Source organism: Podarcis raffonei, chromosome 14 (assembly GCF_027172205.1).
Source record: "Podarcis raffonei isolate rPodRaf1 chromosome 14, rPodRaf1.pri, whole genome shotgun sequence".
Taxonomy (NCBI): Eukaryota; Metazoa; Chordata; class Lepidosauria; order Squamata; family Lacertidae; genus Podarcis; species Podarcis raffonei.
The window spans coordinates 50,559,543-51,687,448 of NC_070615.1; the positions used below are offsets into that span (position 1 = coordinate 50,559,543).

A 1,127,906-nucleotide genomic window follows, 5' to 3' on the forward strand; every position below is an offset into this window, starting at 1 on the left:
AGGGTGTGTGTTGTGTGTGCTCTGCTACCTACATTGATGACATTGCCTGGATTGTTTTGGTACAACCACTGCACAACACCACGTTGGCCTTCAGCGGAAAGGCAGCAGGCAAAATAGACCCGTCCAAAAATATCAGCTGCAGGGGGGAAATGAGGGGAGGGGGCTATGGCCTTTGTTCCCTGCTGGTGGGCTTCCTAGGGGGCGTCTGGCTGGCCATTGTAGGAAGCAAGAAGCAAGGCAAGAGGGACCTTTGATCTGTGCAAAGGGCCTAGGGTTGCCAGGTCAGGAGCATCCCAGACCCTGAGATTTTCGGGCCCAAACCTGAGACGAGGGCTGGATCTAGACACATCAAAGTGAAACGTGTTACAAACTGTGTATGAGAAATTGGGTTAGCAAAAATGGAACTCCACAGTGCCATCTGGTGTCACAGTGTTAGAATGCATAAACAACACACATAAAGCGTTTTTCTTTGCCAATGTAGCTGAATCCCTAGACTCTAGAGCAGCCTTTCTCAACCTGTGGGTCTCCAAATGTTGTTGAACTACAACTCTCATCACCCTTAGCTAGCAAGGCCAGAGCTCAGGGATGATGGGAGTTGTAGTCCAACATCTGGGGACCCACAGGTTGAGAACCGCTGCTCTAGAGGCATCCCCCTGGTGATGTCCTGGAGATGGAGGTTAATTGGGAGAGGAGAGCAGAGCAGAGCAGAAGAGTCGGACCCCCCCCCCAAACATCTAGGCTATCATTTGCAGCCCACTTCTTCTGGGTTGAAGTTTGTAAACTGCATGAACAATTTATACACACACACACACACACACACACACACACACACACACACACACTTAATTAAAGGCATTCCTGCCTACTTAGAGAATCAAGTTCATCCACCTGCCTCTGAAGGGGGCCAGGCAAATCTGGACACTTCAGATCAGGCCTGGATGTCTGCCAGTCTTAAATGGGTCTCTTCCCATGTGCCTTGACTCTATGGCACACTTTTCTCCTTTTCCTTTTGATCTGGCAGTTGGAGCCGGAGAGATCAGGCTCCCTAGATCTCTCCCACTGCCGCTAGGTGCCACTAAGGCTGTTTGTAGCCTCTGAATGAACACCCCCAGCCCATTATTATATAAATCACATGAAAGTGGCAAGCAAATCCCCAGCAGGGGCTGAAATATGCCGGCCGCAGCCAGGAAGGAGAGGTGCAGAGCCTTGCAAACGGTGGTTTGTGTGTTTTCGACATTGCTGCCTCATTAACAGAGCCAGAGTCATTGTCCTGTAGACTCAGAAAGCTGAAGCAACAACAACTGCAGTTTGGCAAGTTATCCCAACCTTCCTTGCAATATAAATGGAAAAGCAAACACCATTTCCCTGCGCTGCCGCCGCCGCCACCTCCTCTTCTGCCGTGCGAAAAATATGTTGCTTCCTTGACAGTTGGGAAATGCATGTCTTACATCTCTTAACTACAGCAGCGGCTGGAGGGGGTGTTGTGGAGAAACCCGCTCCAAAATGCTTCATTTTAGCAAAAAGTGATTTCCACTGCAGGTGTCGGTAATTAACAGGGAATGAGTCAGTTTGATGTCTGCAGATGTAACCTTTCCAACTTCTTATTTAGGCATAAACGTGGATATGAATATGCACAAACTGCCCGCTTTTGCTGATATGGATCTCAGCAGCACCATCTTCTCACATAAATATTTGAAGGAAAATGTTAAAAAAGATTTCCTTTGGGGACAGAACAACATTACCAAAAATTCAGGAGGGGGGTGGAATGTGCACGCACAACTTTTATAAGTGAAAGCTGTTGAAAATCAGATGAGAGAGAGACTTTCTTTTGCCTGTCTCCTCCCAAAACACTCCCATTTCCTATCATTGGATAAATAATTAACCAGCAGCATCCTCTTCCTGAACAGAAGCTAAATACAGAGGGGGAAAGGCAAAGAGAGTTTGGTGATATCTCTTCTGGGCTGTGCAAATGACATTTTTTAAATTTAAAAAACCCACTTTGAATAAGTGTTGGCTAGCTCCGTGTGCTACGGAGGCGGAAAGGGAGACTTGCGAGTTGCACAAAGATAGCACAGTGCACAGAAGTCAGAGATTCTATTTCCTTATCATTTTCAGCAAGTTTGCTAATGCAGAGCAGAATATCAGAGCGACGGAGTTGTCGTATTTTAAAGATAGGTTGGAAGCGCCAAGATCCGCTGTGATATCTCTGTGGGTTGGCATCCATCTTCCTTAGGAGACAAAGGAGGAGTGAAGTCAAACTAGGAGAGTTACAGCGCCTGCTGTGGCTGTAGAGACCGATACGGGAGAGCAGGGTTGGATTTAGGTCTGATGAGGCCCTAAGCTACTGAAGGTAATGGGGCCCTTTATATGTCCAGCTGTTCTTTGTCAACAACAAATTGTCTCTGTTTTTGTGTTGAATATATGCTATATGGTAATTTATGGACCTAATAGGTATCTAAAGCCATTTGCACATAACAAAATATGTGATATTTTAGAGAGCAGGCTAGCAGGCGGGGCCCATGACTTACATCATAGGAGCTGACACAACACAAAACACTGTTGCTGTATGTTGGTTTTATTTTATTTGTTTTTAATCTTATATTTTGGAAATGTACATTCAGTTTTTTTCCTTTATTTTTTTTTGGGGCCCCCAAGGGAGTGGGGCCCTGAGCTATAGCTTGCCTAGCTTATACATAAATACGGCACTGCAGGAGAGACATGTTATCTGGAACAGCCGGGGCAGAGGAAGGCGTACGGTTGTGCTCCTGCAAATGCACCATGGTGTTCCTTCTCTCTGCGCTCCTCCCAGCGGTCATTCCTCCTCTGGTCACTGGTGTGCATGTGCAATCTGACTGCCTGTCTCCCGGCATTGTGGTCATCTGCAAGGGGTTCCCATATGGTGGGGTTGACTCTCAGTAACGTGGCAAAAAGAAGGTGCTGGTGTGGGTGGGCGAACAAAGGATGGAGGGGTTTGGTGGGGGGTGGAGAATGTCAGGAAATGGCCTTTGCTTTATGCATAAGCCAGGAAACTCAGGGGCTCTCTAGATGCTGTTGGACGCTAACTCCAATCATCCCCAATCACTGACCATGCCACGTGGGGCTGATGCACTTTCCCTTCTTCTTGGAGGCATATATGCTTCTGAATGCCTGTCACTGAGAACTCCAGGAAAGTGGTCTTGTGTTCGAACCCTGCTTGCTGGTTTCCCACAGGCATTTGGTCGGCCCCTGCGAGTGTCAGGCTGCGACTCCCAGCCGGTTGCCCAGGAACGTACAAAGACAAGGAAATGTTTCTTACTGTCCAATTTTTATTCAGTATTTACAGAGAGAGGCTGTAGAACCCAGCTTCTCGGATAATGACGTTGTCCCAAGTGAATCTCCACCCCACCCCGTCTCTCCCACTTCCTGCCTCGTCAATCTCATTGTCTCTCCTACGGGTGCTGAGAAGTGCCCTCTGTCTTTGAGCTCTTTGCTCTCCTACTTTCAAGGCTCACCTGGTTCTGGGAGATGGAGGGGAGGGTCTAGGATGCATTCTAAAGACACTGTCTCCACCAGCTGTCGCCTCCCTGGTACTTCCTCTTCCTCCTCTCCCATTATGTCCTCACTTTCCCCTTCATCTGCCTCTGAGCTCCCTCAAACCCCTGTTGTAAATCTAAACTGTCTTTTTCTTCCTCCTCCCTGGAAGGGTCAGGATGGAGAGGAGGTTTCCACCATTCCTCCTCCTGACAGCCAGAAGAGGCTGCTGGGCTAGAGGGACCACAGGCCTGATCCAACAGGCTCTCCTTCTGTTCTTGTGGATTTGTTCTTGAGTTGTTTTCCTGATCCTGCGACTGCTTGAAGGGTCATCCAACAAATCTCACTATCAACTGTATTGCAGGAGGACGTGTCTGCTTTGTTGCATTTGATATCCAAGGACAGTCGGTTTTGCCAGTCCTCTTATGCATATAGCAGAGCCTATGCACAATCCAATCTGCAGTTGTCACACCAATACTCTAGACTTGGAGGGCACCATGAGGCCCCAAGAGGTTCTCCATCCCTGACATATGTTTTGCCTCACAGTCGGAGGCAGCAATGCTCTCCTGTGCTCATGTTCTGCTCCCTGGTTTCCCACAAGCACCTGCTTGGCCCCTGTGAGAACAGGATGCCAGACTAGATGGGCCACAGGCCTGATCTAGCAGTCTACTCTTATATTCTTATCTGTGTCACAGTCTGGTTCACGGGAAATTGAAGTCCCAGGCAGGGGACATCAGGACCGGGGGCAAGATGGCGGGGTGGGAGCAGGAACGGGGGTCCAGAAGCCAGGAGTCAGGAAGCCAAGAGTCTGAGGGTCAGAGAGCTGGGAGTCACGAAGTCAGGGGTCCGAGGATCAAGAAGCAAGGAGTCACAAAGTCAGGGGTCCGAGGATCAAGAAGGAAGGAGTCACGAAGTCAGGGGTCTGAGGATCAAGAAGCAAGGAGTCACGAAGTCAGGGGTCCGAGAATCAAGAAGCCAGGAGTCACGAAGTCAGGGGTCCGAGGATCAAGAAGCCAGGAGTCACGAAGTCAGGGGTCTGAGGATCAAGAAGCCAAGGTTCAAGGATCAGGAAGCAAGAAGCCAAATGCAGTAAGGCAGGAAGTGTGTTGCTGTGGCAAAGAGCCAAAGGAAAATGCTGACCTTATATCCTTTCCCGGCTCTTGCCACCAGGTGCTGTGAGTTACCAAATGGGCCTCACCTGTGCGGCCGCGCCTTGCCTCTTCAGAACAAACTTAGGAAGGCCCCAGTCCTGCAAAGTCCTATTGGTCGCAGGGCCTGGCTCCTGCAGGCACTCCTGACAATCTGGCCCTATGGAGCAATGTGAAGGAGGCTGCTTCATGAGAATTTGGAACATAAGCAATGTCTGAGCGGCTGGTTAGTCTCCTCCTTTTTCTCACTGGTTCCATACACCAAAGACCCCCAAAGCCGCCATACCTGGTGGTGGCTTGCTTGATCGTTTTGTTCCAGTTCAGCTTTTTTCCTGGAGCAAAGTTCTTTGCTAAACTACTCATGCTGCTGGAGTTAGCGTCGCTCACTGCCCACCCGATGCCTGAGCTCAGAAATTGTTTCCAATGAGAAGAAATCCAACGGCCTAGACAAAGCGATGTTTCAGCACACCGACCCACTGAAGCAGCAGTTCCTGGAGCAATTACATACGTCCCTGGGATTTAACCTGAATATTGCAGCTCAATGGTAGAAAAGCTTCTTTTGAGAAGGGGGGAGGAACCCACACAGGCTGCTTCCAAAACTCTTGTCAGCTCAGATTGAGAGGAAGGCAAAAGCAACCCCAAACGGCTGGTGAAAACTCATGGTTGTTGGCTGTAGCACGTTTACATTGCCGTGTTTAAAAAGGGCTTTCCTGGACTTAAACAGTGGAACTCTGTGCCACAGGAGGAAGGGATGGCCTCCAACTTGGATGGCTTTAAAAGAGGATTAGACAAATGCATGGAGGAGGGGAAGGCTATCAATGGCTACACTCGCTCTGCTCTGCTTCCACAGCTGGAAGGTCCCAGGTTCAGGTAAGGTTGGGGAACACCCCTACACAAAACTCCGGAGAACCCTTGCCCCTGCCAGTCAGTGTAGGCAATATTGAGCTTGATGGATCAATGGTATGACTCAATGTAAGGTAGCTTCCTATTTTCTTTTGTTAAAAATATTTGTTTAAAATAATAATAATAATTCTATAACAAGTTCAAATTCAAACAGTAAACATCTGCACCATCATTTAGGATTTCCTGAATCCTTCGACTCCCCTCCGCCCTTCCATGGTTACAATTATCAATCTTTTTTTCAACTGCTTCCCCTATTTTTCTCCATTTTAATAATCATCATCATCATCATCATCATCATCATCAATTTCTACCATAGTTTTCTGTACACTACAAGCATGACTCAAGTCCTGCCAAAGTTTTTAGCTGTTTACAATGTTCTCTTAAATACATTATCATTCCCCCCCCCATTCCTTCTTGAAATTCTTCTCTTCCTGGTTTCTGATTTTACCGGTCAATTTTGCCATTTTGGCGTAGTCCATCATCTTCATCAGAGCTTCCTATTTTCAAATGAACCACACTGACTGTAAAAAACAATAAAGGTCACCTACACCACCTACAAAATTCTGCCCCTTGCTTCAGAGATGGTTTCAAGTTGCCCACGTTGCCTGGGCAATCATTTAGAGCTCTCTCCAGTTTCAAGGCAGGGGGAACTTTCCCAGAAAGACAAGCTGCAGCAAGTGTTGCCTACATAATAAGTAAAGCTCTCAGCTCTCCTCAAGGTGTGGGCCAGGTGTGCAGCTGACTCACACCATCTGCTCAGCGCTGGGTCCTGTTCCATGACATTGTGCAACTGCTGCCACCTGATGACTGGCTCTGTGGGCAGGGCTCCCATCTCTGGTTTCCAGTGCACTCCGGTCTCAAACATCCCCGGCAAAAGTCTAATCCTGTTCAAATGCTCTCGGTGGCTGCAGCTTTGTATTAAACCTCTCGAAACAGTTGGTGCTTCAGCTGAAAACTGGTCTTTTTTGGGTGGGGGATGGTGGCCAATGGCCCATCTTGTCCAGTGTCCTGTTTTCACAGTGGCCCACCAGATGCCTGTGGGAAACTCACAAGGAGAATTTGAGCACAAGAGCGTTCTCCCCTCTTGTGGTTTCCAGCAACCGTGTTCAGAATGTCAGGATCTTGTCCTACACTCCAGTAGGACCCTGGTAGAGACACATAACCGACTGGCATGTTCTCTCCCTCCTGGCCGATCGTTCGGGAGCTTCAAAGGCTTTCTTCTGCCTGAACATCACAGCGACCGATGCCAACAGACATTGGCACACTTAGGGATCCGCAGAGTCTGCACAGTTGCGTAACAGACCTCAGCAACTCAGCATTTTGGCTAATCTACTTTATTTAGATATAAACACACACGGAGCACTGCAACATGGCTCCCTCTCTCTCTGGCATCAGACAGCAAAGAGAAAGAACAAAGGACAATAGTCCCACTTCATGGAACACTGTAACACAAACATCCTGTCTCTGTCACTTCCCACTCTGTGGAGTCAAAACATACACTGTCATGTGATAGACAACAATCCCCTGACTCCAATCACGGAGCAGGAATTCTAACACAGAAGACGGTACCAAAAAAGAGCGACCTCTTAACTATTTCAAGAGGGGCGATATTCTGTTGTCTGTACAATTAAGCTGGCATGTATATGAACTTGCATCTCAGCAAAGGGCTGTAGCTGAGCAGCAGAACACATACTTTGCCTGCAGAAGATCTTCAAAGGAGGGCTTGATAGTATCTCCAGGCAAGGCTGTGGGAAACCTTCTGAAACTCCATGCAGACAGTACTTCGCCAAATGGATCAATATCCTGACTCACTACAAGGCAGGTTCCTGTGGTCCTAATTCAAGGAAGAATTAGACCAGCAAATCCTTTTTTTTCCTTTTTAAGAATGTTTTCTTAAATATCTGTGTCCTCTGGTGGTAGGGCTGCCATACATCTGGGACTTCAAATGCAGAATTGATGTCCGGGGTGAATTTCTGAAAGGCACGTATTGTCTTGGATCTTAGGGTTTAAAAAAGAAGAGGAAGAGGAAGAGGAAGAGGAAGAGGAAGAGGAAGAGGAAGAAGAAGAAGAAGAAGAAGAAGAAGAAGAAGAAGAAGAAGAAGAAGAAGAAACAACTCAATAATTTTGGGGGTTTCCTTAAAAATGCTCAACAATTTTGGTAGTTTCCTATGGCAACCCTATGTGGTGGTGATGGCAAGCTTGTGCTTCCTAAGGACTCCTATTTCCTCCAGATGGGACTGCAACTCCCACAACCCTTGGCAATTTCTCCAAACTGGCAGGAGTTGATGGGAGTTAGAGCCCAATGACACCTGAAGGGCCACAAAATTCAAATGTAAAGGGATGGAAGCATTAGCTGCTGGGAGGGGCCTCAAAGATAACCCTCCGTAGATGCAGGAAGCCCATGACTGTAGCATCCCTGATCCAGGCTCTGTGTAAATCAAAAGACAGTTCAGGCAGGGTGGCTGGCAGGTGGCCACAGGCCCAGGTATGCACAGGTGGCCAAAATACATCATGTGAAAGTGACAGGCAGAGATTGCAACATCTGGGAATCAACGGAGGCAGAAAAAGTGAAGCATTCTTGGCTTCCTTGGGCGGTAAAGCAGGGATAGGGAACTGGCACCTTCAGTTGTTGGGTACAACCTCTCATGAGCTTCAGCCCACACAGACAGTGGGTGGGGATGGAGGGCGTTCTAGACCAAGGGTCAGCAACCTTTTCCAGCTGTGGGACGGTCCACCGTCCCTCAGACCATGTGGTGGGCCGACTATATTTTGAAGGGGGAGAAATGAATGAATTCCTATGCCCCACAAATAACCCAGAGATGCATTTTAAGTAAAAGGGCACATTCTACTCATGTAAAAACACCAGGCAGGCCCCACAAATAACCCAGAGATAAAAGGACACATTCTACTCATGTAAAAACATGCTGATTCCTGGACCATCCGTGGGCCGGATTGAGAAGGTGATTGCACTGCATCCAGCCTCCGGGCCTTAGGTTGCCTACCCCTGTTCTAGACCATGTGCTGGGCCACAGACTCCCCATCCTTGGATTAAGTGGACCTTAGAGTGATCCACTATAGCACCTCTTATGTTCCGAAGGGTTACCTTGCCCCACTGAATGTCTGAAGGTGGACAAACCTCCTTTATGTCCTATGAGAATGTAAGAAGAGACTGCCCATCTAGTCCATCAACACTTTGAATTGTGCTCGGAAGTGTACTGGGAGCCAATGTAGATCCTCTAGAATTGGTGTTATATGGTCCTGGCAGCTGCTCCCAGTCACTAGTCTAGCTGCTGCATTCTGGATCAGTTGTAGTTTCTGAATCACCGCCAAATGTAGCCCCACGTAGAGGGCATTCCAGTAGTCCAAGCAGGAGATAACCAGGGCATGTACCACTCTGGTGAGACAGTGCACAGGCAGGTAGGGTCTCAGTCGGCATACCAGATCCTTAATGGGGATGAGCTTCTTGTTGGGGGGGGGGCTCAGTGGACACCAGTGCACCATCTGCATTGCAGAAGCTTCTCCTTGACTTTCCTCCCCCTTGCTAGCCAAGCTTTAAGGCCAAGCAAACAGTGCACTCAGGAAACAGAAAGGCGACGCATTCCGAGAGACGCACAATTAGCCTTCTCTGGTACTGCCTTCTTGAGGCGGCCCTTAAACTCTCAGAATATTTCAACCAAATCGAGGGATTTGCCCTCCGTCATTATCCCATTACAAAACGTATCAGGTTAATAGCTACTGCTGCCATTTTTCGAAACAGCACTCTGTCATTATGCGTTGTTAGCCATGACAAGCTCAAACCCCCAGCCACGGGCTATCTCTTGACAAAACAACAGCTGCTTCGTTCTGAGCGATGCTTTGATTTGGGCGGAGGTTCCTTCCTTCTCTCGACTCTCCCCCCCTCCATCCACATTTTCTTTGCAAAATTTCAGAGTAATCATGACATTGAAGGTTTGGGTGGGATGAGAGGAAGAAGGGACTGGAAAGGGTTTTTGTAACTGTGTGAGAATCCCTGTTCTTCACGTTGTCTTTCTTCCTTGCAGCTTTTTCCAACAGATGATGAAATGCCCGGGGGAAGCCGAGCAGCCAATAAGCAATTTATTTATGGCAGCAGCAGAAGTGTGGAGCAACCAAATAGAACAAGAAAAGACACACCCTCAATACGAGACGGAGGGGAGATCAGCTGCCCCCACTTTCCCCCAAAGGGCCGTCAGTCCCTTTCCTGCCTTAATAAGTAATGGTGTTTTGCTGTTGCAGAATTCTCTTGCTTGCGTTTTTTAATGTATGTACTTTATTTCTTTTTCTTTGTTCACTAGTTCGGCCTTTTCCGAAAGGCAGAATTTAAACATTTTACATGAGGGTGGCCAATGCCCAGAGGTTGCTGGGCTACACCTCCTTTCTCCTTCTTTTGGGTAAAGTTAACTCCCTGGTTCTTGACTGTTCGCCATGGTTGCTGCGCCTTCACAAAGATTGCAGGGTCAAACGATGGAAATCACTCCCCCAGGAGGAAGTCATGGCCAGCGACTGGGGTGACATCAAAATAGAATTAGACAAATTCATGGAGAAGGCTGTCCATGCCTGTGCCCTGACTTCACACAGTAATGCTACTGAATGCCAGCTCTGGAAACTACAGCTGCAAATAAAACATTTTAAGTGTGCTGTAAAGTGCATTATACAAATGGGACACTAGGTGGTGATGGTGAGCTATTGCAAATTCAATATATTTTTTCAAACCTTTTTAACAAAAACATTTTCACAACTTTTTTAATATGCGTCTAGATTCCACCTGTATTTTGATTTGTTTATTATGTCTACTGTTTCCAGTGTCCCTTAGCACTATTTTCAATTGATGTTTTTTATTGCTTTCTGTAAAGCATGTTAATTATTTTTACATAGAAAGAAGAGCTATATACCTCTTGCTAAAAAGAATTGCCATTTCATCACCCTGTCTCAAATTCCTGCCCCTGTTAGACAGAATGCCTTTCTCGGGGGGAGAAGAAGCGGCAAGGGCATTCATTAGCTACAGAGAACATTCACCTGAGCGGATCAGGTGGAGCAGTCAGAGATGCTAAATGAGGCCTGAGATCCTACAAGCAGGTGGTTTTCAGCAGAGATGGTCTCCAGCTCAGGGAGGAGGGGGCCCAGCCAAGCCTTGGGAGACCTCAGTCTGAGTCTCCAAGCAGCTGATGATCCCAGGGAGACCAGTTACACACCACCAAAAAATAAAAAGGAAACATATCACCAAAAAAGAGGATGCCAATTTGCATGTGCTAATTCATGTAATAATTATAATAATTATTACCATCTACACAAACTTCATCCTAAGGTCCCAGGGCAGGTTACAACAATTGAAACACAATATTTAAAACAGTCCAAAACAACTTAGAATTATAGAAATAAGACGGGCTCTAAAAATATACATCTCAAGCGTCAAAAGCCAGGGTGTGTCTTCCTCATTTGCCAAAAGCTGTACAATGAAAGTGACGGGTGCATCTCTGTGGGGAGGGAGCTGCACAACTTAGGGGCTGCCACAGAGAAGGCCCTGTCCCCCTGGCCACCCCACAAGCCTCTGGGGGCAGAGGAGCTGCTGAAAGGGTCCCCTCCAACAATCTCAGCACCCGAGGGGGTCTGCAGGGAGGGGGGTGCTCTTCAGGTATTTGGGGACCCAGTCGTTTTTTAGGGCTTTGATGTGAGCATCTTCAGTTGGGCTCAGAAACAAATGGGTGACCTGCGCAGCAATCTGATTTAAAATAGGTTATAGGATATCTAAATAGAACCCCGGCCAGCAATCTGGCTGCTCTTTTTAATTGCTTTAGGAATTGGTTTTAAAGTGTAAATGATTTTAGATGCTTTTAACTGTAATTGTTTTGAAATGTTTTAATCTGCTTTACAGTGTTTTCGTTTTCAAATAGCGCATCTGTTTGCTGCTCCGGGCTCCTTGGGGAGGAAAAGCGGGATATAAATTCAGCAAATGAATTTGGTGAATGAATGAATGAATGAATGAAACACGGATGAGGAACCCACAATTCTCCATACGTTGCTGGACTCGCTGCTGGCATTGCTGGCTGCAGAATCCTGCTGGATCAGGCCAATGGGCCATCTAGTCCAGCATTCTGTTCTCACAGTGGCCAACCAGGTACCCCAAAGGGAAAACTGCAAGGCACATGAGCTCTCTGCCCTCCTATGGTCTACAGCAACTGGTATTCAGAAGCATTGTTGCCTCCGACAGTGGGGAGAGAGTATAACAATCATAGCCATCACTGGACAGTGTTCTCAAAGCTTCTAACAAGAGTTTGACCAAACTGCAGGAGGCAGTGGAGGACAGGAGTGCCTGGCGTACTCTGGTCCAGGGGGTCACGAAGAGTCGGACACCACTAAATGACTAAACAACAACTACACCACAGTGATTGAAGCTGAGAAGGTGGCCAGAAGACTCTTTGTTGGGCAGGAGATGCTCTCCAACCTTCTCTGAATGGCCGCAAAGCCACTGAAAAAATGCCCTGCCTCCTATCCAGAGGATGCTCAAGTTCAGGGGTTTTTTGCTTGTAACAATGCATTTCTGAGATGCTTAGTGTATGTATGTATTTATGTATGTATGTATTTATGCATGTATGTATGGAAGTGAGAGCTGGACCATAAAGAAGGCTGGTCACCGAAGAATTGATGCTTTTGAATTCTGGTGGTGGAGGAGACTCTTGAGAGTCCCATGGACTGCAAGAAGACCAAACCTCTCCATTCTGAAGGAAATCATCTCCCTGGAAGGACAGATCCTGAAGCTGAGGCTCCAATACTTTGGCCACCTCATGAGAAGAGAAGACTCCCTGGAAAAAAACCCTGATGTTGGGAAAGATGGAGGGCACAAGGAGAAGGAGACAACAGAGGCCGAGATGGTTGGACAGTGTTCTCGAAGCTACCAGCATGAGTTTGACCAAACTGCGGGAGGCAGTGGAAGACAGAAGTGCCTGGCGTGCTCTGGTCCAGGGGGTCATGAAGAGTCGGACACGACTAAAGGACTAGACAACAACAACAAGAAGGCATCACTAACTTTCTCCTCCTTGAATTGGTCCAACCCTGTTTAAAAGCCACCCAAGTTGATGGCCATTACTGCCTCCTGGGAGAGCCAGTGCCATATTTTAACTATGAATTGCATAAAGAAGCTTTTTTTCTTTTATTCATCCTGTATTTGCTAATAAGTGGGGTCCAGTGACATCTGGAGGGGAGCAGAATCCCCTAATCTTGCTCCAGAGGGACTGAGAATAACCACCCCTGCCAGAAAGAGGCAGGAGAGTCCTATTTCACTCTGGTTCCTGCTGTTTCCAGGAAGGGCAGCCACGGCAAGAAAATGGCTCATGTTCCATGCATATTCCTCTCTTGCCAAAACAGCCTGGTCAGATTACTTCTTGGAGGAAGAAGGACGACGGGGCTGTTTTCTCCTCTCAGTTCCTGTTTTCCTGCTCAAACTTGCCCTCTCTCCGGAGCTGAAAAAGAGAGAAGGGGAAGGGAAATAAAGAGGAGGACCCGTTTTCTCATAGACCTATATCTCATAGAATCATGGAGTTGGAAGGGAACCTGAGGATCATCTAGTCCAACCCCCTGCAATGCAGGAATATGCAGCTGTTACAGGGATCGAACCTGCAACCTTGGCAGCTAAGCCGTTAGCATGAATATGAAATAGCAGTTTGGGGAGGGTGGATCTGAAGAGGACAACAACAAGGGCAAAAGATTACACAACCTCTCTCTGCTTGGCTGACCTCCACTTGGACTAGCAGCTTGCACAGGATAGTTCAGGTTTAAGCAACAAAAAAATTGCAGAACTCTGTACAGAGGCCTCTCTCCCTCTCTCTCTCTCTCACCATCCCATCTTCACCTCCCTCCTCCTCCTCCTCCCCCTCCAAGAGCTTTGGGCTTCTCACTCTCTCTGGCAGCGCATATTAATGAAACGCTTTTTATCCACAGCTAAATGGAGATTTTAAAAAATGTTAATGATTTAATTAGCAAGCTTTGGGGGGGGGAAATAATACTTGTGAAGAGAAAGCGGGTGCGACCATCCTGGGCTCTCAGTGTTGTCTACGTGTCTCTCTCTGGTGTTGCTTTGAAATTGTGTGGAGGGGAGCGACAAAGATTGATCCAAACCATACATTGAATCTAGGGAGTTGTAGTTCTGCAAAGGGGACACACACACGCGCACACACACACACACACCCCTCTGCCCCCTTTGAACTTTCTTTCTTTCTTCCATCTTTCCTAGCTCCCCGGTATCTCTTTGGTGTGCCAGGAACTGGAAGCAGTATCCCAAATGTGACTAGGTTTTTGTTTGCACCCACAAAATAAATGTTAGGACATTGCTGTCCTTTTGAAATGGAGGCGGGGGCAGGGACCCTCATTGCTGCAGTTGACAAGAGGCAGCTGTAGGAGTTCCAGACTCGCAACAGCTAACTATTTCATTACGCAGACATTCTTCACTGTTGGAAAATGTCACTGAGCAAGGATAAAACACCACACCCACCTGAAATATTATCTGAATCAAAACCTTGTCAGCTTGTCCCAGTAATTCTGCAGTACGAAAAACACAATCAGCATTTCCATTATAAACTCTGCTTAATGCAACTGTAAACATACACTCAGGGTGGAGATTTGCAATATAAATCCAAAGCTTGGAAGCAAATTCTCTCTTTAAAAAAACCAAAAACTTTTTGCATATTTTGAGAATAAATCTGGCAGTGTTTGAGGTAGCCAAGAGCAGCGTCAGCCTCCTAGAAGTATCTTTATGAGAAGTATTGGGAGGGAGGCATGTTTTCATGCCCTTAAAATATAATAATCCCACCTAGCAACGTTCTCTGGACATACTGCAAAGTTTCGTACGTTTCCCCTTATTAGAAAACACGTCTCATTTCTTTGAAATGGTGTGACTCGCCGGTCAGGAAATGCATCCTGCTGTACAAATATGTGAGTATACATTCAGCTGTCAGTTTCAAAAATCCTATTATCACCAAGCCAGATTGAAGTGCTCAGGTAGACAGAAGATCTAATGCCATACACAAAGAATACTGTGGGCACAAGGTGTTCTTTAGCCACTTCAGGAAATATGTACAGAGTACATATTGCTATGAGTTTGTGGGTGCCACAAACTCATAGCATAAATTACTTGATCCAGTACAGTGTTAGAATTTTATCCAGGATTGGAGTGTTAAACAGGGTGCCAGACCTTGCTAAAGTGTTATAATATAAGACAGGCTAGCTTCCTCATGAGGTAATTGCCTGAGAAGTGAGTCATTAAGAAAACAAAGGAAAAGTGATGGCCCGTTAAGAAAGCTAAGGACTCATGTGGAAAGCTAAAGGCAGCATGTGGGTGGGGACCCTCCCCAACTCAGAGTCAGTTAGAAGAAAAAGCCAGAGTTTGAAGTAGAGTTGAAAGTGTGTGTGATGTGAACTAGAGGGTTTTTTTTTTTTAAAAAAAGGCTGCAGGCTAGAAAAAGTAGAGAGAACCATGGCTGATTTCTGCTTGAATTCAGGGCTGTGGCTATATGAGAAACAAGACCGTTCTGGGGTGTTAATGCCGTGAACTGCTCCATCGTAGGCTCAGATTGCATATATGTGTAAATAAACCATATATCCTAAAGATAATGCAATTTCTGCGGTGCCTTGTTTCCAAAAGGAAGCATAGATACTGGGTAAGTGCCTGGAACTCCTGGAATTTTGCACAGTTTGGAGACTGGGGTGGCATGCAACACCGGTGTCAGAAGTTGAGATTTTGTGTCCTGGAGGAGGGCCTGTGAGCGAAATGTGCCTGAGCCAAAATGGAGGAAGAAAGAGAAGAAGAAGAAGAAGAAGAAGAAGAAGAAGAAGAAGAGGAAGAAGAGGAGTTTCGACTTGATATCCTGCTTTATCACTACCCGAAGGAGTCCCAAAGCAGCTAACAATCTCCTTTCCCTTCCTCCCCCACAACAAACACTCTGTGAGGTGAGTGAGGCTGAGAGACCTCAGAGAAGTGTGATGAGCCCAAGGTTACCCAGCAGCTGCATGTGGAGGAGCTGGGAAGCAAAGCCGGTTCACCAGATTACGAGTCCACCACTCTTAACCACTACACATTCCTGCAGCAGTTCAGATTGATACTCCAGCAACAGATGGAGTGACAAAGCCAGCTGTTTGACAAAATAAGCCAGCAGCGGATAGAGCAGCAGAATCAATGGTTTAGTGAAATAAAACAGCTGCAAGCAGAGGGAACAAGAAACCTCCGTGGAGAGGAAAGCGTGACTCTGTGCAAGGGGAGGGCCCTGCTACAGGCAGGTAAAAGTGATGCAAGAGCCCAGCTGCATGGCTCCCAGATGGAAGGGGTGGCCAGAGAGATCCAGAATGTGAACGGGCAGCTGAGGAACTTGGATTGCAAGGAGATGTAGTTAGTAGCTGAAGCTAGGGGGGAAGACCATGCATAGGGAGAAGGGCTGGAGCTGAGGATCTGCTGCTGATCGATTCTCTACTTCTTGGGAGCCTGCTGTAGAAATGTGGGCACAGGAGGAAGGTGCCTCAGTGGAGGACAAAGTGCAGGATGGCAGAGAAGAAGAAGAAGAAGAAGAAGAAGAAGAAGAGGAGGAGGAGGAGGAGGAGGAGGAGGAGTTTGGATTTGATAGCCCGCTTTATCACTACCTGAAGGAGTCTCAAAGTGGCTCACATTCTCCTTTCCCTTCCTCCCCCACAACAAACACTCTGTGAGATGAGTGAGGCTGAGAGACTTCAGAGAAGTGTGACTGGCCCAAGGTCACCCAGCAGCTGCATGTGGAGGAGTGGGGAAGCGAACCCGGTTCACCAGATTACGAGTCCACCACACTGGCTCTCCTGCTGTGTGCCAGCAGTTTCAGGGGGAGATATGCAAGGTGTGTGTGCATGAGGAGGTGCATGTGAGCGGGTTTTCCTGGGGGGGGGGGAGTGCTCGTACACAGACCTGTGCCTGGAAAGCATGGGGCAAAAGGTAGATATGGATAAGTCCTACATGTGGGTGAGCCCTAAGAGAGAACATAGACATCCCAAGATGAAGGCTGCACTCAGCAAGTCCTGTTCCCAAGCCACATCAGCATGGTCTCAATTGCAAAGTTGAACCAATCCTTCATTGGTCCATGTTGTTGTTTGAGTGACTTCCCTGTGGGGGTCCTGGGTCAGGAGCATCCCAGACCCTAAACTAGAGGCAGCCCCTGGTGATGTCACTGGGGCTCCCAGTGAAGTCACAGGGGGCAGGGCCTGTGTCCTTAAGCAGGACCCATTAAGCATTAACATCAGTTGCCGAGAGCAGAGGAGTCAAATAAAAAATGACACATGAGCAAATATGTCACTGGTCAGAAATTAAGACAGAAATCTTAGTTAAAGAGGGTGTTCTGGTTGAAGTAAGAGGATTGCTTTCGTCTGCTCAGGGACCCTAGGTAACGAAGATGCTCTCACCCCCCTGGAGATTAAAGCCCTCCCCCTGCCACCAGGAAAGAGGGCAGGGAAACCTGGAGACTTCGTCAGACCTGGGGGCTTGGCAACCTGACTCCCCTTCAAAGAAGGACTTGCTGGGGGAGACGCCTTTGTCTAGGTGACTGGTTCTGTGATATGCAGTCCCACAGTGCAGCAGCTTCACACGGTGAAGATTAAGGACAGGGAAGGAATTCACTCAGCTCACATTTTCGAAATTCACACTTCTCTTTGTTTTGTGACGCAATTCTCCAGGCCCTAAGTGTGCACAAAAATGCATATCTCCATGGAAGTGTGCTATATTAGGGGGAAATTGTATGCAAAAGCCCACAATAAATAGCACACCAAATAGATGTGGAAATGGGGTGAGGTTGGAAAATGAGGATCTGTGAGAAACTAAAAACTGCATATTCACCCATCCTTAATAAAGACAAAGTGTAGTATGTCCTTGGGAAGGTCTCTTGATTCCTGCCAGAATATCTCTGGCAAAGACATTAGGGCGGCGGCAGCAGGCGGCCGGCCGAGTAATAAGGAAATCATCTCTCAAGGGTTTGGAGTGGCTACAAAACAATATATTTAGGCAATACGGACATGTACAAACTGACTTATTATTGTGTATATAATTAAGAGAAGGGAGGAGGCATCAAAAATCACTTCCCCACTAATGGTAAACCGGTTTCTTTTCTTTCTTCAAGGATGCTGATTACTGTTTGTGTTGCTGATTTTGCGGGCTAATATTTTTTTTTATGATTTGTTGCTGAGATTTGTGGCTTTCCTATTTAACAGGATGGGGTAATCCTATTGTACTTGTGATGGTGCCTCAGGCCTAGTTGGCTCCCATGCCCACAAGCAAGGTGTGCGGATGCAGGAATGAGAGTGGCCCATCTCCTCGCTGCTGCAGAAAGCCTCCAGGGAGGAGTCTGGTGCTGAGAAGGGCTCCTGACCTCCAGGAACAAGGGTCTCACCAGGTTTACTCTGAAGTAAGAGTCCTCCTGGGGCTCTGACGCTCCTCTGGAAATGCAAAATATCAGGGTATAAAACCTAACACAGGGCATGAAGGCTGAAATATACTCAGAGGGCAATAGCTCTCTTCCAGTGTGAAGAGCCAGTGTGGTGTAGTGGTTAAGAAAAGTAGACTTGTAATCTGGTGAACCGGGTTCGCTTCCCCGCTCCTCCACATGCAGCTGCTGGGTGACCTTGGGCTAGTCACACTTCTCTCTGAAGTCTCTCAGCCCCACTCACCTCACAGAGTGTTTGTTGTGGGGGAGGAAGGAAAAGGAGATTGTTGGCCGCTTTGAGACTCCTTCGGGTAGTGATAAAGCGGGATATCAAATCCAAACTCTTCTTCTTTTTCCACTGTTGTTCCCGTAAAGATCAGTATTGAGTGTCACATTGCCATGGCGGCTGCACAGAGCTATCTTGGCTAATGAGCCATTGCTGGACCTGAACTCTCCTCTACGAATTAGCCTTATCCTTTTTGAAGGACATCTGAACACAGGGGTGTAGCTAAGGACTTTTGTTAGGGGAGGCAAGCCTTTTGTTGGGAGGGGCAGGCCTTTTGTTAGGGGGTGGGGCAGAACCTCAGTTTGCCATGTCTTTTAAAAATATATATTTAGTAGTTTAGGGAGGGCAGTTACCTCTCCCTGCCCCCCCCCCGGCTACACCATGTCTGAGCAGCAAATCCCACAAATTAAGGATGCACTGCATGAAATAGACCTTTCTTTTGTCTCCCCTGAATCCACGGCCAGACAGTTTTCAGGGACTGACATTTGCCGCAACCGACACTCCTGGAGCAGCAGGCAGAGGTCAAGCACCTGGGACTTAGAGTATATCGGCCCACGTCTTCCTGGGGTGGCAGCTCCCCGTGATATGAGGAGCTGGAGACGCTATAGCGCTGAGCCCAGAGCCCAGGCCTGCAATTCCACACCTGCCCGTATTCACATCCCCGCAAGGGAGAAATGTGTGGCCATAAATCCTGCAAACCTATTCTAACTACTAGCTAGATGTAAAGCACATTAGTGTGTTTGACATTATCCAAGAGTTTCATCCTTGCTAGTGTTCTAAATGCGAAGCACACACAAGAGAGAACAGGTGACACAAATGTTGTTACAAAATGGGGACGGGGGAAAGCGACTCACCCTACTTTCCCCCAAGCAGCAGGGAGTTCCTGAGGTCATTAAAAGCTAGCAGTGAGATAGCACTGGGCACTTGCAGTCTCCTGAGTATCTGTTTGTTTTCAAATGTACAAGCAGAGCATAGTGCAAGGCAGACTCCATCTAGGCTGGTTATTCTGTATGATGTCTCTCAGTGAACTCTTGCAGCCCTTTCCCAGCACTGCATAGCTCAGTTGGCTAGAGTGTGGTGCTGATAACACTAAGGTTGCAGGTTCGATCCCTGTACGGAACACTTACATAATAATAATAATATTTTTTTTTTTTTATACCCCGCCCTTCCCGGTTCAGAAACCCAGGCTCAGGGTGGCTAACAACAAATTTAAAGCACTTAATTGTAATACAGTGGTACCTCGGGTTAAGTACTTAATTCATTCTGGAGGTCCGTTCTTAACCTGAAACTGTTCTTAACCTGAAGCACCACTTTAGTTAATGAGGCTTCCTGCTGCCGCCGCGCCGCCAGAGCACGATTTCTGTTCTCATCCTGAAGCAAAGTTCTTAACCTGAAGCACAATTTCTGGATTAGCAGAGTCTGTAACCTGAAGCGTATGTAACCCGAGGTACCACTGCACAACATAAAAGCAGCATAAAATACAGTATAAAAGCATGAATAACAATAAAATTCAAAGTTCAAAAATCAATTTGAGGGAAATCAATCCAATAGACATTAGATAGTCCCCAGGGCTAGCTGGCTGAATTAGTCCTACTTGGGCCAGCGTGGAGGCCAGAGGAGAATTAGCTGTGGGGTCCCAGAGCGGGTGATCTTCATAAAAAGCAGGGAGGAGGGAAGAGAAGGGAAATAAAAGATCAGGCTAAGTTCAGATTGAAAGCCAGGCGGAATAGTTCTGTCTTACAGGCCCTGCGGAAGGAAGTTAAATCCTCAGGGCCCTGGTCTCATGGGACAGAGCATTCCACCAGGTCGGAGCCATCACTGAGAAGGCCCTGGCCCTGGTGAAGGATAGTCTGACTTCCTTAGGGCCCTGGACCTCTAAACTATGGTTATTCATGGACCTCAAGGTCCTCTGCGGGGCAGACCAGGAGAGGCGGTCCCATAGATATGGGGGCCCTAAGCCACATACAGTATTCCTGCATTGCAGAGGGTTGGGCTAGATGATTCTCAGGGCCTGTTCCAACTCTACAGTTCTGTTATACTGTTATTCTCTCTCATCCCTCGCCCATTCTCTCCCCGCCCCTCTCTCTCATGTGCCTTTCGCTCTGAAGTTCCAACAGAAACTGGCAGTGGGAACATCCTGTACCTTCTGGCAGGAAGGTGGGGAGCAAGCTCCTTGCAGGTGCTCCATCTCTGCCTCCTGAATGAGGCCTCCCTGCCCCATGTTCCTCCTGAGGAGGCAAAGGGGGGCATTCTCTCTGTGACCCTCACAGCCCTGGCCCACGGCAGGAAGCATCCTTTCTGCATCCTTTCAGCTTTGTAGCCCCAGAGACTAATGCTGAGATCACAGAGGCAAAAAATGTATCTTTCAGCTGCAGCAGCATAATAATAACAATTAACAGTAATTTATTGTTTGTACCGCACCCATCTGACTGGGCTGCCCCAGCCACTCTGGGTGGCATCCAGAAAAGGGTGCATTGAATTATGGAGCCCTTGGATAATCCAAGTGAAGTCTGGGTGTGGCTGTGCAGCAGCCTTATCCAAATTGCTTAACGACAACACCATCAGCGCTGAATCTATTGCACTGAGGACAACCCTCATTAACAGCGGATTAAAAATCCATTTTCAATCTGTGATGGATGAAACCTTTAATTGATCAAATCAGTGCAATTGCTTTTTGCAGCCCTAAAAATTAAGGCAGCGGGGTTAGATGCCTGAATCTGAAACTGCAATATTTTACCTTGCCTCTGTCATTAAGCGAGGATCGTTATGGCCGCCCAACACCAGGCATTTTATCCGATACCTGTGATATAACTCATCCTTGGGAATCTTCCATGGAAAAAACTAATTTTGCCGCCACCATTCCTAGATTTATTTGGATATTTTGTAAGCTAGGAGTTGAAAAGACCTTTAAAAGGTCACTTTGTCCTTTAGATGACCTACAGGATGTGCTCTTTCAAAGGAGCGATATGCCATTGGCTTTTATGTTGTGGTAATCAGAATGTCAGCTGGAGTTCCCTCCCTCCTCCCTGCCTCTCCTGACTTTGCTCTGTCAGATTCCTTTCATCTGAAGGCTAAGCAAGTCAGACTGGGACAGGCACTGCCTCCAGCTCCTCAGGTGCTCATTTCCAAGAACAGAAGAAAAGCCCTGCTGGATCAGGACAATGGCCCCTCTAGTCCAGCATCCTGTTCTCACAGTGGCTGAACAAATGCCCCAAAGGATGAGTTGAGCACAAGATCAGGACTCTCCCCTCCTGCGGTTCCCTGCCCGACACCACCAAAGCAAAATGAAATTGAAAGAAGCCATGATTATGGCGGAAAAAATCGGAAAGGCAGGTGCCAGTTTCCTGTTACAGTTTTGATCTTCTAGTGCAAGCGCTTTTTCAATCGGCTCATGCGATGCCTCGCTGGACAATGACTCAAAGGCCACCGTAGGCTCTGTTAACAAGACAAACTCCCTGGTTTTCGCAACTGGAAAGTGCAGAGAACTGTTTTGTGTGTCTAGACCTGGATCTACATTGGCTCCCAGTACATTTCTGAGCACAATTCAAAGTGTTGGTGCTGACTTTGAAAGCCCTAAACGGCCTCGGTCCAAAATACCTGAAGGGGAGCCTCCACCCCCATCGTTTTGCCCGGACATGGAGGTTCATCTCCGAGGGCCTTCTGGCGGTCCTCTCATTGCGAGAAGCCAAGTTACAGGGAACCAGGCAGAGGGCCTTCTCGGTAGTGGCACCCGCCCTATGGAATGCCCTCCCGTCAGATGTCAAAGAGATAAACAACTACCTGACATTTAGAAGACATCTGAAGTTTTTAATGTTTGACATTTTAATGTATTTTTTATCTTTGTTGGACGCCGCCCAGAGTGGCTGGGGAAACCCAGCCAGATGGGCGGGGTATAAATAATAAATTATTATTACTATTATTATTATTATTATTAACCACACAACTACCCCTCATTGATGAATAAAACACACCATTGCACAGATATTAGGTTAATGTTATTGGGCAAATTTTGGCCACAACTTTATTGATTACACAATGTGAGCAGTAATTAGCTTAGGCATTGAATGGACCCGACTATCTGACTCCTGCTCGCTGCGCAAGGAGTCCGGCAAGGGTAAACCACCTGAGGGGGAAGCCTCGTTGATGCAAACCAACTCGAGCTCCCCCAGATGTTCCCGACGGGGTCATGTCATGGCCCTAGCCTTGCTCCGGGCTTCGGACAAGATCCACACCCCCCGATAATAACAATAACAACAACAACAATTTATTATTTATATCCTGCCCATCTTGCTGGGTTTCCCCAGCCACTCTGAGCGGCTTTCAACAGAATATTTAAATACAATAACCTATTAAACATTAAAAGCTTCCCTAAACAGAGCTGCCTTCAGATGTCTTCTAAAAATCTGGTAGTTGTTTTTCTCTTTGACATCTGGTTGGAGGATGTTCCACAGGGAGGGTGCCACTACCGAGAAGGCCCTCTGCCTGGTTCCCTGTAACTTGGCTTCTCGCAGTGAGGGAACCGCCAGAAGGCCCTCGGCACTGGACCTCAGTGTCCGGGCAGAACGATGGGGGTGGAGACGCTCCTTCAGGTATACTGGACCGAGGCTGTTTAATGGAATACCCTTAAGCTTGGAGGGGCAGGTGATGGCCATACTTCCCTGCCCCCATCATAAGGTCAAACAATGCCTAACCGCCACTAGAGACTAAAAGGCTCACCGCCAAATACCCTCACAGCTGTAACCAATGCCTCACGCCTTTGCAATATTGGCCAACCAGATATCATTCCCCCAATCGGAAAGGTGTGCACCATTCTCACGAAATAGGGCCATCTTGCTGAAAACTATGGTGGGGTATGCAATCACCCAGCCACCCATCCTGAGCACCTTCTGTGACATGGAACAATTCAAGCGTTTTTGGGCATGATCTGTGGCCGCTGGGCAATTGCTGCAATGCCACATGCGTCTTTCCAAGAGCAGCCAAGAGGAAGCCCTCCGGCTTGCGCCTCCATTTAAATGGTCCCGGCCACACCCCCACCAGCCAGCGGATTGGCTGGCTGAGTGATGACGCAGCCGGGATCCCCAGGGCAATGCAGGACTTCGTTCCCCGCCCCTGGGGAGAGTGGATGGCCACCTGGTCCACCGCAAATCCTCCCCACAAGGAAGTGGAGTGGACTTGTGTAATCAGACAGGAAAAGGCAGCAAAATCCTCATATCACAGCAAAAGCAAAAAGCTGGGGCTGTGTGTGTGTGGGGTGGAGCAGGTCTCTCTTGCACCCAGGTTCAGTGCCAAGCGAAACTGGAACTGAACTTGAGAAGAAACAAAGCTCTGGCGTCATGTTACTTTCCCTTTAGCCAGCTGGAAAAAAACAAACTTCTCAGTGAAAATAAAATGGAGAATAATCAACCTCTTTCTCTTGTATAGGTTGGTGCTAGAATCTATTGTGTTAGACCTTGTTTACTTCTCAGAGAATGTAGGGCTGGGAATATCTCTCTGAAGCACCATCTTTATTGCCTGCAATCATGCTGCTAATTCCAGCGTGTGTCTTCTGGAGAAAGTGTTGTGTATACCTTTAGTTTAACTCCGTTTTTCAAAAAGTGATAATATTTAATTTTAGTTCAGGGAGACCTAATGGAACATGCAGGATTCAAGCCAGCGCCTGTGCTATAGGTGTTATTTGCTAAAGAATAGCAGAAGGGGGAAAATATACATCTGGTGCGACATTGTTGGAACAGTGGGCCCAATTTAGAAGTATTCTTAGTGGTGCCGTTTCAAAATTACTTTTCTTTTCCAGAGGTAAGCGCTGGAGAAAATTGTTCTGCAAGTTTGCAGCAGAAAACCCACCCCCCACCCCCAGAGCAGTTTTGCATGGTACCATTTTCCAACTATTTTAACTGTTTTGTTGTAAATCGACTTCAGACACATGTAGAAGGCTGTGCATGAATACAGCATTACAGTAGTACCTCGGGCTACGGACGCTTCAGGTTACAGACTCTTCAGGTTACAGACTCTGCTAACCCAGAAATAGTACCTCGGGTTAAGAACTTTGCTTCAGGATGAGAACAGAAATCGTGCTCCGGAGGCACAGCGTCAGCGGGAAGCCCCATTAGCTAAAGTGGTGCTTCAGGTTAAGAACAGTTTCAGGTTAAGAATGGACCTCTGGAACGAATTAAATACTTAACCCGAGGTACCACTGTATGTTCCATGATGAAAGAAAGGTGGACTATAATTGCAAGGAAAATAAAAATATAAATGTTGCTCTTTATTAAAGGTAACGGACCCCTGACAGTTAAGTCCAGTCGTGAACGACTCTGGGGTTGTGGCGCTCATCTCGCTTTACTGGCCAAGGGAGCTGACGTTTGTCTGCAGACAGATTTCCGGGTCATGTGGCCAGCATGACTAAGCCGCTTCTGGCGAAACCAGAGCAGTGCATGGAAACGCCGTTTACCTTCCCGCCAGAGCAGTACCTATTTATCTACTTGCACTTTGATGTGCTTTCGAACTGCTAGCTTGGCAGGAGCAGGGACTGAGCAACGGGAGCTCACCCCGTCGCAGGGATTCGAACCGCCGACTTTCCGATCAGCAAGCCCTAGGCACAGTGGTTTATATTAAAAAGGCAGGTGTGCCCACTTGATGCTTGCAGGTGAGGAGGGCAAGAATGGAAGTCTTGAGAGCTCTGGCAGGAGAAAGGCAATATTGAAATGCAATTAATATTAATAGAGTTTGCAGTTTGCAAACATGACGGGAAGGCTGGCGACTTTATCCCCACCATGTAGAAATCCCTTGCAGATGACCACAGTGCCTGGAGACAATCAGCCGGGTCATGTTTCCACAGCAGTGACCAGAGGACGAATGACAACTGGGATGAAATTGAACCCTGCGTAAGCACAGTCTCTTGGAGATCGGAGTCTCACATTACAGTATTTTATATCTATATTTGGAAGCTAACAAAGGCATTCATATTAACATTCGCCTAAACATCTGGAAAACATGCTAGGCTCCTGGAGCAGCCACTGCTCCCCTCCCAGGTCAGGTGGAAATGGGGGCCAAGTCTTGCAGGAGAAGTGAGGTGGGAACCTAATGCTGGACCTTCTGTTGAATGATGAGCCTCAGCTCCTGGTTTCTACAGTAGCTCCAGGCTCACCTCAAAGTGCGGCCCGTGGCCCAGGTCCGACAACTGTAAATCTAATAATTGTATTTTATTTTATTGCTATGGCTAGCGGCTAATGCAAATAAAGTTTCAGTGTATGTGTGTAATTAAATGAGGGTTGCAGCTGTGTGCTGATAGATTGAGAATATTTGTGTTGCTTTCCTCTCCATTTATCTAAAGTGATGCGCAGTCATAAAAAAGCCAGATGCTGATAAAATTAAGCGATCAAAATGTTCACAACACCAATTACTAAATACAAGCAGTGCAACAGTCAATAAGCAGCAATGAAATCAAACAATAAAACAGCAGAGGGATCCATTAAAAGCCTTGTTAAATAGGAAGGCTTCAACACGGCGCTTATATGTTGTCAGTAAAGGTGCCTCCCATTTGGGGTGGAGTTTAGAGATGTGGTGCCACGAATGAAAAGGCCCTGCTCCTGTTATTATTACTACGTTATTATTTCTGTTTATTTGTATCGTGCATCTTTCCCAAACTGGAACTTGCTGACAAGTGTATAGGACTATAGTGTTATAGGTTACCTACGTGTATATCAAACTTCTTATTGGCATCCATCTGTTTCGAGAGACAATGGAGTGCGCCTCCAGGGGTGAAGTCAAACCACTGTGTTAGCAGCACTGAGGGGACCTCCCCAGGTGAAAGCCTGGACAGTGTGTATGAAGGTAAGCACAACCACCCCGAACTCATCAGCTTGGAGGCTGAAGTGTGTGCAACACTTGTTTTATTTTGTATTAAAGTGCTGCCAATGTTGTTATCAAGGGACACTGGTGGTGCTGTGGGTTAAACCACAGAGCCTAGGACTTGCCGATCAGAAGGTTGGCGGTTCGAATCCCCGCAACGGGGTGAGCTCCCATTGCTCGGTCCCTGCTCCTGCCAACCTAGCAATTTGAAAGCACAAAGTGCAAGTAGATAAATACGTACCGCTCCGGTGGGAAGGTAAATGGCGTTGTTTGCCAGAAGCGGCTTAGTCATGCTGGCCACATGACCTGGAAGCTGTACGCTGGCTCCCTTGGCCAATAAAGTGAGATGAGCACACAACCCCAGAGTCGGTCACGACTAGACCTAATGGTCAGGGGTACCTTTACCTTTACCTTTAATGTTGTTATCACTGTTATGGGCAGGATGTTAATGTTTATATTATTCCCTACCACTGCCATCTCCTCAATTTTATGGTGAGTCTATGTATGTGATTTTCAATGTACAGTGATACCTCGGGTTACATACACTTCAGGTTACAGACGCTTCAGGTTACAGACTCCGCTAACCCAGAAATAGTACCTCAGGTTAAGAACTTTGCTTCAGGATGAGAACAGAAATGTTGTAGATGTAAAGAAGGGGATGGTACATTTTATCATATGTGGTGGGATTGTAAGATTACTTAAAAATTTGTGAAATGATATATAATGAATTGAAAAAAATGTTCCAAATAACCTTTGTGGAAAAACCAGAAGCCTTTTTGTTAGGTATTCTAGGACAAGAAATGCTGAAGAAAAATTGGACATTATTTATGTATGCTACTACAGCAGCAAGAACTTTAATAGCACAAAACTGGAAGTTTGGAGAAACACCATCTAAAGAACAATGGCAAGATAAAATGATGAACTATGCAGAATTGGCAACGTTAATGGACAAATTGCGTGAAAAGGACAATAGTGAATTTGGAAAAGAATGGGAACCTTTTACAACATACTTGCAGAAACAACAACAAAAAATGGACTCGGCAGGATTTAAATAAACATTTACAACTTTATTTACAGAGAACAAGAAATATAATTAGTGATAACAGAACATTATGTATAAACAGCAGAATATAACATTTGATGTAATAAACCTGAAATGGAAACTGGGGGAAATCAACAGGAAGGGGGAAAACTAGAAAATGGATGTTAAATGATGATATTGAATATTTGTTATGAGAAAAGAAAATCAATAAAAATTATTTAAAAAAAGAAAAGAATTGAGGCACCTCTGATCCCCTGTTCAATCCAGAAATGTTTTCGGCATCAGGATTGAGCTCATGTAACCCCAGATTTCACGGCAAATCCCAGCAGCCTAATTTAAAGGGGTGGGGTGGAGGGGATGAGATATCCTTTCTGTTCTTCTTATTGGCAGAGAATTGAGGCTCAGAAACCCAATCTGTTGCAAACCCCAAGCCAGCCTACTGCAGATTGCCCAGGGAGACCTATCCACAGAACCCACGGGGTCTCTAGCAGAGAGACCACAGCACCCTCATCACTGAACCACATCACTCCAGGGTTTTCTAGGGGAATCCACAATGCCTAAACTGCTGTTCTACTGTCAATGCATTTGCTGCACAGCTTGGCCCCTTCAGGTGACTCTTCCTGTGCAGAAAGGTTCCTGAGAGACTGCCTTCTCCTGCCAGTGATAAGAGACTGTACAGAAGCAGGTGAGCAGGTGAGCAAGTTCAAATGACTGCAGAGGCACTTCCCTCCTGAGTTGCGCTGTGTGGGCGAGGGGGGGGGCATGAATTGATCAGGACGCTAATTGCATCCCGTCTTGCCTGCTGCTGTGACCTCTCAATGGGTTATTTGGGTTAATTGCCGGTGTTTTTCTAGCCGTAAAGCTCTGAGTGATGTGGTTTCTTCAGCTCTGCTCTCTGAAAGGCCTTTGCACCCCATTCAGCTTCACTTGAGAGCGCTGAGCTTGTCCCAACGAGAGCTGCAACAGGTCTCCATTTTGCTCACATACGTCCAGGTGGTCATGAATTCCAGATGCTGCCAGACCCAAAATTTACTTTCTGATTCTGCTTGGTTTTTTTTTAAAAGTATATCATTGCTTTTAAAATACAGTGGTACCTCGTGTTACAGACGCTTCAGGTTACAGAGGCTTCAGGTTACAAATTCCGCTAACCCAAAAATAGTACCTCGGGTTAAGAACTTTGTTTCAGGATGAGAACAGAAATCGTGTGCTGGCGGCAGCGGGAGGCCCCATTAGCTAAAGTGGTACCTCAGGTTAAGAACAGTTTCAGGTTAAGTATGGACCTTCAGAACGAATTAAGTTCTTAACCCAGGGACCACTGTATGACAAATGTAAATAAAACACAATGAACCATAACAATAACAGCTTATAAGTCACATCTTGCGGAGGCAGGGGAGTATAACAGAGGCTTTAAGTTGGAAGTGGTACTTGTTCTAAGTTTTTAGTGCATATTAAAGTAAGGTTACCAGATTTTTTTCAATGAATCCGGGGACACTGTTCAACTTCAATAGATTTTGTCTGGAGACTGATTTGTAAATCTGGGAACTGTCCCTGGGAAACGGGGATGTCTGGTAACCTTATATTAAAGTCTCTTGTTCAATCCATCTCTTCCGATGTTTCCATGGGAAGCTAGGCTTGGTTGATGAATGGATGCCAGGTGTTGTAAAAGGGTAAAGGACTCGTTTTACCTCTGGCCGCCCTGACCTGGCAGGTCAATTTCTCAGCCGGAGCAACAGACTACACCTGAGTACCCCACGGGTCTGTTGACAGGCCTGTTGCAGAATGGCAGCACTCAGCACTTTCTAAACGAGCAGCTACCAGCAAAAATGTCAACGTCTCCTGGTGAGATAAATGTTGACTTGATTCATCTATTATTCTTTGAAAGGTTAAGAAAGGAGTTGGATTTATCTTAGTATTACAAACAGATCTCATTTCTGTTAGGGCCGCTAACGAAATCAGGACACTTTATCTCACAGTGCCACCAAAGATGGATGAAAGTTCCCATGGCATTACATTCCCTCCAGCTCGATATATGGGGCACTCTCATGGAGGTGAGATACCATTGGTGTAGATTTTTTTTACTGAATACTCACATATATGGGAGGAAGTAGAGCATGCAAGTTCCCTAGGCCATACTGCCTCCCATTGAACATTTGTTATTTCCCCTCCCAGATCTGGTTCTGATCAGTGCCGGATTTACGTATAAGCTAAACAAGCTATAGCTTAGGATCCCACTCTCTTGCCCTCCCAATATACTTCTTCTTAATTGTATTTCACTATTAATATTGTTGTTGTTGTTCAGTCGTTTAGTCATGTCCGACTCTTCGTGACCCCCTGGACCAGAGCACGCCAGGCCCTCCTGTCTTCCACTGCCTCCCGCAGTTTGCTCAAACTCATGCTGGTAGCTTTGAGAACACTATCCAACCATCTCGTCCTCTGTCGTCCCCTTCTCCTTGTGCCCTCCATCTTTCCCAACATCAGGGTCTTTTCCAGGGAGTCTTCTCTTCTCATGAGCTGGCCAAAGCCTTGGAGCCTCAGCTTCAGGATCTGTCCTTCCAGTGAGCACTCAGGGCTGATTTCCTCCAGAATGGAGAGGTTTGATCTTCTTGCAGTCCATGGGACTCTCAAGAGTCTCCTCCAGCACCATAATTCAAAAGCATCAATTCTTTGGTGATCAGCCTTCTTTATGGTCCAGCTCTCACTTCCATACATCACTACTGGGAAAACCATAGCTTTAACTATACGGACCTTTGTTGGCAAGGTGATGTCTCTGCTTTTTAAGATGCTGTCTAGGTTTGTCATTGCTTTTCTCCCAAGAAGCAGGTGTCTTTTAATTTTGTGACTGCTGTCACCATCTGCAGTGATCATGGAACCCAAGAAAGTAAAATCACCCACTGCCTCCATTTCTCCTCCTTCTATCTGCCAGGAGGTGATGGGACCAGTGGCCATGATCTTTGTTTTTTTGATGTTGAGCTTCAGACCATATTTTGCGCTCTCCTCTTTCACCCTCATTAAAAGGTTCTTTAATTCCTCCTCACTTTCTGCCATCAAGGTTGTGTCATCTGCATATCTGAGGTTGTTGATATTTCTTCCGGCAATCTTAATTCCAGTTTGGAATTCATCCAGCCCAGCCTTTCGCATGATGAATTCTGCATATAAGTTAAATAAGCAGGGAGACAATATACAGCCTTGTCATACTCCTTTCCCAATTTTGAACCAATCAGTTGTTCCATATCCAGTTCTAACTATAGCTTCTTGTCCCACATAGAGATTTCTCTGGAGACAGATGAGGTGATCAGGCACTGTTAATATACTTCTTCTTAATTGTACAGTGGTACCTTGGGGTACAAACACCTTGGGTTACAAACACTTTGGGTTACAGACTCTGCTAACCCGGAAGTTGGAGCAGGAACCGGCAAGCCACTCCAGTATCCCTGCCAAGAAAACTCCATGGACAAAGACAACTCTGGTCCATGTGGTCACGAAGAGTCGGACATGACTGAATGACTAAACAACAACAACAAACCGGAAATAGTACCTTGGGTTAAGAACTTTACCTCAGGATGAGAACAGAAATCGCGCGGCAGCAGCGACATGGCGGCAGCGGGAGGCCCCATTAGCTAAAGTGGTACCTCAAGTTAAGAACGGTTTCAGGTTAAGAACGGACCTCCGGAATGAACTAAGTTCGTAACCAGAGGTACCAACTGTATTTCAGTTCTACAATTGCTTTGATAAAATACATATTTTGTTATGTGCAAGTAGCTTTAGATACCTATGAGGTCCATAAATTACCATATAGCATATATTCACCACAAAAAACAGTGACAATTTGTTGTTCACAAAGGACAGCTGGACATATAAAGGACTCCATTACCTTCAGTAGCTTAGGGCCTCATCAAACCTAAATCCGGCCCTGGTTCTGATTGGTAAAGATGCCTGGTTCCTGGGTTCTGACTTGCTCCAGGGTTTTGCCCATGGCCCACTCCTGACACAGGGCCAGTCACACACTCACTGGGTTGCCAATCCTGCTCTCAACTGTCTTCACTCAAAGAAATTGTCCATTGGCAGACATCAGTGTTGGTGCAATGTGAGCAATGGGCAAAACTGCCACACCTGGTAGCTGTTCTGCTGGGAGCAGGAAATCTCTGGAGACTCTTCTGGGGCTCCTCATCCTCTGCTGACACAGCACACGAGTTGAAGTGCAGTGAACTACCAACCAGCTTGCACAGGTCACCAACAATCAAGAGTTTGTGAGAATGTTGTGGGTAACAGGAGAGGATATATTGATTAATATTATCCTTCCTAACTCGCACAAGCAAGTTTCTTCACTTAGCAGAGTGCATTCCCCTATTACACTGCAGAAAGCTGGTTGCAGTCTCTTGTGTTTGAGGACCAGGACATTCGAAGGAAAAACCAAAATGCTTGATTACAAAGCTATTGTACTACCAACCTTACTGTATGCTTGTGAAACATGGATCACTTATAAACGCCATCTCCAACTCCTTGAAAGATTCCATCAACGGTGTCTCCAAAAATTTTTACATATCACTTGGGAAGACAGGTGAACTAATACCAGTGTACTGGCAGAAGCAAAGATCACCAGTGTTGAAGCAATGATTCTTCAACATCAACTTCATTAGACTGGTCATGTTGTGCAGATGCCTGATGATCGTCTTCCAAAGCAGCTACTCTATTCTGAACTTAAAAATGGAAAGCGTAATGCTGGTGGTCAACAAAAGAGGTTTAAAGACTGTCTCAAGGCAAATCTAAAAAAATGTGGTATAAACACTGACAACTGGGAAACATTGGCCTGTGAGTGCTCCAGTTGGAGAACAGCCTTTACCAAAGGTGTCATGGGCTTTGAAGACACTCAAACTCAGGACTCAAGGGAGAAACATGCTTAGAGGAAGGCACGCTTGGCAAATCCACACCATGATCAACTCCCTCCCAGAAACCAATGTCTCCACTGTGGAAGGACATGTGGATCCAGAATTGACATCCACAGTCTCTTACAGACTCATTGTTAAAACCGTGTTTATGGAAGACAATCTTACTCAGCTACGAGTTTTCGCCAAAGAAGAAGCAGAAGCAGACTCGTGTGATAATAAGCAATTCAATCTGGCTTGCCCAGATTGAGATGTTCCTGGTAAGACCCCTTGAATCCCTCCTAAAAGAATAAAGACACCACAGTCTTATTCATAAGTAACAAAAAGAAGTTTTACTCACGATCAGGCAGAGCACAGTGTGTTCCCTGAAGGCGGGCTTTAGGCTTAAAATTACAAATATGGACAAACAGGTTTACCCCATATAGAAGATAATTTAGGGACTGCTGGCAGTCCAGGTGAAGCAGGAAGTAGACAGTAAGAAAAAGAAGGGAGGTGGCTACCTGACTTGGCCTTTTACCAGGTCTGGAAAGGTCACGTCCACCTACTAGTCACATGCAAAGGAAGGATGCTCCAACCAGATGCAACAGAAAGTTTGACTGGCTGGACCAACATTCCCCCGCATGTCCACTCTAGGCAAACAGGAAATATTGAACTTGACTGCTCCAGAGGATTACATCCCACAGAGTTTAGAAGTTCTTTTGAGGTGAATAACCTGTGGTAGCTCATTCATGCATCCACGGCGTCTTATGGAAGCTACCATGGCTGAGGAGCTGACACAGGTCCGTGTATACTGGCCGTATTCTGCTTGCTTTTAAGGCCCATCCTTTCCCCTGTTTGCCGGTTACACTTCTGCTGGTGGGTGCTGTGCACTTCATTATGTGTTAATTACTAGCGGGATAAAGTTATCACCTTGTTAGGTTGTCAGACAGCATGTTAATTTAATTTAGATGTTTTTTAATTTCACTCCAGATAATTTCGCATTATAACCACCTCTTGTTCTTGACAAATTGTCAGCTCAGCTTTTCTTTTGAAAGAGGAAGCAAAAGACAGCCTGCAGACTCTGTGAGTTAGAGGTGGACCACAGAGCGCTCGCTCTTCTCTGTTCATTTGCCAAGGGGACCACTGAGCCAGGGATGCTGTCCTGGTGCATCATGCGCTGTGGCCCTCCTAGGCCAGGTGGGAAAAGGGTAGCAAGGTCTTCAATGACACACAGCTAAGATGGCCTCTGCAGTGGACTCAGCCTTTGTCGCTGGAGTCAGCCAGCTGTTGTACTGGCTGCAGCTCTGGGATTGCACATGTTTGATAATCCAAAATAAAAAATAAAAATGGAGGGGCGATGCCATCTCCGAGTCTGATGTAGAAACTGGACAAAAGTCCCAGGAAACAGTCGTCAGGTCAGTTAAAAATACAGGAAGCAGCCTTATACAGAGTCAGACCTTTGGTCCATCTAGCTGAGTGCAGGGTCTACATTGGTCGGCAGCGGTTTTCCAGGATTTCACTGAGGGGCTTCTCTCAGCCCGACCTGAAAATGCTGGGGATTGAACTCAAGACTTGTTGCACACAAAGTGAGTGCTCTACACCTCAGCCACACACATTTATGCTGTGGCTGCTGCTGCTGCATCAAAGGAGGCTTACATTTCCAAAGAGGCAAAAGCACATCTTTCCCCATCTAGTGTCTCCATTCATAATGTTATGTACAAAGCTTGGATCCTAGAACAATAGGCAGGTAGGATTCTAGAATGCAACAACTGATTGGCCTGCAGGAAAAGACCGATCAGGCTCCAGGAGGGAAGCAGAATCAGCCAATCAGACGGGACTCATTGTGTAAATAATGTATATAAAAGCCTGAGGTTTGGGGGGCAATTAAATCACTGTTTTACAAGCTGCAATAAACAGCATGAAATCACTACAGGACTCTCAGTATATTTCACATAAATATCGGCTACTATACTGCCATAACAAAGAAGACATAGCAAGCCAGCCTTGATGCTATTTTGGCCATGGACCAGGGAACTCTGGGTTCAGAACTACACTTGATTGAATTTACTGAAATTGAGAATGCTTAAATGCATTGCTGCATGTTTAATTCTGGAATATTCCCCAACAACTCTCGTGTGATTGGTTAACTCTGGTTACATGGGAGGCATCTTATTGCATTCGCCATTTTGTGTGTGACTTGACCTGAATGGCTGCATCTCCATGAACACTGAAGAAGAGACCGTGTTGGATAACTCTCTCTTTAAATGCAGGAGAGGAGTGGTGATGTTTCTGTGTGAATGTACATGGCAGAAAGAAGTGCAAAAGTTGATGTTCTCCAAAGAAGCAGTAAGGAGAAGTCTACTGGAAGGAGAAAGTAGAGACCTCTGAGGAGCAGCTGTATGGCCAAGCTGGGTCATGCGCAGAAGGCTGAGTTCGAGGACTGGAAAGAGAGAAAGATGCAGTTAGTTTGAATGTTTAAGGCACTTTCACCTTCAGCTAAGTAAAACTAAGCCCGTGCTTGGATAAGCATGTGACTGTAAATACTTTGAATATATGTTCTGCAAGTTAAAGCTTTTGAATATTTTATCAAGTGTTTGGACATGGTTTTCATTTCAAGAAAAGAGTCAGCACTGCACGTGATTTGTCTTCCTAGCTGCAACTTGGCTACTCTGCCAACAGACAGGGGACCTTGTATGAACCACACTCCACCTAAACTGCTTCACTGGGTCATCCTCTTGATGGGAAAGAATAGCCCCATAGTCTCTGTCAGTCTGAGCTGATGGTGGGGGAAACAGCAGGATGCAATCATTAGAAGGGATGCGGGTGGCGCTGTGGTCTAAACCACAGAGCCTAGGACTTGCCGATCAGAAGGTCAGCGGTTCAAATCCCCCTGACGGGGTGAGCTCCTGTTGCTCAGTCCCTGCTCCTGCCCACCTAGCAGTTTGAAAGAACGTCAAAGTGCAAGTAGATAAACAGGTACCGCTCCGGCGGGAAGGTAAACGGTGTTTCTGTGCGCTGCTGTGGTTCTCCGGAAGTGGCTTAGTCATGCTGGCCACATGACCTGGAAGCTGTACACCAGCTCCCTCGGCCAATAAAGCAAGATGAGCGCCGCAACCCCAGTCGGCCACGACTGGACCTAATGGTCAGGGGTCCCTTTACCTTTAATCATCAGAAATGAATGGAAGCAGCTTATGCAGATGCTTTGGGTTTCCTGCTGCTTACCTGGCCACCTGGAGAGAGGGGATTGCTCTGTTTGATATCTGGAAGAGAGAGCAGATTACCAGCTTCCTTTCCTGGCAGGGCTTCTGTTAGCACCTCTGGACCAAGTGGAAACTCAGCAGGTGAAACTTGTCCCAGCTCGCTAGAGTGAAAGCCTTTTCCATCATAAATTCCACTTGGTCACATGGCCAGGGCTGCCATATCTAGGCATCCCTGCCCAGGGTTAGGGATAGGCTTAACCCAGGGTTTTGCTGTGGGGAGAAGGAGGTAGTCTCACTAAGGGAGTCTTGCTCAATGCCCCTCCAAAACGTGGAGGCTGCACTGCACTATGCAGACAGAGACAGTGGCGATATGGGTTATTTTGCTTTCTTCAAAGTGTAAGAAGCCAGCCTTGCTGTGTGTGGGCACTCCTGCTCTTTCTGGGCCCTGGGCATCTGTCCCAATGTCCTCTCATAACAGCACCAGGGCAGCCTTCACCAAAGCATCGTTCCAGGGCAGTATTATTAGCAGTTACAGCAGAGATTCATTTTTCAGGGTTGCTAGAATTGAAGAACGTAAGAACGTAAGAAAGAGCCAATAGCCCATCTAGCATCCTGTTCTCACAGTGGCCAACGAAAAGTCTTTGGTAAACCCTCAAGCAGGATTTGAACACAAGACGCGCCCCCCTCCTGCAGTTTCCAGCAACTGGTATTCAGAAGCATTGCTGCTGTGCTGAGCCCAGGGGTAACCCGAGCAACGCGGTCCAGGTCCGGTCCCGAATCCAAGGGTTCTGTGAGGAGTCAGTCCGACAGGGCCAAGGCAGGACACGAGGCAGGAAACCAGGCAGGGTCAAGCACAGGGTCTCAGGCAGGTTCTAGCAAATAGCAATGTTGCTCCTGCAACCTGGGGCAGGGTCCAGCAGCCTTTTATCTTTGCCGGGGTAGCAGCCAGTCCTGATCCCCTGGTGATTCACCTCCCTGTCTCGCCCAAAGGTGAGCACTCCTCCTGCGAGTACTCAGGTCTCTCCTTCTCTCAGACCTCAGTCTCTGCAGCTCGGGAGACGTTGGTGGGTGACTAGACCCAGAGGCCGCCTCAGCCTCCCCTGACCCAACTGGTAGTGGAGCAGCTGTAAGTGATGGCCCAGCTGGAGGCAACGAGGTCATCCCCGCATCTGGAGCCAGGGCAGGATCAGGCCCCTGACTCAGCCCAGCTGGTGTTTGTTCCAGGGGAACCTGTGCAGACTGGGGCTCTTCAGGATCAGGCCCCAGACTTGGTTCCGATGCCGCCTGAGGCAAAGGATCTGGTGCGGACTGAGACTTCTCTGGTTCCGAGTCCTAGCCCCAGTCCCAGGCCATGACAGCTGCCTCTGACTGTGGAAGCAGGGCATAGCTATAATAGCCAGTAGCCATTGATAATCCTCTCCTCCATGAATTTGTCTAATCCTCTTTTAAACCATCTAGATTGGTGGCCATCTCTGCCTCTTGTGGCAGTGAGTTCCACAGTTTAGCTATGTGCTGTCTCTGTCTGCATAGTGCAGTGCAGCCTCCATGCTTTGAAGGACTTTCACTTATCTGTTCTGAACCTTCAAACATTCTGCTACATGGGATGCCCAGAAGTTCTAGCGGGGGGGGGGGACTTTTCTCTGCCCCCTTTGCATAATTCCATAAACTTCTATTTACCAGTTTCCACGAAGCTCACAAGCAGAACTAGGGTTCTAGAATCCAAAGTGCATTTCAGACATTTAGCAAAATCCAGATGGGAAATCCAGTTTTGTTGAACTGCTTCTAGAGGGCGACGTGGCGGTTCCACCCATCCCTAAACTTCCTTGCTTGAGGAACGTTCCTCAGACAAATCATTGGCCAAATGAGCCGCTACACGGAGGAACCTGTGAGCATAGGTTCCGAATCATCCTCAGATGGCAGGTGCTATAAAAATGCAAAGAACTATCCTTATCAATCTCACTGGCAGCTGTGCAAGCTCAGACCATCTGCCACTGTTGTATATTTACATAGAGGCTTGAGGGTGACAAATAGATTTCTCATCTCGTAGGAATAAGTGGTGCTAGCCTGGGTCAGTTTTGGAGCGGAACCGAAGACACTCACATTTTTCGGAACATTTTTGGCAGGGCTGAGAAATGCCTTCCTTGCGTGGTCGCTTTTCCAGCACTCCTTGTGAAATTCCTTTGCCCTAACTTGCCTTGAAGCGTGTAACCAGTGGCCAGATCTGACTAGTTATCTAGCCCTGTGATGTCATCCCATTCACAGCAGGCTCCCTGTTTGCATGGGATCACCTGTGTGTTCAATCCGCCAGAGTGGAGGGTTGCTATTGAAGCATTAACCCACCCCAAAGGGAATCAGTGGTGCTGTGCTCTGATGTTTACCCCTCACGGAGCTACAGCTCCCAGCAACCCTTAATCAACCACGGTGCCTGGAATTGAGAGAGGAAATGTGTTCCAGCAATTGTGTTTCAAAGCTGTAAATGACGCAAGAAGGAAAGAGGGAAGCACTTGCCTAGTTAGGTGTTTCCCAGATAAAATTGTCACCCCATCGAAATTGCTAGTCTCAACAAGAAAAATTAAAGGCAGAGAACATTGGGCATAGTGCTTTGTCACTTCCTCACAAGTGAGTTCTCATTGGTGCCCACACCGATGGGTCTTCCTTAATAAGGCATGTTTCCCTTTGGATCCGTGAGCTTCAAAGCTAAGCTTCCGAGGTCCTGGCTGCGTTAAAATGCAATGCCTTTTAAACTGTTGCTTTTGTTTGCTACTATGGTTTTGTTACATGCCATCCCAATCTCTGCTGAGTGGTAGCAAGATCCCAGGGGTTCTACACACTCACCCAGTGTCTTGTTTCCATTGTGAATTCAAGGCATGGCAAGGGCTATGGCTGTTTTAAGATATATGGTTTATTTTACACTTGTATAGGTATAGGGAGGTCACATATGCAGGTGGCGCTGTGGTCTAAACCACTGTGCCTCTTGGGCTTGCTGATCAGAAGGTCGATGGTTTGAATCCCCGTGATGGGGTGAGCTCCCATTGCTCAGTCCCAGCTCCTGCCAACCTAGCAGTCTGAAAGCACACCAGTACCAGTAGATAAATAGGTACTGTTGCGGTGGGAAGGTAAACAGCATTTCCATGCACTCTGGTTTCTGTCATGGTGTCCCATTGTGCCAGAAGCAGTTTAGTCATGCTGGCCACATGACCTGGAAAGCTGTCTGTGGACAAACGCCAGCTCCCTCAGCCTGAAAGCAAGATGAGCTCCGCACCCCATAGTCACCTTTGACTGGACTTAACCATCCAGGGGTCCTTTACCTTTACCTTACTATGTCTGTACCAGCAGAGTAGAAAAACATATAAACTAGGACAACTTCTGATCTTATCCAGCAAAGCATTTCTTCTGTTCGGGCTGGAGAGAGAGGCCAGTAACTCCCGCAGCTCTCAACTTCCCTCTCCAGAGAGTTGCTGCCCTGAGAAAAATCTCACCTTTCAAATTGCCTTGCATTTGCTCCAGGAACATCAAGTACCAATACAGACCATGGCAAAAGCCATTGCATTAGGTCACAGTCCCCACAACAAATGTGAATGTGGATGGAGAATTGGCTGTGAAGTCCAACGTGTGAGAACAGATCCTGAGACTGTTTGAGCGATGCAAAGTCTGAGCGCCACAACGCACAGAAAGCAAATGGCGACTTCGTTCTCTCCCTCTTATTACAGCTAGGATATTCTTCTGTATTAGTAGTGGAGGCAGATCCACGAGGGGAAAAAAAGAAGAAAAAGAAAAAAGAGCCCACCATAAACCTGGCTTGATTTATCCTTGTAAGTAATCCAAACACGGTTTGTATAATATATCAGAAATGCACTGTATTATGAGAGGGGGGGGGGGCAAGACAGACATTGATCTACAAATCTCAGAAGGCTGAATCACACTATTTAATATTGTGAGCGTTTATCGCTCATAGAAAAGCTGCCTTCCTCAAGAGCTGTACAAACATTAACTAATTAATCCTCATGAATTATGTATTGCCGGGGAGGGGAGGGCTAGTTGCAAAAATAGTAACTCTTGACATCTCATGACATATCAGTGATTTGGATCTCGTTATTCAGCTCCAGATGCCAAGCTGTGGGCAGTCATTAACCTCAGGAAAGTGCATTTATGTAATAGGTTGGTAAGTGAAGACCAGGATCCAGGGACACCATTTCAGTTTTCGGTGGGGAGGGGGTGGGGAGCGGCAATTGCCAACAAGGTTTAAGGGTCCACTCTTGAAAAAACACGTCAGATAAATTTGCAAAACAGCAGCGTATCATTGTGTGCCTTTGCAGGCTGCTCCACCAGCGCAGGTAGACAGGTTATTCCTCCAAGACAACAGCAGTCCAGGAGTCTGGGAACTGCAGAAGTTTCATTTTTCAGCTCTAAGGTGACAAGAGTGCTGGCAGAGTGTGGCAGCTGCCTCAAGTGATGGATGCTAGAGGGTGGGACGAGTGGGTAGGGATGGATGGATAGATCCGTCAATTTCACTTTCTCTCCATTTCTCATTCCTTCCCCCAGTCTTAAAGTTCACTTTGCCACATTTGCCATTAAAAAAAAAGTCCTCATAGAAATAAATCAGCATCTTAGCACTTCTCCTCTGCACATTTTGTCATGCACTTTTGTCTAACATACACAATTTTCCTCAATACAATCCATTTTCATACCTTCACTAAAATATGCATTTTTAGGCTTGCTTTCTCCCTAAAACATGCATTTTTGCACACATGTTCTGGCTGGAGAAATGCATTGCAAGATTTAAACAAGCACACCTTTTAAAGGACAGGTGTTTTGGTTCAGGTATGGTTTTGGTGCCAGGGCTTGAGTCAGGCATAGCTCAGCAACAAAAACAACAAATCAATGAAGTTAAATCTTTACTCAAGGAAACAAACCACAGAGCTCAGGCCTAGTGGTCTCAGCAACGCTTATTAGGAGGTCTTGCCCCAGGGAAGCAGTTGCAAGGACTGAAGGCCCCCACCTTCCTATTCTTCTCTTAGGCTCCCATGGAGTCTCAAACTGTGTCTGTGCACAACTGTGCACACTCTGTTCTGCTCTTTTCATTTCTCTGCGATTCTTGGAGGCCGGGGTTGGTGGGGCGGGAGGGGAGCTGGTTGAAGCAGGAAAGAGAGATTCCCTGGATTCATCAGAAGCCTCTGTCTTGACCCCCTTCCTCTCCAGCCTCTGCTTCAGCCTCAGAGTCTGAGCTGCCCTCTGCCACAGACCTTCCTGCTCACTAAACCCCATCACCCCTCCTGCCACTGACACCTCTATCACTGGGTGTATGGGGTGTTAGGGGAGGGGTATTACCTCTGGTGGGGGACACGTCGTGCTCCTTCTGGGGTAATTAATCCACATTGGTTTCCACCGTGCACTCAGCTCTCACCTGTGGTTTATAGAAGTTGTCAGCATGTGACAGTGGTCACATTTCAGGAACGGCTTCAACTGGCCAGCTAAACCAAGTGAGGGTAGCCAGTGGGTCTCAAACCCTCAGTGAGTTATGAACTTCCCTTTGCATGCAAAGACAGGCTCTGGCAGATGGAGTGGACAAAACCAATAGTGGGTCCAATGGTCAAGAAGGTGGTTTCTGGACATGCTGTCGAGGGAAGTGATGAGCAGGTGGGGCTCGTCCCATCTGAGAGAAGGAAAACTCTGATCCTAAACCTTTCTGCCTTAATTCCTCATCTTCACTGCCCTTTCCTTCAAACCACTTACTCTTCCTTCATTTCCCTCCCTTTTCCATAGCCCATTTTCTACTCTTCACTCTCCTTTCACTTCTTTGTCTCTGGGTGAACTTCCCCCTAACTTCTCTATGCCCTAAAACCTCTTCTCATTCCATCCCTGCCCCTGTGGGAGATTATAATTCCAGCCAAACTGACAATTTCTCATTCCCCTGCAGGAGCTGAACCTCCTTAGTTCACTGAGCGACTGAACGCTCCATGTCGCTGCACCAGGTCAGTCAATTAAGCGTCAAGAGGCTTCGCTGCCACAAGCACAAGGCAACAGAGATTACTTTGCTCTCTTGTACAGACATGTGTAAATATGCGCAGAGCACACAGACATTGAATCCTTGTAAATTTATCTACATGCTTTCCCACCTGCAATGTCAATGGTATGTGATCGCCACTGGAGACTGGATGCAGCCTGCCATTGTATATTTGTTGCAAATTAAGCAGAGTAGTTGACATTGTGTTCAGATCCACCCGAATGCAACTTAATCACGGGGATCTGCAGCCATTGATAAAGTGCCCGAGCTCTGATGACATCAGTACAGCACCTTCCTTTCAAAGGCAGGCTGCTATTCAGCCGTATAAACCTTGTATTATTCTGACTGTACAAAAGGGTGGCAGGCTGTATCTAAACACATATTAACCCACAAGTGGATATTTGAGAATTACCGGTGGTGTTCGTTGAGATAGAGACATATATGATTTCAGGGAGTGAAATAGAAGGTAGTGCTGCGTCTTACTTAAGGCAAACCCATAATAGAAGCTAGACAAAGCCCATCATAGATCAAAGGGCACTTTTCCCTCAGTGCTTTTGAAAGCCCTGGTGTTTCCTTGCAGGGTGTTTGGTTACGGCTAGGTCTTGCTGGTAACACGAGCAAGCCCTTCCCAGAGGGAAGAGTTTGGGTGTGTATGCATGTGTGCATTTTATGGGATATGTTTTCATTTCCCTAAGCAGCACAAAATCACAGCTGGCAAAGAAAAAAAAAAACCCAGAGAGAGAGAGAGAGAGAGAGGGAGAGAGGAGAGCTTGCAAGCTTAGCAAAAGCTTAAAGGGAGCCAATGAGAAAGAATTAGGTCAACAAGGGTTAAAAGAGAGAGAGAGAGAGACCCAGACAATGAAAATTAGAGGAGATAAATGACAATAAGAGGAAGACTGGATTGCATGCTCTGGATTGTGAAACTCTAATCATTTTCAGCTCAGCAAAATCCATACAGTAACTTGCTACTCATATGGACGGAGAGCCTTCCTGAGACATTGCAGTTTTCAGCATTCAAGGGGAATTTGCCAATCAACACCCCGTTTTGCAATGGGAAAAGGCCAAGGAGAAATAATTTGCAGGACCCACTGAAAGTGACCAATCAGCCCTGCATGCGGCTAATTTTAATTCAGGGCCAAGAGCCACCCCCATGGACACTCCCACTCTTTATTACTGATATTAGTAGTATTTTCTATTTGCAAGATACAAACAGCATCCTTGACACAGGCAGCTGGGATGAAGAGAGCCCTTGTGGAAAAGCTGCTGTGTGTACGCGCGTGTTTTAAAGTGGAACTTGAGAACGAGAGTGCAAGATCTTGATTCATTTTTTGTCACACATGGCTAGGAAGCTTTTCGCAGTCATTAGACTGACTTAGCTCTTCAGAAACAATATGATCTTCTAATGGCTCAAGAGGATAGCTCTTGATACATTTCAATAGCTTTCCCCATTTCCCACAACTTAGAGTCAAAACCTGAATCCTTTTGGCCTTGGAAAGGAGTTGTGTCTATTTATCTAATGGGCATAACAGCAGGGCGAGAGTTTTGTTATAATCTTTCCAATCGAAGGAAAGGTATATTTCAGCACAGCAAGAAACAGCCCCTCTTCAGCACCCATGAGAAGCAGGGGTGTGTGTGTATAACACATTGTGCTTGTCAGCTAAGTGGAGTCTTGCCATTTATACCACTCTCAAAGTCTCGCAAGAAGGTGATAGCATAAACAGTGATGCAAGGCGGACTGAGTCACAACACACATTTAGGATTCCAGCTCTGAGGGCCTTCTGGCGGTTCCCTTCCTGAGAGAAGTGAAGCTACAGGGAACCAGGCAGAGGGCCTTCTCGGTAGTGGCGCCCGCCCTGTGGAACGCCCTCCCACCAGATGTCAAGGAAATAAACAATTATCTGACATTTAGAAGACATCTGAAGGCAGCCATGTTTAGGGAAGCTTTTAATGGTTGTTGTTGTTGTTGTTGTTGTTGTTGTTGTTGTTGTTCATACTTTGTTGGGAGCTGCCCAGAGTGGCTGGGGAAAGCCAGCCAGATGGGTGGGATATGTATGTATGTATGTATGTATGTATGTATGTATAAATAAATAGTGCACCTTGAGCTAGACAGTCCACTTTCAGAAGAAAGCTGTGAAATAAGCATGCAGCTTAGCACCACTGCATTGTGCCAGAAGAAATGGACACCTTCTTAAATTCCTTTGTTTTGAGGCCATTGCATGAAATCCAAAATGGCTGTAGCTATGTGGTGCCCGGCCTCTGTAGCCTTCTAGACCCTCTCTCCCCTGTGCCACCATCAGCTCAAGTGAGCAAGCTGCAGTCTTGCCTCTCTCTCTTGTAAAGCCTTAAGGACCCTTCTTGGAACAGTTACAGGAACATACTGTTAGGCACAGCCCAAGCGCTGAGTGGTGTGTGGTTTCAGTGGCTCCGACAGGTACCCTCAGTTGTCTTCTTTTGAACACGGTCACTGTAGGCTTGTGATGTACGGTGTCATTTACACTTCCACTGAGTGCTGGATCTGCCTCTAGAGCAAAAACTCCGAACAGATTTCCAGGGGGATCCCCATCTCTGTGTGGGGGGGCACAGAAAAAGGTAAAGACACAACGGCAGTGAAAGCATAGCAAAGCTCAAGAACATAAGAAGAGCCTGGTGGATCAAGCCGATGGCTTTTCCAACTGTATAATTTTGAGCTGAGGCAACCAGAACTATGAACAATTATGGTTTTAAAAGAGGATTGGACAATTTAATGGGGGAAGAGGGCTATTGATGGTTGCAAATTGTTGGGATACCAGTTAAGTCACGCTCAATACTGCTGGGATCGGATAAGTAGGGCAGGTTAGACATGTGGTTGCATTTTTTGCACCTACGAAGGGATGTCTAGTTCCAGGCTTGTACACAGCACAAATTCATAGAAGAGAAGGTTACCAATATCTACAGCCACAATGGCCATGCTGTGCATCTACGGTTGCAGGCGGCAATGCTTCTTAGAACTGTAGAGTTAGAAGGGACCACGAGGGTCATCTAGTCCAACCCCCTGCAATGCAGGAATCTTCTGCCCAATTTGGGGTTCGAACCCATGTCCCTGAGATCAAGAGTTTCAGGCTCTAAAACTGAGCTATCCCTTGAATAGCTGGAGACCAGTTGCTGGAAACCACAGATGGGGAGAAAGCTCTCGCTTGCAGGTTTCCTATAGGCAACTCTTCAGCCACTGGGAGAACAGGATGCTGGACAAGACAGACAACTGGCCTGATTCAGTAGGATCTGCTTATGTTCTTATAATCAATACTCTGAAGGCATAATAAAAGGATTAGTAAAAGGCTGTACCCCTACTTGATGCCCATTTGTACAGTGGTACCTTGGTTCTCAAACGCCTTGGTTCCTAAACGCCGAAAACTCGGAAGTATGTGTTCCGGTTTTCAAATGTTTTTCAGAAGCTGAACATCCGATGCGGCTGTCAGCTATTGTTTCCAGGGCACCTGCACCAATCAGAAGCTGCACTTTGGTTTTCGAACATTTCGGAAGTCAACCAACTTCCAGAACAGATTAAGTTTGGCGCTTTTGCTTTTGGTATTTATTTTGTGTTTTTGTTGCTTTTTCGGTTAATTTGTTTTTGTCACTGTGTGGAACCCAGCTCAGCTACTGATTGATTGACTGTGTGATGGCAAAAAATGGATAAAAGCTCCCCATCCAAACAATGACTATCATCAGTGCAGGTACAAAAAAACTAATTATGTTTATTATCTACAATAATGCTGTCTTATTTATTTTATATTACAGTACATTGATTACTGCCTTCATTTTATAGATCAATGGTCTCGTTAGATAGTAAAATTCATGTTAAATTGCTGTTTTAGGGTTTGTTTTTAAAAGTCTGGAACAGATTAATCCATTTTGCATTATGTTCTATGGGGAAGTGTGCCTCGGTTTTGGAACACTTTGGTTTTGGAACAGACTTCCAGAACGGATTAAGTTTGAGAACCAAGGGACCACTGTATAGCGACACTTTGACGTGCAAATCTATTACAGTCATACCTCAGGTTACAGCCGCTTCAGATTGCGTTTTTTCAGGTTATGCATCCACCGAGACCTGGGTTACAGTGGTACCTCTGGTTGTGAACGGGATTCGTTCTGGAGGCCTGTTCGCAACATGAAAAGAACGCAACCCGCAGTGGCGCGTTTGCACATGTGCGGGTTGCGATTCACCACTTCTGCGCATGCGCGTGACGTCATTCCGCGCTTCTGTGCATGTGCGAGCGGCGAAACCCGGAAGTAACCCTTTCTGGTACTTCCGGGTTTCCATGGGACGTAACCTGAAAGAGCGTAACATGAAGCTGATGTAACATGAAGTATGACTGTACTTCCAGGTTTCAGTGGTTGTGCATGCACAGAAGTGCCGAACCGCAACCTGCGCGTGCGCAGACACGCCGCTGCGGGTTGCAAACATTGTGGGTTGCGAACGTGCATCCTGCATGGATCACGTTCGTAACCCGAGTGCCCACTGTACAAAGGGTTCTGCTCTATCATTCCAAAAGGAATTTAGCTATTTGCCTGCACCAAGTTATTGAAACTCTTCAAAGGATGGAGCATGCTGCTACTGGTGCGCGAAGCTGATGTGGAGGTTTGTCCTCGGGTTGTTTGGCAGAAGGTAGAAAAATGGACAGCGACTTCGTAGCCACTCTGAGTTAGAAGTCCAGGCAGTTTATTCAAGCCTCTGTGTTTGCTGACACACCAGGCATCAGAGGAATGCAGACGGTCAGGGTTTGGGGGGTTTGTTGATGCTGCAGGTAATGAATATCACCTTCCAAATGTCTTAAAGCAAGTTGCAATGGCGATGGTTATATATATATATATATGTGTGTGTGTGTGTGTGTGTGTGTGTGTGTGTGTGTGTGTATACATATATATATATCTGTGGAAAAAACAGGGCAGCCTCTTTTTCAACTTGCCACAATCCTTCATTTATTTATTACAGGGTGTATGTGTATTTTTAGCTCCCCCCCCATAGCATATATGTGTGAAACTTGGCAGTTTGATTGCAATAGGGTCGTGCCCCTGGGCTGCTGTTTAGATGCTTCGTATGAGACAGAATGCGCGCACACACACACGCACACCCAAAACAAATGTAGTTGCTGGAATAAAAACAGGCTGTTTATCATGCTGTCTGTGTTTATCACCTCCAGTGCACAGCGCAACAGTTTTGCAAAATTGAATAGTATATGCTCCAATTCTCTTTTGGAATGCTGTGATTGGAATGGGTCTGGGGGAGGCATCCCAGCCCTGAACGGAAGCGAATGGAGCTTTGTTCAGCAGGAGAGAGAGGGAGGGGGGAAATCTTGCCTCAAGCATTATGATCTCTCTACGTACTCATATGTTTAAATGCAAGGGCCCATTTATAACCCACTCTGTGAGCAAACTTTCCAAAGGGAACGGCGAAGGTCTCGCCTCCAGGTCTACCTTTCCATTACTACAGGCAGACCTCTATTATTAGCGCCATTTAGCATGGTATGTGAAACTTTTATTATAAAAAACAACCACGGCGACAACTTGTTGCTCCCCTTGGAGAATGGATAGTTTCAAGGGAGTGAAAAGACAAGATATGGAATGAAATATTCTGGACAGAGACGATTGCAAGATAAATCCTGGATAGCAAAGAGAGAGAAATTGCTGGCAAGGTAAAGGGGAGGTTTGGAATGGATTTGAGAACTAAAGCGTCTGATCTATGGGTGTTGTTTTTCAACCTGCAGTTGCCTCTCTGCCCTAAAGTTGGCGCTGGGAAGAAATTATAATAAGTGAAATATATTGGCGGGGGGGGGGGGGGAGAAAGAAGTTATATCTGCAGCAAAATGTTGCAGTGTAGGATGTTCCCTATTCAGGATTCCAGCCACCCTTTTCCATTCCCTCCTTTAGTATCCCAGGCCCATTGAGCGTCTGGGAGGTGTTCCCCAGAGGATTCGCTCCCCCCAATTTTCTGCTATTCTTCTGCAAACTTTGAGGTCTCCCGCTGAGCCTCCTGATATGTATGGATTGTGCCTTATGGCCACATATGGACCAGCACTCAGAGAATTGAGGATGTTATTTGTATATGGCCCCATTTGCACTCTACATTAAGCATCGTCATGCCTCTTTAAACAGTCATGGCTTCCCCCAAAGGATCATGGGAACTGTAGTTTGTTCAAGAGACTGGGAGTTGTTAGAAGGTCCCTATTCCTCCCCCTGAGGTAGCTCAGAGGTAGAGCATCTGGTCTTCAAGCAGAAGGTCCCAGGTTCAAAGCATCTCCAAGTAGGGCTGGGAAAAAACCCTGTCTGGAACCTTGGAGAGCAGCTGCCAGTCTGTGTTGGCAATACTGAGCTAGGTAGACCACTGGTCTGACTTGGTAAGAGGTGGCTTTCTAGGTTGGAATTGGTGGCTTCAATTTTCAGAAGCTCTGAGAAGCCTTGCAAGGGAAGGGTCTCCTAACAACTCTCTTTTTCTTGCTTTGGTTTTGTTTGACTGTAGTGATGTGTGTGTTTCTGATCTCTATCAAATGCTACCTTATTAATTTCCCGAAGGGAAAGGTGGTATACAAATCTCTAAAGAAAAGAAAGCAACAATGTGGTGATGAATCTTGAATACCTCATTCGCACATGCAAATTGTCACTTGATGCTACCGCAAATGCGTCATGTCTATGCCTGTTAGGAAACAAGACCTCAGAAGCTTCAGGATCCGATGCCAGGGTGGAGATATGTTTGCCAAGAATGTCAACCCCTGAGCCTAATTCTGTTTTCTGTTCTTCTGATGCATCCGTTTATGTCTAAAGTCGAGAGTGAAACGATGCCAAGTTGCATGGTAGTCTTTGAGAAAACGTACCAATAAAGGAAATCAAAACGACAGTTTCATCGATGACCTAAATGTCTACGGAAGTGAAAGGAGAGTTCCCCTTGTGAATCCCAGGCAAAACCTCAGATTTTTCTTTTATTTGTGTGTTAATAATGATGACATCTGCTTGAAACACTTCATTTGCAGCATCAGGTGGCCTGACTTCATTAAGAAGCCAATGATGTCATCATAACCAAGAGGGTGGGAGGCTGGGAGGGTGGGTGTGTAGGCGGGGGGAGCAATGCCAGGCAGTAAGTAACTCTGGGATGGATGGAAAAGAGTTCATCAAAGCGTCCAAGTGAGGCAACAGTGACAGTGCACCTGGAATAATTAATTTCTCGAAAATGACTTTGATCACAGGTTAATTTATTTTGGCTGGCATTCACATACATTAGCAGCCATGCTAATGCTGCAGTCAAGCTGAGATTTATTGGGATGAGTTTATTTATATCTTTGGGTGATTTCATTGCAAAGGGATGTGCGTGGGCTTCAGAGGTGAATGTCTGCACCCACTGCTCACTTATTTATTCTAGTGTTTCTTTCCCATCACACTTCTCTCACGGAAACGTAAGTGTCTTACAATAAATAACGCACATCGCTGGGTGAGATCCAGAGATGTCCTCCTTCTGCTCATGGAAAAATCCTTCCAGTCACAGACTCATTCTGCTAATGGAAGGACAGCTTTGGATCCAAGCCAAGGTCGTTTGAAGCTGTCTTCCAGGAAATTCCCTCTGTTCCTTGGAAGATCTTCTAGGGTTCCTCAGTCAGAAGGTCTCAGGGCTGGGCTGCGGGCAACTGTCTGAGGAGAGAAGGAGCCAAGATCCAAGAATCATGGGGATAACCAGGAGGTTGACTGATGAATAAGTCAGAGCCAGAGGGTAAGCCTGAATGACAAAGCCAGCTAGAAGCCAAAAGGCAGGACCATAAAGTAATCAAGAGCTCAGGCAAGGCTCAGCTGACACAAGAAGGGTCCTGTGCCTTGCCTGGGTGGGTTGAGTTATCCCAGGCCCTGAAGGTCCTGCACTGGGAAGCTGCCACCTGCAATTCTGTGATTCACCACATGGATCACACAGATTCAGAAGCTCCTATGGTGGATACTTTCTGGTTGGTTGGTATCCGTCTCTCTCAGGAGACAATGCAGGAGTACACTTTTGCAGGTGAACTCAAACCATTGGAAGTTTGCAGTGCCTGCTGTGGCTGTAGAGACCAATACAGGAGAGACATGTTTTGCTGCAGCCAGGGCAGATGAAGGCGTCCAGTTGTGCTGATGCAGATGCACCACGGCGTTTCTTCTCTCTGCGCTCCTCCCAGCAATCATTCCTCCTCTGGTCACCGCTATGGATGCGTGATCTGACTGTCTATCTCAAGGCACTGCAGTTGTCTGCAAGGGATTCCCACATGGTGGGGTTGGATGTTGCCACCTCCCCTTCTACATACATACAATTCTGTGTCCAGGGCAGCTGTTTATCAGCTCCATCTGGTACACAGGCTGAGACCCTGCCTGTCCACAGACTGTCCCGCCAGAGAGGTGCATGCTCTGGTTATCTCTCGCTTGGACTACTGCAATGCGCTCTATGTGGGGCTACCTTTGAAGGTGACCTGGAAACTACAACTAATCCAGAATGCGGCAGCCAGACTGGTGACTGGGAGCAGCCCCTGAGACCACATAACACCGGTCTTGAAAGACCTACACTGGCTCCCAGTACGTTTCCAAGCACAATTTAAAGTGTTGGTGCTGACCTTCAAAGCCCTAAACGGCCTTGGTTCAGTATATCTGAAGGAGCATCTCCACCCCCATCGTTCTGCCTGGACACTGAGGTCCAGTGCCGAGGGCCTTCTGGCGGTTCCCTTGCTGTGAGAAGCCAAGTTACAGGGAACCAGTCAGAGGGCCTTCTCGGTAGTGGCACCCGCCCTGTGGAACGCCCTCCCACCAGGTGTCAAAGAGAAAAACAGCTACCAGACTTTTAGAAGACATCTGAAGGCAGTCCTGTTTAGGGAAGCTTTTAATGTTTAATAGGTTATTGTATTTTAATATTCTGTTGGGAGCCGCCCATAGTGGCTGGGGAAACCCAGCCAGATGGGCGGGTATAAATAATATATAGATATATATGCTGAAGTTGAGGCGCCAATACCTTGGCCACCTCATGAGAAGAGAAGACTCCCTGGAAAAGACCCTGATGTTGGGAAAGATGGAGGGCACAAAGAGAAGGGGATGACAGAGGACGAGATGGTTGGATAGTGTTCTCGAAGCTACCAGCATGAGTTTGACCAAACTGCAGGAGGCAGTGGAAGACAGGAGTGCCTGGCGTGGTCTGGTCCATGGGGTCACAAAGAATCGGACACGACTAAACAACAAATATATATATATATTGCCACCCTACCTTCCAGGACCTTACGATGACAGAGCCAGTCCTCCCTCCAATTTGTCTTTGCTGCAAACCCTTGAGGTTGCTTAGTGAACTTCATGATTAAGTGAACTGTGGTCTCCTTGATTCTGGTCCTAGTCAGACACTCAGTCCTTTTCTACGCCACACAGACTTCCCACTACTGGCTTTCCCCAGCCAGGGAAGATGTCCATCTAGCTCAATATTGTCTGTCTAGCTCAATATTGTCTAGACAGAATGGCAACAGCTCTCCTGGACGTCATACAGGAATCCATCCTACTTGGAGATGTCAAGGATTGACCTTGGGACCTTCTCTGAGCAAAGCATGTGCTGAGCTACAGGCCTCCCCAGTGGCGTAGCGTGGGTTGTCAGCACCCGGGGCAAGGCAAGTAATTTGCGCCCCCTAACCCAGTAGGGGCAGAGAGCTGCGAGTGCGAGCGCCCCCCCCAGATGTTGCGCCCGGTGCGGCCGGCCCTCCCTGCACCCCCCACGCTACGAAACTGGGCCTCCCTATCAAGTTTGTCTTCAAGGGTCAAAGCCGCCCTGCTTATGAGGAGGACAGAGGAAGCCGCCTCAGGTGGCAAAATACCAAGGGGTGGTGCCCCCAAGGACCCCCAACCCCTGCTGCTAACACTAGAGAAGCAAGGATAAGTGACTGCAGCTTCCAGGTTCTTGAGATATCTTGTGGACCAGAATCTGGAAGCCGCAGCCACAGTTGTGCAATCCCAGTAAGTGAGGCTGTGTTGGCTGTGTTTGTGCAAACCCTCCAAGTGTCCCTATTTTCCAAGGACATCCCTGATTTAGAGAAGCCACCTCTGATTTGATCCTGGAATGTCTCGCTTTTCTTTAGGTCACCCCTATTTTCATTGGAGAAATGTTGGAGGGTATGGAGTTATCTGACCCCCCAAACCATCTGAAGGCAATCCTATATAGGGGAGTCTTTTTAATGTTGAATCTTTTTATATATGTTGGAACCTGCCCAGAGTGGCTGGGGCAACCCAGTAAGACGTGTGGGATATAAATAGTAAAATTATCATTATGGAATGGGACGTCCCTCTTTTCATCCGAGAAATGTTGGAGGGTATGTGTGTGTTACCATCCCATTTCTCCTCTGGCAGCAAAACAAGATGGGATGCTCCTGTGAAGGGTATATGACTTCCTGCAATCCAATTCTTGACTGAACTTCACATTGGTGGAGAGGGTACCCCAGAGCACATCCCAGGTCCTTTGCAATGTCCAAGGCTTTCTCAGCGGTCAAGTTGCTCAGGAAAGGAATCCCTGCAGATGAAAGACCATGTTGTGCCTTGAGGTTCAACAGAACCTATTTTTTTCTATGTGCAAATTGTTTCCATTTGAAGGCCTTTGCGCTCTTCGGCCGATGCCTTTCCTAGCCCCGCCAAGCATTTCTTTCTCTTTCCTGTGTCTTCTACAGTCAGCTTTGTTTGCAATCATTTGTGCGCCTCCAGAGATTTGGATTCCGCATAAGTGAATCAGGAAGCTGACAAAAACAAACAAAATACGAGAGAGAGAGAGAGGGAAGGAGGCATTGGCCAGAGAGAGGGATGCCAGGAGCCCCTTTCAGATGTAAAAAGCGTGGCCATGAAGTGGGTGTGGTTGTGGAATTGCAGTGGCAAACACTCCCCTCCCCGCTTCCCTCCCCATTTCTGCAGAGTCCTGCACATACGTACAGTTATCTTAGTAGAGTTCCTAGCGGCCTGCAGACCGGACGTTCTCAAACTTTTTCAGGTAACTGCTCGCTTGGTTCCATAAACTTGTCCCCAGTATCCCTACCCTATAAAGAGCATTATTCAGAATGCCATGATTTGTGAAGATAAGATAAGATGATAAGAGTCAAAACAGTATCAGCTAACTATTTGTTTAATAATAAATATTAATAACAATAATAACAAGGGACGCGGGTGGCAGAAGGGACGCGGGTAGCGCTGTGGGTACAACCTCAGCGCCTAGGACTTGCCGATCGTTTGGTCGGTGGTTCGAATCCCCGCGGCGGAGTGCGCTCCCATCGTTCGGTCCCAGCGCCTGCCAACCTAGCAGTTCGAAAGCACCCCCAGGTGCAAGTAGATAAATAGGGACCGCTTACCAGCGGGAAGGTAAACGGCGTTCCGTGTGCTGCGCTGGCTCGCCAGATGCAGCTTTGTCACGCTGGCCACGTGACCCGGAAGTGTCTGCGGACAGTGCTGGCTCCCGGCCTATAGAGTGAGATGAGCGCACAACCCTAGAGTCTGGCAAGACTGGCCCGTACGGGCAGGGGTACCTTTACTATTAATAACAATTAATAATAATAAAGCAGGGATGTGGATAGCACTGTGGTCTAAACAACTGAGCCTCTTGGGCTTGCTGATCGGAAGGTTGGCAGTTTGAATCCGCACAATGGGGTGAGCTCCCGTTACTCTGTCTCAGCTTCTGCCAACCTAGCAGTTCAAAAGCACACCAGTGCAAGTAGATAAATAGGTACCGCTGCAGCAGGAAAGTAAACGGCGTTTCCATGTGCTCTGCTTTCCGTCACGGTGTTCCATTGTGCCAGAAACAGTTTAGTCCTGCTGGCCACATGACCCGGAAAGTTCTATGCAGGAATATGCAGCTGTCTCATATAGGAATTGAACCTGCAACCTTGGCATTATAGGACCATGCTATAAGCAACTGAGCCATCCAGGCTGGCTTGATCCAGCAATACCAGCTTTCCAAAGTCAGAAAGGCATTTACACCTCCAGCCCCCCCAATGCCACCCCCTGCCTCTTAGCGCTCCCCAGGTAATCCAATGGACCCCCAGCAGGTGCCACCACCCACTTTGGAAACCAGTGGCATAGAGAGTTCTCTGTTTGTATACCTCCAAGCTTGGAGCTTGCTGCGTACATTGCTGGGGGCGAGGGAGGGGAGAGGTGTTGGCTGTTCAAAGAAAACAAATGTTTTTAAAACCCCTACTAGGCATATCCACCTAGGATCTTTTTCAGCCCAGGCCTAGGAGAAAAGCCCACCCTGCTTGGAGACGGGCACAACTTGATGCCATTTCCATGTAGCATAGAAGAAGCTCTCACTGCCTGGCATCCTTCCCAGAGTCTGAACTTGGAAGCCTCAGGATATCTAATTAGGCGTGGATATGTCACAGAAAGGGGAAACAATGACTCCTCTTTCCCTGGCATGTAAGTGATCTCATATGGCATGTTGTCCCTCACTTTACTCTCAGTTGGATCCCCCTGTGACCTGAAAGTGGGGGAAGGGAGGGGGTTCTTGAAGCTGCCCTTCCAGAGTTATCACCTGGGCAGCAGGAGCGCAGCAGGTCACAGCGACACAGCCTTTCCCAATATGGTGAGGTGCATTGCATCCCTCCCTCCAGGGCCGTCTTAAGCATATCTGACACCGTGGTGCAAAGCTCCCTCTGGCGTGCCCACCCCCCTGTTTCCCAGAGTTTTTTTAGGGAGAACGGCGCTGCCGGCAGGGCTAGAGGGCGGCTCCTCTGGCAGTGAAGAGGTAGAAGCTGGACACGGCAGCTCCCGACTCAGCTGGTCGCTTCGTGCCACGGTGGCCACAGCAGATGGAGGCTCCGGGCACAGCACTGCTTCGGAGTGGCATGGCAGAGGCGGGCGAGGGTGGCGAGGAGACAGGAGGCGCCGAGTCCAGCCTTTACCTCTTCCCTGTCACCCTTCAGAACTTGGCACCCCGCGCCACTAGACTCTGTGGGTAGGACACCCCTGCCTCCTTCTCTCATAACACTAGAACTCATAGATGTCCAACAAAGCAGAATGTCAGAAGATTTGGGACAGGGAGAAGAAAGTACTTTTTCATGCAACACATAGGTAAAGTGTGGGACTCTCTCTTGCAGGAGGCAGTGGCGTAGCGTGGGGGGTGCAGGGGGGGCCGGCCGCACCGGGCGCAACATCTGGGGTTAGGGCAAATCCACGGGTTAGGGGGCGCAAATTACTTGCCTTGCCCCGGGTGCTGACAACCCATGCTACGCCACTGGCAGGAGGCAATGGTGGGTGGCTTTAAAAGAGGATTAGACAAATTCATGGAGAGGGCTATCGATGGCTTCTAGCCATGGTTGTAGAAATGCTTCAGCACACCAGTTGCTGAAAAGAGCAGGATATAGAGCTTGCTCTTGGGTCTGGGTCCTGTTTGTGCACACCCAATGAATGTCCTGCCTAGGGCTTGACTTGGCCAGATTGTGCCCAATCCATATTGTAACCAAGATGATCAAGGATGTGGAAACCAAGCCTTATGAGGAACGTTTGAAGGAGTTGGGTATGTTTAGTGTGGAGAAGAGGAGAGTGAGAGGAGATACGATAGTCATCTTCAAATATCTCAAGGGTTGTCATATGACAGTTACAAGAAGGAAGATTCTGACTAAACAACAGGAAAAACTTTCTGGCAGTAAGAGCTGTTTGACAGTGGAAGAGTCTACCTCAGGAGGTGGTGGACTCTCCTTCCTTGGTGATTTTAAAATAGAGTTTGGATGTTATGATTCCGCATTGCAGGGGATTGGACTAGATCAGTGGTGTCCAAACTTTTTTCAAAGAGGGCCAGATCTGATGAAGTGAAGGGCCGTGAGGGCTGGCCAAAGGGCCAACCAAAGTTGTTGACCTTTTTTTAGGATTGAAGTTGTTGAAGGTTTTTTTACGAAATAAACTGCCACAGGGGCTGGATTAAACTGACTGATGGACCGGATTACGTCCCTGAAACAGACTTTGGACATGCCTGGACTAGATGATCCTTGGAATCTCTTCCAACTATAATTCTATGATTCTCTGAAGGATGATGCATTCCAAAAAGCACCCCCCCCCCGATTTGTGCCCTCCAGAGGTTTTAGACAACAATGGCCCCCACTCTTACTGGCTGGGGCTGATCATATATTTTCGTGAGAAACTGAACAACCCCCTCCTGCTTCCTTTTACCCAACCCGAGGGCAGATTTCAGCTCTAAACAATAATAGCAAAATGTCACACAAGCACTGAAATAGAGTTAGTCCTAAAGTCAATATAAAGGAAAATGTTAACACAACCATATATTACTAGTTGCTGCAGGTACAGCTTGTCCAGCAGAGTCTTTGTTCATGTGCTGGATAAACGGCCATCAGTCCACCATAAAAGTTTTTCGGGGGTTTTTGCATTCTAGTCACACAAAGTGTTTGCATCAGTTTTTCATAAAGTGCTGTCTCCCAAATTACTTGATATCATTTTGGTGCATTTGAACTTTTTGCTTCTTTCCAATATCTGGCTTGCAATATTTTTTGCTGCCATTAATAAGTACAGTGGTACCTCAGGTTAAGTACTTAATTTGTTCCGGAGGTCCATTCTTAACCTGAAACTGTTCTTAACCTGAAGCACCACTTTAGCTAATGGGGCCTCTTGCTGCCGCCGCACCGCTGGAACCCAATTTCTGTTCTTATCCTGAAGCAAAGTTCTTAACCTGAAGCACTATTTCTGGGTTAGCAGAGTGTGTAACCTGAAGTGCATGTAACCTGAAGCGTATGTAACCCGAGGTACCACTATAACCGATTTAAAGCTTCTATAATAACCCTTGGCTGTCTTCACTGAATATAACTAACAATGCTATTGCATGAGATTCCTCTCCTTCCCAGGTTTTCCCAGTACTTTTGTTACTTCTAAAAATACCTTACCCCAGAACTGATAAAATCTGTAGTTCCAAAGAGGCAGTATTGCGTATTTTGGATCTAAGCAATTTTAGAAAAACATTGCAATTTTCTCATTCAGCCCTGTTTGGATGTTCCACTGCATCTTCTTTAAAAAAATATAATTTACTTCCACTCATTAATCAGCTCATGTAGCCTATGCCCAAATGGTATAATTTGCTGGTTTAGGGGTGAAGGAGGGAGGCTAGAATCTCGATTCAAGTGTGGCATTTTTATGCTCGGAATATTTCCAGTTGTTCTCAGTGGAGCTGTGGTCACTACTTAGCATTAACACGGTGCTAGTCATTGTGATGGACAGGATGACCACAGAGCACAGCATGTTGCAGGGATTTTGGGATATGGGAATGCAATATGTTTAAAAGCAACAGCAACAACAAGCCACCCCAAGGAGAACCTGCTGGAGGAGTCCAGGTGACAGGATTCAGCCCTAGCCAGGCTCTGACCCCTGGGGTTTCCTCAGAGAAGTAACAGGACCTCCTGGCAGAATTTCATAGTCAGTGAAGAGCCTCACTTGCCCTAGGAATGAGCTTCATTAAACACGAACCCTGAAATTTGGAATCCCCTCCAAACTAATGCCAAAGTTTTGTACTCATTTTGCACTGGTTTGTACTATGAGCCCAGAAGGAGGAGAAGAAGAAGAAGAGTTTGGATTTGATATCCCGCCTTTCACTCCCTTTAAGGAGTCTCAAAGCAGCTAACATTCTCCTTTCCCTTCCTCCCCCACAACAAACACTCTGTGAGGTGAGTGGGGCTGAGAGACTTCAGAGAAGTGTGACTGGCCCAAGGTCACCCAGCAGCTGCATGTGGAGGAGCGGGGAAGCGAACCCGGTTCACCAGATTACGAGACTACCGCTCTTAACCACTACACCACACTGGCTCTCAGCGTTTTATGCCACCCCCCCGAGCAATTGCTACATTAAACTGGGGGTCACAGTTAACACCCCAAAATCCAACATTGCCTGATTCACTCCAAACTAGTGCCAAATTACTCAACATTTTTTTGTAGTTCTTTATTCCTCCTTCCCCACTGGAATGAAGGCAGGAGTTCTGGTTGGGGACTGTAAGGGGGCTGTTACAAAAGATGGGTGCCACCCTTCAGTATATGCCGAGTGGTAGCAAAATTCCAGGGGGTTTCGGGTGCTCACCCAGGGTCTGTGTTTCTTTGGAGAACTGAGACACGACAGAGACTATTGTAGCTTTAAGAAATGTGGTTTATTCCCTATTTGCACCTTCGGTCTGCATGGGGGGAGTCCACATTCACCCAATCTCCACACGGCTTGCAGGCAGAAAGTCTACTGTTTTTATTTTATTTCAAGCGTTTACACACTGTCTAAAGCATGGGGCTTTAGACCACTAGGTTGGAGGCAGCGGTGGAGCAAGCTGATCGGGCGCCTGGGGCGGCGCACGTGCCCTGTGCCCAGTGGGGCGGGGCGAGCCAGGGCAGGACACTCCATGAGGCCTCCAAGGAGTCTGCCTGCCTCCTCCCACTCAGAAGAAGAGATGAAGATTTAATATCCCGCTTTATCACTACCCAAAGGAGTCTCAAAGCCGCTAACATTCTCCTTTCCCTTCCTCCCCCACAACAAACACTCTGTGAGGTGAGTGAGGCTGAGAGACTTCAGAGAAGTGTGACTAGCCCAAGGTCACCCAGCAGCTGCATGTGGAGGAGCGAACCCGGTTCACCAGATTACGAGTCCACCGCTCTTAACCACTACACCACAATGACTTTCTCAGCCACCCTACAGCTGAGGGGAAGGTGGTGGGTGGACCGTTTGGGGCAGCGTGGGCTTGTGGGCACCCAAGCCACCACGTCACTCCCAGGAGAGACGCATGGCTCGGGCGCACTGCAGGGCCCGTGGTGAGTGCCGCCTGGCATTTTGTCACCCCTCTCAGTGGTGACACCCGGGGCGGCCTGCACCCACAGCACCCCCCTTCCTCCACCCCTGGTTGGAGGAGGCTGAAGCTGACCAAAGTGGTGCAAATGTCTGAGTTGGTGCAAAGCTGTTGCGTGCCTTCTGTGGCTACCTATGGATGGTCCATTTGGAGATGAAATCTGGGCACACTGCTGTGTGGTGTGCGAACTGCTCTTTCATGCTATGCTGCTTTTACAAAAAATGCTTGGGAGTCATCCTTTAGAGGAGACCTGCTCCACACCAGCATTGTCTAGACATTTTGCAAATGAGCATCCTGCAAAAGATAAAGAACAGCTCATTTTTACGGAAAAACAATTTACTAACAAATGAGATCCACAGATCGTGGTTCACACCTTGTACATAACAATTGCTCCAGAACGGGATGCTTATTTGTCTAATGTATTCACCCACCCCGTCAGCATAAAGCTTCTCACCCTTTTCTCCCTGAAGTCCTGCATTATAGATGCTCATGATTTTAAATGGCTTGAACATAATGGGGTTAACATAGCTGAGTGCCAATACATAATAACCTTTTAACTGAGACATGCATAATGAAAGGGGGAGAAAAATGCAATTGAATAATAAAAATAACCCTCCAATTTCAGCAGCAGTTAAGAAACTCTTGTGGACCGGAAATTCTGATCCAAATTACACCCAGGAAACAAGCAAATAAAAAATAAAAAAATTGCAGGGGAGAGGAACAAATATGGAAAGCAATGAATGAAAAGGCAGAGATCCTCATCCAGCTCTCTTAAGGTTGCCTGTATACGCCTGTTGCTGCATTGTTTTGACAAGTGTAAATGCAGCGAGAATATTTTCACAGTGTTATTGGTCTGGTTCACTACACAGAGATTCAGTGCTGTATTTTGGATACATTTAACAGTGGTAAAAAGTAGCAACTTATCGTTATCGTACAGAGCCTCATGTAGCATCAGGCATCATCAATAGCAGACCTACAGTTTGGGGGCCCTGAAGTTTGAACAACCATGGGGGACCATTTGCAACCAGTAATGAGGTCTGGGTAACCCCTGTTACCTTCTTCAATGGGGTAGTTCAATGACAGATCGTTGTTGTCGTTTAGTTATGTCTGACTCTTCGTGCCCCATGGACCAGAGCACGCCAGGCACTCCTGTCTCCCACTGCCTCCCACAGTTTGGTCAAACTCATGCTGGTAGCTTCCAGAACACTGTCCCACCATCTCGTCCTCTGTTGTCCCCTTCTCCTTGTGCCCTCCATCTTTCCCAACATCAGGGTCTTTTCCAGGAAGTCTTCTCTTCTCATGGCCAAAGTATTGGAGCCTCAGCTTCATGATCTGTCCTTCCAGTGAGCACTCAGGGCTGATTTCCTTCAGAATGGATAGGTTAAAACACTGGTGCTGCTGACTCTCATATTTTGGGATCATTGAAACAGATACAGAAAATAATTAATCAATTTGAGCTGTGCAACTCAAATTGGGTCAACTAGACCCATTTTTTTTAAAGCATTGTGGACTAAAGATGTTTCTGGGGCCCCTTCAGGATTAGGGGTCCAGAAGCTTAAGCTTCATCAATTTCATAGTAGATCCGCCCCTGGACTTCACAATGGCCGGCTTCACGTGATCCTATCACGGCTTAATAAGACTCTCTCTTTGACGCTTTCCACATCACAGCAGACATGATGTACTTCTGCCAGACGCTGGCCTTCATCGAGATTGTGAACATGCTGGTCGTTCTGGTCCAGACTCTTCTCATGCCTGTTTTCCTCCAGGTAATCACACTTAGAGAGCCAACAGCCCCTCTCTGGGGACTTCAGGGGCCATATTCCAAACGTGGCAAGGGCAGAAGAAGCAGTGACTTTGTGTCCTGGCTCCCACCCAGGCCAGATGCGGCTCAAATGCCCTTTAGCCCTCTCTCTGCTGGAGCAGAAAGAGGAGGCTTTGGCAGACCCTTCCCCAATTGTGCATCTTAGCTGCTGTTGGTTAGAGAGTGGTGCTGATAAGGCCAAGGCTGCAGCCCTGTGGGTTTGATCCCTTCCAATTCTACAATTCTATGATTCTATAAGTTCCATAGGTTAAGTATGCTCTGTGTGAAGAAGGACTTTTTAAAATCTGTCCTGAATCTTCCAACATTCAGCTCCACTGGACATCCATGGTTCTTTATCTTGTATCACACAGGCAGCATTTATTCACTTAATAACTGCTCTCATTATCAGCTGTTCCATTTACTCACTCTTACCAGGCCTGGAAGCAGCAGAAATGGGATTCGAATATGGAATTTTGTGGGTCATATCTTCATCTCCAAGCCAGCCCACTATATTAGCTGAATTGCATTAAGGGTATAAGGGATGATTCTGAATTCTAAAATTCAGTTATTCTAAATATTGTCCCACAGTTGGTATCTCTATGGATTAAAAACACACACACAACTGGCATATGTTTTAGAGGCCTCCAAACATTTGAGCATCCTTTTCACTTTGCTGGAGTTGTTTGATTAATGCAAACCTCCCATAAACATGTTTTATAATTAAAGTTGTTTTGTCATTAGAGGCAAGCGCCTCTGAGACTTTGCAGATATGACCAATTTCATCTCTAAAGAATGACAGAGGATAAACAGCATATTAAGTAATTTGAAAATCATTTGGCAAAAATACTCCCCAGAACATAATTACAGCATTTGAAATTACATGGCTTGCCCATGCTACTGTTTAGGGGGAGGCAGGGAGCCCAACCCCGTCGAAAGCGCGGCATGCTATCCAATATAAATTATTGACCTGCTCTTGCAAAGTTAATCTAAGGCATGCAATTTGTCTCCGGGCTTTTGATAAGAGAGCAATCATTTAAAACCATGCTGGTCCCCAATAAGTAATACTCAGTGAGCAATTTGATCCATTGATGGCTTCTTTCTAATATGTCCCCTGAGGTACAGTTTCCCTAAATCTATTAGACGTTTACAGTCTTTCTGGATGTGCTGCCTGAGAAAGTCTATCACACTGTATTAACTTGACAAGGTAATGTGCTCCTCACTTCTATTATCATAGCAGGAACTGTGGTTTGACCTTGGAACTACTAACAACACTTTATTATCCCCGATCTTAATGAGGGGTAGTTGCAGAGTCTTTCAATGACATGGGCTTCAAAGGGTCCATTCTTCAAAGGGTTTTTTCTTCTTCTGAGGGAACAAAAGGAGATGTTGCTAGGATGCCATCTTGCTTTGTCCCAATTTTGCCCACCCTCCCCTCTCCCAAACAGTGAACATTTCTCCCTTCACCAAGAAAATACAGGGAGGGGTCATTTCAGCTTGGGTGAAGCTCTGACACATAGGATCATAGAACTGTAGAGTTGGAAGGGATCCTGAGAGTCCTCTAGCCAAATGTAATGCAGGAATCTCAACTAAAGCATACACGACAGGGGCATATCCATTCTACTGTTGAACAACTCTTACCATCAGAAAGTTTTTCTGATGTTTAGTCAGAACCTCCTTTTTTGTAACTTGATGCCATTGGTCCTCTCTTGTAGAGAAGAAGAAAACAAGCTTGCTCAATCTACCATGAGACAGCCCTTGAAATAATAATAATAATAATAATAATAATAATAATAATAATAATAATTTATACCCCGCCCATCTGGCTGGGTTTCCCCAGCCACTCTGGGCGGCATTCCAACCGAATATTAAAAACAATACAGCGCCAGACATTAAAAATTTCCCTAAACAGGGCTGCCTTCAATTGTCTTTTAAAAGTAAAATAGTTGTTTATGGCCTTGACATCAGGTGGGAGGGCGTTCCACAGGGCAGGCGCCACCACCGAGAAGGCCCTCTCCCTGTAACCTCACTTCTCGCAGTGAGGGAACTGTCAGAAGGCCCTCGGAGCTGGAACTCAGTGTCCGGGCTGGACACTGATATGTCCTCTTCTCCAGGCTAAACATACCCAGCTCCCTCACCCGTTCCTCCTCTTTTTCCAGGACTCTTCCTAGGAACTCTGCCCCATGTTAATTAGTGAGAAGGGGGCACAGTTTGGGATTTTATGCCACAGGTCCCAAAATATCTTGGGCTCAGCCTGTATCCGTTAGTCAGTGGGTGTGTAGCTCACCTGGGAAAGGGTTTTGGTTTGGAAATTGTTCTTGGATCGAAGTACCAGCAAGCCCACACAATTCCACCCCCACCCCAGACCTCCAAATTAATTTTGCTTTGCAACACAGGGCAAGATCATTTTTACAAGTTCAATATCTGTCTTGCCGCACCTAAAACTGATGTTTCGAGAGAGAGGTCAGATAAACCAATAAACAAAACATTCCGGATTCTCATCCATCAGTTATACTGTGGTGTTATGCAGAGGGGGAATTTCTGCCTTTTGTCTCTTGATGTATGATGTTTTATACCACAGTAATATTGCAGTAGAATCTTTGCCCTTACTCCTGCGGTGATCAGTTACTACGTTGAATCATAAGTGCTCTAATATTTCCGCTGGCAGTCATAATGGCAAATGTTAGTGGCCATAAAACTCTCCTTCAAGAATCCACTCTTGTTTCTTTTGAGGTATGTATCTCCTGAACACGTAGCTGCACATCATTCCTCTGGTGTGTGTAAAGATCTCAAAAGTGTCAGGAAGAGCAGTAAACTCACCTCTGCATCACCTTATGAGTGCACGTATCACAGCAATTTCCCAGCGTTATAAGAATTTAAGGTCTCAAATATATAAATTAAATGTTCATAAATTTACAAGGCAAACACATACGTAAATATATAAACCACATGTCTGAAAGAGTACAGCAAAATAGTCCTGAAACCATTTTGACTCTCCCAAATTGACTTCAAATATTCCTCTGCAGTTTGGATGGGAATGGGAAAAGCCTCCCCATTGTCTCTGTGCTCACAAATATGACTAGGGTGAGCCTGTGACCTGGATGCAGGAACTAAAGTATTAACCATCACAAAAGAATGGCCAGGCTGCCCAGGTAACCCAATAAGTGACCATTAATAGGATTCTGCTGTAGACCACCCCTTCTGTGATGTATGTATGATGTGTTGAGGGGGTGGTCTTGAGCTACAGGTGGCAATTTCAAAAGTCTATATAAGGGCTTGCACACCATTGTTCTGGGTTCCTCCTCCCTCCTGCATGTGGTGAGTGAGGACCCTGTTGCAGCAGTTTAATAAAGATCAGGCTTACTAGCTGCTTTGCTTCTCAATACAGTGGTACCTTGGGTTACAGACGCTTCAGGTTACAGTCGCTTCAGGTTACAGACTCCGCTAACCTAGAAATATTACTTTGGGTTAAGAACTTTGCTTCAGGATGAGAACAGAAATCGTGCAGTAGCAGCGCAGAGGCAGCAGCAGGAGGCCCCATTAGCTAAAGTGGTGCTTCAGGTTAAGAACAGTTTCAGGTTAAGAACAGACCTCCAGAACGAATTAAGTTCTTAACCCGAGGTACCACTGTATTCTCTGGTTGACCTCTGTTATTTTCTCCTACCAATAGGGAACCCACTATACGGGCTTTTCGATACCCCATAAGGGATAAAGGGCAGATTTTATTTACAACATCAGGAATAAAAGTTATTTGTATATTACTCAGTGTAAATACATTAAGCATACTTAATAATGCGGAAAGGCAGTATGTTTGTATGCATGTAAACTTTTAAAAAGAGGAAGGTTCACAGGGATTCAGGTGCTGGGAATTGCAGGTGGGCAGAGTGCTCTTGTGTTCAGGTCTTGCTTGCAGCCTTCCTAGTGGGGCATCTGGTTGGCCACTATGAGAACAGGGTGCTGGAAGAGATGGGCTACTGGTTTAATCTCTTTCAGTCATAAAGGGTTTTCCTCCATGCAAGTGCTTGCTGCCAAACCCAAATGACCTCTGGTCATCCGAAAATGACCCATCCTCTCTTCAATTCTTACTTCTGCCTCTTTCAAGGATACATCTCGAAGTGTAGGTGGGTTCCCATGAGGCAAGACACAGTCATAACAGCAAGAACCTTTATTGAACAAACAGAACTAGACAACAGGGGCAAAGCAACGTTTCTGAAGGTCTGGGCCACTCCCACTCCCAACGGGATTGGCTGTCTAAACTTCCAAGCTGCGAATCATGACACAGAGTTTAAGGGCCAATGGCAGATGCCCAAATCCTGAAATGTTCTGTGATTGGATATCATGTATCGAATCAGAACACCCTTAGTCGAGACTCAAGCTAAGACAAACATAGACCATGGGATACATAACACAACTATTAACCAGTGGTGGAGCTAGCCACTCGGGCACCTGGAGCAGCACACATGCCGTGCACCTGGGGGTGGGGCGATCCGCCGGGGGGGTGATTGGCACGGCGGTGATCCGCCCAGGAGGGATTTTGTCACCCCCCTCAGGGATGACACCTGGGGCGGACCGCCCCAACCGCCCCCCCTTCCTACGCCCCTGCTATTAACACCTATAAGGCATTGAATTACATTGAACATCATGATGGTAAATATACCTTTTTGATGAAGAGCCTATGGGCATGTATACACACTAATTTGGCTCACCTGTGTGTTGGTTGGGTAGAACACTTGAAATTGCATATATATATATATATATATATATATATATATATATGTATATGTATATATAATAGTTAAGTATAAATATGTGCTGAATGTTCTCCCTTTTCAATGCCCAGGTAGGAAGCAGTTGTTTGGTGGCGTGGATATATTTCCCCACAAATTGCTTTGTGTGGAGATTCAGCTCCCTCCTTCACATGCAATGCTAAGCAGAGATCATAGAGTGAATGAGCCTATGTCAATCAGACTTGAGTGTGCGATGATGTCACTGAGGGGAAATAAGGACAATGGCGTGTAAAGGCCACGTTCCTTCAGTTAGTCCCACAGCTGATCTCACACAACCAGGGATCACACAGCGAAGTGGGTGACATCACAGCATTGCATTGTCAATCACGTTTGGTTCTGTGATGTCATTGTGACAAATTTAAGTCAGTTGAGAAAGCAACAGACGAAGGTAAGCAAGCAGGTGGATGTTTTGTTCGAAATCAGAAAAGGGGGTGTTTTTCAACACTGCCAACAACTTTCTTGAAAAGAAATGTCTTGCTCAGTCCTGGTTTATACATCAGTATATATCTTTGTATGCATCCTCACACCCAGACACTGGTGCTCAAATGGGCCGATTCAGGATTGAGTTTGTGATATATAAAAACATCCCCCATCATGCCCTAAAATGAATCAAACACCATCAATATGCTAAGGTTCTCGAAGCTATTTACTTGGGTTAAAGAAGTCTCAAAAGTACAGAAGAATAAAAAAGGCACTTTGTAAAAATTTAATTACAAGTGAATAGACTGCGTCCCTGAGCATATGGTTTTGGATTTTGCCATCATTCAGGTGCAATTTATTCTTTATTGATATATGCTTGTAAGATGTCCAAGGCATTTTGTGGATCTCTTTCCTTTTGAGAAATGAAATAAAGAGAGCCTTTGAAATTAAAAAACATATATATATGCAGGTTTGTGCTATTGATCTTAAAAGACAGCAAGGAAGAAATTATGCAGCTCGGCTGCGTTTGTCAATTGCCTGAGCTGAAGAGAAGACTGGACAATGCCTTTTAAAGTTTTGCAATATCTGGTTTTACAGAGCACATTTCACCTAGAGATTTTCTCATAAAGTTTAAATTTCAATTTCTCCTTTCACAGACTTTCTTTAACAAATATATATATGTATGCACATGCTCAATTGTGTGTGTGTGTGTCTATATACAGTATAATAAAAGGATACATAAATATTTATGGCTTCCATCTCTGCTTTGCTATAGGCACTTGGAATTGATATGTCTTCCTTTGTTTACTTTAAAATCCCTCAGGTTTTTTTTTAAAAAAAGGCTGCTCTGTGCCAGGAACCTTCTCAGCTGGGCAACTCCAAGGACAAATTGTGGATTATATATATGGCATGTTAGAAAATCACAGCAATCAGTAATTATTCCCATGGGAGCCGCAGAGAAAACATAAAACTCTTATTTTCATCTGGAGAATCTGAGTAGAAAATAACCCACTCTCATAAATGGATGCATTTTGTTTCTGAACCTTCTGCCTATGGATTTTTCTGTTACGATAAAGGAGATAACATGATGTTCTGTTGCTTCCCAGTAATGCGCCCACTGAATGGTATTGCAATGCAAACATGTTGAGAGCAGAGATACAGAACAAGTCCTGAAAATACTTTTTTGCTTCTGACTTTCCAAAGCAGCATAAATCACAAAGGGCAGCCTTTTACACAGTCAGTTTGGTTTTTGTTTTAGTGAGGGCAGGGTACAGGCACTTCAACCCTGCCCTGTAGAAATTCAGTAAAATGGGCCTCCCTAATGTCTTCACCCACAAATACGGTGGAGGCTTTCAAGATCTCCTTGCTCAGTTTCCCAATACAGTAAAGGTAAAAAAGGTAAAGGACCGCTGGACAGGTAAGTCCAATCAAAGGCAACTATGGGGTTGTGGCGCTCATCTCACTTTCAAACTCTGCTGAGTGATAGCAAGATCCCAGGGGTTCCCATCACTCACCCAGGGTTTTGTTTCCATTGTGAATTCAAGGCATGGCAGGGGCTGTAGCTTTTTAAAGATATATGGTTTATTTTACACTTGTATAGGTAAAAGGTAAAGGACCCCTGGACAGTTAAGTCCAGTCAAAGGTGACTATGGGGTTGCAGCACTCATCTCAGTGTCAGGCCGAGGGAGCTGGCGTTTGTCCGCAGACAGCTTTCCAGGTCATGGGGCCAGCATGACTAAACCACTTCAGGCGCAACGGAACACCATGATGGAAGCCAGAGTGCATGGAAACGCCATTTACCTTCCAGCCACAGCAGTACCTGTTTATCTACTTGCACTTTGATGTGCTTTTGAACTGCTAGGTTGGCAGGAGCAGGGACAGAGCAACGGGAGCTCGCCCCATCACAGGGATTTGAACCACCGACCTTCTGATCGGCAAGCCCAAGAGGCTCAATGGTTTAGACCACAGCGCCACCCACATCCCATCCCAATACAATAGGGTATTTGTGTGTGTGTGTGTGTGTGTGCACGCCACTTAGTTTAATGGGATTTTTATGGGCTGCAAACTGGATAAGAAATCCTGAACTATGGGCATTATATACATGCCTTAGATATTGCGTCACTTTCAGGACCCCGTCGACTGCGAACACAGAAAGGAGTTGTGGTGAGGTAGCTGTTTTTATTACAGGGAAGGGAAATGGATATATAGCTGCATTTCCAAGTACTTACATATTAACTACAGAAACAGGAATGAAGCTATTAAGGGAGCTGACCTTGAATTCCAGCTCCACACCCCCTTTTGTCATGAGTGCAGCGCTCACTGGACCTTCGCTAATGGTGCAATAGTCCAGAGGTGCTATTACAGGGCTTTCAAAATGTGGAATGTTTTTAATGGTGTCACTCTTTGCTTTCGAGGATGGATAGAATGCAAAGGACACTGGCCCCCCTTCTCCCCACGTACCTTTAATAGCTGTGTAGAAGAAGGAACCAGCAGCTGCACATGCCAAAAGTCCTTGTTCTGTGCCTTTGTATGATAAAAGGAGCACAAGGCAGCCTGTCATTTTACGAGCTGTTTACAGAGGGCAAAAATGTAAGCAGTAACACCGACCTGGTGTGTTCCAGGTGTTCTGGACCACAACTCCCATCATTCCTGGGACTGGCAGCCAGAAACATCTGGAGGGCACTATAAAACAAGATCATTCACCCATTCATAATTTTATTTGTATGCTGCCTTTCCATAAAAAGAAACATGATCAAAGGAGGTTGCCACAAAGAAAACAGGAATGCATCTCAAAAACCGAAGAGTTTTGTAATAACTTAGTAAAACCACAATGCAACAGCAAACATAACAACATACAAAAAACAAGATTTTAGCACTATAAATCAACAGCACTACAATGAGAACATTACACACCCTGGCAATAGTGAAAATAACAAGGGAGCTTGACAGTTTCACCCTGGTACTGAATACATTCCTCCTCCTAGAGGCTCTGTGTGCTCGTGGTGGGCAGTGGAAAGAGACTGGATCACACCATTAGGAACAGACCCTTTCGCTGGCATGCTTTTGCCTCTCTGGCCTTCCCACATTTTAAACTGACTCCTAGAGAATCTGACTGATTCCTAAATGTTGTAGTAATTTGCAAAGTCCTGAACATCTTAGGTCCAGAGTTCTTTCTGGACTGCCTGTACCCTCCCATCCCAGATCGATCTCTGTGATCACCTGCAGGAGCATCATTAGCCGTTTCCCATATTAGCAAGACTCCCTTGACAAGGGCAAGAAACCCAGCTTTCAGTATCATTGGCCCAGTTCCTGTGGAACACTCTGCCAAGAGAGAGCCAACAGGCAACTTCTCTTCCAACACCTGCTTAAAACTTCTCCTGGTCGGTCAGACTTATGCAGGTAGTTCAGACTACATCTTTCCACAATAGTTATCTGATTCGTGATTTTAACTTTCTTTATATTATTATGTTTATTATTCATTTCGTTTCTGTACCACTTTATATTTTTAAGGGGGGGAAATCTCAAAGGCTTTTTGCAACACATTAAAACATCAAATAAAACAATCCAGAACAAAACATTACTGAAGGAAATCAAATATATAGTCTACGTTCAAAGCAACGTAATTAACAGGAAACGAAAATAAAATGTAAAAAACCTGAAATATTAGTTTTGATATTAATATTTAATACAGTTTTTATTGTATGGTTTTATGTATAATGATTGTAAACTGCGCTGATCTTTTTTTGTGTGAACGGCAGGATATAAATATTTGTATAACAAATGACCAAACAGACAGACAGACAGACAGACAAATGGTTTGAGATCCCCAGAGAATCATCCAAACACCCTTCTTTCTGCAACACCACCTACAGCTGTTGTAGTGGGGAACACTTTGATCCATGGTTGTATAAACTGGCCATAATCAAAATCTCCCTTCAAGGGCACAGGGCACTAAATATCCTGCTTGCTTTTGCGCACACAGAAGCGAGGAGAATCTGGCTGGAAAAACAGTGACTGTGCAGCTGAATTATGGAAGTCAGTTCAGAGAAGGGGCAAGTTGATATACACAGAGAAGGTGCCAAGGAGGACGGTGGCAACAAATAAATTCCTTTGGCTGCTGCTAGAGGATGAGTGGCGATTGGTGCATCCTTACTGCGCCAAACGGCTTGGGAACAAAAACCCACAGACAAGATGTTTTTAAAAAAACAAAAAATAGTAATGGAAATTGAAGTAACAACTGGCCCAGTTACTATTTGGATGTATTAAAGAAACTGCACTAAAAGAGGGCAGGGAATTAATGCCACACCTCTTAGCTGCTGCCGGAATTATTATTTGTTAAAACTGGGGTGAGGGTGGGGGAAGAAGGAGAAAACCATCTACAAAAGAATGGCTAACTGAAGTCTGGGACATAGCATGCACAGTCAAGCTTACACGTATGGTGAGAGCCAGAGAGGTCAGGCCACAAGATAGCATCTTTATTGAGAAATGTCTTTAACATACTGGAATAATAAGGCATAGGATGCAGTGGTGTAGCGTGGGTTGCCAGGGCCTGGGGCCATATACCTGGAGCACACAGGCACATTCAACTGCCTAACGACGTCCACGTCACCCAGGAGACTGCAACCATAGATATAAGAAAAGAAAAGTTGTTCCATTGTCTGGAGACGCCACTTCCTGGTTCTCATGGAGAAGCCGTTTTCAATGGAATCCAGCAACAGAAGTGTGCAGCTCTACTGAGGCAGCACCAGGTGTTGAAATGTTGAGCCCCTAACAAACTTGCACCCAGGGCAACCGCCCCTGTGCCACCCACATACTCTACCACTGACAGGATATTGTAAACCCATTTGTGTTACTCGGAGCATGCAATATTCATTTATTATGTTTGATCTATGGGTTAAACCACAGAACCTAGGGCTTGCCGATCAGAAGGTCGGCGGTTTGAATCCCCATGATGGGGTGAGCTCCCGTTGCTCGGTCCCAGCTCCTGCCAACCTAGCTGTTCAAAAGCACGTCAAAGTGCAAGTAGATAAATAGATACTGCTCCGGCGGGAAGGTAAACGGCGTTTCCGTGTGCTGCTCTGGTTTCCAGAAGCGGCTTAGTCATGCTGGCCACATGACCTGGAAGCTGTCTGCGGACAAACGCCGGCTCCCTCAGCCAATAAAGCGAGATGAGCACCACAACCCCAGAGTCGGCCATGACTGGACTTAATGGTCAGGGGTCCCTTTACCTTTTACCTGTGTTTGATCTTGGTATGGAAATTTGATCCTTTATGGCTAGTTCCGGATATTCCTCCTGACTTTTGCTTTATTTTATTTTGCATCTGTTATTATACATTGTTGTGACAGATAGATAGATATATGATAGATAGATAGATAGATAGATAGATAGATAGATAGATAGATAGATAGATGATAGATAGAGATAGATAGATGATAGATAGATAGATAGATAGATAGATAGATAGATAGATAGATAGATAGATAGATAGATAGATAATGTCAGGATCCCAGAACTTGCAAAAGACAGGTGCCTGGCTGGCATATCACTTCATCTACTCTCATCATCTGTCTTCTTCCTCTCCCTCAAGTCACATCATCTTCTCCAAGGGTTGGTGGAGTTTTTCTTTTGCCACCTGGAGTTATGAAATTTCAACTTGATGTCTGAGCTCGAGCTGTCAGTAACTCTGGAGAACACTTTGAAAGGCAAGCAGATGCACGCACAGAAGATTAGCAAAGTGGCGCGGTAACCGTTAAGATATAAGCAGTGCTTTTATATGTGATAAAGCCGTCTGCCTAAAGCAGCCTTAAAGCAAATTCCGGTGGATTTGAATCTCCGTCTAAATCACCATTAATTAATACCCTTTCCCCATCCTCCTGAATGAAAAAAAATAATTTACAGTTAAGTCAGGCAAGCCTGCACTGTGATCACATTAAACCACTTCCTATGTGTGTTTTGAAACTTACTCTCTCATTTCATGATAGGTTTATTTTACAACAATGGGCAAACTGCAGACAATTACCGTATTAATATGGCAAGGGGGCACTTGGGTTTTTATCTTCTCTCAGTAAAATGTGATTGTTCAGACCCTTATAGTAATTGTTTTCATCCGTCTCTCCATTATCTCTTTATCACCTTGAGCTAAACACGATTTTTTTTAAATAAATAAAAAAGTTATTCTATTATAAACATGCCAGGCCATTCAAAGAAAGGCAGTTAGATAGTAATGGAATCAATGCAATGTTTGTTTTTTCTTTCCCTGCACATTTGTCAACTAAATTAATTACAGCACTTCAAAATAGATTCAAAATGCTTTTTCAGAGTATGTTATCTTTGTATACATTAAATTATTTTCCTTTAAAAAGAAAAAAGAGAAAAATATGGAAGGACCATAGCTCAGTGTGTAGAGAGCACTTGCCTTGAATGTAGAAGGTCTTGTTCGGTTTCTGGTACCTCTAAATGGACCTGGGGAACACTCTGATCCAAATTCCTGGAGAGACACTGCTACTCAGTGTAGACCAGGCATAGGCAAACTCCGGCCCTCCAGATGTTTGGGACTACAATTCCCATCATCCCTAGCTAACAGGACCAGTGGTCAGGGATGATGGGAATAGTAGTCCCAAACATCTGGAGGGCCGGAGTTTGCCTATGGCTGGTGTAGACAGTGGTGGACCTTGGTGTCTCAAATTTCAGTGGCACCCTGTGCAGTGCCAAAATCCGGTGCCCCTCACCCCTTGCCTTTCTGTTGGATGTCATAGTTGCGGCATCTGCTGCGGTGCCCCAGAAGCTCTGTGCCCGGTGCAGTCAAAGAGGCTGCACTCCTTAGAGCAGGCATGTCCGAAGTCTGTCTCAGTGGCTTAACCTGGACGGCTGGACAGTTTAATCCAGCCCCTGTGGCAGTTAAAAATCGTAAAAAAGGTCAACAACTTTGGGGTAAAATCGTAAAAAAAGCTGAACAACTAACAACTTCAATCCTAAAAAAGGTCAACAACTTTGGTCAGCTCTTTGGCCGGCCCTCACAGCCCTTGACTTCATCAAATCTGGCCCTCTTTGAAAAAAGTTTGGACAACGCTGCCTTAGAGCCTAAAGATGCTGAGAACTGAACATGGGACTTCCTGCAAGCAAAACTAGTGACCCACCCCCGAGCTATGCCTGTTTCCTAGCACTGATAGTATCCCCTGCACGGTGGAGGGAAGAGAATGGCTGCAAGCCACCAGGTTGGACCAGGGGCTGGGGGTTTCGAACTGTGGATGTTGAACTGTTGTTGTGGGGGGTGATGAACCCTGAGTGCACTCCAACCCCCCTCCCCAGACCTTGGCACAAAACACTGACTGCGACACGGGCTGATAGGAGCTGGGGTCCAAAATCATCTATGAGGCACTATGTTGGCTACCACTATATTTAATTGTGATTCACAAACAGTTTCAGAATGCAATACATAGCTGCAGGAGGAAAGAGTCATAGGAACATAGGAAGGGGCTTTAAACCAAGTCCTAAACGGCCTTGGCCCAGTATACCTGAAGGAGTGTCTCCACCCCCATTGCTCAGCCCAGACACTGAGGTCCAGTTTTGAGGGCCTTTGGCAGTTCCCTCACTGCGAGAAGCGAAGTTACAAGTAGAAACCAGGCAGAAGGCCTTCTTGGTGGTGGCACCCGCCCTGTAGAACACTCTCCCATCAGATTTCAAGGAAATAAACAACTATCTGACTTTTAGAAGACGTCTGAAGGCATTCCTGTTTAGGGAAGTTTTTAATGTTTGATGTTTTGTTGCTTTTTTATATATTGTGTTGAGAGCCACTCAGAGTGGCTGGGAAAACCCAGCCAGATGGAAGGGGTATCAATAAATTATTATTATTGTTATTATTAGTCAAAGCATTGAACCCTTTAGCTCAGTATCATCCACACTGACAGGTATTGGCTCTCCAGAGTTTCACATGGGGGATGATCATTGAAGATGCTGGAGACTGAACCTGCAACCTTCTAACAACAACAGCAATCTTATTATTTGTACCCCACCCATCCGACTGGGTTGCCCCAGCCACTCTGGGTAGTTTCCAACAAAATATTAAAAACACAATGAAACATCAAACATTAAAAACTTCTCTATACAGGGCTGCCTTCAGATGTCTTCTCAAAGTCAGATAGTTGTTTACTTCCTTGATGTCTGCTGGGAGGGCGTTCCACAGGGCGGGCGCCACCACTGAGAAGGCCCTCTGTCTGGTTCCCTGTAACCTCAATTCTCGTGATGAGGGAGCTGCCAGAAGGCCCTCGGAGCTGGACCTCAGTGTTCAGGCTGAACGATGGGGTGGAGACGCTCCTTCAGGTATACTGGGCTGAGGCAGCTTAGGGCTTTAAAGGTCAGCACCAACTCGGAAATGTACTGGGCGCCAATCTCGTGCCCCATCACTGAGCTATGAGACCTTCCTGTAGTCAGGTGAAAGAAATGAAACGTGAAAGTTTGAAATATTGTATAGATCTTGTAACTCTACTCCCCGTGATTTATGGATGATACCAGCCATTCTTTAGGACGCTCAGGTCACTTGTTCCTGGGGCAGCTTCTGAACCATGAAAAGCTAGTAATTTGGCCTCTCGTCAGAGGAGCCGTTGTTGGTTGTTAGAACAGATGGGGCTTTGAAGGCTGCCGATACTTCTCGCTCGCTCATTCGCTATCTAAATTTGTCTGGAGAAGAATCTTCCACCTGGAGCCTCTAAGAAGTTTTTCAAGTGTCTTAACATTTCAACAATGGCAGAAGTCGTCTTGATGTTTCTGTCTCTTATTCCATGAAACACAGCAGGGCAATATGGCCAGGTCACCGCAAATTGTCCCTTGACATGGAAATGGGATGGGCTTGTGTTAACGCTGGGATAATACACAAGATGGCATAATGGAAAGACTTCACTTATCACGTCCTGGGAAACACAGAGACTCTGTCCTGAGCTACTCATCTGACTTTAGGATGATATTCAAGGCAGCTTTGTTAAAAGCCCTACCAGCCTAGGTCTTAAACCCATAAAAGACATAGAGCAGAAAGTTCAATCCCTCTCTCTCTCTCTGCCTTCAGCCTTAACTGCTGTGCCTTAGCCGGAATCTAGCCACTTTCATACAACCATGTTGAGCTGTAGGCTGAGGCTCTTTACAACTCTGAATATTACAGAATCTATAGATTAAAGTATCTAACTCTCCCTACCACCCTGTAAGCTGGAACTTACTTATTTTTCTGTCACTGATGGCTTTGCATCTGTGGAATAACCTCCCATTCAAGTTCACCTTGCCCCCAGCTTTATATTCCTTTATAAAGATGAAAACTCACCTTTTTAGCAGGCTTTTAGAGGCTGAAGGGTTACATGAAATCTAGGAGAAGATTGACTGGCTGGGAATATTATGCCTCTTGAACAGCTCCTCCCTGGATCCAGAGGTCTTGAACAATTGCCTCCCAATCTCCAAGAGTCCCTTTCTGTGGTGGTGATCAGCCAGCTGCAGGTCTACTTGGAGGAATGATCTAGACCCGTTTCTGTTTGGCTTTTAGTACCAAATCAGCCTTGATCACCTTGACTGATGGCAATAGTGCCCTTCTGGAACAGCGCTGGGGTGGGAGTTGGGGGCTTTGTATTACAATGGTTCTGCTACTACATGCAGGGTCATTATCGGAAAGTAGTACTATGAGTGTTGGGTTAGGACCTAGGAGACCAGGGTTCAAATCCCTACCCAGCCATAATGGCCAACTTGGAAGCCAGTCACTGCCTTTCAGCCTAACCTACCTCACAAGGTTGTTGCAGGGATTAAATGGAGACGGGGAGAAGGGCGAACGCCGTCATGAACTCCTTGGAGAAAAGGTGGGCTATAAACGTGATAATAAACGAATAAATGCTCAGGTTGCATCTACGCGTAAAGAAAACCATATCTCTTAAAGGTACCACAGTCTCCATTGACCTTAATTCTAAGAAAACTGAAACCTGGGAAGGTGTAAGCACCCTGAGTCTCTCCACTGGAGACTGAGATTGGGCACCATTTTGGGTTACATTCCTTCCAACCACTGGGTCAAGGTACTCACTTTGGCTTTTGTTGACTCTCTCACCCAAGTGCACCCATCCTGAATTAATCTTTGGTTTTGCTATTAGAAAGGCTGCTATGTTTCTTTTTAGCTTCTGCACTTGGCCACACCAATCTGTGTGTTTTGCCTAAGACAAGGGGCAATTCTGGCTTATATGTATGGAGCAGCCATTGCTTCTTTATCCCAGAATCCTAGATGTGCCACCTAATATCTGAAGTGGCCTGGGAAGAATGCCTTCAGCCTGCAATCTCCAGCTTGGCTGGAACTGAATCTACAAGCTGATCTCATGGCTAAAACATCCAGTCCGTTTTTAGAATCCTTTTTAAACATAAAACTTTCCTCATCTCCCCGGTCTCCTTCTTTGTGTAACGTTTTCCCTGATGAAGAGTTTTGGAGAGCTCGAAAGTTTCCAATTTCGTGACATTTTGGTTGGCTGTAGTAAAGGTACTGCAAATGCCTTTGACACCTAAGAGATGTGGTATTTTCAGGACTTGTGACTGTCATTCGTTTTATTTGTTTTAATTGAATTTTACATTGTTGTAATCCGCCCTGGGACCTGCTGGTGAAGGCCAGGTAATACATTTGATAATAACAGCACAAACAGTGGATTCTGAATATTATGCTTGTAAATTAAAGTAGTTCACTCCTTCCATTAGAACTGGAATTTATCTATTTTCCTTAATTTGTTTCCTTTATGAAACAGAAAGGGGACCCAAATCCATCATTATCAATAGCGTATTGGAGTCCTTTTAAAACCACTGCAGTTCCATATGGAGTTTTCGATTTCTCTTCTGGTGGATTATTCCCAACAGGCACAAGGCACAGCCTTCCAGAAGAATGGTGAGGTCATGGTTTTAATGCTCCTCAGCAGATTTTAAGCTATGTAATGGGATATTTCTTCCATTCTTTTCCATTCTCTATTACTGATGCAGAAACAGATTTACACCATAAAAGCAGTACAGCTGCCTTTTGACTCCTGGGAATATTCCCTTGTTTAGAAAGTGTCCAGCACCTTCTGAGTGCTTCTAGCACTCAGGATGATTTACAGAGCAATCTTATGCATGCCTACTCAGAAGTAATGCCCATTAAGTTAAATGGAACTTACTCCCAGGCAAGGAAGGATAGGATTGCAGTCTCAGAGAGCTGGAGAACAATCCTCTTTTAAAACCCACCAGCTGCCTACTAACATTGCTGTTGTTTTCAAAAGCTCCCTCTCTAGGGAGAGGAGAGAGTGTGCGTTAAAGGCAGTAATCCAGTCTTCTGGGACAGCCATGTGATTAAGGTAATAGTGTTGTTTGTCCTGGATATGCATTTCAATAGTTGTTTTATATTAAAGTAAAAATCTAAGTTTAGGAATGGACTGCAGGATTCAGTTAGAGAACTCAAGAAGTAAAACTGGGGCTATGCACATATGGGAATAATGCTTGTGATTATGCCAAACACACACACACACACACACACACACACACACACTAATTCAGGACATGTTCATTATTAATAAAGCCTTTCTCAAGGTAAGTTGCAACACTTTCACGATCAGTTAAAATGCTAATGATGCAACTATATGCATGTTGACATAGAAGCGAGTATTCTATGTATTTATGTATTTGCAACCCACACTTTTGTTTAATCCCCCCCCCCCCAGTGGAGTACAACACCTACTATATATTTTGGGAAATGGTTTGTTTGTCTGTCTGTTCTCTGCAGGTTTGGACACCTCTCGTGATATCATCGCCAAACTCAGAGTGAGTTCCCGAGGTGGGGGCAGCTCAGAGGGCAGTTCCTACCATTTCATCCCCACCAGTGCCTCCTATTCACCAAGAGGCTCCTCCAGAGGTGGCATGGGGTGAGGAGCTGCCAAGCAAGTGGTGGATCTGGCCTTCAAGGCATGTGCCACAGCAGTGATGCATTCATTGAAGGCTGGATCTGCTGCCCCTGTGGATCTTGCCGCCTGAGGCAATTGTCTCACCTTGCCTCATGAGTGGGCTGGCCCTGGATGACAGCCTCAACAAGATCTGTCCACTGGGAAGTCCTCTAGAGCATGCAGGAACCCAGCAGGACCTGTAAGAATGGTGCACTATCCAAATCACTGACCCTTGTGGAGAGAGACAGCTGGACTGAGTCCAAACTTCACCAGGAAGTGGTCTAGCCATGACAACAGAATCACAGAGACTCCTCTCTATTTCCAGACCAACCCCTCTCCTCATTTGTAGCAAAGAGGAAGTAAAGGATAAGCCCTGCCTTGTGCAACAGGTTGGTGACAACCTGAGACAGTCTTGTGAGGCATGATAGTGATTTAGGAGTGTGCCAGAAGTCTGATGGTGAGCAGGCAGTGAGTATGAGAGACGAATTCTTTTCCCTCCAGGCCAAGCCCTTCCTCATCTATGGAACTCCTTTGTGGGTGAGATCAGGCAGTCCCCATTCCTAGCCATGTTCAAGCAGAATTTGAGGACATTTACGATACGATAATCTTTATTGTCATTGTCCCATACAGAACAACAAAATTGAAAAAATCTACATCAGACATTCAAAAACCCACAAGCCTGCTATCCCAGCTATCCCAGCCTGGTTAACCCCCTAAAAACTCTGATACCCCATAATTAAATACAATATACTCCGACAGAGACTACCTTACACTGCGTTTAAAACCAAAATCGCATTTGGATAAAAACTGTTTTCCAGGCGGCTAGTCCTAGTCTTTATCACCCTGTACCTTCTTCCAGAAGGCAGAAGCTGAAAGAGATCATTTCCGGGGTGCGCACTATCCTGCGCTATCTCTGCAGCTTTCTTATGACACCTGGAAGCATAGATTTGATCCAAGGTGGGAAGAGTGCACCAAATTATTCTCTCCGCAGTCTTTACATTTATTTGGAAATGTTTTATTTTTTTAATTTGGAAAATAAATTTTGATTTGGAAAATAAAAATGGGAAGGGGAACATTCAGGTTGTTTGAGTTATCGCCCTTGGATATGATCTTATCAGATGTTATGTTGTTAGCTGCCCTAGGAAAGGCAGGATATAAATTTGATTATAAATTCTGTGCCTACTCATTGCATTCAGTGTGGCTTACTTTCAAGTGTGTGTACATAGGATGGGGTTGTACATCACAGTCCAAATACGTATTTTAGTTTTAAACACGCCTAGCAGGATTTTGAAACTTTTTTTTTAAAGCAGACTTTTACACTATATCACAAGATTTTGAACTCCCCCACCCATTTTTCAAAGTCAATTTACCATGCCGGCTGGCAGGATGGTGCTTCAAAAGGGCAGATCCAAAGCTGCTTTGGGTGTGTGGAATGAGTTGTGTGGTTTTGGGGGATCTGATCCAGGAAAAGTGAGAGGAACAGGAGCAGAATGACAATGGCAATAACAGCGCAGTTCAATCAGCAGTTGGCAAACCTGTGAGAAAGGTGGGTCCTTACCTGTCAGCAGAAAACAATCAGAGGTGCTCTTGGCGGAGCCCTCAGGACAGGATGTTTCATAAGATAAATACCAGACTATTGGCTTCTGGAATCTCAGAGCTGAAATTCTCTTCTGCTCAGTAACTCCAAGAATCCTCAAGTTGGTGTTATAGTACAAAATATTATTATTGTTTTATTTAATATAATTTGTACTCTGTCCTTCAGTTTTAAAGTGTTCCCAGGGTCACCGGCGATAAATTGAAAAAAACAAACAAACAAAAACCTATGGAAAAGCCATACAATATTGTTGAAACAAGAGAGCAGTGCCATTTTTAACAGGATTAAAACCAGAGCAAAGGTTTTAAAACAAGGAATGTCGTTGGACTCCATGTTCCACCATCCTCAGCCAGCATTGCTGGGGGTGAGGGTTGATGTGAGTTGTAGCCCAGGAACAACTGGGTGGCCACAGGTTCCCTGCCCTGGTTCAAAAGGTCTTAAAGGCTGATTCAGATTAGAAGATCTTCACCTGAGGTGCTGAAGAGACGTGAGTAGCAAGGGAAAGAACACCTTCCTGAGGAGAGCGTTCCAAAGGCAGGGTGCCATGATTGAAAAGGCCCTGTCCCCAGTTGCCATCTGTCTCACTGCAGAGGATGGGGCACCCAGAGAAAGGTCTCAGAAGATTATATTAATAACAGGGTATGTTTCTGTGTTCACACGCTAGCAAGGTTATGCTTAAAATTCTACAAGGCAGGCTTAAGCAGTATGTGGACCGAGAACTCCCAGAAGTGCAAGCTGGATTTCAAAGGGGCAGAGGAACCAGAGACCAAATTGCAAACATGCGCTGGATTATGGAGAAAGCTAGAGAGTTCCAGAAAGACATCTACTTCTGCTTCATTGACTATGCAAAAGCCTTTGACTGTGTCGACCACAGCAAACTATGGCAAGTTCTTAAAGAAATGGGAGTGCCTGATCATCTCATCTGTCTCCTGATGAATCTCTATGTGGGACAAGAAGCTACAGTTAGAACTGGATATGGAACAACTGATTGGTTCAAAATTGGGAAAGGAGTACGGGTAGGCTGTATATTGTCTCCCTGCTTATTTAACTTATATGCAGAATTCATCATGCGAAAGGCTGGGCTGGATGAATCCCAAGCTGGAATTAAGATCGCCGGAAGAAATATCAACAACCTCAGATATGCAGATGACACAACCTTGATGGCGGAAAGTGAGGAGGAATTAAAGAACCTTTTAATGAGGGTGAAAGAGGAGAGCGCAAAATATGGTCTGAAGCTCAACATCAAAAAAACGAAGATCATGGCCACTGGTTCCATCACCTCCTGGCAAATAGAAGGGGAAGAATTGGAGGCAGTGAGAGATTTTACTTTCTTGGGCTCCTTGATCACTGCAGATGGTGACAGCAGTCACGAAATTAAAAGACGCCTGCTCCTTGGGAGAAAGGCGATGGCAAACCTAGACAGCATTTTAAAAAGCAGAGACATCACCTTGTCAACAAAGGTCCGTATAGTTAAAGCCATGGTTTTCCCAGTAGTAATGTATGGAAGTGAGAGGTGGACCATAAAGAAGGCTGATCGCCGAAGAATTGATGCTTTTGAATTATGGTGCTGGAGAGTCCCATGGACTGCAAGAAGATCAAACGCATCCATTCTTAAGGAAATTAGCCCTGGGTGCTCACTGGAAGGACAGATCATGAAGCTGAGGCTCCAATACTTTGGCCACCTCATGAGGAGAGAAGACTCCCTGGAAAAGAACCTGATGTTGGGAAAGATGGAGGGCACAAGGAGAAGGGGACGACAGAGGACGAGATGGTTGGACAGTGTTCTTGAAGTGACAAACATGAGTCTGACCAAACTGCGGGAGGCAGTGGAAGACAGGAGTGCCTGGCGTGCTCTGGTCCATGGGGTCACGAAGAGTCGGACACGACTAAACGACTAAACAACAACATGTTTCTGTGGTTTGTAACATCAAGGGTAGGGATGGGTGGATTTGTCAGTTTGATTTCTCCCCTTTTCCCATTTTTCAAATCTGAAGTTCAGTTCTCCACATTTGCACATCGGTTTGCAATTAATTAATTTTTTCCTCATCATTTCAGTGCAAATTTCTCCTAAAGTACATGCTTGTATGCAATTTTGCCTAATATACACATATTGGGGGGCGGGACAAAGCCATGATCCCTAGTTTAATTTTTGTGTGCGATCTTCTTTAATATGCACACTTTATGCATTTTCATACACATTACTGGCCAGAGAACTGTATTGCAAAATTTGCAGAAGTGTGAATTTTGGAGGGTGGCTGTGTTCCGGTTTGTGCATTATTTCAGACACTGCAAATTTGTTAGATTTGCCTTTAAATGCAAACTGAGTCAAATTTCTCTCCCATTTCTAGTGAAGTGGTAGCAAACTATATCCTTTACAGTTAACAGGGAACCTGTGACTAATCCCACCTCAGTATTGTATGATTTTCCACTCGGCATAACGGATCAACACTCTGCTCTAAAAATGTCATCCAAAGGAGCAGATTGGTGCTGGTTGGGGAGGTGGGATAATACCACCTGCTAACATAAAATGAATCAAAGAATGGACAGTCAACAAGTGACACAGTTTTTAATTACACAGCTAAAATAAGCAACTGAAGGAAAGTGATTTCTTGGTTGGAAAAACTACTCGCAGGAACGGCCTTGCAATTCACTGTAGCAGGTGGGAGAGTTTTACAAGAATAAGTAGGAGAACATTTGTTGCAAACACGGAACGTTTCCAATCAGTCTGTTTTACAATAGACCTCTCCACGGGAGTTTGATTGGTGGAGAGGGCGAAAAGTTGTACGAGTGGTGGCATTATTCAAAATAATTGCATGAGTCAGTACCAATTAGTCATTTATGACAAATGCATAATTCTGTTTATTTTATTGTGTTTCTTTTAATAAAGAGGCTGTAATAAAGTGCCATTTCACGGGAGGAACTCGAGAAAGACCACAAGATGCTGGACACAAAAATATTCAGCACTAAACTCTACTCCAATGGGAAGACCCAGGACAGAGAACTTCACACAAGTAAACAAAGGGATCCTTTTTACAGTGTCCAGTTGCTGCTATGACAATCTTCAGTGTTTTCCCCATCCTATTTGCCAAATGTTAATACCATGCCTTAAGGACATAAGACGAGCCTGCTGGATCAGGCCAGTACCCCATCTAGTCCAGCATCCTGTTCTCCCAGGGGCCAAGCAGATGCCTTTATTGGGAAACCCGCAAGCAGGACTTGAGCACAAGCACAATTCAAAGTGTTGGTGCTGACCTTGAAAGTCCTAAATGGCCTCAGCCCAGTATCCCTGAAGGAGCATCTCCACCCCCATCGTTCTGCCCGGACACCAAGGTCCACCTCCTAGGGCCTTCTGGTTGTTCCCTCCCTGAGACAAGTGAGGTTACAGGGAACCAGGCAGAGGGCCTTCTCGGTGGTGGCGCCCACCCTGTGGAACGCCCTCCCAGCAGATGTCAAGGAAATAAACAATTATCTGACATATAGAAGACATCTGAAGGCAGCTCTGTTTAGGGAAATTTTTAAAGTTTGGTGTTTTTAATGTGTTTTTAATCTTTTGTTGGAAGCCGCCCAGAGTGGCTGGGGAAGCCCAGCCAGATGGGCGGAGTATAAATAATAAATTATTATCATGATCATTATTAAGACACTCTCCCCTGCTGCCATTTCCAGCAACTAGTATTCAGAAGTATTACTACCTCTGACCATGGGGGTAGAAAATAGCATCATGCTTGGTAGCTACTGAGTCTTTTTTTAAAAAATGTATTTTTTTTTAATTTTCATCAGAAAACAACAACAACAACAACACGGAGACAAGCAAGTTCCTTCACCCATGCAAGAACAAGCAGCTGAAAAGCTTTTGAGGATATCCAAAGTGGAATAAATGATAGATTCCAAATGGCAGAGGACAGAAGCCTCTTAACTTATTCCACAAGTGGGATCCAGGCAGCAAAAACGCCAAAAGGTTTTGCCTTTCTTTTGGCCAGTTTTATATTGAACGTAATTTTTTCTGCAAGCACAATTCTAAACTACATTGGTTAACATTCTTTTCCAGCAGCTGTCTCTGCTGAGAAGTGGAATGGCAGGTGGGAGGGGCAATGGAAGGCCAATTTATATAGCCAAAGGCCTTTACAATGGACAAGAGATAAGAAAATGAGAGCAAAGTATGCCTGGAAGCACCATACAGAGCACCAAGTGAGCACCTTGCTCTCAACAAAACCCAAATGTGGATGGGGGGGGCGGGGAGGGCTTTTGAACCTCTTCTTCTATCCCACATCTCCCAAGCCCCACCCCTCAAACACTGCATCTCGACTGCTGCTGGTCCCTGGGACCGTGACTGCTGGCCTGTAAGGCAAAATAGCATTTGGGGAGCAGGGGATTGACCACATGGACTGTCAGGGAATGGGGTGGTTGACCCATGATGGAGCCAGTTGGGTTAGGGAGTGTGCCCCCCCCCCCCCGCCGTCCAGTGATGTTGTAGATGGGCGTAGTATATCTGAAGGAGTGTCTCCACTCCCATCATTCTACCCAAACATTGAGGTCCAGCGCCGAGGGCCTTCTGGCGGTTCCCTCAAGCCAAGTTACAGGGAACCAGGCAGAGGGCCTTCTCGATAGTGGCACCTGCCCTGTGGAACGCCCTCCCACCAGATGTCAAAGAGAAAAACAATAACTACCAGACTTTTAGAAGACATCTGAAGGCAGCCCTGTTTAGGGAAGCTTTTAATGTTTGATGCATTACGGTATTTTAATATTTTGTTGGAAGCCGCCCAGAGTGGCTGAGGAAGTCCAGCCAGATGGGCAGGGTATAAATAATAAGTTGTTGTTGTTGTTGTTGTTGTTGTTGTTGTTGTTGCATGTGCAGGGAGGAAAATCCATGGAGCAGATCAAGGGGAGGGTTTTCAAATGCCCATCAAGTAACCACAATCAATCTAGATTGAAAACAGCATGTTCTGGAGGAGGATGAACTTCTCTGGATTGATAGAAACTTCGTTTTTGTGCTAGAAATGGTCAGTATCCCTCTGGCGAGAACTTTTTCTTCTCTTTGCTACTTCCACTCACATTGGGGTGTTTGATAAGCTCTTTAGACCTTTGTCTTCATGGTAGTGTAATAACCTTTCACACAATTTCTTGCCTTGTTGTTCCAGACAAGAATATTGCCATAGATCTGGGGTACAAGAGTCTGCTTGTGAATGGTAGAATATAATAAACAGTGGTATTTAGATAATATTTGGGATATGAAGGGGAAATACAAGCTCCAGAACTGTACCTAGACATTCGTACCCTGTTCTAGGCATATTTCCTGCTGAAATCTATGCTCATCGACTTTCTATTTAAAAACGCATAAGCACTTCAGTGTCAAGAGTCACTTCTGGGGGTTTTTTATGCAGTTAACTGCTTTAAGCATTACTTCTCTGTTATATTTTGCCTTTCTACCTAAAGTTAATCAAAACAGAAAGAGTCAGTGTGGTGTAATGGTTAGAGTGTCAGACTAGGACATGGGAGAGACCATGGTTCAAATCCCCACTCGGCCATAAGATCACTCGGTAATTTTGGTCAGTCACTGTCTCTCACCTTAACCTACCTCACAAGGTTGTTGTGAGAATGAAATGGAGAGGGGAGAACCATGTACACCATCTTGAGCTTCTTGGAGAAAATATGGGCTATACATGTAATAATAATAATAATAATAATAATAATAATAATAATTTTATTTATACCCCGCCCTCCCCAGCCAAGGCTAAAATGTTATTTATCAGTCATACACATATACATATACATATAGTCCTACAATGCTACTGGTTTAGTGCTCTTGACTCCTCTCCATATATGGCCGGGATCTAAAGAACTTTTCCACGATTTCTGCATACCCAAAGGAAATTTGGAATGGCAGCTCTCCACTCCACGAAGCAAGCTATTTTTGAAACCTAGAAAAGTTTCAAATGCAGTTTGCAATTTGACATGGACGTCTGCTGTTTGAAGGAATGAAAAGGGGGAAAACTGGGTTGCCAGCAAATCTTTGGACTTACCTAAAATAGCTCCTTGGATCTCAGTCTTTGCATCGAAACCTATGCTCAGTGATTTTTGAAATTTAGATATTGAACCTAAGCACACTTACTGGGAAGCATTTCCCATTGAAAAATCAACGGCACATACTTCTGGGTCAAATTGATTCCGATTAGGCTGTACAACTTTTGAGTGAAAATGCTATTGTCTAGCAACTGGGGAGTCTTGGGTTTCACACAATATCCTTCAGCGGAAAGAGAAAAATCTCTTAACAGTTTCTTAAGGTCAGAACTGCCCATGACAGCAGGATGGCTTTTTTGCTTAAGGTTTTTGGTGGTGGCCAGAAGCGATTTTGTTGGCAGCCTGGCCATCATTAAGGGGCATTGTGAACAAGAATTGGTGGTCCCCCCACCCTCTCCCTCTCTCTCTCTCTCTCTCTCTCTCTCTCTCTCTCTCTCTCTCTCACACACACACACACACACACACACACAGTAGTGAACATTTGGAGAGTATTCTGCAAGATCTGCCTCCCCACCCCAAGGATCGAAAAAGAAAATTATCAGGGGGGCGGAATTCTTCTGAGAAGTTTCAGCTCAGTTCTGGTTTGTATTTCATTTGGATCTTGACTTTCCAATGAGAAAACAGGGTTGACATACATTTCTCCTCTATCTACCTCCACACAACCTTGTGAGATCTGTTAATGAGAGAGAGAGAAAAAGAGGTGGCTCAAGATCACCTTGTGTGCTTCAAAAGCAAGCAGCAGGTTAGAACCCAGATTTTCCTAGTCTAGCACTCTAACCCTGGAGTGGGGAACCTGAGGCACTCTAGCTGCTATTGCACTCCTAATCTCATCATCCCCAACCACTGCCCCTTCCTGGCTGCAGCTGATGGGAGTTGAAGCCCAAGAGAAACCGGAGGTCTTCAGGTTCCTCAAATTTGCTCTAAGCACTGCACCACACCACCACCACCAGATTTCATTACAGTGGTACCTCGGGTTACAGACGCTTCAGGTTACAGACTCCGCTAACCCAGAAATAGTACCTCGGGTTAAGAACTTTGCTTCAGGATGAGAACAGAAATTGTGCTATGGCGGAGCGGCGGCAGCAGGAGGCCCCATTAGCTAAAGTGGTGCTTCAGGTTAAGAACAGTTTCAGGTTAAGTACGGACCTCCGGAATGAATTAAGTACTTAACCAGAGGTACCACTGTATACTGTTTAGCCAAATCCTATGCATTCTGACCCGGAATTAAGTCCAAGTGCATGTTGGCTGAGGCTGATGGGAGTTATACAACTTTTCATTGTAAACAAATTTTGGGATGACTTTAAATGCACCTTTCTTCCCCTTACTAGTGTAGGGACTAAATTGACATATGTCCAGAAGCGAGCACCCAGATAGTCCTTCCTACACTCCCAATTGACCTTGAGAATGGAAAACTAGTTTGCTAGGAGATTTTTTATTTTATTTTTTGCTTGCTCTACTCTTTGTTAGTAGTAATTAAAAACCCAATTAAGGGTGCTTTGCCTTTCCAGCGAAGGTAAATTAAATATTGCCTGCACCTCAAAAACCCTATGATCAAGGTAACTCTTCTCTGCTGCTGTGAATTAACTATTGGTAATTGTGCAGCAGACGCTGTAAATTCAAGCTCTCTCTGGGGATCAACACTCTGTACCACTCGGCTCGATTTGGGTTCTTTCCAAGATAGATAGTTAGGGAAGAGTGTAAAGTACAGAACACAATATATTTTGCATATCTGTATTGTGATAGGAAAGCAGATTACATCCACACACAGACACCGCCCTGGTAACTATCCTTCGAAATCAAGTGAAACGTTTTGCTAGAACTCAGCAAAAATGTTTTTGTCAATGTTTTGCCCATTTCCTAGGGAATCTATTTCAGCGAACACATTTACAAACTGATTGTGTCAGCCACAGAAACTTACCATGTTGCAAAGGATTCTGGGCCACGGGAGCCTCAAGCCCAAGGGTCCAAATGTGGCTCTTTAGGACTCTCTCCCTGGTCCTCAAGACCCATCCTAGGCCACACGCCCTCTCTGCAAGCAAGCATTGCCTCTGCTGCAGCCTCTCCTCAAGTGCTTTTGCCTAGCTAGAGTGTGTCCCGTCGTGATGATGCTTCTTGCTTGCCTGGGGAGAGAAGCTGTTTGTGTGTATTTAGGAACCTCTGATTTCTGCATGGCTGGAATGCAGCTTACTATACAAAAATAGTAAGATCTGGCCCCACCCCATTAGCCAAATTTTAGCAGATGACAGGGAAACCCCATGTCAGTTGCATGGCATCACATGATTGGCAGGTGGATTACCTGGCAACTTGTAAAAATCCCATGCACATGCAAATCCTGCTCTGAAATCAGAGCTTGAACTGAGGGGCTCAAGGAAGACCCTCACTTTGAACAGTGCTTGCTTTAATGCAGTCCTTGCACTCCCAACTAATCACACAAGCTTTATGCTGAGACAGACGATTGGCCCATCTAGTTCATAATCCATCCACATTGACTGGCAATGGCTTCCCAGGGTTTCAGGGAAGGGATCTTGTTATGTACTGAGCTGAATCCTAAAACAATAGGATCCAGAATGCAGCAGTCTAATTGGTCCGCAGGAGCCACCCAATCCAGCTCCAGGTGGAAGTGAATCAGCGACCTGATTGGCCTGCATGAGCAGCCAATCAGGCTCCTGGATGAAGTGAATCCGCAACCTGATCGGCCTACCGGAGCAGCCCGGAATTAGCCAATCACGCGGGGCCCATTGTGTAAATAATGTATATATAGCTAGACGTTTTGGGGAAATTTCATTCATTGCTACTATGAGCTGAATAAGAGCATGAAATTCACTCTCGACTCCGAGTATATTTCAGATCTCTTCCAGCCTTACCTGGAGGAGATGCTGGAGACTGAACCCAAGACCTTCTGCATGAAAAGCATGTGCTTTACCACTCAGCTGCAACCCTTCCCATAGCTTATAGAAGCTATAGCTCACTTTTGCCTCTGATCCTGCTGGTCACTGGCATGTGCCCCCCCACCCCGGGTTCCTCACGAGGCCTTCAGTCTTAAAAAGGTTGTCCACCTCTGTTCTCAGGAGGGATGAGCCGGTCAATATTGATTACTTTCATGTCTTATTTTTCCTTTCCTAAGTTCTGCCTGTTTTGCAAATTTGTTTAAAAGTCTGTATGAAAATCTGCATGCAGTTTTGCCCCCTATATGCATGTTCACAAGCATTTCCCCCCAATAGAAATCAGTTGTTTTCACAAGTATATACATTCTTCCAATAGAATCATAGAATGGCAGAGTAGGAAGGGATCGCAAGGATCATCTAGTCCAACTCCTTGTAATGCAGGAACTACAGCTAAAGAATCTCTTAGAGAGGCAGGTGGCCATCCAATCTCTATATTAAAAAAAAAATCAAAAGAAGGTCCACTGTCGAACAGCTCTTTCCATCACAAAGTTATTCCCAATGTTCAGTTGGAATCTTCTTTCTTATAACTTGGATCCATTCATTTGAATCCTACATTCCAGAGCAGGAAAACACGAGCTTGCGCCATTGTCCATGGGAAAACCCTTTAGATATCTGAAGATGGCTATCATATCTCCTCTCAGTCTCCATTTATCCAGCTAAACATACCCAACTCCCTCGACTGTTCCTCATAAGGCTTGGTTTCTAGACTTAATCATCTCGGTCGCCCTCCTCAGCACACATTCCAGCTTGTCAATGTGCTTTTTGAATTGTGGTGACCAGAACTGTACACAGTATTCCAGGTGTGGTCTGACCAAGGCAGAATAGAGCAGTGCTATTACTTCTCTTGATCAGGACAGTATAATTCTGTGGATGCAGCCTAGAATGGTATGAGCTTTTTTCTTTTCTGCTTTATCATCCTGTTGACTCATGTTAAGCTTGTGGTCTACTATGATCCCTAGATCCTTTTCACAGGTATGCCCATCCTACATTTATGCATCTCATTATAATTTGTGCAGGGCTATCGTGGTGCAGATTAAAAGTAACACCCCACCCCCATCATTTGTTTATTATGTACCTATAGTGATCTGTTTTGTGCTAGCTAGAGTCTGTTTCAACTCTGCACTAAAATGGTTAGTTCCTTTTATCTTTTTGTATGTTTTGATATTTAATTTAAATAAGTAAATGGCCACTATGGGGCCGGGCACTTCATCTTTGAAATAATGTCCTCAAACCAATCCTGTATTCTTCCTTATTGACACATTGGCACCAGCTGAAGCTTCCCTATATTTTGCCATGACCTTTAATGGACTACTCAGCTATGAAAGCGTTCGTGTAGGTGGTTTGGGATTTGAACAGCTTTTGATGTCCTGCCATTTGTTCTTATTATTTCATGTTTGTTGAATTAGTTTAATGACATGCAGGGATGCTATTATTATTATGTATTACCATTGTACCTTGCGCAGGTAGGAGAGCAACTCAAAAGTGTTTCAAACGAATGAATGAAATGAAGATTAAGGATGCGGGAGCCCTGTTGGAATATTTGGCTCTCTTCTGCTTGGCGAAAGATAACAGTCGATGCAATGAAACAAATTGCAGTGCCAAATATAGGAGGGGGGAAGTGGGTTTTTTTGGGTTTTTTTAGTGTAGGTGTAATAAACTGTAAAAGGGCGATGGTCGCAGGCAAGAGGCACCAGCTTGGTGCATTGACAAGAAAAAGTGGGCCCGGAGTGATGGCGAGGCAAAACAGGCGACATCCCCAGGGAGCGCTGGTACCATCTATTCTGCAAGCTTCACGGGCAACTGCGTGCAGAAAGCGTGCCTGCACTCCTTTGATTTAAACGCCTCTCAAAACACTTGGCCCGATCCTCTTAATGCCGTCCATTAATAATACAGTACACACGGAGTGAGACACGCACAAATGAAGAGGAATGGCACGGGACCTGATCGGCACTGCTGAATGAGTTTGCCACAGTACGTACCTTGCCAAGGTATTTAAAACTAAATTTTTGTTTTTATTTTTGAAAAAGAGCCCTGGTGTGTACAAGCAAAAGCACGTTCAGCGAAACAAACTAAGCCAAGCCCGGGCAGACAACAGCAGCGCCTTAAAGCAACGAGGATGGGCGGTGGGGAGGTATTTGCAAAAGCTTCCTCCCCCCCCCCCGCACGGCTTCCTGGCTTTTGTCAAATCCACCCCCGCCCGCATCCCACGCCTCCCCTTCTCTCGCTTGCTGCAAAAATTTAACGGCGGCAGCAAGGATCTGCCAGACACAAAGGCAGGAAACATGCAGCCTGGAGCACCGCTGCAGCCTCCTCCTCCTCCCACGGCTAGTATTTCTATTCTCCCCCCCCCCCGCCCCCGATCCAGGGCGTGTCTCCCCGCTCGCAAATGCTCTCTCTGGCGGCGGCGCCGTCCCTTTCGCTCCTGCTGGCTGCTGCAGAGGCGCTTCCCTCCAATGCCCTGCAGGGGGCGCGCGACTGAGCCAGAAAGCGCGAAGCGGGGGGGGGAGAACGCCGGGTTCAAACCAATCAATCGAAGCGGGCAGGGAGGCGGGGGAAGCTGAGCGCGCGCGCGCCCAGTCGTTAGGCAGACGGGTTTAAAAAAAAGAAAAGGGGGGGGGAAGCGCGCGGCCTTCGGGGCGGGGCGGCTGAGGAGGACACACCCCACACTCCGGGCTCCTCCCCTCACGCGCCTCCTTGGCCAATCGCCGAGCGGGAAGGCGGCGCTCGAGGGCGGTGGGCGGAGCGTTGCGGGAGGTTTTAGCGGCGGGAAAGCGGGCGTCTCTTTATTCTCCCTCTCGCCCGCCAGACTCCGCCAGTCTCTGCGAAGGGGCGCTGAGGCGAGGAGCTGCTCTGCCCGCCTCTCAGCGCCTGTGTGGAGAGCAGGCGGCCGAGAAATAAGAAACAGTAAAAGTATATATAAAGTATGTGGCGAATGTAAAGCCACCCCCTTCGCAGGTTTCCCTGCGCCTGCTATTTTTATTCAGAACAACAGATAGGTACAGAGTATGCGGCGAATGTAAAGTCACCCCTCACAAATGATCGCATTTTAAGATTTTTAAAATTAAGATTTCTGGTTCTCTATCTTAGTCATTGTTATTCAGAACAATGTATGCGGCGAATGTAATGCCATCCAGCACAAATTGTTTCATTTTAGGTTTTTTGTTTTGTTTTTAAGTATATTTTCGTTATATATACACTGCCTCCCTATTTAGGACGCATTTAAGGAAGCTTCCCTTGGGGAAAAGCAAAGTATAAATATTTCTATATTAACATTTTTATTAATGTGTGTGTCTGTAATAATAATCACACCAGACACGCATACATGCTGTCTCCCAGTTCAATACATGATTGAAGGAAGCGTTACTCCCCTCATGAGGGGGAAGATAGTTTTTCTATTTTATATATTCCTATTTATTAGCTGCTGTTGTGTGCATCTGTAATAATTATAACAGACACATACATGCTGCTTCTATTTAGGACACATTTGAAGGAAGCGCTTCTCATGAGAGGGGGAAACAGGCTTTTATTTTATATACTATATTTATTAGCCACCATTATTATTATTATTATTAGTCATAACTGACATACTGTCTCCCAGTTCAGGACACATTTGAAGGAAGTTTTCCTCCCCTCAGGAGGGGGGGAAAGAGAGACATTTCCATGTTACATGTTCCTATATTTTAAGCCATTATTATTATTAATTATAATACATGCTGCTTCCCAATTCAGGACACATTTGAAGGAAGTTTTTCCTCCCCTCATGGAGTAGGATTCCTCTGGCCTTGTTTGCCTGAGGCAGTTGTGTCAGTTTGCCTCATGGGTGGGCCGGCTTTCCGAGGCCCCTTCTGGGAGCAGGTTTCTCAGTCTCCCAGTTCTTGATAGAAACAAGTTCTCTCTCAATCTTCTTGACAGAAAGAAGACCAAAGCTCTCAGAGGAGCATGAATGTTCTCAGAGGAGGCAACTAGGACCATTTCCAAGCACAAAATCCTGCCTTCCTTTCCCCTCCTCAGGGAAGCCTGGCATGGCGGCTATTTTGTCTCCCAGGCTTGTTTATTATCATTTGTGCTATTTTTCCATAAAAAGGGGTACCAGAACTCACCACGAACACCTCCCTTGTTCTCTTATAATGGCAACGTGCCCACCTGAGGGGTGCCAGAACTGAATTCCGGCAAGTTCCGGCTGGGGAAAAACAACAACCCCTGATTATTAAGATTATTATTGGTATGAAAATTTCTACACCGCCCTTCCCTGAAGGATCACAAGGCAGTTTACAATATAAAGACACAAAAATACATAACATAGGAATAAACAAAAACAATACCCCCCTCCCATTTAGAAGGCCATAGACTATTATTATTTGTTTCATGTATTGTATTTGCTTCTCGAAATTTGCAGGCTGTTTGATTGTAAAGATAATCTCTTGTGTATATCCTCACAAGAGCCCTGTGAAGTAGGATAGGGCAATAGGGGACCTCCACCCCACCCTGTCTCAGGGAATGCATTTGAGAGAGGGGTGGGAGCAGGGCTGGTCCAATGCATTTTGGCACTCGAGGCAAACCACAAAATGGTGCCCTCCCCAGCCAGAAGGGAACAAGGGTGGGAGAAGACCAGGACTGCCTCCTATTCACCAAGAGGCTGCTGCATTGGTGGCGGTGGGGCTGCTGAGGAGGAGGTGGATCCGACCTCTGAGGAGTGCATGGATTGGCAGCAGCAGTGTGTGATGCATTCCTTGGAGGCCAGATCTGCTGCCCTGTGGATCCTGCCGCCTGAGGCATTCGCCTCACCTTGCCTCGTGTGTGGGCCGGCCCTGGGTGGGAGGGAAATGCAGGCCAGACAGAGAACAATATGAAAGCTGGGTAAAGCTTACAGGGAAGAGGAGGAGTGATGGGTGGGATGAAGAATAATGATACATTTCAGTGATAATTTTATTGTATGATCTTTTTTTTGTAAACTGCTTTGAGGTTTGCTGTTTTTTCTACAAAGAGTATATGAATTTTATTAAATAGATAACTAAGGGTGGATTTCAGGGGTGGAGAGTGATGGACGGAAAAGTTAAGTGTGAGGACTGCAGGGGTGAGAGAAACAGAAACTGGGGGTTGAAACAATACACTTGAAAGTGAGACCCATTTGGGGTCCGGTTTCTATGGGTCTAATCCAGACGCCCATCTATGGGTCTAGTCTGTGGGGTTTGCTTTTGAGTGAAGCTGCTTAGGACTGCACTGTAGACAAAAGGGGCTGAAAAAGTTATTGGGGGGTGGGTGTTTCACATACAACACACACTGAAATCAATGGACCTGGGAGCAGATCTCACTCAATATTGGGGGGGGGGGGCAGAGAAGAGATGTGTAGACTAAAAAACCCTACACCAAGCCTGCTTGCTCAGCAGCAAGCAAGCCCCCTTTCAGATTCCTGGGGCTTGCACGCAGGTCAAGCATGTGCTTAGGATCGCTGCCTTGGCCGAAGTGGGACGTAGCCACCAATGTGCACAAATCTCCCCCCCCCCCGGCTCGTTTCGGTGCCCCACCTGATATTTGTGCAACTCCCCCCCCCCGGGCAAGTCCCAGAAAGAAAGAAGCGTTGCAGGCAGTCCCGAAAGGGTTAAGCATCCATCTCGTGGCGATGGTCCCAGTTGGGAAGGGGATGCATCTTCGAAGCTCTTTTGAACCCGGGTCTGCTGGCGCTGGGGGTGTCGCGGTGTCGCCTTCCGTCCTCCCTCTCTGAACGGCTCTCCTCTCCCTTCCTTGTGTTTACAGCTTCTGCGTAAGAGAGCGAGCGAGCACAGGAAGATCCCTCCGGGCTTGTGCAACGAGGGACGCCGGGGGTGGCCAGCCAAGCGGAGGATTTCACCTTGTTGCTGCTGCTGCTGCTGCTTCCGTGGGTCTCCTTCCCTGCTCGGCTGGGGGGGCTTCTGCCTTGGGCTGCCTCCGCAGTTGACCCAGAAGTGGGGAGGAGGAGGAGGAAGAGGAGAAGAAGGAGAAGGAAGCCTCCTTGGAGGTGAGCTGTTGCTTCCTCTCCCCGTCTCTCCCTCTCTCCCAGCAACCTCCTCCTGTCTCCTGCGAGGGAAACCTGATCAGATTTCCCCCACCTTCGCTGGAGAGTTCAAGAGAGAGACACCCCCCCCTCCGCTCCCGCCTCCCCCTGGCGTGTAACTGGTTGCAAATCGAGCTGGAAAGAGCAGCGCAGCCAGGCGCGGGCTCAGTTTACCTGCTCGGCTGGGGATCTTACGAGCCTTCGCGACTGCTGTCCAAAGGGGGGGACACGCCGCGATTGCAACTCCGGAGAGGGATGGAGGGATGAAGGAAATCGGATGCGCAAGAACATCCCCGCGGCTCTGCAAGGAGGAGAAGGGAAGGTTCATCGGGACCCAGCCCGACCTGTCAGCGTGGGGCTTCCCCACTTTTTTCCTTTGACTGGAGCGGGGCTGGAGTGACTCTTTGAATCCCACGATCGCTTTTCCTCCCTGCCTCGCTCGAGACTGAAGGACTTGCCCGAGAATTTAGAACTTCAGGAGCGCAGGGTCTTTGCTCCGGAGAGGAGGAGGGGAGGAAGAAGAGGGACGGCGGCGCAGAAACCGTAGCCACGCTTCTTCAGCATCAGGGGGGCGGGCAGTTTCCGTCATCTTGGTGGCTATGGAAGGTGCTCTCTGGATTGTCTGCCGGTGCCTGGCGGAGCTGGACCGCTCTCTTCCTCCCGCCGTGCTCTGATGGCTTTTGCTTTTTGCTAGGGATGTGATGAAGAACCGCGATCTGTTGAGATATTGACGCCAGTAAACTTAATACACACACACTCTCTCTCTCTTTCTGTTTGTGTGTGTGGTGAAGGCATCGGAGGAGTCCAGAGGAACATGTGTTTTGCATTTCTGCCTGCTTGTTTTGGTGCAATCAGTTCCTCCACGAGACACATCGATTGGGGCGGCGATTGCAAGGCAGTCATGCACAGGGAATGCTTTCGCCTGGGGTTTCTATGCAAAGTGGGCGCGAGCCAGGGAGACCACGGCTCCTTCCCGGCGGGGGCTCGGGTCCCCCGAAAACTTCGGGATGGCCGCAGCGGGAGGCCCCCCCGCCAGAACATGGCCTCTCTGGGGGACGGAGTGAGCTTTGGTGGCGGGCCCTCCTCGGATCGTGTGGAGCAAATAGTGATCCGGAGAAGGGGGGCTGGGAACCTTGCTCCGCCGAGGAATAGGTGGCGAGATCGAGTGATGATAAAGTTAAACTTCTGTTTCTTCTTCTGCCGGGGATGGTGGGCGTTTCTCTTCCTTCAGCTCCACATGTTGCAAGCTCTGGCACAAGGTAAGGCTTGCTTTGAGACGCTTTGGGCTTATTGGGATATTCTTGTCTCCCTCCCTTGCAAAAAAGGACGTCAGGCATCCCGCTGCTCTGGGGAACTGGAGTGATAGGTTAGGTATACAGCCCTGGCTTTCTGTTTTTCACACCAGAGACACAACCCTCTCGTTGCAGCCTTTCCCTTCGACAATGGGTTTCGGATCACAAGGGCTGCCTCGACATAAACAGCCATAGGATGTGTCTTGGCATCTTTTCTCCCACGATATCCCTCCTCACTTCCCTCCACCCCACCATTGGTGTAATCCTATCTGAGCCTCTGCTAATCTTCACCCTTTAACTGTTTGGGGATGAATCTGCAATTCAATACTTCCAGGCAATGGAAGAGTTAACTTTTTGGATGAGTGTGTGTGTGTGTGTGTGTGTGTGTGCGCATATATGAAATACATTGAGCTAAGCTGTCAAGAGAAAGGAGGGCCCATAAATCTGCCAGCTAAGGCTAAATCAGGCGTGCTTTAAAAAAATAGAGAGAGAAAATGAATACAGTACCATTGTATGTTTGAGCGCTGTTCATTCAGGTTGCCAACAACATGGATTTAACACAGACAAACGGTGCGATTGATTCGTGTCTCCACATTTCCACATCAAGGACCTTTATAGTCGAACGATGGGGTCATATAGCAGAGGAAAGGAACAACAGGCTTCAGAGATCCAGTGCCAGGCACTTTGGATAGAATAATTGTCAGTGTGAGTGTGTGTGCGAGCGCGTGTGCATTTTAATAGCAGATCTCTGCAAATTCCAAATGTTTCGACGGAGTGAAAAACATAATATATTGCAACGTGGGCTCCGCGTATTGCAGTTGGTTATGCAGAGTGACCTGATGAACAAGCGCTGCTTTCACTTTCGGCGCGTGTGCTGTTGGTGGTTGTTTGTCAAGCTGGGCTGGAGCGGTCTGTTGGGCACCCTGCTGGTCTCTCGTGGGGCTGAGTTAGTGAGAAGCATGTGGAAGTTACTCATGCCGGGGAAAGAGGGCGTTGGATCTGCCCAAGCATTTCCTTGTCATAAGCAGAGCGATTTCTTGGTTATATATCCCCCCCCCCACCTCACACGCGGTGGTCCATTTTTTTCCTATGAGCTCCTTTACAGAAACAAAGAATGGAAACAAGGCAAAGGTTGAAGGTTGTTTTTTTTCTTCCTGCTAGCAATTACATGGCTGACCACGATGCTGCATGCCCCTTTGCAACCGAGAGAATTAATGAGAAGTAAATGGTGTTTGGGGTCCCCCCCTCTGGTAATGAGAGTATTCCTCAAGCTTGACTTTAAGGCAGCCCAGAGAAGTTTTCAGAATATCTTTCCCTCGCCTCCTCCCAGTTTCTGGGGAGTTGTAGAATTACTTAGGGAGGAGCAGCTCGGCGTTCGCTCGAGCGGTAAGAGGAGGGGCTACGCAACTAAGCGTGTTCTTCCAGCCATGCCTTGTCAGCGTTTACTACTTCAGGATGAAGTTTTAATTCTGGTATAAAACGCTCCTTACTAATTGCCTCCAGCCGCATCAGGCTGCCTCTTCCGGCCCATTGTGTATGCTCCCAGTCCCTCCTTTTCCTGAACTGTTTGACAATCAGGGCCTGGAAATCTCTGCAGAATAGTGTTATGTTTATACCAAACCTCTTGTAATCTTTTAGCAAGTTAAACTACACGTTTCCTCCCCCTACTTTGTATACTTTTTCTTTTTGGCTAAATATAATTTTGACCTTTTTCAAGACAAATATTTGAACAGCTATTTAAATTGGATTTCCTGAAGTCTGCAGTGAAGCCAGTTTTACATGCATATGCCTCAATCAATTAAAGTGACCTTTTTAAGAAATATTGTTTTCTGTGGATGAATGGTGAAAGTAACCTTCATCTTGCATCAGAAAGTATGTATATTTGTATGTCAGGTAATATCATAATGAAAGGTTTGTGACTGCATTTAGTGCAAATATTAAGACTGCATGCCTGTGAGCACTTAATTAGAAGTAAGCCCCATTCAACTTAAATGCTTGACCATGCCTAAGAGCCAAAGGCATTATTGATCTTACAGAAGACATTCAAATCTAACTTTTGAGGTCTTCTGTAGTTTTACGAGAAGTGTATTTACTATTTCACTGTCATTTACAGTGTTCAATTAGGAACGTTATGGACGGGGACGGGGGATTACTCATGGTGAAGAAAGTTAAGGCTGCTATTTATGACTTATGCATGTCTTCTTAGAAAGAAGTCCCACTGAGCTCTATGAGACTTACTCTCAGGGAAGTGTGTCTGAAACCCTGGGGAGGCATTGCCAGTCAGTGTAGACAAGCTAGTAAGTTCAGCTTGGTATAAGCTGTTTCCTATGTCTTCTATGAACACTTGGGCAATGTTCAAGGTGTAATGCAATTAATAGCATCATTGCTCAGAAGTAAACCCCAGTTATAGAAGTGTGTGTATGATTGCTAGTAGAACAAAACTGACCTAAAAGCTCTAAGGAGTGGAGATTCAATTGTGTGCTACATTGTGACTGATGTTCAAATGACTCACTGAAGTATGAACACTTCACTGCAGGAAATAAGAAGAAAGTATCTGTGGCCTTGTTATGAAGGATGACTTCTGCAAACCTTTGAAAATTATATTGATTTATAGAGGAGTGCTTTCTTTTTTAGTGTGATGAACTTAACTTGAGGCTTAAATTGTAAGGGATGAAATTTCGCTGTCCTCTGCATTTATTTGTATCTCATCATTTAAAACATTTTTTATTAGAAATGCATATTTTAGAAAAGATGATATACTTTGATCAAAGCTTATCTTGAAAATGAGATGTCTGGAGTTTCTATTGATGCTTCAAATTGATTGATTAGTTGGTCAGGAGCATTTTGTGACAATCCATTTGCATCAGATAAAAATAAGTGAAACAAAATGTAAAATCTTGCTATAAAATATGATTATTGTTAGTAGTGGAAATAATATAATGGCATGCTATAATATTGGCTCTAAGGTCAATAATTGAAAGTAAGTGGATAATTATATACATTTAAGGTGGTTATATTTTTTTCTCTTGGCCTGGTTCCCTCAGCCAGCTGTTCTTTGGCTACTGCCATTCCTAGACCAAACTTGCCACAGGAATACACACTCTGGTAACCTCATATCTCAATGACTGCAATACACTCTACATAGGGCTATCCTTGAAGATGGTACAGAAACTGCAGCTGGTGCGGAATATTGTTCAGGTGCTTAAGCATGAGCTTATATAACATCCATTCTGTGGGAACTGCACTGGCTGCCTGTATTTGTTACTAGGATAAGTTTAAGGCATTAGGGTTGTCTTACAAAACCCCAGATTACCTGGAACCCAGGTACTTGTTGGAGTGCCTTTCCCTTTACCTAGACCTTTGGATATAGTGAAGTATAACAATGACTGTGACTGTGTTTTATGTGGTTCCTGTTGCCATATCATTTTTATTGAGATTATATTGTGAATAATGTACTGTGGTTTTAGGTGAATTATTGTTCACAAGATAGATAGATTGTGTGTGTGTGTGCGCTGGGCTTTCGGATATTCAGGTGAAGGGCAAAAGTATACTTAATAAATAAATATTAACGAGACCAGCCTAGATCCTGAGATTGGCAGAGGACGCATTGGTTTTTGTCCCACTGGTGGGTGTGGCCTGCTATGCCATGACAAGAGACAGGCTTTTGTGTAGTGGTGCCCCTGGCTTTGAAACTTTTTTAGGTGTTGCTTTTAACTGGTTGAGGTCTTTGTTTATTCCTTTGTTACTTTTACTGTAATCGTTTATACTAATGTTTATTAGTATTTTATGGTTTGCTTTGTGATATTGTTTAAATACTCTTGAAACCTGCCCCGGGATTACTTTGCAGTGAAAGATGGTTTATATATGTTGTTACATGATACAATAGATACTTGTACATATGAGTATGCTGCTGGTCTACAGAAAGAGGCTAAGATCTTTCAGTGCATGTATATACTCAGAGGGACTTTTGAATGTTTTTCCTTTCTTTGAGCATCAGAAACCCATGTCATGTTACAAACTACTTTTGAAACATCTCTCTGTTTCAAAAGCAGTTTGCTGCACAATTGCTACATGGCAGCTGCTGTTTTTAAAAACTCATCTCCTGGGTGTGGAAACTAGTCCTGTGGTTCTTTGGGTCTTCATCTATCATAATCTGAATCTGATAACCCATGTTCTGTGCAATGGCAAGTGAAGTCAATCTATGTTAACTTATTATCTATGTTAATTTCTCATTACTTGACATCAGAAAGGCTCTTTGAAATCAGTGGGAGGAAAACTTTTGTCAGAAACAATAAATAGTTATCACCATTGGAAACTAATATTTTGGCTCTCCATTATCAGAAGTCTTAATTTTCACATGTAATATATAGATTTACTATACAGTAAATAAATGAAACAACAACAACAACAACAACAACAACAACAACAACATGCAACAGTCCTTTCCTATTAGTGAGTGTGATTTCAGTTATCCACTGAGTAACGCTTCTCTCAAAATTTTGAACTTGCCTTTCCCTTCTGCACTTACCCTACCTCTTGGTTTTCTTGCTTAACACCAATCTTTTGTTTCACAAGCAAATGGGTGGTGATTTTCTCACAAAGTTGTATGCAGCCTGCTGCAGCATGCAAGGATCTATGGAATGGGATTCTGATTCAACACTGACATTAGAAGCTGACCAAGACAGCTGACCCCTCCCTAAAACCATACACAAAGAACTATCAAGAGAATTAAGCAGCAACCCTTTCTGTGTTTTCCTCTTCCTGAAAATGTATTTTCAAGATAAGTGAAACTGAAGGGCATTCAAAATGAAGGTCATTTCACACACTACAATAGAAAAAGTTACAATAATGTGACAACAGTAATAAAACGTATAGTAGTCAAAACATCTAGGAGGGCACAGAAGCCTGATTTAAAAGAAAAGTTTAACTGGCTGTCTAAATGAAAGCAATGAAGGAGCCATACATATTTCTTAGGTGGTGGGGGCCATTACAGAAGAGGCCCTTTTGCATGTTGTCTGCCACTTACAAATTCCTGAAGAGACAGTGAGAAGGGTCTCTGTGGAAAGTCTCAGTAGAATAACCAGTGCCCAGATTTTTTTTGGGGGGGGGACACCTGGCCCCCCTCAGCTACTATATTCAAGAGGCAACAAGGCAGATACCATTTATTTGATGGGATTCAGGAGGTTGGACATGTGGATTTAACCTACCTCCCCATCCCCATTAGTTCAAGCACTGCTTTTAGCTTAAAACATGACATTACATAACATAACATAATACAGTAGATATTTGTTTCATACAGATATCACAAGTTCAGAATCTCCAGCAGCTGTAGAAAGCAAAAGATCAGTTCTATCTCTTGACAAGATGCCAGTGTATGGTATAGCATTAGGTCACTAGCTATTCTGCCATTATAGCTCCTCCATAAGAAGACTGAAAACCCCAAAGGCAGGTTCAAGTTTGCCTTTATGGAAAAACTTACCAGGTACCAAAGCTTTGAACCAAACATGTTGAAATCTGCCTCTTGTGGAAATCTTAATCAAAATGTAAAAAAAGGAGAGAAGTTGAAAATGAGAACTTATTGTTTAGGATTCACTACTGTCACTTAAAGGATTAATGGATCTAGGTATATATGTTTATTTTGAATTCAAAAGTAACAGTACGGTAAATCTTTTGTTAAAGGTAAAGGTAAAGGGACCCCTGACTATTAGGTCCAGTCGTGACCGACTCTGGGGTTGTGGTGCTCATCTCACTTTATTGGCCGAGGGAGCCGGTGTACAGCTTCCGGATCATGTGGCCAGCATGACTAAGCCGCTTCTGGCGAACCAGAGCAGCGCACGGAAACGCTGTTTACCTTCCCGCCAGAGCGGTACCTATTTATCTACTTGCACTTTGATGTGCTTTCGAACTGCTAGGTTGGCAGGAGCATGGACCGAGCAATGGGAGCTCACCCCATCGCGGGGATTCGAACCACCAACCTTCTGATCAGCAAGTCCTAGGCTCTGTGGTTCAACCCACAGCGCAACCTGCGCTAAAAGGTCACAAATAAGTGTTCAAGTCTTTGTGTTAATTAAATTTCTTCATAAGGCAGTATGTTATGCAAATCAATACTTTTTTAGGTGTGGGAGAGAAAGGGCTGTTGCAAGACAAGATGAAAATTGAAGTCTGTAGCTTGTGATTGTTCTAAAATGGAACAGAGGAAGGCATCACACAGGTTAGGTTGTGCCTGGTTCAAAAAGATCGCGGACTGCAACAGAGACTACAATGGTATATGCTTGTTTTCCGTTTGAAAAATATAAACGCCAGTAGCCATTCATTTATGCATCTAACAAAAATCAGAATGCATTAATGTCATTGTGAAGCAGGCAGCATGGTAGTCTTTATATTATCAGAACTGGAGATCAATGTAGCTGGTGTGCATTTTTTGACCAAAATGGTTAATTATTTCATGGAGATGTTTACTTGTGTATAACTTGATAGGTATGTTGGGACAAAAGGTAGGGATTCACAATAGCTTGCATAAACAGCTGCCCTGGACACAAAATTGACCTGCACCTCCATGGACAGCTGTGAGTCCAGAATGCCTCCCAGGCTGCGCACCTGGTCCTTCAGAGGCACAGTTACCCCATTCAGGACCAGGGCGTCCTCCACACCTGCCCGCCTCCTGTCCCCCAAAAACAGTACTTCTGTCTTGTCAGGATTCAACCTCAATCTGTTAGCCACCATCCATCCTCCAACCGCCTCCAGACACTCACACAGGACCTTCACCGCCTTCACTGGTTCTGATTTGAAAGAGAGGTAGAGCTGAGTATCATCCGCATACTGATGAACACCCAGCCCAAACCCCCTGATGATTTCTCCTGGTGGCTGCATGTAGATATTGAAAAGCATGGGGGAGAGGACAGAACCCTGAGGCACCCCACATGAGAGCCCAGGGGTCTGAACACTCATCCCACCCCCACTTTCTGAACACGGCCCAGGAGGAAGGAGCGGAACCACTGTACAGTATAACAGTGCCCCCAGCTCCCAGCCCCTCAAGACGGTCCAGAAGGATGTTATGGTTGATGGTGTCAAAAGCCGCTGAGAGATCCAGCAGAACTAGGAAACAGCTCTCACCTTTGTCCCTAGCCCGCTGGAGATCATCGACCAGTCTGAACAAGGCAGTTTCAGTCCCATGATGAGGCCTGAATCCTGCCTGGAAGGGACCCAAATGGACCGCTTCTTCCAGGCATGCCTGGAATTGTTCAGCAACCACTCGCTCAATCACCTTGCCCAAGAATGGAAGCTTTGAGACTGGGTGATAGTTGGCCATATTGGCCGCATCTAAAGATGTTTTTTTAAGAAGTGGTTTGATAACCGTCTCTTTCAGCGGGTCTGGGAAGGCTCCCTCACAGACAGAAGCATTCACCACCCTGTGAAGCCCATCACCCAGCCCTTCCTGGCTAGCTTTTATAAGCCAGGATGGGCAAGGATCAAGGAGACAGGTGGTTGGTTTCACTTGTCCAAGCAGCCTGTCCACATCCTCGGAGGTAACAGATTGGAATTGATCCCACGCAACTTGACTAGACAGGACTTTAGCACTCTTCTGCCCCGGCCCTGCTCCCATGGTGGAGTCTACCCCTTCCCAAATCTGAGCGACTTTATCTGCAAAAATTCCAACTAAACATTAGGAAGAACTTTCTGACAGTAAGAGCTGTTTGACAGTGGAACAGAATCCCTTGGGAGGTTGTGGACTTTCCCTCACTGGAGATTTTAAAGCAGATGTTGGATGGCCACCTGTCATGGATGCTTTAGTTGAGAATACTGCATTGTAGGGGGTTGGGCTGGATTACCCTAGGGGTCCCTTCTAACTCTATGATTATGTGATTCTAACAAAGGTGCCAGGCAAGCCTCCTTGGGGAAAGCATTCCACAAAGTGGGGAGTCACTGCATAAAAGGCCTCTTCTCATGTTGCCACCCTCTGGACCTCTTGTGGAGGAGGCACACAAATAAGGTCCTCAGATTATGATTGCAGGGCCTGGATTGGTTCATATGGGGAGAGAGTTCTTAAGGTAATGCAGTCCTGAGCTGTTTAAGGCTTTATTGGTCAAAGCCAGCACTTAGCATTCAGACTGATAAGGCCATAGTTGGTAATTTTATAGTCTGAGCTGTCCCAAACTTTTTTCCTAGGATTATTCAAGATGTGAAATGTTATACACTTACTATGTGGAATGTAATGGAATGACTTCTGTACTGCTGCGGAATACATAGTTTTAGGCCTTAATTTGATAGCGAGATTCTCATGAGTACAGGCCTCTTGCTCTGAACAGAAGGCATACTGTTGTGAAAGACACTGCAAAATTACAGATAGGTTTAGTCATTTGGTGTGTATAAAAAAACCTTACTAGAGTGGTAGATGTAATATACTAATATATTACAATGCATTTTGAACTATCTTTGAAAGGAAATAATAAATTTGCCACTTTCTTAAATGCAGTGAGAATTGTTAGCAGCAAAGAAATACGTTAAGTATTAAAAGGCAACCTAGAAATATCATTTTCTTTGGCACTTACAGCAATAGCTGGTTGATTTTTTTAGGGAGATAAAACCCTTGTGCATAGCTTTAAGCATTTTTTAATGAGAAATAGTACCTTAATATTTAAAGAAAGAGAACTTGTCTGGTTTTCTTAGGTTAAAAGAGATGATAGTGTAATTTTTTATGCCACTTGATCAAATCTATAATTTAAAATTGTATAAGGAGCTGAATGCTTATTTAAAGTGGCACTAATGTCCATTATACTTTGCTAGAATAGGAAAATGGATGCTAGAGGAACATGTTTTTTATGGGACAAAGGGGCTTTTAAGACATGGAATTTATGACCTGGCGGGAATAGCAAATGTGTTAATTTCAACAATTATTCCATAGAAAATAGAAGCAGCATTTGACATATATAGGATGAAGAACTTTGAAATGATGTGCAATTTACAAATAAACTCAAACTTGCTATCCTATAAAAGTCAGACAAGTATGTGTGTGAGATGTCAGTTACTACACAGCAGAAACAAACAGAATAAGCTTTATATTGTCAGATGCGATTTCAGTTTTAAAATAGGGTTAAAGTCATTAAAAGAGAATATATTTTTTAGCATTTATTTGTGGTCCTTCCCAGTCTAAACTGTTTCATCAATGAGGCATATTGGATGGCTAGTTACAGAACTGGAAAATACATATTAACAAGTTGCCATTGACTCTTGGAATAGTCTAATTGAGTCAATTTAGACCCAGCCCTGAGATGACTTTTAACACATAAGAAATGCAACCTCACTCACTCCGACCATGGGAAACTGGATTTAGAGAGGTGCTTGTGTACTTGTGCTGCTGACAATAGCCCAAGGACCACTGGTGCCTTTCTTCCTTGCTGCACAAGCAGCATGCTGGAGAGTAGATGGAAGGGAGAGATCATATATCCCCGCCCCCACACCTGGAGGTTCAAAGTGCTGCTAAGAGTAAAAGTGTGGATATTCTCTAAAGCAAAAACCCAGTGTGCTGGAACTGTGGGCTCCTATGGAGATAATTTACTCATCTCCTTATCATGGCATTTTTCCGGACTTGATAAAGCGGATCAGAATGACTGTTCCATTTTTGCGACTCAGGCTACTCTAGTAATTTTAAACTCACCCTTGTACTTATCTGTAACTTAAAAGGTTACACATCCCCTAAGCAATGATTTATATATACATAAAGAGTTCTTGGGACTGGTCAGTTGCATTCATTCCTAAGGGGATTGTCTAGCCTAACACATGCAGACTAGATTACTGCAGTGTGTTCTACACAGGGCTATATTAGAAAAGTCTTTGGAAACTTCCATTAGTTCAGAATGTTGCAGGAAGGATATTAGTGGATGGCTAACCATCCTGTAAGGGACGCAGGTGGCGCTGTGGGTTAAACCACAGAGCCTAGGACTTGTCGATCGGAAGGTTGGCAGTTCAAATCCCCATGACGGGGTGAGCTCCCATTGCTCGGTCCCTGCTCCTGCCAACCTAGCAGTTCGAAAGCACATCAAAGTGCAAGTAGATCAATAGGTACTGCTCCGGCGGGAAGGTAAACGGCATTTCCGTGCGCTGCTCTGGTTTGCCAGAAGCGGCTTAGTCATGATGGCCATATGACCCGGAAGCTGTACTCCGGCTCCCTCGGCCGATAAAGCGAGATGAGCACCGCAACCCCAGAGTCGGTCACGAGTGGACCTAATAGTCAGGGGTCCCTTTACCTTTTAACCATCTTGTAACATTTGCAGTGGTTAGTATTATGTTTCTGAACACAGTTCAAAATTTTGGTGATTTCCAGTAAAACCCTAATCGGCTTGGTTCCAAGTGTCTTCCCTGTATGCTAGTCTGCCTGTTCTTTTAAAGGCCATTCTGTGTTCCACCTGGAGTGAAAGCATGAATGAGAGGGATAAGAATAGGGCTTTCTTAGTGGCTGCACCAGTATTGTGGAATAGCTTGATATTAAGAGGGTGAACACATATGTTAGTTAAGGGAACAGTAATAATTTTGGAGCCTTTACTTTAAACAGATATTTGATTTTTGATAGCTTTATACAATCTGAAATGTTGTACTTGTTAATACTTAGAAACCATGCGATGTTTATCATCCTGCAATGCATGCAGGGTTCAGGTTATGCTTTAATGCTGCTACCAACCTACTCTACCAAAGGAGTTATTTGTTTTTGTTTTTTTACCCTTTCCCACCTATAACATGGAGATAGGCATCTTACTCTATTTAAGTTCCATAGTGTCTGAACAATGGCACCCTGATCTTAATCTCACTTTGTATACAAGTAATAAAAGTGGACTCTGAAATGCACATAATATGAGTACTAGTGGCATAGATAAAGGTCAGCCATTTTGATAACTGTATAAAAATATGAGATAATGTGATATGATGTGCTACATCAATAACATAGGCACCTTCTGAAGTTTCTGCATAATAGAAATAATGCAACTCTGCAGATTATACACGTGGCCTGGATTTTATTAAACAAAGAATTGGCTTGGAAGAAATGTGAACTTAACTTGATATTAAGGAGTTGTTCTTTTCCTGGACAGCATTCTGTGATTACAGTATGTTTCTTAAAACAGTTATTATTGTTTCTGACAGCTATGTCCCCACCCCCACCCTAAGCTCTGGCCTGAGGCAAATCTGAATAACCTACAAGGCAAAGCACACAATTTTTGGTGTGACCAAATGGGGTGAATATTGTTAGCAGACCTCTAAGAGTATGTTAATGGGTTTTAGAAAGACAGCCAACACAGCATTGTTATGTTCATAATGGTTTGAACAAAACTGAACAATTCTCTTCAAATTATTCAAATATAACAGATTGTTCTTCATGGTTCTAGTTCAGAATATTGTGGCTTTGACAACAAACCATTTTAATACTCTGTATAAGTGCTGCCAACCCATCTGTTAACCGAAGAGACATACAGTATTTGGTGTTTATCCTAGTGTGCATGAACAACTCCTCTCTTAAATTCTGTGGCAAAAGTTTCCAACAAAACAGAGGTAGTCATCATGGTGCCAAGAGATGCTGTTGGACCACAAGTTCCATCTGCCCCAACCAAGATAGATAATTCTCAGAGATAATGGGAATTGTAGTCCAACAGCATCTGGAAGACCTCACAGCAGCTACTATAGAATGTGCCTAGAGGTAAACCATTCTAGAGTGTTCCATGCATCTGATGATACTTGCTGCTAAAAAGGTGCCACAGATTCCCCATCCAATAAGGCATGGTGGAAAGGGAAGATTTTGGAATATATGTCCTTATCTGCTGGTTTTAATAGTTATCATATATGGAGGTGGTTCCTGCTCTCTATTCTATTATTCTCCATTCTGTGAAGTGAATGTCTAATTAACTCAATTCATCCGTTTGTGATTCTGATGGTCTACTGGGTTTTAACAGTGGTTGTCCATGCACTAATATATATTGGCAGGATCTTTTCCCTATCTATTTAGGTTCTGGCAATACAGGTAGCCAGGTTCAAGATAGAATTAGTTCCATCTAGAGGCGGAGCTAGCTGCTCCAGCACCTGGAGTGGCGCACATGCTGTGCACCCACGGGGGTGGGCCTAGCTGCTTGGAGGGGAGGGGCTATCCACCCACGGCGAGCATCCCAGGGGGGTGGCACGGTGATGTCACCCCCTCAGGGATGACACCCAGGGTGGACCACACCCACCGCACCCCCTTCCTCTGCCAGTAGTTCCATCTCTCTGTTTCACACTTTATTGTACATAATACAGTGTGACATCACATTTAATAATAGTTTTTGCTTTTCAATTGTGATGCAGGCATATTTTTTTTTTCTAAAATGCCGGTCAATAAAAAAGTTAACAAGCTCTCCTACACATGCCTCCTCAGATACTGAGTATGCCCATACATACACAAAGTGACTCTCTGAGTACTACAGTAAGCTGTTATATTGTGGTTTATAACATATACGGTATACAAACATACATTTATATATATATACATATATATAACATTTACACATATATACAACCTGAGCCTATGATGGAGTGGTTCATTGCATCAGCACTCTAAGAGGTTAGGATTCAAGCAGAGATCCAATATCATGCTTTGCCTGCTACCTCACTGTAGATAATCAGGTGTGAGATAAACAATCACAGGCTAACTTTCCACACAACTGTGTTTTGACATTTAATTTGGTTGTATTACTGTGGTGGCTTTCCTACATGTTTATGACCCCTTTTAGATGCTGGGACTACAACTCCAGAAACCTCAATGGAAGGGGGAGGAAAGGAGAGTTTATGCAAGTGAGAACCAGTATGGAATTATCGAGTGTGGAGTGGCAAACTCCCGCTTCTCCTCTGCAGGCAATTGTTGCTCGCCACAGATGAAAGGAAGATTACTAGGGTGCTTTATAACTTTATTTATCAGAATTGTTAACCTTTCAAATATTATTGTAGTCACATTGCATGCAATTCAAAGCATCCTTGGTGTAAAGTATGTCAGTCAAAACTAGCATTGTTTCCAATATTTTGAAATGTGACATGGGTTCTAGTTCTTAAATTATGACTTGGTGGGGTTTTTTCTATTCAAAATATCATATTCTTTTACTGTGCTAGGAAAACTTTTTCATATATTTAAAACATTATACCAGACCTCTATGAGCTAAAGTTGAAAGTAGGAGTCTTGTGAAAATTTATTCCTACATCATTATTGTAAAACTTTAATTTGTTTTTCCTCTCTTCTAATTGCAATTGTGAAGTTTCAGGTTTCTCCCTTTTACAGTATATACTGTAACTAACCTCTATAGTAACTGTGATATGTATTTGTCTTCTAGATTTCATTTCCCTAGCTTGTCCGTAGAAAGGCTACAAAATGTAGGTATTTATTCTTCTTTTATAAGACAGCAGTAGTTATTTATATATGAAGCTGTTAAAGGGAATAATGAGTTGTGAATTTTGGTGGCATTTTGCATACAGTGGAAAGTCTGGCTAGGAGCTGTTGTATGCAAACATAGCACAATGCTCTCCTCTTAAATTTAGCTGTTCTCTTTCTTTATCCCCCAGAATACCAGCTGCTTTCAGATAAGTACAGTTTGCTCTTCATAACATGCTATGTATCAGGTTTGCAGAACAATAATGGATTTTCATTAGGTACTGAGAATGTCTCTGCCCATTGCCAGATATTCTGCCATTGTGGAGCTCTTTTGGACACCAAAATCCAAAAGTGGATATTTCAAAGTATTAATACCACAATATGTTGCTGCCTAGTTTGCCTTGAATAATTGCCAATCAGGTGTTTATCTACTTTGAACTGTAAAATATTGCAATTCCTCTCGTTTCTTTTTCCATTGCCCTCCCAATAGAAGCTTCTCTTTTATGCACTGAACTTGGTTGTAGGCATATTAAGTTGCCTAGACAATTAGTTTTCACTGTAACAACACCACAGTTTTAACTTATTTGTTGTTTATGATCTAAACTTCTTGGCTTGAAGTTGTGCTTCTGTTGCAATAATAACACATTATTTTTGTATCTGAGAAGAATGAGTGAATTATTTCCCTAGATAGCATTTCCATTGCTGATGCATATCCTGAATAAAAGACTTATGCAGAGCAGGATCCAGTTTCGCCTCCATCCTCTAGCTGGAAAACAATGTGAAACTTATTTATGTACTGAATTTTATAGGTCTCCATTTAACAAAAAGTTATACAGGTGATTTACAACATAAAATAAAAAGGCTATTATTTTTATAGCAATAACAATAAAATATGATCTATTCTAAACAGTCAATAGCCTAAATGTAGACAGAAAACTGGCTAGTTAGGGCCTCCAACTACACAATCAAGGGGGAATTGTCATTGGAGTGCTTGTTTTTCTCCCTCTGTTTTGGTTTGAGGTGATGAGAAAGCTCACTCACCATCTGAACTTCCTTGCAGTGTAGAATTAACTGGTCACCTCAGAGGAGGGTGAGGAGAATTTTGACTAGTCACCTGGCCATGGGTGCAGCCGGGGGGAGGGCAGTGCTTCCTCTAGATCCAGAATCATTATTGAAAAGTATTGAAAGTACCCAATTATTTGAGGTTCTGCCCCCCCCCCCCGCAGAAGCATGCCCCCCGTAACAACTGTGGCTGCCCCCCTAACAAAAATCCTATGCCCATGCACGTGGGAGGATGAAGAGGATTTGCTTTTCTCCTTTACCTAATTGGCCTGCTTTATTTACTTATCTGTAATGTTGCTAAGGCTGATTTGTGCTGTTTGGGCTAGGTAGGTGATTAATTAGATCACAAACAATGGTGCAGGCTCAGTGAGGAGTGATGGTAAAAACCACTGGGCACCTTAAAGCATCATAGCAGTGAAGACACACTCACCCCAAAGGAAACTCTTACAGTGTGGGGAGGGGGTAGAAATCTGGAAAGAGAGCTACTGGTCATGAGTTTCATGGAGGGGGTGGTTGGACATATGTATAATTCTAATCTGGAAATGACAACCCTTGGCAAATCCAGGGTCATGGGTTCTAGTCTCCCATCAGATGGAGGGAGCCAGGATGCCTGCCTTTGTGCCCTGACAGCCTAGTTACCTGCATAGCTCACTGGCTGAAAACTCCACCCCTCAGGTGAGTTGGCAGTGAGGAGAAGGACAAGTTTCTTTCACTGATCTGATGCTTTGAGAGCAGATGCAGTTGCCGAAACTAGGCTGACAATAAGGCTCTGCCTTTCTTGCTTTGCATCTTAGAATCTGTCAAACAATATGCACTGGCTGTTGAAGGAAGAATATCAGTTCCAGATTTTTCGAGTTAGTTCATAAGCAGTACAACTTTAGTTCGAGTCTTGTATCTTCATTTCAGGGGGTGAGGGCAAAGATGAAAATATATGGTTAGGTACTTGTATTCCCTGATTCATTGGGTTAAGCCCTTTCCCTCAACCTGGATATTCTTTCAGCCTTGAATGGGTATACTTATGTATTTCTTAACTATTTTTATAAAAGTATTGTGTCATAAATGTATAATGAATAACTTAGAAATAATTTGATTACAAATATATGTTTATCATCCACTTGTAAATAGCCTGATGTTCTTTTCAAACTCTGTTGTGAGGATGCCCCCACTTTACTTCAATAGATAGGATAATTTGACATTAATTTTACTTCTCTTTAGTAGAGATCATATTCAATGATCCTAATCCAATATTTGAAATGACATTATTGGGACAGAAGTAGTTAACTTTCTGAAAAACATATGGATGTGTATCTTTTAAAGTGTGGGAATTAAATAAAAGTATATATTCCCAGCCTGCCCACCCCTAGCAGAGCAATACCATGAAGACTGTGATAAGGAAAGAGTCTGTGGCAATAGCAGAAAAAATGCCCCTTCCAAAATACTAAAGGGCTGGCAAGTGGGTGTGGGTGTATATTTTTTCATGTTTTTTCTTTCCCCTCGCTTTCTTTTCTTTCTTTCTTTTTAAAAAACCATTCCTATTGACATACTCATTGAGCTACTTCAAGAGATTTTTGGACACACCTCTTGGATTCCTTGATCCAACTGCTTGGGATAACAAAACCTATTTGGCCAGGTATTAAGAATTTTGTTTTGACTATTTCTATACTTATTGTGTCAAATCTATTGAACTGTATACAAATAGTTTTTGCATATTCTGTCACTGCAATTGAATAACTTCCAGTTGTCAATTGTTTTAGGTGGATAGTGTGCTTGTGTGATGTTTACTTCAGAATCATTGTAGCTTGAAACAAATAGGTCTTGCTGCTTTGGTAAATGATGACACACTCCAACCTTTATTTCCCCATCTGTCAGCTTAGTGCTGGGCAAGATTAGACCATCCAACTGTCAGTCACATTTGAGTACTGAGTTTGTTGTTATCTACAGATATATAATATATAGATCTGCTTTCTATCATCTATTAGCATTAAGGAATGTTTATTAGATCCTGACACATGAAGTTAATAGGTAGTCCCTTTAGTAGAGGAATAAAATAAGTCCCTTTGATTCATTTCATTATTATAAAGCCAAAATGTACATTATTTTTGGCAAAAAAAAAAGCACACGTGAGAATAGAACAAATTAGTCCAGATTTTTTGGCACAACATTTTAAAAGGAAATGTTAATCTGTAAATTAAGTCTGTAGCATCCTTACTAGACATGTATGTGTGTGTGTAGAAAGATGCTTCTTGTCACTTGGGGTCAGCTTAGGGCATGATGCTTGGCATGTCTTGTCATGTGGTTGTTTGAAAGGATGGCCTTCAGGACACAGTGCAGGTTGGGAAATGCTGCTCCAAAGGCAACAGCTTGTATTTGTCCCTCCCCCCAAATGCTTTTCACTTGACCAAACTAGCACTGAGAGAAGTAGCAGGGGATCTGGCTGCAATAGCTTGGAGCAAGGAAAACAAAAATACCCAGTAAGATGCTGAAAATGACATTTGTATCATCCCAAAGTGGGCACTGTGTGTGCTGTTAACAAAGCCTTCCAAGCAAAGATGTCTGTTTTTATAGCATTAACTTTGACAACATACTCCTCTCTCTTTATTTTTCATAGTTTGCTTATCCCCATTTTGTTCCTTTGTTCAAGAATTGCCACTAAGATGCAGCAAGTGATAGTTCTGAACCTTAGAGCTACTGTCATGGATAATTATATTGTTACCACTTGAAAGATAACTGATGCAGAGTTATTGGGGACAAATGTTAGATCCTCTGAGCTACTACTTGAGGTGGTAGCAACACATAGGTTTTGCTATAAGCACTCTGCTGCCATCGTAAGGAGAAGTTTCAGTTACAGGATGACTCTGGCCCCAACCTTTCTCCTAGTCCTTGCCTGGCACTGCTGCCTTTTGCACTAGTTTTTGTATATTTTTGGCTTAGCAGAAAGGAATCTGCAATTGGGTTCCTTTGCACCCTCTTCCAGAGCATCCTACATACAAATGTCAGTAAAAATAAACACAAACTGATAGCGTGAGAGACCATAGAACTTACCTGCAGGGCCAACTATAATACCTTCAGGCAATTGCTGGGGACCATGAATTCTAGCCCACCGCCATTGATGCTGCCCACCTGTCTCCCCTGGTGCATACATATTTGGTGAGAGTAACTGAATTTGGGGATGCTCCCTGGCCTTTTAAATTTCCCTAAATGTTCCGTTTAGGCATTGTGGAAAATTGTAAAAAGAGGGTCCCTGCCCACCATCCACTACAGCTGGTAAGCCTGTCAGGAGGGAATAATGTGCTGAGACTCACAAGATAGCATTTGGCTGGGTGGTCCCTCAGACTTGGAGTTGGCCCAATTAGCCTCAAGTTAAGCAGAATAGAACTTGGTAGTATTTTTCTACTTTCTAGGCACTGGATTGTGTATCGGTTTCAGTGGGCAAAAAAAATTGCTTGCATTAAAACAACTTAAATCAATTGATAGATTTCAGAAACCTGAGATACCAAATAATAGTAAAGAGTAGGTGATTCAAACCTGTCTTGAAACTGATTTCTGTGCTGAAATTCATTTGTTACTATTTTTGTCACTGCTGTTGTTTTTATGTCATGCCCGCTTTGTAAAAAAGAAAAACTTGCGCCTTGGCTTCACTTTCAAAATATTATTGCTACCATTTTATGCTTACAGGTACATATAAGCAATGATATTCCAAATTATTATAGCTTGGATTATATCTGTTTTCAATTCAGTTTCTAATATTGTGATTATTGTATGGAGTGTTTCATACAGCATTGAATTGTAAAGATCTATGTTCATGTTGTACTAAACTGCCCTGAGACCTGTGGGTTTAGGGTGGTATATACATTCAATAAATAATAATAATAATAATAAATGTCAAAATTTGGAATTTGCTAAATATAGTAGTTATAACTTGCCCTGGGGTCTTTGAGTGGAGGGCAGGTAATAAATATTGCCACCATCACCACAACCATCACCAGAAACAGTGTACAAATGCATATACTTCTCTAAGCAGAAAGCTAGTTCTTAATTCCCTCACCCCACCAAAAATGACAGAACCCTCCCAACTCTCACCTAGGAGCTTCCTTTCCTCTCCCAGTCTCTCCCAGTAGGAGGTCTCCACTTCTCTCCCTTCCATCACTTGTCTCACTTTCATTGAGGTGCAGTTCTTGCCCCCTAATCCTCTGTGGTGTCTACTCCTTAAGGCGACCCTCACTGGTGATGGCCCATCACAGGACAATCAGTTGCTTGCAGAATGTCTGCCTTCTCTCTCCCCATGCCAGAGACCACCCTCATGATGTATAGAGTCCAGTTTACCCATCTCTAGATAGCAGCAGCTAATTAACACTGTCCCATGCACCAAACTACAGTGGTACATTGGGTTACAGACGCTTCAGGTTACAGACGCTTTAGGTTAGGTTACAGACTCCGCTAACCCAGAAATAGTGCCTCGGGTTAAGAACTTTGCTTCAGGATGAGAACAGAAATCACGTGGTGGCAGGGCAGCGGGAGGCCCCATTAGCTAAAGTGGTACCTCAGGGTAAGAACAGTTTCAGGTTAAGAACGGACCTCCAGAACGAATTAAGTTCTTAACCCGAGGTACCACTGTATGGAAGAATTCCCCACCCCCCGCTCATGTTAACAATAAATTTACTGTAATGCCAACTTAAGTCTTACATGACAATATTTTTATAACAAATGCTGTGTTCTTTGAAGACATGCCTGCTTTTAATTTTAGTTGTAATATTACTTATTACATTGGGTGGAATCCAATGGTGACTTTCTGCTGAAGAAAAGGACTGTCCACAGATGACAGCAGAACAGGGAAGAAGGCAATTTTTGGCAATTTCTCCCCATTTACAAAACTTCACACCCACCCTCACCCACACCCACCCAGTCTGCTCTGGAGGGTATCCCAACTCTCTAGAGTTGATTTAGAGGGGGTATGGGGTGTTGCCAAGGTGAGGAGGGATTGCCATGGATTGCTTCCCCCCAGTTCTGCTGATGAATCACCTTCCATTTGTGTACAGCTACCTTTGGATACCACCCACTGTATTAATCCAGGTGTTCCAGAATCTAATTTGCCTGCCATTGTTACATTACTAAATTATGGCTTGCTTAAAACCCAGTGAACTCTTATTGTAGTATTAATATTTTAATGTAATAGAAATTCTTAGTATATTTTATAAAGGAGTTCTAAAAGCAAGCTTTTGGCTGTAGCATCTAAGCTCATAATTTTTGTATGGATAATTTAGGTGTAGAGCAAGGCCTACTAATAAGTATTGTTGACGTTATTAGGATTAATCCCATTCCTTAATATATCAATGTGTAATTTTTTTTGCTTTTATTACTGTTGCTCTTACATTTCTTTTACTGATATAAATTCACACCTGAAATAGAGTTACGCCAGTAATTGAGTGTCCAATTGTGGTGAGGACTGTGACGTTGAGTGCATCATGTGTCCTCCTTAAACACCCATTGAACAGATCTGAATGGGTGAAATCGTCATCAAGTCCACTTTAGAGCCCCTGCTTCAGCGTCCAGATTGCCTGCTGACTGTCTCCTAGGTCTCATGAGCTTAGAATCATAGAATTGTAGAGTTGGAAGGGACCCTGAGGGTCATCTACTCCAACCCCTTGCAATCCAGGAATCTCAACAAACATCCAGGACAGAAGGCCAGGCCATCCAACGTTTGCTTAAAAACCTATGAAGAAGAGTCCACAACCTCCTATTCCACTGTCCACAACCTTCTATTCCACTGTCGAACAGCTCTTACCATCAGAAAGATCTTCCTGATATTTAGTCAGACTCTCCTTTATTGTAACTTGAAGCAGGAGAAAACAAACTTGCTCCATCTTCCATGTGACAGCCTTTGAGATATTTGAAGATGGCCATCATAGGCTAAACATACTCAGCTCTCTCAACTGGTCCTCATAAGACTTGGTTTCCAGACACTTACATTATTATATCTGTTAGATCTTTCAATTGTCTGATCCTGTTGATCAGAAGATGTGGGTGATGTGTACTTGGAGATTGCCGTTCTCAAGTAGTTCCATTTGTTAATGGAAGGTTGGTTCCAGATGCTGCTTGTGGATGGGTGATTGGATATTCTCATGTAGAACCCTTCAGTGCTGTTTTAATTCCCTCATTTTGCATATGAAGCTGTTGAATGAGTTTCTGCAGTTTCTAGTGAGATGATCAGAATTCTAATTTAGTTTTTGGTCATTTTGTCTTATGGTCATTTTAACACTTGGGATTTTTTGTCTAAATAATTTATTACACATAATTATCAATGTGTATACTCAGAAGAAAGTCTTATGGAGATCAATTGGGCTTTCTTCAACATAAGTGGGTATATGATTGCATATTTAATCATTTAATGTAGCTACAATAAAACATTATTCTTTTTATATTAGTATGAAGTATTTTTCATCCTGATCTATGCTATTTCATACTTCCTCCCCAAAAGTAGGGTATAGATATAGAAGCTGCAAATCAAAATGCACTTTGCTTCATTCTATTGTACAATCAACATTTTAAACACATATACTCTGAACTAGATTGCTACTCTGGCAAAAATTGCATGCCTTATTAGCAGTGTACCTAACAGTTGACATTTAAGTGTCCATTGGAGCCTCTCATCAAATATAAGGCTGTTAAAAGTGTTGAAGTCTCATCAGTGTCAGAGCAACAGACTGCATATTAGCACACCTGGTGTTAATTACATATGTACATAATCCACAGTATCTATAATGTGGAGCTGACTCTGGGATGGAGTCTCCAATAATGTCCTTTTTGGCCCTGTTGCTGACACACAAGCAGCCACTGATGCTTTTGCTCAGCTGTTTGTTCCATGAAGAAGAAGAAGAGTTTGGATTTGATATCCCGCTTTATCACTACCCGAAGGAGTCTCAAAGCGGCTAACAATCTCCTTCCTCCCCCACAACAAACACTCTGTGAGGTGAGTGAGGCTGAGAGACTTCAGAGAAGCGTGACTGGCCCAAGGTCACCCAGCAGCTGCATGTGGAGGAGCAGGGAATCGAACCCGGTTCACCAGATTACGAGTCTACCGCTCCTAACCACTACACCACACTGGCTCTCGCATGCTAGACTGGGAAAGTGCAGCTTTATGGCACAAGCAAGAGAGACATGGGATTGAGTTGTGTCTCCTCATTGTTCCACTGTGCATCATATAATGGGCCTTTGAGGGACACTGACACCTTATTAGCTGGTGGAGTCTGAAAAAGGACCTGATTAACACAGTCCTTTGCTGGATGTTTCTAGTAAAAAATATAAACACTGGATTATTTATTTTTATGTGGCAGCCCTCATCAGGGTTGATACAGCTGCAGCTAAAACAAAATTCTAGTACTGGACTGGGAACTTTTTTTTAAAAAAAATTGATAATTTCCTTTGATCTAAAATCTGATAAAAAGTGTTGTTTGCAGAAGAAGCAGATTGGTAACCCCTATGCATGCTTATTCAGGTGTAAGTTGTTTGTAATGGCTGTGTGGTTTCTGAGATTTTAGCATGTGGTGTCCTATTATTTTAAATATGTTTTTAGGTAACCTGCTTTGTTGGTATGGGTTCTGTAAATTAATTTAAAATGTCCCATTTAGTTCAAGGGATCTTTGTTCTGAGGTTTTAAAACTTCATAATTGGTGATTTTATCCTGCTATTTGTCATTGACCGCAATAAAATGACTTGACTTTACTCCCAAGTACATGTGTGTAAGACTGTAAGAAAAGTTTGTTATTTGGTCTAAGAATGGGCAACCTGTAGTATGAGATTCAGCATTCCTCTACTGTTCTGTAGCCTTTTGAGAATTTCCATTATTTTCTGTGGTCTAGAACTCTTTCGCTGTTGTATATGAATTCATCCCCTCAACCATATATAACGACAATCAATAACTGTTAACAATAAAAGGACACTTTTAATCTCTTCCCCTTGTGTACAGAGTAGGAGGAAGAGGTTAGCCTTAGTCTTGTATCTGCTCTAGCTTGTAATAAGAAGTCATGCTTTGCTATTTTTTCTGAATTGACTTAATAAGATGACTGGCAAGCACTTGGTACTTGCAATATATTATTAAAACATAATACATTAAAACATATTAAACTGTTTGTAGTTAGCTTTATGCCATTTCTTATTGACTTATGGTGCATGATTTACCGCTGATTTCTTGCTGTGAGCCTTCTAAAAATGCAAGGTTATTGTGGTTATTTTTTGCAGGTTTCTAGCTGGTGGAAATTCAATCTAATACAATACATATATTTACTGTAGTGTGGGATTCCTCTTGCAAGGCATTTTAATATTGATGTAGAACAAGGATACTGCAGTGTGTTGCTGCTATAGAACGAAGCATGTATGCAATTTTTAGCATTTTTTTTAATTGACAAATATTTCCTGGATTTGTATAGGCATTTTCATGAAAGCATAGCATGAAAGAGTTTTACCTGTGAGTTACTTACCTGTGAGTGTATATTTTCCAGCTGTGAATGTCCTGTGGGTTTGCTTATTAGGAATTGCCAGCATTCTTTGGGTAATCAGAATTTTGATGTACACTTTATCTCCCCCAATTTCGCATAACATAGGCTGATAGCTGGCAGTTGTAATAAAGGTTGGTGCACGTTAAAAGTGGTGTAGCAGGCCACATAAGAGGTCCTGGAGAAGCAGTGATATACTGTACCTTTCTTCATTGCCTTCTCTGATTTAAAGTCAAGCTTGACTATTTCAGCAAAGGAAATTGGCTGGTCAAGTTAAAATTAACCTTTGTGCCAATAGGACCCCTTTACAAGCCTTGCCTGAATACCTGCCCTTAAGTAGCACTTATCACCCTCTGATTGAAAAAAGTAGTTGTACTCCTTAGTTGGAGCTACAGATGCAAAGCAAAAAAATGTGTAAAGAATATGTCCTGTAGTAGTCCAGTAGAGGGAGTCTAAATTCATTGAGGAAGCAAGAGAAAAACAGCCCAAGCTGCTTCCACAAGGTAAAAGGAGCAAGTCTAAGAGATTAATAAAGTCTCGTAAGGAATCTTTCTGTTTTATATGAAAACCTCATTTTCCCTCTTTACCTTTTCCCTAGGAATGCTAAGAAACTCAAGAAGCAGCATTTAATTAAAATTTATCTGACAGTCTGTTTATGTTTGTGGTATCCCCTTAATTCACTCTTGAAAAGCTTTCAAAATGTTAGTGTTACAAGAATTCTAAGGAATCAAATATAGAATAATGTTCATAAATGTATAAGGCAAACACACATACCTAAGTATGGTGCCTGAAATAGTAAGGAGAGCAATCCTGAAACCATTTTGACTCCCAAATTGACCTCAAATATTTCTCTACAAGGAGGAAGGAAATGGGAAAAGCTTTCCAATTGTCTTTGAACCGTAGGGGCTTACACTTTCTTGCAAATACAGTCTGGCAAGTACAGTGGTACCTTGGGTTAAGAACTTAATTTGTTCTGGAGGTCTGTTCTTAACCTGAAACTGCTCTTAACCTGAGGTATCACTTTAGCTAATGGGGCCTCCCGCTGCCGCCACTCCACCGTAGCACAATTTCTGTTCTCATCCTGAAGCAAAGTTCTTAACCTGAGGTACTATTTCTGGGTTAGCGGAGTCTGTAACCTGAAGCGTCTGTAACCTGAAGCGTCTGTAACGCGAGGTTCCACTGTATCTGTGAAGCTGAACAAACTCTCAATATGTGCATGAGATTCAGGAAGTAAAGTATTTACCATCTCAAAGGAATGGCCAGGCTACCCAGAACATGCAATCAAGTAAGGCATTATCAGGTATCCTGGCAGACAGGAGAGAAGCAACACTCAAATTTCTACTGAAGACCGCCTTCTTCTGTGATATATGTATGATGTTTTGTGGGGTGGTCTTGGGCTACAAGGGACGCAAGTGGCACTGTGGTCTAAACCACAGAGCCTAGGACTTGCCGATCAGAAGGTCGGCAGTTAGAATCCCCGTGATGGGGTGAGCTGCCATTGCTCAGTCCCTGCTCTTGCCAACCTAGCAGTTCGAAAGCACGTCAAAGAACAAGTAGATAAATAGGTACCGCTCTGGTGGGAAGGTAAACAGTGTTTCTGTGCGCTGCTCTGGTTCGCCGGAAGTGGCTTAGTCATGCTGGCCACATGACCCGGAAACAGTACGCTGGCTCCCTCGGCCAATAAAGCGAGATGCGCGCCATAACCCCAGAGTCGTCTGCGACTGGACCTAATGGTCAGGGGTCCCTTTACCTTTACCTTTACCTTGGGCTACAGGGTGAGCAATTTCAAAAGTCTTTATAGGGGCTTGTGCACCATTGTTCTGGGTCTCTCCTACCTCCATGCAACATAAAAAGATCTGTCTTGTTTTTTATGGCTCTTGCCTCCATCCATTCATCTCTGATCAGTCATGGACTTAGTGGGCTCAGTCCCTTGGGGAGTTGAGCAGCAAAAGCCAGACCCCCTATTTTTTCTATAACATTAGCACCATATTTTTAGATTAAACCCCACTAGATTTTACAAATAAATCTAAATAGATGAATACAACATTTAAGGCCCTTAATATAATTACGGTATATTTCTGCAGCCATTTCAGGAATTGAATTAGTGATATGCAGTGTTACTTCTTCAGTGTTTACAGAATATCCTTGCAAATCAAGGCTACAACTGTTTTAAGTCTTTATCTCTTTCCTTTTCCATGGTTTATAAATGTTCCTTTTAATGCTAGAGAATTGGTGTGGTCCTGTTCTGTAAGCTACGTAATTGGAAGTTCATATGTTGATTTTACTGTTCTGGAGTGCATTCCCCATACACAAACTGTGACCTTGGACTCAATCTTAAGGGACCAACATCTACATATGTTAAATTCTATCACTTCCTCAGCCAGAGCTGTTACCTTTATTAGTTTGGAGTTCTCTTAAGAGCTGATAAAGCTCATGTTTCTTTCACTCTGGGCAAATAATAGAAAGCTTTCCCAATACAATATCTAAGAAAGCTACTTGAATGATTTAACTTCATGAATAAACAGTTGTGACATGTTTGTACCCCAAATAACTAACTTACATGGAATATCTTGTGGCCTAGTGTCAGAAATAGGATCTGTATTCATAGGACTAAGAGACTAGCAACCTGGCATTTCATTTAGTCTTGCTATAATCTCAGTTTCATACTGTTTAACTGCCTTTTAATTGTATTTGAGTAAAGTTGATCCACAAAGCATGTATGAAATTTTAGCTAATCGTTTAAGGTGATGGTCAATATCTTTTCAACTTACTCTTGTGAAGCTTTTCAGTACATGCACATGGAGAACACATGGTTTCTTACAACACAAAATAAATTGTTGAAAAGAAGTCCACCATTCAGCCTCCTATATTGGCCACTCTGATGCCCCTAAAAACTGATAGCCATCTCTTGTCACTTGCCTCTGGCAGAAGCCTAATAGACAATATTGTCTCTGAACATTAGGGTCCTTTTTTTGTATTTCAGCTATTGTTCGTGAATTTATTTATTGATTTTTTAAATCCTTGCATTATTTTTCAGTTGTACTTAGTCAATATAAAGACACCAATACCTTGTTCCAAAGATATTTATTTGCACTAATTAGGTTAAAATTGCATAGAATTCTATATATAACTCAAAGTGCTTCAGAAACTGTCCAGATGGCAGGAGAATCCCATGGTTCATTAATCACTAAACTGGAAGTGGAGAAATAGGTACCTCAAGGAAGAAGTGCCAACATATGTGCGGGCTTTGCATTAGAGTAAATAGCATTTATCTCTATTATATGGAACAATTATATAAATATAAAGCATGTTGGAGAACAGGCAGCAGTGGTGTGTAAGCATTTGCAATGTTTGTAAGATTATAAAAGTACAGAGAGAAAATAATTGTCTAGCACATTCTTTTGGTTTGAAACTAAAGTAATCAAAGAAAACTGGACATTAAAATGTGATGAATCAACAGTGAAGTACTTCATTCTATGGAACAGTCTCCCAAGGACAGTAGAAAAGACTAGAATGATTAATTTAAACCCAGGCTGAAGTTAAGTACAACAGAGAGCAATCCTGCACAAGTTTTAGATTGACAAGGTGACCCAATGGCTCTCCCATCTGTAATTGCTATTCCTTTAGTGACTTAGCCTAAATTAGGTCTGCAATAATCTGTGTGGAAAAGGAGAACTCCAAGCTGGTGCTTCTTGCTGTGAATACACAGAAATACTCTGACAGCATCTTGACAAAAATGTCTGAGGAGGCAGAATGGGACTCTGGTTCTGCAGTTCAAAGCATATCTCCAGAAAAAACTAGTGGCAATGATATATCCAATCAACTTAGAAGAATTTAAATATTTCCATATGAACTGTATCGGAGAGCACTAACAAAAATATTTAGCAAATGGAATGCAATGCTGCACTAATAGTTTATATTTTTCTGCCTAGTTATCCAAAAGTAGTATTTTCTAAATAAATTATTTAATACTCATATTATTATAGGTACCTGTCATTGCATTTACATAATTAATAATTTTTTTGTGCTTGAGTCTCTGTTTCTGCTGGAAGGCACTCAAAGTGTTTGCAAATTAAAAGCATAAATTTATATCAGAATCTCTATAGTGACAATAGTACCTCCTCCTTCCACCATCTGATCAACCACAAAGAGAAGTGATGAGGGTAATCTGGTTTCTCTTTTGAACGTATAATAAACATTTAAGCCATCAGAAAAGACAAAGGAGTAAGCAAAATGATTAAGAGGTTGGAGTAACTGCTTTTTAAGGAAGATTACATTAATCATTTAGAGCAGGGATGGCCTGTCCTGTTTTGATGCTTGAGGTGAACTGGGAAGGTGCTGCCCAACATTGCCTGCTCCCCTTGACACTCCTGTGAAGCCTTGCTTACCAAGGCTGCATGGCTGCAGTTTCTAGTTCCAGGAAGATCTCATGGAAGCCTCTGTGTGATTCAATGGGGCTCTCCCAAGATCTTGCCAAACCCCAGAAGCCATGACAACTGTTCCTCCTTGCTTCTCCGGTAGTGGCGGGGTGAGGAGCATGTCTGTGCAGGTGCCCCTTGGATTTTGTTGCCTCAGATGGGCTGGCGGCAGTTTAGAGACAAGTAAGAAGGCATATGACATAGGTATGTAAATTATGAATGTTGTGCTCGGGAGAAGGTTTTTGCCCTCTCTCAAAAATACTAGAATAGGATTTCCAATGAAGCTGAATTCTGGAAGTTTCAGGACAGACAGAAGGAAAATATTCCTTCACACAGTGCATAGTTTAACTAATGACTTTTTTCCACTAGTGGTAGTGATAGCCACCAAACTGGATGGCTTTAAAAGAGGATCAGACAAGATCATTGAGGATAAGGCCACCAGGGGCTGTTAGCCAAGATGGCTATGCTCCAGCTTCACTGTTGGATGCAGTACGGTAGTAGGGCTGTTGCAACCCACCTTAGATTATTTATTTTATTGCATTTCTATCCCACCTTTTCTGCAAGGAGCTCAAGGTGGCATACATGGTTCTCCCCCTACACATTTAAACCCCACAGCAACCCTGTCAGGTAGATTAGGTTGAGAGGCAGTGACTCACCCAAGGTCACCCAGTGAGCTTCATGACTAAATGGGAATTTGAACACTGGTCTCTGAGCTCCTAGTCTGATAGTATAACCACTACACTATACTCTTGATCTAGATCAGATTGTGACTTGGTAATGAATCACACCCCACCAGTTGAAGACCAATGCCTTAGAGTACATCAACCCATGTGAATATATATAAGACCATCTCAATTAGCTTCATGAACCTGATGATGTTGCCCATTGAATACAAAATTTGGTGTTGTAATAAATTAGACAATGCACCACCAGATCTAGGGATTCCTGTGGATGTGAAGAGTTCTCATGTAGGCAGAAACATTTACCGTTCTGTTCTGTATCAAATAGAGATCTGTTTGCATCTCCATTCCAGTCACTGACAGTTCTCCTGTATGAATTGTGTTTGTGGACTAGTGTTCCATTGGACATAGATTCAAGGCTTTTGTCTTCTCTTAAGATTAGTGTGATCAAATATTTGACTGGAACTGCAGGGTTAGAACAGAGAATCCTTTTTCTATCAGACTCTTCCTATCCAACCATTCCCAGCATAAAAAAATAAAAATAAAAAATCAATTGGCAGTCTGTACACACACAAGGAGTATTTCTTCACACAGCATGTAATTATAGAATCCGTTGCCTCAGGGTGTTGTGATAGCTGTTAGCATATGTGGCTTTTAAAAAGCTTAGACAAATTAATGGAAGATGCTCTGTCAATGGCTATTAACCATAAATAAATAATGGCTGAGAAGACCCCCCCTCCTGGTACATTCTGATTATTCTAATAAACAAAAGACCAGGAGTCCATGAATACAGTCACTGGTGGCTACTAGCAATTTAATTTTGGAGACTAGCAGAGAGATAACTCAGGGTTTATCCACACCTACCTTTTACCCTACACTTCTCAGGCTCGGGTCTCTGTGTTAAAGCTCTGTGTCTGAGCACCATTTTTCCACTCTGGAGCTTTCCTCGTGAAAACCCGCTCTTTAAAGCTGAAGTGCAACGAATGGCAATTCAGGTTTTCTGTGGGTTGCCATTTGCTCCAATTCAGCGTTAAAGAGTGGGTTTTTGCAATGAAAGCTTCAGGGTGAAAAAAAGAGCACTTGAACACAGAGCTTTAAAGCATGGACTCTGCCTGGAAAGTGTGGAAGAAAGATAAGTATGGTTAAACCCACAGTATGTTCTGCCACAGGAATAATGTCTAACAATAGTCTGTGTCTTGTGCTGGGAGGAAATAGCAGGGTAAGAGGCTGAAGGGGAAGTTTTATTACAAACACACATATCCCCCACCCATTCACTGGTCCTGTCAAATCATGATAATCAGGCAATGGTTACAAGCAGGATGGCCTTAGTTTGCATCTGTGAAGCAAGAAACCTGCCTTACTAGATCCTAGGATTAATGTCTGGCTACCAAGTGCAGCAAGATTTGTGGATCTCTGAAACTGAATTTGGTTTTTTCCATGATACCCTGATTGTGCAGTTTCCAGGGACTTCTGATTGATGACGGCTGTTGTAGAAGGAATGTTATGCACTTCTGCTCTGATCTACTGCAAACATTTCATTACCATTTGGAAAAAAAATGCTCAGGAGGCTAACACTGGATTGTCATAAAGCAAATTTTGTGTAAATGGAATTTGGGGCTGTCTGCCTTTTAGCATGGACATTTCAAGACAAATATGCTATTCCAGAAAGTTGGACAAATGTTTCTCTCTCTTCAGTATGGATTGTGCCAACAAGGAGGCAACTAAATAAATGTTAGGTCCTTGAAAGTAAGTAGTGAATTCTTTCTGTCCATCTCATCTTCTGAAAGGTTTGTGTTTTCAAACAACTGAAGAAAGTCCTTCCCTCAAAACCTTTTTAGATGTACAAATGCAAATGTTTACAGATGACTGCAAACTCTTGGCTTTCTACATCTGGGGAAGTCGATGTATTAACAACATGTGGTTGTATAGGTAATGAGGTATGAAAATCAGAGTTTGCCTCTGGTCAAGTTTATGACAACTGCAACGTCAGGAAGATCCTAGCATATAGTTAACAGATGTGGTCCACAGATTTGTGCATAGCTGTCAACTTTTCCCTTTTCTTGCGAGGAATCCTATTCGGAATAAGGGAATTTCTCTTTAAAAAAGTGAAACATTGACAGCTATGGATCTGTGGCAAGAAGTACATATGTACCAGAAGAAATTAATTTATGGTCATTTAAATATTGCAATATTAATATTCTCTAATAACACAGGCAACACCCCATTTGTGCGAGGGTTGCATTCCGAGGCACCGTGTGCATCAGTGGGATGCTCATAAGCCTGCCCTATTCTGCTCCCCCCCCCCTGCAATGGGACTCAGGAGCGGTTGTGCGTGCCTCAAATGTGCGCAGATGGGGAGTTGCCTGTAAGTGTTTAGTTTATATATGCGTTACTGAATTAAAAGCATTGATTGTTGACTGTCAGGAAATAATGTGCAGGAATTACCTCAAATAAGCACACTAATCCAAAGCATGCGTTAGAACAAGAGGAGACTGTCACTTTGCTCCTTCACCGTCACTGCACTGCTGCTGTGCGGAGCAAAACCATAGTTAGGCTTAGGAGGTTCTCCAAATCTAGGCTCATGGTTTAGCTCTCTCTAGGCTATTATTATCATTGTCATTATTCTCATTATTAAATTTTTTATACCATCCAGGGGTTCCAGATGCTTACCCATGGTTTGACTTCCTTGGAATGAGGGATAGCACTGACTGTGGTGTCTTTAGGTATTATGGTTTATTTGCATACATATATACAACCTGCGCCTATGATGGAGGGGCTCACAGCATTAACACCCCATAAGGTCTTTCTTCTCCCATAGCCACAGCAACGGATTTCAGCCGAAATTAAGCATGTCTCTCCTTCTCTGGCTTCTGCCTGCTTCTAGCCCAGCACACACACCACTCTGGCTTTTGTCTTTCTCACTAACATCCATTTGCCCTCTGGCACAGAGCAGATTCCTTTGTCAGAGTAGGGACCCATGTTGAAGTAAGAGTAGTGAAAATGCAGCTAAGCAGCTCAAGTCATATACATGACCGACACCCTTCTCTGGAAATTAAACCATTGTCTAGACTTTAACATTCAAAAACTTTACTTGCAGAAACTTATAGTTATACAGTCATACAGAACCGTCTTTCCCACAGGGGTTAGTGGTGCATTGTGCCAGGGCGCCGGCCTCTAAGGGGCGCCCCAGCAAGTGGGGGAGCTGTGCGGCTTTGCCGCCGGCCTCCCCTTTCCCTGCACACCCACCAGCTGCACCCTGCCAACCATAAAGCTGGTGGGCATGCAGCTTCCCTCCCAAGACTCCTTGGGAGGAGAGCGATCCCCGCAGAGGCTTAGGGTGGAAGCTGCGCCCCACCAAGCATATGGCTGGCGGGCGCGCAGCTTCCCTCCCAAGCTTCTGTGGGGATTGTTCTCCTCCCAAGGAGGCTTGGGAGGGAAGCTGCACTCTTCTCTTGTGGAGGCTTGGGAGGGGCACAACTTTACTTCCAAGCCCCTGCGAGGTTTGCTCTCCTCCCGAGGAGGCTTGGGAGGGAAGCTGTGCTCTCCTCTCGTGGAGGCTTGGGAGGGGTGCAACTTCCCTCCCAAGCCTCTGCGAGGATCGCTCTCCTCTCGTGGAGGCTTGGGAGGGGCGTAACTTCACTCCTAGGCCTCTGTGGGGATCGCTCTCCTGCAGCAGCATGGGGGAGAGTTGCGCCTTCCCATGACTGGCAGTGCGCAACTACGGCCACCCCAACACTATCCGTAGTAATTTGGGGCGCTGGGCGGATATTTGCACCCCAGCGCTGCATCTGCTAAAGACTTGGCTGTCAGACTTAATCTGTTCCAGGAGTCCGTTCGTTTCCCAGAACCGTTCAACAACCAAGGTGCGGCTTCCGATTGGCTGCAGGAGCTTCCTGCACTCAGTCAGAAGCTTCGGAAGCTGCGTATGCTGTGTTGGACGTTTGGCTTCAGAAAAACGTTTGCAAACCAGAACACTCTACCTTTTAACTGAGATGGGAATTTTGAGAACACTTTTTTCTTTTCTTTTCTTGCAACATTTGTTATATGTCTTACAGAACCTGCTTCTCAAAGATTTGGAATTTAAACATGTTCTGAGGACGATTTAAGTTGAACGTTAAGCTAATTAAATAATTGTGTTGCAAACAAAAATGTAAATTAAAAAAGCATTTGTATTAAGACATTCAGTGAATTTTTCTTCAGGCTGTTAAACCATCATTAGTAACCAAGTTAGAAGCTATTTTACTATGGATTTTCACACTGCTAGCATTTCAAATCACATTATATTTCAGTAGAATAGCCTGCCTACAAATACAGGCCTTGTGAATGCCGTTTGTAATTAAAACATGTTAGAATACATTTCACAGTTTATTGATAGTGAAAATGAGCATCTTCTGTTAACCTATTCTAGGAGGGAATTAGCTAGCATCTTGGACTGGATAGAGCTGTATGAGATGAAAATACATTGGCAAAGCTTCAAGCAGTTTGGAGGCTTTGTTTCTATTATTTTCTAAAGCCCCCATTGGTAGGTGATTTGAAAGCTGTACAAATTTAAAGCAATTAAATAAAATGAGGCCCAATGGCCCAGAAAAGCAGATACACTAATAAACAACAAAATAAATATTCCAACTGTTACAGCTTCAGACCAGCACTTGGGGAAGACAATGTAGATGCAAATAACAAAACCAGACCCACTACTGCCAAAAGGATGATTAACTGTAAGAAGGACCACGCTGGTGATATTTTTATGTTGGCTGCTTATAATTTTCTTTCTCTGCTACCTTATTTCCCCTGCCTTTCATGTGTTTCAATCAAAAGCATATAATGCTCCTACTGGAACTTATCTGCCAACTTTCTTTTTAATATGCCTCAGGCTTCATGTTTCTCAAGGTGGATGGTGTCCAAAAGACCACCTAGTCCAACATTCTACTTCAAAGACAAAATGTAGTCATATCAGATGATACCAAACCAAATGAACCTTTGCAAAGAATTTGCTCACATAAGTACTTTTCGACTTTTCTAATCATGGCAAAGGATGCATGAAAGTGAACCAATTCACAAGTGGGCCACCCGACATACTGTAAATTATATTTGTAGTATTCTTCATTGTATGAGTTTCTTGATAACTCTTACCTAAGTTGTATTTCAACCATTGTGTGCAATAACTTATGCTGATGGTGGTTTTATGCTATATAGTATTTTGGGTTCTTCATGTTTGATCAGTGTATTCTTACATAAAACATGGTAGAAACATCTCCTATTGTTCCATGGAGACATACCCTGTGATTTAAGGAACCAGTCTACTCTTCATCTCAAGACAAGGGAAGTGCAATACCTCAATCAGATTTAACAATAGCTTAGTTTAACACTGCACAAATGCTAACCACAATTGATGATAACCAGGCTCTTTTTTAATTAGGGCAACAAGTCCACTTCAAACACTTGTTTCAATCTCAAGTTAAAACAATTAGGGTTGACCATCATTAGTGTCTATGTAGATGTGTCACTAAAACAATGTGAATTAGCTTCGGAGAGGAGATTTTTAAGGGTGCGTACATTCTTGAGGCTGACCCCTAATTTGAAAACCGTGGAGCAAGTTTGTATCGAGCCAGTTTTACAGCTGTATTTGATTTCTGTGATCTCTAAGAAAGAGGCTTGTCAAGTAAATGCAGAGGAATCTTATGCAAATTTATTCAGAAGTACCGGTAGGTCCCATTGTGTTCAGTGGAGCTAACATATAGAATTTTCCTTCTATATAATGGAGGGCAATAAACTACAGGTGCACAGGGCATTTCAGGGTACTCTGATACATTAGCCTGGAGATGGCAGGAAAAAAGGGGAAAAACCTGTCTGGCACAAGTATTTATTATTATTTATTGAATTTATATACCACCCTATAGCTGGAGGTCTCAGGGAGGTTCACAGAAAAGATCAACGTAAAAACCATAATATATATAATCAAAATAAAAACAACCCAATAACCCCCCACAACCCAATAACACCCTCCAAGTAGGACTTGGGATGTAGTGCTTGCTGAACTGCCCAACCAAGGTTTAGGAATGCTTTGCTAACATCTTAGAAAGACAAAGGAAAAGCCATTATATTGATACTCAGTGTGATATACCTGAACTACTTGTGTTTGGACAACATGCAAAATATAAGCTACTAGTGAAGTTTTTAAATGGGACATCTCCATATAGTCAGAATTTATTTTTTCTTTAATCTTTCTTATGGTTTTTATTCTGCCCTTTAGTGCTGATTGGCATTCCTAGGGCACCTCACATAAAACAATAAAAACTTTTACCTGTGTATTTAAGTTGTTTGCTGCATAAGCAGGAGGAACTTTCCTGCCTCAAAGTTACAAGTCTTCCTGCATGCTGTTATAGAATCACAGATTCATAAAACGGTAAAGTTGGAAGGGATCCCAAGGGTCATCTAGTCCAACCCCTGAGATACAGGAATCTGAACTAAAGCATCCAGGGCAGGTGGCCATCAAACCTCTGCTTAAAAATCTCCAATGCAGGAAAGTCCATCACCGTCTAAGGGAGCTGGTTACAGCGCTTACTGTCAAAAAGTTCTTGCTGATGTTTAGTCAGAATCTCCTTTCTTATAACTTGAATCTATTGGTTTGAGTCCTACCCTCCACAGCAAGAGTAAACAAGCTTACATCATCTTCCATGTGACAACCTATCTGGCTGGGTTGCCTCAGCCATTCTGGGTGGCTACTCATGCATAGTCTTGCTTCATGATTTCCCCTTTCTTCCATATCTTATATATGCCCTTCTTAAATCACAGCTCATCTGTAAGCTCCTTATGCAGCCACAAATGTTTCTTTAGATGCCTCCCACTTTTAACTTTCTTATTACATTTGAACCTTCAGTATTTCACCTTTAAGAAACTCCCATCCATCTTGGATTCCCTTCTTTTTGAGTATTTCTGATCATGGGACCTCTCCCAGTAGTTCCTTAAGCTTGTTGAAATCAGCCTTTTTGAAGTTGAGAGTGCACGCCCCACTATATAAATACCATGTTGTCCCATACTGGATGATGCACAAGTCAAAGGTTTAGAAATTGTTATTTTCAATTATAGGTGGTTAGGCCATTAAAAAAAAAAAGGAATGTAAACATTTCTAATTAAAACCCATCATTTCCTGAAAACTTTGAGTATATAGAAATTTCAGGCAAGAAAGGAGACTTTTCCGCTGCACATGATTTTTTTTTATCTTATTCTATGTCTGCTATTACTGGAAAATTCCAAAGTATTGCATCATCAAACTAAACTTTAAAAGTTAACAAACATTTATGTAACATCTGCAGGAGCTGTACAAAGCAAATCAGCAGTGGGGGTCGTATAAATTCAAATGAAATTGATTAGTCAAGTTATTGTATATGCATTGTAAATTTTAATATTTCCCAGCATATTTCATGGTATTTTGAGTTTTGTAACTGTTCGGTTTGGAGTTTAAAAGTACTTGGTATTGATCCAAGCTGGTTCACATTAGCTTCAGCGACAGAAATTGTGTCAGATCTGTGCTCAGATTGCATTGAACATAGTTGAAAATACCAGCAAGAAAGAATTAGGCAAGATTACAATAGGTGATTCATGGGAGACATGTTGATTCATAGAAGATGTGGTTTGCACTTCAAGTAATTTTAGAAACTAAAGCACAGTACTATTACCTCTGAATAGCTTTCCTTATTTGTCTTCAGATCCATCCATTCTTAATGGACTGTCATTTGAAATCGACCTACAGGTGGAAAGATCATGTTATTTTTCTGATTATTCTGGTTAAAAAGAAATTAAAGGCATGTAATCAAAAGTCATATTACTTATTATTGGGATATTAATAGATTAAGGTGGAAGATGCTTCTTGACATTTACTTTACTGAAACAGTTATTGTTACAGGAAGCTTAAAATATGCAATTTCCTCCAAATGGGCACAAAATTATGTACCCAAGAAAAATTATTTCCCTGAGGCTAATTATACAAATTATTGAAGTCCTAAAAGGTTAATGACTGCAGAGCACTACTGATGCATAGTACAGATTAAATTCCAGTGCCATCTGAATAATTTGCATACCCAGAAGCTTTTACTGGACAAATGGGTGTGACCCAAAGGACAAGTTTCAAAATGGAACTGTTTTTATGTTTGTAATAAAGGTTTTTTGTTTTTCTGTGGTAACATTTAAATTAAGCAGATCTGTTCTAAATCACATTACACCTTCTTAGTTATCTTGTTGGCTGGTTATAGAGTACTCATTGCTACCTGATGGTAAATCTTTCTAGAGACTTTAAAAGAACAGTTTGCTGAAAAGGCATTGCCGTAGTGCAATCAAGTTCTGCGAATAAATGTGTAGAATTTTCTGCTATGTGTAACTATATTGCATGCTTAATGTTGTTTTCAGTTTTGTACTCTGTTGAAGATTCATATCCCAGAGATTCATGAACAATGGATGGGAGCAGTATGCAATCTTTATATGCTTAAAAATGGTACCACCAATTAATGATTCTAAAGCCAGGATCCGAAACATCCCAGAACTAATTCCATATGCCCAGTGGAGTTTTGCACTTGTGATTCTCAGATAGACCCTATTTAATACCCTCTTAGTGGGGCATCACTGAGAACTGCTGTTAGAAAAATCAATAAACCATGTCCTAAATCTCATTGAGTGCACGGAATTAGTTGCATAGTTCTGTACCAGGGTTGTCAATCTTTTGGGGTCCCTGGACATATTTGAAAACCAGAGGAGCTTTGGGCACCATAAACAGATAATAATAATAATAATAATAATAATAATAATAATAATAATAATATAATATTCCACCCATCTGGGTGGGATGCCACTCACAGCCAACCTCATACCACAATCTGCTTTATTGGCTACAATAAAATATTTCTTTCAAGCATGAAGACTAATCTGGTTCTGCATGAGGATTCCCCACTCCCTGTTGCTTACTGAAAATACATTTTTGTACCTATGCACAATGTGGCAAGCCTTACCCAGAGGCGCCAACTTGCACCCAAAATTGATGTATGTGTGCCTGGCTCACGTTGTGCACATGACATCATGCGTGTGTCATGCATCACGTGTGCAACATTGCATTGTTGGGAGGAGGTCGGTTTCAGAGCACAGTGCAGTGCAGCTTTCTCTCTTGTACTCAGGAGGAGCCAGCCACTGAACGACAGTGTTCTTGGCTCGGCACTTGGCTTCCCCTGCTCCTTCAATATTGAGGGGTTGCGCCCCTTGCCATCAGATATTGAGGTGACCGAAGACACCTCTGCCCCTAGGAGTTGTCATACCTGTCCTTAGCACAATGCACCCTCCCCTTCTGGGTGGACAAAATGTGGAGCCCTGTCTGGTCATAGGACCGACCAACAATTATCACAGATGTTATATTTCAGGTATACACCCTGGGAGGAGGGGTAAAATATATACAAAAAACAAAACAAAAACCACACAATTTAATTCACTATAATCTGCTAGCCTTCATTACTTCTGTCTTTACTGTTAGACCGTGGTTAAGAATGGAGACACCCAAGTCTGGATTATACAGTATTTGAAAGCATGAAGAATTTTAAATAGACTTCAAACTTTCCAGAATGTGTTTACAGTCTAATTCTTTTTTAAGCCAAGAGGAGTTAATTCTAAAAAGCCACATATTACATGGAGTTTAGTCTGGGCTATGGAAATGGGGCTGATCTGCTGAAAAGGGTCAAAAACATTACTAAGATGGAGTTCCCACGAGTGAAAGGAAAATATGAAGAAGAGTCGCGGAAGGGACATGGAAGAGACTTGAGGGCCTCAGATATAAGGATACCAGGTTAATGCGCTAGATTAATGGGACAAAAAGGACTGACAAAATCCGGGACCAGGAGAAAGGGACGCTGGGTGAAGATTGGATTGTTTTATCTTTTTTTTCTTTTATCATTAGGACTGTTTTAAAATAATTGATGAATGTTAGAAAAATGTTGAAATGGAACTACTTGGTTCTAGTAAAAATGTTTAAAGAATTAGGTTAATGATATGGTTATGAGAAGTTGGTAAAAATAAGATTTAAGTTTTAAGTTTTAAGGTTTGCTATAAGACAAGATGAAAATAGATTAAGGTAATGTAAGGACAAAATATTATGAACTATGGAAAGGATTTGCTGTGATAATTATTAACCAGGATACAAGAAAGGGGAGGAGGAGGAGGTCAAAGAAAGAAGGTAATGAAAGTTGAAAATTTGAGAAGGATGGATGTATTTTTTCTTTCTATTTTTCTGTTTTGTCTTTTTTTGTTTTTTCATAATTTTAAAAAATCTTTAATAAATATTATGTAAAAAAAAAATCTAAAAAGCCACAAAGACTAAGTCATTTGTAAAATGAAGTTAATAGTCAAAATGTCTTAAAGAGAACAGTGTTTTAATTATGATTGTGAATTTGATACTGAGAAGCCAGTTTATTATCAAAACTAGATATTCTAGTCTATATTTTCTGTAATATAAAGGACTTTTTTACTCTTTTTACATTACTTAAGAATTTATAAAAGAACCTTCCATGTTTGTGTTTCATTCTAATAGGTTGTCAGATTGATAAATCCTTGGTGTTCATTAACTTCATGTTATAATGAAGCATCTAATGTAATGTGTGTGATTCTGTCATTCACAGCTCTATACAGTATTTGGCTCTTTTTTAGCTGCACATAAATGGTACAATTAAACATTTGGTATACCCCTCATTTAGGAAAATTGGTCTTTTAGGGACCTGTGATTCAACAAATTTCTAATTTTCCATTCAAATGGCTTGGCTGGCAAAAGAGGTCTTTTATTTGTCCTTCATACAAATAAAGAAGGCCTAATGTTAATTCTCTTTTATGACGGATGCAATTAGTTCCCAAATATGTAAAACTAATAAACATAATATAATGGGGACAAAAGGGCATACATGTCTAATGAACCTTAAAAAGTGGGCTTCTTGAAATATTCTTTGTGGCATATTATGTATGATAACTTGAACTGGGAAGTTCCAGCCAGTGCACCATGCAATTTCCATGAGTTTACTCAATACAGGGCTTGTTATTTCTGAACACTTGGTCATGAGTTCCTATTCACCTCAGCCAGTTTCTTAATAAGAGACTAAGATGCATTTACAAAGTATTTTACATGAGCCCCTCCTTCTTGGCAAGTTGGATAGATTTTGTTTATCATCTGATGTCAGGGTCTAACCTTGTACCTTTTTACACTTGAAGTAAGAGCCAGAATGCACATGATGGTAGCAGACCCATAATGTCAGGTCCAGTTAAAGGTGCTCACATTGGTTAAAGCTCTAAACAACTTAGACCCGAATATCTGAGAGGGTCTCCATCCTGACAGGCCCTCTGAAGTGTTAAGATGGGCAGAGTATTTTCACTGCTCTCAAAAGTTCACGGGGTGGTGGTCTGGGAGAAGGCATACTCCATGGCAGCCCCTAAATTGGCCTTCCACACAGAGGTGCATCTCTCTATGTGCGCGCGCATGAACACACAGCTTTGACAGAGAAATCTGCTGCTCCTTTGCACAAACCATATTTTTAGCACTAATGTCCTTTTAAACCTTTGCCTCTTGGCTTCTTCTGGTATGTCTTTTGCTAAAAGTGTATTTCAAGCTCTGCAGCTCCTGTTAATTACTTATAACCTTGTGGTTCTCTGACTTTCTTCCCTCCTTCAGTTTTAATTTCTCACCATTGGTTATGTTTCACATGTGGAAAAGAGAAATGCATTTGCAAGCTAATTTGCTTTCATCGCTGTCTTGTACGTCAGCCCCTCCAGTTCTGAACACAGCATTCTTTCAAGTTTGTTGTAAGGCGGCCCGAAGTGGGGCACTTTAACTTATTAGTAAAGAGATATTGTGCATTCCTAGGCTGTGAACCTTACCTTTCAGGTGTGCTTGCCGTGTGCCTCTGTCCCAGGCAGGTAGATCAAAAACTTCCTCACTACATGGATGGCCTTTAACTCATTAAGGATAAGGCTATCAATGGCTCCTAGTCACAGTGTTGAATTATCTTCTTTATCAAAGGCAGTATCCCTCTGAAAACCAGTTTGGGGTACACAAGCCAGAGAGTGGTATTGGGCTCATGGCTTCCCATTGGGACATTTGATTGGTGACTATGGGAAAAGAAAGCTGGATTAAATAGGCCTTTGGTTGGATCCAACAGTGCTCTTCTTTTGCTCTAAAATAATCCTACCTAGATTTAGTTAGTTTATTTACCCTCATCCAGTCAGTAACTGAATCTAAACAGGCACACAGAGACCTAAATGCTAACTTGAATACGATGTAAAGGAGAAATAGAGCCAAGTCATCAGTTTATATTGATGACAGCTGACCCATATAACCTTTCCCATAAGTTTAATATAGATGTTAAATAGAATAGGTGAAAAAGAGAACCCTAGGCTCAGCTAGGGATGGACATTTCTGAAGGTCTTGATGTTGAGCTAATCCTCCCAGATTTTTTCTAATTCTATCTTGCTTTTTGATCATCATTAGAGGCAAGTTAAAATAATGACAAATTTGCTTTTAAAAATGAAAAATCCTCATGTATTATATGCATTATTATACCTATAATATTATATTTATATTATATATGTATACGCTCCAGCTTTCCTAAAATAACATATATAACCATTTTCTTTTTCTAAAGAAACCAAATAATTTTCCTTTACCACCTTTTTTATAATCTTCCTACAACAAAATAAATGATAGCAAAAATCCAAAACTACATTGTGATGAAGCACAGAAGCCACAACAAAAGCAGTACAGAACCTTTCGGACTTTATCCCAAAACAAGAAGTTAGAAATAGCATATCACCAAACCTATTTTGCTATGTATCACAAAAATGAAAATGAAAGTGATAAAAGAGGTGCTAAGGTACATGCAGTTCTAGTGCATTTAGTTATACGTACTGTCATATTTCTCAAGCCTGTAGGGATGCCCTTTTTGAGAATAAAAGTTTATTTTCATTCTCAAAACTATTCAGTGACAACAATTTTGGGCAAAAAAAAAAGTGACTGGGGGTATTGGAGTGATAAATGGTAATGGCTTGTTTATGTGTTGCCACAAACTCTGTACAGTATTAACCATTTCTCTGTACTCATTAAAAGGCACAGCAGCTGCTGGGTGGGGCACAGCAGGTTGATCTGAGACACATGCAATTCCAGAGTATTTTTCAGAGTATTTCCTTAAAAGCTGTGTGTGTGTCAATATCTACCCAATACTTTTTTATAATACTTTCAAGTTAGAGAAAAAAGTATTTTGGATAATGAAAAGTTAAATTGATCTTTTTGGGGAGAAAATGGTAGAAACAAGTGTTCCATCACATTTTAAAAGTGTTTATTTATTTATTGGGCATGGAGGTGTAAGTATAAATAATACATGAATTAAAAAAAACTTACATGGCATGGCTTAATTTCTAAATAGCATAGTCCCCAACTGCCCCCAAAATATCGTGGCCATCACGAAAACCCATCTAACTATATAGACTTCTCACAGTATCATGCAGAATCATGATTTCTGCATTCGGGAAGGGGGGTTAGGGGGAGGAGGAAGAGATAACCTGGCCCCTCATGTTGACACAGCTGGATCTATGGGGAGGGGAGGGGTTACCAGTTGCTACTGCTGTGCTCTTCAGATCTGCTTGTCAGTACCACTTAATGCATCTGACTACGGTGATGGGGGAAGCAGGAGCGGCTTAGCGGGGCCCGGCTTGCACAGGGACCCTTCTGTGGTCATAGAGACTACATTGTTGGAAAGGAAATGCCGCATTATAAACATCCAGTGCTGGTGCCTCCTCTGATGCCCAAGGTGTACAGATGGAAGCCTCATGGTTTTATCACAAATAATCTCATGCACCCACATATAACGAAGACATTTGCCGGTACGGTAACAGCCATTGGGGCAGCTCAGCCAGCCCCACCCTTTCCCTGTATTCCATAAATACAGTATGGGGGAGTGGGAGGACTGATGTAGAATAGAATGTCCCTATTTTCATCTGAGAAATGTTGGAGAGTTTGAAATAGGAGGATTGGGGTCAATGTTGCTTGAAAATCATACTTGGACACTTTTGCATGGAAGCTCTTTCCCTTTCCATAGGTCTGCAAAGAATATTTGATGTTTTTTCAGTGAGGAGACAGTGGCGCTCTGCACATGTGTAATAGCATACTTTCCTAAATAAGTACTGGAAGCTAGCCTGGCATCTTCACTGCATATCTTTAGGCATCAGGCAAAAATATCCCTCTTCTCCCAGGCCATTTGCTAATTAAACAATCTATGGCCTTTCAGAGTGTGTGTGTGTGTGTGTGTGTGTGTGTGTATTGGGGGTGTTGTTTTTGTTTGTTATTATGGTATTTATTTTTGTGGGCAGTTTTTATATTGTAAAGTGTCCTGTGATGTTTGGATGAAGGGTGGTATAAAAATGTGAATAATAACAACAACAACAACAACAACAACAACAACAACAACTAGTAGTAGTAGTCAGCAGCCACCACTGGGTACAAACATTTAATACAACTGAAGAAACATATAGTACTTATAACTAATAAACCTACCACTGAAGACTATTTTGTATAAGTATGTAGAAATAGCTCACACTAGAAATAAAAAGATTACATAAGAAGTAAGAAAGGTTTTCTGGAGCTAGGCTAGACAGGACAATAATGAATGGCTGCCATCTTCTATTCCATACTATTTAGTATGTAGAAAGTCATCATAACTTTCTACATAGGAAATTTACAGTTAAGTTATAGCTAATGTCAGAGCAAAAAGAACTAATTTCCTTAAGGATACTAATTTTGTCATTTGTAATTTTCAAGCAAGTAAACATACAATAGTTGAATAGTTTGTAGCTGTTAATGTAAATCAGCCATTTGAATATTCAAACACTTAAACTGGCTATCTGTAGTATTGGATCTTTTCATTCTTTGTTTGAAGTAATAATTGCACTTCTTTTGCCTGAGGCTCTTAGCTGGATATTGGCAACAGTGAATCTTTTAGTATATTTGAAAATCTACTGATGTTAGGTATATATTTAAGGGACTTAAAAAAAATGCAATACAGTATAGTCCTGTTGAAAATACTTACTGAAAGCAATTCAGTTTTTATATCTTGTTTTTATTTAATAGTGTAACTAGAGAATTCCATCGGAAAACTTGTTTCTTTTTATTATTTTTGTACAGGCTTTTGCCTGTTATTATTTGCTATCTTTGTGTGTCTGTTGTAATCAAAAGTATATAAAAACACGTGCTCCTTAGGTTCTTACTCTGGGATGTCTCCTTTCAGTCCGGTTATCTTTGAACTGATAGACTTTAAAAATGCTCAGAGTTGCTAACTTAACAATTGAAAACTTCAGTCAACAGAATATTTATGGAAAGGGAAGAAACTTGGACAGCCTGATTGAGCTTACTATGCATGTCACCATTTTAAACAGACTTATGCCCCTCAAAATAGCTGTTGGTCAGTTTTCTGGCCGTTTTAGGGAATTTATTCCATGGATTTGTTCAGAATCATGGTTGGGGGTTGCCTGGTTATTCCTGCTCTGCCAGCCAGTCTGAAAGGCAGGCTGACTTCTTCCCTCAGTAACATGGAAGACTTTGGAGAACCTATCAACCTTGGTTGGAGGGAGGAGCCATCTTGAAGGGAGTAATGCTCTCCAGGATCTACTGGAAATAGAAATTGGTTTCAGATTTTATTTTAGGGCACATGCTCTCCTGCTACACAAGCTAGACCTAGTCGGTGAGCCATGAATGATTATGGTAGGATTCAGTTTCAGTACTTGTTTGATACTAATATTGTTGTAACAAAACCATAATGGTTTACCCTAGTGTTACTGAAGAACCTTACACTATTCACAGGGAAATGACACGCTTTTCTTAGTTTGCAAATATGAGGCTGCAAAGTCATGAACATTTTCAGGATAGAATTTTGAGGACTTCTGAGTAAATATGTATGGGACGGAGATGTTAGCTAAATAAAGTGAGTTTCACTCATTATCTCGACTGAGGTTAACAAATGGTTAACCTAGACTGAGATTAACAAATAGTTTCACATATACCAAAAGGTAGAAAAAATGAGTGACTTAAATAACTTACTATAAGCAAAGGGGATACACTACATTTGAAAACATAGCTGATGTCAACATCCTTTTTCAGATAAGCGGTGTGCTTTAAAAGATAAATGTTATGCTAAAATGCTGGGAAACATATCACAAGGTACTCTTCTGAATTCAAAATATGATGCACAAGTGAAACTTTCTACCAGATGGAACCGAATCCATAAACCTCTTGAACTAATTATGTAGGATGTGCAAACAGCTGACAATCTATAAGCCATACACTCATGATTTATGGAATGAATATTCATTAATGCTTGACTTTTAATGAGAACCATTCAATGAGTGTTTTAATTTTGGAGCCTAAACTTCTGTTCAATTTCTCTTGTGGTATTTCAGTTTCTACTTCCTACCATTTTATAATGTTGATCACTTTCATAACAAGTATCTTTTTAAATCCTCTTAGGTGCCGTTTATTCTTTCCCAGCAGTTGATCTTCTTCTTCTTCTTCTTCTTCTTCTTCTTCTTCTTCTTCTTCTTCTTCATCCTCATCGTCATCCTCTTCTTCTTTGCTCTCTCCATCTCCTCCCCAGTGATTTTAACTTTCTTATACCATGCTCCACTTCCAGCTTAAAGTGTGTAAGCAGCCATTTAGAGCCCTGCGGGTATAGGGTGATATAAATTCAATAAATAAAAGAAATATGTAATCAGCATCACCACCATGGACAGTCAATTTGCTTGCAGCAAATCCTACTGGTCAGCAAGGCAGTAGGAGCTGCAACCAATAGTGTAACAAACTCACAGAGTAGTTCTAGATTAAACAAAACAGGTAGGTGGTAACCATGAGAGTGGGAGTGAAAGAGCCACCAGAAGCACCAAGAATTGAGCAGGTAGATGGAAGCAAGGGAACCAGAACTGCAAACAGACACAGTGGCATTGTAGTGACATTTTAAAATATAGAATTGAATATAACACAGATATCTTACAGCAATAGATGTCCTACCAGTGCTCGCCATATTTTAGTGTTACTCAGAGTCTAGTTTGCAGGACACTTTGAATTAAATTTAACTGTCTACATATTTAATGCAGTTGCCCCTCTTGTGGAGGTCAATGAAAAGTTCTTACCAGTGTCAGTGCCTGCCTAAAATATACAAGGAAGATATATTTCACTGAATGTATTCACTGCATGCCTATGGGTTGGTGCATAAGGATCTTATAAATATTATACACCTTGTGTGAAATACTGATAGGGTTGCTGTTTGGTGACCACTAAATCAGTCCTATGTTTCTGAGAGATGGGTCTTAAAGAGAAACAAAAAAGCAGTCTCCTTTTGCTCCTTCAAATGGAAAGTTCCAAGAAAGGCATTTTTCTCTGCAGAAGATGCACGAGTAACTTATCACAGTCAGAAAACTTACAGCTTTGGACTAAAATGGGCTTCACTAGACAGAGTCTTTATGAAAGTGGGTTCACTACTGAGCGTGCTCCAGCATGTGCTATAAGAAGTGGAACTTGGTGCATGGAGGGGACTTTCAATAAGCTGTCCACAGCAGATCAAGAGTATATTAGTGGCTCATTATAGAGACAGACTTTCTAAAGCTCATCTGTTATGACCACAAGATCCTCTGGCTTTAGTTAAGCTTCATGAACCAAAGCTTTGCTTCACAGATGATTGAAAGGATTGCTTCCTTTCTTTGCTCCAATATCAAGTTTTATGTGCAGAATTTTCCCCAGTTGGGCCAGGGGAATCAGTGACTCCAGTTCATTTATCAGGCAAAACAGTCCCTGAGATGTGGTAGGAGCTTTCAGATTGGCATGTGGTAAAAGGAAAAGTAAGAGTAACCTTAGTATCAACCTCCTTAAACCTCTTGAGTTCCAAGCTGAACAAGATGCAGGTATTTTTTCTCCTTTGACACAGAGACAAATTAATTCTGTCCAAGAAGTTAAATATAGATAAATTTCAAGGGAAAAGTTACTTTGAAGCCTGTGAGTACTCAGAAACACATTTAAGATACAGTGGTGCCCCGCAAGACAAACGCCTCGCAAGACGGAAAACCCGCTAGACGAAAGGGTTTTCCGTTTTGGAGGTGCTTCGCAAAACGAATTTCCCTATGGGCTTGCTTCGCAAGACGAAAATGTCTTGCAAGTTCCTGCGGGTTTTTTCCCCTTTCCCCCCCTTTTTCTAAGCAGCTAATCCGCTTATCAGCTGATCAGCTAAGCCGATAAGCCGCTAAAAGCCGCTAAACCGCTAATAGCGCTAATCCGCTAAGCTGTCAATGGGCTTGCTTCGCAAGACGAAAAAACCGCTATACGAAGAGCCTCACGGAACGGATTAATTTCGTCTTGCGAGGCACCACTGTATCACGCTAAGCTGGTTTACTAAATCAATGCCTCCCACTGTAGTGATCCCATTCTCTTCCAAGCAGTGCCTTTGGCTATTAATTCAGATCCTTCAATGCCAACCTCTTCTCATTCTTCAGTATCAACAACGAAGACTGTGAATTTCATCACTACACTTCCACCAAGACCAATGTAACTGCTAGTCACTCAGGGAGTTGCAGACAATATTTGTAGGAATAAATGGAAGTCCTCATAAATGGAAGCCCCCAGCACTCCTATTGCTCTAGTCACAAATACATCATGTACAGTGTGCCAAATGCACAGATTAAAAGGAAAGGGTGGAACCTTTGATGTAAAGAAGCAAAGGTCATTGTGTGGGTCTCCTGCCCTTTTCTTTATAGAGGTGGCCATACCACTTTCACTTTTAAGAGGGGAAAGCATGTTCCCTCTTGTGAATGAAATTGACTAGAAGTAAAACTATTTTAAATGTTATTTAGCTATGATGCATTGCTGCTAGAGAAAGTGGTGCCATTGCTTGTGTTCTGAACTTTTAAAAGGTTGCATATTTTGTGTTTCCTTTTTTCAGTCAACCATATGGGATATGAAGCTGCATAGAGCTTTACAGGGCCTGCAGCTCCTGCCCTGAGCAGAAGACCCCTGGGTCTCTGTGTGGTTCAGAGATGGGACCAATGCTCTTTTTGACCATCATAGGTTGGCCACAGTAAGGGAATTCTGTTTACAAATTTGTATTCTTTTCTCATCAGAAAGATATTTTATATCAGATTTTTATGTTGTCCACCACTAGAAAACTAGAAAAGAAAGAGAGAGGGGCTACAGGCAGATGAGTGACATTGCCACTTGTGATTATTTCTCAGTCAATTTTAGTCTGCACTGGTTTCAGGCTCTTTGGCTTTGGGGATTTATTAACTGAACATCCCCTGAATTTATGCCTTTGGAAGCCCAATCCGACCCCAGTACTGTTGGCCTTTATCTCCAGGGGTATGGCCCCAGAGTGTCTGATGCCTCACCACAGCATGAGTTTACTAAACCAGGTATGGACTGTCAGGTGCCTCTTGGAACACCTGCCTTCATTGCTGCAATAGTCTTGATGACACTTGTTGACTGTGTGGCCCAGAGGATGACAGATTCTGACTTTGGCTTGTAGACCATCCACTCTCATGAATTAGTTGTTGAGTTTCTTTTTTTTTTTTAAAAAAAGTTTTTTATATTAAAGTTTGGGGAAAAAATCCATATGCAAAAGTTAACACCCAATAACAAGCTGTTGGGTTTCCAACAATTCTACTCCTGTAAAGATACCATCCGATTCTAGAGACGCAGGTGGCGCTGTGGTCTAAACCATTGAGCCTCTTGGGCTTGCCGATTGGAAGGTTGGCAGTTCAAATCTGCATGACAGGGTGAGTTCCCGTTGCTCTGTCTCAGCTTCTGCCAACCTAGCAGTTCAAAAGTGTACCAGTGCAAGTAGATAAATAGGTACCACCGTGGCGGGAAGATAAACGGCATTTCCATGTGCTCTGGCTTCCGTCACAGTGTCCAATTGCGCCAGAAGTGGTTTAGTCTTGCTGGCTACATGACCCAGAAAGCTCTCTGTGGACAAACACCAGCTCCCTATGAAGGGACCACGGAAAAGATTATTGGGTTCATATTAGGCCACGTAAATGAGTTTTGGCTTGGCATTGGGTATCACCCATATCATCCAGCCCATCTGCTGGGCAATTACCAGAAGGGTCAAATCTGCGGAAGGGTTGACATGTGACATATATCAAATAGGTACAATCCCGACAGGTTCACCGCATTGGGGAGTGCTATGGTCCTTGGTTCCCATCTCAGTGTACAGACAGAAGCACCTTACGCCAGGATTCCTTTAACGGGATACCCCACCGCCTTGGAGAGGAAGGCAGAAGCTTATATTTCCTCCTCTGACACAGACTAAAGATATTACCCAATGTCATATCCCCCAAAGTTGTAACAATTGCTGTGAGGTAGGCAATAACCCCTAGATGGGCCCAATTAGCCTGAGGGCAAAATTCCTCCCTGTCCTTCAATATGGCAACCGAAGTGATTCATAGCAAGGTTGAATAAGATATAACACACAAGTGAAAGATTGCAACAATGAGTTAGGAGAGAGAGATCTGAAAGGCAACGGTGGTGTCGGTCAAGGAGGCAGGCCTGATTTTAAGGCTGTGGAGCAGGCTTGAATGAAGACTCCTTCAGGAGTCCCAGTCAGCTCTGCCCTACCAAGGTCCCACTTCCGGGACTATCTGCCATTGGCCTAGCACGGAGAGGCCAGATGATGGCAGTGGGACTGTGTTGGGCTGCAACTGTCACACCATTTATAGGTAAGTGAGCAGAGATTTCTTTGTGCCAAATTATAGAATCAGTGCCTAGAAAGCTTCTCAGCATGGACAGTCTTGATACCAAGCAACACACTTGTTATTTAGAGAGCTTCTTGGCTTCAAGCTCTAGCCTTATTAACCAGAGTACCACAGTCTCAGTACCAAGGGGTTTCTCAGTGCAGATGGCATTGATACAAAGTCACAGAATCAGAAACCACATGCCTTCTCATCAGCATTTGAGCACTCTGATGACACTGACTTCCTTTATTCTTGATTTCAAATGCTAGTTAGAGCCCATGTTCATGCTTTCCCAAAAACTAAACTACACGGCATTGGCCTTCAGTAAAAGCAAAAATTTTAGCTACTAGCATCCAGATTTATACCCTAATGGAAAGAATATCAGAAGATTGACCTTCTGAGCAGAGAAATGTTATGACGGGGAAACCCAAATATGAATTGTGGAACAGAATCTTCAGTCAACTTCAGTCATTCCCTTTCACACAACAAACAAGGTTCTGAATGAAGGGAAATTTCTGGCATGCTCTCAACCCTGATGCTACTTTTAACATAAAGGCCATCAAGGACTCTAGCTCTGACAAAGTTGTTCTTATTCTTGCTAGTATTGCTTGCTGCTTTCATAGAATCATAGAGTTGGAAGAGACCACAAGGGCCATCGAGTCCAACCCCCTGCCAAGCAGGAAACACCATCAGAGCACTCCAGACATATGGTTGTCAAGCCTCTGCTTAAAGACCTCCAAAGAAGGTTGAAATTAGGGGTTGCTGAAATTAGGGGTTGCTGAAAAAGTTTAAAACAGGGATGCAGAAAAGGGAGGCATGGGGAAGTCGTTGAAATTAGGCTTAAGAAAAGGAGGTTATGAAATTATACGTGTTTATATGTTTGTCTATGTATTGTGTGTTGTAATGTGTTTTAATTCATGTTGGAAAATCAATAAAAAATTTATTAAAAAAAAAGAAGAAGAAGGAGACTCCACCACACTCCTTGGCAGCAAATTCCACTGTCGAACAGCTCTTACTGTCAGGAAGTTCTTCCTAATGTTTAGGTGGAATCTTCTTTCCTGCAGTTTGGATCCATTGCTCCGTGTCCACTTCTCTGGAGCAGCAGAAAACAACCTTTCTCCCTCCTCTATGTGACATCCTTTTATATATTTGAACATGGCTATCATATCACCCCTTAACCTCCTTTTCTCCAGGCTAAACATGCCCAGCTCCCTTAGCCGTTCCTCATAAGGCATCGTTTCCAGGCCTTTGACCATTTTGGTTGCCCTCCTCTGGACACGTTCCAGTTTGTCAGTGTCCTTCTTGAACTGTGGCGCCCAGAACTGGACACAGTACTCCAGGTGAGGTCTGACCAGAGCAGAATACAGTGGCACTATTACTTCCCTTGATCTAGATGCTATACTCCTATTGATGCAGCCCAGAATTGCATTGGCTTTTTTAGCTGCCGCGTCACACTGTTGGCTCATGTCAAGTTTGTGGTCAACCAAGACTCCTAGATCCTTTTCACATGTAGTGCTCTCAAGCCAGGTGTCACCCATCTTGTATTTGTGCCTCTCATTTTTTTTGCCCAAGTGCAATACTTTACATTTTTCCCTCTTAAAATTCATCTTGTTTGTTTTGGCCCAGTTCTCCAATCTGTCAAGGTCGTTTTGAAGTGTGATCCTGTCCTCTGGGGTATTAGCCACCCCTCCCAGTTTGGTGTCATCTGCAAATTTGATCAGGATGCCCTTGAGTCCATCATCCAAGTCGTTGATAAAGATGTTGAATAAGACCGGGCCCAAGACAGAACCCTGTGGCACCCCACTAGTCACTCTTCTCCAGGATGAAGAGGAACCATTGATGAGCACCCTTTGGGTTCGGTCAGTCAGCCAGTTACAAATCCACTGAGTGGTAGCAAAGTCAAGACCGCATTTTACCAGCTTCTTTACAAGAATATCATGGGGCATCTTGTCAAATGCCTTGCTGAAATCAAGGTAGGCTACATCCACTGCGTTCCCTTCATCTACCAGGCTTGTAATTCTGTCAAAAAACGAGATCAGGTTAGTCTGACATGACTTATTTTTCAGAAATCCATGCTGACTATTGGTGATCACAGCATTCCTTTCTAGGTGCTCACAGACTGTTTGCTTAATGATCTGCTCCAGAATCTTCCCTGGTATTGATGTCAGACTGACTGGGAGGTAATTATTTGGGTCCTCTCTTTTCCCCTTTTTGAAAATAGGGACAACATTTGCCCTCCTCCAGTCTGCCGGGACTTCGCCTGTTCTCCAGGAATTCTCAAAGATGACTGCCAGTGGTTCTGAGATCACATCTGCCAGTTCTTTTAATACTCTTGGATGCAGTTCATCTGGCCCTGGAGACTTGAATACATCTAAACTAGCCAAGTATTCTTGTACTATCTCCTTAGTTATTCTGGGCTGTGTTTCCTCTGCTGAATCATTTGCTCCAAATTCTTCAGGTTGGGCATTGTTTTCTTTATCGGAGAAGACTGAGGCAAAGAAGGCATTGAGGAGTTCAGCCCTTTCTGTGTCCCCTGTTTGCATTTCACCATCTTCTCCTCTGAGTGACCCCACTGTTTCTTTGTTCTTCCTTTTGCTACGAACATACCCATAAAAGCCTTTTTTGTTGCTTTTAACCTCTCTAGCAAGCCTGAGTTCATTCTGTGCTTTAGCTTTTCTGACTTTGTGTCTACACGTGCTGGCTATTTGTTTGAATTCCTCTTTGGTGGTTTCCCCCCTTTTCCATTTTTTGTACACATCCTTTTTTAATCTTAACTCAGTTAAAAGTTCTTTAGATAGCCACCTTGGCTTCTTTAGGCACCTTACATGTTTCCGCCTCATTGGTATTGCCTGAAGTTGTGCTTTTACTATCTCCCTCTTAACAAACTCTCAGCCATCATGAACTCCCTTTCCTTTTAGTATTACTGTCCATGGGATCTCACCCAGCACTTCCCTAAGTTTTATGAAGTCGGCTTTCTTAAAGTCAAGAAATTGAGTCCTAGTATGCTTGGCTGCTCCTTTCCGCTGTATAGTAAACTTCAGAAGAGCATGATCACTCGCGCCTAATGATCCTTCCACTTCTACCCCACTAACCAGGTCATCAACATTGGTTAGGACCAGATCTAAAATGGCTGTTCCTCTTGTTGCTTCTCCCACTTTCTGGACAATGAAGTTGTCTGCAAGGCCAGTGAGGAATCTGTTTGACCTTATGCTCTTGGCTGAGTTTGACATCCAACAAATATCCGAGTAATTGAAGTCCCCCATTACTACTATCTCCCTTCCTTTTGCATGCTTGGCCATCTGTTCCAGGAAGGCATCATCTATGTCCTCCGTTTGGCTTGGGGATCTATAGTAAACTCCCACAATGAGGTCACTGTTATTCTTCTCTCCCTTAATTTTGACCCAAATGCTCTCACTTTGGCTTTGAGGTTCTAAATCTTGGATCTCTTCACAGGTATACACATCCCTGACATATAACACCACTCCTCCTCCTTTCTTGTCTGGTCTGTTTCTCTGAAATAGATTGTATCCCTCCATTATTACATTCCAATCGTGAGACTTATCCCACCAGGTTTCAGTGATGCCTATTATGTCATATTTAGTTTGCTGTACCAAGAGCTCAAGTTCATCTTGTTTATTTCCCATGCTTTGTGCATTAGTGTACAGACATTGAAGTCCATTAATCATTCCCCCGTGTCTCTTATTTAAGGATTTTTTCCTCCCACCACTAGGTCTGCATGCTGTTTGCTCCATTTGGTCTATGACATTTAGATGATCATCTTCATCAATTGATAGACTCCTACCTTCAGGAGCACTGTCTCCCTCCCCCACATTAGTCAGTTTAAAGCCCTCCTGATGAGGTTTCTGAGGTTTCTAATCCTCATCATTAGGGGCCATGACAGTGCTCGTAAAGAAGAACAACTAGTTTGTACTTTGTAAAGAGACTCCCTGATGACTTTGACAACATACTCCTAGTTCAGGCCTAGATACTGAGTTGGAAGAACTAAGGGTTGCAGGGGCCGTGCTGCTTTTTCATACTATTATTGTCAAAACATGTACTTTGAATTCACACAGTTCTCTTCTCTTTGCTGATAATTGCTAGCAAGATTTCTGGACTTGGCTTACACAGTGACAGTGAAGACTGTGAAATGGAACTCCCTTCCTAGGGAAATTTTAACAGTCTCTTCTGCTTTCTGGAGTTAGGTAGACACTTTAACACTTTACTTGGCCTTTGGAAATGCAGTAAGACCTGCACTAACAGTTGAAACTTTCATATTCTCCCTAGTATTTCCCTTGAGCTGCTGTCAGTCTCCTCTGCAAGCAATCTAGCATGATGAGAGGTCCTATCTCCTAGGCTGTTGAAGCTTCTTGGAGATATGCAGCAGAAGTTGTGAACTTCATTGTTTGTTAGATTTAGTTTTGCTCTGTACTTGTGTATTTAGATTATTTGTTTAGTAAATTTGAATTTACTAAGGGCTGCCCCTGTGTAGACTGCTCACCAAATGCTCCTACCTACCACTCCATTGTCAACCCTCTCCCTTTACATTTCACCCAAAGTATCTGTTCCCCTATCCCCTCACAACTTGTCCCAACCCCACTTCCCCATAGCACACCCCAAAATCTCTTCCCCCATCCCCTTACAGCTCCTCCATCCCAGTCCTCCTCCTGCCACTGCTGCAACTGGTGGTGGGAGGGGAATGAAGGGGAGAAAAGTCTTATTCCCCTTTGTCCCGTGCACCTCTGCAGGTTTCCTTCTGGCAGTGGCAGGGGGAGGATGAAGGAGAGGAAATATTTCTTCTCTTCATTCCCCTCCCCGCTGCCAATGCTCATGTCAACAGCAACAAGAGGAGAATGGGAAGGCCTGCTTGCTCACACTGATGGTCTGGTCACTCATGCCACCTCCCTGGCCTGCCGGCCAGCCTAACCTACTCCAATGTCCCTTGTATTCTAACCTTAAGGAATTATTTTGTTGCCTTGGTGGTCCTGGCATTATCCAAGAGTGACAAATTGAAATGGCTATGAATGAACCAATAATACTTTGATTGAAATGATAAGAATAAGAATAATTAATAAAATGCAAAGGTCATAGATCTTTTTGTTAAGACTAGTGTACTTTTTTTTACTCCCTGCCAGACAAATATTATAAAGTCTCTTGAGTTTTCAAAAGTAAGTTGATAACATCACTCATGGGAATATTGTTTGATGGATAAAAATAGAGTGAGAAAATATTAGTTCGCTGCATGGAGGTAGTTTCTGAATTCATTGGCTTGTGGCCTGTGAAAACAATGTTCCTTTTTCATTAGGGATGTATTTAATATGTGCCTCAACGATTAAAGATCATTATCATTCTATATGCATTTTAAATATATATTTGAATAAGGACAATTGTGGTATTACAGCCTGTGATTACATTTAAATTCTGACCCTACACTTTTGGAGGACAAATTGGAGGCTAATGGAGTGTCAGTTGTTTCCTCCCTGTGCAGGTCATTGCTGAAAGATAAAACATCACAGGCATTTTTCTTCTTGGTGCCATGGATGATCTTTGAGCAATTCTGCATCCAGTAAACATACTTCTGTACTTCTTATGAACTAGTCCCTGTAGATGTTGTGTGGAAAGCCCCACATCAGCAGTTGCAGATCCTCTTGCAAACATAAAAAGGTAAAAATGCTGTGGCTGAAGGCTGTAGCTTGAGGCGATAATAGCAGAGTTGGTATGTTTTAATTGTGCTGATTCAGCAGGAACCAAACAACTTCAGTTTATTGATTAAGTAAGCCTGTTTTAAAGACCCAGGTTTAAGGAACATAGTCTTGTTTGTTTTAAAAAAGCAGGGATCTGTTTTCATTGGCAACCTACAAAGGACGTTTATCATCCAAAGCACACTCAGCATAGTAGTTGTGTTTTACATTTTTTAAAATTGTGACATTCTTTAAAAACACCATCTGCAAAATATTTCTGTATGTAGATCATGTATGAATTGATATTTAAATCATTATATAGTATTTAAGGTCCTAGTATATGGGTAGCTATTTAGACACCTAAGTCAACCAAAAAATAAAAAGCATGCTTTTACTTGACATTACATTTCTAAACCATGGGCTCCAAAATGAGAGTACGGTTATTCATTCCAGAGTGTTCAGCAAGGAGGAAAACAATTTTAAACAGTTAATTCAAAGTACAAGTTAGAGGAGAAAAGAGGGGGGTGGGATTGGGTGCAATTTATCTGGTGATTTAACATCTGTCTGATAGCCAAAAAGTCATTTGAAAACAGTAGGAATTCTCTTTGATGCAAGTAACTTAAAAAGAAGACTACAACAGAGTAGAAAACTGTAATTCTTTTGTAAAAATAATAGTTCATGTCACTTGAAAACACAACCATAGTAAAATTTGGCATGGCTGTTGCAGCACCATAGCAACCTCCGCTGGCTTCTGGGTTGGACCAAACTTGTTGAGCCTTTTTTAGGAAATCAAAATTGATGACCTTTTTTTTTTTTAAGGGCACCTGCCAATTCACTGATAATGAATATTTCTCAAGACTCTTTTTTCAATTGTTTCTTAGGTTCGCTTTGTGGTTTTAAGTAGATGTTTAATAAGCTGTAGGAATGCATTAAGAATGTGTTCACAATCATAAAGGCACACTCATCAGAGAGCTGGATGGGTTGTGGCTGTTAAATGTACACTTGGTGGCAAACCTGGACTTCTGTTGTATGACACAGCTCACTTAAGCTGTAGCAGTGAGTGACTGATCCTGGTTCATTACAGCTCCTTTTTGGGCAAGGTGTTTGGGAAGGTAGTGGTGGTCCAACTTCACACATGCTTGGAGGAAGCTGATTACTTGGATCCATCCCAGTCTGGTTTCAGGCCTGGCCATGGCACTGAAACTGCTTTGGTTGCCTGTGGTTGATAGCATTTATTGGGAGAGAGTGAGCCTGCTTGTTTTTCTTGATCTCTCATGGGCTTTCGATACCACAGAGGCGTCTCAGATAGGTGGGGGTTGTGCGCACTGTAATTCAGTGGTTCCACTCCTACCTCTTGGTCTGTTTCCAGAAAATAAGTATGGGAGGTTACTGTTCAGCACCATGGGAGCTGTCCGGTGTATCCCACAGGATTCCATCTTGTACCCAAGGGTGATCCAGCCATTCAGACTACAAGACACAGAACATGTGGGCCACAAACTAAATTAAATTTCTATATCATAAATTAAGGAGTTATTATTTAATATACACAATTAATATAGTTAATTGAGAATACACACACAATTAATAGTTTTAATATTTTTATTTATTAAACAAAATTTAATACACAGACAGATATATGGGGTAGTTTGTCCACTTTTGGTCCACACCTTGCACTCAGCTCTCACCTGTGGCTCCTAGAAGCTGCCAGCATGTGGCAGCAGCCACATCTCAGGAAACGGGTTCAACTGGTTAAACAGATTAAACCAGGTGAATGTGGCTGATGGGTCTCAAACCCTCCGTGAGTTAGGGACTTCCCCTGCATGCGAAGACAGGCTCTGGCAGATGAGACCAATGGTGGGTCCCACATTCAAGAAGGCAGTTTCTGCAAGTACTGTAGAGGGAAGCCTGCAGATGGGGTTCATCCATCTTGGAAGATAGCCCATCTAGAGGAAGGACTTTTCTGATCTTAAACCTCCGCTGCCTTGTGGAATATCTTTGGGAGAAGAAAAGGCTAAGGAATAAACCCTACAGAAATACAGAGTAGAGTCCCTAAGGCAGTTGGATGGTGCTCTTTACACCTCCTTCTGGCAACTCTTGCAGTTTTCCTCAGCACAGCCGAGAGCGGGGTATTGTTGTCTGGGCAGCCCAGGACCTCCATAAACACTGCCTAGGCTTGTGCCCCAGGGAGGTCACTTTGGTCTGCTAATGCAGCAGTTTGACTCATTTTTGTGGAGGTTTGATTTGGTACAAGCCCAGTTGCTATCCTTAGGATAGCAAGACTGTTTTGGTTAAAAAGAAGAGTGATTTGTGAACTTCCTTTGGAAGGAAAAGTCCCACCTCCACTGCCCAAAGCTTTTGGGGGAAAGCTGGGACACATGATAGACACAACATCATTTTGAACTAAATGTGCACACATTTTTTTATCCTTATTATTAAAAATAGAATTACAATGATACTGTGGCTGTCAACTGCTTGGCAGGTATTGGTTTCCAGGGCAAGCACTGGTTGGAGTGCTGGTGCATGTGAACTTTGAGAGACAGCTATGAACTGCCTGCCAATTAGTGTACCCTAAGAAAACTATCTTTGGGGGAACTTCAATATAGAGAGCTGTAAAACAGAATATTGTAGTATGTAGTATACTATAGCCAGACTGCAACATCTAATGATATCCTTCTCTGTCTTTCCTTTGAACATCAGGGTTCCTCCCCTTCCATATGCTGCATCACAAAAGGCTTTTTAAATTCCTCACACTTTCAAGAGCAGTTTGCATGCAAAATAGGTAAGGCTTGAGAAATACAATTCAAAAGCCATCAGGTACATGAAGGTAGTTGGGTGGGTCTTTGGACCTTGGCCTATATGGATCATGATATAATCTCTGTTTGTAGCATCACATACACTGCTTCCTCTTAAAATCATGTTGATGTAAACTGTTTGTGTGTGAGACAGATGATGCAAAACCCTATTCTGTAACCAAAATGATGCCGGTTGTGCTCTTTGTAGTAAGAACACAGAAACTGTGTAGTGTATTAAAACAAAGCCTTGGGTGCAAGGTTCTTTGGGGTGGTATAGATGGTGGAACAATATATTATGATATGCAATCTTTTGAGTAGAATTTCCTCCAGTGTGCATTAGATGGTGAGCAATCTGCTGAGCTTAGGTTTTTTTTAGCTGCTTTTAATGATAATTTAGCACATTAGCTTTTATAACAGATGTAGAATGCTATATTGTTCTGTTGCTAGTATTTTATATTGGGAGAAGCATATACACAAAAATCTAATTGCTCAGTCCAAAAGGAATTTTGCCATCCATTGCAAATCATAATGGAGGTAGATGGTGTTCTATTACTTTTCTAGTAAAGCATTTCATCGTTCATACTTCTGCAGCCTGCAATTCTCAGCTTATCGTTACTGCTTGTAAATATTCAATTCTACAGAATGCTAGATAAAACCTTCAGAGCTTGGGGATATTCATATATCAATTTGTCTATCAACTCTTCAGTAACTAAATTGGGATACAAATCGGTTCAGTATATGAACAGATTGAAGAGGTCTGGTTTTTCTTCTTCTTCACTTCTTCTTAAATTCAAGCCCACATTTATTATCCAATAAAGTGTTCTAATATTACTTTATGTAACTGTGTAGGGGTAAAATTGGTTTTGTCTAAGGAATATTACTTTCTGTTGGAAAAAGGTATGCTCATTTTTCCCAGACAAAAGAAGTCTGGCCATCATAAGTGTTTGTTACAAGTGAAGATAGCTCCTGTGGTGACAGCAAGTGACAGACTTAATAACACTCCTGACTTTAAAGTTACCATTTTTACTTGGTATAGCTCAAGCTTTTGAAAAGTGACAAAGCTCTGGCTCTTTCCTTGATGTAATTTTCAAGAGGAACCTTGACTGCAACCTGTAGTTTGAAAGTTATGCCTCTTTCTTTGTTAGAAATAGATCAGTAGGTTGCAAATGCACACAAATTTTTCTTTTGCTTTGTGCACACTAGTCAAATTACTATCTGAGGGGTAAACCGATTTAGCAGGTGAAGAACATGCTATTGTTAATAGGGATGTTTATGTCCCAGTAATGCTGTGAAGGACTTGAAAAGCATAGTTTGTTAATAGGGAAAATATGCCTTGTGGGCAGAATTCTATTGGTTCTAAAGTTTTGTGCTCTATTGAATACACCAAGAGAACCAAACAAGTATTTCTCCTTGTTATATAAAGCAATCCTTTGAGAAACTGGCTTTTTAAAATATTGCAGAGACACAGGATACCTGTTTTCTTAACAATGGTCAGGTTCCAAAGAGTCCTTTAGATCAGGAATGGACAGAAGGTTGATTTGAATTCTTAGGCGTCCTGACCCCGTGGGATAGGTGGTACAAGAAGACTTGGCCAGTTTGGTCCTGCAGGAATCTCCCACCATTGATCTATTTATTTTAGTCACTGCATATTTGCCTATATGGTTTCTGTGGGCCTTTACATTCCATAGAGTGCAATGAGGGAAATTGCTCACTTAGATCAGAAGACGGTTCAGCTGACTGTGCAAGAATACCAAAATCTTGACCAAAGTATCACTAAAGCCATTGTAACAATACTGGAACCCTAAGAGTGTATTCCTTGAGCAGTGGAACTTATGAACTGTGATATAGCAATACATTTTGCATATAACCAGGAGTTTGGTTGTAAAACTGGTTTGGGTGCATATTTCACATATTCATTTGTTTCCAACATACAATACTATTTTCAAGTGAAATGAGATATTTTTTTAAAGAGTCTTCTAGGGGAGCAAGTCTATTACGCTAATAAAAATGATACTGTGCAAACCTATTAATAAGATGTCATCAGCCACATTCTACATCTGATTGCTTGTTTTATGCAAAATCTTTCCAGATTTTCAACAAAGCAGCAGATGACAAAATTGTTCTCAAATGGTTCTAGAGACTCTGGTACTAAAATACTGTATGGGGCTATGTCTTTACAATTACCATTTAAATAGGAAATTCTGATCCAGGGCATGGTATTTATTCAGAACCTCATTTAACAGGGCAACCCCTTTGGTGAATTTTTTTTCCATGCAAAATGATTGTTCATGCTATTTTTCTTAAGGTTACATTCATCTAGGAAAAGATGGCTGTACCTATGCAAGAGTCAGTCAAAGTCCCAATAAGTAATTTATTTGAAAAGAAATAGATTTAAGAAAACTGAAGGTCTATTTCTTTCTTTCTTTTTTGACTAGGTGTCAGTAGTCTAAGAAATGCGAAATAGAATTGGAGTTTTTTATTTATTTTATTTACATAATTTATATTTTGTACCTTCAACATAGATTTATATTCTCAGGGCAGCTAACAGTCTTCAAAGAAACAAAGAATACAAACAAAAATAACTACCATAGTAATAACTACTACTACTAATAATAATAATATTAAAGCATACAAATTAATTCAGCAAAGTAAACTAAACAGGCAATTTAAACAGATGATAAAATAAAACTAAATGATTGTTCTAAAGAATGCTTACATGATATATTTCTCTTAGCTTTTATTGAATGGAGGAGTTCTAATGTGAGCCCTTCTATATCAATCTTACATATAAAATACTTGATTGTCCAATTACTGCATTTGTGTTTTTCTGTCATTAGCTATATACTTTTATCCAGTGAACAAGTCAGTCATTAAGCAGCAGGTAGCAAAAACGATACATGAAATTTGGGAAGACATTTGTGTGAGTGACATCTTGTGGGTGATGTGACATGAAGCAGGAAAATAGATGCTCAGTCAATATGGTTATGAACTTATTGATCCAGGCTCCTGAACTACACCCTTCTTATTTTAAGCATCTTTACTTAAGAAATACTAGTATCTGTTCCTTAACTACAGTAAGAGCCAATTCATTTTCTTCTTTCTTTGTGAAGCGATTCTAATGATAGTTTCTTTATACCTCACTACTTCATGTCATTCAACCAGAACAGTGTACAACAATTTACTTACGCTTCCTGTTTGACAATAATGGCGTATACTGAACAAATTAGCGCTGGCGATTGTATATTATAATGCAGACATGTGCCTTATATTAGACCTGAGCTGCTGCCATAGAGTTGTAGAATTGGAAGGGACCCTGAGGGTCAATGAAATGTTACCTCTCACTCCCAAAAAGACACCAATGGACTTCTCTCAACAAATCAAACACCAGTCAAAGCCAATGAACTCAGCACAGGGTTTGTAATTTGTGAATCTTTACATATTTATTGGTCATGTCAGAAAAAATGTTCAGCACCAATACCATATTGGCCCAAATATAAGCCGCACTCGAATATAAGCCACACCTTTAAAATTGGAGGGGGGAAAGAAAAAATACCTGAATATAAGCTGCTCCATTTCTCACTGTTCCTGGTTGCGTACTGGGCGGGGGGAGGGGAGCTATGCTGCATTTACCCTTCCTTGCTCTTTCCCTTCCTGGCCTTGGGGGAGAGGACGGGGGACTACGCATGGGGCGGGTTCCACTTTGCTATGCTCCTGGTGCTGTTTGCCCTGTGCTCATGGCTGCATACCGTAAGGTCACAAATATAAGCTGTACTTTAACTTTTCATGGTCAGAATTTGGGGGAAAATGTGAGGCTTATATTCAGGCCAATACAGTATGTTTTCTGAAGACTAATATTAGCCTCATATTTTCAGTTTGCAGGAGTTTGGTTAGCAAAACCCTCCCACGTACCTTAGTAAAAATGTCAGTAATAACAATTTCTAACTAGTAGGTTCAGTTTTAACATGCAACTTAAAAATGGAAATTGTTCACACTCACATGTAGGAAGGAGAAGAAATTGATTTGTAACATTGAAGAGAGGCAACCTGGTTGGTGCTTATCACAGACACAATCTGCCATACTTACATTATGCAGATTAGAGCAATTTGGTAGTTATAGTGAAATGACATACACACAACTAACGAGGAAACTCCTTGTCATAGTTACCATAAAGCCCCCCTCATAGGCATTGTATTCCTGTTGAAGCAACTGAGCAATCCTATACCCACTTCTCTAGAAGTCTCACTGAACTCAGTGATACTTCTGAGTTAGCTATGCGTAGGATCGTGCCATAATTCTCTCTACAGACTTTGAACACTATTGATACAGTATTTGTTCTACATGTCCTCTGTCCATTTAACAATTTACAAGAATTTCTTCATCTCTTGGACTTATCTAAAGTCATTGTAGGCATAAATATTCACATAAAAACCTAAGAAGAGCCTGCTGGATCAGGCCAATGGCCCATCTAGTCCAGCATCCTGTTCTCACAGAGGCCAACTAGGTGCCTGTGGGAAACCAGGGAGCAGAACATGAGCACAAGAGCACTCAGAAGCATTGCTGTATCCAACTGTGGGGGTAGAGCATAGCCATCATGAATTTGTGTAATCTGGGTGACTTTAACATCTGCATGGAGGCTGCTGCTTTACAACCTAGGACTTCATAGCCTCTGTCCCAACCATGGGGTTGTATCAAATGGTCATTGGTTGAACACAATGAGCAGGGCAAACACTTGATGTAAAGCATTCTACTGTAATGGTCAGTCCAGCATGTGGTAAAGTTTGGGATGGTGGTGACAGTTCCTCCCTGCAAGAGTGATGGGCCCATTTGGATAGTCCACCTCACCCAAAGACTAATAGAATCATATCGTTTCCTTAAAATGCAATATGAGTGCAGCATAGTTTGAATGCTTAAGTGTTGCCATTGTTGCTATTATTCTTTAGTATGTGATATCTAACCTACAAGATGAAATAGGAGCAAGCCATTTTTAAGGGATCTTTGCCCTTAGAAAGCCTGGTTTGGCATTTGAGAATAATAAACACATTGAGCCTGTCATTCTCAGTAGCTTTGGCATATTTTGCAGAAGGTTGTGACAAGGTATTTCCAGCAATGCCTCTTTTTTCTGCTTCATTGTCTCATCATTGATGCTGCAACACAGTACATGTTTCACAAGACTCTGCTTTTCTGGATAGGCAGAAGAGGCATTCAAGTAGCAACAGTTAAAAGGAAGGAATTGAATGCTCAGATTCCTGCTTGTCACTTACAGGCCCAATCGTGACCTGACCGCACTGGCTGCCAATTAGTTTTGGGGCCCAATTCAAAGTGCTGGTTTTGACCTATAAAGCCTTAAATGGCTCAGGACCAAGGTACCTCAAAGACTGTCTCTTTGCATATGAACCGACCTGGACCGTGCGATCATCATCTGAGGCCTTTCTTCACATGAGAGGTCTGGAGGATGGCAACATGATAATGGGACTTTTCAGTGGTGGCTCCCCCCTTATGGAATGCTTTTCCCAGGGAGGCTTGCCTGGCACCTTTATTACATGTCTTTAGGCTCCAGGCAAAAACATTCCTCTTCTCCCAAGCCTTTGGCTAATTACAAAAAAATCTATGGCCTTTTAAACTGTGTCTGTATGTGGGGGTCATTGTTATTTTTTGTTATTATGTTATATATTTTTGAGTTTTTATATTATAAACTGCCCTTTGGATGAATTTTTCATTTGGAACTATTAAAGATACTGAGCAGATGTGATATAGTTTTCTAGGAAAATCCTGCTGCTGTGTTAGTTATCATTCATCCCTTTACATTAATTTTTTTGACTATTGAATAGTTTTTGTTTTGTTCTTTCATCCAGAGAATAATCAATACACAAATGCTCACTGGAGATTGAACAAAAGATGGATGTCTTCCAGAAAGAGATTTAATCAAGCAAGATATATATAAGCTAGTGGGGATGGCAGTTTTATCATTCCTTAGCCTTTCTGACTGACAGGTTAGTGCGAGAAAATGACATTACAGCTGAATATCTGTAAAATTTGAGTATTGCTTGATTGAAGACTTTATCAGGATTTAAATTAACCCTTGCTGCGAGTAGCTAAATAAGTCTGCTCTTCTCTCTCAGAGTCATTTTGTTTTGTCATACATACTCAAAACCATATCTATAAACAATCTGTAGGATTAGAGAAAAATAGGTTTAATTTTTTAATTATGTTAACTATGGTATAAAGATAATAAGCCATCTGATCACTGTCTGTTTAAAGGCTAGAATGAAGCTCTGAGTGCAATATCCACTTGGCCATCTAACATTCTAATTATGTGTAGAAGGGAAGCAGTTGTTTAAATCACATTTTGATGTCTCTGAAGAGCATTTGTGCATTCATGGAATGTGTACTGCTCCTCACTGAAACTCCCATGCAGTCACTCTACCAGGAAACCATGTGCTGTGCTGCAGTTTGTCTACTGAGTTTTCTTAACAACAAAAATGAGTGTAGTTTATTGAAACGTTAGCCATGTTTAAAATATTTTTTTTCTGTAATGGCCCCTGCATGCAGACTGAGAAGTTTGTTTTCCAATTACTTGAAAACCAATTTACAGCCATTTCAGTCTTTCTTTACCCTTGCAAAACATTGCATCTTGGTTAAAAATTACATACTGAGTTGGCTGTGGCCTGGTTCACATGCAGCATCAAGCCAGAGTTTAATGTTTTAAACAAACTATGGTTTAAAGCTAGCAAGGAATGTGTTAGTGCATTCTACTCAATAGTGCTTGATTTGTTTCTCCTCTGCTCCTACCCATACCACACTGAGAGGAAAGAAACCAGAGTTTGACTCCTGGGCTTAGCACTGCATGCAGACAAGCACTTATTATTGGTTTCTCCAAAGAAATCATGAGTGGTAAGCCAAGAATAAACATTGACTTCCAATTATGGTTTTTTTTGAGAACTGAACACTGTCTTGTTCATGTTAAACCATAGTTTGTTTAAAACGAGGCTTATTTTAAACTAGCATCATGTGCAAATGAAGCCAGTGTTTGAATTATGAAAGCAAATGCAATGGGGATTTGAATGAAATCCATAAACTCCGCCTTCTGGCCAAATTATGATTTTTCTGTAGCATTCCAAAAACTTTAGCTAAGAAGACGTCACAAAGAAATAAGCGAGGACCTCCTTTGTATCCCGCTCATAATAATTCAAACATACTTTGTTTTCTCTCAGAAACAATCAATTGAAATAGTAAGTGGTTGTACTGTATATTCCTATTCATTGGTTTCTGAGCTGAAATGTTTGGAAGGCATTATACTATATCCTCTAGAAAATGGGCAATGATCATTATTATTACAATTATCTCAACATGGTGAATATAGTCTCCTCCCCCATTTCCTCCTTGCAACAACATTGAGAAAGAGGAGGACAGGCCCAGGGGCATGCAAGGAGGTTTGTGGCGAAGTGGGAATTTGAACCTCGGTCTCTCAGATTCTAGTAAAATCTCTATGCACTAACCCACACTGACTGTACTGTATTCTGAAAGTATTTATATGGTATAAGTGAAATTTTAATGTAAATTTAACTAGCCTGAAGGAGTTTATAACTTCATTGAGCTTTAACACAATATACTTCTTTGGGTGACTATAGAATATGTGGAATTTAAACTTGTGATCTGAGCAAACAAAATGAGGTGAAATAACAAACTGCAATAGTGCTGTTTATGGTGCAGCAAAATAGTGCATAGTGACATTTTATTTCACTTTTCTGGGTGTCGGGTTTGTAGGGAAACTAGCCTCATATAACTATCATGCTTAAATCTAATTAATGCATGAAGGAAGTAAGCTGTCCTGCAAAACTTAACTAGGTCACTCCCCCTCACCTTGGGAGGGAGATCATCAAGCCTGGTTCATCCTGGTCTACCAGAGAAGCTCAACGTGTGAAGAGGTTCTGAGGTGGTTGCTCCAAGTTCAGACCACATGGCTCTAACAAGCCTTTCTTGAGAGTTCCTATACCAATAATTTAGACACTTCATCACTGTGACTAAGCCAAGTTTTCTGACTCATGTATGGCACATGAACCTGACCTTGGAAGAGCTTGTAAATTAACCAAATTTTAACTTACCAATTGTGTGGCCTTTTTCTATGCTAGGGGAAGACGGGAACCAGTACCAGAAGGGCATATTTGGGCATATTTGGGGGGAGCAACGATCTATGGGTACACTTTTGGAACTCACAAGGGCACATATATTAAAGGTCTAACAGTCTATATTTCCATGCTTTACATTGCTGCATATTTTGTGATTTTAAATTTCTGCTGGTGTTCTCACATCAAAGAATACTTTCCCCAAACCTGGATCTTGGCATCAAGGAATTCTCCTTTCATGCCTATTTTTTATTTGACACCATCATGGTTTGCATGCACCCATGGAAGTGTGCAGTATATAAAGTTTGGAGTAGGACTAGGGAGACCTGAATTCACACCACTGCTCAGCAATGTAGCTCACTGAGTCAGTCACAATCTCTGTGTAAACTACTTTACACAGTAGTTACAAGGATAAAATGGGGTGTGGGGACCATGTGTGCTTATTTGAACTTCTTTGTGGAAAGGGATGATATAATGTAGCAAATAGAATAAATAAAAAGTAGCATTTCCTCTCAATACACATGTGCATACTATTCACTTGATCCTATTCCTGAAGTTCATTATTATGATTATTTAGCACTTGTCTGTTTAGTAGGACCCATACCCAATTATTCTCCTTTTACTGGTTATTTCAAAGTAGTTTTCAAATGAAAGTTTTTCAAGAATGCAAAAAAAAATTCTTGTTATCCATTGACCTTTTGCAGATTTGTGTTCCCTGTTCTGCTCTGTGATGACTTATGGATTCACTGAACAGTTTGCTTGAAGGCATTTTTCTTATACTAGCCATTGGCATGAAAAGGCCGCTTTGATCTTCAGAATATTTTAACTAAAAAGATTAAAAGCAAAGCTAGTGGGCATTTATTTTCTGTTGAAAGTGGGAGTTCTTTCTTTGTTCATCTCCTGCTCAGTTTGCTTTAAATAGCATCCCAGCCTCACTATAGACATGAATGGGAAGACCCATGTTGGAAGAAATGTGTCTCCTCTTGTCATGTATAGTTTGCCTTTACTGTTTTAAAGGAAAGTCCATGTAAACACAGGTGCAGAGGTAAGAGACATTTGTAAACAGTTGGTCCAAAGGCCCATAAAATGCAAATGGATTAAAATATAGTGGAAGGTATAATTTGTCATAGCTTTGATGAAATGATCTGTTATGAGGTGCCTCAGATATGTTAGAGGTTTCAAAAAGAAGCATCTACAGTCTGCCCCTTCATTCCTAACTTGACTTCAAAATAGTCAGAAAGGAGCCCTAGATAGTTGCTGTCCTTAATCTTGGTAAAAGCCAATAAAAAGGCAGATCTAAACTTTGAGCAGATTAGATGTTTATACCTAGGGAATGTTGAAGTAGCTGGCCCTTCCAGCTACCAGAATCAATGTCTCTGTCGTTCTCTAGAAAAATTTGCCCACCCACAACATGCAAGCAGAGGCTCTTATTTGTAAGTAAGAAAGAGATTTAGATTGAGGCAAATAGCAGGTTCAGCAGCAGACACAAGGCTTGGGAGTCATGGTTCAGGAGTTCCAGAGAAGGGGGGAAAGTTCAGAACAGGATGGGATCAACAAAGACATTCCAACAAGTTTCCATGTCCTGCCTGTCAAGCTTTTAAAAGCAATGCTTGATGATTAACTCACCTGTGAGATTTACTCACCTTGTGGGAATGTCCAGCCTGCAAATGTGTCCTCTTCCCGGATGGGTGGGTCTTCTTCCTCCTGCAAGGCAGTGCTGGTTCTAGGCAGCAAGATTGCACCCTTCTGTTGGAACTCCTGTTTGTTTCCTTCAGCCTCTGGCTCCACCATTCCTCTTGGCTGCTCAAAGCTCTCCGCGGCCCCCACTGAGGCTCTTCACTCTGCCGGAAATTTGGGGAGAGGTGACAGTGGCATCCCTGCTCCCCTTTTCAGACTGGCTGTAGTTGGTGAGAAAAGAGATTTCCCCCCTCCTCCGACCCAGGTTTCTACCTTGTAGCCCCCTCTCTGTTTCTACCTCCTCCTCTTGCGTCAGAGCCTGACAATTCAAGCCTTATCTCAGCATTGCTGTGAGGCTTATGACAGAATTCACAGCCTGCAGACAATGATCAGAAACAGCCATTGTCCCTATGATTTAATGTAGAAAGGGACTCTATTTGCTGTATAGAAAGCCTACTCTGGTTTGAACTCCAAAGATAAAACATCCATAAAACTGTGGCTTAAATAAATGAAACTACTCTTTAGAATATTATAATTCTGATGGCTTGTTCACATATGAATTATTTTATTTCATCTTAAAACCTTCTCGGCTCCATGGTAGCTGCTCAATATTGTCTCACAATTAATGATTAGGTGCTGACTCTACATTTTCAGAATCATCTGTTTTTCACCTCAGTTGTGAATTCAGAATCTGAATTTGATATTCCAGTGGATGCTTTCTCCATTGTTGAATTCAAAATTAATTTCATATACCCAGACACTCAACCCCCCCCAAAGTCTCACATTTAAACCCAATTCCAAATTTTATGTTGGTCTGTCTATGATTTTAATATGTTCATTAAATTTTTTTGGCTCTAATACATTAATTTTATGGTGAGATTTGGTATTTCGTATTTCCCCTACAACAGTATAACATAATTCTATACTAAAAACATATGATGGCTAATTCATTATAAAGTGACAGAACTTTATATTAATTTTATATTTAAAAGCTTTTATTGTTCTTAGTTCTGGTGATTACACAACACAGCAGTGTTGGCTTTATGTACAAGTAGTTATCAATTATTCAGTCATGAGAAAAATGACTGAGGTCCAAATGTCCTATTAATTCATTTCAGTCTAGAAAATTTCTTATAATTGGCTTGGCAAGAAGAATGAGTGAGATTAGTTGCTAATGAGAAGATAAGTATAGTAATTTCTGCATGATGTAAAACTCTGATTGTCAGTAGGTAGTAATAGGAATTCAGATTATTTTTCATGGGACCTTGCTTCTTTGTGAGAGATCATTAACATTTTCTGATATTGTAAATTGAGTTATTTCACACCTGTACTTTTTTCACTAGGCATTAACCCTCCAGCCACAGATACTGATAAGTTTTGCTAATTAGGGAGTCATTAATGTAGTTAGGGAGATGAGCAATCAATTATGACTCATTCTAATAATCTAAACAAAAACTTAATTGCATAAATTCATCATGTTCTTTGAATCTTTATCAATGTAGCAAAAATGCCCATGCAATTGTGAGCAGCAAATCTTTATCATGTGAAAGTACCAATAGTTTTGTAAAGTGATAGTTTCAGTGACTGTTGAAATTCAATGGTTTTAATAAAAAAGATGCCACTTTTATCCTGTTTTCACTCCAACAATATAGTAGTAGTAGTAAACAAACGAACCATTTTGTTGCATGTCCTTTGTCCTAGCAAGAATGTTTCCATTCAATTTTATAGCCGGTCAAACCATGCTGTGCTCCACAGTCTTCCCACCCCCCCACCCCACAGTTTTCCAATTTTCTTTTTCCCAAGATGACACATACTCAATTGAAACAACATGGCTTATTACCTTTTAACATGGTTGTTGCCGAACTTTCCTCTGTTTTCTGTGCCATAAAAGGTTATCCTTTTGTAGAACTCTATCCAGGTGTTAACTGTTTTGCTCCAGAACACTGACACCAATTTTACAGTAATTGACTTTAATCTCAGAAAGTTCAGTTGCCTCTATGTGGACTTTTCCATCAACTTCTTTTATAATGTTAACATATGAAGTTACAAACAATTGAAAAGCCCTTCTAAGAAGACAAACCAAATTAGGACTATTAAACCTGACAAAAATGCAATGCATCATCTTGGGGAGCAGACTGTATGACAGAAATTGAAGGTAGCTCTGCTTGCCTTCAGAAGCTTATTTATTTGTGACAAATGTAGTCTCAGGCAGAAGTGGAAGTATAAGTCAAGTGAAGTATCTGAAGACAAAGAATATTTTATTAAATATATACTGTAGATAAATAGAAAATAGAAAAAAGTACAGAAGAATAAAGAACATTGCGTTTAGCAGTGCAATCTTAAGCTCACTAAGGAGAAAGACCTCATTGAGCTCATGTGATTTATATCTGCTTAAATATGATTAGGTTTGCAGTGTACATATCCTATGTATTAATGATCAGTTCAAAGTTTTAGGGAAACTACCAGGGAAATCCCTACTCACAGTGAAATGAGCTAACTAATCATATTATTTATTTCAGTTATTAATTTTCTCCCATGAAGCTACTCAAATACAAAAGCCATTACATATATAAAAAATAATTTTAAATCCAATAAGATACTGACAAGGATAACACTTCTTGAAAGAGCAAAGTCTTCAACACTAAAGAGACAATAGAGATTGTGCTTGCCTGATATGTTGTTGTTGTTTAGTTGTTTAGTCGTGTCCGATTCTTCGTGATCCCATGGACCAGAGCATGGACCCCATGGACCAGACCTGATATATAATGGCAGTGAATTCCAAAGGCTAGGTTCCACCACACCAAAGGTCCATTTCTGACACCCTGGTATCTGCAGGATGCTCACTCCTGCAGAACACAGGGAACAATTGCACATAGAATGGCTGAGACTATCTTTCAGGTCTTCTCATTTTCTAGTTAAAAACCACTCCATTTAGTGATTGGTTGGATGTTTGAAATGGAACACTAATATTCTGTATGTCTATTCAGAAGTGAGACTTATTGAATGGAATGGGCCTTATTCCCAGGTGAATGTGTGTAGGGTTGCTTCCTGCACACTGCTTAACTATGAGGTGCATTTGTGGGTATCTTAAGAAGTGGTAGTGGTGACCATGTTATGGAGTGACATCTCAGGATTTATGTGTGAATTAAGACCACATATTCAAAACAGTATTAGGCCTGTAATTATTCGTAAATAGATTCTCAGGTAGCTTGTGTAGTTCCCTAATGATACATGACTTGTATCATTTGTCATGGGAAACAGCCAGAGGAGCCTGAGCGAGCCATCAAAGGAATGTCAGAAGACTGCTGCTGCATCCAGGCGAGGGCCCTGCATTAGTCACCTCATGGGTGCAAAAGTCTGAGGTCCTAATTGCTCTCCCACTGTAAATCCAGAGAGAAAAATCTGCATCTAAATAACACATACTTTATCGGCCTTGAGAATCTCCAATGATTATATTTATTAACTTTGCCTTCTATTGTGTGTGTGAGTATATATATATATATATATATAGCACCTAGATTCCTCAAACCTTTATTAAATGTATCCTGTTATTGCAACTGGTACATACAATCAGCAGAATTAGTGGGTAATGAGGTGGTGTTGCACATTGCACCACTTGAGATTGCAGGACAATTTGCATTTTTAATGTCCCTTCATACGGTGAAAGTATGCATCTGTACTGGAACTATTTTTAAACTATTTTATCTATGGGATTGATTGCAATTGTTTTTTATATGAAACTGTTTTAATTGGTTTTACACTTTTCTTGTTTCATGGTTATAACTGCTTTTATTTGTTTTATAATTGTATATTTTGCTGCTGTAACCTGCCCTGGGACTTTTTGAGTAAAAAAGGGTGTGTGTGGGGGGGGAATCATAACAAACAAATAATTAAATTACTTTTTAAAAGACCCCAACAAAACTTGCCCATAAGTAGAAAAACTGTCTGTAGGTCTAGGCTATCCCTTTTCCTTTCTCCCTGCAGTAGCAGCTTTCTATATGCCAGAACAAATATTCAAAAAAATTGCAAATTTCCAAGGAGTTTGAACTGTCACAGGGTAGAGCAGGGCTGGGGCACCCTTTTCAGCCCAAGGGCTCCATTCCTTTTGGCAACTATCATAGGCCAATGTGCCAGGGATAGGCAGGGCCAGAGGCAAAAGTTAGGGAAGTAATGAATGCACATTTTACTTTTGTATACTCACCATTGGTATAATTAGAAAGCGTTACGGTCCTTGAATGAAATTACAAAATGATTTCAACTGAAGATAACAATGCAGTTTGCTTTTATCCATCAAGAATAAGTAGAAAGTGGCACACGATCTATGTGTAATTTCTCTTACAAGGCAGAAATGTAAACATTTGGAAAGACGTACCCATAGTACTGGGATGTGGGTGGCACTGTGGGTTAAACCACAGAGCCTAGGACTTGTCGATCAGAAGGTCGGCGGTTCGAATCCCTGTGACGGGGTGAGCTCCCGTTGCTCAGTCCCAGCTCCTGCCCACCTAGCAGTTCGAAAGCACGTCAAAGTGCAAGTAGATAAATAGGTACCATTCTGGCGGGAAGGTAAATGGCGTTTCTGTGCGCTGCTCTGGTTCACCAGAAGTGGCTTAGTCATGCTGGCCACATGACCTGGAAGCTGTACGCTGGCTCCCTCGGCCAATAAAGCGAGATGAGCGCCGCAACCCCAGAGTCAGTCACGACTGGACCTAATGGTCAGGGGTCCCTTTACCTTCACTTTACCCATAGTACTGCTGCCTTGGTTGTCTGAAGATTTTATGGGAATGGGATGAGCAGATTTGTGGGATCAATATGTTCAGTTCTGTTGATGAATTCAGGCAGTGAAAAGCTGCATTAGAATAATGCAACTGGGAAGTTCAAATGGGACCTCTAACTAATAAGCACAACCAGCAACTTGTCACACTTATTTGCTGATTGGTGATGTTTATATAAAGGGACATCTGGAGTTTACTAATTAAACAGCTTATAAGTGATAAGTAATAATGATTAATTATCACCTTGACAATCAAAATCATCATCCTTTAGAAACTTTTGTTTACAAATGCAGAGTGCATATATGAAAGCTGTCACCTTGTTAATAATTGAGCTATTTTCCCAGATTTAAAACAGCACCAATAATTTCTGAGAAACAGACCAGTGTTTTTCTCCTCTCAAAAGGGGAATCAGATATCTGGTTCATGCTTGCTTTGTGACAAAACAATAAAAGAGGTAATGGCTCACAGTTGTGGAAACTTTTTCACCCTGAGGGTCACATTCCCTCATGAACAACCTTCTGGGGGCCAGATGCAAAAGCTGGTGGAACAATGTAGGTGACAGAAATCTGCACATACCAGAGGTTTCTATACAAACACATATACCGGTAACTCCATCTCCCAACACATGGCCTCTCCCCAATTTCAAACTCTGCACTCCGCACTCTCACCCTATTCCTCCTCTGACCAGTATCCTGTCTACGTGGGGCTCATTACACCCTTAATGTCTAGTCAGTATATGGGTGTTAATAGTTACATTTCTCAAGAATCTATATTAGCCTATATGCAGGAATACAGATATAATCTACATACAGTGGCCTTGTTTGCATGCCATGGTAAACCAAACTGTAGCTTATCAGGCCCCTGGGAATGTGCTGGCTCCTTTTCCCAGTCCTTTTAGCACAGAACATGGCACACCGTAAGGTAAATTATAGGACAAACCAGATCATGCTTAAGGAGGAGAGTGTCGCCATGTGCCGAAAATCCAAGGACGGAGCGAAGGTGGTATGAGCTCCTCTCTGAGAGCCAGCATGTTTGTGTGGTCTCAGTAAGCCATAATTTGGCTTACTGTGGCATGCAAGCCAGGCCAATGAGAATGGGAAGCTTTCCACAGCTACTAACAGCTGTAGGAGGAATCATTTTGCCCTAGTCTTTCAGCTTTTGTCTGTCTACTCTCCTTGGTATTACTGCATTATCTGTCTTGTACAGACATAGGCAGGTGCACATTTGTTAAAGGACTGAAAGAAAAATCAAAATATTTATTTGAGCTTTTGATGGGATTAATTTGATTGCTTAAAAACAAGGCAGCATTTTTTCCTTCACAAAGTGATGGGGGAAAATTCATAGAACTAAAAAAAGGAAAGTTCATATATCCTATTTCTGTAGGATTATGAAAATATGAAAGCACATTGTCCCTAATGGAAAAATCACTGTGAATCAAATTTTGTAGTCTGTACATTTAGTCTCTCAACCATTTGATCCAGCAATGGTTGAAGACTATACATGTTTGTGGCTGCAGAAATTTATTCCTGGAAATTTCATGGCACTGACTGTTTCAAGATCTATGTAAGAAAGAAGTAGGCAAAGTTAAGTGAACTTGATTTGACTTTACATGCATGCTGAGAGGGGAAGTAGTAGAGCAGACATATACTAAACATTTTTTAATATGGATCCCAGCAAACATTATTTTTTTACATGGATCCCAGTGGCAGGAGAATATAACAAAAGCTAGCCTCCAGACTGGTAAGGTCTACCCATGTTCCCTCTCAGCTTCTTGAGTTCTTCTCAGCAACACATCCACGTCCCTCAGCAGCCATTTAAATTTTGTTGAGTTCAATAGGAAAGTGGGCATAGAATTGCAACCTAAACTGCTGCTGATGTGAATGTTGAGTGCTGAAATACCAAGAGAGCAATAAGGTCTTCCTGCCAGTGTTTCTGATACTGGAATATGAACCATTTTGCTACCATGTAAGCCTGGGTTCCATTTCCTCTGACATTCAGAAATGCATATAGTGCAGCAATACTTAGACACCAGCAAACTGATAAATCTCTGAATGGTTAGTACCAAACTGTCTTATGTTAATTCATTCTGGAGCAATCCAAACCAATTACAGATACAATATGGAAGAGCAAGCTGCCACTGTTCTCAAGAAAGAAGTCTTTTCTAAAGCAGGAAGGTCCATGTCACAATACTGAATAATGGTCATGCTTTTTTCTCCAGATTGTACATAGTACAGTGATCCTGAGATGGCAAAATACATGTTCAGGCATGAGAACCAGTCATTGCCTCCACTGTTTGCAAACTCTAGTGAACTCTGGTAGCAAAGCAGAACATCTCTTGGAGCTCAATACACTAGCAGATGAAGCCTTTGTTTTATCACTTGTCTGCTGCCCTGGGCTTGTTTGGGAGGAAGAGTTTAATATTAATTAAATAAATCAATATAATTTAATAAACAAACAAACCCTGAAATTGTCTGTAGTGGTCCCAGATAGTGGTGTAATAGATTGAATGCTGTCATTGGGAACGTCACAAGCATTTCAAGAATACACTGACAGTTTTCCTGCCCTATATTTTGCAATGCCTAGAGTATGTTTACAAACTAGACATAGTGTGGGATGTCTACATCAAAGGTAGGCAGCAAGCAGAAAGAAAAGAAAAGAGGCAAAAGTGTGGGGTGTCGGTTGATAGAACTGCCTCCTTTGCTTTGATAAAGATAAAACTGATCTGTTCCATCTGTTGACAGAAGATGTTAATTTTTTTAAAAAGGCAAACAAGTGTACAACACCTTGGAGGTTCAAGTACCATGGTCACCAGGCAAACAGTACAACAATTGCATTGAACCATGCTTTCATGAGGAAGCTGTCACAAATACGATGTTGCATGCATCAGGTGCACCACATACCAGTCAGCAAATGTCCAGGAAAGCAGTGGTAGCTGGATTTTATCATCATTGTGTTCAGCTTGTAACACATTTCAGTCACTTTGGTATGGGCAAACACCACCAGCACATGAAATTTCAGCCAGTTTGAACCCAAGGTAAACAAATATGTTAACTGTGTTAATATTCTCCAGGTACAATATGATGTCTTTCTTTGCTGAGAAAGCTAAAAAGCTAGTTTGTGACATATGGAACATATTTCCAGATGTCTCGAACATTTCTTGCAGTAGCCCTGACGAAACCATGGTACTACTTTTAAAAGGATTTTTTGTAGTTCTGCATGGTAGAACCAGTTGATTGTGTGAAGTCAATCAGGCAGGGAAGCCTCTGTTTTCAAGAAGGTCATGATACCTAGAGAATATTCTCTGCCAACACAGGCATCTGTCACATACCACAAAAATGGAAGGTATGTATGGAGGAAAGATTTCAAAGAGATCCAAGGTAACCAAGTCCTGCAAATTGAAGTTGGGGAAGGAAAGGTGGAATCAAGGGCAACCAAAATGGATAACTCTTGGCCAATCTCAGGAGAAGTGCTATGAACTGATACATTAACTTGCATGTAGAGGCCCATGCAAATGCTGCAAGGCCAGCCTTAATTGCACTGCTCTTTGGCACTGTGAAGGAAACTGTTTTCATAAATAATTTGTCTTGAATAATAGGGCAAATACTTTGCAGAGTGAATGTATGACATAAACAGAACAAGTTTCTAGGTTTCCAACTGATTTATGAAATATATACATTACCATGACCATATTCAGTCTCATAATACAATATCAATTTGCATGCACAAACTGTAGAGAAATTTGAATCAGATTGTCTTGCTTTTAATCCCATTGCTTCCTGTCTGTCATAGATAATATGTGTGGAGTGCAAGGTGTCAGCCAGAGGAGGGACTCAGAAACAGTACAGGACCCAGCAACACAAGATAGGAGAAAAGGGCTGTTGTGCACTCAACCACAAGGGAGCAAAGAAGCTACAAAGAGATTGAAGAAGCCAGGATGAAGGGTGGAGCTATTAGGTGGGAAAAGTGAAAAGAGGGAGCAGGGGGAAGATGAAGGAGAGAGGGAAGATGCCCATAGAGAGAGCAGGAGGCTCAGAGAGGAGTGGTACAAATGGCAATACAGTGCTGATGCCACCACCAGTTGGGCTTAGCAGGTTTGATGATTGGGAACAAAGGCTGCTGCAGCAGCAGTAGCCTACAATGGTGAGGTCAACTAAATCAAAAGCAACACATCCAGCCCACATAGCCAAGCATCTTAAGAGAAGGTATTTTGTAAGAGACTAAAGGGAACAGATGAAATCAAACCGGCTGCATTGTTTTGTTGTTGTTGTTGTTTTTTTGTCAAGTGGAAACAGTCCTCTATATTGTGTTGGAACCCCAACCAGACTTTTTCCTGTGCTCTTCACTATGGAACTCTGCTGATCTGGAACTATATGACACCGAGCCATCTCTGGAAAGCCCAGGTGCTGTGACACTGTGCTTGCCAAATGATGAAACAGCTGTTTGAAGTTCTTCTCAAAGTGTTATCAGGGTCATAAAATGAAACCTTAAGGAAGACAAACTAAAATCAAACAGTAGTGCTCCATGTACCAAATGGCTTAATCTTTTTGAGGAAAATGTGACATTTTTTGTGCTTTAAAGGGCTGTAATTCATTCTGTCTTCTGCTGAAATTAAACAAATGCAGCTAGGCATGTGGCACATGTTTTGTGGAAATACTGCACAATGTTTATGGCTCATTGAGAAAGGTTATTTAGTATGAATAAATTCAAATCTCCATCCTGATTAAACATGACAGCATAAATAAGTTAATTTATAAGAATATAGAACATGGTTGGATCAGCTAATATCTTTATTTGACCAATATCTGCTGGTGGTGAGGCATGCTTTCTAGAGCATTTGGTCCAGGTTTGTGAGTCTAGAAATGCTTATTGATCCCATAAATGCTCACGTTATTCTATGTTGCTATGTAGCTATTTTCACAGAAAACCATGAAGGTTCAGCAGTTGATTTCTTGTAATTCAAAGCAATTCTAGATTTGGCAAACATGTTTTCAATATTAACGCTAAGCTTAACCAGTTGTTTACTAGCAAAATAAATCAACTGTGAAAGAAGTAGGTTTGCTTCCACGGGACCAGCTTTATCACTTATCTGAGCCAAGTGGATAATGACTGTGGGCTCCTTGGAGATTATATATCTGTGCTTTGAGATGGAAACAGTGGGATAAGGAAGGTGGGTGCTCTAGGTACAACTTTCAAAATTTATGGCTTGTTAATATGTCACATAAATTGAAGACAATAAACAGTACCCCTTAATTGCAAAAAGTAAAAGCCTGTCACTGGTTATTACTTAGACCAGGCTTGGGGAACCTGTGACTCTCCAGCTCTACAACTTCCATCAGATCCACCCAGCATAGCCAATATTCAGAGATAATGGTAGTTATAGAATAATAGAATTGTAGAGTTGGAAGGGACCCCATAGGTCATTCCTGCAATGCAGGAAACTCAACTAAAGCTTCCATGACAGATGGCCATCCAACATCTGCTTAAAAACGTCCAAGGAAGGAGAGTCCACAACCCCTGAGAGAGTCTGTTCCACTATCAAACCACCAGAAAGTTCTTCCTGAAGTTTAATTGGAATCTCCTTTCTTGTAACTTGAAGCCATTAGTTTGAGTCCTACCCTCCAGAGAGGGAGAAAACAAGTTTGTTCTATCTTCCATGTTACAGACTTAAGATATTTGAAGATGTGATTTGTCTGCCATTACTTGTTTTTGAAAAACCCATGCTGGGTCTTAGTACTCACAACATCCTTTTCTAAGTTCTCATACTGATCATTTAATGATCTGTTCTAGGACCTTTTCTGGTACTGACATCAAGCTGACCTTTCAGTAGCTACCTGGATCATCTCTCCCCCCCCCCTTTTGAAGATGGGGAAAACATTTGCCCACCTCCAGTCTGGAGGGACCTCACCTCTTCTACAAGAATGCTGAAAGGTTATAGATAGTCTATACTTAAAAACATACGAAGGACTACAAGTACCTCATATGTTATTTAGGGTGCAATCCTAATATTGGTTGCTGCCTATCAGGGCAACAACAGTATCCATAGCCCTGCTGAGCCTACCAGCTGGGGCAGAAGGTGGAGGAGCAGACAGATTGCTGAGCTGATACCATCATATGGTGACAGTGGGGCTGGCTTGAGATCTGATGAATCCCAGACTGGCTCAGCCCCTCTTTTTCCTAGAATGCCCCATTTGGGGGCATTTCACCTTATTGTCACCACCAGGGATCCTGTGGGTGTAAGTGGGAATTCTGCACTGGTGAAGAGGCAAAGGTATTACTCTGCAGACTGAGGCTGGAAGTGGATCACCTCTGTCCAATCCAACCCCATCCCAGGCCTGACACAAAAGGGCATTTGGATGCCTCTGCCAGGTGGAAAATCAGATTCAGGAAATGTTATTTTCACTGAAGACTTTTTGAAATCTAGGGGAATTAAACACAGCTTCTTTGGACTAAGCAAATACATTTAAACACAAGAATTAAGACCGGTTGATACAAGCCTATTGCTGTGACTCCTGATCAGTGGCTGGCATTGATGGAAGTTGTAATCCAATAACAGTTGAAGAGCCAAAATACAGTAGATACGTTGTATTTTTTCTATGCACACTATAAATGTTTGTAATTTGCTGTGATTGCGATAAAATTATTCAGAGAGCAGAATTTTGTCAGATTAAAATGCAGTCCAATAGCTTTGTGATAATACAAATGAATGAAATGAAACCTTTCTCTTCAGAATTAGTTAATGAGTGCAATGCCCTCTATATTATATTTTCATACACAAATGTCTGAAGACAATAAAAGCTCTGTAATTTTCTCCTCCTGCTTTTGTAAAATACATCAGAGTACAAATATCTCTCTTTTTTTTGTTCCATGTGAAACACTTTATGCTAATGGAAAAGTTAGTTTCATTGGGTAATCTATTTTATGTAAATTATATGAAGTGTTCCAGTCAAATGATGTTTGAATATTTGCTAAGTGTTTCTGAAGTAAAATATTTATTGGCACTTACACTATTAAACATTGCAGTACTATTAACTACCATATTTCTGGGGTGTGTGGGTGTGTGAAAAGTGGCATTCCCTCCTGTTTGTACCAGCTTTGGGGAGCCAGGAAGTGAAATAATAATATATATACGGCAAAGTTGAATAGCCTAAGCGACAATAAATATTCCTTTAGGGGAAAGTATGTGTTAAAGATTTCAAGCAAATATCCATGACAAATATTGATGTTTAGAGGTGATGAAAGAAAACTAGATGCTCACAAAATCTTTCTTGAAGGTACCTTTGTTTGTTTTATTGTTGTCAGTGGCATTAAAGGCACGTCCAACCTGCTTGTACGTTATTTCCCCCCACAGTGATGTATGATCTACCGTCCATAATAACTCTCTTTTTATGACTATAGAAATCATAGCTGCTTTATGATGAAAGAAATGCCTAATAGTCACTCCTGTTCGAAAGTGGGTTTCTGAAACAGCAGGAGTGAGATGGTTTTTGCAAATTGCAATACAATATTAGATACGGAAGAGTCTGAACTTGTAATGTCTGTCCCCTCCCAGAAATGACATTTAATTATAGTACTAGCTTTCCAGATAGCAGGTACTCAGTATGGTGTATTTTAAGATTATGCAATTTGTGGGAAAGGACATAAAAAGAACTTTTTAAGAAGGGGGTAAAATATATGCACTTTGATGAAGAACCTTTAAAACATGCACTGGCTGTCAGGGCAACAGCTTTGCTTTGGTGTACCTTATTTTCACATGAAAGTTGTTGTTTTTTTAAATCATTTGACAAATACTGTCAAACATGGTAACCCCATCTAATCCCTTCACTGCACATCTTAATCCCTGATGGAGTGTTCTCAAATAGATGGGCTGTGAGGTTAGGGAGTTTTCAGATGTGATGTCTCTGCAGTCGTCTCCCACTGACAGATGCAGTGACCTTATCACACAGACAGCTCTATACAGCGTGACAGCTCAGCCATCTGGCTTGTATTGATCATAATTGATTTAAGGAAACTGATCCTCCAAAGCTAGATGTTGTTAAACCCCACAGCAAAACTTGACATACTTTTTATTTGGAGATTTGGACCCTCAGGGATCTCTACTCCAAACCCTTTGTTTTGTCCAGTTCAGTGGCTTAATTCTTCCATGCATATCATCCCAACTCTGCTAAAACTTTATTATATTAATAGAATGTATCATACATTCTGGGTTAAATAGAAAATGATATAACTAATTAAAACAGAAATGAATTGTAAAAATGGCTGGTTAAAATTACTTTGTTTTTCTACAAGGGTAGTTAAAGGTTTTAGGTTACTCTTCTTTTGAAAGAAGGGAGGAGGTATTCCCTCCTGCAAAATCAACTACTGGTAAATTGGCACTGCCTCCCTTCTGTTGGTAAGAATGTTTTAGGATGTAATTAGGTGATATCACCATTGATGTCTTCTACTAATTTATGAGTAGAGGGCGATGTTTATGTTACAGATTTATTGTAATGTATGATGTTGGTCTGTTGTTTTTGTTTTGCTTTGGTTCTTGTCTGTTTTTTGTAAGTTTTAGCGGTTTTAAATTTGGAGCTTTAAGTACATTATGTTGGTATGGGAAACTGTCGTGTGATGGGCCAATGGCCGTAATAAAGTTCAATACAATACAATAGAGTCTTACAGAACTTGTCTGTGCATCTGTGGTTGACAGAGAGAACTAGTCACCTGACACCACAATGGTACTGGGTGACCCATTTTCCTTTGCTCATGTGATCTGAAATCAAACCATGTGGGCAAAAGAACAAGTGGTTGCAACTGCTGCCATGATCATTACCAAAAGTAAAGGATGTGCTGGCACCATTAATCAGTTGATCCATCACATCTGCAAATTCAACTTATGGCCAGGATACATCTTTATCTATCCCAGATAAAGGGTATGGAAGGTGAGCATGGCATGACCAACCAGTCTTGCAGGTCAAATGGGGAAGCCTGAGTGGCCAGATTGGACCCACAGGCCAGGGGTCCCTCACCATGGCAATATATGGATCTACTGACTTATTTTGGCAGCCTTCTTGGTATTCTGACCCCCCCCCCCAATATTAGAATTAGAATTATTTTCTATCTTAAAAGTATTTTGTCTGAGCAACATTTGGTGCCAAAAAATTCATTCTCATTCTCTCTCTCTTGGGATAGGAAACAAATGTGAACCTGCCCCTTCCCTTCATACCCCAATCTGTGCAGATGAATGTTTTCCCCATGTAGTATCCAGGCTTCCATCTTGCCTTTGCCTTATGCTGTCAGTCAGTAAAACAACTTGTGAACCACACTGATGCTACTACAGACCCTCTGGTGTCCTGCTGCTTCTCTTGCGCAGCAGCTTTTGGTTACCTGTCAGCATGGTAAAGTCTCTAATACCCAAATGTATCCATACAGTTTGGGGGGGGGGGAAGTTCATGCCATGGGATTGACTTGAACAAGGTATATTCCAATGTCTTTTCTGAGGGTTTGTAATAAACCTGGAGCCATTGTTTAACCCAGTCACCTAATCTCTTCTGCAATCTGTTTGCAATAAAGTTTTTTTTTAAAATGATGTCAACATTTTGTTCAGCTGCTTTTATTTGCTGCAGAATAACTATTACCATATTTCACTTCAGACATAATAATAATAATAATAATAATAATAATAATAATAATAATAATAATTTTATTTATATCCCGCCCTCCCCAGCCGAAGCCGGGCTCAGGGCGGCTAACAACAATCAAATAATCCAACAATCAAATAATCCAACATTCTAAAAATATTTCATTATTAAAATTAATTAAAATCAAGTTGATGGCAACCATTAAGCAAAATTCTGTGCAGGTTGCCAGAGGAGGGAGTCAGGCTGCGCCCTGACCAAAGGCCTGGTGGAACAACTCTGTCTTGCAGGCCCTGCGGAAAGATGTCTGGTCCCGCAGGGCCCTAGTCTCTTGTGACAGAGCGTTCCACCAGATTGGAGCCACAGCCAAGAAGGCCCTGGCTCTAATTGAGGCCAGCCTAACCTCTCTGAGGCCTGGGACCTTCAGGATGTTTTTATTTGCAGACCGTAGGTTTCTCTGTGGGGCATACCAGGAGAGGCGGTCCCGTAGGTACGAGGGTCCTAGGCCGTATAGGGCTTTAAAGGTTAAAACCACCACCTTAAACCTGATCCTGTACTCCACCGGGAGCCAGTGCAGGTGGTATAGTACCGGATGAATGTGGTCTTGCAGCGAAGACCCCATAAGGAGTCTCGCCGCGGCATTCTGCACCCGCTGGAGTGGAGGGCAGCCCCACGTAGAGCGAGTTACAATAATCCAGTCTGGAGGTGACCGTCGCATGGATCACAGTGGCTAGGTCAGGGCGAGAGAGATAAGGAACATGAGGAAGGAATTCTGGCCCAGCAATGAAGACATACTCCAATTCAGTTTGTATACATGTGCACATGCTAGAACAATCCCAGAAGCAAAAACAATAGCATGAGTCACAGTAGATGGCAACAAATGGGCAGGGGAATATTTATTGGAAGGGTATGGACTGCTCTGATGCAAATTGTCAAGTTAGGAGGGATTTTCTTCCATATCAGATAGGCTAGTGATTCTTCATTGTTGCTTTTACATTAGTAGCAACTGAATGTTAAATTTTAAAATCATCTGCATCAGTGTATGTATTTGTAGCTGAAACTTCTTAGATATTTCTTTTACAAGTCCACCAAGCATAATAAAATGCCCCTTCATATTTTTCGCACTTCCAGCAAACATTTGGAACACCTTTATACATTCTAAATAATTTAACCATGTTTACTCTTGGCACATGTTAACATCTTGTTCCATCTTTATATCTTTCTTATATGGGCTATTCCGTTAGAAATGTATACATACACCCCAGGCTGAGCTTCAATTAGATGATATTCAGTATATACTGTTGTATGATTCTTCTAATACATTGCATTTCTCTCCATTAAAATGGCAGTTTGTGTAAGGTTAGCTGCATCAGTATCTTCACTTTGCAAACTGTGAATGGGTATAAACCAGAAATATTTATTTTTTTAAAAAAATATTTATTGGCATTTTCAAGAAACACACAACAGACAAAAACAAGAAATAAACAAACCAAAAAAAACACAAAAGTACATAGTATTCAAAACTAAACAAAAAAATGGAAAAAACACATAAAGTTTCTGATACTTCTTATTCTTAACCTTATTTCTCAGACCTCCTCACACCTCCCCTTCTTGTATTCCAATTTAAATTGTCAGTTCAGCAAGTCCTTAACTTATTTCTTTACCTTAACTTAAACATTTGTTCTAACATACTATTGTTTTGCTTTACTTCTTTTTTCCATTTCCTCAATTTATTTTTAACAGCCTTATTTTCAATTAATTTAAAGAGAAAAAAAAACCAGTTTTACCCTATTAAAGTCACACATCAATACTTATACCCCATTAATTATTCTTAAACCTTTTTCCTAAAGTCGACCAAAATTTCCCTTCCACGATTTACCCAATTTCCTTACCATTAACAAAATATAAAAAGCAAATTATCCTTATGTACCCTTTGGGTTCCCAACCTCCACCCACCCTATTCCCGGTTCCAGTCCCCAACCAATATCCATCAGTCTTTATGTTATTTATTTAGCCTGGAGATCTCACGTCCGAGGCCCTTGTATCTCTCTCAGTTCCTTTCTGCCGGTCTCTTTGATAGTCCTTGATGTTAAGCCCCAAGTCTCGGAGGGGCTCCGGCCCAACAGAATCCATGTTGCTTCCAGCCAGTCCTCCATACTTAAAAGCAAAGCCTATGGGGTGCTCCAACTCTTGTTTCAAATTTCTTTCAAATCCAAATGTCTCCAAAGCTCCAGCTTTCACCTTCAACAAATTTGTAATCCTCAGGTCTTCAGATCTCCTCCAAAGGGGATCTCTCCATTTTCCAGACTCCCATTCAGACCAGGCTTTCCACATCCAATTTTTATTATCCTTTTTTATCATCATGTCAGGCCTCATATTGTAACTCTCCTTTAACTCCTGCAAATCTCCTGCTCCTCCTTCATTTTCTTCAAAAACAGCATATTGCTCCATCATATCTACACTTTCAGTTTCATTTATTTGTTCAGTTGAACAGGCTTCCTGTTTCAAGTCCTTATCAAGCTCAAAACTGTTGTTTACTGTCCAGTATAGTAGTGATACCTCTGTAGACAAAGCATTGTATTCATCTTGCAAGTTTCCCAAGAGAACGAGTGCTCTGTCCAATTCTGCTTGGAATTTACATACTCCAACCATTTTTGTGATGTAATGTCCCTATTACCCCTCTAGGGGGATTTTAGATCCTTAATGTTCCTTTCAGCTCAAAACCAAAAGTCCAGTTGTTTTGTATCAGCCCTCCTTATTTTCAACAAGTTATACCAAATAAACCAGCAAAAACAGCAGAAACAATGTTCTCTTTTTCCAGCTGACAACTAGCTGACTAACAGCTCACTTGACAGCTGTCAAAATCTTCAATGCAACAGGCTTTCTCGTAGGACGTTCCCGGGTCTCGGGGGGGTGGTGGTGAAATTTCAGCTCCCAAAATTCTTTTTATCCTCCAGTAAATCTTCTTATAATGTCAAAACCGTGAAGTCAGGATCTTTCGTTGAAAAACAAGAAACAGATTCTCTCGACCTTAGCTGCCCAGTCCTTTGCTTTAAATTGTTTACAAAGGGGGGGGTGGACTTCCTTTTTAGCCCCTTCCCGCTCGTTCCAAATCCAAAATTAGAAATTTTTAAAGTTCCAATCTCCGTATTACTCACGGGTTTATGTTTTGGAGTCCAATCGGTCTTGGAAGAAGTTGGCGCTCTCTGTCAATGGCTTGCGGCTTCACTCCGTAGGCGAGGGAGTACTCTCAGCACCACGCCTCACCCTGCCTCCGTTCCGAAGCCTTTAAAAAGGCTCCGTCGCGGATTGGGGGGGCGCAAATGGTGCCCGCCGAGTCTCTGTGTTCACAGGCATCCACGCCTGTGATTTTAAGGGTCTCTGCTTCGCCGCAGCGGGCAGACCCAGACGCTACGGAGCCGATTCCCTCCGGAGGTCGGAGGGAATCCGCCATTAAACAATGGCACCAACCCGGAAGTCTAAACCAGAAATATTTAAATTACCTGTATATATAATTTGTAGAATCTTAATTGAAGAATTTAGTTAAATAGATGAAGGAGGGGGGAAGGAGAGAGAGAGGAAGAGAGGTGTGCGTGTTTACTATGATTTAGGGATTCATCCAGTGTATTACAAGGAATTAGAGTATTTAGACATTTACAGCTTCTTAACAGATTCAATTTGTGCTGGAGATAATTGAAGTCTTTCCAAAGCTGTGTGCATCCCTAACATGCACAGAAAAGGACAGCTTACCATAACTCTCAGGGGCTCAGTAAAAGGCATGGTTCCTCAAGGATTTTGCAGAATGATATAGAACAATGCAGTCTAGCTGTTCAGAGATCTCATTAGCATTTCACTAGTATAACAAATTGAGGTGATTGTCCTTCCATTTTTTCTCCATGAAATGCAGTACTCTCTGAATTTGTTCTTCTGCCTAATTAATGACCTATGGATTGCAAGGTGTTTGGAAGAGTTATATTGCATGTCTCCAGTCATTCTACACTGCTTTCTTTAAATTTGCAACCACTATCTTCAATAATTCTTCATAATGTCTGGATAGGATTACTATTTTGTTTCCAAATCAGAATTGCGACTGGTAATATGCTTTAGTGGACCAGCTCAACACATATAATTTGTGAGTAGGTTCAGATGATTTCTGATTCTTTTTATAACTTTCAGTTCTTATTGGAGGAAATATTTTCTGTTCCAGGTTCTACCTAGAACTCAGACCTAAGGTCTCCACAGATATGAGCAGGACCCTCCTGCAGATCTCTATATTTCCAATGATCCTGACGAGTCAATAGGTCTGGACTGTGTTCTAGCTTTCAACACTCCCAGCTCCTCCAGAGCTACTGGAGTAGAGGAAATTGTGAACCAAGGAGGAACCTTGGAGCCATCACTAAAGTACCATAAAAAGCAACTTGGAAGGAGGAAGAAGTGCATGGAAACATGTGCTTTGAGCAGAACTTGAGTGAGAGCCAGGAAGGGGCAAAGGCCTTATATAAGTTGCCACTATGATGTGCTTCATTACTGAAGCAACAACTCTTATCTCAGCTCTAGACTTCCTAAGCTTTCTCTTTTGAGACACTAGTTGCCAGGGCCAGCCTAACACATTTTGGCAACTGATCCAATCCACAAAATGGTGCCTCCCCATCTGCCAGGGAAGAAGGGAGTGAAGATCTACATCAGCAACAAGGGAGGGATCAAATCAACTTTACCCGATGGCTGAACTGGGAATCAATGGTGGGTGCAGACCTCAGAGGGCAGCCTCCACCATTTCCTCTGTGGGGGTGGGAGGAGAACAGCAGTGCCTTCTATTTGCCAAGAGGCCACTGTGGAGGCAGCACTGGGGTGGGCTACTGAGGAAGCAGCTGATCCAGCCCCCAAAGAGTGTGCTGCAGCCGCTGCTGGCACTATGTCAGCAGTGGCAGGTGGTGCGTTCCAGATTGGCTGCCTCTGTGGATCCTTCAACCTCAGGTAGTCACCTCACCTTGCCTCATGGGCAGGCCAGCCCTGCTAGTTGCCACAAGGTGTGCCGCTGTTTATTTGTTAAAATTATTCCTATCCTGTTTTTCATTGCAAGCAATTTCAGAGGGGGTTTACAAACTTATGTTACATTTAGCACACACTGTGGGAATTTAGGTGGGCTGTATGGTCCTGTGAGAGGCTGGTCAATGTGATGGGTGAGGAGCAGTGGCGTAGCATGGGTTGTCAGCACCCAGGGCAAGGCAAGTAATTTGCGCCCCCTAACCCGTGGATTTGCCCTAACCCCCAGATGTTGCGCCCGGTGCGGCTGGCCCCCCCTGCACCCCCCACGCTACGCCACTGGTGAGGAGTGAGATGGGTTTCAACCATGGCCAATGCCATATAATATTCCCTTGTGCACAAAACTGAACTCAGGTGCATCAGCTAAAAAAAACAAAGATCTTCTCCTGACAGCAGTGCATAAATAGTAATCAGAAGGACCCTACAGAGAATATGCGTAACAAACAAGGCCATCATTCAAATACTAGCATTGTTATCTATTTGGTGTGTGAGAGAAAATGAAGACCATATCTTGATTTGTAGCTGACCCTTACTGCTCCTGGTGCATTCTTTCAAAACTCATAATATCCTTTTACAAGTATTGTGCTTTAACAGGGTTTGTGCAAATCATGGTGTTGTAAATATGTCCCAGGGGACATCTGTAAACACATCAACAAGTGTCTGCTTTTCTATGGAGATCTGATTACCATGCTGAAATTACAAACAGCATAGACACAGTTACAATAATGGTTACAAGCGCTCTTTGGATCTGAAATTTCATTTTGGAGCAAGAGGTCCCCAAGGGCTGGTTAGATTTATTTAATTACGTTGTACAAGACTTGGGTAATAGTTTTAGATCAAAGTATAAAAATCCACTTCGAGGCAAATTTAAAACATAATTCAAAGTGGTAGATTGCTCAGTTTGTCAGCATTTGCTCTCTGGCAAAATTTATAAAGATAGGTGTGGAACTAAAAGTATACAGATTTCAACCATTTTATTATAGGGGTTAAAAAAATAGAAAATACCACTGATTATTATTTTTCCCACAGCACAAGGTGTTATTGCAATGCTAACAGTGAAACAAAGCAAAACTCTTCCTTGCTACCACAGTCATGTAATATTAACCCTTTTGCAAGCAAGAATGAATCTTGCTATTTATTTTTATTATGGGAAAAGCTATAGCAGATTGATTAAATTATTTATAAATAATTCTGCTTTGCTAAAGATATGCCAGATATTTTATCTTTCATCAGACATGAAATTTATTTCCTGGTTTTATAAATACATATTCTGCTGTGTAAAATTTATGCACTTATTTAGAAATATGCCCCACTGAATACAATGCAATATATTTAAAAACACACATAGGATTGCACTGTTAAGCATACAGAAATTGTTGGCTAAACTACTAAACATCAGTGTAGATTTCAGAAGATCTTAAGTCTGTAGTTTCCGTACATCCTGTTACCTTTTCTCTCTTGTTCTTCCTTATTCAGTTCCCTTTAAAAATTTGCATCGGAATTCTTTTGTTGGCTCAGCAGTGGATTTCTGTCTCTCCCTGGTGCTTGGCAGAACTTGGATTTAGTTGAGGCAGAGGCTGTCTCTCCGCATAGCTCTTGTAAAACTCTGTGACCCATTCAGGAAATAAGTCACCAATAATCTTTTCTACAATACAAAATGGTTGCTTTTGAGCTCAAGTCAAGTGATAATACTGCTGAATTGTGCCTCAAAATGTCAGTCAATACATTTCAGTATATTTTTGAAAAAAATTGCCTTATTGGGAAACCAGGAGAAACACCAAATACTACAGTTCAAATGTATTTTTTAACATAACAAAGCATTACACTTGAGGACAAATAACTGTCAGCTCTAATGTTGAGTGTCCTGTTGAACTGTGTTTTTATATTGTAAACTGCCCTGTGATCCTCGGATGCAGGGTGGTATAGAAATTAAATAAATAAATAAAATACCTCAGATTTTAAATGTGAATATACTTTCTTAAAAGACATAATCACATGAGGGTCTCGTGATTCTGAGTTGAACTGAGCTATTAACAAGATGTCTCCCAACCCTCCAGAGCAGATCTGTGGGAGGTGTGGGGGGAGGGAAAGCCCTGTTACTTTAGTGGGTGACCTTGTGCTGGTTTCAGCCAACAGAACCAGGTAGCTGAATCTGGCCCTGTGTTTGTTTTTTCATGTGGATCTATACCTTCTCCCATAGGAGTCAACTCCTGGGGGGCGTGGAGGCTTTAGCACCCACAATAAAATATTGAAGGGTGCTGGGCCCCCACAAAGTTGATGGGCATTCCCATTCAAATGGTGTGTGTGCACTGCGTCATGTGATCAATTCTGTGGGGCGGGGCTTACCTGGGCCCCCACAATATTTTATTCAAGTTGGCACCCCTGCCTTCCCCTATGCAAGGCAATGGGAGGATCTCCACCGTGTAGCCGAGAATCCATGTAGGGAGAAGCAGAAGCCCACTCACCATCAATTACTTTTAGGGTGACAGGGCACTTCTTGGGGGGGTGACATTTATTTCAGTACAGTCTATTCTGTGCATTTATGCTATTTCCCCCCTGAAGCCTTCCCCTGTGATATCTATTGTATCCATCCCCAAATGGTAAAGTTTGCCATTGTGGAAGAACCACTGTGACCATCATTCTCAAATTTGACATGCTTCGTCCCTTCAGAAGGGGTGACTATGCCTGCAAGTAACAGCTTATTTTGGCAGAAGATGAAAACGTTTTCTGGCAGAAGATGAAACCCCCCTAGAAGTATCTGGCTACAATTTGGCAGGCTTAATCCATTATTGATGAGCCACTATTCCTGAAAATTTCATATGCTTTTGTGAAAAGGTAAGGGAATCCATATTTATTTCCCCCATTATCTAATTTGGTCCCAAATAACAAGGCAATTTGGAAAGACACGGCTCTGAAACAGATCAGGCTGCCTCCCAAAGCTACAGATGCAAGTCAAATCTTGTGGCACATGTATTGTATACCCCTAGTTTTTGCACCTCCTATTGGAAGCAATTCATTTTGAATTAGAGTGAGTTAAGTGAGATATTCATGCAAAACTAAATTGGCTTAGGCTAAATGGATATCTATTACTTTGGGATAGTAAAGGTAAACTCTCATTTGGCCTGCATTTCCACTCACTTTTTGTGATCTCTGTGCTCAGAAACTCCTGAAATCTTTCCAACTGCTTACCTTAAATGAGAATTGCAAAAAGTGAGTTGGTTAGGAAATCTCCCACCTCTGTAAATTAATGGGCATCTCTCTGCTAGCCCATTCCAAACCTACCTATCAGGCACCCCTGTGCATCGGGGCCCAGGAGAAGCACCTTAACAGCAGGAAGAATAATACGACAATTCATTGCTGGAAAACAAAGATGTCTATTCTCCTTTGCAATCCAGTGTCTGTTGTCAAGTTAATAACCTTTCATTTCCAAATAGAGATGTATAAGAATTTCATACTCTGTTTCAAATTCATAATAGGTACATTTTAATATGCCCATCAAAAGTAAATTAGAGTATAAGCAAATATTCAGGTACTGAAATTCTTGCACAGTTTGAATAAGTCCCCATCAAGGAAATGATTGCTTAACAAACTCCAAGAATTTAACTTAATAACACTGATTCAAGGTATTTAATATTTTTTAAAGCTGCAAATTCATTCTGTTTGAAAGGCTAAACTTAAAGAAATCAGAACTTTAAATATTACAATAAATCCATTAAGAGAACTGAGATTATTACTACTGTGTATAAATAACATTGGTACTAAGACAGAAGTATTCATTTTACAGTATGTCTAAAATAAAAGGCCTTGAACATGACAATTATTTTTGTTTACTTAAGTTATTTATACACCTCTAGTGTGCCCAGGGTACCCTGATCTCCCTACTGCCCTGCCCTACTCCCGCTTCATAAGCAGTGTTGACATAGAAGCAGGGTGCTTCTATGGCACTGCCCATCATGCAAGGTGCTCCTGGTCATAACTCAATAATAGACTATCTGTTGCATGCAGAAGATCCCAGGTTTAATCCTCAGCATTTCCAGGCAGATTGGTGAAAGTTTCTTGCCTGAAACGACAGGTGAATTCCTGTCAGTTGATATCAACAATACTGAGCTAGATGGACCGTTGGACTGACTCTGTATAAGGCTGTTTCTTATGTTTCTATGAACTCAAACGTACCATCCTAATAAATATTGCTTCCATGTCATCCTTATTTTTGCCTTGTTGCAATGTCATTGGACTAAGCTGATGCAGTTTTCATTCTTCAGAATTCAACTCCCCAGAGCGTCTCAAAGCTAAAATTCAGGTTGAAGAGCCAACATAACACTCCTGATATCAGTGCATGAACTTGAACATTAAGGCACCCTGTAGCTCACATCCTGCCACTGTAGCTACTATGGTGCATTCTGAGTCAGTGCATTTTGTCCTGGTGCAGGACAATTATGTCTTTTAAGTGTATTTTTAACCCAAAAGAACAAGCACCCGCCTGGCTTTTAAATCAGTCATCATCAAACCTTTATTGGCATCACTTACAAACATTCAGAATAAATAAGCCAATGCGATCTCGTCGCCATTTCAACAGTACAGTCATTTGCCAAAGAGAAGAAGAGGCGGGCAATCTATTTCACCTCTATGGGACTCCAGCAAGGGCAGGGTCCTGTAGCATACTTCAGCGGCAGAAAATCAAATAGAGGAACTTGGCTATTGTCTTGGTGAACTCCTGGTCTCTTCCCTGTAATAAGAAGCGTATAACTTCTGTCTCTGGTTTCCATGTTGGGATACATAGGCGGTCTAAGAATTGTTGGCGGAGATCATCATATATTTTACAATTAAGGGCCATGTGAGCTAGAGTTTCCACCAGGTGGGCATCACATGGGCAGATCCTGTCTCCTTCTGCCATACCTGCAAACCTACCCCAAAGGAGGTTAGAAGGATTACAATTGAACCTAGCCAGCAAAAAAGCCCTTCTTTCTTGCGGGTTAAATTGTAAATAATTGTAAATAATTAAGGTTAAATTCCTGCACCCAGGAGAGTCAAAAATAAAGAGGGGAACATGTTTTTTTCGCAGCTGAGATTAGTTCCTGGCGGTCAATGTCCCACAGCGTAGTTTTTAACATGGCCTTGGTGATTGGAAAAGCCACAGCTTTAAATCAATGGAAGAGAGGCAGTTGCAGAGGAAAGGAATACACCACACCATAGAAAAGGCAGAGCAGGGATTGTAGCAGTTTGCGGTAGCATTGAGAGAAGGATTCATATCCTTAGTATGACTATCGAGATACTTCAACTATGCCCCTATTTTCATTTGCATGATATTAAGTTTTATTACCTGAAAGAACTCTGACAGCAAGTGAATGCTCATGTAACTTGCTATGGAGTTGCTAAGGGTTACAACAAGACGGTCCTCTTATGATGAAGTTCAGCAAAATACTGGTGTTGACGAGCACTTACTCATATAAGCTGCTCTGCTGGGATCAGTAACTTTTCATTTTTCACTACATACTTCACACATGCTTACTAGGTTTTATCTTGAAACTCCTTACCTTGATCACAAATTACCTTTCCACAATTTAGTCAGGGCTCTGTATGTTCCATTGCTTGATTAAAGCAAAGCATTAAACAAAGGAAGCCTGATTTTAGATTTATTCTGTCTCTCATGTATTTGTGAGCTGCTGATCCATAATGATACTTCACTGGCATTAATTTTTATTTTATTATATCTAATGGAGCAGTCTCTTGCCTTGCCAGAAAGAATGGAGCTGAATAGTGTTTATAGGCTATTAATTTTTAAATGCCCTAGCAATTTAAGGTGCCATGCAGATGTCACGGATGCGGTTAATGCCTTTCAGGAAGCCGCTTTTGTGCATTCTCAAGACCACGCACATTTGTTAGATTGACAGTCTTGCAAATCTACCTTCAGGACTGAGTCCAGAGAGTAGCATAGAGAGGCTGTCTTTCAGCTCCTTGGCAGCTACACTGTGGGGTGCTGCAGGGGACTATCTCTGGTGCTACTTAATATCTACATGAAGATGTTGCGAATGGTCCTTAGCAGTTTCAGGGTGAGGTGCCTTCAGTATGCTGATGACACTCCGCTCTACTACTCCATAATATCTGAATCCGGAGAGGCCACACAGTCCCTGGGGCATTGCCTGAGCACAGTGGTGAAATGGAAGGGGGAAAATGAGTTGAGGTTGAACCCCGGCAAGATGGAGGCACTGTGGGTGAGTAGCTCCCATGTCTGAGAAATTGGTCAGTTGCCTGCTCTGGATGGGGTTGCACTCTCCCCGAAGGAGCAGGTTCACAGTTTGGGGGTGCTTCTGGATCCAGTTCTGTCACTGGATGCTTAAGTATCTAGAAGTGTGCAGTTTACTAGCTGCCACTGGTTTGACAACTTCAGCCACTCCTGAAGCAGAAAAGCCTTGCCACAATAGCTCATGTATTACTTACTTCAAGACTGGATTACTGCAGTGCACTTTATGCGGGGCTTCCCTTGCGCTTGACTGGGAGGCTGCAAGTTACTGCAGAATACTATCCCCCTGTCAGCTTATAACACCTGTGCTCAGAGATCAGCACTGGTTGCCAATCTCCTACCAGGCCAGGTTCAAGATGATACTGTTAGTATACAAAGCCCTTCATAACTTGGGATCTGTTACCTCTGAGATCACCTTACCCGACATGTGCCCACTCAACCTCTTCAGTTGGTGAAATTGGTACTAAAGCCCTGGTTTCAGGAGAGCTACTGCCAGCACAGTACAGTTTCACCAGAAAGTATCCCTCCATTCCTAATGGAAGGACCGGAGGGCTCCTGACCTCTAAATGACTTCCTGACCTCTAAATGACTTCCGTTTCATGAGAGTGAAGGTGCAGGTGGGCAGATGTGAAGCTACTTACAAGGAGGTACGGGGAGCTCTCTGCGCTTGGATCTTGCTCTGCTGCCACAATCTGCCCCATAGAAATATGGGGATTGTATCCAAACTCAGAGTAGACAAATTAACATTATTAACTTAGGTCTATTTAATTTTAATCAGTCTATTCTTAGAAAAACTTAGTTGGGATACAAGCTACAGAAGTTGCACTGGACAGAATATATTCTTTCGACCACCTCAACATGCCACCTACTCACGTAACTCCCCCCCCCCCAAGCTAAAAAGCAAGCGTTCGGGCTGCTTAGGCTTCAGACTGTGTTACAGATGTGTGTGTGAGAGAGAGAACGTGCATAGACAGATTTTTCTTTTTCTTTTTTATTTCATTTCATTTTTAATTGGTATACTGTCTTTCTACATTGCCATACACAAGGCAAAACCACAAAATATACAACATAGATCACACATCCTGTAACAATCTAATCCAATGCAAATAAAACACAGTGAAAAAATACGACATGAGAGGTTACAAGAGGTAACTTCAGTTCCCTTGTATGGGGTCTCCAAAATCTGGAGCCAGCCCTAATTATAAACCAGGAATGGTGTAACAGAAAACGATTGACACAAGGGCCTCAAAATGTACTCAATGTTTCATCAAATTTGATTGTTACATAAAAGCAGCTCCAAGTGTTTTTCAGAAGTAAAACTTTTCTGTAACTGCAGAGTCAGGTTGAATTCTTGGCTGGCCTAGGCAAGTGACAAGTGAGCTTTTTGGAGATAGCTAAGTGGTCCTTTGCTGAACAGAGAAGGGAAAGTTTATATGAGGTCTTATTTCTGTCTGATAAGTGCTGTATGTAGCATAATGTAAAACTCTTGACTGAAGGAATTCCTAGGTGTAGTTTCCCTCAGATATGAGATCACAAGAGATTTGTGGTGCCTCTGTCATATTTTGCTTTATTTACAAAATGCAAGCTAGAATTTGTGGACACAAACCGGTGCTCCTATGAGGCAGGTTCAAAGACAGCAATTTGGACATATCCTTCCCAAGGCTGCACCCCAATTAGTGCCGACTCCTGCTAAAAACTCTTATCTCATTCCTTCTCTCTGTTTGTTTTTTTCTGCAGGCTTTCTGGTTTCCACATGCAGGCCTTACACCTAACTCTTCTCCCAAGCTCCATGTAAATTCTAAAGACTAGTTTTTCATTTCTTAAAAGTTCCATAAATATTCCACTTTGAAGCTCAAATTTCTGTTTCTTGACTGATTGCTATTTCTGACTATAAAACGTGCATGGAGGAGCACAAAATAATCTGCCATTAAAATCACAAAATTCAAAAATACCATTGCAACTGTCACATAAATATGTATTATTTTTAGTGTATTTTTTGGAATTAGTTTAAGGGGGGGAACGGTGCCTAACCCTGATTTTATTTTTAACTAGCTTCTGATGAAGAGTATCTCAAATGATGCTGGGAAAAACGTCATTTGCAACTTTTGATGTGAAGACATGTGTTACAAATGAGAATACTGTACCCCAGGAATACAACAAAAGCAACACTGATCAGTCAACCACTCAATGCTCTTCTCTGAAACTGACACTGGAGATAGGATTAGAACGCCTGTAAAACAATGCTTCAAATAGCCATCTTACTAAGTTGTCTCAGAAGGATACCACCGTCAATAGTATCAAAAACTGCTGAAGGATCAAGTAAAAATAACAGGGTTGCGTTTTCCCTGTCCTCTTAATAAAGGTCATCCATCAGGGCGACTGAGGCCAGTTCACTTCAGGAACCAGGCCTCAAACCAGATTGAAATGGGTCAAGATAATCAGTTTCATCCAAGAATACTAGTGTGTACTAAGGTGTTTCATTTGGCCTGTTTTTTCTCCACCACCCTTACAAACTGTTTTGGCTTCTGTTAGATGTAGCCAACAATAATTTGCATTTTGTCTTATATAGCAAACTGGCCAAGTCTAATCTGGGGGGGGGGGGGAATTGGCGCAAGACACCAATGTTTTTGGCACCAGACAGGATGACATGGACTTCCAAGGTCAAGCTTAATCTTGAAAATGCAAGCATTTCTAGGTGAATTGAGTTGGATGGGAAGTCGCGTATGCCCTTTCTATATTTTAAATAAGATCTGGGGAACAAGATGTGCTAGGATTTTTTGTACTTTCTGAACAAAAAAAATTATATAGTTCTGTTTTTAACTTGGTGGATCGTTGGTAGAAGATCAAATTCTTGGCAGTTCTCTCCCCCACCAATAAATTTAAATAGCCTCATTTCAAGATATTGTGATGGCAAAACATATGGAAAGAATAATGAAGCTGCTATTAGGAGCTTTTACCTATATTCATTTTATAATAGAATTTTGATTTACTCCTCAGACATTACCAATAGTTTTAAGCTTTTGTGATATTAAGTCTTCTGCATTTCTCTCATTTAAGCTGTTTTTCTATTATTTCAATTTTCCTCGATAAAAAGGTGTTCCTATAAACATAGTTGACAGTAACTTTATGGGATCAATTTCATTTTTAAATCTCTCTTGAGAGGTACTTAGCATTTTGTAGCATGACTTCTGAAGAATGCATCACCTTAGAAATTCAAGCACCATGTCTATCCATTTTGACTTCCAATAGTTGTAGCTGCCAGAATGCATTTAAGTTCAATTATGTTTGAACTGCGCCAACACTGCAAGATTCTCTAGTGACAGACATTAGGCTGGATACAAGAGCGATAATGATAGTCCTACGAAAAGACAAGGGTGCAACACTGGTGGAATCTGGAAAAGTCAGTACTGCTGTTAAAAATGCATCAAGCAAATTATGCTGCCCTGGGCTCTTTGAGGAGGAAGGGCAGAATATAAATTTAGAAAATGAATAAATGGACCATGTGGAAGAATCATAGAATTGTAGAGTTGGAAGGGACCCCAAGGGTCATCTAGTCCAACCTACTGCAATGAGTGTTTGTATCCTGCTTGTGGGCTTCCCAGAGGCATCTAGCTGGGCACTGCAAGGAACAGGATGCTGGATTACATAGGGATTTGGTCTGATCCAGCTGCAGGGCTCTTCTTAAGAAACCATGAAAATATATAATAAGGGAGGAACAACAGTGACCCTTGACTTGGCTGTAGCCCAGCAGCAAAAAGTGTGAACCACACACATGGTGGCAGCAGAGCCCCATCTTGTTTGGAAAACCCTAGTAAGGAAAGGCGCATGGGGCCAATAGAGCACCTAAGAGCATCTTTTAAATTTGCATTCCAATGCTACCAATGTCAAGTCTGTTCAACGCAATGAAGAATTTGAGTTCCTGTGATCTGTATTGCTTGGAAGGGAAGCAACAATTCAAGAGGTAGAAAATAAATAGCATTGATTTCAAAGGATGAAAAAGAATGAGGAATTGTTTACAAGGAAATTCCTGGGCTCCCCAGGGAACCAGTGGGCTTATCACAGACTTAGCCTTTGAGCATTAGGCAGATGTTGAAATTTTATTTCAATAGATTGGTTGCTAGCCCAAAATAAAATACATCTTCAAAGCTTTCTAATGTAAAAGTACTCAGTTACATGTTAGATCTCAAACCCAGTATTAAACAAAATTGTAGAATTTGTAATCACTCCACTTGGGATCAAAAGAATTACTTTCATTGAACTCAAATATTTATTTGTCCCCTATGGTGCTTTGGTTTTAAGAAAATTTTAAAAATTTGAACAGCAACACCACCTCTCAGATCCCAGTTACTCTTGAAATAATTCAATTCCGAAAGTAATTTGCCATGCACAGTGAAATACAAGCCCATTCATTTTCTTGAGTTATGTGGTTATTCATATCCTGGCCCAATGTGATATTAATTCTTTGTAGTAACTTTAAATAGAGACATCTTTATTTATTTTGCATATTTCATAAAATTTATATACAAACAAACCCCAAAACCGTTAAAGCTGTTTACAAAAAGACATGAAACACCTTTTTGGATATTACTTTAAATTTGATGTTTTTAATTTTGTATTCTGTGTCCTTTTACAATTGTAAGTCACTTTGAGACATTTTATGCAACAACTGGTGAAAAAACGCAGTAAATAATAATAATTTATTAGTGGTGTGTTGAAGGGAAATCTATAAAAAGCTATAATGATATTGTTCAACGAAAAGGGAAATCTGGAATGTGCATGAAACTACCACATCCTTTTTTCTTTTTGAAAATATATTTTATTTATTGTAATAAGGTAAAAGATCCCTGGACGGTTAAGTCCAGTTAAAGGCAACTATGGGGTTGCGTCGCTCATCTCGCTTTCAGGCCAAGAGAGCCGGCGTTTGTCCACAGACAACTTTCCAGGTCATGTGGCCAGCATGACTAAACGGCTTCTGGTGCAACAGAACCATAGCTGTCAACTTTTCCCTTTTCTTCTGAGGAATCCTATTTGGAATAAGGGAATTTCTCTTTAAAAAAGGGAAACGTCGACAGCTATGAACAGAACACCGTGACAGAAACCAGAGTGCATGGAAACACCATTTACCTTCCCGCCACAGCAGTACCTATTTATCTACTTGCACTGGTGTGCTTTAAAACTGCGAGGTAGGCAGGCGCTGGGACAGAGCAATGGAAGTTCACCCCGTTAGCGGATTTGAACTGCCAACCTTCTGATCGGCAAGCCCAAGAGGCTCAGTGCTTTAGACCAAGTCAACAAAGCAAAAACATGCTATCAGAACCTCTTGTGCTTTACCATATCCTTTGCCACTCCAATATATAAAACTATAAAAGTTGGACAGCTAATTAATTGCTCAGTTTCCTACCCCCACCCAGTGATGCAAGTAACAAAAAATTAGAACACATTCCTCGCCCTGGCTTCTATGCTTTTGTTTTCAGAATCTACAGTACAGTTTTAAATTAAAAAAACATTTTCATGTCATGAAGACAGGTAATCTTATTACTACTTGAGCCAGCTGCCATTCATCTCCTTTAGTTTCTAGTATCCCTGATCTGTGTATTTTATGCCAAACCATGTCTGATTGTTGCTTGGGGCCCAGCGTCTGGTAGTAATTCATGGAACCTTTCTGAATATATAAAAGTACATGTCTATACCTACTTAGTATGAATTCCTATTTGGATCTTGCCCTGTATATACTCTCTCCTTTACAGGTAATACAACACTATGTATGTCTACTTGGAGGTAAGTCCCATACTGAGACATGCCCAGTGGCATTGGTAATATCTTAACAAGTATATTCATAATTTTACCTGCATATTGAAAAATGAGTAGCCAAGTGTGAAATCCTTGTGTGCGTGTGTTTGTAGTCAGCCACAATTACATTTAATTAAAACAAGCTTCTTTTGGGGATTATTGACTGTACACAAGAGGAACCTTTATTTATTATGTATTTATTTCAACAACAATTTCTGTACTATTTCTATAGACGTCTCTAAGTGGTATACAATAAGAAAGAAACAAGAAAAACAAATAATAAAGGTAAAATCCGCTAAATTTAGTGGGGGGACGGCGACTTTGAATGCCTGTAATAAAAAGGTCTTCACCATGTGCTCAATGTTCAACAGGGAGGGGATCCGTTTGATCTCATCTGGGAGGGAATTGCACAGAATCTGGCCCACAATAATGACTACATGACTCCTGTTGGATACAAGCCATGCATCTGAAGCATGGAAGATCCCCCAAAGACTTAATGTGATCTGGTAGAACACAGCTTTCTAAACTTTTCATGTAAGTGACATACTTTTTGGAAATGCATCGTTTTGCAACACAGTAATCCAGTAATTTCCCAGCAAACTGGAGGATAAACTAACTTCTTTCTAGCCCTGGGAGGATCATGGGAGTGTTCGCAATGCACACTGCACACTGCAGCCAATACACAAATGTGTTGCAACACACAGTTTGGAAAGCTCTGAGGTAGAGATTTAAGGAATCAGGTGGTGCTTAAGGTATCCTGGAGCTAAGTTCTTAAGGGCCTTCCTAATTACTCGATTTTGGCCTCGTGTCATATAAGCAGTTAATATAATAATTGTTACTGGCTAATAATGTACTTATGGTAACTTTATACAGTACATTTGCTATCAAAATGTTTTTGCTAACACCTCCCAATTACTGGCAAAATATTTTTGCTAAAAGCAGTAAGGAATTTATTGTAACAATGACAAAAAACCCTATTGTATCCATATTATGGAGAGATAATGCTAGTTCTTTGAAACTTCATTTTTTCCAACATGTCAATCGCTTTGACAAAGTTGTGCTTCATATTTCCTGTGGAAGATGCATTACAGCTATGTAAATGACCATATTGTAGCCAGATGCTGCAAGCTATTGAGAATGCATGCAGAAAACACTCTAATGCATTTTGATTTAATGTGTGTTGGTTTAATTGAAAATGTATCTGTTTTGCTGTTAGCCTTCTGAATTGGCTTTTGTCCAGTAAGTGTTTTCTGTAATCATGAAACATGCTAATTTAATCTATTTGCACCTGAAACCAATTTCAGAATTAGCACCTGTTAAGCATTGCCTGAGGATGTTAAGCAAACAAGGTAAAATGCAGCTCATTTGCTTTTTAATGAGCAAATAATAGTATGTTGTTATTTGAATCCACCTTACATCAGTCACAAAGGTTTGTGGTTAAGTGTGTGCTTCCAATGATATGTGTAACTACAGAGAGAGGCCTTAATGTTATAATCCCTTTTCATTATATGTGAATGTAAGCAAATGTAAACAAATGGCAAGCCAGGGAATTCTTCTTAAAACCCAGAACAGTAATACGCAGCTGTAAATATCTGATACTATCAGGTGGCAATAGATAAAAAGAAATTGTATGAGACGCAGAGCCCAGCCAGAGAGGAGTGTAAACTTGCAGTTGTCATTGAAAACAAAACAGCAGGTCTCTCTTTTCGTAATATGCAATAGAATGTGCCTCATAAAGTATGGGGTTTGCTTGCTGCTGGGGGAAGCACATGGAGATTCAGAACACTACAATATTAAACAGGCTACATTCGTTTCAAGGGTTTTAAAGCTGCTATTCAGCCAGAAAGATTCCTAGACCATCTTCAAATACCCCTGCCCTTAGAGTTACAATCTAAAAGATATGACACATAAGGAAAAGGGGTTGAGAGAGAGGAGGAAGAACTTATACTCTGTTATTAAAGGGAAGCTGGGAAGCTCAATATGTATTTGCCATTTTCACAGCAGCCACAAATTTAGTATAATGTTTAGTTTGGTGTATCACATCAAATGCATTAGAATACATACTAGGTTTAATTTAGAAGTTTGTAGGTCTATTCAGCTGTATAATATAGGCACTGATCATCATGCATTGGAGGGATGGGTATATTCCTTCCCTGTACACCTTATAAAAATTGATCCACATTCAACAATCCTGCCATTGGTTTTTTTCTTTTCTTCTCGGAAAGCATGGAGTAGTAATTTTTATGTATTCTCAGTTGTGTTAAAAATTGTGTAAACCAGCTGTGTAAGCCATTTCACCAGTTTCAGAACTAAGAGACACAGGACTGAAATGGGAACTCACAAAAAAAAACACCCCTAAACTTGGGGAAGAGCTTGTGAGATGGTAATGAGAAATTGGAATAAGGTTCTCGGAACATTTCTTTTTAAAAAGAAACATATTTCTAATCCATTTCCCAAAAATGCTCCAAGGTCAGCATCAGGAGCCAACAGAATAAAGTCGGGAAAGGACAAATGAAATGACAGTGAAGATGGAGCCTTGCCTGTCACCAGATCTTCAGAGAGAGAGCCTTACAAACCAGAGTGCTGGGGGCTAGGGGCTAGGAAGAGGGTACCCATCTTGCCTTGCTCATTGGGCATTCTTTTCTGTCTTTCCAACTTATCCTAGCATCATGCCAGAAGGTAAGGAACACTTACCTAGGCAAATGGATGATGCTGTCAGGTGTGCGTGCAGGAGCCAGGCCCTGTGACCAGGACTGGGGCCTTCCTAAGTTTGTTCTGAAGAGGCAAGGTGTGGCCTCACAGGTGAGACCGATTGGTAACTCACAGCACCTGGTGGAAAGAGCTGGGAAGGGATATAAGGTCAGCATTTCCCTTCAGCTCTTTGCCACAGCAACACGTTCTTTGCCTTGCTGTGTTTGGTTCCTTGACTCCTTGCTCCTTTATCCCTTGACTCATGACTCCTTGCTTCTTGAGTCTCAGAGCCCTGCCTTCGTGACACCTTGCTTCTTGATCCTCAGACCCTTGACTTCTTGACTCCCCGCTCTCTGACCCTCGGACTTTTGGCTTCCCAACTCCTGGCTTCTGGACTCCCGTTTTTGCTCCTACCCCACCATCTTGCCCCAGTCCCGACATCCACAGCTGGGACTTCGATTGCCTGTGAACTGGACCATGACAGATGCTTCCCCACCCCCATTGCTGCAGTCAGGAAGATAGCAGATATGCATTTGCCAAGACAATGCAGGGGCACCTTTGTTTCCAGTGCTGTGCACTGCAAATGGGGACAGATGTTGCTGTCCAATTATCTAGATAATTGGGCAACACTCCCTCCCTCCCTCCCCTCTATGAGATATGAGCCATGAAACCAGGGATATGGGTGTTTCTTCATTGCCTAGTCACACCATATTCCACTATATATGCTGGCAAATAGCAAGATCCATCCAATTGCCTGGGCAGGCACCATTTCCTGCCTTCTTACTGGGAGCCACAAGATGCCAAGGAACTGGCTACTTGCTTTTGCTGCCTTGCTGCTTCCGTAACACAGAGGCAGCAAACCTAAGATACATTTTGGGGAGTGTTTGGGAGGGCATTTCATGTCCAGATTCATTGTCTTGCATTCACAGCATTTTACTAGCTGTAGGAAAAAGAAAGCAATTGATGGTGGAGGGGGAGATCTTGCAGAATGGAACTGAGTTGGAGTTTGCAAACAAAGAAGAGGAGGAGATGGCAGGAGAGGGCCAAAAGGAAGGAAGGAGCATAGTAGGAAGGAATGAAAAGCTGTTCATGGCTTTCTTGTGGCAGACAGAGTGAAGAGAAATGAGAGGAAGTTTGAGGGTTATTTATTCATTTCTGAAACAGGTGATGATTGGTGTTCCAAAATGAGAGGGCAGCTGAGCTGTTGGCAGGCACCAGCCTTCTGAGCTCCATCTGGATTATCAGGAGTTCAATAGACCTCACATTTCCAAATTCACTTTGATTGATTTACAGAACAGAAGGGGAATAGTATATGCTTGCACTTTGATTTAAGACCTGTTTTGATATGTGCACATATATGCTTGTCTTTCCTGGCAAAGCAGCTATGATAAAACTAATTGGGACTATGTCCTAAGCTCATACATCCTTTGTCTAAGGTATTGGAACAAATGAATTCTAGCATACGCATTGGCAAAGCTATAGAACAGAAAGTAGACATAAAAAAATAAAAAAGTACCCTTGCTAGTTGGATGGAGAAAATTAAGGCTCCCTGAGGTTTTGCATTAAAAAATGGGAAATTCAAGAAAATATGCTCTCTAATTCAGCTTGAAAAAAGAAGTGAGTTAAAGCTTTCTTCCACATAAGGTTTAGAGAAGCACCTATGTGAACATAGTGAGTGCAGTTTTACTTTCCAGTTTTTTTATTAAGTACCGTCTAGTTTTATTTCCTTTCAAAAGTGTAATGCAGGTATTCTAAATGCCAGCTTGCAACAAATATTCAGGTTCCTTCAGACAATAAGGAGGCAAGACTAATAAGACATTGTGTTACTTAGTGCTGTGCACAGGCACAAGGCGAGTCTCTGCTGTGTGTAACACAAGGCATAAGCAGGTAAAATTGATTTTCAAGAAGTTTAGTAGCAAATATCTGGCTAGACACTCAAAATTCAGAGTCCACGGATAACTTACTGATTTAAGCAACTCATTTCTATTTGTTGCTTAAGCCAAGGAATGAATTTTATTCTATTGCTAGAATTTGATTGGTCTTAATGTCCAAACTTTATGCTCTTTTGATTGTCAGCTGTGTTTGTTCCATGAAATAATGGCAGAGGGAGTAGATGTAGTAGTGACATAAGACATGTGGCTGTGATAAGAATCTGGTGAAATGAATTATCTTGTTTTCTGTTTTGTGACACTTGTTGAGAGACAGCAATGAAGCTACTGTTAGGTTATATTTCAGAATCTGTCTCTCTAACTTTCTCTTTCTGATCAGGTGGAGTGTGATGAGTGACCTCAGATTTGCAAAAAGCTGTGATATAGCACAATTGAAAATGTAACACGCACCCATTCTCCTCCACAGTTTTTGAAGTATGCGACTTAGATTATTAATAGCTTTTTCTCTTAGGAAACTTATTTGTAGTTTTGGGTTACACATCCATCTGGTACAATTTCTGAATTGTCATTCAAATGATGTATCATGCAACAGAAACAGATGACTGTAGGCTCTTGTAAGATGCAGCAGAGAGTTTAAAAAATGAGCAGTAGAAAAGATTGTTTCCTGTAGGCTCAATAGGACACAGAAATTCCTCTGGAGTCAATGTTAAGAGTTTATTAAATGTTGGCTCAGTTTGGACATGCACTCTGGCTGTTACAAAGTACGCATAAACTATGGATGGTGGTGAGTGGAATAGTTTGATATTGTGCTATGGGTAGCATGTTCTGGACTAAGCAAAGGTCTCCGTGTCTGGTTAGAAGTTTAATAGAAATTGTTAACTGAATGAACAAAAAGAAACTTTTGAAATATCTAAGCTTTTAAGAATGACTTAAGTAGAAGTTACCTTTCAGTTTGCCCATATTCATGCTTCATGTGGAATCACTAGTCAAAGATCCATTATGCAGACAAAAAAGATTTGTGACAAATGTATAATAGTGTGTATTGTACAAATGATTAAAGCAGTAGTTTTCAAACACTTCCATCTATTCAACTTTAATAGAGAGCATTAACATGAATCTATGCAAAAAAATTAATTTTTGTACAGCCATAACGCTTATGTGAGCTATACATTCCTGAAGCTGATTAAAACAGAGTATAGCCTTCCTAGGAATTGTATTATACTGTTTTTGTCAAATAGATAATTATTTTACTACTTTAGTTCAAGGGTAAAAGAAAATGTTGAATTTTCATGTTTCCATTCTTACTTTCTACCTCCATTCTGATTCTTTATCTCATCCCATTTTCCTGTGTCATCCCTTTCTTTCTCCCTTATTTTCAGTCCCTCTGTCTTCTTCACTTCTGCTTTTGATTAAGTATTTCATCTTCTCCACACACATACACACTCCCAGCTGTAAAGCTCCTAATGGACGGCAAACATTTAAGAGTTCTTCAGAATGGATTGGCTAATATACCTTAAATGAACTGCAATGATGTATGTAATATTACACTGTATGTGTGTTGCTTGTGCACTGACTTGTGCACTGACTTATAAGACCTACACACACAGTACTAGTAAAGACACACAGAAAACAGAACTAAAATGCAAGCCTAGCCTAAAAAACCAGGGACAAAATGGTGGTGGTGGGGATAAAGAAAGTGACATTGCCTAAGTAACTAATACTGAGAAGAAACTTTTTTGTATAATGATGAAACTGAGATTGATTGGGAAAGGTTGGATAACAAATAGATATAAGGCAGGGTTGGATATTGTGATGGAAACAAAACACAAGATGAGAAAATGCCACCAAATTTGAAGAGACAGAACTCACAAAAGAGTGGAGGTAGAGTAAGCTTGCTGCAGTTTAAGACTTCACCATTCCTTACACTCCCACCCCCCACCTGACACTGTGATTGGAGAAAGTTGGGTGATATTCTAGCCCTGGACTGGAGTGCTCAATAAGCAAAGACCAGTTCCATTCTATGGGAAATTATATTGCAGCCAAAATGAAATGTCATGTTTTGCTAGATAAGCAAAAGCACATGGAGTTCCCCTGTAAATTCCTAGAGAGAGCACTCTGTCATATCCCCTGCTTGCCCTGGTGGGAAAATCAAAAGGAAAATAATCCTTATTACAGTGGTACCTCGGGTTAAAAACTTAATTCGTTCTGGAGGTCCATTCTTAGCTTGATACTGTTCTTAACCTGAGGTACCACTTTAGCTAATGGGGCCTCCCGCTGCTGCCAGTGCATGATTTCTGTTCTCATCCTGAAGCAAAGTTCTTAACCCAAGGTACTATTTCTGGGTTAGCGGAGTCTGTAACCTGAAGCGTATGTAACCTGAAGCATCTGTAATCTGAGGTACCACTGTACTTCCTCCCTGCTCAGAGCTCAGTCTCTTTCTTTGCTATGTAACTAGAGAGAGGATGCTTTTTTTGTGCTTTCCTGAGCACACACTCCATTTTTTAATAATCGTAACCATGTATTTTGTGATCTAGAAGTATATTCTGCCTGCCTTGTCTTTCACTGCTACTTACTGATGAAATAAAGTCTGAATCTTTATGTAAGTAAACAGCATTGTACTGCTTACATTATAAAGCTATTTGTGATTGTTTTGTTTAGAGGGATAAAAAGGGGAAGATCCTGTCCTGGATAATTATGAATAAGGTTAAGCACCCTTGTCCCACCCTTGTCACATTTTATGCTGCAAAAGGGATGGTCAAAGGAAGGATATATAATAAATATTATCCTATCCTGGCCTCCAAATCCATCTAACTCATTCCTTCCCCTCTCCTTCCCTTGGCATTCTCATTATATGGAGCTGTAATTAATACTTGCAACATTTTACAGACTGTATCTCTGCCTTTAGAGAGACGGTTTTTTCCATTCTAGATCAGCACAACCCACTACAAATATATTTATTGGGTCTACCTGCTCTGAAGTGATTTGTAGCTGCCTATATGGATTCAGCACAAATTGTAAACAAATCTGTTTGGGATTTGGACAAATTGGTTGCAGAGCTCTAGTATCCATGTTGGAGTGCAAAATTCACAGTGAGAATCAGTTCTTCGTAAAATGCAGAGGGCTAGTTTCCCCCCCAATTTGCAAACTGTTTCTAGTTCACGAATAAGGATCAGAAATTAATAGGAAAGGAACAGCATACAAAATAAAATGTGAAACAGCGCAAAGCTACTTTTGGCATTAAATATGAAGGTGATGACCTTTTCTAGTTTAATGACTGACAAACCTGAACAGAATAATATCAGAAAGGAATGGGATATATATGTTGCCTTTAATAACTGAAAATTTTTGATCTTTGTGACTTTTCAGACATTTCATGTGATATGGCCACATTGCCTTGGAATTTCAAAACTGTTCTATTATGCTATTTGGGATTTAATTTCTCCATTCTCTCACATAAACTTTTCTGTACCGCATCTTATGCCTACTTCAATTTTCTAAAAAAACCCCAGTACCTTAACTGGTCCTTTCAAAAGAGCTAAGGTGGTGAGCATGATATGGGCACATCAAGCAAAAACACAAACTGATGCTACAATTGCACACATACACCACAAACACTGTGCTCAATATTCCTCCAACTAGGGTCACCAAGTGGGTGGGGGGCACTCTCCTGAAAATTTTCCATGAAGGGGCTAGCCCTCTAAGTTTTGTGCTGGCCATACAGCATGCACACCATGGAGCTTGCTTGTGTCACGTGCACAAGACTTGGGGCATCCGCACAACACATCTGCTTCCTGCATCTGATAATTTTAGCTTTTGAGAATGAAGCTTTCTTTCATCCATTCTGGGTTCTGTTTCTTGGTTATGCTAAGGCAGGCATAGGCAAACTCAGCCCTCCAGATGTTTTTGGACTACAATTCCCATCATCCCTGACGACTGGCCCTGTTAGCTAGGGATGATGGGAGTTGTAGTCCCAAAACATATGGAGGGTCAAGTTTGCCTATGCCTGTGCTAAGGATTCACAGCAGGGCCAACCCACCCATGGGGCAGACTGAGGCAACTACCTCGGGTGGTGGAATCCCAATGGGCAGCACCCACTTGGCCATTCTGGCTGTCCCTGCCACTGCTGCTGGGGAAGTAAGGAGAAGTGGAGACGACAGCTTCCACGTAGATCCTTCACGGCCTCAGTAAGTGAGGCTTTGGCAGAGGGGCAGCAGTGTGGGGGTGGGCAGCATCTTGCTATTTCAACTCAGTCAGTGAAATGAGACGGGCCACTCCTGATTCACAGAGTACTGGGAAATGGACAGAGAGACTGAATTTGAACATTGTGAACTGGCTCCCCTATCCTTGCTTTTTCCTTTAGTGAGCTACATAATATGAAGGCTCCATGTAATGAGAAAAGTATTCAACTGTACCTGTAATGAAGAGCTGTTTGAAACCTTATAAAATCCATAAATGCAAAGTACACTCATGTGTAAGGTCAGTGTAGGCAGGGACAAACAATGCTACCCATAAACTGTTGATTGAAATTTTATGTGACTGCATTCCATTTCTTACCTGATCAGTACTCAAAACTTTATTTGGAGATGGCAGAAAGGAACCTTTGTGCATTCTATAGCATCTCCTCAAGATTTCTTAGGAATGGAAACATACTCCCTCCCAAGGAGCTCTCAAACTTTCCTTTTAAGTGTAGAAAGGGGCTTCTGAGTTCATAGTTCAGACTGCACCTTTTATTAGAAAATATTCAGTTATGATTTAATGGATTAGTGCAGGTCTGGTGATATAATTCTTCATGCCCCGTAGTAATTGAAAGACCTTTCTAATCTGAAGTTGGAGCATGTACTGTGGCATCTAATCCCTCTGGAGAACTCAGAATCATTTGCCAAACTCAGCTAGTCTATTTACTGAAGGGTCTTGGTAAAGCATGTTGAATCTTATCAAGCAAAGATTTTACGCTGTCCATTTCACCCCCTTTCCCAAAATTGCTTCCCTTCCCTCTGCTTCTAGGCCAGCAACGCAGGCAACTCAAAAGTACTTTTGAAGATTTTCTGTTCTTAATTAACAGCATGATTGAAAGTGTAGTGGGGAACGGATAGCATATTACTTAGTAATTTTGTAATAATGTACATTAGGCTTTGCTACAAAGGGAATAATTATGTATTGTATTGGCTTGTATATAAGCTTTTGCTTGCTATGGAGTCAAATTGTTGATACAAAGGAAGTCTCTCTCCCGAACCCACACACACCATCCCATATTGCAGATTTAACCTGCTAGTATTGGGATTTGCATTTGATTTGTTTCTGTAAAGGTAACTGAGGAAGATGAAAAACTTTATACTGATCAGTTGCAATAGGTTCATTAATTATATTATCAGCAATAATAATTTTGTATGAAATGACTTTTTCTTCAGAATGTAAAAAAGGTATGTGTCCCTGAAGAACTGAAGGGCTAGAAAGTTCAGGAATTACTTCAGGGCTCAGAAAAGCTAGAAGACAAAACAAAGGAAAATAGAAATAAAAGAAATCTTTGTAGCTGGCAATTCCACAGCTTCTTAGCCTGATGTCATAGAGTATTCCTTTGTTAAAGCCAAGCACTAAGGATCTAAATGGTTGGATTTGTCTTAGTATTGCAGGGAACCATTATCTAAATTGTTTTACAGCAGGGGTGAGGAACTTGCAGCCCTTCACATGTTTTTGGATTACAGCTCTAACAATCTCTGACCATTGGTTATGGTTGCTGGGGCTTGATAGGTGTTGGGAGTCTAACAACATCTGGATGGCTCAGGTTGACCATGCCTGCTCTAAAGAAGGCATGTGACCACTGGCTATATCAGCTTCTAAGTTCATTCTGCACTCAATTATAAGGTTCTCATTTCAGAAGATTTCTTAGAGATTTCTATTTCCCAAGAGGGAAGACCTGGGAGTATACAAATTTCACTGCTTTTGCAGGTTTCTCTATTGTTTCAGAATCCTCTTTTGACCAAAATGTCTCATAACTGAGGTAAAATGATCCTATGGGGTAAATTGCGGCCTTGTGCCATGTTTTCATGAAAAGATGTATAATACAGAATGGTGGATATTAAAAAACAGCTGACCACTATCACTAACATTTGGGGTTAATAGGATTTACTTGGAGATTCAAAACAATCAATAGTGTGCCTGCTATTCCATAACCAACATTGAATATCTTGTGGTTTCCATCTGGGGAAACAGTAGAAATGTTCCTAGTCATATTTATGTGTATCGAGGGAGATAAAATACTTAGTAAACTCTCAAATTGTTGTGAGCCAGGGGAATAGGAACTTATAATTGTCATGGTTGTGATAACCTTTTCAGATTGAAATCTTGCTTATTTTCCATTTTGTTTGAACTCAGTTTGAGTGTATGCTGATTAGTTAGTGTAACTTATAAATGGATGATTTGTACTTAATGTGAAAAACAAATCTAAAGGCGATACAATTTCTTGAAGGGTTTATATCTTACAGAGCATCAGAGTGTTTTATAAACTTTAAAACTGTATTCTTTTAATAATGCTTTAGTAGGTCCATTAAAATTAAACTTCTAATAATATTGAATTTTGAGGACAATTTTATTACAGTGCCATTTGAATTGTAGAAGTTCAGGTGTCAGGTGGAGTTCTAGATAATATCCAATGACCTTAAACTTTGATGAGTACAGCTGGAGTTGCCAGGTGTTCCTTCTTGGTCATGGACAGGCCAAGACCATGGATAGTTGTACTTAGATCTAGACCTGAAGGTATTGTTCAGTGGGTGCTTGACTAGGCAAAGGCAGAATACCAAGACTCCCAGAATTTAAAATCATACTACCTGCCAGTTGCAGGAATTGGTATTGGTCAGAAGCCCATTTTCCTTCTAATCTGTTCAGGCATCACCAGGTTTATAGTAGCTCACAAAGTTAGACCTCAATATTTCCTGTTCAAACCATGGAGCCGAAGAAACCCCTTGTTGTGGAAGGCTGATCTGTGCTTCAGCACAGTAAAATATAATGCAAGTATTTCAGCTGCAATTGTTGAGGACTTATTTTCAAGCTTTTTTTCTTTTTACTCATCAGCTGTAGAGAGGCAAGTGCCCAAAGGCACCGACAACAGCTTTGTAACATACAAGAAGTGTCGGTTGGGGGACAGTAAAAGAATATGGGGAGAAGATTAAGCTAGAAAGAAGAAACAGGAAAATATCCCCAGAGTGGAATTATCTTTCTATTAACGTAGGTGTTGGTATAAACTAATGAAAATGGATAGAAAGAGATAATTTGGGTAACTATTTGGTTTTTAGACATCAGTTTCATTGGATAGCTCAGTAGTTTCCTAGAGGGGGGAAAAGCGGACTAGTGGATTTATTCCACAACTGCCTTTCACACATGCTGGCAATTCCCATTGATTTGAGAGGACCCTGGGGCAAACTTTACTTACTTGCTTATGGGCTGCAGCATGCAAACTGTTCATAATTAAGTTATATAAAACTTTTATGCCTTTTTCTCCATAGTTCTGAAACCTACTGTGGGTGGGTTTTTTAAAAACACATTTTTCTTGTAGTTTTAAAGAAAAATGTTACTAACAGAAGTTCTTTGATAATAGTTAGAGGTTTTGCCATGGGCATCAGTGAAGCCCGAATTCTCTTTCAGAGTGTACTAAGCCTGGAGCAGTGAGTATTTTCCATTCAGTGCCTGTATTCTAGATTCTATTAGAAAGATGGCAGTTCCACATAGAGCTTGACTTGCCCACTGCTACACCCAGGAACCTCTCTTCTCAAGCTCTGCTGCTTCTTCACCCATAATGTCCACTGTTGTTCTGCATCCTGGAAGAGGAGACATGGGGCAGATCTTGGACTCCTAGCTCCCACCCTTGGAGGAAAGACTTACTCTTGGCTCAGGAAATCCTATGCATTGTATTAAAGAATTTGATGCACAGCACATCAACAGAGTCTAGCTCTCCATGTTCATGGCATTTTTATTTATACAGACTTGTTATAATTTTTATTATACTAACAGTCTGGAGTGCTTTACCAATGTTTCTGACCCCGCTTTCTTTTTGCTTTGATATTTCATAACTGCTTTCCTGTGATTTTGTTTATGCTAAAAATAAAAATAATCTGACTCTGTGCAGGGGAAGACAGAAACTCTATGTGCATAGAATTCTGCCTGCACTTTCTAATTTCATACAACTGCTCATGGAAGCAGCAAAGCAATATTAGCACACATAAACTGCTATCATACCTGGAAGAGACATGCAGAGGGGGGTCTTTTATATCTTGAGAATAAGGCTGAAGTTCCAGAAAAATAACTGAGTGCAAACTTGGAAATGGCCACACACTTTGACAAGTTAGGAGGGGCCAAACTAGGTATTTTAAATGTGTGATTGTATTTAGCAAATTTAGGAATCCCCTCCTTTAAATAACAGCTGTGGGGAGATAAATATGTGCTTGGTGTATAGGAATGGGAGGTTAACCCTCCCCCACAACTGCAGACTCAATGATAATCATCCATCCCTCACCCCCCCAAAAAAAATGTTATTGGTGCAACTGGAAGTTTTATTCATAGAATCAAAGAATTGTAGAGTTGGAAGGGACCCCAAGGGTCATCCAGTCCAAGCCCCTGTAACGCAGGAAACTAAGCTAAAGCATCTATGACAGATGACCATCCAACCTCTGCTTAAAAACCCCCAAGGAAGGAGAATCCACAACCTCCTGAGGAAGACCGTTCCACTGTTGCTCTTACTGTCAGAAAATGTTTCCTGGTGTTTAGTTGGAATCTCCTTTCTTGTAACTTGAAGCAAATAAGAGCTTGAACAAATAAGAGCTTCAGGGTGTCATTGCTTCCAATGTGGACAGCACTTGAGGTGTGGGGGGAGGGGGATGAAACTAAGCAGCAGAACCCACTTGATGAAGCTGCCACTCCGCCTCTGGACATGCCAGGACTGCATGAGTTGGGGGACCCTGGGGCTTCCCAGTCTGTGGAGGATGAGAGGTACCCAGAGCCCAGAGTGTTTTGACAGAGTAGAAGAGTTTGGAGGAGGAGGTCACTGCTTCTCCTGCTTCCAGGAAGAAGCAGTGCCATAAGAGGCAAGAGGAGACTCCCTTGCCCCAGAGATTAGTGCCTTTCTTCAGTCTAGGAATTCTTGCAGGTAGAGGGACTCTCACGAGTAATCAAGTCTTCTCTGACTGCATAAAAGCTCCTTGGGTAGATGGATAACCTTGTTGTAACAACTTCACAGCTCCTGCACAGTCCTGGAACTCTTGTTACTACTCTTGATCTCCTGAAACTTGGCCTTTGTCCTCAAACTGGATTTATTGTTGTCACTCATTTGCCTTGTAAGAGCACCTGGATTAGCTGCTGCTCTTGCCTAGCTACTGTGTTTGTACTGTTAAACAGGTATACTAAAAGTTTAGTACTTTACTTTTAAAGTAATCACCTCTTAGGTGGGAGACAGGACACAGGGATTGTAATGTAGAGATGTCCTGTAGAGACATCTTGGCAAGGCAAGGGGGAGAGGACTGGGACAAGGCTGTGGAATTGGATCCTGGGGTGGAGTCCAGTGGTTGGGAAGGTGTTGATATGTATGTTGGGGAGGGATCAGGCAGGTTATTGAGCTGAGGTCCTGCCTCATTACTATTGGACATCCCAAGAGGAGAGGAGGAGCTGCCTGACCTGTCTTTGGCACTGCTTCCCATCCTAGAAATGCACCCCAGCTCCAGGGAGGTGCCTGAGGATGAGTCAGACAGTGAAGGCACTCTAGCTGTAACTGCTTGAGAGGAAATTTGCGGAAATTAAGAAATCCACCACCAAAGCAAAGAACTCCCTCCCCGAAGGCAGAAGGGGGGGGGGAGAAGACTTTAAAGTGTTTCTCTGCCAATTTTTAAAGAACTGAGTTAAATATCGCTGTTCTTATACCTGGGATCGGACTGCCGGAGGGAAGGTACCGGCTAAGGACTGTTGCTATAAGAAGGTTAAAAAGTATCTTTAATTGACTTTGGTTACTCTCAACTTGAAATATTTATTTTGTTGCATTGTAAAGTTACTTATTGGACATTATTGACTTGGATCCCTTAGAAAGAGAAAAGAACAATTGGAAGGGACTAGGAAAACTTTTGTTTATTTTTAAGAGAATGTGGGACTATTTGGAGAAGTAAAAAATTGACTCTGCGCCCTCTAGAGGATTTACAAATTGTTACAGCAATAAGTGAAGTGTGAAATTTGAGAACTTTTGTTTGACAGTTTAAGAGTGTGGGAATGACCTTGACTAAAAGACTTTGTTATGGCAGATGGTAAAGACAAAGGGGACTTACAAGAAACAACTCTGAGATCTGGCAAACAATATAAAATTGACTCTTTCATGCAGAGAAGGGCTTCTGTATCAGGAGCCTCTGGAACTACAGCTGCTCCAAAGGCAAGAGTGAAAACAATGTCTACAGAAGAATCATTTGCCAAGGTACTGGAGAAGATAAATGACTCTTTGGAGGAACTAAAAAAGCAAGGTGCAGAAACTAAAGCACAAGTGGCTGAAACTAAAATACAAGTTGCTGAAACAAATAAGAAAATTGAAGAAATCTCTGGGAAAATTGATTCAAATACAAAAAGTATAACTGACCTTGGGAATAAAGTGAACTCAAATGCAGAAGCAATTGGGAAAATACTGGAAGAATCATCTACAACAAGAAAGATAGCTGAGGAAGCTAAAGAAATTGCAACTGCTGCTGAAGGAAAATTTCCACCAGTGTTTAAGAAACTAGACGAATATGAACTGGCATTTTCTATGCAGGATATGCAACGCAAGGAGAGGAATTTAAGGATCAGACTTGTGCCGGAAAAGGAAGAAGACAACCTGGTGGACTATCTGACAAAAGAATTTTCTGACTTTTGGAAGCAGGAGCTGGATAAAGAAGCATTTAAGATAGAAAGCGCTTTCAGACTGGGAGCAAGGCAGAGGAAGAATCGACCCAGAGATTGTCTTATAACTCTAAGATCAAAGGAGGAGCGAGACAAAATATTGAACCTGCATTACCAAACAACCCTTCGAATTGAAGATTTTCACATTGAGATCTTCAAAGACATTCCTAAGAGTATCTTGGACGCAAGAGGACACTACAAGGACTTGGTGATACTGCTGAGAAGGAACTACATACCATTCAGGTGGGAGTTCCCCCAAGGCCTGTCTTTTAAATATAAGGGGAAGAAGAGAAGAATAAAGACTGTGAGTGATAAAGACAAGTTCTTGGGAGAACACGAAGAAGACCTACAGAAAGAGACGCATCCAGGACAAGGGCATCCTTCATTAGATACGGATACGGAACCACCGACAAACGAAGAACAAAAATTGGGAGCTGTAGGAGGAAAGAGCAAATAACCCCATCATGGACCTGCAGCTTCTTACCTGGAATTGTAACGGTTTGAACATCCCTAGAAAGAGAAAAAATATATTTCATGCTTTGAAGAAAGACCAATTGGACCTAATTTGTTTACAGGAGACCCATGTGACAAGAGCTCATAGAAAGTTATTAATAAATAAAAGATTGGGACAAGAATTTATTTCTTCAGACAGAGTAAAAAAGAGAGGAGTGGTGATTTATGCAAAGGAGAAGCTGCAACCGAAACAAATTTTTAAAGATGATCAAGGAAGATATTTGGCAATTGAAATTCAATTTCAAGGAGAGAAGTATTTGATAGTGGGAATTTATGCACCAAATGAAGGGAAAGCTGAATTTTTTAAGAAGCTGCATGAGATTTTGATGGATTATATGGATTACAAACTAATCATGATGGGAGACATGAATGGAGTAGTTTCAACAAACATGGATAAAGCACAAAGACAGGTTGTAACAAAAGATGGAAGACTACCAAAGACCTTTTTTGAAATGACTGACAATATGGACTTGATCGATATATGGAGAACAAAACACCCATTAGAAAGAGAGGGAACCTTCTTTTCTGAAGCCAAAATGACATGGACAAGGATCGACCAAATTTGGGTGACTAGCAATATGGCGCAGAACATAAAGAGAGTGGAAATCTGCACAAAAACTTTCTCCGACCATAATGCAGTAAAGATGGTGATGAGGCAAACAACAACTGGCTCCTTTAGATGGAGAATGAATGACACCTTACTTAGAGATGAGGAGATTTGCAAGAAGGCCCAAAAAACTTTGAAAGACTATTTTGAAATTAACCTCAGGACTAAAGTAGAAAAAAGAATAGTATGGGACGCAAGCAAAGCCGTGATGAGAGGGTTTCTGATACAACAAAATACACTGAAGAAAAGAAAACAAAACGAGAGGAAGGAAAAAATCTTGGAAAAGATAAGAGAAGGGGAAAAGAAACTAAGATTGAAGCCAAAATCACAAGAGATTCTAAGAGAAATTAAATTTTATCAAACAAAATATATGGAACTGACGAATCAAGAACTAGAGTGGAAAATTAAGCAAATGAGACAAAAGACTTTTGAATCTGCTGATAAATGTGGCAAGCTACTGGCTTGGCAAATAAAGAAGAGACAAAAACTCAACACGGTAACAAACATAGAAGTGGAAGGAAAGAATATAAGCAACCCAGCTGAAATTAGAAACTGTTTTCAGAACTACTTTAGACAACTTTACACACAAGGGCCGCAAAAAGAAACAGATATACAACAATTCCTCGAGAAAAATGGGCTGAAAAAGATTTTGCAGGAAAGTAAGACAATTTTGAACCAGGAGATAACAGCACAGGAAATAGAAGATGCCATTCAAAATATGACGTTGGGCAAATCACCTGGACCGGATGGACTGACTTCCAAATATTACAAAGTTTTGAAGGAAGGACTTATACAACCTTTGAAGGAAGTCTGTAATGAGATCATGAAGGGGAAAAGGGCACCCGATACGTGGAGAGAGGCCTACATTACACTTATACCAAAGACAGAGACTGAAAAGACCCAACTTAAGAACTACCGACCCATCTCCTTACTAAATGTGGATTACAAAATTTTTGCTGATGTTTTAGCAAAGAGACTGAAAAGAGTTTTGATGGAGGAGATTCATGGGGACCAAGCGGGCTTTCTCCCGAAAAGGCATTTGTCGGACAATGTAAGGAATATAATTGACATTTTGGAGAAGCTGGAAGTGAATATAAACACTAAGGCTGTTTTGATATTTGTGGATGCCGAGAAAGCCTTTGACAACATTTCTTGGAGTTTTATGTTGAAGAACCTCCGGGGGATGGGGGTAGGCCAAGGGTTTGAAAATGGTATAGGTGCAATATATTCTGAACAGAAAGCAAAATTGATTGTAAATAATGTTGTAACAGAAGAGTTTAAGATTGAAAAAGGGACACGACAGGGGTGCCCTATTTCCCCATTACTTTTTATATCGGTCCTTGAGGTTTTGCTTAATATGATTAGGAGGGACCAGTTGGTTAAAGGCATTCAGGTCGGAGTCAAACAATACAAATTGAGAGCATTTGCAGATGACCTGGTACTTACATTACAGGAGCCAGAAGCTAGCACGAAAAGAGTTTTAGAAATAATCCAAGAGTTTGGTCAATTGGCAGGATTTAAATTGAATAAGTTAAAGACTAAGGTATTGGAGAAAAATCTAACACAGATCGAAAAAGAAAGGTTTCAGAATGAGACGGGGTTGTCTGTGGTTAAAAAAGTGAAATATTTGGGGATAAATATGACAGCTAAGAATGTGAATTTATTTAAAGATAACTATGAAAAAACTTGGACAGAAGTGAAAAAGGACTTGGAGATTTGGTCAAATCTTAAGCTTTCCTTGTTAGGTCGAATTGCAGTTATAAAGATGAATGTATTGCCAAGAATGTTGTTTTTGTTTCAAGCATTGCAAATAGTGGATAAAATGGACTGTTTCAAGAAGTGGCAAAAAGACATATCTAAATTTGTCTGGCAGGGCAAAAAGCCCAGAATTAAATTTAAGATATTAACGGACTCAAAGGAAAGAGGGGGGTTTGCCCTGCCAGATTTTAAACTGTATTATGAAGCGGCAGCTTTCTGCTGGCTGAAAGAATGGCTGCTTCTTGAAAACACAGACATTTTGGATTTGGAAGGTTTTAATAATATTTTTGGGTGGCATGCATATTTGTGGTATGACAAGGTTAAAGCACACAAAAGTTTTAAAAACCATATTGTCAGGAAAGCATTATTAAATGTCTGGGTCAGATATAAAGATTTGCTGGAAAGTAAAACTCCAAGGTGGCTGTCGCCAATGGAAGCTAAGGCAGTTAAAAAGTTAAATATGGAGTCTAAGTGGCCAAGATATTGGGAAATTTTGGAAAAGGAAGGGGATAAACTGAGATTGCAGAGTTTTGAGAAATTAAAAGGGAAGGTGAGAGATTGGTTGCACTATCATCAAATAAATGAAGCGTTTAAAGTGGACAGTAAAATTGGCTTTCAGGTGGAAAAATCAAAATTGGAGACAGAACTGCTAGAACCCAGTACTAAGAATTTGTCAAAGATGTATAATTTGCTGCTGAAATGGAATACAGAAGATGAAACGGTTAAATCAGCCATGATTAAATGGGCTCAGGACATTGGTCATAACATTTTGTTTGCTGATTGGGAAAAGTTGTGGACCACCGGGATGAAATTTACGGCATGTAATGCCTTAAGAGAAAATATTATGAAAATGATCTATAGGTGGTACATAACCCCAGTCAAGCTTGCAAAGATTTACCATTTGCCTGACAATAAATGTTGGAAATGTAAAGAAAAGGAAGGTACATTTTTTCACCTTTGGTGGACGTGCCCGAAGATTAAGGCATTCTGGGAAATGATCTATAATGAACTTAAAAAGGTATTTAAATATACTTTCACCAAGAAACCAGAGGCCTTTCTCTTGGGTATTGTTGGCCAGGGGGTGTTAAAGACAGATATAACTTTTTTTATGTATGCTACAACAGCAGCTAGAATACTTATTGCGAAGTACTGGAAGACGAAAGATCTACCCACACTGGAAGAATGGCAGATGAAGGTGATAGACTACATGGGCTTGGCAGAAATGACGAGCAGAATCCGAAACCAGGGAAGAGAAACAGCGCAAGAAGAATGGGAAAAATTCAAGGACTATTTAAAGAAATACCACAAAGTTAATGAAAGTTAGAATGATGATGGACTGAAAGTAAATGGTTACTATTAGTAATGGTTAAGACAAGGAGAATAAGGAAGGTTAGTTTAAACTTAAATTAAAATAAGGGAAGATTTGCTGAGTAATTGATAAGAATTTGGAATACAGAAAAGGGAGGCATGAGGAAGTCGGGGAAGGAAGGTATAAGAAATCAGGATATGAAATGGTACATGTTTTTTGTTTTGTTTTTGTTTCTGTTTTTGTATGTTTATGTATGTTTATGTATGTTATGTTTATATGGAAAACTTTTTGAATAAAAATATTATAAAAAAAAAAAAAGAGGATGAGTCAGACAGTGAACCAGCCTGGAAAAAGAGGTGGGCCAAAGGACTTATTGCTGAGAGGACACTGGGCCATAGGCAAAATCAGATGTTGTGAAGCAATATTACTGGAATAAAGCCTGACATACAGCTGACCAGATATTAGTTGGTGCCTTCTTTGAGCCCTCTGCTAGGTATGGTCCATGGAAAGTATGAAAAATGCCTCCTTTGATGTGCCCCTTCCTCAGGGGCAGAGCACAGTATTCTAATAAAGTCTGTTCAACAATTTTTTTACTCTTTACTGTATTTGAAGTTCTGACCTCAAATATAGTTGTGTTTATACCCTCTGGTATAATACATGGTGCTAGGCTGTTCTGCTTCTTGCATTCACAAGAATTAAATGCAGTTCATTAAACTCTCTTTAGAACGTTAGAAAAGTAAGCTTGGATGAAATGATTATCACAGCAGGACATGTCTCAGGATAAATGAAGAATTTTGATAGCAGCTTTGAACAAAAACATCCTGTAGAACAGCAAGATTAATGTGCCTTTCAACATTGTCTTTAACCAGACGGTCTTAAAATTACTTTTTTTTGTGTGAAGAAAAAATCCGCTTTGGGGTTTGAATGAGAGAGTTTTTAATAGTGTGCAAGTGTTGGATATAGTTTTGAAACTATCATCAACCTGTGGATCAAAATTGCTAACAAGATTCCATGATAGGAAAGCACAAGTAGGAGCTGGAGAATCAGTCATAAAAAGGCTCTTCTTCAGCAGGGAGAAAATATCAAAGAGCATTTTTTTATTCATTCTATGCCCTTTTGCAGGTGTTTTACACATCAATAGGAAAAGGATCTAGCCAACATTATGTATGATCTCTTACCAACCCAGCCATAATTACTATGTCAGTCCTTCCGTTCCAAATCTACAACCAACCAACTTTTAAAATTAAACCTATTTCAAGTCTTATTTAGTGTAAGGCTTGTTCAGGAATGCGCTTCTAAACACACTTTATTTTTCTACAATTTATATGAAACATGCAAAACTTAAATTGGTTGGTTGTATTCAACTAAGTTCTGCTTGGAGTAGACCCATTGAAATTAATAGAACTAAGTTCTAACAAGAATCAAATATGAGTTCAGGACAATGCACACCAGACTGACTTCATTCTGTTAGGAAGTGAGTACCTTTGCCTGAGCATTAGGAAACATTAGCAACTTATGAGTGTGTTCTTATGCAGATTTATTAAGAAGAAAGCCCTGTTGAATGGAGGCATACAACTTCAGTCGGGGCTGAATGTGTTGGAGTACATAGCCTGCTTTACAGCACTTCCCCGTGGTGGATGGTAAACAGCTCAGTAATATCAGATGAACTTTGGATTCAGTGCTATTTAATTTAAACAGCAAACCTGAATAGTGTTTAACCTAGTCCAACTGCCATGCCCGCCTCATGGAAATTATTGTGTCGGGTCATATATTTAGAGTTGGACACTTAGACTCCATCATCTTCCCCAGCTCTTGCTGCACAATCTTATGTAGTCTTTTGTGCAACTAATCTCTCATTGTGTGCAGATAATAAATTTATTGTGGTAAAACTTTTAATAACATTGCATTTATATTAAAAATTTGAAATTATAAATACAAATCACATCTTTGCATTTCAAAAGAAAACAATGCATGATAAAAAACCTTGAATAAGATATTACTTTGTAACAGCTTTATATATTAACATTTTCATCATATGTGAGTGCTGAGCATAAACAATGAAGTTTAAAAGGATTGTTATATCCTGCTTAACTTGGGCCTTGGTATTTGCAGACAATACTGTTACAAAACCATAACAGAAACAGTTTAATTACAATATCGGGCCTGGATTTTAGTTCACAGCTTAAATTTAAAATAATTAAATTGAGAGGGTGAACCAAGTTTCAGGGACCCAGTCAGCAAAACATCAGGTGTACCAGGCCTAGTGAGCCCAGCAACTCTTCTCTGTACTTCTTGTCCCTATGAGGCAGTTGTGCAGAGTGAAGGTCCCTGCCTTCCCACAGCTGCCTAAATCTCTCTCCACACACCCCCCCGCAGGTCCTTCCCAAGCAATCTGAGACTATGCTGATGTGCTTGTCTTTGCTCCTCCCTCTTCATACCTCTTCTGGTCCTAGGAGACCAGGAGGGAGGGGAGCTTGCTGAAACAGGAGCAGGAGACACCCCCCTTAAAACATCTCTGCCACTTGGCCTCCCTTCTCTCCTGCTTCTGCCTTTGCCTCTGATTCTGATTTTGGACTTCACTCCGCCACAAACTTTCCCTGCTCCCCGTGACCTCTTCCTCCCAGGCTTTTCCCTCTCTGCTGCTTCTGAGATCAATTCCACATCTATTTAAATGTGAGTGTGAAACAGCACACTCATACGAAAAAGGCAATAACAGCAGGCAGCTATGCCCTACTATGGCTTTTTGAAGTTTTATGCAGGAGGTGGGGAGCTGGAATGAGAAGATGAGAGGGATGGTAACATATTGGTTTTGTAAGTTACTTGGGCATGTAAGGAAATCCTGGCATACATTTATTACCAAGGTCTATCATTGTATTTTCCCTTCATTGTTTTTTGTGTAGGATTCAAGTATCTTGTACAGCGATATGGTATACTCTCATTCTATGAAGCATTAAAAAAAAATGAAAAAAGTTAAGGCCTAAGGATGAGTGGCAGAATAATGATATAACTTCAGTATAGATATCCATTCCTCCAAGATCCTCTCTCTCTCTCTCTCTCTCTCTCTCTCTCTCTCTCTCTCTCTCTCTGTTTTTTAATCCTCCACCCACCCCGTATTATCTTTTCAACATTTTGGCCACTGATGAAGATTTTTCAGAAATTAATTTATCTTGATTTAATTTTCAGTACAAAGAAAGATACATGCTTATATTGAGATAAGTGGGCAGTGAGAGATTCATAAATGCACTGGTTTATGGCATTATCTTGCATGGTGAGATCTTGCAGAACTTGCATGAGATCTCACTGGAAGAAGCCAACGCCATGCAACCTCAGTTGCTTTAGCCTGCCTCATGGTCAGGCAGGCACTGCTGCAAATACTTACTGTTTTTGTGATTAAATTAATTTCAACAAAAATCATTTCTCAAAACTCGGCCAGTAGTAAATAGGTACACTACTGTTGGGAACTGCCCAGAGTGTCTGGGGCAACCCAGTCAAATGGGCAGAATACAAATAATAAAATTTTTGTTATTGTTATTAGTGGAAGTAGTGATGATCACCAACTTGGATGGCTTTAAAAGAGGATTAGATAAATTCATGGAGAATAAGACTTACAATGGCTTTTAACCAGGATGACTTTGCTTCATCTGCATGATCAAAGGCAGTAATGCTTCTGAATATCAACTGCTGGAAACCACAGAAGGGAGAGTGCCATTGTCACTGAATTCTGCAGGTGTCTGTGACCCACTTCAGAACAGGAAGCTAGATTAGATAGGCCATTGGCCTGATCCTACATACCCTTCTTATGTTCTTATTTGCATAGATTATTAGAGTAGATTATTAGAGTTGCAATATGTACATATATGTGATGTGTATTGAAACACCTATGATGGGAAGATTAAATAAAGAATTTGGATAGGCATTTTCTGTCTGTTCTCTTTGGTTGGTGTGAAATTCTAGGACCTGAACCCTTTCTAGAAAAATCAAAACCGTAAGCGCTTGATTTGTAGTCTGTCTTGAAAAAGAACATAACAATTTCACAACCTTGTTCCCTCATTTTGACTTCATTTTTCTATCCTATTATAGATGACGTTGCACCCTATTTCAAGACAGAGCCAGGCTTGCCCCAGACTCACCTAGAAGGGAACCGCCTTGTGCTTACATGTTTGGCAGAAGGTAGCTGGCCTTTGGAATTCAAATGGCTGCACAATGGCAGGGAAACCACGGCCTTCACCAACGAGTACACGTAAGTGGCTTTTAGAATAGCAATCTATAGATTATATTTTTCAGCTTTGTAATGAGGAAAGATTTTTATTTTTGTATCATTGCATCACAAAAGAACAAAATGGGTAAACATACAATACAGTTAAAACTTAAGACAGTAGAACTATCTTATGGGCTGCCTTTATGATATCTCATAGAATCATAGAATTGTACAGCTCAAAGGGATCCCGAGGATCATCTAGTACAACCCCTGGCAATGCAGTTCCTTTGTTCTAACACATTGTACATACCCTCTAACATTTATCTGATGAAAATAGGGACGTCCCATTCCATAATGATAATTTTACTATTTATACCCTACACATCTTACTCCAGCCATTCTGGGCAGCTTCCAACGTATATAAAACATTAAATATTTTAAAAAAACCTTTCCCTATACAGAAATGCCTTTAGATGGCTCAGGAGTCGGATACCTCCATACCCTCCAACATTTCTCCAATGAAAATAGGGACATCCTAAGGAAAATGGGACATTCCAGGATCAAATCAGAAACTGGGACGGCTGCTCAAAATTAGGGACGTCCCTGGAAAATAGGGACACTTGGAGGATCTGCATTATAGACATTTTTTATCAAAATAGATATTGTTATGAAAACCTATATTGACAGATTACAAATGTTTAAACAACTAAATGCTTGGCAAACAAAAGGTCATTTGTCATTTTACCACTGCCTCCTTCAAGTAGGCAGGGACCACCCCCTCTCGAAGCAGGCATTAATCACCTCCCTGGCCCAGCCAGCTGTCCCATCCCTGCAAGTTTTTATCAGCCAAAAAGGGCAAAGGTCCAGAGTGCAAGTGGTTGCCCTGACTGATCCAAGCACCATGTCTGCATCCTCAAGCCTTACTAACAGAAACTCATCCAACAGGACTAGGCAGTGCTCTGGACACCTTTCGAGGTTCATCTGGTTTAATAGTGGAGTCAAGGTCTCAGCGGTTGCAAGTGAAGAATTGGATGCTGGGCTAGATGAGCCTTTTTTCTGATTCAGCTGAAGGGCTCCTCTTATGTTGTCAGTGTGATTCACTGTGGGGTTCAGTGATGGGTGGGGTAATCTACATGTAGTGATTTGTTCAATGCATCCCATGGCAAACTGCTTGCATTTGAACTTTCTACCAAACATAGTCTGATGGAGATATGCATTTTGCCATATCACTTAATGTCTGAACTGTTTGAGCTTGGTATCTGTGTGGAAACTGTTCGCTGAGAGGTGGCATCGCATAGTGGCTACACGTATCAGCTGTGAGCTAAAATGTCTCTGCTTCAAGCCATGAACTCAACAAGTGGTGTTAGATAAATTTTGCTGTCTCAGGTCAGCCCCATACCTGCCATATAAAATTGTCAAAGCCTATGTTTGTGTAGGAGAGAGGGAGAAATGTCATGCCTGTGTCTTAGCTTGCATAAGAGTGACTCACTGGGCAGAACAAGTATCTCTGGCCCTTTAGCCCTTAGTCCATGCAAAATAAGACTCCATTGCCAACCAGCTGCTGATGGCTGTGATGTGCTTGGAACACTCAGAATGCAGGATTGTTATGTATGGAACTGCAATTTAAATTACTATTTAGAGTAACAACGTCTACTGGCTTGATTAATCACAGAAGAAAGCATGTCTGTGATTTTGATATTGGGTTGATCAATGGTGGTGCTTTACTGCCATCAGCGGCCAAAAAACTGAACAGAAATCCACAACTCTGATGGGACACCAACAATATTTGGGAGGTGTAAAAGAAAGCAGTACAGAAAGGTGGGCTAGGAAAGAGGATCGGAAATAGAACAGGGCTTAGTATGACGATTGTTATACATCCAGCATCTTGCATTACTTAATATTATATTATAATTCTGTAATACAAAAACCAAGTAGTGTATTGTTACATATTGCTACTGAAGGGACATACAGAAGACCTTTCCTTTTAAGTGCTGCCTGCTGCACTTATATATTATACTTTGTTTTTTAAAAATTCCTTAGGTTGCCATGAAAACCATATTTATTTTGTTTAGGGTTTGATTAACTTGTTTTGAATACTTGAAGCATTTGTCTTCTACAGAATGTGCATGGAAAGCTAATCAAAATTTACTATAAAGTTTGAATAAATATATTGCTATGAATATTTCAGCTCTATTATTTATTTCTAATTGCTTTCCAAAAACCAAAATCACTCTGGATGTTTTTGTATTTATATGCAGGGAATTGCATTTATTCATTAAGATGAAATCATTGCAGAAAAAAGTACCGGTATATTTTCTTTTGGTTGAATAACATTGGGCTATATTTGGCCTTAGTCTCATCACGTCAACAAGCTGCATGTTCAAATCCCCCCATATTGCGCACCCCAGATCTTGGTATTTTGTTGTATGGCAAATATTAAGGGCTCTAGAAAAAGATGAAATATCAGTGGGAAAAGGGGGCATCCCCGTCTGGTTACCCTCTGCATGGGGGGGGGGGGAACCTGACAATATGCCATTTGCCTGTATCCTGGACATGGGTGTTATGTACATGGTTTTCACCCAGTGCACATGTTCTTGGAGTATACCACAGAGCCAATGCCCTAGGATAAAGAAAAAGAGCCACTGCACCAAATCAAATTCATTTTCAGCATCCAAGAAGAACAAGTCTAATGGCAATGTGCTAGTACTGTTGAGTGCTACTAGATCAATTACAAGATGGAGCTTATCTACCCTTTGATGGTGTCATATAAATCCAACCTGGTTTGGGTGGATTAGGATGCTCATCACTTCCTGAAGCCTGTCCACTAGAACTGCTACAAGGATTTTGCTGTCAGTGTTGATTAGTGAGATTTAACTCACAGAGTTTGGGTGTTTGCCAGGTTTTGGAATTACAGAATTTGGAATTTGTGTTACGTACAGAGAAGGATGGGAAAGTGAGGATCTTTCCGAAGCTTCCTAGTAAACAGAATGCAGTTTGGGGGTTAATAAGTCAAGATGACACTTGGATCACTCCACAAAAAATCTGTCTGGGCCTGGCACCTTAACAATACTCATTTGCTTCATTATTCTGTTTATTTCCTCTCTTCTCAGGGGTCCTGCAAAGAATGCCCCCTTGATCTGCACCTAACTGTGTGAGTTCTAACTGGGTCATGAATTTGAATATTTCTGTTTCTTTAGTCATAGCATTCCTTTGATATAAGGCAGAGTGCAAGTTAGAAAATAGTTGCATAAGCACTTTTCACAGCTTAAATGTTATTTGTTGCATTTATATCCCATCTTATTCTCCAGGGAGCTCAAGGTGGCAAACATGGTTCTCCCCATCCTATTTAATTCCCACAACAACCCTGATTAGGCTGGGAAGTAGTGACTGGCAAAGTGGGGGTTGAAACCTAGGGTTCCCAGGTCTTAGTCTGACACTCTAAATATTTGGAAAGTTTGCTGCAATGTGAAGCATTGTCTGCATCTTCCCTCCCCTCTATTCTAAGGGGAGCAGCTTGCAGCATGAAGAACAGGAACAAAGTGAATGATACCTTGTGCCTTTAGTAGCTGTGTGACTGGCACAAATTAAACTGGGTAAGACTGTATATTTTAATGGAAATATAATTATGGGGAAAGGGGAAAGCTTCACCTGATGATTGTCTGTCTGTCAAAAATCTTATATGTGGCTCCTGATTTGTTATTGGGCCCTATACCTCAGCACAGCAGTTTATAACACTGAATGCCGAGGATGAACATTTTATAGACTAAAAAGTTCATTTGGCTGAACTACTTCAGTTTCTAAATTAATTTTGCAGGACTGGAAATTACTAAGCATGGCTTGTAGTTTCTCTTTTTAAAAAATGCCAACTGATTGTCAAAAGTAGGGATGGTGGGAAAGTTCATTAAAAGCCAGCTGAAGAGCTATCTCCTTCAAAGCTTGCATGCTTGTACAGAGCTCATGAGCAGTCTTCAATACCAATCTTATGATAAACTTTTCACCCCAAACTTCTTACTCCCCACTGTTCTCAATCTCTGTGCTTAAACTCATAACTCTGCTTGGCACTCTGCCATTGTTTTTGTGCACTCTGTCTTTTATATTTAGGTGATGACCCTGTGCCCTCCATTGGCATTATGCAACAGACATACACAAGCCCCGTTTTTTTTTAAAAAGGCAGATTCTCTCTACTCCTGTCAGCAATCAACAACATGCATTGCCCAAAGCAGAAAAGCTAGGAAATAAACAGTCTTGTATTTCTTATGGGAAGGTGATGTCACACATTTATTTGATTTACAGCAATGCACACTCTTTTCTTCCATTACCCTCCATCTATTACCCATTCAGAGACTTAATCTTATGTTGAATTAGAAATGTTTTGTATTAGTCTGAATGTTCAACATCATCTTAGGAAAATATTCACTTACTAATTAAAAACACTTTGCTTTTAGGCAGTGGGTATTTTTTCAAGGAAAACCAAGGATAATTAAATGCTTATTTTTTGCATTTTTACTACAACAATATACTTCATTTTATTTTATAAATAAAATGAGACGGTGGCCAGATGATTCTAACTGTGCCTTGGCTTTCTTTCCCAGTATATTATGGTAAGGTAAACTAAAAATTAAATTCAGTTGAAAAGTCTTATAGTGCTGGTCATGTAGCTTTGTTTAGACTCTTGTTTGTCTTCCAAATACAGTATTTCTTTGAAATACGAATTTTACTAAAATACTAATTTTATTTTAGTAAATTTAGTAAAAAATATTAGTATTTTTAAATTATAGTAAAACACCCCCCTCCCCACATTTCACAGGATTGGACTAGATGACCCTCGGAGTCCCTCCCAATTCTATTTTATTGTTAAATAAAATATTGTCTGGAGAACTCAGACACATATAATAACAGTTAAAAGATTAAGGATGGATGGGGTTGGTACTTTAGGTAATCCTGTCAAAGAGGAAAGGGGGGAAATAATGTTATTTGTTTAGGTGTCTGTCCCCTGCAGGCAAAGAAAGGATCCTGTGGTGAAATGGCTGGCTGAGGCAAAGAGGACTGGAGGGGGGAATGTAAATAATATGCAGAATTTCAAATGGCGGGTGGGAACGGCAAAGCAAAACTATTTATTTTGTGGAGGGGACATTAACAACATTAAAACAAATGCATATAATATTACAGAATATGCAATACAGAAACAACCTTAAAAAACATGCCATTCTTCTCCATGCCATTCTTGTCTGCCCTGGGAGGAGATGGTTTACGTTAGAGTTGAAATCAGTCATGGCATTTTCAAGCTTGCAGCTCAATGTTTTGGGCTCAACAGACTAAGCTTGACAGCAGAGCCTAGTTCACTGTCGATATACCTGCTATAGGCTGAACCTGTACTGCTAAAGTGAACTAAGAATTGGTACAAACCAAGCCAGCATGACAAGAACCAAGAGCGGTATGAACACAGGCACACAGCAAGCCCCAAGCAAACTCTTGGGCTGGGGTGTTGTTTCAGTTTTTGTTGTGTATGTGTGTCAGTGGGGGTGTTGTTGTTGTTGTTGGGTTTTTTTGGAGTTTTGGAAAGGTGGTTTACAAGTATAAATATGTATATATGGATCAGCTGACATAAGTCAGTTTCATATGTTCATTTTTTAAAAAAAAGTTTTAATCCATATTGGAGGTGCCACTGAAAACTATAAAATGCATTCCAGTCTTTGGGAAGCCAGATTTTGAATTTGGGGACTTAAGACACATCAGCCCTCTTCTAGCCACTGAGCTCTGGAAGAAAAAGGAAAAGAAACGCTAGGAATAATTTCCAGTGTTTTCATTGATATTTTCACTTATTGATGTACTATCCATCTTCTGCCTTAGATTTTCTTAAGCAGCAAGCCTCTTCCAGGCAGCTCCACTCAAAACAAATTGTCCATTTCCCTAAATTGCTTGCTCAGATCTGCAGAAACTTTAAGTGCCCTTCTGGCTTTCAGACAATGAAAATGCCTTTTTCTCTCTTGCATGCAAAATCACTAGAAAACTATTATTGGGAAACACTCTTAACGTTTGAGGATAAACTTAGCATTTAATACCTGGTACACCTTTTATGCAAGTTTCAAAGATACTATGCAACAATGGCAAGAGCTTGGACCAAGAGAATGCTCTGAGACCCAATGATATTCAACATCTACTGTCCAGTTGCAAATATCCACTTTGTGGTCAAGGCACTCGAAAGGGTCATGGAGATGCAACTGCAGGCATTCCTCAAGGAAACTGAATTTTTAGACCAATGATACCCAACTCTATTTCTTGGTAACATCTGAATCAGCAATGAGAGGCCCTGGACTGGTGTCTGGATGCAGTGGTGGGCTGGATGAGAGCTAATAAACTGAGTCTGAAACTGAATCCTGTCAAGAAGGAGGCTCTGTGAGCGAGTAGTTCCTGGATCTGGGAAGTTGGTAAGTTGCCTGCCCTGGATAGAGTTGAAAGAGCAGGTGCATAATTTGGATGCGCTCCTAGATTCAACCCTGTTACTCTAGGTACAGGTGTCCTCAGTGGCTAGGAGTGACTTTTACCAACTTTGATTCCTATGATATCTGCAGCCATTCTTGGAACCAGATAGCTTGACCACAGCTATCTATGCATGGGTAACCTCACACTTGGATTACTGCAATGCACTCTAAGTGAGACTTCCCTTGGGGTTGATCTGCAGGCTGCAGCTGGTGGAGAATGTGGTGGCTAGGTTGTTTGTGGGGGTTAATGCCCACAAGCATATAACACCTTGCTTGTGGTATTTGCACTGGCTGCTAATTTGCTACCGGGCCATGTTCAGGGTGTTGGTACTGACATATAAGTACCTACATAGCTTGTGACCACATTACTTGACAGACTGCCTTATTCCTTATATACCCAATAGATGTCTGTGGGAGATTCTCTCCTGCAAGTTCCAAAGACCACAGAAGCCCACTCTGCAGTAAATCGGAGCAGAGCTTTTTTTAGTGTGGCTGCTCCTGTCCTGTGGAATAGCATCCCTGTCAAGAAATGACAGGTGCCCACTATCTACACTTTTCAGAAACTGTTGAAGCCATTTTTGTTCCAATGGGCTTTCCCAGCTGGGTAAATGGGTCTTTACCATGAGAGTCCTTGAGTTGTCATTCTGTTTTTAATTATTTTATGTGTAAATCACATCAAGATGGTAGTTTAGAAGGTGTTTAATAAATCAGTTAAACTACTACTACTATTACTATGCTATGTTGTAATAAGCTAAAAGGGTAAAGGCCCCTGGGTGGTTAAGTCCAGTCAAGGGCGACTATGGGGTTGTGGTGCACATCTCGCTTTCAGGCCAAGGGAGCCACCGTTTGTCCACAGACAGCTTTCTGGGTTATGGTGCCAGCATGACTAAACTGCTTCTGGCACAAGCCAAACCGTACCTATTTATCTACTTGCACTGGTGTGCTTTTGAACTGCTAGGTTAGCAGAAGCTGCTACAGAGTATCAGGAGCTCACCCCATCGCAGTGATTCAAACCACCAACCTTCCAATCGGCAAGCCCAAGAGGCTCAGTGCTTTAGACCACAGCGCCATCCGCCTGTTGTTATAGCTAAGCAGCACTCAGCATGTCCAATGTCTGAATGGAAGATCTGCCTGAGATCTCTGTGAAAGACACTTCGAGCTTTCCAGGAGCAGAATGTATGTGATTTATTAAAACAGGAAATGTTTTCACGAGCCAAATACTAAGGTGTATTGGGTGAACTGTTTTAGTCTTATGTGCTGCTACTATTGCTACATCTAAATTTAGTTAATTGTTGTTAGGGTTACTGAGAATGTATAAGAACTTATTTGAATACTTTTAAAAGACTATAGAGATATACTCTAAAACATAATGTATAAACTGAGGAATATGCCTTATACAGAGTCAGACCATTGGTCCAACTAGCTCTGTATTGTCTGTATTACGGCAATAAATAAATTCATGAAAGATAAATAAATTTACATAAATAAATAAATATATTTATTTATAAATGTAAATGTATTAACTTTCATAACTTTTGAATTAATTGAGTTGTTTATTGGTGAATACTTTGGGGAAATAAAGAAATTAATTTTTGCTGCATTATTTTGGTGCATTTGCAAATTAATTTAAAATGTTACTGAGCTTGTAATAGATTTTTGTCATGATGTATTTTCTCGATTAACAGAGTGTAATATTACAATAATCAGGATGCGGGCTTCCAAAAAAGAAAAAAGAAAAAAAAGAGTTGAAGTTAAAAAGGGGTGCTTGCAGAGGAACCACCATTATATAATATTTGATTACTTTGGGCTTGTTACTCATCATCTGGGCTTGTGACAATCTCACTGAAATGCACTGCTGTAGTAGATTTATGTGCTCTTCTGATTTTGACTTTTGCAGGGTACAGATTACAGGGTACAGACACTTCTTATGAAGTGTCATAAGAAACCATGAAAATTGGTTTAACCAGAAATCATGGCAAGATGCAAAAAATTAAACACCCGTCCTGGCAATGATGGCTCTGGAGAACTGCCTTCAGCTCTCTGCATCTTACAGAAGGGAGGAAATGCAGATGGGGTAGAGGAAAGCAGAACAGGCAGGATGTGTGTTTGTGGAAGAAGCCTATTGAGAAAAGGAAGGCAGTACTCATTGTGATCATTTTTTCTTAATCACCCGTTATATTTTTTCAGTACTTTTATGAGTTCAGTTGATTGTGCTATACACTTTTTTAAAAAAAGACTTCAAAAGTGGGGATTTTATGTTGCTGAACATCTTCCCCAATATCATCACTTAGTTTTCTGTTTGGCTTCTTGTCAAAACTGGACAGGAAATTTGCTTTCCTGCCTTGTAGATGGAGGAATATTTGAGTGCTAGAGGATGCTCAGATATGTCTCTATAACGCTAGTATGGAATTCAATCTATTTATTAATGGTTCTTTAAGAGGAAGTTAAAGAATTCATCTCAGATTTTCACATATACTTTTACTGTAATTCATCTCAGATTTTCACATATACTTTTTCGTACAGCGTGTTGTAGAATCATGCAAAAAAAGAAAAAAAAAGAATTGAGGACTGATAAATCATGGACAGAGTGAGTGAAGATCTACATCAGGAACAAGGGAGGCAAATAAAGAGCTACACTGGGATCTGTTGACCCTGTGGATCCTGCTGCCTGGGGCTCAAACTGTTTTTGAGAACAGATATCAAAGTCCAAGTACATGTTTTAATTGTGATATCCCTTTCTGTCTTACAGGTACGTTATCCCATCCTTGCAAAGATCTGATGCTGGTTTTTATCAGTGTGTTGTGAGGAACAGAATGGGGGCACTCCTGCAAAGAAAATCAGAAGTTCAAGTGGCATGTATGTATGATTGGCATTTATTTCAAAAATTTCCAAATTTTTGCTCATTTTTGCAGATTACAATGTCATAGTCATTTTCCTGACCATTAGCTCAGGTCAGTTCTGTTGTCTCAGAAAGGAATAAAGTTGTCCCCATTTCATCTCACAGAGCATGCTTAGTATGAGGTGAGTGCTTACCTGGACATTAATTCCATCTTCGAAATATATCAGTTGACAATGCAGACAGTTGTTATGCCTATAGTTTGGCAAGCTAAAGGCCACCAAGGATAAGCCGCCCTTTAATGTGAAGAGGTTAGGAAGCTGCTAAAAATGCACATACAAAGCACCCAAAAGAGAGGTCAGGTTTAAATTCAGCGGAAATTAAATTCAACTGGAAATTAATGGGTTGGTTGACAGTCAACTACTCCAGCAAGACTGCGTGAGCCAACTCATTCAGGGCTGACACATCCAAACCTCTGATTGTAGAAACTGCCAAGCTTGACCTCTGGTTAAATACTTGACTTTTACTTGGGCATAAGTGTTGATTTTCTCAATTATAGATGCCAAGACATGTGCCTTGTAAAATGAGTCTGATCTCATAATCAGCCAGTGCTTTGGGGTTTTTTTATAGCCAATATTCTCTCCAAACTTAAAAAAGTTTCCATCTGAACTCTGAAAAACATGACTGTAGATATAAATTAGTGTACATATTCTAAACTGTGATTCAGTTGTTAGATTTCCTTTAAGATTTTCTAGCAAAAAACCCTATATCAGTATTTCTGTTTCACCTTTCTGCTCATTCAAGGGGCATTCAAGGTGACTCACAAAGTAAATTGTCTTCCCTTCCTCCTCTGGTTTTTCTCCATTTCATTTTCCCACCTAAGCATGACTAGGCAGGGCTGTTTAGGCCAACCTTTTTGGTTGATTAGGCCAAAAACATTTATATCTACTTCTGCTGAAAAGCTCATTGGCTAGATAAGCCAACTTTTCAGAGAGCAGTTGCTGAAGGTTGTACTGGGTAGTTGGGGTTTATACTGTTCAAGGCTCAGATTATTTTGCAGATGGAGGGCATTTGCAAGATAATCTTCATCTTCTGAATTATTTCAGTCCAACCAGTGTTGGAGCTGTCTCCCGCCCTCTCCTGCCTTGTTTCTTTATAACTCAGGACCAAACTTCACATTATGGAGACTAGCAGGATCTTAGCTTAAAATCAGCCCAAACTGGTTGGACTGGAGCAGTGGTATTAAACTCCCTTTCCCTGTGTTGTTTCCTCAATCTAACTATTCCTCTCAGTCACCTGAAGGTGAGAAGGGAGGCCTTACCTTGTCACACACACCCATTGAACCTCAGAACCCCAGGCGGATGAGGGAGTTTGGCCTCAAAGGAGGCCCCAATCTCACCCTCTGAACCACAAAGTCCAAGAAGTGAGTCTCGGGGCTGACCCATAACCTGAAAGGTGACTACAGGGCATCACTAGAATAAACCAATCTTTCTTTTCCCACACCTAAACTGCCCAAAGTGACCAAATCTAGATGAATAACCTATTTAAACAACACAGCAAACCAACAAACACTCTGTCCTGCTATTGAGTATGAAGTAGGTAAATTTTCCCAATCTGCATTTTTGCAATCCAAAATGAGGATTGGGGGGAAATCCTACATGGCCCCCCCTAGTGGTGACCCTGAAGCAATAGGGTGACAGGGAGGGAGAGTGAAAGCTGCTGCAAACTCAGAGGTTGGAGGGAAAGCAGATTGTCCCTTTTAGAGGCTCCAAGCCCTGCCCCCCCCCCCAGGCCACCTTAGGAATGCACCCATTGGTGCCAAGGATTTTCCCACTGTGCCTTGCTTGCAAAGGTGCCCAGCCTTCTAGGCACCATCTAAGCCTTTTGACTGAAGGTTCTTCTTTCTATATTGGAGAACTTTGAAACTGGATTTTTAAAAAAACTTAATCTGTATCAGTAAGTTAGTAAGTTTAGAAATTATGTCCCAAGCAGGGCTGTCTTTGGCAGATGCGGGCCGGGGTGCAAATATCCTCCCAGAGCCCCCAAATTACCACCGATAGTGGGGGGCAAAGCTGTGCACTGCCGCAGAGGCTTGGGAGGGAAGCTGTGTGCCAGCCAGCCATATGGTTAGCAGGGTGCAGCTTCCATCCTAAGCCTCTGTGGGGATCGCTCTCCTCCCTCGGAGGCTTGGGAAGGAAGCTGCACGCCTGCCAGCCATATGGTTGACGGGGCGCAGCTGGCGGGTGTGCAGGGAAAGGGGAGGCCTCTGGCAAAGCCGCACAGCTCCCCCACGTGCTGGGGCGCCCCTGAGAGGCCGAGGCCCTGGCACAATGAACCACTAACCCCTGTGGGAAAGATGGCTCTGGTCCCAAGATCTGGTATTACTGGAGGAGAATATGGAGAGTCCTTCCCATGGAATTGAGGCATCTTCAGTTAACTTCTTCTGTTAGTGGAAAATTTTATCCACCAGTTCCATATCATCATCTGCCTGTGGAGAAGACAAGTAGAAATATCACAAGTAAGATGAAGTTTCACTGTTTGTTTATACTCTACACGTCTCTGTCTGAGACTTTGATTATTGTTCCTCGGGGCACTTAACTGGAAGGTCAGCAACAGTGGCTGTCATTTGATAAATGGCAGGAAGATGAAGTGGGTGAATGGAATTCTTTATTAGACATGACCATTTACAAGGAAGTGATTAAATGGAGAAGATAGGTATCATGAGGGAAAATGTGCTGAATTTATTTTTCCTGCAGTTTAATATTAGCATCAAGAATAATAATGTATAATGCTGTATGAACTGGTCAAGCAGCCACCCACTCTTCTAGCTAGTCATTATTTAATTCCTGTTCTGCAGATATCATGCAACACAGACTGGTTAAAAAAGCTAATGGGACTGTAAAATATTTAAGGTTTAACCAATTTTGGATTTGTGCAGAAACTAATAGTGGGGCTATCTTAGCCATATTTGTTTATTCTTTATTTATATACAATTATATAGAATTTCTGTCCCACCCTTCTATCGCTGGGGGCCTTACAACAACGCTACATGTTCTAAGACATCTTGAGTGAACTGTCAAATTGCCCAATTCTTCCCCACCTCCATTCTGAAGTGTGAATGTTAATCTCACTTAAGCATTACATAGTATGTACATAATGTAATTTAACATAATGTAGCATATTATATGGGACACAGGTGGCGCTGTGGGTAAAACCTCAGCGCCTAGGACTTGCCGATTGCATGGTCGGTGGTTCAAATCCCCGCGGCGGGGTGCGCTCCCGTCGTTCGGTCCCAGCGCCTGCCAACCTAGCAGTTCGAAAGCACCCCCGGGTGCAAGTAGATAAATAGGGACCGCTTACCAGCGGGAAGGTAAACGGCGTTCCGTGTGCTGCGCTGGCTCGCCAGATGCAGCTTGTCATGCTGGCCACGTGACCCGGAAGTGTCTGCGGACAGTGCTGGCTCCCGGCCGATAGAGTGAGATGAGCGCACAACCCTAGAGTCTGGCAAGACTGGCCCGTACGGGCAGGGGTACCTTTACCTTTAGCATATTATATAAAGCAGTAACACCCACATAAATACTTTGAACATTACAGCTACATGTTGCATGCTCATTTTGTTAGAAAAGCACTTTTGGAATCATACCGTTTTCGCCCGAATATAAGCTGCACCTGAATATAAGCTACACCTTTAAAATTGGAGGGGTGGGGAGAAAAAAATGAAAAAAATATCCGAATATAAGCCACTCAATTCCTCACTGCTCCTGGCTGCATTCCGGGGGTGGGGGGGGGAGCTATGCTGTGTTGCTGGCGGCCTTTCCCTTTCCTCGCTCTCTCCCTTCCCAGCCTTGGGGGAGAGGATGGAGAATTATTTGTGGGGCAGGCGCCACTTTGCCCCGCTCCTGGCACTGTTTGCCCCATGCTACTGGCTGCATACCGTAAGGTCACGAATATAAGGCATACTTTATCTTTTCACAGTCAGAATTTGGGAGGAAAGTGAGGCTTATAATCAGGCCAACACAGTACAGTGGTACCTCGGGTTACAGATGCTTCAGGTTACAGACACTTCAGGTTACAGACTCTGCTAACCCAGAAATAGTACCTTGGGTTAAGAACTTTGCTTCAGGATGACAACAGAAATCACGCGGTAGCGGTGCGATGGCAGCAGGAGGCCCCATTAGCTAAAGTGGTACCTCAGGTTAAGAACAGTTTCAGGTTAAGAACGGACCTCCAGAACGAATTGAGTTCTTAACCTGAGGTACCACTGTATATCATCCTAGAATATAATTATTCTCATAGGGTATGATAGAGGAAACCAGTTTCCAGTGTAGACACTAGTTGTGCTAAATCCTCTGATAAGGGAATTGACAGAGAAAACTCGCATTACTCCAGGACTGGAGAGACACTGCCACTGTTCCAAGCGAATCCCTGCCATATCCAGTGTGTGCTCAGTGTGGAGGGGAGGGAAAAACTGCACACAGCAAAAAATATAAAGACAGGAGAAAAATGGCAGCTCTCCTGGCAATACCGCCACAGCCCACCAGCCAGTCACTGTACTGGGAGGGACATCCACAGGCCACCCACACAGAAAGAGTCAATGAATATATAATGGAGATGCTCTCTCCCCAGTACACCTCCTGCACCACAGCAGGCAAAGCACAAAAGGACACCACTGTGCACCCACACCAGCAGCCCCAGTGGGACAGCCAGAAATGAAACAGGCTTCCCTCCAGGCATTTAAACATAAGAACATAATAATAGTCTTGCTGGATCTGGCCAATGGCCCTCCTAGTCCAGCATCCTGTTCTCACAATGGCCAACCAGATGCTTGTGGGAAACGTGCAAGTGGGACTCAAGCTGAGGAGTTTTTCCACCCTCCTGTGGCTTCCAGCAACCGGTAATCTGTTTTTCCTCAAAAACAGTCAGTTCCCAAAGGCCTGTTCATGGAAGGACAGCAAGGGGGGAAGCCAGTCTGACTTCTCTAGGGAAGGAATTCCAAAGCCTGGTAGGACTGAGAGCAGGATGGGTTCATATGAGGGAATAGAGTCTTTCAGACAGCCCGGGCCTAAAGCCATATGGGGCTTTGTAAGTCTTAGCCAGGGATGCGAGTGGTGCTGTGGGTTAAACCACAGAGCCTAGGACTTGCCGATCAGAAGGTTGGCAGTTAAAATCCCCGCGATGGGGTGAGCTCCTGTTGCTCAGTCCCAGCTCCTGCCCACCTAGCAGTTCGAAAGCACGTCAAAGTGCAAGTAGATAAATAGGTACCGCTCCAGTGGGAAGGTAAACAGCATTTCCATGCACTGCTCTGGTTTGCCAGAAGCGGCTTAGTCATGCTGGCCACATGACCCGGAAGCTGTACGCCGGCTCCCTCGGCCAATAAAGCGAGATGAGCGCCGCAACCCCAGAGTTGGTCACGACTGGACCTAATGGTCAGGGGTCCCTTTACCTTTACCTAAGTCATAGCCAGCACTTTGAATTGTGCCTGGAAACAGACTGGTGGCCAGTGGAGAAGTTGTCATGTGTTCCCTGTAACTAGCCCCAGCCAACAATGGCTCTTTGAACCAGCTGAAGTTTCTGAGCACTTTTCAATGGCAGCCCCACATAGAGTGTGTTGCAGTAATCCAAACAGGATGCAATTAAGGTGTGTGTCACTGTGCTTCTAGCTTGCAATGAATTACATTTGAAGTATTTTTCTATACATGTCAAAGTTTAAACTCATAACATTCCTGGAAAAACATCAACAACATTCTTAGGCAACCTTTATGGTGCAGACCATCATTATACCCCTGAAATAATTAGCTGAGTTGTAAATTAATGCAGACAGAGACACATAAGAATTGCTAAACAATTCTTAATTAGAAAATGTCTGAATTGTGAAAGCTAAACTGATCATTTAACAACAGGGTTAATTAGGACTACTTGCATGGTTCAATACTTCTTTTTAAGTAGGTAATCTGATTACAATAGTAAACAAAAGATGCAGACTTTGCGAACTATATGCAGTTAATTATTTTAATCCTAGAAAAATCACACCGGTAATTAAAGCCTCTTTGGAGTAAGACCCTCCTCTCAGGAAGGGAGGGAGTTGATGGGAAGGAAGGGAGTTGATTGGAGTCAGATGAGGTTGGGGTGTGGTTCCAACAGCTCCACTCAAAAACTCCTAGGTTGGAAGAGCCGCTAGAACAATGTCTGTGCACCTGCTCAGTGCCTGTCTTCAGATCTCCTGTCTATGTTGTACCTGCCCATGGACTGCTCTATCCTTGCCTCTTGCCTGACCCTTTGTTGTGCACTCCATTTGCTTGGATTGGTGATGGATACTGCTTTGATTGCTGCTGGCAAGCTCCCTGTTTACTTAGGAGCCAAGCTGGCAATTAAGTTCTTTCTCTAAGTTTCCCCATTTTCAGATGGATGTCTACTGGGGAAAAAGAGAGAGAGAGAATACTTGCGGAATATCTCCACCCCCTTGTTCAGCCTGGACACTGACATCCAGCTGTGAGAGGTTTCCAGTGGTTCCCTCATTGTGAGAAGTGAAGTTGCAGGGAACCTGGCAGAGAGCTTTCTCAGTAGTTGTGCTCATCCTGTGGAACACCCTACCATCAGATGTTAAAGAATTAAACAATGAAATGACTTTTCGTAGAAAGCTGCCCTGTTTCAGGGTGGGGGGGGGAGTTTCATTTTGTCCCTTTATATTTTGTTGGAAGTTTCCCAGAGTGTCTGGGGTAACTCAGTCAAATGGGTGGGATATTATTATTATTATTATTATTATTATTATTATTATTATTATTAGTGTGGTGCCACACCATCTTTCGAAGTGATGAAGCTTGCTTCACATTTTCTCTCTCATTATTTTAGTATTTATTTATAGCCTTCCACATCTACTGTATGTCTCAAGGCTGTGTCCAGGTGGTTGTAGGGTGGCATGACTGGTAGCTGCACTGGTCGCTGCACTGCAGGGGGCACCAAATGCTGTAGAACAGAGCGTGAGAGGTGTGTATTTGAATGTGTGCGCACCAAATTCTAGCCTTACTCAGGGCGCTGAAGTTTGATAGCTCCAAGTCTGTCACTGGCAGTATACAAGATATAATGGAGCAACAAAACAAAAAAAGAAAAAAAAGAAAAGAAAAGTCAAAAATATTTTTTAAAAAAGATGAATTTAAAAACTACAGAAAATAGATACCCATGGCAGAAACTTAGGCACCCGATCCTATTGACGTTAAAATTAATGTCAATAGTTTTTATCACTATTTTCACTATTATTTTTTTTCTCCTTTTAGCTTTTATTTTGCATAGTTGGTTTGATCAGTGCTGATGTTTTATTTTGGCAATGTTTATTTCTGGATAGCATTCTTGTAGTGGAGAGGTGGGATAGATTTCTATTAAAATAAAGATTCTGGTACCCCTTACTTAGGAGACGCGGGTGGCGCTGTGGGTTAAACCACAGAGCCTAGGACTTGCTGATCAGAAGGTCGGAGGTTCGAATCCCTGCGACGGGATGAGCTCCCGTTGCTCGGTCCCTGCTCCTGCACGTCAAAGTACAAGTAGATAAATAGGTACCGCTCCGGCGGGAAGGTAAACGGTGTTTCCGTGCACTGCTCTGGTTCGCCAGAAGCAGCTTAGTCATGCTGGCCACATGACCCGGAAGCTGTACGCTGGCTTCCTCGGCCAGTAAAGCAAGATGAGCGCCGCAACCCCAGAGTTGTCCGCGACTGGACCTAATGGTCAGGGTTACCTTTTTATCCCTTACTTGCCCAAAGTACCCATGAAAGTGCTATCATAGAATTGCAACGTAAAGCTGTTTTGCTTACATGCGGCTTAGGAGTGTTTTTTAATATTGCAAAATTACATTTTAGAAGCTCTTCTGCTGTTAAATGTGTCAATTTTCAATTGGGGGGAAAAGTCAATTGCCTGTCCAAGGAAATGCAAGCATGCCTTAGTGCTGACAGAGACATTTCTTGGGTGTCCTCCTAGAGTCACTGGGCTTTGCCTCATGCCTCGGTACACACCCGCAAACTTGCACTCCTCAGCACTACCCCAAGGTTGTTATCTCTTGCTGCTTAATTATGGCAATGCCAATGACTGCTATAAAACATAATTATTATTCTCTGTGACCCCTTTTAAAAAAATGAGGCCTCATGTAAGATGAAACTTCTGGGTTTCTTAATGTAACTTCTCTTTGCAGACATGGGGAATTTCCAGAATGAGGACCAGAGGAAAACAGTGTCTGAAGGGCAAGCCACAATCCTAAACTTTCCACACATCACAAGCTACCCCAGACCGCAAGTGACTTGGTTTAGAGATGGGCACAAGATTATACCAAGCAGCAGAATGTAAGTTAAAGTAAATTATTGTTTGAAATATGACTAATTGCACTTGATAATGCTGCTTACACGTTAAGCACCCTAATTAAGGTCTGGAGATAATAAAGCAAACTAATGCATCTGTATAGTGGAGATATGTGGGTGTTTTAGGACTGGGTTTAAAACCCTTCAGCAGAATAATTTGTGTGATAATAATATTTTGGCCTCCTCCTGTAGCAGCCTGATCCCTGCTCTTTCTAACCATTGTCTTGGCATGCTTTTAGGAAAGCACACAATTATCCGACTAGCAATGATTTCCGGTATTTGCTTATAAAATGGGGTTTTGCATACTGTGCTGCTGTGCTTGATACTCTTTTCTTTGACAATGAAATGGCAATTAGTTTTTGTTTTCTTTTATACTCTTTTACCCTGCAATGACAGTGTTTTTTTTTTCCTTTGGTCTAATTAGCACATCACCCATTCATAGTGAAACAGTTGCACTCTGATTACCTAAGCATTGTCTCTAGGTGTACCAGTGTTCTCAATTTTGACACATCTAAAATGCCAATCTGATTTTAACTTGAGCTTTACCCTTCTTCCTGTTAATTAGGGTATTTTAAAACATGTTTTAGTCCTCCAGCATTTCCCTTATGTAATTTAGTTAGCAATTAATGGATCATCAAGGCTTTTTGTATGTAGTGGATCAGCAATGTCAGAAGAGCAATGTACAGAAGAGCTGTCCAAGGAATGTTATAGGAGGATTGTGTATGTAATAGCTGACTGTAGCTCCTTGTCTTTTGCCGTTAAGCCCTCTATGACCACCCCCCCTCCTTATCTCTCCACTCTTATATCATGATATGTCTCTGGCAGGGCCAGATTTAGGTTTGATGAGGCCCTAAGCTACTGAAGATAATGGGGGCATTTATATGTCCAGCCGTCCTTTATCAACAACAAATTGTTGCTGTTTTTTGTGTTGAATATATGCTATATGGTAATTTATGGACCTAATAGGTATCTAAATCCATTTGCACATAACAAAATATGTTTTTTACCCAAGTAATTGTTGAACTGAAAAACAATTAAGAAGATGTATATTAATAGTGATTTTTGGGGGCCCCCAAGAGAGTGGGGTCTTAAGCTATAGCTTGTTTAGTTTATACATTAATCCAGCACTGGTCTCTGGCCATTAGCTTCGCCCCTCAGAAGTTTCCTGGCTCCTCCCTAAAAATTGTCATTCATTTCATTAGTTATATGTTGCTTCTCAGGGATGTTCCTTCCCTGAGATACCTCACAACTTATTAAAACAAAGCATAAGATAATACAAATATAAAACTATAATGTAAAACACAGCTAATCTAAAACAGTATTGGAAGAAAATAATAGACTTAAACTCACTCAAAAGCTGGCTGGCTTTCTTTTAAAAATCTGTAGGGTTCTCCTAAAAAGCAGCAGAGAGGAGGCCATATGCATTTCCCTGGCAAAGAGGTTTCAGAAGTGATGGGGTCATGACAGGAAAGGCTCTGTCTCTTGTTCTTACCAGCCTAACAATTTTTGCTGAAGGACCAGAGAACAGGGCCTTAGAAGCCAAGAGTAAGGCTCTGGCAGGTTGATATGAGTGCAGGTGGCCCTGGAGATGGCCTCAAAAGACTCCTCCTCCTGCTGCCCTATAATCTGTGGAAATGCCTCCTGGAACACCTGCATGATACTATGTCTCTTGCTTCAAATCCCTCCCCCAAACCTACTTTTTATTTGAAGCCTTTGGCACAACCCCATCTGTACTGTAACATAACTCCTTGCTACTGAAGCTACTGTGTGTTGTTTCCCTGTTTACCTCTGCCTCTCCTCCATCTTTTGATGGCCCTGTATCAAATTTTCTTGGGACAGGGATCTGCCCTCTTGTTCTCTGTAAAAGTACCATGGACACTAATGGCAATTTATTATTAAAAATACTTTTAATCAGGGAGAACATTCTATCGTGTTAATTTTGTTAAACACAATGAATATTTGGTTACCTTTAATTGTATATTAATAAATGTTATGCCATTGAATATATGGGGGGCAGCTTTGTCAGAACAAAAGACTAAATATCAAGGCAGTGGAATTCAGGATGGGGTTACTAGGGGTTCCGTTGCTTCAGAAATATAAATGTTAGAATTAAAATGTATCAAAATATAGACAGGACTCACTTAATTTACATTTTAATATCTATTTTTGTTATTTTCCAGGCTTGTATGTACCAATGCTCAGATAGTAAGGATGTAGCCTTACTATCACTGATAAATTTGTAAAGTAGACACTATATATTCTGATGTTTAACATTAACATACTAATTTACTTTTTATTTTTTAAATAATCTGTTGAGAGAGAACTCATTATAGTTCCTGACACGTTATCTCATCATTCTTCTTTTGGATATATTTTTGCAAACATTGTTCATTCCTCCTTATTCTTCCTAATGGTTACTATTGACACCTTAAGATGGTTTCTGTTCCTACTAGAGACACCCTGAACTTGTAATAAGTAGAGAAAATAGTCCAATTTCTTATTCTTCTTTGTGGGTCATTAAGTGGGTCATTAAGTTAAGAACTGTCAGTTATTTAGGCTAGGATAGAAAACCATTATGATTCAGTGAAGAGATGAGTTTTCACCTTCCTTCCCTCGTCAAAAGTCAAGAGAGAGAGCCTGCATATATGAAACTGCAGTGACTGAAGAAGGGAGTTTTCTTTAAGGGGGAAGAAAAGCCCCTGGGCAATTTATTTCAGATACTAAGGATTGTAAATTAAATAGTTTCTTAACTCAAAAATGAATAATCATTTTTTAAAAAAACCGTTCAACAATGTATTGATTCAGCTGGCAAATTTTTTTTTAGCTGTGTTTGGCAAGGATTGTTTTTGCTAGCAGTTCATTGCACATTAAATACAGTGTGTAAAACACATGCGCACATAGACCACACTACTCATTGTTACCTCGTCCTTGGCTACATTTCTAGCTGGTTCTTCAAGAGATGAGTCATGCTGTACACTCAAAGATGCTCCATTTTCACTTTGGTTGTGGCTAGGGTAGCCTCTTTAATGCTCTACAGAAATAATATTAAAAACAGTTCAAAAGTGGGATCTTAAAACTGTAAGGTCACATTCTACCATCTGAAGGTGAGACTTTACTTTCTGACGGCTACATTTTCTCTATCCCAGTAATGCTACCAAATTTAGCTTCTGTTTTAATGTGTGTGTTTTTTACTAGTAAATCACTTAAACTCAGAAGAAATGCAATATTTTTCTTTACTCTTGTCCTATACCTAACAATCTGCATGCTTTGCTTAAGGCTAGAAGCTGGTTCAGTAAAGATGAGATTTAAATTTTCAGAAATGGGATCATCCATTGTGTGTTTCTTTCTTCCATTTAAATAAGTGAAACTTTCTTCTGAGTAAACATGAATAGGTCTTACTTGCAATTGTATTTTTATTATTATTTAATATGGAGGAATGGTTATTGAAGTTATTGGAGGCAATGTTGACGTGTTTGATTAGAGAAAAACCATTGTTAATTGTTTTGGACTTTTTGTGGGAAAAGGAAAGGGAAAGAATTTGAGAGATTTGGGTCTGAAGATTGAGAAAATATTGCCTAACAGAAAGTAGAATAGTTGGATGTCATCCTAGAGTGAATGTTTTGAATAATTTCTTTTATGTAACTGACAGTCGGAAAACTAGAAGTCCTTTTAATCTTTTCTTTTCTTCTTTCATTCTTTTCTTTCCTTCTTTCTTCTTCTTTTATTTTTCCTTTGGTGTCCTCTGCTCTGAGCCATTATTGGGGTCCAAGGATTACACTCACACATGGAGGTAATGGATGGATGGAAGGACCCTCAGTGGGAGGAAGGGAAGGAAGACCTCTCAGGGTGAGAGATTGGGAGAAGAAGGGAAAGCTCCCAGGTGAAAGCTGGGAGGGCTCACCACTTTCTGTGTGAGACAAGGGTTAAGAAATACCTTTAAGAGAGGACTCTGTGTTTTCTTTCTCTGTTTTTGTTTTTATTTAGTTTCTTTTATCTTGTATTTTCATGAAAAGGGTTTAACAAAAATCTTATGAAGAAAAAAAGAAAAGAAAAGTTCCAATGTATTTTAACAGCCTTAGGGTGTTTTGACCGATAGCATTTCACATCTAACCTTATGCAATTAAACAACTTTATTGCTTCATGGAGAAAGATGCTTTGCTGATTGGAGTTCCTTGTTCAGACAGTCAACTGAGTCAGCTTCATTAACTCTGAACTCCCAGAATTCGTGATCTTGCCCTGTCCAATACAGCTTTAAAGCATTCAAGCAACGGAGGAGGGTGACCAAGATGATTAAGAGTCTGGAAATCAAGCCTTGAGGAACACTTGAGGGAGTTGCGTATGTTTAGCCTGGAAAAGAGGAGACTGCCAGGAAATATGATGCCATCTTCAAATATCTAAAGGACTGTCACAAGGACTATGGAGCAAGCTTGTTTTCTCCTGCTCTGAAGGGTAGAACTCGAACCAATTGGTTCAAGGTACTAGAAAGGAGATTCTGACTAAACAATCAGAAAGAACTTTCTGAACGGTGAGATCTGTTCAACAATGGAATGATCCCTTCCAACTCTGCAATTCTATGGTTCAATGAAAGTTATTCTGGGAAGCAAAAGCCTCCATGCTGTATTTAGCCAGGTTCCTCTAGCAGCAAAAGAAGAAATGGAATATTCTCAAGAGAGAGCGCACACATTATTGTGGTTTTGAGGGATGGATTGGGGAGGACAAGTTTAGCTCCGTCCCATATCATCTACCAACTGTGGCAAGCTTCTCACATTGCCTAATTATGGGGTCAGCATAGTTGTACTCCATGGGAAAAGAGGTTACCTGTTTATTGAGTCATCCTGATCTTTTCTATTGGTGGTGCATAGCAAACTTGAGCAAACTGGCTTGCAGCTCCCTGGCAATTTGGCTGAAGAGTGAATATTCCACATCAATTCTTTCCCATTAAGGCTGTTCTCCAGGCTCCTGTTAGTTAACATTGAACTTTTGATTGTGAACTTGCCTTAGTACAGCTTATCAGTAGCCTTTGATAAATACCTGTCTTAGCAAAGCTTATCTTTGAGTTCTCCTGTTGTGTATTTCTACAAATATCAGAATATTGTTTTGACTTTTTCTAAATTGTGGAAATCTAGATGCCTTCATTGTCATAGTGCACTGTAAAGTGATAGATATTAGGCTGCTTCTGAACTAATTTATTGGCTTTTGCATTAAACTGTTTTGGAATTTTTTTATTAATTATGCTGCCCAGTGCTTTGGTAGTCATTTCTCATATTTATTAAATAGTTCTTTAATGCATGCTGTGCTTGAAATGCTGCATCTAAAGGCTCCCTTGTGCTTGCTGGATCACTGCTCTGAAGATCGGAAGTGAAGTTATATCTTTTAAAGACTTTATCTAGAAGGTGTCTATAGAGAAGTAGAATGCATGATTTGCTCCCTTCTTAAATCCATCCACAGTAAATATTCTGCACTGCTTCCATCCATTTGGTACTTGCTGATTTCCTTGAGAATTTTCTGATACACCAGCTGTTGTAGACGCCACCCCTGCTCAACTTTGATAGGATGATTTACCATTCTTGTGCCAGGAATGTAGTAATCCAATTTACTAATTTTGATCTCTTCATTACATGTTATCATTTTAAGCTCTTTAAGTTTTTTCAGCATCTTTTGGGTTTGCTTATATGTTTCACTCCTTATATTTATAGACAGAAAAAACTCTCACTAGGTGGTTGCTTTTTTATTTGAGTCGTGCTGCTATTTAAATTAATTTACAGTCTTCAGTATCTGAAAGAAAGTGCCTGGTTATTAGTTTTTTTCTTCAAGAAAATCTTCCTTCTAGCAGTTAATGGAATTATTTTTGGTATAGAACAAGTTCAGTTCAAGTTATTGTTTGATAATCAGTAGCATTTGAGATGTATAACTTACTTTATGACTAGTTTGCTAGGGCAACCAGAAGAACAATTAGTAAAGCATTTTTATCAGATAAGATCTTTTATGTAACTGAACAGATGGCTAAGTTTTTCCTAATTACCTTGCACAGAAAAGGGCAACTGACCATATTAACAAAACTGGAGAAACTGTATATTTTGTGTATAGTTTGTGCTCTGCATTTTAACCTGAATGGGTCTTATGACTGTAATAAAGTTATGGATTGCCGGACAAAAATTATCAGCAAATGTAGCTCATCAAAAGTGACAGAGATATTTCATTCTCCTTGGCTTCTTTGCAAGAACAAGGAAGTCATCAGAATCACCTCAATTGTATTTCTTCTTCAGCTGTATGATGGGTGTCCAAAGGCTGCCCCGTGCTGTCTGGCATAAGGTAAAGGTAAAGGTAAAGGTAAAGGTACTCCTGCCCATATGGGCCAGTCTTGACAGACTCTGGGGTTGTGCGCCCATCTCACTCAAGAGGCCGGGGGCCAGCGCTGTCCGCAGACACTTCCGGGTCACGTGGTCAGCATGACAAGCTGCATCTGGCAAGCCAGCGCAGCACACGGAACGCCGTTTACCTTCCCGCTAGTAAGCGGTCCCTATTTATCTACTTGCACCCGGGGGTGCTTTCGAACTGCTAGGTTGGCAGGCGCTAAGACCGAGCAGCGGGAGCGCACCCTGCCGCGGGGATTCGAACCGCCGACCTTTCGATTGGCAAGCCCTAGGCGCTAAGGCTTTTACCCACAGTGCCACCTGCGTCCCTCCACAGCGCCACCCGCGTCTGTGTCTGTCTGGCATAGGTAAAGGTAAAAGAACCCCTGAGTGTTAGGTCCAGTCGTGGATGACTCTGGGGTTGCAGTGCTCATCTTGCTTTACTGGCCAAGGGAGCCAGCGTACAGCTTCCGGGTCATGTGGCCAGGATGACTAAGCCGCTTCTGGCGAACCAGAGCAGTGCACGGAAATGCCGTTTACTTTCCCGTGCTTTCAAACTGCTAGGTTGGCAGGAGCTCCTCAAGGGCACACTTAGTGTTTCTGTCTGTGCAAAGTCAAGACTTGCAGCAGGGCTTCCTCTGGCTGTCTCACCCTCAAAACCTGTGAGGAATTCTCCAACTCCCAGTGCTAGTCATTCACAACAGTGGCCCAAGCAGTTTCAGTCTTAAAAATCAGGCTAGTAGCCAAATTTCTGCAGGGTTGAAATTATGTTTAAATTTACACAAATTGCTATATTTTAGTTGCATTGTATTTAGATTGCTATAAAGAGCAAACATGTAGCCAGTATTTTTCCATAGGTAGCTGATGTTTTTCGACCCAAGGTTGTGGTAGGCTACCTTGTGGCTGGGTCTTATGTTTGGATCACAAGTTGAATCACAAGACGATGAAAGAACCTGCAACCTGAGTGTCTTTGCTAATGTTTATATGTGCAATCAAGCTGCTTGCATTATACAGACACACAAAGAATTGCATGTAGCAGTTGGTCTTTGGGTGTTGCAGTAGAAGAAAGAGGGAGAAACAATATTTTTATTTTTTTTGTTAGAAAGCTACATTTTAGTAAAATATGTTTAAAGGCTCACACTGGGACTAGTGTAAAAAAGTTTATAAGACTGAAAACAATGTATCTTTTGCCATTTGTAACATTTTAAACCAGGTTTTGCAAGGAAAGAAACTTATTTCTTGTGTTAAAGAAGATTTATTCCTGTGCAAAGGTCACATTAGAGATCTTCCTCTGGTGCAGCAAGTAACATGCAGATCCCATCAACTGTCAAGCTGATTTGCCACATGATCAAGAAGGTTTTCCAAAAATGATAAATGAAGACTAGCCTGCTGTTATTTCTCAGCAGAATCTTAAGGACTTACTTAAGAAGGAATGGGCTGAATCCTTTTGGGCAAGGGACCCACTGAGCACCAAAATCAATGGGCTGGCCAGTCTCTAGCAGGTAGATCTTATTAGTCAGGAAGGGTAAGAATTAAATATACATGTGGTGAGCTGGGCCTTTCCAAGCTACTTGTCCACACACTTCGGAAAGCACATGACCCTGTAGCCATCCTATGCATGTGTAAAATAAAGTAATATTGTAATTAATTTAGAATTGCATAAAACAATATTGCCTGTTTGTGCATTTATCACAGTTGACTGAGCACCTATCTCAAAAGCTCTCTGCCTTTTGGCACTTTACCAGAAATACCAAGACCTATGCAGTGCAGATTCACATGGGCCTCTATGTTTCAACAAAAGTAGTTCAGTGCGTGCTTGTTTTGTAAGTGGCTATTCTTTTTATATTTTTGTGGCTTTTCATAAGCTGCCCTGAGCATCAAATGATAAGGCAGTGTATGGATGCCTAACATAAAACTACAGATTTATGACAGGTGTACATTTGAAGCCATGCTTTCTCTGCAGTAGCAAAGCTGCAAGGAGACTAGCTGCTCATGCAAAATCCAATACAACCTTGATTTGAAAGAGCAAATTATCTTAATTTTATCTTGTCTCATAAAGAGATTAGTATATAATTTTTCCCTTGGGAAATTGTATGTATGTACTAGTGTCAATCTGAGGAAACAAAAACTGCAGGTGCTTATCATAGTAGACAGGAATACATGTTTTAGAAAGTGCCAGGCTTCCACTTAACTATAGGTTCTTTCCATCAAAGTGCATTCCTTTCTCTTCTAGCCAAGAACAGGAGTGTCTTATACCTCTTACACATGTCATCTTATGGTGTCCTATAATTGCTGCAATACACAGATGAAACACCTCCAACTTTCAGATTCTGTTGTCGTGTTAAGCTTGCTTGTGCAATAATATCAGCAGCCTGTCACATGCAGGTGGCTAGATCTTCCCAGGTGAATTATATACAATCTAGGTATTATTGTGTGTTTAAATGCTAGAACTACCATACAGCTCTATCACTGAAGGCTCAAGCAGCTTCAGTTTCTTCAAACTGCCCCCAGGCTTACAATCTAAAAAATGATGCAACACACAAGGGAAAGGGGGCAGGGAAGGAAGGCGAAAATCAAAACCAAAACTCAGGCACCAGTTTCTAAACAGTTGCTCCTATAATGATCAGCTGGCATAGTTGAGGGGCAGGAGGTGCCTGGTGAAGCTGGACCTCCAGCAAATCTGGTGAAATGAGCCCTGCTTCCCAGCTCTCCCACTGCTGGAATTTTGTCAGGGCAGATTTATACAATCACAAACAAAAAAACATTGTATATGTGAGGAGTGTTCACAAGAGTTGGTACAGCTGAACTAATACAAAGCTGTTGACCTCATCCATCGGTGGGGAGCCTAAACAAGGAAATTCCTAGCCTCATATGTCTTTGTAATTGTTCTGTTGAGGTCTTTATTAACATCTTTTCATGCATGTAATGTTGTCAGGCATATGGTGCCCTTTCTTGCTAAGATAGATTGGCAAAGACTGCAATGGAACGCTTAGAACATCATAGCTATAGTCGGTTACCTTCGTATGGCTAGAAAAGGAAGCAAATAAATAAATAAATAAATAAATAAAACTCTGAAAATCACCTGCTAGGGCTTGCAGTTTTTGCTTTGATTATGCAATGGCTCAGCTTAATGTTCTATCTATCCATTTTTCACTTGAAAACAAACACCACTTTATTGTACGTGTGCTGAACCAATACCAGTGCTGCACTTCTCTGCAAATATTAGCCTGCCTTACAGCTTATGCCAGTTGCACATAATTGCATTTCACATATACCAGATAATACTTTAATTAAAATTGTGATAATTAGCATGTATTTTTAATGAACAATAAATTCTGAGATTGCCAAGCCAATGGTGCATTTTCTGAATAATACTGCTGCTTATGGTGGGGGGAGAAAAGAAAATGAAGCTTTTAAATATGCAAGGTTTATTTTTAGAATGTCAGTATTTATCCATACGTACATTAAAACTCCCAGATCTGTATAGGTTGCCTTCTTGAGCTACACAGCTAGAGATATAAAAGCCAACACAATGAAGCTTCCCTCCCATTGTTAGGGTTTAATTTGAGTAAGTCTTACAAACCCTGCCTCCTAAATCATCTCAGTTTGTTATGGCCTCTTCAAATACGCTTTCCACTGCTGGGTGGCTGTTAATGCTTCATTACCTGCCTCATTTCCACCCTGGATGTAGACATAAAAGTTTATCTTGTTGCCAGCAATGGATGTTGATGTGCCATAACTATTCCAACATGCAAAGGGCCTATGTTACACATATGCTCACTGACCTAGAAGTCCTGTATGTGTTGGTTTTAATTTGGTTAAAAAGGAAGAAAAAAATACTAGCTATGGTAAAATTTTGAAAAAGAGAATTCATTGGATATCTAAGATCTAGGTTTGGGGCAAGAACTCTTTGGTGAGAGAGCCCCAGCAGTGACTTAAAATCACAAAACATGTAGCGAAGTAAAGCATGGAAATCTAGGCTTCTAGACCTTTAAAATATCTCCTCCTAAGTTTTTTACTTACAATCTCTTCAAAGGTCAGATTCATGGCTTTTTCTATGCAACAGTAGGAAAAAACAGGCTTAGGTTCCCCAAAAGGTAAATGTTTCTAAATTATTTGTATAGAAACACAAATATGGTTTGCTTAAGCCACACTGTCTAAGCTTGGGGCATCCAGCTTAGACCTCCTTCATGTGGTGAAAGTAAAAAACCAAAGAGTTTGGTTCCTTTCCTCCCAAGGTGAGGGGGTGCAACCTAGCTAATCCCGGTAGGACAGTTTACTCTATGGTCTTAACCTCTTCATGCATTTTTTTTTAGAGTTGAGCATGTTGGTTGTATGAGGCTGATATATCCCACAGTGTGTGAGTAGGATGTTCAGAAAGTATCCTTTTGGGACACATATCTAACAGTGATCTTAGTAATTAAAGTGAGAAGCACATAGTTTAGTACATTTCAAGGAGCGAAAAAGTATATCAGTACTACAGGCCATGACCTCTTCTCTTATAGTTTTTCTATAGATCTCTCTTGATGATCATTGACCTCTCTGCCTTTCCTGCCTTTCTTTATGTACTTTCAGAGACATTTCTTTTGTTGAGTAGCAGTAAGACAAGAGATCAAAAAAGCTAAATCAACAACCAGTGTCCACAACACCACTGCTAGGCAGGCATTTTGTACTATCAGAGCAAATAATCTCTTGGCCTTCCCTGCCTCCCTTCATGTCATTGTGGTGATGTTCAGAGGGCTGGTGCTGGCCACAATGCTATCTTGGCTCTGCACTGACTGTCCCTGTACAACTGGTCATGTTGTGCCAATGCCTGATGATCATCTTCCAAAGCAACTACTCTATTCCAAACTTAAAAATGGAAAGCGCAATGCTGGTGGTCAACGAAAGAGGTTTAAAGACTGTCTCAAGGCAAATCTAAAAAAATGTAATATAAACACTGACAACTGGGAAACACTGGCCTGCGAGCGCTCTAGTTGGAGAACAAAGCCCAAGGTGTAATGGGCTTTGAAGACATTTGAACTCAGGACGCAAGGGAGAAATGTGCTAAGAGGAAGGCACACTTGGCAAATCCACACCATGATCAACTCCCACCTGGAAACCAATGTCCTCACTGTGGAAGGATGTGTGGATCCAGAATTAGCATCCACAGTCACTTACGGACTCACTGTTAAAACTGTGTTTATGGAAGACAATCTTACTCGGCTACGAGTGACTGCCAAAGAAGAAAGAAGAAGAAGAAGAAGAAGAGTTTGTATTTGATATCCCGCTTTATAACTGCCTGAAGGAGTGTCTATGTGGCTAACATTCTCCTTTCCCTTCCTCCCCCACAACAAACACTCGTGAGGTGAGTGGGACTGAGAGACTTCAAGAAGTGTGACTGGCCCAAGGTCACCCAGGAGCTGCATGTGAAGGAGCGGAGACGTGAACCTGGTTCCCCAGATTACGAGTCTTATCGCTCTTAACCACTACACCACACTGGCTCTCAAGACTCTTCCCCCTTTCCAAGAGCTGCAGCTTAATGCTTCTAGAAATCACAAGTAGAAAAAGAAGAAAGTGTGTACCTGGCTACCTATCAATGGAATGTCTTTGGGGCATATTTATATCACAAACGTCTGCCAGTTTTACTCCAGTTGAAGTGTGGTCGCTTCCTCATTGTGGTGAGAAAATAAACCTAGGAAGAACAGCAGGCTTGCTCTTCACTGAGTGTTCATTCTTTTTATTTATTTAAGGCATGAATTGCCTTTTGCATGCATCTCAAGGCCATTTATAAGCATGCCATAAAAGCAGTTAAAAATAGTTGTTAAAGCAGTACGAACTACAACACAAAATGAGTTTAAAAACAATACAGAATGGACACATAAGGCAGAGAGTTTTTCATTGAACTGGAAAAGCTTGCCAAAACAAAATATGTCTTTAAGTGTTACTGGAAAGTGCCGATAGTGGGAGTCTGTCATATCTCTACAGGGATACTGTTCCACAAAAGTCAGGCAACCATATTCATGCTCATATTATTTGCCCGAAACTACAGAGGTTATATGGCAACAACTGTTTGTTCAGCATTCCTCTTGATATGTCTGCTCAGAGGTTATTTTTTATCGCATTTTTCTTTGGATTTATATTCCACTCCTTGTCAATTTTGTGATCCCAGAGTGGGTAACAACAATTTTCTTAAAAAATCTTTAAACAAAATTCAAAATAATCTGCAACAAACACATACAAAGCGGCCAGCAATAATGATCAGAACCTACCCCATCAAAATATGGCTGCAATTACCAAAGCCTTCCCCAACAACGCGATAACAGAAGGTACATCTGACAAAATATCTCCCATTGGCTGCCAATAAAAATGGGGAAAGGAAAAATATTTTAAATTGGTGTCAAAGATGGCCTAAGATGATGCTCACCCTCCATTATACATGTACATCTGGGGATGCCTCCTCTATCTGTGCAAGAAGAGGCTCCAGGAGGAAATGGAAACCAGAGCCCCACCCCCTCACTGGAGCTATACAACATTGCCAGCTAGTGGTTGTTATCCTGCATTTTCCAGGGCATTTTTCCTAATGGGCTCTTTTCATGTTTAAACAAGTGCTGGGATAATCACACTAGAAAGTGTGGGATAACAACCAGATCTTGTGCAAATAGACAGCCTGCCTGGAAGCAACCGGATTCTGAAGTCTGAGTAAATTTGTGTAGCGAGACCAGCTTGATAATTACAGAATCTATTGCCATCTTCTTCTGTATACCCAACAAAAGTGACAGTTCCAGTGCCTGTAAGGCATGTGGTATGATGCAGGGACTCGGTGCATTTTAAGGGTTCCCACCTGCAAAGTAGGTAACAGTTTCTAATTCCCCCTAATACTGATAGCATTGGTGCTGATAACTCTGGACAGTATCCAACTACATAAAGTTCTGCTTGTGCAAGTCCTTTCCACTACTCAGTGGACCTTTCTCCCTCCCTCCCTACCTCCCTTCCTCTCATAATTTGTTTTATTTGATTTTCAAAAATAAAGAAAGAAAAAAAGAGAAAAAAGATAAGCTTACATCAAAAGATCATACAAATTCCGCATGTCAAGATTACGCTGAATCTTCTGACCCCCCCATCCCCTCCATGGGTCCTCTTAATTCTATTTTCAACTGCATAGCAATACTTCTCCGATTTTTCATCTTCCTAAGTTATCTGTACATTAAGTTATCTGTTACATTACAAGTGTATTTAGAATACTGTTAATGCTTTAACCTGTTTGCAATGATTTTGTATATATGTTACAAACTTTCCCCATTCTTTTTAAAATTTCTTGTCTTCTTGGTTCCTGAGCTTCCCAGTTAATTTTGCCATTTCAGCATAGTCCATCAACTTGGTTTGCCATTCTTCTTTGGTCGGGGCTGTCTCTTCCTTCCATCTCTGAGCTGCCCTTCCTCTCTTCTCCATATGCCCCCCAAACATATTTAGGTGTGCAAGAGGAGAACAGTGCTTGCGCTAGTGGAACATTAGTTGGACACATGTTTCCTTCCTTATGTTGTGACAGTGCTTGTTTGAATTTTTTAATTATAACAATAATAGATGTTGTTATTCAGCTAGAAATAAAGAGGAACCACAGAGTGCAGAATGTTGCTTGGCCAGTTACATAACCTATTGCTATGGATTTTTGATGCAAGTTTTTTTTTTTAGAGGACTGCTTTAAAAGCTTTCCTTTTCATGTTTGAAAGCTTTATTCATGATTCAGTAAACAAAACAACAAGCAAACCCTTGCATGCTTGCGATGTGCTTTGGCTTTTGCAGCCTATGAGTATCAGGTCAACTGTGCTGAACAAAACTTAGCTTGTATTTGAAGCATTTGGTCCATGGAAAGGAATGTGAAGCCGACTTTGCATTAATTAGTGCTGGAGAGAAAGGAAGGAACTGGCAGCCTGCCCGTGGCTTATCTATGATCCTTTGCTGTGAGTGGAATCTCTAGCAGTTTTGTGTCTGGCCTTCACCTAACAGATTGCAAATTCATTTAAATAAATTGTAAATGGCCCGCCTGAAATTTCATGGGCCTCTTTGATGTATGTTAGATGTTTGGTTCCTGGTCGCACCAAAACTTTAGGCAACAGGTGTGCAATTAAAAATGGAATTTTTTCTTGGAAAAAAGAAACACACAAGCAAACACACAAACCAATCCAGAAATATCCACAAAGAAACTCATTTCTGATGCATGTTTTAAAATGTTATCTGCATTTGTGAATGTGTCATTACTCAGCAAAATTTGTATGACCTATATTATTTCTTAAAATACAGAAGAGTCTATTGTGGATTTAAAACATTTACATAGGATAAAAAGGTCAACCTCTGAGGAAAAGAATAAGTGGACAGCAGGCCAGCCTGAAACATGGTAACACTCAGGAACCAGTGTGGGAAGCATTTTAATCTTCCAGGACATCCTGTGGCAGACTTTATCCTTGCCAAAAACAGCAGCGATAACATCGAGTTTCAGAGACAGATTCTCACATGAAGTCCCCCAACTGGAATTTGTTAGCAGATCTAATACTGTGGAACATGATGTCCACAAATTGCGGAAATAACTTGCTCAAAACAGAAAGTAATTGTCCTGCAAGTCTTGGTTTATATCACTGCCATTGGTCATTCAAATATTGATAGTGTATTTCGTTATGGTGATGTTGCTTTTTGCTTTGCGTTTGTAAGCTGCTCAGAGATTAGAAATGATAAATACGCTATATATCCACTGATGTTGCTGAGCCTGCCCATCACACGTGTCTGGGAATGGAGTGAATCACATTGAAACACTGCTTGAATTGGATTGTCTATTCAGCTGTGACTGCATATCTAGTAATGCGTGACCTTCTGTCTGCAGCTGGTAAAGCATTTTTTTCTTCTCTGTGAACTCAGGGTTGCCAGACCTGCAGGGCTGACCTGAAGTCTCTGGGTTTGCCTGGTCCCCTGCTGCTGGCAGCGGAAAGACTTGAATCTGCAGATGGGTGAAAGTGCCTTTAAATTTTGTTTATGTTAATAAGGCTGGTTGCTTAAACCCTTCTGGCCAGAAGCAAGTAGGGTAGATTACTGTATTTTTCCATCTATAAGACGGAAATTTAGATTTCAGAAAATGGGGGAAGATGGCCCTGTGTATAAGATGCACATTATTTTGACATTATTTTAAAGGAAAAAAACCTAGTCTTATACATGGAAAAATACGGTAAATATTCCCTACCCAGGCTTCACAAGCAGGTGAGCAAGAAAGGTCCTCTCATTTCAGCTGGACCTGGGAAGACATTCTTTAGCTAAGGCTTCTATCTTAATTTCTAACTAGTGACCTCTTTGCTCATTTGCTAGACTTTGCATTTTTTTATTTCAAGGACATATTCAGAAACTGGTTAATGCTTAATATGTCATACTTAATGATGTCACTGGAGCCCAACCCCAAGGACAGCACCAGGACTACCCCTAAGTCGCAAATTTGGGCTCTGAAATCTCAGGGCCTGGGATGCTCCTGACCTGGCAACCCTAATACTTAGCTGAAACAAACAAACAAACAAAATTCCTTCCAGTAGCACCTTAGAGACCAGCTAAGTTTGTTATTGGTATGAGCTTTCGTGTGCATGCACAATTCTTCAGACAGTGTCTCTCCATCCCCGGAAAAGTAAGGGAGGTTTTAGGATATTGAAGAGGACCAACAGGAAAGGTAGTCTAACTACTTGAAAGAATGAACTCTAAATCTAATTAGACTAAAACTGTAGAGTGGAAAAAGCAATGCACTGTATCTCCAGGGCAAGATGACCAACGTGGCCAGTGCTGCTAGCTTACAAAGCCCAAACTCAGCTCTCTTTCTCTGTCATTCTGTCTCTGTCCCCTTTTCAGTCTGTGACACAAAACTGCAGAATATTGTTCTCTGCTCTCAGCTGGCTCTCCTGCCCCCCCTGCCCCTGCTAGAGGCAACGGGGTGCCCACCATTACCCAGTTATCAGATTGTAGTTTCTCTAACAAAGTATGTGCCTCACAACTTGGCCCACTGACCATAACCCTCAACTGGCCAAACCCCAGATCTTAGAGCAATACATTCACTTCTCATGCAGTGCCAAATGTCATTTTACACCTCATTAGCTATTATGAAGAGAAAGCAGAGGATGCTTGCTTTTCATTGTGAACTGTTTTCATGCATGATTCCTATTGTACACTGCTTCAGTAGTTTTTGGCTATTAAGCGATTTATAAATCTGGAAAATGAAATGATTTGGGGAAGCACATTCAGTGGTATGTATGAAAGAAATGCATACTGGGAACACCTCATCAACATTGTCTCTGATGGATTCTTCTTACTCTCACCTCTGGCTTTTATATCTTATGTATGAAAATGGAAGATGGTTGATCCTACTGAAGTCTGCATTTGATTTTAGAGAAAGAAGCAGCTTATCTTGATTAGTACCAAATGACGCCTGCCGGTGCTCTAAAATCTCTGTTGCTGGCTGCCAGCCGCCATTTATTCTTGTCCTTCTCCTCCTTTAGGACTCCTGCTCTACTAGACACAGAATGTGAGACTTTCTTAATAATGATCACTGGTTCAAAGCACTGATTATTTTAAAACTTCAGGTCACATTTTTGGGCAATCCATCATCTATTGTTCCCATGGAAACAAAAATGGGAGGGAGCATTGAGAAAGCAGAGTTTATTGGGGAGCTTGTAAATTTTAGTTCTGGCAATTGACTAGCTATAGATGCTTTTCTTTCTTTCTCTTTTAGTGTCTGCAGATATTGGAACTAGCCCAATTTTGAATCCCACAACAAATTCATTTTGGAATTACATTAATTAAAAATTGTGAAGCAGACAAAAACCTTTCTTTTACTTTATCCATGGACAATCACTCTCTCTCTCTCTCTCCCCCTCTCTTGTTGGGAAGTTGATGAATACAGGATGATGAATACAGAGGTGTATATTTAAAAATTAATGATTACCAGGTCAGAAACTTTTTCCAGGTTAACCTTTGTCCACTTCTACAATGGTGGCTAATAAATAAATCCCATGCTCTGTGTATCATCAAAATTTGTCACGGAACAATGTAGATTTACACTGGGGAAAGAAAGGCAAACATGATAACAGTATCTGTTCTTGCACCTGTTTCCCATTTCTGTTGTCATTCCTTTGGAGGATAATAGCAAATTCTTGTCCCTCGATGTCTTCTGCATGTGGTTATGACCATGTCATTGAGAATATTAACTCTCCCTGTGTTTGAATGTTTTAGCGGGAAGGGGGACAACTTTCCAAAACAATAACAACTACCAGTTACAGGCAACCCCCCATTTACGCGCATTCAATATGTGCCTGGTGGTGCACCCAAGCATCATGCTGAACCCAGATGTGACCCAAAACATTGCAAAAATGATACAAAAAGGAGTAGAATAGGGTGTGGCAGAATGGGGCATAGTGGAATGGGGTGTTTGCAGGGTTTACAATGGTTTTTCAACTATATTTAAATATATTCAAAAAATGTTATTGATGTGTGAGGTAACAGAGAACATAAACCCCGCATCCATGGTTTGTGTGTGTTTGTGCCTGTATGTGGTACATACTAGTCCCACACCAACATCCTCACAGCTCCTCTGTGGCTCTACATCTCTGCTTTACTCCAACCTCTGTTGTAGTTTAAAACCTCCATTGGAAAACCTGCCATCTCTTTTCTCTACCTTCCCCTGACTTCATGCAAATTCAAGATTGTGTTGTGGCACTACAAATCTAATAGGGCTGCATTTTTATGCAAATAGGAAAAAAATTTCAAATCCAGATATAACATGGACTTACATATTTGTTATTAATATCAACACCCATCCACAGGATGACCTTTGTGAAATCGCTCAGCAATATCATGCCACTTCACAATTTTTATTATTGCTCCTCTAATACTTTCAGGAAGAGAAGTGTGCATGTTTCTGTGCATAGTGCTGATAGAACAATCCTTTTATTGGAGTTGGGAATTGGTAACATTGAAGACGGTAATCTATTGCCAAATAAAGAAAGGGGGAGAAGGATGAGTCTGTAGTTGTGCCAAGAAGGTCTGGTGAGTGGGGTCGGTTCTCCCAAAATACACTCGGAGTCCCTTCCAACTCTACAGTTTTATTATTGTATGAACTATTCAGGCAGCTGCAAAAATATTCCTTTACATCTACAAGTTACCAATTTCATATGTCACTGGCCAGGGTCTGGTGCAGTCTCTGCACTTTTTTTTTTTAATCCCTTGACCATGGAACAAGGAAAGCAATGCCACATGTATCAGGTTGAAATTCTACCAGGCCCTTACACTTGATCACCTGCCTATTCTGTATCCAAGAGCTATGAGGCAGTAATACTGAATCAAGACGAAATTATTTATGCATTCAGGTTTCAGTTGGGCTGCAGTGCTGCACACAGTTAAATATACATCAGTCTTGTTTCGTTGGAGGTTCTGCTGTCTTATAATTGGGACTAGGACTGGAATGCAGAGTGAGCTGAGAAGTTGTATACTTGCCCATCTAAAGTCTGAAGCAACAACATGTCTTGTGGCACCTTAACAACTAACACATCTTGTACTCTAGGATTTGCTTCATCTGGTTTAAGGGCTGGTTGAATTTACTGACAGCTTCCACACATGCACCTCTGAAGGGTGCAGGAATGACAGTGCTTGTAGCCAGACAGCACGACAGCACTTGTATGTGAGGCCTACATGAATGACTGTTGAAAGTTGTGGAACTGGACTGGTTGTGGGACAGCAAAACAATCTCAAAAGTTTGCAGTGGTGCCATATATAGATCCTGGGCGGCTGTGGCCCCATATGGTACCACACAGCACGTAGTGTTTGAGAATGAAGTGGAGATGTAATTTGATTTTTTGTGGGGGTGTCTCATGACCTGTGAATGCCCTAGTGCTGTAAATTTAGAAACAGTTTCTGTACTGTCTTTGAGCAGAGTATGCCCCACTCTTTGTTTAATATCCTGTTTTGATTAGTGACCTTGTAAATAGTGTATTTCTGACATGGTGGTGATTTAGATTTCCATTAACAGAGTAAAACTGATATATCATTGATAATGTAATGGGTTGGTAGTTTGCAAGGAAAATGTTTTTACGGAAGTAAAAAAAAGGCTTAATAGTTTAATGCCTGATAGCTTTTAATCTATAGCTGTCAGTGTTAATTCCATTGTATTTTTTTCCCTTTGAGAAAGGTTCATTGCTCTGAGGTTTTGCTAATCAAGATTCATAAAGGTAAAATATCACTTGTCACCTCCGTGCAGTACATGATAAACCAATTTAATTCTGAAGAAACTCCGTGAGGATTTAGAATAGAGGATGAAAAACCAATATATAGGATGAAGAACTGCATTTTTACCTTTTATAAAAGTATATGGATTTCTCTAATGCAAAGCATCATATCCTTTTTGATAGTGTATAATGGGACACCAAAAGGAACAACTAATGGGTAACTCTAGTTATTGATTAGCATTGAAATATGCTTATGAATTATGAGTCATACAATTATAGAACTGCAGAGTTGGAAGGAACCCCGAGGGTTATCTATTCCAACCTCCTGCAATAAAGGAATCTCAGCTAAAGCATCCTTGAAAAGAATCCTTTAACCTTTGCTTTAACCTCTGCCTAAAAATTCCATTGAAGGAGAACCCACCACCTTCCGAGAGAGTCCATTCACTGTCAAACAGCTTTGACCATCAGAAAGTTAGTCTTTGAAGGTTATGTTATAAGCCTTGTAGCTTTGACTTCTTAATAGGATATTTACTTAATCTTTTCAAATAATTTGCAGTCTGTACTAGGTCTCAGATTTGAATAATCATGGGAGCTAAATATATGTGCTCATTTAATAGACAACACTCTTCTTTTTCATTGTTTATTGAATAAATTTCAGGTAACTGTCAGGTATAGCATTATTATTGGTACAGTGGTACCTCGGGTTAAGTACTTAATTCGTTCCAGAGGTCCGTTCTTAACCTGAAGACCACTTTAGCTAATGGGGCCTCCTGCTGCCGCCGCACCGCCGGAGCACGATTTCTGTTCTCATCCTGAAGCAAAGTTCTTAACCTGAAGCACTATTTTTGAGTTAGCGGAGTCTGTAACCTGAAGTGTATGTAACCTGAAGCGTATGTAACCCGAGGTACCACTGTATTGGTTTTATTCATTACCTTACATCACAAGGTCTCTAAGTGATTAGAGTGAAGTAAATTAGGCTGAGAGGCTGTGACTGACTGGCCCAAGGTCGCCAGTGAGTTTCATGGACAGATGGGGACTAGAATCTGTCTCTCGTGGTCTGGCACCCTAACCACTACACCACAATGGTTTAATTCACGTGATAAACTTTTTTGGTCTGGGGTTCTGATACGTTGTCTGTTGCTTATATGGTACTGTAGATTAGAGCTAGAAAATAAAACACAACTTAATGCAGGAATAATTTTAAAACACTACAGCCAGCCATACGTGCATAGTTACGAACTAGATGACCCTTGTTGTCCCTTTCAGCTCTATAATTCTATGATTCTATAAATAAAGACATACTTTATGCTGGTTTGCAAGTATATATTTACTATTTTATGGAGCAGAAAACAATGGAAATACAAAGAAAATGCACAGAAAATTCACAAAAGGCAACCATTCTGGCCCAGACCAGTGTGATATTTGAGGGCAAATGTAATATATGGACTTCTCAGAATTAGGGATAAGCCATTGATGATAATAGTGTTTCTGCCTTTGCACTGTGCTCCTCCTTCCCCAAACAACTTGGGAGAATTCTTGCTGTGGGCCAGGAAGCATATGTAGCGTAAGCAGAAGCAAGAAAGGCTTGCCATATCCTCCCCACACACATTCAACTGAGGCCTCTCCCAAGCAGATGTCTGTTCCACATGCAGGCAGCAAAAATAAAAATAAAAAATAGGAAAAATTAAAATAAAACAAGAGCAGCAAGAGGGGGATTCCCATGTAGCTTCCTCTACCCCTGCATTTTCAAAAAGTTCATCAAGCAGCTGCTTGTTGATGGTTCCATGCAGCCAGCAGGCAGAAAAATGGCTGGCAGGTGATTCCTACACTTTCCCTCCCAACCCAACATACTTTTTTTTTAACAAAGTCTCTCAAGTAGCTGCCTGCTACAATACAGCTGGCAGGCAGCAAAATAGAGCAGCAAGCAGATGCACCCTGCACATCTTTCTATAACTATATTCCCATAGTAGGCAGGACTTAACCTGCTGAATTTCTGCTTGCCATACAGCAGTTAAAAACTCAAGAATTCTTCCCCCTTCCAGTCCTGAACCAAAGCCTAGGCTACCATCCTATGCCCACTGACCTAGGAGGAAGCCCAATTACCATAAGAGATTTACTTCCAAGTAGATATGCATACCATTGTACTTTCAGTTAATTATACAGTGGATTCTTAACAAGGGCCTGTTTTTTAGCTCCTGCAAAGCAGGATACATGCCTAAGCCTCTTAGCAAAGTTTTCATATTTGTCTTTTGCGGGGTTTTTTTTAAAATATCCACCCACACTTCTTGGGACTACCTGATCTCAGACGAACCCCCCACAGGCAAGCTGCGCCCTTGTTGTTAGAGGGAAAGGAAGGGCAAACTATGAAGAGTTCAAGGACTATGATAAGTCAGAAATAGGAAAAGCACACTAAAGAGGAGGGAAAACAGCTGTTGTTTAGGACCCCAGGGCTTACTTTTTGCTTGGTGTCAAAACACTTATCAATCACAGCTCTGATGTCACTCATTAGAAAGCGCTGACAGGCAGGAGCAGCTAGGCTGACTCATATCACAGAAATTGCTTAGGCTGGTTTTTCTGCATAACTTTAGAGACTTTTAAAAAATGAAACCTCAGAGTCTGGGGCCCCTGCTGGGGTGCCAATGAAAGTCGTTGTCAGTGCCATGGGTCCACAGGAGCTGGGTTGGCAATTCTCGCCTTAGTATTCTGATGCAGTATGACAGTTTTGTTCTTGTTTCTGATATTGGGTGACATCTTAATTTTTACCCCCAACATGGTAGGCAGTGTTATCCCTATCTTGTCTCTACAGTGAGTGAAAAGGTTAATCCTCGCCACAAAACACCTTGCCTCTGCTTCCTGCTGCTTTGTTTATTCTCTGCCTGGTATTTTCACTTAACTATATTGCAGCCAATAACTGCACTCTGAGGGAACTAAAACAAATGTTTGGTTCATTTTTAAATTACATTGTATTGCTTTGTTCTAACTCTCCCTTTAAAATAAACATTGAAGGTAGAATTATTGATGTGTGTTTTTTTTCCTTTTAAAATAGAGTTGCATTTCATTTAGTTCAGATAATTTTAAATGGTCCTTCAGCAAAAGTAAATCAATTTTTGTACCATATAACTTTCAATTACAGTCTTTGGAGTGAAAGAACAGCATGTTTGAAAGAGCTTAAAAAGATCTCAGCAAGATTTTCTTACATAGTCTGCCTGAAATCTGGGAAAGGTTATTATTTTTTTATTCCCAGGGAAAACCCATCTAGTTAGAAAGCCAGGCGTGTGAGTGAGAAAAACAGTTTAAACCCCAGTCACATGCTTTAAATTTAGGTCACATCTTACTAGTTTCTTACACTTTTTTTTCTTTTAGTCCTTCAGTAACAATGTTTAAGGAAATATCGTTGAACAACAACAACAAAGCCGGGGGGGGGGAGTCCTAAATGCTTACGAAACAACTAGTGCTATCCCAGCCTGCAGCTTATGGGCAGGAGTGAATTTGCTCCATGTCCTCCCCGCTTGCAACAAATGAAGATTGAGTGAGAGGTGTCAGCATTGTCAGCACTCATCTGAGAGGATGGGCAAATCAAAGGAAGGTTGTGCATTGTTGTAAGAGAACACTTCCTCTCTTCATCCTTAGCATTTGGTTTATTTAAACCATTTATATTTCACCCTTTAGCCAAGAAAAGACTGCCAGAACAGCTTGCAAAAATCAGTAGGAAAAAGCTGTGGAAAGGAGGAGGAGGAGGAGGAGGAAGGCTAGCAAGCCCTTATGGCTCCAATGAGACAAGTACATAGTTCTGTCTACAGATTTTGTCTGTCTAGGAGAGGACACCCCACCCCAGATCAGATCTGGGAGCAGAGTAGGTGACTATGTCTGGACCAAGCAATCAAGGTGGCTCCTCCGTAGAGTTCTTTCTTCAGACAACTGACTTGATGCCACATTGAATCTCCACAGGAGGAGGCTTAGAGGAGTTGCCCTCAAAGAGTATTTGCTGTTCTGTGTGGCATAACATTCCCCCCCACCCCCACCAATACTCTAGGTTATTTTTCCTACTCAGCTGGTAACATATTCATCTCCTACGATGGCAAAGCCCTGAGCTCCATGGGCACAAAAGCAGAGTCCCTGCAGCTTAGTGATGGAGCACATGCTTTGAATGCAGAAGGTCTTAGGATCAGTCCCTGGCATCTCCAGTTGAAGAGTTGAACACGTGCACAATCTGATGGCAGGTGAAAGGAAAGGAACACTGCTAGTGATATTGATGGACCAGTGCTCTGACTTGGCACAAGGCAGTTCCATACATCCACATGTTTCCTATGCTGTCAGGTAATGCCAGAAAGGGACGCAGGTGGCACTGTGGGTAAAACCTCAGTGCCTAGGATTTGCCGATCGCATGGTCGGCGGTTCGAATCCCCGCAGCGGGGTGTGCTCCTGTTGTTCGGTCCCAGCGCCTGCCAACCTAGCAGTTCGAAAGCACCCCCGGGTGCAAGTAGATAAATAGGGACCGCTTACCAGTGGGAAGGTAAATGGCGTTCCGTGTGCTGTGCTGGCTCGCCAGATGCAGCTTGTCACACTGGCCACATGACCCGGAAGTGTCTGCGGACAGCGCTGGCTCCCAGCCTATAGAGTGAGATGAGCACACAACCCTAGAGTCTGGCAAGACTGGCCCATACAGGCAGGGGTACCTTTACCTTTTTAATGCCAGAAGATCCAAGCCATATAGAAGAAAATGTATGTTTTGGCTTCTTCCACATGGCCTGGAGCTTCTCCTGCCACTGAGCAGCAATGATTCCCATGCCACAAAATTAATGTTGGAAAAGAGCCTTATGCCAGTAAATGGTGCCATCCAAGATACTTGAATAAAATATAAATAACATAAATAGAATAAATATATTTAAAATAATTTCTACATGCAAAACACATGTTATGTTCCAGAGCTGTGACCCCTCTGAGGCATTGTATATATCTGAATAATGGAGACAAACTTTGACGGTACCATTTCAAATGTTATCCTGAACAAATATATTCAATAACATAATAAATATATATATTTTTCTTGAAGCAAAATTTAAAAGGGAGACAAAGCTGGAAATTCTGCTTAAGGTCCTTTCATTACACATTTTTCTTCTTCTTTTTCCTTTTCCTTTCAGTAACAGGAATGGTTAGGAGAGAGCAGGGCTGCATTCCACAAGGGTACATAATATCTTATGACATCCAGCTTAAGGAGAACTCATAACTCATGAATGCCATAGCTGTAAAACAGCTGAGTTAAGGGGCCATTTTTAACCTGAGATAATAAATTGTGCACCAAGACTTCACTTACTGTATTAAAAGGGCACCTTATAGCACTAGACAATGAAGATGTGATGCCACTGTGCATTCAGCTGTGTTAATATAACTCAGGCTGCCTTTATGTGCCATCAAAACACAGTATTTTTCCTTTCCCACAAAAGCATACCTGTAAATGAATGAAAGAAAGAAAGAAAGAAAGTATGCTTTTATAAATCTTATTTAGGAATTAAATGAGAACATACATGTGTGCTCACAAAGTAGAACTAGCATATAATAGGCTGATTTTGACCATAGTGTAAGCATTTTAACTATTCAAATGGAGGGAGTTGGAACACCAGTCTCTTTAGACGTATCCCACTTTCCCCCCCATGGTAGGATTGTCTGCATTTGTGCCTTCGGTATTTCACCTTTAAGAAATTCCCATCCATCTTGGATTCCCTTCTCTTTGAGTGTTTCTGACCATGGGATCTCACCCAGTAGTTCCTTAAGCTTTTTAAATGAGCCTTCTTAAAACCCAGAGTGCTTGTCTGACTTACACTCAGCTTTCCCTTGCCTCTGTATCATGAAAGCCAGGAGGCCATGATCACTTTCTCCCAAGTTTCCCCATACTTTCACTTTGTCGATCAGTTCCTCCCTGTTGGCAAGGGCCAGGTTCCCCTTGTTGCTTCCTCCACCTTCCTGGGAATGAAATTGTCAGTGAGGCAATGGAGGAATTTGCTTGACCTTTCCTTCTTGGCAGAGTTTGAGTTCCAACAGATATTGGAGTAGTTGAAGTCTCCCATGACTACTATATCTCTCCTTTTGAATGTTGGGAAATCTGCTCCAGAAAGGAATCATCCAAGTCTTCGGTCTGGCTTGGAGGTCTCTAGCAGACACACCCAGTAAGGTCACTGTTGTTTCCTTCTCCTACAATTCTCTCTCCTATGATACCATATACTTTCAGTTTGCCTTCCATGCTCCAGGTCCTGTGCCCCTAGACCCTTCAGTTTTCTGCCCAGAGTCTCATAGTCCCTTGCTATATGTTGAAGTCTGTGTCAGGTAGTATCATTTGTACCTACCTGAATCAGAGTAAGGAGTTGTGGTCAGTGGGCTTTATAACACAGGGCAACTTCTCTGCCACATTGTGAATCTTTGCACCTGGAAAGCAGCACATCTCCTGGGACATCCTGTTTGTGCAATTGTGAAAACAAATGCAGTGCAAGCAAACACACACAACACAAGAAACAGAACAGAGGTGTCATGGCAGTCTAATAACAATCAAGTGGACAGGAAAAAAGGATAGAAAGAATAGATAATTATAAAGAGAGAGTTTTAAATTGAAATGAGAGTCATTCACTTAGGTAGCAGGCAGGGTTTGTCTGCTTGCATTCAACATGTGCATTCTGGGGGCTTCACTCTGCAAATCCTTTACGTGAGTCTCATGGAACATACAAGCATTGAAAATGTTCTGGATACAGTTAAAGTGCTCAGCCCTTGTGATCTCTTCATAGTTGTGCTTGAACCATTTGCAGATTTATGTTGCTTTTACACACAACTTTGCATTTATGTAGATGATAGCCTGTGCTAAAAATATTTCTCTATATTTGGGCCACTACTTCTCACTGGAACTTTGAAGCATTTCCTGTTTGTTAATTTCATACTCTCTTCCCTGATGGCAGAGGTATGTTTGCTAGGTGATGCCTTCACAAGTCTTTATCACTACTGGAGATGTGAGCTCATTACATGTTACGTTCTATACAGCAAAAAGTGTCTCTCTCCCATTTTTGTGAAAGTGCTGTATTCAGCAGTAGCAGTCAAGAATGCCGCTGTTAATACCCATTATTCTGTTTCCTTCCACCTGCCATAGTTGTGGGGTTTTTTTTGTATTATTAAACTTGAATATCCCTAAAAACATAGTATTTTTTTTAAAAAATGATGTATTCTCTTTGACAGACTTCCCAAGAGTACCAGAACTAATGGCATAGTCTTTGAAAGCAATCTTTTTTGATAACATAATCTGGAACAGGAGCACATCCTAAAGGAACAGGAGCACATCCTAAAGGAAGCCCAGGCTGGTTTCAGGGCACATAGATCAACTCTAGACCAAGGACTGGTATTGCAACATCTAGTGGAGAAATACACCTCAAAGAAAGGAGGCTCTCTCTATGTAGCCTTTTTAGATTTCAAATCAGCTTTCGATTCGATACCCCGGCATAGACTTTGGGAAAAATTAAATGCCACAAACATCGATAGACGTCTTTTGCTTCTTATCCGTAGACTACATGAAAATACTCGGATCCGTGTTAGATGTGACCGTTATGGGAACCTATCAAAGGAAATCCAAAGTTTCCATGGTGTCAAGCAAGGCTGCGTTCTTGCCCCCATTCTATTCAACTTCTATATAAACTCCTTAGTCGGAAAGATGGAGGAAGCAAGTACTCATTCCCCAAACCTAAACAATATACCAATACCAGTCCTTTTGTACGCAGATGATGCGGCACTTATTTCCTTCTCTTGTGTGGGTCTAAGAAAACTTCTACGAGCTCTTACAGAGTATTGCGAAGCTGAACACCTAATAATAAATTATACTAAATCAAAAATTATGGTGTTCCCCAAGAGAAAACTCCGACATAAATGGAAAATTAATAACCAACCTATTGAGCAAGTAACATCTTTTAGATATCTTGGAATAATTTTTGATGAGAAGGGATCTTGGTGCCATCAGATTAAGAATTCCATTGTCAATGCGCAAAGATCTTTTAGAGCTATCATAAGATTCTTTTACAGAAAAGGAGGTCAATATGTTCCTGCCGCCTCCCAGGTCTTTGTTGCAAAAATACTTCCACAACTGATGTATGGCACCCAGATATTTAATTGTCAAAAACTCAAGTCCCTGGAATCTGTACAAACTAAATTTTACCGCTCCCTACTAGGGTTACCTACCTGTGTCTCCAACACTGCCATTAGGCTGGAGGTAGGTCAACTCCCTATTAATGCCAGGATATGGATCCTGAAGATTCACTTCTGGCTAAAACTCATATTTTTCCCAGTGGGAGTGGCTCCATTGACTTTATTAGACCCGTTCCAGTCTAAATGGAGATTGTCGCTTTATGAAAAATTGAAGGGCCTGGGGCTTTCCCCACAAGAACTTATAGCCGCAGGCTTTGAAAAGGCAAAAATGATGGTGAGCCAGCGAATAGGAGATGTAGAGCTTCAGGACCATATGAGCAAGATAGATAAATATCCAGCTATCCAAGATTATGAAAAAGGGTTTAATTTAACCCCATATTTGCTGGATCTACAAATCGCAAAATATAGGCGGGCGTTTACCCTTACCAGATTTGATGTACTGCCATCTGCCTTACTAAAGGGCAGATACGAGGGCACACCCTATGCCGAACGAGTTTGCCCATGTGGTCTGAAGGAGGTGGAAACGGCTTCACATGTGTTGTTACACTGCGACCTTTACGGGGATATCAGGTCACTGTTTATCTCTCCTATCGTCCAGAAATTTCCAGGTCGATCTGAATCCCAGCGGCTGAAAATCCTACTAGGAGATAAAAACCCAGAAGTAACACTGAAAGTGGCCAAGTTTTCTGCGGCCGCGATCAAGCGGAGGGCATTAGTTGTAAAAAAGTAAAAGATCTGACTCTTGGACAAGCCCCCCCCCTTTCTTTTTAAGTCTACACATATATGGTAGTGCATATATGAGTATATATGTGCGTGTGTGTGGGTGTGTGTGCATATGTGCATTGTTTTTATGTATAATTTTACAACTTTTAATTGACACCATCATTCCCTCGTAAACTACTGTTGTCTTTATGTTGGTTTTTTTTTTTCTTCTGGTCTATGACCGTAATAAACTTATTCATTCATTCATAGTATTTTTTTAAAAAAATGATGTATTCTCTTTGACAGACTTCCCAAGAGTACCAGAACTAATGGCATAGTCTTTGAAAGCAATCTTTTTTGATAACATAATCAGATAAAAAATTGCTTACATTATGACAAGAAGTTTTGGTTGCTTCATGCTCGACATTGTGATGCATCTTGACAGATGTTATTATGGCACACAATTTGCTTTGCAACTATTTTTGCCATGCTACAGCTTATGACAAAGTATAGATTCCCCACCCCCTCCAGTTGTCTCTATGGCATCAGTGGCTCCAGTCCTAATTCCATGGCTCGTTATGGTAACAGTCCCATTAATGTTAAGAACCTGGATGGTAATGGGTTAAAAAAGCAACAAATAACAACATTTATTTACTGTACAGCCGATTTGACAGCAGCATCACACGATTCCCAAGCAACCCTGACATGTACACAGGCCACTGTCATCTTCCACACCAAAGAACATGCAGCATACGTGGGGAGTTGCCAAAGGACCTATTTAATGAAAGCACCCTATGAGATACACATGGCTAAAGCACAGACAGCAAACAAGCAGGAAACATGCATACACTCAGGCAGCTGTGGTAAGCATGGGGCTGATAGCAGGCAGATGACATCCCTCCCTTGTGGTATGACAAGCAGCCCTGCTCCCAACCTCACCTTGGCCACCACTGCACCCATGGGCATAGCCAGGATTTATGTTAGGGGGGCAGAAGCTCAGTTAGTTAAGTATTTTGTTTTATTTACTTGATTTATGGGGCAGTTGCCCCCCCCCCCCGGCTGCATCCACCCTAAGCACCTCCATCACCTCGTGCTGCATTTCAGCCTCTCCAGCTGAGGCAGAATCTCCTAACCAGGCTTTTTATCTTGTACTTATATTCCCCCTCTCTCTCCACATGCCTCTCAAAGTATTTCAGTCATCTCCTTTGTCATGTTTTCCCCCTTCTCATTTCACACGTAAATGGATGGGTCACAGTTTTTCACCCCTCTTCTCTACCTCTTTTGCATGGTGTGGAGATATGAATGTGTATTTGTGTGTTTACGTTTGTGTGAAGGGTAAGGGCCAGAAGGTGGAGCAGCTAGAGCTGCCATATGTCCGTTTCTCCTCCCCTGCCTCTAACCATGCATGCCCCAAACTTACTCTCCTAACTCTCTCTTTTGCATTCCCACATGCTGTGCATGTTTGGGGCTGCTGGTTCAGTCCACACTATTTCTTTATTTAATTTGTGTACTACCGGTACTCTTCATTTGTAGATCTCAGGGCAGTTCACAATATAAAAACACAACATAAAAACACAAAATACATGATAAAAACAAGAACAAAAATCACAAGCCAATCAACACCCCTCCCCCCGAGGCACTCAAGTGGGGACACAGACAGGCATGGATGCCCTTTGGTGGTGAGGACCACCTGAAAGTAGACTGAAGTCCACTGGTGGTCCCTCGCACATATGAACTCATGTGCATTAACTCTGAGGGAATCTCCACACTTTCCAGTGCAGCTCTGATCTGTGTATGTGCAGCTTCTCACAACAAACTTGTTGAGTCTGGACATCATACTCAGTACTTCAAATGTCTGTGTGCAGATGTTTGGGGTTTCTCCTTTTGTCCAGAGTTCCTTCACAAGGGTATACATGTAAAGATGTGTGCATGATTCTGTGCATTGTATTTACTATGGAAAACATCAGCATTAGCATTTTGTGTTTCTTCCCACAAGATATGTGTGGAATTATAGTAAGTTGTTGTTGTTGTAACCCACCTACAAGACTTAGTAAACTAAAAATCTTCATTCCACCATGCTTGGTATAATAGGAGTTGTGGCTCTTCATTGGAATCAATTGTGTGGGGGGGGGGGATGCAGGGCTTAGTCATATGAAATAATTATATAATCTTTGCCTTTTAGTGTTATGGCATATTGGGGGAAATGTTGTCTAGCCAGCTCCAATGCAGAACAATTGTATCGATTTTTTTCTCTTTTTCGCCATGACCTTTTTCTTTTAGTGTAAGAATGAATGTGCTTCAGCTAATATTATTCCCAGTTAGGCTCAAATTCTTGAGAATTCAGAGAACGTGTAAAAAGCTAATTCAGTGCCTGACAGTCAAAACAAGGCATACAACATCAACAGCTTGCATTTCATAATAAATCCTAACTACTAATGATTGTATGCTGAGAATAGTACCAGACTGCAAATATTTCACATACCCTTTCAGTCCCAAGCCAGATTTTATTTACTAGCATGGCATTCTGGTAGTCTAATGACAAGCATGCAGTGCTTTGCTTTCCAGACTGTCCTAATTGCCACTCTGCAAGATGAGTTATGCTGCTCTCAGGCCACTAGGAGTCAGACTGTATAACAAAATTGATTGGAGACTGCTTTTAAAAACCCAGTTCCTTTCTGCACCCTCCTTTGAATCTTATGTCTGAGGGCTCGCCCATACTTCTGCTACAAAGCATGGGCCCAATGAGTTTCCTGCTTGACCAGTGCTTTCTAGCCATGGGTCCGAGCCGCTTTCTCTTTGCCCCATTCCTTTCCCATGGAAACCCCACTATTTAGTCCAAACGTCCATCTGGAGACAACCTGATTGTCATTTGCTCCAATTGACAACAAAGAGAGGTTTTCCCCAGGGAAAAGCATCAGGATGAGATGAAGTGTGGATAAGCCCTGAACTGAAGACTTTTGTTGCCTTTAGAGACAGAGAAGAGTCGCTCAGATCACCAAAGGAGCATGTTCTATGGGTGAACACCTCAGAGTTCGTGTTTGTCTGATCTCATTACAGGGGCTGCCATTACAAGGCCACCTTGCAGTTGCTTTTTGTCCTTCACATGCTGCACACTGCCAGCCATTTCCACCATCACTTATGTGGCCTGGAAAATCAGCACGACACAAGCTACTGTAAGTTGCTAGCCTCAGGTCGAGTCCTAGAGGATCGGTGAAATGCACCGACATTGCTGCCTGCTTCCACTGTCCCCACAATTGCAACCTGGGCCTGCTGGGAAAATGTAGTTCTGTTCAGGGAATGAGCAACCCATGGGACTTTGGAGAAATGTGAATTGCTAGGTTGGTCTTTCTGCTGTGGTATCTGGGAGCTGCGTCCACTTATAGCTAACTGCGGAATGCATCTCTTGGACACACAGATTAGCCAATTTGTTTGTTGCATTCATGCAAATATATCAACAGGACCAAAGTCAATATGCATTAAACAAGCAGATGGACAAATGTAGATTATGGGATTTTATTATTTAGTAATGATGGAAGTTGTAGTCCAACAACTTCTTGAGGACCACAGGTTTCCAACCGTTTGTTTAGAGTGACCTTCATTTAGCCCAAATGCATTTGCTTCCTCAAATGAAACAAATTCTGTGCTGGCTGTGCTCTTTTCATTTCCTTGATGCAGAGAACATACACTTTGCTCTTTTTAAGTAGAGCACAGACTTTATATCTTTGTTTATTTGTTAGAAATGCAGAAACAGATCAATGACAGCAAAGGCAAAATTGCTTGTCCAGTATGAATTCAGAAGTAGGTATGGTATAGATTGAATGGTTTGTTCCTGGTATTTTGTTGTTTTTTTAATTACACTTTAAGAATTTCAAAGAAGCCAACAGAACAGGACCAGAATGACATACTCTGAAACCAAACTCCATATAAATTCTCTCACACTAAAACTAAATTGAGGGGAAGAAATGTTAAAATATATTGCCCTTTAAAACAACATTAATAGCATTTGCAGGCGGTAAGCAAGGTGACACCATAAATGTGAGAGGAAACTCACAGAACTTCAATAAGAGCTTCTTTGGACTCTTATCTGTCCTCTTCTCCACACACCCCCTTCTCTCATTGTATAGACTACCTCCCTCGGTAGATTCTGTGTGAAACTGAATCCTAACATGAGACACAAAAATGAAAGCTGGTTTGCTTTCTTGTATTTATGTTCTCTGATTGGATTGCTCTGATTTGCAATATGTGAAAGGGTAGCAATGACATGCCGTCTGTCCCCCGTCCCCCCTGAAGCCACATCAGTAGCATCTTACCTTTCCGAGGATGGATTGTATAGGAGGGAACATCCTAGGATTAACCTGTCAGAAAGTTACCATTTTTTGTGTAGCATTCCCATCCTTTTTTTGTCCCTGTTTCTTTTGCAGCCCAGTACATACAGATCAGATCTTCCTAACATTTATTTGTCATTGTTAGGGGAGAGGACCATAAGTGGTAGGAGAGCACATGCTTTGGGTGCAAATACTTCAAGGTTTAATTCCCAGTGCATCTCCAGGGAGGACTGGGAAAGACCCTTGCCAAGAACCTGGAGAGCTACTGTCAGCCAGTTTAGAGAGACAATACTGGGCTAGATGAGCCAATAATGGTCTGGCTCAGAGTAAGGCAGCTTCCTGTCTTCCTCTTGTACAGTTGTTCTGTTCCATTTTCATTTTCATATTCATGCGCATGGCTTCTGGGGCCTAAAATGAACAGCAACATAAAATGAGCCTTAATCTAATCTAATCTAATCTGATTCTGTCAGATTTCAGTGTGGGTATGTTTAATTTAAGACAAAGGCGAAGAACCAGTAAACATGTAAGATGTACTCCACTCCTACTCTATCTTGCTCTTGTGATGCACACCAAGATAAAGTACTGTACTGATTTGAAGAGCAAACAATCGCTTTGATGCAAAATCAGGAGATAGCATCAGGCACCTGAAACTTCTTATTCTCTTACAGTGTTAACCTCTCTATGTAAACTTCTATGAGTATGAAAATCTTTAATTTTTTCCCCTGGTGTGACCTTCTGTGCTACAATATCAAAAACTTATTAAAGCAAAATAGATGGAGAATGATGTTAGGAAACCCCAAGCCTCTCAATTAGCTCAAATTTCCAAGTGATGGCTTGAGGACTCATATTGAATGCTAAGGCAGCCTCACTTATAGCTCCCTGTGATCCAGAATAATTGCACATATCATTAGCATTCAATTAACACGAGTTAAATTTCTCTAAGTACTGCTAACTTGGAAGACCCCATTTATTGATGTACTGCAATAGATTCTCCTAATTTGATGGCTACCAATGCTAGACATCTATGCTGCTTTATCTGGCCTGTAGAAATGAAATTTCTACTCCTTGTCTGCCAATTCTCTAATGAATGCAAGATGGGGCATATTTTACCATATTTAGAGTGAGAAGCTCTCATGAAAGTCACAAATGATCTCCTTGAGGTTCTTTGTTCTTAATTTATTTCATCTCTCTGTTGCATTTGGCACTGCTGGCAACCACCTTTATTTCCTCCACCAAACAAATTTCTAGCACTTAGCTATCAGTTTATCTTCTTTCTCTTTCACAGCCTCCCTTGAGGTGCTCCCTGTTTGCTCACAGTGTTTCGTAAGGTCTAGCCCTCTGCCCACTCTGAACTGGGAGTTGCTTGGTGTGACTCAGTTTCCCTGAGCACACACCAAACATTTTACATGTTTCATACATATACCGGTGAATGTGCCAGGTGAGTCATCAGACCCACCTGAAAAGCATTCATTGGACTGGACTCTGGAGCCCACTGTGGATTTCCTATGAGGCAGAGGAAGGCAGCAGCAGCAGGAAACAGATGCTGTTGGGTAAAGAGGAACACTGAGCTATTGGAAGACAGACTTGTGGGCCATGCAACCTATCCTGTGCCCCCGCCCCACCACCAGCTAGCCTGTTGCCCCCCACTGTGCTAGAGGATACTATAGTGGTACCTCGGGTTAAGAACTTAATTCGTTCTAGAGGTCCGTTCTTAGCCTGAAACTGTTCTTAACCTGAAGCACCACTTTAGCAAATGGGGCCTCCTGCTGCTGTCGTGCCGCCGGAGCACAATTTCTGTTCTCAACCTGAAGCAAAGTTCTTAACCCGTGGTACTATTTCTGGGTTGGCAGAGTCTGTAACCTGAAGCATCTGTAACCTGAAGCACCTGTAACCCATGGTACCACTGTATTGCCAGTGCTGAAGTTACGTTAGACTTCTGTAAATGAAATAGACATGAGTGTGTGCCATCTTGTCCTTTTGCTCAGGTAAAATTTGTCATTTTTGGGAAAAGTGATGAGCTGGTGGCAGTGACCCAACTCCATGTTTAATTAGATGAAAAGATGGTCCTCTCCAGTCTGGATTTGGAGCTGAGACATGTGTCAGGTACATGACTAAATCTAGGATGTTCTTGTCCTATAACCTGCCTGGGTGGATCAACTGTATGAGTTCTGCATGTAAACTGCTCCTTGGAAGAAAATCACAAATACCATATTTAATCGAATGTAATGTGCACCTTTTTTGGCCAAATTATGTTGCAATAATTAAGGTGTGCATTAGATCTGCTGGCGCATTTACATTTGCTAGCAATTTTTGTTTGTTTGTTTCAAGATTTTGAAAATTGTGGTGCACATTACATTTAATGGTACATTAAAGGTAAAGGTAAAGGTACCCCTGCCCATATGGGCCAGTCTTGACAGACTCTAGGGTTGTGCGCCCAACTCACTCTATAGGCCGGGGGCCAGCGCTGTCTGAAGACACTTCCGGGTCACGTGGCCAGCGTGACAAGCTGCATCTGGCGAGCCAGCGCAGCACACGGAACGCCGTCTACCTTCCCGCTAGTAAGCGGTCCCTATTTATCTACTTGCACCTGGGGGTGCTTTCGAACTGCTAGGTTGGCAGGCGCTGGGACCGAGCAGCGGGAGCGCACCCCGCTGCGGGGATTCAAACCGCCGACCTTTTGATCGGCAAGCGCTAGGTGCTGAGGCTTTTACCCACAGCGCCACCCGCGTCCCGTAATGGTACATTAGATTCATGTAAATACAGTAATCCCTAATGATTATTATTGTCCTTAGCTTTTTGGCTGCAACAAACAGCAGCAGTTCTGAATCTATAGTGCTAGCAGATCTCAGTGATGGCTCTAGAACAACCCAAAACTATATGAGTTTTCAGCTGTATAAAATCTAATCCAAAATGTCTTCGGTTTCTTTGCTGTTGTATAGCATTTTTTTTTTAATTGCCACAAGTTTTGTCCTTTTTCTTTAGTGGACTAAACTGCACATTTCACATATTTTGTGACTGCTCTGAAATGCTACAGCAAAATGCTTCCATAACTGTACATGAAGAAATGTGAGGTTATAGTATATTAATGACAGTGGGACTCCTTCCAAGTGAAATGTTTAGGAGCTGCTGTTCATTGCTCATGATAAACTGTGGTTTATTATGACATCTGAATCACACAAAATCCTCATGTCTATCATCTTGTAGTTCAGAAGCTCAAAGTAACTTTGCAGCATTAAAAGCTTGACACCTTTTCCAGTGGTTACATTTCTGATTTTTTTCTTTAATTTTTTTTTAAGCAATACATTTGGTTGTGGAAGGATTTCCCTGTCTGTGATATAACACCAGTGGACAATGTCTACTTGTTTCCTTTGTTATACATGCCACCTTTTTATAGACACAGAATAATCAATTTCTGCAGAATGCCAGTCAAGACCAGATCGATTTCACAGGCAGACAGATAATTAAGCTTTGATTAGCAGGCCATGAATGCTTCTTCAGCCTATGATATATAGCAAGGCCATGATCCATTCACTTGAAATCATTATTTCCAAGCTATTATTTGTTCCGATTGACTTTGAAACTACTTGAGAGTAAGGGTTTAAAGGCTAGTGATCTTGTTATGCAATGGGAACAGAAGGGATGCAAATCATATGCTAATTAACATACATTCATCTGCTGAAAAAACTTTTATGATCTTTTCTTTTGATTGGCATTGCTAGCACAGGGCTTTTTTTGTCAACAAAGTAAGTGGTTTGCCTCTGAAAAGGAAAAATAAAAGCACAGGTCCTTTGCTGGTGTTTTTCCCAGACAGTAAATGGTTCCCTTCCTTGAAGGCAACTGATCTTTTCTTTCCTTTCTTTCTTCTAGCCTACATCATAAATAGACAATTGGGAAAGACATATTGCTCAGTGACTGTTTACATGGCAGAAAGAGAATCCACTTACTTTTAGTTTAAAAGGCAGCCTTGTTGCTGCATTGATTTTATCTGACTCCTGTTTGTTTGTGTCGAGTGATCTAATGTTGAATCGGAAGTGCTAAACAGGAAAGACATTCAGTAAGTGCCTTATCTCTTAGTTTGAAATGACAAGAAAGCTGGGGTTTATTTTGAAAACCCCCAAATGCGTTATCCTTTCTGAATTGTCCATTAGAAGTGCCACTGCTTTCTTGGAAGACATGTGAACATTACATTGTAGTAAATGCTGCTGGAAGGGTGGTATATTTACAATGAGAGAGATCCTGTGAATTCTCAAGACCTTTATCAGATGTGATAAATGCCACCTTTTATCTTGTTTCTACTCTGGCAGGGGGGTGGTGTGGAGGGACCTCACCAGAAGAAACTGATAAGGCACTATTATCCTATGATGATGGCTGGACTATCCTGGTCTGCAAATAGGTTTACAGGATCACCACTGAGGAAGTGTTAAAGGTGGTGGGCCAGCCACACACCCCCCGGCACTGCCTGGATGAATTGACCACAAGCCTTGGTGCCATATCCACCACTGCCTCCCCATATTGTGTACCTTATTTATTTTTGTCGGATTTATACCTTGCCTTTCTAGTGGCCTGCTCAAGGCAGCTAATGATCCGAATCAACATGTGGAGGACATTAGTGATGGAAACTTGGAGAGCTGGATTTGCCTTCTCCCTTGGTTACAGTCCTGGGAACAGCTGTGGCAGTGGGGGAAAACCTCACACCTCTTAACTCTGAACAGACATTTGAGGGCTATTTTGCAGTCCTTGGGGGGCTGAATTTGGCCCTTACATCTCCAGTTGCCGAGTCTACTGTACTCACTGAAAATGAATTATATGAGTGAGCGTTTACTCTGTGACTCAGAGCAATTTCTAGTCAACATCAATCACTTCAGTCAGTTTTGTCAGTGCTATAGAAATGGGCCCATGTGGCTTTACTAGGCTGATTCAAAGTGGCTCGATAAACTATAATTTCTCTATATTTTCCATGTACCTTTTAGAAAGTTAACCTACAATAATTCTAGTGCTGTGCAGCTGCTGTACTCACACAATGCATATGCTTATACAAGGAATTTGGAGCCTCTAGGCAGACAGTGGGGGAGTCTGGCAGCAAAGCCAGCTAATTGTCCCCCTTCACCTCTGCCTTGTGGGAAGGAATATCAGGTGCCAGGTCCTGGTCCAGTTGGGCTGGTTGTTTCGGAGTTGACTTTGATTGTATTGTACTTCATGTATCCACTGTTATTTTATAAAAATGTTCAGCCAAATGGCCTAGATGGTGCCTTTGCAAGCCATTGGACAAGCAAGGCAGAGTGGGAAAATCCTTGGCACCAATGGGTGCATTCCTAAGGTGGTATGAGGAGGGGGAACAGGGCTTGGACCCTATATAAGGGACAATCTACTTTTCCTCCAACCTCTTAGTTTGCAGCAGCTCTCGCTCTCCCTCCCTGTCACCCTGTGTGCTTCGGGGTCACCACTAGGGGCCAGGTAGGATTTCCCCCCAATCCGCATTTTGGATTGCAAAATGCAGATTAGGAAAATTTACCTACTTCACACTCAATAGCAGGACAGATTGCTAGTTGGTCTGTTGTGTTGTTTAAATAGGTTCATCTTCTAGATTTGGTCACTTTGGGCAGTTTAGGTGTGGGAAAAGAAATAGTTTGGTTTAGCCTGGTGATGCCCTTTAGGCACCTTTCAGGTGATGGCTCAGCCCTGAGGCTCACTTCTTGGACTCCGCAGTTAAGAGGGTGAGACAGGGGCCTCCTTTGAGGCCAAACTCCCTCATCCACCTGGGGTCCTGAGGTCCTGGGGGTTGATAAGGTAAGGCCTCCCTTCCTCACCTTCAGGGTGTGGCCCAGGAATCGGGGCAGGCTAGGGAGCTGTGCCCTAATTCTTTAGGCAAGGGCAGATTTCCCAGTGGTTATAGTTATACAGTGAAGTTAGTCCCCCCCCCCCAGCCATCCCCCTCTGGTGATTTTAATCTAAGCTCTAAATAAAAGCAGCCCAGTTCAACCCTAGTTTATGTGCCTGCCTATCAGGGCACAAATGTTGTAAGTGCTTTGAGGACTCTAGTAGAGAAGTGGGATATTTGTTGTTGTTGTTGTTTACTCGTTTAGTCATGTCCGGCTCTTTGTGACCCCATGGACCAGAGCATGCCAGGCACTATACATCTACTAAATAGATAAATAATGAAGCACCAGGGGTATATTGACCCTTTTGTGGGCCTGCCCACATGTCAGTGTCTTCTGGACAGTTGTGTTGACTGGAATTATCAGCCAAAGTTACCATGACCCTAAACTATGTGTCCTTTCTATGTTATTAAGATAACTCAAATTACTATAAAACTTCCCACAATTTAGTTGTATGGCAGGTTATTGCCCAAAGATGGAAAGGCACTGCCAATATTACTGTGGAGAAATATTGCTATTTCTGAAAAGGTGACCTACCACCTGAGAGCACTGAAGGGTGAGACAGAGCCTAAGATTTTGGAGCAGTTTGGTGGACTTTCATTGTGCATGTGAATAAACAATCTCTCAGAGGCCTCATGTCAGCTAAATATTAATTTATTTGAATATAGATATAGTATGTTATTGGTCGTTTCTTTGTTTCCTTGCTTTTTTGCAACTTATATTCTTCCTTTTGCAATTTTGCAATTTTTACTATACACCCTCAGCCTGCAAAATGATGGAAGAGTTGGTTTACACATTTTTCCTGGGTTTGTTGTATTACTTTGTTTAAAAGTGCAATAAATAAAGAAAATTAAAAATTAAGAAATGAGTAGGATGATCAAGAAAACCAAACTGAGGAATTTGTGGAATTTGTCTTTGATTTGACTTGCCTTAACAGATGAACATGATAATAATGGTCATGCTATCCCAAGGTACAAAAACCATGATACAGTGGTATCTCAGGTTAAGTACTTAATTCGTTCTGGGGGTCCGTTCTTAACCTGAAACTATTCTTAACCTGAAGCACCACTTTAGCTAATGGGACCTGATGCTGCTGCCGTGCTGCAGGAGCACGATTTCTGTTCTCATCCTGAAGCAAACTTCTTAACCCGAGGTACTATTTCTGGGTTAGCGGAGTCTGTAACCTGAAGCGTATGTAAGCCGAGGTACCACTGTATATTGCAACACTGGCTGAACCTGAAGGTGGGTTCCATTGTACACTTGTGATCTTGAGACCGTTGACAATATAAGATAGTGAGGATCAGTGTTTTAACAGTGCATTCCTATGCATGCTACTCAGAAGGAAGCCCCACTAAATATGTGTGATGGGATTGCAGCCTAAAAGGCTAAAGCCGATTGTCTCCGTACAGACATGCAGCCAAATTAGTTCTCTAGTAGCTGTCCTTCAGGTGATCCTTATTTTCCCATCCACTCTGAAACTAGTCTGGGGGAATAGACCAGTTTGCCGCTACTCAGAGTGCTTACTGTATTGACTGGGACTGTGAAATTGATTGATCATAAATGCTACAGGTTCATTCTGCAATGTGGCATGTATTTAGAATCCAGATGATATAACTGTAAACACAGCTGGTTTTCCAGCTGGCCGAGTACCTCCATTGTTTTCAAAGGAGGTATATTCTCTGGGATTTCCAGCAGGAAATCAGAGAGAGAAAGCACACTTAAAGCTGGAAGATAAGCCACATAGGTTAAGGTTACCAGCTTTTTTTCAATGAATCCGGGGACACTTTTCAACTTCAGTTGAATTCAGTGGATTTTGTCAGGGGACTGACTTCTAAATCTGGGGACTGTCCCCAGGAAACGAGGACGTCTGGTAACCTTAACATAGGTGGCCCTTGGATTCTGGGCTTGCAGCATTCAAACTTGGTGTGAAAATATCATGTATGAACACAATTTGAAGGCACCAGTGATGGGGAGAGGTGTCATTATTGACCATCAAGAGACTGATTAAAGTCTAATTGGTTTCACCTTGTAGTGGTGTAGTGTGGTGTGGTGTAGTGGTTAAGAGCGGTAGTCTCGTAATCTGGGGAACCGGGTTCGCGTCTCCGCTCCTCCACATGCAGCTGCTGGGTGACCTTGGGCCAGTCATACTTCTTTGAAGTCTCTCAGCCCCACTCACCTCACAGAGTGTTTGTTGTGGGGGAGGAAGGGAAAGGAGAATGTTAGCTGCTTTGAGACTCCTTAAAGGGAGTGAAAGGCGGGATATCAAATCCAAACTCTTCTTCTTCTTCTTCTTGTAAGGAACTTGCAGTGTGGGTGGGATATCCTGGAGGGCTCCTCCTGGATGAGCCTCCAATTCTATATTTTAGTTCACACAGTGGCCTTCCCCCCAGCACCTGGTATTTGGAGGTATGCATAGGGTTGCCATATTTCAAATACTGTACTTTTCTGTGTATAAGACTAGGTTTTTAAATTAGAAAATAATGTTTAAAATTGGGGGTCATCTTATACATAGTTATAACCTCCCCCCATTTTCCTAATTTGGAGTCTGTCCCCCCAAGTACACAGAAAAATATGGTAATTGTTGAGCTTTTTTTTTTTTTTTTTTACAAAACACCAAAAAACTATGATTTTTTGATTGACTTGTCTAAGATCCAGGACAAAGCACCACAATTCAGAATCCCCCCCCCCCCCGGGACGTCAATTCCACATAGCTACCAACCATGATGCATAGCTGTCACTGGACCCACCTGATTTAAGCTTTGCTACTCTGTTTTCAATACAGTGGTTTTTCATCATGGTTTGTTTTTTTTAAAAAAAGAAAAGATAAAATGGTACACAAACCAAGGTTGCCTCCAGCTAAATTTTAAACAGCATAGATTGTGGCTTCTTTGTTCTTTCCCCAGTCATCCTCTGCTATGCCGGGCTAAGCCATGGTTTCGCATGTCATGTCTACTGAAACCAGATTCATAGTTTAGGTCTTTCCAGGCTAAACATGACTTTGTGAACAATATTTGTTCTGTAGTTTGGCTCATGGTTTGTCTGGCCCTAGGTAAGCCATGAGTGCAGATTTGTATGACATGTTAAGCCAAACCATGGCTTAGCACAGTGCAACATCAGAGCAACCAGTGAGGAGCAAGGGAACTGTGATCTCCTCTCCCAGAGCCCTCACACTTCCATGCTAAACCATGATTTGGCCTAGCATGCCATGCAAACCATTGCATGCAATTAAATGACTTTTTTAAAAAGAAGAAATATCAACTGAAATTAGGTCCATTTTTAAAAAGGGTGCAATCCTACCACCTTTAGGAACAAATCCCATCAAACTGAATGATACTTACATCTGTGTAGCCGTGTATAGGATTGTGTTGTAATGGATTAGTCTGCCATGAAGTGTTTGTATTTGGTCATATATTTAATAATAAATTTTGCAGGCAAAAAAAGCAGATAGAAAGCAAACATTCTGGAAGATACTAGGGTAAAAAACCTCAAGATATAGTCTCTGAGGATGAGCCAAACTAAGAAAGTGGGTCAGCTTCATAACCAATTATTATAGATATAATGTGTAAGTCACCACAAATACCAAATGAATAAGGTCCACTTGAGTTATTTGTTTCCACGCTATGGAGAGAATAACCCTGCTATTATAGTTGTAGGAAGGAGAGTTCAGCCTCCTGTGGACTGAAATGTCATCCCAATCTGCAATTGGGATCTCAAGGAATAGAGGTATATTGGATACACATTTTTTTTAAACAAAGCAGAAGCATATTGTGTTTCACAGGTCTATCATTTGCCCTCATCTGGATCTTCAGGCCCAGTAATTAGGGGCTAGGATGAAAACATCACCGGTCACATTGTGCAGTTGAGGATGCTGCTATGGATTGCTTTGGCTAAACTGCTGATTTGGTTGTCAGTTGTGGCTTGTTTTCTTTGTATTTATCGTAGTTTTTTAAGGCCCCCCTGCCCACTTCTCCTCTGCATGCTGTTATAGTACGATAGCATAAAATGCAAACTCTCTACACCCTGATGTTCCTTTGATGACAGGCCTGCTTTCATTGCCTTCTATAAGCTGGCATGTCCGTGGTGCTGTTTTTGTACTGCATACAGGGTGTATTTTAATTTGTTCTGTAATTGAGATTCACCTCAGTGTGCATCTTCACAAGGAGAGTTAAGTAGATAAATTTTTCCATCTTTTTGTCAACCTGTCATCCCACTTAGAATGAGATGATAGAAGCCACAGGAATATAAACACTGTCATAATTTCATGTTTCCAAATGAGTCAAGCTAGGGAAGGTGAGGAGGATTCAAATAAAACCTTCCTGATAATTTGCCTTCTGGGATTGCATTACCGTCAAGATCAAATCAGAATATAAGAAGAGAAGGTGAAGTTAAGGGTTGTTGTTTTAAAATATAGTCAACAGCTCTGTAATGTCCACCTTGTCCACACTGCAGGAAATCTGTTTATCTCACTTCCTCCGTTTTCTTAAAAAGAGTTGAAATGATTAGCTATAACCTTGTATATTTTGCTTATACAAGGACAATGCAGATCACAAAAAATAATATGTAGAGGAGGACATATTTGACTTGTTAGCTGTCTGCAGACCCAGGGCTGGATTTAGATTTGATGAGGCCCTGAGCTACTGAAGGTAATGGGGCCCTTTATATAGCAGGCGGGGCCCATGACTTACATCATAGGAGCCTACACAACACAAAACATGGTTGCTGTATGTAGGTTTTATTTTATTTGTTTTTTATCTTACATTTTTGAAATGTACATCGAGGGGTTTTTTCCTTTAAATTTTTTTGGGGCCCCCAAGAGAGTGGGGCCCTAAGCTATAGCTTGTTTATAGTACTCAGGTTAAGTACTTAATTCGTTCCGGAGGTCCGTTCTTAACCTGAAACTGTTCTTAACCTGAAGCACCACTTTAGCTAATGGGGCCTCCCACTGCCACCGCACCGCCGGAGCACAATTTCTTTTCTCATCCTGAAGCAAAGTTCTTAACTTGAGGTACTATTTCTGGGTTAGCAGAGTCTGTAACCTGAAGCGTATGTAACCTGAAGTGTATGTAACCTGAGGTACCAGTGTACGTAAATCCGGCATTGTGCAGACCTGTTCATTTGCTAATATGTGCAATATGGAGGGGTGTATGTTTCAGGTACCCAATTCACACGGGATAGGAACCTGTGTATGTTCTACTGGAAGATTCAAGAGTTAGCAGGGGTTGCAATAATAATGCCGTTACCCCCCCTTTTGTTCTTCTCCTTCCCTATAGGTCCCCTTTCACCTCTTTGCTCCTATATCACCTCTTCCCCCTCTCTTGCACCTGCCAAACCTGGCTTAGCTCCCACTCTCCTTACCTTCCTTTGCTGCCTTCCCTTATGCATGTGTTTATTTATTTAAGATATAGTATGTATTTATGGGCTGCTTTAAAGAGTAAAAACTCTCTCAGTGTGGTTTCTATAAAAACAATGTGTCAGCATGCTTGTTTCAAAGCAAATCCCATCCAAATAAACACAACATATCTTAAAGCAAACATAGTGGCCGATGGAACAGAGACATCCCTAGACAGCGGTGTGCAATAAACATGCTCAAATTCTTCACCTTTCTTGCTGTGGGTGTCTCACACTATTTGACTCCCCCTGCAATTTATCTTTCCCCCTCCCCCGTCACCCTTTATGATGTCATTACACAGCATTGAGATGATGTCGTATTGTATATTATATCCAGTGCAAGTAGTGTTATTCCATTTATAGTGCAGTTTGTGTGGGGTTTTTATTTTCTTTCCATTCTCCACGGAGTGTGAATGCTGACCTTGCAGGTGGGGAGATTGTTTTACAAAAGTGTTTCACTGATGCACAAAGCTTGTGTTCAATTTCTGCCCAAACAGTGGGAAAAGGGGAAGTTATGAAAATTATGACGTGCGTTGTTTTATTTAATTGCATTATATTTTCCCTCTCAAATAATTGATCATAAAAGGAATAATATGAGTGCTCACACCTTCCTTACTTTCCTGTGTGTATAGTATAGTCTGTAAAATGACTCAACCGTAGCTATTTAAACACATTCAAAGTTCTGAAGGGATCATGGAATCATAGAATTGTAGAGTTGGAAGGGATTCCAAGGATCGTCTAGTCCAACTGATTCTCTTCCTCAGCTCCCCCTCCCCAAATTTCTTTCTCCCACAGTTGCAAACCCACAGGGAATCCTTGTCTTCTGCTTCACTGGGGAGAGCCACAGATTTTCCAACTCTCCCTCTCCCTGCATCGTGTTGTAAATGAGCCTTCTTCCCCTTTCCCCATGAAGTTGAAGGATGGAGAACATAGCTGCCATTCACTTTTTCATCTTTCTCCCCGGCTGAAACCCAGACATGCTGGGAGACTGGGAGCCTCAATGGCACCCCCTCCCCGGAGGCTTCACCCGGGGCAGGAACCCTGGCTAGACCCTCCCTAGCTATGGTTCTGCCCCTCCCCAAGCCCCTCCAGCCATACGCTTTGACTTTTTGGACACAGACATCCTTCAAGACCCCTCTAACGGGGTACCTTGATATCACTGCTGCAAGATGAGGGTGAGTCACCACTTCACACTTTCACCAGAAGTTAGACGAAAGAATTCCACCCAAGGCCTAAGTTGCCAAAGTTGTGACTATTGCTATGGGGAATGCAAATACAGCAACCATTAAAACCATAGCAGCAGATATTGGAAGAAAAAACTTTAAGAAAACCAACACTCAAGCAAAGTGGTGAGAGTGGGATGGGTGGGTGATGCTCCCGGCCAAATGTGCTACCAAGGGCAGATTCAGCCAATTTATAAAAGGTGGGAGCGGACCTGAGTGAAGACTGCTGCACTCAGGTGCGCTCCCTAGCCCCCCCACCCAGTATGTCGCGGATTGGTGCAAACTCAAACTTGGCCCAATGGGGGCCCATGATGCTGCATGGTTGGCCTGGGGAAGAAGCTAACAACCACAGCCATGATGGCATTACTTGGGGGCAGCGGAGCCACCATGACGGGCCACAACCACTGCCCACCTTCAACTGGGCAAGCGGCCATTATGTAAACTTTGCTTTTAAATGAAACTTGGATTCTTTTTCCTTACATATTTTCTTGTAAATGGAAATCAGTGATGGCCTGAATATTCACTTTCTTTAGAAAACATTAAACCTTTAAACATATTTTGCACCAATCTGCTCAGCATCTCCTGTGTTTCCAGCCGCTAAATGTCTCTCAGGGGTTCTTGAATCTTTCTCTGTTAGGAGAGCCACCAGATGAGTTCTTGCTCTCAACAGTTGCTCTTGGAGGTTTTCTATTTCATTGAATAGTAGTCAAGGGAGCATGGCAACTCTTAGGAAATGGGCTTCTCTTAACTACATAAATGTCATCTAAAAACAATGAAATAAAGACTGAAGTATTTTTGAATGTTTTATGGTGGGTGGAAAGCTCATAATGCCTCCTCTCTTTGCCACAAACTAAAATATAATATTTTACTGTACAGTAATGTTTTTATTTTTATCCGCTTTGAAGGTCAGCCTTTCAAAATGTGTTCTCTTACTCAGCACTGAATGAACTAAGGTTAAATGCCCTTCTCTTGCATCTTGAATTACAAAGCTTCTGTAACTTATTGAGGAAGCTATTATGGTGAACGAGGTCCATTACATTACATTTTGATTTTTTTTTAATGTAGCTGTTGTAATAATAAGCCCAACAGACACTGTGTGAGTATTAGAGTTCTCTAAGGTAAATGTTTTACAGAGTTTTATATGCAAGCCAGGTCTTGTTTTCTGTTGGACTGAGGTTCACTAATAGTTGGCAAAAGCTTCTCACTGAGAAGTGTGGCTCACTTCTTCCTATGCTGCAGAAGCCAGCACATAATACCGTCAAAGGATACAAGGAAGCCCTTGTTTTTGTACTTGCCCAAAGCACTTTTGAAGGCCACCTGCAGCAGAGATTAGAGCACTCTGCTTCCCAGAGCTTCCTACATCTGCCTGCAGCTTTGAAGATGCATGTTGCTTGGCAGGTACAACCTAGTTCCAACTTATATTGTGTATTCCAACATATTCTCTTTTCAAGTCAGTTTATAGCCCTTAAATCATAGCAACATCAACAAGGAAAATAACTGAGGATTCTTACTTGCGTGAGCAAGGACTCATATGCAGACTGCTCTGGGCTCATTCAACGCATGACAAAATTATTCAAGCTGGAAGCCTTTCTAAGGACGCAAAATAAATGTGCTTCCTTGTACAGGAAATCCTCTAACTAGCTACTTTTAGATAAAGCTGCCTCTTCCAAGACAATTTTTGGTTCAAAAAGATTTGTGCTAGGTGAGCTGCAAGGATGGAAGCAGGGAGGGTAAATGCTGCGCTTAGAGATGTCCCCTAAGCCTAACTCAGTAACAGACTTCCCACATTCTTAAAAGGTTGCCTCCCAGAAGGGACAAGATTTTAAGGCTCTTGTGGAGCACCTTACATCAGGAAATAATGCATTTTAAGTTTTCTTATGTTGTCGTTGAGTGGATGTGTTACTTGCATCCTTCACACTGTTAAACTTTTGTTTTGTTTTGTGATGGTCTGGTGACTAGACACCAGTGACAGATGCTGTGGTGGGGCAGAGGTGTTTACCTGACCTCCCAGCAAATCAGTTGCTGCTACTTACTGGGAGAGGAAGTGGTGAGACGGTGGCAAGGTCGGTGCTGTGTAAATGCATCGGCTGAGCTGATTTAGTGCTCCTGCTAGGCATTTGCACTGTGCCATCCTCCCTGCAAGCTCTCCAATCCCTCTCTCCTTCCTGGTAAGCAGCAGCAGCAGCAGCAGCTCGCTTGCTGAGCAGGTCAGCTAAGTGCTTCCATCATGCTGTTTGCTGCTGCAAATAGCTAGCAATAAACAAATCTGAGCATCCCACATACTTCTCCCACCAGATTGAAATCCAGGCTGGAGAAAGCTCCAGGCTTCCATCCACCCCCACCTTCCATAGCCCCCTCAGCCACCTGTCCACCTCACCTCACCAACCTTTCCCTTACATTCAAGTAAGAAGTAGAGAAGGTTGCAGTAACACTAAAGCAGGGAGAAGGAAGGGTATTATTATTATTATTATTATTATTATTATTATTATTATTATTATTATTCCCTTTTACTCATATGCAGCATTTCAGACCAAAAACGGTGGTCCTTTTCAAAACCTACTCCCATTGCCGTAGTTCTTAAGAAGCCTCCAGTTCCTATCACTCCCAGTCCTGCCACGCTGTAGAATGCAAATCTTCACCCAAGTAATAACATGAAGTTGGTTTTAACAGATTAAGCTGCAGCCTATTTTCCACTGAAATATCTGGTGGCTCCCACCCCTTTCCTACATTGTGGCCACATATGAGTGAGAAAGCCTTGTTTGTACATGGGGATCTCTTGGTAACATACACTTGAGATCTCTGGACAGCAGCCAAAGGGAGGACACTATTCCAATATCCTTCATACTCAGGAACAAATCACAGAAGAAAACTTAGGGTCATCTCCATTTGGCGCTTTAAGATTAACAAGAATAATTATAAAGTTGTTTATCTCAGCCTATAGTCCAATAAAGCTGCCTCCATCATCTAACTTAGTGCTAACATTTAAGGTTTTATGTACAGGGGTCGCCTGGCCTCTAGTCCTGGAGTGGAAGATGCTATTGAATGAGGAAACTACCCAGTTTGTGTTCAATTTACTGGCTCTGTGACTTAATCACATATGTCTTCTGGATCATACGAATGTCATATTTCTGTTACCATAGAATATATATATATATCTATTCTTTTTAATAGGGTTATTAAGGCCCTTCACATTCAGAGAGGCACACTTAATTTGCTTGAGTCATCATTATTCACATACCACTTTAACATTCTGTTAGGCCTGTTCAATTGATGTTTAAGTGAGAGCAATATATCTGGGAGAAAGGTGGTGTGTGTATGTTGAAGCAGCGACCAGCGGTGCTGTAACTCACACTTTGTTACCTTTGTTTCTCCCTGTGTGGTGCACAGGCTAGACCCAGTTACAGTTTCTGGAACATTGGCTGCACAGCAGTAGAAAGGCCCTCAACCTAAAGATATCCAAGTGGGGCTATTAGGCCCAGTGGCATTGAATTCATTCTTTATAACAGGAAATCTGCATCTGTTATTACCTTTTATTGAGCAGAAGGTTTTAAACTATTCCACAGCTCTTGCAAAGGCTTTTTAAAAAAAGCCCCGAACAGACTTAACTAGATGTGAAATGATGTTGAGCTTGTCTTGGGAAGAATCACATGCATACATTATCCATTTCTAAATGAAATGAGTGGTGTATGATGTCTTGAAAGGATAGGAGCATGCCAGAGCACACTACAACTAGGGTATAATATAAGTTGTTGGGTTCTAGCACCTGGGAAGTCTGGGTGCTGGCTGAATCCCAGGCCTCATCTGCACTATACATTTAAAGCAGTATGTTACAACTTTAAACAGCCGTGGCCTCCCTCAGAGAATCTAGGGAACTGTAGTTTGTTAAGGATGCTGAGAGTTGTTTGGAGAACACCCCCCCCCCCGAGCTACAATTCACAAAGTGATTTAACAATCAATTGGTCTTCTGGTGGATTGTAGCTCTGTGAGGGTAGGAGGGGGTCTCTTTTCAAAGCCCTTGACAAACTACAGGCCTCAGAATTCTTTGGGATAAAGCTATGATACTGCTTTAAATTTATAGTACAGATGGTGCCCAAGTGAAGAAAAGAGGAGGAAATTGCAGGTATTTGAATAAGTTGAATAAAATTGAATAAAGGATCCACACATTTTGGAATAATCATTTAGGGGCAATTTTAAGTGCCACTTATCACTATAATGAGAATTGATACTTTAAAAATGTCCTTGGTGAAGGATTACTATGTAATGCATTAGACCTGCATTAAACTTTTATTCAAGCACCTGAAATTTCCCCCTTCTTTTTTCCAGGCTAGTGGTGGCTTCCTGGTTGTTCTGATCATTGTTCTGTCAGTAGAAGTAGATCAGAGGAAGGGCCATGGTCTCAAACTGGCAGGGATCAGATTCCAAAGCAGGCAAGTTTGAAGGTAGCAAGAGGATCAGGAGGGCCAGAAGTATCTACTCAGAACTGGCAGAGGTCAAGATCTAAAACATCATTCAGTAAAAGATAGCAGTAGATAAGTAAATGTTAAGAGAGGAGTTCCTCAGATTAAGACGCATGCTCTGAGACCAACATTTGGTGGATCAGGATTGGCCCTTGGGATCAGCTGACAATGCTCAGGCATGCTAATACAGCAGGCTAGATGGTAATCTCAAAGTACAGAACTTTGCAGCTCAAAAATAATAGCAGCTCAAAAAAAATTGTTGCAATTTTCTAAAGATGTCTGCCATGGACTGCAAAGAGCACCACCCACAACAGTATCTCTTACTGATATTTATTAGTGTTACTATTAGTGCTGTGTTTTGTCCCTGCTTTCCTGGTGTTTGCCCTTGCAGGAGTTGAGATTTGCTACAAATTTGTGATTATAGGTACTTGTACTATTTCCACATTTTGTAATGGGCACTTACTCACCAGTGGCTTGGAGAGTATAGGTGTGTGCATGCACACATATCGTTTAAGTTTGTAACACTTAAATCCAGAAGTAAAGTTCAGAAAGAGCCTGTCAAATGGATATCAATTTTGGCCACAGAAAGGCATGATGGAGTAACAGTTACAAATTAGGCCCAGGAATCTTATGGAAGCAAAAGCAGTAACTAATTAAATAATAATGCCATGTTGGTTTTAGGTAGTGCACATAATTAGCTGCAGACAGCATTGCTTTTGTGAAGTGTGTTTTGTTTATGCTGATAACCCATCATGCATCTAACTACCCCAGTTTAAATTGGTTGATCTTGGAGAGCAGAGTGTTATATCAAAAAAGTACTTTCAGTTCTTCTAGAGAGGCAGATGACAGCCATCTCACAGTGACAGTTTTTTCAGAATGAAATGCCAGGAGCCATGCAAATTCATGTAATAAACTATTTGACATCTATTTCCTGTCTCTTTTTCACATGAAACACACACAGAGAGAGCAAGAGAGAGAGAGAGAGAGAGAGAGAGAGAGAGAGAGAGAGAAACCCAGTTCACATTAAAAATGCAATAGCTATCAATACATCCATTTTAATTTAAACATAAAAATTGATATATTCCACCCAAATGTCTGAATAGGTATTCACACAAAGTTGATGCTAATAAAAATCTGTTAAAACATAGCAGTGAAGTCCTCAGACCATTGCGTAATAGATGGGGGGGGGGTGTTTGTCCTTCCATGTGAGTACAATTCCCTTGGTGACTATAAAAGCTAATAAAACCCACTTTTGTTGTCCTGCCATTAATCCCCATACTACTGGAGTATAATTTAAAAGAGGTTGAGAAGAGGTTGGACAAAAGGTGCAGGGGAAGTATATATTGGGTTTGGCAAGAAGCCTTGGTGCAAAAGGGTCTGGAAGGATTTGGCTGTAGCTAATAGGAGAGGCTTCAGGGGATGAGAGAGAAAGGAGAGAACTTAAGGTTGATTTGGGAGGCAGGAGTTTGAGAAGGAAGCTCATTGTAAAGCCAGATAATTGTGTGTATGTTGTTGCTGTTTGCATCTGTGTGTCTTGAAAGACATTTGAGTATGCCACCAAGGGCAAAGTCAAACCGCTGTGTTTGCAGCACAAGTGATCTTCCCGGGGTGGAAACCTGGGCAGTGTGCATTGAGGACTTGGGCTGCCCAAACATTACCTACCCCTCTCAGCCTTACTGATGTGGTCCAGAGGAAGGCAGAACAAGATGTTTGGCACCAGCTTGGCTGAAGGAGTTGCTGGAAAGAGGCTTACAAGGCACCATCTAACCTTCTTCAGGGCTCCAGATTTGTGTAGAGTTTACTCCTGAGCCTTTTCGTCTCCTGAAGATCCTGAAGGATCAGAGTTTTCCTTCTCCTAGTTGGGCTACCTTCCCAGTTTGATGAGCCAGCCACTCAAAGCCATTCCTGGGGTTTGGCCACTGTTGCATGCTGGCAGCTCATAGGAATTACAGGTGAGAGCTGTGTTGGGTGAGGACCAAAGGTGGAAAAATTACTCCAGAAGGAGCACTGAGGGCATTGTTTATCAATGAACCTGAAAGGGATGTGGAAATGTGCTTTATCTTTAATTACAGAAAGGAATCTGGTTTTAGGTCATGAGAAAGTAAAACCATCCACTTACTCCCTTTGCAATAGGGTGAATTGTGTTTGATTGGAACCTGGATAACTATTAACATCCTGTGATTCAGATGTACTGAAGGATAGATTTTCCCAGGTATGCAGCCATGTCTTTGACGCTGCTGTTGCCCTATTACCAAGAGCCTCACTGACACCAATGCCTAGGATTGAATCTGCCTCCCATGGCATCTATAAGCATGTGGATGCTGGGCCCAGTAGGCTCAGATCAATCCCCGCCCCACAAAACAATTAGTTTAGGGTTGCCATATGTTGAAGAGCAAAAAAGAAGACACATTTGCCGACTTCTACTTTAACTATGGATCGCTACGACAACTCTACCCATGAAAATGAGGATGTGTCCCGGAAAAAGAGAGAACATATGACAACACTACCTTGAGTGTTCTCCCTTTCCCCCATTTAATTGATTAATCAGACTGACTTCCCTCCCTCCCACCTGCTCTATCTTGGAGCCTGACTTTCCCGCCCCCACCCTATTCTCCTTGGATGGCTGACTCAGGAGAATGAGTTAGGTCCAGAGGTAGAATCTGTTGCATGTTGGCACCATCACCAGGTCTTGCATTGTCCCTTGAAGGAGCAACCACAAGTAAGAAAAACTAGTAGCCTGCATCACCACCCAGGCAAAACATCATTCTTGCTGTACTGAGCAGGCTATAAGACAGGACTTACTTCTTAGTAGCCTGACCCAGAAATAATATTTTTCTTTAGATGTATTAGCTTTTGTGCATTATATGCAGATCTAAAGAAGCTTCAGTAATTATCTAAAGTTCATAGAATCAGTTGGCTAGAATTTCTTTAACCAGGTGAGAGCCCTTTTGCAGTTTAATTTCGAACATGTCTGAAGTCAGTATTTGAATTTTGCTGTGCATCATCTCTTCCCACCCAACCCCTGGAATCTCCCCACCCTTATCTGAAGTGGCAGCCTTGCTTGGGATAGGATTTTTTCCAGCTTAGTATTTCGTGTAAGATGCTATTAGTCCAGCAAGTAAATACATTTCCTACGTGAAAAAGATAATTTTGCCCCAAACCAAGTATCTTAAAATAGAAGCAAGTGCTAAAACTAATGGTTCTTCTGGTTTTTTTTTTATTTGCAGCAGTCATAAAAGCTAGTTTACTGCCTTTGCCACCACATGCTGTGCTTGCAGTTTAAGTTCAGTGTCTTTCATTGCTGAAAAAACTTAATGGCATCAGTGACACCATGATCCTGTCACAAGATTTATTATCTTGGAAATGAGAGACAAAACAAAACTTAATGCAGAAGGAAACAAAATGGGTAATGAGAATATTTTATAGACCATAGTTTCATTATTCCACACCTCGTGGCTTAATCAGACAGTTTAATGTAAAAAGAAAAAAAGGTCAAATGAGAAGGACATCTGCCATATGAAATAAGGACACCAAAGAGGTCAGAATATAAAAGGGACATACATGTTAAAGAAGAAAACTGGCAGGGGTCCTTAGGATTAGATGGCTGTTTCTTCTACTTCTATATAAAAAATGAAGTGTGTCAGTCTTCAAACATGCTTCGGAAGCCGAGCAGGAAACATGGCTTCCATTTTGAGTTTTCCATATTGAGGCTTCTGCATTGAGGCTTCCTCTTTCAGTTTTCGGTTTTTGAATGTTTCGGAACACGAACGGACTTCCAGAATGGATTACGTTCAAAAACCGAGGTACCACTATACCTCGTTTTAGGAACACTTTCCACTAAGTAGAAAACCACGATTAGATACAATCCCACACATTTTTTTTATCATGGAGGCTGGTATATTTTACAGTAAAAGGTAATGCAAAGCAGTCTCCAGTTTGCTTAAAGTCTTTGGGGCTGCATGTGTGTGGTTATTTGGAATGTCATAAATTTTCTCTGGAACTCCTTCTTGTGTGTGTCTTGGTTGAGATAGGAGCCAGTCTGCCTACTTCCATTTCTGCCATCAATAAATGCACCAATTGGGGTCATTGCCATGTTCAAGATAATCCCCGTTTATTTTTGGCCTGGCTCTCATCCCTTCCCAGGTTCATAAGAGGAAGTATTTCCCATTGAAAGTTTCTCAGGGAGACAGCAGTTTTAATTAACTTGTCCTTTGTCTTTATTCTTCTTTCCTGAAGAGTGAACTTGTCACTGGCTTCCTACCCTGAAGCTGCAATGTTGTCACAAATGATATTACAAATCTCACACCTCCAGTACAGGACATTATTTATGATTAAGGGTGTCCATTCTAGCATGGAGTTGAACAAGCAACTCCCTCGAAAGACATCTTGGATCTCAGCGAAGCCAATTCTACCTCCAAGTCAGGCTAACCTTACTGTTAAAGAGAGATAGGCAGCCTGCCTCAGTCAGCATATTTGAAGGTACTTATAAGGGTCAGCAAATAGCCAACAACAATTATTAGGTTTGTAGCAGTGGCGCTGTGGGTAAAAGCCTCAGAGCCTAGGGCTTGCCGATCGAAAGGTCGGCGGTTCGAATCCCCGCGGCGGGGTGCGTTCCCATTGCTCGGTCCCAGCACCTGCCAACCTAGCAGTTCGAAAGCACCTCCGAGTGCAAGTAGATAAATAGGGACCGCTTACTAGCGGGAAGGTAAACAGTGTTTCCGTGTGCGGCTCTGGCTCGCCAGAGCAGCGATGTCACGCTGGCCACGTGACCCGGAAGTGTCTCCGGACAGCGCTGGCCCCCGGCCTCTTGAGTGAGATGGGCGCACAACCCTAGAGTCTGTCAAGACTGGCCCATACGGGCAGGGGTACCTTTACCTTTACCTTTAGCAGTGATCGTACAATACATTTTGATGTTGAAGTGGAGCACCATGCCTTTCCCCCAAGCTAAGGTCTCATTGTGCCATGAAGACATTAATTCCTGCATTCATTTATTTCCCCTAAATTCTGTCACCTAAAGATGCCTGCTTCATCTTTCTACATGGCAGCACTTTTTTGAGGTGGTTCACACCAATATGCTGTGCCACCAGCTCTCTCGCCCCTGCGCCACATATTTGTCTGCCACTGCCGCTTCTTCCCACGATGGAGTTACTTTGGCATGATCCTTTTACAATTGTCAGGCAAGTTCCTGGAATGCGCTTTGGTGATTGGGATGGTGGAGGGGATGGGGGGGCATGGTGTGTACCGGCGCCTTCTTGCATAGAAATAATGCACTGCTACATGGTAAGGCATGGGATGAGGGTGGCGCTGTGGGTTAAACCACAGAGCCTAGGACTTGCCGATCAGAAGGTCAGTGGTTCGAATCCCTGCGATGGGGTGAGCTCCCATTGCTCGGTCCCTGCTCCTGCCAACCTAGCAGTTTGAAAGCATGTCAAAGTGCAAATAGATAAATAGGTACTGCTCCAGCAGGAAGGTAAACGACATTTCCGTGCACTGCTCTTGTTCGTCAGAAGCGGCATAGTCAATGCTGGCCACATGACCCGGAAGCTGTATGCCGGCTCCCTCGGCCTGGACCTAATGGTCAGGGGTCCCTTTACCTTTACATGGTAAGGCATTATTTGTACAATGATGATCAGAGTATCTTTTGAAGTTTCTATTCCAGGCAGCCCAATGTCCCGAGCTCCTTCTGCCTCTGAGATGCAGACCCTAGGAATCTACTGTACATCTCTCCAGTTCCCTGATTTGGGATTTGCTGGAAAGTTGAGATAACACAATGTGGCTTATGGAGGCAAATTTAGGATAGCTGGAAAGGGTGGGGTAATGAATTCCTGGAGTATTGGGCTATTCCCTGCTTTCCTTGTTCTTTTTGAAATTTCAGTGATACTCAGACTACAGTTCAGACCTGAACCTATGAATGCCCCTTCAGCAGCAATGTAGGCATCTCGGGAGATGAGAGTTTCATGAACATGACAGCCAGGGTGGTATAGTGACTAGGGTGTCTGGCTTGGACTGGGGAGATCCCTGAAGTACACTGGGTGAAGTTGGCCTATACAGTGGTACCTCGGGTTAAGAACTTAGTTCATTCTGGAGGTCCGTTCTTAACCTGAAACTGTTCTTAACCTGAAGCACCACTTTAGCTAATGGGGCCTCCCGCCGCCACGCCGCTGCCACACAATTTCTGTTCTCATCCTGAAGCAAAGTTCTTAACCTGAAGTACTATTTATGGGTTAGTGGAGTCTGTAACCTGAAGCATCTGTAACCTGAGGTACCACTGTATATGTCTCCCTTCCCTCTCTGCCTTACCTACTTCACAAGGTTGTACTGATGATAACGAGTCATATGCTTCATTCCGAACTCCTTTAACAAAGGGTGGAATAATTTTTTTGTTGCTGTTGTTTTATCATGTAATATGTCTGGGGGCTGGTTGTCAAGTGTGTTCTTGAAATTTAGTCACTTATTTAAAACAGGCCTGAGATCCCCTAAGTACTACAGGAGATTTACAATCTTGTACTTAAAGAAAAATATATAGAGGGGAAAAATCACTCTATTTACTTAATGCAAACAATATATAGCATGCACAAAGAAAAATATTGTGAATGAATGAAGCTATAGGTTTTCTCTACAAAGGGAAAACAAAAACAAAATCACTTGGTGCCCTTAGCCATTTATTGCTTGGAGTCTTTAGTCTGCATAGGGCATTTCTGTTTTCTTTGTACATCATTATTGATGGAGTTTATGAGGCAGTTTACAAGTACCTCATGGTTGAAGGGCTAAAACTGACTTCAGTAACTTACCTCCCACAACACTTATTCTGTGTTGTGTAGGGCTTTAAATTTTTACAATCAATTTACTTAATTAATTTAGTAGCCCAGTTTAACTTCCTTGGTTATGTGTTCCATCAAAATGGCCTTTGTCTTCTTTGGGGGCAATTTTTCTTAGATCAGATATTTATTTACAAGACTTTTTGTTTCTTTTTTGGTGCTGCCCATCTGCTGGGAAGGGATGGTGAAGAGAGCTCCACCCCAGTTGTTGAGAGCACAACTCTTTCTTGAAACCCAGGAAGGAAAGATATGGCCATGCCATGAAGCACACCCAGGGAGCAACTAAGGGCACTACTCCCCGAGTTTCAACTTTTGGGATCCAGTGGGACTGCAGTATGGGCTGATCACATAGAAGCAGAAAACAAAAGGTTCCAGCATGGGATAATAAGAGTAGAACTGTCCAGGAGGGGGGGGGGGACAAAATCTGTTTCACCATGAAGCAAAACCAGCACTATCCATACCTGAAATAATGACTAAACAAAGAGGCAGCTGTTATATTTCATAGGGATAATGTATTGCTAGGGACTTCTCAGCCCCAGTGGCTGTGTTAAAGTTCTCTATGCTTTGGATTACATTACCCTAACTGGGTAAATAGGGACGCGGGTGGCGCTGTGGGTAAAACCTCAGCGCCTAGGACTTACTGATCGCATGGTCGGCGGTTCGAATCCCCGCGGCGGGGTGCGCTCCCGTCGTTCGGTCCCAGCACCTGCCAACCTAGCAGTTCGAAAGCACCCCCGGGTGCAAGTAGATAAATAGGGACCGATTACCAGTGGGGAGGTAAACGGCGTTCCGTGTGCTGCGCTGGCTCGCCAGATGCAGCTTTGTCACGCTGGCCACGTGACCCGGAAGTGTCTGCAGACAGCGCTGGCTCCCGGCCTATAGAGTGAGATGAGCGAACACCCATTAGAAAGAGAGGGAACCTTCTTTTCTGAAGCCAAAATGACATGGACAAGGATCGACCAAATTTGGGTGACTAGCAATATGGCGCAGAACATAAAGAGAGTGGAAATCTGCACAAAAACTTTCTCCGACCATAATGCAGTAAAGATGGTGATGAGGCAAACAACAACTGGCTCCTTTAGATGGAGAATGAATGACACCTTACTTAGAGATGAGGAGATTTGCAAGAAGGCCCAAAAAACTTTGAAAGACTATTTTGAAATTAACCTTAGGACTAAAGTAGAAAAAAGAATAGTATGGGACGCAAGCAAAGCCGTGATGAGAGGGTTTCTGATACAACAAAATACATTGAAGAAAAGAAAACAAAACGAGAGGAAGGAAAATTTTTTGGAAAAGATAAGAGAAGGGGAAAAGAAACTAAGATTGAAGCCAAAATCACAAGAGATTCTAAGAGAAATTAAATTTTATCAAACACAATATATGGAACTGACGAATCAAGAACTAGAGTGGAAAATTAAGCAAATGAGACAAAAGACTTTTGAATCTGCTGATAAATGTGGCAAGCTACTGGCTTGGCAAATAAAGAAGAGACAAAAACTCAACACGGTAACAAACATAGAAGTGGAAGGAAAGAATATAAGCAACCCAGCTGAAATTAGAAACTGCTTTCAGAACTACTTTAGACAACTTTACACACAAGGGCCGCAAAAAGAAACAGATATACAACAATTCCTCGAGAAAAATGGGCTGAAAAAGATTTCGCAGGAAAGTAAGACAATTTTGAACCAGGAGATAACAGCACAGGAAATAGAAGATGCCATTCAAAATATGACGTTGGGCAAATCACCTGGACCGGATGGACTGACTTCCAAATATTACAAAGTTTTGAAGGAAGAGCTTATACAACCTTTGAAGGAAGTCTGCAATGAGATCATGGCGGGGAGGAAGGCACCCGATACGTGGAGAGAGGCCTATATTACACTTATACCAAAGACAGAGACTGAAAAGACCCAACTTAAGAACTACCGACCCATCTCGTTACTAAATGTGGATTATAAAATCTTTGCCGATGTTTTAGCAAAGAGACTGAAAAGGGTTTTGATGGAGGAGATTCATGGAGACCAAGCGGGCTTTCTCCCGAAAAGACATTTGTCGGACAATGTAAGGAATATAATTGACATTTTGGAGAAGTTGGAAGTGAACATAAATACTAAGGCTGTTCTGATACTCGTGGACGCCGAGAAAGCCTTTGACAACATTTCTTGGAGCTTTATGTTGAAGAACCTCCGGGGGATGGGGGTAGGCCAAGGGTTTGGGAATGGTATAGGTGCAATTTATTCTGAACAGAAAGCAAAATTAATTGTAAATAATGTGGTTACAGAAGAGTTCAAGATAGAAAAAGGGACACGACAGGGGTGCCCTATCTCCCCATTACTTTTTATATCGGTCCTGGAGGTTTTGCTTAATATGATTAGGAGGGACCAGTTGGTTAAAGGGATTCAGGTCGGAGCTAAACATTACAAACTGAGAGCATTTGCAGATGACCTAGTACTTACATTGCAAGAGCCAGAAGCTAGTACGAAAAGAGTTTTGGAAATAATCCAAGAGTTTGGTCAATTGGCAGGATTCAAACTGAATAAGTCAAAAACAAAGGTATTGGAGAAAAATCTAACACAGATTGAAAAAGAAAGGTTTCAGAATGAGACGGGGTTGTCTGTGGTTAAAAAAGTGAAATATTTGGGGATAAACATGACAGCTAGGAATGTGAATTTATTTAAAGATAATTATGAAAAAACTTGGACAGAAGTGAAAAAAGACTTGGAGATTTGGTCAAATCTTAAGCTTTCCTTGTTAGGTCGAATTGCAGTTATAAAGATGAATGTATTGCCAAGAATGTTGTTTTTGTTTCAAGCATTGCAAATAATGGATAAAATGGACTGTTTCAAGAAGTGGCAAAAAGACATATCTAAATTTGTCTGGCAGGGCAAAAAGCCCAGAATTAAATTTAAGATATTAACGGACTCAAAGGAAAGAGGGGGGTTTGCCCTGCCAGATTTTAAACTGTACTATGAAGCGGCAGCTTTCTGCTGGCTGAAAGAATGGCTGCTTCTTGAAAACACAGACATTTTGGATTTGGAAGGTTTTAATAATATTTTTGGGTGGCATGCATACTTGTGGTATGACAAGGTTAAAGCACACAAAAGTTTTAAAAACCATATTGTCAGGAAAGCATTATTAAATGTTTGGGTCAGATATAAAGATTTGCTGGAAAATAAAACTCCAAGGTGGCTGTCGCCAATGGAAGCTAAGGCAGTTAAAAAGTTAAACATGGAGTCTAAGTGGCCAAGATATTGGGAAATTTTGGAAAAGGAAGGGGACAAACTGAGATTGCAGAGTTTTGAGAAATTAAAAGGGAAGGTGAGAGATTGGTTGCACTATCATCAAATAAATGAAGCGTTTAAAGTGGACAGTAAAATTGGCTTTCAGGTGGAAAAATCAAAATTGGAGACAGAACTGTTAGAACCCAGTACTAAGAATTTGTCAAAAATGTATAATTTGCTGCTGAAATGGAATACAGAAGATGAAACGGTTAAATCAGCTATGATTAAATGGGCTCAGGACATTGGTCATAATATTTTGTTTGCTGATTGGGAAAAGTTGTGGACCACCGGGATGAAATTTACGGCATGTAATGCCTTAAGAGAAAATATTATGAAAATGATCTATAGGTGGTACATAACCCCAGTCAAGCTTGCAAAGATTTACCATTTGCCTGACAATAAATGTTGGAAATGTAAAGAAAAGGAAGGTACATTTTTTCACCTTTGGTGGACGTGCCCGAAGATTAAGGCATTCTGGGAAATGATCTATAATGAACTTAAAAAGGTATTTAAATATACTTTCACCAAGAAACCAGAGGCCTTTCTCTTGGGTATTGTTGGCCAAGGGGTGTTAAAGACAGATATAACTTTTTTTATGTATGCTACAACAGCAGCTAGAATACTTATTGCGAAGTACTGGAAGACGAAAGATCTACCCACACTGGAAGAATGGCAGATGAAGGTGATAGACTACATGGGTTTGGCAGAAATGACGAGCAGAATCCGAAACCAGGGAAGAGAAACAGCGCAAGAAGAATGGAAAAAATTCAAGGACTATTTAAAGAAATATCACAAAGTTAATGAAAGTTAGAATGATGATGGACTGAAAGTAAATGGTTACTATTAGTAATGGTTAAGACAAGGAGAATAAGGAAGGTTAGCTTAAACTTAAATTAAAATAAGGGAAGATTTGCTGAGTAATTGATAAGAATTTGGAATACAGAAAAGGGAGGCATGAGGAAGTCGGGGAAGGAAGGTATAAGAAATTAGGATATGAAATGGTACATGTTTTTTGTTTTGTTTTTGTTTTTGTTTTTGTATGTTTATGTATGTTTATGTACGTTATGTTTATATGGAAAATTTTCTGAATAAAAATATTATTAAAAAAAAAAAAAATAGAGTGAGATGAGCGCACAACCCTAGAGTCTGGCAAGACTGGCCCGTATGGGCAGGGGTACCTTTACCTTTACCTTTAACTGGGTAAATGTAACAGGAAGGCTTAACTGATTCTCAGAAATGTCACATAGTCCTTATTCAATGCTACATAATACATAAGAATAGGTCCAAATTTGCTTTCTCTTTGAGACACATCCATCTTACGTTCTCCCCACCCCAACAGCTTTTTCAAGGAGCTGAATCAAGGCTTTAATCCTGAGGACCAGCCCTCCTCCATCACCTCCTCCTGTGGCACTTTATAACATGGTTCTCTGGTCCGTTCTTCCTGTCTGTTCCACATGCACACTTGATGGAGAGAGGTTTTTCGTATATCACTAGCTTGAAACATTCAAGGCTTGGCTTACTTGTGGATCTAGCTCAGTATTTCGAGTGTTACCTCATGAGCTAGCTGCTGCAATAAATCATTTAGAAGAACACCTCTTTCAGCTGTTACCAGGGAAGACTGTATTACAAATGTTACTAAGTGTCATTGTGAAGAGCAAGGAGGTATCTGGGGTATCAACTTTTTATATGCATAAAGCTTTATACTTATATTGGACAACCAGGACTGCATAAATAAGCAGCATTGTCTGGAAATTCAATCATTTTCTGGGGCAGAAATGACAAGCATAACTTCGACTTGCAGTGTCACCACCATCATCATTCTGTTTCAAATGTCATCATTTATGTTTTCTGTCAAAAAAAAAAAAAGAAAGAAAGAAAAAAGAACTGCTCCACTACCGGTTTTAGTACAAGGACAATGCAAGACTAAGGAAAATGTTTATTTTAAACTTTTAGTTTTGGTAATTTTTAATAGTTATGTTAGATTGCATACATTTATTTATTTTTTTGCACTCATGTTCCCCCTTGAAATTTGCCCCCACCCCCCGCAAGATACTGCTTGCCCGGAAAATTCAGTACTTGTTTTGGAACATGGGTTTCCGAATAGCCATTGGTAATGCAATACAAGATCTATGTAAGCTGTGCTGAAAGAGATATTTTCTTATTCAAGTGAACTGAAACACACTTGAAGGCAAACACTTACTTTTAAGCAATTGTCTAGCTTTCATATGCTCTGGGGATGTGTATGCTTCACAATTGAATATTGAACTTTATTGTCGTGTTGGATATCAAATGTTGTTTCCTGCAGCCAATTTTATTCTGTTTCTCCTTCTGGATAACTTTCAAAGTACTGTACCAACAAGACATTTAACACATACTGATATTTCCCTCATGACATACGTAAAGTTGCTTAGGCCTCACTACTTCACTCATGGGGTTATCAAAATTAGCAACAGCTAAAATTTCATGCTCCTGCAATATCCTGATCTGTAGAAAACCAGCTAATATTATGCCTTTCAAATGCATGACATAGCAGATAGCACCTCATCAGATGGTAAACAATGTAGCAGGACTGGATTCTTCTTTGGCATAAAATAACACAACACAATCCCCAGATTACAGGAATGGTTATTTCCATGAAATATGAGAGAGAGAGAGAGAGAGAGAGAGAGAGAGAGAGAGAGAGAATTTACAGCATTCTTTTGGACTTACAAAGCTGTTAAGGTGACTTCCGAAAGAAAATAAGCAAAACCCAAATAAAAATGCAATATTTAAAAATTAAAACAGCATTCAAAAGGATCTTAGATGCAAGTTATAGGACAGGAGAACAGGAGAAAAATCTGGTGCTTAAAAGACAACAAATTAAGACGAATGAGCAAGTGAATAAATTTCAAAGGATAAGGAGCGATCGGGGGGCAGCACGGGTAGGAAATAGCGGCAAGAAATTACTTGATATTCTGACCTAAAATTACCAAATTATGCCGAAAATCAGAGATTTCTGCTTCTCATCAGAATGGCCTGCTCCACATTCGGGAGGCTCACTTCACACTTTGAGCACTCTGCAGGGTTGCAGGCTAAATTCTTCTAGCTGGGATCTGGATTCAGGCCATTGTTAATTCATTGCAATTCCTTGGAGGGAAGCTGTGGAACATGTAACAATTCCCCGGCTCCTTTGCCCTCTCCCAAAACATCAGGTTATTCAGGGAGCACTCCAGCTATATCAGCATGACCCGGTTTCCAGGTAACCAAAACGGAAAAAAGAGCCCTTGTCAGCTGTAACAATACACAGTGAGTAACTCCAGGATGGTAAAAGGAAGAGAGGCTCGTTAGACAAGATAGCACCTGTTTCCCTGTGAACAGCAAGTGTTGAAATAATGATGGGATGAGGCAGGGGAATACAACAAGTTCAAAAGTGTGTGTGTGGTGGGTTTTTTTTTAACTTTCAAAGTGAATTGCAGCACAGGAAGCCATCCCAAGTTTCCCCTTTAGAGATCACTGGTTCTGCCTGTTATTTATTTGGTGGCACATTTCTGTGATTTTGTTCCTGTCCCTAATCACTTGTGGCATTTTCAGCAATGGCTAGTTGCAAACATTGATGGTCGCTCTTCTACAAAGTGAACAGATTTCCTATAAAGATAATTTAGCTAACTGTATGTGAAGCTGCATTCAAGGGCCAACAGTGGACAGATGAACCTGGCTCTCACCCAGGGCCCAAACAAACTCACAGCTCTCCCACAAAACTCTCACAGAGAGGAGGTTCCTATGAACTACTGACAGCACCCTAGTTTTTCACTCTAGGTTTGTTTTCTATGGGCAGGCCCAAACTAGAGCTTCCTCAGGTTGCCACTCTCCACATCCAGTTCCAGTTACAGGTTGGTCATGTAAGTAAAAAGAAAAGAAAAGGTACATTATACTAATGTCCATATTGTGACAGAATTGGCATACAGAACTGTCATCCAAAGTAGGGAACGTACAGTTGGGAGCAGGGCCGACCCACTCATGAGGCAAGGTGAGGCAACTGCCTCAGATGGCAGGAAGCACAGTTGCAGCAGATCCCAGTGTAGATCTTGATTCCCTGCTTGTTCCTCAGGTAGCTCTTCCCCCACCCCTTCTTCTTCACTTGTGGTGGTGGTGGGGCACCATTTTGGGGTTCATCTCAGTGGCCAAAATGTCTCACACCAGCCTTGATTGGGAGGGGGAAAGCTGGTTCCATGATTTTGCATGTGGTTAAAATCGTTTGACTGTAATTCTATATTCCACTAGTTTGCATGTTGGAAGGCATTTTTGTTGCACAATTAAGGTACTTGGTATATTTTATGAGGGGTATCACATTCTGAAAGCAGCACAATATTTTGAATATTTTATCCTGGAGGTATATGTGTGCTTTTTCAATTTGGGTTCTTAAGGCAGCTTCAACCTGCCTAGCAAGAACTCTGGATGTTTTTCAGAGGGCTTTATATTTGATTTGACATTCATCCATGGTTGTACCTGACAGAATATCACATTTTTCAAAGACAGATCTAACATTTTGCATTTGAAGACTGGCATTCTGCATCTTACAAAATGTGCTACCTTTAGCGTTCCATGTCTGGGGAACACTAGCACTCTATAACATGATCAGATCTGCCTTCTTACCATTTCATGTAAAATATGCAAACTAATTCTCCATCCATCTCAGTCTGAATGCTCTGTAAATTCATGCTTCAGTAATCAGATCCATTTTAGACATAGTCCAAATATCATTACCTGCAAACAACATGTGCTCCCATTTCTTGAACCTGCTGTAGCTGAAAGATTTATGATTAGTGATTTTAGCTGTAGCATCGGTAGATGAGTAGGGAGGGAATATTTATCTGGGTTCCGTATAGATTTCTTTCCCAAGCACAGTTGATGGGGAAAGGGGTTTGTCTTCTGTATGCATCATATAATTTTCAGCAACAAAACAGATTTTAAAGATTAGATCTTTATTCGCCAGCACAAAATTTGAAAAGCTTCTAGAGTGTTTTGGTCAACATTTTCCATACCTTATTCTAGGGAAGACAGCATAGCAATGTTGGTGTAGTGCAGAGCTTATTTTGTCAGCCCCTGCCCTTCACTTTGCTTAAGGAATTACCACTCAGCTTCTTCTTCTGCACCATCTCAATAATCAGAATGCCCATGCTATTCACTTGTGGATTTGGACTCACAATTCTAGCCATCAGGGATGGAGTGTATCCCACCAGTCTCACCAGCTTGCCCTCTCCCAACCCTCCAAATGCATAATGTGTTAAACATTTGATGTTAGCTGCTCTGAGCCCGATTGTGGCCGGGGAGGGCGGGGTATAAATAAAAATTATCATCACTGATACGATATCTTTATTGTCATTGTCCCATACAGAACAACGAAATTGAAAAATCTACATAAGACATTCAAAACCCAACACGCCTGCTATCCCAGCTATCCCAACCTGGTTAGCCCCCTAAAAACTCTGATACCCCATTTTTAAATATAATATACTCCCATACAGAATATCATACCATCACCATCACCACCACCATCATCTGGGGCCTCAGATAAGGATGGGGAAAGAAATTTAAGGTCCACCTATGTTTCCCTCCTGCTGCTTCTAGTGATTGAGTAAAGATGTAAACCAATGTTTCATCAGCCTCCCAACTCTTTCCACCATATATACTGTTGTAAGCAGCATAGTTTCATGGGAGATGCCTCCCCTCTTCTGAGACCTGGCCTAGAGCTGTGGTTCTGGTCTGAACTCCAGGGATGATGATGATAATGATGGCGATGATGATGATACTAATACTAATACTACTAATACTGATACTAATACTAATACTAATTATTTATTTGTACCCCACCCATCTGACTGGGTTGCCCCAACCAGCATATAGAAAAACATAGTAAAACATTAAACCTTAAAAAGTTTCCCTATACAGGAGTGCGTTCAGATGTTTCCTAAATGTTATATAATTACTCATCTCCTTAACATCTGATGGGAGGGCATTCCACAGGGTGGGTGCCACAACCAATATCCACTACTCTCTAATATCCACCACTTAAGGCAGCTTTCTGACATACTGAAAATACTGAAAATTTTAAATATAATACAGTCTTTATAATATAATACATTCCTTACACATTCTATAAATAATTCAAAAATGGCCATTGCCTTGTGGCAATAATGACCCAGATTATTTTCAGTACCCTTGCAAATGTTGACCTACCACAGCTATTGTAGTTTGCGACTTTCAACCTGCCTTGTCTTGATGATACTGTATTTATACAGAGTATAAATCTCTCTGCACACAATATTATTATTCATAAGTAGGAGAACTTCTCTCTGGATAATAGATGAAACTGAGTGTCTGTGGGGATACAACTTGCCATAGTCTGAAGTCTGCTTTTGCAGGTTGTTAGCACAGAGATTACTGGAAGCATGTCGATTAAAAACCAAGAAAATAAAACCAACTCATAGCAGAATGAAAGATCATATCCCGCAAACCATGCTGGGCAGGTCTTTGACATTTTCTCTCATAGGAGAAATCATCAATACTATCACCTCTGAATGGACAAAGTATGTCCCATTTGAAAACTTCTTATCAGTAAACCAGTTTGTAGAATAAACATATGAAAGCCCTGACTTTGTGAAGGATTTATATTTGAATTGCACCACTGGGGCAAAGGTGGTGTGTGCAGGATAAGAGCCAGTGCAGATATTTTGGCAGAAATGGTCGGTGAGTGTTCCAAGAAATGAACAGTGTGCAGTGTCAGACAGGATTAGCAGTCAAGTATGAATAGTAGGAGCCAAGAGCAGATTGGTAGATGGCAGTGCTGAATCCAGGAAACCCACATTCTGGACAAAGGCTAGAGAAGAAAATGAGTAGATAGGAGCTGAAATGGGAATCGAGACTGGAATTAAGCAAGAAGTTATGACAGTATGAAGTGGAGCTCTTCAGGCAGGTTTGGAAGTAAGTTATTGCCTCCTGAGGGAGTTTCCTCAGACCCTTCAGAGTCACATTGGGGGTAAAGTCTCTTGGCTCCATGGTGATCTTAACATCATTGTTGGTACAGGACTATACAAAGTGTCTAATGCCTTGTTAAGCCTCCTTTGATAGGATCCCTTTTCAGTTGGCGTTACCTGAAGATGTCGACAGAGTTCTTGCAACTCTACATCTTACCACATACTTATTTGATCTCTGTCTCCCTTGTGGTTAATAATATCTAACCAGCAGGAAATGACCAGATGGGTCCAGGGTGTGAGGAATGCATCACTATGAGATGACTTTGTGCCCACTGCTCTGAAAGAGGCATAGTGCAATCTCTCATAAAAACAACAACAAACAATATCCTGCTTTGACTGCTGAAGGCCGCTCCCTGCAAGGCCCTTTCCACCTGGCCTAGGGGCAGGGCCCAGACTCACCCTGCTCAACATAAGAGACTCCTGGGAGGCCAGAGGGACAGTGCCCTGCTGTGAGTGTTGAAGAGCCCAGACTCACTGGGGCAAACTCTGGGGTTGGGGCAAAAATGCTTTTAAATGTTTTTAAATAGTTTTTAATCTGTGGCATTTAAAATTTGGTTTTTCCCCTTTTGTTTTTGCTGTTTTGGGGGTAGGATAAACATTTAGTTGGGGTTGGGGATTATTTTAGTTTTAGTTTAACTGTAAATTGTGTTTCTTATTCTTAGTTTCTACTGTTTTATTGGTTTATTGTATCGTCTGCATAACGTACCGTATTCTGTTCTGATGGGGAGAGGCTCAGGGCTGCCTGAGAGTGGGCCCCAGCCAACAGAATGGCTGGGGTAGGTTCTACAGGGGGAGATGCACTGGGACACCTGATCTCATTGATCACTGGTAGGAGGAGAAGTTACGCTAAGACCAGATCATGTCACTACCGAGGAGGCAGGTTTAGTCATTGTTTGAAGACTATCCCTGCCTCTGGGTCTGATCTTGACTGGAAGGATCCTGGAATCAACAAGGGAGACCCACAAAACCTTAGGATGCTACTGTGCAATGCCAGGTCAATAATTCACAAGACCACTGCCATCCATGACGTGATTGGGGATGGAGGAATTGACCTGGCATGTGTAACGGAGACTTGGATGGACAAGGCAGATGGGCCTGTTCTTGCCACTGCTTGTCCACCAGGTTTCTCTTATGCACAGCAACCCAGGTCATGTGGGTGGCAGGTGGTGGTGGTTGCAGTGATTTTTATGAAGTCATTAGCTTGCACCAGCCATCCTATTGAGAAGACCCAGTTTTCTGAGTGCATGTTCTGGAAGTTGGGCAATAGGGGCAGTAAAGGTAAAGGTACCCCTGACCATTAGATCCAGTCACGGATGACTCTGGGGTTGCAGTGCTCATCTCGCTCTATAGGACGAGGGAGCCAGCGTACAGCTTCTGGGTCATGTGGCCAGCATGACTAAGCTGCTTCTGGTGAACCAGAGCAGCACACAGAAACACCGTTTACCTTCCCACCGGAGTGGTACCTATTTATCTACTTGCACTTGATGTGCTTTTGAACTGCTAGGTTGGCAGGAGCACGGAGCAAGCAATGGGAGCTCCCCCCGTCGCGGGGATTCGAACAACCAACCTTCTGATAGGCAAGTCCAAGGCTCAGTGGTTTAGACCACAGTGCCACCTATGTCCCTTAATAGGGGCAGTACAGGATTCCTTTTGCTGTACCGACCTCCCCACTGCACCAAAGATTCCCTGCCCAAGCTGCTTCAGGTTGTGGTAGATAATAATAATAATAATAATAATAATAATAATAATAATAATAATAATAAACACATTGGATCCTATAGTATGCAATAATTGCTGACCGAGAGCTAATGCACTTTGTCTTGGGAAAGTGATTCAGAAGGTTGTAGCAGAGCAGTTGTAGGCATTGTTGAATGAAATTGATTATCTAGACCAGTGGTTTTGAACTAGTGTGCTGTGGTACCCTGGGGTGCCTTGAATGATGGTCGGGGGTGTCACGGGCAGCACTGGCCTCTGTCCCTCTTGCCTTCCCTCTCTCCACTGATTCTCTCTCATGTCTCTTCTTCTCAAAGGTTTGCACAGCTGTTTGGTGCAGCAGCCCTGGCTACAAGCTCCCCAGGTGAATGGTACCTCTGGGCTGGTCAAGGGATGTTGGTTGCCAGGAGCTGAGGTGGCCTCAGACTAAAGCAAGTGGGTGAGGGATCCCAGCCAGCCATTCCATCAGCTCTTGCTGTTGGGAATGGAGAGACAAGTCCCAAGCCCCTGTGGGGCAGTGTGAGGAGGCACCTTTCTTTGGGGCAGGGAGGTAGCTCAGAGACCAGGGGCGGTGGCATTGGCTACCCAGAGAACCCCCAAGGAGAGGGGAGAGGAGAGGAGGCTGAGGAAACCCACTACAAGGGAAGGTGTTTGAAAAAGAGGAAGAGGCTGCCAGCTCTTCAAGCAAAGGGTGAGATAACTGACCCCCTGAGCCCCACAGGGGTGCCGCAGAAAGAATGTAGTTGGTCAAGGGAGCCATGGACTCAAAAAGGTTGAAAACCTCTAATCTAGATCTATTTCAGTCTAGCTTCAGACCTGCTTCAGGATTACCCAGTTCACATCATTGTTTCTCCCTACAACACACAAATCAGTTGCTTAAGATTACACACATCAAAATAAAATTGCAGGTGTGGAGCTCCCAACCCCTCATTTGGTATCCATAGCATCCTTCTTAACTCTGGCCTTCTGATTTTGTTCTAACAATACAGGGAGACTTTGGAACAGGTATAGGAACTGGAGGGATAGCCATCTTTACTTCTGCATCCTTCCCGGGCCATGTGAGCTGCAACTTGTCCCAGGATCACAACTCCCACTTGACCTCTTGTACCAATGGACCATAATTGTGTGGGGTTTTTTTTAAGCTGTAGAGCTTCCTTAGACAAAATTACACATATGTGTTTCTACTAGGCTGCAGAGAAGTAGCTGTGTGTCATTTCCTAATCATCATTGTGCCTCTGAGGGTGTTGCTATGCACAGCAGTGCCAACTTCTGTTAATTTACTCCTAAACCAGAGATATCATTGAATTCCTGAAGGAGCTGCTTCAGCTCAGGGATTGCATCAGCCGTGTTGTTTATAAAGAGGAACACATTATCTGTAAACAACATTGCTTTTACTTTCCAAATTGCTCTCAATTTACCCAGAATATATATTTGAAATCAATGTAAATATAGGTTGCATCCAACTGAAGTCATACTCAGAGTAGACCCATTGAAATTAATGGACCCAAATTAGTCATGCCCATTAATTTCAATGGGTCTAGTTTGAGTAGAACTTAGATGGATACTACCTAATGTATCTGAGTGTAAGATTGGATCAACTGTTGTCTTAAAACAGGCTTCCTCAACCTCGGCCCTCCAGATGGTTTTGGCCTACAACTCCCATGATCCCTAGCTAGCAGGACTAGTGGTCAGGGATGATGGGAACTGTAGTCTCAAAACTTCTGGAGTGCCGAGGTTGAGGAAGCCTGCCTTAAAATATGCTTGAAAAGAAGACACATTTGTAGAAAGTTTTATGGAATATGTCGTCAAAGTTTTAAGTTAAGAGAGGGGGTCCCTTGCTTTTACGCCTTACGTGGAAGCCTGGGCTTCCCAGAGGCATTTTGCCTAAACAGAATGCACACACACATGCACACAGCTTTATTGTGGCCCACAGACCCCAAATACACAGTACAATAATAGTATCTATTGACTATTGCCTGGTAACTAGAAAGGCTTTTACGTCAACTAAATGGGATGCTGAACTAAACAAGCCGCCATTAGGATCCAACACAGCCTCCTTAGATTATTAACAAAAAAGGAAGAAGTATGCTTTGTTTGTTTTAAACATTTTTTAAAAAATGCAAACGAGGACATTTTGTTTAGAATGTGATTGAAAGAAATATACTTTGAAGTTATATTTCAAATCACACCCTAAACAAAACTGGTGAAACAAAACTGGTGGATACAAAAATTCTGTAACTCAGATTGTATAAGGTTAAAGAGGCCTATGAGGCTCATTATTTCAGTGTATTGCAGTGATTGTATTTGATAGCCAAAACACTGTCTGCGAAACACTATTCAGTTGGGATATTTGCTGACAGCATTAAAAAGTTGCTAAATCGTCTTAGAGCAAGGAATGTGTTAGTTTTGTAGATTTAACATCTTTGACACTTAATAGGATTTGGATTTTCATTTTACCGGCTGCTTTTATTACGTGACACTTTAATTGAATGCCTGAGAGTGAAAAATGAAATTAACAAAGACAGTACTAAATTATTGATGTTTTCCTTTCTTCTTTTCCGACAAAGAGCTCCATGGGTTTCCCTTTCTTGCAGTACGTCCTTCCCTGCATTGATTGATGTGAAAAATAAACATACAATCTGTCTGAGTGTGTACTAGGGAGAAGTTCAAAATAAATTGTCAAAAATTCAGAATACAGTGGTTACAGAGATGACGTTTGCCAAGTTGCCTAATGCTGCAGAAGTCAATTACATTAAAACTGCAGTGATTCAAAAACAGCTTGCAGTAAATCATTGTCCTGAAGTGGGGCAAGGCTTCGAGCAAATATGTTCTTTGTCATTTGATACCATGAATTGCAAATTATGGCTAGCGGTTGTTGAGGGGTGGGGGCAATAATTATACGTCTTGCTTCTTGCATTTATATATAAAAAAACCATGTGGGTTTCTGAAGATCATATTCTAACCTATGGTGGGAATGCCCCATGGCAGACATAGCTGAAAATGAGCCAGTTTGGTAGGAAGTTTTTAAACAGAGGGTTCCATGAGGTGATTGTTTTAATATTTGTTTGATCATAAGGTATATCTCCCATCTGAACAGCTACCTATGTTTGCTTGATTTTGAGACTATGTGTGTGCTCAAAACTGATCTTATCAATTCACTACTTTTTTCTTTATTATAAAAAAATACAGTAATTCTTCAAGGCCCATTAAGGCCTTGGTTTTGACCAGTGGGGCCACAGAGCAGCCATGCTCAGAAATAGATAAGTCTTTCAACAAAACACAGCTAAGGTTGGTGTTTGTACTTCAGGGGTAGGGAATTCAGAAGGCTGGAAGCGCCAACAGAGAAGTCTTTCCACCTGGTTGCTGCAAGATGCACAGGGGATTTGGGATGGGACTTTCATGATCGGAGCAGGCATGAATAGGATTTCAATGTAAGAGGCAGAGCTGTGAAGTAGGAAGTCCCCATTTAAAGATAATGTAATATTATTATGTATATGAAGCACTTGAGCACTCTAATGTGCTCATTGAAGTATGAATATCTCCAGGAGGACAACAGGAAGGAAAATGTGAACATACCAAATGGGATATTTGTGCACCTGTGATTTCTCTTTTAGGTAGCAACCTAAATTTGTCTGAATTCAAGCCCACCGTTTCAACAACAAAAGTATAATTGGGAAGATATTTTACTTCTCTACCAAAAGCTCTCTGCGGCAATCAAACTTTCCTTATTAATTTAACACTTGCATGGGCTTTCCTTTAACATGCTGTAGTGTATGTCTTACTGTCAACTTCTTCCCCATAGAATATCCCCAATGATGGCTCCTTAGTGCTTTGGGGGCTATAATGTTCCAAGAGATGTGCAAGAATCCTTTGCCATCCATTATTCTCTGGCTCTCTTACTGCAGTTGTTAGCTCTAATCAGAAGTAATAGTCCTTTTGGGGAAAAGTTTGCACAGGCATCATTTTTTCCTTACATAAGAGTTTAGTCTCCCATAGCATCGCTATAGTTCAATTGAAAGAGGCAAGCATTTCAAAACTTACCAGGTGGAATTTGCTGAACAATTGAATTATTAATAAACTTTAATTTAACATTATATTAATGGCCTTAGATTATAGCAAAGTTATAAAGAAAATTCTACTGTTATTTAGATCTTAAATTTAGATCTTAAATTGTATCACACTGTTGTGTTTTTGTGTGTTATTTTGCTGCTGCTAAATATTTGTTTAGGCTAAAATCCTGTATACCAGGTGTTCTCAATGTTTCTGCCTCTAGGGATCACTTGAGATAGTCACAAAGTGGTGGCAGATGGAGGCAGAGTTTGGCACAATCAGCTGGCAGTTATTTTGTTGATACCGTTAATGACATCTCTTTCCACTAATATCTGACGCATCTTTGGAAATTTCTTTGCTGCAACATTTTCCTTGTGACAAGGAGTTCCTTAGCTCAGCTTTCCTCAAGTGAAGTAAAATTGTTTTGAAGGTTTTGTGACCCTGCCTTCTCATTTCTGGAACACCTCCTCTGTTTCTTGCCCTTCAATGAAGCTGATATCCCCAGTACCAGGTGTTCCCCTGTTGTCTGTAATATTGTCTCCCTCCCGCTCAGGATTTAGTTTAAAGTCTCTTAGCAAACACATTCTTGTCGACCGTTGTGAGGTGCAACCTATCTCTTGCCAGAATTTCTTCCTCAATGAAGCAGAGACCATGGTCCAAGAAGTCAAACCTTTCCTGATGACACCATCTGCACAGTCAGTAGTTTGTTTCCAGTATTTCCATCTCTCTTCCTAGGGCAAGGAGTGATTAAAAGACCATCTGTGCCCCAAGGCCTTTTGCCTCGCTGTCCAGGGTCTCACAACCCTTTTGCTATATGGTGAAGGCTGGGGCTGGCAGTATCTTGTGTACCCACACGGATCAGAAGGATGGGGTTTTGGCCAGTGAGCTTTATAAAACTTGGCAACTTCTCTGTTACACCCTAAATCTTTGCACCTGGAAGACTGCACAGCTCCTGGGACATCCTGTTACTTCCATACACGGCTGACTCTGTCCTCCTCAGTAGGGAGTCACCTACCACCACCACTCGTGTCCTCCTCCTCTGACAAGTGGCAGGAATCATTCTGTACACTTTCCTTTCCACAGCCATCTTCCATAGGTCATCTAGTCCAACCTTCAAGAGATCTGCAGTGCACAGGTGATTGATTCAGTTGTTGAAGTGCACTTATCATCAGTAAGTTTCTCCTAAAGTTCAACCAAAATCTATGCTCCTGTAACTTCAGCCCAGTACATTCCCTTGGGGATTTGAATGTCCTTCCTCCTCCTCGTCAGTCTTCTCTTCGCCAGACTAAACACCCATTTGCTTCAACCTTTGCTCAAAAGAGTTGCTTTCCATGCTCTTTACAATCTTTATCTTCCTCTGAACCCATTCCACCTTGTCGACCTACTTCCTCACCACTGCAGAATAAAGTGGCGCTATTACTTCCTTTGTCTTGGAAGCAAACATTCTACTAACGCAGACTAAAATCTCTCTAGCCTTTTTCGTAGTTGCAACACAGTGCTGGCTCATGTTCAGCTAGAGATGATCTACAACTCCTAGGTCTGTTTCACGTGCACTTTTGCCAGGCTAGTGTCGCCCATCCTGTGTATTATTTTATATTATTCTTTAAAGCAGAACTTTGCATTTGTCCCTTTTGAATTTCGTTTTGTTAGCTTCCATCCAGTTTCCCATTCTGTCAAGGTCATTTTGAATTCTACAGAAGGAAAGACACACAGTTTAAACCTGGTAGCGTCTCACAGCTTGAAACTGCCATTGGCAGCTAATACCATGTTTGCCCCTTTCAGTTGGATGTATTAAATCTACACAGTCTGTGCTGTTGATAAAATGCTGACTCTTTTACTGGAAAAAATAGGAGAATACATTCATATCTCCCCCCCCCATACTGTTCATACAAACTTGGAAATAAAGACCAATAATGAAAACTACAAAGCTTATCTTATTTGCCTGGGAAGTGCCAGGTACCACTTAAAGGCAGATGCAGGGTAAGTCTTTGAGTATTCAGAGCTTTGCTAAAATTGCTTAATTTCCCTTGTGAAACAAGTTTGAATGCAATCTTTTTAGCAGCTCACGTGAGAGCACAGGAAACTTAATTTGAAGGGCTTTCTCTTGTGAATGCTGAAAACAGGACAGCCACATTTCCTATGGTACTCTGAAGAATGTAAATATTCCTCTTGATAGCAGCTTACACTTCTTGCTTTGATTTTTAGACATTTTATTAAAAGTTGTAGATGCTTGTACAACAACACATAATCATTGTGAGTTCTACGAAGATTGAATGGGGAGTCGCACAAGAGAACTGTTCAATATACAGTGGTACCTTGAGTTACAGACATTTCAGGTTACAGACTCCACTAACCCAGAAATAGTACCTCGGGTTAAGAACTTTACTTCAGGATGAGAACAGAAATCGCATGGTGGCAGCGGGAGGCCCCATTAGCTAAAGTGGTACCTCAGGTTAAGAACAGTTTCAGGTTAAGAACAGACCTCCAGAACGAATTAAGTTCTTAACCTGAGGTACCACTGTAAATGAGTTAGCAATAGTAGAAGGCAAGGGTGGGATTGTTGAGGGTTTCAATGATGACCTGGAGGAGGGGACCCTAAACCTTTACCCATGGGTGTTTGCAGCTGAGGGGTACTAGTGTGATGAATGGCAAGCAGTGCCTGATATGGGCCAGTGGTGCCAATGGACCATACCAACTTGGAGCACACTAGCCATTTAAGAACATATTCCCAAATGCAGCAACCTTTTCTCAAAGGAGAATAGCTCCATCTGCTTTTGGTTGCCCTTTTCTGAAACATTTCCAACTATTCTGAACATCCCAACACACCAAGCATAGTATTGCATGGAAACCCCATTGGCTTATCTCATACATGAAGTGATTTGTGCTCATGAAGGAAATTGATCCCTTCCTCCATGTCCGGTTCCTCCAACACACCTTTAATTTTGTTCATGAGATGGGCTTTAACACAGGTAGACACATACCATTTAACATTTGATTAAACTATACGACATTTCCTTATTCATGGTCTCACACCACTGCTTAACCAATTTGGGTGGCATATTTTCAGTCTCTTTAAAACTATTTGCTGTACACATGGCCCATGCTGTAACTACATGATCTGCATACCTTTCGGGAGGTATCCCTTTTGTAATGTGTTCAGGCCATCTGGGAATGAATTCTGGTTCATGTTCAGGATCATCCTCTTCTAAAGCAGACTGGGAGAAAATGGTCTCACTAGGTCTTTTTTATTGTCTGCTACTGTGTTTAGACACAGTAACACATGTTGATTCACGCTTTGCACAAGAGCTACAGCGCATGTACTGTGCACATATGCATAAACCTGGTATTTTTGAAATCACTTTAAAATTTGCATGCCCAAATATTCTATGATACAAGTGTATACATTCCAGGTGTGTGTGTGTGTATGTGTATTTGATATCCTGGTCTGCACACCTGTGGCAGTTCCAGACACTTTAGGAATATTCAAAACATACGTAGAATCTTTCAAACATCATGTAGTACACAACACTCCTTCTGCCACGAATATTTTACATTCCCCACCAGTAAACTTGACTCCATATCCTTGCTCTGTCAACTTAACTACAGATAGCAGGTTACTATCTAGTTTTGATACAAATAGTGCTTTTACAGTCCCCCCCAAAACATTCCAAATGAACTGACCCTTCAGCTTCAATTTGCAGTTTCACACTGTCAGCAATAGATACTGCCTCCCTTTTAGTCTTAAACATGGACAGAAACACATTCTTATCAAAACACATGTGTTGCAATGCCCCGCTGCCTAAAATCCACTCTTGGCTGCTATTGCTTACTTTTGTAGTCATTGCCTGCTTACGCATTGTCTGCTGAAACTGCTTCCTCTTTGAAATGCCTTCAGCTTGTGTCTTTTGCCCCTGCCCCCTCTTCAGTCCTGTACAGTTGTGTTTCAAATGTGTCTCTGACCTATAGTTGAAGCATCTTCAGACATGAAGAGTTCTAGAATCTGGCTCCCCGTCACGCTTCCTATAGATTCTGGCTATGTCCTGCAGAAAGAAATGTCTTTCCAATTCTGTCTTCTCTCCCACTCCACAAGCAGTCTGCTGGTCACAAATTCCACAGACAGTTCATCCTCTGGCATGGCTTCAATTGTCCTGGTGGTCCCATCCCAGCTCTTATTCATTGATGACAGAATGTTATAGCACTTTGCTATAAATTCCATTCCCCACGGCTCACTTCACTGAAGAGACCTACAATCCTTTGAAGATGCAATGACAGAGAATCTCCAGGAATTAGGCTTGCCCTGTGTAATTTCCATGTCAAATATACTTTGCTGCCAGCTGTTGCACAGAGGTAAAAGTTTTGCAACGCTATCCACATTGCCTTGGCATTGCTTGAGCCTCTAATTATTATCAATTGACTGTCTTCCATTCGCAGTGCAATTGTGGCTTGCACTTACTCATCTTTTAGAGTCCAGTTGTCTACATAACATTTTGTCTTCCAGCTTCTGACCTCTGATAGCTTATAGCTAGGCTCTGTTAGCTGGGTTGCTGGGCCCATGACTTCACAAGATTTTAACAGACTGATTTCAACCGATGCCAATCTGAGCATCACATGGCTTCTCTTCCTCATGGTTGCTGCACAGGAGTAGCGACCACTAGCCATTTACTCCAGCTCATTGGCTACTGCTAATAATAGATAAAGATAAAGATAGATAAAGATAAATTTATTGTCATTGTCCATATATACACAGTATACACAACAACGAAAATCAAACACCCACCCAAAGACCGGGTTCACATACACATTTGCACGTATCTCCAACATTCTCATCCTATTCAGACATAATCTATAAAACATAACATAATCCAGAATATAACATAACCTATTTAAAGGCATAACATAACCTAAAACCTATCTCATTCCTTCCTACTTCCTGCTTGCTATTTCTTGCAACTGGCCCTAAGATCATTATTTAGTGCAATCAGAGCTCTTGGATAGAAACTATTCAGAAGGCGTGTGGTTCGTGTTTTCATTGTCCTATATCTTCTGCCCGAAGGCAACAGTTCAAAGAAGTTGTGAGCAGGATGGGTGGGATCTCTCAGGATATTGTGTGACTTCTTCAAAGTGCGAGACGTGAAGATCTCATCCAGGGTTGGTAGTTGGAGCCCAATAACATTCTGGGCAATTTTAATTATTCTCTGTAAAGCTTTTTTATCCGTTTCAGAGCTGCTCCCATACCACGATAATACACTATAGGTTAAGACACTCTCAATGGTACTGTGATAATAGGACAGAAGTAGGTGCTGAGATAGATTCAGTCCCCTGAGCATTCTCAGGAAATACAACCTCCCCTGCACCTTCCTCACAACCATATTAATATTTGCAGTCCATGAGAGGTCCTCAGAGATATAAATGCCCAGGTATTTAAAACTACCAACCCTCTCCACCTCCTCGCCATTTATGTGCAATGGTAAAAATACACTTTTCTTTCTCCTAAAGTCAATTATGAGTTCTTTGGTTTTTTTGGTGTTAAGCATAAGATTGTTTTCTTTACACCATTGAATTAACCCCTGTACTTCTTTCCTATAAGCAGTCTCATTGTTCTCACTAATGAGCCCCACCACCGTTGTATCATCCGCAAATTTGATGATTGTGTTGGACTTATACAGTGGGGTGCAATCGAATGTGTACAGGGAATAGAGAAAGGGACTTAGCACACATCCCTGAGGGGCTCCTGTGCTTAACACTAGAGTAGAAGAATAGTGAGGTCCCATTCTCACTGTCTGCGGCCTATCAGTCAGGAAATTCCTTACCCACAGACAGATCTTCTGATGTATACCCAAGTTGGTCATTTTAAGAAATAACCTGTCTGGCAGAATTGTATTGAAGGCAGAACTGTAGTCCACAAACAACAGCCTTGCGTAGGTTCCCTGTCGTTCTAGATGACTCAGTACAGTATGGACAGCGATGGAAATAGCATCATCAGTAGATCTGTTTCTTCTGTATGCAAACTGGAACGGGTCTAGAGTGGATGGAAGACCAGCCTTAATATGATCTAGCACCAATCTCTCAAAACATTTCATAACGACAGATGTTAGAGCTATTGGTCTATAGTCATTGAGAGATACCACCACTGACTGCTTGGGGACTGGCACTATAATCGATGTCTTCAGGCAGGTAGGGACAGAACCCTGCAACAGGGATAGGTTAAAAATGTCCGTAAATACCCCAGCTAATTCTGCAGCGCAGTCCCTAATAACCCGTCCCGTAATTCCATCCGGTCCAGCTGCCTTCCTAATGTTAATGCTCCGAAAGGCACGTTGTACGTCAGAGGTCTGTAATAGGTCAAAAATAGGTACGTCAGAGGTCTGTAATAGGAGATATCTCTGTGTCCTTAAGAGGCAAGGTTATAGTATGGACAACTGTTGCATGCATAAGCAAGGTTGTAAAGCACATGCTGTGCTCTGTAGAAGTTCGCCTCCTTATATCTGTGGCATTGATGGTGTCAGCATGCATGCACCATTGCTTCTCAAGTATCGAATTGGTTCTGCTCAGCTGTGTCAGCTAACAGCTAATCAAGATGTTTATTTTACAGTGTTTGCATTTAGCATATTGCTTTATCAAAAGTGTCATTGGGCCAGTACAGACATAAGGCTGCCAATTGTTTAACCAACTGGTTAAGCAATCAAGATCAGACTGCAGGATTATTCCCACCCTCTCCCCTCTGGAATGGGGATTCCCACTGTCGGCCTTGGCTGCAACTGAGTGTTATAATAGCAGCAATGTTAACTGAGGTTAACATATAAGAAATGCTTCAACAATTTATGCCCTTGTTTAGCAACTATTTTTTTTAATTGGACACCATATTTTCAGCTGAGCAAAGGCTGAAGGGCTCTGCCCACTGATCCACCATAGCCAATGCACAGAATAGCTCACTCAGCTTTTTCACTCTTATTTCTTTCTGTACTGGAGTGAGCAGTGGAAGGTCCTGCCCTCTTTTGTTGGCCATGCTGCAGGAGAGGATGAGTAACAAGCCTCAGAAAGAAAGTGGATGGGGGGTGGGACATAATGAGTGGAAGGCTCTGCAAAAGCCGCTCTTGAAGTTCGTAGTAGCTCACCATTAGAAGGAAAATGCCAAGCCTTTTAAAAATTCCTCTCCCACCTCCCAAAATCTCAAAGCCACACACTCTTCCAGAGCAACAACAGACACAATGTGAATCTTTTTCTTTAATAAATAGCTATTTATTTTACTTAATCATTTTGCATTGGGGATTGGGAGGAGAAATGGTGGATGGTTTGTGTATGTGTTGGAACAAACTCTGCAATAATCATTTCCCTGCATTCACCCATTAAGGCTGCAGCCAGTGCTGGGTGAAGCAGGTCAGGTTGACAGAGCCATAGGCAATTCTAGAGTGTTTTCCATAATATTTTCAGGGAAAGTGTGTTTCTCTGCTTCAAACATGCCTTCCCCTAGCTTAATATTAGAATGTTCTAGAATGCAGAATGGAAGAAAATGCTGGTGCTTTTGTTACTTGCTTTTCTGTGAGTTTGTCAATGAAAAGTTTGGGCTCCATGCCTTTCTGGATGTCACTCTGACTGACTTCACATGCTTCCCAAATTTCTGAAAGATATTCTCTCAACTCTCAGAAATAAGAGGCTAAGTGTGATTATTCACTGGTGTGATGCACTCTGCATACAAGCAGGGATTTCAGGACTGAGCCATGCATTGCAAATATGTTCTGTTATGCTCTTGCTCTAGTGAAACAATCATATTTTTTTTGTCTTTAGGTTGGGATACTTTGTTGTTTTTAATTTAGAGAAAAAATGTTTTGAATAATGAAAAATTAAATTGATTTTTCGAGGAGGAAAACTGCATGCATTTTAAAGGCTTTTGTGTGTTTGTTTAGGTTTTTTGGTAATGGATGTATCAGTGTAATTGATGCATTAATTTTAAAAACTTATGTCATGTGGTATGGCTTAATTTCTATCTAAGAGCTATTGTGTGAACCTTGCCTGAAAATCATATTTTGACCTTCTTACATGGAATACAATCCCGTGTCCATTAATCATAATCATAGAATAGTAGAGTTGGAAGGGACCTGGAGGGTCATCTAGTCCAATCCCCTACAGTGCAGGAATCTCAACTAAAACATCCACGACAGATGGCCATCCAACCTCTGCTTAAAAACCTCCAATGAAGGAGAGTCCACAAGCTCTTGAGGGACTTCATTCAAACAGCTCTTACCATCAGAAAGTTCGTCCTGAGGTTTATCTTCTTCCTTGTAACTTGAATCCATTGGATTGACTCCTACCCTCCAGAGCAAGAGAAAACAAGCTTGCTTCATCTACCATTTGACAGCTCTTTAGATATTTGAAGATGGCTGCCATATCTCCTCTCATTCTCCTCTTTTCCAGGCTAAACATACCCAGCTCCACCAACCATTCCTCATATGGCTTGGTTTCCAGATGTGCAGAGAATAACTGATATGAGCAGACAATTGCACTCCACACATATGTAATCACTCACTTTTCTAAATAAGTCCTATTGTGATGAAAATAAAAAAAATAAAAATGGCAGCCCTACCAAGTCAAAATGTTACTAGTTGCTGCTGCTGGTGGTGGTAGGCTACATGCTTTGCAGAAGATTCTTGGTTCCTTTCCTGGCATTTCTAGATAGGGCTCAAAATGTCCCCTGCCTCTGATTCTGGAGAGTAATAGCCAAATGTGTTGACAATGTGCTACCCTCCAGATGTTGTTTTATTATAGCACTCATCAATGAAAGGCAGCATCACTAATGGTCAGTGAGGATTGGAACTGGAGTTCAATTACAACTGGATATCACCATCTTGGCTAGGGTTGCCATATTTCAAAAAGTGAAAAAGTTGTTGAGCTATTTGTCAGGAAATTTGCCAAAATCTTCATTTCCGATATGGGTTGTCATACATCTGGATTTCCCCGGACATTTTTGTGATTCACACCCGGACACTACCCTGGGGTAGACAGTACTTTCTATATTCCAAATGGCTGGTCAAAGAGCCCTTTGTCTAAATCTTGAATCATGCAGGAATACGTAATAGAACATTTGGAGGTCAGTGACTGGTGCCTGATGGCACTAAGAAGATAACAAATTTAGCAGAGAATGGCACAATTTTATTGAATATACATCAAAGAACACTGTAAAAGGTTAAAAACATTAGCAGGATTCGCATAACACTTGTAATTTAAAACAACAAAGGATAAAAATGAAGTAGAACAAATTGGGATAAATTAATTAAATGCAGTTAAAAGAGGAAGAACTTCGGAAGCCAAGGGTGGGGGGAGGGAAGTCCTGGGGTTCAGGGAACCCCATAAAGGTACAGATTTGATTGGTTGTTTGTGTGTGTGTGTGTGTGTGTGTGTGGAGGTCAGTGACTGACTGGGAAGCTACTGGGAGCTGTGTTTCGCCCCCACACTTCCAGTTCCTTATTTAGAGCTTAATTTTTCCCTTTTACTCATGACTTGTGCTGCTTTCCTGATGGACTGGACAAATCTTGTCACCAAACATCACATAGGGGAAATCCAGAAGTGCTCCCTAATTTAAATTGATTGTCTCATTTGGGTGGGTAGCATTCTCCCCCACCCCAGCCTTAGCTCAGTTCTGGGAGTGATCATGTAGATATTGTTGCCCAGCTTTTAATTATGCTATCTAGGAAAAAAAAATTAAGAAGGTAATAGATATGTTTCTATCTTGCTTAAATAAAATTTAATTGAATCCCCCCCATCCATACTAATGGCAGGAATAATAAAATTAAGCTTTTGACACTGACAAAGTTTAGTTAAGAAGCAAAATATATTTATTTGGTTATTTTTAACTGGAAATCAATTCCCCTGTTTAAGTTGATATCCCTGCAGCGAAGCGATAAGGACATTTTTAATGTTTCCCAGCATCTGCCTGTACATTTTAGTGTGTTGCAGGATTAGTGGATAGCTGATGCTGCTGTTACATAAATGTGAGCAAGTAAAGTGAGATCCTCATTACAGAGTGAAGTGGATAATATGAATCAGTAACTGAGGGTGATGGAACTGTATATACTGTCCATTAACTCAGTAATAGCGCCTCGTCTTCTCCAGACGAGAGGATTCACAGGCACCAGCATTTTGCTGTGTTGCACAAGCAAATCCCCAAAGCCTCAGCAGCAGAAATGTCTGCAAGTTGAGAGATAAATATGTGAAGACATATGCAGTGAAGACTATGTTGGAATTACAGGCATTCAGCTCTTGGCATGGCTATTATCAAAGTCCCAGGCAAGGTGAGGAGCATCAGCATTCTGCTCACAGCTCCAGAAAAGGAAGACGTGTTGGTAACTCACGGGCAAAGCTCATGCAGGCAAATGTAGTCTAGGTTTAAACCTGAAGGAAGTTTAAGCATATGTCTTATATTTCCCCAGTACTGAATGTCTAGATTAATGTGGGACAAAGTATGTCATCTAGTTACCAGAGTTTAGTGTTATGTTTTGACTGTGGAGTGGACTCCATGAGATAGCCCCATTAGCTTTTACCACAAAATAATCAAGCCCAGGCAGAGCATTTTGACTAATTTTTGAAGTCTTTACATCTTAAGGAGCAAACATTTTGTTTAGAAAGGGGACAGAGAGGAAGCAGTGGATCCTTATTAAGACAGTGTCCTTCCTCAAGTGCTTTCCTTTATTTTATAGCAGTTCTTGCTCTTCAGTTATATGTGTGTTAAGAATGTCTCTTTCTCATGAATATGTTGAATATGAATATATACAGGGAATATGTTGTTTGGCTGTGTACTTTTAAGTTTTCTGATTCACAAGGCCCTCTGAAGAAAAACGTTCTTTACAGAAAGTATACTATTGGGACCCCATAATAGTCAGGATTGGCAAACCTCTTTCAATCCTACATCATTGCACACATCTTGAAATGGAGATGAGGGCTTATGTAAGTCAGGTGGAGGGATTAACAGGAAATGGAAGAGCCAACAGCATTCTCCCCATCTCCTAACAATTCTTAGGAGATCAGGGACATTACATTTGCACTGGGACATTTATTCATGTAAGCCATGTAGGGACTTTCACCGATGCTGCTGTGGGTTGGCTCAAGATAAAGGAACAGACTTATTTAATCAAGGATAAGCAATATTGAATCCTGCATCATTCAGTCTGGACACTGAGGTCCAGCGCTGGGAGCCTTCTGGCAGTTCCCTCACTGTGAGAAGTGAAGCTACAGGGAACTAGGCAGAGGGCCTTCTCGGTAGTAGCACCCGCCCTGTGGAACGCCCTCCATCAGATGTCAATGACTATCTGACTTTTAGAAGACATCTGAAGGCAGCCCTGTTCAGGGAAATTTTTAATGTTTGATGTTTTATCCTGTTTTTAGTATTCTGTTGGGAGCTGCCCAGAGTGGCTGGGGAAACTCAGCCAGATGAGTGGGGTATAAATTACTACTACTACTACTACTGCTGCTGCTGCTACTGTATTATTATTATTATTATTGGGCATTGCATTGTGAAGTGAGATCTGCAGTGAATTTTTCCATAAGTTCTCCTCAATGAGCAACGAAATAGCTAACTAGGGCTGTGTCCACACTAAGACATTCATGCATATGTGGGTCATTGTTTCTGTCTGTGCCTTTGTGTGCCTTCATTCATACTTTATCCATCGTTGTCAACTTTTCCCTTTTCTTGCGAGGAATCCTATTTGGAATAAGGGAATTTACCTTTAAAAAAGGGAAGCGTTGACAGCTATGACTTTATCCATACTTGCAATGCTTACAAAATCTATTTTTCTGTTTACTGTCCACACCAGTGTGACGTACTTGATGGAATGTATTTGGAGTTGAAGTCAGTATGTTAAATCTTAAAATTTAATTTATTTAGCTGCACTTTTGCTTAGGGGTGATGTCCCATTACCCAGTCATATTCAGAATTGGCCATTATTTAAGTCCATTTCTCTTAGTTGGTCAACCCTGAGTCTGACTAACATTGGATATGACTCTGGGTGTCTATATCTATATGTTTAAGATACATTAATGTGTTTGTGTTAAGGGTTGTATTCAAGACATATTGGATTGATTGACAAACTTCAAAATAACATAAATAAAAGAAGGTTTTGGGGAAGACGCTCTTACTCAGTGAGAAAGATAAATATGCCCATTACAGTATGTGCAAAGTGTGAATTCAGGGGACGTGAATATTGTGATATGCAACATACTCCAATACAAAGGGTTGTTGGGAAACTGCTGTTTAAAACTGAAATACCCGCCCACCCACTGTGTGTAATTCAAGTGCTATTAAAGGAATTGAAAATGAGCAGGGAAGTAGCAGTTGTCTTTTCCCCGCAGTCATAACAGAATGTCTGACAGGCGCACAAAAAGGCATTAGGCAGAAGTAGGGGAAATTAAGCCATAATACTAATAAGACTAATACTTAGACTTGAGATAATTACTCCCCATCCCCTGTTTTCAAGTTATTTGCAAACTTTTAACTGTTTAATGACTGGGACATTTGTTTGGTTGTAAGTTGCTTTGGGTTGCCCAAATAAATAAATAAATAAATAAATAAATAAATAAATAACTACTTCTAAAATAATTCCTAATAGGGTGAAACTAGTTGTGATGCTCAAGACCTGTGAACAGGATCTCCCTTTCTCTATTTTCTTTCTTTCTAATAATAAGCACCAGGGGCCCAGAATGTGAGGCTACAATGTTGGTGGCAGAGGGGCTAATCCTTTTTCCACTGCACCATTTTCCCAGTTAAAACAACCATGTACCAAATGCTCTGCTTTCTATTGCATGTAAAACATGCAATTGCCATTTGGGCCCCTATATGTTCCCCTCGGCATGGCAACTAGGAGGTTTGGGAGGATGAATTTAGAGAAATGGCATGGTGGAAACAGGTAACCCTTGTTTCCCAAGCACTTCAGCCCAGATTTGATTCCCCAGCTGCTATTCAGGGTTTTGTTTTTTAATGTGTGAAATCCCGATCATGAATTTCCTTGAGCACTGTTTTGCAATTGGTGGAAGACTGTTGTGTGTTCTAATTTTTGTATTAACATTTTAATTGTGTAGGTTTTGTAAACCATCCTGGGAATATAACTGGAGGGTGACATAAAAATACCATAAACTGAATCACAAGAGAGGCATTTGATCCTATATCAAAAGCAATAAACATGTTGTTAAAAATGAGAAACATTAAAAATATGCCAATAAAACATTATAAATGTTTATGTTAAGACATCTTCTGTCTTGTTGTTTTCTCTGTGTACCACATCAAGGAGGAGAACCTCCACGATATATAAATCTTCCTGTGTTGGAGAGATAATACACTTAAACCACTGTCCTGACATTGATAAGCACTAGATCCAGATTTGTAATGGTAAGCAGCACCAGTGTTTTCTTCTACAGTGTTAGAATCTAGGAATATTCTTCCTAGGCCATATCCAAAATAACTCATCTTGGGAGAAATGCAAAATCTGGTTTGGGATCAGAAGATTCTTTGTGGTTTCTTAGCACAGACCTCTTTCAGTTAGGAAGCCAGAGAGACTCAAACAAGAAATGCTGATTGCAAAATCATTTTGCCCTTGTTTTTGGGAGAACTGGATCAGAGGAAGGGCATACATACTCCTCTCTCCCCCAAGAGAACATCACTTGATTTTTTAAAAAGGCCTTTGACTCAAACTGAATAGGAAGACTAATAAAACATTGCATTGTGTTTTGGGCTTTTCCATAGAAATAAAATGTGTTCTGGTCTAGTGCCACCAGCATAATCATATGTGATGCCTCCACCTCTGTATGCAAGATGGTAAACCATATATTTGCTTCAGCAGGATAGTAATTATTCTCTGGTTTTCAACTGATTCAAGGGGGTATAGGAAAGAACTTTGGTCGCATAATTACTGAACAGAGCACAACAGGTTTTAAGGTTTGGGGTGTTTTCTTTTCATCTATGGGCTGAAGGACAACATGGCAATATCTCAACTGTTTCCCTGATCCTCCAGCCTCATTTGAATAACATCTATTGCAAGCAGCTCTCATTGTATTCTCATTTTCCATTTGAAAGGGGGAAGCTCTCATGAAGAAGAATGGTGAAATGTGCTAGGCCTGATAGATAAGAGAGCGGAAATTCTCTTGGTACTGTCCTGAAGTCTCCTCAGAGAAGGAACATTGGAAGCAGGACCCCTCCAAAGAGCCCTTGGAGGTGGACATCCCTACCAGAAGATCAGAGGTCCCCATACCAGCTGGCTCGGTTCCTGGCAGGCTCTCAGATTTTCCCTCACCTCTAGAGCAGAGGACATGGTGAGCCATGCAGGAGCTTCAGGGCTACTGCCAAAGTGCCCAGCTACCTGGGTCAATGCCTGGGTGAGAGCCAGGAAGTGATATAGCGTCCCAGTCTGAACTGCTTCATTGCAGAAGCAACAACTTACTTCCAAGCTCCAGTCATTAGTGTTCCTGAGCTGAGGAAATTGGCATCTCCTGAAAATGTCCCCTGCTCAGTGGAGTGTGCAGCAGAAACAGCTCACCAAAAGTGGGGTGCTTCTACTATGCTCTCTTTCCAGCAGGTGGGTTACTGTTGCTTACCAGGAGGGAGAAGTTGGTGCTGTGCAAACTCATTGGAAGGAGTTCTGCCTTGGCTCTGCTGGGACATTTGCATCTCACTGACTTTCCTGTCACCTCACCTCTGCTAGTAAGTAAGAGTGACCCACCTACCAGGAAGAAAGCATAGTGAGTCTGCCCCACCTGGTGTGTTGACTTCTCAGTATTCTAAAGCAGGAATATCCAAGCTTTCTTATTTTCTTTGGGCCACTTATTCTCCAATGTGTTGCCCAGATCACAAACTACTTTCATACTGTCGACATTAACAAATGAAGACCATCGCTTATGACTTGAAAACATTAGATTTATGACTGAACTTTGGAAAGACTTTTCAATCGTAGATGTGAATCAAATTTGGTAGAGGAGCCTCATGCTGTCAGCTGGCAATCCTTGCTTCGAAGGATCTGCTGTTGAATTTATAATCAAGCAAGGAATTGGTCAATACTACATTAGTTCAAACTAAATGCAAGTCAAAGGTGTGGTAAAAGATTAGAGCTCATGGTTCTAAAACAACTATGGTTATGATTATGATCATTATTATTGCATGTTTATTTATACCCCGTCTTTTCTCCTGACAGGCCTGAAGGCAGTTTACAGGGGAAAAACCAAGAATTGCTAAAAACAGAGAAAAATCCATCATTAAAATATAATTAAACATTGATAGAATTAAAACTATATACATATATCAAATCTGTTTCAAACATACCAATAATTCCAATAAAAACAGCATGACACCAGCCCTTTAATTAAAAGTAGTCAATTCCAAAAAAGCCTGCTAGAACAAGAAAGCAGGTCTTTTTACACACGATGGCATGCTTCACTTTTTCGAGCCATTAGGACTACAGAGCCTTGAAACAGTGTATGTCAGAACATGTAGCTCAAAGATAACGAATTCACTTTAGCAACAGCGGTGTGGCTGAATATGGGGATAGAAGCAGCTGTGGGACAGCAAGGTTGGCAGTGCTAAAGCTTTTCTCAATTTATGGACTAAAACTGTTGCTCTGTCATTAAAAATTCATCTCTGTCACTGTCACCTCATTCACCATCTGCTCACCAGGTTACCCTATGACAAAGGGGTGGTGCATTTCATTACTAATTTGCTTTTTGTTCAGCGCAGTATTTTCAAGTGGGCCTGCCACTGGAACAGCGAGGGGGGACCATCAATCACATCCTCAGAGGGCTTAATAAAGCTTTTGACTACTTCCATAGCATAGCATGCTCTGGTGGTGCTATAATATATCTGAAAGCTAGGTGCTATTTTAATAACATGCGAGATAACGGCGAAAATGTCTGTGCCAACAAAGAACGCCATTGCATAGTGAGACAATGAATGATTGTATTTATTTGTATTTGAAAACTGGTCATCAGCCTTCCAAATGGAAATCAGCTCCGTGCCCACCATTAGCACAGACAGTTCCCTTTGCAGACCAGTCATGTGGAAATCTGGATTGTGTAGAAATACTCCTTTTTAATTAAGTAATTTTACCATTCTGCTTTCCAATGACTGCTAGCTCTGTCTACAGAAATTGCCAGACTGGGGAGTTCAACAGGCGGAGGAGTTAAATGAGCTGAATATAAGGTGATATATTAAATAGAATCAATATTGAATATATTGATAGAGCCTGTTTGGCCCCCTAGTGTACACCAGAGTGATGAAGCAAGCTAGGAGGCGGCTCTGCTGCTGAATGGGGCTCAGCTACACTTCCATTTGCCCTGCCCCTTCCCCCAAGGATTAACCTGCATTTAGTGCTGAATCAGAACAAAGGGCAATTGAGTGTTCTGCAAATTGTCGTTTGTTCTGATTTAGTGCTAAAGAGACGGTTTCTTGGGGGCAAATGGTGGGGCAAAGGCAAAATCGCTCAGACCCATGGTTTCTAGGCACTGAACTGTAGCATTTTGGACACACTATGGGATCCTGTTCAGCAAAAGATGGCTATTCTGAAACAATCACTTTTCATGATAAGTAAGAGAAAAAGTGACATGAAAGGTGATGGTTTTTTTTAATCAATCACTTCTTAACAAACAAACAAACAAACAAACAAACGGGGGGGGGGAGTCCACTAATTATTCACTTTGACCATAACTATATACCGGTAACTCCTGGATTTCAAGAACATCTCCACCCCCCTTTTTGGAAACCAAGTTAAGCCTCCCCTCTTCTGTTGTTTGAGAGAGATCTGGTCACAGCCAGAAGTTGTAGAACCCTGTTAATGTCCTAAAACAGAGCTACAATCTTCTGTGTTTATATTTGCAAAATCTTAATACATTCTGGGTTATACCTAGCATATGTTAATGTCTTAAGGTACAAGACACAGCACCCTGGTTGAAGGCAAGCAGGTCTGGGTCTGTTCAGTGCCTGGATTAAAACTATACATGTAATGTTCTTCCTGGGATAAAGTGGTTAGACATTACTTTTTGATTTTAAATTTTTTTTTAGTGCAAACTGGCCCTAGAATCGTGTTCTTTAATAAGTGACACCTGCCCAAGTTTCCTATGTCTACTTCAAGACCAGGTATTATTTATTATTTTGTCATGTCATGTCCAGATGACTCATCTCTTATTTTCATTTTTTCTCTCCCTGTTTTTGGATTATGCTATAAAAGGGTCAATAATTCCTCGTCAATGTCTTTTCCACTAAGGCTGAGGTATAGATTTGAAAATAAGCCCTGTTCTTGTTTTGCACTGATGGATGAATGTCAAATAGTAGCATTGTTGCAAACAACTCTCTAGGTTGACAGTCCCGGTGGAAAAGGGCTGTCATGACAATTTGAGTTCATAATGGATGAGTGCGTGTTTCAGGAAATTTAGAGCAGTCCCATGGTGGGTTCTGAAGGTGAAGATTGAAAATGACAGGACAATCCAGCCAAAGTTAAGCATTATAAAGTCCTCTTGATTTCAGTGGGCATCCCATTGGCATCAGTGAAAAATAAAAATACTTGACTTTGTCTGGATTTTAGCCTATTTTTTAAACTCGGCAAATAGTGGAACAGCAATTAGAAGTATCTCAGCCTGGACTCTTTAAGAAGATGAACATGTGTTTCACTATATCACTGATATTCATAATTACCTGGTTCAGGTAATAATTCACAATTTTGCTTCATAATTACCTGAGGTCACCAAGCTTAATTGTATAATGAATTTATCATATTTTGCCTAGGAAGTTCTTCTCTGGCTTCATATGTAACATTACACTTCTGCTGATTCTGTTAGTAAGACTGATTTGCAGGTCTAGGCACAGAATTTATCAAATATTTGATGAGTGAAACATTTGATTTCTGTCATCAACATAATGAGACTGCATGACAATGAAACTTGGTACCTTCCCTCTGTTTGAGTCACTTCTATTGATTTGTTTATTGCAAACATTTTATTGGTTCTTGTCTCCAATCCAGATTTAAGTATTCCCCTTCCTATTTGTTTTGGCAGGGTGTGGGTGGTTCAGTTTCGAAGTGGCTCTCAGCAGTGGCTGTAGCTGTGAACTACAATTTCCAGGGGACAATGCAACACCATAATCACACATGTCCCACCCTTCCATGTCAAGAGAAAATTCTCGGAAAATAAATGAGTCTTTTGATGAGTGGGGGGCAGGGAGATAGTTTATAATTACTATGCCAGTTCTGAATTAAACAGAGAGTTTGCACATCACTGGGTCCAGTTTTATACATGCAGTGTGAGCCACCCCACCTGCTTTGAAAGGACTTGAAAACCATATCTTAGTATTTTCAAGCATGTGTGAAATGAAAATCTGTGTACAGTTGGGTGTTTTGTAGACATTCAAACATGAAAGGCCTTTGCTGAATCAGAAGCTGAGCTACAGTTTTAAACACAAGAGAATTAAAAAATTAAAACTCACTTTGTCTTTGTTAGAGAGGGATGCTGGACAGCAGAACCACATGACTTTTCAAGTGGTAGCTAACCTGTGCGGTAGGCTTTTTCTAGATTGGATTGCATGTATCATGTACAAATAGCAGCATTTTGAAAAGATCAAGCATTTTCTTATTCGAGTGAGAAGCTGAGGCAATCACCTGGAGAAGAAAATGCTACCTGTAATGGTTCTAGGGGTTGCTCGTGCATAAGCAGGTGTCTATCTCCCCGGCTGGGTGCAAACACCTGGGTGGGTTGCCAAAGTGAACCTTTTCTGTCCGGACAGCCACTCACCCGTGGCTGACTCAATCGCTGGCAGAATCCGTCAGTGGGCATTTCTTAAACTTCTTCCAGCAAAGAAGGTCTTTGACGCCTAGTCTCCTCCTACTCTCTCTGCGCGAAAGCCTTCTGCGCAAGGAGGGCGTAGGCAGCGGAGGACCCCTACTCTCCCCGCTGGTCCCCGGCAAGGAGTCATGGGACCGCCTCGCCGCTTCCCCCATCTGCCCCCCTTCTCCACTGGTGCTACGCTGATTCTCTTCCCCAGAAGACGGGCTGCTTCTCCCGATCCCTGGACGCTCTCTGGAATCCCTCTGGCTTTTGCTCTCTCCCTCCAGCACTGATGGCAGTTCACTGACGTCCACCTCCTCCTCAGGACCCCACCCCCACCCCTGGCGCGATCTTCCGATACATCCTCCTCTCTCTCCTCGACCGACGATGCAGGGAATCCCCCGAAAGAACTGTCATCATCTTCTGAGGATTCAAAACCAGCCTCCCATCCGCTCGGACCTCTTCCAGCTGGTTGAACCTCCCAGTCTGATTCTTCTCCCTCGGACACCTCCTCTCCCTCCTCTTCGGAGGCAGGAAAACCCACAAAGTCCCCTTCGTCGTCTGTGGGTCCAAATTCTTCCTCCCAGAATCTAGCTAATGGTTTGGGCTTACCCGGGAACAAACCATGAAACTCTTCCACTAGATACCCGTCAGTGATTGATTCAGCAGGGACCCAAGTGTTTTCAGACCTTGGTTCTCCCTCCCAGGCTACCAAGTACTCTACCTGGCGACCTCGCCACCTCGAATCGAGTATTTTCGTAGCTTCGTTACAGTGTTTCCTCTCCTCTACCCGCGGGTGGGTGGTAACCCCTCCCTCCTGTCCCGGGAATTCCCACCCCTCCCTGTAATGTGAAAGTAGGGACCTATGGAACACCGGATGTATCTTCATGCTGTCAGGCAACTTGTTTGAATGCCACTGGGTTAACCTGCTGTATTACCTCAAAAGGCCCCAGCCACCTAGGCTGCAACTTCTTGCACCCTCCCTTTAGGGGCAACCCTTGAGATGACAACCACACCCGGTCTCCCACCTGTATGGCCTCCCCCTCCCGACGGTGCCTGTCTGCCTGCCTCTTGTAAACTTCCTTGGCCCGCTCCAAGTTCAGCCTGAGTTGCTGGTGTAAGGCCTCCATTTCCTCCGCAAATTGCTCAGCCACAGGTACACTCCATCCTTCCTCCCCCCGCCCCGGGAAGGCCCTGGGGTGACACCCGTAATTGGCCATGAAAGGGCTCATTCCCGTGGACACATGTTCAGCGTTATTGTATGCAAATTCAGCCAAAGCTAATTTCTCTACCCAATCGTTCTGCCTCTCGCTGACATAGCAGCGTAGGTACTGCTGGAGTATACCGTTCGCTCTTTCGGCCTGTCCATTGGTTTCTGGGTGCCTCGCCGTCGAGAAGCTCACCTCGACCTGCAGCAAGCTCATGAGTCTCCGCCACAACCGGGAGGTAAATTGTTTCCTGCGATCCGAGATTACCCTCAATGGGGTCCCATGCAGTCTAAAAATGTGGTCCACAAACAGTCTGGCTGTCTCCTCTGCCGACACTGCATGCGAGCATGCAAGCTACGAAATGGCACATTTTAGTCAGTAGATCGACCACTACCATGACTGCTGTCTTTCCCCTTGACTTGGGCAGATCTGTCATAAAATCAATGGACACCACCTCCCTGAGCCTTTCCGGTGTAGGTAAGGGTTCCAGTAGCCCTGCTGGGGCAGTTCTTTCCCCCTTTGCCCTCTGGCATTGGTCGCACCCTTTTACATATTCTCGTACGTCTTCCCTCACCTTTGGCCACCAGAACTGGCTGGTGACAAGTAGCATGGTCTTGTGCTGTCTAAAGTGCCCAGCTGTTGGGTTGTCATGGAGCTGTCTAAGTACCTTCCCCCTCAAAGTCTCTCCTGGTACATACAGCGCCCCCTTGTAGTACAGTAGCCCTTCCTTTTCCTCAAACCCCCCATTGCCTTCCTTTCTGTCCCTGAGCTCCCTGATTTTCGTCTGAGCAAACTCATCGTCTCTGGTGAGCCCTGCTAGTTCTCGTTTCCCTACCAACGCTCCCCCACACACCCACCGGTCCTCGGGGAACACGTGCCTGGTCTCCGGTGGCCCCTCCCCTTCCATGTACTCCGGTTTCCTGGAGAGTGCATCTGCCCTCACGTTTTCCCCTCCCGGCACGTATTGTATCTTGAAGAAAAACTTGGCGAATTCCTGGGACCATCTGATCATCTGATCTGTCTCTGGTTGAGCACTCGCGCGGTCCGCCAGTATTCCAAGTTTTTGTGGTCAGTTCGGACCTGGATCTTGTGCCGTGCCCCTATCAAAAGATGTCTCCATTGCCGAAATGCCGCATAGATAGCAAGCAGTTCTCGGTCATACACCGTGTAGTTTTGCTCCGATTTGCTCAGCTTCCTAGAGAAAAAGGCACACGGTCTCCAGTTCTCCCTGGACCCGGGTTGCAAAAGTACCGCTCCAATCACACAGTCGGACGCGTCCGTCTCCAGTCTCATGGGTTACTCCCGATCCACGTGCAGGAGCTGCTCTTCCGAGGTGAACGCCTTCTTCAGGTTTTCAAAGGATTGCTGGGCACCCTCTGTCCATGTGAACTTCTTTTTGCTACTAAGACAATCCGTTATGGGCGCTGTCAAGTGAGCGAAGTTCTTTATGAACTTCCTGTAGAATTTGCTGAAGCCTAGGAACCTCTGCACATCCTTTCTGTTTTTGGGGGCCTTCCATTCCAGCACTGCCTTCACCTTGCCTGGATCCATGGCCAGTCCTTTGTCTGACAACCTGTACCCCAGGAACTCGACCTCCCTGGCGTGGAATTGGCATTTTTCCAGCTTAACCCACAACTGATGCTTCTTCAATCTCTGTAGCACCTGCCTGACATCTCTGACGTGTTGTGTTTCATTCTCCGAATAGATTAAGATGTCATCCAAAAAGGCTATGCAATTCTTGTACAGCAGGGACCCCAACACATGGTGCATGAAGGCTTGAAAGCAGGCAGACCCCGATTGTAATCCAAATGGCATAACTAAATACTCAAAAGCCCCCAGGTGGGTGAACATGGTCGTTTTCCATTCATCCCCCTCCCTTATCCTAATCAGATTGTATGCCCCCCTGAGGTCCAGCTTGGTAAAAATCTTCCCCTGCCTCACACGTGTCAAAATATCGTCAATCCTGGGCATTGGGAAAGTCACAGGTTCTGACACCAGGTTTAGGGCCCTGTAATCCACGACTAATCTGGGCTGATTAGTCTCTTATTTGTCCACAAAGAACACTGGACTGCCCCCCACCGCCTTCGATTCCCTTATGAAACCTCTCTTCAGGTTCTTGTCAATAAACTGCCTCAACTCCTGCATCTCCCGGTCGGACATGGCATACAACTTACCCACCGGTAACTGAGCCCCTGGAAGCAGGTTGATTTGGCAGTCAAATGGCCTGTGGGGGGCAGTCTGTCTGCCTCCCTCTCGCTGAAGACCTCCTTCAGATCTGCATATTGTGGTGGCACCCGCCCTTTTTCCTCCAGGGCCACCCCAGCCACCCTGGCCACAGTCATTCTTGGTTCCTTCCCTCCCAGACAGTGTTCTAAGCAGTAAGCTGACCCAAAGGTGAGCGACCGCTGATGCCATGACACCACTGGGTCGTGTATTGCCAGCCAGCTCATTCCCAGTATTATTGGGGGTCCTGCCAGCGTGGCTACGTGAAAGGCAATGGTTCCCGTGTGCCTGGAAACACTCATCCGCATTGGCGGTGTCTGGTGTGTCACTTCCCCTCCCAGTAGTTCTCTGCCACCAATGGTGGTCACCTGTAAGGGAAAATCTAGTGGCAACAGGTGGAGCTGGTGCTCCAGAGCGAAGTCTCTGCTGAAGAAATTACACGAGCTGCCAGAATCCAACAGCCCCTCCACCTTGACTGGGTGCCCATTTGGGAGTTCTAGCACCACTTCAATGGCTATAGCTGCCTTGGGAGGGTCAGGCTGGGGCACTTCTATTGGTTGCTGGCCTGACTGCTGCCCCTGCTGGTTGGCAGCCAGGCTTTCTCGTTTCCCTGCACCGGCCCTTCCTCCCCCTTCTCGTCGTGGCCTGCAGCCCCCATCATGCCTTGCCAGGCCTTTCGTTGGGACAGACCTTTGCAAAATGTCCTGGCCGCTGGCAGAGGAAACACTTCTTGGTAGTTTTCCACTCCTTCCCCTCCCTTTTCCGGCCTTCACTAGCGTTTGAAACTTCGCGCGCGCACGCTCCGTCAATTTCCATCGGCTCTGCCGCCTGGGAAGGCTCCCTCGGCATCTCAGGAATGCGGTTGCCATGGAAACGTTCCGCCTTTATCTCCCGCTTTTCCTGAGCCCACGCTTCCTGGCGTACACCGATCGCAAGCACAGTCTTTGTGAGTTCATCCATCGACCGTGGGCGGGGCGCTCAGGACAACTCGTCTTTCACCTCGGGGTCCAAACCTGCCTCAAACAGCATTTGTACTGGTTCAGAGTCCAGATCCCACCTGAGCTTATGCACTAACATCGCAAAACGCGACCAGTAGTTTCTGACGGACAGGCTCCCTTGCTTGCACCCCATCAGCTCCCTCCGTGTCATGCTTTGCTCAATCTCGCTGGAGAACATCGTGTCCATTGCCTGATAGAATTTCTTAAGATCTTTCAAAGCATCATTCCCCATTGCCATCAAGGGCCTGATCTATTCGCGCGCCCCATCCTGCAGATGTCCAACAATGTAACCCACCCTCTCCCCGTCATCAGCAAAGTCATTTTTCTGCAATTCCAAAGCGTATTGAATTTCCGTTCGGAAAGCATTGTAATCTTGGGGCTTTCCTCCAAACTTGTGTACCAGCCCCGGGACCTTCCTCCCTATCGGGATGGCTCTGACCTGTGCATCCTGAGCCCGCCTCTCCTCCAGCCGCGCTGACAGGGTAGCAACATGTGCCTCCAGGTCTCGATTCCTCTCGACCAGACCTCGCACCATGGCTTCTTGCTCTGTCTCTCCAGCTGGCCCTGTTTGGCTCATCATGCTGCCTCACCGGGGCTGCGCACAAGCAACGTCAGAGACTGACGGATTGCTGTAATGGTTCTAGGGGTTGCTCGTGCGTAAGCAGGTGTCTATCTCCCCGGCTGGGTGCAAACACCTGGGTGGGTTGCCAAAGTGAACCTTTTCTGTCCGGACAGCCACTCACCCGTGGCTGACTCAATCGCTGGCAGAATCCGTCAGTGGGCATTTCTTAAACTTCTTCCAGCAAAGAAGGTCTTTGACGCCTAGTCTCCTCCTACTCTCTCTGCGCGAAAGCCTTCTGCGCAAGGAGGGCGTGGGCAACGGAGGACCCCTATTCTCCCCGCTGGTCCCAGGCAAGGAGTCATGAGACCGCCTCGCCGCTTCCCCCATCTGCCCCCCTTCCCCACTGGTGCTACGCTGATTCTCTTCCCCAGAAGATGGGCTGCTTTTCCCGATCCCTGGATCCTCTGGCTTTTGCTCTCTTCCTCCGGCACTGATGGCAGTTCCCTGACACTACCGTATCTTGCTTGTATTATTATTATTATTATTATTATTATTATTATTATTATTATTGGCTATCTCTATACCTCATGGTACATCATTCTGCTCTGTGGATATGGAGTGCTCTGGAATATGAGTGTACCTCAAAACCAGACAAACCTAGTTTCCACAAAGAGTATGTCTTTTGCATTGTGGTTGCTCAAACAGTTGTGGGATTGGCGAGTATTAATTTTTCAATAGCGGTCATTTGCCAATGTCCTGGCATCAGGGAAGTGGGTCCTTTTCTGCATTTCTTTGTTTGCCTGTTGTCATGAATGCTGGGACCTTCGGGACCTTCACTTGCCTTGGGGTTTGGTCTGTTGGGCCACACTGCGTGAATGGAGGAGTTAGCTAGGGGCACTCTCAGTTTCTTTGCCTAGCCAGGGACTTCAGTAATAATGTAAAAATCTGCCTTCCAAAATAGTTTGCCTGCCATTACTGATCTTCTCCTTAAATAGCACTTGATAAGCTTCTTCTAACGGTTCCCTAGAATGTATTTAAAAACAAGTGCTTTGTGAAAGTTAGTGTGGCACAAAGCCAAGAAGAGGAGTGAGCAACCTGCTGCCCTCCAGATGTTGGTCTAGAACTCTCACCCTCTCTGACCTTTGGCTATAATGAGCTGGTGGGAGTTGGAGTCCAACAACATCTGGACAGGTTCTCCACCCCAGCCTCAAATATTGAGCATACATTTGTACGTTTCCTTTTCTTTGTTAAAAGCAATGAAACTGCAATTAATAATTACAAAAGAATGACTAGCATATTTTTTTCTGACAGGCTCATGTCAGAAAGACTTTGCCAGAGGATGACAATCCTACAGGGAATCCCTGAGTGATTACATTGTTATTGCCCTGTAATCTCCTCATTTCTTCCTAGACTCGCTGTTTCTGAGTCGCTTAAGTTCTTGCGTAGAAGGATCAGCTCCAGTTAGATGTGATCCAAACTGAAGTTTTTATAAGACACATAGATCCCTCCCCCCCCAGCATTTAATATTGCACAAAAAGCAGCTTGATGTTTGTATTAGCTGTGTGGCAGCACTGTAAAGGGAGCTTTATCTAGGCCTTTTGACAAAATAGAATGCACTTTGGCTCCTAAACAGATGGCTGTGTTGTAAGTATAGACCAAATCAGGTTTTGCCGTGGCTTGGATTTTATTCTGTTATGATACAGTAATCTGGCATTATCTGTTTATCATGCAATCTAGTCACTAAAAAGCTAGCAAATATTTAACTCTCTAGGAGTTGGTGTCTTGGATGAAAAGGGGGAGAAATCAACAAAAATGAAGCCCTGAACTCCCTCTTCTTCAATAATTGAGGTGCAGGAAAGAATCCTCTGACTTTTCTCCTTCTGCATCCATATAAGACCATTGATGGTTGCAGTGGGGAGGAATGATCTTCTCAAGTTCCATAAATGGAAAAATATTGCCTTGTTTTACATATAACCCCTATAAAGCCCAACCCTGGCCATCTTCCTGATAAATAATACCATTTTTCTCTCTCTTAGTAAGCATCTTGAGTTTGGGGAAATTAGGGAGTTTATATGGTGGGTGTTTAAAATGACTGTTCCCCCCATAGTGTTCCTTCACTGCTGCTTTATCCAAACTTCTGCTGTTTAAAGCCACCACTTTTCTTTTCTCAGTGTGGAAACTGTAGCACACAGAGACCCCCCCCCCAGAGGGGCCTTACTTCAACCGCATAGCAAGTAATTTACTACAGACACGAGTTCCTGTCTTTTTCTTCCTGCTTGCTCTTCCTTCTCACACATCTGCCTCCAGGGCTGAAAATGCATCATTGATGCCCCATGCAGACTATTAATCTATATTTTGCTTATCACTGTTTCAACTGGACAGAATTAACTGCTCTAGGTAGACAGGTGCCTTGCCCCCCCCCCCAGTGTTTAACATAGTGACTTTTTCAATAATGTATGTGGGGCCAGGTTACCATCTGGCAGGAAGCAGACATTATTCTCCCTATGATGGCTACTGTTTTCTTTTTCCTCTTAACCTTTCATTTGATTCCAGAGGCTTATGTTTCAGATTATCCTTGGAGGATTAGTTAACCTTCATCTTTGTTAACCTGGAGAGTCAAGATGGTGATATACATTTGCATGTTGATCTTCCGTTAGACATGTTTATGTATTTCTCAAAATTCAACAGTGCATCATACTGTACTCTATTCTTTCTCTGTGCCAATTGTAAAATATTGACAGATTAAAGCCATTATGCCATTTTTGTCTACCTTAAAAAGTTTAACAAGCTAAGCATCCTGGAATCAGACTTTAGGCTAGAAACCCAAGGCACTGGCATAAGTAAAAAATAACAACACTGAAGATGGAAACCGTTTTTCCTCAAGCTTTATGGCCTTCCCCCCACCCCCCAGAAAGAAGCAACTTCACATTTGAAAGTAAAGTTTACTTTTTCAAAGCACTTTCATTTTCATGTGGAAAATAGGAGCCTCCATCCAGAGTGCTGTTCTTGGCTACAATCCCACACCAATTTATTTAAAGTAAGTTCAAAAATCTATATTGAACTTTGAGTAGGATTGTGTTGTTAGGCAAAGCTTTGGACTGAATAGCAAACTTAGTATCTCATCAAATTGCGTTTCACAAAATACTTATGAAATTCTACTAAGTTTAAGAAACAAAACACTACAGTACAGGGCATACAGTTGGTTGTGAGATCCTTTGGAAAGCAACTGGAACTAGAACTATCACCCATGGAGTCTAATGGGGATGCTCGCTTAAGTCTCCCCTATCATATTAAATATAGTTACAGTATTACCTGTTCTCAAAATTACAAGATACTATTGTTCTCAGTGTGTGTAGATTTGTTAAGACTTGCAATTTCACATTCCAGTTTTGAGTGCACTAAGTAATTGAAGAAACTTTCTTCCATCTTAAATTAAGTAATCTCCATTACTGATTTCTACATGTAAGATAATCACCCCAAGGCAATACCATAAATTACTTTTATCTAAATATTATCCTGATTTACGCTACAACCCTATACACACTTAGCTGGGAGTAAGTCTAATGAACGCAGTAGGGATTGAAGACATACTAGATGTATGATATATGTACATACATACTAGACACGGGTGGTGCTGTGGTTTAAACCACTGAATCTAGGACTTGCCGATCAGAAGGTCGGCGGTTCGAATCCCCGCGATGGTGTGAGCTCCCGTTGCTCGGTCCCAGCTCCTGCCAACCTAGCAGTTCAAAAGCACGTCAAAATGCAAGTAGATAAATACAGTAGGTACTGCTCTGGTTTAGCTAGAAGCGGCTTAGTCATGCTGGCCACATGACCTGGAAAAATAGTGTGAGGACGAACGTCAGCTCCCTCAGCCAGTAAAGCGAGATGAGCGCCGCAATCCCAGAGTCATTCATGACTGGACTTAACTATCAGGGGTCCTTTACCTTTACCTTTCTAGATGTATGCTTAATATGAAGCAGGTTTACTGTAGTATCTTGATTTTCCTTAACTGGGGCGGGGTGGGGTGTCGATACTTTCTGTGAAGGCAAAGAAAAGGTTGATCTCTTCACTCCATCCCTGAGACTGGATTGGATTAGCCACCTTTCATGTCTAAGAGCCATTAAAAAAAAAAAATCCCCACCGGTGTCAACATGCTTAGAATTACTCTTTCTGTGGAAGGGCAAATAGATAATTTGTATTTGAATATATTGTATTTAATTTAACTGTGTTCAAATTAAAAGTTTCCCAGTTGGAAACCCCACTCCACTTAAAACATTCTCTGTCTTACTTTCCTGTCTTCCATATATGTAGTGCAGACCCCTTAAAATTAGGGCTTATTAGGTAGAATCATAGAACTGTAGAGTTGGAAGGTACCCCAAAGGTCATCTAGTCAAACCCCCTGAAATGCAGGCATCTTTGAAGTAATGTATCTTGTCCAACAATATAGTCCCTGTCAACTTTTACCTTAATTGCAATCCCAGCGCTCCATTTTTTAAAAGAAAAATCCTTCCTAAACACCCGCTTTCAGAGCTTATCCACTCTTCTTGTTCTGCTCCTTTCCCTGGGGGGGAACCGCAAATGGACGAAAAAGCACTTTGGGTTTTCTCCGGATTGACATTTGCTCTGATTTAGCACTAAAGTGGGTTTTCCCTGTGAAATTAGTGGAGCATGGGTAAACTGCTTGGCCCCTTGCTTTCTAGGCACAGGGCAATGGGAAGCGTGAGCAAGCCCTCTGTGTGGGAGCTTCGCTTATTCCAAAGTCTTTTCTGGGCCACCAATAAGTCACCTTTTGCTGATGCTAACATTGTCCCACTGCCCGCCTTGGCACCTCCTTACCAAAGCCACATCACCACCAACCGCTTAGTTCCTCTCCATCATTCCATGCAAGCAGAGTTACACCTGCCTGGCTGAGAACATGGCATAGGTCTTGGAGATCTGAGAGGGGAGTTATCAATATGGGCACATAGTCTCCAAGCTACAAAATACCACTAAGATTGTGCACATTTATTAAGACTTATAATGGAATGTTCACTCCAAGCAGCAGCAGGAGCCACTTGAGTGCTCTCTTGTGCCTTCTCCAAGTGCTGCCGCCGCCGCTGAACAGGTTGCAGTAGCATTAGCACTATATATGAATGTACTCAAGAGATGAATGCAATCAAGAGATGTACTGAAGAGATGGTTACTACAGCACAGACCATTGCAGCCTCTGAGAGATTGGTTACAACTTAAAGGTAGCATCATTTCTCCCAGAAGTCAAGATAACAAACACAAATCATGCATCGTCCCCATTCTTCCCCTCTGTGGCCTCTGCTTTTTGAAGAAGCGTGCTGGAAAACTCTTTGACAATGATTTGTCCATCAATTGTTATAGATTTTAATTTAAAACTGGAGGTTGATTGCTGAGTAAATGTGGAAAGTCTAGTGTTGCAGGCAAGCGGATGTAAAAGGCTAGAGCAATTTTACAAGGACTGGTTTACAGAAGCATTTCTTACAAGAAAGGGCAAATTTATACTAGACTTTGCTGATTCCTCTGAGAAGATGCCATGCTAAGGGCCCACCCACACTGCCGTTTATCTCGTTATTTCAAGTGATTTCAAGTCATGGGGCTGAGAAGTTTTATTGTTGTTGTTGTTGTTGTTGTTATTATTATTATTATTATTATTATTATTATTATTATTTGCCCCATCACTTTCCCTAGGAAAAACTACTGTTTACTGCTAAATCAGAACAAACATCAATTGGGTTTTCTGTGGATGGAAGTTTGTTCTGATTCAGCAGTAGACTGGGGAATCTAGTTTCTGGAGAAAGCGGTGGGACAGAAACAAACAAATGACCCTCTAGTACCCATGACTTGAAATCATGTGAAATCACAGGACAAACAAAAGTGTGGATGGGCCCTAACTTAGGAGGTGGTACAATTACAGCTGTCAGAAGCAGCTTTGCTCTTCCTTTTCTCTAGAACTTCTTCGAGCTAAGCATGTTAATTAGCTATTTGCTGCAGGTCTTGGTATATGAAGCTTCATAGGCCATACATTTGTATCTCCTGAGATTCTGATGACTTTGATCTATCTCCACACATTCTAACTTCCCCAGAAATGGACATTAGCATTCTCTTAACAGTGACATTTCATAAGGTTACCTCTGAGCTGTAAGTATTTTGCAAGAGGAGTTTGATTGCAGACTGCAAAATTTAAATTTGAGTAATTAAGGACAGTACTCAATTACTTTGGAACAACAAATTCACTTTAAAAGCAACAATAGTTTTTTTGCAGTTAGGAAAGTGATGAGGAAATTGACGGAAAGACATATCACTCCCATGCAATCAAAAATCAGGATGATTGTTCATTGTTGTATAATCTTCCTGGAAGAAAATCAGAAGAAGTGCTCAACAAACAGTGAATATCATATAACCTTAAAATAGGATTTGGACAAGCAAATAAGGATGAATGCTTAAGAAGCAGGTCTGTCTGAAGAAGCCATAGGGTAGCTCTTCCTGTATTGCTGTTGTTGTTGTCTTTGCAAAGAAATAGTATTTATTGGGATGACTGGAGTCAATTGTTTGAATTAAATATTACAGGTTGGTGGTGTCACTAAGAGTCAAACTGCCCAAGATGCAGAAGATCTTTGTTTGCATTTGCCAACATTTAAATACAAAAATCTTTGCCACTGGATCTTTGCCACTGGTGCTCAGGGAGGGGATAACTTTACCTCTGTGCTGTTTTCTTGATCTAAATCATGTCTCTTCCACTCCCACCTGCTATTAGATCCATAGGGATGGAACTTAGATTTAGAAAACAGCAGAAGGAAAAGATTAAACCACCTATTGCACAGCATATCTACTTCAAATCAGAACCCTAGAAGCTGCTTAAAGGTAAAAATACAACCTTTATCTGAATACAGATCTTCAGTGCTTCATGCAGTTTGCTTTAGGTGCTCCTTTTAATCTTTCTATAGCTAGAGTGCAAAGAATTGCAGAACTATGTGTACACTGGGTTGTGTTTTTCAAGCAGCTGCCTTTCATGCTGAATGATGAATTGCTTTTAAAATCAAGGTGAGTTTCAAAAGCAGTTTCTGATATAGCATGGGGTTAAAATAAATATATTCAAAAACCCCACTGTGTATAAACAAGTCATTGCCCATTCCTGAGTGTTCTAGATTCTGGCCTCTGTCAAATTAAAAATCACAAAAAATCCAAAGAAAGAGATATCAATGAACTTCAATGATTTCCAGGCAGTTTGAGAGGGATTTCCTCTGCAAGCCTACCAGATTTGAGAGATATATTTTGCAACTTTAGTCTTCTTGTCCTAATTTAACAAACCCTGTTTTGCCTTTTTCTCCAAATAGAACCATCACACTAGAGAATCAGTTGGTCATTCTTGCGACATCAGCAGTAGATGCTGGGTGCTACTATGTCCAGGCAGTCAATGAAAAAAACGGAGAGAATAAGACAAGCCCATTTATTTACCTGAGTGTGACAGGTGAGTACTGATTTTGAAAAATGTATTCTGAAAAGGATGACATGTGTACCATGGAGAGACATTTCCCCCCACAAAAAAATAGCTTTAGCAGCAATTTTGGAGGTAGCAGTATTACCTACAAAAAAGCAAGACCCTGGAAGGAATTCAGCCTTTCTTTGATTAGCGTATTCTAAGTGTGCATTAAGAAAAGAAGATTCAGTCTTAGGGTTTAAACCTGTCACTTTCCTTGCAGAAATTCATACCAAAAAAGCCACACATTTGGGTGCCCTTTTGAATGAAAACTCTTTAATCAATCAGAATTTTTTAAAGCTGGACTTTTGCATTCTTTTCTTTTGTTTGCATTGAAAAGCTTATGCTATTAGTATTTTTCTATGACAACTTCTTAACTGAAGTGATGACCACATCACACACACTCAGCGCATACATTCAATATCACTCACTTGAAGCATCTAGATGTGGCTTTTATCATAATTTGTGCCCTAAAGGAAGCATTTGCAATGTGCTGTGGGTTTTCCATGGGAAAGGAACAGGGCAAGGGGAAAATCACTCAGATCCATGCGTGGAAAGTGTGGGTCAAGCAGAAAACCCCTTGGACCTGTGCTTCCTTGTCATGGGGCAAGCGGAAGTATGGACAAGCCCTAATATGCTCATGATTGAGGATGCTACTGCACTATGGTATACCTGCCTCCTAGCAGATCCTTGGGTCCTTTAAACCAGTGCAGTTTCATTTTAAACCTTACCTACAGGAGACATAGATAGTGGGTCTGTGTGATTAGAGGTTTGTGCAAACTATGGCTCAGATAACGAGATAATGGGCATCCTGCTGTATGATCTGAATTAGAACATGTGAAGGTGTGATAGCCAAAAAATTACTAGGCAGGGAATCATCCTTGTTATATTCACAGATTCCAAAAGATGATGGATCGAAACAGGCATTTTGTGCCAGTTTTATGTTGTTCAGATGTTGTGAAGCAAGTAAGGCAAAATGAAATTGGTTTCCTTATTAATGGGTTAATATAGGTTTTAAAAGGTGTGTTATAGTGTTAGTATAGTGGACACTTTTCTCCTCCTTTTTTAAAAGTACCTTGTACAAGTGAAACTATTCTCAGCAAAGATCACCAAAAGGAAAGGGTTGCATTAAACAGTTTGTATCACAAAAGAAAAAGAATAGCTTTGAAGGGGTGTTTTTAAATACCTGTTCTAAACAGAAGTCTGTTTATGTTTTCTCTTTGTGAGTTACTGGTATTTTGCTGCTCTTGATTTCATACCATTTCAGATCAACTGCTTCCGTGGTTGGTTTATATCACACACACATTCTGTATTTTTTATGTCCAGCATCTCCTGTTGATTCTTTCTTTTTAGAAAAAAAAGATTAATACATATAATTTAAAAGGTAAAATGCTTGCTTTTTGGTGACCAAAGCATCTACTTGCCTAAGGTCTATTTTCTAAAAATGAATAGTTGAGCAGTCCAGTGATAATCGAGAGCAGTTAGTTAAATATGCAAGTGTTTTGCTAAAGAAACGACAGATTGAACTAGGCCTGCTGGTCAGCCGCATAAGAAATGCAGGGTTGCCATGGAAAAAACAATGCCAAGCAGCGCTTATTGGGACCTTGGGAGTGGAATAAGTGTCATGATCCAGCTGTTCTGTGAGATGGGAGTGAGGTGTAGACTTCTCCGCACATTTTAGAATTGTCTATCTTCACAGATTCTATATAGCTATTTCTGGTTGATGTGCTTTTTAAATGGCATAGGATTTGCAAGCCATACTCATATTTTGGATGCAGAACTGAAGTTAGTTTCATACTAACTTATGCAGCTGCTCCTATTACTGCTTATACCAACCTCCTCATGCCAAAAGGTTGCTATACACAATTTCCCAGACATAGTTGGTAATCGGCCATCGGAAACAGTGTCCAGGCAGATATCGCTTAAATGTCAGGGAAAATCCAGATAGATGGCAATCCATGTGAGCAGTGTCATTTTTGGCAATTTCCCTTAACAATAGCTCAAAAACTTCAATATAAAAGAAATCACAAGCCCATGTTTAGATGACACAATAACCAAAACCATGACTAAACTTCCAATAGTGCAGCAGCAGCAGAATGAGAGGGAGAACCAAGCAAGCATGACCTGCATCTCTGGGAACTTGAGCGTTCATGGTAAACCATGGTTTGGCTCAATGTTAGGGATGAACTAAGCTACTGTCACATAATGAGGAACCAAACCCAGAAAACCTTGCAGCTTTTGGCATAGACTTCTTCTCTTACATTACAAAATGGGTTTGATAATTACGTTCCCCTCCACCTTGCTAAGTTGCCTGAAAAATCTTGAATAAAAGGTGCCGTGTCTCTCATTTTTTCCCCCCTGGCAGCAGAGGAAAAACAGCTATACTTAGAATTTAATGACATTCATTTATAAAGCAGGCTTTAATGGTCTGTATTACATAACCACTAATGCACTCTGCAGCTCATTTTCTGATCTTAATTAACATTTGGGAATAGTCAGTCTGTGGCCATGTGAATAAAACATTTGCAACACACCGTAGGCTACGAAGAATGGCATGGACATATAGCGAAGAAAACAAAATGAAGAGGGGGAAAATAAAAGTGGGATTTGAAGTCCACACAGGTGGTCTTTTGACTAATAGGGGTGGGGGTGGAGAGATAATGATTTAGAGAATAACAGGAGAAACTGAAATCTGAGGCCTTTTTTTTTTGCCAATGAAAAGGTCATAATCTTGAGAAGAACTGCTTTGATGATATTTGAGTACTGGAGTGGCTGAAATGCTTTTAAGGTGTTAACCTATATATTTTTTTAAAGAAAACAATATAATGGTGTGTGCCTTGAGATTGAAACTGAGAAGAAAGGAAACAATAAATGTACTAAACTCAACAGACATGAATAAAGCTGAACAGGATTGCGACCAGGCAGGAATAATAGAATTGTAGAAGTGTAGAGTTGAAAGGGACCCAGAGGTTCATCTAGTCCACCCCCCTGTGAAGCAGGAATCACAACTAAAAAATCCCTGGCTGATGGCCATCTAACCTCTGCTTTGGAAGCTCTAATGAAGCAGAGTCCGCCCCACTGTTGACCAGCTCTTAACAGTGTGTTCATTTCAGTCCATTGAGCCTGCAAAAGAGTGGGCTTTGTCCAGGAGGGGAAAGGAGGGCGGGGGAGAGAAGCAACAACAGGATATCGTGGGCTTGTGTGCATGTGTGCAGGAAGACAAGAACCCCCCTCAAAAAAGCAGTAGAAAATGAAGGCATGTGCAACTGTGGCGCAATGTAGTGGAAAGGGTGCAGAAAGGGGTAGGTAAGAAGAAAGGAAAGTGAAACAGCAAAACAATGTGATGAACAGGATATACTGTGTGTTTTCAGGGATACCTTCTTGAAACAGTGCAGAGTAATGTGTGGCCAGGATTCCAGTCCAAACTTGTGGTGGTACTAATCTGCACAGTGAAAAGCAGAAGGAAACAAGGGATGAACAAAAGTGTGCATAGGCCCCAGATAAATTTACAAGCCAGGGAAAAAAAACAAGACTTGTCACCCAAATCACCCCGTAGGGGATGGACTACAAGGGCACTGGCTCCTGGGGGCTGAGGCACTGTGTCCTCCCCCTAATCTTTTTTTGAGGGGGCTGGGCTTCCTCAATGTTCAGAGGGCCCTGTGTGCAATGTCACATCATGTTGGGTCCCCTCAATCCTCAATCCTGACCCCTCCGATGGACAATTATGTCTAGAGCAAAATTCAGAGCCTGATATGTATCTCTTAACCAATATACAGTATCCCAACTTTAGAAGTGTTAACAATGCGACATTATATCTCTGTGCATCTTCAAACACTTTGTGGAAAGACACAAGAAGTGTAGATTGAGTAAATGGCTGAAAAAGCAAGTTTGCAAAAGGTGAGCATTTGTAAGTGTTTTTGGAAGGTTGGATTCCTGTTGCAACACTAATCATCTGAAACTGCAATTCAGGTCTTTGCTTCTGGAATTCCTTGTTCAAGTTATGAAATATAGAGGTGCCTGTCACTTTAGTAGATGTATTAGTAAATTAGATATTCTCGAGCCCAATTCATAATGTTAGGAGATACAATGTGTTTTGCAGGCTTTGACGTCTTCCCTCCAAGCTTTCAGTGCCAGCTTTGAAAAACGCAAAATAAGATTGATGAAATTTTTAAAAACCTTGCCAGCCTGTGGTTCTGAAGAGTCAAAAGATAATAAAGCCAATTATTATTTAACGAAGATAAATCGTCCTCCCAAGCACTGCAAATGTAAAGGAAGGAACCCATTGTCCTGTTGATAAGATTAAAGTAGTGAGGGGGCTGAAATTTAATTCTTGGTTTGGTTATATTGTAATTAATTTGAAATATAAGGATGTCATGTTGGCCTAGCCAGTTTCCATTTGTAGTAACAAGGTATTTTGTCCCAAGGCATCAGAGGTGCCCAGATTGCATTAAATAGCTCCTTCCTCAATTTTGTCTAGTGATTCAGTTAGCCTTATTTATAATACAAACTCTAGAAGGAGGTAATATTAAGGGTTCTATGGTGCTACATTTAAGTACCCAAAATAATATCCTACAACATTTGTGGTATTTCCCCTTTTATAGGGAAGTTTTTAATATTTGATGTTTTACTGTGTTTTAAATATTTTGTTGGGAGCCACCTAGAGTGGCTGGGGCAACCCAGTCCAATGGGCAGCATACAAATAACAAAAATGTTGTTATTATGGTGCCAACTGCATTCCTATTCATCAGAAATTATACTTACCCAAACATTTTGAATGCCTCCGCCATGTCATTCGAATAAATTAGTCTGAACCATTTATCAAATATATTTATATCCCTTCTCATAAAAAACCTTAATGGGGTGTGGTTAGTGCATGGAGGAAGCAAACCATGACCCTAGTGTTGCCTTATGTCTGAGCCAGGGACTGCGGTTTGTTTTGTTCCAGCAAACTACAGCCAGTAGAACCAGAAGAGAAACCACGGGAGTAAACCAAACCCTAGTCCAGACCTAATGTTAAGCAAGAGGTGATGGTTCACTTCCTCCCTCCCTCCATGAGTGGAGAGATTTTTTTCCTGTGCTGGGGTTTGTGGTTTACCATGATTTGTGTCCACAGCCATTTTGGGCAACATGTACATGGATCTAGAAAGGGCAATCCTAAACAGTAGTGTCACACCAGAAAAGGCCCATTCTTCAGCCTCCCCATCCCAATCTCAATAAGCAAAGGAACCTGAACCCCAGATGATCTCAGGGCACAGGGCAGATTTATGTGTTGTCTATTGTTTAACAGAATGTTTTACCACCCTTTGAAACGCTCGCCTTTTAAGAACCAGTCCCAAGTTGCTGTCCTACTTTAACAATCTCCCCTCTGCTCATTTACTATCCCCCCTCCCTCTGTACAGTCTTCCTTTCATCACCATTGTGAAGATAAACTTATTGTTTGGTGTTTTCAACTGAGGAAGTAAATCTTGCTAAACAATAATTTACCATCAAGGTTTGCTCAAAAGTGGAGGGAATGGCAGGTGAGGAGAAAGGATTTCACTTTGAGGTTTTAATGGGGAGGCAGACTCAGCAGATGTTGAGGCTACAGATGGAGTGTCTGAAACATATTGTTGCATTAATTTTTGATGGGGAATTCCAGCAGCTAAGATGTAGGGAGTGGGAAGAAAACAAAGCAAGGCAGGCCAGATCCTCCGTGGAACAGACTTTGCAATGCCAGGGTCAGGCTTAGACCAGCTGTATCATCCTGTCAAACTGCTTTTAGTTCATGCTGGGTTGCGGGGCTGCAGATTTTGCATTTGCTTAGCCTCCATGGATCAGATTGACAAAAATGAAATTAATGCTCCAATAAGATTGTTTTTTCATGTGAAGAAAAGGTACATAAAAGTTGAGGGGGGAATTGGATTTCTCTGCTGTGACTCAACTTTATACAGCATTGGTTCGCTCAACAAATAGGACGGAAATCTAGCGCAGCCCCAAATCAGAACGCTTTATGAGTTGTGCCATGTTTAAATCTGTCTTGGAAATAATGACATTTCATTTTGCTCACTTTCTTGATAACCTTTAAGATTTCTTCCTGTCAAGCAAAATTCCGGGGGAAATTCTGCATTGACTTGTTCTCTCCACTGCTCTTGTCATGTAGACGAATATCTGCTGTATGCTCCAGCAATCATTCAATATTCTTTTGTCACCCAGAAAGCTAATTTCAAGCAGCTGCACAAGTGTTTAGGAACTGAGCTAGATCTATATGGATACTATTACTAGAAATGCTATCCATAATTCGCTGCCATATTGAAATTTCCCTTGTCACCAAGATCTTTTTTGCTGTTTTCCCCAGTTCCAAAGGGAGTTAATACATGCACAAGATTGGTTTGATTCCTGCCAAATGTATTTGGGCTGACTGCCTCCATGCAACACATTACATACAGTTTGCCATCCATGTATGATGTGTTGAACAAACATGGACACTATTGTTGTATCTCTGTTTTGCAGAATAACATTTACAAATCCCTCCTTTATGGAAGCCAGGGCTGCTGGAGTGGAATCTTTCCAGTATTTTTTACCTTCTGCTGACAAGTTGATTGCCTATTTTTGTGAATTAGTACATGCCTGGAAGAGTACAGTTTGCTTTCAATATCCTACAATGGTTTGTCAGCTGCTTATTGATACTATCTGACGTCGTCAGGCAATAAAGCCCTATACAACTTAGGTCCAGGCTATCTGAAGGACCATAATTCCCTATACAAACCTGCTTGGGCTCTGAGATCTTCAGCAGAGATCTTCTCTTGGTGCTCCCCTACCAGGCATGCTTGGTGGGGATGCAGAATAAGGCCTTCTCAGTGGCTGCTCCCAGACTGGTTCCCTCTTTGTTATCCTTCTGCCAGCAGGTGAAAACAGGTTGACAGAACCGCCCCTTGATTGAAGGCAGGCAGCAACCTTTTGGGAGGTGGTTCTGCAGTTCTGCTCCTGCCTTCTGGTCAAAGTGCAGCCAGTTGACACAAGCTCCCTCTGAGCTTTCAGGTTTTTACCTTTTAAAAAAATATTTTATCTTGTATTTCTAAAGTAGTTTGCTCAATACTTCTTCTTAGACTTTTATTTAATCATTAAGTTTAAAGCTTTCTGCAGCTTATTTCCTTGTTATAGGAGTGTGCTCCCCTACCTACCCACTTCCCATTTTCTCTGCTGTTCTTTAAAAAGAAATCTTAATATTTTCATCATTTTCCTCCCGCTGTAAGTGGTTGGCCAAGGGAGAAAAGGGAATTTCTCCATTACAACAGCAGCTGTAGTGAAGGAGGAATGCAAGGGGAAGCCTGGAGAGACATGCAAGCTACGTCTTTTGGCGCGAAAGCCATTTCTTCCCTTCTGCAAAAAGGAAACCTCTTCATTGAGCTTTTTAAAGCCATTTCTCCAGAAGGAAAGCCTTGCATCTTCACTTAAGAGCAGATTGCATCCACCCCACTCATATATCGATTGGGTGTGCTATATTCCCCTGCTACCCATTCCGATTCAGCATTTGGGATTTCTTTTTAAAAGATTATTCATTTAAATAATAATCAGTCTGGAGAGGCTAGGAGGGCTAAATAACTGGGGGGAAACAGACCACTACCCCCTCCTCTGAAGCAGATCCCAACTGGGAAAAGGAAAAGAGGCAAGCAAAAGGCTTTAAGCACTTTTTCTACTTTCCAATAGCCCCTCTGAATCATTGGATGAGGAAGAATCCTCTCCTCCAGCTACTAATATGGACCAGGGCTCTTCTGGGGCCCTCCCCCTCCAGCTATTATGAATACCTGTCTGAGGATGTGCTTAATCAAATCAAGCAGGCCCTCCTCCATCAGCTTACAGCTGAATTTCTGCCTGTTTTAAAAGCCTCTTCATCATCTCAGACAAGACCTGCCAGCAAGAAAGCACAGACAGTGCCTAAAAGCCCCTCTCTCAACTCTGGGCAACCTAACATACATTCCATGGAATCTGCTTCAGCCAGACTGCAGTCTACAACCAGAACCCAGTCTCCCAATCCCTTTGGGATGTAAAAGGATCTTAATCTAGTAACCCAAGATTGAGCACAATCCCAACAGTCTTGAGTTCTCTGATCCTTTTGCTTTCATGGATCAAGATGAAGATGAATGGAGTAACAACCCACTAACTCCCCAACAACCCTCCCACTGGCTGTTTCAGGATTCTCATTATATTTCTTTCCTGGGTAAAGCCTTCGCTACCTTAGAGCTTAATGATCCCCCTGCAGAGCCATCTCCAATTCCATCTAAAGCTAAAGTGCTAAAGGAACCACAACATTCTGTGCTGGACGTTCCAGTTCCAGCCCCGCTCAAAAAAGTTACCAGGACATAATGAGACTTACCCCTCCAATATAAAAAAGTGATGGTGCTCGCTAATAAGCTATATTACCTAGACTCTGATTTCATGGACTCTCTTAAACTGCCTAGTGTGGATCCAGTTTTTTTCACTGTAGTTTCCAAGGCTCTACTTCCAAGGGAAGGAGACTCCCAGCTGAAGGATCCCAATGAACACTGCCTTGACTATGTCATCCACAGAGCACAGGAAGCCAATGCCTTGCCCATCTGAGCAGCTTGCACAGCTTCAGTGTTTGCTTGTGCATCTTCAATGTGAGTGGATGACCTCTTAGACAACCCTACTCAGGATATGAGTCACCCCGCTAAACCATACTGAATCTACACAGTTCAGCAACATTCATAGTAGATGCTATGATGAATATGCATCTTGTGCCCCGTACCTGATGTAGTGGCCAGACACGCTATGACTTTGACACTGGGAAGCAGATACACAGACCTGTGTTAACTTCTGCATCGCCCCCTATGTGGCTGGTAAACCTTTTGGAGAAGAAGCTCTGAAAGACATTCTAGTTAAATACAGAAATAAATGCAAGATACTGATCATTCATAAGAGAGATGGCAAGAAACCGAACAGGAAAGATTCAGCACATTCCTACAACAATCATTTCAGAACTTTTGGAAACAGGGCTGAACAAACCATGGAACAGACCCCGCTACCCTCCTAGAAGTCAACAAATCACAAAATTCTCCCCCATTCAGAACAAAATCAGCTGCTAACAGCAGCAATGACACTGCCTCACTTCCAGTGTGAGGAAGGCTCCAGCCTTCTACCCAAAATGGACTGCCACAACCTTGGCAAATGGGTGCTGAACACCATTCTCAATGGGTGCATTTGTACTTGCCCCAAATGTAGTTTTTCTATTGCTGGGGAAATGTCAGCAGGCTCCACCCTAGCTAGCCGACTACAGGAATGTTTTCTTGCACATAGTTACTTCTCAAGTGTTTAGTTAGTTACAGTCCTGCTTGGGAGGTAGGATATATCCTCCACCTGCCAGGACCTTCCCAGGCTTATCTTCCTTGGGCTCTGCTTCCCAGGTCACTGGATCCCTCCCCAGTGTCATCTGTCAGCCACTCCTCATCTGTGGTCTGGCCTGGCTCCCCCCTCCCTCACTCCATCTGCATCTAAGACCTACAACACAGAGCAACAAATACTTGGATCCAAATATGCTGTTCTGCATGCAGAAGGCATCTCTTATTCATGGGAGCTCTGTTTAACACCTGACACTAGAACACACTGTTCCCTGTTCTCACGCAGGATAGTTAAACTAGATCCAAAGGTGTTCTTCCACCCATGCAACCTCCTGTGGAAGCCGAAGCAGAAGAACGGCTGTAGAATTCACTTGATAGTGTTGCATAAACTCTTGTGCAAATGTTTTCAGACCAGCACTTGCAGCTGTATCCAACCCATTAATATTTCATCTTACTGAAACAAAAGTTGTTTTGAGGTATTTTGTAATATGGCCTTTCTAAATTTAACTTTTTAAAAATTGCTTTATAGCCTGTGCTGCATTTATATTTGATCTCTCTCTCTCTCTCTCTCTCTCTCTCTCTCTCTCTCTCACACACACACACACACACTATATTTTAGAATCCAATAGCAATTTCATCCTACCTCCTTTATTTATTTCTGACACAAGCAATTAATCTTTCTCTGTCTCTAATCAGTTTTGATGTTACATTCATTGGAGTGATTTGTTTCCTATCTTTGTTGTGCACTGGAATTGATATGTGATGATAAGAGCTTCTTAGAGGACAAAAACAAGGAAAATATAAAATTGAATTTACCTTGCAATCATTATATAAAATGTGACATACATCAATTATGCATGCCAACCAGGGAAATGTAGCCTTGAACAAACTGTGCTGATTTGCCATTAGAATGATACCTGAAAAACTTTTTTCTGTACAAGTATCTAGGTTTACTTGCTTTTCTCTGGACCTTTTCCTATACTGGTGTGAGAAGAAGCACTGGGGGGATTAGCTAATGATAAGAGAGCAGTTATTAATAGGAAAGAATAAGCTAGTGTTAAAACCTGGATGCATGTAAGCCAGTGAGCACAACTGTTTTTAAATGTGACATTTCTTCTTCCTAGGAATGTTATTTCACCATGTTATTTTCCATAGAATATTGTTTTCCTTTAATCTGATGCTTTGAGTCCCATTAATTGAAGATTGCCTTCAGCAACTGTGATATTTCCCTCTTTGTCAATCCTGTAGATGGTATTTATTTCAGATATTCACTCATTTCCCCCCCCCCATTTATACAGTTTAAAATTAGTTACATTAAAAATTGTAAACTCCCCCCTCCATACATGGACATATGAGAATATTCGCAGTATCTTCAGAAACTAATTTTACAAATTATTTTTATTGCTGCTGTTGCTTTATAGTTTCTTTATTAATAACGAACAACAGCCCAGTGATGCCAAGAGCCTGGTAGTGGCTAAGTGGGGTGCATGGGAAACTGGGGGTGGTGATATTGCAATAGCACCATTTTTTAAAAAAAATAGGAAAGTCCTAAGTAGGACTTTTTCTAAGTCTTGTTTATTTTAAAGGAATTGCTTTTGAGTTTAACATGCCCAAGCAGCCAATTGTGTTTTATTCACTTGGGTAGTGTGAAATAATTTGGACAAGGATAAAAGTATTTAAACAAATATAGCCCAGGACACCGCCCCCCTATCTTGCCAAAGGCAAGGTGGTTCTTTTAAAATGAGATTCAGAAGCAATACATAATGCACAAGTGAGTGAGAAGGTTAAAGATTTTATTCAAAAACAGCAAGCAATGTATACATACCAAGCAAGCACTTCAAATCTGCCACTTGGAAGCCCTCAAGAAGCGGCAAAGCAACTCCCCCAGGTAGCTTCATTTTGCATGGCCCTGTGGCCGATCAGTCCATGCACAAGCTTCAAAGAAACTCTGCCCAAACTGTCCCATTTTATAGATCGCCTGTGTGGCTTCCAAGACTGCTATGTGCAGATCATGCATTAGCCACTCCCTCCCAGTGCCTCACTTTCTCAAAACAATGTCCAACATCAAAGAAGTGCCCAGCACTATCCTCCACAACTGATTAAAGCAGCTGTGTGTGTGGCTTCACCTCCTCCTAACGTTCTCAGGACATTGAAAACTGTTCTCACACCATTAAAAAACTTAATAAGAGCGGGGAGGTGGAAGGAACAGAGGCAGGAAAGGTGACTGTGTCAGATCACTAACTCCTCAATACATTTTTGTCTTCCTGATGCATTTCCCATACACCCCCTCTGCTCAGCATCAGCCCAGCAGCAGTAAGCCAACCTTGCTTTTTCTGCTGCCCCTAGAGGTCCCCTTCCCAAATTGCAGGTGAGACTGACCAGCATTTCTTGCTGTGATTGCTTAGCAACAGTCATTAAGTGATTAATCAGAGAATTAGAGAATTGTAGAGCTGGAAGGGACCCTGAGTGTCAACTAGTCCAACTCCCTGCAATGCAGGAATCTCAACTAGATCATCCCTGATAGGTGGCCATCCAACCTTTACTTAAAAGCATCAGTAAGAGTCTACACCAGGGACACGGGTGGCGCTGTGGGTTAAACCACAGAGCCTAGGACTTGCCGATCAGAAGGTCAGAGGTTCGAATCCCCGCAATGGGGTGAGCTCCCGTTGCTCGGTCCCGGCTCCTGCCAACCAGCTTAGTCATGCTGGCCACATGACCCAGAAGCTGGACGCCGGCTCTCTCGGCCAGTAAAGCGAGATGAGCGCCGCAACCCCAGAGTCAGCCACAACTGGACCTAATGGTCAGGGGTCCCTTTACCTTTACCTAAGAGTCCACAACCTCCCAAGGAAGTCTGTTCCACAGCTGAACAGCTCTTACTATCAGAAAGTTCTTCCTGATATTTAGTTGGAATCTCCTTTCTTGTAGCTTGACGCCATTGGTTTGAGTTCTACCCTCCAGAGCAGGAGAAAGCAAGCTTGCTCTATCCACCATGTGACAGTCCTTCAGATATTTGGAGATGGCTTTCATATCTCCTCTCAATCTCCTCTTTCCCAGGCTAAACATACCCAGCTACTTCAGCCGTTCCTCATAAGGCTTCCTTTCCAGACCCTTGATCATCTTGGTTAAGCCTCTTTGGCAATAGTGCTGCCTGGCAAGTGCTGAAACCTTAGAGCTATCTCCATGGTTTGTGCTCTAATTTTCTTCAGGAATGTCTGATTGACTTTTTATTTTTAATGAAAGCTAAGCATCTGGGGGCCCTACTGGCTCAGTGGCCATTACATGTGTAGTCCCTGTATCCCACAGTTGGTAGCTGTGTGTGCAGTTCCCCACAATGTACATCTGTGACCGTAGTTTTTCCTGGATAATGAAAGAAAAAACTTTATTCAAGAGGGGCAAGTGAGCCTCAGCACATGCCTTGCTTCGTATAGACTTCTTTCTGCTAACTAGAAACATTTATTTCAATGAAAACTGACATTTGTGGATGGAGAAAGCAGGATTATAAAATAACTTTGGCTCTGATGAGGCTCTTAATAAAATGACTGCAGTTGCTAGCATAGTTACAAGGCCAAAGTTAAAAGTTAAAAATTCCCAGATAATGGATGGTATTTATTCTATTATTGAACTAGAAATTTCATTAGCGCTCAGTAGCAATGTCCCGCAGTGAGCATTTCCTCGGGTTGTTAGATGCCTGACCACAAATAACCCATAACCCTTTGGGATGTCAGTTTACCCCAACACAGAAAGCCCACCCAAGCAGCAAATGCAACTAAAATTATTTTAAGTCCACATCATGAGGCAGCCTAATTAGACTTACTCTCAAAATCATTTGTCAACTATTGTTTCCTCAGTAAAGCGAACACACATTTTGCTTCCCTTTATACCACTCTAAAACTGCACGGCCATGGAAGGTACATGAACTCTGTTACTTGTTACAAAGATTTCTTTAAAAAAAACCCCAAAATCACCAGTAGTGTTATGCCAATAATATTTTTAGTGATGGGCTTACTGAATGCAACATTAATTCTAGAGGAAACCTAGTCATAAAAGTTGTATTTTTCTTGTGATTGTTTAATTTACCTTTTTTAAAGTGAATATTTTACAGCAGGACTACTAGGGTCTACTGTGTGAAATCAGATGGGAAAATTCAGTCTCCTGGTATTTGTATCAATATATACTCTACAAAGTTCTTCTACTTGGGCTGCATTTAAGTGATCAGACCGGCCAACAGAATTATTATGGTTTGCTTAGGTTAGATCAGGTTTTTTGAGTTTGTCTATCACTTACCACTAAAAAAGTCCCAACAAAGTAAAAACAACACCACAAACCAAATAATAAAACCACAAGCATTGTTAAAAGCAAATTTAACAATAGAGTCATATCAAAAATACATAACTATTTGGATATTTACTGATGGCAGCAAGACTGACCATCATGTCTTTTTAGAAACATTTGGAAAAGGCTGCAGTGGAGATTTGGTATGGGAAAGTATGGTTTCTGTTTAACTTGGAAAAACTAATGCAAAAAGTTCATTTTCACAGATGACAGTCAAAACAGGACTGTGTTATTTGGTTCGGTTTGATCTTAAGAAATACAGTAATGGAGTAGCAGAGGCACTAAAAAAAAACTGGCAAGATTCCACGTTTGTGGAATTCTTAACTTTAAAAAGACAGGACATCTGAGTCTAGCAGGATGGTAACTTTGGAACTCTATGCTGCACCATCATGAGCCTGTGAAAAAAGACAGATTCATTGGTCAGTGTTTCCCCTTTCTTTAACTTACCTTTGCTATAATCTTTGTGTTTCCTGTGCCATTGTTATGATTTGTATAACTATCCTTTTCAAAAAAACTTAATAAGAATTGCATTTTTTTGAAAATATTAGTTGTGCTATCCAAATGCCCAGGAAAACAAAAATGTCATTGCCTGGCATCTATCTGATGATTCCACCAACAGGCTCCTACCAAGGTCTATTCTTTTGTTGCCAATTTCTGACCTCCCATGGCGGTCCCTTAGAAGTGGTATACAAAGAAAGGCTTCATGTGATGATCTCAGGGCTCAGGCAAAGGCAAAGGTGGCCTTTTAGGTATAGGAGTCTTGAAGCCTTAAAGATAAAAACCAGCACTTTGAATTGGGCTAGGAAAGAAATGGACAGTCATTGTAATGGGACTGGAACTGGTGTTATGCATTCAAGTTTTCTTGTTCCAGATAACAAGCTAGCAACTGTGATCTGTGCTAGCCGTGGTTTACAAATCATCTTCATAGGCAGCGCCAAGTACAATGCATTTCAGTAGTCTAACCTGGAGGTTTCCAGAGTTTAGGCAACTGATGTCAGGCTATCCACATCCAGAAGTTGGGTTTCTGTATGCAAGTGGACTTCTTGCAGGGTTGAGCCCTCATTAATAACTATATACATAATGTCTAAAAATGACTTGCTCAGTGTGTGAAACTGGATTCATATCCCGTGTTTTATCCACTATTAACTACTGTAAAGCAAATTTGTTGGGTGGGAAGTGTTTGCATTACCTGCTAAACTTGTCACTTACTTGTTCTTTACATTCTCATTATTTCTTAACAAAGAAGCTCTTTGCAAAACTACAAGGAGGAACTATTTTATGTAAGCTAAATTTTTCATAAAAAGGGATATATGACAAGTAGCTGAGACAGTCATTTTTCAACTATAAACACACATACGTAGTTTTTCTTTTGGCAAATGTTGAAGCATTTTGAACAGTGGAGGAGATGCAGTGTTAGTAAGTTTGCCTCTTAAAGCTTGCCTTTTGTTTTCCCCAGGTGTATATAACAGCTAAAGGGGTGCAATGCCATCCTTATGGAAATGGTTAGCAAACTCCCCCTTGATTACTAATCAATGCAGCAGCAAGTAAAAGCTTTTTGTGTATAGAAAAAAGAATCCATCATTTTGTTGCCCGTCGCCCCCCATGTTGTTTGACTACATCTTCCATCATCCACAGCCAGCAAGGCAAAAATCTGGGATGATAGTAGATTCACAGAATTGTAGAGTTGGAAAGGAATCTCATCTAAAGCATCGCTGACAGATGGCTGTCCAACCTCTGCTTAGGAAGGAGAGTCCACTACCTTGCATGACATTGCCTCTCATCTTCCCCACCTCTTGGCAGACAAGCTGAGTGACAACACTTTGAGAAGTGTCCCGGCTTCTGTAAAGTTCAGCAAGAACCAGGGCGTTCCTGTGACCATGCTTTGAGGAGCACCCTGGTTCCCACTGAGTTTGATGAGAGCTGGGGTGGTGGTGGTGGGAGGAGGCGGCAGTAATTCCTGTTCTACCTCAGGTGGCCAGATTAGATGGGCTACTCCTGCTCCTCAGATTTGCTTTGACTTTTACTTCATCCAAAATCTCAGTAGATTTTGCAGATCACTCTACAAATAATAGACTTGCTTCCAGGATTTTAACACCAACCAGAGTTAATGAGCAGTGTAAATTAGGGATGGTGAACCTGCAGCCCTCCAGATGTTGTTGGAGTCCCAAACTTCTATTAGCTCCCGCCACATAGCTAACAGTCAAGGATGATGGGATTTGTAGTTTAGCAACATCTGCAAGGCCACAGGTTTCCCATCCCTGGGAATTTCTGAATTTCCAAACGCTCTGACTCTGGCAGCAGCTCTCCCTTGACATAGCAGATTTATCCCAGTTATCAGTGTGTGAGTGACAGTCCAGCAGCTACTGCCAGAGGTAATTTGTAGAGAGTGATTAAAATTGCAGATAATCTTTTCCAGGTGATTGGAGACATTAAACTGAGTCTTTAAAAGATAGCTGAAAGGATATGCGAAAGAGACAAAAAGAATATACTATACCCTAAATGTAACAGAACACTGAATTTTTGAGTCAATGTCAAACATGCTTCTCTCTGCTCCCAGTTCTGCAAATAATGGATAAAGCAGCTTCTCCATAGTGTACCTTTTTACGGGACCTAAGGAGGCAATCAAAACCCTATTGGGGCGGAGGGGAGTTTTCATTGGGCAGAGTTGTCCCTCTACCCAGCCCTACCACTCTGCCAGCCTCTACCCACAGAGCCAGCATCTTTCCTTTGACAGAGAGCTCCCCAGTTCACCTGCTGAACATGTGGATGGGATCTCTGCTGGTTGCAGCCCATGCAAAGCCTCTAAATAGGGCCCACTTGACAGCACTGGGCCTGATGGAAGCCCAGTCGCTGCACCAGCTCCAGGCAGGAACAGAGCTTTGTCCGGCTGGGATTTGGATTGCAGTGTAAATGAGGTGCTTGTCGCCCTGTTGCCGCCATTCAGGATTCTGACTGAAACTGGAGACAGATTCTCTTAGGCCCTGAGAGAGACTGCAGTAAAACTGTTACATTTGTATGTATACAGTTTCGTATGTGTGTTGGACTGCATATGCATCAAACCTGACTTTCTTTTTATCTCATGGGAGTCTGAATAACCTGGGCAAAGAATCTGTAAATATTGATAGTGATATAGATCTCCTAAACTGATTATCCCACATAAAAATGAATAAAATGGTTGACTTTTAGATCTGTCTGGCACTCTTTTTAATGAGTCATAAATGCTAATTTTGTTAGGTGGGTCCAACAATTCTCCTATAATATTCACTTTCATGAATTTTTGACCACATCACTTTCATTGAGCTTCAGTAGATAGGTGGCTGTAAATTTCTATTTTACTGTTTTATCTTTTTGTAAACTGCTTTGAGGTGTTTTTGTTTTTATATTTATTTATTTATTTATTTATTTATTTATTTATTTATTACAACCAAGCAGTGTGTAAATTTTATGAAATAAATAATAAATTGTATTTCCCCTACCGCCTAGTTCATGTTCTGGGCCTGATTCTGAAAAACTTCTAGATGGCCATGACACTAGTCTAGAGGTAAATATTATAGTTGGCTGCTGTTGTCTATGATCACTGAAGTTGATTACGCTTGCGGAAGGATCTCTTTTGACCTTGACTCCGGCTGATGCAATCCTGGAGTAAATGGAGTTACATGGGGCACACAGTATGTGAAAATGCAGGGGTGTTGCCAGCTGGCATATATAGTTTTGCATTAAGGCTTATGTATCAGATAAAGGAAGCTCAAAGGGGGTAATGCTGATTATCAATTTCATATTGTGTCTGTACCACCGTCTCCCTCCCATTACATACACATACAAGGTTGTCAGAAACAATGTGCAGAAATCTGTTCGTTTCTTCTGTAAAGAAAATCTTTTTTGCTTTGAAATGAAATGATCATGCAAGATTATTATTAAATATTTGTTGAATTTATAGTCCACCCTTCCTCCCAAAGGAGCCCAGGCTGGCAAAAAACATCAACAGGAAAACAACACAATTAAAAATAAAAACATATAAAAATATGTCAGTGCCTGAGTGATAGCATATAGCTTTATATACATGTACATGTAGGAAAAGCTTGAACATACTGCAAAATAGACATGAGTACCATCTGAAGCTAGCAGCCCCCCCCCCCCCCCGGAATTAAGCAGGAGGAGCAAGGACAAGAAGAAATAGAGGCAGCCTTTGATTAAGCAGTGGACGAGACATCAGATACTGCACTCATTGATGGAGAGAGCTATTTGCACTTCAGAAGCTAATGCAGAGGAATATTATGATGGGATCTGACAGACCTTTTTGGACATTATGGTGTCTGTGGAATTCTTCTCTGGATTATAATGCAGGCTTCATTTTGCCAAGAGAGTCTCATACAATTATACATCTTTGCTACAGATTGGAATGTGGATTTATGCTGTCACTTACGACCAGTCAAATAGCAGAGGTATTTGCTTTTGTTGACAGTGTTTTAAAATGGTATCAGTCAATGGATCTTAAAGCAGCATGTGTCTGGGTCACAGGGAGCAGGTGAGGCAAAGCTCAGAGGCCTTCTATTGCCAAAGTCTTGGGGAGGGGGGAATAATAATAATAATAATAATAATTATTATTATTATTATTATTATTATTATTTATATCCCTCCCATCTAGCTGGGTTTCCACTCTGGGCAGCTCCCAACAGAGTATCAAAAACACAGTAAAACATCAAACATTAAAAACCTCCCTAAACAGGGTTGCCTTCATATGTCTTCTAAAAGTCAGATAAATGTTTATTTCTTTGACATCTGACAGGAGGGCATTGCACAGGGCAGGCGCCACTACCGAGAAGGCCCTCTGCCTGGTTCCCTGTAACCTCACTTCTCGCAGGGAGGGAACTGCCAGAAGGCCCTCGGAGCTGGACCTCAGTGTCAAGGCTGAACGATGGGGGTGGAGATGCTCCTTCAGGTATACTGGGCTGAGGCAGTTTAGGGCTTTCAAGGTCAGTTTTGAATTGTGCTCGGAAACATACTGGGAAGTATGGAATGGATCGTATGCAGTGTCATCATAGTCGAGTGCCCTCTGATCTGATGGTGCTGTCAGCCCACAATAAAACAACTCTTGTTCATGATTTGATCATGGATGAGGTGGGTGACCTGGTGCATCACTGGAACCTGGGCAGGTGAGTTGGGAGGCTTTGCTCACCTGGGTATATAGCACAGCACCAGTAAGAGTGGAAGGATGGGCAAGGGTGTGGCATTATTGGTGAGTGGACTAGAGAGCTCCATCCATATGCAGTGTATCCTCTGAGCACAATCACTGCTTTCATGCAATTCCACATCCTCTGCACTTTAGTATGGTCCCTCATTTGTCTCTCTGTGACTGTAGGAGAAGTTTTGAAAAATTATCCCCAAATGATATTACTTCTATTTTAGAGGACAGACTGCAGCTCAGTGGTAAAGCTCATGTTTTGCCTATTGACATTACTCAGATGCCATCACCATACTCTCTTAGGTACCTTCTGAAAACTTTTCTGTTTTAGAGGGCCTATCCAGACACATTGTTTGGTTACATCTTGATAGCCATTGCATCTTGGGTTTTTAAAAATTCCATTGTGTTTTATAATTTTTATATATTTTAATGGGTTTAAAATCTTTTAAATGTTTTTATTTTATTTTTAATTGTATCTTATTTTATTGTAGATGTGTTTGCCACCCTGGGCTCCTTTGGGAGGAAGGGTGAGAGATTAATGAATAAATAAAATAAATGTTTTGTGCACAAAGGTTCCTGGTTCAATTGTTGTCATCTCCAAGTACAGCTGGGAAAGACTGACCTGGAACCCTGAGAGCCCCTGCCTAGTCAATTTAGAAAATGCAGCTTCTCATTTATTCACTGTAACTTCAGAATTACAGAGATTTATAGATCTGTTGAAATGTAAATATGTAAACTTAATACTGTGGATAATTTGGCACTTTTGCAGAAGCTGTTACAAATATAATTTGTTGATAGGAGCAGATAAAAGTTTTCACTGGAATGCACTTTTCGGTGCTTGTAAAACCGCACTAATAAAACTTTTGATCTGAGAGCTGTTCCTTTAAAATACATGTTTTTATGAAATCGAATGACAAATCTGATTACTGAGTTCAGTAAAAGTAAGATTTTAATGAGCTAGTCATCCTTCTTTTAGAGTGTATGATTTAGCTGGTAATTCATTCCAGTTTCTTGTTGATAATCTTGTAAGCAATTTTGGTGATTTTCAATTTCTAGCTGCAATATTTGCACCTGCTTGATGATGCAGTCTACCACTAGGGTTGGAAGCACAAAACTAATCTGTTATAGATATTAGATTTATCATAAGCAGGTATCTTTAATGGGCCAATATTTTCAAAATATTAATCCCTTGTGAGCTACAATTTATATTAGTAATATTTGTGATTTGCCAATCATATTTTTAATAACTGTCTTCCAAATGCAGCTGGATTAACCTGCAGTGCAAGTTATGTGATTTATAGGCTGGTTTATGACTGATTATTCACAGTACACCAGTAACCCTTTCTGCGCAGACAGCTCTCATTATTCCAGATGGGCTTGAGTAAAATCTGGGCTACAGTGAAATATCTCCATCATTTCACTCTGTTTATAACTGTAAGCTACTATCCGCAGTATGTTTAAATTGATGTACATGAGCTCCTCAAACTTGAGCAGAATGAAGGGAGCCTCACATGGATTGAGGACCCCAAGCTACTTAACACTCTATAATATGCCTGTGTGTCTATGTCCTTTCATAGCATATTGCAAGTTCTGCTGAAAAGCACTCACAAGTGTGTGCTTTTTCACAGTGTGGCATCTTTGACCAGCACCATGCAGTTCCTGTGAACATGATGTTGTATCTAGGGCGGGGGTCTGCAAACTTTTTCAGCAGGGGGCCTGTCCACTGTCCCTCAGACCTTGTGGGGGGGGGGGCTGGACTATATTTTGGGGAAAAAATAAATGAACGAATTCCTATGCCCCACAAATAACCCAGAGATGCATTTTAAATTAAAGGACACATTCTACTCATGTAAAAACACGCTGATTCCCAGACTGTCCACGGGCCGGATTTAGAAGGCGATTGGGCCGGATCCAGCCCCCAGGCCTTAGTTTGCCTACCCATTGACTAGGGATCAGATCCACACCATACATTTAACATCCAAATCACATTTAAAGCACATGGTTTTCTCCAGAGAATACTGGGAATGGTAGTTTGTTAAGGGCAGGCATAGGCAAACTCCGCCCCTCCAGATGTTTGGGACTACAATTCCCATCATCCCTAGCTAACAGGACCAGTGGTCAGGGATGATGGGAATTATAGTCCCAAACATCTGGAGGGCCGGAGTTTGCCTATGCCTGGTTAAGGGTATAGTAGGTCTTTGAGGGGGAGACCGCAGTTCCCACGATTATTTGTAGGGAAAGGGCATCCTGTGTTCTAAATGTGTTCTGAATGCACTTTAAGTGTATGGTGTGTGAATCTGCCCTAGAGGCCTGGGGAGACTAGGTACACGTTCCCATTTAACTCAGCACCCAATGCACTCACACTGCTGGTTTGGGAATGATGTTAGTGACAATCCAGATCTATTCTATTATTTTGTACGGAATACTGTGTTTTTCCCAAACCACCAAATGAGATACCAAATGAGAAAAATAACAACCCAACTGTGTTCTTAGCCAGTAATGTGCACACAACCTAGGTTCAAATATTCATACATTAAGTGCACTAAGAAACTTTAGATCAATCACTCTCAGAGTTGTTTTGAGTGTAAGATTGGGGGGGCAGCAGAGGGCTGAACATAAATATAATGTTTAAGTTTGTGGGGTGCCTGGACTCCCCTTCTAATTCTGGGGTGCCAGACATTGAATTGAGCATGTTAAAATATAAGCCATGTTAGAAAATAAGCCAGGCTGGCTTCCTGATGCAGTCATCGCTTGAAGAGGTGGACCATTAAGAAAGGACTGGGTCAGCTGTCCATTGGCTGGGTTCTCTGAGGTTCCTGTAGGTCAGCTGTGGCCACCTACCCAAGTCACATGATGCTGCATGCATAGCTGCATCAAAGGAGCAGGCGCACCAGAAATCATTATCAACCATCACACCTACTGAATATAAGTGGCTTTACATTGTTGAATGCAAAGCTGTTCTTATTCTCCCCAGACAACTGAGGCTGGCTCCATGGTTGTAGATCACATCCACATGTTCCTTTTCTTTACTTCCAGAAACAATCTGGCTCTCTGCCTCTCCATTGTGTATTTGTGGCAGCTGTATCAGTTTTTCAGTATTTCAACTCGTTTCTGTGTAAAGATCGTAAAGCGATCAAAGGAATAATTATATAGCACTTTGCGTTATGTAGCACAGAGTGAACTAGCAGCACTTGCATCCCTTACGGCTGCAGCTAACAGTTCCAGTGCCCCCTCCTCTTGCCCTTTCTATTTCATGTTGTTTGTTAAGCACAAACCAGAGCCATTTTAAAGTGTCTGTAACACATTTTAAAATTGATTTTGTCACTGGGGACAATGTATGTACGTGGCCAAAGGCCAAACAATTCATTGGAGCATTTGGGACTGTAGATTGTTGGGGTGTGTGTGTGGGTGTGTGTGTGTGTAGCAGTTTGCCTGGGTATACACATTCCTTGTGAGAATAAACATTTGAAATTAGTGAATGAAAGAAGATCAAAACATGAAAGCAAAGCAGACACTTTTAAAATAAATTGCAGTGTGACCCTATGCATAGTCACTTGTTCCATTTTCTTCTATGACACTTATTTTGCTATGTTTTAGTTGTTGTGCAGCCCATTCTGATGAATGAGATGAGGCCTAAAATTGATTTAAGTTGTCTGTAGCTCACCTCATGACCCTTCATGTAATTTCAGAAAGCAGGTGACTCAAAATTAAGGGTGCAGCACTTTGTGATGACTGGCAGGTTTCTTTCTTTTTCTTTCTTTTCTTCTTCTTTTTCTGCAGGGGGGAGTTGGAATATCAGATGGAAGACAGACTTTTCTATTAGAGAAATGGTGCAATGGTATGGATTAAGTGGTCTCAACACTGACAAGAGTGTTATCATTTTCAGACTTGAAGCTGCCATGAGCGAAATGAATCACTGCAGAGGAAAGGGCTGGGGCGGGAGGAGGGCTGCATTAACAAAATACTGTAGAGACATTGACCTCTGCAAGCCCAGGAGTAGGAAAGGGCTTACCTTGCTTTTAGTATGAGAGCTACTCACTGTGATGAGTCTTTAAGAACAACAACGTAAAGGCTTCCTTCTATTTTATCTTTGATCACTACAACAGCTTTAAAATTCAGGATTTTTTCTCTCTGTGTGTGTGCTTTTTAAAGTAACACTGCATAACACTCAATGCAGATGTGATTTGACACACAGAAATAAGTTGAATATGTAGATATATTATTTTTAAGTGATGCAAGTGGGGTTTTTTAAAAAATGAACTCAGCTGGTATGATGATGGTGATGGTGATGATTCCACCCTTCATCACAAGAGCTCAGGGTTGTTCACAGCTAAAAACAAGGTAGAAACACATGTAAATAGTTAAAGCAAAAACAAGACATTTAAAAGGCTATAGAATATTACTCAGCCAAAGGTCTGGTTGAAAAGGAACATTTTCGTCTGGCGCCTAAGGATATATAATGAAGGCACTAGGCAAACTTCCCTGGGGACAGCATTCCACAAATGGGGAACCACTGCAGAAAAGGCCCGTTCTTGCATTGCCACCCTCTAGACCTCATGTGGAGGAGGCGCATGAAGAAGGGTCTCAGATGATGAACACAGAGTCTGGGACAGTTTATATGGAGAGAGGCAGTTCTTAAGGTATTGTGATCCTGAGGGTTTATAGGTCAAAATCAGCAGCCAATTGGCAGCAAGTGCAGGATCGGTATAAGATGCTCAAAGCGTCTTGCCCCAGTGAGCAGCCTGGCTTCCCAAATCTGCACCAGTTGCACCATCTTCAGAGGCAGCCCTACATATAATGTGTTGCAGTAATCCAGCCATGAGGTTATCAGACCCTAGACAACAGAGGTTAGGCTATCCCTGTCCAGGTAGGAGTGCAGCTGAGCCACTAGCCAAAGCTGATGGAAGGCCCTCCATGCCACTGAGGCCACCTGAGCCTCAAGTGACAGCAAAGGATTCAGGAGTAGCCCCAAGTCCAACCCCCTGCAATGCGGAAATATTTTCACCCAATATGGGTCTCAAACCCACAACCCTGAGATTTAGAGTCTTATGCTCTACCAACTGAGCTATTCTATCATGGTTTTAACTGTGGAAAGGTGGTATACAAATAAAATTATGTATGTCTGTGTGTGTGTGTGTGTGTATATATATATATATATATATATATATATATATATATATGCATGCATTTCTTCCTGCCCTAAAAGAGCCCCACAGTTTATAAAAACTTCACTTAAGTACCTCACCACATACTCTTTAGTTATTTGACCCTCACCCTGATTTGCCCATACAAAGACAACAAAAACAAAAATTTAGAAGTTAAAAAGAAGAACATTTTAAAGAAAAAAAATGACAAAAAGGAATGGGAATAGAAAGCAGGAGATCATAAGCAAAAAGCTTTCTGAAAAATAGATATGGTTTCAGGAAATACCTTTTTTCAAAGGTATGAAGATGGGCACATGTCTTTTCAATACAAAGAGGCATGAAGAATCAGGAACCCATCATGGAACAATTGAGGCCCTGACAAAAGAATCACCCTCTACATGAATCATTGGTGGAGGAAGAGGAGTGCGGGGGTAGCACACCGCCCCTGGCAGTGCGATCCCCAGGGTGCCATTGCAGCTGCCCCCCCACCCGCGCTGGGTGCCCCACCCCCGCAGGTGGCTCGCCAGCCCCACCCCCACCTGCTCTCCGCCCCTGGTGCCCGAGCATGAAGCTCCGCCACTGACGTGAATCATCCCAGAAATAAAAAATGCTGGGATGGGAATCAGTGAAGTGGAAGACTGAAAAACCAGCCAAGGATGGAAAAAATCCACCAATCATAGGATAGCATCATCATCTGTCAACGTGACCTGTAAATCCACATGCAAGAGTACCTGGGTGAGACAGGAAATTGAGCACACACAAACATCCATCTTGATGATGACCATTTAAAAAGGGGATTTAGAAGTGTCTACTGGATCCTTAAAGGAAATAAGACATCCATGCACCCATCCAAACAAAGGATTTTCCAGACCAATAAGGAGTTGGTCTGGTTAAGATGACACTCTTACAACAACAACATCTAGCCATTTTCTTTCACACCATATAATTGCACTTTTGACATATTTTATGGTCACAAGACATGGTGTGGGGAAAATATTTGTTCAAAAGTGGGATTCTCTCAAAAGTACCAATTTTTAGAGAAGACACTCATCATTTGAAGTGATAAATGTTTGGGAAGAGAGGGCCATGTATGCTACCAGCAAGGGCTGCTTTGTGAAGGTTATGGAGAGGGCTGGGCTGGGCTAGCCCTTGCCAATCCTCCCCACAGTTGCCTGCTGACATGTTACATGCCTTTGCTCCATCCATGTGCTTAACCCTCTTGTTTATGGGTTGACAGCTGGGGGCAGATGGAATACCAGATTTGACCCATAGCCAGCAAGTTTCTGATTCTATTTTCTATTTCAGTTCCCAGCTTGCTTCCTGCTGCAACTGTTTTTATTGATATGGAAATAAATAAGTAATGGGACAAGTACTTCTACCTTTGCTTTAGGACTATTTCAGTGGCCTGTTGGAGAGGGTGCTTTTGTAGTGGGGCCGCTTAATGCTTGTTTGTCTCTCAGTGAAGATGGCAAGAGAAGTGGGAGCAGGGAGGGGAGAGGTTTGATTAAATGTTTCTTTATGGGTTGCTGTTGTGATCCCAAAGCAATTCTCAGAGATTGATTTGTAAAGCATTCTGAATCAATTAGGGCTTTAATCAGCAAGCAGTAAACTTCAGATGGCCTGTGGACTAATTTTACCACCTCTTATTGACATGAACCTAATTCGGGGGAGGTCAGTTCAAGGGGTGTGATTATCTTTCCTGATTACTAAATTAGAAGAGTTTGTGTGTATTTCATTTACGAGCAGAAGGGGAAATCTCCTTCTAGGGGAAAAAAATCAGGAAGTGGTTGAAGTACTGCTTCTCTTGTTGTTGACTGTAGACATTCAATAAAGTCCGTTTGCAATAAGGAGATAAAACTAACTTTGATGTGCAACATATGCCTCAGTGAAAAATGACTGGTGTTGTGGGTAAGCCATTGGCTAGAGCTTGGTATTGACTTTGCATTGTAACTGTACAAGGCAACTGAGGTCACGTCAGGCTGGATTCTTAAGAGAAATATTGATTGAAAACATTTCTCCTTCCCCTTGGGTTCTCTCCAATTGAGACATCAAGATGAACCAACAACAGCATCAGATTGTTTAATGGAGAAAACACATGATTTTCTTAAGATGCCTGACAGAAAGACCCATAGTCGTCACACTGACTTGAAAGCCAGTCTCCTACACCATGGTGACGGGTTTCTATTGCCACAAAGATATGCAATTAATCATCAAAAGTGTGGTTATATTTTGGAGGTGGGAAACCAGCAAACATGTTTGTTTTAAATCAAGTCTTTTAGAGAAGTCAAATGTGAGCTTTATTTATTTATCTCTATTTATTTAAAAAGTATTTCTATTCTGCCTTCTGCGGTATAAATCCCAATGGTTAAAGGGGAGAAGAAGAAGAAGAATAATCCAGGATCACAAAGAAGCACTAAATCTCAGGATTAAAAAAGGCAATGTTGAAAAAAGGCAGAATGGAACAAAAATATGTCTTCAAGGCACACCTGCTCTTAAAGGACCTTTCATAGTTCCACAGAAAGGGAGCTCCACATCTATAAAGCAAGCAAGAAAAGATGAATTAAACTATTTGAAAATTTTCATCTGTATTGGAATTGTTTGTAGATGTTTTAAATGTTTTATCACTTAGACATGATGGGACCAAGGTGACACTTGGAAGGCCATAGAGAAGACTGCAATAGTCTATGTGAAAGACTAGCAGGGTATGGCTCAGAATGTTTGTTGCTGATAATAGGGAAGAAGGGCCATCCGTGCCTTTGCAGTGGTGTAAAGGAAGAAGCAACACGGTTTGGCAACAAGACTGAATAGAAAGAACAAAGGAGAGGGAGGGGAGTCAGCTACAGAACCAAGTCTACATGCCTGTTGAACAAGGTATATGGTAACAGTCTCAATGGAAAAGAAAAGTATGCAAGTAGAAGAAAGATGTCTTGGGCATGTTGAATTTGAGATAACAATGAAGCATCCAATAAAAATAGCACCGAGGCAAATGGGGACAGCTGGGGAGACAGTGCTGAAGTCTTACGTAACCAGACTGCTTCATGCACCAGTCGTGCTGAACTTAGATGTGAATCAGGAAGGCTTCTGAATCCCATGATGAATTGTTATGGTTATTCATTAACATGTAGCAATCATGGTTTTCAAAATATCTAAACCACCCAGAAAACCTTGATTGTTGAGTGTTATAACGGGCCTTTTCTGTGCTGGCTTCCCATTGTGGAAGGCTCTCTCTAGAGAGGCTTGCCTGGTGCCTTCATTACATATCTTTAGGCACCAGATGAAAACATTACTCTTCAACCAGGCATGTGACTGATTTACGTTCTACGACCTTTTAAATGTGTCTATGGAAGTGAGGTGGTTGGTTTGTTTTGCTTTTGTTTTATTATGCATTTTGTGTTTTATTTTTTGTATTTTTATGTTATAAACTGTCCTGTGATCTTCAGATGAACGGCGGTGTAGAAATTTATTTATTTAATTAATTAATTCTAATACGAAATAAATTAATGGATAAACTTGGCATGCTGCTGATTAACTAAATTTTGATCAGTTTGTAAGGCTGGTAGGGAGGGAGGAATGAATTTTTGCATTTGCTAGAACAGCCGGCTTCCCATGCTAGTGTAAACGATGTTGAGCAGAATTTATTTAGCAGGTCTGTTCCTCATTTTGGATTTTTTATGCAGAGTAAAACAACTTAATTTTGAGGCATAGAGGTGTTTTTGCCGGTATTGTAGTCTAGTTTTGATGTGCTCTATAATTATCTCTGATAGTATCACTTTAGGTTTAAAAGACCTACAATTTCTACTTTGGCTTTTTCATTTCATTATCAGGGCCAGGCATGTTTGCTCAACAGAGAGATAAATATCATCTCCTCCTGGTGGACCATTATTTATTCTTTATATCTTCTTGGAGCCAATCAGAATCATCAAGTTGCATAAAACTCTCTCATAATACCCTCCCTCCTTTTACAACTGTGGTATAATTTTCTGTTTGATTGTTGAGCAGAATGTTAATCCTGGCATATTTATCTGCCACAATGAAGGGCTGCTGCTGCATTCTGCACAAAGTTCAGAATAAATGCTGAGATCTCAAGTGAGTTATAGGTCAGTTGTAATAACTGGAGGGAAATGTAATCAAGTAACCTCAGTATTATTCAGCAATACTGAAACCTTTTATTGTTTGCTAATGAACAGTAAACAAACTTGTCACTAGTCATTGATTCTGGGGGAATGTGGTATATAATTTATTCCAGTAAACAGTAGCATCTCTACCAAAGGGATGTGTCTCTTGATAACACTAGGGTTATTAAATACTGTTGAACAAAATCTTCAGTATAATGAGATTGAAACTGCCTACATAAGGAAACTAAACTTTATTGCAGCAGAGAGAGTGAAGGATGCCTCATCAGTGTTGACTTTCCATCACCAGTGACACCCAATTAAGGGTTCACTATCCTGTTATGAGAGCTAATTTGCATTGCTATTTAGTACATTTCAAGCAGAAAAGCTTTATAAATGGCACATCATGTCCTGGTTTCTGAAAGAAATGTAACCTGGCTAAGGTGGTTTACTTTTCTTTTTAATGCACAGCTTCTCTATGATTGAGACTGCAGTATCGAAGTATTGGTTTCAAAATATTTGACTTTCAATAAGTCCTGAATATGCCATTATCTTCTACATCCATTACTATGGCCGCCTGGCCAGTGTCAGAGGGATGTGCTCACAAAGGGCTGTATTGGCCGGCCGGGCTCCTCCCTGTTCGGGTGGGTGGGCAGGCGGTGCAGTTCGGCCGAGTGAACCCTCCTTGCTCCGCACCTGCCTGGTGGTGAGGGCTAGGCTGAAATGGTGCGTTTTGTTTACCCTCTGCGCTCAACCCCTGGTCCCACCATGCACGTGCCCCGGGCGCCAGCAAAGGATGCAACACCACTGCCATAACACAGTAATGCCAGAGTGAGGTGGCTGAGGAAGGGAGAACAAACACCAGAGAGGGTGGAGGGAGAGCTCCACTGTAATTGACTGCTTCAGTTTGTAATCAGAGAGGATTATTTTATCCATAGAGCAAGTCTCTTATTTCCTGCATTCATTGTAACAGGTATGTACTGTAGCACAAAAGCCCTGGACCAATCTACCTGCAATGTGACAGGTGTCATGCAGTGGCACCTCCATCCAATTGCCCACAAAACACTATGGGAGACATCCCCCCTTTTTTTACTCACCTTAAAACTGTAATGGCTGCCCTTGCAGGAAAACCACTGCGGCTGTCTCTCTGGAATTCGGCAGCATTCATGCCCTCAGAAATGGTGACAAGGTCTGAAAATATTGTCCAATTCTGCCCCTGACATAATTATTTTTAGACATTTCTTTGGTGTTTGAGAGAGAGAGAGAGAGAGAGAGAGAGAGAGAGAGAGAGAGAGAGAGAGAACTTAAAATATGCCCACTACTGTTGGAGCTAGGTTGGGGGAAAATGAATTTGAGTGATGGGGTAGGGGGAAGAAGGGAAGGATAAGGTTTAGCTCCCCTTATTCATGTCCCCCTTTGATGTGAAAATTAAACTTCTTTCAGTCCCACTTTGTACATGTGTGGAGCAGGCAAAAAAGAAGAAACATGACTGCTATTATTGCTTCCAGTTTGGCCATTAGATGCCTTCCTGTGTAATGTCAACAAATCCCAATTAAAATGGTTTCCTTGGAGTTTGGGAGGGTGATACAGGGCAACAGTAAGAAGCTGGATTTGGCTCCTGCCTGTTGTCAATACGCATTGAAATGTTAAGGGTTTTCTGGGTGGAGAATATTGGGTATTTCACAAGGCATCCCAACTGGCAACCATCTTCTTAACATAACATGCTTCAAACAGTAATGGAATATTTATAGTTTTCATATCCAGAAACAATGATATCAAAATTTAAAACTACTTGGACATTTTGCTCCCAATGGCAAAATGCCTATCTGCACATTTACAGCAACAATAAAAAAATCCAATCCATTCAGAATATTCTGTTCACTCTGCAGTATTTTTATTTTAGGCTTTTTAGGAATTGGGCTATTATTCTATGAAGAATGTGACTCTAGACAGAGGACGACACTCTTTCCTCTAACACAGAGGTTTTCAACCTTTTTGGGTCCATGGCTCCATTGACCAATTCCATTCTTTCTGTGGCACCCCTGTGAGACTTAGGAGCCCAGTTATGTCACCCCTTGCTTGTAGAGTCAGAAGCGCCTAACCCCTTATCAAACACCCTCCCTTGTGGAGTGATCCCTCAGCCTCCTCTCTTCTCCCCTCTCCTTGGGAATCTGGGCAGCCTCCTCTGGGTAGCCACAGCTGCTACCCCTGGTCTCTGAGCTGGCCGCCTGCCCCAAGGAGAGCTGCCTCCTCACACTGCCCCAAAGGGGCCTGCAGAGGACTCCCTGACCAGCCCCAGAGGCACCATTTGCCTGCAGAGCTTGTAGCCAGGGCTGCTGCAACAAACATCTGTTCAAGCCTTTGGGAGGCAGAGACATGATAGGGCATCAGAGGAGGGAGAAAAGGAAAGAGAGACAGAGGCTAGTGTTGCCCAGGGCATCCCTGACCCCAGGGTGCCACAGCAGACAGGTTGAAAACCACTGCTCTAACATCCCTGACCCCAGGGTGCCACAGCAGACAGGTTGAAAACCACTGCTCTAACATTTCCAACTCATTTTATAAGGACAGCTCCACCTTTGTCATCCTTCTGCTACTCTGACCTGCCTTTGCTCTCAAAATAACTGGATTGTTGCTGCGTTAGTCTCCCTTATGATTACTTTACAAGTTTCCCAAATAGGCCTTAAGACATTTTTGGGGGAAATTGTAGTTGTAAATAAGATGAGCCAGTCATTTTTGTTATTATTTTGTATTGTTTTTGTGTAGCAGATGTTTTATCATACTTATATGTATTGTTGGACCATGATATCTTACATGACTAGGTGTTACATACATATTTTTATATACAAATAATGGACAAGCCAATGGCCCTATGAACTCCAGGTTTGACTTGACAAAGAGGAGACACTGAAAGCATGGAAATATGTCTCCTCCACTAGGGTTGCATGCTCAATCACAATTCAGCAATAATAGATTCAGCAACTGGAACCAACCAAGCACCACTCAAGAACCCTTAAATGGAATCAGTCTCTGAGTGCATGATGTTCCTCATCTTAACCTGTTCAGCTGAGACACAGCTTGGATCTAGTAGGGCTGTAAAACTTGCTGGTCAGAGCTTGTCTTTGCTGATCTGGGAGTGGAGACTTCAAGGGATCCTGCAAGGCAGATAGATGCTGGCCTTAGTCACTCTTAGCCATTACATAACCATTCACTAAAGGCATAATCAAGTCTCCTTCAGTCAATAGCTTTCAACAACATTATCTTTGTTGTCTGTGGCTAATGTAGCATCTTTCTTCCTGTCTCTCTCTCTCTTCTGTCCTTCCTAAACAAACACTGCCATGCTTGAAGTGCTTCTCCTGCTTGTATAAAAGTTATAGCCTGGGATGGAGCAGAATGGTGCTCTGATTAAAGTGATTAAAACTATATACAGCATGCATAATTAACCTTTGCGCTGGCTGTCATGGGGAGCTGATGCCTTTAACCGATACTGTATCCATCCACGGCAGCCGGCGTATGCTACATGACCAATTTCCACCCCCTTAAGAATTTTAATCACTTGAGATAAAGAGCAGGAGAGAGGGGGAGAGATCAAGGCAGTATTAATCCTCTCAATGGCTTTATAATTTTACCCACTATTCTGCTGCCCGTAATCAAGAAACAGAATGCAGCCTTAATCCTGGATGCCAAGGTCAATCATTCTTGAGCCTTCCTGATATCAAGGATGTCATAATTATGAAAAGATTATTTAATGAACATAATGTTCCTTTTCATAATTTGAGGTGGATAAATGGGTGAATGGATGCATTTCATTCAGGTTGGTCTCTGAAAAGCAACAGGATTGTGTGTGTTGAGCAGAGAAGGCAGGACACTGCCCCTCTTGCTGCCAAGGCTAAGGTGGAGAAAATATTGCTGTAACTCCCTAACAGTTGATCAAGCAGCAGGAGTGACACATTAGCAAAGCTGCACTTGCAAAATGCAGAGGGTACTGTGTCCAGTTCCGGGCACCACAGTTCAAGAAGGACACTGACAAACTGGAACGTGTCCAGAGGAGGGGAACCAAAATGGTCAAAGGCCTGGAAACGATGCCTTATGAGGAACGGCTAAGGGAGCTGGGCATGTTTAGCCTGGAGAAGAGGAGGCTAAGGGGTGATATGATAGCCATGTTCAAATATATAAAAGGATGTTACATAGAGGAGGGAGAAAGGTTGTTTTCTGCTGCTCCAGAGAAGCGGACACGGAGCAATGGATCCAAACTGCAGGAAAGAAGATTCCACCTAAACATTAGGAAGAACTTCCTGACAGTAAGAGCTGTTCGACAGTGGAATTTGCTGCCAAGGAGTGTGGTGGAGTCTCCTCCTTTGGAGGTCTTTAAGCAGAGGCTTGACAACCATATGTCAGGAGTGCTCTGATGGTGTTTCCTGCTTGGCAGGGGGTTGGACTCGATGGCCCTTGTGGTCTCTTCCAACTCTATGATTCTATGATTCTATGTAAGGAAGGCAAAAGGTCACAGCAGACAGGTGAGCAGGGATGGAACATGGCTTAACACAAGGTGCCCTTGGTGAAATCCATTATAGAAACAGGCTAGGTGAGGAGGGTTTTGAAAAACATGGCCTTTTTAAAGGAACATATCTTCTAGAGTTGATGGTTTTGGGTCCAGTGGCGTAGCGTGGGTTGTCAGCACCCGGGGCAAGGCAAGTAATTTGTGCCCCCTAACCCGTGGATTTGCGCCCCCAACCCGTGGATTTGCCCTAACCCCAGATGTTGCGCCCGGTGCGGCCGGCCCCCCCTGCACCCCCCACGCTACGCCACTGTTTGGGTCTCCGGATTCTGGTACCTCAACTCTATCTTCAATTTTAGACCTGAAAATTCCCAGTTCCAGCTGTCTTACAAGACAATGTAAGACTAGTCATTTTCATGGCACATTTTTTGGAAAAGGGAAAGGAAGCTGTAGCCTAGATGCCGTAATAACTGCAGGACAAACTGTAGTGTTAACTATGCCATTTATTTCAGTTCTGCATGAGAGAGAGAGAGAGAGAGGGAGAGAACTGGAGGAAAAAATTCTTCCTTCATGGCTGGGGACATTCCTTCATTGAAACAGGTCAAAACATGTATGCTGTTGAGTTCCGTCGTGCTATATTTATTGATAATAGCCTGTAGAGAGATGAAAGAGTAAATGTAAGGTTTCGGGCTTAGCTATTCAAAGAATAACAGGGGAAGCTATGTGGCCTCAGCTATGCATGCTCATCATTAGCAGCAGGGATGACTTCTGGAAGTAAGTTAATGCAGAAAAGTGCATGTTGGAGTCTTCTTTATCTAGCTCTCTGCATCCACAACTCAATTCCCAGGTACAGTAACTAGTGAGGATGCTCAGCACTTCATAGTAACATTTAGCAGGCTACATGAGCTACTCCCTAATCAAAGGCTTGGGCATGGTGCCCACAGCAATTCTTTAGTGCTATTAAACCTTTAACCTTTAAGACACACTTAATCAATAAAACTGTTCCACTTGTACTGACAAGGGATGCTTTATAAAACTTCTGCTGAAGGCTTTTTTTTAAAAGACAAAAAAATTGACTCTGAGAGAAAAGCTATACCAGTAGCCTTGAAACTAAGACTACAATCCTGTGACCACTTTCCTGGGAGCAAGTCCCACTGACCTCTCAGCCTAACCTACCACACAGGATGGTGTGGGGAGGAGGAGAACTACGTATGCTACCTTGAGCTCATTGGATGAAAGATGGGATAGAAATGCCAGAGATAAACAAACAAACCTAGTTGGACTTACTGCTGAGTAGACATGCATAGGCTTGTAATATAATTGTCATAATAGCCCGTTCATTTGCAGATGGGGTGCTGGTCCTTCAATTCACTCAGTTATGTGTTCCTGCTTTGAAAAGACCCCCAGTGCTTCTCACTCTTGTGCTTCACATTGTCACATGGCTTAGATCTATGTGTACAAGGCACTGTTACATGCCACCCCAATCTCCAAGCAGTGTGAGATTCCTTCAAGTCAAAATGTGAGAGTGCCATGGAGAGTCAAAGCTGTGGGAACAAGAGCTGTTGACATGTCACTGAGTGCACAGCAATCTAGGAAACTGTTGGTCCATCTAGCTCAGTATGGCCCACATTGACTGGCAGAATCCGTCTCCCAGCTCCACCTGGAGATGCTGGGGATTGAGCCTGGGACCTTCTGTACCAAAGGCAGATGTCCTGCTACTGAGCTATGGCCCTTTTGAGTTTGGGGTTCTTTGCACTCCACCATCTTTTGGAAAAAAACCCTCCAGCTGCCCGTGGATCTCACATTTTTGAATAAGTTGGCTTTGACCAGTAGGATGGAATTGAAAACACAAATTGTAGATTTCTATGGTTATAAGATTGTGTTGACCACAAAGATATGGACACTCTCTGAATTTTTGGTGTGGGTTGTGAACACTGAAATAAAAATAGCCCCACATGGTTCATACTGCACATACTTACAAGGTGATTGGAAATCCACCTTGCTTAAAACAAAAATGTGCAGGTTGTTAGATCTCAGGATGCCCTTTTCAAAGAGTTTTCTCAGTATTGAATTTGAAAATTATGATGAAAAACATACTATAGAAGACACTGAATGAGGACTTCAAAAATGCAGGTTTAACTGAAGGTGACCTTGGATGTGGAACTAAAGACTGAAACAAAGAATATGAAGTAAAGGCAAATAACTTATTGAGGGATGACTTATATAACAGAGATACCAGGGGAGCCTATATATAAGATAGACAACAGTAAATAGATGGTCATGGGTGTAGCCAGGACTTTTGTTAGGGAGGGACAGGACTTTTGTTAGGAAGGCAGAACTGACATGATGGGTCACTAAGTTAAGTATTTCTATTGTTTTACTTGATGGGGGAGGCAGCTGCCTCCCTGCCCCCCCCCCTGACTTCACCTATGTAGCTAGTTCTTTTGAATGCTGCTGAAACAATGATGGGGCAGAACATACCACTTTTATTGGCCATGAACAAATGATAGAGGCCTGAACTAGGCTCAGAATGTCAGTATAAGGACAGAAAATTGCAGGGAACTATGTGCTTCAGCTTCAAGTAGCACTAATGATTAAATGTCAACAAAGGAATGATTTTTGAAACCTTTATATCTCAAGGTTGAAATTCATGATGTCCTAGATAAAAGTGAGGAATGATCAGCAAGAGATGATGTCCTTGTAGAGGGTGCACAAGGCTTCCTGCATCATGCAGAGTCACAAGGTGCAAAAGCACGACAGGAAACCAGTATGAGGTTAGTTGGTGTTAAAAGTACAGGTCAAGGCAGAGCAGATGCTTGGAAACGAACCAAGTTCAAAAGCCATGGAGAAGAAAGGTATTGGAGCAGTGGTGAATTATTTCATAGGGAATAAACTCCCAAGTACTGGCATGCAGGGATAGGTTCATCTGTCAATTTCAGTTTCTGTCCACTTCTCAGTCTCCCGGTCTTCCAGTTCAGGTTTCACATTTCCACATCAGTTTGTGAATCATCATCATCATCATTAGAAAGTCCTCATCTATGTTTTAGTGAGGATTTTTCCTAATATACATATCGTATGCAATTTTGCCTTAATATACATTTTTGTAAGCAATTTTCCTAATTCAATGCATTTTTAATGCTATCTTCATGCATATATGCATTGTAATATATATGAATTTCAATGCAAACTTTACCTCCATATAAGCATTTTAATACACATTATTTGGTTAAACCCAGAGTGGTTGAACAATCAATTCCTCTTCACAGGGAATTCTGGGAATTGCAGACCGGTGAGGGGAATAACAATTCTCAGCACCCTTGACAAACTACAGCTCCCAGAATTCTTTGAGGGAATCCATGACTGTTTAAAGTGGCATCATAGTGCTTTAAATATATGGTGTGACTGTGACCACAATTATATTCCTCACCTAATAACTACTGCTATCTTTTGACAGCATGGGTGAGTTGAAAAACTCTCAGCAAATGGAATCACACTTGAACACTTAGCATCCAACACTGCAGTTGGCTACGAGGCTGCCTCTGTGGCCTGGGGGAAGACCATTATTCAGTAGGGATGCTTGAGGAATCTGATCTTCATGATAGCCATATGAACTGCCCTAATCTGCCCATTTCAGATTAATGCACAAATATGAATTTACAGAGCAGTTCTAACCATCATGTCTACTCAGAAATAAGGCCAGTGGAATTCAAGGGGACTTGCACTCAGGAAAGTGGGGTTGGGATTAGAGCCTTAGTTATTTTTAAGCTTTCACGTTTCCCAAATGTCCCAATGCACTTCTTGGCTCAAAAAAAGTATCAAAACACATTCTATGTTTTTATCTTGTATTTTTATGCTGTGAACTGTGCTGAGGCTTACTGATGAAGGGTGGTATGCAAATTTAATAAATAAATAAAATTTCAACCACATATTTTTTTGTTTGTTTATATGTGACATTTAATGCAGATTTATTTCTTTTTCCCCTTTGCAAAGTTAGTATGGAAATGGGACAGAAGAAGTGACCACTAGTGACAGTGTTCATTCATGTTAAATATTATCTGCATGTCCATCCATCTCCCTGCTTCCTCTGGGCTCCTCATTCATTCATGCTTCCTGGTTACTGCCATCTTTATTCAGACAGACTTTTGGCTTGCAGTTTGATCTGACTCTTTGCTGCTTTGTTTCTAACAGGTTTGAACTGACTACTGTTTTATTCTCTGGGGGTTTTCTGCTGTTTTTTAATCAGCTCTTGTTTTCTAAGCATGGTTTTTAAAGGCGGGATATAGATTACTGAATAATAAATAATAAAAAAGGATGTGTAAGCATGAAGAAAACACCAGTCAAGAAAGACCTGAATAAATTGTTGGGCCAACTTTTAGATTGATTTCTGGAATACAAATTATGCACCTGTTAATGGAATTGAATCAACTGGATAATGTTCAATTTGTTCCTGTTCATCTGTCAATTTGCCAGGTGGCCTTTGTCACTCCGCTACCACATCTGTAAATGGAGATGTTAATGATCTACTTCACAGGGTTATTGTGAGGATGCTTGACGTAAAGACTGTAATTGTGCATCAGATGTATTGTAGGAATCATGAATAATAACAATATGACATGGATCACACTTTGAAATCCACTCCATTTCTTCTTGCTTTGATAGCTACACTTGAGGTTGTGGCTTAAAGCTTTTGATTTAACAGTAAGCTCTCATCGCACCTGCCTTATTTTTTAATTTTATTTTGCCATCAAGCATATAATCTGTTTTATTATGTGAACAGAAGTAGATTAATCTGAAGAGAAGCCAGCTCATATTATCTGTTGCTATCTGAAGGATTATGTGGGAAATCTCCCAACGTGATGGAGTTAATGCTTTCTTAGGAAAATGCAGAATGAATACAGCTTTATTAAAAATGGTTTTGACTCAAGCTTACGGAGAGACAAAGCAGCATTAGTAGACACGGTCAAGGCCTTGGATATTTCCTGACAGTTCTGACCAACTGGATGAGTTTTGCCTCTGGCCACATGTGACAGTTGCTCATTAATTCCCAAGAAATGCCTCCGGCCACGGTTGCTGCTGCCGCCGCTGCTAATCTGACTCATTTGCTTTGTTATTAGACAAAACAAAAAGAGAGCAAGCCTGTTCCCATTTACACGCTGAGTCCTTATTTCTCTTGAGAGCCGCAAGTACAATCAATCTGAACATAGTGCCATACAAATCTGGGGATTTTAAAGATAATTGCTTGACATCCCAGTTACCAGCCAGATTCTCACTCTTTCCTCGGTTCCCAGCTAAATTTTTGGGTTATGATGATTAAGGACTACAATCACTGGATAAGCACCCTGCCACAACATAATGGACTCCAGCTACTAAATAAATGTAAGGACAAAGCAGAATTAGTTCTTAAGGTTTTTTTTTAAAAAAAACCTACAGTAAAAGAATATTATTAAACTAAATGGTTTAAACAGCTGGCATCACTTTAGGAGAGGGATGCCCATAGAGGATGGTGAAGGTTATCCATTGGATGTTGTCATTTTGCTGAGACAGGCAATGTTTTCTAACCCCAGACCAGATGGAGGTCAGATTAGCTACCAAGAGGTATAAATAACAAATATGTGAAGGGAAATATTATTGCACATGTAGCTTTCCAAGCCTCCAGTTGCAGTCATTTTCTCTGACCCTCTCTCTCTCTCTATTTTGGTTTCTTTCTTTTCATTTTCTTGTCTTACAAGTATCATCTCCTATGGCCTTTGGCCTGACAGCCCTCTAGTTTATGACCCTGGCTTCAGCGTTGGACTTGGCTGACCTCTGAGTCCATCTTTACCATCCCAGCAGACTCTTCTGCATTTTGCCCTATAGCCTTTCATTCTCTCTTCATTGCCCATCACTTCTCAGCTGAAGTCAGGAGGGCCTGATCCTGCACCAGAATTCCTGAAAAAGGCTTTTGTTCCCCTGCACAATACTGGTCACTGACCTTAATAAAGAGATTGATGCTCATAGCCTATTCCCTTGCATCTCACTGACTTTCTATGAAAGTGATATTTCTAAATGCTTAAAAAGAAACAAACTGTAAGGCAAATCTGAATTGTCATCGTACACTTCTACAGCATCTACAGTATACAAGGTGCTGTGTAATAGACATGATACAATAGCAGAGGGAAACATTAGAAAGCAGGCTGAAGAAAACAGAGGAATGTGAGAAAGAATATAAAAGTTAATAAAAAAAGAGGTATTAAATGAGAGCTAACTTGTCTGTAGGGACACGGGTGGTGCTGTGGTCTAAACCACAGAGCCTAGGATCGGAAGGTCGGCGGTTCGAATCCCCACGACGGGGTGAGCTCCCATTGCTCGGTCCCTGCTCCTGCCAACCTAGCAGTTCGAAAGCACATCAAAGTACAAGTAGATAAATAGGTACCACTCTGGCGGGAAGGTAAATTGTGTTTCCGTGCACTGCTCTGGTTTCGCCAGAAGCAGCTTAGTCATGCTGGCCACATGACCCAGAAAAACTGTCTACGGACAAACGGCGGCTCCCTCGGCCAGTAAAGCAAGATGAGCGCCGCAACCCCAGAGTCATTCATGACTGGACTTAACTGTCAGGGGTCCTTTACCTTTAACTTGTCTGTGCCACGTGCCCCTTACCCAGCCTGCCCCACCCCCACACCATACCTCCCCTTGCCCAGAACCACTGCAATTGAGGTTGCCCCTGCTCTCCCCAGCCCCAGGAACATCTTACATCCCTTAATTTAAAAAAAGCAACAAAATCCCCCTTTTAAAAACAAGGCAAAAGGAGTTAAAACAGTGCTACCATAAAATTGTAGAGTTGGAAGTGACCCCTAGCATCATCTAGTCCAACCCCTGGCAAAGCTGGGATTTCAACTGAAGCATCCATGACAGATTGATATCCAACCTCTACTTAAAAACTTCCAGTGAATGAGAGTTCACCGCCACCTGGGGGAGTGTGTTCCACTGTCAAACAGCTCTTACTGTCAGAAAGTTCTTCCTGATGTTGAGTTGGAATCTCCGTTATTGTAACTTAAAGCCTTTTGTTTGAGTGCTACCCTCCAGAGCAGGAGAAAAAATAGCTTGCTCCAACTTCTATGTCTTTGAGATATTTGAAGATTGCTATCATATCTCCTCTTAGTCTTCTCTTTTCCAGGCTAAATGTTCCCAGCTCCTTCAGCCATTCCTCATAGGGCTTGGTTTCCAGACCATGAATCAATTTCAAATAATTAGAGCAATAATAACAGCAACAACCCTCATCCCCTGCAACACTGCCCTAACCCAAAAGTCTGTTCAGCTGCCTCAGCTTTTGTGGCTGGAATCAGTCAGGGTCCCTCCATCCCACGGCAAGTGGGAAAAGTCTGAAAGGCAGGGAGCGGGTCCCCCAAGACTCACAGCCAAGATGGATCCAAGAAACAGGAGGAAGAAGTGGAGAGATTGGAGAACAAGAATGATATGCTTTAATGCAGTGAAGCGGGTAGGTAGGAATAAGATGCTGAGCATAGAGGTTGAATTTTAGAGATGATAAATCAAACTTTACAGTAATCAAGGCAAGAAATAATTTCACTTTCTCATTAAAATGTTTATCTCTCATCTCTGCATCACAGGAATGGCTCAGGATGGCTAACAGTAATAATAGAAACAATATGCATAAGATAAAATAATAAAACAGGGACCAAAACAAGCAATATAAGAGGAAAGGTGCACAAGATCGGTTGCTGATAATGCAGCACAGCCCTCTGTATGTTTACCAAAAAAGTAAGTTCCATTCATTGAATGAGTTTATTCCCAGGTAAGTGCATATAGGACTGCTGTCTATGGCTGGGGCTTACTTCTGAGTAGACATGTATAGGACTGTACTATTGAGGAAATATAATTTAAAAAGAATATCATACTAGAGGCTGCAGGAATATAGGAAGTGGCCGTATCATGAGTCAGACCATTGGTCCATCTTGCTCTGACTGGCAGGGGCTCTCCAGAGTTCCAGGCAGGAGCCTCTGCCAGCCCCGCCTTGAGATGCTGGAGACAGAACTTGGGAAATTCTGCCTGCAGGGCAGATGCTGTACCACTGAGCTGCATCCCTTCCCCAAATGTAAGTTTGTCCAGAAGCATGAAAACTTTTAACAGTGAAATGGGATGAGGACGAGGGGAAGGGTTTGGAGAGAAAGTGGCATAATCTGAGCTAGCACCGAATCATCCCAGTGAAGAGAGCAGAAAGAGATATGGTAGCCAGAAATTCACAGGGAGATGCAGAATGAGACTGGAGAGGCAGCAAGAGGTGTAGGAAAACAAACACACAACAAAGAGTCTCATCATGATGATCAGGAAGTAAAAAATATCAGATGAAAAGGAAGCAATTCACAGGTAGTAATAAAGCAGTGGGTTTATTGTGCAGAAGCTTTTGTGGATTAAGCACAGAGCATTTGTGTTTTTTTAATAAAGCAGCAAAATTCCAATCACTTTTTTGGTGGACGTGCCCTAGGATTAAGGCTTTCTGGGAAATGATCTATAATGAATTGAAAAAGGTATTTAAATATACCTTTCTGAAGAAACCAGAGGCTTTTCTCCTGGGCATGGTCGGCCAATTGGTGCCAAAGAAGGATAGAACTTTCTTTATGTATGCTACAACAGCAGCAAGAATACTCATTGCAAAGTACTGGAAGACGCAAGATTTACCCACTCTGGAAGAATGGCAGATGAAGATGATTGACTGTATGGTGTTGGCAGAAATGACTGGCATAATCCGTGACCAGGGAGAAGAGTCGGCGGAAGAAGATTGGAAGAAATTCAAGGACTATTTACAGAAATATTGTAAAATTAACGAATGTTGAATGATGTTGGATAGAAATTAAGAGGTTTTTAGCTGTAATGTTGTGAGTGATATGGGAAAAAAAGGGTATAGAATTAGGTTAAAAATTACTGATAAGGATTTGCTGAACTAACAATTTGAATTGGAATACAAGAAGGGGAGGTATGAGGAGGTCAGGGAAATATGTCATGGGAAAATAAGTATTGTGAACTTTATGTGTTTTTACACTTTTTTCCTTTTTTCTTTTTGGATTTCTTTTGTATTAAATTGGAAAACTTTAATAAATATCTTTAAAAAAACCAAAACAAAATTCCAATCACTTTGCCTATCATTTCAAAACAATACAAGCATCACCACAATGGAAATGACTTGGATAAATTAAACATGAAAAGGATGCTTTATTTAGAATGTGGATCTAATTCAGGGAAATCTGTATGCATGGGTACAGGCAGGTGCTGCTATTTATATGCTGCGTGTGCCTCCTAAAAATTCTGGTTGAAACATGTGATATAAGTAAGGCCGTCAGTGCTATGCAGCCATAATTTAAAGAATTTCAGATCAAAGGTAAAAAATGCCAAGAATTTCTTTTAACGGTTTAAGTTTCATGTATCTATTCTGAGATAAGCTGAGTTCAATTTACCTTCTCGGTACACACAGGAAAGTAAATCTACAGTATTCCAGCTAGCATGGATGTGATCTGGAAGCAGAAGTAATGTAAATATGCAACATACGCTTTGAATGTATCTAGCATTATTTCTCTCTCCATCAGAGAATCCTCTTAGAAATAAGGATGTTGGCCATTATCATGCAAAAAATCAGAGTTATCTCACAGAACTCTGGTTTGCTTCTGGCTGCTGTTTTGCCACAAGTCTCTCTTCCTTTTTGAAGATGGTAATGTGTTTTGCTGGATTTGCTGTTTTAGATTAGTTAAACCATGTCGAGTATTACTCTGTGGTAGCAATCGATTTTGTAACTTTTTGCAACTAATGTTTTTAGCTGTTACCATTGAAGGAACCTGACAGAAGTCTTATGAAAGATAAAGTTAAACAGCCCATTAAAAACAGCTTTATTTCTTTTTTCTTTTATTTTCTAAAAAGTTGTTAGTGTGATTGGTGACTGCTATATCAAGAATGGCCCTGGTTGTGACTGAAAGTCAAACTTGAGGGTTTACTGATTCCACGTTGCAATCTGATGCTCACTGCACCTTGCTGCAAACACACCATACATTTAAAGCATATTCTGAGTGCATTCTGATCACATGACTGCCCCCAAAGAAGCCTGGAAACTTAGTCTACCCCCATAGAGCTACAATTCCTTAACAAGCTACAGTTCCCAGGGTACTTTTGGGGGATGATGTGTGCATTAAATGTATGGTGTGTATGCAGCTTGAGTTCTATTCAGATTAGTGGAACTTGCTGGTAAATGTACACAGGATCAGGCCAAATGGTTACAGGAAAGTCTGGCCTGGGTGAAGGGAGAAAACTCTGAGAAATTCATATATTTGAAAAAATACATTGAAGCTGCTGTTTAAGTTTAGATTCAAATGTATTTTGCCCGCCCTAACAATATCCTATGATTCTGAAAGTCATATCTGAGTTGCTCTCCGACTAGCTCACCATTACAACAGTGCAGGGAGTGAACCATGCATGAGCAAAGGAGAAGGACAAAGAGTCTGTAGTCTCTAGCAAAGGGGAAAGAGCACAGGAGAGGTGGACTGAAGGCAGAGACTCAAAATGCCTCTCACTTCAGATCCAGCCCTTCCCAGAGCATGTTTCTCACTCTGAGCTCTCCATGGTGCCAGGACTACCAACCTATCTTGCCTCCTCCTTGGGACCAGGACAGGACTTTGCATCTCAAAAGGGTAGGCATTTGATTATTTCCCCCAGGAGGGGTTGTACTGGGGCGTACATTGCTTAGGTGCAAATGAGGCCAGATTGCTAACTAGCTACTAATTAAGTTTGGTGTTCAGTTCTTAGAAATGTTGGCCACTGTGTCAAGTTAGCTGCTTACTAGCAGATCCCTCCCTCACCCACCAACAGTTCCTTGTGCTAAGCATGCTGCCCCTTCCTTCCAAAGACGCCTTCAGATAAATTTCTGCACTGTCTTCCTCCATCTTCATAAGAAGAAGACTGCCCAGATAAAGAATTTATCTACTTATTTATTCTGGGTTTAACTTGCAGAAGCAGCAACAGCAGTGCAGGGGAGGGAGGCATGGAGGCAAGGAAGGAAGCGAGGAGGGATCATTCAGTTGAAAGGTCATTTCATTTCTATCAGGTTCTCTACCTACCTATCCGATGAAGGAGAAACAAATATTACTAAGATCGCTGTGGCACTCAATTTATCTGCAAAGGCAGGCGGTGTATGATGAGGGAGACCCTTTTTCTTAACAAGGGCAATCTAAGCAATACGTTGAATATATGGAAAAGAAACACACAAGTGCAGAAATGAAATGTTAGAAATAACTTAATGGGAAAAGAAAAGGAGTCAGTGCCTGGGAGATTTACGGATGCAATTCCCTCTACTGTTAATAGAAATTGGTCACCTATATAACCTTTTCCCCAACACTCAGGCACAGACATATAAATGAGGGGAAAGAGCCTGGAGAAATTGGAGTTCTCGGTAAGCTAATAGGACAAGTACAGAACTCCTTTAAAGAAGTTGTTTTAGGGGTGGATAAGGAGGATTTCTCCACTTATCCTGGGTTGCTTGGTGGGTTTTTCTTTCTGTCTACCATGCTGCATCTCCCTCTCCATTTTAGTAAGACCCTAATCAAAGGGTTTGTGGCAGAACATGCTGTCTTTCTCTGTGTGAGAGAGAAGGAGGGAGAGAATCCATATTTAAGGAACCAGGCAGAGGCAGGTAGTGGCAGGTAACTATCTTGAGACAGTCAAGGAAGCTGAACTAAAGATCTTGGAACGACTGCTAGCTGGAGTGATCAATAAGGTAAAAGATGGATCAACAGTGGTCAGCGTTTAGACAAGATGCATTAAACTGCTGCAGATAACTGCAGGCATTGTACATGAAGTGAATTTTCAGATGAGATAGTAGCTGCGTGGCTTTGGGGATCACAGTTTTTTTAGTAAACACCTGTTGAAGTTAACTTGTGGATTTTGGGTGTGTGTACTGTTGCATCTCTTTTGGCACCAGGCAAAAGCACCCCTCTTCTCCCAGGCTTTTGGCTAATTAGCCAATCTATGGCCTTTTAAACCATGTGGGGGTATTATTTTCGATTGTTACTATTTTAGGTATATATTTTTGTGTTTTTGTATTGTAAACTGCTCTGTTATCCTCAGACAATGGACAGTATAGAAATTTAATAGATACATAATTATTAATAATAATATATGTATCAATGTATGCCAGAGTTGAGTTGAATTACAGCCAACCTGGGTAGTGAGAAACACGCTACAGCCAGCTGTGGCTAGTTCTGCCAGGGCTAGAAAGAGGTGCTTGAAAGCTGTTAAATGGAGTAACCATGAAAAACCAGCAGAGTGTGGGTCAGGTGATAACCTTCTGTTGCCCCAAATTACCTCCTGCAAGCCTACACCATTTGCTACCTTTGCTGCTACAATGATTTATTGTTTTAATAAATATGCTCTCTTTCATTTTCCCGTAGAATTGAGGGCTTGTGACTTTTCATTAAGAGGCCAGATTTGCTCCTCAGAGGTGCCTGCCAGAAGTAATGCAGTCTTATTTTGTTCAATGGAGCTTCATAGGTCAGGATTTTCTTTCTGAAAAAAATGGACATGTGCTACATGGGGAAAGTGAGAGGCAAACAACCATAGCAGAGGAATTCCACAGTCAAAATACCTGCACCAAGGCAGATGGCAGATTGCCTACCCATGGAAATGAAAAAGCATTATAAAATGGAGACTTTCCCATCCTTTACAATTTTTTAATGTTTGCCAGTTGGGAGATTCTGCTTTCCCCTCCCCGTCAAATTACCAAATACTTTGAAATGCAGTGGCCAGGTTATTCAATGGGGGATTAAACTCTGGCTTGTCATAAACATGAAATACATGAAATTACTATAGATGCTGGAACTGCAGTTTAAGCAATTCTCTTTGTGCAAGCTAAATCTCCCACAGTGCATATAATTTTATTATGTGCCTTTTTTTCAGACAAGTTCAGAACTTACTCCTGGATGATTATACTTGGAGGGCTAAAGGTTTAGACAAACATGGTGCTTGAGGCAAGTTGAGTGAATGTGTGGGAGGCAAAAAAAGGAGGATGTTCTTGAGTCTTTTCATAGCAAACAAAAGTTAAAGAAACATTCAGCCTACCCAAAATGTAAGAGTGGATACCAAACTAGAGGGATATTTATGCAGGATATGGGAGGTGTTGTTGTTGTTTTTTTTACACAGAAAAGATGCATTTATGTGAGCAAAGTTAAATCCTGATTTCTCCCTAGCCATCCCTCCCTTCGCTCACTGCATTTTTGGTCTCTTGCTTCAAGCACTTTTCATTGCAGTATCAGAGCTGAGCCTGAAGCAGATATAGAAAACACCCCCACACACCCTGCTTTATGTATAATTTTGGCTGACATGTGCATATATGCACACATCTAAGCCACTAAAAAAGCAGAGACATCACCTTGCCAACAACGGTCCATATAGTAAAAGCCATGGTTTCCCCAGTAGTGATGTATGGAAGTGAGAGCTGGACCATAAAGAAGGCTGATCGCCGAAGAATTGATGCTTTTGAATTATGGTGCTGGAGGAGACTCTTGAGAGTCCCATGGACTGCAAGAAGATCAAACCTATCCATTCTGAAGGAAATCAGCCCTGAGTGCTCACTGGAAGGACAGATCCTGAAGCTGAGGCTCCAATACTTTGGCCACCTCATGAGAAGAGAAGACTCCCTGGAAAAGACCCTGATGTTGGGAAAGATGGAGGGCACAAGGAGAAGGGGACGACAGAGGATGAGATGGTTGGACAGTGTTCTCGAAGCTACAAACATGAGTCTGACCAAACTGCGGGAGGCAGTGGAAGACAGAAGTGCCTGGCGTGCTCTGGTCCAGGGGGTCACAAAGAGTCAGACACGACTAAACGACTAAACAACAACAACAACAACAAGCCACTAAAGCAAGCAGGGCAGAATCACTGGCCACACAGCTGAGGAGGGTGTCTCCTCAATGCCTGACAAGTTCTTACTGGGATTTGAGAAGCCATGAATGCTGCAGGGAGGGCATCAAATGTTGGCCTCGCACAGGGTGGCATATTACCAAGCTCCATCCCTGGTGGCACTTCAAACAGTTGTGGCTTCCCTCAAAAAATTCTGGGAGCTGTAGTTTGTCAAGGGTTCTGAGAGTTGTTAGAAAACCTCTATTCCCCTTCCGGAGCTACAGTTCTCGGAGTCGTAGGAGCCATCTCATAGGGGCCATGGGGGTTTCATCCCTCACAATAAAATATTTGAGGGGGCCAGGTGCCCACAAAGTTAATGGGCATTCCCATTCAAATGATGTGTGCACAGTGTGTCATGTGATCGATTACGCGAGGCAGGGCTTACCTGGGCACCCACAGTATTTTATTCAAGTTGGCGCTCCTGCTCAGAATGGTTTAAGAATGAATCCCTTTCACAGAGAACTCTGGGGATTGTCATTTTGGGAGGGGAACAGGGACGTCCCAAAGCTCTCAGCACATTTAACAAACTACAGCTCCCATAATTCTTTGGGGGAAACAATGACTGCTTAAAGTGTCATCATAGTGCTTTAAATATGGGGTGTGGACTTGGCCCTGGTATGGCACTGCAGTTCTCAGTGTTCCTTTCTCTCTTTCTTACTCTCTCCCCACTTTAAATGTGAGTTATGAAAATACAGTGGTACCTTGGGTTACATATGCTTCAGGTTACATACGCTTCAGGTTACAGACTCCGCTAACCCAGAAATAGTGCTTCAGGTTAAGAACTTTGCTTCAGGATGAGAACAGAAATCATGCTCTGGTGGCATGGCGGCAGCAGGAGGCCCCATTAGCTAAAGTGGTGCTTCAGGTTAAGAACAGTTTCAGGTTAAGTACGGACCTCCGGAATGAATTAAGTACTTAACCCAAGGTACCACTGTATGTGCAGCTGGCCCTAAGCACCAAGGATAGGGCAGGCTCTGAATCACGGCACTTCTGCTAGCTGCATTTATCTGTGTCCCTTGGCTCTGGGAAATTGTTTGCGATTCCAGGATCCAGAGAGAGGATGCAAAATGGCTGCCCATTTGATCCCCCAGGGCCATCTTATGTATTTCATAAAATTTATATACTACTTGGTTGTAGAAGAAACCTCAAAGCAGTTTACAAAGAAGTTAAAACAATAAAACTATCTCTAAAAAAATTATAACCATAATTTAAAACATACAAAAAGGTAAAACCGCAGTAGACTAAAACAAATTAAAACTTATACAATCTTTTTAAATATCTGGGTAGGCTTGTGTGTGTGTCCATGTTATCTTTTTGTCTTCTTCAAGCCCAAATAAAGCAAGGTGTTTTAAAGTGTCATGGCTAGGCTACAAAGAGAGCATAGTTTTGTGGATATATGTCCAGCCTAGTGTTTGCAGGTTGTACATATCTGGGGATATGGTGAAAAAAAAAGGTCAAGGCATTTTGGATAAGATACATAACTGCTACTTCTAGAAGAGTGTGGTTTTGCCACTTGATCAGGCTTTCCCCATCATTTTAGGGTTATTTTTAGCTGTTCTTATGGGTTCTATCATATGGCTGAATTATTTCAAATGACCGTACAGAGTAAGAAATATATGAAGTTAGATACCATTGCCATATTGAAGGCTCTGTAATGCAAGATATTTTGCAATCTCTATTGCTGATCACATGGTATTTAGATGCTGAATAGGATATCTATTATTATTATTATTATTTTAATGAAAAGTCAGTTAAAATTATCGTTGGGAAATTGGAAATCCCTGTTAGATGAAGGGATGGTTGTGATATATATATATCTGGTGTCTATGACAGTGGGCAGTAAGAGAAAAATGGGAATGACAGAATATCTTATGAATCAGATGATGAACTAATGGTGACACGGGGCAGCATTAAAAGCAAGAGTAAGCCCAGGTTAGCACCAGTGTTGTATTAATTAGTACCCGAAGAATGAAAAGAAGGCAAAACAATGTGGAGATAAACACACAGAGAAAATGTTGCTATAACCCAGGATTTGGACTCCCCATCCTGAGGAGGAGAGAGGATGCATTCAAAGAGAATCTCAAATCAGGAGGAGAACGTGCTCTCTGAACCAGCATTTGAGATCCCTGCCTCTTCACCTGAAGTATTCTTGATGCCAGCACCTCTCTAGCCTGAAAAGGGTTGTGAATTCTGACTCCAGCTCAGAAGCTATAGTAAATTCATGGTCTTCTCCACGCTGTCTGACACTCATCCGGGTTCAGATTAGCTTCTCAGAGAAAGCTCCAGGCCTATTTAAGGCTCAGTTGGAGTTTGCTGGTTGGTGCGACATTCAAGTCTGCATTGTCTGACTTCCAAGGAAAGCGCCACTTGGAGCTGTCCAGGGTGCTACCCAGCTTGCTTGTTGCCTTTTGAACTTGCTACTTTGCCCTCTACAGTGTCTGACATTCACCTGCTAGAAGCTGATCAGTGCTTGGCCCAGCTCTGCTTCTTGGCTTTGGACAGGTGCTAGCTTCATGGGATCTGGTGGCCCTGGACTCCATGCCCAGCACAATCCTCTGTCTGCCAGCTTGGATCACTGCTGGAAACAAAACAGATGCCTTCATTTACATTACACTGTTCCTCCAAGCTGCCTTAACAGTGTTTTAGCCTTACAACAACCCAGCAGTGCAGGTCATACTGAGCTGCATCAGTGAGCAGAGATTCAAGGTGGGATTTCCCACATCCAAGTTCAATACTCTGAGGTCAACTGATAGTGTTTCCAAGTAGCTTGAGCAGGCCATCCAGTATGCTGGGCAGAACCGACAAACAGTAACATCATTCTGAAAGCAAAGAGTGAGAGGATGCTGGTCTCGCCTTGAAGTTGAGCTGCCTAGATTGAGGGATTCCAGCAGAGCTTTATAGCATCAGGAGGTGTGGGATTGGCAAGATTCCCAAGACCAGGGTGATTCTGTAGCATTCAGGGCAAATTTCCTGCAGACCTGCTCCTTTGGCCTCAGCAGAGCAAAGAGCAGGTATTTGTTATAATAGCTGGAGTGGAAAATGTAATGTTGGTGATGAAGAAAGAATTTCCACCTCCATTTCTAGTCAACAGGAGTTTTTTATGGTTCCTTATGATTCTAAGAAAATCCTAAATTACGAGAGGTTTCTGACATAATCCTATGGCAAAAGACTGGTATATTTATGGATATGGCACCAGGTATACATTTTGAGTATACCTAATATTGCAAGATGGCTTTGTGAATCCTTACACTTTTTGAAAAAGTAGCAGACGCCCATGAATTACTGTTTTACAAGTCTTGCAAGTGACACAAACCCTAGCTTTGATAGCCATTCCCCACTATCACCTGTGAAGAACCTGATTACAAATTTTCTACACAGAATCCTGGCTGTGAACACTCATAGATTAAACAAGACAGCTCTGTTTCTCGTTTTACTTCATCTTTGCTGTTCTGGCTCCTGGGGCCATCAGCGGTACATTCCCAAAGATTTAGTGGAGAAGTGAAAAATTACAGTGCAAGAAGAATCTTAGGAAGACACCTCAAGATGCAGGGTACAGGAAAAGGAGGAGAGGGCAATGTGTGGGCCAATTGCAGGTGATCAACAGCATGCATATTTGAGGGAGCAGGGTGCTTTTGCTAGCCTTGCTTGAAGTCAACCCTACAGGTGGCACATGCAGCCTAGAACCCTGGAGAAGCAGGACCACTGGTCTTATGTAGAGTTTGTACATATATAAATGCTTTAAAATAACTAAGCTGAATGCATGTAGGGGCAGGGGTGCAACCAGTGAGCCTGATTCCACTTCCTGCTCTCTGTGTGCCATAAAGTATAAAATGATTCATTATGAGACTTTTATTCTAAGTTCTAAGCTTTCCTGAAAATTGGGGTTCTGAACTGGGATAACTAAAAGGGTCGTGTTAATACTTACACGACTACAACTGTAGTAGTAGAAGAATGCTACTTGGCACCTTGATACTAGTTTTTCCTGTGTTACTTGTATGCTATTTGGGGGTGTGGAGAGAAGAACCTTGCACAAGCAGTTTTCATCTCAATGAAAATTACAGAAATGTTTACAGGAAAAACAATGGTGGCCTTGTCTGCTTTTTTATTCCTATTCATATATGCAAGATATTATCAGCCTGCTCTAATCATACAAAATGTTTAATTAATATTCTCCCATTCAAACATTTTGAGAAGGTTGTTAATCTATCCGAAAGATGTGGTTTATTCAGTAAAGACTCTTGTGTGATCCTTAAAGTGACACACATAATTGGATTGCAGCATGAGTGGTGCCATGCATTTAAATCATGCTTTCTCCCCTGTTTGAATTTGATCATACAGGTAAGATAGCAGGAGAAGAAGGTTTAGAGAAATTGGATGCCTGCAAAGGATTCTATGCTGTATCTGGCCATCTAGTAGGCACTCAGAGAGCACAATGGTAGTAGTATGCAAAGGGAACATTCATCTATGCAGTTTCAGAGTGAAAACGAATAGTTATTTACATACATAAAAGGAGGAGAATTGACTTTTGAAACAGGACTTTGCTCCTTTGTTTTGAAACGTATATAGTGACATGAAGACTGCCTAAAAGCAAATGCTTTAGGAGGCCAATGCATAGATGGAGGTTTGCAAAGTGTTTGAGGTCCATCTTAGTTAACAGGTCTACTACGACTAGTATTACTAGTATTTCTATACCACTTACTATATTTAAAATATCTCTTAAGTGGTGTACAAAAAGAAGCAACAACAGACAACTGAAACAAAATATTACATCACTAAAAATACTAATATATAAAGATCAGTATCAACTCTATGATTCTATGGTTCATCAATTCTGATAACTTTTCCTTCTGACACACTGCCTCACAGCCTCTGGGTTCTTACTTAGGGTCCAAATAAGTTGTCAGCTCATCCACAAAAGTCTTATTATGAGAAGAGTTCTTGGAAACAGAAGACAACACCGTAGTCTTTCACTCGAGACTCGCTTTTTATGGGCAGGTCCAAGGTGGATGGTATTTCTTCAGGCTGCCCACAGCTGTGTCCCATTGAGATGCACTCTGTACACCCTGTTCCAGGTGCAGCAGGTTTGTTGCGTTTCCCAGATGGTCCAAAGGATGGGGAAAGGGCTCCCCTCCAGTCACAGCCATTTCTTCACCCTCTGTCCTTTCCTCCTCTTCTAGTTCTAGTTGGGACACAGATTTTTTCACTCTCTCTTTCTCTCTCCTTTTATTACATGCTGTGTTTCCTTTGGCTATTTTGGATGTGAAGTCTGATTTCTAGTTTAAAAACTATTTGACAGCACTGTTCAGTAAGTGAGCAGTTATCTTCCTTGCTTTTCTCCTTTCGAAGTGTCGAGCTGGTCTGTGAAAGAGGCATTGGTTGAATTCAATTGCCATGTCACACCATAGTTTAGTGTGACATGAATGGGCCAGAACAAGTTGCAGTGAGCCTCAGGCTCATGTACTCCACTCCACTCCCCACCTTGGCTGTTTCCAAGACAAGATAACATTAGTCACAGTTTCTGGATTCAGGTGATGTGGCAATCCTGTGGTAAGGTAAAAATGTGGCTATTCACCTAAGTGTTTGGTTAAAGCGGTGCCGCTTGCCTGTCTGATGAAGTTATATTTTTGAAAAATTGCCTGTTTTTAAGTTAAGTTGTATTTCAATGAAATATTTTTATTGTATTTTAATGTCCCCCTACCCTGAGATCCTCGGAGCAATGAAGAGTGGAATACAGTGGTACCTCGGGTTACATACGCTTCAGGTTACATACGCTTCAGGTTACATACGCTTCAGGTTACAAACTCTGCTAACCCAGAAATAGTACCTCAGGTTAAGAACTTTGCTTCAGGATGAGAACAGAAATCGTGCTCTGGCGGTGCGGCAGCAGCAGGAGACCCCCATTAGCTAAAGTGGTGCTTCAGGTTAAGAACAGCTTCAGGTTAAGAACGGACCTCCGAAACGCATGAAGTACTTAACTCGTATAAATAATATAAATTTTGTATACAGTTCCCTCACAGTGTGGGGAGGAGAGAGATCTCTTTGGGGCTCTTTCCAGCTCCTTCATGGCCTACTAAACTATCACTTAGTGTGTCTAAATCATAGTTATATCGCCCCTGGTATTTTAAAGTCATGTTTGTCCAGAAATTGGGGCGTTCAAAAGAATTGAGGTTTACACAACACAGACAGTAATACTTCGTCCTACCACTTCCAACTGCTGAAAATGTATTGCTTGAATTATTTTGAATAGGACTCTTTGTCCAACTACCTCAGTATCGTCCACTTTGAGTGGCTGCAGCCTGCAGCCTGCATCTCTCTAGCCAAGATATTACCCATTGACTGTTACCAGAGCCCTTTTAATTAGAGTCCCTCAGGTCCTGGGACATAACTCCTCCTTGCAAAATAGGTAGCAAAAGTATTTTCCATGGATATCTACAAGGCAACATGTTATAATGAACATAGTGATCTGCCCTGAGATTATCTGTAGGCTAGGGTTATCAGATGTCCCCATTTCCCGGGACAGTCCCTGGATTTGTGAACAAGTCCCCGGACAAATTCCATCCCTGGAATGTCCCCGGATTTCATCTAATGTCCCCGGGAAATGCAGCAGCGGCAGTCTCAGCAGCCTGGAGCAGTTGGCTCTGGCTGGCTTCAGGAGCTGCTGGGAAGTCCCCATATGATGGCGGTGCAGGGGCTCTAAGATGCAGCTTCCGGGCTGCCTCCACCTTCCCTGACCCCAGCACATAAGCTGTGAAGGGAGGCTTCACGCCGCCTATCAGAGCAGCCTCCCAACTCCTACTGCCGTGCAAGCAGGAGCGGGGCGGGTATCTCTCAGCTGTGAAGGGAGGCTTCACACTGCCTATCAGAGCTTGCGTGCAAGCAGGAGGGGGCAGGGGGCTGCTCCGATGGGAAGGGAGGCATTCCACTGCCTGAGAGATCCCTGCCCCCTCCTGTTTGCACACAAGTAGGAATGGGATTGGGGCTGCTCCGATGGGAAGGGAGGCATTGCGCTGCCCAAGCCTCACCACCACTGCCACTGCTCTTGGCCCTCCTTCTCTCCCTTCCGTGCCTGACCTACCGCACACTGCTTCCCCACCACCACCACCACCGAAGAACCAATAACTCAGGGGCTGCTCAGGCTCATGGAGAAAGGAGATAGAAGCCTCAGAGGAAGGAGAAACATGGCGGCTGAGGTCAAGGTGGTGGCGGCTGCCCCTCTGCCACCGTGATCACTACAGCATCAACGTCCCAAACGTGTAGTATGTATTTATTTATTTATTTATTTAAAGTCTCTCCATTTTCACTGAAAAAAATCTGGTAACCTTACTGTAGGCCATATCCCACGACCCAGGGACCTTGCAGTGAATGGCTGATGAGTCTGCTGAGGAAGAGGGTCAGGCTAAATCCTTGGCCTTCCTGACTGCAGAAGTTTCCTACATCCCCTCTGTCTCTTTAGCCTTGCAGAAATTAAAGGTCCTTTAACCAGCCAGCCAGCTCCTCCACGGAAGCAGAGCCTATCAAATGCCAGGTTTCTTCAGCCCAAACATATCTCTTGTAGGTGCCTTTGCAGAGCCTCTTGGAGCTCCCCAAGGTCCTGACTGCTCTCTGCTTGGCTCATACTTTGGTCTGGACCCTGCCTTTGTCCACTACGAGCCGCAGAAGTGGACATTTTACAATGAAAGGCAAAATAGTAGTTTTGGAAATAAGTAAGTAAGCAAACATCAAATATGTGGTTGCTTTACTCTAGTACTATTCTGGCATCATTGTGGTTGCTTTTCATTAAGCAGCCCAGACACATGTTCTGTGCTTTCTGGTGAATTTCATTATTTTACTAATCATGTCTATATTAGTAAAAACAGCCATCTGATTAAATTGCAGAACTATGGAAATGAATACATCTAATTCCTTAATCTTAACCTCACCCAAATGTGCATGTACTATGGATTGAGTGTACGCTTCGGCAAGCGAAGGTCTATTACTTTTCTTGTTCGTTAATAGGCTTGCCATCCCCCCTCCCCAGATCCTATTAAAAAATTGCTTTCATCATTTACTTTCTCATGTGTACTGTCTTGCTCTGTTGTGATGGAAAAGATGCTAAATAAAATTGCAAAATTGAGCATGTGTTAAACAATCCATCATTGTGGTAATCACCAGGCAACCTTGCCCCCTCCCAATTCTCTACCCCATTTTCCATGTCTGCAACCCACTCCTATCTAGCAACTTGCTATTAGCTTTGCATGCTGATCAGGTCTCATGCTATGAATACTACTGCTTTCTCAGTGCGCCAGAATATGGGTAGGAGGTTTGGTGGGAGAGACAGAGGCAGCTGCCTGCATGTATGTCTTCATGGGCCCATATTTACATGGATAGCAGTATGACTTATCAGGTCCACGCGAGTGCTACAATATGCACAGGAAGTTGCCTCTTCCAGAACACTTCCTATACTCTCGGTCTGTGCACATTATGTGTAGGAGTATGTGTTTGTACATAGGAAGCTGCCTTGTAGGTAGCCAGATCATTGGTCTACCTCAGGGGTGGCCAACTCCCAAGAGACTGCAATCTACTCACAGAGTTAAAAACTGGCAGTGATCTACCCGCTTTTGGGGGGTTCAGGTCAAAGTTGTTGAGCTTCTTTGGGGGGAGCCAGTGATCTGCCACAGATGTCCAGTGATCTACCGGTAGATCACAATCATGTCTATATTAAATGGGGCAATAGAGGAGGTAATGTGTAAGATTCTCTTTAATTTTCATAAGGCAAGGACATAAACGATGTTCTACTGGGGTTTTTGTGTATCTACCGGTCAAATAAGCAGTTGGCAATGTTTGAAACCGTGCCATAGTAAAAGCTCTCCGAAGGGTGGGATCAGTGATCTCCACCAAGTAGTTGCTGTGCTTTAGTAGTTGGTCAAAATATCTAGGAAAAGAAAGAGAGATTTTCTGTTGTAGAACATTCTTTAAGAGAAACTTTCCTCTCTTTCAACATGGTTTCTTATCGTTCTCATTAAAATCTGTTCAAAACCTTGCTTGATATTTTGTACATTATTATATTAACGTTTTCTCTAATAACACAACCTCTTTGACCCAGCATCAAGCAAGAGACTATATTTCAGATGGTGTTTCTACACACATCACAGTGATTTTAGTAAAAAGTAATTTATAATAATAATAAAAAATACTGCTTGTGTGACTGCATGAAGATTACAGGAGTCTGCAGTGTGTAATAAACTTCCCCTAGTTATATTTCTTCTACAAGATTCCCAAATGGTTCACAGATTTATTAAACTCTTATTCTTATGAAAGATGGAAGGTCTGAAAGAAAATAAAAAGTTGCAATTTTTGTCGCTTTAACTATCAGTTTGCATATTTTATTTTGCTTATTCTCAAGATGCATTTAAAATTTCCTTAATATATTAAAGCTCAGAACTCTGCTTGTATAGGATATGTTATGCTAAAAGAATATGTTGTGATTGCAGTCCAATAATCAAATATCACTATGTCTTTTATTGTAAAAACCCTTCTTTCACTATTTTGCCACCTAGGCTAGGATCAGTTAAATGGGATGTGCAAAGGTACTGCGTGTGCATCCAAATCCCTGTTAATGGACCCTACACCGACAGGACCCAGGGAAATTTTAAATGTGTGGTTTCTGTGTAGATTTGCATTACCATGGTGATATTGCAGTCTGTGTGGATTTGGAAGTGCTATTTTCCAGACCCTGTAATACAAGGTAAATTTACCTAATTTAGCAATCTAGAAAAAATGTGTATGGGTGATGGAATGAAGTGAGGGAGCTAGGCAAGATGCAAGCTGTCAGGTAGTTTAATCCAGCAATTCTGTTTCCTTTATTTATCTCTCTTTAATAAAGATGATGTGTTAAAAGGAGAACTGAGAGATGCTAAATTCTCCATATATATCTCCCCAGAACTAAGGAATGCATATTGATCATTAACAAACATAGTTGGGAAATGGGGGGACAGGGACCTTTCTATCAGTTCTACCGAGACTTTCTTGCCAGGTCCAGAACTGTGTTGGGGCTCCTGTGTCCTTTCAAGAGTTTTAGAGACATGATCATTTCTCTAGGCAAAGTCATCCCCACCAGACCGGTGCTGGGAGAGGTTACATAGTATGGAAGGATACCTTCAGTGGGTCTCTAAAAAAGTAAGGAATCTTTACAAGCTGGCAATATTAGTTAAGATACTGGGGGTGAGGCAGAGTTCAATAAATGTCTGCTATCATTTCTATTTTGAGCTCCAGCTCAGCAGGAGCTTGAAATTTCACTTTTTCACCACCAGCCTGATGTTGGAATACCTGGAGCTATGCCCCATAAAATTTATCCAGGAAGAGTCACTTGCCTTCCAACTTTTCTTAGTTGACCATGTTTGCAACCCCCCTTTTTGGAGATGCCTTGCTGAAATGTTGCTTATATGGCCATTCTTCAGGTTCATCTCTAAGAGTTAAGTCTTTGAGTGGTGGGTGGGTGGATGAATCTTGTCTTTAGCACTAGTGGCATGAGCACCAAAGTGACATGCAACTCACAAGGTACCATTTCACACACAAATCTACTGTGGGATCATTATCCTTTTTCTAGCCTGAAAAGATCTGCCACCAACTTTGATATAAATCAGTGCAGGGAAGGTAAATTAATACAGTGATTTTTGGTATGCAATTAATCTCTGTTTTTGGGTCCCTATTTTTATCTGGGCAAAGTTGGAAGTTATTGAGACAGCAGTTAGGATTTCTTTATGCTTCAGAAATTTTCCTAGTCATTCGATTATTGCTCTGTAGACACCTTACTGTGGCTTCTGTGTGTCACATCCTGCACTCTGCATACATCTGCTGATGCATGAATAGCTGGCAGCTAGTCTTGCCCTGCAGTATTGGCATGGTATTGATAGGCTTTTGGGCCATTTCCATCTTCATGACAATATCTGGAGCAACCTTGTACATCTCTTTTCAATAATCTTCACTCCTTGTTACATTGTACAATCCTGTCCTGTGAGGGTCCCATTCCTTGACCCAGACATAAAAACAAAGTCAATACAACAAAATTAGGTGTTTTCAGAATCTTGTGTTCTTTCAGATTACTTTACTTAAATGTTTGCTCTGCCATAAAATGTAAACGTTATAAATCAATATGAAGTCCTTTTAAAAATCTGCTCATAACTTCTGTAGACTTGCTTCTAATCCACTAAATAGTTTATTTTCTGCCTGTCTTCTTGGTTTGGTTACCTTTGTATTCTTCCACTAGCTTGTTCACAGTAGTAGCATAGACAAGGCTATTATTAGTCAGCCTCCTATCCAGTAACTGGCCAGGCCTGAAGATGGACCAATAGCAGATTACTCTCCATAAAGAACCACGGTTTGACTTAGTATAGAGTTGCCATATTTCAAAAAGTGAAAATCCAGACACAAGAGTTATTGAGCTTTTTTAAAGGAAATTTGCCAAAATCTACACTAACAACATGGGTTGCCATACGTCTGGACATTTAAGCCCAGACACTGTTTACGACAGCCGAATCTATTGGTCCGAGTCTGAGCACTTTGTCCTTTTTTGTCAGTGAATAGTAATCTCAGAAGACATCCTGTTTACCCCTTGGGGTGCATTCAAACCAAGACAATTACAGTGCTTAAAATGGCTTATAACTCCACAACACCAATAAGCACTTACTTGTTTTTAAAAGCCATTTGAAGCACTTGTGTTTTCAAGAGCATCTCCCAAGGTGGTCTTGAGTAAAATGTGTTTTTTTGAAAGAAAAGAAAAGAAAACATAAAGCCTTGTATATTTAGCGTGGCTCCATATTGCACTTGAAATACGCATCCTAAAGGACTGGTGGTCCCAGCAGGCTTGCAGAGCTGAAAGTCAACAGGTTGCCTTCTGTGGCAGGAAGAAGCTGCCTGCATGGTGTTGGTTAGCTGAAGGTGCCCTCTGTTGCTTCTTGAGAAAGCTCCCCCTTTTCCATGCAATGCAATTAAATGTGCTACAGTAACATGGTGCAAATTTGCCCAGGAAGCTCCCTCAGTAGAGCTGTTTATCAATTTGTCTCTTTGCTATGTCTTCATGGATTGGTGACACGGCCAAAAGTGAATGCCAAGTGCAGTGGGTGGGAGTGCTCTCTCTCTCTCTTAACTAAATATCTCAGTCTCTATATATCCCACCCCTAAACCATATTCATTATTTTTAGGCTGTGATTTCAATTAAGCCTCATCTGGCTTTTCCTTCTCACATTCTTGTCTCCTTTCCATCTCGTCTTAATGTAATTAGTGTCCAAGACAGCTCATCTGCTGTAGTTAATGCTTTGAATTAATCTCTCTCTTTCTTCTGCTTCCCTCTATCTCCTTATGTTGTTTTGGCTTGTGGTCCATTCCCTCCCACCCCCCACCCCCAAACCTCTGAAGGCTTCTCAGTTTGTTCCTTGTTTTGAAATATTTTGAGAGATTTCCTGTGACTGACTTCATAGAAGTGAGGGGAGTTTAAAAGGACAGAGCCTATATGGACTCAGATAAGGTGTGAGGGTCTAGCAGAGAGGGAGAGAAAGGGGAAGCATGTCAAGGTGAAGTTATCTTTGTACTTGTGCAACTCGGGTTATCTTAGATCTAAAGAGAAGCTTCTTGTCTGTTTCAGAGCTGCAATCTAATTTCTTTAGCTATTTATAAAAGCAATTTTTAAACAAAACGTAAGCCATGGAATTTGAAAAGCTTGAGCAGCACATGCCTAGCAACCTCTTCCAAGAATAATTTCAGAATGATTTTTAGCTGTGCATTTGTGGTAAGCAAATTGACACAATAAAATGTTACTGCTCCAAAGGAGCTATTACTGTCTATTGAGTAATTAAAAACTAAATAGAACTTTCAGAATCAATTCGTGCAATTCCTGGCCTTGTTTGTTTGTTTCAAGATTTGCAGCCTTTGAGGATTTCTTTTTTGCCTTTTCAAATGAGGTCACCATGAAACAGAATTCAAGACATGTACTACAACAAACAATAAGGTGTTAGGTTGCAATTGGCATTTTCATGTTTGTTCATGTCAATATTTCCATCCTCAGTTACGGTTTCTCTCACTTTTCTAGAATGGTTTCTCCACTGACCTAGGAATGGTGAAACGACCCACATAGTTTTTGGAGACAATGGTATTGCTCTAACAAGCAAACCAAGCTAAGACTGGAATGGGTGTTGAAATTTTAAAATGGTATCAACTTGGGTGGTATTTAAGGGAATTTTACTCAGAAAACTTTCAGTGAGTGTACTTCGAGTAAACTTAATTGAATCCCACACCATGTAATAATCTAGCCCAGTGTTTTCCAACCAGGGGGCATATGGCCCTCTGGGGGCCCCCAGGATATTCTAAGGGGGTCACAGGTGAAAATCATGTAAATAAGGGGCCACAGCATGCGGCTAGGGGGCCACAGAGGGAAGGGAGAAGTGGAGGGAAAATTTCATATATATATTTTTTAATCCTGATTGACTGGCTATCCGCTTGGCCAACCACAAGTGGGTAAGGGGGCAGCCCACCAGGGCATAATGCTCCTTTTTTGCCACATGCATTTTTGTGGCGGGGTCCTGGCTTGTTTCCAGAGGGAGAGGGTGATTGCTGAGCCTCCTGTTTTGACCAGTGAAACCTGCGATCCAGAACCCCCAGGTCAGGTTAGTGTGGTGGTGGGGTGGCAATGGGTAGGACTGGGTGAGCTGGAACTACCTGTTGTTGCTGCCAGTGCTGGGCCCAATGGCAGCCTGGGCCCAACTCTGCAAGGTGCAGGATGAAATCCACTCCAGTGCCTAACTGAGTGGAGTTGTCTGGTGCTGCTGACTTGCATCTAGTAAATAACTTAGTGTCTACTCAGAAGAAAGCTGCACTGAGTTCAGTGGGTCTTACTCCCAGGTAAGGGGGGGGGCTATAGTGTTTTATCTTGGCAGCCAGGGCTGCTTTGGCTGACAGGATCTTTTTGCACCAGGTCAGTGAGGACCACTTGCTTTTGAAAACTCTCCCTTATATACAGAACTCCCTGTGCACCTTTTGGACTCTATCTGTAGGTTTCTCCCTCTGTGTCAAATAACTGGCATCATATAAGTGTTGTTCACTTTTTATAATACATGGAAGATGGATCTCCCTCGGGAGGTTGTGAACTCTCCTTCCTTGGAGGTTTCTAAGCAGAGGTTGGTTGGATGGCCATCTGTCATGGACACTTTAGCGCAGTTTCCTACATTGCAGGGGGTTGCACTAGAAAGATGATTCTATGTTTTTCTGCTTCAACAATATTTCATTATGTTCATATCATTTTATGTAAGTGTATTTTGTATAAATCATTAAAAAAAATTATAGATAAAACATGTTCCATTTACAAACAAAACATTTAAATAGCTACCTTTCTACTGGTAGAAAGTGAGGGGGCACGGGCGTAGCAAAACAACTGCAATGCATTCAGTGCCTCAAACTCCCATGGTTAATAGTACGAAATATCACCAAGAGGTCAAGGACAACCAAAGGTTGCACTCCCCTTGTGTCTCTCCTGATAAAGGCCATCGATCAGGGTGTCCAACTTCCAAAACCAGGCCCGAAACCAGACTAGAATGGATCTAGAAAGTGTGCTGCAACACATAGCAGTGGGTATTTGCAAGGTATTAACAAGCTGTACATCAATAGCCTGTACAAGGATTGGAATAGTAAAAAGTGCCAGAGAGCTGTTTGCTTCTGCATTGTATGCATTGCAGCTATGAGATGTGCATGCAGGCTCCGCAGTTGCAGAGTTTTAAGGCTGTCTTAATCTTTTATATAAATAGCTTAGCTGTAGGTGTTCAGCAACAGTGTTCCAAACAACTTCTTAATTGAGCATTTAACATAAAAGATGAGAGGAATGGAAAGTGCCACCATCAGGAATAGTTTAGAGAAATTGATTTTTAAAAAGTAAAACAAAAAGCTTTTACAACATTAAATCTCTTGTCTTCTTCCTGAATTCTTTCACTGCACCCCCTGTTCATACATTTCTCCTGGGTTGGTTTTTCTTTACTTACTCTTCCTCAACACCTTTTACTCTTCCAAACTGTGCACTGAATGCCTTCAAGAAGAGGAGCAAAAGGAGATAGTTCTTTTTAGAAAATATACTACTGCTATTTCTTTATTATTTGTACCCCACCCATCTGACTTGGTTGCCCCAGCCACTCTGTTTTTATATATGCTGGAAGCTGCCCAAAGTAAAACCTTAAACCTTAAAAAGCTTCCCTATGCAGGACTGCCTTCAGATGTTTCCTAAATGTTAATAATTACTCATCTCCTTAACATCTGATGGGAGGGCATTCCACAGGGTGGGCACCACCACCGAGAAGGCCCTCTGCCTGGTTTCTTGTGGCTTCACTTCTTGCAGTGTGGGAACATCCAGAAGGCCCCTGGTGCTGGATCTCAGTGTCTGGGCTGGACAATGGGGGTGGAGCACTGCTTTCCATGACATTTTAAAAAATGTTCTCTTCATTTGTTTACTCTGTATCAACCTGGCCTTCACTTACAAATACAGGTTAGAAATAACCATTTGATGTGTTGGCATTGCCATGCCCACTCAATGTGACCTAACCATATAAATAAGAAAACTGGACTGAGGTCTCTCCTCCTGATCGTCTGATCCTCCTGAGTAAATTACTGATGTCACTGCTTCAAAAGGCAAATGTGCTGTCCTACTCCTCCTGTGCTAGCCCAGGTGCCAATAATATACCCAAGAAGCAGTGCTTCACCCCACAGATTGCAGTAGTACTTTTTAGGATCAACCAACTGCTCTTTGCTAGTTTGATCCTGGCCAATTGACTCTATTGGCTAATTCCAATATCCTGTTTCCTCTTTGCAATTTTAGCCATCACTTCTATTGTCAACCACAAGATTTTCTGCTCTGGCTATTGTTGCATTTTCTTCATCACAACCAAGAACTCAACAAACGCTTCTGCTTCCTGTTTAGTTGCAATATTGCATTTTTTTAAAGGGGGGGGAATGATCATGAGACTGAAACCCTTCAATATCATTAGAATTTTGTGTCACTGTGAATAATGTGGTAAATCAGTTAAGTTATGATGGGTAATGCAATCATAAATCCCAGGCTGCACGAACTTGCTGGAGGGGAATGGGAGTCTATTAAAACTGTTTCCGTATAGCAATTGCAGGCAGTGATGCATAAACAACCTATTCTATAGCGACCTGTTCATTCCTCAAGTTGTTATTGGCAGGAGGCTCTGCATTTCTGCAGTCATTAAACGAAGCGATTGCTATTAATATCCAGTCTCCAAGGTAAAGGGGTTTATTCCTGAAGCAGATCACCTAATAATGGCAACACACCGTTTCCCTTGACTTGTGCGTGCATTATGTTTTGTTGAGTTGGCCTTTCCCACAGAGCACTTAATGAGCTGGTGAGAACTTTTGAATCTGAAAAATGAAGATGAAGAAGAGGTGGAGGGGAGAGACTGATGTTCTTCTGGGTTGGGAAGTCCAGCAGTCTGGATAGTAGTGTGAAACTAATTCTGGACAAGGTTTCTCTTCCTTTGAAGAACTGTTGGTACACAGCCTGGATGCTGGACTCATTACTACCTGGACAGGTGCAGGAGCAGTAAGGGTTTGAGATGCTTTTCATAAGCGTTGGTATATACAGCAGTTGTGGCCCTATCTTGTGTGGCCAGATCTAGCCTCAGTTTTTGTGGTTGCACACTACCAGCTGCCCACGTATTTGCCTGGCATCACTTGACAGCCTCCCTTCTCCCTGGCATGCATCTCTTTGGAGCTGTCCATTATACTTAAAATGCAGTTTGTTGGTGTGGCAATATCTATAGGTGCTGCCAAATAATATATGAAGACCAGTTTCCTAAACTGTCTGTCATAATCCATTGTGGATTTCTCTCTCCCCCCCCCCGCCCCCGAATGCCTCAGACTAATGTCTTGGTGTGATTCTCTGCCACAGGTGCTACCTAGGCCTATTTATCTAGTTATGCCTGTCTTACCACCCACTGCTTATCTATATCTTATCTTCATTATCACTGCCTGCCTTAATCGGGTTTAAATGGAGTGTACAACGGTGGGAGGGAAGAGTCTAGGCCAGATTATGTTTGAGGGACTTGTGTGGAATTCCTGTTGGGATAAAAGTTGGGAGTTTGGAGTTATTGTTATTCTTGTCTAATTTTCAGATCCACATCTGTTGCATCCAACCTTGCTTTAAAATGTGAGCTGCCCAGAGGGCTTTTTGAAGCCAGGCGGGCAGAACATAAATCTGAAAAAAAACCACCCCGGATAAATATTATGAGCTTTCGTGGAGTTTTTCCTCTATAAACTGTTTTTGTTTTGTTTCTTTTTTATATGAGATCATGGGTCTTTTTCAAACTCACCAAAGGGAGGCTGGATGCCCCTGCCAAGAGGCAGCTTTGTTGTCATCAATGGTTTTTTAATTGCACCAGAAGCTCATAGAACGTCCTCCTGCAGGGCTTTGATAGCTAGTCTGAGACTCCCTGAACTATTAATGAGGAACCTCATCTAAGTATAATTTGGAAAGTTGTGGATTTGTGTTTCTGTAAAGTTTTAGGTATTCTGTATTCAATGCACATGCCCTCTGTGTGTGCAGCAGGTCCTTTACCCCTGGATGCATTCTTGGGTCTGGTGACTCTGCCCAAAGGTGTTGAGGGCTAGAATAAGGCAGAATGAAATGCAGGTTCCTGTTATACACTACTTGGCTCTTTCATTTGGAGTATGCTGTACTGGTACATGGATGTGACAAGCTCATATGTTTCCCTTCTAGTTCCACTTCACAGCAATTTATAGGTTCCAGATGGAATAAAGTTTGGGGGTTTTTTTAGGTCAATGAGGGAAATGGATGCTTTCCACTCTCTGCTGTTGTGTTTCTTAAAATAACGCTGCTGAAGAGGGATCATATTGTAAATGCACGGCCAGTAGTTCTGTATCCAGGGCGAAACCCAATTTGGCTCTCATGGATTAGTTAATGTTTCATTAGGTACTGAATTATCCTTTTGCTGATAATGCTGGAGTACAATGTGCTGATATTGCTGAAATACCTTTGTTGTTGATTATGTTGAGGGTGTCTGGTTGTGTGTGTGTGTTTTTTTAAATGAATTGGATATTTGGTCCATCTGCTCATGTCTTTGAGAAGCAACCAGCTTTCAGTGCTCTGCTTAAAATTTTGTAAGTACCTCTAGGATAATCCCGAGGCTGTGTTTCAACATTTTGTCAAATATGTTATCTCAGCTGCAACATAGCCAGGTCTGAATTTCTGTAGTATTCCTTTCATTTCCCATTGTTATGGGAGCACCTAAAGGAGTTTGATAGCTTTTAGTGAAGTGTTTCATCTGTCTAATAACAGGGAGTGGGGGATAAATTTTAGATGAGCTCTTCTTGTGTGGTTTTATGAAGTGACCTGTCCTGTTTTTAATTTTTGGTTGATATATATAGCAACCTAGATTCCAGTTTTCTGTGTCTATTGCTGTTTCTGCCTTGTATTTCATTTACACACTTTGCCATTTTGTAATGCCATATGGCATCTGCTGTTTTTGAAACCAGTACAAATCCAAGTGATTGTTATGGGCAACACTGAGGGACTTTTCTTACATAACACATATTGTTAGAGTCTTAAGACTCACCATGCCTTAAATACAAACATATGCCACTCTCATTGCTACTTTAAGTATATGACAGTATGTGGCTCTTTCATTGCCCAAGCCCATTTCAGGATCAAACTTGAAAGCCAGATATATATTTTTGTAATTGTGCTTTGGAAGCTGGTGGCTGGCTGGCTGGCTGGTTGTAGAGCTGGACCTGAAATATCTCCCCACCAGCCTCTGGTGCCTTAAGAGCTCATGTGCAGGGACTGCTGCAAAACATGCTATTCTTTCCGTCCTCATACAGAGTAGGGGTGGGTGGGTTTGAGCTCAGGTTCAAGGCTAGCAATTCAGCACGGGAATTTTGACTATGTTGAAGGGCACGCCCACTATTCTCTCTGAACCACTTTCATCTCCTCGGTTATTGTTAGGGAAGAAGAGAGTTCTGGCCCTGCAAGTCCCCACAGGCACCCAACTTGCAAAAGGGCATTTCATGTATTAAGAGATGGGTTCATTCAGCTGACGCATAAGTGAATGAGAAAATACAGAGCTGTCTTGTGTCTGATGCGTAATTGGCTGAAGATGTTCTTCTGTGGGAAAGGAATTAACACCCCCCTCACTGGCAGAAGAAGAGGGGGCGGGGGGAGCATACTGCCCCCGGCACCACGATCCTGGTGGGGTGCCATCGCGGCTGCCCCCCCAGTAGCCATGCCCCTGCAGGCGGCACGCCACGCCCCCAGGATGCGTGCCACACCCCTGCGGGCAGCGCACCATGCCCCTGGGATGCACACCAGCCCCATCCCCGGTGCCGGAGCATGAAGCTCCACCGCTGACCCCCTTCCTAAGCAGCATAGTTAGGATGCTGGCATTACACCATGGGCTGTCTCACCAAGGGAAGCCTCATTCTTTTCTTTTTTCTTTTCTTTCCCTTGGGGAGAGAGAGTGCCTGGTGTGGGCCCATGCGCAGTGGGTTGGAGACCATCAGGGATGGGTAGCTGGAGCAGGAGCAGCAGAGAAAGATACGACACTGTTTTGGGATCAAAATGGTCACAACATTTTATGGATTACAGATGTATGTAGGCTTTGACATTCATTGTATCTTGAATTGGCCAACCCGGTTGCTGGCTGATAGTCCATCAGGGCAGATCCTGTTAGGGGTGCCAACTTGAATAAAATATTGTGGGGGCCCGAGCAAGCCCACCCCACATAATTGATCATGTGACACAGTTCGCACACACCATTTTAATGTGAATGCCCATCAACTTTGTGTGGGCCCGGCCCCCTCAAATATTTTATTGTGGGGGCCAAAGTCCCTAGGAGTTGGCTCCTATGGATCCTGGGGTTAAGGATCTCCTCATGACACAGATCTAAAGGGCAATCCCACCAGGTCACCACGTAGTGTGTTGTATGGCCTGTTGCCCCCCATCAGGGGGTCCTTAGTCAGAGAGTCAGTTATGAGGTAGGGTTGACCAGGGGTATGGTTCCCTTCTATCAGAATGGTCTGTTATCAAGTCCTGCACCTGTAGATAGTCAGATTTGCCTACCATCATCCCATTTGCTGGCATCTGTGCCACCGAATGGGCTTGCACATTTAACTTCCAGATTGTGAGTCAGATGTCAGCTGGTGTCTGTAGCTAGGCTGAAATAAGACTTTGAGAAGAGAGGAAAGACATTGGAACATTATTAGTTTCTCCAATAGCTATGTATGTATGTATGTATGTATGTATGTATGTATGTTTCATCCATTTTTTTCTCATCCACTCATTCTTAGAGATTGGAGTGGAATACCGCTTTAAGCAGAGAAAGTATCTCAATACAGTTAAGTTAAATAAATTATACACAGATGGGAAATTCACTGTTAGTTTTGTATGGCTAGGATTTATATAGTTCTGAAATGAGACGCATTTTTATCAGGTATGATGCTCACTTTGTGCTTGCTAAGACCTGATGTGACTTTTCAGTCTCTCCTTTGGTAATGAATTATTCTCTCTTTAGGAGAAGGAGGAAGGGCTTCATGCATAATTAGATTAGCTGCTTAAAATGTTTAATGTTACTGTGTGGCTCTGTTACACAGGTTTCACATTCCTACAAACAGACCTTTTTATGAAAGGGCAGGGAAAATGCAAGGTGTTTGAAAATAAACTTTGTTTCATTTTATTAATTGCTTTTTTGATTATGTTGGCAATTAGCTATTATCATGCTTCACACTTGAAAGGGGGACAAAATGCTTGCAATTCTTTCCCGCCCCCTCCAGGCCCTTTGATAATGCGCATTAGAGAAACAGTAGTCTAGCTTAAGGACAGGCAAAGCCCTCATGTTTTTAAGAGACTGCAGTTAAGATTCATCTGCTCCTGTGTTGTGTTTCTACAATTTTATTATGAGGCCAAACGAATTCAATAAATTGCCATTTATTTCCCACCACATGACCTGAAAAGAGTTATCAGGAAATTGTATTTTGGTTTTGAGGAAGAGACAAGAGCGATACACATGATTCCTCATAAGCAAATTGGTCCCTTTAGGAAACACAAACTCTCAGCAAATAAATAAGGAAACAGCCATTAAAATATGCACAGATTAATTGCAGTTTATAACAATTAAAATGCTTTAATCTTCAACAAATGATAGTACAGGTCAGTTAAGAGAGAATAATTTTTTTCATTAAAGAGCCCTTAAAGACAAAACCACATCTTAGTTAAATGCATTTAACTTAAGTATACTTTTAAACAGCATCTGCTGCTGCAGGGGCTCTGAACCAGGTTAGGATAGCAGCAAGTTAGGAGGAAGTTCTACTCATTTCTTCCCTGCAGGGCTTTCACTGCCCCCTCCCCTCCTCTTCACCTCCTCTCCATTTTTCTATAGTTTAGTATTTTGTGATGCTAGATTAGTTCCTGTGCTGATGAGAAGCCTCTCATGTGTTTCAAAATCCAGGCAGCTTCCTCACCACCTGTAGCTCCAGCTAGTGAAGTAACAGTGTCCTGTAAGCATTGGCCGCCTGTGCGTGTTGGGGAGATGACAGCGCATGATAATCTTGTGCAGGAGAAACGTGCGGAGCACAGAGTCAGGCCCGCCATGGGGCAAATTATCCTAATTCCAAGGAGAATTTGTAACCAGGCAACAGGCCAAAGCATAGAATAAAAGAATACACACTTAATTACAAAGGACAAAGATTGATTAATATGCAGGTTGTTACAGAAATGAAAGGTTGATTATATAGGCAGTACTTAAACAAGAGGAGCCTTGCAACAAGCAGCAAAAATAAACAATCCACATAAATAGCCCAAATTTCTACAAATTGTTTCCCTATTATACCAGTACTAAAGGTCAGCGCATGAAATTTTTTCAATACACATACAAAGTCCCAAGTAAATTCTATGAACTACCAACTACAGATCATGGGTAAAAATCAGTTTCAGCTACGAGTCTTTCCCAGGTTCAGGTAACTGATCAACAGCTTCTGAGTTTTTTATGATCCTGCCATGAACCAGTAATGAGCACTAGCCTCCCAAGACAATGGTATAATAGGTGCAATTCGTCAAACTTACTACACAATTTTTAAATAATAAATTCCTTCCTAAAATATAATTGTCTTCTTGATAACATGCTATATAATATTGGAATTAGAAATATCAGAACGAAGTCACTTAGGGGTTACCAAATGCACTTCTCTATAAAATAAAAGCCATGCTGAAAATTAGAAGCTATCAGTCACTTGCAAGAATTTGAGAAGGACTCATTGATGAATCATTGTACCAATGATCTATAATTGTTTGGGATTTTGTATATGTTTGAACATTTCTTTCATGTTTGGGATATTGTATCAGTGTAACATAGATACTATTTGTATGATGATGATGAAGATGATGATGAAGAAGAAGATGTCCGGAAAATTCTGGATGTATGGCATCCCTAGTTTTTTTGACCAGGTGGAGTGGAAAAGAAAAAATGAATAAAATGTGAATGCCAGAACAGAACACATATGCATACTAGAATGATCATTTACACATCACCAATGATGAGGAGAGCAATTTGCATAGTATCTGCTTATATGCACCAATGTACAATTAGTAATAATTACCCTAATTTAAACAGGGGGAAAATATATTTCACCATTGTGATCTGGGTGCCTGCTCCATCCACTGTCCAGATGTTGCAAATTATCAACGATAGGTTGATAATCACCCCCCTCTCCTTTCTTAGGGTATTTTCTCTTTGAACCAGATTTGGACTGGGCTGTCCTTCCAACTGGCAACTTCTTTGAACAGAGGACTGGAAAACAGGACATGTGGCTACCCTAATGTATATTCAACAATAGCTATGCTCAAGAACCTTGCCCCAAAACCAAGATTCCTGGCCACACATGCTGTTGTATGCATGCAGGTGCTTTCTTACCACTGAGTGACACCTCCCCTTGCTGTTGTCTTGAGGGAGCAGCTACGCATCACCTATACAATGGACTAGATAGAAAATGCATAGCCCTCATGTGCTCAGCCTCTCACAGTGAGCCATTACACTGCTTAGAGTTTTCAAAGCCAATGGCAAATTTCTTTTTTAAAAGGAGAGGGTGTGTGGCTGGGATGGCTGAAGCTGTAACAGTGGAATACGTACACTTTCAGTGCTGCAGGCTTACAGAGATCCTTCAGATTGAAACTCTGTTTCCAATCACTAAAATCTGGTTTGCTTTCTACTTCTCATTATGGCTTCCTGTAAAATTTCAAACTGCCTGACATAATTTTAATCTGTATCTGAAAGACATTTTTATAGGTATGAGAAGTGGTTCACCCTCCTCCTTGCGGTATCAGTGAGACTGAATCCATCCAGGTATATAAATGAATTTCTATTTTTAAATGAGGTTTGTTTATTCGTTTCAGACTGATGCTTTCAGGGTTTGCCTTTTCTTTTCTTTTCAAAAACAGCTTTCAGAATAGCCACCTCCCCAACCATCAAATGCCAACAATAGTGTTCTTAATTTTATAACAAACCAAGATTAAGCTATTCTGCCAACTATACATGTCAAATCTTAGACCAGAAACAGAAGTTGGTTTTGATCATGTTATTTGAGGTCATGTAAGAATCTGCCTTGTATTCACTGAGCTCTGTGTTCTTTGTACTCCAGGGGAGATATTTTTTGCTTTTTTTCATGAAGTGGTGGTATAGACAATAAATTAGAACACTTTCTTTTTCTTTTTCTTTTTCTGTTTAATTCCCCCCCACACACACACACACACTAAACTGCATTCTTGGCAACCTTGGAACATGTTTGTATATTCTTCTGTGTGTGTGTGTGTGAGAGAGAGAGAGAGAGAGAGAGAGAGAGAGAGAGAGAGAGAATGACAGAGCAGTCCTCACGACATCCATCCCATTATAGTTCAGAATGTGAAGAAGTGAATGAGTTTTGTCATCACCTGGGTGATGAGCATCCAAACAGCACAGTGCTGCTCACATTACTATTTAGACGGTCACATTTCAATCATATGTGTTATACGTTAGTCTGTTCACAACCCAGAAAAAGTTTCTGTCCTTATTAACTTGAATATAACAAAGCTTCTGGTAGACAAAAATGGATATTGCCATGTGTTCTGAACCATTTCCCATAAAACTGACTGGTTGAGGTGGATCTATACTTTTGGCAAAAGCACATGATAAATACCTTTCAAAACAGCAGGGCTACAGACTAGCATCTCTCCCATTCAACAAACATCAGAGAAATACCTCCATGTAGAAAATCAAAATATCAGGGAAAGGAATATGTTAAAACATGTCTTCCTGATGGTGATAGCATTCTACATGCCAGTTCTTTTATGGTAGTTAGGGAACAAATGTGATTTGCCACCTGCAGTCTGAAGCGGAACTGTGCAGAAATGTGGTATCTGAAGAAGTGTGCATGCACACAAAAGCTCATACCAATAACAAACTTAGTTGGTCTCTAAGGTGCTACTGGAAGGGATTTTTTTATTTTGTTTTGACTACGGCAGACCAACACAGCTACCTACCTGTAACTGTGCAGAAAAGTGTTTCCCATGATATTTTACTGAATGTAAAGTGGCTCTAAAGACCCCCGTAATCACCTTTCTCTGCCATCTTTTCTCTCATTTTTTATTTTGTGGAACTGAAAAGCGCCTATCTTTTATCAGACTGAGGAGGTGTTTGGTTTCATTTTAAAACCCATAAGAAAGATCTGGAGATCTTTTGTTGCACTGAAAAGGATTAGTGAATGTTCTAAATTGATAGAATCATTTGTAGAAGAACCATATAGTTAATATGTATCAAAGGTTGGACAGGAATGGCATTAACATCTACAGTTTAAGTCAAGCCTAACAGAGGCCTTGTTTCTGTCTTTTAAACGATGGACACTGTTGATCTATTTCCTTATTTTTAACGTAAGGTTCTGTTTGTTTGCCCTTCTCTTGTGAACCACCAACAGGGTCAGAGTTATAAAACACATCTTGTCAGAAGCTCCCTGTAGCCACAAGCTCCTATTTTGCTACTAGACAGGTGGTCCCCTTCTTTGTTCAGGGAGAGCTATTTCCCTTCCTTACTGCGGGGGGGGGGGGGAGGGAAATGACCTCTATTTTTAATAGAAAGTGGAGAGTCAATACAAGATCCAAGAGAGACTGTGCTTCTGAACCACATTTTATCTGCGAACACTAGATAACGGATCTTGCATCAATGTGAGCAGGAGTACTGGCCAAGGAAGGGGCATCGAACAATTTATTCTTAACAATGCTGATGCTGCCTGCACTACAAAAATCACTTGCAACAAAAAAGACCCTTAGTAATAACTTCCCCCTAGCTTTCCTGACTGACTACGATGCTCGCTGCGTGACTGTACAAGCTGTATGTAAATAGATAAATACAAAAACTCATTCCAGTTTCTAGACGAAAAATGCTGCTTTATTGTGAATTTAGAAAATTAAATGCTTATCCATCTGTGGAATTATTTTTGAATGAATAAGTTTGTATACTTCGTTTGACTGGCCCATTCTCCACTGTTGGGAAGCATTTCTTCCATTTGCTATTATTTTCTTCTTCTGGCAATCAGAGTCTAGCTCTCTACATTTCCCCCCTCCCTGCTGAGTCTTGAGACAATCATATAATATAAAACATCCATAAGATTGATAATCACAAAGTGGAGGGTGGAAGAGAGAGATTTGCTTTTGTTTGGAACAATATCTGTGCTTCAAGGGGTGGGTTTTTTTGTTTTGTGTTGTTATTGTTCCTTTGCCTTATTTCTTTTACACTGAAGAAAGATTTCTAGCTCTGGTTGCAGCACAGTCCTGAGCATAGCTTTTGCAGTTGTACTAGATTTGCATATGAAAGCATTCTATATGTTTCTAGATCTCTTTGACTCGAACAATTCTGTTTTTGTTAAATATGTTTTCTGAGGAAGCTGAGAAGAAAAAATAGCATTTTGGCCTGGTGGGTGGAGAATGTCAACCTAATAGACCCGGGGCCTCAATAACCTCTTTCACAATGTATTATTGTGACAAGCCATTCCATATGCTTGTTCCTGTTAGTTGCCGGAGAACAGCTGAGGGGTACTTTCTTTTCTTTTCACTTCTCCTGTTATGAGAAAAGGCCCAGAAAACAACAGACCTTTGGGAGCCAAGATAGCAATCTGGATCTTGAAACATGTTTCCCATATAACTATATCAATAGAAGGAAACAATAGTTGACCTTGAACCTAAAATGCCGCACTGTGCTGTGTTCCTTGGAGTGAGCAATGATTTCAGAGGCCAACCAAAAGCCACTTAAATTCAGTCTGGCTTTCCAGACATTGTTCTGCAGTAGCTCCTTGGAACAAGTCTAAAAATAAAATTAAGGGAGGAGCTGTAAGATTGCATTTACCATTTGAACACACACACACACACACACACACACACACACACATTCAAGAATGAACAAATAATTTAATGCAAATAGGAATGTGTGAGTGAGCCTTCTTGGAATTGCTCAGTTCCCTCACTGGTCTGCTTCAAATGATGCTCCTTCCTCGTCCCCTCTCCTTCTGTCAGTTTTCTCTCTTGTGTTCCTGATCTTTGCTATTGTAGTCAGATCCACTTGGGAACTCTGCCTTAATACAAAGCTAGGCAGGCACTTGGGCCTTTGATGGAGGGGAAGATGGTTGCAGGGAAATTGAATGAACTCATTGCATCTGTCTTCACTGCAGGAAGTAAATGACAGATCCCTGTGCCTGAGCTAGTTTTCACAGGAAGGAGATATGAGGAACTGAGGTCAATCATGGTGACAGAAGAGAAGGTTCTGGGGCTCGCTGACAGATTAAAAATGTAGAATTCGCCAGGTCCAGATGGCCTCTATCTGAAAGTTCTTTAAAGCATTCAGATGTGAAACTGCTCATCTTCTAACAAAAATATGTAGCTTGTCCCTGAGATCAGCCTTCATAGCAGAGGACTGGAAAGTGGTCGGTATAATGCCAATTTTTTAAAAAGGGACCCAGGAAATTACAGGCCAGTTAAAGTGTGTTTCAAAAAGCTTTTGATAAAGTCCCTCACCCAACAAGGTCCGTCACTTTACACTTGCTTACATAGTGTTGCCATATTTCAAAAAGTAAAAACTAGGACACCCCAAAAGTTGTTGAGCTTTTTTAAAAGGAAGATCCCAGAATTGTTGGCAGCCCTATGCATAACTATCTTGTTGGTTACTGTGAGAATAAGATGCTGAGATGATAGATGATAGATAGATAGATAGATTGATAGATCGATCGATCGATAGATGATAGATAGATAGATCTTTACTCTAACTGGCGTTCTTGCAGAGAGTTGGTCTTGAAGGGAGCTGGACTTTGATTGGCTATTCCAACACAGTGATTCTAATCATTTAGAGTAAAAATCAGTCAGCATCAAAGACACATAGATTCCACAGGAAGATGAATCATCCATATGCATGGATAAATGTATATCGATCAACTAATGTCTACGTGCCTAAGAGTCTCCAGTTTTCTACAGTCCTTGGTGTGAGAGAAAGTTTGTGCCTTTCTTTAGAGAACGGAGGCTGCAATTCTAAGCACCCTCACCCTATGGAGTGAGCTGTTTATATTAGAATGGTGGGCTTGGAATTAAATTCCTCTTTACATTCTGCTTCAATTCTCTGTGGAATTTCATTGCCTCTGCTAATATCCTTTGATTACTGCCAGCTGACATTTTCTGGGCTTGGGCTGTTCTCCCAGATTTGCATGTGAAGTATGTCACAGTTCTTTACTGTTTTCACAGAATCATAGAATTATAGAGTTGGAAGGGACCCCAGGGGTCATCTGGTCCAACCCTCTTCAATACAGGAATATGCAGGTGGCCTGTATGGGAATCAAACACATGACCTTGGCATTATCAGCACCACACTCTAACCAACTGAGCTAACTGGCTTTCTGCAGCTGAAAAAAACTCTGCATTTATTCAAGTTAATTGAGGAAAAGTATGTTCATACAGCAGAAAGGATTGTCACTTCTTTAATCAGGTGCTGCTTCATCAGTCTTGTCCTTTTGTAGTTTCAAGTCACCTCATTTAATGGCTAAGATATATGCAAAATACTAGCCTATTTAAGGGCTAAGATATATGCAAAATATTTTCCCCCTAGAGATATCTGCACCCAGTATTTCCCCAGCACAATTTGCACCCCTACAACTAGTCCGAACATACAAAATCATTAATGTCACACAGTAGGTGTGCTTAGGACCAATGCCCTAAGCGACTAGCCTGTGGCCCTGCATAGGTTGCCTTCCTGCCCTGCTTGTGTGAACAACTGGATGGTCATTGCTGGAAATAACATGCCAGATTAAGTAAACCAGCCTTCCCTAACCTGGGACCCTCCAGATGTTTCTGGAGTGACCAATGATCATGATAGGATGATAGTTGTGGTCCAACAACATATGGACAGCAACAGGTTTCCCACCCCTGGTCTAAAGCTCTGGTTTCCGTCATGGTGTTCTGTTGCGCTTGAAGCTTAATCATGCTGGCCACATGACCTGGAAAGCTGTCTGCGGGCATACGCCGGCTTCCCTGGCCTGAAGCAAGATGAGCGCCACACCCCATAGTCACCTTTGACTGGACTTAATCCATCCAGGTGTCCTTTACCTTACCTTCAACTGGGCACTGTCTGTCAGCTGAAACTGAAGACTGCAGACAAGGGATGGGAGAGGAATCCACCTTTGGGTTCTAAAAGCAGATCATAACTCAAATTGAATAATAGATCCACTAACAGTATCCATAGTCTTGTGCATTCCTTTACAAGGTGATTCAAGGACTGCAGAGCTCCCTCTGTTGTGTGTGTGTGTGTGTGTGTGTACGCATTCTTGTAACTTTTAAAAATAGGTAATCTAGCCACTTTCAGCCTGGAGCAGTTATTGCCACTGTGGGCTTTCAATGATGCTCCATTGCTCTCAGGGGGAATTGAATAGAAAATATTCTTTTCCTTTTATTTTCCTTGAAAAACAAAGCAAAACAGGCAGCTTGATAAGAACAGCACAAGCTCTAGCCACCTGGTTTGGCCCTCTAACTTCCCTATGCTGGAAATGCCTCTGTGGGGGGCTAGAGTGGGAGAAGAGAGCAAGATGGCCAGGGGTCAACAAGCCAACAAGTCAGGAGAATTCAAGGGGCTTTGGGGGTGCAAAGTTTGATGGAACCTTCCGTTGGTTTTTTTAAGAGCAAGTGAGAAGGAAGATCATGATCAACATTCGGGCAGGGAGGCATGGAATTGGATGACTGATTTTTAAAATCCTTATGCCCTGGCCTAAAGAACGGCTGTGATTTTATGCATGTGCTTAGAGTGAGCTAGCCAACTGCTGCGTCCATGTGCCATTGTGCTATGAAATGTTATGCCAGCATCGTGGGCAGGTACATTGTCACAGATGTTCCAGGGATGGGTGTAATCTGATGAGCATACTGACACATGGCTAGACAAAGAAAACATTTTTTTCCAGCTGAGTGTAGAGATCAAAAAGCAGCTGTTGCTTCCCCCGTTATTCCCCCATAGTTAAGCTATTATTGAAGTCGATGCAATTTCTTATGCAATTTCATCCCAAAGTGTCTCCTCGCCCTCAGAATGCCTCTTTGAAACTTCGCTTCCCAGCATCTGCTTTCCTTTGTCACTTTTCATTTTCCTTGGGCCCAATAAGAGCCAAGTGAGAAGGTGTTCCTTGTTGTTTCCCATTCATTTCAAAATGGAGGCATGGAAGAAATCGAGGAGAGAATAGTAGCTCAATTGCTTGCTAGATTACCGTATACAGATATGTGCAAACCTGTCCATGTCCAGAAGTGGTTGTACCTCAGCAGATAAAACCATTAAAGTTTGCATTCTCTTTTCATTGTTTGGTCCTCTTCATCCATTAAGACAGCCTTTGCCCTTTGGATTGCAGCTCCCATTGGTGAAAGTTAGCCTGGCTTTAGGATGCTGGGTCTGGAGGCATCATAGCTGTGGAGACTGGGGCTGATGGAACTTGTAGTCTGAAACATCTGGATCACAAACTCAGACTGATGTCACAAACTCTACATTTTGCAATCCAACACAAAGCAAAGTAAACTCCCAGTCCCACATCTCAAAAAATATAGAGCCAAAAATACTCATTAGGAAGCATTCAGCTCAGCCTTATCAGAAATTGTTTGGGATAGCTTCCCTAAAACAGTTTTTTAAATGGGTAAATAGCTGTTGTGGAAATTTTGGCCCACAGTCCGCTTTGAGCACAAGGAACTTGTTGTATAGGTTTTTTTGCAGGGCGGGATGTTTGTGAAACACCACAATGTTCCATAAATGTCAAGTGTTGTCATGGAAATGCTGAATACAGTATCATTAATGAAAATGCCCAAATGTACAGCTAACAGTGCATCAGGTATGGGACAAAGGATTTTGTCCTTTTCAGCAGAAGTGGACTCTTAAGCATTGCTGCCAGACTTATATGCAAGGCACCTTTCTGATGACCTTGGTATGCGGTCCCACAAAGCCAGCCCATTCCTTCCTCCTGAGAGAATACTACCTTTGATGAAGATTTGTTTCTGGCTTTAGTGTCATAAAAATATATAGCCCTCCTCAGCAGCAGTTCCACTGATCAGATATTTTAAATTCGTTTCCGAAATGCAGGCTGTCACACTGCAGATGCCATCATTAACAGGACAAAATGTTATTTCTCTTGGTGGCTGGGCAAACGTTATAAACTAACTGGCGCCCCCTGGTGGTTGTCTGGGGTACGATATGCTGCCTTATGCTCTTTGAAGGGTTAATTGATAACGTTGGCCAACTGCAGAACTGGCTCCTTTTAACTAATGTTGAATAAGATCACACACCCCTGCCAGCCACATATTTGATATTAAAGCTATTAAAAAATATGAAAAGCTACCTGAGTGTTCTTTAGATAAAATGATCTGTGGCTATATATTTTTTTTTAGTTAAAAGCTCTGACGATGTGTCAGATGGTACATTTCGTTGCTAAAAGAAGCTCCTTGCTGTGCATTGAGGGGAAGGTCAGGTCAGTGACAGAGTCTGAACTCCCAAATTGCTCTTTGAGTACAAAGAGTTGTCAGAAGGCTAGTTCACAGTGGAGAAGAGAAATCGCGCTTGCTTTTGAGCTCAGCAGCCTTGCTGGAACTGGAAGGCTATATAATAATAATAATGTACTAACTTGATTTCCACAACACTGCAATGTTTGAAATTGATTCTGGAATGTTCCTGAAACTAGAGGCTGGCTCCAGTGTGGACAGCCCCCCCCCCCAAGCGTGGGAGAGAAAATTGCTTTACTAAACGTGGAAGAGAAATGCTGCAAGCTGGATTTTGATTCATTTGTTGTTGCTGTTTAGTCGTGTCTGACTCCTCGTGGCCCCATGGACCAAAGCATGCCAGGCACTCCTGTCTTCTTGATTCATTTACACATATGCAGTTCCACTTATCCACTGTCTAGCATGGAGGCTGCAAAAAAGCAAGGAGAGGTAGACACTTGAGAGTAGCAAATCCTTTCCCCCAAACCTTTTTCATTCCTAGAGCTGCCAGCATCTGCCAAGGTTCCTGTATTTTGAAAGTTGATGGGACACCTTCAGACAATCACTTAGCCAGCCAAGCCTTTCCTGGCACGCAGATGCTCCAGTGAGGAATGACCTCCTTGATTTTGTATCTCATTTAGCTATAAAGGTGCAGGATCCCAGCCAGGAGGGGAAAGGAGGATGAACACAACCACTTTTCACCAGAAAATTAGACTGGTTGAGAATGGCTGGTGGGTACCCCCTGTGTACGTCCACCTGAAGAAGCAGGTTGGCTATGGAGGAAAGGTGCCAATATGCACAACCTCTTGAGGAATTGTATTCAGTGCAGGAGTAATATGGCTGAGGGTTTTGCCATCTTACTGCTTCAGAGCACCCTGGAGCAGGGAAGGGAGTATTTAGGGAAAAGGGAAGTGTCCCCTTCTCACTTTCAGACCACATACAACTATTTCTCAGAAGAACCCATGTCTCTGCTTACAATGAGCTAGCACAGATGTTATACAAGCTGTAACAGATGCTTTCTCCTGATGTAAATTAGAATTTGTGTGTAGGCCTATTTATCGATCCCCCCCCTCCAGAATTCTGAAATGGCATGCATGAACCACTGGGGAAACCCTCTCTTCCTGGGAGATTCTCAAACTGCATCTTAGGAAGCTTCCCTAAATGTGATTAAAAGCACACAATGGAAACTTGTCAATGGGAGCTGCCAACTTTTGACTAGCCCTCTTTACCTGTGCATCATATCACAATTTGACATGCTGATTATTCTTTTCTAGGCACAAAGAAGAGAAGGTGATGGGAAAGGCTTGACCTGGTTATATTTTGCAAATTACTGTTCTGTTCTTTATGGTGGTTCCAGCACAAAACTGGGGTTCCATCAGAAGTTCAGTGGTGGATCCTGAATAACTCCCAAGTGAAGCAGGAGCAAATGTTGATTTAGCAAATGCTAAGGCTTTGAAAGGGCCATGGCTCAGCTTGACTGCTAGCTCCTTAGATGTTGGGAGAAGCCAATTCTGTTTAAAAGGGCTTTGTCTGGGACTGGTGCTGAGAGTAATTCCTGCCTGCCCTCCACCTCAGACTACTCCACACTCCTTGGGGAGTCTGATCACATAGCCATGACATCAGGCCAGAAGGAGGGCCAGTTGGCCATTTCACTCTTGCCATAAGGCAGGGGTGGGGAACTTGTGGCTCTTCAGATGTTGCCAAACTTTAATTCCCATTAGTCAAATATGTAAAACTTCCATTTGCATGTAAAACCGCCCTGAGACCTGTGGTTATAGGGTGGTGTCAGGAAGCTGTCAGCAGCTCCTGACAGATTGCCCAGGAAAGTATAAAGACAAGGAAATGTTTCTTACTGTGCTTTTTTATGTCAGTCCTTACAGAGAGAGGCTATAGAACCCAGGCTTTTGGATAATGGCGTTGTCCTGAGTCATCACCTGTCTCTCCCACTTCCTCATTCGTCATTCTCATCATCTCCTCTACGGGTTCTGCTAAGTGCCCTCTCTGCCTTTGAGCTCTTTGCTCTCCTACTTTTAAAACTTGCTGGGTTCTGGGAGATGGAGGGTCTGGAATGTTTTCTAATAACAACAAGTCAGCTGGGTGTTGTTCCAGCTGTCCCATAATTTCCCAGCTTTTCCCCTCATCTGACTCTGAGCTGTGACCTCCCTCAAACCCCTGTTGTAAATCTATACTGTCTTCTTCTTCCTGCTCCCTGGAAGGGTCAGGATCGGGAGGCGGTCTCCACAATTCTTCCCTGACAGGTGGTATATAAATTCCATGCATTCATTCATAAATGAATGAATGTAAATGGCATCGGCTTCATTTCCCATTATTCTTAGATAAGGCTAGAAATAACCCTCATCTGAACCCTGGAGAGCTTGCTGTCAGTCACTGTGGACACTAATGAGCTGGATGTAACAATGGTCTGACTCAGTATAAAGCAGCTTCCAACGTCAGGGATGATGGGAGTTGTAGTACAGCATCATCTGGAGGGTCATTCATTTCCTACCACTGCCTTAAGAGAAATGGAACACAAATTGTCTCTGTCTGCTTTGGAACCCTACTGAGGAATAGCTCAGTCAGTAGAGCATGAGACTCCTGATCTCAGGGTCCTTTTCAACTCTACAATTCTATGATTCTATGACTTTGTGGACAAGGCCACAAGCTTGGTGTTTCAGGATCTAGTGAATTTTTCAGAACAACAAACTGGGCTTGGGTTTAGGTCTTCTGGTTTGTAGCAGCTGTTAGGTATCTTGCCCATGATTCTTTGCAAATAGCTCCGCTCTTCTGTTTCTTTCTTCTTCTGCTTCTAACTCATGAAAGATTTGACGTTGGACTCCCACAAGTGGATTGGGGATCACAATTAGAGAGAAGGGGCTATTGTGGGTACAAATGTGAGCAGTTGGTTGTGCAAAACTGCAAATGACCCTTTTCAGCTACAAGGAAACTGCTAATATGCTGCCTAATTATAAGACCCTTTCAGAAATGTGAAGTATTACATATTGGTTACATGTTTGCTAATAATTATTTCTTCAATTGATGTTCTACGGGCCAATCATGAAGCATTTTGATGAGTTTAATATAATTGAACAAAGCAACATATTATACGCTATTTAGAAGCCTCAGCACATTAGTCCTCCATTAGATAAAAAGCCAGTATTATTCTACTGTTATGGCAAGATTCAAAAGAAATATATTAGGTCTTGATCAGCATCATCTTAACCCCACATGTTCAGAAGCCATTATCAGATTGCTAATTTTGCTAATAGGCTTCTTCCAGGACGTAGCATGAATGAAAATGAAATAAGTGCGAACGCTATTCACCATTGTTCACTTTGCAATTAGTAAGAAGTTAGCAAATGAAGTCCAGCCTATATCTGCCTCATTGCAAGCACAATGAAGTCACCCCAGCTCCCTCGCTTATCTATTTGCAGCACAAAGGGACTCTCTTCCAGAGTGATCTGTTAGAGGTCACCACAATGTCCTCATTTGTTCTTTGGCTTCTTTTGAAGCAGATGAAGAGCAGGGCTGGTGGCATGGCAGGTGGAGGTGGGCATTATTGCCAAATTAGTACCTTGTCTATTGGCCTTTCAGCATATGGCTTTGTTCTAATCTCTCCCCTTGTCTGAAACTCAATGAGGCAATCCTTCCATATTTAAGTCCCATACATTAGAAACGGCGAGTTAGTAAAAGCTTCAGCCTTCAAAAGCAAAAAATAAATGATTCAAAATAACAATAAGCACCTTTCCCCACAAAATATAATGGCAAGTAACACGAAGGCCTTGGGACAAAAATGTCCCCCCAACAAATAAAGGTAAAAATATAGATGCAACTGAAAGAAACAAGCAGCTCATAAAATGTTTTGTTTCACACTTAAAAACCCCCAAAACTTTACATCCCCAGTCTACCCCCTTGTGCAAATTAATGGAAACAAACAATGAATTTAGTAGTTTATTGTACAAAAATGCGAACTGTAGAGGAACTGATTTGGATTCCTTTCTCCTTCAAATCCATATTCAATGAGTCACTTGTCTTGCGGTGATCCTTTTTGCTTTGTCAAAGCAAGTAAGCATCACTTCTAGGAGTTGTTTTCTTTTTACGACTACACGTTCCTTTACATTTAGGAGAAACCGATCCGGTTTCCTGCTTCAACTTGATGACACAGCTGACAGTTGCTAAACTCACACCAACCACTGAAGCAATCTCTTGATACTTCTTAGCTGTGTGTTCGTGCAGAGTTACGATCTTCGTACGTTTCCTAGGTGTCACATCCATCTCGAACCGTGGTCGAATCACATATGGTCAGGTTTCTAAAAGCTGAAATACTGTATCTGCTGATGTAATGATTGCATCATCCCAGTTGAACGACATGGCCCAGGGAGAGAGGGAAAAATAGTGGAAGTGAACAGCTGGCTTCGCAAATGGTGTAAACAGGAACGGTTTGGATTCTTAGATCACGGACTGCAGTTTCTTGAAGATGGACTTCTGGCAAGCGATGGGCTGCACCTCACAAGGGTTGGGAGGAATGTTTTTGCCAAAAATCTCAGAAACCTCATCAGGAGGGCTTTAAACTGAGTAATGTGGGGGAGGGAGACAGTGCTCCTGAAGGTAGGAGTCTATCAATTGATGAAGATGATCATCCAAATGTCATAGACCAAATGGAGCAAACAGCACGCAGACCTAGTGGTGGGAGGAAAAAATCCTTAAATAAGAGACACGGGGGAATGATTAATGGACTTCAATGTCTGTACACTAATGTGCAAAGCATGGGAAATAAACAAGATGAGCTTGAGCTCTTGGTACAGCAAACTAAATATGACATAATAGGCATCACTGAAACCTGGTGGGATAAGTCCCACAATTGGAATGTAATAATGGAGGGAGACAATCTATTTCAGAGAAACAGACCAGACAAGAAAGGAGGAGGAGTGGCGTTATATGTCAGGGATGTGTATACCTGTGAAGAGATCCAAGATTTAGAACCTCAAAGCCAAAGTGAGAGCATTTGGGTCAAAATTAAGGGAGAGAAGAATAACAGTGACCTCATTGTGGGAGTTTACTATAGATCCCCAAGCCAAACGGAGGACATAGATGATGCCTTCCTGGAACAGATGGCCAAGCATGCAAAAGGAAGGGAGATAGTAGTAATGGGGGACTTCAATTACCCGGATATTTGTTGGATGTCAAACTCAGCCAAGAGCATAAGGTCAAACAGATTCCTCACTGGCCTTGCAGACAACTTCATTGTCCAGAAAGTGGGAGAAGCAACAAGAGGAACAGCCATTTTAGATCTGGTCCTAACCAATGTTGATGACCTGGTTAGTGGGGTAGAAGTGGAAGGATTATTAGGCGTAAGTGATCATGCTCTTCTGAAGTTTACTATACAGCGGAAAGGAGCAGCCAAGCATGTTGTTGTTTAGTCGTTTAGTCGTGTCCGACTCTTCGTGACCCCATGGACCAGAGCACGCCAGGCACCTCTGTCCTCCACTACCTCCCGCAGTTTGGTCAAACTCATGCTGGTAACCTCGAAAACACTATCCAACCATCTCGTCCTCTGTCGCCCCCTTCTCCTTGTGCCCGCCATCTTTCCCAGCATCAGTGTCTTCTCCAGGGAGTCTTCTCTTCTCATGAGGTGGCCAAAGTACTGGAGCCTCAGCTTCACGATCTGTCCTTCCAGTGAGCACTCAGGGCTGATTTCCTTAAGAATAGATGCGTTTGATCTTCTTGCAGTCCATGGGACTCTCAAGAGTCTTCTCCAGCACCATAATTCAAAAGCATCAATTCTTCGGCGATCAGCCTTCTTTATGGTCCAGCTCTCACTTCCATACATTACTACTGGGGAAACCATGGCTTTAACTATACGGACCTTTGTTGTCAAGGTGACGTCTCTACTTCTCAAGATGCTATCTAGGCCTGTCATTGCCCTTCTCCCAAGAAGCAGGCGTCTTTTAATTTCGTGGCTGCTGTCACCATCTGCAGTGATCATGGAGCCCAAGAAAGTAGAATCTCTCACTGCCTCCATTTCTTCCTCTTCTATTTGCCAGGAGGTGATGGGACCAGTGGCCATGATCTTCGTTTTTTTGATGTTGAGCTTCAGACCATATTTTGCGCTCTCCTCTTTCACCCTCATTAAAAGGTTCTTTAATTCCTCCTCACTTTCTGCCATCAAGGTTGTGTCATCTGCATATCTGAGGTTGTTGATATTTCTTCCGGCAATCTTAATTCCAGTTTGGGATTCATCCAGCCCAGCTTTTCGCATGATGTATTCTGCATATAAATTAAATAAGCAGGGAGATAAAATACAGCCTTGTCGTACTCCTTTCCCAATTTTGAACCAATCAGTTGTTCCATATCCAGTTCTAACTGTAGCTTCTTGTCCCACATAGAGATTTCTCAGGAGACAGATGAGGTGATCAGGCACTCCCATTTCTTTAAGAACTTGCCATAGTTTGCTGTAGTCGACACAGTCAAAGGCTTTTGCATAGTCAATGAAGCAGAAGTAGATGTCTTTCTGGAACTCTCTAGCTTTCTCTATAATCCAGCGCATGTTTGCAATTTGGTCTCTGGTTCCTCTGCCTCTTCTAAATCCAGCTTGCACTTCTGGGAGTTCTCTATCCACATACTGCTTGAGCCTTCCTTGTAGAATTTTAAGCATAACCTTGCTAGCGTGTGAAATGAGTGCAATTGTGCGGTAGTTGGAACATTCTTTATACCCCAAGCATACTAGGACTCAATTTCTTGACTTTAAGAAAGCCGACTTCATAAAACTTAGGGAAGTGCTGGGTGAGATCCCATGGACAGTAATACTAAAAGGAAAGGGAGTTCATGATGGCTGGGAGTTTGTTAAGAGGGAGATAGTAAAAGCACAACTTCAGGCAATACCAATGAGACGGAAACATGGAAGGTGCCTAAAGAAGCCAGGGTGGCTATCTAAAGAACTTTTAACTGAGTTAAGATTAAAAAAGGATGTGTACAAAAAATGGAAAAGGGGGGAAACCACCAAAGAGGAATTCAAACAAATAGCCAGCATGTGTAGACACAAAGTCAGAAAAGCTAAAGCACAGAATGAACTCAGGCTTGCTAGAGAGGTTAAAAGCAACAAAAAAGGCTTTTATGGATATGTTCGTAGCAAAAGGAAGAACAAAGAAACAGTGGGGTCACTCAGAGGAGAAGATGGTGAAATGCAAACAGGGGACACAGAAAGGGCTGAACTCCTCAATGCCTTCTTTGCCTCAGTCTTCTCTGATAAAGAAAACAATGCCCGACCTGAAGAATTTGGAGCAAATGATTCAGCAGAGGAAACACAGCCCAGAATAACTAAGGAGATAGTACAAGAATACTTGGCTAGTTTACATGTATTCAAGTCTCCAGGGCCAGATGAACTGCATCCTTGGCTGGGGAGGGCGGGGTATAAATAAAAAATTATTCTTATTCTTATTCTTATTATTATCCAAGAGTATTAAAAGAACTGGCAGATGAGATCTCAGAACCACTGGCAGTCATCTTTGAGAATTCCTGGAGAACAGGCGAAGTCCCGGCAGACTGGAGGAGGGCAAATGTTGTCCCTATTTTCAAAAAGGGGAAAAGAGAGGACCCAAATAATTACCGCCCAGTCAGTCTGACATCAATACCAGGGAAGATTCTGGAGCAGATCATTAAGCAAACAGTCTGTGAGCACCTAGAAAGGAATGCTGTGATCACCAATAGTCAGCATGGATTTCTGAAAAATAAGTCATGTCAGACTAACCTGATCTCGTTTTTTGACAGAATTACAAGCCTGGTAGATGAAGGGAACGCAGTGGATGTAGCCTACCTTGATTTCAGCAAGGCATTTGACAAGGTGCCCCATGATATTCTTGTAAAGAAGCTGGTAAAATGCGGTCTTGACTATGCTACCACTCAGTGGATTTGTAACTGGCTGACTGACCGAACCCAAAGGGTGCTCATCAATGGTTCCTCTTCATCCTGGAGAAGAGTAACTAGTGGGGTGCCACAGGGTTCTGTCTTGGGCCCGGTCTTATTCAACATCTTTATCAACGACTTGGATGATGGACTCAAGGGCATCCTGATCAAATTTGCAGATGACACCAAACTGGGAGGGGTGGCTAACACCCCAGAGGACAGGATCACACTTCAAAACGACCTTGACAGATTAGAGAACTGGGCCAAAACAAACAAGATGAATTTTAACAGGGAGAAATGTAAAGTATTGCACTTGGGCAAAAAAAATGAGAGGCACAAATACAAGATGGGTGACACCTGGCTTGAGAGCAGTACATGTGAAAAGGATCTAGGAGTCTTGGTTGACCACAAACTTGACATGAGCCAACAGTGTGACGCGGCAGCTAAAGAAGCCAATGCAATTCTGGGCTGCATCAATAGGAGTATAGCATCTAGATCAAGGGAAGTAATAGTGCCACTGTATTCTGCTCAGGTCAGACCTCACCTGGAGTACTGTGTCCAGTTCTGGGCACCACAGTTCAAGAAGGACACTGACAAACTGGAACGTGTCCAGAGGAGGGCAACCAAAATGGTCAAAGGCCTGGAAACGATGCCTTATGAGGAACGGCTAAGGGAGCTGGGCATGTTTAGCCTGGAGAAGAGGAGGTTAAGGGGTGATATGATAGCCATGTTCAAATATATAAAAGGATGTCACATAGAGGAGGGAGAAAGGTTGTTTTCTGCTGCTCCAGAGAAGCGGACACAGAGCAATGGATCCAAACTACAAGAAAGAAGATTCCACCTAAACATTAGGAAGAACTTCCTGACAGTAAGAGCTGTTCGACAGTGGAATTTGCTGCCAAGGAGTGTGGTGGAGTCTCCTCCTTTGGAGGTCTTTAAGCAGAGGCTTGACAACCATATGTCAGGAGTGCTCTGATTGTGTTTCCTGCTTGGCAGGGGGTTGGACTCGATGGCCTTTGTGGTCTCTTCCAACTCTATGATTCTATGATTCTATGATATACTACGGTGGCCAGACAGGATTCTAAAATCTGATGCAATACAGCAGCTGCTGATGTAATGATTGCATCAGCCAACATAAAAAATTATCAAACTGACTTCCGTGTTTGTTTTGAGTACAGGATTATGATTAAGATAGAAAACATGCTTTGTTTCAATTAATTTGCACAAGGGTGTATGCATATTTAAGTGGAAGCAAAGTTATTTATTTATTTATTTCTAGATTTCTGTGCCACTGCATCATCAAGTAAGATTGCTGCCAAATGAATGTACATAGAATTATGGCCATATTTAAACAAAATAGTATTGTTGTCATTTCCCTTCTGGTCCTTGATGCTGCTTTCTACTGTCTGCAGGATTGATTTCTGTTAGTGGCAGCTGATCTCAGCCAATCAGGGATCACATAAAGAACACAGTGATATTATGTTCCAAATCAGATTTGGCTGATGATCTCATTGGGGGCAAATTGACCAATTGAGCTTGAGTGCTGTGCTTCCTGGATTGGTTACAGGGGTCACTGACTGCTCTCTCCCTCTATTTTTGACATGATCTCTGAAAGACTGCCCAAAGGGCAATATTGTTGACCTTGTGGTAAAGGTTTTGAGAATTGCAAACACCCCGCATATCAGGAACTGGCCCAAGCAGATTGTGCTCTTCTTCCTCTCATTACTGTTGGTCATTTTCCTAGACTGAAGTAGCCAGTGTGCGGCCTACTTGACTACAACTCCCACCATCTGATTATTAGCCATGATTCCTGACAGTGATGGGATTTGGAGACCAACAACATCTGGAGTGCCTTAGACAAATATGGCAAGCATAATCACAGGGCATACCCCATTCTTCATGAGGGTCAGGTTTTGTGGCTATGCCTTTGAACAGATCCTTTCTTGAGCAGTGACATGCTAGTATTCTTTGAGTAAAATCCAAAGAATCCTATAAACCCAAGCTCTGGGGTGAGGGGTTCACACATGCCCAGAGTCTGGGGCAGGGGTTGGACTTGAGTTTGTTGAACATTAAGCCCTCTCACATGAAAATCTAATGTTTAAGCAGTGGGGAGTTTGAAAAGCAGTTTGATAAATAATTTGTGTGTGTGTGTGTGTCTGTTATAACAAACAAATAAACATACCCCACTAGTTGTACCTAGGGACTGATGAACGTACTCTATGGAAAACTTAATTGTTTTGCTATTTACTGAAATCCACTGTATAATATTGACTTAACACTGGTAATTTTCTGAAGATCCCTGCACATGTGCATTAAAGAAGTGCAACTTCAGACCTTGTTATGTCTTCTGCCACCATGGTGTATGTTGCAATGTCATGATTGGTTGGTTTCACATGCACCTGTGAGTACATCCTGCAACCGTTCTGGGATGGAGTCGAAAGGGACAACTGCATTGCGCTAGGTGTGGCAAAGTGACAGGTCACAGCAATCAATATCTGGCCTCACACAAAGGTTGCAGCAATCTAGGCTTAATGAGCATGGGCAGACATGACAAACTAACTTGTCATCAGTCTCAGGATTTTACTGTGATCCTAGTTTTGAGGATAAGGCACAAAAGGTCAGGCTCAAACAGCTATTTGGGTAGAACCAGCGGTGGTGCTGAAAGTCACAATTGGTCTGATCGGTAGTCATATTTGATAGGTTAAAAAACAAAGACTTCAATGCCATTTATGAATTTGCACAATCAATTTTTTTGGGTTGGGGGCAGTTCTTCTCTATTGCTAGTCACATTTTAAACCTTTGTACTACTGAACATCTGAAGAAAAGAACGGAAGTAAATATGCCACAAATATTTTTCATCCTCTGCAGTTTCATGATAGATTTTTCTGCAAGTGACTGAAGGATTTGGAAACTTCCAGTTGCCATTTCCTAATTGCATCATCTTGTAAATGCAGATTTTATAACTGCTAAGCTGCCTTAATGTATAGTGTTTGATGAGCCAGTTTGGATTTTCATTGGTTTAGATGTAGTTTAATTTCCTTTTCCCCTGCAACTCTTTTATTGCAATCCTTATTTTTAGCAATCTTTTATTATACTCTTTTTCATGTAGTGAAAACAATGCAGTGTTTCCCCCAAATGAATAGCTTGAAGCAAAGCAATAACATATTGGTATTTTAATTCACTTATTAAATACATGCATTGAAATTTTTTAAAAGAAACAAGCCTAAGACAGCAGCTTTCCCCCTCCCCTTGCCATCCCCCCCCCCCACCCCCAGCATGCCGAGTTGCATAAGCTAAATTATTTACAGTTTGTAGACTCACAAAAGAGAAGCAGATTTGGGTTATTTACTTTTCTGATAAGAAAAGAGGATTGAAGTTGCTGTGATATGCTGCTTTGTTAATTTCGTATTTGCTCCCTAGTGTATAAAAATCTTTTAAAAGAATTCACTCAAGTGCTTGCAGGCTCTTTTGAAACTGCATGGAAGTAGTAAGATTAAACAAAACATGAAAAGATCTTAAAAATATACGGTAAGTCAGCAAATGTTTGATAAAAATAAAAGTGCTTGGTAGCAGGAAAAACCTCTTTGGAGCTCTGTTTATTTCTTCTCCAAGAAAGGGGCCTCCTCCATGTTGCTTGGGAGCAGCCCTGAGGCCCTCTTGGCTTCCAGTGATATGAAGCTTCAAGTACTAAAATAAAAGGGGTTTGCAAAGTATAAGGAAAGCAGTTTGTTTGTTTTTTAATGACCAAAGAGGCGTTTGCTAATGAAAGGATGGAGATCTACTGCAGAGCAAAAGTGAAATTATTTTTTTTTGCTGTTTATGAAGAATTTCATCAATGAAAGTAGACGTACTTATGTGTGCTTGTAATTGGTCTTTCTTTGTTGCGGAAACACAAAATGACAACCACCCCCATAACCACTTTTTCCAGAGAATAAACATCACTGAGGGTGTCCAAGTTGCAACTATTCTAGAATAAGTACCAAACGATCCATGGGAATGAGAAGCTCTTTTTCATTTATTTAAGCAGACTGACATTGAAGTTTATTATCATGTGTCCAAATACAATGCAGGACAGGCTATTGTGAACATTGTGTTGTTGTTGTTGAGTCGTTTAGTCGTGTCTGACTCTTCGTGACCCCATGGACCAGAGCACGCCAGGCACTCCTGTCTTCCACTGCCTCCCGCAGTTTGGTCAAACTCATAGGAATACAATATATAGTTGCAGCAAGTGGAGAAGAGCCATCTGTGAGACCAAAAGCATCTTGGGTTGGGATGCAGTGATCCCAAGTATGAGAACAGAGGGGTTGCCCATCATGCCCTGGTCCAGTTACATAATACAGTAAAAATCGCAAAATGGCTCTTCATTATTTTTATACACTAGGAAAATATGTGCTTGAGTCAAGATGAATCTGTCTTTGCTTAGGGCATTAACTGTTAAGAGGCACAGAGGAGGCAATGAAACTGGATTATAATAACTCATACTGCATGTGTAATGTAATTAAAGTTACTGTACTAATAACATTTTTAAAAGGCTGTCCCCGTACATCTTCCAAAAACGGACAGATTTTTCAGGGGCAACAACTTGGCTGACCTGGGTAAATACTGACTCTAGTCATGTATGTTTCTCCTGAGCCAGACATACCAAATGTTTATGGCTTTTTTGGTTTCCTCCTTTGTAGGTCCCGACATCTTGTCCTCCACTGCGGCTCCTGTCATCGTAATTCCTCCACGCAATACCAGTGTGGTCGCTGGGAGTAATGAAGCCATCCTGGAATGTGTGGCCAATGGCAGGTAATGTAACAGCCAGGACAGAATGAGAACTCATTTTAAGGAACATGTCGACCCTGAAATAGGAGAGAAGACATCTGTTTAATTCAAAGTGTTAATACGCAGAATTGGTTTCCCCCCCAAGAAGTGTGGAATCGGAACCTAGTGAGTTGAATTGTATTCCTAGTTGCCGCTTCCCTGTGAATTCAGAGGCATTCTTGATCATAATTAGTGCCATCTTCGAAACTGAGTTATAATGAAACTCCCTTCCATACAGCTGAGTCCCGAGAGTAGTGTTTATTTTCACAGTGATGTGCATTATTCCCTGAACTGCAGAAAGGAATAGGCAAGTTAAAATAATAATAATTTTGTCAGTATTATTTATACAGAAGATTAAAGTTGTGCAACTCGTCTTGGTGGACAGGTGTCTACAATGTTAGACATCCGTGCAATTAATCACAGCACTGATAAATATGTTAATTTATATGCTATCCTTATTCATTAAAGATACTACTTATCCCCTTCATCCCAAGGAAGTCTTTGGATATGGAAAGGGAAGCCACAATAGCTGTTCTGCTCTTCAAGTACCTCAATAATGTTAAATGAGTACTAGGGATTTGATGCTTTCTCACCAGTGAATTGAATTTTTTACAATGTGTACAAGGGTGGCAGAAGATCCCTCGCGAGAGATAAAGATCCGAAATGTCCCAAGAGCCAATTGATTGCTTCTTCCTGCAAAAGCGGAGGCATTCTTGATAATAGTTAGAGCCACCGCCAAAATTGAGCTATAATGAAAGTGCCTCCCATACAGCTGTGTCCCTTGAGTAGTGTTTATTTTTAGCATCCTTTGCTTAGGCAAAGCAAATCATTAGCACTTAAAAGTTCCATTGCTGTAACAATTAGCCATGCTTGTTTGATGGCACTCGAGCTGTTCTTCCCCTCCTCTGATGCATGCTTCTGCCTACGACCTCAGAGCGGCATCTAGATTTATTTCTAAGTGTCCCTTGCTCAATGTGCCTGCAATCCTGGAAGAGTTAGGTGAGTCATATGTTCAGTGTGTTATTACTGCAGATAACATAATTCACAGTAATAATTGGTGTGACTTTTACCCTCACAGGCCTACTGAAAAATTAAGCGTAGCCTGGAAGAGGAACGGGATCAAAATAACCAGTGGAGTTAGCAGTTTTGGGAGACGTCTTGCTATTGCCAACCCAACCTCTGCTGACATTGGAATGTACGTCTGTGAGGCACACTTGAGAGGCATCGCTGCCGCTGAGCCAGAGAGAGCAAAGGCTTTTCTGTCTATCCTAGGTAATGCTCCTTTTTCATAACACAAGCCTTGAACTGAAGTACAATAGGAAATAGAAATGGTTATTTTAATATTTCACCGACCTTATAGCTGAACTTCTCCTTGGCAAATGGAACAAAAGGGGTGAAGTAGGGTTATCTTCAAAATTAATTCTTCAGTGTGAATACAAATTCATCAAGGATATTCTTTCCCTTAACAGCAATGTTATATGGAAAACATTGTGAATCTTAAACTGTGATCATGAAACTGGAAGAAGCATAGTATATTAAATAGTTATCAGGCAGCTTACATGTCTTGGTTTCCAGCTGGATGAAGCCCTGTCTAATTGCCAGCTTATTCCTGGCAGAGCACTTAAGAAAGTTGCTCTGTATTACTTTCTACTTGTGAACGCTTATAGAGAAATTTGAAGTTCTGGAGAAGAAATGGTTGTGGTCATAAAGTATCCCCAAGCTACCTTGCAGTCTAGCCACAAGGCCCTCAATTTAACTGGCCATTTCTTAATCCTTCAGGTCTCTATGTGACCTCAACGCTTAAACAGCACCCCCTTCTGAAACTCTTGCTTTTAACTGCATACTGGGTGTTGAAAGAAGAAACTTCCTTGCCTCCAGGCATTATTGCAAGGGAGAAACAAATTTCATGCACTTGCCTCTAAGTCCCCACCCCCCCCAGTCCCACCTCCACTACTTCCCCAGAATGCCCACTTTTAGGGACTTATATAAGATATGTGGGACCTGCATAAGATCCACTGGTCTCAGATCAGCTGGACGTGTGTGTGTGTATTCTCTGAGCATTCGTCCATGTGATCTACCACCTGCACCCTAAAGAAGTTTGGTCCAAGATTTGCTGTTTGGCCATGGTGTCTGCTGTATTGATAGACCACCTATAAGGATTTTGGTCATATCTACCAGCTAGTTGGCCGCTGAAACTGAATGTGTTAGCAAACAGAGCAGACCTGGCACACATTTCTAATTTGTGCTTCCCAACCTGTAAGGTTGCTCAGTTGACAGCTCTTGTGGGTCAGCTGAGAAAGGAGGTGTTGCACAGTCTCTAATGGCAGAGTATTGCACTTTTTATACAACTGGGAATTTTAATCAGCTTGTACTTTTGAACTCTGACAATAATTTGTGGTTTTATTGACCATTCTTCTTAAGGTTGCCACAGTAGTTTTATTTTGTTATTTTAATATTTATTTGAATGAATGAATGAACAAAGGTAACAATCCTATGGCAAGATCCATGAGAATGAGCAGGGTTAGGATCCAGCAGATCTCCACTTAAACCAGGAAGTTTGCAGTGCAGCTGGACTATACCTGCATAAATCCCCATCCTTGACTCAGTTGGAGATATACCAAGGTATCTTCTCCATCCCAGCTCACCTGGGAGCCAGTGGATCTTGGTAGGACCAGAGAGGATGAGACTTAGCCTGGATCCTAAACCTGTTCAGCTCAGTCCTGTGACCTGGCAACCTGGTAAAAGTTAATCTGGCAAGAAAGGTGGTGTACTCACAGTGTTTTAAAGGCTTATTTTCCCTCTGTCAGGCTTAGGCCAGCTCAGCCAGCCGTGGTCCTGCTCCAGAATGCAGAATGGGTCTGGCATACTTTGCTCCATCTTAACTTGATTTAGCACCAGTATAGGATTGCGCCATTAGGATGGATGAGGGAGACATGGGAAGAGAAGGAATGGCTCTCAAAGTGTGCAAGCCACCTCTGCTGCCTGTGAGCAGCTCTGCTGTCAGTTAGTGGCCTTCCCAGCTTCCTTCTTGACACATGATGTGCGCCCTCAATGTACATATGGTGAATTCATACTTTGTTTTATGTATTTGTTCTAAATGTAGCAGATGGCTTTTATTAACTTCAGGCACTTTGGAGCATTTTATGCAAGTCAAGAAGTGCTTCTCATTTTTCCCCTTTGCAAAGTTGTGTTACACTTTTTATTCCTTGTCCTCTTTTTATTTTAGAATGCTTTTTGTGTGAACTTTGATTCTAAGGTTCTTCTTTTGTTTTTTTTCCTGCAGATTATTATCTCCCAGCTTCTTTTCCCTTTTTAAAAGACCAAAAGCCCATTTCTATTATTTATGATTCTGATTTAAGCCCTTTTTTATCCCCACCATTTTATTGTGACTAATTTAATTTTGCTGCTGTCCTGTCAGATCCTGCTTCCTGCACTATTTCAACCCCTGATTCTCCAAGTGAAGATGGTGCTTAAGTAGTTAGAACAGAAAAACCAAACACTAGGGGAAAGATTTTGAGTGTTGCAATGACAACTTTGATTAGAGTTGTCTGCATACTCTTATTTGGGATGTTTTATTTATTTCTCATATCAGTTTTTATAGGGGTACTGGTGAATGAAGTCATGAAAAGAGTTTGCAGTATGAAGAAGCAGGTGAAAAGAAATCAGTAACAAATTGGTTATCAGTTAATTTTATTGCACTTTTCATGCGGCAAGCGACTCTCGTTTGGTTTGTTTACTCCCAGTGTCAGCAGCATTGGGGGATTTATGTATTTGTGGAACATTAGGAGGGGTGTCTAACAGGAAGCTAAAACAACCCAGTAGTGGAATAATTCATGAAAAAAGCTGGCGTTCCAAAATGGAAGAGTGCCATCTCTTAATTAGTCAGGGCACAGCACCAAGGGGAAGGTGCAGGCGAGAATCAAATATGATAAAGAACTCCTATAAAAGGGATCATTCTCTCTGAGCTTTCTTGAAGGTGTTTCTTCTGAAGCCTACATTATTAAATTCTGTTTTAGCAGCACTTAAGGACTCTATTATGCTTGTCCATTTCTGCACATAAAATATTTGTAGAGTACACAAGTAGATAACACCATGCATGTCTTGGCATAAAGAAAACAAAAGGTTTCCTGAGCCTGCTTAGACAAGCACTCCAGAACTGACCGGAAAGTTCATTTGGAGCAGAAATTCTGTCTACCAGGCTTCAGAAAATGGGACCCTGGAAAGGGAGAATTGGCTTCTGGAGAGATAAAAATCTGAACAGGCATAAGAAATTGGAATGAAATGCAGTGTTTTCCAGAGGGGTACTTAATGAAGATATTTTTGTTTTGTGGCTTAAGTAGGTTAAACACAAATGGATTGTACACTAACAAGAGCAATGGGAATATGAAATAATTCATTAAGGAATCTGTAAAGCAGGCGTGGGGAACATTTCCCCCAACAGATTTTGCCGAACTATAATTCCCACAGCTGTGGCAAGCTTAACCAATGGCTAGCATCCCCCTGCCCCTTGCTATAGAGTGATCCTACAGTGCGTTGAAGGCCAAGTGCTGGTAGCTTTTTGAATTGAAGTTTTAAAACAGACAAAGACAAAATACGGATGAATGTGATGTTACAGGGAAGGGGCAATGTGGAATTTGTAAAAGGAAATAATAGTTCTGGAAATATAACATAAAAGCTGAGTAGGCAAGTTTATATCAAATAAACAGAACAGGTTGGATATAATTTTGGTTACTGATATATTATGAATAAATAGGACAGGTTGGGTATGATTCTGCTGGTTATGTGTTACCAAGAAAGGTTGTGATATCCTCATTCCTGGGCTTTTCATAAGCAAGCAAAAGGGCAAAACATAAAGTGGGATGATTCAGCCATACTGTAATTACAAAATGTGGGCATCAAAACAAGGCAGACAGTATATTGGGATTAAATAAGCCAAAGCTTTTTAAAATTTATTAAACTTTTAAAACTTTCAGCAATATAAAAACTTAGCACCAGTGAATGTGAAGAACTGGTGGACACCTGTTTCCATGCCCTGGGGAACAGACTTGGCTTTCTGGCCACAGCTGCCTCAAGTGCTCATAGGTCAATCCTGTGCCAGACCCTCTCAGCAAGCCTGCCCAGCCCTCTGTAGGAATCTACTCCAGCTGCCCAGGCACTGCTATTGGATGCCACCAGTGCCCTTCCTGCAGGAGTTCTGCAACCGTCTCTTTGTAACCTATATTCACATTTTAGGGTCTCTGCCCACTGCCCCCCTCTCTCTAAAGAACTTGTCCTCTGGCATAGGTCAACAATTAGAAATCATTAAATCAATCAGTGAAATCATTCTACCCAGTTGACCCAGAATGCAGCATCCTAGGGAAAGTGGGAAATGTGCCAATCCAATGCTAATCAGGTTAGGGGGGTGTGTGTGTGTGTGTGTGTGTGTGTGTGTGAATCATTGCTCTTCCTCAAAGTGGAGGAGGGTGGGTGGGAAAGAGGTACATATACTATATTTCCTGCTCTCATTGCTCACAGTCTTGTGGTGGCTGGTCATGCTGAATTGTTGCAAGACATCATCTGAGCTCTCGCACATGCTTCTTAGTATCCCAGAAGGTTGTCACTCAGCACCACAAACTGCCACTGGAAGCAAAAAGGCCTCATTCTGATGTAAAGGACAGATGATATGCCCTTCAGCCCAGTATACCTGAAGGAGCGTCTCCACCCCCATCGTTCTGCCCGGACACTGAGGTCCAACGCCGAGGGCCTTCTGGCGGTTCACTCATTGCAAGAAGCAAAGCTACAGAGAACCAGGCAGAGGGCCTTCTTGGTAGTGGCACCCACCCTGTGGAACGCCCTCCCATCAGATGTCAAAGAGATAAACAACTACCTGACATTTAGAAGACATCTGAAGGCAGCCCTGTTCAGGGAAGTTTTTAATGTGTGACATTTTAATGTATTTTTAATCTTTGTTGGAAGCCTCCCAGATGGGCAGGGTACAAATGATAAATAATAATAATAATAATAATAATAATTATTATTATTATTATTATTATTATTATTATATAGTAATATAGACAGGAGTGCCTGGCGTGCTCTGGTCCATAGGGTCACGAAGAGTCGGACACGACTAAACGACTAAACAACAACAAATATTATGATGAGTAGGTCCTGTGTACCGCAGAGCAGTGCAAAATAGAAACGTGATGCTGTTAAACCCATAACAAATTAAAAATGGCTCCAGTTTAAAATTTGCTGGACTATATTTCAGATGGAGAATACTGGCTGTTCCTGTGCAATCATATAAACCAGCATGACTGGAGAAGGCACTGATGCCATTGTTTGCCACCATAGTGGTCGATCAAGATCCACTTCTGTCATGTAAACTCCTAACTTGGATTTTGCAATGCAGACAGTGCTCATATGCTAAATGCCCTTGACTTGAGGGGCCTTAAATCGCACCCCTTTCATTTCAATAGAAAACTAAGGTCCCACTCCGTCACATGAATGCATTTCAGTGCCCTGGTATTCTATCAGTCAGAAATTCCTGCAAAATGCTTCCAATCTGAATATTTAGTGAGTTGCATCCATGATGCATTAAGAAATAAAATGATCGCCCTCATGCTGCTAACACATAGCACAATTTCCCAACTAGTGTGGCAAAGCTTTCTTTGATTTCTTCATACAGTTCTAGCAAAGATAAACTAAGGTGGTTCCAAACTCTGGTTTTATTAGCTGCAGTTGTTATAAATTTTTTAAAGGGTAGTGTGTTCCTGAGCTAGCACAGCAGCAGTTTTGGGGAAGATTTGCTGCAGATTAGATAAGAACATATTTGTTCTGCTACTAGTCATCCAAAGATTAAGTATTGCCATTGCACTCATTTGGAAATGGGACTAATACTTTAAAAACAAAAAACTACCAATGTTTTCCTCGTGTTCTTGGAGGTCCTTTAATATAACAGCTCCAAATAGTTATTTTTATACTGCCGTTTCAGTAAGAGTTTATGAAATCTTGCCACTACATAAAATGAACAATTGTGCTTTAAAGCAGAAGCTGTGGCTGAAAATAAAACTGGACAAAGGGGAAAAGAAAAAAAGCAATGATACAAAGATGTCAGGATAGTCAGGTGGGACAAAGCAGTGTGAGGCCACAACCCCTTGGACGTTGACAAGGTGGAGCAGAGGCAAAAGGCACAGTGGGAAGACTCCAATCCTATCTCTATACAAAGCCCTCAAACATTCCATTCTTATTAAAGGATGCCTGACCTCTCTTCATACTTAATAACATTTTATCAATGTACTCCTTTAACCGAGCAAGGCAGGCTGCAATCCTAGCCCTGGTAAATGTATGTTCCATAGGACTTACTTCTGTGCTGTTGGTTGGAATTTGTATCCAGAACAAAAGGCTAGAGGGCAGAAACAAGAAAGCAAGACAAGAAGGGCAGAAGCGAGGAAGCAAGACAAGGAGAGAGAGAAAGGCAATGCAAGGAATGCAGTCCAATCAAAGATTTGACCCACAATAGGCTATTTCTGCCTTTGGACCTTGGCTTCAAGTTTGTTTTCTCCAGCAGGTCTGATGAAGCAGTTGAGTTGTGGGCTGTCTTTAAATTTGGAGTTGATGACACCAGGCTTCTGAGATCTGAGAGAGGTCTTTGACATTTTCTCTGCAGCAGAAAGATGCTGTCCTGTGACAGTTGCCAATTCACAGTGAGGAATGAATCAACCCTCCTCCCCAGGAGTCATTGTGGGCTGCTGCTGCTGGTGAAGTGTCTTAGCTCCAGGTGCTTCCTCTGTGGTGACTAGGATTCATGTTTTGTAGCTGGGGGAAAATGTGTGTTTGTGTGTGTATAATATCTCCCTTTGGGAACAAATTGAGTCCTAAGGTGGAAGCAAAGGAGCAGCCGTACGCATGCTTTGATGGAGTCTGTGTTAGATCTAAGCAAGATCTAACACAGGCAGCATTTACATTAAGGCAAACAGGATGTGTGTGCGTGCGCAAATATAAAGGATCATAGATCAACACATTTGCTGGATGCAGGTATTGGCTGCAGTTTTGGAGTGAGCAAATCTGGTTTATATATAGAAAGGTGCATTTTGAGGGACAGAGAAATGTAATGAATGGCAGCTATTCCCTTTTACAAATCGTTTGCCAATAAATGAACTTGCAGAAGATGAGTCTGAGTGCAGGTTTCCTCATTAGCTGTGCAGGAGCACCATTTTGTCACAGAATCTGTACAATGGTTTCCTATCTCTGTGCACATTGCTTGATTGTGAAATGTGTTTGGGATGTTTTCTGGAAGCTGAGTGAAAATGGATACCAATCAAATTATTCAAGAAGTTCAAAATTATTTGCCTACTATGTATGGGATGTTAAAGAAAATCTTTGGCAGCTCCCCATAAGTTTCAAAGGATGCTGCTCCCTATATATATTAAGCTTCTGCAAATATTAGAGCTATTTATTTGGCACAATTGTTTCTTTTCCTTTGGATCTTCCTTCTTGACCCCTTAATTCACAGTCCTAAGCACCACTGAATCTGATGGAACAGTCTTCTGAGCAAACATGCTTAAGAAAAACTGATCTGCTTTTCCACATTAGATTATTTTAGGATTCTGTTCCAAAGTAGATCACAAGTATAGCAGGAACCCATCAATACACAATCCCATTCTATAAGCCTAGCTATATAGCAAACACAACTCTATAACAATAGATTCAGTAGGATTCTGCCCCCCCCCCAGTTATTAATATAAATAAGTCTAATGTCAAAAATTCAACAATGGAACATCAACTGTACTAATAATAAATTAAAACGATTTCCAGAGAGCAGCTTAAAACCAATTGAATGTGAATAAAGGCAAACTCTAGGAAAATAATAAAATTGCCATTCACAAAAAGCTGTTATCAATCTCAGCTTTCCACTTAATAAGAAATGTGGAAAAGTTTCAAAAATTACCCACCCATATTGGCAGACAGGCAGTCTTCACTCCTGGCTCTCACCTGACCTTTCTCCACCTTTCACCTGGGGAAGAACAATATTTAATGCCCTCTCACCCACCCCCAAGCCATAAAGGGAGAGGCACAAATGGTTTTATGTCCAACCCATTTTATTTTCACCTGCCTCAGCCCTATCAAAAGTCTGTTCCATGACGTTTCCACATTAATCTGAGGATTTTAATTTTTTATGAAAACCAGCATTTTATACATATGTATGAATGTGAATGTCCCTTTCCCCTCAAATTATAATTTTAAAGTGGATTTCGATACATTTTCTGAGGTAATGACTGTGTCGCAACATTTGGAGATGTGTGAAATCTGACCGAGAGTGACTTCTAAGCCACACACTAGCGTGGGAAGTTTGGATCAGGTCAGTGGAAGTCAAAATTTGCAAAAAAATAGCATCCCTCAGGCATCCCTAGGGGGTCTTCACATGGCATCCACTTTGCATACTGAGAAACAGCAACAGCTTTTTTTTAGCGGGAGCCAGACGTACACTTTGTGTTGCCAATGACCTCATGCTCAGGGATGGCCAACTGGGGTTGACTCCAGCTCCCAAAGCAAGATTATTTGGCCCCTCATGGCCCTAGCAAATTTTAATCTAATAAACCTTTTCTGCTCCTAACCTTCCAGTAATTAAATGTAAATTGTTTGGCCTGATCCCATAAAATGGCTACTATCATCCTGATAGTTTCTGGACCATTTCACCGTCAACATTGCAGGGCATTGCAATTTCACAACATGGCTGATGTGCCGACGCTACACCCTCCTCCTTTGATCTGGATGCTCAAATTCGCCTATTGTGTAATTTCACCGTCATTATTTCATGCCCTTCAAATATGCAGTATGTTCAGATAGGATTGGAATGGCCTTTTGGAACAGTGAATGGCCTAGTTAAAACATCATCGGGGATCATTTCAGTGTGAAATAGATGCCTCCGGGGGGAGGTAATGGGTTATGGTGGCACCTTACTCCATCTTAGGTCACCCAATTGGACTTAGGCTTCGGTGATTAATAACAGACAATCACCACCAACTAACAGCTGTTCCTCTGTTAGTTATGGCAAACGACACAATGATCCCAGTCCCTGTAGATATGCAAACATATTTGGAAAAACTCTGATCACTCCATCTGGCACTCCAGCCGGAAAAGGCTAGTTAGAAAAACACTGCTTTGCTTCAGAAGGGAGGCTGAAGCTGCTCTAATGCACTTTTGTTTCTTTCTTACCTCTCACTCTGACACACTTTGTGCTGGGAAGCTGCAATGCCCTTTGTGGATTACAGTACCCCATAGATTCCTGAAATAATTGTTTTAAGTCTACTGGGGTGGGGACAAGGATCCCAATATGGGCTGCAAGGCAATTTCTCCCAAACTCTGTTCTCCTGCCCCACGTGGGGCAGGAGGGATGCGACTCCACAGGAACAATCAGGAGCATCAAGTGAGCTCCCCATTGTTTCTTTGCAGGGGAGCGATGGTGGGTGGGCTGCACTAGGATGTTTCCCATTAGGGAACTGAGGGAGCTCAGTCAGTGTCAAGCAGCTGATTGATGCCAAAGCAAGCCATTTTGGAAGAAGACTTTTGCACCAATAAGTTGCTTGATAGTATGCCTTCAAAGTGGTTTGCTAAGAGCCCCAGTTTGTGTTCCAATCCAAACTGCACCTGCAAATGGAATTTGAAGGGGCTCACTGTGACCACCACTCAGGTCATTGGTGGTCGCAGTAAGCCTGTTTGAACTTGACACCAGATGTTCTAATGATGTGATTGGCATGTGAATAGTCATACCCAACTGTCAAAGTTGGTCTGCTGGCCAACTCTAGCTCTCTTCTGGAATTCCTGGAAGTCCTGGGCACCAATTCTTCTGAATACCAGTTACTGGGCAACAAGAGGGGAGTGTTATGCTCACACCCTCCCTGTAGGCTTCCCAAAGGAATTTGCTTGGCCATTGAGGGTAAGGAGATGTGGGACTAATAGAGAGGACTTTTTTAATCTGACCCAGCAGGCCTCTTCTGACTTCACATCAAAAGCATGTGCTTTGGCAGAAATTGAAGGATATTGCAGAGTGCTTCAATGCTCAAGGGAGCAGGTTTAGCCAATAGACATCTGATGACAGCTGCCACTTCAGCTGCATGGATTGATTCTGGCTGGTTTGTTATCCTGGAACCAGTCCTGTTGAACATCAGTATGCTGCTGTAAATAGACCTGTTTTCCCTGTGCAGATTCTGTAAATGGATCCTGGATATTTTTGAAGTTAGGTGCCACAAATCCCTTAATGTTTCTCACTTGGTAGCCTGTCACACGTGCAGCAGTGGATTATTCCTTTCTGTCATTTCATCCTTGTTTCTGAAGGAGAACCAATGCAGCGGCAGCAGCTGCTTCTGCACATAGTCCATTCACCTGCCACCTTGAGTGCAAGAGAAATCTAACACCCAGGAATATACGTCTTTATACGTTATTAATTAGTGTTTCTTTTCAAATATTATTTGGTATTTTCCAGCAGCTCAGGACCTACAGTCCTGTGAAACAGAGTTTGAACAAGGATTTTTCACAGAAAAACATCACTCTCAACTGCAGTATTGGGGACCCCAAAGTGATGCTCGCATTTGCCTTACAGTAGTAGCACATTGCTTTATGACAGTGGAGAAACAACAAAATACTGATGATTACACTATCCACAAGTTGGCTTTGGGACTTTCATTTTCTGGAATGCTTTGAGTACATAATAAAGTTCCAGTACTTTACAGAGAACGTGTATTCTCAGAGAACGAGAATGTGTTTTATTCCTTTTGCTAATTTCGGGTTTTCTGTCAATTTTTCTCCATGAGAGCTATTTGCCACACTCTCTTGTACCAAGTTGTTACGGCTGTTCCCTTAAGGTCCTTCCAAAACTTGGTGATGACCATACATGCTGCTGCTATGAGCATTCAATTGGATTAATTAGTGCTTTGTGGTTTTAGAGCCAGTGTGGTGTAGTGGTTAAGAGAGATAGACTCATAATCTGGGGAACCGGATTTGTGTCTCTGCTCCTCCACATGCAGCTGCTGGGTGACCTTGGGCCAGTCACACTTCTCTGAAGTCTCTCAGCCCCACTCACCTCACAGAGTGTTTGTTGTGGGGGAGGAAGGGAAAGGAGAATGTTAGCCGCTTTGAGACTCCTTCGGGTAGTGATAAAGCGGAATATCAAATTCAAATTCAAACTCTTTTAATGTGATTGCATTTTTTTGATATCTTTGTTGGCCACCCAGAGTTCCAGCAGGAAGAAGGGTAGGATAAAAATTCAGTAACAAATATAAATGAAGAGCAGTTTGATCCACCAGGACCATACCTGAGTGACAGGGTGGGCTGCAGTCCTGTTGCTGTCCTGGTGGCAGGGATGCAACTCCACCTGCAAGGAGTGGAGCAAATCTGACAGTAGCCCAGGACTTCTCAAGAAGATGGTGCTGTTTGCAGACCTATATATGGCAGATATGGGTGGAAGGCTCAGACAGAGGTAGCTCAGGCCTTCATGCCTTTGCTGGAGCCAAGGCTGAACAGAAAAAGGAACTGGGTGCTTGTTAAGACAAAGGAAAACAGAATATATGTGGGTTGATGGGGAGAAGACAGAAGCCATGTTTAAGCTTCCCTGGTGTGACAGGAGTAATCTTGGGCTGCTGCAATGCCCTTCTCACATTCCTCTTGCCATTCCATCTGTAGTTTAGTGTACTAAGTGTTTCGCAACCCAGCCAAAACCCACAGGTAACTTCCAGCTCTTGGCATGCTGACATTTCTCTTATCCACCTTATATTGGAACTTGCTAGCTGTGTATCCTTCTAGTGCCCATGTATCCATTTAGCCCCCATGTGTTCCTTGCGCTTTTCAAATACGTGAACAGTCAACTCAGCTGCTTACAGCTCTGTGCTCCTTGTGCCTTGGTACTTTTCTAGATAAGGCATAAAACCTCAGCATTAAGGATCAAGCATGTTCTGTCCACCACAATTTCCCAGTAATGTATAGCTTTAAAGTTTGTTTTTTTCAATAAATATGTCACTTCATGCACTTATATATTGTTTGTGTTAATAACCATCACTTAGCTGCAAAAGATCAATAATGTCCTTACATTGATATTATTAAAAAACAATAAATCATGCAAACAGCTCTGCTTATTGGTTTCACTCTGAAGGCTTAATTTTTCTAGGAAATTCTGCCTCCTGATGTCTCTGTTGAGAAGAAAATGGAAAACCCATACTGAGATATATTTTTAATAAAAAAAATATTAGCAAGTTGCATGTAAAAGTCCACGGGCAGCAGGATCACAAGAGGACAGAAAGTGTTGGGGTTGTTGAGTGTATACACTATGGAAGCTCAGTCACACAGTTAATCTGAGCACAGAAAACAGCCATTTAACAGAGTTGTCTTTACTAGGCCAACACAAACACACACCGCTATACATCACGTACTATTTAGCGGTACAGTGGTACTTCAGTTTAAGAACAGCCCTGTTTATGAACTATTTGATATACGAACTCTGCGAAACCGGAAGTAGTGTTCCGGTTAGCGAACTTTAACTCGGTCTACAAATGGAAGCCAAACGGTGGAAGGGCACTGGCGGCAGGAGGCCTCATTAGGGAAAGCACCTCTCAGTTTAAGAACAGCTTTGGTTTAAGAACAGACTTATAGAATGGATTAAGTTCATAAACCGAGATAACACTGTATTACAAGTAGTTTTCTCTCTCTGAGCCCAGATAAGGTTTTTTGCTGCAAAGTCCTTGCTGTTAAACACCACAGCCGAGTCCTAAGTTGAGTTGCTTGCAAAGGGTTCTCTGAGTTCTGAAGTCTGGCAATTTCCCAATTTCTTCCTCAGATGATCTCTTCAAAAAGTCTTCACTCAATTTCACAGTTCCGACAGCTAGCCTTCAACAGTTCCTGCAATCTCTTACCACAACCCACAAAGTATGCTGTAACCTGAGCCCTTTAATACACTGAGTTACTTGCTAAATATGCCCATTGACAAAGATAAGAGAGTCACAAGATGCCTGCAGGTGCATTGTGGCAGGTGAAGTTGTCTGGTTTTGCTGCTACAGGTGCACCATGGCATTTCTTCTCTCTCCATTCCTCCCAATGGCCATTCTTCCTCCAGTCACTGGTGTGGATACATGACCTGTCTGTCTGTCTCCAGGCTCTGTGATCGTTTGCAAGGGATTCACATATGGCAGGGTTAATGTCACCAGCCTTCATGTCATGTTTGCAGACATCTTTATAACACAGAGTTGGTCTGCCAACTGGCCTGGTGCTGGAAGCCAGCTCCCCATAGAGCACGTCCTTGGGGATCCTGCCATTTTCCATTCAGTGGACATGACCAAACCAGCATAGACATCGCTGAGACAGGAGTGTGAACATGCTGGGAGAGTCTGGGCTTGGGAGAGTACATCTTTGTTTGAGGATCTGTCCTGGCATGTGATGCCCAAAATCTTCCTGACCCAACACATATTTGTTGCTTTGCTTCTTGAGCTACCTTGTTACAATTCTTATTGAACCTGCTGATATAGATTTATCCTCATGTTGTGGTTCTTTATGTCTCAAGCTACATGGCATGGTGTATTAGATATTGAAGCAAGTCCTTGTGTAAAATGTGTTGCTGTAAATAAAACCCTTTATGGACCTCCCGGGATGGCTTGTCTAAGCTGAGAATTAAAATATTCTCTGATTCACGCCTGTAAAATGAAAAGCAGCCCCTGCTCTGATGTTAATTTGCGGTGTAAAACCCTAAATATAAATTGGCAGTTTCTCAGTGCTCTTTGAAATTCATATTCATCATCACATATAATTGTTGAGGTTGTTTTATGAGGCTATCACTTAAAAGAAACCATAAACCCAAAATAGAAGTCAAACTAGGCCATTTGTAACACTGTATTAAATACATTCCTCTTAATCCAGAGGAAGCTTGGGTTTAGGAGCACATCAGTTCCTGCCCTGTAAGAGTTTTTCCATTCATTCGAGTGAAAGGTCTTGAGTGCACATGTGACAAATCATGGCGTTTGAGTCCCTCCATTGAAATTAATGGAATCCCTGTGCACTCTTGAACTTTTTGGTTTTGAACCTGAGCACACGATGAATTCTAGGTTAGGTCAAGTGTTCAAGCTAAATGAATATATTTCCTTACACTATTCTGGTTTATCTTTCTTTAGAGTCACCCTATTTTACTACTGAGCCGGAAAGCCGAATTTTGGCCGAAGTGGAGAAGACTGTGCATATCCGGTGCCAGGCAATGGGTAAGTTGTTTACCTTTGAGCCTCTTTAGTAAACTTTCAATTTTCCATGATAAGAAGCAGGCTGCATCTGAGGAACATGATCTGAAAAGATGAATCATGCTTGTCTGCTGGGCAAATTGCCCCATCTGCTTTTTGTTTGGGCTTCAGTGCCTGACAGGATGCATTCAACAAATGTGGGCAGGTAAAAAGAATTAGCGTCCTGAGCTGAGTGAATTAATGTAAGTGAAACAGTGGCTTAGGGACCCATAAGCTGAGTTGCCGAGAAACAATCAATAATTGCAATAGTTAAAGCTCCTTGTTTCTTAAAATGATGGAGCTTTTACAATAGGAGGAAAATGTCAGCTGCAAAGTCTATTTCTGCAAGCAGTAGAGCAGGCTTCCTGAAACTCGGCCCTCCAGATGTTTTTGGCCTACAACTCCCATGTGGTCAGGGATGATGGGAATTGTAGTCTCAAAAACATCTGGAGGGCTGAGGTTGAGGAAGCCTGCAGTAGAGAATTAACCCATATATACATGATACCTAACCCCCAGGAAGCTGGCAATGACCCATCCTCATGCCTTGCTGCCCCATACCCTGTACATATCTCCATGTGTGGTGGGAATGTTAAAAAACCCAACCTTTCAGGAATTCAATATTCCAATAAATTAATAAAATAACAGGATAACAATTGGAATTCGAACCAAAATTAACTTTATTAAATACATTTCAAGACAACAATCTGGGCTTACATAATAAAGAATTAAAAAGCCATCTATTACAAGTGACGAGCCTCAACATAACCAGATACTGGAAAGGCCTTTTTGGCATCATGATAGGCAATTGGTACAAAATAGTTTGAGAAACATCCTTCCTTGACAAATAACAAATAAACTATGGTTGACACACGGGCAGATCAAGAAGATGGCATTACACCAGTGTGATTGAATTTCATAACGTATGTCATTATTCCAGAAAATGAGCAATTCCAGCATCAACATTTGGCTCAATCTATTTGATCTAAATTAAAATTCAAACCTAAATTACTGTTTTCTCTTTGAACCCCTCCTGCTTTCATCAGTATATCAACACTTTATATTGTTTCATTGTTAACATAAGAGGGGAAATACTTAATCTAAGCACAACCACAAGGGCTCCTGATTAGACATTTAACTATGTGATGTTGAATGCTATCTTTTAACTGTTCTATCCTGTTTCCCCCATTGTTTTTGTTTAAACCAATTCACGAACCAAGAACTAATAATGAACCATATGTTGTTGATATTACTGCAAATTTATTATGCTATGACATGAGAAGACTTGGACTATTTATTTGTATCATTTATTATTCCTTGCTTATAAAACCCAATAAAAAGTTATCCCAATAAAGAGAGAGAAAACGTTGGCTGCAGAAACATTCAAGCGAAATTACACTTCTGTGGCAGCCGTCTTTCATTCAAATTTTAATTAGAAGGTGTGCAAACACCACTAAAAACTTCAAAATATTTATCATTCCACCTAAAGAGATCAACAGTAGTTGCATAGAAGCAGGTTCATATGATGCTTTTTTTAAAAAAAATGTTAGTTGTTGGCATCCTTCTGGGGCACTGTCATCTAAACCACTGAGCTTCTTGGGCTTGCTGATCAGTAGGTCGGCGGTTCGAATCCCCACGACGGGGTGAGCTCCCGTTGCTCTGTCTCAACTCCTGCCAACCTAGCAGTTCGAAAGCACACCAGTCCCAGTAGATAAATAGGTACCACTGCGGATGGAAGGTAAATGGCGTTTCCGTGCACTTTGGTGTCCATCATGGTGTTCCCTTGCACCAGAAGCGGTTTAGTCCTGCTGGCCACATGACCTGGAAAGCTGTCTGTGGACAAATGCCAGCTCTCTTGGCCCGAAAGCGAGATGAGTGCCGCAACCCCATAGTCTCCTGTGACTGGACTTAACAGTCTTGGGGCCCTTTATCTTTTTTTTTTTTTACCTTGAGAGACAATGGAGTGTGCCTCTGGGAGTGAAGTCAAACTGCCTGAGGGCACAAGCCTGGGCAGTGTGTATGAAGGTCCTGAGCTGCCCAGACGACAAGACTCCCCTCTTGACCTCACTGTTGTGGTCCAAAAGAAACCAGAGCAATATATTTAGCACCAGCTTGGCTGCAGGAGTTGCTGGAAGGTGCCATCCAATCCTCTTAGGGACTCCAGATTTGTGTAGGGTTTACTCCTTAGCCTTTTCTTCTCCCAGAGATATTCTGCAAGGCAGCAGAGGTTTAGGATCTTAGTCATCCTTCTCATAGATGGGTTATCTTCCCAGTTTGACAATTCCCATCCGCCCCTCACTTCCCTCTTCACCACATGCAGGAACCTTGAATTTTTTAAATACATAAGTGTAATCTACTGATTAGACCAGGAGTCAAATCCAGAAAGAATTGACTCTGCCACTGAGAACCCACCTGTCCTTGGAAACCTTTGTGCCTCTTCACACATTACATTTCATTTTATTCACTTATTTAGTTATAACATTTGTATAGCGGGTTAAGGCAGTTTGCAGTTGGGTGTATAGCTAAGATATTCCACACACACACACGCCAAACAAGCATACAAACAACAGTCCATTTCCTTTCCTGGGATATTAATTAGCCTGAAGCTCAGCTATTGCCTCCCTCTTGACCCGCCTCATCTGTATTGGCCCCATAGATAGGGAAACCAAGTTGTAAATGTATGAGAAGTTTCTTAGTGCTGATTCCTTATGTACATCTGACCTAGAGTGTCAACCTTGATGGACAGCAGCTCTCAAAAGTCTCATGTGAGGTATTAGCAGCCCTACTTCCTAAGCTATTTTTATCTCGATCCTGATGTGCATCCTGCTGGGAGAACTTTAAAGAACTGGGAGAACTTTAAAGAACTCTTATTAGATTCATCCTGAAAGAGCACACAAATGGACAGACTCAAAGAAAGTGAAAGGCAGAGAGAATTTTCTATTCTCCTCACTCAAGGCAACATTTATTGACCAAAAATGCGCTGGTTGGCTTCATACTTTTGCAAAATAATTGCACCTAATTCTTTCTGTCTTATTGATGATGTTCATTTCATATTTGCTACTGATCCTTTATTTTATGGTCTTTGCTGTTTATGATCTTTTTAAACATCAATGTTTTATTCATATGCTGCTTTCCTACACGATTGTACCCAAAGCAGTTTACAACAAATCAAATTAACAGCAGCAATGGAAAAAAAAACAGAAGAACAATTACCAATATTCATATTGTCAAAAAATCAACATATACAACATATGTTGTAAAGAAGCTGGTAAAATGTTGTAAATTGTTGTAAAGAAGCTGGTAAAATGCGGTCTTGACTATGCTACCACTCAGTGGATTTGTAACTGGCTGACTGACTGAACCCAAAGGGTGCTCATCAATGGTTCCTCTTCATCCTGGAGAAGAGTGACTAGTGGGGTGCCACAGGGTTCTGTCTTGGGCCCGGTCTTATTCAACATCTTTATCAACAACTTGGATGATGGACTCAAGGGCATCCTGATCAAATTTGCAGATGACACCAAACTGGGAGGGGTAGCTAACACCCCAGAGGACAGGATCACACTTCAAAACGACCTTGACAGATTAGAGAACTGGGCCAAAACAAACAAGATGAATTTTAACAGGGAGAAATGTAAAGTATTGCACTTGGGCAAAAAAAATGAGAGGCACAAATACAAGATGGGTGACACCTGGCTTGAGAGCACTACATGTGAAAAGGATCTAGGAGTCTTGGTTGACCACAAACTTGACATGAGCCAACAGTGTGACGCGGCAGCTAAAAAAGCCAATGCAATTCTGGGCTGCATCAATAGGAATATAGCATCTAGATCAAGGGAAGTAATAGTGCCACTGTATTCTGCTCTGGTCAGACCTCACCTGGAGTACTGTGTCCAGTTCTGGGCACCACAGTTCAAGAAGGACACTGACAAACTGGAACGTGTCCAGGGGAGGGCAACCAAAATGGTCAAAGGCCTGGAAACGATGCCTTATGAGGAACGGCTAAGGGAGCTGGGCATGTTTAGCCTGGAGAAGAGGAGGTTAAGGGGTGATATGATAGCCATGTTCAAATATATAAAAGGATGTCACATAGAGGAGGGAGAAAGGTTGTTTTCTGCTGCTCCAGAGAAGCGGACACGGAGCAATGGATCCAAACTACAAGAAAGAAGATTCCACCTAAACATTAGGAAGAACTTCCTGACAGTAAGAGCTGTTTGACAGTGGAATTTGCTGCCAAGGAGTGTGGTGGAGTCTCCTTCTTTGGAGGTCTTTAAGCAGAGGCTTGACAACCATATGTCAGGAGTGCTCTGATGGTGTTTCCTGCTTGGCAGGGGGTTGGACTCGATGGCCCTTGTGGTCTCTTCCAACTCTATGATTCTATGATTCTATGAACATTGTGTAAAAATATAAGCAAACTAACTTAATTTAATAACTTAAAACTAAATGGGAGAGAGAATAAAGCCTAACACAGATTTAAAAATAGTAGAAAAATGTGGCCCTTAAAAGGCAGGAGTTGTGTTGGTGGTGTTTTGAACTGGACAGTCATTAGTCCAAACCCACAAGTTGGGGTCCATTTGAAGAATGCCTTGTGAAATGGAGAAATTTTTGGTCCTGCAAAAGCAGGAGGAGTGCGTATGGACAGAGCGCATTGCTGAGACATAACAGCAGTGCTGGATTTACGTATAAGCTAAACAAGCTATAGCTTAGGGCCCCAAAAAATATAGGAAAAAATCACTGGATGTACATTTCCAAAATATAAGATAAAAAACAAATAAAATAAAACCTACATACAGCAACAGTGTTGTGTGTTGTGTCGGCTCCTATGATGTAAGTAATGGACCCCACCTGCTAGCCTGCTATTCCCTAAAATATCACAGGTTTGCTCATTTCTGTGTATAGGGTGTCTACATTCTGCATGTGCAAATGGCTTTAGATACCTATTAGGTCCATAAATTACCATATTCAACACAAAAAAACAGTGACAATTTGTTGTTGACAAAGGACAGCTGGACATAGAAAGGGCCCCATTACCTTCAGTAGCTTAGGACCTCATCAAACCTAAATCCGGCCCTGCATACCAGTCATAAGAACATAAGAATTCTGCTGGATCAGACCAATGGCCCATCTAGTCCCTTATCCTTTTCTCACAGCAGCCAACCCGATGCCCCAGTGGGAAACGTGCAAGCAGGATCTGAGCATAAAAGCTCTCTCCCCTCCTGTGGTTTCCAGCAACTGGTATTCTGAGACATTGCTGTCTCCAACTATGGAGGCCGAGCATAGCCATTGTGGCAAGTAGCCTTCAATAGCCCTCTCCTCCATGAATTGGTCTAATCTTCTTTTAAAGCCATTCAGGTTGATGACCATGACTACCTACTGTGGAAACGAGTTCCATAGGTTAACACTGTGCTGCATGAAGAAGGACTTTCTTTTACCCACATTGGCTCCCAGTATGTTTCCGAGCACAATTCAAAGTGTTGGTGCTGACCTTGAAAGCCCTAAACGGCCTCGGCCCAGTAGACCTGAAGGAGCGTCTCCTCCCCCATCATTCTGCCTGGACACTGAGGTCCAGCGCTGAGGGCCTTCTGATGGTTCCCTCCCTGCGAGTGGCTCCCACCCTGTGGAACACCCTCCCACCAGATGTCAAAGAGAGGAACAACTACCAGACTTTTAGAAGACATCTGAAGGCAGCCCTCTTTAGGGAAGCTTTAAATGTTTAACAGACCACTGTATTTTAATACTTTGGTGGAAGCCGCCCAGAGTGGCTGGGGAAACCCAGCCAAATGAGTGGGGTATGTATGTATGTATGTATGTATGTATGTATGTATGTATGTATGTATAAATAAATAAATAAATAAATAAATAAATAAAATTATACCTGTCCTAAATCTTCTAACATTCAGCTTAATTGGATTTCCCCAAGTTTCAATATTATAACAGGAGAAAAACTTTTCTCTACACCTTGAATAATTTTGTAATTTTCTACCATGTCATCCCTTTCTCGCCTTTTCACTCAACTATTTTCTTTGCTCGCTCAACAAACAAAGTGGTTTCTTCCATCCTCACCTGTTCTGTGCCCTGTCCAGATGAGTGCTGCATTTCCAGATTTCTCACTACTAAAGCTAACAGCTGTCTGGCCACCGACTTCTTACCCTGTGTATCAGAGAGGACATAAAATGAAGAGGGGTTGTGGGGGTGCCAGCTCAGGTGCTTGAATCACAGCCTGGGACACATCCTGAAGTTGCTCCATGCCCTGGCCATAAACAGGCAGGACGTTTCAATTTGTCACAACTCCTATGGGATTCTTTGGCGCAAAAGCCATTTATTCCATCTTTGTGCGCTGTGAGTGTGGGAGACACAGATTAAATTTGCTCGATACAAATAGATTAACTATAAATAAAATTAAAGCCTGCAATAGACAGCTTTTTACTTCATTGTAAATGGAGTTTCCTTGGGAACAAAGTTCCATTTTCTATTCCTCAGAGACTACTCAAGTTGCAAGCATTTAAAACACAATATATTGGTATATATAACACTAACTGGATTATATGCTGTCAGCAATCAGTAGAGTTCAAATTAAAACTGCACAAATTTGCCTGTGAAGGAAGAAGAGCATACTTACCTGCTACAGAGTCAGACCTTTGGTTCATAAAGCTCAGCATCGCCTCCCTTGACTCGCAGAGGGGCAGGACTTTTCCCCAGCCTTTGCCAGGAGATGCCAGAGGTCTAAGCTGGGCTCTTCTGCACATATGGCTCTTCCCAGCATCATTAAATATTTTTATAAAAAACAAAATCTGCTGACAGATTAGTTGGGGGCAAATGTTTAGATGATCAAAATGTTTTTATATGAACTATCATATTGGTAACGCTAAACTTGCAGCCCTGATAAATACATTAAAAAATGCACGACTACAGATGGACCCTTGGAAAAGTCTTATTTCTCCAATTATATATTATATATATATTTCTTTCTTTCTTTCTTTCTTCTAGGATTGCAATCTTTTTTCTCTCTTCAGTATGCTTTTTATTGATTTTCTTACATGGTAAAAATTATACATTCCAGATAAGATACAGAAGAAACAAAAGATTACCAAATAAACAAATATATATGAATCCTTAAAATTCTAAAGAATATATATTCCTTCTATCCTGGTTAGCCATGATAAGGGACACATAATTTCTTTTAAAAAGAAAATCAGTTCTTTTCTTTTTCTTTTTCTTTTTTAAAAGCCAGCACAGTCATTTTGAAGCTCAGTGTGGCTCTTGACTGCAGCTGCCTCCTCTGGCAGATCCGTTTGCAAGTTCCTGCCGTGCTCTGATGTACCCCTCATCATTTCAGATGCCCCTTGTCTGTTTCACACCTGGTCTAACTAATGGACTCCTTCCCTGGTGTCTGTCTTTCCAAAAAGATCTTTGAAAAGCACCTTCTCTCTAGTTCTGATGGTGTGACTTACCCACCGAAATCACTAGGATCTTTTAAGGCCTCCTGAAATATCGGAAGGAAAATATATAGATTGACTTCTCTATATTCCTTTAAGTACAGTGGGGTTTGGAGCTGATCTGTGGCTTAATTGGAGAAGACAACCTAAGCTTCAGTGAGCGGAGAATGTTGATATTCCTGTCAGGATTCAAAATGTTTAGCCCATTATGCTGTTATGGGGAATAATGCCCAATGCCAGATTTCATTCTATTGCGTTTTCTATAAAATATAATGGAAATGCTGTTACTTAAGCTTCAGACTATTTCCTGTGTCCTCTATTCTGAGTATGATTCCATTTTTGTATCATCTGTTTCCTCATTACTCAGTGATAATTTGTATTGGCCCAGGGGATTTGATGAGATGAATTACATTTCACTGAGAATTCTGACAATCAGACTGTACACGAATTCTGTAAATGGGCCTTTGGTATGAAATTAAAATTGTGTTTGTTTCACAGTGGTACACTGCATCTATTTTGTGTCAAACCACACACATTGCACACAAAAGATGATTCCTGTAGGCTATAAATAGCTTTATTATTCAAGCAAAATGGAAGTTTCAAATGCGATTTCAAGAACTGATTACATCCTTGTACAGAAATATAATTTCATGACCAGTCAACTACCCCCCCCTTTCTTGGGGAATAATGTATCTTTCATTCTCCTCAGAAGAATGAGTATATTAAAAAGAGTAGGTTTTTGTTATTGTATTTGGTTACATAAAAGTATTTTCAGTGGGTTTTGCCTTGAATTTTTTTAATTGCTGTATCTTTATTGCCTTACTAAACACGCACAATAGATCAAGCGATATTTACTTTCAACATGCTTTGAAGGCTTGCTGTTAGAAACATTTAGAATCCTAGGTAATAAAATGTGTTTGTCCTCATTCAGAGATCTCTGCGAAGTCAGATTTTTATGTACAGAGATCGAACATTCTCATAGCAATCTGTCTCACTCAGGAGACAATGGAAGAATATGTCATTGGGGGTGAGGTCAAATTATTGAAGCTTGCAGTGTCTGCTGTGGCTGTAGAAACCGATGCAGGAGAGACATGTTTTGTTCCAGCTGGGGCAGATGAAGGTGTCCGGTTGAGCTGATGGCATTTCTTCTCTCTGCCCTCTTCCCAGCAGTCATTCCTCCTCTGGTCACTGCTATGGCTACATGACCTGACTGCCTGTCTCTAGGCACTGCGGTTGTCTGCAAGGGATTCCCCCAAGGCAGGGCTGATGTTACTAGCCTTCACATAAAGCAATGCAAAGGCCATTTGTTAAGGACAAACACTGCAAATGTATATGAATTGGGGAATCCACTCTGGGTAGAGGCTTATCCCCAGTTCCTCTTGACCTACTGTCCCCACCCTCCACCCCGGGGGGTGGGGAGAGGAGAATTCACTCTTTAGCGTTCAGTTGGACAAAACATCAATTGGAGTTTTCCCCAGCTTTGCATTTGTTTGATCTATCACTAAAGAGTGAGTTTTCCCTTCGACAGGAGCAGTCCAAGGGCAAAACCACTTGGACCCATGCCTAGAAAGTGCAAGAAGTGGAAAATTGCTCAAAGTCGCCCATTCTAGGCATGGCACAAGCGGAACTGTGAGTGAGCCCTCAACGTTAACCTGAAAGATTGACCCAGGTCAAATAAAGCCTAGTTTTGTCCCTGCTTAACACCATAGGCATACCTTATCCTCCCAAACCTTGCTTTGTTGGCTCTTCCTTGGTGAGCACTTATTATTCTTGGCTAGTGAGGTGAGAAAGAGTTTCCCTGATCTGCTGGGAAACTTTGTTCACAGGGCTTTGCCTCACAACTGGACAGGAGTAACGACATGAGAATGGTGAACACCATGAGCACCCCCTTCCCTCTGCAAATCCTCATTGCTCAGAATCACATGTCTTGGGTGGTCCAGGGTCCTTGAGAGTGGCCCTTTTGTGAGCTTTTGGGCTGTGGCATCAACTTCAGTAAAGGGATTTTGTCACTCATTGGGCTGCTAACCTCAGCCTTGGTTTATGCAATATGGGGATTGTTGAGATAATGTATTTGAAAGTGCTTAGAATGCTCCAAAACACTCCCTTCATAAATACTTTTTCTCATTGAGTGCAATAGAATATACTTCCTAGAAAGGATGCATAAGATTCCTGCTTAAGTCTTACCAATTCACTGCCTTGTCTGCCTTTTGACCTTTTCAAGGCTCATTTGATGACACAATTAACCTATTTCCCAAACTGAATCATTTAATCTGAGGCTTTAAAAAAAATGGCATGCAATTTGATTACAGCAAATGAAGGCACACAGTCGCCATGGCATAAATCATTATGGGTAGTTAAGGATTTGTCTGTGTTTTTCAGTTGTATTTCCCCTCTTTTGACAGGATAATGCATGCTTTGTAGCAGTTGCTTTCTGAATAGTGTATTTGTATAGAACTCTGTAATGGGAAATGGGCAATTAGCAGGCGGCAATGCTTTGTGCCTGGGCACACATGAAAAGTTTTCTCTCTTTCCACTACATTTCAGGTGTCCCACTTCCTGTCCTGGTCTGGTACAAGGATGCTGTCCCCATCCACAAACTGCTGAATCCGCGTTACAAGGTTTTGCTCAATGGGAGTCTTCAGATCCAGGGACTGCAGCCTGATGATTCTGGAATCTTCCAGTGCTTTGCAAGGAATGATGCTGGGGAGATGCAGAGTCGTACCTTCCTGGATGTGACTAGTATGTCTGGACCTATGTGGGGGTTGGGCAGGGGAGGCAAAGGAAGGTTTCTGGGGCACAATGCGTTCATCGTTCTAGGGCAGCCCAGTGGTACGGAGTAAAAAGAAAAGAGAAAGAAGTCAAGCTCGCAGGGGAGGGGCTGTCAAGAGAAACCCCAGAGCAGTGCCTGGGGGAGAGAGGGAAGATCCTTTCCTTGAGCAAGCAGAAAAAGCTTACACTGATTGAGCAATTATGTTGTATTCCACCCTAAGGCTTTCTCCAAGCCTCCTGGTGGAACTACAACGCATCCTAGGACAGCCTGCTCCAGCATTGCACCTTTCACAGATAATAATAATAATAATAATAATAATAATAATAATAATAATAATAATAATAATTCGTGTCCCTGGCTTTCCAGACTCATCTGCTATACAAATGCAAAGGGGCACATTGGTTGCCAGAGGTGAAACATATTGGCATTATTTTCCCCTCTCCTACCCCACTATGTGCAACCTCCAACAAGGAACCCTTCATTTTTAAGCAGTGAAACAGCAGGACTGCAGCCCTCCCACAAATTCCTTCACTCACAATGACTGCCCTTAGAAGATGTGGTTCTCCTCTGACTTTAAACTGAGAGACCCCAAGTTTAAAAACAACTATTCTTTGGGTCTCTTGATGCATGTTTTTAGTAATAGTGATAGTAATAATAATAATAGTTTATACATACAGACATACATACATACATACATACATACATACATACCCTGCCCATCTGGCTGGGTTTCCCCAGCAACTCTGGGCAGCTCCTAACAGAATTAAAAGCACAATAAAACATCAAACATTAAGAACTTCCCTAAACAGGGCTGCTTTCAGATGTCTTCTAAAAGTCAGATAGTTGTTTATTTCCTTGACATCTAATGGGAGGGCATTCCACAGGGTGGGCGCCACCACCAAGAAGGCCCTCTGCCTGGAGATGCTAGCTCCATTTCCCATCAGCCCCCTGAGGCAGCACAGCCAATGGTCAGAAATGATGGCAGTCCTGATCCAAAACATTCAGAGGGCTCAGTATCCAGGAGGATTGGTGTACATGATTTCCTGTTCAAATTTGGACCACTGTTTAGCAGAGGCGTAGCTGGGGGCGGGCGGGGGGAGCACAGGGCACCACACCACAGCGGGCAGCACTTACCACATGAACTGCAGTGCGTCTGAGCCATGTGTCTCTCCTGGGAGTGACACGGTGAATCAGCCGTCTGCAGGCTCTGCGCTGCCCGAAACAGCAGCGTGGGGCTTGCGTCCTCCCGCCGTCTCCCCCACAGGGGATTTCTGTGACTTGGAAGAAACACTCTGAGGTCACATGACTAGGAATTTGGACCATGGGACTGGTATTATTCTTGTTTTTAAAAGCTTAAACACAAAGGAACATTTCATGCAGCCCTTTTTCATATTAATAGTTCTGCTGAGAAAAAGTAAGCACAGTATAATGCATTAATGGTGTGTCACAAATGTGAATGAACCAGGAACTGCCAGGTTAATGCCTCCCTGTTCTATATTTTGTTTTTCTTTCTTTGTTCATTTTTTGGGTTGGGGAGAAGTTACATGTGTAGTGAAGGGTTCTGCGCACACCTCCCCTGGGATATAGCAGGCCATCACAGGGTACAATATATTTTAATTCTTTGATTCAGAATAATAATCTTAAAGTAGCAATTTAAGCACTGTAGCCACAGTATTAGATCAGACGCACAAATAATCTTTCCCTGCTGCATGCCCCTGGACAATGTGGTGCCCTCTGGAAGCTTTTGAACTCCAGTTCCATCAGCCTCTGATGGCCTGGTCAATGGTCAAAGGTGATACAAGGCAACATCTAGAGGGCACTTTAGTGATCATTGAGATACAGCAACAAGTGCACAACATATGCATTATTCACACTTTTGTCATAGTTAAGGGCCATTTATTGTGGGAATGATGTGGTTGTCTTCCCACGTTAAGGCAGAGCAGTATTACAGTTATGCAGCCTTTGCAACGTTTAATAAGTGGGTTTAGAAGAACATATGCCAGCACTGTAATCCTGAAGTCATGCCAGAGGGATGCTATTTTTAGTTGTTTATTCATTAATTTATTCCCATACAATAACCTCCCCTCTCTTAAAGGATAGGGATGGCTAATAGGTATTCTAATCTTTCCCCCTTGTTATCATACGTTCCCTTTTTAACCCTCCTTACACTTCTCCCTTCCAAGTCTGTGCCATTTTTTGTTTTGTTTTCACAAACAACAACAAAAAATCCTAACAAGTGTCCACCTTCTTACTCACAGGAAGCTGCCTTACTGTATACCAAGCCAGACCCTTGGTCTATCTTGCAAATGCTGGAGATTGAGCCTGGGACCTTCTGCTTGGGAAGCAGATGCTCTGCCAACTGACAATGGCCCTACTCCTTTTGGTACCACTTGAATGCACAGTTCCATATTTGCCCCACCCATATGCAACCTGAACAAACACAAGCCTATGCTTTTGTAGTTGATGTCAAATGAAGCCACCTTCGCTTCTGTAATGGCATTGCCAAATCTGGTGGCCCCAGACGCTTTCAACTACAAACCCCCATCAGCACCAGCCAGCACAGCTGTACTCCCATAAGTGTCCCTCCCCCCAGTGTTCATCTATGCTGTGATGGGTGCCATGGCCCCAGATATCTGAAGGGTGCCAAGCTGGGGAAGGCTGTTCTAGAATACGTTGAAGTTGATAAGGAAATGAGGCCAGGAGGTCAATTCCACACCCTGACTGACAAGTGGCAGCGTCTAGAACAGGGGTTGGCAAGGTTTATCTTGCCTGGGCTGGATTGGTCCCGCAGAGATCCCTCTGGTGTCTTTGGCGTTGCTGACCCCTGATCTAGAATAATGATTCTGTTCTGCGTGGAAAATGTGAACTTGGCCATTGCCAAAATGGATGAATACCTGGTGGTTGTCTGCTCTGGTGACCTCAACTTCACAAAAGATGGTTTGGTGGGGGAAAGTGGAGACATTCTTGGCTGGAGTTTGATTTAGGCGTGATGGACGGATGCTTGGCTGCAGCATCTCCTTGCACTGAGCTAAGTCGTTAGATCTTTGCTAGGTTTACCTCTGAACACATATGGTACTCACATAAGGTCTGATATCTTTTCTGGGCAAAAGATAATAGGGAGGCTGTTTGATCTTGCATTGGAGATAGAAAGAATGAGGAAATGGGGAGGGGGGCAGAGATACCATAGATGAAAATCAAATGGAGACTTTTTTTGGCTGACATTCAGCTCTGCAAACTCATGTCAGGCTCAAGAAGCTTTTCATCTTATGTAATGGGGTTGAAAGCAAATAGTTTTGTTTATTTCAATTTATCTATCCCCCCCCCCCGAACTTCTTCTTTTTTCTTCTTTTTACTTTACCACAAAGTCCTTTTGCTTCCACTTGTATGGAAACTGCTTGGAATTCATTTTTCATTTATCCAACAGTCCACACTTGGGGAATTCCAAGGAGGTGAATAATGAAAAGCTACTGTCTCTTCTGAAAAAGTTTTCATGTTATTGTCGTCATTCCCCGGTCCATTACTAGTCTGATAAATATGGATACAAAATTCCACAAGTAGTTGAGAGATCTTTCAAAGAACTGATCCTTAGGAACAAAACAAAATTTGATTCCAGATATTGCACCAACGTTTTCACGACTGCCGACAGACACCACCGTTACCGAAGGGATGACAGCGGTTTTAAGATGTGATGTCTCAGGAGCACCAAAGCCTGCCATTGCATGGAAAAGAGGTAAAGCCTTATTATTCTGTTGGGAAATCACTCTAATTGCTGCTGCTCACCAAGAAGAATTAGCATAGCATTAGCGTTTTCATGCACTGCAAATCAGAGAATTGAAGCTGTTCTCACATGGTGTTTTTCAGGCAACCAGGTTTTGGCCAGCGGCTCCATTCAGATCCCCAGGTTCCTCCTCCTCGAATCTGGAGGGCTTCAGATCGCCCCAGTCTTTGCTCGGGATGCTGGTGACTATACCTGCTGTGCAGTCAACTCTGAAGGATTCCTAAACGCTTCCGCTGCTCTCACCGTGTGGAGTAAGGACCATGTTTGTTTTAGAGTTTAATATTAATCAAGGCTTAATCAGTTCTCATTGTGCCCTCAGGAAACCAATTACAACATTTCCATTTCATGGTGTGTATGTGTGGAAGGGAGGGGGTGAATAATTTAATGGAAATTATGTTTGTGGATTTTAGAGCTGATTTGGAGAGATCTACAAGGGAGAGTGTTCATTTGACATCTTTGCATTTCAAAATAGACATTAAGTTTCACCAAAGCCATCCTAATATACACAGCTGGAGATATCTGCAGATTATTTCAGTAATTCATGCACTACGAGGCATGGCTGCTACCTGTACATTCTCATTGTGTCATCCCGATAACGTGCAACTGATACACATATCACGATGTGGTTGTAGGAGAAGCTAATAATCTCCACTGGAAGTTCCCTTCTGAACAGGCTGCGCTGTATAGTATGCACAGGTTGCCAGTTCATTTTAATGTCCTGCTTAAACCTTTTAAATTTGATTTAATTGCATCACACACTGTATGCACAGCAACGAGAATGAAACTGTTATATAACCCAAGGGGTAGAACAGAAAAATCCAGCACTCTCAGACATGGTGCTTAATGGTGTCTGATGTTCACACTTACCATTTGACTCTTGTTCCTTGTACAGAAATCCCTTCTGGCATTATGGTGTATTATTGCTTCTGGAAAATGGGACTTTGCTCCTATTTTCCATTTATCTTCCTTTTCTTGCACCTGGATTCAGCTGATGTGATCTGTGGCTTTTCCCTTTATATGTTGAGGCATTAGGGAGAACTTTTTGTGCCTTGATTACTCGCTGCAGTGACCTCCATTTCCTGGGCATATTTGAATGATGGGGATTTAACAACATTTGGGTAAATGTCATCTCTTATGTGTGTAGAATATTATGGAAAAGTTTGTGTCTTTGGAGCCACTTGATCTGATTCTTCCCGTCTTTCTCCTCATATCCGCAACCAGCTTTGCGTGGATGTGTTGCTTGGGTGCTGTCCAGCCTTTCCACCTATTTTGAAGCTTTTGAAGGCTGTACAAATGAGCTAACACACACCGCTCTATGGTTTAACATGAAACAATCACAGGGATGATTAACAATGTAGCATTTACTCCTTTATGGCCTCCAGTCAAAAAGAGACGGAGTCTAAGAAAACAATGTAGATCTCCCTAGTGGGATTTTTGATCTTGGAAGCCTCCATGCCTTTCCATGTGAAACTGCTTTTTCAATCTCCCTGCCTCCTTTCTAAACAAGGGTTGGAAGTGAATTGAAGCAATCTGAGCTCTTGCCCCCAGCCCAGCCCTCCTCTGCCTCATTTTGGAGATCAGCATTTCTCTTGTGTCCCATGGCCTCCCATCTGATGTGCTCCTTGCACCATTAGACTGGTGAGCTAGAGAGAGAGTCAAAGCTCTGGTGCTGTGGCATCACCCAACTCTATCTGTTGATGGGTGGCCATCCTGACTCGGCCCCAGACACACTGACCAGATGTTTGGAAGCTGTGGCTGGATGGTTATGTGGGAGCCGGTTGAAGCTAAACCCTTCAAAGACAGAGGTCCTTTGGCTGGGACGGGACGATATGGGATTGGGGGGGCAACTCCCATCTCTTGCGGGGGTGCAATTAGTGCCAGCACCGTCCGTTAAGAGTTTGGGTGTAATCTTCGATACCTCCCTCTTTATGGAGGCACAGATTACAGCTATGACAAAGGCGGCATTTTTTCAACTCCGCCAAGCTAAGCAGTTGGCCCCTTATCTCTCTCGCCCTGACCTAGCCATTGTGATCCAAGCGACTGTCACCTCCAGACTGGATTATTGTAACTCGCTCTATGTGGGACTGCCCTTGAGACTGACCCAGAAACTCCAGCGGGTGCAGAATGCCGTGGCGAGACTCCTTATGGGGTCTTCGCTGCGAGATCACATTCATCCAGTACTATACCAGCTGCACTGGCTCCCGGTGGAGTACAGGATCAGGTTTAAGGTGCTGGTTTTAACCTTTAAAGCCCTATACGGCCTAGGACCCTCGTACCTACGGGACCGCCTCTCCTGGTATGCCCCACAGAGGAACCTACGGTCTGCAAATAAAAACATCCTGAAGGTCCCAGGTCTCAGAGAGGTTAGGCTGGCCTCAACTAGAGCCAGGGCTTTCTCGGCTGCGGCTCCAATCTGATGGAGCGCTCTGTCACAAGAGACTAGGGCCCTGCGGGACCTGACATCTTTCCGCAAGGCCTGCAAGACAGAGTTGGTCCACCAGGCCTTTGGTCAGGGTCCAGCCTGACTCCCTCCTCTGGCAACCTGCACAGAATTTTGCTTAACGGTTGCCATTAATTTGATTTTAATTAATTTTTATAATGAAATGTTTTTAGAATGTTGGATTATTTGATTGTTTGATTATTTGATGGTTGTTAGCCGCCCTGAGCCCGGCTTTGGCTGGGGAGGCGGGATATAAATAAAAATTATTATTATTATTATTATTATTATTATTATTAATGCCTGCAAATCAGAACCTTCCAAATAGTGAGGCATTGCATGAGGCACTCTGTTCTGCAGGTCCAGGAGCAGGCTTTAGTTTGATATGGGCCCCAGTGTTGCCAGTGGCGGAGCTTCATGCTCCAGCACCGGTGGCATGGCTGGTGTGCATCCTGGGAGCATGGCGTGCATCCCGGGGGCATGGCGCACTGCCCTCAGGGGTGTGGTGCACGTCCCGGGGTCATGGCGCGCCACCCTCAGGATAGTGGCGCACATCCTGGGGGCGTGGCACCTAGTGGAGGGGGCAGCCATGATGGCACCCCACCAGGATTGTGGTGCCAGGGGCGGTGCACTCCCCCCGCCCCCTCTTCCTCCGCCAGTGAATGTTGCAGGATCCAATTTAACAACCTCCTGTTTGCCAGCCTCAAAGCCAGGAACCTGGTCCATTTCTTCAGCCAGTGTCCTTGTAACCTCTTATTCTGTGCCCTGATCACTGCTGAACTCTGACACCACAGCACACATAGTCACTATTGCTCTTTAAGCCCCAGAATGCACAGCTGCTACCTGAATGACTGATGCAAGCCAATAGTCTGGTCCAGCTAGCTTTTCAACTTTGAGCTCAGCTGATGTTCCACAAACTGCATGTTGCACTTCTCTCTTGCAAAGCATCCTCAAGGGATGCAGTTTGCATAGGAGAAAAGATGCTTCCCCTGTCAGTCATTTCCCCTCTGAAACTTCTTCTCTTCTCTTCACCCCACCAGTATTGTAGACCTGGATTTATTCTGGGTGTGTGTGTGTGTGGTGGAATGAAACCCTGTAACTCCAAGAGATAATTTCCTGGGACATTTTGCTATTCAAAGTAAAAAACACATTAAGAGCCTGTGTAAGTATACAGTCCTTCTCTTCTGAAGGTGGCTAAGACATCAGGAGCCAGCCTTGGTCATATCTGCTTTCTACCCGCTCTTTCCTCTCCCTGGACTGAATTATCTCCTACTGCTGCAATAGCAATTAAAGGAAATATCTTCATCATTAACATCATAAATGCAGCTAGTTTTTCTTAACCCAGGATCTGAAACTCACTTTGAGCTGTTGTTTCAGACTCCACTTACTTGGGAACTGTGGTTTGCATTTACCATGATTAAAAATCACTGTGACCATTTCCCTACACCGTGGTTATGCTGCGAGTAGGAGAGTCAGTCTACAGCCAGGTGGGAGGCTGGCTCCTTAATCATGCTTAAGAGGTGGCTACTTGCCCTAACACATGACAAACACTCTGCTGTAAAATTTACTCTAGGTCTCTTTTTCTAATATTGCTGGGCCCCTGGAATTGGAATCCCGGGGGAAATTAAAGATGGGAAGGGGATGTGATACTGCATTAAACTTTTCCAGTAAACACTGGCTGTGGAGAACTTTGCACTTTCACATATTTGCTAGAGGCAGGGGGATGGAGGAGCAGAAATTTTCTTGTCAGGAATGACAAATGACCTGGCTCGCTGCCTTCAGAGGCCAAACACCCAAGCCAAGATGGAAGTTGGCAATTTTACCTGAACTGTGGGTCGTGTTCTTTTCAGATCGCACTCTTATCGTTCGCCCTCCTGAGGACAGCACTGTTATTAAGGGAACCACCGCGATGCTGCACTGCGAGGCTGCTCATGACCCAAGAATTTCAATCAGGTTGGTGGTGTCTGCACTTGCTTCTGCCGTATATTTGAACTTAATTTTACAAAATGTGGTCACCGTGTTTGGCGAGCTCTTTCCAGGCACCTGGTTTTGTGCTGGTATTCCCAGTGATGGCATCCTCTGGGGTTGCAGGTTGAGCTATTATTCATGTCAAGTCCTTTTTATTTCTCCACTTCAACCTTATATATTATTTACAATGAACTGCGTTCCACTTCATGACTTCAATACAACTACCCATGATTTACTGTCAAGGTTAATACAATATCAATAAAACTGACTTGTCAGAAGCTGATACTTAATGAGAATGAAACCCAAAGTGATTTGAGGGGATTGTAGGAACGTTTGCAGAGAGAGTCTTGAAAATTCCTGAAAGCATCCTTTCTGCTCTTGAACAAAGCGCCAGATCAGCCTTGCAGAAAGTACAATATGTCTTTAAACTGCCAGATTCTACAAGCAAGGAGTCAGAGGAATTCCCTCTCTGCTCCTTTGACAGGATGAGCATGTACACAAATGAAAGACAGGCAAATGAAAAGGGGAAAGGCCAAGGAAGGATGCCACAGTTCCCTTTAGAAAATGTTAAACAACGGCATTTGTGTAAAAGAGAAAGGAAAGACATCAAGTCTTGCATTAAGAAGAGGATGGCATTTTAGAAGCTTTCTCTGCTGTCGCCACCCCCCCCACTCCCCCCGTTAAGGGCTGGTAGGATTATGACTATGAGCTCTGCTATAGATGGTTTAGAATAGCTCTATTCTATTAATCATAACATTGAAATCACTTGTGGGAGAAAAGTATTAAATGGATCATGAATAAAAAATCAGAAAGGTTTAAAGCTAAGTATAATTAGCATTTGTGTAGTGTATTTCAAGCATCAAAGATTCTTACATACAATTCTTCTGTGTTCCTTACAACACCCTTGTATGGCAGGCCAGGGTATATTTTGTGATTCGTATACTAAACGAACCACTACAAATATCCTTCAAATTCACTGTTGTTGTTCTGTTTTGTGTTGTGCAATTTAAATTCAAATATATGCAGGAGGAAGCTGTTGTAGCCCTTGGTTATACATTTTGCCTGCCCACGCACTCGCCTGTAAACTCTGGCCCTAATCCACAGAAAATTGGGCCCAAGTATGCAGGGGCAAAGGCAAGAGGGGAAGAAGACAAGAAATACTGTAGCCTTTCCTGTGACATAGACTCAGTCTAAGAAACGTAGAAAGGAGAAGAAGAGCAATGACAGGTCAGCGGTAGAGAGGCATCCATTAATAGTACATCTACTTGCATTGTGTAAACCTCTTATTGCCTTCTATAGTAAAACGTATTATTTAAATGAAGTAAAACTTGGGCTCTAAGTAGGTTTTCTGACTCTTGAAATATAAAATACAGTGGTACCTCGGGTTAAGTACTTAATTTGTTCCGGAGGTCCGTACCTAACCTGAAACTGTTCTTAACCTGAAGCACCACTTTAGCTAATGGGGCCTCCCGCTGCTGCCGTGCCGCCGGAGCATGATTTCTGTTCTTATCCTGAAGCAAAGTTCTTAACCTGAAGTACTATTTCTGGCTTAGTGGAGTGTGTAACCTGAAGCGTATGTAACCTGAAGCATATGTAACCCGAGGTACCACTGTATCTGATACCTGACAGGTTCTGGGTGTGAAGCCAAGTGGAGGTTCAGGATTAGGTAGGTCTGCAGTGGTACCAACTAGTTTCTGATGGGTCTGAAAGCCTATTTTGGAGTCAAGCACAAAAGTTGTTTATTTGTGTATAGTCTGCAGGTCAACAACAACACACACATCCAGCTAGGGTACTGTATGTCCTTGTCCCCTTGTTTTTCTGGGATCCAAAATCAAACCAAGTACAGCCTGGGTCAGGCTGGCAACCATCACTTCAAACCTGCTTTGTTTAAAAATGAATAAATGGGAAATTTGCCATTGATTTCTAAGGAGTAGGATTGCACCCTTCACCTTGAACTATCGTACATTTTATTAGTCTTGCCGGCCTGTCAGACATTCACTGCATCCAAATGAGCCCTTGGTGAAGGTTGCGAGGGAGCATCTCTGTTCTACATAGTTATTTAGCTCTGTTTTTACCATATAATTTCAGCACTTGATATTTCATCATTTTTAACGAAATAGACAGCTGACTTTAACGGTCTGAAATACTGTGACAATCAGGTATGTTTGGAAGAAGGACAACGTTGTCATAAATCCATCTAGCAGCTCCCGAATCACCATGGAGAAAGATGGCAGCCTCACCATCAGCCAGACGTGGTCCGGAGACATTGGAGACTACACTTGCGAAGTCACATCCTCTGGAGGAAATGATTCCAGGGTGGCCCGCTTGGAAGTGATGTGAGTATTCCAGGGGCAGGCAGCTTTGAATGGAACTGCAAGTGGTTGGCACCTCCCTCTCATTTTACTCCACTCCCTTGCAACTTTTGCTTTGTTATAAGAAACACAGTCAGTTCCTTACTTTAGTACAATTGTCTCCAGTGGTATTTAAGCTCCACACTTATGGTGTTTCCAGATCAGGGAAACTGGCTAGCCCAAAGAGCAGATTATGACGGCTGTGGTTTTCCAGACTCCCTTGTATGAGCCTGCTCAGAACATGCAGTTCCAGGTAATTCATTGGGCTGAGTCCCAGGCACCAGCCATGAGCTTCAAGCCCTGGAGTCCCTGACCGTGGTCTGAATTTGACCAGGTATTTCCTTAGAGAGAGCATTCCCCATAGTAGCCCTACAGTTCTGGGACTCTGCCAACTGGCTTCTGTCACATCACCACAGGCCTTTGGGAAAGATCTGATTCACAACCACACCCAACACCCACCCCATTCTTGCTGGCTTTTACTTGAAGGCTTAAAAAAAATGTTCTGCTTCCTTGTTGGTTTGGAGTTTGTTTTAATTCTGGGCTGGACGTTTGGTTATTTTTTTCTGGCTTTTATTATTTTCCTGGTTTTTCCTTTTTTTCCTTTTTGAGTAATTCATATTTTTGTTTTACACTTGTTTTGTACTGTTTATTTTTATGGAAGCCGCCTTGAGAGAGCTTTTACTCTTCAAGGCAGCATTTAAGCAGGTTTTTTAAAATAATAATGAAATGCTCTGTTGAGACCTATGAAATTGAAAAGGGCCTGCATTGATTGTTCTTTCTTGGCTGAACTGATCCCTAAGCTCTGATGGAAGTAGAATGTGAGTGAGGCAGTCGGTCTTGTTGAGCAAGAGAAGGTGATATTCTAATATGACTGACGCTTAGAGTAAACCTGCGTACTAATATTTTTGGGAAAGCCATCTGTTTCTGCCGTCTGCTTGCACCTAATCTTTTCTTGGAGAAGATGCCTGAGGCTGCTTCTTCAGCCCTGCTGTCTAACGTGCTCATTTCTGAGATTTTGTTACATCCATCTTGGTTTCATTACAGCATCACCTCTTCAGTGCCAAGCCTAGATTGAATTCTGTTCTGAAGCCATCCATTTTTACATCCTCTCCTTTGGTTCTTATCCTGGAGTGCATTTTATGCTGCTGGTAGAAATCCAGGGCTGAGGAGAAAATTCCAAACAGATTGCTACCTCCCGTACTTAATTTGTTGTCTCTTGTGCCTCTTTAGGGACTTTGGTGCAAAGATGGGTCTGGCTTTAAAACTGTGACATTGGAGCCAAAAGGCCTGTGTCTGCTGAGAGCGTTTAACTGTGAAAGGCCTCTCCAGGCCCTTGAACTCTTATCATCCTTTGTAATCTCCATCTTCTGGGCAGGGGCCAACCAGGGTCTAAAGTTGGGGGTTTTACCAGCCTGCTACCTGTGATTATCTTAACTGGAGACACCAGAAATTAAACCTGGGATCTTCTGCAAACCAAGCATGTGTTTTGTCTCTATGCTGAGATTCCTGCCAATGACACCAAACATTCACGGTCAGGGCTCTGGTGGGGTCTTCCTTTCTCTCCCACAGCCCACTTCCTTTCCCATAGTTGCTGTTCTTCCCAAACCTCTCAAATGCGAAACAAGTCAGGTGGCAGGAGTCATTCCATGGTCATACACCCCCCCCCAAAATGTTGTCTCAGAATCATCATCACGGGCAATTTATAGGAGCATCAGAAAGAAGAGACTAGATGCCAGCATCAGGCAAGCAATGCAAACTAAACACAGTTTGAATGTGTCCATTATTAAGTGAGAGTTAATAATAGTGATTCTCACAGATGTATAGTAACGAAACTCCAAATGACACCCTGTTAAAAAACCATCTTGTTGTGGTTTCCATCTCCATATATTCCTTAAATTGCACTGACTGCCTCTTCCCATTTGTACTTTTTATTTTGCATGCTTCATCTAAGTGAGAACAATCGGAAAGAAGTCAGGCAGAAAGCAGATTATCTTTTCCACACAATAGAGAAGGGTGGTTTTTTCTTTCTTTTAGTAATTTCCAGCTTTTCTGGTGAGCTGTTATCCAAGAGAGAAAAATTACTACTATTTCATAATGTACCTGCAATGGGGGAAAACACACACATGTATACACAAACACAAACACATACACAAATCTCTTTCCCCATCAAATGCAGTGCATGTCCCTATATGGAACACAGGTTTGAAGTGGCAAGATCCTCAATTTGGGGGGGGGGGTCAGATCCATAGGCAAATTTAGTGTCATGCAAGTGAAATTGAAATGTCTTCTCCAGAGTACGTTCAAGTTTCTCTCAAATCGTTACTGACAAAAAATTATGAGATATTTTAAGTGCTAATACAGAATGAACATCTATGGAGGGGCTGGAACACAGTGTTAAGAGCACATGCTTGGCATGCAGAAGGCATCAAGTTCAATCCCCAGAATCTGAAGGTGACGTTTGGAAAGTTCCCTGCCTGTAACTGAGAGCAGCTGCCAGTCAGTGCAGATGGATCAATGGTATGATCCTGAAATGCGCTCCGGGTGCAGATTCCTTTGACTTTGATCCTAAATCTGCAGTTAGTGCAGAATGCTGCTGTGGCACAATTGTTGACAGGAGTGAGTGCTTGCCAGCATATAACACCTCTGCTAAGAGAGCTGCTCTAGTGGCCAATCTGCTACCAAACCAGGTTCAAGGTGTTACTATTAGTGCATGAAGCCCTTAATGACTCAGGACAGGTTTACCTGGGAGATCACCTTACCCAAATAGGCTCACTCAAACACTTCAATCTGCAGAACTGGCCCTGTTACAGGAGTCTCAAAACACCTCTTCCACATCTGTCAGAAATCCATCTCCCATGCTTTGGAACTCCCTGCCTCTTGACATCAAACAGGTGCCTTCACTGTACTCCTTTTGGCACCTGCTAATAAACATTTTTGTTTAGGCAAGCCTACCCAGGTTTACATACTTTTTGCGTGTGTTTTGATCTGTGTTTAGCTCATCACTGATTTTTAAAAATCATCTTTTTGTTTTGAGGTTTTTCTTTGTTTTTACAATCAAGTGGTATATACATTTAATGAAATAGATAACATTCCATATAAAGCTGCTTCCTGCAGTGGCACCGTGTGCAGGGTGGGCGGTTCGGCCCAGGTGCCATGTCTGGGGGTGTGTGTGACAAGAACGCACCCCATGGGGTGCTCGCCCTGCCGCCCCTGGGCACAGTGGCACAAGCAGCCATCGCGCCGCCGCAGCCACATGTGGAGGATCCTCCATTCGCGGCTGCAGCCTGAGCACTGTACGGATGGTGGTGGGATGCCTCCGTCACCACTACAGCCGCAAGCGGAGGATCCCACCACTGCCCGTATGACTCTCGGGTGTCGCCAGTGGCAAACCGCTATGTACAACGCATGTGCGGTGTCGCACGCGTGCACTGTGTGTAGCGATACCACATATGCACCGTACATAGGAGTTTGCCACTGGTGACACTGGAGTGCCATACGGATGGCAGCGGGATCTGTCCGCCGGCGGCAGGAGCTGCTTTTGGCAAGCCGTGTCCACCCCCTCCCAGCCTCCCTACCTCCCTGGCTCACCGTAAGCGGCTCCTGCTTTGCCACTTTACAGTGAGCCGGGGAGGGGGACAGACGGACGGACGGGAGCCGTGGCTCCCAAGAGGACGAGCTGCGCAGCTTTACCAGTGCCCCGGCAAAGTGTCATAGCTCCCCCCCTTCTCCTGACGGCTCAGGGTACTTGGGAGTCATGGCAGTGGAGGCACAGAGGCGTAGGAAGGGGGGCCGGACCACCCCAGGTTTCATTCCTGAGGAGATGACATTTGATGCCCACCCACGACTCCCAAGCCTGCCCCGAGCTGTCGATGTGGGGGGATTGACAAAAAAAATTCCTCACTGGGTACCACCTGGACTTGCTACGCCTGTGGCTTCCTGTGCTAGAGGAAGGGTTGCCTGCCGCAAGTCCCAGGTTCAGCTCCTGGCAGCTCCAGATAAGGCTGGGAAGGGCTGCTGCCTGTGATGCAGGAGAGGCGCTGCTGCAAGTCAGTGCAGGCACGGCTGAGCCAAATGGTCCAGTGGCCTCTGGTTCCTCTGCACAAAGGAGACCTGAGGGACGGAGGACGCCTTTCCCCTTTAAAATATCCTCCTGCTGAACCACTTACGGCAAGTCAAACTTCATGGCAGATTTGGCTTAGACAGTCTTTTGTGACCAGGAAGGAAAGCTTTTTCTCTTCTTCTTTTTCAAATTGACAAGGAGGCTTGCTTAATCTCCTTCGCCTTCTTGGTAATCCTCTCTTCAGTCACAGTCTCTCTAATTACCTGCTGTTGGGCTCTTTTTTCCCTGAGAAATCTTTCCAAAAACATGCCTAGTTTATTTCCCTTAGCAAATAGCTTGCTTTTAGCTAATTTTGTAAGATACTCTGTGGGTGTTTGTTGAGTAAATTTCTTCAGCCATCCTCTGGCAGTCACAAACTGTTTCTCAAACATTAGGGTATTTGTGTCTGCTATGTATCGTTTTTTGAATACCTTACCTTTTTTCCTCCAGCCTCACTACAGCAGTGAAACAGTCCTCTCATGTTTATATAGGAAGGCAAATGGGGACTTTGCCAGAGTCCCAGGAGACTGTCACCAACAGTGTACTGTTTTTGATGGTTTAGAGCTTAGACAAGCGCTGAAGCAAAACTGGTGCGTGTGCATTTTGCAAATGTTTTTAGCACACACATGTGTTTGGGCGATTCTTCACACCATGTTGTAAAAGGATGAGGAACTGTTTAAGAGCATGAAGAAGAGTTTGGCTGGGTCAAGCAAATGGTCTTTCTTGTTTCCTAGAGTAGCCAACTAGATGGCTTCTAAAAGCCCACAAGCAAGGCATGAAAGCCAGTTGTTGGTCTCCAGTGGCATAGGTCTCTCAACCTGGAGGTTTCATCATGACTATGACTGGTAAACATTGCTCCATGAATTTGTCCAGTCCTCTTCTACTAGCTAGTGAACATCACCACATTTTGTGGCAGCAGATTCCAGAAATGAATTCTGCTGTTTTTCTCCTTCTCTCATAACGCTTGAACCTGTGGACATCCAATGAAACTGAGAGCTGGAAGATTCAGGACAAATAAAAGAGAGGGTGTCTTCATGCAGCACAGATTTAAACTGCAGAGCTCACTCCCAAAGGAGCAGCGATCACCGCCAATTTGGGTGGCTTTAAAATAGGATTAGACAAATTCACGGGCGAGGATAAGACTATTGGTGGCTGCTAGCCAGGATAGCTGTACTCTGTCTCCACAATTAAGAAAGCCGACTTCATAAAACTTAGGGAAGTGCTGGGTGAGATCCCATGGACAGTAATACTAAAAGGAAAGGGAGTTCATGATGGCTGGGAGTTTGTTAAGAGGGAGATAGTAAAAGCACAACTTCAGGCAATACCAATGAGACGGAAACACGGAAGGTGCCTAAAGAAGCCAGGGTGGCTATCTAAAGAACTTTTAACTGAGTTAAGATTAAAAAAGGATGTGTACAAAAAATGGAAAAGGGGGGAAACCACCAAAGAGGAATTCAAACAAATAGCCAGCACGTGTAGACACAAAGTCAGAAAAGCTAAAGCACAGAATGAACTCAGGCTTGCTAGAGAGGTTAAAAGCAACAAAAAAGGCTTTTATGGGTATGTTCGTAGCAAAAGGAAGAACAAAGAAACAGTGGGGTCACTCAGAGGAGAAGATGGTGAAATGCAAACAGGGGACACAGAAAGGGCTGAACTCCTCAATGCCTTCTTTGCCTCAGTCTTCTCCGATAAAGAAAACAATGCCCGACCTGAAGAATTTGGAGCAAATGATTCAGCAGAGGAAACACAGCCCAGAATAACTAAGGAGATAGTACAAGAATACTTGGCTAGTCTAGATGTATTCAAGTCTCCAGGGCCAGATGAACTGCATCCAAGAGTATTAAAAGAACTGGCAGATGTGATCTCAGAACCACTGGCAGTCATCTTTGAGAATTCCTGGAGAACAGGCGAAGTCCCGGCAGACTGGAGGAGGGCAAATGTTGTCCCTATTTTCAAAAAGGGGAAAAGAGAGGACCCAAATAATTACCGCCCAGTCAGTCTGACATCAATACCAGGGAAGATTCTGGAGCAGATCATTAAGCAAACAGTCTGTGAGCACCTAGAAAGGAATGCTGTGATCACCAATAGTCAGCATGGATATCTGAAAAATAAGTCAAGTCAGACTAACCTGATCTCGTTTTTTGACAGAATTACAAGACTGGTAGATGAAGGGAACGCAGTGGATGTAGCCTACCTTGATTTCAGCAAGGCATTTGACAAGGTGCCCCATGATATTCTTGTAAAGAAGCTGGTAAAATGCGGTCTTGACTATGCTACCACTCAGTGGATTTGTAACTGGCTGACTGACCGAACCCAAAGGGTGCTCATCAATGGTTCCTCTTCATCCTGGAGAAGAGTGACTAGTGGGGTGCCACAGGGTTCTGTCTTGGGCCCGGTCTTATTCAACATCTTTATCAACGACTTGGATGATGGACTCAAGGGCATCCTGATCAAATTTGCAGATGACACCAAACTGGGAGGGGTGGCTAACACCCCAGAGGACAGGATCACACTTCAAAACGACCTTGACAGATTAGAGAACTGGGCCAAAACAAACAAGATGAATTTTAACAGGGAGAAATGTAAAGTATTGCACTTGGGCAAAAAAAAGAGAGGCACAAATACAAGATGGGTGACACCTGGCTTGAGAGCACTACATGTGAAAAGGATCTAGGAGTCTTGGTTGACCACAAACTTGACATGAGCCAACAGTGTGACGCGGCAGCTAAAAAAGCCAATGCAATTCTGGGCTGCATCAATAGGAGTATAGCATCTAGATCAAGGGAAGTAATAGTGCCACTGTATTCTGCTCTGGTCAGACCTCACCTGGAGTACTGTGTCCAGTTCTGGGCACCACAGTTCAAGAAGGACACTGACAAACTGGAACGTGTCCAGAGGAGGGCAACCAAAATGGTCAAAGGCCTGGAAACGATGCCTTATGAGGAACGGCTAAGGGAGCTGGGCATGTTTAGCCTGGAGAAGAGGAGGTTAAGGGGTGATATGATAGCCATGTTCAAATATATAAAAGGATGTCACATAGAGGAGGGAGAAAGGTTGTTTTCTGCTGCTCCAGAGAAGCGGACACAGAGCAATGGATCCAAACTACAAGAAAGAAGATTCCACCTAAACATTAGGAAGAACTTCCTGACAGTAAGAGCTGTTCGACAGTGGAATTTGCTGCCAAGGAGTGTGGTGGAGTCTCCTTCTTTGGAGGTCTTTAAGCAGAGGCTTGACAACCTGTCAGGGAACTGCCATTGGAACGAGAGGAGGAGGAGAGGCTCCACGACGATGCTGGAGAGGGGCCAAGTAGGGAGAGAGGCAGGTCTCCTGTTGGGGAAGAAATTCAGCGCAACACCAGGGATGGAGGGGGGCCAATTGGGGAAGCGGAGAGCAGGCTCAGAGACTCTTCACTGGACACCAGCGGAGAGAGCACAGGTCCTCCGCTACCCACGCCCACCCTGCGCAGAAGGCTTCCGCGCAGGGAGGCTAGGAGGAGACTGGGCGTCAAACAACTTTTATGTTGGAAAAGGTTGAAGAAACGCCCACTGTCGGATTCTGCCAGCGACTGAGCAGCCACGAAGTGAGGGGCTGTCCAGCCAGGAAAGGTTTAACCAGGCCACCTACCCAGGAGTGGCGGCAACTTACGCACGAGCAACCCCATAACCATTACACAACCATATGTCAGGAGTGCTCTGATGGTGTTTCCTGCTTGGCAGGGGGTTGGACTCGATGGCCCTTGTGGTCTCTTCCAACTCTATGATTCTATGATTCTATGATTCAATTGGAAGCAGCAATGCTTCTGAATGTCAATTTCTGGGAAATATAGGGAGAGAGAGTGCTCTTGTGCTCAGGTCCTGTTTTCAGATTCCCCAGAGGAATCTGGTTGGCTACTGTGAGAACAAGTTGCTGGACTAGATGGGTCGTTGATCTGACCCAGCAGGCTCTTCTCATGTTCTTATGTTCTTTCTATCCTGAATCTCCAACAAAGACTGGAGGTGAACGGGCCTTATGAGTCTCATCTCCAGCCCCACCCACTTTGGCCTGAAGCCTGAGGTTATTTGATCGCCTGCATCCTGGTCTGAAGCGGAGCACTGCTTTGCCTTTTGATGGCCTCCCAAATACCCTGCATGGTAGCATGGGAAGCACTCAATTCCTCTGGTGAGTCCAAGTTTGGGGACATCTTCTGTGAAAGACCCAACACAAGGACCAGACCACCAGTTTCAGGAGCCCAGTCCAATTTCCCAGCTGGTCATTCAGCAGCCTCTGACTTAGCAATCATTCCTTCTTGGTTTGTGTGTGCAGCTTTGAGGATTTACCACAATCAACTGGTATATAAATATTGTAAAATAAATAAATTGTTTTGACATAGAAATAGCCCAATATTGATTCCCCCGCCCCCAATCCCACTCTGACATCCAGTTAGTATGCAATAATTCCATGGATGTTTAGAGCAAGGAGATTTTAATTTCTTCCCAATGAAAGATGGACAGAACTGTTCACAATGGTGGTGGTAACTAATTTCTCACCCTCCTCACTCTTAATTTTAGTGTTCTCCTATATGTGACATGGAGTCATTTGTTCAAGAGAGATTAGTAATGGTTAACCTCCACTTTTGTGTACAACGGAGAGACCAATACATTTCCTCGCTCGAGAGGTGCTCTTCAGTTGTAAATGATCCTTTCTGGCAAGAGATGTTTCTTGCATGCTCATTTCCTCTGCCTCCAGGGACTTCTGTATATAAGCATCATCATGTGCTGGCAGTTGTTGAGTTCAGAAGGCAACAGTTCATTGCTCTTATATTTTATGGCCTTAACAAGTTAGTACGGAGGGCTGCTTAGCCCCAAAGACCTGTTATGGTTTGCCCTTGCTAGTGTGAACTCAAGGTGACTGCCTATACTGTACACCTGATACAGGAGACAAAATGAGTTTGCTCCAATATATCAGCTCTAATGAGCACACAGTGTACTAATGAAGAGGGATACAAATTCCACAGTTCAAGAACTTCAAATTGATCGATGCTCCAAAATATCAATATTAAAATTTGCAGGGAGTCTTGCAAGACAATCTGCTCAAATCAAATCCTCAACAGGAACTTGAAGTAACCTAACAGGAATATTAGCTTTTACAGAGTTTCACCAAATGGAGATCAAGCCTGTTTTCTTGATGAGCATAGACAAGCTAGATGTTCAGTGTTTCAGATATCAAGGAGCCTTCTTAAATTTCCACTAAAGGCTAGAATTTGAAACAGGCGGAAACGATTCCCTTCTGTATCAACTGTTTACTTGAGCAAAATGAGAGCAGCCTGGGCTGGTAACTGTAGAGTAGCTTTGAATGGATATCTTTAAAGTGACAGAGAAACAGACCTAGCCAATAAACACATGTACAGTGACAGGCATGTTCATACTTCGTGCTTCTGTAACCACCTGGTGCCTCTGCAAACACCACTTATAGCTGGGATAGTTCAGTTGGTAGAGCCTGTCAGAATCTTTTTCCCAGAGTGGGGCCTGAAGCCATGGCTCCTGAGATCCAGGGGCCATGGTTTCAGGCCCCACACTGGGAAAAAGATTGCTACAGTACATTGCAAGAGGTTGGACTATATGACCCCAATTGGCCCCTTCCCAATCCTCAGCTGTATGATTCTATGGTCTCTCGCTTTGAATCCACAACTGCATCTTTTGCTCTGCATTGGTTACGTACCATTTATTTATCAATTTATTTATTATTTAAATTTATATACTGCCCTTTCCCCAAAGATCTCGGGGCAGTTCACAAGATGAAAAGCACAAAATAAATAGTTAAAGAAAAAAAAGTTCTTACAATTATTAATTAACCTTCTCTTCTCTGTAAGTTCCCAGAGTTAGTTACATATGGAAAAGAATACATTGTAACATTAAAAAAGAAAAAAGAAAAACCCACACTCCAAGATACCATACATTCCTGTTTTGATCAATTTCACCGCTTTCCTGCAGAATCCTGCCAGCACTACAGAATGGCTGGCTTTAACTGGGACGTGACAGATCTCAGTAACATGATCAGTTACAAACAGTATGTGAGACTTACATTGGGTCTCCTCTGAAGCAAGTAGAAAAGGTCCCTTTCCAGCCATTCTATGCAGTGGAACTTTGCTTGCAAGGAACACTTCAATCTCCTGCAAGGGCACCAACTATAGGGGGCTCTGGGTGCCCAATCACCCACAAAAAAATGTTGTGGGTGCTTAGCACCCATACCTCAGGGCCCCCAGCACAACTTTCAAGGTCCCGCGAGGTCTCGGAACCTGGTGCTACCAGAAGTCAGGACCTGGTGCTACCGGAAGTCAGTGCAGACATTGGGCTTCCACTGATGCAAGAATGCCTTCCTTTTGCTTGATGGTGCAGAAAAGCTTCCCTCATGGCTTGGAGTTTGAGAAAAAGCCCTTTCTGTCATAAACTTCCAGCATCTTTTAATGGAGGACAAGCCCATCCATGGCTGCTAGCCACAAGGGCTGTGTTCTCCCACCACGGCTGGAGGCAGAAGGTCTTTGGAGGCCAGTTCTTGAGGATGGCAGGTGGGGGAGAGGGCTGTTGAGCTCAAGTCCCGGTTGCAGGCTGACCACTGTAAGAGCAGATGGCAAAATGGGTCTTTGACCTGATGGAGCAGGGCTCTTACGGCCTTATGTTAGCCCAAGCATAATTTTGTTTTTCAGTTTGAGCTATGCAGCCTGGTGTGGGCTACATAAACTATGGGCCACAGATCAAAGTTAATCCAAAATTAAATTCATTTCTCCTCTCTTCACTTCAACCACAGGAAGGAATCTAAAATTCAGGGCATGCATTTTGCAGCTCTGATTTAAAGCCACATCCCTGGGCTGAAATTGCACTTGTTTATGAATGTGGACTCGTTGTGGTTTTAGACGGTGCTCAGTGTGCAGCAGCTTAATAAATTATGAAAAGAAATGAGTACATTTTTTAATTAAAGAATGTCAAGTACAATTACTGCTTTTTGGTCTGACCAGCCAGGGTCAGCAATAATTGATATTGAGAGAGAACTTCCACTGAGCAGTCCATGACAAATTGCTAGTATGGTTGCTTTTCCCACGCAAGAGATTTGGGCTTCACTTTGATGGGAAATGCCAAGCAGCAAAAGATCCGGGTCGTTTTAGGTATGAGTAGGTCTCACACAAGACATTCAAACAGCTGAGGCAGAGAATGCAAACTCCCTCCCTCAACACCCCTCACCCCAATTATCTGTCTATCTATCTGTTTATTTATACAGTGGTACCTCGGGTTAAGTACTTAATTCGTTCTGGAGGTCCGTTCTTAACCTGAAACTGTTCTTAAGCTGAGGTACCACTTTAGCTAATGGGGCCTCCTGCTGCCGCTGCGCATCTGGAGCACGATTTCTGTTCTCATCCTGAAGCAAAGTTCTTAACCCGAGGTACTATTTCTGGGTTAGCGGAGTCTGTAACCTGAAGCGTATGTAACCCGAGGTACCACTGTACCTGAACGGTGGGATCATTGCCCGCTGATGGCACCCGAAACCTGCTACTGTCTCACTTAAATTCATGATGCAGGCCAAGACAAGCCCCACCATGTGACTGGGAAGAGTGGGCCACTTCAGGTGAGGGGTGCTGGTCTGCCATTAATGGCTAGCAAATGGTTAGTCTTTTGATTTATTATTGGGAGAGAGACAGTGTTGTGCAGCAGTTACAGCATCAGACTGGGATCTGAGAGACGGGGGTTCAAATCCCCACTTGGCCATGAAGCTCACTGGTTGTGACCTTGGGCCACTCACTGCCTCTTAGTCTAGCATACCTCACAGGGTTGTTGTCTGAGGATTCAATGAGGACAGAGAGAAGAACCATGTATGCCACCTTTGGATGAAAATGCAATAAATAAAATAAAATATTTTTATTGCAATCTGAGGAGGGAGGGGGGGAAGTTAGGTAGGATACATGTTTTTGCAAGCAAATTCCAAACTGACATCTCTAGGTAGTGGTTGGGCAAGGGCCCTGGCCAGGAGCTGCCAGCCAGTGTAGACCACACTAAGATAAATGAACTAATAGTCTGATTTGGTAAAAGGCTCCTTTCTCAATTTTGCAGTGGGGGCCATAGATTGGGGGTGGAACACATACTTTGCATGCAGAAGGTTCCTGGTTCAATTCCTGGTGTACCAGGCAGGGCAGAAACAGGCTCCTCTTTGAAATCCTGAACAGCTGCTGCCTGCCAGTGTAGACAGTACTGAACTATATGGACAAATGGACTGACAGCTAAGGCAGCTTCCCCTATTCTGCTTCAGGCACTGGGACTTGTCTTGTACAGCCTTGGCTGGCTGGAACTCACAGCAAGTCTTCCCAGTGCTTTGAGGCAATAAGCAATATGCCTTACCCATCTACTTCCACGTACTTGTGGGTGCTTGCTTTTCATAATTTGTGTGTCTGTTTTTAGATATTGTGTGCTTTACTAAATCCTATGTTTTGTTCATTTTACTTTAGATTTTAAGCATTCCATTTAGCATTCCCAAGTGTTTTTAGCAGGCATTTTTCGCTTGGGTGGTTTAGAAAAGAACAGCACCTCTATTTTGTTAGGGATCTACCAGGCTGAGGCTGCAGCATGAATCTTAAATGGTAGCAACCTAAGAGTACGTACAATAATTTTGACTGGGGACTCTTCATGGATGGTGGCAGTGTCTTCTGCTCGCCCGAGTATGAAAAATTCCACTTTAAATCATCTCTCCTCCCCCCTTTCTCCTCAGGCGTTGGTTTCCTATTCATATGTTTTACAGCTATTCCATTACTAAGAACTCGCTGTAAAAAGAATTTATGGGCCAAGTTGTCTCAATTAAAAAAACAAATTTGAAAACTGGCTTTTTTCCCATGTTAAGTAACAGAGCCATTAGCTATTTAAGTGTCAACCTTAGGAATTTCCACATAAATCACCACTAAGAAACCACACAAAAACTCAGCATTGCTCTGATTATTATTATTATTATTATTATTATTATTATTATTATTATTATTATTATTCACTTTTACGTTAAGCTGATCCATTTTAACATTTAAACATTTGTCTGTGACCTACAGAGTGACAGGTGGACCTCTTCCTTCTTTGCTTTTTGTTTTAATTTGCAACGCCCTCTTCTCCTTGTCTCCCCACCCTGCTTTCCACAGAGAATTGCCTCACCCACCGCAGAACCTCCTGGCCACCTTGAACGCTTCCTTCAGCCGCAGCGTGGTCCTCTCCTGGGTGCGTCCCTTCAATGGAAACAGCCCCGTCCTGCACTACATCGTCGAGCTGTCTGAGAACAGTAAGTGCGACGAAACTGATTTTCACCCATTTATGCGAAGACATTTTATTTGGAGTTGTTATTTTCCTCCCTTCCCCTCCCAGGTTAGGCGTGAGAAATCATGCGAAGCCTGGGTATCTGTTTCTTCTCTTGCAAATGTGCATGCGGATTATTAATAATTTTTAAATAAGAAATTTTATTCTAAAAGAACAACCATTTCCCCTGGCAAATGTTCTGCCCCATTGAGGACTCTAATTGGGAGCTTCCCCCCCCTCCCAGTCACTGCTGCTCTTCAGACCTGTTGCACATGGCATTATCTTTGACTTAAGAAGCCAGGGCAACTGCCTGGATGTTCACTGCTCAGGAGTGCAATTATGTAGCCCTGGTGTAATCCTGATGCTCGGCTTAGGCTTGTTGTCATGGCAGTCACTCTCATAAAATATAATTGAGCTGGCATTTTCTTATCAGGACTCCCATAGTCCCAGAGTCCAGTGGAAGGCCACCTGCCCTTCTTCACTCTCCATGCATCTTCCACTAAGAGCTTTTTCTTCCCTGTCTCCATCTCGTCTCCTCTCTTGAGGAACACACCCTCTCACCACCACTGGTAAGGCTTCTCCTTGGGTCCAGCTCATGCTGGAGAGGCATGAGGTCTGCTGCCTACAACCAAGACATGAGGAAGTGAGGGCTTCTCCCCCTAATTTCCTGCCCCAGAGTCCCACTCCTAGGAGAAGGAAAAGGAGGTGGGGCAGGGGTTAGAGCCGAGAAACTGTGGCTGCCACGTCCCTGATTCAGCAACAGGTTGCGAGATTCAGGTTTGAAACAGGCAGCCTTTATTCATACCTTTGAACCTCCCTGCCTCCTCCTCTGCCCATTTGATCTCCTCTCCCTCCCCCCACACACCAACCATACCACCCTTATTTCTGATGCAGCCTTTGCTTCTCTCTCTTCCTGCCAAATCAAGGTGACTGAGATGGAGAAATGAAGGAGACAGATTCAGTCTAGGAAGAGTGGAGTGTGTGTGTGCATGCAGGCACACACATACATCAGTGGATGCATACTTTATCCATGTCTGTAGGGCTTCAAAGTAAATGGAAAGACTTCATGTTTATTTACATGAATGTTAATTTTTTTTTGGGGGGGAGCTACATCTGGTCTGCTGCCGAGTATCTATTTTAGCCAAGGGCCCTACCTTGTACTTCAATCACTCTGTTGTTTATCTGGCCATGCTCAGCGCGCACACTATGGAATATAAATGCAACCACAATATTCAGGGGCTAGAAAGATGGGCTTTGGCATGCAGTTTTGAGTGGCCTTCTGATGTAATCCAGAATATCAGGCTTTGCAGGAGACTGTCCTGGAAATAGGGATGATACTGTCAACTGGAAAATATAGTAATTCACCTCTAAAAATCTGTAAGAAGCTCAGTCGAGATCTGATAACATCCTACAGAAATTGCTTTGATAATCCTGAAGGGTACGAAGGGATTTTCTGAACTCTCACACGCTGTCAGACAAATCCGTTGATTTTAGCTGATGGCATCGTAATCTACCACAGGCTAGTTCTCTGTGCATAAATTTCACAAAGCTTTTTGTCTGGAAGCGCAGAAACAAAAAGGAGACACAGCCTAGGGAAGTAGAGAGCCATTCCTGTCAGCAATGCTTTTGGGGAGGGGTAATGGAAAGGGATGCCAGGTGGAGTTTGGATTTCAATCCTGGCTGGTCCTGGACTCCTGTGGCAACCCTAGGCAAGTTGTTGTGTCTTGGTTTGTGTTCATCATCTGCAAAGGAAGGAATGGTTCACTGTGTTGTATTTCATACAGGGCAGTTATTGTAAAAATCAGTGGGTTGTTGACCGTGCAAGACTTTCCACCACAGAAATGGTCACTGGCTAGCAGTACAGGGAAACTGATGCTCTCAAAACTACAAACAGAGAGGGCGCACAGGACTGCACTCTAATCCTCTAAACATTGGGATGGATTAATAATGATATGGTCTGCAGTATAGACAACTTTGCTTAACTTCCAGCCTTCATGAATGCCATTCTAGGAGAGAGGCAAGCATCCTCATCCTAAAATCGAGGATCAGCAGGCTCTGAGTCAGCTGCAGTATTTGCCCTGCAGGCTTTATCCTGACAATCGTTTCAAAACCTGCCTCCTCCTCCTACATTTTAGCCTTTGCGTTTTAGCCTCCTGCATTTTAGCCTCTGTGATTCACATGGAATATATGCATCCCATCTAGGACAAGGGGAAAGAGGGTGGAAACGAACAGCCCAAGTAAGCCCTCAAAATGACTGTCCATGGATGGCTATTCAATACAATCGGTAGATAGAGGTGGTAGAACTCTGGATTTTGCCACTTCAAACTGCAAGTGAGGAGCGCCATGTTTTTGCATGCTCCCCCATTCTGTATTTTTATTTTAAAAAACCTCTTTCATCTAGTGAACTAGCTCATCAGTTTATGCTAAGCCTTTCTCATTGACATACTAGTTTTCTATACACATAGATTTTTAAAACATAAGCATTAAGAACTGCAACACCCTAAAGCCTGAAGTGGAAAAGCCCAGAACTTCATCATCTCTGTGAGCTCGGCTAGATTGCTAAAGAAAAAGCGTTTTATATGCGTTTTATATGCGATATAACACTGTGACACCAGATGGCACTGTGGGGTTCCATTTTTGCCCACTCGATTTCTCAATATAAAGGTTACAATGCATTTTTCTTAAGCACTTCTTTGCTGTGTCTAGTTTCAGCCTGTGTCTCATTCTGTGGAGTGTGTGAAATGATTCTTAGCATTTGAAGGGGGGAAACTGCTTAATTCTACTAGTCAAAGGAAGTAGGAAAAGCATCAAATACTCTGTTGTACATGTAGCTCTTCCAAGGAGAAACCAAGGCCCTGCATTGTTTGGTGTTTGGTGTTCCTCATATAAAGACCCCAAGTTTCTAGCTGCCATTCTGCATTTCCCTAATTTCATTTAAATATTAAACCTTTCCTGCTATTAACAGCCCAACTGGTGGTAGGAATATGTAAGCACTTCCTTTCTCATGTGTCTTCAATCACCCGTGAAATGCTACAACACTACGGAAACTGCCTGTGTGTTCGTGTGTAAAAGAAGAGCATGTTTGGCAGCATGCAACCCGAGAGCGGGGTTAATGCTTTCATCTTTTGTTTGCTGGTGTAGATTTCCTGGCCCCTGCTCTATGCTCTAGAGCAGGCTTTGTGTCAGTTTTATGCCAGCATCTTTGTGTGCGGCTATACTTGCTATTACACACACCGTCACTTTTGTCTCTGCATCCAGAAGTTCCTTTGTCCTTTCAGTCAAAAATTGCTTTCAGTGCTTCTGCTTGTTCTTTTGGTGGTACAGGTGCCTTTTCATATATTTTAACTGCTGCTAGTTTTTACATATGCTTCCCCCAAGCTCATTTGCTTATATTTGTAGCTGTTTAACTGTCAGCAGTGGTGCAATATGTGTTATGCATCCTAATCCCAGTTTATGGGAGCCTCTGCATGACTTTTTTCCAGTTGCTAAGGGTGTATTGCAGGCACGATGCTGTAAAGTTTTAATACTGTGAGGGGTTTTCATCAGGAAGCCTAACAGGAACTTGTTTTTATAATGTGTGCCTGTTACCTTGCTGTGTCCTCAATTTGTTCACTGTTTCTGTTGAGGACAGAATGCTTTAATAAGACCAGTAGCACCCGTTGCCCTGGATGTGCAAGTAGCCTGAGATTTCATAACGTTTGCTATTTGTTGCCAAAGAAGGTAGTTTAGCAAGTCCAAATCTCGAAGGACTAATCGCTTGCTGCCTGGACGACTTGACCTGACACAGCGTTTTTCCTTCAGTGCCATTCAGCCAAGAGCTTGTCCGCACTTCTTGTCCTGCTGCCTTCCCCCAGGGAAAACTGCTCTTTAGCATTCCGTCGGAGCAAACAGCAATTCGGGTTTTCTCCGGATTGACATCTGCTCTGATTTAACACTAAGGAGTGAGCTTTCCCTGGGAAAGGAGCATGGAGCAAAGGGGAAACCACTCAGACCCATGGCTAGAAAGTGTGGGTCAAGGGGTCAATCGCTTGGACCAGTGCTTTCTAGACACTGGGCACGTGGAAGTGTGGATGAGCCCTAAGAAAAAGGTAAACATAGTATTAGGGAGACTGTCAGGGCTGGGCGATGGGCAGCAGTTTAGAGCCAGGAGTCCAGAGTCAGCTGTGAGCCTTCAGAAGAGAAGATTAACCAAGGCAGTAGGACCACAGAACAAGCCAGGAGTCATGGCCAAAGAGCAGGGCCAGAAATTGCTGCCATCAACATTATATGCCTCGCTCTGTTGGCATTTTTGCCTCTTCTTCGGTTACAATTGCTTGTTGTTACCGCTTCACCCGCAAGGCAATAAAAGCTGAATGGTCCAGAAAGGTTGATCTGTGCAGGCTGGCCATCCTTTTTTTATTGCTAATACTCACTTTCCAGCTATGCTTCTTCAGCTGCAGGATTTTGACTATTCCTATTCTTTTCCTGTTATCAATTTTCCCCTTCCCCAAATAGATCCAGGAATAAGCTGATTTGACTCTGAAAAAGCGGATTTCTTGAACAACCCATGAGGTTTCCAAAAGGAAGCCTCTCTCCCTGCCCCTCTCCTTTGTCTGACTGTGGTCCTGGCCAGGCTCTAAGCTCTCATGGGGGGGGGGGACTGTTCAGACCTTGAACAGAGCACTTGGCAAAAGCTGGTTGAAGGAACACCATAGGAGGGGTGTTGCCAGTTACTCCATGCCCTGCCCTTGGTAGCCTTATAAGAAGCTGTTGCAAGAGAGAGACTGTGAGCAACATCATAGGAAGGGGGTTTCTCGCACCATGTTGAAACTGTCAGGCTGCCTTGTTATCTTTACTGTTGTCAGAAGGTGGGAAGTTGTTGATTTTGCTATATTTATAGCACTGAAATGTTTTAAAATATTGATATATTTGGCTTTTTTTAACTTTTATTGATAAATGCAATACTTACAAACACAAACCAGAACACTAAACAAACTTATTATACATAGATACATGCACCTCTCAACTTAGATTACAAAAAAGAAAACAAACATACAAACTAAACATACAGACATAAATTTTGACTTCCCTCCACCAATATGTGGCTTCCTTCGTTTCTTCTCTTCTTTTCACTGTGTTATCAATATTATTTTTGACTATCTCATCTTATACCCATTTCTTCTTAATTTTTTACTCTATTTTACTGCTATTTTGTTTTTTATTATGGTATCATGAAATTGTTCCTGGGTCAATTTTAATTGTGACAGTCTTGTGATTTTGAGATATTTCCCAGTTTTCTTTCTTGTAAGCTGCTGTGAACTTTTTGTGGAAAGGCAGCATACAAACAAAATTATGGATGGATGGATGGATGGATGGATGAAAAGTTAAAGTCCAACACTGAAAGGGAGCTTTTGCTTCAGCAAAGTGCAAAAGCCTTCCAAGGCTGACCGGATGAGTCCTGCTCTTGGCCCCAGCCTTCTGCCTGTGCCCTTAAAGTGCCATTCTCTTATTTCATAGCCTTTGGTTTCTGTGATGGGGTATGTGTGATGGGAGTGAGTCTTCCAAATTTCAGGAGTCCAACCAAGCAGCACCCTCTGGCCTTGAAGGATTTGGACTGGGCTGGTGGTGATTGTTTGAAAGGCCTCCCCCCCCCTCCCAGATCATCCTATGGGCTCTCCAGAGCACCATCCCCATTCAGTCAATTTTGAGCGGCAGCAGCAGCACCAAGGAGAGAAATAATGAGGATGGTGAATTTTCTCCCCGCCCCCCTCTGTTGCCCTGCCATGCTTTAGAGCCCATCAGGGACTCCAGAGCAGTGCCCTCTGAGACTGGAAGTCATTCCAAGAGACATCTGCACACTCTACTGATTTTGAAAAAAAGAGTGGGAATGGGGACCCTTCTATGGCCTAGATATTGATCTTAGGCTTTCTGGGGAGGGATTTTAAAAGCACCCCCTCTCCTTTGAATCATAGGATTGTAGAGTTGGAAGGGACCTAGAGGGTCATCTAGTCCAACCCCCTGCAATGCAGGAATCCCACCCAGAGCCATCTCTGAATGGGCTAGAGCCACCAAACTTCTGGTTCACAGCTAGATGCATTGACCCATTGCACCAGAGGAGGACCTTTGAGTTGGCTCTTAAGAACCATTGGAGTTCCTATGCAAGCCAACTTTGGACAAACTCTTGCAACACTCTAAGGCAGTGGTGGCCAAACTTGGCCCTCCAACTGTTTTGGGACCACAGTTCCCATCATCCCAGACCACTGGTCCTGCGAGCTAGGGTTTATGGGAGTTGTAGTCTCAAAACAGCTGGAGGGCCAAGTTTGGCCACCACTGCTCTAAGGCAACCAAAGGAAGAAGCAAAGGTGGCCAGTCATCTAATTCAGGTGGTGAGACATGGAAGATTCTTGGTGGGCACACCTGATCACATGGATAGTTCAGTCAGTAGAACACGAGACTCTTAATATCAGGGTTGTGGGTTTGAACCCCACATAGGGCAAAAAATAATAATCCTGCATTGCTGGGGCTGGACTAGATGACCCTCATGGTCCCTTCCAACTCTACAGTTCTATCATTCTATGACTCCTGTTTCCAGTCAGCAATGTGGATTTCACTTTACATCCTGATGTGACCTACAGATATACCCCAACCAATCTTATTGGGGAATCTTTTTTTTCTCGGGACTTGAATTTCATATCAAATACTGTAGTGTCCATCCACAGTAGGATGTTATGTTTTTGAAAACTGACAACTGAAAATGGGAGCTATTTCAGATAGTGTGAGCTGCAGCAAAAAAAGAGAGAACAAGTACAGCCTGAGAAATGTATTCTAGGGTAGCTTACGCAAAATGAAAGATTAGCACTGTCTGTTCAGTATAATGGAGGCTTATTTAATAGCTTGACCTGTTGTGTCTGTTGTCACTGCAGCGCGGAGCTTCTCTGGGCTCTCTGTGTCAGGCAAGTGACAGTAATCCCCAGAGGAAGGCGAAGGGGGTGTTGACATTTTTATGGAATGTTTCCTATTCTGGGAGGAGGCTGAAAAAGGGCAACCAAATGGATCCAGCATGTGAAACTCTCTTGTCCTTTTTATACAGTGCAAGAAGCCGCTTTGCCATTCAGCTTTCTTCTTTTCCTTAAAGGCTTAAGGGAGGAGCAGCCTTTGAAAAGGTTTAGTTTGATTGTCAAGAGGAGGATTGCTATTTAAATTTTAAAGGTACTCTGCGAACTTGCTCAATCCTTGGCTCCACGAGAAAGCAAATCTTCCCCCTCCAACCACGTTTTTCTGTGCAAAGCAGAGTGCCCAGGAGATGAATAGGGTTCGTTTATATTAGTTTTCTGTTTAATCTCCTCTTCCTGCCAGATCTTTTATCTTCTACCAGGAGAAGAGAAGAAGAATAAATAAAGTATTCTACAGATGCAGCATATAAACAGAGCACAACCCTAAGCTGGTAGAGAGATTAATAGGCTCCATTGTTGAATCAAACTGTTCACTAGATCAAGTGGCTTGGGTTAAGCACGCTCGAGTGGTGTTTACAGTTGAGGTTAATGGATGAAACCAAATTGCTCCATGAAACAGACCGGTGACAATTAGGTCATCTATGGACATTTAGCATTCTAGTTAGAAGGTTGTTGTTGTTGTTGTTGTTGTTGTTCTTCTTCTTCTTCTTCTTCTTCTTCTTCTTCTTCTTCTTCTTCTTCTTCTTCTTCTTCTTCTTCCCCCCCTCCTCCTCCTCCTAGCTATTTATTAGTTTAGCCTCGCCTTAGTTTCTCTTTCCTATTCATTTTTGTTCGTTCTTTAGTCACCACACAACACACATTATTTTTATTCATAAGAGAACAACCGTGAAAGACCAACAAATGGTGGTGAAAGGAGGGGTCTCCGCTATTATTGAGTGGGTGGGGATATGAACATCTTTGCTATATTCCATCTGTGATTCACATAGCATTGGGTCTCATCCAGCAATCAATCAGTAGCTCTCCCACATTTTGCTGCTCAGCACCCATACTTGGAAGTCAAACACACACACACACACACACACACACACACAAAAGTATATTGCAATTTAGCCGTGCTTTAAGTTTTTGATATGCATGTATGAAATGGGCTCTAGGATTTGATACAAAGGCCATGAGGAGAAAATCCATCTTGAGTCCAACATGAAGGCAGACATTGAATTTAATTCCATGAGTAGAACATCCCTAATATGTGGGGTCCATCAAAAATTATGCACACAACTCTCATTTAGCACCAATATGGGGTGGATTTGACATTGATAAGGTGAAGACTCTGACCTGCGTGAGTGTATAAGTATCTGGATTGCACCCAAATAAGTTTTACTCAGAATAGACACACTGAAATTATGGACCTAAACTAGCCACAATCATTAATTTCACTAGGTCTACTCCCAAGCAGGACTAGCGTTGTTTCTTTGATTGTTTCTCTTTTAGCAGCTTTCCAGGGGTGTTTGGAAAACAGCATTTTGGTTCAGTGCTGTGATTTACTAGAGAATAACTTGGTCCAATAAATCCAGATAGCTTTGGTGCACACACATCATTGAATCACAGCTATCACAGATACAGGGAAATCTTTTGTCAGGCCAGCTTTTTTGTTGATGGCTTCCTGCAAGTTTCCAGGCTTCCTTGCACTCTTTTTCAAGTGACAGCCTCCCCTAATATTCCTGGTTCCCACTGTGCCAGAAATTGGACTTTCTCCCCCCCAAAAACCCTGTTACAATAAATATATTTTGAGATGCAGACTTCATAACTCAGCTGGCAGACTATCCTAGTGGAAGTTAACTTGCTCTTGTTCTTGCCAGCAAAGCTCTGAATTAGTGATGCTGGTGTGACGTTTCCCCTGTACAGTTTCTCGTCATTATTGCACAGTCATTGACTTCACCCTAGCAACCACGAAGAGCAGAAATAGAAGACTGTGATGCCTGGATGTGATGCCATTTTCTTTAGATGGAATCTCTGAAGTTGCTTGATTATTGCAGAATGAAACATGAATGAAACATGAAAAGAGCTGGTATTACCTTTTCACAAAATGCTATTTTACGTTTTCAAATCAGTTTAGTGCTGGGGCTCCAGAAGGTAGAGTAATTCCTTGGCCCTTTTTGTGAAGATTCTGGGCGGCCGGGAACATCTCCTGAAAAGGCACTGCTACTGCAGAGAATGTTTGCCTCTTTTCACATCAGCCATTATACCTCTGCCCCCTGCACCCCCAATGTGCCAGTTTTGTGTTTTCATTTTGCCCTTGCTTAGATCTATTCTCTTTCACAATGTGATCTTAGCCAGTCAGGACCATGTGGTGAAAGTGAGGGTGTCAGGGGCAAAACTAGGCTTTATTTCACTTGGGTTAAAAACCCAGTTTAGCATTCCACACATGCATTTGCACACACACACACACACACACACACACACACACACACACGAGGCTGGGAGCCTCAATGGTACCCCTCTGGAGGCTTCACCTGGGACAAAAACCCAGCTAACCCCTCTCCCCCTAGCTATGGCTCTAAGGATGTCACAACAGCATCCATGTGGTCCCAGAATGTGAAGGTAATTGAAGCTTGTTCTTGTCAATATTTCCTGAATAGGAAATTAGTTTCCTTCTGTTTGTGGAGATCCCTGAAATGTCACTGAAAGCCAAGAGTCCCTTCTGATGCTGATGAAAGAAGTTATTTCTTCTTCCCACCTCTCAGGCATTGGCTGTCTCCTCAGAGCAATGCCACCCTCAGATTTAAAGGAGGGCACTTCTCTTTCTCACATGTTTTGCATTTTCATTCCTCTGCAGCAAACTTTCTAATGCCATGCTGGAAATGAAGAAACTCAGTTTGTGAGAAACAGAAATTGTCAGTGAGGCAACTTACATTGGTGGTGAGCAGAAGCTGGTAGATCAGGATCTACTGGCAAATCTCTGGATGATTTGCAGTAGGTCAGCAAGGACTTCTTACTCCCAATTGTTTAGCAATAGCAACAACAAGACAACCTTCACCACCTAAATTAGGTTAGTGAAATGAAGGAAGTTAACAAGGAGTGGTTTTTTGTGTAAAATTATTGTGAGCTCACTCCAAATTCCTAGGCTCTGAATGTGCTCAGTGGCACCCTGTTCTAAAACTGTAATTCTTTCACACCTGGCTCTAGTTGGTAGATCTTGGGGTTTTAGTAAAGAAATACAGTGTGGTACCTTGGTACTCGAAGGGCTTGGCTCCTGAACAAATCAGCTCCTGAACACTGCAAACCTGGAAGTAAGTGTTCCAGTTTGCCAACATTTTTGGAAGCTGAACGTCCGACGCGGTTTCTGCTTGAGTGCAGTAAGCTCCAGCAGCCAATTGCAAGCCACGCCTTGGTTTTTGAACGGTTTCAGGATTTGAATGGACTCCCAGAACAAATTAAGTTCGAGAACCAAGATACCACTGTAAATAAAATTGACAAACCTGAAGTGGGCCCATCCCTGACTATACTATCAACACCATCTTTCTTTGGAGAACATGTTCTCAGAGATGTCTAGGCTAAATAAAATACTCAAAGTATGTCACACACACACACAAACTCTTTGAGGTATGCAGAATCCCCAGGAAAATCTGCATTGAGGCTTGCAGCAGTGAGCTGATTTGGCTGAGAAAGTCACAGTTCTATACCTGCATGAAAGCTGAAAAGGGAGATATTCCAAGCTCAATATGAATTTCATTAGAGGCCTTCAGCCAGAGCTGCTCCTGGGTGTGGCGCTGTGAATGGGCTGCCAAACAGATGGGTTGAGAAATACACAGCCCATCTGTCCTTATCATGCTCATTTCCTCCTTTATTAAAATGTTAATGAATATAGTTTTTATTTATTGTGCGGTGACATGTGCAGCAGCATCCCTTTTCAGTGGAGAAATGCTCAATCTGCTTAACCATGTGGTCTGAGGGGGGAGGCTTCTTCCTCTCTCAGACATAAACTTCTCATCGCAGAAGTTCCTCGCAAAGTTAAGAGAATGACTGTCGAGTCTGAAACAGCTTTCACACCTGGTGGGAATTGGAAAGCAACCAGTTTTTAAAGCGGGTAGGAAATAGAGGATATTTGAAAAGCTCATATAAATCTGTGGTACATCCAAACTTTGAGACCAAGGAATGCATCTTGATAGTCCATTCCAAAAGGCACAGCTGAACTGTTGTTCATCAGTAAATATATATACATATATCTCAGTGATGGCCACCAATTTGGATGGCTTTAAAAGAAGACTGGACAAATTCATGGTAGAGACAGCTATCCATGACTGCTAGAAACAAAGCCTTATAAAAAACGGTTGAGGGATTTCGGGGTGTTAAGTCTGGAGAAGAGGAGACTGAGAGGTGATACAATAGCCATTTTAAACAATCTGAAGGGTTGTCAGGTTGAAGATGAAATATGCCTATTTTCTCCTGCTCCAGAGGGGAAGACTCAAAGCAATGAATTCATATTACAAAAAGGAGATTCCAGCTAAACATTAGGAAGAACTTTCTGACAGTAAGAGCTGTTTCACAGTAGAATGGTCTCCCTCGGGAGGTTGCAGACTTTCCTTCGCTGAAGGTTTGAAAGCAGAGGTTGGATAGTCATCTGTCAGGGATTCTTTGGCTGTGTTTTCTGGGGGTTGGACTAGAAGACCTTTGGTGTCCCTTCCAACTCTACCATTCTATGATTCTTTGATGGCTGTGCTCAAAAGTAGTATGCCTTTCTGAATACCAGTTACTGGAACCCCAACCCCCAGGGTGATGGGAGTGCTCAGGTCTTGCTTCCGAGTTTCCTAAAGGCATCTGGTTGGCCACGATGAGAACAGGATGCTGAACTAGATGGGCCTTTGGCCTGATCCAGCACCCTCTTCTTATATTCTTAAGTTCTTACTATGCATAGTACCTAACAATGTGACATAAGAACAGGTCCTTGCCCACACATGCACCACCTTTCAACGGGATGTTTCCACGATTCAAAGTGGTTGTTTCTTTTCAAAGAACGAATAAAGCAAACGCAGTTACAGCTGGAGGTGAGGGCTAAGGATTCATTCCGAAGACTTCAAGAAGTAGTGGGTCTTTGAGTGAAGATCAGAAGCAAGAGAGAAAGCGGTGGTGTTAAGTTGGCATTCTGAGAATGAAATGACTGTTTTAAGTAACAGTTCTGGGAGCCAGATTATGGGGAAAGATAACAAAAGGAGTTAGTATTGCAGGATGCTTCCCACATAGGGTGAGTGTAAGGGCAGCTTTTCACATTATGTTTTGAAAATGCAAGTGCTCTTCATGACACACTTCCACAGTGAAAATAGTTTAAGTGTTGCTTGATGGGTGCAATCATCTTGTGCTGTTGGCTCTGAGTGCCTTTCTGCAGTTTGTGTGTGCAGAATTTTGGCCTGGTCAGGGTTGCATTGCATGGCTGAGCAAAGGATGGGTGGCCCTGGCTTGGTTCTGGGGATATGTAGTTCTCTGAAAGCAAGAAATCTCTAACAGTAAATTTTCCACACCAACCTGCAATTCAAAGGATTATTTGAGGGAAGCAATTGCAGTTAAACGGCATATCGAACCATTATGGACAAAAATCCACTATGGAAAATCACATAAAGCCATTACTATGGAGAAATACTGAACTTCTGTGCCCCTTTCAGAATTGTGTTGTATGTGAAGGTTATGCACATGAAAGTCTGGTTCTTATATTGCATTTTCAGCTATGTTCAGACATGGGTATAACATGAAGGAGAGAGCTCATATCTTTAAGAGGTAATGTCAGAAAAAGCCTTAAGAAGATTATGGTTCTTCAACTTAGAAAAGACTACAGCTAAAGGGAGGACACGATAAAAGGTATATAAAATAATTACAAGGTGGATTAACAGGTTAATTTTAATTGGATGTTAATCTGTTCCTTTATGAAAATGTGTTCATTGCTGCTGATGGTGTTGCTGTAAACATAGCTGTCCAAGCAAAGAATGAGAGAATGCTATTTTTTTCTGGAGAATAAATTATGTCTCTGCTAATTCAATACAACCCGTTACCTTGATTAAATATCCGGAAAGTATCCCTTTTATTAAGCTGCTTCCGTATTTATTTTAATAAGTTAATCAGTTGATTAATTGGTTGAAAGTGAGACTATTCATTGACTAACAGTCCAACTGTAAGAGCATTTACTTGAAAGCAAGAGCCATTGATTTGAACTGAGCTTGCTTATTCTCAGCAAATAGGGGTGGGGAGAATAGTGGGTGTGAAAAAATGCAAATATTCTCAGAACTGGCATGTTTTCTCCAGATATTTCAGACCCTTCCCATGCCTTTATCTTCATAGTAATCAATGAGGCTAAATAGTTTGAGGCCAAGTGTCCTGGATTAATGGTTCTAGGGACTGAGAAACCTTTGACCAGTTGATAGCCCTAATTTGGAAATTATGAATAGATTTCACTGTTCCATTTTGAATACTTCTATGCAGGGTGCTTTGCTCAGTGTAATGGTGAGGTTGAAATATAAGGCTTGACAAATCCATGCAAGATGGAAATAGCAATGGCAAGTGGAAGAAAGGTGTTCCATAAGGAATGGACTTCTCTGTTGTTGACTTCTTGTGGGTCATCTAGATCTGATTACTTGCTATACTAGTCAAATGCTGATGCCATTATTTTGCTTCCCTCCACCAGACTCTCCATGGAAAGTGCACCTCTCAGACATTGATCCAAAGATGACCAGCATCACTGTGAGCGGCTTAACTCCCGCCCGCACCTACCAATTCAGAGTGTGTGCCGTGAACCGAGTGGGCAAGGGCCAGTACAGCATAGAAACCAGCAGGTACCATGAAACAAAACCCCTCTGTGAACATTAAGTGATCATTGCTCTGGATATAAGTATGCTTGTGAAAACAAGGACCACTATGTTAGATATGATCAACGTATATTGACCTTTCTAGTCATTGTTCCTCTTAAGCCACTGAAAATGTGACCAGAAAACCAAATTTTCAGAAATCAAAATACTGTAATTTAAGTACAAAATATAGCTCCATTGCACATTTTTTTGAGGTGGTTATAAGCATGATGGGGGAGTTTAAAGGTTTTGAGAAGCACACATAGACTGGGTGACCTGAGTGTTCAAGACCATTCCGTTGCTTTCGGAAACTTCACCCCACCTCTCACTTTCTAAACCTTTTGGGCAGATATTATGTTCTTGTAAATTCTTCAAAGCACCCCCAGCCCCTTGCCGAGTGCAAGGAGACTCTCAGGAATGCTGAGACTAGCCATTTAAGTCTTTACTTGTCAAGATGAGCATTGAACGAGTAGGGATCTAGAAAACTTTCCCCTGTGTTTTGGTCAACTGTGCAATGGTTATAACATTTCCTTTGGACATTGATCTGTCCCACAAAACATAAAGGGGGGTGCACTTCCACCTTTGGTTTCCAATGCATTGGTCTTTTGTTGAACCCAAAATTTAGAGGGCTTTGAAATGCAGAGATTTTGAGATAAAGTGTTGGAGTGAGGGAGGTGGGTATATTAAATGGTGGGTGGAGAAATTTGAAGGAAATCATGCATTCTTGGCTGTTGTGTAAATTCATTCAAACGTGCAATCATTTTGAGAGATCATGGCAAGCTGAGTGATTCAGTCAAAATAAAGTTATCCCAGCAGCTGTCTCTCTTGTTGCTTGCTTAATTGGCTTTCTACTATGTTGATTTGTTGCAACTATTTCAACTAGACCTCTGAAAACAACACTATATTGTCTTTAAGTGAAGACATCAGCTAAGGGTCTTTTTGTCATTTTCTTCCATGCCTGACTGCATGTAGATTGATGTTACCTGAAGAACCTCCAAGTGCATCACCCAAAAATATTGTGGCTAGCGGGCGGACCAATCAGTCTATCATGGTTCAGTGGCAACCCCCTCCTGAAAGTGAGCACAATGGGGTTCTCCATGGCTACATCCTACGGTAAGTGAGCTTCACCTGCCCTAAAATGTCTGAAGTCTGTCTAAGCTATGAATAAAAGTGATGCTGAACTATGTCTCATTGTGACATCTGGCAAACAAGAATTTGAAGAAAGTATATTGATGGAGCATCGCCAATTTCACCCCAGTGATTATCTTTAGAGATGATCTACATGTTTATCTGGCTTGGAAACTTCCTGGTTTCATAAAACGTTTCCTCCAAGGACAGGTGAGCTTTGATGTCCCACCCTCACTTCTTGAGCCTGGATCATTTCCTGGACTGGAAAAAAGTTCCTAGCTTCCCTCTATGTCCTCTCTGCCAGCCCCCAAAGCACCCACCAAAGGTTCTACTCCTCCTCCAACAGAAGTCCTACTCTCCCCCTAACACCTCACTGAATAGTTGCAGTACGAGTACATATGTACTATACCAGCTTTTCCCAACCTGGTCTCCTCCAGGCTGGACTCCATCAATTCCAGCCAAAGCGGCCGATGATCAGAGCTGATTGCAGTTATAGTCCAACATCTGGAGGCCACAAGGCTGGGGAAGGTTACCTGCTCACCACGCTGCAGGGACAGTATGGGGTAGCAGCTGATCACCTGGACCCTTCAAGCATGGCTAGTGACCTGGGATGATGGGAGCTGGAATTTAGCAACATCTGGAGGGCCACAGGTTCCCCACACTTGAGCTAGAGTGCTGGATATAGATGGGAGAAACCCTGGACACAAAACTCACTTAGTGACCTTGGGCCTATCGCTACCTCTCAAGATTATGATAAGGATCAAAGGTGGGGACAGTGCTCAGAGTCAGGATAATAAAATAATTATTATTGTCGTTAGACAGGGCAGTTTTTCCTCTAAGGAATGTATTGTTGATTAAGCAGAAACTCTGTTAAAATGGTTTTACAAATCTGGAAGTGCCAGACTCCGATTACCGTAATTGTTCATAGTTCAGCATTTTCAACAGCAATAAGAACACAGGAAGAACCCTGCTGGATCCAACTAGTGACCCACCTAGTCCATCTGGTTCTCACAGTGGCCAGCCACATGCCTGTATGAAACCTGGAAGCAGAATTTGAGCATTCTCCCTAACTGCAATTTCCAGTGGCTCTTATTCAGAAACTTTGCTGCCTCTAACTGTCATCATGGATAGTAGCCTTCTATTTTTGGGTGAAGCCTTCTCTTGACCCTCATGGTACCTTTCCTCATCTTTAGTATACACTCCATTTGAACGTCTCATATTGAGGGGTTTTTTTAAACAACTCCCAAACATTTTCAAGTGATTTGATTCTTTTGAGTTTGCCTTTTTTCTCATTTTGGGGAAAGCTTCCTTTTTCAGAAATCAAATGTGAGCATGTTGGATTTTCTTGGCAATTGACTACAGTATTTACATGCACATTTAATTTGATAGCACTATGGTCACTGCAATGCTAACAGTTCACACCAGATCCTGGTCAACACTCAAGATTAAGTCTGGGGTTGCTGCCCCTTTGGTTGGTTACATGACCAGCTGTTTGAGGGCATAGTCATTTAGGGTATCTGGTGATTTTATTTCTTTGTTGTGACTGGAACACATATGTATCCAATATGTGTGAAGAATAAAGTCACACATTTCTGCAACATTTCCTCTTTCAGATGCTTCCTTAATTTCATTCTTCATCTCAAGATCTCCCTGACCATTTTGATCAGGGAGACAATGGCTCATCCTCAGTACTAAATTACTCTTGGGGCCCAGTATCACCACCCACAACAATTCTATGGAGGTGTCTGTTCCTTTTGCGATTTCTAGCTTGCTGAACTCAATATTCTCTTTGATGTACAGAGGGCCACCACCTCTGGGATGTCCTTCCATGTCCCTCTTATAAAGTTTATATGCAGAGAAAACCATGCCCAACTCGTCACCTCTCTTCCACCAGGTTTCCATTGAGCTCGCTATACCAGGGCTGTCCTGTAAGAGTGCTTCCGTTCTTATGTTCATACGTTCCTGCCTGTAGGCTTATCATAACTCCCAGCAGATGCACACAGGTAATAGGACAGTGATCAGATGACTATTCTAACACTGATTTTACTGGAGCAGTGAATGGTAGCCTCCATTGGCAAACCAATGAGCCATGATCAGCTCATAGGAAATGTCTTGCCAGGGTCTGGGTGCAGGACTGAGAAAACAGTTCCTGAAACAGAAAGTGGGCTGCATCTTGTTGGAGAACTGGGTAGCTCTCATCTAGTCCAGCCCTCCTCTACTAGTTCCCTCCAGGAGCTGATTAGTGAGCCTTGCTTATTTGCTTACAGAATTGAAGCCTTGCTCTTTAACTTCCCAAGCCTGTCCTTGAGAGAGATGCCGCAGGCAAGCATTGTCTGTTACTAGACTAACCTGTCTTGATGAAAGAGCAGGCCCCCCCCCAAGTTTGCTTTCTTTTCTGTTTGCTTTCATTTTTGCTCCAGTGCAGGATGCGAGCTTCTTGTTGGTTTCTGGCAGCATCAGCTGTCAGCAGCGGTCCCCTCCCTCCCCCCATTCCCAGCCGTAGTCTTCACTGAAGCATGCAGTTGGGAGTTGACACACTATAGCTGTAAATTTAAACTTTGAGACTCGCAAGGTGTTGCATGCCTGTCAGGCATAGATGTTGTCAGGCCCAGAAGTAGACCACCTTTCTGTTGTCCAACTCTTCTAACACCTGAAGGTGCACTGAACCTTCCATTGTAATATATGTCAAAGCTCACAGTGAGGAGGGACACAGAAGGATGTGACATTTGCAAACTGGCCATCCCTTGCTCCCTAGCAGAGAGATGCTGCATGCAGAGAACCAGGAATGAGCATTAAGCCAAGAGCACAATCCCAGGGACATCCCATGCTTTGACTGCAAGAGAACAGCAGGATGCACAGAGCATATACCAAATCAGACAGTGGGCCCATCTAAGCCAGTATGGTTTCCTCTAGCTGGCAGCAGCTCCCCAGGCTATGAGACAGGGGTGTTTTGCATCATCTGCAATGGGCTCCTTTTTAAAAACTAGAACTCCCAGGAATCAGCCCATGCTCTACAGCTGAGCTGTGGCTTCTCCACATTCTTCTATACAGCTAGGTTTCCACCTAGATGTGTGGGGGACAATCCAGAGAGAGCCATAACTTTGCATCTGGAGTTTGGATGAATATTCTTCAAGTGTGAATTTGCAAGTGTGACAGGCCACCTTCCCTGTCTTTTGAGGGGGGAGGTATGAAGAAAACAGGGCTGCTGTTCAAATCACAGCTCCCAGATCATGTTTCCTTCCCCCATAACATCTGGGTCAACTTGACCTATGACCCGATCTCATGACAAGGTGGTTTTCCTAATCCTGCCAGTGGAAATTAGCAGTGTTGAGCAGGGAGGGTTGGAGGAGATGCATTTTATCATGACCTCAAGACCTGGGGTCAGTTGAGCCAGACATTACAGAGGGAGTCAATGCAGCTTGACATTGGGTTGTATCCAAATACTCAGTGATACTTAGTGCACACCCACTGAAAACAGCAGGCGTAAGTTAGTCATCCATTATTATTTTTAATGGGTCTACTCTGAGTATGACTTAGATGGATGCAGTCCTGTGTTGTTTGCCCCTGTGCAGCCATCAAAGCCTTGAGCAGGAAAACCTGAGGCAGGCCTGGCTTGTTGCCCAAACCCCTCCCCGCAATTGTGGCTTGTTAATTTAGGGATAAATAGAAGTGCAGGCAATATAACTATTTCCATGTTTGTCGTCTCCCAGAGTCATAATGCCTCATTTGCAAGTCAGACGGCTATTTAGTCTACTTATTTCTGATATGTGGATTAGCATATTCTGAACAGCTATTGTACAGCTTGTTTCCTGAAGGGGAATAGGCAAACATCTCTCCTCCTCCCCCCTCCCTGCCTGCAAGTTCTCAGGCTTCCGAGGATTGTTTGTTTTTGATAATTATTTCCTTTCAATGTGGTTTTTTCCCTCCGCTGAGTGCAAGAACAGGGCTTTGAGGGATTCACCAGATGGCCTTGGCTTTCATGTAGGTCATAACTCCTACATAGAGACATTGATTTGATTTCTTTTCCTCTGCAACTCATATCTTTTTGTTTTAAAGTGAATATATATGTTCCTGTATTTGTTGTATCATATAATCAGAGCTTGAGATTACACACACACACACACACACACACACACACACATATACCGTGTATCAGAAGAAGTGTGCATGCACACGAAAGCTCATACCAAGAACTAACTTAGTTGGTCTTTAAGGTGCTACTGGAAGGAAATTTTTTTTTGTTTGTTTTGACTATGGCAGACCAACACGGCTACCTATCTGTAACTGACACACACACACACACACACACACAGAGAGAGAGAGAGAGAGAGAGAGAGAGAGAGAGAGAGATTTTTTTGGAATGAAAATTCCCATCAGTCTCCGCCAGTACATAAAAATCATTTAGAGGTGTTGTTATTGCTGCTATTGTTTTTATTATATTATATTTTATTTATTATCTGCCCTTCATTCCAAGGTCCTGGGGTCGGTCACAACATGAAAACACAACATTAAAAACAGTTCAAAAAATAGTTCAAAACAACAATAGGATGGGTCCAAGAATTACATACCTCAAGTGTTAAACGCCAGGTAAAGAGGTGCATTTTCAGCATTCTCTGGAAGCTGCATAATGATGGTGCCAAATGACTCCCATGGGGAGGGAGTTGTTGTTTTAGGAAGCTGCATATGAATCTTGTTAAATAAAGTATATGGTCCAGACCAGCTGGAGGGTACCAGGTTGGCAAAGACTGACCTGTAGATTCTATCCTTGTGCCTAAGAACACGAGCAGAGCCTGGTGGATCAGGCCCATGGCCCTTCTAGTACAGCATCCATGCTCACAGTGGCCAACCCAATGCCTGCAGGAACAATGACAAGTTGTTGTAGACTAGTTCTGTCTCCACCAGTTGCACCCCTTCAGGGAGGACCAGGTCTTGACAGCCTTCATGCCTTGGTAACTTCTTATGTGGCAGGAAAGGACCCACAGTTCTGCAGATCCCAGGTTCTGGCATCTCCATTTACAGTATCTGAGGAGGCAGAGTTGGGGAGGACCTGTGTCAGAGACTCTCGAGAACCACCTGCCAGCCCACTGGCCTGGATGGGCAAATGGTCTGAACCAGCATAAGCCAGCTTTATATTGCCTTGTTAATACTGCACAGATTGTAATTATGGGTTTCTAAGCCACCTTCAGTGCCTATGGGTAGAAAGGTATGAATAAATAAATGAATTCAGTGTTGCGAAGTATCAGACTAGGACCAGGAAGACCTAGGTTCAAATTCTGTTCAGCTATGAAGCTTGCCCAACCTGCCTCTAGAGTAGCTGTGAGGCTCAAACCAGATATTCCTTTGGGTCTGGGGCCTTCTAAGGCAATGTTATCTGTCTTTTGGGGATGCAGGTGGCGCTGTGGTCTAAACCACAGAGCCTAGGACTTGCCAGTCAGAAGGTCGGCGGTTCGAATCCCCGCGATGGGGTGAGCTCCTGTTGCTCGGTCCCTGCTCCTGCCAACCTAGCAGTTCGAAAGCACGTCAAAGTGCAAGTAGATAAATAGATACCGCTCTGGCGGGAAGGTAAACTGCATTTCTGTGTGCTGCTCTGGTTCACCAGAAGCGGCTTTGTCATGCTGACCACATCACCCGGAAGCTGTACGCCAGCTCCCTCGCCAATAAAGCGAGATGAGTGCCGCAACCCCAAAGTCGTCCACGACTGGACCTAATGGTCAGGGGTACCTTTACCTTTCATAGAATCATAGAGTTGGAAGAGACCACAAGGGCCATCGAGTCCAACCCCCTGCCAAGCAGGAAACACCATCAGAGCACTCCTGACATATGGTTGTCAAGCCTCTGCTTAAAGACCTCCAAAGAAGGAGACTCCACCACACTCCTTGGCAGCAAATTCCACTGTCAAACAGCTCTTACTGTCAGAAAGTTCTTCCTAATGTTTAGGTGGAATCTTCTTTCTTGTAGTTTGGATCCATTGCTCCGTGTCCGCTTCTCTGGAGCAGCAGAAAACAACCTTTCTCCCTCCTCTATGTGACATCCTTTTATATATTTGAACATGGCTATCATATCACCCCTTAACCTCATCTTCTCCAGGCTAAACATGCCCAGCTCCCTTAGCCGTTCCTCATAAGGCATTGTTTCCAGGCCTTTGACCATTTTGGTTGCCCTCCTCTGGACACGTTCCAGTTTGTCAGTGTCCTTCTTGAACTGTGGCACCCAGAACTGGACACAGTACTCCAGGTGAGGTCTGACCAGAGCAGAATACAGTGGCACTATTACTTCCCTTGATCTAGATGCTATACTCCTATTGATGCAGCCCAGAATTGCATTGGCTTTTTTAGCTGCCGCATCACACTGTTGGCTCATGTCAAGTTTGTGGTCAACCAAGACTCCTTTATCTATATTTTTATCCATCCAGTGAATTCACAAGGCAGCTTGCAGTGAAAGTGAGTGCATGTGGCATTGGACTAAATAGGAATTTTAACAAGACTAAAAAAATATGGTATGCTGTCTACCATGAATTGAGCCTTTGCATGCAGTGGATCATCATTAGAGGAGTGGTAACAGAATGGAGAGCAATTGGCCATGAAGGCAATTTGTGCCTGTTATTAGTTGCATGGATGCTACTAGAGGTGTGCAATGATGACAAGATTCACCTTGTAATTGTACCTGTAATATGTGAAAGCAACCTGATGTAGTTCAGATCCCCTCTGGGTCATTCTAATTTTCTTCTTTTTTGGATCCAAATCTGATCTATTAAATTGGAAATGTTGGCTATAATGGGGAATCTAAAAATGAATGTAAATTCCCATCCTTTCCACACAAGTGTATAAAGTTTGCAGGCAAAGGAACCCCCTCAGAGTGGATTAATGTTGCCAAAATTCAGGCATACCCATTTAGGGGTTTTCATGTGAGGAACCTTTACTTACTTAATTATTTTTTAAAAAAGAAAAAGTCACTAACTTTTAAAAAAAAAACCAGCCAGAAGTAGATGCAGTTTGCAGGCATCTTCTGAGGAGATGAAGCCTGTCAAATTTTAGAAAGATGCATCAGCATTCTCCCACAAGATAAGACTTTGCTATTTGTGGGAAGGAAAATAAAAATGTTTCCTTGCCCAGCTTATTTTGTGAGCAACTGGGGACCTGAAGAAGATTCCTGAGAAAGAGAACTGTGAAAGTTCTGACTATACTCAATGATTTTACTTTCTTTATTTTATTTTTAAAGCCCTGAAAAAAATCATAATTTTTCACCACCACCCTTCATGGAAATTCCTTCCCTTTCCATGAAGAAAAAGAGGGAGAGAGGTATGATTTTAAATTGATTGTTAGAGGAAAAAACAATTGGGAAAGAAGTAGCCCTCTGCCACCTACTGATTTGAGTGGCCTCAGAAAATAATTCCCTTCACTTGAAAGTAAGATGTGTTGAGTGTTGGAAGATTCGGGGCAGATAAAAGAAAGTATTTCCGCATGCAGCGCAGAGTTCAACTATGGAGCTCGCTAAGAGGCAGCGATAGCCACCAACTTGGATGGCTTTCAAAGAGGACTGGACAAATTCATGGAGGAGAGGGCTATTGAAGACTACTAGCCAGGATGGCTGTGCTCTGCCTCTGCAGTTGGGAGGGAGTGATGCTTCTGAATCCCAGTTGCTGGAAACCACAGGGGGAGAGAAAGCTCTGGTGCTCATGTCCTGCTTCCTAGTTTCCCACAAGCAACTGTTCAGCCTCTGTGAGAGCAGGGTGCTGGACCAGATGGGCTAGTGGCCTGATCCATTGGGTTCTTCTTGTGTTCTGTCCATCCAAAGGAAAGATTTTCCCCACCTCTTTATCCCCTCCCCTCGTGAGCTCTGGGTATTTCCACAGAGTGACTCAGGGCACCTGATCCACATTGAGATGCCTTGTTCATGGTGAGATCTGACTCAGATGAGATCACGATCTGTTGCTCAAGGTGCACACAGAGCTGATACGCAAGCCTAGATGTTCCCATTCTTTCCTGCTCAACCCTTTTACTCGCTCTCTGGAAATCTCCAGCAAGCCATTTTCCTCCCCCAATTGTCATTATTTGTGCTATGAATGTGGTTCCACAACGAGAGCCTGATTTGCTCCTTAGCTCCATTTTGGGGCCAAAAGTCTAAGGGATAAACGTTGCTCAAACAGATTTATTGCTGCACTATGACAAAAAAAAGGAAAAATCTGTAAGTGTGTGGTGAGGGGGCATGCAAAGGGAAGTTGAACACTAAATCATCATTTTTATTAGACAAGCTGTAATTTTTCTACAGCCATAAAGCAGGATAAAACACGAGTTTTGCTTAGCCCTAGGCATGTATTCTTGGTGAGATCAGCATATAAATATTGGAGCAGTCAGGCAGGAGTCAGTCTTCCTCTGCTTTTGCTGCTCACTCTGTTACAATAAAGAAACCCTAAGAATATATTATTTATAACTTCCTATCAATAGCATTGTTATTAGCATAAGAAGAGCCTACTGGATCAGGCCAATAGCCCATCTAGTCTAGCATCCTCTTCTCATGGGGCCAACCAGCTGCCTATGGGAAACCAGCAAGCAGGATTCAAGCACTCTCCCCTCCTGTGGCTTCCAGCACCTGGTATTCAGAAGCATTGCTGCCTCTAACTGTGGAGGCACAGCATAGCTTTCATGGCTAGCAGTCATTGATAGCACTCTCCTCCATGGATGTGTCTGATTAGCATTGATATTATTCTTATTATTGAAATTGACATTGTTATTATTATAATACAGAGTTTGGATGTTGTGTGTTATTTCTGCCACCTCTGTTGTATGCCTCAGTTATATCTCTTTCCAGTGAGGCTGGGAAGCTGTCTAGCAGGAGAGATGGGGAAGGTTTGTCATATAATTATTGAGTTGGAAGAGAATCTTAACTAAAGAATCCACGACAGAGGGCCATCCAACCTCTGCTTTAAAACCTCCAAGGAAGAAGAGTCCACCACCTTCTGAGGGAGTCCATTCCACTGCCAAACAGCTCTTACCGTCAGAAAGTTCTTCCTGGTGTTTAGTTGGAATCTTATTTCTTGTAACTTGAAGCCATTGGTTCAAGTCCTACTCTCCAGAGCAGGAGAAAACAAGCTTGCTCCACCTTCCATGTGTCAGCTCTTTAGACATTTGAAGATGGCTATCATATCTCCCCTCAGTCTCCTCTTTTCTCAGATAAACACACACAGCTTCTTCAACCTTTCCTCATAAGAGTTGTTTTCCAGACCCTTGACCATCTTGGTTGCCCTCCTCTACAGACGTTCCAGCTTGTCAATATTTTTCTTAAATGTTGGCGCCCAGAACTGGACACTATATTCCAAGTGTGGTCTGACCAAGGCAGAATAGAGCGTACTAGGTACTATGGCTTCCCTTGATCTGGACACTAGACTTCTGTTGATGCAGTTTTGAAGCAGTAGGGAGAGCTGTCCAGCGCCAGAGTCCCCTGGAACGGTGAGCTGAGCCACATGGTGCATCAGCACCATGGCACCAACTGAGCAAGTTCACATCTGTTCCAGCTGACCTCACCACTTTCCTGGCCTTTATTTCTTTAATCAAATTTAGATGCCCCTTGATTGTAGAAACAAACCATTCTCAAAGCAGTTTACAAGACAAATAAATGTGTTAAACTACTAGTAAAAATAGTATTAAAAAAGCCCCACAAAAACCCAGGTAATTAAAATATTCAACTATTATTTCAAATCAACCAGAAGTTAAAAACTTGATTAAAACACATGCCAACCTTCTAGCATGCCTAAAGAAAATTGTGGGGGGGGGGGCACCAAAAAAAGTACAGCGAAGGCACCAGTCTAATGTCAGTTGGCAGGGAGCTACACAGTATGGGTGCTGCTGCACTCAAAGATTGATTTCTAACAAACCTTGACGTGAGTATGATGTGGCACGTGCAACAGAGCCAGTTGGTCTAGAGCACACAGGAGTGTTGGCTTCCTCTTCCTGAGTAGGGCTTGGGAAAGGGAGATGATTACTACCCCTTCCAGTCCAAGTGTCCACTCAGGCCCACCACTGTTTCTATGATTTTTGGAGGCTCTGGAGGTGAGACCAGCCAGTATTTGTCGGGTGTTCCAAACCAGCAGCCTCCCAAATGGGTAGGACATTTCATATTGCCTGCTTAGAAAGGAAGCTGTTTTGTTAGTCCGTGTATTTGCTTTAATTGAAGTAATTCGGTGCAAATGATCCTCTGTTTATATGCATAGGTATCGCCTGGCTGGCCTCCCTGGAGAGTACCAGTACAAGAACATCACCAGCGCAGAGATCAATTACTGCCTGATAAAGGACTTGATCATCTGGACTCAGTATGAAATCCAGGTTGCATCTTACAATGGAGCTGGCTTGGGAGCCTTCAGCAGGGCAGTCACCGAATATACTTTGCAAGGAGGTGAGTTCTGTCCTGGATCTCCTCTCATTGGTAACTGAAATGGCACTGGTCAATCAGCTTGTTTGCACATGGCAGTCTTTGTCAACCTGGTGCCCTCCATGTTTGGGACTACAACTCCCATCAACCCCGGTTTCATACTGCCATGCTGACTGGAGCAGATGAGAGTTGAGGTCCAACACATCTGGAGGGCACCAGGTTGGTGAAGGGAAGTGTATAGCTTTTAAAGTGTGTCTGTGTAGGAGGGAGATTCTCCTGGAGGGAGGCTGTTTCTGATCCCATTTCCAAGGAGCAAAAGTGAGTTCTGAGTAAAAGGTGATAAGAGGCCTTTTCGTGCACCAAGAAGTAGCATCTGATCAAGTGCTTCTTACCTTTCCCTTTTGTTTCATGCCAAATAGTGCATTTTTTGTTGTTATTTAACCAGCAGAAGTATTTGCACAGCTTGTATCTTCCTACTTTGTATCTGATGTCACACCCAGACGGGTAAAAAGTAGATTAAATATATTCTGTGTTGGACCAACTGTGATAGGCCAAGGAATATAAGCACTTTCAGAACTCTTCAGCAGGCACAATTTGACCTGATTAAGAGCACTGTGAAACTCCAAATGCTTGCGGACCCATGTACCTCTCTTAATTGGGTCATAAATACATTCTCCCCCTACTTTGTTGTGTCTCTTGTCCTTGGGATAATTACAGCAACTGCTAAGTTGTTGTTGTGTGTAGTTTTTTTAAAAGGTGTTCTTGTTCGAGTAGTGCCATTCTAATTATCATTAAAATTTTCTGAAATTATGCTGCTACATTAAAGCCCTGGAGAGCAACAGCTGTATCTCTACCACCCCTATCTGGGGCCAGTGTCTCCCCTTTCATTGTGCATTTTCATGTGGTGACACAATTTGTTGGAGAGGCTAGGGGTGGGCCAAGACATACTGCTTGTCTTGAATCCTGAAGTGGGTCCTAAAATTAGAGGGTTTGGGACGCAGGTGGCGCTGTGGGTTAAACCACAGAGCCTAGGACTTGCTGATCAGAAGGTCGGCGGTTTGAATCCCCGTGACGGGGTGAGGTCCCATTGCTCGGTCCCTGCTCCTGCCAACCTAGCAGTTTGAAAGCATGTCAAAGTGCTAGTAGATAAATAGGTACTGCTCTGGTGGGAAGGTAAATGGCGTTTCCGTGCGCTGCTCTGGTTCGCCAGAAGTGGTTTAGTCATGCTGGCCACATGACCTGGAAGCTGTACGCCGGCTCACTCGGCCAATAAAGCAAGATGAGCGCCGCAACCCCAGAGTCGGCCATGACTGAACCTAATGGTCAGGGGTCCCTTTTACCTAAAGACACAAAGAGGTGTCTATGCACATGGAATGTCAGGGCTGAGTGGTAGGCAGCTGTTAGAAGTCACCAAAGACCAAGAAGGAGGATCCAGGAGCTGAGCTTGGGAGCTGGAGCAGAAGGACCAACCCTGGAGCCACAGACCAAGGAACACACAGAGGCACAGTAGAACCAAGAAGACCTGGTTGCTCAGGCCATTGCCAAACTGAAAGCCTTTTGGAGCTCTTCTGGTCCAGGAGAGCCTGTGGCCAGTTTGGATGGGCAGAACTAGCCCAGAGCTCAGGAAGGTGCCCCAACTGTTGTTCCTATAGCTTGCCATTTGGGGCAAGTGCACATGAGAACTGAAGGCTCTCAGTTATCGTCCCACTGGCTCCCGAAAGTGATCGGAATACTTCCTCCTTGCAGATTTAATGGTTGCCAAAAAAATAGCTGTGTGGCTCCAGCCTTCTGAGCCCTTCTGTCCTCTTCACGTCAAAACACCTTTTAAGCTTCCTAATCATTGCTAAAAGCCTCTTGTGACTGAAAACGAAGCCATTGCTGCTTCCACCGATGCCCCCAAATTGCAGGCCAATGTTGAATTTTGAGCCGTAGTGAGAGTGTCACGGTCTTTGCTTTAGTGGGCTGTAAAAAGCAAGAGAGCTATTAAAACTTCCCATTGGAGACACAGTACATCAGTTACTTCATAATCAGTAAAGTGCATGTTACGGTTTTGCTGACTGGGAATAGGAGAGCAATATTATTACATGATTAAATACAGTTTGCCTTGCGAGAATATTTTTGTTTCTGTGTTTTGGTTAGGGGTGTGAGGTACGTTGAAATGCAACAGCAACTTAATGGGTCAATAAAAGGAACAACTGACTTGCCCAGGCATTTTTTTATGAGTGAAATCGGCTTGAAAGAAACAAGAGAAGCTTCTGATGCTAAGATACTGTACATGGAGGATACACAAATACAGGTGCCTGTGCTCCTGTTGGGTGGTGGCTGGGGTATGTGCCTGCTCTAACTCCTGCCCCTCTAAGTCTTTGGTTCTAATGTGCTACAGCAGAGTAGGGAGTTCAGCAATATAGGATAACCATCAATGACAGCAGCTGCTGACACAGCAATACTGAGTCTTCAGACTCTGCTTCTGGGCACCTGGGAGGCATCTGGCTGGCCCCTGTGGTGTAGTGGTTAAGAGCGGTAGTCACGTAATCTGGGTAACCGGGTTCGCGTCTCCGCTCCTCCACATGCAGCTGCTGGGTGACCTTGGGCCAGTCACACTTCTTTGAAGTCTCTCAGCCCCACTCACCTCACAGAGTGTTTGTTGTGGGGGAGGAAGGGAAAGGAGAATGTTAGCTGCTTTGAAACTCCTGAAGGGGAGTGAAAGGCGGGATATCAAATCCAAACTCTTCTTCTTCTTCTGTTGTAGGCAAGATACTGGGCCAGATGGATTCTTGGTCTGATCCAGCAGGGCTCTTCTTAAGGGTCCCCTCACAACACAAAAACACAGAGCACTGTGTCAAGGTCTAGTCCTATGCACTGCAGGACACACAGAACATGGGTTGAATTAATTATTGTACTACTATTGTACTACTTCCACGAGTTTATTTTTTGTGCCGTCTCTATTTTAAATAATATTAATATTTTTAGTTGGTTAGTAGTTTATATCTCACACTTTCCGCACATTCATGTTTCTGGGCAGCCAAACATTTGAAAACTAAAAACACAGAGCAGCATTAAGCAAAAAGTCAGAAAGAACAGAAACAGCAGAATGAAAGCAGTATGTAAAATACCACTCCACAATAGCTTCAAGCGTATGGACAGCATGGCAAAATGGAAAGTGGCATTAAACTAGGCACCAGTAGAGCTTCTTTTTCAGCCTAAGAGGTGCTGGATTGGGTTTGTGGCGATTGTGGCGAGTGCTCCCCCTAAAACAACTTTGGGTGGGTGCTCACCAAGGTCTACTCCTATGATAACATCAGTAATAGGCAGGCTCGTCTGAAGAGAGGTAGTCCAAGATGTGAATAGCCCACAGACCCTAAAGCTTGTAGGGCTTTAAATGTAAGCAGAAGCACTGTGAGTTGAGCTTGAAAAAGGATCGGGAGCCAGCAAAGTTGTTTGCGCATGATATCCCAGTGTCTGATCTCAGTTAGCAGCTCAGTAGCTGTGCTTTGAACAAACCACAGTTTCCAAGCCATCTTCAAAGGCAGCCTCGTGTACAGTTGTCTAACATATAGGATCTTTGGACTACAGGAAATAGCCATGTGGGGGTGTGTGTGTTACAAGTTTAAATACTACCGGAGAAATATCAGGGGGGGGGGCCCACAATGAAACCAGAAATATATTTTTAAAGTTATAAACTGGGAATGGAAATACAATTAAAATTCCTTAAAAATCAAAGCTCTCCAGACATTTTGAAAGAACCCCAAAACTATCCATAAGGAAGATTAAGTGCAACAGGGAAAGCCAATTAGGGGCAATAATAATTTAACAAATCCCCAGCTGATTTTCAAATAGCTTTGTCTGGAGAAATGTTTCAATATTTAAACAGACATAGGGCTGCATCTCCTAGCATTTCATTCCTGCTGTTTCTATTTAACCACCGGACAATTTCCCCCGATTCAAATAGTCATTAAATTATTAGTGTACCTAATTGGGTTTGCCTGCTATTGATGCAGTCTTCTTTCTTTCTTGCCTATTCAAGACCAACCTGCTAAAATCAAGGCACTTCTCTTGTATTCTTCACTGCCAGCAAGAGCTCTATAGTGTATGAGTTTGTACCTACCATGATGTTCATTTCTTGCATTCATTTTAATCGCATTCTTTTTGTTACCTTTAAGGTTTGACATTCCCTTTCTTTTGACATTTCAGGTTGACCCAGTACCTTAGCCATTTTCCTTGGTGCATTTGTTAATTTCAGGCCTCCAGTCCCTTTCCTTAAACCCCGCAATTGGTGCTAATGTAGCTTGCTTGATATTGTGTGATGTTAGTATCATCATTTATTGACCAGCTGTCTGTAGTCATTTATAAATATATAAATCCTGCGTTGCAAGTTGAAAGCTTTCCATTCTGCATTAGGGGACTGACAGAGAATGGTATTTAGAATGCAAGAGAGCGTAAAAGGCCCTGTGCCATTCTTGGGCAAGGATCTTTGACTATTTGATGGATTGTGGTTGGGTGTAGATTAAAAGCTGGACATTTGTAGTCTATTTTAATGTTAGTGCTTCATAATGTAGACAGATTACTCAGACATGGGCATTGCCATGTGATAATGTGGCCTTTATTGAACTGTGTTTGATTAGGCTTTCCCTTTGAAGTCTTCTCTGTTTGGTGTGGAAAGGGGCCAAAAGAGGAGCAAGCGGCTTGGTCTCAGTCTCATTTGAGAGATTATTAATGTCACAGCCTCAGAGCAAAATGATGGGTTTCCCTTTATTGCTCTGCAGTTGGAGAATGTCCAGGCAATTGCTGCTTGTGACCATTTTTCACTCCCAAATAAAATAAACAGCTCCTAAATCCAGGGTGAGAATTTTAAAAAAACAAAATTTGGCAGGCAGGGGCACTAGAGAAGGAAGCCACATTGTACTATAAAAAGGTGGAAAAATAGAAGATGTTGGCCTTTCCATCTTTCTGGCTTTCTTCTCTGTGCCTGCTAATATTTGTGTTAGAAGCTGAGTAGATGAATGACCAAGGTAGGAGGACTCAAGGCCCATCAAAGAAATGTCCTCCTTCTCCCTGGCTGCTATAATGGTGTCTGTCTGATAAGGAGAGCCCTTCAGGGTCAAACCAAACTGGGACCCCCTTCAGTCCAGCACCCTGTTTCCTATAGAGGCCAGCCAGATGCCTCAAGGTCCAGGAAGTCAAGAAACAGAACATGAAGCCTGTAGCCCTCTTCATTTGCAGTTCCCTACCTCCAAATGGTTGTGTTGCATGTAGCCATCATGACTATTAGCCATGGATAGACTTATCCTCCATAGGTGGTATTCAGCTAAGTTTTACTAATAGTAGACCTACTGAAGTTAATGAAAATGACTGTTAAGCTTGTTAATTTCAATATGTCTACTCTGAGTATAAGCTTAATTGAATCCCACCCCTTAAGTTTATCGAATGCCATTTTAAAGCCATCTGGGTGCCTGCCTCTTACAAGAGCCATTCTGCTTTCAGTTCATCTTCACAGGCAGACAGCTGGGAAGCTGAAGCTGATGCTCATTTGTGTTTCTTTAAAGAAGTTGTCAGGGTGGCTGTACACTTTATTTTTCATGATTCTGATAAAAGCAGTTTCCTACAATCCTACAAGATCAGAATACCATGAGGGAGCATGAAATATCCCAGGAGATCCTGTGAATAAGAATGTGCACTGTAAATTCCTCCAGGTAGACCCTTGGCATCTAGGAGTTCATCAAGGAGTTCAGTTATAAGAAAGTGCAAGGAGAAGACCAGCACACCAAATTCCTTTCACAATCTTAATCATCCATCTCAATTGACTTGTGTAAGCCCTTGAGACAATCCATGCTGGCAAGTAGAAACCCCCACAAATGTACTGCCAAGCACTCAAGACTTGAACACACAGGAAACCACTTCGCACTAGGTCACCCTATTAGGGTATATAGCCCAGTGTTGTGTACTCTGACTGGCAACGGCTTGCCAGGCTCTCAGGTTGGAGAATCTTTTTGACATCTGGTCCCTGGTCCCTGAGAAGGACTGTAGAAATTTAGGCGTCTACCATTCTAAAGGAATAGCCAAGCCATGAAGAGTTCAAGAAGACAGGAACCTGCCAGAAAAATGGCAACTACTGCTGTTCTTAACAGAGCAGTTGTTTAGTGCCAACACAATAATATCACTTAGGTTCTCTTGAGAGACTTTCTGGCACACCATTAAAGCAGAGTAGCCCTGAGATCAGAGGAGCTGACTCTCTGAACCTGAAGAGCCTTTTCAGAGTGGTGTTCAGCACAGCTCTTTGACCTTACATATGTTTGCTATCATTCATTACAACGACTCTTTCCTCCTCTGATGTCCCCTCAGACTTGTGCTTATTTGTTTTTGGCACAAAGAAAACTGTGGCCCACATGCTGTTTTTACTGGTATTTGCATATGCAAAATTAGGATCTCAGATACACTTGTGTGAAAAGTTTATTAGTGGGACATTTCAAATTTACCTAGGAGGGCCCAATGATCTTTTTTTTCTTTTTTTGCCTGTGGTGTTTGGATGACTTTTTCCTCACTATATATTTCTGAAATTTAGAAACCTCTTCTTGATGCAAAAGCAAATTTAGATCTTCATCCATTATTAAAACATGTTTCATTGCTTGAAGTCTAGTTTATACGATAAGAAGAGGGTATTCATATCATTCTTGGAGACTTCTTTCGTGGAGTATTTCCCTGCCTGGGAAAACCTGATAAGAAATGGGACATAGTCGGTGAGTTGTTGAGCTTCTCAAGTACACTGAGACAACTGACATTATGGCATCAACAATGGTCATGTAAATCAACTTCTGTTGTGCCTGATCTTTGGCCATACTGTTGGGAATGGTGTGCAACAACATCTCAAGATCCACCTTTCAGATTCCCCACTCCTGATGCAAACTATTCTTTAAAAAGCTGTTCCTGGTAAGAAGGACAAAGTCCAGAAATTGAACAAATGAGAAGTGCTATGTGGCTTGCAGATCAACATGACCTGGACAGTTTACATGAATGTCCATTTATCCTAAGAGAAAGCGCTCCTAGGGTTGCCTGCTACAACTCCAGAGTGCTGGTCTAAGGAAGCGATCAGTGTTGGTTCAAATGACCATATCTTCCAGTTTCTCTCTGGCTTGGTCTCCAGTAGAATGGTGGATTTTCAGAGCATCCTGGTGGGGGCTGCTTGGAGTAAAACAGTCTACATCCACCTCATCCTGGTTGCTAAATGGCTTGTTGAGAAGTGAATGCTTCCCCCCCCTTAGTAACCCCTTATATAAGATTTCTAAGCCTTCCAAACTTAGTCCACCTTTTCAGTTGGGATTCCCTGGAGGACTGCTGGGAATTCATTGTTTTCCTGAGGGTGCTGTGAAACTTTCATTGCAGAGATCCTCAGTGTTTCTCAAAATAATTGCAGTTCCTAAATTGCTTAGGAGTGGTGAACCATGTGGGTTAAAATTTGTTTGCATTTGTAGTAAAGAAAAGTGTAGAGATGCCCAAAGACTACCTTTCAAATAGCAAGTGCTCTCATTCATTTTTTGAAATGCAGAACCTACATGCTTTAGGGGAGAGGCATGCAGTAATCTGCTGCTCCCATAAACAGATGCACCGGAAAGCACACTTCAGTTATAACTGTGGGTGCACTGCTAAGCTTACAATCCAAATAGTCAAGCAGATTTGCAAATGAGTTTCTGTTGAAAATCTGGGGAATCCATGAAATATATGTGCTTAGAATTGTGGAGTATGTACCACAGTGGTATATTCTAAGCTAGTCCTTAAATAGAAAAATTGAAACCTTGGAAAGTGACAAACCTGAAATCCGAAGAGGCAGCCATGTTTAGAGGTGGAAACTGACAGATTAAGGTGTCAAAACATTATTTGGAGACCTTTCAAGCCTATGCTGAATGCTCATCTTTAAAATTGCTCTTCTTCCTTTCTTCATGTTCACAAGCAGCTAGTCACAGCAGTAATATGTTTGGCCTAAATCCCTTCCCGTTTCCCCCCTACCTTTCTGCCAGAGGCCACTGAATGCCCCTTATTCACAACTGCCTTTCCTGACCTTTTCTGCTAAGAACAGTTTTAGAATGCTACATAATAACTTGTAGGTTGACCAGCTGAGTTCTAATGCATTTCCAGCTAAGTGAACTTTATCAGAAGGAATGTAAAAGGTTGGTTCTGTCACACCAGCTCTGCTATGCAATTTGTGGGGATTCCTCAAACCAATCACAAGAAAGCTGCACACACTTGGGGAAACAAGTTCAGATTTGTTTTGGTTCGGTTTGCCAAACCTGCAGTTGTGATGGGAACAACTGCATTTGTGCAGCACAAAAGGGAAGGACTGGCACTCGCTCCACTCTGAGAAATCCACATAAAATGCAGGATTGCCATCCTTCATTTAAAATGTAACACTGCAACAGCAGAGAACCTGCACAAGCAACGCTGACACCAAACCCTACATATAGTAAGTAAAATAGAAACATTGCCACCTGACCCCACCCCCCCATCTCCCCCCCCCACCTCTTTCCCCCTTTTCTTCCTAATGTCTCAAGAAATGAAACTGATTTGTAATAATGTTACATGGGGGGAAAAACACGAGAGAGAGACATTGCACACTTTTGTAAATCAACAAAATCTTTAATAAAAAAACCAAACAAAATAAATAAAAAAAATGTAACACTGCAACTTTCCATGGAGTTCAAATGGCACTTTTGCTGATAAATCCATTAATATGGATATTTATACTCCTGTACACAAAAGATGCTTATGCACATTAGTCAGTCTTGTTTTATCCATGTATGAAATGCATTCATTGAGATTCAGAAGTTGATTTTTCTCTGAAAGAAATAATTATGCCATAAATTATTATTTCTTGAGCTGCCATTTTTCCACACATGGTTTTATCTCCCCCTCCCCTCCCCCCCTTCTCATGACAGGCATCCTTTAAGCCGCAGTGCTGCTTCTTCTGAGTTCAAAAACATCACCTTCTCACAAAACCAGAACATTTCCCATTTTGAAATAGAGGAAAACAACACTGAGTTTGCCACATTCCTGTAGATGTTGTCAGTAAATACTTTAGTACCTTTGCCTGGGCAGCTTTTTTAGCTTCCAAAAGTAAGGGTAATGAACAGAAACTTTGTTTGCATGTTGCATTCTTTCATGACATTCTGAGTTCCTTTACCACAGTTGGTCCCTAAAGGTAGCTCATCCTCTTCCTCAAAGTGCTTCAGAATTCTCAAAGAAAAAGGTGACGCTCAGAGGTGTGCAGTGTGCAGGCAGCAGGAAAATGCTTAAGAATGACTTCTGTAGGCAAGCTCTGTGGGAAACGCTTTCAGAACCTTCAGTCTAGCATCCGCCAGGAAGTCACTGAGTTTTTCAAAGTGTGAGGCAGGACTCCCCAAGGAGGTAAAACTGCTTACAGTCCCTTCCATAACAGTCTCCCCCTTGTCCAGCAACTGGCATATTTATCACTTCACAAACCCACTCAATGCAATAGAAGTGACCCTACCATAAAGGGATGGTGACAATGGAAAACATCATGTGACAGATGTTGGGGACCATAAATGGCTGTACAACAGAAAACAGATCCTGAATCACAGGAAAGTTGTCATGTGTAAATCCCATTTGAAATGAAATGTTTGTGCTCTTGCTCAGGCCCCACTCAATAGGCACAGGAGAACTTCCCAATATTGTTAGATCTGTTTTAAATATGTTTTTGTGATTTTATTGTTGTATTTTTTATGTGCTTACAAACTGCTTTGGGACTTTTTAGCAGGAAGTGAAAGACAAGTTTAATAAGCTAGTAGATTGTGCCCCTTGTTAACTAAGGCTATGCCCCTATACCCTCTTAACCTAAGAGTAAGTACCACTCCCAAGAACTTGCTTCTAAATTGATTGGGATTGGACTATTCATGGACATTAAAATGTCTTGGACCAGCCCTGTAAGTGGCTTTATGACTTATTTGTCACACGCGCGCGCACACACACACACACACACACACAGAGTTTTATTTTACTGATGATAAATTAAGCAAGACTTTTAGTCTTTTTTAAAACTTACTGCTTCCACCAAGGTCTCTTCTCTAGAAACACACAGTAGTCTGTTATCTTCACCCTTTTCTTTTGCTCCCCTTTTATACTCTATTTACTTTCTTTTCCTGAAAAAGTAATGTACACACACCTCCAGAACCAAGGCGTAGGAAGAGGCAACGGTAGGCTGTAGCTGTTCAGGACCGCGGACAGTTCACTGTAGTTTAGATAGAAACCAAAGGTGTACTGAATACAAAGCAAATGGACAAGATATGAGCTTGCAGTCTTGCCAAATCTTATGTAACCCTGTGGCGAGGTGAATGTCTCCTCAGACTGGGTCCACATCCAGTCCCACGTGGATATTCTCCAGCATGGGAGAGAAGCCACCTTCTGATCTTGGACATGATGTGAAAGCATAGGGGCATATTCAGATGGTTCTGAGAACAAGTTTTTGGCTTCAAAGGATGGGGACAAACCAATCATCTCCTCAAGTGCAGAGGACAGGAGGCATGTTCTTCCTTAGAGCTCCTCTTCCTCCTTTGTGGGAATCTCTATTGGGGTGGTTACTTCATAAACTTTCTCCCTTGGTGTTCCCCAAACCTCTGTGTTGTCCAGTAACGGGGGCCTGAGCTCTAGGGCGTGATATAATTTTCACAATTCTTTGATGATGTCAAGGAATGTTGGGAGTGGGTTTTAGGAAGGATGCCATATGTAAAGCTTTACCATGCACCATCAGAACAATATTATGTCAATTGATCACTGGGGAAAATACTTGAACCCTTCTCCAAAGGCATCCTGAGCAAGATATACTCCACTGGATATGAGAGTAGCACAAAATGTCCTGTGATTCCAGAAAGTCTTGTGATTAATCATACATGCAGTGATTTCAGGAATCAGTTTCAGGTTGTGGAATTAAAGTGATGGATGACTTCTGTTACTGTAGTCTTGTACACACATAACTTATCCTCAATTTAACTGTGCAGATGACCAACAAGGACTGATGCTATCTAGCCAAGAATCTTTTTACCAATTATGGCATCCATATTGTTCACAGTTTTCTTCTTATTCAAGCAGGTTACAGCAGATATGCCTCATCATGGAAAAATTCACATACAAGTTCAATATAAACTTCTCACATTTTAATGAGTGTATTATAGAATAGTTGTTCTCAACTCTCTGTGATTAGAAGAGTTAACAATCCAAGTAAATGGATCAAATTAGGGCATTATCCTCATTTGGGGGCAAAACCTGCCAAGCACTGCTTTGGTCAGCCATCAGTCATTTGCAGCTATAGTTGTTTTATTGCACCCAGAATCCTTATGAACAGGTGAAGTTTAATTTGGGAGTTCTACCGATTGTTTTAAAACTTACTGCTTCTCACTTTTGTTAAGGTGCTTCTTAGTTTATAAATAAAATGCTATAGGAAATATCATTCCAACTGTCCAGTGTACATAACAACACTGATGTAATGCATTAGTTGTTTGAAACTGTGTATTTTAGGCTGCAATCGTATGCAAACATGCTTACATGTGGGTAAGCCTCATTTAACTTAATGAGATGTTTCCAAGTAATCTTGCATAGGGTTGGACAGTTAGTTCCCTAATACAAGAGAGCAAACGTTGTTCTAGGGCCAAATATATACATATACATTTATGTATAATATCCCATTATTAACAAGCATATAAAGGGAAACACAATTCAAGTATGAACATACAAGAAATTTTCTGATTTCCTGAGAGAGGTTGTAGGGTTGCTGTTGGTCTGTGAGAGTTTCTTCTTGAAACTGCAGGTTCCCATTACAGCCATGGATAATTGAGAGAGATGTATTCACCCATCACCATCTGTGCTTCTATCTTAGGTCTTTGGGAAAAACCTCATCTGTAGAATAATAATCCACAAGAACCATTTCATCTCTTCCCCTGCCTGTTGAAGGAATCTCCAAACAGAAAATGAGAAATAACCCAATTAACTTTCTTTTAAAGTCACCACTGACTATCGGAAACATAAATCACAGGTCTCTCTTCAAACCACTGTTATTTGCTTTGAATCATGAGTGGCGGCTAAAGGTTTCTTCTTTTTCACTTCTCTTTTCTTCCATTTCTTCTGCCTGCCTGCAATCAATTTTACTTTGTCGTCTTCCTGACTGGTGTTCCAGTGCCTACAGCTCCTCCACAGAACATCCAAGCAGAAGCAGTGAACTCTACCACCATCCAATTCTTCTGGAACCCTCCTCCACAGCAATTCATCAACGGGATCAATCAGGGATACAAGGTTTGAAATTATTATTATTATTTTAAATTAAATTTATATCCAGCCCTTCATTCAAAGACCACGAGACAGTTTATTTTTCCCCCATAAAATTATAGGTTTATTAAATTGAATGCATTTTAAATTATTTATAAGTAAACTTTATTAATGTTTGGCATGCCAGTCATCACTTACTGTGATGTAGTTCTACAGATATAAGAAACTGGATTGTTATCATTTGTATTTCTGATTGATTGATTGATTGTATTTCTGAATATGCTTGTTGCATATTTGTTGTCTCAAAAGGTATACCTTTGGGTGATTTTTGGCATCATGTTTACCAAGTACCATAGTGGAGACAAGTTCTCCTGTAGATTTCCAGAGTGTGATCCATCTATCTGTCTGTCTAATAATACACACATACATATTTGGTAGAACTTTTAGAGAATTTCCGAGCATTAGTACTCTGTTCTTCAACCCCAAAGGCTTCAATTGCAGCTTATATACAGTTAATTAAACTGTACAGTTAATATCCACAGACATATACTATAAAAGACACAACGAAAAGGGGAAAGGGGCAGGGAGGGAAGAGGAAAAAAGAAAACTCAGGCACCAGTTCTTAAAAGTAAATAGTAATTTGTACAGTGCCCAGCTGGAATGAAACAGTTCAGGGGCAAAAAGTACTTGCTGAAGCTGGTCCTTCTGCAGGGCTGAAGAAATGAAGCCTGCTTCCCATCTCTCCCACTCAGATATCTAAAAACTATAACCACTTGTGATCCAGTGAATGTGATGGTGGCTCAATCTGACAGGCCTGGATTCAAGTACTCATTAGACAATTAAGGATCTAAAAGACTGCATTTACCCCAAAGTCCATGAGACTCTAGATAAGAAGCTGAAGAGCCTTGGGATACAGATGGTTTTTTCATTACTCCTTCCTGCTGAAGCTCATGGCCCAGGAAGAGAGAAGAAAATACTGGAAGTAAACCACTGGCTGTGTGGGTGGTGTCATTAGAAAAGGTTTGGCTTCCTGAACCATGGTCTCTGCTTCCTCGGGGAAGGACTTCTAGCAAGAGATGAGTTGCACCTCACAACAGTTGGCAAGAATGTGTTTGCTAAGAGTCTCGCGAAACTGATCAGAAGATGACAGGGGAACACCTGGTACTGGGGAGAATAGCTTCATTGATGCATAGGAAACTGAGGTGGTGCTTCAGAAACCTGATAAAGGGCAGGAAACTACAAGAAGGAAGCACCTGGAGGGAATGACTCATGATTTCAATTGTCTTTTTACTAATGCACAAAGTATGGAAAACAAGCAAGATGAATTTGAGCTCTTAATGCAGGATGGCAAATATGAACTAATAGGCATTACTGAAACCTAGTGGGTTGAGACTCATGGCAAAAATTAAGGGATATAACCTATTCAAAAGGAATAGACCAAACAGGAAGAAGAAGTAGAATTATATGTAAAGGGTGTGCACACTTGCGAGGAGATCCATGAAATGGAACATGGAAGGCAGACTGAGAGCATATGGATAAAAAAAATGTAGGAGAGGGAAATAATCATTACCTTTCACTCTACAATTCTATGTTTCTATGACCCTGTCTGCAAAATCAGACCTACAACCAAGTCCATGCCCTTCAGAAGTGTGATGCGTAGGACTCTCCCATGCCCATCAAGATTCTTCACTAATAGCTTTTAGGCAAGCTGTAAAAACCTTCATTCCTTTTTATGCCAGCAGTCATTTGGCACTGTATGAGATGCCACTGTTGAATGGGTGGTTTGTTAGGGGTAAATTAACATTTGTTTTTGTTTTATTCTACCCTGCCTTGGGGGAGTCTCAGGATTGAAAGGTGGGATGAAAATAATTTGTAACAAATAAATAAATGACCATCTTGGCAAGTCCTCACCATGATTCAAACATTTCTGCAACGGTGAAGAAATGGTGCAGATCTTACCCACCACACTCACCACAGATTCCTCTACGTGCACTCCATGAAGCCTGTACAAATAGCCACCCTAATTTGCACAATATTCCTCCCTTTTCCCAGAAGGGAAAGATTGTGCCACGTGCATGGAATGTTTTAGATGGCTGGTAGAGATAGAGGAGCAGTGACTGAAGCATCTGGGTTGGGCCATGAGCCTCCAGGATTGGTTCTCCATCCATAAAACGAAAATGAATATGGCTGACTATTAAAATTGTGCTTCCACCATTCAGAGTTGTTCAGGTGTGTGTAAGGGGCTTGGAAAATCGAGATACTCACTACTATAGTATCCAAATCCGTAGCTGCAACATTTATCCTTTAGATGCCAAGGGGTGTGCACCTGAGTAAAAGTCCTGAGAATTGAGACTGGTATGTTATTTCCATTGTGAGTTTTGATTTCTTTTTTCCCCCTAAACATGTGAATCCAGCATTTTCATCTGGCTGTTATCCAAACTTGTTTTTATACCCAATTTGCTTTTAAACTGCAGTTTCCTTTGGAAAAAAAACATATGAAGTGATTCACAGGCTAATTCGCACTTGTCAAGAAGAAGTGATCTCTGTGCTTTCAACTGTCAACTTTCTCTTTCCTTTCCTTTTCTTTAGTTCCTTGAGACGTAAACAGCTGCACAGTTCATATTTCTCTTATAGCTTCTTTAACTGTAATATGGATACTTTGGGGAGGACATTTCCATCGCATTTACTTGTACTGCATAATTTGTGTAATGATTTATACATTACCAGTAGTCAATTTTTTGAGTGTCTGCTTGCCAGGCTGGTTCCACCCATTGCATCTTTTATGTGGCAAATGCACTTGGCTTCGATTAATGGAACTGTGCGGTGCTAAATTCTTTGGAAATGAGGAAGAGTAAAAGCACAGTCACTAACATTTGGACATTTCCATTTTCTTTCATAGCTAGGATTCGAAAAGGAGAAGTGAGGCTCTGGGTTTGTCATTATGTAATGGTTTATTCTCATTTGACACTCACTTGAATCTCAGTGAGTCTTCTGAACATGATGTGACAGTTCCATGCACAGGGCTGGGGGGAAGAGGAGCAAAAGGAGGAGCAACTTGCTTTCTCTTGTGCTGCTAAGTTCTGGCTGCCTAGAGCTTGGGCACATCTGTGATTTTCATCAGCTTGCTGGTTAGGTGCAGCTGAGCATGGCATCCATGCTCTTCCACAAGCAGATACACAATGCTTGCAATGCATAACAGCTCCCTCCTCCTCCTCCTCCTCCTCCTCCCCCTTTTCAGAGCAAGTTTGAATTTCCCCAATCCTGGGGAAGATTCTTGCATTTTCTTCACTTAAGGTGGCAGAGAGAAGAAGGGAGGAATCCAGAGCTTTTGTTTATTTTAAAAGCAAGGGAAATGAGGTCCTTCTTAATGTTTCTCCACTTCCAGCTACTCACTGGAGACTGAAGAAGGGACCCATGTAAGATTGTTACTGTATGATTGTACTGATCATGGCTTGGAGGTTCATTTGTAGGGTCATCTTAAATCATCTTAAATCTTGCCATGAGAGGTCTTTGGAGGTAGGCTGGCTGATTTGTAAAACTGCAGACTGAAGGGTGGGTTAAATTTTGGGCCTTGCCCTTGTGTGGTCCTGCCCAAATTTTTTCCCAGTGTCAGAATACAGGATTGGGAACCATTGTTTTTTTTATTTCTGTGAAAATCTTTGTCCCTGGTCAACCTACATAAAAAACTACTGGCAGGGGGGAACTTCCTTCTGCGATTGCCAGTAGCCAGTGAAACAAATGTGTCCATGCATCAAGCAGTCCCCTTTAGGCTCTGTTAACTGCTCTTGGGGACAATTAGCACAAATTAACAGCAATTAACAGCACTGAGCAGTTGAATAGTGTTGTGCTATAAAAGGTGATCAGGGGAGCAAGGTCTAATAAGCCTTTCAGCGAGTTGGATCATGCTTGCTGTTTGACTTCCGTTCAAGTATCAAGGATCCTACCAAGTGTGCCAAGACACACTCTCAAAGAAATACGATTAAGACTCTCTGCTGGCTTTCTCTCTGGGCAGAGTCAGCCTGAGAGAATTTGCTACCAAAGGTGAAGAATAAGGTGACTTCTTCTCCATTGCGCTTGCAGGAGCTGAGCAGATTGACTGCTGGATGTTGCACCAACAGTGGCAATGGGACTCCATTGCACTGGGGGGCAGCAGTCTAGCTTGGGGAGTGCAGGGCTGGCTGCATGACACATCTAGAGCAGCATCCAACGTCTTGTCTCCCCTTGTTCAGTGCTCCACTGTTGCCTGTTTGATCAGGCAGTGATGCGATGCAATGGCAGTGGCATGGGTCACATAAGCAGTGCATGTACAATGTCTGCTGGAGTGTGTTCCCTGCCCTGGCTGACCCTGCTTCCTAACTTACTCAAGGACCTTTCGCTTTATGCTACCTTGAGGGTAAATATCCAGGCAAGACAGACAGCCCAAGGCAGTAGCAATCAAGCATCTCCACTCCCAAGGTGCCAACTCAGGAGGGGCTCAGGCAGAATGAGCACAGGGACTGCCAGCATCCTTCATCTGAGATGGCTAAATGGTAAGGACATCCCTGTCTCTGGGGTCACTTAGGAACAGGCCTGGCAGTTCCTTTCTTGATGCCTTCCAGCCCCACATAATGCTGCAGTCGGTGTTTGGCTCAGGCTGCTCTCCCTGGCTCTTGAACAGGGGAGCACCACCCCCTCCCCTGTGCAGAAGGGTTTGTTTTAAGGTTCTGTGTTGTGCGTTGAGCAATTTGCACAGGTGCTGGTAATGTGACAGGGTTATGACCGCATCCTGGCAGGGCTCTGAACCCAGACCTGGAGCAGTTTCTGTAAGTCAAATGGAAGAGAGGGAGCAGAGGCTGGAGGCTTAGGTCTACTGAGGGGAATAGTGGAAGATGAATTCAGTGTTCCTGAGCATGACACCCACCAAAACCCTGCCCCTTTTCAACCCTAGACCTTCAGTGTCTCCTAAGGTTGGTGGGCCTGGCCCTCATCTTCCTGGCATGATTGTGGCTCCTTGCAAGCTTCTTTTGAATCTGGTGCATTTTGGGCAAGTGGTATGCCTCCCTTTTCCTAGCCCTTCTGTTCTCTAGCAACTGGCTGATTATTTTCTCGTCCCTTTGATTATTCATTCCTGGAAGCAGGAGGGGGTTCTCTGTCGGCGTTATGTAACTCCTTAACTTTAGCTTAAAGCACTTGTGTTTGCCTCTTTTTTTAAGAATCAGATTTTAGCAGCACAGTTTTAACATTCTCCGTTTATAGCTGGAAGTTATGCACAAGGCTTTCATCAAGCACAGCAACACGGTTAAATTCGTACATTCAGCCAATTGGCAACAATTGTGTTAATAGTAATGTTGTGCTCTTACAAGTGAACTAATGAGGTCCTGGCGGTCCCATGTATTGGACTGTGAGTGGGAACCATCCCTGCTGTGATTTCATGCTTTCTTAATCAATGTTCCCATTTCCAGCTCCTGGCTTGGCCAGTTGATGCGCCAGAAACTGTGACTGCCGTCACCATTACCCCGGACTTTCATGGAGTGCACAGTGGCTACATAACCAACCTGAAGAAATTTACTGCTTACTACACCTCCGTCCTCTGCTTCACCACCCCAGGGGATGGGCCACGGAGCTCGCCACAGCTGCTCAAGACTCATGAAGACAGTAAGTAAAGAGTGACCAATGTCAATGAACAGCTTTTCCACATGATCCCTGGCTGGCTGATGAGCAAATAACCGTAACTTCCTAATTAGGTTGAAACCATTCATCAAACTTACTAAGCAATTCAAAGAACCACTGCAGACTGAAAATGTGTATTTTCACTGGGAGCTGTTCCGTGCTGGAAGGGCTTTATAGCTATGGCACTGAATACCCTTCCAACATGGAACAGCTCCCAGTGAAAACACAGACTTATTTTAATTTCTGGGTAGATAATTTTATTTGTATAAATTAATAATAATACTGGAACATATTAACTAGTTATCTTCCTTAAATTTCCCCCGAAGAACAAACTAGTATTCAATTAACGTTTGTTAATTAATTATTAAATCAGAGCCAGTTCACACTTTGTGGGACAGAAGAGTTTGTGCTTGTCCACTGTGTGTCTCCATGGTGAGACACCATCAAGTTTGGAGATAGAACACATGTGATTAACATGTACAAGGCTTCTGAGCATCTGCAGTTCTATGATTCCGTGATAGCACTGTAACCTTGCAGCATTTGCCAGTGGAAACCTCCTGAGAGAGTGGGATGCAGTCAACTCTTCTAGGGGTACTTATTATTTTATATGTTTTGTTTTAGAGAAACTGGGGGATATATTGGCAGGTAGAACCATGCTGTCCACTGCCACCACACACAAGATTTGCAATCACAGTGTGCATAATTTGCAGATACCCCCTTGTGCAAACTCCAATGAATTCATGTTCATCCATCCACTTGGGAGTATAGTTCCCCACCTGTCAGTTCCCAAAGGAACACCTTGAGCAGCTTGCAATGTGTTTTTCAGACACAAAAAACAAGTAAAACAACAATAGAAACAGAAGCAAAGCATCGGTATATCCACTAGGAAGAAACAGAATTTAAAATTATGAAAGGAAGATCTGGAAAGTGAGGGTAAATAGAAAGTTTTATTTACCTTCTGCCGACAAGAGATTCAGCTTGACTGAGACTGAGGCTCTGTGGGGAGAGTGTTCCTGAGCCGGGGTACTATAACCAAAATGATTCTATGCCCTGTTTCCACCCATCATAAGACTTTGAAGGCCAGGATGTGGGAGGAAGAAGAGGGGGGCCTCTGAGGAAGATGCATTGAGCAGTTTTATGTGGGCAAAAGGGACTCCCAAATCTGCAGGCCTGATGCTTTTGAAAACGCACCGCCACCAGAAGGAATGCCATTTCACCAAACGTGCACCAGCTCTTGACTGTCTCCATCTTGCTAGGATTATGCTTTGCTTAATGGAGGCTGTGCAAGACCAGTTGCTCTTGGTTCTCATTCCCTCCAACAGAGCTTGTGCTGGAGAAGCTCCCTCTAAATTGTGCCCAATCATGCTTATAAAAGCATGATTGCTGGCTGGGCCACAGGTAAAATTTTATTGCTCCCAAGTCATCCTTCTATGTGCATGCATGCTTTTGTCTCGATCTGTTATGATATCCACCTCCACAAGGGAAGGTATTGCCAGAGCAAGATAGAGACACTAAGCCTGGGTTTCTTGAACAGACTGGAAGTTGAGGGAAAGCAAAGCAAGATCAGGACTATGGACAAAGACCAAGGGGCTGGCTCAGGACCATGGTTAGCAGACAGAAAATTCTAGTTGCCTCAACTGTGTCTTAGAGCAGTGGGCAGGTTTTTAGAGTCTCTGCACAGGTAGCTGGGATGGAAAACCTACATAATGAGTGCTGCATCTGGACACAGTCAATGGTCTGGGGGTTTGGGTTTTTTTGCTTACTCTAAGCAGATGGGTTTCAAGCTGCAGGGGCATGTTGAGGAAAAGTTCCTCGGGTTTTTCCTGAACTTTCTTTTTTTTAAAAAAATAATATTTATTACTTTTAAAGATTACAGAAAAGGAAAAGAAAAAGAAAAGAGACAAGAGAGAAAAAAGAAAAAAAGAAAAGAACAATACAATACAATATCTAAGCAATACAAAACACAACCTAAACACATTAAACTAAACTAAACTAAACCCTAACCCACCTTAACCCTAAACAAAACAAAACAATAACCATTTAAAAACATACATCACACCTTTTCCATACTCTATCTTTCATTCCCTTGTTTCCTCGACTTCCTCTCACCTCCCTTTTTGTATTCCACTTCTATTAATTGTTTCAGCAAATCCTTTCCATCTTTCTCTATTTTCTGTCATATTATAAATATCTTAACATATTTTTTATCATTAAAGCTAAAATACTTATATATGCTTAACTCCTTATAACATTTCTGCTAAGGCCATAAAATTTCTTTCCACCATTTTTCTATCATTCATTAATTTTACAGTATTTCTATATATAAACTTTAAATTCTCTAATCTTCTTCCACCATCTCCTCTCCCTGGTTTCGGATTCTGCCAGTCCTTTCCGTCAATTCCGTATAGTCCATCAACCTGGAGATCTTATGTCCGAGGCTCTTAACTCTTTTCCAGGCCCCTTCTGCAGGTCTTCTTCAAATTCTTTAATGCCAAAGAGCAGATCTCCGGAAGACTGCTACCTAACAATGCTTTTATTCCTTCCGGACAGGTCAGCCAAATTTCCATAGTTGAAGCTGAGGTCTATAAGATGTTTCATGACATGTTTCTAAATTTCTCCAAATCCAAAGGCCCCCAGAACTCCAATCTCCTCCAGACCCAAGTCCATGTCCCAAAAGTCAGTTAATCCCTGCATAGAGGGATCTTTCCAACTTTCCTTCTTCCGTCCAAGCCGGGATCCAGTCCTCAAAATCTGGCTTTTTCTAGATTCAATCATAGAAGGCCTCAATTTGTAATCCTCAATTTGCTTCTGTAAGGCTGAGGATCCCACTTGTATTACTTTAGGCTCAACAACCACAGCTTTCTCTTTCTCCTCCACAATCTGTCCCGCCAAAGTAGATTCTTGTACCAAGTCCTGAATTATTTGTGTTGGTGCTCACTTTTTGACTCCAAATAGTCACTTTTTGATCCAAATTGTCAATTTTTAAAGACATGTCATCCGTCTTCTTATGAAGCTGTTCCAGCGAATAGCTTATCTTACATAATACCGTCACAATGGCTTCTCCTGTCAACATTTTGAATGGTCCAAGGTCAATCTCTGGTTCTCACAATTACTTATCTTGCAGCTGGTAATTCCCCAGTTGCACTCCTGTGACAGTTTCAAAGACTCCCTCTAGAGGGAAACAGTCTCCACTTGTATCAATCCTTTCGAACACAATTCAAGCCATAAAAATAGTTTCAATTTCCAGTTACTGTTCCTCCTTTTTAAACGCAGAAGAGGACAATGGAAACAGTATCTTTCTCTTATATAACTAGATGTCAAAAATGTTCTGTTCGCAGTCAATGAACTCTCCCAAAACTTCACTCTTTCTGGCAGCCCTTTTCCAGGTTCGGAGCAGTGGTAATTTGGTTTTTCACTCTCCTGCAGGCTCGCTAAGTCCAAAATTTCCCCCCTCTTCTCTTGCTTCCAAGGGGGGGTTTGTAGTTTTAACCGATGAAAATTTAATCCTTTGCCAAAAGCTTTCAAAGACTTTAGCTTATAACGTCTTTGCTTCAATCTATTTACAAAAGGGGAAGGCGGACTTCCTGTTTACGACCTTCCCCGTTTCGGTGCCAAATTAAGGTATTTAAAGATCCAATTTTCCATTCTACTCACGGGTAGTTGTTTAAAATCCAATTGTCCACAGCAAAAAGTCAGCGCTCTCCGGCAACAGCAATGCGGCTTCACTCCGTGAAAGAAGCAGTCAATTCAAAGCACCGCGCCACTCACCCCACATCGCTCCGGATCCCCAAAACAGGGTTTCCCCACGAGTAGGGGAGGCGCAGAAGGTGCCAGTCAAATCCCAAGTTCACAAGCTTCTCCCGCTTGTGATTTCAGAGGGTCTCCGCCTTCGCCGTGGCGATCAGACCCTGCCTTCCACGGAGCAAGTTCCTCCCGATTGGAGGAGCTCCGCCATTGCCGGAGGCGCCAACCCGGAAGTCTGGGTTTTTCCTGAACTTTCAGGGAGTCTATGGTCCAGTCATCAGAGTCTGATGGCAGAAGTGTCTCCTTGGAGCTCAGGACATGAGATGTGGGTTTCAGTACCAGTAGATTCAAATGGGAAGGACCAGGGAATGGATCTGTCTCCTCTGCCTCACAGCTACTGTTGTAGGAGGATTTGGAACCTGAGGCTCCCTATAGCTATGACAATTTTGTATGTACTTGGCTGTCCCAGTTCAGCACAGCTGGCCCTGAGATACTCAGCACCAGATTCAAAATTTAATCGTGAGACAGCACAGTTCTGTTCCCAACAAAGCTCCATTCAGAACATCTTGGCAACTTACAAATCTTATTTAAAAATAAACAAGGGAAAAAGGCATGCATAGCATGTCAAATTTGCAATGATGTGTATTAGAATTATTATTATTATTTTGTCATTTTCCCTGGCCTAATTTATCAAAGCCTGCAGAGAGAAGAAACATTTTCTTTGGTGTTCAGCACAAGTACTCTTCACTTCAATTCCCTGCTTCCCATCTGAAATCTCACCCCTGCTGCTGTAGAGACAAACCCAGACAATGCAGGAGATACGAACAGCTTCTTGATGTGGTTATTTCCTTTCCCAATGCCTCGAGAATAACCATCTGTTCGCCACTCTTCCTACAAAGACGAATCTTATAGACAGCTTCAGTGCTAAAGAAGTCTGATTCCAAATGCTGACAAATTGGCCATGGGAGAGACTTGTTGGGAAAGATACTTCTATGTTCAAAGAACAGATTTTCTGCCATCAGAACTTGTGCATGCTAGCAGATTGCAGGCTAACCACTGGATATCTGCAAAGCTGCTTAACTACAAATGTGTTTACTTAAATTCAGAATTGCAAAGCAGAAGACAGAACTGTTGCTTTAATTACTTCAGAAATAATCAGATTTTTAAGGCTTCTAAAATTCCATTGACATACATTAAACCAGCACAACTGATCAGGTGGTTGCTAAGTGTGTACATCTAACATGGCTCTAGGCCAGTTGTTCTGTCTCCCCCTCTTCTTCTTTTGCCTGCTCCACAAGAGATTAGTTCTTATCTCCTTTCCTACCATGGCACATAGGAAAGGACCATAGTTCTGCAGGAGATTTCATAGTTCACATGTGGAAACTCCCAGGTTTTGTCCTTGGCAATTAGAATTAGAATTAGAACTGGGAAATATTTCCGCTTGTGATTTTGGCAAGAAAGGGGACTTTAGTTGAAGGACAGAGCACTTGCTTAGCATAGTGGAAATCACAGGTCCAGTTACTAAGCTATTAAAAAAACAAACCTGCTGGCTAGGGATATGAATGGCTTTTATGTGAGCTCCTGGAGACCCACGACCAATCTGAACAGAGAATAGTAGGCCAGATGGACATATAGGCAGTTTCTTGTGTTCTTGCAAGAACTGAATATAAGGACACAAGGAAGGTATTTTGGACCAGGCCTGTGGCCCATCTGGTTCAGCATCTTGTTCTCAAAGTGGCCAACCAGATGCCTGTAGGAAACCGGCAACTTTTATCTGTCTCGAATTCTCCAGCCTTCAGCTTCATTGGATGTCCACAAGTTCTAGTGTTATGAGAGAGGGAGAAAAGCCTTTTTTTCTTTTCATGTTCCCTCTGCCATGCATAATTGTTATGCACTTTCATCATTTCCCTGCTGCCAGTCAGACAAGTAGATAGGACTGGGCTAGATGCACACTCTTCACTGCTTTGTTTCTCCACTCTCTCTCACTTACACGCACAAATACACACACCCAGGATCATTCTAACCCACTTATTCTGCCTACCTGTAGTTCTCTGTGCTTGACTGCTTCTTCCTTCAAGGTAGACTATGGTGCATTAAAGCTCCTGAGTTCATCATCCTGTCCATTTTGGATAGGAAAGGCTTTGTAGCTCACAGTCAGCTCCACGCAGCGGTGAAAGGGAAGCTCTTCTTGTCACTCACTGCAGGAGAATCTGGGCTATGTTTGCTTCCAGAAGAAGAAGAAGAGAATAGCAATTTCCACCTAGCAGTTGCAGGGGACCCAGCTGAGTCCTTTGCTGTAGAGCAACAGGAAGCAAGAAAAGCACCAGTGCTCAGGCCACTGATAGAAAAGTACTGGATATTGACATGACTGAGATGCCTGTAAAGCTCCTTCTGCTATGAAGTGAAAAGTGTAAATATTAACACTGTAATTTTTGTCATGTTGCTAGAGTGTATGAATGGGGGGGCAGAGTTTTCTCTATGCATTTGAGGAAAATCCTCCAGTGCTTCTCCTCCCAAAGCAAATACCAGTTTCAGAAGTGTGATTTCCCTAAAGACTATATTATTTGGTTGGTAGTATATAATGCTTCTGTGTTTGCTCTACCATGCAATGGATCAGACAAAAATTATCACGCCAAATGGAGTCTAATGTATGGGTGAATCACTTATTCTTTGATATATATCTCAGCTCAATTATGTCTGCATTTTTGTAATGACCAGTGGTTTTTCGCAAATAAATTTGACTGACTTGACTTCTTCATCTGGATTTGATGATAATAAGAAACAGAGTTGGATGCCATCCATATATTAATGACACCTCACTCCAGATCTCTGGATGCCCTCACTTAGAAGTTGCATGGATATGTTGAGCAGCAGAAAGACAGAATATAGCCCTCTGGGAACCAATGGCATAAACATCAGGAACCCCAGCAGTAGTCATTCAGCACCATGTCCAAGACTTGGCTGTCAACACAGGAATGCAACAACCATAAGTTGGTGTCCCCACTTTCCATCCCAGACAGTTATTCAGGAGAATACTGTGGATAATGGTACTGAAAACCACTGAGATGTCCAGGAGAATCAGCATGGTCTCACTCCCCCTGTTTTTCTCCAAGATAGAGAGAAACCTCATATGTTCCTGAAGAGGAGTCAATCAACAGATAAGCTCCCCTGCTGGTAGTAGTTACAGGCAACCAGGCACAGCATGAATAAAATTCCCTAGTTGTTGAGACCAGCAAGCCAGCCTGATGTAGAAGTTTTCTTAGGACCAAATGAGTGTGTACTGAGCCACTCTGGCTTATTGATGCAAAAGTCTGCCTGAATTTGACACTCCTATGGCCAGAGTTGGGACATAGTGCATCCATTAATAGAGAATCCTAGATTTGTCTTGGACCAGAAGCTCTCTTTGTGCAATACTTTGATTACTGGAGGCTGAAGAATGAAGTTTCAACAGTGTCCCCTGAATTGCAGGTGTAGAATTGGAAATTGGCTAGCACTAGCCTCTTAGCTATCTTTCTTCTCCATAGCTGGAGAGGAATCAGAGCCTGTGCAAAAGTGAAGAGGAAACAGAATATGAATTGCCAACTGATGTCAGCAGAGCAGGAAGACAGCCCAGTCTGGCAAGGATCCAAGTATTAGAAGCATAGTGAATGCAAAGTGAGCAGAAGCCTCTCTCTTCTCAATAAATCTGTGGAAGTGAGGAGAGCTAGCAGTCCCACAAATCAGTCTCTGTGCCTTCATTGAAGATCAAGATTGAACTAAGACAGCACATTTTTTTGGATGCTAGTTCTATTTTACACTGTTTTCATTGCCCACCAGAGAATACTGTTTTAAGTGCTGTTGAGCTTCAGCTGTAAAGCTTCCTTTAGAAGTTCCGCCCAGTTACACGCATGTGCTGAAGATCCTTGCCTTGTGAGTGGTATTTTGAAAGTGCTTTTTGGGAATGGGCTTTTCTAAGCAGTGGGTGGATATCCTTGACCTCCATGTGCCCTTCACTATTGCAAAGTCCCTGCTCAAATGTTATGTGACACTGCAGACATTTGTTCAGCACCTGCAAAAGACATGGGGGAAAGGTGGTTGGCTTTCTTTATTTTATTATTTTAAAGACTTTGTTATGAAGGTGAAATAACAACCCAGTAAGAAATATGACACGAAATTTATTTTCTTACAAAACAGCAAAACCCACCCTGTCCAAAGGCATGGGACTGAATTACATCAGAGCTTGTTACATTCACACTTATGTCCCTTAAGTTGTTGTATTCCAGTTGTGTGGCAGTTCCAGTTCTGTGCAAGCACAGCAACCAAAGAAAGTCTGTCCTATGCCCTCTTCTTTTGTGCTGTACATAATAAAAGTATGACAAGCCACGAAAAATGTGGTCTTTTCATTTTGTTCCCCTTTCTGTTTTTAGCTTAGTAGTCAGGTTTTTTTTCTATCTATGTTAATTGCCAGACTTCTTTAGACCATGTGGTCAATGCACAGCCTCTAAAAATTCCAATATCTAGCTATTACTGCCTTGGCTGCTAATAAAAGCTGGCCAATAAGATGTTTAAAATGCAGATTCATATTGACCACTAGGTAATGATTAAGTAAAGGCGACTATGCCCTTTGATTATATTTTGTGCAGTCATGCCTCTAATTTCTTTCAACAGTTCCTCTCAGAATGTGGCCACCTTTTCACAGGTCTGCCACATGTGGTGATGTGAGCCCAACACCACACACACACCCCCTCCAACAAGATGGTTTGTTTCCACAAGGGGCAACAGCACATGAGGCTGTTTTTCAGGATTCAGCCTGATCTGATTATATTCAATGAAGAGAAGAGACTTTGAATCAGTGTGGCTAAATCTCTTCCTGCCACTCTCCTTAGCTCTGTGAAAAGAGGATGGGGTAAAATCTTTCATGCAGATGATAATTAGAATGGCCCTTAGCACATTGATTGCTCTGACAGCACTCTCTGCAGGTAGTAGTCCTGGCCTAGGTGCCTGTTTTCTCTCTTTGGCTAAATCAGATCTGAAGTGAACAGAGCCTCTCCTGTTATAACAGATTTCTTTTTCTGATTGCCAGAGCCAGGAGCTGTGGGGCACCTGAGTTTCACCGAGATTCTGGACACTTCGCTCAAGGTCAGCTGGCAAGAACCTGTAGAGAAAAATGGCATCATTACAGGCAAGTATCAGCAAGCAGCCACTTACGAAAAGATGGGGAGGGGAATAGGAGAAAAAGAAAGAAACTCATTGCACTACAGTGATCAATATGGCCAGCTTTTATCGAGAGCTTCTGGCGGAGAATTCAAGCTTGCCGCTACTACTATTTAAAGCTTGAAGAGTCAGCAAAGGTGTGTATTGAGAGTTCATTCGGCAGTTACAACTAGCTCACAGTCATTCATGGCCTCTAAAAAAGTTGTCTGTGGGGCAATTTAGCTCCCCACATCTATTTGAGCTTGTAAAATCTCATGCCTCTCCACCCCTATGACATGCACATGGTAGTTTCTGTTTCTCTGCAACTCAACGAGGTTGGAGAGCCACTGTTTCCAGTTGTCAAGACTTTTTAGGGTTGAATTTATTACAAGGACATCAAAATCCATTAAAATCTTAATCTTCATGTTGGCCCTTGGGTCTGGAAAATGTTAGTTCCCTGTTGACCAAAATTCCATTTATGTATTTCATGTATGATGTGCTCCAAAAGAATGTGTTTTCTTTTGCTGTCAGTGGCAGAGGTTTCACTGGGCCATGCTTCTTTGCTATTTATGCACATGAAACTTGTGACCTTTGGAATGCAAAGACACCCATTGCTTCATTATTGGTAATCCACACAGCAGCGGATCCCACATATTTAGTCAGAGACAGCGTGGGTATTGGACAAAAAGCTTTAAAGAGTTTTAATAACCTTCTGTGCTGCGCGTATTTCTCACATGCATGTGATTTAATTGGGTCTATGTGTATGCCTTGGACCCCACTACCTGAAAGATCGTCTCTCCCATATGGACCTGCCTGGCTGTTAAGATCCTTGAATGAGCACCTTCTCCCAGTCCTAGCAACATTAGAGGCCCAGTTGGTGGTGGCTCAAGAGAGGCAGGGCCTTTTCTGTGGCTACCCTCATACTGTGGAATTCTCTCCCAAGAGAGGCCAGCCTTGTGCCCTCCTTGTTATCCTTCCTCTGGCAGGCTAAGACCTTCCTGTTCAGACAGGCCTTTGAAAACTAAGGTGAAGACGATATTGACCACAGGGCTGCCAGGCCAGGCCAAAATGTATTTTAATGTTGTTGTTTTTAAAAATGTGTTTTGGTGTTTTTTGACTTGGATACTTCCTTCTATGGAAGTTATATGGTCACAAAAAACAATAAAATCTGCTTGCCTGCCTGCCTGCCTGCTTGAAAGTGATCTCAACAATTGCTGGAAGCTTTCAAGCCAAAATGTGGCAACTAGGCAATGAGATCATACCCATGTGCTGAGCTCATGCACCAACCAACTTATGGTATGACCTCATCTCAGAGGTGTGTTATGCCCAAACTTTATTGAGAATTTGATGACAATTAAAGACCCATCTCTATGCCCAAACTTTTGAGAGGGGTGAGGTGAAATGCTGATTGGTGGATTGCTTTTTTCATTCCCCTCTGCCATGTAGACTTATTAAATGTTGCATTTTTTGTTGTGTTTTAGACCGTTAAATGTGGTTATTTGTGGGTTTTAGTGTCAAAAGTATATGTAACAAACCAGTAATGATTTCATCATGGATTCTGCGCCATGTCATTGTGGATGTGTTATGAAACATTTCCTCCTAGAGAAAATCAGGGCTAGTCCATGTGGTTGCTAGAAAACAAAAAGCAGAGCACAAGATGAAACAAGATGGCCCTAGCCAACAGGGATACAAGCAGGTCCTATGGAAGCTTTGAAGCTGGCTTAGTAAGGTGACAGTTCGTTCTATACCTGAATCAAATTATTTTAGGAAAGGGGGAGGAAAGTGAAGATCCCTTTTATTTATGAGGAAATGTAGGCCTAGAGACATGTCAGGCAAGGTTTATAAGGAAGAAAAAGTTCCCCTGTTACGGTGAACATTGCATTTAAGGCAGGGAGATGGGAGGTGGCGAAATCATTCATTTCCCTTGAATGGTTCAGTGGCTTATCCAATGCTGCTTAGAAACCTAAGAGTGCTTAGGAGGCTCCCACTTCATCACTTCAGTGCATGGATGTCATTTGCTGTGACTTGGTTTTTAATTCTAGTGTGCGGAATGAGAGGAAAGCGCAGAGGGCATTAGGAGGGAGCAAGCCAGCTTTGGTAAATTGCCCGTTGCTCTCATTGTAAATTTCAGTATCTTCCTCTCTCCCTCAGCAAACTCTGATTTATGAGGGCCTGGATGCAGACGGACAGTTTGTGATTGGATGTACTGCTCTCTCATACAGAATTTACTCCAGATCAACAGAAAATTATTTCTGAAACTCTTCTGGTCATTAGTTTCAGTTAGGCTGCAGCTTATGTAGAAGGGGCTAATGCCAGAGAACAAGGAATGCTTCTTCTCCTGCCTGAAACTGGAGTCAGATAAAACCCAATTGCCTCTGCCTCTTCAGTTCTTCTAGGATGCTACTCATCTTGCGCAGTTTCTGCCTTTTAAAAGTTAGAAAAAGTCGAAGAGGCAGATGGAAGGAAGAAACTCATAGTTTCTTCTGCAAGTTCAGTTGCTTCTCGCAAGGTTGGGCTCCATGTGTTTTGTTTTTATCTGGTTTGGCTGGACTCCTTTTCAGAAGTAGAACATTTGGTGTGTTGGTGGTGGGGTTTTCTGCCTGCTCAGGGCCAGTTCATTGTGGCAGGGTGACAGGATAAAGCTTTGGCGCTTCAACTGCTGCAGGGCTCATCAGATGGGCAAGCGATGCCTTTGAAGATAACTTTCTTCAAAGGATAAGAGTGCAAAACAAAATATCTTGCCCTCACATAGATTTTGTGGTCACGTGGCAGTAGAGGTTCATGGAAAAATTGAGTGTGCCATACGAAATCCAGCAATTATGTGATGCAAAATAGATAAGACATCCTTTTATTCCATAGATTTGCGTTGGTAAACATGCAGCAATCTTTTTGACCTTCCTGAAAGACACTTTTACTATTAGACATCACTTGAGTTATTCCTTTATATATTTTATGTCTCTACCTCTGAGACTGTTTTCAGATAAAAGATAGTAGATGATGGTGTATCATGTCAAAATCATCATTATTTATCCTTGAAAATACTATCCCATCCAAGTTTGTCATTCAGCAAGTCTGGAAGGGCCAATGTGGTTGTTTCATGACCAAGCTAGTTGCTGGAGAGCTGTCCTCCCTTACGCTGGTGAGCTTGAATCACATCCTATTCACATCCCTTCAGGAGTGTCCTGTACCTTCCTGCCCTGATCCTAATCACCAGGGAAGTTGCAATCAAGCAAACTTTTCCAACCAGCTCTCTCTCAGCTGTCACAAGAAAGGTTCACAAATGTGCTCCAGAGTTAATAAAGTTGTCACCAGGGGTTCAGAGGAGGGAGAGAGGAGAACAAGCAAAATCAGAAGCAAAATTGAGAAAATTGGGTTATAGACAGTCTGGAAAATTCACCGAAGGCAGGCAGAAATGAAAGAGCAAAGGAGTGAAAGGCTTAACAAGCAAGTCTACAATAGAAAAGTGAGGTTGGAGGGTCAGGTGCTGCACAGATAAGGACAATGGCTTTCCTGTACAAGGTTTGAAAAGGCAAGATAATGATCCACCCTGCTTAAAAAAGTGTATGCAAGGGCAGCTGTGGAGATCCCCCCACATATTGTTTTAAAATTCTCAGCATGTTCTTCTGGGTTGAGTAGCATCTCATTTGTAAGGTTTTCTATAAGGTTCATCAGTGACAGTAGCTTTTGCCTAGTACAAGATATCACTTGTGTAAAGATGCACAGGTGTTTTTCCTCTGGTTTGTTGAACTGTTTTAAAAATATTAGTACCAGTAATGTCACCACCATTAAGCGATTGATCTCAAACTCTTACAAGCTTCTACAAACCAGATCTAGTGGTGGATGGACTCCCTGAAGGTATAGAGAATCTAGATGAGTAAACAGCTTCTTTCCTCGAAATCCTCAAAATACAAATAAATAAAAAGGCAGGAAAGAGAGATGTATTTGTAGATTGCCTGCTTTGCAGTTAATAAGGGCAATAGTGGCTTGCTTAATACAAAGTGGGAGAACATCTGCTATGCATGCAGAAGGCCCCAGGCTCAGTCCCTGCTGGCCTCTCCAGGTAAGGCTGGGAGAGAATCCTGCCTGAAATCCTGGAGAGCTGCTGCCTCTCATTGCAGACAATACTGAACTAGATGGGTCAATGGTCTGACACAGTACAGTGGTACCTCGGGTTACATATGCTTCAGGTTACGGCCACTTCAGGCTACAGTCTCCGCTAATCCAGAAATAGTACCTCGGGTTAAGAACTTTGCTTCAGGATGAGAACAGAAATTGTGCTCCAGCAGCGCGGCAGCAGCAGGAGGCCCCATTAGCTAAAGTGGTGCTTCAGGTTAAGAACAGTTTCAGGTTAAGAACGGACCTCTGGAACAAATTAAGTATGTAACCAGAGGTACCACTGTATAAGATTTATGCTGCTCTGTCAAAACATGCAACATGGCCCTGGGCTCAACTGGACTTCCTTTCATGCAGTGCTTTCCAGGTACAGTGGAGCCTTGGTTTTCAAACATAATCGATTGCAGAAGACTATTCGACTTCCAAAACGTTCGAAAACTGAAGATAAATGGGTGGTCAGCAAAATCCATTGAAAAAAAGGAAAAACACGTAGCGGAAGCCTTTCGACTTCCGAAGCGTGTTCAAAAACAGAAGCAATTACTTCTGGGTTTTCGGCGTTCAGGTTCCAAATCATTTGTCAACGGAGACGTTCGAGAACCGAGGTTCCACTGTAAAGGTCTGGGCTTTAAAGCTCAGTATCTGAGTGTTTGGGATTTTTTTCATCCCAGTGCTTTCCCTAAGAAAACCCATGTTTTACTGCTGAATTGGAGCAAATGGCAATCCGCAGAAAAACTGATTGTCTTTTGCTCAGTAAAACACAGGTTTCTGGGGAAAGCACCGCGATCAAAGAACAAAACAAAACAAGCACTCGGAACAAGAGCTTTAAGCATAGACTTGTGCCAAGAAACATAGCACAAAAGGAAGTGTTTGTGAACCCCCTCCTGCCAGCAACTGAAGATGCCACCATAAGCCGGGGACAGAGAAGGAGGGGTGTGTGTCCCTGACATTTGTTTATACCTGTACTATACTTATAATCTGGTTAGGTGCTGCAGGAAATAACCCTCAAACCTGGATGTTGGGGACAAGCACATGTGAACCTGTTGGTTACACATGTGGGAATAGCTACATGTGGGAGGAGCAGAGAAATAAAATGATCCAGAAATAAAATTTCCTGATGCTTGAGGTGGATGTTGAAGAAGCAAGAACTGAGCTGCCACTGAGTCGCCCTTGGGTTGCAAACACAGCTGAGGGCTCTGTCAGCATGTCACTCTCTGAAGCCCCATGGGCAGCAGAATGGGCAGGTGAAGCTCCTTCAGCCCAGGGGGGCAGCAACCTTTGCTTTGTTGCAGTTGACACCAGCTTAATGAGCAAACATTGCTACATAGAAAAGTGCTTTTCTGTTAAAGGAGAGTATCAACACACTGGAGGCTCCTTGGCCAAGTCACTGAGCTGTTCTTTGAACAGATTTTTAAGACTGCACAGGGAACAGGCGTGGAAGACGCCTCTGATAACAGCTGCTTGATTTCTTTGTCCTTTTTTTCCCTTCCCTTTCCAGGCTACCAAATCTCCTGGGAGGTGTACAGCAGGAATGAATCGCGTCTTGCTCGCACTCTTGCTAACACAACCCTTGAGTACAAAATTACAGGCTTGTCATCTCTCACCACTTACACGATAGAGGTAGCGGCAGAGACGTCAAAGGGGACCGGCATGGTCACTTCATCAACCATTTCGTCTGGTGTTCCTCCAGGTTGGTAAAAACAGAAATTGGAACAGCCCCAGAAATATTGTTGTGTGATGGGTATAATTAATTCTTCTTCTATTTTTTTTGAATGCCAAAGGATCACAAGGGCTACTTACAGAAGTAAAGTGAAAAATGGAAATGTAGGAGATATATTTACATTGGTATATCTTTCATATTTGCAATGGTCTGGTGCATGGTTGTCATATAACATGATTCAGGAAAGATTTGGGTGGGAGGTTATACTGGGGCCTTTTCGAGTCCCTGCATTAATGTAGTGCCCTTAACTCTGTGCCATTGCATCTACACCTTCATGAATGCCTTGCACGAGATGGGAAGCAGAGGCTTAGAATCTGGACTCCAGCAAGCTGCCAGGGTTGAGGAGAAGAAAATAGTCTGAGCTGAAATACTCTTACGCTCTCCTACTTCTCAGGGATGATAGCCCATGAGGGGAGTTGAGTGGCAGGTGAGATGAGGAGGCACTCAAACCACTTTTAGTGCCTTGCTATCTACATATAATGACCAGAATTGCATCATTATGCATTTATCATTATTATTTTGTTTCACTGGCAATCCCATTTCTACCAAGGAGTCACTTGCTTTGAGGTATTATCCAAGCTTTGAATGCACATAGAGCTCTATAAGATATAAAGATTCTTTTGATACCCATAGCAGAGAATGGTTCATCTTCAAAAATGTCCTGGTTCAGAGTCAATAGACCTGTTACTATCAATTCTTGGAGAGTGACAATGGGGGAAGGAATTTCGCCTTCATATCCTCTTTGTTGCTCCTTTGGAGGCCAGAGAGAGAAACAGGATGTTGGACCAGGTCGGCTCTTTTGCAATCCAGTAGATCACTTCTGATGTTCAGATCTGCCACTGGAAAATAATAGCCAGATGGGTGGGGCATAAATAATAAAATTGTTGTTGTTGTTGTTGTTGTTGTTGTTGTTGTTGTTGTTGTTGTTGTTGTTGCAGCTGTTCAAGCTGTTGAAATGTTGAGCTGTGTATTTATCCCCTGACTGTCTTCTTTTTCTCCCTCTCTTTCTGTTTGGTGTGTTGCCATATATAGAGCTTCCTGGTGCACCATCCAATTTGGTCATTTCCAACATCAGCCCCCGCTCTGCCACCCTTCAGTTCCGCCCTGGGTACGATGGAAAAACATCCATCTCCAAATGGATAGTGGAAGGCCAGGTATGCAAAATATTTGTGGATGAGGTTTAAGATTTCCATTTTAATTAAGTAATTCTGAGGAACTAAAAATATGATCAACTTTGATTTTTAGCTGCTAGAATATGACCACGAGAGTCTCCTAAAAACAATTTGAAAAGGTTCAAGATTGAAGTTGGTGATTCACCTCGAAAAGATGATGTTGTTTTGTTGCAGCATCAGACTCACAAGAGCGATATCTCATAGGCTGTTGGCTGTGCGTTCCTGAGTGAGGGCTTAGAGCAAATGTACCAAATAAGTATACAGTGGTACCTTGGTTCTCAGACGCCTTGGTACTCAAACAACTTGGAACTCAAACACTGCAAACCCTGAAGTAAGCATTCCGGTTTGCAAACTTTTTTTGGAAGGCGAAAGTGCTCCGCTTTGAGTGTTAAGCTTCCGTATTGAGTGCCACACTTCCGTTTTGAGTGTTACGCTGAGGTCTGTCTGTTTTTGCTATTTATTTTGCATTTTTGTTTTTGCGGCTTTTTTCTTTTGTTTTTCTGACTGTGTGGAATCCAGTTCAGCTACTGATTGATTGATTGTGTGACTGCAGTACATTGTTTATTGCTTTTATTTTATGGATCAATGGTTTCGTTAGATAGTAAAATTCATGTTCAATTGCTGTTTTAGGGGTAGTTTTTAAAAGTCTGGAACAGATTAATCCATTTTGCATTACTTTCTATGGGAAAGTGAACCTTGGTTTTGGAACACTTTGGTTTTGGAACGGACTTCTGGAATGGATTAAGTTTGAGAACCAAGGGACCACTGTAGTTAGCAAGTGAGCTGATGGATCTGCCTGGCTTGCAGGGGAGTCAAGAGATTGGCTTTTCTGCTACAGGGAAGTGGTAACAGGATGCCTGTTAAAAGAGGGGATAGATATTTCTCCACTAAGAAGGAACAGAAATTGCATACAGACAGTGAACAAGGCTGGCCTTCCATTCTATTCAGAGAACAGGGGCAAAGGTGAGAGCATTTACTGTTGCCTTTAAATGCACCGAGTTGATAATCAAGAGTGTGTAAGCTATTAGCTTTCTTCAAAGGGAGAGCAAGGGAGAAATGCTAAGAAATGCATTTAGATGAAAGCTATTTTCAAAAGCATGATCTTCCTGTTTGGCTGTATAAAAATATTTCCATCTTGAGCACTTTATTAAGGTTTGATGCTTATGTCACTATCAGTACATTTGCAATTGTACAGGATCTAAAAATATAAAAATGTGCCTCAGCTCACTGGCCTTGGGAACGGTTATTTGTCTGTCTCTCTCTCTCTCTTTCAATCTCTTTCTTTCTTTCTTTCTTTCTTTCTTTCTTTCTTTTAATGGATTAGGCAAGTTTATGGAAACTAAGTCTGTCAACAGATAACAAATGCAATTTACTGTCCATGTTTTAAAGTCAATGTACCTCTGATTGTGGTGTATATGATAAACAATAGGGGCACCACAATTAGCACCCCACTAGATATTTTTCTTATTATTCATTCCTGATTATTTGTGCCCGTGGTGGTATTGGGGTGGTTCTACAACATCCTGCTTTCAATACTGTCTACACCTGCAAAAGTTTGAGGCTATACTGCTTTGTTTCCAACCTGTGCATGTCCCATAGTTTCCTGCTGAAATCCTGTCACTTTCGATACCTCAGAACTGGTGAAGGAAGATGATGTTCTTTTGTTGTTTAGTCGTTTAGTCGTGTCCGACTCTTCGTGACCCCCTGGACCAGAGCACGCCAGGCACTCCTGTCTTCCACTGCCTCCCGCAGTTTGGTCAGACTCATGTTTGTAGCTTCGAGAACACTGCCAAACCATCTCGTCCTCTGTCGTCCCCTTCTTCTTGTGCCCTCAACATTTTCCAACATCAGGGTCTTTTCCAGGGAGTCTTCTCTTCTCATGAGGTGGCCAAAGTATTGGAGCCTCAGCTTCACGATCTGTCCTTCCAGTGAGCACTCAGGGCTGATTTCCTTAAGAATGGATACGTTTGATCTTCTTGCAGTCCATGGGACTCTCAAGAGTCTCCTCCAGCACCATAATTCAAAAGCATCAATTCTTCAGCCATCAGCCTTCTTTATGGTCCAGCTCTCACTTCCATACATCACTACTGGGAAAACCATGGCTTTTAACTTCACGGACCTTTGTTGGTAAGGTGATGTCTCTGCTTTTAATGATCCTGTCTAGGCTTGCCATCGCCTTTCTCCCAAGGAGCAGGCGTCTTTTAATTTCGTGACTGCTGTCACCATCTGCAGTGATCATGGAGCCCAAGAAAGTAAAATCTCTTACTGCCTCCATTTCTTCCCCTTCTATTTGCCAGGAGGTGATGGGCCCAGTGGCCATGATCTTTGTTTTTTTGATGTTGAGCTTCAGACCATATTTTGTGCTCTCCTCTTTCACCCTCATTAAAAGGTTCTTTAATTCCTCCTCACTTTCTGCCATCAAGGTTGTGTCATCTGCATATCTGGGGTTGTTGACATTTCTTCCGGCGATCTTAATTCCGGCTTGGGATTCATCCAGCCCAGCCTTTCGCATGATGAATTCTGCATATAAGTTAAATAAGCAGGGGGATGTTCTTTAGAAATCCACAACTAATGTTTTTTGTTGCATCTCTGACACCTTATAGAATATACTCACAAAAACCCACCAATCTCTAGTCTAGAGGGACCCTCCATCATGCCTCGTTAGTGAACTTCCCAAGGCATCTAACTGGTTGCTGTTGTCTTTCGCATCAGCCAGTTTTAAATTGGAATGTTGGAATTCTGCAACTGGTTAGAGACTAAGAAATCCTCAAATGTTGTGCTGGGTTTTATGATTTGAGAAGGAAGCCTGTCATGCAAGGAAGAGGAGAGACATCATACCAAGGGATATTATCAGTATTTGTGTGCTAAACTTTGTTAGTTGATGTACAAAAAATGAAAATAAAACAGGCCCTCCCTTTACATTTACCTTCTAAACCAAGATATCCCCCCGCCATTAAGACTCTGTGCCTTTAATGCCTACCTAAAAGGTAAAGGGACCCCTGACAGTTAAGTCCAGTCGCAAACAACTTTGGGGTTGTGGCACTCATCTTGCTTTACTGGCCGAGGGAGCCGGCATTCGTCCGCAGACAGTTTTTCCAGGCCATGTGGCCAGCATGACTAAGCCGCTTCTGGCGAAACCAGAGCAGTGCACGGAAATGCTGTTTACCTTCCCGCCGGAGCGGTACCTATTTATCTACTTGCACTTTGACGTGCTTTCGAACTGCTAGGTTGGCAGGAGCAGGGACCGAGCTACGGGAGCTCACCCCGTCATGGGGATTTAAACCTCCAACCTTCTGAGTGGCAAGCCCAAGGCTCAGTGGTTTAGGCCACAGCACTACCCGCATCCCTGATGCCTACCTAGTAGGATATAATTCAACAGGTGTAGTTTTCTCTATGTGGACACACCACGGTGGAGAAATCTGTGCCTCTCATACTATTGTATTCAAATGGATTATTGTATACTACTTTATTTGACATAAGCTGTTCATTTCAAAGTTACGTTTTTATTGTGACTTTTTCATATTGGATCAGATTGTTGAAAGGTGTGTGATCTTTGTCGTTTCTTCAGCTTGTAAGCCGCCTTGCTTATAATAATATAGAAAGGCGGTATTCAAATTAAAAGTGAAATGAAATACAGTGGTACCTCGGGTTACAGATGCTTCAGGTTACAGACTCTGCTAACCCAGAAGTAGTACCTCTGGTTAAGAACTTTGCTTCAGGATGAGAACAGAAATTGTGCAGTGGTGGCATGGCAGCAGCAGGAGACCCCATTAGCTAAAGTGGTACCTCAGGTTAGGAACAGTTTCAGGTTAAGAACGGACCTCCAGAATGTACATCTTAAAGCTTCTGTGAGGAGAAAGGCAATCCTAATCATACCACAGGTTTGTTCCCCCCCACCACAAAAAAAAAAATACACCCCTGGGCCTTCCTCATCCTTAATCTGTCTGTATGCATTATTTAAGAATTTGCCCATTAGGGGAATAAAAAAATCAATCCAGGATGTGAAACAGCCAGCAAGATTGAAATATGACTTCTCTTCTTTTACTCTTGAGCTGCTTCAGATTTTCATTTTGTTTATTTGTTTGTTTTTGCAGTGCAGTAAAGGAAGTGTTGAAATAGCTGGAAGACTTTCTTGTTGTGAGATACTACATAATAGATATGTGGCAGTCTATAAATAAATTGTAGAGATCTTTGTGAATGTTCAGAAGAAAGAAAGCCACAACAGGAATTGCAGACACGCCTCTATATCTGTAGTCCAGCTCGCTGAGGAGTTTATCTGATCCTCAGTGGAGAAATCTGCTTTTAGATTCTGTTTCATGAGTTTCTATGCTAAACAGGCTGTCTGGGTGTGTGTGCGTTAAATTATAGGCCACAAGGGGGTAGTACAGGATGAATTGCCTTTTACAATATACTTCCAATCACTCATGTGCCTGAGTAATGAAATACTCTAGAGTTTTCTCACCTTAAGTCTTTAAGTGTGCCTCAGAGAAATACTCCTCTCCATTAGCTCCGAACAATGTCCCTCTTTGTTTCTGCTGTGGTGTCCTAGATTTATTTATTTATTTCCAACTGGCCGTTCCTCATTTATTCTCCCGTCAGGCAAACTCTGCTCCTTCCTTCCCACCTACAGATTCCTATAAATAATATTATATGGTACTTTTAAGATTAAATGCTGAATTCCTGAGACTATTCCTTTATACTAACCATTCGTTGGTAGTGAGGTTGCTCCCAGTTGTTTGGTCCCTTTTGAATGATGCATACAGGCATTCCATTTCTTCTTCTTTGGCAATCTCCCGTAGCTGAGTAAGATTGTCTTCCATAAACACAGTTTTAAAAGTGAGTCCGTAAGTGATTGTGGAGGCCAATTCTGGATCCACACGTCCTCCCATGGTGGAGTCAAAGGTTTCCGGGCAGGAGTTGATCATGGTGTGGATTTGCCAAGCGTGCCTTCCTCTTAGCACGTTTCTCCCTTGCGTCCTGAGTTTGAGTGCCTTCAAAGCCCATGACACCTTGGTAAAGGCTGTTCTCCAGTTGGAGTGCTTGCAGGCAAGTGTTTCCCAATTGTTGGTGTTTATACTACATTTTTAAAAATTTGCCTTGAGACAATCTTTAAACCTCTTTTGTTGACCACCAGCATTACGCTTTTCATTTTCTAAGTTCGGAATAGAGTAGTTGCTTTGGAAGACAATAATCAGGCATCCACACAACATGATGTTGATGAATCACTTCTTCGACACGGGTGAACTTTGCTTCTTCCAGTACACTGGCATTAGTTCGCCTGCCTCTCCAAGTGATGTGTAAAAAATTTTGGAGACACCATTGGTGGAATCTTTCAAGGTTTCCATTTAACCTTTACCTCGGCATGTGATTCCTGAACAGTATCCAGGTTCCAGGGCATCATGCTGATGTTGTTCATACCGCAGATCTCAGTCAGCACATAAGCCATGGTTACACTGCAGTGCATTGCTGAAACAACATTCCCTGCATCTCTGGGGATGGTTGTGACACTCACAACATGCAAGGAGGGGAGAGTGCTCTCCTGCTTGGCCACTGCAAGAACTGGATAATGATGGACTAGATAGGCCATTGGCCTGATCTACCAGACTCTTCCTATGTCCATCTTGGCTAGCAGCCATTTACAGTCTTATCCTTCATGAATTTGTCTAATCCTCTTTTAAAGCCATCCAAGTTGGTGGCTCTCACCCTGTGGGAGGGAGTTCATGGCTTAACTAAGCGCTGCATGAAGAAGTACATTCTTTTATCTGTCCTGAACTTTCCATCATTTAGCTTCTCTGGGTGTCTGTGAGTTCTAGTGTTGGAGAGAGGGATAATTATTTTTTCTCTTACGCACTTCTCCATGCCATGTGTAATTTCTCTCACATCACCTCTCCCTCGCCTTTTCATTTTGGTGGCCCTTTTCTGAAACTTTCTGCTTCTTTCCTTCGTTTTCCCAGCTTTTTCATCTTAATGGTTTCTATTCTACATTTTGCTTTAAAAAGCTACTCCGGGTACATTTGTGTTGAGATGTATCATTCTTAAACTGCAGAAATAAGGATTTGTATCAGTGTTTGGATGTCCCATGTAAACCATTCTGAAGACATAAGAACAGTAGCCTGAAATATAATGCCTGCTAATCCGAGCCAATCTTTCTTTATCTGCTGCCTCTGGCTTTTTACAGCTCCAAGTCAATTCCTCCTTCCTTCGCATCTTGCTAACATTTTACTTTGCAAGACTCAGTTTTAGAGTTGGTCTGTTCTTTTGTCATTCTAAATCATGTGTCTGCAGTATACTTGGAAACAGCCTGTGGTTTGCAAATTGAAAGCTTTTACTCTGCATCATTAGACAGAATCAGAGTTGGCATCTGGGTGTTCCTTTAACAATAGCACAAAATTCTTCAGTGTGCTTCTTGTCATAACACTTGCCTGAAGGGCAGTGTGTTTCACCAACAGAAATAGAATTTTCCCAGACTGCAAAATTAAAATGTACTTAATTTTAAAATGCTTCTCTCACATTTCAGAGGCACAGCAGTTCTGGTATTATGAATCTTTCAGGGCTTACTCACCCTTTACATTTTTGTATTCAAATACAGACCCACGGATAGAAAATACACAGAGCTCTTATTGAGCATGAAGACTGTACCTATATTACATTTGTTACACAAATATCCAAAATACCATAGTCAGTAAAATATCTATTGGAACTCAAACTCTGACAAAAATGTAAGATCTAACGAATTCCTCCATTGCCTCACAGACAATTTCATTTTCCACAAGCTGGAAGAACTGGCCCTTGTGAGTTGAGGACCCGCCACCCGGATAAGAGTATAATAAGACACAAAGACACATTATTTTAGGTTAATGGGCAAAATTAGGCCATAATTTTTATTGGTTACAGCATGTGAGTAGTATTGGCTTAGGCACTGGATGAAACAGCAATACAAGACTCCACGGGAGTCATATCAGGATTGACAACCAATGGGAGGAGCTTGTTGATGCAAATACAACTGGAAGCTCCCCCATGATGTCACAGGGGTTGTGCCATGGCCCTAGTCACCAGCAGGGCATCGGACAGGATCCATGACCACCGGATTTCTTTAACGGAATACCAAAAGGAGGAGGGGTAGATGATGGCGCATACCCAATCCTCCAACACGCACACATATTCCAGTGCCTAACTGCCAATACCAGAAAGTTGTGATGAATTGCTACAAGGTAGGCGAAAAAACCAAGAGGCTGGTGTCAATTTGCCAACTGGATAAAAAAAAGTTTTACCAGGCCCCTTGGGCAACCAAGGCAACCAACCGAAGTCCATAGCAAGGTCAATATGAAAAGAAGCTGACCTAAGAGGGAGGGAGGGAGATCCGAAGAAAGCAGGAACAGGCTGGGAGCAGAGCGCTGCTGCAGCTGTTTAAATGTGGCTAGCCCCGCCCACCAGCCAGCTCTATTGGTCAGCTGGAAGGCTTGGCCGCAGAAGCAGAAGCAATCAGGAGCAGAGAGCTGAGTATGCCTCCCTGCCCCACAGCGGGAAGCTGCTCCTGCTCACAAACCCTCCCCTCTGGGTGGAGGAGAGGCCTTGCCAACAGGGAGGAACTGATTGACGAAGGACGAAGTGGAAGTACTAGGAGACATGGGAGGAAGGGATCATGGCCTCCTGGCTTTCATGATGCAGAGGCAAGGGAAAGCTGATTGTAGTCAGACATGCACTCTGGACTTGAAGAAGGCTGATTTAAGAAGCTTAAGGAACTACTGGGTGAGATCCCATGGTCAGAAATATTCAAAGAGAAGGAAGTCCCGGAGGGGTGGGAATTTCTTAAAAGTGAAATATTGAACGCACAAATGCAGACAATTCCAACAAGAAAGAAAAGTGAGATGCATCTAAAAGAACCAGATATGAATGCAGACTTTCAGGGGAAATCTGTAACTTTTCAAGTGCATCCTTGTCTCTCAGTGGCCAGACAGATGCTTCAATAGGAAGCCCACAAGCAGGACCCAAGCACAAGAGCCCTCTCTCCTCCTGTGGTTTCCAGCTCCTGGTACTCAGAAGAAGTGCTGCCTCCAACTGCAGAGGCAGAGCTGAGCCAATTTCTTAGTTTCCTCTATGTACAAAGGAGCTGATTATAAACCTGATGAAGAACTGATGGTCTTTACAGAGTGACTTGGCTCCTTCACTAAGCTTGAAATAGCATTGTACATCAGCCCTGGCTCTGAATGCTCCCCTCCCCCCCAACCCCAGAGCAAGAATACTTTTTCGGCTTTGTTAAGCAGCCTTTTATCAACTGTAAATGTACTCCATTGCCTTTGAGATGACAGATGGCACTTGGAGAGCATAACTTGGATAAGAACCAGGATTCAAGGTTCCCAAGGTGACAGGAAAGTCTTTGCCACTCTGTAGCATTGAAGTTGAAGCCCACTCCAAAAGTTTGGTGGGAGAAACATTATTTGCTGCCTTGGTTTGTTAATAAGTCCTAGGCACGAAGCTGGCACTTGAATCTGGAAACTGATATCACGGCAGACATCTCCAGTGTTACAATCAGTCCATGTTAAGTGAGGGCTCACTTCCATTTGCCCTGCTACTTTCTCCCAGGAAAGCCTTCAGTTCAGTACTGAATCGGAACAAACAGCAATCTGGTTTTCTATTTGTTCTGATTTGGCGCTAAAGAGCGCAGGGCAAAGGCAGAGTAATAGGAATAATGAATTTATTATACTCCACCCATCTGTCTGGGTTACCCTTGTCACTTTATGCGGCTTCCAACAAAATACATGAGAGGGGGTGAACCACATCAAACATTAAACGCTTTCCGAAATAGGGCTGCCTTATAATCTAATAAAATGCTGCAGCAGCCTTTAGTATCAGCTTAGGTAGCTTGTGCCATTAAAAAAAAATAATAATACTAGACAGCCAGGTTTCTAATATATTTCTACCACCCCGCATCCTTCAGGAAGCAGGTGCCTATCAAAATCTTGCCTAAAGCAAACTTCCCCTCCCCAAGCAAATGTGTTGGTTGATCCTTAAGCAAAACTGAATAGGAACCAGTGACATTTCTCAGAAGTGTTGTTATAATCCCATTTGTATGGATATAGATCATCCCTAAGCAATCACCAGATTTTGCCCGAAGCAAAATTTGATGTGAATTTGGAAGTTCCTCTTCTGGCAGAACATCTGAGGAAGTTTGTTGATAGTCAAATGTTTGTCAATAAGACAAACAGCTTGAGCTTAGTCTACTCAGAAGTAAGTCCCATTGATTTCAATGAAGCTGATTCTCAGGCAAGTTGCTACAGGATTGCAGTGGGAACACATTTTTTTCCAGGTTACAAATTTTGGATACAAAAATTTGCAATCCCAATGCACCTACAAAGACCCAGCCACCTGGAGGGAAATGCGATAGTCAGAAATATATATGGCCAGCATCCAGCTGACATGCCTGCTAGTGTTTCTGGATAGGTTTATTTTTTAAAAAAAAATAACAAACAAACACAAACACATACCAAACACAGGATATTGCAAGCTGCTTTTGGAATATTAATTTCAAAAGTAGCTTCCCATGTAGGAAAACATGAAGTCCCTCAAAACCTTTTGGATGCATGGAATCAACCAGGTTCTGCCAGTGACCAGGTGCTTCACCTCTACGCCTTTAAACTGACTAAACAAACTTTCAACAGTATCTGAAAATTTAAAAACAATCATCAAGTACAAAAATAAATACATCAAATGCCCAAATTAGGTGAACTAATTTAATGCCATTGGTAGAGGGCACTTAGTCTGTGACCCTCCAGAGCTTGTTGGACAGCAGCAGCCATCATCACTGGCTGAATCAAGATGGAGTTTACCACATCTGGAGGACAACAGATCAACCACCTATGGCAGCTCCCAGTGTTTTCTTCAAGGCTTCCCCATGAAAACTTCCCAGTGAATCCGTGCTTGTCAAGAAACAGCCAAGCATCTCTGAAGACACAAGATTTACCCACCCTGGAAGAGTGGCAGATGAAGGTGATGGACTATATGGAACTGGCGGAAATGACTGGCAGAATCCGAGACCTGGGAGAAGAGTTGGTGGAAGAAGATTGGAAGAAATTTAAAGACTATCTGCAGAAACACTGTAAAATAAATGAATGTTAAAATGATGTTGGATTGAAAATAAGTGGTATTAGCAACAAAGTTAATAAGAATATGTAAAAATGGATTGATAATGGATGAAAATATAGAGTTATAATATGTTAAGATATAGAGTTAAGATAAATGAAAGAGGGTAAGGATTTGCTGATTTGATTATGTAAATGGGAACACAAAAAGGGGAGGTGTGAGGAGGTCAAGGAAACAAGCTAATGAGTTTAAAGATATAAAAAAAATGGATTTGTTTTTAAATTTTTTCTTACTTACTCGTTTTTTGTATTTTGTATTTTTATTTTTCTCTTTTCTCTTTTCTCTTTTATGTATTTTTGTATGTCTTTTTTAAATTTTTTCCTTTTTGTATGCTTTCTTTTTATTCTGTAAGCCTTTGTTTTTTGTAAAACCTTAATAAATATTCTATTAAAAAAAAAACAGCCAAGCATCTCTCAAACATCATATTAAATTCAAAAATCGATCCTAAATTCTTCATGAGTTGGTTTTTCTTCCTTTCTGCATTTTCTATGTATGGGCATTCTCTCACGTTTTTATACCAATAGGTCTGTTCATTTTTATTCCCTCTCTTGTGACTGCAGAATCCGTTTTTTTTTATTCCTTACCTCATGGCAGGTCAAGATGTTCTTGAATTTGTAATCCCATCATCTTGATTTATAGAAGAGCCATATGACATACTTCTTAAAAGGTCTATTAAAATTTATTAGTGCTAATTTTTCATCTCCCTCAGACTGTACACTTGAACCCAGCATAATAAAGCAAAGCTGAATTTCAAAGCAAAGGCATCTCTTCTTTTAAAAAATAAATCCATGAATTAGGCCATTTATGTTAAAAACTATACAGCTGTATTTAGAGATTGCTATTGTAAAACATGCAACTTGTCGCAAACTCTGGGAAGGGTCCCAAGATTCAGAAGAGAAATGTTGATAAATCTATTAAAGTCTGTTCCAAAGGACATGCAATCATGCCATTTTTGTTTTGGTGTTGAAGTTATCCCAAGCTTTGGGGATGACTTTGTCGGCATATAGTGGCAGCAGTTTCTCTAGTGCTTCTTACGCTAACTGCAACACCTGTTTGCTATCAGTATAATGTTGCGTGCTGGGTTAACATTGGTGGGAATTGCATGACTGGGAAGTTCACCATAGCACTAATGGATATGGTGGGTTCACTGGTGCAGCTGGCATGCAGCATGATTGCTGGCCCCCCACTCCCTGTACACAAACTGGGGCTTAGGCCATGGAGCAACAGCCCCTTTACATAACCCTTTCCTGTATTGAACTGCAAGCTTATTTCGACTCAGCCTGTGCTTAAATGAATTCTGCACAGTATCTAGTCTTTTAAGATGCTCAACACATAACACATATTGCCATTGTGTTGGGAAATACCATGAAATGTGACTGTTGTGCTTAGCCATAGATGCACTTAGTTTAGGACTGCACTGGCAAACTTCTCTACGAGTTTCTCTAGTTCCACGGGTTAAGTCCGATTTTCAATGTCAACGGAGCTATTAGGATTCATCCATTGTATGAGGCGCTCCTCTTGATGTCGTTTTCACTTTAGAGCTTGGTAAATAAAGTGCCCGAGACTCTGACAATTTTATGCTTTTGCCGATCTTTAAATCAAAAACAGCTGAATCGATTTAAGTACTCTTTTGTAAGAGGAAAAAATTGCATCCGGGCTGACAGGCTGTGTACCAAATTTCATCCCAAAGCGATTTCAAATGACTGAGTTATAAACCTCTGTAATGAAAACAGTGACATAGCCTGAACTATTGCTGAACACAGGGTGCCTGGGTAACAATGGAGAAACATTGTGTTCCCATTGAAAGTGACGAGGAGCTGATCACCATTTCTTGCTTGGGAAACATCTCCCACCTTTCATATTACCATTTGTCTTTGGGAAAGAAAAGAGGCGACTCTTACTTTTCATTCTGGTATTTGATTAACTTTGGCTGGAATCATTTTTATTTTAAAATCTTTTAAATCTCAGGGGCTTTCTTATCTTGCACATCCCACCAAAACCCTCACAGACTGCTTATCTTTTCAGTTCTTAGCAGGGTCAGGATATGCTTCAAGGGGTTTGGCAGTAACATGGGGTCTCGGGTCCCATCCATGCTGAGCTTGGTTTTGACTTTGCCACATGCTGTCTCAAATTTGCCTGTACTTGAAAAGTTACAGATTTTCACTGAGAGTCTGCATTCATATCTGAGCTGAGTGACAGGCCATAGTCCCTCTCTCCAAGCCCTTGGTTTTGTGTGACTCCTAGAGAAGTTTTTTTCTATTTCTGCACCAAAACTGATTTCAGCGCCTTGGTATCAGAGAGTTGCCAAAGGGAACTTCACCTCTGTATCAAGTTCATGCCCTAGGGCCACATCAAACTGGTCCAGTTTGCTTCACACCTTCTCACAGGAAAATGTATGAAAGCTGCATGGCCACCACATTCACTGCTTGTGAATATATGTCTTACGTTCTGCCTAACTGTGCTGGGAAGCAACAGCCAGTCTTCCCATCAGATCCTCACTTGGGCATGAAAGCCATATCTGGCTTGCACACTTTTGCCTGTATGGTAGTCAGATGTGTTGCATATTTTGAAGCAGGTCCCAATTCATTAAAATACTTGCAAGTTTCTGAGCCATCAAACCTCTGATCAAAAAGACTCTGATTATGCCAAGTAAAATAATAATAATAATACTTTGGATCATAATACTGTAGAACTTGTTTCTGATGAAGATTGGAGAGCACAAACTATCACTTTTTGTGGAGGAAATGAACAGGAAATGAACAGGAAATGAACAGGAAAATCATCCGCATAAGCCCCAATGGGTTCAATGGCATTTATGCCCAGTTAAGCCTGTATGGCATTGTAGTCTAAACAGATCAACTGCAACCGTGTCATAGGAGTTTATCTTTAAACTTCTTTATTCATTTACAGGAAAAGTTTTGTGCAGCTCGAAAACTTGTATGCTCACCAAGAGAAATGGTTCCAATAAAAAAGTGATATTGACTTCCTTGCATTGCCCTTTCCGTTCTTGTTGGCCATCATGGATATTGCCTCCCTACCAAAGTTGTCTTGACTTTAAACTTTATTCCTTTCCCATCCCATCCTCGTCAAAGAATTGATGATCAAGACAGATTGGAAATGCCGTTCATAAGCCAAGCAGACTGGGGAGAATATATAAGGGTGTTCTCTTGGACATTTACTGCGCCCTTGCAAAACTGTCATGAAAATTTACCAATGCAGACACAAGTGGGCAAGCTGAATTTTTCAAGGTCGATTTACCGTATTGTGAGCACCAATTACTTCAGATTCAAGTGAGGTTTCACACATCTGGTGTAAAAGGAATGTCTTTATAAGTTTTCTTGGGGAGAAAATGCTTTTGGCTTACATGAAACTTCTCATTGATTTTTATAAAGATCTTGATGTAAGGCTGCAGTTATTGAGGCTAAGAAAGCAATGTTCATGCCTTATATTTGATCTTTCTGTGCTTGAAAAATGTCTTAGATATTGTGGGTCTTGCCATAAGCTAAACATTTATTTTCAGGAATGTCCATTTGGCATGAGATTGTGTTAGGAGAATTTTGAGATCACAAACCTCGAATATGAATACTTGCCGAAATGGATGATAGGATTAGGCCTTGCACCTTATACTTCTATACCTTCTTTTTGTTACTTTCTAAATAAGATTTTGTCAGCCTTAGCGGAGAGGTATTTGAAATGCACACAATATTTTTGCCAGATTGGTGCATTGAATCAATTCTGCTTGTAAGCAGGGGTTTAATTGCTTATTACATTTCTATCCCATCCAACATAAGGGCAGTCGGATGAAAGGACCAGGGCTTTATTAGCCTTTAATTAAGGCAATATAGCTCACAGCTGAACTTTGGGGGGTTGTAGGCGAAGTCTGTGGCTAGTGGGCGGGGTACACAAGCAAAGTGTTCCTGCTCCCAATCTCTGGCATCTCCCTGTAGGATTGGGAAGGACCACCCCTTTTGCTTTTGAAACCACGAAGAGCTGCTCCTAATTAGCAGAGAAAATACTGAGCTAGATGGACTGTTGTTCTGACTCATACTGAGGCAGCATCCCATCTATCTTCCTGCTCATGGAATTCCCATGCAACATGGAGTTATGCCTTGGGTTGCTGGGAGAATGAAATATACAGACGGCATAGGGTGAGATGGTAAGATGGTGATGCTCACTTCTGCTGCAGTCCACAAACACCAATGAACCACCCTCCAGATATCTGAGCATCTCCTGGTACAGCTTAGCTATAGAACACTTTGCAGAAGAGCTGGAGAGCCCTTTGCTTCTGTGGGAAGAAAGGAGCTGAGATGCTACCCCTTAAAAAAAAGATGAGGCTTCTCAGAGACCTGGTGGGAAACACCCAGGAGCCCATCCCAAGCCTGTACTAACTCTCCATGTCTATTGGGCAGTGAGTTCCTCCATTGACTGAGAAACCGATTTAACTCTGTTCTGGATTCTTGCTTGCTATTTCTACTGAGAGAAGGCAAAGTGCTCAGTTGCGTTTCCTCCCCCCCCCCCTGTCTCCATTATAAAACAACGTTCAGCAATTTCCAGGCAAGAGAGAGATATAATTATTGTCTCTGGACTGCAGCCATTCTATCGATGGCCTCCCAGGCCCCCAAGCAGGTAGCAGGCCACCTGTCATCCAGCTGGCTTTTCAAGGAGGAATCTTCTCATATGCCAGGCATAACCTGAGTCAGCCGTCCCCTCTGAGACCTTACCAATCATCTTCTTTAATGATTGAAAGCTGTGCTCTGGCTTGAAGACTCACTCGGGACATCCTTTCTTGGTGCTTGCCCATTTGTTGCTCCATGAGTGTAAATTGTTTAAAGAGTAACGTTCAGAAAGCTGCTCACCTCCCCGTTTCCTACTGTAAGCTCCTCACTGCATGGGGCCTTCTCTTTTCTTTTCCTGCTTTTTCATTTCTTTTATATTACTTTGAGAAATACCATGGACACCGATAGTCTATACCACGGACTGGCTGGATGCAGAGGATTGGTGGGAGGCGGCAGCGGGGAAACCCCCAAGGGAGCCCCCTGGGAAGTCAGCTCAGAGCCAGGGGATTGGTGGTGGGATGACAGTGAGTGGCCAGGGGGGAGGAGAGCAGATTGGGAGGAGGAAGAGTCATATGCAGAGGAGGTAACAGGGTTTAGTGAGCAGGAAGAGTCAGGGCAGAGGACAGTTCAGACTCGGAGGCAGAAGAGGGGTCTGGAGAAGTGTGGGGCCAGAACACTGAAGCCCAGGAGTCTCCCCCTCCTGCTGCAGAAGCCAGGCTTCCCCCCTTCCCCTTGGTCTCCCAGGGCACACAGGGAAATGAAGTGGGCTGAAATCAGTTGTTCGCAGGCGTAGTTTGAGACTGCTTGGGAAAGACCCAGGGAAGGAGGAGCATTAGTGGATACTGAGAAGGCAAGGCATTCAGTCCACACTCCTGCCTCCTCCAGGCAACATCTGCAGAGAAGGGTTGCTGGGACCACTAGACCAGAGTGCTTCTGTTTCACTTTGAAGAAAGAGTTAACTTTACTACGTTCTGGATATCTGTTGTTGTTTTTTGCTGCCCCACACCTGACCCGAGCCTTGACAGTCTATTGCGTTGATCTTTGCATTATTCCATTTCTAGCCCAACTTTCTGTCATTTTGTTTTTCTTCACTTATTTATTGAATTTATATACTGCCCTATACTCAGAGGTCTCGGGGTGGTTCGCAGAACAAAATCAAAACATTAAACCACAATATAGCAATACCCACTCACCACCACCACCCCCCGCAAAAAACACACATTTCAAAAGGGCATAGAATGTCAATCAAACCAACCCAAGGCCTGATTAAAAATGAAACGTTTTTGCCTGGCACCTAAAGGTGTATAAGGAAGGCCCCAGGCGTACTTCCCTGGGAAGAGCATTCCACAGGCAGGGAGCCACTGCACAGAAGGCCCCGTTCTCGTGTTGCCACCCTCCAGACCTCTCGAGGAGGAGGCACACAAAAAAGGACATGAAGGGCATTGGGGCTTCCCCACAGCCACTAAGGGCCACTGTGGGGTTGCACTCCTTTGCTGTGATGTTTTCCTGCTCCTGATCTCTGGCGTCCCCAGGTAGGACTGGAACAGAAACCCACCTGTCCCATTTGCTGAGATAGATGGATCAATGGTCTGACTCAGTACAAGGTAGCTTCCCATCTTTCTTTCTCATCATGGATTTCCCAGGTACTTCTTTGATTTTTGTGGATTGCAGTAGGAAGAGCACAGCAAGGAGATGGCCAGCCTTTCATTTTGTCCCCTCCCTGGCAGAAAGAACTGCTCTAGCAGCCATTTGCCCCGGGACTGCAGAGCTGTAGACTCCTAAGGCCTGCAAGTGTCTGTTGTTCCTTCATTCTGTATTACTGCATTCTGTATCATTGCCATCTGTTGCAAGCTACCTCAAGGATCATCTGAATGAAAGGTGGGGTAGAAACCTTTCAATTTAATTAGTTAAGGTGGAGCTTCAGCTAAAGATTGAAATTGTCATGATGACAAGAAAGATGGGCAAAGGGAACCAAAGAGACCTAGACCCAAAACAGCTCTGAGTGGCACTCCTCTTACGAAACCGAATGTGCTCACCACTCTAATTGCCAATGCCTGTCAAATAGGGCTTTCATCAGGGGGATGCCCTACCTGCATCTATAGAAAATGGCTTTCAATTTAGTAGTGGAAATTCAAGCTGCATGTCACTTTCCGGACCCATTTTCTTAACTGTGGGAGGATCGCTGTGGGGTTTTTTTTGCGAATGTGTTGTTGCTGCAATAAGTTGGCGGCAACTGTTTATTGCTGTAAATTCTCTAGCCTGCTGTATCCTTCCCGCTGTTTTAAGACCTCGGCCATTGCTGCCTTCTTTCCCATCTCTTCCTCTTTAAGAGTGCCCAGCCCTCTCCCCTAAAGGTGCCATGGGGGAAGAAATGCTTCAAATCCCTATTAGCGCTCTGACCCTGCTGGCGCAGTTCTTGCAGATGGGCTTTGCTGAGCTGGCTGTTGGCCACTTACAGTGGCTAATTAATACAAAGCGCTGCATAGTCTCCAAGCTGCTTAGCCAGCAGGGATATCTAAAGCTCCTTTGTTCTTCGGCTTTTGTTCCATTTCAGATCTTTGCACAGAAGCATGATCCTCCAATATCCCTGAGCTCTGGAAATGGATGCCAAAAAAAAATTTCACTCTGCAAAGTGCAGGAGGTAGTGTCCAATGTAGATTCCAGACATTGAAGCAAACTCCCGAGTGTTTGAGTTATTTTTTTATTTTTAAAGATTCTAGCTCTCGGAGCTAGAAGCATGTGGGCATTTTTATTTTTTATTTGTTCAATAGGCAAGGATAGGCCCCCTGGATCTACCTACTTTTCTGACCTACCTCTGTTTTTCTGTGAATCCTCTTCTATATTTCCGGTGCTGGAAATGTGGTTTATTGTATACCCAGTGTATTCTAGAAAAATCCTTCTTCCAGGGCACTCAAAACATATGAAGAGTACAAACAGGATAACAAAAAGAAAAGAAAAGAAATTATGCTACCACGAACAAATAAAATGCATGTTTTTGCAAAGTTTACTATGGAAATTTATATGAAATTTGACAGTTTGCAAAATCAGGGGTGGGAGCACGGTTGCACTTATAGCCCAGGGATGGTTTCATAAAATAATGTAATGTGTGAAGAAAATAAGCTAAATGCTAAGAAACCAAAGTCCCTCGTGGACTGGATAATCTTGACATTTAATATGGCTTTGCATGTAGTCATAAAACATTACTGACTCCTTGAGTTTTTGTGAGTTACTCCCTGATGAGAGGTGCCTTGAAGCAGCCCATGGTGGAAGTCAGAACGTTCCATGTTATCCCATTTCTCATAACAAGAAATCAACCTCTGGGTTGGATCTCCACCATCATCATTGATCTTGTGTGGATTATGGATCTTTCTCTGTCTGCAAAAACTGATGCTTGGTTTACTGCTCAAACTACCGCTTGCTGGGCTGGTGGTACCATCAAGCATTGTTACTGATGGCTCCCCTGGGTTGCCTGAAAGCCAGCAGTTCACAAGGGGAGTGTAACCATGAGTTTTGTGTCCTTTTAAAGGAATACTGCAAGGGGCAATGGGATAACGACTTTGCCTGCAAAGGACTGCTTGCTCCTGTGCAAGATGGCCGGTTGGCTGATACCATCTGGAGAGGCCCTTCTCTCAGAGGCCAGGAATCCTCAGTTGGGGTGCCTTGGCTTTGCAGTGTCTTATCCACCTGGCACCCATTTTTAGGAGTTTTGTTTGCCTGAGCCTTCAGGGTCACTTAATTTGTGCTGGGTTCCCCCTCCCTCAGCTGTTCAGTTTGGTGCCCTCTTCCCATTTTTTAGCCAACAATTGTTTTTTGGTTTTGCAATTTGTTTGTACTTGCAACATGCCTTGAAAATGATGGTCAATAGTCTTGATCAGGGAAATGGGAACGGTAGGTCTTTGTTCCCCACTGAAGCGGGCAAAGAGGTCAAGGATTCTAATATCAGTGTGGGGTAATAGAGCATTGGACTAGGACCTGCAAGATATCAGGATTCACTTTGCCATAAAGCTTACTGGGTGAGCCAGTCACACACTCTCAGCCTGACCTACTTACCTAAACTAGTGCTCTCAGTGTTCATGGCACTAAATAGAGGTCCTCACCCCAAAGATCATACAAATTATAATTCAACTCAGGGGAAATAACAGAGGAAGGGGAGGTGATGGGGTAGACAGGGAACCAATGTGTGATTCTCTCCACTGAAAAGAAAAAGGGCATGTCTGACTATATTCCAAGGAACATTTCCCAAGTGTGATGTTGTCTAAATGACGAAGGAAAAAATAACTTCCCACCCTCTCCACAGGTTGGTGTTATAGGAGAGGAAGAGGAATGGATAACTTTGTGTGAAGTGGAGAAAGAATCAGATGCTCAGATGCTGGAGATCCCAAACCTCACGCCGTATACTCATTACAGGTGAGAACAGCAAGTAATTAATTGCTGCGCCAACATGCTACCAAGTGTCAGCAAGGGGCAGCTTCCCAGCCTGCAAGCAGCTGGTGGGAGGAATGATGGAAGAAAATTTACACCTTGAAAGCGTTTGCACTTCAACGACCCCACTTGATGTATTTTAATTGTCACCTTCACGTAGCAAAATAATTAATCAATTTGGCAATGGGAGCAAGGTATGTAAAGTGCACTGCTAAATAGTGCCGTTGAATAACTGAACACATACCTGATGCAGATTTTGTCTAGACTAAAAGTTGCACCAGTTCAATTAAAATTGATCTTGTTTCGTTTGTGGGGAAGCTGGACTGAAATTGGCTGAATGCTCATTATATCACTTTGGCTTGATTCAGTGGCTGAAGTCAGTATAACTTACTTCTCTTTTCTTCTCACCCCAGCCCCATCATTCTACTTAAATGAACTCAGGGGTGCTGCAGAACCAAACAAGACTCCCATCAATGTCAAGTGCCGTCAATAAGAGGGACATCCCACTCCTAATTTAATTTAACAATTCTGCCTGACCTTCTTTGACTATATTTGAAAATTCCACCTCCTTAGCCTGTGAAGCTGCCCCAGAAATGCAGATTTAAGGAGCAATAACTTTTCTGAAGTTATTCTGGGCCTGGTTGGTGCCTGAGAGGCATGATTCCCAGGCTTTGGTAAAAAAAAACACAAGCAAAAGCTTTGGTGCAAAACTGGGGTGGAAACACTTTTAAACTGCTGCTTTGTTTATTGTTGCTGCTTTTTAATCTCTTGTTTACTACCGTATTTTTCGCCCTATAGGACGCACTTTTCCCCCTCCAAAAATGAAGGGGAAATGTGTGTGCGACATATGGAGCAAATGCAGGCTTTCGCTGAAGCCTGGAGAGCGAGAGGGGTCGGTGTGCACCGACCCCTCTCTCTCTCCAGGCTTCAGGCAGCTCTGTGCAACCCTTGGGAGACTCTCCCGAGGGTTGCGCAGAGCTGCCTGCAGTCCCGGGCTTCATGCAGCTCTGTGCAAGCCTAGGGAGCCTGGCGCGAAGTCGCGCCGGTCTCCGAAGGGTTGCGCAGAGCTGCCTGCATTCCGAAGCCTGGGGCGCGCTGAAGAGCGCAACCAGGCTTCGCGCAGCTCTCCGCAAGCCTGGGGAGACCAGGGCGACTTCCCGCCAGGCTCCCTAGGCCTGCGGATAGCAGGCTGTTCTCGGGGCTGGGGTCGGGGGAAGCTCGGGCTTCCCCCGCACGAGACCCGTGCCTGGGGGGGAAATAAAAAAAAATTCTTTATTCCCCTCCAAAAAAAAACCTAGGTGCGTCCTATGGGGCGGTGCGTCCTATGGGGCGAAAAATACGGTATATTTGTTTTTGCCTTAATTTTTGTCCTGGAAATGTCTTTACATCAAAGGGCAGGCTGCACTTTCACCAGGTAGACAGATAAATGCAAATCAAACTCTCCAGCGCATTTACTTTTAAATAACCTCACCATTTCAATACAAAATTATATTATGACGTATTTCAATATAAAATGACATTTGGAAAAAATTACATAGAAGGTTAGCTGCATATTAGCGTGGCACCACAAAAGCAGGCAACCAGTGGCACTTTCATCAGCCTCACTTCCCTTCTCACCTCCTGCCTCTCAGCCACCATTGTTTATTTCACAATAAATGTGTTAGGACTTAAAAGTGCCATGGGCTTTTTTTGTTGTTCCTGATCTAAGAGAGTCTCTGGAAAGTATTTGCAAATGCAATAAGGTTGCTGATAGCATTTCCCTTGTTCGTACTTATTCCTCAACATCAACTTAATGTGTCCCTCTTGACAAGGCATTTCGGTCTAAATAAGTTATATCAAATGGCGAGGAACAAGGGCAAAGGTCTGTAATGTTGCTATTTTAGCAAGTACTCTTCACAATAGAACATTGTTGCCTAAAAGCATTCTGAGATCCTGGAGTGGAGGAGTTTTTAGCAGCTGTGAGTCACATTCCCACAATTCAGAAAATAGGCCTGGTGTATGTTTGACCAGATTCAGTTATTTATATAAGTCATCTGCTGCATTCATATATGCTTCTGATAAAGCTAAGTGTTGGGACAGAAGTGGTGAGAGAGTTCTCCGTAGAGGAAAATGGAGCACTTCTTTGTAAGGAACAAGCGAGCACCAGAAAATAGAAACAGCCTTTCTTTCTGGCTTATTTCATTCCAGCTCGACACCTTTGCTACTTTTACAGTAATGCATATGCATTTCCTTGGCTCTGTAGCCCCAGCCTTTGAGTTGAAGTTGGGTGAAATTTTTCATCATCATAATAGATTGCGTTAACAGCACTTTTGGATGTTTATGAGACCAACTGAATAATGTCACCTGGGAACAGGCATGAAGGAATATGCTGGGGAATAGCTCTGACTGACCTACTTGCTTATCATACTTAAAAGCTGTTCCTGCTTCACTTCCCTGTATCAGATTGCCACACAGGAGCAGGACAGGAGGGTGGGCAGGCAGGGGGACAGCTGCTGGCAATGCTACCTGGGTGCATTGCTTGATGAGAAGTCCATTATACGACACTAGCTAACCCAACGTAAGAGTCTGCTCTGATCCATCCATTACGCTTTTGCAAATTGATCTCCAAACTGAATTTCTTCCCTCACATTCGCCATCCTTTTGAGCCCTCTGAAGCTATTGTGTGACTGTCCATAAGATGATGAAATGAGTCGCGTCTCCCAAATGCCACTTGGGCTTATCAGCTCCATCATCTTGCCAGGTCTTGGCACGGCATTCCTACATGATGAAAAGGTGGGAGGGAATAGAAAGCACTAATTATTGGACTTAGACTGCATCTTTGTCAAATGTGCTTCTTTTGTACTGTGCCCTGTCAGTGTTTGGGAAATTAATGGTGTTGTTTTGCTTAATGCATTTTCCTTTAATGCACTTCCTTAACGAGATCTGAGCAGATAGACTAATGGCATTACACAAGCTCGCACAACCTTTCTTCAATCCCAGTCTTTTAATGCCAGAAAGCCAGTAGTCAGCAGGGACAAGTTGAGCAGCTAACGTGTTAGCACAAGGAAGCCTGAACGGACAGCCTCTCCTGTCTCTTTTGTTATGATGGCCGTATGCACCTCTAATGCCTTTTCTAAAACTGGTGCCATCACAAGGAGGAGTGATTGCTGTCATGATTTGGAACAAATGGGATTGGTTTTGATCCAAGTGTTCATATTTGGAAATCTTGCATCAAAGGCAAGCTATTTGTTCCACATCAATGGTGTTTGGGCAGGGATCATTAGGGAAGTCTTTGGCAATGGACTCATTCCAGAGAAAGTTGCTCAAACGTAAATGGATTTAAGGATACGGTTGCTTCTTTCTGGATTCAACTCGATTTGATAGCCACATTTGCAAAGAGAAGGGAAGCAACCTCTAATTGGTTTAATCAGTGGGTTAACCAACTAAAGCTTTAGGTAATGATGGCCGATTCTAATTGGGGAGAACAAATTTTAATCAGGGAGGCTGAGAGTCAAGCTCACCCTTGTTCATTTTAGATGCTGTTTGTTCTTTGTGTGAAACTGTAATAAAGAATGAAATAATAAAGAATGAAACAGGGAAATATTCAGGTGCTGAGGAGAAACAAACCATGACCTCTGGCTCAGCATGACCTCCCAACTAGGAATCCTGGTTAGTTTTGCTCCAACAAACCATGATCAATAAGCCAAGAACAAACCTTGGCCACAGTTAGTGGCATATTGGGAGTGAAATTTTAGAAACTAAAATTTCTGTAATTACTTGAAAGCCCAAACAAGAAATCTGCCATTTTCTTATATTGCGCTTTCCAATATATATTTTTTGACCTGCTCAGTGGGCTGTCATTATCATTCTTTCAGTTTGAGTTATCTGATCAAAAAGAATCTATTTGCCCCTTGAAAATCTCACAGTTGTAACAGAGCAAGGAACATATGTCACCTGCCATTTTTCTTTGACCAATGCTGCTGTTAGTCACTTTAAAAAAATCAGTTTGATGAACAAGGATTTCCAGAGGTTCTGTTTTCAACCCTGCGTGGCTCTTCTAAATCTTTCTGTACACTTTCTGTTTGTTCCTCTCTGTGTCCTTCAGGTTCAGGATGAGGCAGGTGAATGTGGTCGGGCAAAGTCCGCTCAGCCAGCCGTCGCGTGTCATCCAAACTCTCCAGGCACCACCAGATGTTGCGCCAGGCAGTGTGACTGTGCGCACAGCCAGTGAGACCAGCTTGTGGATCCGCTGGGTGGTAAGTTGATCATAACAAAACAGCGCAGGAGGAGGAACAACATTCAAACTTTTCCCTTAGGCAAGGAGTCCAAAACTCACAAATGACTTTTGCAGAGAAAGCCATTTATTTCCTTTTTCCCAAGCACTGCGGTCATATCTGAAGCTCCACATTTCTGGCTATATGCCAGGATAGGATGTGCTCACTAATGGACCAAACAATAAAAGCATAGCGAGGAATTATAAATGTGATATAATTGGAATAGACCAGATGCTGCCTCTTGTTTGCTTATGTTGATGTGTTTCTGAAGAAATGCCATGAAATTTGGTTCATTGTGTAGCCACTTTCATCCTAAGTTACTGAAATTGCAAAGAGATTTTTTTCCCCTACACAGAAGGAAACAGTGCCAATGTGGAGGTTATATCCATGTGATAGATTGCAGAGCTAAGTGATTAACTCTGGAATCGGGTGATAAATTGCAGGGCCATTGATAAATGAATTTATCATGTGGCTTTGACTGCTGTACCCACCCCTCAGCCTATCTGACTGAAATCCATTCAATTATTCCAATTTCCTCTGCTATTCCACTCCAAACAGCCTTCCCAAGGATATTTCTTCCTGGTTATCTTCTCAGCACCCAGCGGATGCTCCCAGAGGCTCTTATGTAAGACGGGAACTGCTGCAGCTCGTCTGGCAATCAGGAAAACGTTTTGTGCATACGTTTCCTGAATGCTCAGAACCCCTTTGAATTCTCCAAGTCATCAGGGCATTCCTATAACAACAGGGAATAAATGTCTACTCATATTTGGCATCTGGTCTTGGGAGCTTGCTGCTCAAGGGAGAACAAGCTGCAGATCCTGCCAGGTGCACCCAAGCTTTGGGTGTGTGCCGAAAGTAGCTCTTTGGATCCCGGTCAAAGAGGCGGGAAGTTATTGTAAGCAGAGAAGATGGATGAATGGGCAGAGAGCCAGCGAGGCAGGCAAAGATGAAAGGGGCGTATCATGTGACTTTGCAATTAACTGCATTAATATTGTTGCTGGCCATTTGTGCGTCTCTGATAATGGTCCAGAAAGAACTATCAGCTCCGGAGATTTTTACACCCATGAATTAAAGCCTCATTTATGGGCCAATGAGACAAAAAAGAAAGGAGAATATTCTGTGCTTCCTGAGTTGAGGAGCAAAGACAGATCTGCCTATCTGCAACACGCTTGCAAGTTGTGACAATGTTGAGCTGATCCTGTGCAGGGTTGGGATTAAAGGAGTTTTCTGCTCCCCTTCCCATCATTACCCTTCCACCGAAGCGGATATGGACATGACTGATCCAGTCCAGGGCTGGCCACTGCAGCCTTAACATCAAGGCACTAAATCCAAACAGTCACATCTTGGAAGTCAAATGGAATCCGTTCTGGAAGTCCGTTCGACTTCCAAAACATTGGAAAACCCAAACACGGCTTCTGATTGGCTGCAGGAAGCTCCTGCAGCCAATGGGAAGCTGCGGAAGCCCCGTCAGACATTCAGCCTCCAAAATAACATTTGAAAACCGGAACACTCAGTTCTGCATTTCAATCGTCTCGGAGCCGATTTGTTCAGTAGCCAAGGCATTTAAGATCTGAGGTATGACTGTACTGGTGCCAAGTTCAATGTTCACGGTCCACAAGTGAACAAAATATTACAGTGTGACATGTTCCTGTTCAGGTGCCAGCCAGCCAGCTAGGTGTGCCCTGTTCCAGGATATTCCATTTCATCCCACCTCTCCCTCATGTGCTCCTTTTGGGAGGCGAGGGGCAGTGTCCCCCTGTCGATGAACATTCGACATTCTTTGGCCACTGAGCACTCTCAATCCTCATTAGGGTGTTCTTGGGTTTCCCCCCAAGCTCCTGCAAGCCCCCCTAAAAAACCAAAACCTTCCAGATACCTCCCTCGGGATCCACACTTGGAGAATAAAAGGGCTGTTAGTATATGGTGTTTCCTCCTGTTTGTGCCAACTGAAAGATCTGACCCAATGTGGGTGACAAATGTCACAGAAGACCACACCCTGCACTTTTAAACCTCCATCTTGCCCACCACTAACATGCCACCCTTTCCCTCCATGTCCAGCCTCTGCCTGACTCCCAGTACAATGGTAACCCAGAGTCAGTGGGTTACAGGATCAAATACTGGTGTGTGGATGTGCAGCCTCTGATACTGACAAAGGTAATCAATGATCGGTTGGAGAGGGAGCACACCATCGAGGATCTAGAGGAGTGGACAGAATACGAGCTGCAGATCCAAGCTTTCAACGCCATTGGGGCAGGACCCTGGAGCGAGGTGATGCGAGGTCGCACACGGGAGTCAGGTAGGTTGTGTGGGATGACTCTCGGTGATCGCTAAACTCCTAAAATGATATCTGCTTTTCCTTCTGATTTTACACTGGCCTGCTGCTGGCTTGTTTAATGTATTTATATCCTGCCTTTCTCCCAAGCTGGGATTCGTGGCTGTTTCCACTGTTTAAAGACATCGTTATGAAGTACAAAGTAATTAGATGACATGAAAACAATGGTTACAATACATTAAAGCACGCTTAGAACCAGCATTAGAGTACAGTTTGCCCTGACAGAGCCCAGTGGTCAGCACAGTCTGCACTTCAGTTTCTAAAGACCTGTCTGAAAATGAGGGTCTTAGCCTGCTGGCAGAGGGATGGCAAAAAGGGAGCCAGTCTATTCTCCCTTGGAAGGGAATCTCACCATCTGGGAGCAGCCACAGAAAATGCATTCTCTCTGTCTCTTGTGTGACTACTAAGTGTGTTGATGGGACTAAGAGAAGATGCTTATCTGAGGATCTTAGCACCCAGGCAAGTTCATACAGGGAGACATGATCTTTCAGGTAGCCTGGGCCCAATGCAAGCTGACATTGGATTTGTTGTTGTTGTTGTTTAGTCGTTTAGTCGTGTCCGACTCTTCGTGATCCCCTGGACCAGAGCACGCCAGGCACTCCTGTCTTCCACTGCCTCCCGCAGTTTGGTCAAACTCATGCTGGTAGCTTCAAGAACACTGCCCAACCATCTCATCCTCTGTCATCCCCTTCTCCTTGTGCCCTCCATCTTTCCCAACATCAGGGTCTTTTCCAGGGAGTCTTCTCTTCTCATGAGGTGGCCAAAGTATTGGAGCCTCAGCTTCAGGATCTGTCCTTCCAGTGAGCACTCAGGGCTGATTTCTTTAAGAATGGATCGGTTTGATCTTCTTGCAGTCCATGGGACTCTCAAGAGTCTCCTCCAGCACCATAATTCAAAAGCATCAATTCTTCGGCGATCAGCCTTCTTGATAGTCCAGCTCTCACTTCCATACATCACTACTGGGAAAACCATAGCTTTAACTATACGGACCTTTGTTGGCAAGGTGATATCTCTGCTTTTTAAGATGCTGTCTAGGTTTGTCATTGCTTTTCTCCCAAGAAGCTGGCGTCTTTTAATTTCGTGACTGCTGTCACCATCTGCAGTGATCATGAAGCCCAAGAAAGTAAAATCTCTCACTGCCTCCATTTCTTCCCCTTCTATTTGCCAGGAGGTGATGGGACCAGTGGCCATGATCTTAGTTTTTTTGCTGTTGAGCATCAGACCATATTTTGCGCTCTCCTCTTTCACCCTCATTAAAAGGTCCTTTAATTCCTCCTCACTTTCTGCCATCAAGGTTGTGTCATCTGCATATCTGAGGTTGTTGATATTTCTTCCGGCAATCTTAATTCTGGCTTGGGATTCATCCAGCCCAGCCTTTCGCATGATGAATTCTGCATATAAGTTAAATAAGCAGGGAGACAATATGCAGCCTTGTCGTACTCCTTTCCAATTTTGAACCAATCAGTTGTTCCATATCCAGTTCTAACTGTAGCTTCTTGTCCCACATAGAGATTTCTCAGGAGACAGATGAGGTGATCAGGCACTCCCATTTCTTTAAGAACTTGCCATAGTTTGCTGTGGTCAACATTGGATTTATTATTTATTTATTGCATTTCTTTGGATATATATGTATATAAAAGTCTCACAGCAACTTAGCAATATTCTTATGCATTGAGGGCACTTTTACATAAGTCATATGCAGCTCCCTGATGCAGACGCGGCGCTCCGAGGCACAACCTTCCTTCTTGCCCAGGGGGCAATAAGACGGAACCTGGAGTGCAAGAGACTAAGGCACAAAGTTTAGCTTCATATCTCTGCTGTTGAAAGCCATTTGAAAACCTTACTAGAGGTATCAATAATAAATGGAGATTAGACAAATTTGTGGAGGATAAGGCTGCCAATGGCTATGTTTTACCTCCAGTGTCGGAGTCAGTCGGCTTCTGATACCAGTTGCTGGAAATTGCAAGTAGGGAGAGCGCGACTGTGTTCAGCTGCTGCTTGCAGGCTTCCCAGAGGCATCTGATTTATCACTGTGAATCGTGGGCTTTGGTCTGATCCAGCAAAGCTCTTTGAAAACTACACAATACATACAAATTCAGGGGGGGGGGATGTCCTGAAATTTGTAAATGAAACTCCTGCACAGGAGATAGGAATTTTGTGCAGAGGACTGCATGTGAGGGGTGGTTGAGCTGAACTCGTTACCTTGTGGCCATTTTCTTGTGTTCAGCATCATCCCTCTGGGTCCCAGATACATCATTACCTTTGCTTGATGGCCTCAATGGTAAGGAATCCTGACCAGAACAGTGACTCACTCATAGATGCAGTGGGTAGCCTCTTCGGAGGGTGAGTCATTCTGCCTCTTGCCCGCATTGGAGGTGATTGGATCATTCATTCAGTCCCAGTGCAAAGAGACAGCAGAACTCCCTATTCCATTTTTGCTGATTTACTGGGAGGCTGATGAAAAGGAGGCCACCTAGAGCCTCGTAGGAGCCTTTAATTATGAAATCAATTTCTTTCTCATTGCATGCTAGCAGCCCTCTCAAGCTGCAGAGAATTTGCTCAGGGAATGACAGGTACCGACTTCCTCAGCTACTAGTTATTAGAACCTTTGGGCGGCCAGGGAGGGCGGGCACAGAGAAATGGGTTTCAAAATGCATCTATTATTTTGCTTTCTACAACCTCTGCCAGCACATCTCTCAACAGCAAACATTTCACCTCTTGTAATCTGGGAACGTGCTTACTTGGGTGGTCCAGGTTTTGCAAGGAGAAATCTCCACCAGGCAAGGCTCTGGGACTCCTGCCCAGCGGCAGCAAGACGAGGGATAAGCAATGCTCGCTCATTAGCATCTGTGGAAGGTAGTTATTAAGCTGTTATCTAGATAACTTCAAGCAAAGCTCCTCTCTCTCAGCTCCAGCCCACATGCATCCGACGTAATTTACCTTTCTGCTGCGGGTGAATAATTGAGCGGAGTGACCTTTCTTGAATTAAGTATTCAACAGTGAAAGTAAATCACCGTCTTCGCTAACCTGCACAATGAGCAAGGGTTGTGTTTGCAATTTGTCTCCATAATCATAGAGGGGCTGCCCATTGCTACTGCATGGTTAAGGCTGGGTCCCATTTATCACTTTAAACAAGATTTCAGCCTTTTTTCTTGTTATAAACAGCTCAGCATCCCCAAATTTGCATATTTTCATTAGTGCTGGGGTAAGGGTTCAATTAAAGCCAGAGGAGCCGTGGCAGGATGCAGAAGCGAGGGAGAGTTGGTGAGGGTGACAATGACAAATAAGTATGATGCACCAATACCCATTTTACATAATCAGTGCACCGCATGACCCGTTTCAAGCGTCTCTATGGGGTCAGTAGAAAACAGCTAGGTTTATGGGCACGCCAGTCCCCCAACCACTTAAGCAGGAGTTTGCAGAGTTAACCTGATTCAATTGTGCTCAGCGGCTACCATATTTACTTACGCATGCATTCCATAGATTTCAGTGAGATGTGCAGTAACCATATGGCCACTTTGCCATGTGCCAAACTCCACATTCTTAATACATAATTATTATTTTTTTAAAAAACAAATTATGAGCTGATCTTTAGTGTTCAGTCACATCACATGCTTCAAGGAGGCAAGAGCCCATAATCCTAACCCTATCACCCCCACCCCCATTCTGGATTCTGATTGCAAAGACAATCAACGCTATCAAGACAAAACTGTTCCCACAGCACCCAGTTGTCCAGGAGGAACTGGAGCAGCCCATCATTTTTCATGCATATTTGCCAGTCTAAGCAGCGAGAGGCAATAGCTGGTCTTAGAAAGGAGGCGAGTCTCTCTAGATCTGCATCTTCTTCAAAGGAAAGGAGTCTTCTTCATTCAAGAGTGTGTGCCTTGCATACGGGAAGCCCCAGCTTTGATCCCTTCTTCAGTTGAAATAAAATGTGGCTTTTGAAGGGCTGGAAGAATCTCCTTTCCAAAACCCTTAATAACTGCAGTTTGAGGCTTGCCGTTAGTCTCAGGAAAGCTAGATAGGGATATTGCTGCTGTTTTTTACCAGTAAAAGGAAGGTTCTCATTTGAGGGATGGCAGGAGAAGTGGCAGAAAGAAGATAAGCAATTTAGTCACCCAACCCATTCAGGACAGGACTTGGGATTACAGGTAGCTGGATATTTATGTATTATTTTTTAGCAATTTATATCCTGCCCTTTGTACATAGACCTCAGGATGAGTTACAACAGAAAAAAGTAAATTTGCAGGTGCAATCCGGGTAAATATATGGGGTTCCTGCCTTAGGAAAATCAATAATTCCTTTATTCAAAAGGAAAATGTCCTTGCAGGCACCTGGGTTGGCGGTAGCTGAGCTTCAAATATGGCATCTTTGGCAATCACACGTAGCCGAGTAAGATTGTCTTTCATGTCTTAACAGTGAGTCCACTCACTGTGGACGTCCTTCCACAGTGGGGACAAAGGTTTCTGGGCAGGAGTTGATCATGTGAGGCTTTGCCAAGCGTGCCTTCCTCTTAGTGCGTTTCTCCCTTTCGTCCTGAGTATGAGTGTCTTCAAAGTCCATGACACCTTTGGTAAAGGCTGTTCTCCAACTGGAGCGCTCGCAGGCCAGTGATTCCCAATTGTTGATGTTTATACTACATTTTTAAAGATTTTCCTTGGGAGAGTCTTTAAACCTCTTTTGTTGACCACCAGCATTACGCTTTCCATTTTTAAGTTGAAAATAAGAGTAGTTGCTTATCTACTGGTATTAACCTAATTGCCTGCTGCAGTTTATATATGCTACTCTTATTCCAGAGCTTGTGTTTGAGCAAAAGCACACACTTTTGCAACACACTTGAAAGATTGGTGGAACTGCTAGACACATGGCCATATTTTAATGGGCAGCCTTCAAAGCCCTGCTGCCACTACACCTTGAATCAAAAGCTGCAGCTTAGCAGGTTACTAGAAATGGGCAGTTCAGAATATATTGCTGGGGCAAGCAGGGGCAAGGGCACCTGGAAACTGGGAGAGAGTGGTCAAGGAGCAGAGGATAAACACATTTGGCAGGAAAGATGTTAGAGATCATTCAAGTGGGATTTTGAACGGGGAAAAAGAGCAAGCCCCTCTGACTGTGGATTGCCCCCATGCTGCTCACAACAATCGTTAGAGATGTTGCAATGAGGGAAGTCTGTCTTGTCCCCTAGCAAGGCCAAGAGACAAAAATAATATGTGTGGGACTTCCTGAACAACTGTAGGCTCCTGCGCATTTTCTCCTAGCCTACATGCCACAGGAAAGCACAAACTGAGCTGCATCCTGAATATCAGTCTACAAAGCTCTGAACAGCTTGACCCTCGCCTCTGAATGTGGCCGTGATAATCTAATAGCTGACTTTATCAACTATGTAGCTGTGGATATGCGCTATCTGGGGGCCAGTACATATAAGGGCAGCAGGGACACCATGCATCAGAAATGAATTATGGTGTGAAATAGAGGAGGTTTTTTTTATTAAAAAGAAGAAGAAGAAGTACCCATGAAAAGGTTCTGTTCATACAGTGGCGTTCCTATTAACTCTGACTTGAACTATGCCATATTCTAGGACTCCTTCCACTGGAAGAGCAATAGAAGGAGTTAAGAACCAAATAACTTAAAAAGAGCCTGCTGGAATAGGTCCATCTAGTTCAGCATCCTGTTCTCACAATGGCCAACCAGATGCCTGCAACAGAACCTGAATGCAGCAGTTTGATCCCAGATCCCTGTAGATCCCAGCAGCTGGTATTCAGAGGCATACAGCCTGCAATAGCGAAGGTAGAAAATAACCACTGTAGCCTGTAGCCATTGAAGATCTGCAAAGAAGCCAGAAAACTGCAATTTGTGGAGGGTGCTTGGAATTCTCTGTTAGCGTTCACTTGCCTCACCACCCGCTCAGCAGATCACAGTTCTAAGGAGGCAGGGATTGACTAAATCATTAAATCAGTCCAAGTTTGTGGTGTAGATATGTCCCCGAAGCAGCTCCACTATGGCTTTCCAGCAGCAGAGGGCTTGGCCTTACAGAGCTTAATCAGCCTTATGGACAAGGAAGTTTAAATAACTCAAGGTTCTTATGAACCCATAGAGTTAGGCTTTTCACCTTGTACTGAAACACATTTTTGCAAAGGGTAACCTCCTTCTTCTTTGAAAACACGCGCGCGCGCGCACACACACACACACACACACACAGTGATAGTAACCCAGTTAACTTCAAGAGAGCTCATTTGCGAAAACAAAGTACCCATCTTGTGCTTCATCTTTCAAAATAACTATGTGATCAAGAAAAGCGAGTGGCATTGCATTCATCCTGCCACTGACAAATGGTGAAATTGGCCTGGAAGGAACATAGAAATTTGTTTGGGTCATGGGGATCAGGACAGCGATGTCTGTTTTGTGTCAATGAAGCAATCTACAAATAAACCACAGGCAAGGTTGACGTGATAAAAATGCTGGAAACCCCATGAAGAAGTCCTTGCCATAGAGGGAGGGGACAGCTGATATCAGTCGTTCCCCCCCCCCCCATTCAATTTACACAGTTATAATTAACTACTGAATTGACTAAAGCTCATCTGATTAATCAACTAAGGTTTCTTAAGTTGGAAGATAGATTAGGTAGAAAGAGACAGAGAGAGCTTGCGGTTTCTGTGGATTTGTTTACAAACCCAAAAGGACCCAATGTCAGATCTTATCTGCTCATACTAGGACCTCCCCACAATCACCGCCTTTTTGATCATTTAAACAAGTGCCTCAAGTGGCCTTGGCCAAAGCAGAGAGGGAAGAAAAGCCACATTCTCTGCATTGTTGGGGCTTAGACTCCCCCTAGCAGTGATCCTTTATTATACACATCTTTTAAAAAAGAAGATGTGAAGGCCGTCTCAGCCTCTTGTGAACCATCCAGAGTGTTGGTGTTGGGGGATGGAGTGAAAGAGATGCTATGGTTTCTGAACCAGAGAAGAAAGGTATTCATCAAAATAAAGAAATCATTCCCTCCTTGCATGGCAAAATCAAACAAGCGAATATCTGAGCAAGAGCGGCTTGGAAAACGGCTGGTTTTCTTTACACCGAAATCTGGCACACCTCTTTCTCGTGCCCTATGAAGTGATTCATGTGGGAGTAGTGCTTTGTGAAGATCTACGGATAAGGCTGTGGCAGCCGTCCAAAGACATTTGTGGCTCCCGGCAATCTATATTCCTTTAACATAATTATATCCTTGTGGAGGATAAATCTAGGAGAAGATGGAGGGGGGGGAATCCAGCATTGGGAGAAGCAGGGGGAGCGGGGAAGACAAAACTATATTGCCAGCAAAAGCAGAGGAGCTCCATTTCTCATGCCCCAGCTAATTGCTAACAGAGAAACTGCTGTAGTGATAACCTGGAGCCTACAGAAGTAGAGGGTGGAACTTCCTTCTCCTTCCTTCAGAGGAACATGAAAATAGTAGCTATAGACTCAGTGCTGGATGAAAAGAAATGGGGACTGAGGCTTGCCTGGTCAGGAGCATCCGAGACTCTGAGATTTCAGGGCCCAAACCTGAGACATAGGGGGACCTCTCTGGTGATGTCACAGGCCAGAGCTTCTTTGTGCTCCCTTCCCATCAGTGAGATGCTTCTGGGCAGCCCCCAAGCACCCTGGAGGCCAGAGGCCTCTCTCATCCTGGTGAGCTTATCTCACCTTTGATAATCTGCTCCCCTTTCAGCACCACAAGGCAGAGCCCCACAACTGCTTCCGGACTGGCACTAGTGTGGCTTCAGCACTGAGAATAAAGCCTATTTCTCTCTCTTCCAACAATCACCTCAAAAGGCCTTTAGAAGTTCCCTCCCTCCCTCCAATGGTCTCTGAAGCTTGGCAGGTGCGTCGTGCTCTTTGAGAAACTGTGCCCTTTAGACATTAGAGTGTGCATGTGGAGTAGGGGGTGAGGCATAAGAAGCTAAATAAAATTTAAAAATCTCCGTCAAGACCTTTAAAGCACCCTCCAAATCTAATCACGTTAACTGAGTTGGTGTTAGCTTTGCCTAAAGGAGCTTGGGGGGTGGGGGCGGGTCAGAGGAAGTAATGCGGGGGAAATACATTGGATTTATCCCTGTCTGTGTTAGTGACAGTAATTCTGTTGTGACCTTTAAATTGCCAACTTGGTTTTAAAAGGGGAGGGTGTATTTGTTTTGTTCTCTCTCTCTCTTTTTTACAAAATAAAAAAGTCACATACTTACTTAGGCCATGTCACATACTAAGCACTGAGGTCTGTTTGGAATCCCAAAAGCTTAGGTGGCTTTTCAAAAGGGTCAGGCAAGATCCTTGCCCGGCTGAGAACGAAATCATAGAATTGTAGAATCACTGAATTTCTGAGTTGGAATGTACGCAAAGGGTCATCTAGTCCAACACAAAATGCACACACAAAAAAAACCAAGAACAAGAAAAAGCACAAATAACCCCTCACCCCAAATGCATTTTAAAAGCCATAGGATGTTAATCTGCTGAACACCTGGCCAAGAGAAATATTTCTGCCTAGTGCTAAAGACAGGCAATGAAGGTGCCCTCTGGGGAGAGCATTCCACAAGCGGAGCACCACCCATTCTTGCTCTGCCACCTTCCTGACCTCGTGTGGAGGAGGCACACTAAGGTGGGCCTGAAATGATGATAGCAGGGGGAAAGGCGGTTCATATGGGAATGTGTGATGGTGATAGTGAGATGTCGGATGCTAGAAACCGAGGGAGTTTCTGGGAAGAACTTTTGAGTATCTGAGAAACTATGGGGGAGAGCTACTTCCAGAAAGTACATGATGAAGAAAGCACAGTATTTGGGGACACTTCCTTGCAGTGGCTTACTGAAATGGTCCAGGAGAGGGTCCTTGGCTCTGGATCCAGACTATGGATCCTGAGGCTGCTGGTTTTCTTTATTGAAAAAACACATTCTTTTTCTTCATGCTATCCCTATCTGCATCTTGGACAATTACAAGCAGGGATATCCACATTATCTACACAGAAATTGTTCAAGTAAAGAGGAAGAAGCATTTTGATTCAGGATACTAGATTGAATTTTGTTTTTGTTTTTCATTTATTTAAAATATTTTTAATCCATCCCTTTGACCAAAGATTGACCTCTAAGGTGGTTGACAATACTATTGAAAATAATATTAAACACACACACCACTTAGGATACACTTAAAACAACATGATAGGCCCAATAAATTACAGCAGACAACCTTTATTCAGGTGACCTGGAAAGATTAAGTAAGTGGAAGCATTTTTGCCAGCAAGTGAAATACAACAGTGGAAGATCCTGGTTCATGTACCTGGGAATGGTGTTCACATACTGGGTGCCATCACAAGGCTCTGTCCTTGCTACCCTCAGATGGTGAGGGCATCCCCAGCAGGCCCTAGGTGCAGTTCAGCATTCAAAACTCCCATTGTTCTGGGCACGTTTTGCGACAGGGGATTTCATTAACACAAGCAATTTCTGAGCTCTGGGCGCAGTACTGCACCTAACATTTCAGGTTAAAACTGCACAGTGGAGGGAAAGGAATATCTTTTTCTGCCTCCCCACTTACAGCCACACTCCAAAGACTGGAGAAGAGATCTTCTTAAGAATATTAGGCATGGAAAGTAGGGCTTTGTGTTGTTGTTTTTTGCAGTCTTCAGATGAGGACTAGACCACGTGAAAAATGAACATAAGATTTTAGCTGCAGTTCATTCATTTTCAGCTTTGTATTCTTGTTATAAAAAAGCGTGCCTCAACATTCTGTTGTGGCTCCCATAACCTAGGTTTAAGATGCCATTTAGCTCCTAGCTTTCATATCTCAGTTTCTAACACTGGTACAGTTCAATGTGCTCTGTGCCCATAGACCATTGGAGATGACTGGGCAAATCCTAGATGACGAGTGAATGGATTTTATCAGCTTCTAACGTCTGTTAAATCTGGACATTTGCAGTTCCTTCGGCTCCCCCAGAGAACGTGTCGGCTGAAGCTGTGAGTTCCACTCAGATCCTCTTGACCTGGGCGGCTGTCCCTGAACCTGAACAGAACGGGCTCATCCTTGGATACAAGGTAGATCTTCCCAAGCACTGCTGAGTCTTTTCTGCCTTTGGATAAGCAGCGTGTTGTTTTTACTTGATTTTGTTGTTATCTATGTACTAGTAAGTATTGGGGTATTAAAGTCCCGGCAGCTGAACTAAGTGCTGTAAGGTGTATCCCAGAGCTACAATCCCATACATTTCTCCTGTATTTTAGCTGAAAGGTTCCATTCTAAGGAATTTAGGGGTTGCTACTAATGTCAGGCTGAAACACAACGAGCTGAAGAGAATCCTGTGGCACAGCATATTCTGTGCTGCATCAGTTAAGCTATCAGCAGTGAGATCTCCCTACAGATACAAACGAGCAGATTGAAAAGGTTCACTTCGCAGGACAGGTTATCAGTTCGAGTTACTCAGAAGACTGCAGTTTGAACATTGAATGCATACAATACAGCATACATGCGAGTTATTAAAGACTTTACCTTGTCTCTCGTGTACTGTCTAGCTAATACTTTTGATGTCCTGCTAACATGCACCAATGACTAGGAGATGCTATGCTGATTGCTTGTTTATGGATGGCAACTACCATCTACCTGACAAGACTAACCCATTGCTGCGTGTTTGTTGGGGCTGGCAGGGCAGGTGTGTTTGTGTGTGTGTGAGAGAGATACCAATGTTCTTTCTGTGTCTGTCTGGCTACAGAGAAACACTGCAGATTTGGGACTGTAGTCAGCAGAGGAATTTAACCCAGCAGAGAAGTCTTGCTGGGGACTCGAAGGACATGTTGTTTGCTTTTGGGGAAGCTGCTGCTGCTGAACAGCCTAGCATAGTCTGTCCCCATGCAAGCACGCTTCTGACTTTGCAGCTAGAAAGTGGGGCCCACAACAAACACTGCTGAGTGGTGTGTTCTTGTTCAGCCAGCCATGCTGTCCTCATTCCTCCACTCCCTGTCTCTGGTTTTCCCTTCAACAGACACCCAGCACGGCAACACCACTCAGCATGCCTCATGGACCTATTTTTGGTTTTTCCTCCTTCCAAGGTTTTTGTGTGTGTGATGCTCTTTGATACTTCTGCAAATCTTGGTGTTCTCCCAAGCCTGCTGATACCCCCTGATTTGACTACATAGGAAGAGGTTTGCCATTAGTACATAGGTTTGCAAACATATATCCCCAGTTCTCTCTTCTGACAAATAGCAAAGTTACTGGAAACCAGGCAGAGGGCCTTCTCGGTAGTTGCATCTACCCTGCAGAATGCCCTCCCATCAGATGCCAAAGAGATGCACAACTATATTCGTAGACATCTGCCTGTGGTAGGAAGCTTTTGATGTTTGCTGTTTTGTCCTGTGTTTTTCTATTTTGTTGGAAGCCACCCAGCGTAGCTGGGGCAACCCGGTCAGATGAGCAGGGTACAATAACATTGTTGTTGCCATCCCTGTAAAATATTGTTCCTGGAATGCCTTGCTGCTTGTGGGGAGCGAGGTAATTTCCCCTATCCTTTTCATTTCATTCTATATGTATTTATCATACTCTTCTTTCCCCCCCTTCAGATTTTGTTCAAGCCCAAAGATGTGGAAAGCAAATTAAGCAGCCAAGTCGTGAGAGGGAACCACACCCTTTCCATCCTTCTAGCTGGTTTGCGGAAATATGTGCTTTATGAGATTCAGGTTCTGGCATTCACACGCATTGGGGATGGGATCCCCAGCTCCCCTCCAGTCATCGAGAGAACTAAGGACGACGGTAAGTGTATGTGGATCGCTAGAACCTTCTAGCTTTCGGGGGGGTGCATATCATCAGCTAATCACGTGGATTCCATTTTTAATCTCAAAGAACCGGATCCTCCCCTAATGTAAAGAGGCACAGTCCTATTAGTTTCTAGCTGAGAATCTGCTCCCAAAAATTGCAGTCTATTTCCCCCCCTCCTCCCAGTAATTGACAAAAAGATTGTTTCACTCTAAAACCTGATATTTTATAGCCAGTTCCAGCCTGAAGCAAATTTTTACAGCCCAATTATGAACTCCTACAGAAATCCAATCATAGTAATAAAAAAAAAGCTGTGGGATAATGGGACGTGATAAACAAACCTTGCTGTGATTGAATGTGAGCGCGATGTGGTGTTTCCTGTCCCAAGAGTGTGCCTAGACCAACCTTGAACAAAAGAATAATAAAATGACCTTTTGTGAAATTAGTGCATGAACATTGTATTGTTCTACTCGCCGACACTATCTGTAAGCCTGAGAATTCCCGTTTAGGGTTTGACATATTGAAAGGACGAGAGGCTTTCTGGGGTCTGACGGAAGGAATGTATATTCATTAGCCACATGGATGTTCAGGGGACTCATGGCTCTAGGGCTCACCTTCACAGCTTCGGCAGACCAGTTGCCCACTTCTGCTAAGCCTGGATGCTGGGGGCTTGGCTAACTGGAGCAGGGGGTGGGGGAGAATTCAGGCTGGCAGAGGGGAAGCCCCAAGCATTTTTCTGTCTGCTCTTGTTGAATGTTTCTCCCCCTAAAATTCTAACAATATTTCTCTTTTTATCATTATCCATTGGCTTGCTTGCTATCCCATGAGCTTAGAGCAGCTTTACAGCAGCATTTTCCCCCAGTTTTAATAATTCTGTCCCTAAGGAACCCACAATCTGAGAAAAATCAAATGGTTTGAGGAGAAAAGAGGTCAAATGAAAGAAAAATAACATTGTAAATATTATATATATATTTAAAGCGCCACACTGACTAACCAGTCCAAAAAGTCATTCAAAGGACAGCAGTTTTTAAAGGCAGCCAGCAGCTCAATGGCTGCTTGTTGTATGGTTGGGCCCAGGCTACCCGAAAGATCGTTTCCCACTCTATTAACCTGCCTGGCTGGTTTAAGGGTACTCTCATTAAAAGTTTAAGGGTACTCTCATTTTCCTACTCATATTGAAATGCTGCCCCTCAATGAGGCCAAACTTAGATTCACAAAATGTTTAGGGGTATGTGTACCCCTGTGTACCCCCAGAAAAAAGCACTGGTTGTGAGCATTAAACATGCGCTATATAAAGTCACATGAAAGCTCAGATGTAATGTGGAAATCAGCAGTTAGGGATGCATCAGGGAAATGGAATCAACTGCGGTGTGAACACAGCCCAAGTTGGGGCAGGCTGCTCCTTACAGAAGCTAATACCTCTTAGAGTTATGGGCTGGCAGGGGGAGGAGGATAAAGCATGATAATGTCATATATACCGTTCTCTGGCTACAAATCCATTGGATAAACAAATACATGCCCGAACTGCCATGTAATAAGCATCTTGTCCTCTTCCTTCCTGCATTACCTGTTGTCAAATGCTGCTATTTGTTCTTCCATCCCCACACTTCTGACATAAGCCTGCTTGATTCCTTCCTGATCAATTTAATTAAAAGCATCATAGGGGAGAGCAGAGGTGGGATTTCAGCTTAAGGGGGTGAACATCAGTACCTCTGGATTTGCAAATTATCATTAGCTCCCCCTGGTGACCTTGATAGAGGTAATTCAGCGGCCTGCCTGCTGTCTGTGGCAATGCACAACTTCTCCCCCTCTGATGCTTATGGCCAAACAGAGGTTCCCAGATGCCTAGGTGAAATTGGAAGGCAAATTGAGAGTTAGCTACATGGCTGGAGAATATGATTCAGCTTCGGCAACTGTGTAACGACTTAAGAAACCTGCTTAACCTCTCAAGGAAAAATTCAGTATATGAAGCAATATGCTATAACCAGAGTTATGAAATGCCTTTCAGAATCTGATTGGCATACAGACGTCCCATTATATAGGCTCCAGCATGATTGTCCCCTCTGAGGTCAACCCTAGTTTATCAAAACATCATCTTAAATATATTTACCAATGCAATAAAACATATGAAGCTGGTAGCTGCAATATAACAAGAATTGATGGCTAACTTGACCTCAAAAGACAGCAAGCTTTTTATGTTGCATGGGTTTTTTTAAGTCTCTTCTGGTCTAAGACCAGTTTTGCACAAGTCCAAAGCTTTCTCACTTGCCTTAGCTTATCAAGACTCTTGATCCAAAGGCACCAGTTTAGATCCTTTCTCCCTGAGATTCCATACCACGTCATAAAAGAAATTGGGATAAGTTCGTACCTGCCAGGCCCTATCTAATGGCTGTTCTCTTGGTCTTTTTAGCCCCAGGCTCTCCAGTGCGGATGGTGTTCCCCGAGGTGAAGCTGACCTCTGTCCGGATTGTGTGGCAGCCCCCTGAAGAACCCAATGGGATTATTCTTGGTAAGTAAGAGCAAGAGCTGTGCCAAGGGGTGGGAGGACCAAAAGAGGCAGCCATAGAAGCAGCCTGTCAGCGCATGTTTCTGAATCACTTGAAGGTGTACATATATATCAGGAATTATGGAAGCCTGGAAAATGCAGTGATTCACTTGGTACCCCCTCCTGTGGCCTACTCTGCCTTCAACCCATCAAACTAGCTTGTTGTGAATTCTGAGGGTTTGGATGCACTTGTTCTAAAGCCAGGCCAGGGGTCTTAATTCTGTAACTTGCAGAAAGCAAGAAATAGCACAGTGAGGAACTCATAGATGGCATGCATGCTACTGTCCAGGGATCACAAGTGCCCCTTACCCCCCACCCCACTGCACCCACAGCAGGCCGTACCCCCACCCCACTGCACCCACAGTGGGACAGAGAGCTTATCAGAGATGTTCTGCTCAGAGTGTGGACTCTGGGATGCCTTCATGAGATCTTGTGGGTACTCAGATGTTTAGATCTCACGAGAGCATCCAGAACCCACATGCTGAGTGGGACTTGCCCAGTAAGCAAGGCAGAGAGCTTCAAAGTTCTTTCTGCGCTGGGAAAACCTACAGCAAAAAGAGCTTTTAAGCTCTCTGTCTTGCGTTCATTTAATTGGCGCAATTTCAACCAGCTGGCTTTCAGCGGTGCAAGTTTGAAATCACACAAGTTAATTGCACATAAGATACAATCGTGCTGCAATGACAATTTTCATGCTGTGAAATTTCTTCTGCTCTCACAGAGCTCTGTGTGGGAGCAAGGCTCTTCTCAGTTCCCTTCTCAGCATTCCTCCACCACCCCAAATACCTCTGGAATGATGCAGGTGTAGGGCACAAATCTTCTGCTCTTGCCGTAGGCAGTAGAAAGACTACATTTTGAGGATAAAATCGCACATCTCCATGTTGCGTCAAATGCTGCTGCTGTTACGGAACCAGATGAGGTGTCTGACACAGCAACTTGCCTGATTTTGTGGGGTCTCTGTTGATGAGGTGTGAAATGTAGACTTCCTTGACTCCTAGCCATTATGACTAATTTGTTTTTTTTTAATAAGATTTTTATTAAGATTTTTACATTACAAAAAAGAAAAAAGGGAAAAAAAGAAAAAATACAGAATAAAAATTGTTAATAAACCATCAATCTTTCCATCACATTATTTTTCATTTACTTGTTTCTCGGACCTCCTCATACCTCTCTTTTTTGTATTCCAATTCAATTTATTAGCTCAGCAATTTGTTTCCCTCTTTATTCTACCCAAATCTTTATTCTTAAATTGTTGTGATCTTGAAATTTTACTTTTATAAACCCATTTTTTCATATTCTTTTAACCCATTACAGCTAGAAACCACTTAATTTCAATCCAACATTATTCTAAAGTTCATTAATTTTACAGTGTCTCTGTAAATAATCTTTAAATTTCTTCCAGTCTTCTTCCACTGACTCCTCCCCCTGGTCTCGGATCCTGCCGGGCATTTCCGCTAATTCCATGTAATCCATCACCTTCATCTGCCATTCTTCCAGAGTGGGTAGATCTTGTGTCTTCCAATATTTTGCGATAAGTATTCTTGCTGCTGTTGTGGCATACATAAAGAAAGTTCTGTCCTTCTTTAACACTGATTGGTCAACTATGCCCAGAAGAAAGGCCTCTGGTTTCTTCAAGAAGGTATATTTAAATACCTTTTTCAATTCATTATATATCGTCTCCCAGAAAGCCTTAATCCTTGGGCACGTCCATCATAGCTGAAAGAATGTGCCTTCATTTTCTTTACATTTCCAACATTTATTATCGGGCAAATGATAAATTTTTGCAAGCTTGACCGGGGTCATGTACCACCTATAAATCATTTTCATAATATTCTCTCTTAAGGCATTACATGCCGTAAATTTCATACCGGTGTTCCACAACTGTTCCCAGTCAGCGAACATAATATTATGTCCAACATCTTGTGCCCATTTTATCATAGCAGATTTAACCGTTTCATCCTGAGTATTCCATTTCAACAGCAAGTTATACATCCTTGACAAATTCTTAATTTTGGGTTCTAGCAGTTCTGTTTCTAATTTTGATTTTTCCACCTGGAAGCCAATTTTCTTGTCCAGATTATATGCCTCCATTATCTGATAATAATGGAGCCAATCTCGCACTTTGTTCTTTAGTTTCTCAAAACTCTGCAATTTTAATCTATCTCCATCTTGTTCCAAAATTTCCCAATATTTCGGCCATTTAGCCTCCATATTGAGCTTTTTCTGAGCTTTCGCTTCCATCGGTGACAGCCACCTTGGAGTTTTATTTTCCAATAGATCCTTGTACCTTATCCACACATTAAACAATGCTTTCCTAACAATATGGTTTTTAAATGCTTTATGCGCTTTGACCTTATCATCTGCGTGTAATAAAACCCCGGCGTCCAGTCACACTTCCCTGCGTCGCCCTGCTGGAAGCTGACCTGGCCGGAGAGCAGAGTAGCAGCGGTCCTGGGTCCGTGTGAGATAAGGGATAAATCAAGTCCAGAGACAGTTCGGTTCTTATCTCTAGAAGCGTTTATTTACAAGGCAATAAATCCGTCCGAAACTTCCGACATCTCCCTGTGCTTTTCCAAAAGCACACATGCAGCTTCTGTGTCGAGCTGCTCCTCAGTGAGGAGAGAGAGCAAGTCTGGAAGCAGAGAGACGCTGTGCGTCACTGCTCTGCGACGAGCTCCTCCTCCTTTTCCCAGACACAGGACACCACGGAGTTCTGACCCTGTCAGTTCCAAACTCCACACCCCCTCTTGTCCTGCGTCTGGAGACAGTAGCTAACAATGCTTTCCCCATACACAGACCCTCACAGAACTCCTCGTGCTTCTGGAAGGTTAATGGTTTTGTGAAACCATCAGCGAGGTTCTTGGTTGAGGGACAGTATTTCAGAGCAACTAGCCCCTCATGAACGCTCTGACATACATTCTGGAAACGTATGTCCAAATGTTTGGTCCTCGCCTTGAATTGCCCTGTCTCAGCTAATTTAAGGCATGGTTGGTTGTCTTCATGCACCACAACGGGCAGACAATTCTCTCCACAGATTTCCTCGACCAAACACACATAGAACTCCAGTTCTCTGCAAACCTCTGATAGCGCACTGAACTCAGCTTCAGTAGATGACAGCGCTATGAGACTTTGCTTCCGGGACCTCCACCCAATCACTGAGTCCCCAAACTTTACCACTAGGCCTGACACTGATTTGCGGTCCTCAAGGTTAGCCCAATCCGAATCCACCCAGGCGGTGAGCTTGACATCACCCTCAGCTGACATCTTGAGGCAAAAGTCTTTGGTATCTTGCAGGTAGCGTGGCACCCGCTTAACACCATTCCAGGCCTGCACACTAGGACTTGAAGCCTCTCTACTAAGCAGATTGACAGCAAACGCTATGTCTGGTCTGCTCCACTGTGACAGATACAACAGACTACCCAGAGCTGACTGAAAGAGCTCAGTGTTTTCGAACACCACGCGTTCTACTTGCTGACACTCCTTCACGTACCCAGCCTCCATGGGTGATCTGGCACCTGCACAATCAGACATTCTGAACTTCTCAAGCAACTGCTCAATCTTACCTTTCTGGCGAAGCAAAAAGCTTCCATCACTTGCTCTTGTGATCTCTACGCCTAGATAGGACTTGACATCTCCAAGTTGCTTCAGCTTGAACCGTTTTCCAAGCTCCTTAGCAAACTTCTCTACCTGTTCACTTGTCCTTGCCATCAACAAGATGTCATCAACAAACACCTGGGCCACTTGCTGTTGCAAGCCTGAATCTCTAATGTAAAGACAACTGTCTGCAAGAGATCTCTTAAAACCTAGCTCTTCTAAGGCTTCATGTAGGCACATATTCCAATTCCTGGCAGATTGGCGCAATCCATAGATGGATTTGTGCAACCGCCACACGACGCCTGGCTCACTGACTTCAAACCCTGGAGGAGGAAGCATGTACAACTCCTCCTGGAGATCTGAGTTCAGGTAGGCGACATCTACATCAAAATGGTTCACCTTCCAACCTCTCTGTGCTGCTATTGCCAAAAGCATTCTCAAAGTCTCCGCCCTTGAGGTCGGCGAATAGACCTCTGTGAAGTGGACACCCCTCCTCTGTGTGAATCCACGGGCCACTAATCTCGCTTTGTACTGCGGTTCGCCTGCTTCTGTGGGTTTAAGACGGTAAACCCATCTGCAGCCTACAGCTTGCTGGTTAGCCGGCAGCTGTGTGAGTGAGAACACTCCAAGAGACTCCATTGAGTTCATCTCCTTCTGCATCGCCTCATGCCATTTGCTGGCTTCTTCCCGAGGCAACTTCTGAACATCCTCAAAGGATTCAGGTTCACATCTAGCCACACCAACCCAGACACTCGTGGCCTCATACCTTTCAGGTGGTTTCCCTTTGGTTGATCTTGCTGACCTCCTCAGCGTGAATTCTGGAACTGCGCCTGATTCACCTGGATCAACCCTCCTATCCTCTATGTCAGAATCATCCCCCTCTGACCTGCTGCGCCGTTTAGGGCGAACAGCTGGTTCTGCTGGCGAGGATGGTTCACTCCTTGGCTCAGACTTGACAGAGACCTGTGGAGGGGTCCTGGGACTCCCTTTTGGAGAGATACGGAGCCTCTCCCTTGGAGATCCCGGCTCTGGACTCTGTGGCTGTGGACTGTGCACATCAGCAACAGGTTCAGCCTCACCCTCTTCCTCTTCCTCATCTGAGTCTACCAGAACATCCGGATTCCCGTGAAGACGCTTCCACCCACTCTGCTCGCAAAACTCAGCACTGCCGCTAATAAGCAGCTTGGACTGGTTGCCAGTAGGGTATGCAAAGCGCTACGCCTTTGAACCCGGCTCATAGCCCACAAAGATCATCTTCCTGGATCTTGGCTCACCTTTTCTGCGCATGGCCTTTGGAATCAGAACCCAAGCCGTAGACCCAAAGGTGCGCAGAAAATGCACTTTGGGCTGTTTCCCATGAAGCAGAAAATACGGGGTGTCCCCTACACTGGAATTGAACACTCTATTCTGCAGGAAACATGCTGTCCGAAAACTCTCAGCCCAAAAGCGCTGTGGCAGACCCGAGTCTGCCAACATAGCATTCGCTGACTCCTGTAGCGTGCGAAACTTTCTCTCTGCAACCCCATTCTGTTGCGGAGAGTGGGGGGCCGTCAGTCGATGACTGATACCCTTCTGCCTGAAGAACGATTGCAGCGCAGAACCTGTAAACTCCCCCCCACGATCAGATTGAAAGGAAATTACTTTGGTAGAGAACCGTAGCTCTACCGCTGTGATCCAATCCCTGATCAGTGCAGCTGCCTCTGACTTCTGTTGCAGCGCAAATATCCACGAATGTTTTGAAAAATCGTCAACCAGAAGCAGAACCCACTTAGATCCAGCTAACGAAGGTGTCGGCATGGGGCCCGACAAATCTGCATGGACAAGTTCAAAGGGTTTACTGGTTTTCCTCTCAGACCTGGGGTATGAGCATGTTGTGACCTTTGACTGCTTACAGGCTTGACAATCTAGGTATTTGTCACATGCTTTGAACCTGCACCCAATGGTGTTGTCTGTGGCCTTCCTCACATATGACCACCCTACGTGTCCAAACCTCCTGTGCCATAAGTGTATACAATCATGGTGTGGTGGGATATTAGCACACTGCCCTTGGGCGTCTTCAATGGACTCTCCACTAGCCCCATTTTCCACCAGCCCCATTTTCCCACCAGCCCCATCCTCTATGGGCATCTCCACCAGAAAGAGTGTGCCTTTTCTCTGGACACTGTAGACCTTCTTCCCATCCCTGAAAAAGGAACACAAATTGTTAGAAAACAAAACATCGAACCCAGCAGCCATAAGGGCTGGCACACTTAAAAGAGAGTGGGCAAGCTCTGGTACCACAAAAGCTTGCACCCAGTGATCTATGAAAGAACAATACAAATAACCAGATTCAGTCAGTGGTCTTTGAGACCCATCAGCTAATGTAACATAGCGTCCAGTTTTAACTGTCTTGCAGTTCCTCAGGAGCCCAGCAGATGTCACAAGACAATGCGAGGCACCGGAATCGATCACGAGAGATAAAGAGTGTCTCTGGCTGTTTTCCAAAGATGCCGTGGCGTTTCTCGCACTCCCATCGGTTGCCATGGCCACAGCCTTCTCCCGACTGAGGCTTTTGCCTTTTCTCAGAGACGCCATCGCAGCTGTGAGGTGATAAGACGCCTTGTCTTTGTTTTTCTCCTGGCCTGCTGCTTTCCCACGTCTTTGCTGGGAACCGGCCCTGGGAACCTGCTTTGTTGGCATTCCACTCCAGCCGGTGTCCTTGGCAGCCTGGGCCTCTAGCGGATGCTTCCCAGCACTGTTGGACGTCGCCTCAAAGCACAAACAACTTTCGAAGCCTTTCGCTTTCTCAGAGCTCTTGGAATGGCCTGCCTGGCCTGCCCCCCCCCACTGCCTCTTGGGGTGCAGCCTGTGCCCTCTTCCACAGCTCTCAGCTGCTCTCTAGCACAATCACACAGACGTGTCGAAGCAGAGAAACAGCTTCCCGGAACAGCCCCCTCTGGTCTGGCTCCCACTTCGGCCTGACATGCCGTCTTCAGTGCCTGCCACGCGACCCAGGGCTTGCTCCCTTGGCCCTCGGCTTCCTCCCGGCCCTTGGCTCCTGCTGAGCTTTCGCACAGACTCCTCAGCACCTGCCAAGCGGCCTGAGCCGTTTTAACGCCCTCCAGGTGGGGCAACAGCAAAGCGTCCACACTTGCTTTCAGCAGGCAAAGCTCTCTCTGCTCTCTCTCACGCAGCATAGCAGTAGCATGCATGGGTGGGGCCGGCTCCTTCTGGACTGGACTCCAGAGCCCTGTGGCCACAAACCACCCCCTTGCTCCTCTTGACCAGGCCTCCCAGTTGGCCCCATTCAGCCTCTCACCGGGGTAGCTCTCATGGCTCTGCTGTGCCTGTGCAGCAGCCATTCTTCCTCCCCCCCCGGGGCTTCAGCGTACTCACAAGTTTGCCAGCAAGCCGGACTCTCGAAGCAGCCGTTCCTCCTGGCTCTTGGCTCCGCTCTCCGGCATCTCCCTTCTGGCAGGAGATCACTGCAAATCACCGCTGGCAGCCTTCTCCCTTCTCACACTTGTCAGGAAACACGTAACTCCCATAACGTCTGCGTGTAATAAAACCCCGGCGTCCAGTCACACTTCCCTGCGTCGCCCTGCTGGAAGCTGACCTGGCCGGAGAGCAGAGTAGCAGCGGTCCTGGGTCCGTGTGAGATAAGGGATAAATCAAGTCCAGAGACAGTTCGGTTCTTATCTCTAGAAGCGTTTATTTACAAGGCAATAAATCCGTCCGAAACTTCCGACATCTCCCTGTGCTTTTCCAAAAGCACACACGCAGCTTCTGTGTCGAGCTGCTCCTCAGTGAGGAGAGAGAGCAAGTCTGGAAGCAGAGAGACGCTGTGCGTCACTGCTCTGCGACGAGCTCCTCCTCCTTTTCCCAGACACAGGACACCACGGAGTTCTGACCCTGTCAGTTCCAAACTCCACAGATTTGCATGCCATCCAAATACATGCAATACCACAGATTTGCATGCCATCCAAATACATTATTAAAACCTTCCAAATCCAAAATGTCTGTGTTTTCAAGAAGTAGCCATTCTTTCAACCAGCAGAAAGCTGCTGATTCATAATAAAGTTTAAAGTCTGGCAGGGCAAATCCTCCTCTTTCCTTTGCATCCGTTAATATTTTAAATTTTATTCTAGGCTTCTTGCCCTGCCAGACAAATCTTAAAATATTTCTCTGCCACTTCTTGAAACAATCCATCTTGTCCACAATTTGCAATGCCTGAAACAAAAACAGCATTCTCGGCAATACATTCATTTTTATAGCTGCGATACGGCCCAGCAAAGAAAGTTTCAAATTTGACCATAATTCTAGATCTTTTTTCACTTCACCCCAGCATTTTTCATAGTTATCTTTAAATAAGTTCCCATTTTTTGCTGTCATATTGACCCCCAGGTATTTAACTTTCTTGACCACTGTTAAACCTGTCATATTCTGAAACCTCTCTCTCTCGGTTTGTGTTAAGTTTTTCTCTAAAACCTTGGTTTTTAACTTATTCAGTTTAAACCCAGCGACCTGACCAAATTCTTGAATCAGTTCTAAAACCCTTTTAGTACTAGATTCTGGCTCCTGTAAAGTCAATACTAAGTCATCTGCAAATGCTCTCAGTTTGTACTGTCTAGCTCCAACCTGTATACCTTTAACCAACTGGTCCCTTCTGATCATGTTCAGCAAAACCTCTAGAACCGATATAAAAAGCAATGGGGAAATTGGGCAACCTTGTCGTGTCCCTTTTTCTATTTTAAATTCTTCCGTCACCACATTGTTCACAATTAATTTTGCCTTTTGTTCTGAATATATTGCACTTATACCATTTTCAAAACCTTGGCCTACCCCCATACCCTGTAAGTTCTTTTTCATAAAAGTCCAAGAAATATTGTCAAAGGCTTTCTCAGCATCCACAAATATCAAAACTGCCTTAGTGTTTATATTCTCTTGCAATTTCTCTATAATGTTAATCACATTATCAGAAAGATGTCTTCCTGGGAGAAAACCTGCTTGGTCTTTATGTATCTCTTCCACTAACACCTTTTTTAGTCTTTTTGCTAAAATGTCTGCAAAAATTTTATAATCCACATTAAGCAGTGATATGGGATGGTAGTTCTTGAGCTGAGTCTTTTCAGTCTCTGTTTTCGGTACAAGTGTAATATATGCTTCTTTCCACGACTCTGGTGCCATTTTCCCCTGCATTATTTCATTGCAGACTTCTTTCAGAGGTTGCACTAACCATTCCTTTAAAGATCTGTAGTATCTAGAAGTCAGTCCATCCGGTCCTGGAGATTTACCCAGTTGCATGTTCTGAATGGCATCTTCTATCTCCTGTTCAGTTATTTTATAACTCAACATTAATTTATTTTCTTGAGAGATTTTTTGTAGTCCATTTTTCTTCAAAAATCGGTCTAAGTCAATTTCTCTCTGTGGTCCTTGTGTATATAGTTGTTTAAAATACCTCTGGAAACAATTTCTGATCTCCACTGGGTTCTGTATATTCCTTCCTTCCACTTCTAAATTTATAATTGTATTTTGTTTTTGTCTTTTTTTCATTTGCCAAGCCAACAGTTTCCCACATTTGTTAGCTGACTCAAATGTCTTTTGTCTCATTTGTTTAATTTTCCACTCGATCTCTTGGTTCATCATTTTCATAAGTTGCACTTGGTATAGCTTTATTTCTCTCAAAATCTCCTGCGATTTGGGTTTTACTCTCAATTTTTTTTTCACCTTCCTTTATTTTCTCCAATTTTTTTTCCTCCTTCTCATTCTGGATTCTCTTTTTTAATGTATTCTGTTGTATCAAGAACCCTCTCATAACCGCCTTACTAGCATCCCAGATTACTCTTTTTTCCACATCGGTGTTCATATTTATCTCAAAATAGTCTCTCAAGGTTTTTTGGGCCTTCTTTAAAACTTCTTCATCTCTAAATAGGGTGTCATTCATCCTCCATCTGAAGGAACCAGTTGGTATTAGTTTCATCTCCATCTTGACGGTGTTGTGGTCAGAGCAGATTTTTGGGCAGATTTCCACTTTCCTAGTCTTTGGTGCCATTCCTCTAGTTACCCATATTTGGTCAATTCTAGTCCATGTCATTTTGGCTTCAGAAAAGAAGGTTCCCTCCTTAGCCAAGGGGTTCTTTATTCTCCAAATGTCCACTAAATCCAAGTTGTCTGTCATCTCAAAAAAGGTCTTCGGTAGTCTACCATCCTTGGTGACTACCTGTTTTTGTGCCTTGTCCATATATGTAGATACCACTCCGTTCATATCTCCCAGCAGAACTACGTTGTAATCCAAATAGTCCATCAGGATCTCATGCAACTTTTTAAAGAAATCAGATTTCCCCTCATTTGGTGCATAAACACCTACTATCAAAAAATTTTCTCCCTGTATTTGAATTTCAACTGCCACAAATCACTATTATGACTAATTTGAGCTAGTTACCAAGGGAGGTGGGGTGGCCAGATGAGTCTGTGATGTGGTGAATGTATCTTTAAGTGGTGGTGGGACTACCTGGCACCTTGAAGGGAGTCAGTAGTGCAACCAGTTTTAATGAAGTCATCCCAATCCAGACCCTGAAGTACTTGACAACTGGTACCCCGTCACAAATACTCCCTTCAAGGGAAGGGACGTGCTTGAGAGCTTGGTAGCAGTCCAGCTCTAAGCGCTTTTGGAGGAAACTGATGATTTGACCTCTTTCAGTCAAATCAGGCCTGGTTTTGGGACAGAATCAGTTCTGCTTGCCCTGATGCACGAGCTTCTTCAAGGAATTGTGACGTTGTTGGTCTTGCTTGATCTTGGTTCACCACTACAGTAATTTCCTTCCTGGAAATGCACATAATTTTGCCCCTACTCGCATGGAAGCTTCTCACACCGGCTTTAAAAGGTTGCTGAAATTGCAGCTTTAGCATCTTGTGGTTCACCCCTGATACATATTGCACACAATTAACCAATGGACAACATTTGAAAAATGAAAGCTTAAGTCTTTCTGATTAATGTTAAGTCAATAATGCTAGGTACCTCCAAGCAATGCAATTATTTTGCTGTTTGTTTGCTTGCTTGCTTGCCTGTTTAGCAATGTCTGATAAGAGCTGTCTGAGTTCCTCCCTGGGAAATCTAGCAAACCTATTTGTTGTTTGGCATTTTTTGGCTGCCCCATAGTGATATATGATAAGACAATTGCACTTGTCTGACTTTGCCACCTAAGGCTGTCCCCTTAAATGGTGAGCTACTTTATACTTTGTGTCAAATAAAATCTGGAACCACTCATTGCGGACAACAATGTTTCCTCATATGGTGTGTTGCAGCCCCAAATTCTCCCTTGATTATAACAAGGCCCACAAGGTAGTTGGAAGCATCATTAGATATGATCTAAAAGCAGCTCTTTCAGAAACTTTTGGAAAGAAGGAAAGATTCATCACAGGCAGAATCCTGTTGGGTACTCCTGACATTCAAGTTGCTTATTTTATTTTCAAGGGACCTCTGTGCCTTGTGTGCTTATTACCAAATTAAGCCCAGGTACTGAGACACAGGATTCATGTATAAGGAGGAATTCCACCTACTGAAACAATTTGTTCGAAAAACAACTCATAAATACTTATCTTTTGTTCTCTGTCCCTGTTGCACTGCTGAGCAGCTCTGGATGGGGTTTGTGAGGTTGTGAGGTTCTGCTGCGGTGAGATCTTGAGCTATTCTCAAACCGTGAAATTCTTCACTGGTGAGAAGGAATTCTTAGTTAAGTGTGAAACTCAAAAATCCACAGCTTCATTCTCAGGCCAGTGATGAAGGAAAAACAAGCTTGCCCATGGGGTTTCAATGTGAAGGCCAAGGGCAGGTAGCCAGCTTGGTGTCCTCCAGGTTTTGTTAGACTCCCAACTCCCATCAGCCCCATCCAGCATGGCCAATTGACACAGGTGATTGTGGGAGTTGTAGTCTCCCACATCTTGAGGGACCACATTGGTTACCCTTGGCATATGAAACATCGTTGTTCTTTGGGACAGCTTTTGTGGTTCTTCAAATAGGCACATCAAACGGAAAGATTGTTCACTGTATTCATTTGTTGGCATTGTGGAATCCAACATGACTGTGTTAAAAGAGTCATGGTGGTGCAAGGTCAATACAACAGAAGGGTAAAATATGCCTTTGCTTGCCATATCTGGGCACTCTGGTGCCCACCTACTAGTACCTTAATGTTGCTTTCACATGAAGAAATATAAGATGTGAGAAGATCTTCCCCATCATGTTCCTTTAGTGTTTCCCTGGTTTGCTTCACCCTGAGTTTGCTCCTCCTGAATGTCAACTTAACCATTACATTTCTAATATTTTCTTCTGCCCTTGGAATTTGTCCAGTTTCCAGAAGAAGAGTTATAGCTTGTAGGTAGAGCACAATGCTTTGCATACAAGAGATCCTAGGTTCAGTCCAAGCATCTCCTAGCATCAGATCCTAGCATCTCCAGGTGGCATAGTGAAAGTCATCTCTGAAATCCTGAAGACTTGCTACCAAACAGTGGAGGTAGACAGTTTGACTTGATGTAAGCTCCCTAGGTTCATACATAACTTCAGTTTCTTCATTTCACTAGTATCCATTTTTCTACATTGCATCGCCAATAAAGCACTGCAAAATTACACTATTTTAAGTGGTTATATGTGATCACATCAATATTCTTTTTTCTCCTTTATTTTTATGATGAGGACATGCTCTCCCCCACTCTTGATAGAAATGTGCTTAGGTGTTTGGGTTTTTGGTGGAGTTTGACTATTTGTTGTTCATTTTACAATTGTGCCGCTGATTCTGTTCTTCTGCAGAAAAAGATTCCTGCTTCAGTCATGCGCACGATCACCTCAAAGCAGGGTGGTTTTTTTAGCAGAGTTATATCAATCTGCATATGTGCATTTGTAATGCAGCGGAGGGAAAATATATGAATGAGCTGAAAACTGTGAATGAACAGAGTTCTGTACAGAACTGAGAAACTAAAAAATGAAGGCTTTCTGATGTTCCACTTTGGGACCGAGGCCAAGTAATTTTGAAGTCAGGGGAGAAAATAGGATGGAAATATGTTCTGATATATCAGCAAGAAGTATACTGAAGACTTGTCTGTGCTGTACAATTAAATGGATTGACTGTCATGTCTTCTCTCCAAGTAAATCGTGAAGGAGCTAAAGATCTTCCAGTAGAGAATTCTCAGAACACTGGGAGAGAAGCAGAGACAGCAACGCAGGTGTAAAATCAGTACTGTTTTGTATCATGGATCCACATTACATTCTTAACATCAGTGCTTTTTTTCTATAAAAAAATGTTTAGGGCTACTCTCATTTTCCTACTCGTATTGAAATACTGCCTCTCAATGAGGCCAAACTTAGATTCACAAAATGTTTAGGGGTATGTGTACCTCTGCGTCCCCCCAGAAAAAAGCATTGCTTAACATAATTTGAGCTCCAACAGATGTGGAAGTAGCTGAAGTGTCCCATGATTACTACATCTTTTCTTTTTGAATGTTTGGTAATCTACTATAGGAAGGCATTGTCCAAGTCCTCATTCTGGCTTGGTAGTCTATAGCAGATACCCACACTAAGGTCGTGGTTGTTTCCGTCTTCTATCGTTTTTACCCATATACTCTCAATATGCCTTCCATGCTCCAGGTCATAGGTCTATTCACAAGTGTAAACATCCTTTACAGATCCAACTGCTAATCCTCCTACTATTTGGTCTATTCCTTTTAAATAAGTTATACTCCTCAATTTCTACATTCCAGTCTTGAGTCTCATCCCACCAAGTTTCAGCAATGCCTATTAAGCCATTTTTGCCATCCTTTATTAAAAACTTGAATTCATCTTGTTTGTTTCCCATACTCTGTGCATTAGTACAGAGACAATTAAAACCAAGAGTCATTCCCTGTACCTACTTCCTTTTTGTGGTTTCCTGCCTTTAGCAGGTTTCTGGATTACTGCTTCAGTTTCCTATTCATCAATGAAGCTATTATACCCAGCACCAAGTGTTCCCCTGTCATCTGTTATATTCTCTCTCTCCCCCCTCCCCCCACCCTTTCAGGTTTAGTTAAAAGCTCTCCTGATCAGGTTCATGATATGTAATTGCTTGTGGTTGGCTTATAAACCTTGGTTCATTTTAACTATGGCCTGATATTACATGCAGATGCTGTCGCAGATGCTGTCTCTGATGCTCATCAAGCTACAAAGTCACAAGGCAAGAAGATTTGGGAAACAAATCAAACTTTGGAGAAACAAGCCATTGCTTGTTTGATTGCCTGTCAGACAACTCCTGTTTAACATGTAGTTTATGAAATAAACTATGACTTAAACCAGCTGTGGCTAACCAATGCCCTGGACATTTGATCTGCCCCCTCAAAGACCACACTGATTTTGTAGCTGCAGCAATAAATAAATGAATGTAGACACAGCAGTGGGGTATGGCCTCTGCCCAGCCTAACAGTTTAATGGGGGTACATATTGCCTCCTCCCCAGACACCAGGTCAATCACTTGATGAGTCAGGAAGGGATGATAACCCCCTCCAGCTCAGCTGTTCTGTATGGAAAAGCTGAGAGAAGACTCTGTGCCTCTGAAAGCTTAAGCAGGCCTCTTTAAGATGCTCTTGCCTCCAAAAATAACTTTTAATTCAATCTGTTTGCAATGGTCTTGCTGCTGTCATCTTGTAGCCCTGTGAGGATACAAAGGGCTTGGCAATGAATGTTTTTTAATAACTTAGATCAAAACATAACTCAGCCTTTTGGAGATCGGCAGTATGAAAAACCAGGAGGCTCCTAGAGAGAAAAGTTTAAATATTTCACAGTGCCTTCTGGTGAACTCCAACTCTTATTTCCGAGACTGTGAAAGAGGTGCCATGTCCCTTGTATTTTTGATGGAGACCTCTTTTGGACCTCTCCCTCTCCCCACTTTAGACAAAGCATCGCATTGCTACTTCTGGAAATACAGATGTATTTCAAAACGTCAGCTGCAGAACTGGACACAGTCCAAGTTAGAAAATGGGTGTTTTGATCTCATGCTGCATTCATGCCCACCTCCAGCCTTTGAAATGCTAAATGTTAAAAATCCACACTGGAGCAACTTTAACCTTTCAGTATTATGCAGGGTGTTTCCCCCTTCTCTCCTCAAATGCTGCAACAAATTAATAAATGTCTGCATTTTCAGGTATGCATTTCAGCTTCTAGAGGCTGTCGGTGCTGGTTCTGAAGGGCTTTGTATGGTGATGATGAGCATAAAAGCAGCATTAGTATTCCGAGTACAAAGCCACACTCCTGCCTGTTTGCTTTGGGGAAAGAAGCAGGTGCCTTGGAGTGACCTAACATTTAACAGATACATTCAACTGTTGCCTTTTATTTGGTTCAGAAAGCTCCAGCATGCCAAAGTCACTTGCTTTGTACAACAGTCATTAGAAGACCACCTTTGGCACACTTTGTAAAATTCAGGCTTTAAAGAAGGACTCTCAGTAACCTGAAAGAGGCAAGTGTCAGGTTTATATGGGGAGTCACACCCAGACGAGAGTGGCAGGTGTTTGTATAACATGTAATAAATTTGCAGAGCATGCAATCATAAAATGTGGCGAGCAAAGCTGAGTTATTTTTAAAGAACAAAAACAACTTTCAGTTTTGGCTGCAGTCCTATGTGCATTTACCTGGGAGTAAGTACCACTGCATGTGATGGGATGTGCTTCTCAGCAGGATTTTCTTTGCTAGACAAAATAATGGATGACAGGTCTATTAGCAGCTCTTAGCTCTTCAGAGGCAGTTTTCCCTCGAGTAGCTTATGCTGGAGACAAACAAGAGGTCAGTTGGTTGCCCTTGCACCTTCTGCACTTTCCAGAGGCATTGCTGGAATGAGGATGCTGGGATGTTCAGTTCCAGAGAGTGCTTCTTTGGGTCTTATTTATACTGCCATCCTTGGTAGCACAGCCTTTGGGTGTTGCTCACTATTCCTCTTGTCAGTATCTCCTTGATGTGCCCTCTCACCACCCTTGATTCTATGGTGTATTATTGCACCAGCCAGTCACCCTATGTAATCTGCCAGTCAAAAATCCCTTTAAGTTTGATTGTTAAGTGCCCTGTAGTATCTGAATGACTGTCCACTCCGGTCAATCACTAGGGAGGCAGCAGTTTTGGTGAAAGCTTTGCTTATTAAAAATATATCCAGTCTCCATTCCATTCCAAATGCCAGTCATCTCTGTCTCTGCCACTGCTACTTTTCCTGCCATGAGTGAAGTTTGTTGGGGCATTGTGTGAGCAGGCAAAGATGACAATGGAGGATATGATGGGTGCTTGGGATGCCTGCAAATGTTTGGCACACACTTGTTTGGATTGCTGAGCTAATTCCCAATTTTGTGTGGTGGGAGAAAAACTTATTCCAAGTCAACTTGACTTGAGTCTCTGGGGAGCTTGCCATCACTACAAAAGCCCCCTTTTTTCTTCCTATATACAGGGCCATCTTTACCTGGGGGTGAAAAGGGTGCGGGGCACCCAGGCACCAAATTCTGGGGGGCACCAGGCGCCTGCCGCTGAAGCCGCCTAAGCTCTTAACTACCTGTTATGAAATAATAAATAATTTTGACCAAGCTAGAAAAACAAAATACATATATACCTAGGTATTACTGAAATGTTCTCGAAGCTACAAATATGAGTCTGACCAAACTGCAGGAGGCGGTGGAAGACAGGAGTGCCGGGCGTGCTCTGGTCCATGGGGTCACGAAGAGTCGGACACGACTAAACAACAACATTACTGAAATGTATTCCTACTGTTTCACTAAAGTACTTTCGACTTTGTGCACTCATTTATCAAAAACCCACCACACCAGCAGCCGCGCTTGTCATTCACAACAGCACTTTTTAATTTCATCACTTACAGTGCTGGGGTGCTGGGTGGATCTTTGCACCCTGGTGGCACATATGCTAAAGATGGCCCTGCCTATATACATAAAAATGTAAGCCTCCATCAGAGGATTTGCATAAAGGCAGGGCGAGAGGGAGAAAAAGAAAAGGCAGGTTTTAAAATGGTGGTTTTAAACAGCATCAGAAGTTTGAATAAAGAAGGGGTGGAGGGACTCAGAGGAGCTGTGAGGTGATGGGGATTCAGGTGAGGTATAAAAGGAGGGTGAGGGTTGGCAAGGAGGGTAGGAAGTTTGGTGGGGGTAGGCAAGCAACAGGAGCAGTGGGGGCAGCCCCTCGTACTACATAAATGTGAAGTCTGTACTTGGAGCAGAGCATGGATTGAAAAATCAGCTCAAAACAATGGTTGTGCGAAGCAGTCTCCAGACATGGCAATAATGCAGAAGTGAGATCATTCCATGGGAAAATTCTGCAACAAAAAAGAAGCAAAGACTAGGGAAACTGCTTGGGTGAAATCAAATGAGAGAAATCGATAGAGGTAAATGGAAAGTGTTCAAAGAGAAATTAATGTATGCCCTGGGGCTACAGAAGCAACGTAGCAATAAATGCAGCAAGCATTTTAAAGGCCATTAAGACATGAGGAGTAGAAACTCAGTATAAAACAGAATTCAAAAGATTGCTGAACGTAGTAAAGAACATCACAATAAAAAAATAGAGGAATAGACAGCATAGAATGGAGCCTGGATATGTTATGAGGTTGCAACAGCAATACTTTTTCAAGGCATAGAAAGACTCTAATGTTTGGGGAAATAAATGATAATGATGAAAAACTGCCTGGCAAGGAAAGCCCTAGAAATACTTATGCAAGAATTTAGATACTTCCAGTTCTGCTGATTCATATGGGCAGCATCCAGAATTCCAGCTCACTTCTCTCCCTGCCCCAATCTCCTCCTGCTGCCACATTTTCCCTTCCATGCCCTGGAGGTGAGCAGGTGAAGGAAGGGGACAGTGGTGGCTGTTATATTTTGACAATTTTGGGAGTGGGGAAAGAATGCCTAAGAGCAAACCTGGTGAACCAGCCAAACCAATTCTTTGCTAACCTTGGCTGGGCAGTTAAGTACTGCCATTTCCATGTCCAAAGAGGTTGCTCTGTTGCTATAGAGATAAATGGGTGGGCCTTTTCCCACCTCACCTGGCTTGATGCCATGTCATCCTAGGATGGAGAATAATAAGCCAAGGGGTACTGTGTGAGAGGAAGAGTTTTGGCTGATTCTGGTGGCTGGAGAATCAGAGACATGCTTGCTCTGTGTTGAACTGAAAGTGGTGACTTGGAGCTTCCCTGGAAAGGCAAATATGTTTGGTTTTTAATGCTGTGAGCCCCCTCCATCCTATGCTCAGGTTGTGTGTATGTGTAAACAAAACCATATACAGTGGTACCTCGGGTTACATATGCTTCAGGTTACAGACTCCGCTAACCCAGAAATATTACCTCGGGTTAAGAACTTTGCTTCAGGATGAGAACAGAAATCGTGCTCCAGTGGCGCGGCAGCAGGAGGAGGTCCCATTAGCTAAAGTGGTGCTTCAGGTTAAGCACAGTTTCAGGTTAAGAACGGACCTCCGGAACGAATTAAGTACTTAACCCGAAGTACCACTGTATCCTAAAGATACCATAGCCTCCATTGACCTTCATTTCAAGGAAAACGAACCCTGGGAAAGGGCAGGCACCCCTGAAGTCTTTTGCCACTCGGAGTTTGGAGTGGCGTGCGACAATATTGTGAGTTTGGCCCGCGGAGAACATAGAACTTGGCCACACACTGAATCCTTTTATGTGAGATCAGGGACGTCTTCCTGGTGACAACAGTGGGAAAGAATCTCAAGTGGACCCCAGTAGGAATCCCCGTCCCTTACATACAGAGCCATGCGTGTAGAGGGCATGGATGGTGCCGTTTGCTGAGAGAATCCAAGCAGATGCTTATAATCAACCAGCTGAACGAGTGTTTGAGTGCACTAATAGCTGAATATGCCCTTGTATCAATCCTGTACATGCTTGACTTGACATTATAGTTGAAGGGGAACAGAGCAAGGAATGAAACAGATCGAAACAGTTTGCTCTTGATAGCATGTGTACTTACTCTAATAACTTTATGGACTGGGGTTGGTTTCCTCGTAATGTTTTGTGTTTCCCCTTAAGGCTTTTGTTTTGATTCAGTGCTTACTTTAATTTCTTCTCCAACATTTGCACTCCTCGCGGCTTCCTACACATGGCTGTGTCTTTCTCGCTTCCTCTCGCCCCGACCCTTGCTTCCTCCAGCCTATTTTATCCCAGCCGAATCTTGCTGCGCCTTTTGGTTCTGCTTTCTGCATGCGTACAGAAACTGGAAAAGGTCAGAGCGCACCCCTTTGGCACCTCCCTCGATGTGATCTCTTTTCCAAAGCTTTAAAATAGTTAAATAAAGTGCTGTAGCATTTGTTAAATTGGGCCTAGATTTCACATTGTGCCTTGTGAGATACACATACCTGGGCAGGCTACATAACATTTGCAAAGGGTAAAACTAAATAGATTCAAAATTGAGTCTCTCTCTCTCTCTTTCTGGTTGCTATACGAGCTGAGCGTAGTTAATGATCTCTGAAGATTGACTCTTTTTAATGTGAATGCCTAACAGCACCCAGCTGGTACAATGTTCATCTAATGTTCCTGTTAACATGTTGCAGATTCCAAACAGATCAAAGAATGGGATGAATCCTTTTGCTCTTCTCTAGGTCAGCTGCCAATTTCTTACATAGAATGTAGAGCCGGTATTTTTAAATACAAATCATGCTGAAGCAAGAAAATATCCAGGTTTCAGAAGAGGTTTGGGCAGGATCTAAGTTACTTGTGCAATAAATGTGCATTTGTTTAAAATTGGAGCATATCCCTTTCTTATAGATTGGGTGGGTGGGTGTCAGTTGCTCATTCCAGTTTAGTCCCTGTTCTGAACATTAGTGTTTGCTTGGTCTTGGCCTAAAAGGTGGGGCAGGAATTATATAAATAAATAGCAGCAATTTAAACAAAAGCTATATATGATTATGAGTTTGGGGAAGGTCAGTCTGGATGATATCTTTGCATCCCTTCTAGGCCTGTGATTCTGTATCCAGTAAAGGCTAGAATCTAGTAGAGGAGGCTGCAGAGCCTGCCAAACCAGTTCCTTCGTTAAGGTGATGGCTTTGGCTGGCCTGTTGAGTGCCCTCATCTGCATCCCAAAGAATGAGCTGGGTTGCAAGAGCTACAACTAAGTGATGTTGCTCTCCAGGAAAGTGGGGGTTAAGCATTTCCCTCCACTCTCCTTACCTGGCTGGATGCCACATGATTCTTGGTGAAAGAACAATAGCCAGAGTTGTGTGTCTGTGCGTATGTGGAGTGATGCTAGAAGCTGGAGAACAGACACAATCCTAATGGGGAAGCAAAAATCTGCTTCAGTGTTAGTGCTGTGGGCTCCCGCATCCTATGCTCAGGTTGCATATATGCGTAAATAAAACCATATATCCTAAAGACGCCACAGTCTTCATTGACCTTCGTTCCAAGGAAACCAAACTCTGGGAAAAACACTTGGAACCCCTGGAGTCTCTAAGCACTTGGAGATTGGGGTGACGTGTAACAATATAAGGGCAACAGTAGAAACATTTGCACTTCTCTTAAGGGGTTTTTAGTTTTTTTAGTTTTTTATTCTATGAGAGCTACGTTGGGGCTTTTGATCTTTTCATAATTTGTTTTTGGCCATTAAGGGCAGAGTTGTTTATGCATGTTTGAAAATGAACCATATACCCATCTCTGTTTTGATTCTGGTTGTTCTCGCCTCGTAACCCTTCCTGGCTCCCACGCGTGGTTCAGGTGCTCTGGCAAAGCAACAACCCACTTTAGGTCCTTGATTTTACAGAGCCAAGTTTGAAAATCTATATTGCTCTTCTAATCTCTCATCTGTGCATTTCCTAGTTCCAAAATGGGCCTCAGCCACTGGGCTTGCTCTCAACTCTTGTCTGCTGCAATTTGAGTATCAATGAAACATGGTCTTCTCCTCTGGCGCCTCTGAAGCAGCAAAGTATATGAGACGTGACTCACAATGACACTTTGACTGGGGAAACAAAAGAAGCATCCATTTTCTCATTCAGCTGCCACAAATTATCCTCTTTCCTCCAGGGTGGTGGTGGGGAAAGACAATGACATATAGGGAGAGGACTGGATATCTGCAAAAGCATCACTAGCCCCACTGCACACAATTACCACCATCTGTATCCCAATTAAGCTACAAAGCCTGCATGAGAATACATAGTATGGATGAAATTGGCTCTACAAAGTACATTCCAAATCCTCTTTTATTACCTCTCGCCTTGCCTCAGTCATCGATGCTACTCTTCAACAGGAGATGCATGCTGTCCATCCAGCCTTTCCTTTCACTAGCATCTTTCTGCAGTTCTCCATCCATGAAGGATGCTCTCTTGCTTCCACTTCTCCTTTCTTTCATTGCAATTGAAATTTGGCGAATCTCTAAACCGCAGCAGGGATATCAAGTTCCACGGAGGGGATGGGCATCAGTTTCATGTTTCTGCAGAACTCTGGAGTTCAAAGGACAGTCAGAGGGCTAGCAGATGTCTGTCACAGTCAAGACCAGCTGCTTCTGTTTGGGGTTTATTTGGCTGCCGTTCTCCATGCTCCCCACCATGTAACTTGATGGAGCATTTAACTGTTCTCGCTATGAGCAAAACCATCCCTGCCATCCCAGATAGAAATTGATTTTGGAGCTCAACAGCTGGACTGGGTTTGTCATGAGCTGCAGAAGAAAGCGAAGCTGGCATGTTGGCAGGTGTTTGCAGAATGAGCTTGAGCAGTTGGTGCATCCTCCAACGAGTAGCCCATGAGGTGTTGTTGGATGCTACGCTGATGCAGATACTTGGACTCATAGAATGGTAGGATTGTAGAGGTGGAAGGGACTCCAAGGGTCATTGAGTCCAACCCTCCCACAATGTAGGAACCACAGCTAAAGAATCCTTGACAGATGGCCATCCAACCTCTGTTTAAAAACCTCCAGCTTGCTCCATCTCCCATGTGACAGGCCTTATATGTCCTCCCAGTCTCCTTTTATGCAGGCTAAACATAGCTCCTTCAACTATTCCTCCTAAGGCTTAGTTTCCAGACCATCGACCATCTTGGTCGCCCTCCTCTGCATACATTCCAGCTTCTCAATGTCCTCCTTAAACTGGAGAGTCCAGAACTGGAAGCAGGACTCTCAAGGTAATGAGTCCAGTGAGCACTATTGGAAAGGCTTCTACAGAGGCCGGGTAATTTCTTACCCCTCACCTGTCTCCAGCTATTCTCTCATCTCCCTGGGCATCCTCTCATTGGTGTATAATTCAGCCCCCCCCCCCCGAATATAAGCCTGGGTCTGGTAGGCGATTTGAAGATTCCCTGGGATCTTTATATGCACTGCCTTCATCACCATGGTGGACGAAAGCTTGAGTGCTGAGCAAGCAAATAAAATAACCCCCCCCCCATACACACACCACTGCCTGCTTCAGCCACTCTGCTTGATTGTCCCTCAGACTGTGTGATGAGAACTGTGGGTCTTTCTACTGAAAGAACTCTGAAAAAGTACATTGGGCACAAGAATCTTGTCTGTGTTTAGGGCCTCTAAAGGTCTTCGTCTCACCCAGGCACCTGTTATTTGAAGGACTGCTGAGATCCCCTGCTCAGTCCCAGAGCCTTCTCTCTCCTTCTCTGGGGGTTTGAGGTAAGGAGAGGCTGATATATTTCCTCGAGCATCCTTGCCTTGTCAAAATCCGCTCTGTGTGTGTATGTGTCTACCTTTGTTTGGTATCGGTGGCATTTTCACAGCGCATCAATATGCTCGAGGAAGATGAAACTGTTCTCGTATCTCGCTCTTTTAAAGAATGAAATGTGAAACAAATTTCATGGTGGATTATCACTCAGAAGGGCTTTTCCATTCATCACCAAGCCAGTAATTTCCCAGATAATACATTGCATTGGGCGGGCAGTAGGAGGAGGGCGTGTGCGTTCTAAAGCTCAGCTGGTAAACACTAAAAGAAGCAAATTCCATTGTTTTGCATTCAAATAAATAAGTAATTAGGATGTACTAATAGTCTTGGCTCTTTCCCTCTACGAAAAGACTGGGGAAACTAACCTCTCCATGTTCTTCTTGTCATTGTTCTGCGTTCAGGCTATCAAATCGCCTACCGTCTGGCAACCAGCAGCCCAAACAAGTTCACCACTGTTGAAGTTGGCTCCACCGTCAGGCAGTTTGTGGCGACAGATCTCCTCCCTGAGTCAGCATACATCTTCCGAGCATCTGCCAAGACCCGGCAGGGCTGGGGGGAGCCTCTGGAAGCCACAGTCATCACCACGGAAAAGAGAGGTAATGGCAGCAGCTGCGGGGGGGGGGGGAGGCAGTCATGACACTCTGTTTCCTGTAGTTGTCCAATGATCCTCACCAACTCAGGGAACAACCATGGATGCTCCTGCAGGTGATCTCACTGATCAATCTGGGATAGAAGGGTTAAGAGGTTTCAGGAAGTAACCTGGACCTCTGTGGCTCAACCCATTCCATGCACTTAACCTTGCAGGGTTGTCTTTTAGAGGGTCAGCTTATTTGCAAGTAGGTCATGCTGGAGATATACAGTGCCTTTTGTAATAAAACCATTTGTTTGCAAACAATCAGTGAGCAGATGGGGACCAAGCCCCCCTTGCAGGCAATATCGACAGCACATAGCACTATAACATGCCAAATGGAGGGGCAGGGAGGGGTACGTACTTCAAATCCTATATAGCACCAATTAAGTCCGATGGCCCACCAGTTCCTAACCACGTCTGCTGCCACATCTGCTGCAACCTCCAAGCCCTGTGCGATCCTGGTGAAATGCCCTGAAATTTCAGGCATTTACAACTATCTGCATCTGTCAGGCATCTCTGAATGAGCAGTATCCCGTTCTCTTTAAGCCTATCCATGTGAGCATCCCTTTCCTCCCCCACCCCCCCTTCCCCAAATAGACACTCTTCCATAGAATAGAAAGGAGAGTACTCTTGTTCTGGAAAGCATCTTTCCCCGCTCTCCTTCCCTGTCCAAGATAAAGCTAATTTAACAAAACTATGTGAGAGACACTGCTGTGTGCCTAATAGCTGCATCACATAATTTCCTTCTCTCTTGTAGCAATAACAATGGGCCCCATTACTGTTAAGCACTTAGGGTTCTCTGAATACAAGAGCTGCTGTATAAAATACAGCCTTCCCCCCTAATGTATGGCCTTGTGTCCTGCCTACATCACACCCTGCTGAGCAATCAGAGAGAAAAGTAGTTAGGTTCCTAAGAACTGGATGGCGTAAAAACACAAATTGACCGTGCATGTACTAAAATTAGGGGGCAACTACGCGCGAGGTTTGCTGTACAGCTATGCATTTAAGTGCAGGGAGGGTACTTGGAAATAAAACTCATAAGTTTTTACTTCGCACCTCCCCAGCAGTGTCCATATAGAAGCATTTGTGCCCCACTTTTCAGCTAAAAGGGCTCCTAGTAGCTTACTTGCAATAAATTAAAACAAGACAGCCCTGCCCACAGGCTTACCATCTTAAACAAAACGCAACATGCAAGGGGAAAGGGACAGGGAGGGGAGAGGAAGAAAGCAAACTCAGGCGCCACTACTTTAATAGTAGCACTTGTAATGACCAGGTGGCACAGAAACAGTTCAGGGGCAGGGTGTGCCTGAGAGAGCAAGGCTGATGAACGAGCCCTGCTTCTCATCTCTCCCAAGGAGGCAGCTGGGTCGAATAGGTTCTGCCAGGTGACAGCTGAGGGGAGAGTAGGCCTGATGGAGTTGGTCTTTCATTAGAATGGCAAATGGCCTAATATCTAAAGGCAAGCACAGACACGAGATGAGGATGAGCCAGGGAGGCACAGTTGACGGAGGATTTCGGAAATAGGTTTGCAGGATAAACCAGCATCTTTCCATACCGTGCGGTGTAGCTCTCGTTTTACTGTCACATTTGAGCAAAACTGGAAAGGATGTGGGTCACAGTCCTGCCACGCAAAATGGCAACTCTGCATCCAGTCCCTTTTTCTTCTCTCTGTCATGTTTTGTAAGGTGATGACAACATAAAAGCGTTTCTTTCTCCTCCCCTGTTCCATATTCTAGGGTGCTGCTGGGGCTGGGCTGTGCGTATGATGTGACCACATCCTGCCCTGTTTTCCCCTTGCGGGGAGAGAATGAGAAACTGGACGTGGGGTTGGTGTTTCTGACGACAACCCTATGATCAGCATCTCACTTTTTCCACCCTAAAATTGGGGTGGAGCACTTGGGAGTTAGACACTCCAAAATTTAAATTTCATTCACATTGGACTGGGAATTGGGCACCTCTGTAATCCTTTAAGCTCCTTTAGGAACCTATGTGTCAATCGGTTATGTAGAAATACAAAGCATGTCCTGAGCTCCTTATAGCCCAGTGCACTTGTTAAGACCAAAGCAGCCCTGGATTTCTATAATCCTATGGATTTCAGTGTTACAGAGATGCCCTTTAGGCTTTCAATGCAGCCTGCCCAGAGTGGAGCTGCGAGATTCTGCATGGCAATCCCTGCTGCTAACAAGAAATCACTTTTTCTCGCCCTGTTTGAAGGAGGGACAATAGAAAGACTTTGTGCCCTTAAAAAAAACACACAGAGAAGGGGGACTGCAGGTCATGAGCTGAGGATACACTTGGCATTCAGGATCTCCCAGCTTCAGTCCCCTGCATGGACTCTCTGCTTGGTTGGGGGTTATTGTTGGCCTCACCTGCCAGAAATAATTGTTCTTGGGATTGCCTAAACTCCTGTGGGCTGGTACCATTTCCTACTAGCATCTTTGGAGCTTATGGGGCAGTGTAGGAGGTTTTTGAAATCATTACGAAGAAAAGGACTGGAATTTTTGCTTTGCTTCATCTGGAAGTTACAGTGAGTGCAGGATGCTGCAGCAAAATTGCTGACAGGAGTGAGGCGTTGTCAGCATATAACACCTGGGCTCAGAGATCTGCTCCAGTTGCTTAATTGCTTCCGGACCAAATTATATGCTATTAGCATATAAAGTCCTTAACAACCTGGGACCCGTTTACCTACAAGATCACCTCCCCCCATCTGTGCCCACTCAACCTCTTTGATCAGTGGAGTTGGCACTTTTACAGGTGCCACATAATACCCCCACATTATTTCAAAGAACTAGATTATTTAGTGTGGCAGCACCAGCACTTTGGAACTCCTTGCTGATTGATATCAGGCAGGTGCCTTCATGGAATTCTTTTTTTAGACAAGCCTACCCAGAAGCTCAGGATGTGGGTGGCGCTGTGGGTTAAACCACAGAGTCTAGGACTTGCTGATCAGAAGGTTGGTGGCTCGAATCCCCGTGACGGGGTGAGCTCCCGTTGCTCGGTCCCTGCTCCTGCCCACCTAGCAGTTCGAAAGCACATCAAAGTGCAAGTAGATAAATAGGTACTGCTCTGGCGGGAAGGTAAATGGCATTTCCGTGCGCTGCTCTGGTTCGCCAGAAGCGGCTTAGTCATTCTGGCCACATGACCCGGAAGCTGTACGCCGGCTCCCTCAGCCAATAAAGCAAGATGAGCGCCGTAACCGCAGAGTCGGCCACGACTGGACCTAATGGTCAGGGGTCCCTTTACCTTTACCTTTACCCAGAAGTTTAGAAAGTTTGCATGCATTTTAATTTATTTTAGTCTGTTCTATCATGGTTTAATCTTTCTGTATGTTTTAAATTATGGCCGGTTGCAATTTTTTTAGCGATAAATTTTATTGTTTTATCATTTTTGCGAACCAATTTCAGGGTTTTTTTCCTACCATCAAAGAGTATATAAATTTCATGAGGGAGAGAGAGAGAGAGAATGCAAGATGCAGCCCTGCTTCCTGCTTTAAGGTACACATGAGAAGAGAGAATCCAACCCCCCTGGGGGACCAGCAAACATTTGCTTCCTCCAAAAGAATAACCCTGAGCACTTAAGCGCCAACCTTTGTATCGCCCTGTAAGGCTCCCGCCATCAGTGCTGAGGACTCTCTGAAGCTGATGGCTTTCTATTCTTCTGGCATCGTCTGCTGATAGAGGGCTGCTGAGAGGTGCTGAGCCATAGCGCAAACGCTCCCAGGGAGGCAGGGCAAGAGAGGAACTCGGGAGACAAACTCTTCTTTGTAGGAAGTGGCTGGAGGTTCCTGAGCTGCTGTACGTCCCTCTTTGTGGAATCGGGAGCCAATGGGGTGGGATGAAACGAGTTGTTTAGAGGTGAGCCGCCGTGGCTTCGCTGATCAATGCCTGCTTTATTACATGCCACACATTTTAATCAGAATCGATAAGCTCCATGATAAACAATTAAACAATTATTCCTCACTCTATTGAGTTTTTCGGTTGAAATCAATGGGTGCTGCTTTGGAGAGACGGTTGCAGGGTGGGAGTGCTCTAGTATGGCGTTCCTTCATCGTGTGAGAGGGTTAACCGTTCACTGCCTCCAGAGATTTCCCGGCTGGTTGTGAGAGGCTGGCTTATTTAACGCTGGCGCTTCAGAGTGATTAAGTGCAGGGACTCAAGAAGAGTCCCTGCCTGCTTCACTCATTGGGCTTGCCCTAAAATGCTGCGCGGCACTGCAGGGATGTTGGCGCATGTGTGTGCAACACAGCCATGTGTGAAGTGTCCATTTTGCTAGGGGAGGCAAATCTCCTCAGCTTAATGCTATCTATTCCAGGGCAGCTCCCCTCCAGGGATCCTGCAGGACTCCTATACAGTGGCATAGGAAGGGGGTGCTGTGGGGCAGTCCGCCCTGGGTGCCACCACTGAAGGGGGGGTGACAAACTGGAAAAAAAGTAAGTACAGTCATACCTCTTGTTACATTTGCTTCAGGTTAAATCTTTTCAGGTTGTGTCCCGTGGCAACCCAGAAGTACCGGAAAGGGTTACTTCTGAGTTTCGCCGCTTGCGCATGCGCATATGCTCAAAATGATGTTATGCGCAGAAACAGCGAATTGCGACCCACATGCGCGCAGATGCGCAGACACGGGTTGCATTCTGCTCATGTTGCAAACGGGGCTCCGGAACAGATCTTGTTCGCAACCAGAGGTACGACTGTATTTTAAAAATAAACTTACTGAAACTCCTCTCCGAGAAGTGGGTGGGGCTTCCCAGGTCCCGCATGCCACCCTCCTTCCCTTGGGACCTTCACCCCGCCCCCAACCCAGCTGGCCAATCGGCTGCGGGCAGGGCGAAGGCAAGGAAATAGCTGATGCTGCCGAGGCTGACTTCCTGATGCTGCCGAGGCTGACGTCCTTAGCCCCCCTGCCAGCAGCGGTTCGGTTTTTTGGGCTGTGGTGGCAGCCTGCCAAGGAAACAGTGGCCCGTGCATGGAGGCCAAGGCTACAGTGGCCGCCAACAATGGTTGGGTTCCGGGGAGTGCAGGCACCACGGACGACCTCCTGGGCCGCTAAGCCAAAGCTGCTTATGCTCACAATGTTCAGTAAATAACACTTGCGACTGTATCTTATTTTTCCTTCTTTTAACAATTTGAATGTGGGGGGGGGGGTGACATGAAATTTTCTGCACCAGGTACCACCTGACCTTGCTACACCTCTGCTCCCATCGTTCCTGACCATTGGCCATGCTGGCTAGGACTGAGGGGAGCAGTTCAAGAGCACGACATTGACTCCCCAGGGTTTACTCGGAGGGCTGTGGCTCCTTGCTGTCTTGGGCAGTGGATCATTCCCCAAATCTGCTCTTTGGAGTTGCCTGGGAACAAACAAGGGATGTTGCAGATAATTGTAAAGAGGAGTTCATAAAAATGCCCTGTTTGATTACTTGAACATTTCTTTTCCGCCAGGCCTTTGGCTTTAAATTATCTGTGGCCTCCTTGAGTGGGTGGGATGGGGTGGGATGCTTTAACCCTGCCCTTTAAAAATATGAATGTGTTTTATATTTCCCCTTTTTAAAAATATATTTTTGTTGAATTTTATCCATATAACCCAAATAACAAAATAGAACTTCATGAGTCAAACACACAAAAACTGATCTGAACCAAACCAAAGCTGGCACGGGATGTTATATTCATAAGAAGAAATAATAGCTCACATTCTTAGAACACGAGGGGGGAGTGGTGTTAGGGCTGGAATAATGTTGTGATTGGCATAAAAACAGAATGAACATGGTACGGAGAAAAGTTATATTGATCCAGGCTTTCTGTTAGCTGAATCTGGCCTTTTACAAGTGTGGGCGTCTGTTCCTTCCTCTCCATCTCACCTGCATCACCTTTGGCAAACTGGGGCATCACCTCAGCGCTTGCAGAAAACACATTGAACTTGGCAGGGTGTAGGATCTAAGTGCTAGACTGGAGCATGACGCCAGGGGGAGGAGGGAGAATTGGAACAGAGGGCAAGAACCTGGGTGGAAGTATCTATGCAGGATGGAAAATTGGAGCAGAGTTCAATAAGGAAATTTCAGGCTCATGCAGCCTCTGTTCAAGCCATGGCTATGGGCTTTCTCAGGCAAAGTTCTCCACAACCATTTCATCTCAGCCTTGCATTGATTCTACCTGTGGAAGCCACAGGTGTTCTCTGACCTTGGTGACCCTTGTGAAGCCTCCTTTTTGCTTTCACTTTCCTCAAGGCCCAGAGAAGCAAGGGCTGTTCAGCAGGGAGCAGAATTGCCTCTTTTTAAAAATAATTTTTGTTTGATTTTGCAAATTTATATTTGTAAAAATCCAAATATAAATCCATATACAGAGATTCCTCTGAATCTTGCAACTTCCCCCCATCCCCTCCATGGGGTCCCATTTTAACATTTACAACTGCATATTCCTCCATATAACTTTTATATCAGTCCATAATGTCCATGGTATTTGTTAAACTACAAGTGAAATCAAAATCCTGCCAGTGTTTCCATCTGCTTACAGTGGTCTCCTAAATAACTTAGAAATTTTCCCTATTCTTTTATAAAGTTTTTGTCCTCTTGGTTTCTGAGTTTTCCAGTCAGTTTTGCCATTTTGGCATAGTCCCACCAGCTTGGTTTGCCATTTCTCTCTTGTCTTCTTTCCATCTCTGTGCTAGTAACATCCGGGTAGCTGTTGTTCCATACATAAAAAGTATTTTCTGCTCCTTTGGAATGTTGGTGCCTATAATTCCTAATAAAAAAGCTTCTGCTTGTTGTTTTTTTAACAAAGGTTGTTTTAAACATTTTTTTCAATTCATTATATATCATCTCCAAACCTTTCATTACCATACAAGTCTGCCACATATGATAAAAGGTACCTTCTTTTTCTTTACATTTCCAGCAGATATTTGTACTTGTCCTATACATTTTTTGCTAACTTACTGGGAGTCAAATACCACCGGTACATCATTTTCATATAATTTTTTTTCAGTGTACAACATGCCGTATTGCCTCTTTTAGCATTGATGCAACAACATTTTAATGTATTTTTAATCTTTGTTGGAAGCCTCCCAGAGTGGCTGGGGAGACCCAGCCAGATGGGTGGGGTACAAATAATAAATTATTATTATATTATTATTAACATATGGAAGAACAAGTTGGGCTCAGTGTCGCTGCATTCGGGGATCTTCTGTTTATTGCCTACCATCTAAACTTTTTTCTAAGAATAACAACTTTTATATTTCATTCCAGAACGACCGGCTCCTCCCAGTGACCTGAAAGTCCCCCAGTCCGAAGTGACATCCCGAAGTTTGCAGCTACATTGGATTCCTGGGAGCGATGGGTCTTCTCCGGTGCGCTACTTCACGGTGCAAACTAAGGAGCTTCCCAGCGGCGAGTGGCAAACATACTCTTCATCCATCAGCCATGAAGCTACTTCCTGCTCAATTGACAGGTACCACAGAGAAACTCACAGCCAGAAATGGCAGGAGACACAGCACACCTTGACCACAGGTAGCACCTTCTGACCTCGGAGGCCCAGAGAGACTCCTCCATCATTGTAGGAAGGGGGTCAATGGCATTGCTTCAGAATTTGAGGCACATTCAGCACACATGGCTTTCCCCAAATAACCCTGGTAACTGTAGTTACAGAAAGGTAGCCGTGTTGGTCTGCCATAGTCAAAACAAAATTTTTTTTTCTTTCCAGTAGCACCTTAAAGGCCAACTAAGTTAGTTCTTGGTATGAGCTTTCGTGTGCATGCACACTTCTTCAGATACACTTGAAACAGAAGTTGCCAGATCCCTCTATATAGTGAGAAGGTGGGGAGGGGTATTACTCAGAAGGGTGGTGGGAATGGGTGATTGGCAGATAGCTCTGATGAGCCTGTTGACGACTCTTAACGACTGCAATAGGTCTTACAGGAAAAAGCAAGGGGTGAGAAGGTGAAAAATGGCTTTGTCATGTATAATGAGATAAGAATCCAATGTCTTTGTTCAGACCAGGTCTCTCCATGGTTTTAAGTTCTGGAAAGAGAAGCTGCTGAATTGCAACTCATTACCAAACTTAAAACCATGGAGAGACCTGGTCTGAACAAAGACATTGGATTCTTATCTCATTATACATGACAAAGCCATTTTTCACCTTCTCACCCCTTGCTTTTTCCTGTAAGACCTATTGCAGTCGTTAAGAGTCGTCAACAGGCTCATCACACCACCTTCTCACTATATAGAAGGATCTGGCAACTTCTGTTTCAAGTGTATCTGAAGAAGTGTGCATGCACACGAAAGCTCATACCAAGAACTAACTTAGTTGGTCTTTAAGGTGCTACTGGAAAGAAAAAAAAAATTTGTTCTGGTAACTGTAGTTTGCTATTGGTGCTGCAAATGATAGCTTTGTGATGAACTTCAGTTCCTATGATTCTTTCAAGGAAGTCATGTGCATTGAATATACACAGGTATGGTCCATACTTGAAGACCTGACTTGCAAAGAGAGGATCAAGTGGCAACCCTCCATCTAGTTGCTCTAATGCAGGCCTGCTAAAGTGAATGCAGTGGTTCTGGGAGTGAATAGGTTTTGGGTTGTGGCTCTGGGAATTCATCCAGAATAAAGTAATAGGTTATTGATTACGTTTGTACATATGGTTCTAGTCCTGGCACAAATCTGCAGTCCTGTGCCCCTCTTCCAACTCCACCTTGAAATCCCAGGTGCCCTTGAATGGTTTACAAGGACTCTGAGGTGGTGGGTGTGATGGATGGCTATAGGATTGGGCAAATTTACGGAGGAGAGACTAGGCACACTGGGTATTCTCTGCCTCAAGCGTCAGAGGCAGCAATCTATCTGAATACCAGTTGCTGGGAACTACAGGAGGGGAGAGGGCTCTTGTGGTTGGATCCTGCTTAAGGATTTCCCACAGGCATCTGATTGGCCACCGTGAGAACAGGATGCTGGATCAGATAGATGATTGGCCTGATCCATCATTTTGATCTTGCTTTCTTGTTCACATGGAACAGGATGCAGTAAAAGGGACAGAAGCTGGATTCTATGGCACTGTGTTAAGTGGTGTGCAGAGACATTGCTTTCCTTCAGCCTTAGGTTGACTGCAGATATGCAATGTGTAATGCAATAGTCGTGACTGCTCCCCCATCCCAGCCTTAAAGGAAGTGCTACTGATTCTAGTCTACAGCAGTAATATTCTGACAAATCAATGTAGGTGAACAAGTTCCATGCATATTTGTGCTTTGCCTTGGTGGGGGTGTGGTAGCATGATGGCTGCTTGCAAAGATCCACCCTGTTCTCCCTCCAGTCTTGTTTTTTTTTGGGGGGGGGGGAGCAGCAGCCCTCATTCTCAGTTGGACTCCATGTGGAAAGTCTTTATCAGAGGGGAGGGTGAAATTTTAAACCCAGACAAATTGTTTTCCAATTGTTTTAACATGAGATAATTGGTAAACGGCTGGCTTTTTCCCTCCTCCGCCTTCTCCTCCTCCTTTCCTTGCCCAGCCCGTCAGCAATGCAGGAAAACCCAGACCTTTGCAAAGTCCCTTTTTTGCAGCGATAGTTGATATTCATTCCCCTCTGCTGCATTGAGATTCTGTCTCTGTGAGTTCCTTATCTTGTTTTCAGATGAAATGAGGGCAATTTTATCTGTATGGCCATACTGAGGAATAGAGAGATAACATCGCCCTGTTTAAACTGCGTTATCCAGCCTTCATTAGATTGTGCTGGAATTAAAATTCTTGAAGTGATTGCTTGCTGAAGCCACCCTGTACCTACAAGGAGACTTGCCATTTGCTGTTCATAACACACACACACACACACACACACACACACACACACACACACACACACAGAGCCCTCTGAAGGAAATGAGGCTCTTTTGAAAATCTTATTGGCATACCAGCAAAGGAAACTGGCTAATGGGATGCGGATCTTTGGCATCAAATTAGAAACTACCAGCTCACTGCAGTTTGAAAATGTTCAAGTGTGAGGAATTACTTCGTCGGGCAATAATTTTCACCATCAAAATAATGGGCTGCAGGGCACAGGGGTGGTCTGTTTATTGAGCATTGATTCTGATGTGCTTACAGGGCTGTTACATGAAGTCATAGGCACCAATTCTATGGGACAGAGGACATCTCAGCCCCCCCCAAAAAAAACCATATTGGGACAAGAATCTTGAGGTGCTGGGCCTCGCCTGTATTGTTTTACTGGTACTGCTGTTGTGGGTTTGTCATGGGTTTATATTCTTATACAGCCCAATGAATGTTGTGTCATGTACATGCTTCTCTTTCTGTGTGTGTGCAGATTCTGAGATTTGTTTACTACGAGTTTAATGCAAAACGTAGTTTTGGCAAGGGTAAAAAAACAAAACCATATTTGTAGATGTATGAAGAACTGTACTGCATTTGGAGAAGTGGAATGGATGAGCCCAAAGAGGGAGAGATGCACTTGGGCAGAGACAGAGGGAGAGGTGTCTGTGTGATATGTTTGTGGATGAGTGAGTGACTGAGAAAGAGAGAGAGGTATTTGTGTGTTTGTGGTCTGTATGTGTGCAGCAGTGTGTGAGGGAGAGAGAGAGAGAGAGAGAGAGAGAGAGATATGACCAACCTGTATGTTTTCTTCTGGTCTTGGGGAAAGCTCCCTGTTGTTATTAGACTACAACATCCTCATTGTGTATATATTGGGTGTGGGTGGGTGAATATTGTGTGATTTCCACAAGCAGGACCACCAGGACATAGCTGACTTCCCAGGGCAAGTCTGAGGTTGTCCAGGGGAAACAGAAGTGACTATATTCTCATTAGTTTTGTATTGTGCCACACAACCATTTTTTTGATTGGTACACACAGCACTTCCTCAATATTCTCAGTGTATCCACTAGCCCAAAAAAGGTTGGGGACCCCTGTCCTGTTGTGAAAGAATTGATCAAATAGCAGCTATATCCTACGGTCTAACAGGACAGCTGCGCCTTTCCCACTTCCCCGTTCAATCCAACGGAGAAATGCAACTTGCAGACCCACAGGTTGCTCTCCCTCTGCAATTTCCATGATCACAGCAACTCTAGAGCATGCATGTGCATAGCAGCCAGTCTCCCGTCTTCATTTTTCTTTTTCTTCTTCTTCTTACCAAGATCCAAGGAGGGGCAAATGTGTCGCCAGGTTCCGAAGAGCATTTTCCCTGCGGGGGCTGCTCAGAGCAATTTAGCGCACACTGTCCATCACGCCTCTGCTTTATCCCACCACGGTTTGAATATTCCGTCCCTGGTAATCTTATCTGCATTGCTCGTTGGCCCTCCAGGACCAAGCCCAGCAACTGGCTTCAACCGATTAATTAGCTAAGCCTATTACGCGGGACTCTGGACCCAAGCAGACCTTGTTAGCGACTCAAAGGGAGCCTCCCGCTGGCTATGCTGGAAGCTCTGCTGAAGTCACCTCAGCTGGAAGTCAGTCTTTGCATATCTTAAAGTCACTGAGTACACAGAAAGCCTGCAGGGAATCCCCTGTCACTGTCTGTGTTAAATAAGCTGAGTAACACTATTAGTTGGAAACGCAACTGCGATTAAAAAGCAGCACTCCTGGAGCACAGTCTCCTAGATTAGCCAAGATCCTTGTGGCTGGGAGCCCACATCATCTGTTCATCTGTTCTTCCATTTGCTCTGCTTGCCCTTGGATTAATCCACTGTTGTCTCCTGCAAGTGGAGCAAGGGCAGGTGTTATTTGACCATCACCGGGAAAGAAAGGTCATGTTGAGGTGGGTGAGCAGCGCTTGAGAAACAGGAACCCTGCAAAGGGGGTGTTTGGGTTTCAGCTCGTGCCTCTGATCTGGATCAGAAGAGCCTGGCTGCAGCTGGATCAGGCCAAAGGGGGTCCATCCAGTCCAGCATTCTCTTCCACACAGCAGTCAAACCCAAAGAAGGACTGGAGTATGACTGCGGTGCACTCCCCACCTGGAAATGCCAGCAGTGATGTTCCAAGGCATACTGCTTCCGACATAGATAGAACACAGCCATTGTGGCTGTTAGCCATTGATAGCCCTCTCCATGAATTTGCTTCCACTCTCTTGTAAAGCGATCCAAATTGGTGGCCATCCCTGCTTCTCGGTGAAGCAAATCCCACAGTTTAACATGGTGCAATAGCGTGGCTTCAGGAAAAGGAAGACATACTGGGTAATACAAGCTGCGCTTACAATATTTGTTGTGGGGAGAGCTGCTCCAGGCAGCTGTGGATAGCCAGAGAGAAGCATTGATCCCCATTCTGTTAACCCTTTCCCATTTTGCAGACTCAACCCATTTACTTCCTACAAGCTGCGCCTGAAAGCAACCAACGATATTGGTGACAGTGACTTTGGAGCCGAGACGGAAGCAGTCACAACACTGCAGGATGGTAAGGGCGCCCCAGCTGAAAACTGAGCATAGCTGTTTCTCTTTCACAGTAACCCAGGGGATCCATTCCCTAGTGCACTCGGTCCCAGCATTGCACCTCAGGATTAGGGGACAGGAAGATGCATAGGGCTAAAACTCACCGTTTGGGCGCTATTGACAGAGGCAGTAGCACAGTTTAGCCTCCTCAACAGTGAACTGCCCTGCAGTGCCTTCAGATAATGAATCTTGCTGGTTTAAACCCCGTTTGATTGTCTTCCAGGTTCTGTGCTAACGAACCATTATCTTTCCTGAAATTGAATAATTTAACAAGGAACATTAAAAATGAATGTAGAATTGAGCCTATGTTTGGAGAACTTTCTCCAATTGTTTTCACTCCAAATCCACTTTCAGGCTGCAGAAGTGCTAAACGGTTGAATGAGAGGGGGGGGGAGAGTGCATGTCCAGCAAGCACAAACATTTTAGACTGCTAGTTTGTACAGGCAAAAAGCCATTTACAATTGCAAAGTGCTTCTCCCCCCACCCTTTTGTCTCAGATGAGTTTCAGGTGCTTTTTGTTCAATAATAATAAATGGAGTACAGTAATTGTTCAGTGCATGTGTACGGTGATTTGATGTAGACATGAACTTTCCTATTCAAGGCAGTCTTTAAGGTATCAAGGGTTAGGGTAGAGAGGCACATCCACATCCCCAGTGGACAGGCAGAAGGCGAAAGGAAAGTAACTGCCTGATGGTAAGACTGAGGAAAGGCAAGACAAGGTGGTAGCAGACAGGTGCATGAGCCAAAAGGTACACTGATAAACAATCTAGCAGGTCAATAGAGAAACAGGTACACTGGTCCAACAGGAACTTTGTCTTTCTGGGGAGACAAGATGCTCACATTGTGAAGAATCAGGCTGAAATCTGAGGCTCTATAAGCGCAAGTGAAACCACAACGGTTTCTTCAATCGAGTGACATTGCTGAACCAGTGAGCTTCAGGGGATACTACCTTTGGCAAGCTGTCCTGCAGAAACACAGGCAATGGCATGCTTAGGCCCAGTCAGTAGAACCTGGGTGTGTGGGGGGGTGTTTGAGATTCCTGGTGTGTTATTGGGAACAGATCTTGATCTGAGATGAAGATGCATGCCCAGATATTTCTCCAGCATTGCATTGGGAAGAGGGGTATTACAGAAAGCATCGAATGGAGCTGGGTGGAAAACGTGAGCTCACTCCTCTCAAAATCTGTGACTGCACTTCAGATCATGTCCCAACCCCCTTCGTGCCAGGACAGAAGGCTTATACGCACCCTTTGCCTTGCTCTTTCCAGGCAGAGTCTAGCACTTTCATGCCCCATGTCCAGGCTTCCCCCCTCCCTGAGCTTTAGTACTCAGTTGAAGCAAACTCAGTTCAGGTTTTCTGCAGATTGACGCTCACTCTGATTGAGCTTTGAAGAGTGGGTTTTTGCAGGCAAAGCATTGGAGGCTGGGGTAGGTGCTCAGACAGGGAGCTTTCAATTGAAGACTGTGCCTGGAAAGAGCAAAGTGTGGATAATACCAAGCTCTAAATGTGTTCCCACTGCACCTCTACTGTTATCTACCCCTCCCTGCAAAAGAGATAACAGAGGTTGGGGGTGTCTAACTAGAGGATGCTAATGAACCCTGTCTATTAACACCACCAGCCCTTTTTTCCTGCGGAAAGCAGGAGTGGGGACTTGCAAGGAAAAGGGTGCTCTGCTTCACACATTTGGACTTTTGCAATGTTCAAATAGTTTTGGAGGAGGAATTCAGGAGTGCATGGGTTTGCAGATAGGAGGAAGCTTGAGCGGGGTGTGTCCATTGCATCCCCCCCATGTCCAAAGAGCTTCTGGATTGTGGCTGCAATGGGGAGGATACGATTCCTCTTGGACAGCAACTCTGCAGGTGTAAAGACAAGTGACTCCAGTTTGTGTGGCTTTCATGTGTCAAGTTTACTTTGGATCATCTTTGTTTTAAAACCCGCATTGGCTGCAGTGTACATTCGGCGTCTCTTCTGAAAACTCTCTGTTATTCATAAACTCTCCGTTAAGAGCATTCATAAGTGATGCACAAAGTGCGTAATAGCTTAAGAAGCCCCTCTTAGCATAATGCATGAAAAGCAGCATGCATGGGAGCATCCAGTGCTGTTCTCTGGACAGGCAAATCAACTGCAAAGTTGAATGTGCACTGATTCCAAGTTGGAAAAGTTGTTTAAGTAAAGCAGCCCTCACTGAGCATATTGTCAAGAACTCTATAATCTTAGTTTTACCTGAGATGATCATAAAGTGCCTGGCTGTTATAAATCCCCCAACATCAGGGCGAGCTCCTTGGAAAATAAACCATTTGCAATGCAGATGACCCTACAACTATCTTTGGGCTTCCAAGCAGGCTTTGGGCTGGTGTTTCTCCCTGTGTCTCCTGGGAATTGGGTGTAAATGGAGTTTCAAAGGCAGGGGTAGGGTCTGTGGCTCCATATCAGGAGGCAGAAATCCCCAGAGGTGTCCGCAAGCCTTGGGATGTGCTGAAAGTTGGCCTTTGAATCCCATCCTTATCTTTAAGCTGCCACGGTTTGTCTCATCTCTCTCTCTCTTTTGCTGCAGCAGACTAGCGCAGCTGATGTTCTGGGGGTCATTCCCATTATATATCTCTACATAGATAGATATATCCTTCCCAAAGTGCACTTCGGGTTGAGTTTTGGAAAACCCAGGGCCCCCACTGGCCTCTATACAACAGAAATGATTAACTGTAAAAGCTGCTCACCTCCTCAGCAAACTCAGAGGATTTATTTTGCTGAGCAAACCCGCTGCGGCTAGTGGAGCATTTTAGTGTGGAGAGCTGGGAGCGCCTGATAAGCTTCCCCGGCTTTGTCCCTGATACATTCCGTGCATTTGCTGCACAGGTAGGATAGATGCTCAAAGCAGGTTTAGGCAGCTGGGCCTCTCATAGGTGGGGTGGGGGAATGGCGGGAGGGAGGCCCCCACTCGCTCCTTTGCAGCACAGCAGTGCCTCCGTGGCAAGCCAGGCGAGGAAGACCTTCCAGCAACAGAACGCATTCCCTGCTTCCCTGCTTGTTTCTCACTTTAATGCCTGTTTCCTTTATATATCCATATTTAGTTCCAGGCGAACCACCAAATTCTGTGTCTGTGACCCCGCATACCACGTCCTCCGTCCTCGTGCAGTGGAAGGTTAGTAGCATATAAAAGTTGGGGGGGTGTCTTGACCAGAGGAGCACAGAAAAGCAGGCTCTTGGGAAATACACTCGTGGGGGCAGAGAGGAAGTTGCACACCTCTAACCTTCTGAGGAGGGTGCAAGACTGAAAGCCCACAGTCACCCGATGCCCTCCCAAGACCTTGCATGCACACGAACCAGAATTTGCCCTGAGACCACACACTTTGGTTGAGTCTCCCTGCAATTCATCACTATCTATGTTAACAGTGGCTGCTGTCTCACTGATGTCTATTGCGGTGTGGCTTAGCTTGCGCAGAAGACCTTGTTCATGCAGCATTAACACTCTCAGTTACAACATGCTGAACAAATGCAAGGTGTGTTGAATGTTTTCACCCAAGGAGGTGTGTGTAGGCATCAATCAGCAGCTCACCTCCCAGTCAGTCGTATAATGGAAGAAACGGAAATGCAGACAGAGGACCGCGAAAGGCCACGTGTTAGGAATAAAGGCCGATCCTGTTGATAGATTTTGGGTGGATAATACATGTGAAATAGGTGGTAGTTTAGATAATTGCGTGCTTTTTATTTCATGAAAATGTAATGGGATAGTTGCACTCGAGCCACATCGAAAGAACTGAAGGCAATTACATGTCATTACCACGCTTATGTTATTTGGGTGCTCAGCAATTTAGACGCGAGGTAGTTTTCAGATGAAAAAAATGTAAAATAAGCTTAAACTAGCTAAATGCTGAGGAAACACAGTCAAAACAGCAGTTATCATAGGTTACCCAGCACAAGGCAATGTTTTAACATGCTGTTTGGAAATGCACTGAAGCTTCTCAGCTCATTGTTTCGACCCCCGTTGGAATGAATTGAGACTTCTTTGTAGAATGAGGTGATGGTTCTGCAGTTCAAGAGTGATTTCAAAATCCCTTTAGTGTTAAATTTAACTTGGGTGCTTTGTTCTAGTCCATTTCTGGTTTGATCCAATAATTTGTCCAAATTTTGCAGTGTAAACAAATAGCCATTCTCACTCCTCCAGACCTGGCTGGCTGCTACTCATAATCACTTTTACCTGCCTCTGCAGATCCTCTGGGCCTCTCGTAGAGATAGACAGAAAATCCTAAATAATCCATTACCATCAAAAGCTGGGTTTTGTCCATGAAAGTCGGATAAGAGCAGGATGCCCTGACCTTTCAGCAAAGTACCTTTTCCAAGGCAGAAGTATGATTATCAGGGAGGCAGAAAGGAAAGAGCTTCCCTTGCCATTTATCTCTTAGGTCCCTTTGTGCCAGGTATCTAAATAGCTTCTGATTCTGACATAAGATCTGGACTCCAGAGGGAATCCTGCTTGCTTGCCTTTTAATCGGGCTTGATGTGGATCAGGAGGCTTTTATGAGGGACAGGAAAAATAGAAATTGGGGGCGGAGGTACTGTGGAGCCCTCGTTATCAGAAACTTGATTATCAAAAACTACTTGTTAATTGAACTGGCTGCATTTCCCCTACGTAGATTCTGATCAAGGCAGCCCTATGTAAACAGCCCTCATTCTTATTCACATTTTTAATTAACCAAATGTTACGGATGGTCCCCCAGGCTGTTCAAAAAGTTGGCCTCAGGCAGATGACACAAGACTGTATCAAAATATGTTACTTGCAAGAGTCCTTGAGGCCTCGAGATCAACCCCAACCTGGAATTAGGAGAGCAAATACAATATTCAGAGCCCCAGAAGTGATAAGAAGTTATGGGAGTCTGAAATGAGACCATGCTATTTTATTCCAGGGGCTCCAGGTGTTGGAGGAAATAGGAATGTAAAGAATACAAATCTTTTACTTCATATATGCATGTCTGTACTGGAGTCAAACTTAATGCGTTGTGGAAATGGAAGAGACTATTCCTGGCCCACCTTGACTGCACCAAGCATATATTTGGGAGATGAGGCAGATGTGTGCATGAAGAAAGCGATGGATGTGTGGACCCAATTCATCCATCAGTACAGGACCGGTGACTGGGAAGGTGGAGTTGCTGTAATCCATAAGGGTTACATGTCTCTTTTAATGAGTTCCCTGTCGGAGATGCAGCCACGTTGAAGCACGGATACAGCTAGTGTCAAGCAACTGAGCCACAAGAGGGATTCTGCAAGGCTCCCTATTGCCCTGCTGCTTCACAGCCTCCACTACCAAGGTGACAGATGCGATGTTGAGGATCTCTGGGTAGGCTTCAGTTACAAATGCTGACGTCTCCTTAATCAGCACAGCTCAGGATTTCACAGACACCGTGGCAACCATGAGTCTGTCTCAATGTTTGTTAGGCCCAACAGCTGCTGCAGTTCATACATTGGATCCAGTTTTCTCTACTGGACAGGATGAAGTTGATCTTTGGGGAAGAACTCCTTGGTGCCTCTTTATCATTGGCAGTTCTCAGCCTGGTTGAAGTTGGACTTGCTCTTATTTCAAACCTCCTTCACGTGGTTAAAAGCTCGATTGAGATAGTCCACACATACTTCAAACTTAATGGAGCCAGATGGTCTTCTGTTGGCCTTAAGGGAGCATCCAGTTTAGTCTCTGTTATCTTTGTGAGTTCCTGGAACACACATGCTGTTAGCGCAATAGCTCCGCAGAACCCTCTTCCCTGTTTATGAGAAGTCATTTGTCTCCCTGATGACCTACAGAGTTGCAAGGAACTTAGCAGCAGAGACAGTGTCTAGAGCTCAGGTGGATGAAAACTTATGACATTTCTGACTGCACATGGCTCATCCCCAAACATTCAACTGAGTTTTCATGGGTGAGGAAAGAAATGCCCCACCTTAGCCTCTATCCATGTGGGTTGCTGGATGCCCCAGTGGCATGCCGTGATATTACTGCTTAGTACTTTGAGGATAAAATCACTGAGATAATTCATGGCCTGGATTCTGCTTTGGGATCCAGGTCCAAAGCAGAGTCATCATCCAGAGTGTCATCTTGGATGAAAATGAGGACTGATGAGTGCTTGCTTGGCCCTTGTCCTTGGCTGGTGAAGCCTTGTTGAAGGTTATCATTAAATGCATATTGTGTGAGGGAGTAATGCAAGACCTCTATTATCGAAGCCACCACTCAGCCCCTTGACTTGGTGAAATTATGCATTAGTTTCAAACTTTGTATTCCTAGCCAAGGTTGGCAAGTGGGCCATCACTTAACAACTCTGTAAAGTCTCAGACAAACTGGATCCATTTTTGACTTGCGTCTCAGGTTTGGGATGAAAACCACCTTTGTCACTCTTGTTGATGTCCTGTGTTGGCATAGATAAACCCTGCGTGACAACCTTTACCTTCAGGGAGCATGACCCTGGATCTGCCAGTGACCTTTGACTCTTCAGTGGTTCTGCTTCTAACTGATGGGGCGATTTCACAAGAGACTGTTGGTTTTCCCTGGAGAAGTTTGCCATTGGGATCCCATGTGGTCAGGTCAAATTGTATTGCCTCCATGTGGCTCCATCTTGTCCCCCTTGCTTTTCAACATCTACCTGAAACCACTGAGTGGAACTGTTCAGGCAGAGAGGCTCCCATATACGAAGTATTGCAAAGGATGATGGGATGGGATTCTCAAGTCACCTCCCGGACTGTGGCTGCAGGTTGTGTCCCAGCAGCCTTTTAGGTACAGGACAGCTTGCATGTTGCAGTGCCTCTTGCCCCAAGAAACTGCTTGGAGATGCTTGTGGTGTCCTGGATAGTCTCTTTCATGTCCTTTTGACTTTGCAAGGGATGCTCCTTTTGGGTCATGCGGTGAAATATCTTGGGCTAGCACCAGGGCATCTCTACTTCATCTTAAAGCAAGCCTGCATGGATGACTATTTTAACAACCAACATACTGGGCACAAGCCTTACCTAACCTATTTTTCCCTGGGACATTTTGCAGCCTCCAAATGCTGAGAGCCTGAACGGTCTTCTATTGGGATATCGCATTTATTACCGGGAGTTGGAGTATGAAAGCTCGGTCCCAGGACTGGAGTCCAAGGTCATTAAAAACCCTTCAGCTTTACGAGCAGAGCTTACAGGTGAGCAGCCAGTGGGGTGTGTGCCTTCCCCCCACTTTATGCAGTCCAGATATTTACCATTCAGCTCAGTCTCCAGTGGCTTTAGAAGGGGCACTGAAATGTTTGGCATCTGCATCAAGATGGGCAAGTGCTGAAAATGGTTACTGGGGAAAAAACAAGAGGAAGACAGGCACATGCTCTGAAACTCCCTCTGCTAAGTGGCTGGTGGATTTACGGTATCTCCAGTGGGGTCACTCAGGAGGCCTGCTGTCCTTCCTCTCCCACCTTCAGTTATTGCTTCCTGCTTTCTGCTGTTTCCATGTTGTGGCTATCTCGATAGTAAATCAGGTGTTCAGAGCTCCATCAAATTAAAGGCTTTATTGATTGGGAGAGAAGAGCAAAGGGTGGGGGGAGTGGGAGACCCTGAGGCATGCCAGTCAGAGCATTGTCTGCCACGCCGTCAGAGGCGCTGCTCTCTGAGGATGTTGCAGACAGTAATGTGAATAAGTAAATGCATAACATGGAATTTCCAGGGGGGGGGTCTTTCTGTCTCCTTGGTTCACACTCTCTAGCACAAATCCCCTGTGTTCCGGCCCTGGCAGGATCTGGAGGGGGCCTTCTGCCCTAGAGCAGCCTTGCCTGGTGCCTGTTTGTTCCGCGACTCTAAGGACATCTTACGCTTCCTCATATTGCCTGCTTGTTTGATTTCTCTCTGTGGCAAGGAGGCTGAGCAAGCCCTCGTGACTGATGATCTTTCAACACGTTATCTAGAAAGTGATGTGGCTTTTATTGCCTGTCAAGGTGCAGTCCTCAAGCTTAAAGCTGTCTCTGCGTGCAGCGCATCATTTCCTGCTGCCTGTGCTGTACATCATGTGCAATAACTGTTTTCCTTGCCCTCTTAACAACTTTCTGCTTTGCTTACCCTGAATAGCCCAAAGCAGCTTCAAGACAGTGAACAGCAGCTCTGCATTAACGACGTATGAATTAACACGTAAGTGCATGCGGATGTACAGACACACAGAGAGAGAGAGAGAGAGAGAGAGAGAGAGAGAGAGTGCTGCAATACTGGGGAAGAGGCGAGATTCCTGGGGACCTTTTTAGGGGCTTATACCAGGGCCACATTAACACCATACTTTTAATGTGTTGTGATACCACTTCAAACAACCATGCTCACCCAAAGGATTCTGGGTGCTGTAGTTTGTTAAAGGTGATGAGCATTGTTAGGGAGGTTGGTTGTTAAACCACTGTGGGAATTGTCACTCTGGGAGGGAAATAGGGGGTCTCCTAATAGCTCTCATGAATTTTCATGATTTTGTGGCCTGCCTCAGTCCCGTTTTCTTGCACGTTGCCTGGGAAATATTATCACCCTTCCAACAGCAAAAAAACAAACAAACCCCAAAACAAATGCTCTTGTGTATGAACTGGCAGGAGTTTGAAAGTCCGTAAAAATGTCTGTTTCATATAATATATCAGATGGTTTTATTTATTATGCCGGCAAAATTTAAGCAGTAAATCAGATACCATCAGCTGTCTGTCTACCTGAAACCGGCAGGCAACACACTGCTCTCTGACTCAGATACGTGGGCAGAATACTGGTAAATACTTCGGGAAATCTGAAATTAGAAGGGCTCATTATTGAACTCGTGAAACTGTTCCTACGATAATGGTTTGCTGCGACTCTCGGTGATGCCGAAGCTGAAGGGTACCTTGCCAGTTGTGGAGGAACTGATATGCAAATAAAGAGCTTGAGAGCGATGCTTGCACAATTTCGTGACATTTCCAGCCCAGCTGCCTGGCAGTATTTTGCTGGTGGGCTCCCCAGATGCTCCGTGTCCTCTGTAAGATGGGTGGCCTGATTTGAATATGCAAATCATGGCACCGCAAGTATCTGCAGGTCTCTATGACCGAACGGACATGGATGTGATGCTCCTTTCTGCCACGATCTTGCTTATTAAATGTGCTCAGGGCTCCCCCCTCCCCTGCCGCTCCTCTGTGGTCTCCCTCCTATTTTCCTTTTGCCATCCCCTTCCTGCCTCTGTCAATGCTCATTCCTGAGTTTGAGCTCAGAAATGGTTGCCCAGTGGCCAAAGGCAAAGCTGGTGATGTCAAAATCTTTTCTCGGTTTTGTGTGCTCAGCATTCAACCTATGATTGCCTGGGGGAAAGGACGTCTCTACACACACACACACCTCCAAATAAGACGTTTCCAAGCATGCTTCTTGCGCTCTGTCAGTTCCTCTGGACCCAATGCCTCTGGGGAGGAGACCATAATGGCCTCTGCTATGGCTAATGGTATGTGCTGTGGATGCATCTTAAGGATGACTAGCATTTGGTCCTCCTTGCTGCACGTAACATAAGATAAAGGGTTCAACCATGTGCAAACAGCCTCTCAGAATCCACCACTGTTATTTACGGGCAGAGAAACTGCACAAGGCAATGACCATTTCTTGTGGGCGGGGGGGGGGTGGGGAGAAGAGAACTTCAACAGTTTCTCAGCTTCAACACTGAGCTTTGGTCCAAATGCCGGACACTGTAAATTTGTGAGATGAGCTAGGGAGCTCCAAAAGAGAATTCTCACATCTTCACCACACTGTCATTCCCAGTATTCTTTGCGGGGAATGGTTTGAACTGATATGAAAGCAAAATAATGTCTCCTCCTAGAGATCCAACTAGAATATCAGAGTAATATCAGAGCGATTTGATACCTTTCCATTTATTCACCTGTCTTCTGGGCTACTGGGAACTTTTAAGTGGGACATCAAATATGTTTGTAACCCAATTGTTTTACCTTTCCAGAGCTGAAAAAGTACAAGAGATATGAAGTTGTCGTGACAGCATACAATATTGTTGGAGAGAGCCCTGCTAGCACTCCTGTGGAAGTCTTTGTTGGGGAAGCGGGTAAGTAAGCTGGCTGCTAAAATCCTATAATGTAGATCTGACTCTAAGGAAGGAGAACTCTAAGGAAGCCCCTAGTGGAGCTGGTGGCAGCTGGTACCCCAGAGCCAGTATATTTAAATGTGTATGAAAGAAGCACAGAGCAGAGTAGTTTGGTTCTCTGGAAGTAAGATTGGTGGCGTATGAATAATAAAATGATGATGATGATTCTGTAAGCAAAAAGCAAGATGCAGAGATCAGTTTGAAAATGCATGGAGAATTTTTTGAAGTCTCGGGAAAATCCTGGATGGGGAGCAGGCTTTTAGCTCTAGCTCTCTGTCCTTCCCAAGATTAGAAAAAAATATGTAAGGCGGCCATGATTGCAAAATCAATTCTGTAACGTAAGAGAAATCAGGCAAATTCACTCAGCTTGTATAACACAGACCTGCTGCAGGATCCAACTTTTCTTGGTGCAGAATTTGGTTTGCCTGTGAGCAGAATTTTAACTATAATTTAACCCAAAGCGTACATGAAAATATTTTGCGTGTGCGTGATGACGCGGTGCAGGCAGACACAGCCTTTGGCACCCGATGCTGAACGAATGGCATATTTTCCTGAAGATCATTTAGGACCAAGTCCCTTTTCAATGCAGATAAGCTTGGTCAGAGCTGGGAGCAGAAATGCCCCTGCCTTAGATTTGCCGTGCGCTGCCAGCTAAAACAACTGAATCTCATTTCAACCTTCCTCTGCACCTTCCCAGAGATTCATTCCTCCGTGCATTTATGCTCCATTTGGATGGGGTGACTGGGTCTGCCTCTAGTGGTCAGCTGTACAGTCCATGCATTGGGCAGAATGTCTGCTGAGGGGATGGCTCTGTGCAGGTTGCTGCATTCATATAGGTGCCTCTTAACAGATGCTGGATGTGTGAACATTGCAGTGAGTGGGGACCAAATACTCTGCAGAACAGAACGGGAAAACAGGCCAGGATCTCATTACTGTGCTCATTATTCTGTTACACGCTCGTAAAGGGCAGAACTAATGATATGCACTGATACACTTGGAGCAACTCACAGTTTAATGCAATATCCATATACGAACATACAATAAAAGATAAATAAGGCCTATTAAGTCAGTGAAAATAATGTTTGCGGGGCGGGGGGACAACTGTGCTTAAAGTAATATTATTGGGTCAGACACCATCTCTCAGCTTAATCTATAGAGCTGTAGGATAACAACAGTGTGTCTGTGAGTTCCTTGGAGGAAGGGGTTTGATGAGCATTGGATGAATTCATACGTGCCTTCCACAAATGGACTTCAGTGTGTGACTGAGCTCAGGCTAGTGAGGGGAATACAGGGAGTGCAAAGTAGACCCCCTGTAGGCACTGTTTTCAGAAGGGCATAGCGTGCGGAGGGGGTGATTTCGCTAAAATTGGGAGGGCCCCCTGCCTGAGATGAAGCCACTGGCGGAGGAAGAGGAGTGCGGGGGGAGCGCACCGCCCCCGGCAGCGCGATCTGGGTGGGGTACCACTGTGGCTGCCCCCCGCCTGCGCTGGGCGCCATGCCCCTGCAGCAGGCATGCCATGCCCCCAGGACGCGCATCACGCCCCTATGGGTGAAGCGCCACGCCCCTGGGTGGCATGCCAGCCCCGCCCCCGCCTGCTCTCCACCCCCCACCACTGGATGAAGCTTGTAGATTTCATAAAGAGCTTCTCTGCCATTCCCACCATCAATCAAACCGAGACTGGGGCACAATGGATGGTTCACTAAGCAGGATGCAGCCCGCTGCACACCATGCTGGGCTGCCCTTGAAGTTGCTCCGGAAGGTGTACATGATGTCAGGTGCCACTGCATGGAGATGGGATCATGTGTCACTCACCCTTAAAACACTGCACTGGCTGGCTGTGAGCCACTGGGCCCAATTGGAGGTGTCAGTTCTAGGGTCCTGAGCCACTTAGGGTTCTGTACAGAAGTGCTCAACAGAGCCCTTTCCCAATACTGGGGTGAGGAAACCCTTCTCATGGCCCGGCCTGGGGCTGCTTGAGACAGGGCCTTTTTGGTGTCAGCACCCCCTGTGGAATGCCCTCCCTTGGTGGGGGTGCATGCAATTTCTCCACACACTGTCAAACTTTAGGGGTCAATTTATACATGTTTGTCTGCCCAAGCTGAGAGGACTTGAAGTTTGCCCTGGGTCTTAATAGTGATGCTGTAGAACATTAATATTTGAGTTTTGCGGGGGGCGTGTTGTTTGGTTTTGCTTTAATTAAATATTGCATACAATTGCTGTATTTGATCATTGTTCACTGCCCAGGACTCTGTTTAGAGGAAGAAAGGAATAGAAATGAAATGAAATTGGCAGCAGCAGCATTTTGTGGCTATATGGGTGTGTTTGCCAATTTCCCTATTTCAGCCAGGCAGAAAAACCAGGAGTTCCACCCATGCCCTCTAGTCCACCTTGGTGGGCCATATCCCACGGACGGCACAGCACAGCTCCCAAAATTCCGCAATGCAAATTTCATTAGTCCAGACTTTGCCAGCCTGGTGCCCTCTGGGTGCTTCACACTACAATTCCCATCACCCCCAGCCAGCAGGGCCATAGGATGCTGGGTCTGGTGGCTGCTGGAGCCCCAGACATCTGGACACACACACCCCTGGCCAAAGCTGCATTAGGCCATTCGGTCAATGCCGACTCCCTTTCTGCTGCACAAGCTTATTTTTCCTGCTCTGTTCACCCGAATCTGCACTCTGGTCTGCCTTCCTGCGATGGAGGTTCCTTGCGTCAGATTTGACCCGTGCCCCCAGCTAATGCGACTCAATCTACTTTCACCTCCGTTACCCTGGTATTTCATATTTAACATGCAAAGGTTCCATTTCAAATTCCAGAATTATTTTCATTACAGTTTCATTAAATCCGAGATGTCTTGGGCCTTGGACAAGCTATTAGCTCCTTCTGACCTTTTCATTTCAAACATCACAGTAATGTTCTGTTATCTTTCCCTAAAACTCCATAAATTAATCAGGGCAGCTGCGCTCTCTCTGAGCGCTCTGGGGCAGTTCTTGCTATTGAGCTGTCAGTATTATATTCCTGCTGCTGTTCTGTCTTCCACCTGCAAAATATGACATTGGAGTTATAACACAGTGCCTGTTGAGCAACGTATGCTTTTATACAGGGAGGCTACATGATGTTAAGAGGGCATGTGGATGCGAAGGACATCTACCAGGAGCATCTTGGGTGGTATCCTTGGAGGGCTCTATTCTTCAGCTGCTCCTGGTTCTGACCCTCATTGAAATACATCTTCAGCAGCAGAGGCAAATGAAATGTATAATGAGGTTTCTGCTGCAATTCTGTCCAGCCTCGGCCAAGCTCAATGTCAGGCTGCAGAGTCTACTGGGTGTAACATAAGAATAGCCTGCTGGATCAGGCCAATGGCCCAGCATCCTGTTCTCGCTGAGATTAAATGAGGATTGGGGGAACCTGATATGCTACCTTGAGCTCCTTGGAGAAAAGGGTGTGATGTGAATGCAATAAATAAATAAGAAAATAAAACAAAACACTGGAAGTGGGAGCAGTCTAGTTTCTCTCACACACTCTCTCACATATACACACACAAAGTGAAGAATAGTACCTGTGCATTTTGCCCCGTATCTCAGTTTTTAAAAATTTGAGAAGCCTGAGAAGCCTATACTCTTTTTTTTAAAGGAAGGAAGGAAGGAAGGAAGGAAGGAAGGAAGGAAGGAAGGAAAGCTGGGGATCTGGGGCTTATGGTTTATTGCAGGGTGGCAACATCCCATCTGCAGATGCCCATGAATTCTAGAAAGCCGTGGGGACTTTCAGCAAGGACATTGGTGCTCCATCTGCACCCTGCGTCTAGATCCTCCTGTTTCTTTGCACCCCATCCCTCCCGGTGTCTCCCTCGGGTTCCCTGGCGACTCTCCTTGGCCCACAATCCTGCATGCACTTAGGCTGCTCAGATCCCCCTGAAGCCAATGCCAGATCCGGATTTGTCCCCTTGTCAAGCAAGGCTTTGTTCCCATGGTTTCTTCTACACCAGTTCTTGTGAAAAAAGTATTCTGGATTCTGCAGAAAAGCCAAACACAGTTATCATTCCAAAAACTGTGCTGAGGAAGTAGATGCATATACATAGATAATGAAGAGATATCCCTGGCCACAATAAAAACCAAAATAAAGGGAAAGTTCATAATTATATATTTATAAAATCGTCAGAGTTGTTGGGCTTCTTTAAAATAGTATTACAGTTGTCTTCTACTTTGGCTATATGTTTGGATATATTTCCATTTGGTTTTTAAATTTAGGCTGAGGACAGGCTGTCCAACTTTGCATCTTGTGTTAATAGTAACGTACATTATGATTTTTGGAATACAAGAGAGTTGGGCAAAGCAAGAGATAAATGTAAAGACTTGAAGAAGCTGTCTGTGATGTCCTCGGACTCGGAACCAGAGGAGTCTCAGTCCACACCAGATCCTTTGCCTCAGGCAGCATCTGAACCTAGTCTGGGGCCTGATTCTGAAGAGACCCAGTCTGCACAGGTTCCCCTGCAACAAGCACCAGCTGGGCCGAGTCAGGGGCCTGAGCCTGCCCTGGCTCCAGATGCAGGGATGACCTCGTTGCCTCCAGCTGGGCCATCACTTACAGCTGCTCCACTACTGGTTGGGTCAGGAGAGGCTGAGGCGGCCTCTGGGTCTAGTAACCCACCGACATCTCCTGAGCTGCAGAGACTAAGGTCTGAGAGAAGGAGAGACCCGAGTACTCGCAGGAAGAGTGCTCGCCTTCAGGCGAGACAGGGAACTGAGTTGCTGGGGGATCAGGACCAGCCGTTACCCCGTCAGAGATAAAAGGCTCTTGGACCCTGTCCCAGGTTGCAGGAGCAACATTGCTGTTTGCCAGAACCTGCCTGAGATCCTCTGCCTGACCTTGCCTGGTTTCCTGCCTCGTGTCCTGCCTTGGCCCTGTTGGACTGACTCTTCATGGAACCCTTGGATTTGGGACCGGACCTGGACCGCGTTGCTCGGGTTACCCCCGGGCCCAGCACACTGCCATTTCTTCTTCTGCCTTGACCTTCTTTTCCCTTTTGCTTTGGTTTGCATAAATGTTGGGCTGCCTTTGACAGAGTGGCACCAGGGCTCAAGAAGCTAGAGGGGAGCAAGGGCTGGTCAGGGCCACCCTCCTCATCGTGATGAGGTGGTCCACGCCTGCCCCCCCTTGCCCCTTTAGGACCCCAGTATTTTAGGATGACAGCCGCGCAGGCTTCCAGAGAGGGACCAGGCTTAAAGGGTGGGCTAGGGGGAGGGAGACAACTTTTTGAAAACTCCCCATTCTGCAGTCAGAGCAAGTTGAGCTTCCTTATAGAGAAGGTACCCTTAAAACAAAACGTGGGGAAATAATGTCCAAATTGAGACGTATGTCAGATTGGTTTATCTGCTGCCCTTAATTCTCCCTTGGTAAGGCAAAAAATGCATGGAGATAATTTGCTCTGGATTCATACTGCAAGCTGAAGCAGCTGACTGAGCGCCTCATTAGCAGCTCATTAAGCTGTTAATATTACTCATAAGCAGTTCTCCATACACATGGTGAGGCAGCGGCTCCCTGTTTTAACACTTAGCAAAGTAGGGTTGCCATATTTTGCAGAGCAAATAAGAGGGGGTGGCGCTGTGGGTTAAACCACAGAGCCTAGGACTTGCCGATCAGAAGGTTGGCGGTTCAAATCCCTGCGACGGGGTGAGCTCCCGTTGCTCGGTCCCTGCTCCTGCCAACCTAGCAGTTCGAAAGCATGTCAAAGTGCAAGTAGATAAATAGGTACCACTCCGGCAGGAAGGTAAACGGCGTTTCTGTGAGCTGCTCTGGTTCGCCAGAAGCAGCTTAGTCATGCTGGCCACATGACCCGGAAGCTGTACGCCGGCTCCCTCAGCCAATAAAGCAAGATGAGCGCCGCAACCCCAAAGTCGGCCACAACTAGACCTAACGGTCAGGGGTCCCTTTACCTTTTTATGAGGACTCTCATTTTAAATAGCCCTATTACATGTAGGCTATAGAAGCTGTGATATATTGCTGAGGGGGGCAGAAGAAGAGAAGAGGAAAGCAAGTCTTTGACCACCAGTTATGTCTCACCCAAAAAGTATAGCCAGAGACATTTTGGCAAATTTAAAAAAAACACCTGGATGAAAATTTTACCCCTAGAAAAGAGGACGTGTCCTGGAAAAAGAGGACACATGGCAACCCTAAGCAAAGTGACTTGTTTTGTCACATTGGGAGGTTGGGAAGAAGCTTGTGCTCCCTCCATGGCTAAGGGGGGGCAGGGTTTGGGCTGAGCCCCCTCCAGCCGCATTTTCCTTTCCTCCATGTCCTCTTTCTTGCTCCAAAGCTTTTCCTGTGAAAACCTGCTCTTTAAAGCTCAGTCAGAGCAAACAGCTATCTGTGGAAAACCCACGTTGACATTTGCTCTGATTGAGTGCCAAAGATTGGGGTTTTGTGGGGGAAATCTCCAGACGATAAAAATTAAATAAATGCTCAGACGCAGAGCTTTTAAGTGTGAACCTGTACCTTGAAAGAGGGGGGCAAACCGTAGGTGTGGATAAGCTCAGAGATAGCAGATGTCAGAGTTTCACCATCACCTGCCAAATGCACCCTAAGGTCTTGCATTCCTCCTTCGGTTTAGTTTTCAGTTGCATCTTTGGGCTCCCTCCATGAGACGGCCACGAAATCAAAATGCTTTCATTAGAAAGGGCAACAAAGGGAGGGAGACGGGCAGAAAACTAGCAATTTCGAAATGCATGCGCTGCTGCGGTTTAATAGAACAATTGTATGCTAATTTCCCATTGAATCCGCGGGAAGCGCCGGCACGGTAACGGTTTGCAGCGGTCTTAGCTCCCCCTAGTGGTTACTGGAGGTGAGCTCCCATCTCCGCCGAAGGAAATCGACAACGACCAAGAGCAACGCGGCTTCTGATTCTTAAAGGAAAGAAAATAGGCTTGTAAAATCAACAGTAATGTAATGAGAAGGCATAATGTTATTAGGAGCGAAGATGCAGCCTGGCCTCCCTTCTGGTACCTCAAATGCCATTAACTGAGAGAGGCAGGCATTGCACATCTTCTCCAACAGCAGAAATATGGTTCAGCATGTTCTGCCCCAAACATTTTCACTGTGCTTTAAACCCAGGCTGTAAAGTAGCTTATCCTGCCTTTATACACTGAGGGTTTTCGCTGGCTCTTATTGTTAGAATTATTGCTACCTGCACCAGCAATCTATTGTGCTGTTCATATTTTGTTGTAAGCCGCTCAGGGAATGTTTATTCATGGGAAGCTATACAAATCTAATAATGACAAACAACAAATGCTTGATTTTAATTATTTGCTTTATGAATATTTAGCTGTGATTGCTGCCTCGCAGGAGATTGGGCTGGATGACCCAATCCAGTCCCTTCCAGCTCTAGAATTCTACAATTCTATACCCCGCCTTTTGATCAAGTTGTCAGGGTGGCTTACAATAAAATATGTTTAAAGCACATTTTAATAACAAACGGGGGGGGGGGATTTTTAAATCAGCATAAAAAGGAATGTGATGGAACAAAACAGTTATTCGCCAGCCTTAGAAAATAAAAATTAAGAGAGGTTTTTGCTAGATGCTGGAAAGACATAATGAGTGTCCGGTGAACCTCTCTGAAGAGAGTGATTCAAAGCCCATTGAGGACTCAGGAGAGCTCAGGGAAGGGTGATCTCAAGATTCCAGCTGGTATTTATGGAGACAGGCAGAAGTGGCTCACCCTTTGGGGTGGAGCCACAACACTAGGAAACTGGGCAGGCCAAAGTGTGTGTACACACACCAAAGGTGGTTTTAGGGTCGCATGACCAGTGCAGCTGCACTGGGTGCCACACTGCAGGGGTGCCACAGCAATGATATAGGAGTGTGAGAGGCAGGGACACTGAATTTTTGCATCACGCAGGCCGCTGCTGAAATTTGAGAGCCAAAGTCTGCCACTGCATGCACACACACACACACACACACACACACGTCAACTTTCCTTTGGCTTTTTCTCATTTCCAGGAAAGTTAATTAACTTATCCCTCTTTGTTGCATGAAAACCCATAATTCAAAATATCCCCGTCTCTAATGATTTGGGCTCCCTGGGGCAACGATCAGGAGTCGCCTTGTAGAAGTCGCTGGCAAATTACCCTGGAATTTCCTTGTTGTGTAGGTAGGTCACTGCAGTTGTGATCTGACTCTGCCCTCCTTAATCGCTGTCTGATTAATGGCCTTTGATGCCAAAATCTGTTCCCTGAAGAAGAGGGCAGCCGTGTTAAACTGCTCAGGTGAAATGAGTCGCTTAACTAATTGCATTGATTCCAACTGTTCGAGCCCGGTGTAAGCTATGGATAAGTCTCTGTGCACTTAAAAGGACGTTTCCCTATACTATGGGATGCCATCGTTATTCTCGGAAGAATTTGTGGATGTGCTGGATAAGATGGAGGCCCATCTAGTCCACCATTCTGGCAGCAACAGTGGCTAACCAGATTCCCCTGAGAAACCGTGACTAGAGCATGAGGCTGCCCTGAGCATATGTTCCCCAGAATGTTTTCAAACTGATCAAACTCTTTATTAAAAGCCATCTGTTTCCCCCAAGTTGGCAATTTTTATTGTAAGCTCCTCGCAGCAGGAATCTGTACTCTATCAAAGGCTACTTGCCACAATGGCTATGCTCGGCCTCCATAGTTGGAGACAGCAATGTTTCTGAATACCAGTTGCTGGAAAGCACAGGAGGAGAGAGAACTCTTGTGCTTGAATCCTGCTTTTGCTAGTCTCCCATGGACATCTGGTGGCTACTGTTAAGAAGAGGATTCTGGAATAGACGGGCCATTGGCCAGACCCAGCAGGTTCTGCTTATGTTCTTGATAACAATACATTTAAAAGAGTATCCATCACCACCATGCCCTGTTGCAGCAAATTCATTTGGGTAACACAGTCTAGTTTAAATCAGTGCTACTGAAGTGGTGGCCCGCAGACTGGTGCAAGTTTATCAGACATCAGCTGCTGGTCCCCAGTGACTCTCCAAAGGCCCAGGGTTTTTTGGGGGGGGGAGGGCAACTCTTCAGGGGCAAAATATGGTACCAGTTCCTGGCACATTGTGGGAGGGGAATCTTGGTCCACCACATCAGATCGCTTGAGAAGCACCAGTTTAAACGATTCTACTTTCTTGCCCTAAAAACGGGCTACTTTCACCAGCAGCAACCTATAGAAAAATCACCATCACCACCACCATCATCCTTCCTGCTCCTATATGAAAAGTAAACTTGAGTATTTCAGCTCTTTGAGAAATTAGAGGAAAACTGGACTGAAACTCATTTGCAAAAAAAAGGGATGTGGCTGCACAATAGAGGCTCAGTTCTGGGACAATTGCAGAATCAATGAGAGACGTGCTGAAATTCAGCCATCAATTCATCTCACTTTCTTTGAATCATTTACACATTGACTAGCTCTTGACTATCAATCTAGATAGCAAGCTGTAAAAGAGACCTTCTTTCTCTCCTTTGTGTAAATGGCTCTTCATTAGGAGGTGGGGGTCCTTTCTATAAACTGAGGGAGGCTTCATGGATTAGAAAACTCTAAGTACGAATGCTTATTTCTTACAAGCAAGAAAGAAGCATCAGGGTGCCCCAGCAATCTAGTGTCTGCCAAAAGACACACCTACGCAACTTAGCGCACCCAGGGATGGGAGGTGAATTTGTTCAGGTTCCATTTTAGCATGAACTTACCAAATTCACACTGCTCAAAGCAATATGCAAACTGAGGCACAGTTCTCCCTTGCAAAGCTCACCTTTCTCTGAGCCTCACCATGCAGTTCTCCACCTACAGAGTGTGTACAAACATGCATCATAAAAATGAATGTATTAGCGAAAGGTGCATGTAAAAAATGTGTATGCCGGTGAAAATTACAAACAAAATTGCATTATGCTGGGGAAAACAGCTTGCAAAAATGCATACAAGTTTTCATATTGATCTTTCCTTTTTTTTAAAAAAAAAAGGCAAACGTAAGCAGAAATGGGGCAAATTAAATTTTAAGATTGGAAAATGGAGAATCTGAGAGAAGCCAGCATTAACGGATTCTTCTTCTTTGGGAGAAGGCTTGGGGGGGATGTACAGCTTTCCTAGCTAGGCAATTCTGAGAGAGAAAACAGTGGTGATGTGTAGCTGAGAGAAATTTAAAGACAACCCTAACTGTACATTTGTGGAAGGCAGTGAAAAAGAAAAAGAGAGCAGGATCCCAGCCTGCCAAGAGTCATTGATCACCTTCTTCGGAGCCTCTGAAGGAAAAGGTGAGCGTGGCCAAGTGCCTGTTCTCAGCTGAATTTCTCCGTCACCCCAGGTTGACTGTTCCTGCCATCGGCAAGGTGCTTGTGTCCTGTTAGAGATGGGCATTAATCTCTGCCTTTCTCAACTTGAGCCCTTTGCTCTAAACTCTCAGAAAGCTACATTTCGGGGGGGGGGTGTGCAAAAAAAGCTGGTGTGCGGTATGTTCCAGGCATACATCATGTGTCTAGCCTTTGGGAGGCTGACAAGGCAGGGACTGATGAGAAAATGTCAGTGAGGCAGCTTAGGAGAAGATGCCCTCCTCTCCACGTCAGTCTCTCCAGGGGATGGCAGTACCGAATCACTGGCGCATGCCCTTCTGGCTTGCACCCTTTATAAAGACTTGAGGAATGAGATTATCACCCCTCTTTTATTGTCCATTCCGGGTCGCCCAACCACTGCCCCAGTGTCCTTTCTCTTGGCAGATCAAGATGAGCAGGTGACAGCAAAGTTTGCAAGGTTTTTAGCTGGGGCAATCAGAATAAGGTCCACTATTTGACTATTGATTCAAAACCCTAAAATGTATTTTATGCAATTGCCTTTTTAGTTCTATTCTTTGTATATCATAGTGTTGTTTTATTGCTATGGCCAATGGCTGACACAAATAAAGATTCATTCATTCAGACTCTCCAGGGGAATAGCAGATACTGCCTTAGACAAGGTTGGGATTTTTGTCCACCTTCCCTGCATTACCTTCATTCCCTGGCAGAGGTCTTGGGGGTCTTGGGCCCTAAGGGTCTTTTCCCATCACCTCCTTTTTATTTGTTTCTTTTATTTCTTTCATACCATTTATATACTCCACAATTGAAAGAAAATCCCAGCTCAGTCCCAGCCGTCACAGCTTAGTCCTACATGGATTGGAAACGGTCCATGCAATTGCCAGCTCATTTCGATCTGAACTCTAGCCACGTGGAATAGCTGTGCTGGGATAGGGAAGCTAGCATTGTCTTAGTCCATATGGTAGGAACAAATCTGAGGTCCTGGACAGGGCTGTCTTAAGCCTATGCAGCGCCAGGGTGCAAAGATCTGCCCAGTGCCCCCCCCAGTTGCCTAGTCCCAGGCACACAGGAGGGTGGAGCCAGCTGGCTGCCTCAGCATCTCGCTGGCTTGGTCGCCCCCAAACTCAGGGCGCAGAGCCACCCAGAGCAGAAGATCCCGCCACGGCTCTCCGACCGAAGGGCAGACTCTTCCCCAGACTCAACTCTCAGGCTCCGGACTCTCAGCCTGGTGCCCCTGAGAGCCCCGCGCCCAGGTGCCCCGCACCCCTAGCGCCCATGGGTAAGACGGCCATGGTCCTGGGGTGGAGGGATGTGAGGAGGACAGTGGCCAGTGGTCTGAGATGATGGGAGTACAACAAGATCTGTCTGGCTACAGCTGCACGTCTGTTCCCTGCTGAAAAATGTAACCCTGACCTTCATCTACTTAGGTTGCTTCTTTGTGGTCCGTGACAGTGCTCATGTTCCTTCTGCAACAGTTCTAAACTACAGCTGCAGTCTCCTTTTTTGCGTGTGTGTGCAATTTCTAAGTTCTGCATAGATTTGCCCCGTGTCTCCCATTCCACCACGGAGCGCACAGCAGAGGCAACCCCTTTCTGGCACAAGCCTCCTCCTGTGTTTGTGCCTGGGGGTGTGTCTGGGACTGCCAATTGATTTCCTGCCTTTGCACTCTCTGTTCTCTTGGCACTGCTACAAAGCCACGGTTAGCGATTCCTTTATATATGTATAAAAAAAATTTAATTAATTGTACGGTTTGCTCTTTTTCTGCTATTTGCTCTTCCTTTCTCTTGAGTGATTCATCAAGGGGGTTGTGGCTGGAAGGTAAAGCAAATCCTTCTCCAAGTAGCAACCAGATACAAAGGGGAAAAAAGCTGTGCCATATCCCCAAGCAGAAGACGAGAGCATCCCCGAAAATGGCGCCTCTTTGCTTGCCAACAACATCATTTAGGCCCTCGGGGTTCTTTGCTGCACCTGTTACGCTTGATAACCGGCACCTAAAGCCACAGGAAAAATGCCACGCCAAGCCCTGTTTGCATATGTGTGACAGCAAGGGATTAGCAAGGAGCACATAGCTTGGAATTGCCAGTGCCTTTTGGATATGAGAGGCCATTAATTCCTCCATGTCTAACATAGATATGCTTGTACTTCTGGGGTTTCTGCCCCTCCCCACGCCATGATTTAAGCGAATGCTTTGGAGTCCCAAAGGATTTCTTAAGAATTGTTAAGCTGTTGTTGTTTTTGAACACACTGTCAGGTTAGCATAAATGGCTGGTTCTGTACAGAAACGTGCATTTCATTTTCCCAGTACAGTCATACCTTGGGTTACAGATGCTTTAGGTTGCGTTTTTTTTAGGTTACGGACCCACCGAAACCTGGAAGTACCGGAATGTGTTACTTCCGGGTTTCAGGGGTCACGCATGCACAGAAGCCTTAACTCACACTTTGTGCATGTGTAGAAGCGCCGAATTGCAACCCGCGCTTGTGCAGATGCGCCACTGCAGGTTGCGAACGCTGCAGGTTGTGAACGTGCATCCCGCATAGATCATGTTTGCAACCCGAGCATCCACTGTAGATCCACTTGGATGTGGGTTTTCAGCTGGTGCCTTGTGACCCAGAACACAGTCGTGGCCGGGCCCAGATCAGAATTCCAGGAACAAGAGGGTCTGCAGTGCTTCTTTTGGCTTCTGTGGGTTTTTAACAGAGTTTCAGCACCATGAAATATAGGGCACCTTGTGAAATTCTATGGCACTCTGGTGAATTTCATTTCATAGTGATGGCTCTTTGAAATCCAGGACTGGAGGGTCCACTACTGAGGAGCTTCATGGCCAAGTGAGGGATTTGAACTCCCAATTCCTAGTCCTCTTTAATCCACAGAACACCCCTGTGAGGTAGATTGGGCAGAGAGAGGCAGTGACTGGCCTCCAGTGTCACTCAGTGAGCTTCATGGCTGAGTGGGATTTGAACCCTGGTCTCCTAAATCCCAGCCAGACACTTTGGATTTTGCATTTGTATGTTATTCTGTGTGAACCACCTGGGGGGGCACTGTTTGGGCTTAAAGGTGGCATATAAATAAACAAGAACATAACTCTAACCACTAATAGAGTGCAGCGGGTCCATGCCTCACCTCTATAGACATAGCCAGGCCCCAAACACATCCCACCCCCTAGAGCAGGAGCAAAGAACTTAGACATGTCATTAAGCTTTTGCCAGTTTTCTGCCAATTTATCTCTTTGGTCTGTCCCCAGAGTTTATCAGGATCCTAGTGGCACAAATGCATATGGCCCACGAGAGGGACCTTTCGCCACCCTTTTCTCCCCCAGCGCCTGAATAGGACCAGCATGGCGCAGCCATCAACTCACCTGCTGTCTGCAGTTATTTTTCCAGTGAGATCCACAAGAGACTTTTCTAGCTAGAGGGATTCCGTTTATGAAGCAACATTCATTTGCGCTCTCTTGAGCACCAGGCACCTTTGGAAAGGCAGTAGTCGTTAACAGTTGGTGCGGTTTTCTTATATACAGTCAAACCTCGGTTCCCAAACGCCTCCATTTTGGAACATTTCGGCTCCCGAACGTCGAAAACCCAGACATTCGGGTTCCAGTTTTCAAACATTCCTCGGAACCCGAATGTCCGACGCGGCTTCTGATCTTCAAAAAGCCTAGCTGTCAGCCAGTCGGAAGCTGCACCTCAGAATTCGAACGTTTTGGAAGTCAAACGTGCTTCCGGAACAGATTATGTTCAACTTCCGAGGTTCCACGGTATACCGCTTGATTCTAAAAAAACAAAAACAAAAACTCACCTCAAGGCAGTTTACAAAAAAAAGATAATCAGATTATCAGTATGTAAAATTACCAATAATGTAAAACTTTTTTTAAAAAAGTTAAAATAACAATGGACTAAAAACAGATTAGAACTTGCATCTGCTTTGTAAACCTCTGGGTAGGCTTGTCTAACTAAGAATGATTTTAGCAAATGTTGTGTCATTATTCCTGTTGTTGTTATTATTAATAATAATGATAATCAGTTTTAATTAAGCACTAGTCTAATGGCTATTCTCCATTTTGCCTCTTGCTTTTTAATTGTCCTATCTTGCAACTGAGTTGCCAGTGGCAGACCTGCAGTAAGAAACAAAAAACAAAAACAAAAAACCACCCCAAACTGCCATCAACTTTATTTATGTTTTGGATTATTAATGCAGCTCATAAAATTCCTCCAGTTAGTTTTGATTGAATTGTTTCTTCTCCTCCTTTTTTTTTCTTTTTTCTTTGGGGTGTGCGATTCTGTCGTTTAATGGAGCGGTAAATAAGAATTTCTGATAATGAGCCCAAGCATCTGTCACAACAACCTGGCTGTGGTTATTAACATTTCCATTAACGGCAGGGTGGGCAGCGATAATACGGAAGCGGCGCAGTTAGAACAAAATAAATAGTTGGTGTCAGGCTGAGTGGGTGTTAATTACTATTTTATTTCGTAACCCCAGAGAGAAGGAGGGAGCGGAAATATATAAATATATAACGACCACGCAGCTGGCGAAGGTCACTGTCCGTGAAGAAAAAGGCCTCAGGAAGAGCAACTAAGGAGGGTTCTCTCGCCTTCCTTGGGTGGCAAACAGTTTATGGCTTCCATTTGCAGCCTGTTAAATGGGTGGGGAGGGAGGAGGCAGCAACTCTCAAGCACCGTGGGCAGAGGTTATGACAAGACCATCTGCAGGCAGCTTGCTGCTTTCTGGTCTCACTTCGACACCCCGTAAAAGTTAGTTCCTAGCAAAAATGCAAAATAGGCTTAAGTGGGTTTGGAGGAAGCCGCTCAGGCGCCTGGGGTGGCACGCCCAGGGGCAGGGCAAGCCATTCATAGGGGCAGGGCAAGGGAGGGGTGAGACATCCATAGGGGCAGGGTACACTGCGGGGCCTCCGGAGTCTGCCTGCCTCCTCCCACTCAGCTGCCGTACAGCGGGCGGACCGTTTGGGCAGCGTGGAGCCTGTGTGCACCAAAGCCACCGCCTCTCTTCCAGAAGAGACACATGGCTTGGGCGCGCTGCAGGCCCTGCGGTAAGTGCTGCCACATTTTGTGACCCCCCCCAGTGGTGACACCCGGGGCGGCCTGCACCTGTTGGGATGCGTCCGGGGAGACGGGGGCAATTGGCAGGACCCCAGCTGGCTCCAGCCCAGCAGCCGGACAAACTCCAGTTCTCGGAACAGCATCAAAAACTGCGACTCAAGCCTCAGAGACCTTTAGGGACTGAGCACGCAAGCCAGCAGAGATAAGAACTCTTTGCAACAGAAGTAGCGGACAGAGGCATATGTAAGCATATTTATAAGCATTTATTCAGCAGCAGGACAAAGGAAAAACATGTCTGCTTTCCTTCGTGTTCAAGCGAACAGCAGCATAGGCAAAAGCTATACACAACGGAAGTCCCCAGCAGACTGTGCTGGAAGTAAACAGACATGTGACATACAACAACTCCACATGCCTGTTCTAAAGCTGGAACGGAACTATATCCTAACAGCACCCACCGCCCACCCCTTCCTCCACCCCTGCCCGTGCCCTGGTCTGCATAAAGATGTGCTAGCAGGCCATCCCTTGTGCAAGGAGCAAATGCACCCAAGGAGCAGCTGGTCTTACGGATGCCACACAAGTATCCCAAAGCAGCAGGTTTGATATCTAACTCTGGATGAGAATACTGTTTCAGACCAGGGCTGCGTCTGCTGTGATGGAATTCTCCCCCAGGAAATCACATCCCTGTGCACAGAAAGCTAGCAAGTCAACGGAAAAGCCTAGGCTAGGAGTTTTCTCCCTAGCTTTCTAAGTGTGGGGGTTTTCTTTCATTTGGTATGGAAGAACACTTAGTCTCATGCCTCTTAAGTACTTTTCAATATATATATATATATATATATATGAGATAAAACTTTAGGCTTATTGATAAAAAACAGAAAAGCTATTTTAAAATATTCAAAACATGCTTAAAACAACAGTAGCTAAACAGTCATAAAGCACATGTAATGTCTGGATAGGTTTGCAGAAACAATAAGTTTTAAGCAGACCCCGAAACAAGTTCAGTGAAGGCACCTGCCTGATGTCAGTAGGCAGGGAGTTCCAAAGTGTAAGTGCTGCCACATTAAAGGATTTATTTCTTGCAAGTTCAGCGCAAATATTATGTGCCACTTGTAACTATGCCGGTTCAGCAGATCAGCACAGTCGAGTGGGCCCCTGTGGGGTAAGGCGATCATATACGTAAACTGATCCCAAAACATTAATAGCAACACCTTGAACTTGGACCAGTAGCAAAGTGGCGACCAGTGCAGCTCTCTGAGCAGAAGTGTTATGTGCTGGCATGGCCTCACTTCTGTCAGCAATTGTGTTGCAGCATTCTGCACTCGCTTCAAGTTCAAGGGAAGCCCCTCTTGGAGCGCATTGCAGCAATCCTGTCCTGAAGGGTTGGGTGAACTATTGCCTGAAATTGACAAAACACACACAATAAAAACAGAACAGCCAGGCAGCATCCAATCCCCTATTTGTTATCCCTCCCTGTTCAATGCAAGCCCCCAGCAGAAAGTGTTACAGCTCTTTGAGGAGTGTTCGAGGCAAGTGTTCGAGGAGACCTTTGTGCAAAATGAATTCCTCAATTCAGGGGCCGCCCCATGATGCAGACAGCGCTCTCTCTGCATCCTTTAATTCATTCTGAATGCATTGCCTCCTGCTTTTAAAAGCATTCTGCGTGCACTTTTGGTGCAGAATGTGTTTGCTGCTTTCAACACTCTGTTTGTTTAAAGGAGTGGGCAAGGTTTCCAAAGACTTTGTAAGAGGCAAGAGCAGCTTCTGGGGAACACAACTTGTGTGCCTTCTTATTATTATAATTATTATTATTAATTATACCAGCCTATACCCGGAGGTGTCAGGGTGGTTCACAGAATAAAATCACAATCTATAAAATCAAAATAAGAACAATAACGCAATAACTCGCCCCCTCCGCAGCCTGAATCCCCCCTCCCAACTCAAGATGCCAGCTCTGACATTCACTTCTCCTTCTCCTTCTCTGCCCTCTCTGTTCCCCTCTTCTCTCTTCCTCCAGCACCAGCAATGCCGCCCCAGAACATCCAGATAAGTGCCCTCTCCGCAAGCCAGCTAGAAGTTGCCTGGGACCCTCCGCCGGTCGACAGCCAGAATGGGAATATCCAAGGCTACAAGGCAAGTGCTCTGTGTGTGTGTCCACTACTGCAAATCTTCTTCCTATTGTCATTAATATTTCCAGCTTCCATAAGACTTGGGCATGGAGATGGGGGCCGGCTATTCCTCTCTGCTGCAGCCAGGTCACTTCACATGTGCATGACCCTGATGCAAGAAGAGAGGCGCCTGCAACAGGCAGCTTGCAGTGACTTAGAATCACAAAGATCATAAAGAAAGTGCATGAGCAACATGCAGATCCCCAACAACTGGTATCTGACCAACTCGAGCCACGATGATGGATTTAGACTCTCTCCAACAATTAGCTCTGATAAATGGAATTTTTCCTCAATCCCTTTTTTCCTTTTGTGCCTTTTCAGTCGTAAGTCTTTGCACAGGACTTGGAGATTACCATTGCAGTGTGGCACATCTGATCTGGATAATGGCAGAGCAGAGACTGGGGCCAGTTCCTCCTTGTCCAGGAAGGGAGCAGCTGGTATGCCAGCCCCAGCTGGGGGTGGGGTGGGCACAGCGGCATAGCTAGCTGCTCGGGCACCCAGGGCAGTACAAATACCCTGCACTGGAGGGCGGAGCTGTCAGAATTGGGGGGGTCGAAAGGCCAGCTGGCTCGGCCCCAGCTGGAGCATCTCCCTTCAGCCTTGCCGCTACGGAGATCCCTCGACCTCTGCTCCGACGTGATCAGTGACTCAAGCTTGCAGACTTGTGCACACTTTACTCATCAGTGTAAGCTGCACAACAGAAGAGGCTTGAGGCTGTAAACACATACTAAACTACGCATTTATTATACATAAATCAGGACAAAGAAAACATGGCATCTCTCCTTGCCGTCTTCTCGGAGAGAGACTAAAAACAAAAGCGTTACAGAGCGGAAGTTCTGCTCATGCCATCAATCTGTGCTGGAATGTAAACAGACATGTGACACACAACAATCCCATGTCTGCAGCAAAGGGTGGAATGGAATCCCAACAGGGGCAAGCCAGGGCAGAGCATGCTGCACAGAACCTCCACAAAGTCAGCCAGCCCCATGTTGCCGTTTCGGAGCCTGCTGGTGCCCGAGCCACCGCGTCACTCCCCAGGAGAGACGTGTGACTCGGGTGCACTGCAGGCCAGGCCCCATAGTCACCCCCCTCTGTGATAACACCTGGAGCAGCCCACACCCACCGCACCCCCCTTCCTACGCCACCGGGTGGGCACACTCATGGCTGCCACCTGTATATCCATTAGTGGCGCTAGATCTAGGATCATACTCAATATTTCTTCTTTATTTATATTTAATACTATTTATTGCATTTGCATCCCATGTTTCTTTCCTGGGAGCTCAAGGTGGTGTACGTGTTTCTCACCCTACTTATTTAATCCCCACAACATCCCTGTGAGGTAGGTTAGGCTGAGAGAGACCATCACTGGCTTCTAAGGTCACACAGCAAGCTTCACAGCCGAGTGGGGATTTGAACCCAGGTCTCCTAGGTCCTTAATTAATTAATTATTTCCCAACTTTTCCCCCCACACTGAGCTTAAGTTGGCATAAATAGGTCTCTACCCTCAATTTATCCTCACAACACCCCTGTGAGGTCGACTATACGAAGAGGCAGTGACGGGCCCCCAAGGTCATCCAGTGATCGTCACAGGCAAGTGGGGATTCGAACCCAGGCCTCTCCCAGGTCCTAGTCCGATGCTCTAGCCACTTGGCCGTGGCTCTGTTGCAGTTCTGTCGCTTTGAGAGGCCACAAGCAGCCTGCTGCTTGCAAGCCCTGCGACTTGGCTGGCGCTCGTTGCCTGGCTCATTCCCCCCCCCCCCACCTGTGTGTCAGAGCAGCAAATGGAGCGAAGCTGAGCCAATGGAAATGATCTGGCATCGCCTCTTGGCAGGAGCAAGCTACCTGCTATAACAATTTGTGTGCTTTCCGCTTTTGTTTGTGCACAGGCTGTTCTAATCGCTTGGCTCGTAGCACCAAGGCAGAGTCTTGGCTGGGCTCTCGGTCAGGCTCCCAGTTTGTGCAGGAGAGGATCAATTAACTGTTACACCCATTTGTGGCTGTCCCACAGCCAAGGTGGGGTTCCTGCTGGGGTGTCGTTAGGGGGAGAAGAGAGTGTCTGCAGTTTTTCCACCAGGCACTGACAAGGCCACAGATGTGGCATGGTCATGAGACCAGACCTAGGGGTACATCTAAGAGAGCATCCTTGTCTCCATGGCAACCAGGTGCATCCTGAGAAGCACCCAAGCAGGGTGGCTGCGCAGTAGCCCCACCTTGAGTTGCCCCCCCCCCTCACTGATATGCAGAACCCTTGTGGCTAGTAATTCTTCTTCTTCTTTGGCGATCCCTCATAGCCGAGTAAGGTTGTCTTCCATAAACACGGTTTTAACAATGAGTCCGTAAGTGACTGTGGATGCCAATTCTGGACCCACATCCTGAGTTCGAGTGTCTTCAAAGCCCATGACACCTTTGGTAAAGGCTGTTCTCCTTGTGGCTAGTAATAGCCATGGCTGGACCTCTTCTCCTCCACAAATTTGCCTAATCTTATCTTAAAGCTACATCTTGGAAGTTGAATGTTGGAAGATTCAGGACGGCAATTCGCACAGTGCATAGTTGAGCTGTGCCACTCACTCCCACAAGAAGTGATGATAGCCACCAGCTTGGATGGCTTTAAAGGAGCATTGGACAAATTCCCAGAGGAGAGGACTGTGAATGATGACTAGCAATGGTGATTCCACAGTTGGAGGCAGCAAAGCTTCTGAATACCAGTTGCTGGAAACCACAGATGGGAGAGCGCATGTGGTTGGCCACTGTGAGAACAGGAGACTGGACTAGATGGGGGATTGGACTGATCCAGCAGAGCTCTTCTGGTGTTCTTATATTAATTTGCAGCTAGAATTCCATAAATCAGTTACGCCTTTTGCCTGGCCTGAATCTCTTGCTGCTCAGTTTCAATAGATGACCACAATCATTATGGGATGAGAGAGGGAGGAAGACACTTCTCTCCTGCTTTCCACCTTTCCATTTCCTTCAAACTATGTCGAATTTTATTTGCTCCTTACCGGAAGTCCAATGGACACAGCAGAGAGAGAGAAAGAGGTTCAAAAATCATTAATTTATAACATGTTGTGGGGGGTGAGTTAGAGGCAGCAGAGAAACAGATGGCAACTTTAGAGAGGCAGGGTAAAAATCCACATTAAGTAACCCCTTGTCTTCCAATTAGGTTTACTACTGGCAGGAGGAGAGTCAGAATGACACGGAAAAAGTGAAGGTCCTTTTCCACCCGGAGACAAGCATTCGGCTGAAGAACCTCACCAGTTACTCTAAGTACTTGATCTGCATCTCTGCTTTCAACGCAGCAGGCGATGGTCCAAAGAGCAGCCCTGGGCAAGGCAGGACCCACCAGGCGGGTAAGGATGCCACTGCCATGTATGAAGCATGGTGAAGCCGGAACCTCTATTGCATGACCTCCAACTCTGTGTGTTCCCCTCTGGGTTTTAAATAGAAGGCTGCCAAAGCCACACATCCTTGGAATGTCATAACGACCAGACATAAGGATGAAGCCTGCCTCAATAACCCAGGACCTTTTCCAGAATGTCTGACTCCTGCCCTGTCCTCAAAGCCGAATGCTCTCCGATATTACACAGCATTTTGGGGGGCATTTACCCAACTACTTCTGATGTCCCATTGCACATGGGCAATGGGGCATCAGAGGCCTCCTCAAGCTTCCTTTGCCAATCCGCTGCCCACCAGTGGCTAGGACAGATGGGAATTCTCGGTCAATACTTATGGAAGCCACAAGATTGGCAAAGGCTGCCTTAGAGCTATACACCCGTCATTCCAGACACCCATTCTACGTGCAGTGGGGGGTTGAGATCACATTGATCTGACATCCACTCCTAGGACGAGTGGCCTTCATAATTTTTGCACAGATTGAGGCTACACATGTCAAACATGTAGCAGACTGTGCCAGAGCACTTCTGATCAAACCCACCCACAGCCCACAACAACAAACGTTTATACTGCTACAGCTCTGCCTGCATTGTTGTTGTTGTTTAGTCGTTTAGTCATGTCCGCCTCTTCGTGACCCCATGGACCACAGCACGCCAGGCCCTCCTGTCTTCCACTGCCTCCCGCAGTTTGGCCAAACTCATGTTCGTAGCTTTGAAAACACTGTCCAACCATCTCGTCCTCTGTCGTCCCCTTCTCCTTGTGCCCTCCACCTTTCCCAACATCAGGGTCTTTTCCAAGGACTCTTCTCTTTTCATGAGGTGGCTAAAGTACTGGAGCCTCAGCGTGTGCCCGCATAAGGCTAGCTATTTATTATTTATTTATTTATTTATTTATTTATTTATTTATTTATTTATTTATTTTCCTTCCTTCTAAGACAGCAGAGAGGAAATCGGTGGCTCTCCAGATGTCATGAACTCCAACTCCCATCATTCCTGACTATTGGCTTTGTTGATCTAGGGCAGATGGGAGCTGTGGTCCAAGGACTTCAGGAGAGCTGTTGGTTCCCCCCCCCCCCAATGTTCTGAGGCCTCCAAATACAGAAAGGGAGCAAGGTTTTTAGACCTTTAGATGTCAAGCACTGAACAGTCGCAAGGCAGTTTCACTTGGCAAGTGAGATTAATGGATTTTTTTTTATAAAAAAAAGAGGTGGTGCTTTGGGATCTTCTAACTAAAATTACTGCTGCAAAAGGCACTGAAGCAGACTAGACTACAAAGAGGATTCTGCCGTAGGCCACGTTCCCATCTGACATGCCACAGACACGGCCGTGTATGCTGGTTTAGTTCATGTCCATCTTTTATCTACCCCCCAAACCATCTTTGATCCAAACTGAGAAAAAGAACGACCAGTAATGTGTGCGCAGCCGTAGATTATGAGCAATGTCATGGGCTGGAAGGGGAGCTGCCATCTTCCTGCCCCTAAGTGTTTCTGCTGATGTTCATCCGTCTTTCAGCTCCAAGTGTCCCCAGCTTCCTGGCTTTCTCAGAAATCACTTGCTCCACCGTCAACGTGTCTTGGGGGGAACCAGCTGCAGCCAATGGCCTTCTGCAGGGTTACCGGGTGATCTATGAGCCTTTGGCCCCAGTGCAAGGTAAGAGTGCCCAGGAGAGATCAGTGTGCCCAACTGGGGAACACTGCACATTGCAGTTGTGTGTCTGGTCTCCCAATATACAGTACATATCCACCCACCCCTTTGTACATCTCCATTAACTGTGGTTTGCCATGACATCATGGATGGAGAAACATGCATTCAAAAGAGTTGATCCAGCTTTAATTTTTCATTGTATCTCTCTCTGTATTTCTCCCCCCCCCATTTCTAGAGACCCCCAAAGAAGTGGGGCCCACCCGGAGTTCTTTTCTGTTGAGATTTTTTTCTGCTCAGGTGACTTTCACTTGCAGTCCCTGTTTATGGATTCTTGAATGTTTATGGGATGTTGCTTTTAACCTGAGTCACAGATGACAACAAAGAACCCTGCAGCTGTTTTTCACAGCTTGCTCTAAAACAGCTTGAAATGTGCATTATTGGGGGGGGGAGGTCTTCTTCATCTCTAATTTCTCTGATCAGTTAAATAACACCCCCTCCGGAGACATTGGGTGATGTCCAGTGTGATTTTCCTCTGTTGGGCATTTGAACAATAACATGTCTCTGAATTAAAATATTAATTAGAAAGAAAATTTGAACTAGACTTGTTTCTTTTCTTTCTTTCTTTAGATTTAGCCAATAAAAGCTGAGATAAATATCTTTAATATAACTCAGTAATAAACTAAAGAGATGGATGATAGCATGGCAGATGTAATGTGCTCTGAAAAGTTTGATCCAACCAGCTTCTGTCAGATTTTAAATGAACTCTTGCGTTGTCCAAGGAGTTTGGCACTTTTCAGGAAACTTTGAATATAATACAGCAGTCAGGAAGGCAAATGTAATATGGAAAAAAAGCATTTTTCAAGAGATTGAAAATATTTTTTTTAAAGAAACTACTATTATGCCACTCTTAAAATCACCTTTAAAACTCCAGGCAACTGGCCATCTCCGCAGCCCTTCCCCACTGCAGGGAGATGGGACCGATTCAGATGGAAAACTCATTCTGAATTGGACTGAACACAGGTTAGAGCTCAACGTCGAGCCTAGCAAGTGGCGATAGCGACGGTGAAGAGGGCCTTCTTTGCCGCCTGTATTGCCTCTGCAGAAAATAAATGTAGCCTATAGACCTTAAGCTCTCAGGCTTAAAATCTAAAACACTAGAGACATTCCAGAAGGAGAAAAGATGCTTAGACACAAGAATCAAGGCTGTGTGCACACAGCAGTTTAGAATGGATAGAGTGCTTCCTCCTTGAGCACATTTTTCATGTCCCCCACATGGCATTGTCCTCATCCAAGTGGCAACCTGCTCTTTCCACCCATTTATTTCAGATTTTCGCAATCCATGGATACTGCAATTTGCCCAACTGTGGACATACTGAAGCACATTGTGGGGGCAGTTTGATTTGGTTTTTTGACATGAGTGGTGGTGTTTTGCTGGGGGCTGGAACTGAGGGAGGATTGGAAACTACTCACTGAGGAGAGGGGATGGCAGCACGCAGTGTGACTTCATCACACCATTCCCCACCCACTAGAGTGGACGGGACACACATAGACTACATTCACACAACAGTTTATTCCATTTCTCCGATGTTTCCCTGTTAATTTCTCCATTGCCTTTGGGCTTTTGCACGACATAACAGCCACTTTTAGAAAACTATTGGAAAATAGCACATGTCTAGTGCTCATTTCCATGTTCTTTGATTTTTAAAAAATCCTTTTGCAGCCACCTTAACCCAGAAAATCACAGAATTGAAGTGATGAAATCTGGGGTGGTATTCACAAGGGACACACAATAATAGTTTAGCCATCAAAGACCGAGGAAAAGAGGTGGCCATCTAAAGCTATCAAGAGATGGGCACCTGACTCTTCCCTATAGGGAGGGAATTCCACAGCTTTGGAAGTCATTGCAGAGAAGGCTGGTTTCAAGTCATCACCCCCCACACCTTCAATGGCACCCTAAGAAGAACTCTCCTGCTGCAGATCATAACAGCCTGACTGGCACATAGGGAGGAGGTTCTCCTGCAGGTATTTGGGGCCCAAGTCATTTAGGGCTCCAGACACCAAGGTGAGCACCTTGAACTCAGCTCTGAAGCAAAGAGGCAGCCCAAAGAGGCTCCATGCTCGTCCTAACAGATGCCCCAGGCAGCACCCAAGGCTGCAACTCAGTGTGGCAGGTCTTAACATTCTTGCGTTTTCGTATTATCCCTTTATACCCATTCCTCACTGAAAGGCCTGACTCCAACACAGCACCTACCTGTGGGAAATGTTAACACAACTACGTCAGCGGGTTATGCATCTGAATTATTCACAGGCAAATTCAAACAAAGATCCTTGTGGGGGGGGGACTTACCTAGGCTCCATTCACCTTCCTCTTCCACGGGGGTGGGTGGGGGGTTAAATTGAACATGAATAAATTAATCCAGTCTGAAAGGTCAGAAGATTTTCACTCCTGTTGCTTTGCTGTCCATGGATGAGGCATTGGTCAACAGAGGTTTGGCCTGGTGAATTTATTTTCCCCAGGAGTGATTTGAAAGAATGATTGGCCCAGAGGCCCCGGGTGAAGACAAGCTGGGCTGAATGAGCTACTGCTTACAATCCCCTAAACTCACCTCTTTCCTCCATCCTAATGTAATTAGTGAGGTAGTCTCCAGCCTCTTGGTAATTTCCCAATTGCGCTGTAAGATTCCCCCCCCCCTTCTTGGTGCCCACTTATCAAGCTTAAAGTCTAATTACACTTATCTGTGCTGAAAATTGGCCATTATCGCTCCTTAAATTCCCACTAATTGTAAGAAATTCTTCCTTAGCAAATGGCTAGATAATTTTCACTGGTAATCTAGACAGGATAAGCTCCACTGCTCCACTGCCTCCCTCTTTTCTTGTTAATACATTTAACACTCTTGTCTTATTTTTTATTCCCCCCCCCCGCCCCCCATCTGGATGGCTCTGTTCCAGGGGTGAGCAAAGTGGTGACCGTGGGTATCAATGGGAATTGGCAGCGGTGGCTGAAAGTCAGAGACCTCACCAAGGGCATGACCTACTTGTTCCGAGTACAAGCCAAGACCATCACCTATGGGCCAGAGCTGCAAGCCAACATCACAGCTGGGCCAGCAGAGGGTAAGTGAGACACGAGGAACATGCCAAGGCGAGGGAGGCAAGAGGGGGGAGACCGAACAGAGCCCATTGCATTAACGCAGCACCCAGCAGCAAGGAAGGTGTTCAAAAGGCATTTTCAAGCCAGGAGAAAGTTAAGCGGCAAGGCATGATTTCAGACAGTGGCAGTATCCAGGTGTCTCTACATAAGAGGCCTCAGCCCACAGACTAGTTGGGAGGGGACCCTACCGCATGGGTCATTTTCCCCAAACTACACCCAACTGACAATCGGGTCCTCACTTTACTGTGGTTTTTGGATTCATCCCTCCCTTCCCACCAAAAAAACCCTGAATTCCACAACCTGTATAAATTAGGCAAATTTGCATATTTTGCATTAATACTGGGTTATTCTTATTATTTTTGCATATTCTGGCACTGCTACTAACAAAGATGGCAGACCTAAGTAGGACTCTGAATCCCTGCCACTGAAAATTGGGGGGGAAATTAACAAATAAATCCTCCAGCTTTCTGGCTCCTGGCTCCTCAACAGTTATCCTGTGCATTCAATCAAATCTTTGTAGCTGTGAAGGCTTGGAAATGATCTGGCCCCTTTTTCTAAGGGAGTCTGAGTTTCTCAGGAGGCCATTTGGCAGAGATGGGCAGTGGCCTTCATGACGCACCGGTCCAGGCTCCACAGTGCAGTTGTCTTCCCACAGTGAGCACAGGGTTGTTCTGTCTGCTCATGGCATGACCCAGCCTGGGTGGTGCAGAGCCTGTTAATGGGAGAGTCGAGAACAGAGTAGCTGCACCAGGTAACTCTCTTCTCGAAAGAGGCATCTGTTTGCCAGAGGCTTCCTGATTTTTCATCTCTCCAAAGTGACTGGACCACATGGTAGAAATGGATGTTCCTTTCACCCTGCCTCATGCTTGCTCTCTCCACTTCACCCCTCCCTATAGGCTCCCCGGGTTCCCCTCAGCACGTGCTGGTTTCAAAAACAGCCTCTGGACTGACTTTATACTGGACTGAGGGAGTTGCAGGAAGCCGACCCACGACTGGCTACATCATAGAAACCAGACCATCAGGTAGGCCACAGAAATGGAGAAAGAGAGTGTGCAGATCATCTGATCCCTAAAAAACATGGTCTGGGGTGGGGTGGGGGCACGGAAAGTTGGGGAGGGGGTAATATCTTATCACATTTTGACAAGCTCCAAAACATTGACATCTGGATGATTTCTCCTTTCACACTTGACCCCACATGTTCTCTGGGGTGAGATTTAGGGCTTCCCCACCCTGCTTCTTGTGCCACTGCTTTGCCTCAGAGAAAGCCGCTCTTTAGCGTTCAGTCGGAACAACTGGAAATTCAGGTTTTCTCCAGATTGATGTCTGCTCCAATTTAGCACCAAAGAGTGAGTTTCCCTGGGGAAAGGAGCAGGGCAAGGGGGAAACCCCTCAGACCCATGCTTTTCAGCACATGGCAATTGGCAGTGTGGACGAGCCCTCACTTTGGCCTGCCTCCTGCTAGGAGGACGGCACCTTAGCTGCGACCATTTGGAATAGCTCCTCTCCTGGCTTGGAGCCACGATTCCTTCCTGCTCAGGGCAGATTCTCCTGAGTTGCAAGGGAGGCTAAGTGCCAGCCCTGCCTTGCAGGTCTTTAGGTGACATAACCCAGGAAGAAGGAAGCTTGTGGATAAAAGGTTTCTCATTGGCTACCAGCCTTGGTGACTCTGCTCTGTCTCCACAGTTGGAGGCAGCAATGCTTCTGAATGCCAGTGGCTGGAAACCACAGGAGGGGAGCGGGCTTTTGTGCTTGGATCCTGTGTGTGGGTTTCCCATTGAGGCATCTGGTTGGCCACTGCAAAAACAGGATGGTGGACTAGATGGGCCATTGGCGGATCCGGCATGGCTCTTCTTGTGTTCTCCTTGCTCAGTTTTCAATCATTTCAACAAGGTTTGAAAAGGAGAAGGTTCTGCTGCACCAGAGCCCAGGCCACCCATGAGGCGAGGTGAGGCAGTTGCCTCAGGCAGCAGATGTGGCCTCCTCTGCTGCCTCTTCTGCACCTACCTGCCCTCCACCTTCTCCATGCACAGCTATGGTGGTGGGCAGAAATAGAGGCATTTTCTGTTTAGCCCAAAGCGACAAAACGTCCTGGGCTGGGCCTTCCATCATCTGCAAAATCTTGGCAGCTTCCTCTGGCCCTCCTGGGTCATATCCATTGTTCAACGCTGTATCCATTCTCTGTGCCAGACCTGCTGGTATGTCGTGCGTCGTCTCACTTGGAGACAGTTGAGACAGTCCTTCCAGTGAGGTTCTCAGTTACATTAGCACAGCTTTGTGCAGCCTGGACCCACTCCACTGCATCTGCAAACAGACTGGGCGAGGAGTGCATAGGAAGAGAGAGCCCCTCGCTGGGCCTAACAACTGAGTCTCTTAATTCTCCCACAGATTATTTTAATCCCGTTCATGCCGCCATAATAAACAAACGAGGCTGTTTGTGCGCTGGGATTCCTATTCTTCCTTTCAGGCAGAATCTGCAGAGAGCGTGAAATGCGATCCAGGCAAGGGGAGGATAATAATTGGATCTCTGGCTTATTTCACACACGCTTCGGCTTCATTAAAACGTTCTGCATCTCGCTCAGTTTTGCCCCTCCTGCGCTTTTGTGTAGAGTTTCTCTCTTTCCGAGTTCAGAGCTCAGCCGGAGAGAAGAGGCAACGGTTCCCCTCCCTGAGTCACTGCTCTACAACTAACGCTGGAGATTATGCTGCACCTTTGCTGCATCTTTGCTCCTGGACAGCGATGTGTCGCCCTGAGCGGGAGGCAAATGGCTGACCCAGACCAGCTCTCTTTGTGTATAAAACCCCGGGGGGGGGGGGAAGGACCTCTGTGTTTGTGCAACCACAATCAAGGCGTCTTAATAAGCAAATGAAAAGCGTGAGCACTTTGTCAATATTTAAACAACTTACCATTACCTTAGGGTTCCACATCTCAGCTGTCATCTATTATAGGCCTCATTACCCTAAACGTTAAATGCTGCATTCTCTCTTTTTTTCCTCCTCCCAACTGCTGCTGTAGCTCTCAGCCAGGGAACTGAAAATGCACTGCGAAACCATGCTGGGTGTTACCTCCAGTTGCTTCTACCTGACAAGCGTTCAGTGTTTTTCTCACTATCAAAGGGGTCCTTTGCCATACTATTTTTTTTTAAAGAAAGCCCTCAAGCTATGCCTATTTGTTGGTTTGTTTGTTTGAGCTCACCCAACTCCAGAGAATCTGGCTGGGCAAGCATATTTTAAAAGACAGAAAACAAACAGATGAAGGTGTTTTTTTAAAAAACAACCTCAAACTGAGGTCTGATGCCTCCACCAGAAATTTTTCCTGCTACTGATCACCAGCCAGCCAAGTAAGAAAACCTTACAGCTGGGGCAGAAGGGGCAATACAGAAGGGCAGGGCCAGATGCAGCCCCCTGAGAAGTACCAGCCGCTCCTGCCCCAGATTGCTGGACCTGCTCCAACAGCTAGAAGGCGCAGGATCAGAACTGCAAGCAATTCTTTACTGCCAATATCCAGCAGTGAAAGGTGACAGTCTCTGATTGCCAACCCAGAAGTAAGGGAATATCAGAGGATCATAGAATTGTAGAGTTGAAAGGGACTCAAACCCCTGCAGTGCGGGGTATTGTTAGTTGTGACAACAGGACCAAGAGGTATCGATCCATTGTGGAGGTGGCTAAGGAACCCAGCCAGCAGCCTTCCATTCCACCCAATGGGTTGATGACCATGACCTGCTACAGCTTTAAAAAAATGCCCTGGCTTTGGTGAGGCTCCAGTGAAGTAGCAACCAAGAGTGCCTGTTGGCACAACCCCCCTATTTCATTGCTTCCACTTATTCCATCTCGAACGTGGATGCAAACCAGCAAGAGCCAGTCAAATGCAAAGTCTCTGCCTCTCTGCCTCATCCCTGTGCCACAACGGCCACCCCCCCATCCCTGCCTTGTCCCACCCTCTGGCAGCACATCAAGAGTTTGCCAGCCTTCGCTTGGCATCTGGTCTGTGCCATAAACTCAGCCTTTCCTCCTTAAAAACAAATTAACCCCAGTTCTTGTCGGGCCCTTCTGGGGCGGCAGGGGGAGCGACATTTACAGCACAGTCTCTCCGACCCCAAAAAGCAGGGCAGGGAAATCCCTGGTGGTGCGTGTGCAAGAGAGGGCTCTCCAGCTGCCCCCATCTCCTGCTCTAGCCTGGCAGGCATCTGTTAGTGGCCTGCACACCATCAGGTCTAGGAGCCTCTGTGGGTTGACTGGCAGTTTGCTTCAGCCCAGAGCACCTGACTAATTGTCCGTGAAATCGCGCTCTTGTGTCGGGGCCGCGTCTGTTCTAACACCTGCAGCTTGTGCGGCGCCTGCCGCTCACCCCCTCCGAAGGATTAGAAAAGCACACAGTGCAGGAGTGCTTCTGAGGCGCTGGAAAAAGAGTGTGAGAACTCCAGCAGAGCCTGCAGGATCAGGCCGGTGGTCCAACTAATCCAGCACCCTCTTTTCGCCATGGCCAAGCAGATGCCTCAGTGCAAAGCCCACAAACCCACTCTTCCTTCCTATGGTTTCCAGCAACTGGTATTCAGAAGCATCGCTGCCATGGAAGCAGAGCACATCCATCCTGGCCGGTAGCCAGGAGTAGCCTTCTTCCACCCCCAGGAATCTGTCTAATCCTCTTTTAAAGGCATCCAAGCTGGTGGCCATCCTGGGGGGAATGAGTTCCGTCGTTGCGTGAAAAAGTCACTTCTTTTATTCCTCCTGGATCTTCCAAACTCCAGCATCCCTGAACGCCTACAAGTTCTACTGTTAGGAGACAGGGAGGAAAACGCTTCTCCATCCACCCTTCCATGCCGGGCGTCATTTTATGAACTTCTATCATGGAAACGGTAGAGTTGGAAGGGACCACGAGGATCATCTAGTCTGACCCCATGCAATGCAGGAATCTTTCGTCCAACATGGGGCTCAAACCTAGGACCCTGAGATTAAGAGTCTCGTGCTCTGCCGACGGAGCTATTCCATACATTGGCTAGGAATCGAACCCAGGTCAACTGCTTGGAAGGCAGCTATGCTCACCACTATGCCACTAATGCTTGTGTCGCTTCTTGCTCACTTTTCTATAAATGAAAAAGTCCCAAATGCTGCAAGCCTTCTTCACAGGGGAGTTGCTTCACCCCCTCGACCCCTTGGCTGCTCTTTTCTGAATTTTTTTCCAGCTCTGCTTTGTCCTTTCTGTAGTGAGGCCAGGTGGGAGTCATCATTGCCGTCTCTGGCAATGCCTGCGCCTGCTCCAGGATCTGGTAGGAGGTTCAAAGTGTTTTGGCGCAAGATGTGTCTTCCCTTTGACCACCGCCCCCCCACCCCTTCGTAGGCAACTTGGATGGGCTTAGGAAGCAGTGCGGGAATCATAATGACAGGATTCCTTCCCTCTACCCTGCCCCCACCAGGAAGACATTTCCCTTTTAGAGTCTTTACATTTCCCCCTTCTTTTGCAAAAATGTGTGTACAGCCTAAGCAAAGTTAAGGAAAGGACAGGTGTTTCAAAAAGCCCATGGCAAGCCGTCCTCTCATAACCCCACAGCCAGCTGCATTGCATCTCACAATACATTACCCAAAAACTGGGGTGGAGCAGCTGGGCCAGGGACTCTGCGAGAGGCATAGGAAGCGTATTTTCTCCCTGCGTTAATCATAAGCAGCCCTTTATCAGGTTTTTGCATTCTAGGGTTCCCTTATCAAGTCTTGGGGAAGGGGGTGCATTGCTTGCAGCCCACAAGTGATCTCTCTGGAATGAAAAATGCAGCCCAACCTCCAGGTCCTATTAACCAAATGGCCTCCACCCCCCCTCCCCAAATGCGTTGTTTTCTGACACTGAAGCAAACATTTTGAAGGCAGGAGGCTCATTGCAATGGCTTTTGGTTACAGAAAGCCTTACCGCATTGTGATTAGAGTGTTCCCCTTTAGCCTCAAAAGAAAAGCTGGTGTTTTGGGCATCCATCTGTCTCGAGAGGCAATGGAGTGTGCCTCCAGGGGTGAAGTCAAACTGCCGAATTTGCAGAACTGAAGTGGCCTCCCCGCGGTGCAAGCCTGGGCAGTATGGAGGTCCTGGGTTGCCAGACAACAAGACGACCCGCCCCCCTCTCAGCCTCTCTAATGTGGTCCAAAGGAAAGCAGAGCAATATGCTTGCCACCAGTTTGGCAGTCAGAGCCCAACAACATCTGGAGGGCCTAAGACTGAAGAAGGCTGAGTAGCAGGGCTAGGAGAGACTCCTCCCCGAGTCTTTGGGAAGCAGCTCCCATTCAGATTAGACAACACAGTGGGCTAGAGATGTGTCTGCAGTATAAGGCAGGCTGGTGATTCAAAGGAGGAAGAGCTGCTATTCTGCATAAAAAGGAGACGGCCCAAAGCACATCCTTGGCATCTCCAGCTGAAGGGATCTCTGGTGGTGGGAAGCACCATTCTCTGAGGTCCAGGCTACTGAGCTAGAAGGAAGCAGCATATGAGTGGGGATGCTGCCAGTCAGTGAAGACAATGCTGAGCCAGATGGACCAATGGCCTGACTCAGCATGAGGCTTCCTGTGGGTATATAGGCTGCCTGGGACAGAACCAGACTCTTCCAAGTAGGGAAACCTTAGCAGGATGACTCTCTAAATGCTTGTGCACACAGCTCATTTAAGTGGTTTTGAGAGAAACCTGCAAGAATAGCAGCTCCAGGTCAAGGAAAAGGCCAGCTTGCAAGCAGAACTGGTAGATCTTCTCCAGGCAATTGAATTCTCCACCCCCACCTCCATTATGGACCAAGTGGCTGTTGTAATACCCAGGTAACCATGGCAGAAAGCCCTAGTTTAGCAAAAGCAGGTGTTCCCAGTCACTTCACTAATGGGATCCTCCAGTGGGATCTTGCCTTTCTAGAGGGAGGCCACCGCCCAGACAGCCCTCAAATTGAAATTCTCAGTATTTACTAACACAGACAGCCCGTTCTATTACACGGATGTTGTGCAGAATGAAATGAAGCTTTTATTTGTTTTTATGTACTGCAAGCTACCTTCTCGGTTGCTGTGTATCTGCCCTCTGACTTTAAATAAAAGTCTAGGCTTTCCTTATTACATTGTAGGATTATTGTTGTTTTTTGTTGTTGTTTTAAAGGAAATGTCTTATTTCCCCCTGCCTTGCACACAGTTCCTTTATGGACAAAAATCATACGGTTTAGAAACCAGTTTTGTGGGCACTGAATGCCTCTTCTGCATAGTAATTCAAGCAGGTTCAGGAAAGAGCAGCCCAATTGATCAAGGGGATGAAGCAACACCTCTGTGAGGAAAGGTTGCAGCCTTTGAAACTTTTTAGTTTAGAGAAAAGGCAAGCAAGGAGTGATGGGATAGAAGCTTATAAAATTACGCAGGACATGGAGAAAGCGGGAGAGAAAAGTTATTCTCCCTCATAACACTAAAACTCATGGGCATCCGGTGAAGATTCAAGACAGCAGAAAGAAAGTCCTTCTTCATGCAGCACCTAGTTAAACTTTGGAACTCTCTGCCACAGGAGGCAGTTGGCCATCAAATTGGATGGCTTGAAAAGATGATTGGACAGATTCGTGGAGGAGGAGGGGGCTATCAAAAGCTAGCAGGGGCTTTGGCTATGCTTTGCCTCCATAGGCAGTGTTGCTTCTGGAATACCAATGTCTGGAAGCCATGCGGGGAGTGCTCCTGTGCTTGGATCCTGCTTGTGGGTTTCCCACAGGCGCATGGTTGGCCACTGTGAGAGCAGGATGCTGGACTAGATGGGCCATTGAGCTGATCCAACAGGTTCTTCTCCTGTTCTCAGGTTATACTGAAGCAAGAATTCCATAAACCAGTTATGCTTTCATCCCATGAAGCTGAATGTGGGAAGTTTCGTGACAGATTTAAAAGGACTTGTTCATAAAGCATATAGTTGAACCGTGGACCCCACAGGAGGCAGTGATGACCACCCACTTGGATTAGGCAAATTCATGGAGGAGAGGGCTATTGATGGCTACTAGCTTCCCCCATCTCCTCCAACCTGACCCTTCTAGCTGGAGGTGCCAAGGAATGAACCTGGAGTCTTGGCAAATGCAAAGCATGGGCTCCACATCATGTGTTGTGTTCCTTCATCAGTTAGGAACACCTGACGCTGGCATATTTCAGCGTGGAGTTGGAAGGCCACTTGGGTGACTGCACACAATGGGATTTCCTACCCTTGCACATAGGTTATCCTCGTGAACTCTGGGAGTGGAGCTCATCGGTGGTCAGCACTCACGCCATGTTTCTGTGAAAGGTCCAGGAATGTTTCCCCAAACCCCTTTCCTTGCTTCTTTTCTAGATGAAGGGTTGTGGGACCTGTTTGTGAAGGACATTCCCCGTGGCGCCACGTCTTACACGGTCGGCCTGGACAAGCTGAAGCAGGGAGTGAGCTATGAATTCCGGGTGGTGGCTGTGAACGAGTTCGGATACGGAGAACCCAGCGCTCCTTCCACTGCAGTATCAGGTGGGTAAACTGTGCCAGTCCTCACCGGGGACTAGGGCAAGGTCTGGTTATTATGGGTGGTCAACATCTAGCGACTCCTCCCATTGTAGGATTTGGTCATGGAATCACAGAACCACAGAATCAATGGTCTCATTAGATAGTAAAATTCATGTTAAATTGCTGTTTTAGGGGTTGTTTTTAAAAGTCTGCAATGGATGAATTGTGCTCCAGCAGCGCGGCAGCAGCAGGAGGCCCCATTAGCTAAAGTGGAGCTTCAGGTTAAGAACAGCTTCAGGTTAAGAACGGAACTCCGGAACGAATTAAGTACTTAACCCAAGATACAGTGGTACTTAATTCATTCCGGAGGTCCACGCCGCCGGAGCACAATTTCTGTTCTCATCCTGAAGCAAAGTTCTTAACACAAGGTAATATTTCTGGGTTAGTGGAGTCCGTAACCTGAAGCGTATGTAACCCGAGGTACCACTGTACATAGACCTGTGTTTTGCTGGGGGGAAACACAACTTCCTATATCCACCATCATCCGGTGGCCTCCTGCAGGTTTAGAAGCCTTGCTAGACCCAGCATTCAGAGATCTCCCTGTGCTTACTGAAAGTCTCTGTCTGGCTTCAGGGAGGCATTTTTCAGATCACTTCTGCTGCTTCAGCAAAAGCTGAGAAGAAGAAAAAAAACCTTTTTATTTTTTAAATAATAATAAATCTTTTCATGGTTCAAAAGTTTGGTTCCTGAGGGGGGATTCGGATAGTTCTGCAAGCCTCGCACTACTCTCTCTTTTTCTTTTCCCTTAAAAAAGAAAAGAAAAGAAATTTCTCTTGCCATCATTTGCTCCTGGTGTGAGATGCCCAAACACAGTTGAGCAGAAGGAGAATCGAAAGTGGGAGCCAAATGCCCCCATCATCGCAGTTACCTTCACTGCCCCTGCTCTGGGCCTACAGAGCTGAACCCCAACTCTCCCCCCAGAAGGAGAGCAGCTCCTATTTCAGAACCCCACAAGGGCAAGGGTGGGGCAGGGACAGAGGCTCCCCCCCATTCAAAGGGAGGCTTTGTTTATTTACTATTTAATGCATTTATAACCCACATTTCTCCCAAAGTTGGGATTCAAGGCGGCTTCTAACATTTGAAGACATCATTATAAGATACAAAGTAGTACAATGGATTGGTTTAAAACTGTAGTTAAAATACATCAAAGCACAATTTAGTACCAGCATTGAAATCCACTTTGCCCTGAGAGCAGCCCAGTGGCCAGCTTCACCTGCCTCTTAGTTTCCAAAGGCCTGCTGGCATAAGGATGACAGAGAAGGTGCCAATCCCACCATCGCAAAATAGCCACAGAAGAGGCTCTCCCTCTCTCGTGTCACCATCAATGGTGCATCTGATGGGACCGAGAGAAGGTGCTCCCCTGAGAATCTCAGCACCTGCTCAGGTTCATATAGGGAGATGCAATCTTTCCAGTAGCTTGGGCGCAAGTCATACTTTCCAAAGTGCTGCAACTCCTTCCTCTGGGATGGCCCTGTTGCCTCCCAGGGATAGGTGCAACTCCTTGCAAGTAAACAGCATGTTTATGTGAACTCCACTTGAGTGGAACTATTTAACCATCCACTTCCTTGTGATGCCCTAATGCCTGCTTCAGATCGGCCACAGGGGAGAATATCATTTTCTGTTGGGAACTCCAGGAATAAAGGATGCAGAGCACTACAGGCTCCTGCCACTCAAGCCGAGTGTGATTAATTAAACCCGTTCTCAGACTTGCCTGTGGTTTGCCTTGCCACAGCCGAGCTCAGCCAGTGCTGCTTGGATGCTGCTCTGGTCGTTGTCAGATTCGCAGCAGATAATCTTTCTGAGTGGCAGGAGAAATGGGAAATGTGGCTGTCCGCATGCTGCCCGTTATTCATGCTTGTTGTTGCCCAAAGCAGAACCTAAGAGATGTGCAAACTGCCTTTGCAACAGAAACTGGAGCACAGGGAGCGGGAACAAGCAATAATAAAAATAATGGTTCAGATCCTTGTCCATTTTCAAGGGAAACTCTGGCTTCTCCAAAATTGGAAACTTTTGCTATTCACCTTTGATATGCCTGACCTGAGCCATTGTCACCTTTGGAGAAATCTTAATCACAAAATCAATAATGAAAGGAATAGAAGATCTGGATGGGATGAGTTAAGCTGGACAAATGATTAAGATTATTTTGTTCCAAGGTTGATTCCTAAACAGGTTGTTTGTCTTCCCCTCGCCTCCCCACCCTGCCGATCTCCTTGCTTGCAGCTCATACAGAATCCCCTTTCTATGAGGAATGGTGGTTCCTACTCGTGATGGCTCTCTGCAGCCTCATTCTCATCCTGATGGTGGTGTTTGCCCTGATCCTGCATGGCCAGACCAAGAAATACCGGAACTGCAACACAGGTGAGATGGCCTCTCAGTGATTCAGGGCATCCTGCCCTTCTGCCTGTGACTTACAGGCCCCAAAAGAATACTACGTAGTAGAAACAGAGGCTACAATACAGTCGTACCTTGGTTCTCGAACACCTTGGTACTCATGCGTTTTGGCTCCCAAACGCTGCAAACCCAAAAGTGAGTGTTCCAGTTTGCAGGCGCTTTTTGGAAGCTGAATGTCCGACACGGCTTCTGACTGAGTGCAGGAAGCTCCTGCAGCCAAGCAGAAGCCACGCCTTGGTTTTCGAACGTTTTCGGAAGTCGAATGGAATCCATTCGAGAACCAAGGTATGACTGTATAATGAACATAACAACATAACAAAAAAAAATTCTCCCCGTAGAAAGCTGCAGGGAGACAATGCCCTGAACCCTCACCCCGATAATGGATACAAATTTAGAATCAGTTTCCCATGGATAGAGAACTAGTGCATCAGAGAGAAAGGTTCTCACTCAGCCCTTTGTCTGCCATGCTGATCTGCTAGTTGCAGTGAATTTTTAAAACAAGAGAGCTTCAAAAGATGAAATTCCCCCCCACCTGCTGCCTGAAACAGTAGCTCACTTTACCATATGTGTAGGAGACCCTTCCTAACCTGGGTGCTTTCCAAAAATAACCAGGGGCACCTACATAGAGAAAACAAAGGGAGTGTCTTGCCCTGACAATGGCTAAAAGCTTAAAGTGATTTTGAACAACACCGCTGTGATCTCTGCTCTTTCCAAAAATCTCTGCTCTTGCTGAAATGTGCTGTCACCTGAGTGCATGTGGAATTTGTCGTGTGATAAAATGCTGATATCTGTTTGCATCACCATATGCCTGACCATTGTGGGCATTCAGTGGAAAAATATGTTTGTGTCTGGGTTGTCCTGGCTGTGAGGCTCTCTGTTGTCCAGCTGCTGCGGGATTGCATGTCTCTTGGTAACTTTTGTTCCCCATTATGAATTCCTTACCCTTTGGGCTTTTAAAGCACCCTTTGCAATGCCAGCAAAAGTCACCTCTTCTTTTCTCCTTCCTCCTCTCTGTAAACCTGGCCTCTTGGCCTTTTGCAAGGGGTGCTTAAATATGGATTGCTCAGCCCCTGAATCCTGTGTCAGGAACTTCTCAAATCAATTTCCCCCCAATTTTCCTCCTGAGATGTCCAAGTCTTTCCAGCTGCTGCTGCTGCCAGTTGTGTGTGATGCTTCAGCAAGCTGCATAGACCTGTGAAATATGCATTAATTTTAAGAGCCAGGGGTTTCCTGGAACTTCTAGCGTGCAGGTGAAGGAAGTCACTGTGTCCTGGGCTCTGTGGTGCTGCACTGATAATAAAAGATTTGGGGCAAGGCAATGGGAAGAGGGAGTATTAGGGACTGGCTAAGGAAAGCCATCTTTTCTTTTCTGAAGACTCAGCGATTCAATGCTCAAAGAAAGGATTTATATATCCCCCACCTTCCCCCAGTATAAATTCACTTCTAACAAGTGTTAGTAAATCAGGTTTTATTCCCCTGGGATTTGAAATGTATGAATGCCATGGCATTTTACTGAGCTAATGCTATTACAGGCTTCTATGCACAGTGCATAGACAAATCTCTCATCTCCTTCCTTGTGCTCTCCATCTGGAGGATGCACATGAAAAGGCAGCTCCATCCTCCACCTTTCTGCCAAGCCTTAATGCAGCATCACAGCTGAAGTCTGGGATCAAATAGCTGCCTGTTGTAGCAGAGGAGATTTATGGCTGGCCTAGGGGTGGGGTGGGAGGAGAGCATGCTCATTAAATGAGCTTTCTCTCTCTCTCTCTCTCTCTCTCTCTCTCTCTCTCTCTCTCTCTCTCTGTGTGTGTGTCTGTCTGTCTGTCTGTCTGTCTCTCTCTCCTCTCAGAGTCCTGTGGGGTTACACAGCTGGGGCAGCAAGGCCTTTGAGTTGCAGGACACACAACAGATCCTATATATTAGAGAATCGCACTGCTGATGTGCTCAGAGATTGCTATATGTGCTCAGAGGGTCATTGGGCTGGGGAGATCTAGGTTCATATCCCCGCTCAGCTATGGAGGTCGCTGGGCCAGTCGCCATCTCTCAGCCTAACCTATCTCACAGGGCAGTTGTGAGGATAAAGGGAGGGACAGGAGTGTCCTCCAAGTTCCCTCCATGAAGCCGAAATGTATCAATAACAAGTAACTAAATGCAAAGCTAACCCCCCTGCCTTAATGCAGGATGCCCGAGCAGCAGGTGACCCTCTAAGTCAAAGGCAAGTCACCCGCCATGTATGGTGGTCAGCCAGGGGCTAAATAAACATCCTGTTTTTCCTGCCTGCCCTGGTCTGCAAAATGAGAGTGGGGTGGATGGGTTGTTGAGCCACTGGCAGGTGGACTACACTCATCTAAATGGGTTGCCAGCTGTGCAGAGATGCCCTTGGTTTGGGCCTATAGCCCTCTGGCTACTAACCCTTGTGGAATACAAGCACTGAATTCTGTTCTGGATTCTGCATTTTAAAGCCTGAGCAAATTGCACGTTGGGTGTAAGATTTGTTTACCGTTTGGTAAACCCAGAATATATTTCCTCATGCTTCTCTAGCTTCTGGCACTCTTCTTTAAGAGCTGAATTTTTGGAAATGCTATCCTGTCCCTATAGCTCATGATGTGGCCTCTTCTATGAAGATAGTGGAGCAATGATTCTGTTCTCAGTGAGCGCTCTGGGCAGCACTAGAAGCTGGAATATGTCTAGCTCACAACTCACAGGGATGCAACTGTGCAAACCAATACAGCCTTCCTTGTGTGCAAGTAAATTTCTTCGAGCAAACAGACATAGAACTGTGCTGTTGTCCTGGGCAAGCCCACACTTTCTGCTGAATTGGAGCAAATAGCAATCCCAGAAAATGCCCTTGCCACTTGTTCCAATTCAGCAGTTAAACATAGGCTTTCCTGGGGAAAGTGCCAGGACAAATAAAACTAAACAAAAACAAAAACACTTGGGCACAGACCTGGAAAGCCAGGACCTGTGCTTAGAAATGTGGGTGTGGATGAGCCCTTAACCAGGAAAAGAGACAGAGTGCGATGTAGCAGCAAACTAGGTGGTACTGTAGACAGTAGCACTTCAGACCAAAGATGGTGAATACCTTTAAAAATGCTCCCCGCAAATAAACAAACATGAGCACACAAGGGAGAAAAGGTACAGCCCAGCCCACTCCCTCCTGTGCTAGTTTTGTACTTACAGTGAGTTTATGCAAAGGAATATAACCTTTGAATATTACATTCAGGAATGTAACCCTGCATTCTGAAGGGGCGTTGATCCCTTCTGCCACCTCAGGGTGCTATTAAGTCTTCTCATTCTGTTGCATGCAGGCCAGACCTTGGTGCCACTGAGCTGAGTCAAAGGTGTTTCTCAGTAAACATTGGAGGGGCAGGCAGCAGAGCTGTAATCCTAAACATACTTCCTCAGGAATAAATCCCACTGAAATCAATGGAGCTTTACTTTCAATATAACTTGAATGAGATTCGGGGGCTGTGTAACTTGAAAGCCTCTCTTGTGTTCTCAGGGTACACAGGTGAGATGAGCTGTTTAAGCCTGAGAGCACTTAATCTGGCTGTTTGCTTTAAATTTTGCTCCAGGCATCTATGCCTGATGGCGAAACCTGTATGTGATTACAAACCTTGCTTACCGTCAGACCCCCAGAACCCCCTTCAGGGGGAAAAAACCCTTACAAAAGAAGAAATTGCAAATTACTGGTGTTGTCCTAATGAAATGCGACATTGTAGGTCAGGAGTCGCCAACCTTTTTGGACTAGTGCATTTTGGGAGCATTCTGGGAGTCCCAGTCACAAAATGCCTAAATTAGAAAATAATAATGCGAAATTAGAACGATAACCTTATGCTTGCTGTGAGATGTCAACAATGTCCTGCTAGCCCTGGTTACGGAAATATCACGCACAGAGAGATGCACAGATCTTGCTGTCTAATAACAACAGGGAGCAATCCTCAGTGCTGGGGAAAATGTAGCCCCACCTCTCAGAAATTGCCCAACTGCACTGACTGCCTGTCAGTTTTCGGGCCCAATTCAAAGCATTGGTTTTGACCTATAAAGCTGTAAACAGCTCAGGACCGCAATACACCAAGGACCACCTCTCCTCATATTAATCAGCCCAGACCCTGTGATCATCATCTGAGGCTCTTCTTAGTGTGACTCCTCTACAAGAGGTCTGGAGAACATCAACATGAGAACAGGCCTTTTCTGTGGTGGCCCCCATTTGTGGAATGCTTTCCCCAGGGAAGCTCGCCTGGTGCCTTCATATCTTTAGGCACCAAGCAAAAGTGTTACTCTTCACCCAGGACTTTGGCTGTTAAACAATCTATGGGCTTTAAACTATGTTAGTATGTTATGTATTTTTGTGTTTTTATATTGTAAACCACCCTGTGATCCTTGGATGAAGGGCGGTATAGACATTTAATAATTAATCATAATAAGAAAAGGTACCTGCACATTTTGCTCTGTGACTTTCTTTCCAGAAGGGCTAGAGATCTGCTTTTTTAAAAATAAAAAAAAGCTCAAAAGTCTGGGGCACTTCCCCAGGAAGCCCACTGGAAACTTTTAACAGGCAGCATTGCGCCCGTGGGCACCAGGTTGGTGAGCCCTTTTGTAGAAATTATTTGTGAAAACATGGATGAAAAATTGCCTCGTTGGTAGTACTCCAATAATCAGGGAAGCATAGCAAATTCCTGTGACAAACTGTCTTGTCTTCATAGCAAAGACCTTGTTAAATGGAAGTATGATTGTCTGAAAATGCTGGTTCTCTCTCTGTCTTCATGCAGAGCCAGGGCAGGAACTTTGCCTGCGCTCATTCTGTCGCCGTTTGTCCCCAGGAAAAAGTATTTCCAATGTGGAAGAATCTGTCACTCTGGATAATGGGGGGTTTACGGCCCTTGAGCTCAACAGCCGGCACCTCAACGTCAAAAACACTTTCTCCAAGAAGAATGGGACAAGGTAAGGCAGCTCTGAGCCCCACGCGGCCTGGACCCATGGCTCTCAGCATCCGGCCAAGCACAGGCGCTCTGGAGAAGGGCTGCAGGCAGGATGAGACCCTTGCCATCAAAGAGTGTGTTTTATATGCTTATTTATTCCTGTTTGGAACCCACGCCAGACTCAGGACTAGGGGCATATCACTGCATATTTAAAAACGCACACATAAAATATCCCCTTGAAACAAAACATAAATAGGTAAAAACTTACAAACCCTCCAAGTGTCCCTATTTTCCAGGGACAGTTCCAGATTTACAGAAGCCATCCCGGTTTCTGATTTGATTCTGGAATCTCCCGCTTTTCCTTAGGACGTCCCTATTTTCATCGAAGAAATGTTGGAGGGCATGGAGTTATGCGACTCCCAAGTCAAGGACATAAATCACTATACAACCTTTAGAAGACATCTGAAGGCAGCCCTAGATAGGGATGGGTTTTTTTTTAGTGTTTTATTATTATTATTTATATGCTGGAAGCAGCCCAGCATGGTTGGGGCAACCCAGTCAGGTGAATGGGGTATTATTATTATTATTATTATTATTATTATTATTATTATTATTATATTTAGGACATTCCTATTTTCATCGAAAAAATGTTGGGCGGTATGAACTTACACCTGCCAAATCTTTCATCCCTGCCTACACACTTTACACAGCTTAGCCCCTGCCCCTGCAAAAAGAAAAAAAATAATAGACATAACTCTTCTGAAAATCATAGAATCATAGAATCATAGAGTTGGAAGAGACCACAAGGGCCATCGAGTCCAACCCCCTGCCAAGCAGGAAACACCATCAGAGCACTCCTGACATATGGTTGTCAAGCCTCTGCTTAAAGACCGCCAAAGAAGGAGACTCCACCACACTCCTTGGCAGCAAGTTCCACTGTCGAACAGCTCTTACTGTCAGGAAGTTCTTCCTAATGTTTAGGTGGAATCTTCTTTCTTGTAGTTTGGAACCATTGCTCCGCGTCCGCTTCTCTGGAGCAGTAGAAAACAACCTTTCTCCCTCCTCTATGTGACATCCTTTTATATATTTGAACATGGCTATCATATCACCCCTTAACCTCCTCTTCTCCAGGCTAAACATGCCCAGCTCCCTTAGCCATTCCTCATAAGGCATCGTTTCCAGGCCTTTGACCATTTTGGTTGCCCTCCTCTGGACACGTTCCAGTTTGTCAGTGTCCTTCTTGAACTGTGGTGCCCAGAACTGGACACAGTACTCCAGGTGAGGTCTGACCAGAGCAGAATACAGTGGCACTATTACTTCCCTTGATCTAGATGCTATACTACTATTGATGCAGCCCAGAATTGCATTGGCTTTTTTAGCTGCCGCATCACACTGTTGGCTCATGTCAAGTTTGTGGTCAACCAAGACTCCTAGATCCTTTTCATATGTACTGCTCTCAAGCCAGGTGTCACCCATCTTGTATTTGTGCCTCTCATTTTTTTTGCCCAAGTGCAATACTTTACATTTCTCCCTGTTAAAATTCATCTTGTTTGTTTTGGCCCAGTTCTCTAATCTGTCAAGGTCATTTTGAAGTGTGATCCTCTGGGGTGTTAGCCACCCCTCCCAGTTTGGTGTCATCTGCAAATTTGATCAGGATGCCCTTGAGTCCATTATCCAAGTCGTTGATAAAGATGTTGAATAAGACCGGGCCCAAGACAGAACCCTGTGGCACCCCACTAGTCACTCTTCTCCAGGATGAAGAGGAACCATTGATGAGCACCCTTTGGGTTCGGTCAGTCAGCCAGTTACAAATCCACTGAATGGTAGCATAGTCAAGACCGCATTTTACCAGCTTCTTTACAAGAATATCATGGGGCACCTTGTCAAATGCCTTGCTGAAATCAAGGTAGGCTACATCCACTGCGTTCCCTTCATCTACCAGGCTTGTAATTCTGTCAAAAAACGAGATCAGGTTAGTCTGACATGACTTATTTTTCAGAAATCCATGCTGACTATTGGTGATCACAGCATTCCTTTCTAGGTGCTCACAGACTGTTTGCTTAATCATCTGCTCCAGAATCTTCCCTGGTATTGATGTCAGACTGACTGGGCGGTAATTATTTGGGTCCTCTCTTTTCCCCTTTTTGAAAATAGGGACAACATTTGCCCTCCTCCAGTCTGCCGGGACTTCGCCTGTTCTCCAGGAATTCTCAAAGATGACTGCCAGTGGTTCTGAGATCACATCTGCCAGTTCTTTTAATACTCTTGGATGCAGTTCATCTGGCCCTGGAGACTTGAATACATCTAAGATGCTCCATGGGCACAGTAAATTCAACAGTTGTGTTGCAGGCAGCCCTTTTGCTTGAGCATGGATTGGGGTGGGGGAAGCTAGTACAAAACTCAGTTTCCCCCTCGGCAATGAGAAGCTCAGCACCGTCTTTGGGAAGCAAGTTTTCCTTAAGATGAAAGAGCACCAGAGAGATCAATGGTGTCTTCGGAGCAATCTATTAGTTACCAGTGTTTTAGGCTGAGCAAGTATTACAGGCGCGCAGAAGCCAGCCCAGACTGTGCTGGTCCGAAATGAAATCCTAAAGCAACCTCAAAGCCACATCCAAAATGGTTTTCTTCGCACAGACACACATCCTCCCCCCTCAGCCCAGAGAGGCCAGTTTCTGCTCCACCGTGTTGGGTGCAACCTTGATTCTGGGTCCTTGGAGCAGCCAAATGACTGTTGATGTGCCAGTGCCCCTTATTAAGGATTGGGCCATGCTAAGCCTCAAGGAAGGAAGACAGCATGACAACCCACATCATGTAGGCTGAGCTGTCATAAGCATCAAAGTCCCTCTGTCTGCTCTGTGAGTCTGTGGCTGAATTAACCCAGCTGGTCTACCACCCCGATAATTGCATAGAAGGACATGGATCACCATTCTTCCAAATTTGTGATATGGTCATGCAACAGCGCTTGAAAACTTTGGTTATATAACACGCATGTGTTACAGGCAGTGCCGGATTTATGTATAAGCTAAACAAGCTATAGCTTAGGGCCTCACACTCTTAGGGGCCCCCCAAAAATGTAAAGGAAAAAACCCTGGATGTACATTTCTAAAATATAAGATAAAAAAACAAATAAAATAAAACGTACATACAGCAACAGTGTTTTGTGTTGTGCATGGACCTATTAGGTCCATAAATTACCAAATAGCATATATTCAACACAAAAAACAGTGACAATTTGTTGTTGACAAAGGACAGCTGGACATAGAAAGGGCCCCATTACCTTCAGTAGCTGAGGGCCTCATCAAACCTAAATCCAGCCCTGGTTACAGGTTAAGAAGCAATAATACACGTGCTTCTGTTGACTTGCCTCCTTTACCTGTGTCCTTGAATACTTTTTCAATACATTTTTCCCAGTTTCTCCCCACATAACTGGTGGTTGTTTTTTAGGTTTGTATTTGAAATTCCCAAAATACTTTGCTTGTTTGTTTTTTAAATCAACTGCACAAAATGCCCTCAAGTTTCAGCTATGCACACAGAATTAAAAAAAGAAAGAAAGATTCGAGTACATGTGTTCTTCCTGATAGCTGTGATAGCCCATAACCTTTTCCCCCTTTTTCTGCATCCAGATCTCCTCCTCGTCCAAGCCCTGGCGGACTCCACTATTCCGACGAAGACATCTGTAACAAGTACAATGGAGCAGTGCTGACGGAAAGCGTCGCCCTCAGTGAGAAACCGCTGGATGCTTCAGAATCAGAAGTGAGTTTGTTGCCCTGTGGTTGAGGGTTGGCAGGCAAGTTCATAGAATCATAAAATCGTAGAATTGGAAATGACCCTGTGGGTTAGCCAGTCCAGCCCCCTGCAATGCAGGAATCTCAGCTAAAGCACTGCTGACAGATGGCCATCTAACCTCTGTTATGAACTTCCAGTCAAGGAGAGTCCACTCCCTTCTGAGGGAGCACGTTCCACTGTCAAACAGCTCTTAACATCAGAATTATTATTACTTACTTACTTATACCCCACCCATCTGGCTGGGTTGCCACAGCCACTCCCCACAGTCCAACAAAATATAAAAACAGAGCAAAAGTCAGAAAGTTATTCCTCATATTTAGTCAGAATCTCCTTTCCTGTAACTTAATTCATTGGTTTGGGTCCTCCTTCCGGAGCAGGAACAAACAAGCTTGCTCCATCTTCCATTTGACAGCCCTTAAGATATTTGAAGAAGGCTCTCATATCTCCTCTCACTCTCCTCTTTTCCAGGCTAAACATGCCCAATTCCCTCAACCATTCCTCTTCAGGCTTGGTTTCCAGACCCTTGATCATCTTGGTCACCCTCCTCTGCACGCCTTTCAGCTTGTCAATATCCTTCTTAAATTGTGGCGCCCAGAACTGGACACGGTATTCCAGATGTGGTCTGACCAAGGCAGAACACAGTGGAACCATGACTTCCTTTGATCGGAACACTATACTTTTGTTGATGCAGCCTAGAATAGCATTTGCCTTTTTTGCTGCTGAATCACACTAGGGGCCGAGGGGTCCTAGGCTCCCCCCCAATAAAATATCTGAGGGGGCTGGACACCCCCCCAAAAAAAGTTTAATGGGCATTGCCATTCAAAGGATGTGCGTGCACTGTGTTATGTGATCAGTTATAGGAACGGGGCTTATCTCTCCCCCTGAAAAATATTTTATTCAAGTTGGCACCCCTGCCTCCGTAAATTTATCTAACCCTATTTTAAAGCCATCCAAGTTTTTGGCTATCCCTGTGTCCAGTGCGAGGGAGTTCCATAGTTTAGCTATATGCTGCATGAAGAAGGGCTTTCTTTTAACTTTCCTGAATCATTTCATCAGCATCTGTCACGTCTCCACTTACTTGCCTTTTCTCTAAACTAAAAAGTCCCAAATGCTGCAACCTTTCCTCTTGGGGTGCCTCTCCACCCCCTCGAGTATTTGGGGTGACCTTTCCGGAACCTTTTCTAACTCTGCAAGTTATAAGGCGACCAGAACTGGGCACGGTATTCTGCCAACATTCAGCTTTGTGGAGTTCTATCATTATGAGAGAGGGAGGAAAACCAAGCATGATGTTATATGTGTTTGTCCTGGCCCTTCTTTTTTCACCTTTTCTCTGCACTAAAAACCCCAGGCTTGAGAGCTCCAGCTCTCGCCCTTCACTCTGCTAATGTGCCCAAGCAGTTAAGATGGGAAGAGGGAAGATTCCCGCCACCGGCAAGCATGCCAAGCCCTGCTTTGCCTCCTGGGATCTCTCAGTATTCTGAACAGGCTGAGCCAGGCTACTGTCTGCATGGCAAATGTAACAAGTAGCCTGGCTCGGAGACGTGCAGAAATAATTAACTTTCCTTAAAGTACGAGGCTGGTATGTTAAGAAGGCCTGGCACGGGGCTGAGATAACTTGACAAAGGAAACGACTGACTGTTTCCCAAGCACCACATGTCCACAGATCCAAGATAAGTAGCGTCTGTCCTGAGGATGCGAAAAGGCTTGTCGCGCTGCTGGAGTCTCATGCCATCCAAGGAGGTTGGAGGCGGTGGCGGAGGAAGGGGGCGGGGGGCGGGGTCGCCCCAGGTGCCAGCCTGGGGGGGTGACATTGCCGTTGGCGGGTGCCTCCCCATTGGGACGATGCTCACACTTGCAACATGCCATGCCCCCACGTGTGACGTGCCTTGCCCCAGCCGCCCCGGGTACCAAAGCCCCTTCCTCCGTGACTGGTTAGAGGCAGAGAGAGTGGTTGCAAACCTTGACTCTCTTGGACTCAGGTGACCCATGGGGGCCTGGTTTCAAAGCAGAAGTCCTTGAGAAGCTGAAATGGTGGGGTGGGGTGGGTGTCCCAGGCTCCAGAGTGCATGCCCTCCATCAAATTCTCCCTACAATTTGGTTTTGAAAGTGGCAGAACAGAATGCAGGGGCATTTTGGGAAGATTCTGTGGAAACCTTGGGGTATTACCAGAAGCCTTTTTCTTACATTTATATCTTGAGAGCCCACTCCCAGCTCTCTTTCAAGCCTCCCAGATGTTTACCAACATCCGTCCATGCCTAATCTATGGCGGGATTGTCTCAGAAGAAACGAAAGAGAGAAAATACTTGTGAAACAGCACTTAGGAAAAAGCTGTCAAACTCATCCCAGGGTTTTGCCACCTCTTGTGGCTTTTATCCAAATGGTACTGGGTTTGAAATGCAGTGCAGTCTTTGTCTACCCATTATTTGTCTTTTCATTGGGTGAAAGATCCCTGTTTTGAAGGGGGTTGGACTAGATGACCCTCGGGGTCCCTCCCAAATCATACGATTCTATTCTTTGCTTATCAGCAGTGACAGAAGGCCAGGCCTAAGATAGTAGGCGAATTTTAGAAGTGGTGTTTGGAAGGGTCGGTTGTGAACTCAGTTGTAAACTGCACCCCTTCTGTGTGGACAGGCCGTAGCTCAGTGGTGGAGATCTGCCTTGCATGTAGAAGGTCCCAATCCCCAGAATCTCCAAGTAGGGAGGGGGGACCCTGGAAAGTCACTGCTGTCGGTCAATGTCAGCAATACAGAGCAAGATGGACCTGCGGCCTGATTCAGAATCAGGTAGCTTCCGATGTTCCTCTGCTGAAATCCTGACCAAAATCTAGCTGGTCTAATCAGTAAGAGAAAGCAGTGGGCCCTGAAAGAGGACTAGCTTGCCCTTTTATCAAGAAGAATCCTGGAAGAACCTGGTTTGGGCAACGGAGCAGGGAGGCAGATGACAGTCCGCCTTCCTTCTCTGTTGGTTGCCTGCCTTCCTCCTCTCCTTAATTGCCTCTGGCGACCACTGGCTGCTTTGCGTTGCCCTCTGACCAGCCTGCCAGGTAGGCAGCATCCCTCGTTGTGCCATCTCCAGCCGTTCCTGGCGATGTACATACATTATCTTGAGATTATACTCCCAGTGGCTCTGCTCCTCTCCCTTTGACAACCTGGAATTAAACCTGCCATTAGCGGAGCGTGCTGGGCATAAATATGAATGTCGCCATGCCGCTTTTTGTTATTCATGTCAGGAGTTCCATGTGCCGGTTCCTGATAGTGCATAATGACCATCTCCTGCCCGAGGCAACTCCTGCATGCAGGCGCGGCGGACGCAGAGGTCGCCGGAGTCTATCCATTCTCTCGTTACGCTCTCTCCTTGCCCTTGATGTCAAGCATACGGAGCCCAGGGCTTCCTAGTGGAGCCTCGCAGCTGAGGCACAGGCCAGCTTTTGTGGCAGGCGAAATGAGGCCCCCATTTTCCTCCAGAGCTTTGATATCCAATCAGTCTCCACTGGCCCTTTGATGCTTGCTTCTTTCCAGCAGTGTGCACTTGGAGAAAATACTAATGGACAGGCTCAGAGGTGACAGGCTCTTTTGATCATTGTGGAAAAATGGCATTAGCCATATTTGTGTGTGTGTGTGTGTGGTGCATCAATTTTATCTCATTCTATTATCTTTCCTGGTGCCATTTTAGGGTGGTGGCTGTTGTTTTCCTTCAGCTTTTGTTATTCTAAGGCTTCCAAGGAGATGAGCTTTTGCTTACCCGAGGATTTCAACCACTCCATCTTCACGGGGGGAAGATGTTGTGCAGGATGTAGGGGACGAAGCACCTCATTTCTTAGGAGGACTTGGCCAGATGCTCTTCTGTGCGCAGCCGAGCCTATTTAAGCTTGTCAAAGGGCCGTTTCCCTTTGATAAAACTTCCTGTGTACAGGATGCCATCAAATGCCGAGACAGCCAAGGCCAAAATCATCTCGATACATTTTCCCGTTAAATCTTCATCCCCAGGCTTTAAGATGTTGCAGCTGTGCTTGTGATGGAGAGGCGACCTGCTTTCACACACGTCCCTGTGACTGATGCTGTGGTTGCTGCAGCCTGGCTCCGAAGCACACGAGCGGCTCATGCTGTAGATTTGAGCCCTGGATCTATCACTGGCCACTGAAGTGAAACACTCCAGCGCTCAAATCTACAGTACGAGCAGCTCCTATGCTTGGAGGGGCAGGTGTGAGTGGCGGGCGGGGGCTGGATTATGGCAGTAGGGCGGTCCTTAGATACATACACGCTTTCCCCCAACACTGCTTGCTTGGGTCTGCAGAAGAGGCAGCCCTATCAATAGGCAGAGTCCAAAGGCCAATCAAGGGCTCCCCCAAAAATTCCTGTCCAACCCCCCAAATACAGGGAGCTAGCAAAAGCCCATCCTGCTTAGGGAAGGAGGGCACTGCAGTGGAAAGTTAGGGAAGGAGCAGCCTAATATAGCCTTTGCCCCCTCAAACCTAACATGCTCCAATAGCCATGTGAACATCCCCCAGCTCCTGCCACAGGCAATACCACCTGTGTCCTCTTTCCCAGGGGAGCTGGGGTGTAGCAAAGACACCCCCGTTGAAATTTGGAGTGACATCCTCCAAAATCCTGTTTATTCGAGAGCAGGCGAACACATTCCAAAACAGACCTGCACTTGGGGGGTGGAGCATTTGCAAGAGAGACCTGGCAAGCCAAGGCAGTTTAACGCCTCGCCCAATTCTCCTCTACAGAAGCCCCCTTCCCCTTAACCCATTCCCCGTTTAGCCAGGCATGGAGACCAGAGAACACCCGATGGGGTGGGAGGGGGACACCGAGGGTTGCATTTCACAAGAGAACTGGCAGAAGTGAGGAAGCGCCAGCACCCCCTCGCCTGCCTCTTCTCCCTACAACCCCACCCCATGCCTTCCGCAGCCATGGGGTCGAAAACATATATTTGCTGAAGCCGACACATAGTTGTGCCCTGAACTCACACTGACCTCCTGTGACCCTATTTAAGCAGCATGGCTGTTAAGCTGAAAGTTTTGGACACCCTCCAACATAAATAAAGGCTTTTAATGAGGTCAAGCCACTTGCATAAATAATATTTTTTTCCTCCACACTGCTAGAAAAGCCATACAGAGCAAAAAGCTGAGAGACAAGAGAGAGATTGAGTGTGTGTGTGTGTGTTGTGTGTGTGTGTGTGTGTGTGTGTGTGTGTGTGTGAGAGAGAGAGAGAGAGAGAGAGAGAGAGAGAGAGAGAGAGAGAGAGAGAGAGAGCTTGCCCAAATAGGAACGCATGAAGCAGCCTTATAGTGAGTCAGATCATTGGTCCATCTTGCTCACTGCTGTCCACACTGACTGACAGCTGCTCTCCAGGGTTCGAGGCAGGAGTCACTTTCCCATCCCTACCTGCAGGTGCCAGAGATTCAGCAGTCATCTAGTGTCCAAATCAAGAGAACCAATAGTACTACTCCCTTCTGCCTTGGTCAAAACACACCTGGAGTGTTGTGTCCAGTTCTGGGTGCCACAATTTAAGAAGGATATTGACAAGCTGGAAGGTGTGCAGATGATCAAGGGTCTGGGAGGGAGTTGGATCTGCTTAGCCTGGATAAGACTGAGAGGTGATAGAATAGCCACCTCCAGTGCCGGATTTATGTATAAGCTAAACAAGCTATAGTTTAGGGCCCCGCTCTCTTGGAGGCCCCCAAAAAATTTCACTATGAATATACTTCTGCTTAATTGTATTTCAATTCAACAATTACTTTGGTAAAATACTTATTTTGTTATGTGCAAATGGCTTGAGATACCTATTAGGTCCATAAATTACCATATAGCATATATTCGACACGAAAAACAGCAACAATTTGTTGTTGACAAAGGACAGCTGGACATATCAAGGGCCCCATTACCTTCAGGAGCTTAGGGCCTCATCCAACCTAAATCCGGCCCTGGCCACCTCCATCACTTGAAAGACAGAGCAAGTTTGTTTTCTGTAGGAGCCGAACCAATGGATTAAAATTGCAAGGAAAGGAATTTCAACCAAACATTAGGGAGAGCTTCCATTTGACATTGAAACGGACAATCTCAGAAGGTGGTGGACTCTCTTCGCTGGAGGTTTTTAAGCAGAGGTTGGGTGGCCATCGGTCGGGGTGCTTTAGCTGTGATTCCTGAATTTCAGGGGGTTGGACTAGATGACCCTTGGTGTCCTCTGCAGATGTATGGTTCTACAAGCCTGGGACCTTCTGCTCACATCATGACCACTCTGTCCCCAAAGCAGACACACAGGCAGTTGGCTCATGGGCCCCTGTAAGACTCATATAGGTTTCCAGGAGCCACAAGACCCTTTCTTCTTCTGCGACTAACTAGCAGAGAATTTGTTCCTACTGGAACAGAGAGGATGCAGAGCGAGTCAGTCAGAACAGGGAGGCGGACAAAGGCAGGGCGCACTTAGGACTTGGCAGCCCCTTCCCACCCTCCTTGAGACCCCCGACAGAGTTGGGCGTATTTCCACCGCAGTCTTTTGAAAGCTCCTGGATATATGGGGCTGTTCCCTCCGCCGCCAGCTATAAATAAATGCACACAATTCCTTTTCTCCAGCCATTTTCAAAAGAAATTTGACAGCCACAACTGTTTTTAAATTCCATGTAATGCCGGCCTTAGACTAAACTAGCCGGCTAGTCCCTAATTTCTCCCCCTAATAGCGTTTGTTTCTTTCATCTCGCCAATAAAAAAATACTTTAAATTGTCAGGCATTTTCTCTGTTTTGTTGCTTCCCAGGCATCCGCACACCTTTGCTTGTCAATTTCTAATCTAGCGGTGCACCCATTCAGATTCAAGGCCGTTGCCTGGGCAACTGGCCTGCAGATGCGGCAGAGGAGTGGCCTGCCTGCCGCACAGCCGAGGAGACGGCGGCCCTGCAGCATTTCCATTTTGTCAATAGTTTTGAATCATTAAAAATAATATGTCCACTCTAAAGCATAATCCTGCTGGAGGAGCAATTTGTGTAATAATGGGGGGGAGGCGGGGGGAGGAAGAGACTTCAAGAGTCCCCCTGAGTTAAGAGCACCAGGATTGCCTTTCCCAGAACCCACCGAGTTCCAGATGGCGCGCTGGGCAATTGTTAGCTGCGGCTGCATTTAAAACATTCAGACACACCAGGGAAGGCTGGAGACACATCGGCCCTTTTGGATCGCCCCATTGTCTCCTGTGCCAACTGCTGCCCATAACTGGCCACCTCCACAGACCTGGCCACCACCTTCCTCGCTCTGCCTTCCTCCGTGTTTTAGAAGAGGATTGATTTATGTTTCCACTCCTAACATGCCTGGGATCACAGAGGTGGCTGTGACCAAGGGGCCGCTTCCCATAGTGTCTGCAGGTGGACAGGTCACTCAGCTGGTCTTCTGCCATGCCGTGTCCAGAGAAGTCTGTCTGTCTATCTATCTATCTGTCTATCTATCTATCTATCTATCTATCTATCTATCTATCTATCTATCATCTATCTATCTATCTGCTTGCTTGCTTGCTTGCTTGCTTGCTTGCTTGCTTGCTTGCTCGGGTCCATTTTACGCATTATATTTTGCCTTTCTCTAAAGCATCCCAGCGTGCATTTTGAAAGGAGGGTGTGCAGACCCCATGTGCAGCTCAGCTGTACAGGCTCTGCCTCGCAAGCAGAAGGCCCTCAGCATCTCCAGCTAGCAGGGGAGAGACTCCTGGAGAGCCGCTGCCAGTCAGTGTAGACAATACTGAACTAGATGGACCAAGGGTCTGACTCGGTCTAAGGCAGCTTCCTATTCCTGAGAGTTTGGGAGGTGGGAGTAGGCTGAAGGCATGAGTCCCTTCCAGTTCCTGAATCCAAGAGGGATTCAATTGCTAGAATGGCCGGACAAGTTCCTTGGTAATGGTCCCCTTAAGTCTGGGTCATCAAGGTAACAAAGGGAGTGGCTCTGTGCCAGAGGACAAATGGATGGGCCCCTCCTTCAACTGTCTGTTAGTTAGAAAGACAAAAGCCAGAGTCCAGGGGTGTGTGAGCTGGAAGCAGGTTGGGCAGCTGGGAGACAGAGCCATGCTTGAGCTCTGGTGGAATCCAAGGCTGTAGCTGGGGGGGGGGGAGGAAGATGCTCTTGGGGTCCGAATTAAGCTCAGGTTGTAGATATGTGTAAATAAACTGTATATCACAAAGACACCACAGTCTCTGTTGTCCTTCATGCCAAGGAAGCCAAACCCTGGTAAAACAATACCACTCAGAGATGGAGGTGGCATGCAACATTATGTAAAGATGGAAGGGGAGAAGGAAATTGACCCCTCTCATTTCATTTTGTTTCTGCTTGGCTGGATTCCTTATTACCTTGTAAGCCTCCCAGAGGCCCTGGTTGTTGGGCAATATAAAAATAACATACATAAATAATTCTCCTTATTTATATGCCTCCTAATAATGGAAGGTTATTTCTGATGGAGCATAGCAGGATGTGATGGTTTTCCTGAGGTCTTTTTGACACACTGGGGGAGGATGTGTGTTCCCACGGAGTCATTGTCTTCGTATATCAGAAGGTCAACAGGGTAGAGAGAGGAGAGCCTGTCTAAAGAGGAGAAAAGGCAAGGGGTTAATGATAGGTAGCTTTTTAGGTGTGATCTTCGCCCTAGGAGCATTAGTCTGTCCTTGACAACATAAGGTGGTGTTTGAGACCATCTCCCTCTTCTAGTGGTTTTTAATTTTGGAGAGCTTGGAATCTTAAAGGCTGATTTCAAGAGGGAATTCGAGAACGCATTCCCCATGCCATGGGACAATTCAAAGGCCACAACTGCTCACTTATGTCAACATCCTTCATTTCTGAAGTTATTTGTACATCCTCAAGATGGGAAGCCCCCACAAGTTAAGGCACCTCGAAAAATGACAATGATCTCCATCTGGTGCATGTGACTGACTGTCCTTGCAATTTGCTGGAATGTTCTTTGGAATCACTGTTAAGCAAAATCCCCATTTTGCACCCACAATGTCATTTTGGTAAATAGCACCTGCCTCGTATTTTTGACCAGTTCCACGATTAAGGCTTATGCTCAAATAGGTACTAGATTAATAATCTCTTGACTATACTGATTATTGTTATCAGTATCATCATTTTGTGTTAACACATGTAAAATATTGTGGAGCTTTTTTCAATAGACTTCGTATTTTGGATGGTCAAATACTTTTCTTCATTACCTTTCCTAATTAGCCAGCGTGCCTTTCCAAATGTGCAGTTTGCATACCTGCTCTCACTCTGGATTTCCCCTACCTTGTTCCATTCAATCCCCACCCCCCGTGTCTTACCCCCCCCCCCCCAAAAAAAAATTCACATGGATAACATGCAGCTTCTTACCTAAATCCACTGCTGAAAAACAGGACATGGAATTTCTCATTATACGGGCAGCTGCAAAGTGTGAATTGATTTTATGCATTTCAAACTGTATCCTGCAAGGTTTAGGGTTCTCAAATGCATTTTAAGAAACAGCTAAAATACAGAATGTTGCATTTAAAGATAATAAATGAAATCCTTGGACCTTTGAATTTCTCCCGACAGATAAATAGCAATCGCCCTGAGCCAGGGTCAGAACTGGCCTTGCCATAAATTGAAGATGGTTGAGGTGCCTCCCTCCTCCCGGTGGGTTTGGGGGCTGTTAATTGGGTAGGGTGGGCAGCCAGCAGATCTAAGCCACAGGCCAGAATCCTCTGCACAAGAGAAGCTAAACCCTGATTGAGCTGGTATGGAGGGGAGGCTTTTTGTTTATTTGAAAGTATGGCATAGTATATTTTTATTTAAATTGTGTTGTACTCAAGTAAAGAACAAAACAAAAAAACTGTGCATGGGGAAAATGTTCTACATCAGCAACAACAAGGAAGCAGATGAATTTTATCCAATAAAGGAAAGGGGCCAGCAGTCATTGCATGGGGCATGATATAATAAATCTGGGCCAGGCAAGCAAATTGGAAGGGCATGGAAGCAAAATGTTGAAGAGAAATAATCTCTTAGGGTCACCTATAATCAGATCGACTATAGCCAGTCTTGGATGAGGTTGCATTGCCTGTCCCGTAACAAGACCGTTTTCCAAAATAATTGCACAAGTGTGCATTCCCACCATATATTGCTCAATGGACCAGTGGGTGAAAATAGCATCCGTCACTGTCTGTCAGGCTTCGGAGAAACAGCTTCCTCCCACCCCGCCCCCCCTTGTCCGTGCATCAGCAGAACAAAGCAATTAGAGTCCCTTACCAGTTTAAGAATGTTTAATGATCAGAGCAAAAAAACAACACAGCCATTCTTTGAATAAAGGTACCATACTTTCCTCCTACTCCCCCTCCCCAAGTTATCTTCGTCACTTCCCCCTTCTTGCAACCTGATCTCACAACCACTGAACCTTCTGCGTAGCAACCTTATCAGCTCTCCTTCCCTTTGGAGAGAGAGGCTGGACACTATCAAGCGAAGGGGAGTCCGTTATATATCTCTCTCTTCCTGTTCTGCTTCTTCTAGCTGTTCCCCACTTGGCTCTGCCCAGCTGTTGTTTTCCGAACTATGCCCCTCTGCAAACCATTTCTCTAAATCTATGCTGCTCCACTGTTCCTGGGCAGCTTCAGGATCCTGGTCAGGAGCAGGAAGAGGGGAAGGTTCCCACCATTCCTCTTTGGAGCTGTAATCCTCAGTCTGGTCTCTGACACTAACAGACCTTTTCTCTCTTGAAACCTGCAGGCGACAGACTCAGACTACGAGGACGAGTTGCCCAAGCACTCCTTTGTCAACCACTACATGAGCGACCCCACGTACTACAACTCGTGGAAGCGCCAGCCAAAGACCACAAAGCACCCGGCGCCATACCGGTATGAGGAGTGTGTGGCAAGCGAGGCCGAGCCTTACTTCCAGACTGTCATCACGACACAGAGCTCAGGAGGGGTGTACACCCCGACGGGACAGCCTGCGCCAGGCTCACGGACTCCAGTCACCGGCTTCTCCTCCTTCGTCTAACACTTGGGGGGGGGGAGAAGGGAAAGGAGGGGAAATCAGCCACGCCAACTCAGCCGCCAGCTGAGTTTGGGGCAACCGCCAACCCAACCGGATGACTGTATGCGTGGCAGGTGCAGTGAACTGTGGGTAAAAAAAAAAATTCTCTTATCAGGGTAGAATGGATGTACATGTGAATGTCTTCTTCTATTTTTCCCCTCCCAAGACAATCAACTCTTTAAGACATGGAGCTGACCTAGATGAACTTGCTTTGATTTTTCTTTTCCCCTCCTCCTCCTTCTTAAAGAAACCCCATCACACACAATTGATGGCAATTTTAACCACTTTGGAATATGATTTAAGGGGATTTTTTAATTGATAATAAACAAAAATGCTTTTGTAACGCTGCTTTTGGAAGCAGCTTGCGATGTGTTCCTCTCTTTCCCCCACTTTCCTTTCTCAAGCCAAGGAGATGAATTCTGTTCTTGTGGAAACTTGGTGGCCCCATCGCGATGTAATTTGAAGCCGAAACCATCCTGCCTTCTGAACACTCTTCCCTTCTCCTGTTATCTGGGTGAATTAGGAGGTTGGGGGGACTTTTAAGAATGGTTTCTCTCTCACACACACACAGACACTCTTTGCTGCTTCTGCCTTAGAAGCACCAGCCGAATCACTTAGTCTCAATGTCATGTCTTTCCTGTATGCCTGCAAGGTTCACTCCTGGTGGTTTTGTGATCAACCTTCTCTCTCGCCTTCGTTTCTATTCTGTTCCAGTTGAGCTTGTTGTGCTCCTAAAGATATTCCCCTCTCCAGGGTTTCTGTCAGACATGTCAGCTGACAAGCACCAAAAAAGCGTCAGGTCAGCCTCCCCCCCAATCTTGGTGCCATCCAGATGTTTTGGACTACAGTTTCCACCCCTCTGCCTGGGGCAGATGGGAGTTGTGGTCCAATAACATCTGTGCTGCATTAGGTGAAACAGCTGGGGGGAAAGGCCTGACAAGGTGTCCGTTTTGCGCTTATTGTGGGTCTGGGTCCTCCTTTGTTGATTGCATGTGCCAATGTCCTTTGTAAATCTGAAAGAAAAGGAAAAACTGCCAGCAAGAAGAAGAGGGTCTGTGAAATGAATGCAGCATTTGTGAACTCGTGGGGAGAACACGCTAGTTGGACAACACTTCTGTCATTTCTTTAAAAAGCGTCTTTCCATATAAAGGAAACCAACCGACCCCTCCCTCAGTTGCTGGGATGCTGTTCTGCAGCTTTGTAAAAAAAAAAAAAAGAGGGGGGGTACATGTTGTTAACACCAGATTTATTTGATTTTTTTATAAAATGTATATTTTTAATGATTTTTTTTTAAAAAAATACAAAGACACATCAGACTCTACTGGGTGAGGGTTTCTTTGGTGCCTTTTTGTAATGATTCAGCTGAGCGTGCAAGACAAGCAGCCATGAGACCTTGAGGAGTGGAGCTCCGGTGGGTTCAGGAACCACAGCGTTACCAATTGCCTCCTGCCCATTCCCTCCCTGCACTGCTGCCTCTGTGGTCTGCAGCCAAGAGAGCCCCTCCCGTGCGAAAGGCGGCTTTGTTCTTCCCCTTGTTGCAGGCTGCCCCGTCTTTGACCCACACGGGAAGCCACTGGCTCTTTTATGCCAAAGCACATTATGTTCATTGCTGCATATCTGAAAGAGAGGCACTGGTGACGACTGCCCTGGAACAGAAAGGGCTGCTTGCACACAAACAGCATCTTTAGAATTGCTGCTTCCCCGGGTCCCTGCCCCCCAGAACAAGGGCTCAGCCCTAAAAGCTGGCCTTCATCTTTGCCTGTGGTCCTCCTCTCGGGGCTTCCAGCCTTGAAGCTCTTGTTTGCTCTTTGTTCCCAAGCTAAGGAGGCGGGTAGCTGTTGTGTTGCGTTTGTCCTGCCAGTCTCATGAGTCATTCCCATTTGTGTCCAGCCAGGGCAGGGCAGGTTATGCCAAAGCTGCGTTTGCATATCTGGACTGCTTCCGCCTCTGTTTTTTAAATCTCTGGATCAAGCCAAACTTGTATTTAAGTGAAATCAGAGTGGCAGGCGGTGTGTTGCTTTCACCGCAGTTACACAGACTGCGAAGTTGCCGCATTGAACCTCCTGAAGGGTCCCTTGGCACCTCCTGGAGAGAGGCCTCTTTGATCCTGTCCATTGCACTGTAAGAACAAGCAAGGTCACTCTATGTGCTGATCTTGGGTTTGTTTTCTGCTGAAGCAAAAGGGAGGGAAATGATGCACAAAATCGAAATTTCCGGAGCTGAAATGGTCAATGGGCGAATGGCCTTGAGTTCCCTACTGCTTCCATTTCTAGGTTTCAGAACTTGAGTTTCACCTCACAAGGCCTGTGCATGAAACCTCTTGTTTGAATTATGAACCTCAACATTTTATTTTCTCTGAATGCGTTGCAACTGCACATCTTTGACAGCAAGTCCAATTGTTTAGGTCAACATGAGAGTTAGATTCCCAGCAACACCACCTGCTCCTGCTCCTCCAGGCCTTTGAAGCTGAGGTCACTGTTCACATTTCCAGGGAACTCCTCTGTGTCACAGGTACAAAGTGCTACAGAGAGGGGGCTCCCTTCCTCGTAGCTTCCAGGGTTGTGTTCATATAATAAAGGGGGCCAGATGGAATGATATGAAATATGGAAAGAACCAAGAGTGTTGCCATGATTGTTCTCTGCACTTCAACGAGTCTCCAGAGTCTTGCTTTAAATGATTATGCTTGCTTCCATTTTGTGTCTTTGGGGTATAACACAAACCTGGATATAGGTGATTTTATATATTAATAGAAATCGTGCATATTAATAGAAATTATGCAGTGCATTTCCCCATGAAATCCAAGAATTGCAATGGTTTGGTGGTGTTGACTGGCTGATAGAACATTGTTGGGTCTCTTCTACTAAACGGGACCAGTGTGTTGAACTTTTCCTGCAACCTGTAAAAATAAGAATTGCCTTTCATGGATCAGACCAAGGCTCATCTAGTGCACCAACCTGTCTCTTTCATATAGCCAGCCTTATGCACTGGGAAGACAGGTCATGTCTTGTTCTTTGACCCTTGTCTCCAGAGTTAGAAGTATACTGCAGCTGAGTCCCATTTAGTTAGCAAGGCTGAACAACCGACTGCTTTCATTCTGTCTTCTTCCACTCAGGTGTGAGTGCCATAGTGGAAACGCCATCAGCAATACTGAAGAGGGAGGGGTTAGCAGACTCAGGGGAGAAAGAACTAGAGGGGGGGACCCCTAAAGGGAATCCTAAAAATAGCCCAGTGAGGAGCGAATGTGCTCAGTTGCAAAAGAATGCTGACTGACAATTCAGAGAGGGAACGGAATGGAGTATTGTGCCGGAGGGCATGGCTGGCTGGCACACGCCACACTGCAACTTTTTTTGCAGGTTCCACTTGTCTTCTCACCTATTATTGTTTGTTCGATGTCTCACCTGCCCTTTACTGTGAAGCCCCAGGGCTGGTTACTACAGTGTAAAAACACAATATGAGAATCAGGTAAAATAAATTAGGCCTTCTGAGGGATGATTCTCTGAAAGGAGATCTTCTCTGAAAGGAGTCTGGCTTTCAGAAAGCTCCACCCCCCCCGGCTTCTTAATGCATTTGAGGGGATGGTCTTAGACAGCCACCCTAGCCCCCGAAACAAGAATTTATCATGGAAAGAGACTTACAAGAAGAAGAGGAAATCCAGAAAGCCATTCCCTCCTTGCCCATCCATTGGCCTTTCAAATGGGAGACATCAGGGGTGATTCTTATAAGACTCGTTGACACTAACAGAGTAATTTCTGTTCTCCCAATCCACATCCATCTCTGTAATTGTGTTTTTATTGGCTGTGTTTATTTAGTTACAATTGAGTCCAGAGAGGGGAGGGCAATTGAAAAGCACAGAATTGGATATCCTCAAGACACAGGAATTAAATTATACCTCCCTCCCTTCATTATCATGTATTAGGGGCTTGACAAGGCTGGGCTCCCCTATGCAGCCCCCACAGTGGCTATAAAAATGGGATTAATCATGAGAGGGTTGGGGTTTGGGGGGTTTCTCTCTCCTTTTTTTGCTATTTACCATAGATGTGCCATAAATTGCTAGGTCTAGCAAGAAAGCTTTCCTGTATAGCTAAAAGCTTTGGGAATCATAATCTTGTTGAGAACATATCCTTTTAAAATGTTTCCGCAACCTTTCATCTAGAGAGGCCAGGATGCACAAATAGCCTGTTATTTTTGCCTTTCAGCTCGTCCAGATTTGCCTTCCCCTCCCACCATTTTTAGAACACTCAAGAAATTTCCCGCTACTTATAAAATCACCAGCTTCCCTCTCTGACCCGCTCTTTCAACGGAGAGAACAACGAACCCAACAAAAACTTGTATTGAATCAAGGGACGATTGTGCAGCCCACTTGCAGCTTGAGCAGAGCAGGTTTGGTTTCTTCTTTCAGAGTGGGAGTCAGGCAGGTATTGCCTCTCCCTTGATTCGATACTGAAGGTGCCTCTGAGCACATCTTCTTACATGGTTCTCCCACAAGTTACCAGAACTGAGCACTCCTGGTATCTCTTATTTCAGCAGCCCAACTTAGAGGGTGGGGGCTGTTGCTGCTGTGGTAACTGGGAGTCAGACACCCTTGTTGATCGGCTGCAAACACATCACCATGAGTTAACATGAGGCAACCGTGTGATGCTGGAGCAAAAATAGCTAATATAACCCTCAGCTGCATCAACAGAGATAAAGTGTCCAAATCAATAGTACCACTCTACTCTGCCTTGGTCAGACCCCACCTGCAGTCCTGTGTCCAGCTCTGAGTATCCCAGTTTGAGAAGGCTAGTGAGAAGCTGAGGGACGTGGGTGGCGCTGTGGGTTAAACCACAGAGCCTAGGACTTGCTGATCAGAAGGTCAGCGGTTCGAATCCCCACGACGGGGTGAGCTCCTGTTGCTCAGTCCCTGCTCCTGCCAACCTAGCAGTTTGAAAGTATGTCAAAGTTCAAATAGATAAATAGGTGCCACTCCAGTGGGAAGATAAACAGTGTTTCTGTGCGCTGCTCTGGTTCGCCAGAAGCGGCTTAGTCCTGCTGGCCACATGACCCGGAAGCTGTATGCCGGCTCCCTCGGCAAGTAAAGCAAGATGAGCGCCGCAACCCCAGAGTCATCCACAACTGGACCTAATGGTCAGGGGTCCTTTACCTTTACCTTTACTGAGAAGCTGAAACATGTGCACAGAAGAGGAACCAAAATTATCAAAGACCTGGGAACCAAGCCTTATGAGGAATGGTTGAGAGAGTTGGGTGTGTTTAGCCTGGAAAAAAGAAGACTGAGCGGGGATATGAGAGCCCTCTTGAAGTATCTGATGGGTTGTGACATGGAAGATGGAGCAAGCTTGTTTTCTCCTGCTCCAGAGGTAGGACCCGAATCAATGGATTCAAGTTACAAGGAAGGAGATTCTGACTAAATATCAGGAAGAACTTTCTGACAGTAAGAGCTGTTCAACAGTAGATGGTTGTGGGCTCTCCTTCATTAGAGGTTTTTAAGCAGAGGTTGGGTGGCCATCTGCCGTGGATGTTTTAGTTGAAATTTCCGCATTGCAGGGGGTTGGACGAGATGACCTTTGGAGTCCCTTGCAAATTTATAGTTCTATAATTCTATCTAGTTTCTGCCAAGGCATGTGCTCAGTTAGGAGGAGGTGGCTCAAAAGACCTGAGGCTTGCCCAAATACCAGACTTCAGCTGGTCCATGGCACCCTTGTCGAAACAAATCTAAGCAGAAGCAGCACTGCTGGTTTTATTGGGGGTTCCTTTCTCCCCTCCCCAGTTTTTTCTTCAGTAAGAGCAGCAGAAGACAAGGAGAGAGCAGGTGCAAAGGGGAACAGAGCTTTCTTACCTTGAATAACTGCACTGGAGGCAAAGCCATGGTGGCACCTGATGCTTGTTCACCCATGAGAGAAAAAAGATCAGGTGCTTCATTTAAAGACAAGGCAAGTATTGTTCTTGGGTTAGGAAAGAGAGGGGCTTCGGTTCCTATATAGTATGAATGAAAGGGAGTTCCCTGAACAGCATGAGATTGGGGGGGGCACCTGCCTGAGGGAACAGATTGTCCTCACACCAGGCATCATCTGTGGACAAGGCAGAGTTTGTGCAAGGCAGGTGTGCCCAAGATTATGGCCATCCATTGCTTTCCCCAGCAGGCCATCTGACCTTGTTCAGGAAGGCTAAGCAGATAGGTTAGAATCAGGGTCAGCACACTTTTTCAGCAGGGGGCCAGTCCACTGTCCCTCAGACCTTGTGGGGGGCTGGACTATATTTTGGGGGGAAATGAACGAATTCCTATGCCCCACAAATAACCCAGAGATGCATTTTAAATAAAAGGACACATTCTACTTATGTAAAAACACACTGATTCCCGGACCGTCCGTGGGCCGGATTTAGAAGGCGATTGGGCCAGATCCGGCCCCCCAGGCCTTAGTTTGCCTACCCATGGGTTGGCAGTCTGGCAACCAACAGAGCAGGAATCAGGCAGAAGTGGAAGTTGCCTGAATGCCTCCATGACTGCTCTGATTCCCACAAGCAAAATAGCTCCTTTTCACCCCCACCTTCTCCATCACCATTTAATCCGCTGTCTATTGCCATCAGGCAGCTGCCTTCACTGGGCTCTTTCCAGCACCTGCTAAAAACATCTTTGGTTAGACAAGCCTGTGTTTTTAAATTTCTTTTTACTGATTTCAAGTTTTGTATGAATGTTTTAAACACTTGTTCTTAACTCTTTTTACTGATGATTTTAGTGCTTCGGTCTTTTCGTAAACCGCTTTGTTGTTGTTTTTTAACCACCAAGCGGCAGATAGATTTTATGAAAACAAGTAAATTTATATGCCGCCTTTCCACAAAACCTCTCCTCAGATTATGCTCCGGGTGGCTTACAACAAAGGGGACAGAGAGAAATCTCAAAACCAGCAATGCAAGACCAGTTTAATAGCAAGCGTCCTGAAACAGCAAAGCAGCAGCAAATGTAACAGCAGGCGAAAAGGAAGATTTCAGTGCTATAAATGCAACGACATTATGTTTAGCAACATCACGCCTCCTGGCAATAGGGAAAATAACAAGGGGGCTTGTCAGTTTCACCTGGCCCTGGAAACCCACCTCCTGTAAAGATGCTCACAGTCCCTCTTCTGCAACAACTTATTATGAGGCTTTTCTCCACAGGCGGATGCCAAAAACAGCATCATTTTGCCAGCCACAGAGATGGCTGCCAGTGGGATGGGTTCCTTGCTGCTTTGGCCAACAGGAACTTGCCTTCTATTCATAAAAGGGAGAGACTGGCTGCATTCTGGAGCCACAAGGGCATGACTCTGGAAAGGGCATCCTGCCAGCCCACGCTTCTACCCCAAACAACTTCCACCCCAGATACCTCTCATTAGAGAAGAATGACGAGCCTCTCAAAATCTGGAAGTGACAGGGCCCAGGCCCCACTGCAAAGTTCCATCCTAAATCATAATCTTCAAATTCAGCTAAAGAATCTGCATCTGCAAGTTCAGCACCAGCTTCCTCTCTCTCTCTCCCACACACCATATCAAAAGCACCGTTTGCTATCCTATTACGAGCGCAAATGTTGCCCTCCCATGATATTCACCTTCCTGACATGTCACCTATTTCCACCAAGCTCCGCACATTCACTCTCCCCATGGACCGCAGAGCATTTTCACTGGGAGATGTCTGTTGATCTGATGCCTCTGCCGCGTTGCCAAGCAGCAAAGCCCTGGGCCTTGGGTGCAGGATGGAGGACGAGGCAGCAGAGGGCGCTGCTTGGCTTCAGTCGTTCACCTGCAGGCAGCATTGCCAGAATCCTTGCTGCCTATTCAGAACGTAAGAGGTGTCTGCTGGATCAAGCCAAACTAGTCGACTATCTCACAGTGCTCTCACAGTGGCCAACCATATCCCTGTGAGAAACCTGCAAGAGGACCCAAGCACAAGAGCACTCTCCTGTTCTGTAGTTTCCAGCAGCTGGTGTTCAGAAGCATTTCTGTCTGAGACCATAGAGGCAGAGCAGAGCCATTGTGGCTAGTAAAATGTAAAGGGACCCCTGACCGTTAGGTCCAGTCGTGGCTGACTCTGGGGTTGTGGCGCTCATCTCACTTTACTGGCCAAGAGAGCAGACGTTTGTCCACAGACAATTTTTCTGGGTCATGTGGCCAGCAGGACTAAGCCACTTCTGGCGAACCAGAGCAGCGCACGGAAACGCCGTTGACCTTCCCGCCGGAGCGGTACCTATTTATCTACTTGCACTTTGGCATGCTTTCAAACTGCTAGGTTGGCAGGAGCAGGGACTGAGCAACGGGAGCTCACCCCATCACGGGGATTCGAACCGCCAACCTTCTGATCAGCAAGTCCTAGGCTCTGTGGTTTAACCCACGGTACCACCCGCGTCCCGTGCTATTGTGGCTACTAGCCCTAAATAACCCTCCATGACTTTTTCCAAGCCTCTTTTAAAGCCATCGCAGCCTCCTGTGGGAGAACTATGTGCTGCATTGAAAAAGGACTTTCTTTCGTCTGTCCTGAATCGTCCAACGTTCAGATTTGTTCTAGTGTTAATGAGAGAGGGAGGACAACTTGCCCTACCCATTTCCTCTACGCCATAAACTTGCCTTCTCTCTAAACAATAAAGTCCCAAACGTGGCAACCTTTCTGCATAGGTGAGCTGCTCCATCCACTCTGGCCGCCGTTTCTCAACTTTGCAATATCCTGTTTTGAGTTCCAGCGTGGCCTCTCATCTTGGGGTCTCAGGGAGACGTGTGAGAGGAGCAGGAAGTTGTAAAACAGCATGCAACCTGAGAATATCCGTCTTCCCATCGAAAGAGACAGAGAGGTCAGCTCAAGAGGTTAAAAGATACAGGGGCAGTCTGGGAATCTGGAGGTCCCTAACTCTATCTGTCTTGTTAACCCATGGAAGACCTCCCCACTTTGGCAAGCTGAGTTGAGGGACATACCTAGGGTTCCTTGTGTCCTTGGCAAAGAGCTGTATTGGCACCGCCACCCTGAAAAAGTCTCTTTACCACAATAGCCACATTCAAAATCACTACATTTTACAGAAGTACTCAAAGCATCCAGGGTGAGGGCAAGGCGAGCAGGAAAGGTGAAAATATGCACACCTTTGGTCCAGAGTGCAAGACGGGTGGGGAGCTTCTCCTACATTCAATCTCACTGTGACAGCGGCATCCCATCGCCACACACATTTATGTTGCACACTCCATAGTCTCCAGCAGACTACCTTCAAATTGACTTGCCATTTCTCCTAACACTCAGCTCCCAGCTCTTATTTAAACTCAGCACCTTACACAGATAATTGGAGATAGATTTCTGGGGTGATTTTTGCACCCCCAGCCGGTTTTGCCAACCTCTAGGTACACCCCTGTCTGAGTTGCACCCAAACTTCCATGGTAAGCAGGCAATCTGCCTGCACCCAGAGCCTGAAAAGGTAAAATTGGGGGGAGGGGGAGAGAGCATACAGCTTAATTCTGCTGAGTATATAAACTGGTCCTAAGCCTCAGCGGTGGGTGGGTAATATTTGTCCAAAGGGCAGGTGGCTTGTTTACCTGAAGAAAAGAAACTGATTATCTTTCTGTTAATGCCGAATCCGGCACCTCTGGCAAGTCTCACATTAAGATCTAACAAGATTGGTTTCCCCCACCTACCTGGAAATAGTCCGTTGATGCCTCTCTCATTGCTTCCCTCCGGACCTTCAGGCTGCCCTAACATTGCGATGTGTGAAAATTCTGCTATCAGTTATTTCCCAGCCTCTCTCAAACTGTTTCAGGCTGATTTCAGGAAGGTGGGATAAATGGTGTGAAATGGGCAGATTTGCATCAATTTACATGCTCTGGACAGGTGGCACAGCCGGGCAGTTCATTAGCTGAAGGTGAGGGCTTTTAGCCTGCTCAGTTTACAGCAGCAGAGGAAGAGGTTGTGGTGGATAGAAAGATTTGTGTGATTTATGTGGAAACAGGGGGTGATGGGAGCAGGTCTGCAAACACTGGCAACCCCAGCACTTGGCAAGTACAGCCCGGGCCCAGAGATGGTCAAAAGCCCCACTGAGCCAAACCAAATATGGAACACAATCCCTAATTCCCGGGGCAGGAATTGGGAATTTCAAAGCCCAAAGTCCACCTCTGCTCTCACCTTCAGATATCAAACACATATTCTCTGGCCTGTGGTTGAAAGTGAGCAGAGAGGTACCTGTGTGTGAGGTTTAAGAGCAGCACCAGAAGAGGATGCTGTTTTGGGATTTTTCATGCCTACCTTAGGACACACCTTTCTCTCTCTGCTCTGGATTAATAAATGCAATCATACGTGAGTTAAATCATCCGGCCCAAGATAGGATGACAGTGTTAAATGGGTTAAGAGAGGAGTAATATTGTAACGCCAATAAAACTCTCAAGGGAACAGCTTTCCACTTGCAGCACTAGCTTTCAGGTAGCAAAGAAGAAAGAGATAAAAATGAGAAAACAGTATTGTTCAACACTCAGTTTAAACTTTCAACATGCCTGCCTGCTGTCAGCTTAGAGAACAAAACCGATACAGCTTGCCACTTTTAAAAATTAATCTTTCCTTAACAATATCACAGTCAAGCAATCCTTGCTTTAGCTTTGGGCTGGGGAAAGATGGAGAAGTTCCTGAAAATTCAGCCTGTTTTTATTCTACCACCTATTGTTAAATTTTGCTTCAGCTGTTTTATATGGAAACCACCCTTCCCCTCTTCCCTGCTCAGCTCCCAGATTTTGCTTCCAATAAAAATGGGAGCTTTTTTCCTGGAAATTGTATGTGTCTTTGGATGCTTCTATTCTCTCTCTCTCTCTCTTTCTTTCTTTCTTTCTTTCTTTCTTTCTTTCTTTCTTTCATCTCAGAAAGCCTTACCAGCTGCATTCTTGAGTGAACAAAAAATAAAGAAGTAACAGGAAAGAATCCCAGGCTATTTCACTCCTCTTCAAATACACCTCTTAGCCCTTTTCAGGACATTTAGTCATAAAGCGAGCATGTTGTTGGAAAGTTGGGTGCAACACAGCTTGTAGAAAGGGGTTTCCATGGGATTTAAACAGCAAGGGATTGTCAGGTTCCTAGACTATCCCTGTACCTTTAACCTTGCTAGCCTTTAAAGTTTAAACTGATACCTCTTAGGTTGCATCCTGATTGCAGCTTCTGTCTCCTCCTTTGACTTCCTCTGGACCTGCAGACACGAAGCCATCGTGAATATCTCATCTGAAAGCAAAAGGGGCAAGATGAGGGTCTTAATGGAAATTTTTTCAAAGGAGAGTTGCCAGTTGGCACTCCTCAAGGAAGAAATATCAACAACCTCAGATATGCAGATTTCACAACCTTGATGGCAGAAAGTGAGGAGGAATTAAAGAACCTTTTAATGAGGGTGAAAGAAGAGAGCGCAAAATATGGTCTGAAGCTCAACTTCAAAAAAACTAAGATCATGGCCACTGGTCCCATCACCTCCTGGCAAATAGAAGGGGAAGAAATGGAGGCAGTGAGAGATTTTACTTTCTTGGGCTCCATGATCACTACAGATGGTGACAGCAGCCACGAAATTAAAAGACGCCTGCTTCTTGGGAGAAAAGCAGTGACAAACCTAGACAGCATCTTAAAAAGCAGAGATATCACCTTGCCGACAAAGGCCCGTATAGTTAAAGTTATGGTTTTCCCAGTAGTGATGTATGGAAGTGAGAGCTGGACCATAAAGAAGGCCGATCGCCGAAGAATGAATGCTTTTGAATTATGGTGCTGGAGGAGACTCTTGAGAGTCCCATGGACTGCAAGAAGATCCAACCTCTCCATTCTAAAGGAAATCAGCCCTGAGTGCTCACTGGAAGGACAGATCCTGAAGCTGAGGCTCCAATACTTTGGCCACCTCATGAGAAGAGAAGACTCCCTGGAAAAGACTCCGATGTTGGGAAAGATGGAGGGCACAAGGAGAAGGGGACAACAGAGGACGAGATGGTTGGACAGTGTTCTCGAAGCTACTAACATGAGTTTGACCAAACTGTGGGAGGCAGTAGAAGATAGGAGTGCCTGAGCGTGTTCTGGTCCAGGGGGTCATGAAGAGTCAGACACGACTAAAGGACTGAACAACAACAACTCCTCAAAGCAGGCAGGGACATGCGTGGCGCTGTGGGTTAAACCACTGTGCCACTTGGGTTTGCCGATTGAAAGGTCGGTGGTTCGAATCCCCGCGACAGGGTGAGCTCCTGTTGCTTGGTCCCAGCTCCTGCCAACCTAGCAGTTTGAAAGCACACCAGTGCAAGTAGATGAATAGGTACCGCTCTGGCAGGAAGGTACACGGCGTTTCCATTTGCTGCTCTGGCTTCGGCCACATGACCCGGAAATACTGTCTGCGAAAGCAGACGGGCGCCGGCTCCCTCGGCCTGTAAAGCGAGATGAGCACCGCAACCCTAGAGTCGTTCACGACTGGACTAATTGTCAGGGGTACCTTTACTCTTCAAGGCAAAGGGACTGTGCTGCCTCTGAGCTCCCCTCCCTGAGAGTTCTCACATCCATTACATGATAAGAGTAGATTCCATGCAATACCGAAATCCCCCTGCTGAAACCAGAGAGCCAGAAATTGAAGCCTGAGCTCAGAAGACATACACACATACCCTCCAAAGCAAATGAGTCGTGCCCAGAGAGAAGCAGGCCCCGCTCCCTGGCTGCTGGTATAGATCAGCATCACTGCCTTGAAATCGATGGGAAGGCTGCGCCAGCCAAGGTCAGCTGTGGCAGAGCTTTAGCGATGTATAAATGGCAGAGAAGCAGGTTGTCCGCAAGTCTGTGGGCGAGATGAGCAGAGGGAGAGAGAGGAAATAAATCAATGCTCCTTTTTGTTAAGTGAAGAAAGTAACTCCCAAAGGCACAAAGCTTTTTCTGAAAGGCGGGCTGCATTGTGCACACCTCCCACAGGACAAAAGAAGCCAGCTCTTGTCGTGCTGGAGAGGGGCCAGTAACATATTGGGGTGCCACACTCGTGGTGGGTGAGAGGGGTACCCTCCTTGCCTCCTGCACTGGTCAATGGCTACCATTCATTCCCATGGAGGAATGTGAAGCAGTGATTTAGGAAGGGACGGTGTATTGGAGTGAACAGCAGGGGAGGGGAATGGGAGAGCTGCAATGGAGGGAGCCAAGGGGGAGTAGTGTGGACCCCACTCATCACACCAGCCAATTTCCGCCAGGAGTGTCAGCTTGGCCCCACGACCATGGGTGCCCAGGGCTGCGGGTGCCATGCACCGTGCATGGCCCTGGAGCCAAAATTTGTGCATGCCCAGCTCCCTCATGGGGAATTTTGTGGGTGCTTGGGCACCCAGGTCCCCAGGGAGCTGGCACCTATGTTCCTGCACACACACACCCCACAGCAGAAGTCTGCAATGATCTGGGAAGCAGGCGCCACTGTCAGATCCAGCAGTAGGTCCACGATCAAAGTGTCACGGGGTGGCCAAAATCACTCCCTTGGTTTGCCCAGGTAGGGAACTAAAAACACACCCAATATCCAAGCAAGACGGTACCCCTCTTTATGGACTTCACTGCAGTAAAGGACAGTCCCCTGAAGGGATGGGTGCTGCACTGATCACAGGTTTCGCACAGCTTTTTGTACATCCTACTCATTACATAATAACTTTCACGTTGCCCATTCCACTTCAGCTGTGACATGACATCTTCACATACCAGTTAGAGAAACTGTATGAGTTGGCCAGGCCAATACAGGTGGCTCCCCATTTACAATACATGTGATCTATCTGCACACAACCATGCACTGATGTGGCGCCAGGGACCCAAGGGATGCGGGTGGTGCTGTGGCCTAACCCACTGAGCCTCTTGAGCTTGCCAATCGGAAGGTCGGCGGTTCGAATCTGCTTGACTCTGTCCCAGCTCCTGCCAACCCAGCAGTTCGAAAGCACGCCAGTGCAAGTAGATGAATAGGTACCTCTCCAGTGGGAAGGTAAATGGCGTTTCCATGCGCTCTGGTTTCTGTCATGATGTCCCGTTGTGCTAGAAGCGGTTTAGTCCTGCTGGCCACATGATCCGTAAAGCTGTCTGTGGACAAACGCCGGCTCCCTCGGCCTGAAAGTGAGATGAGCGCTGCAACCCCATAGTCGCCTTTGACTGGACTTAACCATCCAGCGGTCCTTTACCTTTTTTTACCTTGCCAGGGACCCAGAAGTCGAACTCAAAAGTGGAGAGCACCCTGGAGCCTGAAGAGGACGTCTTCTTTGGGTGGGTCTTCTCGTGAACCAGGGTGCTTCCCATTTATGTGCACTTCACTGACTTGTGCGGAGGGCCGGAACATAACCCGCACATACCATACAAGCACGGTAAACAGCAGCAAATTGCACCAAAGTTAATCTTTAAACTAATTAGACAGATTCTTCATCATCTCTGTCTCTGATCGGTGAGGAAGGAGCATGCTTTTGAAATCGGCAAAGGCTTCCATATCTCTCCCATAACCATGTTCAAACAAACTAATAATTAGTAAACATTAGGAAATGTGTGCAAAAGAACAAGAATATATTTGTGCATTGAACTTATCTTAAATAATATTAATATCCTTTAATGGCTTTTATTTCTGTTTGTACTTCTTACCTTATTGATGCAATAGCCTCATTGCTCCCACTGTGTCTCTACAATGTACTTGGCACTAAATCAACCATTCCCAGTCCATCGCTGTCCCTGCACACGAGTCACTGCTCCACTCAGCAAACAATGAATATAGCAGCAAGCAGCCACTGACCTTGTCCTAACAGGAGCTTCCACAGTTCATTCTGGGTCAATACTTCTAAATGCTACTTTTCCAGATGTATACTAGTCTGGAGATTTCAGGGTACAGTGGTACCTCGGGTTAAGAACTTAATTCATTCTGGAGGTCCGTTCTTAACCTGAAACTGTTCTTAACCTGAGGTACCACTTTAGCTAATGGGGGCTCCTGCTGCCACTGCTGCACAATTTCTGTTCTCATCCTGAAACAAAGTTCTTAACCTGAGGTACTATTTCTGGGTTAGCGGAGTCTGTAACCTGAAGCGTCTGTAACCTGAAGCATCTGTAACCCGAGGTACCACTGTAATAGAATTTGGGGAGCAATGGCCGGGATAAAGGCACTCCTTTCACAACTTTGTTGTGGACAAATGTCCCTTTGAGTTGGGGTGAATGTAGCCAATGAACACACCGAGCTGGAAAGTCAAATTCAGCCATGGCAGAAGCCAATAGATTGGGTTAGCACCCAAAAAATAATCTGTGCCATTGTGAGGAGCACAAAGCACTTATTCATATAATCCCAGTACATTATTACACATGTAGAGCAGGTGGTCATGATTGCTGTGGGCTACATACACATAACATTAAGCACAGACCTTGAGGTTAGTCTTCCTGTTAGTCTCAGGCTCAGTTCCCAGAGTCCTTTGGTCACTACCCATCACTCACACTTCCTCGACCTGGGCATCGCCTTATTGCCAGGACGTCTTTTGTAATTTGCAGGCCTAATCTAACTAGGGGAGAAGCCGTCATTATGGGGACACTTAGGCCAAGAGGGCTCTCTAGTCCCTTCAAAAGGACAAGTCCAGAGAGAAGCAACTCAGTAAAGCACGTTAAACAACACTGGCTCCCCCTGTCCCAAAAATAAAGGGGAACTGTAGTTTGTTAAGGGCATTAAGTGTTCTTAGGTGACCCCCTTTTCCTGTTGCAGAGATGCAGTTCCCAGAGTGATTGATTGTTAATCCATTTTGGAATCATGGCTCTGCAAGAGGACTAGGGGGGTCTTCAGACTCTCGGCACCTTTAACAAACCACAATTCCCAGGATTCTTTGAGGGAAGCCATGACTGTTTAAAGTGATATGATACATGGGGCCCCAGACAGACAAAAGGGATGGTGGAATTCATCCCAACAAGGTGTAGGGATGTCTTGGAAGGTAGCTTAGACCAGACTTCCTCGACCCTCCAGATGTTCTAAGACTACAGTTCCCAGCATCCCTGACCACTGGTCCTGCTAGCTAAGGATCATGGGAGTTGTAGGCCAAAAACATCTGGAGGGCCAAGGTTGAAGAAGCCTGGCTTAGACAAATCCATAGAGAAGAAAGCTATCCATGCCCACTAGCCACAATGTGGGAGGAAAGATGACTGTTTTCTGGAGATCACAAATGGGGAGAGGAGTGCTGTCCTGCTTGCAGGTTTCCCATTGGGGCATCTGGACTAAATCAGCCTTTGGCAGAGATAGTCTTATGGACATGAGAAGAGGCTGTTGGATCAGGCTGAGGGACCCCATCTGGCCTGTGGGAAGCCAGCAAGCCGGAATCATTCGCAAAGCCCCCTCCCGTCCCATAATCTCCAGCAACTGAAATTCAGAAGCACTGCTGCCTCCAACTACAGGAGGCAGAGCATAGACATTGATAGTCTTCTCCTCCATGAACTTGTCCATGTTGGCAAATGCTCCTGGGGGGATGGCAGACCCCCAGTACCTCCGAGCATCTCCCAGTAGGCACGTCTGTGGAATGGCATGTCCCTTCACTCCAGAGTGCCCCCTGTGACACTTCTCATATGAAAAGTGCACACAAGTCTTCTGGCATCATGCAGCAAGAAGATAGAGACATCTGTAGATCTAAACAGAGAATCCATAATCACGTCTGTGCCCTCCAAACTCTGGCAGAAACAGAATTTGTTGTTGTTGTTTAGTCGTTCAGTCATGTCCGACTCTTTGTGACCCCCTGAACCAGAGCACGCCAGGCACTCCTGTCTTCCACTGCCTCCCGCAGTTTGGTCAAACTCATGCCGGTAGGTTTGAGAACACTGTCCCACCATCTCATCCTCTGTCGTCCCCTTCTCCTTGTGCCCTCCATCTTTCCCAACATCAGGGTCTTTTCCAGGAAGTCTTCTCTTCTCATGAGGTGGCCAAAGTATTAGAGCCTCAGCTTCAGGATCTGTCCTTCCAGTGAGCACTCAGGGCTGATTTCCTTCAGAATGGAGAGGTTTGATCTTCTTGCAGTCCATGGGACTCTCAAGAGTCTCCTCCAGCACCATAATTCAAAAGCAGAAACAGAAAGCATACAGCAAAAGTGAAAGTACAGTGCAATAACACTCTCAAACGGAAGAGATAAGACAGTCTTCCGTTCCCACACTCTTCTCAGACACCTCATGTGATTTATACTAATCACACTAGCCAGCATCGGTTATGTAAAATCTTAACAGTCCAATCCTCTTTTGGTGGATTGGTCATCCCTGCCTCCTGTGGGAGTGAGTTCCATAGTTTAACTATGCATTGCATGGAGAAGGATTTCCTTGTCGACAAACCACAAGACCAGGCTGGCTTCCTCTTTCTCTGGAGATGTTTTCCAGCCCAGCACATACTGTACCACAGCCAGAAGAAGATGCCAGACTTTCACTCCTCTTGCCTCAGCCAGCATCTCTGTCACAAGATCACACTGAGCAGAAAAACTGCACTTTACTCTTCTCAAACAAGGCAGGGAAATTCCCTTCCAGGGTTCAGCCTCTCCCTTCCTTGCCTCAAGCCATTGACTCATGATTACATCATAAACTCAAGCAAGGACAGCTTGAACTCGAAAATGCTTGGCCCTGATTCTGCCTCAACACTTCGTTCATTTTCTATCTTCATAGTCATAAGTATAATAATGTATCTGAAGAGCTTCTATAAAGGAAAAGTAGGCAGATGTTGTCAACTCCAGCTCTAGGCTTAATATGAAGTTACGTCAACAACAACAACAACAACAACAACAACAATTTTATTATTAATACCCCACCCATCTGACTGGGTTTCCCCAGTCACTCTAGGCGGCTTCCTGCATATCTGAAAACATAATAAAACATCAAGCATTAAAAACATCCCAATACAGGGCTGTCTTTTAAAAGTTGTGTAATTCTTTATTTCCTTGGCATCTGATGCCCGATTCCCTGTAACCTCGCTTCTCACAGTGAGGGAACTGCCAGAAGGCCCTTGGAGCTGGACCTCAGTGTCCGGGCTGAGCAATGGGGGTGGAGATGCTCCTTCAGGTATACTGCACCACGGCCATTTAGGGCTTTCAAGGTCAGCATCAACACTTTGAATTGTGCTCAGAAATGTACTGGAAGCCACTGTGGGTCTTTCAGGACCGGTGTTATATGATCTCGGCAGCCACTCCCAGTCCCCAGTCTAGCTGCCGCATTCTGGATTAGTTGCAGTTTCTGGGTCACCTTCAAAGGTAGCCCCACGTACAGCACATGGCCGTAGTCCAAGCGGGAGATAACCAGAGCATGCACCACTCTGGTGAGACAGTCTGGGGGCAGGGAGGGTCTCAACCTGTGTACCAGATGGAGCTGCAAGACAGCTGCCCTGGGCACAGAATTGACCTGCTCCTCCATGAACAGCTGTGAGTCCAAAATGACTCCCAGGCTGCGCACCTGGTCCTTCAGGGGCACAGTTGCCCCATTCAGGACCAGGGAGTCCTCCACACCAGCCCACCCCCTGTCCCCCAAGAACAGTACTTCTGTTTTGTCAGGATTCAACCTCAATCTGTTAGCCGCCATCACTGGTCTATCCATCTCAGCATTACCTTCTCTCCCAAGATCCCACAGGCCTTCCTAGAGAGGCTTCTGGAGAGCAAAGCTGACATTTCCATCATGAAGGACACATCAGTCTCTGTTTTGATTGATTGATTCTATTTCTGCATCTAAACCAGTTAAGAGCTGCCTTTCCAGATTGAATCAAGCCCAGCCTTGTGGCTCTGGGTACTTCCAGATGGGGCTTAATATTGCAAATAGGTATTTGGCAACAGATAGATACATATTATTATAGATTTTGGGGGTCCTCCGTAAACCCTATGAATTAATAAATGGTAAGATTTCAATTATTTTGACATTTAAGAGAAGATTGGAGACCAGCAGAATCCTTTGGCCTGGGGAGACAGATGTTGCCAAGGTGATGGAGTGTGTGTTTGAAGTGACAGGAAAGGGGAGTTTTTTGGTCAGGTGTTCTGGGAGGACGAAGAAGGAAGACTGGGATCCATCTTGGGCAAGCTGGCTGAAGGCTGGCAGAGTGAGATGCCTTGTACTCCAGGGCTGCACTGCTGTGGGGGACAAGCCCCTCTAGAAAGGATCGTGCTGTAAGATCTGGACTCTCTCCATGCAGACTGAATGTGTAATTAAGTGAATAAATCATATTTATTAAAGCAACAACAGTCTCTGCTGTGTTTTCAGGTCCCGAAGGAGTACAGACCTTGGGACTCCCTGGATTCTTGCTACAACTCGGCGGAATGGGGGTGGCACAGCCCTCCTCCCTGGTGGAAAATATATATAATACTCCCGCAATCTGGTTTAGCATAATATCCCCCTACTATCTGGAGCAAAATCAGGATTCTGTTCTTGAAGGGAGGGGCTCTTCATAGAAAGAAAGAAAGAAAAAACCAAGCTGGGAAGCTCCAGCAAAGAGATTGTCTTGTTTTCGAGAAGCAGGTTGACACAAACAGCAGCAATCGTCCTAAAACGACTGCCACGTAGTTTTAACATTATTGATTATTCCTCCTCCTATTTTATATTTTAAGAAAATAATTGGTTAGCACACTCGTTTTTTCTTGCGTTATCTTGCATTTCCACAGGCTTATTATCCTCAAATGACAAAATAATTGCTAGCACTTTAGTCGTCCGTCCCCCCCTTAAATCAATTTGCTTTCAAATTCCAGCTTGGGAAGGGTTGTGCGGCAAAGCTACAGACATCAGCTTCCTCCTCCAAGCATGCATGCTTGTGCGCGCACACACACACACACTCACAAATGCACAGACAAAGAACATACGGTGGCCATGTGTCCTCCATTGCAGAAGGCACTCCTCTTTCTGATGACATCCTCAGTTTGAAGGGCTCTCTGATCCAAGTTGACTTTTTTCAACATTTATTTATAAAAATATTTATATACTCGTAAAAATATTAGAGTAGGTTACAATATTTGTGTATAAAAGCATACAATAGGAACCATATTTTAAACATTAAAACCCGAAATCAACTACAGTAACTAATGTGAAAATATGTATTCTTAACTACTTGCATAAACCTAATGGAACAGGAACGTTTCCCACCAGCGTTTAAAGGTTGGAATGGAAGGTGCCTGGGGAATCTCCAGTTGCAGGGAGTTCCACAGGACTAGGTCAATGTCACTAAAGGCTCTGTTTCTTGTTGCCTTCAAGCAGAGAAATGACCGACGAGGCCCCTGTAGATAATCTCAGTGATCAAGATGGAATACAATAAGGTTACCATATTTCAAAAAGTAAAAACCAGGAAACCCAAAAAAATGTTGAGGTTGTTGTTGTTGTTTTTTAAAAAAGACCCTAAAGTTGTTACGAAAACACACGGTTTCTTGCAGTTGACTTGCCTAAGATCCAGGACAAAGCACCGCCTTTTGAAAATTCCCCCTGGATGTCGATTCCACCTTTGAAATCCCGGTAATGTCCAGGAAAATTCAGATGTATGTTAGCCCTGGAATACAAGGATTCAAGAAAGAACCTTACAGAACCTTGTGGACCGTTGATTATGACATTAATTCATGAGGACTAGTGTCCTTGTCATAAGATGCAAAGTGTTGCCGGCAGGGAGGGGCCTTCCAGATGGGTGCTTATTGTGGGATGGATGCTGCAATGTTTTCTGAGTCTGCATGGCGATGTCTGACATTGGCATCCAAAGGCTAGCCCATATGTTTTCCTCATTTACCCTTTCCAACAAAAAATCCAGTTATTAGCATTAGGCAGGACTTTTGCAATGATGAGATCAGCTCCTGGCTCTCTTGACCCCAGTGCGTTCTGGGGGGTGGGAGCCAGTTGGGGGTGGAGTTGAGCAGGTGGGTGGCATAGCTGGTTGTAGTGACTATGTCTTTTGGTGATGCCTTCTGCCCTTACACCAGCAGCTGGGTCATCACCTCTCGCCTGTGGTTTGTAACTACTTGGTGATATAGCCCCCACTTCTTGGATAAGAGAGCGGTAAAGAGAGATAATAATAATAATAATTTATTATTTGTACCCCACCCATTTGGCTGGGTTTCCCCAGCCACTCTGGGCGGCTTCCAACAAAGATTAAAAATACATTAAAATGTCACACATTAAAAACTTCCCTAAACAGGGCTGCCTTCAGATGTCTTCTAAATGTCAGTTGTTTATTTCCTTGACATCTGATGGGAGGGTATTCCACAGTGGGCGCCACTACCGAGAAGGCCCTCTGCTTGGTTTCCTGTAGCTTTGCTTCTCGTAATGAGGGAACCGCCAGAAAGCCCTCGGCGCTGGACCTCAGCGTCCAGGCTGGATGATGGGGGTGGAGATGCTCCTTCAGGTATACAGGACCAAAGCCATTTAGGGCTTTCAAGGTCAGCTCCAACACTTTGAATTGTGCTTGGAAATGTACTGTGAGCCACTGTAGGTCTTTCAGGACCGGTGTTATATGGTCTCGGCAGCCACTCCCAGTCACTAGTCTAGCTGCCGCATTCTGGATTAATTGCAGTTTCCAAGTCGCCTTCAAAGGTAACCCCATGTAGAGCATATTGTAGTAGTCCAAGCAAGTAGTCCAATATAAAAACAAACAAACCCAACCATCAAAACAAGACAAAACAAAAACCCTGCATCTAACACTTAGGTTACTTGCTATTCAGCCATTTTTTCCGGTCCGGCACATGCTTTCGTTACACCTCTTAAACTGGTTTTCTTTCACTGGCTGCCTTTCCAGCTATGGAATCTGGCCACACAGTTTGTTTAAGAAGCTGGAGATTCCTGGCCCAAGGCCTTTGCCTTTCACCTGGACCTTTCTTGAATACCGGAAAGTGAGTGTTCTGCAGCCAGTCTTGTGACAGTCGCCCTGTGGCAAGCAAGAGTGGGTGACTTTGCGAGTTGATGAAACATCAACTAGGATTTCTGCAATTTGATGTTTTCAGTGCTAAAGAGTGCATTTTCCTGGAAAAAGTGGTGAGGTAAACAGTTGGAGGATGGATGGCGGCTAACAGATTGAGGTTGAATCCTGACAAGACAGAAGTACTGTTTTGGGGGAATAGGGGGCAGCTGAGTTTATTCACTGCTGCTGAATAAACTAAACTTCACCCTGTCATCTACTGCCTTCATAGACTTCTTTATTGATGCTGTCAAAAAAATCAAGAAGGACCGTCAAAAGAATCAGCACCCAGTCAGCATGGCCCCTTCCTGGACATCGCATGTGAAAGGTCAAGTGTGTGATTGACACTCCATTCTGTCCTGCTAACCTTTGCCTCTGTCTCTGTTCCTTTGCAGGACAGAGTTGACTTTCTGCAGCTCATGGTGGACTCCCAGATCTCAGGCAACATCTGCAATGAAACAAGTTCCTATAAAGGAAAATAGACAGGTGGCACCTCCAACAGTGGCTGTGTTTGCAGGTTTCCCACAGGCATCCTGGGGGCTGATGTGAGAACAGGATATTGGGCTAGCTGAGTTCCATTGGTGTGATCCACCAGACTCTGGTTGGGTTTCTAATGATTTATATCCCTCTGTTGAAGGCCACTCCCACCTACAAAGCTGTCCTTCAGTTGGAGTATCTGGACTTAAAGCATATCCAAAGCACATTTTCACTCCTCAAAGAAGACTGGGCACTATCATTCGTCCAACGTTGCTGAGAATCGTAACTCTCTGAGGGGTAAAAACAAACAAACTACAGTGCCTCGATTTTTTTTGTGGGACAAAAAGTGCTTCTAATGTGCTCTCAAGGTGATGTGTGTGCACAACTTATGTGACCTGCTTCCTCAGTTTCCATATTATGCTCAGCAGTGATCTGGAGGAGACGTGGGAGAGAAGGGGAAAGAGCCATTCAGGTGCAGTGGTTAGAGTGCCAGACTAGGACCTGGGAGAGACTGGGGTTCAAATCCCGCCGCACAACCACAATGGAGCTCACTGTATGACCAGCCAATTCTTTCTCAGCCCAGCCTCCCTCACAGGGTTCTTGTGGGGATAAATTGGGGAGGGGGGAAACAAGCCAGTATGAAATGGTTAGAGTGCCGGGCTAGAGGGAAATGGGGGTTCAAATCCCTCCACCTGGCTAAAAGAAAGCTCATTGGCAGACGTTGGGGGTCAGTCGCTGCCTCTCAGCCTAACGTTCCTCACAGGGACGTTGTGAAGATTAAATGAAGAGCAGGAGGTGGGAACAGTGGCGTAGCGTGGGTTGTCAGCACCCGGGGCAAGGCAAGTAATTTGCGCCCCCTAACCCGTGGATTTGCGCCCCCTAACCCGTGGATTTGCGATAACCCCAGATGTTGCGCCCGGTGCGGCCGGGCCCCCCTGCACCCCCCACACTACGCCACTGGGTCGGAATTAAGTTTACACCACCTTGAGCTCCTTGGAGAAAAAGTTAGAATATAAATGCAAAAACACCTTTATCGGAACCCAGACTCCCATCATCCCTAGCTAACAGGACCAGTGGTCAGGGATGATGGGGTTTGTAGTCCCAAAACATCTGGAGGGCCGAGTTCGGGGGTGTCTGCTGTACATGGTGCCAATCGGCTATCATGATGTGACCACCATTTTTCCCCTACCAGAATGTTTGTAATATTTTTTTTTTGTTTTGAAATAAAAGAAAAAAAGGAAAATCCCTCATGAAGGGGCCGGGCACCCACAAATTTCAGTGCCAGGGCCATGCACGCTACATGGCATCCACGACCTCGGGCACACACGGTCGCGAGCTGGCACTCCTGATGCCAACAGTTCCGCTTTGCAGAGACCCTGTCAGTTGCGCCCACGGCGCCTCCTGCTTTGCAAGTTGACGCTCCGGGTTGCTGAGGACCCAGGACGCAACAGGATGTGATGCTGATGCTGCAAAACGAAACTACCCAGCGCAATTTTTTGGGCTGGGAGCCACCAGGAAACAGAGAGAGAGTGTGTGTTACGCAAGGGGGAGAGCCACCACCCGCCTCTCCGGGCTTCACGTGACGTGACGGCCAAGTAAAAGCAAAACTGCGCCTCGGAGGCTGACTCTCGGCAAAAGCAAGCGTCTTCCTCCTCCTCGGCCTCGGGAACGAAAGAGCACAGTTGCTGGTCGTGGCACCCTCCTGGCCGCAGGATGGGCTTCTTCTTCCTGCCCAGCCTTTCCGCGGAAACCTGGGTGCTGCTTCTCGTCTTCTTGGTCCTTCTGGGACTGTGAGTTCAACTCAGAGAACAGGGAGCGCGCACGGGCGGGCGGCGGTTGTTTCTCCGCGATCGGCGGAACCTGCTGCTGCGGGATGCCAGGAAGGAAAGGGCTGGCGAGATGCTCGGGGAAGCGCTGCCTCGCCCGCAGAAGGGCTCCGGGTTTAAGCCCCTGGAGCCTCTCCGGGGAAGACTTGGGCCAGACGCCTTTTCTGAAACCCTGGAGAGCTCCTAGGGCCGCTGAGCGGGGACAGCGCGGAGCTGGACGGAGCAATGGCCTCACTCGGCAGAAGTCGAAATCAGCCCTTTGTTCAGATCCTGAGGACTGGGAACTTGGCTTTTGGAGAGAAAGGCTGTAGTAGTTCAGGCGTAAGGGCACCTGCTTTGCAGGCAGAAGGCCCCAAGGCTCAGTTCCCCGTGGCCTCTCCAGACGGGGCTGGGAGAAAGCCCTGCCTGGAATGCTGCCGGTCAGTGCCGACACTTCTAGACTGTGTGCTCTGACTTTGGTCTGTGGCAACTTCCTGCGTTTCAAAGGTGCCGTTCTGCCAAGCTGCTGTTTGCTGGGAAGGAAGAGGCGAGCAGCTCTGGTACTTTTCCAGGGTCGCTGCAGAGAGCAGAGGGATCTCTCTTCCTCCTCCACATTCAAAACAAAAATTTTTTTTCCTTCCAGTAGCACCTTAAAGACCAACTAAGTTAGTTCTTGGTATGAGCTTTCGTGTGCATGCACACTTCTTCAGATACCTTCCTGAAGAAGTGTGCATGCACACGAAAGCTCATACCAAGAACTAACTTAGTTGGTCTTTAAGGTGCTACTGGAAGGGGGGGGGGATTTTGTTTTGACTATGGCAGACCAACACGGCTACCTATCTGTAACCCTCCTCCACATGTTTACAAAGGGCTCCCCATCTGCACGAGGCAGGCAGCTGTTCTGTAGGAGAAGCTTCTCCCGGCTCTGTGGCAGGGAAAGTGCTACCTGATGAATTTCTGCTGAGTCTGTAGCCTCCAGAGGTCATTCATGTTGGCTCTAATCTAATCTCCGTCCCAGGCTGTGCCTGATGGAGGCGACGCCTGCTGCAGCTCCAAGGTGCAAGGGTCAAAAGTGAGAGTCTGCAAAAGTGGGGCCCCGGACACCCACCCCCAAGCCCTGCCCTGGTGCCACCACAGCCCACCAGCAAGCAACCAGCTTCTTAGGCTAGCAAAATAAATAAATAAATAAAAATGTAAAATCTACAGTGTTCGAAATGCCCGGTGTATTTCGTGACTGGTGTGGGTCCAATTTGAAACCACGTGGAGATTTCTGGACGCCAGGTTGGCAGCTGACATTTCCACCTGGCTGGCCCCTGGCCTCCTTAAGCAGGGCAGCAGAGGAGCTCATTTGTTGCATTGATTTTCCACCTTTTTCTCCAAGGAGTACATGGTTGAGCTCTACTCCTCAGTTAAGCGCTACAACAGCCCTGTGAGGTGGGCTAAGAGGCTGTGACAGGCCCAAGGTCACCCAGTCAGCTTATAGGTATATGGAACTGAAATGTTTAATAAATAATAATAATAATAAATGGTGCTTAGACGTTCTGTTGTGGTGCCTGTAACCTTGGTTTCCAAGTGCTATTTGGCAATTAGCTTATACAGTGGTACCTCGGGTTGCAGACGCTTCATGTTACAGATGCTTCAGGTTACAGACTTTGCTAACCCAGAAATAGTACCTTAAGAACTTTGCTTCAGGATGAGAACAGAAATCACGCGGCAGCAGTGGGAGGCCTCATCAGCTAATGTGGTGCTTCAGGTTAAGAATTGTTTCAGGTTAAGAACAGACCTCCAGAACGAATTAAGTTCTTAACCTGAGGTACCACTGTATTTCTGAGTTTCTAAAACTGGCAATGTAGTCTGGCCAGGAGGTTGAAGGCTCACTCTGCCTCCCCTTTGCCAGGATCATAGGAACATAGGAAAGTACTTAGTCAGATCTACTGGGCCACCTAGCTCAATAGTGTCTGCCCTGACTAACAGCAGTTCTGCAGGATTTTAGGTAGGGCTCTCTCCCAGGCCTCCCTGGAACCAAGGTGCATTTAGAGGAGAGTGTCTAGTTCAGTCACACTGGGCGTCGAGCCTTGGGGACGCTGCAACTATTATTTAGAATGGAAGGCAAGAGGCAGGGGGCGCCCAAATTTGATGTCGCACAGGATGCCTCTGAAATTTGAGGCCTCTTGTGCACAAATCCTGCTTGCAGTTTTGTTCTTCACTGGCTAGCATGGAAGCCAGGTGGGCTGGAAGAAGATGGAGACAGCCACCCGTCCATCCTCGGCCAGGCTGCTCATTCGTTCACCTGCAGGGAATTCCTGGTTGCCTGTGGCTTCTGGGCGAGCGGATAACTGCAAGGCCAGGTGGACTGGAATATATTGTTTTTCAAACCACTTTTCTCATTGACTTATCTCTCACTGCTTGTCTTTCCAGCTATGGGATCTGGCCATACAATTTCTTTAAGAAGCTGGGAATTCCTGGTCCAAGGCCTCTGCCCTTCATCGGGACCTTTCTCGAATACCGGAAAGTGAGTATTCTGCAGCCAGTCTTGTGACAGTTGCCCTGGGAGGTAATCAAAGGATTCGGGGGGGGGGGGAGGGAGAGCAGGTGACTTTGGGTGGGGCAGGGAGTCTGTAACTTGTATGTGACTCCCGATGTTCTGTACTGGTCCTTTTGGAGACAAACGAAAAACTTTTAATACCATGGGACATTTTGAGATTTACCCTCAGAATTGCTTTTTTGAATTGTTTTGTTAAATGTGTGTTGTGATTTTGTGTGTGTGTGTGTGTGAGCAAGTGTAGATGGTTTATCAAATTAAAGTTTTGCAATCACATATCCGACCTTCATCCTAAAAACAAGATTCCATTTCCTCCTGCATCTTCTACAATAACCCAAATCTTTTACATCTCCATTAAATCAAAAATTCACCATTAAACTACAAGTATTACTCCAATCCTATGAACAATTTTAACGGTTTACAATGATTTTTATGATAGATTATAGATTTCCCCTCTTCCTTATTAAAATTTTAGTATTCCTGATTTCTGATTCTTCTGGTCATTTTTTGCCATTTCAACATAATCCATCAACTTAATCTGCCATTCTTCTCTTGTCAGGACTTTATCATCTTTCCATCTCTGGGCCAATAGCATCCACACAGAAATTTTATGTATTAAAAAACTACACCCTTTTACTTTGTGTCAACCAACCTGCACAACATACAAGCTTCCTTCTCTGCCACATTTATGTCCCACCCTTCCTTCAAGTTTTATTTCACCTTGTCCTTAAGGTAGTACCTAGGGAGTACTCAAGGCTAAGCAGGGACTCAAACTCAGGTCTCCGCAACCCAAGACCAGCATTCAGTTCTGGCTGTCCGTGTTGACTATGTCTACATATAGGAGATGATATGGGTGTTTTCAAACAAGCTATTTCCCAAGTGTATTCTAGCAGTCATGTTGTGGTGTGAACAGATGAGGAGGATGAATCATATTCCTGTGGTGTGTTTGGGTGTGTTTGGGCTGCTTCTGAGACAAAGCAAAGTTCTTTACAGCCCCCAAGTCTGCCTTGCCCTTATGACAGCACAGCTACACTGACTGGAGATGCCTGTTTCTCTGACAACTGTTTTTATCTCTGCAGGGGATTCTGGATTTTGACCTGGAGTGTTTTCAGAAGTATGGCAAAATCTGGGGGTGAGTGTCCCGCAAAACAGAACCGGGCGTGTGGGGAGGTTGGTCACTGGAGAGGGCAGGTGTGCCTGTTGCTGCCTGCAAATTGTGGCCCAAGTGGAAAGTGTTCCTTGCTGCTATAGAATAAGAATACAATCCTGTGCTCAGGCAACCCACATTTTGCATACTGTGCCAATGATACAGATTGAGAAGGTGTGCATGATACACTAAGCATAGTTTGCTCCGCAAATATTTTCTGGTAGAATTTATTGTCCAGGTTTTGCTCATCGTCAGAGTAGCATTTGTCACCAACAGCTGGTCATTTTATTCCTCTGGCTCTTGACTTCTGAGGTTTTAACAGGTAATCATTCCAAGTGTTGGCTAAAAGGCAGGGCTGGAGGAAGTGTAGCCCTCCAGGGGCTGCTTGGACTACAAGTCCCATCATCCCTGGCCATCAGGCATGCTGACTATGGCTGATGGGAGCTGGAGTCCAATGACACCTGGAGAGCCACAGGTTTTCCACCATTGCAGCTGGAGGTTAGGTAGAGAGTCCCAATCTGACACCAAAAATGAATCCTGATTACCTGTTAGGGTGGTGGACTCTCCCAGTTGCACAGCCACCTGCTGTGAATGCTGTAGATCTCTGGATTTCCTGCATCTAACGGTGTCAGCCTAGATGGTTTTTAGGAACCAGCTCCAGGGTTCATTGTTCCTAGCTTCTTGCCACAAACCAATTGTTGCAGCCAAGCAAGAATTACAAAGATTCTTCTTCTTCTTCTTTCTGGGCAATTAGAATTTTTGACGGCCGGCAGCCCATGATGGCTATTCTGGATCCTGTCATGATCAAAACCATCCTGGTGAAAGAATTCTACACCCATTTCACCAACCGTCGGGTAGGTATCTGCTGGGGAACTGTCTCTGTCAAGAGAGATGGTGATGGATTTTGAATTCTTTTTAAAACTTAGACAACAGCCTGGATCTCACAGAATGTGACGCCGTGCTTTGCTCAGCCGAACTGTGGCTTGCTCAGGCATCAAAAGTCAGCAGAGCAAATTTACCATGGTTTGGCAAACCCTGATGTCAAGCCATGGTTTGATGTTGGGTTACAAACTGTGGCTTGCTTGAACTATGGTTTGCTGTTTATGTCCAAACCCAACATCCTCCCTTAACGGTGGTGTATTTTGCCACCCCAGGCCAGACGTTTGCCAAGGTATAGAGATGTGAGCTATGAGCATCTAGAAAACAAAACCACTCCCATGACTGAGCAATTCTCAATGGGGCTTTTTCTGAAGGAAGCTCTTTCCCGCGCTGTGACTGTTTTGTGAGAAGTGGGGGGAATTTAAAGGGACCATCCTTTCTGACCAAGCTCTGATCCACTGATAGCTGGCCACCCTACTTGCTAAACCTACTTGCAGTGCTATAATTATCTTTTCAGGGGGGGAATAGTGCTGACCTTTCAAACTACACACTCATATCTGCTTCTCATAAAAGGAAAAGATAAGCTGGCAGAAGTCTGTTGCCCCATTCAAGGTGGCAGGAAAGCATTAAGAAGTTCTTACGTAAAGAGTGCATTTGGCAGGCGTGTGGCAAAGAGATGGGGAAGCCAGCCAGATTCCCCAAAAATATTTTCCTTTCCAGCTTGCACAGTCAGCCAGAGTTCAGGTGATGCAGTGAGGCAGTGCCAATTCTTGGGTGTCATGATGGTTTAGGGAGATATCAAACAGGGGGTGAAGTGTTGGGGTGGAGGATGGGGAACAAACCAAGCTTTGGGGAAGTAAACCATGTTTCCCTCCCCCATCTGTGAGGTGGATCTTGGTTAGTTCAAACAAACCATGGCTTGGCACTTTGTTCAAATGCAGTCAGTCTCTACATTTGTACAAAAAAAGAGAGAGTGTGTTTGGTGGTGACAGCTGCAACTCACTCCCAGTATTGATTTCTTGGACTGCTTAGGACTTTGGTTTGAATGGAGAACTGGACACCTCAATAATCACAGTCCCAGATGAGCAATGGAAGCGGATTCGCACCGTCCTCTCGCCCACCTTCACCAGCGGGAGGCTGAAGGAAGTAAGTCCTCAGATCAACCCATCTCTGATGCCATGTTGCCTAAGAGGAATTTGGGTAGATCACTGCCAGTCTTTAACTCTGTGAGTAGATCGCAGTCTCTTGGGATTTGGCCACCCCTGATTTTATTCCAACTCCCTGCCATGCAGGAATCCTGCCCACGGTCGTAATGAGTTTCCCTGCCCTCCAGAAACTGTTTTCCCACCGCCTTGTCTGCAAGGGAAGTTACGTGTGTTGCAAAGGATTCTGGGTTATGTTTTGGGGGCTGCTTCCAAATGCCAGCTGCTGGAAGCCATGGGAGCAGGGAGCATTCTTGTGTTCGAATCCTGCTTGCCAGATTCCTACAGGCATTTGGTCGGCCACTGTGAGGACCGGATGCTGGACTAGGTGAGCCACTGGCCTGATCCAACAGGCTCTTCTTCTGTTCTGGGGTCCATAATTGTTGACCCTAGGATTGCTAGCCTGGATGGTAAGGAGCAAGGAATGAGAGAGGGCGGGGACCCCTGTCCTCCTCGCTCCCTGAGAGCCCTACCTGCCCTGGGTGTCACCTTCTCAGGGCAGGACCATGAAGGGAGTGAGCAGAACCAGGAGTTGCTGACCATGCCATGGCAGCCAGAGAACTTCAAATCCAGGATTGCTGGAGCTCAAGCCTGAAGGGGGCTCAGGATTGTGATTAGGCCACTCCCTTCGAGGGATTTGGGGGGGGCACTGGAGTGCCTCTTATGTGGGTTGAAATATGTGAGGGTACACCCAAGGATTGAGTGGGGTGAGTTGAACTTTTGACTGATTTGAACAAAATGAACCCAACTTGGGTGAGTGTGATGGCCTGGGACTCAGGCTCAGACTCGGAACCAGAGGAGTCTCGGTCCACACCGGATCCTCTGCCTCAGGCGGCATCTGAACCGAGTCTGGGGCCTGATTCTGAAGAGCCCCAGTCTGCACAGGTTCCCCTGCAACAAGCGCCAGCTGGGCCGAGTCAGGGGCCTGATGCGGGGATGACCTCGTTGCCTCCAGCTGGGCCATCACTTACAGCTGCTCCACTACCGGTTGGGTCAGGGGAGGCTGAGGCGGCCTCTGGGTCTAGTAACCCACCGACGTCTCCGGAGCTTCAGAGACTCAGGTCTGAGAGAAGGAGAGACCTGAGTACTTGCAGGAAGAATGCTTGCCTTCAGGAGAGACAGGGAGGTGAGTCACCGGGGGATCAGGACTGGCTGTTACCTCGTCAGAGATAAAAGGCTGCCGGACCCTGCTGCAGGTTGCGGGAGCAACGTTGCTGCTTCCTGGAACCTTCCTTAGACCCTGTGCCTGACCTAGCCTGGTTTTCTGCCTTGGCCCAGTTGGACTGACTCCTTGTGGAATCCTTGGATTCGGGACCATGTTCCTCGGGTTAACCCCCGGGCACAGCACAGTGAGCTTGAGAATGCACCCCCAGAAGAAAACCTCTCCCGTTCCTTGTGGGTGTCTTCTCCAGGGCCAGTCCCTTGACATTGTGAAGCAGGTTGCAAGTGGCCAATCCAAACTGCTGCTTGTTCTATGGCTCCATTTTAATGGGGTCTCTGCCGCCATTCAAGTTTTTCTCTGCATTTCCAGATGCTCCCCATCATCAACAGATATGGAGGAATGCTGGCAAAGAACGCCCAAAAGAAATCAGACAACGATGAACCCATGGACATGAAAGAGTGAGTTATTTCTTGGGGGGCTTATGGGGGGAAAGGAGCCCATTTTAGAACCGAAATGAATTCCAGGAAACTTCCAGGAGGAATTCTGAGAACAGTCATGCCTCTTGTTACGTTTGCTTCATGATACGTTTTTTCAGGTTGTGTCCCGTGGCGACCCGGAAGTACCGGAAAGGGTTGCTTCCGGGTTTTGCCACTTGCACATGCGCAGACATGCAAAATTATGTCATGCACATGTGCAGAAGCGGCGAATCACGACCCACACATGCGCAGACATGCAGACATGGGTTGCGTTCCTTTCAGGTTGCGAACGGGGCTCCAGAACGGATCCCGTTCGCAACCAGAGGTACCACTGTATTGACACATTTTGCAGAATTACAAGGTTGAGCGTTTTCTGGAGTGTCTCACTGCAGAGTTTAGCAGGAGTTTGATCCCCGTATGGAAAAGCTGCGTGTTCCTGCATTGCAGGTGTCAGGCTATAAGATCATCAGGATCCCTTCCAGCTCTACAGTTCTATGAGTCTTTGGAATACATGATTGAATACGCCTCCCATGTAAAAAACGAAACAAATTTCTATAGGAAAAAAATCTAGAGAAAATAATTCAAAGAAAAAGTTATATATATTCTTAGAATATATAGACACATCGTGGGGAAGTAATGCAAACAAAAAGTTAGCCTCCAGTTCAGCTTGTGCTGTTTTTAGACCCAGGAAGGAATGAGTACGATGATATTGCAGCGGAGCATTGTTCTTTATTTAATTTTTTTAAGTGTATGTTTTGAAATATTAAGTATGTGGTTGCTAAATATGTTTTAATTGACACATTTTACTATGAAAAGAAATCCATGGGAAGTCATAATTGCATTTAACAAACCTATTAAACAGAAACAGCATAATGAAGAAAGTTAATGATGTACGATTTCCCCCCACCAGTATGGAATTTTAAAAATAAACATGTAATTTTTAGATGAAGTCTTGTACAGGCTTGAGATGTATCCAATAAACAGAGCTGACTCACAGGCCATGAAGGCCTGAGCTCATGCAGATCACGTAGCTGAGTTTAAAGTCCTTGCAAGATTCATTGTGTGTTTCTTTCTGCTGAGGGTCTTCTCTGGGAGAACTTCATGTGACCCACAGCCATCACATTTCATGCGTGTTTCTTCACCTCTTCCCTTTCCCACAGTATCTTTGGCGCCTACAGCATGGACGTTGTGACCAGCACCTCCTTCAGCGTTGACATCGATTCCATGAACAACCCCAACGATCCTTTCGTCAAGAACATCAAGAAGTTCCTCAAGTTCAGTTTTCTGAGTCCATTGCTGATTCTGATAGGTAAGAGACACTTGTCTGCTAAAGTGGGCAGGCAGAGAGGTTGGGGAGAGGACCTTTTTCAGCTGGTGCACCGCATACCTTCAGGGGTAGGATTCTGGGGGATCTCTTGCATTTAGTGGGAACAAGGAACCAAGCAATGGTCACAGTAGGCTAAATTCAAGTGATGCAGAAGTCAGGCAAAAGCCAGAAGGCTACTTCGAGAAGCAGGGCTAGGATTTATTGTTGCAGCAGTAAATGCAGAAAACTAATGTGCTTGTATCTTCCTGGATCTAGTTGCACTGGCTCCCGGTAGAGTACAGTGGTACCTCGCAAGACGAATGCCTCGTAAGACGAAAAACTCGCAAGACGAAAGAGTTTTTCGTTTTTAGAGTTGCTTCGCAAGACGAATTTCCCTATGGGCTTGCTTCGCAAGACGAAAACGTCTTGCGAATTTGTTTCCTTTTTCTTAAAACCGGGCACATTGCTTGAAGAGGTGCAGTTCCGTGCTTCGCAAGACGAAAAATTCGCAAGACGAAAAAACTCGCAGAACGAATTAATTTCGTCTTGCGAGGCACCACTGTATAGGGTCAGGTTCAAGGTGCTGGTCTTGACCTTTAAAGCCCTTTGTGGCTTAGGGCGGGGGTATGCCCCGCAGAGGACCTTAAGGTCCATGAATAACCATAGTTTAGAGGTCCTGGACCCTAAGGAAGTCAGACTATCCTCCACCAGGGCCAGGGCCTTTTCAGTGATGGCTCTGACCTGGTGGAATGCTCTGTCCCATGAGACTTGGGCCCTACAGCATTTAACCTCCTTTCTGTAAGACAGAGCTATTCCGCCCGGCCTTTAATTTGAATTCAGCCTGATCTTTTATTTCCCTTCTCTTCCCTACCCCTCCCCTTTTATGAAGATCACCCGCTCTGAGACACCACAGCTAATTCTCCCCTGGCCTCCATGCTGGCCCAAGTAGGACCAATTCAGCCAGCTAGCCCTGGGGATTATCTAATGCTTATTTCCCCTAAACTGATTTCTGAATTTTGAATTTTATTGTTGTTCATGTTCTTATACTGTATTTTATGCTGCTTTTACAATTAAGTGTTCTAAATTTGTTGTTAGCCGCCCTGAGCCCGGTTTTTGAACCAGGAAGGGCGGGGTATAAATAAAAATGTATTATTATTATTATCTATAATGTGTGCTTATAAAGAGTTTAGGTTTGCAGGGCTGAAACTGCATGGAAAGGGTATTTGCACAGATAACTTTGCCATGTGGTTTCCAGGTCTCAGGCTCTCTACCTGAACTGTCCAGGTTTCATCCTCTACCTAAAGATCTCCGGGGAAAGGAGTTCTGTCTCTTGAAGAAGCAAAGAGAGAGGCAACTTTGGTCCATCATATTCCTAGCTTTTCTGTCTCTCAAGAAGAGCTTGGCAAGATTCCATGACTGCGTGTTCTTATTAGACTGCTGCTTCGTTGTATCCTCCCAAAACGCTGTTCTGTTTTTCTCTCTTCCAGTCGTCTTCCCGTTCCTCACACCGCTGCTGAATAAACTAAACTTTACCCTGTCATCTACTGCCTTCCTCGAGTTCTTTACTAATGCTGTCACAAAAATCAAGAAGGACCGTCAAAAGAACCAGCACAAGGTCATTATGGCCCCTTCCTGAACATTGCATGTGAAAGGTCAGGTGTGTGATTGACACTCCGTTCTCTCCTGCTAACCCTTGCCTCTGTCTCTGTTCCCTCGCAGGACAGAGTTGACTTTCTGCAGCTCATGGTGGACTCCCAGATCTCAGGCAACGTCTCCAATGAAACAAGTTCTTATAAAGGTAAATAGACAGGTGGCACCTCCAAACAGTGGCTGTGTTTTGTGCTACGGCTTGAAGGGTGTTTTCTTTGGTCTGACATATCAGGGCTGTACTCCCTGTTTTGGGATTCCACCTTTACAGAGATCCTTGACATTTCTGGCCAACGCCTAGAAAAAGCGAGTGAACTATCTCTGCTGAAGTTCATTCAAGGTGAAAACCTGAATGTTCACTTTAAAACCATTTGTTGTGTATTTCCTGGTAGCAGGGATTGCTAGGTTTCAGAAGGGATTAGAAGTGCCATTGCCTACATGCATACTAACAGAGCAAACCTAAGCACAACCTGGTTTCTCTTTGCCTTGGCTCCAGGGAGGCTAAAAAGGTTATGCAGCCTGAATTGTGCTGGGCTTTGGGAAGCTGCCAAAGGGCGACCCCTAAGGGACCTGACCCTTTGTGATACGCAACTGGATTTAGGAAGACTGCTTGGGAGCTGAGAATACGATGCTTCACACTTTCATCATCATTTTTATTATTATTTGTATGCCGTCTTTCCACAGTTAAAAAAAAATGCTCAAGGCGGCTTACAGCATAATAAGATTTACATGCTGTATTTTTTGCTCTATAAGACGCACGCGGGTGGCGCTGTGGGTTAAACCACAGAGCCTAGGACTTGCTGATCAGAAGGTTGGTGGTTCGAATCCCCACAACGGGGTGAACTCCCGTTGCTCGGTCCCTGCTCCTGCCAACCTAGCAGTTCAAAAACACATCAAAGTGCAAGTAGATAACTAGGTACTGCTCTGACGGGAAGGTAAACGGCGTTTCCGTGCGCTGCTCTGGTTCGCCAGAAGCGGCTTAGTCATGCTGGCCACATGACCCGGAAGCTGTACGCCGGATCCCTTGGCCAATAAAGCGAGATGAGCGTCGCAACCCCAGAGTCAGTCACAACTGGACCTAATGGTCAGGGGTTCCTTTACCTTTACTTTAAGACGCATCAGACCATAAGACGCACCTATGTTTTGGAGGAGGAACACAAGAAAAAAAATATTTTGAAGCCCAGAAGCCAGAACAGCATGAGGGACCTAGCTTCTGGGATAGCCTCTTGCTGTTCTGGCTTCTGGGATAGCTGCACGCAACCTCTCCCAGGCAGCAGGATGAAGGCTCCCCCTGCCCGGAAGAGGCTAAGCTAGAAGCCAGGACAGCAAGCGTGATCACTGCGCACCGATCCCTCTTGCTCTCCTGGCTTCAGCGATAGCTGCACAGCCTGCATTCGCTCCATAGGATGCACACACATTTCCCCTTACCTTTTAGGAGGGGGAAAGTGCATCTTATAGAGCGAAAAATATGGTAATTACAAAAATTATAAACAATAAATAAACCGCATCAAAAAAATGCACAACCAAATGGGAAACAATTTCCACATAAATCAAAATCTAAAACTAAGAATACAGCATTAATATCACAGTTTAAAATGACATAGGTAAAAAATAGCAGCAATTTAAACAAAAAACAAGAACAAAACAAAACGGAGCCCTCTCTGCCCAGCAGCAGCAGTGGCAGCAGTCCTTTATAGAGCCCATCAAGCCCAGGCCAGGTGTTGAGTGGCAGAACTAGGGCCCTCAGGCGCTGAGCAGGGAAGTCCTCCTGGGTAGTAGCCGCAGCAGCAGTCCTTATAGCCTGTCAGGACTATATGTCGTTTAGCTAACTAGTTAGCTAAACAACAACTAGGAGGGATAGTTATAAGACATGGGGGGTGGATGATGGGTGCATATTGTGCCTTTGGGACTGGAGAAGTAGGAGTAGATGTATTTTGAAATGGATTGAAATGAGGCCACAAGTGATTTTGAGACAAGTACCACATCATGAATAGTAAGACTGTTGATCCCACCCCGATTTTTACTGACAGCTTGTTTGTAGAGTTGAGATGAAGTTGTGTTTTCCCTCCTTGTTTGCTTTCTTCTGCAGCTCTGACGGACAGAGAGATTATGGCCCAGGCCATTGTATTTATTTTTGCTGGTTACGAGACCACTAGCACCACTCTCAGCTTCTTGTCCTACTGCCTGGCCACCCACCCAGATGTGCAGCAGAAGCTGCAGGAGGAGATCGATGAGGCTCTTCCCAACCAGGTAAGAGCATCTGTTTTGGTCTCCAAGGATGATGCTCATCAGGTCCGTCTGATGATAAATGCTTTGGCTTGGAGGGACATAGGCAAACATGGAGAAACCTGTCTCCTGGTGGCTCGTGGGACAGCCTCAAAAGCATGGTGGCAGGTGGGAAAGCTGGTGGACTCCAGATCCCATCACCCCAGCCAGCATGGCCAGTGGTGATGGATCATGGGAGTTGTAGTCCAACAACATTTGGAATCCCTTGGGTTCCTCACCTCTGGTCTAGAAGGTTGAGATGCCAGAAGTGGAATGTGGGGGAAACAAAGATGTTGAAGCCATCAGATAGATTTCACTGGCAGTTTTCATCCTAATTGCCAGTAATTGAGCAGGATTGCAGTAGTGTTAATTGACAAGAATGGAGATACTGGAACTGCCACCACGATTTGTGTTGGGCATGCATGGCTGCCATTCTGGACAAAGGTGGACAGGTTCAAGAGGGGGAAACGCATTCTGCCTCTTGGTATAAAGAGATCACAGGTGAACTGGGAAAGCAAAGCAAAGCAAACAAAGCAATAAAATCTGGTGAAATTTATTAAGGGGGCAAATAGGAACTGCAGATCTGAAGGCTGGAGCTTAATATACCTGAATCCTGCCCTTAATAAATATATGTTTGCTAAATAATACTACCTTTCCCAGCGGACTCATCTAAGAAAGCTGTAAAATTAGGGGTCTGGGAGTTCTCGACCAGAAAAAAACAAAGCAAAGTATTTGTGTACAAACCAAATAGTATAAATTTGGGAGGGGGGTTATATTTGTTTATCAAACATGGATTTTATTTTTCATCAGGGCCAGAAATTTGGAGGGATGGAATTCATGGAAAATGGCTGGGCATCAACTGGGTTCTGCTTCCCCTCCCTCCCTTTCAGCCAGGCCAGGCAGTCCGTGGGTGGCACTGGTGGGGAGTGTACCATTATGCCTCATCCAGTAGTTTTTCTAATTCATGGAGGAGGAGAAGGCTACTGCAGTGATCTCAGGCAGGCAATCAAGCCCTGATAAGAATTAATGAGTCTCTGGCAGTTTTATGGCATGTTTATTTACAAATCACATCGAGAGCGCGGTTCCGAGCCTGCCGCTCTTAGCAACAAGTCAGTCACTCTGAGGCTCTGCCCCGTCACAGCACGAAAGGCGCCAAAGTCCAGTCTGTCCTCTATTGTACTTCTGTTGTATTTTAACCCTTTCAGCTCTTCTGGTTTGGTGAGAAGGTGGGTGGGAAACCCCCCCCCATAACAAGAGCCCTCTGAACGCTGTTTCTCTGCTGGTTGCATAGCAACCCCCTTAATGCCGTCTATCTCTTCCCCTCCCCCTGTCTGCGAACTGTCTGTGTCTGGGAACTCTTGGTGAAAGGGGGGGCGAGCTAACCCCCTCCTTCATTCTTTCATCTCCAGAGTCAGACTTTGGCCCTCTCTGTACTGGCAATCCTACATCTCCAGAGCTTGACTCTGTTAGGATATTCCGTTCCACCTTAAAAGGAACAGGCATGATTGTTGTGTGTCACACGCCTGTTTACAGTCTAGCACTGCTTGCTGGGAACTTCCGTTTTGTGTATAGCTTTTGCTTTAGCTGCTTGCTTGGACGTGAAAGGGAGAAGTTATGTTTTTCCTTTGTCCTGAATAAACTGCTTGTAAATATGCTTTACATATGCCTCTTTCTGCCCTTCTGTTGTGAAGAGTTATTTGCTGATTAGAGCGTGCTCCAGCTTCTGAAGAGTTCTGAAGCTGCGGGTCACTGTGCCAAGGACCGGAGATTGCCCAGCTACCGGCCGGTGGGCTGGAGCCAGCTGGGGGCCTGCAAATTGCCCCCGTTTCCTTGGACACATCCCAACAGACTCTTCCCACGCATTCAATTCAGTCATGTCCCTGACAGCTACCAATGGCTACCAGCCATGACGGCTCTTCTCTTCCTCCACAGTCAGAGGCAGCAATGCTTCTGAAAACCAGTTGCAGGAAACCATGAGAAGGAAGACGACTCTTGAGCTCATCATTCTGCTTGTTGCTTTCCCAGGGGCATCTGGTCAGCCACTGTGATGAAGAAGATGATGATGATGATAATTTATTTATACCCCACCCATCTGATACTAGACCAGATGGGCCATTGGCCTTAGGTTCCTGATGTTTTATTTCCCTCTTTTGCAGGCCACTCCCACCTACGAAGCCGTCCTTCAGTTGGAGTATCTGGACATGGTGGTGAACGAAACGCTTCGGCTTTATCCTCCGGGAGGGCGGATCGAAAGGGTCTGCAAAAACACCGTGGAGATCAACGGAGTGACGATCCCCAAAGGAACAGCGATCATGATCCCTGCCTTTGTCTTGCACCGTGACCCGGAACACTGGCCGGAACCGGAGGAGTTCAGACCCGAAAGGTGCGTTTGCAAGGAAGGAGACTCTTCCTTCTCCCAAAAGCAGCTAATAAGAAATCCTGGCGACAGGAGCAGGAAACCCAAGAGCGGGTGTGATTATTACAGCACCTACACAATGCATTTATCATTGTTTGACATCCACTGTCTGCGCTGCCATGCGGGGACTTTTTATAACCTACACCCATAAACTGTGCATGGAATTTAATTAACTGTATTGGGGAAAATGACACCTAGATGGTTCCAGCGACTGAAAGATTGGCCTGGTTTTATACCCAGCGGTTAAAAGAAGAGCTATAGGGCAGCTGGTGCCAAGCCATGAAAATGCTTGCAGAAAATGAAAGCCAAAAATTGATATACTTCTTCCAATGTTTTTGGGGGGAATGATTTAATTCCTATTGATAATGGGAAAATAATTTGTCCATATTTTGCATTTACATCACTGAAAAGGTTTACATGTCCACAACATACTTGCAATACAGAAAAGAAGATTAAATTATATTTTCCTGGTGGTTTCAAATGAGCTGAGCGTGAAAATCTGATTAATAAGCAAGATACAATCCAGATAGAAAGTGCTTAGCTGCCATATCAAAACCTAACTAATAAGTGACATTTAATCCAACCAAAGTGTTTAATTGTGCTATAAGCATCTTTCCCCAACTTTCATCCTTTCTCCCCATTCATCTCTAGTATCTAAGCTGAATTAGTAATATCTTATTATCAAGAAAGAGAATCCTATTTTCATAGCATTTCTTGAATCTCTAATTTCTGCCTTCCTTCATTGCTGCTGGAGCTGAGGCTGCATGTATACCGTGTCTTTGAAGCACATTCGAAGCAGATTCTCCCGTTCAAAGTATTCTGGGTACAGCAGTTTGCTAAGGGCTGCTGGGAACTGCAACTCTTGGAAGGGGAAACTACATTGCCCAGAATTCTTTGCAGGGAAACTGTGTTTCAGAGTGTTTTAAAGCTACAGTATGTATGCAACCTTAGCCACCTCCATTCATTTTGATGGGATCTATTCAAAGGTATGCATAATGACTGGTTACAACCCAGTTGGAGGTTGTACACCACCTCAAGCTTTTTGCAGGAAATGGGCAAGATCAATGTAATAACGAAATATGTTTTCCCTTAAGGAATAAATCGACCCTGGGCAGCGATAGCAGTTTTCAACCAGCAAACTCACAGCTGCAGCAACTGCTTTGAAGAACATGCCTGTTTAACTGGCCCATGGACCCCCACCGCCTGCTCAGGGACTCCTGACCCACGCTCAGTCAGCCCCTGTGCACCGCGCTAAACCATCACAGAGCAGAGCGGGGACTGCCTCCCGCGATGCTGGCCAGCTTCCCATTGGCTGCTGGAAGTTCCTACAGCCAATGGGAAGCTGCGCACAGCTCCGCGCCGGAAGGAGCATCAGAAATAGCATTTGCGCATGTGTGTGCACACGCACTCCGGCCCACCACGGCATCTGCGGGACCGTGTACCAGCCCAAGCCACAAAAACTTTCCTGACCCCTGATCCATAGCTTGGCCAATTAAATTCCCTCCATAATTTGATTCTCAAGCCCCAGATGGGGTCACTTGTCTCGCCCAGCAGTGGAGGAACATTCGGTGTGTTTTGCTTCCAGTATCCTTCCTCACCTCACATGTCTCTCTTTTCCGATCTGGAAACAGGTTCAGTAAAGAGAACAGGGAAGCCATTGACCCGTACGTCTTCCTGCCCTTCGGTGCGGGTCCACGGAACTGCATAGGAATGCGCTTTGCCCTCCTGGTCTTGAAAGTGGCGGTGGTGGTCTTGCTGCAACGATTTTCCTTCCGTCCCTGCAAAGAGACTCCGGTAAGCCGCAGCATTCTGTCCATTTCGCCTTAACGCAAGGCCAACTGCTCTATTAGCACTGAATTGCTTGCTAAAACCAGATGGCGGTGTACATTTTATTTCCCCCTCCACACCTCATTCCTGGGCCAGAGGAATCACACCTGTCTCTGAGCACAGGTGTGATGTGCTGACAAGGTCTCAATCACGCTGCGGCATTCTGCACTCATGGCAGCTTCTGGATAAATCCGTCCCTGAAGTAACCAATTATTATTATATTTATTTTTAGCCTGCTTTTTCCCCCTGACAAGGGCTCAAGGCATTTTGCAGATAAAATAGGAACAGCGAAGAAACATTGGGAGGGGAAACCCAATTTTTTTTTTTTAAAGCATTAATAGAATTAAATCCAGCTATATAAAGATATATTAAAACATACACATAATTACAATAAAAACAGCACAGCCTCTGCCATTTCCTTAAAAAAAGTCAGTTCCCAAATGGCTGTTGGAACAAGAAAGACTTCACATGCTGGCAGAAGGACAGCAAGGAGGGAGCTAGTCTAGCTTCTTGAGGAAAGGAGTCTGAAGTTTGGGAATGTTCAGGGAGGTAGGAGAGGATATATTGTTTATTAATATCCTTCCTAATTTGCACTAGCAAGTTCCTTTACTTAGCAGAGTTTCACATTCCCCTTTTAAATACACAGTGGATAACTGGTTGCAGGCTTGTGTAAGCCTCTCGCTATTAGGTTCCTGGTAAGTTCCCTTAGATCCCTCTTAAAAGAATAAACACACCACAATCTTGTGTAAAGTATATAAAAGTTGTTTACTCACATCAGTTCACAGTTGGATCCCTGAAGGCAGACTTAGTTACAAAGTATATACATGTGGATCTATCCCATATGGGGATAACCCCAGTGTCCTCTGTTGGCTGGAAGCCAACAGAGCATCTCTAGCTAAAAAGCTGCTCCAACAATGGAGGAAGTCAAAAGAGAGAGAGAGTGCAGCGTGCCTTGTCCTTTAGTTACCTGGACAGGTAAGGTCACGCCCACCTCTAGTCACATGCAAAGGATGTATGTCCCAGCCAGGAGGAAACAGGAAGTTTTCGACTGGCTGGACCAAACATTCCCCCGCATGTCCACTCTAGGAAAACAAGGAATGTTGTACTTGACTGCTACTTATGTATCACATCCCACACGAAGTTGCTTGGGAGCAGCCAACCCCAAGAAGGCCCTCTTCTGCGTCCCCACCTGTGAGGGTGGCAGGACCAAGAGAAAGGCCACCCCCAAAGATCTCAGAGCCCAAGTAGATTTGTATGAGGGAGTGCAGTTTTTCAGATCACTTGGACTTAAGCTGTGTAGGGTTCTATATAAGTCATAAGCAGCACTGTTGAATCCATAGAGTTGGAAGGGACCCTCAACATCATCTAGTCCAGCCCCGCCCCCCATGCAGGGATGTGCAGCTGTCCCATAGGAGGATTGAACCTGCAACCGTGGCGTTATCAACATCATGCTCTAACCAACTGAGTTATCCGTTATTCAAAGCTGATGTTCCTGAGCACTTTCGAAAGGCAGCCCCATGTAGAGAGTGTCATGTGTGGAGGAAAACTTAAAATACGTTGCAAAGTTCCCCAAAAATAGACCAGAGGCAATTGTATCTCATCCAGCAGAGCTTTACTGATACTGAAAGCGAATGAGCATCATGGTCACAAATCCAATACTTTCAGGATTGGCACAGTCTGTAAGAAGTCCAGTTGCAGCAGACTTAACTTAAACTTCACAGTAACTTATAATAAGTCTAAACCTTAACACTATAGCATACAGACCACCACACCTGAACAAAGAGATAGAAAGAGAAAGTGAGTGAAACTCAGGCTCCTCCTGGCCTGACTATTATAGTCAGCATGACCTTGACAGAAAGGATAGCAGAACCAGTTTAAACCAGCTGTACTCAGCTTCCCAGGAGTAGGCTAAACATCGGAAACCTTCTGCCTGCTTCTTTCACATAGAAAGAAACCTTCCAGAACACTCTTCAGCTAAGTAGAATAGGAAAGATATCTAGACATCAGATCAATACTTTCTGTACTAAGAAATGCAAACTGACAGAGAGCGTTACCGTAATCCAAACAGGATGCCATTAAGGCCTGTGTCCTTGTGGCCAACTCAGACATCTCGAGGAACGGGCGCAATTCATGCGCTTCTGTGGCCAGGCTTTCCTGGTCCAGCAATGGCCGTAGCGTTTGATACAGCCATATTTGGAATACTGTGTCCAGTTCTGGTTGCCTCGCCTCAGAAAGGAGGTTGGCAAAGGTTTAGAACGGCACCACAGAAATGATCGGGAGGGTGGAGTAAATTTTTGACGAAGAAAGTCTGCAGCAGTTAGGGCTTTTTCGTTTGGAGTAAAGATGAGTTCGAGGCAAGATGATAGAAGTTTTTAAAATTATGCCTGGCATGGAGAAAAGTTTTTCTTCCTCTCTCTTAAGACTAGAACTCGTAGACCATGGGTAGGCGACCTAAGGCCCAGGGGCCGGATCCGGCCCAATCACCTTCTAAATCTGGCCCACAGACGGTCCAGGAATCAGCATGTTTTTACATGAATGTGTCCTTTTATTTAAAATGCATCTCTGGGTTATTTGTGGGGCATAGGAATTTGTTCACCCGCCCTTCAAAATATAGTCTGCCCCCCCCACAAGGTCTGAGGGACAGTGGACCGGCCCCCTGCTGAAAAAGTTTGCTGACCCCTGTCATAGACATTTAATCAAGCTGAGTGCCGGAAGGTTCGGGACAGATAAAGTCCTTGTTTATGCAGCACAGAGTTAAACTGTGGAACTCCCTCCTGCAGTGACGGCCACCATCTTGGATGGCTTTTCACGGAGGAGGAGAAGGCTATTGACAGCTGTTAGGCACAATGGCTATGTCCTGCCTCCAGAGTCAGAGGAAGTGATGCTTCTGAATATGTTGCTGGAAACCAGCAAGATCCTGCATCCTGGTTTCCCACAGGCATCTGAATGGCTGTGGTGAGAACAGGATGCTGTCTGAGATGAGCCCCCATTGGTCTGATTCATCAGGCTCTTCTCATGCAGCATGAGCTGTGCGTAAACTTTGCAGTTACTTCTGCTGAATCTTCCCTGCTCCATCCCACTTACTGCTCATTTTTGCTTTCTTTTGATGACAAAGATCCCCATGGAACTGGACAGCAAAGGGTTCATGAAACCGAAAAAGCCCAACATTCTGAAGCTGGTCCCCAGAGCCGTTGCTTCTCCGGAGGAATAAAGGAAGGGGACACAGCAAAGAGGCAGAGACAGGCGCTACCTCCCTCTTTCCACACTGTGTTGCCTTCACCTCACTGAGGACTAGCGACTTGCATTGACAGAACTGCGCAGAGGAAATTGTGCCTTTTATTTCACAGAGTTTTACTGACCTGATAACTCTCTGTTTACTTAAGCTTATGTGGTAAGCAGCAGTGAAGACTGAAGATGTATGCAATTTTTATGACCTTATCTGTAGATTTTAGAAGTTTGGGGGTTATATATGCTGCTTCTTGGCCAAAGGTCAAGGTTTCATAATTTAAAATCATGGCAAGAAAGAAATTGCAATATGTACTGTAGCAGTAGATGTCAGTGTTTTCAGACCTGAGATCCCATTTTAACCTAAACATGGATTTGCACGACGCATTCCTTAAGGTTATTTTAATCATGTATTTGAATGGTGGCCATGTTGCAGTTGGGACCCACTTTAAATCAGGCTGTGACCTTGTAGTGGATCCCCACCCATCAGTGAAAGGCACCCTCTAGCCTCCTGTGCAACTTTGCTGCCCAGGGCTGAGGTTTGCAATGTTTTGGTAGCGTCCAACTGAGGCACTTTGTGGTTCTCCCACATTTACACCTCTGAGCCAGAAAATCCCCCTCTCCCTTTTCCCCAGCTCCACTCCACTAAATTCCCCATCATCTCCCCTACCTCTGTGACCCAAACAGGAAGACCCATTCCCCACTCCCCAAGGCGAAGCACTGTATTCTGTACTTACCTCCCGTATGTTGCCAAGATCTTTGGGGCAGAGGTCTTCAACTTGGGTGCTCATGCTTTTGGAGGTGAGGGGAGACATCCAGATGACTCTCAGAGACAGGACCTTCTTGGTGTTGGCCCCCTGTGTGTGCAGAACTCTTTCCGTAGATCGATCTGCCAGGCCCCAACACCACTGACCTTTCTGTGCCACCTTAAAACTCCGCTTTTCTCTTAGACGTCAGAGCTTTAGATTTTATTGTTGCACACCTTTGCCAATTTCCAGTGTGGCAGCACATTTTTGAATGTGGATTTTTGGTGATGCATTATGTCTGCTGCTGGACTGTTCAGTTTTCTGTGCCACCCAGAGGCCTTCTATTCATTGATATGCATAGATATACAGTACATATATAACATAAATAAATCTATGGTTTGCAACAGTTCTTTTGGTGCCTGTGGCTGAGCGAAGGATGGATCTTGAGGTCAGTGTGCCCAGGGTGTGTGACATGTGCTGGGTCCCTGAGTGTCAGACTTCGGAGAATTGCTCCCCACCCCCATTGACTGTGTATTAGCGGAACAAAGCAGTTAGAGTCTCTTACTAGTTTAAGAATGTTTAATGATCAAAGCAAAAGAACAACGCAGCCTTTCTCTGAATAAAGGTGCTTCACTCCTACTCCCCCTCCCCAAGTTATCTTCATCACTTCCCCCTTCTTGCAACCTGATCTCGCAAGCACTGAACCTTCTGCGTAGCAACCTTATCAGCTGTCCTTGCCTTTGGAGAGATAGGCTGGACAGTGTCAAGTGAAGCGGAGTCCATTATCTCTCTCTCTCTTCCTGTTCTGCTTCTTCTAGCTGTTCCCCACTCGGCTCTGCCCAGCTGTTGTTTTCCGAACTATGCCCCTCTGCAAACCAATTCTCTAAACCTATAGTGCTCCACTGTTCCTGGGCAGCTTCAGGATCCTGGTCAGGAGCAGGAAGAGGGGAAGGTTCCCACCATTCCTCTTTGGAGCTGTAATCCTCAGTCTGGTCTCTGACACTGAGCATCGCTAGGGGTGCCTTGTGTCTACATGCATAGGGCCGGGTGGCCAGCAGGCAAGCCCCAACTGTGCTGTTTCCATCCATTGGCCCGAGCTCCGATGTAAATCAGTGACCTGGACTTCAAGGGCCAGGGCACACTATTAGCAGAGTGTACTGCGTATACAGAATAGGCATGAGGCTTGTGAAATCATACTATAACTACAGATTTATTCATCATAAATCAGGGCAAAGAAACATGTCATCTCTCTCTCTTTCTAATGTTGTCTCAGAGAGAACGGGAAAAGCAAATGCTATACGCAAATGGAAGTTCCCAGCAAGCTGTGCTGGAATGTAAACAGACATGTGACATGCAAGAATTCCACACGTCTGTTCCTTAAGGTGGAACGGAATTCTCAACACCTTGTGCCCCCCATCGCCTATTTGCTTGCAGTCCCTGGCTGGCTATTATTTTATTGTTGATGTATTGCTTTTCTATTCTGCCTCTTTTTTCTCTCCCTCTTCAGGCCTCTCCTGGTCCTGGGAGAGGGTGGAGCAGGAGAGGTGGGGCAGGCAGAGGTGAAGCAACCTGCTCCAGTACCCGGAGCGGCACTTGTCCCAGGGGTTGTGGTGCGTGCCCCGGGGGGGCTGCCTATCGGGGGTCAGCATGTTGTACCTTTTGAATGGTACCCGGGCGAACTGCCCCCCTCAGAACGCCCCTGGGGGCAGGAGGAGGAGACGTGGATGTCCTTGACCAGGCATAGGCAAACTCAGCCCTCCAGCTGTTTTGGGACTACAATTCCCATCATCCATGACCACTGGTCCTGTTAGCTAGGGATGATGGGAGTTGTAGTCCCAAAACATCTGGAGGGCCGAGTTTGCCTATGCCTGTCCTTGAGTCTCTACCAGCCTGATCGATCTCTCCCTCTCCCGCACCTGCACTTCACTCTCCAATCCTTCAGCTTCTCTTGCCTCTCTCTTCTCCTGGCTTGCACAGGCTCCCCCAGATCACCGATCCCTTCTTCCAGGTTGTTCTCCAACCCACCCTTCTCCCAGTGCCCACTCCTCTGTGTCCAGCCAGTCCCTGACGCACAGTTTGCATGACACACTAAGGAAGATAATAGCACAATAAAATTCAAAACAGCAACAATTAATTGCACATCTAATCAAAATCCAATTAAAACTACTTAGTTTGATTAGGTAATGCAACAAAATGGGTGGAATGGATGCAGTGATGCCAGCTTTCCGAAGGCTGGTAGTCATTTACACTTCCAGCACCTCTCTGCCACCCCTTGCCTTTGAGAACCCGCAGGTAATCCTACCACCCTCAGGGGGCGCCACACCCCACTTTGGGAACCCCAGATGAAGATCAATTAGGTGATCAGTTAGGTGGCCCAGTGGCCTGGCTTGCTGTAGGATATCTTCCTGTGTTCCTAGACTTCCCACCAGGAGATCCAAAGTTGCCTTACATTGTCTGTTTGCTCAGCTCAGCCCCATGAGACCTTTTTGTGAAAGCTCTCCCACAACCAAGCTCAGAATCAGATCACTGATCCCGCCGGATGTGTTGTCAATGGCAACTCTCTTTTCCAAGGCCATATTGCAAATGGGGAATGGTTGGTGCAGACACACTTTTGAAGGTCACCCTGTTCCTCCGTCGTTTGTGTTCATCTGCCACGTGCATGATGTGCGGCACAATCAGAAGGCGTCCCGAATGCTCATGCAGGAATGCCAGCTCTGCAATCATTTCACTGCACAGCTGCAGCAACGATACAGCACAGACCCCTTTCGTGGGATGAGCTGAATCAGCAGAAAAGCTTCTGAAGAAAGGGCTCTTGTTTTCTCCGGGCACAGAAGCAGGGAACAGTTTCTAAGGCATTCAGAGCTGCATCAGAGCATACCAGACCTCATCCTGGCCCCAAATCAGAACTACGCCTTGCAAAAGACATGGGGGTGCTGCTGTGAAAGGCATCTGTGGGTCACATTTTCACGTTTCCTCTGTGATGCGCAGTGATGCATATCACTGTGCTATGTATGGCATCATTAGATGGGAATGGGCTGGGAAACGCATAATGGGAAGTTCCAACACAAAGGTGGCATTATTTTAACCACAGGGGAAAGGCTGCAAAGTTGGCAGAAGTTGTGTTCTTGCCCCTTCAAATGTGGTTTGTAAAATACCCTCCATGCCAATTCATGATCCTACGTTGCAGGGTTGGCCCTAGGCATTTTGCTGATAGACAGCTGGTTTGCTGATGTTCCCTTTGTGGATAGGTGCTCCCTTCGCAATCATCCAGTGCTTGAAGCAGTCAGTCGTGTGTGTGTTTTTCGACTGGAGATTTTAACAGCGGGGTTTAGAGAATGCATCGTTGACCCCAAACAAGCCGGACCCTCCGCCTGATAGCGTCTGTTCTAGCCTGCTTTTCCGTGCCTTGACCTGACAGAAGGCTTCTGAGCAGAGGATCTTTTCTGTCTGAAAAACCAAACGATTAAATGTAACTTCCTGAATGCCCATTTACCCGTCCACTGGGCATTTGTGCAGCTCGATGCTATTTGCCCTCTAGCTCTTCTTTTAACAGCCAGACATAAAACCAGGTCAATGTTTCAACTGCTGAAGCTAGTTTAGCTGTAATTTTTCTCCAACACAGTTAATTAAATTCCAGGCGCAGTTTATGGGCGTACATCATAAAGAGGCCACAAGGCATTACAGACAACGGATGTCAAACAATGATAAATGTGTATTGCCGTACAATCACAACCTCTGTGCGTTTCACATGTGCAATTTCAACATCACGCAGGTGAAGGCCGGCTGGTTGGAATCACACAAAATAAATGCACGGAAGACAAAGAGCTTAAAAGCTCTTTTTGCACAGGGTTTTGCCGGCATGGGAAGGGCTTTTAAGCTCTCAGACTTGTTTACTGGGCTCGCAGTTGCTCTCATGGGATCTCTCCGGAACTCAGGAGGCTCAGTGAGATCTTGTGAGAGCATCTCAGAGCCTGCTAAGCTCTCCAGCCTCCCTAAGAATTGTTATTGTCTTGTTTTCTCTGGGCATAGAAGCGGGGAACAGCTTCTAAGGCATTCAAAACTGCATCAGAGCATACTAGACCTCATCCTGGCCCATCCTGGGCACACAAGCTGGGCACACAAGCACCAAACAGTTTCTAAGGCATTCTTCTTCAGAAAAACAGCTGGCTTGACAGCTGGACATGCAGTGACAGCATAGGTTTCAAGGACATTTCTGGCTGTTAGTGTGAGACTCCCTCCTCCATGCAAGCGCGTAAATTGATAAGTCTGCAGCTGAAGAACAATTGGAGTGTCGCAAATGACCTGTTACTGCGAGAAAGTAAAAAAAGGGGCAAGATGATGGGGCATTTTGGAAGCACATCATTCATTGCTAACAAGGAACAGGGAACAGTCTGCCAACCAAACAGAATCAAAACTCGTGGAGTGGAAGAACTTTTAAGAGAGCAAATATTGTGCCTTGCATTTTTTAAATCATTGATGTCTGACCATGTCTCCTCCCCAGCTTACATCTGGCTATTTCCCCTCAGCGACTCTCCACAGTGCAGAAGCATCTAAAATAATACCAAGTCCCTGGTTCAGTGCTTGCTCTTCAAAGACAGCCCTAGCATTACTTTCTGCCAGAGGGTTTGGATGCAGCGGCAATTCCTTTGATCAGCTTCTTCATTCCTTTGCAAAAATAATAATGAATTTGTGTGGACTAGAGAGGAGGGCTGTCCATTCAGCTGGATCAGGGAGCAACACAGATATGGAAAGCTTAGGAATCTACAAGCCAGAATGGTTCTCCATGGACGGAGGCAGCACTGCCATACCCTTCAACATTCCTCCAGTGAAAACTGGGGTGTCCAGTGCTATTTTTCTAGAAAAAGAGGTGCTGGAACTCACCATGAACACCTCCTTTGTCCTCTTAGAATGGCAAAGGCACCCACCTGAGAGGTGCTGGAACTGAGATTGGGTGAGTTCTGGCTGTAGAAAACCCCTGGGAACGTCCTATTCCATGCCCTCCAACATTGCTCTGATGAAAATAGGGACGTCCGAGGGAAAAGCGGGACATTCTGGGATCAAATCAGAAACTGGGATGGCTTCTGTAAATCTGGGACTGTCCCTGGATTTGAGAGCCAGTGTGGTGTAGTGGTTAAGAGCGGTGGACTCGTAATCTGGGGAACCAGGTTCGCTTCCCCGCTCCTCCACATGCAGCTGCTGGGTGACCTTGGGCTCGTCACACTTCTCTGAAGTCTCTCAGCCCCACTCACCTCACAGAGTGTTTGTTGGGGGGAGGAAGGGAAAGAGAATGTTAGCCGCTTTGAGACTTCGGGTAGTGATAAAACGGGATATCAAATCCAAACTCTTCTTTTTCTCTTCTTCTGGAGAATAGGGGCACTTGAAGAGTCTTTGGTGCTTCTGAAACCCAGTTGCTGCAAACCATAGGAGGAGTAAGAGTTCTCTTGCCCCCAGAAGCTGCTTGCAAGTCTCCCCCAGGCATCTTGGTTTGCCACTGTGAGAACAGAATGCTGGACTAGATGGGCCATAGGCTAAGGTTATCAGATTTTTTTCAATGAAACCGGGGACACTTTAGATAGATAGATAGATAGATGATAGATAGATATAGATAGATAGATAGATAGATAGATAGATAGATAGATAGATGATAGATAGATAGATAGATAGATAGATAGATAGATAGATAGATGATAGATAGAGAGATAGAGAGATAGAGAGATAGATGATAGATAGATAGATAGATAGATAGATAGATAGATAGATGATAGATAGATAGATAGATAGATAGATAGATAGATAGATGATAGATAGATAGATGATAGATAGATAGATAGATAGATGATAGATAGATAGATAGATAGATAGATAGATAGATAGATAGATGATAGATACTACATGTTCGGGATGTTGATGCTGCAGTGATGGCGGTGGCAGAGGGGCAGCCATTGTCTTAACCTCAACCGCCACGTTTCCCCTTACTCCAAAGCTTCTGTCTCCTTTCTCCATGAGCCTGGGCAGCCCCTGAGTTTTTGGTTCTTCGGTGGTGGTGGGGAAGCGGTGCGAGGTGGGTCAGGCATGGAAGGTGGAGAAGGAGAGCCGAGAGCGGCGGCTCGGGCAGCACGATGCCTCCCTTCCCACTGGAGCAGCCCCAATCCCATTCCTACTTGCGTTCAAGCAGGAGGGGGAGGGAGGCTTCACACTGCCTTTCAGAGCAGCCCCATCCCAACTCCTTCTTGCGTCCAAGCAGGAGGGGGCAGGGATCTCTCAGGCAGCGCAATGCCTCCCTTCCCATCAGAGCAGCTCCAATCCTACTCCTACTTGTGTGCAAGCAGGAGGGGGAGGGGATCCCTCAGCTGGGAAGGGAGGCTTCCCGTTGCCTAACTGAGAGATCCCTGCCCCCTCCTGCTTGCACACAAGCTCGGATAGGCAGCATGAAGCCTCCCTTCACAGCTCAGTTGCTGGGGTCAGGGAAGGTGGAGGCAGCCCAGAAGCTGCATCTTAGAGCCCCTGCACCACCATCATATGGGGACTTCTGAGCCGCTCCTGAAGCCAGACAGAGCCAACTGCTCTGAGCTGCTGAGACTGCCGCTGCTGTGTTTCCCGGGGACATTAGATGAAATCCGGGGACATTCTAGGGATGGAATTTGTCAGGGGACTTATTTGCAAATCCGGGGACTGTCCCGGGAAACAGGGACGTCTGGTAACCCTACCATAGGCCTGATCCAGCAGGCTCTTCTTATGAGTAAAACAAAAACCTTTACCCTAACCCAATTCTAACAATCAAATAAATGCACTGAGATGTACAGAGTTGAGCGGAACTGATTTTGTACAGAATATGCATCATGGTAAAACAGGCCTGACCCAGGGGCAGAAGTGAATGAGAGAAGGGGAGGCAGTGGCTGCCTCGAGGCCCCTCTCCTCCCCTGGGCTGCGAATGTGCGAGAGAGCTGTGGAGGCAGTTCCCTCGTGTGGTGGCCCAATGCTGGCAGCTGGCCGCAGCTCCACTCCCGGGTCAGGCCCGACCTGGGGGCAGAAGCAGCAGGCTCCGGTGCATGAGGGCATCGCCCAACAGTGTGCCCTGCCCACCCACCTCCAGCACATGCAAACGCACCCCAACTTGCACCTATCCTGGGCTGCAATAGAAGATGCTAGGCCTTTGCTCCTGGCCCTGCTCCTGCCTCTGATTGTTGTGATAAGAATTTTTGTTAGTTTCCAATTACAACCCAATAATAGCCTCATTATAACAATGCCAAATTATAATAGAATTACCAATACCAATCATTCAGATACCAAATAACACAGTTAAAGTGTGTGTCGTCCCCCCAGGCGTGCTAGAATTGATGGTTTGATGATTTACTTTATTTCTGTATTCCAAAATCTTATTAATTTCAATTACACTCTGGTCAAAATAACAATCCCTTATACAACAACTGCAATATTAATAACTTCTATTCATGTTGACACAATAAATCACTTATAATACTACATGTGAGGCGCTCAAACAATATCCTTGTTCTTCCTGTGTGTGGCAGTTGTTCTGTCCGTGATGTTTCTTCATATTACGTCTATTATGTCTCTCTTTTCCCGGTTGTGGCTGTTCTGCATCCTGCCTTGGGCGGAGCTGATCTCCCATCGTGCTGCCTCTGATTCTTGACTGCTCTCTGCCGCAAACTCTTCCTGCTCACTAAACCCCGTCACCTCTTCCACTTCTGACACCTTCTCCTCCCCCTTCTCCCTCTCACCACATGTCGTAATCCACCACAATCCCCTGGCTCTGAGCCTTCTTCCTTTGGGGGTTCCCCAGCCAGCCCATGACGCCAGCAAATAGTATGGCGCAGTCTGTCTAAAAACTGAAAAATATGCAAATTCAAGGACAAGCCCATGTTACAATGATGTCTCATCAGAATGTGCTTTTCTTTGCATTTGTCTCTTAAAAGAAAAAGATGAAGCAATTTCCTTAGATGTCTCCATGTTGCATCAGACTGGGGTTACCCATCCAACCTCACAACTCTTGCATCACCTGTGAGGACTGTATTGCAGTAAGTTCCATGACCACACTTATTGCAACATGTATTTTAAAAAGAAAGTTCCTACAAATCTCTATACAAAAGGAGAAGAGAAGGCTAGAGTTATTTATTTATTTAAAGGATTATTATTTTTTATGCCTGCAAATCAGCCCAAAAAAATGGGGAGGGGGAGAGCATTCAGGGCAGCCTAGAAGGATTGGTAATAACAGCCCCTGTGTTCTAGCTTGAATAACAAATAAATTTGGCATCTGTGTCTTGTGGGGTATTAGGAAAAGAAGGGGACCTGTAAAGGCAGGATGTGTGTGTAAGTAAATAAAGGTAAGGTAAAGGACTCCTGGATGGTTAAGTCCAGTCAAAAGTGACTATGGGGTGCAGCGCTCATCTCTGATTTCAGGCCAAGGGAGCCAGCGTTTGTCCGCAGACAGCTTTCCGGGTCATGCGGCCAGCATGACTAAACCACTTCTGGCGCAATGGGACACCGTGACAGAAGCCAGAGCGCACGGAAACGCTGTTTACCTTCCCACCACAACGGTACCTGTTTATCTACTTGCACTGTGTGCTTTCAAACTGCTAGGTTGGCAGGAGCCGGGACAGAGCAATGGGAACTCACTCCGTTGAGCAGATTTGAACTGCCAACCTTCTGATCAGCAAGCCGAAGAAGCTCAGTGGTTAGTCCACTGCGCCATCCACTCCACTAAGTACATACAAAAGAATTCACTTGGGAGGGTGACCACAGGCCTGTCTCAGCCTTGTCCAAACTGGTGTCCTCCAAAAGTCGTAGGATTGCAGTGCCCATCATTCCTAGCCACTGGCCATGCTGGATGGAGCTGGTAGGTGGTAAAAGAGGGAGATCCCCGGCCGCAACTGGTTTTCAGAAGCATTGCTGTCTTCAGCTGTGGAGGCAGAGCAAAGCCATCATGGCTGGTAACCATTGATAGTCTTTTCCTCCATGAATTTGTCTGATCTTTTTTCTAAAACCATCTAGTTTAGTGGTCATCAGTCTCCTGGCGAAGTGAGCCCCATCGTTTAACTCTGTGTCATGTGAAGAAGTCCTTCCTTTTATTTGTCCTGAATCTGCAGGGGGTTGGACTAGATGTCCCTCGGGGTCCCTTGCAACTCTACAGTTCTATGATTGATTCGGTGTCCGTGAGTTATGAGAGAGGGAGAAAACCTTTTCTCTTTCCACTTTCTCCATGCTACGGAGGCTCCGTTCAGCCATCCTGGTTAAGAGCTATCGAAGCCCACACATGCTGCTTTTCAAAACAGCCATTCTGCTTTCCTCTGACACGAATCCAGCTGAACTTTGTGCAGCTTGGATCGAGTCTCTGTTGCCTGGATTCTTTCCAAAGCCGAAATAAAAGAAGGTGGAATGAAGGTGAGAATTCTGGAGGGGGGCAAAAGCGAGAAAAGTTTGGAATATGCGGCAGGCACCTCTCTCGTGCAACCGCCACGGCATTGTGGATATCATTTTCAAATTAGATGTTATGCTGCCAAACCATTATTGATCTAATTTTCTCTGCAGAATACTTATTAATGTTATCTTGTTGCCCCTTGATGCATACGGCCTCGTGAGGCTGGAATGGCAGGCTGTAATTGTCCCTTGGCAGGGAATTATTCACATTTCCCTATCTTGAAAAGAATGAGCAGGCATATGTAGTTACACTAATGACTTCGTTTCTGAAGACTTCATGTACTGGGTATGTGGCGCTCTCGACGTATTATGGCTAGATTAACAATCATTCATTTTAAATATCCCATTTAGAAGTGCATGTTTTGCTTACTGAATGCCAAGATCTCGCTCTCTCTCAATTCTTTTCATGCTTCCACCCCCACCGCTGTTGCAAATGTTTTGTAGTTAGTCGGTTTTCTTTTCTTTTGCTATCTCTAGAGCAGGTGCGCAGTCTCAGCATGAATGGAGTAAGTCAATGGTTCATAACTGTCAAGCGTCCCTTATTTGGCGGGACAGTCCCTTATCCCAGCGCCATGTCCCGCTGCTGTCCCTTATTGATGATGTCCCTTAAATAAGCTACTGAAGGTAATGGGGCCCTTTCTATGTCCAGCTGTGCTTTGTCAACAACAAATTGTTGCTGTTTTTTTGTGTTGAATATATGCTATATGGTAATTTATGGACCTAATAGGTATCTAAAGCCATTTGCACACAACAAAAGATGTATTTTATCAAAGTAATTGTTGATTCCTTATTTTGGCTGCTGATCCCTTATTTTCGAGGCTGCTGGTCCCTTATTTTCAAATCTGTAAGTTGACAGCTATGCAATGGTTCCCAAAGTGGGGGGCAGGATTGGGATTACCTAGTGGGGGAGCTAAGAGCCAAGAAGACAGAAGTGGGACATTGGAGGCAGACCACTCCAACCCCTTCCTTCCTTCCTTCCTTCCTTCCTTCCTTCCTTCCTTCCTTCCTTCCTTCCTTCAAATTTTTTAAAAAACCAATTACAAGAATAAAGCATTGTCTTCCATAACAAATGCATGTGCAGATGTTTAGTCTTGTATGCAGTCATCCACGTGGCATCAAAACAGATGTGGAAAATCTTTTGCATGACAGATGAAACACACATCCACAGGGTATACTTCAGAGTAAAGCACTCAGATAATTTGTCCACAGCGGCTGAGACGGAAGGGAGATTACTCTGCCGTTGTTAATAAACGATATAAATTGATACTCTACGGAGTCAAAGCCATCTTTACTATTCCTCTTATCGCCCTCCGATGGTGAGTTAAGCGCATTGTAAGAGCTATATTCCACATATAATGGATGGTGGCTTCTTTCCAATTGGAAGCAACTGTTTGTCTTGCTGCTGTCATGAGAAAGACGACCAACTCTTTACGCTTAACGCTTGGCCTGCAAGTGGTTCTGCACAGGCATTTTGTCCCTTCCAACTCAAAGGGGAATGGACTCTGGCATGGGGCAATCTACCCACAGCCAGAAGAACACAATTTGGGAGGTGAAGGAGCTTCCCCATGTCGTGTGGGTCTGTGGGTGTTTTTTAAAAAAATAAGCAAATCTCCATTATTGTTTTTCTTTGTTGAGATAAGGAAAAACATGCAGGCAATATTCTGACCAAGTGCTCAGCAAGTAATAAGTGAGTGCAAAGGCACTAGCATAATTGAAAAGCACAAGGCATGCAATTTTTCAGTATCATAAAATTACGTTTTATTAATGTTTAATACAATTAAAGCACTTTAAGTGTTATTAGATTACCGGTATTAGGTTCTTGCTGTTCATCACTTGTGTGTGTGTGTGTGTGTGTGTGTGCGCGCGCGTGTGTGTGTGTGTGTGCCAGCAAACACACACACACACACACAACTTAGAATCATAGAATTGTAGAGTTGGCAGGGATCATGAGCGTTGTCTAGTCCACGGGTAGGCAAACTAAGGCCCAGGGGTTGGATCCAGCCCAATCGCCTTCTAAATCCGGCCTGCAGACGGTCCGGGAATCAGTGTGTTTTTACATGAGTAGCTTGTGTCCTTTTATTTAAAATGCATCTCTGGGTTCTTTGTGGAGCATAGGAATCTGTTCATTTTTTTCCCCAAAATATGGTCCGGCCCACCACATGGTCTGAGGGACGGTGGACTGGCCCCCGGCTGGAAAAGGTTGCTGAGCCCTGGACTCTAGTCCAACCCTCTGCAATACAGGGATCTTTCACCCAACTTGGGACTCGAACCCACAACCTTGGGATTAAGAATCTCATATTCTACTGACTGAGCTCCCTTAGGCCCCCTAGGCCACGTTTTGGCATGGCTTGGGGCTCCCTTTCTTACGCTACAATAAATAAGCTGATGGAGAGTATTTGTATTGGGGTGCCTGTAATGGAATTGCACCCCAAACTCATATGTAAGTAAGTAATGTTAGTCAGGGACGCGGGTGGCGCTGTGGGCAAAAGCCTCAGCGCCTAGGGCTTGCCGATCGAAAGGTCGGTGGTTCGAATCCCCGCGGCGGGGTGCGCTCCCGTTGCTCGGTCCCAGCGCCTGCCAACCTAGCAGTTCGAAAGCACCCCCGGGTGCAAGTAGATAAATAGGGACCGCTTACTAGCGGGAAGGTAAACAGTGTTTCCGTGTGCGGCTCTGGCTCGCCAGAGCAGCGATGTCACGCTGGCCACGTGACCCGGAAGTGTCTGCGGACAGCGCTGGCCCCTGGCCTCTTGAGTGAGATGGGCGCAAAACCCTAGAGTCTGTCAAGACTGGCCCGTACGGGCAGGGGTACCTTTACCTTTACCTTCAATGTTAGTCATGAAATAAGAACAGCAGCACGGTGAGGACAAGCGTTTCACAAATTGCATTCTGCAGCCCCATTTCTCTCTGCCAATGCACACATTCAGAACCAAATCACTCACAAATTATCGCTCTGTGTGTGCATGCATGACTAGTGATATGAAATATAGCTGTGCATGATGGATGGAAGGATAGTTTGAGAGGGGGTGGGACTGCTGCCTTGTCTGAGCAGTTAACCCTTTGTAGGAGGGCTCTAAGAGGGGCTACGATGTGAGACCATTTTGATGCTCGCGGGTTTTTGTTTGCATGCTTTAGAGAAGAAAAGCACACTGCATAGGTAAAGGTAAAAGTAAAGGACCCCTGGACAGTTAAGTCTAGTCAAAGGTGACTCTGGGGTTGCGGCACTCATCTCGCTTTCAGGCCGAGGGAGCCGGCGTTTGTCCACAGACGGTTTTCCGGGTCATGTGGCCAGCATGACATTCATCCAGTGCTTTACAAACTGCACCGGCTCCCGGAGGAGTACAGGGTCAGGTTTAAGGTTCTGGTTTTGACCTTTAAAGCCCTATGTGACCTAGGACCCACGTACCTACGGGACCACTTCTGGTATGTCCCACTTTAGGTCCACAAATGACAACACTTTGGAGGTCCCAAGTCGCAAGGTGGTTAGATTGGTCTCAACTAGGGCCAGGGCCTTTTAAGTACTGGCTCTGACTTGGTGGAACGCTCTGTCACAAGAGACCAGGGCCCTGCGGGACTTCACATCTTTCCACAGTGCCTGCAAGACAGAGCTGTTCCGCCTAGCCTTTGGTTTGGACTCAGTCTGACCCTTCTGTTTCCCTCCCCTTATGGTCTTGATTTATCAGCTACTTTTAAAATGAGGCTGCATTTTAAATTGCATTTTAACCTGTATTTTAAATTGGCTCCCCCCCCCATTATGTTTTTATTGTAATTTTACTGTTGTTAGCCGCCCTGAGCCTGGCTCTGGCCAGGGAGGGCAGGGTATAAATAATTTTTTTTAATTTTTTTTATATTATTATTATTATTATTATACCACTACTGGCGCACGGAGGACAGTGATGAGAGCCAGAGCTCATAGAAACTCCGTTTACCTTCCCGCTGCAACGGTACCTATTTATCTACTTGCACTGGCGTGCTTTTGAGCTGCTAGGTTGGCAGGAGCTGGGACAGAGCAATGGGAGCTCACCCCGTTGTGGGGATTCAAACCGCCGACCTTCCAATCAGCAAGCCCAAGAGGCTCAGTGGTTTAGACCACAGCGCCCCAACAACAAACAACACCCCTACGTTGTGAGGCTACCTTATCAATATGTGACTCTTACTTCCCAAATGTCCCTTTGTGCAATGGTTTTTGATGATGTCCTCTTCAAATATCTTCAGGGTTGTCACATGGAAGATGGAGCAAGTTTGTTTTCTCCTGCTCTGGAGGGTAGGACTTGAACTAACGGCTTCAAGTTGCAAGAAAGGAGATTCCGACTAAAGGAAGAACTTTCTGGCAGTAAGAGCTGGAAAGGTCTCCTTCAGAAGGTGGTGGACTCTCCTTCCTTGGAGGTTTCTAAGCAGAGGTTGGATGGCCATCTGTCAGGATGCTTTAGTTGAAATTCCTGCATTGCAGGGGGTTGGACTAGATGACCCCTAGGGTCCCTTCCAACTCTAGGATTCCATGATTCTACATCTGCCAAAGCATCCTGAACAGTTTGCCCATTTTATGACACCTGCAATAAATGTTCCACACAGCTGGCGTTGTTTCTTTACTCTTTATTTTTGTTGGTACAATCTTATTTCTGAAAACACACACACACACAAACACGCACACATACTTGAAGGTTTATCGATTCCAGTTTTGGTGGAAAGTACTAGGACTTTTGAGGAGGAAGGGGGTCAAAATAATCACTCAAAATAAGAGCAGACCCTGATCCCGAGGAGTATTTTTGCATCTTGTTACTGCCTTTCCCCCAGCTGCTTCTTCAACACCACATTTTTTGTTCTTGTTTAGGACTTCTTTCTTCATAAAGCAATCCCAGGAAGTCAAGGACCCACGTAAAGTATTTGATTTCCCTGCATCCTGACATTATTGAAGCAAATGCAGCCGATTAAGAGTGAATGAATTGGCTCCCTGGACCAGTCACACCGGCAATCACAGCCACACTTTCTGAACTGGCCACATGGGTGATGATAGCCAGCTAGACATGTGAGGGCCAGCAGAACTTATTCAGGAAACTGCTGCTTTCAGAGGTGAAAACCTTTGTCACTTTTTTGTCACTGTTAAGTTGCTAGGCTTCCATCGACGCAACCTCAGCCACGTGCTCATGGAGGCACAGTAGAAAATTGTGAAGTATGAAAATTTGAGATGTCCAAGTCATTGCATGGCAAGGGATGGAAGAGTTTGTGCAAATAAAGGCCAAAACACATTTCACCAGAAGACTGGTCCAAACGATCAATACACTGGCCACAGATCTCTCAGCATTGCCGAAGTCATGGGATTCTGCTGGAAAAACTCCACTACTGTGCAGAGCTGGTTCTGGAGACGGCTTGCAAGATGATGGGGTATTTGGGCTTTATCAGTCCTATTGAGACCAATTCCATTGGAATCTGGAACATGAGAGGGAAAAACCGGATTTAGAGGCCAGAAAACAGAAGGGTTTTGAAAAAGGAGGTGCAACAGAGATCTTAAGGATGGTGAAGAGACATGGACTCAGAGATATCGCAAACTCTTCAACTTTCTTCCACTGCATGTTTACGCCCTTATCACAAGAGTGCAATAGTCTAAAAGGAATAATGTGTTTGTCCCCATAGCCAGAGGACTTGCAGCCATAACCTCCCACTCCTAACAATCTCAGCCCATGTGAAATGAACACTGTGCATTTGCAAGCCTATTCAGACACCATTGGAGCTAAGAGGGCTGCTGCCCATGACCAATTAATAGGCATGTTTGTGTAGTTGAGCAGTACGTGGGACAGCATATGATCAGAAAATGGCAGCCTATGGTCCTCTCCATTTTGGACACAGCCCTTGGCTTTTTTTAAAAAAAAAATGGCAGCTCTGCAAATGATTGGGATCGGTTTTGACAACTGGCAAGAGTAATCTGTCCCTTCCTGGCAAAGAGAGAGGGGGAGAAAGAGAAAAAAGGTGGCAACCTGACCCACTTTGGGTTGTGGCTTTGCCCGCCACTGGTTTCAGCTCCACCCACCCTTGACATGTGTCCCCCCCCCCCCGCAACATAGGGACATCTGAAGCTGCCTTTTCCTGAGGTGCCTCTGCCTCTGCATCAGATGTGCAGTTGAAAAGAACCTTCCACATCTGGCTTTCCCTCATTGGGGTGCACCAAAAGGATGAAAGGCATAGATAATAAATATTGAGTGAAATACGACCATATCTCCCATGCCCAGGAAGCACAAGTCTGTGTGGTTTTCCACTTGACCCACGGCATGGGTCCGAGTGGTTTTGCCTTTGCCCCACTGCTTTTCCCTGGAAAACCCACTCTTTAGCACTAAATCAGCACAAGCGGCAGCCCACAGAAAATCTGATTGCCTTTGTTCCGATTCAGTGCTAAAGACTGGGTTTCCCCGAGGGAAAGCCGTGGAGCAAAGGGAGGTGTGGATAAGCCCTCAGTCGGGGTGGAGCACTAAAGGGTTAAGAAGAAATGGCAGCATCTTCTGGAACACTCAGTACCACCTGTGTTGCAGGTGAGGCATAACCTGTTGACACTTCCATATGGTAGAAAAGCTCCATCTGATTCAGGTTGGCTGTCTCCCATGTAAACAGCAGCACAGATCAGTCCCAGGTCCCAGAGCTGGCCCAAGAGTTTTTTCTGCCTGGGGCAAAACCCACCCTCCGCTTGCCACCCCCCATCCACAAATGAAGCCGCCTGGCCTGGCAGCGGACTCTGACTTCAGCACCAGCATGCGGACAGCAGCCCCTGCACTGCACCCAAGCTCAGCAGCCGGGTGGCCAGGTGCACAACCCTCCCTGTCCTTCCCCAGCCTCCCAGGGGCTGCTGCCCAAGGCAGATGCTACCCTCTACCCGACAGTAGGGTTGGTGCCTCACCTTTGTCTCCTTGCAGGGCTTGAAGGTGAAGTTCTGCATCAGGCTAGCAATAGCAGCCTTCACGGTAAGGAGAGCAAACCTCATCCCAAGGCAGTTCCTGGGACCAGCTCCGAATGGCAGGTAAATGTAAGGGTTGATGCTCTCCTTATTCTCTTTGCTGAATCTGTTAGCAGACAGAAGGGAGGAGAAACTGTCGTTTGCAACCGTCTGAGCAGTGAAGGGGCTTAAGAAAAGACCCCATGCATTGCCTGTCAGGTCTCTGGCAGGGCTCAGAATGGGAGTTCTGCAGATCAGGCTCTCATACTGTCCTCCCAGCACCACCAAACCAGAGAGCTGAAATCAGGTACAAGCATTCTGATGCACTCTTCCCTCAAATACATTGTTGTGAGTCTGGGGGCTAAGTCTGCCTGATGCCCGAGCCCCTTCTAATTCCTGGGGTCCTGGATCCAGCAAGGGTTACAAGCTAATGGAGGATTCCCTTGTGGAGCTAGCCAGGCAAGTTCGGTTGTGAGATAGTGGCCACCTAAGTACCACCTATGTTTAGGGAAGTTTTATTGCATTTTTAATATTTTGTTGGAAGCCACCCAGAGTGGCTGGGGAAACACAGCTAGATGATGATGATGATGATGATGATGATGATGATGATGATTTTTATTTATACCCCGCCCTCCCCAGCCAAGACCAGGCTCAGGGCAGCTAACATCAAATATATAATACATTAAAACATAAGATCAAACAATCGGTTGAAATACAGCTTAAAATCAGAATAAAATCAGATGGCAAACCACAAATTATAACTTTAACAATGGGGTTGGGAACATTAAGGGCTCACCAGGCCCAGCTATTTGTGCTGATCTCATATGAGCCGGTGAGAAGGGTTGGAGTGGCCTAACCCTAACCCTCCCTCACCTAGCTGCTAGGGAGAAAGACAAAGGCCAGAGTTGTGTGAGAGGGGGGGTTGTTGCCTCCTCAGAACTAGGAACAAGGATGGAGGTTTGCAACCCATGCCTTCAGAAGCATTTGTTGGTGCAAGGCAAGGATGAGGAAGCTTAAGGTGTGGTCCTTAGGATGTTGGTCTATAGCTCCCATCATCTCTGACTGCTGGCAATGCTGGCTGGGTCTCACATGCTCCCCGTCCTTGATAAAGGAGGAGTAGTTCACCCAATGTGAGGTTAGATCAGTTGCTGTAAACCACAGCAGGGGAGATTTGCTCTTGTGCTCAAATCCTGCTTGTGGGTTTCCCATTGGGGCGTCTGGGAGAACAGGATGCTGGACTAGATGGGAAACTGGCCTTCTCCAGCAGATGCTCTTATCATGTTCTTATGTAACTCAATACTTTCCACAACCACAAACAAGAACCCTTATGCTGTCCCCAAACTCGCACAACCTCTTATGGCTAATGATTATATTTATACCCATCACTTCTACCAAGAAGCTCAGGGCAATGCTCCTGGCGCTCTTCCCTTTCCACCTGTATCCTCACAGCAACCCTGGAAGACCATGGTTGGTCCAAGATCACCCAGCGAGCTTCATGGCCAAGTGGGGATTTCCCCCTGAGTCTTCCCAGTCCTTGCCTTACACACACCCTGACGACTAGAAGCAAAGAGGGGCAGGAAGAGGTGGCTGTTGCATTCAGTACCTTTCGGGTCTAAATTCTTTGGGTTCTGCCCAGTATTCTGGGTCGTAGTGCAAGATACTCGGTGGAATCATAACCGTCATCCCTTTCGGAATGGTGATTCCATTCAACTCCACGTCTTTCTTGCACACTCTTTCGATTCGCCCGCCAACCGGGTACATCCGGAGGATTTCGCTGGTGGCCATGTCAAGGTATTCCATTTGCATGACGGCATCATAGGTGATGGGAGCCTTTTGGAGGGAGGGAGAAAGAGAGGGATGGGAGAGTTATGTTTATAAAGTTGGTCACTGTCTACATTGGGGCCAACACAGAAACTCAGAAGTAGTAAAGTTGGTTCTTTGTTCAAGGAATGTAAAGAAACCCCTAACCATTAGGTCCAGTCGTGACTGACTCTGGGTTGCGGCGCTCATCTCGCTTTATTGGCCAAGGGAGCCGGTGTACAGCTTCCGGGTCATGTGGCCAGCATGACTAAGCCGCTTCTGGCGAACCAGAGCAGCACACGGAAATGCTGTTTACCTTCCCACCTGAGCGGTACCTATTTATCTACCTGCACTTTGACGTGCTTTCGAACTGCTAGGTGGGCAGGAGCTGGGACCGAGCAACGGGAGCTCACCCCGTTGTGGGGATTCGAACCGCCGACCTTCTGACTGGCAAGTCCTAGGCTCTGTGGTTTAACCCACAGCGCCACCTGTGTCCCTTATTCAAGGAAACAGAATACAAACAGAAAAACCTACGGGCAAAGCAGTTGCCAGAACTGACAATCTGTTCCTCCCATTTCCTCCTTGGCTGGATGTTTTCCCAACAGTCTTAAACTCAATCTGGGAGGAGGGTTCTGCACCCTCTGTGCTCTTTGTTCTGCTACATGCAGGGCCCTCTAGGCCCTTAGAAACAAGGGAGGAAGGGAGCTGATTACAGTAGGACCGTCAGGCCCTTACAAATTTGCTGTAACCTCTGTCCCCACCTCCTCCTCAGCTGCCTGTCCTGTGTCCGCAGTGCTTTCTGCCTCTTCTTCTCTCTCACTCAAGCCTTTTGCTTCTTCAGCATCCAACTATTCTGCCCCCCTTTCATCCTCTGGCCTGTCTTCTATGTCCCACTCCCCTGGCTCTGAGCCTTCTCTCCTGAGGCTTCTCTAGGGGGTTCTCCAGCTGGACCCCCACCCCCTCCACTCCTCATTGTCCACCCAGGTAAGTACATTCACTGTTCTCTTTTCAGTGCCTGCTAAAGACATTTTTGTTTAGAGAAGCTGTCCCAGATATGTAGTATGTAGAATGCTACCATTTCCTTTAATCTTTTTTTTCATTTTTAGCTGATTTTATTTTATTTTAAAATGTTTTAAAACAGTTACTTTTAACTGTTTTTACCAATATTTTGTCTTTCTTTTGTAAACTGCTTCTAAGGGTGTGTGTTTTTTTAATTAAAAGGAAGGTAATCAGGTAGTGTATTCATTTCATGAAACAAATAATTAAATTTGGGTACATAATTATTTCTTTTGCCTTTGCGTCGATTGAATGTATGAATATTGGTGCATTGTTTTTCCATTTGTTTCTGAGCCGAGAAACGCATTGCAAAATATGGAGTCCGTGAAACCTCTGTTAGCATGTCACACCTCCGAAGCTGCAGATGAGATTGGTGTAAATCACATGCCTGTCTGGGAAGAGTGTGGGAACGGAAGACAGTCTTATCTCTTCCGCTGTATTAGCTATTGTACTGTACTTTTGCTTTTACTTCTGTCTGTTCTTCTCTCGGAGCTGGAGAGAAAGGCGCCATGAATCCTTTGTCTGTACATAGTGTGCAAATAAATACGTAGATTAGCTCTACAATGTCTCACACTTCTTGGTGTGTTTTGCCAGAAGATTAGTGTGCATATATCATTTGATATATGTCGCTGAAGCACACTGGAGAAGAATGGAAATGCCATTTCCAGAACTGCACATACGGGAGGATGCTCGGAGTTCGGGGGCTGCAGGGGCACCCCAGGACGTTTTCCCAACAACCTCAAATATGGCAGATTGCGTTCCAATCTGCACTAAACAGTCCACGGCCAGGTGAGTTTGCATCAGAATTCACAGGTGCCAAATTCCTCCAACATCCCTAGCACAGAGGCCCTGTATTATACAATGCCACTTTATATCTGCTTTTTTAATAGAAAAAGAGGTCACAGGCAGATGCTGCTTAAGGGATGTGGTTGATGGAAGGGGTTCCTCTACTGCTTGGCCCTGAGCGCTGCTAAATACCTTATTAGGCAGGACAGCATCAATCTCAGCTTGCAGTTTTTGCTGGACATCCGGGTGGGTCGCTAATTCGTATGCCATGTAGCCGAGGATATTGCTGGTGGCCTCGTATCCCGCAAATATGAACACAATGGCTTGTGCCGAAATCTCTTCCTCAGTCAATGCTGTACAGAGAAAGGAAAGAGAAGTTTGGACAGAAGCACAGGCAGATCTACTAGGAAACCAGACTCTCCAAGTGTCCCTATTTTCCAGGGATAGTCCCGGATTTACAGAAGCCGTCCCGGTTTCTGATTTGATTCCGGAATGTCCCACTTTTCCTTAGGACGTCTCTATTGTAATGTTGGAGGGTATGTGAAACTAATGAAGTATATTATTTCGATCCCACCAATAACCTGAAAACTATAATGCATAGGAAATACTTATTCACACCAGTGACTTTGACATGTGAGATAACCCAGCAATTTTAACCCAGATCTGAGATGTAGTAGTTTTTTGGGGGGGTTTAAGCGCTGATCTGTCATGGAAGAACCCCAGTGAAGATGAGAACAGTGGTTACCTAGACTTCATTCCTGGTTGAGAAGGGGTCTCCATGACAGTTCAAGCTTTATGGCCACCCAAAATGTAGGTCCGCCACTGAAAACAGGATGGCTTAAAATGGGATGGGCTCACCTGCTTCTATGCCTGTCCCTAGGCAAGGCTGGAGGGTGGAATCGCATAATGAATTCCTGGTACTGTTAATTAATGTTCATAGAAAACATCAAAGGAAACATGGGTTCCTGCCAAGGTTGCAAAATCTGCTTTTTCAGAATATATATTCCAACCCCAATTAAGGAGCTCAGGGCGGGGGCATATCTGTGATCAGCCCAGAAGCTCCGGGGTGGAATAGAAGTTGTTGCTGTTATGGTTATTGGGAAATAGAATTTACGGCAACGAATGCAAAAGCTACACAGAGCCTGAGGCTCAAATTCGTTTCTGCCTCACAGGATGGGTGTGGCTGCCAAACTCCTTCCATTTCATTGGCAAAGTGATGTTTGGAGTTTGTGCGCCTGGATTTATTTATTTATTATGTATTTGGTTTCTGTCCCGCCTTTTTCTTCCCAAGGAGCTCTAGGTGTCATACATGGTTCCCCTCCCCATTTAAACACCGCAACAACCCATCACTGTCAACGTTTCCCTTTCTTTAAGGGAAATTCCCTTATTCCGAATAGGATTCCTCACAAGAAAAGGGAAAAGTTGACAGCTATGCAACAGCCCCCATTGCACATGCACAGACTTCGGACCTTCCTTTTACAGCACATGTTACCTTTATAGTTGTGGTTCACACCATTGCTCTCGTATTGCACATCTGACTTTTGGGAGTCGATCATCAGCTGTAGGAAATCCACTCTGCCCTGGGATCAAAAATAAACACAGAATCATAGAATTGTAGAGTTGGAAGGGACTTGGGGGGGTCATCAGTCCAACCCCCTTCAAGGCAGGAATATGCAGCTGTCCCATACGGGGATCGAACCTGCAACCGTGGCATTCTCAGTGCCTTGCTCTAACCAACTGAGCTATCCTGGCATGAGGGCTTAACCTTAAAAGCAATGCAATTTGAATGGGGGGTGGGTGGGACTGGATAGCTCCCCCTTCACCCTCTTATTTTTTGTCTTTGTATCATGCTGGCCACATGACCCGGAAGCTGTACCCCGGCTCCCTCAGCCAATAAAGCGAAATGAGCACCCCAACCCCAGAGTTGGTCACGACTGGACCTAATGGTTGGGGTCCCTTTACCTTTACCTATCAGAAAGGCACCTGGCCAATTTGGTTGCCAATCAATATTGCCACAGACAGTACTGAGATTACGGTCTTTTCAATGAGTGGCTCCTGTCCAGGTTTGTTAATTGTCTTGCTTTAAATGTTGTGAGGATCCTATGCTGTTCTAAAATGAGTTGGGGGGATTGGGGAGGGGGTTATTGGGTTGTTGTTTTTATTTTGATTATGTATTGTGTGGTTTTATATTTTGATTTTATTCTGTGAACTGCCCTGAGACCTCCGGATATAGGGTGGTATACAAATATTAGAATTAACTTTTTTTAAGTCAGTCTCCAATCTTTTTAAAATTCTTCTTTTAAAAAATCCTTTTTTAAAAAAAAATAACTTAGAAAATTAACCACCAGTTGCATCAGAGTGTCAGGACTCACCAATGCACTTTCCCCCCCACCTCCCCCATCTAAAAAATCTAAAATGATTTTTTTCCCTCATCTAGGTTAACTCACTGGGGATTTTGTTGGTTTTTTTACCTTTCCTTTCACTTGCTCCCGCTCCCTCTTGATGTTCGCGATTGCCCTGGCAAAGAAGTTCACAGCACTGCTGGGGAAGATATGGAAGTTCATCTTGTCCAGAAGGGGACTTAGGAATGGAAAGAAATCTGGTTGGAGGGGAGAGAAAGAGCAAAGAATAAACCTTGGGAAGCAGCGCAGCATTATCCCAGCATGCAAGACCCCATTTTCTAAGCCTCACAATTGAGGAGGTACTCATATGCACAGAAGGCTTGGATTGTGCAGTCAGAAAACCCTTTAGAAGGGAGACAGCATGGCTTGGCATCCCAGCATCACAAGGGTCCAGGGATGTGCTGGAGGGGTTTTCCCGGCCGGCCAATCGGCCGGCTGGCAAACCACTGAGGCAACCTGAAGCGACCTGCCTCAGGCAGCATGTTCCACAGGGGGCGAGAGACCCTAATTCCACAACCAAAACCCCACCTCAAACCCTTTCCTTCCAACTGCCACCCCTCTTTGGCCTTGGGAACCAGGCAGAGGGCCTTCTTGGTGGTGGCACCCGCCATGTGGAACACCCTCCCACCAGATGTCAAAGAGAAAAATAACTACCAAACTTTTAGAAGACATTTGAAGGCAGCCCTGTTTAGGGAAGCTTTTAATGTTTAATAGGTTATTGTATTTTAGTGTTTTGTTGGAAGCCGCCCAGAGTGGTTGGGGAAACCCAGCCAGATGGGCGGGGTATAAATAATAAATTATTATTATTATTATTATTATTATTATTATTATTATTATTAGTGATGGTGGTGGCAACTGCCAACTTGGGTTTTGGTAAACGGAAGGCTCATCCAAAGCCAAGGAGAACAGCTGTTGCAGCACCTCACGGAACACCCTCTCTTGGCCAAGACTCCCATCCAAAAGGGTTTTTTCTACCGCAGAGCAGCTTTGTTGCCACTGGTCTCCTTCCACCCTGCCAGAGCATGGGCCCAGGTCTGCGGGATGGGGTCAGTAGGGTGTCTTGTCTCAGGTGGAAAATGGTCCACAGCCTGCCCTGGCCACCATGAATGCAGGAGACCATCTCCAGCCCAGCTCCTCACTTGAACCAGGCCAGTGACTCTCCAGACCCAATCCCAGGATGTCAATCAAATCAGCATATGCAGGGCAACTGGTTTAAGGGCTCATCCAGACCTCATTTTGTGCTGCATTTCTAGGCACAGGACCAGGCTTTAAAGCTCTGTGTCCAAGCACTTGTGTGTTTTTGACCTGGTATTTTCCCTGGGAAAACCTGCATTTAAATGCAGGATCAGAGCAAATGGCAATTGGGTTTTCCTGGGGAAAGCGCCAAGACAAAATAAAAAAAATTATCTTGGACACAGAGTTTTAAAGCATAGAGCTTTGCCTGGATAGTGTGGTGCCCAAAAAAAGCTCTGGGAGATAAGCCCTGAGACTCTGGCCTCTGGGAGCAGCAGGGATATTTATATTTATATGCAGTAGAAGTAACGTACATAATAAAACGAAGACTGGGGAGAACAGGTCAAACCGCACCAGCTTGCTCGCCTCCCTGACAAAGGGGTCTTTGGGGTTGTTCATGGAATCCGTGTTCACCCCAAAGGAAGTGCTGGTCACCACATCCATGCTGTAGGCCCCAAATTTCCTAAACATACAAAAAATAAAATAAAACACAGGACAGAAATCAGGAAGAAGAAGAAAGCCTGGAACAAGTGGGTTGAATTTGCCCTATTCGGTGAAAATCAGGAGGGGTGGGGTTTTGGGTTTTTTTCATGGGAGGGTATTTGCTGTGTCTCTGTTCTAGGACTGCCAAATCCTCAGATCTGCCTGGCCCCCTCCAGGGGGCAGGGGCAGGTCTTGACTCTCCAGGCTGTCAAGAGCATATTTAATTATATACTGAGTACTGTGCAAGCAGCTTGCAAGTTTCAGCCCAAAGAAAGAGGTCTTAGCCTGCTAGTGGAAGGATAGCAAGGAGCAAGCCAGCCTAACCTCTCTTGGAAGTGAATTCCACCTGTTCTGCTCAAGGGAAGCCAGGAATGCCCAAGACTATTCCACAATCTCCAGTCTCAGCCACACTAAATCTTGCTTTCCCCTCCCCCCAGACCATAGGCCCATTTATCACCCCGAAAGGTGAGTTTTCCCAAAGAGTTGCATGACTTGACATATTGGGCAGCTACTCACTCTTTGATGTCCACAGGCTCCGCCCTCTCCGCTTTGCTTTGAATACTTTTCACTAGGCTGTCCACGTGGTGCTTGATGATAGGAAACATCTTAGGTGGCGGCAACAGGGTGAGGAGGGGAGAGAAGGGGGCACAGGGCAACACAAAGCAGAAAGGGGGTCATTTATATCCTGCCTGGTCCTCCCACCACTGCTGCTTACAATAGCATCAAGGTAAAGGTAAAGGGACCCCTGACCATTAGGTCCAGTCGCAGACGACTCTGGGGTTGTGGCGCTCATCTCGCTTTATTGGCCGAGGCAGCCGGCGTACAGCTTCCGGGTGATGTGGCCAGCATGACTAAGCCGCTTCTGGCAAACCAGAGCAGTGCACTGAAACGCCGTTTACCTTCCCGGCGAAGCGGTACCGATTTATCTACTTGCACTTTGACGTGCTTTCGAACTGCTAGGTTGGCAGGAGCAGGGACCGAGCAACGGGAGCTCACCCCGTCGCTGGGATTCGAACAGCTGAACTTCTGATCGGCAAGTCCTAGGCTCTGCGGTTTAACCCACAGCGCCACCCGTGTCCCAATAACATCAAAAGGCACCCCAAAAACAAAAGTACGCCCTGTATTAAGGAAACCAAACTGAAACTCCCTCCCTGAATGCAGACTTGTTGCTTCCTAACTTTCCCAATCTCTTCAAGTTCACCTTAGAAGCAGCCTAGTGTATATCTTCCTATATGCATAAAAATGTAGGGTTGTTGTCACGCAATCCCCACTGGAGGATTTGTAGTGTCCCCATCACAACCCTGGTTTTGCATGAAGGCAGGCCAGGGGAAGGGAGGGCAATAAAAAAGAAGGGGAGGTTTTAAAGTGGCAGTTTTAAACAACAGTGGAAGTTTGAATAAAGCAGGGATGGAGAAACAATGAGGACCTGTGAGGGGAGGGAGAGCTGTGTGGGATGTGAAGAGCAGGGATGGGAGTCGGCAAAGGGGTGGGGGTTCGGCAGGGCCGGAGAGCAGCGGCTCCTAGTCCACATGCAATAACCTAAGAATAGTGTGGGCGCTGGATCAGGCCAAAGGGGGCTCATCTGGGCCCAGCATCCTGCTCTCACAGCGGCCAACCAGATGCCCTGGTGGGAACCCGCAAGCAGGACTCAAGCGCAACAGCGACACTCCTCATTTATCATCCCAAGCAATGGGCATTCAGCGGCATTTACTGCTTCCCACATTGAAGGGATGACATATCCCAATCCGCATTGTCCTCCACACAGTTTTGGGTGTATCCTAAAGGTCAAAACCAGCACTTTTAATTAGGCTTCTCTGATGAAAAAATAACCGCCGAGATTCTCAAGGGAAATGCTTTTTGCGCAATAAAGACTAGATCATTCGCAACATTTAGAATGGGATAGGAGAATATCCTGGCCAGAACTCTTTATTAACATGTTTTTGCTGGCTAAGCCAGTCCTGGTCAGGGACTTGGACTGGGCATTGCAGGAAATACTATTAGATCTTTTAAGCATTTATTGTGAGCTCAGTCCCAGCTCTTACCTCCTTAAGCTTCCCACTGGTGAAAGTGGGGGAGAGCACAGTGCGAATCCTCTTCCACTGGTCATCTGAAGCTACTGAAACAGCTGATTTCAGCTTGCCTGTTGGACCGAACATCTGTCAGGAGGTTAAAAAAAAAAGGGAGAGAAAGAGAGATGATAATGGGTCTGGAAACAAGACTTTATGAAGAACAGTTGAGGGAATTGGGTATGTTGAGGGTAGTAAGGAGGAGAGGAGATTTGATAGCTGTCTTCAAATATCTGAAGGGCTGTCACATGGAAGATGGCCCCAACTTGTTTTCTGCTGCTCTGGAGTGTAGAACTCAAACCAAGAAGGGAGATTCTGACTCAACATCAGGAAAAACATTGTGATAGTAAGGGCTCTTCAACACTGGAATGGTTTCCCTCAGGAGGTTGTGGACTCTCCTTCCCTGGAGGTTTTTAAGCAGAGGTTGGATGACCACCTGCCATATATGATCTCATTGAGATTCCTGCATTGCAGGGGTTGGACTAGATGACCCTCAGGATCCCTCTGAACTCAAGGTTCTATGATCCTATGATTGAACACAGAACCTTCTGCATGCAAGGCAGAGGCTCTGTCATGGAGCTACAACCCTAGAAACAAAACATAACCACCCCAAAATTAGGTTGTAGCTTCTTTCTGTGCATTTTTTTAGGGGAGGGGGGCTCTTCCCAGGTATGCAGAAATGTAGGCATTTGTATATTAAAATAAACATATATTTAAACCCCTCAAATGGCCCCCAACAAAGAACCATGAGCCAATATAGCAACAAAATTCTCAAGGCGGTAGCAATAACACTGCAACCTTTTTGTTTCAGGTCCCTCTTCCAGTTGCCTCTTAGCTTTGTTTCCTGTGACATGAGGCCCTGCTGGGCCTTAAAGGGCCTCTTCAGAACGTGATTGAAAATAGGGACTTACCCGGCGATTGGTGAAGACGGAGTAGCACTCTTTCACCAGGACAACTTTGATGATGGCTGGATCCGTAACAGCCAGCACAGGCCACCGGCCGTCATAAAACCTAGGACAAACACTCCTCTGAGTAAGCTGTGCCATTGCTGGCAAGATCGGAAATTATGGACTGCCCCAGCGTGACTGGACTGTGCCATGCACTTCCTGGCTGGTTTTAAGGCATGCATGTCCAACTTCTGTCATTTTTAGAAACCACTTGATCCCTCAAACCACAGCCCCAGAATAAGTTGCTTTGCAATCAGCCTATCAGTTAATCCTTTTACAGTGGTCCCTTGGTTCTCAAATGCCTTGGCACTCAAACAACTTGGAACCCAAACACTGCAAACCCAGAAATAAGTGTTCCAATTTGCGAACTTTTTTCGGAAGCCGAACGTGCTCCATTTTGAGTGTAATGCTTCCAGTTTGAGTGCCGCACTTCCGTCCGTCTGTTTTTGCTGTTTATTTTGTGTTTGTATTTTTGTGGCTCTTTTTTCTTTTGTGACTGTGTGGAACCCAGTTCAGCTACTGATTGATTGAGTTAGTGAGTGAGTGAGTGAGTGAGTGACTGCAGTACATTGTTTGTTGCTTTCCTTTTTTGGTCTCATTAGATAGTAAAATTCATGTTAAATTGCTGTTTTAGGTGTTGTTTTTAAAAGTCTGGAACAGATTAATCCATTTTGCATTACTTTCTATGGGAAAGTGCGCCTTGGTTTTGGAACGCTTTGGTTTTGGAATGAATTTCCAGAAAGGATTAAGTTTGAGAACCAAGGTACCACTGTATTTATATCCTGCCACCTCTCCAAAGTTGGCACCACCAGTCAGTAAGTGCTTTGCAGTTAGCAACAGGAGTGCTCAGGCACAGCAGTAAATATGAACACACACTTAAACATTTTTCTTTATATTGACACCAGCAACTTTCAGATTCTCTCTACTGTATGATTGGAGCTGAGCTATGCTTTCAGGTTGGGTAAAACTAAAAGGAAGGAGGAGTGCTGTTCTTGGGATTTGTTTTGGGGTTTTTGCTTTTCAGTTAAAAAAATAAAAATCTTTGCAAAATACAAAGTGTGCTTTTTAGAGCCGCAATGTTTAAGGGACCAATTTTCTCCATTAATCCAGGGGCAGCTAATCCTGACCTGCCACAATTAATGCACCACACAGGAGGCAGGAACAAGACAAGCGTACCTTCACCTGGTTGCATTTAAACAAATATCTACTTTACTCAGAACTTGATGTTTCTGCATCTGCCAGAGTTTATTCAGGAAAGCATGAAATAGATTATAATTTAATAAACTAAGGTTGCTTCTAGAAAGGAGGACCACCTTTCACTTTCTCTTCTTCATTTCAAAACACACCAGAACCAAAATAGCAATCCAGTGATAATCAAATGCAACTTCATGTCTGTAGCTCCACCAACTAAAAGTTTCTCTTCCCAAATGTTAACCGATCACTCTACAAGTTGACTGAATTTCCCAGCTTAAGGAAAGAAGAAGAAAAGGCATACTCACCCCCACATTCTTCCATATTTTTGAAAACATTTTCTGTCAAACTCCGTTACTCCCTGTAATGGATATTTTAATACAGAGTTAAATTCAGCTTAAGCCTGGTTCCCCCACAATGCAAAGCCGTAATTTGTTTAGCCAAAGTGTGCTTTGTCCCAGCCCAGCCGACTAACCAAGTTTGTTTGTCCTCACCCCAATGCTCGCTACGCTACAGAGGCCTGAGGCAAGAGCAGCTGTGAAACAAAACCAAGATTGGGAGAAATGAGGCCCTTTGCTCATCTGTGAGATGACTTGTAATTTATTTAACAAACCATGGTGTAGCATCACGTTTTCCAGACACAGTGTCCGTAATGGCACAACATTCTGCAAACAATGCCAATCTTTAAGTAACTGCTCACCTGTGGCGAGACAAAATCATATCCCTCTGCGGCCTAGGACCCTCGTACCTACAGGACTGCCTCTCCTGGTATGCCCCGCGGAGGACCTTAAGGTCCACAAATAACAACACTTTGGAGGTCCCAGGTCGCAAGGTGGTTAGATTGGTCTCAACTAGGGCCAGGGCCTTTTCAGGACTGGCCCCGACTTGGTGGAACGCTCTGTCACAAGAGACCAGGGCCCTGCGGGACTTGATATATTTCTGCAGGGCCTGCAAAACAGAGCTGTTCCGCCTGGCCTGTGGTTTGGACTCAGTCTGACCCTTCTGGTTCCCTCCCCTTATGGTCTTGATCTATCGGCTACTTTTAAAATGAGGCTGCATTTTAAATTGCATTTTAACCTGTATTTTAAATTTAAACCCCTGACTGGTGTGTTTTCTTTTCTTTTCTTTTTGAGAACCAAGGGACCACTGTACCTCAGTGCCCCTCAGCTAATGAAATGGCCTTCCTTTGTGAGCTTACTTTGCGATAGGCGCTGGCAGTGCCCAAGAAAGGGATTGGCTGTGGTCCTGGGATGCCCAGTTTCTTGAAGACGCCATAGGGCCAAATGCCGTATCTGAAAAGAAATGAAGGGGATCCATTATGCTTTGGTAAAAACAAAAGGAAGAGTGGGGTGTTGCTGTGCAGCATCGATGATCGTAGTAACAGGGCAGGTGCATGAAGAAAAGAAGGCTATTCAGACACTAAAGTTTGATGCAAATACATCACTTAGCAACTGCAGGATGAATTGGCAGTGCGTGTGTTTGTGCGTCTGTGCAAGAGTATTCATAGTTCAAAGCCCACAAGCGTAATTACAAACATAACAAAAGTAGTCAAATAATAAATAAAACTCATCAAAAAGTAAACAACCAAATTGGACATTTCCCACATAAATCTAAAAAAAGAGATAAAAATAAAGATACAAAAAAAATAATATCAACAACAACCCCTCTCCCAATGAACCCCCTAAAACAGGGGTCTGCAACCTTTAAGACAAAAAGAGCCACTTGGACCCGTTTCCAAAGGAAAAAAAACTGGGAGCCGCAAAACTCGTCATTATAAAAATAACTTTTTTGTCACTTTATTATTATTATTTCTTTGTTTGACCCCTCAGAATTACTCCTCCTCATAGAAATAAACGTTAAATTAACAAGTTACCTTTTGTGTGTGTGTGTGTTTTTCACTCCCCTTCAAAACAGTGACCAGCGTACATGCCCCCTTTCAATGCAGTGACCAGCATACATGCCCCTTACAATGTAGCGGGCGGGAAGGTGACGTCGGGACGGTGCGTGACTAAGGCACGCACCGCCCCCATGCGACGTCACAGCCAGTACAGCGCCCGCCACAGTGGGGAGTGTCGGGGCGCACAATGCGCCTCCTCCCCTCGCTAGTATCCGCCCCGGAGCCGCGGCAAAGGTGTAAAAGAGCCACATGCGGATCCGGAGCCGCGGGTTGCTGACCCCTGCCCTAAAACAAGACCCCAGTGGAAGTCTGTTCCTCTGGTCTGGGCCCCCTGAACACTCTGATTTCTTAAGGACTTAGAAAACTACCTTCCATCACCGTGAGGCCACTGGTTCCCTTTGCTCACTATTGTACACAATGGCAGCAGTTTTCCAGGGAGCCTTTGTATATCCGCTCTGGAAATGTGACGTGATTACCTTAAGGACCTAGGACCATTTGCACATATAAAGGATGTGCTCTACTACTGAGCCAAGCCCCTTCCTCAAAGTTTCTAAATCTTGATAAAATAGTTATGATCTCTGATACAGATAGGACTTTGTTTCCCCCCCCCCTATAATATTTATTTTAATTTTACAAAAACATCAGTTTACAAAATACAAAAAAGAACATATGAAAAGAACAAAATAAAATAAAAAAAGAAAACCTAAAAAAATACATAAAAAAGAAAAAATACAAATAAAAATACAATATACAAAAAATGAATAGGTAAAAGAGAATTAAAAACAAATCCATTTTTTATAACTTTATGCTCATTAACTTGTTTCCTTGACCTCCTCACACCTCCCCTTTTTGTATTCCCATTTAGATAATCAAATCAGCAAATCCTTACCCTCTTTCATTTATCTTAACTCTATATCTTAACATATTATAACTCTATATTTTCATCCATTATCAATTCATTTTTGCATATTCTTATTAACTTTGTTGCTAATACCCCCTATTCAATCCAATCATCATTTTAACATTCATTAATTTTAGAATATTTCTGTAGATAGTCTTTAAATTTCTTCCAATCTTCTTCCACCAACTCTTCTCCCTGGTCTCAGATTCTGCCCTGATACAGATAGGACTTTGGAAGAAGGAATGGTTAAGCCTCTTAACCACTCAGTTTTACTGTTTTTGACTGCTGCAAGTTCTACCACTGTGCACAAATCTAATGTTGGGGCAGTGTTGGCTGTTCTTAGCAACTGTGCTTGACATGTGCACAGCTATCCTTTTCTATCCAACTAAGAGCTGACTCACACTGCCAGGTTCTTCCACATACATCCAGATTTCCCCAGACATTTCAGTGAGTTCTGCCAGGACACTGCTTCCGACTGCCGAATCCCAGTTGTGTCTGCGAAATTCCGGACGTATGGCAACCCTGCCTCCAGATATTCTGGACTCCAACTCCCATAACCCTCAGCCAGCAAACAGTATGTCTGCCTGATTTCTCCCTGCCAGATTTGAGACTATATTATGAAGTGTCCTGCCTATGTTGGTTGAGGGATTGGATTCTGTTAGAGAATACAGATTTATATGGATTTGGAAGGTTATGACAATCGATATGGATGGCAAGCATATTTGTGGTGTGATAAAATAAAAGTGCATAAAGGATTCCTGAATCACACAATAAGAAAATCAATTTATGAGGTGTGTGTGGAATAGATATAAAAATTTATTGGAATGTAAAGCCCCTTGGTGTCGCTCTCCAATTGAAGCAATAGCAGTAAAAAAAATTGAAGCAATAGCAGTAAAAAAAAGTTAAATATGAAAAGAGAGTGGGCCACATAGAAAGATTTATTGACAGTGGTAGGAAGTCAGTTAAAATTAAAAACATTTGAGGAAATAAAGGAGTTATTGACGGATTGGTTGCAATACCACCAGGTAAATGCCTGATTGTGTCCTGTGGGTGGTTGGGTCTGTGAGAGTGTGGGTAGCCCACCCCCCTTGTTGAGAAACATGGAAGAAGACATTCATGCCACACATTTTAAAACCTATGACACCACATGAAACAGTCATGGCTTCCCTGCAAAGAATTCTGGGAACTGTAGGTTGTTGAGGGAGCGGCAAGTTGTTAGGAATCTGCAATCCCTGGTTTTGTGGAAAGTGGGATTGACTGATAAACCACTCTGGGAAATGTAGTTGTGTGAGGTGGAATAGGGGCCTCCTAACAAACACCTGCACCCTTAACAAACTACAGCTCCCAGAATTCCTTGGCGGAAGCCCTGAATGCTTAAAGTGGTATTATGGTGCTTTAAATATCTGGAGGGAATGTGACTTATTTGCCATTTCCGCTCTCTGCTAATGATTCAGAGCGACAGGCAGCGGGGCAGAGCAGGTGGAGAGGGTAACGCATGAGGGCCTCCATTTTGGAAGGAGGCCATTGTGCCGCCGAGGTGGAAGACAAAACCAGACTTCTGGTTGCTGCTGATAAAAAGAAAGAAAGTTATGTTCTGTTTAAATGAAATTAGCTTAGCTGTTAAAAACGGCCGCTCTCTCCCCATCCCTTAATAAATAGAACACAATGTTCGGATGATAGATCTTCAAAACCCTTCCTGGAGGCGCTCAAGTTGTTAATGTTAACTCAGGAATTAAGCATTTACTCTGGGAAGGAGGAGGGGGCGGATCCTGCCCTCCCCGACTCTGGCAATCACTACTTTGTAAGGCTGTTTAATAAGCGCCCCCGTTGATAAAAGGCTGGGTGCCTGCTGCTTCGGCGGAAATCTTCAGAGAGAGATAACCCTGAGGTAAAAGCAATCATTTCATAAAGGAAAAAGGTGCCCCAGCGGAAAGGGGTCCTTAAAGGCTTTAGCAAAATAAAATAAAATAGATATTTTTTTCCCTTTTTTTAAAAAAGCAAAGCTTCTCTCTCTAGGCTCATAGCTCATTGCCAGCTCAAGGCGAAGAGGCAGAAAAACAGAGGAGGAGGAGGAGGAGGAGGAGGAAGCACAGGAGAAAAATGCTGCTTACACATATTTATTGCTGAGGAATCAAAGCGGAGCTGGAAGTTACAGCCTGAACTGGGTTTTCTTCAAGGAAGTTTTTCATTTCGGGATTTTGTTTTGTCTTCTTCTTGGTTTTAAGTTGCTTTTTAAAAAAACCCAATTTCTTTTTTTTTTAAGGGTATCACTCCAAGTTTTTGCTCACGCTCCTGGCCAACCATGCACCACTTTTTGTTGTTCAGGCAAAGTTCATTCAGGACACATTTGCACCTTACATTGAAAGCTCTGTGACACTGCTTTAAGCAGCCATGGCTTCCCCCCGAATAATTCTGGGAGTTGTACTGTGTTAAGGGTGCTGTTAGGAGACACCCCCCCCCATATTCCCCTTGCAGAACTGCCAAACCCAGAGTGGTTTAGCCATCAACCCTCCTTCACTTTGGAAATTATAGCACTGCAATGGGAATAAGGTGGTCTCCTAACCACTCTCAGCACCCTCAACAAACTACAACTCCCAGGATTCTTCGGGGGAAGCCACAGCTGTTTAAAGTGGGGTCACGGAGCTTTAAATTTATGGGGAGAATGTGGCCCATGTCGCCTGGATGTGAGAGTTCATTTACGCAGGGCCAGACAAAGACATTTTGCTGCCTGAGGCGAAAAACAAGATGGTGCCCTTCACCCCGTTCCAAGTAGACTGGCAGCTGGATTTTACTCTGGCACTGCTGAAGGGGTGGCAGTCTTGCCTAGGGGGTGCAGGGCAGACCCCCCAAAATAAACCTTACCACTGCACCCGTTAATCTATTTTTGAAAGAAACTCTACAAAAGAATTTGCATTTAAATGTAAGCCTTGAATCATTTCTCTCTCCCACAATGCACATTTATGTATTTACTCTATTAAAAAAAAACCCACGTTTCTTTTCTTTTTAAATTATGAATACAGAACACAACTTATACACCATTTGTCTCCGGGGAAACACACAGGTAAGTAAACATTCATTAATACCTTTGCTTTACAAAGCTAATGAGATAGAGAGAGAGGGAAAAAACAATGTAGATCACCTCCAAATGTTTGGGGTTACAACTCCTATCAGCCCCAGCTAGCTGCGGTTCAACACATAAATAGCCCCAAATGTATTTTCTTTCAATATGCACATTTTAAAATGCGTTTTTCTCTGCTTCCGTAGCTAAGGACTGCTTCAGAACTTTTGGGGAGTGTAAAAGGAAGTTCTGAACTGCACATTAGTCTGGGAGATGCAGACCATATTGTTCCATAGTAAAATTCGCAAAGATGAAATTTCTCAGGTTTCTAGTCCTGGTGACTGCAAGTCACCTTTAGTATGTTAGCAGAGTCACTTGAATAATGGAGGTGGAGTCGAGAGAGAAAAGAAGCTGATCATACTTTACTGGGGTAAATGGAAGAAAAGCAGCATATAAAATAAACAGAGTGGGGTTTTTTTATTACTATTTACAGGCCTTGTCCATGGTAGGGAGATGTTCAACTAAGCATACAGGGGGAAACTCCCTCAGAATTACACAGCCAATCAGAGCACGAGTGGCCTGAGCCAGTATCCTGCCATTCTGACAGCTTGCTAGGCAACACCTCCACCTCCCACCTCTAACAATTAACCCTTAGGCTACTAACTGAATGATCCCTGCTGCTGGTACTTCAACAGCAAACCTGCTTGTATGTTTTACCTGCCCATGAGGGTCAGTAGATGCGCAGCTGCTCACACCTGCACCATGCATCGAGAGCACACTTACGCCACATCATGAAGAGTTCTGGGAACTGTGGTGTGTTAGGGATGCGGACCTCACAAAGCTACATTTCCCATCAAGCTTAAGTTGAATTGCAGTTGCTGGAAGCCACAGGGGAGTGAGAGTGGTTCTCCCATCTTTCAAATCCTGTCTGTGTGATTCCCATAATGGGCATCTGGTTGGCCACCAAACAGGATGCTGGACTAGAGGGTTCTTCTGGCAGTCATAAACTAAAGTTCCCAGGATTCTGCACCAGAAACTATAGTTCCCAGGATGCTGCACCAGAACCAGAAATGGCACCTGCTGATAAAGGCAGTGAGGAGGTGGACTCACAAGGGAGGAAGGGCGAGAGAGGTCTTGCCCACAGGACCTCCAAGAGGCTGAAATTCCCAGTTTTGCACAGATGATGCCCCGAGGGATTGAACAATAATGCCAGTATTTACTTACAGCATCAGTAGGCCTATGAAGAGGGCGAGAAGAGCCCAAGTCTCCATGGAGAATGGCAGGAGGTCCATCATTGCTTCCTCCAACTTCTGCCGTTGAGAAGGTTGGCACTTTGGGCAGAGGTAAGGCAAGGAAGTGCTTTGGGGTAGCGCAGAGCTCCTTGTCTTCTGATACCAAAGTAGCCCAGTGACTAAAGGAGGCTTGGATGCACATTTATTTCCTCTGAGAGGGGTGGAGCAAAAGGAAATAAGTTGACCTGCAGAAGGTTGTGTAATCAAAATTTAATCACCAGGGTTGAAAAGAGTTGAAAACTCTAAGCCACTGGGAGGAGAAATCAATCCGCCAATTTATTATTTTTTAAAGAACCAGCAGTTTATTTAGATACGTTGTTTTTTTAAGAGAACAAGCAGTTTCAACATTACATAGGCCTGTTCTTCTCTGAAACATGTTGCGTAACAGGGAGCAAGTGTCCCCATTATGTGCTGTCCTCTTGAAGATAATGAAGGAGCCCTACAGATAAAATGGACCACCCGTCTGTGCTGTGAAATCTAGTGCAATACAGGGGTACCTTGGTTCTCCAAAGCCTTAGTACTCAAACAACTTGGAACCCAAACACTGCAAACCCAGAAATAAGTGTTCCAGTTTGTGAACTTTTTTCGGAAGCCGAACATGCTCCGTTTTGAGTGTTACACTTCCAGGTTGAGTGCCACACTTTCGTTTTGAGTGTTACGCTGAGGTCCGTCTGTTTTTGCCATTTGCTTTTGTTTTTGCAGTTTTTTTTTGTTTTGTTTTTGTGGCTGTGGAACCCAGTTCAGCTACTGATGGATTGATTGTGTGACTGCAGTACATTGTTTATTGCTTTCATTATATGGATCAATGGTCTCGTTAGATAGTAAAATTCATGTTAAATTGCTGTTTTAGGGTTTGTTTTTAAAAGTTTTGCATTACTTTCTATGGGAAAGTGTGCCTTGGTTTTGGAACGCTTTGGTTTTGGAACGGATTTCTGGAAGGGATTAAGTTTGAGAACCAAGGTACCACTGTATGGGGTTTTCTCCCCTTCTCCCCCAACTCATACCTGGAACTATGGAAATCCATCCCCAAAGGATCCTGTCAATACCTGTCTTTTTATGGCTTCTGGGAAGTTTGCAAATCATCCCCGTTTCAAAACCCACATGCTGATGTGCTATGACATAAGTTTTCTAAATATACATGGCACAACATTGCTTTGGTGTAAAAGCATTTCAGAGACTACTGTGACAGCTTTTAGCAGTCCTAGAACTGCTTTATATGCTGGCTGAAATTACCGTATTTTTTGCTCTATAGGACGCACCGGACCGCAGGACGCACCGGACCATAGGAGGGGGAGAACAGGAAAAAAAATATTCTCCCCCTCTCTGCTCAGCGACCCTTCAGTGAAGCGGGAGGAGAAATGGAGCCCCTTCCATTTCTCCTCCCGCTTCGCTGAAGGGGCGCTGTGCAGAGAGGGGAAACTGTGCAGCGCCTCTCCAGCGAAGCGAAGCCCGGAGAGCGAGAGGGATCGGTGTGCACCAACCCCTCTCGCTCTCCAGGCTTCAGGCGGCTATCCGCAAGCCTTCGGAGCGCAGCGGGAACTCCTGCTGTGCTCTGAAGGCTTGTGGATAGCTGCCTGAAGCTCCCAGAGCACAGCGCGAACTCCCGCTGCCTGAAGCCCCCGGAGCACAGCAGGAGTTCGTGCTGCGCTCCAGGGGCTTCAGGCGGCTTCAGCGAAAACATTGCGAAGCCTCCGGAGCGCGGGGGAGCTCTCCCTCTGCGTTTCGGAGGCTTCGTGTTGCTATCACTGAAGCCAAGGAGCCTGCATTTGCTCCATAGGACACACACACATTTTCCCTTCATTTTTGGAGGGAGAAAAGTGAGTCCTATAGGGCGAAAAATACGGTAAGTGCACGGGACTGCACTTTCCTCTTGTGCCTGTCATTTATTTATTCCTGTTGTTGCTGTTGTTGTTGTTGTTAAAATTTGTACACCTCCCTTCATCCACAGATCTTAGGGGGGTTCACGACATAAAAAATGCAATATAAAAAACGCCAAATATATGATAAAATCAAGAATGAAAAGCAAATCCATAGCTCCCCTCCCACCATTTCCTCCATGGAGCTCAAGGCACAATGCATGGCTCTCTCCTTCCCCATTAATCTTCACAACATCCCTGCGAGGGAGTCAGGCTGTAAGTGGGAAGGTTGGTGGCAGAAACTAACTGAGGGCAAGCCCTCTGGCAGCACACTGCCAGAAATGACCACAGCTGCTGCTGCCACCAGAATCAATCCAATTAAAGGTTTTGCCAGCCAGTTCCTGATTTTATTTTGCAAATGGGTTCAATAGGTCTCCTTGCATTACATGGCTCCATGCTCTTTTACCCTGAGCATAATGGCGGTCCTGCTGGCTCGGACCAAAGGTCAGGCAGCAGTGCACATTCGCAGTCCTCCTGCCTGCTCAGCTCTGCAGCTTTCTCCTGCGGCCCCCCTGCCTAACATCAGGGCTGAGAGCACATTGCCATTCTCTCTGGCTCCAGCACGTTCCAGCTGCTGGTGTCCAAATCTGGGGGCTTCTGGTTTTAGCCAGAATTCATATGTATCCCAGAGTTTCATGAAATACTGCTGTCTGGTACGTTTTCCTTCAAACCAGCTTCTGTCCGATTTGAAGATGGCAGCCGCCACTAAGTTGAGCTCTGTACAGTTCAGACTGCTCAAATGACAGCTTCCTGATTAATGAAATAAGTAGTTCATAAATAGGAGGGGGTTTCAGTCTCAGGGAAACCAAACAAGTAAAGCTCATCAGGTGAAGACATGCCTCCCCTCTCTCTGGGTGGGAACATGGGCAGAGCCAGGATTTTTGTTGGGAGGGCAGGCAACTAGGGGGGCAGAACCTCAGTATTTTTATTGACTTTTGTTGATTGGAGGGGCAGCTGCCCCTCCCTGCCCCCACCCCCTTGGCTATAAGGCAACTTGAAATGCGGTGTGTGTGCATTTGTGGAAATAATGTGTTCAAAGCCCCAGTTTCATGAGTGCTAAGTGCTAGGTAGAAACACTTTTATTTGCCTAAAAGGTAAAGGTAAAGGTACCCCTGCCCGTATGGGCCAGTCTTGACAGACTCTAGGGTTGTGCGCTCATCTCACTCAAGAGGCCGGGGGCCAGCGCTGTCCGCAGACACTTCCGGGTCACGTGGCCAGCGTGACGAAGCTACCCTGGCGAGGCAGAGCCGCACACGGAAACGTCATTTACCTTCCCGCTAGTAAGCGGTCCCTATTTATCTACTTGCACCCGGGGGTGCTTTCGAACTGCTAGGTTGGCAGGCGCTGGGACCGAGCAACAGGAGTGCACCCCGCCGCAGGGATTCGAACCGCCGACCATGCGATCGGCAAGTCCTAGGAGCTGAGGTTTTACCCATAGCGCCACCCGCGCCACCCGCGTTATTTGCCTAGGCCTTAGTAAAACATTGATCTGTTTTCTTGGGGGGGGGGGAGGAAATTGCAACTATACCTCACAGTGATATCCATCTGTCTTTAATTATGAAATGTTTGTCCTTTGAATGCAGGGTATTGTGGTGGTATTATTGCTAGATTGTTCAGCATCTAAGCACCAAAACTGTGTTTTCTGAAGCTGTTACTGGTGGAATAGGGATTTGGGGGGGGGGGGAGAGATGTACCATGGCAATGGGGGGGGGGGGCTTTGTGGACTTTTTTGAGTGAGTCCTATACAAGCAGTGCTGACTCCGTGGTTCCTCTGAACTTCAGAGAGAGGGGCTCTGGTAATACACACCACAGATTTAAAGTTCTATGACGCCACTGTGAACAGTTGTGGCTTTCCCCCAAAAGGATTCTGAGAGCTGTAGTTTGTTAAGGCTGCTGAAAGTTGTCAGAAGACCCCACATTCACCTCCCTGAGCTACAATTCCCAGAGCGATTTAACAACCCACCCTTCTGCAGGAATTGTCACAGGGAACTCTGGGAATTGTAGCTCTGTGAGGGGTCATCAGATATTTTGCTGGCTGGGGTGAAGGAGACTCTTCCATCAACACTGCTCAGCATCCTCTCTAACACACCTGAGGACAACGGGTGGAGACAAGGCAGGCTGTGTCTCCCGCAACACCAGCGTCTTTTACATCACAGAAGGGCCACCCCAGGAAAGGCAAAAAGCCAGTGAAAGGATTTCTGCTGCCATTCAAAACCTTTGCTCTGCGCTTAACCACAGTTAACATGCTCAGACTTGTCTGGGGACAAACCAGAGCAGGAAAAGACTATCCTTCTTTGAAGCAAAGAGGTTAAACGTAGCGTAAACAGGACCAGTGTGGTCCAGTGGGGACAGAGGAAGGCAGGGGGGTTCACTCCAGTTCTGTGCTGTAGTGACTCAGTACAGTGGTACCTCAGGTTAAGAACTTAATTCGTTCTGGAGGTCCGTTCTTAACCTGAAACTGTTCTTAACCTGAAGCACCACTTTAGCTAATGGGGCCTCCTGCTGCTACCGCGCCGCCGGAGCACGATTTCTATTCTCATCCTGAAGCAAAGTTCTTAACCCGAGGTAATATTTCTGGGTTAGCGGAGTCTGTAACCTGAAGTGTCTGTAACCTGAAACGTCTGTAACCCAAGGTACCACTGTACTGAGACCCCCATCTTACCAACGCCCCACACAACAAAGGCGGAAGCAAAGGAGGCTTTTGTTTTTGCAGCAGGGCTGAAAGTTTCTAGTGCCTTTAAGTTAAAAGAGCCCAGAAGCCATGGCTGCCATTCATGTCCCTGCAGAGGTGAAAGGAGTTCGCATGGTGTTTTATTTGCTTCTTGGCATTTCTGCTGACAGCTCCGGCAGCAGCAGGGGTGGGGAGAATCCTGACTGTTTGCTTTGCAGTGTACGCAGAAGGGCGACCGGCCGGTGAACTGATAAGTGTGCCACGAACTTACTTGATCCCCCTACTTGCCGGATGGGAAGATTCCCTGGTGCTTTCTTCATCTGCCAGTTTGGCTAGTTTGATTGGTCTTGGGGTGCTTTCATTAGAGTTTCCAGGAACATGCCATGCTCTGAACATGTTCCTGGACATTTTATCAGGCCACTGTGTAGAACAGGGTCACCCAATGTTTATTTAGGCCCATGTCTAAATAAACCACATGTCTGAAGCAGCACAGGAAAACAGCCATGAAACCATTTTGGCTCCCAAACTGACCAAATGTTTTCTCTGCAAAGTCAAAGGAAAATGGAAAAGCCTCCCCATTGTCTTTTCCTTCACAAATCCTGTCTTAAGGGTATGTCTGTGTATGAATGGGGTGAGCCTGTGATCTGGCTCAGGAACTAAGTATTTATCATTACAAAAGACTGGCCAGGCTTCCCAGGGTATCCAATCAAGTAAGCATTAACAGGTAACCTGCCAGACAGGAGGTAAACAACGCACTCAGATTTCTGTTGTAGATCACCATTTCTGTGATGTAGGTATGATGTTTCTGGGGGTGGTCTTGGACTCCAGGGCGGGCAATTTAAAATGTCTATATAAGGGTGGGCACACCTGGGTTCTGGGTCCTCCTTCTCCTCCTGCGTGTGAAGGGGGCACCCTGTTGCAACAGTTCAATAAAGATCAGGCTTACGAGCTGCTTTGCTTCTCAATATTCTCTGGTTGGCCTCTGTTCTTTTCTCCGACCAATGGAGAACCTGCAAAGGACTCTATAAGGGCTCTTGTGTCCCCCATAAGGGAACAAGGGACAGATTTCCATTTATTATAGGGGGTACACAGCAGAAAGCTCAATGAAGATGTCAGCCCGCTGTGTGGTGGCCGTGGAAAAGGCAAACGGGTCATTAGGAAAGGAACTGAAAATAAAACTGCCCATATCAAAAGGCCATTATGCAAATCTATGGTGGGACCACATTTGGAATACTGTCTATGTCCAGGGCTGGATTGAGGTTTGATGAGGCCTTAAGCTACTGAAGGTAATGGGGCCCTTTCTATGTCCAGCTGTCCTTTGTCAACAACAAATTGTCACTGTTTTTTGTGTTGAATATATGCTATATGGCAATTTATGGACCTAATAGGTATCGAAAGCCATTTGCACATAACAAAATATGTGTTTTATAAAGGAATTGTTGAACTGAAATACAGTTAAGAAGTATATTAATAGTTAAGCTAAGCTAAGCAGATATATAAGATTGAATGGTTAATTAAAGGTAAAGGTAAAGGTACCCCTGCCCGTACGGGCCAGTCTTGACAGACTCTGGGGTTGTGCGCCCATCTCACTCAAGAGGCCGGGGGCCAGCGCTGTCCGGAGACACTTCCGGGTCACGTGGCCAGCGTGACAAAGCTGCTCCGGCGAACTGGCACCAGCGCAGCACACGGAACGCCGTTTACCTTCCCGCTATAAAGCGGTCCCTATTTATCTACTTGCACCTGGGGGTGCTTTCGAACTGCTAGGTTGGCAGGCGCTGGGACCGAGCAACAGGAGCGCACCCCGCCGCGGGGATTCGAACCTCCGACCTTTCGATCGGCAAGCCCTAGGCCCTGAGGCTTTTACCCACAGCGCCACCCGCGTCCCCACAAAAATACAATCTCAATAATAATTCACAAAATAATAACAAGGAAGTCACGCACGGGTGGAGGGAAGACACAGGGCAAGAAATAAGAAATGGATAAATGTTGGTACATAATGAAATGTGAAAATGTGAGTTTACGAATATAATGTATATGTCTCATTATGTAAAGATTTCATATATGTATTGCAACATAAATAAATAAATAAATGAGGTATATTAATAGTGAAATACAATTAAGAAGAAGTACGGTATATGTTTTGGGGGCAAGAGAGTGGGGCCCTAAGCTATAGCTTGTTTAGCTTATACGTAAATCCAGCGCTGTGTATGTGCATTGCAATGAATTTTTTTAAAGTCGATTGGTGACCTTTTCCTTCAAAATTATAGGAAGGACTTTGTATGGCAGCTTCAACCATTTCCTTCATTTGGTGCAGGGATTTTATTTTCAGGATAAACAGGACTCAGCCAAACCCACAGCAAAGGCTCCTGTTTCCAAAAAGGAGAGGATAGGTGGCAGTTTGATCCCTCCACCACTTTAAATCAAGATGAGGAGTGGAGGAAAAAGGAAAGCTGGGACATTTGGGGATCAAATCAGAAACCAAAATGGCTTCTGTAATTCTGGGACTGTCCCTGGAAAACCGGGACACTTGGAGCGTATACTATGCAGTTATGGAAATGTCAGGGAAATTGAATTGTGTGACTCATGTCTTGCTCTCCCAGGCCTTTTGGGATCATCTTTGAGTCCAGGAATGGAGAACCGGTGACCTTCCAAATATGGCTGGGCTCCCGTCAGCCCCAGCCAGCATGCTCAGTGGTCAGGGATGGTCTGTCAGCATCTGGAGTCCCTGTATGTCCCCTATCTCTGCGTTAGCAATTGGAACAATTTACTTTTAATTGCTATCTTAAGATGATTTCAGGCTGCTTATGCCGGGTGCTTGTTTTCAATGCATTTTGCGTGAATCACCCGAAGGACACTGAGAGCGGGCTGTGAATAAATGTCAAAGTAAAATAAATTGTTCATTTGCCTTTGTAAATTTACACCCCACCAAATCAACGAAAGTCCCAGGGCAAGTAATAACCATAAATACAAAAGCAAAAGAATAAAAAGGTACTTAAAACTCTTCTTTTTTTAAAAAAAAATATATTTTTTAAAGAAGTTGAATAAAGACAGCCAAGAATCAATACTAATTTCAAGGAGGAGAAGCTGTAAAAGCAGCTAAATACTATTTGAGGTTGAGAAAACAGGACAGGTTTTGCTCAGTGCCTAAAAAGCAGGGGCAGCCTACAGAAGGCCCTCCAGATGTTATTGGAGCCTTCCATTGCCGCTGGTTCTTGGCTGTGCTGACCAAGGCTGGAGGAGCCTCAGAACATCTGCAGGAGACCCCTGCAGGATTGTGGTGAGAGCACCCATCAAACTATTGACATTTCTATTCCACCTTAAGGAACAGGCACGAGATTGTTGCGTGTCTACCGGGATGAAATTCACGGCATGTAATGCCTTAAGAGAAAATATTATGAAAATGATTTATAGGTGGTACATAACCCCAGTCAAGCTTGCAAAGATTTACCATTTGCCTGATAATAAATGTTGGAAATGTAAAGAAAAGGAAGGTACATTTTTTCACCTTTGGTGGACGTGCCCGAAGATTAAGGCATTCTGGGAAATGATCTATAATGAACTTTAAAAGGTATTTAAATATACCTTCCCTAAGAAACCAGAGGCCTTTCTCTTGGGTATTGTCGGCCAAGGGGTGTTAAAGACGGATATAACTTTCTTTATGTATGCTACAACAGCAGCTAGAATACTCATCGCAAAGTACTGGAAGACACAGGATCTACCCACACTGGAAGAATGGCAGATGAAGGTGATGGACTATATGGGCTTGGCAGAAATGACGAGCAGAATCCGAAACCAGGGAAGAGAAGCAGCGGAAGAAGAATGGAAAAAGTTCAAGGACTATCTAAAGAAATATTACAAAATTAATGAAAGTTAGAATGATGTTGGACTGGAAAGTAAATGGTTACTATTAGTAAAGGTTAAGACAAGGAGAATAAGGAAGATTAACTTAAAATTAAAGTAAAATAAGGGAAGATTTGCTGAATAATTGATTAGAATCTGGAATACAGAAAAGGGAGGCATGAGGAAGTCGGGGAAGAAAGGTATATGAAATTAAGATATGAAATGATACTTGTTTTTTGTTTTGTTTTTGTTTTTGTTTGTTTATGTATTTGCTGTTTTTATGTTATGTTTGTGTGATTATAAAAACTGTTTAATAAAAAATAATTATAAAAAAAAAAGAGATTGTTGCGTGTCACATTTCTGTTTACATTCCAGCACAGCTTGCTGGGAACTTCCGTTTGTGTATAGCGTTTGCTTTTGCTGTTCTCTCCGAGATGACATGAGAGAGAGACGACATGTTCCTTTGTTCTGATTTATGCTTAATAAATCTGTAGCTGTAGCATGACTTATGCCTCATGCCTACTTCTGAGTGCGAACCACACTCTGCATGCAATGGCTTCTGAAGTCCGGGTCGCTGAAATTTGAAAGCCCAAATCTGTCACTGCTGTGGGCAGCCGCCAGCAGGATTCCAGCACATCAGCCCTCTCCGTTTTTGTGGCTTCCAGCAACTGGTATTCAGAAGCATTAGGGATGCGGGTAGCGCTGTGGGCTAAACCACTGAGCTTCTTGGGCTTGCTGATCAGAAGGTCGGCGTTTCAAATCCCCGCGACGGGGTGAGCTCCCATTGCTCTGTCCCAGCTCCTGCCAACCTAGCAGTTCGAAAGCACGCCAGTGCAAGTAGATAAATATGTACCGCTGCAGCAGGAAGGTAAACGGCATTTCCATGCACTCTGGTACTTGTCATGGTCCTCCATGCGCCAGAAGCGGTTTAGTCCTGCTGGCCACATGACCCAGAAAGCTGTCTGTGGACAAATGCCGGCTCCCTCAGCCTGAAAGCGAGATGAGCGCCGCAAACCCATAATCCCTTTGACTGGACTTAACCGTCCAGGTGTCCTTTTGTTGTTGTTGTTGTTTAGTTGTTTAGTCGTGTCTGACTCTTCGTGACCCCCTGGATCAGAGCACACCAGGCCCTCCTGTCTTCCACTGCCTCCTGCAGTTTGGTCAAACTCATGTTTGTAGCTTCAAGAACACTGTCCAACCATCTCGTCCTCTGTTGTCCCCTTCTCCTTGTGCCCGCCATCTTTCCCATCATCAGGGTCTTTTCCAGGGAGTCTTCTTTTCTCAGAAGGTGGCCAAAGTATTGGAGCCTCAGCTTCAGGATCTGTCCTCCCAGTGAGCACTCAGGGCTGATTTCCTTAAGAATGGACAGGTGTCCTTTACCTTTCCCTTTTACCTATTCAGAAGCATTGCTGTCTCTGACTGTGGAGGCAGGGCATACAGGAATCTGTCTAATCCTTTTATTTTTTGAGTCATCCAAGTTGGGGCCCATCATGGCCTCCTTGGTCAATGAGTGCTGTTGAGCCATGCTTTGTAAACCTTTACGAACTGTATCCTGGTGCTAAATGTGAAGCCAGCCTGCAAGTCTTTTCCCAGCCCTGCCTGGAGATGCCACGCATGGGGCCTGGCACCCTTCCAAGCAAAGCACGAGCGCTACCCTTGAGCTACGACCTTGCCACTGGAGATAATGCTGGGTGTGACAGAAAAAGCTCTCGGCGTATTACCTCCTCTCTCTGTTGGGTGAAGCAACCATGAATCAATATTGGCAAGGTGCTCCCTGAAGCCAGCACACCCTGCCCATGGCATGTGATCCTGAAGGGTTCACAAAAGGGTAAAGTCAGAATATCGCTCCAAGGTTTTGTGTCCCCCTCCCCTGAAAAATTGGCAGGTGAGATGTGCTTGTTCTCACATCTTCATACTTTGGAACCCAATTCCTCCATAGCTTGTAAAAGTTATCAAGAAATGCCAGAGTAGCAGTAAAATGTGGATATGCCATATTTTTCTACTCCTTTGCAAACGTCTAAGGGCAGAGCAGATGCCTTTCAAAGTCCAACGATGATTCAGTACATCGGGCCTCTTGTCAACATGTTTGTGTAAGCCCAGAGGCCAGCCAAGTTCATGTCCAGAGAGAGAACTTCTGCTCTCTCTTGCGCAAGCATAGAGGAGCTCCAAGGGCACAAATATATGTTGCAGACAGTTTACAACACAGGTTCCAATCGGAGCTATTTCCATGGTTGATTGCGGTAGATTGTGGCATTGGTGCAGCTGGCATCGTTCAATATGGAATGTATCGCTAAATGAACTTTCCTGAACCTGGTCCTAGTTCTTATCACAAATGTATCTTGTCAAGCATCGAGGAGACATCCTGAACAACTAATAGTTTGTGCAGAGGTCAGCACAAGTAATCTGGAAATTAGCAAAAATTAATCAATGCTCCTGTAGAAGATTGGATTAGAGTTAGACCGCAGTGAGATAACATTAAGGCATGAAGCAAAGATAACTTGGTGAGTCATTGCTCACCAGGACTATATGCTTTCAGCTACTAATTAAGCAAACAGCCAGGGTTTTAATAGAGAGGAAACAATCAAAAGAAATAAATATTGGAACTATAAGAATTGCTCGTCCCAAAGTCCACCTCCCCTCTCCACTAGGATGCATTGGCTAAAATGAGTATAAAAACCCTAGATTTTCAATGGCTGGTTCTCTCTCCAAGTTCCAACAAGGAACTTGACTGTACTCAACGCTCTCAAGGAATCAACAGACACCTATACCTTTCCTCCTCCCTTTCTTGCTGTGCTTTTCATGCGGGTTCTGTGGCAAAATTGTCAGACTTACTTTCTTTAGGCTTTTGGGAATAGTTAGGAATTCTTTTACTCTTTGGATCAATGTGTGTATGCAATGAATGATCTGCTGCCTGAAGCAGCATTTATATATTCCGTCTCTTCCATTTCATGCTATAAAACCAACCTTTATTGCTCTGGTGTGAGAACTTCTTGTGGGTGTAAGATTAAGGGTGAACACCAATTCGTAACAAATACATGTTATAACTCTAGCAAAAGGTCTTAAATCTCTTGGCAGTGTGTATAAGGAGACCCAAAGGTGGGGGGTTCAGACACAGACCTTGCAACACACTGTACCCCCCCCCAGTGTAAAGTCTAGGCAGCGCCATAGCTATAGTCGGCAAAGGGGGAGCAGGTTTGTTCTTCCAGGGAATTCCAGGTCCCCCACCCTGAAGGTTCACCTGCCATTTAAGAAACCCGAAGAAAATCTCACAGCCTTTCACTCATGGAAACAGAAAAAGGGATGGATAACACAGCTTTCCTGTGAGGAGGAAACCGGCCCCTGACTTCCATCATTGAGCCTAAGTAGATGCAGAGAACTTGACATGATGGACAAGCAATACAATACATAGGCTCCAAAGCTCCCCATTTATTTAATTAAGCCATCCCACCTTTCCTCTAAATTTTGTTGTTTAGTCATGTCCGACTCTTTGTGACCCCCTGGACCAGAGCACGCCAGGCACTCCTGTCTTCCACTGCCTCCCGCAGTTTGGTCAAACTCATGTTGGTAGCTTTGAGAACACTGTTCCACCATCTCGTCCTCTGTCGTCCCCTTCTCTTTGGGCCCTCCATCTTTCCCAACATCAGGGTCTTTTCCAGGGAGTCTTCTTTTCTCATAAAGTCTTGGAGACTCAATTTCAGGACCTTCCAGTGAGCACTCTGGGCTGATTTCCTTAAGAATGGATACGTTTGATCTTCTTGCAGTCCATGGGACTCTCAAGAGTCTCCTCCAGCACCATAATTCAAAAGCATCAATTCTTCGGTGATCAGCCTTCTTTATGGTCCAGCTCTCACTTCCATACATCACTACTGGGAAAACCATAGCTTTGACTATATGGACCTTTGTTGGCAAGGTGATGTCTCTGCTTTTTAAGATGCTGTCTAGGTTTGTCATTGCTTTTCTCCCAAGAAGCAGGCGTCTTTTAATTTCGTGGCTGCTGTCACCATCTGCAGTGATCATGGAGCCCAAGAAAGTAAAATCTCTCACTGCCTCCATTTTTTCCCCTTCTGTTTGTCAGGAAGTGATGGGACCAGTGGCCATGATCTTCATTTTTTTGATGTTGAGCTTCAAACCATATTTTGCGCTCTCCTCTTTCACCCTCATTAAAAGGTTCTTTAATTCCTCCTCACTTTCTGCCATCAAGGTTGTGTCATCTGCATATCTGAGGTTGTTGATATTTCTTCCGGCAATCTTAATTCCGGCTAGGGATACACTACTACTGCTGTGTAAAGGGGAGATTGCTGAAAATAAAACTTCAAAAATACTTCCTGGGAATGAATACTATGGTGATATTACACAGGTCTGTCACCCACTGCAACTAATTCTGAGTCATTTCCAGGTCCGGTTCAGCACACTGTTAGGCAACTCTAACAACTCAACAAACTGCAGAGTCTAGAAGCAGGAACCTGCATTTAACAAGGGTTGTTTAATATACTAAACCATGGAAGGTCTTGTTTTTCTCCAAAGCGCCTATGAGTTATTTAAATTGGGCTCGCACTGGTGGCTTGGTCCTGTCTCTGCAGGACACACACACACACACCAGCTTTGCTAGAATGAATCGGAGTCTCATTCGCGCTAATGCCTTTCTTTCTGACAGTTCAGATTGCTGTGCAAGGACAATTTTCACTGCATTATCGTTGCTTGAGTAACAATTGCTTGTTCCAAGCAAAAGAGCACACCTTGAACGTTGGGGAGCTGGGGAGCTTGCTGATATCTTTTCTTCTCTTTTGAAGCCATTAATTAACCTGCTAGTGATTTCTCCTGGATGTGTATGCCTGTCTTTAATTAAGATTGTGTCTGATCTGTTTATATTGCAGCTGGAGCAGAAGTGAGCTGAGGGGGAATGTTCTCTCTTGAACGGCACCTCCTCTGTCTCTTCCCCCTTCGGTGTCCTGCGTCATGTTTTGAGCATCGCTCCTTGCATGTAAAATGCAGGTGTATATTGGATGGGCTTGCATCACAATAGCAAATTATGAGGATCGGGGAGAACTGTCAATGGCAGTGGTTTTCAACCTTTTTGAGTCCGCAGCTCCCTTAACCAAGCGCAATTCTTCTCTCCTGTGGGAACCACTTACACTGGATGATAATGGGGTGCAAGTCAAAGCCACTGGCTCCCTGAATGCTCCTTGGGGAGAAAGAGAGAGAGATAATGCGGGAAACAGGGGCTTCAAGTTAATGAAAGGAGGACCCCTGTGGCTTTTGCCCGTTCGTTTAGAGCCTGTCTGTACAGGGGGAAGAAAGGGTTAAAATGTAGACCAATAGGGAAGCTGGAGGCGGGGCCTACATGTGTATAAAAGGGCTTAGCCCAAGGTTTGAACAAGTTGGTGGTGTGTAGTGGGTTGGTTTTAGTGGATTGGCTGGTTGGGAAAGGCAGTTGGAGAAGCAGCTGGCAGGCAGTTGGAAATAGAGAGACAGGGCAGTGGGTTCTTGAGTGAGGGGAGGTAGAAGAGATAGAGAGTGAGAAATAAGACTAAGAAAGTAAAGAGTAACAATGTTTGGAATGCCGTAAAAGTTTGTTTGTGTCTGAAATAAAATACACTCTTCATTATTTACTTGAGAACCTGATTGAGACTGAAGTGATTTTACCAGGGAGGACCTGGTTGTTGCATCGGATTAGTGGTGTACGGGTCATTAGTCCGTGAGACGACCGGGGGCTCTCTATGAATGCCACAGCCACCCTGGCAGGGGCGGAGGAAGGGGGCTGGGTGTCACCACTGAGGTGGGTGACAAAATGGCAGGTAGCACTCACCATGAGGCCTGCAGCTTGCCCGAGCCACATGTCTTTCCTGGGATTGGCGCTATGGCTTGGGCTCCCGCAGGCTCCGCGCTGCCCCAAATGGTCCGCTTGCCGCCTCCCCCTCGGCTGTAGGGCGGCTGAGTAGGAGGAGGCAGGCAGACTCCTCGGAGGCCCCATGGAGTGTCCTGCCCTGGCTAGCCCCGCCCCATGGGTGGCTGGCCCCGCCCCTGGGCGCAGAGCACACATGTCACCCTAGGCACCCAATTGGCTTGCTCCGTCGCTGCCCCCTGGGGCTCCATTGAACATTGCTCAGGGTGCCACAGTGCACTGGTTGACAACCAATTGTCTATGGACTTCACAACAGCAAAGACGTAGTCATGACCGTTAGGCATGCTCATATTATTTCATTTATTGCATTCCTTTTTATTGCACCTCAGACGATACAAATGTTTGAGGAATAAAATCAGAACAGAAGAATAAAAAGGGGATTTCAAAACATAAAAGCAGACTCTCCTTCTCCCTGTCCTGCGATCCTTCCCACATGTATTCTACAGCTGGAGAACTCCATTGCCAAATCCATATACAGTGGTACCTCGGGTTAAGTACTTAATTCGTTCTGGAGGTCCGTTCTTAACCTGAATGAAATATACTCAGAGTCGCAAAGTGATTTCATGCTCTTTATTCAGCTCATAGTGGTGAGGAGGAATGAATGGATGTCCCCTCAAAGTATCTGCTTTATATACATTATTTACACAATGGGCTGCACATGATTGGCTAATTCTGGAATTCTACTGTAAGCCAATCAGGTTGTGGATTCACTTATATCTGGAGCATGATTGGGTGGTTCCTGCCAACCAATCATACTGCTGCATTGTTCTAGGACCAATCAAACTGCTGCATTTTGGATCCTATTGTTCTAGGACCAATCAGACTGCTGCAGTTTGGATCCTATTCAACTCAGTACATAACACTGAAACTGTTCTTAACCTGAAGCACCACTTTAGCTAATGGGGCCTCCTGCTGCCGCCGGAGCACGATTTCTGTTCTCATCCTAAAGCAAAGTTCTTAACCCGAGGTAATATTTCTGGGTTAGCGGAGTCTGTAACCTGAAGTGTCTGTAACCTGAAACGTCTGTAACCCAAGGTACCACTGTACCGAGACCCCCATCTTACCAACGCCCCACACAACAAAGGAGGAAGCAAGGGAGGCTTTTGTTTTTGCAGCAAGGCTGAAAGTTTCTAGTGCCTTTAAGTTGAAAGAGCCCAGAAGCCATGGCTGCCATTCATGTCCCTGCAGAGGTGAAAGGAGTTCGCATGGTGTTTTATTTGCTTCTTGGCATTTCTGCTGACAGCTCCAGCAGCGGCAGGGGTGAGGGGAATCCTGACTGTTTGCTTTGCAGTGTACGCAGAAGGGCGACCGGCCGGTGAACTGATAAGTGTGCCACGAACTTACTTGATCCCCCTACTTGCAGGATGGAAAGATGCCCTGATGCCTTCTTCATCTGCCAGTTGGGCTAGTTTGATTGGTCTTGGGGTGCTTTCATTAGAGTTTCCAGGAACATGCCATGCTCTGAACATGTTCCTGGACATTTTATCAGGCCACTGTGTAGAACAGGGTCACCCAATGTTTAGCACCACTTTAGCTAATGGGGCTTCCTGCTGCTGCCGCGCCGCCGGAGCACGATTTCTGTTCTCATCCTGAAGCAAAGTTCTTAACTCGAGGTACTATTTCTGGGTTAGCGGAGTCTGTAGCCTGAAGCGTATGTAACCTGAAGCATATGTAACCCGAGGTACCACTGTAACTGAGAATTTTGAAAGACAGGTGCAGATTAGTTTGAGAAATGTGAATCTGGCAGGTTACGATTAAAACATTAACTGATTTCTCCTCCATGCCTATTTAAGAGATCCAGAAGCAATTTACAGCCATGAGCGTGTCTCTCTGTACACAACTAGCAAGTGTCTCCAGTTTTCTTCTGGGAACAACACCTGAGCAACACTTGAGGCTTCTGCACCCGCTCTCAGTGGGGCTGAGACACAACCAGGCTTCATTCCTCCTTTTGGGGACCACCTCGTGGCACCATCTTCAGAGCTATTGGTTTATCCGGCACTACGAAGGCTTGATTCCTCATCTCTAGGGGAATCTACAGCAGGGTGAGAAACGAAAGAAAGCAATTAGTTAATGAGTCAACCCAGCTCGACATTCAGACTCCTGACGGAAGCTCACAGGGAAGTATCAGCGCTTTGGTTTCGCTGGTTTTAATTAAAACATGTGGCTCAATCCTATCCATGCCTTGGGCAACAGCACCAGACACTGACTTGCACATAGCACCTTCCTTTTGGGGGACTGATGTCTCTTGGGTGACAGAGGCAGGATGGGTGCCAGCCTAGTGTCAGATGTAGTCCCAGCTTCCTTTCTGAAGGAAGGGGGTCCTGCGTAGCAGGAGAAGATGGTGGACAACCCCTCCCTTTACACACACATACAGAGGTGCGCCAGACATCCAGCCTCCTCACCGGAGTTTCCTTGCAGACCCTGAAGGAGAAATGCTGCGCCAGGACTGCAATATAAATACTTTGCATTTATATAGAGTGATACCTTCAGGAATCAACCTCCATCTCACCTGTGATGTGCAGGTGCCAATTAATTAGTCCAGTTAATCTAATTAATTGTCCATTAGATCTACCACAAGATCCACTGACACAACTGATGTGATTGATTTTTTGCAGAAATAATCCGAACCATAGACTTTGCCACTGACACCTCTCACTGTTAGGCATTATGCTTCAGCCACTCTGGCTATCAACAGAATTGGATTATCCCCCAGTTTCAGACTGAATAGACTCAATGGTGCTTGAACTGTACGACCCATATTTACCAGTGGAAGAGCTGAATATCTTATTCTTTTCAATACTTACTATCTTTTTCTTTTCTTTTACCTCCTTGAGCTTCCCACTGGTGAAGGTTGGAGGCCGGAGAGGGAACATTGTTCGTACTTTGCCTTCAAGATGTGTTGGCCTCCAAGATCCCATCTAAACCTATATCCTAGAAAAGACAAAAGCAGTTTCAAACCAATGAGTGGCATAGTCAGGTTCTGAACCCACGACAGATCTGGAACCAATAATATCCAACAGGCAATTGTAAATGGAATAAACATGGAGTGCAGTGATGACTGGGTCACTAAGTTCACACTTGACTTTTGGAGAGGAGTTAATCTGCCCTCACCATTACCCCACCCTGCCCCAGTTTGGCGCCAATGGAGTGACATGTAGAAACTCTCCTCCTTTCGTTATACTATTGTATAGTTAAGAAGTTGGTGAAGGTGGTGAGAACTCTTTCACAAGGACGGCTTTTATGATAGCCAGATCCAGCGTAGCTAATAGAGGCTTTCGGCCCTCGTATATCCTGGATTAAGAGTAAGGAAGAAGAGGCACATTCTACTGAATCAAAAAACAAGCGAGCTACAGGTAGCCTTCACCTGGTGCCTTCAAGATGTGTTGGCCTACATCTCCCATCAGCCCATGGCGACAGGCACTGATGGGAGCTGTAGTCCAAAGCCTCTCCATCACGCCTGATTGGTGAAGGTTGGCTGAGGGAGTCTGCCATAGCAGTTAATGGTGAAGCCTCTAGCAGGGACTCGTCGCTGGTTTGATGTCACAGAAAGATGGGGCAGTCAGAAGAGTCTCTACGGACATGTATGCCTGAAGGCTCTTTGCTACTTGCTTGTTTCCTTACTCTCCGAGTCCCCATCCTCCATCGTTTTATAAGCCAAGGGAGCAACACCTTTTGCTAGTCAAAACCAACTAGAAAAACACATCCCAGAAGGAGCGTTGCCCTGTTACTCTGCTGAAGCAAAGAAAAAAGTCAATGCAAGAGCCTTCTGGCACAGCATGATACTGCCTGAGAGCTCCTGTGGAGGCATTTGCATGCATAAGCAAGGAAGACCCGCCAGCTCAGAGCCTTAAGCTTCAATCTGACACATGCTTGCCTGGGAGTTGTGGCATCTCTGTCCCCTTTTTGACAATATTGGCTCATAGTCTTCTTTCTGCTCAGAAACTCTGTCCTCCCTTTGATTTTAGGCAATCAGCTATCAGAGGCCACTGCAAGGCAGGGTCTTATCTCTGCATGTTTCCTGCCTTCCTTCCCTAGCAATGGCGTTAGCAATGAGTAAGTTGGGCACAGAGACCCTCCTGACACCTTCGATAATGCTTATTATGCCAACTGTAGCATTAGCCAGAACCAATTTATGGATGACACCTAACAGATAAGAAAGGCGTTTAAGATGATGATGATGACGATTTATTACTTATACCCCACCCATCTGACTGGGTTTCCTCAGCCACTCTGGGCGGCTTCCAACAGGAGAGTAAAAATACATTAAAACATCAGTCATTACAAAACTTCCCTAAACAGGGTTGCCTTCAGGTGTCTTCTAAACATCAGATAGTTGTTTATTTCCTTGACATCTGCTGGGGGGGCGTTCTGCAGGGCGGGCACCACCACTGAGAAGGCCCTCTGCCTGATTCCCTGTAACTTGGCTTCTCGCAGCGAGGGAACCGCCAGAAGGCCCTCAGAGCTGGACCTCAGTGTCCAGGCTGAACAATGTGGGTGGAGACGCTCCTTCAGGTCTACAGGGCCGAGGTGGTTTGGGGCTTTCAAGGTCAGCACCAACCCTTTGAATTGTGCTTGGAAACATACTGGGAGCCAATGTAGGTCTTTCAAGACTGGTGTTATGTAGTGTTGGCGGCCGCTAAGACAACTTCATGTTTGGAAACTCCAACTGAAAGTTCACTTGAAGGGCCCACAAGCTGTTCCTTGGCTTAGAGAGCCAACAATATTGTTAGAAAGGATTGCGCACACCACAATCATGTATGGAAAATACTATAAAGGTGTCGTGAATTTTTCATGCTCTGCCCAGCTTTTGGAAACATCCGCTGAGCCATTCTTGCTGCAGCCTGAATAAAGCTGTATTCTTTCCATATGCTCTGGCATAATGAGACCCCTCCGAAGGGTAACAGGAGTGAAACCCATTTAACTTAATGGGGCTTACCTCTGAGTAGACATGCAACTGCCCCCTGGTAAACTGAAGAAGCTACATTCTTAAGAATGCCTATGCTAAATAAGCCCACAAGATAAAAGGCAGAAAACTATGGACAAGTACCGGAATGTTTTTGAGATTCCAAAGCGATCCAGTTGCATATTAAGTATTTTTCCACCCCAGAACATTTCCTTCTTCGGGTTAAACAATGAGATTTGGGATAACCTGAGAAATACAAGCTGTTCATAAAAGGTCACTTACCTTCAGGTCCTTCCATGTTTTTGAAAGCACTCGGTATCAAATAACCATCATACTCTTTTAAGAAACATTTAAGAACGGCCTTTCTGGGCTGGATTTTGGCCGCTTTTCATGAGCACCTCTGATCCCAAGAGGGGAGACAGTGTTACCATATTTAAGGTGGGGTGCCTTTCAGGGCATAAGCCCCCCCTTTAAGGGTCTCAGAGTCCCCCATGTTTGTTAGCGGTCAGAGATGAATGAGCGGAGGCAAGTTCCAGTGAAATCAAAGCTGATCTTTATTATTCTGTTGATAATAGCAATAATTTTATTATTTAATGCTGCCCATCTGGCTGGGTTTCCCCAGCCACTCTGGGTGGCTTATAGTACATATAGAAACGTAGTAAAACCTTAAACATTAAAAACCTCCCAATTCAGAGCTGCCTTCAGATGTTTTCTAAAAGTCAGACAGTTGTTTATTTCCTTGACATCTGAAGGGAGGGTGTTCCACAGGGTGGGTACCACTGCCGAGAAGGCCCTCTTCCTGGTTCCCTGTAACTTCACTTCTTGCAGTGAGGGAACTGCCAGAAGGCCCTCGGAGCTGGACCTCAGTGTCTGGGCTCAACAGTGGAGGTGGAGATGCTCCTTCAGGTATCCTGGGCTGAGGCCATTTAGGGCTTTGAAGGCCAGCACCAACCCTTCAAATTGTGCTCGGAAATGTCCTGGGAGCCAGCAAAAATCCTTTAGGGCCAGTGTTATATGGTCCCGGCGGCCACTCCCAGTCACCAGTCTAGCTGCCGCATTCTGGATTAGCTGTTTTCTCAGAGTCAACAAGTTCCCCGCCTCCTTCATAAGAGGCAAAGACTCAACGCAAGGTGTACAAAGACTATTTAAAGACTTTTGAAAATTGCCCAACCACCCAAAAACATCATTCAAACATCACAGAAAGAGGTGGTCTACAAACAGAATTTTTAGTGTGTGTCGACAGGATACCAAATAATGGTCACAGTTTGCATTATCTGGGCCAGTATGGGAATATCCCTTTGTCAGTGCATTTTTTCTAGAAAAAGAGGTGCCGGAACTCACTATGAACACCTCCCTCCTTCTCTTAGAATAGCAATGGTACCCACCAGAGAGGTGCTGGAACTGAGTTCCTGTGAGTTCCTTCTGAAAACATCCCTGCCCTTTGTCATGATAAATACTTTCTTCCCTGGATCCCTTTGGCAAATTTACCCCTACTGATACACAGAAGATGCTCTATGGACAGTCTGCTCAGCTTGACAGATACTTGCCAGACTGGTTTTGCAGGGAGGAGTAAGGCCCTAGGAGAGGATTATTCACACATGCCCTGCATAAACTGATCAGGACCTCAATGCATGGAGAGGAGGAATTAATCATATTTAATTGCTTTGTGTACACCGCTTGAGAGTTGTTTTTTCATTATGCAGAATGCAAATCCTTCTCAGTAAATAAATAAAGTAGTAAAGTGATCTGCAATGAACCAAGTCATGCAATGTCTTAAGATAAAGAACACACAGAAGTGCAGCTGAAATCCCCTCATTCAGGTATTCATAACTGCTGAACTTTAGCCTGTCCTTCTCCCCGACATGCATCATTCAATGGAGGAGTCTTTCTCTCTGGAGAAGACCCAGCCCAGTGGTGCAGCCCAGAATCCCACTGCCTTATTCTGCAATTAAAGAAAACAAGGCAGGGATTTGTCTGCCCGGCCTCACTAAGCTTTCAATAGGGGGGTGGTGTGGGCAGAAAGCAATTGGCCTGCACAGCTCCTTCAATGAAATCACCCACCGATTGCTAGAGATCAACTTGCTGCACACCCTGCTCTGCATTTATAATAAAGAAAGGCTCCAAAGTCCACCTGCTGATTTCTCCCAGCTCATTGCTTCCCTGTTCTCTTTATCTTGAGCAAACACCCTTGTTTTTTTGCTGTACTTCATAATAATAATAATTAAAAAATCATTATTTATTTTTATACTTGCAGTGTGTGTTGAGTTACATAAAGAGAAGATGAAAATGGCAAACGAAATTTCAGTGGGTGTACTCTGAATGAAAGTTAGTTGAATACAACACATGGAGCCCAACATTATTCTTTTTTCACAGGCCTAGGTAGCAAAAGGTCACTCAACCTTCCCCCACCCCCATAAAGGGTATTTCTATAATTTTATTTAGGCGGTTGTGTCCACAAAGGTGTTCCAGAGACTTCCATCAGTTCAGTTATGGTCAGTGGGAGTTTGCTCAACGCCAAGTGATTAAACCACATAATCATAGAATCTTAGAGTTAGAAAGGACCCAAGGGTTATCTAGTCCAACCTCCTGCAAATCAGGAATCTCAGCGAGATCATACACGACAGATGGCCACCCAACCTCTCCTTAAAAACCTCCAAGGAAGGAGATTCCACAACCTCCTGAGGGAGACCATTCCACTGTCAAACAGCTCTTACTGTCAGAAAGTTTTCCCTGATGTTTAGCTGGAATCTCCTTTCTTATAACTTGAAGCCATTGGTTCGAGGCCTACCCTCCAGAGCAGGAGAAAACAAACTGGCTCCCTCTTCCATGTGACAGTCCTTGAGATATTTGGAGATGGTTTCCATATCTCCTCTCAGTCTCCTCTTTTCCAGGCTAAACATGCCCAGGTCCTTCAAGCACTCCTCATAAGATTTAGTTTCCAGACCCTTGATCATCTTGATTGCCCTCCTCTGCACACGTTTCAGCTTGTCAACATCCTTCTTAAATTGTGGTGCTGAGAATTGGACACAGTATTCCAAGTGTGGCCTGTACATCCTCCAGAGTTGTCACCTTCTTCCCTGTTTTTGAGCTTTCAAGCCCTTGCAGTCCTGGGCTAGACAGAGTAGGTCAGGAATTGGCTGCTTCTGTCCACGAACTTTGTCCTGTGTCTCCATTCCTTCACTCTCTTCCTCTGCTGTTGAGAGTTTGGGAGGTGAGTTCAAAATAAAAGGCTTGTGGCATCAGGTTGGCACCCAGAAGATGGAAGAGATCTACAGACCCTCCAGTGGTCACTTCTAGGTGGGTACCAAATAACAGTTTTGTTTCAGATTTATAAGATAACACTCTTTCAGCATGCTGTGCTTCTATTTTTTTTTATTTAATTTTTTTTATTAAAGGATTTTTTTTTAACAACAAAAACATAACAATACAATACAATAATCACAACAAACAAACAAAAAAACAAGTACAATTTCAGATCTTGTTTTCTTATACCTTACTTCTCCGACTTCCTCATGCCTCCCTTTTCTGTATTCCAATTTCTAATCATTTATTCAGCAAATCTTCCCTTATTTTAATTTAGTTTGATCTTACTTATTCTCCTTATCTTATCCATTACTAATAGTAACCATTTATTTTCTAATCCAACATCATTTTAACTTTCATTAATTTTGTGATATTTCTTTAAATAGTCCTTAAATTTTTTCCATTCTTCTTCCGCTGCTTCTCTTCCCTGGTTTAGGATTCTGCTCGTCATCTCTGCCAGGCCCATGTAGTCAATCACCTTCATCTGCCATTCTTCCAGGGTGGGTAGATCTTGTGTCTTCCAGTACTTTGCAATGAGTATTCTTGCTGCTGTTGTAGCATACATAAAAAAAGTTATATCCGTCTTTAACACCCCTTGGCCGACAATACCCAAGAGAAAGGCCTCTGGTTTCTTAGGGAAGGTATATTTAAATACCTTTTTCAGTTCATTATAGATCATTTCCCAGAATGCCTTAATCTTCGGGCACGTCCACCAGAGATGAAAGAATGTACCTTCCTTTTCCTTACATTTCCAACATTTATTGTCAGGCAAATGGTAAATCTTTGCAAGCTTGACTGGGGTTATGTACCACCTATAGATCATCTTCATAATATTTTCTCTTAAGGCATTACATGCCGTAAATTTCATCCCGGTGGTCCACAACTTCTCCCAGTCAGCAAACATAATGTTGTGACCAATGTCCTGAGCCCATTTAATCATACTTGATTTAACCGTTTCATCCTGTGTATTCCATTTCAGCAGCAAATTATACATTTTTGACAAATTTCTAGTGCTGGATTCTAACAGTTCAGTCTCCAATTTTGATTTTTCCACCTGGAAGCCAATTTTACTGTCCATTTTAAACACTTCATTTATTTGATGATAGTGCAGCCAATCTCTCACTTTCCCTTTTAATTTCTCAAAACTCTGCAATCTCAGTCTGTCCCCTTCCTTTTCCAGAATTTCCCAATATCTTGGCCATTTAGACTCCATATTTAACTTTTTAACTGCCTTAGCTTCCATTGGCGACACCCACCTTGGGGTTTTGTTTTCCAACAGATCTTTATATCTAGTCCAGACATTTAGTAGTGCTTTTCTGACAATATGGTTTTTAAAACCTTTGTGTGCTTTAACCTTGTCATACCACAAATATGCATGCCACCCAAAGATATTATTAAAACCTTCTAAATCCAGGATATCTGTATTTTCAAGAAGTAGCCAATCTCTTAGCCAGCAGAAAGCTGCCGCTTCATAATAAAGTTTAAAGTCTAAAGTCTGGCAGGGCAAATCCCCCCCTTTCCTTTGCATCCGTTAGAATCTTAAATTTTATTCTGGGCTTCTTGCCCTGCCAGACAAATTTAGATATATCTTTTTGCCACTTCTTGAAACAATCCGTCTTATCCATTATTTGCAATGCTTGGAACAGAAACAACATTCTTGGCAATACATTCATTTTTATAACCGCAATTCGACCTAACAAGGAAAGCTTCAAATTTGACCAAATCTCCAAATCTTTTTTCACTTCTATCCAAGTTTTTTCATAGTTATCTTTAAATAAATTCACATTCTTAGCTGTCATATTTATCCCCAAATATTTCACTTTTTTAACCACAGTCAACCCTGTCACATTCTGAAACCTTTCTTTTTCAAACAGTGTTAGATTTTTCTCCAATACCTTAGTCTTTGACTTATTCAATTTGAATCCTGCCACTTGACCAAACTCTTGAATTATTTCCAAAACTCTTTTCGTGCTAGCTTCTGGCTCTTGTAATGTAAGTACCAGGTCATCTGCAAATGCTCTCAATTTATATTGTTTAGCTCCGACCTGAACCCCTTTAACCAACTGGTCCTTCCTAATCATATTTAGCAAAACCTCCAGGACTGATATAAAAAGTAGTGGGGAGATAGGGCACCCCTGACGTGTCCCTTTTTCAATCTTGAACTCTTCTGTAACCACATTATTTACAATTAATTTTGCTTTCTGTTCAGAATATATTGCACCTATACCATTTTCAAACCCTTGACCTACCCCCATCCCCCGGAGGTTCTTCAGCATAAAACTCCAAGATATATTGTCAAAGGCTTTCTCGGCATCCACAAATATCAAAACTGCCTTAGTGTTTATATTCACTTCCAACTTTTCCAAAATGTCAATTATATTCCTTACATTGTCCGACAAGTGCCTTTTCGGGAGAAAGCCCGCTTGGTCCCCATGAATCTCCTCCATCAAAACTCTTTTCAATCTCTTTGCTAAAATATCAGCAAAGATTTTATAATCCACATTTAGTAGCGAGATGGGTCGGTAGTTCCCAGATACGTGGAGGGAGGCCTACATCACACTTATACCAAAGACAGACACTGAAAAGACCCAACTTAAGAACAGCATGCTGTGCTTCTAGAGCTCCTTCTACATCCCAACCCTATGCAAGTTTACTTGGAAGTAGATATCCTTGCAGTTGAGAGGCTGCTATCTCCTAAGGCTTTCAGGGGACTTAAAATGCTCCTTCTACTTTCAGAGTTATAAATTAGCCCAAGAAAAGGAAGATAACAGAGTGGTACATACAGCATGAAAATGCCTAGGAAGGCAATGAGAAGTGACCATGTCTCAGTGGAGAAACTTGGAAGGAGATCCATCTTGTTGGCCCTTGATGTCTCACTGCCTCTGGCTTTGATCAAGGATTTCTATTCTCTTTCTGCTTGTTCAGGGCTGGAGCTCAAAGGGAGAAAATATTCTCACAGTATCGTTTGCGATCTGTTTGTCTTCCTTCAATTACTGGGCCAAGCTTGTTTCCTTCGATGTGAGAAGAGGCCAGGTGAGAATTCCTTGTCGTGGAAGTGGCTGGAGAGAGGGAGTTTTGCCACAGGTTCCCTTGGAAGATGGAGCAAACTTTCTTTCTGCTGCTCTGGGGGCGAGCACCCAAACCGATGGATTCACTTGCAAGGAAGGATATTCCAGCAAAACCTTAGGAAGAATGTTCTATGAGCCATGTGTCAGTGGAATAAGTAAAGGTAAAGGTAAAAGGGACCCCTGACAGTTAAGTCCAATCGTGAACGACTCTGGGGTTGTGGTGCTCATCTCGCTTTACAGGCCGAGGGAGCCGACGTTTGTCTGCAGACAGTTTTTCCAGGTCATGTGGCCAGCATGACTAAGCCACTTCTGGCGCAATGGAACACCGACACCAGAGCAGCACACAGAAACGCTGTTTACCTTCCACTGGAGTGGTACCTATTAATCTACTTGCACTTTTTGTCGTGCTTTCGAACTGCTAGGTTGGCAGGAGCTGGGGCCGAGCAACAGGAGCTCACCCCATTGTGGGGATTCGAACCACCGACCTTTTGATCGGCAAGCTCAAGGCTCAGTGGTTTAGACCACAGTGCTTCCCGCATCCATGGAATAGACTTCCTCAAAAGATGGTGGGCTCTCTTTCCTTGAAGGCTTTTAAACAGAGGTTGGATCCCTTTCAACTCTATGATTCTATGACAAACATGAAGACAGATTGAGGGGGGATCCAGCTGCCATGGTTACTCTGGTGGCAACCTTTGAGGGGGTCCAACTCTGGTCCTCTGCACCCTGATGCTGTTGTTTTAAATCCAGAGAGCTCTTGCCTGCCAGTCTCTGGCCTCAGCGAGTTCCTGATCACATAACATCAAGCTCAGAGCCAGGATCCCAGAAATGGGGGCGGGCGGCAGGCTTTTGAGCAAGCAAAAAGGCTGCTTCAGTCTTAGTCTCCCTTAGATACATTGACAAAATCAATGTCTGGTGGTGAACATCTGCAGCGAAATCAAAATTGAAAGTGAATGGGGCTACGTTGCAAAGATTACCAAATGCTTCTGGCAGCTGTGAGGCTAGAAGTAGCCAGTCACAGGAAGGCCGCAGTCACCCCCACCTCACAGGGGTGTCGTGTGGGTTGCGGCACCAGGGCAGTTTCCCTGGTTGCAAAATTATTAGGGGTGCAAAAATTCAAAAGGGGGGAAAAGTAGTACAGTGGTACCTCAGGTTAAGAACTTAATTCATTCTGGAGGTCCGTTCTTAAACTGAAACTGTTCTTAACCTGAAGCACCACTTTAGCTAATGGGGCCTCCCGCTGCCGCTGTGCCGCTGCCACACGATTTCTGTTCTCATCCTGAAGCAAAGTTTTTAACCTGAGGTAATATTTCTGCATTTGCGGAGTCTGTAACTTGAAGCGTATGTAACCTGAAGCATATGTAACCCGAAGTACCACTGTAATGATAAATTAAGAAGAAGAAGAGTTTGGATTTGATATCCTGCCTTTCACTCCCTTTGAGGAGTCTCAAGCGGCTAACATTCTCCTTTCCCTTCCTCCCCCACAACAAACACTCTGTGAGGTGAGTGGGGCTGAGAGACTTCAGAGAAGTGTGACTGGCCCAAGGTCACCCAGCAGCTGCATGTGGAGGAGCGGGGAAGCGAACCCGGTTCACCAGATTACGAGACTACCGCTCTTAACAACTACACCACAATGGCTCTCTAATTAAGAATAGAGTGCCCTCCCCCTCACAGAGAATATCTCCCAGTTTTCACACGGGCAGACTGAGGAGCAGATTTGGGTGTTGGCCAGTTGTTAGGGCACCCTCTGTATGGGCTTTAGAAAGATACCCGCTCCTGACCAATCCCCCGTCCCACTCTCAGCTGTGCTCAGTACTTATGGGGCACCGCAGCTGCCACTCAGGTCTCTAAGCTATTGCCCCTTTGTTCCAGCCTATCAGCAGGTAGTGTGAAGGATATTTGCCTTGCCCTGGGCACTAGCAACCCACAATACACCACTGCCACCTCCAAGGGATGGCGGGGATGTCCGTCCGAATGCTTGACTCAGCCCTGGAGGGTAGGTAAAGGATACAAAGAAACAGGATAAATTTGACATGACTTGGTTTACTTATATTAATGATGTGAATGGCAATAAAACCAGGTGCCAATCAACAGATGCATCTTTATAGTGTGGATATTTTTGTTTTGCTGTATTTTGGAGAAATCAATAACAAAAATAATTGTTTTTAGAAGGATGCACTAGGAACCTGGTTTTGTTCCTCAGCTGAGGATACTGTAGACTGTGACTCCATGTCCTGTTCCATGTCCGGATTCCAGAGTCATCCCAGTGAGTGACACCCAATTCTGATTCACTTTTTCAGAGTATTAAAGGGAGACAGCAGAAATGCTAAATTGTTGCTTGTGTGCAGTAAAGGACAGAATGAGGGCCAATAAACTGCAACTCAATCCAGACAAGATGGAAGTATTGTTTCTAAATGGTCTGACTGCACAGGTGAGCAGCTTTTGCCCAGATTCAGATGGAACTGCAATCCCTCCAGAAGAAATAGTTTTGAAGTTGGCAGGGGGGAGTGCTCCTCAATCCAGTTTTGTCTATGGAATCACAGGTTGCTTCCATGGCACAGCAAAGCTCGTACCATCTTAGACTGATGTGCCAGCTACAACCCAACTGGTCTCAGTTGTTCATGCTCTTGTAGCCTTGAAATTAGGGTGTGTTCACACAGCCCCCAATTCAAAATATTGAGGGGGCAGGAGCCCCAAGCGCCCCCTGTACCAGGTGGTGATGTACTGCAGTGTATACTGTGCCAAAGGCAGATCATTGAAAATAGAGCTTCAATATTGCTTCCTGGGAACGAGTGATACAATCATATTACATGGGTCTTTCACCAACTGCAACTACTGCTTCTGAGCTGTTTCCAGACCCAGTTTTACACACTGTTAGGTGACTCTAACAACTCAACAAGGGAAGCCGCGTTTAACAAGGGAAGTTTAATCTACTAAACCACAGCAGATCTCATTTCTCTCCAGAGTGGTATTTAAATTGGGCTTGCACTGGTGGATGGGTCCTGTTTCTGCAAGAGCATTTCCACATACAGAGAGAGAGTTTTGAAAGAGTGCATCTGAGTCACAGGGACCCAGATAAATCACATTACCCAGGACTGTGATGTGTGTAAATTCTAGGAAGGGGTTTTTGCAATCATGGCCTGCACCGATTGAGTTTCCTGTCATTCAGTGGTCATGATTTGATGCCATGGTGATTCTTTCTTCCCAAGCAACCCTGAGGAATTCAAGTTGCATGTGCTCTGTATGGATCCCTTAACGAAATCTCCTCTGCACCCTCCCCAAACTACAGTTCCCAGAATTCCATGGGGGAAGCCAAGACTGGTAAACTGGTCTCGGACTGATACAAAATTGTAGGCTGGGCATGCTCCAATTAATCATCATTGATGATCTGGTTTTAAAGGGGACTTTTAAAATCTACGGTACTTTATACTACAATAATTTTCAAGATGCCTTGCAACCAAATATATATAATATTGTTTAAAAAAATATCCAAAACAGCCTTGAAATAATAGAAGCGACAGATCAGGCAAATAGAGGAATATTAAAGGATGGACAAATTTGCTAATTTGGGTTTCCCACTTTGCAAGTCTTAGATTTGCTTCGCCCCAATTCCACAGAGGGGTTTGCATGAACATTTGCACACATTCTTAGCGCCCATTTTCCTTGCAGACACACTTTTGTATGAATGTTTCACAGTGCAAGCATTTTCTTTTTGTATTGTATTTTTATGTTGTGAACCACCCTGAGTTCTACAAATGAAGGGCTGGATACAAATTTAATAAGCAAAATAAATAAACTATTGTAAATTTTGGCGAATTTGAACAGAATGAAAGCATTTTGGGTTTTTTTCCTGAATAGAACGCATCGTTTAATGTTACTTTCACTAAGATACACATTTTTGCATGAATCTTCCACTGACAATGCACTAACAACACCCATTTTTGTGATTGTTCTGTGGCTGGAAAACTTCAGTGCCAAATTCAGAGAAGTATGAAGCTGTAAAGAGAGCTCTGTTTCAGTTTGCAAATCAGTTTGATCTGCTGGAACCATTAGTAGTTCTCTTTGGGGAAACCTCCCAGAGCAACACCCAAAGCTTTTGCACTTGCTGCCGAGGTGACTGAGACACGACCAGGCTTCACTCCTCCTTTTGGGGACCACCTCGTGGCACCATCTTCAGAACTATTGGTTTCTCCGGCACTAAGAAGGCTTGGTTGCTCATCTTAAGGGGAATCTGCAGCAGGGTGAGAATTGAGAGAGCAATCAGCACATCAGTCAACCCATCTTAACATCAAGACCCCAGCAGAAGATGACAGGGGAGTTTCCCTGGCTTAAATCAAAACATGCAGTACGATGCTATCTATCTGACTTGGGCAAGGGACACGGGAGGCGTTGTGGGTTAAACCACAGAGCCTAGGACTTGCCGATCAGAAGGTTGGCGGTTCGAATCCCCACGATGGGGTGAGCTCCTGTTGCTCGGTCCCTGCTCCTGCCAACCTAGCAGTTCGAAAGCACGTCAAAGTGCAAGTAGATAAATAGGTACCATTCCGACGGGAAGGTAAACAGCATTTCCGTGCGCTGCTCTGGTTCGCCAGAAGCGGCTTAGTCATGCTGGCCACATGACCCGGAAGCTGTCTGCGGACAAACGCTGGCTCCCTTGGCCTATAGAGCGAGATGAGCGACGCAATCCCAGAGTCGGTCATGACTGGACCTAATGGTCAGGGGTCCCTTTACCTTTACCTATGCCTTGGGCACTGGTGCCAGACATTGAAACTCCAAGTGTCATGCCCCTTGCCCCTTCCTTTTACACACACACACAAACACACACACACACACACACACACACACACACCATCCAGCCTCCTCACCGGAGTTTCCTTGCAGACCCTGAAGGAAAAATGCTGCACCAGGATTGCAATTGCCACCTTCATCGTGACGAGAGCAAAGCGCATTCCCAGGCAGTTCCGGGGACCAGCTCCAAAGGGCAGGTATAGGTAGGGATCCACTTGATCCTTGTTCTCTTTGCTGAACCTGGTTGCATTCACAGAGATGAGAGAAATGGAGGCTGGGTAAGGAACCAGAACGGGCAGATCTGATGCATTGATAGGAGAGGCAAAAGAAGAAGAAGGCAGCAGCTCAGGGCTCACAACAAGGGGACATTGCTCACCACCAGCTGGTTCTCAGTTGCTTGTCCTCAGCTGCATCCACCAGCTGAATCAAGTGGGGACGATGCTGCGTAGTGTCGCGCAAATGGGGGTCATGAGTGCAGTACCCACTGGTACCACCTATGGTGTCTGTGATGCAAAACGTCCCCTCCAGAGTCTCTTTGCTCTTCCTGCTCAGATGACACTGTTTGAAGAGACCCCTTTCATTATGGTCAGGATGGAGCAAATCCCCACTGCCCAGCGGACTGGGTAGCTGGGGGGGAGGTGTGTCGGGGGGGAGGGAGTGCAGAGCTAGAGAGACACATGGCTGCCAACGCTGCTGCCACTGATGGCAGTGGAAACATTTATTCTACATTGGCTCCCAGTACGTTTCCAAGCACAATTCAAAGTGTTGGCGCTGACCTTTAAAGCCCTAAACAGCCTCGGTCCTGTATACCAGAAGGAGCGTCTCCACCCCCATTGTTCTGCCTGGACACTGAGGTCCAGCTCCAAGGGCCTTCTGGCGGTTCCCTCCCTGCGAGAAGCCAAATTACAGGGAACCAGTCAGAGGGCCTTCTTGGTGGTGGTGCCCGCCCTGTGGAGCGTCCTCCCACCAGATGTCAAAGAGAACAACAACTGCCAGACTTTTAGAAGACATCTGAAGGCAGCCCTGTTTAGGGAAGCTTTTAATGTTTGATGTATTACAGTGTTTTAATATCTGGTTGGAAACCGCCCAGAGTGGCTGGGGAAGCCCAGCCAGATGGGCGGGGTATAAATAATAAATTATTGTTATTATTATTATTATTCTTGGCTTGGCGGCTCAGCCACCTTCCAGCTTAGCCAGCACAGCTGGCCAGGCCAAAAGGAGAAGGAGGCGCCACCCAAACCCAAAGGCCCAGCCAGGATTCAGTTCGCCTCCCTGTGGCTCTGGAAGGTGCCAGGACCCAGTCAAGCTTGCAAAAATCTACCATTTGCCCAATAATAAATGCTGGAAATGTAATGAAACTGAAGGTACTTTCTATCACCTTTGGTGGACGTGCCCAAGGATTAAGGCCTTCTGGGAAATGATTTATAATGAAATTAAGAAGGTGCTTAAGTCTACCTTTCATAAGAAACCAGAGGCTTTTCTCCTGGGCATGGTAGGCCAATTGGTGTCAAAGAAAGATAGGACGTTTTTTATGTATGCTACAACAGCAGCAAGAGTTCTACTAGCAAAGTATTGGAAGACACAAGAACTACCCACACTGGAAGAGTGGCAGACGAAGGTGATCGACTACATGGGACTGGCAGAGATGACGGGCAGAATCCGTGACCAAGGGAAAGAGACGGTGGAAGAAGATTGGAAGAAATTTAAATTTTATCTTAAAAATTCTTGTAAAATTAGTGAGTGTTAAAATGTCAAGGGTAAAGCATAGCAGATTTGCAGAGATAAATGATTGGATAAGAGGAAAGAAAAGGGTTAAAGAAAGGAATTCATAAGTAATTTAGATCAGGGGTTGCTGAAAAAGTTTAAAATAGGGATGCAGAAAAGGGAGGCATGGGGAAGTCATTGAAATTGGGTACATGAAAAAATTTATGAAATTATACATGTTTTTATGTTTGTTTGTTTGTGTTTGTTGTTTGTAGTGTCTTATAACATATGTTGAAAAGCCAATAAAAATTTTATTAAAAAAATTAAAAATGGAAGGTGCCAGGACCTCAGCCAAGAGAGGGAGCCTGTTATAAGGGTGCCTGGATGTGCCCTTCTCAGAATTTTGTGCCCGGGGCCCAGGATTGCATGCCAACCCTCCCTTCCATTCTGGATAGGGGAGTGCAGTGCCTCCTTTCCCTGCCCCCACCAGATTGGGGCAGCTCATGTGGGACATGGCCACACTATTTTGGGGTCCCACTTCTTTTCTCCCCTTGTGAACGTGGCACCTATTTAGTGGCTTGCCACCCTCTCTCAACAGCAGCCATTCTGTGCCACGTCACACCTCGTGGCAGGCATTTTATGAATAGCAACCCCAGCATTTGCTCAAAATTACAGGTGTACCCCCAGGCCCGAAAAAGTTGGTGATTTATTTTCACCTCCAGTTGGGCATCTGCAAAATGCTGGTATCACAATTGGCATTGTGATGTTTCTATCACTTTCTAATTCTATTACAGTTTGTTTGCTATGTTTATATGCCTTAAGTCCCTGTGGGATATAAATAAATGTAACCAAATGATGATGGTGGTGATGTCAGCAGCCCAGCTGAGGCTGAAATCAGGAGCAGCTGATGATCTACTAGTGTTTGGGTGGATCTTTCACTCATGTCATTTGAACATGTGGCCTTTCATCAGGTGGCGTATATTCAGAGCACAAGGTTTTTTGCAGTGGGATAGGAAGGGTTACCTCTCAGGTCTGAATTCGTCAGGTTCTGGCCAGTATTCAGGGTCCCGATGAAGCGTATAGGGAGGAATGATCACATTCATGTCCTTCAGGATAGTCACCCCATTGATTTCTACATCTTTCTTGCAGGTCCTTTCAATCCGTCCTCCAAGGGGATACAGCCTTTGCGTTTCACTCAGGACCATGTCAAGATATTCCAGTTGCATGATGGCATCATACGTGAGAGGAGCCTTTGGGGGGATTCAAGGGGGGTGATGAATTGTAACCAGTGAGACCCTAAACCAGGCTCACACAGAGACCTTCAGAAGGAAAGATCTCAGTTGAGGTGGCCTTATTCTGAGATTTCTGTCCATGAATGTGAAAAACTCCGTGGGTTGCATTCAACAGCTGCAAAGGTGGAATGCAACTTATGCAACTGGTCTGTTTCTCTCTCCACTGTCCCAATCTAAGATGGCTCAGGTGCTAAGATCCTCAGGTGAGCGCCTTCTCTTCGTCCCATCAACATCAGAAGCCCAGCTGGTGATGACTCAAGAAAGACAGGGCCTTTTCTGTGGCTGCTCTGAGATTGCACTATTCCCTCCCAAGAGAGGATAGACTGGCTCCCTCTCTGTCATCCCTCTGCCAGCAGGCTAAGACCTTCCAGTTCAAACAGGCCTTTGAAATCTAAGGTCCAGGTGATGCTGACCACTGGGCTGATGTCAGGGCAAACTGGATTTTAACTGCTGGTACTAAGTTGTGTTTTGGTGTATTTTCACTTTAGTTTCTAACTGGTTCATTTTTATTACTCCTCTGTCCATGCCCCCCAAATTAGATAAATAACTCTCCTGTAACTCCCCCACCCAAAAAACCTTCTCCATTAGGTCCGGCCTCACCTTTGCAACCTGCACATTCTTACCTTGTTGGGCAGTATGGTATCTATCTCATCTTGAAGCTTCTGCTGGACATCTGGGTGAGTGGCCAAGAGGTAGGCAGCATAACCCAGGGAGTTGCTGGTGGGTTCGTATCCAGCAAAGACAAAGATGAAGGACTGGGCCAGGATTTCAATGTCAGTCAAACCTGCAAACAAGCAGAAGTGAGAGAGTTCAAGTGAAAACAAGTACAGCCTGTAGTCTGGCTGGGAACATGATCAGTGCAGGTAACATGCATTGCACTGCAATGCAATGGTTTTCTTTTCTTTCCAAACAATAGTGCCGAAATCAAAACAGTAGCTCATGCGTTTCTCTCCCTCTGGGGTTGTTTGATGCTCTCAGGAATAGGGCCAAGGAACGGCCAGGTTCCCAAGGTTACTAATAACACCTTGGCTTTTTTTAAAAAAAACAACCCACAAAACCCTATATTGTCTTCTTTTCTCTGTTGTTTTAAACAATCCAGCAGTCTCTGGGAAAATAACTTCCTGGTTCACAGGTAGAGCAGCAACACCTTGTTGATCAGTCCTTGCAGCACACACATAATAAAGGACAATGCAATGGGCAGTGGCTCCCTAAGCAGGCCGTAACTCACTCTCGGGGGGGGGATTTCCTAGGGGGTGCCAAGAGGCAAGGGGGTGCTGGACTATCAGATTTTGAAAAGCTGGTCTCACGGGATCAAATTCATGAGTTTTGTTGAATTAATTAAACTAAACCCTTTTAATGCGATTTTTCAATCAATGTGCAATCAATTGTTGCTGTTTTGAATTTTATTGTGCCATTGTCTGCCTTAGGGTGTTGTGCAAATCACTATTTGGATAGTAATGCTTTTGAGAGGGGAGGAAGTACTGAGAATGAGTTTGTGGAATCAAGGGGGGGGTGGCCCAGGAAAAAAAATGGGAATTACTTCTGGGAACTTAAATAAGAGGGAAAGTAATATTCTGAGGCCTTTACCACTGAGTGTAATGACAAGGCAGAGTAGGGCCTTTTAGGTTGTGGCTCTCTTTCTGTGCAAAACTCTCCCCTGCAAGGTCTGCCAAGCGCCTTCACTGACCTCTTTTTAGCACCAGGGAAAGGCTTCCCCCTGGCTTTTGATAGACTGAGATGATCCTTTGCTGCTACTAGTCTGCTGCCCAAGCTTCCTATGGCTGTTTATGGGACCTGCTTTGTTCTGTTTTATGGTATAATGTATTTATATTTATATTTTAAATATGACTTAAGTCGCTTGGAGACGTTTGAGTTACAAGAGACTGGAAAGTCATTATCATCAACAACATACGAAGATTGGGGGGTTGGTTTGGAATTGTGTCTGTGGGTTCAGTCTTGTTTCTGGCATCCTTCTGTCTTGAGAGTGTGCCTCTGGGGATGAAGTCAAATCTGTGTATTTGCAGCACTGAAGTGACCCCTCCAGAACCCCAAGCCTGGGCACTGTGTCTGGAGGTCCTGGGCTGCCCAGAAGACCAGAACCCCCCTCTTGGCCTTGCTGATGTCCAAAGGAAAGCAAAGCAAGACATTTGGCACCAGCTGCAGGAGTTGCTGGAAGGAGATGTACAAGACGCCTTCCAATCATCTTAGGGACTTAGGCACAAACCCCTGAGAAAGAGCCAGTGTGGTGTAGTGGTTAAGAGTGGTAGACTCATAATCTGGTGAACCGGGTTCGCTTCCCTGCTCCTCCACATGCAGCTGCTGGGTGACCTTGGGTGAGTCACACTTCTTTGAAGTCTCTCAGCCTCACTCACGTCACAGACTGTTTATTGTGGGGGAGGAAGGGAGAGGAGAATGTTAGCCGCTTTGAAACGCCTTCAGGTAGTGGTAAAGCGGGATATCTTCTTCTTCCGCTCTGGATTTGTGTAGAGTTTACTCCTCAGCCTTTTCTTCTCCCAAAGATATCCCACCAAAGTTTAGGATCAGAGTTTTCCCACTCCTAGATGGGCTGCCTTCCCAGGTGGACGAGACCCATTTGCTCCTCACTTCCCTCTACAGCACATGCAGAGACTGTCTTTGGACACACTATTGGTCTCGTCCCCTCAGTCTGCTGGAGCCTGTCTTCACGTGCAAGTGAAGTTCCTAAGTCATCGAGGATTTGGGCAATTTCAACTCCTCAGGAAAGACAACTCGGGAACATGATCTGTGTAGGTAACATTCATTGCATTGCATTTTTCAAACTGGGATAGGCAATTTCAAGTCTTCAGGAAATACAACTTCCCTTCAGGTCAGTTAAATTGTGTGGCATTACCTTTATAGGAGTGGTTCAAGCCATTGCTCTGGTGGTCAGTCTTGGCACTTTGGGAGTCGATCATCAGCTGCAGGAAATCCACCCGGCCCTAACCAGAAAACAAATAAACCAGTGGAGAAAATGTGCGGCAGAGAGACTCCCATGGGGGCCACTGGGCCGAGATGGTTTGAAGCCCCTGGTTTTTTAAAGGGCTAAATACAGCCGTGAGAACTGGCCCCCTTTGCCCTTGAGGAGTGGCCGTGTGATCATCTCACTGTACTTAGGCACAACCGGACATACTGAGGGGGTAAGAGAGTCAAGATATTAGGCTGTTTTGTGGAGCAAAAAGCAGTGAAGCAGCACAGAGAAAAGTTGACACCTAGGGGATTTTTCAGTGAAAAATCACACCCCCACACACCCACACACAAAATGAAAGCCCTTTTCCATGTCAAAGATATTCACCCCCAAATTACGGCACAATTCTTACCTTTTGCCCTTCTTTCTGCCGCGTTTCCTTCATTTTTTCGAAGGACCTTGAAAAGAAGCTTAAAGCTTCTGCGTTGAATAAATTCACATTCATTAATTTCAGAAGAGGAATCAAGAATGGGAACGTGGCTGCAAGAGACAGAAATCATACGGTGAACAGGAATCAACCTTCCTGAAGCAAAGCATTAGATATGCTGATTGGTAGATAGATTTCTGTAGATAATTATTGATAAACTTTGGTTTGGTCTAAGGATCATAGCTTGCAAGCCTTAATAGAGCCTGGTCAACCTCATTGTGAATCTCAGGGTTGCAATTTCTGTATATGCAATCCATGTATGAAGATATGTGCATTTTGTTACATTGCATGCACACTGATTACACCCTCCCAGAACGTCCCACACATGTACCTAATGGTAGGGCCAGTTCTTAGAATAATCCTCACAATATTTTAGATGCAAGTGCAGTCTAGAGAGAAATCCTATTTTGGAAAGGCCATCATGGCTCAATGGTCGACCCACATTTGGTCCTCGTGACCAGGCTGGGCTGGGAACGCCCCCTGTCAGAAACCCTGGAGGACCTAGTAGAAAAATCTGTAGAAAATTCTGTGCTTGATGGACCAGTTATTATGTTTCCATAATAACCAGGCTGCGAACTTCCACTGGGCCATCAGAAATCAGAAGCCAACTTACCTATCAAAACGATGCGTGGATCAAAAGCAGCAAACTTGGTCATCTTCTTCATCTCCTTGACAAAAGGATCTGCAGGGTTGTTCATAGAGTCAATGTTCACACCAAACGAAGTACTGGTGACGACATCCATGCTGTAGGCCCCAAAGACGCTGGGGAGGGAACAGAGCAGCCAAATCAGGCTCTCAGTATACTTAGGATTTTCCATAGGCCTGTTTCTGGCCACCCAATGTGATCTGGATTCGCCTCAAAGGCAGCCCACATTGTATGCTATGCTGTTTTGACTGAGGCCTTTCCTGGCTCAAACCACTTACTCCTTCATAACCACAAATTCATTCTTTTCCACTTTCTTCTGAACGTTTTGCATCAAAACCTCCCCGTAGTGTTTGATGATGGGAAACATCTGAAATACAAATCAATGAACAGAGATGTCAACACCTAACGGCAGTTGACCTTCCTTGCTCCAATGGAGTTCTGGAAATCCTGTGACTTGCTCATCACTCATCAAAAATGCAATCACGAAAGATGGGCTTCATTTTTTGTTTCGCTTTGGCATTTTTGTTTCGCCATGTTGAGAACTGGCTGGTCTAGGTCGTAATGATACTACTTTGCAATTACAGTATATGGAGTGATATCTCCAGGAATCAACCTCCATCTCAGCTCTGATTCGCAGGTGTCCATTAATTAGTCAAATTAATCTAATTAATTATCAATTAAAGTTTTCAGCTCTAGTTAAAAAAAAAAGTCAAAGAGATCCACTGGCTTGATATCTGTGGTTGTTTTTTTAAGAGAGTGAAGCTGAGAAAAAATCCAAAACATAGACTTTGCAACCTCACATTCGTAGGCATTATGCTTCAGCCACTCTGACTATCAACAGAATTGGATTATCCCCCAGTTTCAGACTGAATAGACTCAATGGTGCTTGAACTGTACGACCCATATTTACCAGTGGAAGAGCTGAATATTTTATTCTTTTCAATACATAATATCTTTTTCCTTTTTTTACCTCCTTGAGCTTCCCACTGGTGAAGGTTGGAGAGAGAATAGTGCGAATCCTCTTCCATTGTTCGTCCTTTGCCACTGAGACGGCAGACTCCAAGATCCCAACTAAACCTAAATCCTAGAGGAAACAAAGCAGTTTCGAACCATTGAGCGGCAAAGTCAGGTTTTGAACCCATGACAGATATGGAACCAATAATATCCAACAGGGAATTGTAAACAGAATAAACATGGAGGGCAGTGATGGCTGGGCGACTAAGTTCACACTTGACTTTGGGAGAGGGATTAATCTGCCCTCCCCATTACCCCACCCTGCCCCAGTTTGGCGCCAATGGAGTGACATGTATGAACACTCCTCCTTCCATGATACTATTGTATACTTAAGAAGTGAATGCCTACCCGACGGTTGGTGAAAGTGGTATAACACTCTTTCACGAGGACGGCTTTTATAATAGCTGGATCCAGCGTAGCTAACATAGGCTTTCGGCCCTCGTAAATCCTGGATTAAGAGTAAAGAATGGTATGTTTTTGAGATCCCAAAGAGATCCAGTTGCAGATGTAGCATTTTCCTGCCCCAGAACATTTCCTCCTTGGGATCAAGCAATGGGATTTGGGCTAATGTGAGAAATACAAGCAGGTCATAAAAGGTCACTTACCCCCAGGTCCTCCCATATTTCTGAAAGCACTCTGTATCAAAGTTGATAAACCCCTGTGGAAAGACATTTAAGAAAGTTAAGAACGGCCTTTCTGAACCGGATCAAGGCTTATTTTAAGGAGCACCTCTGATCCCAAGAGGGGGGAGCAGAAAGGGGCCTCAGGAAACCTCTTGAGCAGGGCAGGAATGTCACCAGACACTCACCTTACGATAGGACCAGATATTTCCAAAGAAAGGCAACGGCGATGGACCTGGAATGCCCAGTTTCTTGAAGACGCCATACGGCCAAAATCCATATCTGTTTTTTTTGTAAAACGAGAGGGGGGGGGGAGAGAGAGAGAGAGATGCAAATCTGTCAGCAGAGCATGGAAGCCTGTCCAGGGTTCAGAGGGGAAACCTGGCAGGTTGATGCACCTGTGTGTGGGCTCCTCCTGTTAAAAAATCCCACAAGGAACTGACTTGGGCACCACAGGGCAAAAAATGAGATGATATGGGCTAATATGCAACCCAGGCCTTCAAGAGAGAAGACGAAGAAGAGGAGTTTGGATTTGATATCCCGCTTTATCACTACCCGAAGGAGTCTCCAAGTGGCTAACAATCTCCTTTCCCTTTCATCCCCCACAACAAACACTCTGTGAGGTGAGTGAGGCAGAGAGACTTCAGAGAAGTGTGACTGGCCCAAGGTCACCCAGCAGCTGCATGTGGAGGAGCGGAGACGCGAACCCGGTTCACCAGATTACGAGTCCTCCGCTCTTAACTACTACACCACACAAGTACAACTGAATAACTCAAAGTACATTGTTGAGCTGTGGCACACAATGGGTGGGGCCACAGAGCCAGTTGCCCTGGACCCAAAATTCTTAGGGGCAATGAGAAATTTGAAATTATGTACCCTTCCCCTTCAAACATTCTACACAATTTTTCAACATTTTACCATATTTTTCTGGCCATACTGTCCTTATGTAATCCTGATCGGTGAATTACATAATACCTATTTATAGTGTGATTTCCCCTTTGAATGTACGGACACTGTTGTGTTTCATAGCTTGCTTTAAGGAAATCATAATTAAGACATTCATACTTCCACCGAGGTGCAACAGGCCCCTCTTTCTCTAGCCTCCTTGTCCCCATGTTGTTTGTAACTCTGACAGTTGCCAGTGTGTATGTGTGCAGATAGTAATTGGATTGCTTGGTTAATTGTGTTGTTCTGACATGTTGACAGGTTAGTTTTCGTTTTCTGCTGACGTAGTAGCCATTTCTTGTTCTTCATAATTCTGTTTCAGCATACTGTGTGTATATATGTATGTATGTGTGTGTGTGTGTGTATATATATACACACACACACACAAATATATTCATTTTTTAATGGTTTAAACATTTACGAAAGTGAATGAATGGTTATGCAATAAAGGGGCTAAGTGATAAAAAGCAAAAAATAAAAAGGCAGACATTGTTGGATACTGAAAAACATAATTTTATCAATTAACAAATTCGGCACACATGAGTTTGACTAACTTTGTTGTGACATTAAGAATCTTTTTAACCAGTGGGGGTTTTTTCCCCTTAAAAATGTTTAGGGATACTCTCATTCTGACTCAAGAAAACCACTATTTTATAGTTCAAATCAGGGAAAATAAATACAGAAAATGGACAAAAGTACAAAGATTCTCAAAATGTTTAGGGGAATATGTACCCCTGCGTACCCCCAGAAAAAAGCACTATTTTTAACTGTCACTGTTTCAACTGCCACTTGTGAAAGAAGTTTCTCAAAATTTAATTAATCAAAACATATCAGAGATTTACAATGAGCAAAGTCATTCTGCAATTAAAGTTGCCAGAAAACAAGGCAGGGATTTGTGGGCCCCACCTCACTAAGCTTTAAATAGGAGGTTGATGTGGTCAGAAAGCAACTGGCCTGCACAGCTCCTTCAATGAAATCACCCACCAATTCCTAGAGATCAACTTGCTGCACACCCTGCTCTGCATATATACAGTAATAAACAGGCTCCAAAGTTCACCAGCTGATTTCTCCCCTGAAAATCCAGATCTTTCCTTCCCTGTTCTGTTTATCTTTAGCCAACACCCTTGTTTTTCTTTTTCTTTTTGCTGTACTTAACAAGAAACATTATCTTTATTCTTGCATGTGTGTGTGTTGAGTTATATGTAAAAAGATGAAAACGTCAAACTCAGCATCCCACCTTCCCCTCCCAACCTGAAGGCACAGCTGAGATCAAAATAAAAACAGGAGAGTTCATAAGCCCTGGAGCAGAAAGAGTCCAATCGCTGCTGCTGTCCAGGGCTGTTTTTCTAGAAAGAAAGATGATGGAACTCACCAGGAACCTTCTCTTAGGTGCCCACCTGACAGGTGCCAGAACCCACCTGAGAGGTGGCGGAACTGAGTTCCTGGGAGTTCCCCCTGGGGAAAAAAACCCTGCTGCTGTCAATATAAAGGGAAGTGTTAGCACGGCCGCATAATACGAAATGTGATAGGTACACTTTGTCCTGCATAGTCTTTGTTCTTGGGCAGAATAAAGAGCCACTAGACTGCTTTAAAAGTCATTCAGGGTGGGCGGGGATGCTGGTTGCCCTCACAAATTGTTTTTGTATCCATTTTTCACAAAGTGCCATCTCCCAAATTATGTGATACCATTTTTGGTACATCGGTACCTTTTGCTTCTTTTCAATCTCCGGCTATCAATATTCTTGCTGCCGTTAATACGTAATCAATCATATGTTCATATAATAGACCTAGAGTTGTTGCGGCTGAATCAACCTAACAATGCTATTTCGGGTGGGGGGGTGTTCCCAAAAATATTTTATTAATAAATAAAAGATAAAAGAGCAAAAAGAAATACTGTCACAGAAGTTGAAAGCAGCATAAGGCTGAGAATTGTTGTTGAACTTGTTGTTCCAAAACAGCACACACAAAAATAATTCCTGCCCTGTGATTCCTGAATTGCAGAGGGTTAGAGTAGATGACCCCTGGGGATTCATTCCAGCTTTACAATTCTGTGACCCCCAACTTAATAAAAAATCTTCTTTACTTATATGGTTCTTTATGTTGATTGATATAGCCAGTTGAAGTAAGTAGGTGTTAACCTTCGGGGGTGTTGTTCTTCCAAATCATCCCTTCAGGAATTTAGCTCACAAGTCAGGCAGAGAGACCTGCTTCAACTGCCTCCCCTCTTGAGAATTATCACTGGGTACAGAATCGTAGAATCCTAGATCATCCATGGCAGATGGCCATCCAACCTCTGCTTAAAAACCTCCAGAGAAGGAGAGTCCACCATCTCTCATGGAACCCTGTTCCACTGTTGAACAGCTCTTACAAACTCTAGATACCATCCTCATATAGATCTATCCATGTAGCAGAAGCAAATATTCTTTTTTAAAACATTAACTATGGGATATAATTAAATCAGAAACGGGAACCAAACACACACATGCTGAGTTCTATTCATATTGGGTTGCAACCATTGCTGGTCCTCCTGAAAGCAGACTCATTGAAATTAATAGACGTGACTAACTTTGATCTATTAATTCCGGTGGGTCTACTCTGACTGAAAGTTGGTTGGATACAACACAGAGAGCCCAACAACAGAGTAATTACATTCTGGGTAGCAAAGAGCTGGGTAGCAAAAGCTCATCCCACCTCTCGCCCTCCATAATGGCTATAGTATTCAATTAGATTGCTATAATGTTCTTTACATGGCTGTGTCCATGAAAACAGTTTAAAAAATTCCATTGGCCCAGTGATAGCCAGAAGCGTTTTGTTCACGGCCAACTGATCAACCCACATGAGGCCAACCCTTCATCAATCTCCAGAGTTGTCACCTGCTTCCCTAGTTTTAAGCTTTAAAGGCCTCACAGTCCTGGGCTAGATAGAATAGATCAGGAATTGGCTGCTTCTGCCCAAGAACTTTGTCCTGTGTCTCCATTCCTTCACTCTCTCCCTCTGCTGTTGAGGGACCACTTCTAGGTGGGTGCCAAATACAGTTTTGTTTCAGATTTATAAGATAAGGCTCTTTCAATATGCTGTGCTTCTGGAGCTGCTTCTACAACCCAACCATATGCAAGCTTCATTGGAAGTAAATATCCTTGCAGATCAGAGGCTGCCATCTCCTATGACTTTCAGGAGAAGCAACAGACTTAAAAGGCCCCCATTTCTTTTTCACAATTAGAAAACAGCCAAAGAAATGATAAGAGAATGATACATACAGCATGAAAAGGCCCAGGAAGGCAATGAGAAGGAACCATGTCTCAGTGGAGAAGCTTGGAAGGAGATCCATCTTGTTAGCCCTTGATGACTCTCTGGCTTTGAACGAGGATTTCTGCCCTCTTTATACTTGTTCAGGGCTGGAGCTCAAAGAGCAAAAACAAAAATTTTGCAATAGCTTTTGCTATCGATTCGCCTTTGCTCTGATGACTGTCAGGTTGACTCAGTCCAAGTTTCCTTTCTCTGAGGCCCGGTTCGTATTCCTTGTCACGAAAGAGGCGAGGCCTGAGAGAGGGTGTGTTGCCTCAGGTACCTTCTTATGTAAAAATCTCCTGCCAACCACTCCAGGAGGTGCATGATGTCATCTTCTGATTCCTTTTACTACAGAACAGCTTTCGCTCACCTGGTGCCCTTCAGATCTCTGAAAAGCGAAGGGGTTGTATCATTTGGCCACCTTTTATGGGGTACAGTTGCCTTATCAAAGTGCCTGGAAGATGGAGCAAGCTTGCTTTCTGCTGCTCTGGATGGGGCACCCAAACTGATGGATTCAAGTTACAAGAAAGGAAATTCCATCGAAACCTTAGGGAGAATGTTTTGAGTGTAAGAACTGTTTGACAGTGGAACGGTCTCCCTCCAACGGTGGTGGACGCTCCTTCCTTGGAGGCTTTCCCAACAGAGGTTGGTTTTCTTATATTAGTGATATAAATGGCAAAAAGACCAGGATAAGACTCCAATCAACACATGCATCTTTAGAACGTGGATATTTAAATGCACCCTGAGCAACACGTGTTAATTGCAACAGGAGGGAGCAATCCCCTGGCTTCTTCTGCAGTCTGCCTTATCTCTGCCTCTTGGCCCACCTCCTCTCCAGCCTCCACTTCTGCCTCTGATGCTAGACCACTCTCTGCCCCAGCCTCTTCCTGCTCACTAAACCCTGTTGCCTCTTCCGCTTCTGACACCTCCTCCCCCCAGTCTGCTCCCTCCTCTCCCTCTGAACACTCATTCTCTTATCTGAACACATTCAAGTTGGGATTCAGGCCTCATCATGGGATTGAAACTGCCTTGGTCACAAAGAGGCATTCATCACTCTGATACCCAAACTGGATACAGATAGAGCTCAAGTAAAGAATTACCGACCAATTTCTTTGTTGAATGTGGATTATAATATATTTGCAAATATTTTGGCTACAAGACTGAAGAAGGTTCTGAATAAGCACATACATAAAGATCAATCAGGTTTTTTACCTGAGAAGCATATGAAAGATAATATTAGGAATATAATGGATGTGCTGGAAAGAATACTAAAGCAATGTTAATGTTATTGATGCAGAGAAAGCCTTTGATAATGTTTCTTGGAGTTTTATGAAACAGAACTTGTGTAATATGGGGATCGGTCAAAAAAATTTAAATGGTATTAATGCAATTTACTTTGAGCAGAAAGCAAAAATTATAATTAAAAATGTGGTCTCAGAAGAAATTAGGGTTGAGAAGGGAACCAGGCAAGGGTGCCCACTTTCCCCTCTGCTTTTTATTTCTGTCCTAGAGGTGCTGTTGAATATGATAAGGAAAGATTAGGAAGGTAAAGGCATTGTAGTCGGAACTAAACAATATAAGTTAAAAGCCTTAGCTGATGATTTGGTATTGACTTTACAGGACCCTGAGATCAGTGCAATCAAAGCACTGAAGATAATTCAAGAGTCCGGACAAGTTGCAGGTTTCAAATTGAATAAGAATAAAACCAAAGTTTTAGGGGGGGAAATTAACAATACATGAAAAACGTAATTTAGAGGAAACCACAGGGCTGAAGTTTGCGAAAAAGGTGAAATATCTGGGTGTAAATATGACTGCCAAAAAATTGAATTTGTACAAAGAGGACAATGAAAAGTTATGGAAAGATATCAAAAGAGATTTGGATATCTGGACAAGGTTGAAACTATCTTTGTTGGGCCAAATTTCTGCAATAAAGATGAATGTTTTGCCTAAGTTGTTTTTGTTTTTGTTTTGTTTTTTGTTCCAAGTACTTCCTATCATTGATAAGCTGAATTGTTTTAAGGAATGGCAAAAGGTATTATCTAAATTTATCTGGCAGGGGAAAAACCCCAGAATTAAGTTTAAATTATTAACAGATGTGAAAGAGAGAGGGGGTTTCTCTCCGCCAGATTTAAGGATTTACTTTGAAGCTGCAGCCTTTTGCTGGTTGAAAGAATGGTTTTTATTGGAAGATACAGATGTTTTAGATTTGGAAGGTTTTGATAATGTATTTGGTTTGAAATGCTTCATAATAAACTGCTTCCATTCCAAAAACAAAAGTTCAATGCAGATTGGTTCTGCAATCCCCCACAGTGTGTCAATTTGAAAAAAAGATGTAGGTAGTCTCACCCATGTGGTGTGTGTACCCAGACCTGCCCAATGGCATTGTGGGTAGGCCTATACCAAGAATGCAATCACCTCTTTCTCCTTCATTCATCTGGGTTGTGTGCAGGGAGGGAGAGGTGTAGATTATTTCTTCAAGGGGGGTTTTCAAATGTGTATCAAGTAACCACTCACAGCCTTATGGACAGCAAGATCTTGAATCAGATGGGAGGGGTAAAAATAATAAAATTATTATGATGATTCATTTGATTGAAAACAGCATGTTGAAGATGAACATGAATGATTAGGAATTGAGGGGGGAAACTACATTTTTGTGCTGCAAATGTGTTGGTGTGTCTGCAGCTAAAGGCTACAGTAGTGTGGTTATACTCTGCATAAGGAAGATCGTTCAAAATACAGTTCCAAGGGCTTCCGGTTCCACACTGCCTTAATGGAGGCAGCCTCCATGACAACAGGAGATCATTGGCGAAGGAAAAATAAGGATGATTCATCTTGGTACCTGACTCTCGCTGCAGCATGGAGGCAGGGAAACGATGAGTGCAAAAGCACTTCACCTGCCAAAAACCCTCCAACACCGCCATTAAGAAGCAGACCAAAGTAAAGGTGCATGCTAGAAGAGATGAGATCACAAACTGTGGAACAAACCAACTGTAAAGACCTCAAGGTTTGAACTTGAGATAAGACTTCACTCAGTACAAAAGGCTAGGGAGGAGCCTATGGTTTCTTTATTGAAAGTTTTCTTCTCTATATTTACTATTCAGCAACCCTCCTCTGAATATTAGTTTACATTACATTTGTACAAGTGAGGTGGAAGAAATTGGATTATAAATATGGAATATAACAGCAAACAGAACTGTGTGTGTAAAAAAAGGAAAAGGGGAAGGAGGCTCTATTTTGCAAAAGGTTTACGATAGAAACTTAGAGCCGACTCTTCCCCATCCTTTATTATTGAAGTGCAGTTTTTAAAAGTGAGTTTCGCTTCGGTGTGCAAATCAGTTTGATTCTCTGGAACCATTAAAAGTTCTCTTTGGGGAAACCTCCCAGAGCAACACCCGAAGCTTTTGCACTTGCTACCGAGGTGACTGAGACACGACCAGGCTTCACTCCTCCTTTTGGGGACCACCTCGTGGCACCATCTTCAGAACTATTGGTTTCTCCGGCACTAAGAAGGCTTGGTTGCTCATCTTAAGGGGAATCTGCAGCAGGGTGAGAATTGAGAGAGCAATCAGCACATCAGTCAACCCATCTTAACATCAAGACCCCAGCAGAAGATGACAAGGGAGTTTCCCTGGCTTAAATAAAAACATGCAGTATGATGCTATCTATGCCTTGGGCACTGCTGCCAGACATTGAAACTCCAGGTGTCATGCCCCTTGCCCCTTCTTTCTACACACAAACACACACACACCATCCAGCTTCCTCACCGGAGTTTCCTTGCAGACCCTGAAGGAGAAATGCTGCATCAGGATTGCAATGGCCACCTTCATCGTGACGAGAGCAAACCTCATTCCCAGGCAGTTCCGGGGACCAGCTCCAAAGGGCAGGTATAGGTAGGGATCCACTTGATCCTTGTTCTCTTTGCTGAACCTGGTTGCATTCACAGAGATGAGAGAAATGGAGGCTGGGTAAGGAACCAGAACGGGCAGATCTGATGCATTGATAGGAGAGGCAAAAGAAGAAGAAGGCAGCAGCTCAGGGCTGACAACAAGGGGACATTGCTCACCACCAGCTGGTTCTCAGTTGCTCGTCCTCAGCTGCATCCACCAGCTGAATCAAGTGGGGACGATGCTGCGTAGTGTCGCGCAAATGGGGGTCATGAGTGCAGTACCCACTGGTACCACCTATGGTGTCTGTGATGCAAAAGGTCCCCTCCAGAGTCTGTTTGCTCTTCCTGCTCAGGCCCTATTTACACTGTTTGAAGAAACCCTTTTATTATGGCCAGGATGGAGCAAATTCCCCCCCATGGACTGGGCAGGTAGGGTGGAGGTGTGTCGGGAGGGAAGGAGTGCAGAGCCAGCAAGACACATGGCTGCCAATGCTGCTGGCACTGATGGCAGTGGAGATACTTCTACTTGGCTTGGCGGCTCAGCCACCTTCCAGCTTAGCCAGGACAGCTGGCCAGGCCAAAAGGAGAAGGAGGCGCCACCCAGCCCCAAAGGTAAGGTTACCAGATGTCCCCGTTTCCCGGGAACAGTCCCCAGATTTACAAATCAGTCCCCTGACAAAATCCTATCATTCCAACTCATTTCAATGAATTGTCCCCGGATTCACTGAAAAAAATCTGGTAACCTTGCCCAAAGGCCCAGCCAGAATTCAGCTTGCCTCCCTGTGGCTCTGGAAGGTGGCAGGACCTCAGACAAGAGAGGGAGCCTGTTATAAGGGTGGCTGGATGCGCCCTTCTCAGGCTTTTGTGCCCAGGGGTCAGGATTGCATGCCAACCCTCAAATTCTAAACAGGGGAGGGCAGTGCCTCCTTTCCCGGCCCCCACGCCTTCTGAACAATAGCCATTCTGTGCCACATTGCGACGAGAAAGTTGGTTTTGCTGGACAGGTTGGTTCAACAAGCGTTTCTTTTTTCTTTCTTTCCCTGCCAGTAAATGGTTAACGAACGGCAGCCTCTGATTGGCCATGGTTCCAGGAGGAAGAGTTTAAAAGGAGAGAATTTGAAGAGAGACAGTGAGTTGGAGTTGGAATTGAGGGTGGAGAGGTTGGGAGATAGGGAGGGAGGCAGGTTAGGAGAGATAATAAATGACAAGATGAAAGATTTTTTTAAAAAAAACAATAAATTAAAAGATGATCCAAAAAGAACTCCCTTAAGAGAATCAAGTCTTTCTGTCTTAAGACAGTCTTTAAAAGAATCTTTCCCCATTTTTTTTTAAAAAAATAAATAATTCCAGTAGCACCTTAAAGGCCAACTAGGTATGAGGTATCTAGGAATGAGCTTTTGTGTGTATACACACTTTTTCAGATACTCTGAAGCAGAGGTCGCTTCAGCCTTATAACTGTTGATGGCTGTCAGGGATGGCAGTTGGTTCCACAGGGAAGGGCAAAAGATTTCTAAAGGGACAGATGACCAAAATTAGTTTTAGCATGTATAATGGGACATGAATCCAATATCTCTATTCAGACTAGGTCTCCCCATAGTTTTTAGTTTGGTAATGAGTTGTAATTCAGCAACTTCTCTTCCAAGTGTATTTCTGAAACTCTTTTGCAATAAGACAGCTATTTTAAGATCTTGTACAGAATGTCCTGGGAGACTGAAGTGTTCTCCTACTGGTTTCTCTGTTTTATGATTCCTGGGTAGGAGACAGGTTGAGGTAAAAGGAGTGAAGGGGAGAAAGAGTTGGTTCCAAACAAAAGAAAGAAAGAACTTCCGCTCTGAACGTATTGTGAAGGATAAAGTGTGGTGTCCTGTAGGAGGAATAGACCAGAATTTTACTGGGAGGCAGAGATTGAGGCAGGAGAAGTAGGAGCTGGAAAGGAACAGCCTCCTTGGGACTCAATCCAGTCCGGAGGGGAGAGATTCTTCTGAGGAAAAGAAGGAACTCCCAGACCCAGTGAAGGGATGGCGTGTGAAGATCCCTTTGGTCTATTACTTAAAGTTCCTCAGGAGCAGGATTGTTAAAGGGGGTGGGTAGCTGAAAGAAAGTATCACCTTATAAAGGAACCAACCTGCAGGCACATACAAAGTCCATTTCGGGGGCCTAATCCAGCCCCTGTGGTAGTTTATTTCCTGGGGTAAAATCGTAAAAAAAAACCTCAACAAATTAAATCCTAAAAAAAAGCAGCTCAACAGCTTCAACCCTTTGGTCGGCCCTCACGGCCCTTCACTTCATCAAATCTGGCCCTCTTTGAAAAAAGTTTGGACACCACTGCGTATAACACAACCAAAAACAACTGAGGATGAGTTAAAGTGAAATAGCATTGCATTCCTGAAGTAACCTAAGTTTTTTTCACTTGTGTTATATACTATCTTGGCTTAAATAAATCTTTATTGTTTATTTAAAGAAAACCGGCCTGGGACTCCAATTTACCAGTTGTCCCCTCACAATGGTCCACCATAGGATAATCTGGGTTAGAATTTTAAGGAGAAAAAAACCTTTGGGTAAATGGGGTGGGGGCAAATTATCTGAGTGAGAACGGGCCCAGCGGCTTGAGAGGGGAAAATGCTGTTTTTATTATTGTAGCATATTACTTGGTGGCAGCGCCATGATACGAAGTTAAAACCCACACAGAAATGTACCCAGAGACACAGAACAACCAGTTTAATAAAGTACTGAAGTTATTTTATTAAAAGAAGGAAAATTTCCTGTCAGAAAATGACCAGCAAGCGGCAAGCGAAAGAGACTCGGGATGACCCAGTGAAGGGAGCTACTGCATCTGAGGAAAATCCTAGTACCGAGTTAGAAATGATGAGGTTAAGGTTAGAATTGGCTAAAGTTGAAGCAGAGAAAGAAAAGGCAAAATTAGCAGCTGAACAAGCCAGAACTGCAGCTGACATTCAGTTAGCACAGATACAGACTGAGAGAGATATGGCACAGAGAGAGAGCAGATTAGCTCAGGAGGAGAAAGAGAAAGAAAGAGATGCCAGATTAGCCCAAGAATACAGGGAAAGGGAGGCCAAGATGGCCCATGAAAAAGATATGTTTCTTTTAAAAATGGAGGAAATTAAGCTGAGGGCAGAGCTGCCACAGCCATTGTTGGGGGGTAGAGATTTTACCTCGGCTAATGTAAAGAGGTTTCCAAAGTGTGTAAAAGGTGATGATGTACATACAGGCATTCCTATTAAGTTTTGAATGGACCTGTAAAGACTTAAATATTTCTGAGGAAAACTGGATGCTATACTTACACCCACAGGGATGTGGAATTTTGAGTGAAATATACTCAGATCTAAGAGAAGATGAAACCTCTGGTTACCTCACATTTAAAGAGAGAGTGGAAGTGATGTCTGTTTTATTTTCACCTCCAGCCAGACATCTGCAAAATGCTGGTATCATGGCTGGCATTGTGATGTTTGTATATGCCTTCATCACAGTTGAATTCTATTACAGTTTAATTGCTATGTTTCTATGTGTTGAGTCCCTGTCTAGAAAAAATGTGGGATATAAATAAACGTACTAAAATGGTGATGATGATGATGTCAGCAGTCCAGCTGAGGCTGAAATCAGGAGCAGCTGATGATCTACTAGTGGTTGGGTAGATCTTGGACTCATGTCATTCAAACACTTGGCCTTTCATCAGGTGCACAAGGCTTTTGGGGGGGTTGGGGTTGGGAGGGTTACCTTTCAGGTCTGAATTCGTCTGGTTCCGGCCAGTGTTCAGGATCCCGGTGAAGCGTGTAAGGCGGGATAATCACACTCATGCCTTTCAAGATAGTAACCCCATTGATTTCTACATCTTTCTTGCAGGTCCTTTGCAGCCGTCCTCCAAGGGGATACATCCTTTGCGTTTCACTCAGGACCATGTCAAGATATTCCAGTTGCATGATGGCATCGTACGTGAGAGGAGCCTTTGGGGGGATTCAAGGGGGAAGGTTAGCTGTAACCGGTGGGACCCTGAACCAGGCTCACACAGAGACCTTCAGAAGGAAAGATCTCAGTTGAGGTGGCCTTATTCTGAGATTTCTGTCCATAAATGTGACAATCTCCACGGGTTGCACTGGCAGAGGAAGGCGGATGCGGGGCATGAGGTACGCACCGGGTGTCAGCCGTGAGGGCAGGTGATATTGCTGCGCCAAACACACCCACACCCCGCTCGCTGTGCGGGCAGCTGGCTCCGCCCCCGCAGGCCAGCTAGCCCCACCCCCGCAGATCCAGGTGCCAAGGCAGGTAGCTTCGCCCCTGCATTCAACAGCTGCACAGGTGGAATGCAACTTACACAACTGGTCTGTTTCTCTCTCCACTGCCCCAATCTAACATGGCTCAGGTGCTAAGATCCTCAGGTGAGCTCCTTCTCTTGGTCCCATCAAAATCAGAAGCCCAGCTGGCAATTACTCAAGAGAGACAGGGCCTTTTCTGTGGCTGCTCTGAGATTGCACTATTCCCTCCCAAGAGAGGATAGACTGGCTCCCTCTCTGTCATCCCTCTGCCAGCAGGCTAAGACCTTCCAGTTCAAACAGGCCTTTGAAATCTAAGGTCCAGGTGATGCTGACCACTGGGCTGATGTCAGGGCAAACTGGATTTTAACTGCTGGTACTAAATTGTGTTTTGGTGTATTTTCACTTTAGTTTCTAACTGGTTCATTTTTATTACTCCTCTGTCCATGCCCCCCAAATTAGATAAATAACTCTCCTGTAACTCCCCCAACCAAAAAACCTTCTCCATTAGGTCCGGCCTCACCTTTGCAACCTGCACATTCTTACCTTGTTGGGCAGTATGGTATCTATCTCATCTTGAAGCTTCTGCTGGACATCTGGGTGAGTGGCCAAGAGGTAGGCAGCATAACCCAGGGAGTTGCTGGTGGGTTCGTATCCAGCAAAGACAAAGATGAAGGACTGGGCCAGGATTTCAATGTCAGTCAAGCCTGCAAACAAGCAGAAGTGAAAACAAGTACAAGTACAAATACAAGCCTTTACCACTGAGTGTAATGACAAGGGAAAGTAGGGCCTTTTAGGTTGTGGCTCTCTTTCTGTGCAAAACTCTCCCCAGCAAGGTCTGCCAAGCGCCTTCACTGACCTCTTTTTAGCACCAGGGAAAGGCTTCCCCCTGGCTTTTGATAGACTGAGATGATCCTTTGCTGCTACTAGTCTACTAGATGCTGCCCAAGCTTCCTATGGCTCTTTATGGGACCTGCTTTGTTCTGTTTTGTGCTATAATATATTTATATTTAAAATATGCTGTGAGTCACTGCAAGAAGATCAAACGTATCCATTCTTAGGGAAATAGGCCCTGAGTGCTCACTAGAAGGACAGATCCTGAAGCTGAGGCTCCAATACTTTGGCCACCTCACTGGAAAAGACCCTGATGTTGGGAAAGATTAAGGGCACAAGGAGAAGAGGACAACAGAGGACGAGATGGCTGGACAGTCTTCTCGAAGCTACTAACATGAGTTTGACCAAACTGCGGGAGGCAGTGGAAGACAGGAGAGCCTGGCGTGCTCTGGTCCAGGGGGTCACAAAGAGTCGGACACGACTAAACAACAACAACAAAGTCACTTGGAGACCTTTGAGTTACAAGAGACTGAAAAGTCATTATCATCAACAACATGCGTAGTGTTAGAAGACTGTGTGGGGTTGGTTTGGAATCGGGTCTGTGGGTGCAGTCTTGTTTCTGGCATCCTTCTGTCTTGAGAGACGATGGAGTGTGCCTCTGGGGATGAAGTCAAATCTGTGTATTTGCAGCACTGAAGTGACCCTTCCAGGACCCCAAGCCTGGGCAGTGTGTCTGGAGGTCCTGGGCTGCCCAGAAGACCAGAACCCCCCTCTTGGCCTTGCTGATGTCCAAAGGAAAGCAGAGCAAGATATTTGGCACCAGCTGCAGGAGTTGCTGGAAGGAGATGTACAAGACGCCTTCCAATCATCTTAGGGACTTAGGCACAAACCCCTGAGAAAGAGCCAGTGTGGTGTAGTGGTTAAGAGTGGTAGACTCATAATCTGGTGAACCGGGTTCACTTCCCTGCTCCTCCACATGCAGCTGCTGGGTGACCTTGGGTGAGTCACACTTCTTTGAAGTCTCTCAGCCTCACTCACGTCACAGAGTGTTTATTGTGGGGGAGGAAGGGAAAGGAGAATGTTAGCCGCTTTGAAACGCCTTCAGGTAGTGGTAAAGCGGGATATCTTCTTCTTCCGCTCTGGATTTGTGTAGAGTTTACTCCTCAGCCTTTTCTTCTCCCAAAGATATCCCACCAAAGTTTAGGATCAGAGTTTTCCCACTCCTAGATGGGCTGCCTTCCCAGGTGGAGGAGACCCATTTGCCCCTCACTTCCCTCTACAGCACATGCAGAGACTGTCTTTGGACACACTATTGGTCTCGTCCCCTCAATCTGCTGGAGCCTGTCTTCAACTACCAGACTTTTAGAAGACATCCCTGTTTAGGGAAGCTTTTAATGTTTGGCAGACTATTGTATTTTAATATTTTGTTGGAAGCCGCCCAGAGTGGCTGGGGAAACCCAGCCAGATGGGCGGGGTATAAATAATAGCTTTATCATTATTATTATTATTAATATTATTATTATTATTCAGGTGCAAGTGAAGTTCCTAAGTCATTGAGGATTTGGGCAATTTCAACTCCTCAGGAAAGACAACTCGGGAACATGATCTGTGTAGGTAACATTCATTGCATTGCATTTTTCAAACTGGGATAGGCAATTTCAAGTCTTCAGGAAATACAACTTCCCTTCAGTTCAGTTAAATTGTGTGGCATTACCTTTATAGGAGTGGTTCAAGCCATTGCTCTGGTGGTCAGTCTTGGCACTTTGGGAGTCAATCATCAGCTGCAGGAAATCCACCCGGCCCTAACCAGAAAACAAATAAACCAGTGGAGAAAATGTGCGGCAGAGAGACTCCCATGGGGGCCACTGGGCCGAGATGGTTTGAAGCCCCTGGTTTTTTAAAGGGCTAAATACAGCCGTGATCAGAAGGCTGATCGCCAAAGAATTGATGCTTTTGAATTATGGTGCTGGAGGAGACTCTTGAGAGTCCCATGGACTGCAAGAAGATCAAACCTATCCATTCTTAAGGAAATCAGCCCTGAGTGCTCACTGGAAGGACAGATCGTGAAGCTGAGGCTCCAATACTTTGGCTACCTCATGAGAAGAGAAGACTCCCTGGAAAAGACCCTGATGTTGGGGAAGATGGAGGGCACAAGGAGAAGGGGACGACAGAGGATGAGATGGTTGGATGGTGTTCTTGAAGCTACCAGCATGAGTTTGATCAAACTGTGGGAGGCAGTGGAGGACAGAAGTGCCTGGCGTGCTCTGGTCCATGGGGTCACGAAGAGTTGGACACGACTAAACGACTAAACAACAAATACAGCCGTGAGAACTGGCCCCCTTTGCCCTTGAGGACAGTGGCCGTGTGAACATCTCACTGTACTTAGGCACAACCGGACATACTGAGGGGGTAAAAGAGTCAAGATATTAGGCTGTTTTGTGGAGCAAAAAGCAGTGAAGCAGCACAGAGAAAAGTTGAGTCCTAGGGGATTTTTCAGTGAAAAATCACACACATACACACACACACACACACACACAATGAAAGCCCTTTTCCAAGCCAAAGATATTCACCCACAAATTACGGCACAGTCTTAATTCTTACCTTTTGCCCTTCTTTCTGCCGCGTTTCCTTCATTTTTGCAAAGGACCTTGAAAAGAAGCTTAAAGCTTCTGCGTTGAATAAATTCACATTCATTAATTTGAGAAGAGGAGTCAAGAATGGGAACATGGCTGCAAGAGACAGAAATCGTACGGTGAACAGGAATCAACTTTCCTGAAGCAAAGCATTAGACTGAGGACTAACAGGTAAGTTACACCATCTATTGTGAATGTGGGGCGGTCCTAACCCTACCTGGCCAACTCCCCTGGCAACGCCCCCCCCCACAGCTGGGATTGGTTAATTGTCAGTGCTAGGCAGGAACCTCCAGGTATCCAGCTGGGGGTGAGGGTGGGGGCAAAGCCAGTTCTTAGAATCATCCTCACAATATTTTAGATGCAAGTGCAGTCTAGAAAGAAATCATATTTTGGAAAGGCCATCATGGCTCAATGGTCGACCCACATTCGGTCCTCGTGACCAGGCTCGGCTGGGAATGGCCCCGTCAGAAACCCTGGAAGACCTAGTAGAAAAATCTGTAGAAAATTCTGTGCTTGATGGACCAGTTATTATGTTTCCATAATAACCAGACTGCAAACTTCCACTGGGCCATCAGAAATCAGAAGCCAACTTACCTATCAAAACGAAGCGTGGATCAAAAGATCCAAACTTGGTCACCTTCTTGATCTCCTTGACAAAAGGATCTGCAGGGTTGTTCATAGAGTCAATATTCACACCAAACGAAGTACTGGTGACGACATCCATGCTGTAGGCCCCAAAGATGCTGGGGAGGGAACGGAGCAGCCAAATCAGGCTCTCAGTATACAGTGGTACCTCGGGTTACATACGCTTCAGGTTACAGACTCCGCTAACCCAGAAATATTACCTCAGGTTAAGAACTTTGCTTCAGGATGAGAACAGAAAACGTGCTCTGGCAGCGCGGCGGCAGCAGGAGGCCCCATTAGCTAAAGTGGTACCTCAGGTTAAGAACAGTTTCAGGTTGAGAACGGACCTCTGGAACGAATTAAGTACTTAACCCGAGGTACCACTGTACTTAGGATTTTCCATAGGCCTGTTTCTGGCCACCCAATGTGATCTGGATTCGCCTCAAAGGCAGCCCACATTGTATGCTATGCTGTTTTTGACTGAGGCCTTTCCTGACTCAAACCACTTACTCCTTCATAACCACGAATTCATTCTTTTCCACTTTCTTCTGAACGTTTTGCATCAAAACCTCCCCGTAGTGTTTGATGATGGGAAACATCTGAAATACAAATCAATGAACTGAGATGTAAACACCTATTGGCAATTTCAGACTGAACAGTTTGAATGGTGCTTGAACTATACAACCCATATTTACCAGTGGAAATACTTAATATCTTTTTCCTTTTTTTACCTCCTTGAGCTTCCCGCTGGTGAAGGTTGGAGAGAGAATAGTGCGAATCCTCTTCCATTGTTCGTCCTTTGCCAGTGAGACGGCAGACTTCAAGATCCCAACTAAATCTATATCCTGGAGGAAGCAAAACAGTTTCAAACCAATGAGTGGCAAAGTCAGGTTCTGAACCCACAACAGATCTGGAACCAATAATATCCAACAGGGAATTGTAAACGGAATAAACATGGAGGGCAGTGATGGCTGGGTGGCAAAGTTCACACTTGACTTTTGGAGAGGGATTAATCTGCCCTCCCCATTACCCCAGTTTAGTGCCAATGGAGTGACATGTAGAAACTCTCCTACTTCCATGATGCTATTGTATACTTATGAAGTGAATGCCTACCCGACGGTTGGTGAAAGTGGTATAGCACTCTTTCACGAGGACAGCTTTTATAATAGCCGGATCCAGCGTAGCTAACATAGGCTTTCGGCCCTTGTAAATCCTGGATTAAGAGTAAAGAATGGTATGTTTTTGAGATCCCAAAGAGATCCAGTTGCAGATGTAGCAGTTTCCTGCCCCAGAACATTTCCTCCTTGGGATCAAGCAATGGGATTTGGGCTAACGTGAGGGGAAAAAGCAGGTCATAAAAGGTCACTTACCCCCAGGTCCTCCCGTATTTCTGAAAGCACTCATAATCAAAGTTGATAAACCCCTGTGGAAAGACATTGAAGAAAGTTAAGAATGGCCTTTCTGAACCGGATCAAGGCTCATTTTGTGGAGCACCTCTGATCCCAAGAGGGGGGAGCAGAAAGGGGCCTCAGGAAACCTCTTGAGCAGGGCAGGAATGTCACCAGACACTCACCTTACGATAGGACCAGATATTTCCAAAGAAAGGCAACGGCGATGGACCTGGAATGCCCAGTTTCTTGAAGACGCCATACGGCCAAAATCCATATCTGTTTATTTTGTAAAACGAGAGAGAGAGATGCAAATCTGTCAGCAGAGCATGGAAGCCTGTCCAGGGTTCAGAGGGGAAACCTGGCAGGTTGATGCACCTGTGTCTGGGCTCCTCCTGTTAAAAAATCCCACAAGGAACTGACTTGGGCACCACAGGGCAAAAAAATTGGCACACATGAGTTTGATTAACTTTGTTGTTACATTAAGAGTCATTTTAACCTTTTTAACCAGTGGGTTTTTTTTCTTAAAAATGTTTAGGAGTACTCTCATTTTGACTCAAGAAAATCACAATTTTATAGTTCAAATCAGGAAAAATAAATACAGTAAATGGGCAAAAGTACAAAGATGCACAAAATGTTTAGGGGAATATGTACCCCTGCATACCCCCCCCCCGAAAAAAGCACTGTTTTTACAATGAGCAAAGTCATTCTGCAATTAAAGTTGCCAGAAAACCAGGCAGGGATTTGTGGGCCCCACCTCAATAAGCTTTAAATAGGGGGTTGATGTGGGCAGAAAGCAACTGGCCTGCACAGCTCCTTCAATGAAATCACCCACCAATTCCTAGAGATCAACTTGCTGCACACCCTACTCTGCATATATACAATAATAAACAGGCTCCAAAGTCCACCAGCTGATCTCTCCCCTGCAAATCCAGCTCTTTCCTTCCCTGTTCTGTTTGTCTTTAGCAAACACCCTTGGTTTTTTGCTGTACTTTAAAAGGAACATTATTTTTATATTTGCATTTGTGAGTGTTGAGTTATATGTGAAAAAATGAAAATGTCAAGCTCAGCATCTCACCTTCCCCTCCCAACCTGAAGGCATAGCTGAGATCAGAATAAAAACAGGAGAGTTCATAAGCCCTGGAGCAGAAAGAGTTCAATCGCTGCTGCTGTCCAGGGCTGTTTTTCTAGAAAAAGAGATGCTGGAACTCACCAGGAACCTTCTCTTAGGTGCTCACCTGACAGGTGCCAGAACCCACCGAGCGGTGGCGGGACTGAGTTCCTGGGAGTTCCCCCTGTGGGAAAAGCCCTGCTGCTGTCAATATAAAGGGAAGTGTTAGCAGAACCGCATAATACAAAATGTGAGAGGTACACTTTGTCCTGCAGAGTCTTTGTTCATGGGCAGAATAAACAGCCACTAGTCTGGTATAAAAGTCTTGGGGGGGGCAGGTTGCCCTCCCAAATTGTTTGCGTCCATTTTTCACAAAGTGCCATCTCCCAAATTATGTGATACCATTTTTGGTACATCGGTACCTTTTGCTTCTTTTCAGTCTCTGGCTATCAATATTCTTGCTGCTGTTAATAAGTAATCAATTATATGTTCATATAATAGACCTAGAGTTGTCGCGGCTGAATATACCTAACAATGATATTTCGGGTTGGGGGCGGGGTTCCAAAAAATATTTTATTAACAAATCAAAGATAAAGAGCAAAAGAAATACTGTCACAGGAAGTTGAAAGCAGCAGAAGCAGATATTCTTTTTTTTTAAAAAAATTAACTGTGGGATACAATTAAATCAGAAACAGAAAGCAAACACGCAAACACACACATGCTGAGTTCTATTCATATTGGGTTGCAACCATTGCTGGTCCTCCTGAGAGCAGACTCATAGAAACTAAAGGACGTGGCTTAGATCTATTAATTCCAGAGGGTCTACTCTGACTGAAAGTTGGTTGGATATAATACAAAGATCCCAACAACAGAGTAATTACATTCTGGGTAGCAAAGAGCTGGGTAGCAAAAGCTCATCCCACCTCTCGCCCTCCATAATGGCTATAGTATTTGTCAGAGGCTCAGGAGCAGAAGAGCAGGGGAGAGAGCGAATAGAGAGCGGAGGAGAGGAATCAGAGGGGAGCGTAGGGGAATATGACAGTGGACCGAGAGATTCCATGAGCTTCTCCAGCGAATCAGAAGATTCCCAGGAGGGGGCGCCTATGGTAAGGGCGAGGCGAATCCCAGGAGGGACGATCCATAAACAAGGAACCAGAGGGGAGTCCCAAAGGAGTAGCGGAGGAGTAGGGCCAGTTCCCCCGCCAGAGCACAGTGGGGGGGAAGAGTCACGTGAGTCAGGACCAGCTTCTCCTCCATCGGGGAGTGGGGAGACGGAGGGAAGGCCAGGTCCAGCTAGCCTCCCCGAAAGGGGGAGCAGTGACACAAGTGTAACGGTCAGAAGGAAAGTGGGAGGCTGCGCGCGCGCGCCAAGTTCAAATGTGGAGGAGCGCGGGACAGCAGAAAACCCGGATTGGGAGCCAGGTCCTAAAGCCCGAAAGAGAGGGGGGGAGGAGTCGGGAGAATCAGCGTCAGAAGAATCTCGGAGGGCTGAGACTCCGACTAGCAGAAGGACCCAGAGAAAGAAGGAACAGAGGAAGAGGTGGAGTAAGGCTAGAATCTTAAGCTGGTGTCAGGGGGGAGGAGATTCAGATGGGACTTCTACGGTCTGATGGATAGATGTAGCGTTGCGCGCTGCGCGTCTGGAAATGAGACTGAACTTCAATAAAGACTTTTTAACTTGAGCAAGAAGCAGCGTTGGTCTTGTGTGAGCTGGGACCTTGGGCAGCGCTGACAGTAAGTCCCATCTCATAAAACTCTGCAAGCTCACGAAGATAGGCAAAGATGACTACAGAGGAAAGAGTCAAGCAATTGCAGGAAGCGGTCTCAACGCTCTACGCAGAATTGGCTGCGTCTAAGAAAAAAGAAGAAGACACAGCTGCGCTCTGCCAGGATCTGCAAGCCGGGTGGGACAGATGGGGAAAGGAGGGGCAGCTGGGAGCCAAGCCGGAGGGAGTTGGCCTCGGGAAAAGGGGAGCGAGCCTTGTGACCCATTTTGACGGGAACCTGCAGCAGTACCCTAACTTCAGAGCAGAAGTAGTTTTCGCGATCAATTTGCTTCGGAAAGATTTTAGAGATGAGGAGGAGAAAGTGGGTTTCATAATCACTCATCTGCATGGGGAAGCTAAGTCGTGGCTGCGAACCTTGTTACGCGAAAATGACCCCGCCCTCAAAGATTCAAGCGCTTTTATTGAAGCCATGGACGCTTGCTTTAAATCAACGGTGGATGTGGATGTCGCTAGAAGGGAAATGCATGGATTGAGGCAAGGAAAAGCAACGGTGCGCCAGTATCATTCCCGCTTTTTTGGGTTAGTAAATGTGCTGGGCTGGCAGAAAGACTCAGCTGCCGTCAGGGATCTGTTCTGGGAGGGGCTGAATGGAGCCGTAAAAGATGAGCTGGCGAGGGGGGAGAGACCCCAAAATACAGCAGAAGTAGTGCAAAGGGCGCTCGCAATTGGGGTGCGCCTGGAAGAACGCCCGTGGAGCAAGGAGGAGGGGCGGAGAGCAAACACGCCAGTTAGAATGACTCCCTTCCTACCCAGAGAGGCAGAGCGCGCTCAGTCCACGCCTGCTTTGATGAGGGGAGAGGAGCCAATGGAAATCGGAGGTGCAAGGGCTCAGACAGCAAGCAGAGCCCAAACACCAGGAGCAGTCAAGGCGAAGGCTCCTAGAGGGAGCAGGAAGTGTTACATCTGCGACAGTGCACTGCACATGGCCAAAGAGTGTCCCCAGAGGCTCCAGAGGCACACTGCAGCCTCAGCAACTGTTAAAGGAGCAATTCAGCAGGGAGTAGAGCAGCAGGGAAACGGCGACGCCTGGTTGGAGATGGAGGCACTGGGGCTCAACCAGGCGAGTCAGTGAAGCAGTCCCCAGAGATTTTGCAGCCCACAGACCCCCTCCCACCCAAACCAGTGGTGCAACTCACTGCATCGCTCCAGCTGCCCGATGGGCTCACCCTGGAGGTCCCTATTACCATTGACTCTGGTAGCAACGCAGACTTTGTAGGGTTGGACTTCGTCAAGCAGCATCGCATAGCACTCCTGCCAGCCACGACGCCCCTAAATGTTGTCACGGTAGATGGCAGGAAGATACTGGGAGGAGAGGTGGTACAGCAGACACCGCCTCTGGTGATGCAAATTGGGAACCACCGTGAAGTCATCAGTTTCAACGTCACCCACCTGTCGGACACGCCCATAGTGTTGGGCATGAGTTGGCTGGATAGGCACAGCCCGGCATTAGCGTGGTACCAGCGGCAATTGACCTTCTGCTCTTCCTACTGCGCAGCGCATTGCATCCAGACCTGCCAGGAAGAGGAGGGGCAAGAGGATGCACCGCAGCTACACCTAGGCATGGTGCAAGCGGTGCCCAACAAGTACAAGGCCTTTTTGGAAGTCTTCTGCGAGAAGGAAGCAGACAAGCTGCCTCCCCACAGACCCTACAACTGCAAGATTGACCTCCTGCCAGGGGCGACGCTGCCGACTGGGAAACTGTACTCCATGTCTGAAGACGAAATGCAAGAACTCAGGGAGTTCATAGATCGCAATTTGAAGCGGGGATTCATCCGGGAATCCAAAGCAGTGGGGGGCAGTCCCGTGTTTTTCGTGAAGAAGAGAGACACGCCCGAACGGAGGCTCATAGTGGATTATAGAATCATCAATTCCAGGACAAAGCCCACAGCATTCCCCATGCCCAAAATTGACGACCTGCTCGCGACGGTGAGGAAGGGACGGATCTTCACCAAGTTGGATCTACGAGGGGCCTACAACCTTATACGCATGCGGGAGGGCGACGAGTGGAAGACAGCCATGTTTACGCCTTTAGGAACCTATGAATACAGAGTCATGCCGTTTGGTCTCCAAAATGGCTCCCATTGTTTCCAAGCTTTCATGCACCACGTGCTAGCGGGACTCCTCTACAAGAAGTGCGTCTGCTTCTTAGATGATATCCTGATCTTTTCGGACTCGCAGGAGGCGCACGAGGAGGACGTCAAGGAGGTCCTGCAGAGACTACGGGAGCACAGACTTTACGCCAAACTGGAGAAGTGCCAGTTCGACACGACAGAGGTGGATTTCCTGGGCTACAAGCTGTCCGACAAGGGACTTGCCATGGACAGCGCCAAGGTCCGCTCAGTGTTGGACTGGAAGAGCCCGCGCAACCGGAAGGAGGTCCAGAAGTTCGTCGGTTTCGCCAACTTTTATCGCAAGTTCATCAAGGGGTTCGCGAAGGAGACGGTGGCCATCACGGACACCCTCAGCTCCAAGAAGAAGAAGTTCACCTGGACGGACCAGGCGGAGCAGACCTTTCGGAGGCTCAAGCGTCTCTTCGCGTCCGAAGAACAGCTGCTACACGTAAACCCCAGCAAACCGATGAGGGTTGAAACGGACGCCTCGGACAGAGCGGTGGGGGCGGTCCTGTTGCAGCAAGATCCGCAAGGGGACTGGAGACCGTGCGCATTCTACTCCAGGAAGCTCAGCACGTCGGAGCAGAACTACACCATCTGGGACAGGGAGTTGCTGGCCATTCATGCAGCTTTCAAGGCGTGGCGGCACTTCCTCGTCGGAGCCAGACACACAGTGCAGGTTCGCACGGACCACAAGAACCTGGAGTACTGGCGCACGGCGAAGTTCCTGAACCAGAGACACATCCGCTGGGCGGAGTTCTTTGCAGATTTCGATTTCCGGATAGAATACATCCCGGGAGACAGCAACGTCATGGCGGATGCGCTATCCAGGAAGCCGCAGTATCTCGAGGAAGCGGCACCGGTAGCGGCCAAACACATTTTCGCACCAGAGGTGTGGGCGTGCGCTTCAGCCGCAGTGGACCTGGACGCAGTCCGTCGCGCGCTACAGGCGGATTCGTTTGCGCAAACCAAGATGGAGGAGGTGCGAAACGGCACAGCGAGGGACGACGAGTTCCAGATACGCGACGGACTACTCCTCCGCAAAGGGGCTCTCTACGTACCGGGAGACGACCTTCGCGCGAGAGTCTTGCAGCAGCTGCACGACGCGCCCAGCGCTGGGCACTTCGGCAAGGACACGACGGCGGAATTAGTCACCAGGGACTTTTGGTGGCCCAAGGTGCGGGGAGAAGTTGCGGATTACGTTTCCAGGTGTGACACCTGCCAAAGGGCCAAGCCAGTACACAGGAAGCCGGCGGGTCTGCTGGAACCGCTGCAGACGCCGCTCGAACCATGGGAGAAAGTGGCCCTGGACTTTGTTACAGATCTGCCCAGTTCGCGCGGCAAAACAGCGGTACTCGTGGTCGTAGACCTCTTCACCAAGATGGCGCATTTCATTCCGTGCGCGAAGGTGGCCACAGTGGAACAGACCGCCAAGCTGTTCATAGATCACGTTTTCAAAGCTCACGGCCTGCCGCGGTCCATCCTGTCCGACCGGGGCCGCCAATTCATCTCGAACTTCTGGCAGAAGCTGCTGGGCATCCTGAACGTCAAGATCAACTTAGCGTCGGCACGACACCCGCAGACCAACGGACAAGCGGAGAGGGTCAACGCCATCATGCAGCAGTACCTGCGATGCTACGCCAATCAACAGCCCTCGACCTGGGTGGACTACCTACCGCTAGCCGAGTTTGCCTACAACAACACGAAGCACGGGTCTACAGGGGTGACACCGTTCTTCGCCAACAATGGGCGACACCCCAGAACCTTCCCGGGGTTGGAGACCGAGGCAGAGGGGGAGCCACGGGGGGCAGAGCACTTAGCCGCAGAGTTACAGGAGGTCCATGAGCAACTCCGAAGGCACTTGGAACTCGCGAAACACGCCTACAAGATGCAGGCAGACAGGCACAGGAGGGTTGGGGAAGACATACAGGTAGGGGACTGGGTCTGGTTAGCAGCTCAGGCAGTGCCGGCCAGAACGCTAGCTAAGAGGAAGCTAGGACACAAGCAGCTGGGACCTTACCAGGTCGCGGCACAAATCAATCCAGTGGCCTACCGGTTGACACTCCCGGAGGGCTCCAGAATGCACCCAGTCTTTCACAGGTCAGTGCTCACGCCTTACAAGGCACCCCACAGGTTTCAGGCGCCAGGGACCGCACCAGCCCCACGTAGCCCATCGCCAACAGGGGAGGGACCACAGAGGGCAACGCCATTCAACGAGGTCACAGAGATTTTGGACTCCAGATGGGGGGAAGAGGGAGTTGAATATCTCCTCGCCAGGGAGGGTACTCCGGCCAGCGCCAACGAGTGGGTGCCGTGCTACGCCGTGGAGGAGCACTATCTCAAAGACGAGTTCCATTCGATCTTCCCACACAGACCCATGCCGGCGGAGTATTTCGACGACTGGCTTTTCACACCCACACTGTCAGCCAGCACGTTCCGAGGTTTCTCCTCAGACGAGGAGCCGACGCCGGGGATGAGCTCCCCGGAGGGGTTGCTCTCGGGGTTTGCCACGGACCGCTCCTATTGGTGGGACACTCAACCAGAAGTGGGGTGGAGCAGGGAACTGCTGAGGGGGCCTTTGCACACGGCCTCACCCGAGGGACCGGGTGGAGAAGTGGACATGGACGTGTGGGGGGAGGATCTTGGTTTTGAGCACGACAGCAGAGAAATGGAAGCAGAGGAAGTCGACGTCGACGAACCCATCGTGGGGGGGCCTGATCCCGCTGGCCGGTTGCACACCAGGGGGAGAGAACGGAAGCCAGCACTCACACCCCCAGCGCTGGAGCACCTGGAACCCACACCCGAAGAGGGGGAGGGGGAAGGGGGGGCTTCGAGGGGGGATGGATGTCAGAGGCTCAGGAGCAGAAGAGCAGGGGAGAGAGCGAATAGAGAGCGGAGGAGAGGAATCAGAGGGGAGCGTAGGGGAATATGACAGTGGACCGAGAGATTCCATGAGCTTCTCCAGCGAATCAGAAGATTCCCAGGAGGGGGCGCCTATGGTAAGGGCGAGGCGAATCCCAGGAGGGACGATCCATAAACAAGGAACCAGAGGGGAGTCCCAAAGGAGTAGCGGAGGAGTAGGGCCAGTTCCCCCGCCAGAGCACAGTGGGGGGGAAGAGTCACGTGAGTCAGGACCAGCTTCTCCTCCATCGGGGAGTGGGGAGACGGAGGGAAGGCCAGGTCCAGCTAGCCTCCCCGAAAGGGGGAGCAGTGACACAAGTGTAACGGTCAGAAGGAAAGTGGGAGGCTGCGCGCGCCAAGTTCAAATGTGGAGGAGCGCGGGACAGCAGAAAACCCGGATTGGGAGCCAGGTCCTAAAGCCCGAAAGAGAGGGGGGGAGGAGTCGGGAGAATCAGCGTCAGAAGAATCTCGGAGGGCTGAGACTCCGACTAGCAGAAGGACCCAGAGAAAGAAGGAACAGAGGAAGAGGTGGAGTAAGGCTAGAATCTTAAGCTGGTGTCAGGGGGGAGGAGATTCAGATGGGACTTCTACGGTCTGATGGATAGATGTAGCGTTGCGCGCTGCGCGTCTGGAAATGAGACTGAACTTCAATAAAGACTTTTTAACTTGAGCAAGAAGCAGCGTTGGTCTTGTGTGAGCTGGGACCTTGGGCAGCGCTGACAGTATTCAATTAGATTGCTATAATGTTCTTTACATGGCTGTGTCCATGAAAACAGTTTAGAAAATTCCATTGGCCCAGTGATAGCCAGAAGTGTTTTGTTCACGGCCAACTGATCAAACCGCATGAGGTCAACCTTTCATCAATCTCCAGAGTTGTCACCTTCTTCCCCAGTTTTAAGCTTTAAAGGCCTCGCAGTCCTGGGCTAGATAGAGTGGGTTAGGAATTGGCTGCTTCTGCCCAAGAACTTTGTCCTGTGTCTCCATTCCTTCTCCCTGTCCCTCAGCTGCTGAGCCATTGGGATGTGAGTTCAAAATAAAAGGCTTCTGGCATCATGGTTGGCACCCAGAAGATGGAAGCCCTTCCAAAGACCACTATTAGGTGCATGCCAAAGACAATATGCTGTGCCTCTAGAGCTACTTCTACAACCCAACCATATGCAAGCTTCCTTGGAAGTAAATATCCTTGCAGTTCAGAGGCTGCCATCTCCTATGGCTTTCAGAAGAAGCAGCAGATTTAAAACGCCCCCATTTCTTTTTTCACAATTAGAAAACGGCCAAAGAAACTATAAGAGAATGATACATACAGCATGAAAAGGCCCAGGAGAGCAATGAGAAGGAACCATGTCTCAGTGGAGAAGCTTGGAAGGAGATCCATCTTGTTAGCCCTTGATGACTCTCTGCCTCTGGCTTTGATTGAGGATTTCTTCCCTATATTTGTTCAGGGCTGGAGCTCAAACAGCAAAAACAAAAATTTCGCAATAGCTTTTGCTATCCATTCAACTTTGCTCTGATGACTGGCTGCCTCAGATCAAGCTTGCTTTGTTTGCTGTGAAAACAGGGCAGGTGAGTTCTGCTTTCACAGAAGAGGCGAGGCCTGAGAGAGGGTGTGTTGCCTTGGCTGCCTTCTTATGTAAAAACATCTCCTGCCAAGCGCTCCAGGAGATGCATGATGTCATCTTCTGATTCCTTTTACTACAGAACAGCTTTCACTCACCTGGTGCCCTTCAGATCTCTGAAAAGCGAAGGGGTTGTATCATTTGGCCACCTTTTATGGGGTACAGTTGCCTTATCAAAGTGCCTGGAAGATGGAGCAAGCTTGCTTTCTGCTGCTCTGGATGGGGCACCCAAACTGATGGATTCAAGTTACAAGAAAGGAAATTCCTTCGAAACCTTAGGGAGAATGTTTTGAGTGTAAGAACTGTTTGACAATGGAACAGTGGAACAGTCTCCCTCCAACGGTGGTGGACGCTCCTTCCTTGGAGGCTTTCCCAACAGAGGTTGGTTTTCTTATATTAGTGATATAAATGGCAAAAAGACCAGGATAAGACTCCAGTCAACACATGCATCTTTAGAACGTGGATATTTAAATGCACCCTGAGCAACACGTGTTATTTGCAACAGGAGGGAGCAATCCCCTGGCTTCTTCTGCAGTCTGCCTTATCTCTGCCTCTTGGCCCACCTCCTCTCCAGCCTCTGCTTCTTCCTCCGCTTCTGGACTGCTCTCTGCCACAGCCTCTTCCTGCTCACTAAACCCTGTTGCCTCTTCCGCTTCTGACACCTCCTCCTCCCATTCAGCTCCCTCCTCTCCCTCTGACTACTCGTCTTCATGCCACCACCGATCCCCTGGCTCTGAGCTTACTTCCCTGGGGGTTTCCTTGGGGTCTCCCCAGCTGGTGCCTCCTCCCCCTCCTCTGCATCCAGCCAGTCCATGACATCATGGCATGTTATTCTGGGACCAATAGAGGATACTAGTTGTTTTTCCTTTATAGCCAACACACAATCTAGCTCTCCATTTGAAATGCTTCATAATAAACTGCTTCCATTCCAAAAACAAAAGTTCAATGCAGATTGGTTCTGCAATCCCCCATAGTGTGTCAATTTGAAAAAAAGATGTAGGTAGTCTCACCCATGAGGTGTGTGTACCCAGACCTGCCCAGTGGCATTGTGGGTAGGCCTATACCAAGAATGCAATCACCGCAGGGAGGGAGAGGTGTGGATTATTTCTTCAAGGAGTGGTTTCAAATGTGTATCAATAACCATATTGAATCAGATGGGAGGGGTACAAATAATAAAATTATTATGATGATTTAATAGCTTGAGAGCAGCATGTTGAAGATGACAATGAACGATTCTGAATTGAGAAAAAACTACATTTTTGTGCTACAAATGGGTTTGTGTGCCTGCAGCTAAAGGCTACCGTAGTACATTATACTCTGCAAAAGGGAGATCGTTCAAAATACATTTCCAAGGTTGTATCCTGGGAACAAGGGCTGTGGTCATATTACACAGGTGTTTTTCCAATGGCAACTACTTCTGAGTCGTTTCCAGGTTGACTTCATCACACTGCAAGGCGTCATGAAGGGCAATATGCAAATGTAATAAATAAAATAAGTAAACTAAATCTTGGCAAACCTGAATAGAATGAAAGCATTTTAATTTTTCCTGTACAGAACACATCTTTTAATGTTACTTTCACAAAGATACACATTTTTGCTTGAATTCTTCACTGACAATGCACTAATGACACCCATTAGGGAGGGATGATCACCATCATGTCCTTCAGGATAGTCACCCCATTGATTTCTACATCTTTCTTGCAAGTCCTTTCAATCCATCCTCCAAGGGGATACATCCTTTGCGTTTCACTCAGGACCATGTCAAGATATTCCAGTTGCATGATGTCATCGTATGTGAGAGGAGCCTTTGGGGGGATTCAAGGGGGAAGGTTAGCTGTAACCGGTGGGACCCTGAACCAGCCTGACACAGAGACCTTCAGAGGGAAGGATCTCAGTTGAGGTGGCCTTGTTCTGAGATTTCTGTCCATGAATGTGAAAATCTCCGTGGGTTGCATTCAACAGCTGCACAGGCAGAAGGCAGCTTACGTGTCAAGGACACTTGCCAGTCAAGGAATGCACACGGCAGAGACTTAACTCTTTATTGTCAAAGGTAATACAGTTTCTTCCAAAGTTCTGGATACCCACACATTCCCATCTAGAATCTGTGAGATATAATCCACTGAGAGCAGTCAAGTACAACATTCCTTGTTTTCCTAGAGTGGACGTGCAAGGGGATGTTTGGTCCAGCCAGTCAGAACTTCCCGTTCCTCCTGGCCTGCGGCATCTTTACTTGCATGTGACTAGCGGGTGGACGTGTAAAAGGAAAAGGCAAGCTGCCACTCTCTTTCTTTTCCATCTTCCTTTCATCCTGTGAACTGCTGGACTGCTAGCCTGCAGTTACTAGGTAAATCTCCTTATGGGGTAAACCTGTTTGTATATGTTTGGAACTGTAACCCTAAAGCCTGCCTTCAGGGATCACACTGTGCTCTGTCTGAGTGTAAGTAAACTTTCTTATTGTTACTTATGAATAAGACTGTGGTGTCTTTATTCTTTTAGGAGGGATTCAAGGGGTCTTACCAGGAAAATATTAGAACACCTTTCAATCTGGACAAGCCAGATTGATTTGCGCATTGCCTTAAGAAACTCACACAAGTTTTCTGCTGTGTGAGAAGGGGGATGTGAAACTCTGCTAAGTAAAGGAACTTGCTGATGCAAGTTAGGAAGTATATTAATAAACAAGAAAGCCTCTCCTGCCACCCTGAACATTCCCATAGAATCTAGGCAGCTATTCCCAGATCAGAGCACAATGGAGCAGCTGCAGCAACAGGGGAGCACTCCCCCTCCACCTGTTTATGGGACCCTATGGTCTGCACACAAAGCCATGAAGACTTTGCCTGCATGGAAACTTCCTCTGCTCTTCATGCTTCAATCCTTCCTAGTTCTGGGAGACAGTGGCACAGGAGAGGGTGGGGAAGCACCTGGCCCTTGGCTTGCCTAGCCTGCCTCTTCCTCTAGCTTTGCAGCTTCCCCTGCCTCCAGCTCTTGCCCCCTGGCTGGTGCAGGTTGCCACCTTAAGGTGCTAAGATCCTCAGGTGAGCACCTTCTTTTGATCCCATCAACATCAGAAGTGTGGTTCATGGAGTAATATTCAAATGGGCGCAAGACGTAGGACATAATATGCAATTTCAGGACTGGATAAAATTGTGGAAAGTAAATTTGAAATTTACAGATTGTATATTATTGAGAGAGAATTATATGAAAATGATGTATAGATGGTATTTATCACCGGTTAAATTGGCAAAAATGTATAAAAACAAAAAGAAAGAGTGTTGGAGATGTGAAACAGAAGGTATGTTTTATCAAATATGGTGGGATTGTAAAAAAGTAAAAGCCTACTGGGAAATGATACACAATGAATTGAAGAAAATGTTGAAAATAACTTTCGTAAAAAAACCCAGAAGCCTTTTTGCTAGGTATTTTAGGCAAAGACATACCAACAGAAATGAGGACTTTATTTAGTCCTCTACACTACAGCAGACTACAGTCCCCCACCAAAGCAGCAAGAATGTTGATTGCACAAAACTGGAAGACTGGAGAAATACCAACTAAAGAACAATGGCAAGAGAAGTTGATGAACTATGCAGAACTGGCAAAAATGACAGAAAGGCTAAGAGAAAAAGACAACAGCGACTTTGAAAAAGAATGGGAACCATTTATATTATATTTGTAGAAACAAAGAAAATCAATAGACTTGATGGCAGGATTTAAATAAACATTCACATTATTAGTACTAGAAAATGTTTAGAAGATAGTGAAATATTATGGTGTGTTTACCTTTTATTTTCATATTTTAAGGCTTGATGTTATTTTATTAATAACTTTTTCTGTTAGGAGATAGCAAAGTGGGTGAAAAGAGAAACAAACCACAAGCGGAAGTTGGGGGAAGCCCTGGAGGGGAGGGTGGGAGGAATATATAGTAAATTTTAAGAATTTGAAATGTATGTAATGAATTAAAAAGAAAAATGAATTAAAAAAATTTTGTGGGTTCATGGAGAGCCTTTTCTGTGGCTGCTCCCAGATTATGGGATCCCCTCCTGAGAGAGGTCAAACTGGCTCTCTCTCTATCATCCCTACGCCAGCAAGCTAAAGTGGTGTAGCACTTTTTCACAAGGATGGCTTTTGTAATAGCTGAATCCAGTATGGCTAATATAGGTTGTCGGTCCTCGTAAATCCTGGATTAAGAGTAAGGAAGAAAATGGTTTGGGGTTTTTTAGCAGGAGGTGCCAAAACACAGGTGCATCAACCTGGAGGAAAAGGTGTGATATGAATGCAATAAATAAGTAATAATAATGATATATCTACACCACAGATTTAAGCTGGTTTAATCGCTTGCTCCTTCTCTCCAGGGTACCTGTTCTCTATGAGAGGATTCTTCACGTGCTCCCTGAACCATAAGCTTACTGCGTAAACTGATCAGGACCTCAATGCATGGAGAGGAGGAATTAATCATATTTAATTGCTTTGTGTACACCGCTTGAGAGATATATCTTTTTTCATTATGCAGAATACAAATGCTTCTCGATAAATAAATAAAATAATGGATGATATCTGCAGTGATCTGCAATGAACATAGTCACGTGACGTCTTAAGACAAAGAGCACACAGAAGTGCAGCTGAAATCCTCTCGTTCAGGTATTCATAACTGCTGAACTTTAGCCTGTCCTTCTCCCCGACGTGCATCATTCAACGGAGGAGTCTTTCTCTCTGGAGAAGACCCAGCGCAGTGGGGCAGCCCAGAATCCCACTGCCTTATTCTGCAATTAAAGTTGCCACAACTTTATCTATAGCAAACACCCTTGTGTTTGTGTGTTTTTGCTGTACTTTTAAAAAAAATCATTATTTTTATTCTTGCATGTGTGTGTGTTGTTATATGTGAAAAGATGAAAATGCCAAACTCAGCATCTCACCTTCACCTCCCAACCTGAAGGCATATTGTTGTTGTTGTTTAGTCATTTAGTTGTGTCTGACTCTCCGTGACCCCCTGGACCAGAGCACGCCAGGCACTCCTGTCTTCCACTGCCTCCCACAGTTTGCTCAAACTCATGCTGGTAGCTTCGAGAACACTGTCCAACCATCTCATCCTCTGTCGTCCCCTTCTCCTTGTGCCCTCCATCTTTCCCAACATCAGGGTCTTTTCCAGGGAGTCTTCTCTTCTCATGAGGTGGCCAAAGTATTGGAGCCTCAGCTTCAGGATCTGTCCTTCCAGTGAGCACTTAAGAATGGATCGGTTTGATCTTCTTGCAGTCCATGGGTCTCTCAAGAGTCTCCTCCAGCACCATAATTCAAAAGCATCAATTCTTCGGCGATCAGCCTTCTTTATGGTCCAGCTCTCACTTCCATACATCACTACTGGGAAAACCATAGCTTTAACTATATGGACCTTTGTTGGCAAGGTGAGATCAAAATAAAAACAGGAGAGTTCATAAGCCCTGGAGGAGAAAGAGTCCAATCATTGCTGCTATCCAGGGCTGTTTTTCTAGAACAAGAGATGATAGAACTCACCAGGAACCTTCTCTTAGGTGCTCACCTGACAGGTGCCGGAACCCACCAAGAGGGGTGGAACTGAGTTCCTGGGAGTTCCCCCTGAAAAAAAGCCCTGCTGCTGTCAATATAAAGGGAAATGTAAACACAGCCGCATAATATGAAATGTCACAGGTACATTTTGTCCTGCAGAGTCTTTGTTCTTGGGCAGAATAAACAGCCACTAGTCTGCTATAAAAGTCTTTCAGGGTGGGGGGAATGCTTGTTGCCCTCCCAAATTGTTTGTGTCCATTTTTCACAAAGTGCCATCTCCCAAATTATGTGATACCATTTTTGGTACATTGGTACCCTTCGCTTCTTTTCAATCTCTGGCTATCAATATTCTTGCTGCCGTTAATAAGTAACCTATTATATAATGGCCTTGGGTTTCCCTGGCTGAATATACCTAACATTTTAATTTCTGGTTGTTGTTTTTGTTTTTTGTTTAACTAAATTAAAACTCTCGCATGGCTTTTTTTAAAAAAAAAACAACCTGTTCCTACTGTGTTTGTTTGAATTTCTATTCTCTTTCAGGGCTGGAGCTCAAAGGACAAAAATTAAAATTTCACAATATCTTTTGCGATCTGTTCACCTTTGCTCTGATGTCTGGCAGGCTGACTCCGAACAAGCTTGCTATGTTTGATGTGAAAAGAGGCCAGGAGAGTTCTGCTTGTCACAGAGGTGAAATTGGAGAGAGGGTGTCTTGTCTCAGGTGCCTTCTTGCCAGTAGCATGCGGTGAAATTTTTTTTGGGGGGGGGGGCTGTTAGGGCCAGAGGTGCCAGCTTGCAAGGACAATGCAGGGGGGGCATTTTTTGAAGATTTTATTGCTGACCTATTCTTAACATCCAATGACATTGTGGATGTCTCTATGCCAAGACCACAATCAGAGCTTTCTTCTTCATTCACCTTGGTTGTGCTCGGGAAGGAAAAGGTTGCAGTTTATGTCATCAAGAGAAGGGTTTTCAAATGTATACACTCACACCCTTATGGAAGCCAGGATTAAGAACCAGTCTAGATGGAAAGCTGCATTTTGAGGCTAAGCGTGAGTGATTCCAGATTGAGGAAAACCACATTTCGGTGCTACAAATGAGGAGGTGTGCGTGCAGCCTAAGGCTACTGGAGCATGCTATATGGTGCAACAAGGAGGTCACAGAAAATCACAGGTTGCTTCCACAGCACAGAGACGCTCGTACCATCTTAGACTGATGTGCCAGCTACAACCCAACTGGTCTCAGTTGTTCATGCTCTTGTAGCCATGAAATTAGGGTTTGTTCACACGGCCCCCAATTCAAAATATTGAGGCTGCAGGAGTCCCAAGCACCCCCTATACCAGGCGTCAGTGTACTGTAGTGTATATTGTGCCAAAGGCAGATCACATTACACGGGTCTTTCACCAACTGCAACTACTGCTTCTGAGCTGTTTCCAGACCCAGTTTTACACACTGTTAGGTGACTCCAACAACTCAACAAGGGAAGCTGCATTTAACAAGGGATGTTTAATCTACTAAACCACAGCAGATCTCATTTTTCTCCAGAGTGGTATTTAAATTGGGCTTGCACTGGTGGGTTGGTCCTGTTTCTGCAAGAGCATTTCCACATACAGAGAGAGAGTTTTGAAAGAGTGCATCTGACTCACAGGGACCCAGATAAATCACATTACCCAGGACTGTGATGTGTGTAAATTCTAGGAAGGAGTTTTTGCAATCCCGGCCTGCACCGATTGAGTTTCCTGTCATTCAGTGGACATGATTTGATGCCATAGTGATTCTTTCTTCCCAAGCAACCCTGAGGAATTCAAGTTGCATGTGCTCTGTATGGATCCCTTAACGAAATCTCCTCTGCACCCTCCCCAAACTACAGTTCCCAGAATTCCATGGGGGAAGCCATGACTGGTAAACTGGTCTCAGACCGATACAAAATTGTAGCCTGGGCATGCTCCAATTAATCATCATTGATGATCTGGTTTTAAAGGGGGGGGGTTTAAATCTACTTTATAGTACAAGAATTTTCAAGATGCCTTGCAACCAAATATATATAATATTGTTTTAAAAAATCTCCCAAACAGCCTTGAAACAATAGAAGTGACAGATCAGGCAAATAAAGGAATGTTAGGGGATGGAAAAATCTGAGAATTTAGGTTTCCCACTTTCTTACATGTGCTTTACCCCATTTCCACAGAGGGGTTTGCATGAACATTTGTACATATTTCTGGTGCCCCTTTCTCCTAGTACACACACTTTTGTATGAATGTTTCACAGTGCAAGTATTTTGGCAAGCCTGAATACAATACAAGCATTTTGGTTTTTCCTTAATGGAACACATCTTTTAATGCTACTTTCACCAAGATACACATTTTTGGCGATGCACTAATGACTCCCATTTTGTGTGCATTTTTTGGCTGGAAAACCGCAGTGCCAAATTCAGAGATGCACGAATTTTCAGAGAGCTCTGTTTCAGTTTGCGAATCGGTCCAATTCTCTGGAACTATCTGAAGTTCTTTTCGGGGGAACTTCTCAAAGCAACACCTGAGGCTTCTGCATCTTCTACCAAGGTTCAGGGCCAGGCTTCACTCCCCCTTCTCCCGGGGATCACCTCGTGGCACCAGCTTCAGAACTATTGGTTTCTTTGGCACTAAGAAGGCTTCGTTGCTCATCTCCAGAGGAATCTGCAGCAGGATGAAAAGGGAAAGAGAGCACTTAGGAAACCATTAGACCCAGCTTAAGCACCAGCAAATCTTGACAGCAAGGGTGGGGGTCCTGCTATGTTCCAGAAGTGGTTGGGCTCTAATTCTCTTCAGCCCTGGGTCCAATGGCTAATGGTTAGGGACCATGGGAAGTGGGGTCTAACAGCACCTGAGAGTCCTCCAGAGGAACCCACCCCTGATTTGTAGGATCATAGTCTTATGGTGTGAAGGGAACGTTAGGAAGAGCTTTGTGAAAATAAGGGTCGCTCGGAAGGTATCAGGTGTGCGTGCAGGAGCCAGGCCCTGTGACTAGTAGGGCTTTGCAGGAGTGGGGCCTTCCTAAGTTTGTTCTGAAGAGACAAGGCACGGCCGCACAGGTGAGGCCCATTTGGTAACTCACAGCACCTGGTGGCAAGAGCCGGGAAGGGATATAAGGTCAGCATTTCCCTTCGGCTCTTTGCCACAGCAACATGTTCCCTGCCTTGCTGTGTTTGGGTTCTTGCTTCCTGATCCTTGAACCTCAGCTTCTTGACTCCCTGCTTCCTGACCCTCGGACCCCTGACTTCATAACTCCTTGCTTCCTGACCCTCGGACCCTTGGCTTCCTGACTCCTGGCTTCTGGACCCCCGTTCCTGCTCCCACCCCGCCATCTTGCCCCCGGTCCTGACGTCCCCTGCCGGGACTTCGATCGCCCTTGAACCGGACCAGGAGATAACCTGCAATTTAGTAAGTGGGGGGGGGAAGGAAGGAAGGAAGGAAGGAAGGAAGGAAGGAAGGAAGGAAGGAAGGAAACTGCCTGGTGCATCTGCAGCGGTATAACCGGACACCTTCATCCGCCCTGACTGCAATATAGCATGTCTCTCCTGTATCAGTCTCTACAGCCACAGCAGGCGCTGCAACTCTTCAGTGGTTTGACTTCACCCCCCAAGGCACACTCCTCCATTGTCTCCCGAGACAGACGGATGCCAACCAACAAAACAAATTGATGGCCGGAGAGCTACTGATGGCCACTAGCCATGGTGGCTTTGCGGCATCTCCACAGTTGGAAGCAGCCGTGCTTCTGAATAGCAGCTGATGGAAACCACAGGAGGGGAGAATGGTCTTGTGCTCGAATCCTGCATGCTGGCTTCCCACAGGTAACCCTTTGGCCACTGTGAGAACAGGATGCTGAACTAGATGGGCCACTGGCCTGATGCAGCTGGATCTTATGTTCTTATGTCACCCAGTGAGTTTTTGTGGCTGAGTGGGGATTCAAACCCTGCTCTCCCAGGTCACCCAAGCCCTAGTCCTTCACTCTAACCACTACACCAAGGGTTCCCAACCTTTTTGATGTGACAAGCTCCAAGCTCAAATTAACCTAGTACGGTGGCCCAACATTTTATTGTCACATGAATTTGGATCTCTGGCCTTCAACAGTGCTCAGTTTCATGCAGTTTAACTGCGATGTTTGCCTGTTTATAACTTACTCAAGGCATCCAAACTAAGCATTCTTCAGCATTCCTATTAATATAGACTTGGTTGAACGATTCGTTGCGCTTACAAAGTTACCCACTCTCTTGTTTATGGGAATGTAATAACAGCAACCTTCCAATGGCAGGATACTGCTTTATAGGTTATACAAATGCATTCTGCAAATTGATGGTTATGCAAGCAGTGTTAAAGCACTATAAATACTTTTTATACTTGTGTTCATGCTAAAGTCCATCAATTTTGGCAAGACTCCGTGGGATGACTGACCTCATGTTTTGCCAAGGAGGAGGACAATGTGGAGTTCAGTGGTTCTCAGACATGGTCTCAGATCATCGTCGATGCATAGAGCGAAGACGTTATTTCTTCTTTCGACTCAGCAAACTTTAAATTGCCCTCAGCTTATCTATTAAATAATCCCAGTGGCAGATGCGGTGATGGTTCTGATTCTGCGCCAGAGTTGCAAAGACTTCACAGGTGCTGCTTTCAGCACCTGCGCATCAGAGGCGAGCTGTAATAGCCGCTCCAAACAACTCCCCGTGTGAGCACCGTGTGGTAAACTCTCCCTGGATGTGCCACCAGAGAGCAGTTCCCAAGTGCAGAAACGTAAGACTCAGGCCTTTCTAAAATTCAGTAAATGTGGTTTTTAAAGAAATCCATACAGTTTTGAATTGTTATAATACCCATTCTCCCCAGCTTGCAGTTTTATCTATTTTGGAAGAAGCTGGTCTTAATATACTGTACTTAACTATAATATACTTAATGTACTGTACTTAAAGTTTCATTTTTAATAGATATTAGAGCCACAGTGGCTCATTTCTGGAGACATCCAAATGGTGCCAACATTTCTTTTTGGTATTCCAATATTTGGGAACTTCCTTGATAAGTTGACCAACAAACTACACATTTCCGGGGGCAATGTAATGAGGATAGATTCACAGAGGTTTAGTTTGATTTCATTACTTATGTCAATAAGAAAAATGTGGTCTGTCGCCTCCCTCAGCTTATCAACGGGTTTAATTGATTCAATAATATATTATATTATTCCTCTTTAAGATTCATCCCACCCATGACAATAATGAGTTTTATTTCATTCTCTGTTTAAAGGTATACTCAGCCTTTTATTTTTATTCTAGCAGCCTGGTGCACATTTCTGCTTTTGTTGTTAGCCCAAAGAAATAATAATAATAATAATAATAATAAAAAGCAGAGCATTGTAATACACCAATAAAACAAAAAGTTGTAAGAGGCATTCATCATAGCAGTGAAGGATGAAAAGCAGTCATTATTTGGGGTTTAATTACAGAGCCAGTGATAAACTTGCACAGGCTGCAGGTTACAGCACAGGGGCAGGGGCAGAGGAAGGGGGTGCGGTGGGGGCAGGTGTCATCACTGAGGGGGGTGACAAAATGTCAGGCGGCACTCACCGCGGGGCCTGCAGCACACCCAAGGCATATGTCTCTCCTGGGAGTGACGCAGTGGTTTGGGCTCCCGCAGGCTCCGCGCTGCCCCAAACTGTCCTCGCGCCACCTTCCCCTGAGCTATAGGGCGGCTGAGTGGGAGGAGGCAGGAAGACTCCTTGGAGGCCCCACAGAGTGTCCTGCCCTGGCTGGCCCCGCCCCTGGGTGCAAGGCACGCATGTCACCCCAGGCGCCCAATCAGCTTGCTCCGCCACCTCATAGGGGTAGGAAAACACAAGTGGCAGAGTTTCTTAAATGCAGGATCCCCTACAGTCGCCCCAGGTGAAGACAATGTCCATCTTGCTCCTTTTCCCAAATTGCATTATACAGTCATACCTCAGGTTACAGATGCTTCGGGTTGCGCACCGCGCTGAACCCGGAAGTACCGGAACAGGTTACTTCCTGGTTTTGGCACTTGCACATGCGCAGTAGTGCTAAATCACACTTTGTGCATGCGCAGAAGCGCCGAACCACAACCCACGTGTGCACAGACGCAGCGCTGAGGGTTGCAGACACTGTGGGTTGCGGATGTGCTTCCCGCACGGATCATGTTCGCAAACTGAGCATCCACTGTAGTCCCTGTTACCTTATGGCCAGCCACTACTCTGAAGGAAAAGGCTCTTGCATAACAGGAGAAGATGGAGGAGATCAGGACAGGATCAGGAAAACCTTCCCCTCCCTTTCCACGCACACACAGAGGTGTGCCAGACATCCAACCTCCTCACCGGCGTTTCATTGCAGACCTTGAAGGAAAAATGCTGCATCAGGATTGCAATTGCCACCTTCATCGTGACGAGAGCAAAGCGCATTCCCAGGCAGTTCCGGGGACCAGCTCCAAAAGGCAGGTACGTGTAGGGATCTATTTTGTCCTTGTTCTCTTTGCTGAACCTGGTTGTGTTCACAAAGACAAGAAAAATGGAGGCTGGATAAGGGACGGGAAAGGGCAGATCTCAGATGTCAAAGAGAAAAACTACCAGACTTTTAGAAGACATCTGAAGGCAGCCTTGTTTAGGGAAGCTTTTAATGCTTAATAGGTTATTGTATTTTAATATTCTGTTGGTAGCCACCCAGAGTGGCTGGGGAAACCCAGCCAGATGGGCGGGGTATGAATAATAATTTTTTAAAAATTATTATTATTATTATTTGCGGGGCTGCCCTTGAGATTGACCCAGAAACTCCAGCGGGTGCAGAATGCCATGGCAAAACTCCTTATGGGGTCCTCACTGCGGGATCACATTCACCTAGTGCTTTACCAACTGCACTGGCTCTTTTGGTGGAGTACAGGGTCAGGTTTAAGGTGCTGGCTTTGACTTTGAAAGCCCTATGCGGCCTAGGACCCTCGTACCTACGGGACCGCCTCTCCTGGTCTGCCCCGCGGAGGACCTTAAGGTCCACAAATGACAACACTTTGGAGGTCCCAAGTCGCAAGGTGGTTAGATGGGTCTCAGCTAGGGCCAGGGCCTTTTCAGTACTGGCCCCGACTTGGTGGAACGCTCTGTCACAAGAGACCAGGGCCCTGCAGGACTTGACATCTTTCTGCAGGGCCTGCAAGACAGCTGTTCTGTCTGGCCTTTGTTTTGGACTCAGTCTGACCCTTATGTTTCCCTCCCCTTCTGGTTTTGATCTATGGGCTACATTTAAAATGAGGCTGCATTTTAAATTGTATTTTAAATTGTTTTTTTCCACTATTATTTTTTATTGTAATTTTACTGGTGTTAGTCGTCCTGAGCCCGGCTCTGGCCAGGGAGGGTGGAGTATAAATTATTATTATTATTATTATTACTATTATTATTATTATTATTTATGTACATTCAGGTGTGAATCAGCATTGGCATGAATGTGCTTCCTATTTTTCACCAGCACATTTTTTTTGTTACCTCTCAGGTCTGAACTCTTCAGGTTCCGGCCAGTATTCAGGGTCCCGATGAAGCGTGTAGGGTGGGATCATTACCAATGTGCCTTTTGGGATAGTGACGCCATTGATTTCGACATCTTTCTTGCAGAGCCTTTCGAGCCTCCCTCCAAAAGGATACAGCCTTTGCGTTTCACTCAGGACCATGTCAAGATACTCCAGTTGCATGATGGCATCATACGTGAGAGGAGCCTTCGGGGTGATTCAAGGAGGAAGGTTAGTCGTACTTGGTGGGATCTGAAATCAGGCTCCGTTTTTCTGCAGTTCTTGGGGAAAGCAGGGGAGCCCAGACGCAGAGACCTTCAGAAGGAAAGCTCTCAGTAGTCTTATTCTAAGATTTCTGTCCATGAATGGGGAAAACTCTTTGGGTTATATCCAACACAGGTGGAAGGAAGCTAATGCAACTGATCTTTCTTTTTTAAAAAACTCAAAACCCATCTCCTATACTCCTGCTCTGGAGGGTAGAATTCAAACCAAGGGCTTCAGGTGTTGGGGGCTGGTCTGGATCGGAAGATTGGGGAATGCAATCGCAGGGAGATCAGCTCCTAACAGAAGAAGAGGAAGAATATCCCTGCCCCTGCCACTTCCGCCATTTCCAGAAGCAGAGAGACAGGCAGACACAGAAGCTGCACAGTTGAGAGAGGAGCTACCCAGCTATGATATAGTAGCTAAGCAACCAGAAGGAAGGGAGCAGCTGGGTGATACATCACTCAAGAGTAGGGGAGAACCCCCTCCCCACCCTGAACTTGGAGGTCCGAGCGCGTCAGAGAAAAAAGGAGATGCAGGGGAGGCGGGACATCCTGTTGGCGTGCTTCATGCTGTGGGGGGGGGAGGAGTCAGAGTAGGCAACTGATATCTTTGCGGAGGGTTGACTGTTTATGCTTGCAACATAATGCTGTAATAAAAGGACTATACAGGGTACCTTGGTTTGCAAACAACTTGGTTCTCAAACGCCGAAAACCCGGAAGGAAGTGTTCCAGTTTTCGAACATTTTTTAGAAGCCAAACATCCAATGCGGCTGCTGGCTATTGTTTCCGGGGCGCCTGCACCAATCAGAAGCTGCACCTTATTTTCGAACATTTTAGAAGTCAAATGGACTTCTGGAACAGATTAAGTTTGGTGCTTTTGTTTTTGCTGTCTATTTTGCATTTTTGTTTTTGAGGCTTTTTCCGTTAATTTGTTTTTGTGACTGTGTGGAACCCAGCTCAGCTACTGATTGATTGATTGATTGATTGATTGACTGTTTGACTGTGGAAATAGATAAAAGCCCCCCATCCAAACAATGACTATCATCAGCGTAGACAAGGGGGGGTTATTTTTATCATCTACAATACTGTCTTGTTTATTTTATAGTACAGCACATTGATTATTGCTTTCATTTTATGGATCAATGGTCTCATTAGACAATAAAATTCATGTTTCAGGGGTTGTTTTTAAAAGTCTGGAATGGATTCATTCATTCTGCATTACTCTCTACGGGAAAGCGCGCCTTGGTTTTGGAACGGTTTGGTTTTGGAATGGACTTCTGGAACGGATTAAGTTTGAGAACCAAGGTACTACTGTAAATCTAACAAATGTTCGTTAATTCTGATTGCTGAGTTACCAAAAGGGAGAGGGGAACTCCCATACTTGACATCAGGTTACAAGAAAAAAGATTCCGACTCAACATCTGGAAGAACTTTCTGATAGTAAGAGCTGTTCAACAATGGGAGGCTTTGGACTCTCTCTCCTTGGAGGTTTTTAAGCAGAGGTTGGATGGCCATCTGCCAGGGATGCTATAGCTGAGTTTCCTGTATTGCAGGGGGTGGACTAGATGCCCCAGGGGGGTTCCTTCCAACTCTACAATTCTACAATTCCATACCCCCAAAACCTTCTCCATTGAATCCAGACTCACCTTTGCAACCTGCACATTCTCACCTTGTTGGGCAGGATCGTATCTACCTCAGCTTGAAGCTTCTGCTGGACATCTGGGTGAATGGCTAAAAAGTAGGCCGTATAGCCCAAAGAATTGCTGTTGGTTTCATATCCACCAAAGACAAAGGTGAAGGCTTGGGCCAGGATTTCATCATCGGTCAAGCCTGCAAACAAACAAAGGCCAGAAAGATGAAGCAGAAACCACAACTAATCTAGAATGTTTCCATGCACAATACAATGTGTTGGTGCTAACCTTTAAAACCCTAAACAGCCTCAGTCCTATATACCTAAGAGAGCATCTCTACCCCTATCATCCAGCCTGGACACTGAGGTCCAGCTCTGAGGACCTTCTGGCAATTCCCTCACTGCAAGAAGGGAACCAGGCAGAGGGCCTTCTCGGTAGTGGCACCCACCCTCTGGAACACCCTCCCATCAGATGTCAAGGAGATAAAGAATTAAACAACCTTTCGAAGGCAGCCCTAAAGGCAGCCCTGTATTGGGAAGTTTCAAATATTTGACGCTTAGTTGTGTTTTCAGACTATGTTTGAAGCCACCCAGAGTGGCTGGTGAAGCCCTATCAGGTGGGCAGGGTATAAATATTATTATTATTATTATTAGCCCCAATAATACAGCACATACACTAGGTGGGGGAATGATCTGCATTGGTAATGTCAGGGACCATGCTGAGGAGGTCTGGACTGAGGAGGAATGGTGGGAGCCTCTCCCTGATCAGGATCCTGAATCTTCCCAGGAGCAGGACAGTATAGATTTGGAACACTGGTTTGCAGAGGGACATAGTTCAGAAGGCAGAAGCTGGGAAATACTGGATGGGGAACAGCTAGGAAAAGAAACACTAGGGAGGAGAGGGTTAACAGATTCACTGTCTCTGGAAAGCATTCAGCTGCTCAGCCCAAGGTCAAGAAGAGTTGATAAGGTGGCAGCGCAGAAAGCACAGCAGTTACAAGATCTGGTTTCTGGTTACAAGACGCAGGAGTGACTAGGGAGGAAGCGGGTGGAGCCCTTAATTGGGAGCACCGCCAATCCCTAGGGAAAGGATTCTTTGCTCTCTCACTGTAATCATTAAAGTTTTTAACTGGTAAAAAGACTCCTTTTCCTTTGTTCTGCTTATCTACTGCCAATGGGGGGGGGGGAGTCTGGGAATGAGAGCGTCATTGCATTGAGCCTCTTGGCTTTGTTTGCTTTGGACATTCTGCCAACCTGGATCAGAACTTCATCCCTAAATCGCAAAAGGGCCTTTTCAGTCCTGGCTCCCCATCTGTGGAATGCCCTCCCCGGTGAGATCTGCTTGGCACCTTCACTGACATCTTTGGGGCTTGTTGCCCTTCGGTTTCAGAGACCTCAAAGTTACACTGAATTGACTCCCAGGAGAGGCATTACCTTTATAGGAGGGATCCGAGCCGTTGCTCTGGTGCTCGCTGTTGGACTTCTGGGAGTTGATCATCAGCTGCAGGAAATCTACCCGGCCCTAAGCATAGAAACAAATACAACAGCAGAGAAAGGAAGCTGAGGAAAGACCCCCACAGACCGAGATGGTTTGCTCCCCCAAGTTTCTTAAAGGGCTAAATGCAGCCCTGAGAGTCGGCTGCCTTCGCCCTTAAGGACATTGGCTGTTTGGTGACCTTGCTGTTATTAGGCAGAACAGGACATACTGAGGAGGCAAAAGAGTCAAATCGTTAGGTTGTTTTGTTTAGAAAATATGTGCTGGTCCCGAGGGTTAACCGTGTGGCGAGGTCTGAGTCCAGTCCGAGGTTGAGGGTGCGGTATGGCGGCTGTCCGTCAAAGCTGAAGCTGGGTCCAAGGCAGGGAGTCGGGTGAGGTCAGGAACTCTGGCAGAAGAGCAGGACAGGGTGCAGGCAGGAATAGGCTACCAACAATGTTGCTCCCACAACCTGGGACTGGGGCTGGCCAGCTTTTATCTGCCCTGAGGCATAGTGCGGCCCCAGTCCACAGGTGACTCGCCTCTCCTGGCCTGGAGGCAAGCACTCCTCCTGCGGGAACTTAGTTCCCTCCACCTCTCTGCCCTGAGCCTCCGCAGCTCAGCAGAGGCTGGAGGGTTACCAAACCCAGAGGCAACCTCCGCTTCCTCTGACAGGGCTGAGAGTGGAGCACCTGCAGGCAATGGGTCCTCCACGCCCTCAGGAGCCAGAGCAGACTCAGCTGGTGCCTGCACCTGAGGATCCAGCACCGGTGAGGACCCTTCAGGCTCAAGCCCCAGCCCTGGCTCAGCTGGTTCTGGAGGCGGGGACTCCTGTGAAGGCTGGGATTCCTCAGGTTCAGCCTCCGAGTCCGAATCCCAGGCCATCACAAAATAGCAATGAAGCAGCACAGAAGAGGTGAGTCTTGAGGGATCTTTGGGTGAATAATTTCGTCCCCTTCAAGGAAAGTTCGTTCTGGTGTGAAATTTTTGTGTGAATTTTTCACCCTCAAAATTCAGTGTGGCCTGAATGCTTACCCCCTGGCCTTCTTTCTCCCGTGTCGCCTTTATTTTCGCAAATGACCTCTCGAAGAAGTTCATAGCTTCTGGGTTGAAGAAAGTGATTTTCATTAAGTTGAGGAGAGAAACCACGAACGGGAACACAACTGCAAGAAACAGACATTCACAGTGAACAGGAAGCAAAACATCAGACAGACAGAAATAGTTCTGTAGAAATCCATGAGTAAACTTTGGTTTATTTGCTCTGAGGGTCAGTGCTTGTAAGCCGTAATAGCATGTGGTCAGTCCCCAAACACATTGTGAATCCCAGGGTTACAGATCCATAATGTGCAGTACCGAATCGGTGGCGCATGCCCTTCTGGCCTGCACTCTTTATAAAGACTTGAGGAATGAGTTTTCCACCCCTCTTATTGTCGCCCAACCACTGCCACCGTGTCCTTTCTCTTGGCAGATCAAGATGAGCAGGTGACAGCAAAGGTTGCAAGGTTTTTAGCTGGGGCAATCAGAATCAGATAATAATAATAATAATAATAATAATAATAATAATAATAATAAAAAAAAAAAATAATTTTATTTATACCCCGCCCTCCCCAGCCGAAGCTGGGCTCAGGGCGGCTAACAACAATCAAAATAATCAAACATTCTAAAAATTAATTAAAATCAAAATTGATAGCAACCATTAAGCAAAATTCTGTGCAGATTACCAGAGGAGGGGGTCAGGCTGTACCCTGACCAAAGGCCTGGTGGAACAGCTCTGTCCTGCAGGCCCTGCGGAAAGATGTCAGGTCCCGCAGGGCCCTAGTCTCTTGTGACAGAGTGTTCCACCAGATTGGAGCCGCGGCCGAGAAAGCCCTGGCTCTAGTTGAGGCCAGCGTAACCTCTCTGTGGCCTGGGATCTTCAGGGTGTTTTTATTTGCAGACCGTAAGTTCTTCTGTGGGGCATACCAGGAGAGGCGGTCCCGTAGGTACGAGGGTCCTAGGCCGTATAGGGCTTTAAAGGTTAAAACCAGCACCTTAAACCTGATCCTGTACTCCACCGGGAGCCAGTGCAGCTGGTATAGTACCGGATTAATGTGATCTCGCAGCGAAGACCCCATAAGGAGTCTCTCCGCGGCATTCTGCACCCGCTGGAGTTTCTGGGTCAGTCTCAAGGGCAGCCCCACGTAGAGCGAGTTACAATAATCCAGTCTGGAGGTGACCGTCGCGTGGATCACAGTGGCTAGGTCAGGGCAAGAGAGGTAAGGAGCCAACTGCTTAGCTTGGCGGAGATGAAAAAATGCCACCTTTGTTATAGCTGTAATCTGCGCCTCCATAGAGAGGGAGGTATCGAAGATTACACCCAAACTCTTAACGGACGATGCTGGCACTAATTGCACCCCCGCAAGAGATGGGAGTTGCCCCCTCAATCCCATATCGCCCCGTCCCAGCCAGAGGACCTCTGTCTTCGAAGGATTTAACTTCAACCGGCTCCCATGTAACCATCCAGCCACAGCTTCCAAGCATCTGATCAGTGTGTCTGGGGCCGAGTCAGGATGGCCATCCATCAACAGATAGAGTTGGGTGTCATCGGCATGCTGATGGCAACCCAGCCCAAAACTCCAGACAAGCTGGGCGAGGGGGCGCATAAAGATGTTAAAAAGCATCGGGGAGAGAATCGCACCCTGAGGCACTCCACACACCTAGGAGTGGCGCGATGACAATTCCCCCCCAAGCGCCACCCTCTGTCCCTGACCAGAGAGAAACGAGCGCAGCCATTAAAGGACTGTGCCCTGGATCCCCACGTCGGCAAGGCGGTGGTCCAGGAGTTCGTGGTCGACCATGTCGAAGGCTGCTGACAGGTCTAGAAGAATCAGCAGCCACGACCCGCCTCGATCCAGCTGCCTGCGGAGATCATCTGTTAGGGCGACCAGAGCCGTCTCGGTCCCATGACCAGCGCGGAATCCGGACTGGAATGGATCGACAGCCGATGTTCCACTATTTGACTATTGATTCAAAACCCTAAAATGTATTTTATATAATTGACTTTTTATTTCTTTTTTATATACTGTATATATAATAATTTTATTGCTTTTTACAATTTTTCCAAACATAACAACATTGTTGTATTCAGGTAGGTAGCCGTGTTAGTCTGACACAGTTGAAAATAATTTTTTTTAAAAAAATATAATTTTAATTATAATAATTATACTATGTTTGTTCTGTGTATAAGCTAGAAGTGTGCATGCACACAAAAGCTTATACCCAGAACAAACTTAGTTGGTCTCTAAGGTGCTACTGGACAAATTTTTAATCACTGTTGTATAATAGAATAAAAGACATTTGGCTATATAAGCTTGAGACTTCCCTCCCCCTTGGCTGATGATTTTAAAACTTTTTCTCTAATCCTGCATTTGGTTATATTTTATTATTATGATTAAATCAAATCCTTTTATGAATAAATTATAAATTACTCTTAATAATAAATGATAATTTTATCCTTACAAAACTTCTTGTAACCCTACTAGCGATGTCAATTGTTGACAGTTGCCTTTCAAGTACAACATCTCACTGGCTCGGTCGCCCCCAAACTCGTGGCGCAGAGCCGCCCGCAGCAGAAGAGCCTGCCATGGTGCTCCGACTGACGGGAGGGCTCTTCCCCGAACTCAACTCTCAGGCACCAGACTCTCGGCCCGGTGCCCCTGAGAGCCCAGCGCCCGGGTGCCCCGCACCCCTAGCACCTATGGGTAAGACGGCCCTGTTCATTGATGCTTCATGCAAGGGCTGTTTAAACCACAGCCAGAAGATCTAAAAACTGAACTTCATGGGATGACCAGAGAGATTCGATTACAGATATGGGAGAAGGTGTGGAATCTGCGGACGGTGAATTGGAACGATCTTTGATTAAACAGGGAGGTTCTGTGGAAGATGAACGATCTTTGCTTAAATATGGAAAATCAGCAGATGTTGGCGAGGCAGATTTGCAGTTGTCTGAAGGGCTGGACCTGATGAAGGAATCTGCTGCAAAGTCTGAAGGAGACGATGGTTCAAAGCATGGTCTCTCGTGCTTAGCATGCTTTCAAAGAAGAGATGAGTGGAATAATAAATATGCAAATAGAGAAAGCAACTCGCCCACTGGAGTTTAGACTGATAAAGGACTGGAAGAAAAGGAGGGAGAAGGAAACAGGAGGATCAAATACGATTTAAGGAAAATGCAACAGGCAAATAAATATGGATTTACTAAGATTTGTTGGAACCCCTGAAGAGAACATGTCACAAGGAACTGGAGAAAGATTAATGTGGGACACACAAAGATAACAATAAATGAAGAGTTATATTGGACTTTTTGAGTGGCAGAAAGATGAATTCTGGTGGCCTGGGAGGGAAGTTTGTGGAAACACCATCTAGCGGAATAGGAGAAAGATGGATATCAATTGCAGCTAGAAACTATTCTAGAGTGCATACGCTAAATGCTTAGAATAATTGTTATATGCATAAATAATTGTTATATGCATAACTGGTAGATAGAGAAGCAGAAGTACCTCTTTTCTTCTTTCTTCCTCTTTTTAATTTTTTAAGATCTTTAATTATTGATAGCTCTCTGTTAATATTATTCATATGTATGTTTTGATCTCTGAAGATTTAAATTCAGGATATATGAAAATACATACAGAGAGGTGATGGAGAGGAGGAGAAGGAACCTGCGAGAGAGGCAGGCCAGAGTGGCTTTTCTCAGGCTGTGAGACTGAGGATGAGGGAAGTTCTCCCAGGTGAGATCTGAGAGGATTCACATCTATGTATGTGGATTGAAAATTAAGATATAACAGAGGGCTGTGTGTGTGTGTGTGTGTGTGTGTGTGTGAACTGCCATCAGCTCAGAGGCGAGAGGTGGAAGGATAGCTGGGTTACAGGGAGCTTCCATAGATCGTGAGAAGCAGCACTTCCTCCGCAGAGGAGGGAAGCCCCGCCTCTAGTGGGGAAGGGATGCAGGGCTCAGAGGATGCAAGGGAGAGCCAAGACACCGTGCATGAGCAAAGCAGGGGGGAGACAGGTCCCCCCTTTAGCCACACCCTCTCTGCACAGTCGGTTTTCGCGCAGAGAGGGGAGGCGTCAGCTAGGGGTCAAGAGACTACTCTGCTGGGGAAAGTTTAAGGACCGCCCACTCTCAGATTCTGCTAGTGACTGAGCAAGACATGGAATTGAGACGTTCTGCACTGTTAATGTTTTTGCACCAATAATTTCTCTTCTTATTTTCCTCTTTCTCTCTTTCTGTCCTTTTTCTCTCCTTTATTCTTCTTCTTTGTAATTATTATTATTATTATTATTATTATTATTTATTATACTAGTTGGGAGCTGGGTTTTTATTGTATTATAATGAAATTGATATAAAAAGGAAATCTGTAGCCAACTTACATGCTAAAAGTATATGTAGATTAAAGGAAAACTTGGTGAGTTTCTTGATCTCCTTGACAAAAGGGTCATCAGGGTTGTTCATAGAGTCAAGGTCCACACCAAACGAAGTGCTGGTGACAACATCCATGCTGTAGGCTCCAAAGACGCTGGGGAGGGAACAGAGCAGCCAAATCAGGCTCTCAGATGTGTTAAATAACAAACGATTTAAAGGAGGAGACCACCCCTGCCTGAAGGCTGATCAGAACGGAAGTTGCAGGAATGCATGGCATGCCTGATGGTGTTCGCAGAGTAAAGAGTCCAGATTCCTCATGTCCAAGGAAGGAGGATGTCTAGTGTGATGAGAATTATAAGGTCTAAGATATAAAATAAATGTTCATAAATGGACCAGGCAAACACATACACAAATAATATAAACCACATGTCTGAAACAGTACAGGAAAAGTCCTAAAGCCATTTTGACTCTTTCAGTGACCTCAAATATTCCTCTGCAGTTTGGATGGAAATAGGAAAAGCCTCCCCATTGTCTCTGTGCTCACAAATCCTGCCTTAAGGGCACATTTGGGTATGAATAGGGTGAGCCTGTGACCTGGACTCAATAATTAAGTATTTATCATCACAAAAGAATGGCCAGGCTCTCCAGGTAAACCCATTAACAGGTTTCCTGCCAGACAGGATTCTGTTGTAGACCACCCCCCTGTGATGTATTTCTGCTGGGGACCACCTCTTTCTGTGATGTATGTATGATGTATTGTGGGGGGGGCCTGGAGCTACAGGGTGGCAATTTCAAAATATAAGAGCTTGCGCACCATTGTTCTGGGTTCCTCCTCCTTCCTGTTGCAACAGTTAATAAAGATCAGGCTTACTAGCTGCTTTGCTTCTCAATATTCTCTGGTTGACCTCTGTTATTTTCTCCGACCGATGGAGAACCTACATAAGGACTCTGTACGGGCTCTTGGGTACAAGGGGAAAAGAGCAGTTTTTTCCTATAACATCTAGCTTTAGTCCCATGAACATCTTATTGAATGGATACTTTTAGCATGAATTTACAAGCTTTTACCACCTAATGGCTGCTCACTTTGTTAACCCAATCTGGTCTGGATTTACCCCCAAGACAGCCCACGTTGTCATGGGAGGATAGAAGAGGGCTCTGCTTTTGACGGCAGCCTTCCCTGGCCCCAAGTGACTTAAAGGTAAAGGGACCCCTGACCATTAGGTCCAGTCGTGACCGACTCTGGGGTTGCACGCTCATCTCGCTCTATAGGCCGAGGGAGCCGGCGTTTGTCCACAGACAGCTTCCGGGTCATGTGGCCAGCATGACTAACCAGAGCAGCGCATGGAAACGCCATTTACCTTCCCACCAAAGTGGTCCCTATTTATCTACTTGCACTGGTGTGCTTTTGAACTGCTAGGTTGGCAGGAGCAGGGACTGAGCAATGGGAGCTCACCGCGTCGCGGGGATTCGAACCGCCAACCTTCTGATCAGCAAGTCCTAGACTCTGTGGTTTAATCCACAGCGCCACCCGTGTCCCTCCCAAGTGACTTACTCCTTCGCAACCAGAAGCTCATCCTTTTCCACTTTCTTCTGAACGTTCTGGATCAGAACCTCTCCATAGTGTTTGATGATGGGAAACATCTGGAATACAATAAATGATGGGGATCTTTCAAGGTGCTGTGAAGGAACTGGAAGCAGCTGCACAGAAGCCTGTGGGGTCGCAGAAAGGTCTCCATTCAAGGATGAAGAGAAAAAGAGGGGCAAATTCTATAGAAGATCAACCCAAGTGGTTTGAGGCAAAGTCTCCCAGCTCCAAACAGAAAATTCAGAGAGGAAGGAAATACAATATTGGCAGGATGCACTGAGTACCTGGAGAAATGATGCAATGTTGAAACATCACTTTAAAACAAAACAAATGCCAGTCGTCTCATTTCATGACAATGTGAAAGGGGCTGATTTAAACCCATTCTTGCTAACAGCATAATTGGAACATGATATGCTCCAGTTTTGGAATGAATAGCTTCTGTGAATTGTGCTGGAATTATAAGGACCCTACAGACCAGTGTTGAATATTTGAGTTCTTCAAGGCTCAGTATCTTTTTCTTTTTCTTTACCTCCTTTAGCTTTCCACTGGTGAAGGTTGGAGAGAGCACAGTGCGAATCCTCTTCCATTGTTCGTCCTTCACCATCGTGATGGCAGACTCAAACAGCCCACCTAAACCTACATTCTAGAGGGAAGCAAGAAAGCAGGAAGTGAGGTGGTTTCAAAACAATGAGTCAGCTTTTGAACCCATGGCAGACGCCAAACCTGGGATTTCAGTGAGAGCCAGGAGGGACTCGTGAACTCAATGAACATGGAGTACTGTGGTGACTGGGTGACTAAGGACTTGGTCACACTTCCCTCTGCTCCATACTTCCTAGGCCCAAGTCCAGGCTTCCCAGGTCCGTGTTCAAGCATTGCTGTCGTTGTTTTCAACCTGACGCTTTCCCTGGGAAAACCCACATTTTGCCACTGAGTCAGAGCAAACTGGATTGCTGTTTGCTCTGATTCATTGGCAGAACATAGGTTTTCCTGGGGAAAGCACCAAGACAACACACACACACACTCAGTCATCCAGAAGCAGACATGGAAAATCTGGACCGGTGCCTAGAAACAGGGCACAAAATTTATTGTGTATTTATTTATTGTTTGTTTATTTAATTATTTCCCGCCTTCTGCTCTAAGGTCTCAGGGCAGGCTACAGCATTCAAACACAATATGAAAAACAATTTAAAACAGCTTGCAACCATAAACAATAAGCTGGGTCCTTCAAACATACATGGGGGAGATGCTCTTTGTACTTTTATAATCTGAAGTACTTGAAATGGGATAAAGAAGACAGGAGAGTTTTGGTTTGATCCCACTTCAAGCACTGCTGAATTCTGAGTCCAGGTGTGCTTAATAAACACACTAATTAAATTGCGAATAGTCTGTCTTAACTGAATTATGGATAATGTTGTTGTCGTCCTAATCCGATTCAAACAAAAGGCCTGTTTTGAAATGCCTATGCTATTTGTAAGTTTAAGGACATGTTATACTAAAGATGACAGGAATGAAGGGCGAATGAGCCCCAAGTTCACACTTGACTTTAGGAGATGTCTTCATCTACCTGCCACATTACCTGATGATCGTCTTCCAAAGCAACTACTCTATTCCGAACTTAAAAATGGAAAGTGTAATGCTGGTGGTCAACAAAAGAGGTTTAAAGACTCTCTCAAGGCAAATCTTTAAAAATGTAGTATAAACACCGACAACTGGGAAACACTGGCCTGCGAGCGCTCCAGTTGAACAGCCTTTACCAAAGGTGTCCTGGGCTTTGAAGACACTCGAACTCAGGACGCAAGGGAGAAACGTGCTAAGAGGAAGGTACACTTGGCAAACCCTCACTGTGATCAACTCCCACCCGGAAACGAATGTCCCCACTGTGGAAGGGCGTGTGGATCCAGAATTGGCCTCCACAGTCACTTACAGACTCACTGTTAAGGCCGTGTTCATGGAAGACAATCTTACTCGGCTATGAGGGATCGCTGAAGAAGAAGACATTACCCAGTCCTTCCCAATTTAGCATTCCCAATTTAGTGGCATGAAGAACCTGCCCTTCTCCTGCTCTCCTGTCGCATCGCTTAAGACATGAGCCCTTACCCGGCGGTTGGTGAAGGTGGAGTAGCACTCTTTCACGAGGACAGTTTTAATAATGATGGGATCCATCGTGGCTAATATAGGCTGCCGGCCATCGTAAAACCTGGATGAAGAGTAAGGAAGAGAAGAAGGCACATCCTACCAGTTTTATATTTTGAAAAGCCAAGTGTGTTGCCCTAAGCTATGGGTTGCGTTCCCTGCCCTGGCGCCCTCCATATGTGTTGGACTACATCTCCTATCACCCCATGTTGACAAGGACTGATGGCAACTGTAGTCCCAAATGTCTCCGGTGCCTGATCAGTGGAGGCTGACTAAGGGCTCGTTCCTGCTTTTCCCATGGCTAGAAAGCAGGACATGCTTTCTAGACATGGTAGGGATGCGGGTGGCGCTGTGTTCTAAACCACTGAGCCTCTTGGGCTTGCTGATCAGAAGGTTGGCGATTTGAATCCCCGAGACAGGGTGAGCTCCCGTTGCTCTGTCCCAGCTCCTGCCAACCTAGCAGTTCAAAAGCATGCCAAAGCAAGTAGATAAATAGGTACCACTGCAGCAGGAAGGTAAACATTGTTTCCCTGTGCTCTGGCTTCTGTCATGATGTCTAGACATGAGTCAGAGCAGTTTTCCCCTTGCCCTACTCCGTTCCCGGGGAAGACTCACTCTTCAACTCTAAATCAGAACAAACAGCAATCTGGAAAAAACCCAATTGCCATTTGCTCCGATTGAGCACTGAAGAGCTGAAGGCAACAGAAGGGAAACCCTAAAAAGGTGGGGCAGTCAGGAGAGTCTCTGGCTACCAGAATGTTCACTGTTTATGGCAAGCTTTTGAGATCCCAGAGACATTCAGTTGCAGATTAAGGTTTCTGTTTCAGAATATTTCCTCCTTGGGATCAAACAATGGGATTTGGGATGCCCTGAGAAATACAAGCTGGTCAGTATCAGAAATTCTTTTCTTTTTTTCCCCCTTTCTCTCTCTCTCTCTCTCTCTCTCTCTCTCTCTCTCTCTCTCTTCCTTTCAGTTTGTGTTTTTATTTGGATTAGGGGTTTTTTAAATCCTTGATAGAAAGATATTGGATATTTGATACTAACCTCTGCATTTTCATTCAAACTTATATAAAATCTGTTGGAGGGGAAGAGGAAAAGCAATACAAGCTGGTCATAAAAGGTCACTTACCTCCAGTTCCTTCCATATTTCTGAAAGCACTCTGTATCAAAGTTCATAAACCCCTGCGGAACAATATTTCAGAAAGTTAAGAACAGCCTTTCTGGGCCAGAAGAAGACCCAGTTTATGGAGCACCTCTGATCCCTAGAGGGAGGAGCAGACAGGGGTCTTGGCAAACCTCTTAAGAAATGTCCCCAGACACTCACCTTACGATACGACAAGAGAGTTCCGATGAAAGGCAATGGCCTCGGACCTGGAATGCCCAGATTTCGAAAATGGCTGTATGGCCAAATTCCATATCTGTTTTTTAATGAAACGAGAGAGAGAGAGAGAGAGAGAGAGGGAGGGAGGGAGGGAGAGAGAGAGAGAGATGCAAATCTGGCAGATGATCATTGACAGCAGCAGAGCGTAAAAAGTTGTTAAGGGTTCCGTGGGGAAACCTGGCAGGTTGTTGTACCTCATAAAGGTGTTGGAATTCCTGCTCCATGATTGCAGTCATGGGATTGTTGTCTATCACATGACGGTATATGTTTTGACTCCACAGAGTGGGAAGTGATGGAGACAGGATGTTTGTGTTCTGTGAAGTGGGACTATTGTCCTTTGTTCTTTTCCTCTTTGCTGTCTGATGGTAGAGAGAGAGGGAGCCATATTGCACTGCTCCATGTGTGTTTATATGTAAATAAAGTGGATTAGCCAAAATGCTGAGTTGCTGAGGTCTGTTACGCAACTGCGCAAACTCTGCGGATTCCTAAGTGTGCCGATGTCTGTTGGCATCAGTCGCTGTGATGTTCGGGCTGAAGAAAGCTTTTGAAGCTCCCGAACACTCGACCAGGACGGAGGGAACATGCCAGTCGAGCATGTGTCTCTGCCAGGGTCCTACTCGAGTGTAGGCTGAACTCCTGACAAAAGGCACCTCCTGCTAAACACACATGCACAAAGAGCTAGCCTTTTGGGCATGGCACGACAGGGCTCAAAAGGAGAGCCCTGCAGGTGCATTGATGCTTTGCAGCTGTTCTTGCCTGTTGGCCAAAGGATGCAATTGCAGGTGGTTTGAGCTGGGATGCCTTCTGGTCCCAGTGGTCAGGTGACCTGCTTAGCATCCACAAGATCTCAGGTTCAATCTTCTGCATCTCCTGGGAACCTTCCTTGGGCTGGCTCCATGTTTGAGGGGATCCTCCTCAACTGGGTCCCCCAGGAGGCTCCGTGGATATAACACACACACACACACACACACCACCCAATTCATTTGGGGGTCAGAAATGGTGCTTGCAGTTTCATATCAACAGGATTGCCGCAGCCACTCTAGGTGGCTTCCAGCTTATATAAAAACATAATAGAACATTTCAGATTAAACACCCTGTGTCTACTCAGGAGTAAGCCCCATTGAGCCCATGCCTACCCTGGCCTCAGGGAAGTGCATCTAGGACTGCTGCCGAAGCTTAAGGAACTCCCTTTTGAGTAAACTCGCTTAGGGTTGCATTGCAAAAGGGAGTGAAAAAAATGCATGGAACTTTTCCTTCCAAAGCTTGCCTTGCGTTTTAGACTTCTGTATTCTACCATCTCCTGTGGCTTTTGGAAGAAGCAACGGATTAAAATGTCCCTGTTCTGCTCCTAACAGTCAGGAAACAGCCCAACAGGAGGAAGATGAGAGAGAAATGTAAACTGATTTTTAACTGTTACATGACTTTGGAAGGAAGAAAGAAAGAACCCAAACTGTTGTCTAGCATTTATTCTTTTTAAGGCTTGTTCTTACTTTAATCCTTTGTAAACAGGTCAGGTCACACCTATTTGCTGGAAGACCTTCCTGGGTAAAGGGATTGCAAGGAGAACCTTCCTTAAATCTGAAGGAATATCCTTGCAGTTCAGAGACTGGCATCTCTTATGGCTTTCAGGGGAAGCAACAGACTTAAAATCCCCCCCCCTTCTCCTTTTCACAATTAGAAAACAGCCCAAGAGAAGGAAGACAAGAGAGTGGTACATACAGCATGAAAAGGCCCAGAAGGACAATGAGAAGGGACCATGTCTCAGTGGAGAAGCTTGGAAGGAGATTCATCTTCTTGGCCCTTGGCGTCTCTCTGCCTCTGGCTTTGATGGAAGATTTCTATTCTCTTTCTGCTTGATCCGTGCTGGAGCTCAAAGGGCGAAAATAATTTCACAATATCGCTGGCGATCTGTTTGTCTTCACTGTGATTACTGGGCCAAGCTTGATATGAAAAGAGGTGGGGTAGGGATTCCTTGTCCTGGATGGGGAAAGGCTGGAGAGGGTGTGTTGCCATGGGTACTTTCTTATATAACAGCATTTTGTGCCAACCTCTTCAGAGGGCGCAATCTGCCTGTGCAATGGCTCTGGTGAAAACCGGGAAGAGAGCTGGGCTTGCAAAGGGAGGGAGGGCTGCAAAAAGTGAAGCCAGGGTGCTCTGCTGCGTCCAATTCCTGCACCGTCGCCTCCAAAGCCTGCAATTTTGTGGCACATTCCTCCCCCTTCTAGGCCTCCTTCCTGCCGCTTGCCAGGAATATCTTGGCTAATACAGAACAACAAACTCCTGTGTTGCAACCTTAACACAACAAACAACACAAGCAACACGAAGACCAGTATACTAGATAGCACTGTAGTGCTTATTGCATAATATACATGATTTAGTACAGCAAAACAAAATGTGTACACTTGTAAATTCTCTGGTATATTTGAGAACAAATGAACACACGTCTGTCAATCTTTGAAAGTCCGTAAAAGTATAATAAGTCTATGGTTGAAACAAAGTAATAGATGCTATCCTGTGGGCTGAGCGGTAAAACTTTTTAGGCATTCATGGTGCCAAAGTAGTAAGTGAATAACAATGTAGACAGTGATTCCGTATAATCTGACTGTTTCACTGGAATCTTCATCAGCACAACTACAAACAAATTCAAATATGAAACAATGGCCTGTGTACATGAAAACTATATAAACTTCACACATTACAATCCATATTGTTAAGTTGTGGGTGAACATATCAGACGACACAGCGATTCTTCAAACAGCTCTTGTTTATTCAGAAGCCAGAACAGAACTGAACTGAAGGGTTCAGTCAGCCTGCTTATATAGAGCTCCAGTACAACATAACTGTAACAATTTTCTAAAACTATCCAATCACTGAACGTCACTTTCGATCCCTTATTTGCATATGTGGACCTGAACTATCTACAGTATCCCCCTGCTGGCCCAGGGTGAGAACTTCAGTACATAACACATATGCTACAACTACAATAAGAAGGACAAAGGCACATACCCCATAGATTAGAAAAATGCACAAGGAGCAGTGGTCATGAGGATATGCAACCATGTAATCATGTATATTATGCAATAAGAACTACAGTGCTATCTAGTATACTGGTCTTCGTGTTGCTTGTGTTGTTTGTTAGGAATATCTTGGCACCAGGGCTTCCCATTCATGGAGGAGCTGACTGCCGCCCTTGCTCTGCTCAGCACTTTCTTCTGCAACAGCCGTTCCGCATTGGTAGGGAAACAATCTTTCAGCATCTGCACTTTGGAACTCCCTGCCGATGGACACCAGGCAGGCAACTTCGCTGCACTGTTTGCGGCACCTGCGAAAAACATTTCTGTCTGACCATGCCTGCTCAGATATGCAGAATGCTGGTGTGTGTTTTCACCTGTTTCTTAGCCCATCGCTCATTTTAATTATTTTTAAAACTGGTTTTTAAATAGTTATTTTAAAATGTCTTTTCTGGTAATTCCAAGTCCCCCTCAGGCTCCCCTCCTACCATGCTACATTCTTAGGGTTCTTTTTCTCTTTGAACTGGACTTTGGCACTTCAAAAAGAGATCTTCAAATGGAGTAGGCCTCTTTTTAAATATATTTTATTTATGATTTTCAGTTGTATACATTTCAATAATTTTACGATCATTTTAACATTCAAAATCTTGACTTCCTTCCCCCTCTTTCTGCGGTTCCTTAAATTTGTGTTTCATATCTTCTGCATATCCAAATTCACTTAATTTGCTCATTTATTCACCTTCTTTAAATATGTACTCTTATAAAACTGCAGGTTGTTATAATAATCCTGCCAATGTTTTTATATGTTTATAATTCATCTGTAAATATTCAATAGACCATTTCCATTCTTTTATTTTTTTTAAAAAAAATGTTATCTTGATTTCTTATTCTTCCAGGAAGTTTTGCCATTTCTGCATATTCCATCAGTTTTTGTATCCATTCTTCTTTCATCAAGTCTTCTCCTTCTTTCTCTGCTAGCTTCCTGGAGAGCTCCATCACTTGGTTGTCATGGGTATTTAATCTTGGTTGTCATGGGTACAGTCATACCTTGGGTTACAGACACTTCAGGTTCTGTTTTTTTGGGTTACAGGCCGCCGAAACCTGGAAGTACTGGAATGGGTTACTTCCAGGTTTCAGCGGTCGCGCATGCGCAGAAGTGCTAAATTGTGCTCTGCAAATGCACAGAAGCGCCGAATCACAACCCACACATGCACAGACGTGCCACTGTGGGTTGCAAACGCTGCGGGTTGCGAATGTGCATCCTGCACGGATCACGTTCACAACCTGAGCGCCCACTGTATTTCATGTTATTTCTTTGTTACATTTTTATCCTGCCTCCCCCCCCCCAGGGACCTCAAGGGGACACAAAGGGTTCTTGCCTCCCTCATTCAATCCCCACCACAACTCTGTGAGGCAGGCATAGATGCCGGCACCCTGGGGCCCTGAGTGCCCAGGCACCCACAAATTTCAGCGCCGGGGTCAGGGCCGGATTTAGGTTTGATGAGGCCTTAAGCTCCTGAAGGTAATGGGGCCCTTTCTATGTCCAGCTGTCCTTCATCAACAACAAATTGCCGCTGTTTTTTGTGTTGTGCTATATGGTAATTTATGGACCTCATAGGTATCTCAAGCCATTTGGACATCTTGCCATGCAGCCAGTCCATGCAGAATGTAGGCACCCTATATATAGAAAGGAGCAAACCAGTGATATTTTAGGGAGCAGGCTAGCAGGCAGGGCCCATGACTTACATCAGAGGAGCCTACACAACACAAAACACTGTTGCTGTATGTAGGTTTTATTTTATTTGTTTTTCATCTTATATTTTGGAAATGTACATCCATGTTTCTTTCTCTTTAAATTTTCTGGGGGCCCCCAAGAGAGTGGGGTCCTAAGCTATAGCTTGTTTAGCTTATACATAAATCCGTCACTGGCCAGGGCCATGCACACTGCATGGCACCCACGGTCGCTGGCACTCCTGGAGGAAGGATAGTTTGAGAGGCAGTGACTGGCCCAAGGTCACACTCAGCGAGCTTCGTGGCCGAGCCAGGATTTGAACCCTGGCCTCTCCCAGGCCTTAGTCCAACACTCTAACCACTATACCACCCACCTCATTTGCCCTTTTTGTTGAAGATGCATTCCAGCAGAGGATAAATGGCCAGCCCCCCAACCCCACTGCCTTAGTCAGAAATCTGGGGATAGAAATGTGCTGTTGATGGATTTCAAAGCAGACTTTGGTGAGCATCGTGATTTGTAGCCCGTGACCTTTTCCTCGGCCTTTCCTGTGACCTTCAGGTACAAATCAATCAGGATTGATCAGTGCAGAATAGCAATGATCCTCTACGCCAAGGCTGCCACACAAGCTGGGGGCAGAGGTTCGGCCACTTCTGGACATCAGCTGTTTCTGCAGTGGCGGCTGACAACCCAGAAAGCAAAAGGGGTCCATTGGGAAGGAACCTCTGATGAACGAGCGCACAGTACACTCGGACCCAAACTGAGGGAGGGAGCTCCCCGCTCCAGGATATAATTGTCTGTTTTGCCCATTGCAGGAAGGAGGAGGAGGAAGTGGGGCACAAACTGAGATTCCTAATATCCATTACTTATTTTTTTTTAAATGGCCCAGTTATCAGGATGCAGAACCCGGTTTAAGAAACACTGAAGGAAAGGGGAAATCTATGTGCTTGCATGATTAAAAAGCAAGAAGCTGGAATTAAATACAGAAAACAGTCTGTTAATGTGCGTCTGAACAATGTGAGATTGCGAACATGCGCACGGTGCCCAACCCAGAAGTGATGGAAAATGTCACTAAAAGGAGGGAAATGGGGAAAGGGCAGGGTGTAACGGTGTAATGGGTTGGGGCATGCATATTGCTCTCCACTGATGCACAAGGGGGCCAGGGATGGAATAATAATAATAATATCATTTATACACCACCCATCCGGCTGGGTTTCCCCAGCCACTCTGGGCAGCTCACAACAGAACAGTAAAAGCACAATAAAACTTCAAACTTAAAAACTTTCCTAAACAGGGCTGCCTTCAGATGTCTTCTCAAAGTCAGATAGTTGTTTATTTCCTTGACATCTGATGGGAGGGTGTTCCAGAGGGCGGGTGCAACCACTGAGAAGGCTCTCTGCCTGGTTTCCTGTAACTTGGCTTCTCGCGGGGAGGGAACCGCCAGAAGGCCCTCGGAGCTGGAACTCAGTGTCTGGGCAGAACAATGGGGGTGGAGACGCTCCTTCAAGTCTGCTGGGCAGGTGAAATGGTCATCGATTTTAGCCTTTAACCCAACCCCCTGCCCTGCCCTGACTTTTCTCTTCCTTTCCCCCATCACTAACTCCTGATGAGACAGATAGCCACATCTCCTGAGAAGAAATGGACAATGCTCTTCAAAAAAAATATGAAAAAGGCCCTGGTGGCTTCATTTCTGAGTGAACCATTCTGCAAAATCTGGAGCGGGGAAAATGAAGCAAAACCCATTTTGCCTTCTCAGGCAGATTAGCAGTGGTAAAAATGACGAAGCTAACAAAACTGCCGTTTCTATTTCTGTCATTACCAATTTGGATCCCACTCAACCAGATACGAACGTGGCAGGAACAAAATTGATTTATTTCTTCCTGCAAAAGACTGGGGGTGAGGTGGGAATACCAAACTCCTGTACCTTCCCACAATGGGAGGAGGCTGGGTCATCCCAAACTTGGAGCGATATTTTTTTGCTTGCAAAGTAATACATGCCATCCCTTTTATTTTAGATGACACCGCAAAACAATGGGACCAATTAGAAACAGAACTAATTGAGGCACTTCCAACCTCAGTGTCAGGAATGTGCCCCCCCCAGAGCACAGGGGATGAGTTAGACTCCGAGATTGAACTAGGGGCTGACTCCGCAGAACTGCCTGTCAGAATCGAGAAAGGGCAGTTTGACCCCCGCTTTTGGAGAGGGCTCTATTAGCTCTCAAGGAGAGGAAGAGTTGGAAGGCAGTCAAAGTGTTGCTAGGCAATCAGCAGATAAGCAGTGGTCTGAGTCTGGGTTGAGTGAGAGTGAGGAGGAGGGGAGAGGTCAGCCTCTCAGACCCCAATCCACGCATTTGAATAAAATCAGAAGGCAATGGAAGGGCAAGAGGGGAAAGGCAGGAGTCTGGAGTCCTTCCTGTTGTGGGAGGAGCAAAACTTCAGGCTGACCAACAAAGGTAATTGCGAGCAGGGGAGAAGCCAGGCTCTGGATGTGTCTTTTTGCCGGAGAGTCAATTACTTCTTATCAAAACTTGCTTGTCTGCTAGAGATCATTACACTCAGCATATCCCTCCTTCTGCCCCCACAGATACAGAAACCCAAGAATTGGTGATCTGGCTGGCATGTTTGCTAAAGCCCCAGAACCTAAACCTGAGTTGCCAGCAACCTTTCAGCCCTAACAGAAGGGATGCTGGCAAGATATTCCCTTCCCAAATAAGAGTGATATTTCTTGGAGTGTTAATAATGCTCAGTGAAAGCAATTAATTCATCTGGATTCTAATGCCCAGGCGCTCGTCCCTTTGCAAAACCCTGTATCAGATGTTTGCACAGCAGATAGAGTCATAACCTCAAAACTCATAACCTTCTTTCATCTTATTCAAAAGTATAGAAGTACATTTTCTTATTCCATCCCCCACACACCTTTTTTCCCTCTCTTTTCGATACAGCCATAACATCTCTAGATAATTCTTTAGCCCAACAGCGGCACATTTTTGCTGACTGATCCTGTGCAGGGACCATATCAAAGCCCTTTGGTTTGACCCGAAAAATTTAAAAAGTGAAGAAAGGAAATTGTTTCTGTGCGTTCCTCATCCAGCAGTTCCTCCTGCTCCTGAATATCTGATGCAACGGGTGTGCAAGGGGGCAGCTGGTGTTGCATTGACAAGTTTAACATCCACTTCAATCAGAGAGGAAACATCCAAGTCCGACACACTCCAGGATGTCTCTTGACATGTCTAGATTGCAAATCTCAAACATTACTCACTTGCTCACCAATAGGCTGAGTTTGAACATATCTGGAAGGGTGCTGCTTTGGCTGATGCAAAACTGATGCAATGACAAAATAACAAGTGTTGCAATATAGGGTGCTCTGTTACAATGCCCCATTTCTTTTCCTTTTCTTTTCCCAGAATTCCCCTTCCCCAGTTTTCCAGTTCTCCAAACCCAACAGCTATTCATCACTCAGAGAGCCAGTGCATCTGATTGGCCACTAAAAACCCCAAAGCTTTTCTTTTAGGAATTCTAGGTGCTGAAATCCCAAGGGAGCAGAAAAGACTATTTATGGACGCGACCACGACTGCGCAGATGTTATTGGCCCAGAGATAGAAAGAAGATAAAGTCCCTACCAGAGAAGAATGGCAGATCAAGTTGATGGATTATGCCAAATTGGCAAAAATGACCGGAAGAATCAGAAGAATCAGAAACCAAAGTTTCAATAAGGAACAGGAAAAAATTAGAGTTTATCTTAAAAACCATTGTAAACAGTTAAAACTGTTAGCGGGACTGGAATAACAGTTGTAGTTTAATGGTGAATTTTTGGACATAATGGAGATGTAAAAGATTTGGATTATTATAAAAGATGCAGGAGGAAATGATTAGCAAGAGGACCCACAAAGGGGAGAAGATTCAGGAGATTCCTTGGAGTCTTGTTTTTATGTTATGTATTGGATATGTGATTGGCTTAATCTAGCAGGCTCTTTTTATGTTCTTATATTTGGTAATCTGTGGATTAATACTGTCTCCTCCTGGGTGGGAATGATGGAAGTGAGCGATCCTGGCACCAGTTAGCTGTGTCCAGGGAAGATAAACCATCAACGTATTTAATGGCAACAGAGGGTGTGTCTTAGCTGTAGATGTATTCCTTCCACTCTGCCACATAATTTGCCCACTAGCAATGAATGTGTTACATGGAATTCCTCAATTATTGGCAAGATTTTAAACATTCATAGGTCGCAGAGAGGATGCACAATTACTATGCAAATCCAGAGCAAACACACACACACACACACAGCCTTCCTTGCTGAAGGAAATGCCTCTTGGGCCATCTTGAGGGAGAAGAGAGTTCCCAGGGGGGAGGAATCGATTTGGGAGCAAGCAGAGTTGGGAGTGCATTTGCACAAAAGGAACACTTTGCTCAAACCACAGTGGGTGGGGTGAAGACAGCAACGTCTGAACAAGCAAGACAAGGGGAAGCCCATTGTGCTGCTGCTATTTCCGCAAGAGCCAAACGGATGCCTTTCTCTAAAATTGCCTCCGCAAATGTTGACGTCAAATAACTCACCAGATATCTCCTGACTAATGGGGCAAACGTTTTAACAGCCCTGGTTCAAATTTTCTAACGGTGGCGTTTTGGACCAGCTGAAAGCTTTGACCTGCTTTTTAATGGGCAGCCCCACGTGCAAAGAGTCTGGCTTCTGGATCAGACCAAAGACCTGTCTGGTCCAGCATTTGGCTGTCAAAGTCAGGGCCGGATTTAGGTTTGATGAGGCCCTAAGCTACTGAAGGCAATGGGGCCCTTAAATGTCCAGCTGTCCTTTGTCAACAACAAATTGTCGCTGTTTTTTGTGTTGAATGTATGCTATATGGTAATTTATGGACCTAATAGGTATCTAAAGCCATTTGCACATAACAAAATATGTATTTTATCAAAGTAATTGTTGAACTTATCTTATATTTTGTTGTTGTTTTTTCCTTTAATTTTTTTTGGGGGCCCCCAAAAGAGTGGGGCCCTAAGTTATAGCTTGTTTTGCTTATACAAAAATCCGGCACTGGTCAAAGTGATCAGCCAGTTGCCCTCTGGGAAGCCCACAAGGACTCTGGCTCCATGCTTGCAGTCATGGGATTGTTGTCTATCACATGACGGTGTATGTTTTCATTCCACAGTGTGGGAAGTGATGGAGACAGGATGTTTTGGTATTACTGTGTTCCGTGAAGTGGGACTATTGTCCTTTGTTCTTTCTCTTTGCTGTCTGGTGAGAAAGAGGAAGGAGCTAAGTCAGAATGCTCTGAGTGTATTATATGTAAATAAAGTAGATCAAACCTATCCATTTTGAAGGAAATCAGCCCTGAGTGTTCACTGGAAGGACAGATCGGGAAGCTGAGGCTCCAGTACTTTGGCCACCTCATGAGAAGAGAAGACTCCCTGGAAAAGACCCTGATATTGGGAAAGATGGAGGGCACAAGGAGAAGGGGACGACAGAGGACGAGATGGTTGGACAGTGTTCTCGAAGCTACCAGCATGAGTTTGACCAAACTGCAGGAGGCAGTGGAAGACAGAAGTGCCTGGCGTGCTCTGGATATGGGGTCACGAAGAGTCGGACACGACTAAACGACTAAACAACAACAAAGTAGATTAGCCAAAATGCTGTGCTACTGAGTTCTGTTACACAAACTGCCACACTCTGCAGGATCCTAAAGCGTGCTAAGGCCTTTTGGTATCAGTTGCTGTGATGTTCGAGCTGGAGAAAGCTTTTGAAGCTCCCGAATGATCGACCAGCAGGGAGAGAACATGCCAGTCGGGCATGTGTCTCTACTAGGGTCCTACACACGAGTAGGATGATCCTAACCGTGAGAGCCTACAAGGATTCCCAGCATGCAGAGGTGGGGTGCATCAGGGTAGCCCAAATGAGAGACAACATAGGTAACCAGCATGACCACTGCAGTCCATGTGCTGGTAACCTTGAGGCTGGATTACTTCAATGTGCCTTTTGCAGAGCTGCCCTTGGGACCAGTTCAAAAGCTCAGGCTGGTGCAGAACATGGAGACTACATTGCTGATGGGGGCATCTGGTTCAAGGAACAAAGCCCTAACACCTTAGGTCCAGGGCACCTCAGGGACCACCTGAACCCTTCTATCCCAGCCCCATCACCAAGATTGTTCCCATGAGCATTGCTGGTAATTCTCCAAGTTGTTGAGGCTGCAGCAAGAAACCAAGGCTTTAGTGTCACTACCCAGTCTTATGGAACTCTCTGCCACAGGAGATTCCACAAGTGTTTTCCATTTCAACTTTTAAACACCCGCTGAAATCTTTTCTATTCCTTCAGGTTTATGCCAGCGATTAAGAACACGTATTTTCACAGCAGTCGGTCAGTTTCTGGTTTTAATACATGGGTTGTTGTTTTTAATTTGGTTTTCGTTGTAGAGTTTTATATACAACTGTTATAAACCACTCATAAACACACACAGTAACACACAATAGTGGAACACTGTATAAACATTTCTATAAATAAATAAAATACAATAAAGTTATTTAAATTGGATAGGCTCAATAAATAATTTGTTGGCGTCCTCTCTCAACATTTATTCTGCTGGGGCAAAAGCTACTGTAGAAAAGTGGGGAAGGCGAGGCCATATTTTTTTTCCAGAAATAAAGGTAAAGGTAAAGATACCCCTGCCCGTACGGGCCAGTCTTGCCAGACTCTAGGGTTGTGCACTCATCTCACTCAAGAGGCCGGGGGCCAGCGCTGTCCGGAGACACTTCCGGGTCACGTGGCCAGCGTGACAAGCTGCATCTGGCGAGCCAGCGCAGCACACGGAAACGCCGTTTACCTTCCCGCCAGTAAGCGGTCCCTATTTATCTACTTGCACCCGGGGGTGCTTTCGAACTGCTAGGTTGGCAGGCGCTGGGACCGAGCAGCGGGAGCGCACCCCGCCACGGGGATTCGAACCGCCGACCTTTTGATCGGTGCTGGCCAATACCTTTATTTGGACTGACCGAAACATCACAAAATCTAGGCAATCTTTTGAGCTCTACTCATCATTGGGCAAGATGTGACATAACACAGGGGGAGGGTAGGAAAACTTCACACACACACCAGCTTGCAAAAATTAGGCTGGGTGTTGGTAGCCAGCAGGTCAGCTTGCAGACTCAGCTCCAAGATTGCAGGCTGGATATATCCCTCCCTGGGGTGAGAGATACCACATCACGTGCCTTGATTTCTTGACCGAAGAAGATGCGATGGCTTCTCCCCATCTCATTTCAGTAGCATTTCATGCAGTTTGAAAAGCAAGGTATGTTGGAAGCTAACCCCAGGACCTCCTTCCTGCAAAAGTAGATGCTCTGCCACGGATCTCCTTTTTCCGTTTGGATTAAGCTTGTTGGGATCAATTTAGTGGCCCACATCCAGTTCTTCACTGACCTCAGAGCAACAGCTGCAGATTTCCACAGCCTCTCTCGCTATCAGATGTCAAGGAGAGATACAGGGGTTGGTTTCGTCAGCACCCAGGTGAATTCGTACTGGAGGGCAAGTTCAGAAGATGAGTGGAGTTCATGGCTGCAGGATTGTAGAGGTTCATGCCGGGCAGATCAGAATTAACTTTCAAACACAACGGCACCTGGCTGTGCTTTCTGCCCTCTCCAAATAACCTTCCTCCCTTGTAGGGCTTGAGGATCTGATTTTCTTTCTCTGTTTTGGCAGCCCTGGTTTATGAATGAGTTTGCAGGTTCAGGGAAGCTCGTTCCTGACCAGAGGAATTTGTGCTAGAGATCAAAGTGCACGAGGCAACCAGAGTTCCTGGCCAGGGTCATGGACTTTATTCCGCTTCTTGCATCGTGTGTGTTGGAAGGCAAACACCCACAGTCTGGATTCGCTTTCTTCCTGATAGGCTTGATAATTCTCTGCTGTCAGGTTGGCTCCAGCTGTTGATTTCTTCTTCTGATGTTTAACCGGTTACTTATTGGAGCAGGGAATGATGTTTCCAAATAACAAACCTGCCTCTTTGTGGCTTAACGGAAACGCCAGGACAGATGGAAATATTGCAGATGGGTTTATCACAGAAGAACGGTGAAGATTCAGGAATCACGCAGCTCTCAAATGACGCCATTCTCAGAACCAGCCAGCCTCAAAAATGCTGCAGGAGAGAATTAATTTCCAAATATTGCAAGAGTCTGACAGCGTGTTGTTGTTTTCCAGTTCTCAAAATACCATTTCCCTCCTTTCTCCCCCCCCCCTTGTGCTTGCAGATATTATATATACAGAAAATGGTTCACTACAAAACAAGCAGTACGTTTCTGAGCACAATTCAAAGTGTTGGTGCTGACCTTGAAAGCCCTAAATGGCCTCGGCCCAGTAGACCTGAAGGAGCATCTCCACCCCCATTGTTCAGCCCAGACACTGAGGTCCAGCTCAGAGGGCCTTCTGGTGGTTTCCTCCCTGCAAGAAGTGAAGTTACAGGGAACCAGGCAGAGGGACTTCTCAGTGGTGGCAGCACGTATTGCGGTGAGACCTGGAAAACCGACACCCTGTGTTGTGGGTGGGTACAACTGGTCAGCCACAACACCCAATTGGTAGGTCCCTCAAAGCTGGGTGCAATCTGGCCAATGGGACGCAGTCCAAATGGTTTGAGGGACCTATTTATGCCCATGCAACGTCACCCAGAGCTTCCTCTTTCGGCGCATGCATTCAGAACACCAGCTCACCTCTCCCTATATTTAGGGCTTTGTGCTTGACCTTGCTATGCCATTGTGTGTCGTCTGTCGTTGGGACAGGGGCACAGCAGGAATTTTTCCCACTTGGCTGATTGGCTGGTGTCATTTGGGTTTCGCCTGCCGCGTAGCAAATCGTCACAACTTGTAAGGTTGTGGATAGGCTCTGGTTCAGGTGATAGGGATGGGAGAACGCTCTCGTCATCCCTATGTGAAGGGTATTCCGTTAAAGGAATCCAGGGACTTGATGGTTTGGTCAACCCCTGAGAGGGGGTTGTGCCTGTGCCTGAGTCCAGGGGGGTATTTGGGTGACAGAGTTAGCCCATTCCCTGCTTTCTGCTTATCCAGGTGTTCACCCTTGGCTGACCTATGCTGGTGTCCTGGGTCAGCGCTACCTGCATGGCAGTGAGCTAGTCGAACGAGAGCCTATGCAACCAGTCACTTTCTGTAATCAATAAAGTTGTGGCCTAAATTCTGCCAAAAACCAAAATTTGAGTCCTGTGTGAATTTATTTAGGGGGGAGGTTTCTGGGTCTGAACACATAACAGGATGCTGGACCAGATGGGCCAGGGGCCTGATCCAGCAGGCTCTTCCTATGTTCCCATCTAGCTTAGATTGCCTCGAAACTGGCTGGCAGTAGCTCTCCAGGGTTTGTGACAGCTGTACGTGGAGAACCCAGGGCTTGAAACCCTGAGCTTCTGCACGCCCAGCAGGTGCTTGGCCTCTCAGCTGCATGGCCCTTCTCTCTCCAGCAGATTTACTCATCATGCAATTCGCGCCAAGCCAATCATTGTGCAATTCTGCCCACGCCAGCCCTGAATCTCCACTTGCAAAGGCCTCCTTTGATGGAGCGCTCGCTTGATTTCTGCAGAACACAATCTGGCTTCAGTCTCTGCCATACTTGACACAGCGATTCCCCCCAGACGTGAGCGCCAGTTTGAGGCAACTGATGGCCCGCAGATGTCTCGCTGGTATATCAGGACAGCTGCTTCTGCTAATAGACAGGCTTCCTCAGAGATGATGCCCAGTTCAGGGCTTGAGAATATTTCTGCAGAGCCGGGCTGTTGTTTGGGGGGTATCCAATTAAAATTTGAGCTGTCACCTGCACAGATGCTTCCTGTCTGGTCTTATGGAGGCTGAGAATGTGCAGGAACAGAAATCATCCTCTCCTCTCTCCGGGTCTTGGGTTCTCATGTGATATCTCGCAGGAACTCGGACGGCCCTATGATATTACACAACAGCATCCTGGGGCTTCTCGTTTTGAAAGCCCAGGGATGGTTGTGCTGGGGTTTGGTCCCAAGCGCTTGAGTAGACGTGTTTCTGCTCGTACGTGGAAGTTTTGGAACTTAACCCCCACATAAAACGTGTTATGTACTGAAGTTCTCACTCTGGGCCAGCAGGGGGATACTGTAGATAGTTCAGGTCCACATATGCAAATAAGGGATTGAAAGTGACGTTCAGTGATTGGATAGTTACAGAAAGTTGTTACAATTACGTTGTTCTGGAGCTCTATATAAGCAGGCTGGCTGAACCCTTCAGTTCTGTTCTGGCCTGTGAATAAACAAGAGCTGTTTGAAGAATCACTGTGTCGTCTGATATGTTCACCCACAACTTAACAAAACGCAATTGCACTGTATAGGAAGCTGCCTTAGGGCTTGCCCACATTTCAGCATCATTTAATTGTTTATCCACTCCCCCCCCCACACACACCATTCAAATTAGACAGCGCATGGTTAAACTATGGAACTCCTTCCAGAAGGAGGCAGAAATGGCTACCAACTTGGATGGCGTGCAAAGAGGATTGGACAAATTCATGGAGGAAGAGAAGGCTATTGACTTCTGCTATGGTGAGCATTTACTGTTCCCAACCCTAATCCTGCGGAAAGCCATCTACTGTATTTTTCGCTCCATAAGACACACTTTTTTCTTCCTAAAAAGTGAGGGGAAATGTCTGTGCGTCTTATGGAGCGAATGTGTGGTCCCTGAAGCCAAATTGCCCAGGGGTGAAAAGCAGATCATGCTTTTTCTTTTTTCTTTTTTGAAAGAGGGAAATAGGTGTGGAAACAAAGCCGCTGATCATTTGCCGATCGTGGAGAGAGATAAGGGAGGCTAGAGATAAAGGAGGCTGCCTGGAAGCGGGGAGGTAAAGACGGCAAACTTGCAAAGGGGGGGAACAGGAAGACAAAGGCAATAAAGAGAGAAAATAGAAGAAAAGGAGGAGCAAAAAACTGCTCCAGGTAAGGAAAAGACCCTAAGGCAAACAAGAGGGAAGGGAGTGTTGAAAGGAAGCAGCTGATCAGTGGGATCGGGAGAGAGATAAGGGACGCTAGCGTAGGCTGCCTGGGAGGGGAAAGGTAAAAGCCCATGGATCCTCAGGATTTTTACACTGGGTCACCCTAAATTCACCATCAGATCACATAGCATGTCCATGGCTACAGCCTGCACCAAATAAATCACACATCCACTGTTTCCTGGGGCTGCAATGGTGCAGAAATGTGGTTATAAAGCATGGATCCACATGGATCCTGAGGATTTTTGCATTGGGTCACCCCAAATTCACCCTCAGATCACATGTCTGTGGCCACAGCATGAACCACAAAAATCATACACCCACTGTTTCATTCAGAATATTTTTTTCTTGTTTTCCTCCTCTAAAAACTGGGTGCATCTTATGGTCAGGTGCGTCTTATGGAGTGAAAAATACGTTGCTTGGATCCTGACTTGTTTTTAGGAAGTAATTTAATTGTTGTTTAATTTTATACCAATGTTATATATTTGATGTTAGCCACCCTGAGCCCAGTTTCGGCCGGGGAGGGCGGGATACAAGTAAAAGTTTATGATTATGATTATGATTATGATTATGATTATGATTATTAGTGAGGATGGTTCTGCTCTGCCTCCACAGTTCGGAGCAGCAATGCTTCTTAATCCCAGTTGCTGGAAACCCCAGGAAGGAAGAGATGCTCTTGTGCTCAGATCTCACTTGCTGGTTTCCCAAAGGCATCTGCTTGGCCTGTGAGAGCAGGATGCTGGACTAAACAGGACGTTGGCCGGATCCTATAGGATTCCTCTAATGCTCTCGGCACAGTGGTGACTTATGAGTCGACTCTAAGCCAGGCCAGGCTTTGCGCTGCGCACACCAAGATTTCCATCTCTCTGGTGCCGAGCGAGAGAAAGAGGCAGAGAGAGATAATGATGTAATAAACATACAGCAACTGCAACTCTATTATTGCGGGTGTTCGATTCAGGGGTTGCAGCCAATAAGCTATAACATTATCCTATAATACTTTTCTTCCCCCGCAAGAGGAACGATGCTTCCTGGAGGAGTTGTATTGTGGCAACAAACGTGGCAGGGAAACAGAGAGGCGAGAAACGGCAACAGCAGGGCAAATGCGCTAATGGAAACCCACAGGGAGATCCAAGCCGCAGCTTTGTTCACATGGCAGAACTTGGACCGTAATCCTGTTCAAAAGCAAGTGTGCATTTTGCCATTTCCAACAAGCTTGGGCTCGGGAAAACATTCAATATCCTGAGAAAATTAATAATAATAATAATAATAATAATAATAATAATAATAATAATAATAAAAAATATATTATTTACCGGGATATCCCACCCTCCGCAGCCAAAGCCGGGCTCAGAGCAGCTAACAACAGTAAAAGTAACACAGTTTACATAAAATCACAATCAATTCACTGAAATACGGTACAGTCTAAAATCAATTCAGAATCAAATCAATTCAGAATCAAATTAATGGCAACCATTGGGCTAGAGTTCTGTGAGGATTACCAGAGGAGGGGGTCAGACTGTGCCTTGGCTAGACGTTTGCTGAAAACATTTGCTCACCCCTGGCCTAGATGACTCCCAGGCTCTTTCCGAGCTGGGGAAATTCTGCGATTCTGCTTCTGCAGGAGTCACCAATCCAGCCCAAGGGGTGCGTCTCTGCAATGCTGGTGTCACCCAGGATGCCATAATGTTGTGGGTGTGGGAATCATAGAGTTGGAAGGGACCCCCAAAGGACATCTAGTCTAGCCCTCTGCAATGCAGGAATCTCAGCTGAAGCATCCAAGACAGATGGCTGTCCAATAAGATGCAGCAGCCACTGCGGTCAGCTCTTGAGCCTGGGACGGGGAGACGTAGGAACCACCTTGCCCTTTGCCTCCAGATAATGTTGAACTACAACTCCTGCAAAACAACAACAAACCTCTGGTTACGTGAAACATTCAATGAACACACAAGATGTAACCGGCTGTACGTTTGAAAAACATAATAATATATACAGGTACTATTCATTGTATTGAATTGTAGATTTCAACAGAAGTAGCTCATAAAGTTCAATGAAAAATGTAGAAGACCCAGTGGATCAGTTCATTCTCTAATCAGTTTATGCATTAGGTCCATAGATGTATAAGTGTCTATTCCACCTGTCTGTTCATAGAGTCCAACAGTCCACACGAAAGGTTGTTGCAGTTCCACAGAATCCTTTCACAGAGTCTAAGACAAGGATTTCTGGAATATTAGCCTTGTTTCGCTGTCCTAGGCTTCATCATGCTGGTAAAAGTTGCTGTTTACAGCAGCTACTACTATGCTATAAGATCCACTGTCCTGTGATATCATATATATATCATATCACATTTTATGAGCTACTTCTGTTGAAATCTACAATTCAATACAATGAATAGTATATATTATTATTTTTTCAAACGTACAGCCGGTTACGTCTTGTGTGTTTATTGAACTACAACTCCCAGCATCCTTGGCCACTGGCTGCTGGGACCTGGAGTCCGGCGACCTCTCGGGGGCCCTCTCCCCAGGTTCCCCCAACCCCGCGCTACACCTTACGAGCACTCCACCCTAATCCATCTTCCTCCCCCAGTTTCCTCCCGTCTCCTCTATTCGTAATCAACATGCTGACAAATCTGATGCCAAGATCTTGCGAGCCTGGCGCAGGGGTGTGTAATTAATCCGAGTAATTGTCCAGTAATTGAATTTGTGCCAGTACATTAATAACGCTCTTGTGCCGTTCCCCGCCACTCCTGGCAAAGTCACGCCGCTGTGTTTCTGGCAAGCCGCGGTCTCATGGGATCGCTGGAGAGGGTGCTTAATTCCTCCCATAGCAATGGCAGATCGGCAGAATTTCTGTGCCTTTCACAGCAGCACGACAGGCAGGAATCCGTCAGGTCAAGCTTCTCCCAGTACTGCAGCTCAAAAAGATGGGGATGAGCAGGAGGGGGACTGCTGTTCCCCACCCCACCCCCTGCAACAGAGCTGCCCCATTCTGCCCACGGGGAAGGCTGACACTCCTTGGAAGAGCAGCATTCATAGCAGGCAGGCTGCTGATGTTTTGAATCTGGTTCTCTAAACGCTGCATGAGTATCTTCGATGCTCAGGAGCAGAGGTGCGCTCTTTTGCATCTTATTTAAACTCTTCTGGCTTCCTGCTGTTCCTACAGATGTCTTCACTAAGCAGGGCCTTCTCTGCTCAGCTTGATTCTCTGTAACGGAGGGGGGGGAGCTGTTTCGGGGAATCTGCGGGGAGAGAAAGTATAGCAGAGGTATGCATTGCCCCCTGCTGGGCAGGCAGGAGTTGGCAGGCCCAGAAACTTCCAAAACAGCCACCTGCGCCACCGATATAGGATTGTAGAGCCGGAAGAGAGCCCCCCCCCCCAAGATGTTCAAGTTCTTACAAAAGCAGAGCGGGGATTATTTGGCACCTGTACTGGTCCCATCACCTCCTGGCAAATAGAAGGGGAAGAAATGGAGGCGGTGAGAGATTTTACTTTCTTGGGCTCCGTGATCACTGCAGATCGTGACAATAGCCACGAAATTAAAAGACACCTGCTTCTTGGGAGAAGGGCAATGACAGGCCTAGACAGCATCTTAAAAAGCAGAGACATCACCTTGCCGACAAAGATCTGTATAGTTCAAGCTATGGTTTTCCCAGTAGTGATGTATGGAAGTGAGAGCTGGACCATAAAGAAGGCTGATCAACAAAGAATTGGTGTTATGGTGCTGGAGGAGACTCTTGAGAGTCCCATGGACTGCAAGAAGATCAAACCTCTCCATTCTGAAGGAAATCAGCCCTGAGTGCTCACTGGAAGGACAGATCCTGAAGCTGAGGCTCTAAGACTTTGGCCACCTCATGAGAAGAGAAGACTCCCTGGAAAAGACCCTGATGTTGGGAAAGATGGAGGGTGCAAGGAGACGGCGACAACAGAGGATGAGATGGTTGGACAGTGTTCTCGAAGCTACCAGCATGAGTTTGACTAAACTGCAGGAGGCAGCGGAAGACAGGAGTGCCTGGCGTGCTCTGGTCCAGGGGGTCACGAAGAGTCGAACACGACTAAACAACAACAACAGTAGTTCCAATTCCTCTGACTGAAGCAGTCAAATGGGGCAAGGCATTTTCGCAGGAAAACTGGTCCGAAGTTAGGAAGGGCTTTGCATACGAATAGCGACACCTGGCCTGGTAGCAGATTGGCAACCGGTGCTGTGCATAGTTGTCACCTCAAGAGGTTCCTCCTTGGAGTATTCAACAGCGGCTATTTCCCCCTTCCATTCAGAAGCAAGGAACTTTAAAGCTAGGAGGGGTCTTGGGGGTCATGTAGACCAACCCCTTTCTCGGTGCAGCCATCTTGCACATCCCTGAGGCAGCGAGGGAGACCAGCCCACTGCCAAGCAGCTCTGACCATTAGGAAGTTTTCCCTCATCCTTAGGCAAAATCTGCTCACCTGCTGTGACGTTAACATATGAGAGTGCTGGAGGTGAAATAGTTAAACAGGTTACCCAATCAGAACCCAGGGGGGTGGAGTCAGAGGGACTATAAAACTAGTTCTGGGAAGGGCGAAGGGAAGAGTTCGTTGGGAGGTTGGTTGGAATGGGAGTGAATTGGGATAGAGTCTGTGGGTAAACTGAGTCAGGAACAGTTAGGAGATAGGAAGACAAGTAAATATCTGAGACGTGGTTTAGTGAGTGAGAGCAGGCAGCGGAAGTTATAGGTCTGGATAGGCACCCCATGATTGTAATTGACCGCTACCGTTTATGAAACCACATGCTTGTTAAACTGCAATAAATAAACAGAAGTTTATGTTCCAATTTAACCCTGACTGTACACAGTATTGTACCAGGTAGGGCCTGGGTGGTGGCAGCGAGAAATCAAGTGGTGGCACAAGGATCAATAGACGGTGAAACGTTTGGGGACACTGTGTGATCGCTACACCTGCCATTTCCGTTCACGGGTTCTCGCCTTGCCCTGTGAGGCTTCAGAAAACAACTCCATCTTTCCTGCGGGACAGCCCTCTGAATATTTGAAGGCAGCTATCAGGTCCCCCCTGAATGTTCTCTTGTCCAGCCTAGACATACCCAACGCTGTCAACTGTTCCCTGCAGGCAGAATCTCAAAGCCCCACCCTTCGCTGCTCCAGACACCTTTCTGAAACCCTTTTCAGCTTAGAGTGGCTCCTGGAGATATTTCTGTCCATCTCCCATTCTCTGGCCAATAAGCACTCTGCAGTCCTCAGCCAATCACCATCTGGGAATATTGCTAGGACTGGGAGGTCCCACCCCTCTGGCTCCAGGCAGGGGGGGGGGAAATGTGTGATGGTAAATCTGTATCTTACTGGGGCTACAGGCTCTTAGCTCTGGTTGTGAAGTTGTCCCCACCGCACACACACCCCCAACCTCCTGTCATGATGGCAATCCAGCTACAGAATCTAAAGACTCAGCTATACAGCTGCAAACACAACATTTTAAGTGCATTATACAAAAGTGGCACTGCATGACGATGGTGAGTGAATGGCAAATTAAAAGAACACTTTTTAAAACAGCATTTTCACAGTGTTTTTTTTATAAATGTGTCTAGATTCAGCCTGATGTCGGTAAGTCTTACCGTAACAGTAGAGCCAAGACATCTGTTCTGAGCATGCTCGGGACTGTTTCCTCGAAGGCTACACCTCCTCACAGCTCTCAGCACATTCTTTGCAGACAACCAGGAGGGAGGGTGTGGCAGCTTTTTTTTAATTAGTATTTGTTAAGAGACTTCTTTACTTAATCATTTGCATTTGTTTTTCAGAATGGGTGGAAGGACTGAGAAGAGAAACGGCAGGTGGCTTGTGTGTGCATTGCAACTTTCAACACGTGTGTGTCGTCGGAGCTGCGGGTGGTGGCTGTCTTTCTTTAGGTGCCATGTATGTGTTCTTGCCTTTAGTTTGGAGAGGAATACAGTGGTACCTCAGGTTAAGAACTTAATTCGTTCCGGAGGTCCGTTCTTAACCTGAGGTACCACTTTAGCCAATGGGGCCTCCCGCTGCCGCCGCGCGATTTCTGTTCTCATCCTGAAGCAAAGTTCTTAACCCAAGGTACTATTTCTGGGTTAGCGGAGTCTGTAACCTGAAGCGTCTGTAATCCAAGGTACCACTGTATGGAGGTTTTGCATTCCCGTTTTTCTTTAGGTTGTTGTTGTTTTTTAATGTGTTTTCTGTTTCCGGTTGACTACTGTGAGAACAGGACACAGGATTAGAAGGGGTTCTGTCCTGCCCTCGCAGACCCTTCTACTGTGGCTAAACCACATCTGCATGCAGAATGAGTCTTGCCCCATTCGCAAAGGATTTCTGAAGGTTTTCTGGGGGTTGTTATGTGGAGTGGAAGCCGTTCTGCGGGCCTCTAGCATCCTTGCCTATGCATTGCTGCGGCCGTAGGATTTGCATTCCTTCCCTCCGCAGAACACCAAGGAAGAAAAACACACTCATCTTCCAGATCTGGGAGTCCTCTTGACAGCAGGACAAGAGTGATGGATGTGCTGGGCCATCACTTCATCAGAACATCAAGGCGCACGCCTGGCCCCTGCCATTCATTCTTGTCGTTTGAATCCTCTTGATGTGTAAGATTGCCTTAGAATCCTGCAGCAGAGGAGCCTGGTGCGTCTCCTAGCCAGATACGGCACCGCCGGTTCATCCATCCGGCTCGGGAAACCAGGAGGTGGAGACGGAGCTGTTAATCGGGCTGTTTGTTCAAGGTGAAGAGTAAATGGGAAGCGTGCGAGGTGGGGGTGGGGTGCCTCTACTCCTGTTCCTAGTTATGCAAAGTGATTTGCACAGGAAAGACAGCATGGATGGAACAGGGTCTGCTGCCCTACATGGCTGCCCAAACATCAGAGGCAGCCTGCAGTGTGCATTGTAGATGCATAGCATTGAAGTGTCTCGAACTCAGGGCAGTGAAGCTGATTCCCGGACTGTCCGTGGACCGGATTTAGAAGGTGATTGGGCCGGATCCAGCCCCCGGGCCTTAGGCTGGCTACCCCTGCTCTAAGGCTCCTCCTCTCTAGAATCTTTCCCAAACAATCACAAATGGAATCTGCACACAAGAAATCTCTCCTCTTCTCTGTGTTTTCTAGGAGTCCAGTGGGGAGAGGAGCTGGCCACAGGAAGAGGGGGAGGTGTTCAAAATAACCTTCATAAAAAAAAACCAGCAGCTTTTCTTTTGGCGATTATAGGGGCAGAACTACCTAAATTGTATAGAGATTTTTTTATGAGTGTGACGACAGCAGCAAGAATGTTAAGGTAAAGGTACCCCTGCCCGTACGGGCCAGTCATGTCCAACTCTGGGGTTGCGCGCCCATCTCACTTAAGAGACCGGGGGCCAGCGTTGTCCGAAGACACTTCCGGGTCACGTGGCCAGCGTGACAAGCTGCATCTGGTGAGCCAGCGCAGCACACGGAACGCCGTTTACCTTCCCGCCAGTAAGCGGTCCCTATTTATCTACTTGCACCCGGGGGTGCTTTCGAACTGCTAGGTTGGCAGGCGCTGGGACCGAGCAATGGGAGCGCACCTCGCCGCGGGGATTCGAACCGCCGACCTGACGATCGGCAAGTCCTAGGTGCTGAGGTTTTACCCACAGCGCCACCCGCGTCCCTATAGCAAGAATGTTACTCGCCCCAAAATGGAAAGAGGCTGGAAAGTCCCAGCAAAGGAAGAAAGAATACAAAAACTTATGGAATATGCAGAAATGGGGAAACTTCCCGGAAGAAGAAGAAATCAAGATAACAAAATTTTTGTGGAAGGTTGGAAGTGGTTTGTTGAGTATTTGCAGATAAACTGCAAACAGATAAAAACATTGGCAGGATTACTGTAATAACCTGCGGTTTCATAATAGTATATATTTAAAGTAAATAATTAAATGAGCAAATGAATTTGGATATGCAGAAGATATTAAAAAAAAATTAAGGAACCACAGAAAGAGGGGGAAAGATGTCAAACTTTGAAATGTTAAAACAATTGTAAAATGAATGAACTGTATAAACTTGAAAAGTATAAATAAAAACTTAAAACAAACAAAAAACAAATGGCGTCTGCGCATAAGAAATCTCTGCTCTGCTCTTTGCATTTCTCTGTGTGTTCTAGGAGTCCAGTGGGGCTGGCCACAGCAGGATGGGAAATTCCCTGGCTTCAGTCTTCTCCTCCGTCTCCTGGCCACCCTTCTCCTCCAGCTTCCACTTCTGCCTCAGAGTCTGCAATGCTGTCTGACACAGCCTCTTCCTGCTCACTAAACCCCATCGCCTTTTCCACTTCTGGCACCTTCTCCTCCCTCTGTCATCCCACCACCAACCCCCTGGTCTCTGAGCCATCCTCCTCCCGGGGTTTCCTTGGGGGTTCCCCAGCTGGTGCCTCCCACGAACCCCTTGGCATCCAACCAGTCCAACAAAATATTTAAAACACAGTAAAATGCCAACCACTAAAAACTTCCCTGAATGGGGCTGCCTTCAGAATTCAAAAAGGGAAAGGTGAGTTTTCAGCACATTTGCATGTGCCAAAGCCTCCAGGAGGTCTGCTGTCAGTTCCCTCGAGTCTTCCTAGGGATCTAAACCTCTTCCTCCAACACCGCTGGACCTTCTCTCGGGTCACCCCTTTTCCCAACCATCACACACACACACACCAAACCCACTGCCGCCCTCGCCAAGTTGCTCCTCCAGCAAGGATCTTAATAGCCAGGCAGGTTTGTGTAAAAAGGAGGCCGTTCTTAAGTCATCCTGACCCTAAGCCGTTTATGGAGTGGAAAATTAAAACCAAACTCTTTGCGCTGAAGCTTCAAGCGGCCTGGCAAGACGGCCTCCGTGGGGACCTTGTACGGCCCCCTAAGGCATAGCAGGCAACTCAGGCAGGTTTGATTTCAAATCACAATTTCAGAGTGCTCCAGTACCTTTTTATACACCTGCGCGAGTAAATGTGATTCCTCTTAAGGATAGAAATTAAACGCCGGGGAAGCAGACCTGCAATCTGGAGCCTCTGCTGCCACCTGTGGGTCAATGCTGTGCATGGCTAAATGATGTGGGGTTGTGAGCAGCTACGGTGGCAGAAAGGGACAGGGGATCTAGTGTGGGGATCGCCAAGAGAACCTTTGGTGTTTGGCCAGCCCAGCTCTGGGCTGGATCCAGAGCCACGATTTCATCAGGGCTAAGTGGCTGGGAACCGGAAAGATCCCTTTTCAAATCTCACAAAAGACACAAGCATGCTATTTATTTAATGGACAGGAAAAAAGCACACCAAGAACTCAGGCCAATGTAACTTTCAGGAGTGGGAGTGGTCCCTAGTCGCAAATCAATGGTCAATTGTAACAAAAACTAATCCATTCAAAAGTATGTATTCTGACAAGGATTACAAACTCTAGCAGAGATTACGAACTCAAACTCAGAAGAATATGTAGGTAAAGGTAAAGGGACCCCTGACCATTAGGTTCAGTCGTGGCCGACTCTGGGGTTACGGCGCTCATCTCGGTTTATTGGCCAAGGAAGCCGGCGTACAGCTTCCGGGTCATAATAATAATAATAATAATAATAATAATAATAATAATAATAATTTTTTATTTATACCCCGCCCTCCCCAGCCAAGGCCGGGCTCAGAGCGGCTAGCATGTGGCCAGCATGACTAAGCCGCTTCTGGCGAACCAGAGCAGTGCACAGAAACACTGTTTACCTTCCCGTCGGAGCGGTACCTATTTATCTACTTGCACTTTGATGTGCTTTCGAACTGCTAGGTTGGCAGGAGCAGGGACCGAGCAACGGGAGCTCACCCCGTCATGGGGATTCGAACCGCCGACCTTCTGATCGGCAAGTCCTAGGCTCTGTGGTTTAACCCACAGCGCCACCCATGTCCCTATAAGAATATGTATAACACAATAATTTGTGACAGAATTAGAAATAAGAGTTTATGAGTAGAGATAAGATCATGTTAGTCCATAGTCAGATTCAACATGAAGGTCTTAGTTTCAATCATTGAGCAGACGTCAATTATGGCTCAGAAACCAGGACAGGGCCCTGTTTCAATGTATTCACCTTCATCAGCCAATTTTTTAAGGGTCGTGTAAGTTTGAAGACTTTCGCATATCCTGTTATTTTCTACGTTTCTCAGCGATAACAACTACGTGTGGGTAGATCAACATGTTTAATGCAACCTGCTGCATGCATCCCAGTCTCCGAGCGACGAGAAACTCCAGGGCCTCCTGTGAGCTGAAAATTCGAAGCCAATGTAGGAAAAATTTTAAGCAAAGAACTCCCTCCCCCCCCCCCCCATTCTGATGAGTCCTCTGTGGTTTTTTCTTCGATCTTTCAGGAAATGCTAGCGATGTGCGAATGAGGCAGAGCAGGTGAAGAAGTGTCTGGGCTTCTCCAGTTTCCGAGCTTTTTCACTCTGCTAAACCAATTTAAAACCCAAGACTTTCAGCGCCTGCTAAAAATGTCCCTCTTTCAACAAGCCTTCTAATTTGGTACCTGCACTGAATTTGAAGGTATTGTGGCTATATGTTTGTGTGCTGCTGCTGCTGTTTTAAATTGCTTTTGTACATATAATTGCTATTTAATTGTTTTTATATATGCAATTGTCCCTCTTTTCTTTCATTGTATTGTAAATTGCTTCGGGATATCCCATGGAATGTGATTCATAAATGAATTTGCTGTTGTTAAAACGACACAAAAGTGCTTTCAAGTGTTGTTAGATGTTCTAAGTGTTTTGAAATGTTTCCAGTTTCTTTTTAAATTGCTTTGGCATGTTTTAAATATGTGATTCAATTTTATTTTTAAATTGTACTGTTTAAATTAACTTTTTTAAACATTTTGGGCCCTGCGCCTCTTTTGGGAGGAAGGATGGGATAGAAATTTAATAAATAAAACAAATACTAAACATAACCATCTGAAAAAATAGCTTAAAACCAAAAATATCCGCCCGTACGCAACACAGGTATGAACATCGCTAAAAGCCAAATCATTATCATTGTTTATTCTTGGGTTGCTGACCTTCAATTCTCATCACCCCTGACCATATACCATGCTGACTGGGGCTGATGGAAGTTCAACAATGCATGGAAGACCACAGGGTTGTGGGGTGTGCAGCCAAATCACAAATGCATATTTTGCTAGACAGACACAGGTCTAGTACACAGAGTTCCTAAAACTTCCTAGAGAGGACCTTCTGTGTGTGATCACTTTCCCTGCTTCCTCTGGGCAGGAATTCTGCAACAAAGGAGACTCTGCCTCTGAGAAGACTTTCTTTCCATCATGCTTCCAAACTAAGATGATGTGCATCTGGGTGCTCCAGATACATGGACCCTCTTTTGAAGCCAACTTTTGTATTTTGTGCCTGAGAAGTTTTCTTACCTGCATTGTATTTGCTGCCTGCATTGAAATGTAAGTAAACCTTCCATTTACCTTACCAAAAAGTATGGTTCATTATCTGCAACGGGGGTGAAGAGGGAGGAGGTCTGCTGACCACAAATAAAAGGAAAAAGTAAGGTGCAGCTGTCTTGTTCCTGAGCTTCAGGAAGCTGAAAACGCATTCACTTTTCACCCTGCTAAATAAGCTGCAAGTTGGAGCAGCGCTCTAGGCAGAAAAGGGTTCCAAGTCTTGCAGTGGCTCTGCCCACTGAGCCTAGCCATTGTCTCACCTTACCAGGATGCATGATTGTTTTTGAGTTATGTGGTGCTCTCCTAATTATGTTACATTTTTAATGCTATGTGTACTGCAAACTGCCCAGTGGTTTTAAGGAAGGGTGGTCTACAAATGCAAGAAATTATAAATATAATTAAAGATCCCAGCTGCTTTCCCTAGAACCTGGAGGAACAGACAGCTAAGTAGACAGCACCTTCATAATTGCCTTTTGAATATCTACGACAACTTTGTGGCAGTGTTGTCAAAGACCTTCTGCATTCCCCGGTACAGGGAAGATGCATCTGGATTGCTTGAAGAAGAAAAAAAGGGAAGGGTGAACTATTGAGATTCCAAGATCTAGAAAACAAAACAGTAGTGGGAAAACAAGGCAGAAGTGCACAAAAGGGGGGAAACACAGCTCTTTAGCACCCCTGGGATTCCAGCGCCTTATATCCAAACAGCTCGCACATCAATCACAGCTCCAGCCTTGTTTATTGGCTAAAAAAGTGAAAGGCCGGAAGAGTCAGGCTGCCTCCTCTCGCAGAAATTGCTTTGAAGGTTGCCTGCACATTTTGCTTCATAACTTTCTTTCTAGGAGGGCTAGAGGCTTACTTTTAAAAAAAACAAAGTTAAAAATCTGGGGGCCCTCCTGAGTCTGGTCCCGAGACATCAGTACCCACTTAGCCGCCTCTCAGCAGCCCTGCCAATGGTAACCAAACATGCTACACTCCACTAGAAACACAGTTGTAAACTTCTAATTTCCTTCGCAATCAGGGTTTGTCCCTGATGATTCCATAAAAGCAGGGCTTTCCTTTTTCCAGGCGAGGATGTGTACATACCAAATTAGACACTTCAGATCAAATTCATCCCCCCACTAAATTCTGAAGCCGATGAGCAAAGAATGAAAGGCAGTGGGAAGCCTTTTCTTTCCCCCTCTAAACCAGAAGTAATTTTCATGCTCTGATAAGGCAGAAAGAGCTGAATGGGTTTTCTTCAGCCTTCTTACACACCTTTTTTTAAAAAAAAATCTGCTTTGGGTTGAGAGCGAGTATGAGAGATTGCAGCACAAAGCAGAAGAACTGTCGATGGACATAACATATACAGAGAGAGGGGGTGGTTTTAAGGATCTGTTGGACTGCGAACCCTAGAATCACGGAGCCATCTGCATAGGTCTGCTTTCTTGTCATTCCAGCTATGCTTAAAATTGGTTAAGTCAGGGATTAGAAAAAGTTAATAGAAGGCAAGTCTATCAACAGCTATCAGCTCCAGGTTCAGAGGCAGGAGACTGCTGAATAAGACTGTGGTCCATATAGTTAAAGCTATGGTTTTCCCAGTAGTGATGTATGGAAGGGAGAGCTGGACCACAAAGAAGGCTGATCGCCGAAGAATGGATGCTTTTGAATTATGGTGCTGGAGGAGAGTCTTGAGAGTTCCATGGACTGCAAGAAGATCAAACCTCTTCATTCTGAAGGAAATCAGCCCTGAGTGCTCACTGGAAGGACAGATCCTGAAGCTGAGGCTCCAATACTTTGGCCACCTCATGAGAAGACAAGACTCCCTGGAAAAGACCCTGATGTTGGGAAAGATGGAGGGCACAAGGAGAAGGGGACGGCAGAGGACGAGATGGTGGGACAGTGTTCTCGAAGCGACTAACATGAGTCTGACCAAACTGCGGGAGGCAGTGGAAGACAGGAGTGCCTGGTGTGCTCTGGTCCATGGGGTCACGAAGAGTCGGACACGACTGAAAAACAACAACATTTTTAAAGAGTTTTGAAGATGGATAAATATTATTGATAATTTATTTTGGATAAATATTAAGTCATGTTATTAAAGTAGCCAATGTAACACCCAATTAAAATGTGTTCAGGGCAGATCCTGGACCTTACAGGCCCATTAGTTAAATGTCTGCCACTGGAAAACTGGTGGAAAATATGGTTAAAAATAAAAGAAATAAGCATATGATATAGAAGAACAAGCTTTGCTGAAGCAGAGGCAGCATGGCTTCTGCAAGGGCAAGTCTTGTTCCACAAACCTACTACTGTTCTTTGAGAGTGTCAACAAACATATAGATAGAGACGATCTGGTTAGCATAGTGTACTTCAAGTTTCAAAAAGATTTTGACAAAGTAGCAAAGACTCCTAAATAAGCTTAGGTTACCTAGAGGATGTTGGGACGCAGGTGGCGCTGTGGGTTAAACCACAGAGCCTAGGACTTGCCGATCAGAGGGTCGGCGGTTCGAATCCCCGCAATGGGGTGAGCTCCTGTTGCTCGGTCCCTGCTCCTGCCAACCTAGCAGTTCGAAAGCACATCAAAGTGCAAGTAGATAAATAGGTACCGCTCCGGCGGGAAGGTAAACGGCGTTTCCATGTGCTGCTCTGGTTCGCCAGAAGTGGCTTAGTCCTGCTGGCCACATGACCTGGAAGCTGTATGCCGGCTCCCTCGGCCAATAAAGCAAGATAAGTGCCTCAACCCCAGAGTCGGTCACGACTGGACCTAATGGTCAGGGCTCCCTTTACCTTTACCTTACCTAGAGGATGTTAGGCTAGATGGGCCATTGAGCTGATCCAACAGGCTCTGCTGATCATTTTAATAACCTAACACAGGGCAGTTTCTAGGCTGCTTACAATCAAGTTTTTTTAGTGCACAAAATTCTTACAAACAACGGCAACTAATATGTAACAAAATAATAGATAAAATGACACCAGTTCCCAAAGAAAACAAAAACATGGGCAATCTGAATCAACGCTAGCCTTCACAGCAAGATCACGTTCTATTAAACACTGGAGATAAGGACAGACGGCTGGCACCAAAGAGATGTTTGTGTCGTCACCAAACAGGATTCACTAGGGAGAGCATTTTGCCGGCTAAAAAGGCCCTGTCCTTTGTTGGCATCCTCCAAACCTCTCGCAGAAGAAGCACCCAAATTGCTAGAATTCCTGCTCCATGATTGCAGTCATAGGATTGTTGTCTTTCACATGACGGCATATGTTTTGACTCCACAAAGTGGGAAGTGACGGAGACAGGATGTTTGTGTTCCTGTGTTCCGTGAAGTGGGACTATTGTCCTTTGTTCTTTTTCTCTTTGCTGTCTGATGCTAGAGAGAGAGGGAGGCATATTGCAGTGCTCCGTGTGTGTTTATATGTAAATAATGTAGATTAGCCAAAATGCTGAGTTGCTGAGGTCTGTTACGCATGATGCGCAAACTCTGCGGATCCCTAAGTGTGCCGGTGTCTGTTGGCTGAGATGTTCAGGCTGAAGAAAGCTTATGATGCTCCCAGACGATCGACCAGGAGGAAGAGAAAATGCCAGTCAGGCATGTGTCCATGCCAGGGTCCTACTCGAGTGTAGGCTGAACTCTTGACACAAATAAGGACTTCAAAGGGTGGTCTTGGGGTCTAGGAAGATTCCTGCTGAATCTCTTCCCAGCTACAGAATATCAAGAAAGTATTTGCTGGGGAAATGTGTAGATGAGATGAATGGATCAGAGCACAGCACAAATCAATTGTTGGGATTTCTAACTGATCCTCTCCTTGGCCTTTTGTCCCGAGTTTCGATTTTGAAAGAGCCCCTTTGACCTCTCACCATTGCTGACACATGGCTGCTCCGTTGCTTAGCAGTCTCTGCCATCTTCGGCAAGGTCCTGCTCCAATCACAGGTCCCACCGGATGCTAATTCCGCTTGGAAACTCGTGAGCTGTGCAGGGGAAGAGAAAGCCTCAGATTCTCAACACCAGTTGCAGAGTTTGGGACTTTTCAGTTTATCGATAAGGTAAGAGGAGGAATGAAAGAAGTTTGGAATATTCTACATGGCCTGGAGAAAGGTTTTCTCCTAACATTATAATTCATGGGATGGAGCTGAAGGTTGGAAGATTCAGGATAGGTTTTAAAAAGCCCGTCAGGCAGCTCATCAGTTCTGCAGAACTCTCTGCTGCAGGACGCAGTTTTGACCACCCACCTGGATGGCTTGAAAAGAGAATTAGACCAATTCATGGAGGAGAGATCTATCAAAGGCTACTAGCCAGGATAGTCATGCTCTGCCTCTACAAACAGTGTCATGGTCCGGTTCATGGGCAATCGAAGTCCCGGCTGAGGACGTCGGCACCAGGGCAAGATGGAGGGGTGGGAGCAGGAACGGGAGTCCAGGAGTCAGGAAGCCAAGATTCTGAGGGTCAGAGAGCTGGGAGTCAAGAAGCCAAGGGTCCGAGGGTCAGGAAGCAAGGAGTCAAGAAGTCAGGGGTCCGAGGATCAAGAAGCAAGGAGTCATGAAATCAAGGGTCCGAGGATCAAGAAGCAAGGGGTCAAGGAGCCAAACGCAGCAAGGCAGGAAACATGTTGCTGTGGCAAAGAGCCAAAGGGAAATGCTGACCTTATATCCCTTCCTGGCTCTTGCCACCAGGTGCAGCGAGTTACCAATCGGCCTCACCTGTGCGGCCATGCCTTGCCTCTCCAGAACAAACTTAGGAAGGCCCCAGTCCTGCAGAGTCCTACTGGTCACAGGGCCTGGCTCCTGCACGCACTCCTGACACAGAGGCCATACTGAAAAGCAGTTGCCGGAAACCCAAGGAGGGGAGAGAGTTCTTGTGCTTGAATTCTGCCACTGTGAGAATGGGATGGTGGTCTAGATGGGCCAGAAAGCTCTCCTTTTATGTTCTTATGTGTGTGTTCACTGCAGAAGAAATTTTGAAGGAATTATGACAGGCAAAGAACAACAAAGCCTCCAAATTGGATTTCCAGGGGCGGATGAAAAGGGGAGTTCTTCCCCAGGGTAAAAAGAGGGGAGGCACCCCAGCAAATATTTGCAAACGCTTTGAGGCTCAGAAAACAAATTCCAAGCAAAAGCAAGCAGATTTGATTGAAGCGACCTGACAGATGCAGTTGGCATTTGCCCTGCAAGTTTTGAATGAAATGGATTTAAAAATCCTTGCTAAAAAGAGACCCTGAGAGTAATGACTTAGGAAGGAATTAATAATTCAAGGCAGAGGCTGGGGGGCAATCACTGGTGGGGTGCAATAATGGATTTACCAATCAGCCTCATATTTACATGAAGCGCGGGTGGAAAACAAGGCTTGAAGGAAGAGCCTGTCTGTTCCAGTAAATTAGACGCAACCAGAGGCCTGCAGCGGCCAAGGTTTCGGCTGGTTGTTTCAAATCAATATGTGAGCTCCCATCTCCTTTGCCTCTGCAGCTCCTGGCCATGTCTGTCATCCTCATTCCCAGCTCTGCCCAGCGAGATCCTTTCAAAGCCGAGATCAGGGGCGTCATATTATCTGAGATGTTAAGGCAGGGGAATGCTCGCTGTGGCACAGAAGCACGGGACCTGGTGCGAGTGTTGGGTCTCACAGACCAAAATAGGCTACAGGGCCCATAGAAATTAGCCCGGCGCCAGGCGCCTTTTGCACCTATCAGCCAACCAAATGATAATGCCTGGATGATACGATGGCACCTGACATCTCCACCATCTGGAGGTGTGTGCCTTGGGGATCCTTGGATCTGGACCGTTTTCACGCACTAACACAGTCAAACCTCGGTTTTCAAACATCTCGGCCACCGAACGCCAAAAACCCGGAAGTGAATGCTTCCTTTTTCGAACGCGCCTTGGAAGTTGAACGGCGTTTTCATCCCCCCCCCCCCGTTGACTTTGCAGCCACCCCATTGATCCCCGGTTTTCTTTTTCTTTTTTAATTTATTTTTTAAATTAAAGATTTTCTTGATTTACAAAAGTGTGTGCAATGTCTCTCTCTCGTATTTTTATTCCAAGTAACATTTTTACAAATCAGTTTCATTTGTTCAGACATTAGGAAGAAAAGGGGGAAAGATGTGGAAGGGTGGGGGGAGATGGGTGGGGGTGGGGTGGGGTGGGGATGTTTCTATTTTACTTACTATATGTAGGGTTTGGTGTCAGCGTTGCTTGTGCAGGTTCTTTGCTGTTCGCTTGTGTTCCTTTGGTGGTGAGAGAGGTTGGGGTTGACCTAGGGTGTGGTTATTCATTTGTGGTTGGCTGAGGTGGTCTTTGTTTTCAGGTGTGAGTGGGGTGGGTGGGTGTTTTGGATCAGGTGATCCTCGGTTTTCGAACGTTTCAGAAGTCAAATGGACTTCCGGAACGAAATACGTTCCAAAACAGAGGTTCCACTGTCCCACATCCTCTTGGATCAAGCGGCTTTCCTTCTATAAGTTCTCAAAGCTCTTAACTTAGCTGGAGGTTGTCATCTGAACTAAGCCAGATGTTTAACTGATAGGAGACCACCACCCCTCTTCCCCTCCCAGAGTTACCATTCCCAAGGTGGCCTTTTCCACAAAGAAATCATAATCACAAGCCTCGATTGCATTTATATCCTCCCACCTTTCCTTTGAGGAGGTCAAGGTGGCATACATAGTTCTCCTCCTGCCTCGGCGCATCCTCACAATGACCCCGTGAGTTAAACGGAAAGGTCACCCAGTGAGTGTGGGGATTCCAACCTCAGTATTGTCTAACCCAGCTGTTGTTGGACTACAACTCCCATCATCCTTAGCTGGCAGGACCTGTGGTCAGGGATGATGGGAATTGTAGTCCCCAAAAACAGCTTTGGGACCCAACTTTGGGGAACCCTGCTCTAACCACTACACCACCAGGGGCTAAATGTGTCTCATCCTCTTTCCAAACCACCCAAGTCGGTGGCCATCGCTGGCCCCTGTGGGAGCAGGTTCCACAGCAGGGATGGAGCCCCTTCAAAGCCTGCGCTCCACCACAGACGTCAGCCCCTCTTCTTCTCCCTCTCCATTTGAACTCGCAGCCCGAGTTCCCATGGTGGCAGCAGCGGCCTAGTGGGCGGAGGCACCTTTGCTGCTCTGAGCAAGAAGAAAATAACAGCCAGACGAAGAGTGGGCAGATTGGATTTAAAAACAACAACATGCTATTGCTTGCAGCCAGCAGAGCAGGCTTTTTAAAAAATTAATTTGGGTAAATAAATCTGTTGGCAGCATATGATTTTTGCAGCTGGCACCGTGCCGTTAATATGGCGTATTGTCATTATGGCGCTAATGCGGCTTCACAGCTGCTGTGAGAAACTGTGGGTTTTGTTTTATTTTTGCAGGAAGGGTCCGTGAGGTCTTTTAATGCAGATGAGGCTCCCTTTAACTCCCTTGAATATGCGTCCCTTTGCCCAATTACAGGGGATCAAGAGTGGTAGAGGGGCTTGCTCCGCCCCTCACCTGACCCCCAGTATTTCCATGCCTTTATGATACCCTCCCCAACACACACTCTCGCATTAAGGAGCCAAGCAAGGAAATGTTACAAAATGTTGGCAAGAAAAGCAAGTCTCTGCAGCATTCAAGTTCTGATCGCAACTGGCTTCTGTCCAATTATTTTATTTTTAAAGAATAGGGCTTACTGTGATAATATATTCTTGATGCATATTTTTTTAAAAAGTTACAAGAATCCAAGCAGTCAAAGCTGCCACAAACTGTGAGAGGAATATTTTCAGACAGCAGAATTTACAATTACAGCACAGGCGTAACGGGAGCTATTTAAAGATAAAGGCACAAAATCTATAGAGTACTCTGTTGTGTGTGTTTTTTAAGGGTTTGTCTTAAAGCTGCCCCTATACTCATTCACAGTGCATTGCGGGTTCTTGCATGTGCATATTTTACGTTAAGTCTCACTGCAATTCCGTAGCCTTAAAGCTCCAGAAGCCTTCTTGTCATTTGCTCACGCGGAGTTTCCTCTTGATGGTACCTAGATGATTATGAGAGATCGCGGTTTGCTGAGATTGCAGGAGCCTGATAAAAGAATGCAAAGACGTCGTTATGACTGCAACTCAAAACAAGTGTATCAACAATGAAAACTTCTTCAGTCAAGGCAAACAGGCAGCGGGAGGCTGGTCCATGGGAACAGCACAGATTTCGGAATGGCAGTCATCCAACAGGAACAATGGCATAATACTAATACTAATACTAATAATTTATTATTTATACCCCACCCATCTGGCTGGGTTTCCCCAGCCACTCTGTGCGGCTTCCAACCGAATATTAAAAACAATACAGCATCAGACATTAAAAACTTCCCTAAAAAGGGCCGCCTTCAGTTGTCTTTTAAAAGCAAAATAGTTGTTCATTGCCTTGACATCTGCTGGGAGGGCTTTCCACAGGGCACCACCGAGAAGGCCCTCTGCCTGGTTCCCTGTAACCTCACTTCTCACAGCAAGGGAACTGCCAGAAGGCCCTCGGTGCTGGACCTCAATGTCTGGGCAGAATGATGGGGGTGGAGACATGCGGTCAGTGGACTAGGGCGACTACGCTGGTCCCCTAAATATTCCTGGTAAATTAAAATATTAAAGCCTGACTCCTTCTCAAATCCCAGGAAGCTTTTGCCCATCTTAGGGAGGGGGCCCAAGAACCTTTACACCACCTCCCCAAAGCCCACCTTGGTTTGGGAAGCAGGCAGAAGGACTCAAGTATCTTGTCAGAGGACTGGCATCCCCAAAGCCCAGGAAGTTTCTGCCGACTTAGGGAGGCGCGATGCTCATGCACATGATGTTAGGACATCGTGACATTGCCCCCCCCCATCACCCTTGCAAGCTGGCACCTCTGGCCCTAACCGTTCCCTACGGAAAATTTCACCGCACACCACTGAAGAGGAATTTGGGGGTTTCTCTCCTCACACTATTTCCAGCAGAAAGCTAAGCTTGCACTTTGAAGATGCAACTCCTTGGCTAATCAGGAGAACGGCCTGTGATTTGATATCGGGGTCAGCAAGCCCCCATTTGCACCAAAATAAGGTGTTTGCTTTGCATTAAAGCGATAGCTTTGCTTAAGAATCCCTCGGTCCAGCTGCACCCGTTAGGATAATCTTTCCTTGCCTAATGAGTTTGGAAACGCTTCTTGCCATTGAACGAAGGTCTCTTGCAGACAGCGGTGCGGAGGTCAGAGTTTGTGGGTGCTGTTCAAAAGGGATTTGAAAATAGGAAACACACATAATTGGCCCTGCTTGCTGGGATGATCTTTAGAAGAGATCCAGCCCATCTCGGGCCACTTATCTTGCGCCAGAGTGTGTTTGCTTACTGAAACACAAGCCCAGCAGAGAGCAAAAGAGAAATCTATCTTGTTGTCCCTCTTTCCGCCAAAGGCCTTCTATTTGCCCAACACTGGGATACCGAGGCACGGGGATATTAAGTCAACATGGCCAGCAGGGATCTCTTTGTCCCTCACAATGGACACCTCTGCACCACGTTCCAAAGCCCAGCAACCAGAGATAGCTTTCTCCTCTTCAATTCCCACCCAAGCCAATGTGATAGCTCCAACCGCGGTTCCTGGGAGCAGAGCCCTTTCTTGTAACACCATAAACCTGTGGACATGCCATGAAGCTGAGTGTTGGAAAATTCAGTCACACAACTGTTGGTTCATTAGGTAGACTGTGGTCCAACAACAGGTGATTGCAGTCCTCCCAAGGTGAGGAGAAGTGACCTAACTAAGCCCGGCAGGACAGCTTACTCTATGCCATTAACCCCTTCATGTGTTATTTAGACTTAAGCATGTTGGTTGTATGAGGTTGCTTACCCCCCAGCGACATCACGGGGGTCTTCTTTTTGAGTATCCTCCCCCAAATTCAGTGTTTTTGGCACTGAATCTGGATTACCCTCTTGGGTGCAACTCCAGGTATACATGCCCTGCTTATAAATGGCCATAAAAAACTAAATAAATGAATGGGAATTTGTAAGTGTGGTTATATATGAATGATTGGAAGCAGGAGCTGTTAGATGTCTGATTTCTGAAACGAGCCAAGACTGTTAAAATCCAGCTGTATCCCAGTGGGCTCAATAAGGCAAAATCTATGTTGTATATCCTGATTAGGTGATATTTCCTTTAATTTCGAGCTATTTAGCCACCTGGACAATTTACATATTAAGCCCTACTTTGAAAGCCTTTGAAGTCTCAGGCTGATAAGGCTTCCATTTCTAAAAATGGTAAGTGCATGCCGTTGACTGCAACCACACTGTAATGAACCTAATTAATGATATTTGCATGCATAATGATTAGCATTCTCGTCTAATTGTGGTCATTAGGTTCCCAGCTCCGTTGCAAAGGGAGCTTTTGTTTATGTCATTAATGTTTTAAATCTATTTTTACTGAGAGGTTATCTCCTAGGTCAGACAAGCCCACAAAGGGGCCATTTCTATGGCAGGTCAGGAAGTCCACCGACAGATGAGACCTGCACAGGTGATAATGTGGTCATCAAGGCAAACCTGTTGCGGTAACAATACAATTTCAACATCAAAATGGACTGGCCTGACAGATGCACATAATCTGAGGGATTTGGAGGGGGGTCTGCGGAAACACATTCACTGCATTTTGTTCGTTTCTCTGGAACAAAGGAATTTCAAAGGCATGCTAACATCAAACTGCCAAATGACAAGTCATCAAGAGGCTCAGGCTGTCACTTGTGGAGTGAATCAGGACTGTGTATTTTCATTGCACTATGGACTCATCTGCCATTAGTCAAAAAACAGTGTTTTGAATGTGTTATAAACATGCAGCACCAGATGGCGACGGAGAGTAAAAAAAAAATCTATGCGATTTTCCATAGCATTTTTTCCTTTTTGTTATGATTTAATTTCTGATTTATAGTGGATTTTTTCCTGTGTGTAGATCCACCCTATGTGTGTTAATTGGCTTGCCAAAACACCAACAACTGGGTTTTTAAATGTGAATAGCCGCTGTTAATAAAATAATTATCCCAGCCCATAATTTTCTGCATGCTGTTTCCTTCTGACCTCTCCTCACCCACAAGCATCAGTATATGTCTACAACTCAATGGCGTATCATTGGAAAATGTCGATCACTTCTCCTACCTGGGCAGTTATCTTTCCACAAGGGCCAACATTGATGCCAAAATCCAGCACTGCCTGAGCTCTGCGAGTGCGGCTTTCTCCCGATTGAAGTGCAGAGTGTTTGAGGACCCGGACATTCGCAGGGAAACCAAAATGCTTGTTTACAAAGCTATTGTACTACCAACCTTACTGTATGCTTGTGAAACATGGACCACTTATAAACGCCGTCTCCAGCTCCTCGAAAGATTCCATCAACGGTGTCTCCGAAAAATTTTACACATCACTTGGGAAGACAGGCGAACTAATGCCAGTGTACTTAAAGAAGCAAAGATCACCAGTGTCGAAGCAATGATTCTTCAACATCAGTTTCGTTGGACTGGTCATGTTGTGCAGATGCCTGATGATCGTCTTCCAAAGCAACTATATTCCGAACTTAAAAATGGAAAGCATAATGCTGGTGGTCAACAAAAAAATGTTAAAAGGCCGTCTCAAGGCAAATCTTTAAAAATGTAGTATAAACACTGACAACTGGGAAACACTTGCCTGTGAGCGCTCCAGTTGGAGAACAGCCTTTACCAAAGGCGTCATGGACTTTGAAGACACTCGAACTCAGGACGCAAGGGAGAAACATGCTAAGAGGAAGGCATGCTTGGCACATCCACACCGTGATCAACTCCCACCCGGAAACCAATGTCCCCACTGTGGAAGGACGTGTGGGTCCAGAATTGGCCTCCACAGTCACTTACAGACTCATTGTTAAAACCGTGTTAATGGAAGACAATCTTACTCAGCTACGAGGGATCGCCAAAGAGAGAAGAGATCTGCAACTCAGGAGAGCACTTCTTATATCTGATGAAGGAGAGGACCGTAGCTTATAGAATAAATTTACTAGTCTTTTGCTGTGTTTGTTGCAACAAACTAGAAGAGCTTTGCTGTTGGCATCCATCCGTCTCAAGAGACAATGGAGTAAGCCTCTGGGGGTGAAGTCAAACCACTGTGTTAACAGCATCAGAGTGACCTTCCCGGGGCACAAACCTGGGCAGTGTGTCCAGGGCTGCCTAGATGACAAGTCCTCCCTCTCAGCCTTGCTAAGGAAATCAAATCAATATGTTGGGCACCAGCCTGGCTGCAGTTGTTACTGGAAGGAGGGATACAAGGCGCCATCCAGCCGTCTTAGGGAATGCACTCTGGATTTGTGTAGGTTTTCCTCCTTAGCTCTTTCTCCTCCTAAAGATATCCTGCAAGCCAGCAGAGGTTTAGGATCAGAGCTTTCCTTCTCCTGGTTGGGTATATTCCCGGGTTTTTTTTAAAAAATGTATTTTTTAATGTTCCAGGTCATGGGTAGGCAAATTAAGGCCCGGGGGCCGGATCCGGCCCAATCGCCTTCCAAATCCGGCCCGCGGAAGGTCCAGGAGTTAGCGTGTTTTTACATGAGTAGAATGTGTGCTTTTATTTAAAATGCATCTCTGGGTTATTTGTGGGGTCTGCCTGGTGTTTTTACATGAGTAGAATGTGTGCTTTTATTTAAAATGCATCTCTGGGTTATTTGTGGGGTCTGCCTGGTGTTTTTACATGAGTAGAATGTGTGCTTTTATTTAAAATGCACCACTGGGTTATTTGTGGGGCATAGGAATTTATTCCTTTTTCCCCCAAAATATAGTTTAGCCCTCCACAAGGTCTGAGGGACAGTGGACCGGCCCCCTGCTGAAAAAGTTTGCTGACCCCTGTTCCAGGTGGACAAGCCCTCTGGAAATCATCTCTCCTTGACTGAGCTCAGAAGAATGGTTCTGTTAACTTGTGGCAGAAATAGGCTATGCACAGTACGGACTGGCTGTTTTCTGAAAGCACCAAATCCCCCTCTCAGAACACTGGAGCCCATGGACATGCAACGAAGCTGAATATTGCAAAGTTCAGGACAGATTCCTGTTTAGGGAAGTTTTTTAATGTTGGATGTTTTATTGCACTTTTAATATTCTGTTGGGAGCCACCCAGAGTGGCTGGGGAAACCTAGCCAGATGAGCGGGGTATAAATTATGGTGATGATGATAAAGAACTTTATCACACAACATGTAAACTTCAGAACTCGCTCCCAAAGGAGGCGGTGATGGCCGACAACTTGGATAGAGGAGACGGCTATTGAAGGCTCCTGGCCACAACAGCTCTGCTCTGCCTTCCTGCTCAGAATCAGCAATGCCTCTGAATACCCAAGAAGGAGAGTGGTCTTGTGTTCAAATCCTGCTTGAAGGTTTCCCATTGGAGCACCTGGCGAGAACAGGACGTTGGACTAGATGGGCCACGGGTCTGATCCAGAGGCCTCTTCTTAGGTTCTGGTGCCGGTTGGGGCTGATAAGAGCCGTAGTCTGAAGCCTCCAGCGGAAGCTTGGGGGGAGGCCGTTTTAGGAACAAAAGCAGCAGCCTGCTCATGTCTGCATCCACGCCTGCATGCTCTCACACGCTTCCATTTCCTCTCAACCCATCCTGCTTACAATTTCATGTCCTGACACTCACGGATGCGATTAGGCAAGCGCAAACAAAGGCTTGCATGAGCAACATGAGAGCTGACGGTAAAAGGAAGGGAAGAACGACTGGAAAGAAAGAAATTGCATTCTACTGCACCACCGCTCCCATGTGCCCAGGATCGTCCATGACGAAACAGGCCTCCTTCTACGCACAATTCAGGCCGTGCGTTTGGCACAAGCTTCTGCTTTCAACATACCTGAAAAGCATCCTATTCCCAACCTGGAGAGGACTAAGGAAGGCACTTGGATAGATAAGTTTTGCACACTTCGGCATGTGCTGCTGCATCCAGGTACAAGCTTTGCACACTAAGATGATGGCGCTTAAGAAACTGGGGCAGCTTTTTACCTCCTGCCAGGACTCCTGTGTTTTTATGGCACAGATCGAAGCACAGCTTTTTGCAGTGAAATGGTTGGCAAGTGAGCGTCTCCTGTTTATGTCTACCTTTTGGGCATCTATTAAAAGCAACGTTGAATCCTGCCCAGGGAAAGATGCGAATGTTAGGCTGGGAGCGCTGCCACCTTTTAATCCCCCCCCCCCCCCGTGTGGCTCCCAGGCTGTCAATTGATCAGCACAAATCCAGCATCCCAGAGGGCGAGCTGCGTCAAACGGGCTGCCGCAGAAAACAAACCAAGAAAAGTCTCGTACCACCAACAAATGTGTTAGGGCAGAGCTCTCCAAACTTTTCATGTTGGTACCATGCAACGCAGAGTTTGCAAAGCTCTGGGTTATGTCACTGAGAAAGTGCCGTCTGCAAAAGTGCATCTCATAACAAATAGGACCCTTCGTTGCTTTTGTTCCAAATTCAGTTACAAGTTAAGCTTTGCCCAATAAAACAGGTACAGTGGTAACCTTATTTCATAAATGTATTTTAATATTCTTTTGGAAGCCGCCCAGAGTGGCTGGGGAAGCCCAGCCAGATGGGCGGGGTATAAATATATTATTATTATTATTATTATTATTATTATTATTATTATTATTATTATTATTATTATTTATTAATTTACAGAACTATATAACAGATATTTAAATGGTTCTGTAGTCTTAATTACATTTTCTGGTCATGTTGTGATTGTTTTCCTTTACCTTTTTAAAAAAACTTTGTATTTCTTTATTTTTACTTTAACTCATTTCCTTTAATATTCTTTTAAAAATATTAAAATAAAATAAAACAATACAGAAAAATACCAGTGTAAATTTCTACACTGTCTTGCAGGAATAACATTCTTCACAAAGTACTGTATAGCCTCTCTAAAGATCTAAAAAACGAAACAAAAAATAATAATCCTGTTTTATGCAACCCCCGAGCCAAGGAGATAAGTAACTCTGCAACCTTTACAAGACATCTGAAGACAGCCCTGTATAGGGAAGTTTTTTTGTTTAATGATTTATTATGTTTTTATATCTGTTGGAAGCTGCTCAGAGTGGCTGGGGGGAACCCAGTCAGATGGGTGGGGTATAAATAATAAAATTGTTGCTGTCCCTCCATCATAAAAAATACAGCATAAACCCAGCTGTGCAACCAGATCCCTAGCCTCAGTTAGTGAGTCAAGATAAAAAGGTACCGTAGGTTTTTAAGACGCATTTGAAAATAGCCAAGATGAGACCTGTTTAATATCACAGTTCCACAATTGTGGGGGCCACCACCAAAAAAGCCTTGGCCCCTGCGATAGCCAGCCTCACCAGCTTGCTGGTGGGCATCGCAACAGATTAGATGTAGATTATAGATTAGATTCAATCCCCACAACCACATTGTGAGGCAGGGTATGGCGAGAACTAGTGCCCCAAGCTTGTTTGTTTAGCAGAGTAGCAGAACTTTGCTTGAACTCCAACAAGACCCAGGCAGCCAAAAATGTATTTCGTAAGATTCGCTAAGGCATAAATCACAGAGTTTGTTGCTGGCTCCCTAGCAAGGCAAAACTCAGCTCGTTTAGAGCAAACCCAGTTTCCAGGAGTAAAAAGAATTGCACCACACGAATATAAATGCAAAAATGAAAGTGAGAACAGAATAGCAGGAGGAGAAAGAGAGAATAACGGGGCACCCCGGGCAGACAAGTTGATATAGTCTTGTCTCCGAAGCAAATGGCCTTGAAGTCTAGAGAAAGTATAGAAGGAAAACAAGAGCTATGCTCTCTCTGCCTTGGGGAGACCTGATAACCTTTTGAACACTAGAATGTACCAGAATGTTTCTGGTGGCTTCTGTACTCCGCAAAACTTATTCCCTGACAGGTACTGCAGGCTTGGGAGTATTTATAGTGATGTGAACCGGCCTGAGATCTTCGGATGAAGGGTGGTATACAAATTTAATAATGGAACAGTAACAACATAGCAATGAAAGTGAAGTTTTTAGAAGGTTACAAACAGTTGGGACAGGCCTGAAATTTATTAGTTTCATCAAATATTGCTTAGCCACCCCGACCAGAAGATTCCAGGGTGGCTTGTGTTTAAAAGTGCAAATAAATTTTTTTTACGCATTTTTTAAAACAATTTAAAAACAAGGAAGCATAGCAAAATAGAAGACACACACAGAGACACCCTAAAAGTTTTAAAAATAATAGAACATAGTTAAAACCAACCAACCAACACTGACCAACCATCTAATTACTTAAAATGCCAGCTGGGCAATTAGGAAGATGGTACAATCTTGTGCCATAAAGCCCGTAAGGTCCGAGGTGTTTGTCTTCCTTAGGGTGGGCATTCCAGAGATTTGGGGAGCCACCACAGAAGAGGCCCCCTCCTTTACAGAAGCCGATCTTGCCACTAATAAAGAGAGCCGGCATAATGCAGCGCTCAGAGTACCTGTGAAAGAGCAGGGTTCAAATTCTCTGCTCAGCCATGAATCTCACTGGGTGACCTTGGAAGCGTCGCTCAGCCTAACCTACCTCACAGGGTTGTTGTGAAGACAAAACGGGGGAGGAAGAGAACCATGTCCACCACCTTGAGCTCCCTGGAGGGCAAAGCTGGTGGACATAATAAATATAATACAGAACTAGCATTTGCAACAGGCTCGAGAGAGAGGTCTCCACAAGGCAGACACAAGACCTGAGCTGCTTACAGTGCATGCTTCGTGACACAGCCTGGGCAGGGAGCTGAACCTGCTGATTGCCTACCTGCCAAACAACTCTCATCATTTCTATGGCACAGAACCTCTCCCCCCTCCCAACATGATGCGTGTTTTCCCATAAGTAAGCAAAGCCTTTGTTGACTTTATTCTATCTACTGTTGTTATTTAAACCGAAAGCTCTTGGGGCAACAGCCTGCCTCTTTCCCCTTCTCATGTAGAAGTGTCGTGTTGCATATTGATGACTGCCTTATTTTATATGCCAGCCCCATTTTAAATTCTCTTTTTTTGTATTGGGTGAGTGTGGTTAAAATGCCTGCCTTGGACATACATTGGCATGGCTGTACTGATCCTAATTATTGACTGGTGGATTAGTTATTGTTATTTCTTAATTGTGTCTTGTGATTATTTGCTGTTTTACATTGCTATGGCTTGCCCTGAGATCGATTATGACAAGGGGGCTGGATATAAATTATATAAAATATTGTTTTAAAGGCATGTGAAGGAAAGAAAAAAACAGCAAGGGGGACACCCATCTGAAATTACACCTCACGCTGCTAATCCTAAACCCCCAAGTTGGTTTCCCTGTCCCACTGAAAATATCTGGACTTACTTCTACGCAAACATGTTTAGAATCAGGCTGTCCTTATATGAGGCTGCTTTTGGGCAGACTAACCTTGCTTCTTAACATTGCTGTTTATTGTACTGCTATTGTATTTAGATTGCAATCTCCTTGGGGCAAAGCCCTTGTGTTTGTTGCTTATGTCATTCCAAGTCTGTGCATGTTGATATGCCATATTGCTATACTAACAAGCAACACAGCTCCACCAACTTACTCCTACAACAAGCAGTCAGAATTTTAGTGCTGGAAGTTGCCTCTGGGCTTTTCAAGAGCCACAACAACAGCAGTGTGTATTCCTTCCTGCTGCTTCCCCGTCACTAATGTGTCTTGTCACCGTCTTGCAAGGGGATGCATTGATGTTCGCAACTCCAAGCCTATCAACCCTTTTGCAATTGGTCCCCAACAAGAGAAAGGCAAGCAGGATATGTGTGTGAGCTTCGTTTGCAAAATACCTGTGAACCTGTGAAAGTTTATGAAGCTTAATGAGTTGTTGAGACCTCAGAGAGCTACAAAACTTCTTGTTGTTGTTGTTTAGTCATGTCCTACTCTTCGTGACCCCATGGACCAGAGCACGCCAGGCACTCCTGTCTTCCACTGCCTCCCACAGTTTGGTCAAACTCATGCTGGTAGCTTCTATGACACTGTCCAACCATCTCATCCTCCGTTGTCCCCTTCTCCTTGTGCCCTCCATCTTTCCCAACATCAGGGTCTTTTCCAGGGAGTCTTCTCTTCTCATGAGGTGGCCAAAGTATTGGAGCCTCAGCTTCACGATCTGTCCTTCCAGTGAGCACTCAGGGCTAATTTCCTTAAGAATGGATGTGTTTGATCTTCTTGCAGTCCATGGGACTCTCAAGAGTCTCCTCCAGCACCATAATTCAAAAGCATCAATTATTCGGCGATCAGCCTTCTTGATGGTCCAGCTCTCACTTCCATACATCACTACTGGGAAAACTATAGCTTTAACTATATGGACCTTTGTTGGCGAGGTGATGTCTCTGCTTAAAGGTAAAGGTAAAGGGACCCCTGACCATTAGGTCCAGTCGTGACTGACTCTGGGGTTCGGCGCTCATCTCGCTTTATTGGCCGAGGGAGCCGGCGTACAGCTTCCAGCGTACAGCTGAGTCATGTGGCCAGCATGACTAAGCCGCTTCTGGCAAACCAGACCAGCGCATGGAAATGCCATTTACCTTCCTGCAGGAGCAATACCTATTTGATGTGCTTTCGAACTGCTAGGTTGGCAGGAGCAGGGACTGAGCAACGAGAGCTCACCCCATCGCAGGGATTCAAACCGCCGACCTTCTGATCGGCAAGTCCTAGGCTCAGTGGTTTAACCCACAGCACCACCCGCATCCCTGATGTCTCTGCTTAAGAGTGGTTTAATGCTCAATCCCTCTTCCCAGGTAAGCACTGGGAATGCTGGGGAATAGCAGACCCTCCAATTGTCCTTATTTTCCAGGGATATCCCCGATTTAGAGAAGCCGCTGGTTTCTGATTTGATCCTGGAATGTCCCACTTTTCCTTAGATGTCCCCATTTTTATTGGAGAAATGTTGGAGGGTCTGGAAGAGGGGCTCCTAACAACTCACGGCACCCTCTGCAAACTACAGTTCCCAGAGAAGCCATGACAGTTTAAAATGGCACCGTAGCTCTTTAAATGCATAGTGCATTATCGTGTCAGGCGGATGCACAAGCAGGTACCATCTGAACTCTTCCTTCTTCCTTATGACTGTCATCTCCGCGCTGCCTCTCTGCCCCCGGGGGCTGGATGGCATCGCACCCGGGGCTCAGAGCTGCCAGCCCCGCCGTGCTCGTCTTCCGCGGCCGCAACCCTCCCTTTGTGTTGTGCAGGGTTGTGCAGTACCGCCCTCGCCTTGTTCCCCCACCCCATTGCCTTTTGAAATAAAAAACCCCCAACAGCTGCCCGCAATGGAGAGCGAATGGCGAGCACGTGCTCTACACCCCCCCGCAAAACCCTTGCTCAAGCGCCTTCTTCGCTCCCATGCAAACCCGTTTCTCACGCGCCGACACGCCCCGTCTCCTAACGTTGCACGAGCACCCACGCACTTTTTATTTTATTTTTTGCACGGCTCCTCCCCGGCCGAGAGACGGAACTGCAAAGGGAGAAGGGGAGGGCGCGCGCACATGTTTGCGCGCGCACTTTTGTTTTTGTTTGCTTTCCGTGCCACGCGGTTGGCGGCGCTGCCCCGTCCGGTTTCCGCCCTTTGCACGAGGGCGCTTATGCGCCTTTCCTCCCCATGTCGCCGTCCCTTTGCAGAGGGGAAGGAGGAAGCGGAAGGGAGAGCGTGGCGCGGGGAAGGAGGCGCTCTGCGGAACGGGCACTGGCACCCCAACGTGGCACCCCTTTCCCCTTGCAAAAGCACCCACAACCGGGGGCATTAAGCGAGCGCCCCGGTGTGTTTTCACCCGCGTCGCCAAGCCTTTGGGAAAGGGAGAAATAACAGCGGGGAGGCACCCTGAGAAAACGGCACCTTCACCCAAACTCTGTAACCCCCTTCACCCGCCCCAGGGGCATGACAGCGAGCACCTCCGGGTGCGTCGCCCTGCTTTTGGACCGGGGCGCTGGGAGGAAGAAATCGACGACACAGCCACGCCAACCCTTGCGCGCCCCTTTGGCCCGGCGGCTGCTCCCCCACGTACCCACCCAAGGGTGCAGAGCCAGCGTTGCCTTGGGGTCGGGAGATGAAGACGACTTGTGGGGCAGAGCCAGACCAAGCACAAAGTGGCCCTTGCTCCCCGAAGCCGTGCGCCCCCGTTCCGACCGCGGGCCACCGGAGCGTGCGCCTTTACGCGCGCTGCCCTGTCTTTGGGGAGCGCACGCCCCCGAACCCGTGCGTCCCCCTTTATTTTTGCAGCTCCCCCACCCCAGGGCGCTGCGTGTGGGTGTGTTTTCACCCCATTGCCAGGTCTTTGGAGGAAGAGGAGGAGGCAGTCGGGGAGGGAGGGGATTGCGAAGGAGAGAAGCGCCCCGGACCCCGTGCGCCCCGTCTCCCGATCGCGGCCTGCGGTCGCGCCGCCTGGGCAGCCCGGGCCTCTCTCCCCGCCCGTCCGCCCGCCTCCCCTCCCGCGGCCCCGCCCCGGAGGCCGGCGGTGCGTAGTCGGCGGCCGCCCCTGCCTGCCTGCCTGCCTGGGCCGCCGCCGCCGCGAAGATGGCTGCAGCCGCGGGCGAGGACGGGCCCGGCGCGAGGGCCTTGCTGGCGCTGCAGCGCGCCGCGCCCTCGCCGCCGCTCCCTCCCGGGGCGCCCGCCGCCTCGCCTCCCCAGGGCCCGGGGCCGGCCCCGATCCCGCCCGCGCTGCCCCTGGCCGTGCCGTCGGCCCTGGCGCGCCTGCAGGGCCGCGACGTGGAGTTCGTGATGCGCCAAGCGACGGTGACCATCGGGCGCAACTCGTCGCAGGGCGCCGTGGACGTGAACATGGGCCGCTCCAGCTTCATCTCGCGCCGCCACCTCGAGCTCTCCTTCCGCGCGCCCCACTTCTACCTGCGCTGCCTGGGCAAGAACGGCGTCTTCGTCGACGGCGCCTTCCAGAGGAGGGGAGGCCCGGCCCTACAGCTGCCCCCGCAGTGAGTCGTGGGAATGGGCGACACGCGGGCAGGCAGGCAGGCGTGTGGGGATTTGGGGTTGGAGGACAGGCGTGCAAGCTGCGGGGTGTGTGGGGATTAGGGAGACACGCGGGCAAGTTGGGTCGTGAGGATGGGGCTTAAGGAGACGCGGGTGCAGACTGGGTCGTGAGGATCTGGGTTAGGGAAGTACATGCACACGCTGGTTCGTGGGGAAGGGGGTTAGGGAGAGGTGTATAAGCTGGGTTGTGGGGGTGGGTGTGTGCAGGCACACACACGTGTATAGGCTGGTTGTGGGAATGGGGGCATGGAAGACCTGCATGTAGACTGGGCCATGGGGGTGTGGGAGATCCATGTGTAAGCAGCGTTGTAGGGGTGAGCATTAATGCAACCCACAGATGAAGTGTGTTGAGAATTTGTGGTGGTGGGATGTTAACCCCACGAGGGTTAACACCCCCAACATAAACACCATGTACACCTAGGCAGGGGAAACCGCGCATGCGCATGAACAGGTCCTGGGAAGAGAGGTTGTGGGAGGGTGAAGGAAGGGGAGCCCCCCTGAGGGTGGGGGGAAAGCTTATGTGGAAAGGGGGTGCCAGTCCTGAGGGGGAGACCCACAGGTGTCCCTTGTGTCTATTGGCGGGGAAAACCCACGTGTGGGCTAATGGGTCTTCAGAAAGAGTGTTGAGGGAAGAAGATGGGGCGCTTATGTGTGCGCATTTATGTGTATTGTGTATTAATAAATGGGTATAGAATTGGAGGACCCCATTTTAAGGGAGCAGGGTTAGTCTTTTGAAAGCCCACCCCACCTGGAGTAAGGTTACCAGGTGTCCCAATTTCCCAGGGACAGTCCCTGGATTTACACCTCAGTCACCTGACAAAATCCATCCCCATCAACAGAAGTTGAAAAGTGTCCCTGGATTCATTGAAAAAAAATCTGGTAACCTTAATCTGGAGGGGAAACCCACAGGGGTGCGCTGGGCCCCCATAAGGGTGTGCGGAAAGACTACTGACTACCTTTCATGTGGGGGGGGGGAGGGAGAGAAGGAAGCCAAGCCCCATGTTGAGAGTACATAATAATAAAATTATTATTATTGCAAGTTCGCTTGTGTCGGTCTCACAGGTCTTCAGAAAGGGATCCCCAGCCTGAAAGTTATCCTGCGGGCGGGTGTATTTTTATTTTTGAAAATATTTACAGGCTGCCTTGCTGGACCAAGTCTGCCCAAGGTGGCCAAGGAAGGAGAAGCATTTAAAAAAAGAAAAGAAATCTACATTAAAATAGAATTTGGCTACTGTGTGTGTGTTTGACAAGGAGCGCTTGCATGTGGTTTGAATCGGTCTTGTGAAGGGGGCGAGGAACAGGAGGAAGGAAACTTTCGCACGTGGGTTTGGGTGTTAAGAAAAGGGTGTTTGTCTGGGGGGGGGAACCCCTCTGTGGGAGTGAAACCCCATGACTCTTGTCAGGTGGAGCCACACGTGGGTTTTATGGGTCTTGGGAATGGGGGTGGGGGAATGGAAGGGCATCCCCCAACTTGGGGGGGAAATCACATACATGTAGGTGGTCAGACAGGCTTTCTGTGTGGGTCCCCCCCCTTAAAGTAATCTCAATGGCAAGCAGCCTTGGAATAATTTGTATCCTGAAAGGCAGGATGTAAATAATCTCAAATCAAGAAAGTCCGAAAATATACAGACTTTTAAAAGCAGGGTTTGGGGGTCATGGGAAAGGGGAACCTACTTGGAGGGGGAAGCCCTGGAGGGGGTCGAAGTAGGAGGGTGGGTTTGCGAGCCGCGGTCAAGGGGAGCCCCCTCTGGGGTGGGTTTGCCCCTTCTGAAGGGGAACCCCAAACTATTTCTGCGTTTGTGTGTATTTTGGCATGGAAAACCCACACCTACTCTAAAGGAAAGATGTTGGAGGGCTTGGAAAACTGGGGGAACAAAAGAGAGTTGAGTGTGGGTTTCTGCCTGGGAAAGGGGGAACCCCATATGTGGTTTAAGGTGTGGAGGGAAGACTTAGGGGTTTGGGGAAGGGATCTTTCTCTGAGAAGGGGGAACCCAGGTGTGGGTGTCTCCTTTCGAGCAGGGTGGGGGGAAAGACGGCCGCGGGACAGAGAGGGAGAATGTTGGGGGCAGGATCCCCCATCCTAGGAATGAGTTGGTGAGCAAAACTCGGAGTGTTCTGGTCTCAGGCGAATTTCCCCTTGTGGTCATCTGATAATTAATAGAATAAACTAGGTCCTGGAGCTGAATTGTGCGCACTGAGAAATGGGTTTCCTTGCGCCTCCTGCCCTGAAATGGGCAAGTAGGATCTGCGAATGGCACTAAGTTGGCGATGGGATGGAGGCCTGCCTGTCCGCATGGAAACCCGGCTCTCTGCAGTTGCTCCGAGGTGGAGGAAATGGACTCTGCACATGCCTCAGAGCCCTCTTGTCTTGCTGCATGCTCTGGGACGGAGTTTGAGCAGGTTCTGAGGCGGGGTGTTGGTTGAGACAAATAGGAAATAATCTGGGTTGGCGATAGCCCGTCAGCAGTAAAAAGAAAAAAGATTACAAGTGGATAAATACAGCGTTGGAAGATGGAGCTCTGGGGGACGGAATCATCCCTATCGATCCCTGAATCCGCCTTGTTTGTTTTCTTATTAATTTCTTTTCTTTTGAAATGGCTCTGGGGCTGCAGCAGGCTTGCAAGGCCCAGCTCCCTCATCTTAAAGGTGATTCCTCCTGGGATGGTGTGAGAGAGACAGAGCCTGCCTTCTTGGGGGGGGGGGAGCAGGCAGGACAGCCCGGGGTCAAATTGGGGATTTTGAGGAGGCAGGTGTCTGTGTGGGCCCTGAAGCAGATGTGTGGAAATGGGGTTCCCCTCAATGAGAAAGTTATTTTCATTTGAAACGCATCTGTTAAAAGCTGAAATTTGGCGCAGATGTTCGTTTTGGTGCCCTTAACTGGTTGTCGGAGTTTTAAGGTCTACGCAGCTCATGATGGCTGTGAGGCTCCATCTTGAATTGCGAGGCCTTTGCATCTCTGACCGTTTCTGCAGTTGAGAGATGGGTTGCAGTGATGGCCAAACTTGGCCCTCCGGCTGTTTTGGGACTACAGTTCCCATCATCCCTGACCACTGGTCCTGTTAATTAGGGATGATGGGAGTTGTAGTCCCAAAACCGCTGGAGGGCCAAGTTTGGCCATCGCTGATTAGAGGGACCCAAACTTAAATCTGCGAGAAATTTCAGCACTCACAGAAGGATTTCAAACAAACCCACAAAAAGAGTTGTTTGTGCTGTGAGACGGTGAGACAAGCCAGAGCTTTGTGAGCTAGCTGATGGAAATGGCGGTTTTTATCTAATGAAGCCCAGAGACCATATGGACATTAGAAAGGGAAGGATTCTGCCATAGAAGCAGGAGATGACTTCTTTTCCAAGACCTGCTCCAGGCAATCTGTGGCGAACACAGTGGTTGCATTCGCACGTAACGATAAACCGTCGTTTAGCATTGCACGGACGAGCTACAGGAAGGGCAAGCGAAATGTTGGGCTTGTGCATTTCCCGTCCTCCCAAATTGGCTGGCATGATGGGCTTTTGCCGAGATTAGTGCCATTTGTGGAGAATATGGTGTCCTACCAATGCTGGCTGCCAGCGAACTCTGGTGAGTTTAAAACGTGCCAACTTTGAAAGCAGGGGGTTATGAACTTGGCTTGTTTAACCAACTAGCATCCAAGATGGGATTCAGGCGGCATTCTTTGAAAGCGAAACTAATCTCCCCAGAAGCCCTCCCCGCTGCGTGCTTAGGAGGAGATGGGAAGGCGCCTGCCCAGTGTTTACTCAGCGCACCGTTTCCATGTTCTGTAAACCATGGCTTGCAAACACAGCTCAGACATTTGGGGCAAGGAAATGAGAAGGGCCTGGAGGAAAGTTGAAGTAGGAAAATAATGCCTTGGGGAACAGCAGGGCAAGACGGAGAAGCCAGTTGTTTCTCGGACTGAAGAGCACAGTTGGTTAGCCCTGCTTAAACTGTAAATGACAATACTCCCGAGTCAGGCTGGGTTTCCCTGCGCCATGGGGGAGAGAGAGAGAGATTCCTGAGGGATATTGGCTTTCTGGGGGGTGAGGATAAGATTCCACTGATGGAAAAAGCAGAGCGACAGCTGTGGGCCTGCCTCAGGGGCAAACTTTGACAAAGGAGATGGGAAGCACCTTGGTCCACAAAGAACGGACGAGTTATGCACTTGAACATGTTCCTCTTTCTCCGATCCTGCCGAGATTGGAGAAACTTCATCCGTACAAAATTGCAGTCTCTTGTTGGTTGGTTTGTTTTCCAGTAGGGTACCCAAATCATGGCCTAGGAATCCCACCTGGTCCTGCAAGAGCAAAGAAGAGGCTTTTGATGGAGGTTGGGGGTTAGAGGAGAAGCTGCCTCTTCATTCGCTGCAGCAAGATGATCCGGGAACCTGGTTGTTGATAGGGAATTCTCCGCTAGTGACCAGGGTGCAAGCAAGTTCCTTCTCGACTTTTCCTGCACAGCCATGACATGCTCTTGGATTGCGTTGCGCATCAGTGTCGCGTTCCACCCCAACAGGGGCAGGCCCATTGCAGTGGTTTCCAAACTGTAGGCCAGGAAACCTCTGGAGTTCCTTCAAAGCAGGGTGCTCCCGCGTGGCGCTGGATTGTGGCCTTCATTCTGCTCCTCCCTGTACGTTTTTCCGTAGTGTCAACATGACACTTTCCTCTCTTTCCTCACCCCATTCAACCTACGTTTACCATTTCTGCATGCATACTTTAAAAAACTTACTGGACTTTTTCTTTGCAGTAATGGTAAAATCCGAATTAAATGGGGAAATTATATTGTGTTGCGTTTGAAGGAAGGCGGTATGGTGTGGGCACTGTAGAATCTTAGACTTTTAGAAGGGACCCCAAGAATCATCAGTGCAGGAATCACAGCTAAGTTGTGCACCCCGGTTCATTCAGGGCAGTGACAAGACCCAAAACATTTGGCACATGCTTCCTTTGAGCCCAGCGTGTGCCCAGAATCTTTCCTCTTGTCTGTGTTTGCTACTGTTGTGGACCAGAAGACAAGCGCTGATTCTGTTGTTTGATGCAGAAAGGGGTTCCTTGACAGCAGAGAGGGTTGTTGTCGTATTTTTAGGAAAACCCCTGGCATAGTGGCATGAAGTGTCCATCTGTCAAAATGCCACTTTCTAACATCTCCCCCACATGCACAGCATTGCTTTGATGTGCCATTATTATAAGGTGCCTTAAAACTTGACGTTCTCCATTCTGGGGGTGGAGGATAATGCAGTTTTTCTTCCTCCCTGCAGACCCAAGGGCACGAGTCTTGCTCACCAGCCTCGTATCTAGCAGATCCGTTTTTGTTTTTTTTAATAAGTTGCTTTTTCTGCCGGCTGTTTTCCTTGTGTTTAGTAATTTCGTTATAAATCCCAAGCCGCTTGCTTCCTCTGAGGCATTTGGGCTTTGAAATGTTTTCCTTTTTCGAAGGCTATACCCTTGGACTATGTCAGTATAATTAATTTCTGCTTGTAAAACAAGCTGCTTTCTTTTTTCCTTCCCCCTCCGATTCCTTTTCTCGGGGAGCTGGGGGCATTCTTGTACTTTTCCCATAAGCTCTTGTGTACCTTGTTATTTCGTTTACCGAATTGCAGTTGTCGTTGCCAAATGAAAGGAGAGCGAAAAGAGACAGCCTCTCACTCGTGGTTGGTGGTTTTTTTGGGTTGGGGGGGAGAAAGAGAAATCCTTTCTCCTTCCAAGCGCTTAAAGGAGAGGGGGTCTTAATGTACACTGGCTTGCATGCTGCAGGGAACCCAGAACAATAAAATGTCTTCTCGGCCACTGTTTATGATCACAGTAAATAAACGGCACGCCCCTCCCTTTCTGAGTTGTAAAACAGATGATGCAACTCTCCCCCCCTCCTTTTTTCCTGAATGGAATTTGCCCTCCAGTTCCTGCGAAGTAAACAGTTCCAGTTTTTCCTGTGTTCTTTAGGGCATGCGAGCATTTAGGCCTCGGCTGCAGAAATGTTTCTTTGCAGCCTTTATGTTCCCTCAGCCGCAGATGGTTTGCGAAATGAAGTTTGCTTGCGAGGAGCTCGGTTGATGCGGAGTAAATTTGTACGTACCTGTTGCATCCAACGCTGGAAAGAGCGGGGGAAAAGCAGCGTGGGAATTCAGCTTTGTCACTTTTTAGGTTCGTCATGTGCCTTCGTGTGTGTGGCTTTTGTTTCCAGATGCCACTCACAACAACGCTTTCAAGGATTTTTGCCAGGAGAAGGAGGAGGGAGAGCTCTCTCGGCTGCAACGCCCTTCTCGTAAGCTTCCCAGAGAGATCTGGTTGGTCCCAGTGGGACTCAGGGTGCCTTGCTGGGTGAGTTCGGGACCTGGTGCTGCAAGCCTCTTCCTGTGCTCCCAAATGCCGTTGCTCGCTCATCAAGCAGCAGCAGAACAAACTCTTAATGCGCTTTATGAGTAGTTGTATTAGTAGCAGTACAACTGCTACTAGTACAACTTTATGAGTAGTTGTACTCTTAAAAAGCAGAGACGTCACCTTGCCGACAAAGGTCTGTATAGTTAAAGCCATGGTTTTCCCAGTAGTGATGTATGGAAGTGAGAGCTGGACCATAAAGAAGGCTGATCACCAAAGAATTGATGCTTTTGAATTATGGTGCTGGAGGAGACTCTTGAGAGTCCCATGGACTGCAAGAAGATCCAACCTCTCCATTCTGAAGGAAATCAGCCCTGAGTGCTCACTGGGAGGACAGATCCTGAAGCTGAGGCTCCAAGACTTTGGCCACCTCATGAGAAGAGAAGACTCCCTGGAAAAGACCCTGATGTTGGGAAAGATGGAGGGCACAAGGAGAAGGGGACGACGGAGGACGAGATGGTGGGACACTGTTCTCGAAGCTACCAGCATGAGTCTGACCAAACTGCGGGAGGCAGTGGAAGACAGGAGTGCCTGGCGTGCTCTGGTCCAGGGGGTCACGAAGAGTCAGACACAACTAAACGACTAAACAACAACAACTAGTAGCATTTATTAAATTTGTCTGCCACCCTTCATTTGCAGATCTCAGGGGGGTTCACAACATAAAAGTGCAATAGGAAAACACAAAATGCATGATAAGAGTAAGAGCAAGAACAACAACAAACCAATAGGTCACCCTCCCACAAACACATTTAAAAGGGGTATAAGATCTTAATTGGCCATAGGCTTGGTTGAAGAGGAGTATTTTTGCCTGGCACCTAAAGGGGTCTAAGGAAGGTGCCAGGTGAGCCTCCCTAGAGAGAGCATTCTGCAAGTGGGGAGCCACTGCAGAAAAGGCCCTGTTCTTGTGTGGCCGCCCTGCCGACCTCTCATGGAAGAGGCACACAAGGAAAAGCCTCTGAAGATTAATGCAGAGTTGGGACAGTTTATATCAGGCATAGGCAAACTCCAGCCCTCCAGATGTTTGGGAGTACAGTTCCCATCATCCCTGACCACTGGTCCTGTTAGCTAGGGATGCTGGGAATTGAAGTCCCCAACATCTGGAGGGCCAGAGTTTGCCTATGCCTGGTTTATATGGAGAGAGATGGTCCCAGAGGTATTGCATTCCTGAGCCATTTAGGGCTTTATACGCCTAAACCAGCACTTTGAACTGGACCTGAAAATGAATTGGCGGCCAGTGCAGTCAGGTGTCACATGTTCAAACTGTCTTGTCCTGATGAGCAACCTGGCTGCCAAATTCTGCAGCAACTGAAGTTTCCGAACCGACTCCAGAGGCAGCCCCAGACAGAACGCGTTGCAGTAGTCTAACCTCGAGGTGAGCAGAGCTGAGAAGTTAGGCTATCCCTGTCCAGATTGGGGCGCAGCTCGGCCGCCAGCCAAAGTGATGGAAGGCACTCTGCGCCTCTGAGGCCACCTGAAAATACGAGCATTATGTACAATTCACTGCAGCTCTGTGACATAAGCGATTGCTTCTTTTGCACAGCTTGGGAGTCGGAGCTGAGAGAGAGGTAGGCGAAGACTACATTGTTATAACAGCCGGTGGCATCTTTGCATTTGCAAGGACTGCCGTTCTAGCTCTGTGTCACCCGAGCCGTTTTATGCCCCCGTGACGAAGGAGGGATTTGAACCCGAGACGGGCAGTTTTATCTCCATGGATGAGGCTTGTTTTGTACTGGCATCCGCTGGCTGTGTCTCCCTGAGAATATTTGGCCAGGTTTGCAAACTGGCAAGTTACCGTATTTTTCGCTCTATAGGACGCACTTTTTCCCCTTCAAAAATGAAGGGGAAATGTGTGTGCGTCCTATGGAGCGAAGACGCCATAGCCCCGCGACCCTCTCCTGGCTGGAGAGGTGACGCGCGGCTATGGCTGGAGCCTCTATAGCCATGCGTCACCTCTCCAGTCGGGAGAGCGTGCGCGGGGCAAAAGAAGCCCCCCGCGACCCTCTCCCGGCTGGAGAGGTGACGCGCGGCTATGGCAGGAGCCTCTATAGCCGCGCATCACTTCTCCAGCCAGGAGAGCGGCGGGGGGCAAAAGAAGCCCCCCGCGACCCTCTCCCGGCTGGAGAGGTGACCCGCGGCTATGGCAGGAGTCTCCATAGCCGTGCGTCACCTCTCCAGCCGGGAGAGCGTGCGCGGGGCTAAAGAAGCCATAGCCCCGCGACCCTCTCCCAGCTGGAGAGGTGACGCGCGACTATGGCAGCAGCCTCTCCGCTGCGCCTTTCCGCTGCTCCCTGACCTGCTCTTTGGGGCTGGTGGTGGGCTTCCCCTGCCAGCCCCAAAGAGCAGGTCGAAAGGAACCTGAAGCCTGGAGAGTGAGAGGGGTCGGTGCACACCGACCCCTCTCGCTCTCCAGGCTTCCAAGGTAAGCCGCCTGAACGGCACCTTGTTTTAGAGCGGGGAAACAAGAGGGGGAAAATTCTCCCCCTCTCTGCGCAACGCCTCCTGCCGCTTCGCTGAAGGGGCGCTGGGCAGAGAGGGGGAGAATTTTTTTTCTTGTTGTTCTCCCTCTAAAACAAGGTGCGTCCTATTGTCCGGTTCGTCCTATGGTGCGAAAAATACGGTACATACTTCTGGCACAATCTTAATTCCTCCGGCTAAATATTGAATATGAAAATATTGAATATCGTTTAGGGGAAGAGCTTGTAGCTCCGTGGCAAAGCTTCTCCGTTGCAAGCAGAAGGCTGAGGGAGACTCCGGCCTGAAATCTCGGAGAGCAGCTGCCAGCCAGTGTAAACAGTACTGAGCTACATGGAACAATAGTATGCTTCAGTATAAGGCAGCTTCCCATGTTCCACTCCCCAAACCCTACGCTTTTATTGCTACTGGAAATACGTCCTGAATCGTATGCGCACTTGTGAGATGTTGCAAGCCGGCCATTTCTGTTTCAAATAGGATTCAGAGTCTGCAGAAGTACAGTGGTACCTTGGTTTACAACCATAATCCGTTCCGGAGGTCCGTTTGTAAACCAAAACAGGATCTAACTCAAGGTGCGCTTTTGCCAATGGGGCCTCAAAAAAAAATAAAAATATTTGTTTGTAATCCAAAAAAATGGATTGCAATCCAAAATAAGTTTGCAAACCAGGGCATGCACTTCCGGATTTGACGTGTTTGTAATCCAAAACGTATGCAAACCAGACTGTTTGTAAACCAAGGTACCGCTGTATTTGAGAATTGCTCCACAAGTCTGAATTATTTGTACACACAAAAAGTGGCAAAGCTTTAGGAAATGTGCTTCGTATGTCCCTCTCCTCTGCCTTCTAATGTTTAAAGTTTACATTGGCTCCATTAGGAGAATGCCATTATTTTGGGGCCTTCCCTCCTGGAAAGTGTTGTGCCTCTGGATAGAGGAGAGTTTTTATAGCTTGCTGGAAACTTCGCCGGGTCTCCTGTGTTGCTTCCACGAGGGTTTATGCTTTATGCTCTGCTTCAGACAGAATGTCGCCGGCAAGGAGTAGGCTCGTCTTTCGCAGCTGTGTCGTTTGCAGGATTTGTGTCCACTTCGCAGATGAGACAGCGCAACTGTGAAAAATAATTAAAGCACCATCGCCCAGTGACGGATAAGGAGGCCCTTTCACAGGGGTCATTGCGATCAGGGCTAAGCAAGCTCAGCTTGGAGGCAGGTCGTGAAGTGAAAACACAGATGATTAACCAGAAATGCACTTTCTGGTAGGACAACGCTGTCAGTTCTCGAAAGAGATCTGTTTCTGTGGCGTGCAGTGAGCAAGGAGTTTCTGAGAATCCCAACTTCCATTAACCCTCATTTCCACCAAACACACTGAGAAGATCCTGGCCACTTTTGCTGCAAGGATAAAGTATGTCACAGGCTCTGGAACCAAAAATAGAGGGAAAGCAACAACAAAAGTTCCCAGACATGGGGGGCTGCCTTCAGATGTCTATGAAAAAGTCTATAGTTTAACTCTATATAATTTGTAGATTTGTGTGGAAGGAGCACGCACAGTGCTCCTAAACTTGGATCGTAGATTGCTGCAGTGTGGACTTTTTCTTTAAAATGGCGGGGGGGTGGCTATCCACTTGCTTGACCCAAACTGGTGACCTCCAGGCAATTTGGACCGCCAATCGCATCCGCCCCCAGCCAGCATGGTGGGCACCAGGTTGCAGATGGCTGCTGTAAGGAAGCAGGTACCTATTTATCTGCTTGCACTGGTGTGCTTTCAAACTGCTAGGTTGGCAGAATAATAATAATAATAATAAATTTTATTTATATCCCGCCCTCCCCAGCCGAAGCCGGGCTCAGGGCGGCTAACAACAATAAAACAGTACAAAAGTACAGCACAAACAACACTCTAAAATCATTCATTATAAAATTGATTCAAATCAAGCCACTGGCAACCATTGTGCCAGAGCTCCACGAAGATTGCCGAGGGAGGGAGTCAGGCTGTGCCCTGGCCAAAGGCCTGGCGGAACAGCTCTGTCTTGCAGGCCCTGCGGAAAGATGTCAAGTCCCGCAGGGCCCTAGTCTCTAGTGACAGAGCGTTCCACCAGATCGGAGCCACAGCCGAAAAAGCCCTGGCTCTAGTTGAGGCCAGCCTAACTTCTCTGTGGCCTGGGACCTTCAAGATGTTTTTATTTGAAGACTGTAAGTTTCTTCTATTCAGGGATTCAAAAAAATGCAGACGATATTGTTAACTGCTGCTTGGGTTTCTAACCTGCACTTCACAATAGCGCCCCGGGACTGGTTGCAGCGATGTAAAAGTGTAAGCATTAAAATTAATTAGAACAATTTGCAAACAGAAGATTAGGGGAGGTCCTTTGTGTGTATGCATCAGGTGTCAAATGGTGAAGAGGCTTCAGCATATGACGGAAGCTGACAGTGCAGGTACGAGGCACACCTGTGCCAGATTTATCTTAGGGCATTCCTTACTCCCAGGCCACCATATCGATGACATTGCCATCCTGGGGTGCTTAGGGAGGACGTGTGTGATGTTTGCAGCAATAGCAGCAGTGGTAGTAGCGGTGATAACAATGCAAAGGCCAGTTTTGCAAGTCAGAGCTAGCCTCGTATTCCCTTTCTTTACGGTTTTGACATTAAAAAGCAAGTATCTGAAAGCCCGAAGTCACTCATGCAATCTTCTAATTTGCAGGGCTGAGCTCTCGTCGTTGCCAAAGGCTCGTTGTGGCTTCTGCGCTCTTGTGTTTTGATGATCTCACAAACCACTTGGACGCTCCATTCTTGCGGTTAAAACAACATTATCAGGATGTGTGTGTGTGTGTGCATTTGTTTTTGTGCATGCCCAGGGTAAGAGAGAACAGCAAGGCCCGTTCTCTGAGGAACTACTTTCACCACATAACCACCAGTGCAAAACCAGAGCTGTTTCTAACACACCTTTTTCCTAAACTCAAGTTCCTCTGCTGTTCTGTTTTCTACAACTACACAACAGAAGCTCAAGTAGCAAAATTTCAATCATCTTCCATTTCCCCTCCTTTTAAGATGCGCCTGTGTCTGCTGCGTGTATGTTAAAACAACCCCCCCCCCCGACGTATTCCAGCCATTAGCTTTTGCACCGCTGACTTTGATGGAGAGCTAAGCATCTACTTAAATATTTCCGGCGGTATCGGTGGGGCATAAAAGAGCCTAATTCTGCTTGGAGCGTTCCCCGTGTTCTTAGAGGTGCACCCTGCGAGTGCATTTTGCACTTTGCCATGGCTGAGCTGTTCTAAAAAATCAAGGCAGATTTCTGCCCCTAGGTGCTTACAGTGTGAGCTTCGACCAGGGAGGTGTAGACCAGGGGTGTCCAACAGGTCGATCGTGATCTACTGGTCGATCCCTGCGAGCTTTTGGTTGATTGCGGTCGATCACTGGCCCCCTTCTGGCCCTGCCCCCTCACCCTGCCCTCTATTGTTGGAGAACGGAAGATGTAGTTTACAAACCAAGGCTGTTTCCCCCCCAGAAATCCTTTGGTGAGTTGACCCCAAAATAATGTAAAAATATTGCACACACCCCAAAAGCTAGGCAACCTATGCCTACTGAACCCCAATAAAACGGGGCTATTCCCCTCCCTAAAACTCAACAACTTTGACCTGAACCCCTAAAAAACGGGGGTAGATCACTGCCAGTTTTTAATTCTATGAGTAGATCGCAGTCTCTTGGAAGTTTGCCACCCCTGGTGTAAACAACAGAGGGATCTGGCATAGATCTGGCTGCCTGAACGTTTAAAAACTGCTTTGGAAGAGGATGGCCCTCCTTTTCAGACAGAGCAAGTGAGGAGGAAGTCCTGTTCATGTTTTACGCTGTGTTTTTAGACAGAAGACGGTGTATTATGCTTATTATGTATTCTGCTTGGCAGCAGTTCTTACCCTTTTTTGACTATTATTTATAAGGTTTAGGGAAGCTTTAGAGCAGCCTTTCCTAACCTGACACCTTCCAGATGTTTGGGACCACGACTCCCATCAGCTCCAGCCAACACTTGCAGGGCCTTATGGGAGTTGTAGTCCGAAAACTTTTGGAGCACAGGAAGATGCCCTAGAGCAGGGTGGGAAAATGTGACCGGCCACCTTGAAAGTGACGTAGGTGCCCAGGAATGTGAAACACTTTCTCAAGTATTATGCAGATCTTGTCTTATAGGAATCTGAAGTGCGCTTGTTTCCTAGCCCAGTCCTGGAGTGGGGGCTTGAGGATGACTATCCAGTGCAGCTCGATTAAACTGTGCGCCTGTTTAGCACGATCCTAGCTCTCATTTCATTTGGGTACAAGAAAGGGGAGTTGGAACCAAAAACTCTGCAACCAAAAGCATTGGTGGGCAGGCAAGGGGGTTGCAAAACATATGCAATCGTTTATTTTGAATAGGTTTATTCCAACCGTAGTTTTTTAAAGACAGAAGCTGATTTTGTCTGTGCGGAATCTTAGGGTTGAGCCATGACACCTAGGAAATAATTGCCATATTTCAACGCAGTGTGTCTGCAAATATTTGGTGTTAGGGGCAACTACAGTGGTACCTCGGGTTAAGTACTTAATTCGTTCCGGAGGTCCATTCTTAACCTGAAACTGTTCTTAATCTGAAGCACCACTTTAGCTAATGGGGTCCCCTGCTGCCGCCGCGCCGCCAGAGCACGATTTCTGTTCTTATCCTGAAGCAAAGTTCTTAACCTGAAGCACTATTTCTGGGTTAGAGGAGTCTGTAACCTGAAGCGTATGTAACCTGAAGCGTATGTAACCCAAGGTACCACTGTATTAGGCGCAAGGTGCCTCTGTGCCCTTCTGTTCAGGGAAGTTTTTAATGTGTGACATTTTGATGTATTTTTAATCTTTGTTGGAAGCCACCCAGAGTGTCTGGGGAAATCCAGCCAGATGGGCAGGGTACAAATAATAATAATAATTAATATTATTATTATAAGCTTCCCAGTATCATCTGGGGTGGGGGGAGGGCCAGCCTGGAAGTGGAATTATAAGTTGGTTCAATTCAGTGGTGGAGCTGTTGTAATGTTCTTCTGCACACAGTTGTTGGAAACTGCAGGAATTGGAGGTAGCCAAGCTTGGAATATTCTTTAGAGGGAGAGAGCAAGAGCTTTTCAGTAGTGGTTAAATGATTTTTCGGAACTGGGCCGCTGTTTCTAGCCGTCTCTGTTTGTTCTGGGACGGACCTCTCCAAATGCCCATCACCACATCAAACCACCCGGTGTGTGTGTGTGTGTGTGTGTGTGTGTTAATCTTCTTTTGGAGCTGCCTCGGTCTCTTGGCCTCCGAGCCAGCAGCGTCTGTGTGTTCTTCTGTTTGTGGAGCCCAAAGGATGCTGTATCCCGAAATCTGCTCACAGAGCCAATCCCTGTCTGGCTTACAGCTGCACACATGTGGAGGAGCCAGCTTCCTGTCTCCAATTCCAAGTGGAAATGTGGACTCTGCGGTCGAGAAATATGCCTTGTGTGCTTTTGAGCAGGCGCTGGAGAATTTCCCCTGTGCTCCCGTTGCCTTGTTATGTCAAAGGACGCGGCTCTGAGCCGCTTCTGGATGTGAAGAAGACCCATTGAAATCAACAGATTCACAATGTGTGAGTCAAGTAGCCCCTTTGATAATGTTCAACTTTTAAGAAATCTTGAGGGGGGGGGAATCAGATTGCTTCTTCTGCAGGTTGCCAGTGGGCTGATAATAAATCAGCTTCACCTTTGCAATAATAATAATAAGAAGAATAGCAATAAACTTGTGGTTTCCCCAGCCACTCTGGGCGGCGTCCAACAAAATATTAAAATACATGCCAATCTGTTCAGGGATATACATGCCAGTGTTAGAAATTCTCATATATATATATATATATATATATATATATATATATATATATATATGCGCTAATTACCAAATGGCGCCTTAAACCTAGGTTATGGTCACCCCAATGGATTGTCTAGTCACCTTTTTTTTGGCAGTGAAATTTATTATTATTGATATTATTCATTTCATTTCTTTATTATTGTTACTGTTATTGTTTTGAAACATTTATTCGGAAGTTACAACACAGCTTTCTTCACCGCCATATCTAAACAGGCAGATTTTGCAAGGAAGAGTTTTCTGGATTGGGTCTGTTTTGGAAAGGAGAGGGTGCAGCTGGATTGTGGGGCGGGGGCAGGGGCAGGTTTTTCAAGTCTTCTGTCTGGGATGGAGCTTTTTTATTCGGCTGTTTGATTTTAAAAAGTGTGTTGAAGTAGGATTCCTTAGTGAAAAGTTCCTTTGAGCCACTCAGGTCATGCGTGAATATTGTTAAAACAATCTGGTGGATGAATCCACAAGAACGGCGTGTTAAAATTACCAACAAAGAGGTCCCCCATATAGCTGAGTTAGATGACTGGTTTAAAAGGGCCCTGGGGGGAAGAGAGAGTGTCAAAAGTTCTGACCAGTTGCTTGGAGGATATTCTTGAGCCGGGATCGCTTGTAATTCTAAACCATGGTTTAGTGTTGCTTGTAACACTAAACCGTGGTTTAACGTTACACAAACAAGCCGCAGGGAGCCTCAGGATTTTGCCTGCATCCTCCTCTTCTGCTCGCATTTTCGATGGAGCAAAGTTTCATGTCGTGTCAACAGGAGACCTTCTGCAGAAGCACAACAAAGCGTTACTTCTTGCTAATGTAAGGCGTTATGTACACGTCAATCTTCAGGCGAAATTGGTTTAAGTCTTTGAAAACACTCTTACAGCACAATATTGAGCCTGTTTGCCCAGAAGTGAGTCCCATGGAATTCATTTGGACTTATTCTACGGTAGTAACGCTTAGGAGTTCAGCCTTAGCTTACTAAATTGTGCCTTGGTTTGATTCCAGACTTGCTCTTTCCAAAGCACGCCTTCTGCATTTCTGCAAAGCGGTAGTGTTTGAGACTGACTTGGAGCTAGAGGGTGGGGGGAAATTTTCGGTATATATGCCCAGGTCTGTCTCCTTGGATTGAAGAAGCCATTGCAAGTTTACACAGCAGGCAGAAGCAATTCCCATTTGAATTGGGTATGTACATTTGTGTCGATGGCTTGCAAGGCAGTATTGGCTTGGAAAGCGAGTTAGGGCACAGCCTAAGCTTTTATGATGGTTCTTTTTTCTATTATCCGCGAAGCCTCCTGCACATCAATCTCCTGTTTAAAGACCGCCTCTGGAACGGTTCAGCGAAGTGTGCTTGTACATTCCTTATGGTGGTTAATTTCTTATGAGGCATACACTTTTATTAGGCATTAAAAGCGGGGTGGTTCTCCCCCCCCTCCCGATCTTAGCAGGGTAATTAATATTTCGGATAGTTGCTCAGTTATTGTTTCAGTGTTACTTCAACTGCATCTTCCTGCTGAACCCCTCTCCTGTGCCCTGCTTGCTCTCACCCCAGGTCCTTGGTAGAGTAGCACAAGATAAAAAAGCAACAGCACTGTGTAGTGGTTAGAGTGGGAGACCAGGGTTCGAATCCTCACTTGGCAGCGTTTGAAATTTGCCAAGTGCATTTTGCACCTGGCTATCAGCCACTTGGACGTGGGTGGCGCTGTGGGTTAAACCACAGAGCCTAGGACTTGCCGATCAGAAGGTCAGCGGTTTGAATCCCCGTGACGGGGTGAGCTCCCATTGCTCAGTCCCTGCTCCTGCCAACCTAGCAGTTCGAAAGCACGTCAAAGTGCAAGTAGATAAGGTAAACGGCGGGAAGGTAAACGGCATTTCCGTGCGCTGCTCTGGTTCACCAGAAGCGGCTTAGTCATGCTGGCCACATGGCCCAGAAAAACTGTCTGTGGACAAACGCCGGCTCCCTCGGCCAGTAAAGTGAGATGAGTGCTGCAACCCCAGAGTCGGTCACAACTGGACCTAATGGTCAGGGGTCCCTTTACCTTTACCTTATCAGCCACTTGCGACCAAGTGAAGATGTCTAGGTGCCAAGATGGCAGTGATCTTTTTTTAGGGAGCCAAAGTTATTGGACTTTTTTCGGAAGATTTAACGGGGGTCCAAAGATCGACTATCGACCAGGGACATCCCGCGATCAACCAGTAGATTACGATCGACCTGTTGGACAGGCCCGTGTTATGGCAACCGCACTCTGGGTTTAAGGTGCCATTTGGCGATTCACTTATGTACCTGAGTTTCTAGCTCTCCTGCCTTTGCTACTGTTGATCTAACCCAGGGGTAGGCAACCTAAGGCCCGGGGGCCGGATGCAGCCCATTCGCCTTCTCAATCCGGCGGCCCACGGACGGTCCAGGAACCAGCGTGTTTTTACATGAGTAGAATGTGTCCTTTTATTTAAAATGCATCTCTGGGTTATTTATGGGGCATAGGAATTCGTTCATTCCCCCCCCAAAAAAAAAATAGTCCGCCCCCCCCCCCCAAGGTCTGAAGGGACAGTGGACCAGCCCCTTGCTGAAAAAGTTTGCTGATCCCTGATCTAGCCTGATGAAGAAGTGTTGGGAACTCAAAGACTCGCACACTGTTTTTCAAATTTCAATAAATGCATTTTCCCAGTGTGGGTCACTCCCAAAGGCCAGCGCAGCTAGCTTTTGCTTTTCAGCAGCTTTGCCAAGGTAGTTTGGACTAACTGACTTGTGAATCAGGCTGTTAGCAACCTTTACTCTATTTAATGGTTAGTTAACTTCCCTCCATGCTTAGGGGGAGTGGACTGAGTTTGTGAGCCTGAGATTTCTCCTATTTCTTCTTGTTGTTTTTTACTCCAGGGCAAAATTGCTGCTTTTTTTGAAACCTAAGATGTTTTGGGGGACCTCTGAGGGAGAGCAGCTGCTTCCTTCAAAGAAAACTTTGCGGTGATGAATGGCCCATTAAGAGAAAGTTGATGGCCTAGCAAGTGTAATTTGCATAACAATTAAACCAGTCTGGTGTATCCAGCAAAGATGCTAACACAATGCCTCTCCCTTGGAGATTTTGCTATTAAGCTACTTTATGAACTGGACTCTTTAAATGACTGCCTTTTCCTCCTGAAAATGCCTGAGGACTTTAAGGGGGGGGGCGTACAGTAATAAAAAAGTGCCCCGCTGCACACACAAGTAAGTCCTTAGGAGTACCGTATCCAAGAATATTGTTGCAATCCAGCCCAATATCTGAGCGGCGTGAGCATTTAGGCAGGTGTTGGCTTCCTTGGAAGGAAGGACAGTGGAGATTGTGGGGTCTTCATGATATGCGGTTTAGTCACATGCATCTACAATCTGAGCCCAAGATGGAGGGGCTCACAGCATCAGCACCCTAAGAGGGCCTTGATTCTCCCATTGATCTGTCAGAAATCAGGCATGGCTCTGTCTCTCAGCTGCCTGGCTTACAGCCTGCCTGGCTCACACACAACTCAATTCTAACTCTCTTCTAACTCCCAGACGGTTGAGGGAGGGGGTCCTCTAGCATAGAGCCATTCCTTTTGTTCCCTTAATGACCCATACTTTGTGGGCCCTTACCAGGCTGGCTGGGCTATTCCAGCAGTTGAATCTGTGCTGGATCCAGGTATTAAAGGGAGACTCAGGCATACAGCCCCCCCCCCGAACTCAGAACAATATTATGTACCCTCCTTGTTGTTCTTTTTGGGTAGAAGAGAGTGTCATCCGATCTTAGTAGGTTCTGGGGCAAGCAGATGGGTAATATCGTTGGGTTGTAGCCAACTAAGTTTTACTTAGAGGAGGCATGTCCAAAGTCCGTTTTGGGGGCCTAACCTTAGGATAAAATTATACTTCAACCCTAAAAAAAAGCTCAATAACTCTGGTCAGCCCTCCCCCATGTTCACTTCATCAAATCTGGCCCTCTAAAACAGTTTGGGCACCCCTGACTAGTACAGTGGTACCTCTGGTTGCGAACGAGATCCGTTCTGGAGGCCTGTTTGCAACATGAGAAGAGCGCAACCCGCAGCGACATGTCTGCACATGTGCGGGTTGCGATTCGCCGCTTCTGTGCATGCGCGTGACATCATTTTGCGCTTCGTCAGAGGCAAACGGGCAAATTTAGCAGGGGATCAAATCATAGCTGTCAACTTACAGATTTGAAAATAAGGGGACTTCCGGGTTAGCGCCATCGGCTAATGGCGGATTCCCTCCGAGCTCCGGAGGGAATCGGCTCCGCAGGATTGGGTCTTGACCACTGCGGCGACGCAGGGACCCTCAAAAATCACAGGTGGTGAAGCCTGTGAACCTGGTGACTCGGGCACCATTTGCGCCCCCCGACCTGTGAAGGAGCCTTTTTAAAGGCTTTGGAACGGGGGATGGGGTGAGCGGCGCGGTGCTGAGAGTCGATTGCTTCTCCTGCGGAGTGAAGACGCATTGCCATGGTCGGAGAGCGCTGACTTCTTCTTGTGAGCAATTGGACTTTAAAGCAACAACCCGTGAGTAGTACGGAAATTGGAAAGAAAAATTTTTCTTTTGAATTAGGCACGATCGGGGAAGGCGCAAACAGGAAGTCCGTCTCCCCGTCTTGTAAATAATCTAAAGCAAGGACCTGCTAACTAAGGTCGAGAGAACCCTTTCTTTTTTACTTGGTAAAAGACATTAATTTCACGATTTGGCAATATAAGAAATCTTACTGGAGGATAAAGAGCTAATTTTGGGAGCTGAAGTGCCACCCCCCCCGGACCCGGGAGTACCCCGCGAGAGAGCCTGCTGATGAGGTATTGAAGAGTTTGACAGCTGTGAAATTAGCTGTCAAGACGGGAAAAGATAACTTTGTTTTTGTTGCTTCTGCTGGCTATATTTGTTACAATTTGGTTACAATTTGTTGAAAACAAGGAAGAACTGTTACAAACTAACTTGATTTTTGGATTTGAACTGGAAAGAATACTAAGTTACCAAACTTGGCTGGAGGAGGGAAAATTCAGGCTGGGTTGGACAAAGTTTTTGTTCTCTTGGGAAAGTTACAAGGCCAAATTGATGTTTTGGCCACAAATGTTGCAACTCTGAACTTAACAGTAAATAACATCACTGAATTTGATAAGGATTTGACTCAGGAAGCCCATGCAGTTGGACAAAAAGAGAAACTTGAGAGTTTTGAGAGTGTGGAGAAGGAGATATATGTTGTTCCTGAGGAAAAGGAAGGAGGAGCTGTAACTTTGCAGATGATAAAGGAGAGCCAGAGGCCTGACATGATGGCTACAAAGGAAAATAAGAACTTGATGTTGAAAATTTGGTCTGAATTGGAGATTGAAGAATGGAGAGATCTCCTTATGTGGAGATCTGAAGACCCAAGGATTACAAATTTGCTTAAGGTGGAAGTTGGAGCTTTGGGGACATTTGGACTTGAAAGGAGTAAGAAACATGATTCGGGCTCCACTTTTAAGTATGGAGGTCTGGCTGGAAGAAACATGGATCCCGTTGGGCCAGAGCTTCTCCGAGATCTGGTGTTTAATATTAAGGACTATCAAAAAAACCGGCAGAGAGGAATTGAGAGAGAATTAAGAGCCTCGGACGTGAGATCTCCAGGCTGATAGTAGACTAAGACTGATGGACATTTGTTGGGGATTGAAACCGGGAAAGGGGGGGTGGAGTTTGGGAATCCAAAGGGTGCATAATTACAATCTGTTTTGTTTTTACTTTACTTTGTTATTTGTATGAAAATTGGGGAATTCGTGGAAGGGAATTTGGGTCGACGTTAGAAAAATGTTTTAAGAATGAGTATTGATGCATAAGTATTGATGTTTAAGTTTGGATAAGGCAAAATTGGTTTTTTAAAATGAACTAAATAGAAAAAGGTTAAAATTAGGGATAAGAACTTGCTGAACTAACATTTTGAATTGGAATATAAGAAGGGGAGGTGTGGGGAAGTCAGGGGAATATGTTATAGAAAAATAAGGATTGTGAACGTTATGTGTTTTTAAACTTTTTTTTTCTTTTTTGATTCTTTTTTAATGTATTAAAGTTGAAAATTTCAATAAATATCTTTTAAAAAGAAAATAAGGGGCCAGCAGCCTTAAAAATAAGGGAACAACAGCCAAAATAAGGGATTTTAGTCAACCAGTTAAAAGGGGCCAGAAAATTTTGGAGAGCAGCGCTGGTTTTTAGCCCTTCGTTTCCAGAGGTTGTTGCTCAAGACACCAGCCGATGAAACACTGCAATTAAATAACTACAAGCAGCAACCACTTTTCGCACAAAACGAAGTCCAAGCTACGAAGATGCTGCTGCAGTTCTGTATCTTTTCTCTCGTGCTCCATCTGCAGCTCTCAATTCCATCAGGTGGGGCGGGAGGAAGGGGGGGGGAATAGCGCCCGAAGTAAACCCGCAGATCAGACCATCTATGCTAGTCTACCACTACAAATCTATTGGAGAAGCGCTTGCGGTCCTTCCCTTGTAGCCCTTGGAACACCTGCCCGCGCCTCCGCCTCCTCTTCCTCCTCTCTCTGAACTGCTTTCTCTATGGTTGCCCTCGCTCTCCTCTCAAGGCTCCTCATAGACCATGCCAGGCTGCCCATCTCATTCGGGTCCTTTGGCGGCACAGCCGCAGTACGGCCTAGCGGGAGCAGGAGCGGCGGTGACGGGCAGAGGGGCGGCCCCAGGCAGAGATGCCCAGTTCGGCGGCCGCCTGGAGGATGGTGGTGGAAGGGCCCAAGGCTCCCACCAGTCCCCGCGTGGAGGGCCTCCGGGGGGCCGAGGCTGGTGAGAAGAGGCCGGAGGGGGGTGGGGTGGGCAGCCAAGCAACACAGTTGGAGCCTCCCTCCTCCCTGGCCAGCAGGGAGGGAGGGAGAGGAGCTGCTTCCTTTGAAACCCAGGAAATTTAAGGGACATCCATTAATACGGGACAGCAGTGGGACATTAATACGGGACAGCAGTGGGACATGGCGCTGGGGTAAGGGACTGTCCCTCCAAATAAGAGACGCTTGACAGCTATGGATCAAATACTTCCCCCCTCAATGTAAATGTACAGTGGAACCTCGGTTCTCGAACCACTCCGTTCCCGAACATCAAAAACCCAGAAGTAAATGTTCCATTTTTCGGACGCAGCTTCCGGTCTTCAAAAAGCCTAGCTGTCAGCCAATTGGAAGCCGCACCTTGGAATTCGAACGTTTCGGAAGTGGAACGGTCTTCCGGAACGGATTACGTTCGGCTTCCGAGGTTCCACTGTACCAAATTAAATATTTGCAGCTTGGAAGAGAGAGAGAGAAGTCCCTATCCACCGGAGAGCTGGGTTTTACTGACACACACACCCCTTCTCATTTTGAGCCTCTTGCACTCGTCTTCCGCCTGAGCCCTGCCTCTGCTCTTATTCTTGGGCTTGTTGAAATCTGTTTATTATTAAACACTGTTCAAACAGCCACTGTTGAGATGTATTGACACAGGAAGGTTGGGAGGCAGAGTACAGAAAGCGATATCACCCAAGCACTACGCCATTACTTGCTTACAGAGGATCAGATTATTTCCTGGCTCCCTTCAGGGCTGGTGCTGCGCCGTGGTGTTTTTTTAAAAAAAGACTCTTTGTTTTTGTTTTGAACCCAATGGATGTCCTTAAGCAAGATTTCCTTTCTCAGTTTCCCTGCCTCCTAAATGAGGCACTCTTGCACCGACAGATTTGTTGTGAGGGTAACTGAGATAATGTGGTACAGAAATCGTAGGAGGTCCATTGGGGGCGGGATGTGTGTGTCCAGAAGGTAGATAGGCATCTGCTAGTGTTTTGCATTTGATCTCCAAGGATTTCTGATCCCCTCCCCCCATTGTTTTAACCATAGCAAAAACATTTTTTCTTGGAAACTCAGTTGATAAAATGAAGCGAGCTTGTGGGGAAAACCAGGAGTGGATTTTTGCATGGAAGAGCTGTGAGTTCAGTTCTGAGAACAAAGCCCTGCTCAGAGGTGGGCCTCTGGGGTCTTTCTAGGGCGGGGTGGAGGAATAGATCCTGCGGACTTGACATCCATCTACGTGAGCAGTAGAATACAGTGGTACCTTGGTTCTCAAACGCCTTGGTACTCAAACAACTCGGAACTCAAACACTGCAAAACCAGAAGTAAGTGTTCCGGTTTGCGAACTTTTTCTGGAAGCCAAACGTGCTCCCGTTTTGAGTGTTATGCTTCCAATTTGGGTGCCACACTTCTGTTTTGAGTGTTACACTGGGGTCTATCTGGTTTTGCTATTTATTTTGGGTTTTTGCTTTTGTGGCTCTTGTTTTTGTAACTGTGGAACCCAGTTCAGCTACTGATTGTGCGAGTGCTGTACATTGTTTATTGCTTTCATTTTATGGATCAATGGTCTCGTTAGTTGGGTAGGAAAATTCATGTTAAATTGCTGTTTTAGGGGTTGTTTTTAAAAGTCTGGAACAGATTAATCCACTTTGCATTACTTTCTATGGGAAAGCGTTCCTTGGTTTTAGAACGCTTTGGTTTTGGAACGGACTTCCGGAATGGATTAAGTTTGAGAAGCAAGGTACCGCTGCAATAGCTTTGCAACGCTTTGGTTCAGTGACTACCATAGTTCCATAAACTCATCTCCATTTTACCCTACCCTATAAAAAGCACCACTCAGAACAGCAGTTTGCATGCCGCGTTAAGGAAGATAATAACACAGTAAAATTCAAAACAGTCACAGTTCATTGCACATTTATTCAAAATCCAATGAAAACTATTTAGGTTAACTAATTCAATGACAGGGATGAACTTGAACCAGTGATAGCAGCTTTTCAAAGTCCAGCACCTCTGGGGCACTCCGTTGCCTCTTAGCACCTGTCTAGCAGATTCCACCATGGCCAGGGGGAGTACCAACTGCTTTTGGAACCATTGCTTTAGTTCTTGCCAACAAATTATCATCATCATCATCATCACTCTCTGCCCATCTAACTGGGTTGCCACAGCCACTCCGGGAAGTTTCTAACAGAGAAAAAACAGAATAAAACATCAAACATTAAAAATTTCCCTAAACAGAGCTGCCTTCAGATGTCTTCTAAAAGTCAGATAGTTGCTTATCTCCTTGACATCTGGTGGGAGGGCGTTCCACAGGGAGGGCGCCACCACCGAGAAGGCCCTCTGCCTGGTTCCCTATAACCTCACTTCTCCCAGGGAGGGAACTGCCAGAAGGCCCTCGGAGCTGGACCTCAGTGAACGATGGGGGTGGAGATGCTCCTTCAGGTATACTGGGCTGAGGCTGTTTACGGCTTTAAAGTTCAGCACCAACACTTCCCTCATAACTCAGAACAGTGAACGAAGATGCTCAAATCGTCAGCAGCTTTGATGATTGTGCTAATTCTGAAAACAAATGAGCAGACTGTTGTTGGAGGTCCACAGCGTGTGGGTGGTGGCCAACTGGAGAGTTGTGGTTGCCGGATCCCAAGGTTTGCCAAGGCAAAGTCTTGACCTTGACCTCATTTGGGGCTTTTGATGCTCAGTACTACATCGCTGAAGAATGGATGCTTTTGAATTCTGGTGTTGGAGGAGACTCTTGAGAGTCCCATGGACTGCAAGAAGATCAAACCTCTCCATTCTGAAGGAAATCAGCTCTGAGTGCTCACTGGAAGGACAGATCGTGAAGCTGAGGCTCCAAGACTTTGGCCACCTCATGAGAAGAGAAGACTCCCTGGAGAAGACCCTGATGTTGGGAAAGATGGAGGGCACAAGGAGAAGGGGACGACAGAGGACGAGATGGTTGGACAGTGTCATAGAAGCTACGAACATGAGTTTGACCAAACTGCGGGAGGCAGTGGAAGACAGGAGTGCCTGGCGTGCTCTGGTCCAGGGGGTCACGAAGAGTCGGACACGACTAAACAACAACTACATCACAGTGATTGGAGCTGAGAAGGTGGTCAGAAGACTCTTTGGTGCTTGGAGATGCTCTCCAACCTCCTCTGAAGGGTCACAAAGCCATTGAAAAAATGCCCTACCCCCTATCCAGAGGATGCTCAAGTTCGGGGGGGGTTTCGTTTGTAACGTTGCATTTCAGAGATGCTTAGTGTACTTTAGATGCCATGGGGAACTGTGACTCTCAGTTTCCCCCACCTCCCTCCCACAGTCAGGAAGAAGGATGAGAGTCTCATTACGTTTCCTGAGAAGAGTGGGGCATCTGCCGTGGCAATTGCTGCGAACCTTGGAATGGGAATCTTCGTTCTCCTGCCCTTTGTTCTCCCTCCTGGTTCTTTGCAAGGTGATGGGTCTGGAAAAAGTGGGTGCTTTTCTGTTTCCTTGGCTAAGGGGGGTCCTCAGTCTTCACCAACCGGGTGCCCTCCAGACATTGCAGTCCATATCATCTGGCGGGTGGCACTGGGTTTTACTGGGGGAATGTCTACATCAGGCATAGGCGAACTCAGCCCTCCAGATGTGTTGGGACTACAACTCCCATCATCCCTAGCTAACAGGACCAGTGGTCAGGGATGATGGGAGTTGTAGTGCCAAAACATCCAGAGGGCCGAGTTTGCCTATGCCTGTTCTACATTTTATGAACGATCGCAGGCCTGGCAATGCACCTCTTTCCCGATGAAGTTTGGGTCCTGTCATTCTGCAAGAGATTTCTTGGAGCCACTGTGGCGGTTGAACCAATAGCACAGATACAGCGTGTGGCTCTTTGTGGGCTCTCGGACGTCAGCAGACACCGTCGCTTGCATCTCTTCAAAGATAACTAAAATGAGGTTTCAGTAAATAGGTCAGCAGATTTTTTTAAAGCTTATTTTTATACACTTTCTTAAAAGAGGCATTATCCTTTCCCTCTCAAGTAGGAGGCAAATTCTCTCCTAGGAAAGCCTGCAGCCTGAATGCGTCACCCGAGTTTGCTTCTTGCTTCGCGACTATTGTGTTTTACTTCTGTCCAACTTTTAATTGATCATCTAAATCTCCTGTGCTCAGCCTGAGATTTATTTAACTGAGGCAGGCAGCCCCCATTATGTTTTGACATTGTATTGTGTTGCTCGCACAGTCTTGCAGCGACCCCAAAGTGCCAGTGAAAATTGGAGGCAGCTGCTGGGTTGGGCGCAGGATGATATATTTAGTCTAGGAACTCCTCCTTTTTTAAGGGCCCGGGACAGGAGTAGTTTATCATCCTTCAGAATATCCTTCAGAGCTCCTTTTCTGTCCGTAGCCTTGGGGAACGGGGAGGAGCTAGGCAGGAAATTTAGAAAACTTTGAGTACAGTCTTCACCAGTCTGGTCCCCTTCCAGATGTTGTGAACTACAGTTCCCATGAGACTCCGCCAATGCATTTGGGAGTTGTAGTTCAGAACTCCTGAAGAGCAGAAGTTAGCAAAGGGTGATCTAGCGTTTATGTTGCTGTTAGGTTATGATACATAAATGTGTGTGTAAATTGGTATATAATTATTAACAACTCTGCATCCTAAAAAATACAGAGTATGGTACAAATGTATGTGCAGGGATATATCTTTATACAGTCAAACCTCGGTTTTTGGACGTCTCGGCTGCCAAACATTTCAGAAGCTGAATGCCGAAAACCCGGAAGTGAATGCTTCTGTTTTTGAACGTGCCTTGGAAGTCAAACAGCTTCGGAGGTGCGTTTTTCATTTTCCCCCTATTGACTTCGCTGCCAGCCAATTGATGCTCAGTTTTCGGACATCAGAAGTCAAATCGACTTCTGGAATGGATTACGTTCAAAAACCGAGGTTCCACTGTATCTATATCTCACATATACACACAGAGAGATAATAGACTGTGTGTGTGTGTGTTTTATGTATATATATCATATATAGAGAGAGAGTGCATATATATGTGTGTGATATATATATATATATATATGTGCGTGCTCTCTCTCTATATATATAGACGCGGGTAGCGCTGTGGTCTAAACCACAGAGCCTAGGACTTGCCAATCAGAAGGTCGGCAATTTGAATCCCCGCAACGGGGTGAGCTCCTGTTGCTCGGTCCCAGCTCCTGCCAACTTAGCAGTTCGAAAGCATGTCGAGTGCAAGTACCTCCAGCAGGAAGGCGTTCCATTAGTGTGGCACTGCCCCAGAGGAGCCCCTCGCCCTGTTTCCTGCATTGTGCGTAACTCCTTGGGCTGGGGGGTACTGAGAAGAGCCTTCTTGGTGGATCTCAACATCTAGGCAGGACCGTAGAATATAAACGTGGACCATAGAATATAACTTAACTCGTGTGTGTATGCCTTGAAAGGGGACGGAGCTGTTTGTGGACGGACGGGGCTTGCAGTATTTTCCTACGGCACATGCATAGAGATAATCGTAATAAAAACAGGTCAAGCATTTTGAAAAGGTTGGAAGGTGGGACACCTTGAGTACACACTGAGAGCATCACAAACCGCCACGCAGTTGCTCTGGGAGTTTGCTAGGTAAGGAAAGCTGCCCTGTGTGGCTCACATTGGTTTTGCCATGTTATTTCCCCTCCTCTCCCATCACTCGCTGAGCTCCGCATTTCTCCCGCGAGATCCCGCAGTTCCTGGCTTTTGTCTGGCCGTGATGACTCTCATCTCCAGCAAGCGCAGTTCTGAATGAATGAAATGTTATGAAACTGATGCTGGTATTTTGAAATCGGACACGGCCGTGCGGCGCAATTACAGCTCTTCCTCTTCTGTTTCCTCCTGCTGCCGCTGAGCAGGCAGGCCCCGTGGGGCTGCCAAATGACCACGATGTGTGTCTTTCGGAGGGTGGTTCCTGTAACAGCCTTTGGTGAGTCATCGGGTCGCGGCGCAAGTGTTCCCAATTAAGAACTGCTGGGAGCTTGTGGATTCCGATTTGGTTCTGGGAACGGCGATTCCCTTGAAAAATTGGTTCCAGGCCGTGTTTTGGGGAGGAATCGGGAACTGTCTTCCAACCGTAGATACTTTCGTACTACCCTTCAGTCGTATTCCTGGGGTGGTGTACGCAAATTAAAATTTGGAATGCAAGAATTCAGCCTGCAAGGGGGATATTATTAAACAGAACTTTTCCTGTGCAGGATTTCAGTGATCTGCAAGAATAGGCAGTTCTGCTTTCAGGGTGGGCCAACTAAAAGCGTAACAATGACCTCTGGCATGGCTCCTGGAAGCTAAAGGGTTACCCAGATCTGCCAATCTGCTTGTCTTTACTTTGGTAATACCTGCCTTCCATTAAGAGTTTGGTTGTAATCCTTGACGCCTCCCTTTCCATGGAGGCGCAGGTTACAGCAACAGCCAAGGCGACATTTTTCCACCTTCGCCGCATCAAGCAGTTGGTCCCTTACCTTTCCTGCCCCGATCTGGCCACAGTGATCCATGCGACAGTCACCTCCAGGCTTGACTACTGTAACTCGCTCTACGTAGGGCTGCCCTTGAAGCTGTCCCAGAAACTCCAGCAGGTGCAGAATGCCGCGGCGAGGCTCCTCACAGGGTCCCTGCCATGGGAGCATATTCACCCAGTGCTTTACCAGTTGCACTGGCTCCCGGTGGAGTATCGGGTCAGGTTTAAGTTGCTGGTTTTGACCTTTAAAGCCCTTTGTGGCTTAGGGCCCTTGTATTTACGGGACTGCCTCTCCTGGTCTGCCCCGCAGAGGACCTTGAGGTTCATGAATAACCATAGCTTAGAGGTCCCGGGCCCTAAGGAAGTCAGACTATCCTCCACCAGGGCCTTTTCAGTGATGGCTCTGACCTGGTGGAATGCTCTGTCCCATGAGACCAGGGCCCTTCAGGATTTAACTTCCTTCCGCAGGGCCTGTAAGACAGAGCTATTCTGCCTGGCTTTCAATTTGAACTTAGCCTGATCTTTTATTCCCCTTCCTTCCCTCCCTCTCCCTTTTAATGAAGATTACCCACTGTGAGATCCCACAGCTAATTCTCCCCTGGTCTCCCCATGGCCCAAATAGGACTAATTTAGCCAGCTAGCCCTGGTGATCATCAAATGTATACTGGATGGATTTCCCCCCTAAATTGATTTTTGAATTCTGAATTTATTGTTATTCACGTTTTATACTGTATTTTATGCTGTTTTTTGTTGCATCAATTAAGTGTTTTAAATTTGTAGTTAGTCGCCCTGAACCCGGTTTTCTGAACTGGGAAGGGCGAGGTATAAATAAAAATTTATTATTATTTATTATTAAGAAGGCTCAGAGCCCGGGGAGTGATGGTGGGACAACGCCAAGGGAGAAGGGGGAGCAGACTGGTAGGAGGAGGTGCAAAAGAGGCAACAAGGTTTAGTGAGCAGGAAGAGGCTGTGGCAGAGAGCAGTCTAGCATCAGAGGCAGAAGCAGAGGAGGTCTAGAGTGGAGAAAGGCTGAAGAATCCAGGGAGTCTCCCCCTCCTGCTCCGACCAGCTCCCTTCTCCCCTGATCTCCCAGAACACGAAGAGAGAAATGAAGTGAGAAGAGCAACGAGAGACAAGACGGTGGAGCCTCGGGCTGCTTGGGGAGGAGACCTAGGGAGCGGTGGGAAGGCAGGGACCTTCAGTCCTTACCACTGCCTCATTGGAGCAAGACCTAGTAGGAAGAGTTGCTGTGACCACTAGACCTGCGCTGCTTTGGTTTCCTTGAAAAAATAGCTCACTTCGCAGACACCAGTGTTTTTTATTGCGGACCTGCTTGTGATTCCGGCTCCTGACCTTGACCCAGCGTTGCCTGCACGGAGTCGGCTTTTCAGGACTTCAGACAGAGTATATTCCCAGTTCTACCTGGAGTTGCTGGACAGTGAACCTGGAACCATCTGCATGCAAAACAGAGATGCTCCACTGCTGAACTCCATCCTTTCCCTTAAAGCACAGCTTGGTATAAAGCCTGTGCAAGGATGGCAGCTGATTAAAAGCCATGCCTTGTTGTTCTGCCTCTCGGCCAATTGATCAAATAAACGTGCTGTTATCGAAATCTCAATATAGGTGCCTTTTTCAGATGACTCGAGGCTTAATAAAGACCTGCCACTTGGCCGGTAGAAATAATGTTTGTTTTTGTTGTCGTTCTTGTTACCTGCTGTGTATTTACACACCAGAACAGAAATAGCCGCAAAGCAAGAAGCAAGTTTGCCCTTAAATCAACTAAAGCTTCTAATCCATTTATTGATCAACTCCTTTGATGTCTGCATCCCTCCTGTTCTGCTGTAGTATCTCTTTTCTTCCGCATACAATCTCCGAAGATAGATAGATAGATAGATAGATAGATAATACTTTATTCGGCTATAAGCCCACAAGGTAAAACCAATCAATAAATAAAATAGCATTTTACATTCTAAAATATCAACTAAAATATTTCAACGCATAATCTCCTTCACGTTACATACAATCTCTAGATGTACCATATTGTGGCCTTGAATATAAAGATGGTGGATAAAGTTTACTAGATTTTTAATAGTCATGCAGCATTCCATGAAGTCTTTTATATGAAAGAACTGAATTCAGGAATCTGGCAACCTGTAATGTTCTATAAGAGTCAATGTCCTGGAGTAAATAGGCTAGATGTAATTCAGGTGGTTTAGTAACAGTTTCCAAGATGATTGAACTCAGAATCCTTGATCGGGGAACAATATATAAAGGACAATTAAACAAGATATGATAAAGGGATTCTATTGATTTGCTGTCACATGCGCATAAAACAGAGGTTTTACCGTTAGAAAATCTATTACTCAGCACATTTGAGGGGAACACATTAAATCTGGCTCTAACAAAAGCGAATCTATGCGACGCAACCGATAAGGTAGACAGATATCGAGGTATCTGGGACATAAATGTAATGCCCTGATTTATCGGGGAACATGTACCTCCACCTGTAGTAAGATTTTGTTGCAAATCAACCTCCTCCAATCTTTGTTTGATGACCTTTTTTGCTGTAATTAGATCTAAATTTAGTATATCGGAAGGAGAGATTCCATAAGACAACAGTTTGGAATGGATTTTTGTTGCCCATGGGCTGGTAAATTCATCTCTCCAAAGGCACTGAATAAGATGGTAATTGGGCAATTTATGCCAAAGGGACAGCCAGTAATTAAAGGCATGTCTCCACATCAGGATCTCTAAGGAGGGGGTCTTGAGTTCTAAGCGAATAGCAGAGTTGCTTACACAGGAGGGTAGTTTCAAAAGGCGTCTGAGAAAAAGATTTTGCAATGTCACCAGAGGCATGAAGTTTACAAAAGCGCCCCATAGAGGGACCGCATAGGCCATAGTTGCAACCACTTTTGCACTATAAACTTTTAAGGCAGATGGAACATGCATAGCCCCCTCTGTAAAGAAAAAGCGTAATAGAGCGTAGATAAGGGCTTTGCCCTTATTTTGTAAGTATGTGATATGCGCTTTCCATCCCATATTATACTGAAAGTAAATTCCTAGATATTGAAATTTGTAGACTTGTTCAATTGGCTTCCCCTCGAGTTCCCACCTATACAATTTACGACTCCTGGAAAAAATTAGGACTTTAGATTTGGAATGGTTAATAGTAAGTAAATTTGTTTGGCAGTATAACGTGAAGATCTTAAAGGCCCTCCTCAAACCGATTCTTGAATATGAGAGGATCACCGCATCGTCAGCGTACAATAGTAAGGGGCAGCGATAGTCTGCAAGCCTGGGTGCATGAATGGTGGTTTGGGCCTCAACTAGGGGAGTTCTCATGTCACTAATATAGAGGTTAAAGAGATAGGGGGCAAGGATGCACCCTTGTCGGACCCCCTTATTTATTGGAACAGAGTTTGTGAGATCGCCCTCAGGTGTTAACCTCACCCTAGCGGCTGTCCCTTCATGTAATTTAATCATTAGCCACAACAGCCTTTTATCTATACCCCACTTTGCCAATTTTTCCCATAGCAGCTCTCTAGAGATACTGTCGAAAGCCGCCTTCAGGTCTATAAAAGCGGCACATAAAAGACCATGAGTGGGGGAAGAATACTTCCGCGCCAAATGATGTAGAATTATTGCATGGTCAATAGAAGCACGATTAGGTCTAAACCCGGCCTGTTCATGGCCTATCAGATTGGAATCTTCGGCCCATTGGGTTAGTCTGGTTAGCAGGAAGCGAGTATAGATTTTTCCGATGATTGATAATAAACTGATATTACGATAGTTTCCTGGGTCCTCTGGTGGTCCTTTTTTGTATATAGGAATTATGATGGACTCCTTCCATGATCTAGGTATCTGGCCCGTGGCATTAATTGCATCAAAGATTTTTGCAAGAATTTTGGCCCACCATGCTGGGTGTTGTTTAATAGCTTCCGCCGGGATCAGATCGGGCCCTGGGGCTTTATCAGTTTTCAGTTTAGCAATTAAATCAGCTATTTCCTCCGGGTCAGTATCTGGCCATATGGGCAAGTGGCATGAAAGAGTATCAGAATGAATGTTAGAGATCACTGTCTGGGAGAAATATTTTCTTAGAAATTGTTCCCATATCGGGGCTGGTATAACCGTCAATGGGTATTTCCTCGATCTTTTGTTGATTAAATTCCAAAAACCACGAGAGCTGCGAAGCTTAGAGGCAGCAATCAGCGCTTGCCAACGTCTTAGCTGCCATTCATGCTTGGCTGACTTCTGTGCCTGTTTGTAAGCAATTTTGGCCTGGAAGTACTCTGGGGGAAGAGTTTCAGCTCCAGAAGATTTATATCTGTTGTAGATACAACAGAGAGAGAGTCTAGCTTGCTTACATTTGGAATCAAACCAAGGTGCACCGAACCTGGGTTGATCTCGGTTAACCAGGTGAGTCGGCATCGTAAAGAAGCTAGTTAAATCTACAGAGAGGTGGGAGAACCACTCCAATATCCTATTTGGTTCAGACAACTCCGCCACTGAAACAATAGGGGGTTCGGAGATATTCCTCTGGAAGAATTCTGCGTATTTTTGGGCCTGTTTCATAGACCATTTAATGCTTCTTACTTGAGCTGCGGCATTTAAACCTACATGAATTGGGTGTGAACCGCTAACCGGGTGCCAGTCAAGCGTTAGCTTGGCCGCTAGAGGTAGGTGGTCACTAGATTGTACATTGTCTACCTTAAAATAAAAGAAGTTTGAGAATAGGTCTTCTGAAACTAGAAGGTAGTCTAGGACACTATTTGATGTTGTGCCCAAATGAGTGAATTCACCTGGCACGTCCGGAGGGCAATTGCCATTCAAAATGTTCAAATTCATACGAATGGCCAATTGATAAAGAAGGACTCCCGCCTCATTCGCTCTGATGTCCTTAGATCTTCTTGATGTAAAAGAGATTAAATCAGATTTTGGGTAGTGGGGAGGAACCCACCACTTGGCCTTGATTATCCCATCCCAATTGGCGCCTGTACGTGCATTAAAGTCACCACCCATTATCGATGGAATATTAGGGTACATAACATAGCATGCCAATAAATGCTCTTCCAGAGAATCCCATCTATAATGGAGGTCCGATATAAGACCACCTGGAGGAAGATAGACATTGGTGATTAATAGGGAGAATTTTTCGCTTGAAATCAGACCTGTAAAAGCAAAAGGAGGAAAAGTCTGAACTAGCGAGAGTTTAGCGCTCATTTTAAGCGATATGGCGATTGCAAGACCACCTCTGGACCGGCCACCTTTTTGGGAGGGACTAGCTGGAAGTGATATCAGTTCAAAGCCATTTATGTCTATTTTCTCTTCTTCCCATGTTTCTTGCAAAAGGATTATCTGAAAAGAGTTTATATAGGACAAAAATTCGGGATCTAATCTTTTCCTTTTCCAGCCAGCAATATTCCAACTTAGGACTGCTAGCTGGGGACTTCTGTGTTGTTCTTTTAACAGTCAAAGCGAAGGAGGGGCAGGCTCTCTGGAAGAGACAGAAGATGTAACAAAAAAATCAGTTATTTTACATTGGGAAGATGGTAACTGTGAGGAGCCCTCCAAATTAAAATTTTTAACAATTTGGTTCGACTGTTGGAACACCGAGGATGATCTACTAGAAGTAGATCCCTGAACAGGAGGTTTCTTCATTTCGAAATTCTTTGTACAACTTGACAGAGAAATACCCAGAGAGGGAGAAATTAAGTCCGTCGGAGAAAACCCTCTAGCAGATTTATCATCAGGCATTAGGATGATTTTATTGATACTCTGGTTTCTCTTCAGATCGTATAAATCTCCGAAGAAATTGCAGCTCCCTCCTATGGAATATGGAACTGTGAAGCTGGGGGCACCTCTTTGCAAGGACGCCTTCATGCGTCTGACTAGATAATAGGCAGTGGGTTAGAGGTAAACAAAAACACCTTAACCCAATTGCCCAAAAATATTCCTGCCCTTCCCTTGCCTAACCCTGAGCCTCAAAGGCCCTTGAAAGTCTGCAGTAGCGGAAACAAGGTTTTCCAGCTGTCGAAGAATGGCAGATGAAGATGATGGACTATATGGAACTTGCCGAACTGACCGGGAGACTCCGAGACCAGAGAGAAGAGACGGTGGAAGAAGACTGGAAGAAGTTTAAAGAATATATGAAAAAATATGTTAATATTTAAACAGAATAGCTTTGGAAGTGGATATAGGCTGTAGGGTTAGAAGTAGAAGATACAGTATTTTAAAATATTATTTGTAAGTGATAAAATGTGAAGTTATTTTAAGTATGATAAAAAAAAGATGGTTAGAAATTACGATATATGTAAACAGCTAAAGATGAAGTATAATGAAAATCAGATAGGCGGGACTTGGGGAAGCCCAAGAAAAATAAGGATATGACAAGAATTTGTTTGTATTGTTTGTCTTTTCTGTCTGTGTTTTTTATTTGTGTTATAAAATGAATAAAAACTTTTTTGGGGAAAAGAAAGTCTGCAGTAGCAGGTAGTCTCACCGTCAAATGGAGAAGCTTCTTTGCTTTTGCTTCAAGAAGCAAGTGCACAAGTGATATCGTGCCTTGGCTGCATTTCGTGAGACCCTAAAGGGCACCTGGGAGCGGGAGATCTCTCAGCGCTGGACCCATGGAAGGAATCTGAATGGCCATCTATTCCCTTCTCTGCAATGACAGGAGTCTTGCAATTACAGCATCCCCAAGTTAGAGGCCCCTCCAGAAAAGTAGAATCTGCCACATCCCAGTGTGACCTGTTCCATTTCCTTAATAACAATTTAAACAATTCATTTAACTAAAAAAATATAGCATATGGATCCATGTTTGTTAACCGATGTGGTTAAACGGTTGTTGTTTTTAAACGACTTAGACTGAGTTTTAGTACACATGGAAAACTTAAAATAAATCCTTATTTCCTGATGAATAGCATTTGGACTATAAAGGTAAAGGTACCCCTGCCCGTACGGGCCAGTCTTGCCAGACTCTAGGGTTGTGCGCTCATCTCACTCTATAGGCCGGGAGCCAGCGCTGTCCGCAGACACTTCCGGGTCACGTGGCCAGCGTGACAAGCTGCATCTGGCGAGCCAGAGCAGCACACGGAAACGCCGTTTACCTTCCCGCTGGTAAGCGGTCCCTATTTATCTACTTGCACCCGAAGGTGCTTTCGAACTGCTAGGTTGGCAGGCGCTGGGACTGAACGACGGGAGCGCACCCCGCCGCGGGGATTCGAACCGCCAACCATGCAATCGGAAAGTCCTAGGTGCTGAGGTTTTACCCACAGCGCCACCCGCGTCCCAGTGGCCACCCACATCCCAGTATTTGGACTATAATGTAACCTAAATATTTGGACTATAATGTAACCTAAATAGAAAATTATCTTTAGAAAGATTTTTCCTCCAAAAGCATTTTATTTTAAAAATCCAATTTAAATAAAAAAACCCTGATTTTTTTTAAAAAAATTAAAAATTCATTGATTTTTATCCACCCTGGTTGGGGGTGGAGCAAGATAAGGGGAGGGAAGATGATGTTTCACTGCATGAAACACAAGGCCTGTTCAGGTTGAGAATGATGCCCATTCATCTTGGATTGGCCTGTGGCAATCTCTTTATGTATTTGTAGGAGGCGTATCCAGAACCTTGGCCACATCAAGCCTTTGGTTTTTTGAGGCCAGAGGTTCCCAAACATCGCCCCAGGCTTCATTCCACTTTGCATAGCCATGTCAGGAAGAATCTACGCCAGATACCTTTGCAGCTTGCAAACCCAGCCGGAAAGCAGCACCGCTGAAAATGCAAAACAGATGTAAGGTTCAGTGAATTCAGAAATTTGCAGGGATGCTACACCAGCTGCCTTGTGGGCAGGGGGGCCCAGGTTGAATTCCCAGTGGCAATTTCCCTGCCCGCCTCCCCCTTCCTGCAAATTCCTATACAAAATACATTTAACTTATGGTCTATATGCACCATTTCTATGTGTTACTATAAATAATTGCATACATGTACAGTCCTACCTCGTGCTGCGTCCACTTCATGTTGCGTCTTTCCGCGTTATGTCCCGCGGCAACCCAGAAGTACCGGAACGGGTTACTTCTGGGTTTCACTGCATGCGCAGAAGCGTTAAATCGCGCATGCGCAGAAGCGTCAATTTGCGCCTCGCGCATGCGCAAACGCAGCGCTTCGAGTTGCGGGCATTTCATGTTATGGACGGGCCTCTGGAACGGATCCCGTCTGTAACACGAAGTACCACTGTAATAGCTGTAATTTTGGTACAGTGGTACCTCAGGTTACATACGCTTCAGGTTACATACGTTTCAAGTAACAGACCGCTAACCCCGAAATAGTGCTTCAGGTTAAGAACTTTGCTTCAGGATGAGAACAGAAATCGTGCTCCGGCGGCGCGGCAGCAGCAGGAGGCCCCATTAGCTAAAGTGGTGCTTCTCGGTTAAGAACAGTTTCAGGTTAAGAAAGTACCTGCGGAACAAATTAAGTACTTAACCTGAGGTACCACTGTATATACATTCTGACACAACTTTGTTAGTATATTCAGAAACGTTTGTCTTGAGTGTTTAGTCATTTATATTCAAATTTTTGCAGTTGTTACATGCCACATGCTTTGATGTAAACAAAGCCATATCTCAGTGCAACCATGTTAAACAGTTTAAAGATGAAAATGAATAAAAGCTATGTTGCGCATATATATATATATATATATATATATATATATATATATATATATATATATATATATATAAAGGTTTGTCTTAGTGCAAAGTGCAGACTAGGCTAGCATTGTATTAGCTTGCTGTCATGCCCCTCTAGCTGTCGGGCCTCTTCTCCAGCCCAGGATTTTATTTGCCTGTTGCTTTTTCTCTTCGGCAACAAGTAAATGTTTGCTGTTCTCAAGAAAGGGAAGATATTTTTTAAAGGACTGTGAACCTTGCCGCTGCCATATCTTGTGGAGTGATGAGAAGAGAGTTCTTGAGCCTCACAGCCTTTGTGCATTTGGTGTGCGCAATGTCTCATGGAAAGCTTTGCTTTATTGTACAATATATGGTGACATAATGGGGGGAAGAATATTTGTTTGGACGGCTCAGAACAACGATAATCATTTGAAGCCGAATTTTTCTTTTGTGTGGCCCAGATAAATAGGTTACTTCCAGGACTGCTAAGTTTTTGCAGCAGTAGCAAAACACAGGGGGAGAACGGTTGTGGAAATCAAAGTCTTTCTGCAAATGATCTTTGTGCCTCGGTTTGGGGACCTTATTTCCCTTCTGGAAAGCACTGGTAATGTTATTCTAGTAACTTTTACTCTCTCTTTTTTTTAATACGAACATAACTTGTGGCATTTGAAGAAGAGGAAGAAAAAGGCCACACATCACGGTTATGACTTGCTTGGTTAAACAGCAGAGTGGAAGCAAAAACAGAGCATGCCGCCCGCAGTTCAGGAAGTTGATAGTCTCAAATGACTTTCTTCACAGAACCTGTAACCTTTCTAATAACTCGGGTGGAAGGGTGTGCAGTTTGACAACAGTATGTTAACATCGCAGCTTTCATCTTTCCCAGTCCCTCATCCCCATCCGTCTAGACCATGGGTAGGCAAACTAAGGCCCGGGGGCCAGATCCGGCCCCATCGCCTTCTCAATCCGGCCCGCAGACAGTCTGGGAATCAGCGTGTTTTTACATGAGTAGAATGTGTACTTTTCTTTAAAATGCATCTCTGGGCTATTTGTGGGGCCTGCCTGGTGATTTTACATGAGTAGAATGTGTGCTTTTATTTAAAATGTATCTCTGGGTTACTTGTGGGGCATAGGAATTTGTTCATATTTTTTTTCAAAATGTAGTCCGGCCCCCACACAAGGTCTGAGGGACAGTGGACCAGCCCTCTGCTGAAAAAGTTTGCTGACCCCTGGTCTAGGCGCTTTCATTCCTCCTCCTTTTCTCTCTCTAACGGCACAAGAACATAGATTGCAATCAGGGTCTGCAAGAACAGCTTCTGGCCTATTTTAATGAGAGACTCTTGAGTGCCTTCAGAGATGGGCAGGGTATAAGTCATCACCAACAACAACATTTGATTTGTATGCCGCCTTCCCATAGCTGAAACTACAGTGGACCCTCTGGATACGAACTTAATTCGTCCCTGGGGTCCGTACTTACCCTGAAAAGTCCGTATCTGGAGGTCCTCTTGCTCACGCGCTCAGTGCAATAGAGCACTTCTGTGCATTCGCATGCAGTGAAACCTGGAAGAATAAACTTCTGGGTTTGCTGTGTTTGTAACTCGAAATTACGTTACCCAAAGGTAACATAACCCAAGATACCACTGTACGCTCAAGGCGGCTTACAACATGACAAGATTTACAGAATTACAAACGTAACAGAAGTCATAAACAATCAATCAGACACATCAAAAAGTACACAACCAAATGGAAACAATTTCCACGTCAATTGTAAGATCTAAAATTAAGGATACAACAATAATATCAATACCAGCAACAAGCTCTCTCAACCCCCCAGAAACAATACTCCAGCCCGAGACTCTGTTCAGCTTTTGTAGCTGGAGTCAGTCCGCACACCACTCTCCCAGGCCAGATGGGAAAGGGCTGGCAAGGCAGGGCACAGGTCTTTCAGGGCTCACAGCCAAGATGGTCTCATTTAAAACAACACAGGTAAAAATTAAAAACAATTTAAAAGCAGCTGCAGTCCTTGTGCAGCCTGTCAGGCCTCGTCCCAAGCAGGTGGAAAGAGGCAAGGGCAGGGTCCTTCAGGCTATCAGCAGGCAATAATAAATTATTATTATTATTATTATTATTATTATTATTATTATTATTAATTAGACCACCAACTCCCATACACTGCAGTCAGCACAACGCCACAAGCTAGGATCAATGGGAGTTGTGGTCCCAGACATCTGACAGCGCAACAGGTTGTTGAAGTCCGGACTGAATACCCCACGGTTTGATTCTGCAAAGGCCGCTTGTAAATGTGCAAGCCTTGACTATTTATTTTCATCTGTTTGTTGGATTGCTATCCCACCTTTTTCCTCCATGGATCTCAAGGTGGTGTACGTAGTCCCCCCCCCCTTTTGATCCTACAACAACCCTGTGAGGTAGGTCAGGCTGAGAGATGACAACTGGCCCCCCAGGTCGCCCAGTGAGCTTTGTGACTGAGTATGGGAATTGAAACCTGTCTCCCAGGTCGTAGTCTTGACACGCTTAACTGCTACGCCTTCCAGATCCCTGGGTGTCTTCTGGCCATGGTCACACAAAAAGGCCCCTCTCAGCGAAACAGTACATTGTCACATTAATGATTTTGCAGAATTCTGCATCCCAGTGGCTTTTCTGTATTTGCAGCCAAGCGTTTAAGCCTAAATGATCTGCTAGCAGACTTTGATCTTTCCAGGCTGTTTTTCTCCCGATTCCCCTGGACGCGTAATGTTGACATGCTTTGAGCAGCTTTTTGTACATTTTTGCGGTGCGGGAAACGATTCTCTCGCGTTTGTTTCCTGACTCCCCATGCTGCCTGAAACCAGCTGGCGAAATGTTGACTTTCCCCAGCTTCCAACAATGACACCAACAGAACGTGAAGGCAAGGTTTATTGTACCCAGTGTTTGCAAAGCCGTGTGTCCACATGCAGATATCTACTGTGCTCTACCTTTGCAGGCAAAAAACAGGCATGCCCACTCCCAAATGATGATGATATATTATACCCCACCCATCTGGCTGGGTTTCCCCAGCCACTCTGGGCAGCTTCCAACAGGAGATTAAAAATACATTAAAACATCAGTCATTAAAAATCTTCCCCAAACAACACTGCCTTCAGATGTCTTCTAAATGTCAGACAGTTGTTTATTTTCTTGATGGGAGAGCGTTCCACAGGGTGGGCGCCACCACCGAGAAGGCCCTCTGCCTGGTTCCCTGTAACGTTCCTTCTCACAGTGAGAGAACTGCCAGAAGGCCCTTGGAGCTGGACCTCAGTGTCTGGGCCAAAAGATGGGGGTGGAGACGGTCTAGCAGGGGTTGGGCATTGCACATATGCCATGACTGCCTCCTGCCAGGGATATTGCTAAGCTGAGAGGCAGCACCAGGCCCCCAGGATCACCCAGGGAGCTTCATGGCCAAGTTGGAATTTGAACCCTGCTCTCTTCCAGGTCCTACAGGGCCTCTTGCAAGTCTGAGGTGGTGTTCAGGGCACATAACGCTTGCCGTGTCTCCTCCTCTCCTGTGCTTACAATTTTTGGCCACACATAAGAGTGGGCAGACTGTCTTGCCAGAGTGGTGCATGATCTGGTTATCTCCTGCTTGGACTACTGCAATGGGCTCTATGTAGGGCTACCTTTGAAGGTGACCTGGAAACTACAACTAATCCAGAACGTGGCAGCTAGACTGGTGACTGGGAGCGGCCGCCAAGACCATATAACATCAGTCCTGAAAGACCTACATTGGTTCCCAGTACATTTCTGAGCACAATTCAAAGGTTGGGGCTGACCTTTCAAGCCCTAAACGGCCTCGGTCCAGTATATCTGAAGGAGCGTCTCCACCCCCATTGTTCAGTCCGGACACTGAGGTCCAGCTCTGAGGGCCTTCTGGCGATTCCCTCATTGTGAGAAGCAAAGTTACAGGGAACCAGGCAAAGGGCCTTCTCGGTGGTGGCGCCCGCCCTGTGGAATGTTTTTCCATCAGATGTCAAAGGAATAAACAACTATCTGACTTTTAGAAGACATCTGAAGGCAGCCCTCTTTAGTGAAGTTTTTAATGTTTGATGTTTTATTGTGTTTTTAATGTTCTGTTGGAACATCATCATCATTATCATCATCATTATTATGACTATTACTATTATTGTCAGCACCCTTGTGGGTGCACCCAGTATTCAAGGCCCAGTGCAGGCAATTCCTGAGTGTGCATTATGCTCGCAGCTTTGTGAATCTGGAGCCAACATCCGGCTTCTCCCTGTTCAGTCTGGACAGGATTCGGGATGAAAAAGCAACCTGCTCATCTGCAAAGAATTGCGCAACACGGTGCTTCCTAGAAGAGCCCCGGCGCCAGGATAGCGCCCTCCCCTGGAGCTCTCGCAGTCTGAATTTGGAGCAATTTGACTAACAAATGCGAAGCAGAAACAAATGCATATATTCAGTCTTCGTTTGAATGGAGGAAGGAGTTGCCTCAGGGCTTTGCACACACAAAAAAAGGCTGATTTATTCAGGAGGGATTCAAAGAGAGAGTGTGCCAAGGAGCTATTTTAATACGTCAAATCCTAGCTAACAAGCAAGAGTCCTGCTTAGCTGAATCCTTTGCACGCGTTGCCTGACCGCCGGCACCATTGTCGGGTTTGGCCACAAGGGCTTCCTTTGAGCTTTGCTATTTTTGGTCCTTTTGGGGGCCTGGCAGAGAGGATCCTGCCAGCCCTGAGCGCTTTCTAGGCTTAGCATCGCTCCAAGAGCCCAAATGTATTTTTGCCAGATAGAGCAAAAATGTTTTAACAGGAATGCAAAAGAGGGGAGGGGGGAGCAAGCAAACGGCTTTGCACTTTGCTGTGGGGAGGGGTGTTTGGGGGTCCCCCTCCTTCCCCTTCAGGCTGAGACGAGACTTAGGTGTCATGTGCTGTTATCAAGGCCACAGACATCTTAAAAAGCAGATACATCACCTTGCTGACAAAGGTCCGTACAGTTAAAGCTCTGGTTTTCCCAGTAGTGATGCATGGAAGTGAGAGCTGGACCATCAAGAAGGCTGATCGCCAAAGAATTGATGCTTTTGAATTCTGGTGCTGGAGGAGACTCTTGAGAGTCCCATGAACTGCAAGAAGATCAAACCTCTCCATTCTTAAGGAAATCAGCCCTGAGGGCTCACTAGAAGGACAGATCCTGAAGCTGAGGCTCCAATACTTTGGCCACCTCATGAGAAGAGAAGACTCCCTGGAAAAGACCCTGATGTTGGGAAAGATGGAGGGCACAAGGAGAAGGGGACGGCAGAGGACGAGATGGTGGGACAGTGTTCTCGAAGCTACAAACATGAGTCTGACCAAACTGCGGGAGGCAGTGGAAGACAGGAGTGCCTGGCGTGCTCTGGTCCAGGGGGTCACGAAGAGTCGGACACGACTAAACGACTAAATAACAACAAGGCCGGCCCTGATCTGTTTGCTGGAGGCATGGAACATGCACAGCTCGCTTCCTGTAATATTAAAACTCAGCGTGATTAACGACAGAAGCAAATCAGTGAGGTGGTCTATTGTGAAATTTGGGGGACCTCCCTTTGCTGCATATCTCAGTCTTCTGGAAACTGGGGGTAATGATGGGGTCTTCAGGTTCCCCCCCTTGAAATCAGCACCAAGCTCCTAACGGTTGCCTAACTGCTAACACCAAATAGGCCAGTACAGTCGTACATCTCGGTTCTCGAACATAATTCGTTCCGGAAGTTCGTCCGACTTCCGAAAACGTTCGAAAACCAAGGCACGGCTCCCGATTGGCTGCAGGAGCTTCCTGCTCTCTATTGGAAGCTGCTTCGGACGTTCGGCTTCCGAAAAACATTCGCAAACCAGAAAACTCACTTCCGGGTTTGCAGTGTTCGGGAGCCAAAACGTACGAGTACCAAGGCGTTCTGGAACCAAGGTACGACTGTAAAAGGAATTTGTACCTTTTGCTTCTTTGGTGTATTGATTGATTGATTGATTGATTTAAAAGCATTTATATACTATTTAATATTTCAAGGATCTTTCAGCAGGACCAAACCCAATATTCATTTTCTTAGATTAATGTTCCACCTGTTTTTTGGGGGGAGGGGTTTGAGGCAAAATGATAGTCCCATTCACGAGTAGACTAATGGAAATGGGTGGATTTAAGTCGGTTGCAGCATCCATCCGTTCTGTATCCATGTGGACCTGCTGTCCAGGCTGTGTTTAAAAAAATGTTTTTTAATGGTGGGGGCAGCAGTAGAGTCTCTGTCAAAAGTCATGGGGCGCATTTGCACATGTGTTTGTGGGTTTGCATTGTCTCAGGATGTGATTGAAAGTGCAAGCAAGCTTTCCAGGATGATGATGATGATGATGATGATGATGAATTTATTTATTTATACCTTGCCCATCTGGCTGGGATGCCTGGTTTGCCCTGGTCTTCACTCTGCAAAATAAGGTGGATCTTGAGAAGGATGCATTTCCTACAGTCTGCTCCCTAATTTCACCATGGGGTTTAATTAAACTGCCCCACAGCAACCTTCCCCCCCCCCCCCGGCTCTTAAAACGCTTTATTTTATTTTTATTTTTAATTATAGATTTTCTTGTTTTACAGAAGTAAGTGTAATGCCTCGTATTTTTTCCATGTAACATTTTTACAAATCCGTTTCATTTGTTGAGACATTAGGGGGAGAAGAAAGAAAAAGAGGGGGGGAGAGGTGGAGGGAGGGAAGATGGGTGGGGTGGGGTGGCGATGTTTCTATTATGCTTAATGTATGTAGGGTTTGGTGTCAGCGTTGCTTGTGCAGGTTCTTTGCTGTTCACTTGTGTTCCTTTGGTGGTGAGAGAGGTTGGGCTTGGCCTAGGGTGTGGTTGTTCATTTGTGGTTGGCTGTGGTGGTCTTTGTTTTCATGTGTGAGTGGGGTGGGTGGGTGTTTAGGATCAGGTTAGCCATATTGATTTGTATGCTTCACAGCAACCTTGCGCCAAAATAGGGAGTCATTAACGTACTAAACCAGGAAGCATTTTCCGCTGAGAGATTCCGCAGGGGTCATTCTTGGACCTGCCAATGTTTCAACAGCAGCTTCATGGATGGTTTGGCTGTGAAGGAACAGACTGATTCTTATCATGGGAATTATATTACCTAAGGTCCCAGGGCGAGGTGCAACAATGGAAGACGTCAGTGATATTAAAAATATTTATGAGGAACGGTTGAGGGTGTTGGGCATGTTTAGTCTGGAGAAGAGAAGATAGAGGTGATCTTCAAATATCTGAAGGGCTGCTGGGTGGAAGATGGGGCAAATTTGCTTCCTTCTTCTCCAGAGGCTGGGACTCAACCCAAGAGATTCCAGTTGCGAGGAAAGAGATTCCAAAATTAAGAGAATTTTGGGACACTGTATACTGTAATAAAAATAATGTATTATTTATACCCCGCCTAACTGGCTGGGTTTCCCCAGCCACTCTGGGCGGCTTCCAACAGAATATTAAAATAGAATACAGTGGTACCTCGGGTTAAGTACTTAATTCGTTCCGGAGGTCCGTTCTTAACCTGAAACTGTTCTTAACCTGAAGCACCACTTTAGCTAATGGGGCCTCCTGCTGCCACCGCGCGATTTCTGTTCTCATCCTGAAGCAAAGTTCTTAACCCGAGGTACTATTTCTGGGTTAGTGGAGTCTGTAAACTGAAGCGTATGTAACCTGAAGCATCTGTAACCGGAGGTACCACTGTAGTCTATTAAACATTAAAAGCTTCCCTAAAGAGGGCTGCCTTCAGGTGTCTTCTAAAAGTCTGGTAGTTGCTGTTCTCTTTGACATCTGGTGGGAGGGCGTTCCACAGGGCGGGTACCACCACCGAAAAGGCCCTCTGCCTGCTTCCCTGTAACTTGGCTTCTCGCAGTAAGGGAACTGCCAGAAGGCTCTCGGCACTGGACTTCAGTAAAGCAACTTGCACAGGAGATTGCGTGGGATAAACCCGAGTGGAGGGGGGGTGCCCTGCAACGTGAACGCCCAGAGGCGGTTAGCAAAGGGGCACAGCCATTTGTAGAAAGAAAAGAAAAAAACCCAGCGTGAGCCCAGCCAAGATTATTGTGTCAAGAGAACAACCTTCCAAACTGGCCTCTGGATCTTTCGAGCGTGTAAACAAGCTCCGATAGTGCAAATATTTTCAGGGATTGAGCAATGCAAGACGTCTCCAGAATTTACAGTTCCGCGGTGATTTATGGAAGCCTTCCTATTTATACGGCCTTGTTTACAGCGCCTATTGCCCGGCAAACTGTGAAAAGGTGTTCTTTTAAAAAAGAAAGCCTGAGGCGGAGGAGAGGCCCCAAGTCTTATTTCTCCCTCTGTTGATTTGTTTGCAGTTTGCTTATTCTTTTCCCACAGCCGTACACTTCTCTTAATTATTTTTTTTTTAAAATCTGGTATTTCTCCCGTCTTCTCTGATCTCTAGCTTTCAAACGCTGCTATTCTTTTTCTTTACAGCCTCGTGTTATTCATGCATTCTTGGCAGCTGCTGTTGAATTTTGGGTGTTTTACAGAAGGGATTCACAAAGGAATCCTTTTCTTTCTTTCTGCTATTCTCCTTACTATTGTTATTAGGAACAGGGTTTGCTTGTTTGTTTGTTTGTTTGTCTGTCTGTTCGTTTCCCCCCTCCACTGCAGCAGTTGAAAACGAATGATGTTTTTTGGGTGAACATGCCCAGATTAAGGGGGAAGGACAGCAAAGTAATTGCATTTTTAAAAAATAATTTTAAAAATTCCATTAGCCTCAAATGTTTATTATGACACTCTTCAAGTTTTAGGCGTGTATTAATCTTCTGTGAGCTTTTAAATTTTGGATGTTGAGGGTAGAGTGGTATTTTCGATTGGCCCGGACCCTGCAATCTTCATTTGAGGACCTTCTTTGGGTGCCTGCCCCACGAGAGGTGTGGAGCGTGGCAACATGAGAACGGGGCCTTTTCTGCAGTGGCTCTCCATTTGTGGAACAACCCCATTAAGGAAATGGGGCAGATTGCTCAGAGTTGTTGAGCTTTTGGAGGGTGGATTGCTGACAATGACCCGCCTGACTGCCTCTGCCAATCGCACGCCTTGCTGAAGCCACCAATCGTCTGCCCGCCAGCAGCCGCCAATTGCCTCAGCCAATCGCCAGCAGTCCTTGCCGCAGCCACCAATCTCCCCCCCATCACTGCTGACAATCTCCCGCTCGCCGCTGTCACCAGTTACCCGTCCCCACTCTGCACTATCTGTGTATAAGATGTCCCCCCCATTTTTTTAAAAAAATATTTTTTTAAAAAAATTGTCTTATGCACGGAAAAATACGGTAACTTATTTTTTGAATTTATATCCTCCACTTCCTCCTGACGGAGCCCACGGTGGCAGAATGGAGTGGGCGTGCGTGTTCAAGAGTTTTAATTTGGTTTTTCCAAATTTGGAAACATTATTCTTAACTGCCAGAATGAGAGTGCTTCCCAGAAAACAACGGTGAGCCCGAGAAACAGGAGTTGTGCTCTTGGCGCTTCCACTCACGACGGCGACTGCTGCTCCTTCCACCCCGGAGCGTCTCTCTGAGCTGGAATTGTGTCACATCCCTTTAAGAGGCTGCTGTTAAGAGAGACGTAGAGAGGTAGCCGTAACCTTGGCAATGTGCTGCCAGCCATCTTGGTGGCGAGAAAAATGTGCCCGCCAAAAATTGACTTGTATGCTACAACGTCCATCATAACGGCCCGTCCTTATAGCACGTTTGAGGTCTGTGTGGCCGGTTGCCATTGGACATAACTGCTGGCTGAGAGAATGTCCGCCGAAATGGTGTAGCCTTGCCTGGAGCAAAAAGCAGGTGGAGTGTTTTGGTTTGTTGGGGAATGCAGGTTATGCAAGGGGATTTCACAGAGCGGTGATGTATTGATCCCAAGGTGCCCGGTGGAGGCTGCGAAAACTCGCCGAGCTCGTTCCTGCTTTGCTGCTGGAAAATGCCGAGAAAAAGGTTCAAGCGAGTGCAGGGTTCTTTAGCTTCTTCCCAACTGCAGAGGCAAACCTGGGCTGCTTGCTGATGGCGTGGAACAAACAGCTCCATTGTCGCTTGTCATATTGTGAGGCAGTCCAGCACAACAAAAGTGGGGGGGGGGACTTATTTTATCACACAAAGCAATGGCTGAGTTTTTACAGGCTCAGAACCTTAGCCTGCGACGACACTCAGCACGGACGATAAAGCTTTTGCGTTCTTGGAAGCAGGCTGCGGAGCGAATAAAAAGCTTAGAAACGGCGAGCGGCAATTCAGCAAAAGCTTGTAGGTCAAACTCGGCTGCGGCATGTTGAGCTTTCCGCCCCCTGCTCCCATTTTTGCAGGGGTTGCCCCCGGGAGCCCGGCCTGCTCATTCCCCCAGCCATATGAGTGGCACTAACAGCATCCTGACCGTGAGTCCGAAAGCCCCTGGCAAATTTGCTGCAGAGGGCAAGGGAGCTCACCGCAGAAGGATAGATGGAGACCGGCCAGGCAATGACTGAGGAAGTTTATTTTCCATTTGATGGGCCCTCTCCTTGACTTGATTTCGGGGCACGATAAAACTCTTGCCACGCTCAGCTCCCGAGCTGCTGAGCAAGCTTCTTCGAGACAAATTAGGGAGCCAGGGTTCATTTTGCAGAACGATGGCTATGCACTTGGGTCAGAGGTGAATGGTTCCTCTACTAATTGCTGTGCCACGCTGGGTGGAGGGTGTGCCTACTGGCAATTCCTTGCTTGTGAGAGCGGGTGGAGCTCCTCTGGCTATTCCACCGCTGTACGGAGAACAGTGGTACCTTGGTTCTCAAACTTAATCCATTCTGGAAGTCTGTTCCAAAACCAAAGCGTTCCAAAACCAAGGTGTGCTTTCCCAGAGAAAGTAATGCAAAACGGATTAATCCATTCCAGACTTTAAGAAACAACCCCTAAAACAGCAATTTAACATGGGTTTTAAAAAAGGTAAAAGGCCCCCTGACCATTAGGTCCAGTCGTGGCCGACTGGGGTTGCGGCGCTCATCTCGCTTTATTGGCCGAGTGAGCCGGCGTACAGCTTCTGGGTCATGTGGCCAGCATGACTAAGCCGCTTCTGGCGAACCAGAGCAGCGCACGGAAATACCGTTTACCTTCCCGCCGGAGCGGTACCTATCAATCTACTTGTACTTTGTGCTTTTGAACTGCTAGGTTGGCAGGAGCAGGGACCGAGCAACGGGAGCTCACCCCGTCGCGGGGATTTGAACTGCCGACCTTCTGATCAGCAAGTCCTAGGCTCTGTGGTTTAACCCACAGTGCCACCCGCGTCCCTGACATGGGTTTTACTATCCAACAAGACCACGGATCCATAAAATGTAATCAATAGACAATGCACCACAGTCACACAGTCAAAATATCAGTAGCTGAACTGGGTTCCACACAGTCAGAAAAACAAAATAAATAGCAAAAACAGACAAATCTCAGCGCAACACTCAAAACAGAAGTGTGGCACTCAAATTGGAAGCGTAACTCTCAAAACAGAGCACATTCGGCTTCCAAAAAAAGTTTGCAAACCGGAACACTTACTTCTGGGTTTGCAGTGTTTGGGTTCCAATTTGTTTGAGTTCCAAGGCATTTGAGAACCAAGGTACTAATGTACAGAGGAGAAGATGCACCTGTGCCTTCTGAGTTCTTGCGGCCAAGGCAGCTGCCTTCGGGACAGGTTGCTTTGGCCTGGCCGACCCACCGGGGGAATTTAGCACCAGTGACACTCCGGCAGCGGTTTGCAAAGGGCACACCTTTGCAGACGCGTTTCGGGGTCCTGATGTGCGAATGGAGCACGTCTCATCTCTGCCGGGCGGCTGCCCAGCCCAGGTGATGATGCAGAAGGCTTCCCTTGCAGTCAGGACCTTGCAGTCACCATGAGCGAAGCAACCTGCACAAGGATTGAGGAGGAAAACCCTTTTCTTTTGGTGTGTTTCATTAGGGCACGGGCCCTGGCTTGGTGGTGGTGGGGGGGTTATTGGGTTGTTTTTATTTTGACTATATATTTTGTGGTTTTATATTTAGATTTTATGCTGTGAACCGCCCTGAGACCTCTGGGTATAGGGCAGTATATAAATTTATTACAGTGGATGTTTGGGTTGCAAACGTGATCCGTGCTGGAAGCACGTTTGCAACCCGCAGCATTTGCAAACAGCAGCACTGCGTCTGCACACGTGCGGGTTGTGATTCGGTGCTTCTGTGCATGCGCAAAGCGCAATTTAGTGCTTCTGTGCATGCGCAAGCGCTGAAACCTGGAAATAACCCATTCTGGTATTTCCGGGTTTGGCGCAGTGCACAACCCAAAATCACGCAACCTGAAACGTCTGTAGCCCGAGGTATGACTGCAATGATGATGATGATGATGATGATGATAGTGCCACCTTCTGCTTTGCTCGCAGAAGGTCCCAAATTTGGTCATTGGCACCTGCAGGTAGGGCTGTGAAAGACCCCTGCTTGAGCCCCTGGAGAGATGCTGTTAGTTGGCGTGGTTATAGATTATAGGGTGGCACCAGTATTTGGAATTTCCCAGGCATGTTTTCCCACCGGCACAGGTCCAGTTGCAACTGTGTGGAGATTTCTGGGTGCCAGGTTTGCGCCCGCCATTTAGAAACCCCTGACTTAGTCCATAGTTAATAACATTTCCGTTTTTCCACAGTGCGTGTTTCCCCTTGCGTACAAGTGAATTGTTGTAAGAGCGAGCTACGGTCAAGCAATGTAGTTTAAATCATAGAATCGGAGAAATATAGTGTTGGAAGGGATCCTAGAGGACATCTAGTCCAACCACCCTGAGATCTACGGGTATAGGGTGGTATACAAATTGCATAAATAAATACCCACTCACCCACCCCCGGGTAAACAGGCATTCTGTTGTGGCGACCTTGATTTAAGTTGCCGTTTGGCCCCCAGCTGATATATCTTGAGTTTCTAACACTGCCCTGCAGATGGTCCTAAACTACATCTCCCAAATTCCCTGATAGTTAGCCGTGCTGGCTGGCGCTAATGGGAGTTGCAGCCCCGACAGGCCTCCTGCAACAGGGAGTTCCATAGTTTATGCGTTGCATGCAGAAGGACTTTCTTTTCTGCGGGACTTAGAAAACCAGCCGTTTTGACTCTCTCCTCGCTGCGTGTCTCGAACCATTGGCCCTTAATGTTTTGCAGGCCGTTTGACTCTTTTTTTTCTCCCTCTCCTTCCTCTTCCCCAGGTGTACTATTCGATTCCCCAGCACAGCCATCAAGATCCAGTTCACGTCGCTCTACCACAGAGAGGAGGCGAAGGAAGCAGCCTCGTCGCCGCCACTTCGGCCGCTCTACCCCCAGATATCGCCGCTTAAGATCCACATTCCGGAGCCGGACCTCCGAAGCCTGGTCAGCCCCCTGCCCTCTCCCACCGGCACGATCAGGTAAGGAGGAGCTTTGCTATTCTGCACCAAATCGCCATTGCGGGACCAGTTTGAGGGCGCTTCCCCCCCAAAAGGAACCCATCGCTCACGTGTTTGATGTGCAAAGTGAGATAAAGGCCTGTCATTTTGGTGGGTCGGGGCAATGAAGAGGCGGCTAGCGCTGCAGAGACTCTAGGCAAGCAGTGGTCCCTTGGTTCTCAAACTTTAATCCGTTCTGGAAGTCGGTTCCAAAACCAAAGCATTCCAAAACCAAGGCACACTTTCCCATAGAAGGTAATGCAAAACGGATTAATCCGTTCCAGACTTTAAAAAAACAACCTCTAAAACAGCAATTTAACATGAATTTTACATGAATTTTTATAATTAAAGAATCTGTAAACTATAGAATGGAATAGGAAAACTGGTGGAAGGGAAGGACGAAAATGAAAGCAATATTCAATGTTCTGTACTATAAAATAAATAAGACAGTATTGCAGATGATAAAAATGAAATTTATTATTTTTTCTTACCTGCACTGATAATAGTCATTGTTTGGCTGGGGGGCTTTTATCCATTTCTGCAGTCACACAATCAATCAATCAGTCAATCAATCAGTAGCTGAACTGGCTTCCACACAGTCACAAAAACAAATTAACTGAAAAAGCCTCGAAAACAAAGACGCAAATTAAAAAGCGAAAGCACCAAACTTAATCTTTTTCCAGAAGTCCGTTTGACTACCGAAACGTTCGAAAACCAAGGTGCAGCTTCTGATTGGTGCAGGCACCCCGGAAACAATAACCGACAGCCACATCAGACGTTCAGTTTCCGACAAACATTTGAAAACCGAATCACTTACTTCCAGGTTTTCGGCGTTTGAGAACCAAGGCATTTGAGAACCAGGGTACCTCTGTATGTATTAATTCTACATGTCACCCTTCGTCAAAAGATCATGGGGCAGTTCACAGAATACAACGCAAAAGTAAAATTTGCCTTGGCACTCCTTTTAGAGGACGTCAACTCCCACCCCCCACCCCCTTTCACCCCATGGTGATACCATTGGAGTGATGGCTAAAATTGCCCCTGCTAACTCCAGCGATGGGGGGAAGCAGGTTTTGCCACCCCAAACCAAACGGGCTCTATCACAAAACCCGGCCAAGTTACGCTTCTCCCGGCTTGTGCTAGAGCAGGGCTTCTCCACCCTGGTGTGGCAGAAAAGGATGGAAAATGTGGCAGGAATGTTCGAGAACATTCAGTATTATATTTTGGGAATGGCTCCTTTTCTTATGTAGCTGCATTGTTTCATACTTACTAGATTCCCCATGATCATATTGGAAAGTCTTTCCTGTTCTAAACCAAGCACTGCTAGGAGCTGCTGCTTTTTGTGATTTCTTGTCTATTAAAAAATCAGTGTGGCACGAGCAAATTTTTGTTCTGCAAGTATGGCTCGGAGAAAAAAAAAGGTTGAGAACCGCTATGTAACATTCGGAGCAAGACTGGCTCTCGTCTAGAAGATGCCCCGGTTAAGTTAGGTTTGTTTCTTGGTGTCATAAAACGTGTGCACTGCTTGTTTGTTTTAACAAAAAACCTCAAAGCAGTTTGCAAAAAGAGAAATCGAGAAAAAATGGCAACAATATCAAAGCATACAAAAAGTTACAATACCCAAACAAATTAAAATTTACACCAACTTTCTTCACAACAACTCTGTGGTTGCATGGAAACCAAGGCACCCGGTGGAGGCGGAAGAAGGGATTTGTTAAGATGCGTATTTTGTGAAACTCTGTGCCAACTGAGCAGCAAGCAAAGTATACATAACACTACCCTGTCTGCTTTGCTGGCATCTTGATGGAACCAAGTTGTTAATGGATTACTTTTGTGTTTTGTTTCTAAACTGCTCCTTCTTTGCACAGGAGTGTGTTTTTGCTCTGAGTCCGCCCACGAAGAGGGCTATACATCAAAATCTGCTTTCTGTCAAACTTTGCTTTCTAGCCATTTGCTCTGCTGTGGGGCTGGGTTTTCCAGGATTGCTAGGAAACAGGGGCTCCTCTGCTACCCAGTAGCCACGCCCAGTGGTGATTTTCAGACCGGGTAGTACAGTGGTACCTTGGTTTACGAACTTAATCCGTTCCGGAAGTCTGTTCTTAAACCAAAGCGTTCTTAAACCATTCCCATAGCAGCGGGGGACTCAATTTACACGTGGAACACACTCAACAGGAAGCAGAACATGTTCTGCTTCCAAGGCAAAGTTCACAAACCAAAACACCTACTTCTGGATTTGCAGCGTTCTTAATCCAAATTGTTCGTAAACTAAGCTGTTCTTAAACCAAGTGTCAGGGAACTGCCATCAGTGCCGGAGGGAGAGAGCAAAAGCCAGAGGGATTCCAGAGAGCGTCCAGGGATCGGAAGAAGCAGCCCATCTTCTGGGGAAGAGAATCAGCGTAGCACCAGTGGAGAAGGGGGGCAGATGGGGGAAGCGGCGAGGCGGTCCCAGGACTCCTTGCCGGGGACCAGCGGGAAGAGTAGAGGTCCTCTGCTGCCTACGCCCTCCTTGCGCAGAAGGCTTTCGCACAGAGAGAGTAGGAGGAGACTAGGCGTCAAAGAGCTTCTTTGCTGGAAGAAGTTTAAGAAATGCCCACTGACGGATTCTGCCAGCGATTGAGTCAGCCACGGGAGAGTGGCTGTCCAGACAGAAAAGGTTCACTCAGGCAACCCAGCCAGGTGTTTGCACCAGCTTACGCACGAGCAACCCCTAGAACCACTACACCAAGGTACCACTCTATTTTGTGTCGCGGCACTGTGAGGACGCAGTGATACTGTTGGACCTGAGTTCCAATCCTCGCAAAACCGTGAGTCTTGCTGAGTTGCCGACGGAATTCTTGCGAAGCTAAACTGGAACGACTCCTTGCGCTCTGCTCCGACTCCCTTGAAGGAGGTGTGTGTGTTGCAAAGTCGAGAAGGCAACTTGCTTGTTCACATTGAACCGTGGTTTGTTCTAAGCAGCGGTTTAATGTGACTGTTCAGGGAGCGCTCGCCATGGGCTCCCGTGAAGAGAACCATCCGTCAGCCTGAGAGGAGTCTTGGCGTTTAATACTTTGAACCATTTATTTGTTTTATTGCATTTTGAGTTGTAACCTGCCTTGAGCGCCTCGGCCAAACGGGAGAATATAAATGCATCAAATGAGATAAAGGGTGGCAGTGAGACTCGGCACCCGCCTATGTCTCCCTCCTGTGCAACGGTTGGAGTCACAGGGGCCCTTGAGTCTGCCAGGGAGCAGTGTTAAAAATTCCCCAGGCGCGTTTTGCAAGTGGTGCGGGTCCAATTGCAACCATAATAATAATAGTAATCAATAGTAATTAAAAAGAGCCAGTGTGGTGTAGTGGTTAAGAGCGGTAGTCTCGTAATCTGGGGAACCGGGTTCACGTCTCCGCTCCTCCACATGCAGCTGCTGGGTGACCTTGGGCCAGTCACACTTCTTTGCATTCTCTCAGCCCCACTCACCTCACAGAGTGTTTGTTGTGGGGGAGGAAGGGAAAGGAGAATGTTAGCCGCTTTGAGACTCCTGAAGGGGAGTGAAAGGCGGGATATCAAATCCAAACTCTTCTTCTTCTAATAATAATAATTTATTATTTGTACCCCGCCCATCTGGCTGGGTTTCCCCAGCCACTCTGGGCGGCTTCCACAGAGACCAAAAATGCACTAAAATGTCACGCATTAAAAACTTCCCTGAACAGGGCTGCCTTCAGATGTCTTCTAAATGTCAGGTAGTTGTTCTTTCTGACATCTGGTGGGAGGGCATTCCACAGGGCAGGCGCCACCACCAAGAAGGCCCTCTGCCTGGTTCCCTGTAACTTGGCTTCTCGCAGTGAGGGAACCACCAGAAGGCCCTCGGAGCTGGTCCTCAGCGTCCGGGCAGAACGATGGGGGTGGAGACGCTCCTTCAGGTATACTGAAGGTATACTCCAGACCACATGGAGATTTCTGGACTCCAAGTTGGCACCTGACATCTCCATCTGGCTGGCCCCTCCAACTTTCTTAAGCAGGTCAGCAGGCTAGCTTATTTTTCACCTTTATATCCCACTTTTTCCTCCAAGGAGGACATGGCTCAACCCCCCCCATTAATCCCTACAACATCCCTGTGAGGTAGGCTAAGAGGCTGTGACTGACTCCAAGGTCACCCAGTGAGTGGGGATTCGAACCCTGATCTCCCAGGTCCTCATCTGGCACTCACCATGACACCCCACTGCCTTCCTAGAGTCCTTCTGCTATGGGGCAGCTTTAGAAATTAAGTAGGTAAATAGATATGGGGAAAGCAAAATGTCCCTTAGAGCAGGACCTGAACTGTTTTCCTTGAAGCTTGAGTTTATTTCATTTTGCATTGTCTTATTTGAAGTTTTAATGTGTTGTAAACTGCTTTGAGATTCCCCCCCCCCTTTAAAATATAAAGTGGTATAGAAATGAAATTAACAACAACGGCCCCCGTTTTTTAAAAAAGGCACTAGGACATTCCATTGTGGCAACCACAACCCAAAGGTTCCGTTTGGCGATTAGCTCATATATCTGAGTTTCTCGCACTGCCTAAGCGATAACAGCCTGTCCACAGCAAAGCAGAATCTCAGCCTGGAGAAGGTCTTCATGAAAGGCCTCTACTCGGAAGACTTCAGAAAGCCAGGGATGGTTAACAGAGCCATCCTGAGCAGATCAGCTGGCGAAATCCCAGGGCAGCTTCTGTCGCGGGTCGCTCGGAAGCCACGCAGGCCTGAGCTTGCTGTGGGCGCAGGGGGGCCCAAACTTCTTTCAAAGAGGGCCAGATTTGATGAAATGAACATGCGTGAGCTTTAAGCTTGAGGTTGTTGAGCTTTTTTCTAAGATTTGACCCCAAGAAAATAAACTGCCGCTGGGGCTGGATGAAACAGGCCAGGGGGCTGGATTAGGCCCCCAAAACGGACTTTGGACATGCCTGCTGTAGGGAGCGATGTGGGGCAGGACTCCTGCAAGAGGGAGCAGCTGTAGCTCCCTGGCAATGCACAGGCCCAGGCTGCTAGCCCACTTGGTGACCCATAATAATAAATAATAATTTTTTTTTATTTATAACCCACCCTTCCCGGTTCAGGAAACCGGGCTCAGGGAGGCTAACAACAAATTTAAAACACTTAATTGATGCTACAATAAAAAACCCCACAGCATAAAATATGGTATAAAGTGTGAATAACAATTTAGGGGGGAAATCCATCTAATAAACATTAGATGATCACCAGGGCTAGTTGGCTAAATTAGTCCCACTTGGGCCAGTGAGGAGACCAGGGGAGAACCAGCTGTGGGATCCCAGAGTGGTTAATCTTCATAAAAAGGGGAGGGGGAGGGAAGGAAGGGGAATAAAAGATCAGACTAAGTTCAAATTGAAAGCCAGGCAGAATAGCTCTGTCTTACAGGCTCTGCGGAAGGAAGTTAAATCCTGCAGGGCCCTGGTCTCATGGGAAAGAGCATTCCACCGGGTCGGAGCCATCATTGAGAAGGCCCTGGCCCTGGTGGAGGATAGTCTGACTTCCTTAGGGCCCAGGACCTCTAAACTATGATTATTCATGAACCTTAAGGTCCTCTGTAGGCATACCAGGAGAGGTGGTCCCGTAGATATGATGGTCCTAGGCAACATAGGGCTTTAAAGGTCAAAACCAGCACCTTAAACCTGACCCGATACTCCACCGGGAGCCAGTGCAACTGATAAAGCACTGGGTGAATATGCTCCCTAGACCAGTGGTTTGGGCCACTGCCCTCTTCTTGCCATAAACTCATCCCCTTTGCCTCCTGCCCTTTGCGTTATTCAGAATAGCGGTTTGCACTGCCCCCGAAGGATGATAACAACACAATAAAACTCACGCAGCCGAAGCCATTACAGAACAAATGCATAAAACACATTATTAAAACCAGGTAATTCTGCCAGGTAAGAGTTAGTTCCCCTGAAGAACCTAATGTATCCCCAAAAACTTTTCTCCTTAAAATCACCGCTCTATAGGCAAAACAGCCCACTTTTTCAGAGGTGTGTAGGGGGGAGCTGTCCCCTAATAAAAAGTTAATCACATACCCAATCGATCTCTCAGCTGGGAGATTTACATCTTTGAAGAAGGATGCTCTTAAGTCATCGATCGGCCAAAGCAGTCAATTGCACATTTATTCAAAGTGCAATTAAAACTATCTAGTTTAATTAATCCAATCCCTTGGTCCTCCGGCGGCAACTTTTCAAATTCTGTTCGTCGTTTGCCCCCCCTGCCGGCCCCTTGCCTCTTTGCACCCCTTTAAGCATCCCCACAGCTCTCCGGGGGGGGGGGGTGAGATGTTCTGGACTACAACTCCCATCAGCCCCAAGTGGCAGGCCTGTTCTGGCTGATGGCTGCTGTAGTCCAAACATCTGGAAGGCACCAGGTTGGGGAAAGGCTGGGAGAGGCAGTGGTGGGCTCGTTGTTTGCCCTGGCAGAAGGCATCTCCCTGCGTTTTCCTGCCCCTTCCTTTCGTGGTTGGAAGAGAAGCAGCCCCAAATTGCCCTCCGTCACTCCGTTCCAAAGCTTGCATGTGTGAATATTTTATTATTATTTCGGTCACAGACCAGTTCCAGCCCACATACAATCTCAAGGAAGTCATAAAACACAATAGGGATACATTTGAATTTGCAGTAAGGTATAACAGGAACAATACAGATACAGCAACAGCTAAAAATATATATACCGTATTTTTTGCTCTATAAGACTCACTTTTTCCCTCCTAAAAAGTAAGGGGAAATGTGTGTGCGTCTTATGGAGCGAATGCAGGCTGCGCAGCTATCCCAGAAGCCAGAACAGCAAGAGGGATTGCTGCTTTCACTGCGCAGCGATCCCTCTTGCTGTTCTGGCTTCTGAGATTCAGAATATTTTTTTTCTTGTTTTCCTCCTCCAAAAACTAGATGCGTCTTGTGGTCTGGTGCGTCTTATAGAGCGAAAAATACAGTAAATTAAAACTTAGTCACTAACATATAACCTAAAATTATCATTTAAGCAGGCCTTAATCGTTAGGATAGCATAGCTTGTTCCCTAAGTTTTATGGCAATCGCACAGAATTTGGCTACCCTTAACCCTTGTCCTCTACAAGGACTCCATTCCAAAGCTTGCATGTGTGAAAACAGGAGAAACGCTGGGCAGCGAGTTCTGTTTTCACAAGCAGCCTTTGCGGTTTCGTCACCTGACACCCTCCCTCTCTCCGACAAAGAACCACACCTTGGGGATTGGTTTCCAGGTTTCCGCTTTGAGGGAGGGGGGCAAAGCTACCCAGTGCATAACCTGCATATTTTTCAATGCTGCCCCACTCATAGAATTGAAAGGGACCCCGAGATCATAATATCTCCTCCTCTTCCCTGCCCCCCCTTGAAGTCAATAGCCCTGGCTTCTCCTGCCGAGCTCTGCAAGAAAGCTCAGCGCTTTTAACATCTGCTGGGGCTTCAGCAAAAAGCAAATCTGTCTGAGCTTCTTGGAAAAAAAGCCCGCAGAACTCTTTCTTGAGGTTTCCTTCTTTTGCTCAACCTTTTCGTTCTTGTTTACAAACATCCCCTTTCTGTGCACACCTCTCAAGGTTTCCTCTAAACTGCTTTTCTTCCTCCGGACATGAACAAGATCGGCCGCCTTCAGTATACAGTGGTACCTCGGGTTACATATGCTTCAGGTTACATACGCTTCAGGTTACAGACTCCGCTAACCCAGAAATAGTGCTTCAGGTTAAGAACTTTGCTTCAGGATGAGAACAGAAATCGTGCTCCAGCGGTGCAGCGGCAGCAGCAGGAGGCCCCATCAGCTAAAGTGGTGCTTCAGGTTAAGAACAGTTTCAGGTTAAGTACGGACCTCCAGAACACATTAAGTACTTAACCCGAGGTACCACTGTATTTGAATAATAATAATGTGCTTTTCGTGCATTAAAGGCAAGCAGGCAGCTGTCTTGCATGCAGAATGCCCCAGGCTCCGGCCCTGCAGGTGGTGCAAGGCTGAGACACATTCTTCCTCGTTGGAAGTGCTCAAGAGCCGCTGCCGGCCAGTGCAGCCTGCACTGAGCTGCCTGGGCCACTCGTCTTGATTCTGTAGAAGGCAGCTTCCTGGTCAACCATCGGTCAGCCTGAGCCACCTTGCTGGGCTGTTTTGAGGGGACAAAACAAGGGGGAAGAAACCCTTTGGAAGTAGTACAGTACGAGTTCCCTGCCTATGGGGGCCCAAAGTGGCGCTTCTGTCTCTTCGCATTGCACAATTTTTAGCTTGCAGGATTTGCTCCCGCAAGCTCCGGTGATTGATGGCTGTGGGTTAGGCAGATTTGCGGGGTCGATAGCAGAACTGTTCAGCTACCATGAGCTCAGTGGAGCCTCCACGCCCAGAGGCAGCCTACCCCTCTGTTGCAGGTAAAGGTAAAGGGAACCCTGACCATTAGGTCCAGTTGTGGCTGACTCTGGGGTTGGGGCGCTCATCTCGCTTTACTGGCCGAGGGAGCCGGCGTACAGCTTCCGGGTCATGTGGCCAGCATGACTAAGCCGCTTCTGGCGAACCAGAGCAGCGCACGGAAATACCATTTGCCTTCCCGCCAGAGTGGTACCTATTTATCTACTTGCATTTTGACGTGCTTTCGAGCTGCTAGGTTGGCAGGAGCAGGGACCGAGCAACGGGAGCTCACCCCGTCGTGGGGATTTGAACCGCCAACCTTCTGATCGGCAAGTCCTAGGCTCTGTGGTTTAACCCACAGCGCCTCCCGTGTCGCAGGAATCTGGAGCTAAACAAAAACAAAAACAGGAACAGTGCCCGCTTAGCAGTTTTTCAGGTTGCTTCCAGCTGGCCGGCTGTCGGAATTGCAGCCCCTGTCCAGGGGCAACACACACACCCCTTGCCCATTGACCCTCGGCAAGAAAATTGGCCTTTTGGGAAATGTGGTTCTTTGGGGCTGGCTAATTTTGTAGGAGCAACTTCTCCTCGTCTTCTAGGAATGTCAGAAATCCTTCTGTGAAAGCGAGGTGGGTGGGGACTCCTAGCCCTTCCTCCCCACCCCTCCCTTGGGAGTCTGATCTCATCAGCTCAGCTTTCTCCCCCCGCCCCCCCTTCTTGCTTTGGTAGCTGTTTCACTTGCCTAATTTGGTGCGCCTTTGCCTCGCCGTGCCCTGATTGGCCATCCGGGGCAGGGAAGGAAAGGGGGGGCACTTTTTGCAGATCCTAAGTTTACTTTCCTTTCTGGAAACCGGAGCCTCGGCTGGCCTCTCCCCTTCCTATTCCTCCCCACACTTAAGGGGCAGGGCTTTCTAACTGCAAGGGAACAGAAACCAGAGGCAGCCTGGCAGCGCAGCAAACGATCCCTTGACCCCTTCTGCCTCTTGCCCGCCTCTCTGTTTACTTCCCAGAAATCTCCCCTCCTCTTTGCAAAAAGAACCTCTTCCGTTTCTTTTTTCTCTCCCCCTTCTTGAAAGTTTGCATTTCTTTTTTCCCGGCACCTGGAGAAAAGTTGAGTCAACTAAACCCAGCCCAGCGTGCTCACTTCAACCGTTCCACTGTGGAAACTGCTGCTGCTTTGAGGAATTATTATTAGACTCCTCCTCCTCCGCTTCCCCTCCTTTCCCCCTTCTTCTGAATTTCCTTTTTTCGATTAAGCAATTAATTGCTTTGCCTCTAGCAGACACTTGCTTTTATTCCACGTTTTATTCCTGTACCGCTTTGTACCTTAAAGGAAAATAACTCGAGGCGGTTTGCGGCGCGTTAAAACGTCAAATGAAACAAACCCAGAGGAAAACAACAGCTGGGTTGGTTAGAGCGTGGCTCTGAGAACGCCAAGGTTGCAGGTTCGAGCCCCGTCCCGGGCAGCAGCTGAATATTCCTGCATTGCAAGGGGTTTGGACTAGATCAGGGGTCAGCAACCTTTTTCAGCCATGGGCCTCTCCACCGTCCCTCAGACCTTGTGGGGGGCTGGAGTATATTTTGAAAAAATAGTGAACGAATTCCTGTGCCCCACAAATAACCCAGAGAGGCATTTTAAATAAAAGCACACATTATTTTTTCTTTTTTTTTGCAGGATAATCTTTATTAGTTTTTTAGTTATATACTATACATATACATATTACATTACTTTTTACATTTATACTTGCTCCTAAGAGCTGACTTCCCTCCTTCCTTCTTCTGGCTTTTTTGTGTCATCTCTTGATTTTTCGCATTGTCTTTATCCAATTTGCATATAATCTTCCATAAAATGTCTGTAGACAAATAAATCTTTCTATATATACAATTCTTGCTGTCTGTCTGTATTCATTATAAATACTGTTAGTTACTTTGGTCACTTTATACATTTTTACTTCTTATTGTTATTATTTTCCCCGTTAATTTAGCTATTTCAGCGTATTCCATTACCTTCTGTCGCCATTCTTCTAACCTTGTATTGCCACTCTTCTAATGTTGGCACTTGTTGCTGTTTCCAAACCTGGGCCAACAATAACCTTGCCGCTGATGTTGCATATAAAAACAGTTTCTGGTCATTCTTAAGAAAGAATTCGAAAAGCACACATTTTACTCATTTAAAAACACCAGGCAGGCCCCACAAAGAACCCAGAGATGCATTTTAAATAAAAGGACACATTCTACTCATGTAAAAACACGCTGATTCCTGGACTGTCCGTGGGCCAGATTTAGAAGGCGGTTGGGCCGGATCCGGCCCCCCGGCCTTTGTTTGCCTACCCTTGGACTAGAATCAGCGATTCTCAACCGGTGGGTCCCCAGATGTTGTTGGACTACAACTCCCATCATCCCTGAGCTCTGACCTTGCTAGCTAGGGATGATGGGAGTTGTATTCCAACAACATCTAGGGACCCACAGGTTGAGAACCGCTGGACTAGATGATCCAATGCAGTTGTCTACCGGTATGAAAAGCGTATGAGTATATAGGAACCTTATCTGGTCCATGGGCCAGATTGAGAAGGCGAATGGGCCGCATCCGGCCCCCGGGCCCTAGGTTGCCTACCTCTGGACTAGGTGATGCTCAGAGTCCTTTCCAACTCGCTATGATTCTGTGAAACTCGAGCTTCAAGGGAAATAGTTCAGGTCCTTCTCTAAGGGACATCCTCCCAGGACCTGGGAGATCAGAGTTCGAGAACGTAGGAAGTCAGTGGCCCTCGCGCCCCAGCATTCTCTTCTTGCAGATGCCCCTGGGGGGGAACCCACGCTCCCCCCGAGGTCTCCAGCAGCTGAAATATTTGCCTCTGACGGTCATCGAGAACCCTCCACACAAAAAAAACTTACTCCTTTTTTCAGGGTTTCAGTGAGGGAGGAAATGACCCACGCCTGCTGGACTGAGCCCCGCTTGCTTTGTGCCTTGTTTCAGATACGGGGCGTGCATTTTTGTGGTAAAAAATAAAGCATTAAAAAGGGGATGGGGAGCTAGTATTGCCATGTTGCACAACTGAGAGAAATGTGGAATTCGGCCTTGCAAGAGAAAGCCAATAGAAACATCCTGTCTGTGAGATCATGCTCGCTGAGGACGGCCAAAACAGCAGCCGGTTTCAAGCAAAGATTTTGCAGACATTAGGAGGCACTTTTGGTTTTTTTAGGTTGCTGGGGGGTGGGCAGGGAGAGAGACAGTGCAAATCAGGCCCTTTCGGGGGCTCTGGTGTGGCCTCTCCACAATTCTGCCTCCTTCCAGAACCAAATCAGCTTCAGGACTCGATAGTCAAAACAAGCTAAAACTCTGCAATGGCTGCCAAACGCAAAGCTTTTGAGCCAGCCGGTTTTAAAAAACCCCGTTGAAGTTCTTACTGCCTGAGAGGGAGGAAGAAGCCCTTTGCAGAGAGAGGGTGTCATCCGAAACAGGCCTAGTGCTCAGCAAATTCATTGCAATATTTTGAAGTACAGTGGTACCTCGGGTTACATACGCTTTAGGTTACAGACTCCGCTAACCCAGAAATAGTACCTCGGGTTAAGAACTTTGCTTCAGGATGAGAACAGAAATCGTGCTCCGGCGGCATGGCTGCAGCAGGAGGCCCCATCAGCTAAAGTGGTACCTCAGGTTAAGAACAGCTTCAGGTTAAGAATGGACCTCTGGAACAAATTAAGTACTTAACCCGAGGTACCACTGTATTAGCACTTTACTGAATTGTGTTGAGTGTTCTGACAAATTTGTTGTTGACGCTTGCTCAGTTTATATGTTACCGTGTTTGACTCTGTAGTTTGCGTTTGGGTCCCTGCTAATGTTAGCAATTTTTTAAAAATAAATTTTATTAGTTTTTTAACATATCATTTTCAACAATAATTAAACATAGTTTTATATCTTACACAGTTTTTTTGAGTTCCATCAATCACGTCTGAAAATTTTCCAGTCTATTCCCTTTATTTACATTTCTTACTTTCACTATTACATTTAGATCTTATAACTAATACTTCTATTCGTTCTCTATTTTGTAATGTTTCATATATTCCTCCTTATAAAACTTCTTGTAGTCCTACTAATGTAATTTGTTGATTACAGTTGCTCACAGGTTTCGAATCCTTTCTGTCTTTTTATCTAATTCTGCGTAGTCCATTAATTTTGTCTGCCATTCTTCTTTCGTCGGACCGCTGATGTTAGCATTTTTTGCTGGAAAAGCGGAATGCAAATATCAAATCTGAATCAGCTCAGCTGGTAGCGTGTGAGACTCTTAACCGCAGAGTCATGGGTTTGATTCCCCACATTGGGCAAAAGACTCCTGCCTTGCAGGGGGTTGGACTAGATGACCCTCGTGGTCCCTCCCAACTCTGCAATTCTAGGATTCTCTCGTTTCCTCTTTGGACTGGCCTTAAAATGCAGCAGGCAGAACTGGGATGAAGGTGATAGCACAGCCTGTCCCACTTCAGATGGGGGGTGTGTGTGCGGAGAGATCTCACTTTCTCTTAGGGCTCCCCTGCAAGAAAAAAAGTCAACTCAGCAGGGCCCTATCTCTCTGTGCCTCCTCCAAGGGAGCAGAAAGGGGAGAAAAGGCCTTTTCTTTTCTTTACTTCTTTTCTTTTTTACGATAATCATTATTGGTTTTTCAGTTACATACTCCACATACACATATTGTATTACATTTTACATTTATATTTATATAAGAGCTGGCTTCCCTCCTTCCTCCTTCTGGCTTTTTTATATCGCATCTAAATTTTTCGCATTGTCTTCATCCATTTTGTATATTGTTCTTCTTCTTCCATATTTGTCCATAGAATATCTCTAAACAAACAAATCCTTCTATATCTACAATTCTTGTTGTCTGTCTATATTCATTTACAGCTACTGTCAGTTACATTAGTCACATTGTACATTTTACTTCTTATTGTTTTTATTATCCAGTAAATTTCTTTGTATTTCACATTATGAGGTTTGTTTCAGTTCTACTGGTTTCACTATTTCACCTTATCTTTTCTATGTATGACATTAATTTTCCCCATTCTTTTTGAAATGTTTCATCGCCCTGTTCTCGAATTTCCCCCGTTAATTTAGCTATTTCAGTGTATTCCATTACCTTCTGTCGCCATTCTTCTACTGTTGGCAATTGCTGTTGTTTCCAAATCTGGGCTAATAATAACCTCGCCGCTGTGAGAAAAGGCCTTTTCAGTGGTGGCCCCTCAGCTAGCAGATTCGCTTTGCCAGCTTCTTAGGCACGAGGCAAAGTCTTCCCAGCCGTTTTTAACTTGATTTGCAGTTTGATTTTTGGCTCGTTTTCAGCGCTCAACTTTTAGCTAGATGTTCTCGATTGTTTCTGGTCCATGGTTTTGTTGCTTTAGGTTTAGGCTGTTTCATGGTGGTTCTTAATGTTGCAAGTTGCTTTTCCCCGTTAAAAAGATGAATATGTTTTTTAAATGTATATCATAGAAAACAAACCCGGCAACCAGATTGAGCAGGTTGACACTAGAACCTCTAAACCTAAGTTTTACGTTCAAGGAATCTATGTGTTTTTGTTTTGTTTTTCCCCACGTGGGGACCTGGGACATCTCTGCCAACTTGAATGCTTCTCCTGCAAACTCTGTGAAATGCAGGTAACTGCGACGATCGTGGGCCGGAAGCCACACAGGTTGCTTTGCCAGTATCGCAACAGCAGCTGCCCTGAACATATTGGAGTTCCGTGCGTGGACCACAGAGGACGGCTGCATTGGTGGCTCGCGAGAAAGAGGGGAAACGAAACTCTGCAGGAGCTCGCTGTCAAGGGAAATGAGTGACGCGGAGCCACAGAGCGTGAAAGGAGGAGGCCGGCTTAGATTTGTGTTCATCTTCGAGTCTCAGATCAGTGCAGATTTGATTCTCGAGATAGCTTACATTCCCAAAAAAAATATGCTTTCAATATAATTGCCTTGCCTTCTCCCCGGAGATGCGCATCCTTTGCAAATGTCCGCGGTCTTCAGATGTGTGCATTCTGTTTCTCGTAACGCATGTCTAAATTGAATTGTGCCCTAATTGGAAACAGCAGGGTTTTATGGGGAAAGCAGAGGCTGGAATTGCTCAGATTATCTTCATTGCTCGCTCGCTCTTTCTTTCTCGTTTGGGTCGTGTTGGCAATGCCTCCCGGGAGACTCTGTGGCTGGCGTGTCACATTTCGATCTCACGTATCGAAATGTTTGTCAGGGTCGCTGGCAGTCTCGGGCTAGCCGGTGGCCGCAACGCGATGAAGAGCCATGTGCCAGTTTCTGTCGCCTTAGGCACTCTTTAAGTCTGTGCTAGGTTTGATTTCTGCCTTAGTTTTGCACCTCTAAAATGGGAGCAAAGGTAGCCTCCCCAGAGTTCGTTGTGAGAATGAATAATGCGCTTGATAGAATACAAGGGTCCTCTAACGTGTATCTCAAGTGTTTGCCGTGCAAATAAAAGATGTCATCTAAATCCGGGACGGGTTGGGATCTGTGTTCGAAATTAGCCAAGCACACACTAATACCCCATCCTGTAGAATTCTATCAGTTATGTTTTATCTGCACAATTGGAACGAATTTCTGGAACCAAATTGCTTTTTCTGTGCAGCCTGAGCAGGAGCAGTCACCATTGAGAAAAAGAGGTCGGAATAGGCCAATATATATGTGGACTGTCGCTGGATCAAGCGACTTTTCTTCTTTTAAGTACTCAAAGCTCTTAACCTAGCTGAAAGTTGTCATCTGAACTAGCCAGATATTCAACCGAGAATCAATCACGGTCAGTCCATCACTTGAGAAATAAGACTTTTAAGCCGTCTTGTCCCAAAATGGCAGCTAGACATTCCATTTTTGGCAACTGCAAACTTAGTTTCAAGAGCTATTTGACTGCTAGCTTTATATATCTGAGTTGAGTTCTGTGGCTCGCCAGAGGTTGTAAGACTACAAATCCCATCAGCCCCTTCTGGCACAACCGCAAGCACTAAACCAAGAACAAACCTTGGTTACAGCTCATGGTTTGTTGGGAGTAAGTCAGCTACAAAGCTTTGCACTGAGCAAAACCACAGCTTAGCTTTTGGGGAGCAATGACAGCAGAAGGGCTGAACGAATCAGGTTGTATTTTCCTTCTAGCTGGCGCTGTCCAAGCAATAGTTTGGCTTGGCATCGCATAGGGATCAGAGCAGTTGAGGACCCCGGCATAGCTCAGGGGCACACAGCGCATCCTTTTCATAGCAAAGGCTTCAGGTTGCCTTGCCGTCGTTGCCGTTTCACCGAATCCCAAGCAGCCAGGCTAGAATAGCCCTCTGCTTGAGAGACGCCCGGGATCTGTTCAGAGCACAGAGAAGAGCTAGGCTCAAAGAATGGCTCCTTCAATTCACTCTATTTAGCCATTCACTACATTTGCACCCCATCCTAACATGCACAGAGTTTGGGGAGCTTTTGGAGGAGGGCTTCAGATCTTTGATAGAAAACATAAGAGAAGAATGGCAGATGAAGTTGATGGACTATACTGAAATGGCTAAAATGACCGCAAGGGTCAGAAATCAGGAAGACCAACATTTTAATAAGGAATGCGGAAAATTTATAACTTATCTTAAAGACCATTGCAAGCAGTTAAAATCATTACAGTAGAACCTCTTCTTACAATCGCCTCTACTTGGGCCCGATCCAAGTTGTGACCGCGGCAAACCCGGAAGTAAATACCAGGTTTGCCGCGATTCACACATGCGCAGAAGCGGCTGCTGCCTGCACATGCGCACAATGACACTTCTATCAGCGACTCGGATCGACTTAACAGATGGACCTCAGGAGCTGATTACATCCATTAAGTAGAAGTTCCACTGTATTAGGATTAGAATATCACTTGTAGTTTAGGGTTGAATTCTGGACACAGTGGAGATGCAAAGGATTTGGACTGTCATAAAAGATGTGGGAGGAAATAATAGGACCCACAAAGGGGAGGATGGAAGTCCAGGATAGATAGAGAGATAGCTGTATAGTGAGAGACGAGACTCTTAATCACAGGGCTGTGAGTTGGAGCCCCATGTTTCGCGAAAAGTTTCCCTTATTTCAGGGGGTTGGACTAGAGAACGCTTGGGATCCCAGTTCTGTGATGATTCTGTGATCAGGCCCATGGCCCACCTAGTCCAGCATCCTGTTCTCACCGTGGCCAAGCAGATACCTGTGGGAAACCCACAAGCAGGATTCGAACCCAGAACCCTCTCCCGTTCCATGGTTTCCAGCCACTGATATTCAGAAACATCTCCCATCTGCGCACAGCCACTGCGGAGAGTAGCCATCTATAGTCCTTTCCTCCATAAATTTGTCCAATGTGCTTTTAAAGTGGCCATCGCTGTTTCCGGTGGAAGGGAGTTCCATAGTTTAACTATGCGCGCTGCGTAAAGAACTCCATCCTTTTTATCTGTCCTGAATCTCCCAACATTCGGCTCCATCGGACAGCTGTGAGTTCTGGTATTATGAGAGAGGACTTAAGACTTTTTTTATCAATTCAGTATATTTTCTTTTAATTGTCAAATAATTCTGTGTACATTGCGGCAGCCTTTGGCTATGTGCAATAAAACTGACTGACTGGTTGTGGGTGGTACCCCTTTTTGCTGCATAGGAATAAGTTGTTGTCATTGTTTAGTCGTGTCCGCCTCTTTGTGACTCCATGGACCAGAACACGCCAGGCACTCCTGTCTTCCACTGCCTCCCGCAGTTTGGTCAAACTCATGTTCGTAGCTTCGAAAACACTATCCAACCATCTCGTCCTCTGTCGTCCCCTTCTCCTTGTGCCCTACATCTTTCCCAACATCAGGGTCTTTCCCAGGGAGGCTTCTCTTCTCATGAGGTGGCCAAAGTCTTGGAGCCTCAGCTTCACGATCTGTCCTTCCAGTGAGCACTCAGGGCTGATTTCCTTCAGAATGGAGAGGTTTGATCTTCTTGCAGTCCATGGGACTCTCCAGAGTCTCCTCCAGCACCAGAATTCAAAAGCATCCATTCTCCGGCGATCAGCCTTCTTGATGGTCCAGCTTTCACTTCCATACATCACTACTGGGAAAACCATAGCTTTAACTATATGGACCTTTGTCGGCAAGGTGATGTCTCTGCTTTTTAAGATGCTGTCTAGGTTTGTCATTGCTTTTCTCCCAAGAAGCAGGTGTCTTTTAATTTTGTGGCTGCTCTCACCATCTGCAGTGATCATGGAGCCCAAGAAATTAAAATCTCTCACTGCCTCCATTTCTTAATGGAGCCGCCCAGAGTGGCTGGGGAAACTCAGCCAGATGGGCGGGGTATAAATAATAAATTATTATTATTATTATTAAGAATAAGTACTTGGGTGCTAGTTTGGTTTTATTATTATATAGCCTTATTTTACTATTAGAGATGTACCTTTCTACCTCTCTCTCTCTCTCTCTCTCTCTCCCCCCCACTGGCAGTTTTCTCTGATGTCTTTTTAATTGGCACAGCAAGCTTGTTAACCTGTAGACTGTATTCAGTGCATAATGGAAAGTTTCTAAGACAATCCGCTCCCATTTCCACGTTATCCTAAACCACAGGGCTCTGATTTCGCTGGCTTGGGATGCAGTTCCATTTTTTGTTCCGCGAAGCAAATGCAGAGGCACATGTGTCTATGTCTCGTAGACCAAGGATTGTGGATATACATGAATAATTCTCGGTCTGTAGGACAAATTGACACACAGAGAGAAGCGAATCACAGCTGGCTGAGTGTGTGATCAACATCTCCAGGTGGAATAATTTTTCCTGCCAGTACAGATTCCAAGAAATCACAAGTCTTGACTGTGAGCAATAGAGCTTGCCTCTGAGTAGCCTTCCGCTCAGACTGGGCAGGCGGACCAGCAGCGCCCCCCCCCCAAATGTCTTGCAACCTTCCTCCTGACAGAGATGCTTCTGGCACCGACATTGTGGCGTTTTAGTCATGTGCTAAAGATGCAGAACTTTATCCTAGCCTTTGACAGACAGACAGTTGATAGCTTGATAGATTGATGATAGATAATAAATAATGGTAGATAGACATGCGCACAACATATGACCTACCCTTTGATATTGGGAAAAATATTGTGTTTGAACAATGGGAAAAATTGTGGAAAGAAGATATGAAATTCACTATGTGTTATATACTGAAAGAAAATTACCTTAAAATGCAACATAGATGGTATTTAACACCTGAAAGAATAGCAAAAATGAATAAAAATTGTAGCGATGTCTGCTGGTGATGCAACACGGGAAAAGGTACTATGATACATATATGGTGGAATTGTTTAAACATCAAACAATTTTGGGAAATAATATATAATGAAATGAAAAAAAATGTTTAGATACTCATTTAGGAAAACACCAGAAGGTTTTCTATTGGGAATAGTACCAGGAAGCCTAAAGGAAGAAGATAAGACCTTATATTTATACGCAACAGTAGCAGCAAGGCTATTGATTGCGAAAAACTGGAAAAGTGGTATAATACTGACAAAAACAGAGTGGCTTGCCAAATTATTGGAGTATTACAATATATCCAAAACAATGGAAGAAATTGGAAGGATTTCAAAAGAAAAGATAGATAGGGACTGGAAGGTGTTTAAAAGATACTTGCAAAATCATATCGAAAAATCAGAACTCCTATTAGAATAAACAAGTTCCGTTTCAAATACTGAAATATCAAATAAGATGGATAACAATGTGTAATAGAAAAAGAAGTATGAAATTAGGCTAAAGGTGTGTGAAAGAAAGTAATAGAAGTGGAAAGAAATTGTAGTCGGCGGTTCGAATCCCCGCGGCGGGGTGCGCTCCCGCTGCTCGGTCCCAGCGCCTGCCAACCTAGCAGTTCGAAAGCACCCCCGGGTGCAAGTAGATAAATAGGGAGCGCTTACCAGCGGGAAGGTAAACGGCGTTCCGTGTGCTGCGCTGGCTCGCCAGATGCAGCTTGTCACGCTGGCCACGTGACCCGGAAGTGTCTGCGGACAGCGCTGGCCCCCGGCCTCTTGACTGAGATGGGCGCACAACCCCAGAGTCTGTCAAGACTGGCCCGTACGGGCAGGGGTACCTTTACCTTTACCTTTACCTTTTTAGATTGGAAGTCAAACACAAAGGTGGGCTGAGGGGTGGTGGATGGTGATGGGGAAAGGAACTATTTGTGGGATTGAGTGTAAGTATGTTTGAACACTTTTAAGGATTGTATGAAATGTATGTTTGTATGCTTGTATATGTGTATTAATGATGAACTATTTTAACAATAAAAACTTATAAACAAAAACATATGACCTACCCTTCATTCATTCATTTATACCCCACCCATCTGGACTCTTAATTTGTTTTAAGTGATTTTTAATACTGAACAGTGGTACCTTGGTTCTCAAACTTAATCCGTTCCTGAAGTCCGTTCCAAAACCAAAACGTTCCAAAACCAAGGTGCGCTTTCCCATAGAAAGTAATGCAAAATGGATTAATCTGTTCCAGATTTTTAAAAACAAACCCTAAAACAGCAATTTAACAGGAATTTTACTATCTAACGAGACCATTGATCCATAAAATGAAAGCAATAAACAATGTACTGCAGTCACACAATCAATCAGTCGCTGAACTGGGTTCCACACAGTCACAAAAAAACGAAAACGAAAGACCCGCAAAAACAGGCAGACTTCAGCGTAACACTCAAAATGGAAGTGTGGCACTCAAATTGGAAGCATCACACTCAAAACGGAGCACGTTTGGCTTCCAAAGAAAGTGCTCTTCAAATAGTTCGTATATTTCTTCCAATCTTCTGTAAATCTCTGGTCCCACAGGTTTCAAATCCTTCCTGTCATTTTGTCCAATTCTGCATAGTCCATTAATTTTGTCTGCCATTCTTCTTTCGTCGGAATTTCTTCTTGCTTCCATTTCTGGGCTGCAGGGATATCTTTCAAGAACGCCCAGGCTGCGCTGCAAATTCAGACGTGGGCACACAGACACTGATGCAAAAGGCTTGGCCTTCCTCTCTGCACTGTGTCTTAGCAGGCCTTGTTTCGGTAGAATTAGGAGCTGCAACAACAATTACCTCTACCCTGAACTTGCATTTTGCTTAGCTTTTCGGTGCCTGTGTTGAAAAGCTGAGCTTTGTGGAGGAAGAATAGACGATAGACAGGCATAAATATCTCACAGAATAAACATTGATGGTGCCAGTTAAACAGTGTCCATCGATTTTATTATTTACTTCCCTATTACATTTCTATCCCACTTTTTTTCTACAAGGAACTCAAGGTGCTTCACATGGGCCTCCTCCTACTTTTTTTTAACCCCCCACAACAACCCTGTGAGGGAGGCCAGGCCGAGGGGCAGCGACTGGCCCACCCAGTGAGCTTCATGGCTGAGTGGCGATTCGAACCCTTGTCTCCTCACCCAACACTCTAACCACTGCACCACACTGCCTGTTGTGGATTTTCCTGATCCTTTGCCAAGGGCATGGAGCGAACGTGTGCCGTGCATGACTGTTAAGGGTGCTCTGAGCCCGGCTTCAGCTGGGGAGGGCGGGATATAAATAAATTATTATTATTATTATTATTATTATTATTATTATTATTATTATTCTGTTCAGAGTAGTTAGCCTGTCGCCTTCAGCTGTGGGTGCTGAGGGCTCGCTCCTTGCGGGTGACTGGCTAGCCGAAAGCCCACCCTCCGCCCCGGTGCTGAATTGCCCCATTGCAATTCACCCCCCTAAAAACATTCCTTCTCTCCCCATCCCGCACCCAGTCCAATCTGTTTGATCATCTGTCTTGACCTGCTTATGAATCCTCCCAGTTGCTCCTGTTTTGTCTGGGAGAGGCAGCGGTTTCAGCAAGCAGTCATTATTTTTCTGCTTTGTTGCTTGGCACACGTTCTCACTCTCTCTCTCTTCCCCCCGGCCCCTTCCTCCAGATTTATAGCTCGTGCCACGAGTGCCATCTTGTGGCATTTTTCCTCACTGTGATTCTCCGCCGCTGAAATGTTGCTGCTGAAATCTCTTGCAGTGAAAGGGAGTAGCTGCTGATGTGGATTAAGGAGTCTGGTATCAAGGCCAGCAGCTTCCAGATTCTTTCTACCTGTCCCCTATGCAGGTGCTTGTGTTAGAATACAAGGATGCGCGTGGCGCTGTGGTCTAAACCACTGAGCCTCTTGGGCTTGCTGATCGGAAGGTTGGCGGTTCGAATCCCCACCACGGGGTGAGCTCCCATTGTTTGGTCCCAGCTCCTGCCAACCTAGCAGTTTGAAAGCACACCAGTGCAAGTAGATAAATAGGTACCGCTCTGGCAGGAAGTTAGACAGTGTTTCCGTGCACTCTGGTTTCTGTCACAGTGTCCCGTTGCGCCAGAAGCAGTATAGTCCTGCTGGCCACATGACCCGGAAAGCTGTCTGTGGACAAACGGCGGCTCCCTCGGCCTGAAAGCGAGATAAGCACCGCAACCCCATAGTCACCTTTGACTGGGCTTAACCATCCAGGGGTCCTTTACCTTACCTTGCTTGTGTCGGAACCACAGGTGAACCGTTACGGAAGTTCTGCCACACGCCCTCTTGGTAGTCAAGGTAACTCCACAATTAATAGGTAGTTGTTATAGCAAGGAGCTCATATAGGTTTATAGTCACTCGCTTTGATATAAGCTAATTGGCTGGCTTTGATGCTGTCCTTATCTCTCTGGGGTTTGGTGCGCTGGGCTCCCAGAAAGGGAAGTTTGGGTATTTGCCACCTACGCCCTCATCTGGTCAGTAGGGCTGGGGATAATCTGGTTTTTCAGCTTCATGGCATATCACCAGCTAAACATTGTGACCTGCAGATATATCACGTCTGAAATAAAGATGAAGCTGTTATTCAACTTCGTGATATATCACCAGCTAAACGTTGTGATACACTAATATATCACTATGTCTGAAATAAGCTTGGAGCTTAATAGGGGCCTTGACTGGCTTCACAGTTTTCCCCACATAGTCATTTTTGTGTGGCGCACACACATCAAAAATTATGAAACCATATCATGATATGTGCTTGAAACCAGTTTTTGACAATATATTGCCCAGCCCTGATTCGCAGTATATCCACCAGGTCAAAAACCATGAAACCGATAATCACGATATGGGCTTCAAACTGGTTTGGGATGATACATGGATATATCGCCCAGCCCTACCGGTCAGAAGTCCAGGGAAGTCCTGGCCAAACTGATATATGCTGCTTTGTGTTATAAGGAATATATCAACGTTCCCTTGGGTTTGGACAAACCATCTCCTTGCTGCAGCGTCCATATGTAAACACTCAGAAACCTTGTGGGCTGGTTTGCTGTAAGTGTACCCCTTTCTCTTTATAAGGCCCTGAACCGATCCACAGTATACACAATGCTACTCCTAAGACCCTACAAGACCCCCTTACCGCAATCAAAGGCCAGTGGGGCCACAACGTGGGATATGAAATAAACCCTGCCCAGTGGATTAACTGTGGGGTCTAAGCCTCCCTTCGAATCCATCTCAGCCTTGATTCTTACCTGTAAGGTAAAGGGACCCCTGACCATTAGGTCCAGTCATGGCTGACTCCGGGGTTGCTGCACTCATCTCGCTTTATTGGCCGAGGGAGCCTGCGTACAGCTTCCGGGTCATGTGGCCAGCATGACTAAGCCACTTCTGGCAAACCAGAGAAGCGCATGGAAACGCCATTTACCTTCCCGCCAAAGCGGTACCTATTTATCTACTTGCACTTTGACATGCTTTCGAACTGCTAGGTTGGCAGGAGCAGGGACACCCCGTTGCGGCGATTTGAACCGCCAACCTTCTGATTGGCAAGTGCTAGGCTCTGTGGTTTAACCCATAGCGCCACCCGCATCCCTATTCTTACCTGTAGGTGGTACCTAATGCCATGGAAGCTGGTGCTGATACACCCAGGAACCTCGCCTGAACGCTGGAGAGGTTGCACCTCTACAGGCATATATGTATCTGCTCTGATCTCTGCAGAAAAACACGGAATATTGTGGCAGACTCGAGGTCTGGGTTTCGAGGTTTTCCTCCGTGTCGCTGAATCTTCACCTGGTCACTTTTAGGATTTCTTCGTTCCAGGACTGGGTCAGTCGTCCAGCTCAGAGGGCCACATTGAAACCAGGTCAGGGTGGAGCGGGAGTCTTCAGGGCACAAGATTTGTATGTCGTCCTTGTGAACAGGATAAAAGGCAAGCAGTAATTGGCAGACCCCCGCGGTAATTACTTTTCCAGTATTTGAGGGCAGCAAGGTATTAAAACATTTCTTGAAAGCCCCCGAGAAAACTCTGAAGATACGGACTGGAGAAATGATGAATATTGAACAAGCGGTGGCTTCGTTCATTTCCGTCACTTTTCATATATATTAATTTCTGCAATTGGGTGGGCAGAGCTGAGATTCCCAGGAGAAACACTAAGAGGGACATGGGCTGCCCAGATACATTTTGAGGGTGGTTCTGCATTATTTAGCCAGTCAGGAAATCCAGCCTCCTTGTCTGTTGATTTTAACGTTGGTCTGCGAGCAGTGGGACGCGGTTTCAAAGATTTACTGGGTGATCTCGCCTCAGTGACTTGCCCAGCCAACGTGCCTGGTGGGGTTCTCTTGAGAATAAGATTGGGGTGGAGTGGTGAGTCAATGGATGCTGCTCCTGAGCTGTTCTGGAGAAATTGCCGGGATTAGCCGTGGATACATCACTATTCCATTTCTGTGATGGTTTATAAAGCCGTAAACAACTTGGGACCTAAATGCTTTAAAGTTCCAATGATGGCAACACAAGAACGGGGCCTTTTCTGCAGTGGCTCCCTATTTGTGTGATGCTATCCCGGGGGGCGGGGTTGCCTGGTGCCTTCATTATATATCACCAGGAGAAAACGTTTGTCTTCGACCAGGCCTTTGAGACTGATTGACATCTTTTACCCCTTTTTAAATGGGAGAGGGGGAGTTCATTGGTTTGGGGGGGTGTTTTTCTGTTCTTGTTTTTATTACGTATTCTGTGTTTTTTATCTTGTGTTTTTATTCTGCGATATACAGATGAAGGGCAAGATACAGATTTAATAAATCACCGTACAGTGGTACCGTAGTTCCTTGGTACTCAAACAACTTGGAACCTAAACTCTGCAAACACAGAAGTGTTCGGTTTGTGAACTTTTTTCAGAAGCCGAACATGCTCCGGTTTGAGTGTTACGCTTCTGGTTTGAGTGTTATGCTGTGATCTGTCTGTTTTTGTGGCTCTTTTGTTGTTTGTGACTGTGTGGAACCCAGTTCAGCCAATGATTGATTGATTGTGTGACTGCAGTACATTGTTGATTGCTTTCATTTTATGGATCAGTGGTCTTGTTAGATAGTAAAATTCATGTTATATTGCTGTTTTAGGGGTTGTTGTTTTTTAAAGTCTGGAATGGATTAATCCGCTTTGCATTACTTTCTATGGGAAAGTGTGCCTTGGTTTTGTAACGCTGATGTGTTAACCTGTGTACATTGCTTCTGTATATATGCAATGAAGCCCTTCCAATCTTCCTTAAATTCATTATCCTCTCTTTCCTCTTAGTTTCATTGTCAATTTTGCCAATAATAAATTATTATTATTATTATTATTATTATTATTATTATTATTATTATTGCTTTTTCTCCACAGTGTTCCCAACTCGTGCCCAGCCAGTCCGCGTGGCGCTGGCTCCTCAGGATATCGCTTCGCACAGAATATTACCTCGGACCTGCAGCTAGTGGCGGAATATGCGGCCAAGGCAACGTCTGAGCAGCAGGCAGATGCATCTGGCGGAGACAGCCCAAAGGTACCACGAAACCTTCCCCTCTTCTTCTGCATCCTTGCAAAGGCCGGGGAGCCCGGCGTTCCATTAATCACTGCTAACGGCGGCGGCTCAGCTGTCACTTCCTCCCCTCTAGGGTTGCGACGGGGTGGGCTCCCTGGTTCCGGTACCAGACAGTTGAGTAAATTGTAGATGCATTCCTGCCAAAGGATTCCCCTCGAGGGTCGAGCGAGAGCTGCTTCTCCTGTCCAGCCAGGCAGGTTGGCGTAATGTTGCATACAAGGTCTCTCTCTTGAGGGGGTCTTGCAAAGGCTGCAAGGGTGTTCGACTCGATGGCAATCTCAGCTTTTCTCCTTGGCTGGTTGAAACCATCGCTCTTAAATAAGATAAAAGTAGGAATTGCAATACAGTCATACCTCATGTTACATTTGCTTCAGGTTGAGCGTTTTCAGGTTACGTCCCGCGGCAACCCAGAAGTACCGGAAAGGGTTACTTCCGGGTTTTGCCGCATGCACAGATGCGCAAAACGACGTGCAGAAACGGCGAATTGTGACACGCGCAGACGTGGGTTGTGTTCTGCTCATGTTGCGAATGGGCCTCTGGAACGGATCCCGTTCGCAACCAGTGTACAGTGGTAATTTGGTTCTCGAATGGCTTGGCTCCCGGACAAATTGGCTCCCAGACACTGCAAACTGTGTTCCGTTTTGCGAGCATTTTTCGGAAGCCGAACGTCTGACGCGGCTTGTGATTGAGTGCAGGAAGCTCCTGCAGCAAATCAGAAGCCGCGCCTTGGTTTTCGAACGGTTTCGGGAGTCAAATGGACTCCCGGAACAGATAAAGTTCGAGAACTAAGGTACCACTGTATCTTGAATGCACCGCATCAGGAAAAGACAAGAAGAAAGCAGTTTTTATAAGCAGAAGCGCAATGTCATAGAACTGCAGAGTTCGAGGGGCCCCCAAGGGCAGGAATCGCAACTCAAGCATCCACGACAGGTGGTCATTCAACATCTGCTTAAAGGCTTGCTTAAAGGATTTTTAAAAACAGGTTCAAATCTCTGCTGGTTAAAATACCAGAGGTTGCCTCTGTAAGAGGCGTTATAAGAGGCATCAGCACAAGAATTTCTCTCCAACATCTGATCAAAGCTCCACCTGATCCAGCATCAATGCCTTTGGGAAGCCTGCAAACAGGGCACGACCCACCCCTGTTGCTTTAATCGTGAGAAGACTTTATGCAATTAAAAAAGCAAAACAGAGCTTCTCCAGTGGCTGTTGGGTCACGTGGAGGAATCACGGTTTGGCCTTAGAAGCAGAGATATAGGGGATTTTCCACTGTGAAACTGTTTCATTGGTTGGGGTAGGGACACAGAGGGGCTGTTTGCTCTTGCCTTGGGACGCATCTGCCTTGCCAGCTGCCGTTGTGCTCAGCAAAATCTCCCCCAAACAGTTAATGAGCTGCTGTGCCACCAAAAACTCCCTTGCGTAATTGCAAAAATGTGAAGACACTAGCAGGATTGAAGTAAATCCTACAATGAGGATATATAGTAAAGAGTTAAATTGTGCGATTGGATTTGATATGGGATACCTGTTAAAGGGAAGGAAGGAAGTCGTAAGCTCGGAGGAACAAATAGGGTTTTTTTATGTTTCTTTTTGTAATGTTGGAAATGTTGTTTAAAGGAAACCAATAAAAAATTTTATATATATATAAAAAAACTCCCTTGCACGCCTGTCTTTTGTGCCGCTCACCTGCAGGATGAGTCCAAGCCTCCGTACTCCTACGCCCAGCTGATTGTCCAAGCTATCTCGTCGGCCCAGGACCGGCAGTTAACACTAAGTGGCATCTATGCCCACATCACCAAGCATTACCCGTATTACAGGACGGCGGATAAAGGCTGGCAGGTGAGCAAGGGCCTTGCCCGGGGGGGGGGGGTGTCTGCGGAGGTGGAGCTCTCAGTCTTGCTCGAAACAAAATTCAATCCACCACTTGGCTTTGGGGTCGTCATTCTCCTGCCTCTTTGTCCCCGCAGAATTCCATTCGGCACAACCTTTCCTTGAACCGCTATTTTATTAAAGTCCCGCGTTCCCAGGAGGAGCCTGGGAAGGGCTCGTTCTGGAGGATAGATCCCCCCTCCGAAGGCAAACTGGTGGAGCAGGCCTTCCGGAAACGGAGGCAGAGGGGGGTGTCCTGCTTCCGAACCCCCTTTGGGCCCCTCTCATCCCGGTAAGTTCTTCTTCTTGTTGTTTATATCCCATCTTTTCCTCTGACACAGGGACTCAAGGTGGCACCAACTGCTGGCATGCGCTTCCCACTGGCAGCCTGCCAACTTGCCAGATTTGGCAAGGCTGAAAGGGGCAGCATACATCTTATCCGCTCAGTCAAGCTTTTGATTAACCATCTGAATGGGGGGGGGGGTGTTTCCAAGTCAAACCCATTTTGCTGTGAGTGGCGCTAATCAGCAAGCTATTGGGGAGGGAGATAAGGGACGCTAGCAATAAAGGAGGCTGCCTGGTAGGGGGAGGTAAAGACAGCGAACTTGCAAGGAGAGGAGACGGGAAGACTAAAGGAATGAGGAGAGAAATTAGAAGAAAAGGAGGAGCAAAAAACTGCTCCAGCTAAGGGAAAGACACTAAGGCAAACAAGAGGGAAGGGAGTGTTGAAAGGAAGCAGCTGATCGGCAAGCAATCGGGGAGGGAGATAAGGGACGCTAGAGAGAAAGGAGGCTTCCTCAGGATTTTTGCATTGGGTCACCCCAAATTCACCATCAGGTCACATAGCATGTCCATGGCTACAGCCTGCACCAAAAACACACACACATCCACTGTTTCGTGGGGCCCCAGTGGTGCAAAAACATGGTTACAAAGCACAGATCCACATGGATTCTCAGGATTTTTGCATTGGGCTATCCCAAACTCACCTGTCAAATCACATGTCTGTGGCCACAGCATAAACCACAAAAATCATACATCCACTGTTTCATTCAGAATTTTTTTTTATTGTTTTCCTCCTCTAAAAACTAGGTGCGTCTTATGGAGCGAGAAATACAATGCCTCCTAAAAACAAGTCAGGATCAAATTAAAATCTAATTAGATGACTTTCCCCAGGATTAGGGTTGGGAACAGTAAATGCTCATCAGGCCCAACTGTTTGTAAAGTAAATGGGTGAGGTTCTCCAGGTTTGGGGGCATGCGGCTGCTCTTCACTGTAATTCTGGCTGCATGATTCACTCGGTCACCAGACCCACACAAATGAAGGAAAATCCGGCGAGTCCCGTCCAGTCCAGCGGCTGGCTCTCCGAGTGCCCAACTAGGCGCCTTAGCCGAGCCTCCCTCTGCCCTCGCCTTTGGCTCACTGCCTTCTTGCCTTCCAGGAGTGCCCCTGCGTCTCCGACTCACCCTGGCCTGCTGTCGCCCCACACCAGTGGCCTACAGACCCCAGAGTGCCTGTCCAGGGAGGGGTCGCCCATTCCGCACGACCACGACTTCGGCTCAAAACTAGCCTCTGTCCCAGAGTATCGGTATTCGCAGAGCGCCCCCGGTGAGTAAATTGCAGTGTTTCTTTGCAGGAGAGAAGGAATTACATTATTTGGTGTGGCAGCAGCTGCCCTTGGGAACTCCCCGTCTATTGACCTCACGCAGACGCCTTCTTTGTATAGGCAGCCCAAGATTTGCACGGGGGGGGGGGCGCGTTCCTGGTCCCTATGCACATAAGCCCACTCTTATGATCTGCACGTCCATTGAAAGCGCTCAAAATGGTCACAGCTTGTACTCTTTTCAGTGCCTGTTAGAATCATTTTGGTGCAGAGATACACAGAAGGCTGGTGTGTATTTTAATCTGCTTTCAGCCCACTGCAGATTTTTTTTAAAAGTTTTAAATATTTGGGGTTGGGGGGTTATAATATTTTTTATTGGTTTTTAAAAGAACAAATTCAAAATAATAAAGGGGAAAAAACTTTTACCATATCCATATATGAGATTCTCTGAATTTCACGACTTCATTCCGTGAAAAATTCATTCCGTGGAGGCTGCGATCCAGCGGCAGCCATAGGAACTTTGTTTTGGAGTAACACCAGTGCTATTTTTCTGTGGAGACACCAGGGGACACATCCCCCTACACATTTTGTGAATCTAACAGGAAAAGAAATCCATTGTATTTATTTTCCCTGATTTGAACTGTATTTATTTTCTCCCCGGTGGTGATTTTCTTGAGTCAAAATGAGAGTATCCCTAAACATTTTTTAAGGGAAAAAAAGCACTGAGTTATATCATAAAATTATATATCAACCGAAAGATAATTTAATGAAGAATGTAATGCAATAACTTTTATGAAGGATTATTTATTACAACAGCAGTCATAAAGAAGAAACGTGAAACACACAGGAAAAATGAGATATACAGGTTAAGTTGCCATGTTGGCACTTGGCGATAAATAAGTGGGTTTTGGGTTGCGGTTTGGGCACTTGGTCTGTAATAAAGGTTTGCCATCGCTGTCTCAGAGTCATTGAGCTGCAGCGGACAGGAGTTGGATCCCAGCAGCCTCCCTGCTTTGCCTGAGCGCTAGTGTTCTTGGGGTCGAATTTCCAATTTCCCTTTTCCTTTTCTTCCCAGGCTCGCCCGTGAGTGCCCAGCCGGTGATCATGGCCCTCCCTCCCCGGCCCTCGGCCCTCGTGGCCAAGCCGGTGGCCTACATGCCAGCCTCCATCGTGACCTCTCAGCAGCCTTCGGGGCACGCCATCCACGTCGTCCAGCAGGCCCCCACAGTCACCATGGTCAGGGTGGTCACCACCTCTGCCAACTCGGCCAATGGGTACATACTGACCAACCAGGTGCCGGCCGCAGGCACCCATGAAGCAGCAGGAGCCGTCTTGGACCTGGCTGGTGAGACCAGAGGTAGAGTAGCACTCCTGGCGGGATGTGGGTTCCCCGCGGGGAATGCTTTTGCCTATCCATTTGCAAACTGCTTTGGTAAACTCACAAAAAACCCAGGGAGATTCAGCTGGCACCTTCATTCTACGCCTTTAGGTGCCAGGTGAAAATGTTCCTGTTTAGTCAGGCCTTTGGCTGGTTGGCATCTGATGCCCTTTTAAAATTAATCAAGTACCCAATCCATCTGTCGGCCGAGAGATTTAAATCTTGGAACAAGGCTGCCCTCGAGTCCTCGCGGATTAGGCAAACCAGTTAGGAGTGGGGTACATCTTCAAGCATGTGGGCAAGCTCTCTTCATAAGGGATTTAACGATAGCGTCCTTCATTTGTAGCATATGGACTGGAAACACAGAGCTGTAGAGGCTTTGCTCCATTTGACATTTGCTCTACAAGTCATTAATAATAATAATAATAATAATAATTTCATTTATCTGCCACTTATATGCCAAAGTGTTTTCTAGGTGGTTTACAACTGTAAATAGGACACGGGTGGCTCTGTGGTCTAAACCACTGAGCCTCTTGGGCTTTCCGATCAGAAGGTCAGCAGTTCGAATCCCCGCGACGGGGTGAGGTCCCGTTACTCGGTCCCTGCTCCTGCCAACCTAGCAGTTCAAAAGCATGCCAGTGCAAGTAGATAAATAGGTACCACTGCGGCAGGAAAGTAAACGGTGTTTCCGTGCGCACTGGTTTCTGTCATGGTGTCCCGTTGCACCAGAAGCGGTTTAGTCATGCTGGCCACCTGACCAGAAAAGCTGTCTGTGGACAAACGCTGGCTCTCTCGGCCTGAAAGCGAGATGAGCGCCACACCCCAAATTCCCCGTTGACTGGACTTAACTGGCCAGGGGTCCTTTACCTTTTTACCTTTTTTTACAACTGTAAAATCAGTCCATTATTAAAATGCACAATAGCATTGAGACCTCCTTAATTAAAAGAAAGAAGCGTAACAGCTAAAACAATCGGATCAGAAGTTCATTTCAAGGAAACCGTGGCCTGGACTGGTGTGTCTTCTGACAGCTGCCTCTCGTATTTCAGCAGGGAGACCCTGGTATTTAATACAGAATAGATCGGATGAATAATTAACCAAAGGCGAAACTGCAGAGCTGTAAATCCAGTCATCTCAAAGCAATATCACATCACATAAATTTAGTTGTCCAAATAACTCTCTGTTGTCCTGAGCATCTATGTGATTTTGCTGCTGCTCTGACAGATAGCCCAAAGTCAGGCCTTTCTGTCTCCGCGGAGGCAAAGAAAGCAAGTAAATAAATAAGATGTCCTCTGGAATCAATCAGCGTTCATTTCACTTGAGCTCGGAAAGGAGAACTTTTACTGCAGCTCACTTTGAGAGATGGGGGCGTGAGGCATGTCCTCTGTTTCTCCGTTCCCTGCAGAGGCACTGGTGGAAATTGCAGGGGTGACTGAAAATATTTCCGCACCGCTCATCCAGAGGAAGGGAGTAAGAAACGAAACAGGGTGGAGGAAACAGGCCCCCGAGGCTGCATGTTGAATAACAGGGACAATTCAGCACAGTTCTCTGACTCTTCCCGGAATGAACGGCCAGGTCAACAATTGATTCTTTCTTTCTTCTGCAGGAATGGATGAGAAGCCAACCATTGCGTTTGCTGCAATCCCCACTGCCAGCCGAGTTATTCAAACCGTGGCCAGTCAGATGGCCCAGGGGGTCCCGGGGCAAACAGTCACCATCCTCCAGCAAGCAGCGCCCATGACCATTGGGCAACACCAGCTCCCCGTCCGGGCAGTGACGCAGAATGGGAAGCATGCTGTGCCCACCAACAGCCTGTCTGGCAGCGCTTACGGTAGGCCATCCATCTTCTCTCCATTGCCCTGTTGCCCCTGGGGTTCCCGGGATGAACCCCGTTGTCCGTGGCATCTGTCTTCAGGCCCCGAGGTCTGGGCTGCACCCTTCAGCCACAGAAGTGATACTGGGAGGAGTGCCTCTTCCTGTTTCATCCTGCCTGCTCCTGAGATCAGCAGGAGAAGCTCCGCCGGAGGACCTACACGAGCCTCTTGGGACAGGGCCTTTTTTGCTGTGGCACCCTGGCTCTGGAAAAGCCACAGCATATCGCCTCCGACAGTTGAGGCAGAGCATAGACTTTGTGGCTAGCAGCCATCGATAGCTCTCCCCTCTTCCATGAATTTGCCCAGTTCTGTTTTAAAGCCAGACAGGTTGGCGGCTGTCTCTGCGGAAGTGAGTTCCATAGATTTAACTGTGTGTTGCCTGAAGAAGTGCTTTCTTTTCTATGCCCTGAATCTCCCAACCTTCAGCTCCATTGAATTTCCAGGAGTTCTAGTTTTAGGAGAGAGGGAGGAAAGCATTTCTCTGCCACTTTCTGCTCGCCGTGAATAATTTTACAAACTTCCATCATGTCTCTCCTCTGACTTGCCTTTTTCAGTAAACCGCAGCCTTTCCCAACCCTTCAATCTCCTTTTTGAGGCAAGGCAACCAAAACTGGACACAGTATTGCAAATGCGGCCGACCCATAGATTTTTGGAATCTCATTACAGTGGTGCCCCGCAAGACGAATGCCTCGCAGGACGAAAAACCCACTAGACGAAAGGGTTTTCCGTTTTTGAGTTGCTTCGCAAGATGATTTTCCCTATGGGCTTGCTTCGCAAGACGTTTCCGTCTTGCGATTTTTTTCGCTCCCCCCCCCCTTTTTCTAAGCTGCTAATAGCCTTTAAGCCGCTAAACCTTTAATAGCTGCTAAACCGCTAATCCGCTAAGCCGCTAATAGGGTTGCTTCGCAAGACGAAAAAACCGCTAGACGAAGAGACTCGCGGAACGGACTATTTTCGTCTTGCGAGGCACCACTGTATGATCCTAGCAGTTTTCTTCCAGTAACCAACACTTTGTCAACATCATCCTTGAGCTCTCCATTATGTCCCCTTGGCCTCATTCCTGTTGCTCACCTGCAGTCCAGACCCCACGGGAATATATGCGACATTAAGATCCTTTTCCTTGACGTGCACCCATCGATTTGCACACGCTTACTCGGAATTGCATTTCCCATTTTACCCCCCCATTTACTCAGTTTGGAGAGGCCCCTTTGGAGATCTCCGTAATGACCCTTAACAATTTGTGTCACAGTGATTGGTTTTAGGGCCCCCCCCCCCAAGTGCCACTTTAGCTTAGCGCAAGGGTTAATAATAATAATAATAATAATAATAATAATAATAATCTATTATTTATATCACATCCATCTCGCCAGGTTTCCCCAGCCACTCGGGGCAGCTTCCAGCAAAATATTGAAATACAATAATTCATCAAATGTTAAAAGCTTCCCTAAACAGGGCTGCCTTCAGATGTATTCTAAAAGTCAGATACAGTAGAACCTTGACTTACCACCACCCCTACTCACGAACAGTTTGACTCGTGACCGCGGCAAACCCAGAAGTAAATACCGGGTTTGCCGCGATTTGCGCATGGACAGAAGCGGCTGCCGCCATCTGCATATGCGCAGAATGGCGCTGCCGCTGAATGCGCACACGCAGAACGGCGCTTCTACCGGCAACCTGGATCGACTCACGAACGGACCTCCAGAACGGATTCCATAAATGAGTAGAGGTTCCACTGTAGTTGTTTATTTCCTTGGCATCTGATGGGAGGGCGTTCCACAGGGCGGGCGCCACTACCGAGAAGGCCCTCTGCCTGGTTCCCTGTAACTTGGCTTCTTGCATGGAGGGAACCGCCAGAAGGCCCTCGGAGCTGGACCTCAGTGTCCGGGCTGAACGATGGGGGTGGAGACGCTCCTTCAGATATACTGGACTTTAAAGGTCAGCGCCAACACTTTGAATTGTGCTCGGAAACATACTGGGAGCCAATGTAGGTCTTTCAGGACCGGTGTTATGTGGTCTCAGCGGCCGCTCCTAGTCCCCAATGCTGCCGCATTCTGGATTAATTGTAGTTTCTGGGCCACCTGCAAAGGGCGCCAATGTAGGTCTTTCAAGACCGGTGTTATATGGTCTCGACAGCCACTCCCAGTCACCAGTCTAGCTGCCGCATTCTGGATTAATTGCAGTTCCCAGGTCACCTTCAAAGGTAGCCCCACGTAGGGCGCATTGCAGTAGTCCAAGCGGGAGATAACTAGAGCATGCACCACTCTGGCGAGAAAATCCACAGGCAAGTAGAGTCTCAGCCTGGTGGGCTTGTGGTTCCGGCGTGTGTTTCTGTCCTTGTGACGTTGCAGCCTCTTTGTTTTCCAAGCAAGAGGAAAGCTGGCTAATTCATATTTTCGCCTCCGCCGCACAACGTGTGTTGGTAACAAGATTTTAAAAAGCAAAACCTGCCAACAGCCCCTCTGGTGTCCAACGAGGCCTGATGGAAGCATAGGGCACCAGGTAATTGCTCATTGTGCTCGAAGCCCTTGAACAATCACCTGGAATTGCCTGCAATTACTTCAGCGAGCCGAAAGTGGTGATTAGCAAATCTCCATCGAGAAGCACCCATTCCGCTGCGAGAGGGAAGGTGAAGAAGATTAAAGAGATTGTTTCTCTTCCCTTTTGCACCACTGAGAACTTAATTCCCCTCTTGACAATGAAATCCTAACAACCTTCGCCCAGAAGTGGGCCCTGCTGATTTTAACACCACTCGCTGGCAGATAAGTATTGTTAATTACATTGATGTTCGCTTATCTGTGCCGTGGGATTGCATTCTCTCAGGGCTTTAATTCTGCTCATCAGGATGAGTCCCTGTTCTCCTAGGGCACCTTCTTTTCGAGAAATTGGTTTGGTAGAGCCTTCTTGGTGGTAGCTCCACATTTTGCTTCCCAAGGGAAGAACCTTAGGGTAGAAAAGCGGGTAATAATACTAATAATAACAATAAATTATGTTCTTGGGGGACGGGGTGGGCTGGTGTGGAGGACTCCCTGGTCCTCAGTGGGGTAACTCTGTCCCTGAAGGACCAGGTGCGCAGCCTGGGAGTCATTTTGGACTCACAGCTGTCCATGGAGGCACAGGTCAATTCTGTGTCCAGGGCAGCTGTTTACCAGCTCCATCTGGTACGCAGGATGAGACCCTACCTGCCCATGGACTGTCTTGCCAGAGTGGTGCATGCTCTAGTTATCTCTCGCTTGGACTACTGCAATGCGCCCTACGTGGGGCTACCTTTGAAGGTGACCTGGAAACTGCAATTAATCCAGAATGCGGCAGCTAGACTGGTGACTGGGAGTGGCTGTCGAGACCATATATCACCGGTCTTGAAAGACCTACATTGGCGCCCAGTACGTTTCCAAGCACAATTCAAAGTGTTGGTGCTGACCTTTAAAGCCCTGAACGGCCTCGGCCCAGTATACTTGAAGGAGCATCTTTACCCCCATCATTCAGCCCGGACACTAAGGTCCAGCGCCGAGGGCCTTCTGGCGGTTCCCTCATTGCAAGAAGCAAATCTACAGGGAACCAGGCAGAGGGCCTTCTCGGTAGTGGCGCCCTCCCTGTGGAACGCCCTCCCATCAGATGTCAAAGAGATAAACAACTATCTGACATTTAGAAGACATCTGAAGGCAGCCGTGTTCAGGGAAGTTTTTAATGTGTGACATTTTAATGTATTTTTAGTCTTTGTTGGAAGCTGCCCAGAGTGGCTGGGGGAAACCCAGCCAGATGGGCGGGGTACAAATAACAAATTATTATTATTATTATTATTATTATTATTATTATTAAATAATAATAATTAACTATTGACTTAATGCAAGGCAAGGGTTGGATGAACGATCCACATGGATAACTATGGATTAGCGTTGGTTAACACAGTGCTGTTTTTCTAGAAAAAGAGGTGCCGGAACTCAACATGAAGGCCTCTCTTGTTCTCTTATGGTGCCCACTTAAGAGGTGCCGGAACTGAGTTCCAGCTGGAAAAAAAAGCCCTGGGTTAACACTTCTTTTGCTTTCTGTTTGTGTACTTAAGCTTGAATTGTTTGGGGGGGGACGTGTTCGTTTGTTTATAATACTAAATTAATTCTGCATGTGCCAAATTGTTGATTTTTTGTTGTTGAATTTACTGGAGCGCTCTGTGTGTTTGGCTTGCAATTGTATTTCCAACACTGTGTTTTTCGATGGTTCAAGTATTGGTTGCCAGCCCCTTTGGGGGGACAGCTGGCTCACTGTGGAAAAGCGGTGTCCAAGATGAGAAAGCGATAGAAGAAACAACTGCAATATGTAGAGATAGTTCTTTTTTTAAAAAAAAATAAAAATTATTGAGTTTTACATTTTCATCTTCATCACAATAATATGTCTAATACAAAGAAAAATACTGAATTTACCCCTCCCCACCCCGGCGACTTCCCTCAACTGCATCTGGTTTTTTAACATATTGCTTTCTCCTGCTTGTTTTGTTATACCTTGATATTGCATTCTCTAAATTAAATTTTATTTATTTATTTATTTATTTATACATACATACATACATACATACATACATACATACCTTGCCCATCTGAATGGGTTTCCCCAGCCACTCTGGGCAACTTCCAACAGAATATTAAAATACAATAACCTATTAAACAGGGCTGCCTTATTATGTTCTTATCATTCTAACCCCGTTTATGATTTCTGTTTTGTTTTGTTAATTGGAAGTGTTTAGTCAAGCCCTAGGGACGCGGGTGGCGCTGTGGGCAAAAGCCTCAGCGCCTAGGGCTTGCCCATCGAAAGGTCGGTGGTTCGAATCCCCGCGGCGGGGTGCGCTCCCATTGCTCGGTCCCAGCGCCTGTCAACCTAGCAGTTCGAAAGCACCCCCAGGTGCAAGTAGATAAATAGGGACCGCTTACTGGCGGGAAGGTAAACGGCGTTTCCGTGTGCTGCGCTGGCTCGCCAGATGCAGCTTTGTCACGCTGGCCACGTGACTCGGAAGTGTCTCCGGACAGCGCTGGCCCCCGGCCTCTTAAGTGAGATGGGCGCACAACCCCAGAGTCTGTCAAGACTGGCCCGTACGGGCAGGGGTACCTTTACCTTTACCTTTAGTCAAGCCCTGCTAGTGAGTCCATTTCTTTACAGTATTTCTGCAGATACAACATAAATGGTTCCCAGTCTTTTTTAAAGTCTCTATTGTCCTTATCTCTGAGTCTTCCAGTTTGCTTCACCATTTCAGCATATTCCATCAGTTTTTCTTGCCATCCTTCTGTAGTTGGTATCTCATCACTTCTCCATTTTGGGGCTAGCAGTATCCTAGCTGCAGTTGTGACGTACATAAAAAGTTTCTTCTTCTTTTGGCAAGTCTTTGACCTGTAATGCCTAGTAAAAAAAGGGCTTCTGGACTTCTGGTTTAAGTTATCTTAAACCAGGCATGTCCATTGTTCGTTTCGGGGGCCTAATCCGGCCCACCGGTCGGTTTAATCCAGCCCCTGCGGCAGTTTATTTCCTGGGGTAAAATCTTTAAAAAAAACCACACCAACTTCCATCCTATAAAAAGGTCAACAACTTTGGTCGGCCCTCACAGCCCTTCACTTCATCAAATCTGGCCCTCTTTGAAAAAGGTTTGGACACCACTGTTAAACATTCATTTCATTATAAAATCATTTCACAATAATTTTTAGTTATTTTACAGTTCCCTGAAGAGGTAGTTTTAAACGCGTCTTGTGCGTTTACAAAATCAGCGTCGGCGAGGCTAATGCTCTTCTTCCTCTCTCTCTCTCCGTCCTCCTCCTTTTTTTTTTTTTTTTGAATTTGCATTTTATTTATTTGTTAAAATGTTTATATTACATCGGTAAACGTTGTCATATTACATTACAGGACTTTCTACAATATAATTTCCAACGTGTATACAAAAATTATATACACATTTTATATCCCTAGAAAGAAAATGAAACAAACAAACAAAAAAGAACAAAGAGAAAAAACAAAAACAATTCCCCCCAAAAAAAATCATATGCATACCAACACACTAGACTTCCTGTCTATCCCGTTGTATATTCCTTTTTTACAATAATAATAATAAATTTATAATAAATTTTATTTATTTCCCGCCCTCCCCAGCCGAAGCCGGGTTCAGGGCAGCTAACAACAATAAAACAGTACAAAAGTACAGCACAAATGAATGTACTGTATTTTTCACTCTATAAGACGCACTTTTCCCCTCCTAAAAAGTAAGGGGAAGTGTGTGTGCGTCTTATGGAGCGAATGCAGACGGGAGGCTCTGCTTAGCGCTCCCTTTAAAGAGCCATGTGGGGGCTTTTCCCCGAGGAGGGAAAAGGGACTGACGGGCTGCTCTCTGTCCCTTCCCACACCTCCCGGAAAAGTCAGCAAGAGCCGCTGCCAGGCTCTGCTCAGCGCTCCCTTGTAACGGCTCCCTTTCGTCCCTCATCCTGCTTTGCTGGGAAGCCAGCAGAAGAGGTGCTGCGCAGCTATCGCTCTTGCTCTCCTGGCTTCTCAGCGAAGCGGGAGGAGGGACGGAAGGGTTTAAAGCAAGAAAAGCGAGAGCCGCTTACATGCTCTGTGCAGAATATTTTTTTTCTTGCTTTCCCCCTCTAAAAACTAGGTGCGTCTTATGGAGCGAAAAATACGGCGCTCTTATTATTGTATATTTCTTTGCATTTTATCTAATACATTCCTCTTCTCTTTCCTCCTCCAGCCCTCACAAATCCACTGCAGCTGCTGGCTGCCCAGGCCAGTTCCTCCACTCCGGCCGTGGTCAGCCAGGCGGCGGAGGCCGCGGCGAAAGAGGACCCTCCTGGCGAGCCGGACGTCAAGAGGCCTCGGGTGGAGGAGCTGAGGGGGGCGGCCCCCTTGCAGACGGGCAGCGTCATCACTTCCACGGCTCCACAAGGACAGGCGGCCAGCGAATAAGGAAACCGGGATGCTCTGAAAGAGGCGCAGTGCACGACCTTTGCGGGATTGTCTTTCTTCTTCTTCTACAGAAAGAAGAAGGAAAAACTACATCTGTAACACCTTTTTTGGGTGGGTTGTTGTTTTTTTTAAAAAGTTCCTTTCCAAAAGTTAAGATTTTAACAGGACAGGATGGTCTCGAGGTGCCAAATGAACGGCCGAAACCTCCAGCTACACAGAAGTCTGCTTTGCCTTTTACTCTGGAGATCTTTTCTCTCTCTCCCCCCACCCCAAACCCCCAGACCTCCTTTTTAGATTAAAGAAACAAATACAGACAATTTGATTGTACGACTGCTGGGGTTTTCCCCCTCTCCCCACGTTAATTTCCTTCCCTTTCCCTCAAATATTGGGCTTTGTATGTGAGCATATTAAACGCAGGACAGAGGCACATGTGGTTTTGGAGGAGGCTGGGGCAGGTTGTGATCGCCAAAGATTACTTCTGCCTCTTTTTATATATGTATGCGCGCACACACATATACACACAGGAATGTGCCTCCCTGCCCCCCGAGCTTTGAAACCCAAAATCCAGAGGAAGCCCAGCTGGGAAGGGCTTTGCGAAAAGTTAGACGTTGCAGGCTATATTGGCCGGTATCCCCAGAAACAGCCTCGTGGGCCTGTTCATTCTTCCCACCAGCTGACCCATGCTCTAACATTGTATTGCTGTGCACAGTGTTCTTCCCCATTTCCCCCCCCCCAAAAAGAACATGCCCCCCAGCCAGAGGACTGAGAAACTGTCAGCACAGAGATGCCGGGATACCGGTTTAAGTTGGGGGGGGGGTAGTTCAGTTGGTTAGAGCAGGGGTCAGCAAACTCACCGTGTCTCGGGCCGGTGTCTCCAGCGCTGATCATGTGGAGGGTGGGAGAGCATGTGCCCATACGTGTGCACTATTTCCGGGTCGGAGGAGCACCGGAAATATGTGTGCATGTGCACAGGCCTCCTCTGACCCGGGTGTGCACCGGAAATAACACTTGCGCATGCGCACAAGCTATTTCCGGTGCTTCACCGACCCAGAAGTGGGCAGCCACGCAGCGCCAGTAAGAACGGGCGGTGGGGGTCACCGCGGGCCGGATAAACGAGTCCCTCGGGCCTTATCCAGCCCGCAGGCCTTAGTTTGGGGACCCCTGGGTTAGAGCATGGTGCTGATAACAACGACAAGATTGCAGGTCCGATCCCCGTAACAGACACGTCTGCATTTTCCTGCATTGGACTGGAGGATCCCCCAGAATCTGTAATTCTATGCTCAACATTTGCTGGGTTGGGATTAGTGGGACTGCATTTTCTGGCATCTACAGCGGGCATAGGCAAACTCCGGCCCTCCAGATGTTTGGGACTATCAGTGCCCATCATCCCTGACCACTGGTCCTGTGAGCTAGGGATGATGGGAATTGTATCGTATCGTAAAACCTTTATTGGCATCACATACAACATCCAAAACAAATCAGTGCAGAATTACCACTTCCCCAGTGGCACAAAACATTTGCTAAAAGAAAGGAGGCAGAACAGTGTATCGTCACATCTCTTGGTCTCCAGGGAGTTCAGACGTCTGCAGTGTATTTTGACAACAAAAAACCAAATAGAGATATTTAGCCACTGACTTGGTGAGCTCCTGATCATTCCCCAGTAATAGAAAATGTATGACCTCTGATTCTGACCTCTGAAAATGTATGACCTCCGTTTGGGGATACAGAGTTGATCTAGAAATTGCTGGCGGAGATCAGCATATAGTTTACAATTGAAAACCATATTTGTAAGGATTTCCATATTGGGACGTGGGTGGCACTGTGGGTTAAACCACAGAGCCTAGGACTTGCCAATCAGAAGGTCGGCGGTTCGAATCCCCGTGACGGGGTGAGCTCCCATTGCTCGGTCCCTGCTCCTGCCAACCTAGCAGTTCGAAAGCACGTCCAAGTGCAAGTAGATACATAGGTACCGCTCCGACGGGAAGGTAAACGGCGTTTCCGTGCACTGCTCTGGTTCACCAGAAGCGGCTTAGTCATGCTGGCCACATGACCCGGTAGCTGCACGCCAGCTCCCTCGACCAATAAAGTGAGATGAGCGCCGCAACCCCAGAGTCGGCCACGACTGGACCTAATGGTCAGGGGTCCCTTTACCTTTAAGGGTTTCCACCAGGTGGTCTACACATGGGCAAGTTCTTTCTCCTTCCACCCTGCCTGAGAACCTTCCCCAAAGGAGGTATGATGGATTTAAATTAAACCTGGCCAGCGAGATTGCCCTTCTTTCTTGAGGGTTAAGCAGAAATGAAAGGTAATTGTGGTTAGTTTCATGTGCACCATAAAGTTGGAAATAAAGAGGGGAACATGTTTTCTCTGCTGCTACTGTTAGTTCTTGGCGTTCAATATCCCACAGACATCTGGAGGGCCAGAGTTTGCCTATGCCTGATCTATGTCTGGTTCCAGGCTTGATTTAACACGGTGCAAATTCAGGGAAGAGAAGAGCCGTCCATGGCTACAGCCTCAGGGGAGAGTTGCTCTTGCGTTCGTATCCTGCCTGCGGTTTTCCCACAGGCAATGCTGGAACTGGATGGGCCACTGGCCTGATCCAGCAGCCTCCTCTTACATAACAACCTAGGCAGGGCTTTGCTGTGTCGGGATTTGTTAAGAGGGAGTAACCAGCCGGGACCTTTTGGTGCCGTTTCTGTCCATCGAGACAGAGAGGGAGAAAGACCGGAATTGAATAACCGTTCACCTTTAGAGATGGCGCTGCCTCATTGCTCACCACACCTTGACATAGCTGTCAACTTTTCCCTTTTCTTGTGAGGAATCCTATTCAGAATAAGGGAATTTCCCTTTAAAAAAGGGAAACGTTGACAGCTATGCCCCTTGAGAGCCCAGATTATGCATTAAGAGGAGTGGACGCCATCTCAGGTAGCCCTTTGTTTTGGACGGCAACTTCTGCTGGAGAAGACTGGTCCGGAGAGAGCTGGGTTCAAATTCCTTCTCAGCCACGCTGCTCTCTGGGTGGCCAGATCAGTCACTCCTAACAACCCTGTGAGGTAGGTTGGGTGGCAAGGAAAGGAGGGAGATTGGGGAGAACTATGAGCGCATCCTCAAGCAGGAAGGGCAGGATAAAAATGTTCATGACTCGTCGTTGGATCTCATGAGAGACAGCGGTGGTGTAGTGGTTAGAGCGTCAGGACTAGTGCCCGGCAGAGACCAGGGTCCAAATCCTCACACGGCGAAAGTCGCTGGGAGTGACCTTGAGGGCCATTTGCCGCCTCGCCTACCTCACAGGGTTGTTGTGGGGATTAAATGACGAGGGGGGAGGAGAACCACGTGCGCCACTTTTGAGCTCCTTGGAGAAAACGGTGAAATTATAAATGCAATAAATAAATGAATAAATATGATTCCGGTCCCCGCGTCCCGTGGGTGAAGGTTAAGACATCGACCGCTTGGCGCTCGTTAGGGTTTCTTTGTATCCGTGGGACTTCAAATGGGTTTTCAGAGCCCAAATTTGAGCAAATCTTGCTCAGTGCTGAGCTTGGTAGAGGGCGTAAGGACAAGCGCATAACCCCATGCATTCCTCCAAGCTGTTTATTTCCCTGTTTGCAGGCCCTTATTAAGAAAGGCAGGCCTAAGATTTAAGCGTGTTTGTAAATCCAGCCGTGCTTCTAAATTCTTCTGAATTTTTAAGCATTGCAACACCTCTTTGAACATTTCCCTGCATGTTTTGGGTGGGTGTCCTGCACATCCCCCCCCCCTTTGTAAGGCTTGTTCACACCTCGCAGTAAACCATAGTTAGTGGTTTGCCGTGAACGGGGGCTGATCTTTGTCATTTTGCTCCTCCGCATTAAGCCCAGGAGAGAACAACCCCTGGCTTAGCATGACATGGGACAGGGGTGTCCAACAGGTCGATCACGATCTACTAGTAGATCCCCAGGAGGTTTTGGTAGATCGCTGTCGATCGCTGGGTCCCTTTCCTTAGTGTTGCTAAAAATCAATTCCCGCCCTGCCCTCGATTGTTGCACGACTTGCAGAAAGGAAGACAAGAGTTTACTCAGTGAGGTTGTTTGTTTCCCCAGCAATCTGTTGGCGAGCAGCTGTTCCCCTTTTTCCTTAAAAATGGGCAGCATTTTAGCCTGGAGCTCCGAAAAACGGGGCTTTCTTCCTCAAAAAAAAGCTCAATGACTTTGCCCTAAGTAGATTGACCACCCCTGATATAGGATATCGGGGAGAGAGCCCCTCCTTCCTTCTCAGATTGACTAATAATAATAATAATAATAATTTTTATTTATACCCCACCCTCCCCGGCCAGAGCCAGGCTCAGGGTGGCTAACACCAGTAAAATTACAGTAAAAACATAATGGGGGGGGGACAATTTAAAATACAGTACAGGTTAAAATGCATTTTAAAATGCAGCCTCGTTTTAAAAGTAGCTCATGGATCAAAACCATAAGGGGAGGGAAACGTAAGGGTCAGACTGAGTCCAAACCAAAGGCCAGGCAGAACAGCTGTCTTGCAGGCCCTGCGAAAAGATGTCAAGTCCCACAGGGCCCTGGTCTCTTGTCACAGAGCGTTCCACCAAGTCGGGGCCAGTGCTGAAAAGGCCCTGGCCCTAGCTGAGACCAATCTTACGACCTGGGACCTCCAAAATATTTCATTTGTGGACCTTAAGGGCCTCCGCGGGGCATACCAGGAGAGGCGGTCCCGTAGGTACGTGGGTCCTAAGCACTCTCTTGGTTGTCCCGCCCCCCACAGAAATTTGGGGGTAGCAGTGACAAGAGGGCATTCTCTCTAGCGACTCCTAAGCTTTGCATCTCCCTCTGCACAGCTTTTTGCAACTGACAAATCCACACCTCTTTCTCCTGAACTTTGACACCTGAGGTCTGCGTTTTCAGGACTCATCCTATTCCTGGGACCGCAATTTGTTTTACCTGTTAGCAATACGGAATTGGTATTTGTTGCAACCTGCCCTGGGACGTGCTAGTAAAAGTATAATAATAATAATAATAATAATAATGTCTAAACCAGGGCCTGTAGTTTATTTCCTCCTAATGCTAGTCGAAAAGGGACAAGCAACCAAATCAGGCACATTCCTTACCTGTGGTTTACTGTGATGTGCGAAGGGTGCCGATAAATTTTTATCCACAAAAACAGCCCCAGTAAATCTCTCAGCTGTCGTGGGAGAAGGGCAGTCTCTTAGCTCTGTATAACAACAGATAGTTTGAACTTATTCTGAAGGAGAAATTGAGTTAGGAGCCCCGGGGTTGACTCTTGTAGGCGAGAGAGAGCAGAAATAATCTTGCGAGACAGGCAGAGAAAGACCTGTTCTCTGCGTGAAAAAGTTTGCTTGCCATCTAAAAAAGAAAGAATTGATCACTTACTTCCCCCTGGAAGTTCTAAGCATCTGGTGCAAAATATCTGCATGCACCCCCCCCCCCCAGAAATCAATTCAGTTGGGAGAAAAAGATCTTGCTCCATATGATCTATTAGTTCTGGAGGTCCTTTCGTCCGGTCCCTTCTCCTATGCAAGCAGTAATTCTGCCCTTGTCTAAAATGAAGGAAGGAAGTGTCTCTAGTGGGTTCCTGAAGGAATGAGAGCGTTGTGCTGCATGCATTCAGATGCAGTTGCCCAAACTTGTAGGAAACCGTGAACATGCGAGGAGGAGGAGGATCACAAGACACCTGACGGGGTTTGCATTGTTGGGAAGCAAAGCCCAGCTTGGGTAAGGAAACAGGACAGACCTTTGCTGTTCTCCGGAGCCAACCAGCTGCACACCTGCCTGCCTACCTTTGCGTGCAAACACAGAGGCCTTTTGTTAAAAATCTCACTCCAGCTGCCCACTTTGATCACAGCGAAACAGAGCCGGCTGCGAGGGACTGAGCTGTCTGCAGCGGATGATCTGTGCTTCCTTGGGCAGGGGGCTGTGTGGCATGGTGTAAAAAATTATTATTATTATTATTATTATTATTATTATTATTATTATTATTATTACTAAATTTATTTATACCCTGCCCTCCCCAGCCAAGACCGGGCTCAGGGCAGCTAAGACCGGTATAAAAACAATTTATTAAGATAGAACTTAAAAACAAGATTAAAATACAACATTAAAATGCACCCTCATTTCAGTAGAAACTCAAATCAAATTTTTTGGGGGATGAAAACGTCAAGTCTTCACCAAGACCAACTATCCAGACTGGTCCTACGTGGGCCAGAAAAAAGCCAGGGAAGTCCCCAAATAGGAGTTCCATCACAGAAGGAGAAAGGAAAAAGGAAAGAGGAGGAGGGGATCAAGTTGATTCCAAGCCAAACGCCAGGTGGAACAACTCTGTCTTACAGGCCCTGCGGAAAGAAATCAGATCCCGCAGGGCCCTGGTAAAGTGGATTAAATCCCAGGCACTTAGATCCAATGCAGCCGAAACGGGATGGGACTGCTGAGCTTGGACTTGAGACTCCCCTAAGAAACGGGGGGGGGGGTATATCTCCCTCCATCCTCTTCCAGGTTTGCATTCTTGTTTTCCTTCACACTGTAATGAATTTGAGAGCCCAGGCAAACATCCCCCCCCAAAAAAAACCCAACTTCTGTACTTCTGACCTATTTGATATTTTAAAGTCACTTTTTTCTGTTTGGAAAACAACATTTCAGCAGCCTTGAATGGAGGTGAGGCCCTAATCATTTTGATCCCTTGAAGGAAGAGACTGCAGAAGCAGAAACATTTCTATGGTTGTAGGACCACACTTAACCTTCATCCACACTTAACCTTGCTTCATATTTCTAGGCACAGGTCTGAGCTATCCAGTCCTGTGTCCGAGTGCTTTTTAGTTTTGTTTTATTTTATTGCCCCAGCGCTTTCTCCACGAAGACTCGCTCTTTACCACTGAAAACAATTAAGTGGGAAATCCGAATTGCTGTTTGTTCTGGTTCAGCAGTTAAGATCAGCTTTTCCTGGAAAAAGCAGCGGGATTTTTTTTTTATTTAAAAAAGCTCAGACACAGACCAGGCAAGCGTGGACCTGTGTCTAGAAATTGTGGGGCAGGAAGTAAGAGTGGAGGAGCCCTGACTTCAGACTCTGGTCTGTGTGCCTTCTGAATCCAGGGGTAACTTAAAGGTAAAGGTAAAGATACCCCTGCCCGTACGGGCCAGTCTTGACTGACTCTGGGGTTGTGCGCCCATCTCACTCAAGAGGCCGGGGGCCAGCGCTGTCCGGAGACACTTCTGGGTCACGTGGCCAGCGTGACAAGCTGCATCTGGCGAGCCAGCGCAGCACACGGAAACGCCGTTTACCTTCCCGCCAGTAAGCGGTCCCTATTTATCTACTTGCACCCGGGGGTGCTTTCGAACTGCTAGGTTGGCAGGCGCTGGGACCGAGCAGCGGGAGCGCACCCCGCCACGGGGATTCGAACCGCCGACCTTTCGATCGGCAAGCCCTAGGCGCTGAGGCTTTTACCCACAGCGCCACCCGCGTCCCAGGGGTAACTTACCTTGGGGCAAAATATGTCCCTGACATCTCCTATTGTAGGGTTGCTGTAAGGCAGCAGGGGAAAGGCATCTCCATGTTTTCCTGCAGAATCCCAGAGGTATCCCTTCCATCTTGCTTTGCCAGTGGTGATGGCTTGCTGTTGCAGAGGCTTCTTCTAAGACGCATCATCACCAGCCCTCACCAAAGCCTGATGGATTTCACTACTGGGCGCAGGGAGAGGCATCAGCGTTGAAGGTGGACGTTCAGGTTGTTGGAGAGGGGAGATGAATCCAGCCCCATGGGACACGACCCACTAGTAAATTCTCCATTGCAACCCCCTGTCGAGTGCCCTTCCCCAACTCCCGTTGAAAACTTCCTGGTGACTTGCCCCCCATTTTAAATGAATGGGATACAGAGCGCCGCTGCCTGAATTTCTCACCTCAAACACCCAAGTGTCTTTGGTCCAGCCCTGGAACTGGGAGTGCCACCCCTAACCTGGCTGTCCTTACCTGCTGTCAGACCACAGCTCCCATAACTCCTTGGCCATCCTGGCTGGAGTCATGGCGGGTTGGAATTGCCAGATTATACAGAGAACAATGTGGGACGTGGGTGGCGCTGTGAGTTAAACTACAGAGTCTAGGACTTGCCAATCAGAAGGTCAGCGGTTCAAATCCCCGCGACGGGGTGAGCTCCCGTTGTTCGGTCCCTGCTACTGCCAACCTAGCAGTTTGAAAGCACGTCAAAGTGCAAGTAGATAAATAGGTACCACTCCGGCGGGAAGGTAAACGGCGTTTCCGTGCGCTGCTCTGGTTCGCCAGAAGCGGCTTAGTCCTGCTGGCCACATGACCCAGAAGCTGTATGCCGGCTCCCTTGGCCAGTAAAGCGAGATGAACACCGCAACCCCAGAGTCGGCCACGACTAGACTTAATGGTCAGGGGTCCCTTTACCTTTACAGAGAGCAATGCTTTGGGGGAGGCTGCCTTAGGATATGCCAAGACACTCTTGTGGCTGCATGCGATAACTGCATTGCAGGGAACTGGGAATAGATGACCTAAACTGATTTTATGTTGCAGGGGAAGATGCATAACAATGCACGATAAAACTGTGGTCCAAGGAAGCTTGCTTGCAGCTCCCGATCTTCTCAAAGGGCTACCCTCGAATTCAGGTCTTGCTTTCCTGTTATACAGTATGTGCTGTGCATCCACTAAGCAGCAAAGCCTTAAGTATGTGGGATTTGAACTATGCTGCCCCTTCTTTGTGCCCTGCTCCGAGCTGACATTCCCGGCATCCTTTGCATAGGCGTCAAGCTTGCAGAGGTGCATTCGGTTACCCAGACTTGCAGATAAACATACACCTGCTCACCCGTGGCAAGTAGCAATCTCACCAGGCAAAGGAACTGGTGGGTAGCTCAGTTGGTTAGAGTGTGGTGTTGCTAATGTCAAGGTTGCAGGTTCAATTCCCGTAAGGGGAAGCTGCGTTGCAGGGGTTTGAAATAGATGGCTCTTGGGGGCCTTTCCAACTGTATGATTCTATGTCTATGGAGCTCAGGGGGGGGGTTATGTTCCTTTAGGTCATAAACAAGGGATGTGGGTGGCGCTGTGGGTGAAACCACAGAGCCTAGGACTTGCCAATCAGAAGGTCAGCGGTTCGAATCCCCTTGACGGGGTGAGCTCCCGTTGCTCGGTCCCTGCTCCTGCCAACCTAGCAGTTCGAAAGCATGTCAAAGTGCAAGTAAATAAATAGGTACCGCTGCAACGGGAAGATAAACAGCATTTCCGTGCGCTGCTCTGGTTCACCAGAAGCGGCTTAGTCATGCTGGTGCTGGCCACATGACCCAGAAGCTGTACGCCGGCTCCCTCGGCCAATAAAGCGAGATGAGCGCTGCAACCCCAGAATCAGCCACAACTGGACCTAATGGTCAGGGGTCTCTTTACCTTTTTTTTTATATAATAATATTTTATTAAGTTTAACAGTAAAAAGATACAACCAAACATAGAACAGGAAAAACACAGGAAAAATATAAGACACAACAATACAAGCTTTCACAATACATAAAATACAAACATTTAACCTAACAAGGGGCGGGGGGAATCAGTCAACACACAAAAAATAGAATAGGAAAAAACACAAATCACTCTTTTCTAATTGTTCATCTTTTGTTAACTTATTTTCCTGACTTCCTCACGCCTCCCTTTTTTATATCCCTTTTTAACAGTTAGTTCAGCAAATTCGTATCCTACTACTTTGTCCTTATATATTGTACCTCCCAAATTTATAATTTCAAATTTTTATCTCTTGTTACTAGAACCCCTTCATTTTATTTCAATGTCATCAGCATTCATACATTTTACAGTACTTCTGTAAATAAATTTAAAATTTCCTCCAATCTTCTTCCACCAACTCTTCTCCCTGATCTCGGATTCTGCCAGTCATCTCAGCCATTTCCATATAGTCAATTACTTGCATCTGCCATTCTTCCAAGGTGGGTAATTCTTGTGTCTTCCAATGCTTTGCGATGAGTATTCTTGCTGCTGCTGTAGCATACATAAAGAAAGTTCTATCCTTCTTTGGCACCAATTGGTCAACTATGCCCAGGAGAAAGGCCTCTGGTTTCTTCACAAAAGTGTATTTAAGTACCTTTTTTATTTCATTATAAATCGTCTCCCAGAAAGCCTTAATCCTCGGGCACGTCCACCAAAGGTGAAAGAATGTACCTTCAATTTCTTTACATTTCCAACATTTATTATTGGGCAAGTGGTATATTTTTGCGAGCTTGACTGGGGTCATGTACCACCTATACATCATTTTCATAATATTCTCTCTTAGGGCATTACATGCCGTAAATTTAATCCCAGTGGTCCACAACTGCTCCCAGTCAGCAAACATGATATTGTGTCCTATATCTTGTGCCCATTTAATCATAGCAGATTTTACCATTTCTTCCTCAGTACTCCATTTCAACAGCAAATTATACATTCTTGATAATATCTTAGCATTGGGTTCTAACAATTCTGTTTCCAACTTTGATTTTTCCACCTGAAAACCAATTTTTTTATCTTGATTATAAACCTCTCTTATTTGAAAATAATGTAACCAGTCTCGCACCTTCCCTTTGAGCTTCTCATAACTCTGCAATTTCAGCTTGTCACCTTCCTGTTCCAAAATTTCACAACACTTTGGCCATTTTGCCTCCATATTAAGTTTTTTCATAGCTTTCGCTTCCATAGGTGATAACCACCTTGGGGTTTTGTTCTCTAAAAAATCTTTATATCTTGTCCAGACATTAAATAGTGCTTTCCTGACAATATGGTTTTTGAATGCTTTATGCGCTTTAACCTTGCCATACCACAAATATGCATGCCACCCAAATACATTATCATAACCTTCAAGATCTAGGATGTCAGTGTTCTCAAGAAGTAGCCATTCCTTCAACCAGCAAAAAGATGCTGATTCTTAATAAAGTTTAAAGTCCAGCAGGGCAAACCCCCCTCTGTCTTTAGCATCAGTAAGTATCTTAAATTTTATTCTGGGCTTTTTGCCCTGCCAGACAAATCTAGAGATATCTCTTTGCCACCTCTTGAAACAGTCCATCTTGTCAATGATTTGTAATGATTGAAACAAAAACAACATTCTCAGCAGTACATTCATCTTAATGACAGCAATCCGACCCAGCAAGGAAAGCTTCAAATTCGACCAAATCTCTAAATCCTTCTTCACTTCTGACCAACATTTCTCATAATTATCTTTAAATAAATTTGCATTCTTAGCAGTCATATTCACCCCCAAGTATTTTACCTTCTTTACTAATGTCAGATCTGTCTCTTTCTGAAACCTCCCTCTCTCCATCGGCGTCAAGTTTTTCTCCAAAACTTTAGTTTTTAACTTGTTTAACTTAAAGCCTGCCACATGACCAAACTCCTGGATTAATTCTAAAGCCCTCTTGGTACTAGGTACTGGCTCTTGTAATGTCAATACAAGATCATCTGCAAAGGCTTTAAGTTTATATTGTTTTGCTCTGACCTTCTTATCATATTTAGCAAAACCTCCAGGACCGAAATAAAGAGCAGTGGGGAAATTGGGCAGCCTTGTCGTGTCCCTTTCTCAATTTTAAATTCTTCTGTCACTATGTTATTAACTATAAGTTTAGCCTTTTGTTCAGAATGAATCGCACCTATACCATTTTCAAAATTCTGTCCAACCCCCATCCCCTGCAGATTTTTCTTCATAAAAATCCAAGAGATGTTGTCAAAGGCTTTCTCCGCATCTACGAATATCAAAACCGCTTTTGTATTAATATTCACTTGTAACTTTTCCAAAATGTTAATTACATTTCTCATATTATCAGATAAATGTCTACCAGGGAGAAAGCCAGCCTGGTCTTTATGTATCATTTCTGCTAAAACTTATTTTAAGTCTTTTAGCCAAAATATCAGCAAAAATTTTGTAATCCACATTAAGCAGGGATATGGGGCGATAGTTCTTGAGTTGTGTCTTCTCAGACTCAGTTTTAGGTATAAGTGTGATGAAGGCTACTTTCCACGACTCCGGCGCCTTTTCCCCCTCCATGATTTCGTTGCAAACCTCCTTTAGTGGTTGAATCAAATAGTCCTTCAAAGTTCTGTAGTATTTGGAGGTTAATCCATCAGGCCCTGGAGATTTTCCCAGTTGCATAGTCTGTATGGCACCTTCAACCTCTTGTTCTGATATTTTAGAGTTCAACAATAATTTATTTTCTTGAGAAATTTTTTGTAATCCATTGGTTTTCAGAAATTGATCAATTTTAGTCTCTGTCTGTGGCCCTTGTGTATAAAGTTGTTTGAAATATCTCTGGAAGCAGTTTCTAATCTCCTATGGGTTTTGTATGTTCTTTCCATTCACTTCAAGGTTAGTCACAGTATTTAACTTATGTCTTTTCTTCAATTGCCATGCTAGCAATTTCCCACATTTGTTAGCAGATTCAAAAGTCTTCTGTCTCATCTGTTTAATTTTCCATTCTATCTCCTGATTTGTCATTTTCATATATTGTGCTTGGTAAAATTTGCTCTCTCTCAAGATTTCCTGCGACTTTGGTTTAACTCTAAGCTTCTTCTCTCCTTCTTTTATTTTTTCCAAGATCTTTCCCTTTTTCTCTTCTTGAGTTCTCTTTTTTTAATGCATTCTGCTGAATCAAGAATCCTCTCATAATGGCTTTACTTGCGTCCCAGATTACCCTTTTTTCCACTGATGTCTTCAAATTTATCTCAAAATAGTCTTTCACCATTTTTTGGGCCTTCCTAATAATTTTTGGATCTCTAAACAAGGTGTCATTCATCCTCCATCTGAAGGAGCCAGTCAGTGTTAGTTTCATTTCCAGTTTCACAGGGTTATGGTCAGAGCAAGTTTTGGGGCAGATTTCCACCTTTCGATTCTTTGGAGCCATTCCTCTGGTTATCCAGATTTGGTCAATTCTTGTCCAGGTCTTTTTGGCTTCAGAAAAGAAAGTCCCTTCTTTACTTAGGGGGTTCTTAGTTCTCCAAGTATCAATTAAATCCATATTGTCTGTCATTTCAAAAAAAGATTTCGGTAGTCTTCCATCTTTTGTTATTATTTGTCTGTCTGACTTGTCCATGTTTGTCGATACCACTCCATTCATATCTCCAAGCATAATGATGTTATAATCCATAAAGTCCAACAACGTCTCATGCAGTTTCTTAAAGAATTCTGATTTCCCCTCATTTGGTGCATAAACACCTACTATCAAGAATTTCTCTCCTTGGGCCTGTATTTCAATTGCCACAAATCTTCCTTGTTCATCTTTAAAGACAAATTTTGGGGATAAACTTTCTTTTGCATAGATCACCACTCCTCTCTTCTTAACTTTGTCTGATGAAATGAATTCTTGACCCAATCTTTTGTTAATCAATACTTTCCTATGTGTTCTAATCACATGGGTTTCTTGCAGGCAAATCAAGTCCAAATTTTCTTTTTTCAACAAATGAAAAATTCTTTTCCTCTTGTCAGGGGAGTTCAGACCCCGGATGTTCCAACTTAGTGCTTGCAGAGACATTGTGTTGTTATTCTGTAGTCCCTCCAACTGCTCCCGTCAGTTGTTCTTGATCAGTGGGTGGTATTGCTTTCTCTGTTTTTTCCAAGCCTGATGGTGGGTTCCCTATGTCCAGGACTCCTGGTCTTAATGTCTTCGGCTCTTTTTCCGCCTCTTTCTGTAGGTCTTCCTCGTGATAGTTCAAAAATCTCACTTTGTCTTCTTCTGATCTTATCTTCACTTTTTCCCCTTTATAATTGAAGGACAGACCCTGGGGGAACTCCCACCTGAAAATAATGCTGTTTCTTCTTAACAGTTGGACTAAGTCACCGTAGTTAGCTCTCAAATCCAATAGGTGCTTTGGTATATCTTTGAAGATTTCGATTCTCAAATCTTCTATCTCCAATGGATTCTTGTAATGGAGGCTCAATATTTTGTCTCTCTCTTCTTTAGATCTAAGTGAAATCAAGCAGTCTCTCACTTTGTTCTTTCTTCCCCCTTTGCCAATTCTGAAGGCACTCACTATCTTGAAATCTATCTGACTCAAGGCCCCAAAATTCCTCAAACTCCTGTGTAAGAAAATCACACAAATTGCCTCCTTCCACGTCCGGTACTGCCCTGATTCTTAAATTGTTCTGTTTGTCTCTAAGTTCAATTAGAGATAGTTGGGCCTTGTGATCCTCCAATTGCTTATTAATTGGAGATATCTTTCCCTCTATCTCCGTCACCTTCTCTTTCGCTTCTTCAGCAATTTTCCTTGTCTCTTTAGATTCCTGGAGCAGCCGGTCAATAGCCTGTGTATTGGAGCTGATGGTTGTAGTGTTTAAATCAATTTTAGCTGACAATTTTTCCAAAGCTCCAAATATTTTGTCAAGTGATGCATTTAATGTCTCATCAGGGCCTACTCCCTTTGTTCCTGTCTGCCCAGTATCCTCTTTTTCTGGGAGAGATGGAACTACTATCGACTGTCTTCGTTGCTGCTGCCTAGTTTTTATCCTTGTAGATTGTTCCTGGGGTTTATCCTGATCCATAACTTTATCTTAAAGTCCCAAGGTCGTTCTCACAACTTAACTTGTTTGGTTATGAGAAAATCTCCAAGCCAGCTGCAGTGGAAATTCCCCAGTTATATCCCAATCCTCCTCTAGGGGAGCACAATGGCAACAATGTTCTTTTCAAAGCAACTTTTGTCTAAAGGCAGCAGTATCTCTTTTTAACTTTCCAATTTTCCCATAGAATGGCAACAGTTGCAAAGGGGGTCCTTCAATTCAGTTCAAATGCAGGTTAAACACATAAAATTACAATGTCTCTAAACGGTGCAATACTTTCCACTTTCCTGGCAGACCAATATCAGGGATTAAGTGGTGGTCTCTTCTTTCCTTCCACTTTTCCCTTCAAAAAGTACTTTCTTCTCCCCCCCCCCCTCTGAAGGGGGGTTCTTAGATCTGGCATTAAAATTAAGTCTTTTTAATTCAGCTTTCACGGTTCTTAGTTCCAATAGTCTTTGCTTTAATACTGTCTACAAAACCAGAAGACGGACTTCCTTTTTACGTCTTCCCCGCTTCAGAGCCAAGTTCAAGTTCTTTATTCCGATCAAAGGAACAAATCCTTTGATCTTTCCAACTTTAGAAAATCTTACTCACGGGTTGTAGTTTAAAAGCCAAATTTCAAGGAAGAAAGGACAGCGCTCTCCGGCAACAGCTGCAGCGGCTTCACTCCACAGAAGTAGCGATCGACTCTCAGTGCCGCACCACCCCCGTTCCGCTCCGGAGCCCCTCGCGGGGTCCCTTTGCCACTTGGGGGGGCGCTTTTGGCACCCGCCAAGTCCCACAGCCGCAGGCTTCCCCCGCCTGCGGTTTTTTGAAGGGTCTCCGCTGCGCCGTAGCGGATAGACCCGATTTCTGCAGAGCTTCTCCCGTTGGCGCCGCCTCCGGAAGACCCCTTTACCTTTACCTAGGACTGGCACCCAGGCATTCATGGAGAAAGGGTAATGAAAATGGTTGTGGCCTACTGCTTTTCGGCAGCTTTCATAGAATTCTAGACTGTTGGGAGTTGGAAGGGACCTCAAAGGCTTATCTAATCGAACCCGCTTTGCAAGTTTAAACTGCCCAGCTGATTTGAGCGTAGCTTGACTGGCCAGTCTTCAGATGAATGTTAAGGACACAAAAGCACAGCGGATTTCTAGGGTTCCGAATCTCCAGCCATGCTGCCTATTGGGAGAGGCAAAGAATGGAGACCTTGAGCAATGCAATGCAAGCAGTCCTCTCTTGACGTTCGAGTGCCAAGCAAATTTTCTCAACAGCCAAGTTCCACGGATTTCAGGGCATCCCGGACTGATTGAGACGTGGTTCTGGGTGGAGCAAGAAGGACCTAACCAGTGCAGCATTGCACAGGCCAGAAACCTGATTCCACAGAACTATAGAGTTGGAAGGGCCCCCCTCATCTAGTCCAACCCCCTTCTGCAATGCAGGAATAAAAACCAGGTGCAGAGTGATAGCAAAGGCTGGGGGGGGGCACATTGGCATACTAACATGGCCCGTGCAGCAGCTGATGTGCTTGTGTGTCTCTGCGGGCACTTTGTCGCCCACCCAGCCTTACGTAAGAAGACAGGACTTTCTTCCAAGTGCCATCCTGGGACTATCAACAAAAGGAGTGGATTTTGGTGGTAGTGTTTGGACAAGCCTAGGACAGCAGTGGGGACACGGGTGGCGCTATGGGTTAAACCACAGAGCCTAGGACTTGCCGATCAGAAAGTCGGCGGTTCGAATCCCCGTGATGGGGTGAGCTCCCGTTGCTCAGTCCATGCTCCTGCCAACTTAGCAGTTCGAAAGCTCATCAAAGTGCAAGTAGATAAATAGGTACTGCTCCGGCGGGAAGGTAAATGGCGTTTCTGTGTGCTGCTCTGGTTCGCCAGAAGCGGCTTAGTCATGCTGGCCACATGACCCGGAAGCTGTACGCCGGCTCCCTCGGCCAATAAAGCGAGATGAGTGCCACAACCCCAGACTCGTCCGCGACTGGACCTAATGGTCAGGGGTCCCTTTACCTTTACAGGACAGCAGTAAAGGCCATGTGCTGTGATGATATATGATGATTAGAGTTTAGGTTGCTTTTGATACAGGGTGGGGCCTTTCGTTTTAGTGGTGAAATTGCCCACTCAAGGCCTTGGCACAACAGAATTCTTTCTCGCCTTTAGATAAAGCCTAATACACATTTTTATTGAGAAAGTAGCAATCTAGTGGGACAGGCCACTCTCTTCAACCCGTGTTCTTGGATGGTCCAAGAAAGCATGTTTTCTCTCCCAAGGCGAATAATAGATTTGTGTTAAACTCCATGAAGGCAGAAAGGGCCCTGCGGGGTTAAGTATTTCAAGAGTGTTGTTCTGTCTCAGCAGAGAGCCTTGCACACTTGCAGACTCGTGACCCAGCCATCCCCATTTTGGTGCCCTCAGATGTTTTGCACTGCTTGGCTGCAGTTGCTGAGACTGGTGGAATGGGGTGGTCCAAAACATCTGGAGAACACCTGGATGACAAAGGCTGGCCCCAACTTCCACAGAGCAGCCCCTGAGGAGGTGGCCTCTAGTTCATGAAAACTTAGGCCACAATAAACATCTTGGCCATTAATGTGCCACATGACCCTCCATTGTTTTTGCCAGGCATAGGCAAACTCGGCCCTCCAGATGTTTGGAGACTACAATTCCCATCATCCCTGACGACTGGTCCTGTTAGCTAGGGATGATGGGAGTTGTAGTCCCAAAACATCTGGAGAGGCAAGTTTGCCTATGCCTGTGATGATCACACATCTCTACACAAGCCCTTCCCCAACCTGTTTTGAGGTTTCGCAATGCAACTCCCGTCAGCTGCAACATCATTTGTAGGAACTCAGTCATTTAGCATGGCAGCACTTACACTCTGGAACTCCCTGCCTCATGATATCAAGCAAGACGCTTTCACTGTATCCATTTTGGCTGCAAACATTCTGGTTTGCCTCTGCAGACGCTTGGAAAGTTGGTGTGAGAATTGTAACCTGTTTTAGTATTTTCACTTTTTGTATGTTTTAAACTATTGCTGCAATTTTCTCCTGACGATTTTATTGTTTTGCCGTTTTGTAAGCCGCTTCGAGGCGGTTGTTTCTTTTTACAATCAAGCGGTGCATAGATTTTATGAAATAAAAGAAATAAAAAGACACGGCTGGCCTGGCTCGGGGCTGAAGGGAGTTGTAGTTCATAACATCTGGAAGACGCCACACAGAGAGGTTGAAGTGGGCGCATTCCAGGTTCTCTGAGAGCTTGCAATTTTCCCATTACCTGCAGTCTCACAAATCAGCCAGTGCTGTACCAAAAATCAACATTTGTCCTCATTTTATGCTGGATTTGCAAGTTATCATTGAGCTGATTATTGCTTTACTCTCTCTGTGTGTATGTTGGATCTCAAGGTCTTTCCTTTGACCTGGTTTCAGGTGAGACCCTGGCTGCACATCCCAGAAGATGCTCCAAAACCAAAATGATCATTTCTGCACAAACACCTTTCTTCCGTATTCCTTCATATTCTTGTTGCATCAAATCCATCTTTCACACTTGGGTGGCCGTTTGTCAAAACCTGTATGGTTTCGATACAGGACTTGAAATTCCCCGACCGCAACAAATTGCAAAGCATGTCTGCCTCTGAGTTACAGGAGAATAAGAGGGAGGAAGTGTTTAAATTTTAAACTTCCGACCCAATATTAATTCAGTTTTCTTCTAAAACCTCTGGCCTCTGTTCATCTTTCAGCAGCTTCCTCCCTTTTGCGGTAGCATGAGGGGGAGAGGGGGTAGCTCAGTGGTAGGACACGTGTTTTGCATGCAGAACATGCGTCCCCGGTAGCATCTCTGAGAAACCCAGTGTAGACAATACTGACATATAGTATAGGGAATGAAGGAATGGGTTTCTGTGTAGTAAGTTTAAAAACTGACTCAACCCCCCTTTTGTTCTTTCAAAAGAGAGCACTTTTAAATGCGTAAAACTTGAACTGTTGAGCAAAACCATAATAAGGACACAACTGCATAAACAGTTCTGTCCTTTATCAGGACAGGCAAGGGATGGCCTTGGTTCCCCAGGGGAACAAAGAAAAGGCGTCAGAACTTTATCTTATGTGCTGACCACAAAATACGCGCAAAACCAATGTCCGGGGAAAACGCCAAAAGTGTGTTCCCGGAGATTATTATTAGGGATGTTCCTCTGTTTTTCTGGCTGGGGCATTGCCAAAGGTTGTAGATTGATCAATTGATTGATTATAGACTGATTTATTGGGGGAGGGGGCCCCTGCCAATGTTTGGGTACCAGGCGCCATTTTGAATCAAGATGGCAGACAAAAATGTGACTTCACTCAGTTGTTGGCGTGGCGGGTCCTACCTCACAAACTGAAGTACCCATTTAAAAATCACACACACACACAAATGGTTTCAGCAAATTCCCAAGCAGCATCAAGGCACTCCCTGGTATTAATAAATAAATATTTTTTTTATCTCATAAGACAAATTTGGCTAAATGATGGATTTGTGTTAAATACCGCTAAGCTGATACTGAGCAACAACAACTGGGCCTATGTATGTGCCTGAGCCATAGTAGGCAACCTAGGGCCCGGGGGCCGGATCCGGCCCAATCACCTTCTAAATCTGGCCCACGGACAGTCCAGGAATGAGCGTGTTTTCACATGAGTAGAATGTGTCCTTTTATTTAAAATGCATCTCTGGGTTATTTGTGGGCATCGGAATTCGTTCATTTTGGTTTTTTCCAAAATATAGTCTGGCCCACCACATGGTCTGAGGGACGGTGGACCGGCCCCCTGCTGAAAAAGTTTGCTGACCCCTGGCCCTGAGCCATGCAGTCTTTCCTGCATCCCTGAAGGCATTTCATTTCGTATTTTTATGCTGTCAGCCATCCTGTGATCTTCAGGTGCAATGGAGGATGCTGGAGTTGGACCCAGTTGTCTCTGTGCAAGTAATAAGGGCAACCGCCATCTTGTCCTTTGCCTCAGGCTGGTCATGACCACGGCCGTTGTTACCTGTAGAGCTCCTAAGGGCTGCTTAGATACTTCAATGTGGGTTAAATAAATTAAAAAACTCACTTCAACCCCAGATGGAGAGCAGGGTCATTTTTCTTTCTCTGAAGCTGACATTCGTCACGGCTGTTTGTCGTCCAGACTCGAGCTGGAAATGGGACGACATTATACATGGGAACAAATTTCAAGGTTGGTGTGTGAGGAATTCATAGCTGCACAAGTGGAAAGGGTCTTCAGGAGCCACAAAATCATGCCACACAACTGGTGGCAAGTGTCAGGAGTGCGTGCAGGAGCCAGGCCCTGTGACTAGTAGGGCTTTGCAGGACTGGGGCCTTCCTAAGTTTGTTCTGAAGAGGCAAGGCGCGGCCGCACAGGTGAGGCCGATTGGTAACTCACTGCACCTGGTGGCAAGAGCCGGGAAGGGATATAAGGTCAGCATTTCCCTTCAGCTCTTTGCCACAGCAACACGCTTACTGCCTTGCTGCGTTTGGCTTCTTGCTTCCTGATCCTCGGACCTTGGCTTCTTGACTCCTTGCTTCTCAACCCTCGGACCCTCGACTTCATGACTCGCTGCTTCTCGACCCTCGGACCCTTGACTTCATGACTCCTTGATTCTCGACCTTTGGACCCCTGGCTTCTGGACTCTCGTTCCTGCTTCCACCCCGCCATCTTGCCCCCGGTCCCGAAGTCCTCAGCCGGGACTTCGACCACCCGTAAACCGGACCGTGACAGCAAGAAACAGATGGAAAGCAAGCTTTAGGAGAAATGGCGGAGAGATTCCAGTATGTTTAGCCTGGAGAAGAGGAGACTTGAGAGGAGATAGGATAAAGGTAAAGGGACCCCTGACGATTAGGTCCAGTTGTGGCCACCTCTGGGGTTGCGGCGCTCATCTCGCTTTATTGGCCGAGGGAGCCGGCATACAGCTTCTGGGTCATGTGGCCAGCATGACTAAGCTACTTCTGGCGAAACCAGAGCAGTGCACGGAAACGCCATTTACCTTCCCGCCTCATTGGTACCTATTTATCTACTTGCAATGCATGCTTTCGAACTGCTAAGTTGGCAGGAGCTGGGACCGAGCAACGGGAGCTCACACTGTCGTGGGGATTCGAACCGCCGACCTTCTGATCTGCAAATCCTAGGCCATCTTCAAATATCTCAAGAGAGCGAGCTTGTTTTCTCCTGCTCTGGAGGGCAGGACTTGCACCAATGGCTTCAAGCTACAAGAAAAGTGATTCCGACTAAACATCAGGAAGAGCTTTCTGACAAGGGAATGGTCTTCCTCAGGAGGTTGTGGACTCTCCTTCGTTGGAGGTTTTTAAGCAGAGCTTGGATGGCCACCTGTCAGGGATGCTTCAGCTGAGATTCCCGCATTGCCCGGGGTTGGACTAGATGACCCTCAGGGTCCCTTCCAACTCTAGGATTCTGTGATTCCATTATATTTGACAGTTTTATTGACATTTTTAAAAAGATGGAGAGCAGAATGGAACTTTTTTTTAACACCCATCCCTAGATTTAATTATACATCCCTTGATCAATACCAAATGTGTTCAGGGGTTCCTGTGACACAGATTAAAAACCGCTTCTGTTTTTAATTGCAAAATGCCTGGAGGCCATTGTTCATGAGTTAACGACAGTCAATTTGAAGAGCGATGTAAACGCTGCAGCTCTTAAGTTATGATGGACAGATGCACTCAAGAAAGCACCATGTCCGTATAATGGAACATTTACCCCAGTTAAATTTCTACATCTAAGTGGAGCAGTAGGTTGACCTGGAGGCGCAGCTTTATCTTTAAAACCTGCTTGTACAAGCGTTTTCCTCCCCTTACAATTTCCATATCAAAAACATAACATTTTAATAACATCGGAACACAAATCTAACAGGAGAGGAACTCAGTGACCTCAATTTGCATGAAGTTTGTGGAACAAACTCTGGAGTGGAACACAGGTCAGCGGGCCAAGCCGCGTTTGATTTTGCTTGTCCCTGAAGCCTCGACTCGTTTTTTAAATTAAAAAAATAATGATAGGGATTTCTGTAGGCATGGGCGGAGAGGAAATTGCATGGATAATTTAGGCATTGGTATTGCTCTGTAGATGGAAGAGGGGAGGCAGCGCCATCACCTGCCCCACAAATTGAAGGGTGGTCCGATAAAGGATTCTGGGGGGCGTGGCCCTGTCCGAAGCCTAGGGAGGTGAGGGCCCAAGGTACGCCCCCTACTGGTGACCCCGGGGAAGTTCCTAGTTGATGTGCATCAGCAGGACTCCCCCGACTGGTGGTTAACCCTTCCCAGACTTCAAGCGGACGGGCTGAAGTTGGATATAGTCAGTTAGGACCAATGCCTAAGCCAATACCGCTCATCACCTGTAGCCAATAAAGTTGTAGCCTTATTTAGCCCATTAACTTTAATAATTGTGTCATGTGTCTTGATTTCCACGGGGAGGGGGGGGGCTCGCCACGCAACTGGGATTCAGAAGCATGGCTGCCTCTGAGGCTAGTAGCCATCAACAGCTTTCTCGCTCCATGAATTTCCCTCATCTTCTTTTACAGCCAGGTTTGTGGCCAGTTTTGTCTCTCGCGGCAGCGACTTTAACCATGTGCAGCACGAAGAAGGGTTTTATTTTGTCTTCCGGAGTCTCCCAACATTCAGCTTCCTTGAACATCCATGGGTTCCAGTGCTGAGGTGAATCATTTCACCTAACGTAAAAGACATAATAATCTGTTACAAACTGAATCTGCATCTGCTGTATTTACTGCCAGTGCCGGATTTACGTATAAGCTAAACAAGCTATAGCTTAGGGTCCCACTCTCTTGGGGGCCCCCAAAAAATTAAAGGGGGAAAAACTGGATGTACATTTCCAAAATATAAGATAAAACACACACAAAAAAACCTACATACAGCAACAGTGTTTTGTGTTGTGTAGGCTCCTATGATGTAAGTCATGGGCCCTGCCTGCTAGCCTGCTCCCTCAAATATCCCTGGTTTGCTCATTTCTATATCAATTACTTTGATAAAATACATATTTTGTTATGTGCAAATGACTTTAGATACCTATTAGGTCCATAAATTACCATGTAGCATATATTCAACACAAAAAACAGTGGCAATTTGTTGTTGACAAAGGACAGCTGGGGAGGGCAGGGTATAAATAAAAATTATTATTTTTTTTTTATATATATAGGGCCCCATTACCTTCAGGAGCTTAGAGCCTCATCAAACCTAAATCCAGCCCTGTTCACTGCACTTAAATCTCCCCTCAGGCGCATTTTCAGGTAGCATATTTCATGAATTCCTTTTCTGGGGGGAGGGACCCCGATTTTGGGAACTGCCTCAGGGCTCCCAACTACCAGAACCCAGCTTTGGAACAAGCAGAACAAAGCTTGCAAGTCCTGCTGGCGTTGCTTGCCCTGCAAACAGGCCAAGCAGGGTTTGATCCTGGTTTGCAGGGGAAGTGCAGATCATCGTCTGTCCCCAAACAAGTATCAGAGAAAGAGAGTTGCCTTGTAAAAAGGAAAGCATAGTGGGATGAGTTTATTGAGTTGCCTTCTGCCCATCCATTACCATCAAACCAAGGTTTGGTGTTATGTCTATCTCAAGGAAGCAATGAAGATACATTCATGCAATTCTATCTCACAATTGAAAGGAGATTAATTGCAAAGCGGTCTTAAAGTTGTCAGTCATGTTCTAATATTCTTTAAAACAAAAAAGAATCCTGCACAGAGTGAGGAGTTTTTAGACATCTTTTTCCCCTTAGTCTCTCTAGTTGATGAGCTATGGCAATGTGTGAAGGTTTTCTGCTTGGCTGTGAGAGAAATCTAGCTGTAAATTTCATACAGTGTCAAGGCACTAACATAAAACCCATCTCTAGCAAACATGCTTTGCATTTATATGATCTTTAAATTCCTGGGGGAGAGGATGGAGGAAGATGCAGCCAGACTCCACAAAACCAGCCAGCAGCCGAATATAGGATATTTGCTTCTTTCCCCATTACCATAGTTTGCTGACAAGAGGCAAGGGAATAGCAGCTGGAACAAAATATCAAGCATTTCCCCTCTAGTCCAGGACTGTTCTTTTCATTAGCAAACTAATGATTTTTCTGCAGGACTATAATATCAGTGGGGTCTAAGTATTACTCTCCAGAATCAAGTTGATTCTGTGCCCAGTTCGTATTTAAAGCCCTAAATGACTTAGACCCCAAATATCCGAAAGACCCATCTGCTTCCATATAGACTTTCCCGGGTGTTAACATCAGCAGAGGGGTACCCTATTTGTAGTCCTGCTGGCCTCAGAAATTCAGGGATAAAGAAGACTTGGTAATGCTGTTTGATTTTGGAGGAGGCTAAGGGGAAAGTCAGAGGCAAAAACTCAAAAAGAGTTTAGGCCCCCAAACTAGAATATCCCAACTGAATGCTTTCATCCAGCCTTCACCAACCTGGTGTTTTGAACTACAACTTCCATCAGCTAAATCGTGGTGGCATTTTATAGCACACTCTTTTTAAGTTTGCAAAGTACTTCACATGCATTATCTTAGTAATCCTAACAACAGCCCTATAGAGTAGGTTGATATACTCATTCCACACTACAGATTTCATGGTGGGAAAAGAGAGCTTGAGGATGGGATACCATGTCTTGCCAGAAAGACATTTGATGAGTTCCTGCTAACAGGTAGAGATGTGGCCCAATTCTGTGGATGTTTACTTGGAAGTCGGTACTGCTGAATGCAATGGGACTTTCCCAAGTTAAATGGAATTAGGAGGAGGAGGAGGAGGAGGAGTTTGGACTTGATATTTCGCCTTTCACTCCCCTTTTTGTTGTTGTTTAGTCAATGAGTCGTGTCCGACTCTTCGTGACCCCATGGACCAGAGCACGCCAGGCACTCCTGTCTTCCACTGCCTCCCGCAGTTTGGTCAAACTCATGTTGGTAACTTAAGCTTTACTGCCTGGGTTTTTATAACTGCTGTATGGAAAGGCACAGGAACCTGACCTTTGAAGACTTTGTAAGTACTGTAAATAATTTTCAACTTACCAAACGTGTGGTTTCTTTCTGTGCTACAGGAAGTGGGGAAATTTGGAAGCAACTTAGAAGAGGATATTATAAACATCTAACTGCCTATATTTCCACACTTTTGCTGCATATTTTGTGATTTTAGACATCTGCTGCAGTTCTCTCACTAAAGAGTACTTGCCCCAAACCTGAATCTATGCTTCCAGGAATTCTTCTTTTTATATACCATCTCTTTTCTTTCTGAACCAACATAAATGTTACTAGGAGATCACACACAGGAAATCAATTAGAGAGGGGTGGGGACAAGACAGACTGGGTCGCAAGACACTCTAGAAATGTTTGACTCACATGTATTTCTGAAACCCACGCACAAGTGTCTCCCTGCTCAGATGCCTGACACGCTACCTCTCTTCCTGGGAGGCAGGGATGAATTTCCGACAGGATAACTGTGCATAACTGTTTCCTTGTAATGACTTTCCCCCCACTTGGTCCATCCTGACAGACACATACACACCTCGGGGGAAACGGCAGCAGCACACTCCCTTTGACAGAGCGCCTGCTTCCTGATTAAATCTCTCTGATGCCTCTCATTGCGAGAAGCGGCTTCTGGCTAATTAGCAGTCAGAGCAAAATCCGTCTCTGATGCAGAGACATTAATGTCTTTTAACCTTTTCTTCTCAAGGAAGCCTTTCCACCCTTCATCTCCTTGTTTAGGCTTTGCAAAGCAACTTTTCATGGTCATCGGAAGTAACGTGAAATTCTCTCTCCCCCCAAAAAAACATTACATCTGTCCCTATAAATGAACTACAGTGACGGAACTGTGCAATGGTGTTCTAATGTATTGATAATTAATAATGAGAATATTTAATGGACAGTAATTAATAATTAACTCCTCCCATCTGTTTTCCCATGGGGTCTGGCTAAAAGTCAGACAAATTAAATCAAGAGTGAAATACAAATCACAGCCTCATAGAACTGTAGAGGGACCCTGAGGTTCATCTAGTCCAACTCCTGGCAATGCAGAAATATGCAGCTGTCCCATACAGGGATAGAACCTGCAACCCTGGTGTTATCAGACCATTCTCTAACTAGCTGAGCTATCCCCAAGCTTAGTCTAATCCAGAGGTTTTCAAACTTTTTGAGTCCATGGCTCCCTTGGCCAACTACATTCTTTCTGCTGCACCCCTGGGGGGCTCAGGAGCCCAGTTATGTCACCCTTTGCTTGCAGAGCACATATTTAGATGTGCACCTGTTTGATTTCCACCCACCCTGTCTTACTCCCAAATACAGTGGTACCTCGGGTTACATACGCTTCAGGTTACAGACTCCGCTAACCCAGAAATAGTACCCCGGGTTAAGAACTTTGCTTCAGGATGAGAACAGAAATCGTGTTCCGGCGGCACAGTGGCAGGCCCCATTAGCTAAAGTGGTGCTTCAGGTTAAGAACAGTTTCAGGTTAAGAACAGACCTCCGGAACGAATTAAGTTCTTAATCCGAGGTACCACTGTAGCTCCTAGTACCGTACGTTTCCAAATCGCCAAAACCTGCTGATGCAGGCAAATTCGTTGGATTCCATTCCAAGCGAAGATAACCGGCATCTGTGGGCTTTTCCAGATGTTTTGGAGCACAACTGCTGTCTGACCCAGCCTAGCTTTGGTTCCCACCCCAAACATCTGCCTAGCCTCAGGTTGGTGAAGGTTGCAGCTGGAGGGGTTGTTTGAGTTTTAAGTATGGCAGCAATCTGCACCTGAGGCACAAGGGAAGGGGTGGAGGAATAGAAATATGCTCTTTTAGTGCCGAGGTTTTCAACCTTTCTGAGTCCACGGCTCCCTTGGCCAACTACATTCTTTCTGCGGCACCCCTGGGGGGCCCAGGGGCCCAGTTATGTCATCCTTTGCTTGCAGAGCAGGCAGCCTCTCACCCTTTTCCAAACACACTCCCTTGTGGAGGGTTCCCTCAGCCTCCTCTCCTCTTTTTTTTTTAATACATTTTTATTAATTTTAACATACAAATTATAAAACGTACCACACAAATTATTACAAATACATTTTTTTGGAGTTCCATCAGCACCTCAAATGATCTTCTGTCTTAACCTCTTTTTATGCATTACTTAATTTTATATTGTCTTTACCTCTCTTAACTTATCATCTCCTCTTTTCCATTTTTACAGTATTTCCAGCAATACTCCTCACAGAACTTCTTGCAAACCTACAAACGTCGTCTGATCATCACAAATACTTTTCATATAGTTCGTAAATTTACTCCAGTCTTCGGTAAATTTCTGGTCCCGCAGGTTTCGAATCCTTCTTGTTAATTTGTCTGATTCTGCATAGTCCATCAACTTCATCCTCCATTCTTCAATCGTTGGCAATTCTTCTTGCTTCCATTTCTGGGCTAATAGTATTCTAGCTGCTGTTACTGCATATAAGAAAAGCTTACATTCTTTTCTATTTATATCACTTCCCACCATTCCCAATAGAAATGCTTCTGGTTTCTTTGTAAATGTATATTTCAACATTTTTTTCAACTCGTTATATATCATTTCCCAAAAACATTTCACCTTTTTACATTCCCACCACATATGATAAAATGTTCCTTCTTTTTCTTTACATTTCCAACATTTATTGCTAGTTTTATACATTTTCGCTAGCTTAACAGAAGTGATATACCATCTATACATCATTTTCATCACATTTTCTTTTAATGCATTACATGCAGTAAACTTTAAACCTTCTTTCCATAATTTCAGCCAGTCACTCAATTGTTCCTCTCCCCTCTCCTTAGGAGTCCTCCGAGCAGCTGCCCCTGGTCTCTGAGCTGCCCCAGAGATAGGTGCCTCCTCACACTGCCCCACAGGGACTTGGGACTTGTCTGTCCATTCCCAACAGCAAGGGCTGGCGGGCTGGGCTCCCTCGCCCACTGGTTTGCTTGCTTGCTCCTGGCAACCAGCACCCCCTGACCAGCCCCAGAGGCACCATTCGCTTGGGGAGCTTAGAGCCAGGGCTGCTGCAACAAACAGCCTTTGGGAGACAGAGATGCAAAAAGGCATCAGAGGAGGAAGGGAAGAGGGACAGAGGCCCCTGTTATCTGCACACCCCTGATCATCATTCAAGGCACCCCAGGGTGCCACGACACACTGGTTGAAAACCACTAATCCAAAACTAAGTCTGTGTCTGCCTGAGCTGGAGTCTGGACTAAGGATTCTGAGCTCATGTGTTCTGATTCGATACATGATGTCCAATTGAGGCATCTGATCATAGCCTGCATTTTTAATCAAGGCTTATATTTTGATCAGATTCCTGTATTCCAAAAATGAGCTTAAATTCACAAATGTTTCTTTCGAGACAGGACACCAGCAGGCAAGGTCTTTGTCAGAGGCCCCTTTGGTTTATTGCGGTCATAAAACAGGCTGGGAACAAAAGGTCACACTGACCATACAAATGATAGAATACAATCAAGGTTGCAAAAACAAATAGTAAATAATTATTGTGCCTCCCATTAAACTTGAGCCACATCTTCCTAAGGTTAAAAGGGCAAGAGCTAATACAAACAGCAGCTGGCCAAGGGAAGAGGCCTCTCTCTCTCTCTCTGAAACTGCTTTGAAGCTTCAGAGAATTTAGAGAACTTATAGAACTTAGCTTTTACTAAGTTCCTTTTTTACTTAGACAAGATCTTTGCTTCTAAAAATCTATATATGTTATGTATGAAATATTGGCTTAAATGTAATTATGCAAAGGATTTAGAAAGTAAGAAATTATAGAATCATAGAAGAGTTGGAATAGACCACGAGGGCCATTGGGTCCGGACCCCTGCCAGACAGAGAGACGCCATCGGAGCACTCCTGACATATGGTTGTCAAGCCTCTGCTTAATGACCTCCAAAGATAAAATTAGCCACCATCTGTTTTGGAGTGAATAGGGCAATAGGGCAAAAGATGAAATGTTAGTTAAGGCGCCTAGTCTAGGGCAAAAGGTTATTTGGTAATTAAGGTTCCTTGTAGAGGTTAATGGCTATTTATTTGCCAATTATAAATAGAAGGAAATATAGCTCTTTGTCTCCCATAAAAGGTAATAGGAAATGGGTGTATCTTTTATGATTGGTTCTAGCAAACAGCCAATAGGAATTTTAACCAGGCTGATTGGACAGAGGCAGCCAAAGGAGGAGCAAGGGGGCTGAGCTGAGGGAATATAAGTGCTGGCCATAATGACAGGAGGCCAGGCCAGAGCTTGGTAACCATATACCACTGTGCCTCTCATTTATTTGTCTGACAAATAAATTATTATTTTAATTTCTCTATTGCTGCGTTGAATATTTCATTCCAGCTAAGCGTTAACCACAAGCAGGGTGCTACATTTTATGGTGCCTCTGTGACTCGGATAAGTGGTCTGCTGGAACGCAGCCCCTTCGCCTTACTGGGCAGGGTACAAGAGGGAGGACCACTAACTGCTTACCCAGCGCGCACTGGAACATTTTTTCCAGGGGAACGCAGAAGTCTCGTCTGTCTGATACCCTGCTCACCGACGGCGACGGACCGGGGGGAACCAGAGAAATAAAGAGGGATCCGCTAAGGGTAAGTGCACAAAGGGGTTTTGGCCCTCCAATTAATTGGGAGGAAGAGAAGTCTTGATCAAACTTCTGCGTCTCAGTAAGGGGGAAACTGAGTACGCTACATGGCTGGGTACATCAGATGGTGATCTGGTGTAGGGAAAAGGGAAAGGTTGGGAGGTAGAGTGTGGTGAAGTATCCAGCGCATTGTATGTGTAAGAAAGTACAACCTGAGTGTGGAGTGGGTAGTACTTCGGTTCCCAGTAAGGCGACTTCACTGGGCAAGGAACCCCACGAAGCGAGTGTGTGAGTGACTGAGTGGATACTTCACATGGCCATACAATGGGAGTTGGGGGTTCAAAGGGGGAAAATACACCTCTTGAATGTATGTTAAATAATTTTAAGAAAGCCTTCTCAGGGGCATATGGAGTCAAAATGACGCCAGAGCGCTTGAGAACGTTATGTGAATTAGAGTGGCCGAAACAAAATACTGAATGGCCATCTCAGGGAACCTTTGATATAAATTTAGTAAGCAAACTTTGGACTAATATCGCCAAAGAAACGGGAGGGTGCCCAGAACAATTTTCATATATAGATTCTTGGCTGAGCACATTAAATAAAAATCCTCCATGGATAAGGGAATGCAAAGTCCAACGATGCAAATTATTGGCTGTAAAAGCCGAAGCTAGGAAAGGAATCTTGCCAAATAAACTCAAACCCATTTTTGAGGGACCAGAGGAAGAGGTGCTTCCACCTCCACCCTATGCTCCACATCGAAGGGAGCCTAATCCAAATACTCCACCAGTTGTAACCCCAAGGCAAGAAAGTGGAACGAATAATGGGGGTGGAGTCACAGAACTTGATTCCTTGATAGATTATGATAAATATCTTCAGGAGGCCTTGGAGTCCTATAATAAAGCCCAAGCAGAAGTGGTTATTCCACCTGTGAGTCCCAGTAGAACTCCATCTACAGTCTCCTTTAGTGGACCAACTAATTGCCCACCCCAAACCCCTGTACATCCAAATCCTAGAGAACTATTACAGGAGTTACAGGGAGACCTTGATCGGTCAGCAAGCAATACAGCAAGGCGTATAAAGCTGCTAAAAGAACGCCTTGGGACAGATACCATCCCCTATGATTTGAGGCCCCTAGAGCAAAGCGAAGAGAAAGGTCACGTAGTAGCCCCTCTTAGAAGAGTATTTGATGCACTTGAGGAGCCTGTGCTGGTTAACGGGCAACCCGGACCACGGCCACCTCGAACTTCGACCCTCCAGTATATTCCATTCACAACTACGGATCTGATGAATTGGAAAACACACACCCCATCTTTCGCAGAAAAACCTCAGGCTATGATGGACTTGGTGACTTCAATAGTAAATACTCATAGTCCTACTTGGACAGATTGCCGCCAACTCCTGAATACTCTGTTCACCACTGAGGAAAGAAGAGACATAATTGAAAAGGCACAGATATATTTGCGTGAGCAGGCCAGAGTGGGAAATATTTTTAATATTGACCGTCATCTCCAGGATAACTTTCCTTTGGAAGATCCTAATTGGGATCCAAACAATGCAATTCACCTGGCCAGGCTTACCACCTACCGCCAGACGCTTGTGCAAGGTATCCGCAGGGCATGCCAGAAGCCCACTAATATGTCTAAAGTCTCAGAAGTAGAACAGAAACCAAATGAGAGTCCGGGAGACTTTTTAGAGAGGCTGCAGGAAGCCTATCGTATATGGACTCCTTTTGACCCTGAAGCCCCTGAAAACAGCAGAATGATTACTGCTACATTTGTGGCCCAGTGTGCTTCTGATATTCGTAAGAAAATTCAGAAATCAGAAGGATGGGAAGGGATGCTGATGAGCCAAATTATGGCCATTGCACGCCGAGTTTATCGGAATAGGGATGAGGCTGAGAAACAAGAGAAGAAGAAGTGGCAGAAGGAAAAGATGGTAATGCTAGCCACAGCAGTGAAGCAAGACTACCGCCCCTTAAATGGAGGGAGAGGGCGGGGAAGGAATCCACCACTGGGAAGGAATCAATGTGCGAATTGCAAGAAGGAGGGTCATTGGAAGCGGGAGTGTCCTGAACCCCTGAGGTTGGAAGAAGTACGCCCAGGCCCAGGCCCAGGCTCCGGCCCAAGAAACCAGGGACGGGGACGGGGAATGATCCGAAATGGAAGATATCAGAGACCTGGACAAGGACAGAGTAGAGACAATTTCATTGGACTGGCAGAGGAGGATTTTACCCAAGACTAGGAACGACCGGACTCCATAAAGTTAGGCTTCCAGGAGCCCACGGTCACGATTCAATTAGGGAGCCATTTAATAGACTTTATGATTGATACTGGGGCTGAATACTCAGTACTCCCAGAACTATTGCAGAAAAAGGCATCCAAAAGTGTAGTCATTAAAAGTGCCACTGGTCAGTCAGCTAAGAGGTCTTTCCTCCAACCTTTGGAATGCCAGATTGGGGGACATCGTTTAACCCATCAGTTTTTGTATATACCTGAGTGTCCAATACCTCTCTTAGGTAGAGATATGCTGTCCAAATTGCAGGCCCAAATCACCTTCACTCCTCAAGGTCCAGAAATGAAACTGCCATCAAAGGCAGCAGGAATAATTACCCTCTCAGTACCTAAGGAACAATCATGGCGCCTAATGTCAGCCCTGCAAGTCCAACCCACATTGGATACAGAATTAAACAAGCTCCTCCAAACCCTACAGGTGCCACCAGGAGTATGGGCCGAAAATAGCCCACCAGGAATGGCTAAGAATATAGCTCCAATTGTAGTAACCCTAAAACCTATGGCTACCCCTGTATCTGTAAAGCAATATCCTTTACCCCGGCGAGCAGCAGAGGGCATCCAGAAACATTTGGACCGCCTATTAAAATATGGTCTGCTTAAGCCCTGCCAATCAGAATGGAACACACCCCTTTTGCCTGTTCGGAAACCTGGGACAGATGAATACAGGCCAGTACAGGACTTGAGGCTCGTAAACCAGGCTATCGAGACCTTGCACCCAAATGTACCAAACCCATATACCCTGCTGAGTTTGATCCCACCAGAAGCAACATTTTTTACTGTATTGGATTTGAAAGATGCATTCTTCTGTTGCCGGCTGGCACCACAGAGCCAACCTATATTTGCCTTCCAGTGGGAAGACCCTTTGACAGGAACAAAAGGCCAGCTAACCTGGACAAGATTGCCCCAGGGATTCAAAAATTCCCCAACTTTATTTGGTACTGCCTTGGCGAAAGATTTAACAAGTTACCCCTCGATACCTGGAGAAAAGGTGGTTCTGCAATATGTAGATGACCTTATACTAGCGGCAAAGGATTTTGATACCTGTAAAGAAGGGACAGAGGAACTGCTCCACTTGCTCTGGGAAGCTGGCTACCGAGTTTCCCAGAAAAAGGCACAGTTATGTTTAGAAAAGGTCAAATATTTGGGCTTTGACATCTCACACCAACAACGAGCATTGAGACCAGAGAGGAAAGAAGCTATTTGCCTTATTAAGGAACCTACCACAAGGAAACAACTCAGAGGATTCCTGGGAACAGCAGGGTTTTGTAGACTATGGATACCTGATTTCAGCAGTCTGGCCAAGCCCTTACATGAAAGCACTCGAGGTGCAGAAAAGGACCCATTCGTATGGGGACCTGAGCAGCAACAAGCCTTTTTAGCTATCAAACAACGACTTATGGAGGCCCCAGCCCTTGGACTGCCTAATTCGGAGAAACCCTTTCAGCTGTATGTACATGAACAGAATGGGATTGCAGCGGCAGTCCTGACCCAGAGATTAGGAAGTTGGAACCGTCCAGTAGCTTATTTGTCAAAACAATTGGACTCAGTAGCAAAAGGATAGCCTCCATGCCTAAGGGCAGTAGCGGCCACTGCAAGCCTTGTCAAAGAAGCTGATAAATTTACCTTTGGCCAGACGATGTATGTGAATGTACCTCATGCTGTTCTGACACTTATGGAATATAAGGGTAGTTATTGGCTAACAAACCCAAGGATGGCTAGATACCAAGGCCTATTGTGTGAAAATCCCAGGATTCATCTACGAGTAGTGAATATGCTCAATCCAGCAACTTTGCTGCCCCTACCAGAGGTAGATGATGAAGAATCACATGATTGTCTCCAAATAATGGATGAAGTTTATTCCAGTAGACCCGATCTGAAAGATGAACCATTGAAAAATCCAGATGTTGTATATTATACTGATGGTAGCAGTTACCTGCATGAGGGTGCCAGACGAGCAGGATATGCTGTGGTCACCAATGAGGAAGTTGTGGAAGCTGAAGCTTTGCCTGCTGGCACCTCAGCACAAAAGGCTGAACTTATAGGTTTAACTAGAGCTCTGCAATTGGCAGCCGGATGTAAGGCAAACATCTATACTGATTCTAAATATGCCTTCTTAACCCTGCATGCACATGGAGCTCTATGGAAAGAAAGAGGTCTAATAGGAGCCCACGGGAAGGCCTTGAAATATGGACCTGAAGTAGAAATCCTGTTGGAAGCAGTATGGGCTCCAGAACAGATTGCTGTAATGCACTGCAAAGGTCATGGACGTGGAAGGGATCCAATAACCAGAGGAAATCATGCTGCTGACAAAGCAGCCCGAGAGGCAGCCCAAAAGCCTGTGGGAGGATTTATAGCAGCCCTCATACCAGAGGTAGTTCCAGAAGAAGTTAAACCTCACTATACCCCAGAAGAGAGGAAGTGGGCTGAACAGGAAGGGGCGATTGTGAAGGACGGTTGGATGATCCTGCCAGACAATAGGATTTATGTACCTCATCACCTAGCAGGTACAATTGTAAGAAATTATCATGAATCTACTCACCTTGGCGGTACTGCAACCAGAGAGAGTCTCAGTCGGAAGTTGTATATTATTAACCTTTCACAATTAGCAACTTGCATTTCCCAGAAATGTGTTCTTTGTGCTAAAAACAATCCCAGGCAGGGACCGGTACAACCTCCTGGAATTCAACATGTGGGATACGTCCCCATGGAAAGCCTAATTGTGGACTTCACAGAGCTGGTCCCTTCTAAGGGATTCAAGTATCTCCTTGTGTTTGTAGATACTCTTACCGGATGGGTTGAAGCTTTTCCCACCAGAACTGAAAAGGCACGAGAGGTAACTAAGAGACTCCTCACTGAATTGATCCCAAGGTTTGGATTACCTAGATGCATTGGAAGTGATAATGGGCCAGCGTTCATTGATCAAGTAGTACAAGAAGTATGTCGAGTCCTACAAATGAAGTGGAGACTGCATGCAGCATATAGGCCTCAGAGTTCAGGGAAAACTGAAAGAATGAATCGGACTCTGAAAACCCAATTGGCAAAATTAACCCAGGAAACAGGATTGGGATGGGTAGATGTGTTACCCATAACACTGTTTCGTGTTCGGTGCGCACCCACAAAAAGACTTAAGTTGTCACCTTTTGAGCTCCTGTATGGGAGGCCGCCCTCCTTTGTTCAGGATATTCCAGCTGACCTCAAACAAATAGGAGACTATGTGACACAGGGACAAGTGCAATCTCTCTCCCGTGTTTTTGTTTCTCTTAACAGGTGGGCCCTCGAGCGCACGCCGTGCAGCATTGCCGAGCCGATTCATCAGTTCCAGGCTGGCGATAGCGTATGGGTGAAAGAGTGGAAACGCGATCCACTTGCACCTAAGTGGCGTGGACCTTACACCATCTTGCTCTCTACTCCAACAGCGGTGAAGGTAGCTGAGGTGACCCCCTGGATTCATCACTCCCGTTTGAAGAAGTCCGAAGGCAGTTGGACGTGCAAAGGTGACCCCTCTAATCCTTTAAAACTGACTCTCTCCAAAAACCCCTGTATCTAGCCCTACGGGGAACGGGCTAGGTCACGGGCAACATTAGACGACCGGCCTGCTGCAGCCACAACCTGGAAGCTGGCTGACCTGCGCACGCCTGAAGCTTGAGGAGCATCTGAACCAGCGATTGTGAACGGGAAGATTCTCTTATACAATTGATTGACTGCCCCCCCCTGTGGAACAATTATCAGAGATATTACTCATTGGGGATCCTTGGGATATATGTTTTGGTCTTGGTGGTTCCCCATTTCTGTCACTGGGGGAATTATATTGGGACTAATATTTTTTTGTTATCACAATAAGGTAATCTTTTGTGGAAGGAATGCATATACTAGACATCAACATGATTTTATTATTAATCCTGATCCCTTGGGAAGGGGAAGGGTCCTTGAATTTGAGCAAATTTGCTAAATATGGATTCCGCCATGACCACAATATGTGGGTAGGCTTAGCTGAGATGGTAGCCAAGGTTACAAATAGGACCAATTGCCTTGTTTGCTCTCTTGGGCCAGATGATTCAGAGGGAGGTATGCCCTTATTACCAATACCATTAAATGCCATTGGTATGGTAAGCGAAATGCCACACCAAACAGAAGTACAGAATTTCCCCAGATGGAACTCAACTAAACCAATACGAGTTATACCTGTACAAGGGGAATTCTGTGTACATAAATCATCAGAGGCAGCTGATTCTACCATGATAGGCTCTTCTCATTGCCACTATACTTGGGATTATATTAAGAATAGTCAAACCTGGGCAAACGGTACTACCTATCGAACTCGGAATACCTTGCCCTGTGCACCTCCTTTTATTCATGCATGGAAAATGGTGTGGAACATAACTGTGACAGAAAAAGGCAATCTAACTTACTGCACTGTGAACTCTGTACCCCTTTTGATATTTCGCCTTATGCACTCCACGTACCAAAAACCTCAGACCCGATGGTTGTGGTGGATATGTGGAGAATGGGCATACAAGAAACTCCCTTCCAAATGGAGTGGGACTTGTTTCCTGGGATGGGTATTACCACCAATGTGGATTATGCCCACTAGTTCAGCCAAGCGTACACGAAGAAACGCTGATATTTCTCATATAGCAGGAGGAAGTACCCAAAGTTGGAGCGATACTGATGATTGGCCACCAGAGCGCATTATAGCTTATTATGAACCTGCCTCCTGGAATCCTGATGAGCTCATACAAGGGGCTCGAGATCCTATTTATAATCTAAACAGAATAATTCGATTGCAAGCAGTAGTGGAACTTGTAACCAATGCAACGGCCCAGAGTTTGAGACTTATTGCACAACAGTTGGATGAAAGTAGAGCCGCCATTTTGCAGCTGAAAATGGGAATGGATTATGTACTTGCCAGGCAGGGAGGCCTATGTGGAGTCTTGAACTTGACAGGGAATGCCTGTTGCTTTAACATTTCTGATAATGGTGAGGCAATCCGTGTGTTGGCCACAAAGATGGAGAATATAGCACATGTCCCAGTACAAACATGGGAAGGATGGGATATGGGATGGCTCACCAACTGGTTACCAAATGTCGCAGGACTCAAAGGGATACTATTGTCTTGCTTGTTTTTCTTGACGGTAGTAGTAATGGTTTTGTGTATGGTGCCATGTATCATTTCATGTTTTAGAAGTACAATTAGCAAGATGATTTCAAATGAAACTCTACCTCATATCATGGCCCTATACAGAGCTTTACCTCAGGAATATGATGAAGGTCAAGCTATCAAGGACACTTGGGAAGGTCCTTGAGCTTGAAAGGGGGGAATGAGGCATCTGATCATAGCCTGCATTTTTAATCAAGGCTTATATTTTGATCAGATTCCTGTATTCCAAAAATGAGCTTAAATTCACAAATGTTTCTTTCGAGACAGGACACCAGCAGGCAAGGTCTTTGTCAGAGGCCCCTTTGGTTTATTGCGGTCATAAAACAGGCTGGGAACAAAAGGTCACACTGACCATACAAATGATAGAATACAATCAAGGTTGCAAAAACAAATAGTAAATAATTATTGTGCCTCCCATTAAACTTGAGCCACATCTTCCTAAGGTTAAAAGGGCAAGAGCTAATACAAACAGCAGCTGGCCAAGGGAAGAGGCCTCTCTCTCTCTCTGAAACTGCTTTGAAGCTTCAGAGAATTTAGAGAACTTATAGAACTTAGCTTTTACTAAGTTCCTTTTTTACTTAGACAAGATCTTTGCTTCTAAAAATCTATATATGTTATGTATGAAATATTGGCTTAAATGTAATTATGCAAAGGATTTAGAAAGTAAGAAATTATAGAATCATAGAAGAGTTGGAATAGACCACGAGGGCCATTGGGTCCGGACCCCTGCCAGACAGAGAGACGCCATCGGAGCACTCCTGACATATGGTTGTCAAGCCTCTGCTTAATGACCTCCAAAGATAAAATTAGCCACCATCTGTTTTGGAGTGAATAGGGCAATAGGGCAAAAGATGAAATGTTAGTTAAGGCGCCTAGTCTAGGGCAAAAGGTTATTTGGTAATTAAGGTGCCTTGTAGAGGTTAATGGCTATTTATTTGCCAATTATAAATAGAAGGAAATATAGCTCTTTGTCTCCCATAAAAGGTAATAGGAAATGGGTGTATCTTTTATGATTGGTTCTAGCAAACAGCCAATAGGAATTTTAACCAGGCTGATTGGACAGAGGCAGCCAAAGGAGGAGCAAGGGGGCTGAGCTGAGGGAATATAAGTGCTGGCCATAATGACAGGAGGCCAGGCCAGAGCTTGGTAACCATATACCACTGTGCCTCTCATTTATTTGTCTGACAAATAAATTATTATTTTAATTTCTCTATTGCTGCGTTGAATATTTCATTCCAGCTAAGCGTTAACCACAAGCAGGGTGCTACACAATCACAGAACATTTCAGGATTTGGGCCTCTGCCATTGGCCCTTGAACTCTGAGTCGTGATTCGCAACTTGGAAGTTTAGACAGCCAATCATGTTGGGAGCGGGAGTGGCCCAGGCTTTCAGGTATGCATATAAGCAGTTGCTTTGCCCCTGTTACCCAGCTATGTAGCTCAATAAAGGTTATTGCTGTTATCTCTGTGTCTTGCCTTGTGGGAACCCACCTACACTTCACTGGTTACTGGTGACGAAGGTGGGATGCTAGGCTAGTCTTACTGAGCAGTGATTTAAATCAAGTCTTATTGACTAGTGATTTAAATTGTGATTTAAATCAATTTGATTTACATCAAATCCACCCTGGTTCTGAGCAGGGGCACACCTTTTCCGTGTTTTTATAACGTAACCGCCCTGTGATCCTCGGATGAAGGGCAATGTGGAAATTTAAAAAACATAATAAAATAAGACATAAGACCACTGTTCATGTATGCCACCACAGCAGCAAGAATCCCTGTGGCAAGAAAATGGAAAGATGAAAAAATGCTGACAATTACAGACTGGCAGATACTTATGCTAGAATACCTACAATAAGAAAATTGACGGGAAGAGTTAGAGGAGTAGTGAACCAGAAAATATTTAGAGAATGGAGAATATTTAAGGATTATATAAGATCATATTGTACCAACGATACAATACTAGCAGAACTCGAGTGGTACCTGTAAACAAAATGCATAACAAACATCGTTTTTAGAGTAAATAGGAACAATACTAAAGATTAGGAAACTGTGTGACAAAAAGAAAGATGGTATAAACAATGCAATGAGAACGAATGGAAGACTCATTTTATCAGAAGTCTTTTTATTTAAGTGCTTATTAAGATGTTAATAGGAAGATTACATATGTAAATTTGTTTTTGCTCCTTTCTTCTGTTTCCCCCCTTCTTTTCTGCAATTTTTTCTCTCTCTTCCTTTTCTTTTCTTCTTTTCTCTTTTTTCCTTTCTCTTTATTTTCTTTCTGCAACATGAGACTGTGAATTATTTGTAAATTTTTGTGTATATGTGTGTAATTTACACTAGTAAAGATTACTTTTTTTAAAAAAGGAGATTAAAAAAATAAACTGCATTTTCAAGCTGCTAGTCCTCTGTGTCCTCTCCCATCATTTCCTGCTCCTTATGAGATCCTACCCCCGGCCAGCCCTTAAAGCTGTGCCCTCACGCGCACCTGACAATTAAAGACCTCTGCGCCCCCCTCCCACCCCAAAACAATAGGGCCCCCCACCCCAGCCCACGTCCCGCGTGCAAAGAAGGTCGCCAAACCCCATATAGGAAGAAGAGGCGCCTCCTCCTCCCTCCCGGAACTCTGGGGTCGAAGAGGCCTTTTTCTACACGGACGGATTTGAAGAGGGACCCGCGCGCATGGCAAGAAGTGTTCGGGCGGAGAATAACCCGGAAGTAAAGGAAGTGCTGGCTGTGCTCTCTCAAAATAAGTCCGGACTCCCCCCCCCCATTTCCCTTTTTTCTTTTTGGAAAATAGGATGTATTCCGCGGGGACGGAGAGCTTCCTGCGCCAGGCCAGGTAGGGAGAGGCAAAATGGGGGGGCTGGGGAAGGGGGAGCCACTGGGGGGGAGCAGAAGCCCTCCAGAGGCTTTGGGTTCCAGCTGCTTCTTTGGGTGAGGCTGAGTTGGGGCTTGCCAGCTTCCTCTTCTTTATTAATATTACTACTATTATGTATTTATTTATTTGAGCCCCGCCTTTTTCCCTGGTAGATACTCTTTTTTGTGTGTTTTTTGAGTGCTTTATTGACTGAACACTTTATAACAGAACTGTACAATAGATATTACAGACAAAATGAGAAATACAAAATAAACGGTTCTTCATTCTTCAACTAATGCATGCTTTGGACATCCAAAGTACTGTTAGATAGATAGATAGATAGATGGATGGATAATTTATTACGGTCAGAGACCAGCTTATAAAACACACCTGGGGGTACAATCCCAGAAGGAAAACAAACATTTAAAACAATGTACAACAATAAATTTAAAATTTATAAATGCAATAAGCGTATAGACACTTAAAACTTTAATCCAAAGTACTGTATTTTTATATTTTGTTGGAAGCCACCCAGAGTGGCTGGGGAAACTCAGCCAGATGGGCAGGGTATAAATAATAAATTATTATTATTATTATTATTATTGATTAGATTTTTCAAATCCTCCGATCTTCCCCTTGCATTCCCGAGTTAAATTCCTCAAAATAGGTGCTTAAACTTTACTTTCCCTGTATCATTTGATTTACCATAGATTTTATTTTATACAGTTATCCTATTTACCCAGTGAAGCTCAATCAAAACCTCCCAACAAATTGACAATGCTCTTTTACATAAACTCTGTATATATCCCACTCTCTGGAAATTTTTTCATCTGTAACGTCTCTTATGCCCTGGCAGATACTCAAGGTGGCTCACAGATAAAAACAAGAGCAGCTGAAGTGCTATTTACATAAAAATGTTTGCTGCATTTGTTTGCAACCCGTCTCTCCCCCAGCCCCACCCGAAGGAGCTCATGCATGACCCTCTCTCTGCACTCTCTCTCTCCATGTTACCCTCACAACATCCCTGTGAGGTAGGCCAGGCTGAGAGGCAGTGGGTGGCCCCAGTGAGTTTCACGGCTGAGTACGGATTTCAACCCTGCTCTCTTCCAGGTCCTAGTCTGACCCTCCTACTCTTGCACACCGATGTTCATTATTATTATTATTATTATTATTATTATTATTATTATTATTATTATTATTTATTATTAATTTTCAGTTTTATACATTTCAATAATTTCACAATCATTTTAACATTTCAAAACTCAACTTCCTTCCCCCTCTTTCTGCGGTTCCTTAAATTTATTTTTAACATTTTCTGTGTATCCAAATTAACTCAATTTGCTCATTTATTCATCTGCTTTAAATATATACACTTATAAAACTGCAGGTTATTACAATAATCCTCCCAATGTTCTTAACTGTTTACAGTTTATTTGTAAATATTCAATAAACCATTTCCATTCTTTTGTAACAAGTTTGTTATCTTGATTTCTTATTTTTCAGGTAAGTTTCTATACATTTTGGGTAGTTCTGTCCCTTTAATTCCCACTCAAAATACTTTTGGGATGTTCATTCTTAAATCTTAGCTACCCAAAGGGCTCCCACGGTGGCTTTTGATTGTTCTACTTATTTATATCCTCACTTTCTTCCCAGGAGCTCAAGGTGGTGTAGGTGGTTACTTTCATTGGAAGCTGCCCAGAGTGGTGGGGTATAAATAATAAATAATAAATATTATTATTATTATTATTATTATTATTATTATTATTATTATTATTATTATTTGAAACAGCCCTGTGAGAGGAGGTTATATTGAGAGGCAGTGACCGGCCCAAGGGCACCCAGGAAGCTTCACAGGATTCTGTGAAATGTGGAGACTTCTTCTTGGTTAACATCTAAGGCCACAACGAGAGCCTTGCTTTATCAGGCCAGTGGCCCATCTAGTCCAGAATCCTGTTCTCACGGTGGCCAACCAGATGCCTCTGGGAAACATGCAATGCGCTGGTTTGCTCCTTGCCTCACACTGGTGGATTTTCATAATGGAAATATAAGACTATGCAAGGGTCTGTCTTGTGCTTTGCCAGCCCATGAGCCATCCAGCCCATCCAGTTGTCACTGAAGTTGCCAGCAGTCTTTCCCAGCCCAGCGTATGGCAAAGCAACTATTTTCGTGGTTTGGCAAAGGTCTGATGTGGAAGTTTGCAAAACAGAGATTTATTAGTTTCTATATGCTTTCCTATTAGGGAGATCCAGGATGAAGAACTGAGAAAATTCATTTCACGAATCACAGGCTTTCTCCAAAATCAAGACTTCGGAAATGAGACTGTCGATAGCTTGCAAAGACTGTTTTTGATCGTCTCAGCCACTAAATATGGACGGAAGTAAGTGGAAGTAATGCTGGTCTTAATTGGTCCAAGCAAACATCTGTAGCGTATTTATAGCTCTGTTAATAAAATGCTACAAGTGTCTCTGTAGAACTACGATGTGAGTGACTTTCCTTACCTTGGGCTGGTTCCCTTTCATACTGGTGTTCAGTGAGTAGAATATAACAAATATTAAAACATCTTACAGGGCAACGCTATATATGGCTGCCCAGTTTGACTTACTTCCAGATACGTGTGCATTGATTGCACCCTTAGCTTCTCTTCATTTTGTGTTTGCTGCTTATGTTGATGATGCTTTTTGCAGGATAGATGGCAAATTTCTGGAACTTCTGCAGACAGTGTTGCATCTGCCAAAGACTCCTGAGCAAGTCCAGTTTCTTTGTGCTGCCATCCTGAGAGAGACGTCGCTTTGTAATGATTTATCTGTGTCTTGGGATAACATCCAGGACACCAAGCTCCTGAGCCTTGCCTTCTCCATCGTGCTAGCCCAGGTAAGTGAACTGTGGTTTTGGAAAGACCACACTTTGGTTCTTTGCTTTGTTTCCCTGTGACTGTGGCCTGTTTCACACCCAGATTTTGGACATGGTATAGTTTTTTCTTGTCGTTTTTTTAAAAATGCTCCCCCATCTGGCGAGATCTGGTATATGCCAAATTCCAGGCATCCTAAACTTTGTTTAGTTGTTCACTCAGAATCTTAAATGCATTGCCAGAGGGCAGGTGCCTTTTGGGTAAGCTCAGCCCCTGTGGCTTGTGAGCCTTCAAAATCTTTGCTTTTATCCAAAGGGCAGTAAAAAGGCAGTGGTGGAAGCTTTTGGGCAGCGTGTGGTGAAAGTCCTTGAAGGCAGGCTTCCTGAAGGTCAAAATGCAAGGCACCTTCTCCCCCTCCTGTCAAAAATCATCAGCTTTCTACCGATGAGCCTTAATGAAGGTAAGTGCAAGAAGTGGATCTACTTTCTTTTTTTTACTGGAACCCCAACCTCTGAGCTGAGGAACTGAACTAATCTGAGAGTCCTTTCACACAAAACTTCAATCCTGGTTAGTGTTCTTCATTTTTATGAGCCTTGTTCAGGTGAGAAAAGTCATCTGGTTGTTGCTATTCTGAGTCACTAGGGAGTCTGAAATCCTTGCTGATCTCCTAGAGATCTGCCAGTAGACCCAGATCTGCCTTCTGTGCACCTCTCCTGTAGAAAACAACCAAGTTAATTTGAGGCTGGGACTTTGAACATTTGTTTTAGTCCTTTGAAATTGTAAACCACTGTGGGTGCCTCAGCAGAAAGGCAGTATATCGTTCAGCCCAGACGCTGAGGTCCAGCTCCGAGGGCCTTCTGGAGCTTCCCTCACTGAGAGAGGTGAGGATACAAGGAACCAGGCAGAGGGCCTTCTCGGTAGTGGCGCCCTCCCTGTGGAACGCCCTCCCACCAAATGTCAAGGAAATAAACAACTATCTCACTTTTAGAAGACATCTAAAGGCAGTCCTGTTTAGGGAAGGTTTTTTTATGTTTGATCGTGTTTTTAATAGTCTGTTGGGAGCCACCCAGAGTGGCTGGGGAAACCCAGCCAGATGAGTGGGGTATAAATAATAAAATTATTATTATTATTATTATTATTATTATTATTATTATTATTCAGACTAGTCTTCCCCAGTGTAGTGCATGGCATATGTTTTGGCCATGCCAAATTTGGTATTATGGGTTTTGTCATCCAGAACTTCAGGAGGGGAGCAGTTTGAAGAAGGTTTTTAAAATGTTTTGAACCATGCTGAAGTCTGTGGGTGAATTGCAATATACTTATTAATAATAATAATAATAATAATAATAATAACCTAGACACTGCCAATGTCTAAAGCAGGTAGCTGTTCTGCTCTGCTTAGGCAGTCACCCAATATATTTTCAGCCAATATTACAGAGATGAGGTTTTAGAGGCTAAGGGGTTTGCTGTTTCGCAGGAGCAATTAAGTGCAATAAACAGGCTGCATCAGGCCAATGAAATTAGGAAAAGCTGGAGGTGTTTATAGAAGGGTAGTCTCTTCTGGTTCCTGATAACAACCCCAGTTCCAGCCTCTTTTCTCCACAGATGAGGATGTGTGGGTAGAATAAATTGTGGGTGTTAAAGATGCAAATCCACAGGAACAGCTTCTTCTGTTGATCTGCAGAGTTTTCTTGCTCCTGGCCCCAAGCACTAAGCTCTTCTCTGGACAGTGTAGGGGCAGATGAAGCTGCAGGTGGACCTGAGGCTGCCTGATGGTGAACCATTGGTATTGCCAAGGCCCCCCACAGTCGTCCTCTGTTGTGTCTTTCTGACGGGCTGTGTTGCTTTCTATCCATAGATCAGATCAATCTGCTCAGCAAAAGGATGGTGGACTGGCTGAGGTATGCCAGCGTCCAGCAAGGAGTCCCCCAGTCCTCAGGAGGCTTCTTCAACCCTCGAGCAAGACAGGTGCGGAACTGCAGTTCCAGGGGGCATGAGCACAGGCTTGCTTTTTAAGAGAAGGCACATGGAAAAACCACTCAGCGAGTCAAGTGCACAGACACAGATTCTGCACTGGGGTGACCCTAAATCCTGCCCGTCCTCCAAGGAGCTTGGAGCGACTTGCATAGTTCACCTTTGCCCTTGCAGCAGTGGGAGTTTCCCCCAGGCATCCCATTGGCCACTGTGAGAACAGCAGGACGCTGGACAAGGTGGACCACTGGTCTGATTCTCATGTCTGGCCTTTAAACACCTCGGCTCTCTGGTCCTGATTCTCTGCTTTCTAAGTAGCAGTTTACTCTGCTCTTTCTTCCGCCCCACAGCCTGGCCCCATCATGGAGGTGGACGGCACGGCCACCACGGACTTCTTCACTGTGCTCTCAGTTGGCCAGTATTACACAGAGGACCAGTGGTTCAACATGCAGGCCTTCTCCATGCTGCGGAAGTGGCTGCTGTGCTATGGGAGCAACGGAGCGAGTAGTCCAAATTCAGGTAAGGATCTAGAGAGGTGGAGGGGAGGGCACTGTGCATACAGCCAATGAGGAACATGATTGGCAGCTGCCGTCAACACATCTGCTGTTATGGTAAGACACCAAGGGTTCAGATGGCAAACAGCATTGTTTACAGTAGCACGCTCCATAACAGATAGATAATAAATACAATATTAGGTAAAGGTAAAGGGACCCCTGACCATTAGGTCCAGTCGTGGCCGACTCTGGGGTTGCGGCGTCCATCTCGCTTTAATGGCCAAGGGAGCCGCCGTACAGCTTCTGGGTTATGTGGCCAGCATGACTAAGCCGCTTCTGGCGAAACCAGAGCAGCGCACGGAAACGCTGTTTACCTTCCTGCCACAGCGGTACCTATTTATCTACTTGCACTTTGACGTGCTTTCGAACTGCTAAGTTGGCAGGAGCAGGGACCGAGCAACAGGAGCTCACCCCGTCACGGGGATTCGAACCACTGACCTTTTGATCGGCAAGTGCTAGGCTCTGCGGTTTAACCCACAGCACCACCAGCGTCCTACTAAATACAGTATTATTGGTTTGTTAGAATTGGGGGGGGGGGCTCTTCTTTTGGGTTGACATGTTATTTGTATTTCTTAAAAAAAAAACCCCCCTCTATATATATATAGTGAAGAGAGTGTGACTTTCCAATTGCAAATTAAACCATGAGCTCTCATGAGGAGAGGTTTCCTGTTGCAACCCTGCACAACCCACTGCTTATTCCAATGGGCTTCTGATGGGGGCAGCTAAGTTGTGCTGTGTCTCTGCATTGGGTGTGATTAGACCATTCAATTGCACCTCATGCAGAGAGGCAGTAGAGTTAGCGGCCCTTAGAGGAGTTGTGCCCAGAACAGGGACTCAAGCAGAAACATTGGAGTGGGCAAGGAAGTTAGGCCCTTCTAAGTCTAGGCAGTGTTTACCATCTTGCGGCTTAAAAGTAAACACTCTTGTATGAAAAGAATGAGCTGTACTTTCAATTTTAATTGAGTTAGAATGTGTGTTAGAAATTTAGGGGACCTTTGAGGAAAATAGGAAATTGACAGAGATAGATAATTACTTAATAATGATTTGAATTTTGAACTTGAACCTACTTAGTATGTTGGTAGGTTCTTAGCCTTACAGTCAGACCTTGGTTTTCAAACAGCTTAGTTCTTGAACGTTTTGGCCACAAACCGAGAAGTGACTGTTCTAGTTTGCAAACTATTTTTGGAAGCCAAACGTCCAATGGGGATTCCGCGGCTTTCTGCAGGAGCTTCCTGCAGCCAATCAGAAGCCACGCTTTGGTTTCCAAACATTTTGGAAGTCGAACGGAACGGATTCCGTTCGACTTCCAAGGTACAACTGTATTTGTTAGGTTTTTTCCTTCCTGTCTTTAATTATTTTCTTTCTCCTTAATTTTCTTTTTCTTATCTTGTAAAAGACAAGCTGCATAAAACGTGAGACTGTATCAGGCTGAATTTATTGATTGTGTTTTGCTGATTTGGAATGTTTTGTACGCTCTATTTTGATTTTAAGTTAATAAAATTACTAGAAAAAGAAATCGAGGAAACCTTTCACTGACTCATCTTGCCCCATCTTTCTGTTTGTGTGTGTGATTTTTAATCGTATAGAGAACAAGCAGAAAATATAAAGTTGACATATAGCCTCCCCCCATAACAAAACAGGAGTTAGGACCATAAAGAAGAAAACCATACATCAGTGAGAGGCAAAAATAGGTACAAATACAAGAATAGGAGCTGAATCTTAACAGAGGACAGGGAGGAAATCATGCAAGCCAAATTGCCCTGGTGCTTGCTAACAGAGGTATATAAAACAAAGTCCCACCATATTGCACTCAAAGACTGTGGCTGTTCTTTACCCTGCAGCAAATGTAGGTTGTGGGAAATCCGTTTTCAAGACTGCGATGTTCCTACACCACGCTTGCATGGATGAATTGCTCACCTTGTCCCCCCTTTTTTTGCAGATGATAAATCGGAGGTGGACGGCTCAGTCATGTCCATGGTCTCGGTCACCTCCACCTCCAGCCGCCTGCTCCCCCCCAAGGAGCGCTTGCGGGAAAAGGCCTTTGAGTACTGCCAGCGGCTTATAGAGCAAAGCAACCGCCGTGAGTCCCCTTTTCTGTGCTTGCCTTGTTTCCTGCTGGTGAGGGTGGCAGAGATTTAGGGATGCTGTTTGCTCTTTCACCTCTTCTCTTTTCTGTCTCCTATTTCGCATTGCAACTTGCACAGAAATTAAATTTTTTCATGCACCCATATTTCTGAATCCCCTTCTGGAGTCTTTCCTCCCAACTATTCCTCCAGTTGTCTGTGGGGAAGGAAAGGTCCAGCTTTTCCAGGAGAAGCAGCAGGTGCAGGTGACTGTTCTGGCTCGCATGCCGACTCAGTTGTCACAAGCTGGGTATGTTTAGCTTGGAAAAGAGGAGACTTAGAGGTGCCGTGATAGCCCCCTCAAATATCTGAAGGGCTGGCACATAGAAGATAGAGCAAACTTGTTTCCTGCTGCTCCAGAGGGCAGGACCCAAACTAATGGATTCAAATCGCAAGAAAGGAGATTCTTACTAAGCATCAGGGAGAACTTCCTGATGATAAGAACTGTTTGGGCATGGAAAGTTTGTTTAGGGAAGCTTTTAATGTTTGATGCATTACTGTATTTTAATATTTTGTTGGAAGCTGCCCAGAGTGGCTGGGGAAGCCAAGCCAGATGGGCAGGGTATAAATAATAAATTATTATTATTATTATTATTATTATTAGTCCCTCGGAAGGTGGCAAACTCTCCTTCCTTGGAGGTTTTTAAGCAGAGGTTGAATGGCCACCTGTCAGGGGTTCTTTAGCTGCCATTCCTGCATCACAGGGGGTTGGACTAGATGATGATGATGATGATGATGATGATACTTTTTTTATACTCCACCCACCTGGCTGGGTTTTCCCAGCCACTCTGTGCAGCTCCCAACAGAATATTAAAAACACGATAAAACATCAAACATTGAAAACTTCCCTAAACAGGGCTGCCTTCAGATGTCTTCTAAGAGTCAGATAGTTGTTTATTTTCTTGACATCTGATGGGAGGGCGTTCCACAGGGCGGCCGCCACCACCAAGAAGGCCCTCTGCCTGGTTCCCTGTAACCTCACTTCTCACAGGGAGGGAACCGCCAGAAGCGCTCAGCGCTGGACCTCAGTGTCCGGGCTGAACAATGGGGGTGGAGACGCTCCTTCAGGGATACTGGGCTGTGCCGTTTAGGGCTTTGAAGGTCAGCACCAACACTTTGAATTGTGCTCGGAAACTTAACTGGGAGCCAATGCAGCTCTTTCAGGTTATATGGTCTCAGTGGCTGCTCCCAGTCACCAGTCTAGCTGCTGCATTCTGGATTAGTTGCAGTTTCCAGGTCACCTTCAAAGGAAGCCCCACGTACAGCTCATGGCAGTAGTGCAAGCGGGAGATAACCTGTGGCGTCCCTTTCCAAGTTCTATGTTTCTGTGGTTCTATGAGATCAATTTTGTTTTGTCTGCCAGGGGCTCTGAAGAAAGCCGACGGGGAGCTTCAGAAAGCTGTAAGTAGCCTGAAGGAAGGTCTTGGGGCTTGAGCAGGGTTCTTGGGCAGCCGTTCCAGAATCCCTGACGGTGACGTCTCTCCCCCTCTTTCGTTCGCACAGTGCCTTATTGAAGCCATCACCATCATGGATATAATTTGCAGACAGGACTCTTCCTATGTCTACCGCTCGCTCTCCTGCCTGAAAAATGTGCACAGCCAGATCAGCGGGGACCTATCTTATGCCAGGGTGCTGCTGCCCATTGCCCAGTTCTTTCTGAACCACAGTGAGTAAGGCTGGCCGGCTGAAGCAAAGCTCTGCCTCCAAAACTGCCTTGGTAGGGAGGGCAGCTGCGATGCCAGACAGCTTCCTCCACGGCCTCCCTTTCCCTCTCACTCTGCCCGGGGGAGGGAGGCCAGAGATGGGAGAAGCAGCAGCTGCCTTGGAGATTCATGTCCTTGCAGGCAGCAAGGGGCAATTTGCTTGCCTTGCATTTCCCTCTCGGCAAAAGCAGGAAGCTGAACTCCAAGCAATACATGGTGGGTGGCAGGAGGAACTTGGGTTTGCCACAAACTCGCCGCCAGACATCAGGTCTAAACTGAGAAAGGGACTTTTTATTAGAAAATGGGAAAAAGGGAAAGCAGAGAGGAATAATAATAATAATAATAATAATAATAATAATAATAATAATAATAATAAATTATTTATACCCCACCCTCCCCAGCCAAGACCAGGCTCAGGGCGGCTAACACCAGGTAAACACAATTGATTAAAATACAACTTAAAAACAAGATTAAAATACAACATTAAAATGCAGCCTCATTTCAGTAGAAACTCAAATCAAAAACTTTTTGGGGATGAAAATGTCAAATCTTCACCAAGGCCAACTATCCAGACTGGTCCTACGTGGGCCAGAAAAAAGCCAGGGAAGTCCCCAAATAGGAGTTCCATTACAGAAGGAGAAAGGAAAAAGGAAAGAGGGGGAGGGGATCAAGTTGATTCCAAGCCAAAGGCCAGGCGGAACAACTCTGTCTTACAGGCCCTGCGGAAAGATATCAGATCCCGCAGAGCCCTGGTCTCATGAGACAGAGTGTTCCACCAGGCTGGAGCCAGTGTTGAAAAGGCCCTGGCTCTGGTTGAAGCTAATCTGACTTCCTTAGGGCCTGGGACCTCTAGGGTGGTGCTGTTTATGGACCTTAAGGTCCTTCGCGGGGCATACCAGGAGAGGCGGTCCCGTAGGTTCGAGGGACCTAGGCCGTGAAGGGCTTTACGAAAGCACCCTCAGTTTCCCCCTCCCCAGGGCTGACTAAAGCAGGATGGAGAACGCTAAATTTATGCATGCGTACATGTGTGTTTCTATCCTCGCTCTCCAGGTGAGACGGCGGCTGTGGACTCCGAAGCTGTTTACAGGCACCTGTTCACCAGAGTTCCCGCTCAGCTTTTCCACAGCCCGATGCTGGCCTTTGAGTTTATCCAGTTCTGCAGGCACAACATTCGGTTCTTCACTGAGAAACTCAGCATCTTCCGACAGAACTTCCCAAACCTATTCAAGGTACCTGGTAGCAAGACTCTCACGGGGCCTCATTGGCAGAAGTTAAAAGCTGTTGCAGAATGTGCAGATGGCTTCCGCTTTTTCATCCAACTGCTCTTAGTTGGCTCTTTCTCGGGGCCATTGCTGTTGTTGTTATTATTATTATTATTATTATTATTTATTTTATTTAACGTATTTATATGCAACCTTCTCCCAAGTTGAGATTCAAGGCAGCTTCCACTATTTAAAAGCGACATTATGAACTACAAAGGAATAAAAAGGCCAACTATTGGTGGAAAAACATCAAAACAACGTTTAGAATTAGCAAAATTAAAATCCAGTTTGCAGGTGGCGCTGTGGTCTAAACCACTGAGCCTAGGGCTTGCCGATTGGAAGGTTGGCGGTGCGAATCCCCGCGATGGGGTGAGCTCCCGTTGTTCAGTCTCAGCTCCTGCCAGCCTAGTAGTTCGAAAGCACCCTAAAAAGTGCAAGTAGATAAATAGGTACTGCTCCGGCGGGAAGGTAAATGGCGTTTCCGTGCGCTGCTCTGGTTTCGCCAAAAGTGGCTTGGTCATGCTGGCCACATGACCTGGAAATCTGTCTGCAGACAAATGTCAGCTCCCTAGGCCAGTAAAGCAAGATGAGTGCTGCAACCCCAGAGTCTTTTGCAACTGGACTTAACTGTCAGGGGTCCTTTACCTTTACCTTGCTCTCACAGCAGCCCAGTGGTCAGCATTGCCTGCACATTAGTTTCCAAAGGCCCATCTCAACAGGAAGGTCTTAGCCTGCCAGTGGAAGGATGACAGGGAGGGAGCCAATCTAGCCTCTCTTGGAAGGGAATCCCACAATATGGGAGCAGCCGCAGAAAAGGCCCTGTCTTTGTTGGGTCACCCCCAACCATGCCTCTGGTGTTGGTGGAACCGAGAGAAGGTGGTCACCCAAGGACCTTAGCACCCCAGGCAGGTTTGCAGAGGGAGATACAATCTTTCCGGTAGCCTGTCCCAAAGCCACACAGGGCTTAATTAGCACCCTGAACAAGGGATTAACCTGCTCCCTGTAACCAGCCCCAGTCAGCAATCTGGCCACAACTTTAGGAGTAATGGAGATCCAAGGGAGAGAGGACACCAGTGCCGGATTTACGTATAAGCTAAACAAGCTATAGCTTAGGGCCCCACTCTCTTGGGGGCCCCCAAAAAATTAAAGGAAAAAGGCCCTGGATATACATTTCCAAAATATGAGATAAAAAACAAATAAAATAAAACCTACATACAGCAAGAGTGTTTTGTGTTGTGTAGGCTCCTCTGATGTAAGTCATAGGCCCTGCCTGCTAGCCTGCTCCCTCAAATATCCCTGGTTTGCTCCTTTCTATATATAGGGTGCCTACATTCTGCATGTGCAAACAGCTTTAGATACCTATTCGGTCCATCAATCACCGTATCACATATATTCAACACAAAAAACAGCAACAGTTTATTGTTGGCAAAGGACAGCTGGGCATCTCAAGGGCCCCATTACCTTCAGGAGTTTAGGGCCTCATCCAACCTAGATCCAGCCCTGGGGGAGACCCACCTGTGTGGCCAGCTGTGACTATTGAGGAAGAGCCAGAGGTGGTCTTGTTCAGCCTGCAGCATCTCCAGCTTGGGAAGATAAGAGAGTCTGTGTACTGGTCCAGTAAACGCTTCCGCTGCGCCACCAGCAACAGTTCTCTTTGCAGAGCATTAATTAAGTCCAGTGCAGAGATTCTTGTTGCAGTACAAGCTTCAAAGTCTCAGCAGTAAAGAAATAACGACACAGGGAAGCCTGTCTTTCCAAAGACAGGTTTATTGCAGAAAGATAACAGAAACACCTCCGGAGCTTTCAGACATTTTTGCTTCACGCCCCACAGGCAGAGAAGACAAACACTCTTTATATACTGAGCAACTTAACAACTTAACAAGCTTGACTACTTGAAGTCACATGACATTGCTAACTTGCCAGCGTCTTAGGTTTCACACCCTAACAGAAGACACCCGCTTGGGACACTTGAGAACTGCTGCCAACCAGAGTAGGCATCATTGTTCTAGATGGACTCAATGGCCTGCCCAAGCTTCAGGCACCGCCGTTCCTTTGTATGGGAGGAGCTTTAGGGTTTGGGCTTCCCCTCCTCCTTCCCCCTTGGATCATTGGCTCTGCTCTCTTCCCTCAGTGAGAGGATCTATAGTGGAAGAATCCACTTGGGGTGTGGAGGGAGAGCAGGCCCACTCATTGCAGTTTCATCTCGTTCCGCCCCCCCCCCCCGCAGTTCCTGGCATGGAACAGCCCAGCCCTTGTCGCCGATTATATGGACCTTCTGCCAGCCCTGCTTGGGACCGACACGGCTCTGGAGATCTTCCACCTGCTGCTCGACTTGCCTTGTGTGGCAGTGGCGCTGGATGTCCAGCTGAGGTAATAGCTCTCCTCCCCGCAGCCTAGCGCCAGGTAGCCCACAGTAATGGTATTACAGTGGTACCTTGGTTCTCAAACTTAATCTGTTCCGGAAGTCCGCTCCAAAACCAAAGTGTCCCAAAACCAAGGCTCACTTTCCCATAGAAAGTAATGCAAAACGGATTAATTTGTTCCAGACTTTTAAAAACAACCCCTAAAACAGCAATTGAACATGAATTTTACTAACGAGACTATTGGTCCATAAGATGAAAGCAATAATCAATGTGCTGTACTATAAAATAAATAAGACAGTATTGTAGATGATGAAAATGAAAATTACTCTTTTTTTCTTACTTGCTCTGATGATAGTCATTGTTTGGATGGGGGGCTTTTATCCATTTCCGCAGTCACACATTAAATCTGAAGAAGTCTGCATGCACACAAAAGCTCATACCAATAACAAACTTAGTTGGTCTCTAAGGTGCTACTGGAAGGAATTTTTTTATTTTGTTTTGACAATCAGTCATTCAGTCAATCAGTAGATGAACTGGGTTCCACACAGTCACAAAAACAAATTAACCGAAAAAGCCTCAAAAACAAAAACGCAAAATAAATAGCAAAAATAAAAGCTACAAACTTGTTCCGTTGCGGAAGTCCGTTTGACTTCCAAAATGTTCGAAAACCAAGGCGCAGCTTCTGATTGGTGCAGGTGCCCCGGAAACGATAGCCGACAGCCGCATCGGACGTTCGGCTTCCGAAAAACGTTAGAAAACCGGAACACATACTTCCGGGTTTTCGGCATTTGAGAACCAAGGTACCACTGTATTATTTTATATTTATTTATACCCAGACCAGGACTCAAGGCGGCTGATCAATTAAAATGGAAAAAGCTCATCCTTAGATGCAAGGCTGAGCTAATATGCCTTTACAGGTTTGTAGGAAGGCGTGGGGGCTTCTTGTGGCCAGATTCCTCTGCATTTTTAACGGACGGTGCTTTTGAACAAGGTGCGTGTGGGCTTTTCGTCTGTCGCTAGGTCTGCCCTGACTCCCCTGCCTGAGAGGACTCCTGTGGACCCGGCTCTGAAGCCAGCCACCTGCCTGGAAGCTTACCGCCACCCAGACTACAGAGCCCTCTTCCAGTATCTCCTTCGGGTTGAGTCGGCTCCCGGAGACCCTGGCAGGTAAGAGGCCATCCCTGAGACAAGCTGCTCTTCTTAATTTATTTGATGCTGTCTATTTTGGGGGTGGGACACGGGTGGCGCTGTGGGTTAAACCACAGGGCCTAGGACTTGCCGATCAGAAGGTCGGTGGTTCAAATCCCAGCGATGGGGTGAGCTCCCGTTGCTCAGTCCCTGCTCCTGCCAACCTAGCAGTTCGAAAGCACCTCAAAGTGCAAGTAGATAAATAGGTACCGCTCCGGCGGGAAGGTAAACAGCATTTCCGTGCGCTGCTCTGGTTCGCCAGAAGCGGCTTAGTCCTGCTGGCCACATGACCCGGAAGCTGTACGCCGGATCCCTCGGCCAATAAAGCGAGATGAGCGCCACAACCCCAGAGTCGGTCACGACTGGACCTAATGGTCAGGGGTCCCTTTGAATTTTAATTTTGGGGGTACTCATACCTTGCCCACTAAACAAAGTTCCCGAGGCATCTGACGATATAATCAAAGTACTGTTGCGGTTGTGGGGTTTTTTTTGGCAAATCTTTTTCTTAATGATTTTCATTTTTTGTCCAAATTGGTCACTAATTAAAACAAATTAAATTAACTTGAAACAAATAGACGTTTTCCCAAATCTGAACAAATTTAACATTTCTCCAAAACTGACTTCCTGCACTCACTCCTGGATGTGTTGATAGTTCTCCTTGGTGCTGCATCAAAGAATCTTAGAGTTGGAAGAGACCCCAAGGGTCATCTAGTCCAACCCCCTGCAATGCCGGAATCTCAGCTAAAGCATCCATGGCAGATGGTCATCCAGCCTCTGCTTAGAAACCTCCAAGGAAGGAGAGTCCACAACCCCTGAGGGAGTCTGTTCCACTGTCAAACAACTCTTACTGCTTCTGATGTGCAGTCGGAATCTCCTTCCTTGTAACTTGAAGCCATGGGTTCGAGTCCTGCCCTCCAGAGCAGGAGAAAACAAGCTTGCTCCCTCCTCCATGTGACGGCCCTTCAGATATTTGCCCCTTTGGTCTGATCTAGCTGCAGCCAGACTCTTCGGATGCTCTTATGGGTTCTTCCATTGTGGTCCCCTCCCCCCCCCCCAGGTTGACTCCCATCCGCCAGCTCCTGGGATCCATGGCCAGTTCCCCTCGCGTGGTGCAGTGTGCGGAGATCGTCCCTGTCTTACTGCAGCTCTACTTTGGAGTCGTAGCCGAGGTAAGGTTTGCTCCCCCCCCCCCCCTGGCAAGGATCTGTTCCAGTTGCATTTCCTCCAATACACCTTTCTTCAGTGAAGGTTTTAAACTAGGGCTTTAAAAATTCAAACGTCAAAAGTGCATCCAATGCTTAGGTATCTGGGTTCCTCCCCTCCTCCCAAATCTGTATTGGTAGAATGGTATGTCACTATAAAGAATGACTGAAATTGAGGCTGAGTGCCTTTCCACAGTAAATATCAGATCCAAATGTATAAGAACAGCAACCCAGAAGTGAGATGGTAGGTGCTCCATACATCACAAAAGGGTCTCCAAGCACAGCAGCAGACAAAACAGTTCTTCCAGGATAATGAACTTTTTCAATGATAATTCTTCATCAGCTGGCAATAATATAAAATGAAATCCATTACATTCAAATACAATACAGAGACTGAAATGACAGGCCTGTATTTAATCTGTTCTTATAGCACCACTGTGCTCCAACTCACTCTCAACAACATTTTGGATCTGATATTTACTGTGGAAAGGTGTTCAGCCTCTATTTCGGTCATGCTTTATAGTGACATACCATTCTAATCATTCTGCTTATGGAATAGTTACTTGACTCTTATTAGTTTGTGACTCTCTGCACATATTACACGTCTTCTATCTATGAATTTTGAAACAGTTTGATAGTGTTATATAAATATTGTCAATATATGATTAGCCAGTGTGTTGCTTGATGTTTTTCAAAATACAGATGGGTGGCAGATCTGCTCTGTAGATCTTTGTTGTAGCGAGTGATGGGATGAGTGCAGCACGCAAGGGCCCGGGATTCTCCAGGATTCCTGGATCTTTCTTCGCTGAGTTAAGGCACTGAACAGTCCTGCTCTTCCTTCTTCTCCAGTTTGCAGATGGGGCTCTTGCAAACAAGCTGGTCCTGGCAATCCTGGAGAGGAGCGACCAGCTTTATGGAATCCCAGCTTTCAAGGCAGAGGTGTACAGGTGAGTGCAGACTCATCATCTCAGGTGGGGAAAGGGCAAAATCTACCATCTCCAGGCTGGGGAGTTTCTCCTTGAGTCTTTCTCTCCAATGGAGCGGTTTTCTGATTTGATACTACATTGTCCTTTACAGTCAAGGTTCCTCTTGGGATATTATCTTTCTGTTCATCGCCCTGACCTATTGGTTGCTTACGTTTCTATCCCAAGTCTGGTAGAAAGTGGTCTATTCATTTGTTTTATTTATAAAAATATTTATTTACTGCTAATTCGTGTTTTTTTTTAAAAAATGGAGCAGATTACAGCAATGGCACACAAAGCTCGTTCAATTAAAAACCATATAAAAAAGTTTAAATCAGAAATCAGCTAACTTACTGTGGAAAGGTATATTACCTGCTTAGGCATCATGGACTAGAAAAAAATTCAGCAAGCATTTAAAAGTTGTGACAGAAGTTGTCTACTGAACCTCTAGTGGCAGAGAGTTCCACAGGACTGGCCAGATGACGCTAAAGGCTTGGTTTCCAAGTGATGTGTATATTATATTTCAGCTGAACTACTGACACTGTTCTTTAGCTGAAAAGGCTCCCGAAGTGGCTTATAAAAATTGGCAGTAAGGCAGTCTCTACTTCCAGGCTTTCAATCTCTTTAAGACATGACATAGAAAGAAAAAAATGATGGGAGGGAGAGAGGAAAAAACAAGCTCCATTCATGTTCTTATGCCATTAACAAGCCGATAAACAGCTTTTTAAAAAAATGCATTGTGAGCCATGGAGTCAGTAGTGCCTTTGGATAAGAAAAGTCTGAGGACGATTGATTGGAAGAAGAGGTGGCCCTTGAGAAAATGCCAGGGCAGCAACTTGACTAAAGAAGCATTAATTGATTAATCACACAAGACTGAATCTGGCATCTAAATTTGCATATTGGTGTAAAAAAAGAAAGAAGGCATTTCTGATGTGAGACACCAGCTCTCTTTGCTTTAATATTGTGTGCATCTTCAGAGGCCTTCTTTCCTGTGCACACAAAAGGAGAGAATGCCTCCTTTTTTAAAGTTCAGGTCTCTTAACTTAAATTTTTTCCTAGCTGCCGTTTATGCGAAGGTTCCAGGCTAAATGTACAAAAGTGAATAAACTCAATCCACACAGCATATAAATGCAGTTTAAAGCAAGCATTAAAAAAACAAGAGAAAGCAGGCATTCAAAACCACCCCAGAAATACAGTTCCCAAGAATTTCATCTACATGATACACATTTGTATTACAAAAAAAATGACATTTAAAAAAACCTACCCGGCCAAATAAATTGAGAGCAACCTTTTAGTTGATCTGAGGGTGTTTTGACGCAGCGAGTGCAACAGATGAATCCCTAACTGATGCCTGCTCTCCTGGTGTCATCAAAGTCTTTGCGGCAAGGCCTCTGCTGCCGCCACAGAGCCCACCCCAAACACCTCCTGTTGGAAGCCTATTCAGAAGCAGAAAGTGGCCTAAACACTGTTTTGGAAGCCTTGCTCTGTGGGTTGCAGAGAACCCTGGTCACCCTGGCTGTTCTCTTTTCCCTGCTAGGGTGATGAGCAACCAGCTGTCGGTTCTGTGCAAGCTGCACCCTTCGCTGGTGGTGGAGCTGTCCCAACAGCTTTTGGAGTTTTCGGGAACGGTCACCAACATTCAGAGCAAAGAGGACCTCTTCACTGATGTGGTAAGCAGAAACCCACTTGCCCTGGTGGGTAGGACAACCCCCACCCCTACATTCCCCTCTGGGATACTGATTATATCCCTTATGCCGGGAGAGGGGAGCCTGCTGGCCTTCCAGATGTTGCTAGACTCCATCTCCCATCATCCCTAAGGAAGTCAGAATAGTCTCAGCCAGAGCCAGGGCCTTTTCAGCACTGGCTCCGGCCTGGTGGAACGCTTTCTCATGAGACCAGGGCCCTGCGGGATCTGATTTCTTTTCGCAGGGCCTGTAAGACAGAGTTGTTCCGCCTGGCCTTTGGCTTGGAATCAACTTGATCCCCTTCCCCTCTTTCCTTTTTTCTTTCTTCTTCTGTGATGGAACTCCTATTTGGGGACTTCCTTGGCTTTTTCCAGCCCACGTAGGACCAGTCTGGATAGTTGGCCTTGGGGAAGCCTTGACGTTTTCATCCCCAAAAAGTTTTTGATTTGAGTTTCTATTGAAATGAGGCTGCATTTTAATGTTGTATTTTAATCTTGTTTTTAAGTTGTATCTTAATCAATTGCTTTATATCTGGTGTTAGCTGCCATGAGCCCCATCTTGCCTGGGGAGGGCGGGGTATAAATAAAATTTATTATTATTATTATTATTATTATTATTATTATTATTATCCCTGATTAATGGGTTCAGCAGGGCTGGCTGGGGCTGATGGGAATCCAGCGACCCCGATGGGTTTCCCCAGCCACTCTGGGCGGCTTCCAACAGAATATTAAAATACAATAATCTATTTAACATTAAAAGCTTCCCTAAACAGGGCTGCCTTCAGATGTCTTCTAAAAGTCTGGTAGTTATTGTTGTTTTTCTCTTTGACATCTGGTGGGAGGGCGTTCCACAGGGCGGGTGCCACCACCAAGAAGGCCCTCTGCCTGGTTCCCTGTAACTTGGCTTCTCGCAGCGAGGGAACCGCCAGAAGGCCCTCAGTGCTGGACCTCATTGTCCAGGCAGAATGGCCTGCAGAGTTATGCCTGAGGCCCAGGAGAGTTAGAATCATAGAATTGTGGAGTTTGAAGGGACCACAAGAGTCATCTAGTCCAAGCCCCTACGGTGTAGGAATCGCAACTAAAGCACCCCTGACAGATGGCTACCTGACCTTTGTTTAAAAACCTCCAAGGAAGGAGAGCATCTCCACCTTCCTAGGAAATTGGCTCTGCTGTCAAAACAGCTCTTACCCTCCAAAAACTCCTCCTGGTTTCCAGTGTCTCCTCCTTTTCTCCTAAGGAGAACTGCTGGTCTCTCCCTGGCCAGGGACAGAGGAGGCGGCACCAGGTGCAGGCGAGTCGATTCCTGGTTAGTTCGCCCACCCCTAGGGTCCCTCAGGCTTTCTCTGCTGCTTCCCTCTCACGTTTCTAGCCCTCTGTGAGGTAATGAGGTACGTATGCCCCCCTCTGAAGGAGTGTGCCTTCCCGCAGGTGTGGACCATTGGCGAGTACGCGTCCGTATCGCACGACAAGCGGTGCACGGTGGAGCAGATCAACAGGTTCTTCGAAGTCCTTGAGGCCATGCTCTTTGAGATCACCCAGCTGCGGCCCCTGGCCAGCATCCCCAAATACTCTCCTCGCGCCATCGCCGTCCTCATGACTGCCCTCACCAAGCTGGCATCTCGCAGCCAGGACTTGATCCCAAGGTTTGAACCCGGGGGGCAGATGGGGGGGGGGGAGCAGGACTGAACGTCCGCTCTGGTTTGCGTGTGCGCACCTGGTAAGAACTGATGAGGACATCTGTTAGGGCTGGGCGATGTCTGGTTTTCAACATTGTGATGTATCGCCAGCTAAACATCTAGTTATACTGATATATCATGATGTAAGGATGGAGCTATGTAGATGCATTGGCCAGCTTCACGGTTTTTCCTGCATCATGATTCCTGCCAGCGCCTGCTCTTGTGATTCGCTGAGGCGGAGGAGAGCCGAGCCAACAGAGTTTGCAGGAATCGAGTGAAGCATTGGCTGACTTCAAGTTTCCCCCCACATTGTGATTTTTGCAGAGCTATGCCCCCAGCCAGATGGACAGGGTAAAAATAAAATTCTTCTTCTCCTTCTTCTTCTTCTTCTTCTTCTTCTTCTTCTTCTTCTTCTTCTTCTTCTTCTTCTATTGCCAGGTCAAAAATTATGAAAGCGATACCACATTATGGACTTCAAACTGGTTTTGGACAATATATTGATATATTGTCCAAAACAAGTTTGAAGACTATACTGTGATCTCGCTTTCATAATGTTTGACCTGGCATTATATTGTGCCCTAGACACAAGCTTGGCATGGTTGGGGTGCAGTTTGGTGGGGAAGCACCCACCCCTTGCACAGAGACAACTGGGTCCAACTCCAGCATCCTCCATTGCACCTGAAGATCACAGGATGGCTGACAGCATAAAAATATGAAATGAAATGCCTTCAGGGATGCAGGAGAGACTGCGGGGCTCAGGGCCAGGGCCCAGCAAACTTTTTCAGCAGGGGGCCGGTCCACTGTCCCTCAGACTATGTGGTAGGCCGGACTATATTTTGGAAAAAATCAAAATGAACAAATTCCCCACAAAGAACGCAGAAATGCATTTTAAAGAAAAGCACACATTCTACTCATGTAAAAACACGCTGATTCCTGGACCATCCGCAGGCCGGATTGAGAAGGCGATTGGGCTTCATCCGGCCCACGGGCCTTAGGTTCCCTACCCCTGTTTTGGAGTATCACTTCCATCAGCCCCAGCCAGGTTGGGGAGTGCTGATGTGAAAAGTCTCAGCATCTTAGGTAGTGAGAAAGACCTTCTGTTTTGCTAATCCACTGGCAGCCATTTAGACTTGGGGTGGTGGGCAGGAGGCAGATCCCATGGGTGCTATCCTGTTCCTCGCCTCTCCCCCTCTTGGTCGTCGGCAGCAAAGCCTGGTCAGTAACACAGCCCTACTGGCTGGTCGGTACCAGATCTGGCTTTAGTGGCAGATGGTTTTTCAAAGACTTTTGCCTTCCAATTGTCAAAGTAATAGCAACAGCTTCAAATTCCCTCCCAAAAAATTGCCAGAAGCTTGTGGGGTTTTGCTGCGATAAAACTTGCGCCCATGATTCTGACCACAAATTCCTGGGCTGAGCATATGCTCAGAGGCCCTCCATTCCTTGGCGTTTTCCTTTACTTGGCTGAGCTGCTGCCATTTTCCACAGTGAAATACAAATTTCCCCCTGCAAAGCTTGAACCTGCCACCCCGAATGAGACCCTGTTGGACTGACAGGTGTGGCCAGTGAATTGCTTCGTAAGATTTTGGACCCGAATCCTCCCTCCCAACTCAATTCTGGTCCCTAGAACCTCAGAAAAGCCTGGCTGCTCAGTCTGGCCAAAGTGCATCTCACCCAGCAGGCGGTCCCCACATTGGGGACCTATGGGAAACCTGCATGAACACAGAGGTGCTCTCTCCCCAGTCACATTTCTCAGTGGCTCGTAGTCTGGGGCAAACCAGCACAGCCACCATGGATAAAGGTAAAGGTAAAGGGACCCCTGACCATGAGGTCCAGTCGTGACCGACTCTGGGGTTGCGGTGCTCATCTCGCTTTATTGGCCGAGGGAGCCGGCGTACAGCTTCCGGGTCATGTGGCCAGCATGACTAAGGCGCTTCTGGCGAACCAGAGCGGCATGTAAACGCCATTTACCTTCCTGCTGGAGCGGTACCTATTTATCTACTTGCACGTTGACGTGCTTTCGAACTGCTAGGTTGGCAGGAGCAGTGACCAAGCAACGGGAGCTCACCCTGTTGTGGGGATTCGAACTGCCAACCTTCTGATCGACAAGCCCTAGGCTCTGTGGTTTAACCATGGTTAGTAGCCATTATTAGCCTTGCCTAGTTTGCCTAATCCCACATTAATGGCCATCACTGCCTCTTGTGGCAGTGAGTTCCATAGTTCAACTATTTGCTTGTGTGAAGTACTTCCTTTGCCTTCCCCCCAAAACACTTTGCTTAACTTCCCCAGAACCCCTTACCTGGGTGAGGTGCGCAGCATATGTTGGAGCTGGCAGGTGACCAGGTTTGGAGCCCACAGCCCCAGTGACCACCCCACTCCAGCAGGAAACCTGTTTCTCCGTGCCCCAAAACCTCGGGAAGCCAGGGGTGCTCTCCTCCCCCCCCGCCCTGCGAGGTGGCTCAGCCCCACTCTTCTTCCCGTGTCTCCCCACAGGGTGTCCCTCTTCTTGTCCAAGATGCGGACCTTCATCCAGAACCCGGCCGTCTCCTCCACCTACAGCCCCGAGGACGCTGAGGCCATCTTGACCCGGGCCACGGAGCTGATGAACTTGCTGAAGATGCCCAGTGTGGCTCAGTTCGTGCTGACCCCGTCCCCCGAGGTCTCGAACCCCCGGTTCCACCGCGACACAAACGTTTCCCTGCCTCTCGCCATGAAGGCGGCCAGCCAGATTCTGGAGAGGGGAGCAAGCTCCGTTCCTGGCTGAGTCCTTCAGATGGAAACGTATCGTCAAGGATTGTTGGCTGCAGGGGGCTGCCAGAGGCACAGGCAGAGTTTGGGAGGGTGTGAGACAGGACCCCCCCCCAAACAGGGTGGAGGGAGTCTCTAGGGAAGGTTTGTGGGCGAAGGAATGAAATTGGCCAAGTCGAACAATTTCCTTTTCGAAAACCAGTTTTATTTTTGCCTTCGCTGTTGTTTGGGGCGATTCTGCCTCCCTTCTCTGACTTCTCAGGTGCTTCAATTTGCCTGTCCTGTGCTTGTGACTGGGCAAACAGTTTGCAGACTTCTTTCCGCAACCCTGTAATCAGTATTGTTGGAACTGGGCTTCCCTATGAATAAAATGTTGATTTGACATAGCCAGGCGCAGTGCAGGCTTGCTCCTTGATCTGCTGCCTCAGAAATCAGACTTCCAGGGGCAGAAATCTCTTTCAGGTCTGAGTCTCTGGAACTCCCTTGGAGCAGCAAAGGGTTTGGGGTGTTTCTGCACTCTCAGCTAGCCCCACAGGCAACTGAGCCAGTCTCCCATTCCTTTCCCCCAGCTCTCCTTAGCTTGAGCCAATTCAGAAAAGTCCGGGGTCTCAGCCCGGCTGAAGGTGTCAAGTGCAGTCCTTAGCATCTGCAGGGTCCCAGCCTGAAACCCAGGAGAGCCATTGCCAACCAGCGTTAATGGCGTTGACCTCAGCAGAACACCAGAAGGGTCTGGTGGATCAGGCCAGTTGGCCCTCTAGTCCAGCATCCTGTTCTCACCATGGCCGACCAGATGCCCTGATGGGGAGCCCGCAAGCAGGAGCTGCGCCCAAGACCCCTCTGCCCAGCTGCGATTCTCAACAATGCAGAGCTATATAGATGGTCTGATACAGTAAAAGGTAAAGGACCCCTGGATGGTTAAGTCCAGTCAAAGGCGACTGGGGGATTGTGGGGCTCATCTTGCTGTCAGGCCGAGGGAGTTGGTGTTTGTCCACAGACAGCTTTCCGGGTCATGGGGCCAGCATGACTAAACCACTTCTGGCGCAACGAGAAACCATGACGGAAGCCAGAGCGGACAGAAACGCTGTTTACCTTCCCGCCGGAGCGGTACCTATTTATCTACTTGCACTTTGATGTGCTTTTGAACTGCTAGGTTGGCAGGAGCAGGGACCGAGCAGTGGGAGCTCACCCCGTCGCGGGGATTCGAACCGCCGACCTTATGATTGGCAAGCCCTAGGCTCTGTGGTTTAACCCACGGTGCCACCCCCGTCCCTCCACCTCTGATATAGTACAACCTAATAATAGCCTCCTGAATCAGGCCAGTGGCCCATCTGGCCCAGCATTTCTTTCCACGCTCAGTTTTCCTCTGGCGGGAGGCATTTTCAGGCCCCCCGTCTTGCTGACACCAGGCTCTGGGAAGGGCGTGCAAGGCCCCTCACAGCCTTCCAGAGTCCTTGCGTGACATTTCCAGGGCGCTATATGGTAGGGATAGTCGCACTGGGCGTTTTCCAGACTGGGCACAATTCTGCCTTTGTGTACGAACCGCTGTGAATGTAACCTCCCTATAAGTTGCCGGCCTGCTCTGCAACCGTTCGCCTCTTGATTCTGTGTGAATGGTGTTCCCCTTCCCGGCACTCCTTTGCCTTCCCTTTTGCAAACATGAACACAGAGCCCAGAATGAGACACGGCTGCCAACCCTTGTTACGACGGTTGCTAGTTTTACTGTATCCAGTTCTTTAACCCAGAGGAAAGGAGCTTGGACATACCGGCCCTTTGTCCCTGGCCTTGTTCTTTATCACATCGCCTGCAATACTGTAACTATATATACATTATTATTATTTTTAAAAAAGATGCACAGTATTAACAAAGGTTGTCGCCTTTCCTCAATCCAAGGGAGAAAAACAGCTGTCTTTCAGCCCAGTGAACCGAGGACACTCATCCCGGCAGAAGGGATTGAAATGTTTGTCTTTCAGCTTGAGATAAATGCTGCTTTAATACTGTTCACCTAGAAAATGGAAGCTTCTCCTGTTCATCGGGGTATTGGAGGAGGTCCTGTGTAAATGAGATAAAGTCTCCCTGCGTGAATGGGACCACTGATGAAACTTCGCTTGAATCATTGGCGTATTTTGGCTTCTTTTCCTGATCTGCCGCCCGACACACAAAGGACAGTGGGCAGCGTAGCTCTTGCAGCCGTAATAAGTGGAACTGCCATGTGACGTGGCAAGGGCCTGTCCATTTGAAAAGGGCCAGGTTCATTCGAGGAAGATGGATTGGCTATTGGCTACAGCAGCCCTGTTGAACCTCCTTGCTCAGAGGCAGTTGAGCTGCTGAATGCCAGCTGCAGGGAGAGCAGCTGCCTTCATGGTCTTCTTTTTGAGCTCCCTGAAGAAGGCATCTTGCCTAGCCGTGATTCAGAGAGAGGTTCCTGGGCTTGGAGACTTAGACTAGGTCTGTTGCAGCCAGGCATGGGTCTCTCATGCGCTTCTTAAGCAGACAGCCCAGCTACCAGATTTAGGGCCGTCCGCTAAAGTCCCCGTGTCTGTCCATCACTGGGTCTTAGGTTTGATAGCGCATTTGGGGTGGCCAACAGCCATAAATGGGGGGGGGAGGAGGGGCTGGCTGTGAGGCCCCTTTAATAATAATAATAATAATAATGATAATAATAATAATAATAATAATAATAATAATAATTAATAATAATTTTATTTATATCCTGCCCATCTGGAACATGTCCCCAGCCTCCCATCTCTCTCTGCTGCCTGACATCCGTTTCCCCTCTCTGGGACTTCGTGGATTTAGCTTCTCTCCCTTACTCCAGGCCTCGGGCATCCTGCGGACTCCGACTCCCATCAGCCCCTGTCAGGATGATGGGAACTGTAGTTCAGCAACAGCGAGCGAGTGTCAGGCTCTAGGGGCAGTGCTTCCCACCTCTCGTCCTGCACATGTACTATGTCATAGTTGCGGCGCCCCCCTCAGCTTGGCGCCCAGTGCAGAGAAACTGGTTGTGCTGTGTGGGCTCCCCACCCTGTCTTACTTTGCCCGGCCACGGCAGCTTCTTCCCCCTGGGCCTGTACGTTAGCAGCTAACTAAGTGACAACGGGATCATTTTCTCCCAGGTGTTTTTGCAGCAAAGGCAGGGAGGAAGCAGTCAAGGGCTTGGGATGTTGCTGCAAGGCTAAGGTCCCATACATGCTGGGTGCACAAACAGCTGGTCTCGAAATTCTCCAGTTGCAATGAGAGCAGGCAGCCACAACGGGGCAGCGCCGCCTCTCTTTAAGTCGCTAGCTGTTGGCACCTGATGTCTGCAAGAGCGAAGCCCAGCCTTTGGCTCTGAGACCGCAGCAATTCAAACCATCTTGACGGTTCCAGAGCTGGGAGAGCAGAGTTTGCTTTTGAGGCCAGGCGTAGTCTGGTGTTGCCGCCTGCAGGCACTTCCGAGGGGCTGGTGGGAGCCTGCAGCCGGGATGCCCCATTGCAAGAAGTCTCCCTAGGCTCTGGCCACGGCCCCGATCCCTTGTGCCTGATGCAGCTTGCACTGTTGGAGAACCCAGGAGAGCTGTTTCGGAGGCACCTCTTCTTTTATTTCAAGGGGAAGGTGAGGAGCTGAAGCTGATTTTCTTGGCAGCCTCCAGGTCTGATTTGGCCACCAGGAACCGCAGCTTCTTGCCCCCCGATCGGATGAGGTCGACGGCACTGAAAGGAGAAGGGGAGCAGGGGGAGGGGAAAGCCCATCAGAAGGAGTGGGCGAGAGCGAGAAGGCAGGATGCGGCCTTCTGCTGAGCCACATAACCGGGGGTCCACCTTGCAGCCCTTCCCCCCCACTAAGCCTCCCTCCTCTTTCCCTACCTCTGGTAATCAGAGCCAATGAGGCTCGTGCCGTTGACAGCCAGGATCCGGTCCCCAATGGAGAGCCTGCCGTCAGCTGCTGCAGGGCTGTCGTGGATCAAGGTCCGGATGTAGATCCCGGGGGAGTTCAGGGGCGTGTGCTGAAGAGGATGGGGGGGGGAGAGAAGGCAAAGCGGGAGTCAGCAGAGAGGTAAACACCAGCTCTCTCGCCGATGGATGGAGGCATTTGCAGGAGCCCAACATTGGACAGTCTCACTGGGAAACTCCTGGACTGCCTTCTTGCCATCTCTTCTTGCAACTGATTGGCAGTTCGTTTCCAGGCTCAATTCAAGGGGCTCGTGTTGGGTGTTTAAAGCCCCGAACAACTCAGGATGCAAAGTCCTGAAAGGTCTCCTCTCCCCTCCAGACACCCTCGGGTTCTATGGTGGAGAAACCCCTCCTGGTTCTTCCCTCAGAGGCTCAGAAGGGGGTGGCGACCTAGGAGAGGGCCTTCTCTGCGGCGGCCCTGCTATGGGACTATCCCAGCTGTGGGACACCCTCCCTAGAGAGGTGCACCAGGCGCCTTCACTGCACAGCTTCCTCTTTGCCCTGGCTTTTGACGCCACCCAAAGACCTGCCTGTGGCGTTTGCCCTCCTAGATGTGTGACATCATACTGGGTTCATAAGGAATGGGTTAACCAATTGTAAAATGACTAACCAATGGGAACCCAGGTGGCAGAGTTAACAGTTTAAGCACAGAGGTTTTTTGGGGGGAGTTAATAGTTGTTGAGAAGACAGTCTGGAGTTAGAAGAGAGAGATAAGAAAAGTCTGTGGGTTGGGCTAGTCTGGTGGGAGAGAGGGAGAGAATTTGTTAAGAGAAGTTAGTCAAACAGTTGAGATAATCAGTCAGAAGGTATTAGGAAGGTATAGGCCGGTAAAGAAACTAAAGTTAAGATACTGACAGGTATATTATCTGAGAAACCATACACTTGTTAATGTCTGTAAAATAAACTTGTTTTTTGGTTCACTTTTAACAACTGACTGGACTCAGTGTTTTACCCGAGAGTAACTGGTTGGTTGCAGCAGGGAAGCGAGCACAGTGGTGGCACAGGGATCAATAGACCCCTAAACGTCCGGGGACCCTGTGTGATCGCCACACCACCTTATTTATTTTACTGCAAACATGACAACATCAACCCTGTCCCTTGCAGACGACGGCAGTGCCTGATGAAAATCGCTCGGGTTGTGCATCCCCAGCAGTGACCAAAATAGGAAATGGCTACTGGAAGGAGCTCAGGGGCAGGGGGGGTGTTTGGCACGCCAAAGGGTCAATCCCTGGCGTCTCCAAGCAAGGCTGAAACCCTGGAGACCTGATACTAGTCTGTGCACGGACTAGGGCTGGCTCACGTGGGGGTGCCCTCCAGATTTTGTTTGGGCTCCAAATTCCCCTTGGTCCCAGCAGCCAGCATGGACAATGGCAGGGTGGTGATGGCGGGAGCTGTGTACCTATCCATCTGTGCAGCTTTCCCTACCAGCCCTTCTTTGGCAGCAGACCGAAAGCGACTGAAGCTGGGGGAGCGAGAAACTCACCAGGCCGTCGATCAGCCCCATTCCCAAGCCGATGGGCCCCTTTTCCAGCTCCACGACAAAGACGTAGCAAAAATCGTCCGCGGCCGAGCTGCGGCTCGAAGAGGCTGGCGTTGGAAAGTCGTAGGGCGTTGGCGAAGAGCCTGGGGTCAGAAGGAAGGCGGTTTGTGAGCCTGTCTGTTCCTCGCATGCAACACCTTCTAAATAGGAGAACTTAAGCAGAGGCTGCTGGATCAGGGCCAGGGCCCATCTAGTCCAGCGTCGTGTTCTCAAAGTGGCCAACCAAACGCCTGTGAGGAACCGGCAAGCGTTTCTCTCATGTAAGTTTTATTGTTGGCCAGGTTTTCCTGACCCAGTGGTCAATGGTCTTTATTTTCCCATTTCTGTGAGCAATACACTCTTTCGCTGCTGTCAGCAGTATGGTAAATCGGCTGTAAATCACATTTCAACTGCAAGGACCTTCTGACCAAGTGCACACAACCAGCGCTGGGAGCTTGCGCAGGCTGCAGCGAGACCTCAAAGTGCGGCTGTTTTTGTGAAATAAATGGGATCTCAGAGGCCAAGCGTCAGAAGCCACTGAACCCAACCCAAGGCTTGAGCTGCCAATAGACTTGGCAAAGGCTGCTCCCAGCTGCTTCCACCCAGTGACTCAGAGGCGGGAATACAAGGTGGTAGCACTCTGGATTTCGCTGCTGAAGAGAAGGAGAGGATTTGGCAACTGAAATGGGCTCCCGTCTACCTCCAATTCCCTCCCAGGAGCTGCAGTTCCAACGTGGACGGGCTCTGCCCACCGATGGGCTTGCCTCGTGAGCCACAGCTCTTGCAAGGCAAGCCTAGGCAAGAGTCCTAGAAGGCAACTGGTAGGGCGGGAGGCAGGGAGCCCACCACCAGGGGGTGCCAGAGCCAACGCCAAGCAAAGCCAACGAATTCCAGTCCCATCCAGTCCCCAAATCCTCCTCCTCCTCCCTGGTGAATTCTACAAGGGAATCACCAAGATGGATCCTCAGGTGAAGGGAGGCCTATACATTCCATTAATAGTAATATTAATATTAATATTTACAGCTTGTTTTCACCAGATAAGAATCTGACGTATTGCTTCTTTCAGAGACTTGCATAGCCCACAAAGACTTGGTTCTGTGTTTTCAAGAGAATCTATCAAGAGTGCATATTCTGTGACTTTCAGAGATTTAGAAGATTTCTGTTTATTTGGTTTTGCAGAGAGTGCATATTTCACATTGTTTAATGTTCTGTAGAGATTATATAAGGAGTTTATATTGACATCGCATCATTGTACTTGGTCGTCGTGTTGCCTTTGGATATTACTGAAGTAAGAGGGCAGGCAGGTTGGTGAGACAGCACCCCATCTGCCCTCGTGCACCAGCGCCACATTAGAGGTCGACATCACTTCAGCCTGCAGGGTGGCAGGTCCCATTTTGGAGGGAGAGAAAAAACCTCCCCACATGTAGAAAACTACCCCCATGCTAATGCTGGAACCTCCCTCCCTCCTGTTTTACTTGCTGGAGAATTCTGGGGAGAGTTTGTGCTTAAGCCACGGGGACCAGCATCCCTTGCTACGCCTGTGGGGTGGGGAGACCAAAACCATGCACGCCACTGTGTCCAGACCAGGGGAAGCCACACAGACGCCGGGGCATCATCTTGGGGATTCAGGGGCGAAATGGGTGAAGAAAAACAAGCAGAGCTTGAAGCCTAGCAAGACGGAGGCACTGCGTCGCTCTTGTGCCCAAGAAAGTGGTCCGTCGGCTGCCCTGGGTGGGGTTGCCCTCCCCCCGAAGGAGCAGGTTTGCAGTTTGGGGGCTGCAAACTGCATCCAGCTCTGTCCCTGGTCTGAGAGCTACGGCCATTCCTGGCCACAACCAGTTCATGTTCTGGCTGCTTCAATACTAGATTACTGCAGTGTGATTAGTTATTTTGCTATTTACAGATCTAATAAATACAACGAAGTTCGGTTGTTGAACGCTTCGGAAGCCGAACAATTTGGAACCTGAACGCCGACAACCCGGAAATGAATGCTTCCATTTTTGAACAATTTTCAGGAGCAAAACGGCTTCTGAGCAGTGTTATTCATTTTTCTCCCTTGACTTTGCAGCCAGCCCATTGATCCTCGGTTTTCAAACTTTTTGGAAGCCGAACGGTCTTCCAGAACGGATTAAGTTCGAAAGCTGAGGTTCCACCGTATTTGAAAATCCATTCAGATGTAACAGTTTGCAATAACTCTCAACAGAGCAATTCAGCAAAAACACACTCCCAATTATTATAACAGCCTTCCTGGAAGGTTCAACTCGCTTGCCCCAGAAAGTATTCTTCGTTTCCTACCTTCAAGGGTCGTGGTTTTGCTGCCGCTGAGGCCGTTCCTCCGAGGGTCCGACGTGGCCTTTCCGGGGGTGGCCTCTGGGGTGAGGCCCGCTGGGTCAAAGGTCAGAGGCGTGTTGGGCGGGGTCAGCAGGCAGGAGGGGTCTGCCGGCACCGATGGGACGCTGCTCTTCCCCTGAGAGGCCTGCAGGTGGAGCTGGTGGAGGCTCTCCTGGAGCCGCAACTCACAAGCCTCGTTATCCCCGGCGGAACCGTTGGCGCCTGGCGGGACAGGAGAGGGACCCCCGGCTGCCCTGGGCTCCACGCAGCTCACGGGTCTGCGGCGCTGCCAGTTCGCCCGGGCATAGGAGCGCCCCGTTGCCTCTGCCTCGGAGTCCGCCTGGGGGGTGGTTTGGCAGCCGATGGCATCTGTCTTTAACAGGGAGATACAGGGAAAGAGGAGGGGTCAGTCTCTCTTTTACTTATATGAAATGTCTATATCCTGAAATTCATGGGGGAAAAGCTGTCGCAGCCATACAGGAGAACCATGAAAACCATATTAAAAAAAGAATATTAAAATCAGAAATCAGCTAACTATTGTGCAGAGGTTATTATTGCCATTTACTAAATGTATGTACCAGCCTTCATCAAGAAACCACAGGGACGTTAACGGCATAAAACACAAAATATGTGCTGTAACAGTAGGAAAAGAAAATAATACAACCCCCCAGAAAACACATTTAAAAGGTTGTAGGTTGTATAGTTAGCCCAAGACCTGGGAGAAGAGGAACATTTTCGTCTGACACCTAAAGTTGTATAATGAAGGCTGCAGGTGAGTTTCCTGGGGCGAGTACTCCACAAGCGGGGAGCCACTGCAGAAAAGGCCCCGTTCTCGTGTTGCCACCCTCTGGACCTCTTGTGAAGAAGGGCCACAGGACAATTTCAGGTTCTGGGTCGCTTGCTATGGGGAGAGGCGGTCCTTCTTTGAGGTGTTGTGGTTCTGAGCCATTTAAGGCTTTATAGGTCAAAAACAGAACTTTGATTTGGGCCCAGAAACTGGCAGTTAGTGCAGTTGGGCCAGGATTGGTGCAATATGCTCAAATCGCCTTGCCCTGGTAAGCAACCCGGCCGCTGAATTCTGGTTGTTCTTAATTGGTCGCATAAACTTGGCAGAACAGAAACGTTTTCAGGAGACATTGAAAATTTGGAACAGAAGGTGCCTGCTGAATCTCCAGTGGCAGAGAGTTCCACAGGACTGGGCTGGTGACACTAATTGCTCCATTTCATGTTGTAGTCGGACGAACCTGCCAGGGTGGGATAGAAGGATTCAGGTGGTCTTTGAGACATCCAGGCCCTAAGTTGTTCAGGGCTTTGTCAATTAATACAAGGACCATGAACCTGGCTCCGTAGCAGCCAGCCCAGATGCTACAGAAGAGTGGAGCCTTCAGAGCATCCTCATCCTCCTTGATGGGAAGAAGAAGGAAAGGTCTGGACCCAAAATGCAGGACAGGCAAGGCACCATCTAACCTGCTCTAATCTCTCTACAACCCATGGAAAGGGAAATCCATCTCTGGTGGGAGGGAGTTCCACAGTTCATCTCTGAGATGCGCGAAGAAGGACTTGCTTTCCTCCGTCGTGAATCTTCTAGCATCCAGCTTCCTTCACTGGATGCCCACGAGTTCGAGGGCTAACTCTCCCCGTCTTAGCCCTGCTAAGGAGCTTTCCGCAGTCTTTCCATCCCCTCGCTTTCAGGTTAGGGAATTAGCACTAATCCCTCACATTGGCTTCTGTCTGTCTGAAGTATCAGCCCAGGGAGGTTTTCAATAAAGGCCAGGAGGGGCTGCAGTTGGAGATCAGGCAAAGCGAGGAGGAGCTGGTCTCCAGCGCCAGCAGGTGGCTCCCAGTAGGTGCCATCATGGGGTCATCGATAGGAAGAGATTTGCCAGACTCAGAGGGAGCCCCTTTTCCCTTGGTGCATGTCAGACACCGCCCTTTAAGGGCTGCTCAGAAAAGCAATCGCAATTCCACCTGAGATAACTAAAACTCAGCAGGAAGAAAAGCAAATTTCAACCACCAGCATAAACGGAGCGCAGCGGCGCCCCTTGTCTCGCTTTGCAAAACTCCCACAGCTTCCGCTACTCCGAACTGAGTTGCAGCAACAGAGAATCCTCTGAGAATCCTCCAGAAAAATAATCTCTCCAAGGACCTGTTGATGGCATTTTACCATTGTACTGTGGAGAGTGTATTAACTTATGGTCTGTGTGTGTGGTTTGGGAGCTGCACGGCCAGGGAAAAAACAATGCTGTCCAGGGTTGTAAAGACTGCAGAGAGAATAATTGGGTGCGCTCTTCCCACCTTGGATCAAATCTATGCTGCCAGGTGCCATAAGAAAGCTGTAGAGATAGTGCAGGATAGTGTGCACCCCGGAAATGATCTCTTTCAGCTTCTGCCTTCTGGAAGAAGGTACAGGGTCGTAAAGACTAGGGCTAGCCACCTGAGAAACAGTTTCTACCCAAATGCGATTTTGGTTTTAAACGCAGTGTAAGGTAGTCTCTGTGAGAGTATACAGTGGTACCTCAGATTACATACGCTTCAGGTTACATATACTTCAGGTTACAGACTCCGCTAACCCAGAAATATTGCTTCAGGTTAAGAACTTTGCTTCAGGATGAGAACAGAAATTGTGCTCCGGCGGAGCGGCAACAGCAGGAGGCCCCATTAGCTAAAGTGGTGCTTCAGGTTAAGAACAGTTTCAGGTTAAGTACGGACCTCCAGAACGAATTAAGTACTTAACCCAAGGTACCACTGTATTGTATTTTATTATGGGGTATCAGAGTTTTTAGGGGGCTAACCAGGCTGGGATAGCAGGCTTGTGGGTTTTTTAATGGCTGATGTAGATTTTTTCAATTTCATTGTTCTGTGTGGGACAGTGACAATAAAGATTATCGTATTATCAAGAGCGGAATGGACTCTCTTGCAAGAGGGACTGGCCAGCCAGCTGACGCCCTGAACTGGAGAACTGCAAGCTGCATTTGTTGTCTTGACCTGAAAATGTGTGGGTGCTTCCGTGACCAGGGAGAAGAGTCGGCTGAAGAAGATTGGAAAAAATGTAAGGACTATTTACAGAAACATTGTAAAATTTAAGAAAGTTAGATGGTGTTGGATTGAAATTGAGAGGTTTCTAGCTGCAATAATATATAAGAACATAGATGGGGAAAAGAAAGGGTTTGAAAAATAAGGTAATGTTATAAGCTGTAATGCTTTAAATGAAGGATTTGCTGAACAAATAATCTTAATTGGGATACAAGAAGGAGAAGTATGAGGAGGTCTGAGAAATTTGTTATTTAAAAGTATGGTTTATGAATTTTATGCCTGTGTTTAATGTTTCTGTTTGTTTTGTTTGTTTGTTTGTTTAAAAAATTGGAAAATTTAATAAATATTCCTGAAAAAAAAATAAAGAAAAAAAAAAGAAAATGTGTGGGTGCTGATTTCACAACCAGGTGAACCCGCAACCCCGGGGAGAACATGGACAATATTATCATCCTTCCCGGTTCAGGTTATAGGAAGATTTCTTTGCAGACACTCAGCAGAAACAGGCAGGTGATGTTGAAGGGAAGGTGATGAGCAGGTGCAGGCGCAAGTCTGGTGGGGGTTTAACATGCGTACGCCTTGGAATTTGAGCCCTTGACTGGTTTTCAATTATTCAGAACCGCTGCTGGATTTCATGTTGGGCTTGCAGCAGCAGTGGCAGCTGGTTTGCTTGTTGGGTGTGAGTCCTGGGGCGACGGAAGGAGCCACAATATTTCAGATGGGAGGGAAAAGAAGAAAAGACTTGCCCTTTTGCTCAACTCTCTACCGGCGGGGTCAACCCCACTGACAATCTCACGTCCGAAACTATGCAGAATTAGATAAATTAACAGGAAGGATTCAAAACCTGCGGGATCAGAGATTCTTAGAAGACTGGAGTAAATATATGAACTATCTGAAAAGTAATGTGATGAACAGATTATGCCAGTAGGACTGCAAGAAGTTTTGTAAGGTGGATTATTTGAAATATTGCAAGAAAGACTACGAAAAGAATTATTAGTTAAGGATAATTGAGTGTAATAGGAAATTAAGAAACGCAGAATAAGTAATAAAGAACAGAAAATCATCAGAGGTGTTGACAGAAGTAAAAAATATTGTATAAGATGTGAAGATATGTTGTATGACTGTTGGAACTGATATGTTAAGAAATCAATAAAAATGTGTGTGTGTGTGTGTGTGTGTGTGTGTGTGTGTATAGACACTTTCATGTCCGCAGGTTTGCAAACAATCCAATGCATTCCCGCCCCCCATCTCAACAAAATGTGGGGCAGAGGGGGGTGGAGGGGAGATCTTGGTGGCCCTGTGTGGGAGGGCATAGCAAGGATTGGCTGTGTAAACTAAGTAACACCACATGAAATGATTTACCTGAACCGGTAGAGGAGCGACAAACAGAAAGGCAACCTGTCCTTTCTTTCCCTGATTCTTCCAACTCTTAGAAGCTTCTGGTTGGTAAACTAAGACTACTTCCTTTTGAGCTTTACTTCCTTCCTGCTTCTCCTCCATGTTCCAGATGAGCTAGCATGTGCCAGTGGCTCCATACATGTTGTCAGGAGCTCAGGAGCAGAAGCACAGGGGAGAGAGGAAATGGAGAGCGAAGGGGAGGAATCCGAGGGGAGCGTAGGGGAGTATGACAGTGACCCGAGAGATTCCATGAGCTTCTCCAGCGAATCAGAAGATTCCCAGAAGGGGGCGCCGATGGTCAGGGCAAGGGGGGTCCCAGGGGGGACGCACCAGAAGCAGGGGGCCAGCGGGGACTCCGAAGGCAGCAGCGGGGGATCAGAACCAGCTCCCCCACCAGAGCGCAGTGGGGGGGAAGAGTCACATGTGTCAGGGCCAGCCTCTCCTCCAGCAGGGAGAGAAGATGAGTCAGGGCTGACCACGCCCCAATCGGAAAGTGGGGAAACGGAGGGGAGGTCAGTTCCAGCTAGCCTCCCCGAAGGAGGGAGTAGTGACAGCAGTGTAACAGTCAGAAGGAAAGTGGGAGGCTCGGCGCGCGCGCCAAGTTCAAATGTACAGGCGCGCGGGACAGCAGGAAACCCGGATTGGGAGCCAGGTCCTAAAGCCCAACGGAGGGAGGGGGAAGAGTCAGGGGACTCAGCGTCAGAGGAGTCTAGAAAGGGAGAGACCCCGACGGACAGGCGGACCCAGAGGAGGAAAGAACAAAGGAGGAGGTGGAGCAAGGCTAGAATCTTAAACTGGTGTCAGGGGGGAGGAGATTCAGATGGAGCTTTGGCGGTCTAGAGTTTGAGACGTAGTGCTGCACGCTGCGGCTGTGGAAGTGAAACTGAACTTCAATAAAGACTTTTATACTAAACAACGAAGCAGCGTTGGTCCTTGGTGAGCTGGGACCCCGGGCGGCACTGACACATGTCAAAGTAATACTTAAAGTGGCATTGTTTGACATAAATATGGTGCAACTGCGTATTACCTGGGAGTCCAGTTCCAAAATGAAATACCTGCCCGTGGACTATCTTGCCAGAGTGGTACATGCGCTGGTTATCTCTTGCTTGGACTACTGCAACACGCTCTATGTGGGGCTACCTTTGAAGTTGACGCAGAAACTACAACTAATCCAGAATGCGGCAGCCAGACTGGTGACTGGGAGTGGCCACCAGCTCTTACTGTCAAAAAGTTCTTCCTGATGTTGTGTCGGAATCTCCTTCCTTGTAACTGGAAGCCACGGGTTCGAGTCCTGCTCTCTGGTGCAGCAGAAAACAAGCTTGTTCCATCTTCCACTTGCCAGCCCTTCGGATATTTTAGGTGGCTATCACGGCCACATCTCGGTCTCCTTTTCTCCAAGCTAAACATACCCAGCTAGTGACAACTGAGTGTGACAGCCCTTCTTCTATCTTAAAGAAGTGAGACCAAACCCTCAAGATTCTGGAAAGGCGAAAGAGTTTTACCTTGGGGGTCTCCGCTTCGGGCGAGTCGCTGGGGTGGGGGCTTTTGCTGCGCAAGCTCCACAGGAAGTGGCGGATGTAGAGGAAGTGCTGGTAAATGTTGTCGTCCAGGTGTTCAGCCTCCAGGTCCACCTTGAACCCGCCACTGGGCAGCATGATTGGCGGGTGGCTGTCAAAGGACTCCAGGATGTCATCTAAAGCCCGTTGTGGAGGAAGCAAATGTGTGAGTTTGGGGTTTTCGTCATGCAATCAGAAATAGCCCCCCGCCCCACTGCACACCAGCTCCGCATTTTTCATCTCTGCCAAGCTAAGCAGTTGGCTCCTTACCTCTCTCGCCCTGACCTAGCCACTGTGATCCACGCGACAGTCACCTCCAGACTTGATTATTGTAACTCGCTCTACATGGGGCTGCCCTTGAGACTGACCCAGAAACTCCAGCGGGTGCAGAATGCCGCGGTGAGACTCCTTATGGGGTCCTTGCCACGGGATCACATTCATTCAGTGCTATACCAGCTGCACTGGCTCCCAGTGGAGTACAGGGTCAGGTTTAAGGTGCTGGTTTTAACCTTTAAGGGACGCAGGTGGCGCTGCGGTCTAAGCCACAGAACCTAGGGCTTGCTGATCAGAAGGTTGGCGGTTCGAATCCCCGCAACGGGGTGAGCTCCCGTTGCTCGGTCCCTGCTCCTGCCCACCTAGCAGTTTGAAAGCAGGTCAAAGTGCAAGTAGATAAATAGGTACCGCTCTGGCGGGAAGGTAAACGGCGTTTCTGTGCGCTGCTCTGGTTCGTCAGAAGCGGCTTAGTTATGCTGGCCACATGACCCGGAAGCTGTACGCCAGCACCCTTGGCCAATAAAGCAAGATGAGCGCCGCAACCCCAGAGTCGGCCACGACTGGACCTAACGGTCAGGGGTCCCTTTACCTTTACCTTTAACCTTTAAAGCCCTTTACGGCCTAGGACCCTCATACCTACAGGACCGCCTCTCTTGGTATGCCCTGCGGAGGACCTTAGTGTCCACAAATAACAACACTTTGGAGGTCCCAAGCCGCAAGGTGGTTAGATTGGTCTCAACTAGGGCCAGGGCCTTTTCAGGACTGGCCCCGACTTGGTGGAATCCTCTGTCACAAGAAACTTGACTTGACATCTTTCTGCAGGGCCTGCAAGACAGAGCTGTTCCACCAGGCCTTTGGCCAAGGCACAGTGTGACCCCCTCCCTTGGTAATCCTCATAGAACTCTAGCCCAATGGTTGCCATTAATTTGATTCTGAATTGATTTTAGAATGAATTAATTTTTAGAATGCTGTGTTAGTTTTATTCTTGTTAGCCGCTCTGAGCCCGGCTTTGGCTGGGGAGGGCGGGCTATAAATAAAATATTGTTGTTGTTGTTGTTATGTGCCCCAGAATCCTCTGTGCTGTTTGGAAGGGTGCTACCACACACTCCCCGTTGGCAGGGGATGGGAGAACCACTTTTTAGCCCTGCCTAAACCAGCCAAGGAAGCAGAAATGGGCTGCCCTGTCTCCATCTTTCAGTCTAATTGCTTTGGCACGGATGAGGCTTCTCTGCCAATTGCTTTGGGTACTTGACACAAAATCATTCTCCAAATGTTGATTTAAAAGGTTGACTTTCCTGGCGGGGGAAAGCTTGTTTCCACCGTGATATTTCAGCAGCCTCCTGTTTTCGCCCTAAAAGCTCTACGGGGAACGATTGGCATCCGTGCTCCGAGACAAGAGCGCATGCAAAGGCTGTGGCTGGTGCCATTTCCCTTGTGCGCAAACGGTGCGAAGACTGCATGCGGCACTCGCCTCTCTCTGAGCAATGTGCCCCTCAAACGTCTCCCATTAATCAAAACGTGCGCTGGGGGGGGGGGAAGCAGGGGAGCAAGCCAAGCGGATTGGTCAGCCCTGCAAGATGACTTTCACCTATGAAATATGAAGCTACGCCTGGGACCCAAAGCAAAATGTTGCAGTAAGTGCTCCCGTTCAAGGTCTCGGCTGTGATGACCTTTCCCAGAGCGCTCCATTCCGTCCCCCGTTCCCACAAGAATCAGCCAGTAATCTGTTAGGTTAGGGCTGCACTGGGTCCTCATTCAACTTGAGATTTTCTTTTCTGAAGTGTTTTCATATTTTTGAAGGACTGGCAGAGGGTTTCAGAAAGGGGACTTCCCCAGCCCTGCTTGGGGGTGTCAGGGATTCATAGAATCATAGGGACACGGAGGGTCATTTAGTCCAACCCCCCATCAAGGCAGGAATGTAATTGGTGGTGAGGGTTGGGTATCCAGTCAGCACTGAAGTCCAAACCCATTCAGAGAAATGGGGATATTTGAACTGCAAAGACCGGGGTCAGCAAACTTGTTCAGCAGGGGGCCAGTCCACTGTCCCTCAAACCTTGTGGGGGGGCCGGACTATATTGGGGGGGGGATGAACGAATTCTTAAGCCCCACAAATAACCCAGAGAAGCATTTTAAATAAAAGGACACATTCTACTCATGTAAAAACATGCTGATTCCTGGACCGTCTGCGGGGTGGATTTAGAAGGCAATTGGGCCAGATCCGGGCCCCAGGCCTTAGGTTGTCTACCCATGGCATACACATTGTTTCTTTCCGCATTTTTCCCGTCACCGCTTCTGACTCTCCCCTTCTGTGATTCCCCCATTGACAGAATCCCTTGCCAGGCAGCCTGGCCGTGGCTGATCTTACCTGTCCTGAAGGCTGCCAGGCTATCCTCCTTGCTGGGCTCCCAGGCTGGTACACAGCCCATGTCGGACGAGGCCTGGTACTGGGTGAGGATGTGGTGCAGCTGGGCAGGATTGAGGGCAGGGAATTCGGCTCTCAGCACAGGCCAGGTCATCTGAGCAAAGAAGAGAGGGACGGGTGAGGGGTTGCAGAGGGATGATCCCCGCGGCCATCACTGGGCAGCTAGCGCCACCCTCAGACGTGCGCTGCCAACATCACGGGATTGTGAGGATCTTAGACGCTGAGATTTCACAGGCCAAACCTGAGACCTAGGGGACTTGCTGGACACTGAGAGGTGGTTGCCTGAGACTGCTGAGTGGGCACTGGGAGAAGGGGGGTTGGAGACTGACATGGAGGAAGGGACCAGTGATCTGGGAGAGCCTGGAAGATGAGGGTCAGAGGCAGGAGAAGCTGCAAGATTGGAGAGCAAAGAACAGGTGCCAGAGGAGGGAGAGATGGGTTGGGATGGTGGAGAGTCAAGGGCAGGCATAGGCAAACTCGGCCCTCCAGATGTTTTGGGACTACAACTCCCATCATCCCTAGCTAAGAGGACCAGTGGTCAGGGATGATGGGAATTGTAGTCTCAAAAACATCTGGAGGGCAGAGTTTGCCGATGCCTGGTAAAGGCCTTCCACACCTCCTCCTCCTGCCCCACCACACCTGCTCCACTGAGGGGAAGGGGGAGGGGAGGAGAGCATCACCTCCCAGAAAGGTTATGCAATAATTTGCAGAGATAGAGGTTAGTTGGGAGGGGGAAGGGGGGAGGAAAGCATTACCTCCCAGAAAGGTTATGCAATAATTTCCAGAGATAGAGGTTAATTGGGAGAGGGGGAGAGGGAGGGGAGGAGAGCATTACCCCCCAGAAAGACTATGCAATAAGAGATGGAAGTTAATTGGGAGAGGGGGAGAGGGAGGGGAGGGGAGCATTACCCCCCAGAAAGACTATGCAAAAATTTGCAGAGATAGAGGTTAATTGGGGGGAGGGGGAGGAGAGCATCAACCCCCCAGAAAGGTTATGCAAAAATTTGCAGAGATAGAGGTTAATTGGGAGGGAGGAAGAGGGAGGGGAGGAGAGCATTACCTCTCAGAAAGGTTATGCAATATTTTCCAGGGATAGAGGTTAATTGGGAGAGAGGGAGAGGGAGGGGAGGAGAGCATTACCCCCCAGAAAGGTTGTGCAATAATTTCCAGAGATAGAGGTTAATTGGGAGAGGGGAAGAGGGAGGGGAGGAGAGCATTACCCCCAGAAAGACTATGCAATAAGAGATGGAAGTTTATTGGGAGAGGGAAGGAGGGCAGGACACTCCTGCGCCGTTTGAGGACATGCAATAATCTGCATCCAGCTCCTGCTGAGCTGAAGCTTGCAAGTTGCAGGCAGCCTCCTCAATTAAATTATTTTTTTAAGGTGCCCTCGCCCAGCTGGAGAGTCAAGGCCCCTCTGTCCGTCCTGCCACCTGCAAGGGGTTAGCAGAAAAAGCCTGGAGACTTTGGGTCAGCCCCTGGGGACCTGGCAACCCTACTCATGAGACGGTGGCCGCAGGCACATAAAACTTCCCCCTGCTGGACTGCCCAACTGGGCGTGCCCCTTTGAGGCCAAGGGCTCCTCACCTGCACCAGCTGGGAGTTTGGCATGGCCAAGAGGCTGGCCACACTCGAGAGCTTGCCAAAGAACTCGTCCGCCAGCTGCCCAAAGCCCACACGCTGTGCCCATTCCAGGAGCAGCCGAAGGGTAGCACGGACTCTCACGCCTTTTGACCAATGGAAGCAGCCCAAGGAGGAGCCTGGGGAGGAGGAAGAGGAGGAGGAGAAGAGGAAGGTCATGGAAGGATCACCAGCTTTGGATGTGCATTGTCAGATTGCCCACTTGACCCCCTGATGCTCTTGAGATCCTCATTTCTGCCAGGTTTTTCCATTTCAAATAATTTACAAGCGTTTCTTAGATTTTATTTCATTTACTTATTGAATTTTTTATTAATTGATTGATTGATTGATTGATTGATTGATTTGTACCCCTCCTTTTCCCCTGACAGCTAAAAACGGGGGGGGGGGGGGACAATAATTATGAAACAATTAAACCTTGATAGAATTAAACCTCTCTCCAGATCCCCATCTCCAGATCAAGCCGCATTGAGCACTGTTTTAACTATGGAAAGGCGGAATGCAAATAAAATGATGATGATGATGACCTCTTGCCGGCATCCTTGGTCCTCCTGTGGGAATGTTCAGGGAGGCAGGAGAGGATATATTGTTTAATTATATCCTTCCCAACTTGTGTTAACAAGTTATATGATTTAGCAGAGTAACACCCCCCCCCTTTTAAACTTACACAGCAGATAGGTTTGCCAGGCTTGCATAAGCCTCTAAAATAAGTTTCCTGGTAATTCCCCTTTTATTCCCTCCTAAAAAGAATAGACATGACACAGTCTTGTACAAAAGTATAAAAGAGTTTACTCACACATTCTATTCAGAGATGGATCCCAGAAGGCAGATTTAAGTTACAAAATACAGTCATACCTTGGGTTACAGATGCTTCAGGCTGCGTTTTTTTGGGTTACGGACCGCCGAAACCTGGAAGTACCGGAATGGGTTACTTCCGGGTTTCGGCAGTTGTGCATGCGCAGAAGCATTAAATCACGCTTTGCGCATGCGCAGAAGTGCCAAATCACAACCCGCCCATGTGCAGACGTGCTGCTGCTGGTTGCGAACGCTGTGGGTTGTGAACGTGCATCCCGCACAGATCACGTTCGCAACCCGAGCATCCAAGGTACATACACCTGGAATCTATCCCATAAGGAGATAGTTCCTTTGTCCTCTCTTGGCTGGAAACCAAGAGAGCATCTCAAGCTAAGGAGATGTTGCTTCTTTGAGGAATGGAGTCAGAGAGAGAGAGAGAGAGAGAGAGAGAGAGAGAGAGATGGCTGCCTGCCCTGTGCTATTTTGTTACCTGCACAAGTAAGGTCACACCCACCTCTGGTCACCTGTAGAGGAAGTTTGTCCCAGCCCAGGAGGAAACAGGTGATTTATATACTGGCTGGACAAACATCCCTCTTCATGTCTAAACATGTCCATTCTAGGAATGTTGTATTTGACTCCTCTGTGTTTCACCCCCCACACCTCCCACCTGGAAGCCCCTCCCACCACTCACCTTTTTCCATCAGCTGGTTGAAGAGGAGGGTGTTGGAGAAGAAGAACAGGTAGGCAAACATCTGGGAGCTGATTTCGAGGTGCACCTCATACTGGCGGAGGAGGTCCAGGCTGGCCTGGTAGGTTGACACCACTTTGCGTATCTCCTCGGGAAGAGGCGGGGAAGAGAGCCAGCCCTCTCGCCCTTCGCTCTGGAAGGGGTTGCAGTCCAACAAGGGCGGCAAAGACACGTACAGAGACTGGACAGGGATGGGGAGAGAGAAAGGGCGGCTCAGCTCTGAACTTCTCACACCAAATGTTCTGAGGAGGGGCGAGCGACCCACTTTGGTCCCACATAGCACTGGGGAAGCGTTGCAGCTTGTGTGTGTATATATCTATTTATCTAGGTATTTGTGTGTGTGTATATCTATTTATCTTTTTGAATTCTGGTGCTGGAGGAGACTCTGAAAGAAATCAGCCCTGAGTGCTCACTGGAAGGACAGATCCTGAAGCTGAGGCTCCAAGACTTTGGCCACCTCATGAGAAGAGAAGACTCCCTGGAAAAGACCCTGATGCTGGGAAAGATGGAGGGCACAAGGAGAAGGGGACGACAGAGGACGAGATGGTTGGATAGTGTTCTCGAAGATACCAGCATGCGTTTGACCAAACTGCGGGAGGCAGTGGAAGACAGGAGTGCCTGGCGTGCTCTGGTCCAGGGGGTCACGAAGAGTCGGACACGACTAAACGACTAAACAACAACAACATCTATTTATCTAGATGGAACGCCCTCCCACCAGATGTCAAAGAGAAGAACAACTACCAGAATTTTAGAAGACATCTGAAGGCAGCCCTGTTTAGGGAAGCTTTTAATGATTGATGCATTACTGTATTTTAATATTTTGTTGGAAGCTGCCCAGAGTGGCTGGAGAAGCCCAGCCAGATGGGCGGGGTATAAATTGTTGTTGTTGTTGTTGTTGTTGTTGTTGTTGTTGTTGTTATATCTGCACCCACAACAGCCTCAGAATTCCTGGCTTGGAGCAACAAACACACACCTTTTGTGCAAATGTGGCATTTTGGAAAAGTTGTATTTCCAAAATTTAATAAAAAATCTAATGGGTGGCACACAGATTAAACTAAGATGCGCTCAGGTTGCCAGGGGTTGGGCTAGATGACCCTCAAGGTCCCTTCCAATTTGACAATTCCATGATTCTATGAAAAGCCTCACACATAGAAGAGTATTGTAGGGTAGGTAATAAATCAGGCCTGGAATCATATACAGTGGTGCCCCGCAAGACGAAATTAATCCGTTCTGCGGGTGTCTTCGTCTTGCAGGGATTTTCGTCTTGCGGAGCACCGCTATCTAAGGCTTAGCAGATAAGCGTTAATTGACAGATAAGCGGCTTAGCGGATCAGCGGCAATTTGCAGATAAGCGGTTTAGCGGCTTTCAGAAAAGGCAGAAAAAACGCAAGACCCCGAAAATTTTTTCGTTTTGCGGGACAACCCCATAGAAAAATTCATCTTGCGAAGCGGAAAAAAAGTCGGAAAGCCCTTTCGTCTTGCGCGGCATTTCGTTTAGCGGGGCATTCGTCTAGCGGGGTACCACTGTAATTGTAGCACTGGAAGGAACTCTGCAATACAGGAATCTTGAAACATGGATCCCCTTCCAATTTGAAACCATACTGGACCCTGCTTAGCTTTGCAAATATGCTAGCAGTTTTATTGCTGTGCCATATATTTCATACATTTTTAATTTTCAGATATGCATTTTTTTATACGTGCCAGTGGCCTGGCATTGATGAATTCTGCAGTGAGAGAGGGCAGGGCAGGCAGATATGGAGACGGTTGGAATATTGGACCAATCTCCAAGATGGAAAGAACGAGAAGTTTGCAGCTGTCTGGCTTGATTGTGTTAACACATGTCCATAAAGAGGAAAACAGTTTGTCCCCTCCCTCTGCTATTCAATGGATTTTGGTTAATTCAATACTATAGCAAATTATTCCTCTTTAAGATTCATCTCAACCCACAACAGTCGTGGGTTTTCATTTTATTCTGGGCTTGAAATCAATAGTCATATCCTTCTATTTTTATTGCACCAGCGTGGAGTGCACTATTGAGGGTTTTGTTAACCCTACGTGGCATTTTCCCCTTGAGTCGTTTTTCTTGCTTTATTCATAATAATAATAATAATAATAATAATAATAATAATAATAATAATTAAGATGAGAGTGGGAAGGACACCAGGAAAAGCATAGAAGGGAAAGAACAGGCAGCTTTCCAACCTGGAGGCTTGCTGAATGTGCACCAGAACTGGCAGAAGGCAGAGTCACCCCTCCAAATATAGTGTCTCAGAAAGTGTTTCCCCACCCTTCCGGTAAAAGTGCTCATTTCTCTGGCCTTCCAGGCTGCGAGACCTGACTCATTTCGCGAGAGGTTCCTCTCGGCCAGACGCCTGGCGTTCAAGACGAGAACGTTGCAAGCCGGGTACTCAGAGCTTTGCAAAGGAGCAAGCAGGGAGGTGGGAGAGCGAGGAGTCCCCTGCCTTTGAGGAGCTTACACTTCGAATTTTACACCTTCCCGCTAGAACGGTACCTTATTAATCCGGTACCTTGGGTTACATACGCTTCACGTTACAGACTCCGCTAACCCAGAATAGTACCTCAGGTTAAGAACTTTGCTCAGGATGAGAACAGAAATCACGCTGCGGCGCCGCAGCGGGAGGCCCCATTAGCTAAAGTGGTGCTTCAGGTTAAGAACAGTTTCAGGTTAAGAACGGACCTCTGGAACGAATTAAGTACTTAACCTGAGGTACCACTGTACTTGCACTTTTGGCGTGCATTCAAACTGCTAGGTTGGCAGGAGCTGGGCCTGAGCAATGGGAGCTCACTCTGTCGCGGGGATTCGAACCACTGACCTTCTGATCAGCAAGCCCAAGATGCTCAGTGGTTTAGACCACAGCACCACCCGTGTCCCTATAGTTTGCCAACAGGAGATTAAAAAGACAAGCCCTCTGTTTTGCTGACTTCTCAATGTCTACCCAAAACCGTTTGTAAGGTATCATGTCTGCAGGTTGCTGGAAGTTGCCCCCCTCCAATCTGATCTCCCTCCCTCTCCCCTTCTTCCCGTGACATCACCACAGCCAGCGACGGTTGTCACTGCCATGCACGGCTGGCTGCGCCTGTGGTGCAGTGCAGGATGCGCAGGGGGCTGGATCTGCAAGGAGACGCTTTCTCTTTGCGCGGTGCCAGCCATGTGTGCAGCCGAGGGCCAGGCCTGGAGATACAGCCATTTCTCTGCAATTGGGGGGGGGGGCAGAATGAGCTCTGCAATGGCTGAGAGAGTCTGTGCCTCTGACTGCAACTGGGGAATGATTTGAGCTAAATAAACAATCTTGGGTGCTCCTGGGGAGGTCTAGAACGAGGACCCCACCCCCCGTTGCAACATTGGGTAAAGACCGTGATACGTGGACCTCATTTTCTTCATCCTCAGAAAGGTTGGTTTGGCAGCTAAAAGGGCCACTTTCACATGACACGCAAAGATCAACATTAACCTTCTCCCTGACAGGCTTGATTTCTGCTTGCGGGGGGGGGGGGGAGGATTGCCTTGTATTCAGAAATGTCCACCCTTCCGTCTACCGCAAGCCAGTCTCCCTGCAAGACGATCGCCTTGCCCCATGCACACCCTCTTGACCCCTTCGATCTGAGGAACTGACCCACATAATACCCCTTCCTCAGCTGTAAGGAGTCTGATATTTTAGACTGGCGGCACCTACGCACTTTGGAACTCCCCGCCGATGGACACCAAGCAGAGGCAACCTTCGCTGTCTTTTCTCTGCCACCTGATGAAGAAACCTTTTCACAGAGTCTAGGGCTTGCTGATCAGAAGGTCGGCGGTTCGAATCCCCGCGACAGGGTGAGATCCCGTTGCTCGGTCTCTGCTCCTGCCAACCTAGCAGTTCGAAAGCACGTCCAAGTGCAAGTAGATAAATAGGTACCGCTCCGGCGGGAAGGTAAACGGCGTTTCTGTGTGCTGCTCTGGTTCGCCAGAAGTGGCTTAGTCATGCTGGCCACATGACCCGGAAGCTGTACGCCAGCTCCCTCGGCCAATAAAGCGAGATGAGCGCCGCAACCCCAGAGTCATCTGCGACTGGACCTAATGGTTAGAGGTCCCTTTACCTTTACCCAGATACCTAGAATGTGTTATGTCTTTTTTATATTGTAATTTTGTGTTGTGAACCACCCTGAGATCTATTGGTATAGGATGGAATACAAATTTAATAATAATAATAATAATAATTAATAATAACAAGAAGAAGAAGAATAGAATGCTGGTGTGTGTTTTAGCTTATTGCTGGTTTTTAATGTTCAAATGTTTTAACTGGTCTGACTGATAACCTCACTGTTTTATTCTTTCCATAGATTGCCTTGAGGATTTCTTCGCTCGAGTGGCACACGCATTTCATCAAATAAATAAAATAAATATGGGGTTTTTTCCCCAGTCTTTGGACCTGGGTCAGGAGAAGCAACCGTCAGCCCCACTGCTCCCTGGGACATGTATTTACCTTGGAGATGTAATAGACACACTGCTGGAAGGTATACATAATGACTTCCTCAAGGACCGTCATGGCTTCTTCGCTGGCAGTGATGGTCAGGGAAATGAGAGATTCCTTGGATCCTAAAAGGGAGACAGGAAAAAGAAAGAATGAGGAGGGCTGAGCCCAACATTTGGGGCTGAGTGTTTGCTTCTTGAGAAAAGGCACCTCTGCAGCTCTACCCCAAAAGCCTCGCATTCGGAGGCCAAAACCTTAATGTGTTTATTTATTGTTCACGTTTGCAAACCGCCCCTCATGCTTCAGGAACCCAGAGAGGTGAACACGCTTAATCATCCCATAAAGCAGTTAATTTCTGCCCCCCACCCTGATAAAAGGCTCCCATGGGTGTCCCTCTGGACCTGTAAAACTCATCTGAGCTGCACAGACTCGGCTGCCATTGGACGCCCTCCCTGCTCGTCTTCAGAGGGAGCGAATCAAGAAGCCTGATTCTTACCCACCCATGTCAGGGCTGAGCCACTTCAGGTTTCCGGTTGGGACTTAGGTGGCTTAGAGGTCCTCCATAGCAACCCCACCACCCCACAGAAAACTAGATGTCAGGAGGAGGAAGGGGAGTAACATGTGCAAATGGCTTGAGATACTTATTAGGTCCATAAATTACCATATAGTATATATTCAACACAAAAAACAGTGACAATTTGTTGTTGACAAATCTGAGAGATCTGCATTGGCTCCCAGTACGTTTCCGAGCACGATTCAAAGTGTTGGTGCTGACCTTTAAAGCCCTAAACGGCCTCGGTCCTGTATACCTGAAGGAGCGTCTCCACCCCCATCGTTCAGCCCGGACACTGAGATCCAGCATCGAGGGCCTTCTGGCGGTTCCCTCATTGCGAGAAGTGAGGCTACAGGGAACCAGACAGAGGGCCTTCTCGGTAGTGGCGCCCGCCCTGTGGAACGCCCTCCCATCAGATGTCAAAGAGATAAATAATTACCTGACATTCAGAAGACATCTTAAGGCAGCCCTGTTCAGGGAAGTTTTTAATATGTAACGCTGTACTGTTTTTAACACTGATTGGGAGCCGCCCAGAGTGGCTGGGGAAACTCAGCCAGATGGGCGGGGTATAAATAATAAATTATTATTATTATTATTATTGACAAAGGACAGCTGGACATAGAAAGGGCCCCATTACCTTCAGGAGCTGAGGGCCTCATCACACCTCAATCCAGCCCTGACCCCACCCACTCCAACCAGTCTAAAAGCATAATAAAACACCTTTCATGTCCAGCTCCTCCTCCATGCCCTGGATGTAAACGGGGGATTTCTGCTGGACGAAGTAGAGGATTTCGATGGAGTTTGACATCCAGAAAAGGACGTGCTGCAAGTCGGGCAGCAGGTCTTTGATGGTGAAGCGGGAGAGAGACGCAGGATCCTGGCTGACGAGACAAGCGCAGAGTTGAGAGGCACCCCGGCGGAGCTGCAGGGACGCAGTTCGCGCACAAAGACAACACCACCCCTCTCCAAACGGATCTTCGAACCTCCGCTTTGCTCACCAGGATCTGAGAGACCCTCGCAAGATCTCACACAACCACCCTGGGTTTCCGCAAGAGCCTCCCAGAGCCCTGAATGCAAGGCGGAGAGCTTAGGGAGAAAGCTGCCCCTAAGAGCTTTTAAGCTCTCCGCCTCCCGTGCATTTAATTTGGGCGAGTTCAGCCGGCCAGCTGCCAAGCGCACAAAGTTGAAATTGCGTAAGTTGGATGTGGCACAACGTGGAAGGGTTTTGATCGGTGCAGGGATGGCTATTCCGCCTGAGGTTCCTGTAGAAAATCTGGGGCACTTGGGAACTATAGTCCAAAACATCTGGAGAGTGCCAGATGTTGGCGTAGGCTGCACTAACCACTGCACCACATGGCTCTGCTTAACCCCAGCTTCCTGAGAAACAGCCTTCTTTTTCAGAAGGATATGCCCCTCTTCTTACCACCAGCATTTCCTTACAGTCTCTCTAGTCTCCAGGCACCAAGACTGGTTGTTTATTCCAAAAAAATAAATAAAATCATATGGGATCATTTCACCAAAATGATAGGCTCCAGAGAGAGACTGCACACACCAGCTCTGCTCCCTTATATTAAGACTGTTCCAATTATCTAAAGAGGACAAGGAAATCTGGACCTGGTTTCATTCTTCCCCTTGCACCGAAGTGCCGCTTTTTGTTTTCGCTTTATATATAGATTGCCGCAATAATAATTCAACCCTGTCTGAATGGATTGTCTTAATCAAGTCCCCTCCTTCTCTCATCAGATGCCTTCCTGGGTTGTTAAGGAATCCGAGGAGGAATGCAACCAAGCAAATAAAGGACACTAGGAGAGCCTGGCTGGGTTGCTGTGCAAACAAGATAAGGCGACAATCAACACAAAGAAAAGGAGACCGAAAAAGCCTGGACTTGGCGCACAGAGACATTTGTCCTTTCCACACTCCGTTTGTCAGCATCGAGCTGAACAACAACTGCAAGAAGTGATCAGGCCTCTGTAAAGGGGTCAACCCTAATTCTGTGCCAAGGCAAGCAGCATTCTGCAAGCCAGGTGGATTATGCAACTGAAGCAAAATGTGCAGTGTGAGAGGCAGCGTGGTGTAGCAGTTAGAGCATCAGACTAGGATCTGGGAGAGGCCAGGGTTCAAATCCCCACTCAGCCGTGAAGCTTGCTTGCTGGTTACCTGCCTCTCAGCCTAGCAGGGCTGTTGTGGGGATTAAATGAGGTCGGGCGGGGAGCAACATGCATGTCACCTTGAGCTCCCTGGAGAAAAGGGTGGAATATAAATGCCATAAAGGTAAAGGGACCCCTGACCATTAGGTCCAGTTGCGGACGACTCTGGGGTTGCGTGCTCATCTCGCTTTATTGGTACAGCTTCCGGGTCATGTGGCCAGCAGGACTAAGCCGCTTCTGGCGAACCAGAGCAGCGCACGGAAACACCGTTTACCTTACCGCCGGAATGGTACCTATTTATCTACTTGCACTTTGATGTGCTTTCGAACTGATAGGTGGGCAGGAGCAGGAACCAAGCAACAGGAGCTCACCCCATCGCGGGGATTCGAACTGCCGACCTTCTGATCGGCAAGCCCTAGGCTCTGTGGTTTAACCCACAGCGCCACCCGTGTCCCTTATAAATGCAGTAAACAAACAGATAGACAAGTATCAGGGACTCCAGGGTTTGAATTAGGAATCACAGGAGGTGGCCTTGTATGTTGTGTGTGGCCAGGCATTGGAGGGAAGGGGACGCAGGTTTGTGACATTGGTTCCTGCAACCAGCAGGCAGAATGATGCCTTTGGGTGATGTTCGAAGGTTCTCCTAGGGGTTTAAGTGGATGCTAAATCCTAAATCCCTCTGGGGTCTCTGAGGCCTTTCTGCACTTGAGCAGAATTGCAGAATACACATGCCAGGAAGCAAATCTGGACACCAGCCAATTTACTCCACTCCGACCCTTTTTTATTCCCTCTCTTGGAGGAAGTACAGTGGAACCTCGGTTCTCGAACGTAATCCGTTCCGGAAGACCGTTCGACTTTCAAAATGTTAGAAAACCAAGGATCAATGGGCGGTTGGCAAAATCCATTGAAAAAATGGAAACACACACAGCGGAAGCCTTTCGACTTCCGAGGCACATTCGAAAAGGGAAGCAATTACTTTCCGGTTTTCGGCTTCCGAATCATTCTGCTTCCGAGACGTTCGAAAACTGAGGTTGTATTTCTGTCCCGAATGGTTATACAACCGCAGAAGCAAATTTAATTAAGAAATGTTCCTATTAAAGGCTATCTCTTGGGAGCTGGAGTTGAATGTCAGAAGATTGGGGATAGATAAAAGGAAACTTTCTTTTATCCACCCAGAATCTTCCAATCTGGCTTCACTGCATGTCCAATAGTTCTAGTGGTAGGAAAAAGAAAAAATCTCTCTCCATTTTCTCCAGGCTGTGCATAATTATCAAGAACAGCAAGAACAGCAATGAACGATGACATCACGCTGCAATTTCTTGCCAGAAAAGAAAACAAGGCTAGTCTGCTGCGCTAGGTTCAGGCATTCACACAAAGCACGAATAAACCATGGCTTGCTGTACTGTGAGAACCAGGTCCTTTTATCATTTGCTTTGCAATTGAATAGGCTTTGCATTCGTTAGGAGACAGCCTTTAAGATAAATACTGCTTGTTATATGATGCATTTGCATGCTGTATTTTGAAGGCGTCTTCCTCATCCCCCAGGATGACACAGAGCTTGGTTTGGGTGACATGCAAACCGAAACCTATATGCACATTTATTTGGAAGCAACTTTTCGCAGAAAGAAGCGGAAATCCTGGATGCAGAAGACTTACTGTTGCGACTGTTTCTCGGCTAGTTCGTTTGTTTTCTCCTGGAATCGAGGAAGGAAACAAAGAAAGGGAAAGGGAATGAAATATCACTGACACTGTGAAGATGAGAAAATTCCCAAATCTGCACAGCCAGTCCCAATGTTGCTTGCTAGCCACGCTTTCTCACAATAAACTCCCCATCCCTCCCCCCCCCCCCAGTAGTGAGTGTTCATTCACAGCAGGCAAACCCAGAGATTTGCAGAAGGACAACCAATCTTCAGGCCTGGTTAAAGAGGACATGCAATGATGGTGCCAGGTGAGCCTCTCCGAGGAGAGCATTCCACAAACGGGGAGCCACCACTAAAAAGGCCCTGTTCTCTTTGACCGAAAGAAGCAGAGAGATTCAATTATATATGTGGGAATGTTCAGGGAGGCAGGAGAGGATATATTGTTTATTAATATCCTTCCTAACTTGCGTGAGCAAGTTCCTTTACTTAGCAGAGTTTCACATTCCCCTTTAAACGCACAGCAGATAGCTGGTTGCAGGCTTGTGTAAGCCTTTCACTATTAGGTTCCTTTATATCCCTCTTAAAAGAATGAACACACCACAATCTTGTGTAAAGTATATAAAAGTAGTTTACTCACATCATCAGTTCACAGTTGGATCCCTGAAGGCAGACTTAGTTACAAAGATATATACATGTGGGTCTACCCCATCTGGGAGGTTAATCCCAGTGACTGTAGACTGGCAGTCACTGCAGTTCACATGACGAAAGGAAGATGGAGAAGAAGGGAGGAGGGCTGTGTGCCTTGTGCTTTTGTTACCTGGACAGGTAAGCTCACACCCACCTCTAGTCACATGCAAAGGAAGTATGTCCCAGACCAGGAGGAAACAGGAAGTTTTTGACTGGTTGGACCAAACATCCCCTTGCATGTCCACTCTAGGAAAACGAGGAATGTTGTTCTTGACTGCTACTTATGTATCACATCCCACAATACAGTGGTACCTCGGGATGCGAACGGGATCCGTTCCGGAGCCCCGTTCGCACCCTGAATAGAACATAAAACATGACTGCGCATCAGTGTAGGTCACGTTTCGCTGCTTCCGCGCATGTGCGTGACATTATTTTGACCGTCTGCGCATGCGCGAGCGGCGAAACCCGGAAGTAACGCGCTCCGTTACTTCCGGGTCACCACAGAGCGCAACCCAAAAATACTTATCCTGAAGCATATTTATCCCGAGGTATGACTGTATATCCAATATATACTGACCCACACGGTCCTCTGTATCATCTTGGCCAATTTGAGGAGGAGATGGCCAAACTCCCCGGGCCTGAAGTGGCCGGCCGAGTGCTGGACGCAGAGGCAGAGGAGGAAGGCGGGCGCCAGCTTGTGGTCATCGCTGGTGGGCTCAATGAGCGTGACGATCCTCCGCAGCAGCAGGTCCTCGCTGGCCTTGTCAAACTCCAGCTGCAGCTTCCGGCGGCCTCCCCTCCGCCCAGAGGCTCCCTGCGGCGCGGGCGCCTTCTTGGCCGACGAGCCCTTGTCCCTCGCCTGGCTGCCGCAGACCTTGCAGGTGGAGGGCAGCTCGGGCTCGGAGGCTCGGCGCGCGGCCTTCAGCCTCATGAGGGTCTGGGCAGGGAGTGGCTGCGTCTTCACGGGGTCCTTGTAGAGCAGCAGGTAGTAGAGGCCGAGGGAGATGAGGTCGCCGTGGTGGAGAGCCGCCGTCCTGCCCACCTCGGAGAAGTTGATGGAGACGGCTGCCCCGGGGATGGGCTCCAGGACCAGCTTCTCCTCAGGGCGGTGGCTCGAGCGGCCGGATGCCTTGACCTTCCGGATGGTGCAATGGAGGGGAAGGATGTCCGGAGCTGAGAGGCTGATGCTGGGCTTGCTGGCTTGAGTCCTCTGGCCCACGGTGTGCTGGTCGCGATTCAGCAAATATACCAAGCTGTCCTGCACCGAGAAAACCACATACACAGAGAAAGACATTTATGCAATATTTTCCTTCCTTCCTGCACTGAGTGGGGTTGGACTAGATGGCTCTTGAGGTCCAGCTCTAAAATTCTATGATTCTATTCTGTTTATATCCCACCATCAATGGTCCATCTCAATGACCCATCTGGGCCAGCACCCTGTTTTCTTTTTAATGTATTTATTTGGTTTTTCAGATTAAGATTTGACAGTCACATATTCAACATACAACATAAACACAAGGTTCCAAAAATCTCCTGGACTTTTCTCCTCCCTTTTGTGGGTCCTGTTGTTAATCATTTCCTCCTGCATCTTTTATAATATAATTCCAAATCTTTTATCTCTCCATTGTATCCAAAATTCACAATTAAACTACAAGGTTTATTCCAATCCTACTAACAATTTTAACTGCTTACAATGGTCTTTAAGATAAGTTATAATTTCCCCCCATTCCTTATTAAAATTTTGGTCTTCCTGATTACTGATTCTTCCGGTCATTTTAGCCATGTCGGCATAGTCCATCAACTTGATCTGCCACTCTGTGAATTTGTCCTCTTTTAAAGCCATCCAAGTAGATGGCCATCCCTGCTTCAAGTGGGAGGGTTTTCCACAGTCTAACTCTGTGTTACATGAAGAAGGGCTTCCTTTTGCCTGTCCAGAATCACCCAGCATTTGGCTTCGTCAGATGTCCCTGAATTTTAGTGTAATGAGAGAAGGAGAAAAACTCCCTCTCCACTTTCTGTACACTTGGCATAATTTTATACATCTCTTATCGTGTTTCCTCTCGCCCACCTTTCCTCTGAACTAGAAAACCCCAAACGTTGCAAGCTTTCTTTGTAAGGGACTTGCTCCTTCCAATACTCCTTTTCTGAACCTTTTCCAGCTCTGTAAAATATTTTTGATGCGTGGTAACACAGCATGCACCAGAGATTTGTATAATGCCATTAGGATATTGACCAGTTTGTTTTCAGGGGTGAACTGCAGCTCCCAGAATTGCTTGAGGGAAAGGATGTGCTTTGAATGGGGATCCAATGAAGCTGAGAGTTGGAAGATTTGGAACGGATAAAAAGAAACCCTCCACGCCGTGCAGAGTTAACTGTGGAACTCCCCAAATCAGGAGGCAATGAGGATATCAATTAAATAAATGAATGAATTGAAAAATCTGAGGACCCTAAACTTGTGCACCCCCTGCCTCTTTGTGGTGAAAGGGCCTGCCAACGATCTGTAGCCGATCCCATGGCCCCCGCCCTCCCGAATTCACAGGTGCTGTCATGTAGGACTGAAATCTGCCTTACTCGCTGCTAAAGCATGGGTCCTCTTACATGTGTTTGTGGGTTATTGATTTTGCCTTCTTCTGATTGTGCATTTTGAGTTCTCGTTCTGTATTTTTACGTTGTGAACTGCCCTGAGATCTTTGCATGAAGGACGGTTGTACAAAACTTGATAAATACAGTGGAGCCTCGGGTTATGTTGCCTCCGGCTTATGTCACCCTTGGCTTGAGACTGGTGCAAACCCCGAAGTACCAGAATGGGTTACTTCCGGGTTTGCGCTGTTCACACATGGGCAGAAGCGCTAAATTGTGCACGTGTGCAGACGCAATGCTTTGTGTTGCATCGTTTTTGGGTTGTGGCGGGGCCTCTGGAACAGATCCCACCGTAACCTGAGGTTCCACTGTAGTAATAATGACAGCAACTTTGATTTTGCAAAAATTGTTATGGATTAAGTTGCCTGCTGTTGCTTAAGTTTTTTCTGCGCGCCACGCACAAATACACACACACACACACACACACACACACACACATACACATACAGTAGACCCTTGGGTTATGTTACTTTCAAGTAACGTAAACTTCGGGTTGCAAAAATGGCAAACCCGGAAGTATTTTTCCAGGGTTCACCAATCGCACATGCACAGAAGCACTCTATCGTGCCGTGTGCACGCGCAGAAGCAGCGCATCTGGATACGGATTTTTCGGTGTGCGCACAGACCCCCGGAAACAATTAAATTTGTACCCAGAGGGTCCACTATATATAAAGCGGTATACCTAAATGCCGCAGAGCCTAGCAAAGGTGTGTCTCGCCTGCTTACGTGTTGCTGGCTGTAGCCCTGCAGAAGAAGCAGGTGTGGAGACTGGTACAGCGAGTAGCGCAGGCTGTTGCCACTCTGATCCCCGGCGGGTGCCGTCTGCGCATCCCTTCCGCTCTCCAGGCACTGGAGGGTCTCGGGCAGTGTGGAGTAGTGCCTCCTCAGCTGCTCCGCCTGCTGCCCCCCTTCAGCGCTGGCGCTGCCTGTCTGGCTGAGGCTGGTCTCGCTGACGGTGCGGCGGAGGGAGGTCTGCGTGGCGTGGCTCTTGCACCCCGTCAAAAGCGTCATGGCGCCCTTGGTGCGGTTACGCTGGAGCTTCCGGGCCTGAGCATTGATCCCTAGCGGGGAAACAAGAGGGGATTTTATGCCAGGCATCAAAACAACACACATTATTATTATTATTATTATTATTATTATTATTATTATTATTGCCCCACCTTTTTGCCTGGCAGAGATTCAAGGCGGCTTACAGGTGGGGAATCGTAAAAAACATTAAGCATACATATGTGAAAAATATATTTAAAAACAACCCCTAAAACAGCAATTTAACATGAATTTTACTATCTAACGGGACCATCGATCCATAAAATGAAAGCAATAAACAATGTACTGCAGTCACACAATCAATCAATCAGTAGCTGAACTGGGTTCCACACAGTCACAAAAACAAAACGAAAAGAGCCGCAAAAACAAAAATGCTAAATGAATAGCAAAAACTGACAGACCTCAGCGTAACACTCAAAACGAAAGCGTGGCACTCAATTTGGAAGCGTAACACTCAAAACGGAGCATGTTCGGCTTCTGAAAAAAGTTCATAAACCGGGACACTTACTTCCGGGTTTGCAGTGTTTGGGTTCCACGTTGTTTGAGTACCAAGGCGTGTGAGAACCAAGGTATCACTGTACTCCAGTGAAAAGCCAGGGGAAGATGTCAAAGCAGAGGCTGGGGAGGAGGAAAACACTCACCCACCCTCAGCCAGCTTGCTCACTTCTGCACCTGCTAAAATGGCAGAGAAACTGTGAAGCATGCTGCTGTTACAGGAAAATCCTTGGGCTCACTTGGATTGCCAAACGAAGACACCAGCCAGGAATATAGGAGCAAAACAGCAGCCAGCAGGCCTGGTCTTTATTTTCAAGGACTATTGCAACAGGACTTCCACCCACCACATGGGAGAAGCAGGAAGAAGTTTTACAAAGATACCTAAAGGTAAAGGTAAAGGGACCCCTGACCATTAGATCCAGTCATGGCTGACTCTGGGGTTGCGGCGCTCATCTCGCTTTATTGGCCGAGGGAGCCGGCGTACAGCTTCCGGGTCATGTGGCCAGCATGACTAAGCCGCTTCTGGCGAACCAGAGCAGCGCATGGAAACACCGTTTACCTTCCCGCTGAAGCAGTACCTATTGATCTACTTGCACTTTGACGTGCTTTTGAACTGCTAGGTTGGCAGGAACAGGGACCGAACAACGGGAGTTCACCCCGTTGCGGGGATTCGAACTGCCGACCTTCTGATTGGCAAGTCCTAGGCTCTGTGGTTTAACCCACAGCACTACCCGCATCCACAAAGATACCTACAACACCCCTAAAATTACATCATGCACACATCACAAATACATCGCAAATTGGGAGGGTCTGGTGACAAAAACCAGACCACCAGGTTTGCCCCCATCCTTCCCTCGACCTCCACCTCAAACCCATCAAGTAAGACAAAAGAAATATCAACATTTTTCACAGGGGAACAGTTAGGGACAGAGGTGCCAGCTTGAGAGGGCGATTGGGGGGGTGCGACATCGCAATGTCCCAACATCATGCTCATGAGCATCACACCTCCCTCCCTAAGCTGAGCAGAAGCTTCCCAGGTTTGGGGAAAGAGACGCCCGTCTTTAATACAGTGGTACCTCGAGTTAAGAACTTAATTCGTTCTGGAGGTCCATTCTTAACTTGAAACTGTTCTTAACCTGAGGTACCACTTTAGCTAATGGGGCCTCCCGCTGCCACCACGCGATTTCTGTTCTCATCCTGAAGCAAAGTTCTTAACCTGAAGTACTATTTCTGGGTTAGCGGAGTCTGTAACCGGAAGCATCTATAACCCGAGGTACCATTGTACTATTGTCATAAGAATTTAAGGTCTCAAATATATAAATTAAATGCTAATAAATTTACAAGGCAAACACATACATAAATATATAAACCACACATCTGAAACAGTACAGGAAAATTGTCCTGGAACCATTTTAACTCTCCCAAATTGACCTCAATTTTTTTCTCTGCAAGGAGAGAGGAAATGGAAAAAACCTCCCCATTGTCTCATTGCTCACAAATCCTGCCTTAAGGGCACATGAATAGGGTGAGCCTGTGACCTGGACTCAGGAATTAAGTATTTATCATCACAAAAGGATGGCCCGGCTCTCCAGGTAAACCCATTAACAGCCAGGTAAACCCATCAACAGGTTTCTTGCCAGACAGGATTCTGTTGTAGATGCCTCTTCTGTGATGTATGTATGATGTATGGGGTGGGGCGGTTCTTGGGCTGCAGGGTGGGCAATTTAAAAAGCTTATATAAGGCTGTGCGCACCATTGTTCGGAGTCCCTCCTGCCTCCTGCATGGGGTGAGTGAGGACCCTGTTGCAGAAGTTCAATAAAGATCAGGCTTTGCTTCTCAATGTTCTCTGGTTGGCCTCTGTTATTTTCTCCTACCGATAGGGAACCCACTTAAGGACTCTATATGGGCTTCTGGGTACGCCATAAGGGGGAAAGGGCAGATTTTGTTTACAACACTTTAATACAGTGGTACCTCTGGATGCGAACGGGATCCGTTCCGGAGCCCGGTTCGCATCCTGAAGTGAACGCAACCTGCATCTGCACGCCTGCGCGGGTCGTGATTCACTGCTTCCGCGCATGCACGTGACGTCGTTTTGACCGTTTGCGCATGCGCGAGTGGCAAAACCTGGAAGAAACGCACTCTGTTACTTCCGGGTCGCTGCGGAGCACAACCCCAAAACGCTCAACCTGAAGCTACTTCAACCCGTGGTATGACTGTACTCTAATTTACCAGGAACATTTAGGGAACTAGCCTAGTCCCCTTAGTCCCCTGACCACACGTCACTTGCCAGTCATAGGAAGCAAGCAGATGCCAGGGGAATAAAGCCCACGCCCAGCTCTTCTGCAACCAACCAAGAAATGCAGGACAGATGCCGTAGGGGGAAGGGCACTCTCTGTCGCTCCTCTGCCAGCTGGGTAGTAAAAAAATCTGCAGGCTAGTAATTTCTATGGACTTATTTACAAGGTCGACACAACCAGCTCTTCTGATGGCCAATATCCGCCACTCCTTCTCTCTCTGCCACTTCAGGCCTGGACTGAGACGATGCATGTGAGATTGATATAGATCTGAATAATAATAATAATAATAATAATAATAATAATAATAATAATAATAATTTATTTATACCCCACCCTTCTTTCTGGGCTTCCCCAGCCACTCTGGGCGGCTGCCAACAAAATATAAAAAAACGCAATAAAACATCAGACATTAAAAACTTCCCTAAACAGGGCTGCCTTCAGATGTCTTCTAAAAGTCAGAGAGTTGTTTGAACGTACCGTCTTCAGTTGCAGACGTCTCCTGGATATATGGGGTTATTACTTAATGCTTGCGGATAGGCAAATGCTATTTGGCGGACGTCTGGCTGGAAGGAGACTTTGGCCAGGGACTTCTTGGCTCACAGCTCCTGCACTCAGCTCTCCTTCTATGTCCCCTGCAGTTTTTAGGCTGCCCTCCCAAAGCACATTTACCGGGGAGTAAAGCCACGCTGGTTTCTATCGGGGCAGTCACAGGATTAGAGCCCAGGGCTTGTGTATCCAAGACCAAAGTCATTGATGGAAGTGCCCACCATAGGTGTGCAGGATCTCAAGGTATGACTGCTTTTAAACTAACAAGAAAAGTTCAGGAATGGACCAGGGGGGAGGGCAGGAAGCATAACAGATTTCCATCAAAATGCATTTTAAAAAACCATCACGCCCCACCCTCCTGGCCCCCATTTGGCTCTTGTCTCCGAAACATGCAGCGACATAATCCAGATTGCAAAATTCATTCCAAGACAACACACTGAGGATGCAAAAAGGGGGGAAAGAGAGAGACAGAACCATTTCCATCCCCGCTAACTGTCTGCTTGGCTCAGCTGTAAAAACAACGGCATTAGTCCAATCTTTCCCTGACAGCTTTCTCTCCAGCTTCCCTTTCCCCCTCCCAAATTCTCTCACGCTCCTTTTTCTTAGAAACCCAATCTCCCCCCCCCCCACATCAAAGAAACCCATCTGGGGGCTTGACAGCATCCCTCCACAGCTGGCTGGCGTTGTAGTGAGCAGAGAGGGCATTTTCCCAAAAAACCAAACAAGAAATTTAAAAGCGAAAGCTGGAACGCAGAAGGCGATACACCCCCTGCCCCCGCCAGCCGAGAGGGATGGATTGGGGGGGGGTGTCAATGGCTTACCATGGAGCAGGGGGTGTGCAGTGTCCCAGACCCTCTCTGGCATAGGCTATGGGCACCTGCCTCCTGCAGTCGAGGCTGGCAGGACCTGCAGACTGCAGTGAGCTTCCTGCTCGCTTTGCTGCAGAGGCAAGAAATAATTAACTTCTCTACACCGTCTCTTCAGGAAAAAAAAGAAGAGGAAGGCTGCCAGGAAGACAAATGTGGGACTCTGGGCGGTTTGCGAGCACCCAAACGCAAAAGCCCAAACGGCGTCCCTGCTCCAGACCCAAGTGGTAGAGTCTGCTCCCCCTCCCCAAAGTGGAACGGTCCTCTGCAATCCATCCTCGCTCTTCTGTGCTGCAGGGTGTAAAGTTGGAGCAAAGTTAGGGAGCTTCTCAGCAGGCAGAGAAAGAGGACCCGAGGCAGTTGTGTGCCGGAGGCCGCAAACCCCAAACGCAGCAATGTAACGAGCGGCAAAATGATGAGCGTGGTGCCCACAAATCTGCTTGCCCCCCCCGCCCAATGGCAGAGCCGGGCGACTTTCATACCTTGCACCCACTGCTATCTTGTCTACGATGGAAATCCAGCAGGAGCCTCTACTTGGTGAATGCCACCATTTCCCACTCCTGTGCTTTAAAAAATAATAATCCGAAAGCGAAAAGCCCCCGAAGCATTTTCTTTGGGTTCTTCTCTGCTAAAAATGACCGCCTGGACACATCCAGAAGACAGACTCTTCTGGAAACAGAGAAGAACCCTGCAGAAGTTGAGGAGGGGGCCGGGAAAGGCACCCCCCCACACACCTCGTTCACGAGAGAGCAAGACTATTTACAGGCCGGGCAAAACCCTCTAAGTCTGAGCCAGCCAGCTGCGTGTCCCATCTTGATCCCAACATCCAAGTTAGTGCCTTATTTGGTGAGGAACTCTCCCTGGGTTCCAAAATTCATTTTTGTTGTTGTTGTTGTTTTAAAATCCATCCTTCCTTTGCTGGGAAAATTAAAGAGGTGACCAGGGAAAGGGAGAGAGAGGAGAGGGCTGCCCATACTGTTTACATGCCTTGGGGATTAGAAGAGGTGGACTAAAAGAGCAGAGTGTTCCAGCGCTGCGGCCTGCAGTTGTTTTAGGCAAAACCGGAGTCCTGCGTGGCCACAAACCTGCCCCACACAACGCCAGCCACTCGGCCAAAGGAAGGCAGTCGCGAGTCCACACATGAGACGCAGGAGTTGTGTTCGTGGCACGCGGCCAGAAGACAAGGCAAAATTTGGATACCCCTTTGCCAAGGAATTGCACGCGCGTGAACTCGCACCAAGGCTCGTTTCAGAGTCCTGCGATGGCACCTGAGTGATGCCAGCTCCAGGGCTCTGCCAAGCTTCCATGCAAAGAGAGAGAGAGGGGTAAGATGAACGGGCCAAAGCCAGGCTCTTTTCAAGAAAGAGGAGGAAGCTGAACCCTTGCAGCATTATTATTATTATTTATTAAATTTATATCAATAAATCAATGGGCTCTGACTCACCACCACCCCGAGACTACGTTGCCAGTGGCCAAGGGGGCTGGGATTTAAGGTGCCCAAGAACCTCTGGAGGACCACAGCTTCGTCTCTCAAATGTCAGAGGTTTGTCAGACAGGGCGGCCATCAGAGGGCAGTCTTCCATCCACTGGTCTTCAACCGGTGGGTGGCAACAAGAGCACTTATCCCACAAGTGCCCACTTTGCCGCTTCAGTCAGCCAAACTGGCATTGCTACAGGGGCCACCCGATCCCCGTTCTGCATTTGTAAGAACTCACGTCATTCAGCGTGGCACTTTGGAACTCCCTGCCTCTTGATATACCCAGCAGGCGCTTGCGCTGTTCTCTTTTTGTTGCCTGCTAAAAACATTCTTGCTTAGGCAAGTTTAGAAAGCGAGTTTCAATCTCTTTGGGTATTTGAACTTTTTGTATGCTTTGACCGCATGTCTGTGGTTTTCTTTCTGGATTTCCTTGTTTTATCTTTTGGCCTGTCTTGTGTGGTCTTTCTACAGCCAAGCGGTGTACAAATTTGTGAAATAAAGACAAACTAAATACAGGCGTCTCCCCGACTTGCGTGCATTCTAGCCACAAGTGACCACATGTACGTGTGGAGCCAAGAAAAAATTAAATACAATGGTACCTTGGTTCTCAAACTTAATCCATTCTGGAGGTCTGTTCCAAAACCAAAGCATTTGAAAATCAAGGCGTGCTTTCCCATAGAAAGTAATTCAAAATGGATTACAGTGGTACCTTGGGTTACATACGCTTCAGGTTACATACGCTTCAGGTTACAGACTCTGCTAACCCAGAAATAGTACCTTGGGTTAAGAACTTTGCTTCAGGATGAGAACAGAAATCGTGCTTTGGCGGTGCGGCGGCAGCAGGAGGCCCCATTAGCTAAAGTGGTGCTTCAGGTTAAGAACAGTTTCAGGTTGAGAACGGACATCCGGAACGAATTAAGTACTTAACCCGAGGTACCACTGTAATCCATTCCAGACTTTTAAAAACAACCTCTGAAACAGCAATTTAACATGAATTTTACTATCTTACGAGACTACTGATTCATAAAATGAAAGCAATCAACAATGTACTGCAGTCACACAATCAATCAATCAGTACCTGAACTGGGTTCCACGCAATCAGTGGTGGAGGAACCCTCTCTAGCACCCGGGGTGGGAAGCCGATGGGCGGAGCGAACTGCCCTGAGGCGCACGCGCAACGTCTGTATACACTGCACATGCATGGCAGCCCGTAAGAACTGCGCACACGCCCTCGGCCGCTCTACAGCTGGGGCGAGGTACCCGGGGCGGACCACCCCCTGCCCCCCTCCGTACGCCCCTGCACACAATCACAAAAACACAACAAAAAAGCCACAAAAACGCAAACCCAATAGCAAAAACAGACAGACCTCAGCGTAACACTCAAAATGGAAGCGTAACACTCAAAACGGAGTATGTTTGGCTTCCAAAAAAAGTTCACAAACCGGAACACATACTTCCGGGTTTGCAGTGTTCAGGTTCCAAGTTGTTTGAGTACCAAGGCATTTGAGAACCGAGGTACCACTGTAATTAAAAGGCGTGATAGGCTAAGAAGCAGGTGAAAACACACACCAGCCTTTTGCACATCTGGCCAGACAGAGATGTTTTTAGCAGGCGCCGCAAACAGTGCAGCGAAGTTGCCTGCCTGGTGTCCATCGGCAGGGAGTTCCAAAGTGCAGGTGCCGAAAGTTTGTTTTTTCCCTACCAATGCGGAACGGCTGTTGCAGAAGAAAGTGCTGAGCAGAGCAAGGGCGGCAGTCAGCTCCTCCATGAATGGGAAGCCCTGGTGCCAAGTTATTCCTGGCAAGCGGCAGGAATGAGGCCTAGGAGGAGGAATGTGCCACGAAATTGCAGGCTTTGGGAGCGACGGTGCAAGAATTGGACGCAGCAGAGAGCCCTGGCTTCGCTTTTTGCAGCCCTCCCTCCCTTTGCAAGCCCAGCTCTCTTCCCGGTTTTCACCAGAGACATTGCACAGGCAGATTGCAAAGGAAACACCATAAAACGAAAAAGGCCGACCCCTTTATGAGTGACATACAGGTCACAATATATTATTCATTTATTATTACATTAATTACACAGATATAAACCCTTTTGCGCATGTCAATATAAAAACTGCTAAAGACAATTCTGGTTTAGACAAGCCTACCCCAGAAAGCTTAGAAAGCTGATGTGAATTTTAATCTGTTCTAATATTTTAACTTATTGCATGTTTTAATGCACTGACACCCCCCCCCCCGATTTAATGGTTTTATCTTTTTGTAAACCACCCTTAGGTTTCTCTTTTGACAATCAGTGTACAAATGCTTTGAAATAAAGACATAAATAAAAGCTACCTTTGGGCAGAAGGAAGATTCTGTACCTGTGCACTGTTTTCCGTATTTTTCCCGTTTCAGATTTTCTCTGTGGTTATAAGAATCTATATTTTTTCCTTATAGTAACTGTATTCGTACAACTGTTTTGGTTTTTATCCTGCACAGCTATCTATGTATTGACATTTGTGTGTTGATATTACACAAAAGTATTGGTATTTGCGTTCTGTGTTGCAAACAGCCCTGTGGTCTTTTGACGAAGGGAAGTACAGTGGTACCTTGGTTCCCAAACCCAAAAACAAAGAAAGTGTTCTGGTTTTCAAATTTTTTTGGAAGCCGAACATCCAATATGGCTGTCGGCTATTGTTTCCGGGGCGTCTGCACCAATCAGAAGCTGCGCTTCGACTTTCGAACATTTTTGAAGCCAAACGGACTTCCAGAACAGATCAAGTTTGAGAACAAAGGTACCACTGTATTTGGTGCTTTTGGTTTTGCTGTTTATTTTGCGATTTTGTTTTTGAGGCTTTTTTGGTTCATTTGTTTTTGTGACTGTGTGGAACCCAGTTCAGCTACTGATTGATTGATTGTGTAACTGCGGAAATGGATAAAAGCCCCCCATCCAAACAATGACTGTCATCAGAGCAAGTAAAGGAAAAAATTTTTTTTCATCATCTACAATACTGTCTTATTTATTTTATAGTACAGTACATTGATTGTTGCTTTCATTTTATGGATCAACGGTCTCGTTAGATAGTAAAATTTACGTTCAATTGCTGTTTTAGGGGTTGTTTTAAAAAGCCTGGAACAGATTACAGTGGTACCTCGGGTTAAGAACTTAATTCGTTCCGGAGGTCCGTTCTTAACCTGAAACTGTTCTTAACCTGAGGTACTACTTTAGCTAATGGGGCCTGCCATTGTGCTGCCAGAGCACGATTTCTGTTCTCATCCTGAAGCAAAGTTCTTAACCCGAGGTACTATTTCTGGGTTAGCGGAGTCTGTAACCTGAAGCGTCTGTAACCTGAGGTACCACTGTAATCCATTTTGCATTACTTTCTATGGGAAAGCGTGCCTTGGTTTTGGAAAGCTTTGGTTTTGGAACGGACTTCCGGAATGGATTAAGTGTGAGAACCAAGGTATCACTGTACAGTGGTACCTCGGGTTAAGTACTTAATTCATTCCGGAGGTCCGTTCTTAACCTGAAACTGTTCTTAACCTGAAGCATCACTTTAGCTAATGGGGCCTCCCGCTGCTGCCGTGCCACCAGAGCACGATTTCTGTTCTCATCCTGAAGCAAAGTTCTTAACCCAAGGTAATATTTCTGGGTTAGCGGAGTCTGTTACCTGAAGAGTATGTAACCTGAAGCGTATGTAACCCGAGGTACCACTGTCTATCAATTGAATAAATGAATGGATCAGACAATCTGAGGACCCTAAACTTGTGCACTCACTGCCTCTTTGTGGCGAAAGGGCCTGGCGATGCTCTGCAGCCCATCCCGTGGCTCCTGCCCTCCCAAATCTTGAAAGCAGGTCCTGCCTCTCCAGTGAAATCAGACGCAATGACAGGCGGCTGAAAGGGAAATGCTCTGCTGGAACTATACGCTTGTTTCGGAGTTCACTCTCACGCTCTCTCACTAGAGAAAGCAGCCTTCAGCTTCCTTATCTGTAGGAAAGGAAGCTTCTGTATTTACTTTGCATAGCAAAAAACCAGGGCTTTTTGTGTGTGTTTTGCTTCGGTGGGTGGGAAATCGCGGCGTTTTCTTACGCTGGAGAGAGCTCTGGTTTCAAACACCATTCAAACTCTCCATGCCACACTGGAAAGATAAACACAGGACTTTTCCTGAGCATAACAAAGTCCCTCTATACCTCTTTTTTTGGGTTGAAGTCCCTAGCTAGCAGCTCCCCTTCCACCCTCCTGTCGATCTCCGGTGTGGTATAGCTGCCCGCATTTTGCAAACAGGGATATCATGGAATTATAGAACTGTAAAGTTGAAAGGGACTCCCAAGGGACACCTAGTCCAACCCTCTGTGATCAGAGCCGTCTTTTCCATAGAGCTTAGTGGCGCGTTGCGCCAGGGCGCCGACCTCTCAGGGACGCCCCAGCGAGTGGGGGAGCTGCGTGGCTTCCCCTTTCCCTGCACGCCCACCAGCTGCGCCCTGTCAACCATATGGCTGGCAGGTGTGCAGCTTGCCTCCCAAGTCTCCTTGGGAGGAGAGCGATCCCCGCAGAGGGTTAGGATGGAAGCTGCACCCCGCCAACCATATGGCTTGTGATGGCCTGGGACTTGGGCTCGGACTCGGAACCAGAGGAGTCTCAGTCCGCACCAGATCCTTTGCCTCAGGCAGCATCTGAACCTAGTCTGGGGCTGATCCTGAAGAGTCCCAGTCTGCACAGGTTCCCCTGCAACAAGCACCAGCTGGGCCGAGTCAGGGGCCTGAGCCTGCCCTGGCTCCAGATGCGGGGATTCCCTCGTCGCCTCCAGCTGGGCCATCACTTACAGCTGCTCTACTACCGGTTGGGTCAGGGGAGGCTGAGGCGGCCTCTGGGTCTAGTAACCCACCGACGTCTCCTGAGCTGCAGAGACTGAGGTCTGAGAGAAGGAGAGACCTGAGTACTCACAGGAGGAGTGCTCGCCTTTGGGCGAGACAGGGATGTGAGTCGCCGGGGGATCAGGACCGGCCGTTACCCCGACAAAGAGAAAAGGCTGTCGGAGCAGCCTGGTGCTTTCTCATTCGGGTCTCAGGGGCGTCTCACAGTCGGGTGTGCGATCTTTCTGCGCTGAAGTTCTTCCACCTCCCTCCACTTTTTGTGCTGGGACGGCAGAAAACCCCTTTATGCGCTGCTTGGATCGATTTTCTTCAGTCTGGAACCTCCTCTCAGACCTCTTCAGGGTTTGCGTCGCCCTCGCTTCCCCATCTTTTTATCCCGTATCCGTGATTGGGAGCGCTCTTACTGCAGCAGAGCGCTTTCCCTGACCCGAGGCTGAGCGCACCACGCCAGGAAGTACTTAATTCATTCCGGAGGTCCGTTCTTAACCTGAAACTGTTCTTAACCTGAAGCACCACTTTAGCTAATTGGGCCTCCCACTGCTGCCGCCTGGAGCTCCTTGGAGAAAATGGTGGGGTATAAATGCAATAGATGAATGAATGAATGAATACAGTAACCAAAACGTAGCCATCCTGCAAAATTCACACTTCTCTGAATTTTGCAATTCTGCCAGGCAGTGTGTACAAAAATGCATATTCTTGGATAAAGCATGCATATAAATGTTAGTGGAAATAATATGCAAAAATGCATTGCATTGGAGGAAATTGCTTGCAGAAAATGTGACTACTTGGAAAAAACACAAAAATGTGTCTATCGGGATAAATTTGCGCAAAAATGCTGATGGGTTTTTGTGAGTTTTTGGGTGGTGGTGGGGATGTTGGAGTGGGGGGGGGTCACAAACTGAAATTAAAGTTGGGAAAATGAGAAACTGAGAGGGACTGAACATGACACACTGCTCCTTCCCAAGGCCTGATCTGAGTGGCTGAATGAACTTTACTCAGACGCTTCTTTCCCCCTTTCTCTATCAATTAATCAGAAGAGAAACTGCGCTCGAAAATGGAGAAAGACAAATTTTGGGGAAGTTCTCAAAGGTGAAGTGCAGGGTTTTTGCTGTGCTCCTTTTCAGTGTGGCTGAAAAGACTTTTTATGTATGCGACAACAGCCACATGGATGCAACTAGCTGAAATGGCAAAACTGACTGGAAAGCTCAGGAACTGAGAAGACCAAAACTTCAAGAAAGAACGGGGAAAATTTATAATTCACCTAGGAGACAATCAGGATTTTAATAACACTTGTAAATATCATGGACAATATGGAGAGGTGTAAAAAAAAAAGGATTATGAAATAATATGCAGTTGAAAAGGTTGATAACAGTGGGAAGTCTGGAGATTCGGAGAAATCTCTAAATAGCAATGTTTATTTGGTATCGTTACAATCCAAGACTTGTAAAATCAAGTAAAAATGATTTCTCAAAAATAAATAAAAAATTCTCAATGTGGCTGGGGGTGTTGTTCTTTGTGAGGGCCCTTTCTTTCATTCCACAAATCCTGCTGGTGCCGGCATGCTGCTGCTGCAGCCTTCCCGGGTGCTTTTTGTTCCCAGCACAGAATCTCCTGCAGGGGACGAGAGGCCCTTTGGGCTCCGGTCTTCTCCTGGCAAAGGCCAGCTGTGCAGCTTTTTGTCCTTGTTGTAGTGTCCCGCCCTCCCCCAAGCGACGCCATGCTGCCATTTACCAGGCCTGGCAAACGCTCTCCTACGTTCTCCAGGGGTTTGTGTCAGCACAGAACAAGCACCACAGGCACACTGTTCCCGCCCACAAGCGCCATTCACACATTTCAGCAGAGTGCTTGACATTTCACGTTCCTTGCCTGAAAAAACAGGCAAATGGAATGGGGGCGGGGGGCAAGGGAGGGGCCTTACAAAATAACCAGAATGGGATAAAAATAACTCGACGGCTGCAATCCTCTTTCAGACTTTCTTCCCAAGGCAAGAAAACCACTTTAGTCGAGACAGAAGGCTCAATCCCCGGGTTCGTATTTCAGGGCATGTAGGTCACTGGTTGGGACATGAGTGGTGCTATGGGCGAAACCACAGAGCCTAGGGCTTGCCGATCAGAAGGTCGGTGGTTCGAATCCCCGTGACGGGGTGAGCTCCCATTGTTTGGTCCCTGCTCCTGCCTACCTAGCAGTTTGAAAACACGTCAAAGTGCAAGTAGATAAATAGCTACCGCTCTGACGAGAAGGTAAACAGTGTTTCCGTGCGCTGCTCTGGTTTGCCAGAAGCAGTGGCGTAGCGTTGGTTGTCAGCACCCGGGGCAAGGCAAGTAATTTGCGCCCCCTAACCCTACAAATCTATGCCTATGAATGATGGTCCCTCTCTCTCTCTCTTTCTCATATTCCAATTGATTCCCATTTCCGCCGATCGATCCCCGAAGCTCTCACCCAGCGAAATTTGTGCGTAATTACGCTTCGCCATCCCTAATCCTGCCGCTTCCACCGGGAAATCATGACGGTGCGTTTCTCCATCCTGATCCTAAAGCGCTTTGGTACTGCTTTGCCAAGGGACGAGAGAGAGTTCATAGTAAGTTGAATTTCCAGCTTTAAACTGGAAAAAAGCAGCGCGTTTGAAGATCAAAAGGCTATTGGGCATCTGGAAAAGGTGCAGAAAAGGGGTACCGAAAGGATCAAGGGGCTAGAGCCACATTTAGCGAAAAGGCGTGATAGAGGTTCATAAAATGACGCCTGGTGTGGCGAAAGTGAATAGAGAAAATACACACACCCCTTTTCATAACAATAGAACTTGGCGACATTCAACAAAGCTGAATGTTGGAAGATTCTGGACAATTGGAAGACCATCCTCACACAGCGCCTCCTCAAACTGTGGGATCCGTTCTCACCAGAGTCAGCGATGGCCACGATCACATAAAGAGGGACAGTGACTTTTCGGTGTCTAGATTGGCCCTCCAGCCCGACGGGGTTGGGGACTTGTACGTCTTTAAATATGGTTCAGAGAATTACAAGTAATCAGATCTGCAGGGGGTCAATAGTGCAAACTTTTTAAGACTAATGTTTATTTAGAAAAGTGAGTGGTGTCTGAGTTGCTTTGCCTGTGCCCCTGTGCCAGATCCTTAATGGCTTTGCAGACCTGCCGTAGCAAACTCCCGCGCGCCGCGAAAGGACCACCGGAGCAAGGGGAACCGGGCAGGAAGGCGACGCATCCCCCCCGCAAAAAAGCTCCGCGTTTCGCTCAGAAATCCTCTGTTCAAAGAGGGATCTCGGAGGAGGAGGGAGGACGGGGGGAGCTAGGGGGCAGGGTACGACGCGGCTGGGCCCTCTGGACTCGCGCCCCCCCAGATGTTGTGCCCGGTGAGGCCGGCACCCCGGCACCCCCCACGCTATGCCACTGGCCAGAAGTGGCCTAGTCATGCTGGCCACATGACCTGGAAAGCTGGACAAACACCAGCTCCCTCGGCCTATAGAGCGAGATGAGCGCCGCAACCCTAGAGTCGTCTACAACTGGACCTAACGGTCAGGGGTACCTTTACCTTTACCTTTAGGTCACTGGTGCCCGTAGGATATAGAATTGTAGAGTTGGAATGGACCCCAAGGATCATGTAGTCCAACCCCTTGCAATGCAGAAATCTCAGCTAGATCATCCTTGACAGATTGCCATCCAAGCTCTGCTTAAAAACCTCAAAGGAAGGAGAATCTGTACCTCCCACGGGAGTCCGTTCCACTGGTCAATGGCTTATTGCCGGAAAGATCTTTCTGATGTTGAGTCAGAATCTATTTTCTTGTAACTTGAAGCCATGGGTTCGGGTCCTACCCTCCAGAGCAGGAGAAAACAAGCTGGCTCCATCTTCTATGTGGAAGCCCTTGAGATATTTGAAGATGGCTATCACATCTCCTCTCAGTCTCCTCTTCTCCAGGCTAAACTTCCCCAGCTCCTTCAACCATTCCTCATCAGGCTTGGTTTCCAGACCCTTGATCATCTTGGTTGCCTTCCTCTGCACACCTTCCAGCTTGTCAACATCCTTCTTAAATTGTGGTGCCCAGAACTGGACACAGTATTCCAGGTGTGGTCTGACCAGGGCAGAACAGAGTGGGACTATTCCTTCCCCTGACCTGGACACTATGCTTCTGTTGATGCACCCAAGACTCAAATTGGCTCTACTAGACCCTAAAAATTTAAGTAATGTAGACTAAATTCCCTCTGGGATTGGGCCCCTGAAGCTTAAGTTTCATTCGTTTCATAGTAGATTCCTCTGCACACTTTCCAGCTTGTCAATCTCCTTCTTTGTCTCTGAGATCCTGGGGAGATGACACTTGCCTGGTCATCAGATGGATGATCAGTTTGCTGCTGTCCCTGCAGTCAGCTTCCCCAACCTGGTGCCCTCCAGTCATTGCTCCACTGCCACCCTTAAACAGCAAACAAAGATTGTGGTAGGCCAGGATGTCTTCTCCAAACCGAACCCAATACTAAGAATCTGTCAAGAATGTACAACCTGCTGTTGAAATGGAACACACAGGATGAAACGGTTAAATCAGCTATGATTAAATGGGCTCAGGACATTGGACATGATATTATGTTTGCTGACTGGGAACAGTTATGGACCACCGGAATGAAGTTTACGGCATGTAATGCCCTAAAAGAGAATATTATGAAAATGATTTATAGGTGGTACATGACCCCAGTCAAGCTAGCAAAAATCTACCATTTGCCCAATAATAAATGTTGGAAATGTAATGAAACTGAAGGTACTTTCTATCACCTTTGGTGGACGTGCCCAAGGATTAAGGCCTTCTGGGAAATGATTTATAATGAAATTAAGAAGGTGCTTAAGTGTACCTTTCATAAGAAACCAGAGGCTTTTCTCCTGGGCATGGTGGGCCAATTGGTGTCAAAGAAAGATAGGACGTTTTTTATGTATGCTACAACAGCAGCAAGAGTTCTACTAGCAAAGTATTGGAAGACACAAGAACTACCCACACTGGAAGAGTGGCAGACGAAGGTGATCGAATACATGGGATTGGCAGAGATGACGGGCAGAATCCGTGACCAAGGGAAAGAGACGGTGGAAGAAGATTGGAAGAAATTCAAATTTTATCTTTAAAATTGTTGTAAAATTAGTGAGTGTTAAAATGTCATGGGTAAAGCATAGCAGATTTGCAGAGATAAATGATTGGACAAGAGGAAAGAAAAGGGTTAAAGAAAGGAATTTATAAGCAATTCAAATCAGGGGTTGCTGAAAAAGTTTAAAATAGGGATGCAGAAAAGGGAGGCATGGGGAAGTCGTTGAAATTGGGTACAAGAAAAAAAATTCATGAAATTATACATGTTTATATGTTTGTTTGTTTGTGTTTGTTGTGTGTAATGTCTTATAATATATGTTGAAAAGCCAATAATTTTTTTTTTTTAAAAAAAGGATGTCTTCTCCAAACCTTCCAAATGAGATATTTTTTATGTACTGAAGTTCTCACCCTGGGCCAGCAGGGGGATACTGTAGATAGTTTTCACTCAGGTCCACATATGCAAATAGGGAATTGAAAGTGACGTTCAGTGATTGGATAGTTACAGAAAGTTGTTACTGTTGCTTTGCAGTTGAGCTCTATATAAGCAGGCTGGCTGAACCCTTCAGCCCAGTTCTGTTCTGGGCCTGTAAATAAACAAGAGCTGTTTGAAGAATCACTGTGTCGTCTGATATGTTCACCCACAATTTAACAATATTAGTTTATGCTTGCTTTGCCATTTTGCTCCCTGCCCCTTCTTCAGAAACCGACTCCTTCTCATCTGAGCCAGGCTGAGAACTTTGCTCTATTCCAAGGCTCGCAAATGTGCAGTGGGGGGAAATTCTCTGGCAGTTTCTCCTGATCTGAATTTCCTTGCAGGAATTTGGAAAGGGACACAGGTCAGCGGTGGGGTAGCTGCTTTGCAAGCAGAAGGCCCCAGGTTCCATGCCTGATGGCAAGTTTGGGAGAGATCCCAGACTAAAATCCTGGAGACATGCTGCCAGTCAGCACAGACAATATTGAACTAAATAGGTCCATGGTCTCACCCAGTTCTAGGCAGCTTTGTGTATTCCTAAGAATTATAATGAAAGCAGTGGTAATAGCAGTCACAGTTTTGGGATTTTAAGCTGTTGAGCCTCCTTGGAGACGGTTTTCATGCAAGAAACAGGGTGTGCCTAATTTCATAGTAAGATAGGGTTGCCATATTTTAAAGAGTGAAAATCCAAACATTTTCCTGATTTCCGTCCAGACACTGCTGCCGGCTGCTGTAGTCAGCACACGTCCAGGAAAATCAGGACGTATGGCAACTCTAATAATACTCCATGCAAAACTCAGCAAAATCCCTTGGTGCACATTATCCCGAAAACATAAAAACATTGCAAACATCAGGCAAAGGTGTTATGTACTGAAGTTCTCACCCTGGGCCAGCAGGGGCATACTGTAGATAGTTATAATAGTGCCACTGTATTCTGCTCTGGTCAGACCTCACCTGGAGTACTGTGTCCAGTTCTGGGCGCCACAGTTCAAGAAGGACACTGACAAACTGGAACGTGTCCAGAGGAGGGCAACCAAAATGGTCAAAGGCCTGGAAACGATGCCTTATGAGGAACGGCTAAGGGAGCTGGGCATGTTTAGCCTGGAGAAGAGGAGGTTAAGGGGTGATATGATAGCCATGTTCAAATATATAAAAGGATGTCACATAGAGGAGGGAGAAAGGTTGTTTTCTGCTGCTCCAGAGAAGCGGACACGGAGCAATGGATCCAAACTGCAGGAAAGAAGATTCCACCTAAACATTAGGAAGAACTTCCTGACAGTAAGAGCTGTTTGACAGTGGAATTTGCTGCCAAGGAGTGTGGTGGAGTCTCCTTCTTTGGAGGTCTTTAAGCAGAGGCTTGACAACCATATGTCAGGAGTGCTCTGATGGTGTTTCCTGCTTGGCAGGGGGTTGGACTCGATGGCCCTTGTGGTCTCTTCCAACTCTATGATTCTATGATTCTATGATTATGTAAATAAGGGATCGAAAGTGACGTTCAGTGATTGGATAGTTTTAGAAAACTGTTACAGTTACATTGTACTGGAGCTCTATATAAGCAGGCTGACTGATCGCTTCAGTTCAGTTCTGTCCTGGCCTGTGAATAAACAAGAGCTGTTTGAAGAATCACTGTCGTCTGATATGTTCACCCACAACTTAACAAAAGGAGAGAGAGTGTTTTGCTACATTTGCTGGCTTTCTGTTCTGAGATTCTGCCATTCTGACTGCAGATTGGGGTTATGTCTGTGCGGAATTTTCTTTGTCTCAAAGGTGATAAAACATTCCGTGGCGCCCAGTCCAAACTGGGGAAAATTAGCAAAAATTATATAATTTATAAATTAAAATATAAAAAAGGAAATATGCAGGAAATGATATTATTTTGAAATAAACCAGAGAAGGAGGTTGAGGGAAGTCGGGGGGGGGGATTTGGAATTGTGAATTATGTTATTTGTTATGATGTAATATTGAAAAAATGGAGGACTTAATAAAAATTATTTTTTAAAAAAACTGGGGGGGGGGGAGTTAACAAGCAAGGATGATGGTGGCAGCACAAATGCAAGGACTGTGGCCGAACCGATTTCAGCCAGGATGTCCTTCTGAGCCGGTGGCTGCCTTTGTTCGCTTGTCACAAAAGCGGTGCAATCCTGCCCGCCTGCCTGACATCTGCTTCTTGCTTGGATAACTGTCCTGCCCCTGGTTATCAGCTTGTGCGATGCGTCAACGATAGGAGACAGGGAACATCTGCTGGACGCTTCTCCCTCCGGGGCAGAAAGGAAACAGACCAGCAAAGGGCTCTCAGAAAACAGACGTCCTTGAATCCCGAAACACACATGCACCCAGCGTTCAGAGTCAGCGATGGAGACGGGAAAATCTCTGGCTGATTTGGAAAGGGTCCTGATTCGCAAAGTGTTCTACAACATAGGAGCAACCCACAGGCCTCCACTCCATTCCCTGCCCCGTCCTAAATTGGGCTGTCAAAGTGAAGAAATAATAATAATAATAATAATAATAATAATAATAATAATAATAATAATAATTTAATTTATACCCCACCCATCTGGCTGGGTTTCCAAAATAATATTAAAATACAATAACCTATTAAACATTAAAAGCTTCCCTAAACAGGACTGCCTTCAGGTGTCTTCTATAAGTCTGGTAGTTGTTGTTCTCGTTGATATCTGGTGGGAGGGCGTTCCACAGGGCGGGCGCCACCACCGAGAAGGCCCTCTGCCTGGTTCCCTGTAACCTCACATCTCCAAGCAAGAGATAACCAAAGCATGCAGTCTGTGGGAGAGGGATGAGGGGGCTGTGGACCTTCAGATGTTGCAGGATTGCACCTTCCAGACTGCTAAGATCCTCTGCTGGACACCTTCCCTTGGTCCCACCATCATCAGAGGTATGGTCCGGAGTGAAATGAGACAGGGCCTTTTCTGTGGCTGCCCCCATATTGTGGGATTCCCTCCAAGAGAGGTCAGGCTGGCTTCCTCCCTGTCATCCTTCCATAAGCAGACCAAGACCTTCCTCTGGAAAGCAAGGTGCAAATGAGGCTGACCTACCGGGCTGCTTCTCAGAGGAAACTGTGCTTTAATGGCTGGCTCTAAATGTCTTCAGGTGTGTTTTAATTACAGTGGTACTTTGCTTCCTGAACCCAATCCGTTCCGGAAATCCATTTGACCTCCAAAACGTTCGCAAACCGAAGAGCGGCTTCTGATGGGCTGATTGGCCTTGGAAACAATGTCGACAGCCGAAACGGATGTTCAGCTTCCCAAAAAACACTCGCAAACCAGAACATTTAATTCCGGGTGTGTGGCATTTGAGAGCCGACTTGTTCAGGAGCCAAGCTGTTTGGGAACCGAGGTACCACTGTATTGCTTTGAACTAGATTGTTTTGTTGCTCTGTATTCCATAATGCTGTTTTTAAGTGTTGCGAGCTGCCGGGGAGAGAAAGGTGGGCTATAAACACATTAAATTAGAAATAAATAAACAAAGAATTCTGGGGATGGGATTTGCTTCTGGCAAGTTGCAATCTTTGGGTTATCTGTCACCTCCCAAAGGCTGAAGAATGATTCCTAGGCTGTCTCTGGAAGGTGAAGGTCCACTCCCTATCTGCAAGCTTCCAGCAAAACGCCAGCAAAATGCCTTCGGAGTCCTGCCTGCTAAGTCACCCGTGATCCTAATCGGCTGATCAGCTCTCCCCCCAGCCCGTTTCTGCCGTCCTCCACCCACCTGCTGCCGCAGCCAGGAGAAAAGATGAGCTTAAGTCTCTCACCCTTCAGTTGACGGATCAGCTTCCCAGAGTGGAATCCCCTTCGCGTGTGCAAGAAGGTCTTATCCTCCCTCCCCACTGAAGCCCAGTTGACAAAACTGCTCCTTATATCCAGCAGCTGCAACGTTGATCCCAGAGGGTGATAGGAAGAGCAGAGGAGTGTCGTTGCCCAAGCAAAAATGGCTCTTCTGCCCCTACCACCGTGCCATAGCTCAGAGGTACAGCATGGAAGAAGGGGGAGGCCCCAGGTTCAATAATAATACAGTCATACCTCGGGTTACAGATGCTTCAGGTTATATACGCTTCAGGTTACAGACTCCACTAGGCCAGAAATAGGGCTTCAGGTTAAGAACTGTGACGCAGCGGCAGCAGGAGGCCCCATTAGCTAAAGTGGTGCTTCAGGTTAAGAACAGTTTCAGGTTAAGTATGGACCTCCGGAACGAATTAAGTACTTAACCCGAGGTACCACTGTACAGTCATACCTCGGGTTACAGATGCTTCAGGTTGCGCGATTTCGGGTTGTGCACCGCGCTGAACCCAGAAGTACCGGAACGGGTTACTTCCGGGTTTCGGTGCTTGTGCATGTGCAGAAGCGCTAAATCATGCTTTGTGCATGCTCAGAAGCGCCGAATTGCAACCTGCGTGAACGCAGCGCTGCAGGTTGCGGACACTGCGGGTTGCAAATGTGCTTCCAGCACAGATCCTGTTTGCAACCCGAGCGTCCACTGCAATTTGTCATTGATAATAATAATAATAATAATTTTATTATTTATACCCTGCCCACCTGGCTGGGTTTCCCCAGCCACTCTGGGCGGCTTCCAAAAAAGATTAAAAATACATTAAAACACCAGTCATTAAAAACTTCCCTGTCTTCAGATGTCTTCTAAAAGTCAGATAGTTGTTTATTTCCTTGACATCTGATGGCAGGGCGTTCCACAGGGTGGGTGCCACGACCAAGAAGGCCCTCTGTAACCTCACATCTTGCAGTGAGGGAACCGCCAGAAGGCCCTCGGCGCTGGATCTCAGTGTCCGGGCTGAATGATGGAGGTGGAGACGCTCCTTCAGAGATACTGGTCTGAGGCCGTTTAGGGGGTTTGAAGGTCAGCACCAACACTTTGAATTGTGCTTGGAAATGTACAATCCCTGCCAGGTAGGACTGGGAGGGTCCCCTGCCTTTAGCCCTCAAGAGCTGCTGCTAGTTGTAAGAATATAAGAAAAGCCTACTGGATCGGGCCACTGGCCCATCTAGTCCAGCATCCTGTTCTCACTGTGGCCGACCAAATGCGCCAGCGGGAAACCATAAGCAGGACCTGAGTGTGAGAACCCTCTCTCCTCTTGTGGTTTCCAGCAACTGATATTCAGAAGCATTGATCATCCTTGCTAGGAGCCATCGATAGTTCTCCCTTCTCCATGAACTTGTCCAATCATCTTTTAAAGCCCTACAAGTTGGTGGCCATCCCTGGTCTCCTGCAACAGGGAGTTCCACAGTTGAACTATGCACAGAAAAATTTTGTATGCTGCTGCTTAGAACAGAACAGAATATGAATCTTCATTTGTATCAGCCACTAGCCATAGCAATAAAATAAAATAAAAATGTACTGAAGATAGAGGGGGAAACTTTACTATAGAAAAAAACCATTTTGGGGGTTTACATCAATTACCAAGTAACAGATGTTATTCTAATTTCCCCCGCTAAAAACCTTGCAGTTTTTGCTGTCACCTGGTCATCTTGATCTGCTAAAAGAAAGGACACAGTAGCAATGGTTGAGCGACCCAAATGGACAATAATAGAGGGGTAATAACGCCACTTTTATATGCCTGTTGTAAGCTATGATTTTCCCAGTAGTGATGTATAGAAGTGAGAGCTGGACCATAAAGAAGGCTGATCGCCAAAGAATGGATGCTTTTGAATTATGGTGCTGGAGGAGACTCTTGAGAGTCCCATGGACTGCAAGAAGATCCAACCTCTCCATTCTAAAGGAAATCAGCCCTGAGTGCTCACTGGAAGGACAGATCCTGAAGCTGAGGCTCCAAGACTTTGGCCACCTCATGAGAAGAGAAGACTCCCTGGAAAAGACCCTGATGTTGGGAAAGATGGAGGGCACAAGGAGAAGGGGACGACAGAGGACGAGATGGTTGGACAGTGTTCTCAAAGCTACCAGCATGAGTCTGACCAAACTGTGGGAGGCAGTGGAAGACAGGAGTGCCTGGTGTGCTCTGGTCCAGGGGGTCACGAAGAGGCGGACACGACTCAACAACAACAAAAGACCCCACTTCTCAAATCTTTAAAAAAGAGTGCAAGCCAGAAGCACTGACTCGTTTTTGCTCCAATCAGGTTTGCCCAAATACTCATTGGCATTACAAATGTCTGCATTCTGCACATGCACAGAGGCTGCCCCCCAACTCCTTGGAGAAGCTCAGGTTCCATTCTCAACAGATTGGTTGTCTTTGAGGGGTGATGTCTAACGGCCTTGTTCGTGTAAGGTAAAGCAAATGCACTTATTTTTGTGCAGCGTACATTCGATTCTGAAGCCAGATCCATCAGAGGCCACGTTCCCACTGCTGCCGCAGAAACATAACTCCGGTTGCCAACAGAGAACTTGGCCCCAGAGCTACACTTGCCTGCTAAAGCAATAAAAACAGGCGGGGAGTTTGCTCAGATTCGTTTCCTGAAAATATGTTGATGGTCTTCGTGACCTAAAAGGGCCAGGCAGGCCACAGGAAAACTCATTATCTTAGCGGGGGAAAAGGAACAGGTGGCGTTTTCGCTGCAGGTACAGAAAGCGGCCGGGGTCTCTTTGCCATTGCTGGTTGTGGGAGGAAAATGCCTGGGAAAGTGGAATGTGCCAGACCCCTAGAAGACGCAGCAAAGGAGGAGAGCCCAGTCCAGGGGTGAAGAGATTAGATTTGTGAATTGGCCTGATTCGCATAAACCTGAGTTAATTCACAGATCGGAAAACATTGCAACCACCAGCCAAATATGCTTTGGATACTCCTCTGCATTTGGAAAACACATCTTTGTGTGAAAACAAGTTTAGTAATACATATTTAAATACATATTGCACAATGCATTTTCTTGCAAAGTTTGCATTTCTGGACAGACAGACAGACAGACAGACAGACGGAAATAATTGCAGATTAATGTGAAAACAAAGCAGACTGAATGCATGTGAAGCAGGCGAGAGACCAGTGGCAGCCGTGGTTCTCCCTGGTGTTTGCGACCCAAACTGGTTCCCCACCCCATCTTCCCATGCATGTGGGGTTTTTTCCCATAGAAATGTCACTGCATAGATGGAGAAGAGTAAACCAAGGTGGGTTGTGTATAAGAGAGTGGACTATGTGGGTTTCTGGCTGATGCTGGGAGCTGGAGACACAGTACAATGTCTGCTCTGTGCTGTACCCAAATATGTGACTTGTGGCTTCCCTGGAAATGTTGTGTTCCAGACTTTTAAAAGCAACCCCTAAAACAGCAATTTAACATGAATTTTACTACCTAACAAGACCATTGATCCATAAAACAAAAGCAACAATCAATGTATTGCAGTCACACACACAATCAATCAATCAATCAGTATCTGGACTGGGTTCCACACAGTCACAAAAACAAAAAGAGCCGCAAAAACAAAAATCCAAAATAAATAGCAAAAACAGACAGACCTCAGAGTAACACTCAAAATGGAAGCGTAACACTCAAAACGGAGCACGTTTGGCTTCCAAAGAAAGTTCACAAACAGCTTCCAGGTTGTTTGAGTACCAAGGTGTTTGAGAACCAAGGTACCACTGTAATAAAACAACAACAGTCATACCTCTTGTTACATTCGGTTCAGGTTACATCTTTTCAGGTTGCGTCCTGCAGCGACCCGGAAGTACCGGAAAGCGTTACTTCCAGGTTTTGCCACTCGCGCATGTGCAGGCGCTCAAAATGACGTCACACGCATGCACAGAAGCGGTGAATCGCGACCCACGCACGTTGCATTCTGTTCATGTTGCGAACGGGGCTCTGGAATGGATCCCGTTCGCAACCAGAGGTACTACTGTATTATTATTATTATTATTATTATTATTATTATTATTGGATAGGATGTCCCTATTTTCATCGGAGAAATATTGGAGGGTATGGTCTCAGCCAGTGTACCAGATGGAGCTTGGTAGGGCAGCCACCCTGGACACAGAATTGACCTACCTCCTGTTAGGATTTTTATCTACCTCAGCAAGTAGCACTATGTTGTTTATATCATGTGAGTGTCTGAGAGCATGAGACAGGAAGTCTCAGGACTGTTGGAATATTGCTGAAGAGTTTCGTTTCACTTCTGTATGTGAAGCTGTTCTGTACTGGTGCTGAGAGAGCACAGACATGCTTTGTATATAGACTGTTAATAAAGTAGTTTTAGAGCTACTGATTGACTCTTTCTTCTGCTATGAGATGCCAGATGATGACCGTGCTCCTCTCAGGAGAGAGGGGTCGCTTATCACCGGTCTCTCTGGACTGAGGAAGATTTACAGCCAGAGAGTGAGCACCGGAGAGACGCCCTGGTGTCTTGGGAAGGTGGTGGCCTTCCCGGGCGTTTTTTCCAGTGTGGTGTAGTGGTTAAGAGCAGTGGACTCGTAATCTGGTGAACCAGGTTCGCTTCCCCGCTCCTCCACATGCAGATGCTGGGTGACCTTGGGCCAGTCACACTTCTCTGAATTCTCTCAGCCCCACTCACCTCACAGAGTGTTTGTTGTGGAGGAGGAAGGGAAAGGAGAATGTGAGCCGCTTTGAGACTCCTTTGGGTAGTGATAAAGCGGGATAGCAAATCCAAATTCTTCTTCTTTTCTTCTTCCATCCCGGACCCCCAGAAGCCTACCACTAATACTACTACTACTAATAACCCAAATGACCCAGGGGCTTCTTCCTCACCTGCCGTGACGGTGTCTTTGTCCCTGGAGGCCAGCTCTTCCACCTCCGCCCTCTTCCGGAGCTCCAGCCTCCGGGAGCATCCTTCGCGCGGCTTCCACAGCTCCTGGATCAGCAGCGGCTTCTCGTGGTCCTGCAGGACCCTCAGCCCCTCCATCTGCCACTGCCTCTCGGGGCCCCCGAACCGCCCGACGACGTCGCAGAGGACGTAGCGTCCCGCGCTGACCTGGCTCAGCCCGTAGCGCTCAAGGGCCTCCTTGGCTAGCTCCCGTGCGCTGGAGCTGGCCGTGGCCAGGACGCTCTTGTAGTGGGCCCCCGTGCAGACGGCGCCCCCGAAGATCTTGAGCACCCCGGGGGCCGAGGCCTGGGTGGAGAGCTCAGAGGGGTCCTCGCCGCCCTCCGCCGGGCCAGCGGCCACAGAGAGGCGGTCCTTGTAGCTCAGAGTCCGGTGCAAGACCTGGGAGAAGATCCGGCTCTGCCGCTTGAACTTGCCTTTGGACGGCGGCGACATGGCCGAGGGCGAGCGGTAGAACATCGCGGCGGAGGCGGTCATGGGTCAAGGCTGCAGAGGCGGGAGAAAGAGAGGGTCAGCACGCTTGGAAGAAAGGCGGAAACCCCAAAAGAGAAAAATTATTCCCCCCCTTTTAAATAACTTTTATTCATTTTCCATTTAAGCATATATAATCACATCATTGGGACGCGGGTGGCGCTGTGGGTTAAACCACAGGGCCTAGGGCTTGCCGATCAGAAGGTCATGGTTCGAATCCCTGTGACGGGGTGAGCTCCCATTGCTCGGTCCCTGCTCCTGCCAACCTAGCAGTTCGAAAGCACGTCAAAGTGCAAGTAGATAAATAGGTACCGATCCGGCGGGAAGGTAAACGGCGTTTCCGTGCGCTGCTCTGGTTCGCCAGAAGCAGCTTAGTCATGCTGGCCACATGACCCGGAAAAACTGTCTGCGGACAAACGTCGGCTCCCTCGGCCAGTAAAGCGAGATGAGCGCCACAACCCCAGAGTCGTCCGCAACTGGACCTAATGGGCAGGGGTCCCTTTACCTTTAATCACATCATCATTATCCACTTCACCACTTTGACTCTTCGGAGCCTATCAACTTCTTTCCCTCCCACCTCTTGGCTTTCAAAATTAACCTTTATATCACAGCATTTTATATATTTTCCAGTTCTAATGAAACTCATCACAAAATACCTCGAAATTTAAATAAATATAGAAAGGTAAAAAAATTCTCATTACAAGTCTTCAGATAACCCTATTAGTCTGGTACTAATCCCAGTATGTTTCTGAGCACAGTTCAAAGTGTTGCTGTTGACCTTGAAAGCCCTAAACAGCCTCAAAGGTCCAGTAGACCTGAAGGAGCGTCTCCACCCCCATTGTTCAGCCTGGACACTGAGGTCCAGATCCGAGGGCCTTCTGGCAGTTTCCTCCCTGCGAGAAGCCAAGTTACAGGGAACCAGGCAGAGGGCCTTCTCGGTGGTGGCACCCACCCTGTGGAACCTCCCATCAGATGTCAAGGAAATAAACAACTATCTGACTTTTAAAAGACATCTGAAGGCTGCCCTGTTTAGGGAAGCTTTTAATATTTGGTGAATTATTGTATTTTAATATTTTGCTAGAACCCGCCCAAAGTGGCTGGGGAAACCTAGCCAGATGGGTGGGGTATAATAATAATAATAATAATAATAATAATAATATTATTATTATTATTATTATTATTATTATTAATTTACTTGAACAGCCGTCAAAATTAGGGTTGCAATTACTCGGAGGAATAATAACATCAGATGTCAAGGAATAAACAACTATCTGACTTTTAGAAGACATCTGAAGGGAAGTTTTTAAAGTTTTATGTTTTATTCTGTTTATTCTGTTTTCAATACTCTGTTGGGAGTTGCCGAGAGTGGTTGGGGAAACCTAGCCGGATGGGCAGGTATAAATATATTATTATTATTATTATTATTATTATTATTATTATTATTATTATTATTATTTTGAACATGCAAACCAAGCTCCATTCTGTTTCCTCCGTCCGCAGCAGAGCTATCACACTGCCCCGTTGGCTTTGGAAGTTGTCTTTCTGTTTTGGGAGGGGTTGCGACTTTCTTAGGCCAGCCCTGAAACTCATATTCTCAGTGTAACTTCAGAAGAGCCACTCCTGCGTGCCAGATGGACTCGGCATCCGTTCAAGCCAGAGAGCAGCATCTCCTGCAACTCTTTGGGAGCCAAGAGCAGAGGGGTGGAGTCTGCATTTCTGGACGGGTCGATGAATCAGTGTACAGTATACAACCCATCTGGGACTCCTATGAAATTATTTCCTCCCGTCAGGAATGCTTGGCCCAGCCGAGCAGAATATCTCTAGCTGGGTGGCTGGGAAAGAAAGAGACATTTTTTGAGCATCCCATCTTAGAGGCTCTTCCTTTCACTCCTTCACATATTAACGCTGGATACACACTCTGTGGCGTATCTAACAATATCTAACAAAGAAGGATCGGTGTGACATTTTATGATGAGCGCAAAGCCGGTTTTCAGGATAGGGCAGAGAGAAGCAAGCTGCTTTCATGAGATCTAGCAACATGCTAGGTGCATCACAGAAATTAGGAGGTGGGGGCAGGGCCAGATTTAGGTTTGATGAGGCCCTAAGCTCCTGAAAGTAATGGGGCCCTTGATATGTCCAGCTGTCCTTTGTCAACAACAAATTGTTGCTGCTTTTTTGTGTTGAATATAGTGGTACCTTGGGTTACTTTACCTTCGGGTACAGTAATTTCAGGTTACGAACGCAGCAAACCCGGAAGTGCATACCACAAAAACCATTCTGAGACGAAATGTCAAGAATACTCTGAATCATCCCTTCCATGGACCCTATTAATCCTGTTTTCAACTGCATATCACAGGGGTGCCCAGATTTGATGAAGTGAACATGCATGAGGTCCGACCAAAGTTGCTGAGCTTTTTTTAGGATTGAAGTTGCTGTTGAGCTTTTTTAGGATTTGAACCCAAGAAATAAACTGCCACAGGGGCCAGATTAAACCGGCCAGGGGGCCGGATTAGGCCCCCAAAACGGACTTTGGACATGCCTGGCACATTACTATAATTTTTCTCTTTCTAAATTATCCATACATACTGTTACATTACAAGTGTGTTCAAAATCCTGCCAGTGTTTTAACCTGCTTACAATAATCTTGTATATACATTATAAACTTTTCCCATTCTTTTTTTTTTTCTTCCAGATCTCGTTTTTCGATTCCTGAGCTTCCCAGTTAGTTTTGCCATTTCGGCGTAGTCCATCATCCGCTCTGTTCCGCGTTGGTCAGACCACACCTGGAGTCCTGTATCCTGTTCTGGGCGCCACAATTTAAGACGGATGTTGACAAACTGGAAGGTGTTCAGAGGAGGGGAGACCATGATGATCAAGGGTGGGGAAACCACGCCTGATGAGGAATGGTTGAGGGAATTGGGTACATTTAGCCTGGGAAAGAGGAGACTGAGAGGAGATGACTTGCCAGCAGGACAGCTTGTTCAGGCGGGGATCATGCCCACCCACTGGCCCCCAGAAGCCTATGCAGAACAAAATGAGGCCCTCAAGCTGAAGAAGCTTCCTTCATGTCTTGATAGATATCTCTAGAACAGCGTTCTCAACCTGTGAGTCCCCAGATGTTGCTGGACTACAACTCCCATCATCCCTGAGCTCTGGCCTTGCTAGTTAGGGGTGATGGGAGTTGTAGTTCAACAATATCTGGGGACCCACAGGTTGAGAAAGGCTGATTTAGAGCATCATGGGCCAATTCTGTGCAAATCTGAGCCCTCTTGTTGGCACTGCAGGCAGCTTGGCTGGGCAAGAACCCAGAACAATCCCATTCGAGGAAACGCCTTTAGCGTAAGGTTACCAGATTGTTTTTCAAAGAATCTGGGGAAGTCGGAATGAATGGATCTTGTCAGGGGACTGATTTGTAAATCTGGGGACTGTCCCCGGGAAACGGGGACGTCTGGTCACCTTACTTTAGCAGCTGGGTCAGCCCAGATGCCCGTCGGGGATCTACTGGGTCCCTCTCCCTCCTGGGGCTTAAAAGGCTCCTTGCCTCCTCCGTCACCTGAGCCAGGGACCCTCCTCCTCCTCCTCCTCTCTTGCTATCAGAAACAGCTTTACTACTTTAGCCCTGGAAAATCTCCAAAGGCAGGCTTCCCTGCGCGACTAAGAGGCAAGGTCACCTTCTAACCCAGTAATGCTTTCTATTCTAAGCGCTGCGATGGGACGTCATCCGCCGTGGCTTCGCTGGCTCCCGTCCCACTTTGCGTACACCAGTCTCTCCGGGGCCCACAGCCCAGCAGCGACCTCTTTCCCTCCTTCCCTTGTCACCCCAAAGAAATCTTCAAAGGGCAGCTGCCGCCTGGATGCTGCCGGATTTCAGCCCCCAGCCAGCGTGCCTTGCCGTCCCGGGAGTTGTAGCACAGGGTGCTAGCCTGGTGCAGAAGGGCTGTAGCTCAATGGCAGAGCTACATGTGGAAGGTCCTAGGTTCAATCACGCAGGCATCTCCAGGTAGGGCTCCCTGCATGAAACCCAGGAGAACTGTTGCCAGTCAGTGCAGGCGATAGGAGCTAGGTGGAGCCAATGGTCTGGCTCTCTTTTAAGAAGAGCAGCTGTATCCATTTTGCTTTTTACTCAGCAGAGGGGCTGTCTGGGCAGACCTGCAACCAGTGCTGGAAATCCACCCGTCCTTCAACCAGCAGGGATCAAAGTCCCCTCATTCTTCTGACATGCCTGCAAATACAGGGAGCTGTTGTGTCTATCAAGCCGAGCCGCTGCTCCATATTGCCGACACTGGCTGACAGCAGCTCTCCAGGATTTTGGACAAGGGAGTCTCTCCTGATTCTACCAGGAGATACTGTCGCTTGCCCAGCCTGCCTCTGAGCTATGATCCTGCTCCGATTGCTAGTCCCAGACCCTCCAAGCTTCATGTTGTGGATTTTTCAGGGTACGTAAGGACCCCAGGAGTGGGACGCGGGTGGCGCTGTGGGTTAAACCACAGAGCCTAGGACTTGCCAATCAGAAGGTTGGCGGTTCGAATCCCCACGATGTGGTGAGCTCCCGTTGCTCGGTCCCTGCTCCTGCCAACCTAGCAGTTCGAAAGCATGTCACAGTGCAAGTAGATAAATAGGTACCGCTCCGGTGGGAAGGTAAACAGCATTTCTATGCACTGCTCTGGTTTGCCAGAAGCGGCTTAGTCATGCTGGCCACATGACCCAGAAGCTGTACGCCAGCTCCCTCGGCCAATAAAGCGAGATGAGCGCCACAACCCCAGAGTTGGCCACGACTGGACCTAATGGTCAGGGGTCCCTTTACCTTTTAAGGACCCCAGGAATGAATTAAGTTCGTATCCGGAGGGTCCACTGTATTTAAAATGCATCTCTGGGTTATTTGTGGGGCTTAGGAATGGGTTCATTTCCCCCAAAAAAAATATAGTCCAGCCCTCCACAAGGTCTGAGAGACAGCGCACGGCTAAAAAGGTTGCTGACCCCTGATGTTGGGTCTTTCCTCTTTGCCCCTCCAGATCTTCCCTTTCTCCTTTGCATATCTCACTGGGCGGTGGGGGCAAGAGGATGGGGATCTATCGGGACAATTAAACTTTGGCCCCCTCAGAGGCCTTCAGCGGAGAGCTCAGCGAGGGGAGGAGGAGAGCCTTCCAGCACCCAAAATGTGGGAGAGAGGAGGGTGCCAAAACTGCAAAGAAAATGTTCAGAGAGATGGGGCAGAGAGAGAGTGCAAAGCAAAGCTTCCCTTTGAGCAGCTAAGTTTAGGTGCCCAGCTTTTCTCCCTCCCCAAGGTGGGCATTGCACTGCAGCACCCAGCGAAAGCACTTGGCGCCAGGCTCTCCGCACTGCCTGCTTCTGGGGATCTCCTTCGGCACATCGCCTCCCTGGCAGCGAAGCTCCGGGGACACGTGGCAAATTGCAGAACCGAAAACATCTCAGCTGCAAGCAAGCGACACGGTTAGCTTCCTGCAGGCTGGTGCGATTCCGAGCCAAGGGTGGTACACATGGAAAGTGGAGCGAGGCGCCAGGGAGCGTTTGTTCCCCGGCTGGTTTTGCAATGAGGTCTCAGTAGCGGAAATATCTCGGGCCTTTTTCAGCAAACGGCTCCCCTTAAACGGCCAGCTGAGCGCTAGGAGACGAAGGCCTCAAGAGAGCAGTTGGTTTGGTGATGCAAAAACATCAAGAGAGTGGATTGTGGATAGCCTCTGAGAGGCCCAGGAAATTCCAGCTAGGGGCAGGTTTCCCAGTTTAATTTGCAGCCTGATCAATTAAAGACTGGCTCCAGCAGACTTAGCAGACAAGAGCAATGGTGGGTTCAACCAGTGACGGATTTACGTATAACCTAAACAAGCTATAGCTTAGGGCCCCACTCTCTTGGGGCCCCCAAAAAAATTTAAAGGAAAGAAACCTGGATGTACATTTCCAAAATACAGTCATGCCTCAGGATAAATGTGCTTCAAGTTAAGTACTTTCAGGCTGCGCTCCGCGGCTACCCAGAAGTAACAGAGTGCATTACTTCCGGGTTTCGCCCTGCGCGCATGCGCAGACGGTCAAAATGACATCACGGGCATGTGCGGAAGCGACGAAACACGACACGCGGACACGGGTTGCGTGCGCTTCAGGATGGGAACGGGGCTCCGGAACGGATCCCGTTCGCATCCCGAGGTACCACTGTATAAGATAAAAAACAAATAAAATAAAACCTACCTACAGCAACAGTGTTTTGTGTTGTGTAGGCTCCTCTGATGTAAGTCACAGGCTAGCCTGCTCCCTCAAATATCACTACTTTGCTCCTTTCTATATATGGGGTGCCTACATTCTGCATGGACTGGTTACACGGCAACATGCGCAAATGGCTTGAGATACCATATTTTACCATATAGCATATATTCAATGCAAAAAACAGTGACAATTTGTTGTTGGCAAAGGACAGCTGGACATATAAAGGGCCCCATTACCTTCAGTAACTTAGGGCCTCATCAAACCTAAATCCAGCCCTGGGTCCAACCAGCAAGAAGGCAATTTCTGCCCCTGCTGTGGAGGGAAGTGAGGGGCAGGTGTTCTCATCCGCCTGGGAAGGGAGCTTACCTGGGAGAAGGAAAACTCTGACCCTAAACCTCCACTACCTTGTGGGATACCATCAGGAGAAAAAAAGGCTCAGGAGGAAAGGGAAAGGGACCCCTGACCATTAGGTCCAGTCGTGGCCGACTCTGGGGTTGCAGTGCTCATCTCGCTTTACTGGCCGAGGGAGCTGGCGTGCAGCTTCCGGGTCATGTGGCCAGCATGACTAAGCCGCTTCTGGCGAACCAGAGCAGCGCACGGAAACACCGTTTACCTTCCCGCTGGAGTGGTACCTATTTATCTACTTGCACTTTGACGTGCTTTCGAACTGCTAGGTTGGCAGGAGCAGGGACTGAGCAACGGGATCTCACCCTGTCGCGGGGATTCGAACCACCGACCTTCAAATCAGCAAGCCCAAGAGGCTCAGTGGTTTAGACCACAGCGCCACCCGCATCCCTCATAAATCGAGTGGAGTCCCTAAGACGGTTGGGGGGCGCCTTGTATATGCCTCCTTCCGGCAATGGCTGCAACCAGGCTGGTGCCAAATGTCTTGCACCGCTTTCTTTTGGAGCACATTGGCGAGGCTGGGGGGGGTGTGTCTCGTCAGCTGGGCACCCCAGGACTTCCATGCACACTGCCCAGGTCTGCACCCCAGGGAGGTCAGTTTCTAATGCTGCAGTTTGACTTCACCCCCCGAGGCGCACTCCATTGTCAGACAGATGCCAACAACAACAACAACACTTGCTTTTTTCTTACTGGTTTCTTTTTTACGCAGTCCAGCGGCATTGAAACCTCATGCAATAAATAAATAAATTTCCAGTCGCCTGCAAGCCTTCGATCCTGATATGGGCACATAGCAACCTGAAAATATTTTCCTTCCTTTTCTGCTCAACTCAGGGCTGATGCCTGAAATGTAATATTGAGATGCTTCAAAAATCACGCAGTGCATAGGAATTGCAACTGCTTCCCCAGCCCAGGAAGGGGGTTGGGGGAACGGGAGCAGCCGTGCAGGTTTTTGCTCTTAATCCAACGGAAAAAGAAAATAAGGCGACTCTGTGGCATTTGCTAGTGTTCCTGGCGCTAACACAGAGGTCTCAATGGGATGCCTAATGACGGTTTTATTACAGCAATAATGACTTTGTCGTAATTAGCTGATCACACAGAGCTCTGGAAAGAGAAACTCCCCAAGCAGCTCAGTTACCTGACGCTTCTCCGGGTTTTCTCCCTATGGCCGCAGAATGTATTGCAAACATTTCCCAGGGAAACCCAGGCAGCCTCAGCAGGGCAAGAATGCTAAAGGGGGGGGCGTGAAACAACATATTGGGAGCAGAGGGTCCCATATCCCGCCCCCCATCCTTGCCTCCCTCGATCTTCTGGAAGCCCTCGAAAACAGAAAGACAAAGAAATTGGGGGGAAACCACTGAGGTTGCTGGAGGCTTCCTGTGCCTGACTCAGGCAGAAATTCAGCAGGTGAAGAAGCCTCACCTGTTGAATTTCTGCCTTGTAACACCAAACTTTTTTAAAAGCCTTCCTTTTGCATACAATGGGAGCTGCACGGACCTTAACTCTCACACACAATCCTTCCTCACCATTTTGATATAAGACTCTTTGGGTGCTGTAAATATAAATATATGGGTGGGTAGGTGGGAATCTAGCCCACATGAGTCCAGTTGACCACTTCTGCATGGTTTTAGACCCTGCAAATGGCAAAAGAGCCTCGTTTGTGGCCCCGTCCACTTGGGAGCTGGCCCGGCTTCTGCCACCAGGCCCGGCTTGGTCACCAACAGCAACCAGATGGGCCTCGACTCGCCGTCCAGCTATTTTTTTCCTGGCTGCACTTTCAGAGGGAATGGAAAACACGAGGTAGGCTCTTCCCGTCAGCTGCTGAGCTGGTCGCCTCTGTACACAGCAACCCTTTAAACAGAAGAACCTAAGGAGAGCCGGCAGGATCAGGCCAGTGGCCCATCTGGGCAGCATCCCGTTCTCACAGGGGGCAACCGGATGCCCATCATGGGAAGCCCAGAAGCAGGATTGTGTGAAGGGCGGTGGAGGCAGAGGAGAGCCCTCTCCTCGATGAATTTGTCCTCTTTTAAAGCCATCCGAGGCAGTGGCCGTCCCTGCCTCCTGCAGCAGGGGGTTCCACAGTTTGCACTTCTTCTACATGCAGCTGCTGGGAGAGATCATCAGGGGTTTGGGTTGGGTGTGCATCAATATGCAGATGATACCCAGCTCTACCTCTCTTTCAAATCAGAACCAGTGAAGGCGGTGAAGGTCCTGTGTGAGTGCCTGGAGGCGGATGGAGGATGAATGGTAGCTAACAGATTGAGGTTGAATCCTGACAAGTCAGAAGTACTGTTTTTGGGGGACAGGAGGTGGGCAGGTGTGGAGGACTCCCTGGTCCTGAATGGAGCAACTGTGCCCCCGAAGGACCAGGTGTGCAGCCTGGGAGTCATTTTGGACTCACTGCTGTCCATGGAGGAGCAGGTTAATTCTGTGTCCAGGGCAGGTGTCTCCCACCTCCATCTGGTACGCAGGATGAGACCCTCCCTGTCCGCTGACTGTCTCACCAGACTGGTGCACGCTCTAGTTATCTCTCGCTTGGACTACTGCAATGCCCTCTATGTGGGGCTACCTTTGAAGGTGACCCGGAAACTGCAATTAATCCAGAATGCGGCAGCTAGACTGGGGACTGGGAGTGGCTGCCGAGACCATATAACACCGGTCTTGAAAGACCTACATTGGCGCCCAGTACGTTTCCAAGCACAATTCAAAGTGTTGGTGCTGACCTTGAAAGCCCTAAATGGTCTCGGCCCTGTATACCTGAAGGAGCTTCTCCACCCCATCGTTCTACCTGGACACTGAGGTCCAGCGCCAAGGGCCTTCTGGCGGTTCCCTCACTGCAAGAAGCCAAGTTACAGGGAACCAGGCAGAGGGCCTTCTTGGTAGTGGTGCCCTCCCTGTGGAACGCCCTCCCACCAGATGTCAAAGAGAAGAACAACTACCAGACTTTTAGAAGACATCTGAAGGCAGTCCTCTTTAGGGAAGCTTTTAATGTTTAACAGACTACTGTATTTTAATACTTTGTTGGAAGCCGCCCAGAGTGGCTGGGGAAACCCAGCCAGATGGGCAGGGTATAAATAATAAATTCTATTCTAATTCTATTCTATTTCTCGTATCTGTCCCGAATATTCCAGTTGTCAGCTTCATTGGATGCCCATTCAAAGCACATCCTTTCCCTCAAAGAATTCTGGGGGCTGTAGTTCACACCTTGCAGAGCTACCGTTCCCCAGCCTACACTCAAGTAGGACCCTGGAAGAGACACATGCATGTTCTCTCCCTCCTGGTCTTTCATTTGGGAGCTTCAAAAGCTTTATTCAGCATGAACATCACCGGCACACTTAGGGATCCGCAGAGTCTTCGCAGCTTGTGTAACAGACCTCAGCAACTCAGCATTTTGGCTAATCTACTTTATTTACATCTAAACACACACGGAGTACTGCAACATGGCTCCCTCTCTCTCCAGCATCAGACAGCAAAGAGAAAAAGAACAAAGGACAATAGTCCCACTTCACAGAACACAGGAACACAAACATCCTGTCTCTGTCACTTCCCACTCTGTGGAATGAAAACATACACCATCATGTGAAAGACAACAATCCCATGACTGCAGACAAAGAGCAGGAATTCTAACAGTTCACGCCTCGCAGAGCTACCATTCCCCACAACCCTTATAAAACCTCAGAATAATCGTAGGGCTGGAAGGGTCCCAGGGGGTAATTCAGTCCATCCCTCTGCAATGCAGGAATCTCAGCTGAAGCATCCATGGCAGGCATCCATTAAGAAACTCCAGTTCCCAGGATTCTCTGGGAGAGAAAAGGCGTTTGCACGCTGCTTTGTGTGTGGTTTTCCTCCCTCTTGCGCCTCACAAGGATGCTTCCTCCCTGGGCTCTCTCCCTTCTCCTCCCCTGCGTGTCCATTTCTGCTCCGCTGCCAAGGAGCTCCTTTTGCGCACTGGCGCGTCCCCTGATTCCCACACCTCTCGGCCCGTCTCCATTTCAGCGTCTCTGCGTCCAGGTCGCCAGCTCACCTTTCCGGTCCATCTGCCTCAACGATCGTCTCAAGGTCAGCCTGTGCTGCAGGTCTTGCGCAGCCATTGGAGAGGCTGCTTGATGCAGAGTCAGAACATTGCTCCATCGGGCTCAGTGCCGTCCACACAGGCCGGCAGCAGCTCTCTAGAGCTTGAGAGAGAATCCTCTCCCAGAGATGTCAGCAGGGACTGGACCAGGAATATTCTGCATGGGATTTCCCCCAAATATCTCCCCCTAACCCCCCACTAATCCAGCTGCAAACATCACTCCTGGGCTAGCAGGCCCCACTTTCGATGCCCCACACAACAGCCAGTTCTGCCTGTCTGCGCCTGCTCTATTAGCATGGCTTTTGGGTAGGTATCTGTGTCCACGTTGGCACGATGCATCAGAAACAAAACAGCCCCACTTCAAACAGTCCCCAAGAGTCCTGGGATGTCTCTTGAGGATTGTAGCTGGGACAGCACCATCCCCTCCCAGTGCCACAGTTCCCAGAACGGTTTAAGAATCGTTTCCTCCTCCGCACAAGGTGCCGAGCCAAGGGAGCACAAAATAATAGTAAATAATAAAAATAATAATACAGTGGACGCTCAGGTTGCGAACGTGATCCATGCGGGAGGCACGTTCGCAACCTGCAGTGCCGCATCTGTGCACGCTGGGTTGCGATTTGGCACTTCTGCGCATGCACGACTGCTGACACCCGGAAGTAACCCATTCCGGTACTTCCGGGTTTCGGCACGTCCGTAACCTGAAAAAATGCAACCTGAAGCATCTGTAACCCAAGGTATGACTGTAACAACAACAACAATACCTATATTTATATGGGTTCCTACTCAGAGTTAGGCCCCGGTCAGATGTGCGATTGAGTTACTGCAGCTAGAACATAGAGCACTTGAGAGCCAGAAACTGAGAGGGCCCCCAATAAATTTTTAGGGTGTCAAATTTTGTCCTCGCTCATGGCACCATATTACCAAAGTCCGCCCCTGTCCCCTGGGACCTGTCATCCCCTCCCAGGCACCCATGTTGCTGTTAGGACCGTATCATTATTGATTATCGATCCCCCAGCCTTCACTCTAAAGTTCCATGGCAGGTTGCAGCATTAAAACACCTTAGGACAACTCAGCAGTGGACTCTAAGCCTCTTCTCCTTCGCCAGAGGTTTTCAAGCAGAGGTTGGACGGAAACCCGTCAGCTGTGGTCCCAGGCATTGCAGGGGGGTGGAATAGAGGACCTCCAGGGTCCCTTCCAACTTGTCGATTACATGATTCCACAATGTGATGGCCTGGGACTCGGGCTCAGATTCAGAGCCAGAGGAGTCTCAGTCCGCACCGGATCCTTTGCCTCAGGCGGCATCTGAACCTAGTCTGGGGCCTGATCCTGAAGAGCTCCAGTCTGCACAGGTTCCCCTGCAACAAGCACCAGCTGGGCCGAGTCAGGGGCCTGAGCCTGCCCTGGCTCCAGATGTGGGGACTACCTCGTTGCCTCCAGCTGGGCCATCGCTTACAGCTGCTCCACTACCGGTTGGGTCAGGGGAGGCTGAGGCGGCCCCTGGGTCTAGTAACCCACCGACGTCTCCCAAGCTGCAGAGACTGAGGTCTGAGAGAAGGAGAGATCTGAGTACTTGCAGGAGGAGTGCTTGCCTTTGGGCGAGACAGGGAGGTGAGTCGATGGGGGATCAGGACCAGCTGTTATCCCAACAGAGATAAAAGGCTGTCAGACCCTGCCCCAGGTTGCGGAAGCAATGTTGCTGTTTGTCAGAACCTGCCTGTGATCCTGTACCTGACCTAGCCCTGTTTCCTGCCTTGGCCCTGTCGGACTGACTCCTCGCGGAATCCTTGGATTCGGGACTGGACCTGGACCGCGTTGCTCAAGTTATCCCCGGACCCAGCACACACAAACTTCCAACTGTAAAAATAAGGTGGGTCCTAAAGACATACACTTTGAGAGTCCAAAGCCATGGGCCAAACTCTCAGCTCTCAGCTGTGCGTCTGTTACGGAGTCCAGACCTTTCGCGAATCAGCTGCACTTGCAAACTCCCCTTTGGAGCCACTCTGTCCAAAATGCTTCTATTAGCCGCTTAAGTAATCCGGGGTAACGACCGACTTTGGGTCCCAGCCTCACAAACCTGTCGCTTTTCGTGGATGGAGGAAACATCTCTCCTAGTGCCACTTGCCATGGAGGAAGAGGAGGAGGAGGAGAGGGCTCTCAATGTCCACATAGTCAGAACAGCTCTCCTCTGCCTCCACAGTCAGAGGCAGAAATGCTCCTGAACACCAGGTCCTGGAAGCTGAAGGTTGGGAGAAGAGGGCGCATGTGCCCGGATCCTGCTTGCTGCAGGTTTCCCTGAAGAGGCACCTGGTTGGCCACTGAGAGGACAGGATGCTGGACTACTTGGGCCACTGACCTGATCCGGTGGCCAGCCTCTCTTTACAGAACCTCCAGCTCCACATTCCTGCATCATTGTATTTGGCCACTGGCCTGATCCTGCAGCCAGCCTCTGAAGGCAGCCCTGTTTAGGGAAGCTTTTAATGTTTGGTGCATTACTGTATTTTAATATTTTGTTGGAAGCCGCCCAGAGTGGCTGGGGAAGTGCAGCCAGCCAGATGGGCCGGGTATAAATACTATTATTATTATTAGTAGTAGTATTACTATTACTATTATTACTATTATTTTCTTATGTCCTTGTTCCTTCCTGGCCACATCAGGGCCATGAAATTGCACTTATCTTTTTTAAAAAACCCACATTCAGTGATCTCAAGGGTCCGGTGCATGGATCCTGACCAGGGCTGGATTTAGGTTGGATGAGGCCCTAAGCTCCTGAAGGTAATGGGGCCCTTGATATGTCCAGCTGTCCTTTGTCAACAACAAATTGTTGCTGTTTTTTGTGTTGACTATATGCTATATGGCAATTTATGGACCTAATAGGTATCTCATGCACATAACAAAACATCTATTTTATCATAAAATACATATTTTATGCGAAGGTAAAGGTAAAGGGACCCCTGATATTTTATGTAGGTACCCTATATATAGAAATGAGCAAAGCAGTGATATTTTAGAGAGCAGGCTAGCAGGCGGAGCTCCTTACTTACATCACAGGAGCCGACACAACACAAAACACTGTTGCTGTAGGTAGGTTTTGTTTTATTTGTTTTTTTATCTTATATTTTGGAAATGTACATCGTTTTCCCCCCTTTAATTTTTTTTTGGGGGCCCCCCAGAGAGTGGGGCCCTAAGTTATAGCTTGTTTAGCTTATTCTAAATCCGGCACTGATCCTGACCCCTTCGCTTCCAAGTCCCTGGCTGGGATCTCGGGATCCGCGCTTGCGTGTCTCTCCGCGGGGCACTGCAACCCGATCGTGCGCGCGGCGCGCTCGTGTGTTTGCGGGCGCCGCGAACTCCGTCTCTATGTCAACCTGTCCCACTTTCTGGCTCCGCCGCTTGGCACGTCCGCGGAGCCCAAATTCCTTTGCACCCACTGCTCGGAGCAGTTTTTTTCTCTTTTGGGGGGCGAGGAGGGAAACCCCTCCTTGGAATCCCCACCCCGCCCCTCTCCCTTTCCCCCCAAAAATTGCGCTCAGGCAGCAACAACCACCTCCACCCCCCGTTTCGCCCTTGCGCTCCTTGCGCTTCCCGGTGCCACTCCGGTGCCACCTTCCAGGGCGCATCCCGAAGTGCCCCGATCCAGCCACTCACCTTCCGCGGCGTCCTCCTCCGTGCGGCGCCCGGGGCATCGTGGGCGTCGGGCGCCCTGGCAGCCGGCTGCTGGAAGTCTCCGGAGGAGGCGAGTCCGGCCGAGGCTCCTTCGCCCTCCAGCTCCGAGCGCACGTCCCGGCCGCCGGGGCGGAGATGAGCCCCGAGCGGAGGCGGCAGCCGAGCGGGTCGCGGCGCCGCCACGTGGCGGATGGGCGGAAGAGCCGGGCGGAGAAGCCAGGATTAGGAACAGCTGGGATGATTTTCTGGGGGTACTCTCAGGTACGCAGTACCCGCCCCGTGTTTAAAATATGGCACTAACTGAAACAACTCTTAAGTTTTAATTTATATATATTTTTAACTGTTGCTGTATCTGTATTGTCCCTGTTATACCTAATTGCAAATTCAAATGTATCTCTATCGTGTTTTATGACTTCCTTGATATTGTATGTGGGCTGGAACTGGTCTGTGACCGAATTAATAAAATTCATTCATTCCCTGAAACAACTTCAAAGGGAGTACCCTTTTTCTTTAATTTTATTTTGGCAATGTAATAATCATACACTCCTGCCAACCTAGCAGTTCAAAAGCACGTCAAAGTTTCGCCAGATGCGGCTTAGTCCTGCTGGCCACATGACCCGGAAGCTGTATGCCGGCTCCCTCAGCCAATAAAGCGAGATGAGCGCCGCAACCCCAGAGTTGGCCACGACTGGCCCTAATGGTCAAGGGTCCCTTTACCTATTTTAATAATCATACAAAAACAAGAATAAAAATAGTTCTAGTTGGCCGTGTTGGTCTGCCGTAGGTAGGTGGCCGTGTTGGTCTGCCGTAGTAAAAAAAAAATAAATAAAAATCCTTCCAATAGCACCTTAGAGACCAACTAAGTTTGTTATTGGTATGAGCTTTCGTGTACATGCACACTTCTTCAGACTTCATGCAGCTGGTCCCTTACCTTTCCCGCCCTGACCTGGCCACAGTGATCCATGCGACGGTCATCTCCAGGCTTGACTACTGTAATTCGCTCTACACCCGCCCTTGAAGCTGACCCAGAAACTCCAGCGGGTACAGAATGCTGCAGCGAGGCTCCTCACGGGGTCTCTGCCATGGGAGCATAGTCACCCAGTGCTTTTCAAACTGCACTGTCTCCCGATGGAGTACAGGGTCATATTTAAGGTGCTGCTTTTGACCTTTGAAGCCCTTCACAGCCTAGGACCCTCGTACCTACGGGACCGCCTCTCCTGGTATGCCCCATGGAGAGCCTCAAGGTCCATAAATTGCAACACCCTAGTGGTCCCAGGCCGTAAGGAAGTTAGATTAGCCTCAACCAGAGCCAGGGCTTTTTCAACACTGGCTCCGGTCTGGTGGAACGCTCTGCCTCATGAGACCAGGGCCCTGCAGGAACTGATTTCTTTCCACAGGGCCTGTAAGACAGAGTTGTTCCACCTGGCCTTTGGCTTGGAACCAATTTGATTCCCTCCCCCTCTTTCTTTTTCCTTTCTCCTCCTGTGATGAGGCTGCATTTTAATATATTAATGTTTCAGTATTTTAATTGTTGTATTTTAATCTTGTTTTTAAGTTGTATTCATTCAACTTGTTTTTATTATTGCTTGTTAGCTGCCCTGAGCCCGGCCTTGGCTGGAGAGGGCGGGGTATAAATAAAAATTATTATTATTATTATTATTTATTCCCAAAATGGAAGGACAAAGAGACAACTGCAAACAAGGCAACTTTTATTATTATTATTTCCAAATCTTATTCCACGAGAAACGGTCTGCCCTAACATGATCTTTAGTACAATCCATATTAAATAATACTGTGTTAAATACAAAATACTGATTGTAACAAGAGACAAGTGGTTTAAAACAGTTGAGTTTCCTTCCCCCCTTTTCTCTGCGGGTCTGTATCTCATCCGCAGACGTTCTTCTCTGAAGTTACAAATTTGTATGAAAAGTTAGTAGAAAACATTTAGGACGATCGTAACAGTTGCCCCACCGCTGACTATACGGCAGAAAGATCTTACAAAGCATAAAAATAACCAGAAAAATCGGAGACTTTGGGAAATCTAAGGCTGTCTGGATTTGCGTAAGGAGAAGGTTTGTAGAAGTGGGGGAACCATAGATCAGGTGCCTGTCCCAACCTGGCACCCTCCAGATAATTTTGGACTACAACTCCCATTCTCCCAGACCTTTGAAATTGGGGATGGTTGAAGAAGTCCTGTTTAAGCTATTGCCCTGTCCCAAAGTTTTCAATTATCATCACGAGTGGGAAGATAGATTGGTCAAGAAGTAAGGTCAACAGGATTTGCTTTTGAGCAAATGGAGTTTTTCTTTTTCTAGGAATGGATCAAAATGGCCCCAATCCAACACCCTTATTTTCTGAGTCCATTGATTGCCGTAGTAGAAATCAGCTTTAGCGTGCTACAATCCAGAGTTGGACGAGACCCCTCACCACGGAGGCTGGATCTCCCAGCTTTCTGCCACAACCTCGCCTCATAGGTGGGCCGGCCCTGCCATGCAGCTGCCTTGGGTGGTCAAAAGCCTTGGTAAAGGTAAAGGGACCCCTGACAGTTAAGTCTAGTCATGACCGACTCTGGGGTTGCGGCGCTCATCTCGCTTTACTGGCCGAGGGAGCCGGCGTACAGCTTCCGGGTCATGTGGCCAGCAGGACTAAGCTGCTTCTGGCGAACCAGAGCAGCACACGGAAACGCCGTTTACCTTCCCGCCGGAGCAATACCTATTTATCTACTTGCACTTTTTGGCGTGCTTTCAAACTGCTAGGTCAGGGGTCAGCAAACTTTTTCAGCAGGGGGCCAGTCCACTGTCCCTCAGACCTTGTGGGGGGCCGGACTATTATTTTTTTGGGGGGGGTGAACGAATTCCTATGCCCCACAAATAACCCAGAGATGCATTTTAAATAAAAGCACATATTTGACTCATGTAAAAACACCAGGCAGGCCCCACAAATAACCCAGAGATGCATTTTTTAAAAAAGGACACATTTGACTCATGTAAAAACACGCTGATTCCCGAACCGTCTGCAGGCTGGATTTAGAAGGCGATTGGGCCGGATCTGCCCCCAGGCCTTAGTATGCCTACCCATGTGCTAGGTTGGCAGGAGCTGGGACAGAGCAACGGGAGCTCACCCCGTCACGGGGATTCAAACCGCCGACCTTCTGATCAGCCAAGAGGTTCAGTGGTTTAGACCACAGCGCCACCCGTGTCCCATTTGACTCGGTCCTGATTCCTAATTGGGGGAAAGAGATCTGCGCTTTCTCCTTTTCTGGAGAAAGGAGAGGCCAACTCTCAGGAGGAAGGAGGGGAATCCCTTTTGTGACTCCAGCTGGGATGGCGGTGCGTAGAAAGGAAGAGTGAAGGTCACAACTGCGCACCAAGGAATGTACAGAGTTGTCTACGCAAGAGTAGGATAGAGAGAAGAGGCTTTCCTTGTGTACTCACTCTGGGGAGCCCTGGGTTGGATTCAAGTTTCTGTCGTGTGTAAGGCAATGTGATCCTGAACATTCCTGGTCCATCCCTGCATGGACTCGATCCGAGCCTAGGTTTATTTTATTTATTGAATAAATAAATAAGCTGAGGTCATGCCGTCTAGGGGTTGCATCCGGAATTTGTGGGGAAAATTTTGTTGGGAGGTTTTGCTGTTATTGATATTAATCTTAATTGATATTAATTTTTGATCGCAACCAGCTATCTGCTGTGCATATAAAAAGGGGAATGTAACTCTGCTACATAAAGGAACTGGCTAGCACAAGTTAGAAAGGATAATAATAAACAATATACCCTCTCCTACCACCCTGAACGTTCCCACACACAGCAATGGAGGCAGCAATGCCAGTCACCAGAAGCCATGGGAGGAGAGAGCCAGAAAGCGGTCTTGGGTTCGAATCCTGGGTTTCCCACTGGGTCATCTGGTTGTCCCCTGGGAAAGCAAGATGCTAAACCAGGTGAGCCATTGGCCTGATCCACCTGGCAATTCTTAAGCTCTCCACGTGCCTTTGAAAGTTGCAACAGATCCTGGGATCCTTCATGGGGAAGGAGCAGCTATTTGGACTCAGCATTTGGTCCTTTGAAATAGAGAGGCGAGCAATTCTGGAACCATCTGAGTAACAATTTAAAAAGCAAATTTGATTCTCCAGCCTCTCCACATGTCTCAATTATGTTGGATGGGGGGGTGCTTCGGGGTGGGGCTAAATATTTAGTCTGTTTA

General features: G+C 44.7%; 8 protein-coding genes and 2 long non-coding RNA genes across 20 annotated transcripts; 4 read left to right on the forward strand and 6 right to left on the reverse strand.

Moving 5' to 3' along the window:
* The first annotated feature begins 90,301 nt into the window (after nt 1–90,301).
* SDK1 (sidekick cell adhesion molecule 1) lies at nt 90,302–679,398 on the forward strand. 5 transcript variants are annotated; one of them, XM_053365834.1, is made up of 46 exons: nt 90,302–90,432; nt 93,266–94,801; nt 217,104–217,263; nt 226,453–226,559; nt 234,716–234,863; nt 338,587–338,720; nt 428,876–428,987; nt 430,081–430,274; nt 444,131–444,214; nt 454,204–454,398; nt 458,043–458,159; nt 458,291–458,458; nt 462,495–462,597; nt 464,772–464,948; nt 478,208–478,344; nt 491,961–492,108; nt 493,093–493,233; nt 503,456–503,637; nt 515,786–515,901; nt 521,316–521,508; nt 530,330–530,428; nt 536,048–536,239; nt 537,302–537,423; nt 556,435–556,544; nt 560,644–560,794; nt 562,871–563,108; nt 573,076–573,191; nt 574,704–574,893; nt 577,307–577,405; nt 600,071–600,265; nt 607,532–607,733; nt 612,552–612,655; nt 615,759–615,829; nt 619,703–619,841; nt 620,752–620,811; nt 622,616–622,717; nt 640,113–640,228; nt 643,424–643,610; nt 645,165–645,302; nt 648,246–648,407; nt 649,341–649,466; nt 656,744–656,908; nt 659,165–659,302; nt 664,108–664,279; nt 667,881–668,010; nt 678,743–679,398. In XM_053365834.1, the coding sequence occupies exons 2-46, from the start codon at nt 94,357–94,359 to the stop codon at nt 679,013–679,015; spliced, it is 6,858 nt and encodes a 2,285-aa protein (XP_053221809.1). In that variant the 5' UTR covers nt 90,302–90,432; nt 93,266–94,356; the 3' UTR covers nt 679,016–679,398. The 5 variants fall into 5 exon arrangements, with proteins under 5 accessions (XP_053221809.1, XP_053221810.1, XP_053221811.1 ...); XM_053365835.1 differs by having other exon boundaries at nt 464,814–464,948; XM_053365836.1 differs by having other exon boundaries at nt 464,817–464,948.
* Nucleotides 574,948–577,368, reverse strand: LOC128402063 (uncharacterized). Its single transcript, XR_008327596.1, has 3 exons — nt 577,265–577,368; nt 576,607–576,741; nt 574,948–575,301 (listed from the first exon to the last, which is right to left on the reverse strand). It is a non-coding gene; the product is annotated as an uncharacterized LOC128402063 (long non-coding RNA).
* LOC128402065 (uncharacterized) lies at nt 676,294–685,648 on the reverse strand. The gene is made up of 3 exons (XR_008327597.1): nt 685,588–685,648; nt 684,885–684,961; nt 676,294–676,597 (listed from the first exon to the last, which is right to left on the reverse strand). It is a non-coding gene; the product is annotated as an uncharacterized LOC128402065 (long non-coding RNA).
* A 17,244-nt stretch (nt 685,649–702,892) lies between these two features.
* On the forward strand, nt 702,893–724,409 carry LOC128401653 (cytochrome P450 3A24-like). The gene is made up of 13 exons (XM_053364961.1): nt 702,893–703,144; nt 705,578–705,671; nt 706,781–706,833; nt 707,603–707,702; nt 708,760–708,873; nt 710,461–710,549; nt 711,728–711,876; nt 713,361–713,488; nt 713,593–713,671; nt 715,610–715,770; nt 717,942–718,168; nt 719,833–719,995; nt 723,144–724,409. Exons 1-13 carry the CDS (start codon nt 703,068–703,070, stop codon nt 723,237–723,239), a joined length of 1,530 nt encoding a protein of 509 aa, XP_053220936.1. The 5' UTR covers nt 702,893–703,067; the 3' UTR covers nt 723,240–724,409.
* Nucleotides 724,410–738,002: 13,593 nt separating this feature from the next.
* On the reverse strand, nt 738,003–759,589 carry LOC128401310 (cytochrome P450 3A29-like). The gene is made up of 13 exons (XM_053364159.1): nt 759,395–759,589; nt 753,513–753,606; nt 752,623–752,675; nt 751,088–751,187; nt 750,153–750,266; nt 748,627–748,715; nt 747,942–748,090; nt 746,464–746,591; nt 745,485–745,572; nt 744,185–744,345; nt 741,954–742,180; nt 740,315–740,477; nt 738,003–738,858 (listed from the first exon to the last, which is right to left on the reverse strand). The coding sequence occupies exons 1-13, from the start codon at nt 759,463–759,465 to the stop codon at nt 738,769–738,771; spliced, it is 1,527 nt and encodes a 508-aa protein (XP_053220134.1). The 5' UTR covers nt 759,466–759,589; the 3' UTR covers nt 738,003–738,768.
* A 29,206-nt stretch (nt 759,590–788,795) lies between these two features.
* Nucleotides 788,796–802,952, reverse strand: LOC128401308 (cytochrome P450 3A9-like). Its single transcript, XM_053364153.1, has 13 exons — nt 802,739–802,952; nt 798,725–798,818; nt 798,522–798,574; nt 798,265–798,364; nt 797,873–797,986; nt 797,181–797,269; nt 796,870–797,018; nt 796,182–796,309; nt 795,716–795,803; nt 793,470–793,630; nt 792,578–792,804; nt 789,928–790,090; nt 788,796–789,293 (listed from the first exon to the last, which is right to left on the reverse strand). Exons 1-13 carry the CDS (start codon nt 802,807–802,809, stop codon nt 789,198–789,200), a joined length of 1,533 nt encoding a protein of 510 aa, XP_053220128.1. The 5' UTR covers nt 802,810–802,952; the 3' UTR covers nt 788,796–789,197.
* Nucleotides 802,953–806,035: 3,083 nt separating this feature from the next.
* LOC128401309 (cytochrome P450 3A9-like) lies at nt 806,036–854,884 on the reverse strand. Of its 5 annotated transcripts, none has more exons than XM_053364156.1 (13): nt 854,540–854,853; nt 816,588–816,681; nt 816,385–816,437; nt 816,128–816,227; nt 815,746–815,859; nt 815,525–815,613; nt 814,985–815,133; nt 814,359–814,486; nt 813,472–813,559; nt 811,470–811,630; nt 810,391–810,617; nt 806,534–806,696; nt 806,036–806,305 (listed from the first exon to the last, which is right to left on the reverse strand). In XM_053364156.1, the coding sequence occupies exons 1-13, from the start codon at nt 854,608–854,610 to the stop codon at nt 806,210–806,212; spliced, it is 1,533 nt and encodes a 510-aa protein (XP_053220131.1). In that variant the 5' UTR covers nt 854,611–854,853; the 3' UTR covers nt 806,036–806,209. The 5 variants fall into 5 exon arrangements, with proteins under 5 accessions (XP_053220131.1, XP_053220132.1, XP_053220129.1 ...); XM_053364157.1 differs by lacking the exons at nt 816,128–816,227; nt 816,385–816,437; nt 816,588–816,681 and adding exons at nt 851,404–851,503; nt 852,569–852,621; nt 852,764–852,857; XM_053364154.1 differs by lacking the exon at nt 854,540–854,853 and adding an exon at nt 825,617–825,890.
* Nucleotides 854,885–900,321: 45,437 nt separating this feature from the next.
* FOXK1 (forkhead box K1) lies at nt 900,322–989,901 on the forward strand. 2 transcript variants are annotated; one of them, XM_053365487.1, is made up of 9 exons: nt 900,322–900,749; nt 950,582–950,779; nt 975,744–975,900; nt 977,626–977,772; nt 977,901–978,094; nt 979,241–979,407; nt 980,478–980,759; nt 982,384–982,608; nt 989,370–989,901. In XM_053365487.1, exons 1-9 carry the CDS (start codon nt 900,337–900,339, stop codon nt 989,582–989,584), a joined length of 1,998 nt encoding a protein of 665 aa, XP_053221462.1. In that variant the 5' UTR covers nt 900,322–900,336; the 3' UTR covers nt 989,585–989,901. The 2 variants fall into 2 exon arrangements, with proteins under 2 accessions (XP_053221462.1, XP_053221463.1); XM_053365488.1 differs by having other exon boundaries at nt 980,478–980,747.
* A 38,932-nt stretch (nt 989,902–1,028,833) lies between these two features.
* On the forward strand, nt 1,028,834–1,051,633 carry AP5Z1 (adaptor related protein complex 5 subunit zeta 1). Its single transcript, XM_053365486.1, has 17 exons — nt 1,028,834–1,028,948; nt 1,031,206–1,031,343; nt 1,031,651–1,031,837; nt 1,032,130–1,032,274; nt 1,033,673–1,033,782; nt 1,034,136–1,034,304; nt 1,036,279–1,036,419; nt 1,037,826–1,037,863; nt 1,037,966–1,038,128; nt 1,039,216–1,039,394; nt 1,041,655–1,041,797; nt 1,042,811–1,042,957; nt 1,044,036–1,044,147; nt 1,045,030–1,045,127; nt 1,046,680–1,046,812; nt 1,048,255–1,048,469; nt 1,050,993–1,051,633. The coding sequence occupies exons 1-17, from the start codon at nt 1,028,908–1,028,910 to the stop codon at nt 1,051,261–1,051,263; spliced, it is 2,430 nt and encodes an 809-aa protein (XP_053221461.1). The 5' UTR covers nt 1,028,834–1,028,907; the 3' UTR covers nt 1,051,264–1,051,633.
* Nucleotides 1,051,634–1,054,329: 2,696 nt separating this feature from the next.
* Nucleotides 1,054,330–1,123,820, reverse strand: RADIL (Rap associating with DIL domain). 2 transcript variants are annotated; one of them, XM_053365484.1, is made up of 15 exons: nt 1,123,689–1,123,820; nt 1,108,810–1,109,368; nt 1,083,750–1,084,084; nt 1,080,961–1,081,641; nt 1,079,713–1,079,750; nt 1,076,630–1,076,790; nt 1,075,369–1,075,481; nt 1,070,831–1,071,068; nt 1,069,294–1,069,466; nt 1,067,650–1,067,800; nt 1,064,958–1,065,148; nt 1,058,992–1,059,400; nt 1,056,661–1,056,800; nt 1,055,091–1,055,230; nt 1,054,330–1,054,937 (listed from the first exon to the last, which is right to left on the reverse strand). In XM_053365484.1, the coding sequence occupies exons 2-15, from the start codon at nt 1,109,357–1,109,359 to the stop codon at nt 1,054,829–1,054,831; spliced, it is 3,429 nt and encodes a 1,142-aa protein (XP_053221459.1). In that variant the 5' UTR covers nt 1,109,360–1,109,368; nt 1,123,689–1,123,820; the 3' UTR covers nt 1,054,330–1,054,828. The 2 variants fall into 2 exon arrangements, with proteins under 2 accessions (XP_053221459.1, XP_053221460.1); XM_053365485.1 differs by lacking the exons at nt 1,108,810–1,109,368; nt 1,123,689–1,123,820 and adding an exon at nt 1,088,231–1,088,482.
* Between the last annotated feature and the right edge of the window lie 4,086 nt (nt 1,123,821–1,127,906).

Excerpts from the sequence above, each read along its gene's own strand:
- SDK1 (XM_053365834.1), top strand. The coding sequence starts at position 94,357 with ATGTGTTTTGCATTTCTGCCTGCTTGTTTTGGTGCAATCAGTTCCTCC. Across the intron at positions 428,988-430,080 it reads GAATGTGTGGCCAATGGCAG|GCCTACTGAAAAATTAAGCG; the intron begins GTAATGTAACAG and ends TTACCCTCACAG. Across the intron at positions 478,345-491,960 it reads CGTCGAGCTGTCTGAGAACA|ACTCTCCATGGAAAGTGCAC; the intron begins GTAAGTGCGACG and ends TCCCTCCACCAG.
- LOC128401653 (XM_053364961.1), top strand. The coding sequence starts at position 703,068 with ATGGGCTTCTTCTTCCTGCCCAGCCTTTCCGCGGAAACCTGGGTGCTG. Across the intron at positions 707,703-708,759 it reads CCCATTTCACCAACCGTCGG|GACTTTGGTTTGAATGGAGA; the intron begins GTAGGTATCTGC and ends TGGACTGCTTAG. Across the intron at positions 711,877-713,360 it reads TCCATTGCTGATTCTGATAG|TCGTCTTCCCGTTCCTCACA; the intron begins GTAAGAGACACT and ends TCTCTCTTCCAG.
- LOC128401310 (XM_053364159.1), bottom strand. The coding sequence starts at position 759,465 with ATGATGGACCTCCTGCCATTCTCCATGGAGACTTGGGCTCTTCTCGCC. Across the intron at positions 745,573-746,463 it reads GGGAGCAAGTGAAAGGAAAG|GGCAGAGTGGATTTCCTACA; the intron begins GTAAAAAAACCA and ends TTTTGATCCCAG. Across the intron at positions 740,478-741,953 it reads AAAGAATTTAGACCCGAAAG|ATTCAGCAAAGAGAATAAGG; the intron begins GTACTGAATGCA and ends GTCTGCTAACAG.
- LOC128401308 (XM_053364153.1), bottom strand. The coding sequence starts at position 802,809 with ATGGATCTCCTTCCAAGCTTCTCCACTGAGACATGGTTCCTTCTCATT. Across the intron at positions 797,270-797,872 it reads CCAGTGGGAAGCTCAAGGAG|ATGTTTCCCATCATCAAACA; the intron begins GTAAAAAAAGGA and ends TTTGTATTTCAG. Across the intron at positions 796,310-796,869 it reads TCCACGCATCGTTTTGATAG|CCACGTTCCCATTCTTGATT; the intron begins GTAAGTTGGCTT and ends TGTCTCTTGCAG.
- LOC128401309 (XM_053364156.1), bottom strand. The coding sequence starts at position 854,610 with ATGAATCTCCTTCCAAGCTTCTCCACTGAGACATGGTCCCTTCTCATT. Across the intron at positions 816,438-816,587 it reads ATATCTGGTCCTATCGTAAG|GGGTTTATCAACTTTGATTA; the intron begins GTGAGTGTCTGG and ends GTCTTTCCACAG. Across the intron at positions 815,860-816,127 it reads CCACTTTCACCAACCGTCGG|GATATAGATTTAGTTGGGAT; the intron begins GTAGGCATTCAC and ends TGCTTCCTCCAG.
- FOXK1 (XM_053365487.1), top strand. The coding sequence starts at position 900,337 with ATGGCTGCAGCCGCGGGCGAGGACGGGCCCGGCGCGAGGGCCTTGCTG. Across the intron at positions 977,773-977,900 it reads CGGCGGATAAAGGCTGGCAG|AATTCCATTCGGCACAACCT; the intron begins GTGAGCAAGGGC and ends TTGTCCCCGCAG. Across the intron at positions 980,760-982,383 it reads CCTGGCTGGTGAGACCAGAG|GAATGGATGAGAAGCCAACC; the intron begins GTAGAGTAGCAC and ends TTTCTTCTGCAG.
- AP5Z1 (XM_053365486.1), top strand. The coding sequence starts at position 1,028,908 with ATGTATTCCGCGGGGACGGAGAGCTTCCTGCGCCAGGCCAG. Across the intron at positions 1,038,129-1,039,215 it reads CCAGTTCTTTCTGAACCACA|GTGAGACGGCGGCTGTGGAC; the intron begins GTGAGTAAGGCT and ends CTCGCTCTCCAG. Across the intron at positions 1,042,958-1,044,035 it reads GCTCCCGGAGACCCTGGCAG|GTTGACTCCCATCCGCCAGC; the intron begins GTAAGAGGCCAT and ends CCCCCCCCCCAG.
- RADIL (XM_053365484.1), bottom strand. The coding sequence starts at position 1,109,359 with ATGACCGCCTCCGCCGCGATGTTCTACCGCTCGCCCTCGGCCATGTCG. Across the intron at positions 1,065,149-1,067,649 it reads CCTGGCAGCCTTCAGGACAG|ATGACATCCTGGAGTCCTTT; the intron begins GTAAGATCAGCC and ends AACGGGCTTTAG. Across the intron at positions 1,054,938-1,055,090 it reads ATTGGCTCTGATTACCAGAG|TGCCGTCGACCTCATCCGAT; the intron begins GTAGGGAAAGAG and ends TTCTCCTTTCAG.